Below are 901,644 nucleotides of genomic sequence, written 5' to 3' on the forward strand. Positions count from 1 at the left end.
AGTCGTTTGGGCGAGTTAAAAAATCAGCAGCTTAAAGTTGGAAGAGTACTGTGATTAGAAGATGGTCCTCGATCTTTGCTGTAAATGGTAACCAGGAAGTCTTATACAGACAGGGCAAGCTACGAGGATATATGGCTTGCTCTAACTAATTTAAAGAAAATCGTGTGCAATTATGACATTAAGAGTTTGGCCTTACTCAAGATAGGCCATGCGCTAGAAAATCTAGATTAGAAGATTATCAGAAGCATGCTTGAAGTGATCTTCCGAGAAACCGATGTACGAATTATTGTGTGTTGCAATAATCCGAACAGTACGTGTCCTTCAAAGACAGTAGACTGTTATTTTTTTCTGAGGGGTTCATGCAGAGCTCAAGAATCCTGTAGATTCCGCCATACTGGGCCTTTATGTAAAGTTGCTGATCGGGATGTTTAGATCTAAGAGGGAGCAGTGTAACGAAATAGCCCATCTCCGATGCGTGTTGCGTGTTACAGTTCTTAGACGTATGGATCTGGAATGTTCGAATGTTGGCATTCTCGATGCCCTTTTGACGCGAAGGATAGAGGTGGACTACTTCAGAATATTCTAGTGTACCTTATATATATATAGGTGGCTGTTCCCAGAAGATATAACACTTTACGAAGAAAATATTAAGACTAGTTTGGATACACACGACTTAGAGAATATCAGCATCAATGAAATAAACAATAATATTACTCAAATATTGAAAGAAGCTAAAAAGAGATACTGTCCTCGTCCTGAAAACAATAACAAAAAATTAAGTCACAACACAAAACATCTTCTAGAGGAAAGAAGAAAACTTAGGGAAAATCAGGATCATAACCAAAATGAACTAAGAATTTTGAATAAGAAAATTAAAAAGTTAGAAAAGATCTGAGATGATACAATACGATGGAAATAACTAGAGTAATAGAAGAAAACAAAAGCTTGAAGTACTCAGACAGAGCATGTCCATTGGAAGAAAAAACATCCACAAATTAAGAAATGAACAGGGGCAAATCATTGAGGATAGAGTTCAAATTATGAACACGATAGAGATTTTTTATAGACAACTATACAAAGAACAGCAATGTTACCGGAGTGGATCATTACCAAAGATAATTAATCAGGGATCTGAAATTTTACCGGACGTAACACCCAATGAAGTTCGAAGGTCAGTGCAAGAAATGAAAAACAATAAGTCCCCCAGAGGAGATGAAATAGTGGCAGATGCCTTGAAAGTGGCTGGAAAAAGATTATGGCAGGTCCTTGCCAAACTATTCACTAGATGTTTGCAGGAAGCAACAACACCAACCCAGTGGTATAACGCAGAAATTATCATACTTCATAAAAAAGGGGATGCTACCGACCTCAGGAATTACAGGCGCATAAGTCTATTTTCACATATTTATAAAATATTTACAAAAATAATTACGAAACGACTAGAAAATAAATTGGAATTTTATCAGCCCATAGAACAGGAGGGTTTTAGAAAAGGCTATGGAACAAACGATCACATACTGGTAATAAAAAATCGTATAGAAAAATGCACTGAATATAATAAACCACTAGCTTTAATATTTGTCGACTATGAAAAGGCATTCGACACCGTAAATCAACAAAAAATGTTGGAAGCCTTGACAGAATGCCGAATTGACTATTGGTATATAAATATAATTAAACACATATACCAAAACGCAACAGCCAGTGTTAGAGTGGGATTGAAAATAAATATATCTAAAACCCAGATGATGACAAATCTTGTAGTCAGCGAAGATATATGCGTAGGAACAAGATCCATAGACCAGGTAATGGCCTATAAATACCTAGGTCATGAGATTCGCATAGGAAAAGATAACCAAACCGTTGAGCTTCTCCGTCGTATAAGACTGACTTGGGCAGCCTTCGGCAAGCTGAACCATATTTTCAAATCGTCTGATATACCAATATGCCTTAAAAGAAAAATGTTTAATCAGTGTGTTTTGCCAGTGTTAACTTACGGTGCGGAAACGTTGACCATGACAAGGAGAACAGTTCAAAAGATCCGTGTGTGTCAAAGGGCGATGGAGTGTGCTATGTTGGGCGTTTCACTACGAGACAAGATCTCAAATCGCCAGCTACGACAAAGAACAGGAGTGGCTGATGCAGTAGAGAGAGTAGCAACACTGAAATTGAACTGGGCAGGTCACGTGGCTCGAATGACAGATAATAGATGGACAAAGCGGATACTGGAATGGAGAGCAAGAGATGATGCCTACTGCCTGAAGCAGAGGTCGTCCACCAACACGTTGAACTGACGATCTAAAACGTTGTCATAGGAATTGGATGCAAGAGGCACAATATCGAAATAGATGGAAAATTTTGAGGGAGATCTATGTCCAGCAGTGGATAGGCGAAGATTGAATGATGATGATAGTTGATAAGATATTTTCGTAGTGTAAACTTATAAATAAATATATTTATATATAATATATATATATATATATATATATATATATATATATATATATATATATATATATATATAGGGACGATAGATATGCACATATGGTTAAACCAGAAATATTAATTAATTCGAAACGTCTATTAAACATGTAACGGTCGTTTATATGCATAGTTCTGACAACTGACTATATGTCAAATGTTCACATTGTCCCACAGGATGAGGCAATGCAAACTACTGAGGAAAATCTTACTATTTCATTACTTAATTGCTATGTTTTGCAAATCAAATCAACAAAAAACTAATTTGTTATTAAAAAAATAATAGTATAAAGCCCAATAATATAATAAAAATAATAAAGCCCAATAAGAGAACATTAGTAAAAATAGCGTTAAACTTATTTAGAAATAAAAAAATCACAATGTAATTTTTCATCTTTTGGATATATTCCCGCACAAACTTCATGAGCCCACTTCAGACAAACCGAGCTTTTTTTCTTTCTCTTACCATCTTTGGAAAGATAAACTTTTATTTTTTGTTTAGTTTGTGTTTGTCACAATTTATTTTTTTCTTAGCTTTTTCCTTTGTTTTTCTGCCTTCTTCGTATTTATTTCAAGTTTTAATTCTATCTAACACGGGCTAGATGTCAATAGAGCTGTTTTACCTTTTTTAGATTTCCTGTTTGGTTTCATTAAGTTAATTCACTTTGACAGAGGACAAAAAATGTCCTTAGGCCTGTTTGCTAGAAATAAAGTTATTGCTATATTGTCTCCAGGAAAAAGTGTCATGTAAAAAGCGTTGCGGGTATAAAGCTTTGCAGTTGATGTTGACTTTTTGGAAGCAATTGCCTCATCTTGACTTGTCTGAGGCCCTGCAGTTAAATTTAAAGCAATTGCCTCATCTTGACTTAACAGCGGTAGGCTATTATTCACCAAATCTCTTTTAGTCGTAGCAGATCATGCAAAATCTAGGTCTTTAAATATATTAGAATCGTAAGAAACTATACCACATTTTTTAAAGACGTTAATATCAGCCAAAGGGGCTGTAGCTTGTAAGAAAGCCTCACCAAAAATTTTTGAAATTTGGAAAGTCGTCATCACTCTGCCTGGGTTGTTATTAAGAAACTTTTCTAATGCTAAATCATAACATCGTGCCAAAGGCGCCATGAAACCCACATCAATTTGCTGCATTTGATGGGTGGAATCTGGAAGCAAATATATGATTTGAACATGTTTCTCCCTAGCCAAATAAACTACTTATATGTTATTTGTATGACTGCTGTGTTCAACCAAAATTATTAAGATCGAATCGTCTTTACTTGGTAAAGAAAACCTTCACCTTTTAAAAAATTTTAGGAAAGAAAAGCCTTTCTTTCTATCCAGCAAGAGGATTCTTTTAAACGGCGTCCAATTTAAATAGTTTAGGATTCTTCTTGAGTTTGTTGCCCAATAAAATTTCTGTAAGTATTTTTTATGATTTATTTTTTGTAGTTACCCCTTCCAGTCCCTTCTTTATTCACTTACTTACGACCCCAGTTCCCCAACCAAACCAAGAGTGGCCGTTCGCAAACGTTTCGGCTTGTTTGCTGACCCTTTCTCCAGCCCAGTAATTGCTCAGTCCGCACTTTCGACCCCCTATAAGCAATTATATATTTTTACAAGGGATACACAATATGGTAGGTTAATCTTTATACCAACTCGTTACAACTTCTATCAGTGTAGGTCAGCCGTACAACTTGTTTCCGCCCTAACTTTCCAGATTTTACTTTTACATTTGGGGAAGGTATCTAGACCTATTTTATCACGGTTAAACACAGAAGTTGGATTGATTTCTTTAAAAGTCAAATTAGCTTTACACAAATTAAAAATTTGTTTCTGATTGTAATGATTAAAAGCTTTAGTCCTTGCAGCAGATGTTGATTCGGTTTTACGTAATAAAACATTGGGTGCCGTTATCGAAACCCGTAAGTTTATGTCTTTTGTTGTACGGATAGTCTAGTCTATTTTTTACGGCTAACTGAAAAACTAAGATTTTGTAGAAACCTAAACACTTTTCGTCAGGAGAAAGTCTTTGCATTTTTAATTTACGTCTGCGAATTAATGTTACTTTTTGAATACCACCAAAAACTTTAATAGCATTTAAATAACCCATCTTTTAGCTTTGGCTGCGTGGATAACATTCTTCAAGGCAACAAGAGACCAGGTTTATTAGTCAGTCTTCCTCACATAGATTCGTACCATTTCTAACTGCAAAAGAAAAATATAGTTGAAAAAGTGTTGAGAAAATATAATGGAACTACTCTTAAACCACGTTGCTTTAAGGATAGTACACATTCAAAAAATGTAAAGTAACGTAAAAATTCGCAACGTATCAGAAAGCAAATCTTACTTACTACTAAAAAGTTCAAATAAACGTGTCTACTTACTGAGCAATTTTTGAAGGCGTGTATTTAAGGTTTTGGAGCATGTTAACCTGGAAATGGATCTCTACAGGAACAATGCGACTATTTTGTGGCAATTAAGTTAAAAGTCTCTGATTACTCAGAGCAACAACTAACACAGCCATGGAGAAAGCTGCAGATACGGTATTAATTGTTGCTCTGAGTCCTCAGAATCTTCTAACTTTATTGCCACAAACTAGTCGCATTGCTCATATAGTGATCCTTTTCCAAATTAACATGCTCTATTTTGACTTTAACTTGGCTACAGCGCAGTCAAGATGGCCAAATAGTCAGAAATATGTATCTACGGTTGTCTTCTACCGATATACCGGTCTTTGTTTTTTTTTTTGCTTGTGGCGAGACATGCGATTACATTTTACCTTTATTATCTACTTTCATTAGCATTTTAATTTTTTTAACGTTTTGAACGTTTGACATTCTTTTCCTCATGTAGCTGTAGCTTTCTTTACGTATGTGTTTACGTAAATTATTTTCTTTAGATTTTGTGGATAATTTTTGTTGTGTTATTTTTGGTAAAACCAGGTTATTTGGTAAGTTTGCAGCTGCCGCAATTATTATCAAAGGCAGTGTGGGAGATGACATATACGTGACCTCGTATTGTTTTTCTCAACCTGTAACAAACTTTTACGAATATCTCCATTATACATTTATAACTGTTGTATGCCTTCTAGGGACCCTAGGATGATAATAATTGACATTGAAATATTCCGTCAGAATAAAGCAATTTTTTTTATTTTCGTATTTTTTATGATTAAAATAATTAATCAGGTGTTTTTGCATTCAGATTCAAAAAGAATATGTAAGATTCTTTTACAGATAAAAACGTTAGAGATCAAAAATTATTTCAGTAAATATTCTTGCCATTTATAAACACCGAAAAAATGTTATTTTTCAAAATTCAGCGTAGACAAAAATAAAGAAAAAAGTATTATTTAGAAGTATGCTATGAAACCGTTAATTACTTTATAGGTGACAAGATGGAAAAGTTCAGCAAAACTGAGTCGGTGTAACAAAGTGCTTATAAGCAGCGTAAAATAAAATTCGCGCGTTGTGCGATCCAGTTCATTAAAACTTTGGCTGCCCGCTACCGAACAGCTTGTAAAAGTTTTCGTGAACTGAAAAACAGAACGTTCATAATTTTACTTTTTGATAAAAAATGCACAACTGCAGAATATTACAATTTTGTCACATAATTTCATTTAAATTATACCCAAATTCAATTTATCTAGCATATATATATGTTTATTGTTGTAGTGGACTGTATTCATTGAAATTAATTAATAGTCTAAAATACTGCATTTATTTATGAATTTGCACAAAAATATGAAAACAATAACAAATAGTTCTATGCTTCTCAACGGCTGGTGATGGAATGAATTCTGTCATCTGTCGTCTGTACCGACTAGCTGGCTGGCTGGGCTGCAGTGGCGGACCGTTCAAATACAAAATGGGTTGTCGTCGACATACTCCCGGCCTTGAAAGATCCTGAATCTTTCAATTTAATGGAAGGAGAGGACATATTTTGGAGAATGACCACGTGATGATACCTTCTTGAGTCTTTATTTTTGCAACTCTAGCGGTATTCTGCGATCCGTCATGTATGTGAGTTATTCTGCCTAGTTTCCACTTTGCTGGTGGCAGACAGTCATCTTTGATAAGGACTAAAGTTCCTTCTACTAATTCTCCCTTGGATATTTGCCACTTAGAACGTCTCTGTAGCTCGACGACGTATTCGGAAGACCATCTCTTCCAGAAACTTTGGAAAATTTGTTGGATGCGTTGAAATCTATTGAGTCGTTGTGGAATCTCTTGGAGTAGATCTGGTTCTGGAGCTAGCGTTGGCATTCTACCGATGAGGAAATGAGCGGGACAGAGTGGTGTTAAATCATTAGGATCAGGACTAATAGGACACAAAGGTCTGGAGTTGAGTACTGCTTCTATTTGTGATAGTATTGTTGCAAACTCCTCAAATGTAAGATTTGTATTTTTAAGTGAACGTTTTAAGTGAAATTTACAAGATTTTACTCCGGATTCCCAGAGTCCCACGAAATGTGGAGAATATGGCGGAATTAAATGCCATTCAATACCCTCATGTGTACATGAATCTTGTATGTGTGCATTGTTAATTTTTAAAAATCTTTTAAGTTCAGACATGGCACCTACGAAGTTTCTACCATTATCTGAGTACAATTTGGCTGGCTTTCCTCTACGAGCGATAAAGCGGCGCAAGGCAAGCATGAATGTTTGAGTGCTCAAATCGGTTACGAGCTCAAGATGAATCGCCTTTGTAGCAAAACATATGAATAATGAAATATAGCATTTATTTAATTTGGCACCTCTGCCGTTATTTTTATACAAAAACGGACCGGCGTAGTCAATACCAGTGATGGCAAAGGGAAATGTGTATAGTAATCGGTCACGTGGTAAATCACCCATGATTGGTTGTATAGGTTTAGGATTAAATCGTAAACAAGTAGTACATTGTTTAACAGTCAACCTAGATAGGTTTCTGCCTGATATAGGCCAATATGTCTCCCGAATAGTAGATAGAAGCAGCTGAGGGCCTGCATGATATAGACGCAGGTGTTCATGACGGAAAAATAATATCGTGAAATGATGTTTTGAATCCAAGACAATGGGATGTTTTTTGTCATATAGAAAATCCGAGTTAGCCAAGCGACCACCAACACGTATTAAACCATCCTGGTCAATAAATGGGTTTAAAGAGAAGAGCTTGCTGTTGGAACTAACGCTTTTTTGTTTTGACAGCTGATCATACTCTTCGCGAAAAGAGTGTAGTTGTATGATCTTCAATAAATGACGACGAGCGTCATTAATATTGGTTAATGTTAGAGAGCCACACTCTCTAAGAATTTTGGGTGTTAATAAATTATTTTTAAATCTAAGGATGTATGCAAATGCGCGCAGTAAACGCGAATATTGTGAAAAGGCCTTGAATGGAAACCATTGTTCTTGCTGGGAATAGGAAACAAAATTGAGAATAGTTTGAGATTTTATTTCGGGTAGAATGTCTACCTTTGGATTTAAAAGGGGCCAAAATTCTTCCCTTAAAGACAACCATGACGGACCGTCCCACCATAGTGAAGAATTTAGTATTTGAGAAGGAGATAATCCCCTTGATAGATGGTCTGCAGGATTATCTTGTGTGGGTACATACTTCCATGTATAGGACTTTGTTAAGACCTGAATTTCGGAGACTCTGTTAGCTACGAAGGTTTGAAGATTGTTAGGAGAAGTATTGATCCAAGCAAGGGTTATTGTGGAATCTGACCATAAATAACATTTATTGAGGTCTATATTAATGGATTCAATTACCTTAGTTAAAAGACGTGAAAGTAATACAGCTGCGCAAAGCTCTAGGCGTGGAATGCTTAGAGTTTTGATAGGGGCAACCTTTGATTTAGCACATAGAATTTTAACCGAGATATTTCCCTTGTCATCAGTACTTCTTAAATAGATACAAGCACCGTAGGCTTGTTGTGATGCGTCCGAAAAACCGTGTATTTCTATATCTTTAGCATTATTGCACACTGCATGACGTGGTATACTTAATTGTTTCAGATTGGCAAGATCATTTTTCAATCTATTCCAAGTATTTAGTGATGAACCGCTTAATTTTTCATCCCAATTCAGTTTTTCAGTCCATAGCCTTTGCATTAGAATCTTCGCAAGTATGATACAAGGACCTACTAAGCCTAGTGGATCGTATATTCTTGCAATTAAAGAAAGAACATCTCTTTTGGTACAAGTTTCCTTGTAATTGTTATATTGTACATTGTATAATAGTGAATCACGTTGGGATGACCAAATAAGTCCTAAAGTTTTTGTGACTCCATCTTTAGAGAGGTTTAGAATTCCAAAGGAATCATCTTGATTATTTACCCTTTCTAAAACTCTTGGGTCATTTGAAATCCATTTTCTGAGTGGGAAGCAACCTGTAAGTAAAATACGTGAGACTTCACGGCAAATGTTCGAAGCTTCAGTAATAGTATCCGCACCGGTTAACAAGTCATCTACGTAGAAATCCTGACGTAATATCTTCGCGATTTCTGGTTGCGACAATTGGCATTCGTTAGCTAACTCGAAAAGGCATCGGATAGCAAGAAAACTAGCTGATGCTTGGCCATAAGTAACCGTATTTAAAGCAAAATGTTGTAATGGATCTGAAGGACTTTCCCTCCAGACTATTTTTTGAAGACTGCGTTGGCTGGGATGAATTAACACCTGCCTGTACATTTTGGTTACGTCTGAGCTTATGATGAATTTGTGTTTTCTGAATCGGATGAGAATTGAGAATAGATCTTGTTGTATACTGGGTCCGACGCATTGAATATTGTTTAATGATAACCCGTTGCTTGTTGGTGAAGATGCGTCAAACACGACACGAAGTTTTGTTGTAAGACTGTCCTCCTTTAGGACACCATGATGTGGCATGTAGTAGTCGACAGTAGAGTTTTCAGAGATATCTGCTAACGACATGTGGTTTAGCTCCTGATATTCGCGCATGAATTGTATATATTGTTCGCGAAGAGGATTGTTTTGTGCTAATCTTTTTTCTAGATGATGAAATCTTCTTTCAGCTTGTATCCTTGAATCACCCAACACATGCGGATATTGTTTTAATGGCATCATAACTATGAATCTACCATTTGGATCACGTGTAGTAGTTTTTTGAAAATTGTCCTCGCACAATTGCTCTTCTTCAGATAGATGAGGAATATTTGGCAATTCCTCTACTTCCCAAAATTGCTGAAGAAGTTTAGTTAGTTCCAGATTTGTGCTAAGATTGCAAGATATTGTATTGTGGGGAACCGATCCCAGCGGGCCAGAAATTATCCACCCAAATATTGTTTCTGTTAAAATAGGACCTTGATCTAAAGATATGCGACCTTTACAAATCAAATGCCAAAAAATATCTGCGCCGATAAGAATGTCAATAGATCCAGCATTGCCAAAATTAGGATCTGCTAACCGAATTGTGTTAGGAATGTTTATAGCGCTTACATCAATGTTTGTATGAGGAAGAATATTTGTTATTTTTGGCAATACAAAACAGTTGATTATTTTTACAAATTTATTATTAGATGTGCAAATCTCTAACTGACATTGACCTGTAATAGTTGATAGTTTGTTGCCTATGCCCAAAAGATTTAAGCTGACATCTTGTGGTTTGATTCCTAGTTTGTTACACATGTTTGTTGTGATAAATGAAGATTGAGACCCGCAATCCAATAGTGCACGAGCCCTTTGCATTTTACCATTCATATCTTTAACACTTAAGATTGCTGTTGAGAGAAAAACATAGCCTGTATCAGAACAAGAAAGCATGCTGTTACCACAAAATGTATTGTTACTTGTTCCTGGATTTATTGGCTCACTTGTACTTTGTGATGGATTTGTATTAATATTGCTATTGGATATATTCGAATTTCTATTGAACGTGCCCGAATTATTTTGGCTTATAATGATGCTCCTATCATTTGTATTATTGTGTAAAAGTGAGTTGTGACGTGCTTTGCACTTGCGACATGGCCCGAGTTTGCACTGTTTATTGGAGTGACCCGATCGCAAGCAGTTTGTACACAATGATTTTGATCTAATAAAATTCCACCTTTCGTTTATTGGATAATTTAAAAATGTTTCGCAAGTGTAAATGCTATGGTCGCCTTGACAAGAGACGCATGTATAGTTTGTTTTTGTTGCTAAGAATCCCCTAGTCGTCCTGTTCTCCTTGCTTTTATTTTTTGTTTCAATGTTCATTTCAATTGCCTCTAGAAAATCTGCTCTTGATTTTAAAAATCCTTTTAGATCGGATAAAGTTGGTAGTTCCGTTTGAGTAGCAATATGCTTTTCCCATTCCCTAATAGTAGTTTCGTCTAGTTTTGATGTTATAATGAATATAAGTAAGGCATCCCATTGTTCACACGGCTGATTTAATTGTTGAAGTGACTTTAAATGTTTTGAAAAATCATCTACTAATTTACGAAATTTTACAAAAGATTCTTTGTGAATAGATTCCAATGAAAATAAAGCTTTAATATGATTGTGTATTAAGAGTTTTTTATTATTGTATCGATCACATACAGAGTCCCATGCCAAATTGTACCCGTTTGCGGAAAATTCGATAGGTTTTATGACTGCGGCGGCATTTCCTTGTAATGATGCCCGAAGATAATGATACTTCTGAATATTTGTAATACTATCATTTGTATGAATGAGTGACTCAAAAGTGTCTCGAAATTCTAGCCAAAATTCGTATGTGCCGTCGAACTTTGGAATTTGTATTGTTGGCAGTTTTACACCTTGTAAACGATAAGCCCCGTCAGAAATAGAAGTGTTATTGTTTGTATGCTCGCTTGTCACCGACTTTTTATCATCAATATCTGAAATGAATTTATTTAACAATGCTTTGGCATTAGCCGATAGTGAATAAAAATTGTTTTCAAGTTCTTCCCTTATCACAAAGTGTGGTTCGGGATCGTCTGCCAATTCTTCTATTTCTGATTGGATAATTTTAATTTCTAAAAATGTATTTTCTAGTTTATTTATTCTGTCGCTTAGTTCGATTTTTTCAACATCATGTAATTCTAATTTGCATTTAATAGACTCTAGAAATTTGGAGAAAATTGTAAATGAAGCTTTATGACCAGCACGTTTTCTAATTAATCTTTTTAAGTGTTCGTCCGACATTGTTTATTAATCAAATAGATTCGAATTGAATTTAAATAGATATATAGATTGTAAATAGTTTTATGCAACTTACACAAACAAAAACAGTATAAATAGGTATAGGAATCAGATGGGAACTCACCGGTATTTTTGGCTGTATATTGTTCGGCAATCCCACGTGTTCTTTCACTTGACCGTTAACTGTGAATCACTTTTAGCACTGATTTTATCACAAATATCGGGTCGAATGGACCAATGTTTATTGTTGTAGTGGACTGTATTCATTGAAATTAATTAATAGTCTAAAATACTGCATTTATTTATGAATTTGCACAAAAATATGAAAACAATAACAAATAGTTCTATGCTTCTCAACGGCTGGTGATGGAATGAATTCTGTCATCTGTCGTCTGTACCGACTAGCTGGCTGGCTGGGCTGCAGTGGCGGACCGTTCAAATACAAAATGGGTTGTCGTCGACAATATATATATATATATATATATATATATATATATATATATATATATATATATATATATATATATATATATATATATATATTAAACCTAGAGCTAAGATTAATACTATTATAAAAATTAATATTAAACTGACCAGTCTTTCGGGTTGAACCGCGTCGATATCCATCGGGCCGAGCTTTCGACATCCTCTCTGATGTCTTCTTCAGGGCTTCCGAGGTCTCAGTCTCCCGAGCCCCCAGACACTCTCGGAACCCCTGAAGAAGACATCAGAGAGGATGTCGAAAGCTCGGCCCGATGGATATCGACGCGGTTCAACCCGGAAGACTGGTGAGTTTAATATTAATTTTTATAATAGTATTAATCTTAGCTCTAGGTTTAATATATATATTGTTATGATTGTTTATTTTGAGTTCAAACTTAGTTTATTGAGCCAATAAAAAAGAATTATAACTTATTTGTTATCAAAAGTAAAATAATCCTTATATTACCTGTGTTCGATGGATTCAAAAGATTTTCTAGTTGTCTTTTATCGGAATAGAGAAGAAAGGATAAGAATACAAATATATTATATTACAAAGATTTACGTTTCTTTATTTTATATGAACGAATAAAAAATTATTAAATTCTGTCGTTATCTTATCAATCAGCATACAAGAAAATAAATCAAATTATTATGATAATAAGATTATAAAGCTACATACATTTATATTACGTGAAAAACCAATTTTACTTAAAATTTTCTTTACTTAAAAAAAGACACCACAAAACTTTAAACTTTTGATTAGCCTAACAAAACCTCAGTTCTTAAATTTGAATGCTAATGACCATGATGTCGAAACGATCCTTCACAGATATAAAATTCAATTGTACAAACACTTACAGTTTATTTTCTTCTTGAGTTGTATGTTGGAACATACCCAGAAAAGTCCAGTCTTCTCAAAGATCTCCCCTCTTTGGCACCTCGGCTCCTTCTTAACGTCTCTGCAAACCTCCTGCAGACTACACAAAAAACACCTGATTCACTTCTCCAAACTCCGCTACTTATTTATGACACCAGGACCTCCTTTTGTCAACTTGATGCCGTAAGAATACTTTCACATATACTTTATAAAATGCCCACGGTAGATACAAGGACCTCTTTTAATCTACTTGTTATCTCCTTCTTCAAACTATTCACTTCTTTTCGTTACGCCGGTATCCAAACTCACGAACCACACTCCATCTTGAGAAAAACGACTGTTTCCTTTCGATGACCAAAATATGACTAACTTCTCCTGTCTCATGATCGACTCCCAAATTCCCATTTAAAAACGACCGTCCAATCAAAAAGCTCAAATTGTGTTTACCATGATTTTGGAAAAGCCTAATTTCGGTTTCAGAGAAAACTAAATAGCTTACTTTAAAATTGGTTTTTTTCAATACATCATTTATACATATTTCAAAAGATTAGAATATGGTCATTTAATACTCGACTATACAAACAATGAAAACATTAACTTACAGGTAAAATGTCTTCTAATTCTAAACAAAGGATTTTTGATAATTTTGTTTGAAACGGAAAAAGCCAAACAAATTTCTATTCTTATCTACACTAAATCTTATCTTAAATTACTATATACAATTTGTTTATATTGATATCTTGAAATTTTATTTCGATGGATTGTTTTATTTATTTTTCTTTGGTTGGGAAAGAAAAAACATAACAATATATATATATATATATATATATATATATATATATATATATTAAAAAATATTGATTATTTTGACCAAAAAATAATTTATAAATATGTAGGAATTATCAGGTACAGTGGTACAATAAACAACTTCGTTTTTTCTAAGACTCAATATTTCGCTATTTATTTGATAGCTTCATCAGGTAAACTGTAAAACAATTTGAACATTACAAAAAAAATGATGTACAAATGGATTTAAAAAAGCACTCACAGAAATTAAAAGATTTCACAAATAAAAACTGATATTGAAGTATGTAAAATATTGAATGTTAAGACTAAACTTTCCTAAGCACGTTCGTTACAGCAATACGACAAAAAATTAAAATTGCTTCAAAAGTAAAAAGAAAAGTTAGTACAATATTTCTTTGATGACTTATTAAGGTAAGTTGTTATTAGGTGAATGATAGCTATTTTGAATATTTATAAATTTTGTTCAATATATTACAATATATGTTGCTTAACTGCTCAGTGTCCGTTTTATAATTTAAAGTTTTTTATTTTTGTTAATGTGATACATCTCAAGAAATAATCTACTTTTGTAGTTATCAGTCTGTACCAAAATGTGAGCTTTGTTACAGTCAAGCATATGACAAGTGTTTTCATCGTGCTTAACTACTGCACAAGTATTTTTTCCCAAGCGGCAATCAAATTTATGTTGTGTGATGCGTTGTTTTAGCCATTGTGGTGTTTGGCCAATGTAGCTATTTTGACATCCTAGACACGGTATTTCATTAACAACATTACTTTTATATAAGCTTGGTACTGGATCTTTGATTTTTGAAAATAGTTGTTTGCTGTTCATGGTATTATATTTAGCTATAATAATATTAGGAACATTTTTAAATATGGATATGACAAAATGAGTTAGACCATGAATAATAGGAATTTTTTATATTTGATTGATTTGTTGTTAGAATCATGGACGGGACCATCATAGAAATTACTGCTGTAAATCAGTTTTTTTTTTAATTTGTTTGGGATAGCCGTTGTTACGAAAAATTTTGTATATTATGTTCAGATTTTTTTGTAAAAAGTTGTCATCAACAATGGACATTATTATGTTTTTCATACCTAGTACGCTATTATATTTTTGACGGGTGGTATGATTTAAATAGTAATTTATATATCAGCCTGATGCTGTCGGCTTTTGGTACCAATCCAATGTCAAAATATTGTCATTGAATATGTACATTTGTGAAAATTCGATTAAGTGAAAATAGTTTTGACTAGAAAGAAATTGGGGTCCTGTGAGATAGGAGTTTGGTCCAGGTGCTTTTGGAGAGATTGTTGCAGTGATAGTGTGTGTGAGAGACGTTGACAAGCAGAGGAGATAGCAGGCGTGTGTAGAGCAACTGAGAATACGAGCAAAAGGTGGGCAGACCACAGTCGTCAGAAGAAAAGTAGCCAGTAGAGAATTCTTAAAAATAAAAGGTTAGTTTGAAATATAATCAACAAATACTTTCAACCACGATCATAACTAGATCATAATTAATTTGGTTTTCTTTTAAATATTTTATGCAGTGATTTTATTTTACAATAAATATAATTTTTTAATTCAGATATAAAAAAATTAAAAGAAGTAATATTTTTTGAAAGAAAATTGTCTGACTTTAATATTTTTTTTGATTCTTTTTTAATAAATTATTTAATAGTTTAGTATCACAAAATTATTTGGTTTAATTTATTTTTCTGTTGTCCATCCTTTCCTTAACGGCAATTGCTTAAAGAATACTTAAAGTTTTAAATTACTTATTAATAAACTACTTATTATAATTAACGATAAAGGGAATCCTCAGATCAAATTTTAATTAAAATTAATTTATTTGTTTTTGCAAAATTAAGCCTAAGGCACATTAAATCAATTAAACATATAAAAGGATCAAATTTGCAAATCATAATAATACATATCATTTGTTAAAATAATTTTAGAACGTACTGTGAGTAATAGTGGTTTAAAATATCAGAAATTCAATCAATAAGAAATAAAACTCTATTTTGTTCTATATATCAATATCTTATTACAATTACAAATTAAATGAAAACTAAAAATTAAATGTAAATTAATGTTGGAGAAATGAGAAAGGATCAGGAGCATAATAAATTGAACTATAACATGTAATGTTTAATTCCAACAGGTATGACTTTCGATAACTATTTCATTGATCTTGCTTTTGCACTTAAATTACTGGTAAACTCACCAACGCTGGTAGGCACATTCAAAACAAATAAGATGTTTTGTTGCCGAGAGGGGGCATTTGGGCCTGTAGGACCCATCGCCGGCTCTGCGGACTTCTTCCTGTCCTCGGGATTAGACCGGGTGTTGACCATCTTTGCTTGTCACTGATAAAATGGTTTAATACTTCTACTGGTATAAAATAACGGTTACCGTGACAAGTATCTGTTATAGGTAACAGTTCCAAGGAGCAGTTACAAAATAACAGATCAAAAATAGAAAACAGAACAGGTAAAATAGTCTAAGTATTCCTTGACTTACGGAAGGAATAACTTAGTAAACAAGAAAAATAAAATGGTATAAAAGTACAATGCAAAGAAAATGTTTCTAAGTGTTTCTTGACTTACGGAAGAAACAACTTAGAATGAAAAGTAAAATACACAAGATAAAAGAATAGAAAAGTGCAGAAATATTCCTAAGTGTTGAAGTGTGAAAATGAAAGAGACAAATGTATTAAGTATTTTCTTAACTTAAGGAAGAAAATATCTTAGATAAAATATCGGAAATAATAATGCAACAATGATTATGAAAATATTTCTAAGTGTTCTTTTGACTTACCGGAAAAGAACGACTTAAACGCACAATTAAAATAACAAGTCAAATATTCAGAGAAATATTTCTAAGAGTTCTTTGACTTCCGGAAAGAACTACTTAGACAAAGTACAAATCAAAATATAAAATAGAAAAAGCAAGATAAATATTTCTAAGTGTTCTTAACTTACGGAAGAACAACTTAGACACAAAATACAAGAAAAATAAACAATCAAAACAAATATAGATCAATATATTATTCTAACCTGAAAAGGTCTGAATATACAATAATGCTAAAATAAAATGGTATATAAAAAAATCAGAAATAAAACAATAACTTAGTAGGAACAATAATAGCACCGACTAGGTCTACAGTAGAAGAGGCAAGCTCGACTGACCGATGAGAGAAAATCTACCTGCTTTTATGTAAAACAAATCCTTTGTTTTACGTAGCGAAAGTGGAATTTCCCTGCATCGAATCAATTAGAAATTTGGATTTGGCCAACCTTGGAATTCCCAAGTATTTTAACCGATATCCAAATTCCTTGATGCGTCGAGGACAGTTTGTTTCTCAGGAATTTGTACCAAACAAGAACTGTTTAGAGAAATCTTCAATCTTCTGATTAACTCCAACAGCATCTCTTGTTTCCTATGTTCTAGTCTACCGGTCTTAGTCCGGTCTACCATACTTTACAATAATGACTGTAAAAATGATGTTACCATAAACCAGGTATCATACTCTATTAAAATAGTAAAAAAGGTGTCGTATTAAAAGGTGTGGATATGCTAGACCAAATGGTTCATTAGTATAATAAATATTTTTTTTAAATATTTTGTGAATATTTTTGACAAGTAAAAGATTCAAAAACTCAATAACATCAGTGAAAACCTACCCTGGTGCAGATATTAAGTCAACCATAACCCACTTTTTTTTTCTGTCCGCTAAGTTTCGTCTGAGATTTAAAAAAAATCCACAAACCTAATCCTAAAGATACGATCTCAAACAACTAAGACATGATGACATAAAGCAAGAAGTACGGAAATATCTGAAGAACAACATATCTAAGTCAGAAGTAGTTAATGATGTTGACATAGAAATAAACCACTTAGAAAACATTGGGAAGGAAATATTAGACCAATACCTGCGACCGAAAAAGACAGAAAAGAAAAAACCATGGATGACTGACGGTATATTACAGATGATGGACAGAAGAAGAGAATTTAAGCGGAAAGACTACGTTGCATATCAATTTCTAGACAAAGAGATAAATAAAAGCTGTCAGAGAAGCTAAAAATAGAAATCTGGAAGAACAGTGTGAATAAATCGAGATATTGGAACGTAAACACGATTCGTTTCAACCTCCACAAAAAGATCAAAGAAGCAGCAGGCATCTATAAATCAAAAAGGCCGGGACACTTAACAGACGCTCAAGGAAATCCAATAGTTGATATTGAAGAAACAAAAACAACATGGATGAACTATGTGACAACAACATTTGAAGACGATAGAAATGTCACCATCACTCAAAATAAAAATGGCGATACCGGACCACCTATTCTCAAAGCGGAAGTAGAAGCTGCTATAAACAACATTAAGGAGGGAAAAGCCGCAGTACCAGACGAGTTCTGCTCAGAATTTTTGAAAATTATGGATAAAGACGAAGTAAAAAGACACACCTTGATCTTCAACAATATATACCAAAGTGGAAAAATACCCCAACAGTGGCTAAGATCAACTTTTATAACAATCCCTAAAAAACCCAATGCCAAAAAATGTGAAGATTATCGAATAATAAGCCTTATGAGCCATCTTCTGAAAACTTTTTTAAAAATTATACATAAAAGAATATATATAAAAAGTGTGAAGAACACATGACAAACACACAATTTGGCTTCAGGGGTGCATTGGGTACTCGAGAGGCACTTTTCGCAATACAAGTTCTCTTTCAAAGATGTAGAGACGTGAATTGTGATATATATGTCTGTTTTGTTGATTACCAGAAAGCGTTCGATAGAATAAAACATAACGAACTGATGAAAATATTAAATTCAATTGGTCTAGACAGCAGAGATCGCCGTATAATAAACAATATCTATTACGAACAAACTGGAGCTGTTAGAGTTAGGGATCAATTAACAGACGACATAAAGATAAAAAGAGGTGTGCGACAGGGATGTATATTATCCCCATTATTGTTCAATACATATTCAGAGCACATTATGAACCTAGCGCTAACGGACATAGACGAGGGAATACTTATAAACGGAGAACGATTGAACAACATAATATACGCTGATGATACTGTCATTTTTGCAGACAGTCTTAAAGGTCTGCAGACACTTGTCTCCAGGGTGGCAGAAGTAAGTAGCAAGTTTGGGCTTGATTTTAACATCAAAAAAACCAAATACATGGTTATAAGCAAAAATAGGATACCACCTGGTCAATTACTAGTTAACCAACAACCTATAACACAAATCACCAACTTTTGTTATCTGAGTGCAAACTTAAATGAACAGTGGGACCAATCGACGGAAATTAAGATAAGGGTCGAGAAGGCAAGATCAGATTTCGTCAAAATAAAAAAAATCTTTAACAGCCACGATATAAAATTGGAAATAAAAGTCCGTTTACTAAAATGCGACGTATTCTCCGTTCTTTTATATGGCGTGAAGTCATGGACCTTAACTGAAGCATCACTGAAGAGACTTGAAGCATTTGAGATGTGGTGCTATAGACGCATGTTGAGGAATTCTTGGATAGACAGAGTTACCAACGAAGAAGTACTACATAGAATGGGTAAAGAGCGCGAACTAGTCATAACCATAAAACGTCGCAAACTAGAATACCTGGGCCATATAATGCGCAATGAACAACGATACAACCTACTTCGGACCATACTTTAAGGTAAAGTGCATGGGAAAAGAGGTCCAGGACGAAGAAAAATATCCTGGCTGCATAAGCTGCGAAAATGGTTTAACTTATCCACTACCGGACTTTCATGGCAGCAGTCAACAAAGTCAGAATAGCCATGTTAGTGTCCAACATCCGTAACGGATAGGCACCATAAGAAGAAGATTTTTACATCCAAGTTGGAACGAAAACAAAGATAAAAAGCGAAGATTGCTTCTTACAACGACAGATTGCCTCAAATTTTGAGAAAAAGATCAAAGACTCTACATCGGGAAACAAAACAGTTATTAAAAAATGCTTACAGAAAGTTGATTTACATAACCAAAAGCTAAAACTAGAAAAGCATCCAGATTAAATCAAGAAAAGTTGTCACATGTGCCCAACAAAAAAGGACGGGAAACAGAAACAAATTGGCGGAATATGCAGTAGAATTGTTGGTAACGAATAAATTAATCTAAGAAAAATATTTGATTATTCTATTGTTTTTTTTTACCTACACAATATAAATTTAACTTAAAAAAAAAAATAAAAAAAAAATATTAGAAATATATAGGTAAATATGAATTGTACATTTACGAACAGTGGTTTGTCCAATGGACCCGACTTGTCCGGTTACGTAAGTAAAATGTGATGTCCGAATAAGGGTTAAAGGAACCAGTAGCTCGCCTTTCACCCTATCTTGCCAAGTGTGTAACGTATATTGATTTTACTTAATTAATTCTGTGGTTAGGTGGCGCTGTTTTTTTAGAGACACGAGAATAACATACATTGGCACAACTGGATTTTATTTCTAGAACCTCCGACTTATTTTTGGAGATGAGTGGCATTGTTCAAACTCTAGTTAGAGTACTAGTTGGCAACCAACACTGTTTATTGATAAGCAGTGCAGTTCAGTGTTATTTTCTTCATCTTTTTCTTTAGTGCCATTACTGTCAACGTTTATTCTAATAGTTGTACATTACTTTCATTGGTATATTACCCTTTCTTTAATAACTGTACTTTTACAATCATATAAACATATTTGACCTGCTAAACTAATATTGCTACGTTAATAAAAAAGCTAATAAACACAATTGTTCTCGTTTTTATCCAGGTCAATAATTAAAAGGGTTGGTAGGTTATCATTGGACGCAAAATTTTATTTAGTCAAGTGGGAAAGAGTTGCCATTATTTCCCTTGTTTTGGATGCACATAATAACTTTAGCGAGCGTTTCGTGCATGATTCAGTTTCGTTGTAACAAATCACTGAGTGTAAGGTCCATTCTCAATTATGAACGAAACAAAAATCCTTTGTTATTTGTAGTTTTAGAATACATACTATTGTTAAATACAATGGTAGTTGGTTCTAACGATTTATTCAAATTATAAATGTGCTTTATAGATAGGAAAATTTATAGATCCTGATAATAATTTAATCCCGATAGTAATTTTAATATTTACTTACAACCCTAATAAACAACAGTTTATTAGGGTTGCAGTCAGAAAATTGGCCGGGATATTAATGAAACACTTTTTTGACTTTTTGTCTAGCTTTTGGAATGGTTTTGTCCTTTTTCAAGACATAGTCGTTGAGATTATTTGTAAATGCATTGTTACTTAACATTAATAACACACATATAAAATATAAAATAATGGACAAAATACATTCTAAAATTTTTAAAATTTAGGTACAGATAGTAAAACTTAGTTTATGGCATCTTTTACTGGTGTGTTTTAACTCTGACACATAGAGAACAGAAAACTGAACAGACTGAAGGCCCCTGAAGTGATCTGTAGGCCATTGTGAAGAACGGAAAATATTGGTCCCAGTCTCGCTGATGATCAAACACCATCTTTGTCAAATACTTGCCAACTGTCCTATTCATCCGTTCTACCATACCATCCGATTGAGGATGATATGCTGTAGTTCTTGTTTTCTTCATGCCTAGTCTATCACATATTCCTTGGAATAGATCGCTTTCGAAGTTCCTTCCTTGGTCACTATGGATCTCCAAAGGCACTCCAAATCGGCTGATATATTCTTGCATCAACTTATTTGCAATGGTGGCGGCCTTGTGGTCTGGAAGTGCGTAAATCTCGACCCACTTAGTGAAGTAATCCATGACTACCAACATGTACTTGCCTCGATTTTCACTTTCTGGAAATGGTCCAGCGATGTCTAAAGCTATTCTGTCAAACGGGCTTCCAACATTATATTGTCTCATAGGAGCTTTTCTTTTTCGGTAAGTCCCGTTACTCGTAGCACAAATAGTACATTTCTTACACCAGTCTTTTACGTCGTCAGAATTGGTCATCCAATAAAACCGTTCCCGAATTCGCTGAAGGGTTTTCTTTACACCGAAATGCCCTCTTGATGGACTGTCGTGTAACTGACGAAGTACGTCGGCTATTCTACTCTTTTGAATCACCAACTGTTCTCTCCTCTCTGAACCGTCATCATTTTCCAGTACTCGTTTAAGCAAGATATCTTCCATGATAAATGAGTCCCACTGGGCACAATACGTCTTAACTACTGAGTATAGGTTTGATATTTCTTGTCAAGGTGGTCGATGGTTTTCCTCTTTCCATTTTCGAATTTTCTGTATAACTAGATCTCTCTCTTGTTCCTCTCTTATCTTAGTGGGCCTCCAATCTTCGTTAACCATCGTTGTTCCTAGCACTGCTGCTTCCTTTGATTCCGTTTTGTTGCAGTGTGAACACTCTGCTGGGCATGGCCTTCTGGAAAGAGAATCAGCGTTTCTGTAACTAACTTCGTTCCGGTGCTCAATCTTGAAATCGTATTCTTAGAGTCGTTCGATCCACCTGGCTATCTGACCCTCTGGATTCTTAAACTGCATCAACCACTTAAAGGCAGCATGGTCGGTTCGGATTAAAAACTTTCTTCCGTAGATGTATTGATACAAGTACTGATTTCACTACTGCTAGAAGTTCTCTTCTCGTGACGCAATAATTCCGCTCAGGTTTTGAAAGAACTTTACTAAAATATCCAAGGACTCATTCCTGTCCTTTTTGAATCTGAGATAGCACTTCTCCAATTCCCACATTACTTGCATCTGTATCTAAGATGAACTCTCCTTCTGGCAGTGGATACCCTAAAATTGGTGCTGTGATTAAATCGTGTAAAATGTGATTTTTCAAGATCTCAAAGGCATTTTGGCAGTCTGTATCCCAGCGGTAATCTCTTGCTTCCTCTGTAAGTCGCGTTAATGGCTTAGCGATATCTGCAAACTTCTTAATAAACCTTCGGTAGTAAGTACATAGTCCAAAGAAAGCTTCCCACTTGATGTTTGTCTGTTGGTTCTGGCCATTCTTTAATGGAATCGATTCTTTCCTTATCCACGGCCACTCCTTATTTACTGACGATATGATCCAGATAATTGACTTTACCTTGAAATAGCTGGCACTTCTTGGGGTTTAACATCAATTGGTCAGCTTTAAGCGATTAAAAACGTTTTCTAAATTCTTCAGATGGTCTTCAAATGTCTCCCCCAAGACGATAGATAAACCAGGCATGTTTTCCAAGATAATCCTCTCAACACATTTTCCATAAGCCTCTCAAATGTAGCAGGAGCAATACAGAGTCCAAATGGCATAACGTTGAATTGCCACAATCCAGATCCTGTGGTGAAGGCTGTCTTCTCTTTATCTACTGGGTCCGTTTCTACCTGCCAGTATCCAGACTTCAAATCCAAAGTAAAAAACAATTTACTTCCAGCCAATGTGTCCAATATGTCGTCGATCCGAGACAGAGGATAACTAACTATCTTTCTTGATAACGTTGTTCAGTAAACGGTAATCCACACAGAACCTCGTCGTTCCGTCTTTCTTCTTAACCAGGACCATCGGAGAGACCCATGGGCTCGTAGAAGGTTCTATCACCCCGTCTTTCTTCATTTTCTGAACATTCGTTTTAGCTTCCTCTCTTTTCGCCTGTGGTAATCGTCGAGCTATTTGACGAATTGGCTTAGTATTACCAGTATCAATTTTATTCTTAACAACAGTAGTTCTTCCCGTCTTTCCCCCTTTTGGTACGAAAATATCACGATACTGCCGAAGAAATTCCCTTAATTTCCTTTTTTCCATCTGATTTAGAGACTGTCCAGCAACTGCAACCATTTGGTGGAATTTGTCGTTGGAATTATCAGATGTTGTTGTCTGACGGATTATGGATGTCACCGGTACACAAGTTACTACTTTTGTCTCTTTCTTGATCGTCACTGGGTAGTCATTGACATTGATAAGTCTCACAGGTATTTCTTTAGCCGAAGTCACCAATTCCTTTCCACAATTATGATTCTTCGGCCAATCTCGTCATTATGGTTCTAAGGCTCCATCATAACAGGTGTCCCTTTGTCCACAATTCCCTGTAACCGCGCTACTACGATCGTTCCACTTCTCGCAGGCACGACTGTATCTTCTTTAACGGCAGCTTGCACAGTATTATCATCATGTGGATAAAGAAATACCTCCTTGTTACCAACTTTGATTACCTTATTCTTAAAATCCAATTGGAATCCATGACCATTCATTACGTCCATTCCTAATATAACATCCTCTTCGATGTCAGCAACTATAACAGTATTGACGAACTTTTCTGCTCCAATTCCTAATTGTACCTAGATTTCTCCATGAATGTTGGCATTTTTACCTGTAGCGGTCAGAAGTCGCAACCTCGTTGGTAACAGTTTCTTACGGCTGTTTATAACTATCGGGCGTATAATGGTTCTGGTCGCTCCGGTTTCCACAAACATCGTATGCCTTTTACTATTTATTTCACCATCTACTTATACACTATCTTCACGACATTTCAAAGAAGCTATTAGTATGAGAGGGTCTTTGGAAAACTTCCGGGTTCAAGCTGCCCCCCTAAGGCCGACCCGTTCTACTTTTCTTATGGTCTTCGTTTTCTTGTAGGTGATACTTTTCATCATATTAACAAGCTGATCAAGTTTATCTTCATCTCCTTCCTCTTTTACAGTCCTAACCGTACTGTACTGTATCCGCCAAAGCCCTTCGTAGCTGACTCGTATTCAAGGGGAGCGCATAAGACATCAACCAGCGTCTTTTGACGAGCTAATCGCAGTGTTCTCTGCATTTCATGATCACGGAGACCATCAATAAATGTTTGAACGGCCAATTTTTCCGTCATGTCTTCGGGAGCTGTTGGATAAGCATACCGTACTAATCTGGCAATATCTACCTCATATTCTTAAAGAGCCTCATCTCTCTTTTGTCTTCGATTTTTAAGCTGCGACTGATATACATGCTCCAAATTTTCGTGGTCATATTGCACATTTAACCTCTTCTTAAGTTGTTCGAAATCATCCGTCTCATCCGTTTCCACGTTACAATTTAAACTCGATGCGATTATATTTTCAGACTATCTTCAACATGAAAAGGTTCTCTATACATACAAAACACCCGCTATTCCAGAGCTCCGTAGAATTTCGGCCGGCGATCCTTGAACTCTCTCGAACCGGATTTTGACCTTCCTGAATGTTCTCGATTGCCATCGACCCAGACAGGTTTTTATCGTAGGGGAACCCACTACAAAAACAAATGTTAGAAACAATATGTTACAGCTCAGGTCATGAGTCATATTTATCGTAACTATATACATATACATACATACTGACTGGGTATGAGTTTATTTATAAAGTGAGGAGTAGTACGTAGTACATAGTAATAACGGTAGTGGGAATTAAGATATACCACTTCTAAGTAATTTTTTCTTATTTAAATAATAAATCAGTATTTAATTAAAAATCGAAAGTTTGTTTTCTAATTTTTTCCATTTTCTTTTAAAAAATATAAATACAAATACAAATAAATTACTTACATATTGTTTCGTGATATTTTACTGTTCTTCAAACTTTTCAATTAACATAACTTGGAAGTTTTTTTAGTTAGAAACTATAAGGCATTCATAAAACATAAAGTATTAGGTTAGTTATTATACTTTGAAAGCTTTTTCCCATTAGAGTTTGCGAACGACACAAAGCAGTCTCTAATTCCGTCCTGCGATGGAGCACAGTTGGTATAATCGTAAAACAGACCTTTTTCTCAGATGGTAATTGTCAACCAACCATACAAAATAAATTGTAGTTCAGGATAAAATATATAAATTTTGTGAATATTAAGAGTTGTAAAAATTTGTTGTATATATTATGTTTAAGCATTCTTGAATTTTTGCAGCAATCGGAATAATAAATTATGAGTATAGTTAGCTACAGATATGATGTGTGATGAAGATGATAATCATTATCATCATCATTATCAACCTGTATGCGTCCACTTCCGGAGATAGGTCTTCCTCAACTCTTTCCATCTGTCTCTGTCTTGTGCGGCTTGCATCCAGTTATTGCTAACACGCTTTAAGTCATCAGTCCATCTAGTTCGTGGGCGTCCTCTGCTCCGTATTGCTTTTTTGCCTTGGTCTCCACTCTAAAATACGTTTTATCCGTCGGTTGGCTGATAATCTGACGACGTGTAATGCCAATTTTATTTTAACGACGCGATTTTTTCGATAGCATCTGTTGTTTTTGTTTTACGACGTATTTCTTCGTTTGGGATTCGTCTCTCTGAGAGACACAGAACATCTGGCGCCTCATAGCCATATGAGTCACGCTATTTTTATAAACTACCTTTTTTTGTGAGTGTTAATGATTCCGCTCCATAAATGAGTATAGGTAACACACATTGGTCAAAGATTTTCCTTTTGAGGCATATGGGTAGATCCGACTTAAATACATAGTGTAATTTACAGAGTTGGTTAAGCCAAATACTTACATACAAAAACAGTAAACATCAAAATACAAAAAATTGTAAAAGGCCAACTCACCCGATGTGTCAGGGTGAGATGATTCGGACACTAAGGGTGATATGGCTCGATCATAAACTTTATTTGGCACTTTTTTTGCCAATACTTTTCCACATATATCACACAAATTAACATATTTATTTTGAGCAGTTTTCATGAAACCAACAATTGTAATGCACGCACTGTACCCAGTCTTCTTGTTTCGATATGGTTGAATATATTTCCCCATAGTCGGTACATTTACAATTTGTTTCATCTTGTAGATCATCACTAGAGTCTTTAGTAATTTCCATATGATCGTCAGAGTCTTCGGAAGAAGATGACTCACTAAACATCTTCTTTTGGTTCTTGAGTTTCTTGACTTTTATTATTATATTTAATATTTTATATAGGCCCTTTATTATTTTTAGCCTCATTTGCTTTCTTTTTAACATCTAAATCTTTGCGTATCGCTAAATTCACTGGGCTAGTAAGTACTGCAGCCAATTGTCTACCGCGTTTCCTTACTTGTGAAATACACAAGGTAGGTTTAGACGTTGGAGATCATCTATTTCAGTAATTTGTGTTATTGAACTCTCAAGAAAGGCGTACTCTGGAATTGCATTCCGGTCGACTGGATAAATACTACATGCGCGAAAATCACATACGGCATTATGTACTGAGGCAGCTTGCAAGCGATTAATCTTCTTTGGAGGATTTATTTTAACAAATGAATTGTAACATTGTAATAATGTGACTTCAGCGACTTGAAAAATGAACGATCTAATGGTTGCAAAAACTGTGTAGTGTGGCTCGGTAAACACAGTAGAATGATCTCATTTTCGTCTGCATACTCCAACATTTGGACGGAGTTGCAATGATATGCATGACCATCCAAAACCAGTAGGACTTTTTCTGGGGCTTTCTAGCAACAAAGTGATCCAATCAATAAATATATCTGTGTTTCAAAGTAATCGCTTACATCCTTTATGTTCATGCCTCGACTTCTTGCTAAGGATACGCCTTCCGATTTTCTTATACTCAAGTCAGAGTTTCTTCTGAAGAATGACTGTAACCAGTCAAAACCTGCAAGTTTTTTTCCTTGTTGAAATTAGTTTTAAAATGTAATTCTTCCACTAATCTGAATGCCATTTCTCTAACTCCAGCTCTTGTAGGTGTAAAACCAGCTTTTTGCAACTTAAGGAAATGTTTCTTTATTTTATGTTCATTTTCTTCGCCGAGAACACTACTTTGCTCCTAATGCACTTTTTCTTAAATTGTTACTTTTCATTATTTTTCTTAAAGTAGGTGCTGGCACTTCAAAATTTCTGGCGGCAGCATTGACCCCCATTGTCCGCTTCTTACGGCATGTATGATTGATTCGAGTTGATTTTCAGTGCATAAACCACGTTGGCAATTGCCTTTTCTGTTATACTTCGTTGGCATGGCTGAAAATAAATTTATCTATTAAAAATATCCTTATATAAGTAACTAAAGAGCTAGGCCATATCTCCCTAACATTGGCGAGGCAACTAACCCGAATTGCCAGGGTGAGATGGCCCAATTAATTTGCGTGTGTTGGTAACGTTTGAAAGGACTGGCAACAATGCCTACATAACCTCAACGATATAAACAACATGCCATCAAAACGTGACTTCGATAAAATACAGACAACAATAAGTGCACAATAGTTTTGACGATTGCCGTCGATTACCGAAAAAGTTTTAAGAAGATGTAAATAAGAATTTCTAAATATCTTACCTTTCAACCTTGGGAAAAAACACGGAAACAACAGAGTATTGCTAATACCATACGCACGCATCAAATAATGCAATGCAACTGACTCGAAATAGAATAAAACTGTGATATTATATTTGACTGAGTCATCTCACCCGACGAGTCATCTCTCCCGGACTTACCCTATATTTAGGACACTCTATATTAGATATGTCTTACATTAATATCGCAGTTACATAAGTCACAAATAGGATGACTTGATGTGGAGATTACGTAGCTCTGAGATGGTCTGCTATGAACTTTACGTAAACGGGTTAGGTTAACAAGCAGCTGGCGATTTAAGTTTATCCCGCACCAAGGGATGTTAAATCCTTGCAAATATGAATCAAAGTTTTCAAATCTGAGTCCCAATTATGACTGCACAATGTTTGCATTAAATTGAGGCCAGATTGACAATAGTTATATCTTATCAAAGATCATTCCTAAAAATTTTAAGTGTTTAACATAAGTTAAGTTGTTTCTATATAACTGAAGTTTTGGATTTGTAGAGTGCCATTTTTTTTAAATAAAATACATTTAGTTTTGGTTGTAGAAAATTGTAATGCCACAGCTTTCGATCAGTTTTCAAGGTGATTTAATGCACATTGTAAGTTTTTCTGTATAGAAATAATATTTTTTCCTCTGGAAAATATAAATAAATCATCAGCGTATAATCTCGCCTTAATAGGTTTTGGAAAGTTTCCTAAGATTTTGTTTATCGCTGCTTGCTAAGAATAGTGTTAAAAAACTAATAACAGATCCTTGAGGTTTTCAATTAATTTGATCTTTAGTGCTGGATACTGTACCATTTATCTTAGCTTGAAATTCGCTCTTTATAGTTTCGTGTTAAAAAAATTATGAATAAAATAGAGTATGTTACCTTTGACACCCCAGTGAGTGTGTTAAGAATGTCGTATCTTCAAGCCATGTCAAAATGTCAAAGGCTTTTTTTATATCGAAAAGGACAAGAAGACATGTCTTTCCAATTGCAAGTGATTCATATATTTTAGACTGCATGACTTTTAAATTATCTATGGTGGGTCTGTTCCTGCGAAAGCTGCTTTGTTAATTGATTATTAATTTAATATTTTCCAAAAACCATCAATCTATAATTGACTAGATTTTGCACATTGTATTAGCAAGAGAAATTGGAGTATAAGAATCAAAAATATTTGATTTTGAGTAATGCAATTATTATCGCCTGCGTTAATTTTGTGAATAACTCATTATTTTTCCAAATTCTGTTGTATAAGTTAAGAAGATATTTTTTTTTACATTATCTGGCACTTTATAAAAAACTAGCAGGAATATCGCCTAGTCCTGGCGCCTATTTTTTTCTGGTATTTAAAGAGTGATTAAGCTCTTAAATGGTGAATTTTATGTTAAGAGAATTATCTTTAAAGCAATTAAAATCTATTAATTGATTCTGCAATTCAAATTGTTTTACTAATAACTCCGCTATGTTTTTATTAGGTGTTACTATCTGTTTATTTTTGCATACGAATGAAATCCTTTTATAGGTATTGTTTCCAAAAATATTTCTAACATTTTCCCATATAGTGCTTATAGGCATATTGGTATTAATGGAAGACATAAATTCTTTCCAATTTTTAGTTTAGTTATATATCTATCTTGAGCCTGGAATTTCTTATATGTTGAGGTATTTTTAGGTGTTTTGTGACGTTTTCATTTGTTAAAGGATTTTTTATATTTTTTTATTATGTCAGTACACTCTGCGTTCTACCCTGGTAATAAATTTCTTTTATATAAAGTTTGTGTTTTACTTATATGACTCACCAGCAAAATTTATGATATAAACGAATTTAAAAGTTCATTCATATGCTGATTTTCTGAGACTTCTTTTAAGGTATGGCAGTTCTGTTAGATATACTTTGTAAATCAATTCCAATTGGCTTTCTTTAGATTCCACTTTGGAATTAGAGTTGTATTAATATCTGCATAATTATTATTAAAAGAGACTTTAATAGAATAAGGATAACTTCCATGCAAAAACGGGATTTCCCATGAAAACTTTGGTGACCGAACAGGGTCACAAAATGACAGGTCGATAGCTGGTGAGGTACTTGTATAAATATTATATCGTGTTGATTGTCCATCGTTTAGCAACGTTAGGATTTTTAAGGCAACTATGTTTTCTAAAATTTTATCTTTGGAATTTATTCAGGCAGATCCTCATATTGGACTGTGACTATTAAAATCACCAACAATTATTCTTAGAGTGGGAGACTTTAATAGGATAAGGATCAATTCCATACAAAAACTTCCCATGAAAACTTTGGTGAGAGAACAGAATCACATAATGACAAGTCAGTAGCTGATGAGGTACTTGTACCTATGAATATTATATCGTGTTGATTGTCTATAATTTACCAAGTTTATTTTTTTTAAGGTTATTATTAGACTTCGGCAAATATGCATATTGCATATTTTGCATATTGTGCATATTTTATGCAAATATTTCATATTTTGGCATATTTGTATAAAAGTTTGCATAAAGTGCATAAAAGTTCAGATTTTTATACTGTATTTGAAAATTTTTAAACATACCAATTTATTTCAATTCTTCTATAAAATTTTGTAGTCATTTTAATCAAGAAATGATCGAAGTACGTAATCTCTACAGGTACAAAACATTTACAATTTCAAAGAAGATCAATTTAAGTAGCCCTCAACATTCTTAGAAAGTCTCGGTCACTGAGGCATTCAGTTATTGGATAATCGCTAAGGGTTCGCTCATTTGCATTTTATGATCTAATCCCCAAATCTATCTACAATTTATTGTATCTTAACAGCAGGTAAACGGCTAATAGTTTTGTTCCTAATTTAGGGATTTTCCAAAATCTCCCAGTTTATTGAATTAGGTACCTAAACATTTCTAATTTGATGCTCAGATTTGTAAATCATTTTTGTTTTGATATTCAAAGCGTAAACACTCGTTGTGCGTAACAAAAAGGAAGAGTGTGATTTTATAATGCCTAAAACAACCAGTGCTTCAACTTGGATTCAACCTTATAAAGAGCTGTCTATGGATATGGGAAAAATCTACTGTTCAGTCTGTGGCAAAATTGTAAGTATCTAATATTTTCTATTAAATATCTAATATTTCATACATACAGGGTGTTTCCAAATGACACTTACAACGTTTGACTGTAGATACTTCTCGAAAAATTGAACAAAACGATATAGTTAATGAGAGGTCAAACTTATTTACTTTTCGAGATACAGGGTGTTAAAATTAAAAAAAATTAAATTATTTTAGTTAATAACAACAATAACTTTAAAACCAATAAACGTATTTACTTGAAATTTAGTACTCGTAGGTTGTTTTTAAATGAAAAATAGCTTAGTTTAGTGAGAAAAAATTGTCCATGGTACAATACAATGGTGTGTATTTAGAAAAATTTTTCACCTTTACTTTTTTTTATGAAGTCAGCTATTCTAAAACACAATTATTTTTATTGTAATTGAATTAACGAAAAAAAAACTTTTCTTGAATTTTAAAATAAGTTATATGATGTACTAATGGTATATTTTAAAGGTTGGGTTAAAATAAAGGTTTTTATTTTTATTTATAGATAGCATGTGAGAAGAAATTTCAGATAGACCAACATGTGAGAACTGCTTCACACATTGCAAAAAAAGGAAAAATAGGAGGAAAACATCAAACTTCAATGGCTAAATGTTTCCAATCTACTTCAAAAAAATTAGATGAGCAAGAAACTTTTAATGAAGACTTGTGTCGCGCATTAGTGTCTGCAAACATACCGCTTTCAAAATTAGCAAATGTAAATTTTAGTTCGTTTCTAAAAAAATATTGCAAACTTAATGTTCCAAGTGATCGGTCTCTAAGAAGAAATAATGTGAACGGGCTATACTCGTCGGTGTTAATTAATATTAAGAAAGAAATTGCAGATAATTATTTTTACATATCTGTAGACGAAACCACTGATTCCTCAGGAAAGTATATTGCTCATTTATTGATTGGTGTTCTTAAAGAAGATACCTTACCAAAATCTCATCTTATTTCATGGCAGCAACTTGAGAAAACAAATGCTTTAACAATTTCGCGTTTTATACAAGAAACATTAGCAACTTTTTTTCTTCCGACAACTATTCCTTCTAATAAATTACTGCTTATTTTATCGGATGCTGCTCCTTATATGGTGAAAGCAGGACAAAATTTAAAAATATTTTTTCCAGATTTAATACATGTTACTTGTGTAGCGCATGGATTAAACAGAGTTGCAGAGGAAATACGAAAAAAGCTTCCTCTTGTAAATACCATGATATCCAGTGTCAAAAAAGTATTTCTTAAATCTCCTATAAGAATTCAACTTTATAAAGAAATGCTACCTAATATTCCTCTTCCACCACAACCTATTTTAACGCGATGGGGAACATGGTTAGAAGCAGCTAATTTTTATGCAGATCATTTTGTTAAAATAAAGAACATAATTGATACGTTAACAGATGAAAGTTCCCAATCTCTTTTGGATTCTAAACAAACTTTTCAGAGTAACTTGCTTCAACAAGAACTTTCATTTATAAAATCAAATTTTAGTTTAGTTCAAAAAACAATTACTCAGTTAGAATCACCAAAAATGTCATTGTTCGAAAGTACAGCATTAATAAAAGAATTTGCGTCATGTTGTCGAAACGTTAGAGGTAATATTGGAAAAGATATTTTAAAAAAATTTGAAGCTACTATGGAAAAAAATAAAGGTTACCATATTCTTTCTGAAGTAGGTAGTGTTCTAGCTGGAAATATTTCGGAAACAATTAATTTAGAACCAAATGTTTTGGTTAGTTTGAAAAATGCTCCCGTTACATCAGTTGATGTTGAACGAAGTTTTTCCATATATAAATATATGTACTCAGACAGAAGCCACAAGTTTTTGTTAGAAAATTTTGAACACCACTTGGTCATTTATTGTTACCATAATTCTAAATAAGTTTATTCATACTTAAAAATGATGTAGTTACTTAAAATAAATGTAAATCTTAATGAATAGTAGGAAATATTTAGTTATGTACACTTTTTTTTTAAATCAAATTGTTACTATTTTACGATTTTTTTATTTATTTGTATGCATATTTTGTAAAATATTTGCATATTTTCGGGTAAACACGTGCATATTTATGCGCATATTTTCTACATTTTTATTTGCATATTTGCCGAAGTCTAGTTATTATATTTTCTAAAATTTTACCTTTGGAATTTATTGCGACAGATTAGATATTAAATTCTAACTATTAAAATCAGCAGCAATTGTTCTGGAAATGGGAATTCGATTTATTACTTTTAAAATTTGTACTACGGTGATTGGTAAGTCTGATGAAATATTACAGATATGTCTTTTTCGTGGAAAGTACACTGATACTTGCAATAGAGGGAGCTATGAACAACTGCAGGATAGACTCCCGATACAGAATGCTCATACACAATATTTACAAGAAAGCTACAATGAAAATACAAATTGATGCGAAAACCAAAGCTATACCAATAAACAGAGGAGTTCGCCAGGGAGATGTTATCTCAACAAAGTTATTCACACTTGGACTTGAAGACGTGTTCAAAGACATTAACTGGGCAGATAAGGGAGTAAATGTTAATGGAAGAAAACTGAGTCATTTAAGATACGCTGATGACACTGTAATATCCGCTACAAGTTTTGAAGAACCACAGACCATGATGACGCAACTATTTCAAGCTTCGGAAAAAGTAGGTCTTAAAATGAACTTAAGAAGCAAAAAACAAAAATAATGACAAATACACCGAACATTCGAGAAATAACATTAAACGACATAAATTTAGAAACAGTAAGCAAATACATCTACCTGGGACAGATAATGAAAATTAACAAAGAAAATCAAACTGTCGAAATTACCAAAAGCACTAAAATAGAACAGTATTTGAAAACCAGAATTTACGATCAGTGTATCCTCCCTATACTCACGTATGGTTCACAGACGTGGACACTCACCAAGTCCAATATGGATAAAATAGTAAAAGCACAAAGAGCGATGGAACGATCAGTGCTCGGGGTGAGACTTATAGACAATGAAATAAACAAATGCATAAGAAGCAAAACCAAAGTAAAAAAAGCAGGAGAACATGTTGCCAAATTAAAATGGAGCTTCGCAGGACACAATGCCCGACTAAAGGATAAGAGATGGAACCACGAAATACAACAATGGAGGCCACGGTTAGGAAAGAGAAGCAGAGGAAGACCACAAATGAGATGGGCTGATGACATTAACAAGATCGGAAGACACAACTGCAAGCAAGTGGCGCAAAATAGAAGACACTGGATTGATTTGGGGAGGCCTATGTCCAAAGTTGGATTACTTAAGGCTGAAGAAGAAGACACTGATACTACTGCTAATTCTAATTTACTCTTGATTATTAATGCTTCCGATTCATTTTTTTAGTTAACATATGTAACAACTTCTCCAATAGCAATATTTGCGTCGTTTCGGTTTTTATGAAAACAAGAATAATTCCTCATGACAGAACTGTGCTGTCCTTTAAAGTTTGTTTCCTGTAAACAAGTAACTAATGGCGAGTTTATTCTACATAAATGTTTGAACATTTCTAAAGAGGCATAGAACACGTTAACATTCCATTGAAGAATCAGATTGAAGATTGTAGTTGATTTCTTGTTGATCAATTTGTTGTAGTAGAACTATGTATCTTAATTAGCGAAATCACCAGTTTAGCATTTTTTGCATTTTGTTTATTATAATGCATCTGGTGTTCATGCTTTTTTCTGTAAAATATTGCTTAATTGTTATTATCGTATTTATAAAATTTGGTATATCCCTTGTGTACGTTTGTAGTAAGCTTAGGGGATGACACAATCTAGAATAATTTTCAACGAAGTCAAAGAGTTTGTTATTATGTTATGTTTAAATTATTTGACATATTCCGAAATATTCTTTTTGTTGTCATCATCATTTCCTGATTTGATATGGTAGTTTCAGGTTACTTTTTTTGCTTCTTTTTGGTTGATCTTGGAATTTTAAATTCTTTATATAGTTCTTCAGTGGGAGATGAAGTAGTATTAATTTCCGAAATGGTTTTCTTGTTGGTGGTTAACTGCTGATTAAATATACAATTATTTTCAATAAGTACGGGTGGTAATAAAATTCGTTATGTTTATTGGTTTGGTACCAGAATTACTGACTTGAAGATTGGTTCCATTTCTAAAGGGTTATTTGATAGACTAAGAGGATTCTTGTGGTTGTTTTAGTACTCGTATTGGTCGTTGTGGTTGGTCGTAAATTAGAGTGTAATCATTTTGTGGATTATGACTTGCATAGTTTGCTGTAATATGTAATTATGTGGTTGTAATATTTGTTTGTCTTCTAAAACTGAAGACGTGTTGAAATTCTAGGAGCTTACTACCGGTTCTAAGTAAGCTTAAAGGTGAAATTAATTTAAGACCTAATTTAATTAACTTATTTTCTATGAGAGTATGTGAAAAAAAAGGGCAAACATTAAAAACGCCGGTCTTTCGTTCGGCGGAGTTATTAATCTTCTTGCTTTTAGATTTTCACATTTAATTGTTATTTCTACTGAATTGGATATACAATTTTTAACCAAGGCTTTTCTGGAAAGATAGATTAATTTTCTATTCTCTGATAGTCTTGATAAAAATAAAATATTCTGTGGATAAATAACTTCACCAAGATCTATTAAGAATCCTTAGGTTCCCAGCTGGCAATTGTGGTGACAAGCATGCTAATGATCATTTGAACGCGAATGACCATTTAGTTTTATTGTAAACAAAACGATTTAGAGATTTGTTAGGTAAAGCGCTGTGGTTAGGGGTTTTAACCGAATACCGCGAAAGTTGTAGATTATACCTTGTAGATTATACCGAAAACCAATTATCATTCGAATTCCAATTCAATAACCGAATGACCAGGTTATTTCAAATAATCGCATTACCGATTATTTTTCATTCGAATAATGCGCCCATCACTATATATATATATATATATATATATATATATATATATATATATATATATATATATATATATATATATATATATGTACAATATAAACTGCTTTTTTTACGTTTATATTAACTTTTTATTTATTTAATTACTTTAATTAATTATTTAATTAATTATCTAAGTGTCGCAAAATCATACATAAAAAAAATAATCTCAGAGTGCCATTTTATTATACAAAAAAATTAATCAGCTTAGGTTATACTTATCTTTTCTCGTGGCTTCCAGTATCTCTTAGTTGTTTCTTATCGGGATAAAATAGGAAGAGGAAATAAATAGAAATAACATACATAAACAAATACAAATACCTTTTATTATCAAAAGAAATAATATTAAGATTTATCAAATAGATTCCATGGGCTTAGCTGTCCCAATGAAAATTGTTCCAAACATTATACCAAATATTTATCGGTTTGTTTTTTATAACATTGATTAAAAAACATAAACAAGAAATAATTTGGATATTCGACGATTTCCTATGAAACTTTTGGAATATTTGATATACTCTTTGTTCATATGTTTTTGTACTTAAAAAATATAAAATTCTGAATATTATAAAAAGAAACTTTTTAAATTTATTTAGAAACGAGAATTGACGAAAAAAAAACTTTTATTATATTTATGGTATTTTAAAATGGCGATAATTTTTGATCTTCTGATGGTATAGTCTTTTATTTAAAACATACAAAAATTCTGTCACAAAGACTTATTGACTGACCTTTTAATTCACACACGACGATGTCTCTTTTCGACCAAAACAGCTCCCTCTTGTTGATTATGTTGGGCTACCAATCAAAACCTTCTCCGTTCTAAGTTCTACCCGTTCTATCCTTCAAAACACGAGCAAGCCTCTTTTACCAGTACCTACTCGTTCAAAAAACTCCAAAATTCTCTCCTCTCTTTCATATACTAGAAGTACCAGTGGTGTATTAGTTATAAGTGGGTGGCTGAAAGGTGGAACGAGAGATAGGCCAAAGTTGAGAAGTCGAATACCTCTATATTCTATAAAGTCCAAGTGAGTAAGTTACAAGAACTATAACTATTAAAAATATTTGCGCCATAAAGTAAAAAAAATACTTGGGACTCAGGAGATTGTTAGTATATGGCGCCCAACGTAGGGCATGAAAGTATCTCTAGTTGTGAATTTGAAAGGATAGAAAACGGAAAAACAGGTAATTGAAAATGTATTTGCCCGTCGGAAAAAGTTGATATATTTGAAAGTTTATGAAATATTTTTTTTTGATTGATTTTTTTCTAGGTACAATTTTCACATATTTATTTTATTTTTGATTGATTTGAATTTTGACAATTATTTATATTTGGGTGAACGAAAAATTTTTCCTTTTTGCAACAAATAAAGGAAATTAAAAGTTTTGTATTTGAAGGGGATAATATTTCAAGAGAAAAACAAATGTCTACCACGAGAAGCAAAAGTGTGGAAAGTAAAACACAAAACGCAAACTTAGAAATAACAACCATGGAGATCGAAAAACGGGAATTATCAGTAATAGATAAACTATTACAGCTAATGCAAATACAAACACAAAAAATGGATGAAACAAAACAAATAATGCAAGAAAATCAAAAAGAGACAAAACAAGGATTCAAAGAGAACAACAAGAAAATTAATGAACGCATAGAAAAGTATAAAAAAGAAATAAAAGGATGTTTAACAATGAACAAGAAATGAAAATTCAAAATAAAATGAAGGGTATACAAAATTTCCAGAGAAAGGAACTAGAGAAATTAGAAACAAAATTCATCCAAAGTGCCGGTGATATAAAAATACAGTTTGGCGGGGACGTAAAAAAGTTACACCCAGTAATATACACAAATAATTTAAAAAAGAAGATACAATACATCGGTAACTTCGAAACAGCAAAAGAAACGATAAGGAAACATCTTAAAGATGAGGCGAGTTTATGGTTTGACAGCAAAGAAGAAGAATTTGACAATTGGCATAAATTCGAACAAAAGTTTAGGAGAGATTACACAAATCAAGACTATAGAGCTAGAGGACAAAACTTTAGGAGAGAGTACACAAATCAAGACTATAGAGATAGAGGACAAAACTTTAGGAGAGATTACACAAAAAGAGAATTTATTTCCAGAAAGGAAAACGAAAATAGAGACAACGGAAAAGGAAATTATGAACTAAGAAATCGGCAATGAAACGAGGACTGATTTCGAGAAAACCAGAATAGAAATAACACTCGCACATATTATCAAGAAAACAGAAATAATAATAGACGAAATGAACAGGAAAATCGTGGAAATCGATACGGGTCCGACAGACCAAGAGAAAATAGAAGAGAGGTACACAACATGCAAATAGAAGAATATGAGGACGAAAGACAGAGCGAAGAAAAAAGGAGCACAGAAGAACAGCAAGCGTCTTTTTACGAATGCTCACTAGATACAAAAAAACAAACAGGAATTTTTTGTCACGCGAAGAATTTATTAAATTGGCAGGAAATAATGATAAAAGAAGTGGAGTAAATTTAAAGTTTGTAGACGGTTTTATCAACGGGAAACCGATTAAAATTATGATAGATACTGGCTCGGAAATTACATTGATCAACAGAAAATTAATAGAACAGGTTAATTTAACAAATTTAATTTACAAAATTCCCAGGGTAAACTTAGTGGGCGCAAATAAACGGACTTTGGCAACTATAAATGAAGGAATACGAATAAGGGTACGAGTGTTACCACTGATACTTGCTTCTTAACTGACAACACAAAACCACTTGCTTCTTTCGGATGCCCATCACATAATTATCTTTTCTAATCCAAACTTTCAAACACTCACTCTCTTTTATCCCCATTTCATACTCGCTAACCAATCAAAAAATTACTATATCCCGCCGATTACGGTTTTATCTTATACTTTCTAAATACAATAACTACCTGGTGGCTTTTGCCTTTCCAGTGAGACAAAACAAAAGGTTTTTAAAATATAATATCTACAAACATCGGGAAACAATAATTGTCTATTTACATTTAAGTATTTACTAATGTTTTTCAGTCCTTCAGGGTAAAACTCATTATGATTAAACCCACTGCTTAAAACTAACTTATAACAAATATTTAGAAATCGATATACAGGGCATTGCAAATTTATGTGCCCGCGTTCTATAACAAAATAAAATTTTTATTCTATCTTGATAAAATGAAACAACAATATATATATATATATATATATATATATATATATATATATATATATATATATAATAAAAATAACTCACTGTTGTATTTCGTAACGTAGCTGCACTGTATACGACCACTTATTGCTTTTGTTTAACCCTACGTTAGGCGCGTGGGCTACAATGGTAGCCCAATTTTTTTATAAACTTTAATTGGTTAATTTATCTCAACTTAGTTAAAAAAATTTTAAATTATTCGTTTTATATTGGAATTAGACGATAATATGAAAACAATATAAAAGCTAATCTTTTTGCTGATGATCTAGTAATATATGTTAAAAGTAAAAATATAGAACTAGCTACGCAAATTTTACAGAGATCATTAAACAGCTTAGAAATGTAGTCTTTAGAGACTGGTTTAACTTTTTCAACTGAGAAGACTAAAGTAATAATGTTTGACAAAAGAAGAGCAGAATACAACTTAAACTTGTATCTAAATGGTCATTCTCTGAAACAAGTCCGCGAAATCATATTTTTGGGTGTAATATTTGACTCACAACTCACATGGACTTCACCTATCAACAGTTTGATCAAATCCTGTCAACAAAGAATAAACTTACTAAGGGTTTTATTCAATCATAAATGGGGTTCAGGTACTAAAATTCTTCTTTATTTATATCAGACATTAATAAGAAGCAAACTCGACTACGGATGCATCTGTTATGAAACAGCAAATAGAAATCAACTAAAAAAACTTGATGTTATTCAAACCACATCTCTACGACTAATCTTTGGAGCCTTTAGAACTACTCCAATAAGAAGCCTTTAAGTGCTAGCAGGAGAAATGCCACTATACCTCAAAAGACAATATATATCACTATGCTACGCTTCAAAAATTCTAAGTGCAAAGGATCATACCTTTCTCGCAAGTTTAGTATCGAAAGAATCACGAGAACAATACACAAATTACACCACCAAGACAGTACCATTTTACAAACGAGTTAAAAGATTACCGTATTATATCAATCAAATCACCTTGACACCCATAAAAATATACCAGATACCTCCCTCGACAGTTTCTTTACCAATAGTAGACCTCTCCTTACTTAATCATGATAACCATTCACACATTTCTGCTGAGGTCAGGCTTCAGTATCATGAAAATTTACTTAAATATTCCACTTACAAATTGTTCTTCACTGATGCCTCCAATTGCTGTAATTGCTGCCACTAGATTAACTTACGGCTGTAGTATTTATACCGCAGAGCTTCAAGCAATACTTGACGCACTAAATCATTGTAAAACCACAAATGAAAAACAAATGCTAATATTATCAGATTCATTAAGTTCTTTACAGGCGATTAAACATGTTTATCCTACACACATCAATATATTTCTAATTAAAGACGCGTTGCAACAGCTCCAATTTTCTGGGAAAACCATATCATTTACGTGGGTCCCATCCCATGTCGGAATAACTGGTAATGAGCTAGAAAACAAAACAGCGTTTGAAGCAATAAACAATGTGAACATTCCGATTACAACAGGTATACCAATATCAGATACTAAGACTTTATTTAAGACTCATGTAAATAAAGTCTGGCAAGAAATATGGGATCAAACAAACACAAATCTTAAAAGCATCAAACCAGACGTATCTTCAAAAAATCTTCCTATACCACCAAAACGAAAAGACAAGGTAATTATCAGCAGACTCCGACTTGGGCATACACGACTTACGCACGGCTACATAATTTCCAAAGAACCACTACCAATTTGCCAAAGATGCCAAACACCTTTTACAGTCCATCATATAATAATAGAATGTCCAGAGTACACCTCAGCCAAAACGATATTCAAGATACCCAACAGCCTGAAAGAAGCACTGGTTACAAAATTCAATGAAGTTCTGTCTTTTTTAAATTACTGTAAACTCTATAATAAATTGTGATTTAATTTTTGTTACATTTACATATTGTACATAATACCATATTGTTGTAAGTCATGAATTTTAAAATGTATCTTATTTTCTCTATTTGTATCATAAACCTACCGCTTATAACCCTAGCGGTTGATGCAGATAAATAAATAAAAACTTGTTTTGATTTCAAATAGATTATTAGTAACGAAAACTAGTGTTGTGACAATTTTAAGCCAATTTAAAAATTTATAATTTTAAAGTACTCGAATATATTTTATAATTAGTCAAAATAATTTATTCCGCGTGTTATTTCATTAGTATATTTTATATCAAGTTCGTATATTGAATATGAAAAACAGCAAACGTTCCTGTTAAAATAAAAAAATAAAATTGGATTAACTGATTTTAAATATTTGTATATTATAATATATTATATATATTTATACCTATATTAGTAAAAAATAGTGCAAAATTTAAAAAAGCAACTGCTTTTTATAAACTAAAATTTTAGTTGATGCCGGGTGTTTAGTAACACGTTTGCCAACCCTGCAAAATCACTCAGTGAACTATTAAAATGTTAATGGGTGCAAATGCAGGACTATTTGTTTGAATTTAAAATTTTCACCCAAAAATTTGACAAATATTTTAAAGTGCACTTTACTGGTGTCACTACTAAATCTGCAACTACAAAATTCGAAAATTGTATATATTAATATTTAATTTAAATTATTCCAGTTTTATTTTTTATATTTTAGCGGGAACATTTGCTGTGTTTAATATTCAATGTACAATTTTGGTATAAAATATATACTAAAAGAATGTCATGCATGAAAATATTATTTTGATTGAATACAAAATATATTTGAATACTTTAAAATTATAAATTTCTAAATTGGCGCAACCCTTTCATTATTGATTTCATAGTAGCCAAATACAACGTTTTAAAATTACTTTAATGATACTCGTTGATATCTAGAGACCTAACAAAGCGATTGATTTTTTTTACATTGTTGCGTGTATCCTTAGAAAGGACATAATATATGTCCCATTAATGTTGAATGTTGTAATCAATACATCCCATCAGAAAGAAATAAACTTTCAGAAATATTCAGAATAAAAAAAGTACATTACACAAAAAAAACGGATGTGGCAGTCCAGTGGGACTGCCGGTGGAAGTTACACTTCTATACACGCATTCGCCGTTACAAATTTATTTGGGAGTCAATCTGCACAATCATTACATATGTAATTCTATAGGTAAGACATAGCAGAAAGAGAAACAGAATTAATAACAACTTAGTAACAATGAAGGATTGAATCAATATTTTGATGCAAATGTATATTTTTATTTTCATATATGTATGAAAGGAGTTGAATGCAAACATTTTTTTACACATACTCTGCAGTAAAATTCATTGTTTATTTTGTTATTAATATAATAATACAATACAAATTAAACTGCAATATTCATAAGTATTTAAAAATGACAATAATATACATAAAAAAATACACTACAATACAGTGCAACATAATTCCATATAATAATACAATACAAATTAAAATGCAATATCCATAAGTATTTAAAAATGACAATAATGTAATAATATTAATAAAAAAGTCCTCTCCGACTGGGAACCGAACCCCGGTCTGCCGCGTGACAGGCGGGGATACTGACTACTATACTACCGAGGACATGACACAAACGTATTTCAAAATTGACAGTTCTGGATCATACAGTGATTTATTGAGATTATTATTTTGAAATACAAAAGACTAATATAATTATAAACATTTAATAAATAATACAAAACATATCACATAAATAATAATATTAATAAATATTTTATTATAATGTATAATATTATATAAATATATATATATATATATATATATATATATATATATATATATATCTTTATATAATATATATAATATTAAATTATATATACAAAAGAAACATTTTTATATTCGAGAGAGGAAGAGAGAGAAAATATATCTTCTGTCTCTCTCTTACTCATTATCTTACATATGTAATGATTTGACAGATTCACTCACATACAAATTTCCAACGTGGAGCGCGCGTATAGAAATATAACTTCAAAAATATTACTTCATATGAATGATGTGGTAAAAAATAATTTTTGCATATAGGCACACTGCACGCTGTACAGTTAGTCGTAGTTAGAGTTTCTGATTTATTTTGTGAACATCTAAGGCACTTTCTTCTGGTAGGTATTTGTTGTGGCAAATGGTCTCCAATATTGATCATCTGTTTCTGTCGTTTAGATATTCTTCCAGAACGGCCACTTCTTCGTCTTGTTACATATTTGATTTCAATCTTCTCAATTTAATTAGCTATTCTGTTAGTGGTACCAGACAATTCAAAAGTGTAAATTTTGTATTATCTTGTTGTACACTTCTTTTATGCAATCCTTATAAATATTCCAAGAATTTACCATAGAGTACTTAACTTATTTATAAAAAAACTTTTCTCCTCCATTTCGCAGATTTTTGGTCTATATCATATAAGCTAATGTTTTGATTGACGAGATCGACTCCTCCCAAAAAATTATTGTAAAAAATAATTGCTTTTGGAAAAGTAAAATCTTTTTCTTTAGTTTTCAGCTTTCTGTTGATAATTCCAACAGTTTGGCTACGTTTACCCGATTGGACATATGGATTTCTAAACATGAAATATTTAGTGTGTCTAGTGAGTTAAATAAAATGAAAAGTATATCAAACCATAGACGCACATTTGTAACCATATGGTGTTAACTAGAGTTTTAACAACTCGTTCACCTAGAGTTCCAGTAGTTGGTGTGGCAGTTGGTGTGGATTATTTTTCCGAGTAAATCTTGAACTCGTATATACAATCTCTAAAAGAATCACTTCTTTGGCAGATTTTTATATATCTTTTTAATGGCTTCATAGAAATAGAAGGTACTGCTTTAGGGCAGATCTTCCCTTGAACTTAGCCATTAATTCGTCGATGAACTGATATGAACTCTCAGTCCTCACCTTCACAAATGTTTTTTTTCAAACAAGAATCCACTTTATGGATGTAGTATGTTTTTGATGTGTTACCATTTCTCTCAGGATTATTATAGTTGGACTTAAATAGCAGGAATAAACAGTGATCTCTTGAAATAGCTTTTTTATGAGGAAATTTGAAAGTGATTCGTAATACATCCATTACGTGATTATTGTAACACATCCATAGTGCAATCAATCACTGTCATCATTTCGTACATACCTATCTGTTTATATCTGTTTTTTTTTCGTATTTAATTTTATATTTCTGTTTTTTGGAAGGTTAAGTTTAAGGTTATACTTATTAACCTATAACTACCATAACATATACTACATAACGTATACTAAATATATATATATATATATATATATATATATATATATATATATATATATATACTAAGACACCGAAATAACAATTATATCGTTCTACTGATACCGATTCAAACGCCAAAAGTTTGATTTGTTTATGATCCTACGCCATAATATTTGGCTTTTATTTTATCAGAACACTAGCAAGCTTTTGTTGAAAGCTTCTAATCGTTTGCACATTTCGATAGCCCAGAGGAATAGAAAACGATTTTGATAAATTTAACATTTCTAAAATTTTAACATTTGATAACATTAATTTATTGTACGAGGATGTGTTGCTCCGTCATGGTGAAACCACATATTTATGTAATTAAACTCCCAAGCGAACGTCCTCTTGGCTAGTCAACTTAACTGTAAAAAACCTCTGACACTCATTACGAGTAACTGTTAGGTAGATGAAGTAAGTTCCAATAGCATATTATACAACAATGATACTCAAATATTCAACGCCCATCTGTTCTGGGAGGTAACTAAAAATAGGTTTAGAGTTTCATCGGAGTAATAATGAGAATATTATTAATTAACGAACCCATTACGATGAAATATTTCATCGCGAATTTCTTCTTCATTTAATTTTTAATTAATTTTAATACTAAAACTGTTATTTACTTTATTATCAGCATTAACTTTCCATCACTCGTACCGTTAAAAAAATAGGTTTTTTTTATTTTAAAATATTTCGCCATACATTTCGAAATACTGCTTCTTTTCGGTTCTGCAACCAGTAATAGTCCTATTAAGAGTCGTGTAAGAAAATAGTGGTAAAAGCACCTATTATCTTATAGTCTACAGCGGTTGTTGTCTTGTTATTGTTAGTTTAAATCTAACATGCAAGCGATTGCATTCGTAGGAGCTTTAGAAAAATCTAACTTCTAGAGTGTTAGCGTGTATTGATTTTTGCGAGATCACTTTAGAAAAGTTATAGTAGTATCATAAAAGGTTAAGATTTTTAGTAAAATATATTTCGTTGAATATACGTTGATATAAGCGCTGGGTATTTTTTATACCTTTTTTAGTTTATTGCAGGAAATTTGAAGAAAATGGTATGAAAATGAAGAACTAGTTACTAAAATAGTATGAAGAGATAGACAGCGATGTGGCACCACGATATTTCGATTAGGGCTTAAGTTATGTTTGCTCTGAACACATTATTCACAATACAGATTCTAAGTAGTCCATACAAGATCTACGAATGATCCTTAAGATGTCATAGAAGCAAGCTTTTTGCTGATGATATCTGTATCACCTGGAGGAACTCTAAAATTGTAACCCTTAATGCAACTATAACTTGAAATACTTCAAATAAAAGCCTGATTAGCATTATGATATATCGAAGCTCTTCAACCCTTGCTTTCTAATAACAGCCAGATCAGTATCGTTGACGGTGTGCAATTTCTTGGTTTTTTTTTTATAGACAGCAACCTTAACTGGTCTATTTATATTGATTTGTTAAGTATGAAACAAGCCTCAGCCTGCTAGGCAATAAGATCTGTTTCGAAACTAATCAATTTAGCATTTTTCAAAATAACATTATTTTTCTTTGTTCAAGTCTCATCTTCGACACGGTCTTCTTTTTTGGAGTTCTAGTACAGCTGCCCAATCCGATGTTACTTCAAAAATCACGGGATTTTAACGCTTTTTTTTATATATTTTAGAAACTGTTTGCTTAATTCGTAAACACCTACATGTTTTTCCAACAAGACCTAATCTCATGATTACTCCAAAAATTCAACCTCTGATGTGTATTTACCGATCCAGTCCACTGAGTTAGTAACGAAGTCTATATTGTATTCGGCAAAAAAATTATACAACCATATCCTTTTACAACTTCTTTGCACTTCGTGCAACATCTTTCTTTAAGTTCCGTTAAATAACAAGAGCCTATCTATCTATCTATCTGAAAAACCATATTATTCAATAGAAGAGTTTCTTAACGAATAACTAAGAAATTGCAGTAACTTTATATACAGTGTGTCCGTAAAGTATGGAATAAATTCGATATTTCCTAAATGAAAAGCCTTTTTAAAAAAATTTAAAACACGTCGATTTTTAAATTTAATGTTCTACATTTTACAATAAAATTTCATTATACAAGGTGATACACATTACAGTGATGACGTCATCGGCACTTTTTTTTAAATGTAACACCATGTATTTTAGGACATTTTTAGATCGATAAAAATGAGTCGATTCCAAAAATATATAATACTGGGAGTCTAACGGATATAATTTGAAAGATATGCGCTTAGAAAATTCATTTTTATTGATTTATAATAAAAATAAACTATAAATAAATTATAATAAATAACTTGAAAGTAATCCAGTAATTAATACATGACTTAATCTTAAATGTTCGAATTGTAGCCATTGTTGTATTTGACAGTAACCCAAACGTTGTACAAATTCTTGTAGAACCTTGTTTATGCTTTCTTGAGAAATATTGTTTATTTTTTTACGAATTCTTGTTTTTAAGTCTCCAATATTTGTAGGTTTCGTTTTATAAACAACATTCTTTAAATAACCCCACATAAAATAATCCAAAGGATTGAGGTCTGGCGATCTCACTGGCTATTCAATATGTCCACGTCTTCCAATCCACCTGTAATTCTGTAAAGCATAATGCGGATGCGCACCATCCTATTGATACCATAAACTTTGATCAAAACCTCCAAAATTAATTGTACTGGGAAATAAATTAACTAAAATAGGTACGAGATACCCACTTAAAAACTGAAGGTATGCTGGCCCGCCTAAATTACCTTCGAAATATTAAGGTCCAATGATTTTATTTCTTACAATGACAGCCCATACGTTTACTTTTGCGGGTATTGTGTATGATGTTCCCGCATCCAGTTGCAGTTTTCTTTTGCCCTGTATCTACAATTCTGACGGTTGACCTCGCCATTTAATTTGAATGTAGCCTCATCAGAAAAAATAATATTTTGAACCAAGAGAGGGTTTCGGTGGCTGTTATTTATCATTATTTCGCAAAATTATATTCTTTTATCTGGATCATCCTCGCTTAATTCCTGTACAACTGTGCATTTTACCTACTTTACTCACTTTGACGTACTTTGTGTACCGTTGTTTTGCAAACATCGAGATCACTACTAACCTTACGAATAGAAGTGTGCGCATCTTCTTCAAAAGCAAGTAGAACATCTAATGTTGTAACATAATTTACAGAGGGATGACCTGATTTGCGTGCATTTTCAACCGTACAAGTTTCTCGAAATTTCTTTTCAATCTTACTTACTGTTGATTTATTTTACTTAATATTTTTTTTGTTGACTTGACAATTGATAATAAATAATTTATTTTTTAAGCGCATATCTTTCAAAATATATCCATTAGACCCTAGTATTATACTTTATTGAAATCAGCTCATTTATCGATCTAAAAATGTCCTAAAATACAGGTTGTTACATTTAAAAAAAGAGTCGGTGACGTCATCACTGTAATGTGTATCACCTTGTATAATGAAATTTTATTGTAGAACGTAAAGTACATTCGTTTACCAAATTCCCATCAGTTAACATGAGTACGTGTTGATATTCGCCGTCTCATTCGTCAAGAGGCTATTAAATATAATTTATTATCTTAAGTCAGACAGATTCTCATGTTACAGATCCAAACTTGCCAGCATTTTAAATTCAAATTGTATCGTGTTGATTTTTAAGATAATATATTGTGTTATATTTATGTTATAGTTATTGTTAAGTTATTTACTGGTCGTGTTATTTTTTAGAGTTTAGTTTAATTGTGATATAATAATTAAATTTGAAAAAATTCTTACACTAACAGTTTCAAAAGTAAATATTTTTAAAAATCATATGATACATAGGTCGTACATCAGTACGAACCTGTTTGGCTTACACGTGGTTCTATTGACGATTGGAAATTTGTAAAATGAATACGGTTTAGAACATTAAATTTAAAAATCGACGTGTTTTTTAAAAAGGCTTTTCATTTAGGGAATATCGAATTTATTCCATACTTTACGGACACACTGTATAAATAACTAAAGTATTTGTATATGTATTTGGGTTTTATGCAGCAACTTATTAGTTCATAAGGTTTTATTATGCAATTTGCAATTTATTTAAATTTTGCAATGGTTTGTTTATTTTATTATCTGTGCTATTAACGATTTATGTAATTTCAATAAATTTTAAATTGTTATTGTTATTTTTCTCAGTTATTGTAAGCTTTATCCATAAAATTGTACAATTTTCAGTGACAATATTTGACCGAAAATTGTACATTGTACAAAATATAGAAAAGCATATTTCTATTCTATTCTATGATTACTTTTCCTCTGTACCCTTAGCGAATTCTTTAGTAAACGATCATTGCATAACAACGATAGATGCTTTGCGTTAATGCAAACCACAAACCCCCCTAAAAAACCTTTATATAGTAGCATGTTTGCATACGGTAACGATAAAAAAAAGTCTATACTTGTATCATATGTACAAAAAAATGCTTTCAACACTACAGAGCGGTGGTTTCGATGATGAAAATACCAAAAAACATACCACAAAGCCAAAGATTATTACTGAAATCAACCTCACAAAATGGCGGAGTGGATGCTGTTAATAAAATAAAGGCAGAATACTCGGTGACTAGATTTAGCTATCGCTAGCCATTTACTGTTTTCTGCAGCCTATTAAATATTTTAACTACAAACTGCCAAATAATTTTCAATAATAACACTAAATTGTAACTTCTCGAAGTAGTTATTGTAGTAGTAGATATAGCAGAGTTTCAAGCAACTTTTTATGTCACATCTTCAACTATGTCCGAATATCTCAAATCTGCCTTTTCAGTTGAGACTTAAAATCCAAAATATATCCTAAGTAAAGTTACTCAAGAGGTAACTCTAACTATAAAACCAAGATGTTCTTCTCATCCTGTAAGAAATAACAGGTTTATTTAACATGATTGTACTAACTGTAAGTTGCAGCTATGTAAAGAGCACACTGGTTTAACAAAATTGTTACTTTCCAATATTTTTTGGCAACAAATCCTCTTATTTGTTCTGTTTTATGCTTTAGGGTAATGTGTATATTTTTTACATTAGTAGTTATTTTGCAGTTTTGTTTAAAAAAAATGTAAGCTTATCGTTTTTTGAGAGTTTAGATATAATCTAACACCAGTGTGATGGCGTAATTTTTTGGGATGCGAGTGACGGAAGGTTAAATTTAGTTTTATTTCTTTTTCATTTTTGGTGACAAAAATTATATAAACTATACATCTTGTAAACACTAAATAGCTTAAATTGTATTGAAAAGTAGTAAAAACAAATAATCCAAAATTTTGTTTGAGAAAGTGTACCTTTATAATATATATATAAAAACAAATAAATAAAAAAATATTAAAACCATATTAAAGTATGTTTATTGCTGTTAACGGATTGATGAGTAATAAGTGTATGCATCAAAAAATATAAGTAACATAAATTGCTATAAAAAACTGTATTTTTTCTTTTTTGTACCGCACAACTGAGTGTACAAATTATGTACACTCTGTTTACCTTAATAATAACAAGCTGACGCAGTATACAGTGTGAGTTTTATGTATAGAATTACTCAGTTATCTCGGAAACGGCACGATTTTTATATATTTTCGTGTGTAAGGATTTTGTGATGCAATATATATTATGCTGGCATTTACAGTGTTTTCGGATCTTTTGTTTTTCTGTCTTCTTCTTCTTCTTCCTCCTTGTATGTGGGATTTATAGCCTGTTTCTTCTTCAATATTAGCCTCTTAAATTGTTTAAGTTATCGCTCCATCTTTTTCTTGGTTTGCCAATACTTCTTCGTCCATTTGGTGACTTATTTTGTTCTATTTGTACTATTCTATTCTATGCCATTCTAACGTATGGTCCTAAAGTTTTGGGAAAAATTTCAAAAGCATATAACTCTGACCAGAATAATCTCATATTTTTATTAAATTATTCAACAATTTAACTTAACTATCCTTATTATAAATCAAAATTCAAATGACAGACAAGGGACCATTATTTTCGATTTGCCTAATAATTCCCCTGACACGTTGCATCATCCTTTGGATGACCTCGGCGTCAATTTCTCTAATTTTTGTATATATGCGGCATCTTAACCGACTTAATATTGCCCAGAACTCTTCAATTGGATGAGCCTGAGGTAGGTTGGGGGGATTGTCTGCTTTCGGTACAAAGGTAAAGTAAAGTTTCGACTTGTTGACGAAATGCACTCGCCTTAACGCGCGGCAACATCTCGGAATTCTCTCTAATTGATCCTCTGTGTATTTTGGAGCTTTCCTTCTTTTCCGGTAGATAATATTGTTACTCAATAGGGTTCTGTATACTGTAGTCTTTCCAACATGAAATCTTCTGGCCAGTTTTCGCTGTGAGACCCCAATTTTGTTCTTAGCTGCTTCAATCAGTCTTGCCTCTCTTATATGGTTCAAAATCCGCGGTCGGCCACTTTTACGCAAGTTAACACATGGTATCCCTTCTTCACATTCTCTGATTGTGCGATAAATTGTCGATTTGCTTATGTTTTGATCTCGATAAATATTAACAATATCTCGTTTCGACATTCGCCAACCATAATATAAACACCTCGAGGAATATCAATTTTATAAGACATTTTGCAGAGCACAAACCAAAATATTCTGCTTTGTTTATTAAATGTTAATAACTGATGACATTTTAATTCCATGGCCTTCTTTGTTAAATGCATTTTGCTTCTCAATCAGACCAGGTGAAATTTTTTCCAAAACTTTAGGACCATACGTTACTAATGCGTTTGTTCCACTTCTCTTTCCGTTTGGTCACCCATCTACGTATGTCTTCTATATTGCATGCTCTTCTTATGTTTTCGCTTCTCTCTCTCTATCCAGCAGTATTTTCCCTGATATTCTTCGGAGTATTTTCATCTCTGTTGTTTCTAGTAGTCGTCTCGTTTTAGATGTGTCAGGTCTTGTCTCCGCCGTGAATGTGAATGGTAGTATAGGTCTAATTGCTGCTTTATAGATTCTTGTTTTTTGTCTCATTCATTTTCCAATATATTTTGCCAAGTTTCTACCGATTTTTGTTTAAAATATCAATAAAAATATGAAATCAACTTGTACATATATTTTGATATCCAAATTCCTTCCAATTAATATCTTAGTAAAAGTAAGATTTGAAATAAATTGAAGCTGGGCAGTTTTTCTTGATTTGCCAAAATTTTAATTTTTTGACAAGTGTTGTTTTTCAAATAAACGCTTCAATTACTAAGATCTGGTATTACAGTTGAGTTCCATATACTATTCCATTTAGGAGCGTCATGTACTTTACTTTAATAATAAAATTACTATAACTAAATCCCCATTACTACCCCTATTATAAAGAAAGACTGACGAAAAATTGTACGCTCGGTAAGTGGAACCACGGTACGATCTATTTGAAAAATTCGCAATAGATGAAAAAGGATAAAAATGTTAAAATTTCCCAAGGGAAAACTTGACCCCAAATTTTAAGGTTTTATTCGGCATCACAAAAAATAAAGATTCACCAAAGTTTAGCACAAAATATTGACACATAACCCCAAAATTCCTTTAAACGTCAAAAATCTATAGACAAAAAACAAGAATCTATAAAGCAGCAATTAGACCTATACTACCATTCACATTCACGGCGGAGACAAGACCTGACACATCTAAAACGAGACGACTACTAGAAACAACAGAGATGAAAATACTCCGAAGAATATCAGGGAAAATACTGCTGGATAGAGAGAGAGAAGCGAAAACATAAGAAGAGCATGCAATATAGAAGACATACGTAGATATGTGACCAAACGGAAAGAGAAGTGGAACGAACGCATTAGTAACGTATGGTCCTAAAGTTTTGGGAAAAATTTCACAAGTGCCAAGAATTTTAACTTCACACTACACTGAACGTAATCTCGTTAAAAGGCAGTTTTTAGAAATGTGTTCAATATTAAAACATCCTAATACCCTTAATAAGAGAACCGACATTAGTAATTTGAGCCAAATTTATCATGCATTAATTTTGCAGAATTAGGCCTGATATGTTGTTTACTCAAACTTTGTCCCACAATGGGTTTTTTCTTATCATATTTTCATATAATAAATTTAAATAAAAAAAATTAAAATAAATTATTCTTTCTTAAACTTAGATTCATCAACTTACATTTTATTAACTATTTGTCAATATCACTTTTACATAATTAAGTAGTTGTTCTTTTTGATGAACTTGGTTGTTAAAATTTTAAACTGAAATTTGATTCATAGAATCTTTTTCATTACGGTCCGAAATGATTTGAACCTTTGGACTGTGGAAGTTGTATTAATCTTCACCTGTTGGCTGGCTAACCAGTGACGTCATATTATTATAATATATGATTTTTTTGACTTCGCATGCTTTGTTCTTTGTTGACAAATCAATCACTGTAGGATAAATGGTGATCTTAACCACCTTTTCCTTTCATTGTTTGATTTCTTAACGACAAGTTGTCAACCAAATTTATCACATTTTTTGAATATACCGCCCTATTACATAGAAGTTGGTATTTCGCCTTGCTGTTCTTGTCATTTTGACCTCAAGGCCATCTCTATTCACGTTGTTTGCGTGGGTGTTAAACCTGTAAATTCATTTATCGGCGAGACTCAGTAAGCTTAAGACTGGTAACTTCATTTTATCTTTATACTAAATTAATTTAAATAACTTATAATGTTACCTAAGTTAAATTTAAAATCTAATTGATTAAATAAATTGTTGGAAGTGCTTTCTCATGATCTTTCTAGTTCTTTACACTTTAAAATAAATCTTAATGTTTTTTACTTAAGTTTTTATAATAACTTTTTTATATACATGTATGTTTATCACATGTTCTTTTGCTGTGCTAATTTTGTTAAATTGCAAACTATACCAAGTTTCAATTAATTGATTTATAAAACTTTACTCTAAATGTCCAGTTTCGTAAGCTTTTTCATATTTTTAACATCTTTGACTGCTACATGTCTTTGTAAGGTAACACACTTTTATTGTAACTTCTCTATGGATGTTTGGTTTCATATTGTTCTTTTTAGATGAACTGATGATGCTTTCTGAGCAGAAAGCGAAACGACTTCAATAAATAGATGAAGTAGCCACCTTCTTTGTCTTTTATTTCTCCACTTTGACCGAAAAACCCACCACTCTTCGAGTGTACCTTAGTTTATTTTGGATTGACGGTCGTACTCCTTTCCTCTATATATATATATATATATATATATATATATATATATATATATATATATGTATATATATATATATATATATATATATATATATATGTATATATATATATATATATATATATATATATATATATGGTTTCGCACTTAAAACAGTTCCTTTTTTGTTAATTCATCATCGATATTTAGTAGATTGAGTTGGGTTTCAGTTTCATCACATAATGTACAAGTGTCACATCTGGGGTAAGAAAAAGATATGTTAAATCGAGTTTGAAATATGTTATAATAAACAAAGTAAGAAACCTTGGACTGTGTGTGAAGTTATTTAAAGGGTCTGTACATATTTTTTACATTTAACTCTGATGGTAGATAAATGTTCTTTTTGTCCAGTCTTCGTGTATAATGACTTTGGCGGCCTTTGAATGAAGAATTGGGAGCTATTATGTGTTCTCTATCAGCAGGGTGTGTCTTCTTAGGTATATTTGTATGCTTGCCTCGGGCATATTTTGAGAAACATCCACTCATTGCTAAGCTATTTCTAATTGGACGGATCTGCATTTCAGTAACAACGAAAATACTAGGAAGAGCTTTGGCACAAATACTTACGTCTTTTCCCGGTAGTCGAATTTTATACATAAAAGAAGCTACATATGGTGGACCTTGTTATGGTGGACCTTGTTGAGATGTCGAGATTTGTTTATATCATTATTTCCACTGTCACTAGTAGTACTGTGGTTAGGTAAAGCAGCTTGTAGAATACGACTGCGTCGTCTCTGGACAGGAGTAACGCTAATGAGGCTTGATAAATATAAATCTTGCTCATCTTTGGTCTTTATATTATTAAAAATATTCAGTAAGTCAGAACGTTGTTCCTGTGTTATTACATAGAAGCATCGGTAGTTTACAACTACAACCAAGATTGAAGTCATTAGCATGAGAAAACAACTTGTTATTATCGAAAAACTTACCTACAGTCATTTCCTTTTGTTCGAGCTAAAACATCCTTATCACCTTTATGCGTTTTGTGAGCAACTTAATGTGTTTTAGCTTGCTTTATGGTTTCCCGTCGATAAACTTTTCTTTTCCGTTTTCGTGGTTGATCTGTAGTTCGAATTTCACAAATTCTATCATCTATAATATTAGAGGTATTGTATTGAACAGTTTCCGCCATGCTGAACTATTTTTCTAATACAAAAGAAACAAACATCACCTGTTATTAACAAAGAACGCACACAACTGATAAATTTATAGACAAGATCATTCACACTTAGCGATGACCGTTGACTAAGATGGGACAATCGTTGCTGTTACAACAAACCGAATGGACATCTGTTGTTTTCCTAAAACTATCAGAATTTTGTATGTAGTTTACTCCGGACATCTGGGATTTTTACACATTTAAATGTGTGAGATCGATAAAGAAACTACTATTCTATGCAAACAACATATAAATTTAAATTTGCAAAAAGTAGCAGAACTTCTTGACCAACAAAAAATAAATAATTTTGAGCAATTTTTATTATTTCAAAATGATATTGACATTTTCGTATATGGTCGCCTAAATTGGAAAACCACGTATATCCAATTTTGGACCAAAATTATATTTTTATTTCTATGGATGGAAAACCTCGTCTTTCACCTTGAACAGCTGCCAGAATAAATATTTCCGCCTCATGCTGCCTTCTATTGAGTAAAAAAAACAGCTTATATCAGTAAGATCTTCATGTTTAAAAGAAAACCACGCATTTACGTTGTACTTGTACTCCTTGTTTCAAGTGAAGTTTTCATTACTGCTCTTATCTTCCACTATTTTTTTTAAGAAAAGCAATAAAAGACAGGTAAGTTCAATATTTTGTATACCTTTTAATTATATTTAATGACAAAACATCTTCGTTTGTAAGTGATTATGTTTACGAAAACCTCTTGAAAAGGTTATGTTTACTATAGTTGTTTAGAAAACCTCGTATATCAGATTTACGAGGTTTTCTGTCTATTCTGTGGCACAGTGAATGCATGACATTTTACATGTTTTGTACAGATTTACGAGCTTTTCTTTCTTGATTATTAGACTTACCATTTTGGTTTTTTGGTTTAAAATAATAAATTCGAACAAAGACTGACTATTTCATAGACCATAATTTTACATTTTTATTACATTATGTTATTACATTATGTTAACTGAGGTCTATTATTTTATACAGACACGAGTTGTCGGAGCAAACTTTTTCTTGATTTGGTTCTCAATAACAAGCAAAAAAGTTTGAAAATTAAAGACTCTCGTCAACCATCACCTCTACTGGTGACAACTCTTCCTTTGAAAACGGTCCCATACAGTACCTACGCCAGAAGTTCTTTGTCTAGGTGAGTTCATAGTATATTATAACATCGTTATATAAATACTTTTATGACTCTAATGTTGATCAGGATACAACAGTAACAATTTCCGTTATTTTTAGACTACCGTTCACATGATTATCCAAACACTTCGCATAGAATGGAAGAGTACGAACTTGTTCCTTGTAGCGAAGAAAGTGAATTCATTTTAAAACTGGTTTCAAAATCTACAGAAGATATTTTCCTGGACAAGGGAAAGGTAAGGGAAAAAAATGAAACTGGAAAAATTGTGTGTGACGTCAAAAGGTCTAAAAGAGAGATGAAACCTCGTTGTTTATGTAAACCTAAAAACAATTCAGTTTTTCAATGTCATAGAGTTACGGAAGAAATTAGAAAAACGATTTTCATAGATTATTGGCTCTTGAATTGGAACCAGCGCCGCATTTTCATTAAGCAATTAGTTGACACCAGAAATGTATCATGTACAGTGTTGGTCTGAGTCAAGAAAGAATTCGTGTATGCAAAAAGATGTTCCTAAACAGAATCGCAGTGTTTACTATTGATGAACAGGCTGTGTTTTTATGCCCATCATTGAAGGCATCTGCTTTATACTATCGATCCAAATTGAAAGTACATAATTTCACAATTTATAACCTTAAAACTAATAACGCATCTTGTTGTTTTTGGGACGAATCTGAGGTACGAGTAACTACAAACGAATTTATATCTGTTTCACATTTCATAATTTCTGAAATTGATAGCTCCAAATATGACAAGTGATTTTGTACAGTGACGGATGCACGTACCAGAATAGAAACTGCATTCTATCCAATGCGCTACCTTATTTCACAAAAAAACGTTATTGACTATAATAATACTTAGAAAAAGGCACACACAAATGGAGTGCGATTCGATTCACAGTGTTGTTGAAAAAAAATTAAGACATAGAGAAATATACTCTCCTGCTGGATATGTGGAAGTATGCCGAAAGACTCAACCACAGTCCCTACAGTTTACTACCTGGATCACCAGTTTTTCAAAATGTACAGTAAATTGATTTTTATACCTACGATCAGGCCAGGAAATAAAAAAGGAGATCCTGTGGTAACTAATTTGAAATGCATTCGATATAAGCCCGAAGGTGGGATGAAGAATAAATTAAACTTTTCATATGATTTTTCGGATCTTCCGTTCAAGATTAAAAAGCCAGTAGCTGAGGTTACATTGAAACTTCTGCACAAAACAAAAATTTCTATTCAGTCAATGAAGTTACCTGATCTACAAGAGATTAAATCTGTCTTGCCAAGAGATGTACATATTTTTTATGATAGCCTTCTAGTCACTATTTCTGCCCAGCTAACCAAAAGTGCCGTAAGTAACAATAGTAGCATTTTAGAAAACTCGACATAAAGTTTCGAAGGATGCTGTAATTTTGAATATGAAGATATTTTAGTTATTAATTGTTTATTCTTTAAGTATATTTATGTTAAACACAAATGAAAATTTTTATTTTATAATTCTAATTTTTAATGCAAAAAAAGTTAAAATATAAAATGGTGTCGTACATACGGCACTCTTCCTTAGTAATGTGAGTGGCTATATTTGCCGTATGTACTGCTTTACATTTTTAATAATTTGTTGAAAGAACACAGCAATTAGATATTTTATAATCTATAAATGTAAGACAAATAAACTTAATATACAGTTTTAGGAATGGATTAAGAATGAAGAATGTCACAATGGGTTCAGTCTTTTGGCTGAGATGTTTGTAGGCAAGTCTTTCCAAAATTGATTTTGATTTTCTGGCAGTACTTCATTTAATGACTGAAGGATATTTTTCTTCTTATCTTCTGGAAATCCACATGGTGCAGTGTGATGACTGGGCAGTTTAATCCATTTCATTCATTTTTTTTTTTGTAAAAAGTCCAGTTGTTGGTATAGGTTCATTACATCATAGTTTGTCTTGTACAACAATTGATAACTGCCTCGTTTTAATATTGTTTAATATCAACTATGTCGCTTAAATACAAACGTGATGATTTTAGCTTTTGTTGGGACACGAAATTGGGCCAGTGGTAGAAATCAAAATGTTGCATTTTGTATACATTGACATTTCCAGATTTGAATTTTTTCACTTCATTAACAAAGTCTTCAAAATCATAAGTTTCCTTTTAAGCCTTTAATAATTGCTCTACTTGATGGTGAAAACTGTCTGCACTCATGAATGAATGACCAGGTTGGAAATAGTTTTAAATTATTTCATTAGCTGCAATGTCATCAGAGTTTATTATCAACACTAAAAATGTGTAAAGGCACCAGTTTTTGTTTTAAAAAGAGCAGTTGTCTAGCCAAAGAACTATTTTTTCAATATATCTGTGTTATTTTAAAAACATGTACAACGCACTAACATTATCTTTTTTTACGGCCTGAAATTCCTTCATGTTTTTTACGGCCTGAAATTCCTTCATGCCACAAAATGGAGTGAACTTTTGCTTTACTTGTTCTACCTACAGATGCAAAGGTTTCATTATAGGCTACTTAACGCTTTACAAATAATACTTTCTTGAACATGTCCACTCTTGGCGACATGATAACCTTCTGCATGTCACTTGAAAAACATATTGCATTATTTGATCTTTTCTGTTCAGAAAAGCTTTTATATGCGTTTCTAGCTTCTATAACTAATTCGTTATGAACTTTTCATTGTTTACCTATATCACACGATATGTCAAGATTCTCTTTTTTGTGGGCATGAAGAGTAAACTGCTCACATTTTTTGCACTCCTCATGTCCCAGTTGTGCGAATGATATATGTTGTTCTTTAACGATTCGCCTGTATAAATCATATGATACTTTCCCTTTAAACTCGGGAAATTTGTTGATGAATTCACTGTGCATAAGTGCTACATTAACATCACCTGGAAGGTAACGCACATTTGGAGCATGCTCCCGTATGTAATGGGAAATCGTGGGATGAAATAATTCGATGTATTCGATAATTAAGTGATGGGGTCCTTTATTTTTTGTTGGCTGTCTTCCTCTCGTATCACTAGGTGGAGTTAACTTTAGGAGTAGTTGTGAGTGTATAATGCACAAACCTGTGATTATTTTTCTTAAAGCCTAATGTGGCGAGGAAAAAACTCTTACAAACCTCTTGTGTGACGTTGGAGCAATCTTTTAGTTTGTATTGAATATATAGTGATCGTCTTTCTGTTTCAGTGTTTTTATTTCTTCTTTGTTTAACATCAACTTTTTGTTTATAAACTCTCTTAGTTCCGCAATACTTTTCTGTCCATACTTTTTTTTTCAAAAAACATCAGCGTTTTTACACGGTATGTGTTTTACTGCATGATATATTATCATTTCTTTAACTTTAAGTTTGTTTTTCTTCCAGACTGGTTTCAAACCTTTTTCTTTTCTTTGTGACAAGGGTTAATTGATTTTCTACGACGATATTGTCAATATGTTGGTCTGCATTGTCATTACAATATACATTCGTTTGTTTACTATTCACATTTGCAGTTATCAGAAAATCAACACTAGCAGCTGGAACACCTAAATCTTCTTCCAACTTTATATTATCATTTTTTGGTTGGACCTTGTAGGATGGATAACTTGTAGGTTAGTATGTGATTCTAAATAAACAGATTTATTAACATCAAATTCTTCCAGTGGACGTGATAACAGTGTATTTTCAATGAGGTCATAAACTTGTAACGATGTGCTGAACGTTCAACAGTTCGAACCGTGGGAGTGTCGATAATTACGCATCCATTTCCTCGGCGAGACGACGAGGTGGGATCCGGAGCGGCTATTTAAGGCGAGCGACTGGCGGAATTAAATGAGTCTTGTGGCTAACGCTCTAGGCTCCCTGGCTCGCTGGTGTATTGAATCCGCGAGCCAACCCGGACAGAGAGACTTCCGTAGTGAGGATTATACTCTGTCCTCAATCAAGCAGAACCCGTGGATATCGTGTATTGAACGTTACCGTATAGTGTGGATCTGCACAACCGAATATTCCGATTGCGAGTGCGTTTGGCGCTTCCGCTGGATTGAGGTGGAAGCGAGTATAAGTCTGCGTGAGATTGAATTCGCGTATTCCGTTGTTTTTGTTAGTAATAATAATTTTTCTTTTACAGGCCTCCGCCGGGGAATTTACTTTCGCGGGATCCAGAAGGGGACATAGAATACATTTTATTTTTATTTTTGTATATACGTTGAAATTAATAGATTTATTTTTATTTCAACCTGTGTTTTACTGAGTCTGTCGCTTCGAAAGAGCTACCCGTTACAAACTAATATATTATGAATGTCTGTTATCTGTTAAGTTATATTCTCAGGTAATCTCACATCTTCAACATCATCTGACAACGTTATAGTGCAGCTAGATGGTTGAGGTTCTTCATTAGCTTCTAATAAATCACTGGAAGGACATTTTGTAGGTAAAATTAGCTGTGATTTCTCATCTTGTACAAATGTTGTGTCAGTCTTGGTGCTTTTTAGAGCTAATTTTACAATAAGTTCAGAACGAGTTGAGACTATATTAAACTTTGAAGTACTCATGTTCCAAAACAACAATTAACTAAATGTAATTTATATACTTTCTGAACCACTTCAATAACACAAATATTGGCTTATTATAAGCTAAACTGAACACAGCAAAATTTTAACAAATTTATATGTTATAAACATAACCTCACACTTTACGGTTAATATAAATACAAGGCAGTAAGTAAATCAGCTGTTTAAATAACCACTAAGAAAAACTGCAGTAAGTACAGTGTACTAAGCATAAATGCAATAAGTACATCAGCAGCTGTTTAAATAACCACTATGCAAGACTGCAGTAAGTACAGTGTACTAAACATAAATGCAATAAGTACATCAGCAGCTGTTTAAATAACAACTAAGCAAGACTGCAGTAAGTACAGTGTACTAAGCATAAATGCAGTATGTACAAAGGAGTTACTGCATTCTTGGTTAGTCTATTGTATTAACGGCAGTCTTGTTTATTATTTTAAAACTTTTGATATACTTACTGCAACAAATTATTTTATATCTCGATCACTGTTGGCGATACGGCAATTTTGAGTAGCCCATTGAATACTGCTTAGTTGAAAATGTAGGAAACCATATATAACTCAATATCCAATATTTTTGGACTTACGGCACTTTTCCTTAGTTGGGCAGACTTGTAGCGGAAGTGTGTACTCATGTAGTTTAAAATATTGTATCTTAATAGGAATAAATGTTTGCGTTTCTATATTGTTTATTTCTATTTTCCTAAATCTTTCATCAAATATAACTATCAAATGAATAACCGATCCCATAATAATCAATATTTAATTATTATTTTTAACAATGCATTTAGCGACAATTATTAATTTTCTTCTGTGATGACTTTAAAGAAAACCTTGCATATAAAATACCAAGGGTAAGGAAGCCACGTAAATTCTGCAAAAGCAAGAAAACCACGTAAATATAAGTGGACTAAAATAAGTCTATGTATATAACCTTGTATTTCACTTAGTTAAAAGTGGTAATAATAATTTACACATGCTAAATGTATTATTATTACTTTCGTGTTTCAAGAAATTTTATTAAACATTCTATTTTAAGGTGGCTAATCAGTTTTTACTCTCTTCTGTAAAGGTTGGTTTTTGTGATATACGATGTTTTCTATTTAAGGCGACGATATATTCATATTTATATTTTACAAAACCTCTAGTAACGATGTTTGCCTTATAACAAACTTAACGAATCCTATAATTTTACGTATATGCAGTTTTAGTTCTATCACTGCACTATAAACTTCATCATTGAGGGATATTTCCACAAATTTCCCCCTTGGGCAAGCATCACGCTTGAAATTATCGGACAAATGTGAAAGTTTCCAGATGGGAGGTCTGAAATATTACGTGAGTCACTTTCAAATTCAAATAGCTCAGTCGTGAATACTCAAGGGAGGCGTTATCAGGGCCTGGTTTTTGACTTTATACTCTGATACACTTTAATTTCCACAAGTATACTTTCGTTGCGGTTGGAAGCTGTCAATTACTTGAGGATAAATGTTTAAATAGGTAAAATATATAGTATTTGTTGGTAGGTTTGACATCTAGTGTTGGGATTATATCTTCCAGAACACTAGTATGCTTTTAAATAATAAAACTAATAATACCGTGATACTTTAATAAAGCAATAGTAATATTTAATTTGATATTGATTATTACTTACAAACAAAACAGTTATTTGTAATTTAACAAACAAAAAACCGCTTTGGACGGCCACAAGTGGATACGTGCTATGAATGTGAAAGACTAACGTTAAGACTGAAAAACACAACACTTAACGATACTGCAAAACGTTTTTCTGCTGGCGAATTGCTTATCCACAAAAGACGGAGTAACAAATTTTACAAATCTATAAGGGATACAACAGAACTATGAAAACTATATGCAGTATAATTTACTTTAACGCATTCCTATTCAGGAAAGGTACTATTTTAGGCAATTATCCGTGCTTTCATTCTCAATTCATAATGTTGGTGAAGAAACTGTTATGTTTTATCTATACCATGAAGGCCTTGCTAAGAAAGGACCAAACGAAGTTTGCTCCTTCCTGTTGGATTACTTGAATATTTATGCTTTGCCTAGCGTTGCAAATTTGTACCTGTACAGTGACAACTGTGGAGGACAAAACAAAAATCATTAGATAATACGTTTTCTCTTGGCATTGACAGATATGGGCCGATTCAAAAACAATTTCTATAGATTGCCTTTATGAGATCATTTATTCCTCCCGAATGGTAGAGACTTTGGTATGGTTAAGCTTGTATTACATCGTTAAAGAAACATAAGTTTTAGGTAAACCTGGTTGCTACTAAAGTCATTCTTGATTTCTAAAAATGGTGGTTAACTCTCTACAAAAAAGTTAACAATTCTATTGAATGTATTGCTAACAAAGTATTGTAGTAGTATTGAAGTATTGTCATTATTGAGTGGTTCGCAATAAACGTCGTCTTCTTTAGGGACGCTTGGAACATTTTCGTAATGTAGGACGTTTTTGAAATAAGCCAGTTTCGAATCATTTTGCCATTCTTCGCCGTAGTGACTTTCCAGTAGCTTCCTTACGTGCTTTAATTTCTCTTTGCTAATGTTAGCCAAGTTTCCTACTCTTATTCAAATCAAATCCTTTTTATTTTTGATATCTGAAAGTGTCAACTCTGCAGTGCTTTGAATGTAAATAATGTTTCGGTTTTTTTTTTGCCATACTCATACTCCGACCATACATACCTAAAACAATTATTTTCCTTCGTTAATGAGGCTTTAAAATGTCCCACTACGATTGTTAAGTTATGTACATATAGCTGCCTGCTGTAGTCGCTGCTTGATCCGGGACTTTAGGCAGCGGAAGTATTTTTTGCTAGTCGGTTTTGGAAGTCGAAGGATAAAATCATTAATTCAGGCTTAGATTCCTTCAATAATGCAAAAAACGCTTTCGATCTAAGCTTGTGAATTCTTTTAGCGGCCATGAGGAATTGCTTCACCGATGGTGTCGTGTCCTTTGAGATTTTTTCAGTGAGTGTAAGACATGTCGAACACATGTCCGTCTGTGGCGCCTTAAAGGAAATGTTGAATTTTCAAATAAAAATGATTAAAGTTTGTTAATACTCAGATCAACTGATGCATACCTGCGCTCACTTTGACCCCTACAGTAATGAGGCACCACGCATTTTATATTTTTAATAAATTCGACCACGCTCCTCAGTTTGTTTTTATATAAATGCGCTCGTTTGTCTCCTCCCCTTTTTTTTCTCACATGGAAGATTACTGTCTCCTCTAAAATTGTTCATTATAGTTCGGAGTCGGCCCCTTGTGATCCTCAAGGCATTAGTGAAAGTCTTTTGGCAAATGGGTAACTTGTTATCTGGACCTTTTATGACACTTGCATGTAGTTGTCCTATTACGATTGACTCCAGTTTTTGGGCGACGTTTGCTAACAGGGTTTAACTCTAGGAATTGCAGTATAAAGGTGTCTTGTTTAACTTTCTCTTCATTTTTATGAAAAGCTTTATAAAATGCCATCACATCCGTAATATTGAGTTTTGTGCACTGGTAGGCTCTCTCGTCGTGCTCTCATGTTGGAATTTTAGGTGCCTTCGTTTCCCCACACCTGCAAATAAATTAAATTCACATTCTATTTAAGATATCTAGTAATTATATGTAAATCATTTTTAAAATATGAAAAACAATGAAAATTATACATGTTCCCTGCATTTTAACAAAACTGCCAACCATGTTGCACTCACGACAAATGACATTTTGTCTTCTATATAGATCTAAAAATATACTAACCTCGGCCGTTTTCTCACATTTCTCTGGCTGTGCGACTCTTTTTCTACACTTTGTAGGCGTGAATACTTATGGTGTTGTCTCTATTTATTAGTAAATTGCAAAAATTTTAGAGAATAATGTTTTTGTGCCGCATGTATTATGTCCGCAGCTTCTGGTATTTGAAACCATTCTCTCAAGTTTCTCAGCCAGGATTTCTTCTTTCTGTACAAACCTCTTCTACCTTTAATCTTGCCTTCCACGATAAGCTGTAGCAGACTGTACTTATCATTACGGAACACATGGCCCTAGTATGACGCTTTCCTCCTTTTAACAGTTGTTAACAATTCCACCTCTTTACCCATTCGTCTTAATACCTCTGTGTTGGACACTCTGTCTGTCCAAGGTATTCTCAGTATGCGTTGATACAGTCACATTTCTAGAGCCGCTTACTTCTTTATAGTTGCTACTGTAACGTCCACCCTTCAACTCTGTAAAGTAGCGTAGAGAGTACGTAGCATTTCGCGACGCGCCATCGGAGGTTAACGCTTAGGTGGCAGCTGCTTAAGAGCTTTCTCATTTTGATGAATTTGAATCTTGCTATTTAATTCGGATTTTAACCTCTACGACTGGGTTCCACTTATTATTTACTGTATATCCCAGATATTTAAATCGGTGTACTCTTTCAATACGTTTGGCTTCAATTTTCAGGTGGATATGTTGAATGTTCTTTTTACTGATCACCACAAATTTAGTTTTTTTTCTATTGATCTTCAGTCCAAATTGGTTACCAGTTGTATTTACTCTATTTAGCATCATCTGTAAATCTTCGTTGTTATTGGCCTCTATACCAGTATCGTCTGCATATCGAAAATTACTTATCGGTACGCCATTAATCTTGACGCCCTCGTTGTACTCTTTCAGTGCCTGTAGAAATATTTGTTCCATGTATAGTTTGAAAAGCAGTGGCGAAAGAATACAGCCCTGTCTAACCCCTCTTAAAATGGTTACGTTTTCACTCACTATATGTCCATTCTTCATGTGGGCTGTTTGATTCCAATATAGATTTTTTATAATTTGGATGTCCTTAGTGTCAAGTCCTGTAAGATGTAATAGTTCTATGAGTTTGTCATGTTTAATAGTATCGAATGCTTTCTCATATTCGATAAAACAGGCCTAAACATCTTTCTGTTGATCCAGACATTTTTAAATCAAGACTTGTATGGCAAAGAGCGGCTCTCGAGTTCCAAAACCGCATCTAAAACCGAACTGTGTTTTACTTATGCTGTGTTCTAATTTTGCTCGTATTTTGGAATGGATATTACGCAAGAATACTTTAAGAATAATTAAACTTATGAGGCGATATTCACTACACGTCTTAGAATTCGATTTCTTGGGAAGAGACACAAGTGTAGATTTCAACCAGTCCGATGGCATTTGACCAGTATTGTATATCTTATTAAAAAGTTCCAATACTACATTCAGGTTGCTATAGCTTTTATCACCTCACTTTTCAATATTTTTGGTCCATTCAGATCAAGAGTGTTCGTAGAAATATGACAATAATCCGTTAACAAATCTTTTATGTAATTTGCCCAAGTCTGCAACTGTTCTTCTTTATCTACAATAAGTTTGTTGTTCTCGTTTATTAACCTACCAAACTGTTTTTTCTTGTAAGTATAAGTAAACTCCTTGATTTTTTTATGCATAATAAAACTATCGTGTCTTCGTTCTAGCTCTTCTACGACTACGTCTTAGTATGACCGCCATCTTGAAAATCACCGACCACGGAATACAATCTAGCGCTCTGATTGGTGCAGAGGAATATTGGTTGTTTTGAAACCTACACGACCTTGGAGAATGGTCGTTTTGAAACAACAACCAATTTTCTTCATTTAATTTCAATGGAAGTTATATTACGAAATCTTTGCATAGCTGGATGAGTCGTTTTATAAGGAGTCAAGTGGCGTATTTAGGTCAGATTGTACAAAAAGTGGAGATTGGTTGTTTTGCAAGTAGAGGTCTCACATGTGCTTTAACCTTTGCCAAAATTTAACATTTATGTTTGCTTTCATTAGAATGGTGATACATATTTCATGTAACTGTACTGGTGATGAATTTATTAATCAAAAAACATTATGTGTAGCCCAAAAGGGTCTTTTTAGAATATTTATACATTTGATATAAGATTTTTTTGAATAAAAAAATTTTTGTGATTCATAGTATATAGAAATTTCATTTTCCTTGTGGAAATTATGTTTACTATTTTATAATGTAGGGTACAATGCAATTATCTTTTTTAAATACTTTGACTTGACTATAACCTTAAAATGGAAACTCACTTTTATAAGATTATTTCTTTTTTGTTAACCTTTTTCTTTCTGGCTAGTGAGTGCTCCCAGGGCTATCGCACATGCTACAGCTCGCCCTTTAAATGTGATTTATGTGCATGTATTTGAATAAGTTTCTGGTTTGAAATACACCGAGGAACATAAGAAAATTATGCGATACGAAAGCTATCACACGGGGAAAACTTGAGAAAGTATTGTAAACATGAAGATTAAATGTTTGCTAACTTTTATTTGCCGATGTAGGCAAAAATATAAACAGAGTAGATTATACCGTAGGTTTTCTTTGAAGGCGATACTAAAGCTTTAGGGTATTCGGTAGGATTCGAATGTCTCTGAAGAAATTTTTTATGAGTAAATATATTTCGAAACCCAAATATTATTAGGGACACCAAAGCAATTTCCTTTTAAATGTATTGTGAACGGTATATTTTACAAAAATTAGTTTGGTCAAATAATGCAAGAATTTATTAATAAAATTTAACTTTATTTAAATCATAATGACTCTTATGATTAAATGAATTAGAGAAAACTAAAAGCTTAATTTGTTTTTATTTGAGCATTTAAATCATTTGACAACTGAATATTTTCTTTATCTCTGCTTTTTACCTAACATTTTCGAGTTAAATTTAGTTCGTTTAGTTCTTTAGTAATTAACAAGTTACTAGTTTTGTATATACAGTAAAATTTCTGCTGAGGGACACCTCTCAACAACAGATACATCTGCTGAACGGTCAATTTTTATCAACGAACATTTCATATGTGGGTATAGTCTTACCACAGGTCTAAGAGTGTCATTAATATTTATTATCGATAAGTGTCTACTGCAAGGCAGCGGGGGATCGCCTCTGGACAGGATCGTACTTTTATTTGCAATTTGCATTACTTATTCGATTGTTAGGTGTGTTTAAAAGCCGGTCTTTATTATTGTCTACCAAAGTTATAATCGTTGCAAAAGTATCTACATACACTATATTCACATATTTACAAAACTGTATCATTTCCAAATAGAGTACAAAAAGAACAGGGGCAAAAATGTTTTAGAAAATTATTTTCAAAATTGAGGTGTGTCTAAAAACTGGTTTTATACCGTTATCAACTTAATTTAAAAATATTTATATAAATTACGTATACATAGAAAGTTTAAGTACCATTTATAAATACAATTCAAAAAGTACTACTACTACTACTACTAAGGATTTCCACAGTTTTCACTGTCTTCCTTCACTCAACCGTTTTCTCCAATTTTCCCTGTCATTCCAGTCTCCATCTCGCAGGGTTCTTTTCTCCATAGCCTCGTCGATTCCATCTCTGAATGACCTTCGGGGTCTTCCTCTCTTTCTTCTTCCAATCGGGCTCCATTCTGTGATTTTGTTTATCCAGCCTCCTCTGTCCGCTCTTCTGACGTGGCCGTACCAGGATAGTCTCTTCTCCTCTATATAGTCGATTATGTCTGATTGCATTCCCATTCTCCGCTTAATCTCTGCGTTTTCAATTCTGTCTCTTTTTGTAAGTCTACAGCTTCTTCTCAGGAACTCCATTTCTACTGCTCTTATTTTACCTCTATTTCTCTTGTTTATTGTCCAGTTTTCGGACCCATATGTCAGGATACTTCTTGTCAGGGTATTATATATTCTCTTTTTTGTCTTTATAGTAATGTTTTTATCCCACAACACTGAGTTTAGTTGTCTTATACAGTTTCTTGTTTGTCTCAGTCTGTTGTTTATATCTTCTTCTGTTGTTCCCTGGTTCGATATTATGGTTCCTAAATACTTGAATTTATTTGTTCCATTTATTTGTCTTCCCTCGTCTATCTCTAGGTTTCTCATATCCTTATTTTCTGTTGTTAGGTATTCGGTTTTCTCTAAGTTTATTTCCATTCCGTTGTTTTTATATTCTTCTTCTAGTTTTCTGAGCATAAAGCTGAGATCTTCTTCATCTTGTGCGATGACTACTTGATCGTCGGAAAAACTTAAGGTGTATAGGTATTCGTCTCTTACTGGTATGCCCATTCCTTCGCACTTTCTCCTCCATGGTTTGAGTGTCTTTTCCAAGAATATTTTAAACAGAGTAGGGGACGTAGCACAGCCTTGTAGAAGTCCTTTTGTCGTCTTAAATGGATTGTAGGCTTTATTTCCACATTTAATAGCTACTTTGTTTTCTTTGTATAGTGCTTTAACTGCTTTTATTAGTGTTTGTCGGATTCCGAGATCATTCATTGCTTCCCATAATTTGACTCTAGGTATTGAGTCATATGCCTTCTTTAGATCAACAAAGGCCAGATGGACCAATCTACCTTTTGCCATTTTCTTCTCTATCAGTTGTTCTAATGTGTACGTATGATCTAGGCATGATTTTCCTACTGTGAACCCTGCTTGGTCCTCTCCAATTTATCCTATTATTTCAGTTTCTAGTTTTTCCTTAATAATTTTCCCGTAAAGTCTACCTACCGACGATATTATACTAATTCCTCTATAGTTTTCACATTTTTTCCTGTGTCCTTTCTTATGTATGGATGTGATGTATGCTTGTGTCCATTCCGCAGGTATTTCTTCTCCATTTAGTCCTCTTTCGAACATTCTATGTAGCATGCGGAATAACTTTTCCGTTCCGTTTTTAATTAGTTCGTTTGGTATTCCTCCGGGTGCTTTGGCTTTTTTGTTCTTCAATGTCTTGATTGCTCTCTTAACTTCTGCCAGGCTTATTTCTATCTGGTCGTATGCCCCATTTCCTGCATGTTCTATATTCTCTTCCTGAAATTGGGGACGGTTTTCTGTAAGTAGTTCTACGTAGTATTCTTGCCACTCGTTTTCACTAATTTTGCCGATCTGGGTTTTCTCTGTCTTATTTCGTTGAAGTGTTTTTAATATTCGCCATGATTCTGAATTTCTCGTTCCTCCGATATGTCGTTCTATCTCTGTGCATGCTTGTTCCCATCGTTCGTTCTTTTCATTTGTTACTCTTTTCTTTACCTCTCTGTTTTTTGCTCTATATAGGTCTAAGTCTTCCTGTTTTTTGGTGTTTAGGTATTTTATGTGTAGTTTTTTCTTTTCTTTTATGCATTTCAATGTGTCTTCCCTTAATTTGATATTCTGATGGGTGTTCCTTTGGTCGTCTTCTCCAAGAGCTTCTAAGGCCGCTGAAATCAGGCAGGTTTTTATGTGTTCATGCATTTCATCTAACGTGTCATATCTGAATTCTTCTAGTTTTTGGTCTAGTCTTCTGTTGTATAAATCTTTTATTGATTCTTCCTGCAATAGATGTAATTTGAGCCTCTTTTCGTTTATTGTCGTTCCCGTTGTAACAATCGATGTATGTTTTTGTTTTGTCCAGATATAGGGGAATTCCATCCATGCCACCACAAGTTTGTGATCTGTTCCACACTCTGCCCCTCTTTTCACTCTGGTGTCTTTCACTTTGATGGAGCTTTTGTGGTTCATGATAATGTAGTCAATAATGGATCTTAGTTTTCTTGTCTCTTGAGTCCATGTGTACTTATGTATATTTTTGTGTTTGTAGAATCCGTTTATACTTTTCAAATCATTTACTTCACATAGTTCTACCAATCTTTCTCCGTTGTCGTTAATTGTGTCTTCTCCAAATGGACCAACTGTTCTGTCATTGTCTTTTCTTCCGACTCTTCCATTTAGATCCACCACTATTATTATTTCTTGTTTAGGTTTTCTCTTATCCATTTGTTCCTGAAGTTGTTCGATAAATCGTTCTTTCTCATTGGCTGGACTGTCTTCCGTTGGACCGTATGTTGCTAGTATTATAATTTCTCTGCCATACATCATCTTCTGCCATTCAAAAAGTACTTACATTAAAAAAAAATTACATGGACAAGTCAGTTTCACTATAACTGTCGTTATCTAGATCTATAACAATTGTTTCTTTGAGCAACCTATCTGTAGTTATATAAGATCTTTCCATCTTTAGAATATGGGCACCACTATTTTTTCAGCTGTCAGTGGCTATTTTCTCCATTTTTCATTCAATAAGACGAACCACAGATGAATTTTGGGTGAGCGAAACATTACTTCTCCTTACCAATACTATTAGCTCATGCCATATGTGTTCAATCGAATTGAAAAATCAATAGTAAGGAGAAGTAGTGAGAAGGAAGACTTAATACTGTATGACCCATTTCTTCCGCCAAACTGTCGCAATAATATTGTTTTCTGATGAAAAATTATTTTAAAGTAATTGTTTTTTAGAATAATTATCTTTATAATATATATCATTTTCCAGCATATATTCCTGGATTTTAAGTTTGGTGTCATTATAACATGAAACTTTATTCAGTCTACGACTGTGGTAGTCCATTGTCCGTCACAATTACAGTGTTTGGTGGTATATTTGGCAATAATTTCGTTGAAAACCAGTTTTCAAATAATTCTGACGTGGTGTTATAATTGTAGTCACGGAAGTCTTTAATGTTTTTGCATAACAAGGCTAAAGCATTATGTATAAACCCATTTTTTGTTTCTGTATGGATTATTGTAATACGGTTTCCTTTATTTGATAAAGCTTTTATTGTAAAGCGACCAGAAGAATCGGCCCAACCATATTTTGGAACGTCATGGGTGTCAAACCCCGTCCCATCCAGATAAACTATTTATTTTCCACTTTCTATATATTTATGAATTTGAATTAAAAGTTTCGTCCTCCATATTTATAGATAAATATGTACATAACTTATTGTAGTCATAAAACCAAATATAAAAGTAGGTACTTATGGTCATAAAACTTAGTAATTTAAGTATAAATCGAGTTTGATTTGGTAAAACCTATTTTAGAATTTATTCATCCTTTGTACACATTTCTAATTTATTTGCAATATTCTGATCTAGGGATAAAAATGTCTTCGACTAGAAGAAAGTTTTTAGAAAGGACTAAAACTGTTGTGGGTGTAGTCATCGATACTTTAGTGTACAATTGGTTTTGTAAAGTGGAAAGTAAGAACATTTCATTATCTGGACCGATAATAATAGAAAGAGCTTTAGAGGCGGCGAAAACACTCACTTTGAATTTTAAAGCTTCGATTGATTGGCTTGACAAAATTTGCTATTAAATTTAGAGCAATTTCTGGAGAAGCTGCAAATGTTAACCTTCACCACGTTTAAAAGTCGCAAAGAAAACTGCCAAATTTATTAAGTGGCTATTTATCTGAAGATATTTATAACACTGACGAGACTGATCTGTATTATCGAGCCTTACCAAGTAAAACTTTTACATTTCGTAATTAAAAGTCCACTGGGGGTAAATCTGCTACAGAAAGGCTGAACGTATTGCTGTGTGCAAATTTAAATGGGGAAAAGAATAACCTTTGGTAATGGGTAAAAGTAAAATGCCCCGATGTTTTAAAAATTTTTATGTTGATAAACTCCAAGTCGACTGGAACTACAACAAGTAGGCTTGGATGACCAGAGATATCATGACAGATTAGCTGCACAAATTTGACAGAAAAATGCAACGTCAGAAAAGAAAAATTCTGTTATTCCTAAACAACGTAACATTCCATCTGAATATTCAGTTATCTAACATATCGATAATATTTTTGTCACCTAATACTAAAGCACATTGTCAACCGTTAGACTAAGGAATAATTATAACCTTTAAATCCCTGTAGACCTATCATAAAAACACTGCAATTCGAAACACCTGGCTTACTAGACCTACACGTTTTGAAAACTACTGTTACTACGACGTAAACACTAAAGCGATCGCTACGATACCACGATACTGCAGTGCAGAACGCAGAACTATGCTTGTTCTATACTATTAAGAAGGTATTTAAAAGGACAGTGCATGCGGCCTACACTGTTGCCGCCATTAGCAGACTATCCTTTCGCTGTGGTCCGTTAGACCAATGTTTCGGCTTAAGGGTTAAAAATAAAATAGAAATAAATATCGTTTTATAGTAAATTTAATTATTATATATATATATATATATATATATATATATATATATATATATATATATATATATATATATATATATATATATATATATATATATATATATTAATAATCATTAAATATTATATATTTAATTAATTTAACTAAATAAGATGTTTAAAAATAAAATGTATTAACAACTAACGTTAAAAATGTACTCTTTCAACTATGTATTTCGTGTAGCTAATTAAATGAAATGTATAATGTTTTGACGGATTCTTCTTTTTCGACGTTTGTTAAACGTCATTTTATGTTTATATAGATCACATGAACTAAAACTGTAGAGGTGAAGTCGTATAAAACATTTGGAATTTACTAATAAAAAAAAAATACAAAATTGTAAGAATTATTCATTGAGATAAAAAATATCCTATCTCCTAAGTTAGACCCAAAATTACATTTCCACAAAATTTTATTGAAATAATTTTAGTGGTTTCGGATGTTACCGTGGACTACCACCGTGACACGAGATTTTTATATAATATGATTTCACAGGACAGACATAAAAGTGTAGTCTATTTAGTTTAAAAGTTAGTTTTAAAAATTATGTTCAGTTTATCTTTAAGTTTAAACGTTAAGAAAGTTTAATTTTAAAATATATATGGCAGGTATACATTTTCGTAGGCGGTATTTAAAAGTGAATATCATTTTAAGAAGAAAAAACTTTCCAACAATGTTTATCTGTTTATGTATTATTTATGGATTTTTTCTCTCATATTGGATGCAAAACCAAAAGATCTTTAAATAGCTGCAACTAAGCACCTTACAACTATGACACAGAGTGGTGTTACAAAGTTTGGAAAATTCTACCGCCATTAGAGTTCACTGCATTTACCTTTCGGGTCGTAATTCCATTCGGAATTCGAAGTCAACAGTGCAGGAAGTTCATGCAAAGTGGGTCGCAAACATTCTCACAGAAACGACATTTATTACGGACCCTCGCTTTCATTTCTACATCGACAAAATTAATAAAATTTCATACGGTGTTGTATAATTTACCTTTGTTCAAATTTATTTTACTGAAATGCAAATGTAAAGTTTCCGCATTACTTCATTTTCATACGATGAAAGTAGTAACGTAGTAACAATAATATGCTGTTTGGTTTGTATAAAAATAGTCTTGAATTCTTTAAGTCTTTTTTTTTATTTAGAAAATCGCATCGACCAAATGGCCGTTAGTGAAAAATGAATAGCTTACATTAGGAACAATTACTGCATTACAATTTGGTTTATTAAATATTGTGGTTATTAATTTATTAATGTCTTTCAAGAAATTCAGAGTCTGCACGTAGAGCTTCTAGAAATGTTACTGGTATCTTGTTGTTACTTCTTTGTTGATTGTAGAGGGGACATTCATATAGTATGTGCATTAATGTTAGTGTTGTTTCACACGTTTCACATTGCGGCAGTTCGCACTTTTTAATTAAGTAATCATGCGTTAACCTAGTATGTCCAAGTCTGAGGCGCGTTACTATTATTTCTTGGCTTCTTGACGTAGGTAACACATTCCATGTCTCTATGCTGGGTTTCACTTGTTTTAATTTTGAATTCGACACATTCTATTTATTTTTCCTCGCACTTAAGATTGATTTTTTATATAAGCTTTTATAGAGAGCTTTTATAGATTGATAGAAAGCATACAGTTCAGCTGTATAGATAGTACTAACATTAGATAGTTTGAATTTAAGGACCTTCTCCGGAGTTACTACAGACGCTCCCACACCTTCGGATTATTTTGAATCATCAGTGTATATCTGGGTATGATTATTATAACGACTAAGGATTTTTTTCCAGTAAGATAGTAGCAACAGAGATGGAATGCCTGCGAACATGCTGCAGAGTAACAAGAACGGATAGGAGAAGTAATGAAATAAAGCAAAAAACACCAATAGAAACAGACATACTAACATACATAGAACAAAAAAGACTAAAGTGGTATGGACATGTAAAAAGAACTAGTGACAGCAGATGGATAAAAAGAATAACCGAATGGAGCCCCATAGAAAGAAGAAAAAGAGGACGACCTTGAAAATCCTGGAGGAACGAAGTAGACGACGCCATGAGTAAGAGAGGTCTAAACGATGGAGAATGGGACAACAGAGAGAGATGGAAACGGTTAAGCGAGGAAGGCAGTGAATACTATAGAATCCCTGAATATATATATATATATATATATATATATATATATATATATATATATATATATATAGGATTTTTCTAAAATGCGAAATAATTAAATCATGATTAGTGGAGTTTTTGTCAAATAACGTAAGTTCAAAGTTATATGATGGTATGTTTTGAATCCAAGGTGAATTATGGTCATATGTGTATGGAAGACATTTAGGTATGACAATATCAAACAGATGCAAATGGTCTTTTATTCTTTTATAGAAAGGTTTAACAGAACGGTTATTTGCATTGAGGTTTGGGAAACTATCAGTAAAAGTATTTCTATAGACAGGATTTTTTGCATTATCCTTAATTTTTGTTGTATACGTTAGACTAAGGTAAGCTCTTCTATCATTTAACGACAATTCATTTGCTTCGCAAAGTAGTAACAATCGGTGTTGTACAAAAGGCTACCGGACATATTCTAAGTGCTGTGTTTTGAATAGTGTTGAGCTTTTTTAGTACTGATTTCGATGCTGAGTCGTAAGCTATAGCCGCGTAGTCTAGCTGTGGTCGTCTAATAGTTCTGTATATAATTAACAATGTCTGAACCACAATTCTTGTGTGCTAGAACTTTTAGTTAATTTAATCTTCTATAACATTTACATGTTAGATTATTGATTTGTTGTTTCCAATTCAACTTTCTGTCAAAAGTAACTCCTGGCAATTTTTGCTAATCTTTTTGTTGTAGTGATTGGTTGTATAGATATTATGAGATTGGCGTACTGACTTTGTTTTTAGAAAATACTATATATTTAGTTTTAGTTGTTGAAAAGATAAATCCAGTTTCCTGTGACCATTTCTTAATATCTAACAATAAACTCTGTGCAAGTTGTAAGAGATTGTTTAAGTTTTTTCTTTGAATAAATATTACGAGATCGTCAACATATAAGCGGCCTTTAAGTGGAAGTTTTAAATTTCGTAGAACATAATTTATGGCGATTATAAATAGCGTAGGACTTATAACAGATCCATGAGGAATTCCATTTTTTAATTCCACTTTTGACGACAAGTTACCATTTACCCTAACTTGCATATACCTTTTATATAAGAGAAGTTTTTTATAAATGCAAGGTAGTGTCCTTTAATTTCCAAATCGTACAGTAATCTGACGATACGGTGGCGCCAAGCTGTATCAAAGGCTCTTTCATTGTCGAAGAATATTCCAATACATTTTTAATTAAGGGAGAAAGCTTTATGTACACTGCTTTCTAGGTCTATAGTATTGTCTAGAGTTGATCTATTTTGTCGGAAACTATTTTGTTCTGGAATAATAATATTTCGATCTTCAAGTGTCCAGAGGAGACGACTGTTGACCATTTTTTCTAACAGTTTGCTTGCAGTATGTATGACAACATGGTTTGTTGCACATTTACATGGTGTTTTAGTTTTCCTAGAATACATATATTCTAAGGAGATTTTGGGCCAGATTATATAAATCTGTGTTCCTTTTTGGTCTTTTAGAGACAATTGATATACCGTAGGTATATATATTTTTTGGATGATGTGTTTTTTTCTTATTTCTTCTGGAGTTAAAATGATTCTATGCAATCTACTTTTAGAAATCTGGTGTAGAATTATGGCGCTTTAAAGTTTGATTGTAGTATACCTACTTTCACTTGTTTTCTTCTATCTTTTGTAAACTATATTTAAGCAGTACTTTACTCTTTTTTGTATATCTCTGGTTTATATTTAGTGAGAATAACATTTCGTATGTATAATTATCTTATTTTCATTGTTAACTTACTCTTAGTATTCTTGAACTTGTTTTATGCAGTTACTATATCTCTTTTGTGTAGAACCTTGTCTTATTTGACGTATATATGTAAAGTAAATATATATATAAGTAAAGTTTATATGTATTTTTGAGATGTTTATCAATATTTACATTTGCATAACAATGTCTACATGCTTTTACTCTTTTTATGATTTTGATATTATTGTTACCTTACTTTAGGTATTCAGTTATCCTGAGTACTAATTTTCTTTGAGATTCATTCATTAGCAGTGTCCATTAACTATTCATTTCTATGAGATATGATCTCTATATTATATTTACCTGACTTTGCTTATTTGCCTTTATTATTATATACTTACCTAATTTGACTTTAATTATGGACAGCCGGAATGTGACGTCACAGCTGTCATATTGCTATTATTACTTTCCAAACAAAAGTTGAAATGGCAATCTCAAGACTTTTTAATTTCTATTAAGTTAACATTTTGCTTCCTCTGCTGCTTTTTCTTTTAAGAATACCATCATAATTCAGTGTTCAATTTCTATAAAATATAGTTTAAAAGATTAAATTAAAGACAATCTAACCTTACTTTATTCATATATGCATTTTATTTCTATTTTTATAAAACAACATGCTTTATTATTTACACAACCTTGTAAAATTGTTGTAGTAACTTTTAAAATACTTAGATATTGCAAAAAGCGGAAAGATTCTGTAAAAAAAAAATTAAAAAATAACGAAAAATACAAATTATCCACACAAAACAAAGTTTGTTTCGAAAGTGAAACTGACAGATCTCAATAAAATCTACGTCATCACTCCAGCGATCCATTAACTAGACTTCATACTATGTGTATAGTACCTATGCTATTTTGCAAAGGAAGTCTTTTTACTTCCGAAGAATAATTTCTATGAAATATAGTTTAAAAGATTAAATTAAAGACAATCTAACCTTACTTTATTGATATATGCATTTTATTTCTATTTTTATAAAACAACATGCTTTATTATTTACACAACCTTGTCAACATGGTTTCAATTGATTTTTTGGTAGGGTTTATGTCATCGAGTTAGAATCTATGGAGAGGGCATCACGTGACTAAAAACGACCTCACTTCGGCCATATTGTTTTGACACTTTTGACAGATCGTATATGTTTGTTTACTTTTGTTGTTTTATACTTTTATAGAAACTGTAATAATATATTGTGATAGTGCATAATAATGGTTTCTTGTTCTCAACGTAGTTGCAGTGGCAGAAGCAATGTTAATAAAAAATCTTCAGGAATAACGTTCTACAGGTTAGTATACAAATATGTAAACAAAGTAATGGCCCGTACTTCAGAGAATAAATTAATAGTATTTGACTGTATTAATTTATCTTTATGTATAATATATCGTGTTTTTAGTGTTTACCGCGGGATAAATAAATCATAGTTTATTAAAAATGTACTGCACTTTTTTAGATTATGATTAAATCTTCTGAATAACTAGTCATATTTTTATAGTAGTTTTAATATTATTGAGTCCGGCTATGATCCCACCGCCCTATTATTATCACAGTTAGCCACGCCTACCTACGCCGTTTTTAGTACATACGTTAATATGCTCATAGCTTCTCCATAGATTCTAACTCGATGGTTTATGTACACTATCAAAGTATGCAGATACCCGATTAATTTAAATTAATTTTCTTCCTTTATTTTAAGTCTGATGAATACTAAAATTCATTGGGTAATATATATTTATATTCCCCTGCGTGTTTTCCTCAAAAACTGTATTATATATTCTATAATTCTGACAGCATTTTCAATATTCGTAACATCACTTCTTTCGAAAACACGTTTTTTGATTATATGCATGTAGGGATCTAAACAGAATTAAATTAAGTAATAATAATTATATTTCATTATATCCTTGCCATCCGCTATTTGTTTAATTGTAATTGTGTAAAATGGCAAGGAAATTAAACCCTTTATGAAGTGTATCTAATACAAGTTGTTTCTTATATTTTAGTTTATTGGCTGGTTTATTGACCGTATTCCAGATTTTATTGGCTTTATTGAAACACTATGGGAGAATATGGAATATCTGAATATTCCTAGAAGATTTTACTGAATATTTTATGAAACAATTTATGAAATAACTACACCTAACCACTTAATTGGAAGGCCACAGATATTTAGTAGCAAGCGGCCCATCGATGCCATAAGTATCATTCGAATTTATTTAATGTAAAGCATTGGGAGGGTTGTTTTTGCCTACTTAAATATTTTTTTTTTATTTTTAATAAATATGATAGTTAAAAATTGTTTCATTTGCTATCAGCTAAGGGTTCATGGTCTCATTTCTAGTTTAAGACAGGACGAACTCACACCTGAGATACTGGAATCTTGGCTAACCGATAAATGGGGTCCTTATGATAAGCACTATTCTGGAATAGAGACCAAAAGCTGATGATGTACGAAAGCAAGCTACATGTGAAATTATGACATTCTACAACGGATAGAAAACAATCGAAAAGATGGTTTGGCCCTTGAAAGAGTTTAAACTAACATCCGAATGAAGCCATCGGTCAAAATAAAAAAATCACCAACAAGTTAACAATAGTGTTCTTTTGTAGATTTTGTTGTGTTTTTTGTTTTTTTTTCTCGTTTAGTTGGTTAAGTTTTCATGTTAAATTATTGTAGAGTTTTTATAACATCTAAAAAACCTACAAATTGTTTTTATATTCTATTTGTAAAGAACTGATGATGCTTTTAAAAAAAGAATAAAAGCGAAACGTATTCTAGTAAATTAATGATGTAGTTGACGACTTTCATATGCCAATTATTGACCGATCAAACCTCTGCAATTCAACCATTAAATATATTTTAAATTTAATTAACGGTCGTACCCTTTGCAATATATATATATATATATATATATATATATATATATATATATATATATATATATATATATATATATATATATATATATATATATATATATATATATATATATATATATAATGAACCAGAAGTATTTGCTGACAACGTAATTAACGTTTACTTTATATATATATATATATATATATATATATATATATATATATATATATATATATATATATATATATATATATATATATATATATATATATATTGTAATGATGTTTTATTTATGAATATTTTAATGAGCAATGAGTGTTTTTAATAATATATATAGGGTTTTTATCGCGGTTCTCAAAGAATTAGTTTGTAAGCACTTTTAAAAATTATCTTTATTATATCTATTATGAAACACACATATATATCTAACATAGCCAATGTAAATTTAAAACAAACTATCTTTAAATTGAAATTCTTATGAAACTAATTAAATTATATAGACAATGTAAATTTTAAACAAACTATCTTTAAAATTGAAATTCTTATGACACTAATTAAATTATATTAACAAAATTTTGTACCTTTCTGTCACTTAATGCCTAAATAAAACTGTTCTCCAAAATAAAGATTTTAATCACCACTCAATGTCTTCGTTCTCAGCCTCGGTTATCTTTCTTTTGTAAACTTGCCTTGCCAAATACTCCACAATGTTTTAATTATCAGCTTCCACCATTTTAGAATATTTTTCTTCTTAATAGTATTTAAAAATCAGTAAAATATTGTTCTTTCCTCTTTTCTATTTATTCTTCTTTCGAATAATCTTTTTTTTTTCTTCCAATCACCAATCACCATATATTAACTCCAATCCAACATACATTAACTCCAATAAATATATCTCCAATCACAATATACATAACATAATTTTTAATCTTCAATAATATTCTCTTTGTTCTGTTTCTTAATCTTCATTGAACTTACTATATTAAACATCTGGACCTTCTGACTGACTATCTTGAAAATCTGACTAACTGACTGACTTTCTGTCCTTGCTATCTTAAAATTACTGAACAACTGACTTCACTATATTAAAATTATGACCGACTGACTTTATACTGACTTCATACTGACTGCTTACTGACTGCTTACTGACTGCTTACTGACTTTCTGAATCAAAATCACATCATATTTATATCATTTTCTTTTGTTCACGAATGTTCTTGAAAAAATATCTGTTCGAATCTTTCTATTTCATAGACATAACCATGTTCGCGAAGATTCTAGTGCGAACAAAGGTTAAATTCTGTCTATTGACGTCTTTCTAGATAATTCTTTTTATGCTATCTAGAAGATTACTATTCTAACTAAAATTCTATCTAGAATTTTATGGAAATTTAGGCTTTTCAGATCAGAATACAAATTTATATATAAATTACACATTTTAAATTAATAAATAACACTATTTTTAATCCATAATTCTATATAAAAGTTCATACTATCCAATTCACTTAAGTGTATACTTGGTTGCCTATAAAGATGGCTCACTCAAATATATTTACAATATTATAATTATTAAAATAAACAAATTCATTGCAAAAACACTTTTTAACTTTCTAACTATTATGTTAATTCCTTAAAAATGCCCTCATATAAATATATTTTATAATATTCTCTAGTATATAACTTATTAAAATAACCAAATACTTTTTATATCTAATATTATCTAGTATATAACTTATAATTTATTTTTTTTTAAACACTATTTTTCTTTCTCCTATGTTTAATATCATCTCAATATATATTTAAATATATATATATATATATATATATATATATATATATATATATATATATATATATTGTTATGTTTCTTCTTTCCCAACCAAAGAAAAATAAATAAAAATATCCATCGGAATAAAATTTTAAGATATCAATAGAAACAAATTGTATATAGTAATTTAAGATAAGATTTAGTGTAGATAAGAATAGAGATTTGTTTGGCAAACGACCTTTTTCCGTTTCAAACAAAATTATCAAAAAACCTTTGTTTAGAATTAGAAGACATTTTACCTGTGAGTTAATCTTTTCATTGTTTGTATAGTCGAGTATTAAATGACCATATTCTAATCTTTTGAAATATGTATAAATGATGTATTGAAAAAATCCAATTTTAAAGTAAGCTATTTAGTTTTTCTCTGAAACCGAAATTAGGCTTTTCCAAAATCATGGTAAACACAATTTGAGCTTTTGATTGGACGGTCTTTTTTAAATGGGAATTTGTGAGTCGATCATGAGAGAGGAGAAGTTAGTCATATTTTGGTCATCGAAAGGAAACAGTCGTTGGTCTCAAGATAGGGTGTGATTCGTGAGTTTGGATACCGGCGTAACGAAAAGAAGTGAATAGTTTGAAGAAGGAGATAACAAGTAGATTAAAGGAGGTCCTTGTATCTACCGTGGGCATTTTATAAAGTATATGTGAAAGTATTCTTACGGCATCAAGTTGACAAAAGGAGGTCCTGGTGTCATAAATAAATAGCTGAGTTTGGAGAAGTGAATCAGGTGTTCTTTGTGTAGTCTGCAGGAGGTTTGCAGAGACGTTAAGAAAGAGCCGAGGTGCTAAAGAGGAGAGATCACATCGTTGAGGAGACTGGACTTTTCTGGGTATTTTCCAACATACAACTCAAGAAGAAAATAAGCTGTAAGTGTTTGTACAATTGAATTTTATATCTGTGAAGGATCGTTTCGACATCATGGTCATTAGCATTCAAATTTAAGAACTGAGGTTTTGTTAGGCTAATCAAAAGTTTAAAGTTTTGTGGTTTCTTTTTTCAAGTAAAGAAAATTTTAAGTAAAATTGGTTTTTCACGTAATATAAATGTATGTAGCTTTATAATCTTATTATCATAATAATTTGATTTATTTTCTTGTATGCTGATTGATAAGATAACGACAGAATTTAATAATTGTTTTATTCGTTCATATAAAATAAAGAAACGTAAATCTTTGTAATATAATATATTTGTATTCTTATCCTTTTCTTCTCTATCCTGATAAAAGACAACTAGAAAATCTTTTGAATCCATCGAAAACAGGTAATATAAGGATTATTTTACTTTTGATAACAGATAAGTTATAATTCTTTTTTATTGGCTCAATAAACTAAGTTTGAACTCAAAATAAACAATCATAACAAATGGCCCCCAACGTGTAAGGCGTAGAAAGTATTTCTAGTTAAAATTTAAACGGATAGAGAAAGAAAGCAGATTGATTGAAAATTTATTTGCCGATGGTTAAAGTTTATAATATTTGCTTTTATGACATTACATTTCAAATTTCTCTAGGTACAAATTTTTACATGATATAATTTATGATATTTGATTGATTTTTACAACTGACAAAAGTTTTAAAATTTTATTGCATTTATTTGAATTTATTGCATTTGGGATAAGAGGAAAAGTTTTCGTCTTTGCAACATTACTCGAATTTCATATTTGGCGGGGATATTATTGCACAAATTTCAAAGCTTCATATTTGGCGGGGATAAATAATCTAACGAACATGTCGACCACAAGGAGTCAAAGTAAAACGCAAGAAAGGAAAGAGGATAAGATAGAAGAGGAAACAATTATTGATGAAGGATCGGATAATGAAGGAAATGCCACAATAATGGAGGAAAGAAAAGAAACAGGGATGCTGGAAAAATTATTAGCAATGATGCAAATACAGACACAAACAATAGAGAAAAACCAAATTGAAACATCAAAGAAAATTGATAGAAACCAACAAGAAACATCACTAAAAATGGATAGAAATCAACAAGAAACAAAACAAACAATAGAACTAAATAACAGAAATATAGAGCAGCGTTTGGAAAACTATGAACAAAAATTAGAAGAAAATGATAGAAAAAAGGAAAAGCGTTTAGACAAATATGAAAATGAGGTAAAAGTCTGTTTAGAAAAAGTCAGAGAAGAAACAGAGAGGAAACTAGAGATGCAGAGAGAAGAAATAGAAACTAAAATGAAAGATATTAAGACTGTACAGAAAAAGGAATTAGAACAGTTAGAAACAAAATTTGAAATGGCTTTACAATAAGACAAGAAAGAAATAGAAAAACAAATTGAGGATATCAGAAAACAACGAGAGATGGGAGACAGGAGAGAAGTACTCATCCAAAGTCCGGGTGACATAAAAATACAGTTTGGCGGGGACGTAAAAAATTTACACCCAGTAATTTTCATTAACAATTTAAAAAAGAAAGTACGACATATCGGTAATTTCGAAACAGCAAAGGAAACGATAAGGAACCATCTTAAAGATGAGGCAAGTTTATGGTTTGATAGCAAAGAAGAAGAATTGCAAAATTGGCAAACATTTGAACAAAAATTTCTGAATTATTTCTGGGGGAAAATACAACAGATAGAGATAAACAAGGAATTACAAAATGGAAGATACCAGGATAGTATAGGTATATCAGAAAAAACATATGCCCTACAACTATACAACAATGCAAGACACTTACATTACAACTATTCGTCCGAACAGCTAGTGGAACTAATAGCCAGACATTTTGAAGATACCTTAGAAGATCACATAACTCTACAAAACTACAAAGATATTGACAGTTTATGTCAATTCTTACAAATACGAGAAGCAAAATTAAGAGAAAGAAAAATGAGGAGAACGCAAGAAAATTATAGACAACGAGAAAATCAAGACTATAGAGATAGAGGACAAAACTTTAGGAGAGAGTACACAAGAAGAGAATTTGTCCCGAGGAGGGAAAACGAAAGTAGAGACAACGGAAGAGTAAACTATGAACAAAGAAATCGGCAATGGAACGGAAACAGATATCGAGAGAACCAGAATAGAAACAACACTCGCACATATCAGGAAAACCGAAATAATAATAGAACGAATGAACCGGAAAATCGCGGAAACCGATACGGGTCCGAGAGACCAAGAGAAAATAGAAGAGCGGTCAACAACACACACATAGAGGAATATGAGGATGAGAGACAAAGCGACAGAAGTAGAAGCGAACAAGAAAAGCAAGCGTCCTTTTCACGAAGGCGCTCACTAAAGACAAAGAAACAAACAGGAATTTTTTGTCACCCGAAGGAATTTATTAAATTGGCAGAAAATAAGGACAAAATAAGTGGAGCAAATCTGAAATTTGTAGATGGTTTTATCAACGAGACACCGATTAAAATTATGATTGATACTGGATCGGAACTTACACTGATCAACAGAAAACCAATAGAGGAAGTTAATTTAACGAATTTGATCTACAAAATACCACGGGTAAATTTGGTGGGTGCAAATAAACGGACATTGGCAACGATAAATGAGGGAATACGAGTGAAAGTACGATTGGATAAGAAATTTTATGCACTACAATGTGTTGTGATGCCAAACATGTCGCATGATATATATATATATATATATATATATATATATATATATATATATATATATATATATATATATATATATATATATATATGTATATATATATATATATATATATATATTTATATATTACAATCTATTACATATTGTATTAAATTACATAGATATATTATATATATGTCTTCAATTATTTTCTAAACCACACAACTCAAGTTTATTTGTTAACTTAAGTGAATTAATTTGGCCTCTCTATAGTTTTGGTGACCTAGGAGTGTATTTAATTGAATGTGTTAACTTTTAATTTTTAATTTGCATTTTTTAATAAATTACTTCTTTTTGGAATTACCAACGAAATGTTACTTTTATAAAAAATTCATAGCCGTGTGGTGGTAGTTTTTTTTTACGAATTTCGCATTCTGGTTTAAATCACTTTGGTCTCTGCCACATAAAATATTCCAACACAACTTTTTTCGACGAAATCCAAATTAAATATAAACAGAAATTCCCTAAAACCAGCTTTTATGTTTTCCGACGTTCACAGAAAAAATAATGAAAATTCGGAAATATCAATTCAAAGCAAGCATACCCGCTTTTAATATAAAACAAGAGTAGTCTATAGGTTAATGTCAAGTAGGATTGTTAATTTTAAGTTAACTTTTTTATTGAAAGTTATTATAAAAAATGTATTGTCGTCTATTTTATTATATAAAATTCTCGTGTCACGTGTTTATATGTTTATCCGGTGAGAGTAGGTGGCTATCTATTTTTGATACCCCTAAGTGATAAGGGTGGTCCACCACAAACAATTTTTTAGTAATTTTTGGACAAAATTTTTTATTTCTTTTTTATGGTATGACATTAAATAATACAAATCTTTATTTTTTTCCTTTCATCACGAACTAGAATAGTTATCTTCATTAGGCGCCCAACAGTGTCACTTATCACCCAGTAAACAGCACGGAGTATAGATGAGAACATAGCCGGTCTCATGTCTTTCTCACACAATAAGCGCACTCTCACTTAGAAAACTCTACACAGTTTATTTTATTTATATATAAGATAATTTCGGAAAAACGTAAAATTAAAAATAAAATTATTTTTTTTATGAACAGTTACATTTATAATCTATAATAGTTACCAATTTATAATTCACAAATTGAAGTAAAACTAAAAAAAATATTAAAACTGCTAAAACTACACAAAAGTTTATGTGCTAAATAAACGCTAGTGAACATTACTACCATTCCTGACCTTGATTAACCTAGCAGGTAGAAACGTCCGTGCTCGCTCGTAGCTGGAATAAGAAAAGAATCTGTGATATATTTTATAATAAATAAACGCTCACAAAATCGTTCTATTGCTCTCCTACGTCAAGGTCAAATAAAAATGCATAGTGGTATAAGAGTAATACCACAGACCTTTAAAAGGTTAACCCTTTAATGGTCTCTAGTATAAAAAGAAGAAGAAGAAAGAGCAACTACTCTCTCTCTCTTTGTCGTTTCCCTATTACTGAAGATCGTGGTTTCTTCCAATATTCCCAACAATTTTTCTCCATTGGTCTCTATCTTTAGCTGTTTTGAGAGCTTCGCAGAATGAGTTTCCAGCTGAACTCTTGATCTTTTTTCCAGAACGTTTCCAAAAACAATTAATCTCTCCAAAAATTGCAGACTACGTTGCAGATATATTGTGAACAGACTTTTTTTAATCTCGGGTTGGTTTAGAATGGAAATGTTTGTCCTATAAGCTGTCCAAGGTAAGCGCAGCATTCTTCTCCAGCAGCATATCTCAAAGGCATCAATTTTTTGGCACTCGCATCCGCGGAGAGTTCAAGTCTCTTCTCCGTATAGAAATATGGAGAATACGAGGGCATTCACCAGTATCATCTTGATATTTTGAAAAATAGATCTGTCTTTCCAAACTTTAGTTAGGCGACTTATCGCATTTCTTGCCATACCAATACGTCTTCGAACTTCGGCTGCCATACGGGTAAACACAGTAACTCCAATTGCACAAGTTTTGAGATAAATCACATTTTACAAAAAAAAAATGCAGCCTTTCCATATTAGTGCAGTTGAAGTCCTAATTTTAAGCAATGGCATTATACAATCTGTACTGTATGATTTACTATTCGGTGTTATTTAATATAATGAATATTTGTCGAAAGGCAACTTCTACTTTGTTTTTATACTTAGTTTGTGATAATAAAAAATTATTTCAATAAAACACAGTAAATGAAATTACTGTGTTTTTTCAAATACCATGCGGACAGTAGTGAAAATATTTTAATAATAAAAGTGCAATAACTGTGTTTTTAATGTTAAAGTAATAATTTTTTAAATAATTTTAATAACGACGGAAAAACAAGTAATCGGAATCTCAGTTATCATTTTTAATTGCAAATGTAGAGCGTTCAGCACATTTTATTCTATGGCAGGGAAAATTTTAAATAAACTTTTTTCACAAAATTCAAACATTAATTTATTAATCACAAAATATTGTGAATAGTACAGAATGAAAGTAAGAACTAATAAACAAAATAAATTTAGTTTTCACTAATTGGGCGGGATTAAAATTCTCCAACCAATTCCCCACTATTACTTAGATCGGATGATTGGAAGGGTTTTCCAAAATATTTGCCTATTTGCTGGCATTAATGGGACTAAATTCTTAAGTATTTTATTTCTTTTAGCTGTTGCTGTCTTACGAACTGGTAACGACGGACGTGATCAAGACGATACCTTTTTGCAAGAAATCCAATTTCGTAAATTCGTCATCAAAATCTAATTTGAATTCCAGGTTTCGACTTTCTTTCGTAAAGCAAACTTCAAATCAGATTCAAGTTTGCCTGCTAGACTTTATTAAATCATATAATTCCTGAAAGTCGTAGACATTTCTATGTTTTAGACTTTTTTTCTCTATGTTTCCATGTAATCGATCGGCACTCATATGAGTGTGGGCTTTTGTCAGGTATTTGATTATTACTTTAGAAGAACCTTCGTTTCGATTGACGATGTTAATTAATATTGTGTAGAGAACCCAGTTCTTATTTTGTGCTGCTCAAACTACAAATTCAGAAACATCATGCTCCTGGGAAATTATTTTCAATATCGAATCGGTTATTGCTTTTGCCTTTCTACCTCCAATTGCCTCGATTCAGAGAATGCAGTAACTTTTATAATGACTAGCATTACCCAAAGAAGCAAATGTTTCATTAAATACCACAAGCCTGCTTATAAAAAAACTGGATTTTATTTGCGACATGATAGGAAGCAATATAATTTTTTGGAGATCCATAGAATAAATACGTTTGGCAGAACTACTCGATAGTGTTTTTGCTTCCTCAGAATCTGCCTTGTACTTATTAGTGGCCTTCTCTGCTTTGGATTATGTATAATTAATTTCTCTAGAGTCCTGTCATCTTTGTTACCAGTACTATGATTGTCATTAGATTTATTTTTTATATCGTACATTCTTCATAAGCGTCAGACTTTGGTGGGCGCAATGAAATATTCATAGCCTTCATAACTCCTCGGTAGATACCTATTTTGCAAATTCCTGGATATTTTGAATTAAAATTGTGGAACATTTGTTTCATCGTTAATTCTCTAGACATATATCTTACATTGGAAGCATTATGTCTTCGGTTATGACTTACACATGGATGACAGGATTTAATATGTTTATTATATCTCGATTGACTTTCGGCTTAGAATAAATTCCTCCACGTTCCTTTACCATAGCGCCGCATGGAGCACTTTTTATAGCTGCTACCAACTCGATGATAACGGAGTCATTACACTAGGGTATTCAGAAATATTATTCTACATACTGAAATATCAGTTCCTTTTTTCAAGGACATTGTAAATTGTCCACTTTCTGATCTTTGATGTGTACATTAACTTTTCGAGTTTTCACAGGAACTAGATTGATGTGTTTACTTAACCACTTTCGACGGCTGGTGTGTTCCATATTCCAATATTCTTTCCATATGATTTGGCGATTTAAGTCATCGTTTAAGTATTTACACTTTTTTCTATATTTACCTTTGCATATTCGTCGAATCGGGTGTTTTTTCTTATTCCTCCCAACTTTTTCACTACTTGCAGTAGAACACTTTTTCTTTTTCTGAAAGATTTCATTGTTTGAAGCAGGAATATTATTCGTTAAAACTGACTGCACCTATAAAAAATTATTAAATAATTATGTTTAGAAAATTAGTCATTTGTACCTTTGTGTAAGTTGCACCCATATTCACAAGATTTGGAATGGGTTCAAATTCACGTTGGTTTTTCTTGTTTTCATTAAAGCTTCCGTCAGATTTTTTCCTTATTTTGAAAAAACCGTTATCAATACAGGATATATGAAGAGCAGTAATCTAGAATATTTATTAGATAGAAATATTATTTTGTTACAAAGTAGCTAAACATATCTCATTATCTGTTTTCGTAATATTTACGAGAGCTTTTTTTTTAGGAACTTCTTCTTTAGATGAACTATACGTTTCACTCTCGGGTAAATAATTTTGATCAGCATCACTGTCATTAAAAGTACTGGTAATATCGTCATCGTTACTGGAAGTTTCTGCAGTCTTTGATAACTCATAAAAAGAATACAAAACATTCGTGTCTAAGTTTAAGTTATCATCGAGAAAATAACGGGCTGTCTCATATTTTACATGTGGAAACAACTCAAGCTCGTCAAGATTTTGACATTTTTGTCACAATGAGCTGTGAAATATAATATTGCAAATAGTAGATATTTTATAAAAATGTAATTAAGCTCACTTTTTTATTAAAACTGGATTCAACAGATGCAGCGATTGGAGCTACTTACAAAATTATTCCGAAATACAATAAAATAAGTACAGTAAAAACTATTACCATTTTAAATATATTTACCTCAATATTGAAATAATAATGTTCAAGAGCTCTAGTTACGACGTAGCGCGATAGAGAACTAACACTATTTCCTGACGCGTGACGAGACATGTTCAACTCTTAGCCACCTCAAGTTAACTGCTGGTTGCTGGATATGAGATGAGGCAAAGCAATATCCAAATTAAAATCGTCGTGGTGCCGAAAAAGAAGTGGTAGTAGATCGTGTTCGATGATTTTAAAACACAGTAATTGTTTAAAATATGGAAAAACACAGTAAGCCACAGTAAGTTACTGTGTTTTTTTTTAATGTTTCGTACTTACTGTGTTTTAACCAACGTCGAACAAGTGGACAAATATGCATATCTGGGAACAATGATTAACTCCACAAATGATTACATTCAGGAGATCAAAATCAGAATAGAAGAGGCTAGAGCAAAATTCAACAAAATGAGAAGAGTGCTATGTACAAGGGATTTAAAATTGGAACTAAGAGTTCGGTTGGCGAGGTGCTATGTTTTTTTGACTTTATTTTATGGAATGGAATCTTGGACCTTGAATGCGACATCAATGAAAAAACTTGAATCATTGGAGCTGTGGGTGTATAGAAGAATTCTGAAAATATCGTGGACAGAACACGTCAACAACAAAGAGGATAAATAAAGAAATAGAAATTTTAAACATAATTAAAACAAGAAAATTGGAATATCTCGGACATATTACACGTGGAAAGAAATACACCTTGCTCCAACTGATTACGCAGGGAAAGATCCAAGGAAAGAGACGCATAGGGAGGCGTAGAATGTCATGGCTGCGCAACCTGAGAGAGTGGTACGGATGTACATCAAATGAACTTTTCAGAGCAGCCATCTCAAAAGTCCGAATAGCTATGATGATTGCCGACCTCCGCCGCGGAGATGGCACTTGAAGAAGAAGAAGTGTTTTAACCCACTGAAATTGTCCACTTAAAGTGTTTTTAAATACTTTCAAATCTTAGTTAATATACGAATTTTGATAAACTTCTCAGAATTATCCGATGCGCAAAAACACAGTAAATAATTATATGTAGTATGTAATTCATTTTTTGAAAATTTAGCACTTATTGTGTTTTTCTATCAGGCAGCCGACTTCTGCTTCACAGTTACCATCGTTAGTTATACTGGAAACTACGAATTCCACTATTTGGTATTCCTGTAACATTCCTGGTTTTTTATTGTGTTAACTTTATTGATTTTCACACCAACTTTAACTGCTATAAGTGTAGTTGTCATGAGCAAATCTTAAATGTTGAATAAGTCAAGTGACAACACGCATCCTTGTCTAACACGTCTCTCGGTCTTTAATTAGCAACCACAGTAAAGCGTAATGTGACCAGTGAAAAATTAGATAATACACTTTAGAAATATTAGACACCGAACTAGAATAAAACTAAAATAGGTTTAAAATCGGCTTAAAATAAAGAAACATTTTCGATAGCCATTATTTTCCATTGATTATGATGCACGAGAATCGTGTCCTTTGTGTGTAATTAGTGTCATTAGCTGCAGAGTTTGTATCCATTCTACGAAGATCGTATTATGAAATGTAATTTATAATGCAAGTTTAGGAATGTATAATGACATATGACATTATGTAACATTGCATTACCTCTTTTCTTTCGACGTCTATGATATCTGATATCCTTTTTGCGCTCTAAAATAAAATATTTTAGGTGTTTAATATTTAACAAGCTTGTCTGGAATAATTATTATCCAGGCGCTTCGCTTACAAATAAGATAGTTTCTCATTATAAATTTTGTGAAAACTTACCGTAACCTCTTTCTTTGTTTTCTCTAATGTTTTCTCTCCGTCACGCGCAGATTGGGCAATGGTACTCGTCAAAACTAATGGCACTCAACTTAATGCCATTCATAGAGGAAAAACTAAAAGGGGCGCCTACTTCTCGCGCGTCTTGCAAACTTGTGTTTGTTATCAGCAGCAATTAAAGTGATTTGTGGGCCCTTCAGGCAGGTGCGATAATTGTCCACGGAGGGTGTATTCGAGGAGCTAAATCCTGGAGTTAGTCTGTTCAATATTTGCTCGCTATTATTAACGCTTACTAACCCAAGACAAAGAATCGCTGAATTACGGCGACATTGTTAACGTTAAGGGTGTATTCGACGCGGATATGGGGATATTCTTAGGGCTTTATTCAAAGCTCTTGGTCGTAAAATAGCTGTTACGTTAGGATTATTAGTAGATATAAATCGAGGATTGAAATTATTGGTTATTTAATATTTTATTTAAGCTTAAGAAAGTTTCATACTTAAAAAAAAAACTTATAAGCTCTTCTTTTTTCCTGACATAATAAATAGAATAAAGTTATATCTTTAATATATATGTTACGAGCAATGTCCGAAATTGGACAATCCTAGCATTGTACAAAAAATCTTGTCCACTTCTAGCATTGTACCCCTTTACTGTACAATCTCCGAAATATATATAATCGGCGGTCTTTGTATAAAAGAATTGCTGTACAATGTTCGAATTTCAATAAGTAGCCATGCGTCAAAGTTTGAGATAATATATCAGATATCGATTCATATCGACTTTTACGATTATTCCCCATTTGTTATTAACGACAAACAAACATCAATTGAGGTTATAAATCCATAATTAACCAGCGTTTTTGACTTTTGGATTCGTAGAATTAAATTATTTTAAATTAACATACATATCTCTTGAAAATCTAAGATGTTTTACAAACATCTACCCTATATTATAGTGATGTATCTATCTCTTGAAGCTTTGAAATATTTCACTAACAATATCTCTATTGTAGAAGAATTTCTTCTTCGATTCGATTTTTCAATTTTTGATTTGGTGTGTCGCTTGTCAATAATAAAATCGATTCGAACCGATGAGCGTTTCGACAATTATTTTTGATTATTTCGGACATTGTACATTTTGGGGGTACAATGCTAGAAGTGGACAATAATTTGTGTATAATGTTAGGATTGTCCAATTTCGGGCTTTGCTCGTAACATATACAAAGACATCTGTAAGCTCTCTACTAAGTTATAAACTATATATTATTCAATATTGTTCGAGTCCAATTCTTGATTCTGAAATGATGAATTTATTTGCATCATAGAAAAAATTCTGTTAAATATTGTTGTCCCAATTAAATTGTAACGATAGTAGTTTGCCTACCATAGGGAAAGATTATATTATTATGGAGTAGAAAATTGGGGACTGAAATTAAGGGGGTGTAGATTGGGCAAGCAAAACAAATCGATACTTGTGCGAACGGCACTCAGGGGTTAATTGGAGAGCTGGGGTCGTGGATAAGTAAATGACAATGGGTCGGATTGGGGTAACTACCAAGAAAATTAAACAAAGGGGTACTTACATGAATCTCCTGGAATAAATGAACAAATAAAGACAACAAGAAAAAGACTTCTAGCTATTTTAAAAGAAGGACGCCGCTTCGAAGAATCCTGAACTTGCTGGATTTAGGAAAAATATCCCTAAAATAAAAAACACATCAAAGGGTTAGGAGATTATTCTAAAATAAAGCAAACAAAATAGTTCAGAGAAATGAAATAAACATTTATTTCTGTCTCAAACAAACAGTTACATATACAGATACGTAGAAGTAATTATGATATTTATATTTACATGGGTTTATACCAAAATAAAACAAAACTTACATATTATATCCTATCTCTTTACAAACTTACAGCTGGGAATTGCTACAATACTTACAAAACTGTTATTAGGTTATTTATAACTGGCAGAAATAGATTATCAAAATTAAAGATATGTTTTTAAAATTTTTTTTTTTTTTTTTTTTTTTATTTAAAATTAACGTGTCTCGACAGCTTATGGTCATTGACACGGGTACAGTAGTTTACAACATTATACATATTTTATATAGGTATAGGTACAAGAATTCAATATGAACATTTTTTTTTTATAGAAAGTTTAGAACAATAAATCTTATCACTATGCACTGTTTATATTAGCTGAAATAAACCTGTTTCTTTTAAAAATCTAAGAACACTGTCAAAACGGTTTGGAACACTGAGAATGTCTTTTAGATTTCCTTTTAGGCTGTGCTTGTTTCTGGAAGAGTTATACTGGCAGCAGTCCACTATCACGTGTTTGATGGTCAGGACGTTATTACAGAAGTGGCATACTGGAGGGTTTTCTGATGCCATAAGGTATCCATGTGTGAGACGTGTATGCCCTATTCGTAGTCGGTGAATAACTGATTTTTCTTTCCTGTTCATAGAGGAGATATTGACGCGAGATAAGCTGGGCTGAACTTCATGCAGCTTAGTTTTTGTTTTACTCCACAGGTCCGCCCATGAGCTGAGGATTTTTTGTTTTACCAATATTTTAAGATCCGTATGGATTTGGACCTCTTGGAAGGCTATGTCAGAAGAACATGCTGCTTTAGCGGCTTGGTCTGCTTTTTCGTTTCCCAATATACCAACATGAGATGGAGTCCAGATCATTATGACTTTTATGTTAGCAGAATATAGTTGGTTACAGATAGTGTGGATTTCCTGGACTAGTGGGTTTTTCGAGAAAATGCATCTTATTGAATAAATCGAGGAAAGAGAATCAGTGCAAATGGCGATTTTTATGCTTTCATTTGAAGTAGGACGGATTGAAGTCTTTAATGCTTGGAGTATTCCATATAATCCTGCGGTATAGATACTACAACTTTTAGGCAATCGCACAGAGCTTATTGTCGTCGTCAGTGTGGACACAGCGGAGCCACAACAGTCTTCATTCTTGGACGCATCGGTGTATAAAATTTCATCAAATTGTGTTAAGTTAAGGATGTTTTGAAAGGATTTTCTAAGGATTAAGTTTGGGGTTTCTGTTTTGTCGAATCTGCATAAATCAGTATTGAAAATTGGAAGATTGTGCATCCATGGAGCTGTCTTGGGGGTATAAATAGAAGTAGTATTGGAGAGGTTGATGGAATCTAATAAAGGAGATAATATTTGTGGTAATGTGAGAGACTGATTGGAAGCATTTACTGGGGGAGGTTCTATGGGATTGATTAGATTTATTACCGGGTTACTTGGGTTTGCTGATATTCTTACAAAGTATGAAAGTAGAAGCTGCTGCCTTCTTAGATGGAGTGGTGGCTCTGAAGATTCAACGCATAGACTTTCAGCGGGGCTTGATTTGAAAACACCGAGGCATAGTCGTAGGGATGTATTTTGAATCGTGTTTAGAGACTTTAGTAGGGAGCTACTAGATGTCATATAAAGAATACTGCCATAATCTAGCTTAGAGCGAATTAACGCTCTATATATTTTAAGAAGAGATTCTTCGTCAGCTCCCCAAGAGAAGCTAGCAAGAGATTTAAGTAAATTGATTCTTTGGGTACAGTTTCCTTTAAGTTTCTGAATATGCTGTCTCCAGATAAGCTTTTTATTAAAGGTGATACCAAGAAGTGTCAAATAATTAACTGTTTGTAAACGAAGTCCGTTTAGAGTTATAGAAGGTGGATTAGGTCTATGCTTTTTGGTAAAGTGAATTACTTTGGATTTAGGAGCTGAAAACACAAATCCAGCACGCGTAGACCAGGTGTCTATTTTGTTTATTGTGTTTTGTAGCAAAGTGCTGGTGGTAGCTGTAACTCTGCCTCGGCAGTATAATATAATATCATCAGCATATATCGAGTACCTGACTGGTGGTTCTATATATGAGGAAAAGTCATTCATGCTAAGTAAAAATAAGGTAGTGCTTAAGACTGAGCCCTGAGGCACACCGTTGTCCAAAGCATGTGGTTTTGATATTTTTCCATTTGTTAATACTCTAAAATATCGACTTGTTAAAAAATTTTTTAAAAATAAATAAATGTTACCAGTTAAATTATATTCCGTTAATTTTCTTAGAATTAGAGGTCTTTGTACAGTGTCGAAGGCACTTTGGATATCTAAAGTTACTGCTATGACTTCGCTTCTATTCGAAAATGCATTAACAATGTCAGTATGAAGTGTGACCAGGTTATCCATTGTACTTCGATTTGATCTGAAACCTGTTTGGAATGGGTCAAGAATATTATTTCTTTCTAGATACCATAGTAAGCGTTTATTGACCATCTTTTCTAACAGTTTACATAGTGAACAAGTGAGAGAAATTGGTCTATATGATTTTAGAAGATTTGGAGGTGAGTCATTCTTTTTAATAGGAATTGTAGTTGCTTGTCGCCATAACGTTGGGAACTGGTTTTGAGACCAGATTTTATTATACAACCCTAGCAGTTTGAGATGTGTATCTGGATGAAGATTTTTTAAGAATATTGATGGGATATCGTCAGGACCTGCTGCTGAGTTTTTCAATGAAGATATGGCTTCGTTTAATTCTAGGAGATTAAAAGGAAGATTCATAGAGCTGGTGTTAGAAAATATTTTGGGGCTGGAAATGTTGGTATCTGAGTTATTGGGAAGATTCGGAATATTTGACTTATCTGAAAAGTGAGAGGCAAAGATATCTGCAATATGTTGATCATCGGTAACTATATGATCCTGCAGGGAGATGGCGGCTATTTTGCTGGATGTATTATGACCTTTCATACGTCTTATCTTTGACCACATTTCCGCGGGAGAAGTATCTTTTGTGATTGAACTAACGTATTGATTCCATGAGGCTTTCTTACTTTCTTTTAAAATACGCCTAGAATTGGCCCTAAGTTTTTTAAAATTTATTAAATCCGTGGTGGTACGGGTCTTCCGGAATTTATTTAATGCTTTTTTGCATTGTTTGACAGCTATTTTGCACGACTCATTCCACCACGGAACAGGTTTCTTGGAAGGATCAATCGCGCATTTACCAATACATTCCTCAGCAGATTCAGTTAAACAGTTATTTAATAGTTTTACATCTGTTACTATATCATTGTTAAAAAGTAATTCATCGGTTTTTCCCTTAACAGTGGTTCTGAAAAGATCCCAGTTTGCTTGAGTAATTTTCCATTTTGTTATAATTCTTGAGGGCATTTTTGACTGGTCAGAGATAAGAATAGGAAAATGATTACTATCATAGAGACTGTTTAATGTGTACCATGAAAGTAAAGGAAATATTCCGGGATTACAGAAAGATAAATCTATGGAAGAGAAACTACCTGATTGGATGTGAAAGTATGTACTACTTCCTGAATTTAGTAAGTTTATATTTACGTTATTTAGGAAATTTTCGATTGTTTTACCTCTTCCAAATGTGTTTTCGGATCCCCACATAGTATTATGTGCATTAAAGTCAGGTGTAGGAAGCTGAGAAGTTAAATCTTCAAGATCGGAACTTATTAAACAGTAGTTTGGAGGGATGTATATGCAACAAATTGTAATTTTGTAGGGACACCAAGCTGTAACGGCTATAGCTTCGAGGTTTGTGTTTAGCGGAAATTCTTTATGGAAAATATCAGTGGAAACAAAAATTGATGCTCCGCCACTGGCACGAAGTTGGGTAGTTCGAATATAGTGGTAACCTGTAAAATTTTTAAGTTGTCCGGAATATTTATCAGTGAAGTTTGTTTCTTGTAGGCATAGAAAGTCAGGAGAAGACTCAGATATGAGCTGTTCAAGGCGTGGACGACGGGGATAAAATCCGTCACAATTCCATTGTATCAGTGTGAAGGTTGAAATTAATATGTAGAGTGTTTGGATGTTTGCGAGGTTTGTGAACTATCAGACAGGTATTCTTTATCACAAGCATCCTGGGAATTATCAAGACTGTTTATACTTTCAGAATCATCTGTTGCAGAATGTATTTTAGTTTTAATTTTTTTAATTAAGCGTGTAATTCTGATTTTTGTAGACCTATCTTTAAAATTAGGGTTTATTGATTGCAAAGTTAGAATGAGAGATTGAATATCTGTTGTGAATTTAAATGCTTCTGAGACAGGGTCACAGCTACCGTAAGCGTTCTCGATAAAGGCAATTATATTATCAGGAGGAACTGCAAAAGCTTCTGGGTTTTGTTTATAGGCTTCGTGTATTGCTTGCTTGGAGTCAGTGGATAGACTGGGGTCGAGAGAAGAACTACGTTTTCGTTTCTTTTTTGTGTTGGAGGTGCTAGAGGAGCTAGGAACTGTTTGTTTGGGAGGAAACATAGTTTGTTCTGTTGCAGGGTTTTCCCCAGATTGAAGGTTATTATCGCTTATGGATGATACAGATGAGCGTGGCCTTTTCTGTGAAAGATGAGAACTTAAACATAGTTTATCTGACTTTTCAGATATTGTATCATTTTCGCAATTCTCTGGGGAAGAAGACAAATAAAATAGATTTGTTTGGGAGGGAGATGATTCAGAATGAGATGGAAATTGTGTATTCTGTTGCTGTGACGTTGATTCGGTGGGGGGATTTGGGAGGACATGGGAAACAGTAGGATTTTCAGATGATAAGTTGTCAGATGAAGTATTGGGACAATTAGAAGCAACATGTCCTGATTGTTTGCATAAGAAACATTCCATTTTGTCCGTAGACAGAAAAATTCTATTATCATTGCCTTCAAAAGGAATTAACAAGGAGGTGTGAAGCTCAAAATTATCAGAGGGGGGAAAAATATATACTTGACGGCGGAAGCTCAGGATGTGGGAGTATTCATCACCTGGAATGCCCGCTTTGAGAAAGGACACGGGGGAGGCTATTTGGAAACCAAGACTTTTCACTGCTTTTTCGGCCAGTTCATGGGGAATGTAAGGAGAGATGTTCGAAATTAATATTCTTTTTGTTGGGGAGACAAGTTTACGAATACTTAAAATAAGGCGTCCGATTTGAACGGTTGGATGGGATTTCAGAAGTTGATCAACGAGATTTGAGTTCACTAGATATATGCAGATCCTATTGTTAGATATTCTGGATGCAAAGGAAATATTTTTTGGTCCGATGATGTCACCAATGGCTTTAACGTAGTCTAGAAGTTTAAGGTTTTCTTCTGCGTGAAGAACTATCGCCTGTTCTTTTTTTGGGAAAGATGGTTTCGGTGTAGATTTTGCAGCGGTTACGTATGAAAGAGATGTAGTTGCTGGAATGTTGTTTGTAGCAGTTTGAAGGGCCATTGTTAAGGTAGAAACTGTAGGAGTATTGTTTATATTTGTACTGTTCATGTAAATACAGACAGTAACCTCGTTTTATTTCTCTTCTTTAACTAATTTTGCTATCCAAATTTGTATTAAAATCCATTGAATTGGATGGCCAGCAAGAACCAGCAGACTGGTAAAACCAGTCTCTGGTATGCACTTTGTATAAATTAAATATAATTTATATGATTTAATAATATAACAAAAGCAATACGTACAAAACTTGTCCAGAAATCACTTTTCGAAATTACACTATTAAATCTAAATTAAACACTAATTACTACCGATAAGGCAAACTGGTTTTTAAAATTAAAATCCCATAAAGTTTAACCTTTTCTACAAACAAACAAAAATATGGCACAACAAATTAAAGGCTAGCTGTCATATGCCAAATTTAACAGAAAACAATTAAAATGACAGCATAGCCACACCCTAAGAGTTACAATATTTTATTATTAAAAATTTAACTTGTTATAAAAGCAATTATTTCTTTAGCAAAAAAATGTCTGTCTTTAATTTAAAATGTAATCACTTAAAAAGTTACCTGGATTTCACGGTTTTACTTTAAATTTCTGAAACCATAACTGGAAATATAACTGGGGTTGAACTCTCTACCACACGATCAAATACAAACTGCTCAAGAACAGAACAGGAACAAAGCGAGGTTGAAGGGGGCACTTAGGCAAATCTTGAACATGGCTTCTAAAAAAAACTGGAACACGTGGGCAACATGTGGTTATTTTTCGGAATTGTTGTAAAACTGCTGAATACCGAACATTTAACTGTTACTGCCTACTACATTTTCATGACAAGGAACAAAACAGGAAACAATACAAATTAGAAAAAACATTTTTGACTAACACTATAAGTGACTCTAGCCGACAGCCGCTTTAGCGAGAGTGATCTAATAATCTTTAAAATTCATTCGCTTAACTTAGCATAAAGAAAACATATAAACTGGAATATTTATTTGAAACGCAGAATATTTAGCGGTTTCGATCAAAGAAAAAAATACCCAAGAAATATAAACAACTCTAAGAATGGTTTATTTTACTGGGCGACGCTAAGATGAATTGGAAGAATTCGGTGTTTTAATACGTACGAATGAGAAATGAAATACACTAAGATTATTCTTTGATACTTTATCAAATACGAGGGGATTTCAATACATATCCAAAAAATTTAGAAATGCTACAAAATAAGACATGCTTAGTAATTTATTATTAAATATTAATATTAATTATTAATAAATAATATTTCTATTACTTTGTAATAATAAATTTATTTGTGCCAAATTATTGATATTTTTTTTAATAGAGCCTGAAAGTGGTGTTATTAATATAATATTAATAATAACCAATCCCTTTATTTTATTTCAATACATACATAAAATATATTGTTCTGTACCAATTTTCTTGTAACATCTTAATATAATTACTATCTATATTACTAATATTATTTAATTTTATCTGACTTATCTATATTGACAATTCAGACATATATTATAAATTTTAAAGTAAAAGTCTGAAAAAAACTGTCAAAGTGTTTAGACGCATTTCAAAGTTTCTCTTAAAAATTTAAATATTTAAACGATTATTTCTTCAGTTCTGAACATGTAAATAGTGAATTATATTAAAATATCAAAATCATGTTTGAGTCTAATCTAAAATAGCTCGCAAAGAAGGTAATTTTATAGTGGTTTAATAACTTAAGAAAAGTAATTAAGTATAAAAGTGAATTGTATACTTGTGATTTGTATACTGAATATAGGAATCGTGAGTAGATAAAATATACTTTTTTCATCTATTTGGATTTATATATTTAAGTAAACAACTGCAATCAGTTATAAGTATTATCCAATTTACATGAACTGGTATCACAACGAAAGCTGTAAAACAGCACCGGTTTTAGTCGGATTTTAAAATCCATTTAAAAGATGTCATCTTCCAATCAGCTACCACAAAATGCATTATACTCAAAAGCAGTTAGTCAACCACGTAGTATATTAATCCCAAGCAGAGATCAAGCTATTTTGTTTAACACTCTGGAGAATTGTACAATTAATGACTATCTTGAAGGATTGAGTCAGCATATAGAACCGAAAAATATAATTTTCGCATCCCGTATATCAAACGGTAGAATATGCATATATCTATCATCCAAAAACCAAGTAGATAAATTCATAGCAGAAACAAAGAAAATAATAGTAAATGGAAATATACTAGAAGCGAGAAGATTAATAACTCCATCAGTCCGCTTAATTCTGTCCAATGTATGTCCAAGCATACCTTCTAACATAATAATGGACGAATTAATAAAACTAGGTTTAAATACTCTCTCAGACATATCATATCTACGGATAGGAGCAACCAATCCTGCCTTTAGTCATATTCTAAGCTTCCGAAGACAAATTTTCGTTTCACCTTTTCCAGACAACTTTGTACTACCTGAAACTTTTATTATCGAGTTGGAACAAACATCATACCGCATATTTATAGCCCAAAACGAAAATTGTTTCAAATGCAAATTAACTGGACACCAGTGAGCTAATTGTCCAAATATTTCACCTTCTAACCATCCTCACAATGATAGTGCAATGCAAACAGAAATAAGACAAAATTCATCAATAAATCATACTCAACAAGATAATCTACAAAATACTCCCGCAATCTCAAATACCACTCCCTCCACACTTACTACGTCTTCTCAAACCACATTACAAAGAGTAGCAATCCCAAATTTATCAATAAACCAAACCCAACAGTGCTCACTACAAAATAAATCCATACATTTGACCACTTCTTCAGTTAACACTACAATCACAACACCTACATCGCCTGAGTCATCCTCTAATACCCAAAAACATAACTCAACCTTACCCGAAACAAGTCAACACTTACCTCCAAATAAAAATACACATTTGAATTCTTACGAACCCCAAGTAACTTCGAACAAAGCAACCGGAAAAAGAACCCTAGAAGATGCAATCACGCCACCCTCCGAAGAAAACTTTGAAAAACCTAAGCTTCAATTAAAGGAAAAAACCAAAACTGATGACAAAAACTTAAGAAATGATATACCAAATCTCCAAACATTATTGGAACCAGTTAGAGAATATGTAGAAAGGGAAAAGCAATTGTTATGCTTCGATCAAGTAGTGGATCTATTCGAAAATATACAAGGATCAAAAGACATAATCAGCGTAACAAAATTGTACTCAGAAGACTCTTTTGTACTTATAAAGTTTCTAACGGAATTACATTCATACTACATCGACAAAAGAATGAAAACCATAAGCACCAAATTAATACGAAAACTTGGCAAACACATAGGTTCACTCTCCAGTGAAAACTTCAATATCGGAAGAAGATTCCGACTCATCGGTAAATAATTCCTCTAAAGATTAATAATATCACTGTTGACTTCATGTCTGTTCCATCACAAGCCTTAGGAAAAAACATGAATATTAAAAAACACAATAAGTTATCTTGAAGACTCAGAACTGTATCAATTATTGTAATTTTTTCTACCTTTACCTGTACTATATTTTTTAGGTCGCTAATAACCCTTGTGGTTGCAGCGTAAATAAAAAAAAAAAAAAAAAAAAAAAAAAAGTAAAAGTCTTTCTAAACTAAAAGTCAGTTTGCCATAGAGCCAGTTACATGATGTTTATCTGAATCTCAGGCACAGTAAAATTTAAAGGTGGGAAATCAGTAGAACAATTAATGAAAATAAGAGAAAATATATATATATATATATATATATATATATATATATATATATATATATATATATATATATGTATATATATATATATGTATATATATCTATATATATATATATATATATATATATATATATGTATATATATCTATATATATATATATATATATATATATATATATATATATATATATATATATATATATATATATATATATATATATATGTATATCCATAAACACATACAATTAACATGGGTCACTCGCTTCACGTCCAGAAGCCCATCAAGACATTATAATATATAACATACACAGCAAAACTAGGCCACGGTAAATTTTTTTTTTGAGTTGCGTTACTGGGACGATTTTATTGTAAGACAGTTTATTCGATTACATGAAATCAACTTTAACTTGAGAATATCCGTCAGAAAAATCATAGCAAGTGATTGGTCTAAAAAAAATCACTTGCTATGATGACAGTAAAGTTCTCTTGTTAGTGATTCCATAGAAATTTATGAGAAAAAAAAAACAGGAAAAAAACCTCATAATACTATCCCGACATGGTAAGTATTTGGTTTTGCATTTAGTTTACTTTTAATAAACACCAAACTATGATTTTATGTTTATGTTATTTAAAAACATAAATGACGTAGCCCAGATATGTTCTTTTTCTTCTTCCTCAGCCATTCTCTTTTCAGGGGTCGCCCATTTCTATCCATTGGGTCTTCTTCACCTAAACCTTTCTCTCTTAAGTCCTCTTTCACACAGTCCATCGCCTCTTTGGTTTTCCTCTACGTCTGAGATGACCAAACCATTGCAGTCTTTGTTCTTGAATCTTTTTTAAAACTGTACTTACCCCGGTTTTTTCCCTAATAAAGTTTTTGATTCTATCCCCTCTTGTTTTACCCAACATTCACCGTAACATATTTTATGCTTATTCGCTTCCAGTTAAACCAAACAGCCTGTATCCTATGGGCAATTTCTCGAGCTAGTTTCTCATTTTCCGTTATGTATGAGCTAAGGTATTTAAATTCTCCTACTCGTTCTAGCTTTCCCCTAAGCAATTATATATCCCTAACCAACATATACTTCATTCTTGACCTTTTCCAACACTCCAACTTTCCCTCCAACATTTTTGTGTTCTCCTTTACCAAGAGGATATCATCCGCAAAGAGCATTGACCAAGAAGCGCCCCTCCCTTACTTTCTTTATCAATACATTCATAACAAGTTTAAACAGATAAGTACTCAGTGAAGAGCCTTGATACAAACCAACCGTCACTGAAAAATTTTCGGTCAATCCAACAGCAGTCATTAGTTTGGTGTATGCTATCTCATAGCCTTTACAAGCCTTACGTACTTATCAGAGATCCATTTGTCTTTCATACATCTTTAAAGCTCTTGTCTAGAAACTGTATGTAACAACAAATGTAGCTCTCTTTTGTTCTTGCTGTATTTTTCTATTAACTGTCTCAACGCAAATAAGACATCCGTTGTCCTCCTCCCTGACATAAACCCAAACTGTTCTTCTCCTATCGATGTCTCTCTCCTTAACTTTTGATTTACAGTTCTCTCCCAAATTTTAATGGTGAGCGATATTGTCTTCATCTCTCTATAGTAATTACAGTATTAAATGTACCCTTTATCATTATACAATGATACCATTACACTCTCTCTCCAGACTTCGAAACAAAATATTTAAATCCATACAATCAGAAACAAACACCGAATCTGATAATAAAATTGTATAATATATACACTCAGATTCAAAAAAACGCAACGGAGAAAATTTTGGTCAAATTCAAAGTATTTCAATTTTTCTATTTTTAGCCCTATTTTAATGATTTATTTAGTATACTGTGTACAAAGTTTTAATTTGGTATAGTCAGTTTTTTGATAAAATTTTATATTTGACTTACAGTAAGGGGTTAATTAAAACGTGGTTTTATTATCCTAACTTTGAAACATCCAGTGGAATAATTCCGTTTGCGAATTTTTGTAAAACCTTATTTTTCGGTTGCAATTGTGTTTTCTAAGCATTGTGTTTTTTGTTTGATGCCAAAATATGCCTTGGTTTATTTTTTACAGCCAAATATGTATATACATATGGGTTATGTTATTGTTTGTCCCAACTGTTACATAAAAACTTATTTATATTGAAGTTTTTTAAAAATTGTGTCACATTTTAGACTATTATCGTTATTTAATTAGAACTTTATTATGCTCTAGTGTTAAAAAAAGTATTTTAAATGCTTGGAACATAGTCTTAAAGTTGGCGTCTCTGCATTTCCGGATATGTCCGTCATATTAAGAGGCCACTTGTATGAATTTTGGTCTCGTTTTTATACCGATTAGATTCCCTCTTTTGTCTTTTTGATCGATGTATCATTTTCACACTTACATCTTGTTTACCTATGATTGGTCATGGTTCTTAGTGTCGAAGATTGTGCAAAAACCGTTGCTTTGGTTGAAGATGGGCGAAATTATAAAAATGTGGCTAGAGTACTAAACACCCATCGCTCTACCATTCAAACGGTAATGAAACGTTTTATATGAACTGGAACAAACAAGCGTAAAGCGGTAAGTGGCAGGAAGCGCAAAACTACAGCTTTAGATGATCGTTTTATACGAGTCAACGCTACGCGGGATCGTCATTTAACAGCGGTACAAACAAGAGATCAGTTTCAAGAGGTTAAAGGCAATAATGTAAGTGTATTTACAGTTCGTCGAAGATTACATGTCCGATGCCCAGTCTTCGTTGAAGACTGGGCATCGGACAGGGAAGTAAAATGTCGCATTGAGCAAGCTCGACAAGCTTTCGTAAAATTCAAGAAGGTACTGACTTGTTCAGAATTCGATCTTCAACTGAGACTAAGGTTTACTAAGTGCTACGTGTGGTCAGTGCTGCTATATGGCGTAGAGGGCTAGACACTCAAAACGAGGGATATAAACAGATTAGAAGCTTTCGAAATGTGGCTCTATCGCCGTATCCTAAAAATACCATGGAAAGCGAAAATCACAAATATAGATGTCCTTAAAAGAATAAACCAAGAACGCCAACTTTTCGAAACCATCAAGAAGAGGAAAACGGCGTATCTAGGTCACATCATGCGAAATGAAAAATACCAGTTCCTCCAACTTATAATTGAGGGTAAAATTGAAGGCAAGAGAGGAATGGGAGGCAAGAAAATGTCCTGGCTCCGAAACATAAGGCAATGGACAGGGATTAACGACATACAATCTCTGATACATATTGCAAGAAATAGAGAATTAATGGAAAATGTGATCGCTAACATCCATTAGTGGATTTGCATCTGAAGAAGAAGAAGAAGATTACATGAACTTGGTTTGCAAAGTTGTAGACCAGCAACTGGGCGCAAATTATTTCCACGGCACAGACTGGCTAGATTACAATTTTCCACGGAACATTTACATTGGAATTTAGGACAATGGAGTAATGTTCTTTTTACGGATGAGTCGAGATACTGTCTTTACTCATCAGATGAGAGAGAACGAGTATGGCGTCGAACTGAAGAGAGATTTGCGGAGTGCGCTTTCAGTCCCTGCGTTAGCCATGGAGGGGGTTGGTATTTATTGAGGGTTCGTTGACTGCACACCGGCATATCGAGGAAATTTTAACGAATTACGTAGTACACTTTTCTCAATATATTGGCGATGATTTTCTATTACTGCAAGATAATGCGCGATCCCACTCTGCAATGTGTGTCACGCAATATTTAGAGGAGGTTGGTATTAATAAAATGAACTGGCCAGCGTGTTCACCAGATCTGAACCCAATAGAGCACGTTTGGGACATGCTTGGTAGAAATATATATGGTCGCGAAGTCACACCAGCCTCAATTAACGAACTTCACTTGGCTTTAGAAGAGGAATGGTAAAACATCCAGCAAAATAATATTCGCAACCTCATAGACAGCATGAGCGGACGTGTACAGGCAGTTATAGAGGCTAGGGGAGGCAATACAAAGTATTAAGTTGTTTCTTAGTATTTTTTCTTTGTTATTTGCGTACTTAGGTTAACTTACATTTAAGTTGTTTTTTTTTTAAGTTTTGGTTATTGTTATTATTGTTCATTAAAACCAAGATCATGTCGTTGCTTTTAATCATTATTTAAATACATTGCTTTTGGAATGTCGATATGACATTTCTTGGATATCAGTCACCAAAGCCCTCATCGTCGTATTACAAATTAATACAAAAGATTAGATTGATAATAAAAGGAAAAGTCGTAAATTGTGGGTGACAAAGTCATTTCGCTCCTTAAAATGAACCAATCCATATTTCTACATAAAACTAAAAACATAATATTACAAGACATGGTTGCAACCAAAAAACAAGGTTTTATGAAAATATGCTAACGGATTTATTCCACGGGATGTTTCAAATTTAGGATAAAAAACCAATCTTTCGATTAATCCCGTAGTCAAATACAAAATTGTATTAAAAAACTCACTATACTAAATTAAAATTTATAAATTTTGACAGAGTATGCTAAAAAAATCATCAAAGTGGGGCTAAAAAAACTGAAAGGCTTTGAATTTGACCAAAATTTTCTCCGTTTTATTTTTGTGCATCTGAGTGTATTATAATTGTTCTGAAGCTATTTTCTTGTGGCATTTTAAATTAAATTAAATACGAAACTCAGGTGTATAGAAAACCAACACACACCAACAGATATTTAAATTTCAAATCAAATCACAATATTAATATTAAAAAGGGAATCATTAAATCCTTATACGATAGAGCCAAAATTACTTGTTCTAACGAAAATTCGTTCTTGGAGGAAAAACATTTGTTAACATCTGTTTTATTAAAAAATGATTATCCTTTATCGTTGATAAATTAGGAATTTTCAACAATCGATCGAATAGAACAAAACAACTTAGAACGAGATCCTACAGCATATACAAGGAATAATACGAGGAAAATAACAATACCATACATAAAAGGATTATCGGAAAAGCTTAAAAGGATAGGAAATAAATTCAACATTTCAACAACATTCAAAACAACAAACACGTTGAGATCTATTTTGTCCAAAACCAAACCTAACAATGAACAAGAAAGGACAAGGAATTGCATTTATAAAATACCTTGTGAATGCGATCAGTTTTATTTAGGTGAAACATGAAGGCCATTAAATGTTAGAATAAGTGAACATCAATCCTATATTAAAAATAAAGAATTTGATAGATCTCAAATATGTAAACACATATGGTAAAAAGAGAAAAAGCAAAGAAGCGGCTCTAATTATGCTAAATGAGACCAATTGTGTCGCGAATTCCTCGACAGAATGTAGTAGGATCTGGTTACCCATATTGAAAGAGGAAGTTATTAAAAGGAAAATACCAGTATTGGTAAGTCAGTAACATATAGAGATTACATCATTTATGTTTTTTAAATAACAAACATATAAAATCGGAATTTGGTGTTTATTGAAGGTAAACTAAATGCACGATCAAATACTTACCATGTCGGGATAGTATTATGAGGTTTTTTCCTGGTTTTTCCCTCATAATTTACTATGGAATCACTAACAGGAGAATTTTACTGTCATCATGGCATGTATTTGTCTTTTTAAAGACGAATTACATGTTATGATCTTTTCTGACGGATATCTCAAATTAAAGTTGATTTCATGTAATCGAATGAACTATCTTATAAGTAAAGTCGTCCCAGGAACGCAACTCAACAATATTGGCAATATTATTTTAAAGTCGTCTACTTTAAAATGTATAATGTATGTCTGAATTGTAAATATAGATGAGTCAGATAAAATTAAATTATTAGAAGAATTTTTCACTAAGTAACAAAAAACAAAATTTTGTTTAATTTACTAATGTTTGTATTTTGAGAACGATTTCCGAAGTGGAAATTGAAACGTCAATAAACGTATTTTATCCTTTAATTGTGGCTTATTATATTATTATATTATATTATTAATTATCTTTATAATGTAACTGTATTTTTTTTTCCTATATTATTTGGTTTTTGATTATTTTTTTTTTTTTAAATTTTGTTAGTTATCACAAAGGAGATTTAAAAGGAGAGCTAATTTGCCGAAGGGTCGTCTCGGCGGGGTTTTATAACACGGGGGAGGGGACCCCTGGAATGGATACAAAAGAGTAGGATTTATGTTAGTGTGCTTATAATTTAAATTTACATTTAACTGTATGTACATAAATAACCTCATATACTCGTATATCTTCAGTTGCAAGTAAGCTTGATAAGTTAAAAGGTGTGTCTATTTTTAATTTATATAGATTACTAAGTAGTGTAGAGATCTCTTGTTGAATAGAAGGGCATTCTAATATAATATGTTCTAAACTACCATGTTTTCCGCATTCGCAATAATCTTCGTTATGGATACCTAAACGGTGTTTATATTCCGGATACATCGCATGGTTACTTCTGATTCGTGAAATTGTTTCTATAAAAATTCTATTTTGTACATTAAAAAACCATGGTTTTATGTTTAGTTTTGGAAGCAACAATTTAAACTTTTTCCCAGAGTTGGATTTTTCGTATTTTTCTTGTCATTTAGTTTTCATGGTTATTTTCATTTGGCTTACGTGGTCGTTCAAAGGTAGCTTCATGTTAATCATCTCCCCTTCTGTAGTAGCTCTTTTTGCTAATCTATCTGCTATCTCATTATATTCTATCCCACAATGACTTTTTACCCAAGATAATGTAATTATCTTTCCATTTTTATTCAATTTTGTAAGTACTTCATATACATCTTTAATTAAATCGTCATACTGGTCGGTTATGTTAATATTTTTTATCTTTTCTAATGCACTTCTGCAGTTAGAGAATATTACTATATTAGTGCCGGATAGGGATTGAGCATAGAAAGATTTTAGTGCATTTTTAATTCCGACTATCTCTGCAGTGAATATTGACGATCCCTAAGGCAGTTTATACAGTCGTTTTATTTTTTTATTAACATGATAAAGAGCCAAACCGGTATTTCCATTAATTACAGAACCGTCAGTAAAGATGTAATCATGATTTTCCCATTTATGATGAATTTTATTAAGAAAATATTTATTTAGTAATTTTTCTGGGAGCCTAGGGTAGTCATCGATTAAATGGAATACAGGGCGAATATCGTAGTGTTTAAAAGACGTGAAGTTGTTAATAGTTAATATATTGTCCTTAATTTCTGGGTAGTTATAATAACTTTCGATCGATAGAGGAGTTTTTTATATTTCCAATATCGATTTGTTAAAACCTCGATAGTTAACTGATGAATTGTGTGTGTAAGATTGTCATTTTTTGCGTATATCTTAAATAAGTTTTTATTACTTAAGAATTGTCTCCTTAACTGAAGTGGAGGTATGCAACTTTCCGCCTCCATAACAACTATGGGTGTAGATTTCAGATACCCATTACAGATTCCTAGACATTTATTTTGGATTTGATCAATCTTTTTAAGATGACATTCAGAGGCCGATCCAATATAATACGCACCCATAATCGATTATTGACTGAATAAAAGATTTATAAAATAGAAGACAAATATTAGCGTCTGCCCCCACTTACTATGGCTGAAAAGTTTTATGATGTTTATAGCATTTTCAATTTTAGATGTTATATAATAAATATGAGATTTCCAGTTAAGTTTTGTATCTAGAGTAATACCTAGATACTTAATTGAAGCTAGGTACGGGAGTGTGTAATTTTTTAGTGTTATTGAAGACGGATGATGAACCCTCTTCCTAGTAAATGTAACAGCTGCTGACTTATTTTCTGAAATGGAAAATCCGTTATTCTTTACCCACTTTTCTAATGAATCTGAAGCTACCTCCAAATTTTGATGACATTTTTCTATATTTTATTCTGCCGTATATATACATATATCATCAGCATATTGTAATGTTTTTATATTCCTATGGAATATAGTGTACAAGTCAAATGAGTATATAATGTACAAAATAGGACTTAATATGCTGCCCTGAGGAAGGCCAACAGCAGCTTTTTGGGGACCTATTAACTTGTCTACTGTACGAATATAAATATTTCTCTCATTATACAATTTAAAAATATTAAAAATAAGTAGTTCCGGTAATTTTAGCTTTTGCATCTTGTCCATTAAAATGTCTAATTGAATATTATCGTACGCTCCTTTTATATCTATGAATAAACAGGTTGTTGAAAAATTGTGTGAGAATCCACTTTGTATGTCAGTAACTGGAGTAGTCACATTATCTGACGTTGAACGATTTTTTCTAAATCCGAATTGGTTTTCGGGTAATAGTTTATTGAATTCTAAAAAATGTTCTAGTCTATTTTTAATCATTCGTTCAAAAGTTTTTAATAAACAAGATGCCATAGCTATAGGTCGATAAGAATCTGAATTATTAGATTTTTTCCCAGGCTTTAATAAAGGGACTATAATATAATCAAGCCAATCATTGGGAATTGGTATTTTATTACACCATATATTATTATATATATCCAACAACGCATTTCTGCCGGAATAAGATAGATTAAATATCATATTATAGGTACTGAATTTGATCCTTTCCAGGGGATGTATTACATTTTTTCTTTATAGCTCTATTCAACTCATACAGGCTGAAAGGCGCTGTTAAATAATTATCTGAATTTCCAGAGGAATCATATACACAAGTTTGCAATGGTTTAGAATTGCAAACTTTTGGACATAATCTATTTTGAAAATCCTCTATCCATTCAGCACTTGATTCTATGTAATGTGTATTGTTTTGTCTTCTATTTTTATAACTATTTACTTTTTGCCAAACTTGTTTCATAGGCGTGGTTTTATTTAAGGACTGACAATATATTTTCCATGATTCTGATTTGGTTATTTTTATCGTTCTTTTTGCTATTGCATCAGCTCTTTTATAGTTTATTAAATTTTGCAGGTTTGGATTGTTTTTATATATTATAAATAAATGTTTTCTGTTATTAACTTTTGCCTGACATTCGTCATTCCACCAGTGTTTATTTTTTTTATTTTGCTTATATTTATATCTCTGTGGTATTGATTTTACAGCTGCATTATTAATTGCATTAATAAATTGGCTGTAATTAGAATTATTATCTTTATTTATAAATTGTTCGTCCATTTCGCTTTGAAATTTATTCCAATTGGCTTTTTTTGTTATCCATCTACTATACACCATCATTTCATTACTACTCATTTCACATTTAAATTTAATTAAAATCGGAATATGGTTAGAACCATGTGGATCGTCCATAATTTGCCACTCAAAAAGATGTGCTATGCCTGATGAACAGAGTGTTAAGTCTATCGCTGAGGAGTTGCTGTTTAATGTGGGCACTAATGTATGACTGCCATCGTTTAATAGTACCAAATCCGTATTATCTATTGCATCTTGTAACCTGTTACCCTGAGAATTGGTTGTTAAACATCCCCAAGCAGTGTGATGAGTAGACTTCGGCAAATATGCAAATAAAAATGTAGAAAATATGCGCATAAATATGCACGTGTTTACCCGAAAATATGCAAATATTTTACAAAATATGCATACAAATAAATAAAAAAATCGTAAAATAGTAACAATTTTATTTAAAAAAAAAAGTGTACATAACTAAATATTTCCTACTATTCATTAAGATTTACATTTATTTTAAGTAACTACATCATTTTTAAGTATGAATAAACTTATTTAGAATTATGGTAACAATAAATGACCAAGTGGTGTTCAAAATTTTCTAACAAAAACTTGTGGCTTCTGTCTGAGTACATATATTTATATATGGAAAAACTTCGTTCAACATCAACTGATGTAACGGGAGCATTTTTCAAACTAACCAAAACATTTGGTTCTAAATTAATTGTTTCCGAAATATTTCCAGCTAGAACACTGACTACTTCAAAAAGAATATGGTAACCTTTATTTTTTTCCATAGTAGCTTCAAATTTTTTTAAAATATCTTTTCCAATATTACCTCTAACGTTTCGACAACATGACGCAAATTCTTTTATTAATGCTGTACTTTCGAACAATGACAGTTTTGGTGATTCTAACTGAGTAATTGTTTTTTGAACAAAACTAAAATTTGATTTTATAAATGAAAGTTCTTGTTGAAGCAAGTTACTCTGAAAAGTTTGTTTAGAATCCAAAAGAGATTGGGAACTTTCATCTGTTAACGTATCAATTATGTTCTTTATTTTAACAAAATGATCTGCATAAAAATTAGCTGCTTCTAACCATGTTCCCCATCGCGTTAAAATAGGTTGTGGTGGAAGAGGAATGTTAGGTAGCATTTCTTTATAAAGTTGAATTCTTATAGGAGATTTAAGAAATACTTTTTTGACACTGGATATCATGGTATTTACAAGAGGAAACTTTTTTCGTATTTCCTCTGCAACTCTGTTTAATCCATGCGCTACACAAGTAACATGTATTAAATCTGGGAAAAATATTTTTAAATTTTGTCCTGCTTTCACCATATAAGGAGCAGCATCCGATTATATAAGCAGTAATTTATTAGAAGGAATAGTTGTCGGAAGAAAAAAAGTTGCTAATGTTTCTTGTATAAAACGCGAAATTGTTAAAGCATTTGTTTTCTCAAGTTGCTGGCATGAAATAAGATGAGATTTTGGTAAGGTATCTTCTTTAAGAACACCAATCAATAAATGAGCAATATACTTTCCTGAGGAATCAGTGGTTTCGTCTACAGATATGTAAAAATAATTATCTGCAATTTCTTCCTTAATATTAATTAACACCGACGAGTATAGCCCGTTCACATTATTTCTTCTTAGAGACCGATCACTTGGAACATTAAGTTTGCAATATTTTTTTAGAAACGAACTAAAATTTACATTTGCTAATTTTGAAAGCGGTATGTTTGCAGACACTAATGCGCGACACAAGTCTTCATTAAAAGTTTCTTGCTTATCTAATTTTTTTGAAGTAGATTGGAAACATTTAGCCATTGAAGTTTGATATTTTCCTCCTATTTTTCCTTTTTTTGCAATGTGTGAAGCAGTTCTCACATGTTGGTCTATCTGAAATTTCTTCTAACATGCTATCTATAAATAAAAATAAAAACCTTAATTTTAACCCAACCTTTAAAATATAAAAATATACAAGGTGTTTTTGGTTAATCAAATAACTGGTTTGGAAAAAAAACACTCGCTAAGTGTTTTAAATGCAGTATTAATCCACAAATTAGTTTTTGTTACCAACCATTAGTACATCATATAACTTATTTTAAAATTCAACAAAAGTTTTTTTTTGTTAATTCAATTACAATAAAAATAATTGTGTTTTAGAATAGTTGACTTCATAAAAAAAAGTAAAGGTGAAAAATTTTTCTAAATACACACCATTTTATTGTACCATGGACAATTTTTTCTCACTAAAGGAAGCTATTTTTCATTTAAAAACAACCTACGAGTACTAAATTTCAAGTAAATACGTTTATTGGTTTTAAAGTTATTGTTGTTATTAACTAAAAGAATTTAATTTTTTTTTATTTTAACACCCTGTATCTCGAAAAGTAAATAAGTTTGACCCCTCATTAACTATATCGTTTTGTTCAATTTTTCGAGAAGTATCTACAGTCAAACGTTGTAAGTGTCATTTGGAAACACCCTGTATGTATGAAATATTAGATATTTAATAGAAAATATTAGATACTTACAATTTTGCCACAGACTGAACAGTAGATTTTTCCCATATCCATAGACAGCTCTTTATAAGGTTTAATCCAAGTTGAAGCACTGGTTGTTTTAGGCATTATAAAATCACAATCTTCCTTTTTGTTACGCACAACGAGTGTTTACGCTTTGAATATCAAAACAAAAATGATTTACAAATCTGAGCATCAAATTAGAAATGTTTAGGTACCTAATTCAATAAACTGGGAGATTTTGGAAAATCCCTAAATTAGGAACAAAACTATTAGCCGTTTACCTGCTGTTAAGATACAATAAATTGTAGATAGATTTGGGGATTAGATCATAAAATGCAAATGAGCGAACCCTTAGCGATTATCCAATAACTGAATGCCTCAGTGACCGAGACTTTCTAAGAATGTTGAGGGCTACTTAAATTGATCTTCTTTGAAATTGTAAATGTTTTGTACCTGTAGAGATTACGTACTTAGATCATTTCTTGATTAAAATGACTACAAAATTTTATAGAAGAATTGAAATAAATTGGTATGTTTAAAAATTTTCAAATACAGTATAAAAATCTGAACTTTTATGCACTTTATGCAAACTTTTATACAAATATGCCAAAATATGAAATATTTGCATAAAATATGCACAATATGCAAAATATGCAATATGCATATTTGCCGAAGTCTAGTGATGAGCATTGAAATCGCCCCCGATTACACATGGTTTCGGAAGAGATTCCAAAAACTCGCCCCACTCATCCGTCCCTATGGAACTTCTTGGAGTAACATAAATGTTTACAAAAAATATACTGATTTTGTTTTTTGATAGTAGTTGGATACAGTTTGCTTGCAGTTTATTGGAGTGTCTTACCATAATCTCATTATATTTTAACTTTAACTTTACCAGAAAAGCCACCCCGCCGTATCCGTCAGGGCGGTCTTCCCTAATAATGTTATAACCTGCAAAATTTACATATTTTGATGGCTTAAACCACGTCTCTGAAAGCATAGCAATATCTATATCTTTACTTATTAACATATTTTAAAGATTTTCTTTATTAGATGTAGCTGATCTACAATTCCACTGGCAAATCTTAAAACAACTCTTCATCAGATATTGCATTAAATTTATCTTGAATAATACTAAGTAAAGTTGATTCTTGAATTTCAAATTTATTTTGTTGTTTTAAGATTCCTATAATGGATAAAATTAAACCTACTAAAGCATTCTCCGTAACAGTGACACAAGTCTCTTGATGAGGCTGATTCAATGTTAAATTTGAAGTGTAATTTTGTTTTTCGAAAACGGCTGTCGATGAACTCGGTAAATGAATTGGTGATAAAATTTTTTTGTGTAAATTCAATGTATTATCATGTTCTTGAGACCTCACCAACCTAGGTCTTTTGTGAGAAACCGCAGAATGCTGGGAGTATACCGAACTCGACTTTTGCCCGCTTGGCTGCATTTGAGAAGAAGGAAATATATTAGATTGTGACTGAAAAGCATTAGAATTACTGTTTAAATTGTGATTACTGTCGGCTATATAATTATTGTTTAAGATTTCGGTCGGTCCCGGATATTTATTAACCACTTGTGCATAAGTAAATTAAGGGGTTTTTTTGTTAGCTTCGACATAAGATAAATTTTGCTCAGTCATTAATTTTTTAATTGCTTTTTGTCTATTGAATTCTGGACACTCTTTTATTTCATTTGTGTAATGTTTTCCACTACAATAGAAACATGATTTTTCTACCAAATTTTTTTTACAGTCTTTTGTCTCGTGTCCCTCTTTACACTTTAAACAGCGAACGTTACTTTTACATTGTTTTATTAAATGACCGTATCTATAACAATGAAAGCATAGTAGGACCTTTTGCTCGTAGGGTTCTACCGGAATTCTTACATGATTAATGCATATATATTGTGGTAACTTAGATGCTTTAAAAGTACACTAAACAACACTAAATTTACAATGCATATCAACTGGATTTATTTTCCCTTTAACATACCCTTCATCAAACTCATAATCTATATTTCGTATTATGCCAAATTTATGTGTAATAAATTTAGGAATATATGCCAACAAATTATATTTCTTTAAATTAACCGATTTTAATAAATCATTTGCCGATTTATAGTCCTTTAATTTAATTCTTAACCTATTACGCCCTATCGAATCGATGCAATTGATTTTGGAATCCAATTCTGGATGTTCTTTGAACAAAATATCTCCTATTCTAATTGCGTTTAATTTACCATCAAATTTATCTAGACTATTTTCAATATACACGTAAAAAGGAGCGATATCTACATTATTATAAAAACTTGGAATACGTACTGGTTTTTCGTTTATATCTGTTGTTGTCTCCGTATGTTTTACGTTAGAATTATTAATTATTGTACTTACATTTGGATTATTGATATTTTCTATTGTTTTTTTGTCTAATACATTACGATTTGATTCTACGTCCATATCCCAAATATTTGGGACATCTATGTCACCTTTGGATAAGGGGTTGAGTTCCAATTTGGGGGGTTTCACCACCCCCCTGGTTGGCACTCATATTATACACTTACTGATAATTAAGTTTCTTATAATCTTTACTACACTAGAAATTTTAACAAAATTATTCACAATTAAACACTGTCGTTAATTACTTCGCACTCGATATTATCGACTGGTCGATTCAATGATCACGAACGAACGATTTTGACATTTAAATTAGTAAATCCTACCTTACCTTGGAGTGTACTTTTAAATTAAATGATTACTTTGCGATTGTAATAACAAATCCTGAGAATATACAATACTCTTGTAACGTTGTAAAATGGAATATCAAAAACACAAATTGGCAAGACTATCATAATCTAGTTTTAAATGAAATAAATTCATTACATAAAATTTGACAATCAAATAATAATATTGATAGTCAAATTCAAGAGTTTTCCAAATGAATTCCAACCAATTAAATTAATTGGTTGGAACCCTTGGTGGAACTCTAATTGTCAAAAAATTATTAAACTTTCAAAAACAGCACTGAATATATTAAGAAAATTTAACAAAATTGATAATAAATTAAAATTCAAGCCGACCAAAAAATCGAACTCGATTCATTACTGAAAGAAGTGAACGTGAATCATGCAAAAAGTTTATTGCAGAATTATATTCATTAACAACAATTAATAAAGTATGGCAAATGGTACAAAAGATATCCAAGAAAAATACTACAAACCACATTATCTTCTTAGAAGAAAAACAAAAAATACACACTTTCTCTCTAGACAAAGTCAATATTCGAGCAAACAGTTTTGAAATATTCTCAAACGATGATATTCTTCCTTCAAATTTCTTGAACAAAAAAGAAAGGGTCGAATTCAAAGGTATTGATATACCGCCTGATGATCTTTCTCCTTTATATTATTCCATAACCATGGATGAATAAAAATACTCTCTATAATACTGTACTGGGTTTAATTAGTCTAATTTATTAACTTTATTTATTATACAAATGTTCTAACACCTAGTTTATTTAAAGTCTTTATTTAATTTATAATATACAATATTCTTACACTTATCACAACTACTTTAATTTATATTATTTATTTACAATATTTATTTCCGCGTTACAATTAGAAACTCGACGCCGTATTATTTTCAGACTGCTTTCAACAATTAAAATTCAGCTATACAGTGATGAGTGTCTTACCACCCGGCAAAATAGCGGAAAGGATAGAAGACAGATTAAGTTGTGAGATAGTACGAGATAAGGCTAGTTATTAGACGTGTCTATTTGACTTCAGTCATAATTATACGGATGACCTCGAAAATATTTTATTTTAATAATTTCTGATGTTAGAGTAAATGATTAAATATATTAAGATATATTATAGTAAAAAACAATAATTAGTAGCGATTTTAAATTATAAATCTTTAAGTTTATTTAATAATAAAAATAACTCAACTGAAATATTTGACTAAACTAAATAGGTATGATCAGTCCGAAAACAATTATTGTATCTAGAATTGGTGTAATAGTTACAGACGTTGTCTATCGATAAGCAGACTGGGGTTCAATTCACACCAAGGGTAAAATTTTTGTTTTACTTAATCAAAAATAATAGAAAATATGATACATATTAGGTAACAAGTTTTCGAAAAACTCATTATTTACAATTTATTCTTATTTCAATGTTATAAAATAGAAATACAAAATATTTCAAATTCAATTCCAGTTTTACAGTCTTCGGTTGTGAATGGAAAATAATCCATTGAAGACTGTTTAATGTCAAATCCATCACTAAATTCTCAGTGTTAATATCAATTCCTCTGTACAGGTAATGATTTTCAAAACAATTGACGACATTGGAATGGATGCGCGCAAACAGCTACCTGCTTTATAGCTAACCAAATCATCAAGCCTTCAAATAAGCCAAGTTATCAAATAATAATCGAGGAGTGTTTTTTACGGTAAACAGAAACTTTTTATTGAAAAAACAATTCGTGAAAAGGATTTTAACGGTCAAGGAAAAAGTGCAAATTGTTGTCTGGTATGTGAATGGATTATCAGACAACATGATTAGACAACAATTTGTAAATATGTTTCCAAATAGGCCGGCTCCAGCACGATCAACAATTCAGTCTATTATACGTAATTTTTTTACTTATGGATCCGTGTTCGATCCAAGAGGAGTTCGCAGACAAAGGGAGGTAAATCCAGATTTGGAACTAAGGGACACTTTGATTTGTGCAAGTATTGAGCAAAATCCTACCCAATCAACACCTCGTATCGGAGAACAATGTGGAATTCCAAGATTTAGAGTAGGTGAAATTTTGTAAAGACATCGATACCGTCCCTATAAACTTCATAAATCCAACGAACAATTCTCTGGGGATCAATATAGACGTTTAGAATTTTGCCAAACTGCAATGGAAATGTCACATCAAGATGAACATTTTTTAGAGAACGTTTTGTTCACCGATGAATGTACGTTTTCATTGCATGGCCGTCACAATTCAATCAATGCTAGGTATTGATCTCGTACACAGCGTCTTCGAAAAGTAAATGTTTGGGGAGGCATAATAGGGAATCATGTCATTGGTCCATTTTTTATAGACGGTATGTTGACTGGGCGTAAATACTTGAAACTTCTGCAAAATGAAATTGTCCCAGCCCTTTGTAATTTAATAATACCTTTCGATTCCATATGGTTTCAACACGATGGTTGTCCTGCACATAATTCTCGCATCGTCAGTGAATATCTCAGTGCGACTTTTTCTAATCGATTGATTAGTGGACACGGATATTTTTTTATTTTTGTAGAATTTTTACTTATTTAAACATTCTTTAAAAGTTTTTACTTTATTTTCGAAAGTACGACGATACTGTTTTGTCAATAAGATTTTTTTTTTAACTTTAGTTTTTGTTTAGTTTTGTTTAGTGATTCAAAGCAAAACGATCTTTGCATAATTTCAAATTATTAAAAAAAAAAAAAGAAAACCACATGTGGGTTTTGAACTCTAATCGTCTGCGATGTCTGTATCGCAATGTCGAATTCTTACCACTAATCCACGAAGGATTTATAATTATTCCGTGACAAGAGTGTATGAAACTCCCCAAATCATAGTAGAAATTATTCTTGGTTAATAATTTAAAACTTTAGATTAAATAATCACTATTAATTAAATTATTTTATTCACATTTTTGCTTTATTGTGGTCAATCAGTTTTTACTTTATGCGAAATTAAAAAATGGAAATACGTCACACATTCGACGTCACTCATAATAATTATGACCGAGGTGATTTAGCTCGAATCTAACGTCTAAAGGTGTGAAACTATCGTTAGTGGTAATGTAATGTAATATAAATTATAGGTTTTTCCGATTATTTCTCACCTCTACGAGTTTCATCTCTTTTTATTTCACAAGGTAACTGTTTTTTCTATCTCTTACGTTAAAAAGCCGGGTGGTAAGATACTCATCACTGTATATTAAAAAACCGTTAGCCTGGAATCTCTCGAAGCCCATGGATGTTAACCTGTGTTGACTGTATTTGAATTGTCTATAAGCTACTTTGATCTTCGGTCGCCAACTAATTTATTTGACCCTTTTCTGGAGAATCCCAATCGCAGGTATAAGAGGGGACCTGTTTGGGTATTACCTACTAAAAAATAATTGTTAGAAAAAGATGTTTACAGTTAAATATGAATCATATATTTATCGTAACAGTACGAAAAACTCTTCATCGATAACGGGTAGAACTTTAACAAACGGATAGCAGAATAATTCAATAATAGAAAAACAGATTCTATTTAAGCACTTAACTTTCATAGATCATAATTATTCTTTTAATAACCAATTTTAAATTCTTTACGTTCAAAATAAAGGCGTTAAGCTATTATTATTAGAATCTATGGAAATTAACAGATTAAAAAATACAGATATGAACCAACTTGAGACAAACAGTTCTCCTTTTTTTAACTTATTCAGTTAAAGACGATAAAATGTTGGACGCATAACGAAAATAACTCACTTGAGAAAGCTACTCTGCTGAAACAGCTGTAGAGATAATTAGTTATAATAAATTTAAAAAAATCATTGCAATTTTTATTTGTATGTTTTATTGAGCATTTTTTTATTAAATACAAATTCATATGTTAATATTGGAACAAATCGCATTATTTCTGGATTCATGTTTATTTAATTTGTTTAATAAATTCCAACATGAGCCAGATGATGGATTATGGCTTTTCTAGTTTTCCAATACCATTTTCCGTGCACAAAACGTCAACTGATTTTGTAAATATTTAATTATGTACGATTGTTGAATATATTATAGATTGAAGTATTAATTTATATTAACGTTTGCGTGCAAATCTACATTTTGGGGTGGTTAAATACAATGTATTATTTTTAAATATTGTCAGGACTTATATTTTCATTTAGGTTCTTACAATAATATTCTTACAAAAAATGTTAAGAATTATTAGATTATATTTTTCCGTTTCATTGTTTATTGTGTCTTGAGAAATATTGTTTATTGCTGTCCGAATTCTCTGTTGTAATTATTGAATATTTGCTGGTTTCGTTTGATACACAACATTCTTCAGATGGGCCCACATAAAATAATCCAAAGGATGGAAATGTGGTGACCTCGCTGGCCATTCAATAGGTCCACGTCTACCAATCCACCTGTTCGGAAAAATTTCATCTAGGTACCTTCTAACATCTACAGTATAATGTGGAGGTGAACCATCCTGTTGAAACCATAAACTTTCATCAAAACCTCCAGGATTACGTCTCCTGGGAAACAAATTACGTAAAGTAGGTTCGAGATACCCTCTTAAACACTCAATGTACGTTGCCCCGTTTAAATTACCTTCGAAAAAGTAGAGTCCGATGATTCGATTTCTTACAATTGCAGCCCATACATTTACCTTTTGCGAGTATTGTGTATGATGCTCACGCATCCATAGGGGGTTTTCTTTTGCCCAGTATCTACAATTCTGACGGTTAACCTCGCCATTTAACGTGAAAGTGGCCTCATCAGAAAAAATAATGATTTGTACCAAGAGAGGATCTCGGTGGCAGTTATCCATCGTTGCTTTGCAAAATTGTATTCTTCTATCGGGATCATCTTCGTTTAATTCCTGTATAAGTTTGATTTTATAAGGATGCCATTAGGAGTGGACCTCCTGCTTTAAGTAACTCTACAGCTATATTGCCAGGTCCTGGAGATCGCCCGTTTTTCATTTTAATTAACACAGTACGGTCCTCGTTGTTAGTAGTATTAATGTTACTATTTGTTTTTCTCTCCACACTGTATTCATCTCCCATATATTCCAATCTGGACTCTTGGAATAAATTTGTATAGTGATTTTCCAACTTTTCTATAGGAGTTAAGTTGCTTAATGAGTTATGGGTGTTTTCCTTTAGATTAGTGATAGTTCTCCATGCTTCCGTAGTCTAAAAACCACAATTAAATTTGGACACATAAACTTGGACACATTTTTTTCTCAGAAATTGTTTTTTGCTTCTTTTATTTGATTGCGAACTTCTCTGGTTTTTCCTTTGATATGTTACTCTATTGCTAGATGATTTATTTGTTAACCATTTCTTCGTTAGGGTATTTACCTAAGGGTAGTTCTCCCTTTTTAATGTGAAGGTGATGTGAGTCAATTTAGTATTATTTACTTTGACACGCTATAGTTTTGGTTAATTTTCTAATTGATTTAAATGGTTCTGCAAATTTCTGGATGCTAATCTTGGATTTACATAAGTGGTCATTATAATGGTATCATCTGCATACGTAGCAAACTTAGTGATATTTGTGGTAGGTATGTCTGCTGTGTACAGTAAATATAGGGTTGGACCAATCACACTACCTTGAGGGATTCCTGCCGAGATCAGATATAGCGGAGTGCAAGATTGGTTAAGAAGGATCTATCTGTTACATTTGACTATATAATTTTGGCTATCAGATGAGGTATCTGTGAATTGATTTTGTAAATTAGACCATCATGCCAATGCCTGCGAGACTTTTAGGTAGGCAGGTAGACTTTTTAGGAAGGCAGCTATACTGTAGCACCTGTTTTCAAGGGCATCTCTAACTGTTCTGACTACTCTATATATTTGCCCGATGGTACAATGTTTTTGCCTGAAGCCAAATTGGTAGCTATTTTCTAAGATAATAGGTTAGTTTTCATTCATAAAGATCCTTTCAAAAAGCTTTGCGAGATTTGGTAGAATACTTGGACGGTATGACAAGACCTCATTTGAGTCTTTGCAAGGTTTTGGCGCTATCAATATTTTAGCTACTTTCCACACAACAGGAACGTAACCAATTTTTATGAGAGTGTTGAAAATATATAGTATTAGCCTGTTTGCCTTTTCAGAAAAATGTTTTGGTATTAGACCCGTGATCAGATCATAACTGGGTGTTTTTTTTGGTTTTTGTTTAATTTTGTAATGACTTCTGTGATTTCATCAATTTTTATTTTTTTGGTGAGTAGACTCATCTGATATGGAGCGTCCCGTTTGTCTAAAATAGATTTATCGTTACCTGCATGAGCTTCTTTTTGTTAAGGTTGAAATATAGACTTAAGATGTTGCGCAAAAGAGTTTGCTTTGTCCTCATCACTACGAGCCCAGCTACTATCGTCTTGTCTTATATGAGTCTTAGTTTGTTGTTGAGATTTCAGTTTCCTTGTCAGTTTCCATAGTGAGTAGTCTTTATTTTCCTTACGGAAAGGTTTTCCAAAAAATGTTTAATACCATCATCGTTTTACTCGTTTACTGCGTCTTTGAGTTGTTGTGTTTTTCTGTTTAGATTTGTCTTGTCTATTGGGGCTTGAGTATTTTGACATTCTTTTCTGTTTTCTTTTTTTACGAATCATATTGTTTATATAGTCCATATAAGAGCCTGGTTTTTCTTTATAGGAGCATTCTGTAGTAGCATCCCAGGCAGCATTTTGGATTGACGTTGTTAGGTGTTGTATCGCATCGTTAGCATCCTTTGTGGATTTAAGTGTCATGTTCAAGTTGATTGACTCAGAGATCAGTTCACTAAATTTGTTCCAATTTGTCATTCGGTTGGTTAATGTTGGCGGTCTGTTAATGTAGCATACCTCTGTATTCACACTTACGAAGAAGGGAGAGTGATCAGAAGACAAATCAAATGATGGTTGTATATTTAAGGAATTAGAAGCGATGATGGCTTTTATGACACAGAAGAAAACAAAACTAATAAAACGAGACATTAAAAGTCGCCCTTGAGAATACTTTGATTCAAAACAATAATCTGTTAAAAACGAAACGGTGTCCAGTAATCAGCCTAGTGGTGAGGGTGAGACACTCATTGGCGACTACTGACCACTAAAAGCAGCAAGACACTCAAAGTTCCTAGTCTGTAATTATTCATTTAAAACAATGCTTTGCTGCAATTGAACACCGGTGACGGACACCGGTGTCGGATAGTAGTCGTTTCGTATGAAAGGGGAATGAGTGGCTCAGTAGTCTGCAATTTGTATCTTACCTTTGCCAACAAGCCAGCCACCGGACATCGTTTTGCCTTTAGCAGAATATTATTTTGAATCAAAGCGTTCACACGAGCCAATTCTGGTGTAGTCTTTTTAGTTCTGTTTTAATAATTTGTTATTGTTTAACCTGAAAAAGTTCTGTTTTAATAATTTAATAATTTGATATAAATTTATTTGTGTTAAGTATAAAACTTAACCTGGATTATAATATGGAAGACTTTATAACCGCTATTGAAGAAAAACCAGGTTTTTGGGACTATAAATTAGAACAATATATGGGGAAGGATAATATCAAAATTTGAAAAATATTTTTCAAAATTTTGATATTATCGTTTCGGTATTTGTCTCCTCATCCTGCGTCGCCAATGAATTAATATCAATACATATGTCGCTACTTTTATTTTACTGAGACTCATGTTTAAACTTATATAGCTATAATCGGTATCAGCCACCGGTGTTTCGTTTGCGGACTTGACGAACCACTGGTGATGGATACCGGTTTCGGACATCAGTTGCTTCGTGTGAAAGGGTACTAAGTCACGAGCACTTATGTACACAGTTATGAGCTATTTGAATACTATGCTGTAGTGATGTTAGTGCAAATTTGCACTTCGGTATCGATGGTCCTGGTACGGATGTCTATCAACTGAAATGATAAAGAAGAGCAGCCGCATCTAAGATCAGAACAGCATGATATTTGCCACCCTCCGTCGTGGATATGGCACGTAAAAAAGTATCCACACATAGCGTATGCCTGGAATATGTAAAATGCAGGACAAAAGTTCGACAGTACTGCAGACCGCAGCGAACGAAGAAGATTAGATGCAACATATCATAAATGGTACTTCCACTTCCTTTTAACGAATGATAAAAATAGGGCATACCCGTTATCTTTAATAAAAAAGTATATGCTATGAAATTTTAAGTAATGCCTGAATAAAAAATAATTAAGTATGCTGCATACGCAGAACAAACTTAAATTAAAATTGTTATTCATAAACCAATACGTGCATAAATTCTAAACTACTTGAAGTGCCTTTCCAATTTAACTCATTCTCCAAATTTTTAATTCGCAGAAAGTAAAGCCTAGTTGTTTTAAAAGAGAAAGAAGATGAACTAAGCAGAAGTGAATTAAAATTTATAATTAAAAACACAAGATTGTCTGGAAAGAGTTCATAAGCTAATCTGATAATGAATTTCAATTAGGTGGTTTCAGTGGGCCGTGAAAATTTAAGTGCTGGAAGAACGGACTTTACTCGAAATCAATTAAAAGTAATTATTTTCTTTTATGTTCTGTATTAATTAAAATTTTGATGCTCAAATTATGAAATAAGTTTTGTGGGGAGTGTATACAATTTGTTTGAAGCGTTTTAGTGATTGCTCAAGTTCACGATCGTAATTGATAAACTTTAAACTAACTCAAGACGGTTAAGATAAATAGTAGTTAACAAAATGCTATAATAGTCAAATCAAAACAAAAATTAGTAGAAAAAGATTTATTTAAATAACCTTTTAATACTAGAAATTGAGAGCCTTAGAATAGAATAAAGACTCTTTTCGTCAAAAACCAGATATGCATATATTTGTAAACTTTTTTTTTGTTTTTGTCTTTATGGAGGGGTCTCTGGAATATTCAAAAGACATCTCAGTCCAGAGACGCCGCCTGACTGACCTTATTGCAGGATTTGTTCTTCGTACTGCCGACATCCAACGATCCGGAAGCGGAATGGCCGCTGTAAGGCCGGCATCACTTCCAAAGCACTACCTTCATTCATTCATTCCTCATTCATCCACATCCACACTCCATTCATAAGCAATGAGGCTCCCTGTCTCGTTCCAGGTAGCGCGTAGAAGACCCTCATAGCTCCTCGTATGGCATTGCTCCCAGACGGGCATTTTCTACTTCCTCACAATCTGACTCACGCCTTCTAACTCATACAGTCTGACCCACTTTTCTAGTTTTAATTTCCAGCATCTTTCACTCTTACCTTTGCCGTTGGTCCAGCTGTATTTCTTGCTTTTTTTTTCTTGGTCACTGCACGGATACACGTGTATGCTAGTCCAACCTGATTTATTTTCATTCTCTAAATTATTTTTCTTACTGTAACAAAATTAACACCTGTCTCTCTTTCCACTTTGTTCCTTTCCACTATCCATCTGTTGTAATATAACATCGTATGTGTCACAGTGTCCGAGTGTCCATAGTATAGGCATTCATCTGTGTCAGCCTTTCCGAACCTAGAGAGGTAGGCCCTAAAACACCCGTGTACTGTGAGAACCTGCGTCAGGAAATAATCCAGTCGCCTGTGGTTACAGTCCACCCAATCTCTTATGTTCGGGATCAGCATTTTCGTCCACTGTGCCACATTCTCCGTGTTGTTCCATTCTTCTTGCCATCTTTCAATTGACCTTTCCCTTTCCTGTCTTCTCTCGGCCATGGTAAGTTTTGGGCCTCTTCTCGCATAGAGCTCTTTTCTTTCCACCGCCAAAACATGCAAAGGAACACATCCAGTGGTGGTCCACAAGGCTGCCGCAGACACAGTCCTGTAGCGCATTCCACTCGCAACAGATTTGTTCTGTCTACTTGTGTCATGAGCCTCCTATAGGCCGTTATCTCTACCGCCTGCTCGCTCCAGACTGGTGCCGCGTATAGGATGATCGAACACCGTGTAAGACTCTCCTCTTTTTGGATTTGGGTACCACAATGTTGGGCATCACCCTCTCCAACGCAGCTGCACTATTCGCAGCCGTCTGGATCACCTCCCGCACGTGCTCCCCCCAGTTTCTATTCTGGTGAAATGTCCCTCCTAGGTACTTTACTTGTTTCTTGGGTGTTAGACATGCTCCCTCACATTGTAATTTAACACTTTGTCTGTTTCTATTCCAGTCTAGGAGACTCCTACTTATATGTAACTCTGTACGCCATCTTTTATCGAGAAGAAAATATTATGTCAATATAAGTGCAGGTGTCTTTGGGATAAAAAAGGTAGTAGTTCGACTCCAGCAGTCGAACACAGCAGACGTGCCGAAGAGCGACAAGCGACAAGCGACACCGCCGAGGAGCTGCAGCGACCAAGTCCGAGCCGAACTTATCAGTTCGTGCCGTGTATGTAAGCACGGTAGCGGAGACTTGGCGTTAACAGCGCCTAGGCCTGAAAAAGAGAGGCAAAATCCTACGTCACAACTAGGTTAGCCGGGGAGATTTGTTTTTTAAATCAGATCTTCACGGAGGCCAAAATTGAGGCGTAGGAAAGCGAAAAAGCATACGGGCTTGCCCGTCGGGATATTCTCTGTGCCTCCGTTGGGATGACACTGTGGGATATAGTTGTTTAGAACTCTATATCTGGCAGACACGGCCCCAGGGTCAGAGAATTGAGAAACTCAAGAGGATCCCCGCTTTAGTTCTGCCTAAAGCGTGAACTACCGCGAAAGAGGTCACTGGGTGGCACCCAGAAACCGTGCTGGCAACGGGCCAGACGGATGACAAAAAAGCCTTCGTCCACGTTCAGATATCCGTCCCCCAAAATGGATCGCTCTCGATCCCCGCCTGACAGAAAGGCACCCCCCAGTCCCACCCCATATGGTTACAGTGAGAGGAAACTCCACTGTAACATCTACGACGCACTACCCCCCATGGATGATGACAGCGCAAATTACGAAATATTCAAAGAGCTACCGATAGAAGATGAAAAACAAGAAAACGAAGGGGAATTCAGACGTCCCAAAAACAAGAAGAAGAGGACAAAAGACAGAGCGGAGGGAAACCGCGAAGAACCACAAACTACCGACGATGACACACCAAAAAGGCTAACCCAGAAAAGGACCAGACAAAGAAGTAGCGAGGACGACAAGTCTGAACTACATGCATTAAGGACACTACTAAAGGAAAAAGATGCAGAAATAGCATCTTTAAGGAAAAAGATACAAGAGCTCCAAGACACAATGGTAGCCTCACAAAAGTCCATCATCGAGCACATGGACAAAAAGTTCAACCAACTGAACTCGAAAAATCTTGAGGAAAACCTGGCAAGCCAGGCACAGAAAAACAAACAAGAAGACAACCTGAAAAATCAGGCAAAACGGGAGGAAAACCCTAAAACTCAGGGAAAAAAGAAACAAAAAACCACAGGAGCCATTCCAAAGAATACTCAAGCCGAAGCTACGGGAACAATCCCAAAAAATTCACAAAAAGAAGGCAAAACAACAAAAGGAAGAAAAGAAGATTTCCCACCCCTCACCCCTCCGAAACAACATCAGGAAGGTGAAGCAAAAGCCGATCGGCGTCCTCCGTCTCCGTCACAGATGGACATTGAAGTTGCTCCCAAGAAAACTTGGGCAAAACCACCTGTAATCAAATTACAGAGTGTGAGATATACAGGTGCAATACTAAGTATTGCACAAAAACAACAAATTATCACAGCGAACAAGCTGTCGAGAAGTGGCAGGGAAACACTCATCCAAGCAAAGAACCCCGAGGACTACCGCAAAATGGTAAAAATCATTGAGAAATTCAATGAAGAAAATCCAATCCAATGGATTGCATTCCCACTGGAAGAAGATATCAAACCAAGGATGGTTTTGAGAGGGTTACCTCCAACTACGAACACGACTGAGATGTTCGAGGCCATCAGAGATGAGTATGAAATAGAAGTCGTGTCGATTAAGAACATGACTTCAAGAAAGAGCGACAGAAGACACTTACCAATGTTTGTCATGACGGTGGAGAGGGAGGACACCGAAAAGCTAAAAAGCATCAATAACCTGATGCACATGAAAATAAAAATAGAGGACTTACGTAAAGCAACAGGGCCCACACAGTGCTTCAACTGCCAGGGCTACCATCACGCGCAGAGAGCGTGCTTTAAAGCACCTCGCTGAGTAAAATGCGGAGAGGAACACTCCAGCAAAAGCTGCCAATTGCCCAAAGATCAAAAGGCAAAATGTGCAAATTGCCAAGGACAGCACCCAGCCAATTTCAGGGGATGCCCAAGATGCCCTACATGGGGACGTCAACAGCAGCCCCAACAAAGACAAAACGCAACGGCGCAAAGAAGGCCACTAATCACTCCCGGCGGCCCATCATACGCCCAGGCAGCAACAACAAAAGCACAAGATAAGGAAAACACCATCCTTATCTCAAGGCAACACCAAGACGGCCTAGTTAACTCTGTGAAAGAGTTACTAACTAGAGTAGTCAACGAGGCGATAGCAGACATAAAGCTAGCACTGAACTAGTGCAAGCAAATAGGGGATACTTGAGGATAGGCTCCTGGAATCCAGGAGGCATAAGGACCAACCAGAATATACTGGACGAACTGGTCAATAGATACGAAATGGATGTCGTTGCAATACAAGAAACAAAACTTACAAACAACATAAGTATAAAATTCCCAGGATACGACATATATAGGAACGACAACACAGCAAGATCAGGTGGCACAGCAAGCTTAGTGAAAAAAGGCATAGAGCACATCAGAATAATAACACCGCAACTAAACACTATGCAAGCAACAACAGTAAGAATACAAATGAGGCAAGGAGAAGTCAACATTACCTCCGCCTACGTGAGACCACAAGATCTACTGATCGACGACTACCTGAACACGTTCTTAAATAACGAACCCTCAATAATAATAGGAGACCTAAACGCAAGATCCCCTAATTGGAACGACAGAGCTACGAACAGAAATGGAAGACTATTAAATACCTACATCGAAAATAATGAAGACATTATGGCAATGGGCCCAACAGACCCTACTCACTATCCAGGAAACGGACTTCCCACACACATAGATATAGTAGTAGCAAAAAATCTAGGACTACAAACAGAATTACAAACATTAAACGAAGGCACAACCGACCACAATCCCATCCTATTAGAACTAGGTACGTGGGAGGAAGAAAGCTCAATCAGAAGAATTAAAAAGAAAACAAAATGGACAAACTTTAAGAGACTCGTGAGCACTGGAATAAATATAGTTCCAGTGATAGAAACCCCACGAGAAATAGAAGACAAAGTCCTAGAGTTGGAAAACATCATCCAACAAGCGCTCAGAAACAGCACCACAGAAGAGGAAGTAGAAATGCATTCTGGAAGATTTAAGGATATACCACAAGCAATAAAAGACTTGATAAGGGAAAAGAACAGAGCAAAGCAGACAGCAAGAAGGACAAGAAATCAGGCAGACAAAAACAGATCAAACAGACTAAACAGAGAGGTCAAAACAGCACTACAACAACACCGTAGTGAAAGCTGGGAAAATCATATAAGAGATATGGAAGAACAAGGACCACACATGCAAAACCTCTGGAGACTCCAGAGGATTTTGAGAACCGACAGAAATCCAATCCCCCCACTACACGGGGAAAATGGAATCGTATACACCATAGAGGAAAAAGCAGAGGTAATGAGGAGTACTCTCGAGAGAGAGTGTACATTAAATTACCACCCAGACGAAGACATCGACTTCATAGAAGAAGTCGAAAGACAAAGAGAAAGACCTGATAATCCAAACGAAATTATCCCTCATACAACACCAGAGGAGATAAACGAACTGATTAAAAATAGCTCGCCGAAAAAAGCACCCGGACCTGACCAAATCACTAATAGGGCACTAAAATATCTACCAGCGAGAGCTATAGTATACTTAACTAACATCATAAATGCAATGCTAAGATTCAAGAAATTCCCGAACAGATGGAAAGAGGCCCATGTCATAATGTTACCAAAGCCCGGAAAAGACAGCACATTCCCGCAAAATTACAGGCCAATAAGCTTACTACCTGCAATCAGCAAGATTGTAGAGAGAATTATACTCAGCAGATTACAAGCGGAAACAGACAGATTAGAAATAATACCTGAAGCCCAATTCGGCTTCAGATCAGAACACTCCAGTGAGCTACAAGTGCTCAGACTAACAGAGTACATAGCAGCTGGATTCAACGATAAACAATACACAGGAGCAGCCGTCCTTGACGTAAGCAAAGCATTCGACAGAGTCTGGCATAAAGGACTAATATACAAAATGAGAAGATACGGGTACAGTGGAGCAATGACAAGGCTGATCTCGTCGTACTTGGGCAACCGACGTTTCAGAGTCCGGATAGGACAAGTCCTATCCGAACTCGGGAACCCGGAGGCTGGAGTGCCACAAGGAGCGGTACTGTCACCCCTACTGTACTCAATATACACAGCAGACATACCTAGAACACCAGGTACACTACTAAGCCTATATGCCGACGACACAGCGATTGCGGCCAAACATAGAAACATAGACATTGCGGTAAATAACCTCCAAACAGCACTAGACGACATAGAAGAATGGAGTTTAAAATGGAAAATAGCAATAAACTCCGATAAGACACAGGCTGTACTTTTCAAAAAGAGGCATCAGCAACCAGAAGAACAGGTAACTGTGCAAGACAATCCCATTGAGTGGAAAAGCGAAGCTAAATACCTCGGAGTAATTATGGATAAAGGATTAACATTCAGCAAACACGTAGAAGCCACAGTACAAAAGGCAAACATGGCAAGAGCTTCTGCAAGAGGACTAACAGGGAGGAAAAGTAAACTCAAAATAAAAACAAAGATAAGACTAATAAATAGCATAATACTGCCCATACTGACATATGCATCCTTCGCCTGGGGACATGTATGCAATACATCAAAAAAGAAAATACAAGCGGCTCACAACAACAGCCTTAGAGAAGCAGTCAACGTACCAAGATACGTTGCAGAAAGATTCCTCTTCAGAGAATTGCAACAAATCAGAGTGACAGACACGATGAAAGAAAAAGCCAGGACAAAGTTTGCAGATATAGAGAACCACCCCAATCACATACTTAGAGAGATGATGAGGTATGACGCTTTCCACAGATGGAAGCACAAAAGACCAAAACAACAAATAGTAGAATAAAATAAAAAGTACTAGAGAGAAAAAATACCAGAGAGAAAAAATAAAACACTAGAGAGAAAACAAAAACACCAGAGAGAAAACACCTCAAAAATAACAACAACGCACACAGAAGACAGTTCGTAGCTCAAAACACCCAAAGACTATCGCAAAGCACAGAGTGGGCCCAGTTGCCTATAGACGATAACGTCTATATTGTTATATTGTTTATATATATATATATATATATATATATATATATATATATATATATATATTTTCAATGTTATAGTATGGACTTTACACTAATTCTGATTTTTTGTTTCAGGGCCACCTACAAAAAAAATCATAAAAAACACAAAAAACCGGCTTCGGCCACCAAAAAAATTAAAAAATACTAACAAAAACCGGCGTAAGCCACCAAAAAAATTAACAAAAACCCCAAAACCCGGGCACGTAGGGCCCAACCCCTTGAGCACCAAGTCGCCGAACTGAGCCTAGGTCCAGAGCGGAGACTTGAGGCCCAAGTAAGCAATTTTAGTTCGCGGATAAGCCACATCATGATAACAGGATCATAGCGACAATGCGCTGTCCTGAGTTTTGCAATCGGTTAGGAAACCATGTTGGGGTTCTATTACCCAGGACCTCCACATGAAGAGCATTTGGCTGATAGTTGTGCCCCTATCGCGCATCAGAGCGCTATAGGGGGGAAAGGGATGGTCTAGAGCATTGGAGCGCGGTGGGGTGACTCCTGTATATACTCGAGTTAACACACCTCGCTCCAATGAATTGTTACACCCGAACGTAATTCTTAGGGGTGAACATGTCTCATAGGCTGGGTTTAATCAAATTGCTTGCTGCTTGCTTGCTTGATAAAAAAGGTACACGTGTACATTTACCCTTTCTATTCTTAATTAATTTCCCATTTACTTTGTGTTTCATAGGTTGTGTTTTGTTTCAACACGATTCTTTCAATTTTGGTTATAGTAGCGAAGTGAAGTAAAGCCATCGCTATAATAAGAATATGTGATGATTTTAAGTTTATGTTTATATCTTGCAAATCACATGGCACAATTTTTTTGTTTTTAGATGTTTTTTTATCTGATCCATCTGATACGTCAGTTACAGACAATGATAATGATGTGAACAATCACATATTTTTTGTACAAGATATGGATCCCTAAAAAAAAAGAAAATGACAAAAACATATATCTGAATGACACTTAAAAAGTTACGGTAATAAGTATGTATCTCAAAACAAGAAGCAGAAACAAAGTAAATCGTTGATATTATAATAACATAAATGTCGTTACAATTGTAACCAAAATATATCTGAACATCAAAGAACAGAACTATTCAATGCTTGTTATAGCATTCCAATGGACGACTACCAAACATCGCGATGTTTGATCGGTTTTGTCATCTTTTATAAAAGAAAATGAATTTTAGTACTCATAGTTTCTAAAATACAGGAGGCACTACTCCAGAAGGGACAATAAAGACACACAATATTTAGCTTGTAATTCAATTCGAATTATGTATGATCTATACAGTACGTTAATATTTTAGTTGGAAATAGGTAATATACATTGAGGTAAGTGTGACAACTGCGCTTTCTCGAGTCTATGACAATATCCCAGGACACTAAGCAAAAGCCCACAATTACTCTGACAATAAATTGAAAAATGCGACTAATAAATGTAATATGATTAGTGTTGCCCAAATGCAAGAACAAGACGAGACTTAGACAGTCTTTTTCTTGGTCTTGCGCCAATACACCTGGTCTTGGTCTTGGTATTGCACTCCCGGTCTTGGTCTTGGTCTTGCAGCAAGAGTCTTGCAAGTCTTGCAGTTACCCATTAGCCTATTGCTATTTATTAAACGTTACTAGGGGAGTTTGAAGCCACGATCTAAGCGATCCGTGCCTATGCTCTAACTAACCCAGCTATCTACCATGCCCCACGAAAGTCAATCAAACATGGTTAAAACACAAAAAAACCAAATTAATGACATAAACTTGACTGTATTTTAAAGAACGTTTTCTCTCTAGAAAGGTATTGATGGACCTTCACCATAATATGGTGAAGGTCCATCAATACCTTCAATGAGGTTCAATCCCTAGTTTAAGACAAGACGAACTCATCCTTGAGATACTGAACTAGGCAAGGTATAGACGATAAGCTCCCATGGTTGATTGAGGTATTATTTTTACAATAGTACTTCAATTCTCTTTGGTAGTCTCATCGTTACAAATTTTAGAGCGAAGAAGTCGTCTGCTGGAAAAGAATGTACAAAATATTTTATTTTTACATTGTAATTATGACCTCTGAGCACGTGTCAAATGTGTTGTTTTTAATGAATATTTTGATTGATGATTTTGATGTATGTTGGTCTTGGTCTTGGTCTTGCGAAAACGCAAGAACAAGACCAAGACTGCAAGACAAAGACCGATTTTGGGCAACACTAAATATGATATTCGAATTGTACGTGGTGTAAATCAAATACACTGTTTACTGATAAGCAAATCAAAATAATATCGATTCACAACATTTTGATAGCTCTCCTTACATTTTAGTGGGTAATATGCGTTTTTTTTTTCAATGAGCCAGCTGTAACAACAGACGAATTTAGGATACGTTTTAGCAAATTAATATGTGATCAGTACAATTTATGCAAATTATTTTCTCTATATCAGTGGCGTGATATAAAGGCATTTTAAAAGTCTTGTATTGAAATTGGAATTTATTTGAGAGATTTTTATTAATTTTATAAAACGAAAATAGGTAGAACGTTTTTTTTTTAATAATTTGATTAGATAATATTTAATTGTCAAATAAAAGATAACGATCGTTAGTAAAAACGTTTTGCAAACTCTATCTTTTTTGCAAAACGCAAACTCCTATCTTTTGTAGTACTGCTTATCCATACGTATTCCGATAAACCAGCGTATTTTAGGAACTGTTTGTTTTCTGGTCAGGATTTGAACAATCAATTCACTAAATAATTCACATTGTAGTCTCGGTCGCTCGGCTATCTGACCGACGATTTTATTCTAGTCGTAAATAAGCCTTTTATGTATTTTTAAAGGATTATTAAATAGTTAAATATATATATCCCTACAATAACAATTAATTTGTGTTCTCTGATTTAAAATTACCGTTATCATACCTAGCATATTTAGCACAAATAAAGTAAATCCATTCTTCTAAACCGTCTTGGATAAAAAATATATTATAACAATAAAAATATTTTTATTAAATTTTAAACTTTTTACTTATAGGTTGGTTTATAAATCATCAGAATCCTGAGAATTCATTGAGTCTTCTGTTCTATTACAGGTTTAATAAAATTTTTCATTATCCCATCCAGCTTCCACATTTTCTCTTCTATTTTTAATACATGACCAAAAGCGTTCTTTCAGTTTGTAGGATATGTGCAATATTATACTGGTTTATAATAGGCGCTAAATATTGCCAATTTTAAATGTTACGTTCTCTCGGGCAACTTATCCCTTCATTTGAGCCTAAATTAATTTAATTGGATTCAACTCATAATGGTAAGGTGAAAGTCTCAAAACAGTAATACCATAAAATCGAGCCATTAAAATAACAGCATATTGACGATATCTACACCGATGCTCCTTAATTGGTTCTGCTTTGACAATATCCTCTGTAAATAAAATACATTTTTCTCGTAGCCAGCTCTGCATGATGGATTTTCTATCAGTCATCATTGGAATGCGTTTAACAAGGCGTCTGTATTTAGACGCCTTGTTAACAAGATAATATGACAGTATTCAATACTATGATAAAGTTACTATCTGCACGGTGAAGAATATTCTTAAACCTCTTCTCGAATCATATGGAGTTTATGTCTTCATGATAGTCCCCAGTTTTCATCGATATAAAAACTAAAACACTATTTTGCAGAAAAACAGTATAGTTGCCAATATGAGCGACAGTTAGACGCTGGCCCTTTCCTGACGGCGCTTGCAATCTTGTCAATAAACCTTTAACAAAGGCTTGTTGTGCATTTGTTACTGTTGTATCTTGCCAAACTTTGTCGACTATATTTCCGGCGTTATAAATAGGTAATAAATTTTTCGTTTTACTGGAAGATATTTCCCAACTGAGAGTAGATAATTACGTCGCCATGATATAATTTCCTTTTTATCCGTTTATATCGAATTTCGGCATCGTTTTGTGTATCAAAAGTTAAGATTTTGTAATGCTTTTTATAATAATTCACGTAGATATAAGAGTTGGAACCCTATTTTATAAAAAAAATTAATGTACAGTTCTACGGAGGAATTTTTTGGGCTTCATCCAACTTCATCCAACAGGTTTTCGTCAGCGCTTATTTGCAGCTGGAGGTTTAAAACCATTTGTTAGTTTTTTCTCACGCACAATGGGTTTAAATTTTGCCACTAATACTACTGTTAAAAACAACATCAACTAACAGTGTTTATTAGTCGATCATATACTTTCCAGATGATTTATTTTTTCTCTTGTGAGACGGGTTTATGACGTTTATATCATAAACTTATATCACTGGTTATATCTATTTTTATTCTATGTAAAACTGATGAATATACGGGAAACCGTGTTAATTTAACCTAATATTTTGTCTTACTTCAAAATAAAAACAAAAAACTAATTAATAGAATAAGTAATAAAACTATTAAGATCAACACTGATTGCAAAAACTGTTCACAATTATTTCGAATAACATTTTTGCCGAAATGTTTGATTGATTGATAATTTACCGGCGAATATAATTCCCACTAAAATATTATCCAGACCATTTAATTTTTAATAATTAACAAAAAAGTAATACAATGACAAGTATGAATTTCAGGGTAGTATTATCTTCGCCGTCGCAGCACATATTTACTTGTCGATAACAGTTTTTAGATAACATGAGTAATTTGTCAATGTTATGTGTGAATTTAAGAAATTCATTCAATAAAAACTTTAATCGTAGGAAGTGACGTACCTATATTCCCATAATAGTAAGGCAAAGTAGGGTAATTACGAAATTCACAGAACGGAAAGGCACTAACAGAGACATAATGATAAAATTAATTTATTATAAAATAATTCAATTCTAAAAAAATTATAAAATAACCACGAAACTGGAACTGTATGATTTTCCAACAGGTGCCCTTGACTACAGCAGTGGGCTTAAGAAAGCACAGTTTCCACAATTACCTAAATGTATATTACTGTTACGAAAGATTTATTCCACATAGGAAAAGTCCATTGACGAAAAAGAAGTAGTTTGAGAACATTCAAGATGACATCGAAAATTCTTGAAATGTCTAGTGAAGTTTGGAACGTCAGAAAATATATATATATATAACAGATGTTTTTGACAGTTGGGGGACAGTTGTATTTTTAATTTGGAATGTTGAAGTATATAGTTGTCAGTTAGTTAAAAAGTATTGTAATATTGTTGGTGTTGAATAAGTTAATTTTCAAGAAGTGTAACATTGGTGACAGCGGTGGGATAAAGAAATATTTAGCAGTTGTTAATGGTAAATACAAGATCCACTGCATTTGACAAAGAAATGGATACGTCCGGAGCCCCTGCATGGTTTTTAAAAATGAAAGAAGATAAAGAGAAGCGTAGCCAAGAAGAGAAAGCGGAAAATGAGAAGCGTAGGCAAGAAGAGGAAGAGGAAAAGGAGAGGCGTAAAAAAATAGAGGTAGAAATTATAGATGGTTTATCCCAAATTCACGAAAATTTTCAGTTAGAGATAAGTCAAATCACTAGCAGAATAGATAAATTAGAAGAAAAACAAAACAATTTTGAAAATAAAATAGAACAACAACAAAATGATTTGAAATCTAATTTACAAATTCGAATAGTTGAGTTAGAAAAAAAAATTAATACCCAAGCTTTTTTATCTAATGTTTCAGTAACTAACGTCGAATCTAAACAAACAGCTTCATCACCTTCCATAATTGAACTAGGTACAATTAGAACTAGTAAACTTTTAAAACCACCCTTATTCGATGGTCAGACAGCATGGGAAACTTATCGTTTTCAATGTGAAGCTGCAGCTAGAGCAAATGGCTGGAATGAAAAAGAAATGGCAGCTTCTTTGGTGGTGTCGCTTCGAGGACAGGCAGCAACCGTTTTGCAATTCCTTCCCCAAGATGCACCCAGTTATTCTCTCTTGTTGAAGCTTTAGAGACAAGATATGGCCAGCAGCATCTAAAGCAGGTTTTTTAAAGTCAGCTAAAAATTCGATATCAAAAACATAACGAAAGCCTGCAAGAATTTGAAGCCGACATTAAAAGTATATTGCACTCGCATACCCTCAGGCACCTAAAGATTTTCTGGAACAAATTGGAATACAGGGATTCATAGATGGACTACAGGATGTTGAAATGCAACAAGCTCTCCGATTACAACATCACAAATCGCTAAATGAAGCACCAGTCTCAGCCCAGGAGTATGAAGCGGCAAAAAGCATTTCCAGATCTCGCCCAAAATTAAGAAAAATAAGATTTCAAGAAAATGAAGAAATCACAACCGCAGATAACCAACAACCTATTTTATCCCAAATTTTAAACATACTGCAAAATCTTTAACAAAAACCTCGAAATGAAAACAGAAGATGTTTTAATTGCGGGAGAATAGGACATTTTCAAAACAATTGCAGAAGCCGATCCCAAACAAGGAGAGAACATCCAAAGAATGAGGCTAGAAGGTCGTCTAGATCGACATCCAGAAGCCCATCACATAGTCCTAGTAAAAATACTAGTAGAGATAGGTTTCTAAGAAATCGATCTCCCACAACTGACCACAGATACGCAAACAATAGCCAGGGAATAAAAGTCGACACTAAGGGGCGGGCGTCGGCTGTATCTAATTAAAGCCTCCAAATTCACACTTACATTTTACATAAAAATGAACAGAATTTATTACTTAAGGGCTACGTTGAGAATCAAAAAATTCACCTTTATTATTGATACCGGTGCAACCAGATCCTTTATTCGAACCGGATTTCTGAATGAGAAACTACAACTCACTAAAACAAATTTAGTTCTTGAAACAGCTTCAGGCCACACTATTCTAATTCATGGAGAGATAACGGCAACCATACAGATTGGTAACACCTTGATAAAACACATTTTCCTTGTAGCCGATATTAAATACGAATGCGTTCTTGGCATGGATATTATTCAGAACAAATTTATCATAGATCTTTAAAATAAAATGTTGTTAATTTAAAATGAAGAAATTGTCTTAAATTTGGAAGAATCGGTACCTCAAGTAAGAGTTATAGTGAGCGAGGATACCGAAATTCCTCAAAATCTGAAAGTATCATCCTGGCGAGACTGAGTCAAAAACCTGAAGGTCTACATTTCGGCGTTGTGGAAAGCGATGAACTAGTTAGTGATGGAATTTTGATAGCCAGATGCCTCATTAATGTAGATGAGATGATTCCAGTAAGGGTTGCTAATTTGTCTAAAAAGCCTTTTAAATTGAAGAAAGAACAACAAATAGCATTTTGTACACCAATAGAAAAAATAGGAAAGTACGAAATATATTTGAAAAAGAATACAGCTTCCAGTAACCCAGTTGACGCTAGCCTAGTAAAACAAATAATCAAAAATGTTGACCACTTAACAACTAAAGAATTAAACAAAATTAACGAATTTATTAATAACAACTACGACATTTTTGAATCCGAAAAATCTACAGGGCGAACTAGTTTAGTTAAACATAGAATTTATACTGGAGATGCAAGGCCAATTCGTCAAGCGCCACGGAGATTGCCATTTGCTAGACAACAAAAAGTTGAAAACATAATACAAGACATGATAAATGCTGATATGATGAGGTTCCACCCGGTATATTTATAGCTATCAAGAAATGTAATTTAAAATACATTTGTTAGTTTAATAAAGTATACAGTTTTATAATAAAATTCTCGCTAAAAACTTAAGGTCTTTTTATTCAAATTCATGCCGCTTATTTGGCTACTTGAAGGCAATTATTTTATCAATATATTATTTTATAATAAATAACCGAGCCCGGCGTAGAGATCTGGGTACGGTTCTGTGACTACCACTTGGACCTGTTTGTATCGCCAAGCACAAGGCGTGAAATCCGGCAATTGTGCAATCCTATATTAGCCGTACTGCACTCTCGGTGTGACATTTTCTATAGACCTGCCATTTTATTGTTTGTTTAAGCTGAGCTGAGCTCTGAGCTCCTTGGGAGTGAAACGGTAATAAATAAACGAAGCTTGTTTTAAGTAATTGACAAGAAGTGTCTTATGCTCCTCAGAAAAAAAATTTGGTCCATTAAAATAAATTACACTTTCTAGCTGTACATTCCTACCATGTAATCTGGCTTTAACTATGTAACGCTGAAGTCTTTTATGCTACACTATTGACACTTCTGCCATCATTTAAAACTGTTGAAACTGCCCGCTGAATAATATAGGGTGCTGTCATTCTGCTACCACTTTTCCTGTTGTAGGTTCTGTAACACAATGCTGTAACAGGAAGCTGTTACAGCACTGTGTTACAATGTTGTAACAAAAATAGAGACGAATAACGCAATAGGGTAAATTTACATTTGGAGAAACATATACAATATAACAGTTGCGAATAGTTTCCAAATACATCGATATTACTATCCACTTACTTCCTTACTTTTACTTCCTTGTTAAATATCAACTTAGTTCACAAATTCTAAATTTTGAGTGCATAATGGGGTTTGTCGACTAAGTCAACAGACTCCGGCACGACTTGGTCAACAAGCCCCACGCGTCACACTGTCATTCCGATGGCCGTATAGTAGACGTGCGTTAACGTAGATACGAATAATTCACGTTAAATCATAGTCAATATTGTTACTTCTCAAAAATATTTAGTGAAATTTGTAACGAAAGATTTTATGAATATTACAAAAATGTTAACTTACACCAGATCCAAAGTAATTACTTACCACGGGTGATTCCACAGACCACTAATAACTAGACATTTCACGCAGGTAGCTCAAGGTCAAACTAAACTAAATGTCATTTGTAGTACCGATACAAATCTTAAGATGTCGCTATACTCTGTATATAGCTATACTCTGCAGTTTAGGTTTAGAGCCAAACTAAAAATTATAATTGTTAATCGCAAATTGTCAGTAATATTTAGAGTCAATATAATCAGATTTCAGATGGTTATTATTCATCTAAATTGTTTGATTTAATGATTATTATTGCAAAAAAATCAAACTAAACTTGGTTTATTATCTCTGGGTTATTGTTAGCATCAACCTAAAATTAGTTTGTGTTTTAAATGTTCCTGGACTTCAAATAGTATTTTGCAGATTAATAATTAGTTAAATATAGTTTTTCACAATAAATGTTGTATCCTACAATGTACACCAATTCGTCAACAATTAGACATGCCTTTCCAAATTCTGATAAAGACAATATACGATTTAGGAAGTGGCTTAGTGTTATAAAAAAATCCTAATTTTGATATGAGGAATTCCACAATTCCACTACAGTTTTTAAAACAAAACGAATATGCCACAGGCACTTTGAAAATAAGTTTGCTTCTACATGGAGTCATAGCTTGTACCAAAATGCAATTCCCGAGAACAAATAGCTGATTGATTTTAGATTCCTGTTCTAATCTACATCCCAGAAGTATTTCAATGTTGTATGCGCAGGCAAATGTAAAAGAAAGTAAGTAACCCTGATAGGTAATTAATAAAACTTATTTTATTTGAAGTGAATCATGCTATAAATTATTATATTAACTTTTTGTTTTAGTTGAAAGTTCTTCAATAAGTAGAGATGCACAATCTACACACATGTTTCAACCATTTGAGATACCCCATTGTAGTAACTATTGGGAAGATAACAAATTAATAATTTTCCAATTGGTTACTATTTCATGAAACTTTTTAGTTGCAGAACAGAATTATGCACAGTTACTAAACGAAGAGATTTTAATTGTAAAAACTGGTGAGAGTAAGGATTTAAAAGGTAATTGTAGTTAAAATTTTATATTTTGTATTGTCATCAGCAGATTTGTACATTTTCTAATATGACTAAATATAAAATTAACAGTTTGCTTAACCTTCGGATAGTGATACTAGCGTTTTTTATAAGTTTAGTTGCCTCTGTGTCATAGACCAGCTGGGGCTAAAAACTAGAAATAGGAGCTTGCCTGTGTTCATAGTCTCCATCAAAAAACAGTCTACTAAGTATCTCACGTAGTAATGCCACTACACGAAGGTTAATATAATGAATATGTTTTGCCTTGTAAGTATTGAATAAAGAAATTAAAATCACATTTACTTTTAGGTGTTTCCCTTAAGAATATCACACCGCTGAAAATATTGCAGCAGTGCAAGATTACAAGAAGTAAAATTACCCCTAAAAAGAAAAAATTATATGAAGCATTAAAAGAACTACACCATAAAATATTCTTTGGAAAGAAATAGTAAAAAGTCTGTTAAACGTAGACTGTTTTAAGCTAAAGAGTTTTATAAAGAAAATAAATGCTATGCTAATTCAAATTCAGTACAGAGAGAGCTGTAAAGCAAAAAAGCTAAGACGATTTACTCTTAATGAGAAATGTTCAACTTTGTCGTTATAAAAACAAAGTGCTTGTTCATATAGTATTCTTTCCAATCTATTTATCTTACCCAGTAAGTTATTATTAAACAAACTTCTGGCTTAAACTTATGGGGGGCCCAGAAATTAATTAATTATTATGTTAATATTTGAGTCACTAAAAGCAACAATATCAAAAATAGAAGGAATTGATAAGCATATAGCTATATAATTTGATGAAATGGCGATTATGCCAAGTCTTCGTTACAATGAGCATAGTAGGTGTATAGATGGCGTTAAAGACATAGGAGATAGCAGAGATTCTTATATAGCAGATCATGTTCTAGTTCTTATGGTAAGAGGTCTAAGAAAACAGTGGAAATCATCTATTTCATACCAGTTTTGTAGCAGAGGTGGTGTAAAAACCCCTCAAATAAAAAAAGTGTTGGTGGAAGTCATTTCTAATTTTTTAGAAGCCTCAGCCTGCTAAGCAGTAAGACCTGTTTCGAAGGAAATCAATTTAGCATCTTCCAAAATAACATATTTTTCTTTGTTCGATTCTCATCTTTGATATGGTCTTCTTTTTTGGGGTTCTAGAACAGCTGCCCCAATCTAATGTTGTTTTTAAATTTCAGAAAAGAGCAATACAGTATCTTTTTGGCCTCAGTAGAATAACATATTGAAGAAGGTACTTCAAAAATAACGGGATTTTAACTCTTCCCTTTTTATATATTTTAGAAAGTGTTTCTTAATTCGTAAACACCTACATGTTTTTCCAGCCAGACCTAATCATGACTACTCCACTAGAAATTCAAAGAAATCTATATTAAATTCAGCAAAATAATTGTACAACCACCTCCCTTTACAATTTAAATCTTCAACTTTTTTCCTTAAGTTCCGTGAAAGGACAAAAACCTATCTATCTGAAAGACCATTATTCAGTAGAAGAGTTTCTATACGAATAGCTTTATGTACAAGCGTTGATTGAATAACTTATTCAATCAACGGTACAAGTAACTAAAGTATTTGTATAAATATATATTTCAGTATCACATGCAGCAACTAAAACTATGCAATTTGCAATTTATCTAAATTTTGCAATACATTGCGTATTTTATTATCTATTATTTTGTGATATTGATGGTTTATGTAATTTCAGTAAATTTTAAATTGTTATTTTTCTAACTTTTTGTAAGTTTTGTCCATAAAATTGTACAATTTTCAGTGGCATAAAGCACATTTCTATTGTATTCTAAATTTATATACAAAGTTGTTTTATAGGTACTAAATAAATAAATAAATTACATTTTGTCTTATTTTTTCGTAGATGGTATCGTATATATTTTAATTTAAAAATAATTTGCACATTTTAAAATTTCAAATGCAATTTTTTTTAAATAGCAAATTATATTTAAATATTTTAAGCTTTATATAAATTTTCCCACAAAAATTAAATTTTGAAATTCCCGCGTAATTTCCCGCTTGAATTAGTTCCGATACAAATCTCTTGGAGCGCTGAATTTCATATCTAACTAAAGTATTGTCGTGAAGCATCTAGAGGTAGGTGATCTGTGGGTGATTCTAGATTTCTATTTCTCAACGACACAAAACACAAGCGATTTTAACAGCGATATTGTAAAATAAAAGCGCAAGAGCGCGCAGTTCAGATATCGTGTCTACAGGCGACATCTGTTATACACTAGAGAATCTAGAGGCAATTAGTTACCTAACCTCTTTGGTCTCCCCTACAAAAATGACATATTTTTCGATTTTTCGTTAAAATTTTAATCTGAAAAACTTATTCGTTATTCTGAAAAATAGATAGATTAATATTAGTTTTGTAACAGCATTTTCAGTTTACACTTTTAAAAAAAATATATATATTTTCCCTAATTTTAAATAAATATTTACATTTGGGACAAAAAAAATTTGAGAAATCTCTTGAACCAAACCAATCTTCTAATAGACTATTTATTGAATATTTTATAGCACCTAATAATGCTATCTTTTGATAAGGACCAAATGGAATTTCTCATCATCAACTAGAATACTAGATTTTGTCAGCAAGAACAAAAAAATTTAATTAAATGGAAAAATTTTGTGGCGAAAAACTACCTCTTTGATTGCGAAAGAAACGCAATCTTTTATTAAAATTTTCCTGCCGTTTTGGAAATATGCGGACAAAGGTAGAGAAGGTATCTCGGAAAAATTTAATTATATCTAATTGGTACAGATTTTACATTATTCCCTGCAACAAATGATGTTTTGGTACAGTGTGCAAAATAACTGATTAAATAAATTTTTCCAGCGGATTTCGTGATTACTCTAAAACGAGATATTAAAAAACAATTTCCTTGCGGTTTCCTTTACTGGGATGAACATTATGAGTTTTGTTAATATTTTACGATGTTTTAAATTAGGTTTTTATTTGCAAAAACTCATGAAATATACGCAAATTGTTTGTTTCTTGTTTAAATTGCTTCCTTTAATAACAACTTCCCTATAAAAGAATGTTTAATAATGTTAGTTAAAGTATCTAGTAATATCACAGAAATACAATCAAAATATTGCGGTTTGCACACAAATTTAGCTCAGAGGCATATGCTTATTGTCATTGATCTGGTCGGGCCAGATATTTGCCAGAAATTTCTAAGTAGTATGAGCCTGTAGACAAAAATCTATATGATTTCTTCAGTAACTTAAATAGAGTTTAAAGTAACAATCTTATAACGCATGTATTTTTTTATATAACACCTGTACAATGTCACAAATGACCAAGTTTCAGTTATTTTCTGACCTAACTTAATAAATAGCAAATACTTAGGGCTAACCCTATAGCTTACTCTTATTTTATCTATCAACTAATGCACTACAACTAACATGCAATAACTTCACAGCACTATACTCTGCTTTTTACACTAAACTGTTACACATTTACACTAACTCAAATGGTTTTGTCCTTATGAGTCTTCTCTTTAGTTCAGGTTTGTCAAAAAGCTGGATTTCCTCGACATTTATATGACTATGCAGCCTCTGCTGGTTACTTTCTGCTGTTCTCTTGATTACTTCGGTCTCAGTTTCTATACCCAGGTCCTGGTGGAGGTTGCTGTTACGAATATACCAAGGAGTATCAACAATGTTCATCAGTACTTTGTTTTGAAATCTCTAGATAATTTGTAGATTACTAGCTTTGTTACAGCCCCGTAGTTGGCACCCTTATACCCTTACTGGCCTCAGTACTTGCTTGTAAATGAATCATTTATTATGAATCAATAATGTATGGCTGTAACATCCAGACATCCATGCCATACTTTATCAAACGCCTGTGCTACGTCCAAGAAGATTGTTGAGCAGACTTCCTTTTCCTTTAATGTTTTTCTGTTATATTTGTTATTCTGTGAACTTGATCTATAATGGAATGTTTATTTCTGAAACCAAATTGATGATTTGGTATAAGATGTTTTTTTTTGTTATCGGTTTTAATCTTTTCAATATAATTTTTTCAAATAGTTTTGACATCACCGGAAGGGGTGAAATTGGTCGATAGGAGGTCACTTCATTAGGTGATTTACCTGTTTTGGCAATCATTATAACTTCGGCTACTTTCCAGAGTCTGGGAACATATCTCAATCTAAAATCAGCATTTGTTAGGTGTGTCAGCTTAACTATGGCTTTTTTTGGTAGATTTTTTAATAGTTCTCTTATTATAAGATCTTTTATTTCTGTTGATAATTCTTTACATGATGTCAACGTTATATTCTTTCTTCGGTTTGGAATGGTTCTTCCTATCTCAGTTCTTCACCATCATTGTCGTTGGGTTTGTACGTGCTTTCAAAATGATCTGCAAATCGTTCTGCTTTCTGTTCGGTACTTCTAGTCCAGTTAGTTTTTTCCAACTTGATAGGAGGAGAATGAATAATTGGTCCCTTCATTCTTTTTGTTGCCTTCCATAACGAAGTTCAAGTTACTTAAAAAGAAATCAATTGTTGAATTTTTTATATTCTGTATTTCCCTTATTAATGTTTGTGTAGCAATATTTAGACTAGTTTTGTCTCGTGACGCTCTGTATTGCTGCGTGTCTTAAGTATGGTATGAAAGGTTACTCATATTTAATTTCTCTATTAAAGCTTAATTAAAGTAAAGTAAAGTATTAATTTTTATAACTTCACTATTTAAGATTTTCATAGTGAAGTTAATACCAGCCTCAGTCAGAAGCTTGCTCAGGTCAACAGCACTTTGGATACAACCGGAGGTGGTGGTTTTGGTTTTTTGATTGGTTTTTTAATTTGTATTTTTACACTTGATTTTTGCGGAGGGGGAGGAGATAAAAGGGTATCTATTTTACGCTTTTTGTTAATTTTTCTGTTTTTGTTTCTTATCGAGCCCGTTTTATATGCTAAATCTTCTTCATCGGTGCACTATTCAAGTTTATCTGCTTTTTGTTTCTTTTTCCAGCTGTGCTAATTTCTTTTTTATATCGGCAATTATTTTACGCAACCGTTGATTATCCATATTAAGTCTCTTAACATTTTCTGTTGACTGACACCATGCATTATTAAGTGACTGTTCATTTTGTGAACGTTGTGGATTCTCTGCGAACATCGTCTTATTTTGTTGGACTAGTAGTGCGTCCGTTTCGGTATGAATAGGAAACCTTATAAATATTTAAATATTTTGCTTACCTACGGATACTTGACTTTATCGTGATAGCTTACAGCCATGGCCGTTGATATCACTCACGACCAATAATATCATAATTACTATTTAATTGCAACTGATTAGATAGCGGAGTTCTCAATACGTCTGTACACTTGAACAGTCAAAGGAATATTTTTTTTTTATTTAAATACAAAGTTGCATCCATCCAATGGATATTAACGACGGATCTGTACAATTTTACAATTAGTATAGGTAGGTCTATTACATGTGTACAAAAAAGAGATGTCTACAAAATAGTACTAAAATGTAAACAATTTTATACAAAAAAATAAATCTTAAGGAATACATCGGTAGCTTGTGGATAGTCTATTAGGTTCTTTGAATACCTAAATATTTTGACTTAACACAAAGGATAAATTTGAATTTATGTTATAAAAAGATTGTTGATGTTTGAATTTGTCACATTCAAAGATATGTTTTACTGTTAGGCCTAATCGTAATCGGTTAACTACGCTTTGTTCATGGCAATTTTTGCAAAATGGTTTAGACCCTATCCCCGTGTCTTTAATTTGTCCTAGTTTATGCGTTTATGTTTGCCATTAGTTATGCCAAACTTCTAAGATAGACAGAAAGTTTTAAATCTTCTGGTCCACACTCGAATATTATTTACGAGTTTGCACTAGACACTGGACTACGCGCACTCAATTCTGCCTCTTCATTTCCGGAAATACCCACATGGGAAGGAATACATATGAAGTCAACTGTTCTGCCTTTTTTTTTGACATATGTGAAGTTCTGATTTGATCATTTTTTTAATTGGGTGTTTAGGATACCCTCGTTGAATTAAAATAATCGAACTCAGAGAATCAGTAAGAGTTACCGCTTTAATATTGGTAGGTATCATTAATAAATTTAATTGCTTGATAGAGAGCGAATAATTTGGCTATGAATATGATACAGTGGGGAGTTGAAATAAATATTTACTTAAATTGATCACCAAAGCGGCCCCAACTCCATTGCTAGATTGTGAAGCATCTGTAAATATTTTAGAAAAATTTTCATAAGATTGGAGTATATTTGACCAAATGTTTTTTTCTTAGTTTATCGTTAGAATTAAAATGTTTGCTAAATTTATCTCACTCACAAAGGAATAGCTCACCAAGTTTAACGTATATACTCTCAATAGGAGTACTTCTAAATTCTCGTAGTACGATTTTTAGACCACTATTATAAATTGTATCTACAGATTTTAAAATAGTTTTTGTAGCAGATAAATAAGCGATGCATCCATAATCCAGTTTAGACCTGATTAACGATTTGTATACTAATAATATTGTATTTTGGTCATAATCCCATTTCCTGTTTGTTAATGTTTTTAAAATATTTATGCTCTTATTGCAGGTTAATTATTGTAATTGCTTTTTATGTTTTCGCCATGTTAGTTAGTTGTCCAAATGCATTCCTACAAATTTAATGTGAGGATCTACTGTTATTGGTTTTTCGTATAATGTAAGATTTCTAGCTAATTGGTCAGCAATGGGGTTGCCTCTATTCCAATTGTGTAATTTAACCCACCTCATTATGATATTATTGCCATCTGAAGCTTGAATAAGTGACTCGTGACTCTCCATTATCAACCCTGATATGACACGTGGTCTATTCAAGATTAGTAGCGCTTGTCTATAATAGTATATCTGTGTAGATTATTATGATTTTCTCAGCAATATATTTTTGGGTCATCTCTTTTGCGGCTATGGAGATACCAGCCAGTTCTGTCTGAACTACGCTGGCATTTTGCCCTTAGCTTACTTTATTCTTAGGTTTAGTGATCTAATGTATATCCCTTATCCGGAGCTTTCTTACAATTTGGTGCTATTGGTGTATACGCAATTCGCATTTGTCACGTTTGACTCCATATACTATTTTGTTTTGATTTTTGTAGGGCCAAAGCAAACTTATGTTGAATTGAGTCGCAATCTGCCTGTAGCAAGATTAGCGGATACAGCTTTCCCCGCCAGAAACGAGTTAGTTATTAATTGTTCCATTCTTACATCAAGGTTTGTATCTGCTGAGTGTAGTCGCATCATGGTCACCCGCGCCACCTCTTTGACATATATGTCTAGAGGGGTGATGCCAATGAGCAGTTGGTGTTATTTTTATGGTATCTGTTATATTTAGGTAATCCATCCGCTAAATATAATTCATTTTGTTGATCGCTGTTGCCCCTAGCACTTTTGGGCTGTATGTATGTTGCCTGTACACAATCAATAGCTCCGTAAGTTAGCATTGGTCTAATGACAGTAGTGTATATTCAGACGATCACCCTGGGCGAAAGGACCCAAGTGCGTCCGACCATTCGTCGATACTGCTTATGGGCAATACATGCTTCACCATCTAAGTGGAAGTTTCATGTTAACTTCCTGTCAAGGGTAATGTCAAAAGTAATCTTAATTATGTTGTTTCTGGATTTTAGCTTCTCGGCAACTGTACTTAAATGTTTTCTAAAGCTTAAAGTTTTGTTCAAAGTCACGCCTAGGTATTTTGGGTATTTGTTGTGGTTGAGTCATGTTTTGTCAAAGTAAAAGTTAAGGGTTCTTAAAGCCATATTCTTGTTTAGGTCGAAGAATTAAACGTCTTCATTTTTGAAAGTAATTTCCCATAACTTTTAAACCTTTCGTCTGAACCTCTTCAGCTTCTTCTAGAGATTTTGTTTGTATAAATAAAGTTTATTTATCGGCTTAGCCAAACTTTATTGATGTTGTTGTCGGCCTGGAATTTAAAGACTAAAAAGCAGTGGTGTGAGTAACGAGCCTTGTGACACACTATTTTCGATGTTTTCTGATGGCGATTTTCCATAATTATTAAATATTCTTTTGGTGAGCATATTATTTTCTATTAATCTGGTGGTTAATTTGTAAGAAATAGTGTCTAACAGTTTATTAATGAGAAAAACGTCGAAATGTCGAAAGCTACTGACAGACCTATAAGAGTAGCAAAACTCTATAGTTTTATCCAATTTTAGTATTGCAAGAACTTTTGAATGTTTAATTTATCCCCTGTTATTACGCCGGTCTAAATGTAAAGAAATGTGCTATCCAGGTTTTTGTGTATTTCCCGTAAGACGGTATATAATAAGGGGTGGATGCCGTTGAAAGCTGGATGTTTTCCCGGAGAAACGTCGAGAATGTTCGATCGATTCCGATTTCAAGATTTTTAAATGTTTCTTTACACAATCATATATCAATATATTATGTTAAAAAGACTCAGCGGTTAATGTCTACGACTTAGTAAAAAATAAAAATTTAAAAAGCGTCTTTTAGACGAATCCGTCAACAAAAGTATATACATTTTTAATTTTTTGCAACTTAATTTGAGAGTATTTAGAACTAAGTAACAAAATATTTTGCAGATGACTATATTTTTCCCATTAAACTTGGGTTATTTTGCATATGGAATTTTTACCAGCATATTTTACGACTGTTATTACTTTAATAGCACACTAAAAGCAAATTATTATATAGAATATCCGATATTACGGAACTGAACGGTAAACCCATTAAAGACATAAAGATAAGAAAGAAGCTTCTACTATGTCATGATGTACATTCGAAAATTGGCGTAATGTAACACAAAAAATAATCAATTTTATATAATAATTGGAAATGGATAAGAAAATACCTTTGAGAATTTTAATAATATTTAATATTATACGTATGATAGATACCTTATTCGATCGACGATGTGCAGAGGTGATTAGGTATATGGGTGGAACAATAGTTGGGCAAGCATGGAAGGTGATAAAGTTTCTCCGGAGGAAAGGAAAGAAAAAATCTAACTTACAGTTAATAGATCTGAAACAGTGGAAACACCATTATGAGGTCTTACTGACAGAGGATAGATGTAAATTCCAAGAGATCGAAATGGAGGAAATATTGGAACATACACAAATAATTGAGATAACAACCGGAGAGTTAAGCGATGCCCTTAAAAGATCGAAAAACAGTAAAGCAGCAGTACCTGGAGACATCCCAATTGAGTTGCCAAAGTATGGACCAAAAATATTACATGGGATGTTGGTTCCACTATTTAACAGATGCTTAAAAGGACAAAATATCCCTGATGATTGGAATGTTGGATACATCAGCTCAATATTCAAGAAAGGGGATAAACGCAAATGGTCTAGTTATAGGGGAGTAACTATTGTCAGCTCAGTGGGTAGGTTGTAAGGTCGAATAATAAAAGAGAGAATAGAATCAGAATACGAAGACATAGAAGAACAAAATGCATTTCGTGCAGGAAGATCGCGAACTGATGGTATATTCGTTCTGCAGCAGATAATCGAAAAACGGAAGGTAAGGAATCTATCTACCCACCTATTGTTTGTAGATTTAGAGAAGGCATACGATACGGTACCTTTGAAAAAATTGTTTCAAAGATTGACGAAAGTAGTTCTCGGTAGAGAGTATGTGGATGCTATCGCAAATATATACAAAAATTCAAGAAGTGTCGTTAAAGAAGAAAACATTATATTATCTGAATCATTTCCTATAACAAAGAGGCTTAAACAAGGAGGTTGTCTATCTCCGACCTTATATAAAAATTTATAATCAATCATCGCTAGAGCAGTGGAGGAAACAAGTATCCGGAATGGGAATAGACATGGGCGGTGGTAAATGTCTAACAACTTTATTTTTCGCAGATGATCAGGGAGTCGTAGCAAATGATATGAAAGACATGGACTACATGTTTAGAAAACTAAAGAAAGAATATGAAAAATGGGGCCTCAATATGAATATGTCAAACACACAGTATCTTAAAATAGGAGATGATGAAGAAGATCCAGAGTTAGAAATTAGAAACACAAAAACATGCGATGAATAATAATATCTCATATCTATAATATCTAAAGAAGGCACTACCAAAAGAGACATCGAAAACAGAACGCAGCAGGGAAAAAAAGCGGTAAACATTCTAAACTCTCTTCTATGGTCTAAAGATATTAGACAAGAACCGAAATTGACAATTTATCGAACCTTGGTAGAGCCTATTATGACTTAAGGGGCAGAAGTTTGGCAGATCAAGAAAAAAGATAGAAAAGAAAAGAAGTGGTAGAAATGGATTTTCTAAGGAGAGCGTGTGGTGTATCCAAAAAATACCAGTGTAGACAGAATTGAAACGAGACAACTAGTGTGGTATGGCCACGTGAAGCGAATGAATGAAGATAGATGGCCAAAGAAAGCTTTAAATTATATACCACAACAAAGAAGAAGAGGGGGAAGGCCTTCAGTTGGGTGGAAAGAAAATGTACGGTACATAATGAGAGATAGAGTCAAAGAAGACGAATGGATGGCCTGGAGCAGAAAACGATTGTGGTCGATACATATATATATATATATATATATATATATATATATATATATATATATATATATATATATATATATATATATATATATATATATTACTATGATCTGCTTTTTCTTACTTTTATATTAACTTTTTATTTATTTAATTATTTAATTAATAATCAAGTATCGCAAATCATGCATAAAAAAAAAATCTCAGGGTGCCATTTTATTATACAAGAAAAAATAAATCAGCCTAGGTTATACTTTTCTTTTTTCTTTTCTCGTGGCCAGTATCTCTTAGTTGTTCCTTATCGGGATAAAATAGGAAAAGGAAATAAATAGAAATAAAATAAATAAACAAATGAAAATTTTAAAATAAATATGGGCATTTACCAAATATTTATCGATTTGTTTTTAATAACATTGATAAAACAACATAAACAAGAAATTTGGATATTCATAAAATAATTACACTTCCTACGAAAATTTTGATATTGGAATCTTCGTTCATATATGTTTTTGTACTTAAAAAAACATAAAATTCTGAATATTATAACAAGTAACTTTTTAAATTTATTAAGCAATATTAATAATTATCATTTCACGTTAAAAAAACTTGATGATATTTGCAATGTGAATCAGAAAACTTTAATTAATTCTTGTTTTTTTAAACTTTTATAAAATTTATGGTATTTTAAAATAGCGATAATTTTTGATCTTCTGATGGTATACAGTCTTTTATTTGAAACATACAAAAAAATTCTGTCACAAAAAATTATTGACTGACCTTTTAATTCACACACGACGATGTCTCCTTTCGACCAAAACAGCTCCTCCTTGTTGATTATGTTAGGTTACAATCAAAGCCTTCTCCGTTCTAAGTACCAAACTATCAGCATACCAGCAACTTTTTCTCCAAAACACGAGCAGGCCTCTTTTACCAGTACTTGTTCAACAAACTCCAAAATTCTCTTCTCTCTTTCATATACTAACATTCTCACAAGTCTTGTGACTTACTCACTTGGACTTTATAGAATCAAGGAGGTATTCGACCTCTCAACTTTGACCTATCTCTCGTTTCACCTTTCAGCCACCCACTTCTAACTATTAACATCACTGGCACTTGCTTCTTAACTGACTACACAAAACTTCAACTGCTTTTTCGGATGACCATCGCATAATAATCTTTTCTACTTCAAACTTTCAAAACAATTACTCTCTTTCATCCCCATTCCAAAGTCGCTAACCAATCAGAAAATTCTTATATCCCTTCTCTTATTTTACATCCGAAAAACCCAAGCATCGCTTATAAACAACTTTCTTTGAAAATGATAACGGTTTTATCTTATACTTTCTAAATACAATAACTACCTGGTGGCTTTGGCCTTTCCAGCGAAACAAAACCAAAGGCTTTTAAAATATAACATCTACAACTACCGGGAAACAATTCTTCTTTTTTTCTCAATTATGGAGTGATCTGTGTCACACTCCATAAGTGGAAATTAGATTTAAAAAATATAGAGTTGGTAATGATGACCAAGCTCTTTAAGATGATGCATCCGAACAAAATACAGACGGAGAAACTATAGAAAATGAGAATTTTGAAAAGCAGGAAGAGAGCGACGATATTCCAAAAAAAAATTAAGCTTAGCAGTAAAATCAACTGGAACGAGAATTGTGATTTGGTTCCGTCACATGCATGACCTTTTCCTGTGCAAAGTAATAAAAAAGATATCGAAGATCCTATTGCACTGTACGAAAAAATGTTAGATGAAAATATTATCCAGATATTAGTAACACAAACAAAAAAGTATGCTATTTTTAAAAACTGTTCAGATCCTCAAATTACGGCGGAAGAAATTCCATGTTTCATTGCCATTCTAATCGTGGGTGGATACGACTGCAAATCTAGCAAGTGATATTTTTTGGATAGCCAGTCTGATATGCGAAATTAAGCAGTTTATAATGCCATGAGGTGGAAAAGATTCACTCAGATAATGCGATTTATACACTGCGCAGATAACTCCAAAGTAGATGCTAATGACAAATTCTTTAAACTCCGACCGCTTGCAAATATGGTAAAAAATAATTTTCATAAACATTGTGTTCCAGTTGAGCACCTATCTTATAATGGGTCAATGATTTGATATTTTGGCAAGCACGGGTGCAAGCAATTTATAAAAGCAAAGCCAATTAGATTTGGTTTCAAGATGTGGGCGCTCAATTCCTACAATGGATATCTTCTAGATTTTGAATCTTACCAAGGTAAAGAAAAAGATATACATACAACAGTTTAGGAAACTTTTGGAAAACCTACCACTTCGCTGATAAAAATGTTGAGCATTGGGTGTGTTATAAAGAATATCCTTATCATTTCTATGTGGATAATCTTTTCAGTAATATAAAGGTATTTAACTACATGAAATTAAAAGGATTTAATATTACGGGAACCTTTAGGGATGACAGAATTCCTAAAACTTGTCCACTACCCAGAAAAAAAGAATTTAAAAATTTGGACCGTGGTAGTTTTGCTTCATGTATCGACAGCGATCATGGTATTTTTTTCATAAAGTGGGTAGACAATAACGTTGTGGCTGCTGCATCTACAGCTTATGGTGCTGCGCCTGTGGGAACGGTGCGAAGATATAGCAAAAAAATATGTGCAAGTTCCGAGACTGCAAACCATTGCCAAATATAATAATAGTATGGGAGGAACGGATTTGATGGACCAAAACATCTCTACATATAGAATTGGAATCCGTTTAAAGAATTTCCAATCTCCGAAAATTTTGAATAACGCTGGGCCCATAACGGTTTCTTAATATTGTTCTGAAGCTATTTTCTTGTGGCATTTTAAATTAATTACTATTTAAATGGGAATAAGCCACAATTAATGGTTAAAATACATTTATTGACGTTTCAATTTCCACTTCGGAAATTAAAAGAAGTGGTGGTGGTGTATCTTCACATGGCTTATTGATGCAAGTATTAGTAACAGCTGGATACTCTACAAGCACCCCAAGAGTTCCCATTAGATTTTAGAAGATGTATTGCTCAGTTATATCTTAAAAAATATACAAATGCTCCAAAGCATGGAGGAAGACCCAGTTCTTCGAAATTGAGTGTCTCGCTTAATAGAATCTCAGACTTTCTAAGGTACGATGGAAACAATCACCTTTTAATATTTTTACCTAATAACAAAAGACGTCGCTGTGCAGGAGAGGGATATAGCAATAGTACTTTAACAATGTGTAGCAAATGTGATGTCGGCATTTTTATTGACTGCAATTATTATACTTTTCATATGAAGACATTCTAGTTATAATATTAATGTCATTGTGTTTCTTAAGAATTTATTTTATTTTAGTTACGGTACCGTAATGACCTAGCGTTGCATTTATGTAATACATATTTTTTTGGAGTTAATAAGTTTTTGGATTAAAAAATTGTTAATTTGTCTAGTAGTATACATTTTTATAAGAAATATATTAGTTTCTTTAATACGTTACAAAAAAAATAACTCCGGTCATAATGGGTTAATATCTTCTTTATCCTACTACTCTTAACAATGTTAAACTACTTTTAAATAACTTTATTCAACACCAACAATATTACATTATTTAAGACAATAACAACTATAAACTTTAAAGTACTACTAGTTGACAGTTCAAAATAGACAGTCCATTACTCTTTTTAAACTTCTTTGTTTATATCGATTTTCTGACATTCCAGATATTACTAGACATTTCGGGATTTTTAGATGACATCTCGATCATTCCAGATTTGTTAATACCTTTTTTGCCAAGGGAATTTTTTTATATGGAATAAGTCTCGAGGAACTATTGTAACAATATCATTATATATAAATAGATAACTCCCAGGAGCTATTAAATGTTCAAACTATCTCTGAGCCATTAATCCAAAAGCAGATTAAAGGGGCTTACTCCGAAATAGTTACACCACCTGTGTGTGTGTGTGTGTGTGTTTTTGTTTTTAAAGATTATTGGCTTTAGAGTCAACATCTATTCTCGATCTTACCTTTATGGGATTATTTTAGGATTTTTAGTAAAAAAGCTCTAAAGTAGTGCTTGTTTATTATAGTATATAATGATGTTCCTGTTCTAATCTTACAAATATATAATACGTAATTAGCTGTTTTTATTTTTTATTTCTCTGATATTATATTTATGGTATTTTTAACTATTTATTTATTCTTTTCACTTATTATTTTTTTTTTTTACTTTTTCTACATCTGAAACACAAATCATCTACCTCTAGATGCTTCACGACAATACACTAGTTGGATATGAAATTCAGCGCTCCAAGAGATTTTGTGTGTTGATATCTTTTTGTTTTTAATTTTTATACCAAAACTATCTTTACTTTCTGGATGAGCAAAGTATACCATATAATATAAGTAATGTAAAACAGTGTTTCTTATGTTTCGACGTACTAAAAATTTTGATCTAACTAAAACTAACCGTACCTGAAAATTTATTGTTAAAACGATCCAGTAAATATATGACTGTTGTTTTCATTTAAAATTGTTTTTTAATCAGCTTAAACATGAAACTGTTTTTAATAAAATACTACTCAATACAAAGTAGATTGAAAAGTTTTAATTGAAAATGAGAATCAATATCGACTTTGAAGTTTCGTGTAGTCGACTGTATAAATAAGTTTATATAAAATATACATAATTACTCAGTGTATAATGAGTTAATTATCATTCTATGAATATTTTGTTATTTTTTAAAATTGATGACGTAAACTCAATATTCTGAAAATTATGAATTGTATGTACGTCCATTTGTAAATGGGTACATTGGCCGATTGGTTTTAAGCTTCACAATTTCCAGCTTACCTTTAGGTCTCACTAAAGTAGCTTATCCCATTAACGCTGAAATTATTAAATTATTGATTTTGTATTATTTTTTGCAATATTATTAATGGACTGTGTTTAGATAATAAAAAACTGCATAAAATATTTTTTCTGAGATATTAAGTGTTGCCTTAAAACAATGCTAGGCGCTTACACTACCTAGTTTTTGTTAAAAATAATAAACCAAAAATTAAAGCATTTGGGATACAGTAAAGTAGGCAATAAAACAAAAATAGAGATTTATTTATAAAAAATATAATTCGGTGTGATTAATTATAAAAATTTACACTATCGAGAGTGAAACGGTATAAAACAAGTGCATAGTCCAATATCACATTTTAAACACATTATTCTAACGATAGATTTACATGTTTTAGACGCAAATCTTCTCTTTTTCCCATCTGGAATGTACTGTGTCAAATAATTGATGGTGTCAAAACGAATGTCATCCGATACTCGGCTATCGACAGATGCTGTCTAGAAAGCCGACGGCTTTCTTTGCTAAGTACACTATACTTCGCTAAATATGTGCTTACAATATGTCTTGTAAAATTTAATTGATACAGTGTTAATTACGGATTCCGACTTAGGTCTACAACGACTCATCGACAAGACCAACTCGACCTGTGAGCAATTTGGTATGAAAATAAACATTAAAAAAACCAAAGTGATGTCAAATAGAAAAAACCAAAACGTACCTCAACCTTGCACAATAAATGGGCACATTTTAGAACAGGTCCTAAGATTTAAGTACCTGGGATGTTGGATCGATAGCAGCCTAAATCCTGATCTAGAAATAAGATCGAGAATAGAACAGGCCAGAAAATCTTTCGAAAAAATAAAAAAACTGCTTTGTGATTCTCAAATAAAACTCAAAATTCGACTACGTTTATTAAAATGCTACGTCTGGTCGACTTTTCTATATGCAGTTGAAACGTGGACCCTTAAAACATCAACCGTAAATAAATTGGAGGCCTTTGAAATGTGGATCTACCGGAGAATACTCAAAATTTCATGGACATCGCATACCTCAAACGAAGAAGTGCTGCATAGAATAGGCAAGGAAAGAGAACTTTTTAACACAGTAAAAGTTAGAAAAACATCATACCTAGGCCACATACTAAGAAATAATAAGTACCAATATGCCCAACTTATAGTGAAAGGAAAAATCGAGGGAAAGAGAGGCCTAGGAAGGAAAAGACTATCGTGGCTCAGAAACATCCAACAATGGACAGGGCTAAATTTTGAACAGCTAATAAGAACAGCTGAAGATAGAGAAGGGTTTAAAATTGTAGTAGCCAACCTCCATTGAGAAGAGGGCACTTTAAGAAGAAGAAGAAAATTTAATTGCGATACATTTCCTCTGTCGGTTTTATTATACAATATCCAACTATTTTGTAATGCAACATCGAGTATACATGTAAAAATTGGACAATACCATTTTTAGCAACGAATACTGATCCAGTAGCAACTTAAATTCTCATACATTTGATCAGTTTCTCCCATAAATATTCTTCTCCCTAGAAGAAACAAGTATGTTTCGTTTGAGTTTCTGAGAAAATTTTCTTACTTGACCTACTTCTTGAGTGCCACAGGATGATGAAATCATTGTTACTACAGCATTATCCATCCACCACCCATATAATTGTCCATCATTTCGTTTAATAGCTGTTTCAAAAAGCTTAGATCTTTTTTCGTAAACTCATTTTTCGCAGTTAACGGACATCCTCTGGGAACTCGGTTTTCGCTAATGGTTCCTATGGCGTTATAACCACGAAATTTCAAAAATTAAAATAGAGCCGTTTCAGAAAACAAATTATCCATATAAATATTGTATCTTAGATGCTTTTCTCGGATGGCATATCGTCTGATAGTAATAACAAAGGACTAGCTCTTCCAAATAGTTTTTTATAGTCATTATTTGATTTTGGATTGTTTCCTTGGTATAAGTCAAAGTTAACTAAATACCCATTTTCTGTGTTAACACACCACATTTTGTATCCAAATCTTTCCTCTAATACACTGCTTGCAGCTATGTCTGCCAAAGTATTTCATCATACTTTCATCGTAAGATAAATATTCTTCCGGTACAAAATTTTCAACAAAACTTTTTTAGGCATGTCCATAAGAGGTCCCAGTGGTCTGGACCATCAACAGACCACTGGTACTTATCTTCGTAGACTTTCACAAAGCCTTCGACACTGTGGAATTAGACAGCATTATAACTGCTCTGAACAATAGTAGAATAGATTACCGGCTCACAAAGCTAATACAAACATTGTTCCAAAACGCCAGAATGCGTGTAAAACTACATGATACCACCAGAGAAATTCATATCAAGCGAGGTGTGAGACAGGGCGACACTTTTTCACCTAAATTATGTATACCGGTCCTCGAATACGCTTTTAAAATGCTAAAGTGGGAAAAAGAGGAATAAAAATAGATGGAGAAATGCTCAATCATCTGCGTTTTGCCGACGACATAGTACTTATTACCGAAGATCTGGGTGAAGCACAACAAATGGTACAAGAATTAGAAAACATATCTTCAACAATAGGTCTAAAAATGAACATCAGTAAGACCAAATTTATGACAAATTTAGTTCCCAGCGAACACCTAATCATCCAAAATCAAGTGGTAGAATTGACAGAAAAGTACATATATCTTGGTCATGAAATCAGAATAGGCAAGGACAACCAGACCTGCGAATTTCAACGACGAATAACACTTGCTTGGGCGGAGTATGGTTCACTAAGAGACATTTTTAAGAGCAACATCCCGATAGCTATGAAACGGAAGACATTTGACCAATGCGTTCTTCCTATTATGACATACGGAGCAGAAACTCTCACGCTCACAAAAACAACAGCACTAAAAATGCGAGTGGCACAAAGGCACATGGAAAGATCAATTCTCGGCGTGACAAAAAAAGACAAAATAAGGAATCAAGACTTAAGGAAAAGAATAGGTATCAGTGATGACGTCGAACGTATAGCCAAGCTGAAATGGAATTGGGCAGGTCACATAGCGAGACTGAAAGACACAAGATGGACCAGAAAACTAATTGACTGGCGCCCAAGAGAAGACAAACGCAGCAGAGGACGACCACCAACACGCTGGATGGACGACATTGGACGAATATCCAAGAAATGGCAACAAGAAGCACAGAACCGTGAAGAGTGGCGAAAAATGGGAGAGATCTATGTCCAGCAGTGGACAGAAGAGGTTGCATGATGATGATAAGAGGTCATATTTTCCACGTCTTGTCATTTTGGTTGATTTTGGTATTATCTGAACAGTGCAAAAAACCGACAAATCTGTAAAAATCGATCTCTTCGCAGGGCTTTAAATACTGCATAATTTTTCATATCATCATTATAATCTCAATACTGTCGCTTAAATGGTAAATGATTAAACCCACTTATATATAAAATAGTAATAAACAGACGGATCTCCTCACCTGTTATCTTGAGATCGGGACAATTTAAAAATAATGTATAGCGACGACTTTCGTCAAATTAATGTTGAATAAGTGCATCATTTACATATTGTTAAAATATTTTGGTTGGAGACGTTCTTTGTCAATATCTGCTCACTTCAGCCATTGAGGTTGATTTCGAGGCTCAAGAAGTCTCTCTGAACTCCAATTTTTTACCACTTCAGATTCAAAATTACGGCCAGGAATGTCTTCATTCTGTATAGAATCTTCGTTGAAATCAATTCTTTCATTGTTTGGTAGTCGTATTTCTTCTCCGGCACGTAATTAACAGAATAAAAGAATATCTGCTAGCCTAAAAATGGTAAGGTATTAACATTACATTACTAAGGCAATACATTTTTATTATAAAAGATTTGATTACCATATCACTACATATCCTCCTTCATCTTCATCTCCTGAATCCTCGTCAGTGTCTACATTTGTATCTGGAGGTTCTACAAAAATGTCGCCATCTAGTTCATCATTATAAATTATATCAAGGGCTTGAGCAAGCGAAAAACCTCGTCTAGAACAAAACTGATCAAATTTAAAATAGTGGTAGTACCTACAAGCGCCTAGTGTTGTTTTAAGGCAACGGCTGGGTTACAACAGGTACTGACAAGTAGTTATTTATCAATTCATATAAAACCTTTAAAATATATTTTGTTAGAAGTATAATCAACACAAATTTAGCATATATAAATAATAAGTTTTATTTATATCGAAATTATGTTACTTAATCAAATCGAATGTTCACTATTTTCAAGTTCTAATATTACATTACACTTTAAATACACCCAACTAACAAACAGTTCTTAACAAGGCAAATAAATACACTTAACTAACTAGTGTGGGCGATTATGGTTAATAAAATTGAGAAGGTCACACCTCCTTTATGGTTGTTTTATAATTTCAAGCTCCTCCCAAATACAGTCATGTTTGCCGTTGCTTTAAAGCGACGCTCGGCGCTAATGGGTAACCAATAAAATAGTTACCTACTATGGTTTTTCTTCTTCTTATTTGAGTCCCGGGTCTAGATTTGGCCGTTGTTAGCCTTCTTGATAATTTGCCGATATTGCCTAAACGATCTCAAAATATAATGAAAAGCAATATTTAATCAAAATGTTGAATTTTGAATCCAGTATATGACGGTAATAGTCCAGGATATGACGGTAAAAAATAGAAAACCTCTTTTTTATATCCATCGCTTTGCTTGAAATTTTGAAAGAACGTAGAAAATACCTCATGGATAAAAATTTACCCTATGATTATATGTGCTTCCCTTCTTGAGTTATTTGCGACTGAAAGTTCGCAAATTGCACGTTAAAAAAACATGTTTTTAAACGGTTTTTCGCGAATAACTCGAACATTTTAGATTTTATCAGAAAAACTGGAAATAAAGTGAAGAATACAAAACAACGATATTTGTTTTTTATGATTATTGTAAACTAAGTATTAACACAGTTCTGGTTATTCGAAAGTAGACTTTTATTCATCTGGTACATAAATCCAAACCTATGGTGTTGAATGTGTTGGAAGTTTATTGTGAAGAACTTATAAAAACTTTTTTAAAAATCTTAAAAAATCCTTTAAAATGATTACTAGTTAAAAATGATTTGCATGAAAATTTAAGTAAGTTACAACATAACTAAAACAACGTCCGCTTATATTTTATATGACGTAAAAAGTAACAAACTGAACCCCTGGTAAACCAGCCTGTTTGAAATTATTCGTTGTTGATTTTAAATTTACTTCATTTATATACAAACATTACATTTTGGAAGATTAACTGGTTGAGATGATTTAGTTTTCAAAAATCCTAAATTAAAGTGGACACTATTTTCGGAATTTCTCAAAATTGTAACAATTATAATTTTCTTATAGGGGGTTGAAAGGAGGAACTGAACAATCACTGGGCTTGGAGATAGAGTAAGCAAATAAATTGAAACGTTTGCGAACGACTCCTCGTGTTTTTGTCGTGGATAAGGTTTAAATACTTACAGAGATGTCCTGGGCAAAAACTAAACAAGATGATTTCTAAACTATTTAAAATTAGGACGCAGTTTAAAAAAATCCTCTTTCTGCTTAGACAAAAGGTGTTTCTTTCCTAAAAAATTTGAAAGGAGAAGGGTAAATATCTTTTTAAAAGAAACAATTTTAAACTCCTAGTTTAAAGGAAAAAAATTACTTTTTTATTTTTATTTCACATAAACAGTTATTACAAAAATAAAAATATTATTTTTGTTTTTTTTTAATAGCATCAACCACAGTGGTCATTAGCTATACCTATACATTATACATTATATGGTATGTAGTACATTAATATCATATTACAATGTGGACCTAAAATTTTACATAATTCGTTAGATGATAAGTTTGTGTGTCTTTATTTATTAAATTTAGGGCAGTCTATTAAAATATGATGTACGGTTATTTCACTGTTGCACAAATCACATAAAGAACGGTTTGTTTTAGCTATTAAGTAACTATAAGTCAATCTCGTGTGACCTACCTATACGCAACCGGGTTAACTTGACAAACAGTTGTCGGTTAAGATCAATATCACACCAAGATGTTTAATTAGTCTGAGGTTTAATATTGCGTAGCACTGATTGCGAATCTTGCCAAGCACTTTCCCACTTAGTTAACAACTTTTGTTTAAAAAAAAAGGTTTGAGGTCCGCAGCTATCACTTTTTTCACTGTAACTGAAGTGGCACTGCCGATAGCCTCAAGTGCGCGAACATCTGCTTTTTCATTGCCTTGGAGTCCGATGTGTGATGGAATCCATCACACATCTGACTGAACTTTTAGGTTAGCCTCATAGAGTTGAAATAGTGCATTCTTTATAAGAAGTGCAATAGTATGTCTGGTATGCAATTGTTTCATGGTTTGTAATGAACTAAGGGAGACAGTGATTATAAGAGAATTATTTATGTTGAGGTCGATAATATGAATCAGCGCTTGAAAAATTGCATAGTTCTCCAGTGTAATAAATTCGTAAAAACTTAGCAGAACACTGTGGTATTTCAAAATAAATTTTTATTAATTCCGCTGGCTGCCATATTAAGCTAGCAGGAACATTTCCAATTAATAAGGTTGATTTAGGGGTGAAAAAGTATCATGGTGATCAAAGTTTAATATAAACTGAACAGAACCCTTTTTTATTGTAGTTAGAAGTAGGGGAGAGTGAAATTCTGAAAGAATATTTGTTTCACCTTAAATTTTAGCCATTTAAGGCAGTTGAGAGTTGAATAATTACTATCATGGTAATAAATTCGATAAAAACTAGCAGAATACTGTGGTATTTCAAAATTATTTTACTTATTATTATTATTATTATTATTTTAAGTTATACTTCTATCCGCGCGCTACACGTTGGAAATTTGTATGGGAGTGAATCTGTGAAATCATTACATATGTAAGATAATGAGTAAGAGAGAGACAGAAGATATATTTTCTCTCTCTGCCTCCCTCGAATATAAAAATGTTCCTTTTGTATATATATTTAATATTATATATACATATAATATTATATATATAATAAAATATTTATTAATATTATTATTTATGTGATATGTTTTGTATTATTTATTAAATGTTCATAATTATATTAGTCTTTTGTATTTCAAAATAATAATCTCAATAAATCACTGTATGACCCAGAACTGTCAATTTTGAAATACGTTTGTGTCATGTCCTCGGTAGTATAGTAGTCAGTATCCCCGCCTGTCACGCGGGAGACCGGGGTTCGATTCCCAGTCGGGGAGGACTTTTTTATTAATATTATTACATGGTAAATTAAACATAAGTAGAAAAGTTATGTATATTATTGTCATTTTTAAATACTTGTTATTATATTGAATTATGTTGCAGTGTATTGTATTGTATTTTTATATTAATAACAAAATAAGCAATGAATTTTACTGCAGAGTATGTGTAAAAAAATTTTTGCATTCAACTCCTTTCATACATATATGAAAATAAAAATATACATTTTCATCAAAATATTGATTCAATCCTTCATTTACTATACTCCTATTACAGGTCAAATGTTGTTTATTAATTGTTAGTAAGTTGTTATTAATTCTGTTATTCTTTCTGCTATGTCTTACCTATAGCATTACATATGTAATGATTGTGCAGATTGACTCCCAAATAAATTTGTAACGGCTAATGCGTGTATAGAAGTGTAACTTCTACACCTGTTTTTTTTTTTTAAATTTCGCTGGCTCAAATATTAAGCTAGCAGGAACGTTTCCAAATAAGATTGGTTTAGGGGTGCAAAAGTATCAGAGTGGTTAAAGTTTATTAAAAATTTAAAAATCACTTTTTTATTTCAGTTATAAGTAGAGAACAGTAAACTTAAAAAAAAAGAATGTTTCTCCTTAAATTTAAATCTAACAACGAAACATTTAGCTCCTAGAAGTGACCTAAAATTATTGAATTACGATTAGGATGAAGATGAAAATAAAAGAGAATAATAGACTAAAGAATTCCACTCCAAATACCAAATAAGACAGAAAATTTTCCTGTTTAAGATCCAAATCAAGTATAACCTTTTTTTTATACCTGATGATAATCATAAACCTTGATTGGAAAATTCAGATTTTCAATGTAGCCCTAAATCAGCAAGAAGTATTAAAAATAAACCTAGATATTTGCAAGATTTTGTTCAAAGACAGAAACGGGTGAATGTAGTATAATTTATTGTTCTTAATGTTGTGACAGTGTTGTTAATGTTGTGACAGTTGACAATATTCAAATAATTGTTTTCTCATTCTATTTTCCTCGCACAAACCTTATGTAAGGTTTTATGTGAATAAAAGTCTAATGCTGCAAAAAGGTATTTTACTAAAAAAAGTAAATCAAAGAAATTGATATATTGACATATTTTTTTTATTTCTAAAGAATATCTTAAATGATGGTTACAACCTTATTCTTTTGCAGGAATCGATATGATATGCGATAATCAATATGATGAACAAAGAAAATAATAACCAATATAAAGAAATAGGATAAAGTATCTTTTGTATCTTACTTACGAGTAATTTACTCGTTTGAATATCATTAATCACATGATGCAAGCTTTAGTTTCTGCTTTATTATTTCTGTTTACTAAAGTAGTAATTTCTAATTAGCTTGTTTCGCTTATAAAACGCAAATATTCTATAGTTCCATTGTTCAAGTTTAAAACGCTCTTGTGAAAGTTTAACGAGCTTATAGCAAAAAGCCGAATTTTATATTAACCGCATAGACTTAAACAAGTATACTTTAGTTTTCCAACACTTGTATCCACTTTTTGTAATTTCTATATTACAACACTCAAATTGACCTAGTTTATTTTCTTGGAAACAAAAGTTTTTTATTAAACCGAGATTCAATTATTTGTAGAGAACCTCTAACTTTTAGTTGAGAACATTTTTTAATTGAAAATATACCTTACCTTTATAATAAGTCTGAGAACGAATATATACTCCAAAAACAAAGGAAAAATAGTAATGGTCCTTGCATTTATCAAGACTTTACAACCTGAGAATACTCTTAAAATATTACAAAAAGTAAAAATTAATGGGAAAATCCCAGTAGTTGGCTGTATACCATGGTTTAAAAAAACATACAAAAGTTAAAACACTTCACCATTGTATTTAGGTATATAAAAACATATAGTTTAAACTTTTATAAGTGTCGTCAAAATTTATACAGTAGCAGCATAACGTTTTCGATCTAATCAGATCATCTTCAGTGCCTTATGTACTTGAAACTAACAATGAATTTGTGGCTATGACATCCATCTATGGGTTTACATCTTTAAAAAATTAAATTATATGTTGACTCTAGGTCGATGACAATGGATAAATTTAATACTTGAGGAGCTACATGTCTCTCTGCTCGGTTTTTAACACGTGGTTCTTGTCCAAACACAGACCAACTCAAGTTGGTCTGTGTTATCTTAACTGACAAGAACCACGTGTTAAAAACCGAGCAGAGAGACATGTAGCTCCTCAAGTATTAAATTTATCTATTGTCATCGACCTAGAGTCAACATATAATTTAATTTTGGAAAGATGTAAACCCATATATGGATGTCATAGCCACAAATTCATTGTTAGCTTCAAGTACATAAGGCACTGAAGATGATCTGATTAGATTGAAAACGTTATGCTGCTACTGTATAAATTTTGACGACACTTATAAAAGTTTTAACTATATGTTTCTATATACCTAAATACAATAGTGAAGTGTTTTAACTTCTGTATGTTTTTTTTATTGCAAAAAGTGTTTTGTTTATTAAAAAGAAGAGTTGGTTTGTAAAAAAAAATTAATAATCTATACTTTGGCGTATTATCTTTAATTACCATCAACTCAAGTTAGTTGAATGTTATCTTTTATCGGACACTAACGTCCTTGTTTTAAGTGGGGATCAGTATGTTCTGTATGTTCCCTTAAAGTGATATTTTTTACACCGACCTCGTGTCACATCAAGTTTAAAATTGCAGCATAAATATCTTTTATATCTATACCTTATAATTATCGAATATTTATTGTATAAGATTTGGTACGCACCTGGCTATTATGTATAAAAATTCCTCGAAGTTTTTTTATACGAGTGTTTTTGCGACACATCTAAGAGAAATTTCAACTGCGTAATTAAATAATTGTCATATTTACGTATTAATTTCTACAATTTTGGTGGTAAAAGGTCAGAAAACCGAGACGAAGAGGGACAGTTAAGTTTGGAAGCAGATTCGGAAGAAATAGCTTGCAGGTGTAGTCTTCAAAGCCGGCAAATTTTTTAAATTTGAAAGGTGAATTTGTACTCAAATGCGATCTGGCAGTTTTTGATAAGTAAATCACCGATTTGTTCGTGCTTTGTTTTATCTGGGAGATTTGTAAGACGGCGTTTCCAACTATTTGAGAGGTCCACGTGGTTTAAAGAAGAAATTGAGTGGGCGAGTTTTGAAGATTGCAGTTAATTGTCATCCAGGATAATCCAAAGCGAGAACCAGTGTCCAACTTCCAAGTAATTGTCTATTTGCGTTCCCTGGTCACTTCAGACCAATTTTCAGGTTGTGGGGATACAGTTGTGTTTGTTTGCAGTGTTTTGATCTAGTTCCAATCCCAAAAACTTTCCCTAAATAAATACATCAGCCAGAGTGATATAAAATAAAAAAAATTATTAAAATCCTTTGTAAAAGGTATATATTTAATCCTTTAGTAAGGTATCCTTTACAAAGGATTTTAATAAATTTTTTTAATATATGGTATACAGCCAACTACAGGAACGTAGATTCCTTGTGGATTTTGATATGAGATACCTTTTGTTAAAAAATTTTAAGTAAAAATAGACAATATTCATTAATGAAAAAATTTGCTTTTATGACAAACTAAAAATAATGAAATTATAAGTTCTATGGATTAGCTGATTGTGATATTAGTTAAATGCAATTAATTTTAAAATTTAATTAATATTCCAAAATATTTTGATATTTCATTTTGATATATTTTATCCTTTTCTGACAACTGGTTCGTAACCATGAATTTGAATTGTTTTGTTTAACCTTTTAAAGTTAACCTCAATGTAAGTTCCGTTGAAAAATCTAGATATTTTTATTTCTAATAATAATTTGAATTCCTACAAGTATCGCCCAACATCTGGAGCTTGTTGTAAATCGTTACAAATAGTGCCATTGTAAGTTGTGTTAATAAATTTGGTTAATATTATTTGTAATAACTGTTGATGTGAATTAACAATAAATATGTTATGTTTCTCTCTAAACCAGTAGTTGTAGAAATATTTCCTTTAAAAAGATTTTCACCTTTAACTATTTTTTTAGGAAAGAAAAGCCTTTCTTTCCATCCAGCGAAAAGATTCTTTTAAACGGCGTCTAAATTCAAATAGCTTAAGAATCTTCTTGTGTGTGTTGCCCAGAACATTTGTGTATTTTTATGATTTCTTTGTAGTTACCCCATCTAGTCCCTCTTGTTTTCACTTACTTACGACCCAGCCCTCTAACCAAATCAAGAGTGGTTGTTTGCAAACGTTTCGGTTTGTTTGCTTACTCTATCCTCAGCCCACTAATTGCTCAGTCCCCACTTTCAACCCCCTATAAGTGATTCCCAATGTGGTACGCAAATTATACCGTTACAAAATCAAATAAGTTCGTTATGTATTGTAAGGGTTATTGATGGGTTATTAGTAAAGCTCGGATTATAGGCAAAATGCCTTTTTTGCCTATTTTGCCTATTATAATCGTTTTTTGCACTTTTTGCCTTTTTTCGTGAATTCCGCCTATTTGTGCCTTTTTTAAAATTTCATGGTACTACCCATGATATTATTCTATTACTAAACCATTCTATAATAAAATTTTGGGTCAATAATAAAATATCAATGGTTTGTTTATATAACAGATTTCTAGGAAAATGTACCTGATCGAGACTTCAGGGTTAACTATTTGGAAATCCCTAAGCTTTATTAGTTTATTATCAGTTGTACAGTCGGTTACTGTATCAGAGTTTAGTCACAAATTGCTATATCCTAGTTTAGTTTTGTTGCGTATACCGAAAAGCAAAGAACACGTTTTAAAACGTTTTAGACATTTGTGTGAAAAGATGACATCTAAATTAAGGCTATGGATTGCACCTTATTTGGAACTTTCTTTAGAAGGAGATGGAGCCTTTTGTAAACCATGCGGTAAATCGGTAAATTTTATTTTTTCTCGTCCCACAACATAACTAAATTCTAAAGCGTTTAGAATTCTAATTATTTTTTTTAATTCTCAGATTTCAAGTAGAAAAAAGTACTTTATTGACCAGCATTGTGGAACCCCACTTCATAAACGTAATTTGGAAAAATTAAATTCCTCTAAGTTAGCCCAAATATCTCTGCGGGATAGTTTAAGCAGTTCAAAAAAACAGGAGGAAGACGCATTTAAATTTAACTTATGCCATATGATGATTGCATCCAACATTCCTCTATATAAAGTTAATAACCCTAGTTTTAAATGCTTTTTCGAAAAATATCTTAATAAATCCTTACCGGACGAGAGTACATTGAGAAAACATACTGTGGAAAAATGTTATGTGGAATGTATTTCAAAAATTAAGCGGGAATTAGAGGGAAATTTTTTGTATATTATCGTGGATGAAACGACAGATGTATGCGGCAGGTATATAGCTAATTTAATGATTGGAATTTTGAACAAAAACTTTGCGAGAAAACCTTATTTAGTTGCCGTTAAAGAATTGGAAAAAACAAACAATTTAACAATAGTCGATTTATACAAGATGGTTTAACAAACCTCTTTTTACCCAACGCTATACCAGTGAATAAAATAGTTTTAATGCTTTCAGATGCTGCGGCATATATGTTAAAATCTGCTGTTAATTTAAAGATTTTTTATCCTAATTTAATTCATTGCACTTGTGTAGCCCACGGGGTAAATAGAATTGCTGAAGAAATAAGAAATCTGTTTCCGTTGGTAAATAATTTTATAAATTTTATGAAAATAGTTTTTGTAAAGGCTCCGTTGAGGGTGCAAATATATAAAGAAAGACTTCCCGGTGTTTCTTTGCCACCTAAACCAGTTATTACAAGGTGGGGAACCTGGCTCGAAGCAGTTTTTTTTTACTTTGAACACTGCAATGAAATAGAATTAGTTATGTCAGAATTTGATGATGATATTTCCGAAGCCATTCGAGAAGCAAAAAAAAATATTAAAAAATCCCAAATTGAAACAGGAACTCGCTTATATCAATGACAATTATAAATTAATAGTTACCACAATTACCTTATTAGAAAAATAAGAGATACATTTATGTGAGTCAGTAAAATTAATAGATAATTTATAGACGAAAATTAAATCGGCACCTGGAAGTAACGGTCAATTAATTAAAAAAAAAAATGAAATATGTTTTCGACAAGAATGAAGGTTTTTCGTTTTTATCTAATGTTGCTAAAGTTTTGAATGGGACATTTTCCGAGGAATTTCAAATTATGCCAGATTTATTATCCGCTCTGAAATATGCTCGAATTACATCTGTCGATGTCGAACGTTCGTTTTCAATGTACAAATTAATTTTAAGTGATCGAAGACATAGTTTTATGACCGAAAATATTGAAAAACATTTAGTTGTTTCTATTAATGATAAAATTTTAAGTGGTTACAATGTTTAATTATTAATTTACAGTTATTTAATTACTAGTTTATTTATACTAATGTTATGATTATGATGTGTAAATATACCTGCCTTAAGTTAACATTACGTTAATTCACTTTGTACAATAAATAATAAGTTATATTCCTTTATTGCCTATATTTTGCCTAAATGTTAATATTCCTGCCTTTTTTAATAAAAATCTTTGCCAATATATGCGCCTTTTTCTTCAATTTTTGTTGCCTATAAATCCGAGCTTTAGTTATTAGACCTGACTATGTGGTTAGTTTCAATTACCATTAAGATGTTATCACTGAGGATGTTCTGATAAGACCGAAACCGTTCTGAAATTTTTTTATCCGTTTTTATAATTTAAATTTTATAATAAATATATACCATTATACACACACATGTCCAAAAGTTTTTAATACGTACAAATAATATATCTACGCCTATGGTGGTTTCAAAACTGTTCTTGAGATTGATTGTAAAACGTTTTTAAATGAAAATTTTTAATCGCTTTTATATCATTTTGCATTCAACAAACATTCGTCAGATTTAACTAATTCGCGTATTTATACGTTATTTCAGACATTGTTTAAATTTGATTTAAGCTGTTTAAAAATGCCTAAAAGCGTGATATCTTATTTTGACAGATCTAGACTAATTGCTTTGTTACAACAGGGCTTTATTTAAAGTGATATCGCGAATATTGTTGATGTTACTCAAAGTGTTGTATTAAAAATTTAAACTTTCAACGATAACGTGATAAAGTGTAACGTTGGTCCGCAAATCTAGAAAAGGTTCAAAAAACAAATATTTTCGGAAAAATGGTCTGAGAACTGGTAGACTCTTTAAATATATAATTAAAATAGATTTATATGTTTATTGAATATAAGCTTTAAATGTTGACTGATTGGGAATGAGATGCTCACGATTAGGAAATTTTTCAGCATTTCCACATTGCGCTTCTCGAGCGTTACACCTCATTTCGCCATAAACTAAATGCATATCAGCCTATACCTCATTATAGTCCTTTTCCATCATATTGATAGCACATTATGTATTCAAATCCTCAACAGGTCAAAAAACCATAGGCGTCACCCTATACTTGTTTTGAATTAAATAAAAAAAAAATATTATTTTAAGATCCCGTCAACAATTCATTATCTTTTAAAAAATCTTCTGTAAAATAAGTGTCCACTAATCTCACTATACCTTTTTTGTGCGTAAAAAACGTCGGTATATATGCCACACGATTATTGTTAATTATGCACGGGTGATTAACGAGAGAATTCAATGTTTCACGAAATAAATTAATGTAAACAGTAATTTAAAGGTGATTATTGTTTTCTATACAAGTTATCGCCTGACACAAAAAGAATACCTTGTTTGAAAGATTACCTGAAATTACTGATAAGGCTTCACTAATGATAGTTTAAGTAGTTTTTATGCCACATTACAGCTTATGCCAATAATATAAATTAGAAATTGTTTGCATCTTCCATTTAGTTTGTAGATGTACATTGTGCATGTCTTACCTACCTACGTTTTTGGTGTCGATATTTTGTTATTTGCATTTAAAAATGACGTCGACAACAGGTTTTATCCCGGTTAAGTGTCGTTTTAAAGGTGCCTTCAATCTAAGAGAGAAAAATATAATATTAAATGTACACGATGCACTTGTACATCAACGCCCTTTAAGTAATGTTCGTGAAATCGTTAACATGTGTTCAAATATAACAGGGGTTGGAGAAGCAACAATTTATAGATTTCTAAAAGAAAGAAAAGGACGAACTGTTTCATCTCCCAAGAAGAGTGGAGGGAGTAAACCTTTGGACATTGAAGAAATACATAAAAACATGATAAGACGCAGCGTCCACTCATTTTTTTTAACAAAGAGTTTCCAACATTGGACAAAATCCAAACATTAATTAGAGAAAACGAAGAGTTACCAATCATCAGCAACAAGAAATTATGGGGACTATTGAGAGAGATGGGATTTCGTTGGCAAAAGAATAGAAGAAAATCCGTTTTAATTGAAAAAGATTACTTTGTATGTTGGAGACGAGATTATCTAAAAACTATTAAAAAGTACCGAGAAGAAGGGAAAACAATTTTTTATTTGGACGAGACTTGGCTAAATGAAGGTCATACTGTACCATATCTATGGGTTAATACAAATGTGAAAAGTTCCCGTCAGGCATTCATCGAAGATGGTATCTACTGGAATAAACAATATTCCCGTTGGAAAAGAACGCAGACTCATAATAACCCATATTGGAAACGAATACGGTTTTGTCAATGGTGGATTATTAAGTTTTGCCTCAAAATCAACCAAAGATTACCACGAGGAAATGACTGCTGACGTTTTTGAAGAATATTTTAAGCAAATGTTGGATTTAATTCCCAAAAATTCTGTCATAGTCATGGATAATGCTAGTTATCATTCAAGACTAGCAGAAGAATTGCCAACAACGGCATGGAAAAAAGGAGAGATAATCGAATGGTTGGATAAACACGCAATTGAGTACAAGGAGAATTCGACAAAAAAGGAATTATTACCTATTGTAAGGCAACATAAAGCAGCTTATAAAAAAATATATAATTGATGAAATGGCATTAAACCGTAATGTAATTATTTTACGTTTACCCCCATACCACTGTGATCTGAATCCGATAGAAAATATATGGTCTCAAGTAAAGGGTGAAGTCGGACGCAACAACAAAACTTTTAAATTAGAAGACTTACAACAATTATTACAACATTCCTTATCAAAAGTAACTCCAGAAAATTGGAAAAATGCTGCTAGTCATGCTCACAAGGAAGAAAATAAAATGCGGAATTTGGATAATATGACTGATGCAATGCTGGAACCGGTAATAATTAACATTGGAGTTGAAGATTCCTTAGATTTTGAAGAAAGCAGTGAATCTGAAATGGAAGTTAATTAAAATAATATTTATTTTTTTACAAATCGGCCCCTGTTACGGCCACAAATTATTTTATATATAACCAATAAAATAAACATATTACATTTCTTGCAAATTCATTAGTACCTGTTAATCTCCATCACTCCGACACTGGCAACTTTATTTAGGGATTAGTAACCCTCAAAACTATTGTATTCTATTCTGCTTCAACCTTTATACCTGGTGGTCATACTCAATTTAAAATTGTTTTCCTATATACTTCTGTAAACTTGTTGACAAATATCTATTTTTCATTGAGTCACCCGTATCAACAGTTTAGGGATTTGCATACATAATGTGCTATTAATATAATGGAAATGGACTATAGTATAAACTATTTTTGTTTAATTAAAATTGTTTTGTTTAAATGCCGTAAAGTGAAAAACTAAAAGATAAACTTCGTGAACTAACAACAGTTTGACGGAAAAACGTAGGTTATACTTCTATTGATAGATCAAAGCCAACTAGTGCAAAAAATATTAATTTTCGGACTGGGCGAATTGACTTAGGTGAATTGGGCTAAATTCTCTTAAAATTATCTGAGGAATGTCCGGTCTTCGTTTGTCAGGAGATTTTCTGCTCTGCACACCCTGTATAATAGATTATAGTAGATTTTTTTTACAGTAACAATAATAACACAAGGCGATTACTGTTTGTTTTACAAACTCCATTTAATTCATAATTATTTAATAAACTAATTTTATTAAAACTCAAATAATCACCTAATCCTAGATTTTGCCTTTATATTCTTTGTTTCGTTTCGTTCTTTATATTCTTTGCCAAATAGCAAACTCAAATTTTCCCCTTGAAATTGCCTGTACTACTGGATTCAGCTTTTCAAAACAAATAATTCTTTGAAATGTACTTTGTCTACGTCACTCAGATGTTCGGTTAAATGGCAGTGCAGACGTTCGATTATTGGAATGATTTAGAGTGCCAGTATGTTTGAGAGACCGTGACGGTTCGTTACATTTTTAACCGGTAAAATACAGTTAGCCTGGATTTTCACCATATTATTTTAAATAAAGTAAAATTCAGTTAACAGAGATTGATGTCCTTAAATCTATATATTGGGTACTCATTGAAAAAATCAAATTTTAAAAGAACAAAATACCTTTTATTCTAGTTTTTATTAAAAATTATTGATTAAGCAAAATTTTAAAAGCATTGCAGACATTTACAACTGAAGGGCTTATTGTTATATAATGATAAGCCACAAAATGGTGATCGGGAGTAAATCAGTGTTAAAGTTTAAATAAAAATTATAAAATCAGAAACGTATTAACTCTACAGATGACTGGTTTAATTAACAGAATTAGGTAATAATCTTTAATGCAAACTATAAAGAAACATAAAATTTGCATTGATTTAAAAACACATAATTAACATTTTTTATGTGTCTTGTCATACTATGACAAAGAGGACAAAAACACTTTTTGATATACAAGAACCCACTAGAATTATGTTACTATAGCAATTCTGCTTCACCATCTTCATTTTGGTCAGGCTAAAGGGATTCATAATAATGGTGATATAGGGGCGGTATATATGGCAATAAAGTTTTTATGTCTAGTCATGTCTTTTTACCTCTATTTACCTTGTCTATCTTTTTTTTTCGAAATGTTGACAGGCTGTTTGTATTTAAGTGTTAACACATCGAGCGTTAGCAGTGCCGGCCATCCTTTTTTTAATAAATTAACTTTCTGGTATGCACCATTAACAGCGTACGTAAAAAAACAAGCATTGAGAGTATTAATGTCGAACATAAATGAAATCACCCCCGAAAAATCAAGTTTGTTACCGTCGTCAGTTTTGGGCGCTCTTTTGGCATTCTGTTGTAGTATACTGATGTGTTTAAACCCATTTTATTCCATTATTGTGACCTCGAAATGGTGGGTAATTTTTTTAAACTTCCAGCCCTTTCAATTTCTTTACTACCTCTTTTAGCTGTGCCTTCCGTCAATACAAACATGTGTCCCTTTCCCGAACCACAATCATGTATATCAACATTATAAAGCCATACTTTTCTGCAGTAAAAACCTAGAAATGTAGTCAGTTTCGGTACTGCCAGGATCTGTTGTAAATTAAATGTTACAAGTAATTTTTTATCCTTGGTTTTTGCATCAGCAGTTTCCGTTTTTAGCAAGTCCTGCATTGCATTTGGCAGTGCTTTGTGAACATTTAAATTTGTCGTCAAAGAAGCTGTTAATTCGTCATCACTCTTAACTTTTGCTGCTTCTAGTTGGAGGTGTTGGCAACTTAAAACCTATATTAAAATCGGTACAAAAGATGTTCCTATATGTCGATGCAAAAACAGATGGTATACCCGTATGTTTACACCATGGAACATAAAACTCTTCATATAAGCGAGTTACTGACATATCACTATTTAAATAAGTCTTTCCCAGATTATCAGATCGACTACAGTGACTCTGATACTTAGAAATAAGGTTAAAATGGTCTTTAACATACTGAATGGCTTCATCGCTTTTTTCTTTAGTTCATGATTATGTTTTCCACGACCATCCATTTTGGGCACATTTTTTCTAAAGCTAATTGCGATACAATATTATTTATTCTACCTCTAGCTCGGTGAAGACCATGAATGGACATTAATTCGGATTTACATATTTTAATGGTTTCTGTATTGACAATAACATAGTATTCCAGATAGTATTTTCTTCCAGACACTGCCCTTTTAGTTATTTTTGGATAACGTCGCTTTTTATTACAAATTTTAATGCATCCAAATAGGTATGAATTTTGAATATCAAAGGACCCAAGATTCCAGAATTGTGTAAAAATAATTTCCCGATTTTCGTTAAGTTTTGTTGCACATTGCCTTAAACAAAGGCAAGGTAGTCCAATTTCTCGAGCTCCCATCACTTTCGTTGTACTTTCACTGTAATATTCCTGTCCCTTATTACGTTTTACTTTTCTTTGGTTTCTTTTGTATTCAGATGATTTTTGTTTTCGCCAACGGGATGATTTGTTTACATTACATTAGATTATTGTCTTTAAAAATGTTCTTACTCGAAAATTTTTCCGAATCGCCCTGACAAAAAAAAGATCATTTTCAATATGCTATATAATGACAAGCCACACTAAATTCTACACGATAAGTTTAACAAAGAAAAATGTACTACAAACATAAGTAAAAATCATAATAATAAATTTTTATAATGATGGTTGTTGCCATTCTTATTATTTTTACAAGTTTGCACAATAAAAACGGAAGATGTTGTCGTAAAATAGTTATTAAAATATTTAAAAAAAAAAAAGAATATGATAAGCCACACTTCAAAAAAATACGCTTACCGTTGAATCTGGATCATAATTTTAATCTTGATCACTATCGTCTAATTTTGGATCACTTTTTCCATCATTATTGCTATTTGTGCTATCTAGTTGCTCCATATTTTCACAAAAAACACATATTAGAAAGTGGCTTGTCACTATCTGCATAAAATATTTCACAGAAACACTACTGTGCAATAAAATGATACGGTTCCTGTACTACCATCTGTGATTTGATTGCGGAACTACTTACCCTGTGGCTTAGCATTATATTTTTTAACAGATTAATCCAAATATCCAGAAAATAAACAAATATGGCTTGTTATTATATAGCAATAAGGCTTTCAATTATTAAACTGTCTCATAAAACGTAAAAACAAAAGAAATTGCTCTTGTTACAATATGATCATAAATTTTATTAAATTAAATCAGATTAATATTTAGTTAATATTTAAAATAAAAATACACAGACCTTTATAAAGCGGAGCATTTCTATCAGTTTTTAATAATGTGATTAAACTAAAGTGACTAAATTAAAGATCTACGCTGTGAGCGCTTTAAACAACCACTGTATATTGACAAATTATTGGCGGCGGGTCAACGAAGCAGATTCGTAAAAAGTCGACGGCGCACAGTGTTGCCATTTATAGTGTGTATAAACTACCTGCTGGAAACTATGTCGCTTTTGTCTATTGACAGGTTGAAGCAGACACAACTTTTCTTTAGAGGTTCAGTTATAAAATGAAAAAAGACGTGGTTAAACGCTTATTTCACATTTAGGAAAACGACTTTAAGAACAGTATGTTAAGATTGTCTAGTGATGTTTCAGTAAGTTTCAATTGGAGATAACTATTTTTCTGTCTGTATGTTAGTTACGTAGAAGACTAAAAAGTAGAGTATAATTAAAAGAACATATACACAATTACTATTTTTGTTGGAAATAAGCCAAAATTTAAGTTTAAAATGAATTTATTTTTGACGTTTTGATTTTCACTTCAGAAATCGTTCTTAAAATACAAAACATTAATAAATTAAACAAATTTTGTTTTTTGTTACTTGGTGAAAAATTCTTCTAATTTTATCTGACTCATTCATATTGACAATTCAGACATATATTTTGTATTTTAAAGCAGATAACTTTAAAATGATATTGCCAATATCGTCGCGTTCCTGGGACGACTTTATTGTTCTATCGATCGAAGATATTCATTCGATTATAATAAAATCAACTGTAACTTAAGAATATGCGTCAGAAAAAATCGTAGCATGTGATCCGTCTTCAAAAAGACAACGCCATGCAATGATGACAGTAAAATTTTCCTATTAGTGATTCCTTAGTAAATAGCAAATTAGCTTTGCAACTTTTTTTTATGAACTTTTATCTTCGAACTACGAATAAACTATCAACTTCGAGTTTTTTATCGAAGTTGATTATTTTTTTCTTCAGTTAAAAAAACGTTTAGCTTATTTCGGATGCCCCTGAAAAAGCTCTAGGAAGCTAAAGTACTTGGGCAAGAATTAATCAATAAACTGTGCTCGATATCTGTCTTTTATTTGATCAAAGTTTATTCGTGAAAATTCCTTATTTATAAATTTAAAAGACCACTAAATGTTAAAATAATTGAACATCAATCTTATATGAAAAAAGATTTTGATAGATCTCAAATATGTAAACACGCATTGAAAAATAAACATATGGTTTAATAGAAAGATCTTGTAAGTTATAAATATAGTCCTGAAAAAAAAACACATGATAAAAGAGAAAAATCAAAGAAACGGCTCTAACTATGCGAAATGAGACATTTTCGTCGCAAATTTCTTGACAGAATGCGTAAGATCTGGTTACCTATATTAAAAGGGTAAATCAATAAAAAGAAAGTACCGCTAATAGTAAGTCAATAACATATCGAGGATACATTATTTTTGTTTTTTAAATAACAACATATAAAATTAGACTTTGGAGTTTGTTGAGAATAAATTAAATGTAAGATCAAATACCTAACGTGTCGGGATATAATTACTAAGGAATAAATAACTGGAGAATTTTTCTGTCATCCACATTACATGTGGTTGTCTTTTTAAAGACAAATCACAAGTTAAAGTTAATTTCATGTAATCGAATGAACTATCATAAAGTCGTTCCAGTAACGCACACTAATGATGTTGGCAAATCATTTTAAAGTCATCTACTTTAAAATATATTTTATAAGTCTGAATTGTCAAAATGAATGAGGTTAATAAAATTAAATTATTATAAGAATTTTTTACCAATCAAAAAACAACATTTGTTTAAATTGTTGTTTTATATTGATTTTCGAAGTGGAAATCGAAGTGTCAAAAATAAACTTATTTTAAACTTAAATTGTAGCTTATTCCCAACAAAAATAGTTTCAGAACAGTACTAAGAATATATACTTTTCGTTTAAAAAGTAACCTATCAAGATTATTTTAATTCACAATAATAACAAAAATATAAAAGAAGAGGCTATGTTATTGAGTAAAAGCTTGTTAAATCGCGTTTTTAAATCTGTTTATTTATAAAAATATTTTCTTTAAAAAAAAAAAAAATTATTATTCCTTGGATTAGTATCCGTCCGAGGTGCCGCAGTTATTTCGATATGCTATATCAATATTTGTTAGGACAATGAATCCGACTTTATTTAATAACAAATCACTGAATCAAAATGCAAGCTATATATTTCGTTATTAACCTGACATGGTTAAGACACATAATTGACATAAATACATTTTGGAATTGAGGAACATCAACTAATAGATGTTATTTTCTTTTCAGGAGCTGTAGTGTCTAATATGGATGAAGATTTATTAAATAATAATATTAGCATATATCCTTATTTTGAATTTAATGTACCACGAAATGTCACGACCACCGTTGGACAAACAGCTTTTCTTCACTGTAGAGTTGAACAATTAGGAGATAAAGCGGTAAGTGCTATTTTCGTTACATACATAAATTTTCAGAAAAGTATTTAATATAATCGAACTAAAGAAAACTGTTCTAGTTGCTAAAATTACATATTTATTCTACAATACAATTTCTTTTTTATGAATCTTATTTAGTATTGAAATCAAATGTTATTACCAAATATCTTATTCCATATTTCTCACATATGTATTAAAAACACAATAAACGGTAGTTTTACGTCTTTAGTGATCACATCTGCATCTCAATGATTCATATAAGCTTAATTTGTCATTTTATTTTGGCCTTATTTGGCATTTTATGTTTATTATTTACTTTGAGCTCATTGTGTTATGTCTTATATTTTTATTAAGACAACAAAGGATAGCTAAAGAGTATAAATAAAACCATTCATACTTATATCGTAATTTAAAATAAAAGTACATATTACAATTCTTTTTTTAATTACGTATGCCTTTACTAAGACTTCAGATATTAGAACGTTTATTAATTTACCAAAATTTTGTTGGTTATATCCATATATTATTTGTTAATAATATGCAATTAGAACTGCTTATTGACCTTTCTAAGGGTAAGGGTAAGCGATGGGTTCTGCTTCGAGTACTTATACACGGAAAGAAAATTCCGTATTCAGAAATGTTCATCATCATCATCACCCAGCCTTCATTTATCACGTCCACTGCTGGACATAGGCCTCCCTTAAACCCCTCCATTCTTTGAGATTTTGTGCTCTTTGTTGCCAATGTTTCGTGATACGCCTGATGTCGTCAGCCCAACGTGTAGGTGGTCTTCCTCTTCTACGTTTGTCTGCTCTTGGGCTCCAATGTGTAATTTTACTCGTCCATCGTGAGTCATGCATTCTCGCTACATGGCCTGCCCAATTCCATTTAAGTTCCACTATGCGTTCCATAACATCAGCAATACTCTTCTTCTTCGCAGATCTTCGTTTCTTATTCGGTCCCGCAACGTCACTTCCAGTATAGATCGTTCCATTTGTCTCTGTGCCACTCTCAATTTTGAAGCCGTAGTCTTGGTAAGAATCATAGTTTCCGCCCGGTCATGGGTCATGACCGGTAATACGCATTGGTCAAATACTTTTCTTTTGAGGCTTATTGGTATGTTGGCCCTAAGTGTGACTCGCAGTTTTCCAGATTTCCAGAACATAACATAAAAAATAAATATTTTATACTAAGATCGTCTCCCATAATCCACTCAGGATCTCTTTGGTGTTGGTTATAGTAATGTACCGGTCCGTCACTTAAAAAATTTAAAAATTAAGTAAATTAAAAATAAATAATTATAACGTTCAATCACTAAGAGTAGAGCAATACTTATTACCTATTTAGAAACTTACCGGTTATACCGGTTACTTTTGGTCGAAACTTTTAAGAGAGAACACACTAGTACTAAAGGTACTAAAATGATGTGAAATATTTAGGGTTTAACAGAAAGATTTAGATTATAGAACAGGTTTAGATTTAATTTCTATGCAGGGCATCCGCAAGCCGCTTATACGTATTTTAACCTCATAAGGTCTCATCATAGCGACATATGCAGTTGCTCTGAATCGAAACCAAATAAATTAGTCGGCAAAGGGATCTATAATTTTACATTCCACATGCCTTTCATCACGGTAAACATTTTTAGTGAATTTAGCTTCTGGTGTTCGTGCTGGTACTCGAAACCGAGTAAAATACCATACCAGAAAGACGGTATTAGATTTAATTTCGATTTAACTGAATTTATCAATCTGTCTGCATTGCAAATTTTCGAAACCAAAGTGGTAAAAATGTAAATTTATTTTCGCCAAGTAGGAAATCTTAGAATTCCTAGTGATGTTATCAGATGGCGTTGTAACGTTTGTAAATAATTATTTTATAAATTATTTTCCTATGACATGAGAGATTTGGTTTCGATTCAAAACAATTGCATATGTCGTTCTGATAAGATCTAATGAGGTTGAAATACGTATAAGCGGCTTGAGAATGCTCTACATCAAAAATAAATCTAATACCGTCTTTCTTCTGTTTTAGTTCTTTACTCGATTTCGAGTACCAGAAAATAAATTCACTTATAATTTTTACCGATATGAATGGCATTTGGAATTCAAATTATAGATTTCCTTGCCGATTAATCTATCAATCTGTCTGCTTTGCAAGTTTTAGAAAGCACAGTTGTAAAAATTTGAATTTAGTTTCACCAAGTAGGAAATCTTAGGATTTCTAGTGTTATTTAGGGTTTAGTTTAGTTTTTCCAAGAATTTTAGTTCATTTTGAGTACAATAGTTTTGGGTTTTTGTTTGGAATTATGGTTTCGGTTTGTTAATTTTGCATTCCATCTTAATTGGGCATGATAAGTCACTGTCAAAATAAATATATGCGGTTATTTTAGAATATCCATTGTTACATTTTTATATTAGATTTTATTTTTACATTTCCTTCCATTTTCATTAATAAATATTCCATATGTTGCACAAATATTTCAAATAACTATTGTCTAGTAATTTTATTTCGATTCTTACTTGCGAAAACTATATAATTATTAAAATTGACCCAAGGACGTCGTATCATTACGTTCTTGTCAGGACCAAACCAATTTCTTGTGCGAACTTTATCACTTTTTACAAGTTTACATACCTTGGTTTATTTTTCTCTTCTTTTTTCCTACATAACGGGAACGGAAATTAATAGGAGTTATATTTTTACATTCACCAGAAGTCACCTGTGGAAGAATACCGGATTTAAGCTATGGCCGTTTTTTTGATCTCAGATCAAAAAAATTTGGAATAACCAAAATCTAAATCTGTTGTTTTTGGCTGCCTAGAAACAATTTGTCCAACTGTCTTATTCTAAACAATTTATGTAAATATTTCTTACCAATATTCTAACTTTTTCTACTTATCTGCAGTTACAACCGCTAAATAAATTTTAATATTAGGAAAATCCCGAAACCTCATTTTTATTTTCAATGTCTATTGTTTCGTAAAATGCTGATACTTCCATTTGTCATTTCAAATCAATTGAGTATTAACAGTTCTTGAAATTACTTGGATTACTATAATGCACTCTTCACTGGAGTACAATATATTTTTATTTATATCTTAATTTTTAAACACACGCTAGCATATTTAACTTCTAAAAGATTTTTCTAAATTTAGAAGTGGTAAAGAGAGCAACCCATCCAAAAGATATTTATATATTTTTTCCAAACGAGTCACAAGTACTTTTTTTCTTGTATATATTTTGGGTTTATATATATATATATATATATATATATATATATGTAAATGATTAAATCTTTTAGCAAAAACTGCTATCGCTTTGTTAAATTAAATGGCCAATTGTATGGCCTAGGAGGACAAATTCGCTAAACTTCCCGTACTCGAATCGGTATAAATAAAGTGTTATGAATGATTTCAGCATGTCCCTGCCTCATTAGACACTTGGGCTGATACAAATTCAAACTCAGAAAGTTAAACGAATGTCTCCTAAAACTTGACCACGGCAGTGGTTAGCGTACAGAGGTACCACCTGCTTTGGCGACCATAAACGAAAACGATTTAATGATACTGTTTTCTGTCCTCTGGGCTATACGAAATGTGTAAAAAATTAAATCTTTTAGCAAAAGCTGCTATCGCTTTGTTGAATTAAATGGCCAAATATGTGGCCTAGGAGGACAAATTCGCTAAACTTCCCGTGCTCAAATCGGTATCAATAAAGTGTTATGAATCATTTTAGCATTTCCTGCCTCATCAGACACTTGGGCTGATACAAGTTCAAACTCGGAAAATTCGTTGGCCTTTTTGTCCAACTCAGTTAGTCAGTTAATTTCAAGCATCAGCGAGAAGCGCCACTATCTGACTTGACAATGGCAAGTGCGACCTTGCTGAAACGCCAAAATAATAGCATTTGTATATATATATATATATATATATATATATATATATATATATATATATATATATATATATATATATATATATATACAGGGTGGTCCTTAAGTAATTGTACAAAAAGAAACCGTAGATTCTACACTTTAAAATATTACGATTTAAGCCAAATTGCTTTAATAAAATGTTAATATTAAGAAAGATACAGGGTGTTAAAGTGGAAATTTAAAATTTTAATTTTCGCTATAACTTTTATGTTTGTGAACATTTATGTATCAAAATTCATAATTGGGTACTATTGATCATCAGAAATTATAATCTGATACATACTTTAATGTAGCTCATAGAGGGCGCCACATATGCCACATATATGGAATACATTTGCACTTAACTTTTTTGCTCTTTAAGCTACCGGTGTTTGTGATACAAAATATTAAAGACACATTATTTCACCAAAAAAAAGGTATACTTGTTAATAACTTCCAAACTCAACAGTTTTCGAGATAATCGCATTTTACAAATCAACTACATAATTCAGATTTAACGCAATTACTCCAAGCAACGAAAGAAAATTGGACAAAAACATCAATACTTCTGAATTTTGGTATAAATTGCCTTTAATAAAGTTAATAGTTAACGAAATAATAAATAAAATAAATATATTAGCAGGATAAAATAGTAGGGTTTGACAAAATAACAGAATAATTGGATTTTACATCAAACATTTTACGTTTTGTATTAAATTAAAGGTATAATCAAAATATTTTATTTATAAACCAAATTAAGAAATAGTTAAACTAAGAAACATTAAACTTTTTGTCAAAGTAAGTGTTCGATATGTCCACCATTTTCTTTAATTGATTTGTCAATACATTCCATAAAAAATCGTCTCATATCAAATAGCATCATTGGTTCTAAAGAAACTGCTGCAGTATTTATAATAAGTATTATAAGTACAATAATAAGAATAAGTATTCTTTTGGGATTTTTATGCATTAGGTAATTATATTAAAATCTCACCACATGACCAGGGAATATGACTACCAGGAACAATCCAACGTTCAGGAAAGTTGTATTTAGGTATGTTCTCACTGCCTTATCTCTATAATGTGGTGGTATACCATCTTGCATAAACCACATATTTCGCCTTAAGTTTGATGACAATTCTTCCAATAAATCAAAATAATTTTATAAAAAATGACGTTTATTTAAAATTCATGTTTAAAATGCATATCGTATGGTTTGGTACCATTAGTATTTATTTTTTACGGACATGCGAATTACCTTGTAATTTGAATGGTGAGATTTATTTACATTTTTTATAAAATGATTTTATTGATTGGTACACCACCACATTATAAAGAAAAGTGCAGTGAGAACATAATTAAATACAACTTTCCTGAACGTTGGATTGTTCGTGGTAGTCATATTCCTTGGTCATGGGGTAAGATATTAATATAATTATTTAATTCATAAAATTCCCAAACGAATACTTTATTGTTATATTATGTTTATTATATATTATACTTATAATATTTATTATAAATACTGCAGCAGTTTCTTTAGATACAATGATGCTATTTAATATGAGACGATCTTTTATGAAATGTATTGACAAATGAATTAACGAAAATGGTTGACATATCGAACACTTACTTTGACAAAAAGTTTAAAATTATTAAGTTTAACTATTTCTTAATTTGGTTTATTAATAAAATATTTTGATTATGACTTTAATTTAACACAAAAAGTAAAATGTTTGATGTAAAATCCAATTATTCTGTTATTTTGTCAAATCCTACTATTCTATCCTGCTAATATATTTATTTTATTTAATATTTCGTTAACTATTAACTTTATTGAAGGCATTTTATACTAAAATTCAGAAGTATTGATGTTTTTGTGTAATTTTCTTTCGTTGCCTGGAGTAATTGCGTTAAATCTGAATTATGTAGTTGATTTGTAAAATGCGATTATCTCGAAAACTTTTGAGTTTTTAGGTAATTAACAAGTATACCTTTTTTTTGGTAAAATAATGTATCTTTAATATTTTATATCACAAACACCGGTAACTTAAACAGCAAAAAAGTTAAGTGCAAATGTATACCACATATGTGGCATATGTGGCGCCCTCTATGAGCTACAATAAAGTATGCATTAGATTATAATTTCTGAAGATCAATAGTACCCAGTTATGAATTTTTATACATAAATGTTTACAAACATGAAAGTTATAGTGAAAATTAATTTTTTTAATTTCCACTTTAACACCCTATATCTTTCTTAATATCAACATTTTATTAAAGCAATTTGACTTAAATCGCAATATTTTAAAGTGCAGAATCTATGGTTTCTTTTTGTACAATTACTTAAGGACCACCCTGTATATATATACACACACACACATATATATAGATATATATACATACATTTATATATACATACATTTATATATACATATAAATATAAAAGTTTATTATGTATATTATACTACAAGCTCACCGTCTACTGACGAGTGAGATTGGTTGGGATTCGTGCAAAAATAAACAGGCATACCGAACGGTAAGAAGTAGTTACTTCAAATAATTAAGAAAATTCTCGTATGTTACTCGTAATCCTCTTTCGTTTAATTTTATTTTCAAAATACATAATGTAGACATACATTATGAATATAAATTATCTATGATTTCTTATATCAATTAGAAATTTTGCAATTTATCAAAGAAAATGTCATGATCTTCTATCGAATAATCACCGAAAATCCGCAGTCGGATTTTGCGGTCTTACCCTGGGGATCCCCTTTCGAATGGACCCAGAAACTAAGTTGTTTCGGTGGACATATCACGTCCCTAAAGGCATTTTTTATTCAGCGGTACGTTTTCGGACAGATTTATTTTCAGAATTCGCACTTTCTGAATGGAATTTTACAGCAAAATTACTTGCTTTTCACTTTGAAATTCTCTTAGTGCCCTATTTGTTTTCTTCTCGGTTCCTTTCTAATGGTTTTGTATGTAGTTGGTGAGATGAAAGGATTTGTGGGTGCAAGCTATATCACAGTAATATATTTTTATGTTTTGAGATGTAAGCGAAATATTACCTTATTTAAAATTTTTTGTATAAAGTTAATTAGTAGTAGTAACAGTAAATTAGTAGTTTTTAAAGAGTTTTTTTATTATGTGTTGTAAAACGCATTATAAAGAATAGCGTAAATGTATATTATAGTCAAGTGCAATAGAAAAAATTGTGATAACTCAAACATTTTATTTTAAACCAAACATACATAAATTCTTATTAATTAACTTAAAGTTTAATTTGCATACCTGTTAATTTTGCCATTGATTACTGATCTCTAATAAGTAATTTTTTAATTATAGTTATGACAATAAAACACTGAAATCTCTTATTTTTTACACCTCCACAAAATTTATTTTAAATTATTATCACTACAGCAGTTTCGGTCAAAGTGCCTTTCTCAAGTGATCTATTTTTGGTATTTGTTTACACTTTACAGTTTTTAATTAAATAAGTTGAGAACGAGAGAACTGTTTGTCTCAAGTTGGTCATTCAGAATTATGGCTGTAATTTTTAGTTTGTTGATGTCCATAGATTCTAATAAAGATAGCTTAAGGCCTTTATTTTAAATGTAAATAATTTAAAATTCGTCATTAAAAGAATGATTATGGTGTAGAAGGTGAAGTGGGTATGTAGAGTCTGTTTTTCTATTATTGAAAGCCCTTTTATGTTCTGCCATACGTTTGATAAAAGTTCTACCAGTTTGACCGATGTAAGTTTTGGATAGTCACCACATTAAAGTTTGTATATACCGCTGTATATAACTTTCCGTTAGGCACGTGGTAAACTGAGGCACGGTTGGTGACGCGGTCTACGATCGTAGATCATTTTATTTATATTATTGAACATAAAAGTTAGTTTCAAGAATACTGCATTAGGTACATTTGTTGAATTATTATTGATACTGACCAGTTTTTATAACAAAAGGTTTACTTGTTTCTTTACTAGACAAGAAAAAGACTGCTCCATACATTTTAAAATTTTTATTAACCAATAAAACTATTTTGCTTTAATAAGAACTTTAGTGTAAATTTGACAAAAGAAGAATTGTTGTAGAACAAAATCTACCCAAAATCCATAAATTAAAGTACTGTTAAAAAATTGTATGACTTAGAGACTACAAAAAAATCACATTTTTAGTCAGTAAAATATTTATTGCAGATTTCTTTCATGTGGTTTTTGCATACAAACGCTCCGCACTTCACACAAGACTTTCTAGAAGATTTGTTCAAATTTCGAGGACAAACATGGCAACGCCCGACAAAATTTTGTGGTCGCACAGTAAGTTGAGGGGGACTATTTGCTATGCCCAGCGGAGATTGAGCTCGCTTCCTCATTTCTCTTGGCAACCGAGGAATTGTTGAGCTAACTTCAATTTGTGGTCAGATTAATTCCCAAGCACACTTTTCAAGGAAGTCACTGCGTTCTTTTTGTTGTTTGGAATGATTAGCCTACACGCAAAGGGCGTTTATGCCAGAAATATTTAATAAATTGTAAAACACAACCATTGGCCAACGGCGTGTATTTCATGCTACGTTATAATTCTGACACAATTGATCTACCATATCCACGCCGATTTTGGTGTTGTTATAATCAGTGATCATTACTGGCTTTCTATCATCTCCAGTATCTTCATCTACAGCATCATCATTGTGCATGGAGGATATCAATACCACTGACTTATTTTTCTTTGGTACATATGACACCATAGTACAATCAGCTAGAAACCAAAAAGAGACGACTTAACTTCTCGATTTTTCTGGGGAAGAACATTTGAGAAAGCTCTAGTCTGTTTTTTCTTACAGTACCCAAATATGTAAGTTTTTTCTTTAGTAAACTGTTGACCAATGATAAACTGCTAAACCGGTTGCCGTAATATTACGATTGCTACCTACGATGGGCTCTACCAACCGAAGAGTTATTTCGTTACTGGTATTTACAAATTTGTATGGACCTTCTGGCTGAGTTCCCACGTAAGTTTCCAAATTGAATGTGTAAAACGTTTTGCATCTACCAGAGCAAATGTTTTAATGCCACATTTGACTGGTTTCTTTGGAATGTACTGCTTAAACGCACAACGTCCCCTAAATACTAATACTTGTTCATCTACTGTAAGATACTCACTAGAAATGAAGTTATTTTGGAAATTCACCAAAAATATTTCCAGAAGTTCTCTAATGGGTGAAAGTTTATCAATTTCTCTTCGCTCTATTCTTGTCTCTACATCATCGAACCGTAGACATCTTATGAGAAATCGAAACCTTTTCTCGCTTATTGCCAGGTAGCATGACTCAACTCCGAATCCTTGAAAATTATTCCATATTTTATGTAAATTTTTTCTGGAACTTCTAAGAGATTAGAACAATATACCAATTTCTGTTTCATTATATCAAGAACAATATACCAATACATGCACGAATTTCAGTTTCATTAGTTTGTCTACAATCTTGATTTTTGTGGTATTTGCTTTGTATCTATTTAATAAAAATATTTTTCTAAACAGTTATTACTCAGTTTTAACAGTGCGTGCGTTTCCTTTTGTACCAGGCATAAGTTTGATGAGATTCTGAGAACGGATTCGAACTTGTAAATTGGATCTATTCTTTTTTCATTTAGTCACCGTGTCTTTTCCTATGTAAAAATTTAAATAAGGGCTTTATCAGAGTCGTCTGACGTTCCTTCATCTTGGGCCAATTTTTCTTGCTCCGATGTTTCTAATTCAGAGTCTGTTTCGTGATTAGCAGTCTCCTTTCAGCAAAATTCACATTCACATCGAGATTATCTTCAGGCTCATCATCACAGAATTTTTTTTTCTTCCCCACATGATATCTCCTCAAACCATTGAGACTAAACTTCCGGGTCGTTGCTTCGTTTCACCCGTCTTCTTTTATTATCAGACATAGTAGTATCTAAAATATATCACAGTAACTACAAGTGTACCAAATGGTTATAAATAAAAGTTACGTTGAATTTTATAAACAATAGAATCAAATATCTGCAATGTAGCCAAATGTTGTAACGTCAGTGGATACGTGGTCTACAATCGAAGACCAGTACTGTTCTATGCTTAACAAAATACTCAATACTCAACTGAAGTGCCGAACACAAATAAAACCATAAATTAGAATAAGACGTCAGTTAGCAACAGCTACTGAGATGCACGCGCATGTAAGATAAATTGACAGATATATTATGCAAGTGTTTGAAAAGAGGTGATCTACAATTGTAGTCCACGTGCCTAACGGAGGGTTAATATATTTGCCTAAGTTGTTGTTTGTTCTAAAAGCTGGTGTTATTTATTTTAATGTTTGTGTGTTGTATGTGTTAAAAAAAGTTTTCAGAGTTTTATTCTTATATAAAATGAATTTCCATCAAGTAACGGTCGAATCCATCACTTATTATAGTTATGAGTTCACTGTTTAACGGTAAAAAAGGAATTGCCTAGAAATTATTTCAAATAATATGGATCTTAATGAAAATTTGAGGTTTGGTTGGCCCCTTTTAATTTCTTTTTCTTCTTCAAAAGTTATATATGCCGGGTTTCCACTTCTTGCTCTTTGGTGATAAAAATTACCGAGTGACTTCTAGGTAGTAATCTCCTACTAAACGGTTAACACTATTTGTATAAATTTTGTTTGTTAACAATAATTTTTGCACTATGGTTGATTTTATGGTAGTATTTAGGTACGTTGTTGGGAGATTTTTCCCTTTTCTGGAAATTATAAACTTTCTCAAATCAAATGAATCATCCTTTATATTGTTCTCTTCTTGAAATGCATACATGTATTATATAGTGAATACTTTTCGGTTATTATTTTTTGTACATAAATGCCATATTTTTGAAGCTATAGCTAAAGGGCAAAATGCCCCCACTCCCAGAATTTAATTTTTGATTAAAAATGAGACCCAAAGCAATTTTAAGCCGCCTTTGTAACTGCTGCTTTAAGAAGTTTCGTAGACTTGAAGTCTTGTCCTGACATTTGTGTTACAAAAAAAGCTTTTTTCGTTTGGACTTTGCGATTATAGAGCGCCAATCTGCCGGAATATAAATGACCTCATCTCTTGCGTAAGATTCTATGGATCCAAATGTAAAGTTCATCACTTTCAAATTATAATTAAAAATTAATAGTCTTTGTTAATCAGTAATAGTTAGAAAATATTTATTACCTGTGTATGTATTTCTACTTTATAAATATGGTAGAGTACTCTTTTCTTGTTTACTTATCCTTTATTCTGTCAGTTTGTCATATTTGGGCACCCTCTTTCATTTTTGTTACATTGGTCACCACATCAGCCAACCTCCTATTCTTGTTAAATTGGCACTTACCACAAAAGCCCAGTTTAACAATCTTTATTACACAAAATCAGAATCATTAGGGAGATAAGAATGACCACTTTCCATAAATTTATGGTCAAAAATTTTGACCTTAGCACTGCTTTGAAGCTGTCTCATAAGATACAATTTAAAATAAAAATTTTAATTCTTATCTGTGTAAGTGTCACTATACATGGTGACATATTTTGATGCTAATGCCCTTGTAGTAATAATTTATGTTTTCTAACACAAAAACTTATATCTTCTAAAGTAAATTGCTTCTAAAGCAATTGTCTCATCGCATGCACACATAAATCCTAAATTGATTGGTAGCTCATGACATCCTAGATTGTATTATCATCATCACCCAGCACTTGAGCACCTAGATTGTATACAAAATATATAGATTGTATATAAAATAGTGTTCCTTAGAATTAAAATGGGTAATGAAACTAGTATTGATAGTATTGGAGTGTGTGTATAACCAAAAACTTATAAAAGAAAGTCACATGGACGGATGGCAGACGTTGTAAAAAAAAATAAAACTCTCGAGTCATGAAACGGGTGAGTGTAAAAGGAAGTGTTTCGAGCAAATACCAGAACAAGCTCGACAAACTATCCTGAAAAACTTCAATACTATTGAATCAATGTACAAAATAGCTATTTGAGTGGTTTGATCTCAGTTTAGCCATTCAAAGACCGTCGAAGAATGAAGATGCACACCATTATGACGCTGTCTACAAGTATAGGGTGCTCGCTATGATAGAGTCTCAGGCGACAGAGGTTACCGTATGTGAGAAAGCTTTTATGTCGATTCATGGTTAAACTAAGAAGAAAATTGAATGTTTAGTCAGTAGTCTGAAGAAAACGTAAATCGCCCCAAGTGATAAAAGGGGAAAACATGGAAACCACCACAGACTTGATGACGAAATTAAAAGTAAAGTATTCATTCAAGGGACGGACCAGCCATTATAGACGTCACGACTCAACCAAGCTGTATCTACCAGGAGAATTAAACCTAAGAAATATGTACAGGATGTTTCTAGAGGACAACAAAGACGTAACAGTATCTTATAAAACATACCGGAGTATATTCTGCACAGATTTTAGTATAAGTTTGGTTTATCCACGCACAGATATTTGTAGTATAAGTGATGAATATCAAATTAAAGTTAAAGCATTAGACGTTGAAAAAAGAGGTACAAATCATCCGAATCGCTCAGCATCCCTTAAGCGTGCGATTCACAAATTACATGTAGAAAACAAAATACATAAACTAAAAGCAGGCACTTTCTATGACAGAAAACGACAGTCTCGAATCAACAGTAGAAATAACGCAAATTTTTCCGAATCTATCTGCATAGATTACGGAAAAAATTATTCCAGTACCTAATATTCATAATAATGAAAAGGCAACTTTCTGAATACGTATTTAATATTCACGTACTGGCTACATTACAAAGTATCTTCTACATGTATCCAGAAACAGAGGGGAAGAAAGGTAGTGATGACGTTTGTTCTCTTATTCGTCACTTCTTGTACAATATTATGCGACGAAATAAAAAACACCTAAGTATCTTTTGTGACTCTTGAAAACAAAAATTTTACAATGTTTCGGTTCCTTCATCATTTAGTTCATGTAGAAAAAAAGTTGGAATCTGTAATGATGACATTCCCAGTAAGAGGGCACTCATACTTAGAGTGCGATAAAAATATGGGACATGGGACTAACAAATCTGCAACTAGAACAGAGGTTCCTGACGACTGAATTGAGGTAGTTAAGGATGTTCGTCAAACACCGACGCCATTTGAAGTAATTAATGTTGACCATTCATTTTTTCGAAGTTGGACATCCCATCTTGATACGATATATGCCAAAAAATCAACATTTCTATCACAACCGATAAAGGAACTAAAAATTACTAATTCAAACACTAACATCTACTTTCGTTCAACGTATAATGGAGTGTGGAAACACGCCTCTATGGTTGGAAGAAACAAAAGACACATAAAGAATATACTTGGTACTAAATTCATACTACCAGGATCTGCCTATGAAGATGTCTTGCCAATTTCTGCAGAAAAATATAAGGACCTGCGAGATTTAAAGAAGTTCTGTTCACCGAATGCGGCCGAATACTACATTAACATTAAATATTATAAGTAGTAAGTTTTTTTAAACTAATGTAACATTGTAAATTTAAACATCTATTGGTATGTGAATAAACAGTAAAAATCTTATTTGCATTAATTTCCCCACAGATAAACCCAACTTTTGTTTAATAGTTGCACATTGCTAGAATGAGTCCCTTGTTCCTTTGCAGATACCTGACATGGTGCGTGAATGTTAACAAATCGTCTATAACGAGTAAATAATTAGACAAACAAACGTAAATTTATATTATACAGACATTCAGTAATAATGCGATATTATTTTATAGTTGTTTATGTGTGTTTTAAAGAGGCCATATGTAAATTATCTCTTAAATATTGATTTACTCAAAACGAACAAAATGTAAATGAGCCCCTTATTCCTGTACCCTTCATTTATGGTAACAGCGCACATGGCCACAGCATAACTTTTTATGTCTAAACAACTCCTTACGTCCTCTTAAAATTTTACGCCAATCGGTATAGTTCGAAATAATAGCTAGCCAAAAACGTTGAACTCTATTATTAAAAAAATAAAAATATTTTTGTGCGGTTAAAGCTGAAACACATTCTTAGTTTACTAAAAAAAAACATTTTTTTATAAAACCTTAAACTGTGTGTATTTTAAATTACGTTTGCAACTTTTATGTACGAGCCAACATTTCTTTACTTCATTCATTGGTCTTGAAGTAAATACTTTAAACACAATTGAAATCAATCACTGATAGTGCCTCCTAGATCAGTCATTCGCTTAAAAAGTCTTCGTGAACGAGAAGGCCAAAGTGATTCTTCGAAGATTTGGAGAAACTGCTTTCAACTTTTTCGTTATAAGCGCAGAGTGATGAATTAAAGCCAATCTATATAATTTGTAAACTTTAAATTGGAAATGCCAAGTTTAAAATACAATTTTATTTCTTTTTCCTTTATTGATCTTTATTCTAGATGTATTCATTTTTATAGTCCAGTTACCTGGAATGTTTTTTTTGTACATTATTTTTAGTACAGAATTCAAACAAAGAAATTCCGAAATATGCGAATTTTATGCCAAAACAAGTATAATTGATAGTCTGTACGGCTTTTAACCGCTTACATTACGAATTAATTTGAAAAAATCTGTGAAAAATGTGACAATTTTTTATTGGCATATTTTAATATATAAAAGTAGTGCAAAATGTATATTTACAAAAAAATTAAAAATAAGGCATATTAAAGAAAAAATTAACCTTTAAAAAAAAACAAAATTATTATCCCGAGTTATCTCGTCACAGGAAAATTAAATGCTAAAAACATTGTTTGCCAATAAAAGCATAGGTATATTTTATATATTTGATTTAGTGCAATAGTCTTTGAAGCATGGCACTTGACAGTTAGGACACATATATCTCGTTTCTTTTCGAACTCCTTTTCCGATGTTATCCCTTTTTCTGCTACACATTGCAAATTGACGTGTCGGATTATTTTTCTTCTGTATTGGTCTTTGACATTTCTATTAGATAAACGAAAAGGGGCTAGAGTCGATCCAGGGCGACCAGTTTTTGTCATGATTATACTGGAGTGATAAGTTTCAAATATCATTTCAATTGGCAATTCTCATCCACTGCTTGCACGCGACTTGTTTGATATCATCTGCCCACCTCTTCTGTGGTCTGCCTACTCCTCGCCTGTTCTCTCTTGGTCTCCAGTTTGTTAATCTCTGTGTCCATTTTTCGAAATTATCTCGGAAAACATGTCCGATGCATTGCCACTTGAGTCTTGCTATACGTTCTACGACATCAGTAATCTTTGTTCTTTCACTTTCACAATTTCAATCACATTCATGCGAAATTGTAATGGTGTGTATTGTCCTCCATTTTTCTTGTATAACAAATAAAAGTTCCAAAGACATAACTTTATCAGATGGTAGAATATTTCTTTGTAGTATACCTTTTCACGTTTTCTGGTCATAGGGTAATCGATGATATGCTGGTCAACTCTATCAACTCCTCCTATTGTAGAATTGTAGTAATTTACTACTATTGGTTTTATCCTTTCTTCATTTCGTTTTTTTTAACTATAGAATCTGTGTTATGGACAGTGAATTTGCTCAAAAGCACCTACAAACCTTGTTAAAAAACATGTAGTTTGTTTTATTTTTAAAATAGTGCTTTTGTTGTTCTTGTCATTTTCAATCTACAGCGTAAGTTTTTAGTATAGAACGTATCAATTATCTCGGTACGCTTTTGGCAAGTGGCTTGTACGATTTCTTAGATTTTGGTGAATAAGTTTTGTTTTACACTTAACTATCACTGTTACTTTCATCATCAGTGGTATTACAGCTCATTATGAACCAAAGCCTTTTTCAGAATAATCTTCCATTCGCCCCTGTCTCTAGCAACTCTTCTCCATGCTTTAACTCCGATGGATTTTAGATTATTCTCTATGTTATCTTGATACCTAAGTTTTGGTTTTCCTCTGGCTCTTCTTCCCACGGGTCCTCCCCGGTCGAAAATGTTTCTGATCGTTGCATTTTCATCTCGCCTAATTACATGTCTTATCCATAGAAGGCGTGCTAATTTAATACATTTTACAACTTCAGGTTCCCCAAAACTTCCTTATAACTCAAAGTTGTAGCGCTTACGCCAGAAACCCTGTTCTTGGACTCCTCCATATTCCTTAGAATTTTTCTCTCGAAACGTTTAAGCAATTCTTGGTCGTTCTGTGTAAGTGACCACGTTTCTGACCCATATATTAACACTGGTCTTATTAGTGTTTTATGTATGGTAACTTTAATTTTTCTGGGTAGTTTTGGGGCCATCTGTTTCCTCAAGCCATAATAGCACTTATTGGCAAGCACTACTCTTCTTTTAATTTCTTCGCTGACATTGTTGTCTTTGGTCAGCAGCGAGCCCAGGTAGACGAAGGTGTCCACACCTTCCAGTTCCAGATCATCCATTAATAGTCTAGGTTTCTAGTTGCGTGATCTAGTACAATATAATACTTGGTTTTCTGTGCGTTTATTTTTAATCCCATTCTCAGTTCAGACGCCCTTAGTGATAGATATGCTTCGATCAGAGATTCTGTGGACCTAGCAATAATGTCTATGTCATCTGCATATTTGACCACTTGTACAGATTTATTAAAGATGGTGCCATTCGTATTAATATGACACTCTCGGATTACTTTTTATAGTGCAAGGTTAAATAAGAGACACTACAGTCCATCTCCCTGTCTCAGTCCATTTTTACAATGGAAGTGTCTTGAAAAGTCGTTTTGGATTCTGACTACAATTTTTACGCCTGAGAGTGTAAGTTCCGTTAGTTAAACAATATGAAGCGGCATTTGAAATTCCACCATAGCCTGTAGAAGTTTTTATCTGTTGACTGAGTCGTATGCGGCTTTAAAATCCACGAATATGTGGTGGGTGTCGACTCCGAACTCAAGCGTTTTCTCAAGAATATGCCTGACTGTGAAGATTTGATCCGTTGTTGATTTATTGAGTCGGAAACCGCACTGGTAGTTCCCAACTATTTGTTCAGCATAGGGGATCAATCTTCTGTATAATACGTTGGACAATACTTTATATGCCACGTTAAGTGTATTACTATTAGTTTGCTCATGAAATTTTTGAAATTTTGCAAAAAATTCATAATTACTTTCTTTTCAGGTGGCAGCACTATTTTTTACTTTATTTTTAATTACTAACGAATAAAAACAATTTGGTCCCAAGAAAGTGTCCTCAAATTTCAAAATCTATGTTTTTAACATGAAAAAAGTGGATATTTACCAATTCTGTTACGTTTCATACTATATGAAACGTAACATAATTGGAAATATGCCATATATTTAATCAATAAATCGATACTAATTACAGTTATTTATACTTATCTTCTACTTTATTAGTATAAAACTGACATTTATTTCCACTTTACCGGGCTATTTTTATCTTTTATCTACCTGCATTTTATATTCATTTTTTATGCTATATTTTTTAATGATTTTATGAAATCGAGTTAGTCCTGTTGAAATTTACGCCTACTTGCCTCGAAAAAGCGTAAAAGATAAACGAGTTATGACGGTAGACTCGAGTCGGCGACATTACGGTGTTTCATTTTTATTAGCTTCTTTTTATTGATCAAAAAGGTGTCGTTACATTGTTGATACAGAAACCACCTGCTAAGAATTTTAAATTAATTTTTTATGATTTTTAAATTACACAAATTATTGTCATGGTGACCATTATAGTACAAAACAAATTTAGAAATAAATATGTCTATTAACACTTGTTAACATCGCTTTTTATTATTAAACCAACAATTCCGTGTATTATAATCACAGGACTTTACAAACACAACCTGTTTAACTAAAATAATTCACAATCTGCAAAACACGTTCTGCCGCTTGGAAAGTTTAGTCCTTTCTAAGAAAGGTGAAAGCTTATAAATTGACAAACACACACATATATATATATATATATATATATATATATATATGTTCGGATAAATTTCCGCGGTCAGATGAATGAAAATTACTTAGTTCTCGGGAAGAACCGCGTTGACAATTTATTACTCGACGTTTCGACACCCATTTTGGAGCCATGATCAAGAGTGATACGGTTCCGTTCGAGTTCGGGGTCTCAAACTGCCTACTCCCCTCACTCGAGACGTACCAGTATCGTGTTCTGTATAAATACAAGAACTGTCTCTCGGCACTGAGGTTTCAATCTGCCTACTCCTCAGTGTCGAGTGACAACCGGTCTTACCCTGTGTGGCTGCTTTTATACTCGCTGTATGCGCGAGAACGGTATGCGCTGACTTGGTCCGAACTGACGTGGCCTGAGCGGTGTGGGCGGGAGGTCGCTGAAGCAGGGCTCGCCATGTTGCCGGCAATCGTTTCGCGTCATCGCGCGTATTTAAGCTGTTAGGCCGTTTTTCGATTTCGATAGCTCCACGAATGATTCTTGATTTTAAGGAGCGGATGGGGGCGATGACTTTTGTTTTTTCGAAATCTATTTTGTGGCCTGTTTGAATATGATGTTGGGCTAGGGCTGAAGTAGTATCGGAATGTTTGACAGATATAGAATGTTCGTAAATACGGTTATGGATTCGTCGGTTTGTCTGTCCGATGTATGTAGGTGGGCAACTGGAACAAGGTATCTCGTAGACACCATAGTCTTCATTAGGGATTTGGTCTTTTACGGATCTGACGAGACTGGACAACTTGGAATGAGTAGTAAAGGTGGTTTTGATATTTAGAGGAAGAAGAGTTCTACTGATCTTGTCAGTGACACCTTTAATGAAAGGTGGAAAGATTTTGGGTTGATCCGGCGGCAAGGTTTCTTTTTTGGATGGAATGGGGTTTAGATGTTTTTGAATGCTCTTATTGATTTGGGTTTTGTGGTAGCCGTTTTGTAAGAGTGTTTGCCTTATTGAATTAATTTTGGATGACCTATGATTGTTGTCGCTAAGTCTTATGGAACGAGAAATTAGAGTGTTGACAACTGAATTGAGTTAGGCGGGGTGATGATGTGACTGGGCATTAAGATATCGGTTTTTATGAGTGGGTTTCCGGTACACGGAATAGGAAAAACTGTGAGGTAAGTTTTTCTAAATAAGAACTTCAAGAAATGGCAAAGACGCTTCAGACTCAACTTCCATCGTGAACTGAATACTAGGATGTATTCTTTTCAGGTGGGAGAGGAAGAGATTTAACGTGTCTTTACCATGAGGCCAAATGACAAAAGTGTCATCAACGTACCGTAACCAGCAGGTGGGTTTGAGATTTGATGAGGACAGGGCTGCTGTTTCGCAATGTTTCATGAAAATATCAGCTATTACGGGACAGAGGGGAGATCCCATTGGGGCACCTTTGATTTGACGATAGAAATGATTTTGGAATGAAAAGTATGTATTAGACATGCAGTGTTTTATAAGAGATAGTGTGTCTTGGGGGATTTGATGTTTAGAGTCCAAGATGGAAATGGTTTCATCGATGGGAATGTTGGTGAACAAAGAAACAATGTCAAAACTAACTAGTATATCTGAGGGTAAAATAGAAATATTTTTCAGAAGATCAATAAAATGAAAAGAGTTTTTGACAAAAGAGCTTTTTTGGCTAATGGTTGTAAGGATAAAGTGAGATGTTTTGCCAATTTCTGAGTGGGGCAGTTGTATGCACTGACGATAGGTCTTAGGGGAACATTGGGCTCATGGATTTTTGGAAGAAGTTGAAGTTAACTGACTCCCCTGGTCGATGCGTTTACTTTTTATAGCCGCAAGTCTTGGTCCTACTAGTCGGTCTTGTGGTTTGATGCATTTTTGTCTTTTTCTTTAATACCGTTTTCCATGTTGTTGGAAGTCTTTGAGCATCATCTCTTTGGTTTAGACTGTTTCTGACTAAGGTCAGAGTCTGTTTCCGCTCGGAAGTTTGTAAGTCTATCAAAAAAATTTTACAGTGTTGGATGAATTCTATTACTTAGCTTAAGGTGCAACTGTAATGACTCCGAATTCATTTTATCGATGTCCCGTCTGGTTTCATGAATTGCTTCTTTAATAAGCGTTAGGCTTGCCCTTCTTAAAATGTTTTTGGTTTTGTAGTTGTTTTTGTAAAAACTAAGCTTCATACAAGTTGGTATAATGTTTGCGTCACGGCAGCGTTCTAAAAACGTAAAGTTGCATAACAACTTAACTCGCTTTGATCATAGTTTTTCGTATCTTTTGATGTCTCGTAGAATTTCCCCCTCGTAGAGGTTAATTATGTTACACTTGAAATTTCCGCGGGAGTTATATGTGCTTTCTGTAGTTTTCCGGGTTTGACTCCCGGAAATATATATATATATATATATATATATATATATATATATATATATATATATATATATATATATATATATAAATATATATATATATATAAATATATATATATATATATATATATATATATATATATATATATATATATATATATATATATATATATATATATATATATATATATATATATATATATATAAATTAAGGATCACTCAGAAGAGTGGTGGGTTTTTTTCGGTCAAAAGGTGGAGAAAAAAGACAAAATTGATGGCTACTTCATCTATTTATTGAAGACGTTTCGCTTTCTTAATCAGAAAGCATCATCAGTTCATCTAAAAAGAACAATATGAAAAAACCACACAAGCATGGAAAAGTTGTTACATGTGTTACCTTAAAAAGATATGTAGCAGTCAGTGATATTAAAGTTGTAAAGACACTTAAGTAAATGGACATTATACGATTACGATGTATAAACAATAAATTGAACTAAATAAGTTAACAATTTGTTTAAACTAAGCACAGCAAAAAGAACATGTGGTTTTGTTTTTTTATATAAAAATGTATAAGTAAAAAAAAAACATTGAAAAAGAGAATGAAGAACTAAGAAAATCATAGATGCACTTCCAACAATGCAGCAATAGTTATGATTTGATTTTAACTTTAGGTAGCATTATTATATTAATTAATATTGAAATTGAATAATTTAATGTATAATGAAATTACCACTCCTGGCTTCTTGAATGCTGCCGGTAAAATGGTGTTTTATTAAGACAAACACGCCACCAACGTAAAAAGACAGTAAAACCTTGAGGTCATTAATTATGACAGAACAGCAAGGTGAAATACCAACCCTAATAATAGAGCGGTTTATTTAAATGATAAGATGAGTTTGGGTGACAACCTGCTTGTAAGGAACCAATAAATGAAAGGAAAGGTGGTTAATAACACCAAATTTCCCCCATTGATCGGCTAAGAAAAAACAAACAAACAAGTGAGGTCAAACCATATATATATATATATATATATATATAGAAATATATACATATATATATATATATATATATATATATATTATATTAAATGTACTTATATGTATGAAATGTAAATTATAGTTATTGTAATCGACTTTTGTTGTATGGACATTGAGAAATCTAAATATTATGTTATGCAGATGACGCCGCATTATTCTCTAAGACAGAAGACAAGCTCCAAAGAATAACACACATCTTCAATACAACAGCCAAGAACTACAATATGATAATATCAGCAGAAAAAACCAAATGTATGACAACATCTAAATACCCACTACAATGTAAAATCGAAATTGATGGAAAAATAATAAAGCAGAAAGCAAGGTTTAGATATCTGGGAATAGATATAACTCCTTACGGAGATTTTAAAGAAGAAGTACGACAACAAAGCTTAAAATCAAGTACAGCGGCGAAATCTTTTAATGACACAATCTGGAAGAACAAACACTTAAGAAAAGACAAAAAAAAGAATCTATAAAACAGCAATTAGACCTATATTAACATACACGGCGGAGACAAAACCTGACACATCTAAAACGAGACGACTACTAGAAACAGAAGAGATGAAAATACTCCGACGAATATCAGGGAAAAGTCTGTTGGATAGGAAGAGAAGCGAAAACATAAGAAGAGCATGCAATATAGAAGACATAAATAGATGGGTGACAAAACGGAAACAGGAGTGGAACAAACATATTAGTAGAATGGCAGAGGATAGGATAGTACGAATAGCATGAGATAAGTCACCAAATGGACGAAGAAGTATTGGCAGACCAAGAAAAAGATGGTGCGATAATTTAAACAATTTAGGAGTCTAATATTAAAGGACAAACTGACTTTAAAGCCTACATACAACAAGCAAGAAGAAGAAGAAGAAGACATTGAGAATCCATATTTTGGGAAGTGTATCAAGTTAAATTTCCGAACATCAAATTGTCAGACTAGTCACTTCAAAGAAAACATTGCTTCCATCGAACCCCCGTTCCTCTCGTTAAACCCTTCGCTATACAGTGTATGGCAGATATTACTATTGGTCCCGTGAAGTCATGAACTGTTGTTGCCTATAGATAATCTCGTTTATATCCTTTTATCATGTCATGTTTGATATTTCGTTTAATTATTAAAGCAGTCGCTCAATGCGCGGTAAAAAATATATTTAAAAGTGAAAAGAATATTGACAGCGACTGATAGAAGCGTATTAACAAAAAAATAAACTTCATTTTAAATTCAAATTGTGGCTTATTCCCAAAAAAAAATAAGATATTACAATTAGGTATGCTATCAAGTATTAAATTTTATAGAGATACATAAAAGTCGGTACATAATGAATACCAAAACATGTACTACAGTGTCAGGACAACCGTTCACAGAAGCATATCTTTAGTCGACACTGTGGGAGCTGCGCCGTATTAGTATCACTTAAAGCCGGGCTCCCTTGCATAAATTTCCACCCCATCTAATTCACTTAGCATCAGATTTAAATGAAATGGAGCAATTAATTTTCAGACTCAACATGACTGGAGACAGAGAGGAACTGACCGAGAATCCACAAGAGCCGTAACAGCAATTATCGTACACGGAATTGGATATTACGTTTCACGTTTAGAGATGAGCTTAACAGAGAACGGCGCCGGCGTCTAAAGTAAAAATTAGATTACATGTAACAATGTGTATTAGGTTCAAATAATTCATTACCTAATATAATACTGCTCAAATTACGATTGTACGTTGCTTCAATCTGTAGATATACTAAAATTATTGGCAAGAGAGGCAAGAGGAAACAATTATTAATTTGACAAAAATTTGTAAGACCATTTTTAAGAAACGATAAAGACGAAATTCCGCAATAAAAATTTTAGATTAATAATAATGTAGGTTTATAGGCTTAGACGTTCAAAAATCAAAATTGGAAGACTATTATGAAGAAATAAAATTAGGCAAAATATAGGCTACCCAATAAATAACACAATATATTATACTATATAAATATATATATTTATACATATATATATATATGTATATATATTAAATATATATATATATTTATATACATATATATATATATATATATATATATATATATATATATATATATATATATATATATAATGAATCAGAAATATTTGCTGACAACGTAAGGAAGTTAACGTTAAATATTGGGTTTGCAGCAATAAAAAATGAAACGTGTACTCTTTTAAATCTTTATTCCAAGCTTTCGGACATTGGTTATGTCCTTTCATCAGGGAACTACAAATGTGATGAATAAATTGTTGGCGTTGGTATAATTAATTAAAAATTCACTACTTACAAACTTAATGAGGTTGTATCAACGAAGATGTATTATAATGTTGATAAAATTTATCACAGTCTCTCATCTTTTTTTAGTATACAAAACCTATTTTTATGTTTAAAATTTTAAAAAAATTACTGTACATCCAAAAACACTTAATTATTCTAAATACATAAATGACATTATTCTGACAAAATTATATATATATATATATATATATATATATATATATATATATATATATATATATATATATATATATATATATATATATATATAAATATATATATATATATATATATATATATATATAAATATATATATATATATATATATATATATATATATATATATATATATATATATATTGTTGTGATCTGCTTTATGATGTTTTATTATTAATTAACACTAATTTAATTAATCCAATTATTTAATTAATTAATTCACTAATTTATGCAGAGTCATACAAATCAATTACTATTAAAAATTCTCAGGGTGCCTTTTTAATTTTACTTTAATCAGTTTACTTTATATATATATATCTCTTCTAATGGGTTCAGTATCTCCTAGTTGCTCATAATCGGGATAGAACAGGAAACGGAACTAACATTAAAACAACATAAATATGCACACAAGTTATTATTTATTTCCATAAGCAATACGATGAATATTAATAAATAACTTTTGTGGGCAATTATCTTTCCCAACAAACTCCTATACTCTAAATTTAATTTTAATTACAAACTATCTATTGATCTGTTTTATAATAATATCTACTAAAAAAAAATGACCATATAAAAATATAATTTATTCACAAAAAAAATAACTCTTTGAAACTTGGACTCTTAGTTCGTATGCTTATATTTGATTTTATCTTTAGAATATCTTAAATTTTTCTTTCATTCAAATTATTTGACTGACCTTTATTTTTTTTACACCAATGATGTCTCCTCTCGATCAAACCACAGTTCCTTCCTTGATTGATTACGTCCGGCTACCATCAAATCTTTCTCGTTCTCAGCATCGATCCAAACCGCATACCAGCAAACTACTCCTCCGAAAACACAAGCCCAAGCCTCTTTTGACCGGTACTCTTTATTCACAAATTCTCCTTTCTTTCTTAATTATATCTCGTGGACTATGCAGACTCAAAAGAGGTAATAATCTTCTCGATTTTGATCTGCTCTTGTAACAAAAATTGTGTTAGGGGAGTCTGGGTGACTCTATCCAGTGTAGCAAAAGGGTGGACTCTAAAATGCACCTTGATACACCAATGAACTAATATGTGGAATAACGGAAGATAGAAGGGATTAGATAGAAATAAATTATGTAAAAGAAATAAAGGAAAAAAGGTAAATATGAATTTTAAAATATAACAGAATGAAGTGTTGGCTAGCGACTATGCAGGAGAATGACCACTTGACACTCAAAGAAGGATTCGGCCAATTTGCATGCCCTACAGAGACCGTAAGATATAAGAACTAATGACAAGAAAACCACCAAGAAATAAACAGATGAAAAGAAAAGTTGCTCTAATGAATGCTTGGGCGCCAGGAAGTTAAATGTTTTCTTCCGAGATATCTTGGATTGCTGAAATATGAAAGATAGGTACTAATTGAAATATTAAATTTTAACCACAACTTTAATAATTACCAAACTTAGGTACAAACTATTTTAAATGCTTATATACTAAACCACCACCTCTTATGTACAGTTAACTATAGCTATATTTACAGTAAAATCCCTGAATATAATTATAAAACAATTTACCCCTGATATACCCCTTAAAATTTCAAATTGTGACAAAGGTTATATCCAATAATAATGTATAAATAATAAATATAAATATATACTACTCACTAATAGTTTAGTTTTCGTTCAAAAATTGTTTAGGTTTTTAAGTAAAAATTCTCCGGATATGTGTGCACACGATAACCTAACAAAGAGAAATGCAAGGGAGAGTTATAACCTCATCCCTTGGTAGACAATAAATAATTAAATTAAGTTACAATGATTAATGTTTTAAAAAAATTGAAGATATTTATTATTAAGGATAGTTTTTTTTTTATTAAAAGTAGAACCAAAAGTTAAAACCTTGAAGAGGACATAGCAAAAGTTATTTAAAGTAATTGAATAATAAACAAAAATAAAAGTAAGTTCTTCCTGCCGGTTTCCGTAAGTTTCCCTCGAAGATGATCCGGTGGAGAACTAGACTCAGGTGGTAAAAGGTACACCAAACCTGGATTCCCTGTATCAGGTACTCTTAGACAAATAAGTCACTTAAAATCCTTCTTAAATTTCCCATAAATTAACTTGGAACTTCTTCCCCTTATCCTTATTAAGTACAACCCCAAAACTAAAAAAAAAATTTCTTCCCCTGACTTGTTACTGGATTCTTGGAGTAGGCTAAAAGGAACAACTGTGTTACTTCATGTTCTTTGTACATACAAAAGGTAAGGAAAAACACAAGGGTTATCAACCTTGAAAGGCGATACAAAAAATGTCAGCAAGTGACCTTAAATTGAAATAAAAACCTTAATGGTTTTCGGTAAATAGTGACCTTCGAATGGTGTGACAATGTTTTTATAATGTATGGATATATTAAATAGATAATTTTAACGGAAAACATGATCTTTATATATTATAGAATAGGAAAAAAAAGAAATATTAGCCGGTTTAAACGGTATGAAATTGAAATAAATAATTGTTTGCTTTAACTCTTGAAAGGAAATAAAAATTTGAGATAGATATAGAATCTAATACTTATAATTTATTTAGGTATAAAACTTTTCCTTAATGAAATAAGGTGAAATATAACATGTATAAAATATATGAAATACCTATCAAAGACGAAATTAAAATAGGTCTGAATTTTACTAACAATGGCGGATGATATGAAGGATTTTTCCTTATAATTTATTTGTAATGTTATCTTACCGGCTAGGGTGATCCAACTGAAAATATCCTCGTACAAAACAACAAAATAACTCAAATGGTTTCTTCTAAAATAAACAGCTCTTCACAATAAAAATAAACTTAAACTAAATTCGGGAAAAAGGTGGCACTTCCCCAGCCGCACTACTCTGATCGAATCGATCCTCTTTCGATCACATCCAATTAACAAGTAACCACGTTGAGATTCTACACCTCGTGGAATGAATGTACTTTCAGAATCTTGCCACTGGGGGCGCAGTTTAATGCCAACCTTAGAAAATAAGATTTACTGGGAGTTATTTAAATATTTAGTTTAAGAATATTTCAATATGAATTTAATTTAGAATTAAATTAAAAGATTCCAGTCACAAAAAAAGGTAAACGATTATTTAAGTAACGGACTCGTTACATTCCCCTCTTACTTGGAGAAAAAAAATTTTAAGTGAAAAAAATTTTTTTTTCTTTTACTTGACTGATTGTTTAGCTGTAGGTTAACCAATGCTTCAACGATTGGTGGTGCAATCAAGAATCGAGAAAAAAATATATATATAAAAAATTATAGCCATGGCACCAGTTTGCCAAATACAGCTATAAACTATATTAACTCACTAAAATACTTCCAAAACAATCTACATCGATTCACACGATTATCATTAACCACAGATTATGAGTGATGTAGAAATAAAGATATGGTTTCATCTAAAGATACCCACATGTAACTAAGTACAAAGTCACATACTATCTAGAGTAAAATTAAAGTAGAGTAAAGCTTTAACATAGCATAGTATAGACTAGTACTACAAATACTCAATGCAAATAATCCAAAATAATGTAAAATCGGACCCTGGTTCCAAAATTGACTCATCAATGGACAACAGATTTATAGAAGAGCATATCCAAGGAATAATCAATCAGGCAAATGGGTGGACCGATACACAATAATAAGTAACAATAAAAATACCAAACGTATCTAAACCATTATAAGTGTCGAATTGGATGGTAAATCCCAAAATTGACCATACAGTGGACAACAGATTTATAAAGTAGCATATCCAAAGATAATCAATCAGGCAAATAATGACCCAATTCACACTATAACCAACTAAACCAAATATGGTAGGTCCACATATACCCACATCCGGTAATATGTGCCTAACCTTAAAATTCATCAAATAAATTATTGGATCAAAATGTGGGACTAACGGCTTAAACAAAAGGACAGCCATAAAATCGATTCCATCCTGATGATCTGCCATCAGTACATTTGGGATCCAAAATAAAGACCAAAAATAAAAACTAGGAGGTGTTATAGACTTAATCATCCTAGCAAATGCAAAGCTGAACAACTTGAACTCAAAAAGGTAGAGTACCAAAGCATGTGAACTGCTGTGGTAACTTCTTACAACAAAATTAACTTATGCTGATACTCGATAACTATAGCAGGTAGCTACAACAAATTTATAAGAATATCTAACATAAGAGCACTAAAAGGAGTTTAATGTGCCAGTAACTCTAACAACCATAGCAAAATAGTAAGAGTTAAGGTAGAAGTAATAACAAAACAGAACATCAAGAACGAGTAGACCAATTTCTAAAGAAACTGCAGATTTATAATTCGTTCTGATATTAATAAAAGAGAACAGGATAATTCCTAGTTCAATATACCAAAATATAGATAAGTGCCTAAGGAAAGAAGTGAAAATAACTATAAATGGTCATTTGTTGCCAAAATATGAAATACTATCCATAACTGTACTCTAAACATGCTAGCTGTAAAGGGAGCAATCCATGACTTGAATAAACTATATAAGTAAGAATAATAAATCAGCTAAGGAACAATTCTGTTATTAGACCAAAGTCTGAAAATATTAAGGATTAAAGCTAAATGTTCAAATCCTAATTAATATTAACGATAATTTACTATCTATGGAAGACGTTCTACTGCCTAGATAACTGTAAACTTGTCATGAAAATGGTGAATTCCGAAATTCATTGAACAACTGAGGCCTCTAATTGAACTAAAACTTCGAACCCACATATTCAGTCACATATACAAAGGCAGAATAGTCTATATAATATAGGAGTGTACTAAAATTATGCATACTGATTATCTATATAAATTCCTAATGACATAAAAAAAACCATCCCACATAGCAAATCCAGATACATGTTCCTATATAACTTGATCATGACCAATAAACGGAATCAAATCCATAAAAAAATTACAACATTCTTTCCAACCTGGCAAAACAAGTAAGCAAAATGAGAACATAGGTTATACAACACATAAACATATAGCACAGTATAGTAGCATTACAATATTTAGTTCCATACCAATGCAACATCTAATATAAGTAAACACTCTAATGGCCTTAATAATTTTAACTTATTATAAACAGATACTAATCAAAATATAAGCTGTAGGTATACCAAATCTGGCGATTAATACCAAAAATCTAAGAAAATACCAAATCGTAACCAAACCGAGCCAAAACAATAACAATCAAAGGAATAGGTTAGCTTAATAGACATTAAGTTAATCTTCCTCTGAAGATGAAGATGTTGCCTCATCTGTTGTATTATCAGGGAGTAAATCCTTTATATGAAATTGACCAATTCGTCTATTTGTCGAATTGTCTTTTAATTCATATACTAAAGGAGATATTACCCTAACGACAGTACAGGGAACATATTTCTGACAAAACTTAGCAGAAATGGCATCACCTTTATTTGATTTTACAAAATTCCGTTTCAAAACTCGATCGCCCACAAAAAATCGCAAATCTCGTTTCCTCAAATTATACTGATGCTGATTTCTACAGTAAGAAGCTTTCAACTTCTTCCTAATGTCAGCGAAAATTGGAGGTAAGTTTTGGAGATCTTCCATACGGTGAAGTTTCTCAGAAATTTGAGGAAGAGTTGTTGAATTTTCAGAAATTAAACCGAAATAATCACCTGACAATGGAACATGCCTACCAAAATTAACATAAGCTGGAGAGCACTGAGTGGTTTCATGAACAGAAGTTCGAATGGCTTGAGCAACTGAATGAATGTACTGATCCCAAGCTCTATGATCAGTGTAAGTGTAAGATCGAAGAGCAGTAACAATGCTACGATTTACACGTTCAGTGTGGTTAGCTTGCGGATGATAAGCTGCATTGTAGAATATCTTTTGGACCTTATATTTACTTAAAAGATCTTTAAAGGCTTTAGAAATAAATTGTGGACCATTATCACATGATACTATCTGGGGAATACCAAATAGTAAGAACACTTGCTCCTCTAAGAACTTCAAAATAGCTGGAGTTGTAGCCTTACGAAGAGGGCAAACTAAAGGAAATTTGGTGAAGTAATCTACAACTACCAAACAATACGTATTACCTGAATAACTACGTGGATACGGTCCAATAAGGTCTAAAGAGATCATTTGCCAAGGAAAATTAATGTTCCTAAACAAACCCATTAATCCAGCTTGAGGTAGGTTACTCGGCTTGCATGTTGCACAAACTCTACATCTAGAGATGTATTTCTTAACTGAGTTGCGCAGACCAGGCCAGTAATATAACTCAGCTATTTTACTAAATGTTTTATAAAAACCAAAGTGACCTGATGTCACATCATCATGAAAAGTTCTCAAGACTTCATCCCTATTTGCTGTTGGGACTACTATTTTCCAATCAGACATATTCGATAAAGATTCAACTGGACTGATTACATGTTTATAAAGGATATTATTCTCTACCTTGAAATCAGGATATCTAGTAGATTCTTGGGTGACATTATGAATCATCTTTCGATACCAATTATCTGGATATAAAGTGGACAGATCTAAAAGATTGATATCGAATGTACGTGACAACGCATCTGCAACCACAACACCATTGGCTTTGCGATGAACAATATTATAATCAAAGACAGAAAGCCTACAAATCCAACGGGACAAACGTTGTGACGGATTTTTCATGGAATGTAACCATAATAAAGAACTATGATCTGTGATGATAGTAAACTTACGACCCTCAAGATAGTACCGAAAGGCATCAAGACCATGGATAATTGCAAGAAGTTCTCTCTCTGTGGTGGAATAATTTTTCTGTGCTTTATTGAGCTTTTTGCTGGTATAAGCTATTGGATGTTCCGAACCATCCTTCATTTAAAACAGTACACCACCTGAAGCAGTGTTGGAACAATCTGTCATGAGATAGAAATGCTCTTTAAAATTCGGAGATGTCATGACAGGTGCACTAGTAAGAGCTTCTTTTATACGCCGGAAAGCATCATCGGCTTCTGAAGTCCATGTAATAGTTTGGCCTTTTTTTCTATTTTTAAGGAGATCTGTAAGTGGAGACAACAAAGTAGAATAAGACGGCACAAACCGACGATAATATCCACACGTGCCTAATATCCTACGGACTTGGGTAGTAGTCTTAGGTATAGGAAAATCCTTGATAGCAGTAACTTTATCAGGATCCGTCCTTAAACCTTTACTATCGACTACATATCCTAAAAATTTAAGACTAGGACGACAAAACTGACATTTATCTAAATTAATAGTTAAATTAGCCTCTTTGAGACGTAAAAACAACTTATCCAAAATTTCCATATGAAGAGAAAAATCAGGAGTGACAACCAAAATGTCATCCAAATAATAAAAAACATAGGGCTCTAACTGAGGACCAATGACTAAGTCCATCAGACGACACATTGTCTGAGGAGCTGAAGCAAGACCAAAAGGCATAGTGACAAACTGAAATAATCCTTTCCCACTAACTGCAAAAGCTGTATACTTTTTACTTTCCTCACTTAAAGGAATTTGTAAAAAAGCTTTAGATAGGTCGATAGAAGAAATATATCTAGCATTCTGGAGTTTACTTAGAATGACGTCTATTCGAGGAATAGGATAAGCATCCCGATTTGTAGTAATATTATTCAACTTTCGACCATCGAAGCAAACCCTAAAAGATCCATCCTTTTTCTTGGTTAACCACAAAGGACTACAGTAAGAAGACGTGGAAGGTTCAATGATCTTCAACTCTAACATGGAATCAATTTCCTTTTCCAAGTCAATTTGCCAAGCCTGAGGAATAGGATACTGATATTGTCGACAAGGTGTGGTATCTCCCACCTCGATAGTGTGAGATATTAATGATGTACGACCTAACTTGTCTTTCGACGAAAGAGTTATAAATTTAGAGATCCTATTCTCTAATTGCCTTTGTTCGGAACTAGATAAACTAGTAAAATCCTGAATAGCACTAAGTAAGGACAAATTAAATTGAGAAATAGAAAAGGAAAAATTTGAGCAATTTAGTGTACTATTCAAAACATTTAAGAAATCCATACCTAAAATTATGGAATTCTGAACTGAAGGAATGATATAGAATGTAATTTGCTTACATAAATCTGCTCCTGTGATTTCGGTATTAAATTTGCCTGTAATAGACTGAACTGTACCATCTGCAGTAGACACTTGCAGAGAAGAAATGGGCATAATGGAAACCTCAGCATTTTTCAGTAAAGCGTATGAATGTGAACCTATCACAGAAATGTTCGAGCCACTATCTAAAAGAGCTAAGCAAGATTGTCCTAAAATCTTAATAGGAAGATAAGGTCTATTATCATTATGTTTTCTCACTAATAACGAATTCAAATCAAAATAATCATTATCTGATTGGTCAAAAATTTTAAATGGTACTAAACTAAACTTATTATCTCTACTAACACAATCAGAGGATACAATAGGCAAACAAGAATAATCAGAAATAAAAGAATCCTCCTGAATTGTGGTAGACTCTGGCATAGACACTGGAAATACTACACTGTTACTATTATGTTTATTACTAAAATTTGGGGAAATATTTGGGGAAGATAATCTATGTAAATCAAATGTATTATATTGTGAAGTTACTTCTTGGAGTGACTTGGTGTGGTGTGTTTTGGTTTTTTGGGGACAACCCCTTTCCCTTTCCGACTGGAAGATGGGTTTGGGTGGCTTGACGTGGTTGGACCAGTGACTTCACTTGATGTAACGGTTTGATTCCCTGATGGGGTTGTGGACGGAGAAACGCTCAGGGGACGGACCTCCGATCGTTCGTTTCCCGAACACTTAAAACAATTTCGTTTGAGGGTATTTTCCCTACCACAACCGTGGCAGAAAATACGGGTACGAGGGATGCCGCAATCATAAAAAGTATGACCAGACTCACGACAATTCCAGCACACTACAGAAGTTACAACTGAAATATTACGCTCATGGCCCTTAGGTTGCCAAGAACGGTGTCTAAAAGAATTTTGGTGACCGAAAGAGTCAGAAGAGTGTTTGGAAGTGGTTAGAGGTTGAGAAGACCAAGATAAAGTTTCCTCCAAACGTTTACACTTCTCGGTTATGTCTGCTATACTGTTGATGTCTACTAAAGCTAATTGTTGATGATAAAATGGCAATAGACATTTCAGAATAATCCTAATTTTTGCAGAATCTGTTAAAGGAGTCTCAAGGCGACTACACATACCCAAAATGTTATTGATAAACATCGTAACAGACTCATTTGGCTTCTGTTTACGATTTTTGATTTGGTCTAGAAGGTCATCTTGAAAAGAATATGGTAGAAAATCAGACTTAAGTTTCTGAGCCAAATCAGACCAATTAGAAAAATTATTGCGATTGTTTCTAAACCACGTAAAAGCTGCGCCTGTAAACAATTCAGCAGAAGCTGCAAAAAGATCATCTTCACTCACTCCTCTCGATACACGAAGACATTCCACCCTATCCAAAAAGGAAATTACTTGGTCATAATGACCTTCACCAGAAAATGAAATGCCCCATTTATATACCTGAATAGGTTTGGGGTGTAGAAATGAATTAGCTGCTTGGACAGAAGAAATAGGAGTTGAAGTAGCAATTGGATTTACTCGTGAATCAAGTTCACCCTCTAGGCTAAGAATTCGGATTGAAATTGAGCGTTTATAAGATTGCTGCTCCTCATTCGAACACGACAATAAATGAACACGGCCTGAGACATGAGCTAAACGTGATATCAGCCTGGAGTATAGGCTATCTTGGACAGTCCCTCTAAAATCGGATATCCTTTTAGCCAAATCATCCACAGTCTCATCAATCTCTTCTTGCTGCTCTAGAAAAGGAATACTTGTGGCAGAAATTTGTCGAAAGCTTCTGTTTCCTTCTTCTTGCCTTAAAGCTCCACGCAATAGTTTGCGTTTTAAATCCACATTGGTAGACTCATCAATATTGATGTCCCTAATCCTTAACTCGTAATCCAATTCCTTCACTAACAAATGTTCTACCTTAAATGCAGACATTATGAAAACAAAAAAAATAATAGATGACTAGATAGGATAGACAAAAGAAATAATGTACTAACACACCACAAAGTCAATCGAAGAATAATCTAAAGTTTCCAAAAAAAGTATGAATATATATGTACCAACACACTACAAAATCAATCCAAGGAACTAAAGTTATCCAAAAAATATATATCTATATATAATTAAGTGTTTAAAAAAAAGAATTAAGTAAAGTTAAGTTAAATATTTAAAGTTGAATCCTTGAAGCAACACACAATGGTTTCAACAAGTATATGGTTAACAAATAATTGAATATAAAAAACCCACCAATATTGGCTAATATAAATATATATATAAAAATAGTAATATCTAAATTATTAAATTTTATAGTTCAATAATAGTAAAATAACTTGTTAACTGTACACAATGAGATTAAAAAGGTGAGGGTTTAAATATGAATGTAAGTAACCTACAGCAATACAAGTATACCTATAAATGTAAATCTAATAAGGAAAAATAAATAAATAAAGAAGTTAAAAAAATTGAACAAAGAGCTACAGGAACAAATTAGAAATAATAAAGAATATTTTGTAAAGAGAAATATACTACAGAATGTACGGTCTGAACTGAAAATAGGCACCACGTTGGGCTCCAATGTAACAAAAATATGTTAATGTAACAAAAATTGTGCTAGAGGAGTCTGGGTGACTCTATCCAGTGTAGCAAAAGGGTGGACTCTAAAATGCACCTTGATACACCAATGAACTAATATGTGGAATAACGGAAGATAGAAGGGATTAGATAGAAATAAATTATGTAAAAGAAATAAAGGAAAAAAGGTAAATATGAATTTTAAAATATAACAGAATGAAGTGTTGGCTAGCGACTATGCAGGAGAATGACCACTTGACACTCAAAGAAGGATTCGGCCAATTTGCATGCCCTACAGAGACCGTAAGATATAAGAACTAATGACAAGAAAACCACCAAGAAATAAACAGATGAAAAGAAAAGTTGCTCTAATGAATGCTTGGGCGCCAGGAAGTTAAATGTTTTCTTCCGAGATATCTTGGATTGCTGAAATATGAAAGATAGGTACTAATTGAAATATTAAATTTTAACCACAACTTTAATAATTACCAAACTTAGGTACAAACTATTTTAAATGCTTATATACTAAACCACCACCTCTTATGTACAGTTAACTATAGCTATATTTACAGTAAAATACCTGAATATAATTATAAAACAATTTACCCCTGATATACCCCTTAAAATTTCAAATTGTGACAAAGGTTATATCCAATAATAATGTATAAATAATAAATATAAATATATACTACTCACTAATAGTTTAGTTTTCGTTCAAAAATTGTTTAGGTTTTTAAGTAAAAATTCTCCGGATATGTGTGCACACGATAACCTAACAAAGAGAAATGCAAGGGAGAGTTATAACCTCATCCCTTGGTAGACAATAAATAATTAAATTAAGTTACAATGATTAATGTTTTAAAAAAATTGAAGATATTTATTATTAAGGATAGTTTTTTTTTATTAAAAGTAGAACCAAAAGTTAAAACCTTGAAGAGGACATAGCAAAAGTTATTTAAAGTAATTGAATGATAAACAAAAATAAAAGTAAGTTCTTCCTGCCGGTTTCCGTAGGTTTCCCTCGAAGATGATCCGGTGGAGAACTAGACTCAGGTGGTAAAAGGTACACCAAACCTGGATTCCCTGTATCAGGTACTCTTAGACAAATAAGTCACTTAAAATCTTTCTTAAATTTCCCATAAATTAACTTGGAACTTCTTCCCCTTATCCTTATTAAGTACAACCCCAAAACTAAAAAAAAAAATTTCTTCCCCTGACTTGTTACTGGATTCTTGGAGTAGGCTAAAAGGAACAACTGTGTTACTTCATGTTCTTTGTACATACAAAAGGTAAGGAAAAACACAAGGGTTATCAACCTTGAAAGGCGATACAAAAAATGTCAGCAAGTGACCTTAAATTGAAATAAAAACCTTAATGGTTTTCGGTAAATAGTGACCTTCGAATGGTGTGACAATGTTTTTATAATGTATGGATATATTAAATAGATAATTTTAACGGAAAACATGATCTTTATATATTATAGAATAGGAAAAAAAAGAAATATTAGCCGGTTTAAATGGTATGAAATTGAAATAAATAATTGTTTGCTTTAACTCTTGAAAGGAAATAAAAATTTGAGATAGATATAGAATCTAATACTTATAATTTATTTAGGTATAAAACTTTTCCTTAATGAAATAGGGTGAAATATAACATGTATAAAATATATGAAATACCTATCAAAGACGAAATTAAAATAGGTCTGAATTTTACTAACAATGGCGGATGATATGAAGGATTTTTCCTTATAATTTATTTGTAATGTTATCTTACCGGCTAGGGTGATCCAACTGAAAATATCCTCGTACAAAACAACAAAATAACTCAAATGGTTTCTTCTAAAATAAACAGCTCTTCACAATAAAAATAAACTTAAACTAAATTCGGGAAAAAGGTGGCACTTCCCCAGCCGCACTACTCTGATCGAATCGATCCTCTTTCAATCACATCAAATTAACAAGTAACCACGTTGAGATTCTACACCTCGTGGAATGAATGTACTTTCAGAATCTTGCCACTGGGGGCGCAGTTTAATGCCAACCTTAGAAAATAAGATTTACTGGGAGTTATTTAAATATTTAGTTTAAGAATATTTCAATATGAATTTAATTTAGAATTAAATTAAAAGATTCCAGTCAGAAAAAAAGGTAAACGATTATTTAAGTAACGGACTCGTTACACTCTCAGCTTCCACCTTTTTCACTAACAAACGAAAACACTGGTACTCAGATAGACTACACGAAAACACGTCTTCTCTTCTGGTCTGCCGGTAACATAATAATCTTTTCAATCTCCCCAGACAACCTTCTCCACTCTCTCATTCCCCATCATTCCTTTTTAACCAATCATAAGCATTTATCTTTCCCACAAATTTTCGATTTAGAAAATTTCCAACATAATATTTAAAACAAATAAACTACTTTCACTCAAATTACTTTTCAGAAACCATTAACAATTTTGCCTTTTTCAACAGAAATAAGTTTCCAAATTCTTGTTATCTCATATCTAAATCTAATTCTTATTTACTTTCGAAAAATGTCCACCGCAAAATACAATTACAAAGTTTATTTCTTAAATATATAATTATACGGGTTCCATTGTCCTTTCACTATTCACTCAGTCTTTCACGGAACAATGTTTTCTCTTATGGTCTATTACAAATAAGTACAGGGTTGTATTTTAACTTATATGCCCGCAGTATATTAAAATAATAAAAAAACTCTTTATTCTATTTCTGATCGATAAACTGATCCATAACAAATCCCCGCCTTGTTTTGAGATACAAATTTTCTTTTTTTTTTTAGTGTAACCAAAAAAAAAATTATTTTCTCTCAACACAAAATTTTTCTTTTGTAGTCATTTTATCCTATCCTAAATTTTTATTACTCGATCTTAAAATTTATACTCTTATTTTTATTCATGGTATTTGTACACATCCTGGATATTGTAAATTCCTCGTATCTTTTCTGATTCTACATGTCTAAGAACATAGCTCTTTATTCCATTTTCATTTTGTATGATGTATGGACCCTCGAAAATAGGCATTAGCTTTGCACACATGTCCCCCGTGAGATTTGATACTCGTAACGCCCTTACAAGCACTTTTTCTCCCTTCTGGAAAGTCACTGGTCTTCGTTTTCTATTCTGGATTTGCCTTTGGAGATATTTTTCATTACTGCGCTGCAGCCTCCTTCGAACAGTTTCCAATACTATTTGATACTCTCTCTGCTCCGGTTCTTCCCATGGCCGTACTGGCATAATACCCTTCATGACATATTCCGGCGTCTCTTTTGTCACCGTACTTGAAGTGGTGTTCAAGTAAATTTCGATTTCTGCCACTTTCCTATCCTATCGTCGATATGGGATCGGATAAGTTTTCGATCAAAAATTTCCTAAGTCTTTAACCTCAAATGAATGTTCATACTTTTTGGCTACTCTGTTTTCTTCATTTATTAAATCTTCAAATACCACTGTTTCAATTGTACCTTTTTCGTCTTCTTTTGTTAATCTTTCTTCTTTTTCTTCTTCTGGGCTCCTCTCTTCGTTTGAGGAAACCCACTTTCCACTTTCTTTTGCCAATCTCCTCTTTCTTCTCTGTCCTTGCTTCATTGCCAAATTCATTTCCACCGTTTGTTCTTTGTCTTAATCATTTTTCCGTTTCTCATTTTCCTTTTCCATTTCCGTACTGTCCTGTTCTTCTTCTTTTTCCTCTGTGATTTTCATCGTGTTATTTTTGACATCTATCACCACATGTTTTTATCACCACATAAAATTTCTTATCCAATCGTACTTTTATTCGTATTCCTTCATTTATCGTTGCCAAAGTCCGTTTATTTTCGCCCACTAAATTTACCTTGGGAATTTTGTAAATCAAATTCGTTAAATTAACTTCCTCTATTAGTTTTCTGCTGATCAGTGTAATTTCCGATCCAGTATCAATCATAATTTTAATCGGTGTCTCGTTGATAAAACCATCTACAAATTTCAGATTTGCTCCACTTATCTTGTCCTTATTTTCTGCCAATTTAATAAATTCCTTCGGGTGACAAAAAATTCCTGTTTGTTTCTTTGTCTTTAGTGAGCGCCTTCGTGAAAAGACGCTTGCTGTTCTTGTTTCGCTTCTACTTCTGTCGCTTTGTCTCTCATCCTCATATTCCTCTATGTGTGTGTTGTTGACCGCTCTTCTATTTTCTCTTGGTCTCTCGGACCCGTATCGGTTTCCGCGATTTTCCGGTTCATTCGTTCTATTATTATTTCGGTTTTCCTAATATGTGCGAGTGTTGTTTCTATTCTGGTTCTCTCGATATCTGTTTTCGTTCCATTGCCGATTTCTTTGTTCATAGTTTCCTCTTCCGTTGTCTCTACTTTCGTTTTCCCTCTTCGGGACAAATTCTCTTCTTGTGTACTCTCTCCTAAAGTTTTGTCCTCTATCTCTATAGTCTTGATTTTCTCGTTGTCTATAATTTTCTTGCGTTCTCCTCATTTTTCTTTCTCTTAATTTTGCTTCTCGTATTTGTAAGAATTGACATAAACTGTCAATATCTTTGTAGTTTTGTAGAGTTATGTGATCTTCTAAGGTATCTTCAAAATGTCTGGCTATTAGTTCCACTAGCTGTTCGGACGAATAGTTGTAATGTAAGTGTCTTGCATTGTTGTATAGTTGTAGGGCATATGTTTTTTCTGATATACCTATACTATCCTGGTATCTCCCATTTTGTAATTCCTTGTTTATCTCTATCTGTTGTATTTTCCCCCAGAAATAATTCAGAAATTTTTGTTCAAATGTTTGCCAATTTTGCAATTCTTCTTCTTTGCTATCAAACCATAAACTTGCCTAATCTTTAAAATGGTTCCTTATCGTTTCCTTTGCTGTTTCGAAATTACCGATATGTCGCACTTTCTTTTTTAAATTGTTGATGAAAATTACTGGGTGTAATTTTTTTACGTCCCCGCCAAACTGTATTTTTATGTCACCCGGACTTTGGATGAGTACTTCTCTCCTGTCTCCCGTCTCTCGTTGTTTTCTGATATCCTCAATTTGTTTTTCTATTTCTTTCTTGTCTTCTTGTAACGCCATTTCAAATTTTGTTTCTAACTGTTCTAATTCCTTTTTCTGTACAGTCTTAATATCTTTCATTTTAGTTTCTATTTCTTCTCTCTGCATCTCTAGTTTCCTCTCTGTTTCTTCTCTGACTTTTTCTAAACAGACTTTTACCTCATTTTCATATTTGTCCAAACGCTTTTCCATTTTCCTATCATTTTCTTCTAATTTTTGTTCATAGTTTTCCAAACGCTGCTCTTTATTTCTGTTATTTAGTTCTATTGCTTGTTTTGTTTCTTGTTGATTTCTATCCATTTTCTTTGATGTTTCATTCATTGTTTGTATCTGTATTTGCATCATTGCTAATAATTTTTTTAACATCCCTGTTTCTTTTCTTTCCTCCATTATTGTAGCATTTCCTTTATTATCCGATCCTTCTTCAACAATTGTTTCTTCTAATCTGTTATCCTCGTTTCTTTCTTGCATTTTGCTTTGACTCCTTGTGGTCGACATGTTGTTTCTTTTTGTTACTGTTTTTTTTTTGTCCCCGCCAAATGTGAAATTTTACAACACTCTCTATGTTGCAGAACACGACAAATATTTCTCCCCAAATATTATCAATTTATCACATAAATTTTAAATTCATCAAAAAATTAAATCAATCAAAAATAGAATAAATGTAAAATTGTACCTAGATAAAATAACTCAAATAATATTTTATAAATTTTCAAATAAATATATCAAATTCTTTCCGACGGGCAAATAAATTCTCTCAATCACCTGTTTTCCGTTTCTGATCCTTCAAATTCACAACTAGAGATACTTTTAAACCCCACGTTGGCTCGCCATGTTGTTTTGATCTGCTTTATGATGTTTTATTATTAATTAACACTAATTTAATTAATCCAATTATTTAATTAATTAATTCACTAATTTATGCAGAGTCATACAAATCAATTACTATTAAAAATTCTCAGGGTGCCTTTTTAATTTTACTTTAATCAGTTTACTTTATATATATATATATATATATATATATATATATATATATATATATATATATATATATATATATATATCTTCTAGTGGGTTCAGTATCTCCTAGTTGCTCATAATCGGGATAGAACAGGAAACGGAACTAACATTAAAACAACATAAATATGCACACAAGTTATTATTTATTTTCAATAAGCAATACGATGAATATTAATAAATAACTTTTGTGGGCAATTATATTTCCCAACAAACTCCTATACTCTAAATTTAATTTTAATTACAAACTATCTATTGATCTGTTTTATAATAATATCTACTAAAAAAAATGACCATATAAAAATATAATTTATTCACAAAAAAAATAACTCTTTGAAACTTGGAATCTTAGTTCGTATGCTTATATTTGATTTTATCTTTAGAATATCTTAAATTTTTCTTTCATTCAAATTATTTGACTGACCTTTATTTTTTTTACACCAATGATGTCTCCTCTCGATCAAACCACAGTTCCTTCCTTGATTGATTATGTCCGGCTACCATCAAATCTTTCTCGTTCTCAGCATCGATCCAAACCGCATACCAGCAAACTACTCCTCCGAAAACACAAGCCCAAGCCTCTTTTGACCGGTACTCTTTATTCACAAATTCTCCTTTCTTTCTCAATTATATCTCGTGGACTATGCAGACTCAAAAGAGGTATTAATCTTCTCGATTTTGCTCTCAGCTTCCACCTTTTTCACTAACAAACGAAAACACTGGTACTCAGATTGACTACACGAAAACACGTCTTCTCTTCTGGTCTGCCGGTAACATAATAATCTTTTCAATCTCCCCAGACAACCTTCTCCACTCTCTCATTCCCCATCATTCCTTTTTAACCAATCATAAGCATTTATCTTTCCCACTAATTTTCGATTTAGAAAATTTCCAACATAATATTTAAAACAAATAAACTACTTTCACTCAAATTACTTTTCAGAAACCATTAACAATTTTGCCTTTTTCAACAGAAATAAGTTTCCAAATTCTTGTTATCTCATATCTAAATCTAACTCTTATTTACTTTCGAAAAATGTCCACCGCAAAATACAATTACAAAGTTTATTCCTTAAATATATAATTATACAAGTTCCATTGTCCTTTCACTATTCACTCAGTCTTTCACGGAACAATGTTTTCTCTTATGGTCTATTACAAATAAGTACAGGGTTGTATTTTAACTTATATGCCCGCAGTATATTAAAATAATAAAAAAAACTCTTTATTCTATTTCTGATCGATAAACTGATCCATAACAATATATATATATATATATATATATATATATATATATATATATATATATATATATATATATATATATATATATATATATATATATATGTATATATATATATATATATATATATATATATATATATATATATATATATGTATATATATTGATAGATTTCAGCGAAAGGGTAAAAGATATTTGAAAATTATTTAAATTTAATATCAAAGTTAAATGTTTTCTAAATAGTTGCATAAGAATTTCCTATTGCTAAGTGTTCTAAGTTATGTCGACTTTTCTTGAATTTTAAAGTTTTAAAAGAAGAGTTATTCTCAACTTATTTAAGCAATTATACCAAATTTCAAGTTGAAACAACTTGAACATTTGTTAAAACTCTCTACCGCATACGAAATCGTTTATGGATTCAAAATTTCAAGGTGTTGTAGTATGCATAATATCCAAGACCTATCGAAAATTCTGACTACATCATAGCTAATACTCATTATACTACTCATCTTATGTTTGGTTGCCTACCAGTCAAGAGAAAGATCGTTATAAACTCATTCTTTTGTACACATGTAGCTTCCAAGTAGACTCCAATTTGAAGCAATATTTTTTATCCAAATAGTGAATTTATTTGTTGAAAATAATTTTTTGGAGAAAGTAAGTATTATTTTTCATTATATAAATATTTTTTTACATCGAATTTTACATTAATATCTAGCTTTATGATGTTATTTATTATCAAACCATAAATGGATATATATATGGTTTGAAAGTGATTATGCACTTAAAGGCGTTGTAGAGCTACCAGAATGTATCCTTAGGTTAGAAACTCCTGCAGATTTGTTCTTATTTCCAAAAGAATTAATATCCATGATTGTTGAACAAAAAAACATAAATATTACCAAAGCTCTGCAGGATAAGATAAACAAATTTGCCAATATTACCAAAAACGAAATGGAGCAATTCATAGAAACTGTAATATTTATGTTATTGTTAAAATTACATGTTACAGGTTTTCACCTCTCTATTCATTTCACAGTAAGTACACATTTTCGTAATTGTCACATTTACATTAAAAATTTCAAACGCAGTTCGAAGTGTTACAACAGTTAAAAATACCATTAAACATTTTCAAACTTCGGGATGTGTAATCAGTTGTAAAAAGTGTCATGAAGGTAATGAACCACGTGTTAGACTTGTCGATGAGAAGCGTCAAAACAGGGATATTGATATTTGTGCTTTTGTGAAAGCTAGTGAACCCTGCAATAGTGTACAATTTGCTTGGAAAGTTAACGTGAATGCTCGAACTGTACAGGGAGTTCTCAAAAAGAATGAGTATCACTGTTTTAAGATACAACCAACACAAGAACTGTTTCCGGAAGATAACTTTAAGCGGATGGAGTTTTGTGAAACTATGTTAGATGAACAGAATGAAAATGTACACTATTAAAAAAATATTTTATTTTCTGATGAATCTTCCTTTTCATTACATAAAAAACACAATCCATCAGTTGCAAGGTATTATTCTCAGAAAAATAAGCACCTCACTGTTGAAGTGAAAAGTTAAATGTTTGTACTGAGATGTTAGGCAACCATATGGTCGGTCCATTTTTTATCGATGGAAACCTAAACGGGCCCAAATATTTACAACTTTTACAGAATGAGATCATCCCGGCAATTCGACGCTTTCCCATTAATTTTCAGGAAGTTTATTTCCAACATGATGGGTTTTCGCCTTACAACTCTAGAGCAACTATTGACTTTGTTAATCAAACGTTTCCTGATCGACAGATAAGTATACGTGGTACAATTAAATGGCCCGCTAGATCCTGTGACTTAGCACCTAACGATTTCTTTTTTGGGGTTTTCTCAAAGAAAACATTTATAGGCATCAGTTTGAAAGGGCCACAAACCTATTCGAATTAAGGGCAAAAATGCTTTATTTCTCTGCAAGCATTACATCAGCCCTACTCCAAAATATGAGGAGAAATCTGTAAGACAGATTTGGTTACTGTTTAGCATAAGCAGGTGGAATATTTGAACCCTTAATTCATTAATCTGCTTTCCTAATTTTTGTTTTTTGTTAGGTACATTTTACGAAGTTTGTAGGTTCTTAATTAGGTAGTATTTTTTATGTTTAAGTTTGGAAGAATTTTATTGTTTTTTTTTTATTTAAAAGTACAAACGATTCTTATTCTGATTTTTCAAAAATGTTTTAAATAAGAAATGTAGCTGTATTAATAATTGTAAACAAATATGTTTATTAGCAGTTCTTCCGTAGAATAAAGTGTCTTTTGAACGTGCAAATTTTTTAAGTAAAATTTGAAATAAGTCGACGGTAAAAACTCGATATCTAAGTTCATAAGTAAGTAGGTTCAGGTAACATGCATTGTTCAAATATTTAGGAAATTAATATGTTCTTATTTATATTGACTAGTTGACTTTTCTCTGTGCTTTACACAAAATTCTTTTGTCTAGCGGGTACATTACTCAGTTCACTTTTTTTTTTCGTAGAAAATTTCTATAGAAAGTTTAATTTACAAAAATTTTACTCTATTGCTATTGTTGTCTTCACAATATTTACTGTTGTATTCACCAAACCAGGTTAAAAAAATTTTTTCATTCTTAAATTTTTCTTAATTTTTCATTTATATTTCAGCTAAAGCATACTCAAAGTCTAGTTCTAGACAATCTTCCGGAAACATTTTTACAAAAATCTAAGGAAAGACTCAAAACATCCAACGATACACATCTCCAGACCGGACTAAAGGGTTTAAGTGATCCCTTCATTTTTGCTCTGTTGGCATCACAGTTAATATTTATAATATTTGCAAACATTGGAGGCAAAAAAAAATATTAGATTTAATAGTGTAAAGCAGTTGAAAATTTTTTATCATATTTATGCATAAATGTGATACGTCTGATAGATCTCCATATATACTTTTAGGAGTATTTTTACGGACATTGTAAAAATATAATTATAAAAATAGAAGTTTTATCCCTTTGTTTAAAATTTCCCTTTATTTGTTATTTAATTTATGTTTGCTATTACATCAAAAACTCTGCTTTACATTTAATTAAAATGTTTGTTTAGTTCTATGGTCATTGAAAACAATATTGTTGTGGGCATTCAACTAAACAAAATTTAATATATTGCAAATAAAAATTAAAACTTTCAATAGAAATCACTCAGATTCCATCGACAAAAATCAAAATGTGTTTTAAAGATAAAGAGTGCAGCTTTTGTAACAAATGAAGTCATTTTCTACAAAGCTGTATAAATGAAGGTTGGGCAGTTTTTGCTATTTTTTACGATTTTAATGAGACAAAAAAATTTATTATTGGTCACTATGAAATTTTCATTGCTGGAGCCTTAGCTTCAAAACCGATAACATGAAATTTCTATTTTGAGTTTTGGCAATACATCTGAGGCATTTGAAATATGCCTAAAAACACTGAATTTAAACTTTTACATAACATACGATTTAAAACGTTTAAAACACTTCTTTTCGATTTCATACGTTCTTTAACACGTTCGCGACGACGTGTACCACCGGTGGTACATGCCTAACTTTTCGTTCAGCTGCTTTTGGCCACCGGTGGTACACGGTACCTTTCTATTTCTCAACTCTCTAAAACCTTGCAGTTAATAGATATGTTGTTTATATTGCGTACACACTTAAAGTATAGTTTTAAATATACGGGTTTGCCGCCGTTTTGGCATATCGTAATTTATATGGTCACAAATAAAGGCCAAAAAACTGCAGTAAAAATGGTTTATTAAAATTAAAACATCGTAGTATAACATAGGTATTGTACAAAACTTAAGAAATAATTTGAACATTATACAAAATACGTGAGTTTGTAAATTTCATTAAAGCAAGGAAGGTACATAGTTGGTCTATCCTCACATGTATCCAGTATGTACACACTCTTTTTGTTTTTGCTAGGACTGCTTTTGATCCTTGTGTATTCTGAATTTTCTTATAACATAAAAAGCAGCGTCTTCTTGTTTGTAAAGCATTACCTTCAAATTTTTGTACCTTATGCTTTACCAAAGATAATTTTGGTTTTTTCACTAAAACAATATCTGGTTCACGACGACTTTCTGTAAGTTCACTTTGTAATAGTCCTTTAAGATATTTTTTGCGAATAGATAACACTTTCTTGTACCACTTAATGCTTTTTCTTAACAATATATAATATGAAGACATTTGATTTTGCAAGTCCACACCTTTCTTTGCCATATTATATGCAATAACCGCAGGTGGTTTTAGAATGTCTTCACCTAGTCTATTTTTTTCCTGTCGGTTAGAAGTTTCCTGTATGGATGGGAACTGTACTAATCAATAATACAGGACATTTGTTCATCCATTTGCCAACTCTTATGACATCATCATTTTGTTTTCCATATATTTACAATTTCTTTAATTTTTTTGACATACGTCTTTGGGATTTTTTTCTGTTAGATCTAAGGGTACCGTAAACATATGTTTTACACTGAAGAAGCTTTTTATATAAATTTACACTAGTATAATAATTATCAATATATAGTTTCCTTCCTTCATACAGAAGCCTCTCAAGTAATTCCATGCAAATATTGTAGGAAGGTTCAAAATCATTGTCAGATATATTTGAACCATTTTTACCTGCGTATATTTTTAGGTTATATGCATAACCTTCGAAAGTAATCTAAACAGGCAAAAAACCGTTACAAATGCAATAAACTACTACTACATCCACGACTTCACGTTGTGTCCACCGGTGGTACACGACGTTTTTTCTTAAAGAATGTTCACTACAGCAGACGTATACCACTAATAGTACAGAAAAAATAGCTTTTAAATAGAAAAATATGGTTTTAAACATATAAAAAACATATTGATATAATACCTAGTCAAAATAGAGGTTTTTAGTTAAAATATATATATATAAAAAAACGGGTGTGGCAGTCCAGTGAGACTGCCGGTAGAAGTTACACTTCTATACACGCATTCGCCGTTACAAATTTATTTGAGAGTCAATCTGCACAATCATTACATATGTAATGCTATAGGTAAGACATAGCAGAAAGAGAAACAGAATTAATAACAACTTACTAACAATTAATAAACAACATTTGACCTGTAATAGGAGTATAGTAAATGAAGGATTAAATCAATATTTTGATGAAAATGTATATTTTTATTTTCATATATGTATGAAAGGAGTTGAATGCAAAAATTTTTTTACACATACTCTGCAGTAAAATTCATTGTTTATTTTTTATTAATATAAAAATATAATACAATACACTGCAACATAATTCAATATAATAATACAATACAAATTAAAATGCAATATTCATAAGTATTTAAAAATGACAAGAATATACATAAAAAAAATACACTACAATACAGTGCAACATAATTCAATTTAATAATATAATACAAATTAAAATGCAATATTCATAAGTATTTAAAAATGACAATAATATACATAACTTTTCTACTTACGCATATGTTTAATTTACCATGTAATAATATTAATAAAAAAGTCCTCCCCGACTGGGAATCGAACCCCGGTCTCCCGCGTGACAAGCGGGGATACTGAGTACTATACTACCGAGGACATGACACAAACGTATTTCAAAATTGACAGTTCTGGGTCATACAGTGATTTATTGAGATTATTATTTTGGAATACAAAAGACTAATATAATTATAAACATTTAATAAATAATACAAAACGTATCACATAAATAATAATATTAATAAATATTTTATTATAAGTATATATAATATTATATGTATATATATAATATATATAATATTAAATATATATACAAAAGGAACATTTTTATATTCGAGAGAAAATATATCTACTGTCTCTCTCTCACTCATTATCTTACATATGTAATGATTTCACAGATTCACTCCCACACAAATTTCCAACGTGGAGCGCGCGTATAGAAGTATAACTTCAAAAATTACGGCTGAGAGGTAAAATCTCGGAATTCTGCGTCGTCACGGACGTGTTAAAACAATACTACTTCAGCTAAAAAATTTTCTTAATGCCGTCTTTGTAGAAGCATTTCTCGTGACGTGAGATCTTTTGTAATGTGAAAGTTTTAATTCGGCATTTCTGAGGCATATTTCAAATGACTCATATTTGTTGCCAGAACTCAAAATCAAAATTTAATGTTCTGAGTTTTAAAGATTGGACTTTAACAATAGAAATTCCATAGCGACCAATCGATGGAAGTGATACGTTTTATGATCTCATGAGAATTTTTAATATGATTTTTTTTTTAACATCTTCATAGAAACAGACTTTATTTGCGGCAAAATGCAAAATTTAAATACGAACGCTGCACTCTACACCTTTAAAAACTTTTTAATTTTTATCTCTAGGACACTCTGAGCAAAATATGTCGAATTTTTACCGTCGAGTTATTACAAATTTTATTTAAAAATTTTCGCGCTCGTTCTTAACTGATATTCAATATCACTGGTCGCCTCAGGCATTATTTTCGAGAAAACGCTTTATTTTACAAAAAAAGCGCTAATAAACATTTTATTATTTTAAAATTAATTCCGCCTGCAGTTTTTTTGGGTGGATCGAGTAGCTCGACAGAACCGTTGCCAGTCCCAAGCTCGGATAAAGGAGGAGGGTGTCTATAACCAGGTTAGCACCTTACTGATAGACTAAAAAACCGTACAGCTCATAGAAACAGGATTAAGCCTCGGAACAGAAATGATTTCATCACGACGACTAACGCGAGAAAGAGGACGAAGAATTTATGGAAAAACGAGAAATATACTTCGCATCGGCACTTGTCACATAAAGTCTCTAAACAACGGAGAGCAGGAAATTACAAAAGAGCTTATAGAAAAAAATATAGACATATGTGCACTACAAAAACGAAGAAAAAAGGAAAGGATCAAATTATGCTAGATGCCTATTTGATGATTTACAGTGGTGTTGCGAAAGAAACCAGAACCAAAGATGTTGTCGCATTGTTAATACACAGAACATTTTTGCGCCAAGTACAAGAATGTAAATATACCTCTAAAAGAATAGCAAGTGTAAAAGGTAAACTGCATGTTAAACCTTTGACTGTAATAGCAGTCTATGCACCGGAAAACAACAGAGATACCACCACAAGGGAAAACTTCTACGAACACCTTCAGACTGTAATAAACGAGACCCCAAATGATGGATATATAATCGTTAAAATTGATTTTAATGCCCGTGTGGGCAATAATATGGTTCCAGGAATAAAACAGCCAATCACAAATAAAAACGGAGACCTTTTGACGGACCTCTGCAGCATAAACAAAATACGTATTAAATAATACATTTTTTCTCACATAGAACAATACAAATACACTTTTAATAACAGTAGAGGACAAAAATCTATGGTAAACTATATTCTGTCAAACAGAGAGTTACATAACTCCCAAATCTTGGCTGTAAAAGCACTAACATTAGTAAGAATAGGAATCGATCATAAATTGGTATTGTGCAAAATTCGAATGAAAATACGTATATGTGATAACAAAACATCAGAGTTTACCACAAAGATAAAAGTCAAAAGCTTACAGGATGACTCCACAAAATAACTATTCCAAAAAACAATAACCGAAAAAAGCAGAAACACATATATCACAGAAAGTGATGGAGTCGAAGAAAGCTGGGAAAAAATTAATTCTAATTTTTTAGCTTGGGCCAAGGAAGTTCTTGTGAAAAAAATATAAATAAAAATAAATCGTTTCTAAAAAGAAGAACTCCATGATTTTGTATAGAAGTGAAGGAAAAATGTAAAAAAAAAGAACAAAGCTTACCTGAAAAACATGCACTTAGAAAAATGAAAATAAAAAAAATAAGAAAAATAAAAAATGATCAATGCTTTTCGAACGCTTTTCGAAAGAAATGGAACATAATTTTTACGGTCTGCAAAAGGAAATATGGCGCTTCATAGGAGGTCAAAAACGGAGATAAAGGAACTAATAGAACCAAAACACATAGAAAAGGATACTTTGACTTTTGATACTGAATTGACTCTCTAAAAAAGCTCTACGCAGAGAAAGAACAAACGACGGTAGAACCGGAAAGACCAGAAATTATCACAAATGAAGAAATTAATATAAATGTATAGGAAGTTCGGAAAATACTTGAAAGCTGAATGAACAGAAAAGCAGCAGGTACAGACGGGATGGCAGAAGAATTACTGAATAATTGTGGAGCAGCAATGACAGAACAACTAACAACATTAATTATTAAAATTATAACACACAATAAAATACCGGAAGAATGGACAACGAGCAGACTAATTCTACTATTTAAAAAAAGGGATAAAAACAGCCAGAAAACTAAAGGGGTATGGACTTAATGGATTAAATACTACCGTAAAACTTACAACTAAAATTTTACAAGTGTTTATAAATCAGAGGATAAGTTTAGTAGATGATCAACAGGGTTTTCGTAGTGAAAGTTCGTGTAGACATGCAATATTCGTTATAAAGCAAAAATTACTAACAAATCACTAGAGTATAATAGACCAGCATTTTTCTGTATATGATTGACCTAAAGAAAGCATTTGACAGAGTAAGACTCAAAGATGTAATCCATGTTCTGTATAATAGAGAAGTTTCCCTAAATATTATAAAAACTATCGAAAACATCCTCCAAAACAACAAAATGGAAGTCAGAATAGATGGACCACTTACAGAACCTATACAAATAGGCAAAGGAATAAGACAAGGGGCTTTATTGAGCCCCATGCCCTTCAATTTAATTATGGATGAAATCATCAAAAGCGTTACCAAAGGAAGAGAATACAGAGTGGAAGAAATAAAAATGCTCTGTTATGCAGAAGACGCAATATTGATAGTTCAAGATGAAGAAAGTCTGCAAAGACTGGTCCACAGATTTAACATAGGACCAAGAGAATTTAATATGACTATCGCATCTCAGAAAACTTAAACAAGAGTAGTCAGCAAAGAATTAACCAGATGTAAAATAGAAATTAATGGCATCAGTATTGAACAAGTAATGGAAATATCTGGGAATTATACTGTCCAGATCTCTCTCTCTTGTCGTTTCCTCATTGCTGAGGATCGTGATTTCCTACAATGCGTCAATTCTCTCCATCTCTTGCGATTTTGGGCTGCTCTCATGGACTCGGAAAACGTCTCTCCAGTGGCTTTCTGTACTTGATCTGACCATCGGATAGGTGAGCGTCCTTTGCCTCTACGTCCTTCTACATTCCCGCATACGATTAGTCTTCCGCATACTGTCCAGATATGGACTCCTAAACACATAAGTGAGAGATCAAGTACAAAAATCAAATAGACTGGCAGGATGCCTTAATAACACTATATTATGGCAAAACAGTCATATTAACACTGAGATAAAGTAAAAAATTTATAAAGCGAGTGTAAGACTGAGGCATATGCAATAAGCATATCCCTCAGAAAAAACACCTGACACAGCCACAACCCGAAGACTACTGGAAACGGCAGAAATGGGAGTACTGAGAAGAATTACAGGAAATACGCTGAGAGATCAAAAGAGAAGTGAAGAGGTTAGACGAAAATGTAACGTACAGTTATAAATATATGGACACAAAATAGAAAAACAGAATGGAGTAACCACAAAACCACAATGGAGGGGACTCGTGTCGTCAAAATAGCAAGAGATAAGTCACCAATCGGCAAAAGATGTATCGCACGACGGCGTAAAAGATTAAGTGACAGCCTTTCATAGAGGTATTAATCCGCCAATGAACAAGCAGAATTGCTTATAAAGAGGAAGAAGATGAGAAAAAGAAAATTAATTTAGCCACATTTCTTGTTTGAAACATTTTCTCTAGAGCGTACAAATTGGTGCCGGAGAAGTACGGAATTTAAATATCTTTAATGCTGTTATTCCAACAATATCTGTTTTCTTTCATAGCAATTTACGTTTTTATTTTGCCGAAAGAAATTGTTACCCATCAAATGGCATCCCATCTTGATTACAAGTTTCCATGGTTTTAATATTCTGATGAAATACTTTCTGTTTTCCATTTTTAAATACACGAACTAATAGAAGAAGTAGAAAAATTCAGAAACTGGGTACAAAATGGACATCAGAGCATTAAATATTCTATGCTTCTCAGATGATGCCGTAATAATATCAAATAATGAAGATGACCTACAACGAATGGTGGCCGCTTTGGAAGCTAACGCAGAAAAGTTTAACCTAAAAATATCAGCAGTAAAAACAAAGTCCCTCGTAAAAATATCGCATCATGGAAACATTTCCGAAGGAACCCCCATACCAGCTAATAAAGCAGCGTATGTGTAGGGATGCCTACGAGACATGATATGGAGAAATAAGAAAGTGAGAATAAAAGGAAAAACAGGCGTGTATAATACATTTTTACGACCGATATCAACTTATGCTATAGAAACAAGAGCAGAAACAACAATTGAAAAGAAAATCTTAAGAACAACAGGGATGAAAACAATGAAGACAATAGCAAGTAAAACTTTAACAGACACAATCCCTAATACACAAATCAAAGACAGATGTAAAGTACATTGTATCGTCAGATGGGAACTCCAAAAAAGACAAGAATGGAACCAATAGCTTCATTGGTAATGTTTTAACCCTACAATGAAAATTAATTTCCAATAATACAAAGATATGAATTATGAGCAATATAAAAAGCACGTCATGTCGTTAGTAAAATAGGCACTTTTTATGAATTTTAAATCCATCAACATAAATATGTTTAATTATATGACCACATATTTATCTTACATAAATTACTCTTGGGAAATACTCTAATACTCGTGCCTCGGGCATCAACATCGGAGAGTAGTCTGAAGCTGGATGCTTATATTGTATAATGGATTTAGCTGCCTTGTTATTACAGTCATCCCATGAAATTCCTCGTACACTTTAGCAAAACTTATTTTTGAACAGAAATAATCGCAGATATGAATTCAAAGTCTAGTGTGTGCTTGGTTGAAAATCAACAGCTCATTGTTTATTTAAAAAGTTTTGCTTATTTAAAAACTTGCAACTTAAGCTTGCAAAGTTTGGTTAAAAAGATATGATTAAGTTAAAATCACTTTGCTATTTTGTTTTTAGCATACATACTCGTTCCTCTTGTACCGTTATGAGTACAGGTACAAATCATTCGAAGTAAACTTTCATATTAGTTATTCGAGACATGAAATTTTACAGTCCAATCGCTTTGTATTCATCTTAATTGAAGGGTACAGGGAAAAAAGGAGGTATGTCAAATGACGGGCGAAAATGAGATAATTAGACCATATAGTGGCACAAACTGGATACTATTTCATTTAAAAAATTCACATTTATGAAAGAGGTTAGTCAGGATGTAACACGTCTGTGGCTGGAAGGCAAAAGGGGATAAGTCGATTTTTTGTAAAATAGTGTTATGTATACCATTCGACAGCATTTTTGACTGTGCACAATCTAGGTAAAGAGAGTTAAGTGAAAGTTTACTAATTAAAATATTATTATTGATCAAAAAGGGGTAACTTGGCTACAATTTAATCGTTACGACTGTTTTAAGGATATAACTCAAGATATCTTCTGGAGAGCAAAATAGTAATTACTAGTAAAATGGTATATGTGCACATATTTTCTAACATTATGAAATTAACTGAGAAGCAAAACGATTTAACTTGAGAATTATTCGAAATATGTGCTAGTAAAAGGCATTAAATCAAGATATCCCCTTTTGTCAGAATGTGATAGAAGAAATATATATGAAAGTATTGCTAGGATATACAAAGTTATCCCTTTTTGCAAGAATGCGGTGTCCACGCAAATCATATTCGTATCAGTTTCTTGTCAGTACTTGTCTACATTGTGAAGAGAGCACACGCAAATTTTATCAAGGAACGTTCACTACAATGGCAACTCGAAATAACAATTAGTATTCCTCCACGTGTGGTATAATAGTTGATTATTGATCACTACATTCCATATTTTTTTTTAGTAAAAGAAAATGTACAGCAACATTTTGACTCAGACGAGAGCGTAAAAGACCCGGCCTATGATCACATTCAAGAAGACCACCATAGTGATTCTGACACAGAACAGGAGAAAAATGGCTCAGATGAACCAAATTTTGAAAACAATGCAGAACATCCAACAACCAATGCACAAAATATTGAAACGAAAAGTAGGAAAAAAAAATAGACAGGTTTTACGAAATACGGGTAAAGGATATGAAACAAACAAAGGAAACGCAATAAAGCTAGGCAGTCACGGTCATTGCGAGATTGTAGAAGAAAGTGTAAAGAAAAAATATTTGATGAACATAGATTATCTCTGTTTCAAAATTACTGGGAAATGGGCAACTCCGATAGAAGGGTAAGGTGTATTGCCTCATTAATTCAAATTTCTGACAAGAAGATTACTACTAATAGAGGTGATACTGATAAACCTTCAAAAAATAGGGAAAAGTGTTTTATATATTTTATAGAAATTCAAGGAGGAAGAATCTAATGCTGCAAGGTATGTTTTTGTGCTATTTTTGACGAAAGTAATAAATATATAGAAACTGTTACAAAAAAGAAAATGTCATCCTACTGTGGTATTCCTATGGCTAATGACAGAGGCAGGCATGAACCAAAAAACAAAATTTCCGAATCTATAATGGAACTCGTCTATAGCCACATATCAAAATTTTCTGCCTATGAGTCTCACTACTCACGAAAACATACTAGTAAAAAGTATCTAGTAGCAGAATTAACAAAAGCTAAGATGTATCAATTGTATACTCAGGACATAACATCTGAACCGGTTTCTTATAAAGTTTACTCTCAATCAATAAACAATCGATAAATTAGGCTTAAAGTTTAAAAAAACCAAGCAATGATACCTGTAACAATTGTGATATTTTTCACAATCATATTAATATCAGTAAGACAGCTGATGCAAGGAAAAAGTATGAGAATTTATTAGCAGATCATCATATAGAAGCTGAAACTGCTTACGAGTCAAAGAGATTAGACAAATTAAAATGTATAAACAGCAAAAGTCAAAAAATATTTGTATTTGACTTACAACAGGTTTTTCCTACTCCTTACTTACAAACTTATACCGTGTTTTACAAACGACAATTAAATACATATAACTTAACAATTAATGATAGTTCTGCAAAGGTCTCCACTCATTATATGGCATAAAAGTATCGCGGAACGAGGTGCCAACGAAATTACTTCTTGCTTATTTAACAGTTTTGCTAATTTACCTTATGAAATAGAGCACGTCATTTTATACAGTGGTACTTGTGGCGGAAAAAATAAAAACTCAATTGTGGTAGCAATGTTTACGCTTTTATTAAGTAAAAATAATAACTTAAAGGTAATTGATCATAAATTTTTAGTGCCTGGCCATACTCACATGGAGTGTGACGTAGATCACGCAACAATAGAAAGATTTAAAAAGGGCATTTTTTTTAATCCTTTAATCATTTCCTATCCATGTACTTAGAAATTGGTATAACTTAGTAAGATCTGCAGGAACAAAACGTACTACTACCGCTAAATAAAAACAAAAAACAGAGGAACCAAACCAAACAGAAAACAATAAGTTTACGGTAGTTGAAATGACCCCAATTCTTTTTTTTTATTTTAAAAATTTATTCAAAGGAATGTTAATAAAGAGAAAGAAGAGAGACAATAAGACTGAAATTTGCTGGAGAAATATGAAATGGCTAAGATACACCAAGGAATTTGGTATTATAAATTTTAAAACATCGCTTCAGGAATGAGAGTCATTTCAAGAAATAAATTTTAGAAGACAAAAAAAAATACACCCATCGATATCAAGAACATTACTTTAGATAATTTGTATGATAAGCCAAGAGAAATAAGTGAAAAAAAAGTAAGCGATCTTTCAGACCTTATTGAGTTAGTTGATGAGAGTGCAAAAGAAATCGTGGACTTGCCCAAATCCCACGAAATTCACAAGATCTGGATAATACTGCTGACACAGATCCAGACATCGATAATTATTTTAGTGATGACGATTTTTAATAAAATATTCTAAAACAAATATTTGTGGAATTTATTATTTTAAGGAAACAGCTTCCGAAAAATATTTGTGTTCATCAAATTTTTTTTTACTTCCTGCGAAAGCTATTCTGTTCGTATTCTATAGAATATGTGTTTTTATTTTGTGTTTAGAATGCGTCTTTAATTCTCTTTCTAAGTATCATCTTGATCAATTGTTAATTTGTAAACGTATCATCAGATTGTTGTAGAAACCTCCATGTTTAATAATCTTTTTGAAAAAATTTACGTTTTATTTCTTGTTCTGTCAATGGTATATCCAGAACAAAATATTTTCTTTGCTTTATTGTGGTTGCCCGTTGTAAGTAGAAATAACTGCAGTTAACACTACAGTGCACATATAATGTTAGCCAAGTTACTACCGAGCATAAGGGTATAAATCTACATAACCATCTTTATCAAGATGATTTTATGTGCATCTCAACTATAACTTGACTTATCTCCTTATGCTTTCTTGAAATAATTAAAGATAATAAATATCCTAAAATATTTTTTTTAATTTATCAAAATATTGCACACATAGATATTAATTTAAGAAAAAACACTTAAATATATCTAACAGAATGTAAGTCGGATCTAGAAATATACAAACGTTACTAATATTACGTCTATAAGGTAACAAAAAGACCATATGAACTAAAAATGTCTGTACTGAAAAACTTCCAAATGAGAGTTATACCCTTTTGCCTTCTAGCCACAGACATATACTCACAATCAATTTAATTTTACTACCAAAACGACCGGTTTCGCTTTCTACACTTTGCAAAGCATCTTTAGGTCAAACGGTACAAAGTAAATTAAATGCTGAAATTATAAAAAACCCGTATTAGGGTGCTGTCTTATAAAGATAAAGATAAAAATTACAGTAATTATGCCAATATTACATGTCTGTTTATTAATATGAAAAAATTGATTAAGCAGACAAAGTAAAAAACCCACAAATTGGTATGAGATAATCTATTGAATTGTAATGAATTAGTAAAAAACAAAATACTACTTACATGCCGGTACAGGAAATATTAGTTAATGATTCGGGAAGCATAGTTCAAACTATCCTGTATTGCTGGTTATGGGTGATCTTCGGTTTTTATTGTAACTGTTTGATAATTGGCGGGGAAGTTTCTTGAAGGGGGAGATGTTAACTAATGAAATAGGAATAAGGTATTATGTGATTGTTTGTTATGTGAAAGTGATGTTTTATATTATTTAAATTATTAAGAGTTATTTATATTTTTATATTTATTCAAAAGATATATTTTAGAGATGTTCATGTGAATAAATGAGTGTTTTGCCTCATGTGTCTTTCCTTCAGGTAATCGTTAATAAAGATCTCCAGGAAGAGATCTGAGTTTGTTTTTTTCTTTCATTACCTTGTTTTTTTGCCATAATCTTTAATTGGTACCAGACATATATTATATCTGAGCTTTATTGTAGATTTTATTTCGACATCCTGTCTTAGGTGCTTTTGTATAAAATCTTGTTGCGACTGTTTTAATGTTTCATTATTAAATTTTGTTGTAACAATTGGTAGAACGGTAAATACTATGTTATTTCTTTTTATGTTTTTCAATTCTTTCTACATTGTTTTTAACCTGAGTTAATTTGTTTTTTGTTTCTTTCAAGTCTTGATTAATACAAGAAATGCAATGCTAAAATATAGGAGAGTAATTTATATAATAGGTAAATAAAGTGCTTTTGCTGTTTGTGTAAAAGATGTTTAACGGGCTATTGCCAACCCGTATTTGATTTCTTGATCACAGCCTTCTTTATAACTTGGAAGAATTGCGGTCTGTTATCATAATTTGGGGTCTATTTTTGTTCAGCCTAAAAACATAATCCCCGCTTATTGTGTCCAGCTTATTAATTATATAGACAAGTTCTTTTCTGAATAAGGCCATAAGGTTTCCTTTTTCTAGCTGGAAAATTGTAGGTTGCCTTAAAAAAGTAATCCTTTAATATCGACCTAGTGTCTTAATAATTATAATTAAATTAATTAATTAAAAACCCTGAAATACTACACTGGTTTCGCTATATTGATGACTGTTTAGTCTTCATTTCAGGTAATTCCAATTCAGCTGAACTTTTACTTTCTAAAATAAACCAAATTCACCCCAATATCAAGTTCACCATGGAACTAGAATCTTCCATGTCAATTAATTTTCTTGATCTCACCATTACCAGATTAAATGACCACTTCGACTTCAGTATCTATAGGAAACCCACACAGACTGACCACGTAATTCCATTTTCATCCAACCATCCCATGTCACATAAATACGCAGCTTTTCATAGTTACATCCATCGCCTAGAAAACATTCCACTGTCAGATTTAAACTACAAAAAAGAACTAAATATACTCAGACAAATAGCAGTCAACAACGGATATGATCATAACATCATCAACAAACTCATCCACAAAAAACGCCTTAAGACCCTGCAGGAGACTGCGTTCCCCAGAGACCTTACCACCAAGCCCAACTATGTTTCACTCCCATTTTATCATGAAAGTCTTTCTGGAGATATTCGAAATCTCATCCAACGTTCGGTTGAAAACACCCATGTTTCTTTCAAAGTACCCAACAATTTGGGACAACCTATTTCTAATTCCAAAGATCCTATCAATTACATGAACCGGAGTGGAGTATATAGATTTAAATGTTCAGATTGCAATGCCACCTACATAGGTAGAACATGCAGATCTCTTTCTTCACACTCTCTAGAGCACATAAAAAGGGAAAATACTTCAACTTTCTCTTAACATCTCAAAGAACACAACCACACCCTCAATATCCCAGAAGACGTTTCACTTATCCACAATATCTCCCAAAAAAATTTCCCCAAATTAGATTTATACGAACATCTTGAAATTCCTAAAGAAAAACAAAAAAGCCCAAATTGCGTTAATTGTCATGTTTCATTTAATCGAGATTTTCTCCCTCTCTATCGCCAACTATTCTCCTAACCCACATCCCCAATTTACTTCTACAATAAAAATCTATATTCATAATTAGTTCACCTAATACTCATCTTCATTAATTCACTCTAAAAACCTTCCTTCCAATAAATCTTACTCTCCATCTATCCCACTCTATTCTTTTCAACCCAAACTTTATATCTTAACCACTATACCCAATTTTTTCCATGCTTCTTTTCCGACACTTCCAAATTTAGATTAGATCATCCGTCATCCCTCCCCCTTCCAGATTATGAAATTCTCATTTTTCTTTTCTACACAACTCCCTCAGGGTTTGGTTTTCGATCCTCTGGGGACCTCAGCCTTCTGTAGTCTATCCACTTATCACAACTTTCTCAAAAACACCTTAATTTTCATTCTCTTTACTCAAATTTAACAGAGCCACCTACAACAATTTTATTTTACTATTATAGTCAATATTGACCAACAGTTCATTCAACTTACCAACTTATAAATTAATCTTTTATTTTCATATGTACCTAGTGTTGCTTTATAACAGATAGAGCCTTTTCTCAAGTTACAAGTTGAGTACATTACGATCAATATATTACAAAACCACTCCCAACCATCAATTTTTGTCCATTTCATATACTTGTCAACACACAAAATATAACTACATCATTCAGTCTGTTAACACTTAATCAGATATTTATATTCATGAGCTTGTAACTCAAGAAGTTTTACATTTACCAGGTACCAAATGTTGTTTTTTGACATACAGAGCCTAATATAATTGAGTTATAAGTCAATTTTTACATGAACTTTATATTAAAATAGTTTTATTTCATTCATTGAATAACATTCTTACATTAAATATATTAATTCCTATACTTTTCAAGAACCAAACTTTCCACCTGTGTCTAGTTTCCATTTTTTAGGTACCAAATGTTATTGAAACATAAAGGGCCTTATATTAGAATCTTTTTCATCACACCACTTACCACTGTATAGTTGGTTGCCTAACTATAATCACATAATTTTCTCATCACAATTTCATCTCATAATTTTTTTAATTTTATTTCAACTTTCACAATTTTAAATATATTACTTCATATATTAACGGTGGCTTCTGTCTCAAATAGACACATACAGTTACACTGACTGCTCTGTCATGACTTCCGTCATAACCTGTTGAGATTGTCATTTCAATCAGTTGCTTTAATAAAGTCCTCGTAGACATACCGTCTCAGGACTTGCAACTTAATGTAGAGTCATATGTCGCCATGTTACCAATCCAACGGTAACTTTACCATCCTATTTGTAAACACGACATAATGTAAACTAAACTTCACATATTAATTTTTAAAGGGTTTTACCCTCATATTTAATGGCTATATTCATGTAATATATTGTAAGTATTAACCACATTTCACATTAACCTTAGTCAAAATTTAAATCATTTCATTTTCTTTTTAATTAAGTGGTTAAATATTTTAGGACACTGATGATGGAATACTTATTCCGAAAACGTTTTGTCTTTTTAACATAGCCCGACGGGGTTTTTTATATACCTTTTTATAAAGGATTTTATTGGAAAATTATAATTACTCAAATTATATAATTTATGGTAATTTGATATAATTGAAAATGTTCTGAAAATTTATAAATCCATTTTGAATAATTTTTAAAACTTTTAATAATAAAATATACCATTTTACAAAAAAAAGTTTTTACTTCATTGTTAGTTTCTTTAAATTATAGTATGCAGCCAAACACTGGAAATTTCCCTTTTAAATTTGAATTGCGATAAATTTTTAACTAATGCCTGCAGGTAAATTATTTTTTCATATTTGAAAAGCATGCATTTTTCTACAAATTAAAAAAAGTAAAAGTTGTCTTTGGACAATTTGGGAAGAAGTTAGTTCCTTTTTTTAATTAACAGCAGATTAAAACGTCTAATTAACGTCATTTGAAACAACATTTACTTTAAAGTTTTAACGTTGAAAATTCAAAAATGATTGTCTTTTAATGGAATTGTCTACAAAGCTTCAAAATGCTGTCCTGAAAATCAGCCAGCTTTGATACCTTCGGAGGCGGCGGAGGGGGAAAGAGCTGTTAACTAAATCTCTGGTTCTTGTTTATGGATTGCGATGTTTTTTTTTAATTCGAATGGACTTTCTGCCTATATTACGACTATGTATTACTTAAATAAATAAATTGTTAAATAAACCATCTAATTTGTTTAAACAATTTTTTTTATTTTTTTTTAATATTATTTTAGGTAATTTTTATTGTAAAACATAAATATTCATTATTCATATTTAGCCTCTACATTTATTGTTTCATTAAACACTTCACTTAAAAAATTTTAAACTTAAGATAGAAATATGGAACCATTATTATTATTATTTTTAATGTCTTCGCCAAATTTTGCAAGATAGTTCTAATTTTTCTATTGGTTTATCTGCTTCAATTAAAGATAAACTTATATCCTGTAGCTAAAACATTCAGTTTGGCATAACATCATAGTTTTATTTTATGTATAAAAGTTGTGGTTGTACTACTCGGTTTTTAAACAATTTTTTAGAATGTGCAAGTGGTCCGGAAGCTAAATTCCATTATAACTGGCCCTAATTGTGCAAAATTTCCTTCATAAAACATAGCAGCCAATAAACATGTTCCTAATCTAGTTACAATAAGTTTTGGTGAAAGAGGCAGATTCGGTAAATTTTCCCTATAAAACTGAGTTCTTTTAGGTATCTTAAGAAAAATTTGTTTCATATTTGAAATTAAATTAATAACAAGGAAAAATTTATTTCTAATTTCTTCTGCGACCCTATGTAAACCATGTGCTAAGCTAGTGGTATATACTAAACGTTATTAAAAAATTTTCAGATAATTTCCTACTTTAACCATGTAAGGTATATCGTCTTGAAGAAAGAACAAAAATTGTTCGTTGGGAATAGCTAAGGCAAGAAAAAAATTTGCTAAACTGTCTTGCAAAGACAGTCTGCGTCGATTTTAACTGCTTTGAAGTAACTAAATGTTACTTACAAACTTGACAACTTTACAAAAGAATCAATTGTTTCATCCACACATACATAATAATAATTGTCTCCTATTTTTATTTTTATTTTTTTCAGTAACGCAGAATATACAAACTCAACCTCATTTTTTCTTAAGGTTCTTTCACTTGGAATATTCTCTTTGCAGTATTTTCCAAGAAACATCCTCAAATTTTCGTTTGATATTTTGGACAAAGGTATATTTGAGCTTAATATTGCTTCCCACGGGTCATGGTTAAATATATCTTGCTCACTAGATTTTGAATAAGTTGATTGTAACCATCTATACTTTGTCTCAAAGTGACTAGTCTGTACAGGGTAAGATATGCAATGCTAACCTTATGGGAATTTCGCAAGACGTTGCCAGTTTTATGCAGTGAGCGATGGCGTTCTCTATTGTCTATCTTTCAAAATAAACGGAATAAACCATGAGTTCTCAACAAGTGCTCACGTACAATTTTATGTAATTTACAAATATCGTTTGCTAATAATTTTACATATTACTATACATTATTTGTTTTTAATAGTAACTTATCAACTTTTATCTTTTATTAGTAGCAGTAGTATAATAAAATGTGCAATAAATAAACATTTGTTTCAAAGTTTAAAATAATTCCGGTAATTTCTACTAACTGCCAAATTTAAAATGTTATTTGTGTCCCTGCGGTGCTAATAATTACTGCCATAATGTGTAAGGAATTTGTAATTTTGTTTGATATCAACTGCAAATACTTTCTTCTAAGTTATTCAGTACAGTAATTAAGAAGCAATTAGAGTAATTCTTCTACAGAATATGTTTAAAAGCTATACACCCAGAGCCTTAATTAGTCTTTATTTGTTCTTCGGAGCGCGTAAACATATTTGAGATTATTTGTACCATCTTGGATGTACTGTTACTGTTTTGTTATTGTAATTATTTGTTGGTGGCTCTTGTTGTGATTTGCTGTTGGCAATTATTGTTATTTTCTGTTGTTGGCTATTGTTATATTTGACGCTGAATTTTACCGCAAAATGGAGGAAATTGTTTAATGGACACGTGGAAAAGCTCTGAAACTTTCAGAGAAGCAGATACTTATAAATATTATTAATTATCATCTTAATCGGGATAACAACGATTCTGTATCAAGTGTAATTAGGAAAGTGTCAGAAATGAGTGGTGTTTGCGAAAAGATTCTGTTTCGCATAAGACAGGAATATTCATGACCTTCTATATTACAATCTCCAAAGAGCAGGCCCAAGAAGCGAAAGGTTGGTAATTCTCGTGACAACAAGTACGATGAATGTGTCAGGGGCCAAATTCGTAGAATAGTTCATCAATTTTTTCGTGACAACATACCACCAACAATAAACACCATATTAGCTGTTGTAAATGTCGAAGAAACTTTGCCCAACTTTTCACGGGCCACGCTACATCCCTTGCTGAGTGATATGGATTTTGTGTTTATAAAACGTGACAGAAATTCAATTTTGATTGAAAAACCAGAAATCATCTCGTGGCGTCATCGTTATTTAGGCGAAATTCGTAAATACCGTGCAGAAGAATACAACATAGTGTATTTGGATGAATCATGGGTAAATATCGGGCACAATGTGAAAAAAGAATGGGTTGATAAAACAATTACATCTCATCGCGATGCTTTTGTTCGTGGTCTGGCAACAGGATTAAAAGCTCCAACAGCTCGTGGTGCACGGTTCGTTTCATTGCACGCAGGATTTACCAGTGGATTTGTTGATGGAGCAGAGCTCACGTTTTTGGCAAAGAAAAATACTCAGGACTACCACGACGAAATGGATGGACCGACCTTCGAAGATTGGTTCGAAAATAACTTAATGCTAAATTTGCCAGAAAAAACTGTTGTGGTAATGGACAATACCTCCTATCACAGCAGAAAGTCAGAACAAATTCCCTACATTTCAACACTAAAAAAAGATATTCAAGAATGGCTTCTGTCAAAGGACCTATTTTTTGAAGAAGACTACCTAAAATGCGAGTTACTTGATGTAGTCACAGCCTTCAAAGCAAAATATGATAGGTACATAATAGAAGATATTGCCAAAAATCACAATGTGAAGATTCTGAGGCTCCCACCCTATCACTGTGAACTCAATCCCATCGAAATGTGAGAAAAAAAATGTGAGAAATTGACAATTTGTTGGATGATATCGAACCAATTATTATAAATATAAATAAAGGAGATAGTGATGACAGTGACGATAATAATGATGATGATAGTGAAGCAGAAACTAAATGTGACAGCGATTGACAGAAAAAGGAACTAAATATAATGGTGTACAATTACGATTACTTACACGCGAAATTAAATACAATGACTTCTTTTATTTTCAACTTATTTATTAGTTTTATTTTCGGATATTTCTACGTTTTGTTACTGCCAACATATACAGTGCGGCTTTTAAAAGTCCTTCCTCCCTTAACTTTTGAACGAAACAATACATAAATAAAATGTTTCTTTACATTTTAGTTTTATTTTATTCGATTATATTTAAATCTATAAACAAATGGTTTGTATCGCTAGCACATACTGTAGAATTAAAAACAAACTGCTTGTGTGACATAAATAAAAGGCATTTCTTAATTTCTATTTTATTTTAATTTAACCCAAGTATGTTGTAGCAAATATTATTTATATTTGAGAACCACTGATAGAAGGAAGCCAGGCAGGGTCGTTAGTGGGTATTAGTACTTAAGCTACCCTCAACACAAAAGTTGGATTAGGCTAAGTAGTAAGAAGTGACGTTTATTTTAATACAAATTTGCAAAGAAGTATGGCATCGATGTTGTGCATTTACCCTGTACAGACTAGTCACTTTGAGACAATCTATAGATATCGAATCTTGCTTTTCCTCTTCCGATTCCAATTTATTTTTTTTTGCCTTTGTGTAAAGCAGTTATACAATGCTAAACTATTTGGAATTTTTTTCACATGGTATCCGCAATAAAATACCTTCAGTATATCAACTAAATAATTGTTAGATCGGGTGTATTTAAAGCTTTTAAATGTTTAACAAAATAACTTAATAATTGAAAATGTATATTTTATAGTTTTCTGGCTATTTTAATGTAATTTAAAATATTTAGGTGTACTTGTAAGATGTAATGGCATTTATTTGGGTTATAATTTGGTTATAAAAAAATTACCATTTGGTAAAATTTATGTAGTAATATACAAATAATGTAAATAAGTATAAGCTACTTACTGATATTAAGTAATATAACGATTAATAAAGATAATTCAACTTAAACCTGTACAACCTTCTAACTCGAAATCAATACACACACTATGTCCGTTCACAGGAGAAACGCCCAAGTGCTGGCTGACCTTTCACCGTAATATAAACAGAAATATCTTCCTCAATTCTAACTGAGTAATAAGGTAGAGGAATCTAATAAATTTCAAAGACACTTGAAACCCTCCGGTAATTAAATTAGGGTACGCCTTTGTTAGCTGAGAGTGTTCGTCGATTTCCTCGGTGCCGTTTATTACAATTGCTTTGGTTATTAGGATAAGTTTGAGAATGAAATCAGATGTCGGTCCTATGCGGTCGTAACAAGTAGACTTCAATCTTATTGGATATCCAACATTTTGGGGTTAATGAATTTTCTTATGAATGTCATAAAGAATTTGAAAGACATTGGAAAAACTTTACAATAACTAATATATAATAGTAGCATTATTTAGATTTACTTTTTTTTACAAAGTCGATAATATTTTAAAAGGTTAACTGATGGTGACGAAATAAAAAACCTTGTCAACAAAAATGACTCATTTAAGCTATACAAAAAATTGAAACCTCGAATAATAACAAGAAACATTAATATAACCACTCTATCTGACAACAAAGGAAGAATAATTATAGAAAGAATCGAACAAATTCAAACAGAGAATGGGAAGAATTAATCGAAAAATCCTTTGCTGATGACAGACCTAAATTGCAATAGACGTCGACATGGGAGAAGAAAGGACCCAAAATCCTGACATAGAGGTAAAACATGTGATATAATGTGCAAAAAATTTGAAAGTTTGTGGACCAGGCAAAATAGAAATAAATGTGATAAGACTAATAGATGATTACAACATAAAACTACTAACACTTCTTTTAACAACATATGAGAGTGGCGTAATACCAAAGAAATAGTTTAACTCAGAATTAGCTATACCAAAGAAATCTGGTTCCCGCAAATGCGACGAAGTTAGTTTCATTATCTTAATATGTCACTTACTAAAAATATCCTTAAAGATCATACAGAATCAAATTAAAAAGGAAAAGACAATTAAGATTTGATTTCACGTGCAGGGCGACTGTGCATCCGCTTATACATATTTTGGCCTAATAGGCTTCTTCAGAGCGGCTTTCACAGTCGCTCTGAACGTGAAAATAAATCTTTTTTGTGTTAGGAAGCAACTCTAACATGGCTTTGTATAGACGCAAATAGCGACATCTGATATTAAAATCCGTAAACTAATTTTCGAAACCAAATTCAGAACTTTGCTTTAATGTGTGCCTTCTAAGAATTTGCAAGGCAAAACAGACGTTGATAAATATGTTATTAGAGACATGGGGAATCTAAAAATTGCTTTCCACAACATGTCTCCTCAACTAAGCAAAATTTTTAGCGAATTGGTTTCTAGTACTCGTACAGAGTATATCGGAATAAAAAGGAAAAGACAATTAAGATTTTATTTCACGTACAGGGCGCCTGTGCATCCGCTTATACATATTTCGGCCTAATAGGCCTCTCCAGAACGACTTTCACAGTCGCTCTGAACGTGAAAATAAATCTTTTCTGTCTTAGGAAGCAACTCTAACATGGCTTCGTATAGACGCAAATAGACTTCGCACATCTGATATTAAAATCCGTAAACTAATTTTCGAAACTAAATTCAGAACTTTGCTTTAATCTGTGCCTTCTAAGAATTGCAAGGCAAAACAGACGTTGATACGAATTTTATTAGACATGGCCATGTTATTAGGCCGAAATACCTATAAGCGGATGCACAGACGCCCTGTACGTGAAATCAAATCTTAACTGACTCTTCCTTTTTATTCCGATATACTCTGTACGAGTACCAGAAACCAGTTCGCTAAGAATTTTGCTTAGTTAAGAAGATATGTCGTGGAATGCAATATTTAGATTCCCCATGTCTCTAATAACATCTTTATCAACGTCTGTTTTGCTTTGCAATTCTTAGAAGGCACAGATTAAAGCTGAATTTGGTTTCGAAAATTAGTTTACGGATTTTAGAATCAAATTAATAAAAAATGTGAAATGGGCTTTGGGAACAAGAGAGGCGCTGTTTACGTCACACACTCAATCAAAAATCCATCCATCATCAAAAACAAGTATATCTCTTTTTCATCGACTACCAGAAGGTTTTTGATAGAGTCCAAGATGAAAAATTGGATAAACTACAAAAAATTAAGCTAGGCGGGAAAGATCTCCGCCTAATTAAAAATCTTTATTGAAACCAAAAAGCAACCTTAACATATTGCAACCACAATACTAAAAGCGTCTGTATTTAAAGAGGTGTCCGACAAAGCTGCGTCATCTCTCCATTGCTTTGTAACTTTTATTCTGAATGCTTATTTAAACAAACACTACACGTCCCCGAAATCGGAGTTAAAATAAACAAAAAATATATCAACAATATCAGGTATGGAGACGATGTGTTATTGATTATGTTTAAAAAAATAGCTTTTTTGAAGAAACTACAACAGTAAAAGAGTTTTATTATTTCGTATGGTCAATAGGCCCCAAATATAAAACAAAACTGCGGAATGCTACCATTTAAAGGATTGCATTTCTGAGAAAGGGGTGAATTTGTCCTTATGCACTAAAACGCATCTGGGTGAATTTTAAGCACTTTTTGTACATATACATATATCTACATAAAAGTTATTCAAAATTAAACTTACGATCAAAATGTCATCCTTTAAAGTCAACAACACTTTATTCATTATTAGATAGTACTAACGCCGCTGTCCTAAAGACGTTATTCGCCAACGTGCAAATTTTTACCAAACCTCTAGTTCGCCACTTTTTCGCAATGTATTTCTTATGGACAATTAGTGGTATAGTAGAAACGATATGAATTGGGAAAGAACAATTTTTGGGGTCCGGTCAGTAATTCTACGGCGAACATAGAAATAAAGATAAATCTTTGTAATTCTGTAATTATTGATTACTCCTGGTATTAGTCCACATGGATATTGGCGTGGCTTATTACTTTTTAACGTATCTTATTGGGTAATACTGAAATGTAATTGGTCAAATTTTTCGGAAGTGCATACACTGAAACCAAATCTGGCTTTGCCGTTATCTGGCAAAAATTGCTTCTCATGTTTCAAAGGCGGCAAGCATATAATAAACACAATAACAGTGTCGTCGTGATAAACTTATAATTATTTTATTTTTATAATAAAATTAATAAGCACATTACATTTCATTTGCATTATGTATGTATATACGTTTAATCATCAATTTTAAATTTCAATAAAAGTTAAGGAATTTTTCGGGTCCAGTCCCGAATAATTCAGAAATATAAACATTCACGTTCACGTATATTTTTAATATTTTTGTGCAAAACAGTAGTGTTGTGTTTTAGTTAAGTTTGAGTTAAGACAGTAGAAATAAGTTGTAAATACATTACAAGTTTAATAATTAGTTGTATAGGGATGCTCGGTCATAATATTCACCCTTAATCTACTTTTTTTAACAATTAAAAGTAAAAATATTTCTTTTAGATCCAACACCAATAAATTGGGAATTTGTAAATAAGGATTTACATATTCAAGCGCAAAGGATTATTCTAAATATATATTCCTGTTTAAGAGGCGAAAATAGTACACTTTCGGAAAATAATATTGTGTCAAGGATATGTGAACTTACCAAACTTGCGCGTACGACAGTTTTACGTGTTATTGCAGCTGGGGATGTAAGTGATCATTCTGTTAAACGTCAAAGAGTTGGACAAAACCTTAAAAAGATTGATAAGGCCACTAAAGACGTTATTTGTCGCTATGTCTACGAATTTTATCAGGACAACAAAGTTCTAACGTTGGAAATGCTTCAGGACAAGTTGAAAATATATCCTGATTATGCATATAAATCCCTTGATACATTGAGGCGTGTTTTAATAGAATGCGGATTTAGTTATAAAAAATTAGACAAGAGAATGGTAATTATGGAATCTACAAGGATTGTGATACAGAGGCAACATTATTTACGTAAAATAAAGGAATATCGAGATGACAATAGAGACATTGTGTATCTTGATGAAACGTGGTTTGACACCCATGATGTAGTTCAATATGGCAGGATGGATGATAGCAAAAAGTGCTGCTTGAGTACTCCTTGTTCGAGAGGAAAAAGAATTATAATTCTACATGCTGGAACTAAGAGCGGGTTTGTACCTAATGCCTTGTTATTATCGGCCAAAAACATTAAACAGTCATCAGCTGATTATCATGAGGATATGATGGCTGAACTTTTCGAAAAATGGGCAACGGAACAGCTTTTACCGAATGTTAAAACAAATTCCGTGATAGTAATGGACAATGCGTCAAACCATTCTAGACTCTACACCAAAATTCCAAATACTAGCTCCAAGAAGGGGGATATCACAGAATTTATGGAGAACAAAGGCATGGCAACACCTAGTAAATGCACCAAAAAGGAATTGTTGCAATTAATTAAGCAACAAAATTTTCAAAAAGAATATGTAATAGATAAACTCTTTGAACGCCACGGGCATACGGTTTTACGGCTCCCTCAAGTAAAAGAAAAAGAATATCCTACTTTACCACCAATTGAACCAGTAGTTATAAACACAAACGACGGCTCAATTTCTGGACACACGGATAGTGATAGTGTTTAATTGTGTGAATATTTCCACAAAGACTTCCACAACTTGTCAAAAATATGTTCTGTGTACCGTAGTAAATGTGACCTCTCCATTAATCTATAACCTAAGAGACAATTCGACTGGAAGACGAATTGGCCGATTTCATGTATCTTTCAAAAATAAGCTCTTTAAACCGATGAAACTTACAGATCATATTCATGATTATGTTTTACCAAAAAAAGGGATCAACTTTGTTTTGAGCGTAACTTGCTTACATTTGACGCTAGAAACTTTTTTAAAAATCAAAAATAAAGATTCCTTTAAACAATTAAAAAAAAAAGTAAAAAAACATTTTTTTGATTATTTCACGTTGAATTATTCGATATGGAATTTTGCGAATAGGTAAGAATCTATTTTTCATTAGCTATAACTCTGCTTCTGCTGGGTATACAGACTTCATACATATACCATTGTTTTCACTTTTTTATAAACTGTATTCTTGCTAACAACATTTTTTCTATGAAATACTTACCTTTTGAGTTATTTGCGAGAAACCGTCCAAAAACGTGGTGTTTTTGTTGAAAAATGAATATATTCACTCGCAAATAACTCGAAAAGTATTGATTAAGTAAAAACCTCTATAGAACAAAAGTTGCCTAGAATTAGTCAGTTTATCCACTTCCGGACTTATTTTGGATGTATATCTTTTCACCCCCGAGAAGGGGCGGTACCCACCCCAGGGCAAAAATACACATCGCCACAATATCACTTTTTTCTTTGACACGTTAGCTATATGTGTATGCCAAATTTCATGTCAATCCCAGTGGTTCTTTAAAATTTAGAGGTTTTTACAATATTTTACCGTTAGTGAATGGACTATGTGTATTAACTTTTAATCATCTTTGGTGTCAAGTTCATAAAGAAATGTGTTTAATCAACAATATTATTACTGTTTAACAAAATATTAGACCTTAATTTAAAAATAAAAGTTTATTATTTAATTTCTATTGCGCCGCCTATGTTTTACAGAAGGCGCCGACACTTGAGTGTCGAATTTCGTTTTTATACTTGTCCAACTGACATCGTAAGTACTATACCACAGGTAGAATTCTCCGCGGAGCTTGCACCAAACCTATAATTTACGTTTTCGCCACAATAAACACAATGCTTTTCTTATGATGTTTACATGGGGGCGCTGACAACGCTGTGGAATGGCGGATTTCTGTAAGACAAATAGGTACTTTTTTCATTTGAAACAATAAATAAAAATTGTTTACAAAAATCACCACATTTTAGGACGTAGCGCTAATAGATGCTCATAACGAAAAAGATCTAATAAATAATTTTGGATAGAACTAACGTTAAAGTTTTGTAAATGGTATAATTGAATGGTTTTTAATTCATATCAGTTTAAATAACTGTCAGATACTTTATCAACGCTAAAAAAAAACATAATTGTTTAGTTATTTTGAGTACTGAATACTGCTGCCTCGGAATTAAAAGACTTTAGCAAAAAATTGAAAAATATTATATAATTTGTTAAATTGACTTCTGAAACTGATCATATGTCAAAATGAGAATCATCATTCGATAAAATATATTTTAAACTTTAAATTTCATTAAAAAGCAAAAAAAGCATCTTTTTGTTTATCAAATTATTAATTTTTGAGACATATTGCTTAGCTTAAGTGGTTCAAAGAACCAAATCTAAGAATCATCTTAATGTCTTGACTTCAGTTTTTGAAAAACAATGAAGAAATATCCGAAAAACTGAAGATTTTAACAAGATTTTTGTCTTTTAAATCATCATAACTACTGTTTTAAGAGTCCACAATATTTCATTCGGTCTTCAAAATTGAAGGTATTGATGTTAGTGATGGATCAAACAACTTTCAAAAAGACTAGACCATCTATAACTAAAACTAAATTAACTTATTAATTAAATCACCTTTTCCAAAATTTTAGATAATGTAGGTAGTACACTTACTGGTCTTAATTCATTCATGCTTTCTGTATTTTTAGTCTTCGGTAACGGAATAACATGTGCCCGTTTCCATTTAGTGGGAAAAATTGAATTTGTTAAGCAAAAGTTAATGATATGTGTGATATACGGTAGAAGAAAGGGAATACACAGTTGAAGCGTTAATATGTTAATACCATCATCACCAATAGCTTCACTTTTAATATTATTAATAATATGTAAAATAATAATTTCAGATACTGTTTTAAAGGTAAGAAAAGAACTGAGGGAATACTTAAAGTTATTTTCATAGAATATTTGTGTATCAATGTTTGCTTTCATGTTTGGTATGACTTCAATAAAGTGTTTATTTATCTCATTTGCATTCCACACGTTTTTAATTTCAAAGTTATTTTTGATTTTGCAATTATTTACCAAATATTTTAAATTATTCCACATATCTTTAGAAGATGGATCATGTATGTTTTTAAAATATGATTTTTTCTCCCTTATAGTCATGGCTGTTACTAAGTTACGCAATACTTTGTAGTCATTCCATTGATTTATATTTCTAGTTAACTTGTAAGCAGTAAGTGCTTTATCTCTATCTAACATTAATTGCCTGATGGTATTAGTTAACTATGGAGCATATTTCTTTGAGATTCTAAAAGTCTGATATGGAACATGTATGTCAAGTAAAGTAATGATATTATTAGTAAGAAAATCGACTTTACTGTCTATATCTGGCAATTCATATATTTAGGGTCATAATAGTTTTGTAGGGCACCAAAAAAAAATCTTTAGTTTAAAATAAACCATTTTGGCTGGAAAGTATAAACTAGATTTTTGATTTTTGACGTTTTGTGTGATTTTTATGTTATGTGTAGATATTTTGAGATAAAATTTGGTGAATCTTTTGTGATGCCGAGCACTACCTCAAAATTTAGGGTCAAGTTTCCCCAGGCTCAACTTTGACATTCTTATTCGGTTATGTCCTTTGTTGGGTTGGCTGCAGTAATGGCGTTCGTGCTGAGTACATTTTTTATGGCAGAAAATCTTAAACATTCACGACGGGTGGTATTTCCACTGAAACTATTAAAATACGATTCGGGCCACAGGCGTCCTGTATCAAGATTTTATTCATATACGATTCGGGTCTCCGGCGTCCCGAATAGTGCCGTTTTTTAAACGTTGTTTTTTCCATATAAACAAATATTCTTAAAATTCTAATATGTGAAATAAATGTCTACAATTATGTTTTAAATACAAGGTTTTATTAGGAAATAAATATAATAAAAAATAAGACTAATTTTTAAAAGAAAAAATATGTATTTTATTTACTAACGAAATACCCGGACAAAATTAACAAATATGCATTAAAAATGAATTTACATGGTTTTCATTGAAACAATGTAAACAGTATCCTGGCTGACCTGTACAATCAGCGCAATAGCTGATTACTTTTCTAACTTTCTTATCCGCTTCTCGACTTGAAAGTGATTTCAGTAACATTGTGTAACATCCTACACACTTTTTTCTTGGTTTGCGTCCTTTACCCTCCGGTTTTACAAATGTATAGATTTTTCGTTTTTGTGTTTTATTTATCTTATCTCTAGTATCCGTAGTAACTAATAACCGAGCTAATTGCCTTCTAAATTGCATCATAGACAACTTTTTTCCTGTGGCTAACTGAAAAACAACCGTTCCAAAAAGCAACTCGAAATAAAGCTTTCGATACCATTTTATTGATTCCCTCAAAACCGTAAAATAGGCGGATATTTGATCACTTATATCCACACCTTTTTTAGCTTTATTGTAATCAATAACACATTTTGGTTTTTTTATTTCATTACCTTTTCTATCTTTTTTACCAGTTTCTACAAGGATCGCTTCATGTGTGACATAAGATGTGATCATCAAAACTGGTTTCTTATCTATCCACTTTATTATTCTGAAATTCCCACTTTCTTCTCCATACAACTCAGATTTCTTCATCTTTCTTTCAGAAGATTTTGGAATCCCTTTTCTATTAGATCGAAGTGTTCCGCAATATTTGATATTTCTTTGATACAATTCCTTCACTAAAGAAATGCTGGAATAAAAATTATCAGCGTATCAGGTTTTGCCCTCCTTCTGGTCTAAACTTAAATTTTAGATTTAGTACAATGTTTTCTGAATGACTCTTACTGCTAATATTAACCGTATCATAGTTTTTACCTGCATAAACTATTATATTGTACGTATAACCATCTATTGTACATAATTTGTATAGTTTGATGCCAAATTTATGTGTTTTATTCGGAATGTACTGTTTGAATAACAATCTGCCTCTCCAAGGAATTATGCTTTCATCTATTATAATCTCTGGGCCAGGTGTCAAGACAGACTTAAAGTTTTCCAGCAGTATATCAAGCAATGGTTTTACTTTGTAGAGCCTAGTTTCACTAGCAACGGTGTTATCGGAAAAATGTAGATATTTGAGCAATGTTAAAAATCTATCACGGGGCATGATGGAACTTCCAAATGCATTATGAAACATTTCATCTTTACTCCAATAAGCACTAAGTGTTGGCAAAGGAACTGAGCCCATTGTTAAAATTATTGCAAAAAATGATAAAATTTCATTTTTATCGCTATTATTCTATTCAACTTCTTTCTTACTTTTCTTGGAAGTATCTAATTTTTGAATTGCGTAAGGACATATTAGTTTATCTAATAATCAGTTCCAAAACATCGTCGGTTAAAAAAAGCATGTAAACGTCTAGCGGTTCTTTGATATTTTCCATATTAACATTTAACTTTTCTGTACAATTTGTTACAAACGGGTCGACTTTCGGAAAAATAGCCCCCATAGGTTACATTGTTGACTTCGAAGAATGTTAGTGACATTTTGGTCAGAGTATTGATTATCTTGATCCCCTGCATCTGAAGCAGAAAATAAATTTGATTCTGCTTCAGAAATTGACTCTTTTTCAGAAGACGGCATGTAGTTTCTATCTATTATAGAATCGTCACTAGAAAATGGCTCATCATCATTGTCACTTGATACTTCGATATTAGTTCTTTCACACATAGTAGTATTCTCAGAGGGGTCATATTCAATTTCTTCTTCCAATACATCTTCCCTAATATAATTGTCTTGATTTACTGTTTCTTCATGAGTAACTCTTGCAACCATTCCAAAATAATTTCCATTTTGCTCTTGTAATGGATTATTACCAGATTCTTTCGAAAAAAACCAAACATGCAGGTGACTCGTCATAATCTACTAGTTTCTGTACAATGACTTTTGATTGAGAATATTGGTTTTCTTTTCCAGTTTCAAGAGCTAGTTTTAATATTTTGGTCGCTTTTCTGTCCATTTTTGAAATACTGGAACAAATATCATATTTGTATAAAAGTCACAGTGCAATGAAATAAACAATTAAAAGTTTATTTTATAATGCAAATCATATTCACATACATACATCTATATTTTATATAGATTCTACCTTGTGTCTTACAAATAGAATCATGTAGTATTCAATTATGAAACAATGGAAACATATCTGTGTCTAAAATGGTTTAGATTGCAAAATAAACCAAAACTTTATAGTAATTTTAATGTGTTTTTGTTAAAATATTAGTGTAGTTTTGTGTAAAAACTATAAATAAATCTATAGGTAATAATAGCTTACCTTCAAAGATTAATACAATACTGCAATTTTGACACAAAACTTAAGAAGATCGGAAGACCTCCGCGGTACGTACCATGTTACGATCAAAATTATTGCGCTCTTTGAACTATCGACATCGGTTTACTAATAGTGAAAATACGCATTTCGAATATTGGGAAAGTCAAGAAAGATTTCTACAAAAATTTTTAGATCATTACATGTACAGGACCTCGGGGTCCCAAACCGTCGTGAAGGTGTTTTAAGATTTAAATTAAATAATTGTTAACCATTTTATTGTTCATGTTTAAAAAGTTTTTTATTATCATTTGTAATAAGTAGATACAGAAAAAGGTGTTGTAGTTGTAGTTTTTCATGATCTTGTTTATTCTTCTAAAATATAGCTAAAATTATTATAGAAGCGCAAAATAAAATAAATTCGTAGTATATTTAAAATTTTATCCACATGTCAACGTTACCCCATTTAAAAATAATTTATCTAAAATTTAGCAGAAACCGTTCTTTACTTCAATTTTCATGGTGCTGAAGTTAGGGACAAAGCTTTAAAACCATGTTAAACAGCGTACATGGAGCATAATTGAAACAATTCCTTTGTTAAATACAGCTAATCTGGCGGAAAAAAGTGATTATGTTGACTCAGTCGTAATTGAAAATCCGTATTGAACATTGTCGACACAATGCAAATTCAAATAGATTCATTAGGAAAAAAGTATTTGTTCGTTTCGAGATTGGGAAAAAAGAAGGATCCAATTCCCAACGAATTTGTAATGTGTGTTAAGAGAATCTATTTTAAAAATGTAGATCAAATTCAAATAATTTTGACATTTTTATGTTTTAGGTTATACGAACATATTCAAATAAAAACTGAAACTGAAATACCCATAAAACACTAACTTTGTCTGCTACTAACCCAAAAACAATACCAAACCTTAAACAGGAACGTAGCCAGGGAGGTGTTTGGGAGTTCGGACATCCCTTGAAATATTATCAAATAGTAATGTCCAGCATATATGAGCATTGAATACTAGGCGAGCGGTTTACCCCTATAAGCAGAGCATCAACTGACTAAAATTCTTTTTGCATTTATAATGCACCAAACCTTTTTTATTCGATTCTATATATTTTTCCAAGATGAAATGTATTTTTTTTAAATTTTTACAAGTGGGCCGAATAAACACTATGGAGAAAATTGGAGAAGCCTTCCTGAACTCGATTTTTACAATAAACACTTAAAAACAGATTCTACCTCACCAGAAGAAACAGTTGATGGTTTGGAACATTGCCAACATGCAGAAAATGAGTGTTTTTTTATTTGATTACCTATATTTTTTTTGTTTAAACATTTTCTTTGTATGACTAAAAATGATAAAGTTTTATTTTCATGAATAAATCCCTTATGTTTTTTATTGAAGTAAATACGGCTTGTTATCAGTTTATATATTTATTTGCAAAACTGGTTGTTTGCAATATACATTATTTTTTTTGTTTAACTCTGTAAACATTTTAGGCTATAAACTTTTAATTTCTATTGCTAAAAACTCTAAGCAACATTAATAAAAAATTTTACGTTGTGAGCTAAACACTACTGGGCCGTTAATCGTTTTTTTTTTTCGATTTCCCAACAAATTACAGTTCGTCAAAGATAGCTCTGTCTTTCAGTTTAAACTCTAGCGATGCGAAAAATAAACAGAGAACGCATTTGGAGTAAAGAAGATAGCAAATGCGTTCGGATTTTAAAATTATTTTATTATGGAACTACGACTGGGGGAGGGTCAATTGAACCCAATGAGTATTGAAATTTAAATAATTAGGAGTAATTATTCCACGTAATATTATGTGATGAAAATTATCGATTTTTATTGTTTATAAAGATGAAATATATTGTAAAAAATTGATATTTAGAAATCAAATTATTAATAAAATCATTTCAAATTTTGTTTGCTTATACAGTAGAATAGATTTAGATTTATTTTATTTTCATTACGTTACACATATAAAATACACGTGTGTAGCAAGTCAAAATATAATTTTAATAGTAGTATAAAACATAAATATATATATATATATATAAACATAAACATAATTTAACATGTTTGAAAACTAAAAGCAATAAAAAAGTTCACATACCGATATTGCACAAAACTGCAAAGAAATCGACCATCATCTTTTCTTTATATGATCATTTTAGCATTGTATACATCATATTCCAAGGAAAACTATTTGGAAAACGAGGTCCAGGAAGAAGAAGAACATCTTGGTTAAAGAACCTCAGAATCTGGTTCAATACAACATATGTGCAGCTTTTCCGCGCTGCTGCAGATAAGATAAAGATTGCCATGATGATCCCCAACATTCGTAACGGATAGACACATCAAGAAGAAAAAGAATACATCATATTGAAATATAAAAATAAAATAAATTGTTTAATAATTCTTTTTTTCCTCTATAACGTCCGTATTCTAACAGTATACTTACAAAATAACGTTACAATAGTTCAATGCCTCAAATATCTGGATCGGAACTCGAATATGTATCTTCTAGATTATCTTCGCTATCACTATCAGCGTCATCGTTGTCGTCATCATCATCATCCAAGTTAATTATCACTTTCTCCGTAACTAAGTCCACTGCCGGTGCGCTTTTCATAAAAAACTGTTTTGCCTGTTTGGCATTTTCACACCGTGATTTCCATCCATCCTCTGAAAATGTCTCAAAAAATTGATCACATAAAACCTCCACATCTTTAAAGTTAGAACTTACATTTCGTTGTGCAACATAGTTTTTCATGGATGCTCAAACTAACTCAATGGGGTTTAACTCGGGTTGGTAAGGTGGTAGTCTTAATACCGAATGTCCATTTTCCTCTAAGAGTTTATTTATTTCATATGATTTATGATGAGATTGATAAAATTTTGCTAAAGTGTATAGCTCGGCTCTTAACATATCATCTGTAAATGGTATATTTCTCTTTCTTAGCCACTCTTTTTTTTATCTTTTTTTGATGCAGTCGTTATATTTTTTTCACTTTGAACATTGTGGTATGGGGCATTATCAACCACTAATACACTTTGTGCTGGTAAGTTCGGAATCAACATTTCCACTAGCCACTTTTTATAATTTTGAAAGTTCATCTGACTATGGTAATCATCAGTTTTTAAATTTGATTTAAATTTTAAGTAGGAATTTTTTATGAACCATATTTCTCCTCCTGCATGAATTATTATTAGCCTCTGTCCTTTAGAGGTAGGCTTATGCAAACCATCCTGAGAATCTTCATTCCAACTTTTATTGAATGTGTGACAAGAGTAGATGTATGTTTCTTCCATGTATACTATAGGACGATTTTCGTTTTTGTACCTCTTAATACTTCGCAAAAAAGCTATCGTTTATTGTTGGATGTCAGGTTTTTCCATAAGCAATTTTTTCTTTGTCTGAGTTTTTTACCAACAGAAACCAATTTTATGTAATACTTTTCGTAAACTTTCATACGATCCTGTGTAATTAATTTCATTAAAAAATTTCTTGTGTATGCCTCTCAACGTAGGAACTTTTTTTTCATGGACGTGAAAATTTATTACAAATCTCCGAAGAATTTTCTTATTTATATTATCCAACTTAGTTTTGGTCGCACTTTTTTTTCTTTTCATATTAGGTGTATGGAACGAATCACTTTCACCATCTTCAACTGATCTCATTTCCTTTGAAATTTGCTTTACAGAACCAACATTAACACCAGTTGCGCGCGAAACACGTTCTTGAATTTTCGTTACTTTCGTGTACTTTCGAGCTAAGAGCAAGTTTTGCAAATAATGGCCTCGTTTAGTGTACGTATCATATGAATAAAGAATGTCAAGAGGTTACCATTTACAAACTTTTATTTATTTTTTTTATTATTGTCTTAAACAAAAGTTAGAGAACAAAAAGTTTACTTTTTAAATTGTTAGAGGAAACTGTATTTAAGTTGCATCGACTTTTAATTAATCAGAAAAGTTTCTTAGGTCTACATAATTCAATAATAATTTCTTAGCAAGAAAATATTTCTAAACACTTTGATAAGACTCGTTCAAATCGATGAAAAAGTTTAATTGTGGATAAAATTAATTATAATTAATATTTTTTCTTTTTTGTTTCTTAATAATTAGGTTATAAAATAAATAACTAGATAGTGGTTTTATATAATACAGATTTCTTACCAAATTAACTCAATTTTTGTTCTGATGATTGAAACTATTTTAATCCTACCTATTTTCAGTATTAAATTGTTTTAGTTGGTTTTTTAAAGGGCAGATTTAATGGACCAGAAGTCTTGATAGTGGTAACAATGTATAATAGATTCGAAAAAACGTTGTAGATATAAACTAGATAGAAACCGCTTAAATGTTTGAAAATACCTCCATCATTTAAAAACAAATTTTTGTTTATTGATTTATAAAGAGAGGCGTATCATTCAACAGAAAAGATGAATAAGGATGGGTTGTCAAAGGCAACAAAATCAAACACAAAGTTTGACTTCATGTTTTATTTAATATTATTGCTAAAATCAATAAAGCAATAAAGATTAGGAGCAATTAGCTTATTTTGAGTTTTACTTTTTTAAATTTTGCATTTTTTATAAAAAAAATTCCCCTAAAAAAAACAATAAAACTAAAAAATTGCAATGTAAAAAAGACCGATATGCAACCTGCAAGGAAGCGAATATATCTGTATGAGTTAATAATGTTGCTAAAGTGCAGTCCATTAAAGAGTACATGGTTGATCTGTTAGCTGGTTATTCCGTCATTGGATCCCTAGTTTACTTTATGTATATCTTTTCTCCGAAACTGTATAGTTTTTACTACACTGCTGTCGGCTGTTGCTTGTAAGAAGTATCATGTAAGCTATGGGTGCCACTCACTGCTTTTAGATGCTCCTGTTTGCCTAATTTCGGACCATTTTCGGACACTGCTCACATTTATCGCGCGCTTTTCGGTTTTTGCTTCTTGGGCAAAAGTCACAGCGACCCATTAAACCTTGGGGCTTCTGTTCTATTAGTTCTTTATCTTGACATTTTAAAATGTCTGATACTGCTGCGGATTTGTCTTGGCAAGTGATTATTATATATTCGTTCTTGCAAATAATATTTAAACAAAATTAATGACAGCTCCTTAAGAAAGTTTGATCAAGACAGTGGTTTATTAACATTTAGTTTGTGTATGATGTAACTGTTGACTCCTGCAATATCCAACATGCCGTAGAAAATTTGCAATGGTCATCTGTAAATTTTTCTTGCGACAGTTGTTAAACGACTGAGTTGATTAAACGTATCTACACCACCTTTTTTACTATTGTAGAACAAGATTTTCTCTGGCTTTTTCGATTCTTCACCTACATCATCTTGAGTATGCATAGACGATAAAATAATGACGTTTTATAATTTTTTTTGGAACGAATGACACTAAAGTGTTTTTTCATCCAAAGCAAATAGAGATGATGAAACTTGTTTTCCTAGTTGTCGTGGTATTTCCGGCTTGTTTTTTCTAAGCATTCCCACTACAATAAGGACTTTTTCTCTTAACACTTTCGATACTCGATATGAAGTGAACCAGTTATCCATGGTGCAATTCCTATTGGTTTCATCTGTATCACTTGTAAGATGCAGTACATATTGTGTTGGAATTGAATATTGTGAACAAAGGACTTTTTTTCCCACGTAAAGCTTGGCTGAATATGGCATATGATTCGTTCATATGTTCGTGATTGTATACAAGGCTAATATATATGCCATATTCAGTAGCAACCTGACACAATTGCTTAGGACTGAAGCGAAAAATACTGCTTAAAGTGAACTACAAACGAAATGACTACCCTTCAGTCGTATTCATCAAATTTTGAACATCCAGAAATAAGACGCTCACCTGTCTGTGCAGAAGTTATATGAATAAAACCATCAGAGGTGAAAACTTAAGAATTGATGGATTCGACCGTTACTTGATGGAAATTCATTTTATGTAACAATAAAACACTGAAAACTTTGTTTTCAAAACTTCCACAAATTTTTATTTTAAATTATTATCACTACAGCTGTTTCGGCTGATTGCCTTTCTTAAGTGATTTGTTTTTGGCATGGGTTTACACTTTATAGTCTCTAATGAAATAAGTTGAGGAGGGGAGAACTGTTTGTCTCAAGCTGGTCATTCAGAATTATATCTGTGTTTTTTAATTTGTTGATCTTTGTTAGAATCTATGGAGATCAACAAATTAAAAAACACAGATATAATTCTGAATGACCAGCTTGAGACAAACAGTTCTCCCCTCCTCAACTTATTTCATTAGAGACTATAAAGTGTAAACCCATGCCAAAAACAAATCACTTGAGAAAGGCAATCAGCCGAAACAGCTGTAGTGATAATAATTTAAAATAAAAATTTGTGGAAGTTTTGAAAACAAAGTTTTCAGTGTTTTATTGTTACAGAAAACTTAAGAGCCCAAAAACATATTCAAAACTACCTGAATATCATTAATAATTATTAACAAAAAAAATTCTGTAAAAAACCGTTTTAGCACCAAGCCCTTTTACCTCTGACTGCAGTACAACAAACTTTGGTCATGTTTTAGGCACACAAAATGAACGAGGTAGCGTTGCTCAGAATCGGAAGAGATGTGGGCGTGGTTCTTTGGATTATTCTTACTTGCCCAGAAAAAGAAGAAAAATTGAAAAGAAGAAATATTAGAGAGATGATAGTAGCTACTAGAGCTCAACCAGACCTATAGGTAGACAATACAAAGAAAAGAAGATACCAAAAATTTGCCGAAAAGAACAGAACAGTTATAAAATATTTGCCAAATAGGAGGGTGCTACTTTGTTTTTTTTTGTAAGGAACAGCGAAACCTCAAAACCAAAATAGGTAATTAAACAAGTACAATAAACCATAACCAAAATACATACATAGGCAAATAAAAGGTTATCAAATATTTATTGGTGGTCCAAGAGAAAAGAAGACTGTTATAGAAATAAAACACAATACAAAATTCTTGTAACACTCGATGTTTATTATTAGTAAAAAAAATTTGATATATTGATTTAAATCTTACTAACAGCAATGCCATTACAAATTAATACCTTTGTATATCGTTATATAAAGTTTAATAAAAATTACTCGTAATGTCCTGCTAAACATATGATTTTAAAATTGAATGTTATTTAGAAAAAATTAAAATTGAATCTTTACCAAAACTATTAATTTATCATGATATATGTAGTTTTAAGCTCTTTATCTACACAAAAAATGTAGTGATGTATAAAAAAAATAAATAAAACAATGACCAAAAAATATATATAAAAAGATTACCGAATGTATCCCTTAAAACTAAACACTAACAGTGCACGACACTGGGTACATAAAATTTTGTAGAAAAATATAACAGATAACAGACGTTTTTCTCCTGTACAGGTCACCATCTTTTAAAATATTCTAGTATTTGCTATTTATGTATTTGCAGGATAAAAAATTATAAAAATACTAACTGCGAAATCTTTGCTTTACTTAACTTGTATCTTTACTGAATCATTAACCGTAGAGTTAATAATATTTTTATTAGAATAAAAGCTTGTTTAATAATAACTACACCATGTTTATCCGTAATCAAAAATAAAAAACTACATTATCAATCCCATACTTTTACAAAAAACTTTCAACTGAACTTCCAATGGATTAAACTTAAAATTGTTGTTACTAAGAACTCAAAGCCCCTAAAAGGTGGAAGAATACCAGCACTACTGTCCTTTTTAAAAGCTTAATCGTTACTTAATCTCAATTCCCACACAGCAACGCAATACTTAGTCGCAAAAAATCCCTCACGGTCTCTTAATAACATTCTCAAGATGAAAAATTGACCTCCACTTAAAACACAATCTTTGATCAGCCACTAATTAATTCGATTCTCCTGATTTTTATTGTAAACAAATATCTGCAGTTTTTTTTTCGCTTTCGGAATTAAAATGCAAAGTATACATACAAAGTAACGGTTTAAAGCAAAGCAATTTCAAAACTCTTATTAAATCAACTCAAGACGTACAAATAAACTATTATCTTTCTGTTCGGAGTTAAATTGTTTATTCTAAACCAATAACACCAAAGCGTTCTTATTCAGATATTTTGAGATATTGATAATAAGAACTCCTTCCAATCTACGAGCAGACTACAGGGCAGACCTTATACAGGGTAGAACAAAAGTGGATTACAGGAATTAAACTATATAGATTTTTAAACCGTTGCATGACTACCATCTCAAAACGACCCACTTCACAGGACAACAACATCCACCGAGCCAATACCATCTGTGAGACACAACGATACCAGTGCCAGCATCAACAAAATAAATCATGCCCTGAAAAGGTGACAGACACCTCAAACAAGGCACATACACACACCCACCGAAGACAAACAACAAAAGTGAGTTCTGAGTAGAGTACTGGAGAGCTTAGAGTTATAGTCTGCTTAATTCTGCGTAATGTTACATTAATTTAAAAAACGCTACCCTACCAAAGAATAAAATTTAGAACCCATAAGTCCTGGGCTAAAATTAATTTGGTAACTCTAGGTTATACCCGTATTGTTCCGACACGATGTTGGATTTTATTACTAGGCTGTTAAAATATTTACTTTTTTCGAAAGGTCCTTAAAAATATTAGCTAAATGAAGTTACTTAACTGGCAGTAAACGATTTTTTACATCGCTAATGATTTAGGGTATAAAAATTATTTTTATGGCGTAGATAAATGAATCAGAAAATTTGGGAAAGTAATTAACCAAATAATGATAAAAATGAATAATTGTTTTACGGAATATTGTAAAAATAAATTTTTAGATTAGAATTAGAATAGATCTACGAATTATTGTTAACTTGTTCGGAGATCAGAATATGAGACACAAAAACTTGTGAGATATTAAAATACAGGAAAAAATATACTATAACTATAACTTAAGGAAAGAAGTTGTAGATTTAAGTTGCAAAGGGAGATGGTTGTATAATGTTTTGCCGAATTTAATATAGATTTCTTTACGAACTCAGTAGACGGGATCTGTAAATACACATCCAAGGTTGAATTTCTGATGGAGTAGTCATGATTAGGTCTTGATGAAAAAAATGTAGGTGTTTATGAATTAAGCAAACATTTTCTAGAATATATAAGGAGGGAAGAGTTAAAATCCCATGATTTTTGAAGTACCTTCGCATTGTGTTACTCTAGGCTATATCGAAGATGAGACTTAAACAAAGAAAAATATGTTATTTTGGAAGATGCTAAATTAGTTTCCTTCGAAACAGATCTTATTGCATAGCAGGCTGTGGCTAGTTTCTTACCTAACCAATCGATATAAAAGGACAATTAAAGGTTGCTGTCTATAAAAATACCAAGAAATTTTACATAATCAACAATACTGATCTGGCTGTTATGTTGAAGAGCTTTTTTATAGGATAATGCTACTGTCTTATCCAGGTTAAAAAAGAGTAAATTAGAGTCGGACCAGGTTTTTATTTTAAGTAGATCAGAAGTTATAATTGCATGAAGAGTTGCAATATTTGAGTTCCTCTAGGTAATACTGGTATCATCAGCACAAAGAAAAATTTCTCCATCGATTTTAAGTTAGTGATGTCATTTAAAAAGATAAGGAAAAGTAGAGGAACCAGTACTAAACCTTGTCGTACTCCACGTACAATGCTTTTGTGACTAGAGTCAGTATCATTTGCTCTAACTATTTGTTTTCTATTCCTCAAGTAAGATTGGAAACAATTCAAGGAGATACCTCGAATTCCGTAGAAATTTAGTTTTTTTATCAAAATGTGATTTACACAATCAAAAGCTTTGGCATAGTGACAAAAAATCAGTGGCAGTGTAAATATTATTGTTTAGTGCTTGATAGACCTCATGTAGTACAAAAAACGTAGCAACGCTGGTACATTTAATAGATAATCACAATAATTTAACAGATAGATAAGCTGAACTGACTTTGTGATAAAATGTTAATTTTAACGAGAAAAGACATAAGTCGGGCTTTGAAAAGTTTCTCCATAATTTGGATAGCACCGTTAGTAAGGCAATAGGTCTCTAGTTGCAGACATTAGATTTTTCACCACCCTTCCGAAGACTAATAATAATGGCTGTCTTTCGGCACTCTGGACAAAAGTGACATTTAGTAGGAAATTAAAGTAATTGCTGAACGAGATGTGCATAAAAGCATAAAAAGCAAAATAAAATATACTTGTGCTGTAGTATATGATTTGTAGTTTTTTTATAAACTTTATTTTGCGATAGTTCTTACTATTTCATTTGTTCATCTTATATATATATATATATATATATATATATATATATATATATATATATATATATATATATATATATATATATATATATACTTACTACCTTTGTCTAAGTTATACAAAGGTACATTAATTGCTGTTTAAAATTTTTTTAAATGACCAGTGGAACAGCACTTAAATGGGTCAGACGTAGAAGTAAGCATTATTTATACGATATAGAAGCGCGGAACGTGACAGATGCGATGTTTAAAAGATTGTAAGCGTTCAAAATGTGGGCATACAAAAGAATGCTAAAAATTTATTAATCTCCCAGAAAAAAGAGCGAAATTACTAACAAATCCAAGTAAACAAAATCATAAAACGATAATCGTAAGCAAAATTGAAGACAAACGTAGATGAGGTAAAATAAGTACTTCATGTCTCAAGAATATGCGTCAACGATACGCAGTTAGTGCCATATCACTTTTCCTAGCAGCATTAATAGACACAATAGTTAAGCTCATACAGTGGTTTGTCAACTTCTTAGGAGAACATGACATTTGAAGAAGAAGAAAAACTAGGTTTTTCAGTTTTCGGTTTAATTCATTTATTATGTGCATTTATTATGTGATTTCTCAATTTGTCGTATGGTAAATCAGTTATGAGACATCCTGTGTAATAAATTTTTTTAATGTCCAACAACTCTATACCAAACTGAATATTTTATCACAATAATGAATTTTTGAAAGGATTTCACCTAAATAATATTTTATTTGCAAAGGTGTTATTAAGGCCATCGGGACATAAAAAGAATTTTGTCTAAATAGGGTACGGAAAGTAAAGTGATCTTAAGTTGACATTTCAGACGTGAAAACGGTTTTGAACCTTTAAAAAGAACTCCAAGTCCTTTATCAAAAGCTTGAGACAGGGGACATGAATCTCTTCAATCCAAATCATCTTTAAAAGGAAAAGTGACGTTGATGATGTAAAGTGGAATTTTCTGCTGGCTTTCGTGAATGATTAAATTTGAAATTTAGAACTTTATCGAGTTTTTGCTTTATTGCTTATGAATACGCTGAATTACCTAAAGTGTTTGATAATCGGTTTTAATGTGCAAATTGGAACATTAAAAAAACTTTGTCGTGCTTTTCTTTTTGGGAGTAATTGTAGCTGCGGCCATTAAAAGTAATAAACAATGAAATACCTTTTTTAGATTAACGTGTCTCGATATCGCAGGTCTTTAATATAGGTACAATAATTGTACCATTTTACAAACATAAGAATAATTAACATTAGAAGTTTTACAGCATAATTATGTGAAACAATCTATCTTAGAATTAAAGAGCAGAGTGGAAAAACAATCTAAGTCATATTTGGCAAGTTTGAAGATAAATAAATTTTAAAATTTGAAAGTGCCCTTTAATTGCATAATGAAGTGAAAAAACAAAATATTTTATTTGTTTTAGATGCGTGAATTATTATATTTTTGTCAAAAACTCAAGCAATTGTTATTGAATCCATTTTTGTTTAACAAGAAAAACTCTAAAATTATGTAATTGCCCCAAAAAAATAAAAAACGATCCAAGTCCATAATAAATATATCTGCTATCACCTCGTCCGGTTGTTAGTTTCAGACATAACTGGTAAATTGTCGAAATGAGAGGTTATCATCAGCAAGTTAGCAAGAGGTCTCTGTTCTCTAAAGAGTATTGTTTCTTTATAATTTCTAAAAAAACCGAAAACATGTTATAGTTTTTGTTTTGTTTTTGAAACATTATTACTAAATAGGTGAAAAGAAATAAAAATAAGACTTATTCACAATCAATTTATTCTACCACTAACGACCGGTTTCGCATACTATAATTTGCTGTGCATCATCAGGTTAACGGTACATGTTAAACTAAATGCTGAAAATATAATAATGTTATAAAGTATTAGGGTGCTGTCTGGTACAAAATATACAGTAATTATGCCAAAATTATATGTGTGACTATTAAATATGACTTTAAAATTGATTAATTAAAACAAAATAAAATTTAAGTGAAAAAACAATCTAGTAAACTTGAAATTTAATAAATAAATATTACTTATATGACTTATATAAATAAATATTACTTATATTTAAAATCAACAATATTATATTTTCAGAACACCACGTTTCCTCAATGAAAATTAATACTACAATTAAGGAACTCTGCCTGGGGTAGGGTGAGGAACGGGTAGATTGAGTAGCTCGGAAATCACCTTACTGAGAACAATACAACATTTCGATTATTTTAGCGCGTGCACCAACGGAAGATAAGGATGAAGATATCAAGGATGACTTCTACGATGCCCTAGAAAGAGAGATAGATACGATGCCCAAACAAGATATGCGCATACTCTGTGGGGACTTTAATGCTAAAATAGGCAAAGAGCCTAGCCTATACCTCACAATAGGTAAACACAGCCTCCACAATATTTCCAACGACAATGGCTTAAGACTCACAGAAACTGCAGCAGCTAATAACATGCTAATAAAGTCAACCATGTTTCCGCATAAAGACATCCATAAGCAAACCTGGGTCTCAAACGACCATATTACGCGCAACCAAATTGACCACATCATTGTAGATGCCCGTCATGGGAACAATATTATTGACGTAAGAAGCCTGAGAGAAATAGACGGAGACACAGATCATTACTTAGTCAGAGCAAAAGTCAAATCCAGAATATCTAGCCACAAATACAATAAAACAACAATAAACCCACAATGGAACATGGACAAAAGGCACAGTACAGAGAAACAACAAAACTATAGAGAAAAACTTGAACAAACCTTGAACTCTAAAAGAGAATACAATGATACAGAACAGCTATAGGAAACGACTGCCGAAATAATAACCAAGACAGCGGACAAGATCTTTGAAAGGAGTAGGCAGAAGAGGGCAAAAACATGGTATGACGAGGAATGTCGGAAACAGCTGGAAAAAAACAAACAGTAAGGAAGACTTGGATACAACTGCAAACAGACCTTAATAAATGTACTTTAACCTTTAATTGTGGCTTATTCCCATTTAAATAGTAATTACTTTAAAATGCCACAAGAAAATAGCTTCAGAACAATATTAACAGACCAAAGTAAAAAGGAATATGACGACTGCCGAAAAGAAACAAGAAAAATAATACGCACAAAGAGAAGAAAATATGAACAACAAAAATATGAAGCTATGCAGTGAGACCGGCCCAAACCAGGCTCCAGAGAATTTTATAATGCAATTTCCTCTGAGAAAAGAGGACAGAGAACCAATTCCATCCATACACTGAGAGACAATCAAGGCCGTATAATAATCGACGGTAAAGAAGTAACTGAAAAATGGAGTATTTTAGGGACCTCATAAACATCATACAGGAAGAACAGCACAAAGAAGAGCGGATATCACAGCGGACATGCCCGTCAAAAATCCCTCCTTTGAAGAAACCCAGAAGGCCTTAAATAAGCTGAAAAATCACAAAGTGTCGGGAATGGACGAGATACCAGCAGAACTTATGAAATATGGGAAAGACGCACTACATCGTCAAATCCACCAGCTAATAACGCACATATGGTTAGAAGAAAAGATACCAGCACGATGGAAGGAAAACATAATAGTGCGCATCCACAAAAAAGGGGACAAAACAAAATGCACGAACTATAGAGGAATTTCACTCCTAAACACGGCATATAAAACCCTCTCAAACATCATTCTTAGTAGACTAATCCCTTAAGCTGAAAATGTCCTAGACGAATATCAAGTCGGTTTTAGGGCAAACAGATCAACAATAGATCAATTATTAAGGCTGAGACAACTTCTAGAAAAGGAATGGGAGTATAACAGACCCATACACAATCTCTTCGTAGATTTTTGACAGGCATATGATAGCGTAGAAAGAAGACAAGTATGAAATGCCATGGCGGAGTTCTCAATACCAAAGAAACTCATTCAAATGACCAAAGTCTGTATTAAGGGTGGAATATCTAAAGTACGTGTAAATAATAAACTGTCTGGCAGCTTTAAAATCAACAGTGGAGTCAAACAGGGTGATGTGTTATCTTCACTACTTTTTAACCTTGTATTAGAGAAAGCCATGAGGTCGGCCGAAATAAAAACAGAATTGCTATCGGTTCAAGATCTCAAGCTATTACTCGCATGTGCAGATGACATAGATCTCGTTGGAGACTCCATCCTATCCACGAAAGACATCTTTAACAAGGTGGAAGGAGCAACAAGTGAAGTAGGGCTGAAGATTAATGAAGAGAAGACGAAATATATGTATATAAATAGAACGACACGAAGAGACAGAATAGGACAAAATATGATGGTCAACACCTTCAATTTCGAAAGAGTACAACGTTTTAAGTATCTGGGGGTTGTAATCACAGCTGACAACGATGTTCCTGAAGAAATAAAAGACAGAATCCAATCTGCAAACCGCTGTCTATTCGCACTGGATAAGCTCATAAAATCAAAAAATCTTACAGAAAGTTCAAAGATAAAAATCTATAAATCCATCGTCAGACCTATAATAACATACGGATGCGAAACGTGGACCATGACCAAAGCAAACGAAGAACAGCTCAGACGCTTTGAACGAAAAATACCGGACCTCACCATGACTTCACCACAAACCAGTATAAGATCAGAACCAATATCGAATTAAAAGCACTCTACAATGACGCCAATATTGTCCAAGAAATTAAATCACAGCGTCTAAGATGGGCAGGCCACGTGCACAGACTGCATAACGAGAGACTTGTAAAACTGGTATGGGAGGAGATTCCCACAGGCAAAAGACCACTCGGACGTCTCAGAATGCGATGGAGAGATAACATTCAAGCAGATCTCCGGAAAATGAACATTCCATTTAACCCTCGGTTGATGGAAGACCGAACAAATTGGAAAAAAGTTGTAGAGTCAGTCACCCAGGTTTGTAGCGCTACGTGATGATGATGATGAATTAAGGACATACCCAAATGGTCACCTCCTTCTTACTAAATTTAAACTAAAGGTTCGACAACATCTTTTTTATGCATTAAAAAAACGTTTTCCCGACATACATCTTATTAGCCCTTTTTTTCTAAAATTTAAGTTATACATCAGTATTTGACTAGTATGTTACCTCAACTTATCTATCCATACTGCTAACATAGTCCACCTAGTTTTGAAACATGTACTTATTATACAGAATTTAATTTTACAATAACTACACCTGGTTCGAAATCCACCAACATAACATAAAAACATCGTTCAGATTAGAGTATTTTACTTGACTCAATTTGTTTAAGTTTAAATTAAATAAAATTTTTGTTTTGTTGAACTAAAGTATAACATTTGTAACCAAAAATGACTACTAATTTTAAAAAATGTTAAAGTGTTCAGAAATAAGCTGAACAGACTTACCAGTGATCTCGTCGGTGTGTACGGTATATCTTTTCATGGTACTTTAGAAGCTCAAATAAGACAAAATTTTACTGTTACTCCGTTTAAATAGTTCAACCACTATGTGAAGTTAAATCTACATCCGGTTCTCAATTGTCTTATATTCCAGAATACCAACCTTATTGTTTAGTATAATTTAGTTAATTTCTGTAACTTTTTTAAAATAATTTGAGATCAATAAAGCTCTAACTCTCTCTCTGGTCACAATAAAATATTTAAATTTTTAAAGTTTTTGACACACCCACAATAATTGTTGTTTTTCCATTAGTGCATTTAATATTTATTTTGCTTATTATCTCATTACCGAATGCTGACTAATAAGTTTAAATTTGTAAATCTGATCTTATGAGTTTCTGATACAATTATTTTTAATTGTTAAATTAAATTCATTTAGGCTTTGTAAAAAGTGTGCCAATATTATTCATAACATTAGATTACAATATCCATTTAAATATTTAATCACTATGTCAGTCATTTATGTTTACTGTACAGGGTTTCTCATTATATTTTGACCCCCCACTTATTTTCCTTAATTTTGGGAATACAAAAAAAAATTTCAATTGAAAGTTGTATTATTTTATCTGTACCGACCAAGAGTATAGCAACAGACCAAATTTTGTATACAGGGAGTGCCCAATAAAAAGCATCTTCAATATTTCAAATGGGACACCCTGTATTTTTTTATAGTTTTGAGTAGCCCTGCATTTCCTGATTACAAATATATAACATAGTGTAGCATAAGTTTTGTTCTATAATGGCGTATGGTACTACTATACTATACTAAGGTAAGAAAAAAATATATTTAGAAAGTCAACAAAATTAATGACTTACAATACTACATTTAAGATACAATACTACATTTAAGATTACAATAGATGCTCAAAGTGCCCTCCATTGTTATCAATGCACAAGTAATATCTTCGTCTTAAATTTTCTAATGCGTCAGATATTGTATTATTATGACCATTTAAATTTTCAATTTCGGCGCGAACTTTTGCCGTGATAGTGTTAATATTTGTATTTGAATCAAGACACACTATTTTTTTAAAAACACCCACAAAAAGCTATCACATGGTGTTAAGTCGGGACTATTTGGTGGCCATGTAATGGTACCCTTATTGCGAATTCACACATTAAATTGATTATTTAAATGTTCTTGAACGGCTACGACATTATTTGTCGGTGCTCTATCTTGTTGCCATATCATATACTATTTAATTGATTTTGTGTATAATTTTGATTTAATAACTCATCCACTTCTCTAATGACTGTTCAAATATGATTCCCAAGTTTATTTATAATCATAAAACAATGGTCCAACTATTTTGTTTTGAAATATTTCACATCACACATTTATTGATTTTCTTCCTGACTTTTTTATTTGCTTAATTTTTCTTTTTTTATTCTTTATCTGTTCCCACGAATACCTATTTCTTCTGTTAAAAATGGCTGAAGTCGAATTTGATTCATTTATCCATAAAATGTTATAAAAATAATTAGGATCATTGTTCAAATTTGTAAGCATGTCTTAACAGAACTTTAAACGCCTTAACAGAATTTTCTCTTATGAAAATCTGTAAGTTCTTGTACCGGTAATATTTTGTAAGGCTTATAGTTGTGCTTTTTTAAAACTCTATGTATCGTCGCACGGCTTTTCTCTAATGCATTAGTAGCATTGTTTAGACTAGTTTCGGAATTTTCTAAAATAAAAATGTTAATATGGATTTAATCTATTATTTATTTAATTTTTACTTTTAAAGTAAAGCAAAGTATTAAGATCTTCATCATCATTTCCTACGATAGTACGTTTCTTCTGTTCAAACATTTTTTCGACATCACGATAATTATATAAAAATGTATTTGCAGAAGGAGTCTGTCGATCTGGATAAATCAGCCTATATTCTTGCCGCTTACTTGTTTTTATTATTTTTTACATAAATGGAGAATATATATCTACTTTTTCATCTGCAGTATAACCCATTTCGATATGAGGACTGACAGTTTATAATAAATTAATAATTGTTTCATTTTGAAATGTCAGTTGCATAGCCACCTATAATTACCCTTTTGTAGTACCATATGCCATTGTAGAACAAAACTAATGCTAGACAATGTTATATATTGGTAATCAGGAAATGCAGGGCTACTCAAAACTATAAAAAAAATACAGGGTGTCCCATTTGAAATATTGAAGAAGCATTTTATTGGGCACTCCTTGTATATAAAATTTGGTCTGCTGCTACATTGTTGGTCGGTACAGATAAAATAATACAACTTTTATTTGAAACTTTTTTTGTATTCCCGAAATTAAGGAAAATAAGTGGGAGTCAAAATATAATGAGAAACCCGATACACCATATAGTTAGTTAATTGTATTTACAGTACTAATAAAAAAGAAGACCTTTCACACTTTAACCTACAACTATTTCAACTTTACCTTTTAAAAATTTTCTAGACAACAAAAAAGTATTCCTGTTTGCTTACAAGTGAAGGGTGGCCGAGCTAAGTGATCTAATTGCTAAAACATAAATTTTGTTTTTTTTTTCAATGAATACGTTCTATGTTCCTGTGCCAATATCCCCCTATGAGATCTAAGTGCCAACTTCACTCTAGTGATGATAAAAGTATATAAATATTAGAGCTTACAAATGTCAATTGACGTTTATAATACACATAGTTAGTCGTAATATTTCTAATTGGTAAATTATTTGAAAAATCCATTGTTATAGTTTCAAATGGTTTTCGCTTTTGCGCATTTTTCATAGCATTATATTTTCTTCTGTAACACGTTTATGCCTTGAGTTTGTGTAATTTATGTTCAGTTTCAATGGTTTTCAGCTGTTTTTCTATTTTTGTTAATATCGTCACCCACGTTTCTTAGTTGCTATCCCAAAGAATACTTTTTAGTTTTAAATTCGACACAGTAACTATAGGTATCTAATCTAGAATACCCAAACCCAATGTTAAATTTCGTCGTGAAAATTACTCTGTACCATTCATAGCTTATTTTCTAACTTAGATATTTTTCGTGAAATAAGAGATATATCTTTTTTATCTCTTGCAATTCTTTCTGTACATTATTCTTATTGTAAGTCCTTGTACATATATTTTTTACTCCTTTTTTACTTTTATCTATTTTTTGCACTCGTTCTTTCGTCAAAGAGAGCCCTCTTTTTAGTTGATTAATGGTTTGTTTATTGACTTTATTTAAATTTTTTTTTCCTTTTCACACTATGTTCTTTTCGTTTTCCTTTTCCATGACTGGCAGAGTAAGAGTAACATTAGACAATTGACGGGTCGAACGGTCGAGGAATTGTTTCATGTAGCTACCGACCGAGAGACATTAAGCCAACGCTTGAAAACAGGTGTGTCATACAAAGAAGAAGAAAATGTAGTTCTTGCGAATATTATCAAATTGGTTATCATATTTAGTAACAAATTAAGAGTGTAATTTTTTTAAACAGTGTTTGAAAGACATTTCATTAAAATTAATAAACTTCTAATAGTGGTTTTAATATCAAAGCTATTTGTGATGTACCTAAAAAAGTCAAATGGAATAATTAAAGCTTTATAATACTAACAAATCATAATGTGTAATAATATATACAATATTTTAAACTTTTAACTCATATTGTAGACATGTGTAATTTATATGTTTAATTAAAATAAAATTTTGCATATATAAATAAATATTGTATCAACTATGAAATAAAATATTAAATATATTGTGTAATTAGAAGAGAATAAATATTTGTAAAAAGGACAATATAATTTTACAAGTGCAAATATAATTTTAATGAAATACACTCCGCCAAAAAAGTATCGCATCACCTATGAAACTGCAAATTTTGTATTAAAAATAATTTAAAACATCGATTTTTTACTGTTTTTTTTTTTTGTTTTTTAAGTACGTAACAAGTATTAAAAGAAAAATGCAGAATGTACGAAAAACAAAGGATTTATTTATTTATTTCATAAATTAGAAGTAAGCGCACAAACAGCATTGAATAAAAAAAAATTAAAATCAAAAGTAATGATCATTTAATAAGACGTATTGCCTTCTCTAGCTCTTATAACATTTAGACAACCTTGTGGCATACTTCCAATTAAACTTCTTAGATAATCTTGATCGATATTATCCCATTCTACGGTTAACAACGGTTGCAGGTCCTGAAGATTAGCTGGCGTCACATTACCAGATCTTACCCTTCTGTAAATATGGTCCCAAACATGTTCTATTAGATTTAAGTCCGGGCTGTGCGCTGGCCAATTCAAAACTTATAAAGTTACCTCTTGAAGGTACTCGGTAACGATTCTTGCGATGTGTGGGCGTGCATTGTCATGCATTAAAATAAAGTTATTACCAATAAATGGGGTGTAAGGAACAACATGCATCTCCAAAATTTCTCAGTTTTTCTCAATTTCTCCAAAATCAGCAGTTAAGGATCTTCCATCTAGCTGTACTAATTTGGTTTAAACCCTAAGAGATATTCCGCCCCAGAGCATAATAGATCCTCCTCCAAAGTTTGTCCAAAGAATGACTAAATTTGTATTTGACTGAAGTTCTTTCAGGGCTTTTTTCTCGGATTGGCTAATATTCGGAGTAGGAGGATTTGAGTTCCTAAAAACTCTACTTGTTCATTCGCGGATTAATACCTCTAAGGAAGATTTTCGCTTCATCTTTTGCGAGGTCGTCCCATACTTCTACCGATTGGTGACATCTCTTGTCAGTTTGACGACTTGGGTCTCTTCCAACTGCTTATGTGGTTAGTCCATTCTTTTTTTCTATTTAGTGTTCATTCGTTTATACACTGTACGTTTAATTTTCTTCTACTGTCTGCACTTCCCTTTCGATCTCTCAGCATATTTTCTATAATTCTTTTAAGTACACTTATCTCTTCTGTTTCCAGTAGCATTTGTGTTGTAGTTGTCTGGGGTCCTGTTCTGAGGCATATCGTCCATGTCCTGACAATACCTCCTATCTCACAATTTCTTCGTAAATACGTTTTTTATTTCATGTGATTTGTATTTTTTAACTACGCATGTCTGTGAAAAGCTCAAAAGCAGTAAAAATTTATTTCTTACGTTATTTCATTAAACCAATACCTACTATCTGCAGCGCTCGAAAAACTAAACGTAATCCCTCCTATCCAACAAAAATGGCGCATATTGTTTCCACGTGATACGAGATACTACCGTATATTCAACCATTTCAAGGTATTTGTCTATTTAAACAATTTTTATTTATTGACACTTAAATTAACATGATCTGTTTACTTATCTTGCTGTAATTTAAACAAAGTAATCAGTTTTTTGCTAATGGTAATCATGATTATACCCATAGTTTCAGTTAGAAGGTATTTCTGATACTGTTTCATTTCATGTCTCAGTCAGATAGGAGTTATTTCCGATTCTGTTTAATTTTAAAAGATTATTTTAAATCATCATTCGAAGCAATTTGGTGTTAAAGACGGTTATTTTTTATTACAGATGTCTGAAAGAACCAAAACAATTTTGCATCTCTCCAAAATTGGGAAAACCCAAGTGGGTTTTAAACAATCTTCAACACATAGTCAAAAATGCAATATTACTGATTCCAGTATTGGCACTACCTCTCAGTCAATTAAGTCAAACGTTTCTACTTCTATGTTGAACAAAATAAACATTATTGACAATTTTCAAATCAGTTCTGCCGATAGTTCAGTATTATCAGATGCACACTTTAACGATCAGACCCAATATTTCGAAACCATCGACACTGTTCCCATAACATCAGACCTAGTTTTAAACGAACCTATAATGGATATAGAAAATATGGACATTATTATCTTGAATGAGAATATTTTAGATGAAACTTCATCACTGGGAAATCCAGTGTTTGAACGGAGCGAACTAGAATTTGATGACCCAACCTTCACAAATATTGAGGATATAAATCACCATGTAAACGATTTATTGTTGCCTGCGGATAAGCAAAATAATAAAAATACCAATACTGACGACGTGAAAGATCCAATACAAGAATAACATTTGAAAGATATTACTAATGAAATTGACGCTGATAATGGAAACTTGGAAACAGGGAGGAAGAAAAAAATAGTTGCAGACCCTACAACATGGTTAAAAGTGGTCAACCAAAAGCTTAGAATGGAAGGCAAAGAATATTTGGGTTACACGAGAAGAAACAAAGTAGTGAAGCACAACATAATCAGGAAGGCTAGGCAAATTGGCTCCACTTGTAACTCAAAGCTTTGCAAACGATCGAAAGTTCGAATGTGCCCTAATTTTTCTAAAGAAACTCGAAAAAAATTATTCCAATACTTTTGAACCAGACGGGATCAAAGAAAAGTTTTTGTTGCTTCTCATGTCAGCAGAATTCAAGTGAAACGAAGGACTACAGAAGGCCAATCGAGACGTGATGGCACATTACAATATAGCTTACCTTTAAAAGGTGAAAAGGTACCGGTCTGCAGACAAATGTTTTTAAACACGTTAGCGTTGGGTTCATTCACGGTACAGTCTTGTGTACAAAAAGTGAATACAGCATGCATTCTTATAAAGCTAACGAAAACTCAAAGAAGCCAACACCTAGAAACAACAGTTCAGAAATTGTCTATTTAAATCAATTTCTCGATGACCTTCCCAAGTTACCGTCACACTATAATAGATCTAACACGACTAAACTATTCCTGGAGTCATTAATAGGAAACAACAGTGAACTTTACGAAATATATACAAAAAAGTGCGTTGAAGAAAACAAAATTGCTATGACACGGCAAGTCCTGCACAAAATTCTCAAACAAAAAAACATTTCCATCCACAAAAAAAACAAATGTGACATCTGTGTACAGTATGAAGTAGAAAATTTAGGGTATAATGAATGGATGCAACATGTTAAGAAGAAGGACCGTGCTCGAGAGGAGAAGTTTGCTGATAAAATTCACGCCAACGAAAACGCTTGCCTTACACTTACAATAGACTTACAGGCCGTCAAACTGTCTCCAAGTATTAACGCCAGCTCTACATTTTTTAAAACGAAATTATGTTGTTACAACTTCACAATGTATGATCTCAATAGTCATGAGGTTACATGCTATTGGTTCAATTAAAGTGAGTCAGATTTAAGTGCTTCAACTTTTACATCACTTGTTATAGACTACCTGTCAGACAATTGTATTGGAAAAAAAATTGCCTATTGTGCTCTTTTCGGACGGGTGTGTGTACCAAAACAGGAATGTTGTAATGGCAAAAGCACTTTTAAAATTTGCCGAGGATAATAATTTGGAAATAATTCAGAAGTTTTTGGAACGGGGTCACACACAGATGGAGTGTGACTCCGTTCACAGTTTAATCGAGAGAAGGCTAAAAAACAGAGACATATATTTGCCAAGTGATTATATGAAAATTACCAAAGAAGCTCGTCAGAAACCATTTCCATATAAAGTGAAAGAATTGGACCACACATTTTTTAAGAATTATGCAGATAACAGATTTTTGAGGTATACTTCGATTCGACCCGGTCGAAAAAGAAATGACCCCACTGTAACAGATTTAAGGGCTATAGCTTACAATTTCGAGAACTCCGGTAAGATTAAGTATAAGTTACGTTTTGATGATGATTGAAAAGACTTGAAAATTAGACCAAAGAAAGTAAATTATGGCGATGGATACGAAAATTTACACATACGTAGGAGATCCATTAAATTGACAAAATGGAATCACTTACCAAGCTTAAAGACTGAATTACCTAGAGATTGTCATTCATTTTACGACAACCTACTACAGGATACTACAAACTGATTCTCCTTTTAAGGCGCAAGCTTGTTATTAAGAAGTATTGTTATTATGTTAAGAAGTCTGTTTTAGTTTTTAACGAGTTTTGTTTTTTTGATTTCTTGTTTAAATTTTTTGTGTTTTTTAATAATAAGTACGAGTAATAAAGATTTTTAGTTTCACTCCGAATTATTATATTTTATCTTAGTTATTTAGTAGTAAAAAATGATTGATAATTCGGTATTAATACCTAGTGCTGAACTCCTCCTAACTGCACTGTAGCTCCAAAATTTCCAACAGAATATCGCCTATCTCACACTTAAAATTTATCATGCGCATTAATTAATAGCTTATATGGTAATATGATCTCTAATGGCTTTTCTATACCTAATATCAAAATGTTAAACAATTTTTAGTTCTCAGCGCCTTTGTAGACAGTTTTTTATGTCCCCTGTAAAATTTGACATTTCACAGATAGGAAGTATTGTCAGGACATGGACGATATGTCAATATTGGTCTTACACAAGCTTTATAAATGCTTAACTTCCTCTTAGTGTTAATGTGTCTGTTTCGCCATACAGTGTTGTTTAGGCATCCTGTCGGTTCATTTGCTTTTTATGCTTGATCTCCTACTTATTTGTCCAGGTCTCCATAGCTGGACAGTGTAATTAAGGTATTTTATTAACATTACTTTAAGATAGTAGCAACAGAGATTTAATACCTGCGAAGATGCTGCAGAGTAACAAGAATGGATAGGAAAAGTAATGAAGAAATAAAGCAAAGAACATCAATAGAAACAGAGATACTAACATATATAGAACAAAAAAGCATAAAGTGGTATAAACATATAAGAAGAACTAGCGGCAGCAGATGGATAAAAAGAATAACTGAATGCAGCCCCATAGGAAGAAGGAAAAGAGGACGACCCGAAAATCCTGGAGGAACGAAGTAGACGACGCCATGAGTAAGAGAGGCCTAACCGATAGAGAATGGAACAATAGAGAGAGATGGAAACGGTTGAGCGAGGGAAGGCAGTGAATACTGTAGAATCCCTATATATATAGAAATGTAGCCATAAGCTCCCTTACTATTAAGAATCAGCAGATTCCGATATCCGACGTTATAAATAGGAAGAAATCAATATTATTATTATTATTGTAATTATTATGTTTCAATAGTCAAGTTTAAATCATTAAATGTAGTAGTTTGTAGAATTTCTCAAAAATTGTAACTTATTTTCGAAATAAAGATTTTTTTTTGGGAATATCGACGTTGAAGAAACATTTCTGGCGCTGCGAACCACAGGATATTTCATACAGAAACATAGTCGTTTCCTGGTCTACATTAGTTTAATGAAATCCTGAAGAACCTGGTAAAAGAGAAAAATGTATTGGAAATCAAACACGATCATCCTTGCGTAAGTTTTTCCTTTCTTTACCATTGTTTATGAGCATTTATTATTTTAATTGAATTCTTAAACATTTACATTGAATTTATTATTTATTGTTTATTGAATTTATATTATTTATAACATTTTACTTCAACGAATTTTTTATATATATTTGCATTTATATTTTTGCATATATTTTATGAGTACATTGAATGATATTTCCCAAAATAGTATCGAAAATTTAAGTTTACTATTCGACAATTTAAATTTAAAAATAAAAAGAAATCTACAAACCTCTAAATCTAAGCCTGCATCTAAATTACGTTCCAAAATGCCGATGACCAATAGCGATATTGCTAGCCTTTGCTCAACTCTGCCCGAATTCTCTTCTGGAGACAACCTCTCCACCTTTATCAAAGCAGTAGATAATTTAATAGTTTTCTTAGGCACCCAAGATTTAAATCCGTCCCAAGAATTTATCTTAAATTCCCATATCGTATCTCGAATTAAAGGAGAACCTAGAAATTTCTTAAACTATTCTAATAAAACCAATTGGACAGAAATTCGTCCAGCATTATTAACTAAATACGGAGACAGACGTTCCGAAGACATATTAGTAACACAACTATCCACTACCGTCCAAAAACATAGTGAATCCTACGACAATTATCATCAGAGAATAACTACAAATCTGAACGACTTACTCCAACACATCACCCTAAACGATAATCCCGCGACAGTAACATTTAAAACTCCATATTTCAAAAACATTGCCCTCAAAACTTTCTGTACCGGAATCAACGAGCCTTATTGCGAATACTTATCGCATTTTGAATTAAATTCCCTAGAAGAAGCCCTTCAAAAGTGTATTGCCTACGATAACCACAAAAATCAACAACAATACATGAACTTCCTTAAGAGCCAACAAAACAAAAAGGCCCCACTCAAAAATAAACCCTATCAATCTTCGAATAATCAAAGATCCACAAATTTCCAACCCACACACTCAAACTTCCAACCCACATACTCAAACTTCCAACCCATGCATTCGAATTATGTGAGACCTTCAACTCACAACACAGAGCCCAATTTTAACTTCACTCCACAACAGAACTATAATTTTCCTCAGAGACAAAATTTCAGTTCTCACGAACAAAATCAATCCTTCCAACGAAACAATGTTCCGAAAAACAACCAACAAAGATTAAATAAATATAAAGCTCCTCGACCCCAACCAAATTTTGCTACTCCAATGAGCGGTGTTCAAACTACCACAACCAGAAACCATCAGCCCATGACAATTACAACTAATAGAAGCCACAATTTTCACATAGACTCAAATGATACCCAATATTTCGAAAATGATTTCGAAAATTACGAATCCGAACAAGAGCCCGATTTGCATGATGAAAATCATCAGGATTTTCAAGCCATCCCGTTAGACGATCATCCACCCCCTGTATAAACCTATATAATATCGAAAGTTCCCCTGGGTTACCCTGTTTCGTTACACCCAAAACACATCTACGCGTTTTAATCGATACCGGCGGTTCCCATTCAATTTTAAATCCGCGAGCTCTCAAACTATTTGATAAAAATCATATTTATCGAAAACCCTTTTCGCTAACGTCAATGAAAATTACTTCCAAGCACGACTTAAATATTAAGACGCCACTATTCCTAGAATATGGAATTCCACAAACATTCGACGTAAAAATTGCCGACTTTAGTCAATTCTTTGACCTCCTCCTTGGAACTTACGATCTGAAAAGATTCCACGCCACAATTAGCTACGCAACTCATACTTTAACCTTTGAGAATCCTCATGTTAGCATTCCATTTGAAACATTATACCAAAAAATTCCAGTAAGCGTTCATAATGGCGAAGTTTTATTGCGCGAAACACACTTTCAAGGTATCAAAATTCCCCATTCTATTCACGTTGCAAAAAACGGCTTTCTAGACACTTTCGACTTACCTATGCCTATGAAATTTAATAAGAGAATTGAAGTTGAGAACTTTTGTAATTATAATATAGCAAAAATTCCAACGACGCATTTTAACGAAAACAAAATCCGTACTTCGCATTTAAATAACGAAGAAAAATATAAAATTATAAGTCTTTGCAAAAAATTTAAAGACGTATTCTACGACGAAAATAAAAATTTAACTTTCACGTCAGCTGTTAGACACGAAATTAGAACTAAGGATGAAAATCCAATTTATGTAAAGGGATTTCGGCATCCCAAAGCAATGCAGGAAGAAATAAAAAAACAAATAAATAATTTATTAGATAATAAGATAATTCGACCGTCAATTTCACCGTACTCAGCTCCAGTTTGGATAGTACCAAAAAAAGCTGATGCCTCAGGTCAGAAAAAATTTAGATTAGTAATTGATTATAGGAAGCTCAATGATCATACTGAAAGTGATCGCTACCCACTTCCTCAGATAGATGAGATACTGGATAACTTAGGAAAAGCCAGTTATTTCACAACATTAGATTTAGCCCAAGGTTACCATCAGATTGAAGTTCATCCGGATTCTATTCGGAAAACAGCCTTTTCAGTTCCGCATGGTCACTTTGAATTTTTACGTATGCCCTTTGGTTTAAAGAATAGCCCAGCAACATTCGAAAGGTTAATGGACAATATTCTTAGGCCCTTTATTCATAAGTTTTGCTTCGTCTACATGGACGATGTCATTATTTTTTCCAAGTCACTGCAAGAACACTTAGTTCATATTGCGACTATTTTTGACACTTTTAGAAAAAATAATTTAAAAATTCAGTTAGACAAATCTGAGTTTCTCACGAAAGAAGTTTCTTTCTTAGGTCACGTAGTGACAACCGAAGGAATCAAACCTAACCCAGCAAAAATCGAAGCTATACAAAAATATCCTCTACCAAAAACAGTAAAAGAAATTAAATCATTTCTTGGTTTAATCGGTTACTACCGAAGATTCATACCCAACTTTGCAAAAATAACATCCCCATTTTCGAGATGTACTCGAAAAGGAGCAACTATCGACCCCACAAATCCAAATTATTTAGAATGTTTTGCAAAATGCAAACAATTGTTAACTAATTCTCCAGTCTTACAATATCCAGACTTCGAAAAGCCTTTTGTACTGACTACAGACGCCTCTAATATAGCTATAGGATCAGTATTATCTCAAAATAATCACCCTATTGCCTACTATTCTCGAACTCTAAATTCCGCAGAACGAAACTACTCCACTATTGAAAAAGAACTTCTAGCCATACTAGACTCTTGTAAACACTTCCGTATGTATTTATACAACCAAAAATTCACTGTAGAAACAGATCACAATCCTCTCGTATGGATCTACAAAATTAAAGACCCCACTTCTAGATTAGCCCGATGGAGACTTAAACTAGAAGAATATGATTTTGAAGTTAAATATAAAAAAGGCAAAGAGAATCAAGTTGCTGATGCTCTTAGCCGAGTCCAAATAAATGCCCTAAGCTCAAGTTCAGAATGTGCTGAACCCCCGAATTCAGAATGTGCTGAACCACCCGACAATTTCGACATAGACGATTTCCTTGCCGATTTTGACAACTTACAAAACAGTACTAACACACAACATACATCAGTTGAGAACCCTATCACTGGAATAGAGATTTCACCTGAACCAATTAATTTATCCTCAAACCAAATTATTTTTAAACCGGAGTCAAATAATTTTGAAATTAAATACAAAAGAATTTTTAACAAACACCGTTACACTGTCACTTTGACAAATAATTGGAAAACAGAAATAGCAAATACCTTCCAAAATATCCTTAGACCAAATCAAAAATTTGCAATAACAATCCCTCACGAATTTAGACCTTTTATCTGTAACTATTTTAAAGAAAAAATAAATTCCACAGTCAAAGCAATATTTTGCAATATACTACTTCAGGACATAGAAGAAGAAAACCAACAAATAGAATGCATAAAGAAATATCACGTAGAAAATCACAACGGAATAATTGAAACCTACAAACATTTAAAACAAAAATTTTATTGGCCCTCAATGCAGACAACTATTTCTAATTTTATCAATAAATGCGAAATTTGCCTAAAAAATAAATACGAGCGACGTCCTTATAAACTTCCTCAATTAGGACCGTTGTTAGGTCAAAAACCTTTTGATATATTACATATCGATCTATTCCACTGCAATAAAAACCTGTATCTTACAATAATAGATTCTTTTTCCAAATACGGTCAATGCTATAAGCTCACCGACAAAACTTCCATTTCCATACTAAATAAATTAAGACACTACTTTTCGCACCACAATTACCCAAAAAAGATTGTATGCGACAGCGGCACCGAATTTAATTCCGCAGTCATTAAAGAATTCCTAAATATCCACAAAATCGAAATACATTTTACAACAGTAAACAATTCTTCCTCAAACTCTCCAGTAGAGCGCTTTCATTCAACTCTTATTGAAAAACTTAGGACCTTACAAGCCCAAAATCCAAATGATTCGTTAGATGACATTCTAACACACGCCATTCTTATTTACAACCAATCAATCCACAGTTCCACAGATTATTCCCCGTTCTCAATTCTGTACGGACCCTATGCAGAAGAAATACATTTCGACTTTGATCTTCCGATATACGAAACATATAATCAAAGACATAAAGAAGAACTCCAACCCTTTATTGCAGAACTATATAATAAACAAAAACAAAAAAGACAACAACTCTTAGATAGACAAAACGAAAATGCCGAAGATATTCCGGAAATAGACCTTACAAAATCCCTATATGTTTCTAAGAAAAAACATAAGTCCAAATTACAAGCCCCTTTCTCCACTATTCATCCAGAAACGCAAGACAAAACAAAAATAATCGGTAAAACAGATAAACAAAATTTAACAAGCACTCACCTTAAATATGTAAAACGAATACGAAAACATGTAGATAAACCTACTCAAGACCCAAATTTTTCACAGGACAATCCTCGCCCTGGTCCATCCACTCAATATTCAGGAGATTCCGAATAATGGTTACTATGCTGAAGAGATAGGCAAATCAAGAGAAATCTCCCACTATCACAGACATTTTCTTCACATTCCACTAGACAAATTATCCGACAGTATTGACGCTAGTCCGACAAGCTATTTCAAAGATCACTTCAAAAATGCACCTCTCTCGCTACTGTACTCCCAATACACCCACATACAAGAACAAACAAAAGACGATCTACACAAGATTACGCGAAAACAGAAACGCGGACTTTTTAATTTTCTAGGTACAGCCATCAAATACGTGACTGGAAATCCAGACGACTCTGACTTAGACTTGTTAAAATCACACATAATCTCTTTAGAAAATAAACAAAACGAAATCATAAAAAAATTTAATAACCAAATATCTTATGGAAACTCTTTTAACACGAGATTCGATAAACTTTTAGAAAAACTAAATTCTGATAATTCAATTCTCATATCTGCACTCAACAAATTATCAGCTGATTTCGACAGCTATATCATTCTACACAATGAGATAATAAATCTCCAAAATATAAACGAATTTCTAATGAAACTTATAAGAACCATTACTTTATCTGAACTTAATATCTCTAATATAGAATTATTCACTTTAAAGGAAATAATAGACCTTAAAGAGAACCTTCTCAAAATTTATCCCAGAAATTCAATTCCCAATAGTAATGAACACCCTTATGAACTTATAGAGTCAACAAAAACTTTAGTTTGTGTAACTTCAAATACAATGCTCATAATAATTAAAATCCCTATACTCCATGAAATTCCTTATACTACCTATAAAATCTATCCCATTCCAAATAAAGATCATGTTATGATTCTGCCACCTGCAAGCTACTATACAAATAATAAATGGTTCAACACTTGTATAGGACAAGGCGATAACATAGTTTGTTCCAACTATGTACAATCCAAATGTAACATACCCAATGTAGATAATTGCACAAAAACGTTAATCACAGAGAACTTTTTCCAAGAAACCAGCAAAGTCATATTGCTAGGAATAGTTCACCCAATGAGAATCCAGCAGATAGAAATTAATTCAACCAGCCTCCTGACGACAGATGTACCAATAATGATTGAAGGTATCCAATTTAATAAAAAGACGTCTCAAGATATTTCCATTCCAAAAATTGTTCCAATAAAATTAATACCAAACCATGAGATGAAAATTGAAAAATTAACAATCCCAGAGACACATGGCCAAATTCAACCAATAGATACCATAGAAGTACTACCCCGATTATCCATAGGACTGAGCACCACTTCTGTTATAATATTTTTAACTATTTTAGCTTTCCTAATAATCTTCCTAATTAGGGAAAGAAAACGAATTTCCAAAATCCTATTTGGAGAAAAATTGCATCCTGCCCAGATCCAGATACTAGACGAGCTGATAGCCGAAGTAACCAAAACTTCGAGGACGAAGTCCCAACCAATGGAGGGAGGAGAAATGTAGCCATAAGCTCCCTTACTATTAAGAATCAGCAGATTCCGATATCCGACGTTATAAATAGGAAGAAATCAATATTATTATTATTATTGTAATTATTATGTTTCAATAGTCAAGTTTAAATCATTAAATGTAGTAGTTTGTAGAATTTCTCAAAAATTGTAACTTATTTTCGAAATAAAGATTTTTTTTGGGAATATCGACGTTGAAGAAACATTTCTATATATATATATATATATATATATATATATATATATATATATATATATATATATATATATATATATATATTAACAGTACTTGTTCAATACTGATGCCATCAATTTTTATTTTACATCTGGTTGTTTCTTTGCTGATTAATATTGTTCTAGTTTTCTGCGATGAAATTTTAATATTAAATTCTTTAGCTGTACAAACTAAAGAATTTAAATGTTTGCTAAAGGTGACGATGATGAACCCCCAACACCAGAGGTGACGACAAAAGAAGAAATAAATATTGAGGAGGAAGAGGTAAAGGAAGCATTAAGGAAATTAAAAAATAGAAAATCACCAGGAGAGGACAGAATACCGAACGAACTCCTAAAGTATGGAGGACCAGATCTGACCAAACAACTACTAAAACTAATTCAAAAAATAATGGAACAAAACAGAATTCCTCAAGAATGAAGACCAAGCATCTTAATACCTCTCTTCAAAAATGAAGACAAATCGGACCCGGGAAATTACAGAGGAATTAATTTATTAAACACAACACTCAAATTAACAAACAAAGTGATAACAAATAAATTGAATGAAATTATAACACTAGCAGAAGAACAACAAGGTTTTAGGTCGGGAAGATCATGCACCGACGCTATATTTATAATGAGGCAAGTGCAAGAGAAGTGATTAGAATACAACAAACCGGCATATCTATGTTTCGTGGACCTTAAAAAGGCATTTGACCGGGTCAAATTAAAAGACGTTATCCACTTACTGAATGCGAGAGACATACCTCTAGGAATAATCAAAACGATCGAAAATATCTACCAAAACAACACAATGAAAGTAAAAGTAGAAGAACTAACCGACCCTATTGAAGCTGGCAATGGGATAAGACAGGAAGATTCCCTGAGTCCTCTATTGTTCAACCTGATTATGGACGAAATAATAAAAAAAAGTAAGAACTAAAAAAGGATAACAAATGGGAGAAAAACAACTTAAAATAATCGCTATGCAGAACGACGCAATACTACTCTCTCAAAGTGAAGATGATTTACAACGTATGCTGCACCAATTTAATATAACCGCCAGAAAATTTAACATGTTAATTTCCCCAACAAAGACAAAATGCACGGTTATAACAGCAAATTTACTAAGATGTAAATTGGAGCTGTAAGGTCAGATAATAGAACAAGTAATGGAGTTTAAATATCTAGGCATCACATTATCTAGCTACGGAAAGCTCGAAACCGAAGTGGAAGATCAAGTGAATAGAGCAAACAGAGCCGCAGGCTGCCTAAACGAAACAATATGGAGAAATAAAAATATCGGGAAAGAAACGAAAGGCAGAATTTACAAAACAGTCATCAGACCAATAATGACATACGCGGCAGAAACAAGACCTGACACAGAGAGAACAAAAAGGATGTTAGAAACAGCAGAGATGAAAACACTTAGAAAAATTGATGGTAAGACACTATGGGACAGAGCTAGAAGTACAGATATACGACATAGATGCAAGGTGGAGAACATCAAAAACTGGGTAAGAAATAGAAGAGTAGAATGGAACGATCATATAAGCTGAATGATAACAAATAGAGTAGTAAAGACGGCAAGAGACGGTTTCCCAATAGGAAGACGATCAGTAGGAAGACCACGCAAACGATGGAATCACAACTTACTGGAGGCACATTGAAAAACAGACAGAGTCATGTCTATATAAAAAGAAGAAAAAGAAGAAATTATTTAGCTCTTATGGTAGATCTGTGGACCCATCTTTGCAGACGATCTTCATCTTAAGCCACATATCAATATTGCTTCGTCTGTGTACAGTAACAGAGTATTTGTACTTTGTTACTTCCTATTCTATATTCTCTTCCTTTGCTAAGCGCTTTTGATAATTTTATTCATAATTAAGTTGAAGAGCATATGGCTTTATAGAAAAACAAGATAAAGATAAATATTGTTCCGAAGTTATTTTTATTTAACATTATTTACTACATTTAAAGAGAACTAATGACAACGTCAGTTTCCGATACGTTTTTTTTTTGACTTATGGATTTCCACTTCGGAAATTGTTCTCAAAATATAAATTAAACCACAACAAGAATCCTTTTTGACTAGGCATTATAACGACAGACTTTTTATACTAGTTTATATAAAATAGTAAAAATTTGTATTCACTATAACGGCGTATACGCCGAGCGGCTATAGAGTTTCATATAATTTTTCTCTGACATGTACAACAGTCGTCTCCTTCCTGGGACAGCACAAAAAGCGGACTCAGCCAACAAACTTGAATAGAGAGCTGTCAAGCTATTACTTACTTTGATAAAATACCCTTTGATGTCAGCTGACATGTATTCAATTTAACTATGGCGATTTTTCCCCAGTTTTCTTTTCGATTTGTTTTGTAAGCGAATGGGCAGGAATTTAATTTGAAAAGTTTTCTAATCCAATACAAATTTTTGGCATCCAAATAAACGCGATAGAATGTTAAAGTTTATTTTCATCACAATAGCTGTAGTAAACATTTAATATTTTTGATTTCGATAAAAGAATTTTAACCTCCACTTTATCTCAAAGACATCATTTAATATTTTCTATCGAAATAATAATATGAAATAAAATTTCGATCCTATAGATTCCGTTTGTCTGTCCGCCCGTATCCTTTCAGTCTTAGATTGAAAAACTTAAAAAAACTAATAGATACACAAAAATTGACGACACTTTTAGATTCTACGCTTAAAGTTATTATGGTAAAAAATGTCGAAAACAAATACTTATTTTCTGTTAAAAAAAAAAAGGAATAAAAACGGTATAAGACGCCAACGACGACATACACACCCATTTTGACAAAAGGATTTGTAATCAACGTGCTAAAGTACGTCTAAAAACATGTCTTGATTGACTTAAATCAAAATTGTTCACTTTCGATGAAAGTTTTGATTGATTTTGGTATATTTTTGATATTTTTAGATCAAAACAAATCTAAGACAGATAAATAGATTATGAATGCGATTACAACGCTAAAAATCACTCTCCCAAAACAACTCTTCTCCCCCCTTTCCCTTCCGCACCCCTTTCCACCCACCCACTCACACCCACAACGATATACTTTAAATGATATTTTCATTTTTTTTTTAATTTAAAATATATTTGTTAGAACAGTTAATTTTTGAAACGAGTTAAATTTGTTTTTATATTAAACTAACTGACCGGTACTGCCTTAGAATTAAATAATTTATCAAAGTTCATAAACTTTTCTTTTGAGTTAGTTAAGTAACAAAAATCTCTGGGTAATTAAATGAATCCGTTCAAGATGTCAATAGCAACTTTACTATTTTCGATATCTAACAACTTCGTCGACCACACCGTTGCACTTTCATCTTGTTGCAAAATCACTCGCATGTTAGTTGTCAATTTAAGCGTCTTTACGTACCGCCACAAATTGAATTATGTTAGGCATGCATTTAGTTCGTCCGCAGCAGTTAGTTGGGGAATAATTATTATAAATAAGGAACTGTGTGACAATAGAATTAGGGCTCCATCAAAAACGTTATTTAGTGTTACAAATATCTTACAAAGTTCTGTCCAGGGTTTGTAATGGCCTCTTTTGGACCAATGTACACTTGTCTCAAACAATAAATTTGCATATCTGTAAAAGCGTCACCATTGCGCTATTTTTGGCGATGTTGCAATCTAATGTTTCATTTATTTGTATTCTTCGTTACGTGTTATCTCCGCGACGAAGGTTGGCAATCATCACTTATATTCTAACTTTTGACACTACAGCCCGAAAGAGTTCAGTTGAGCTGCATCCAAACCATTCTCTGTGGTTTCTCAGCCAAGACATTCTTTTTCTACCTATGCTGCGCTTTTCTTGAATCTTTCCCTGCATTATTAGTTTTAGGAATTCATATCTGTCACCCCGTGGTATATTACCCAGATATTGTAGTTTTCTTATTTTGATGGAATCCAGTATCTCTCTGCTGTTCTCTATTTTTCTTAGTACTTCTTCATTGGTTATTCTGTCTGTCCAGGAGATTCCCAACATTCTTCGATATGTCCACATATCAAATGCTTATAATTTATTGAGACATTCTTTATTTAAAGTCCATGTCTCCACACCATACAAAAGAACAGAAAATACATAACACTTTAGTACTCGTTTTCTAAGATTCAGGCTGAGGTCTCTACAACATAATATTTGTTTCATATTATTTAATGCACTTCTAGCCTTTTCTATTCTAACTCTAATTTCTTAGGTATAATCGTTTGTTTCATTAATGTTTGCCCCTAAATAGTTATAATTCTGAACTCGTTATATTGTCATATTATTTACGTGTAGATTGATGTATCTAATCTTTTTCTTTGATATAACCATGAATTTTGTTTTCTTTATGTTTAGTAACAGACCGAATTCTTCACTCGCTGCAGCTACCATATCTAAAATTCTTTGTAAATCTGTAATATTTTGTGCCATTAGTATTTTATCATCAACATATCTAATTTCTCGTATAGGTAGGCTATTTATTTTTATGCCTGCTACTTCACCTGCTAATGATTTTTTGAATATTTCTTCTTAGTATGCATTAAACAGTGATGGTGACAAAACACAGCCCTGTCTAACACCTCTGTTGTTTTTTATTTTATTAGTTTTTAAATTATTTATTCTTATGACAGCTTCTTGTTCATAATAAATATTATTTATTATTTTTATATTCCGTGTGTCGATGGTCTTTGTTCTTAGTAGTTTTATTAACGGATTATGTTTTACTGTATCGAATGCCTTGTTACAATCCAGAAAGCAGACATAGATGTCCTGGTTTACATCTAAACATCTCTGTATTAAAACATTTACTGCATATAATGCTTCTCTGGTTTCTTGAGCATTTCTAAATCCGAACTGAGTTTGTCCAATGTCTTGTTCTAGCTGTTTATATCTTCTACGAAGAATAATTCTTAGGAATACTTTTAGTATGTAGCACATTAGACTGATGGTACAGTAATCGCAACATTGTCTGGCGTTTTTCTTTTTCGGTATAGTCACGAATGTTGATAGAAGCCATTCTTTAGGTAATACCTGTTGTGTATATGATATTATATAATAGGGATGTTCACTAATTTTTAAATATTGTTAAATTCAATAGGTTATAACAAATATAAAAACATAGCAAACATAAAATTGTTTAAAAATATATATTTCTTAAGATAAATCAATTCTTAATTTCAATTCTGATGGAGGCTAGAAAAACGGCTCCTCGCAGCGAGGCTACGGTGTGTGACGTCAGCAGTCGTATCGACAACTTGTTTTGTATACGTATTTACGAAGTGTGACCAGTTCTTTAAATATTTAATCAATGATAATGAAGCCAATTAAGTGGTGTTTTGTTCCTGGGTGTCTAAATACATCTAAAAACAATTCTGAGAAGATTTTTATTACAGTTCCAAACAATTTAACACCATATTCACATAAAATTTTCAAACCACAGGTTTTTATATCTGTACCTCGGAGGGATATTCTACAACACTATGTCCATTTTTTCAATTTTGACAATTTTACAGACATTAACTTTTATAACTTTATTTAAAGGAATAGAGCACTAGGTCCTAAACTATTTGCTGATAAAGAAAGTGAACTTTAAAAGAACACCAAGTCCATTTTTACTTAGAGGGATAAAACACCATGTGGACTTAATGTTTTGTCCCTCTACGCATGTAAATTACCGCCGCGCATATATCTATGATGGGAGGTAGACTGTTAGTGATCTAATAATAATACTTTTGCTATTTATGGTGTGTTTACAGTGGTTTGTTACTAATAATAAGAACAATGAACCATAATTATCGTAGGAGAAAGATTCTTGAAGTACCTACTAAAAAGTCTGCGAATTATTCTACTGCATTTACAGGTAAGCTACCTTTTTGCTCATTATTTTTAAATTATTAAAAAACATAACCTCAAAAGGATAATGTAGTGATTTGATACCAAAATTAGACTAGCAATATTATTAAATCTTTTACAACCAATATTATACGCCTTGTTTAATTTCAGAATCAAATAATACACCAAGAAATGATGTTTTAAATGAAGAGCATATTATTAGAGATGCCTTGAGTTGTGATAACGAAGATCAGTCTGATATAGAGAAAATTTCTGATAAACTATTCGTAGTGGAAATGAAATAAGATCTGCATTACTAAAATGGGCAGATACCGTCATTCCTGACAGTAACATAGAAGAACTCATACTACGGTCTTACAAATGTTACGGCCAGAATAAAAATGTTAGCATTAATACTTGTTTAAAAAAAAATTATCATCTAGAAGTTTCTACTAAAGAGTAATACCCACATGGAGGCGGACACTGTCCATGCGCTGATAGAGCGAAAGAGAAAAAACTTTTCTATTTACACGCCCTGGGACTGGCAGCCGTTAGTTAGATAAACCTCAATGAAATATACCGTACATACTATGGAACTAGAAGAATTAAAAAATTTAAGGTCTTTGTATGATGTCAAAACATCTTAAAATCCGCCTTTGAATAATAGAAAAGAGACATTAACAAACAACAAGTTCTTTTGTCAAACTGTGTTTAACTTCCATTTAAAAAAAAAACAGCATTAGAACTATGTTTTTAAAAAGTAATTTTCATGACGAGAACCAGGAAATTGACTTTGTTAGGTTTCGAAGGCGACACCCTACATTGCCAAAAGATTTGCAACTGGTATCACAAAGTCCAATACTTATATCACAACAAAAGTAAAACGATCTAGTGGCATTACTATCAAATGTTCCTACATTTTGCCATGATTTTTATCAAAACTTAAAGCATACCTACTAGTAATACTAATAGTGACTATCCAGGAGACTTGAGGATGACTGAGTGGTTTGTACCTAAAATGCCATTTTTATATACATATTTTTATTTGTAAAGGTAAATTGTATGGTTAAATAAATTTTGTCAGTAAAAGTCAAATAGGATTGTAGTTGTTATTGAATACCCCATACTAATTCTTACAGTACAATAACTTTATTAGATGGATACAACATCATGTCCGTTAAAAGAGTTAAAAAACACAGAAACAAATTTGTTTTTAATTATAACAAATGTATTATGTAAATAACAATAAACCGAATGTTCTAGTAAAATATTGTTTCAATATCTTAATAAAGAGCTGCAGCAATAATACTTTTTGGTGAAAAAAAGTTTAAAACTGCTCTCCTGTAAAGTTTTAAAAATAAACATAGTGTTGATCCCTTCCGAGGTACAGATATTTGCATTTATTTTTTTTCTAACTTGCATAATAACTGCTTTTTCTAGTTTTTCCCTCTCTTTGTAGCAAACACCACTTATTTGGCTTCATTATCACGGTATAAATACTTAAAGAACTGGTTACACTTCGTAAATACGTATACACAACAAGTTGTCGATACGACTGCTGACGTCACACACCGTAGCCTCGCTGCGAGAAGCCGTTTTTCTAGCCTCCATCAAAATTAAAATTAAGAATTGATTTATCTTAAAAAATATATATTTTTAAACAATTTCATGTTTACTATATTTTTATATATTTTATAATCTATTGAATTTAATTGAATGTAACTATATTTAAAAATTTGTGAACATCCCTATTCGACAATAACATGTATATTGTAGTCGGCGATAAGTTGCAATATTTTTGTCGGTATTTCGTCTAGTCCTACTGCTTTTCCAGTTTTCATTTCTTTAATTGTGAATTTTACTTTTTGTACACTTTTTGTTATTTCCTGTCCAGTCTTTTCAACGAAATATTCGTTTTTTATTTTGTCTCGTTTGTCGTTAAACAGCTGTTCTATATAGTTTGCATATACCATCAATTTGTTTTCTATTTATAAATTGAAGCTGTCATGTTTATTTTGTAGCATTTCTATTTTTTCACATTTTTCTTTTAACCAAGGTTCTTTTTACTATTCGACGTTGTCGCCGTATTTCGTTTTGTGTTTGCTGGTACAATGATTTGTTTTGTCCTTATATACTCTTCTTTTGTCCATCAAGTTTAGTATTTCGTCCGTCTTCCAATCTTTTTTCTTTTCTTTGGTTTTGCGTAGATACTTTTTTGAAGGTTCTATTCAGTCAGCCTTTATTTTTTCCCAGTTTTCGTTGATGTTTTCTCATTGCATTCCCCTTCAATCTGTACGGTGTTTAGACGTTTATTTATTGTTTCTTTAATATTTTCTCTGATTTCTGGATCTCTTAGTGCATTTATAGCATTTCTTTCTTCGGTTGCTATCTTCTTTGTTTCGGTTGGTGTTTCGGTTTCGGTGAATCGGTTGGTGTACAGACTTGAATTATGCTTATTTTTCTTTTTTTTTGTATAGAATTTTTGAATTTGAATAGTATATTGTATTGTCTCTAACTTTACATTTTTCATTCCCTTTCCATCAAGATTTACTTATTCCTAAAATATTGATGTTAGTTCTTTTCATTTCTTGGATTTCATTGTGTGTTTTCCGGATTCGAACATGCAGGTCACATTTCACATTCCATTTTTAAACTGACGATCTGCTTTTTTCTGTTTCTGACGAGTATTTCGCTGGTTGACGACCTGGAAAGCCCCCTTTCCTGCCTAATCTTGGTCTTCGATACCCGTGATCAATACACGTCTGCTTACTCTGTCTTCTCATTTCATGATGATTCGACTAGGGATATGTTACGATCTTTAATACAGCGGTTTCCCGTTGCTTTCTGTATTCTTATGCCGTTGACTTATGTCTTAGATCATCCTCCTTTAGGGCCAGTTTCCCAAACCCTATGACAAAGGAGGGCCCTGCCACTTACCAGCTTATCCGCCCGAAGCCGTTGGCCAGTAAGTGGGGGATTGCTTATACTGGCAATCTCTCGGACGTTAGAGCCTCATTTGTTATTTAGCAGGATGCACCGAATAGTGAGGATCAAGACCATTACACGGATAGGTGAGGTTGACATTTGGATTGGAAAGTGCGCATCACGATCCCTTACATCCCAAAAATTATTTTATCCCAAAATTTATTTGTATGTTTAATGGTAATTTACAGCATAGTGTGCATTTAGTCTGCTTTTCAATAAAGTTGCAGATGTCATAGATGAAGCCAACGCTAGCGTTATTGCAATCTGATAATTGCTAATGACAATAAAATTAGTAATGTTTTTCTGTCCCTTCTCGTTCACCAAGGAAGTAAATTTCACCAGATCCAATGTTCACAGCTGCTATAAAAATATCGTACGCAATTCTTTGGTGGTGATTCCACTGTAGAAAATTAGTACGAACTCTTTTGGCAAATGCTTCAGTGTTGAACTATTCTTCTCTTTCATAAAGTCACAAAGGAAATGAATAACATCTATTTACTATCAACTATTAATGGTGCGTATTAATGGTGCATCATAAACTTCGCTGATAAGTTCTAATATCATTTTCCATCCTAAATGGGCGATTTTTTACCGTTAATTTAGGTTAGGTTTTTCTTACTAAACATATTTTTATACTTCACACTGTCACCTTTTCACAAACAGATCCCGATTTGCAAAAACCCGTATTATTTTGAAAAATTATCACCAATTTGTCCTTTTTCTCTAAAGGTACACACCGTACTACTTACCGCATTAAAAAGCATTGTTTGTACAGGTTACCTTAAATGTTACTGAAAAAAATTCTCGGTTGTATTTACAAATATAATAGTTACAGATAAAACAAATAATCGTTAAACACACTCAATAATCCATTAAAATGCATTTTTTACATTAACTTGATACTACCCGAGTTAAATATCAAAGCCATTTTATACGCATTTACTACATTAATGTACCAGTGACAGAGCCTTTTATTACTTTTAATAAACAAATTATATTAGGTAACAACCATGTCGACGCCGCCACTGACACGTGAAAGATATAATGCAACATCGTAAGTTTTGAAAGTAACTTCAGATATATGCCGAGTTTATCTTGAGTAGTTTATCAGTCTCTGACTGCGCCATTATGATGAAGATGCTGGTAGACAATAAGTTTTCCCGGAGAATAATGAAGTTTGTGGGAGCATATACAGAGGAAAAACTGAAACAAAAGGAGAATTTCCAGACATTTATTGAGGCTCTAAAGGGAGGTTCAAAGATTTATTTGTCAAGATCAAAGAAACAAAAGCTAGGAAAACAATATAGGTCCCACTTAATGGCCTACAAATTGAATTGTAGCCGAATAATATGGGAGAATATAATGGTATTAAATTATTAACGTTTTGTTTTAATCGAAAACGATTTAGGAAACGAGAGTATTTATTTTTACATAAAAATTAAATATTGTAAGTGTTTCTTCGGCTATTTTTTTATTATTAACCCATTATGACCTGAGTTTTTTTTTTTGTAGTTTGATGTAATGAAACTAAAATAGTTTTTTAAAAAAATGTGTGATAATAGACAAATTAACAATTTTTTAATCCAAAAACCCATTAACTAACAAAAAAACATGTGTTACCAAGATGTAACGCTAGGTCATTACAGGATTGTAACTAAAATAAAAGAAATTCTTAAGAAACACAATTAATTTATATTATATATATAACTAAAATGTCTTTATATGAAAAGTATAATTGATGAGCATACTTTCATATCGCACTTTGTCCATTTTTAACATTTTTGAGAAAGTCAGAAAAACTGCTACCTACTCTATTATAAATAAAGTTAAAATAAAAACAGAAAATATGAATAAATGTACTTTTTTATTATTAATTTATCCCATTTATAAGTTTCATTAGCTTTATTAGTTTTTCAAAGAAAAAAATATTCATGGACAAAAAGCCATTTGGTTATATTTAAATGACAAAATGTAGTTTGATCCATAAATGATTAAAATAAAAAATGAACTGAAAATCCATTTCTACGTGTTTGGAATATAGTAAAAAAAAATCCTATGACATGTATGTCGTCCTCCAGAAGACAGCAACATTCTTCTTCAGATTGATCGCAGGTCTGTTTTTTTTCAATTGTATTTTCACGAAACTGCTCTTACAAAATTGGATCTAACCAAGTTAACTCTGGATCTAATGCCCATTCTTTGCATGATAAACTAACAAAGAATTTTGATAAGCTATTGCCAATTCCGAAAGTACTATGTTAGTTAGTCCTTTCTTAGAATGGATTTCATAATATTTGTCTGGTTACTTTATAAAAGTATGGGCACGTAAGTCTAGCTCAACTTGACCAAAAACACTCGATCAGCTGGCATAAACGAATGGTCACGAACGGGAAACGTCATCATAATTGTTTTAATAGTTTTTGCGGCATTATTCAAAAGCCACAAGGTGAGTCCATGTACCATGTGGGGATTTTTATTTTGACCCCCACATCCATCCGGAAACAATCTTAGATGTTTAATATCTGGATCAAAATGTTTAATATCTCAGTGTTTGTTCTTATGCAAAAGCCACAAACATCAGTAGCTGGGCTTCCAAACGCTAAAACAAACGAGCAAGTTAGTATACCAATGCCAAGCATCTTTTTTCTCACTATCGTATGAATTCTTCTTGGACCGCAATTAAAAATAGAGGAAAATAATTTTTGGCAAATAAAGACTTTCTTGCTATTATGCTAAACCTAAAAAAACAGTCTGTCAGAAATATTACAAATTATTCTGTAATCGAGAGATTAATATGTACTAATGCTGAAACTTGGTTTATTTAAATAAAAACTTACATAAAATTCTGTTTAAAAATCATGTGATTTACCACCTTTCCTCTTCCTTTGCAATTTTTATATCCTTTATATTCATCATCATTATCGCAGAAGTTCTGTCGAATGATTTTTATGTCGAGCAACAAAAGTTCGGCACATTCAAATTTTTTTGATTCATAAACACAATCATTTTCAAAATTCAGTAACTCTGTATCTAAATCTGAATATCTTAAACAAATAAAACAAATTAAATCACAAAAACACAACATAACCTGCAATTTACCTTATTTCTCTCTTACATTCTTTTGTCGTAGTATTTCTTTTTCTTTTTCTCGTTCCCTTATTTTTACTACCCACAATATGCTCACCTCCACTTATTTTATTATTATTTTTGTAATCAAAACATCTTATTAAGCACTAATAATATCATATACTGTTAATTCCTTCAATGTCTGATGCAGTATCGCATCCAGGGGGGGTTTTGGGGATTAAACCAAAATTCAAAATTCAAACTAAAATTCAAAAAAAAAATAACGCTTGCTTAGGACAATAATCTTCTGCACACGGTTATGAACATAGGGATTCAACGAAAGTATTTTATTAACACGAATTTGTGCTATTGGCCAATTCCTGCTTAACAAATTCGAAACTGCTTGAACTCCGATTAACACGGCAGTTAACTCTAATCGAGGTATCGTGAAGTTTTATTGGTGATTGTTGCAGATTTTAATTTACAAGAGACGTAAAGACCTGAATGAAGAATTTGTACTGTCTTTAAAAACTGAGTTTCGGAGGTCTATGGGGCTAATTAATTCATTTGTAGCTCGTCCCCCGTGCCTTAACCACAATGATTTGCCACAGTACATGTATAAGTTATATAACTATTAAGAAATCATACTTAAGTCCTTTCTTTAAAGTAATGACTTTTCCAATCTCGTGTTATAGTCTACTCCCATTATGACCTAGTGTTACTTTTATGTAACGCTTGCAGAGATACTAAGTCGGCTTTACATGAAGTTTTAGTTTGGCTGTTATTACGTAGATGGCGGTGTAAGGCATTCAAAACAAACATTAGGAAGCCTTCTGTGCAAAGCCAGACTTATAGTTGTATTAGTAAGTGAGTAACTGCAGACTGAATTAAATACAATTTAGCAAGTATCATGGAGCATAACATGCGTTTCGAGTAGGTGCTGCAAAAACCATATTTTAATAGTAAAACGCATGATAATTTTACAAGAATACAGTTAAATAGTGTTTTTTATTGTTGTCTTTAAAAATAGTTAGTTACTTTGTGTATAATTGATAAAAACTGCTTTGAATTGTAGATCTACATATATGTAACGCTAGTCTAAAAAGTATTAATACTCTTTATTTATTTCTAGACAAGGATTAACTCTACAATAAGTAACAGAATTGGCATACATAGATGATGCGGATGAAATCTTTATTGAGTCTCCAGATACCAGTGAACTAACGGATGAAGATTCTGGAAATGAGGATGAGGGAAGTACTTTAGACAATATAACTAGCCATCAAGTTTTGTGTAATGTGGAAATCAGATTTAAAAAATATACAACTAGTGATGATGATGAAGCTCCTTCAGATGATGCATTTAAACAAAACACAGATGTGGAAGAGAGGGTCGATATTCCAAACATGCACGACCTTTTCCTGTGCAAAGTTATAACAAAGATATCAAATATTCTATTGCTCTGTTTGAAAAAATGTTAGATGATAATATTATTCAGATGTGGGTATCTGAAACAAGAAGGTATGCTATTTTTAAAAACTGTCCAGATCCTCAAATTATGGCGGAAGAAATTTGATGTTTCATTACCATTCTCATCCTGAGTGGATACGACTGCAAACCTAGTAAGCGACATGTTTGTGACAGCCAGCCTGACATGTAATATAAAGCAGTTTATAATGCCATGAGACGGGAAACATTCGCTCAGATAATGTAGTTTATAGACTGCGTAGATAACTTCAAAGTAGGGATGGCGGATTTTGACAAAACACCGGTTTTCGGTTATACCGGTTTTTTTGCTTACGGTTTAACCTGGCAGTTATAACCGGCCAAAAAAACCGGTTTTTCCAAAAACCGGTCCCGCCGACTACGGGAAACACTATTCCGACACAGTTACTCACAAATTTTAAGTACTAAAAAATATTTTCGGTGTCCAAACAAAACCTCCCATACAGAAAAATTCTAGGTGCGCCACTGAGGCTGATAACGAAATAAAGTCGTTACATGGTAAAAAAGCATTGCAAGCAAAATAGCGCTATTTGTTTGTCTGTCGCTAATGGACAAAATGCGTTTTGTTTGTCTAGGTGATTTTTGAAGCCAAAAATATAAGTAAAATATTACGTTTAGAATACCTAGGAGTACGTAAATTAACAAATAATAAAAAATCGTAGACTAATTTTCGAAACCAAATTCAAGAATTCCGCTTTAATCTGTGCCTTCTAAAAATTGCAAGGCAGAACAGACGTTGATAAAGATGTTAAGAGAGACATGGGGAATCTAAAAATTGCATTTCCACAACATATCTCCTCAACTAAGCAAAATTCTTAGCGAATTGGTTTCTAGTACTCGTACAAAGTATATCGAAATAAAAAGGAAAAGACAGTCCAGATTTGATTTCACGTACAGGGCGCTTGCGCATCCGCTTATACGTATTTCGGCCCAATAGGCCTTATCAGAACAGCTTTCGCAAACGCTCTGAACGTGAAATAAATCTTTTCTGTCTTAGGAAGCAACTCTAACATGGCTTCGTATAGACGCAATGTAGCGACATCTGATAATAAAATCGTAGACTAATTTTCGAAACCAAATTCAAGAATTCCGCTTTAATCTGTGCCTTCTCAAAATTGCAAGGCAGAACAGACGTTGATAAAGATGTTAAGAGAGACATGGGGATCTAAAAATTGCATTCCACAACATATCTCAGACAGAAAAGATTTATTTCACGTTCAGAGCATTTGCGAAAGCCGTTCTGATAAGGCCTATTGGGCCGAAATACGTATAAGCGGATTCGCAAGCGCCCTGTACGTGAAATCAAATCTTGACTGTCTTTTCCTTTTTATTTCGATATACTCTGTACGAGTACTACAAACCAATTCGCTAAGAATTTTGCTTAGTTGAGGAGATATGTTGTGGAATGCAATTTTTAGATTCCCCATGTCTCTCTTAACATCTTTATCAACGTCTGTTCTGCCTTGCAATTTTTAGAAGGCACAGATTAAAGCGGAATTCTTGAATTTGGTTTCGAAAATTGGTCTACGATTTTATTATCAGATGTCGCTACATTGCGTCTATACGAAGCCATGTTAGAGTTGCTTCCTAAGACAGAAAAGATTTATTTCACGTTCAAAGCGTTTGCGAAAGCCGTTCTGATGAGGCCTATTGGGTCGAAATACATATAAGCGGATGCGCAAGCGCCCTGTACGTGAAATCAAATCTTGCCTGTCTTTTCCTTTTTAATAAATGATATTTTGACGAATCCAACGTCACCTCGAAGTCAGAATGTGAAAATATGGACAAAGTGCGATTTTAAAATCTGCTCTTCAATTGCACATGCCGACATCAGATTTGCTACACATTGTTCAAGTACTACTGCCACACCCCTCTTCTGCAAAGCGACGTCTTTTTTTATTAGGTATAGGTATTAAATAGTAATTGCTTCGATCGTACCTTAGATTGTCTGACATTCTATTAGGAGAGATACTAAAATTCAAAGATATGTGTCATCCACCATACTTTGAAATATTTGTGTATTTTTTAAGACATGACTGAGCAATACATCTTCTGAAATCTTATTGGAAAATATTGGGGTAGTTGTTCTTGTAGAGTATTTAGCTATTACTAGTACTTGTATTAATGAGACATGTGAAAATACACTATCACCACTTCGTTAAACAGATTCCAATTCTATATGTAGAAATGTTTTGCTCTATCAAATCGGTTTCTCCCGTACTATTGTTATATTAGGCAATGATTTGCGACCTTGAAGTTTGACATATTCTTTTTGCTATATCTACGCACAGTTTTTACAGGCACAGCACTATAACCTCATAGATGCAGCACCCACAACGTTATTGTGTACCCACTTTATGAAAAAAAAATACCATGATCGCTGTCGATAAATAAAGCGAACCTACCACGATTTGTCAATTCTTTTTTTCTCGGTAGCGAACAAGTTTTAGGAATTCTATCATCTTTCCTTAATATTATAAGGTTAATATTATATCCTGACTTCTAATTTCAAAAAGTTAAATATTTTTATATTATTAAAAAGATTATCCGCGTAGAAATGATAAGGATATTCTTTATGTGGTATCTGCTCCAACATTTTTATCAGCGGATTGGTACTCATCCTCGATTCAGAATGGTTACGTGATTGGAAAATTTTATAGTCCATTCCCATTCTAATTTCTTAGATATTTAGCAGAGGATAAACAAATAATAGATCTTTAACTCAACACCTTCTGCGATAGCTAACTCAAAATATTTGCAGCGTACTTATCTGAGCGTAGTGTACGAGAATGGCTCAGTCTCCTCTCGTTTCTTATTTTCCAAATCTCGAATTGCTTTTGTTAAAAAAAATTCACGATACCTCGATTAGAGTTGCCGTGTTTATCGGAGTTCAAGCAGTTTCGAATTTATTAAGCAGGAATTGGCCAATAGCACAAATTCGTGTTAATAAAATACTTTCGTTGAATCCTTATGTTCATAATCGTGTGCAAAAGATTATTGTCTTAAGAAAAGGTTATTTTTTTATCACATTCTGTCACAACTAAACGTAGTAGATATTACAATATCCCTTATTAGGGTAACATCTATCTATAAGTTAAAAGGTTTCAATTTTGATGGCTAAAAATATTGAGATAGTCTACCCCTTAAAAAAATTGACGTGTTTTTACGATTTTTCGTATTATTTAAGGAAATAATGATATTAACCATATAAAATTTTTGAATTGCCACCCTGAATGTGATTCAAATATAATATACTACTGTATTTTTCCTCACTAAGTACGGACCTGCGTTTGCACTAGTTCATGTTAGTTATATGCTAATGGTTCATTCTGCAGCAGCATCAAGATTTAAAACTCTTTGCTAAACTTGCAAGTTTTGGCCAGTCTCCTAGGATTTACAACACTCAGTTTGACTCCAATACTTTATTCTTTATTGGTGCATATACCATAAGATGAAGCTTTTTAGTCGGTACGGGGTCAAGAAATTCTGAAAGTTGGCAACTATTCAGCAGGTAGTAGGTAGAAATAAAATGGAATTTGATCGTGTTTATCGACGTTACCAATATTAACTAGAGAAACTATCTGCAGTGTTTTACAATAAGGTACTGTATGTGTTATATATTAACTGTAATGTAAGTATATATATATATATATATATATATATATATATATATATATATATATATATCGCACCTTGAAAACCATAGGGCAGTAACTGCAAAAATCATAATGTTGAGTTATGAGCTTTTCAATTTTTTTTAAACTAAATATTATTTACTGTTATTCCAAAAATTAAGCTACAAACCTGGTATTTAGCATAATTGTCTTTAATTTTGCATATTTTTATATGCAGTAAGGAGTATGTGAAATTTATTTCAGCAAATAGGTATTTTAGCACATACGGCCATATGGTTTTAAAATATATATCAATTTTGATGCTGTAAAAATTCATATTAAATAAAAGTTTTTTTATTTAAGATTGTACTTATTTATTACAATTTTTTGGTTTTAACACTTAATCAAAATCATGCATATTGTATTCTGTTTGTTCGGTTTCTACTGTTCCATTGTTCACATGCAAATCTTCATAAAACCGATGGTAGTGCTCTTGAATTAGCAGGGCTAAATTTTGAACAGCTAATAAGAACAGCTGAAGATAGAGAAGATTTTAAAATTGTAGTAGCCAACCTCCATTGAGGAGAGGGCACTTTAAGAAGAAGAAGAAGTGCTCTTGAATAACATTAGCCTTACACAGTGAGAGCAGATCTTGTTTTTTTTTAGATTGGATATTCCTGGTGGATGTGAATATGCTTTACTTAGTTCCATATTAGCGTAGCCACCAACCCTCGTTGTCTTCGCCTTATATTAATGGTTCTGAACTCTGTATCATTGTAGCTTGTCTTAACCTGAAACTTATTTTCAAGTGTCTTCTCCACCTTGATTATCTTAATCTCATTCCAGGCGAACCGATTTTCTTCTTCGTCAATATTATAATTGTTCCCCATTTCCTTACATAATTTTTTAAAGTCCAATATATCCGATGTAGACATTTCATTAATTTTATAAGGTTCACCTGTTTTTTTCGCTGTTTGAACTACTGTGACCCATTGCGCAGGCACATACATTGGTCCTCCTTTTAATGCCCTTTTTTTGTTTCTCAATCAAAGAATGCATGTTATGTCCCTCATTTTGGGAGTGACCTGTTATCAAAAATTTGTGGGTAATTTTAGGTATGTTCAATTTCTGTACTGCATAGATATAAATACAGACAATATACTTATTCTTATTTTGCCCTCTGCAGTTATCTGAATATAATATTATTTCCTGTTCTCTGGCTCAGAAATTGTAACAGGCATGAGGCTATTTCGTTTGGACCACGATTAGCAATTCCCTCGAACCAAAGGTAGCAGTGTCCTGCATTTGTGGTCAGGTCAAAAAATTGTGAAATTAAATGTTGATAATCTCCTTGCAATACGGCTTGTAAGTCAAAACAAGCAGTAATGCAAGTATTGGATTTTGCAGATTTTGAGTCATTTTCTTTTTTTTTTTCTACTAAGTTCCACTTCTTGACGGTGAGTATTATAGGCTGCTTCTAATGTAGTTTTATCTAATGAATTTTTGTAACTTTTACATATCGAGCAGAGGTCTTTTTTGGGCTTAAAGAAACTTATATTAAATTCCGTGTTAAATATGGTCCTAAACGTAGCGTATTTTCCGAACACCGAACCTTTTTCTTCGCAAAATTTTATATAATCGCGATGAATATCAGCCAGAGTTTTGTCACCACTGACAAATTCTCTGGTAGTTTGTTTTCTTAAGTAGTGAGATTCCACTCTAGGAATGAATTCGATGTAACTCATTATGTTTTGTTTCACGACTGCCTCGATTCTTTTTCCATTCTTGTGAGTTCCTCTTGTCTTGTTCGCTTGTCTTTTGGGATAAACCCATCTACAGTACGACGTTGTATATTTGTTACAGTCTTGTCGCTTATTCCCAGTGTTATACTATATAATATATATAATATATTAATATTATTATATTATATAATAAATAATAAATATATATATATATATATATATATATATATATATATATATATTATATAATAAAACTGTGCTTACACACTCTGTTTCTTGCCTTCCACTTCGAAGAAATAGGCATAGTTTGCTTCACGATTACTGTCTGGATTTACTCTTCTATATTTCACATTAGTTTTTCCATTCCATAGTTTTGCCATTAACATAATCCATTTCTGAATTGCGTAATTTCTTTCTTTTATTTTTGCCTCATTCCTCCGGTTGACATTTCCGCTTTCTACTTTTCTTTTGAGGGCTTATCTCCACAACACCTTTATTTTTAAGAGTATTGGAATCAGTAACACTATTCAGTCTTGGACAAATTTCCTCATCGGTGTTGTCATCCGAAGGTGAATTCGATTTGGTTTGAGGGTTCCAGGTACGATCGTCGTCACTGAGTTCTCCAAATATTGACTCACATGAGCATATTTCCTCATTATCACTTGATTTTGATGACAGTTGAATATCACTTGGATCGTTATAAACAGATATTTCATTTTGATCACCAATGTTGTATGATTTAATAACCGCGTTGGTGCCCTCATTTCCTCTCGTTTCCTCAAGTATAGTAGTGATTAAATCAATAGTAATGTTCTTCGTTTCCACTGAGTCATACTGCAAGAAAAAAATTAACCGAAGGTAATAACAATTTTGATTTAAAGAACGTTATATTAGAGGAAGCGCATAAAATGCAATACAAAAAGAAGGCGTGTAAACTTCATCTCCTCACGTAATTGAGGGAGAGACGCCCGTGCTCCTCAGTGGCATACATGGATAAGTAGTTACCTTCTCATAGGATTTGTCAAAATCATGTGCTAAAAGTACTCGTGAAGTACTAGACAAGCTGCTACTACGGGATGTTACGTTTAACTAAATTAAAAACGATTGTTTACTTACAACACTCACAACAGAACAGATAAAAGTAGTTAAAGGCAATGTAATTTTTGCCAGGCTTGAAAAACCATTTGGCATTAACTGCTGATATTGCCAGATAAATCTGAGTTTTTGTTCTTATTTTAGAACCATAGAGCAACAACTGCAGATAGTGCCTGATGGTATAAAAAGATGAATAGATTTTTTACAAAAGCCATAAGGACGAATCTTTCTGGTGCCGAATTTAAAATTCGTTGCTGATGCTGCTAAATAGCATTAAAAAATTGATTTTTTTTTTCTATTAGACTGCATTAAAAGGTCATTTCATGAAAAAATTGAAAAACCATATGGCAGATATTGCCATATGGTTTTCAAGGTGCGATATATATATATATATATATATATATATATATATATATATATATATATATATATATATATATATATATATATATATATATATATTGACCCTTTCAGTCATGACTTTTTGTTTTTATAAATAAAAATTTTTTAATGTGCACTATGAAATAATTGATTTTTTTTAAGATTTTTTGTAACAAAAAAAAAATAAAATATAATAGTTGACAGCTAACATATAAAATGTGCTACCTGTAGTACACTGTGAGCCAAAGGTAAAAAAAAATAATTTAAGCATGTTTTATTTGAATGTATTAAAACTTCGTTTACATTACTTTGAGTGGTACAATAAAAAACAATTTTGTTTTTTTTTGGATACATATATGTACTTTACATTTAATGCAAAAAATGTGTGTTTTTTCAGCACATTTTGGCAATTTACACCTGGTTTGGGAATGTGTAGGTTTATCGTCAAAGTCAGGAAAGTGTCCTATACCATCTAATCGAACTTCTCTGATAAGTCCATATTCTTGACACCATTTTTTGCTAGGTAGAGGAGATGAACTGGGTAAATTATCAGTTGAAGATGGTCTTCCAACCTTCTGAACCATTTGTCCACAATATATGAGCGCTTCTGCAATATACAAACAAAAATGAAATAGGTCAAAAGTATCTTTTTGGGCTATATTGAGGAACTTTGCTTCTTCTCGATATTCCAGCCATGCGTTACAGCATGCCAAATCAAGAGCATGTGTAAACATTCTTAGGGTCCACTTTTTAGACCTTATGAAAGTTCTATATATAGAAATCAAAAAATCTAATTTGTCAACGCCTTCCGTACTGGCATTGTAATGTTTTATAACTTCTGGTCGAGGCACCATAAGATACTGGTTTTCTGTTTTGCTCCATCTCTTGCAAGTATCTTCTTCTCTTTTTGACTGAAAATTTGAGGCCATGATTACACATTTGTTATCTAACCATCTAGTCATTATGACTTGTCCATCATTACTAATAATCTCTTGTGAAAATCCTCGTTCTTTTTTTAGCTATTAGCTTATCTGGTAAAAGTGGAGGTTTTGCAAAACGTTCTGCTCTGGCAGTACAGGAGGCATAAATATGCCTGTTTTGAATCCACTGCAATAGTGTGTAATTAGAAAAATAATTATCGAAATAAAGCTGATGGTTTGGATTGATTATTCTTTCTGTAAGTTTTATTACGATAGCTGCACTTTGAACAAACACTTGTTGATGAAGGGAATTTAGTTCTGTAGTAGGACCTCGGTATAAAACGAAGTCGTAAAGTAAACCGGAACTTCCACACAAGCCATACAGTTTTATACCCCATGGACACGGCTTGCCTTTTATATATTGCTTAAAGCTTAACTGTCCCTTGAACGAAATAATTTGTTCGTCAATACATAATTTTGTTTCAAGTGATAATTGCATACACCTTTATCGTATCTTGTCGTCAAGAATTCTAACTTTCCAAAATTTATCAGTATCATATGGTTCATTGGCATCAGTAAAATGTAGATGGGTTCGTAATTTTGAAAATCTGTTATACCTCATATTATTTTTAACAACATTTACACAAAGTTTGCTGTCCCAATAAAGTCTTATACTAGGATAACTTAGGTTTCCCATAATAATATGAATGCCCACAAATCTTTTTGTTTTATTGATATTTGTATTCTCAAAGCGTGTATTATAAAATAATCTATTCGTGATTTTAGGTGTGTAAGATTTGCTTCTGTTTTTTGTGCCCATTGTATAGTAGTGGGCGTTAAGTATTTTACATCTTCTCGCCACGTTATTTTGCTTTTTTCTGTTAAATCATGTGTCTTCAAAAACTCCTCCATTAACTGTTTACGCCCTAGTTTGCTTTTTAGTAGATCTTGAGAAGTAGTAGCATCGTTGTTGACAACATGGGATGCAGAGCTCTGCGAAGTGACACTTTCAGAAAATTGTGCCTTCAAATCATTTACTTGACTGTTAGTATGATTATCATTACCTAAAATTAACTTATGAGATAAGCAAAACTAACTAGTTGATGATCTTACCCATAATTCCGTCGTCTCTCTAGACATCTTCGAACGTCAATATCTCATCAGTCTCTTCATCACAGAACTCTTCCACATCAGAAAGTCCAGCCTTTATCAACTCATACAGTTCTTTTTCAGTCAATAGCTTATTTTTATTCATTAAATCATTCATTTTCAGTCAAAAATCTCTACGATAACTTATATTAAAACTTAAAAACTAAGAGAAAAGCAACAAGAAAAACTTAATGAGAGCACTAATTCATTTATTAATTTAATTTTTAGGAGATTTTTATTGTGACCCATGGCTTCATTGGTATGTATTGTTTATGCTCTTTCAAGGATCAAACGACACTAATATGCTTTTAGTTATTTGCTGTCCGGTGATGAGTGTCATAGTTCCACATGTGGCTTGCTTTCGTACATGTGCTTTTTCGGAATGCAGTGAGGTACGATTGTCGAAGGTATTGGTAAAAAAAGTTTAAAAAAAAAACGATTAAAAAAAAATTTATATTTTATTCGATAAAGAATGGACCAGTTTAGACTGTAAGTTAAAAAAGGAATAAGGAATATGATGGTTCTTGTTTGTCATGTATGGTGCTTCTTATTTATATGATTGATATATCTGGCTTAAGTTATTAATATCGGTTCTTTTATTTAGGGAAGTTGGATGTTTAAGAATTTGACACATTTTAAGGAGGGATTGCTTATGATAGTTTTGTTGTTTACACAGTATTTTGCCATTCGCAAAATTGACACTGTGTTTAGTTGAGAGGGCATGTTGTGCAAGGGCACAAGTATTTTAGAAATTCTAATGACCTTGACGAGAGCGAATGGTCTGGCCAATGTAGCAGGAGTTGCACTCTGAACATGGTATATGATAGACGGTATTAGTTTGTTCTAAAGGGGCTAATTGAGTTTTGATCTTCGAAAATAACTATTCTACGATTATCGTGTTTTTTAAGGACCTTACGGTAGCTACAAGAGGTGTCACCTATTTGGGTGACGATAAACGAAGCACGATTTAACAAAATCGGTTTCTATCCTTTTAAGCTATTCGAAAAATGTAAGTTTAAAAATGTAAAATGTAAGTAAAAACTTCAGCAAAAGCTTTTTTCTCTGTTTTCTAAATAACATAATATAAAATCAGAATTTGGTGTTTACTGAGAGTTTATTGAGTACTGGAGTACTAGAATACATTAAAAATGCGATTTATGAAGCATCCTTTGTTTTAATTGCACTTGAAAAATCAACAGATATAACTAATTTTTGTCAGTTATATATTGCAGTGCGATATGTTGTTGATGACATTTCTCAAGAGCGAATCTTAGAAGTTGTATCCATAACTAGTGATCAAATTGCAGAGGCTATGTTTAAAGTTGTATGTGATACTATTTCGAAGTTAGAATGTGATTCCAAGCTTACCTTTCACAGCTGTGATAGTGCTGCGGTAATGGCTGGTCAGTTAGCAGGTATTCAAGCTAAAGGAAAAGAAAAATTTAAGCGTGCAATTTTCGTTTACTTTTTATTACACCGACTTAATTTGGTTTTATCTCGAGACATGGATAATATTAAAGATGTTAACGTTTCCTTTTCGCACTAACTGGATAGGCCTCCTATTTTTCAAAATCATCAAAAAGAACGCATGCTTTGGATATGCACGTTGAGAAAAGGATAAAACTTAAAACATGGGATTAGAATCTGAAAGAAAAAGAATGAAGATTAATAATATAGGCCACAAAGAGACCTTCTATCGACGCTTATACGTCGAAATTTTTTATATTCTACAACAAATGACTCCTCGCCTTCAAAATTTTAACGAAATAGTTTTTCTTTTCGCGCTAAGTGGATAGGCCTCCTATTTTTCAAAATCATCAAAAAGAACGCATGCTTTGGATATGCACGTTGAGAAAAGCTTTCCATAATTATTCAGACGAGATGGAACTACAATTGACATTTAGTGCAAACAGTGTTTCAATACCGTGATTCGTTAATAGACTTTTTTAAGACGTTTGGGATAATAAAGAAAAATGGGATGCTGATACTGTAGCCGCTGCTAAGGGGTATTCACATTGACTTAAAAAAATTTCGATTTCAATTTTTTGCTTAATATTTTTGTAGAGGTTTTTCATTTTACTTTTATTTTATTTGACATTTTACGGACGAAGTCAAATTACATTGCATTTTGTGTAAGACAAATTGATGATTTTCAAAATACAAAAAAAAACTAGAGCTGTTTAAAAATAATTGGGATAAAACTAAAAACATGGGATTAGAATCTGAAAGAAAAATAATGAAGATTAATAATATCGGCCACAAAGAGATCTTCTATCGACAATTATACGTCGAAATTCTACAACAAATGACTTCTCGCTTTCAAAATTTTAACGAAATAAAACTTGTAAAATTGTACAAATTAAATATTTCTAATTACAATTTAACAAAATTTTCCACAGAGGCATGTAATTCACTACGAATAAATTATGGAAATGTTTTTGATATCCCAGCTTTGCATTCTCAGTTAAACGTCGTTTATAAAATCAACTGACATTAGGGATCAAGAAATACCCAGGAATCTGTTGAATGTTTTGAACATTACTAGTTTTAATAAGTCCCTGAATGACGTGTGTAAGTTGTGTGACTAGTGATTAGTACTAACCATCCCAGCCACAAATATATCAATTGAACAAAGTATTAAACTGCATTAAAAGTTTTACCAGAAATCCTACAGGTGAAGACAGAATTTCCAAGCTAGCCCTATTATTCATTGAAAAGTGTGCAATTAACAATAATTATGGGAAAACCTAAAATTTTACAGCGATGTGGAACAGCGATGTACAGTGTGTTGTGGAAAATACCTCGGAATAGGGTATAATACATCGAATTTTACAGGTAATTTTTTGTAGTTTTTGTTTTTAGGCCTTATAAGTTAGCAGGTAGTAATTTATTAGGTATATACCTATTAAGTAGCTATATATTTTGATCCCAACTCACGTAAGAAAATAGTTTTTTAAACCCTTATTGAATCTATTCCTTTTCCGAAAATGTCACCGCACTCCACTGCACCACAGGTATAAAAGTACATATTATAAAATATGACATAAAGTACAAAATGAGATATCACAAACACTAAATCAAGTACAGAAGATTAATGACGACTTTCTTAAGCTCTTGACACATGTTTTTTACTAAGCAAATTACTGAATCGTTTACCATAATAGCCAATATTTTAATATGGCCGCTTTGTGACGTGACTATATTTCAAGCGTAGCAATGTAAACGACAAAAGTTAAATTAATTTCAGTCATGGTTTCTAACGCGAAAGGGCTACAATTAACGGTCGATTGTCATTATTGTCTTCCTTTTCCGGCATCTTGAATTTATTCTTGCGTCGGAAGTCTCCCACAGGTATAAGAGAAAGTATTAAGAACTTTCCGAATCCTTTTGTGTTATACGGTTGTTAGGTTAACGATAACTTCAGACAGAGCCGGGTTATGTCGTTAAAAAGAGCTTGACATAAAATTTTATTTCGACGCTTTATGTTTGCTATCTAGAGAATGTGAATTAGTTATCCCGTAAAAATTTTTAAATTTCGCGTTTATTTTAGTAAAAGTCAAAATATTCCTTGTTTAAACTAAGTTTTTATTGCTATTTTTAAAATGATTTTCATTGTCTGTAAAAAATATAGTAGTCAAGGACTTAAAAACTAGCAATGACTGCGAGTTATGAAGTAATGACTCAGTTTGTTTTGTAGGTGTAATAAAATGCTGTGAAGTAAAAATTTAACAACATAGCTTTTAACCCTTTTGACCCCACTTTTTTTTTCTCACCAATAACTAATATTTATCATTTGGTCACATAATGCGGTTCTACGGATGTGTTTTATAATATTAATATTTTTTTAATTAAGTTTGGAGTCCTTTTATCCTGGGATATATCGTCCCTACCATTTCCAACTATCGAATGTGAAAAGTGGTACTTTTCAGGAGAGGAGGATAACTCTTTTTTAGCGAATCCTAAATCAGCGCCTTAACAAATAAAATTTTTTTTATGTTTTTTGTATCTAGTCTTTAATCCTTGTTAGATTGATAACAAAATTGAACTGCTTACCGCTTTTGGCTTTCGTTTTGTGTTAATCAGCAATTTGTTTTGGTCCAATATTTCAAAATTGCGAATGTGGCATTTTCGACAGTTCATATTGGTCTAATTCACCGTTTCACGCGTTGGTCGGAAGCTTTCCCAAAGCTCAATCAAGAAGCAGTACTGTATCTGCTGTCCCAATGCCAGAACATTTTTTTCTGTTCGGATAGCTCGTTTTGACACTCCCAAGAGTATCAAATCGGATCAAGGTCGACAATTCGCATCACATCTCTTTAAATCAATCTGCATATTAACTGGAACTATCCATTTAAAAGCAACCGTTTATCACCCTAAACACGACGACAGTGCTCACATTTATTTAAAGACACTTTAAAAATCTCCGTCCTAAGTAACCGTCACAACATGGGTCCAAAAGTACTTTTATTTTCAAAGAGATGAAAACCACCACTCACGTGTTTGTCCGCCGTGACACAATCAAAAACGGTTTAGATAATCCATATCATGTACCTTTTCCAGTAGTTAAATGAGGAAACAAAACATATTTGTCGTTCGTGTAAACGGAAAAGAAGTAGCAATTTCCATCAATAGATTGAAACCTACCTATAAGGTTAACGTAAATCAAGAACCAGAGAAAATAACAGTGTCCAGAAAAACAAACACCTACAACAATTTTGAGAACAGCAGACCCAAAAGACAAACGAGATTTACGGGAAGTTATCAAGCAAGTGTCAGTTAAATCATTTTTTTGAGTGAATATATTTTTTTTCAGTGTAACATTTTTTTTATCGTGTAAACGTTGTGTTTTTCTGATATACCTATTCAATTTCCATTGTAACTATGTATGTATTATCCATATTTCTCGAAAGGGGGTGATAAAGCGACAAGCTAATTACGAATTAAATTTTTGTATTCAAAAATTAAATAAAACAATCTCATATTAAAATTTACATTTTCGCAAATGGTTTATATACATAAGAAATAGAAATGTGTTTTTTCAATATGTTTATTTACTACAGATATTAGATATGCTCGACACTTTAATTACATATACATTTTGAGTGCGTTGCATTTATGGGAAACGAAATTAATATAACGACCAGCCCCATAATAAAAGTTTATGGCCTGGCTTTTAAAAACAAAGAACGCGTGTTGTGTGTTGAGTTTTAGTTTTCACTTTTCAGTAATCATTAATCATATATACAATCATACAATCCCTTCGAGAATTAACTACGCCTTACCATAATAAATATTATTAACACTTTTTCCTACGTTTTATTCAATATTATTATTTTTTATTTTTGAGTCCGTGGTAAATAAGTTTATCATACGCATCCACACAACCACGGAACACCACTATATTTAATTTCAATGTAAAATTGGGTTTCATTTACCGAATAGAATTTTTTGAATTTCTGATGGGTCGTATTGTCCCAAGGGGGTCGAAAGGGTTAAGAGTTACCTCATATTTTTGATAATTAGCGACGCACGAAGCACGTGTACACCCTGTAGCGCTTTTTAGAAGGTACTGACCGTGACCATCTAGTGTAGGGATGGCGTACTGTCTTTTTTCGTTTTAAGGTTTGGTTACATCAGGTAGATTTAGATATATGCTAGACAAATAAAAAATAATTAAAAAATACTAAATATGCAACAGCTTTGAATAAAAATCTGTAAACTTGTATCTCTTAATCCATTTAAAAGTTATAGGTTGTTTCAATTAAAACGCCACTCCATTTTAACTAAAATTTAAATTTGTACATCATCGAAAATTATTCATAGTAATATTTCGCTTTTGTAACTCTATCATAAATTAAATTGCTATAACAAATATTAAACAACAAGGGATTAAATAAATGAAATGTTGTTAAAAATAAAATAAATTGCCAATTCCCAGATTAAAGTTATTTTGTTTTTAGGTTAACATATTTTCAACTACGATTAACAAACATAAAAAATGATAAATTGTATTAAAGGGCGCCTTGAATTAAGCTAAATAGGGTTGGTGGTATATAGGGATTCTTCTTGTTTAGTTGGTTGAATGCTGTATGTGACATTGATGGATATTTTATGTTCTTCCTAGTTTATAATTACATAATTATTGCAAAATACTGACATATTTTATATACAAAAAAATGAATTGATACACTCGCGATCATAAAATTCGGGTCACCTTGAAAATCACCGTTATTTAATTTTTAACGAGCTGTATCGTAAATAATAATAACACAAATACAAACAAATGCATGTTTCTGAGAATTTTTGTCGGCATAGCGCTTTCCTTTGTAACAAAGAATTACAATAATGCCGATTTCGCGGAAAACTATACACTTGCCAAAATGAACGGTACCTGTAACTGCCGCTTGTTTTAAATGTCTCATTTGTGCTTTGACTTTCTGTTCAAACGCAACAAACAAACGTTTATTGTTGCCACCATTAGTGTTTATTAGTGCCATTATTAGTGTTTATTATTGTTTATTTTTTGCCAAAAATGCCTTTGACTGTTGTTGAAACGGCACGCATTGTTGCGCTTTGGTGGCCATTTGGTGGAGGCTCGGTCATGGCTTGGGGAGGTGTATCTTCCGACTTCCGCACAGAATTATACTTCATCGAAAATGGGTTCTTAACTGCACGAAGGTACATTACGGAGATTCTGGAAGAACATGTTATGCCCACCGAGGCAGGGCTTGGAGAAGACGCCGTTTTATGCAGGACAACGCGCGAACGCACGTTGCCAGGATCAGTATGCAATACTTGGACGAGGTTGGAATTACGAGGTTACCCTGGCTAGTTAGGTGTCCGGATCTGAATCTCATAGAACATCTCTGGGACGATTTGAAAAAACGTATCCAAACCCATACACCTCCTCCTAACAACGCACAGGAGCTTAAAGTTCTGTTAGTGAGAGAGTGGAATAACATACCACAATATGTAATCCGGAGAAATACACAATACACGATATTAGTCATTGAAATTTCACTGTTTTACCACGTTCTGTATTTTTCATTTTTTTTCCGTATGTCTGTTTTAGCAACCATTTGGTTTGTTTTCTGCTTTTTAAATAAAAACAATAAAAAAACCGTTTTTTTTTTAAACAAACATTGATGACAAATAAAAAATACATTAGCTTAAAAAAAGGTTATTACTGCACCAGATGCAAAAATATTCAAGAAACTTGAAATTTCCAAGATGACCCGGATTTTATGATCGCGAGTGTATGATTAAAATGATAAAAGAATGAATTAAAAATAAACGTGCTTTTAAAAAGTGTAAATGATTTAATGCCTAGCTGATCGCTTTCGGCTTAAAAACCATCTTCAAAACTATGAAATTTTAAAACATATCACTTACAAAAGAGGAAGAAATTTTTTCACCAAAATTTAAAAAGTTTGGTTATGGTACAAGCGTAAGAACGCATACACATGGAGCTGAGGCTCGAGAATGCAATTGCTAGACCCAGCGTCCAGCAATACAGCTAGATCCAGCGTTTTTTTACTTGCTGGATCCGGCAGCGCGGATCCGCAAACGTGTCAAATGCAAAATAAGTTACCTTATGTCTTAATTATCCTTAATCCTAAAGTGTTTTACCATAACTTAATTCACTGTATGTGTCTATAAAAAAAATACACGATCTGAATCGCGTTGTTGAAACTAAACGGCTGCAATTTCCACTTGTTAATGAGTTGATAAAAAATGTGGAAAAATATTACATTAAAACTAGTTTAAGAGTGCAACTTTTTCGAGATTAAAAGCTTTGAGGGAGTGAAACAATAAAATATTTGGAGAAACAGCAAATTTCATTAGTTAAGTCAATTCAAAAAATCAACAGTTTTAAAACAAAGGTCGAAGGTATCCCTGGAAAAATTGGCCAAATAGTATTAACAAATCTCAAAAATGTATTAACAGAAACCGAAGGATTTCAAAAGATGAAGAAAACATTGTCAATTTTAAATAGAGAACAAATTAAAGATACAAATCGGGATCCGGCAGTAGTGGCAAAGTATATAAGCATTTAGATTTCTAAAAATGGTTTGAGTGACAGGCGCCGAAATTTTACGATGGAACATTTAAATGAGTATCTAGTTCATGTTTTAACCCTTAGCTGGTATGGCAAGAAAAAAATACATATAAGGTATGGCGGGGTCATATTTGACCTTTGGATTTTTTTGTGTAAATAAACAAAAAATTAAGCAAATTATAATAAAAAAGTATTATATTAATGATTATAACACTGCATAAACCAAAAAATTCTATATCACTTACTGCTAGAAAGAAATATATGGGGTTGACTTAAAAAACCACTCCAAGTAAAAAATCTCAAAAAATAACGAAAAAACACACGTGTATTTTCAAAAAGTAATAAATTCTTATTAAATAATGTTTAAATAAAGGATCAAAAACCAAATGAGAAATATTTAATTATATACAAAAAATTTAACAAACAAGTATGAACATGATGATAACTACTCAATATTACACCTACTACAAAAATTGTGTGTAACACAATGGTTTTTGCATATATGTTTTTCACACTTATTACATCTAAGTGATTGTTTATTATCATTACGTGGGCAAATATAACATCTCCCACGTTTAGGAGCTCTTTGCCTTGCCTGGTTTTGGTCGTCTATCGGGATGTGGCCAACTCGACGAATAAGTTCTCTCAATCCTCTGGGAATATTTACCATAACAGCACGCCGAACTAAGTGATTGTGTATTAGCTGTTTACCTAAATCAATCAAGAATTTTTGGCGTGTCAACCCAGATTCTGGATTAGCAGCGTTATATAAAACATGTCCATTGACATCAGCAACATCCATGATCTGAAACCAAATAGCTTGTGGCCATCTTCTAGTACGCCGTCCTACTTTGTAGTTGGCACAAGTTTGATCCAGTACATCCACTCCAACTTTGGTAATGTTGTAAAAGTCTATAATATCCGGTAGTTTCTTAGCTGTCTCCATTACTTTGTTGTTATGATGGAGACTGGACACTAGACAAACGGATCGGTTTTTTTTTTCGGTACGGGTTACGTCTTTAGTAAATCCAAAAATAGATGAATAAACCGGACGTTGATTATTCGGTAAAAACTCCGTTGGCAAATCTCTTTTATTTTTCCGCATAGTACCAACGTACTAAGTTTACAGCGGCGTAGCTCTTCAACAAGCTCTAGTGAAGAAAACCAGTTGTCACCAGTTACATTGCGATTGGAATTTACTATTGGTGCAGTGAGCGAAAGAACATTTAGTGTTGGTATGGATAGCTTTTTTGGATTAGGTATTGCATCTTGTTTTCCAGTATAACCAAAGGCATTGATTAGATAGTGAGTACGGGCTTTACACAGGCACATTATTTTGAGTCCGTATTTTTCAGGCTTACTCTTTATATACATTCTAAATTTACATTTTCCACGGAAAACGACGAGCATTTCATCCACTGTTACGTATTCTCCACACGAATAATTAGTTTGACAGGTATTTACAAAATGGTGAAAAATTTCAGAAATTGCTGCCAGCTTTTCTCTAGCCAGCATTTACAATACGCTGGTCTCTAGTTTGCGGATCGTCAAATCTCAAAGATGTCAGTAAAAATCTAAACCTTTTTGCTGTCATTACGGAACGGAATATATCACGACCAGTACCATCAGTTGCAAAGAGAGAATTTATATCTTCATTAATTGATTTGAACACGCCTGCCAAATACAGAAGACCAAAAAATGCTAACATTTCAATTTTGTCAACATGGTTTATTGTACTGCATCCTAAAGCGTTATCTCCATAATTTGTTTGCAAACTGGTTATTTTTTCGTTGGTTCTCTCAATAATCTGGTCAATTATTTTATCATCAACTAACAGTTGAAATGCTTCAGCAGGAGTCATAGGTTTCTTTATTCGTGCTGGTCCAGCAAGTCCTGGTACATGTGACACGATATTTGTTGCACGAGTTCGGCTCGACGCAGGAGCTTGCTTTGACCATTTTTTTTTATTTCTCCCGTAATAGTAACTTTGCTGTTCGTTATCACTACTGTCATCCTCACTACTCGATTCGGTACCTAAGATTTGATCGTTATTATTCCCAGTGTCACTTTGATCACCAGCTTCAGAGTCAGTATCATGCTCACTAACAATTGTCTCTGCATCAGATATGTCGAAATCGCTGTCACCAATCTGTTCAGCTATGTCTTCTAACTCCTGTTGTGTCAAGGGTCTCGTTCTGATACTTGAATTAGCCATAATTATTTAAAACTAAATCACTGACAATTGGCCTTTTTAAGGTATGGCGGGGTCAATTTTGACCCTATCGACGTCTAACACTCAACAAAGTACAACTGCAGCGACTACGTTCAAGTAATGTATTCAACGCCACAGACGAATAGCTGAACGGCGGCGTTGCCAGGTGTTCTCCTTTTTCTGGAATTTTAATAACCATTTTTTTGGGGTCTAAAATGACCCCGCGATACCAGTTAGGGGTTAAACAAAAATTATATACTTTTCTTTACGTAGAGTGTGTCAATAAAAAATAGGTGAACGATTTTTGTTTCAGTTAACTATTTTTTTTGTTTATTCTATTTTATTTTTAAATTTTAATAGGTATAATACTTACTAAATCTTAAGCTAAACTTAGAAACTATTATATATGTTTTAGGCTAATTTTCATTTAAAAATGGTTTGTCAAAATTTATATCCTTATTTTAGTTTTTTCTATAATAAAATGCCTTTTTTCATAAAACCTTTATGCCCATTTTAAGTGCTTTTTGCGTTTCTTTATACATTTAAATCCAAACTCATAACGAGCCTATAATCCAAACTTAAAATTATTATGATGCTTTTCTTCTAAATAATATTGTTTCATTTTACATTAAATCCTTTTTGGATCTATTTGTGTGTAACTTATTCCCAAGCCTCGCTAGTTTTACAAGTTAGGAATAGATTAAATCACTCCTAAATGGTGTTAAGCTGTCTTAAAAACTAATTAAAACGAAAATCTTTATTAATTCGATTTAATTCATTACAAGTCTTTTCAATTAAGCTTATTTAAATTAATTACAGAGATCCAATGGAAAAGACATTTAAAGTTCCATCTCAACGAGAATATAATTGTTAGGAGGACTATTTAAAAGTATTTATTTAGATGTATATTAAAATGTTATCCAAACATTAGCAGAATTAGACTAAATTAAACTAAAAATAAAATAAAAGAAAAGAAATAGTCAATTGAAAAGTTGAGTAGTCCACTTGCAAACACCGCTATGTGTATAAACAATTAATTTGAATAAAGTAAAAAATACATTTAACTCTTAATCCAAATAGAAAATAAGTATTATGCTTTGTGCTTAATATAGAATTAATATAGAATCGGTACGAGTCAGATAAAAGAAACACGTGTCAATAATAGTTTTTTTATTTAAATTTCAAAATTGAACATAGACAGTTTTCCATGAGTAATTTTAACTTAAGTAGTTTTGCAGGAGCATTTAATCAACTTAGGCAGTTATAAAACAACTAATTGCTAATAAATATAATAAACATATACAAACAAATACCTAGGTCATGAGATTTGCATAGGAAAAGATAACCAAACCGTTGAGCTTCTCCGTCGTATAAGACTGACTTTCGCAGCCTTCGGCAACCTGAACCATATTTTCAAATCGTCTGATATACCAATATGCCTTAAAACGTTTAATCAGTGTGTTTTGCCAGTGTTAACTTACGGTGCGGAAACATTGACCATGACAAGGAGAACAGTTCAAAAGATCCGTGTGTGTCAAAGGGCGATGGAGCGTGCTAGGTTGGGCGTTTCACTACGAGACAAGATCCCAAATCGCCCGCTACGACAAAGAACAGGAGTGGCCGATGCAGTAGAGAGAGTAGCAACAATGAAATGAAACTGGGCAGGTCACGTGGCTCGAATGACAGATGATAGATGGACAAAGGGGATACTGGAATGGAGACCAAGAGATGATGCCTACCGAAGTAGAGGTCGTATACCAACACGTTGGACTGACGATCTAAAACGTTGTCATAGGAATTGGATGCAAGAGGCACAAGATCGAAATAGATGGAAAATTATGAGGGAGATCTATGTCCAGCAGTGGATAAGCGAAGATTGAATGATGATAATAAACATGTCATGTGCTATTGTACACAAAGAGAATATGAAATGTTTTTAATCTTAACATGAAACTCTTAAATCTACGTCGTCTTGCATTACAGTATCTTTAATGTCAGTTTCTTCAGGAGCACTGTCACTTTGGTCCCCTTGAAGGAAACGGTAATATTTGAGGCTATCAAAAGAAATCCAGTCTTCACCAAAATGCTTAATGAGAAAGCTTTTTACGTCTCGTAATTTTGCTGGCTTCACAGGAACTCCAACATCCATGACGGTAGGTTACATATTTTCGAAGGATTTGCCCCTTTTGCAAACATTTCCGTAACTCAACAGCTCAGATGCATAGTGTGATTCTTAAAAAGAATCTCTTAGAGGCCTTGAATTGAAAATGCCATGAACCAGGTACCTTCACTACATCTTTAACGGTAGTTTTCCAATCATAAAAATTAAAATCGGCACCGAGCCTTAAAACTGTACCATAATTCTTAAAAATATCGAAGTATGTGTCGGGTTCGACAATTACTTCATTAGGTCGTATTTCTCTTTTTATATTTCCAAAAACTCGGCCAGGGGGTAAAAAATAATGTCCAACAACAGGGTACGTCACTGTAACTTTTTTGATGTGTCGTGGTGCTTCTGTTTTAAGCCAATAGGCCAACATTCCCACAACTATCGTATTTTTGTTTTGGTCTCCACAGCCATCACAAAATAACCTGACATGAGAAATAGTGACTTTAAAATTGGTGTTTTGCAATCGATGAAATAATGCTGAGGATATAGCCTCGGATTCCAACCCTGTATAAATGAAGGTATTTGAGATATTCTGAGGTCCAGAAGATTTTCCTTGACATATTGTTAGATTGTACGTATACAGTTGCCCACTAAAGAAAGCACTTTGATCAGGCACTTTCGATAATACCCAATTTTTTTGGCAGTCAAAGGACAAAATCAAATCATCGTCAGCTTGTGTTTTCAAACTTGCATAAAAGGATTTTGCCTTTAAAGTATGTACACGATATTAAGTAATCAACGTCTGTTTTTTAGACAAATCTTTTTCAATTTTAATAGCCTCTTTTAATTGAATACACTTCGAACAAGCATCTGTTGCTGGTGTTTTAAAACTTAAGTTGAAGAACTTATTAAATATACGGCGAAAAAATTCGTATAGCACTGGTGGATTACTCCCATCATTACTGTAATGATTGTGTAATTTTCTTATACTGAGATCACTTCTTAAATATTGCAAAGAAGATCTACCTCTTACATAATGTGATTCCAATGATTTTAGACTTTATATGCAAGATTTTACTGATTTAGTACGCCTAGAATACTGATTAGACCGTCTATCACCTCCTCTTCTCTCTCTGGGCAAAGCCATTGTATTTAAGTTATTTCTACAAATTCTTTGTATTCTGTCTTTAGATATCCAAAAATTGTAATCATTGCTTTTTGGCATAATTTTTTTAATTTAACGCGGCGACTTCCAGTAGATGTAAGTTCATATTGTGGCATAAAATAAGAAATGGTCTGCGTCTTTTTCTGCTTACCTGCTTTTTTTGAAGCTTGAGCCACACAATATTTGAGCAAAAATGTATCTTGAGCAATTTTACCTCCGGACGAATAAAAATGTCCATGAAATTGACTGTAATGTTGAAGAGACAGTTCCGTACACTCATACCCTTGCTTTAAATTTCCGTGTACACATTGTGACATTACTGGTGGTCCCTTGGGCATATGCCTGTTCTATATTTTTAAGTTGTTAAAATTAATAAATACAATAAAAATCTATACAGTGTCTAAAAGCCAAATGGAATAAATTCATTATTTAGGTTACTGTACATATTTATAAAAAATCCCGAAACAAGTCAAATTTAAATTATAACTTGACATTCTTTAACGTGAAAATGCAACCCCTACCTTCAACCCCCTTAGAATGACAGGTACAACCCCCAATTTTTAAAATAGGAAGTATAGGCTTGTGATATCGTTTGAAAGGTCTTTTCATTCTCCATTCAAAAATGTTGTCGCTTTCAAGTTTATTAAGATTAATTAAGATAAAATAAATTAAAATCATGTGGTTACCGAAATTCGCTAAAATATTCTCAAAACTTATTTACCGTTTAGGTCTTGATAATGAGAAAGTGAACAAAAACCATAGCAATGTGGTTTTTAGATGGTAACCATTAAAAAACTTTAAAGAATTTCCGTGGCAACGTTATTTTAACACGCATTAGTTAATTGTCTTATTTAAGTTGTCAGTATTTTAATTTAAGTAAAAAGTTCATTTAATTCAATTCTGAAAAATGGTTAGATTAACGGAAATGCATAAAATAACAGTTTTACAAATGATTGGTTACGGAGATAACACCCGAACACAACAGGAAGTAACTCGCCTATTTCATGGGAAATTTCCTAATTTACCGCCTATATTCCAAGGAACAATAAGTAAAATAGAGAAGCAGTTTCGCGAGTTTGGTCATGTAAGGCAGATAAAAAAAGCAGCTGCCAATGCACTGAGTAATGAACTCAAATTAGATGTGTTGCTTGAGTTTCAGGAAAATCCACATACATCGAGTAGACAAGCATCCACTACATTCAATGCTAGCTATACATCGATAGTAAACATATTAACAGAAAATAAATTGCATCCCTATAAGATGATACCTACTCAGGAGCTTATGGAAGACGATTTTGATGGGAGAACTTTTTTTGTGAGCAAATGATGGACATGTTGGGTAACAATATTATCCAATTAGAAGACGTTATGTTTTCTGATGAGTGTACTTTTTCACTTAACGGTCATGCTAATCGGCAAAATTGCCGCTACTGGACCACGGAAAATCCTCACTGGTTGAGAGAAGAACACACTCAATACCCTCAAAAGCTTAATGTTTGGGCAGGGATTGTAGGAAACAATATCATTGGTCCCTTTTTCATTGAGGGCAACTTGAATGGCAACAATTATTTGGCACTACTTCAAAATGATGTCATTCCAACGTTGGCAAATTTATATCCTGATCCAGGAAACCCTCAAGTTCCAGCTAATACGATATGGTTTCAGCAGGATGAAGCACCACCACATTACCAACTTAAGATTATTAGATTTCTTTTTATGGGGATATGTGAAGAGCCATGTGTACCAAACTAAACCTTCTGATTTATATGACTTAAAAGAACGAATAACGCTTGCGATTAGGTCGATCACGCCTGTTATGTTAAATAATGTTAGAAGACAGTTTTATTTGAGATTAGGATGTTGCCAAGACGTTCGCGGTGAACATTTTGAGCATCTACTTCATTAACATTCATAGTTCTTTTTCGTGTTCTACATTTTATTACGTTTTGCATTACATTTTAGTTTTTGATTGTATTGTAGCGAATTTCGGTAACCACATGATTTTAATTTATTTTATCTTAATTAATCTTAATAAACTTGAAAGCGACAACATTTTTAAATGGAGAATGAAAAGACCTTTCAAACGATATATCACAAGCCTATACTTCCTATTTTAAAAATTGGGGGTTGTACCTGTCATTCTAAGGGGGTTGAAGGTAGGGGTTGCATTTTCACGTTAAAGAATGTCAAGTTATAATTTAAATTTGACGTGTTTCGGGATTTTTTATAAATATGTACAGTAACCTAAATAATGAATTTATTCCATTTGGCTTTTACACACTGTATAGTAGTAATGCTAACCGTTTCGATTTTTCACGTTCTCTTTTCCATGTAGACTATCTATAATCCTTTTACGCCCTTTCCTGTCCGGTATCAAAGTTATTTCTTTTTCTTGACAATCGATTATATTATTTTTCCAGAAAACAGTAAATAAACAAAACTGAACACAACACGTGCACGCATACGGAGTAAACTATTCAGACTGAAAGACGTTTGCTGAGGTGACAACATGTCATAGAGCGCTGTTTGCAAGTTAACAGTCACATAGCAATTTTTGAAAGTGGATTTCTAAATAAGATAGTGACTTTTGCAAGAGTATTATGTTTTCTACCTCGTCTTATTCAAAATATAACCAGTTTTGATGGAGTATAGTAATAATGACACGTTCATTTCAATAATGTTTACACATCGGCACCATTAAACAAAAATATATATTTTTTTAACATAGCGTGGTATGCAAGTGGACTAGTCAGTTCTTTCTTATTTTAAAATTTTGTTGTAAACGACAAAGTATTTCGGTTTTTCCAATAAGCCGTAGATATCATATCTATTGAACTTTTTATGCAGCGGTAACGTTAGTCAGGTGAGTTAATCAAGTCAGTTGAATTCAAGTGACTTGCATCAATTTTCCGTTTACACATAAAATTCAAATAAATTGATTTAAAATGGCGAAACTTGCGGTCAAGAAAGCTATTTTGCAAACAGTTTTAAGTGTAGCTAAGGAATTAGCAGAAGATATAAAAAGAAAGAAGCAACAGAAAAAGAGAATATGGGTTAGAGAGTGGATTACTCAAAGAGGGATGCAAGGTGTCTCAAATAACCTTCTCTATGAGCTTAAATTAGAAGATTCAAGGGATTCCAAAAATGTTTTATGTCTAAATCAGCAGCAATTCAAATATTTACTGGATAAAGTTACACCCAAAATTAGTAAACAGGATACGGTTATCCGTGAAGCTCTACCATCCCGGATAAAGCTGGAAAAAGACTTCTTTAAAAGTGTAGAATATATAAACATAGTATCGAAGTCTACAATTTCATATTTTTGAAAAAGGGAAAGGCATGGAAAGCAATTTACGAAGTGTTGAAAGAATATATTAAGTTAAGAAATAAAGTACCAGTAATCACTAATAGTATAAGTTGAGTATTTCTATTTTGGTACAAGAAATGCTCTAAACTACGTATAAAATAGAATTCAGTGCTTCAGATAGTATATCAATGATTGACGATAGGTGAATAGAGTGTTTCGTATTTAGTATCATTTCTTCGTAAGAATATTGTGAATTTAAATCACTCGTTATTGTGTATGGGGTGTTCGCATAATATGGAGAGCCTAGTTCATCTACGTGAAAAAAGATTGCTGTTAAGGAGGTATCGGATTGCGATTTTCTTGTTGCTTCTCCTTAATATCTTGAACTCGTTCATTTGAAAGCAAAGTAGTGAATTGAGTTTGGACCTTCATTGCTCTGATAATGCTCAGACTGCGCATCTGTCTAGCAATGTAGTAACCATAAATTTCAAACTCATCTTCTTTCAAATCTTGCTTAGCAGTTTCACAAATATTTTGCAATTTATTTATTGCAGACGATGTTTTATTATCACACTTAACTCGTTTATTTAAGACTAGAACGAGATGTACTTGGTGTTACATAGTTCAGATACTGTTGCATTTGATAATATTGATGGAAAAATAGATGATTTGTCTGTAATACCTTCTTACTCGTTTCTTTCTATATTTGCTACTTCTTGGAGCGAGGCGATATCTTCAAGTCTACCTTCAGTTTCTTTTTACTATTTTTTCTTCAAAAAATAGTTGACGCCCTCTCTCTTTCTGTCCGTTGGACTAAATATTCTGTCCTATTTTGACAAAAGAGCTGATTCCATCATAGACATATATTCTATGACATATGTGCTGTACTTCATAGTTGCCACCATGGATAAATAATATATTATATAGAAATAGATAGGCAACTTAATGTATAAATTTCGTTCATTCGTGCACCACTTGTGACTGGGGTCATTACTAATCATCTTTTGGCGGAAAATTCAAATGGACACCACTTACATACATACCCTTTAGCGCCTCTTGCGGGCTATTTCGTTACTAATTAAGTTTTCTTAAGTTTTCAGTTTCTTTTTACTATTTTTTCTTCAAAAAATAGTTGACGCCCTCTCTCTTTCTGTCCGTTGGACTAAATATTCTGTCCTATTTTGACAAAAGAGCTGATTCCATCATAGATATATATTCTATGACATCTGTGCTCTACTTCATTGTTGTCACCATAGATAAATAATATATTATATGGAAATAGATAGGCAACTTAATGTATAAATTTCGTTCATTAGCACCACTTGCGACTGGGGTCATTACTAATCATCTTTTGGTGGGAAATTCAAATGGACACACCTTACATACATACCCTTTAGCGCCTCTTGCGGGCTATTTCGTTACTAATTAAGTTTTACTGGTAAATATCATATTATTTTCCGATAAAATAATCTCACATATATTATTAAAAAATAAAAGGATATATAAAAAATGCACAAATTTTTCTAGATATACATATATTTATTTGTTGTTTAAGATAAAACAGTTATAAACTAATTACATAATATTTATTACATTGATATTTTCAGAAACAAATGTTAAATACTATTATTGTTTGCTTCCTGACAACTTACTATTTGACAACTTACTATCATTATCCTTTTTGTAATTTTTCCATGAGTTGTACACAAAAATCCTTTGCTACAATAGGTAACTAAAACTAAACTTTAAAAACTAAGTAACCCACTTAAATTAAAAATACTAAGAATAAATGCAAACGAAAGTTAAAGATAATCAAATAAAATTGAACGCTTGTAAACAAACGGAAGTCTGTCATTACTTTTGACAGAATTGACATTGCAGAATTAAGCTTCATCTGATTATATTATTTGTGACACCCGGAGATTGTGTTAAAATAAATAATTGGTTAAAGTCTTCGTGAGAAAGATAGGCTGTCATTTCTCTTTATTAACTGGCTGAAGTGAAGAAATGCTTTGGCTGGGGTCAAAGTGCTAGGGGAATTCTCCAAGGTCATGCATATAAGTTTCCGGGGCATGCTAGTCACTCTTCACTATTTCAGTCAATCAATTTCAGAGTACTTTCATTATAACCTATTTTTTATAATTCTGACAGTATTTTCAATATGCATAACCTCACTTCTTCGAAAGCCACGTTTTCAATTTTATGCATGTAGGAATCTCACAAAACTTTTTTAATAATAATTCTATCTTATTTTATCCTTGCCGTCTGCTATTTGTTTAATTGTGATTTTATAAAATAATTGGCAAGAAAGTTAACCCCCTTTGATGTCTATCTAATTTGATGACCTGTGTTATATTTTAGTTTATGGGATAGTTTGCCACTCAAATGGCAAACATCCAAGACTTACCCACATAATCTGGAGGCAACAACATTCTATACATAAGCAAGCAACCCATCGATGTCATAAGTATCATTTCATTTTATTGTAAAGCTATAGGCAGGGTTATAAGAGGGGATAAATATGTGTTGCTACAAACCATAATGCAGGGAAAAATACAGGGAAAAAAGAAGTATTGGAAGAAGACGCATCTCCTGGCTCAGCAATCTGAGAAAGTGGTATAATTGCAGTTCCGTCGACTTGTTTAGAACTGCAATCTCAAATATCTCCGATTGTCATCGGATCTATTATCATCCATATATCAATCCATATTTCTGCTACTACTCACGATATAGCCACCTTCCCCACTGAACGCGTCAAAGGAAGTTGGTGCTCTCAAGCAGTAGCTTGTAGTAGTTTATTTTCACGTTTTCTTCCTTGATAAATTAATTTTTAATTAAATTAATTGTCAGTTACTTTGGAACGGTCTGATGTAGCAACGCCCACCTTTAGCTTTTAAAACTAATATTCATTATCTGGGCGTTCATTACCTGTGCCGGTTTTGTTTTTCAGTTTTTTGTGGTGATAGTAAATAAAATTTCCTTCGCCTTCCTAAAGTTATAGAGTTTATGCACTTACCTCTCTTCTAATATCTTTGTTGCAATTACCATTAACACTTTTGAAGAACCGAAGATATTGATTAAATAGTTATTATGTTTAAGTGGTTCATTCTTTTTTTTAGGTTTATTTTTTTTTAACAAACTTCCTTTTTTATAACAAATAAAAAATACTTTGTTTAATAATATTATTTTCATAACCCGTTTCTGTAAGTGCAATAACGCATAAGTCATGGACACACTTGGGATCAAATGACATAAGTCACGAATTTCATTTTTGACATATTTTTTATTTCATGGTTGGTGGAAAATTTGGAGAATAGTCTATATAAGTATAAAACATTTATATAGATAATTATAAAAACAACAATTAAAATCAAGTAAAGTAAGTAACACGTAATTTAGGGCTATAAAACGGATTTAGAGGTAACCGGTGAATATTAAATCGCTTCTACTGCAAAACTAGACAAAATGACTTATGTGCTTTCTCACCAAGGTCAAAGATATATTTATGTATTCCGATAGAATATAAGTTTTTATTAGAAAATTTTTAACATCATTTGATATAATCTATTGTTACCACAATTTAAAATAATATTTATATTTTAAAATAATTGTACATGTTATGTATTTATAATAATGTAAATATTTTTTATTACATGCATATTTTCTAGATAAATAAGCATATTGTGCATAAAATACTGCATATTTTTCACAAAATACTGCATATTTATGCCTATATTTGCTAAGTCTAGACATCAGATTCACTTCACTAAAATTTTTTAAACAATAAACAACGCAGACATAAAAGGAAAAGAGAATTTTTACAATAAATCGAAATAGGAGAAATGGCGCTTACTCTTTTTCGACAATAAACAATTTAATTGTAAATATAATCACCTTTCAGAATATTAATAAATTTCAGTTTGTTAGTATAATTTTCATTCCTTTCATTATAATATAGTATATCATTCGGCATGTCTCGGGTTGAGAATTAAAAATAAGGTCTTTTCAGTTAAGGGCAATAATGAAAGTTATTATCATTTTATAAATACTGTATATTATAAACTAGTGAATCGTAAGTATTCTGTGACATCTATTTACCATATATTGCATCCGAAAAACTCTTTAAATATTACTGTTTAGAATTAGTTTTATGCTAAATTAGAGTTTGCATAATATATGAAACGCTTAGCACCCAAGCGCCACTCTAAATAAGTTTTTATTAACAAAACTTGAATCTTCGCTTAACTAGGTATGACTGAACCAAATTAGTTCCTAGTTTATTTAGCTACTTTATTTTATGCAGAATGTTGCAACCAGACGCAATAAGGTTAGCTGCTATTTTAACAAAGTTGAAAACTGACAAATTGTGTTAAGCAAATGCAACGGGTAATATCTCTACAGTCACGACGCAGCCTAAGTTTTTGTTGCACAAACTTTTCATAATATTTTAAAACAATATTTTATTAATATGCTTAGCAGTTCTAGCAGAAATATTCGTACTACATGTATGGCCTCTATTTATTTACACTTAATATTTATTGATATTGATATCTCTTAATTTTATTTGGTACGAATTTAAATTCGATACTACCACTTACTATCTCTGTATCTGTATCTGTAGAGTAGGGAGGGCGAGTTAAGTTTCACAGCACTTAGGCCACAATTGACCCATTGTGCATCCTCCCAGGGAGCTGTCACCCTTAGCTCATTGTCCATCCTGCCAATTCTAGGAAGGTGGACAAGTCACCAGAAGACATCTCTCTTATGTGGGCAGGTGTTGGCCAGGACTCGCCGAACGCGTACTCTCGTATTAACGATAACTCTGGGCATTCACATAGGACATGCTCTACAGTTTCGTCTTCTCGTTCACACTTCCTACATAGAGGTGTGTCTGCTAGCCCCAGTGTATGGAGGTGTTTGCTTAGTTGACAATGACCAGTTAAAAAACCAACTGCCAGACGTAGGTTTTTCCTGGTCATTCCCAAGTACTTCTTAGATGTTGACTCTTCAAGGTTACTTAGTGTTACCCTGGCAAGTTTACATCCTTTCCCTTCTTCCCATCTTTTTACGGTTTGCGCATGGGAGTGACATTTGACAATTTCCGCGATTGTTGTAGTTGACCAAAAAGATCCCCAGGTCCTAAGAGTCTTAGGCCTGCCGCCTTCCTAGCTAATTGGTCAGCAATGCGGTTGCCTTTATTCCTATTGTGTCCTTTAACCCACCTCAGGATGATGGTATTACCATCCGAAGCTTGGGTTAGCGACTTGTGACACTCCATTACTAAACCTGATGTGACACGTGGTCTATTCAAGGTTAGTCTACCACTTACTAATTAAATTGTGGAATTAACAATATAGGAGTAAAGTTGATAAAGTGTTAAGGAAAATAGGCGAGTGGTTTTTATCGAAAAAGGTGGATGTCATACTCACAATTTGTAACCGGTTTTAATCGATTAATTATGATGCCAATGTACCACGTTCAAAAGTTTACGAAAAATTTTCCTCGCGACTCCATTTAATTACACCAGTTTTAATACAAATCATAAAATATTTTCAATTTTTTCCTTCTGAACCGATTTTTTTATAATTTGGGTAATTCTAACTGTGCATTTTTCCGTACAATGCTTACTTTAGATGTAAAATGCAAATTAACAATTAATAATACATAAGAAAATTTAATTAAACTCAGATTGTTAGACATGTTCACCTATAAGAATTACGTTCGAGTGTAACAATTCATTTGAGCGAGGTGTATTAACTCGAGTAAAACAGGAGTCACTCCACCGCGCTCCAATGCTCCAGACCATCTCTTTTCCCCCTATAGCACTCTAATGAGCGATAGGGGCACAACTATCAGCCAAATGCTCTTTATGTGGGAGTCCTGCGTAATAGAACTCCAACATGGTTCCCTAACCGAATCAAAATCAGGACAGCGCATTGTCGCTATAATCCTGTTAATATAATGTGGCTTATCCGCGAAGTAAAATTGCTTACTTGTGCCTTAAGTCTCCGCTCTGAGCTAGGCTTGATTTTTGGTAATTTTTTTGGTGGCTTGCGCCGGTTTTTGTTAGTATTTTTTAATTTTTTTGGTGGCCGAGCCCGTTTATTGTGTGTTTTTTTGTTTTTTTTTTGGTAGGTTGCCTGAAACAAAAAATCATAATTAGTATATATATTATGTATAATATAACAATATAATGTTAATCAACTTAAAAGCAACTAGGCCCATGCTGAACGTTGCGATTTGTTCACGAGTTTTTCCAGCTCTGAACTATCTTCTTTGTGTGCTGTTATTTTATTTTTGTATGATTTCTGTCTGGTGTTTTGTTTTCTCTCTTGTGTTTTTATTATTTTCTTTCTATTATACATTTGGTTTTATTCTACTATTTGTTGTTTTACTTTTATGCTTCTATCCATGAAAAGCGTACCTCAATATCTCTCGCATTATGTGACTTGGATGGTTTTTTATCTCTACCAACTTTGTCCTTGCTTTGTCTTTCGTTATCTGAGTCACTCTGATTTGCTACAATTCTCGAAAGAAGAATCTTTCTGCAACGTATCTCGGTACGTTGGCTGTTTTTCTTAGGCTGCTGTTGTGTGTCGCTTGTATTTTTTTTTTTTTGATGAATTGCATATATGTTCCCATATGAGTTTATTTTAGTAAGCTTATTTTGCTTTTTTTTGCCTTCTAGGCCTTTTATTGACGTTTTGGCCATATTGGCTTTTTGTATCGTGGCGTCTACGTGTTTACTGAACGTTAAGCCTTTGTCCATAATTACTCCGAGGTATTTCGCTTCGCTTTTCCACTCGATGGGGTTGTTTTGCACAGTCACTTGTTTTTCTGGTTGCTGGTGCCTCTTTTTGAAAAATACAGCCTGCCTCTTTTTGGAGTTTAAAGCTATTTTTCATTTTAAACTCTAGTCTTCTATATCATCTAACGCTGTTTGTAGGTTGTTTACTGATATGTCTACGTTTTTATGTTTGGCCGCTATCGCTGTGTCGTTGACATATAGACTTAGTAATGTACCTGGAGTTCTAGGTATGCCTGCTGTGTACATTGTGTACAGTAGAGGCAATAGTACCGCTCCCTGTGGTACTCCAGCCTCCGGATTCCCGATTGCTTAAGTACGAAGAGATTAGTCTTGTCATTGCTCTGCTGTAACCGTATCTTCTTATTTTGAGTCAAAAAGTTTAGTTTTAAATTTAAGTGGTGTTGTGTTTTCCTTTTGTCAAATATTATTACTTTAGTTTTTTCGGTTGAAAATCGCAAGCCTATAAATATCTAAAGACCACCCTTCTAATTTATTTTGTGTATTTTGTAATATTGATGCAGCTGATTTTAGGATTTTACTTCTCATATATATTACAAGATCATCGGCGTAAAGGTTTGCTTTTACTGGAAGCATAAAATGGTTAGATACGTTGTTGATTGCTATTGAAAATAGCAGGGGGCTTAATACAGATCCTTGAGGGATACCATTTTCCAGTGATTTCTTAGTTGACATGACACCGTTTGTCTTAGCTTTTATACTTCTGTTCTCCAGGAAGTTTTTGGTGAAGGTAAGAATTTGCCATCTATTTTCCAACTTTTCATTGTTTTTAAGATGTGATATGTCCACGTGGTGTCAAATGCTTTTGTGATGTCAAAGAAAATTGCTATTAATTTTTGTTTATGTATAAAAGCTTCGTGTATTTCAAATTCTAATGCTATAATATTATCTATTCTAGACCGTTCTGATCGGTACCCACTTTGGATGTAAGGAGATTTTTCTTTTCTAAGTACCATTTTAATCTTTTGCTTAGAATCTTTTCCATTATTTTGCAGATGCTACAGGTAAGAGATATTGGTCGATACGAAGAAGATAAGTTTTTTGGTTTATTGTCTTTTAAAAACGGTATTATAATTGCTTCGCGTCAGATAGATGGAAATTTATGGGTCGAATAAATTTTGTTGAAGATCTCTACTAAAGTAACCTACGCGCTTATAGGTAGTTTTTCGATGAAAATTGGTGGTATGTCATCAGGTCCAGGTAAGGTATTTTTGGGGTTATTAAGACTCTCATTTAATTCATCAAGTGTTATGGAAGTGTTTAGTGGATCAGCCGTATCTTCTATATTAATTTTTAATGCTTCTGTTCTTTCTTTATGTTCTAAGAAATTTGGGTGGTACTGCTGATTGCTTGAATACAACTGATAGTGTTCTACTAAAATTTCTGAGATTTCGTGTTTGTCTGAAGTTGTTAGATCATTTGTAGTTATTACGTCAATATGGTTAAATGTTTTTGAACTTTTCATTTTCAAACATTTCATTTTGAAACTTTCAGCTCTCTTTTTTTGCTTGCTCTATTAAAAGTCTAGATCTGGCCCTTAAAGATCTAAAATTGTTCAAGTTATTAGGTGTGTTATACTTCTTGTATATATTAAAAGCATGTTTTGTTTGCTTTAAAGCGACTTGTCGAAGTTGCCAAAAAACCAGAAACTGGATTAATTGATGTGTTGTATTGAATTATGGGTTATGTGTAATATTTAATAATATTGAATTTGTATTAAATTGGTAATGTACTCACAGTTTATTTTTTGTATGAAGAAACTTTGTTGTTTAAATACTCTATTTAGCTAACAATATTTTACGTTTCTTGATTATAAACCGCTGAAAAGTTAGTTTTGGTAAGAGCAGATTTTAATCGGCACTTTATCAACTAAGCGCAGGGTTGGAATCCCAAATTCTATATTTATTTAATATAAAGTTTCAATATTAACTATATTATATTTGTTTATAATTTCTCTTTGACTTTATTATATTTATTGTAACATATAATTTTGGAACGTTAATTTCAGTATAAACGACACCAAGGGCTCTTGGATTTGATTTAGGTTGTAGTCAAATATTCATTTAATTATCATTTTTTCATGTTGAGATACTTAACTTTTAATTAAATTAATTTGCGTAAGAAGTTTAATTCAATTAATTAAAAGCTGCAACCTTTTTTAATTATAAGATTCTTGACGACAATAATGGTCGTCAGATAATTGTTTGTTTAGTATTTAATAAATACATGTCATTGATGACAATATTTGTCATGATCTGTTTTTTTTAAGTTTATATGTATTTGTTACAAGACTTAATAAATACATTTTTTAAAGTTTACTATTTTCAGCATTACTTTAGAAACGATATATCATTTTTAAATATTTTATTGGATGTAAATTTAACATTTTTAGGGCTCCTGGGTAAATATATCAATTTTTATTATTTCCTTTGATAATTCGTTGATATGATTCTGACTTATTGTTTTATGCTTTTGAGAGAAATGTTAACCCTTAAAAGACTATGGTTGGCAACCATTGTAAGCAGTGATCTAAATCAATTTTTCAGTAGGTTTCTCTATTAAAAAGCAGATGGCACATGCTGGTCTGTATAGTAAAATAAGTATATTTTGAAGTAGTACTGAAAGTTCAGTCTCAGGTTAGTGCTTGTTTGATTAACATCGTTGTGTATATATCCAATTTTTGTTGGTGCAAAAAAATGGACATCAGATTTGTGTAAGTATCATTTTAATACCTACTATAAATTATTTTGTGTTTAGTATACGATTTTATTTATAAGAATAGACTAGATTTTAATAATGTTGCATTAGTTAGTTATTTTCTTTTAGTGTGTAAATATTTTAGGGCGGGAAAAACTGAAATTTCCATATGGCAACCAGAGTCTCCTTCAGTACCGATTATTAAATGTTTTTATTTTATTTTAGAAGAGGCTTTACTCTTAAAGAGGCGTTACAAATGGCGTACGCGGACGATTTAGATTTGGAGGGAATCTACATTGAACCACCAGACACAAATGAAGTGACCGATGAAGATTCTGCCGATGAGGATAATGGTGGTATAGTAGATAATTTACCAGCAAGCCGAGCTTCAGCCGAGCTTCAATCAAAACTCAATATAACGAATTACCTGGCAAAAAATACTACTGGGACATGGAATCTGACATGATAAATAAATGTGTTTTAGAAATGAGGCGACGAGACAGATTTTTAACAATTTTCGTTTTCTTTTTTTTTTGAAAGAAATTTTTAGACATTGTATTCCAGAAAGGGAGCTAAATTACGATGAGTCGATGATAAAATATTTCGGTAAACACTCTTCTGAACAATTTATAAGGGGAAAACCCATCCGCTTTGGGTACAAAGTCTGGTGTATAAATACAAAATCTGGTTATTTGGTCAATTTCAATATATACCAAGGTAATGATCCAAACTCCAATGAAGATTATTATAAAGTATTCGGTAAGGCTGCCGCACCACTTGTATCGATGCTAAATTACTTACCCTCACATAAGAAACATCTACGTTACCCACTGTATTTTGATAATTTATTCACAAGTTTGTCTTTACTAAAATTTTTAAAAGATGAAGGTTACGACGGAATTGGAACGATAAGGCAAAATCGTATCCCAAAAAACTGCCCTCTGAAAAATAAAACCTAGATGACAACAGTGAATCGAGGTGAACATGACTCTGCTCTTCATAAAGAAAATGGAATACTTGTTGTTCGTTGGGCTGACAATAATGTACTCACAGTTGCATCATTGAGTCACGGAATTTTGCCGCTACAGAAAGTAAAAAGGTTTTCCCGAAAAGAAAAGAAAAATATTTTAGTTCCTAGACCCTATGTTATCGGTAAATACAATTTAACAATGGGAGGGACAGATCTCATGGACGAAAATATAGCCAGGTATGGAATAAGTATAAGGGGTAAAAAATGGTGGTGGTGCATTTTTCTTGGCGTATTGATGTATCAATACAAAATGCGTGGATTATTTACAAGCAGTATGGCCACAACTGTACACAGCTACAATTTGGACGTGACATTGTAAAAGTAGCTTCTAATCCACCTAAAACTTTAGGTCAACCATCGTTAAGCTTATCATCCAGCACTAATACTAGAGTTAGTGATGATATTAGGTATGACAATCTTAGCCATTTTCTGGTATCTACTCCGGAAAATAAGAAAAAGAAATGTGCAAATAAAACGTGCAAGTCTATAATGAGAACGATGTGCTCTAAATGTAACGTTGGCTTATGCTTAGCGTACAATGTGCAATTTCACACTAAATAATTTATAGTTTTTATTGGTATTCATAGTTTTTATTGTTCATTATTTTCATAGTTTTAGTAATTTTTTATTTTTATTATAATATAGGTAGTGGAAAGGAATACGGTTGCCATATGGCAATCTTCTTTTTTTTATAAAAAATACTTGAATTGTTTAATTTTTCTATTATAATTTTAATATTTGTTCAAAATAAAACATAAATCACGAACTTTTTTTCAGTTTTTTAATAAAAACAAAAGTCCGTCCTGTAAGGGCTAATATAGTGTTTAGTTTATTTAATATTCACAACAATCACAATACACAACAATAATTAGTTTTTAAAGCTATTAATCTAAATTTAATATGTATTTATAAATACAATTTATTAATATATAATATGATGAATTATGATCAAATTGTGTAAGAAATCAAAACATAAACAAAATTCTTACTCTAAAAAAGTGGCAACCCTTTAAAACAATTTTGCCACACGCTGAACTGTCAAAAAATTTGAAGTATTCCTGTATCAGTTGCGTAAAATTGTCTAATATATTTAATTAAAATTATTATTTTTTGGAATATTAGACTTAAAGAGTTATTTCATAAAATTTATATTATTAATAATAACAAATGTTTTTGATGATTCATCATACACAATATAATGATGATTACATTTTTCTGATTATTATACCATGTTGACGCCTATGAAAGATCGAGCAGTTCCGTATAGGTTTCGTTGTCATCGAATGCCATAGTCTGTAGACTAGTGCGCATTTCGATGCGCATCGCCCCGCCTCAAATTTTCCCATTGGCTCTTGACCTGGAAATCCCTATTTATCGCTCGAACGGCACATATAAATATTGGCGATTTTCAGGTCAGCCAGCTTAGTTCCTCGCGGGCTCTCCGAGAGCTTAGTGCTCTCGGGGCTCTGCTCCTGTTCTATTTTCCATACTCTGTGGCTGAGAGTTATTTTCAACTTTACCTTGGTGTTTTTATTTCGACAATCCTTTGTCATGTAAGAAAATATCTTGTCTTTCTCAAGACAAGCCATCGGAAGACCACAACCTAATGTACCATTTTCGACAAGGAATTTGTTGTGTAAGAAATATCTTGCCTTTTCCAAGGCAAGACACCGAAGATATAAATATTTTCCGAGTCCATAACCCGAAAATAGACTTAAGTAGAGGAGCTCTTGACAGTATATTCGAAGCCCTCTACAGAGCACCCGGTGATAACAGAAGGTGTATAGACCCATATTTGTTCCCCCGAGGTGACATCGTATTATTAGCTGTGTTAGGAAAATTTGAACTCTAAGGTTGACGTTCTGGAAATTTTAAATATAAGTGACGTCACTTTATATCAATTATGACGTGCACCCATTTTTATATAAAAAGTACTATACATAACGTAACTCCAGAAGTAATGAAGTGAGTAACGTCTCATGACATCTGTCAACGTCCACGTGTCATGTCATGGAACTACTAAAATGTCAAGTATATGATACGTTTTTTCTATTTGTCTATCTATATATTTCGATTGATCTATATGCTTACCCACTCCCAATGAAGTTACTAACTTAAGCAACGTGGTCTTTGTTAAGTCTTGGTGAACGATCAGCTTTTTACAATCTATTTTTGTTAGCATTTTTGTTATAATATGGCAAATTATGTACGTTTTTAAAACGAATATCTAAAATACTTTAATTAAAAAAGTCATTCATATTGACACCGGAACAAATTGGGATATTTATTGACAAAACTCCTGTAAAAGTTTTCTTTTCTTTCTTTAAAATTTCTTAAAAGATTTATATTCTAGTTTGCCACAGTACGAAAACGTACCATAAATCATACTTGTTACAAAATTGTAAAATCGATATATTAAAATCGATATATCGATTTATTAAAAGTATATCGATATTCGTCCTTCCCACGTAAAAAATTATTTTTTATAAATTATCAAAAATCGACATATATGCAATACAACATATAAAAAAAACAAATTTTGAGATATTGGTAGATGAATTTCCAAATATTTAAACTTGCCAAATCCTCAAAGTTGAAAGCCATTATTATCGCAGATCATCTACCACTATGTACATTGATGGATGAACCAATGTAAGCGGATTAAAGCTTCATGGAGATTGGACATCTACACAAGTAAATCAATAACATATTGATGAATCTATACGGAACAAGATAGCTACAGTAAATACGATTGCCAAACAGGTAAATAGTAATAAAGCTTTTTGTACCTTCATCAGCAATTGAAATTCTAATTATTTTAATTGGAAACTGTTCCAAAGGTAATGATTATTTACGACAAATTAAATGTATTAATTTTAATAATAATAAATTTATTTTTATTGACAATTAGAGCATTTCATTATAAATCTGGAATTAATAAATTAGTCTTACATAATGTATTGTGTATTACTCGCAGTAATGGCTATTATTCTCTCGGAATAATACTCTCTACATATATTACGTAAATAATAGCTCTTCCATACCATTATTGACTCATGCTATATTCTACTATAATAACCCTAATATACAACAACGAAATATTAAAATTATAATATAGATTTTTATACTCTTGAGTAACTCAAATCAAATCCTATTTTAGGTTCCAAAAGTTACTCAAGAAACAGCGCCAACTTAATACAACTTTCATTTAAAAAATTTACGTCACTGACATTCAAAATCGCCGGTCGCTTCAAGGGTTGTTTCTGTGATAACGGTTTATTTTACAGAAAAAAATACTAATAACGTTTTTCTTGAAAATTATTTTAGCGATATATGTTTTCTGCTCCCCCCTTCCAGAGTGGGGTTTAAAAGAAAGTCCGGGGGTGAGTGCAAAACATTTTGTATCGTTTTTAGCATTTTAAAGGCGTAGCCTGGGTACCGGAGCACGAGGGTCATAAGGATAATGAAAAAGCAGATGAAATTGCCAAACAAGGCTTATCAATGCCATTCATTGGACCGGAACCCTCCATTCATTGGACCGCCGCCTCTGGCGGCGTTGCAAAAACAGTAACAAGAACAGCTACAAGGAAGTGGGTAGCTCACAAATCTTTGGAATGGTGGAGGAATTCACCAAGACAAAGACAGGCAAAACAGTTCATTAATTACAGAACATTCGCCAAAATTTACGGCAGACCTAATAAGCAAAAAGAGAAAACAGTCAAAGCAATAGTAGGTCTTCTAACAAGGCACTGTAAGCTGAATAGGCACTTGAAGCTGATGGGATTATCACATGATTAACTGTGCAGATTCTGTTACCTCAAAGAAGAGTCAGCAGAACACATCACTGACATAGATGTCACACTGACATCTATGTCAGTGTGACAGTCTGGCAAATGTGTGGTTCTTTGCATTAGAAGAAAAAAATTCACCAGCAAACAGCTACATGGAAAGTACAGTCTCGAAGCTATTAGACTTTTTAAAAAGTGTCAAGCTAGAGAATGTTATCTAGAACTAGAGGACCACACCAGATCTGAAAAGGTCGCAGTGAAACAGGCCAAAAGATCACCTTCCTTAATCTATCTGTCTAAGCTTTTGATTTCATTAAAATAAGTGAATGTCTTATCTTTTGATTTTAAAAGATACACGAATGCCATGCGACTGAAGTCATCTACGATAATTAAAAAATATCAAGACTCACCAAGAAATATATTGTTGTGAATTTATTAAAAGGTTCAATATTTATAACACTTACGGATTTAATTTATTTCTTTATTTATATTAACTTATCTGACAATAATTTATTATATTCGTACGTAACAAATTCGCGAGCGCGGGTGTTGAGAATTAACTGCCCCTCCATATAAAAATGTCGTATTTATATACGAAATCCTGATATACTAGAACAGCATCGAAAGATCGCATTGTCTTGCATCGAAAAATCGAGAAGCATCTAGATTGGAGGATTCACCATAATTTGAACCTAGATCCTTCGCCAAATTTCTACAACAAAACAGAATTATTAGTCATCATATATTTAGGCCAGTATATATTTATCGTAACATTGCCCCCCTCTTAAAAGATGGTTCCTCCTGGAACCTTGTCGGGACTGGAACCGGAAATGTATGCTGGTATCGGCAACTGGACCCTCTTTTACAACTTCCAGTTGTATAAAAATGACAAGGGACGGTTTTCTCTCCGCACAAGGTACTTAGCGGATTGCAACAGACTAACACCTGGACTTCGGTGTCTTTGAAGATCTCCTCCACCATATTTCGGATAACCCTCCAATCTAATTGGCGGCACTCCAACTTTGGCATGGCTAACTTTTGCACGTCGGACTCTAGTACGTGCCCTCTCAATTGAAGTAAGGCTTCCATACATCTCGGTAGGTAGGTTGGTCACGGGCAGTGTCTTTTGTTACCAGGTAGAAAAGGTAACGTGATGCATCTTGGAGTTTCAAGGTTTTACCGGGAGCTGGCACTTGGCATTGAAGTTCTGCAACTCGACCAAACTTCCTTCGAAAGACGGATGCCAACCCTGGTGCGTCTTTGATACTGGCCGGGATGGTAAGGGCCAGCGAGTAGTCATCGGGGAGCGCGAGTAGATCTTGCTTTTCTTCAGTGGTAACACCATGTCTCGCTTTACCGGTACCTCCATAGGCACCCATGAATTCCTCAAACGTGAGGTCAGACACATCTTGGACTTGGTTTACTTCCACTTCTTCATCTACGTCGTGGTCACCTTCGAAAGATGCCAACCGGTTATGGTGTACTATCATCGGCTTTCCCCTCGGAATCTTGCTTATTCGGTAGATGACATCGTTGATCTTCTCCATGATGAGGTATGGACCTTCCCAAAACTGCTGCAATTTGGGAGAACAACCTTTTCGCTTCTTGGGATTATACAGCCATACTTTGTCGTTCTTCTTAAAGCAACCCTTTTCGGCTTGTGTATCGTACCGTTTCTTCATTCGGTCGCTAGCAATCTGAAGGTGGGAACGGACCAACTCATGTACATCGTCCATTCTTCTTCGTAATTCGATCACATAATCTTCACCTGCTACATCTTCTCCAGGTCGACACCCAAATTCTAGATCACAAGGTAGTCGCATTTCGCGTCCGAATAGGACTCTGGCTGGTGTCTGGCCCGTTGATTCGTTAACAGCAGATCTGTAGGCCATTGTGAAGAACGGAAGGTATTGGTCCCAATCTCGCTGATGATCGGACACCATCTTTGTCAAATACTTGCCAACTGTCCAATTCATTCGTTCTACCATACCATCCGATTGCGGATGATACGCGGTAGTTCTTGTTTTCTTCATGCCTAGTCTATCACATATTCCTTGGAATAGATCACTTTCGAAGTTCCTGCCTTGGTCACTATGGATCTCCAAAGGCACTCCAAATCGGCTGATATATTCTTGGATCAACTTATCTGCAACGGTGGCGGCCTTCTGGTCTGGAAGTGCGTAAATCTCGACCCACTTAGTGAAGTAATCCATTACTACCAACATGTACTTGCCCCCATTTTCACTTTCTGGAAATGGCCCTGCAATGTCCAAAGCTATTCTTTCAAACGGGCTTCCAACATTATATTGTCTCATAGGAGCTCTCCTTTTCCGGTGAGGCCCGTTACTCGTAGCACAAATAGTACATTTCTTACACCAGTCTTTTACTTCGTCGGAACTGTTCATCCAATAAAACCGTTCCCGAATTCGCTGAAGGGTTTTCCTTACACCAAAATGCCCTCCCGATGGACTGTCGTGTAACTGACGAAGTACTTCGGCTATTCTGCTCTTTGGGATCACCAACTGTCTTCTCTTCTCTGAACCGTCATCATTTTCCAGGACTCGTTTAAGCAAGCCATCTTCGATGATAAATGAGTCCCACTGGGCCCAATACGTCTTAACTACTGAGCATAGGTTTGATATTTCCTGCCAAGGTGGTCGACGGTTTTCCTCTTTCCATTTTCGGATTTTCTGTATAACTGGATCTCTCTCTTGTTCTTCCCTTATCTTAGTAGGCGTCCAGTCGTCGTTGACAATCGTCGTTCTTAGCACTGCTGCTTCCTTGGATTCCGTTTTGTTGCAGTGAGGACACTCTGCTGGGCATGGCCTTCTGGAAAGAGAATCAGCGTTTCTGTGGCTAACTCCGGCTCGGTGCTCAATCTTAAAATCGTATTCTTGGAGTCGTTCGATCCACCTGGCTATCTGACCCTCTGGATTCTTAAACTGCATCAACCACTTAAGGGCGGCATGGTCGGTTCGGATTAAAAACTTCCTTCCATAGAGGTATTGATAGAAGTGCTCTACTGATTTCACTACTGCCAGAAGTTCTCTTCTCGTGACGCAATAATTCCGCTCAGGTTTTGAAAGGACTTTACTAAAATATCCGAGGACTCGTTCCTGTCCTCCTTGAATCTGAGACAGCACTCCTCCAATTCCCACGTTACTTGCATCCGTATCTAAGATGAACTCTCCTTCTGGCAGTGGATACCCCAAAATTGGTGCTGTTATTAAATGCTTTTTCAACGTTTCAAAGGCATTTTGGCAGTCTATATCCCAGCGGTATTCTCTTGCTTCCTCTGTAAGTCGCGTTAATGGCTTAGCGATATCTGCAAACTTCTTAATAAACCTCCGGTAGTAAGTACATAGTCCAAGAAAACTTCTCACTTGATGTTTGTCAGTTGGTTTTGGCCATTCCTTAATGGAATCGATTTTTCCCTTATCCACGGCCACTCCTTCTTTACTGACTATATGACCCAGATAATTGACTTTACCTTGAAATAGCTGGCACTTCTTGGGGTTTAGCATCAATTGGGCAGCTTTAAGTCGATTAAAAACGTTTTCTAAATTCCTCAAATGATCTTCGAATGTCTCCCCCAAGACGATTATGTCATCTAAATAAACCAGGCATGTTTTCCAAGATAACCCTCTCAACACATTTTCCATAAGCCTCTCAAATGTCGCAGGAGCATTACAAAGTCCAAATGGCATAACGTTGAATTGCCACAATCCAGATCCTGTGGTGAAGGCTGTCTTTTCTTTATCGACTGGGTCCATTTCTACCTGCCAGTATCCAGACTTCAAATCTAAAGTAGAAAACAATTTACTTCCAGCCAATGTGTCCAATGTGTCATCGATCCGAGGCAGAGGATAACTATCTTTCTTGGTAACGTTGTTCAGCAAACGGTAATCCACACAGAACCTCGTCGTTCCGTCTTTCTTCTTAACCAGGACCACCGGAGAGACCCATGGACTCGTAGAAGGTTCTATCACCCCGTCTTTCTTCATTTCCTGAACAATCGTTTCAGCTTCCTCTCTCTTCGCCTGTGGTAATCGTCGAGCTGTTTGACGAATTGGCTTAGCATTACCAGTATCAATTTTATGCTTAACAACGGTAGTTCTTCCCGTCTTTCCTCCTTTCGGTACGAAAATATCACGATACTGCCGAAGAAATTCCCTTAATTTCCTTTTCTCCATCTGATTTAGAGACTGTCCTGCAACTGCAACCATTTGGTCGAATTTGTCGTTGGAATTATCAGATGTTGTCGCCTGACGAATTATGGATGTCACAGGTACACAAGTTCCTACTTTTGTCTCTTTCTTTATGGTCACTGGGTAGTCGTTGACATTGATAAGTCTCACAGGAATTTCTTTAGCCGAAGTCACCAATTCCTTTCCAATTATGATTCCACGGCCAACCTCATCGTCGTGGTTCCAAGGCTCCATCATAACAGGTCTCCCTTCGTCTACAATTCCCTGTAGTCGCGCTACTATGATCGTTTCGCTTCTCGCAGGCACGACTGTATCTTCTGTAATGGCTGCTTGCACAGTGTTGTCATTATGTGGATGGAGAAATACCTCCTCGTTGCCAACTTTGATTACCTTATTCTTAAAATCCAATTGGAATCCATGCATATTCATTACGTCCATTCCTAATATAACATCCTCTTCGATGTCAGCAACTATAACAGTATGGACAAACTTTTCTGCCCCAATTCCCAATTGTACCTGGATTTCTCCATGAATATTGGCATTTTCACCTGTAGCGGTCCGAAGTCGTAACCTCGTTGGTAACAGTTTCTTTCGGCTGTTTATAACTGTCGGGCGTATAATGGTTCTGGTCGCTCCGGTATCCACCAACAACGTATGCTTTTTACCATTTATGTCTCCATCTACATATACACTATCTTCACGACATTTCAAAGAAGCTATTAGTATGAGAGGGTCTTTGGAAAAGTTTTGGGTCGAAGCTGCCCCCCTAAGGCTGACCCGTTCTAGTTTTCCTGATGGTGAGTTTCTTGATTTGCGTCGTACCTAGGGTGCTTACAGGAGCTTCGTACGTGTCCTATTTCGCCACAATTCCAGCATCTGATGGTCTTCGTTTTCTTGTATGTCATGCTTTTCATCATATTAACGAGCTGGTCAAGTTTATCTTCATCTCCTTCCTCTTTTACAGTCCTAACTTTACTGTACCCGCCAGAGGCCTGCGTAGCTGACTCGTATTCGAGGGCGGCGGATAGGACATCAACCAGCGTCTTGTGACGAGCTAATCGTAGTGTTCTCTGCATTTCATGATCACGAAGACCATCAATAAACGTTTGAACGGCCAATTTTTCCATCATGTCTTCGGGAGCTGTTGGATAAGCATATCGTACTAATCTGGCAATATCTACCTCATATTCTTGAAGAGCCTCATCTTTCTTCTGTCTACGATTTTTAAGCTGTGACTGATATACATGCTCCAAATGTTCGTGGCCATATCGCATATTTAACCTCTTCTTCAGTTGTTCGAAATCATCGGTCTCCTCTACGGCTATGGTCTGAAGCACATCTAAGGCATCTCCTCGAAGAGCGATAGTCAGGTTTACAGCCTTTTCTTTTTCAGACCATCCATTTGCTCTTGCGGCTGATTCGAACTGTTTCATGTAGTTGTTCCATGATGATTTTCCGTCGAAAGTTGGGACTTTAACATGAATAGAACCTCCACTTCCTTCAAATTTCGGCCGTGTCTCCAACTTAAATTTCGTCTCGTCTTCTTTTATCTCCACTGTAATCGGATTGTTACCTCTCTCTGCTGTCCCTGTTTCTTCCATCTTCCTTTCCATCTCTTTAATCTTTTCTTCGAAGGCCAACTTATCGGCAGCAACTTGGTTTTTTAGCGAAGACACTCTATCGTCAAGAGCAGATATTTCAGAAGTGACTTTAGAGATGTTAGCAGAAACTTTGCTTTCCAGAGAAGAAATCTCGTTAGAAACTTTGCTTTCTAAAGAAGCGATGTCGCCGGATACTTTGTTCTCCAATGATGCGATGTCGCCGGAAACTTTGGCTACATCAGAAGACACTTTCAAAATATCGTCGGAAACTTTGTTCTCTAATGATGCGATGTCGCCGGAAACTTTGGCTACATCAGAAGAAACTTTCGAAATCGACGAGAGGACAGCATCTTCAAATATATAAGTCTCTGGATCTAGTCCTTCTTCTAGCAAAGCGTTCTTTAGTCGTTGGACTAACTCAGCCTTTTTTCCGGTAGAAGCTAATTCTCTGTCTTTAAGATGTCTTCTTAAATTAGTCACTGTCAGCTCATAAATCGTAGCCATTTTCACAATTTATTTTATATTCACTTGTATTATTATTATAAGTCTAATTTATGTTCGATCCCACTTCTGACACCATTTGTTGTGAATTTATTAAAAGGTTCAATATTTATAACACTTACGGATTTAATTTATTTCTTTATTTATATTAACTTATCTGACAATAATTTATTATATTCGTACGTAACAAATTCGCGAGCGCGGGTGTTGAGAATTAACTGCCCCTCCATATAAAAATGTCGTATTTATATACGAAATCCTGATATACTAGAACAGCATCGAAAGATCGCATTGTCTTGCATCGAAAAATCGAGAAGCATCTAGATTGGAGGATTCACCATAATTTGAACCTAGATCCTTCGCCAAATTTCTACAACAAAACAGAATTATTAGTCATCATATATTTAGGCCAGTATATATTTATCGTAACAATATCATTGGTCCATATATATCAGTATGGATAACATTCAGCAGCTTTTTTGCTTAAGTACCCTTGTTAGAAAATGTTAATCTAGCTTGCTTACCTTCGCAGCATATTTCAAAATTAATTTTTTCTACTTTTACCACTTCTGGATAAATAAGTCCCTCCACCAGTCAATTTTTTATCTAATTTAAATACTGACTGTTGATATTACCTTATCCTGTGTACCACGTTGTTCCTGAAAATTTTGTTAATACAAAAGTTGAGTTTATAAACACCACCGTTCAGCTTAACTATATCAATTAACTTATGTTGTCGATTATAAATATTGCAACCCTTCTCTTCAAATATAACATCGTTACTATTTATTATCATTTGACTTACAGACAATAAGTTGGTTTTCAAGTCAGAAACGCACAAAGCATTTTTCACTGTAACATCATGACACATTTATCATAAATACAATTAAAATAAAAAAAAAACAGCGTATCTGGGCCACATAATTAGAAACAATAAATACTCTCTTCTACACGTCATCATGTAAGGAAGAGTCCAGGGAAGAAAAGGCTTGAGATGAAAGAAAAAATATTAACTAAGGAATATCAGAGATTGCACTAATCTGTGTTATACAGCTATTTCACGTTGCAAAAGATAAGGAAGCGTTTAAAGAAGTTATCGCCAACCTTCGTTAGAAGACGGCACAATAAGAATAAGAACATCATGACTTTTTCCTTTAACTACTGTGGTTGTGTTAACATTAACTTAGCAAATAACTGGTATCATAGCTTTATTTGCTACTATGATTTTCTTAGTAACACTTTCTTGACTTGTAACAATCAATTCTGAGTTAGCTGTTAAGTAAGTACTTGCGCCTAAATCCAGATACCATTAGGACTTGTTATAATTTCCATTCAAAAATACAGCACGAAAGCATTTGATACTCTTATTTTATTTTCTAACATCAAATTTGATCATTTATTTTTGGAATGTCTACTTTGTTTACATCTGTAACACTTAATATTAGATCTGACTGTTATGACATTTGTCTTCCATTGTTTGTGTTCCATTCTAGTTTATTACTCTACCCACATGATTTACTAACAAATGCAGCTCCAGTATTACCAACTTCGTGATTTTAATATTGACTATGCTGCTGTTTGTGCGACCCAACTGTCTTTGGTAACTATTTTTGAATCATATGGTCTCACAATGCACGTTAATTCTCTAACAAGAATCTCAAAAACATCATCCTCGACAAATGAGTATGTGGTTTCTGATTTTCCACCCGCTGACGTCCATTCTACAGTTATTAATGGGGGGCTTTCTGATCATGAAGCGGTATACCAAGTTTAGCAGTTTAAAAACACCCCACTCAAAAACCCGACGATTAGGTAGGATTCTTTCCACTCAAAACTTTCGTAAATTCTATAATTCATGCTTGACTTCTGACTGGAGTTTTTCTTGCGGGGACATTGACTGTAATGTTAGTGATTTTCTAAATAGAGTTGTATCTATTTTTAATAAAGCATTTCCTCTATTAAACATCAGGCCAAAACATTACAAACCTTGGATTACCAAAGGCATTCGCATATCTGCGAAGAATATGCGTTCTCTGCTATATATTAAAAAATTTAATGAAAGTATCCCCATCTCTGATTATATCAATACGTACAGAAAATGCTATCTAAAACTACTTAAAGTAGCCAAAAAATTCTACTTTATTAATCGCCTACCAAGCTCCAAAAATATTTCAAAAGAAACTTGGTCAATTATAAACGATTTTCGAAATAAAAACAGTGCAGCGAATCAAACCTTTTCTTTTCCTAACCCCGAAAATCTAAATGATTACTTTGTTAATGTGAGTAAAAATATAACCTCAACTATTTCGCCACAACAAGATCCAGTTTCCTATCTCCCTAATTCGAAAAACATTTCTGATACCTTCTTTTTAAGACCAGTTGATAAGACTGAACTCATTCGAACAATTCGTAGTATAAAAAGCAAATCGTCCTATAGTACGGATAGATTATCTATTAAAATTTTCTTAAATCTTCCGCATATTGGAGCTCATGGTCTCGCTAGTAAATGATTCCCTTGAGAAAGGTATATTCCCTAACTGCCTAAAGACTGCCATTGTTATTCCTCTTCGTAAAGGTGGAGACAAATCTGATGCCTGCAACTATAGACCTATTGCCTTGTTACCAGCACTATCAAAAATTATTGAAAGGCTTATAAAAGTTTGACTTATGCCCTTTCTCCTTAAACATAATATTTTATCGCAAAATCAGTTCGGCTTTTTGTCTAATATTTCGAGGTGTGTCTTTGAATTGGTTCAAAACTTACTTGGTAGGTAGGAAACAATTGGTTAGAATAAAAGACACCGACTCTAGTTGTAAAGACATTGAGTGTGGAGTACCGCAAGGTTCAGTATTAGGTCCCATTCTTTTTTTACTTTTTATTAATGACATCACTTACTTGAAAATTAAACGGAAAATTTTTCTATTTGCTAATGATACCAGTATTACTTGGAGCAGCTCTAATATTTCAACGCTTCATTCAATTATAACCGCTGATTTGCTTATAATCAAGGCTTGGTCAGACTCCAACTTACTTAGCTTTAATGTGGATAAGACAGTAGCATTATCTTATAAAGGAGTCATTCAACCCTTGCTTTTGAATGAGAGCCAAATTAGTATCGTTAATTCCGTGAAATTTCTAGGTATTCTTGTCGACAGCGATCTTAAATGGTCCTTGCATACTGACCCTTAAGGTAGACACTAGCATCAGCTTGCTTTGCAATAAGATCTGCTTCAAAGGAACCAAATTTATCTTCTATTAAAATGGCATGTTTCTCATTGTTCGAGTCCCATCTTCGATATGGGCTTCCATTTTGGGGTTCTAGTACAGCGGCCCAATTTGATTCTATTTTTAAGTTGCAAAAAAGAGCAATTCGTTATCTATTTGGTCTTAAACAAACAACTTATTGCAAGACCTACTTCAAAAATCACGGAATTTTGACGCTTTTCTCTTTATTTATTTTGGAAACGGTTTGTTTGATTCGTAAGCATCTAAACATTTTTCCCCTGATCATGGCTACTCCATTAGAAATTCGGATTGTAACGATTGTAGCTAGTAAAGAATTCTATTCTATATAATGCAAAAAAACTTTATAATCACCTTCCAAGAGAAATTAAATCCGCAACATCTTTCATTAAGTTTCGTAAGATGACAAAAATCTATCTCTCTGAAAGACCATATTATTCAGTTGACGAGTTAATGTATAACAAAAAAACAAAATTAGTATTGTTTATAATTACATTTGGGTGTCTCAAGCAGTGGCTAGAATTTGTCTCATTTGTTGTGTCTGTACAGATTATGTAACTTATATAATAATTTTACTAATTTACAATTGTATTGCTCTGTTTTTTTATTATATTTGTTTTTATTTTATACTTTTTGTACTTTTTGACTGATTTTTTTTAGCTTTGTCCATAAAATTGTTCAATCATTTTCAGTGACAATAAAGCATATTTCTATTCTATTCGATTTCCATGTATAGTAACTTTGTTTTTATTGAGTCTATTGAGATTGCAATTCATGATATTGTTCTGAAGCTATTTTATTGTGCATTTTAAAGTAATTACTATTTAAATGTGAATAAGCCAAAATTAAAGGGTAAAGTATGTTTATTGACGTTTCAACTTTCACTTCGGAAATCGTTCTCAAAATACAAACATTGGTAAACAAATTTTGTTTTTTTGTTACTCGGTGAAAAAAATTCTTCTAATAATTTAATTTTATCTGATTCATTTATATTGACAATTCAGACATACATTGTACATTTTAAAGTAGACGACTTTAAAATTATATTGCCAATATTGTTGAGTTGCATTCCTAGGACGACTTTACTTCATGATGCTACATGCCATGATGACAGTAATATTCTCTTGTTAGTGATTCCATAGTAAATCATGACGGAAACCCAGGGAAAAAACCTCATAATAATATCCCGACATGGTAAGTATTTGGTCGTGCATTTAGTTTACTTTCAATAAACACCAAATTCTAATTTTATATGTTTTTTATTTAAAAAACATAAAGGATGTGTCCTCGATATGTTAATGACTTACGAATACTGGTATTTTCCTTTTAATAACTTTCTCTTTTAATATGGGCAACCAGATCGTACTACATTCTGTCGATGAATTTGCGACACAATTGGTCTCATTTAGCATAATTAGGGTCGCCTCTTTAATTTTTTTGTTTTTACCATCCGTTTCTTCTAGGACTATACTTAAATCATTTTATTAAACCCTATGTTCATTCTCTATTTTTAATATAAGATTGATGTTCACTTATTCTAACATTTAATGGCCTTGATGTTTCACCTAAATAAAATTATTGGCATTCAAAAGGTATTTTATAAAAACAATTCTTTGTCCTTTCTTGTTCATTGTTAGGTTTGGTTTTAGACAAAATAGATCACAATGTGTTTGTTGTTTTGAATGTTGAATTTATTTCCTGTCCCTTTAAATTTTTCTGATAATGCTTAAAAAATAATTTTATTGAACCCGATTTCCTAGCACAACCATTGTGATTGTTAATGTTGTAAATAGCAGCACCTACAATTTTTTTTTTTGATAACAATAACATTTATTGGTAGAGCACATTTTGCAATGTTTACTATAACTTAACCTCCTTGAATCCCAAACGTCATTATTCAATGTAATAGTTTTTTTCTTAACCCTAGAACAATCTTGTACGTAAAAATTGCGTATCATTGCGAAAACTCGCTAATAACTGTGAAACGCGTCAACTCTGCCGCTCCAAGTACAGCAGTACCTCGAGTAGGCTATTGGTAATATTTTTCGCCAGTTGTAATATAAATCTCGAAGTAAGTGCTAGTGTTTCGCGATCCCTGAAGGTCAACACGTAAATTTTACGTGTAAAGAGCATTAATAGATAAATAAACGTACGTTAATTTGACGTGTCAAAGAGTTTTATCGGACATTTTTCTATTATAAATGAGTAGAAAGGACCTAACATATACCGAACTTGAACGGTTGATTTACGAGAGTAGTGAGAGTGATGAAGAAGATCGTATTGAAGTGGGTAGCGCTGAAATTGATAGTGATTCTGATGACAGCATTTTTGATCCCGATTTTGTTCCCAATGAATAAAATGTGGAGGAGGACGTGTAAAAAAAGTCTAAGATGTATATGGAAAAATACAAAGAGTCTACAATGCCTACAAAAAAGCGTAGACTATTTTCAAATAGGGATGGGAAAAACCTACCGGTTTTAACCGAAAACCGGTTTTTTTACTTCGCAGTAACCGGTTTTATCGGTTGTTTTTTTGTCCCGGTTATAACCGGTTTTTTATTTTTAAAGTAAAAACCGGTTATTAGGTTTTTACCGTGATTAGGATTAGGTTAGGTATTATTTTGGATACCAATCATAATTATTATTCACAAGGAATTATTCCATAAAAACCATAATTCAAATTTTATTTTATTTTATAAATACAGAAACAAACTGAAAGTGCAAACTCACATCAGCCAAAAACAATTAATCTCCAAAATTTTCCCTACGTTTTAAAAACGATACACCCATACAGGAAGTATTAAATGAGTTAAAATGTATCTGTTATACAAATATACAAACGTGTTAAAAGTTATACATGATAATTTTTTTTTGATGGTAGTAAAAATAAAAGATGAATTGCATTATCCAATTTATTTTTAAGTAAAATATTTATGTTGATATATATTTTTTTTAAATCCCATTTGAAAGAGTCTAAGAAATTTTTTATAAGTTGAAATGGTTGGGGTGGGGAATTTTTTGGGTTTGGGAGGAGAGGAAAATTGGTGGGTATTTTAGAAGATTATATTTTTAAATGGTAAATTAAATTTGCATCATTAATTAAATACAATAATTGCATATTATATTCTACTCTCATAATATATTCAATGACAATAGAATCTGAATTATTTTAGCGCTCTCTGTTGAGCAGTAGTACAATAATTTTGGTTTACTGTTCTCTACATCTGACTACTGAAATTTTATCGCCTTTCGATGAGGCCACAAAGGGGATCTCGGGTTCCCAGTACATTACTGCTAGCCATGTTATCCCCCTTGTGTCTATTATCGAAAGATCTTTAAAAAACCTTAATCCAAACATTAGTACAGCCCACAAGTTATGCCAAAAGCTTATAACTAGCCTTCAAGAGAGGGGCACTAAGCTTTTACGAAACCCACTGCTTTGTCATGCTACAATCACGGACCCGAGGTTCAAAAAACTATATCTGAATCCGTCTATGGCGGAAACAGTCACATCCTATTTAGGCTCGGCAGTTAGGGCGTATCCTACCGAAATCGGAAAACTTTCTTCTTCCTGCTCCTTCCAGAAGGAAAAAGCTAAAGTGAGTTTAAAATCAAACCCTCTTTGGTCTTCACACGATCTGGAGTTGGTGAAAAGTGGTTCCAGTTCTGATTGACTCTATATCTGCAGCAGCCTTTGCTGCCGAGATTAAGTGATCCGTTTTCATTCTAGGAACAGAACAGAACCTGTATGCCAGGCTTGGCTTTTATAGCTAAAAAATACATGTCGTTGGTTGAAAGTTCGGTGGCATCAGAGAGACTGGTGTTATCATTGAATGATATTGTGTCAGATAAGAGAAGCCGCTTAACCGACCAACATATATATATATATATATATATATATATATATATATATATATATATATATATATATATATATATATATATATATATATATATATATATATATATATATATATATATATATATGAACGAGTTTTTCTCAATAGGCTTCATGAAAAATACTGACCAACATAATGCTAAATCCATTTCATTTAATATAACTTATTTGTAACCTTCTAACCTATACTTTTTTACTTAAAATATTACTTCATTCTACTTATATTATACTTTTATTGTTTATTATTGTAATATGTATATATTAATCTTACATATATTATATTTAATATTAATCAATAAATATATAATAATAATAAAATATTAAATAAATATAATAATTAGTAGAATAAAATGGTTTAATTAAAAATTGTGTTGTATTTAAATTTATATTGATGTTCTTTAGATAGTACTAATTTTGATTATATTGATATCGAGTCGAATGTAGTATCGCAAACTGAAGTGCATTATAAATGTAACTTTGTAACCTATTTTATTAAAAAAAACCGAAAACCGGTTTTTGGAAAAACCGGTTTTTTTGGCCGGTTATAACCGCCAGGTTAAACCGTAAGCGATAAAAACCGGTATAACCGAAAACCGGTGTTTTGTCAAAAACCGCCATCCCTACTTTCAAATGCTCCTAGGGCACAAGAAGAACTGTCACCTAGTAACAGCTTTAAAGATGTATGTTGATTTTATAATTCATTGGCTACCCTGCACTTAATTTTATTTTTGTAATTTATAGGATGTTGCTGTCGACAGGGTCCGACATAAAAAACTAATAGAAGTACTAAGAAACAAAGATATAGACAGACGAGACTTACGAATCATTATCAATCTGTATTGGAATCACAAGGCCAATATAAAGATAAAAGAACAAAAGTCCGAAAATATAGATATAAAGAGAGGAGTAAGACAGGGCTGTGTTCTGTCACCATTACTGTTTAACGTGTACAGTGAAGCCATATTCCAGGAAGCGATAGCGGATCTGGGTGATGGAATCTCTGTAAACGGAAGAATAGTAAATAACATAAGATTCGCTGATGACACCGTTATAATGGCAGACACTCTGGAATCGCTACAAGAATTGATAAATAGAATTAACGATTATTGCATTAGATACGGACTAAAAATAAGTAAGAGAAAAACTAAATTTATGATTGTCTCAAAAACGCAACATGGAAATGAAAGATTAATGATAGAGCAAACCCAAATAGAAAAAGTAGAGACATACAAATATCTGGGAACCTGGGTTCATGACAAAAATGACCAAAGCAGAGAAATCAAAGTCCGAATTGAAACTGCAAGGCAAACATTTGTGAAAATGAAGACAATGCTTACCAACAGAGACCTTCATTTGCATCTCAGATTGAGGGCTCTAAGGTGTTACATATTTTCTATCTTACTATACGGAATGGAAGCTTGGACATTGAAGAAACAACACTAAGAAAAATAGAAGCGTTCGAAATGTGGTGTTACAGAAGAATATTAAAAATTCAGTGGGTTCAAAGGATTACCAATGCTGAGGTACTACGACGTCTAAATAAGGAGCTAGGAAGCATAAAAAGAAGAAAACTGGGGTATTTGGGTCTCATAACCAGAGGAGAAAAATATGTGCTGCTGAGAATTATTATTCAAGGAAGGATCCAAGGAAGAAGCATAAGAAGAAGACTCATCTCCTGGCTGAGGAACCTTAGAGAATGGTTTAACTGTAGTTCACTACAAAATTTCAGAGCAGCATCCAACAAAGTAACCATAGCCATTATGATATCCAACCTCCGATAGGAGATGGAACTTTAAGAAGAAGAAGCTGTCGATACTGAAACAATGGTCCAACCAGACCATGCGCAGAGAGGGGAGCCCTCCAGTACCAATTTTCTGGAGGTATTTATTTAATTTGATTTGTGCCAATTGTTAACTAATCTCAATAATTTTTAGGGTACCGCTATTGATCTCGAACATATTATAGTTCCAGATGGAGATACTCTTATGGGCAAAAATGAATATGTTTGAGAAACCACGCAACAAGCAATCGGTAAAACACCTGCAATCAACGTTTTCCATGTAACGCCTGGTCTAAGGCTGAAGTCAGGGGCATTTAAGAACCTTTGCGTGCATTCGAAATATTTTTTACCAATTCGATGCTAATTAAAATAGTGACATATCATCATCATCATCATCAATCAGCTCTGAGTTGTCCATTGTTGAACATAGGCCTCCTCTAGACTTTTCCATCTGCTTCTGTTCTGCGCCTCTGCTATCCAATTGGTCACGATTCTTTTGAGGTCGTCGGTCCATCGCGTTGGGGGGTCTTCCTCGGCTTCGCTTGTCAGCCCGTGGTCTCCACCCAAGCAATTTTTTTGTCCAACTGTCGTCTTTCATTCTTGCAACATGTCCTGCCCATCTCCATTTTTGCCTTATAATATGTTCATAAAATATATCATATGTTTGTAAAATATTACAAGTGACACATACAAATCAAGAAATAAACCGAAAAAACAAAAATTATCATGAAGTAGCCCAAAGAATATCTGAAACCAATCTAGAAGAACTGAAGGAACTCTTGGGACTTTATATACTCGCTGCAGTACTAAAGGACACACTTGTCATCACATATTATGTTTGGTACATCGTTTTCCGGTGCCAGATACAAGGAGACGATGATCAGATTTCGATTTGAATTTCTGACTGCTTGATTTGGGTTTGATGATAAGACAACTAGAGCTGAAAGGAGAGAAATTACTGCTTTTGCCTCCATATCAGAAATATGGGAGAAATTTATTAATCATTGTAAAACAAATTACAATTCCAGTTCATATTTGACAATTGGTTTTATTATGCGATGTCGCCACCAAATACTTAGTCAATGTTGAACCGTACTTAGGCAAATCTACCCAAACAAATGGCCTTCCTCTAGCTGATCACTTTGTAACTGTTTTAACAACTTAAATTCACGGCACTAACCGGAACCTGACCATGGATAACTGTTTCACGAATATTCCTTTAGCAAAGAAATTACTAAAAAGGCCCACAAGGAAACAAAGTTCCTGTATTTGGCTGTATACCATATATTAAAAAATTTTGAATGGGCCCTTTTGAATGAAAAGGCCCTTAAATTTGACAATATTTTAAACGATCTGGAAGAATAAACCACACATTCCATCAGAATTATTGGAAAATAATAAGCAACGTAAGATCAACACGGTCATGTACACATATAGTAAACCTTGCTCCTTGGTGTCCGATAAACCTCAAAATAATAAAATAGTGACTCTACTATCAACACTACATAAAAATGGAACAGTTAACACAAATACAAAAAATCCGAAATGATAATGTCATATAATTCCACGAAAGGAGCAGTCGATACGTTTGACCAAATATGTCAAAATATGTGTGCGAACCGCAAGACCAAAAGATGGCCGATGTGCATATTTTATAATATGATCAATATGACTTGCATCAATGCCTACGTTATTTATTCGCATAACGTTTTTACTTAAGGTGGAAAACCCTTACAAAGACAGCAGTTTATGATGGAGCTTCATAAAAAACTTACAGAACCTCACCAGACAAGTCGCTTAGAAAATAAAAAATTGAACCGTGAATTAAAAAAAGTACTTCTGAGGTCTTGGAAAAAGAAGATACTCCCGAAGTCGTAACAGAAAACCAAAAAGGTCCAAGGAAGTATTGCTCAATCTGTCCCACAACAACGAATGACGACCACTTATTGCCCGAAATGGAAAAAACCTATTTGCGGAGAACACCAAATTAAGCAGTGTCAAAACTGTTATTGAATGTGTTATTATTTTTTTTTTATTGAATATGTTATTAGTAAGACATTTTTTTGTGTATTTCTGTTTGCAACAAATATTTTGTTAATTTACCACTGTTCTTAGATTTGTTAATTGAATATACGTAAATTTTACGTGTTAAAAGTATTAAGCGTTTTATTACGTACGAGAGTGTTCTGGAGTTAAATAAATATTAGAAAATAGTCATCAATTAAATAAATTGTTGTCTTTTTATATCATCCGTAACTGCACTATAATTTCCTTGTGTTTTGTTATGATTGTCGTTATTGAATCTTTTATTTTTTGTGTCTAAACCACATCTACGATATAACAGCGTAATTGAAAAGATGGTCACGGAAAATATTGTTTTCGCGACATATCGTTTACGAGAGACATCACTTTTGTTGTATGTTAGTTTCTACTAGTTTACCGTAATAGTTTTGTCATAAAATTTTCTTGAGAGGTTTTTTTCTAATATTTACGTATATCATCCGTTAATTTAAAAAAATATTTTTTTATTATTTTTAATTAACAGTGACGTAAAGAAAATAGAAGTAAATCTAATATATCGTCATTCTTAGTTTTTATCCAATACGACTCCTATGATGTATCATCTACGTAAAATAATTACATGATGTAAGCTCTAATTTTAACGTATTCATGTAAAAAATTTCAGATTGGTAGGTATGGTATCCCTCTCTTATCTCTCAAATATGCAGAGAGATAATGGAACACGGCTGTCGAAATGAACCGAGAGATTGATTTTAGAAGACGAAACTCCTTATCAGAGAATTTAAATCGCAAGCGTGGTCTGTGATAGATAAGAAAGGTAATCTAAAAACCGATACTGACGAAATATTAGAAACATGGCGAAACTACTGTGGTGAGCAATATAAAAATCACGAGGTTTAAAGCAGAAAATCAGTGGCCTTCTGATTACCCTAGAGAACTACTGTCTTACTTGCTGAAGTCAAAGATGCAATTAAATCGCTAAAGAGAAATAAATCCCCAGGCTGAGGTGGTTCGAGAAATATTTTTTTTTAATCAGATCACTATAGTTGCGATTGGTAGACATTGCGATTGGTGATAACAAAAGTTGCGATTGGTAGACATTAAAAAAGCACAAATTTGTTTTTATTAATTTGTCTTCCGATCGCGCAATGCCATCGACGTTAGCAAAAAATTGTGAAAAACCTTAATTTTTCATGTTTTTATGCACTTATAATACATTTATTTCATATCTTCTAGTGTTGCCTACAAAAACATTCCGAGTCACTTTTCCATCAAAATGTCAAAAATTAAAAAAAAACGACTTAAAATGTTTTTGTTTACACCGATTCAGTTTTCGTTGGGAGGTTCGAATAGGTAATAAAAAATAAAAAGAAGAAAATGTTTATTTTAAATAACAAAATACTAACAGACAAAAACAAAAAATAATATTTTGTGAAAATAAATTGGCAAATTTTTGTTTATTATTATATTTATTTTCGCTTCATATAAGTAACAGGCACATGAGTAAAGAAAATTTAAGATAATTTATAACGTCAGAAGCACTTACACTTGACAGAAGCGTGACACTTACTACAATAAAACAACAGCTTAAACGCTACTTAAAATAGGCATTATCAGGAAATATATTAAAAAACTTACTTAAATAATCTACTTGTTTGCGTCCTTTGCATCCGAGCTGTAGAGATGAAAAAATACGGTATATATTACAAGACTATAATTATAAACATTTCTTGAACCCAATAAGTAGATGGTTTGTGTTAAGATTATAAATTTACAATATAATTTTAAAACCAAACCAATACCTATATAAAACGCTTAATGCAACATAGGTGCGGTAAACCAAAAATTAATATTGTACCTACAAAAAGCAAAATGATCAAATCGTCAAAAAATGTTTTATATTATTGAACTCACTACAATTCATATAGTAACTGTATAGAACTTGCTTGATAATAAAAAATTATTTTTAAAACCATTGCAATAACATATAAGTACAATAAACGCTTATTATACGCAAGTAATACCAAAGTTAAACTAGTGTCATAACAGATTTCCGTAAGTTGAAAACTATTTTGTAATATTGGTTGCATACAAGTAGATTATGTCTGGAGTCTTACTGAAAGTCAAAATATTATTTTATAAACAAGAATGTAGCATTTAAAAGACTATTATTATTATAATTATTCATTCAATTATAATTTTTGTCTCTATTTTTTAAATAATAAACTACATTTTAATGGCCTGGTAATGGTAGGTAGATACTATTTGTTTACCTTTAATGCTAGGTATTTATAAATATAAACAAAGTTATGCATACCTATACAGTCATAGTATTTGGCCAGAAGCTTTTATATTCAATAATGTTCGTGAGGTAGCCAGTTGTTTGACCAGTTCTCTTATACCAGAATGGCTTAGAACATCTTAGAATATAAGTAGGTTCCTACCAATAACAAAATATTAGCAAACGAAAACCAAGACAAACTTGAGGCTGAACTGCAAACTTTGTCTTGAACTAGTGCTAAATAGTCATCTACTATTTTGGAAGGGTCTTTTGATTCGCATTTAGTTAGTTTTGAAGTGATGCACTTACGTCCAGACTGGAAGTCGCTGCAACAAAATAAATTCAATTTTAAATAAATAAACTGAATTGAAACAACTTTTTTAAAAGTGAATTTGATCTAGGATTTTTACATTCATTGAATAAGTTAGCACATTGGAATTAAATACATGATTTGATAGTCACATATTATACCAGTAACTAGGTACATTAATAAAGTGCTCCGAAAATTAGCATTACTTTTAGAGGAGTATTATACCTTTTGAGAAATAAAATTTGCAAATATATTAATGTTGTATTGCGTCATAGGCCCAAACAGGAACCTAAGAATAAAAAAATTCCGTGAGTAATGTGTTTTTACAATTTTAAATATCTAAACACAATGTTCCCAATTAGAAACCCTGGTCGACAATATGTAATGTGTGTTGTCACTAGAAGTTTCGATTTACGTGAGCAATATTCAGTTTTGGTACTATACGTCGTATCTAAGGTATAGGTAAGTTCTGTATAACCACATGAGTTTTTGTGTTTTGATATTATACCTACCTAAAAATAAAGCAAGTTTTGAAAATAAAGGGTTTTAATCTCTAAAACATATAGGTGGCCTTATTTAGCGCTGTTAAACCATAAAATATTACGAAAAAACGAATATGCTTTTGTCCCTATAGATGCAGGAATAAGTCATCCATTCTCGGAGAAAAATTGTTTTTCTCAAGACATTCTGACATTGCAGTGCTCAAAAACTCGGCTTAACCAGAAACCAAAAATTAAATCCTACAGTTATGAGTAAACCGAATAAGATGGGCAGGTCACGTAGTAAGATCAGAGGATGACAGATTGTTAAAGACAGTGTTTTTTGAAAGACCAGATGGTAGAACATCAGTAGGCCGACCGAGAAAAAGATGGAAGGATGCTTTTGAACCCGATTTATCTAGAATTGGGGTACAACAATGGGAAATAGAAGCGCAAGATAGTAAAGGATGGAGGGCGATAGTGAATGAAGCGAAGACTCACCCCGAGTTGTAAAGCCAGTGAAGAAGAAGACAGTTATGAGTGACTACTTCGAAAAACTTCAACATATTTTATATGAGAACAGCTTCGCGGGGAAACCTGCTCAAATTAACATGAACGATAAACAAAGTAAGCTTACACTGTATCACCAACAAACTGTATTGGCTAGTAAAGGTACTAAATGGGTGCATATCGTCGCACCAGAGCACACGAAAATGTAACAATCGTGGCATGTGGCAACGGCATTTCGCTACTTACAATTATGAAAGGGCAAAGTGTTAAGCCAGAACGGTATTATAATCTTCCAGTAGAAACAAAAATTATAATCACAGCAGAAGCACTTATAGAGAAGTTAAATCACTTCTGCCTATTCAAAAATCCTGGACTAGCAATTTTTATTTTTGTTGGAGCTTCATCTCATTTAGACATTTGAATTGTAGAAGCTGCAATGAAAAAAGATGTAACTCTGTTTTTTCTACCGACCAACACCATTCATGAGCTTCAACTACTTGATAAAGCAGTCTATAGAGGTTCTGAATCTTACTGGGATGAGGAGGTGTTAAATTTTTGGGGGAACCATAATAATAAACGTACCATCAACCAAGCAAAATTTTTACGCTGGTTTGAAAAAATGCAGTGACACAAAAAAAAATTTGTTCTGGATTTAAAGCAACTGGGATATGACCATTCAGTCCAAATGCTATTCCGGATGCTGCCTTTGTCCCTAGTTGTCAGACACAACCAGACATTTAGACAATCGCCAAGATTTTTAAGAATGTTTTTATGAATTAATCTTTTAAGTAAAAAGGCTACAAAAAAAGTGAGAGAGACATGTGACGGACTTAGTGCATGTTTTATTTCCAGTGGTTTTTTGATAACGCAGGAGTTAAAAGTATTAACAAAAAAACGTCGATAGGCCATTAATCTAAAGCTCAAGTTAACAGAGATCTATTTAGTGAATAATTTCATAGCTCAGCAAAACCAAAACGAAACTTAAAAAACGAGCCATGGTACTGTTTCTTATGTGATGAAGATAGTGGCTGACATGCGCAAGTGTGTTCCTTATAATCGGTACATCCACGAAGAATGTATAGGATTGACAAAACACGACAAGTACATATTTGTATGTCCTCGATGTATGTAACTGTGCAATATATTGAAAAAATTTTGTTTCTAATATCAGTATAAGTTTCACTCACTAAACTTTGTATTTGTTCTTAAATTTTTCCGAATAAAATTTAGTATTCACTTAAATTTTTGTCCAAAATAAGATTTAAACATAAGTATTTTATCCATAAATTCGGTAGATAACATGTTAGGCAATGTGTATACAACACTTTTTCCCACATATTGTTGCTGAATAAAATATTACAGACATTTATACCTTAACGTGGCCTTATTTGTCGTCCTTACCTTACTTCAGCAAAAAAATAATGAAATGAGTCATCCATGTGATCTCGAAGTTATCCTACAATTTAGCTGCAGAATTTATACTTTATTTAGCATATGGCATATTAAGAACACATAATTAAAAGAAATATTTTTATAAAAAATGGTAAATAGAGTATTACAAACAAACATCTGATTCCATCTTCTTAGTTGTTTTTGCTGTTCTGTCAATTTCCCTCCTTATCTCTTCACTTTTTTTGTTTGAATTTGCAAGATAAGAATAACAGAAATCTAGCCTGACCACACAGCGATCATAAAAATAGATAACACACAATCGGATATCAAAATTAAAAGAAGAGTGCTGCAGGATAGCATTTTTTTCCATTTCTATTTAAGTTGTACTCGGAAGTTATCATGCAAGAGTTACCGGACTAAAAGACAGCTGGCGTTTTACTAAAGGGAATCCCCATTAATAACTTGAGGTATGCTGATGACACCTAGTAATGGCAGGGAATATTGAAAATTTGTAGAGAATAGTTCAAAAAGTTTATACGGCAAGTATCCATTATGGCTTAAATATGAACTTGGATACAATAATGTTTCTAATCTTTACAAAGAAACCAAGTACTTAGAAATAAATGAGAACGATGATTTTGAAATGGAACTAAAAACCAAAATTGAAATTACTTAAAAAAATTAAAAACTTTGTTGTCGACAAAAATGCGCATGCTTAGATGTTTTATAGTTAGTATCCTCCTACACGGTATATAGGCAACTACAATGACTAAAGCAATGATAAGAAAAGTGGAAGTTTTCGAGATACAGCTTTACAGAAGAATCCTGAGATTATCTTTCGTAGACAAGTAACGACAGAAGAAGTCTGCCGAAAACTTTCAAGAGAAACAATATAATGAAATAAAGGAAGAAAACTACAATACTTTGTCCACGTGGTCAGAGAAACAAAATACTGTAGAATATCATACAGGGAAAGATTTTATGAAATCGTATCGTTTATTTAACAGTAAATTTGCACTTATAATAATATTTTAAAGTCTATGTTTAATCGATCGATCACGATGCTTGTGTTCTTGTGTTTCAGGCAAACGATATCTATCTGGTGATACTTAGAAATTCGACAGATTTGTTTGTAATGTATTCAAAGGTATGTCGACAACGTCCTATATGAACATATATGCCATACGTTTTTCGCTCAATTTTATCTAAATGATTCACAAAAGGAAATAGCGCTTTCGTTCTAAAATTCCTACACGAATGCCAAATTGTCCTTACGGAATAGGATAACGGAATATGACCTTACGGATAACGCCTAAACAATGTCAACCCTAATACCACCATTGATTATAAGTGACTCATGCTATCCAAACATAATTATTGATAAATTTGATTGTTTCTATACAAATGAAATTTTAATTACTCACCTACAAGTCTCTTCATCATAAGCAAACAAGGCTTTTTTGCTACTTTGTTGTTTTTGTCTCTTCTGCATGGTAGTGTTTGCACATCCTTGGATGTCTTTACCTACAGTTTCAAGGCATTGTATAGCTCCACCGTTAAGTAATTCTAGAAAAGAAAATAAAAATATTAAAAGCTTGATACCGAGTCAGTTGTTTTATCACTTTCACTACTTTTATAGTTATTGTAGTTTATTATTATAGTTATATGTATTATTTGGGAGAGACCTACATTCAGGAGTGGATGGAAAATGGTTGACAAAGAAGATAGTTATTGAGTTAATATATATATATATATATATATATATATATATATATATATATATATATATATATATATATATATAATATATATATATATATAATATATATATATATAATATATATATATATATATATATAATATATATATATATATATATATATATATATAATATATGAAAGACTCTAATGTTTATCAAATGTTTCGCCCAACGTTTTTGCCAAAGAGAATTAATTTGGCTTCTTCAGGGCTGAAAGAGAATAAATTATAATTAGCTACCATATATTATCTATTAAAAACATTATTGATCTTACCGTAACTTAGAATTGTAGAGTTAGAATATTAAAAAACTTTGCTAGTAACATAGTGGTGTTTTTTGTTACTATGTGCAAAAAAAGTTTTTTTTTTAAGGTTTGAAATGTATGGTAGCTTTGAACTTAAAACGCAAAGGTTTACCCAAGGTTAATCGAAAAACCCAATGTAACTACAATCGATTTTTCGATTAACATTGGGTAAACCTTTGCGTTTTAAGTTCAAAGCTACCATACATTTCAAACCTTAAAAAAAAAACTTTTTTTGCACATAGTAACAAAAAACACCACTATGTTACTAGCAAAGTTTTTTAATATTCTAACTCTACAATTCTAAGTTACGGTAAGATCAATAATGTTTTTAATAGATTATATATGGTAGCTAATTATAATTTATTCTCTTTCAGCCCTGAAGAAGCCAAATTAATTCCCTTTGGCGAAAACGTTCGGCGAAACAATTGATACACATTAGAGTCTTTCTTGCAGAATTCCCCAATATTTAAGAGTTTACTATTTAACTTATCTGCAAAGATTAAATTTCTCTTATATATATATACATATACATATATATATATATATATATATATATATATATATATATATATATATATAAACTAAGGTACACTCGAAGAGTGGTGGGTTTTTCGGTCAAAGTGGAAAAATAAAAGACAAAGAAGGTGGCTACTTCATCTATTTATTGAAGACGTTTCGCTTTCTGCTCAGAAAGCATCATCAGTTTATCTAAAAAGAACAATATGAAACCAAACATCCATAGAGAAGTTAAAAAATGTATAATATAATAGAATATATATATATATATATATATATATATATATGAAGTAACAAGAAGTCCAGAGACCTCTCTCTGATAGTAAATTAGGTGAACCGCAAATTCAAAGCCTCTTGCTAGAGACTTTTAACGACGCTAGAAGTACATTTTTACTTCAACATGCATCTACGATTCACCTTTGAAAATTACTATCTTTTTCGCTCTTTACGTAGAGAAAGACGTTTAAATGAAAGTAAAAGATTGCATTTCATTTCAATCGGAACTCCACCATTGCTCTACACGTGTTTCGAGTTATTCAACTCATCATCAGGAGCACTTGTGGAAGTTCAACTGAAATGAAATGCAGTCTAGTATTTGGTTATTATAACCAAAATAACAATTTTACTTTCATATATATATATATATATATATATATATATATATATATATATATATATTCACTTGAAATTTCCGCGGAAGCTATAGGTGCTTTCTGTGGTTGGTTTTCCGGGTTTGGCTAGGCAAGCTTAACTTCCATCACCAGCAAGAAGCGCTACTACCTGACTTGACAATGACAAGTGCTACCTTGCCAAAAAGTCGTCAAAATACTGTTTTTTATCAAAACCAAAATTATTCAATGCGGGGTTAAACCAGGAAAATCACAGAAAGCATATATATATATATATATATATATATATATATATATATATATATATATATATATATATATATATATATATATATATATATATATATATGTCTTATAATATGTGTCATATATATGTGTCTTATTAATGAAAAAATTCCAAAATCTACAACTTTCAAACCCACTACAGTGGTTAACAACTTTTCTGACACCCCTATTTCGACCATTGCCACTCAAGCAAAAGGTTTCAATTACTCTGTTACACCAAGTCCCATTAAATTGAGACAATCATCTGTCAAACTAAAGAAGCCATCTCTTAGAAACTTAAAGCCTCCTACTCCGAACATTAGTCAATCTGAGAAAAAAGCCTTGAAAGAACTTCAGTCAAATCCAAATCTAGTTATTGTTCCCGCTGATAAAAGAAATGCCACCGTCATCCTAAACACTTCTTTTTACATTAATAAACTCTCAAATCTTATTAATACTCCAGACTAAAGACCAATTTCTAATAATCCAACAACCTATCTAGAGAAAACAACAAAAGCCATCATCAATAAAACCTCTCTTCTTATTGACATAAAACAATTTCTAACTTCTAACTCGTGAAAAGTCTTCTAGTACACTTCGAATATATGGCCTACCCAAAATTCACAAACCCGATATTCCTCTATATTCCATTGTCAGTGCATACAACTGCCGTACATAACCATAGGTCCAGTACTTGCTTCATCCTTAAATTTGCTTAAAGTATCCAGCAAGACCATTTATCTTTCATTAAACATTGTATGTCCAACATTTATTTCATCTATCAAAATTAATTGTACAGATAAATAAATGGTGCCCCAATGAGCTCCCCACTATGTCCAATAATTGCCAATATCTTTATGGAAGACTTCGAGACCCGAGAACTATCTACATCAATGCTCAAACCCACATGTTATCTACGATATGTTGACGATCTATTCGTCATTTGGTCCCCTGGCAGGGATGCTTTAGTGCCGTTTCAGACCCATCTGAATGGTATACATCCTAGTATCCAGTTCACGATGGAGATGGAAACTGATTTATTCCTATTGTTTCTCGAAGTTATTATAAAGAAAAGCCAATCCCAAGGTTTTAATCACTCTGTTTATCGAAAATCCACCCATACCAATCGTTACTTGCATGTCAACTCTCATTATCTACTTTCACAAATTAATTCAGTCCTTAATACCCTTGTCTTCAGAAGAATACGCCTTTACGAAGGTGCAAGTAGATCTGTTAAGCTCTCTAGTTTGAAACAAGACCTCACTAAAAATGGTTACCGTGAAAATCACATCAATAGCAGCATCCACAGACATCAATCTCCCATTCAATCTCAACCCAAAGACTTAGACTCTCATTAGACGCAAGCTTTACTTCCTTACATCAAAGGTATCACTGACAAAATTTAAAAAATTCTTAAATCAAGAAGAATAAAGACAATATCTACCTCCCAACAAAAACTTTTTTCTCTTGCCCGACCACTCAAAGACAACATTACAAACGAACGATTTCTTCAGGGAATTTCGTTTGAGGTAATAAAACCACTGATGTTGTTAAAGCGACTAGAAAACACTCACACATTAAAAGAAATAACAGAAAAAATTACTTTATTTCTTTTAACAATAAGAAAACTCCACAAGGAATCTAAGTTCCTATAGTTGGCTGTATACAATATATCACAAAAAATTTAATTTTATCAGGTCCTCGTAGACACATCGTCTTAGGACCAGCAACTTCATATGGAGTCATACTTCTCCATGTTACCAAATCCACTGGTAACTCTAACATCATAATATTTAATACCACATAATGCAAACTAAATTTAAACCAACAATTTTTAATGGGTTTTTACCCACATATTTAGTGGCTCAATACATGTATACCTAGACACCGATGATGGAACATGGATTCCGAAAACGTTTTGTGATATAGCCCGATTGAGTTTTTAAATTATATACCTTTTATAAAGGATTTTTAATTAATATTTTTTTTTAATAAAGAAACTCTTAAAGAAGTTCCGACTCGATCTTCGGTCCTTGGGCGTTGTTTTTTTTTGTGGACGAGCAAGGAATAAAAGCACAAGAAATGATTCAGCAGATGTGATTAGTAGACTTGCCTAAGACATTAAAGCAAATATGTGTACATTGTACTGAAATAAAACAAAACATCCAGTATGAATCAGATTAAGATATTATATTTAGAATATTATTAGACGTAGTTTGGTTTGTATACTCGTTTCGCTATCTCCAATCCGAACTGTATAGTGAATTTAGTAATTATTTTTTTGCGAAGTTAGTTACTTTTTGACAGACTCGAAGTGGCTGGAAATTATTATACAACCAAACACACGTACTTATAGCCAATATTAATAATAAACAAACTAAATAGTATATAAAATAGAACTTTACAAATTACCGACAATCAGTATTTATTTATTTGCACCATATATAATAAATAGTTATGTTAAATTATAACAACTAAAATATATCTTTTAAATATATACTACCCAAAATGTTATAGGTTTAGTAGACGCTTCCACTATTTAGAATAATTCTTCTTTTTTCAAAGAAAGAAGTCTGCAATAGTAGTATACTTGAGCTACTTATACTGAGAAGCAGGAATTAATGTGTTGTAGGTTTCCGACAATAAATCTGTCAAAATATGCCCGAGCTAAGCGAATGAAGTATAGTAACTTTGATTATCGCGTTAATCTGTGATTTTTATAGTATTACTTTTTTCATTTTACTGTTTTTAAATTTTCTTTTAATTTACCGTACAAATTACTTATAAAAAATAAAGCCAATTATAGGTTGCAGTGGTATTAATAAAACCAGACTTAAAACAATAACACTATTGTCAAATAATATTGCTTTCCAGAGCTCCAGTGCGTATAGTTCGTCCCAAACCCTTCTTTATGTGCGTCATATGTGAGTCTGTTATTATTATACATAGAACTTAGAAAATTTTGTATCGTTCGCGGGTATTGGCATATTAAAGCAAATTCTACTTACGGATATATAATTGGTTGGAGTTTAGAATACGCTAAATATATATCTAATCAATGATGCAGTGCATGATAGTTTGACGCAGATGGTCTCGATCGTGACAGTACTTTCACAATTTCAACTGATAAAATGATAATTGTCATTCCAGGTTAATATTATCAGACATTTTACAGTGAAAATTTAACAATGTATTTATTGTCATAAAAATATTTTAAATATGCCGAGATATACCGAGAAAGACAAAGACTAATATTAAAATTATTAAATTATTTTCAATTAGAAAAAGAGGCTAGGACATCTTTATTACCAGTTTCTGCCGTTCGTGAAGTAAGTTTTAAAGTATTCTAAAAAATATTAATAGTATTTTAAATACTACACATTTTAGCTTGTTGCCGTGGCAACAAGTTTCGTTATCAACAGTAAGACGATTGGCAAATGAAGGCATTCAAACAGATGTTAGCTATTCTGTGGCAATGAGTATTTCAGTATGTGATAATCTAGGAGTTTCATTAACCAATAAATATAAACATATTATTAGAACTCGAATATTTATTATGTTTCTATTAAACTCAGTTTTATCTAAAACATTTACATTTAAAGCCACACATTCTATTTCTAACTTAAAGAGATACAAATTATTTACTTTAGGACATTCAACAGTATATGTTTTTCCAATAATAAGCGCACAATCATTTTTAAATAAAACCTTATTACCCTTTTCAGTTAATTGTGAAACAGAAATTAAGTTATGTTTCAAGTTTGGAACAATTCAACCATTAATACTTACTTTTCTTCCCTCACACATTCCTCTAAGTTTACCTTTTTTAGTTGATTTTAATTTGTAACCATCTGCAATTTCTATAAAACTTGTTTTATTTAAATTTGTTACATCAATCATATAGTCCACAAGTTGATCTGACAAAAAATTTTGTGTACAACCTGAATCTAAAACAAAATGTACCTCATTAAGTGTACCACAGTTCATTGCAGGATAAACCGTCTCTTCATTTCGCACTATTTCTTCACTACTAGTAACACCACTGGACATTTTCTAGTTTTCAACATCATCATTAATGGCATTTATCGCAATAAAACCTAATTCTTCTTCTACATAACCTGCATGCTCAGAGTTACTTCTATTTGTATTGGCACCTCTATAAAATCCACGTCTTCTGGAACTACTAATTCCTCTACTCTGGTTTTTAACAATTGAAGTTCTGCTTCTACACTCATATGATTTATGGCCCATTTTACCACATTTGAAGCATTTAATATCACTTACTTTGAATGCTGCCTCATTGTTCATAGTATGTGGTTTGTTTTTATCAAATTTCTTCAGCTCCTCATCCAATAATCTAGATTTAACAAATTCCATAGTTACCTCAGTGTTTAATGTTTCTATTGAGTAATTACTGATTCTTACTCTTCATTAAGGGTTAATAGAAGATGACATACTTTGTCTGATTCATCTATCTTACTACCTACACCTTCCAGTTCTCTTATAATTCTGTCAAAATTCATAAAATGGTCTTCCAGTTTTTGATCTCTTTTACACTTCAAAGTCAATAGCTTCTTTTTTAATGTAAGCTTGGTGAATATACTTTTTCTTTCAAAAACATCTTTAAGTGCTTTCATCATGTCTTTAGCGGTTTTGGCATCTTTTATAATGTCTAAATGTTTATCTCTAACACATTGAACTATAATCGATTTTGCTTTTGCATCTTCATCTATAAAATGTTCTCTCTCTGTTGGGTCTATACTTTCAATCACTGGTAATACTTTCTTTTCATTTAATAAGGTCTTTACACGGAATTTCCAACTGTTAAAATTCCCACCTGCGAGAATCGGAAATTGTTGACCTGCAAACATCTTCCAAGGTAATCACGTTTTCTTGATTTATATTTTATTCCTTTATCAAGGAGGTATCTGGGCCCATAACCTATTGAATATTTGCTCTTGTGATTATCTCTTTATTATTTAAATTTACAATTATAAGATACATTCATATTATACCTTTTTTATTGTTCCTAAAAACTAACCATAATACCTATTATATGTTGACGTTGACAGCAGTCATTCATCAGGACTTCCGTCAACCTACACTATCTACCAACCTATACTTAACAATATTTAGTGAAGGTTTTTATCAAAATATAATTTGCCATAACCTACTGAAATATCACTAGCGACTTTACATTTTTTCTTGTTCATTTTAGGCCAACATTTTACCCTTCATACCCTTCTAGAAAAACTGAACGACATAGATAAAATTACCGTTTCTACTAGTTCACTGAGTAGGGTTATAAAAGATATAAAATTCAGATGGTTAAACTGCAATATATCAAATCGAAAATATCTAATGGAACAATCACATGTGGCATATAAAAGATTACAATTTTTAAAAGAATACCAAAAAAATCAACATTATTTACACCTGTTACAACCAGTTTTCTTGGATGAGACCTGGATATATAGCAAGGGAGGATTCCGCAAGAGTTAGCAAGATGGCTGCATTAATGCTGTTAGATAAAGGACCGGAGAAGGTGTACGGATATATTGTACTCCATGCGGATTGTAAAAATGTATTCATTGATTGAATTTCAGTCCAATTTTTAAAAGATGAAAAAAAAAAAACTGGAGATTATCATGATTCGATGAATGCACAAAATTTTCAAAAATGGTTTGAATATCAACTTTTGCCAAATTTAAAAAAACCGTCGTTAATAATTATGTACAATGCACCTTACCACTCCAGTACTTATAGTGGAAAAAATACCAAATTCAAGTTGGACTAAACACTCTTTAGCAGAATGGTTAAAAGGGAGATATATACATGTTTCAACGACCATAATAAACTTGAATTATTGGAGATGGTAAAAAAACATTTACCAGATAAAGTTTTTAAGTGTGTATTAAGAGATATTTAATAAATGAGATTATATTTGATAAATTGCGTTAGGCTTTCACGGCCATCGTCTAACTTATTAAACTGTTTATTCGGGCTGTTGGGCCGTTGTCTTCTGTTGAGATTTGTTCTCGACGTTTCGCCAACACTAGGGGTTGGCATCTTCTGGAGATGTTGATGCTTCGCTTGTAAGCAGAAACTGACGACGCGTTGTACTACGGAGGCAATATTTATAATTCCCACTCGCCTCCCCTCCACTGGTTTCGGCTTGAGGGGGCGTGTCGTTGTTTATAGTAGCTTTTCTATCTCCGTGTTTGGCGGGAAGGGCGTTTGTGGATTTTAATACTGGTATCCATGTTTTGTTGATTTTTAGTCCTTCTTCTATCCTATTGAAATTGTTTGGGTGCTTGTATATTTCCACCGCTTCCCGATATAACCGTGGGTAGTACTGTGAAGTTTTGTCCAGCATCTGTGTTTCTTCAAATAGTATTCGATGTTCTCCGCTTCCCAAAGCGTGTTCGGCAACGGCAGATTTGTCGATATGTCCTAAACGACAATGGCTTTTATGTTCATTTATCCTGGTGTTGGTGTGTCTTTTTGTGGTTCCCACATATACCATTCCACATGTGCATGGTATTCGGTATACTCCGGCCGTTGCTAATGGGTCGCGTTTGTCTTTTACCGATCTTAAACAATCCTTGATCTTCTTTGTAGGTCTGAAGATGGTCTTTATGTTGGCTTTCTTGAGTATTCGCCCAATTCTGTCCGTTACCCCCGATATATAGGGCAAGAACGCTTTCCCTTTACATTCTGTTTCTTCGTCCCTTCTTCTAGATACGTTGTTCATCGCCTTGTGTATTTCTCTTCTGGTGTACCCATTAGAGGTGAGCGCTTTTTCAATATAAAGAAGTTCACTTTGGAGATGTTGTGGTTCACAAATTCTCTTCGCCCTCTCTGCCAAAGTTTTGATGATACCTTGTTTTTGGCTAGGATGATGATTTGAGTTCCTGTTTAGGTATCTGTCTGTGTGTGTAGGTTTTCGATACACTTTATGTCCTAAGTGACCTTCCTTTCGATTTACTAATACATCCAGGAACGCTAGTTGTTGAGCTTTTTCTGTTTCCATCGTAAATTGAATATTTGGATGTAGTGTATTTATATAAGCCAGGAAATCGTTTAGTTTTTCCGCTCCGTGACCCCAAATCACAAAGGTGTCATCAACGTATCTGAACCATACCCTAGGCTTGTATGCTGAGTCCATTATCTTCTTCTCTAAATGCTCCATGAAAAGGTTGGCTACGACCGGGCTTAGTGGGCTTCCCATTGCTACTCCATCCATCTGTTCATAAATTTGGTCTTCCCATGAAAAGTATGTGGTAGTTAGGCAAATACGGTATAATTCCACCATATCCTTGGAAACTAGTCCCTCAATTAAATTCAGAACGTCTTCTAGGGGGACTCTTGTAAATAGGGAAACCACATCAAAACTAACAAGAATGTCAGATTCCTGCAAAGTTATTCCTTTGATCTTCTCAATAAAATGGGCGGAGTCTTTTACAAAGGCATCGTTTTTTCCTATATGTGGTTGTAAAATATCGGCCAGATGTTTTGCAAGGCTGTAAGACGGAGATCCTATGGAGCTCACAATAGGGCGGAGAGGTACATCGTCTTTGTGTATTTTCGGCAAGCCATACAAGCGTGGTGGGACTGCTTCGCTGTTGCATATTCTTGGCTTTATCTCCTCTGGTATGGACGAAGATTTAATAAGTCTGTTGATTTTCCGTAGGGTGACTGCTGTGGGATCTTTTTTAAGTTTCTTATAAACCGCAGGATCTAGAAGATTTTGTATTTTCGTTTTGTAGTCGGCTGTCTTCATTACGATCGTGGCGTTTCCCTTGTCTGCTGGTAAAATTACAACATCTTTGTCTGCGTTTAACGATTTTATGGCACGTATTTCTTGGTGGCTCAAATTATTTTTCGGTGTCTTAGCTTTATGCAAAATTCTTGCTGATTCTGTCCTTATTTCTTCAGCTGCTTCGATTGGTAAGTTGCGGATCGCAGACTCTATATTAGCGATGATGTCTTCTTTGGGTATAACTTTAGGCACAATCGCAAAATTTCCCCCTTTGGCTAACAATGATGTTTCAGCTGAAGTTAAAACTTTATCTGAAAGATTGACCACTGTTCTTTCTGTGTTTTGTTTTGATAGATAGATAGAAAAGATATTATGATGCAAAAATAAGTTCTGCATAAAAGTACTGTATTAAGTATTTGGAAAGAAGCAATAGAACAGGTAATTCAAGCGTACTAAAATTCGTAGATAATAATTGGATAATAACTGTGAGTAAATTTATGGTTACCCAAGAAAAATGGAAGAAATATGTAAGACATGTAGAAGATATCATAAATCAATACTGGAAGACAGCAAAGAAAATTGATGCCAGCCACATATCTCCTAAACCGTATTCACTTTACAAATTCCCAATCGTCAATAGAACCACGTGTAAGCCAAACAGGGTCGTACTGATGTACGACCTATGTATCATATGATTTTTAAAAATATTTACTTTTGAAACTGTTAGTGTAAGAATTTCTTGAAATTTAATCATTATATCACAATTAAACTAAACTCTAAAAAATAACACGACCAGTAAATAACTTAACAATAACTATAACATAAATATATTAACTTAAAAATCAACACGATACAATTTGAATTTAAAATGCTGTCAAGGGATCTGTAACGTGAGAATCTGTCTCGCTTAAGGTAATAAATTATATTTAATAGGTAAAGGTTAAGGTAAACTTACATTCGGTATCTTGTTTTTAAACTAAACTCCTTTAACACTATTTCATCTGCATACCAGAACTGGTAGATTAACTCAAAAATTAACTGCTTCACTATTTAAACTATTTAAATTGTTTTTTTTTAACTAAACTTCATAACACACTAAATCTGGTAGAATAACTCAAAAATCAACTGCTTCACTATTTAAACTATTTCCACTATTTAATGATAAATCTTTACAAAATTAAACTATTGGCTGCCACAGAAACTTATCAGAAAATTACTTATACGAATATGACTGATTTCAATCGATGCTATTTTATCACAGGAATGTTTGCCTTGACGCCTTGTAATTTCCAGTAAAATTTTTTATCTCACAGTCAACTCTTAAAGATTCTAGGAGGAAGCGTTATTTTAAAGAAACATTCCAATTTCATAGGATTTGTAATAAATAATAATAAATCCATAAATAAATCTTAGCTAATTTAGCACTTTCACAACTTTGAATTGTTAGTTTTTATTCCATATTTTAAAAAAAAAAAAACCTTTTCACATTTAGCCGATTACGATCGTGCAACTGTCAGATTTAACTAAAATGTCATGCAATAATTCTCGACATTCTTAAAATCCTATATGACGTCAAAATTAGTGACGCACTGAAAGAAGGGTTTGGGACAGACTTGTATGGATATTACTACAGTCTGTCCCAAACCCTTCTTTCAGTGCGTCACTAATTTTGACATAATATAGGATTTTAAGAATGTCGAGAATTATTGCATGTCATTTTAGTTAAATTTTACAGTTGCAGGATCGTAATCCCTCTTTTTCTAATTGAAAATAATTTAATAATTTTAATATTAGTCTTTGTTCTTTCTCGATATATTTTGGGCATATTTAAAATATTTTTATGACAATAAATACAAAATTAAATTTTCACTGTAAAATGTCTGATAATACTAACCTGGAATGACAATTATTTTATCAGTTGACGTTGTGAAAGTACTGTCAAGATCGAGACCTTCTGCGTAAAATTATATTTATGCGCATCATTGATTGGATATCTATTTAGCGTATTCTAAACTCCAACCAATTATACATCCGTAACTAGAATTAGCTTTACGATAAATAATTTTCCAAGTTCTATGTATAATAATCACAGACTCACGTTTTTTTCTGTCACTTCTAGCTTAATGTGTTAGAGAGAATTCGATCAACTATGACGCACTGAAAGAAGGGTTTGGGACGAACTAAATCAACGCGTATAGTCAAGTGAAAAATGGAGCGCGTATAAAGCAGGGTTATGATTATGGATTCGAGTATTAAGAGTTTTTATATTCGTTGAGGGTACTAAAAAAGAAACAGGTCTTAGGAACCCAAATATAAAATACCACACTTTAAAGTAAAAGTAAAATACTTACTCATAATGCGATCGGCATTGTTTTCGCAGAAGAAAGTATTTGAGTCATCGACGAGGGAAAGTGTTTTATCAACGGTGCGTTTTTCATCGCTTTCGAAACATTTCTCAATAGAAGTTACAAAAGGGTTGATACAACCGTGAATGTCAGGCCAAAGCTTACAGTATTTCTTAAAAAAATTAGGGAGCTCGCCAGTTCGTGCAGCACCAGCAAATTCGTTACTAACTTCATCTGATTTGAAGTTGACTTTGCTTTCCAGGCATTTTTCAGTTTGACCATACAGTTGCTAAAAAATAAACAAATTTATTACGGAAGTAGACTTTAAATTAACAAATAAATAAATAAAGAAAGATCTGTCTTTTTTATACAGAATATATGTTTTTCATTTTTTATTAATTGTAATCTGTTTCTACAAATAAAAAAAAGCAAGAATCAATCAAGTTTATCACGTAATTAACACAGGAGAGATCCGTCCAGTGACGAAAATCCTTCGAGATAAATTTCTAATACAAATAAATATTTGAAATATAAATAACACTTTACAAAGACATATACTAACATATTAAAAAATAGCAATAGTTAAAATACACACACAGTTAAGCTATGGTTTGTTAGAACAGTGAGCGACGCATAACTCACAGTCAGTCGAACGCCGCGCACGTTCGTCAAAATCAAAGAAATGGTTCTCTATAAGAACGGTTTGTTAGGTATAACTGCTGTTAGGTTATACTGCTGAGCTGCGCGCACTGCAGACCGATAGTCGTGTACGTCGACGGTGTGCGCTGGAATCAACTGCGATTTGATTTGGACGAAACGTTTAGCTGAGCTTACAACGTACACATCTATACCGAAATTATAATTGTATTTTTATATATGTAGTTATTATTATTGTAATAAGTGATGTCTACTAAATTTTCTCCCGAGGAAGATGAAAGACTAGTGGATCTAGTACCAATCCCTGGAAAGTCTAATATATTCTCGAAATTTTTCCTTATTTTGAAACGATCTCTCTTCGTCTGTTAATTTAAAAACACCTTCTGTATTAAGACATGAAAAAATTTCGTTTACATTTTTATTTCTTTTATTTAAATTTAACGTTATCAACTCTTCTTCTTCCTCCTCTTCTTGGAGTAATAAAATGATTGCGTTAAGTTTGCGAGAATTCATTTTTTTAAACGTACAACCTTTGAGAGAATAAATGTGAAACTAATTTCTAAACTTGTTTTTAGAGCGACAGAATATTTATGCGAATTAATCTAACAAACCGACTCACCCAAAACTGCCGTGAGTCGAGTAGAACAGATTCTGCTGTACGTGTATGCTGTGCGCTGCGCATTGTTCTAACAAACCGTAGCTTTAGGTATAAAATGACAACGTTTATTTACAGGTATAGAACGGTCTAAGGGATCACGGCGTTTTAGTCTTCCTCTCCTCGGTTGCTTAAGAAGGTGTTGGGCAACTGTATTTGGATGGTTCAGTAGTCTATTTTTGTGCCACTCAGTGAGACAACGGCGTCTTTAATTTGTTGGATCTGAAGGTCTCGATGTATAACATAATTGGGCACATACCATGGTGCATTGATAATATGTCTCAATACTTTAGATTAAAAACGCTGAAGTTTGAGTAAGTGAGAATTAGATGCTGTACCCCATATCTGTATACCGTAAGTCCAAACTGGCTTTAGAATACATTAATACAGTAATAATTTATTATGTAGACTTAATTTGGATTTTTGGTTCATGAACCAATACATTTTCCTGTATATTAACCCTAGTTGCAGTCGCTTTGTCCCGATGTGCTTTCCCCAATTTAGTCGGCTATCAAATGTATTCCCAAGTTTTTAACATATGTTATAGTTATATGTGCTGATTTGCTGTCATTTACTTTAACTCGCCACAGTTTTAACCATTTATCTAGAATTTGTCAATTTTGATAGGCTGTAATAGGAACCGAGCTATAACCTCGGTTAGATTATAGAAGCCATTATTATAGTATCGTCTCCATGGGTACCAATTGTACTGTTTACTCTTGTGGGAATATATATACTACCCTTGGGTACTCCCGATAGAATTGGAGATATGTTTGATACTGCTTCATTGTATCTAACCTAGAAGTATCGTTTGGAAGATAGGGTCTTAGGAGTGCATGCAAAGAATGAGGAAAGTGCGTTTTTATTTTAGATAGCAGCCCCTCATGTCAGACTTTATTAAATGCTTGTGAGACATGCAAAAAGGCTACAGTTCAGTACTCTTTTTTCTTAATTGCATCTCTTGCTACTTTGACAACCCTATGTACCTGCTCAGGTACAAACAGGTACATGTTACAGACCTATCAGCTTGTTATCTCATTAATTACTAACAGACTAGAGAATAATTACTAACAGACTGGAACCTAAGCTGGATTTTCACCAACCATTAGAGCAGGCCGGATTTAGGAGTGGCTTTGGAACAAATGACCACCTATAAGTAATAAAATCCTTAATAGAGAAAGTTACAGAATACAACAAGCTATTGATATTAATATTTGTAGACTTTGAGAAAGCGTTTGACTCAATACAGGATAGCTCCATGTTAAGAGTTCTTACAGAGTGCAGTATTGATCATAGGTACACAACTCTTCTTCGGAATATGAATAATAGCGCAACAGCTGCAGTTAGAATGTATTATGGCAACACAAATCCATTCCCCTTCGAGAGGGGTATTAGGCAAGGAGATACTATCTCTTCTAAGCTATTCACCGCTTTGTTGCAGAGTGCTATGAGAAACAATAATTGGGAGAATATTGGAGCCAACATAAATGGAGAATTTCTGAACAACTTGAGATTTGCAGACGACATAGTCCTTAGTGCAGACCGGGTAGATCGTGCCTGCTCACTTCTTCAAGATCTTTAGAGCTCGTTTACACGAGTTGGACTTAAAATTAATTTCTCCAAAACACAATATATGACCAACCTAGTACTGGCGAAAAACATCTCAACTAACGGCAAGCAAATTGAACAGGTGTATAGCTATAAATATCTGGGCCACGAGATTAAATTAGGAAGAGATAATCAAACAACAGACCTAAACAGGAAAATAGGATTGGCATGGGCGGCTTACGGAAAACTGAGACAAGTCTTTAGATCAGATATTCCCATGTGCTTGAAAAGGAGCAGAAACATTGACCCTTACCAAAAAAGTAATCAATAAATACAAGTGGCACAGAGAGCGATGAAGCGATCAATGCTGAATATATCTCTCAGCGACAGAGTATCAAATACAATAATTAGGAGAAAAACTGGTGTTACTGACGCAGTTCAAAGGATTACAACATTGAAATGGAACTGCTTATCGGGAGGATGCTTATCGTAATCGAGGAAGTCCTCCAATAAGCTGGTCAGATGACATCAAGCACATTAAGCACAACTGGATTCAGGGTGCAGGTTTTGTAAATTCTGCCATTCGTTTCTTTCCCGATATTTTTATTTCTTTATATTGTTTCATTTAGGCAGTCTGTGGCTCTGTTTGCTCTATTCACTTGATCTTCCACTTCGGTTTCGAGCTTTCCGTAGCTAGATAATGTGATGCCTAGATATTTATACCCCATCACTTGTTCTATTATCTGACCTTGCAGCTCCAATTTATATCTTAGTAAATTTGCTGTGGTAACCATGCATTTTGTCTTTTTTGGGGAAATTAACATGTTAAATTTTCTGGCGGTTATATTAAATTGGTGCAGCATACGTTGTATATCATCTTCACGTTGAGAGAGTAGTATTGCATCGTCTGCATAGCAGATTATTTTAAGTTGTTTTTCTCTCATTTGGTATCCTTTTTTAGTTCTTACTTTTTTTAATATTTCGTCCATAATCAGGTTGAACAAAAGAGGACTCAGGGAATCTCCCTGTCTTATCCCATTGCCAGCATCAATAGGGTCGATTAGTTCTTCTACTTTTAGTTTTATTGTATTGTATTGTATCAACTCGACGGTAAAAATTCGATATTTTTTATAAGAGGGTCCTATCGTAAAAAATCAAATTCCGTTTGAAAAGTGAAGAGCAGCTTTCGTATTCCATTTTTTGTATTTTGCTGGAAAGAAAGTCAGTTTTTATAAATGTATTAAGTAAATAAACGTTGAGCGACTTTTGCCACTTTTGAACGATTCTCGTGAAATAAATAGAAAATTTTTTTTATAGATCGGTCGTACCAGAATTTCCATAATTAGAGCCCAATCTTTCACAAACGTATCACAAGACACAGGAAATATCCACAAAGACGGTATTGAATGTAAGTTGACGCTGAAGCTGTGTAGTGATGAAAAACATATTCATGCAACCATGTGTATGAATTGTGCAAATAATTTGATTATCAGCGCCTCTATCGACCAGGTCACAAATCTTTTATGCTGTAAACGGATGACATCGTCTCAGTAAACGGTAGCCTTCCATGAGTGGATATATTCGTTTATAAAGTAGCAGCGCAGCTACGAAGCTTCCGACCAATACGCAGAGCAGCAGAGAAAAGGTTTAAGTAATACCTCGATCAAGAAGAGGCACGTCAGGGTTCTAAAACATATCAACAAGCTGAAAATATAGATGTAAAGCAAACGCAACATGTCTTTTACGTCGTGTTGTGTATAGGAACCTAGTGACATCTTTAAATATCTCTAAATCTGCAGACCAAAAAAGTAAAAAAAAAAAAATTAATAAACGTCCAATTTAATACAAAGCAAATTATGTCTGTTATGTTCCTTTTTGTATTTTAAGTGTATGCTACTAGTTTTATTTACTAAAATTTTTTTATTTTATTTAAATTCGCTTTCTCATACCAGTGTTACTGACCTGAAGAGACTGAATTACTTCCGGATGTCCAGCTTGTTCACATTTCTGTTTCATTAATACTGGGAGCTGCTGTAGCATAAGTTGGGCTTGCTGCAAATATGCATTTGCATCTGGTTCATTTCTACCGCTACCAAATGGATCACCCCTGCCGTTACCAAATGGACTATTTCCACCGTTACCAAAGTTTAATCCGGGTTGATTTAGATTTCCAAAGTTATCGGGTTGACCAAAATTATTTTGGGTGTATGCGCAACCTGAAAAAAAAATGTGCAATCAATATTTTCGTCTATTATTGTTTACATAAAAAAATATTTTTAAATTCTTTAAAAATATATAAAAAATTACATCTATTGAAAAATTAAAAAAAATCATTACGGTAAGAACTGGTAAGTTTAGTAACATAATATATGTTCTCAATATTACGAATAATAACCTTGCAGATAAAAGTTTTGTGGGTAACAACAACAAAAAATCTGTAATAACTATTAAGTAGTATCTATTTTCTGAAATTTTTGTAGATAAATATTATTTGTGATATTGTCCACATTCTCACATAAAATTAAAGTTTTTTGTGCATTTTTAGAAAAGTTATTAATAATTTAAAAAAAAAAAACGGACTTTTAAAGCTAATTTTGCAATAAGTAACAAACAAATTAACAAAAATAACTTTACAAACTCTTATTTTAAAGGATTTATACCGATCTTACGTTGTTTACACAGAGTGACCCAAAAGTCTGGAAACGACCAATTATCTCGTAAATTGCTAGTCATAATTTTACAAAATTTGAGGTACACCTATTTTGGGATACGGAAATTCTTCTTTGATATTTGCAATGTTGAAAGATTTGTCGTTTTTCTTATTATTAAAAACTTTGGTTTTTCAAATTCATCAGCCTGTATATTCAGTCATTATTGGAATCTCCTATTCAACACGAGTTCAACCATATGTAAAACTTATTATTTTATGTCGTCTGAAAGGTCTTAAATACATAAAACTGCAAAATATGTAGATTTTTATAAATTTAAATTTATTTACATTGTTAACTAAAACTGACAGTAGTTGTATCTGGAAAATATCTGCCAAATAAATTTCTTCTCTAAAATGGCTCCTAACGAAAAAGAACGAATTACTATTCTAATAATGAGAGGGTACGGTGACAGAAAAATATTTCATTGTGAAGTAGCCAACTTGTTCAATGATACTTTCCCAAACCATTCTCCTATTCATAAGGCGACGGTATAAAAACTAAAACGATTTGAGGAATCTGGAGAAGTAAAAGATAGAAACCGATCAAGTAGATCGAAAATAGTTATGAATAACAACAAAACTTATAGATATAATGCAAAGTTTTGTTGAAGATCCACATACATTCTCACGCAGAGTTGCACAAGCACATGATGTAGGTCGTTCTTCAGTCTTACGTGTATTACGTAAGAATACATTTAAACCATACAAAATTGACTCATTGCAAGAATTAAGTGAAGATGACTTTAATCGTGTAGACATCTTCGACCAAAAATGTGTTCTAATATGAGTTCCAGCAGAAAACAAGGAGATGGCCATTATGTTTATTCGATGTAATGATAGATATGGCCAGCATAAACGTTATTTATACTAATAATATATTAAAGAAAAGCAAAAAACCTATCTTCAGATAACAATATATGATTGAGTTAAGCTTTTGCCTTGCAGAGCCATGGATGCTAAACAGATACAACACCGCAAGTTTACGTCTAAATATTCGCCAAGACATAGCTGAAATCCTCAACCTAACCAAAGAAAGATTCTGAAAATATGACCCAGGAAAAGAAGAGGAAGACTTTTTCCTACTGTACAACTAAAAAAAAGGCGCATGACCACCAACTATTGCAAGTAGTGCAAGAAGCCAATTTGCGGAGAACACCAGGGAGATATTTGTACACCATGTTTCTAAATATATCCAAATATGTTTGTTTCATAATTTTATGCTTTTGTTTTTATACATAGAATCTTATTTTTTTTTCTATATAATGAATAAAAAATTTAAAATAAAGAAATATAAGCTTTATACTATGGAGTACTAAAATGTACGATAGTCCCGTATTTACGTTTGGCAAAAACGGTCCCGTATTCTAGGGTTAAAATTGATATCGCTCGCGTAATTGACACTCACAATCGCCGGTCGATTCAAGCGTTGTTTGTGAGATAACGGTTTATTCTATCCAAAAAATTAGTTACTAATAAACATTTTTATTCAAAATTATCTCAGCTACTTTTTTTATTAAAAATATCTTTTTCTACGGCGTACAGATTATCGTTAAATCGATTTTTTTAGTTTTCCTCCCTACGGTGGGGCTTTTAACTAAAAGTGGTAAACTTCTTTACGTCTTTTTAGAGTTCTAAAATTGATAGTATCAGCAAAATTCAGCTTGTTTTATGTATGATTTTTAAAAATCAAATCTCTGAGGACTGGACTCTATACCCACATTAATATTACATCTGTTTTTTGTTTTAACTTATGGACGTGAAAATTAGACAATAAGTAAATAAAGAAAATGATCTATAATCAGAAACCGAACCATTTGACGGGAGCAGATTTTTTAGGGTGTTGGTTAAAATACAAATGCCACAAAAAAACGTACCTAACACAGACATTAGAGATAGGTAAATTATTTACTGAATTTAATAAAGCATTTGAAAATTGTTTAAATCGCCAGTAGATCATAGAATAATCTCTAAGCAAAAAAATAATAAAAAAAACGGTGAGCTAAACACACAAGAAAATAAATAACATCAATATAAATTTAAATAAACTTTTTATTAAAAAGGTCAACCTTGCTCATATATTTCATTAAACCGACGTTAACATCAAGCATTTTTTTTTCTTACATAAAAATAAATATTTGTGACTGCGCTATTCCAATTTTATTTTCTGAATTTCAATGTCAAGAAATATTAAACTTGTTTATTCGGTATGAGGCGCGCGCAATCAACGCCAATATTGCTTCTTGAAATAGATCACCGTGCGTTATTAGGTCAAGACTACAAAGTTTCGTAAATTCGTATAATTATCGCCTGCCAAATTCCTTGTCCTATCTAATAATAGTCTGAAGACGAAGTAGGCGTCACAGTTTTGGCTTTTAAATTAAAAATAATTACAATTAAATGGCCTAAATGACCTCATTTTAAGAGTGTAAATTTTTAAAAATATTTGATTGTTATGCACTGGTACAGAATTTTTCTCACACAATAATATCAATTAAGCACATTCCCGGACATACATTATGGAAGTTATTGTGGGACGCGTATTGTGCAACGTAAATGTCAGAGTACACATATTCTATGAAATGTTGAACGAGATATCAGATGTATGTAAACCAAGAATTAAAATTATCTACAAATGACCTTCTCAAAAATGGAGATAGTGACATTTCTTTGTAGATCTCTTGAATTTGTATGTTACCTGAGAGATAGTTTGAATTATATATTCCAGTATTTTATTAGGTTTTTAAGGAACTTTTTTGCTCTGAAAGACATTGGGTAAATAATTAAAAAGTGCGAGTAGGGGAGACCGGGGTTAGTTATTACTCGGGGCAGGTTGTTACATTTAACCACGTAGCCAATGCGGTGCATACCTCACTACATCTTAAAGAAGTTTGGTTAGTGTAGTTTAAGGCTCTGACGTAAGACCGACCATTTTTGTGTTTTTAGTAGCACTCAGTAATTTTTCCGACATTGTTTAAATTTTTGCTGGTTCTATTTTTACAAGGTAAGGTAACTTATTGTTTTCGAAACATGTTTTAATGACTGTAAGCTTTATTATTGTCTATACGTACAAGATTAAATATTTGGGACTGATACATTGTAATTGAAGTAATTTCAATTTATTTTTAATATGGCGTCCTGGGGCTGGTTCTTACTATTTTCAAGGGACAAGTTGTTACTGTAACAACCTGCCCCACCTCAAGAAATTTGTGTGTAGGTTTATTAGTAACCTAGATTTTGTTCTAAATAAAATTGTAAATTTTTAATAGATGAAAATGAGAACTTACAAGAAAAAACTAAGCGTGGTGAAAGACCTCTAGCGGATGAATAGGGGATTATTTTATGACGCTTCAGAGATACGTCAAAAAGATCCAGAAAATTGGGCTTCATAGTAAGTGTAGTCAAATCGTAATTTTTTTTTTCTATGAGCATATGTATACCATATGCCTCGTTAAAATTTGTTTTTTTTTTTTTAGATGCTAATACCATGCCCACAGAATATTTAAAAAATCGGAAGATTTTCTCTGATCTACAAGAAAATGAATTAGCTTCTTATGTTACTGAATGTTCAAAGATATATCATGGTCTTTCCCCAAAAGATCTTAAACAGCTTGCTTTTACTTACCCCCTGGGCTACGAGCTTAGGGCGAGCCACAAGCTTTAATAGGCACAATTTAAATTTATTCTTTGACAAACTCTCCAATATAAATATTAAATACAGGCACAATCTTGGAGCAAAGGATATTTACAACTTAGATGAAACCGGGGTAACTACAGTTCAAAAACCTGAAAAAATAATAGCATTAAAAGGTGTGAAGCAAGTGGGGGTGATCACTTCGGGGGAACTAGGAACATTGGTGACAGTGTGTCTGGCAGTAAATGCCAGTGGAAACTCAGTGTCGCCAATGTTTATTTTTCCGCAAAAAATTATCGAGAGCATTTTCTTTCCAGTGGACCACCATGATGTATAGTAACGAGAAATCCTTCTGGATTGAGGACGAGTGGAATTCTTAGTTTATGTAAAACATTTTCATAAGAATATTAAATCTTCTAAGGAAAGTCCAGTATTATTAATACTGGACTATCATGATTCCCATTTGTCGGTTTAGATAATAGATTATTGCAAGAAAAATGGAATTGTTCTCTTGACCTTGCCTCCAAATTTCTCTCATCGATTGTAACCTTTGGACAGATCGGTGTTTGAACCATTAAAAAATGTATTAGCAGTCAGATGGATGGCTGGATAAAAACTCATCCAAGAGTTACAATGACAATTTATAATATTCCATCTATTTGTGGGAATGCTTTGTCGTTAGCTGTAACTCCAAAAAATATACAGTCCGGTTTTCGTGTAACTGGCATTTTCACGTTTAATAGAGACCTTTTTACTGATGAAGATTTTCTGCCATCATCCATTACAGATAGGTCTGAGCCCCAAGAAAATATGGACACGCTTGAAAAGCAAGCATTATTACAGCAAAAACAACTGAGAAACTTAAAAGCTAATAAAAAAAGAAAACAAAAAGTCAAAAGGTCAATTGTTTTAAAAGAAAGCGATGAAGAAAATAAAGAATGTTTCTGCATTATAAATTATAAGTATGTTGTTATTCGTACACTAACTCAAAATCAAAAGAGAAATTGGTACAATGTGTAGACTGAAGGGGTGGGCGCATGAACTTTGCAGTGACGGTTCTCCAATTTTTGTATGCATACTTTATGCATTTTAATAAAAAATAAATATCCAATTGGGGGGTAATTTGATATAACTTGCAAAACTAAACAAATATATCTTTTTTCGTAAAAGTGGAAAGTTTTTTGTAAATCTTATATTTAAAATAATTATATCGAAGTGAGTGCTTCTCTCAGCAATTTTTATAAGGTGCCTATTTTACATACTGAATGCACAAAAAAATAAAATGTAAAAATTGTCCTCCCGGTCTCCCCCACATGGAAGAATGCCCTTAAAACTACTGCATTAGAGATTAGGGACAAAACAAGTAATCACACTGAAAAAATATCAAAATAATTTTGGTGGAATAGGAAGGTGGAGTTTTGAATGTTTACTTCTTATCAGTGTAAATGAAAGCGAGAATAAAGATTCTTAAAATTTGTACATTTTAACTGACATTCGATATTTAAGAATGTCCAAACATTGCTTTTTGACTGTTGTAAAAGATTTCTTGTAATATGATTTTCCATAAAAACTAAATTCCAAATTTTATTTCATTTTATTTTGTATCTCAATTATTCATTGAAAACCCTGAAAGTATACAAAGAAGATTAAGGGATGCACGCTGGAATTCCCGTCCCGCATTTTGTCCCGCGGGACGGGACACCGGAAGGGACTGACGCAGTGTCCAGCGGGACGTCCCGCAAAAATTGCACTTTTATTATTAATCGAAATGATTTGGTAATTAAAGTTATCCATGTCAAAATATTTATAGAAATTAAAAGGTTTTCTGGTTTAATAATTGATATTGATGAAACATACCTAATATATTTAGATTAACAGAAAATTTTAAAATATTTTCGAGAATTCGTTTTGAATTATTACGATGCACGTATGCAAAATATTGTTTTGGTTTACGCTTTATTTCACGCCCAGTGTGGTCATGTACATAAATTTATTACTCGACTACCTCGACAAAAAATTAATTCTGAATAAAACAGCAGAATAGCAGCAAGAAATAGGATTATCAAATACCACAATAAAACAAATTGGGTGTACTGTATTTCTTTAGAAATCAATCCCCGCCACAAATCAAAAGCTGTCGATTTATCGAAATAGGGCTGTTCCTTAAAACAAGAAAAAGATACAAAACTAAGAGAATTGGATAAAAAAAAGAGCCTCCACCTGAAAAAAATTGTATCAACGCATAAGAAACGTGGACATCTTTATTGATGAAAAGACAACCCGAATAATTTTTTTCCATGTCTCTTTTGGCCAAAGATATGGTTTCAATTTCAACTACATCCGTCTCCAGCAGCAAGGCTCTTCTCTAGAGCTACCTTCGCGTTAAGGAGACAATAATGACGGCTCAACGAGGATTCAGTGGCTGCGATCCTATGGTATGCAATAATATTTCGAAACGATAACGCCTCATCAAATCTCAAACACACCTACTGGTTACGGTACGTTGATGACATCTTTGTCATTAAGCTCCTTGGTAAAGACACATTAGATCTTTTCCTCTCCCACCTAAATGGAAGACATCCCAGTATTCAATTCAAGATGAAAGTCGAGTCTGGAGTTCTTTGCCATTTCTTGACGTTCCTAATCAGAAACGCCTACCACATAGTTTTTCCTATTCCGTGTACAGCAAACTCACCCATACAAACCGTTATCTCAATGCCCAGTTACATCATCACCCCACCCAACTCAATTCAGTTATAAACACTCTTTTTTCCCGTTCCATAAAACTTAGCGACAACAATCACAGATCATCCGAAATTAATTCAATAAAGCAAACGCTTTTACAACACGGCTACAACAAAACCCAAATTAATAGGAGCATTGACAACATCTAAACCCCATTCCATCCAAAAAGAAAATCTTGCGCCTAATCAACCCAAAATATTTCTACCTTTTATCAAAGTTGTCACTGACAAGATCAGTAGAACTCTTAACCCTCTAAACATCAAAACCATCTTCACTACTCACTTCAAGTTGTCCATTCTCGTCAGATCCGTAAAATACCCAATCACCAATGAAGATCATGGTGTCTACGAAATCCCTTGTTCCAGTTGCCCCCAAACAAAGGACAGAAAAACCGACAAATCCACAACCGTATTTACGAGTATTCTATATTTATAAAACATTCCGATACTACTTCAGCCCTAGCCCAACATCATATTCAGACAGGGCACAAAATAGATTTTGACAAACCACCGCCCTTATCCGCTCGTTAAAATCAAGAAGTATTCGTGGAGCCATCGAAATTGAAAAACGTCCTAACAGCTTAAACACGCGCAATGACGCTAAAACACTACCGGCAACATGGCGACCGCTGAGCAGCAGTTAGAATTCTAGAAATAAGAAAATAAATTTGGGATAGATGACTTCAACGCACATAATATTTAATTAAACACTTTGATTGATCCCCCCAAAGGTTAGGATCATAAAATTTGAGCAGCTTACCGTGCAAGGTCAAATGCTATCTTGACTGGACTAATTTATAATTTGACAGAGTTTTGACATTAATAATTTTTTTATAAATTGTGTTCAATTTAATAAACAACACCTAGATATTATGTCCTTCCAGATAAACTATCAAATTTGGTATAAAGTATGCCAGTTTCTTCTTTTTTATACCGAAGTACAAGTCAAATATATGTTAAAATAAGTAAAAGAATAAACGGAAAAAGAAAAAGTATCGGTTAGTGCTTCTTTAAGAAAACATTGAGGTAGGAGAAAGCTACTCACAATAGGTAGAACAAAAACTTACAGAAAGCATAAATTGCGAAAATTAAAGCAAAAGTAAAGCTCGCTAATAAAAAATATAAAACGGCCATTTTTACCGCTGTCGTCATATAAGAAACACTTTCTAAAGACAATAAAGCCAACATTAATGTATTTACTGTAATAATACATTACATATAAATTATTATCCTTATAACCATAAAGAGTTTGCGGGTTAATTTAAATAAAATAAAAACATTTATATTTTCTTTCGAATGACGTCTTCATATCATAATTTCATTAGAAAAACAAGATTTATTCAGACATTATTTTAATTAAAATTGTTCAAAAAAGTATTTTTTCTTCTAATTTCATACTGCACGCAATATTTAAATCGAGATTTTTTAAAACGATTCATTGTTAAAACACGTGCAGTTTCGGTTTTATTGGCTAGGTACATGTATTTTACAGGTTTTTACACTCTGGTGTTATTGTACATTAACCTGAATTCATTTCGCTTGAATGGCAATGTAACCTGGGCGTTTCCCTCCACGCCCGATTTTGTTCGAGCCCCGATAATAGCTTTGTTTTAGAGTAATGGGAATTAATGGTTTCCCCTTAATTAATAATTGTGAGATAATCCGCCAAGTTTGCCTTATTTGCTGCAATTTTCTATGCAAATGAACTCAAATACAGTAAGTTGTTACTTTTTAGAAACAAATATTTGGTATAACCGTTGGATTTGGTAGTATCGTAATTTTCTTTAAATAATCAATAATTCTCTTTATTCTTCTTCTTCTTCCTATGACGTCCCCATTAACGGAGGTTGGCGACCACATTTTTAAAAGCTTCTCTGTCTTTTGCAACGTGGAATAATTCGTCTACAGTCATGTTTGTCCAGTCTCGAATATTTTGCAGCCATGACTTCCTCTGTCTACCTATTCCATTGTATTTATAATTAACAATTATTTTGTAGGTAAATTATTCTAATATAATGTTGATAATAGAAATGCTAGGGTCACTTGACATGTAGACTACTTAAGTTCGTATAAGCTATTTAATTTCTTTGCACTTGGGTCTGACAAGATTTTTGTGCATTTTCTCTTTCAATTCAAAAATTTAAATAGTCTGTGGGTTTAAACATTTGTACGAAAGGAAAATTTTAAAGCAAATAGGAAATGATCTTGGACCGGCTTATCACTGTACTTTCACAAGCGGAGCTTTAACAGCAGAATGGTTGTGATATACGCAGAAGAGCAGGGGTATCCACTGCAATATCTTTACCAACCTATTGACATGACATAAGGCAGCATCTGTGTTAATACCAGGCCTAGATTCTGGAGAACCCCCTTTCCAATGTTAGAATCAATATGTGATAAGCGTCAGTCATATAATGATTTAACCTACTATAATACTGCGGTGCAGAACGTAATGGTGAACTACTGCACTAAATCTCCTAAGAAAAGCTCCATGACAAATACAAATTATACTAGCCCGAGTTTCCGGTGTCCTTTTAATTGGACAGGATTGCTAAAAATCTTCGGTGGGAAAAATATAAACAGATCATTATTAAACAATGTATAACTTGAATTGAAACGCCTAGGCCTACAAGTTCATGGAAATCGCGAATCTCGGTAAACTAGATCGGGATCTGTCAAAAACGGAAGTTATATTACTTACTATTCTGGGAAAAAGGATCATATTCTCGAAGAACGACTTGAAAACCTCGTCTATAAGTTTGTTCCTCTTTCAGAACAAATAATGATGGTAACTATTAAAAGTAAGATTAAACTTAACTTAAATTAAGATACGCTTTTACAAGTAACAGTACAGATAATGAAAATGATGCCTCTTATTATAAATTAAAATAAGCACTGAATAAAATTAAAAAAAACATAAAGTTTGTGTGATAATGGGAGACTTTAAAGCTAAAGTAGGAGAAGACATAGCTCCTGAAAATACTAAAGGATTCGGTGTAGGGAAAAGTAATAAAAGAGGAAATAAACTGGTACAGTCCTGACAAGCAAAGAAAAGTTGGAATATCCTAATTTTACTAGCACAGTGTATTTGTTGGAACTTGCCCGCCATTACTTGCCAGTAACTGCTTATACGTTCAATTTAATTTTGTTCTCGTGCCAACTAGATATATACTCGCCTTTAGAGTATGATTTTGGTATCGTTTGGGTTTTTTTTTACAAACTCACCTATCTATAAGACCTTCCCAAAACATATGTCAAGATATTTAAATAGAGACAGACCGAATACGAATATTCAATGAACATTGGGAAAATATAAATGTTAATACAATTTTCTCTAAAAGAAAAACACAGAATATAGCAATAAAAATAAATTAGCGCAACCATTTTAAAATTGTTTCGAGGCAATTAAAATTATTTTCTCAATTGTTTAACCGTATCTTTTATTTATGACAGTTGCATTCTAAACAAAATTGTTTTAATAGGTTTTAATACGCATGGTTTATAATTTGTTGCTGTAATTCGTTCATTAAAATTTATTAGATCCCTTGGCACCAGTTAATAGGATGGATAGAATGATATCATATGATCAGCATTGATCAATAAGCAATTTTTAGCTGATTCAAAATCTACGAACAGACTCACTATAGTCTAACTCTTGGTTTTACAGTGCACAAAAACAAATAATTTGTAATTTAACATTGGGAAGGTAATGTAAAACCATTTTAGAAAGACAATCAGAAATTTTAGTATTGATGAGCGAAGTAACTAAAATATATAAAATAAACTTGACTAAACTAATAACTAATTACTGATAAAATTGCAGTCAAATCGCTTGTTTGGAAAATTTTAGCTGTCTTACTCTTCGTACGAACTAATAAGTTCGGTTTTCATTTGGTTTTGGTCAGTTTTTTCGCGCTTGCTTTACTCCGAAATATTTGTATATATCATTTTCGCCCATTGCCTCGATGTTTTGGCCATCTTGCATATAAAAACCTCCGGGCTTACCTGAACCTGAACCTTTCTGACTATATTTTGGTTATATTTAGTTCAAGGCATTTGTCTAATACAAAGTGCATACTGATATCATTTGAGAAGGTTTCTACAGTTTTTAGCACCTTATCTAGATGATTTCAAGTGGAAGCCATTCTCTTTAAATCTTTCATATACACCAAATGATTAAGCTTTACCACAAGAGTATTGTCATTGTTATTTTTGATGATAAACCTCAATCAGTGAAGTTTAAAAGCTGAGATAGTGGGTTTATCGCTAAATATAACCAAAGTGAACTCAAGGAGTTCCCTTGGAAAAGACCCCAGTTAATTGGAATAATTTCAGTTTCAATATTGTTTTCACAAGGTAAATAATTGAAAGTAAATTTTAGTCTTCCACTTTGTCATTATATGCTTTAAAAAGGTCACTATCTTATCATCGACTTTATATATTTTCTATATATCTATAAGCCATTAATGTTTTTAACTATAATCATAATGTTAGTAGTTAATGTTATATTAACATTAACATATTTCTTACAAACACTTCGCCACTGAAGTTTCAAATACTATCAAATACTATAGGGTACCACTTACCTAATACCCAAGCATGAAAATATCATCCAAGATCCAGCCAAGTACCGCCCGATTACTTGTCTTACAACTTTGTACAAATTGGTCACATCCTGTGTAACACTGTGTTCTAAGCAATATCATAGACCCTCAACAAAGGATGTGCTAAGGGCTCCATGGGTTACAAAAAACAACCTATTATCGACTCGGTCATTTTCAACCAGGCATGCATAAAAAAGGGAACCTTTTTACTGCCTCCATTGACTACAAGATTGGCAGAGTGGACGACTAAAATTCACCTTCAAATACCTAGTTTTTTTTTACTAAAGACACAGAAGTGTACTTACATTAAAATCTGATCAGTAAGACCAATTATCAATTTGTTTCTAACTTAAATTACTAATGAAATCTTAAAATTAGGTGTCTACTTACTAGTATCTTTCCTATTATTTCTAATAACTAGCATTCAATTTAGCGTGCATACTCGCACAACACTTTACTCTGCTTTTTACTCACTCATTATACCAGTTCAAAAGGCTTTGTTCTTTTGAGCCTTCTCTCTAGATTCGTATTGTCAAGGAGCTGGATAGCCTCGATGTTTACATGATGATGAAGTCGTTGTTCATGGCTCCCTGCAAATTTCTTGATTATCTGATTGACGTCTTCCATCTTGAGGTCTCGGTGAAGGTCGTTGTTCCTAGCGTACCAAGGCGCATCTACGATGTTCCTCAGCACTTTATTCTGGAATATCTGGATTACTTTGATGTTACTAGGCTTGGCACGGCCCCAAAGTGGGCAGCCATAGGTCCATACTGGTCTCAGTATTTGTTTATAGATTAGGAGTTTATTATTTATGGATAGAGAGGAATGTCTTCCCATCAACCAAGACATTTTCTTGTAGCGGATGCCTAGTTCTTCTCTTCTCTTCTTCACGTGAGCTTTCCAGCGAAGTTTCGCATCAAGAGTGATCCCCAAGTACTTTGCTGATGTTGCAATAGGCACTTGGACATCATTTATTCTAATTGGAATATTATTAATTCTCTTATTGGTAAAATTTATATGGACTGATTTATTCTCAATCAGCAGAATTTTCCATTTTTTGGTCCATTCATGGATTTTATTTATTGAATTTTGTAGTTTTTCTGTAGCTTCTATGACGGTGTCACTTACCGCTAAGACAGGAGTGTCACCTGTGAAGGTAGCTATGGTGTCGTCTTCTAGTTCAGGTATATCACACGTGTATATTAGGTATAGAACTGGACCCAATACACTCCCTTGTGGAACACCTGCTTCAATATCCTTGAGATCAGTGTATGCATCTTCTTGTTTAACTCTAAAATGTCTGTTCGCTAGATATGATTGTAATATATTTGAATATTATTTAGGAACGAATGATTTACGTTTATGTATCAAACCCTTATGCCAGACTTTATCCAACGAATGTGCCACATCTAGGAAGGCTGCAGAACAGACTTTTCTTTTCTCTAATGATCTTTCAATTATAGCAGTTATTCTATGCTCCTAAATATCTAGTAAAACCAATAACAAAATTGAAGATATTTTAATTAACCGGGGCATTTTACAAGGGGACTCGTTGAGTCCCCTTTGGTTCTGTCTAGCGATGAACCCACTATGTTATCTACTGAACTCCACTGACTCAGAAATTAACATCAAAAATAACAATATTTGTTGTGGCGAAGCTTAATCATCTTTTGTATATGGATGATTTGAAATTAATGGCTTTCACTCGAAACCACCTAGATCAGCTGCTAAAAACTGTAGAATCTTTCAAATGATATCAGTATGCATTTTGGACTAGACCCCCGTATACTAAATATAGTCAGAGGAAAGGTTTAGCCCGGAGGTATTCATATGCAAGATGGCCAAAACATCGAGAGAATGGGTGAAAATAATATGTACAAATATCTCGGAGTCTAGCAAGCGAGGAAAATTATCCATAAGCGTATGAAAATCGAATTAACTTCCGAGTTCGTAAGTAGAATAAGACAACTAAATCGGTCATATTTTAATAGTAAAACGTTTGGTATTATAAAGTGATCAAAAACGAATAAATAGAGTCTTCAGAGGAAAGTAAGAACACTTCTTAAAATGGCGCAAAAACACCATCTATGTAGCGCAGTAGCAAAACATTTCTGCGATATCAAGGAGGAAGAAGAGTTATGGACATAGATAAGCAACTGGATAAACAGTTAAAATGAAATAGACGATTGTATTTTCTTAGATTTCGTACGCCACCATGGTTTACACGTGTTTCGAGATATTCAACTCTCATCAGGAACACTTATGGGTGTTCAGACTGAAATAAAATGCAATCCAGTTTGGCTGTTATAGTAAAATAACAAGCCTGATTACCTTAGCAGCTACCTCTATATGAAGCAACAAGCGATCTTTATACAAAAAAAGTGTATCTATTCAACTTAAAAGTATATTCAGTACAGTTTTTGTTGCAAGTGTATTTAGAATTAGAGCATGCAAAAAAATAATTTTGATCGGAAAACACAGTTACGAGCTAGTGGTTTGATACAGGGTGGTATGAACATCTGCAACGTAGCAGAAGCTGTGTATTCAACCAAAAGTACTGTAGGACGGTTATGGCAGCGTTTTCAAAAAACTGGTGATGTAAGATAAAAATACACTGTTTCAACAAGAGCAACACAATCGGTACATGCAGGTTTGTTTGCCTTTAGGCATAAAGGAAGCTCATTGTTACTGGTATTCAGGTAATAAGTGAGTTTTAAAACATTCGTGGCATTATTGTCTCTGCTCAAGCTGTCAGAAATAGCTTGCATGAGGGTAATTTATCTTTACGCTAAACGTCCAATTAGAGTTCCAATATTATCCCGTATGAATCGCACAAGGAGATTAGAAAGGACCAAATAACATTAAATTTGGCAAGAACGAGAATGGGCAAACATTCTTTTCACCAATAAATCCAGGTTTGGTTTACGAACCGATTCACGAAGATCGAGGATGTGGCAAACACCTGGCAATGCATCTCGCTTGCAAGCCGTTCAAGAAGTTGACAGATATCAAGGAGGAACTTTTGAACCTATTTTTCGTCCATGTGCTGATTCACGACTCCCCATGTTGCAAGAATCGTGAGAAATTTTTGTAGAGCAGAACAATATTTAGGTATTAACCTGGCCTTCTGAATCCTCTGACTTAAATGTCATCAAGTACATTTGGGATATGCTAAAAAGACGTGTGCAACAGCAAGGATTAGTGTTCTATACTAGGAAACAGCTGCTTAACTGTATGCAAGAGAAATGGCACCACTCTACTAACAAGAGCCTACGATTGTATTTTGAAATTTTAGTAAAGAATTTTTATTTAATTTTTTTTTTCGTTCTTAAACCCTCTGTATACAACGACCGGTTGTCCTGTTATTCACAATTTATCATTATGCAGCGTACAGATTTGTTGAATTTCAATCATTTGAAAATAAATTGTCAAATTATAATTTAATTATTTTGTCCCCCAGACGATTTTGGAAAAAAATTGATGTTCTTCTGTTTTCGTTAGTCTAAAACGGGATCTACTTAATTTCCTAGATCTTGCAATTGATCTCTTGTGAACATATAATCATATAATAATATTTAATTATTAAAACTAATTTTGTTGTCACGAATAACGATCGAATCAAATATTCAAACAGAATGAATATTGTTAGGAAAAGTTGAATTTAGTGAGTAAACATAATTGTTTATGTGGGGAACTGTTTTCGTTAGTCTAAAACGGGATCTACTTAATTTCCTAGATCTTGCAATTGATCTCTTGTGAACATATTATCATATAATAATATTTAATTATTAAAACTAATTTTGTTGTCACGAATAACGATCGAATCAAATATTCAAACCGAATGAATATTGTTAGGAAAAGTTGAATTTAGTGGGTAAACATAATTGTTTATGTGGGGAACTGTTCTGATTATAAACTAATACATTTCAAAACATGACTAGTTTCTCGGAAATGCAAATGCAATTATTTATTTTTGCAATGTTTATATAAATAAAGTATATTAAATGGTTTACATAGTTTCAGTAGCAAAACTAATAAGTATTATGAAACAAAAATTCGAAGAGAAGTAGGGTAATCTAACTAATATCTATATAAAAATTTATAATTCATACAGAAACTTTATTTTTCATTCAAAAGTTTTTATTTTAGATATTAACATAAATTTGTAATCTTTTCTGTAAATTCCATTTAGTCCAGTAGTCAGAGATTTGACCTCTAAAAATCATACAAACAAGCTGAATTTTGCTGAGAATCTCATTTTTTATAAACTAAAAAAGATGCAAAAAAAGACGGGCTTCCTTCCCCCCTCGTAGGGGAGAAAACGAAAACATCGATTTTACAAGAATCTGTATGCCGTAGAAAAAAATGGTTCAAAACAAGAAATAATTTTGTGAAGGGAGAACCGTGCTCTCAAAAACAACGCTTGTAGTGACCGGCGAGTTTAAATGTCAGTTGCGCGTGGGAAATCATTTTGTTTTTAAATAAAATTTGTATCAACTCGGCGGTAATAATTCGGTATTTTTGGATCAGAGTGTTCTATCGACAAAAATTAAAATGGTTTTTAAAGGTTAAGAATGCAGATTTCATATGCAAGTTTTGTATTTTGTCATTTTTGCCATTTTTTACGATTCTCATGAGATCATTAAAATGTATAACTTCCATTGACCGTTCGCTGTACAATTTCCGTTGCTACAAACTAATCTTCAAAATCTATAGTATGAAATTTAGAATTTGAGTTTTAGCAACAAATACGAGGCACTTAAAATACACCCAAAAAGTTAGGAAAAGTTAAAAGAGATAAGTAAGGAGCGCAGATAGAAAGATGAAAACAAGGACAAAACAGATATGTAGTACTCTACTCGTATGTGTAACATATTCATCTTATTTAGCCTGCTTCGAATAGAGATGTGATATTAGTATAACAAAAACTAATAACTAATATCTCCAACGAAACTTTTAGTTTGCGTAAAAAATATTCCCAATAAGAAGTTGTGAAACTATCAGGGAGTAATCATTTAACATAAGAATATACTACTCTAGAGAGATAGAATATAAAACTCCATGTGGATATTAAATAAGAGATGCACGACCACAATATCATTTGCCTATTAATGCCACGTAGAATAAAACCCAAAAATGGTAATCAGTTATTTGAACAAAGAAAAGATAGTAACCTACTGTAATTTATTATACTACCTACCTATGATTTATTATAATTAGGGAATAATAAAAAGATTTATAAAAAAAATCCAAAAGAATACTTTACTATAAAAATAATACTTAGGAATAAATGTAGGGCACACATATTGTTAACGTGCGTGTTTAGTTTCAAAATACTTTTGTTACATTTTAAGCTCAACCTTGAAGATTCAGCATTTTTATATAAAAATTACCTATTTGGCCTAGTAAACGGTCTATTTGTCATAGACCGATATATTATAAAATGTTAAACAGACGAGCAATCGAGGTCAATTGATAATCGAAATTCAGTCGTTCATCTTAATTAATCATTTAAATAAGAAATGTCGTCGATAAGTTATCCGTGTGTGAATGATAATCTATAAATACGATACATAACAATTTAATATATTTACCAATTCTTTTCCAAGTCAATATGTAGTTGTATAGAGAGGTATGAGCAATTTATATATTGGTATAGTGGCGATACGATAAGATAAAATCCAATACCTTTTATTTTATAATATACTACTTCTTATATCTTTTCTATAGACTTATATTTCTATTTTATATATTTCTTTCTGCTTATATTTTTATTCCCCGAATTTTCAAGTTATCGCCAAAAGAAGTCATTAGACAGGAAAATATAGTCGATTAATTACATCTTTAAGGCTAGGACTTTGGTGTTATTTAACCCTAGAATATTAGCCATCATAATATTCACGATGCCAATGTCATTTGTTGTAGGATATTGTGGACGGTATAAACCAGTTTCTCTCACCCGCTCATCTATTTTTACATTACTGTATATCGAATGTTTTACAGTCTGCCTGCAATAGATCACAGATTCGTAAAGATTATGAAGATAAGTAATAACGTTATAATTGCGGAAAAAACTATCATTTTTTTATTTTTTTAAAGTTTCCAATATGAATACGAAAAATAGGGACACGCGCAGACCTCTCACGCAGCGGGAGTTGGAAACTGAGTTGCAATTAAACCTGGAAGATTTGTGGCCAGATGAATCGGAAACAGTTCTGATTAATCAGAGAGTGGATCCTAAACGAAAAATGCCGTTTTAGAAGCATTCAGTCCACCTCAATTAGAGTATAACCATCAAACGAAAATAACTCGAATGCCGACCAAGACTTGCCATCCAGTAGTAAGAAAAGAAAGTAATGGCTCTAACCAACAAGGACAAGAAATGTCCTGCTCAGCAAACTCCACCAAATGAAGGAGAATTTCCAGAAATTGCAGCTAAACAGAAGTAAACTCGGTTGCCGTCGACTTTAAAAGGTAAAAATAGACACAAGTGGTCATCTTAACCAACGATCGCTAATAAAACTTTAAAACGTAGCTTCCTACATTTTATTTATGATTCCATCGATAACACCAACGAAGTACAAACTTCCTTAGATGCTTTTCATTGTTTTATGAATCCAAATTATCTGGAAACAATTGTAGGATATACAAATTCTGAAATTTCTGTTAGAGCACCAATAAATAAAGTCGGACAATTTACAAACTCGAAAGGGTATATTGACGAATTGCAAACACTCCTATTGTAGGACTACTTATTTTTGCTTCTTGTCTAGCGACAAAACTTAAAATGTTTGATGACAGAACTTCTGGTGTGATATATAAAGCAACTATGGGGCGAGAAAGATTTGAATTTCTTATAATATTTACGTTTTGATGATAAAATGTCTAGACCAGGCAGTAAAGAAACAGACCTATTAGCAACCATTAGTGAAATATGGGATCATCTTATACAGAACTGCAAAATATCTTCTAAGCCTGGATCATACCTAACAATTGATAAGCATCTACTGGCTTTTAGGAGAAGATGACCTTTCCGGATGTATATATCAAACAGGCCAGTCAAATACGCACTGAAAATAGTATATTATATATGTATAATCGATGCACAATTGCATTTAGGAAAGTAATCCTAACATAACCATGAATAATTGGTTTACATCAGTACCGTTAACAGCAGAGCTCTTAAAACCTCCTGACAACTTAACTATAGCTGGTACTCTATGGCAAACAAAAGAGAAATACCAAGATGATTAATCTCAAAAATCGTGAAATTAGTCATTTCTTATTTTGCTTCGATTGTGAAAACAATGGTATCCTATAAGACAAAAGTAAATAAGTCTGTGGTTCTTTTGTCGACAATGCACAATGGTCCAGTAGAATGTAATCCAGTAGGAAAGCCAAAAATCATTAAATTTTATAATGCAACCAAGTACGGAGTAGACACATTTAACTAAATGTGCGGAAACATGAGCATCTCTAGAAAAACAAGAAGATGGCCCCTTTGCCTGTTCTATGGTATGTTAAATATAGCATGCATAAACCATTATCATAAAAAAATTTATGACCATTTTGTTTGAACAACTGAAAAACCTTGGCTACAAAATCGTGTAAATTGGCCAACTTTGAACCGCTCGGTAAAGTTGCTTATTAAAAATATTTTAAATCTGAAGCTGCAGAAAGAACCAATATACCCTACTGTATCAAAGAGTAGCATGTGTCAATTTTTATATCTAAAAAAAGTCGAATGAGAGCCTATCATTGCGAGCACTACTTTTTCAGCGACCACATTTTTTTTCTCGTCGTATTAAATTTTACGATGGTTGGTGTTGATGAGGGTAAAAATTAGGTTAGCATTCTACGGTTAAAGCTTTCACTCCAAAGTAAAAAAAGATAGATAAAATTATAAAAATCATTAAAAAATAAAAAGAGTATCATAAGAAGATAAAATCAATAGGTAACACAAAAGGTTGAAGTGTTATTCATTTTTATTTTAGAATGTCTGTTACAAGTCTCTATTTAGCTTTTGACTCTTAAATATTATTCTACATATATTTTATTGGTGTACATTACAAAGGAAAGAAATATCAATACTTTTATGTAAAAAAAAACGATTCCATTACAAATCTGTGGAACTAAATGGATATGATTCAGACAGAGAAAGTGGTCACAAATACTAAAAAGGTCAGCTGCTGTAGTTTTGTGCGGTAAGCGTGACTTCATATCTTCGTGATGACTATACATCCATCATTCCACGCCCTAGTGTGTTCATTTTACGATAAAATATTTGAGAACACACCCTAAATTTAATGTACCCTATTCTACCACCCATTCGAATCAGTTGGACGAATATATTGTAGAAATACGAACAAAATATAAATGATCTTATAATAGAACGAATAAGAGTATAATAATAGAATAAGAATATAATAAAATTATATAAAAAAATAACATAATAAGAAATTACATAAAATATGATCATAGATTGAAAATATTTTCTACTTAACAATATTAAGTAAATACATTTTAGAATAAAAGGAAAATAAATTTGAAAATGTTTCTTTTTTTCTTTCTCTACAGGGTGGAACAGCCAAATGGAATAAATTCGAATATTTAATAAATGTGGACCTGTTCGACAAAACGCTCACACACTTCGATTGGTATTTTTAGTTGTGAATATTTTGTAATAAAAACTTTTTATACAGGGTATTATTCAATTTTTTGATTCCCCAGAGTATTCTAGATATATGTACATTATTCTATATCTATCTTTATAGGCGAGCAGTTTACCCCTATAAGCAGAGCATCAACCGACTAAAATTCTTTTTGCATTTCTAATGCACCAAACCTTTTTTATTCGATTCTATAGATTTTTCCAAGATGAAATGTATTTTTTTTTTAATTTTTACAAGTGGGCCGGCAATTGTTATTAACAAATAACTTATACTAAAAAGCAATTTCACCGAATTGTTTCGGAATAAATTTTTTTAGGTGTATCTCATCAAAATCAACACTTTTTCTCTCTTGATAATTTTTCGAAAAATGCTTCCTTTTCGAGTTATTTGCATTTTTTTGTTGAAAAAATGCCTTAATTAGTGATTTTTGGGATTTTTTTTCTAAAAAACTACTAAATGAATTGCAATTCTACAAATAGCTTTATAATCTTTAAACCGTCGAGTACAAGTTAGAATATTTTGACAAGGATAAATAGTTTCTATCTCGCTAAAAACGTGGACCCAAATATTTCGAATATGCCTTTCGAGATTATCCCGCTAAGCGTGTACAGCGGTTGAGGTGCTGTAGGCGCTCGAATCTTTTCGACTTTTTTAATAATGTAATATATATATATATATATATATATATATATATATATATATATATATATATATATATGATTTGAGCAGCATTTGGATAAAAAAATTCAAATTATTGTTAAATCTCCGGACACAGATATATTTATTTTACTTTTATCTCATTATCATGATTTCACAAGTGAACCACTTTTATGGTTTCACACAGGAAATATTGTAAAAAATGTGGATCGTTCTCGATATATACCTGTACATCAAATTGCAAAAGAAATTGGAAAAATAATGTGCAACAGTATGCTAATAATGCATTCTATAACAGGTTGTGATACCACAAGTTCATTTTATGATATGGGAAAAAAGAAGGCTTATAAAGCTTTGCAGAAATTAACTGATAGTCAATTGGAAGAATTAAGAAATTTGCCTACTTTACCTTTAGATGAAGGACTTACAGTTTTGACTCTATTTTTATCGAAACTGTATGACCCTCAAAATAAATTTAAAAAATATCATGAATCCATAAATGAATTAAGATGTAATATTGCATTAAAAAAATGCATCTAATGAAAAATTACCACCTTCGAAACCAGCATTATTACAACATTACTTAAGAGCAAAGTGGCAAATAAATCAATGGATTCAAGCAAAAACAATATTATTTCATCTCTTGATCCATTAACCCATGGTTGGACAATGGAAAATAATTGTTTCGATTTTAATTATTTTGAAGGCGAAACTAGTTTAGATATGTTACAAAAGTATTTCTGCTCATGTACCGGAAAATGTTATACGAAAAATTGTAATTGTATTTCCTATAATTTAGAATGCTGCGCGGTATGTGCATGTACACCAGAGAATTGTAAAAATGTTAAAGACGACTCTATTGAAGACAATGAAATCAGCTTATTAGATGGAAATCCTGTTCCTGTTGACGAAAATTTTCAAATTATTGACGAATGAAAACGATGTATAATTAATATTATATTTTAATTTTATTATATTTTTTAATGAAAAATGAATTATATATTGCTTAATGTATTTCACTGTAATAAAACATCCAATAATATAGTCTATTTGTAGAAAGCTTAGAAAGCAAATAACTCGAAAAGGAAGCATTTTTCGAAAAATTATCAAGAGTAAAAAAGTGTTTATTTTGATGAGATACACTTAAAAAAATTGATTCCGAAGCAATTCGGCGGAATTGCTTTTTTGTATAAGTTATTTGTTAATAACAATTGCCGGCCCACTTGTAAAAATTAAAAAAAAAATACATTTCGTCTTGGAAAAATATATAGAATTAAATAAAAAAGGTTTGGGCATTAGAAATGCAAAAAGAATTTTAGTAGGTATATTCTGTTTCTAAGCGTCTTTTGAGGGGTAAACCGCTCGCCTATTAACTGTTTTGTAAATTTTAAGTTTTCGATTTATTGCAAAATTTGCTAAGATACACTCAATGATTATTTTTAAGTCTGGATAATGACGTAGTAAGCAACAACTATTTTAATGTTCCTTTTCATCCATATAAAATGACAAAAATATTTTTTATAATAGTTTTGTTTCTTTTAGTCTAAAAAGCCTGATAGTTGGAAGAGTCCATTTATACGAGTATGAGAGTCTGTTTAAACAAATTGTGAAATTTTTTTTTTTATTAATGTCTATAACAAGTATATTAACTAACAAGAGTTTATGTGCTTTCGAATGTACATAAAATTGTTAAAATAAGTAAATAAATTTTGTAAATCGATGACTGTATCGATGAATCGATGAATTGTATCAGTTATACACCGATCCAGATATTGTGAAATTCGTTAAAGTGCAGAGACTTAGATGGGCTGGACACATTGCTAGGATGTCAGATCACGAATACACGAAGAGATTAACATTTTCAAAACCAGAGGGCACAAGAAGCAGAGGACGACCACGAATGAGATGGATTAATGATGTGGAAGAAGACCTACAGATTCTAGGGGTTAGAAGATGGAGGGAAGTTGCCAGGAATCGACAGGAGTGGCGACTTCTTTGTGAGCAGGCCAAGATCCACAACGGATTGTCGAGCCACTTATGATGATGAAATCGATGACTGTAAAAAAATCGTAAAATAAAAGAATAAATTCAGAAAACAGAAGCTTTGCGCTGGTCTACAGTACTGGCTACTGTACCACTTTTTTATAATAGTTTTGTTTAGTATAGCCTAAAACGCTTGAACTTAGCAAATTGTTTTCTGGGTAAAAATGACAGTAGTTGTGAGTTGTTTGAACATAACAGTCATTTGAATTTTGTTAATTGCATATAAAAACAATGGTTGATTTAAGAAGAATGCACAAAATAACAATTCTACACATGATCTGTCATGGAGACAACCCACGAACACCAATGGATGTTGTTCGCTTACCTAATGAAACATTTAAAAATGTACCGCCTGGGAATGTCATCCCAACTTTGGTAAAGTTATATCTTGATTCAGTTAACTCACAAGTTCCAGTAAATATAATATTCTTTCAGCAAGATAGTGCACCACCCCATTACCAAATCAATGTTCGACAGTATCTCAACCGAATATTTCCAAATTGGTGGATAGGGAGACGAGGATCGATGGAATAGCCAGCACAATCTCCTGATCTGACGCAATTAAACTTCTTTTTATGGGGATATGTGAAACATATTGTATATAAAACTAAACCCCTCGACTTAGCTGAGTTAAAAAGATAAATATTGCTTGCTATTAGATCGGTCACGCCTGAAATGTTAATAACGTTAGAAGACATTTCTATTTAAGATTAGGATGTTGCCAAGACATTCGCGGCAAGCATTTTGAACATCTCCTAAATTCAAATTCATGTATTTTTTTTTACATTATCAAGAAAGAAACAGTATTACTAATTAGTTTTTCAGTGTGTTGTAGGAAATTTATGCCATAAATCTAAAAACACTTAACATCTCCAAAACAATTAAATGTAGGTATAGGACATTGGACAGCAAGGAAAACTAATGAAGAAGTACTAAATAGCGTCAACAAAGATAGAGAACTGCTAAAGACTGTTAAACATCGAAAAATGTCTTATCGGAGAGATATAGTAAGGGAAAATAAAAGGGGCGGTAGAGGTGTAGGAAGAAAATAAGTTTCTTGGTAAAAAACATTCGTGAATGGACACAGATATCAAATGCAGGACAATTATTCCATATTGCAGAAGATCGAGAAGCCTTCGCAATGGTGATCGCCAACGTTGGATATTTCTGATATGGCACGCGAAGAAGAAGATAGGACATTGTACATGAGATATATCTGGAATATTGTTGGGAATTCAAAAATTGAATAGTATATAGGGTGCTGTAATTAAAATTAGCTGTAGCATCCTCTGTGGTTATTGTTAGTTGTTGGTCTCGAAACCATAAGTGTCTTCTAGTTCTGTTACCACAAATTGGTCGCATTGCTCCTGTAGTGATCCTTTCCCAAGTTAATATGCTCCTTTTCTAACTTGGCTGCACCGTACTGATGACCAGATAGTCAGAAATACATATTTACGGGTGCCTTTCATCGATATATCTATTTCTTTTTTTCTTATTAGCGAGACATGCCATTGCATTTAACTTCGTACCTCAAGCACCCAATGTACCAAGAGACAAGAGACAAACACTAACAGCATGGAAAGAGAATCAACTTATCCAGAGTCAAAACCTGAATATGTATATTAAAATTAAGACCACTTTGTTTAATTTACTCTAAAATTACATAAGAGGAAGGGGCGACCAATAAAAGAGACTTTTAAAGCCTTTTCAAGAAATGCGATCCCCTATTAAATTGGATTATGAGAAACGATTTGTGCACACAGCGGACGGTCTTCTTTTTAGGTTAGCTCCTAAGGGTTATGTCGGGGACTTTTTCTGAGTTCATTTTGTATTGTTTAACGTGAATTTAGAATATATCATACCTTTTAAGAATTATTGGTCCTTCTTTAGCAACTTTCTTGGTATCGATAATTTTACATGCTAATTTTCTGGGTTACCTCACCTAGGACCTAGTTATGCAATGAGCGCAGAGATCACAAAAAATCAATGTTCCGTTGTCTTTTGAAGTACTCAAATATGCGGCAATAGTAAACAGTTTGTTGGACACCATCCAAATACTCTTTGGGGAATTTGGTGACGACGGAGGTTACTCAGATTGAGAGCTTGATGTAGAAGGGATAGTTTGCGTTTGTGATGCTTTCTTTAGAATGGCAAGGTGTTTTTAAGAAATTTGCAGTCATTATGCTTCGTAATTGTATTCCAGCAATGTCGAAAAGGACGGCTGAGGGATATAAACTCACTTTCCTAGAGAGTCTTTAAGAAATTTTTCTCTCTGTAGTTAGTGAAAGCTTTGTAGGTATAAAGTACGGTTTTTTTGTTGATGGCATTGACACTACACTGAAATGGCAATTTTATATAATCGCGTATCTCGTGTTTTGGCGCTATGTTGGGTTCTGAATAGGAAAAGTCAATTAGCTAAGCTCTCAGTTTATGTCCTCAAAAAGCCTTTGGAATTTTTACCACTTCACGAATTTTTCTAACATTAATGAGGTTATTTTTGAAAAAATAGTCTATGTTAACCTCTGGACCACAACGCATTTATTTTTACTTTAAACTTATTGAGTTACGATTTTTATATTTTTACAAGTAACGTTTAGGGAATTGTTATAATACACATACTTTTATAGTTGCATTTAATTGTATACCTATATGTATTTGCTGTGTGTGAAAGAAAATAACATAATTTTGTTTCAAAACCTTTTTAACCAACATAATTTTTATTTTTCAGGTAAGTTGCTGACATATTTTTAGAGACTGGTAAGTTGGCAAGACTAAAATGTAATTTGAAACTTATATTTACATTTTAAAACATAAATAGTTAATATTTAAATTTACTTGCACAGAAATGTAAACCCTATTTTTGTACATCACTATTGTATGGTGGAAAAATTTCTTTCGAAATTTAAATACTTTAGTTTCATTTAAAACTGAGAAACTTTTAAAACTGAGCTGCACACATACCCGAAGAAAAAAGTATGTAGTAAGAAAAGTTAAAAATATAATGTAACCTGCTAGCTGTATTTAGTTCTAGTTAAATCTTAAAGTTTATTGAGTCATACGGTCAAAATATTTTTAAAATTTATACACAGGAGAATACACAACAAACTTGAGCAGGATATAAGTGACACACAATTTAGTCTTAGAAATGCACTGGGAACGAGGGAAGCCCTGTTCGCTGTGAATGTACTTGTGCAAAGGTGCATGGATGTTAATCAACCAGTATATATGTTTTTCTTGGATTACAACAAAGCCTTCGATAAGGTCAGATATAACCGTTTTATCGAATTACTTGAAAACAAAAACTTAGATCTGAGAGACATCAGGATTATTAGCGCTATCTATTATAATCAGATCGCTGTGGTAAAAGAGAACAACGTGTTTTCAAATAAAATACAGATTGAGAGGGGCGTCAGGCAGGACTGTGTCCTGTCTCCTACTTTGTTTAATTTTTATTCAGAGGAAATAATCCAAGAAGCACTAGAAGAACTAACTATGGGAATAAAAGTAAATGGTCGACCAATCAATAATATACTGTTTGCTGACGACACTATTTTATTAGCGGAATGTCTTGAGGATTTACAACAAATGGTTGACAGAGTGCTAGAAGTCCGTGAAGAAAACGGACTGTCCCTAAACATAAAAAAGACACACTTTATGGTAAATACAAAGGCCCAACAGCGCCAAGAAAACATAACATACATGGAGAACAAATTAAAACAGTTGAAAAATATAAATATCTGGGTACAATAATTAACGAAAATAATGAGTACACAGAAGAGATTAAGGCAAGAATAGGACAGGCAAGAAATTCTTTAAACAAAAATGAAAAAAGTACTCTGCAGTAGGGACATTTCAATTTCTTTAAAGATAGGACTTCTAGGATGCTACGTGTTCTCCCTATTCTTTTATGGGTTGGAGGCTTGGACATTAAAGAAAGATGTTTCGGACAGATTAGAAGCATTCGAGTTATGGTTACAGAAGGATATTAAAAATAAGTTGGGTGTATAGAGTCATGAATGTCGAGGTGTTGAGAAGAATGGGAAAGATAAAGAGGTTTTAAATACAATTAAAGTCAGAAGACTGCAATATCTGGGCCATGTCATAAGGAGCGAGCGTTATAACTTTCCAAACTTCTTAGAGGAGATGACACATGAAGAAGAAATCTTAAAAAAATAGTTTAACTGGACATTTTCAATCTATAAAAAAAATGTCCAATACAAAATCATACCTTCTATAATACACAATTATAAAAAGTTTAATAATAACTTTTCTCAGCGACTTAATAAAATATTTATTTTAAAAATGATATAAAACAATAAATACTGTTATTTAAAAAAAATTAAAAATTAAAAAATTAGAATATCATATCATGATATGTAGGTAAGAGAATGTATCTCTTATTTCTCTCTTAACTTAAACTTTATTTCTAGTTTCGTTTTTTAGCTGGATTGCTAGACACTTTGATTTACTTCGTACTATTTTATCAACTGCATAACACCACTGCCAGACATTTCTGACAAATAGCTCCCAGCTTCTCTCAGCATAGTTATTAACTCCATCCATTCCAGAGGCCCAACAACTGGTCATTTCGCTGCCCAGACGAAAAATGTCTTTGGAAAAAATTCTTTCTAAACGATCCCACGCCCTCTTACCGGTAAAAATTCCCCCACCAGCTATTCTTAGCGGCATTTGGCAGAGGTATCTGGCAAATGTAAACAAACTCTTATTATGCTGCTAGCGATATTTTTCAATACAAACCAATGATTCTATTTTGTTAATTCCAATCGACGCGACAATTTCGAGAGAATTCTAAAAGCGTCAAATAGGAACCTAAGGCATTTACAGATAAGACTACTTTAAAGGGACGCAGTTGCTTTCATTAGACTGTATAAATAAATATTTATAGTATGTATTTATAGTTTGTCGAGGAATTTCATAACCTTGTTGATTTGGTCTGTGCTGTTTAGGACCTCTTTGAAATTAGTACTGATATCGAGCTGTTGGCGTATTTTCAATAAGTATATGTCTGATTCGGAGAGTCGTATTGCAATACTGACATTTTGGTTGTGGAGATGATGTCATCAGGTAGCCATGAGTTAGACGGGTATTTCGTATACGCAATCTCCGTATGATTGCCATATTTTTTCGAGATAAACTGGGATAAGTAAAAAGGTTCACTGAGGGTTTAATTGCATGCAGCGCTTAAGTAACATTATTCCAGTGAATCTGCCAGGTGGATAGATTAAGCTTCTTCAGTCTAGCTTTGAGATCGTTGCAAATTTGTATATTGATAATGGTGTCTGTAGATGATGCAACTTTTTTGGCAAGGCAATCAGCTTTTTCGTTACCACTAATACCAACATCGGATGGTACCCATATCAGAATGATAGTTGTATTTTGGTTTATAAGAAGCTGATATGTGTCATGAATATCTTGGACGATAGGATGAATGCCTTTAAAAAAGTCTCTTTCGGATACTTGAAAGACGTATATTAAAACCTTATATATGGTAAAAGAAAAATGCTACACATGTTTATTGTAATATGTGTGATGGGGAAATTCCCAAGAGATTGACATGTGTAAACATTTATAGCAATCTTAAAAAAAATAATACAACGGACTACAGCGAACATGGTTCTATAGCACTAATGTCTCACACAATAAAAATCTTTTTCAAATTAGTTCACCAAGTAACAATAGGGAAGCACTCTTCTGATTAAATTTTTGCTTAACTATGTGTATGCCTGTCTGTATCGTACACAGTAAACCAAATTACTAGGAAATAGGCTCAGAACATGCATAGTCTCTGTGACTAACAGGCCTCGTTGCTAGTAATAAAAATTTAAAAAATATATTATTTAAGGTGTAATATGAATACGTCCTATTACTATAATAGAAATACCGATACATCTCTCGGTTTAAAAAAATAAAGAAACAATTTTTTTCTGTTTTGTTAGTGCTTCTAATTCTTTGTAAAAACTAACGAAAATCATGTCAAAATTATTTTCGGAAAATTCGATCCCCGTTCGTCGAACCGTGTGTTTGTTGTCTGAAATTTCTTGAGGGAGTTGCGTGAATTGTGGTAGTTAGTATGTTTAATTTTCTGAGTTCTACCGTGTTAATGTAAAACTACCAGCCCTAGAGCGTTCACAAATATTCAAAAACTGTCTAATTTCCACTCTACTGGATTGAAAACACTACATGCAGACCAAAGTACATGCTAATTTCTAAGGAAAGTTAAATTATAATGTAGGACTCTAGTTTAAGCATTCATTCATTGGGGTTGGAACAATTGGAATAGTTAGGTAAAATCATTATTTCAGGTTACACATTAATGCTGTTAGCAACAAACTTTGAAATGTTACTATCAAAATCGTTAGTTAACGAAATTTTGGATTTAAAAGAAATTAATTATAAAGGTGAACTTACAATTAATTACTTACTTTGTAGTACTTGCAAAAAAAATCCTCAAAACTAAACAGTGGTTAGATTTAAAAAGATAAAACCATACTTAAAATTATTAAATTATCTGGCAGTAGGCCGATTGACTTGGATTGCCTACAGAGAACATGCCTAGAGAAGTGCCTACTCGAAAAAGTTTTCTACATCCGAACGGTAGGAATGTTAAATGCCAACTAATCTGATATGTCTGAACTGATAATTGACTACACTAGGAATCCTTAGATTGCCTACTTGGCGAAACTTAATTCAAATCTTTACCACTGTGCTTTCTAAACCTTGTAAAGCGAACAGATTGATGAATGAGTCGGCAAGGGAATCTAAATATGCATTCCACATGCCGTTTATCATGGCCAAAATTCGTAGTGAATTCAGTTTCTAGTACTCCAAACAGAGTAAAGAACTAAAACAATAATGACGGTATTAAAATTGTATTTCGATGCAGGGCAAGGGCAAGATGCTTATACGTATTTCAAGCTCTTTAGGTCTCATCAGAACGACATATGCTGTTGCTTATGTCGTTCTCTCTTTCTGATGCTTTATCTATCTTCAGATTTCGGTTCGATCTTTCAAGTAGTTTACATAGACGTAAAACTGATTGAGTCCAGTCCCGTCACTGTCTTTTATACAAGTTAGTCAAGCATTGAATCTTTATGACAAACATTTCATCCATTGTTACATTATCACCAGGACAGTGCAGTTCTTTTTAGAATTTTGAATAAAACCATTAAATATTTCGTAGATCGGGGCAGCAAGGCTCGTTTCCTTTCTCTCCTCTCGAGTTGTGTCTATCATCTAACCTAAGGGCACGCACTAATATTTTAAAGCGCTTAACGGACAAACACCGACTTGTACCTTATAATTGCAGAACATAATTATGCTAATCATGGTTGCGCTCGTTACGTACCTTGGTAGTTGATGAAAGCAAATTTGACAAAGAACCGCAGCTTAAACAGGGTTGCCAAAGTTCAGCGTAACGTGACACTAAGGTCTCAGAGACCGCTGTGTTCGTTAAGGGTTAATGACCGCCTGCATTAACCCTTAACCCGAAACATTGGTCTAACGGATCACAGCGAAAGGATAGTCTGCTAATGGCGGCAACAGTGTAGGCCGCATGCACTGTCCTTTTAAATACCTTCTTAATAGTGTAGAACAAGCATAGCTCTGCAGTATCGTAGCGATCGCTTTAGTGTTTACGTCGTAGTATTCTAACAGTAGTTTTCAAAACGTGTAGGTCTAGTAGGTCTAGTAAGCCAGGTGTTTCGAATTGCAGTGTTTTTATGATAGGTCTAGGAGGCCACTTGTTACGGATTGTGTACTGACAAACAATAAGGTATTTCATATTTTTTGTATAATAAACATAATTACTCCAAAAATTTTTAATTTTGTAGTAATAATGGATAGAGCAGAACCTAGTGGAACTGGCCGTAATAAAAAAGTAAATCTGGCTGACCCAGATTTTGAAAAGAATATACAAAGATTACTACTTGCCGACGATCAAGATTTATATTTATCAGAGCAAGGGAGTGACAAGGACATGAGAGATGTTATAGATGATTCGGATGAAGATCCCCACTATGTAATTCCAAAGGGCAAAAGGGCAAAGTAAACCCTCTAGCAGCGAAGAATCGAATTCAGATCAGAACTTTTGGAATTAGATGAACCGTCGAATGATTTAGAATCCAGAACTGACTTTTTTCAAGTAGAAGGGGATGTAAACATATTCAAAGGAAAAAATGGTTTTCAGTGGCAGGGAACGGAGCCTCCGAGAAATAGAAGGAGACGAACACATAACATTGTCAGAGAATTACGAGGCCTAACAGCGGTAAGCAGGACTCTGGGAAATAGCCCTTCTAAATCAGATATTTGAAAGTTGTTGATTACTGATGAAATGTTGAAACAAATAATTGTAACATGGACAAACCAAAAAATTGAGAGAATGAGAGAAAAGTTATTTGATTCGACTAATACATCAAACTACAGAAGCACAAATATAGTTGAGTTGAAGGCTTTGCTTGGGCTTTTTATGCTATCTTCAATTATAAAATCTTCTCATGAAGATATGCTTCAACTGTTTTCTAAAGGTGTTTTGGTTCGGCCAATATTCAGAATGACGATGTCTTTGAAAAGATTTGAAATACTTTTGTCGTGTCTTAGTCTTAATTTTGTGACTAACTGGTCCAATAGACCATATGTTTCGCATTAGCAATAAAAGTACTATGTTTCGGGTTAAGGGTTAAGTGCTAAATAGTTTTCTTATATATAATATATTAAATTTAGAAGCAGTGAACATTGATAAAAAATAAGTTGTCAGCTTTATTAAACTATTTTATTGCCATTAACACCTGATAATATACTTTAGGCATTATGTGAGAATTATATCCTCCTTTATTATGTATTTTACATTTTGTATCCTTCTCCGTAAATGTTCTTAATAGTTGGCTCTCTAATTTTTTTGTATCGTACTCCTAGTTTAGCTGTATTTTTTTTTTTTAATTGGAGTAACACTATGAAATTAATACAAACATTTTACGACGTTTATTTTTAATTCAGCAAAAAATACAAAAATAGTAGATAGAGCCTTAGGAAGTCTTCGATTCAGCTATAATCGTATATCTTGTATAAAAATAATGAATTTAATAATCGCTTCTTATAATGATTACATAACAAGAATAGGAGAATATGGTAAACAAAATTGACCTTGATGTTTCGTCTTGGATACAAGAGTGGGTGTGATATTATTTACAAGAGAAACATGGATAAAAACTCGATATTGTTTTTATTAAATATAAAGTTTTTCTTTATCTATAAACGTATTTATTTTTATAGAATTTTTATGTGATCTTTAAGATTGGGTATAAAAGAAACAAATTTTTGTTTCTGTTTATTTTATATTTAAGAGATACATATTATCTATTGTTTGTTCAAATAAATTATCTTTGACTTATTTCTTTAATTACTTGTAGGGTGTATGGCAAAAAGAAAAAAACATTGTATACATAAAGAAAGCTGAATTTTATTTTACACTCTTGGCATTTATTATCGAATTGAATAAAGTTTTAGTAAATAAAAAATTAAGTATATACAGAAAATAATCAAAGGGATAACTTCAATCTACCACACCAAACAATTTGTTTAAATATTATGTTTATATGGGGCTAATCCACAGCTCATTGTAATGAAAATTACATTTTTAACTAACGTTTCACGTTCCAATTTCCACATAGGAAATCATTTTCAAAAAATGATTATCTCTTTATCTAAGACTGTGCTCTTTATCACAGGCATATTGGCATATCTGTGATGTGTTGAATTCTCTGTGCTTAATGTATGTTTCATGCTCGTTTATCCTGACACTTAGTGGTCTTGCCACATAGAAATTTTCTTCTATCTTACTTTCCTTGGACTTTTCTACCGCCATGTGGCAATAGTATTTAAATTGCAGTATGTTCAATGTGAACAGTGAAATTATAAAGCTATTAGAGGATGAAAGCTTAGATCTTCTTGCCAAAATATCCAATAATACAATATATAAAACTTGCAAAATTCTTGCGGTTTATCAGGTCCGAGGTCCTCTGGCTGAATTATGTTACTCTCCGGACGTATTAATCTTTAACAATCTTTGTCCATAAATAACTATTAAGCCATTAGTTTTAATTGGTAATGAAACGCGTATGTCAGGACGCTCATTTATACAATGAGAATTTAAACCAGTAAAAATGTGTGCCCTATATCTTGTTTCCCTCTTATACACGCCGGAACTCGAGCGTCTGTTCTGTCGTAAGAGCTAATTACTATTTAAATGGGAATAAGCCACAATTAAAGGTTAAAGTACGTTGATTGACGTTTCAATTTCCACTTCGGAAATCGTTCTCAAAATACAAACATTAGTAAATTAAACAAATTTTGTTTTTTTTTTGTTACTTGGTAAATTAAATTAAATTTTTAGTTTAATTTACTAATATTTGTATTTTAAGAACGATTTCCGAAATGGAAATTGAAACGTTATTAAACGTACTTTAACCTTTAATTGTAGCTTATTTCCGTTTAAATAGTAATTACTTTAAAATGCCACAAGAAACTATCTTCAGAACAATAGTAAGAGCTTCTTTAACGATTAAAAAACAATGTTTTAAAATTAATTTAAAATGAAATAGATCCAAAATACTTATAGGACAATGATAGAACCAGGTTTGAACTTAAATCTTGGTCTTAGATGAATTTAAGTATAATTTTCTTTACTTGTGTTTTTGAGCTGTGAAAATCGTAATTTTGCATTTTTCTCAGTTTTAAATCATTTATAACTCGAAAACGATCAAGTTTACAGAAAAACTTTAAGAAAACTATTTTGTTCAAAATAATCCAGAAAATTCACCGAACAAATTGTTAAACAAAATTTAAACAAAAAACTTTTCGTCTGGGCAGCCTCTTGAAACTTATTTTCAGGAATCTCATGAAAGTGATTATTTATGCAAAAAAATCTCATAGGAATATTTTTTGCCTTGTTTAACTAGAAATAGAACTAAACGTGAAGGAACGCAGACTTAAAACGAGAATACACCTATAAATAACTACAGAAACAATGTTCGACGTTTTTCATCAAAAATATCAGATTTGCATTATTAAGTATAAAAACAACCGTATAAGCTTCAATTGAGAGCAACATCAAGAAAATACTGCGCAAACATACTTTTGTTACAAAGAATTTAACCTTGACGAGGTGGACAAAAGATCGTGAAATTTACATATTTTTTACTATTATTAATAATCTCTATTGAGACATAACATTATTCTAACTCTGGCACGTGATGTTGAATTATGCATAGGTAACGGCTAAGCTGTGCTCCTTATCGACATTATCTATTTTATTGTTCATTCAATATTTGAACACATAAACATCTGTTTATATTTATTTAAGTACAAGGATATACAAATTGATATTTGCTACCTGAAATCTAAAAATAGGTACACCTACTAAAAAGACTCGATATAAAAAGTGTAACATTTAATATGAATTGGCACTGTTTTTAAAAATTAGCTTGTTTATTTAAAAGTTTAAAAAGAGATTATAAAGTTTTGCAAATTGTTGTTCTATTAAGATAATACTATTTGTAATTGTTGTTATATTTTTAAATATGACTAAAGTAATTAATGCCATAGTATTATGTTGTTGCATCGTGCAGCAGATTGCTAGCTTGTGTAATGAGTAAGCTTTTAGAACAAATTATAAATAACCGTTTTTTGTGGTGTCTGGAAGAAAATAACCAGCTAATTAATAAACGATCTGGATTTCATCCCTTAAAGTCGACCACCGACAATTTAGTAGATATCGAAACAGGTATTAATATAGTCTTCTGCAACAATCAAAAACGTATTGCAATTTATTTTGATTTGCACAAAACATTTGGTATATCTTGGTAAAACAAGATAACATCAACACTGTAATCATGGAGTTATCAAGGAAATATACTTTTATTAAACATTTTCTCCTAAAATAGAAATTTCGAGATAAAAGTAAACTGTCCTCTATCTAATGTATAATGTCAAAAAAATGTCATACCTCAAGGCTCGGTAATCAGCCCGACGCTTTTCCTTATAGCCATTGAAGATATAATCAAATCATAAAATTAAAAAGACAGTCAAGATTTCCTTTCACGCAAAAATAGTCTATGTATCTGTTGATACGTATTTCGCTTTAATAAAGCTCATCAGAACAGTTATTCATAGGCTTTCTCAACGTGAAAATTAATCTTTTCCTGTCTTTGGGAAGCAACGATAAAATGGCTTCGAAACGGACGCAATAGCGACATCTGATATTAAATCCGTAAAATAGTTTCGAAACACAATTCAGATAACTGCCTTAATCTGAACCTTCTATAAATGCAAGGTATAACAGACGCTGATAAAGATGTTAATAGAGACATGGGAAATCTGGAGAAATGGAGTACAAGAAACCAATTCGCTAACGATTTCTGCTTAGCTGAGGAGACATGTCGTGGAATGCAAATTTTAGATTCCCCATGTCTCTATTAACATCTTTATCAGCGTCTGTTATACCTTGCATTTATAGAAGGTTCAGATTAAGGCAGTTATCTGAATTGTGTTTCGAAACTATTTTACGGATTTAATATCAGATGTCGCTATTGCGTCCGTTTCGAAGCCATTTTATCGCTGCTTCCCAAAGACAGGAAAAGATTAATTTTCACGTTGAGAAAGCCTATGAATAACTGTTCTGATGAGCTTTATTAAAGCGAAATACGTATCAACAGATACATAGACTATTTTTGCGTGAAAGGAAATCTTGACTGTCTTTTTAATTTTATTTTTATTCGGATCTACTCTGTATGAGTACAAGAAACCAATTCGCTAACGATTTCTGCTTAGCTGAGGAGACATGTCGTGGAATGCAAATTTTAGATTCCCCATGTCTCTATTAACATCTTTATCAGCGTCTGTTATACCTTGCATTTATAGAAGGTTCAGATTAAGGCAGTTATCTGAATTGTGTTTCGAAACTATTTTACGGATAATCAAATCAATTAATAAACCCATTCAAGCAAGATTGTACGCAGATGATCTTATAATATTCTTAAACGGAAACAATATACTCGATAAATTGATAGCATGATTTAAAAGGAGTGGTTTTCAATTTTCTTTATCTAAAACTCGCTACATCATATCAAAGAGACCAAAGCAAATAAGGGAAACACCTATCAGACACTTAAATATGTAAAAACAATTAAATATCTAGGTTTAATATCTGATCAAGGTCTAACCTGAAAGGACTACATCAGATATAGTTTACAAACATGTCAAAAAATACTAAACGTCTTGAAATTTTCTGGTACGAACTGGGTACTGAGAGATACCAATAGAGACGTTTAACCTAAATAAAATACACTTCTCGTCACAACCAAAAAAGGATGAAAATAACAGACGAGTGCGACGAATGTGGGTCTCTTGTTATGCCAAGATGAAAGAAGACGAAGGACGACATTTTTCCCAAAACAAAGCAAAAAGAGTATACCTACATATACTGTCCGGATTTTACCTCTCAATCATTTATGAGTTTGGAATGTTTTGGTAATAATCATAAATCCAATTGATTATTTTGGATGAGAATATAATTTGTTTCATATTTATGGTATGTAGTACTGTTCGATGTGTTGTGACATGATATTCTGAGAATTCTACAATAACGTCACATTTTACAGGCTTTTAACCGTCTCATGGTATTTAATTTTAGTGTCCAGGCTACAATTAGCTACAGAAGGACTAACCAAATAGAACATTTAAAAACTCAAATTTGGATGCCTAAGCTTCGTTTTCGGTTATAGATAATTTATTTCCATTTATTGTAAAAATGTTCCTAAACTGATCTATTCGTGTTTTTATTTCTATATCTGGATCCCACTTCATTTCGCACTACTCCTATTTATCTGAATTTGTTAACTTTGTCTAATTGAGTGATATTTAGGTCAATGCGACAATTTTCATCGGTTTTGCTAATAACCAGTACTTTAGTTTTTGAAGATTTATTGTCAGTCCCATTGCTTCACTTGCATTATTAACTTTGTCTATTAGTATGTTTCGTAAGTAATTTTTTCTGCTACTAGAATAGTGTCGTGGTTGGAATATTGTAAGGTTACTTTTTGGGTACAACAAAGGTTTTTAATTATGCGAAGATCGTTTGTGTCTAGCGTCATTTTCTGTAGTTTATACAACAATTTTCCATGCTGTACTCTATCAAAAGCCTTCTGGTAGTCGATGAAACAGAGATATTTTTTTCCGGTGATCGAGTCATTTTTGAATAAGTGTATGAGTTGCAAACAGCGCCTCTCTTATTCCCAAGGCCTTTCTAAATCCGAACTGAGAGTCACTTATGTCTATTTCACATTTTTTATAAATTCGATTCCGTATGATCTTTAAGAATATTTTTAGTAAGTGACTCATTAAGCTTATGAGCCTAAATTCATCGTATTTGTGGAAGCTGGCTATCAATTTCAGATATTCCTTTGGTATTACTCCACTTTCATAAATATGGTGTTAAAAAGATGTGTTATAGTTTTTTGTTTTTATCATCTATTAGTTTTATTACATCTTATTCTATTTCGTCTGGTTTCCAATTATTTGCACATTATTTCGCATATTTTATCTCTACGTCTAGGATTGGGGGTCCTCCCATCTCCTACGTCGACGTCTGTTGTAATTCAGGTATCCGCAAAGGATTTTTCGATAAATTCCTCCCATAATACTAATTTGTTCGATCTCTTTTATAATTATTATTCCTTTGTTCTCAGGTAAAGTGGGTATATTATGTTTCTTGTTATTATTGGAGGTTTTGTTAAATTTTTGGTAGAGTAATTACTATTTTCATTCATAAAAAACAATTTAATTTTAAAATGAGTTTATTTACGTTTCAATTTTTACCTTTTCTTTATTAGCTTCGTTTCGAATTGAAACGTCAAAAAACTTATTTTAAACTTTAATTGTGGCTTATTCCTAATTAAAATAGTAATTTTGTGGAAGCTGAATAGACCATGTTTGTTGTCTAGATTTTCTATCTCGTCACACATTTCATTTATCCACTTTTTTTTTGCTTTTTAGATTTTTGAGTTTAGGGTTCTTTGGATTTGTTTATATAAGTGGGTTGTTTTTGTGTTTTCTTCTCTCTTCATGAGTGTCAAAATATCTTCCGTCGTTCGTTTTCGGTTTCTTACTTTTCGTATTCTTAAGTTCTTCTCTTTGTGCTCCAACTATGGTATCTTTTGTGGTTTGCCATATTTTTCTATTTCTTCGTCTTCTGTTATGATTGTTTTTTTTAGGTCTTCATTAAGTTTGTTTACTACTTTTTCTTTATTAGCTTCCTTTCTAAGTATTTCAATATTGGTTTGTTTTGGTGTATTGTTTTTATTTTTTGTCTGAGATTGACGGGAACGACGGGATTGTGGTCTGATGTGCTCATACCTGGGTAGGTTTTTACACTCTGGATACTTGATTTAAATCTATAATTAATCAAAGCAAAACCAATTGCATTCTTTACAATCTTTTTAATATTGTCTTGAGGTGATGTAATCCCTAAAGGAGGTCCTAGATGATCGATCTGCTTGATTAACCGATTCAGTTCATCGATTGACAGGCTTTAATTAACCACAATCAGCTCTTCAATCTTTTTATAAAAACCTCCTTATCAGTAATTGACATAGAGTTCACACTTTACATTGGTTCTATGCTTGTGTTTCGTTCTTGTTGTTGAGTTTTGTGAATAACGGTTTTTAAAAACAGATTTTGGCTTCCTCGCCTTAACACTGAGTGCCCTCAATCGTAAAAAAGAACAAAAAAAACACAACAGAGGTCCAAAGAGTGGTACAAAATGAGAAACTTCTTCACCCATGAATATTAACTAAATTTTCTGCGTAATTCAGAACCAGAGGATTACAGGAACTTTTTGAAAATAAATCAAGAAAGTTTCGATTATCCACTCGAGTTATGACGCCCCGACATCGAAAAGAACCATACAAATATGCGTGAAGTGATTCCTGCATCTCAGAGACTGTCTATAACAATAAGATACCTAGCATCTGGCGTAGATTAGAAGACCTAAAATTCACTTGCGCCATTGCTTCTCAGACTTTGCAGTGCATCATAATGGAAACTTACTCAGCAATTACAAAGGCATTAGAGGAAAACAAGAAACAGGTAATAATGTTTTAAGTATATCTTTGTATATCATACATTAAGGAAGTTATATCATATAACTCCTTCTACGAGTTTTTTGGAAACTCGGTAGTAGTGGACACCATGGTTGTTTCAACTGAGTAACTGACGGTTGACGCAATGCCTGCTTGACGAAAATTACTCTAAACGATCAAGCTCTCTCTGCAACCGCTCAAACTTTCATTCAGTCATTCAAACTTTTTATCAGTCACTGTCAATCATTGATTCAAGCGTCAAACGGGTTTCTAAAGGGTCAATCACGCTTGATTTATTCGATTGACTCAAGCTTTTGATCAAAATGATTGACCGGTTAGAACCTCCTTAATGCTGAAGTATGCATAGTGTCATTTAAATATGTACAACGCGGCGCTCTATGACCTACAAGAAAAATCGTGGTGTCTATTAATAAATTTTAATTTTCACAACCTACTCCAATAATTATGAATATGCTCTGTAACTTTCTTGTTCACTAGCACGTTCGTATTACAATGTTTATTTTTGAATGAAAATGTACTCGGAATATATTTTTTATGTTTATGCTTCTATTTATGTGCTATCTCTCTCTGCCTTCCAAGTTCAAATCAATGTCAAGTTCTATTTATTTTAATGAACGCTGCAAATATCCAAGAAAAGTTATTACGTATTTATAGTAATACAATCGAATATATTTATTCTCCAGTTCAGTTTTGAAAAAAAAATCCATTGAAAAGGTGGGTAGAAAATGTAAGTCAATTACTGCATTATTATTCTGATAAAAAAAAATAAAACCAAACTACACAAACGATAATCTCTGTCTGCTATGGCCAATTAATACCGTAATATAGTGTGCAATTTTTTACTTTTTTTGTCCATTTTGCAAAGTGTTCAAGGTACGAGAACATTAAGTTTTAAAATTATTCCGTCGATCATGCGAGAACTACACAATCGTTTACTTGGAGTTTTGCCACAAAGTAACCAAAATCATCAAAATTGTTGCTTGCCAACATAAAGCTAAATCAAGAAAAAGAAGTAAATCTGGCATACTTTCTAGTTTACTTAATTTAAAAAGAAGATTATACTCTATTTTGGAGATGACTCAGGTGCGAACAGCATTAAATATATTAAAGTCACTTTAACTGTAGATTAAAAAAAAAACTCTAAATAAAGATACCATACTCCATAAAATGCACACAAAAAAACAAAAAGGGGCTTAGAAAAGAGTCAATAAAGTTGTTGTTTTCTGTCTTACTGTATGGCTGTGAAAGTTGGACAATGGACTCCAGAGAAAAAAAATAAATGCCTTTGAGATGTATATATACAGACGAATATTGAGAAATACTATGGGTATAAAGAGTTACTAATGTTAAGGTACTTCGTCGCATGTGTAAACAAAAAGAATTACTAAGAATAATCAAAGAGAGGAAAATGCAATACTTGGGTCATCTGTTGAGAGGCGAAAGGTACGAATTACTTCAAGTTATACTGGAAGGAAAAGTACAGGGCAAAAGATCAGTAGAATGACGCCAGAATTCGTGGCTGAAAGACCTGAGGAGATGGTTCGACAGCTCATCCGCAGAAATTTTTCGCGCAGCAGTTTAAAAAACTACAATTGCCAATTGGATCGCCAACCTTCGAAAGGAGACGACGCCATGAGAAGAGAAGAATAAAGTTGTACGGTACAGGTTACCTGATTTTCTCGATTTAAATTTTTTTTCCACATTTGCATGTTATATCGTTTTTTCTTAAGCTTAAATTTTTTAAGCTTACATAGTACTTTTTGTTTAACTTGTTTGAATTTGAAATTGGCATCAGCCTCCTTAAATTATTTGACCAACCATGATGTGACTTATTATATTTTCTGACTTGTTTTCCGTAGTATATTCTTGTAAGAGCTTTAAAAAATATTTAAGAACAAAGCTAGCAATGGCTTGGTCACATCAGACGTAGAAATGAAAACTTTGTGAAAAGAAAGGTCGAGCTGTTAAAAATTAATAAAAAGACAGGTAGAGGAAAACCGAGAAGAAGATGAAAGGACATTGTGGCAAAGAACTTAAGAGAGAACAGATGATAGAACTGAGACATGACTGAACAGATCAAGAACTAAAAGAGAGTTATAAAATCTTACTATAGCCAAATCCTGAACCTTTTAACTTAACCTAAAATTATATTATTAGAAAAAATAAAAAATATCCTAAGGGACTTTTTGTGTCCAAGTCCAAGAAAACGCGCTAAAAAACTCTTTTAAAAACCATTTACGTTCTGAAAATAAGTCCGACTTGTGGTCCAACTGTCGAAGTTGGACCGTGAGTAGGTTTGCTGAATTGTTGGAAATCTAGTTGTGCGAGTTAGAATATTTGGAGGGAAAATTAGAAGGTCCAACTTCCGACTGGCGACGGTGTGGAGGAAGGCAGAACGGAGGAGTCGGAAGTCGGATCAAAACTTTCCCCAGTCAGCGCTTGACCTTGGGTACCTACTGCACGCCTTCCGTAATAAACAGTAAAGAAAGTTCTGAATTTATTGATATTTAGGAAAATAGTCTGTGTTTGTAGTAATGCTCTATATAAGACCCGAAATGCGCAGAAAACAGCCCAACAGCACCTGATCAATGTGATGTTGAAGTAAGAAAACACTTAAAATCGCGGAGTGCGATCAATGGTATTGAGCAACTTCGTGTCACAATAGTTCACATGATCTACGAATAATGTCTTCACCCAACATTGTTTCCTTCTTTTTAAATGGTGAATCTAAAAGCACAATGCTGCTGCCACTTTTCTATTCCTAATTATATTTTGCGTAGACTTTAATTTGGAGCGCTAGTTTGATAGCAAGTCAAAGCGTGAGTGGAGTCGACTATTTAAATAGTAGTTCTACTGAGTGGGACTTCAAATCGGAATCTAAATGTGCCGTTGAAAGAAAATGTGTCCAAATACGCAGTGAAAGAACTTTGAGGGAGAAACGTAGAGAGTTGCACGAAACCAAAATACTTAGGACTAAAACTGGGCGGGTCTTTTACAATTAAAAGTCGCTAAAAAATAGAAAAACTAAAAGTTCCTCAAGAAATATAACATAATTCGTGAAAGAACTGGAAAAAATTGGTGACATCAGTGAAGATTGTAAAGCATCACAGCCCTGATTTTGTATATTTCTGTAGCAGAGTACTCAGCTACGATTTTGGGTTGGCTACGTTTACACTCGAATGAAATTGGCACAATAATATTTGGGTGTGTAAAACCTAGCCCTAAGGAAAGTTGTTTCTTAGAATAAAGGAAAAGAACAAGATCTTTCTCACCGACGTTATCTCAGGTTTGGTCAGCCAAGATATCAACAAAGATTGCAACTCATAGAAGTTATAGTGCTCTATGGCTTCAGTTAAAACCATTGCTAGATGATGTCGTCTTCAGCTTTAAAGTAAATGTACCTGCTTGTGACGAAGATACAAAAAAATAGATCCAAAAGGTATTTCTTATTCGCTGTTAAATAAATTTAAATTAACATAGTTAGCTAAGGGTTTTGTTTGTAATAGATATTTGCATAGGAATGTTAAATTATATTTGTAATATTTGACTGGGAATACAAACGATGTCGCTGTAAAAACAATTTCCACTCATATTTAGCATTAAATTTATATTCGAAATTAAATGATACAATTTCGTTTAAATAGAAACTGATTGTTATACAAATGTATACAATGAAAACAAAAACTGAAATACGACAAAATCAAAAGTATATTTTTGAAAATATATATTTAGTCGATTTGGTAGGCAGTGGACCAATGAGACCGACAATTTAATTCAAATTTAGTTTAACCAAAAAAGGAATAAAGTTTTACACATTACCAGAATTTCCAAGAGGCATATTTATTAAAACTCATTATTTGAATAAGTGAAGGTTATTCTCTTTATTTATGTTAGGGATACTTTCACATATCTATGTTTGGAAAATTAGAAAGAAGATCTTAACCTTCGTGGAGCCAAGTAAAATTTGAAAAAAAATATCCAAATGAGGTTCAAACTGAATGAATTTTTTTATGATTTTATATCACTGTTTTATTTTTTATTCTTTTTTTATTTGTTTTTTTTTCTCTCAGGTCAGGTCAGGTTTACAAAGCTTGTGGGTAGTAGGTATAACAAAATAACATTTTTACACTTATTTATTAAAAACAAAGATACTCAAAAAAGTTAATTATTTTTCACAATTGACACATACCATATTCTTTTCAGACTGTTTTCTACATGTACTTATTTGTCTGCAGATACAACTGTTTTTTATTCCAGTCAGGATTTATTTTGGTATATATTACGAACGCAATAGCACAGGCAATATCTATACTGTTGGAATACTAGTTTCTTCTTAGTATTATCACCAATATCTGGAGAATATTGTTTACTTAATAACAAAACAACAGACTGTTTTTTGGATGTAGGAAAACAACATTACTTCTGATTAAAAACCGAAAAGTAATGTAAATGGTGGTCTCTCAGGGGATGGTAAGAACTGTGGTGGAATGAATATTCTGATATTCAGTACAGTACTACATAGTGCTAGTTTTCGGTTAACTATATCAATTTGGTCAGTTGTAATACCCTACCGCTTTCTAAAATATAGACTAAATCAATCACCACACGCAAATAAGCAAATAGGAAATAAAAACCTATTTATTTGTCTAAAAAAGTTTCTTGCCATTGATGCACTAAATATAGGACTTTTGGCGGGATATGAATCTAACACAACATTTCCAATGGTTCTTGATTGTTTTCAAGTGTTTTACTCAGAACAAGAAGTCAAATGTACGTATATATTGAACAAGAGTCATCATCTACCCAATGCCTATTTTCATAGTATTTTTCATTATAAGGTAATTTTCAGCAAAATATTTTTGGTTTGTGTAGAGCAAAATCATAATAATCATTTGAGTTGTTTGAATACATCGGATAAGTAGAAAGTCAAATTCTTGAAGATATTGATTAGTTATACTTGCTGAAGTTCTATGGATATTTGAGAAAATATAAGGTTCTTGTGCCCAGAACGTTTATTTGTGTTGAACGTGTGTTAAACGAACTGAGAATGATCTATTGTAGGAATCAAGTTGTCCTTGAGCGCCTAGACCATTACATCATTTAGGCTGTGGTTCAAATGGAAGTGTACCAGATGGGATCCATCCATGTTTCTTTTATTCAGACAAAAATCAATCATCAGTAAACTTTTTCCCGATCTTTTATTGCTTCTTTTAAAGATGCCTATCTTCTAATGATGTTTGCATGATGTACTGCAATATTATCTGATTATTCCAAGGCTTCTCTAAAGATATCTTCAGAGTATATGTTAAATAACGCTGGGAGACAGTATACAACCCTCTCGAACTCCTTTTTGTTTGATGAGATATAAGTTTGAGATTACTCTTGTATCCTTAACATCAAGTCCTGATGTTTTTAGGGTATTAATCAGTTTCCCATGTAGTACTTTGTCAAATTTCTTCTCGAAATCAATAAAACATGCATACACATCGCAGTTGACAACTCTGGCTTTCTATATTAGAACTTGCAAACTGAAACGTGCTTCTCTCGTTCTGCTTTGAATCCAAATTGAAATGATGCGCACTTCACAATGTCAAAGAAGATGTTCATCTTCACTTCCTATTTCTTTGTACAAAACAGAATACTCTTGAGTTTAGTGGGCGAGATTTTATGAAGTTTATAAATTTTACACACTCTTGCGTACATTCGGTTAAAAGCAGTAGCATTTTTTTGACAGCTAATGTCTCTCTGTGGATGCTACAATGCACCCAAACACATTCTGGTACTACGGCTTTGATCCTCGTAAAAAGTTCAGTACGAGCGCCTACCATTGCCTGTACTCCATAGCTACTTAGTCACACACATTTATCCTATTCAATTCCATAGTCATTAATGTAGCTATTAATCCAAGTAAATATTTCTTCATCCGTTGTTCTTGTTGGGAGAGATTTATATAATGGAAATTCTTCATGAACAGTATTTTCAAAATCGTATCTTAAGGTGGGTACACATATGCGAGCCGAACGGTATACGTACAGTACGCGTACAGATCCTTGAAAAATATTCTACATCGTACTAATCGCATACTTATCTCGATCCATGGAAAGCGACAAACCAACAACGAACAAACATGTGCGAAATGATTCATTTTATTTATAATTTGGGTACTGATTTATGTTCCTGTTTTTGCTTGTTTAACAAAAATAAAATTATGTACAGTAATCATCGACGTATAAATAAAGATTTTATCTTTATTTATACGTCCATGACAATAATCAGTTTACTGTTTTCTCACGTCTCTCTAGGAAGGAACACGTCATTCACACAATGTCGATTTGATGACACAATAAAAATGTTCGCTGCGTCTAGTAAGCGCCGTCCAAACTGAAAGCCGAGCTTCCTTTGAAGTCGTGAAATAAACCGCAACAATTTGGTTCGCGACGAGTCACGATGAAACAGTACGCAAGCGGTTTTTTCTGCCGTACACATTAACGAATATAGCGTTCACAAACGGTTCGCGAACAGTTCTGCTCGCAAATGTGTACCCGCCTTTAAAAAACACATTAGATTAGCATTATCTGATATGTCTGTACTTTCATCAACTTGCAAGGAAAAATAGTGACACTCCTTTAAGTGACCTATAAAGGTGGGTACACATATGCGAGCCGAACGGTATACGTACAGTACGCGTACAGATCCTTGAAAAATATTCTACATCGTACTGATCGCATACTTATCTCGATCCATGGAAAGCGACAAACCAACAACGAACACACATGTGCGAAATGATTCATTTTATTTATAATTTGGGTACTGATTTATTTTCCTGTTTTTGCTTGTTTAACAAAAATAAAAATATGTACAATAATCAGTTTACTGTTTTCTCACGTCTCTCTAGGAAGGAACACGTCATTCACACAATGTCGATTAGTCGATTTGATGACACAATAAAAATGTTCGCTGCGTCTAGTAAGCGCCGTCCAAACTGAAAGACGAGCTTCCTTTGAAGTCGTGAAATAAACCGCAACAATTTGGTTCGCGACGAGTCACGATGAAACAGTACGCAAGCGGTTTTTGCTGCCGTACACATTACCGAATATAGCGTTCGCATACCGTATGCATACCGTTTGGCTCGTATATGTGTACCGACCTTTATAGTTTCTTCAATATTATCTGTCATCTCCACAATCCTACGCTTCACTGTGTTATTTGACAAAGCCAGCGAATTCACTTGCTTTTTTTTGCAACCGGCCTTTTAAGGTGGGTACACATATGCGAGCCGAACGGTATACGTACAGTACGCGTACAGATCCTTGAAAAATATTCTACATCGTACTAATCGCATACTTATCTCGATCCATGGAAAGCGACAAACCAACAACGAACACACATGTGCGAAATGATTCATTTTATTTATAATTTGGGTACTGATTTATGTTCCTGTTTTTGCTTGTTTAACAAAAATAAAATTATGTACAGTAATCATCGACGTATAAATAAAGATTTTATCTTTATTTATACGTCCATGACAATAATCAGTTTACTGTTTTCTCACGTCTCTCTAGGAAGGAACACGTCATTCACACAATGTCGATTTGATGACACAATAAAAATGTTCGCTGCGTCTAGTAAACGCCGTCCAAACTGAAAGCCGAGCTTCCTTTGAAGTCGTGAAATAAACCGCAACAATTTGGTTCGCGACGAGTCACGATGAAACAGTACGCAAGCGGTTTTTTCTGCCGTACACATAACGAATATAGCGTTCACAAACGGTTCGCGAACAGTTCTGCTCGCAAATGTGTACCCGCCTTAAAGGTGGGTACACATATGCGAGCCAAACGGTATACGTACTGTACGCGTACAGATCCTTGAAAAATATTCTACATCGTACTGATCGCATACTTATCTCGATCCATGGAAAGCGACAAACCAACAACGAACACACATGTGCGAAATGATTCATTTTATTTATAATTTGGGTACTGATTTATGTTCCTGTTTTTGCTTGTTTAACAAAAATAAAAATATGTACAATAATCAGTTTACTGTTTTCTCACGTCTCTCTAGGAAGGAACACGTCATTCACACAATGTCGATTAGTCGATTTGATGACACAATAAAAATGTTCGCTGCGTCTAGTAAGCGCCGTCCAAACTGAAAGACGAGCTTCCTTTGAAGTCGTGGAATAAACCGCAACAATTTGGTTCGCGACGAGTCACGATGAAACAGTACGCAAGCGGTTTTTTCTGCCGTACACATTAACGAATATAGCGTTCACAAGCGGTTCGCGAACAGTTCTGCTCGCATATGTGTACCCGCCTTTAGCTTTCGTGTCCCGGTACCGGGTCGCGACCCACCATGTGGAACACGCTGTGCTAGAGCAATTAACTGTCGCACTTCAATGCTGTACAGCACTATATATTTAAGCATTGGCTGTCAAACGTCTAGCTATAATCCAAATCAGCCGCGAATTCGTGAAGTATACTTTACTATGATAATAGTAATAAAAAAATATTCCTGGAACTATCTTTCAAGGTGACAAACAGATGTGGGACGGAAAATACTCATAAATAAAAATCGTTAGTAATTTACACTAATAAATATTTAGCCAGCTTTGTACTTGAATTTAATTATAAAGGAGAACTAACCTAGCAAACGTGTTTTTAACAATTATAGTGGTGGTTGAATGTATTATTGATATAATTGCATTGTAACATTTTTTAAATTCTTCGATGCACTTGGGAATATTGGTTTTTAACAAGGGGTTTTTCCTGTTCAACTGTGTTTAAAAGTTTAAAAGGCTAATACAGTAAAATCCATTTGCGGTACCATTTTGATATTTTCGGTTACTAAATATTTGGAGTTTTCACATGCAATATTATTTTATTTATGGAAAACAAAATTGCGGTTGTTTTCTAACGTTATAAGTAATTGTTTATTAAATAGATCGCGATAAAAATAATGATGCATGTAGGCATATCAAGTTGTACTTATAATAGCGAAGTTAACTAATAGTTTACCTAAACATCAAAACGTAAATGACAGGGAATGATAAACGGGGAAAGACAATGACAGATAGTATCAAGGTTGTAAATGTTTTAGCCAAGCTGTACTTTCAGTATTTTTTAGAGAAGGTTTATATGACTGCGTTAACCCTTGGTATCTTTTGTTTTTGGTATACCCATTAGTTTTAGGACGTATTAAAACTTTTCTGTATTACATTTCATATGTTCTTAGTTGCTTAATACAGCGTACAGAATCTTATCGAACACCCTATTAAGTAGGCACCCACATTTTGTAGAAAATAAAGGAATATCAAGCCAAATTTAGAAAAATAGACCAAAAAATTTTTTTACTCCAAGTCAGCTGCTTGAAAAAGGATGAGAATTCAATAGAACTATCCATAATATCTTTACAGATTTTCGACAAGCATACGACAGTATTAAAAGGGATCCGATGTAGAATACTATGGAAGAAAATTCAATTCCAAAAAACTTATCCATCTCGTTAAAATATGTCTAAATGTCTGTCCAGATCTAGAGTGTGGATAGATAACAAACTCTCAGATCCGTTTGAAATAAACAGTGGCCTGAAACAATGAGATGCGCAGTCATCTCTTCTTTTTAATATAATCCTGGAGAACTTGGTAATATCAGCATAAATTAGCACAGAACTACTGACAGTAACTGGACAAAAAATACTACTAGCATACGCGAATGACATTGGCTTTGTAGGAAACAAAGTCACCAATGTAAAGAAAACTTTCAATAATTTAGAGATAGAGCCAAAAAACCTATCTAAGGGCCAATGAAGAGAAATGTGTATTTGAGACGATATAGAATAGGGCACATTGTAACAATAGAGCCGTATAACTTTGAAATGAAAGAGAGTTTAAAATATCTTCTTCTTCTTCTTCTTCTTCGCGCGACTAGGATTACTCCTGTTTGTCTGCCTCTTATTCTGTTTCAGTCGTTGTTGACTGTACATTATCTTTCCACCTTTTTGGCGGCCTTCTACGGGTCTTCTACTATACGGCTTGTTGTTTTTACAGATGTTCGCTAATCTATCTGGTCCCATTCGGTTTACACGTTCGTTCCAGTTTTTTTTTTCTTTTTTTTATCCACCTGTTAATATTTTGAATTTTGCATTGTTCGCGTATACTTCTGTTGGTTTGTCTGTCTCTTAATGATATGCCCGCTATTGATCTTAATACTTTCATTTCGATATTGTTGATTTGTTGTTTCGGCTTTCTTGTATCGGTCCTTGTCTCCGCTGCATATTTTAGGATTGGTCTTACTGTTGTCTTGTATACTTTCATTTTGCTTTCCGTGGTCAGACATTTGTTTCTCCATATGATTTCTCGCAGGCAACCACTTACTCTTGCCGCTTTTGATGCTTGCCTTGTGGTCTCTGTTCTTATATCATATTAAGTTTGTTTGCTGTGATATTAAAGGTGTGGAGCTGCCTTTGTAGGTTATCTTTGTTATCAGCAATTAGTACTGCATCATCGGCGTAGCATAGTATCGTGATTTTATGCGCTCCCATGTGGTATCCGTGTCGTTTTCTTACTTCGTGAATTCCTCCTTTTAGTTCTATGCATTTTGTTTCCCCTGTTGGCATTATAACTCTGGTCTTGTTGTTTTTGTTAATTTCATTAATTGTCCTTATTATCTGATGGTCTATTTATTCAGCTTTTCTTTGTTCAGTTTAAAATATCTCGGAGCGACAATCACCGCAGATAACAATATCACGGAAGAAATAAAAGGGAGAATTTAGGCAGCCAACAGATGTGTTTATAGCCTCCACTAAAATCAGGATATATGAAACAGTGATTAAAGCGGTGCTTACGTCTAGGTGCGAGACGTGGATGATGGCAAACACAATGGAAAAACTGAAATGTTTTGATAGAAACATCCTCAGAAGAAGCTTTAGACCTTATTAGTCCAACAGATGTATAGGGTTAGCGATGCAGTCCAAGAGACACAATTTAATGCTTAATTCCTATTATTAAATCCTATTATTATTCTTTATGAAAATTGTACGTAATTATCGTATCGCAGTATCGTATACTGTTATCACTTATTGCAACTGTATTATTGAGAGATGTTAATCTAAATAAACAAAAAAAAAGTAGTACAATAGGCGGTGCTGTAGACTAACGCGAAGCTTAATAATATGTCTGTAATTTTAAATTTAAAGAAGAAAATATGAAACATTTTAAAAATGAAGATAAAAAAGTACAGATCTGACAAGTATACCCAACGGTCATCCCCTCGTTAGGTACACAAATGGACTCTTCCGTTGTGACTGTATAAATATGAAAGTTTTTAAAATGTTTTTTGTATTTATATGAAATTAGATTTACTTATATGAAATTATGAAAATATAAATAAATATCATTTGATAGTAAATTAATGACTATATTATAAACTAAATATGTTTAAAAATAATAATTGCATTTATATGAAATTTCTTTAAACTGACAATTATTATAATAATTTAAACAGAAAATTTCATTTAAAAATTAAAGCAGATGATTAATGTTGCTATTACTCGGATGATATCCATGACTTTTATTATATGTTGACAAGCATTACGAATCAAATTTTTTAGTGACAGATATTCCTTTAATTTTTTACTTCTCATTTAATCTCTCTATTTTGTTAGTTATTTTTTATATGCAGTTTTTAGTTTAAACCTGATTAGAGTAAAAATATGATGACTGGAAACAAATTGATCGAGAGTAGTAAATCTATGTCAAGAACCGCTGCTCTATGACGTTACCCGTGACGATGCCTTCTCGTGGCGCTAGTTCCGTGACGCTCGCCTCAGCATTTTACTGTAGAGAAAAAAAGTAATACAACGCTAGTATAGAAGCTTCGCTTCAAATATATATATATATATATATATATATATATATATATATATATATATATATATATATATATATAAATATATATATATATATATATAAATAATTTAAAAATATTTGAAAATTTGAAATTTAAGCGGAGCTAAGACATCAATCTCCCATTCAATCTCAACCCAAAAACTCCAGACCCTCACCAAACGAAAGCTTTTCTTCCTTACATCAAAACCATAAACCATACACCATAAATGAACAGGAATAATGACAATACTTACTACTATATTGCTACTATATTGTTAATATATAAATATTAACAATCTAAAAGAAAACTCAGATCACTACCAAATGTCAATTTATGAAAGAATACATGACCAACTCGACAGCTCTCAATTAATGGAAATCGTCCTTGTTAGTGCCAAAGAAATCGGAGACAACAAAATCAATATAGTAAACTGTCTGACCAAACTAAAATAATGCTACTACAACAAGAAGGGAAATTAAAGTAAGCAGCAAAATACAGAGAATACAATACACAGAATTTTGTAAGACAATAAGGAAAAGTATTAAGGAAGACATAAGAAAAGACAATAAAAGACTGGTAGAAAATGCAATCGAAAACAGAAAAAACTATAAGAAAACAAGAAAAGCATAAATCATTGGGAAGAAGCAAAGCTCTAGCAAAGAAAAACACCAGAATTACAGACAGAAATGAAATAATACAACTCGTCACTAAATTCTACAGCGAACTATATAAAGCCCCTGATACACTTGAAGAAGTAATCAGTAACCAAGAAGATGTACCAGAAGTCCTTTCGGAAGAAGTAGAATCAACAATTGCAAAAATGATAAGCGGTAAAGCAGCTGGAATAGATGGTATAATAGTGGAACTGCTTAAATACGCTGGCAATAAAACCTGAAAAATCATAGCAGGCATATTTACAAACTTCCTAAGATCGTGATGCATACCAGACCACTGGAATACAACAAACATAATTCTCATTCATAAGAAAGGTAGCAAAGAGGATATCAAAAACTACAGACCTATAAGTCTACTACCAATCGTATACAAGATCATCAACATCGGATTAACAAACGAATTAGATGCTGCAAAAAAGAACAAGCTGGCTTCAGAACTGAATTCAGATTCAGATGAATAGATCATATTCATACACTTCGAGAACTAATGAGTAGAACTGAAGAATATAAAATACCGCTAGCATTAACCTTCATAGACTTCGAGAAGGCTTTCGATTTCATATATCCCAAGGCAGTAATAGAAGCTTTGACTAACCAAGGCATTGACAAACCATACATAGAAACTTTAGCAAATATATACAGACAAGAAAAAACTAAGGTAAAAATTTATGAAAACACTCGAGAATTTCCCACTACCAGAGGGGACCGACAAGGAGACGCAATATCACCAAAGCTCTTCACCACAACTCTAAAAAATATATTCAGCAAAATGAACTGGCAGAACAAAGGAATATCCATTGATGGAGAATACCTCATTCATCTAATATTTGCAGACGACATCGTTCCGATTGCTAATAATCCTGCAGAACTACAAGAACTTATAAGCGACCTAAATGCAGCTAGCAATGGAGCTGGCCAAAAAATAAACTTGACAAAAACAAAAACCATGTACAACGAGCTAGTGGATGTCCAATATGTAATAATAAACAACACTGCACTTGAGACAGTAAACGCGTATGTATACCTGGGACAATTAATGTATAAATCTGGCTCCTTACTTCTAGAAATCAATTTATGTAATCCATATAATTAAATCATTAAAATGGCAGTGGGCGGGACATTTAGCGAGAAGAACTGACAATAGGTGGTCCACTAGAATTACACTGTGGTATCCAAGAGGCGTCAAGAGACCAAGAAGACTTCAAAATTTAAGATGGGACTATGACATAAGAAAACAAGCCGCTACAACTTGGTACAGAAAAGCGAATTTTAGACAAACGTGTCAGATATGAAAAATTATATATATTTATACATATATATATATATATATATATATATATATATATATATATATATATATATATATATATATATAAATTTTTGTAAGTTTAACATCTTGACCTTTGATAATTTTATTTGCTTAAACATAATAATCAAACGTAATAAATATATTTCGAATAATCACGAATCTTCAAAAAAAAGGTTATCTTGGTCAAAACTTTCTAATTGATAAAAACTATTTTTAATAAAACATTTATTATTATAAAACAAAAAATAGTCGCTATGTATGATAATTTGTAATGTTTAACCACAAGTTAGAAAATATTCAGTTAGAAAGTAAACACTAAACAAGCAAAAATACAGCGACAGATTCCATTACCTTTGCCATTACAATTCCATTACAACAGAACTGATACAACAAAAGACAAAAAATAATAGCACGCTTCTTCTTACTTTCAGCTTCTTTTTTTAGCGTTACCAATCAACGTGGCGATTCTCAGTATAGGTACTACCACGCGTAACAATTTGACTCAATCCATCCCAAATTACGGCCCATAATTTTACTCAGCATTAAAGTTGCGGCATATTTGTTTACGGTTAATATAAAATAGCCCAAGAAGCCAGCCTACGTTTTTTTTTTAATTAAATACAATTTCCTTCATCACTTAAAACCATGGAAGTATTAAACAAATACACATATCTCAAAAGATTTCCGTTTTTGCTCTTTACACACTTATTTGCGTTTGCATATAATATATTCATAATATTAAATATAATTTCAAAAAAGAAATATAGTTTGAAACATTTGTAACTTTGTTAAAATTTAGATATTAGATATAAACTTAACCACAAAAGTTTTGCACCACCAAAAATTATGCCCATTTTGATAGTCGACTTTTCTCGTAAACGGATTAACGGATTAAATAATTTTTTTAAATACTTTTTCTTTGGTATTGTCATCGCGTGCTTTAGTCTGTGGACCAATGAGCACGTCGCGCCGCATTGCCTTTTAACTTCTACACAATTTACGATTGCCCAATTGACTTGGAAATGCACATATCGATACGAAAGAAAAATGTATAAAAAGGGTGCATTTTCCAAGCGAAGTGAACCCAATTAATACTATTCAAATATACTGCCCACTGCCGTGACGTTTAGGGTCGGATAACGCTACTAGGAGAAAACCTTATTCTCAGAAACTCAGTTTTCTATTTGGGAGTTCATTTTAGTAGGACTCTCAACTGGAAAACCGACATACAAAACACCCTAGACAAGGTAAGAAAAAAGACTAAACTCCTGGCAGCGCTGTCTGGTAAAATGGGTAATACGTCAAATAAAACTCTATTGCACACCTATAAAACCTATATAAAACCGATAATTAAATACAAGGCATGCGTCTACGCATCACTTAACAACCGCCAAATGAACACCATCATGGCCACTGAAAGAAAAATTCTAAGACTCTGCACGAGGAAGCGCAGTGACTACCCGTCAGCACTCATACATCAAGTAGCTCATACAACATCAATTAAGGACAAAATCCTGACCCTCAGCAGGAGGTATGTCCGCACCATAGCAGGCTCGAACAACCGGGCCAAACAAATACTGAAAACTGCTTGCAATCGACGAGGGCAAATACTTACCAGGGTCTCTAAAATAAAAGTTCCATTTCCTCTAGCAAAACTCCTACATAACGCTGAAAACGAAATTCCTGATGAATATTTTGATATATTAGAACCATTCCTCCAGCTACCAACTGCAAGCCAAAAACAATAATTAATTAAGAGCCGTTCCTAGTATGGCTGGTAACACCTTGAAGTACCTCCCTTTGGCTTGTTTCGCTTACCAATAATTCCTCTTGCGCGTTCCTTATCACAATGTGCCACCTTCTGAACCCCAGCTTTCTGGATGACTCCCTGCCTTGAAGAGGTAGAAGCCTAAACAATGTATAAACATGGAATCATCATCAAGCCAAGTCAGTCTAGTCTTGTTGAGGCTCCCACATAGAGTCTCCTATACCCTGGGAGCCCCCTTCACAGGGCTATGTTCCCCACTCGTCCTTAGACTACGTTTCATTGTAAGAAATTACCCAACCCACTAAATTGAGACAGAACAGCAGAGCAAACTTCGATTGGGCTGGTCGAAGCCCTCCGCAGAGCACCTAGGGAGGTTAATTCTTGTCAAGACCCCAGCCTCCGTATGTATGTATTTACATTTACCCTGTTGGGCAAAAGTTTACTCAAACTTCTCCCTTGGACTTATACCGGGTGAAAGAAAAAATGGTTCGCTAATGTTAAGTTTGAGACACCCTTTAGGGAGGACAGGTACGAAGGTATGTTTAGATCAAAACCATGTTGTAGTCTCATGTTTTGTAAACATTCTGTTTTTTTAGTTTCCATGATATCTTTAAAAACAAAGAAATTAGATGGTTTTATTCTTTACCATGCGTTTTAACTGAATCAATACTAACTTAACCAATAAATTTTTTTTTCCACCCGGTATAAGCCCAAAAGAAGTTTGAGTAAACCTGTGCCCAACAATGTAAATACCTAACAAAAGTCTAAAATATTAAAAAAATTAGCGGAATCCGTTAAATGAGCATAATTTTTGGTGATGCAAAACTTTTGCGGTTTTGTATTAACAAAATAAAGTATAATTATCGATGTTTTATAAGTTTGAATGAAATTTTTAGTGGAACAACAATAATCAGTCGGAAGTCGCGACCGTTAAATAATTTGATAACAAACACATCTTTGCGGTTGACTTTGGTTTTGTAACATCTACAAGATTAAAATGTTAAAAATACATAGTCCAGGATACAACTATTTTCTGCTCAAAATTATTTTCATATTCATGGATTTGCTTGAAAATTTGACAGTGAAATTTGAGTTATTTGCGAGTGAAAATGTTCATTTTTCAAAATAAAAACTATGTTTTTAGACAGTTTTTCACAAATAACTTAAAAGTAAGTATTTTAGCAAAAAAATTATTTGAGTAAAAATGTAGCTTATAAAAAAAATGGTGTACTTATGAAGTGTGTAGACCCAATAGAAGTAGAGTTGTAGCTCATGAAAAGTAGGTTCTTATTTGTCACATTCCAAATCGAATATTTCAACGTAAGATAACCCATCAATCAAACACTTTTCGGCGAACTTATTAAAATCTTTTTGGGGAAGTTTTGGAAGTTAATTTTTTTTTAAGTTGTTAGCATCAAAACTAAGTGAGTTAGAACACAGTGAAAATCACCCCCTAGTTAGCACCCCAAATGAAATTAATCGTAAATGCTTTACAATTCACTTTATTTATGTATTGTTTATATGATCTGTACGTTTCACCGGTTCATAGTGCTTATTTTTGAAAAAATTGGTTCTAAAGTAATTTTTTTTAATTTTCAAAGAAAAAATTTTTTTTTTCAAAATAACCTGCCTAAGATATGGTTGTTCAAAGTTTGCATACACTCGTGATTAGTGACTCGTGCAACCCCTATCAACTACAACTCTTTCAAAAATTAGGGTCTAAAAAGATAATTTAAATGATCTTATTGACCTCAAAAAAACCTTAAAAATGTTACTTTGGATCATTGTAATATACACATTATGTGCTTTTAAGGGACATATATTATTGTTTTTATAGTTTTAATAAAAAAATACTACAACTATTAGAATTTTTTCGCAAGGAGAGGTTTTTATAAAGGTTGAAATTCTTCTTCTTCTTTAGGTGCCGTCTTCTTAGCGAAGGTTGGCTATGACCTCTGCAAAGTCTTCCCCATTTTGGGCTTTCCTTATTAAACTTGGAAAGTCTAATCCTGTCCAATCTTGGATTTTGCGCAGCCAGGTCATTTGTCGTCTACCCAGGCCGCGTCTGCCTTCTATTTTCCCTTCTATAATAAGCTGAAGGAAATTATACCTGTCGTGTCTAAATAAGGTTGAAATTATGTGGTGAAAAATTAAAACAGTAAAGAAAACTAAATTTAACGTAATTTTCAAATATGGGTCGTTTTCACCCCTAAAAAATAAGCCACCAACGGTATAAGTCCAATTTTGAAGTGGAGGTATATATAAATATAACCTAAATCAAAATTTCCTTGCAAATCAGTGGAGACAAGCTACTTAATAATATTGTTTTATTTAAAACTAATTTAAGGGGTGAGAATTAGGGGTTGAACTGTAAAAAATCTTAAATTACGTTGATTAATGTTAATTAAGATTTAATAACTTCATTAAAAGTTGATTTGAATCAATTACCCGTTTAAGTTTACAATTATACGATTTTCTAATAGGAGCAGTTTTCACCCCTAAAAAATAAAAAGCAACCAACAGTACAAGTCCAAAAGTAAAGTGGAGGGTAATTAAAACCTAAATCCAAATTATCATGCAATTCAGTGGTTACACGGAAAATTACACGGTAGCACCCTATTTCACATTTACTGGTTTATAATCGTAAATCTTGAAATATTCTCATTATACTAAATAAGTACCCCCATAAATCTGTCATAACCGGCTACAGTATTGTGCGAATTATTGAAATCATTGTGACATTTTTCAATATTCGCAGTTGGCAACACTCTCCACACACTTACAACTGACCAAGCGTTGAAAGCATAACGTTACTTTTCTCTGCCTTTTATTTGAGGGTGTTTTAGGAAATTTCCCCCTAAGCTTGTGTTGTATTATTTTGTGTTGGTTTAGGTAATTAGTGAGTTTGTTTCGTTTAATTTTATCATGGATATTACGCCTGAAAAGCGTGAAAAAATATCACGTTAAGTGAACATACTTCTATGTCACAAAGAAAAATCGCAAGAACGTGTGGAGTGAGTCAGAGGATAGTAAACAAGACTTTGAAGCATAAACGAGAAACAGGATCAATGGATGTGAAAAGGTTAGGAAAATGCGAAAGAAACAGAGAAACAACGCCAGCATATGAAAGGTTTTTATTTCACAAGAGCAAATTGGACCCAAGAAAAACAAGCCAAATGCTCCAAGATCTAGCAGCACCAGGTGTAGTAATTCATGACTCACCTGATCGGAAAAGAATTTTGGAGAAAGATAGAATGCCAATGCGTCCACACAAAAAAGCGGCTTTTAACTGAGCGAATAAAGACAGAAGGGCTATTTTGGCCTACAAAATACTCTAATTTCACTGTACACGAATGGAGAAAAGTCATATTTACAGATGACACTCACTACAGTTCAGGGACAGCGGTCGAAATTCGTCACGAAGTCTGAAAATAAAAACTATACACCATCCCGTATTGATCAAACTGTAAAACATCCAGTCAAAAAATGTTTTGGGGATGTTTTTTATACATGGGGGTTGGATTTTTGGTACTAATCGAAGGCATGATGAACAGCCAAAAATACAAATCCATGTTGGAACAGCGTTTGGACACAGAACTTCAAAAGGGGAGAAGCCCCAAGGAGGAGCGATTCTTTAACAGGACTCTGCTCCCTGTCACAAGTCAAAGCAAATGATGGAATATTTTAAAAATAAGAAGATTAACGTCCTCAACCCCATTAACGACTTCAACCCCATTAAAGATTTATGGGCTATTTGCAAAGCCAGATTGCGCAAAATCGATTGTACTACAAAAATAAAAATGATAAAAGCGGTCATTTAGGTTTGGTTTAAAAATGAAAGGGAACTATCAGCTTGTAAAATCCACACCAAAACGGGTAAAAACAGTAATTGTAGCCAAGGGGGGAAATATTTTCTAATGATTGATGTAAGTTTGCCTTTATAGGTTTGTTAAAATATAATTTTTTTCTAAATAAACTGTTTTTTCATTAAAACAGACATCATTGCATTAATTCGCACAGTACTGTATGCTTGATGGACATGTGCGTATTTTGTTTTGCATGTATTTCTTCTCTGGACATAAATCTACACAATTTCAAGTCAAGTTGGTTTTACCTGGTAACTCGGATAATTTGGATTATTTATTGTGACCACTACCATACATTTCAAGCTGATACTTTCCCTCTGCATTGCATTTGTTTCCCTTACTGAGTCCGACTTATATTAGCTCCTGCCGGTTTAGATGGTCAATAATAATCACATGTCTTTATCATCTTTATACGGGTCTTTACGAGTACGAATCCGTTATCTGTATAAAAACATATTGTCGAATTCCACAGAAAATATCCTTTTTTTTTTAATGCCAAAAACATTGATTTTTAAATTTGAGAGCACACTCTTGGGACCAATTTTATTTTGTTCTTTAATACTTAAAACTGAAGGAAAAAATAGTGTCTTCACCCAAAACGAGGATAATTATGTCTTTTTTGCGAAATTTCTAAGACTGAATGAGCGAAATAATAGTGATTTTGGAGTGTAGAAATGTCGCGATTTAAAATCACTGTAGAATCTGTTCAAAAGCAGCTACAACTTACTTTTACTTAATCAGTAGAACCCATTTGTACCTTTTGGTGTTGGGCCGTTTACAATACAATTCATTAAATTACAATATTTGACAGTCTTCTGAGGTGTCCTAGCTGTTAACGAACTTTCTCCATTCCTTCCTATTGGATGCCATCTGTGTTGCTTCCTGCCAAGTCTTACCCTTACTCTGCAGTATCTGCGAGATGTCACTGTTCCATTCTTTAATGGGTCTTCCTCTTCTGTTCTTCCCTATTGGTTTGGCGTCCCACACTCTTTTTACTTGTCTATTATTGTCCATCCGGGTTAGATGTCTGAACCATACCAATTTTTTCTCTTTGATTGACTCGGTTTGTATCGGTATCGGTTTGATTTTGAGTCTTGCTCTTATTTCTTCATTTCTGATTCTATCAGTTCTTTCTACTCCTATCGTTCTTCTAAGGTATTTCATCTCTGCTGCCTGAATTCTGCTCTGATGTCTTTTGTTTAATATCCAATTTTCTGCTCCATAATCCATATGTCACTGTAGGTCTATATATTGTTTTGTATATTGTCATCTTGGTCTTTGTTGATATTTCTTTGTTATTAAGGAATCCTCTATAATCAAAAGCAGCTACAAACCTTTTTATAAAACAAAAATATAAAGACTTGTTTTAAACTTTTAAAATAATTATTTTTCTTGGTTTTCTATTAATTCTCTTTCTACATAGTAAGTTTTAAATATGGAAGGCTTCAATTATCTCGGAAACAAATTGCACGATTTTACCGATTTTTTCGGGCTAATAATATGGTGATATTTACATTGTTTTCAGATCTTCCATTTTTCTTGAAATCTAATAAATTTTCTCATTTCAAATGGATCATCCTGTAATTTTTTTTGCCTTTTTAAGTCCTTAAAAAATACTGATCTGACAACAAATCTTAAGATGTTTGTGTCCTGTTAGAATACGATTTACATTTGAGTACTAGAGAAATATACAGGGTTGAGATTTCGCAAGCATCCGTAATGAAAATTTTATGCGAAAATAAATTCTATTCATACACAATAAGATTAGTTCAAAATTTGCCAGATGATTATTTCGATAAAAGTAGAAAGTTTTCAACAGAATGAAGGAAAAATGTTACAATCAAAACGATCCATTTTTTTTTTTAATAATGTTATGATTTACGATGAGGCCACTTTTTTAATTAATGGAAACGTATGCAGGCATAATTTAGATACTGGTCACGTAACATTCCTCGTTGGATGCGTGAATATCACACACAGTATCCAGAAATACTTAATATTTGGGCTGGAATAATAGGCGACAAAATAACAGAAATATACTGAAGTATACCTGAGTTGGCTGTTATTTCCAAATCCAACTATTTTCAATTACAGTTTAATGTAGAAATTTCAATATTCGAAACTTTCAGACGATAACAATATCTCAAACGACAATATTTGCCTGCAACAAAATGGTGCTGTACCCTACTATGCTCGTGTGGTCACTACCTAAATAATATGTTTTCCAGAAGATGGATTTAAAGGCGTGGTTTTATCGAAGGCCCACACGATCACCCGACACCAATCCTTTGGACTATATTCTGTCGGGTCACTTGAAAAACATCGTTTATAAAACAAAACCTGCCACCATTCAGAAATTAAAAGATAAGATTACCACAGGAATAAGAATTGAGCAGTCAAGGATATTGCAAACTTTTAAAAATCGCATGGCATGTTGTATTGAAGTAAACGGACAATATTTAGAGAATCTGCTGTAATCGCCTTTACTGGTTTTCTAAAATTCTTAGTTTTTCTACTTCTACTCAATTATTAGCATACCACTAACATGAATTTGTTTTCAGCTGCTGTAGTTTTGATATTATTGGGATATAAAGTATTGAATATTATTCTAATTAAACGAGTTTATTCATCTAAATGTAGTATTTTAAGTTCGGTGAAGATAATGTTAATGAAGGAATACCTCCGAAATTATGACATTTATGTATAGGCAACATTACATGAAAAATAATCAGTATTTCTTAAGGACTTTAAAAGGCACAAAATATATGAAGTGATCAATTTAAAATAGGAAGGTTCATTGGATTTCCAGAAAAACGAAAGATCTGACAACAATGCAAATACCATCGTATATTATATACACACAAAACCCCAAAAAAATATTATTTTACAAGTACCTATAAAAAAGTCTTCATTTTTGTTTTTTAAAAAGGTTTATAACAGGAACTTTTGAACAGATTCTACAGTCATTTTATTTCGCGACATTTTTACACTCCAAAATCACTATTATTTCTCTCATTCAATTTTAGAAATTTCACAAAAAAGACATAATTACCCTCCTTCCGGTGGCAGCACTATTGTTCGCTTTAGTTTCAAGTTTAAAGAACAAAATAAAATTGGTTTCAAGAGTGTGCCCTCAAATTTCAAAACTAATGTATTTGGGATCAAAAAAGTGGATATTTTCTGTGAAATTTGACATAAACCAGATAAACATAATCACAAACCATTTTTTAAGCTTTTAACGTAAAACCAACCTTCGATAAAGACACGAATCGTTAAATTAACGCCATTTTCTAGATAGAGCTACTGCAAGGTAACGCGTAGTATTAACATGTATGCCGGGCAACCTAGTAAACTTTATTTAAAAAAAAAAATTAACTGTGGTAAAAAGAATCTCCAATATTTAATATAAGTATGGTAATAGACATGTATAAAATAAAAAAGTATCAATACTTACTTCTGCAGTCATCAAGTTAAAAAAAAAACACAAAAAACTAGAACTCATCAAAACTTGCAACAAAATTCGGTAATTGTTGAATGTTGTATGGATGCAAATGTAAGTGAACCATTAATATAAATAGACATGCAACATAATTGAAAACCATATAACAACGACGTCAAAAAACAAGATTTTTATCTGAATTATTTTGTAAATTATGCAACAGGTATCATACGGTAAAAGTAAAACATCAGATATCTTGATGAAAAAAGAACAAAATAAAATTAGTTTTTTTGAAAGGTTTAAATGTTTCATAAGAAAGATTGAAATATTTAAGTTTTGCTATTTAAGTACTGTTTAAAAAATGTTGGTATTGTAATTTACTGTTTAGTATTTTAAATCTAGTAACTAACAACAGAACGCAAGAAATATTTCCTTAAAAAGTTTTCATTTTCATGTGTACTTACCCATCAATACAAAAACGAGAGCTTTTCCAAGAAGATTCATGGCGCCAACTAACCTGACCCAATTCACGAGTATAAAATCTAATCCCTCGCCGAAACGAATGAAAGCTCATTCACTACTACTACTACTACTATTAGACGGAACCGAGTTCCCAACTTAGCATTTTGTTTTTCACGCACCAGTGTTGTTTTGATATAATCGGACATAGTCGACCGATGACGTCACTTAAAACCGAAAAATGCGCTCATTTCGAGTTTTGACTAATTAAATGATTGACACTGGCTATCAATTAAAAGGATGCGTGTTGAAAGGCCTTATTGTATTGGAATAAAAGTATAGTACAATTACATGGTTGTTACCAATAAATTCAGTACTAATAATGAACTCTTAAAATATTTACTTTATCGTTAATGGACAGTAGAATATATTACAAATATTAATTTACCGATTAAATTATGCCAATTTTAGGTGTTTTTTGTTCTATAATGATTAGCTAATTTTTTAATATAAATACTAAATCATTCATGAGTATTCTCTTCAGTAGGATTATTCCGTTAAGATAAAATAATGCCGCTTGGACTTGGAAGCAATATCATATCCTTTACTGTAGGTGTCTATACAGTCTGTCCCAAACCCTTCTTTCAGTGCGTCACTAATTTTGACGTCATATAGGATTTTAAGAACGTCGAGAATTATTGCATGACATTTTAGTTAAATCTGACACTTGCAGGATCGTAATCTCTCTTTTTCTAATTGAAAATAATTTAATAATTTTAACATTAGTCTTTGTTCTTTCTCGTTATATCTCGGCATATTTAAAATATTTGTATGACAATAAATACAAAATTAAATTTTCGCTGTAAAATGTCTGATAATACTAACCTGGAATGACAATTATCATTTTATCAGTTAACATTTTTAAAAGGACTGTCATGATCGAGACAATCTGCGTCAAATTATATTTATGCGCATCATTGATTGGATATCTATTTAGCGTATTCCAAACTCCAACCAATTATACATTCGTAAGTAGAATTAGCTTTACGATATATAATTTTCTAAGTTCTATGTATAATAATCACAGACTCACGTTTTTTTCTGTCACTTCTAGCTTAATGTGTTAGAGAGAATTCGATCAACTTTGACGCAATGAAAGAAGGGTTTGGGACGAACTATAGGTGGTTTTTCACTAAAAATTGGTTATTAACCCGGGATAATTAAGTTAAGTTAAGTAACGTAACCATAGGTCCCGTGTAAAGATTATTTCTCACTTTGTAAAAAAAATTACAGAGAGCATCAAAATGCTATTTTCAGGTCTAATTAAATATATTCTTTTTCTTTATATTACAAATTATCTCATTACAAAATGTAAACCATACAACTAATTCGAAACACGTTTGGCAGACAAATAAGTATAAGTATAAAATAAAATAAGTATGAAATCAATAATGGCCCTATAAAATTGAACTATGTAGGATAGTTTTCGAAGGTTAAGTCAAAAGTAAACAATATTATGTTAAGAACAATGTATTAGATTTGTAATATAAGTAACATAAGTTTTTTGCAGTAATTTGGATTTTACAAATTTATTATTTATTCAGATGCATCACTCTCAGGAATCAGAATGCAATTACTAATTACTACACACCAATGTGGTTTTTCCAGTGTGTTCTTTGCATATTGCTTTTGTGCAAGAACTACAAGAATGTTGTGTGTTTCTATTTTTCTTGACAGGACCGTATGAGCACTTTATTTTGTTATTTGAAATTGTCGGTTGTGAAACTGGATTGATCCTGATCTGTAGAATATAAAAGTTGAAATTAAAGACCGTTTTTTTTCTAAATGTGGTTTTATCAACTGTTTTGCTAAGTGAAATAAAAGTTTATATATATATATATATATATATATATATATATATATATATATATATATATATATATATATATATATATATATATATATATATATATATATATATATGACAGAATAACCGAGTACAGTCAACAGTACGGACTAAACATTAATACCCACAAAACCAAACAAATGATTGTCAGCAAGGAGAATATAAATGGGGCTCATCTATACATTAATGGGACGCAGATAGAGCGAGTAAAAGTATTGATAATACCTGGGAACTATTATAAACGAACAGTGGAGCAATGTACAGGAAATAAAGTGCCGCATAGGAAAGGCAAGAACGGTCTTTAACAAAATGAGCGCCATCTTCAAAAGTCACAACATATCCCTGGATACAAAAATGAGACATTTGAGATGCTATGTTTTCTCTGTGTTGTTGTACGGGGCGGAGGCATGGACGCTTACAGACACCACTATTAAAAAACTTGAAGCATTTGAGATGTGGCTTTATAGAAGAATGCTGAGAATATCATGGACAGCAAGGATCACGAACAAGGAAGTTCTAGAAAAAATGAAGAAGGAACCAGAGATTGTGTTTACGATCAAACGAATAAAATTGCAATATCTGGGACGCGTTATGAGAAATCAGCACCGTTACTCCCTGCTGCAGTCTATATTGCAAGGTAAAGTCAAAGGTAAGCGAGGACCCGGTAGAAGGAGAATATCATGGCTGCGGAATTTAAGAACATGGTTTAAGAAAACCTCAACGGAGCTGTTTCGAGCCGCAGCGAGCAAGGTCATGATTGCCAATATGATTTCCAACATCCGAAACGGATAGGAACCAGAAGAAGAAGAATATATATATATATATATATATATATATATATATATATATATATATATATATATATATATAAATATATATTTAGGGATTCTACAGTATTCGCTGCCTTCCCTCGCTCAACCGTTTCCATCTCTGTCTGTTGTCCCATTCTCCATCGTTTAGACCTCTCTTACTCATGGCGTCGTCTACTTCGTTCTTCCAGGATTTTCGGGATCGTCCTCTTTTCGTCCTTCCTATGGGGCTCCATTCGGTTATTCTCTTTATCCATCTGCTGTCACTAGTTCTTCTTACATGTCCATACCACTTTAGTCTTTTTTGTTCTATGTATGTTAGTATGTCTGTTTCTATTGATGTCATTTGCTTTATTTCGTCATTACTTCTCCTATCCATTCTTCTTACTCTGCAGCATCTTCGCAGGCATTCCATCTCTGTTGCTACTATCTTACTATTTTTTTTTGTTTATGACCCAATTTTCAGCCCCATATATCATAATACTTCACACTGTTTTATAAATCTGTGTTTTTGTCTTCATATTTAGGTGTCTATCCCACCATACTGAGTTAAGTTGTCGGATTGCTGTTCTTGTTTGTCCTAATCTTTTATGTTTTATGTGTAATTTCATCCTCTGTTTTTTTAGTGATTATAAACCCCAAGTATTTTAATTTATCATTTCCTTTGATTGTTACGTTGTCATCAATCTGTAGATCTTCTATGTCTTCTTCACTTGTAGATAGGTACTCTGTTTTCGCGAGGTTAATATCTAGGCCAGCCTTGGTATATTCTTCTTGTAGTTTCTTCATCATGTAGCTGAGGTCGTCTTGGTCTTGTGCAATCACTACTTGATCGTCTGCAAAGCTTAACGTATATAGGTATTCGTTCCGTACCGGTACTCCCATGCCTTCGCATTTTCTTTTCCATGTAGTCAAGGCTTTCTCTAAGTATATTTTGAATAGGGTTGGAGATGTGGAACAACCCTGCAGAAGCCTTTTTGTTGCGGTGAAGTCTCCTATGATTCTTGTTCCCCTTTTTTATTCCAGCCAAATATAGAAGCGCAGTAAACGCACATATTTCATAGAAATCTGCTGCCGGACAATTTTTTTCCGGTTTATACGATTTCCGCATAACCGCAAATTGTTTATTTGTATGTTGTACGATATTTTCTAGAGTACTATCAAGAAAAAAAGTTTCCAACAGTCCAGAAGAGTACAATATTTTGATGCTTCTGCTTTTACACCTGGGAGTTGAATAACAATATTTTGTCTTTTTGTTTTTGATATAGGTTTTGTCATTTTATGTTTCAACCAAACAGTTCCATCTTTGCCAATCAATTGAGGAAATTTTGAGGGAAGTGTAATTATTACTATAGGTTCGTCAATTGTGTCACATAATTCAAAATTCTCATCTTTTTCTTACTGTTCCGTGTCCGTCTCATGAATGCTAAGTGCAGAAAAAGCGTCATTTTCTGAGTCAGAATATTCTAATATCGGTTCTGCTTCTACTTTTTCGTACCACTTTAAAAGTTGATTCCTGGTTTTAATGTCTAAAGGTTATACAGCATTGCTAAAGCAAGTGACAAGTCATCAAAGGACGACATACGTGCGGCAGACTAAGAGGAAGATGGAAAAGAGTTAAGAACCGATGTGAAAATAAAGCAGAAATGGTATGAATACGTTAGTAAGTTGATAAATGAAAAACACCAGAGGAGAGACAGAGTATGCGGGATTCGAGATGCGAGAAAGGCGTTGATATTTTGTATTAAATGGTGAGTAGGGTGTATGCAGAAGACAGGATGCCCAATGCATGGAGAGAGAGAGTGTGTGATGGTATCATTGTATTAACATAAAGTTGAGATTCAGGACTGTAAAAACTAGAACTAGAACTAGAGGGATAATGTTAATGACACAATGAAAATTTGGGAGAGAACTGTAGGTAGTGGTAACAAAGGTTAAGGAGAGAGACATCGATAGGAGAAGAATAGTTTATATTTATGTCAGGACGGAGGAAAACGGATGCCTTGTTTGCATTGAGACAGTTAGTAGAGAAATACAGCAAAAATAAAAGAAAGCTAGATTTTATATTTATAGATCTTGAGAATTCGTACGACACAGTTCCTAAACAAGAGCTATGGAGATGTACAAGAGATAAATGGGTTCCTGGGAAGTACGTAAGACTCGTGAAGGCTATATATAAAAGAGAGTACTCCAAAGTATAACTGCTTTTGGATTTACCAAAAGTTTTCCAGTGACAGTTGGTTTTCATTAAGGCTCTTCACTAAGTCCTTACCTGTTTAATCTTGTTATGGATGTACTAACAGATAAAGTAAGGGAGGAGGCTCCTTCGTCAATGCTCTTTTCTGGTAATATCGTGTTAGTAGAGAAAAACAAAGAAATGTTGGAGGAGAAGTTAGAGTGTTGAAAACAAAAGGGTTATTAAAGAGGAAGGACCTAAGGTTAGTAGGTCGAAAACAGAGAATATGTGGTTGGGAGGAAGAGGAATTGTTGGGGACGTAGAATTGCTTGGAGAAAAGCAAGAACGAGTAAATGAATTTAAATACCTTGGCTTCTACATCACGGAAAACTGGACATTAGATCGAGAAATTTCTCACATTAAACAGGCTGGTTGGTTTAACTAAAAGCGAATGAGGGGGGTATTTCGTGATCGAAAAATCGGGGAAGGGCTGAAAGGAAAGATATACAAGATTATAGTGAAACCCGCGCTGGTGTACGGCGGTGAAGTGTGGCCTGTAAAGGAGATCCAGTAAAAGAATATGGAGGTAGCTGTAATGAAAATGTTACGGTGGATGTTGGGTAAGACTAGAAGAGACATGATCAGAAACTAGGGAAAGAATCGGGGTAACAGACACACAGTCACTTTTGCTGCGCTGGTTTAGTGGAACAAAAATACACAGTATACAGTAATTATACAATTGAAAAAAATGTAAAGACACATTTGTGTATGAATCACGGGTGCAATGCAATCGTGTCCAGCTGCAGCGTTAGAGGTAAAGTTAGAGCTAGAGTTTCGTCCTCTGAATATAAACGTAAGAAGGATCGCTGGAGAACATAACTTTGGGTTAATATGAGTTTAGCATCTTGAACCTTGCATTATATGTGATTTCAGGAAAAATAGTATGTATAATCCGTAGTAAAATCACATTTCCGAATTTCGAGGCTTATTGGCCTCGACTGGCGCTTCGCCTCTAATCTGTATAGTCGTTCGGAAATGTACTCGTATTGCTTTTACTACTAGTTACATAAAATACTATGATAACAAGAGTGAAACACACTACAAGACCTAGTAAACCAAGGAAAGAGTATCTACGTAAAAACAAGAACTAGAATAAGATAAGAACTAGACATCTGCTCGATCAATAAAATGATAAAAAATATAGAACAAAATAGAAACAACATTTCAACAGACTGAATGAAAATCGATTCTAAACAAACACAAACACAAAGTTACAAACTAAAAAGAAATAAAGTATAGGCCCTTTTAGGCCATGAATAAAGTTTGATAATGAAACTGTCAACAAAAAATGCCTACACTCTGGAATGAAGAAGAAAAACAAATTCTTTTAGCCAGAAATAGTACCATAAGAATAGTTTTTAACGGCTGTTGATCTGCAAATTGAAATGTCAAATAATATTATTAATAAAATTGTGGTGTTTATTCCCTATTTTATTACCTATTTTATTTATTTTCCTAGTGGTATTTGGTGCTTATTTTGGGTATAATTTAATTTTACATTTGATAAATTATAATAATAACCGAGGGATATATTGTGTAAAACAAATCAAAATAATTAATTGAAGTAAGATTATATCAGATGTTCACAAATAAATACATGTGTATATGGGTTATTTCCGGTTTGGAGCAGTTGTATTTCCTGGCCATTATATTAATTTGTAGGTATGCAAACATAACATAATTTTTGTACAAAAAGCTGTAAATATGTGAGGTACAATCATTGTAGTTATAATTCAATTTACTTATCGATAATTTTATCATGTCATGAAAATTGGACCATTTAAGATGTTCACCATTGTAATGCAAGTAAGTTTTATAAGCTAAATTGATGCTGTTTGTGAAGTACAGCGACATATCGTATGTATATTTTTGAGTTATTTATAATTATTCCAAACATATCACATTTTTCGGCATTTATGGGTAGTAGCCACTGAGAATATTAAGTTCTTCTTCTCATTGCGCCGTCTCCTTTCGAAGGTTGGCGATCCAAATGGCAATTGTAGTTTTGGAAACTGCTGCGCGAAAGATCTCTGCGGATGAGCGGTCGAACCATCTCCTCAGGTCTTTCAGCCACGAGTTCTGGCGTCTTCCTACTGATATTTTGCCCTGTACTTTTCCTTCCAGTATAACTTGAAGTAATTCATATCTTTTGCCTCTCAGCACATGACCCAAGAATTGCATTTTCCTCTCTTTGATTATTCTTAGTAATTCTTTTTGTTTACACATGCGACGAAGTACCTCAACATTAGTAACTCTTTGTACCCATGGAATCCTTAACATTCGTCTGTATATATACATCTCAAAGGCATCTATTCTTTTTTCTATTTCAGAGTCCATTGTCCAACTTTCACAGCCATACAGTAAGACAGAAAAAACGTAACATCTGATCATTCGGATTCTAAGCTGTAGACTAAGGTCTGATCTTGTAAAAAATGTTTTAATGCTCATGAATGTTTTCCTTGCTTGTTCGATTCTTGATAGGATTTCTTTTTTTGGATTACACTGACTATTGATATTTGTTCCCAAATATTTTATGGAATTTACCTGTTCTATTATTTGACCCTTGGCATACACCTGTACGTTTATTGGTGTCTTTGAAAATACTAAAGTTTTAGTTTTGGAAACGTTTAGATGTAAACCGAACATTTCGCTGTGGTGAACTACCGCATTTACTATATTTTGTAGTTCTTGTGCGTTGCTTACTATTAAGACGGTATCATCAGCATATCTGATGTTGTCTATGCTGATTCCGTTAATCTTAATTCCGCCTTGGACCTCGTCTAATGCTTCTCTGAATATAGACTCCGAATACAAATTAAAGAGTAGCGGTGATAAGACGCAACCCTGTCTCACTCCTCGTCGGATTTTTATGTCTTCGGATGTTGTGTGCTCTATTTCAATTACTGCCGTTTGGTGCCAGTATAGTTCTGAGATAATTCGCAAGTCTTGTTCGTCAACTCCAGTTGTTCTCAGAATTTTGATCATCTTTTGATGGTTAACGCAGTCAAATGCTTTTCGATAGTCAACAAAACATGCATATACATCTACATTTATGTCTCTGCATCGTTGCGTTAACACATTTAAAGCAAAAAGAGCCTCTCGTGTTCCCAATCCGTTTCGAAATCCGAATTGAGTGTCACTCATCTGGAACTCGCACTTCTTGTAAATTCGTGTATGGATAATTCTGAGAAAAGTTTTAAGGACATGAGACATCAAGCTTAATATTCGATAATCATCGCATTGTGAGAAATTCGATTTTTTTGGTAATGCTACGAATGTTGATTTTAGCCAGTCTGTTGGTATTTTACCTGTGTCATATATCTTATTGAATAGTGCTGTCATTAAATCTAGGCTTTTACTTTCGTTATCTGCAATTATTAGTTTAAGTATTTCGACATTGATATTGTCTGGACCGGTGGCTTTTCCATCTTTCTGAGATTTTACTGCATGAATTACTTCTTCTTTGGTTATTTCTGGGCCTTTTTCATTTATTCGATTGTCTGTGGATGGTGGAGAACAAGGTCTATCGTCGTCAAAAAGAGTTTGTATGTATTCTTTCCATCTCTCTAGTTTGTCTTCTGTACCCATAATTATTTCGTTATTATCATTTTTTAATATTGTTGCTTGTCTCTTTTTGTGTCTACCTGTCATTTCTTTTACTTTTTTATGGATATTAAAGGTGTCGTATTTTTCCTGAAGTTGTTCGATTTCTAGGCATTTTGTTTACATCCAGTTTTCTTTCGCCACCCTGCACTTTTTTCTAATGATTTTGTTGATTCGCTTGTATTCTATTGGGCTTGTTTTATGTTTTCGTCTTACGTCTATGAGGTCCATCATCTCTTGCGTTATCCATTCTTGTTTTTTGTTGTGTTTTATGAACCCGATGTCTTCTTCTTGTATCTTTGTTATTTTTGTTTTTAGAGCAGTCCATGTTACTTCAATGTCTGTCTGTACCAAGTTTTCGATCGTTTTTATTTCTTCCTCAAGCTTGATACTTATTTCTTTTTTCTGTTCAGGGTTCTTCAGTTGTGAGATGTCTATATTTTTTTGTCACTGTTTTCTTTTTGACTTTGAGAAATCTTTTTAATCTAAAATCCATTATAACTGGATTGTGATCGCTATGTATATCAGCTCCAGGGTATGTTTTCGTAGATTGTATGTACTTCTTAAAGGTGTTATTGAGCAAAATGAAGTCAATTTGATTTCTAACAATTCTGTATTTTCTGTCTGCAGGTGATTTCCATGTGTATAGCCTTCTAGGATGTTGTTTGAAGAAGGTATTGGCAATTAACAGATTGTTTTCTACGCAGAATTGTACAAGTCTATCTCCTCTATTATTTCTGGTACCTAGATCGTATGCTCCTATGTGGTCTCCTTCCGCACCACAACCAATTTTAGCGTTAAAGTCACCCATGATCATCGTTATCTCACCTCTTTTTGTCAGTCTCATTATTTCATCTATGTTGTTATAAAATTTTTAGATTTCTTCGTCTGACTTGTCACTTGTTGGAGCATAGACCTGAATAATATTTAGTTTTCTGTGAGTTGTTTGTAATTTTAACATTGCTACTCCATCATTTAGGGGGATGAAGTCTATAACTGATTGAGCAATTTTGTTCGACACTAAAATAGCACTTCCATATTGATGTTCTGGGTCGGTTCCACCTGAATAGTATATGTATCCATGTTTTGTTTTTTGTATTCCTGATCCAGGCCATCTTACTTCACTCATCCCCAAGATGTCTATTTCCAGTCTTACCATCTCGGCTTCAGTGTTTGCCAGTTTCCCGGACATAAATAAGCTGCGTACGTTCCAGGTGGCAATGCGTACTATTCGGTCGTATATTTGTATTCTCTGTGCACTTTCTTGGGTAGTCTTGGGGGGATTCTTCGCACCCTCTCCCCATTTAAGGGGTGCCCCGGACTGAGGGCCATTTTCTTTTTCTCGTCTGCCATTTAGATTTGTGGAAAATATAATGGAGTGGTTTTCCCATTGCCTTCCCCATCGCAGTACCACAACCGTTTAAACTGCTCCAGTCATGCTTGTGGTAATCCAGTTTCAAGCCAGTCCAGGATCATTTCCTCTACGCCTTGAACTGGTGCTGATGATCGCTGCTGCCCTTCACCAGGGAGGGATAGGAAGTAGGTTACTAGATTTTGGAAGGATAAAGGAGTGGGACATGATTTCTCTTAGTAAGGAATTGAGAGCAAAGCATGGCTCGCGTGGGCAGGGATGCTTCCCTGAAGTAGACCTATTTTCTACCAGGATCGTAGAAAAGTGTTAACTTAACACTTAACATTAAGTTAAGGGTTAGTTGATTTGCGAAGAACAGGGCCCTGTGACACTTTACGTTATACTACCCTATCCTGTGAGAAAGATTCGCCATCTCTAACTTTTTAACGTCTATGTGTTAGGAAATCCTCAAACAACGAAGTAGCTCTTCTAAAAGTCTAAGTTTACGAATTAGGTCGGGTGCTTCAAAAAAGCCTAAGAATACAATATCTACGGACTGCAAATTGTTAAGACAATTCGATCCATTGATTAATACAAAGTAGGAAATTGTTTAGAATGGAGCAATTAGAGACACATCCATATTATTGTATTTAAATAACAATTTATGGACAAGAATGTTAAAGTTATTAACAAAAATTGTGGACAGCCTTAAACTCCACATTTTAAAATTAGTTACAATCTTACAGGGTGTTCCATAAGATCGTGGCACACCAAACTTATGTTTTTTTTAAATGAACACCCTATATTGTATTTTAAATTTGACATCTGCTTCACCTCCACATCACAACAATGTAAAGTTTTATTATGTTATACCGGGGATTTAAAAAGTTATAACCAATATTACCTGAAAATCGTATCAAGTTTAACTCCCTGTATAATTAAAAAGGAGTATAGAAACATTGATCTATTCCAACCATAGTTTCTAAATAATTGTTCAAAATTATAAAATATATTCGTTTTCATAATATTCATTAAATCAAATACAGGGTAAGTCAAAATACAAGTACATTATTTTCTTGGTAATTTTAAATAGAACACTCTGTATTTTATATCACTATCGAAAAGTAATAATAGCGGGTCAAATTTTATGAAGTACTCCCTATACCTTAAGTTATCAGTTTTCTAGATATTTTAATTTTTCCATCAAAGTATAAATTGGGTAGATATTTTAACGTTTACCAATAATTATTATTGTGAGTTGGCCATAATTGATTTGTCATATACTGACAGTTTGACATTATTATTTATTAATTCAGTAACGAAATAACGACACAGAAACAATAACAACACATGGAAAAATAAATAAAAAACAACAGTAATTTTAACTTATCTTACTAAGTAAGGTGTTCAAAATTATCTCCCAAAACATCTATGCATACTTGAAAGCGGTCATTGAAAGAGTTCATTCATTCAGCATTTGTATTTGAAATGCAATTCGGATCCTATTTTTTATATCATCCTTTGTTGTTGGAAGTATTTTATATACTTCGTTCTTAACGTAACCCCAAAAAAATGAGTTCATTTTATTGAATTCTAGTGACCTTGGGCCACCTTACAGTCCATCCCTTCCGATCCATCTTTCACCAAACTGATCATTTGACCACGTACTAATTCGTTGTGGTGCGCAGGAGCACCGTCATGTAGAAACCACATTTGTTCACGTATATTAAGTTGATCATCTTCTACTAATATCGGTAACTGATTTACGATAAAATATAAATAAATCTCACGATTTAAGTTATCTTCAAAAAAATATGGTCCTACTACATGGTTACCGACGATACCTCCCAATCATTTAGAGACCATCTTGTTTGAATATGTGTTACTATGTGATATGGATTACCTGTTGAATAGTAGTGAAAGTTATGCCTATTAACAGAACCATAAGTTTGTAGTTTTTGATATCCTCTTAACTACCTTTCTTGTGAATGAGAATTAGGTTTGGTGTATTTTGGCGGCATGGTATGCATCTTGGTCTTAGGCAGTTCGTAAATATGCCTAATATTTTCGAGGTTTGTTTGCCAGCGTATTTAAGCACTTCCACTGGTATACCATATAATGCAGCTGCTTTACCGCTTTTGATTTTTGTAATGATCGAATCTACACTTGAAATTTCCGTGGGAGTTATATGTGCATTCTATAGTTTTCCGTGTTTGACTCCGCGTTTAATAATTTTGGTTTTGGTGAAACCCATTATTTTGACGATATTTAGGTAAGGTCGCACTTGCTATTATCCATCCACGTAGTAGCGCTTCTCGATGATGCTTGAAGTTAAAGTTTAAGTTTAAGCATCAGCGAGAAGCGCTACTATTTTCAACAGAAAAAATATCTGTTTTATTAAAAAATGATTATGGATTATCCTTACAGAATAACTTAGAACTAGATCCTACAGCATACACAAGGAATAATAGGAGGAAAATAACAATACCATACATAAAAGAATTATCAGAAAAACTAGGGTTCAATGAAATGATTCAAGTACCATCTATTTCTAAAAAAAAGAGAAAAAAATTAAAAGAGAAAAATCAAAGAAGCGGCTCTAATATGCTAAATGAGACCTATTGTGTTGCAAATTTCTTGGTAGAATGCAGTAGGATCTGGTTACCCATATTAAAAGAGGAAGTTAATAAAAGGAAAATACCACTATTAATTAGTCACTAACATATCGAGGATACAGCATTTATGTTTTTAAAGAACATTTACATGAAATCAGAGTTTGGTGTTTACTGAGAGTAAAATAAATCTAAGACCAAATATTAATTTTGTCGGGATAGTATTATGAGGTTTTTTCCTGTTTTTTTTTCTTACGATTTACTAAGGAATCAATATCAGGAGAATTTATCGTCATCATTGCATGTGGTTGTCTTTTTAAAGAAATATCGTGAGAACGATTTCTGAAGTGCAAATTTAAACATCAATAAACTTATTTTAAACTTAAATTGCGGCTTATTCTCAATATTAAGATATTAATTACATTACATTAAATCTCAATATTAAGATAATAATTACATATTAAGATGCCACAAGAAAATAGCTTTAGAACAATATTAATATATATATATATATATATATATATATATATATATATATATATATATATATATATATATATATATATATATATATATATATATATGTATATATATTGATTTATATTATCAGCAATCGGTCAGGAAATAAAACTCTATTTGTTCAGTCTCAATATTTCGTCACGATTTTGTAACTTCTTCAGGAGAAAACTGTAAATTTATTAGAATAATTAATGATTGTATGTAAACAAAATGAATATTTTAATACTTACAACTATAAGAATGAAAATTTAAATTTTTTTGGCATATCTAAATAAATGACATATTTGTTTGATTTTATTTAGGAGTTATGGTAGTCGCAATATTTTATAGAGTGAATTCCCGTTGTACAATTTTCAGCGAGTAGGTTAAAATAAACCATTACTATGACAGTATTATTCATTTTATAAAGTGGAAAGATGGAATTAATAGAATTGAGAAAGAAGCAGGAACACGATAAATTGATCTATAAAATGTAATTGATGGTATGTAGTCAGTTACTGCAATACTGATATTTAGGAATGTAATAAAATTATAGGTACAGTTACTAGAGAATTACTAAGTCTGTGTTGAAAGGTTAAGATCTATCATATTATATATTGTTTAGTATTTTGCAGTAGATATTACTTAAATGATTGGTGTCTGTCTTATAATTGATAGATTCAGGAGTTTTATTAATGTGTACCATTTCAAGGAAAAGCCGATTTTTATAATTATCAACTTGTTCCAAGATTTTTACATTATTAAAGTCAAAGTTATGTCTTGTCTTCAAGTGGTGGTCCACTAAGGCACAAGAGTTTTTTTGTATGTTACAGTCACTTTTGTGTTGAGTGACACGTTTTTTAAGCCACTGTTGACTTTGAAAAATATTGCGGTACCATAACTCCTAAATAAAATCAAACAAATATGTCATTTATTTAGATATACCAAAAAAATTTAAATTTTCATTTTTATAGTTGTAAGTATTAAAATATTCATTTTGTTTACATATAATCATTAATTATTCTAATAAATTTACAGTTTTCTCCTGAAGAAGTCACAAAATCGTGACGAAATATTGAGACTGAACAAATAGAGTTTTATTTCCTGACCGATTGCTGATACTATAAATCAATATTTAAAACAGTACTGTCGAAAAAATAATTTGAAATATATATATATATATATATATATATATATATATATATATATATATATATATATATATATATATATATATATACAGTAGACTCCCTCTATAACGAGAACTGAAATGACATACTAATTACCTCGTTATAAGCCGATCTCGTTATAACAGACAACAATAATACTGTGCATACATATGAATATGTAGTTTTCTAAAACATTAACTTCCTATAGTGAAGCCATTCGGAGCAATATAAGATGCCAATAAATATTGTTCGAGTGGCGTTTTTGAAAAAAAGTTGTTTACTTTTATTGTCAATGAAATACATTAAAAGAAAAAAGAGTTGTTTATTTTTATTGTCAATGATATACGTTAAAACAAAAAATCTGTACTTACATTTTTTTCCAACTGCATAATGTATAAAGCGTATTTTAAAGGATAATAATATAACCTATTGCTTCTACAATTGGAAGAAGTCTGTCATTTTTGACTGCTTAAATTGTCCAGTATCATTCTATCTATCATATTTTCTAAAGATGTGAAACAGTTGTATTTATTGTAAAGAAGTTTATTGCGAGCGGCAGTTAAGTTTATTGCTGGGCAGTTAAAAAGGGTATTTATTTATAACCACGTCGGGTTAAGAGCGTAAAAAAACACGTTTTTCGATCTTATTTTCTCACGTTATAACCAAATTTGCTTCGCTATAGAGGGTTATAATTCAATAGAAATGTCACGGGACATCTAATGTGCCTCGTTATAAGCGAAACCTCGTAATAACCGTGTTCGTTATAGAGGGAGTATACTGTATATATATATATATATATATATATATATATATATATATATATATATATATATATACTATATATATATTTATACATATTGCATAATATCTGTTTAGTATTCGTGTCAAAAACGTAATACTAAACCAAAATCATTGATAATATAATATGGTGGACCGCTGTATGAATGATTATGAGTCTTATCAATCACAATATTCCCAACATTTGCTGCGATTTTAAGTTTGTGTATTATACTGGGAATACCAAAAAGGAAGGTAGATAAGTCTTATCGAAATGGAAATAACAACATTGTTGCGTAATGTTGAATTGCTTTTTAGATTGAATTTAAATTGCAAAAAATTGGAATTTTCACTTTTGTACCTTGTCTACCTTACACACATGCATGCAAAGAGGCGGGATTTTAGTCGCTAATTTAATTTCTACGTTTCTATCATGTCTTGTATTTAAATTTTATGGATGTTTTTCAATCTCTATCACTTTCCTTATTCCACGTTTGGTCTTATTTCCACAGTTAGTCAGCATCGTTCTTTTTTGTGTCCTGTGTTTATGACATGTTGTGCTAGAGATAAAGTCTTCTTTCCTTTCGATGGTAGTTAAATGTCCTTCTCATCTAACCTGTATTCTGCGATTGGTCTGTCCGATGTACGATTTGTGGCTGTCATCACAAGGATATTATATACACCTTGATTTTTTTATTTAATTTTTGTTTTCGCGGATGGTAATATATTTTGCTGTTTTATGATTTCGCCTAGTTGTTGATTAAGCTTGATTTGTTTCTATTTTCTATTTTCGTCTTCTCATTTTTTTGGGTATTACGGTATTGTTAATGTGCACAGATGGTACGCTCTTTTTTCGTAAAGTAAATGTTATATGTGCTGATTTGCTGCTATTTACTTTAACTCGCCACAGTTTTAACCATTTCTCTAGTTCATTTAAATATATTTGTAAATTTTGACAGGCTATAATAGGAACTGAGCTAGAAGCCATTATCACAGTATCATCTGCATAGGTAGCAATTGTGCTGTTTACTTTTGTGGGAATATCTGCCGTATAGCGTAAGTATAAAGTTGGTCCCAATATACTCCCCTGAGGTACTCCCGATACAATTGGAGATATGTTTGATACTGCTTCAATGAATCTGACCCGAAAATATCGATTGGTAAGATAGGATCTCAGAAGTACATACAGAGAATGAGGAAAGTGAGTTTTTATTTTAGATGGCAGCCCCTCATGCCATACTTTATCAAATGCTTGTGAGACATCCAAAAAGCTGCAGTAAAGTATTCTTTCTTTTCGATTGCATCTCTTGCTACTTTAGCAACTCTATGTACCTGCTCAATTGTTCCATGTTGTTGCTTGAATCCAAACTGATAATTAGGTAATAACTTGTGTCTGTCGATTATAGAATTCATTTTTTGAAGGAGTATCCTCTCAAATATCTTAGAGATAATGGGAAGCAAACTGATTGGACGATAGGATGATAGTTCGTGTGGATCTTATTTGGTTTTGGTATTAGAATAAGTTGTGCCATTTTCCATTGAAACGGAAAATAGCCTAACTTTAGTATAGCATTAAATATGTACATAACCAGCCGAAATCCTTCTTCGGGTAAATTTTTGCAGATTTTTCCCGATGTTAAATCATACCCTGGAGCTTTTTTAGTATTGAGATGTTTAACTATCTCTTTATTTTTGTTAATTTTGATACTTTCTATAGGAGGTAACATATGGTAGGATGCATCTAAGTTCTTGTGAATGAATTCTTCTTCTTCCTTTGAGATAGTTCTGGAGTGAGGTTGAAAAACTTGGCTGAGATGATTAGCGAATGCTTGTGCTTTATCTTTATCGGCCTTGGCCCAATCACTATCTTTATTTCTAATGGGACCATCATGCTTAATCTGATGTTTAAGTTTCTTGGAGTTTCCAAATAAAGTAATTTGTGTCATCCGTCGCAGTGAGACTTTCAAGAAATACAGAAATACATTTATGCTTTGATCTTTGGATTTGTGTAGTTCTCGTTTAAGCAAACGAGTAGCCTATTCAGTTCAGTTTTGTTCTCAGGAGATCTAGAAGTTTTGCCACTGTTTTCTTAGTTTTCTCTTTTCATTGATTAAGATTTTTATACGATGTGGATATGGTTCATAGCTATTATTCTGATTTAGATTTGGAGTTGCTCTCCAAGCTGCCTGTTCAATGATTGATGTAAGGTGATGAACTGCTTCCTCAATCTTTTCATTTATTTTAAGAGGAAGATTTAAGTTAATTGCATTTTGAATATTAAATCTAAACAAACTCCAATTTGTTTTATGATTTGAAAACATGGGATATTTATTTGTATTATATACATGTTCCATCACATCAATAAATATAGGGGAGTGGTCCGACGAAAGGTCAAAGGAAGGTTTAATATCTAAAAAGTTTTTACTTATTCCTTTTATGATACCAAAATCGATGAGATTGGGTATTTTGTCTCTATCTGTAGGCCAGTAGGTTGGTTGCCCAGTGGCAATTGTGGTCAAGTTATGAGTTCTCTTTCGCGTGTTGTTATCAATCTTAAACCCCATCTTGTATGTGTTGCATTAAAATTACCTGCTGCGATAAAGCGATGACCAAGTCCATTGAAATAACTAAAAAATGTTCTTTAATTATTTTACCAGGGGGGCAATACGCAACTGACATCGTTATGTGTCCTTTACCAAGTTCTACAGATATATAGGTTGCCTGAATGTTGATTTGACACACTTTATTTATTTCGTTATGTTTTATGTTACTTCTAATGATTAACGCAGTTCCACCATAACCTTTTCCCATTGGGTGTGGTGTGATATAGGTGCAAAAATCTGGCATACTAAAATGGCACTTGTTTGTCATATAAGCTTCAGAGACCATCATGATATCAAGATTTATAAATGCCTTAATCTCCTCACTATGGTTTGTGAGACCGTTTGCGTTCCAATATCCAATTTTAATTTTAGAGTTGAACATTAAGTTTTGATAACATAACGTTATGAGAAGGTCGAACATTTTATCCATTCTCTCCATAAGTTTTTGGACCATTACTTGTTACTTGTTTCTGTTGTATTTAGTTTTTCCTGTGTAGTATTTGAGACAGATGCAGTAGTATGATTTGGTCCCTCCACAGCGTTTGCATATGTAACAGATGGGCGACGAGTATTTGAGGAACTTCGCGGGCAATGAGATTGTATTTGCTCCCTCAACTGTGGAAATTGTTTTATTTGGAGCTCTTTGTAGACCAAACAGTCTCTGTAGTTGGCAGGATGATTCTCTTGGCAATTTGTACATTTCACATCTTTAGTTCGTGTTGGGTTTGGACATTCGGATGACAAGTGATTGGCTGTACATTTTACGCATCGATGCATTCTGTTGCAATATTTGTAAGTGTGTTCGAAATGTTGACCCCTGTGGCATTGCGGAATTTCTCTTTTGGGATATGGTGGTTCAACTTCAACTATCGAGTTAAGTAGTTTATTCACTTTATAAATGTCTTTATTGTTTGCATTAGCAACCAATTCTACGTGGAAAAGTGGTAGTTGTTTTTTATCAACTTTTCGTTTTATGTTGGAGATATTTTTGACTGAATGTCCTAGTTCTTCGAGTGCCCTTTTAATATCATTAATTGCTGTTGAGGGGTGAATATTGCGGATAACCACTCGAAATCCACGGTCCTGTTTTATCTGATATGTGTGAAACTGCGTTTTTTTTTTAGTAGTTTTAATAGTTTTCAGGTGAATCTACTTGGAGTTTGATTTGGTTATCCCTAAGACATTTAATGGTATATAGATTTGGTGATTTTTTTTTTTTTTTTTTTAAATCACCAACGGATTTTTCAGACATAAAAATATTCATAAATATACATGGACGCAAGAAACACGAAAGCTGAAATCGATAATAGACTACATAATAATCAAACAAGATACCACAATAAAGATCAAAGATGTGCGAGTCAAAAGAGGAGCAGAATGCGGAACGGACCATAGACTACTGACAGCAAAAATGAGCATTAATTGGAAACATAACAAGACCCCCTCCACAGAAGAACCGTTGAACACTATAAGAGAAAAACAATACAATATAGAACTACTCCAAGAACAATCAATAAGAGAACTATACCAACAACGTCTAGACCAAAAATTAATAGAATTCAGATACGGCAACATCGAAGAAATATACGAGCATATAAAGGCGAGTATAAAGCAAGCAGCATTCGAAGCCCTTGGGGAAAAAGAACATATAACAAATAAACAGCACTATTATGAAATAAATGAACCAACAAAAAGAATAATTCAAGAAAAAAAGCAACTATACAGAAAATGGCTGACTACAAACAACGATGAAGTTTATAAAGAATATAGAGAAAAAGATAGAGAAGTGAAAAAACAAATAACACAGCAAAAGAATGAAGAATGGGAAAGAATCTGCTTAAATATTGAAACATATATAGGAGGTACAAGAACTTCGGAGTCATGGAAAGTACTGAGAGGATTGAAACAAAACTCAAAAGAAAAAATTAAATTGGGAAATATACAGGACAAAGAATGGAAGGACTACTACAAGGAACTATTAACAGAACAAAGACCACAATTCATTGGAAAAGAAAACAGGCGAAGACGAAGCAGATTCCCACAACAAGAAATAGAAATAACAGATAGTGAAATGAGAACGGCCATAAAAGCAATCAAAAATAAGAAAGCACCGGGACCTGGAGGCATCTCACCTGAGCTTATAAAATACGGATCAAAAAAATTACACCGGATGATACAATGGATATTTCAGAAAGCCATAAATGGAGAACAGCTCCCAAAGGAATGGACGGCGGCATATATGACATCTATATTTAAGAAAGGAGATAGAAAACGATGCGAAAACTACAGAGGAATAAGCGTAATATCATCAATAGGAAGATTATATGGGAAGATACTACGAGAAAAGATAGAGCAAGCGATAAAAGGCAAAATCGGAGAGGATCAGGCAGGCTTCACGGCAGGAAGATCATGCATAGACCACATATACACACTGGAACAACTGTTGGAAAAGAAAAAAGCAAAAAATAGAGATATACACTTGGCATTTGTGGACCTGAGAAAGGCGTATGACTCTGTACCAAGGTCAGAACTATGGGAGGCAATGTACAAATTAGAAATACAGACGGAACTCATAGAAGCTACAAAAGCTCTGTATAAAGAAAATAAAGTGTCCATTAAAATGGGAACAAGAATCATAGGAGACTTCACCACAACAAAAGGGCTCCTGCAGGGTTGTTCCACATCTCCAACCCTATTCAAAATATACTTAGAGAAAGCCTTGACTACATGGAAAAGAAAATGCGAAGGCATGGGAGTACCGGTACGGAACGAATACCTATATACATTAAGTTTTGCAGACGATCAAGTAGTGATTGCACAAGACCAAGACGACCTGAGCTACATGATGAAAAAACTACAAGAAGAATATACCAAGGCTGGCCTAGATATTAACCTCGCGAAAACAGAGTACCTATCTACAAGTGAAGAAGACATAGAAGATCTACAGATTGATGACAACGTAACAATCAAAGGAAAGGATAAATTCAAATACCTGGGGTTTATAATCACGAAAAAGGCAACAACAGAGGAAGAAATTACACAAAGATTAGGACAAACAAGAACAGCAATCCGACAACTTAACTCAGTATGGTGGGATAGACACCTAAATATGAAGACAAAAACGCAGATTTATAAAACATTAGTGCGAAGTATTATGACATATGGGGCTGAAAATTGGATTATAAACAAGAAAAGATGGAGATGGAATGCCTGCGAAGATGCTGCAGAGTAACAAGAATGGATAGGAGAAGTAATGACGAAATAAAGCAAAGAACATCAATAGAAACAGACATACTAACATATATAGAACAAAAAAGACTAAAGTGGTATGGACATGTAAGAAGAACTAGCGACAGCAGATGGATAAAGAAAATAACCGAATGGAGCCCCATAGGAAGGAGGAAAAGAGGACGACCCCGAAAATCCTGGAGGAACGAAGTAGACGACACCATGAGTAAGAGAGGACTGAACGATGGAGAATGGAACAACAGAGAGAGATGGAAACGGTTGAGCGAGGGAAGGCAGTGAATACTGTAGAATCCCTAAATATATATATATATATATATATATATATATATATATATATATATATATATATATATATATATATATATATAGATTTGGTATTTTTTCATCAAGTAGTTCGCGTAGCGGTTTTATATATTCGACATTCTGAATGAATATAGGTGGAGGTTTTTTGGATTCGGCATTTTTATTTTCTTCTTATATATCATCAGTAGCTAAAGGGCTATATCTATTGGTCGTTGGCATAGGTTTCTGCAACCAATTATCCTGAATAGTAGTTTGCTCTTAAATTCTATGCGGAGGGCTATCTTCTGATTGCTGGCCCTTCTTATTTGGAATTAACGTCCAACCTGTATCATCATCGTGCTGACGAGTTTGTTCAGTGGCTTCTGTTTGTTGTGCTAGTTTGTTGCCTGACAAGCATGTCGACGTAGAGGCACAATAATATAAGCTATTAGTGGCGCTTATCCAGATTTCATTTGAGGAAATACTCTTTTTCTGTTTTTAAGCGACGGTGGAGGAGTTCGTGCCAGACCGGACTTTCTTATAGGTGGATTCTCATATGCTGCATCTTTTAACGTGGGATAATAAGTCTGAATATTACCTGAATTTGATTTTCCCATTCTATTTTAGCTACTTATTATTAATTATTTTTTTTTGTTTGCTTTACGATAGGAGAATAAATCCAGATCAACTCTTCGGAGAATTCTTCTCTTAAGCTACTTAGTTTTTATATATCCAGTAATAGGTACTTTGTTTTCCCTTTCTATATTATTTTTTTTGAAGTCTGGCAACACTATCGAGCGTTGAGACGTGGGCCGTTTTTTTTATCGCAGAACCGGATTGCAGATAACCTTAGAGTAGGGAATTCTACTCGTCAAAGGAGTGACCGCAACGATAACAACAGTGAAGCCGAGTGAGCACCAAACACGTGTATCAGTAGCGTATCACCTAGGCCAATAAGAACAATATAAAACTACATAATTAAATTCCAAATAATAGTAATCATAATTTTAGTTTAATTTTCTATTTTTATTAATTGTTTATAACATTATGCAAGACGTACACAAAAGATTTAAAAAAATGACAGTTTTTTAATTTGTCGAACTTTTATACATAGGTCGAAATAAACCAGGATTAGGGATTAGGGGATGTGATAGAAGCAAACAACTTTTTGAATTATCGATTTATTGTCTACTAAACAGTATTCATTTGTTATATTTATTTCAAATAACATTATCAAATTCATTTTGTTTTTTTTTGTTATAAAATGTAATCTTATATATAAATATTTATCCATTATTGCTTCAATTAAAAAATATATATGATTTGAAGCACGCCCTAAAATATGTTCTTGTAGATTGTAAAAGAGCATGATTTTATTTTTTAGAATAGAGATAAAATTGGGGTTTCCCAAATTTTGCTCGTTTATTCTTAAAAAATGTTCCGATGTTTTGCAAATTGCAATCACATCTTTGGACGGATATGTTAATCCTCCTTGATTTTTTTGTAATTAATGAGTTTAAATAATTTAATTTGCTTCCAGACAATGCATCTACACAATCTACACATTTTATTGTGCTTTGCAATTTTCGGGCTTCAAAACCTGCTATGTAAGTAATTATTTGAATGGAACACTCACTAATTACAGTCGAATTCATTATGTAGTCATGTTCGCTCCAAATAGTTTCTAAAGATTGTTCATAAAATGTTTCTAATAATCGAACTTCAGGTGAACAAATATTCAAGTCAAGTTTTTTAAATCGACATAAATAACTTAAAATAGGAATATCGTCCAATGGAGCACAATTTCCTAAACCACCAGATCGAATTTCACTACGCACTAACAACCTCTTATAAGCAGCAGTGAATTGTCTGGCAGTAGAAATATTATTCCATCACCCTTTTGATCTTATACTAAAAAAAAAAACGTTCAACATGATCTTGACTAACTTTGTACAAAGGAAGGTAATGTAATAATTTTTTCTGAGCAACAATGTCGTCGTACAACCCAAGAGCACTTTTTAAAGAGACGATAACTCCCAAAAATCCAGTTTTTTTTCCCGAATCGGTTACTAACTGTCCATTATCAAATTTAAGATGTGAGAAGTACGTAATAGCCTCTTGTACAAACTTTTTTGTTTGTTCTATATTACTATCACATAATGCTTTCTTAAAATGTTTTGCTCTTACTGAACAACTGTTTAAAATATCAAAAACATTATTTGTAATTTGTATAAATTTTATAGCAGCTTCACAACCGGAAAATTCCTTTAACTTTAATTCATTTAAACAAGAAGAAAGATTTCATTTTCGTAGTTGCAATAATATATTTTATAAATCCCATTATAAATTAATTTCATCATACACCACTGGTAAAATGGTGCTCCTTTATGCTGTTTTTAAGTTTTATGTGAATTTTTCGAAATTTATTAAAACATGTAATTTTAGTTATGTAATTAGGTACATTAAGGTGTTGTTTTTTAAATAAATAACAGTTTAAAAGGCAATATGTAAGAATAAAGAAGTATTTAGTGTATTTTCATCTACGCACTCATAACAAAAATATTTATTTACATGTGAAATGTAACTTCCACTTCATTCTTTCTGTTGTTGCTTTTACAACCGTAAGCCGAACACATCACCATTTTAAAGAGTTAAAAAAATTGCTACTTTTCACTCAGAAATCGCACAAAAATAATTAACAAAACGAGTTGTTTCAATCCGAAAATGAGCACCAAACGAATGGCGGACCGGGTAAAATCGGCTTCACTTTCGCTTGAAGGCTAGATGGCGCGTTACCTCTCCTTTGACGAGTAGAATTCCCTACTCTAAGCAGATAACCTTACTTGTTTTCGATGTTATTTTATGGATGTTTGATCGTACCAAATGGGTTTTTTCTAGTGTCAATTATACTTCACACTTTCTGCACCAGTATAATTAGTTACTACCGATTTTTATCTTTTAAAACGTTGATTTCACCTCAAATTTTGACAAAAAATTTCACTGTTTATGTATGTTTAACCTGTTGGCTTCACCTCAGCGTTGCCAAGTAGAGTAAAATAAGGACATAAAAGTTTAGCGAAGGAGCGTACATAAGAAAAAAAAACAGAAATTAATAATCAGAGCTGGAGAAGAAAATGCGAATAGAGATGAAATATTAACAATAGTCAAAGTCGGGTTCTACACAAAGCTATATAGATTAAGAGAAAAAAATAACAATACGAAACTTCCAATTACAGTAAAAACTGGGGTACTAAACCAAAGATCAGATTTAATGCCCGATATAACAAAACCAGAAATCAAAGAGGCCCTGAAGGAAATGGAAAATAATCGAACCCCAGTAAAGATGGAATAGTGTCAGAAGCATTAAAAATTGGAGGAGAACTAGTAACTAAAAAAATTAAACTATTTTTTAATAACTGCGTTCACAACGTTAATATTGCAATATACTGGAACAATGCTACTATGATTCTATTAGATACAGCAGAAGACAAAGCAAATTTAGAGAATTACACACCGATTAGCCTCTTAAGCCTTATATATAAGTTGTTTACCGAAATGGTAGTTAAAAGAATGGAGAGAAAATTAGAGACTTATTAACTAAGAGAAGAGGCAGGATTCCGAAAAGTTACGGAACTAATGACCATCTACAAAGCATAAAAACCCTAATAGAGAAAGTAATCGAATACAATTAACATCTAGTGCTAATATTGGTCGATTTTCACAAAGCCTTTGATACAGTCCAGCCAAGCTTAATACTACAGGCGCTTAAAGAATGCTGGCTAGACTGTAGGTATACCAAATTATAATACAATATATACCTACAGGCAGCAACTAGCATCAAATTACATGCTTATAGAAAACGCATAAAAAAGAGCGGGGTTGTAGAGAAGGAGACTTAATATCAGCTAAACATTTTAATACTGTGCTGGAACACGCTTTTAAAACTTTAAATAGGCTGACAAAGGAAATAAAAATAGATGGAGAATATCTAAACAACTTACGTTTCGCCGATTCTTTTTCTTAGGGTGCCAGTCCGTTCTGAACGTTGGCGCTCATTCTGGCTATGATGACTTTGTTGGTTGCTATACGGAATAGCTGTGTTGAGGTCTTTCTATACCATTCTCTCAGGTTAGCAAGCCAGGATATTCCTCTTCGTCCTGGGCCCTTTTTTCCTTCAATTTTACCTTGCAAAATGCATTGAATTTTCGCCGATGATATGGTCATAATAGCTAAGGATCTAGGAGTAGCAAGAGAGATGGTACAAGAACTCGTTGTGGCTATACATTAGAAGATTTAAATGTAAACATCTCAAAAACCAAAATTTGCCAGTTTATTTTGCTAAATATATTTTATAGAGTTGCAGTGAAGAGTTTTGGTGATATTGAGTTTCCTTATCGGACGCCTCTGGTAGTGGAAAATTCTGAAGTATTTTTATAAATTTGTATCTTAGCTTTGGCTTGTCTGTATATATTTTCTAAAGTCTATATTTACGGTTAGTCAATGCCTTGGTTTGTTCAAGTTTCTATTACTGCCTTGGAATATATAGAATCGAAAGACTTCTTCATATCTATGAAGGTTAATGCTAGCGGTATTTTATATTATTTAGCTCTACTCATTAGTTATCGAAGCGTGTGGATATGGTCCAGGGTATTAAATCCACTTCTGAAACCAGCTTCCTCCCTTAGATGTGTAGTGTCTAATATATTGGTTACTCTGACTTATAGGTCTTTAATTTTTGATGTCTCCTTTGCTACCTTTCTTATAAATGCGAATTATGTTTGCAGTATTCTAGTAGTCTGATATGCATCTTGGTCTTAGACAGTTTGTAAATATGCCTGCTAAGATTTTCCAGGTTTTTTTCTAGTGTATTTAAGCTTCCACTGTTATGTCATCTATTGCAGCTGCTTAACCGCTTTTCATTTTTATAATTGTCGATTCTACTTCTTCTTTCTTTCGAAAGGAGTTCTGGTGACTAGGTTACTAATGATTTCTTTAAGTGTTATATAATTATATATATATATATATATATATATATATATATATATATATATATATATATATATATATATATATATATATATATATATTGTTGTACTTTTGAATGTCCATAAGCAATAAAAAACCGATATACAAATTTTATTACTTAAATAAAAATTAAAATTATTGATATTTCATAAAGACACGGGCATATAAATTTTCAAACATCCTGTATATAGACAAAATATGTATTTTAAGTTGTTCGAAGAATTGTTCATTAGGCCTCAGAGACAAGACTTTCAAATATTATCGATAAGAAATTTAAATAAGTCGGTTAATGTGGAATGGATTTACCCGGAATAAAAGTGTATATAAAAAGTGTTGAAACAATAGACCGGGATTTGCGGTGGTTTTTCTCCCCGAAAGATTATATCGGTAAAAGTTTATTAACAAAAGACATTGAATTGAGAAACAGGTATCGTTTGTAGCTATTAGTAAGAAATATTTGTAAAGCAGATAGATTTAGTTAGAATAATTAAAGAAGGTTGTTTTCTGGAATTACCCGAATGACGTTTTATAGAGAGAGTTGGTTGGTAACGATATACGTCACAGAGGTAGATGAATTTTATTGGTCAATTTTTGAATGCAAGGAGGTTGGTTTTGGCTATGAGATAGGAGAGAGAAAAAAAGGTTAGTTAGTCAGTTTTAGTCGTCCAAGAAGGAAGGAGCTTTGTGATTTGTGTTTGTTTGAAGTTCCGAAGACGTAATTTACCGGGTGTGTTTATTTGCTGTGTAAAAGCTGACCAGTGTGAGGAACGGGGTACAGAGAGATAGAAAACCAAAGGGTATAAGAATATTAATAGCAGACGAAGCCGGAAACATTTGGAGTTGTAAACAGGCGCGGAGATTGGCTCAAAAGGAGGCTGCATAGACTAACACGAGTTGTTGGGTTGCAGATACAGTGACAGATAGGAGAAAGGTGTACGTCATCTGGACCACAATAGGAGCAGAAGCAGAGAAAGGATTTTTTTGTTGTGGCGTGGCCATAGAATTGCAACGGCAGAGAAGGAAAGGTCAGTCAATTTTCATTAGAGCCGGAGTGTGATTTTCATTTATTAATTAAATAAATTGAATAAATAATAGAGACAGTTAATTTTGCGATCACTTAAAAAAAAAAAAAGAATTATAAAAAGAGCTTAGCTATAACACATATTAAAAATCAATGTAAAATAACATTTGGGTCCATGATAGAAAACAACTTCTCATATATTTAAAGTTAGTATATTGCAAATATTACAGGATTGATTGTTATATAAAATTTCATTAAAATAAAGGACATCTCACATATAGTTCAGTTGAAATTCTATGTATTTTATTCAGGTCATATTACCTATCCCGATTAGGAAGCCAATTGGAAAATATTTTGAATCCACGATCAAAGGTAAATAGTACAATTTAAATAGCCTGAGATTGTAATTAATTAATGCTGATTTATTGTGATAAATTGGAGATTAGATCATTTAATAAATATAGACAGGATTTTTCCTAAGTAAGCAATATAATATAATTTAAATAGCATAACAATATATATATATATATATATATATATATATATATATATATATATATATATATATATATATATCTATGTTTATATATGAATTCTTGCTTCTCCAATTATTTTACACCAAAAATCATGGGAAACTATTTGTACAGGACTGAAATCTGTATCGAAATCAAATATAAAAAATGTTTTAAGAATTAAACGTATTCCACAATTTTGCAAAAATATACATTTTGTAGGTCACCTCTAGAAGTCAGGCCACACGTAGTGCAATAATGTGTATAGTTCGTCCCAAACACTTCTTTCAGTGCGTCATAGTTGATCGAATTCTCTCTAACACATTAAGCTAGAAGTGACAGAAAAAAACGTGAGTCTGTGATTATTATACACAGAAGTTAGAAAATTATGTATCGTTCACGGGTATTTGCATATTAAAGCGAATTCTACTTATGGATGAATAATTGGTTGGAGTTTAGCATACGCTAAATAGATATTCAATCAATGATGCGCATAAATATAATTTGACGCAGATTAGTGACAGTACTTTCACAATGTCAACTGATAAAATGATAATTGTCATTCCAGGTTAGTAGTTTCAGACGTTTTACAGTGAAAATTTAATTTTGTATTTATTGTCATAAAAATATTTTAAATATGCCGAGATATACCGAGAATGAACAATGACTAAAATTAAAATTATTAAATTATTTTCAATTGGAAAAAGAGACTGGGACAACTTTATTACTCGTTTCTGCCGTTCGTGAAGTAAGTTTTATAATTATTAATTATTAAAAATTTTTATACATTACGGCACCTTTAATATAAAAATTAAAAAAAAAAATTGAAATATTAAAGTTTTTACTCCACAAATAACCTTTTCACATTTAGCCGATTACGATCCTGCAACTATCAGATTTAACTAAAATGTCATGCAATAATTCTCGACTTTCTTAAAATCCTATATGACGTCAAAATTAGTGACGCACTGAAAGAAGGGTTTGGGAGGAACTGTATGACGTGTTGCGTTTGGTTATATTGACGTTTCTGATATTCGATAATATTTGAATTGCCAAAGTTTTTATTTGTGATTTATTGTTTAAAAAATAATAAAGTGTATTAAAAAAGGTAATCAGTTGAGAAAAAAAAAGCAACAATAAAAATATTTTATTCGAGCAATAGTGCGCGAAATGTCAGTTCTTTATTTAGTTTAAGATATCCCAAAGATATCCCAATAGTCCGTCATTTAACAATTTAAAGGATTTTACAAAATTTTGAAAAGACTGGGACCGTGATTTCTAATTGTACCTCTACAAACAATATTACTCAGGTACCAAAAAATTTAGAAAAATGAAATAATTGTAGTAATAGCAAATCCTAGAATAAGTTCTAGGACCATTGCAGACCAGTTTAATATTCATAATTCCACAACCTTAAAAACTTTAAAGAGGAATAAAGAAAAGTAGATGCTGAGAGATGAGCGGAATTTTTTTATGAAACTTTAGAGAGGGCTAATGAAGACAGGCAGTTTTTAACAAACATTTTTGTTTAGTGACGAATATACATTTACATTAAATAGCGAACCAAATATGCAAAATAATAGGATTTGGTCGACAAGAAAGCCTAAGAATATTATTGAAAAAAATACCCAATACCGTCGAAAAATAAATGTCTGGTTAGGAATATTTAGACAATTTAGACAATTGATGGATTCGACCGTTACTTGATGGAAATTCATTTTATGTAACAATAAAATACTGAAAACTTTCTACACCTAAATATTCTAAAGTTTTCTGATTATTATGTTGGGGCAAGTTGTGTTTAAATCCTTTCTCTAAAAGTTGTATCTCGCTATTACTAATGTGAAGTAGCATTAAACAAAACTGCTAACAATATCGAAAAAAGTATAATTGCAAAATCTATTAGAGATGTGTGTAGTGAAACCAAAAATTCCTGTTACAAAGAGAATAAAACAGCCATTTCAATAAAAAATAAATCAATAGAAAACAACATAGTGTTTACAAAAGCAGACAAAGGTAACACTACTATTGCTATAGATAAAATAGAATATAATAACAAAACAATAGAATTTTTAAATAATCAAAACATTGAAACGTTACACAAAGATCCAACAGAAAAGTATCAAAAACAAATTAAGCTAGCGTTAGAAAATTCAAAATCAATAGTAAATCCAATAGAACAGAAATACCTCAGTATCATGAACCGACAGCCTCCTAAATTATACTCTTTCATTAAACTACACAAACCGGATCACCCAATAAGACCTGTAGTGTCTTTTTATACAGCTCCGTCATATAAACTTTCAAAAAAACTGTTAAAAATCCTTTTAGACCAAAATAGTACAAATCCAATCATTACATCTGAAATTTTACATATTCTTGAAGTTTGCATAAACCAGGACTACTTTGAATTTAATAATGAATTATATACAAATAACAGTGCAGGACTTATAATGGGCAATCCTCTAAGCCCATTGCTATCAGATATTTTTATGGATCATCTAGAGACAAAGATTTCAAAACATCCCATATTCAAACAGTTTTTATATTGGTGGAGATACGTAGACGACGTACTGGTATGTTTCACAGGAACTAACAGCCAACTCGACCAATTTTTATCGTATATTAATTCTCTTCATAGTAATATTGAATTTACAATAGAAACAGAACAAAATCAATCCATAAATTTTTTAGATGTAAAAATTTCCAAACTTAAAAACAAACATGACTTCTCCATATTTCATAAACCTACCCATACTGACACGACTATTCACAATTCATCACCCCATCCCACACAACATAAACTGGCAGCCTATCATAGTATGTTACATAGATTAACAGCAATTCCTATGTCAAAATACAATTTTGAGACAGAATTAAATACCATTAAGCAAATAGCAGTAAACAATGGATACAACGAACAAACAATTAATAAAATGTTTAATCAAAAACTACACAAGAAAGTCCTGAACTTAGTATTTCCACCACCAGAGAAAAAATCCAGTACCTTCTGCTCGATTACATATACAGGCAAAATATCAACAAAAATAGCCAAACACATAAAAAAGAAAGGAACCAGCTTTCAGAACAAATAACAACCTAGGCAAATATATTAAAAATAACAAGAGCCAACATAAAAAACACTTACATAGTGGTGTGTACAAACTTAAATGTGGCGACTGCCCAAAAACTTACATTGGTCAAACAGGTAGAAATTTTAATAAACGAATAGCAGAACATAAAAGGGCTTTCAATAATAGAAAAACAGATTCTACATACGCACTTCACCTTCTAGATTATAATCATTCTTTTAATGACAAATTTAAAATTCTCCACATTCAAAATAAAGGCCTTAAGCTATCTTTGTTAGAATCTATGGAAATCAACAAATTAAAAAACACAGATATAATTCTGAATGACCAGCTTAAGACAAACAGTTCTCCCCTCCTCAACCTATTTCATTAGAGACTATAAAGTGTAAACCCATGCCAATAAGAGATCACTTGAGAAAGGCAATCAGCCGAAACAGCTGTAGTGATGAGAATTTAAAATAAATTTTGTGGAAGTTTTAAAAACAAAGTTTTCAGTGTTTTATTGTTACAATTTAGACAGTTTATATTGGACTTTTTTCTACGTGGAAAATTTAAATTCAAGATAGTTTTTTGACTTGCTACAAGGATAGATTTTACCGAGACTTGCAGAAATAGCTCCAGATGAAGAAAATATTTGATTTCAAATATATAGATGCTCTGCGTACAATAACAGGTTGGTTACGGAATTCGTTAAAGATAGCTTTAATAATTGTGTATAAAATCTCTAACTCGAAGTGGCCTCTGAAATCGACATCGAGATCTAGCTTCAAACGATTATTTTATCTAGGGGCATCTTAAATCAAAAATCTATTCTGACCAAAAATTTACAGATATTAAAGCATAAAAATGCGAATTGAAATATTGAAGAGTGTTCAAAAATAATGCCACGCGTTCTGACTAATTTTAGACGAGAATTTTACAATCGACTAGGACGCTGTTAGTACAAAATGGCGGATTGTTTGAACATTTGTTATAGTTTTATATTTAGAAATTATCATAAATTATTTTCAGGAACATGGATCACAGTAAAACTATATTGAAATTCTTTGAATTGTTGCATAACCTGAAATTGAACTGGAGTGCATTAGAATCTTACGTTAAGTAAAGACCTGGCAGTGCTCGATCAATTACCTGAATACAACATTATTGCGATTTTTCATCAACTGAGTACATTTCATTAACTTTATTGCTTTGTAAACAAAATAATTTATTGTACTCTACAAATAGTTTCTTATAACTTATTATGTAAAATAATTAGGGAAGCAGGAATTCAACAATTTATAATTTCCCGTTGAGTTTCCTATGGTCCTTTTGACGATTCACCACTGGGTTGTTATGTGAGTTTAGAAATACCTTCTAAAAGGAAATAAATAAAATTCAAATTTGCTTCTTCTTCTTCTTCTTCAGGTACCATCTCCGCTACGGAGGTTGGCAATCATCATAGCTATTTTAATTTTTGAGGCAGTAGCTCTAAAAAGTTGTTTTGAGCTGCATCCAAACCATTTTCTCAGGTTCTTGAGCCATGAAATTCGTCTTCTTCCGATGCTTCTTGTGCCATCTATCTTTCCTTGCATTATGAGTGGCAGGATGCCATACTTCTCGCCTCGCATCACATGTCCGAGATACTGTAGCTTTCTTTCTTTAATTGTTAGTTCAACTTCCTTCTCTTTACCTATTCTTCTCAGTACTTCATTGTTCGTAACTCTATCTACCCAGGAAACCCTCATAATTCTTCTATAGGTCCACGTTTCAAAGGCGTTAAGTCGTCTCATTGTGTCTAGATTTAACGTCCATGATTCCACTCCATAGTATAGTACACTGTATACGTAACATTTTGTTAGGCGTACTTTAAGAGCTAAGGTTAAATTTTTGCCACATAGGACCTTTTTCATTTTCATAAAATTAGAACGTGCTTTTTCGATTCTGACTTTGATTTCTGCAGTTTAGTCATTATTTTCTGCTATAAATGTTCCTATGTAAGTGTACTTTTTTACTCTTTCGATCTGCTTTCCTTCTACTGTCAAGATTTCGTTAGTATTATGGTTGTTTTTACAAATTTTCATAAACTTCGTCTTTTTGATATTGAGCGAGAGTCCGTACTCCCTACTTCACATTACTATTTTACTTTTGAGTCTTTCCAGGTCTTGTAAACTATCGGCCATTATTACTGTATCATCTGCATATCTGATGTTGTTAACTAAGACTCCATTTACTCTTATGCCGACTGTTTCATCTTCCAGAGTTTCTCGAATTACCTCTTCAGAATAAGCGTTAAATAATAGAGGTGATAGTATGCAGCCTTACCTGACTCCTCTCTTTATTTCCATTTCTTCAGATGTCTCTTTTTCATCTGCTTGATAAAATTAAATATAATGATAAAATACCATGGGAAATTATTACCCACAAAAACAAATTAATTAAAAATATTCGTATTTCCGCAGCCGGACAAATTAAAATGCGTAGCCTCATTTACATTAGTTTTTAAAAACAGATATAACTACAAAAAATGAATAAAGAAAAAAAATACAAAACAATTTTATTTTATTGTTTTTTTTTTTAAACTTTATGTCTTTACAATATTCTTCTCGAAAATCAGTTAAATCAATGTATCAGAGTTGTATCACATTCCTGAATGATATAGACGATAAATAAGAGACAATAGCATAAACTATGGAAGGAGAATATAATAACACACTACATTTCCTGTATATTTTAATCTCTAAAAACGATACAGGGTATGAGACTCAGGTGTACAGAAAACAAACACACCAACAGACATCCAAATTGTAAATCAAATCATAATATCAATATTACAAAGGGAATCTTTAAGTATTTATACGATAGAGCCAAAATTATTTGCTCTAACGAAAATTCGATCTTAGGGGAAAAACAGTTTTTTCAACATGTTTTATTATAAAATGATAATTGTCACGACCCACAATCAGTTTATCGTGAGATATATTTGCTTTAAAATATTATTTCATTAAATTAAAAAAATATACGACAATTTTCATAGAACTATTTATTGCTTAACTATACATGTTTTATCACCTCGGGGGAACAAATAAGGGTCTAACCACCTTCTGTTATCTCCGGGTGCTCTGTAGAGGGCTTCGAATATCGCAGTCGGAAGCTCCTCTACCCAAGTCCATTTACTAGGTATAGACTTCTAAATATTTATCTTCTGATGGCTTGTCTTGAAAAAGACACGATAATTTCTTACATGACAAAGGTGACTTACATGACCAAGTCGAAATAAAGCATCAGGTCGTGGTCTTCTGAAGGCTTGTCTTGAAAAAGACAAGATATTTCTTACATGACAAAAATATAGGTCGAAATGAAACATCAGATTGTAGTTGAATAATATCTCAGCCACAGAGTATAATTGGAACAGCAGGAAGCAGCGCCCCAAGAGCACTAAGCTCTCGGAGAGCCCGTGAGGGACTGACTTGGCTGACCTGAAAATCGCCAATATTTATATGCGCTGTTCGAGCGATAAATAGGGATTTCCAGGTCAAGAGCCAATGGGAAAATTCGAGGCGGGACGATGCGCGTCGAAATGCGCACTAGTCCACAGACTATCACATTCGATGACAGTTTACAGAACTGAGTGTTGAATGCTAATACTAAAAATAGATTACAAAACGTCCAACACAAGCCCCTAGGGGAGGGGAGGTTGTTTCTTAAAACTATAAAATTTTAACTTTTGGAAATAACATACATTACAAATTTATTCATATTGTCCTTATCAGAACCATCTACCGACGCAGCGGCTGCGACAACAATAGCCGATGGATTTGCCGGGTACCTACTTTCTAAAGGGATGGTTCAATCTACAAACTTTCACAAGAAATATGTACAACTGACAAACATTTTAGTCTTTTAATAGATTTCTGAAAGATAATTTTTTAAGAATTACCGATATTAATCTAAAATAATAAAATAAACGATATAACAGCTGTAGCTGGAAAGAAATGGATGAGAATTGCAAAAGATAGGGAAGCGTGGAAACAATTGGAGGAGGCCTATGTCCAACAATGGATGAATGAAGGCTGAAGAAGAAGAAGAAGAATAAAATAAAATCGTCAATAACATGAAGTGACTTATAATGAGACGGAACAATTCTCTTTTTTCGTTTTTTTTTTTCGTTTCGGAAATAAGGAATTTTCATCAATCGACCGAATGAAACAGAACAACTTAGAACGAGATCCCACAGCACACACAAGAAATAATACGAGGAAAATAACAATACCATACATAAAAGGTTAATCAGAAAAATATAATCGGGATTTTGGTACCCAACCAGAACATCAGTATTGGTAGGCAAGAAGTAGAACTCTTAGATAAATATAAATACCTAGGACATAAAATTATGATTGGCAGGGATAATCAGACCCATAAATTGAAGAGAATAATCGGTCTTGGGTGGGCAGCATATGGAAAACTGAGAGAAACTTTTAAAATTGAGCTGCCCTCATGCCTGAAGGGAAAAGTATTTAACCAATGCGTCCTCCCAGTGTTTACATACGAGGCATAAACACTTACTTTAACAAAAGCGTCCGCTACCAAACTGAGAGTCACACGGAGAAGATTGAGGCGATCCATGTTAGCAACAACTCTGCGAAACAAAATAAAAAACGAAAAGGTCAGGAAAAGAACTAAGGTGACTGACGTTCTCAAAAGTTTTCTTCTTCTTCTTCGTCTAGCCATTCACGTCCACATCTGAACATAAGCCTCTTCAAGTCTTCCTTTCCATTGTTTTTTATTGTACGCTACTTGTAGCCAATTTTTCCCGGCAGTCCTTTTCAGATCATCTGTCCATCTCTGTGATGATCGAGAGATGATCTCGAAAAGGATAGCTAGACTAAAATGGGCAAAATAGACCTAGCGGATATTGGAATGGAGACCAAAGCAATATCAATTTAAGAAGACAAAATAAAAATTGAATGAGGGTGGCGCAAGATAGACTGGGTTAAAAACACGAAAAAGAGGCCTATGTACAGCAGTGCATTTTTGAGGCTGAATATATGATAATGATAATGAATCAGTTTTACTCATATATTTATCTTTTTGCATTTTGAACAAGAGTTGCTGTCTGTTTACAGAGATAACGGCTTGCTAGAAGTGTATAAGTAGTAAGCATAAGTTTATGTCATATTTGTAACACTTTTTCAATCGGTTGTATTAGTAGGTAAATCTTGTCCATGGTCAATTTTCCTTTTCTGAATCTGTTGTTGTTACTTTAGTGTATTTTTCTGTTCTAGAAGAAAGGACGAAGAAACAGAATGTATAGGCAAAGCGTTCTTGCCCTATATAGCAGGGGTAACGAACAGAATTGGGCGAATACTTAAAAAAGCCAATGTAAAAACCATTTTCAAGCCTACAAAGAAAATCAAGGACTGTTTAAGATCGGTGGAGGACAAGCGCGACCCAGTATAGTATACCGAATACCATGCACATGTGGAATGATATACGTGGGAACTACGAAAATACACACAAACAGAAGGATAAACGAACATAAAAGCCATTGTCGTTTAGGACATATCGACAAATCTGCCGTTGCCGAACACGCTTCGGGAAGCGAAGAACATCTCGAATACTGTTTAAAGAAACGCAGATGCTGGATAAAACATCGTAGTACTACCCACGGTTATATCGGGAAGCGGTGGAGATATATAAACATCCAAATAATTTTAATCGGATAGGACTAAAAATCAACAAAACATGGATACCAATATTAAAATCCACAAAAACCCTTCCCGCAAAACACGAAGAAAGAAAAGCTACTACAAACGACGACATGCCCCCTCACGCGGAAACCAGTGGAGAGGAAGCGAATAAAAAATATAAATATGGCCTCGGCAGTACAACGCGGCCTCAGTTTCAGCTTACAAGCGAAGCAGTAACATCTCCAGAAGATGCCAACGTCTAGTGTTGGCGAAACGTCGAGAACTAATTTCAGAAGACAACGGCCTAACAGCCCGAACAAACAGTTAAACAAATTTTGGTTTTTGTTTGTTTTTCTCTAATACAAAAATTGGTTAAAATAAAACAAAACAATAAAATATTTTTTTAAGTACTTCATAGTGTACAAGACCAGCTTACAACCGATGCATGAGTAAAAAATAATTACTTATTTTAGGAGATATCATAACGCGTATACTAGAGCATCGTAAGATACACATACTCGTAATTATTAAGACACATACAGTGTGTAAAAGCCAAATGGAATAAATTCATTCTTTAGGTTACTGTACATATTTATACAAAATCCCGAAACACGTCAAATTTAAATTATAACTTGACATTCTTTAACGTGAAAATGCAACCCCTACCTTTAACCCCTTTAGAATGACAGGTACAACCTCCAATTTTTAAAATAGGAAGTATAGGCTTGTGATATATCGTTTGAAAGGTCTTTTCATTCTCCATTTAAAAATGTTGTCGCTTTCAAGTTTATTAAGATTAATTAAGATAAAATAAATTAAAATCATGTGGTTACCGAAATTCGCTACAATACAATCAAAAACTAAAATGTAATGCAAAACGTAATAAAATGTAGAACACGAAAAAGAACTATGAATGTTAATGAAGTGGATGTTCAAAATGTTCACCGTGAACGTCTTGGCAACATCCTAATCTCAAATAAAACTGTCTTCTAACATTATTTAACATAACAAGCGTGATCGACCTAATCGCAAGCGTTATTCGTTCTTTTTTAAGTCATTTAAATCAGAAGGTTTAGTCTTGTACACATGGCTCTTCACATATCCCCATAAAAAAATCTAATAATGTAAGATCAGGTGATCGCGCTGGCCATTTAATCCATCCTCGCCTCCCTATCCACCGATTGGGAAATATTGTATCGAGGTACTGCCGGACATTAAGTTGGTAATGTGGTGGTGCTCCATCCTGCTGAAACCATATCGTATTCGCTGGAACTTGAGGGTTTCCTGGATCAGGATATAAATTTGCCAACGTTGGAATGACATCATTTTGAAGTAGTGCAAAATAATCGTTGCCATTCAAGTTGCCCTCAATCAAAAAGGGACCAATGATATTGTTTCCTACAATCCCTGCCCAAACAATAACCTTTTGAGGATATTGAGTGTGTTCTTCTCTCGTCCAGTGAGGATTTTCCGTGGCCCAGTAGCGGCAATTTTGCCGATTATCATGACCGGTAAGTAAAAAAGTACACTCATCAGAAAACATAACGTCTTCTAATTGGATAATATTGTTATACAACATGTCCATCATTTGCTCACAAAAAACGTTCTATCAAAATCATCTTCCATGAGCTCCTGAGTAGGTCATTATCATGAGTAATCATCTTATAGGGATGCAATTTATTTTCTTTTAATATATTTACTATCGATGTATGGCTAGCATTGAATGTAGTGGATGCCTGTCTACTCGATGTATGTGGATTTTCCTGAAACTCAAGCAACACATCCAATTTAAGTTCATCACTCAGTGCATTGGCAGCTGCTTTTTTTATCTGCCTTACATGACCAAACTCGCGAAACTACTTCTCTATTTTACTTATTGTTTCTTGTGATATAGGCGGTAAATTAGGAAATTTCTCATAAAATAGGCGAGTTACTTCCTGTTGTGTTCGGGTGTTATCTCCGTAACCAATCATTTGTAAAACTGTTATTTTATGCATTTCCGTTAATCTAACCATTTTTCAGATTTGAATTGAACGAACTTTTTACTTAAATTAAAATACTGACAACTTAAATAAAACAATTTACTAATGCGTGTTAAAATAACGTTGCCACGAAAATTCTTTAAAGTTTTTTAATGGTTAACATCTAAAAACAACATTGCTATGGTTATTGTTCACTTTCTCATTATCAAGACCTAAACGGGAAATAAGTTTTGAGTATATTTTAGTGAATTTCGGTAACCACATGATTTTAATTTATTTTATCTTAATTAATCTTCATAAACTTGAAAGCGATAACATTTTTGAATGGAGAATGAAAAGACCTTTCAAACGATATATCACACGCCTATACTTCCTATTTTAAAAATTGGGGGTTGTACCTATCATTCTAAGGGGGTTGAAGGTAGGGGTTGCATTTTCACGTTAAAGAATGTCAAGTTATAATTTAAATTTGACGTGTTTCGGGGTTTTTTGTAAATATGTACAGTAACCTAAATAATGAATTTATTCCATTTGGCTTTTACACACTGTATATACTTTCACCCATTGGTGAAAGGATTGTTTTTAAGTTGAAATAAAATCAATTCAAAACATTTTGATTAAAAAAATTGTTGTATTCATAGTTTCAATAAAAAAAAAAATACTAAACCTAGTCGAATTTCTTCGTAAAGGGGTGGTTTTTTTAAGGTTAGAAATAATGTGGTAAAAAATTAAAACAGTTAAGAAATCTAAACTAATGTCACTGTGTAATCAAATAATTACAAATTTACATTTATTTGATTTTTTTCTAATATATGTCGTTTTCACGACTAAAAAATAAAAAGAAACCAACGGCACAAGTTCAATTTTAAAGTAGAGGGAAAGTATAACATAAATCTAAATTTCTTCACTGACATTGTTATAATTATAACTAATCTAGGGGTAAGATAGGGGGTAAACTGTGATAAAATTTGTTTAATGTTAAATGACATTCATTTACTTAAATAAGAGATATTTTTAATAGGGGTAGTTTTTACTCCTAAAAATAAAAAGAAACCAATGACACAAGTCCAAAAGTGAAGTGGAGGGTAAGTAGAATCTGAATCCAAATTTTCATACAATTCGGTGGTGAAGCGGAATATTATATCGCCGTATTTCTCGTTCATTTACTAGCCTATTAAAGACATAAAGTAAGGTTTACATGACTTACTTGCCGCCAACTTGAAAGCCATTCAACTTACTTGTTCGAGAAGGTGTCTCCTACCACGAAACGTAGTGGTGGATGGACTATACTTGAACGACCTATTTCTTACTTGCTTCATGTATAATCATGTTTATACATGAGATACTTTACTTATAAATATTAAATTTTGTTAAGAATATGTATACATGTCATTAGATATTTGTAAATTACAAATATTTGTAATTTAATATTAATAATATTACGGCGACATATTTGTAAATTAAAAAAATATATATATATTAATATTTAATTAAAACCATTTAATCAAATTGATTTTGTATTTATCATACAGTACCAGCTAACAATAAACATTTTGTTACCAGATACTTGTAACTTTACTGTGTAAAATGAATAGATAAAGAAAAAGAAAAGCGTTTCGAAAACTTTTCTTCCAACTCCTTCAGCCTGTGAATTGCATCGAGAGTTCTTTAAATAAGTGTGGTTGAAATGTTTGGCACTTGGACAAAACAATGAACTATAAGGTAGTTGGGAATTTATTTCCTGCTTGTAGTTACGGTGACAATCAAAAACTTTACCTTTACCAAACCAGAATTGATGTTATCCTAACAAAGAGACTTCTTGTTAATTGTTCCTCTTTAATCTAAAAAGTTTTCTTCAAGTCGTTAATCAATGCTTGATTTGTATTTAGTTTACAATTTTATTTTATATTACAATAGGTATAATTATAGTCCAGGATATGAGATTTTTCTGCTCAGAATTATTTTAATACGTATAGCCCAGTCTGGTTAAAAAAAAGGTGAAAAAATGTTTCGCAGATATCTGAAGCTTTTAAGACATAGGTGGGGGATACTAGATGATGAATAGATGAAAAGATACTCCTAGTTTTACCTTGTGTTTTTTTTAAGCAATAATTTATGGTCACAATTTGATTTTTTGTCTATAAATTTTTTCCCTTATATTTTAAATAAACAATATTTATGTAATTTTTTTATGTCAAGAATATCTTTATTTTCCCATTTTTTTAATTAAAATTGATAAATAATTTACAGAGATATTTGCAAAAAAGCAGTTTTTTGCACTAATTTATAAATTTTATTAATTTTTTTATTAACAAAATAAAATGGTATTAATAAATTTAAACATCAAGGAATTACCATCTTTTAGATTTGTGCGAAATTTCCCCCCGATCAGTCAAATATTTTATAAGTTATTTAATTTGTTTATCCCTGAGGCTAATTATTTAAACTATTGAGCTTGCCCTATGCATGATGCTAGACACATTCAGTAAATTTCATAGGATTCTTTAAGACTATCTCAGAAGTTAAATGCATATTGAGTTTTCATCGAAATTATTTACAAAATAAACGTTTGAAAAAGGCGTATGTTTTTTACTTCTAACCAATTGTAATAACTTCTATATTTTTCAAGCTACATATTTGTACATACAGCCATTGGATAGCTGGTAAAAAAGCTCACATTAAAAAATAAAAAACCTTCTATGACCAATAGGAACGAAGTTAGTGACTATTTTTTAAAAAATATCTCTATTGTTTATAAACACTAAGAAGTAAAATTTGCACAAATTTTAAATGAAAATCTAAACTTTATATTGAAACTTATAGCTATAAAATTTATCTAATTTTTCGAAATGACGGTACTTTCGAAAGATCGACATAGGAAAGTGGAGAGGATATCTGTTTCAGCTCCGTTTTTTTTTCGGCATCGGAACTTCAAATTGCAACACGTAGGAAAAATTTACATTATCTCGGCTTCCTTTGCAGCTGCAAGCCTCTTTTTTTTATTCTGGGGTAGCTCGTCGAAATATGAATAACTACATAGTTTTCACTGGCCGGAAAATATGGGAAAACTCGGAAAAGTTGAGTCCATTTGAAATTCACCCTTAATACTTACTTTTTTTTTAATTTGCTCGAATAGTCTGTCGCAGTATTAATAATGATGACATCATTTTCACCTCCCATAAATCTCGGAAAATCTCGGAAAATCAACATATGTTTTTTCATTTTATATCAATGATGTAATAATACTTATATATTTTATAAATTTAATTTCAGGTAATTTTTTACACATTATATTAATATATTCCTTATATTAATTATAATTGTTTGTATTTTTATAATTAACAATATTGATTTTTATTCTATTTTTCTTACAAATATGATATACAATATTAATCTAATCTGCCTTACTGCTTCGATAAAATAAGTCGATTTTTTCATCACTTGCCTTATTAAATTTTGCAATGTTTATTGAACTTTACTTTTTTTATTTTTTTTTTACATACATTGGTTTAAAAGTTAAAATTTGGTTCATTTATTCGACTTCACTGTCAGGTCTGAACCTTTTTGTTGCAGGTTGTTTGTCTTCACTTATTAAGTCAGTCTTTCCATATATTAACATATTAATGGGCGACCTTTTTGCCAAGGTGGGTCAAGGTAAGGTAGGAGAACAAGTAGGAAAATATGGGCTTGGAAACAGAAATGACAGAGGAGATCAATTGATTCAATTTTGCCAAAGTGAAGACTTCGTAATAACAAATACCATTTTCAAATTACCTCCTCGACGGTTATATACATGGACATCTCCACAACATACCAAAGAAAAAATATTGAGAAATCAAATAAGGACTACATTATGATAGAAAGGAGGTATCATAATGCTGTTAAATGTACTAAGACGTACCCATGAGCTGATATAGGCTCAGATCATAACCCGGTAGTTACTGTGATAGAGGCGAGACCAAAAAAGATTAGAAGACCACACAGAAAAGCACTAGATTTAAATAAACTTAGAAACAAAAATATACGACAAGAAACAGGAGAAGAAATAAATGAAAACCTCCGTTCAGTGCAGCAACAAATTAACGATACAAACAACGTTAACCAAAAATTAAAGTACATAAATACAGCTATACAAACAGTAGGAAAGAAACATCTTACAAAAACAACAACAAAGAATAAGGGGTGGATGATACAATATATACTAGACTTGATGAAACAAAGAAGAAAGATGAATAATTACCCAGACAAATACAAAGAAATAAATAAACACATAAAAAGAGAATAAAAGAAGCCAAAGAGGAGTGGATTAAAGAACAATGTGAAGAAATGGAAACCTATGAGAAAAAGTACGATGCGTTCGTACATGCACAGTAATATGCACAAAAAAGTAAAAGAGATAGCAGGAAGCATAAAGAAATGCCAAATAGGTAAACCTAAAGACAAAGATCGAAATCTTATTGTAGATCTAGAGAATAAAATAAAAAGATGGACAGAATACCTGAATGAATTATTTGAAGACGATAGAAACAACAACTCAGATAATCAATGCAACTGGGCCAGACATATTGAAAGAAGAAGTAGAATACGCAATAAGAAACGTTAAAAATGGAAAAGAAAATGGACCTGATGAAATTCCTACAGAACTGTTGAAGCTTTTGAATGATAAATCCGTAACCATAATATTAAATTTTGCAGCGAGGAGCTAAAACAGTTTCCCCTCCACTTTCCTATGGCGATCATTCGAAAGTAACTTCGTTTCGAAAGGTTTTAAGTTTCTAAAAATTGGATGAATTTTATAGCAATAAAATTCAATATAAGGTTTAGATTTTCATTCAAAATTTGTGCAAATTTTACTTCTTAATGTTTATAAACAATGGAGATATAATTAACAAAAAAATTGTCGCTAACTTCGTTCCTATTGTTCATAGAAGGTTTATTTTTTTGTTAAATATGAGTTTTTTTACCAGCTATCTAATGGTTGTACGTACAAGTCTGTAGCTTAAAAAATGTAGAAGTTATTACAATTGTTTATAAGTAAAAAACAGATCCCTTTTTCAAACGTTTATTTTGTAAATAATTTCGATGAAAACTCAATATTCATTTAACTTCTGAGATAGTATAAGTCTTAAAAAATCCTATGAAATTTGTTAAATGTGTCTAGCATCATTCATAGGGCAAGTACAATGGTTTAAATAATTAGTCCCAGGAATAAACAAATTGAATAACTTATAAAATATTTGACCGATCGGGGGGAAATTTCGCACAAACTTAAAAGACGGCAATTCCTCAATGGTGAAATTTATTAATAACATTTTATTTTGTTAATAAAAAAATTAATTAAATTTATAAATTAGTGCAAAAAAACTGCTTTTTTACAAATATCTCCGTAAATTATTTATTAATTTTAATTGAAAAAACGGGAAAATAAAGATATTCTTGATAGAAAAAAATGGTATAAATATTGTTTATTTAAATTATAAGGGAAAAAACTTATAGATAAAAAATCAAATTCTGACCATAAATTATTGTTTAAAAAAAACGCAAGGTAAAAATAGGAGTATCTTTTTATCTATTCGTCATCTAGTAACCCCCACCTATGTCTTAAAAGCTTCAGATATCTGCGAAACATTATGCCGTGAAATCGATGATTTTTGTATAACCAGACTGGGCTAATATGTATGTATTTTAATATGTAATTTGCCTAAAATTTTGAAAATGGCTTTGAAAAAGTTTTTGTAATAAGTAGATTAGATGTTCTGACCTACCCATATCTCTAAGTACATATATGCCACGTTTTATCCCATTTTACGACATCGAAGGCCTTAGAATAGTCAACAATGCATAAATATGTTTCTATGTTAAACTCTCGAGATTTTTTGATAATTTGACGAATATTAAGAATATGTTATCTTATTCCTCGACCTGTGACAAATCCGCATTTTTATTGGGGAATTTGTGGTAAGAGAATTGATTTATGATTATAGTCTTTCATTGATGATGGTTAGAAGTACTTTGCTTGCGTGAACCTTTTTTAAATATGAGAATAAACGTGAGTTTAGCGCAGTCATTTGGCCACTTTCCGGTATTCCAGATCTTATTACAAATTCTAAGCATTACTTCTGTACCTAATTCTCCCATTTTTTTGAATGTTTTAGATATTATTCAATCTTGTCCTTCTGCTTTACTGAATTTTAGCTTTTTAATTGCCACCTCAATTTCTGGTAATATTTGAGGTTATTTTTCATAACTTCCTTTATCTGTATTATTGTCTGGGTCATTCACATGTCGTTCATAGAGAATAGTATTTCGCTGTATTGTCATAGAATAACCGAACACACATACATAGAAGCGACATAACGGTCCAAAAGCGTGTACCATTTTTGTATACGCATGCCCGATTCTGGTTGTTTAACTGTCAAAAACACATGCTTATTCTTTAATTCTGGTTGTTTTCGATAGTCCGTAGGCGTCTATGGTAAATACTCGACACAACAAGTGCATTTGACCATTTACATAATTTATTTATAGTTATAAATAAATTATGTAAAAGGTTATAGTTATAGTTTATAGTTATAGTTAAATATATAAGTTTATAGTTATAGTTTAAAGTTAAAGTTTAATTTATATTTAAAATGTCTGGATATATTTGTGGGATTTGCGGATGTTCATCTGTGACAGGAAAAGGAATAAGTTTATTTAGATTTCCTAAGAATAATAACAGGTAATTACTATTGCTTTGTAATTATTATTAGTTATTACATAATAGTATTGGTTTGACTTTCGAACAGTAAGCCGACGTGTCTGTCCGAGTTATAAAAAATAAACTTTGGTCTGCCAAGGGATAGTTCAAAATGAAAACATTAAATTTGGTGTCAGTGCTATTTCTTTTATTGAAAAACGCAAGTCTCCGAAGGCTCAGGTCAAAAAATCAACATATGGTGGCCTGGTGTCAGCGCGCTCGAAGACAACAATACGAATATAGTATTTTTAGTAACTAAAAATATATAGAGGGTTTTATACACGAGAATATTTGATTTAAGAGCGTAGGCGCAAAATTTCGGGCAAAACTTCTATAATGTTTATTTTAATAAGTTACAGGGGTGAAAAAAAAAAAAAGAGAAAATTTAGTCTGATTTTTAATTTCAAATATCTCATTCAAAAAAACTTTTTGTTTATTCTAAGGGACTTTCGGCCCTCGGTAATTAATTTCCTAAGAATAATAACAGGTAATTACTATTGCTTTGTAATTATTATTAGTTATTACATAATAGTATTGGTTTGACTTTCGAACAGTAAGCCGACGTGTCTGTCCGAGTTATAAAAAATAAACTTTGGTCTGCCAAGGGATAGTTCAAAATGAAAACATTAAATTTGGTGTCAGTGCTATTTCTTTTATTGAAAAACGCAAGTCTCCGAAGGCTCAGGTCAAAAAATCAACATATGGTGGCCTGGTGTCAGCGCGCTCGAAGACAACAATACGAATATAGTATTTTTAGTAACTAAAAATATATAGAGGGTTTTATACACGAGAATATTTGATTTAAGAGCGTAGGCGCAAAATTTCGGGCAAAACTTCTATAATGTTTATTTTAATAAGTTACAGGGGTGAAAAAAAAAAGAGAAAATTTAGTCTGATTTTTAATTTCAAATATCTCATTCAAAAAAACTTTTTGTTTATTCTAAGGGACTTTCGGCCCTCGGTAATTATATAATCTTTCATTCTGTGTTTAAATTTTTTAAAAATATTTGTTAGTTTTCTCAGGATTCCAAAAAATGTAGCGTAGGCGCAAAATTTCGGGCATTGGCCCGAAATTTTGCGCCTACGCTCTTAAACGAAACAAAGAAATTACTAAAATGTTCAAACTAAAAATTGTTGGAAACATAATTAGACCGATAATTGGGAAAATCTTAAAATTACAACAGAACAAGACTTCAAAATTGCAAAAACATGGTTGCAAATAAACAAACTTACATTAAATTATGACAAAACTAAATAGATACTCATGATTTTATACGTCAACTATACAGGAGTTTAAATCTGTTTTAGATGGATTAAGTAAGTTACTGTAATATTTTCAATACGACTGCACTATATAAATTTTTGATTATATGACCAATTCTTTGTAACACTGGATAGCTGTAATTACCATCGATATTGTATTACTTCACATGTAACCAGGAGATTAAACTAAGAAGAGACAATAAAACAACAGAGTTAAATATTAGAATAGAACTAACATATCCGACTTATGGAAAACTGAGGAAAGTATAAGCTAGATTTTCACCAACGACTAGAGCAAGCCAGATTTAGGAGTGAATTTGGAACGAATGAGGAATGACCACCTACAAGTAATATAATTCTTGATAGAGAAAATTATAAAATACAAGCCATTGATATTATTATTTGTAGACTTTGAGGAAGCATTTGAATTCCATTTGCCTAAAAAAAAAGATCTTTGATCAATGTGTACTGCCAGTTCTAATGTATGGAGCAGAAACATTAACCCTTACCAGAAAAAAAAAATCAATAAGATATAGAGACAGAGTTATAAATCAAATTGTTAGGAGAAAAATTGGTGTAACAGACGCAGTTAAAAGAATTACAACAATGAAATGAAACTGGGCAAGACATGTTGCCAGATTCAGATGTGGAAGAGGGCCACGAAAATTTTAGAATGGAGACCTAGACAAGATGCGTATCGTAATCGAGGACGTCCTCCAACAAGGTAGTTAGACGACATCAAGCGTGTAGCATTTCAAATCATCTTGTATATGTTAAAACCCCGAAATATTATTTCAATCTTTTTTGCGTCGCCGAGAATTGATAATAAACACATTTTAAAGTTTGTTTATATAACACAGATGGGTAATTCTTCGGTATTATTTGATCGAGAGCCACTTTAGGATATATTGCGTGTCAAATAAATAGAAATTTAACCATATGTGTTTTGTTTATACCAAATTGGACGAATGATTTTTAAAAATTAATCACTCTCAGTGAGGCTGCTATCAAAGGTAGTTGGTTTCCTGTTTGTCCGAATGTTTCTTCAAATTCGCAATGTTTTTTCGTTTTTCGTCCCTTTTCATGGGAAAATGTGTAGTATTGTGGCAGTTCATTATGCAGTAAGTGAAGTTAAGTCAGTTTTGGGAGAATTTTTGAATGGACAATACGCGACGTGGATCGGCGTCAAGAAGCCGGTAAATTTGTTGAAAAAATTGAATTATACTCAATGTAATGTGTATGCATAAAAAATCGTAAAATAGTAACAATTTTATTTAAAAAAAATAGTGTACATAACTAAATATTTCCTACTATTCATTAAGATTTACATTTATTTTAAGTAACTACATCATTTTTAAGTATGAATAAACTTATTTAGAATTATGGTAACAATAAATGACCAAGTGGTGTTCAAAATTTTCTAACAAAAACTTGTGGCTTCTGTCTGAGTACATATATTTATATATGGAAAAACTTCGTTCAACATCAACTAATGTAACGGGAGCATTTTTCAAACTAACCAAAACATTTGGTTCTAAATTAATTGTTTCCGAAATATTTCCAGCTAGAACACTGACTACTTCAGAAAGAATATGGTTACCTTTATTTTTTTCCATAGTAGCTTCAAATTTTTTTAAAATATCTTTTCCAATATTACCTCTAACGTTCCGACAACATGACGCAAATTCTTTTATTAATGCTGTACTTTCGAACAATGACAGTTTTGCTGATTCTAACTGAGTAATTGTTTTTTGAACAAAACTAAAATTTGATTTTATAAATGAAAGTTCTTGTTGAAGCAAGTTACTCTGAAAAGTTTGTTTAGAATCCAAAAGAGATTGGGAACTTTCATCTGTTAACGTATCAATTATGTTCTTTATTTTAACAAAATGATCTGCATAAAAATTAGCTGCTTCTAACCATGTTCCCCATCGCGTTAAAATAGGTTGTGGTGGAAGAGGAATGTTAGGTAGCATTTCTTTATAAAGTTGAATTCTTATAGGAGATTTAAGAAATACTTTTTTGACACTGGATATCATGGTATTTACAAGAGGAAACTTTTTTCGTATTTGCTCTGCAACTCTGTTTAATCCATGCGCTACACAAGTAACATGTATTAAATCTGGGAAAAATATTTTTAAATTTTGTCCTGCTTTCACCATATAAGGAGCAGCATCCGATAAAATAAGCAGTAATTTATTAGAAGGAATAGTTGTCGGAAGAAAAAAAGTTGCTAATGTTTCTTGTATAAAACGCGAAATTGTTAATGCATTTGTTTTCTCAAGTTGCTGGCATGAAATAAGATGAGATTTTGGTAAGGTATCTTCTTTAAGAACACCAATCAATAAATGAGCAATATACTTTCCTGAGGAATCAGTGGTTTCGTCTACAGATATGTAAAAATAATTATCTGCAATTTCTTCCTTAATATTAATTAACACCGACGAGTATAGCCCGTTCACATTATTTCTTCTTAGAGACCGATCACTTGGAACATTAAGTTTGCAATATTTTTTTAGAAACGAACTAAAATTTACATTTGCTAATTTTGAAAGCGGTATGTTTGCAAACACTAATGCGCGACACAAGTCTTCATTAAAAGTTTCTTGCTCATCTAATTTTTTTGAAGTAGATTGGAAACATTTAGCCATTGAAGTTTGATGTTTTCCTCCTATGTTTCCTTTTTTTGCAATGTGTGAAGCAGTTCTCACATGTTGGTCTATCTGAAATTTCTTCTCACATGCTATCTATAAATAAAAATAAAAACCTTTATTTTAACCCAACCTTTAAAATATAAAAATATACAAGGTGTTTTTGGTTAATCAAATAACTGGTTTGGAAAAAAAACACTCGCTAAGTGTTTTAAATGCAGTATTAATCCACAAATTAGTTTTTGTTACTAACCATTAGTACATCATATAACTTATTTTAAAATTCAACAAAAGTTTTTTTTTGTTAATTCAATTACAATAAAAATAATTGTGTTTTAGAATAGCTGACTTCATAAAAAAAAGTAAAGGTGAAAAATTTTTCTAAATACACACCATTGTATTGTACCATGGACAATTTTTTCTCACTAAAGGAAGCTATTTTTCATTTAAAAACAATCTACGAGTACTAAATTTCAAGTAAATACGTTTATTGGTTTTAAAGTTATTGTTGTTGTTAACTAAAAGAATTATCAGAATGTCAGAATATCAAAGAATATCACTTGGCTCTGTAGATATTTACAACTCCTTAATTAAATTTTTAAAAGACAGCAAATTATCATTATAATTCTCTAAAAATCATTTAGTTAATCTTGTTACCTTTGTCTTAAACCATTTGTATAACTTCCTCCTTCCCGTGACCTAGTGTTGTTGTGTCTTATATTAATAAATGCCTTGATAGGTCCCTAGGCGAGAAGAGTGTGTCCCTGTTCTCCTAATATCGATGTAATAATCTTTTATTTTGATAGGGCATTTAGGTAAAAATTATAATGATGACTGTCTTAGTCCTTTTGTGTCTGGCTGTATGACGATAAGTCTAAGCCAAAAAAAAAAAAAAAAAAAAAAAACTAAAAGAATTTAATTTTTTTTAATTTTAACACCCTGTATCTTGAAAAGTAAATAAGTTTGACCCCTCATTAACTATATCGTTTTGTTCAATTTTTCGAGAAGTATCTACAGTCAAACGTTGTAAGTGTCATTTGGAAACACCCTGTATATATGAAATATTAGATATTTAATAGAAAATATTAGATACTTACAATTTTGCCACAGACTGAACAGTAGATTTTTCCCATATCCATAGACAGCTCTTTATAAGGTTTAATCCAAGTTGAAGCACTGGTTGTTTTAGGCATTATAAAATCACAATCTTCCTTTTTGTTACGCACAACGAGTGTTTACGCTTTGAATATCAAAACAAAAATGATTTACAAATCTGAGCATCAAATTAGAAATGTTTAGGTACCTAATTCAATAAACTGGGAGATTTTGGAAAATCCCTAAATTAGGAACAAAACTATTAGCCGTTTACCTGCTGTTAAGATACAATAAATTGTAGATAGATTTGGGGATTAGATCATAAAATGCAAATGAGCGAACCCTTAGCGATTATCCAATAACTGAATGCCTCAGTGACCGAGACTTTCTAAGAATGTTGAGGGCTACTTAAATTGATCTTCTTTGAAATTGTAAATGTTTTGTACCTGTAGAGATTACGTACTTAGATCATTTCTTGATTAAAATGACTACAAAATTTTATACAAGAATTGAAATAAATTGGTATGTTTAAAAATTTTCAAATACAGTATAAAAATCTGAACTTTTATGCACTTTATGCAAACTTTTATACAAATATGCCAAAATATGAAATATTTGCATAAAATATGCACAATATGCAAAATATGCAATATGCATATTTGCCGAAGTCTAGTAATGTGTCAGTTTTAAAAGAGTAATTACTGTTTTTGTTTTATGCCGTCTCTCATCTAAGAGATTTGCGGCGTTTTCAACAAATTTGAAGATACCCACGTGTGTTACAGTTTTTAAAGAAGCCAAGTTTCAAAGTTTCCATCCCAGGGTCCAGCTTCCATCCTCGTTTTGTTTGTCCTAAGTCATTTCAGACTATCTTTGCACTTTGGAGATGCATTTGTTTATGTTTTCAGGGTAAGTCCAGTTCCAACCTCAGAATAAAATTAACATTTAGTGAAATCCAGGTAACTTTTTTGTTAAACTTTTAAAGTAAAAATAGACATTCTCTATTAATAATTGCTTTCATAACAGGTTAGGAAATGGTAATAATTAAAATAATTATAAATGTTAGGGTGTGGCCTAGCTGTCATATTAATTGTTCCCAAGTTTTAAAATTTAGTGTTGACATCTGACATCTATTTTTGACAGTTGGTACATACCTAAATATATTAGGGATTTTGTTGTGTTTTTGTTTTCTAAAAAAGGTTAACCTTTATCTATAGTCCGATTTAAAAAGATATTTTTCATTTGTAATAATTTATTTCTGCTAAAAAATATCGCCCATTAACAATTGTAAATTCTTATAGTATCTCCAACTTCTAGAGTTTGTAAACGGATGGTAATATAGTAAGTTTGTTTTTTATAATTTATAATTACTATTTATTTTTGTAACTGTTTGTGGTGAGACAACAATAAATGTATAAATTTTTTTCCTAAAAAAAGAAGTATTATTTCTAAAAGTTTCTATAACCATTTTTTGTATTTTTTTAGGAAGGAGGAGCCTGTCTTTCATCCAGCAGGAAGATTCTTCTAAGCGGCGTCCATTTAAGTAGCTTGAGAACCTTCTTGTCTTGTGTTTGTCCAGGAGATTTATGTAAGTACCCCTTTTGTTTCATTTTTGGTATTTACCCCATTTCAGTCCCATTGTGATTCACTTATCCATGACTTCAGCTCTCCAAATTAACCCTGACTAGCCGTTCGCAAACGTTCCGGTTTGTTTTGCTCACCCTATCTCCACCCCAGTAATTTCAGTCCACAATTTTCAACACTTATAGTAATACGCTATGGAATGGAAAGATGCAATAGAACGCCTATGTTGATGAAGATGAATAAGTTTGGTAGGTAGTTTTAACAGATCCATCACTTCGTATAGTTTTTTTCTATTGCTTTAGCCGTATGTTTGCTTAAAGTCTCTAATATGAATGTTCAAACCTGGATTTTGTTTGTAGCTGTTGCGTATACCTTTTTCTAGAGGATTATTTAATTAAAATTGTTTTAATCTATTGTAAGCCGAATACAGTAAATTCATTTTAATTGTGTAATTCGATAAAACAGTTCACGAGGTTTAGTCATATCAGTTTCAGTTATTTATGCTATTATTGAGGCATGAAATCGTTTATTGCAAATTTGCGTTTTGCAATTAAAGAAGGTATTTGAAAATATCATTTTTGAAGACGAAAAAATGCAATTGTTGGGGCGATATGATTATAAACTCGCCAATTCACTATTTGGCATGTCTCACTCCACATTCCATAAACTACGAGCGACGTTTTATCCAAAAATGACTTGTTTTTCTCTTTTTAATGCCTGTTGTCACGAGACGCGTCACGAAAAAATTTTTATATGGAAAGTACTTGACAAGACAAGGGTATTTGTTTAAAAACGAGCCCTCTATTACTTATGATTAGGCGGCAAATGCATGGTATCCCGGCAACCAATAAACCGAGTGCATTGCGGTTGCTTGAAATTTTTTTAAAGAAGCGTCTTTCAAAGTTCTATAGGTAAACAAATTTGGAAACTAATATGTGTAAAAGTCGAGTTGTTAATATTTTTAAGCCAAAAAATGTTTATAATTTTGAAAAATTTCAATTTTTTAAAGTGATTCTAATAAAATTTAGCACACGTTTTAGTCTTATTTGAAAGTTATGTTTGGGGTAAAGTATTATGTTTCAAGGTAAATTTCCATTTTTTTGTACTATTCCCACAAATATTGCTATGTTTTAAACAATAAATATTTCTAGCTACTCAAATACATATTATGTAAAATTGAAAAATCAACCTTTTAGCTTGTATAATTTTTGTAGTGGCAATATCTCTTAAGTTATAGGTGAAAATATGGGCGCAAAAAGCAAAACTTTGGAATTTTTTCAGATTTTGTTAAAAGCACAAAGGTTTGCGACGGGCGCACATCTTGATTTTTAATACAAGATACATCCTGAAGTAATTCCACCAAGAAAATAGACTTCTTCAGTGCCATCATGGTTTTGTTGACTGCTTTGCGAAACAGTTCCGCGGAGGTCATCCCAAACCATTGTCGGAGGTTAGGTAACCACGAGATACCACGACGTCCTGGTCCTCTCCTGCCAAATACTTTACCCTGCATAACGAGTTGAAGAATACTCAGCTTACTCAGAATACCCGAGGTACTCAAGCTTACGTTGTTTCACTTAAGCACTTCTTTTTCTTTTTTCATGCGCTGTAGGACCTCAACGTTGGTGACATTATCCACATACGATATTTTTAGTATCCTCCTGTAGATCCACATCTCGAAGGCTTCAATTCGCTTTTCTGTGGCTTGCGTCAGTATCCAGGCTTCTACTCCATATAGTAACACTGAAAGAATGTAGCATCTCACTATCCGCATCTTGGTTCCCAAACTGAGATCACAGCAGCACAGCAAGCATCTCAACTTGATAAATGTAGACCATATCATTTAAATTCTGGATCTCTTGAGTATAGTCCTATTGTGAGTTGAGGGTAGTTCCGAGGTAAGTGAATTTATCAAATCTCTGAATCTCTTCGCTACCTGACATTGGTACCCGGGGATCTAAATTTGCAAGGCTGACAACCAGAAATTTAGTTTTCTTAATATTAAGGTTTAGTCCGTATGTTACGCTTACAGTTCTCACTCGGTCCAGTAAGGCTTATAGATTATTTAGGCTGGTTGCTAGTAACACAGTGTCATCTGCGTAGCGGATATTGTTGATGTATTTACCGTTCACTCGGATTCCCATCTCTAGGTTTGTGAGGGCTTCAGTAAAAATTTTCTCAGAGTATTGAAAAGAGTCGGCGAGACCATACAGCCTTGCCTTACTCTTCGCATGATCTTTACTTGGTCGGTCAGCTGGTCTTTGACCTTGACTTGAGCACGCTGGTTCCAGTATAAATTCATCATAATCCGAATATCCTTCTCATCCAATCCTACTCTTTGTAGGGTGGCGAATATCTTCTGGTGCTTACAAAGGTCAAATGCCTTGGCGTAGTCAATAGAACAAATTTAGACATCACAACTGACATCGCAGCATCTTTGAAGTAAAACTTATGAGGTGAAAAGTGCTTCACGTGTACCCATGGAATTGCGGAATCCAAATTTCATTTCACCGACATTTTCTTCGCATTTCTTGTAAATTCTGGAATGTTTGATTTTAAGAAAAATCTTAAGTGCATGACACATAAGGCTGATAGTTCGGAAATTTTCGCACGTTTTTACATATCGTTTTTTTGGTAGTGTTAAAATGTTGACAATAGCCATTTCTCTGGGATATTAACTGAATCGTATATGGCGTTAAACAGTTCAGTTAAATCCGTTGTGCTCATTTCACTCATCACCTTAATAAGTTCAACGGGTATTTTATCCAGACCTGTGGCCTTACTATTCTTAGACTGTTTTAAACCTACTTTCATCTTGCTTTCTAGTATTGACTTCTCCTTAACTGTCGTCGCCAGGTTCCCATCTTTGTTTATGAGGAGGTGTGTGTTTCTCCTCTTGTATTGACCAGTGGCTTCTCGAATCTTTCGGTGGCTACTTATATGATCGTGTTTCACTTGGAGCTCTTAGATTAGTTTACATTTTCCTTGCATCCATGTCTCCTTGGCTCTTCGTACTTCCTTTTTAATTGTTTGGTTGATTTCTTGGTAGTTTTTCGCGTCCCTGTTTTTCATTAATCTTCTTTGGTCCATCATCTGCAGCATGTCATCAGTTATATATTCTTTATTTTTTACTCTTGTTTTCTTTCCCAGATGTTCTTTTTCCGCATTTAGCATGACGTCTTTGATATAACTTTATTTTTGTTCTACACTCGGTTCTTGTTGTTTGGCGGTTTCTAGTTTTTCTCTTATTACATCTCTAACGTTCAGACGAACTACGGGGTCTCTTAGAGTGTCATAATCCAGGTTCTGTTTAGTTTAAGTTTTGATTAGTTTCTTTAGTTTGAGTTCCATCTAATCCACTAATGGGTTGTGGTTTGATGAGACGTCTGCTCCTGGGAAGGTCTTCGCCGACGTCAAGCTGCTTTTGAATCTCTTGTTAATGAGAATAAAGTGTATCTGGTTTTTGATGATATTGTTGGCTGTATCTGCAGGTGAGTTCCACGTATAAAGTCGTCTCGGGGGAAGTCTAAACCAGGTGTTAGCAATAGTAAAATCTTCTTCCTAAAAAAATTGGATAAATCGGTCTCCCCTTTTGTTTTTCTCGCCTAAGCCGTGTTGTCCGACGATGTCTTCTATTTTGTTTTTGCCACTGAAACTTTGGCACTGAAATCAGCCATGATGATGGTAAGCTCGTTCTTCTTGGTATATTTTAGTGCTTTTTGTACGTGCGTAGAACTCCTCGATATCCTCTTTTGGCTTTTCTGATGTTGGAGCGTAAATTTGAATGATATTTGTATTAACGGGTTTGCTTTGCAGCTTCATCAGAATGACTCTATCAGAGAGAGGTAGCACGCTGATCACAGCCCCAGCGATGTTTTTGCTCCGAATCACCGCTACAGTGATGTGGTTTATCATTTCCCGCATAATATACTATATGCTTATCCACACAATACTGTCCAGAGCCTAGCAATCTCATCTCGCTGATTCCCATCACGTCGATATTAAGTCTTTTCAATTCTTGAATGGTGTTGTGCATCTTTTCATCTTCAAATATACTTCGAACATGCCAAGTACAGATTTTTTGAACGTTTCATGTTCATCACTTTTTCTCTATTCGTGTTTAAATATTGGTAAGTATTTCGTGGGTTGACGACCTGGGAAGCCTTACATTTTCGTGTTCGTCCTCCCCTACCGGATCTTGGTATCCGAAGTCCATAATCAGTACCTTCTCCATATTTGTTTACATTAACCATGATGAATGAACTAGGGACTATTTATGGGGTGGTTTCCCGTTGCCTTCCCCATGGCAGTGTCACAGCCGTTTGACCCATAATGCAACGCCTGCGAGTATTTAGAAATAAGCCTACAGGATTTTTTTACTTTTTCACCTCCTTAATCTAGTAATGAGATTAATGCTGCCTAATGCCATGTCCTCAGTTAATCCGCGGGTATGTATTTGGCTATGTCTTATTCGTACCTGTCCTGCATATCTCCATGAAGTTTCCCTATTAGCCATTGGGACGCGCCATGTCGGGGTTGAGGACTTCCCCGTCTAGTCTGCCTTACGCAAAGTACTGACGGGTCCCTACTCAATTCAAAGTCCCACTTCCACGTAAGTTGAGTCCAGCCACGGAAGAAAATAGGCTCCTATGGAAAATGTTCAAATTAAAACAGACTTAAAATAGATAAAGCTGTCTACATAATTAATTTAAATTTATATCGAATACTGATCAATACCTGGCAAAAAATATTGTATGTATTTCGGTTTAAAATCAACCCAGTTTAAAAACGTTGTCGTTGCGAACGCCAGAATTAATTACCTTTTATTCTAGAAACTGCTTTATTTAATCTACATCTCCAACTTTTCGCCTTGAAAATCATTCATCCAGATAAAAAGTTTGGGTTTGAGGCAATATTTAAAAGCCACTCTTGATATAGTTTTATTAGACACGATGCATAAATCATAAGTTAGAAAACTTGACTCGAACGGGAAACTAGAAGGAAAAGTTTTTAGTTCTTAGCCTAGTTGAGAAGTATTTCGGTAGAAACAACAGGAAGTACATTGAAAATATTGGTTTTTAGACTAACTGTGACGTTTACTTACGTTTAACTTTTTACAAATATTAATACATGTGCAAACTACTGCTTGGCCGGAATTTTTTAAATTATTGTACATGAGTATACTTATACATAACAATAAAAAAATTAAAGATACGGAAGATACTTACTGAATATATTTACCAACTAATAAATGATAAAATACCAACTTTCTAGTCGGTGAAGCAGTGATAAGAATTTCATATTTTATAGCCCAAGCTACCGAAGTAAAGTATTTTCTTCTTCTTCAGACTGTATTCGTCCACTGCTGGACATAGGCCTCTTCCATTTGCTTTCATTGGTTGCTACTCTTGGCAATTCCACTGTTTGCCCGCGACTAGTTTGATATCATCTGCCCACCTCTTCTGTGGTCTGCCTACTCCTCGCATGTTCTCTCTTGGTCTCCAATTTTTTAATCTCTGTGTCCATTTTTTGGGATTATCGCAGGCAACATGTCCGATCCATTGCCACTTGAGCCTTGCTGGACGTTCTACGACCTCAGTAATCTTTGTTCTTTCACGAATGTCGATATTTCGAATTCTGTCTTTCAAACTAATCCCTACCATGGCCCTCTCCATCGCTCTTTGTTATAAGTTGTCTCACTGTTCCCTTTTAACATTAAGTTATATTCCTTTTGGTAAAAAATTAAACTAACTTAACTAGTCATTGTTTACTTGCAGTATGGTGCGTCCCAAGAAAACTGCAAAAACCGTTGGTCGGTTCACAGACGAACAAATGAGGAAGGCGGTATTTTAGTTACAAATGGTACAAAAATACGCTGTGCTACCAGAGAAACAAACTTAAGCTTCAAAAATTCAAGCAGTTATATAAAAATATACAAAGAAGACCCTACTTGTAGGATGAGTCCTAACTACAAAATTAAACAAATTTTTATGTCACAGTTAGAAGAAGTTTTTGTTCAATACATTATGACTTGCTCAAAGATGTTTTTTGGACTAGCTGTAACCGACTGTCGCAAGTTAACCTATGATTTGGCCAAAGCTAATATTAATAACCTACCGGACAATTGGGAACAGTCAGGCCAAGCATCAATAGATTGGTACAAAGGATTTCGAAAACGGCATCCAATTTGAGCCTACGAACCCCCGAAGGTTGTAGTTTAGCTAGGACATGTAAAATTATTTTTTGAATAGCTGGAAAATGTTATAAGAAGGCACAAAAGTTTCTCAAATGATCTGAGAATCTGAGAATTTATAACCTGGATAATTCTAAGGTTCTAGCCCAAAAGGACGTCAAGCAAGTTTCGGCAATTCAAAGCGACGAACGAGGAACATTAGTTATAACGTGCTGCATCGTAAACGCCTGTGGTAGTGCGGTACCACCTGTGATAGTATTCCCACGGGTGCATTTTAAAAGTCATAGGTAGGAACTGCTCCGCGCACCATAGAACTGGCTACGAAAGCCGGCTGGATGAACACGAAGTGCTTTATAGAAATATTGAAGCATTTTATCAAACACACCTTAATTTCAAAAGAAAACCCTTCGCTCTTAATAACGGACAAGAATGAGAGTCACATCTCAATAAAAGGAACTAATTTGTTACAAAGAGATTGGTGGTGTAATCCTGACAGTTCCTCCTCATTGTACACACAAATTACAGCGGCTTGATATAAGTATTCTAAAACCTTCTCATATCTTTTACAATGACGCCTTACGTTCGTGGCATAAAGCTAATCCAGCAACACCAGCAACTATATATCATATGAAATCATTTGTATGAGCGGCCTTTCCCTGAGCAATGACCCCTGTAAATAAAGCTACAGCTTTCAAGAAGACAGGCATTTTCCCATTTGATCGGCATGTTTTAACGAAGGATATTTTCTGGCGAGTAATGTGACGGATAGACCACCTACTCCAGAATCGTTGGAAGAGTTACCTCCTACTTCTACTAGTCAAATTTCATATTGGTTAGACTTGATTATGATGCTTAAAATAAAACAGTGAAGAAGTATTTTATGGGGCAAGTTGTAAAACACAATATTATGGCTGTCGAAGTTAACTTTATGACAAACAGTTCAAAAAACAATAAATATTTTGTATTTCGTAATGTCACGGACATTTTTGTACTATTTCTGCAGGTTAAATTGTTAAAATATTGAAAAAACCACATGTTACCAGAGGGCCTCATTTAACTGATACTATTTCTTAAAGTATGTATGAGTGATCCAAAATGTGTTTTTCTTCTTTTTTGTAACAAGTCTTAAAAAACAGCAATAAATTTCGATTTAAGAAGACTGTCAATTAGTTTTAACAATATATATATATATATATATATATATATATATATATATATATATATATATATATATATATATATATATATATATATATATATATATATATATATATATATATATATATATATATATATATATATATATATAATAACGGATTTATTACGGCTGTCGCCGCTTCTCCGCCCCCAATTTCCATCTTTTTCTGTCATATGCAGTTGCCTCTTCTAAGTCTCTTGCCGCCATTGCTTCATCAATATCGTTGCGCCAACTTCTCCGTGGTCGTCCTCTCTTTCTTCTTTCAGGAGGGATCCATTCCAGTACTCTCCCAGGCCATCTGTACTCTGGCATTCTTTTAACATGTCCGAACCAGATTAATTGTTTTCTTTCTATGTCATCATTGATATTTCTCTCCATTTTCATTTCGTTTCTTATTTGTTCGTTTCTAACTCTCTCCAGTTTCGATCTACCGCAGCTTCGTCTCAGATAATCCATTTCTGTCGTCATAAGTTTGTTTCTATTAGCTTTGGTGACGTCCCATACTTCCGAACCGTAAAGTGTAATACTTTGGACTATACTACCGTAAATGTGTTTTTTGGTTTCTCGTCGAATTGTTTTTTGCCAGAGAAGAGAGTTTAAGGCACGGGTCGCTGCTCTGCCCTTGTTTATTCTTTCCCTGATTTCGTCTGCGCTATTTCCCTTCTTGTTGAAAATGACCCCCAAATATTTGCAGGATTGCACGCCTTTGATTTTGTCGTCTTCCAAGACTAGGTCACATATTTCATCTGTTCCCACTGAGAGATATTCACATTTTGTCATATTCATGTTTAGACCTGCCACCTCATATTCTTCTTGCAGTTTTCTTACCATATAGCTAAGATCGTAGCTGTCTTCGGCAATTACTACCTGGTCATCCGCAACAAAAGTGTTAAAAAAGTGTTAGTTTTAACAATAATAAATCAAAAAGATACTGTTGTCTCACTGTGCACCCAAGAAAGGGTACAGTGAGACAATTGCACCTATTATTTTGTTTGTGTATAATTTTTTTCTATACGATATTTTTGAAACGATTTATACGACTAAAATTTGATCAATTCTAATATCACGTTAAAGTATGCTGCTAAATTTGAGTTTTAATAGCTCGTATCAGCCACGCTACCTATGACCTTTGAACAACAGCATATGTATATTCTAACCTACAACATACGAGTTGCTGCTTTTGCGTTTATTGTAGTGTTTAATAGTGCAATATTGTTGAAAACATTAGTTCCATATCGTTACTACAATCTACATGTGTACTATTTAAAATCGATTTTAATCAAATTATAGAGAACAGCATCAATCTAGATACTGTGCTTAAGTCCGATAAGTCTCATATAAAGCTAGATTAGCCTACATCTTCCGTTCAATTACCAGCATCTTAATGTGTACTACATTAAATCGACTTACATCAAATTGTGGAGAACAGTAAGACTTTAGAAACTGTACCTAAATTCCATGAGTCAGAAATAAATCTCTGTCAGCCTACAACTTCCAGGGAAATCGGTGCATCTAGGAACAAGATAAAAAAATGCCACAAGAAAGCTAAGCCAGATAAATGGAAAGTAAATTTAGCCAAAAATGCTCGGATGAGCTGAAAAAAATTGTGGGGTACCGGGTATCATGGGAAACAGTTGTAGCTCTATAAAGTGTAAGGATTTACGAAATCGATACTGTGAAAAATTTACAGAACAGGAAAGACTTGCAATTTTTAATTATTTTTGGAAGATATTAGACTGAAAAGAAAACCGAATTTTTGTTGCTTCATTAGTTAATCAAGTTCCTAAAAAAAGATATCTATTAAACCTGAAAGTTTGTCACGTCGCTGTTATTCCTACGTCAATTCTTTAACCTTCAATATGAGAAAAAAGTAGTATGCAAGAAGACGTTTTTAAATACCCTTGACCTTAATGAATGGATGGTTCACAAGTGGGTAAAAGTACGTAGTCAGTTTGGTAAAAGCGTTATCGTGAGCAACTCTGAGAAATACAGCAACGATAACAAAATAGAGGATAATAAACACGATATAAGGAACAAAATTAAGTCACAAAGAAGACGAGTATTCATACCTTACATTATTTTTAGAAGGATTACCTAAACTTTTAGGTCACTACTGTAGACAAAAAACTTCCAAATTCTATCTAAAACCAGTATTTGCGTCAAAAAGCACCTCTACGACACGTAGGTGTCAAAATGCATAAATGAAAAAAGATCACCCCTATGCCAAACCACATTTTGGTATGAAAAAGACCGAAAAGATTTGATTTCACGTTCAAAGCGTCTGTATCTGTTGATACGTATTTCGACTTAATAAGTCTCATCAGAACAGTTATTCACAGCCGTTCTTAACGTGAAAAATAATCTTCTCTGTCTTATTAGGAAGCAACAATAAAATGGCTTCGTTATGGACGCAATAGCGACATCTGATAGAAAAATCGGTAAGATAGTTTCGAAACAAATTTAGATTTCTGCTTTAATCTGGAGCCTTCTAAAAATTGCAAGGCATAGCCAGACGTTGATAAAGATATTAATTAGAAATAAAGAATAAAATAAAGAAGTTTGTTTCGAAACTATCTTACCACATTTTGGTAGTTATCATTGATGTTAAGGCAGTCAAACTGTTACCTTTAACAAAAGCTTCGGCATAATACTACAAAACCAAGTTGTGTTGTTACAATTTTACTATCTTTAATGTGGTGTCCAAACATTGCATGAACTATTGGTGGAATGAGACACACTGTTGACGCTCTATGATATTGTTTAGAGCACAGTGTTGGTTGATACACGGGATGTGACCAATTTGTACAGACTTAGAAGACAAGTAATTGGGCGGTACTTGGTTGAATCTTGGGTGTTATTTTGATCTTTGGGAATTAAGTAAGTTGTTACCTGGGTTGGGAAAGATTGTATTTCCTATGGATTAGAAATAATGTGATTAATTATTGCTCATAAGCACTCATGAATACTCCAGAACTTCTTAAGTCAGAAGTTCTGAACCATTCAGAATCCAGCATTGGTGTTAAGGGCAGCTTCTGTGGAAAGTTGATTTCCCCAAAACTCATGGATTTCTTTTCGTCTTGGGTAGGATTTATTGGCACTTTCAGAAGTAGAATTGAGTTTCCGATAAAACGCCTTCTCGGCATTTTTAAAAAGCGTATTGTCGGATTTTCGATTGTTACTAATTTTTTATCTTCGTAGTCGGTTTAAGTAAACGGAAAGTTTTTGTGTTAATGTATCCAGGCACTGTTGTGCTGTGTTGTTTTTTGGATTATATTATGAGTGTCTTACTTTTACTATTTTTAAGTTTATTATTGTAAGGTTTCTATAACATAATATTCAGTATTAATATCAATGCATGCCATGCATAAGACCAGCTTTAAAACAACACAGAGCTTTTGGGTGATGATCGTCGATACGTTATACTTATTAAAAATCATATTACAGCAATTCTTATATAAGTAAGAGCTACCGCTATGAAAATGTATGAATAATTCTAATACCGCGTAAATGCCCTCAAACACACCAAAGCTTATCTTTAGGAATTTTATTATTACAAACAATAGAGAGCAAGTACAGTGTGGATATTAAGTCTTACCCCCCCTAGTGAACTCCGTTATTTAAGACAAAGGTGAAAAATGCTCGGACCCATCAATTTTACAAGAAATTTTTTACAGGAAATACAAGTATTGTATAACATAAAAAAAATGTCACCCATTTCATCCCCTTCACTTGATAGCTACCCCCTCAGATTGTTTAAATAGCAATGGGGGTCGTGCGATAGTTTGTTGGAAAAGGTTTGAAAAGAAGAATTCAAAAATGTATAAGTTTAAAATTTTAATGGCATAATGGTTTTATTTAAAATAAAATATACAAAAAATAAAGTATTATTACATCTTTAAAATTAAAGGAACTGGCAAATTACCCTAAAGAAAGCGTAAATTACTGCAGGAGGTGCTCGAAATGTTTTCCATTTACTTCCTAGCAGAAGTAGATTCTTTGTTTCGTTGCCTCCCTAACCATTTGTAGGGTCTGCATATCAATCCTATCACATTCTTCGATTATTCTTTGACGGAGTTCATCGACTGTCGTCAACTGGCTCCCATACAGTTTGGATTTAAGGTAACCCCATAGGTAAAAATCTAGAGGAGTAAGATCTGGTGAGCTTGGTGGCCATTCAATGAATCCACGACGTCCAATCCATCTTCTCGGATACAAATTATTTAAAAAATTTCAAACGCCAGCATCGTAATGAGGCGGAGCTCCATCTTGCTGGAAAATAATATCTTGGGTGAATTCACCTGGATTGTTTCTAAGTACATCATGAATTGCAGGAATTATTTGTGTTTCCAATAGATTAAGATAACTTTCACCCGTTAAATTGCCTTTGATAAAAAAAGGGCCTATAATGTGATCCCCTAGTATACCTGCCCAAACATTTAATTTAGTGGGAAATTGAGTATGACACTCTCGAAACAATCCAGGGTTTTCGTCAGACCAATATCTTACATTTTGTCGATGTACATGACCATTTAAATAGAATGTAGCTTCATCGGAAAAACAAATATGTCTTAAATAACTTGGATCTTGTGAAATATTATTATCCATAGTTTCACAATATTGCAGTCGTCGATCTGGATAATCCTCTGTCAATTTGTGCACCATTTTCATCTTATAGGGATGAAATTTTTGCTTTTTTAAAATGTTTAAGACAATCCTGTGACTTACTTCGCATTCGCGAGCAACATTTCTAGTTGAACTGGATGGATTTACTACAAATTGAGACAAAATATCTACTTGCTTTTCCTCAGAAATCTTTTTTCTACCATCCCGTTTCTTGTTTTCGACAGAACCAGTTTCACAAAATTTGGTGACAAGTAGTCTATAGTAATGTCGATCAATTGGACGATTCGGAAAACGTTCATTAAATATTCTCACAGCTTCATGGTAGTTACGGCCTGCTTCGCTATATATTAAAATTGCTTCACATTTGTCTACTAATCTACGAAGTGGTGCCATTTTGAATTTTTTGAATTTTTAATACTAAAAATTTACTCTAAAAATCTCAAGTTCTTGTCAATTTTCTTTACAATCAACAGTGCTAATTGCTTGGTTTTTATGACAGTTATCAAAAACTATACACGCCAACTAGATTATTTAAAAAATTGTTCTAACCATGATATGTTTTAACGACACAAAAGTATTTATTCTGCAAAAAAATAATTCGGTATAAACGTTCAAGAATAAAAATTAAATAAATTTTGTTATACCGAATGTCCCATATTAAAGCAAAACCAGTGTACCTACTTTTGTATTGTTGTATCGCAAAGTGTATCTCCGAACAATAAATCGTTATTAACAAATAGATCCTTAAAGTTAAAGTAAAGTGTGATAGATTTTAGAATTCTTCTTTTCAAACCATTTCCAACGAACTATCGCACGACCACCATTGCCATTTAAAAAATCTGAGGGGGTAGCTATCAAGTGAAGGGGATGAAGGGTGTGACAATTTTTTATGTTATAAAACACATCTATCAAAATAAAAGTTGACGGGTCCGAGCGTTTTTCATCTTTATCTTAAATAATGAAGTTAACAGGGGGGGGGGGGCAAGACTTAATATCCACACTGTATGTTATAAATATATATGCAACAAAACTATTTAGACTGTATGCCACAAAGGAAAAAATTAGTTTTTTCGCTCTCCTGAAAAACGTTACATTTACTCAAACGGAATGTAAATAGCGATATCACATATTGTAATACTGATATATATGTAACTCATGCTGGGTCAGATGTCCCCTTAAAAATTCTTCATGCGCTTATATTCTATTACTATTCCCATTACCGTTTATTCATATTTCCTGTGAAGCGTAATATTACCGCTAATTATTTCTGTTAATTGGCGCTACCTATTTAATGTATAGGAACTAAAATAATACTACCAACAAAAACACAGTGAAATGGAAAATCAGAAAGAAAAACGAAAACTAAATAATTTTGTAGTTTTTCATTGACTTACTGATTTAATTACTCTCATTAAGGCTTTCTTTAGAAAGATATAACATCAGTTTCTTGAAGTCACTTTTTATTTCGCTTTTTGCTGAATCGTCCCTAAAGATACCGAAACTTCTGTAGTCGCAAACCTATAATAGAGCTTCGAAACTCCCTTTACTTTTACTACACAGGCTGACTTTAAAATTCCGGAGATGAATAGAGACGGTTAACTAAGTTTGTAAGTGAATGATTTACTTGTTGCACGAAAAAAGCTAACTGGAAAGGTTTTTCATAGCAGTTTTATATAAAAGATAATTGGGATTTTTAAGTTTATTGATTACCGGGGATTAATTACTCCACAACTTTGAATCTGGAACCGTTTAAAAAAAAATACTGCAGAAAATAATGTATATTTCTTATATACAGGAGATGTTAGGTGGCATATTTACAAAAAGTGTATATTTACAATAAGTTTTTTTTAAAATGTTTATTTACAATCTACATCATTACAGAGTATTAAGTAAATGTGTTACAGGTTTTGCGCGCGAAGAAGAGACATCAAATGATGTCTCACCTTATTCTATTTTGGTTTAGTTTTAAAGTAGGTCTTGCGGTCAGGTATTATCTAGTTTTCTTGTAGCTGGACCATTGTTGAATAATTCCCTTACTAGCTCATTTTCATGGTGAAGAGTATGTTCATTTTGTGATCCGTGGCTTGATGGATTTCTTCTCTGATGAAGGGAATCTTCAAGTCGTAGTGAAGTGTTTTATTACTTACGTAGCATGGTGCATCCACTATCGATCTTAGCACTTTAGACTGAAATCTTTGGATAATATTCAGCGACGTTGGCTTTGAACAGCCCCATAGGTGTAGTCCGTAGAACCAGATAGGTTTGAGTAGGGCTTTGTATAGAAGAATTTTGTCTTGGATGTTAAGTTTTGATTTACGTCCAAGAAGCCAATACATTTGCCGGAATTTTAAGTCAAGCTGCCTTCTTTTGGTCTGAATATGTTTCTTCCAACGATACTTTGGTCAAGATGGAGACCAAGGTATCTAGCGTCTGTTACTGTTGGTATTCTTATATTTTCCATTTTAAAGGTGGGCATATGTTGTAACGGTTGGTAAATGTCATTTGGGTTGATTTTGTTTTATTTACTTTTGTTCCCCATTACTTATACCTATCACTGAGTATGTTCAGATGATGTTGCAGGTTTTGTAAAGCTTGTATGGGATCTTCATTTACAGCTAGTATTGCTAGGTCGTCAGCAAAGGAAGCGATTGTAGTATTGTTATTCTCTAGTGTATCGGCTGTGTAGAGTGAGAAAAGCAGCTGCCCTAGAACACTACCCTGCGGGACTTCGGAGTTAAGAGGGGACTTCAGAGAAATATCTATTTGATATGTAGGATTTAAGTAGGAGGAAATAGGTACTGGATAGTGCTATTTTTACTTTGTAAAGCAGACCTTTGTGCCAGACTTGTGACAAACGCTTGTGAGATGTCTAAAAATACAGAGTTGCATATTTCTTTTCTTCAAGACATTTTGATATTTCATTTATCATTCGATGGACTTGTTGGGTAGTGGAATGATTGTCTCGAAAATCAAACTAGAAGTGGCAAACTTTTTGCGTCTTTTTGGGTTCCAAAACTTACATTCTTAGCAAAATTCATGTAATTTTTAGAGATTCTCTAAGGGATTCACTTTCAGGAAAATACTAGTAATAATCAAACTTTCCCGATTTTTTATTGAATAACATTAAGATCAAATAAGGGTCTGAAAATATAAAATCCATATTGCAAATAATTGTTACACATGCTGAAAACTAAAACTTTTTTTGTGGCAAATGCAAATTTTAAAACGTACTGGGATAACTAACTACGTTATATGTTAATCTGATCTTGTCATATGACTCTCGGAAAACCAACAAAATACAGGGATTTACCGATCATGATGAGTTTTTCAGTGGGATGAGAAAGAATGTGACTGAATGTGAATTCATCTCAAAACAGATATGTACACAGCCATTTTCAAACGCCAAAAAGCGTATAAAGGTAATAACAAAATGTTATTTACTATAGATGTGAGTAAACACGATATACGTGCACAAAAACATTTAAATTTATCCCCATTGCATTAAATATTAAAGCAAAATATGTATGTAAAATATTTTAAATATGACTACAAAGATATTTGTTATAGTTTTTTACAACTTTCCAATTGAGTAAAATATTTACTGTACGAGAATTTATTTGGCATTAAGAAATATTCCCAAATAGACAGAATTATTAATTACAATATTTAAATAAAAGGATTTACTAGGTATTAAAATCTTCTTCTTTATAACCTATATAACTTCAATGTCCATCAAAAGGTGAAGTTCAAAGAAGATAAGAAAGTATGGGAGGAATACTTGGAGAAACTCTTCCACGACATTAGAACACACCATTGACAAAAATTCAGCTCTCAAAATCCTACCAGAAAACAGCCGGCAGACAAATAAAGGATGGAAAGGCATCTGGACTTGATGAAATTTCTACAGAACTGCTGAAGCTATTAGATGCAGAACAAATAAAAATAATAACTGTAATATTTAATGAAATGTACAAGATAGGAAAAATACCAGTGGAGTGGCTCAAATCATCGGAGTTTGTACCATTGCCCAAAAAAACAGGATTAAAGGTTTGTAAAGACTATAGAACCATAAGCCTAATGAGCCACTTGCTGAAGCTGTTTTTAAAAGTCATCCACAAAAAAAATTTACCGGAAATGCAAGGAACAAATTGCGTCGTGAACGCCGTTGGTAAGAGGGAAGCTTTATTTAGCGTGCAGGTATTGTTTCAGAAATGCAGAGATGTCAGCTGTGGTATTTTTGCATGCCTGATTGACTACCATAAGGCATGAGATCAGGCATGAACAAATGATGGAAGTACTGAAGAGGGCAGAGATTGAAGGAAGACACCTAAAAATAATAGCTAACCTGTATTGGAATCAATCAGCGGTGCTCCGAATAGATGGAGAATATACAGATCAGATCCAAATCTTAAGAGAAGTGAGACGGGGGAGCATAATTTCACCACTGATATTAAATCTGTACTCGGAGCACATTTTTGAAGAGGCTCTAAAAGTTATTAATGAAGGCATCTCAATAAATGGAGTCAAGCTCAATAACCTGCGGTATGTATATAATACAGTCTTCTTTTTCTTCTTTACGTGCCATCTCCGCGACGGAGGTTGGCAATCATCATGGTAATTCTGATCTTAGATGCTGCCGCTCTGAATAGTTCGATTGATGTGCATCCATACTATTCCCTCAAGTTACACAACCATGAGATTCTTCTCCTTCCTACACTTTTCTTGCCCTGGATTTTCCCTTGTATAATTAAATGATGTATGTTATACCTTTAATTATGCATAACATGTCCCAGGTATTGCAGCTTTCGTGTCTTTTTCGTGTCGTTTTCTGGAAGTAGCTGACTGAACGCAAGACACAAAATCAGCAAGGTAATACATCTTTTTCATTTGCTGCACAGACTGTTGCACCTGATGGTGAAAACTGTCAGCTCACATAAAGGAATGACCTACTTATCTAAAGTCTAAAATATCTAAAGTTAATTTTCTGTGATGTAGTTATATTACCATTGATAATGTATATTAAGTATGAGGACAGTAACCAATTCTTGTTCTGGCCTACACAGTGATCAAGCCAAACGATTATATGTTCTACATGACGCATGTGCAACATAAATAAGTAAAATATACTAATTAAGTCTTCCTTTTTTCCTTCTTGATATGCATTCATGCCAGAGGCACGCAAATAATGGCTAATTTTGGTGGCTACAAAGGTTTCGTTGAAAACTTCTTCTCCAAGTCAGCTGAAACACAAACTGTCATCATCATCACTGGCTCGACGACCCTTTTTGGGTCTTGGCCTGTTCTAGGATTCTTCTCCATTCCGATCTGTTTCGTGCTTTTTTTCTCCAGTTTTTTATTTTTAAGGTTGTTATATCATTTTCTATTTGTTCTAAGTATCTCAGTTTCGGTCTTCCTCTTGTTCTTTTTCCTACTGGCGTCTGTTTGAATATTTTGTTTGGTATTTCGCCTTCTTCCATTCTTTCTACATGTCCTATCCAACGCAGCCGTCCTATTTTGATGAATGTTATAATGTGAAACACAAACTGTGCTTTATGGAAAATCATCACTTTACACGTGCTTCCTTAGACATTTTGATGTGTTCTTTCCAGAAGTCACAGTTACTACAGTCCTCCGATAATGACTGTTTGATATGTTTAAGATTGTGAAGGTTAAAACTCCCGCAAAATTCAGCACTCCTCATGGTTGAACGATACAAAGAAAATATTTAAATCTTTAGATACGCATTTTCTATATAGTTCATATGAATACTTTAGATTTGGATGAACTGTAATAAAATCTCTATGTATACTTCGAATGGTGATCACTCGGAAAATATCTCTTGAGAGATATTTTTCGAGAACTTTCTACACTACCACGCATTTTTTCACATCATAAACTGTCACATTTGGCAAAACAAAAATCCCTCTCTCTAGCCAATATATCAACCAGTACGGCTTGTTTATTGATACCCGCTAATTCTCGTTAAACAATGTTTTACATTTCCTATGGCACACATCGCACCCAGGTTGAATATGGTGTTTGTGTCGTTGCTTATGAGCATGTTCTTTTCTTTCTTGTTTATTTTTATTATTTATCTTAGTTTTTTCTTTTTAGTATTATATTATTATATTTTCATCAAAATTTTCACTGCAGATACGGCGGGAGAACTTGTTGAAGCTATGGCACATTGATAGCCCAAAATAAAGATAGTCTGCAAAGACTGGTCCACAGATTTAATATTTGAGCAAAAGAATTTAATATGACAATCTCATTTCTTCAGAAACGGCAGAGATGAGAGTACTGAGAAGAATTACAGGAAATACGCTGGGAGATCTAAAGAGAAGTGAAGACATTAGAAGAAAATATAACGTACAGTGTATAAATGAATGGACACAAAATAGAAAAAAAAATAATAGAATAACCACATAAGCAGAATGGAGAAGACCCGTGTCGTCAAAATACCAAGAGATAAGTCACCAATTTTTTTTTTTTTTTATTACCATTTAAGATTTTTACAATCTGTTTTGCAGTGAAAACAATAAGTAAAATTTTTGTCTTTACATGACAGAGAGATGTAAGGTCCAGTGACCAAATCATCACGACACAAATTGGCTTGTTTACCGGTAGGATGCGCACATACACTGATACGCGAGCACTAAAAGCGGCACTGATCACAATGGCTGGGTGCTGTTGAAGGCGTAACTCCCACTGCTGTAGGCTCTGTCAGGATCGGTGAGGTAGGTCCAAGGGGTCATGTCGCTTCAATCTCTTCGCTTGTTGGTTGTTGAGAAGATTGTGTGCCAGGGTATTAGGATGCACCCGCAACCTGTTTTGATATTGTTCAGAAGATTTTTTGCACTCTTCAGAGACTGTTAGTACCTGAAGATCTCTATGTATTGCATCATTCTGGATATACCAAGGTGCATTAGCGATTGTTCTCAAAGTTTTGGATTGGAATCTTTGTATTATCATAATATTAGATTTGCTAGCTGAACCCCAGAGCTGTGAGCCATATGTCCAAATGGGTTTTATTATTGTATTGTATATCAGCAGCTTGTTGTCAATCGATAGGTGAGAGTTTTTTCCCAACATCCAGTAAAGTTTTCTGTATAAAATTCCCAATTGAAGCCTTTTCGTCCATATATGTTTGGTCCAAGTTAGACGTTTGTCAAGGTGAATACCTAAATATTTTACGTCATCCTTTTGGGGTAAAGGATGTCCATTGAGGTTAACTTGTGGACATGTACCTCTTCTTAGAGTGAATGTAATTTGTGTGGATTTTGAGGGGTTTACTCTAATTCTCCAGAGTTTAAGCCATTCATTTGTTTTGTTCAGATGTAGTTGCAGTCTCTCTGATGCTATTATTGGGTTGCTATGAGAGGCCAAGGAAGCAGTATCATCTGCGAATGTTGCAAGCGTTAGGTTATTGCTTATTGGCAAGTCAGCCGTATATATCAGGTACAGAATCGGTCCGAGCACACTACCCTGGGGTACGCCAGATAGGATGGGGTAGAGTTTTGTATAGGCTTCACTATATTTTACCAGATATCTCCTTTCTGTAAGGTATGATTGAAGCAGTTTAAAGTAAGGGTAAGGTAAATTTTTCTTTAATTTGTACAGAAGTCCTGTATGCCACACCTTGTCAAAAGCTTGAGAGGCGTCTAAAAAGGCTGCAGTACAGTATTGTTTGTTCTCGAGACTACTTCTTATTGTTGTGTATAGTCTGTGAACTTGTTCGATTGTACCATGTTGGTTACGAAAACCGAATTGATGGTCAGGTATGAGGCACTTTTCGTCCAATATTGGTTTGATTTTTCGTAGCAGAAGTTTTTCGAAGACCTTAGAGATGACTGGGAGTAGACTAATCGGTCGGTATGAGTTGACATCTTTTGGATCTTTACCAGGTTTTTGAATGAGTATAATCTGTGCCACTTTCCATTGTAGAGGGAAGTAATGCAGACTAAGCATAGCATTGAAGATCATAGTGATTATGCTGTAACAGTCATTGGTTAGTTCCTGGAGGATCTTACCCGTTATGAGGTCGAATCCCGGAGCCTTATTGAGTTGTATCTCATTCTTTATTATCTGTTTTACTTCTTTAATATTAAACTTGGTGATTGGTAGTTCCATTTGATATGGAGCCTCAAGAAAAGAATTAAATGGTTCTTCTTGTTCTAATGGCACTACTCTGTTAAATGGATTAAATACTGTAGAAAGATGTTCAGCGAATGTCTCAGATTTTTCTGTGTCTGTTCTTGCCCATTTACCTTTGACATTTTTTAGAGGAGGTATGGCGTCTTGTGGACCTTTTACCTTTCTCGTCGCCTTCCATAGAGAATAATTGGTGTCTTTGGACGGAGTCAAATTTTCTAAGTAAGTTTGGATCCCCCTGTTTTTCTCTTCTTTTAATAGATTTTTAAGTCTTCTGGTAATTCTGTTTAAATTTTGTTTGTCAATAGGAGCGTGTGTGTTTTGCCACTTTTTCCTAAGTTTTCTTTTCTCATCGATCAGGTTTTTTGCACTTTGCGAACAGTTTATGCTTTCCTTCCATGTTGTATGTTCAGGAGTAGAAATCCAACCTGCCTTTTGTATGGAGGTAGTAAGTTGTTGTACCGTATTTTCAATTTGTAATTCTGTTTTAAGTGGCAAGTTCGTTGGTATTTGTTCTGCTAGTGCGCTTCGGAATATTTTCCAATTTGTTTGATTATTGGTTAGGACTGGAGGCTTATTTCTCAGTATGCTTTTGGAGTCTAGGTCAATTAGAATGGGAGAATGATCTGAAGAGAGGTCTCAGCATGATTCTATTGCTAAATAGTTAAGTGAGATACCTTTAATCACACAGAAGTCTAAGAGATCTGGTGTTTTATTTGGATCTGTAGGCCAATAAGTTGGTTCTCCTGTAGATATGTGTTGTAGGTTGTTTCCTGTTATTGACTTCAGCAGTTGTCTACCCCTTGTTGTAATTACCCTAGAGCCCCAGTGATGATGTTTACAGTTAAAGTCTCCTCCTGCTATGAATTTGTGTCCAAGAGAACTGAAATAGGTGCTAAAGTTGTTTTCGTTGATTGGTTGACCAGGAGGACAGTAGACCGCAGATAAGATAAGGTTGCCTAACCAGTCTTCGATGACAATGCTAGTTGATTGCAGGTACTTTTCACTGAACTTATTTAACTCATGGTGTTTTATATTAGATTTGATAATGATAGCTGTGCCACCGTGTGCCACAGAAGTCACCAATCGGCAGAAGTATTGAAAAAGAAAAAGATTAGGAAACTATTAACAATCGAATTAATATTAATACATACATATTAAAACTTTTTCAAGGAAATAAATGTACTGTAATCTTTATTACTGATAAGAACACGTACTCACATAGGGATTAATTAGAGTAAACAGAAATAAACTTACTCACGCTTCCGGCTTTACTTTGTTTACACCCAGAAACTAAGAATTGTGGTGGGGCATGTCATGATAAGGTCAAGCAGTTGCTGGATTAAAAAGCAGTATCTCCATTTTGTGAAGGAAATACTAACTTTAAGGCTTGTAAAAGATACTTAATGCCTTTTAACTAAGGAATACCCAACAACAAGTTGAGTTCCTGCAATTTTTATAGTCCACCAGACCAATTAAAGAATACTTACTGCTTTCCAACTTTGTTAGGTAAGTCAATAACTGTATGAGAACGTTTATAAAAAAACAAATTAGAAAATTGCAAAAATTGGAGAGACTGCTTTCTTGCTTAGGAAGGCAGAATACATATCAACGAAAATACGTGAGGTATACCATAATTACAAGACAATAAAAAATGACACATACACTTTATATGCTATGCCTTTATAAGAGGTTAAAGAACGAAGGTAAAGAAACTAAAAGAACCAACACACATAGAAAAGGATACATGGATTGACTACCTAAAAAAGCTCTATGCAGAGAAAGAACAATGGCACTAGAACCGAAAAGACTAAAAATTAAACAAATAAAGAACTTAATATAAATATACAGGAAGTTCGTAAAATATTTGAAAAGCCAAAGAACAGAAAAGCAACAGGTACAGATGGAATAACAAACGAATTGGTAAAATATTGTGGAGCAGCAATGACAGAACAATTAACAAAATTATAAAACACAATAACATACCGGAAGAATAGAGAACGAGCGAACTAATTCTGCTATTCAAAAAGGGAGGTAAAAAGCAGCCAGAAAAGTACAGAGGTATAAACTACCCTAACACTTATAACTAAAATTTTTCAAGAATTAATGAATCAGTGGATAAGTTTAGCAGATGGACAACGGGGTTTTCGTACTAAAAGATCGTGTACAGATGCAATATTCGCCATAAAGTAACTTACTGAGAAATCACTAGAGTATAATAAACTAATATTTCTGTGTCTGATTGACTTAAAGCCAGCATTTGACAGAGTAAGACTCAAAGATATAATCCAATGATTCCTATTCTCTTCAATTTAATCATGGATAAAATTATCAAAAGTGTCAACAAATGAAGAGGATACAAAATGTGAAACACAAATCAAAAATATCTGTTACGCAGACGACGCAATATTAATAGCCCAAGATGAAGATAGTCTGCAACTGACTAGTCCACAGATTTAATATAAGAGCAAAAGAAAACTTAAACAATAGTAACCAGCAACGAAACAATCAGATATAAACTAGAAGTTAATGACATAAGTATTAAACAAGTAATAGAAATAAAATACCTTGGAAATACACTATCCGCTATGTAGACCTGGACAAAGAATTGGAAGATCAAGTACAAATAGCAAATAGACTGGCAGGATGTCTTAATAACACTATATTGCGAAACAGACACAATATCACTAAGATAAAGTTAAGAATTTATAAAGCCAGTGTAAGATCAATAATGATATACACCTTAGAAACAAGACCCGACATAGCAGCAACACAAAGGCTACTGGAAACGGCAGAGATGAGAGTACTAAAAAGAATTGTAGGAAATACGCTGAGATATCGACAGAGAAGTGAAGAAAATGTTACGTACAGATATGTACGTTACAGTGCTGTTCCAGCTGGGAATTTGTACGTTCACTTAAAAATGTAATTTTTTATTGATCCTTTATCATCGACCTAGTGTCCTAATAATTAGAATGTTCATCTGACCTCGTTATGTGGCTAGTTCCAAATATTATATAGACGTTTTTTACTAAGGATAGATTTTTTACAGTTATCATAAATAATTTCTATATTTGTTTTCTTTTTTTTATATATTTCTATATTCTGCATCTGTATTTTATGATATTTTCTCTTGATTTTGGGTCACATTTGTTTCTTTTGTTTTTAATATTGTAAACTGAAAATTATGATTTCAAGCTCTTCATACAACTTAATAATTTAATCAGTAAGTCTGTAATACCGTTTACTAATTAGAAAAAATATGGTAATGTAAACAAAGCGTAGGAAAATTCCGAATTTCAGCTCCCAATCTTCTGCTTTGAGGTTTGCTTGATATATTTGTCATACACAAAACTCAAAAATGTTTACAATATTTTAAAATCAATTTAATTCTCTTGACAGTTTGTGTTAGAGAGTAAACATCTTATGCTATTAATTAATCAACGTCCTTCTTCCCCTGAGTAACATTTTCAAGAGACTACGAACTGAATGATGTGCGCATTAATTCAAGCTGTTATCCACAAGTAACTTCTTCAGCAAACTTCTCGAGATTGGGTCTTACTAAACACTGAGATCCGATTAATAATGTTCTTAATTGACAAATATTGATGATCCAAAGTATAAATAAAGTGATTTAGACTTTCAATGTCGTTTAATTTTCCATTTATCAATATAATTATATGGGGAATAATGTCACAATGGCACAATTTCATTTTTGTGGCTATATGGTTATATATATATATATATATATATATATATATATATATATATATATATATATATATATATATATATATATATAGCATAATAGCTTTATGAAGTTTCTTGAACCATTCTATATTTAATATAAAAATTAGTATTTCTTGGGCTTAGGTTCAATAAGTAATATTAAATTTGGAACTAGATTTTATTGTCCATTGAAATCAACGTTTCGGCAGGAAACCCTTGCCATTGTCAAGATTCTAAAATGTATAAGATTAGGAACAAAAAATTATTGTAAAATATATAAAAAAAAACTTACCGAAACGTAAAACGGGACACTGACATTAATGAATTGACACAAGTAAAAATTGATATCTCATATCTAATGGTTTACTGTCGTAAGTATATAATTATTTGTATATGGGCGTATCGTTGGAGTTTTCGAAAAAGGTACAGTGGAGATATGTTATGACTTGGAGTGCAGTTTTTTATGGTGTTATCTATTATCATTTAAATCAGATTGAAATATATTTTATTTAGGTTCTCTGTATCTTTTTTGTCATTGATTGCGTTGTTATTTCTTTTTATTTGATTTATTCGTATACCTCCCTTTCCTTTTTGTTTTATTCGGTTTATAAAATTTTGATGTTTTCGAAGTCAAATTTATGCTTCTTCTCATTTTTATGTTTTGTAAGCGCAGAGATGTTGTTCTTTTCATATTTATGAGAACGAACGAGAAATACATTTCAACAAAATTTAACAAGCAAGATGACCGAAAATCAGACTGCATTGCAAGAAAATTTAAAAGAAGATGAAGCTACAACCACGGAACAGTTAGGTGAAAAAAGACATGTTCGGCAAATTGGCAGGGCTCAAGATGAGGATACAACCAACAAACCAATTTAGAACATCGTGCGTAAGTGCGTGATACTACTACACAACTGCGAAGAGAGATACAAGAAGCCGCTACTTAGACCACAACGCCATTCCCACCATGAACGTTTGATGGAGACAGTGTCGAGGGAATTACATTGGAACATTTGTCTCATTTACTTAGACGACGTAATCGTTAATAGGTAAACTTTTGACAAACATTTTCACAACATTACCAGTGTTTTTAAAGAATTAAAAAATGCAAATCTGAAATTAAATCCCAAGAAATGTCAGTTATTTCAAAAGCTAGTGGCCTTCCTTGGACATGTGATTTTATCTGTGGAAGTGAGGATCAATGCTGAGAAAAAAAAACGTTAAGAGCTGGCTATTCCTTTGAGGCAAGCATCAATTGAGATCCTTTTTTGGCTTGTATTCATACTCGGTTCGTAAGAGAATGTGTTGACATTAAGAAACCTTTACATAAGCTAACGGAAGCAAACCAACATTTTAACTGAAATGAACAGTGCCAAAAAGCTTTTGATAGACTGAAAGACTTCCTCATCACTGCACCAATACCGTTAATCCCTACATTCCAAGACAAGTTTCATACTGATGCTAGCTTTCATGTCGACACTGATGCCAGCAACGTGTGTCTTGGTGGCGTTGTTTCGCAAAATATCGATGAGACAGAACGAGTCATTAGATATTTTAATAAAGTTCTCTCCAAAGCCGAAAGAAATTATTGTGTTAAACGAAGAGAATTACTTGCTATGGTAAAACATTGGAACACTTCCATAAGTTTTTATATGGACGTAAGTTCCTTATTCGGACGGATCACGCCTCTCTTCAAGAGATCCTCCAATTTAAGAACCGATGGACAGGTTGCTCGATGGCTGGAAAAATTGCAGATGTATGATTTTAATATTAAACATCGTAAGGGTACTCAACACCATAATGCCAATATCCGGAGAAGACCTTGTCCAGAAGACTGCCCACTGTGGCAAGGTTGAAGTAACGGAACCCTTAGTTATAGACAATTGTATAAGGATACATATTGGACCAGGAGACCATTGGGGTTCCACAATCTTTCGTGCTAAACAACTTGCAGATGGTAATATTGCACCAATTCTTACCACGATAGGATGGAGATAGGATAAGTCCCGATGAAAACCAGCAAAAATTTAAAGTTGTAGTTCCAAAAAAGCCAGTTAGTGAAGTCTAACTTTAAAGGTCAGCAAACTATTATGTAAGTTTAATATTGTATAATGATAATGTTTTTTTGCTGTTAGGGACAGTAACTCTTATCATTTTTTCTTTAAAGTTTATTTTTAGTTTTTTTTAGTATGTTTGTAACGATAATTTAAGACTAAAATGGAACAATGGCATATGTTTAAAGTATAAGATTATTGATGGCAATATATGTGTCATTATGTTTTTTTTTAATAATTTAAGTATTTAAAAATAAAATTTTTGATAATTTAGAGCGCTAATATCAGTGAAGATTAATTACACCTCATTACAGTAAGACTCCTCATTTTTATGGAGTACTGAAAGATCATAAAACAAATATACCACTTAGACCCATTTGTAGTACCAGGAGTTCTCCTTGTAGTGAATTATCAAAATTTTTATTAAATATTATACAACCATTTGCAAATAAAAATGACTCATTTATAAAAGATACACAACATTTTTTAAATAAATGATCAAATATTGAATTTAATTTAAACAATACTTTGGTAAGTTTTGAAATAAATAGTTTATTTACGAATATACCATTAGATAAGCCTTTAAATATAGTCAAGACAAAATTGGAGAGTGATGATACATTGGCAACTAGAAGAAGACTAAACATATCAGCTATAATGGAATTATTAACATTATGTACTGATAATACATATTTTCAACTAAATAATAAATTCTATAAACTAAATTTTGGTCTAGCAATGGGCTCTAGTTTATCTCCATTATTAGCCGATATACTTATGAAAAATTGTAAAACAAATATTATATCTAAGCAAAATTCAAAACGATATGTAGATGATGTATTCTCAATATGGCCTCGTGGATCAGAGTTGTTGGACACATTCCTAAATGATATGAACGATAAAGAAGAGACAATAACATTTACCATGGAAAAGAAATATAATAACACACTACCTTTCCTGAATGTTTTAACCACTAAGAACGATACTGGATATAAGACTCAGGTGTATGGAAAACCAACACACACCAACAGATATTTAAATTTCAAATCAAATAACAATATTAATTAAATATAATTAAATCCTTATACGATAGAGCCAAAATTACTTGTTCTAACCAAAATTCGTTCTTGGAGGAAAAACATTTGTTAACATCTGTTTTATTAATAAATGATTATCCTTTATCTTTCATAAATAAGGAATTTTCAACAATCGACCGAATAGAACAGAACAGCTTAGAACGAGATCCTGCAGCATACACAAGAAATAGTACGAGGAAAATAACAATACCATACATAAAAGAATTATCAGAAAAACTTAAAAGGATAGGAAATAAATTCAACATTTCAACAACATTCAAAACAACAAACACATTGAGATTTATTTTGTCTAATACCAAACCTAACAATAAACAAAAAAGGACAAAGAATTGCATTTATAAAATACCTTGTAAATGCGATCAGTTTTATTTAGGTGAAACATCAAGGCCAATAAATGTTAGAATAAGTGAACATCAATCGTATATTAAAGATAGAGAATTTGATAGATCTCAAATATTTTAACAGGCATGGGATAATGAACATATGTAGGGTTCAATGGAATGATTTAAATATAGTCCTAAAAGAAACGGATGGTGAAAATAGAAAAATCAAAGAAGCGGTTCTAATTATGCTAAATGAGACCAATTGTGTCGCAGATAACTTCAGTGAAATAGTGCAGCAGTCATCAGGAATTACTGTAAGTTACCATAATCTTAGTATTTTCACTTATCTGGGCGAATTATATGGTGTTCTATCATATTTTTTTTAAATCATCTGGCCAAATCTAAGTTCATCCATGTCTTCACCTGTAGTTGAGAGTAACTACTGATTTTTTACATTCAATATTTTCTTACGAACTTTCCATCAGCTACTAAGAAATTTCAATAAACATAATTACGAACATTTAATGTTAATTTTAACAGTGCGAGATACATAATCAACTTAACCAAGTGCGGTTTGGTTAAATTTTTATTTCGGTACCCTTTTTGTATTCCTGTAAATTTATATTGGATTAATTTTGGTTTATTTGCTATAATCGTTATGCATTTTTAACCCAGTGTCTCGAGATACGCCCATTTAACAGCAAAGAGAGACCTTTAATCAACCTTGGTTGAATTTTTTCTTACTCACTATCAGGCTCTCTTTGCTGATAATTGAACCTGTGCATATTATATTGTTGTATTTGTAAAGGTACTTATTATTTATCTTACTGCTTATTTTTATGTGTACATCACCATTTCGTAGTTGATGGTGTATTTTTATTACTTGTATGTACATTTAGCTACCGACATCATTGTGTTGTTGAATATATTGTTTTTGGCATGTATTTTATTTGTCGACTCCTAACAAAGTTTCCTGATATAACAATAACTCTGAATATTTGCTTTTTACCTTTAAATATTACTATACCTTTGACCAGTAGAAAGATCAGGCCGATTAATTTTCGTAGGTAAGTAGACGGATGGAGTCCACCTAATATGTTTTATTATTTATTTATATAGTGTATTGACCAAATTTATTTAATAATTAACTGTTGGTATCTTTCCTTATATTTGGTCTCAGAACCAAAATATCTTTCTTTATTTCTTTTCTTTTCTAAGGTTTCTTCATTTTCTCCTTAAACCCCAAAAAAGCCAACTAGTGGCGCCCTGTTCCCTATCTTATCTTATCTTTGGTAATTTTACCCATCTATCTTTTTGTTTATTTCTGTATCTTTTCCAATACCTCTTATCCTATCTTTACTTATTTCGTCCGTTGGACCCATTCCTGGTTCCAAAAGCTAGTTTTGAACCCACGACTCGCTCTCCACTAACCATCTGGCTGCCGTCCGCAGTGTCTCCATTGGTGACCTTTCTAGCACCATCCAAAAAAGGTTTCCAAGGTTACAAAGTCGTCTACTTTAAAATGTATAATGTATGTCTGACTTGTCAATATAAATGAGTCAGATAAAATTAAATTATTAGAAGAATTTTTTACCAAGTAATTAAAAAAACAAAATTTGTTTAATTTACTAACGTTTGTATTTTGAGAACGATTTCCGAAGTGGAAATTCAAACGTCAACAAACTTACTTTAACGTTTAATTGTGGCTTATTCCCATTTAAATAGTAGATAATCTATATTCTTACCAAGCCCCAATAAAACTGACTTAAGCAACGTGGTCTTCGTTGCGTATTATGTACGAGAAGCTTTTTATTATCAACTTTTGTCAAATTTTTCGTGACAATGATTACTAAAACAAAAACATAAATTGAACTCCCTAAATTAAGATCCGTTTAGACAGTTGAGTTAACCGCTATCCTCACCGCAATAAATTTTGTGGTAGAAAATCTTATCAAAAATCCTGTCATCCTAGCCTTCTAAGTCTTCTCCTTTTTTAAGTTTCAGCTTGTATCAAACGTTGTAAATCATCATGGCTGTGCGGACCCTGTTGACTGCCGCTCTAAATAGCTATACTACTTAACTGAAAACTATAAACATAAATGTCAACTTTGTATGGACTCCTTCACATATCGAAATTGCTGGTAATGAAGAAGTAGATTCCTTGTCAAAACTAGCAGTCTCGAATCTGGAAGCTGTAGTAACCAAAAGCATTTCACATCTAGATGTGAAATCTATAATCAAAACCTTGTAATCGATGCTTGTTAGACTAAGTGGAATCAATCAATCCAAACTATGAGAAGTAAAACATTCGATATTGCCTTGGAATCCACCCTACATAAACATTAACATCAAACCATTATATCTCGTCTGAGAATAAGCCACATCGCCTTCATTCATAAACATCTGGTAGATAGTGAATTAAAACCACAGTGCTACGGATTATGAGATATTGTGCTCAGTATTCGCCATATTTTACTGGAGTGTCCGTTATATTACATGAAAATACTTCAATATAAATTACAAGATACCTTACACTCAATATCGCAATATTAAGTGGCGAAATTAATATTGAAAATTTGTCATCATACTTATATTTCATAAATGTACTAAATATATTGTTAAACTTTAAATTGTACTAAAGTATTTTGCACCTAAGAAGACCGCTTTGCAATTAGATGCTGGTAACTTTATTAGAGATAGTGCAAGCACTCCTGACCACGGCGCAGTAGACGAAATTTGGTTTAGTCCCCACTTTCACGCGAAACGCATTGTACTATGCACTGTATAATTCCACTTACAATAGAACCTTTATGCTTTTACGTGAATTTGTCTCCGCCTTCGCGCAGCTCCATGGTCAGGAGTGTTTAAACTATCTTAAATAACTAGCGAACCAGATAAGCGACGAAATATTTTACACTACCTTTATGAATAACATTTTACTGCTCTGTTGATTCAATCAGCACTACTTAACAAGTTATCGTTTATTGGTGCTAATATTTTATTACGATAGTACGAGTACGGAATATTTATTTAAACAGTGAATTTATTACATGTTATTTTTTTTTTAATTTCTTCTGAAGTATCGTATAATGTAGGTTTACCCAATAATCAAAGTTATGCCTTTACAAGAACATATTATTTAAAAAATAAGAAGTAACATGTGTCATAATAATTTTAATCTCCTTTATACACACTTTAAAAATTTGTTTAGTAATGTATTTCTTAAATCCACACAATCATTGAAAAATGATTCATGCTATTTAAAAATATCTTTCTCGTAGGTACACTGTTCGCCAAAGTAGATTCGACAGAGTAGATCGACAATGTAGATCAAATTCAAACTTGTCATCATATTACACTTCTGTTAATCGTTAAAAATTAATTGATGGTCGTGGGTTGTATTTATGTTATTTAATAATTTAGCAAAATACATAATCAGCCAAAATCTTATTTAAAACATGCGAACGGTTTTTGCAGTGTTTATGCACAATCGCACAATCAATGCAGTGTTTATGCTTGTTTATCATTGGCTGTTAAATAATTTGTGTTCGATTGTTTCGTCTGTTGTAAAACCCTCGTCCTTTTTAGGGTGTAGTAGTTGTATATAAGTACCTACTTTTTTTTATAGTAGTGTAATGAAGCGATACTTTAAAGTAAAATGAGTAATTTGGAAGATAATAAAATACAGTCAAAACGTAGAGTGTTATCTCCAGAAGAACAGCGTTTAGTTCTAAAAGTCGAAAGTTATTTCAATTTGGAAAAAAATAATATGGGTCCATTGACATCTGTCACGGCAGTTCAGAAACGCACATGTGATGGTTGCGGTATCTCAGAGAGAACTTCCGAAGAATTAATAACATGAGTGAGGATGAAATAAATAAAGTAAGCAAGAGAAATCGTCTACATCAAAAACTTAAGATTTGCACCAGTCAATTAATTTTAAACTTGCAATTAAAAATATTATATATAATATGTATAAAGCCAAAGAAAATGTAACAATTAGTGCTTTTTTACAAAAAAGGAACTGTGTGATATTAGTTTAACAAGTTTTAGAGGCAAGTTGTATTTTTAGATGAAACTTGGATTTTCGCTAAAGGAAATATATCAAAATCATCCTGGCAAGATGGCACCACGAAATGTTATTCTTCTAGTCGTTCCGGTAATGGTAAACGCTACATTATACTTCATGCTGGATGATACTTCAACGATACTTTCAAAAGAAATTTGTTACTGACCAAATGGCTCTTAAATATGGCCATGAAGTTGTTGGACTTCTGCCCTACCATTACCACTATAATGCAATTGAGTTAGTTTCAGGTATAGCCTAAAATTTTTATGATAAACATGCAACCAAAAACAACAGATGACGCTAGCGTTCTTAGTTTATGGAAAGAATCGCTAGAACAAATAAAGGAAGAACAAAGGCAAATTGTACTAGACATACTCGTTTAGTGTCTGCAGAAAGCAAAGTCTTGGATGTATTTTATTAAAATTTGGACATACCAGCAACTTGACAAGCATTTTCCAATTTTACTGCATGCAAAACCGTTCGTATAATTTTAACTCTACGCAAAATAGAGACTTATGGAGACCTTGATGAACATTATGTGTCGACAAATAATTTCGAGTATTCGAAATAGTCCATCCCACCTCTTTTAACACGCCCTGTATATACATATTATATTCATTTTACTGGCCTTTGATACAGTAAAATCCAATATTATTACTGAACATAAAATACGGGAAATTAAATATTTTTACTTTCAAACCTATCGGAATTAAATATGAACGCCCCACTGTTTAAGGCCCACTGATCATATTTATGTTAATTGCATATCGACCGTCATACGGTAAAAGGACTTTACGCACTACGCCAATAACCCTTTGAGGTGGAGGCATAAGTAAATAACAAAATTATGTTACTACTGCTATTATATCTCTTACTGACTGACATGGCCCTAAATCGGTTTAATAAAAAAAAAAGATTTTTAGAACCTTTTACATATTTCTATGATCAAAGTACACTCTCTGTTCGGAAAAATATAGCAAAATAAAATTTCCATAATTTTAAGTAATTAAAACGAGAACCTCTCGTTTTTAAGTAGGTTTAATGAAGAACATGAGCACGTCCTAAAAGCTAGTAGGTATTATTTGAGTGAAATTACGGTTTGAATAAGACCTTCGTAATTAACACGAATACTTTCAGTATAATTTAGTTTTATAATTTATTTCTGAGTTGGGAGCGTTTTTGTGCCGTTTCTAGCTTCCCTACTAGTTATAATAGATTATCTAGATATTAAATTCTCCTTATATCGGTACGATAATATAAACGCTATATTCCTAGGGATATTTTTACTAATTTTTGCAATTATATTAAATTGGACGCTGCTATCAACAATAATTGGAACACAAAATAGATTCAGATCTTTTAGAAGCTTTAATCGTTTAACTCATTATATGAACCCAGTTCATTAATATATATATATATATATATATATAGTAAGTAGGTTTATGTATATATCATCATCATCAGTGCCATTACAGCTCGTTATGAGCCAAAGCCTTCTTCAGAACAATCTTCCATTCGCCCCGGTCTCTGGCAACTCTTCTCCATGCTTTAACTTCGATGGATTTTAAATCATCCTCTATGTTATCTTGATACCTAAGTTTTGGTCTTCCTCTGGCTCGTCTTCAGACTGGTCCTCTTCGGTCGAAATGTTTTCTGATCGTTGCATCTTCATCTCGCCTAATTACATATCCTATCCATCGAAGGCGTTCTAATTTAATACATTTTACAACTCCAGGTTCCCTAAAACTTCTGTATAACTCAAAGTTGTAGCGCCTACGCCACAAACCCTGTTCTTGGACTCCTCCATATATTTTCCTTAGATTTTTTCTCTCGAAACGTTTAAGCAATTCTTGGTCGTTCTGTGTAAGGGACCACGTTTCTGATGAGTATGTTAACACTGGCCTTATTAGTGTTTTAAATATAGTAACTTTAATTTTTCTGGGTAGTTTTGGTGCCATCTGTTTCCTCAAGCCATAATAGCACTTATTGACAAGCACTATTCTTCTATTAATTTCTTCGCTGACATTGTTGTCTTTGGTCAGCAACGAGCCCAGGTGGATGAAGGTGTCCACATCTTCCAGTTCCAGATCGTCAATTAATAGTTTAGGTATCTGGTTTTTAATCCCATTCTCAGTGCAGACGCCCTTAGTGATCGAAATGCTTTGATCAGAGATTCTGTGGACCTAGCAATAATGTCTAAGTCTTAGATTAAATTAGATTAAGAGAGGTGGCCTTTCGGTCTATTCCACTACGACCTTTTCAGATCTATTGTGGTCCTCTAGTCCTAAATAACTTTCTCTAGCCTGACCCTTTTTATAAAGTCTAGTAGCTTCGAGCATTTTATGTATATTGTCCATTATTTTAAATGTTATATTTTATATGTGTGTTTTTAATGTTGAGTGTCGTACCTTAAAAAAAAATAATCTTAACGACTAGTAAGTTGTAATGACAATTTGAGATATGTTGTAAATATTTACACTTTCTTCTAATTACAGTGTCTTGAAGAAGGAATAAAAGAATTCCGAAAGCTCGACCAAAAGTCAAAAGAGTGTTTCTGTAACATCCCGACCAAACCTACTGACTGCAGCCCTCTGTGTTGTTTGTATATATATATATATATATATATATATATATATATATATATATATATATATACATATATATATACATATATATATATACATATATATATATATATATATATATATATATATATATATATATATATATACATATAAATGTTTTGAATGAGTTGAAGTCAATAAAAGGGGCTATTGGTTAACTATTTTTTATCTCGAGCTTTCAATTGTGTTTACAATTATTATCAAGAGCTGCTAAAAATACAAAATATTTTACAAAGTTGAACTAGAAAGAAAAAAATTTTTTGTTAACTCACCAAATAAAATTAGTTTGGTTAATAAAATTGCTGTTAACATAAATTTTAATATAATTTTGAAAAAGTTTCTTAACACAAAAACAATTAACTTTATAAATAAGTTAGAATAGCGACCAATTACAATTATGCCTCAATGTCATAAATGCCAACTTACAATTTTTATTTTTGACAATTATATTGCCAAAAATAAAATTTTGTTTAAAAATTCTTTTTTGTTTAGTAACAAAAAAGAAGAAAATTTATTCAACATTGATAGATGTCTGAAAAAATGTAACAAATATATGGAAAATTAAATCAAAATGTGATATTTTACTGGTGTCATATATAAACTACAAAGAAATAATATAATTATAAATTTTGCTTATTTTTTGAATTTCTGATCTTTTGTTTAAATTATTATCACTTTTGCTAATACAAACCATTTCCAAAAAAAATAATATAATAAAGAAAGTAATAAATTCAAAAGAACTTTTTTGGAAATGGTTTGTATTAGCAAAAGTGATAACAATTTAAACAAAAGATCAGAAATTCAAAATCTAACCAAATTTATAATCATATTATTTCTTTGTAGTTTATATATCAGTCGCCTAGATTCAAAACCCGACAAGTTCTGGTAAATGAGATTTGAGATAATGAAGAAAAACTTGTAAAATCTATATCCTATTAAATTAAGCAGCAACTTTTTGAAAAAGTTGAGATTTTTGATAATAATACATAAAAAACACTTTGAAAAAATCTAGGGCCCCCAGAAACAGGTAATTGTATGATATATTTTGGACATGTAGGGGTTTGCAGATAAATTTAATATTTTGAAAGAAAAGAAAATCTAAATCTATTAGAAAAATAAGTTTAATTACTCAACAACGCAAGATAACATTTATCCACTATTTTATATTGCAAAGCTAACTGTTTCTGCTTCGCAATTATCTTCCACTTCGTTTGCCTCACTGCCTTGTCCCTCCTCTATCGTTTCGTGGAATACTTCTTTGAAAAAGACCAGTTCATCTCTATCTTGCCATCCCTTTCCGTAGTGTTTCTCCAATAGCTTAGTAATACTTTTTTTCTTATCTTCTTTAATCGCTATCCCAGCCTTTAGTGTTCTTGGACTAATTTGTGAGACTTTTTTCCCTTTTTTGCATAAGTTTTTGGGTGCGCATAAGTCAGTTTTGTAAAAGTCTCACCCCTTATAAGTGGTACTGTTTGTCCTCTTGTAATGATTACTCTCTTTGACGGTTGGAACTTAAAATGCCAATAGCCTGGTTGTTTTATTACTTTTTGAGTTTCAGCCTTCCAGTCCTTAATTGCAACACCAGTTCCAGCTCTGTAAACAGTGGCAAAGTTTTTGATTAACTTTACATATTCATCAGGATAAACAATTACCGTGTGTTTTTTATAAATTCTTTTAATTTGTCCAAACACACGATCAGGGGGAATATAAGAATGCTCCACTACGGGAAACACTATCTCAATTTGCTTTATTTGTCTTGGAGCTTCAAACTGAAGCCAATAGCTCAGCATGGTGATGACCGTGGAATTTTTATTCTGTGCTCCACACTCATCGCAAATAAGCCGAAGAACGCGTACATTATCCACAAAATTAAAATTTGAAAGGAAGTGGTGCAAGAACGACGATATTTCGTTTGAACTTCTATGATGGTCCAACTCCGTCCAAACATATGACGTAACATTTTCTGGAGTTAATTTACTTTTTGAAGATCCGCAAACTACAGTTAGGTGATAAAAATTAAGTTGCATACTGAAATAAGCCGAGTGATCCGGAAGTTTTGGTAGCGCCAAATTCTTCTGGCAATCAAATGAAAATGTGACCATGTCGTCTCTTTCTTCTTGAAGAAGTCTATAGAAACTCTCACTTCTTACTTTGTGGAGACATTGTTGTGCTTCCAGACTAGTTTTTTTTGCTTCGTCAGTCTCGCCTTTTATGCTGGATTTGTACTGTAAACAAGTTGAACATAAATCTGTCTTCGGAGTTCCAAAGCCAACGTTAAAATTTTGTTAAAACAATCTCTAAAGAAACATTCTTTGACTTTAAAGTCTTCGTTTTGTGCCATTTTGTCGTTGTATATTCTCCATAATTTTGAGATACTTAATTCAGCAGGCAAATAAATTCTGTTGAATGTTACTGAACGGCAATAATGAGATTCCGCACATTTTAGGGTCTCGATGAATTTTTTTATAGATTGTTTTTTACCTTCGTTTTTTTGTCCAATTCGATCTCCGCCAATTCTTTCGATATGAATAAGCGAATGCTTCTTGTAGTTTTTCACGATCTTTAAAATTCTATCTTTTTTAATTCCCAGAATACCTTGGAAAGCTGTTCGACATACAGGAACAATTAGGCTGTCACTTCTCTTCAATTTGTAGGATAAAATACAAGATTTTGGTTTATTTTTGTTGGCTGTTCGTTTCCTTTGTCTTACCGGGATATGTGAGTCAATGTGGCGTAAAATGAACATTTGTCCCCTTTTATCCTTATTTTGATAAAAAGCTGAATGAAAGTCTCTCACATCGTTCATGGACAGATGAGATGTACATTGAAATGGTTGATATGGCTTTCCCTTATGGCCGCAAGTGGGGTACACAGGTAATGTTTTGGCAGCATACCTAAAAATAATTATTTCATTACAAATAATGTACTAATTTATTGTAATATTATAGGTTATACCTTGCACGTTTTGCCTTTTCTCTTCTTGTTTCGACCTTCGCTCTTTTTCGAGCCTTTGTCACATCACACTGTTTTACATTAATAAACTGTCCAACAGTATTTAAAGTTGCCAATGAATCCATTATTTTAGCAATTTATTACACACACTGCAAACAACTTACTTAAAAGCATAAACTAAACTGATCTGCTTCTAACACGTTGTCAACCGAAATTAGGTGGCGAGTAAAATACTACGCGTCATTTAAAACGATAATGGACCTGTTGGTATTTGCATCTAAGGTACATTTTTTAGAGCATATAATTATCGGATATTTAGGGATTTGCTTGATAAATGTATTATGGACTTGTAGGTTTATGTATTTCAAATTCTTATATCTAATAAAAAAAAGGTTTTGAAAAAATTGTGACTTGTCGGGTTTTGAGTCTAGGCGACTGATATGAAACCAGTAAAATATCACATTTTGATTGATTTTCCATATATTTGTTACATTTTTTCAGACATCTATCAATGTTGAATAAATCTTCTTCTTTTTGTTACTAAACAAAAAAGAATTTTTTAACAAAATTTTATTTTTGGCAATATGACTGTCAAAAATAAAAATTTAAGTTGGCATTTATGACATTGAGGCTTAATTGTAATTGGTCGCTATTCTAACTTATTTATAAATTCAATTATTTTTGTGTTAAGAAACTTTTTCAAAATTATATTAAAATTTCAGAGAAACATTTATTACATAAGAACATTTTTATAATAATTCTTTTTGAAATATGTTAACAGCAATTTTATGAACCAAACTAATTTTATTTGGTGAGTTAACAAAAAATTTTTTTCTTTCTAGTTCAACTTTGTAAGATATTTTGTAGTTTTTAGCAGCTCTTGATAATAATTGTAAACAAAATTGAAAGCTCGCGATAAAAAATAGTTAACCAATAGCCTCTTTTATTGACTCCAACCCATCCAAAACATTTATACAGTGATGAGTGCCTTAAGAACTGGCAAAATAACGCAAAAGATAGAAAACATAATACGTTGTGAAATAAAAAGAGATGAAAGTAGTAGAGGTGGGAAATTATCGATAGAAACCTCTAATTTACATTACATTACATTAGCACTATCGATAGTTTCCCACTTTTAGACGTTAGCTTATGAGCTAGTTCACTTCAGTCATAATATTACAAGTATGACGTCGAACATTAACATTTTTTAAATTTCGTATAAAGTTAAAAGTGATTGAAGGCAATAAAGCAAATGTAAGTAAATAGTTTAATTATTAGTAATTTGATAAATACAGAATAACAAGCTATGATAATTCTGTATTGAGAAGAGTGTATGCGACGTCTCAAATCACAGTTTATTATTGATCAATACTTTAATTTTGGATAAAAACATACTCGTACTTAAACTGTTTTTACTTACATTACGTGATACTTATTACTATGACTGAAGTCAACCAGCTCATAAGCTAACGTCTAAAGGTGGAAAACTTTCGATAGATCTAATGTAATGTAAACTAAATTATAGGTTTATATCGATAATTTCTCATCACCTCTACTACTTGCATCTCTTTTTATTTCACAACGTATTATGTTTTCTATCTTTTGCGTTATTTTGCCGGTTCTTAAGGCACTCATCCCTATATATTTTTTCCAAACGAGTCACAAGTACTTTTTTTTTCTTACTCTTATATATTTATATATATATATATATATATATATATATATATATATATATATATATATATATATATATATATGTATGTAAGTTATATGTATATAAGTAGCAAAGTCTCTTTTTTTTGTTTGATTTGTTTAACATACATAATACAGGTAATATTAAAAAACATTTGAGCTGTTAAGCTGTAGTGAAACTTTTTTATCTAAAACAAAATATATAACTTGTGAATTTATCCTTTTATTACACAAAGCACAGACATTTTTTAACGCTCGACCTACTTTGTGTCTCGGACGTTGTATGAACATCGACTCGCTTCTTTCGCTCTGGGCAATGCGGTCCTTTTTATATGTTTTTACAGTTACCAGCTGGATGTCCCCTTCCTTTGTTGACTAGTGTTACAAATATATACATATATATACATATATACATATATATATATATATATATATATATATATATATATATATATATATATAATACTAAATGTAGTTCACTATGATAGTGAAGGGTTCCCGGTCAAAGTTGGAGAATAAAAGAAAAGATATCAGCTACTTCATTCTTTTATCTATTGAAGACGTCCATAGAGACAAAAAATTTGCACATGGTTTACCTTATAATGATACGCAGCTTATTAAGATAGAAGTGAAAGAAATCACTAAGCTTATGAAGCATATATGTAGATAATAAAAAAATAAACAAAAAAATTCGGTTGCTTGTAAAGTCGGTTTTACGGGCGAAGATTTTAAGTGACAACGTCTTTTTCTCGGTAGAGTATTTATTGATATGAATATTATTAAATTGCACAATAGGAACAAGGAATTGAATGAAAATAAGAATTGCACAAATTTTAACTATATAAATATATTTTGTTTACTAAAACATTGTACATGTAAACTTAAACTTAACTAATTTCTATTTGAGTGATTTTGTTGAGGATAGGACGATGATGCACGGAAGCACGCACCGATTCAACGCGCCTAATTCTCTAGTGCTTTGCGCGCAGCGGACCGATCATGTTTGAGTGGGAGAGAGACGTAAGGCATTCGCCGGTCCCGCGGGCCTCTCTCTTGTTCGGTGACTCACTGTAACAGACGTGAGCGGGCGTTACACTTTTTCATGAATGACTCCGAGCCACAACCTAATTTAAGACATTGTCACGTCAAAAAATAAAATCTTATAAGAACAGTGCTTTAAGAATGTATAAGTGTAATTAACAGAAAATTTTTCTAGAGGACAAACAAAATTCCAAAATAGCACTGAAAATATTTAATAATACACATTACTATGATTTATATTTAACTTTAGGTAGCAATATTTAATAAACGTGTTAAAAAGAAGTAAATAACAATGTGATATTTAGTTAGGTTAGGTTATCAAAACAAAAAAAAACAAAAATAAATAAGGTTTATGATGAGCTGTTTTATGATTTTCGGAATGGCGATTACATAGCGCTTAACAACTTCCTTTCAAGAAGAACGAACATCAGACAGTGGGCAGGAATGACTACCATACATCTATTTAGAGAAGCTGTCAACAAAGTTGTATGGACCAACGTGATTGCCAACATCCACAGAGTATAGGCACCAAAAGAAGAAGAAGCAATAGAGTAATATATCAAAGAAACAACGGAGAAGTACGCAATTAAATAAAAGAAGCAAAAAACAATTTCTGGGAACAAAAATGTCTCCAAGTTGAAAATTTAATTGGTGGTTCTCAGACTAGGGAAGCATGGAAAACTATCACTAATCTAAAGAAAAACACCCATAACTCCTTAAGCAACTTAATTCCTATATAAAAGTGGGAAATCACTATAAAAAATGACTCCAGGAGTTCAGATTGGAATATATGGGAGACGAATACAGTATGGAGAGACAAACAAATAGTAACATTAATACTACTAGCAAAGAGGTCCGTACTGCGTTAATTAAACCTGTCAATATAGCTGTAGAGTTACTTAAAGCAGGAGGTCCACTCCCAATAGAATGAATAACTTTACTAATGAATTAATGCTGCCAACACATTAAAGTACCATCTGAATGAAAAATCGCTCACCAAATATCCATCTTTAAAAAGGTTAATCGAAAAGATCCTAACTGCTACAGAGGATTAAGTGTCCTACCTACTTTCGGGAGATTGTTTGGAAATATAATAAATGGAAAAATACAAGATGATGTAAGACATCTAATTAGCGAAGAACAAAGTGGATTTACGCCTGGTAGATCTGGCCCAGTATCTAAACTTCTCCATTTCGTTACTAGGAATTGCAAGTATTTCTCCATTGATTTACAAGATTAGTGAATTTTTGCTTAGTTAGAACTATGTACTTTGGAATACTGTTTAGGTATTTTGTCACCCTATTTTCAGAACAATATTGATACCATAGAAAGAGTCCGGCATAAATTTTTGAGATATTGTGCTTACCATGTTAGGCCAGATTAACTTTAATGTTCCCCATCAAGCTCTACGTTACCACTATGTTTACAATATTCCTTTCGACAGAACAACCTATGGTATTCACAACCCTTTGAATAGATAGATGGGGCTATTAAATGTTCTCGATTTTGATACGATATTGTATGTTGTAATTTAAACTGTTAATGGGGTTAACCCGTGTATTAAATAAATAAATAAATAAATAAATAATTATAACCGACGAGACACCAATGCGAGCACTTCAAAGGCTGAATAAGAAAATATAAAATCCAACGGTTATGTTGTTTAAAAGTGAGCTAACTGACTACATCCGAAAGTGAGTACATCCGAAAAGTCAATAATGACATTTAATAATTATAGGAACTGTTAGAAACAATAAAATGGAAATACTACCAGAACTATTAAATACTAAAAATAGGAGAAGAGGTACGTGAATGTTTGGCTTTAATAAAGAAAATACATTAGTTTCCTACTTACCAAAATCCAATAAAATAGTATTTTTACTTTCCACTAGGCATGACGAAGCAATCATTTCTGAAAATGGACAGCATGACATAATTCTAAATTATATATATACAATAGCACTAAAGGCCTTAGAGGCCCATGGCTTAAAAAGTTTGTTCTTTCTTCATTTTCGCTTTCCTTTATGTACTGAGATCTTCTCTGGCTCGATATGTGATTTTTCTCCATTCTTTCTTGTTATTCATTTTTCTTTTCTGGCCTTCTAGTCCAATTTCTTCCATATCTTTTTCTACCTCCTGGTTCCATCTATTTTTTGGCCTTCCTTTTCTCTTTTTTAAAGTTATAGTGTAGTTCAGTACTCTTTTTGGAGTCCTCGTGTTCGGCATCCTTTCTAGGTGACCTCGCCATCTTAGTCTCTGTGCCTTTATGACTCCTATTATGTTAGGTTGATTATATAATTTCTTTAACTCATCATTTGATCTTCTTATCCATAAACCGTCCCTTATTATTCCTCCATATATCTTCCTCAGGATTTTCCTTTCCCATATCTCTAGTAAATTTTGTTCATTTTTTGTCATTGTCCATGTCTCACTGCAGTACGTTACTATTGGTTGTATAGTTGTTTTGTATAACTTTATTTTTGCCTTTCTTGATAAAAACTTGCTTTTCAACATTCCACTAAGAGCATGTACACTTCTATTGCCTACCATTATTCTAGCTTGTATTTCTTCTTTAATCTTAGGTTTGCCTGATATTATTGTACCTAGGTATGTAAATCTTTCTACCATTTCGAATTCGTATGATAATCTTTCTTCTACTTCTACTTTAAACTTTTGTCCATCCCTGAACTGATTATCTGTCCACTGCATACATTTTGTTTTAGTTTCATTTATGTAAAGTCCCAATTTTCTTTGCTGCTTTTACTATTCTCTGTACTATCTCCTGTAGCTCTTTTTTTCCTCTTGCCAGCAACACTATATCATCCGCAAATGCCAAAACTTGGTGTCTTTTATGATATAGGAGTCCTTCTCTATTGATTTACGCTTCTCGCATTATTTTTTCTAGGCATAAATTGAAGAGTAATGATGACAAAGGATCGCCCTGCCTTAATCCTTCGTTTACTATAAATTTGTCCGATACATGATTGTTTACCTTGACTCTGTTTTCTGTATTCTCTAAAGTAAGATGTATCATGTAACGCAACTTTCTGCTAACTCCCAGTTCCTCAAGGGTCTCTTTTAATTTCTTCCTTTTTATTCTATCGTATGCTTGCAAGAAGTCGATGAATAGCGCTATCGTTGTTAAGTTGTGTTCATAGCTTTCTGCTTGTAATTCTCTGATTATGAATACTTGGTCCGTTGTGCTTCTCCCTCGTCTAAATCCGCACTGATATTCGCCTATTATATTTTCAACGTCTTTTTCTAGCTTATCTTTTATGGATTTTGATAGGATTTTATATACAGTATTTAGTAACGCTACTCCTCTGTAATTACTGCATTCTGTTTTGTCTCCTTTTTTGTGTAATGGGCAAATAATGGCTTCCTTCCAATCTTCTGGTATTCGTTCTTTTATCCATATCTCCTTTATGATCTTGTATATCCAATTATTTAGCAGTTTTCCACCATATTTCATCATCTCTGCTGTTATGTTATCGCTTCCAGGGGATTTGTTGTTTTTCAGATTTTTTATGATTTCCTCGATTTGTTCTTTGCTGGGTGAATTATCTTCTATGTCTTCTAATTGTTCGATTCTTGCTTCTGCTTCCATACATTCTCTTTGGTTTAACTTATTATTGCCATTTAGTAATTCATCAAAATACTCTTTCCATCTTTCGGCTATTTCTGCTTCCCCGCTTATATTATTTCCTGCTTTGTTTTTAACGAATATGGGTTTTTGTTGGAAACTTTTTTTTTTCATTTCTAGCACCTTGATATAGGTTTTTTATTTTTTTATTTCTGTAATTCTCTTCTATTTCTTTTAGCTTATTTTCTATGTGTTTTCTCTTCTTTTCTCTCAGCACCCTCTTTACTTTTTGTCTTTGCTCCCTATAACTATTCTTTGTCTCTGTTGTTTCTTTCGTGATCATTTCCATACTTAATGATTTTCTTATTTCTATTTCTTTTCGGCACTCTATGTCGAACCAGTCTTTCCTCTTTTTATTCTCTTGTTTATTACATTCTTTTGCTGCTTTGTTCATTATTTGCTTTATGTTTTCCCATTTGTTCTCAGTTTGCTCTTCTATTTGTATCTTTTTTAGTTCTCTTTCCATTGTTTCCTCGTATATTTCTTGCTCTTTCTTTGTTGCTAATCGAATTATGTTATGCATACATTTCTTTTTTTTTATTTTGTTTTTGTTTTCTGGTATCAGTTGCTTAATTTTGATGCCCACCATGTAATGATCTGAGTCGGCGTCTGGTCCTCTATATGTTCTTATCTTCTTTATACATTGCTGTTATTCTTTTTCGATGAGCACGTGGTCTATTTGGTTTTTAGTCTTTCTATCTGGCGATATCCATGTTTCCTTGTGTATTTCTTTTCTTTAATTAATGTCATAAATTTTACGATGTATACGTATTAAAGAACATTCAAATCATATTAGTGCTTTAGGGTTAAAAATGTTTTGCAGTAACCTTTATTTTGACAATTTTTAATCATATATCTGGCTCCTTTTAATATAATAAGTTAAGATCTGTTTTACTTAACGTCATAATGGATATAAAACTACGATTAAGATAAGACAAATATTACTAATTTATGGGAACTTTACCAATTAGGCAGAAGCACCTTTTTATTTAAAATTAATATATATTTTTTAACTAATTTATTACAAAGATAAATGATAAATGTAAAAAGGTATAAACTCATTTCACATTCGTTTGTTTTCATTTGTTAATCTACTCAGATTCTCGACCGAACAGAAAAACCAATTTCACTTTCAGGATCGACATAAAAGGGACGTTTTGTTTGTTTTCGACCTATTAATTCCCTTTAATTCGCCTATTGTGTCACTTTATCAATCAATAAATCCCCCAATTCTTGCAAAACCCAGACAGAATGTGACTGAAAAATATTAATCCCCACGGATTCATTTGTCGCTAAATCAATCGAGAAAAAGTTTACTGTTCGACATCTCCGCAACGAATATAACAATGAGTAAAAGCCTGTTTTGCAGAATTTAAAAAATCTGTCCAAAGGGGCAATATTTCTGTTTTTTAATATTATTCATACTTATCGTGTTTACAATATTTTTAATGTTATAGATTAAGGCGCGTACAGACTAGCACACGCATGCGGTGAGAAGCCACGCATATGCGTGCGTACTCAAACCATTCGCGCTGAGAGCATTCGTTGAAATTAGAAATCACCGCATATGTATGCATGCTCAAGGCGCTCCATCCATTCGTGAAAAAATGTCTGAGGAGCTGCTTTTGGTTAGTGCCGCGTTTGTGGTTATTAGTTCATTAAAAAAGAAAAAACAAAGGAAAATAGGCGATGGTGGACGACGCATTTATTTAAAAAAAGAACCCTACAAATGAAGTCCGATTTACTAGTAGATTTGGCGTTACAATCTAATATTGGACAATTTCTGCTCATTTTCTTCTTCACAACTGCTGAATCTATATCAAGATTTCTTGAAATTGACTCCCATGCATCTTTTTTTTTTGTTTTTGAATAATAAAACTTATTTTGTGGATCCCATAATATAGGGTTTTCTTCATACAAATCTATTAATTGCAAACATTGTTCATTTGACAACTCCATTTTACACATAAATCAATAAAATGAATAAAACTCAATAAATCCGAACTTGTCTTGCAAATGCAACAAATCCCCATGCTATCCATCTAAACTGAGCGCGAACGCACACGTATGTTTCTTTGATGTGTGCGAAAAAACCGACACCACTCTGGCTCACAGCATGTGTGCTCAAGTCATTCGCGAGAAGCAACGCATGCGGCGAGAGGTTACGAAAGCGCCGTCCACATTTGCACACTTATGTGTATTCGTGGCTGCTCACCGCATGCGTTTGTAGGTCTGTACGCGCCTTTAGGTGTTAATCAGCCAGTTACAACATGACTAATATCTTAAACATAAAAATCTAATAGCCGTAAAGTCCATAAAATATCAATAACGAAGAGTTAAATGATAATATTATTCATCATATTATGAAATACTGTAATTAAAATAAGATACAAGTTAATAAAGATTATTTTCAGCATGATTAGTATAATGTAAAAAACGAAATACATAATATAATATAATTCAAAATACTTTTTTTGTATTATCTGCTTTTTATTTATATTTATATATACACACAACCAAACTTATTTGGAATCACCATGTAGTTCAAACCAATATTTATTTCTTTTGCAAAAATGTTATTGTTGTGAAGAGTAAAAGTTTTTATTGACAATTAACAAGCCGATAAAACAATCAGAAAACAGGTCGGTACGTTACAGATTATTTACTTTACGGCCCGTTCACAGGGGAGTCCGTTTTACTGGTTCCTTTTTAACGGATACGTCATAAATTTATGCTCTGTACACATAGGCATCGTATAACGTTCAACGGATCCGTCATTACTGGATGCTATGTGAACAGAAAACTTGCAGTGTAACCCAGCTATTCTACAAGGATGGACGCTGTCGTGTTGTATTGGTACTATCGACGGAGAAGGAAGATTCGACGTTATTTTCAGCATCCACTTATGGCTCAAAGATCTAGAGAGGGTGCTTACAGTTTACTTATGATTCAGTTACGAGGTGATGAATCGAAATTTTACAATTACTTTCGTATGTCAATGTCTACTTTTGATGAACTTCTTAAACTATTGGAAGCGATATTTTTTTTAAATTCATTAATTTTTATTTACTATATTAATAAAAATTAAAATTATTTATTTTTAAAACTCAGACAGATATACTAACGTAGCATCACTGTATACAGATTGTACTGGCTCACTATTAATAGGCTGCGGTCTGCTAAAATAGCCCTGGGATTGATAGTGACTAGCACCAGATGTTTGTGTATAAGCTGACCACTCATAAGTTGACTGGCCAACTCTCCTAGGTTTAATATTTTGTAGTAGGTTTACCATCCCTGACTAAAATTCCAAAGTTTGGTGACTAGTACCAGATGTTTGTGTATAGGCTGACCACTCATAAGTTGACTGGCCAACTCTCCTAGGTTTAATATTTTGTAGTAAGTTCACCGCCCCTGACTAAAATTCCAAAGTTTGGTCATCATCATGCAAAGCCAAGGACGGCAAAATACCTTTAAAGAACGATAAATTGCGATCATCCTGCTCAATTTTCTTCGGCTTTAAATTTCATTGAAAGTTTTGTTGGCTAGTGCTCTGCGTTTTGGCAGGGAAGCTAGATTTTGTTTGTCCTTTTGACTGTCATTGTCAAGTTGTGTTATTATAGCCACACTGTCATCTTCGTTTGAAGTTTCATTCGATGTCGTGGTGTCATCTTCGGTGTGTTCTTCAGTTTTTTTAGCAGATACGCTTTCATGCGTTTTACCAGCAACAACTACTTTTTTCAAAAACAGCATCTTATTATGGTATTTGTAGGGCTTCATGTTTGAAACAGCGGAACCAGACGTCTTGCAATTCTTTTTGTCTTTTAGTGTTGTCACCCAGGCATCTCCCATCTGTCTCTACTTTTTCACAAGTTGTCCTAAAACAAGTATAAAATAATTTTATTTTCAGGTATGCAGCATCCGGGTGTTCATTTAAAGATCTTCATTACACCTATCGCGTTGCTGTATCGATTGTTAGCAATATTATTAAAAAAGTTTCAAGATGCATATGGAACAATTTAAGTGAAAAATTTTTGCGACTTCCTACATCAGTCGACGAATGGGAACAGATAGCAAGTGGATTTAACAAAAAAGCTAATTTTCCCCACTGTCTCGGAGCTGTAGGCAGAAAATATATCCGACTTAAAAAATCACTAAATAGCTGTTCACTGGATATCAATTACAAGGAATTTTTTTTCATTATATTATTAGCGATCGCAGACTCCGACTATCGCTTTGTATAAGTCAGTGTCGGATTCTATGGAAAAGAATGCGATTCATCAATATTCAAGGAGACAACATTTTGGAAAATTATGCTAGACGGCAGTTTACAAATACCAGCACCATGCCCATTATCAAGAGACTCAGAAACGAGAGTTCCTTATGTGATCATTAGAGACGAAGGTTTCGGATTACACGAAAATTTACTAAGGCCGTTTGGCGGGACGCATCTGGACAAAAATAAGCGAATAATTAACTATCGTTTGACCAGAGCTAGGAGATATGTTGAATGTAACTTCGGTATCTTAGCTACTAAGTGGAGAATATTCCATCGGCCTCTAGACATCGATAAAATAACAGCTGTATGGACGGTTAAGGCATGTACTATTCTTCACAACTTTATAAGAGACAAGGATGGCTCAAACAGTGATAATAACGTATCTGAAGAATTTGGTTACGAAAAACCTAACCCATGAAGTAAGAACACGAGGTGGTAATACTGCCAATTTAGTTCGAACAGAATTAGTGCACTATTTCATATTCGAAGCTGGATCAGTTCCATTGCAGGATGAAGCTATTTAGAATGTAATTAAATAATAAATCAGACACTTAACGAACTCTTGTCTTTGTTTTAGTTTCAATGCCTCAAGATCCTCCATTAAAATAACGCATATTTTGCGTCAACCTGCAATACTTGCAGTATTGTCTTTATATTTATTCAGCGTCTTGTCCCAAAGGACTGGCCTATCTTCCACCAAACTAATTAGCATGTCCTTGTCTATTAACTTTTCCCACTCCTTGGTTGACATGGTTGATCTGTGATTATAATAATTACTACACACAATGCACGCGCGCATTCTCTATGAATTTACAATAGAAAATACGAGTCAAAACCTGTCGCATCACTCCCTTTCCTACACCCCGCACACACCGCCCGCCACGGACACAGTATCTATCCGTTAAAATTCTACGTATCCGTATATTTTTAACTATTCCGTCATCGAGTCAAGTATTCGATGATAAAACGGAATGTTATTTTTTAAAGGAACGATATTTTTTACTGTATACGGAATACTAAGCCATGTGTGAAGTCGCTCATAAAACTACATACGCCATCGACAAAAAAAACACGTACACGATAAAATGGAACAGTAAAACGGAGACATGTGTGAACGGGCCATTAGTTGTACATTAAACGAAAATCGATAAACTTACTTTTGTGTTCGAAAACAAAAATACGCCTTATTTGGGGTTAACGCAGGTGCAAAGGGGGAAAATTATTGGTCTTGTAGAACAAGGAATGTCTCAGAGGGACATGCCAACTTATGCTAGGTATCAAAAATTAGTAACGCTTAAGAATAGACTAAGACAAAGTGACTAAAAGTAACAATAGCTGGGCCACGATCGTTTTATTGGCCAAATATTTCAATATTAGAAGAGACCCAACAATTTCTCACCTACAGCTCCAAAGGCAACTTTTGGATGCTACATGTGTAAGTGTCAAAGTTGAAATGATAAGCAAGACTTAGTACCCAAAGACTATACTGCAGTAAACAGATATGGGTTCCCGAGTTATCCAGAAAGCTCTATATGGATCGCTTAAATTGGTATCTTTAACACCAAAACTGGAACATTAGAAATTGGCAAAATGTGCTATTTTCAGTCGAAACCAGAATTTGTGAAAAATCAGATGATCAACGAATTCGTGTACTTAAAGAGCGAAGAAGACAAGTAAAAACCGAAATTATCAGATCTGTTCACAGATATGAAGAAGAAGGCATTATGAACAGTAAAAAAACTTCTTTAATTGTCATCTAACCAACTTTAACAGCTCGTAGGTATGTTGATTTAGTTCTAGAATCTCTAGTTAGGTTCTAGAGAGGTGCAATAAGAGAAATTTTAATTTTCATGCATGATAATGCGCCTGCACATACCAGCAGAGTGATTATAGACTTCCTTGAAGCAGAAGATATCATTGTTCTGGAGTGACCAGCTTGCTTATCCGATCTTAACCTTATAGCGAAATTGTGGGATATGCTTAAAAGAAGAATTAGAGCTCACCGGGAAAATCCACAAAACGCTGCACGGCTTGAACAAGTTGCGCTTGAAGAATGGAACAACCTGCCACAACAAAATATTGACAATTTGTTAAGGAGCATGCCAACGTAAATTGCAGCTTGCATAAGGGTTAGGGGTGGTTGCACTGCATGAAACTGCATAAAAAATAACTAAGAAAATATAGACATTATGTAAGCAGTAAAAATTTAAGAGTATCTGTCAGTTACAATTGCCATTTGGATTGCCAACCTTCGAAAGGAGACGGCGCAATAAGAAGTTCTTTAAAAAGTTCTAGTTCTAGTTCAACAATTTTTTGAGCTGTAGTGATGAGTCTTCTTTTTTCTTTTTAAGATTCGCTTCTATTTACACATTTAAAAACTTATAAGATTGAAGACGTGAATCAATGTATTTTTGATGAAAAGTAATGGATATTCTGTTCTCAATGCATGTTGCATTCTCAATTCTTTCTCTCCCTCTCTCTCTCTATCTTTATATATATATATATATATATATATATATATATATATATATATACCTGTATATATGTATATATATATATATATATATATATATATATATATATATATATATATATATATATATACCTGTATATATATATATATACAGATTGAACCAATTTAAAACGGAACATACAATTTAATATATGTCTGTTTGAACTGCATTTGAATTAGTGGACCAATATAAAACTTGGACAAAAATAAATCCATACCCGGTGATAGACATTGTATAAAATATCGTTCGACTATCTGTCTCCTTTAAAGGAAAGAGGAGCTTGCCTTATAGTCGGAGAGATAGAGCCGAAATTTTGAACTGATCAGTAATATGACATTTCTCTATTGGAATATATTCATTGTAACTGGGTTAAGACTTTGCCTTACAGGCAGACGCCCCTCGTGCTACAGGGGGTGGCTATACAGGGATGAAGTTGTCATTTTTTTCGGAAAAATTAACGATCGATAATATGGCTGAACATTTGCCCAGAGTAAGATCTTGGTATAACTAGACGAAATCCCAAAGGGCGGATGCGAGAGTGGATACATAAGGGGTGGCGGACAGGGGTGAAGTTGCAATTTTTTGGGGAAGATTAACGATAAGTAATATGTCCGCCATTTTCATGGCTTATTATTTAGCCCCTAAAAACTCTAAATCCAAAAGGGCGGACAGCTGGGTTGGTACAGAGAGCCATAAAACGGGGTCAAATGTACCACTTACCTGCGCATTTTCGGTCTCGGTAACAATTTTCAAACTGATTTTATTATGATATTTTTATACCGATTGATTTGGAAATTTGTATGCTCACTTCTGTTACTATTCTGAAAAGCGTCAAGTAGAGTTTTCCTCAAAATTTTTCAAAAAAATTTCCGTAAATGAAAATTTTCGTAATTTTTTGAGGTAAAATCTAATTTGTAGAATCCTTTCGATTTTCTGTCAGTTATACCATGATTTTTTTCCAAAAATTTTCAAACGATTTTTGCGATAAGAAAAAAAAATTTAGAAAAACTTCGTCATTTTTCTCACTCTCATTGATGTTTTCACATTCATCATCTTCGTCACTTTCACTTTCAATAATATCACATTCATTATCTGCTTCATTTTCAATCACTACTTCTCGAACTGATTCTGGCATCTGAGGTCCACTAAACCATTTGAATTTATATGTTTCATCTTCAAACTCCCAACCATGTTCTTCAACAATCAATTCTGTTGGTACTTTTTTATGAGCATTTGTCCAAATATTTGAAATATAATGAGCTCGCAGTAGATGTTGGTGTAATTCATCTTGACATGGTGGTAAGCTTGAAGCATCGAAATTTTTTAGTTTTTTTTTTAAGGCTCGTTCACATCATGCAACTTATACTGCCGGTTAAATAGTAAAAATCTGACATCGTTTACTTTTCTTTTTGGAATTGTTCTCGTCAGTCCTGTTCCATATAAGTGACTAAGGTTTCAAAAACTTCATTACAATCGAAGTCAGTTTCACCAAGTTGAATAAAAGCATCTTTATACTTATTACATTTAGCGCATGCGTCTAGAATTACTGATCTAAATGAACGCGCATCATTATTATTTTAATATTTTAAAATAATAATGATGCAAAATTAATGTCCAAACAGAATTTGTAAAATTATAATTAACTAATGAAAAAAAAATTCAATCAATTTGAAAGTTAAAAAAAATATTGAAAATATCTACAAAGTAAATTTCAAAACTTAAAAAATTGATAATTCCACTATTAAATTGATTTTTATTAATAATTATTTGTAGAATGTTAAAGGAGTTCTACAAATTGAATTTTACCTATTGATAAATAGAAATAATATATTTTGTATTTGATTATTAATGTAATAATAAATCAAATTTTTCTTATATCTGAACAATCATTATTTATGCAATATAAATTTAAAAACCTTTTTATTGTAATAAAAAATAAGTGAAATTACTATTTGTTATACCAAAAATATTTAATAGTTAACATTATAAAATTACTTTAATTTAATAAAATATTAAATATCAAACATTTATTCAATTAAAAATTAATTCGTAAAATATTTGTATTTAAGAAAAAAATGTGATTTGTAAAGTAAATATGACGTTAGTTTGAAAAAAAAAACATTATCATAATATCATTTTAAAACTACAAAATATTCTATAAAAGATTCAGACGATGACGTAGAGGTTTATCAAATGTTTTAGAAAAGTTTTTCTAAATTTTTTTTTCTTATCGGAAAAATCGTTTGAAAATTTTTGGAAAAAAATCATGGTATAACTTACAGACAATTGAAAGGATTCTACAAATTAGATTTTACCTCAAAAAATTACGAAAATTTTCATTTACGGAAATTTTTTTGGAAAATTTTGAGGAAAACTCTACTTGACGCTTCTCAGAATAGTAACAGAAGTGAGCATACAAATTTTCAAATCAATAGGTATAAAAATATCATAATAAAATCAGTTTGAAAATTGTTACCGAGACCTAAAATACGCAGGGAAGTGGTACATTTGACCCCGTTTTGTGGCTCTCTGTACCAACCCAGCTGTCCGTCCTTTTGGATTTAAAGATTTTAGGGGCTAAATAATGAGCCATGGCGGACATATTACTTAATACATTACGGAATAATAAATTTTCCCCAAAAAATTGCAACTTCACCCCTGTCCCTCACTCTCGCGTCCGCCCTTTGGGATTTCGTCTTTCTCTTTCTTTCTTTCTCTTTCGAGTAAGATCTCTAAGATCTTACTCTGGGCAAATTTTCAGCCATATTATCGATCGTTAATTTTTCCGAAAAAAATTTCAACTTCATCCCTGTATAGCCACCCCCTGTACCACGAGGGGCGTCCGCCTGTAAGGCAAAGTCTTAACCCAGTTACAATAAATATATTCCAATAGAGAAATGTCATATTACTGATCAGTTCAAAATTTCGGCTCTATCTCTTGGACTATAAGGAAGCGATAAGTGGTTTGACAGCATAATAACTGCTTGTTTAGTCTAGTTTTTTCAGTGATTCTAGGCAACCTATTTGGGTGGAGTTTTGACTTGTTCTTGAATGAGTTCCGAATCCAGCAGCCCGCTGAAGTATTGGATTTTTATAATATAATTATTTGACAACCTTTTGTTGGCCAACCACCTAGAGCGGAGTTGAGCCGAAATACATTGATTTCCTATGTTCCGTTTTAAATTCGTTCAATCTGTATATATATATATATATTACAACTGGGTTCTATTAAATATGAGAAATTATAATTTGATGCACACTTTGATGTAACTGATAGAGGGCGCCACTTATACCACGTATGTGGTATAAATTTGCACTTAACTTTTTTGCTCTTTAAGTTACCTGTATTTGGGATAAAAAATATTAAAGATACATTATTTTAACAAAAAGACGTATACCTGTTAATAACTTCAAAACTCAACAGTTTTCGAGATAATCGCATTTTAAAAATTAGCTGCATAATTCTGATCTAAGGCAATTACTCCAGGCAACGAAGAAAAAATAGACAAAACATTAATACTTCTGAATTTTGGTATAAGATACCTTTAACTAAAGTTAATAGTTAACGAAATATTAAATAAAATAAATATATCAGCAGGATAATAATTAATAATAAGATTTGACAAAATAACAGAATAATAGGATTTTACATCAAACATTTTACGTTTTATGTTAAAGTAAAGTCATAATCACAACATTTTGTTTACAAACCAAATTCAGAAATAGTTAAACTAAATAACATAACATTTTGTCAAAGTAAGTGTTCGATATGTCCACCATTTTCTTTAATTCATTTGGCATAAAAGATCGTCTCATATTAAATATCATCGTTGGTTCTAAAGAAACTGCTGCAGTATTTGTTTCTTCCCATAGTTGGTTGTGAATGTTTATGGGATTCTTATAGACACGTTGTTTTAATGCGCCCCATACACCAAAATCAAGCGGATTCAATTCGGGGCTACGTTGTGGCTATAAATGTATAATGAATGAATATATTATTTTGGATACATATCCAAATCTTATTGTATATTATGGAATTACATTTTATTTGTGGCAGAAGTTAAATAATTTATTAAACTATGATGTATCTCATTTATTGGTTACTTATATACACACGGAATAACCTATCGATGACGTTACTTATTAATATGATTACGTTACAGCTTACGAGTAACTATAATTACATCTCGAACAAATGGACTATTATGCTTTAGTAACGAACTAATATTATGCTGAACTAAATTACCTGTGTGTTTACTATATTTATAATAATATCGGTTATTAGGACAACGATGATGTTTTTGTAAAAATGCTGAGTCTTTCAGGTTAGATTTGTAGCAAAAGTATTATGAAACAGGACACATATGTGTTATTCAATACCTGTGCTCTAGTTTCTATTTGTCCTAATAAAAATGAGTAAACAATTTACGTAATGAAAAATAAATATTCTTTTCGGATTTTTTATGAATTAAATAATTATATCAATATCTCACCACATTGCCAAGGAATATGACTACCACGACCAATCCAACGTTCAGAAAAGTTGTATTTAAGTATGTTCTAACTGCCTTCTCTCTAGAATGTGGTGGTGTACCATCTTGCATAAACCACATATTTTGCATATACAACGCCATTATGGAAACTTAAGAAGCGATAGCAAAGGGAAATTGTAAACATGATGATGACCAACGTCTGACTACGGACACGGCACCTAAAGAAGAAGATGCAATATTTTTTGTCCAATAAGACATTTAGCACCCATAACAAAGCATTTTGTGATGTTATATTATCATCTTTGAGATGTTTTAATAAGACAAAATATCAAAAGCATCCAACTCTAAATTTTTGTCCAAAAATATTTACAAACGTAAAAGTTACAGAAAAGAAAAACAATGTGATTAAAATGTAATTAGTTCTTCTTAATATTTTAGTTGTATTTATTTTTCAAGAAATAAGAGGCCCAAATTGGGTTGTTTTGATTTTTAATTTTTAATTAACCTGCCTTAATGGTATGCAACCAGTTATGTATACAAGAATATGTAGAAGATAATATTTATTTTATTTTTGATGTTTTTCCAGTAAATAACAATAAATGTTGCTCAATTTATCTGTCAGAAATTTTATTTGCGAAAGATGTACTAGATTTTATGAAACACATTTCCAAGAAAACACGTTTTGCATGTTTTTTTTCTTTTGCCAAAATACAGGAATCCTCGAATTAAACTCATGTTTCTGAGTTACTGCATGTTCTGTGAATGCACATGCATTTACTTTGTTCGTTTTTATGTCACTACGATGTGAGATCACCCTACTGTGGAAATTACGAGATAATTCTCCGATGTAAACGTTGTTGCAATTGGCACACGTTATAGAATAAACAACATTCGATGACTCCTGTATTGTGAAAGGATCTTTTGTCTTTGTGTATAACTTTGATACCGATTTCACATTCTTAGTTGTAATTTTCAAGCCATTAACATTTTTGAAAATGTTCATTGGCTTAGGTGTCAGAACTGGAATGTAGGGTAAGGAACCATAAGTTATTTTAGATGGTATTGTTCAAGTGTTGTATGTCAATGTCAATTGTCGGACCTCATTTTTATGAAAATTTTGATTGTTGGAAAATTGTGAAGGAAAAGGAGAACCGAAAATGAGTTTATTTAAAAGCCCTATGGGGTAGGAGTTCTCTAGTAGTATAGATCTCAATTTTTTTAGTCCCTTGTCCCTGAAATCGATGTGTGACAAGTTGGTAACCCTAGTTTTTAAGGCCAAAACCAAATTTATTTTCATCTTGGATGGATGTTAAGAATGAAAATTTATGAAACGGTTACTAAAACAAGGTTTACGATACCACTCGGTTCTTAGAATGCCATCACTGCCACGATGGATGAGCAGGAATCATACCATCTGCTTTTCTCTCAACCGAAAACTTTAGGTGTTCACATTGGGAGTTAAATGTGTTTAAAACATCAGTTACTTTGTTTTCAGGGACCGATAAAATCAAATCATCTACATATCGTTTAATAAAAGGTATCTGAAATGGTATATTTTCTTTACACGTTGTTATAAGTTCATCTAAAACAAAGTTACATAGTATTGGGGATATTTTACTGCCCATTGGAGTGCCAAATATTTGTTTGAAAAAATTAACATTGAACAAAAAGTTGTTAGAGTCAAATATAAATGTTAAAATTCTTATGAAATCATCTAAACTGATCTTGGTATCACACAAGAAGGGCACACAAGAATAAAAACGAACAACAGTACAAAAAAAATTAATAAAACAATCAAACAGAAAATCAAAGAAGCTAAGGAACTGTGGCTGTCAGAAAAGTGTGAAGAAATAAAAGGGTTCGATAAACAACATGACAGTTTTAACATACACCGGAAAATCAAAGAGATAGCTGGCATATACAAGAAGAAGGGTATCGGAAATATCATGGATAAAAATAACAAGATAATAACGGAATGTACAGATAAAATAAACAGATGGGAAGAATACATAAAAAAACTATTCGAAGACGAGAAAATTGAGGTCATTGAACCAAGAGGAAGAAATGGGCCAAAGACGAAATTGAAAGCTCTAAAACGTATAAAAAATGAAAAAGCTATGGAAACAGATGAAATATCTACAGAAATCTTAAGAATATTTACAAAAAATCATATGGGCACACTAATAGAATTATTTATTGACATTTATTATACGGAAGAGATTCCGAAAAAATGGTTAATATCAATATTTATTTCAATACCCAAAAAATCAAACGTAATGAAGTGTAAAGAGCACAGGACAATTAGCTTGATAAACCATATTCTAAACGTGTTCTTATGAGTGATACCCGACCGTGGCCCTGATTCTAATTGAGATTTTGACTCAAAACATGTCGAAATTAATATGGCGACGTCAAAATGCGACTTTGCGAGCCATGTGGATTTCAGCTGGACTAACCAAACTACGTCACTAATTTTCGATTTATCGAAATTAATTTCAACTTCAAGAAAGTGGTTGAAATTTCATTTCGAGTCGAAATTAATCTGACATGACTGGCTGGAATAGGAGAAGTGAACTTCGGTTCAGTTTAGGTAGGCAATGTTGTGTTTTGATTCTTGCAAGGAAAACTGAGGCAAAAAGTATTAATATTGCTGCGTTTTACGGACATTTGCTGGTTTTGGAGGAATTAGAGAAGATAGATATCCGACGCTCACAACAGAGGATAAGAAGAATGTTACGGGATACTCAAAATCCTTTTTCACTAAGTGATGCTTAATTTAGGCAGCAATTCCGGCTTAATAAACAAGCTGTAAATTATTTGATAAGGGTATTAGAACCATATTTGGAGGAGGGTATTTATGCCTTTAGGATACCCAAAATGTTTAGGGTAAGTATTACTAAGCTGCAGTAAATTTAAAAATATATTAGAATAAAACCACCAAGTCAAATCTTAGTGGTTATAACTTAAGGATCTCCCACATCGCCTTTTTTCTTTCAATTCAAAATATATTTGAGAATAGTCACTATTTATGATTTAACAACTCAAACAAGAAAAAAAAGACGTTCACGTAATGTAAACAAAACAAACATTCAACAAGCGTAGTGCAGCGTGCAGTCAATAAACAAGAGGGCCAACCCAAATTTTCAGCAGTGTCAAAACGATAAAGTAAATATCCCCAGTTTTAACCACAATCGAAATGAATGAGAATCGCTAGCGATTGCGACTGTCATGGCGAAGTCGTTTTTAAATTTCGACATCAAAATGAAATAGAATCAGGGCCCGTATCTATAGAAAGCTAGATGATAGAATAGCTGAAAACCAATTGGGATTCAGAAAAGGCCTTGGCACCAGAGAAGCATTATTTACTATACAAACACTAATCGAACGATGTCTAGATGTCAATTGTGACGTATTCATATGTCTAGTCGACTTTGAAAAAGCTTTCGACAAAGTAGAATACCGAAGAATGGCAAAAATATTGCAGAACACAGAATAAGATGACGAAGACGTGAGAATCATTGCCAATCTATAACGATATCAGAAAGCCATAATACGAATAGACGAACAAAAATCGAAAGAAATACCTATAAACTGTGGAGTGAGACAAGGATGTGTGCTTTCCCCTTTGCTTTTTAATATGTATTCAGAAGAATTGTTTAAAGAGGCATTAGAAGACGTAAATGAAGGCATATTTATTAACGGAGCACTTCTAAATAATCTTAGATACGCAGATGACACAATACTCCTTGCAGACAGAAGAGAAGGACTACAGATCTTGGTTGATCGCATTACCCAATACTGCGAAAGATATGGAATGGCACTGAATACAAATAAAACAAAAATCATGGTGGTAAGCAAGAACAAGATTGAGGAAGACAGTGTTTATGCTAAAGGAAAACTTTTAGGCAGGGTGCACAGATATCAGTACTTAGGTTGCGAACTAAATGAAGAATGGAATAAAAGTATGGAAATAAAACGGCGTATTGAGATAACTAGAAGTGCTTTTAATAAGATGAAAGCAACATTATGCAATGGAAAACTCAACATCGAAATTAGAACTAGAGTATTGAGATGCTACATGTTCTCTGTCCTGTTGTATGGAGTTGAGGCCTGGACAATTACAGAGGCGACAGAGAAAAAACTCATTAACTTTGAAATGTGGTGATATCAAAGAATGTGGAACATATCTTGGACACAACACACAACAAATGCGGAAACGCTACGAAGAATGAAAAAGATAAAGAAATACTCAACACTATAAAGAAAAGAAAAATGAGCTACATTGGTCACATACTAAGATACGAGAAATACGAATTGATGCGGCTGGTCATACAAGGGAAAGTGGAAGGCAAAAGAGGATCGGGGAGAAGACGCACGTCCTGGCTGAAGAATCTAAGACAATGGAGTGGGAAAACGTCAATAGAACTTTTCAGAACACCTGCAGATAAAGTCAAATGGGCCAATGATGATCTACAATGTCCTTGGGATATAACACGTTAATAAGAAGAAGAATGTTTTTGGTCTTATTTCTTCAGTGTTTGAGTCACCTTCAGTTTAAGATTGAAACAATTATTATGTTCATTAAGTTATGAATACGACAAAAGGATTGTAATACGTGATGCGAATAAGAATTTTTATGGCTTTGGAAAGCAAGCAAGCAAGCAATTTAATTGAACCCAGCCTATGAGAAATGTTCACTCAGGTAGTACGATCGGGTGTAACAATTCATTGGAGCAAGGTGTGTTAACTCGAGTAAAAACAGGAGTCACCCCACCGTGCTCCAATGCTCTAGACCATCCCTTTCTCCCCTATAGCACTCTGATGCGCTATAGAGGCACAACAATCAGCCAAATGCTCTTCATGTGGAGGTCCTGGGTAATAGAACCCCAACATGGTTTTCTAACCGTATGCAAAAAACTCAGGACAGCGCATCTTCGCTATATTCCTGTTCTCTTATTGTGGCTTATCCGCGAACTAAAATTGCTTACTTGGGCCTCAAGTCTCCGCTCTGAATCCCGGCTCAGTTCGGCGACTTGGTGCTCGAGGGGTTGGGCCCTACGTGCCCGGTTTTTGGGGTTTTTGTTAATTTTTTTGGTGGCCGAAGCCGGTTTTTGTTAGTATTTTTTTGATTTTTTTGGTGGCCGAGGCCGGTTTTTTGTGTTTTTTGTGGTTTTTTTTGTAGGTGACCTGTGGACAAAAATCATAATTAGTATATAGTCTACATCATAATAAAGAAAATATATAAAATATAATACGATACCACAATATAGACTGTATCCTTGTGTGAGCAGCTGGGCCCACTGTGTACGAGGCGATATGCGATATTCTGGGTGATTTGAGCTACGAACTATCTTCCTTGTGTGAGTGTTATGATTTTGGAGTTTCTTTTCACTCTGGGGTTTTGTATGGTTACGTTTCCTCTGGGGGGGTTTTTTATTTCTCTCTCTGGTTTTCTTTTAGTCGACTATCTGTTGTTTAGGTCTTTTGTGCTTCCATCTGTGGAAAGCGTCATACCTCATTATCTCTCGTAGAATGTGACTGGGGTGGTTCTCTAATTCTGCGAACTTTATCCTGGCCTTTTCTTTCATTGTATCAGTCACTCTGATTTGCTGTAATTCTCTGAAAAAGAATCTTTCAGCTACGTATCTTGGTACGTTTACCGCTTCTCTTAGGCTTTTGTTGTGTTGTGCCTGTATTTTCTTTTTGGTCGTGTTGCATATATGTCCCCATGCAAGTGACGCGTAGGTCAGTATAGGAAGGACTATACTGTTTATTAGTCTTATTTTGGTTTTGAAGCGAAGTTTGCTTTTCCTTCCAGCTAAGCCTCTTATTGCGGCTCTTGCCATATTTGCTTTTTGTATTGTGGCTTCTACATGTTTGTTAAAAGTTAATCCTTTATCCATTATTACACCGAGGTATTTTGCTTCGCTTTTCCACTCGATGGGATTGTCTTGCACAGTTACCTGTCCTTCCGGTTGTTCTCGCCTCTTTTTAAAAAGTACGGCTTGCGTCTTGTCTGAGTTTGGCTTTGGAAACGCATAAGACTTCTGTTTAAATTGGAAGTCGTGCTGGCTCGAGAATAGATTTATGTACATCAGAATCAGAGCTTCTTTTTTCGGTATGGTTAGTTTCTTGCTGTAACAGCTTTCGCTATGACAATCAACAAGATTCAAGACTAACTAGAAGAAGCTTAAGGTCAGACATTATAGCGTGTTGGGATTGATTTGCCAAACCTGGTTTTTGAACATGACTAACTGTACCTCGCGTCGCCTTTTCGCAGATCATACTCGAGCAGAAGTTCACGTGCAAGTTTGCATCAGGGAAACTTAATTAAAAAAAGGACGCGAATTCTAGAGTTATATGATTTACAAAGAAGCTTTTTTAACTGCATAATAATTTTTTAATTTATAGTATTTTTCGTCTGGCACATCTCTCCTAAGTTCTTGAATTAAAGACGTTCTTGTAAATGAATAAAAATATCTTTATATAGTTGTTATAAATTCACCAAAAAGTTTTGTTAAAAACGGAGTTTTCTTATTAGTATGTAAAAGCTTATGATTCGGTTTAATAAATTAGTTTTTTTAGTGCGATCTAGTTATTTCATCCTGGGATGGGTCCTAGTGCTAGTATAAAATAATACAGTCTATTTTAAAAATGTCTATAATAACAATTTTAACTTTTACCTAGTCTGGTAGATTCTATTAAAATGCCATAATCCCACTGATGAAAATTTTCTCATAATTTAGATATTTTAAAACGCAAACACTGTTTCAATATTTGTTTTCTACAGTATATATTTCTGGAAGTTCTTTATAACTGAAACATTAATATAAGTTTCATTTCAAAAAATTCATATTTTCTTTCGCATAGCACCAACCGGCAACTGATAAATGGAGTCTCTCAAGCCAGAGATTTAATTCCATTTTTCCGGAAAAATTCTCCGCGCTAAAGACAATTCCATTACTGAAATATTCTCCTTGTCACGTTGTCAAATAACGCGAAATTGTGAAATATACAGCGGTCAACGATTTTCCCATACCGCTTCCCAGCGATATTATTATCTTAGCAAACACAATTTACGTGATAAATGGGAAGTGGGACTCTAAAATATCAAATTCATATCCTTTGTTTATTGTTTGGGTTCAGTTACGTGCAGCAGCAACGCTTCATATACACTGGGAACACTAGGAAAGAGGCGATCGAAAGTAATAATTGGGAATTATGTATGATGGGCGTCGAGGACAATAACAAAAATTAGAATAGGCTATCAATTAGCTGGATCACTTTAGTAGTTAAAGCGGAGCTCGCACCGTATATGCTTTTATAGAACTTTAATTGATAGCAAAATTTAATATCGATTTTGCTTTATATCAAAGCATTTTCTGATCACATGCTTTCATTATTATATACATAGACATATGAATAATTATCGAAATTAGACACAGAAGTTTTTATCAGTGAAATTTGACACTTTATATTCTTTAACCTTTCAGGAATAACGTGACATGATAATACACAAAATAACACGCAAAATGTTATGTCGGACTAGCAGTCCACAAATCTAGAAAAGGTCCAAAAAACAAATATTTTCCGAAAAACGGTCTGAGAACTTGTTGATTCTTTAAATATATAATTAAAATAGGCAAAAGAAAACATATACATAAAAATTTATTATAAACTCATGCTTTGAAAATAGAATTTAGCAGATATATCTTTTTCGCATTTTGAGTACTTACTATAAAACACAAAAACCCAAATTAAACAAATACAAAACAACTATTTCTAAGAAATTAAACGAAGATTAAATAAAAAACAAATGTTTAAGATGCTCAAGTCATTTTCCGGTTACAAGCGAAGCAGTAACATCTCCAGAAGATGCCAACCCCTAGTATTGGCGAAACGTCGAGAACTAATCTCAGAAGACAACGGCCTAACAGCCCGAACAAACAGTTTAACCTTCGGCCAGGCGCGCCCCAAATAATTACATCATCAGGCGCGCCGCAGCAATTTGCTGCCATATAGTTTCTTATTGTTTTCGACACTTTTAATTACTGATTAACTGTATCGTTATTTATTTTGTCAAAATATAAGAACGCTTTATTAATTTAACTAATTTTAATAAATTGTACAGAAAAATTTAATTTATTTGATCATTACAATTAATACATACAATATTAGATTTAGAATGTCTTTTACAAGTGAATACACTACATTGTGTACATTTCATAGAGGTATACGACTTGATTTTTTCACTGTAACAATTGCAGCATCTACCATGTTTAGCAGGATTTTCGTCTTCTTGATGGGGTACTGGTTGCTTCGGAAACATCCTGGACAGGAACTCGGTTGTATCACGTGGAAGTGTTTTAATTTGTGATCGTGTATAAACATGTTCTTTCATCAAGTTCATTGCAAGGTTTTTGAGAAAATGTCTCCTTTTGAGTGATTTTCCAGAATTTGCAGCGGAATGTAGAACAAAAGCATTTATGCCTCCAATATTCATTAAATTATAGAATATAACTGTAATATAAGTGTAATCATATAATCTTTTTAAAATCCAAATATGCTAGATTGAACTACCCTTGATTTATGTGGAAGAAATTCTTGAGGAATTTCTTTTGTTTTTCTTCAGCGTCCCAAGCAGAGTAACTTTCTTCTGCAGCAAATATCTAGCTAACGTAATACTAGTATGAAAATTATCAGTTGGTATGTTTCTTCCTGTCATTTCTACGGACTCTATTAGACGTTTTACAACGTCAAAGGCCGAATTTAATACGTCGTATGGGCCACTTGACTGTTTACCGCAATATATCTCTAAATTGGTGGTATAAAATGTTTGAGCATCACATAACGCGTACATTTTTCTCCCGTATTTTGCAGGTTTGTTGGGTATATATTGTATCCAGCTACACCTACCTCTAAAGGGATGGAGCATTTCATCAATTGTTGTATACTCTGACAAATTGTATGAGTTTTGACAATTTTTTATAAATCTGTCAAAAAACGATCTAATGGCCGACAGCTTATCTATTTTACATCTATCACTCCTTGTATGTTTATCATCAAATCTCAATGAACGTGCAATAAATAGGAAACGTTTGAAGCTCATTACTGCCCGAACAATATCAATCCCTGTGCCATCTTTTTCCCAAAGTTCCATCACATTTGTGTGATTGCCGTGCTTTATGCCAATCAAATAGAGGAGTCCAAAAAAAGGCCAATAACTCACTCCTGTCCACATTCCTGCAATCTATATCTCTCAAATATTGCGTTTTATCTCGATTTGTTGCTTTGTCTTAGATGTGGCAAAAGAAGTTTTATACCACTTACTTGTTTTATCCTTGCCAATAAATGTATCTTCAACGTTTTCGTAAAACACTTCCTCCTCATCTGACATATCTTGCTCTGAACATGTATCGTCGTGCTTTTCCTCAATTTGTTGTTCATCCAAATCACTATCACTTTCCAATATTTCATCTGTTTCGTCTTCAATATCTGTCATATTATTTAGAATTTCCTCTAATTGTGCTTGAGTTAACACTTCCTTTGGATTTTTACGAGACATAGCGTAATCTAAAATTATAAAATATGTTATAATATAGAATTCTACAATAATCTAATATGTTTCATATATATTATTAATTCTTATAAATAATTATATTATTAACAATTTTACTTACCAATAAAATTTCAATTTCTCGAAAAAGATATATAATATATTAGTTATTTCAAAAAAAAAATTGCGCGAATTTCACTACCAGGCGCCTTGCAGCAATTGTCTGCTTCGATGTACTATTCACAATAAAGTACGATAACTAACTAATTGGATTTGGATTTCACAAGATAATGATGGGTACATAGCGTATCCCGTTAACACTTTACCTGGAAATATTGTAGTTTACGCAGCAAATTACTGCGGCGCGCCCGGCTGAAGGTTAATAAGTTAGACGATGGCCGTGAAAGTTTAACGCAGTTTAACATGCTTAAAGTAGTTACAAGAATGAACGGAAGTCCTGTAGGCTGCTATCCTGTAGGCAGTCAGAGCAAATGAATTTTGCGTGTTCTAAGCATACAAATTTTTGGCATTTTTGATAGGTGTATCTATTCTGTTTGGCAACAATAAATACAGAGAGATAAACCACGAAATCACGAAGATGATAAAGCAGGCAAAAGAAAAATACTTTGAAGAGAAATACAAAGAGATCGAAGACTTTCAAAATAAATATGATCTGTTTAACCTACACAAGAAAGTTAAAGAACTGGCAGGACTAATAAAACAAATCCCACTCGTGCAATTCTAAATAGACACGGAACTACTATAACACATACGGACGAGAAAGTACAAAGATGGGCAGAATATATCGACGAATTGTTCGATGATGAAAGAGGAGATCTGGAACACACAGAACTTACGTCAGAAAAAATAGGTTCATATATTACAAAAGAAGAAATATTACACGCATTAAAAACAATGAAGAGTGGGAAAAGCCCTGGAGCTGACATGCTTCCCATAGAAATCCTAAAAATTCTAGATGAGAAGCACATTGATGTTTTAGTGACACTCTTAAACCAAATTTATAGTTCAGGCAAATTACCCAAAGAGTGGTTAACGTCGATTTTTATTTGTTTCCGCAAAAAGAAAAACGCAAGAGAATGTAACGACTACCGCACCATTAGCTTGATGTCTCATGTGCTAAAGTTACTATTAAAAGTCATCAATAACCGAATATATCACAAACTGGACATAGACGTTAATGATACACAATTTGGTTTTTGGCAAAGGCCTAGGAACGCGTGAAGCACTTTTTTAACTTAATATACTGATACAAAGATGCCTGGATGTCAATCAAGATATATACGTATGTTTATTGACTATACGTATTGACTATAATAAAGCATTCGATAAAGTACGACATAAACAATTAATGAATGCCCTGAAATCAAAGAAGATTGACTACAACGACCTCATGATCATATCAAATTTATACTATAAACAGCGAGCAAAAGTACGTGTTAACGAACAGATGTCAGAAGAAATTGAAATTAGACGTAGAATGAGACAGGGATGAGTATTGTCGCCAATTCATTTTAATGTCTACTCCGAAGAGATCCTTAAAAACGCTCTTGAGGGTGAAACAGCTGGAATAAAGGTAAATGGAGTTCCCATTAACAATATTAGATATGCGGATAACACTGTGATCTTAGCCGAAAATATTGAAGATCTTCAGAAAACTTCGTTTATGCGTATGCGTACGAGCGTGGATACTTAAGTGTAACTTATATGGAACGTCTAACATGCCTTATATGAAGCGTCTCACATGCTCCTGCGTACAGTATCTATAGAAGACCCACGGTCGTATAAAAGAAGAACAATTTAACTATTTGTTGGCGAAAATTTCACAAATAACTAAAAAAAAAGTACTATGATGATGACGTTTATCTAACTTGACTCTTTCTTTACGGTTTTGGTTGCTCTGGAATCTTAGAGATAAAATTAAAAATTCGAATCGACGGACGTTGGCTCATGGTGCAATGGAAAACGTCCATTCCTGTTCTGACAGTGTTCCACAATTCATATAAATGACTGTGGTTATTTCTAAATGCAACAGATAGGCAAAGGAGCTCCAATACAGCCTTGATTTCTATCACAGATGTATTCCCATGTTGTGGAGAGTTCTTCCAACTTTCAGATTTCCTGCAATTTGTTAGTTACCAAGTCAGCAATCATTTGTCTATCAATAAATAGCAAAAAGCACACAATTGGTGTCTTGGTATGCTTATGCTTTGCGTGATATTTGACTTCCGGTAAATGTGTAATTAAGTTTTCTGGTCTTGTTTGAACATTCCGGTTACTGGGTTCTTTACTCCATTTCATTTAATTCTTTCCAACCTTGTCTGATACATCCTACAACAACTTTTTGATTTCCATTCTCTTCTTCGGGTTCTTGTTTCATATCGGGATAATCGCTGTTGATACTTACATTGTCAATATTGTCGTCTGTCTCTGAATAATCTTGATCAATAAATTCGTCTTCATTTTCACACTCTTCCCACATACGCATGAGATGAGCCTGCTCTTTTTCATAGTAGCCCATTATTTACAAATCTACGAGAGTGAAATAATGAATAACTTAATATAAATAGTACGTATAAGATGGCTTAGAAGAAAACAAAGTACATGGTAATCAGTAAGCAACATCCAATTGACAGAGTGGACAGCTACACATACCTTGGTACCAACATTAACAGCCAATGGGATCACTCCAGTGAAATAAAACAACGCATAAGAAAAGCGAGATCGGCGTTCATAATGATGAAGTCTCTTTTCAGAAGTCACGATTTACCACTTGCTACCAAAATCTCTCTCATTAGATGCTATGTATTTTCTACGTTATTATACGGAGTAGAGGCCTGGACACTTTCCGAAGCTTCTTTAAGAAAACTCGAGGCATTCGAGATGTGGTGTTACAGACGTATTTTAAGAATTTCATGGGTGGATCGTGTGACTAATGTTGAGGTCCTACGTAGAATAGGCAAGGAATGCGAGATTATTAACACCATCAAAGAGCGCAAACTAGAATATCTTGGCCATGTTATGGGGAATGAACAGAGATACGGCTTGTTGCAAACATATTCTTTAGGGCAAGGTATTTGGAAAGAGAGGACCAGGGAGAAGAAGAATATCTTGGCTTCAAAACCTGAGAAAGTTGTTTAATACATCGACAACCGGACTATTCAGAATAGCAGCAAGCAAAGTTAGGATAGCCATTGATCGCTAACATCCGGAACGGATAGGTATCGTAAGAAGAAGAAGAAGATGGCTTACCTCTGAAAATTACGTCGAAGTACGAAATAAAAACGGAAAAAATAAACTTGTGAGTTCCAAAACGTGGAGTGTGACAAACCCAAGACAACTTGAAAGCGACACCACTCACGGTATATCTAGTTGCCAACTTACCTGACTGCATCAGATTGTAGACAAAAATATGTATTCGTAAGCTACTGAAGCGCTGTTGGCGTTTGGAGTGAAATTTGAACTTATAACGGTTACTCTCTGAACTCTGGAGTTTTTCACACGTGTCGGATGCCGGGTTAAATGTATTTTGTATAAATAAATGTATATAGTAATTGTAAAGGAAAATTAAACTTTTCAGCCCTAGGACTTTAAGGCCTGTTGAGCTTTATAAATAAAGAAATAGCCTAACAAACATAACGCTGCAAATTTTATTTCTTTTTTATTAACGTCTGTGTGTATTTAAAAGTTTTCAAACTTTCTTGAATTTTATATCCGTGTTATGTGAAAACTGCGAATCTTTTCATATTTTTTGTTTGGCGGTAGCAAAAATTTACTATTCATTTTGTATGAAATTTCACCTACTCAGCATCCCAAGTTTTAACTGCTTGTGGTCTAAAAATTAAAAAATACTTCGGACGTGTTTTGATAAATAATTAGTTTCGTGCGTAATCATTTCCGTGGAAACTTTTTATTTGGTAAAATACGTATAACCTCCATTGCTAATTTAACTAAAAACAACAGCGTGCAGCTAATTAACGTTTGTAAAATTAAACCCGCTCACAAGTGTTGTATGGGAACAACAGAAATAAATTTAATAGTGAAATAAATTTGCCTTGCCTCGAAAATAATAGCTGAGATGTGCCGCTATGTTACAGAAATGAAAAAAGAACCTTAAAATAACTTTGGGAGATTACAGTTTAATTTAAGCAATATAATTATTCCGTTATGAACAAACATAAGGCTGGTTCGTATTCTGTGAGTTATGCTCAGAACTTTTTTAAAGATTAAAACGTTATATATGTCCCCCTAATCCAGTAGAAATTATGTTACCGCGTTAGTATTTAGAGTCAGAGAATAAAAAATACGACGAAATAGCATTTTAAAAAGAACTAAAGTATGGCGTGAGTACACGTATCTTTATTATAGAGAGTAATATATGAGAGGAAAGGAGTTACATTGCGCTATAAAAAGCAGAAGTTATAGTACAAATTGGATTATACGTTTTTCTATAGGGTATATTTATTTCTTAAGCGCGTTCAAGGGTTTTTATTGTTTTATAAGAAATCAAAGTTCTACGAAATACCTTGCGTTTTTTTGTTTGGGATAAATTTGTCCTTCTTCTTTTTCAAGTGCCCTGTCCGTTGCGAACGTTGGCTATCAACATGGCAATTCTGATATTGTTTGCAGGAGAAGACACGAGTGTCTTCTCCTGCCTGGCCCTTGCTTACTGTCTACTTTTCCCTGGACAATCAATTGCAGTAGACGGTACTGATCGTGTCTCAATATGTGGCCTAGATATTCAAGCTCTCTTTGTTTGATTGTGCTCACGATTTCTTTGTCCTTTCCGATTCTTTGGAGTACTTTTATGTTAATGACATGTTCGGTCCAGGACATTTTGAATGCTTCTAGTTTTCTCGTGAGCGTCTCTGTCAGCGTCCAGGCATATTTACCATATAGTAAGATCGCAAAAATGTAGCATTTAACTAGACGTAGTTGTAGGGAAGAGACAAATCCTTGCTTATGAGGAGCTTTTTCATATTGGTAAATGCTGCTCTAGCTCGTTCTATTCTCGCCTTAATTTCTGTTGCCTGTTCCCATTTTGCATTTACGTTGGTGCCGAGGTACACATAAGATTCTACATGGTCAATTAGAATGTTACTTATCCGTAATTGTCGAGCAGGTTGTTGCTTTTTGCTTATCAGCATCCACCTTGTCTTCTTGAAGTTGAGGCGCAGGCCGTATTCCTCACTAACTGAATAAACTCTTTCCATTACCTGTTGTAACTCGTCTATGGTACTGGCAAGGATCACCGTGTCGTCGGCATATCTTATATTGTTCATTAACTCGCCGTTTATTTTTATGCCCTTATTTGCATTTTCAATTCATTTGTCAAATATTTCTTTGGAATAAATATTAAATAGGAGTGGGGATAAGATACACCCCTGACGGATACCTCTTTTGATCTGCACCCTTCCAGTGAGTTTGTTGCCAATTTTTGCTCTTGCTTTTTGACCCCAGTATAGGTGTGCCACAATTCGAATGTCCTTGTCGTCAATACCTGTCTTTCGCAGAATATCCATCAATTGTTCATGATTGACATTGTCAAATGCTTTTCTAAAATCCACAAAGCATAAATACACGTCCTTATCAACGTCTCTACACCGCTGTTTAAGCACCTGGAGAGCGAAAACTGCTTCTCTAGTGCCAAGTGCTTTCCTAAAACCAAACTGCGATCTATCGATATTTGACACATTTATCATAATTATATTCTTCTATGAATGATCTTAGTAAACGCTTTAGTGACGTGATTGATCAAGCTTATAAGCCGGTAGTCATCACAGCTCTGGGCATTTGGTTTCTTCGGGATTGTAATAAATGTTGACTGTAGCCAGTTCTCCGGGATTTTACCACTATTATATATGTTGTTAAAAAGTACAACTAACTTATCAAGGAACTGTTTGTATGATTTACATAGGATCTTTAATATTTCGCAGGGTACATTGTCCGGACCTGTTGACTTATTGTTTTTTAGTGCTGCAATGGCATCTTCTATCTCCGATTTAAGGATTGAAGGACCTGTTTCTCCTTTTCCATATAGGTGATCATCAGTTCTGTCAGATGCAAATAATTTTTCTATGTATGATTTCCATGTTTCTAAGATCGTTGATGGCTCCGAGATAGGATTTCCATCGCTATCTTTTATGCTGTTGTTTGACTTATTGAATTTCCTGTCATTGATTTTATTTTTTTGTGCATATTGTAACTGTCGTATTTCCGTTCGTATTGTTCTATTTCTCTGCATTCGTTGGAAAACTATTTTTCTTTTGCTTCTCGAATTCTCGTTCTTATAATTTTGTGGATCTGCTGGTATTTTTCTGCATTTTTATTCTTCAATTTACATCTTTCATACATCATATCCATTATCTCATCAGACATCCATTTTTTCTTCTTCTGTTTGTCAAGTTTTAATAGAAACGCGCATGTTGTTTGGATTGCTTTGGATTGCTAAATTTGTTCACTTTTCGTTTTCTTGGGTATAACTCAAAAACTATGCATTTTTAGTAAATATGTTATACAATATTTTTGTATAGTATTAAATTTCCTATCAAAGTGACACCTTTTAAAGTACAAATTATTATTTGTACATTAATTATTAATTAACATTAATAAAAAAACTTGTCAGGTTTTAACCACGTGGGTTATATCATTACAAAGGTCAACCTTAGTTAAAGTATCTCTTGTTTATCACCACAAAGACAATCAAGGAGATCCCTACCCTGGCTAGCTCTTCTCAGAGGTAGTTCGGCTAATCCCTAAGACAAACATCGGTAGCAACAACGATTAGAAGAGTGATCAAAGCATAAAAAAACCATTCAAACAAACTTTTTGTTTAAATAAATACACCTACTTCTACGTTACAGTAAATTCTGTACAAAGTGGCTGAATGCCTTAATAAGAAAGAAACGATAAAAAATTGTACGAAAAAACACTTAACTTACCCTTCTGCCTTCCTTGAATAGCTACTGGATGGAAAACTGGTGATATTAAGTATGGTATGTGGTTGAGTGTACTGCACCGTTCGTTTCGTATTATAAGTATACGAGATACAAGTTACTGAAAAAAAGAGCAACGTTAAGTTCTCGGCATCTCATTCTTTTGATAGGTGTATTAATGTCTACCAATTTTTCTACTCGAATAATTTTATAAATTCATTCCCTTTATACTTTTTTACAAATATTCAACTATATTATCTACAATATATCATGTAATGTTAACCCATCATTTTGATATCTCAATGTTAATTAATTATGAGAGGTCCACATATCTGTCACCTAATTTTCAGGTACCGAATGTTCCAGATCTAAAACATGAAGGATCTTATTTTCAATTTAATATATCTTAGGTGCATCAGATACCTATGCGTAATCAAGATAGCCTACTTTTAATTTGAATATCACATAATCACATTTACCACAATTATACATTTGTTTTATAATTATATTAAAATAACATTAGAATAATCTTTTGCGATATCCTTTTAGTGTATATTACCATTAAACCCCCAAAATAGTGTTTTTTCTCTTGTTGGTAACAATTATTAATAAATTTTATCATATTCATTTAGGAGATGTTGACTAGTGTCATATTAAGACCGACGCTTCAAGTTAAGTTGACTGCGTTGTTCATACAACCTTCTCAAAATTGCCATTTTAATCAGTTGCTATCGAGGACACATGGAGATAAAGTTTTTTTAGCAGTAAATGGTTAACTTCAATTAGTACCGACTATAAATATCCTGGGTTAACCGATAATAGTATAAAAGGTCCGGTTTCAGGTAAAATTTAAATATGTTTCCGGGTAAAATTTGTCAATTTTCATTTAATAATATTGATTTAATTGGGTATAATCAAAAACTCAATATAATTTCATTAATACAGATAAGGCTTATATTAACGAAACTGTACTGATAAGAGTGTTTATCGAATTCGATGGTAGTGTAAGTAGAAACCACTTAATTTAAATAATAAGTTTATGGAACTGAAGACCAACCGGTATTTAAATATGAGTTCTTGATAAAATTGATTTGTCTTTATGTATCACGGGAAGTGTTAAGTAGTATTACTCATTTTATTCATTACGTTTTTATCACTATGTGGCGTCCGTGGGATAACAATAATGGGGCTCTTTCTAGCGTTCCAGTAAATAAGAAACATTTATCTATAAATGCAAAGTAAATTGTAAAAACTCAGTACCTTACTTAAAAGAAGACTTGACACAACTTCCGGTACAAGTGAAATATGCGATTTGACGAAAATACCTCTGACCACAGTAAAAAAATTACATCAAATCCAATAGAAACAAGAAAAAAACGTAAAGATTCCAGTTCTACCAAATATGGACGAAGCCGGTAAGGACTTGATCGTCAAAAAGTCTATATCATGTATGAAGAGCAACGTATACTCACATTAAGAGCTCTGAAGCAACGGCTCAATATTGACGAATCTCAAATAAGCTGTAGCCTCACCAGCTTATGGTAAATTTTTAAAATATGGGCTTCCGATAGCGTATAATTGACAAAGGACAAGTAATTATGGAATCTCATAGATTACAAAAATGGCGTTATGACAAATATATCTTTGATAAGAAAATTCCGTTCCAAAATCGACCGATAAATTTACCTCGAGGAGACATGGTTTCACACATATTCAACGCGATCTAAAGGATTTGCCGATTCCTCCGGTAAATGTTAGACAAAAGCTCCGTCAAATAAACGGAAAAAAATAACGATTTTACATGCTGGATAAGAAATTGGTTGGGTTCCAAATGCCCTGTGGCTTTCTGCAAAGAATACTAAAGACTCCTGCGTCGACTACCATGAAGATAAAATGGCAGAACTTTTTGAAGAATGATTAAAAAATAATCGTATGCCAAACATTCCTCAGAATAGCGTGGTAGTAATGGACAATGCAAGCTCTCACGGTTGCAAGTAAGGCTCCAAACTCAAATAATACTAAATTGGAAATTCAATGGAGACGAACGATATGTATTTTAAAGAATGGTACACCAAAAAAGAGCTTTTAGAAGTTTTAAAGGCATTTTCTATAAAAAAGTATATTTTTGTGATGTATTGAAATGATTTTCTAAGATTCGGACGATCCTTGTGTCCTCTTTTCTGATGTGTAGATTGCCGTATCGTCTGCAGTAGGGCTTTATTGGTTATGGCATCTGTTGGTAAATCTGAAACAAAAATATTGTATAAAATGGGCGATAGAATACTGCCCTGAGGCATCATTTCTTAGACTTCTTGCATCCTGGATATCTTTTGATCGGCTGAAACTTAAAATATTCTATTAGATAAATATGTGTCACATATGGTGTCGTATGCTTTTTCGTTGTCGAGGATGGCCATTTCCGTTTTCTAGTTTACGTTAAATCGTCTCTTTGTGACGCTGATCAAAATCTAAAGATAAAGTAGTGTAGTTGCACTATCATTTTCTTCAGTAGCTCCTTAAGTGCAATGTTTTGGATGCCATCCCTTCCTGGTGCTCTGCTTCTTTTAAGGCTTATTGCGATTTTAGCAATTTCCGTTGGATTTAGGTAATCTTCTTCGTCTACTAAAAATTCGTTCCTTTATCTGATACTTTCGTAGGTGTTGTTAACTTAAGATGTTGTCTTCCATGGCTCTCTGGATTCTTTTAAAGATCACACTACGAATGCAGTTCTGACTACAAACCAGTGAAGGGAATAATGATATCAAGAATTAACCTTTCAAAAGTAGAACCGGTAGAAAGATGGAAATGGAAAGATGCAAACTGGATAAACTACAGAACTAAACTAACTAACTAAACTACATAAACTATTCAACAAAAGAAATGGAAAGAAAAATAGAAGAAATTTCTAATTTCTAAATTTCTAATTTCTTCTACTTTTCTTTCCATTTCTTTTGTTGAATAGTTTATGTAGTTTAGTCTTTCGTTACTCAGAAATTTCCTCATCTTCAAAACGACTGTCTTGGTTGCTCTATTACTGATTAAATTTTAAAAACTTAAATGTGTGGTGTTATTAAACAAATATTAATAATTTGTTAATAAGCAGACATAAAATTTAGTTATAACGCCCTTTAAGATGTATTCACTTCTGTCGGCACTCCCCAAGTGCTAAGCGCGGTTTATTTTTTTTTTTAAGTGGCCAAAAAAAACTAAAGGCAACTTACTTTGTTAAAATATTGCTTTGTTAATTAATTTTGGCCAGTGCAGTATATTAAGAACTGTATATTTATGTTCTTAGTTAAGTAAAAGAACAGAATAAATACATGCTTTATTTTTGCAAATTATCTTTGCTAATGAATTCAAAGGCAAGAGCACTTTATTAAATCCTTGTTTTTACTAATAAGCCCAAACTCACTAAATTGGTTTGTTTGCTAAATATTTAATCGATTACATTTCATATTTATCCAGTTTACTTTATTCTATGCCATCTTAATAAACATTTATGCAATTGCATTGCTATTTCTCTTGTGGACAAAACATTGCGTTTTCTTTCCTTTGTTAGTCTTAGTAAAAAGGAAAAACTTGTTTCGCTGCAAACGCTCTGCTGCGGAAATTATTATAACTTTGAGCAGTGTCGTTCCCTCAGGAATGTTTTCTATTGTCTCTAAAGTCTGATATTACTGTTGGCTTGGGAATTTTTTGATGGTATTACTTGCTATTTTTTCCATAAACTAGCAAGGGAACAGTAAATCGAATTAGCTAAAAATTTTAGTCGTTTTAGGCGGAGTCATTTTAGGAAATCCAATTAGGTTGACGTTAAAGGTAAACAGTTTAGAAGAATATTTAGTCAACAAAAGTAAATATATTTGAATATATATATATATATATATATATATATATATATATATATATATATATATATAAAATATATATATATATATATATATAAAATATATATATAAAATATATATTTTAAACAGGGATATTTGAGCAGCGTTTGTAAAACTCAGTAGGATAGGAGCAAAGTGTTCAACCAGCGCATCCTTCTGTCATGATATATGGATGTCAAGCCTAGACTCTACTCAAAGCAAATATGAGTAAACTAGCCACAACAGAAAGAGCAATGGAAAGAGCAATGTTAGGTATACGACTCTTAGATAAAGAGAGAAACGTCTGAGTAAGATTAAAAACAAAAGTTTAGGATATCACAACAAAAATCATTATCAGAAAAGGATGCCAAGAAGAAAGGAAGAAGATTACAAGATATATAAAAAAATAAGTCGAGATGTAAAAAGAGAAGTAGTGAAAAGTAAAAAGAGATGTGGGATCGAAGATGTGCAGAGGTGGATAGCCATATGGGTGGAACACGAGTGGGCAAGCATGGAAGGTTATAAAGTCTCTCCGGAGGGAAGAAAAGGAAAAATCTTACTTATAGCTAATATATCTAAAACAGTGGAAACACCATTATAAGGTCTTACTGACAGAGGATAGATGTAAATTCCAAGAGATCGAATTGGAAGAAATATCCGAACAAACACAAATAATTGAGATAACAACCGGAGAGTTAAGCGATGCGCTCAAAAGCTCGAAAAACGGTAAAGCAGCAGGACCTGGAGACATTCCAATGAAGTATGGACCAAAAATTTTATATGAGGTGTTGGTTCAACTATTTAACAAATGCTTAAAAGGACAAATATCCCTGATGATTGTAATGTTGGATACATGAGCTCAATATTCAAAAAAGGGGATAATAGCAAATGCTCTAATTATAGGGGAATAACTGTTATCAGCTCAGTGAGGAGGTTGTAGATCGTAAAACCCTTTTATTTTACAGTGTAGACAGAATTGAAAAGAGACGATGAATGAAGATGGATAGCCAAAGAAAGCTTTAGATTACATACCACAACAAAGAAGATGAAGGGGATGGCATTCAGTTGCCTGGGAAGAAAATGTACGGCACATAATGAGAGATACAGCCATCAAAGACGACGAATGGATGGACAGAAAACTATGACGGTTGAAATGCGAGAAGCGGCAGAGTCTGTAGGAACCTCGCTTATATATATATATATATATATATATATATATATATATATATATATATATATATATATATATACATATATATATATATATATATATATATATATATATATATATATATATATATATATGTATATATATATATATATATATATATATAAATTAGTTAGGTATTATTGACTACACGTTATGTAAAATAAAGTTTTATTTTGGGGTTGCAGTCATTAATAGGGCAGGAAAGAGAAACTCTTTGTTCTTTATCTAGCTTTCGCAAAATTTATTTGCTTCTTCAGGATATGTTAAAATATGGTATCAGTAAATACAATGAAATTAAAATTAAATAGCATTGTATAAAACTAGTATAAAAACTTACAACATGAGGTTAATCCATTAAATTTTCAAATTTACAAAACATTAAAACTTATAACTTATAAGTTATTTTGTTAAGAACAGAAAAAATGAAAGTAAGAAAGAAAAAAAACTTAAATACGAAAAAAATATATTTTTCTTATAAAAAAAAGTCAGACGTGTGTGTGGTTAAAAAAAATTTAACTTGGACCTTTCTTAAAATAAGTGGTGTTGCGTATACACACCAATAACTTAAAGTGTTAAAGCATATAAAATTGTTTGACTTATACATACACAACATCTTCTACGAGAATTAGTTATTATAATAACATGCCCCCAGCTTGATCCATCCTTACTTTATTGGGTGGTTCTGAAGGAAGTACACTTAGGACGAAGTTTTTTATTTTCGGAAGTCGGAAAACTATAAATTATTTGAAAATTAGGTGTCATAGCCCTCTCATGGATTTATTATATGTAAAAATGATGGCTGGTTGCGGGACTAACGTCCCTTTTTTAGTTTTCCATTTTGACAGAGCCGAGAGGTTCTATATTATAATGGGTACTAACTACTGCCACAGTGGGATTATCGTTACATATCTAAAAGGAAATATAAGTTGATTTCTCAAACTGTGAATAATAAGAGCACCTCTGCTATTTTGAAAGCATTTTACTTGGTATCAAAAAACACTTACTTATGCTTTCAAAAGGGAGAACAGTTTGTAAGACGCGAAAAAGTTATCAAAGAAGAATTATAATTTTAAACATTTTTCACATGACATATATGTGAAGTGCATTAAGTCCAAGAACAGATATCTTTTCTGCAACTTCGGCGTAAGGAACAAACTGATCAAAGTATACACTCAAAGAACACATGCACCAAATCTTACGTCCAAAACGGACAGCCTTCCTTTTGATGTACATCTTGTCGTCAGTACGCCCGGCCGGTCCGTGATCATCATCATCATGAATAGCGAACGCGAACATAGTTTTAAAGTCGATGACCTTGTTCCAAGCACAAGCAACCAGAGAACAAATAAAATTTCAAAGAAGAGTAAAACCTCGAGTTCCTGTGCTACGATAGGACATGGTCCAGAAAACTTGGATCATCCACACAAAGCAGAATACATACTATTACCTAAAATGTAGTGTATTAAGCAATAATAAGTGTTTAATGAATCCCAACACCCAGAAATAAAAAAGGGCAAGAAGAGATATACTAATAAGGATGCATTGAAAGGAACCATCAAGAGTAAGGAGTCATTTTTTCGAAAGCACCAAAGAACCCTAATAACAAACTGACGCTGTAAATGCTCATTAAAATTAAGCAATGAACAACAAAACCAAATTTTCAATGCCTATCACACAACAAAATCTGTACCTTGAAGGTTGTGTACATCCTACGCATGTCAAACGGCACAGATCAAGAAAATCTATAGATCCACGACAAAGGATTCAAAGCTTTGTATATGAAATAAAGATTGACAAAAAACTGATAATACTATGTAAGTTGGCGTTTTTAGCAGTACATGACATAGAACGCTTTATAGAATAGACGAATAGAAGATTAAAAAAACACTGAATATCCTAAGGATTCTGAAGATCAAGCATCCTAATACCTCTTTTCAAAAAGGGAGACAAATCGAACCCGGAAAATTACAGAGGAATTAATTTATTAAACACAACACTCAAATTAACAACCAAAGTGATAACAAATAAATTGAATGAAATTATAACACTAGCAGAAGAACAACAAGGTCTTAGGTCGGGAAGATCATGCACCGATGCTATATTTATAATGAGGCAAGTGCAAGAGAAGTCATTAGAATACAACAAACCGGCATATCTATGTTTCGTGGACCTTAAAAAGGCATTTGACCAGGTCAAATTAAAAGACGTTATCCACTTACTGAATAATATACCTCTAGGAATACCTCTAGGAATAATCAAAACGATCGAAAATATCTACCAAAACAACACAATAAAAGTAAAGTAGAAGAAGAACTAACCGACCCTATTAAAGCTGGCAATGGGATAAGACAGGGAGATTCCCTGAGTCCTCTATTGTTCAACCTGATTATGGACGAAATAATAAAAAAAGTAAGAACTAAAAAAGGATACCAAATGGGAGAAAAACAACTTAAAATAATCTGCTATGCAGACGACACAATGCTACTCTCTCAAAGTGAAGATGATTGACAACGTATGCTGCACTAATTTAATATAATCGCCAGAAAATTTCCCCAACAAAGACAAAATTCATGGTTATAACAGCAAATTTACTAAGATGTAAATTGGAGCTGGAAGGTCAGATAATAAAACAAGTGATGGAGTTTAAATATCTAGGCATCACATTATCTAGCTACGGAAAGCTAGAAACCGAAGTGGAAGATCAAGTGAATAGAGCAAACAGAGCGGCAGGCTGCCTAAACGAAACAATATAGAGAAATAAAAATATCGGGAAAGAAACGAAAGGCAGAATTTACAAAACAGTCATCAGACCAATAATGACATACGCGGCAGAAACAAGACCTGACACAGAGAGAACAAAAAGGATGTTAGAATCAGCAGAGATGAAAAATTGATGGTAAGACACTATGGGACAGAGCTTGAAGTACAGATATACGACATAGATGCAAGGCGAAGAACATCAAAAACTGGGTAAGAAATAGAAGAGAAAACGATCATATAAGCCGAATGGCAACAAATAGAGTAGTAAAGATGGCAAGAGACGGTTCCCCAATAGGAAGACGATCAGTAGGAAGACCACGCAAACGATGGAATGATAACTTACTGAAGGCACATTGAAAAACGGACAGAGTCATGTCTATATAAAAAGAAGAAGAAGAAGAAAACGTTTCTTAAAATAAACGTAAAATAAATTATTTTATATACATTAAACATATCTATCATAAAGTAAATAATTGGTATATTTAAAAATACACAAATAAGGCACATTTTAAAATCTAGAGATAACATACCAACGACCAAGAAATATAAGAAAGAAAAAAGAAGTTTAAACAAGAAATCCACAGTTATAATAAGCATAACTAATCAATTTTAAAAGGTGCTTTGAGAATGTAAGCAATTTTGGTTCGATATTGTTGGCTTCAATATTTCACGGATTAGAGTCGGCAGTGTTTGGTCTCCACCAATGAGCTACAATGCGATCCGCTAAACACCCTTTCCATCAATGCAATATGGCCGCAATTAATTCGGCCTTAAATCAAAGTATAATCCTTAATAGTGTGAAGAGCAGCCAAACTGAGGCCGCGAGGAGGATGAGAAATCCACCGGAGTTTATCGAATATACCACAATCTTGGGGTTTTAATGACCCCCTGGAGCATTGATTGCGAATACCGCAGAGATCAGCGCTGAGCTAGACGGGCCCCATACACACTCGCCTAGTTTCTAGGACTAATCCTTCATTCCGATGAGCCCCAGCAGTGACGTACAGAAAACGTTATTCAGCTTCGGAGAGTCTGGAGTATAGAGTTTTGTCCTAATAGGCCAATTAAATGGTAAAACCAAGCGGAAATTATTTTAGAATGCTTCCATGAATCGATAGTAAATAATTTTGTGGAAACGGATAATTCCAGTGTAAGATTTACAATTGGTTCACTGTTAGATTAACTGTGACTCCGAAAGGGGATTTGCTAAATATTCATCGACGCGAAGGCCGAGTTGGTATAATAATGTATTTCCGATAGATGGATCTTGTGGTAATAATACAAGTGTAAAGTTTTGATTATTAGTTGTTTTAGATGTTTCTGGTATTTCAAGCACAAATTGGTAGTATAATTTATATTGAGCAATGTGTTAACTTTAGAACTCAGCTATACTGTTTGAGAATTGTAAGATAAAAGATAAATAAATCATCCATGAGGTCGTCCAAGTAAATTACCACGTCTGCCGTCCAAGGCAACTAAGTCAAAAAACTATATTTTTCAGGAGAATGAAAACAAAATTTGAAACGTAAAAATTCTATGCTATTTTACATTTTTAGCTAAATATTTTTATATATTTAGTTCGATATTACTTTTTATAAATAGATGGAATGATGTTATGAATGAATTATTATTTCGTAGTTAGATATTTTTCATTTAAACAAAATGTGGACCGAGTTGGTTCTTCCCCTGAACAGATCAAAAAAAATTTATTTTTATTATTTTTTTATTTCATAATTCATTTTTACGCCACATTAAAAGAACAAACCAAACTACAAACTACTGAATAAAGTTAATCGAATTTCTAAAAATCGCTTTGATCGTCGGGAACATTATCGGGCTCAGATGGTCACTCAGACTGATTGGCAGAAAAAAGTTGGCTGTAGTATTCTTTAGATCCCTCTTTTTCATAGAATTTCATTAGAACTTTTAGATCAACATACTTTTCTTTGGGCAAAGGTATAAGCGTTTGGTAGAGCTGATTGGCTTCTTGAATTTTCGGGTACCTTTGATTTCCTCTTCTGGTTCTTCCGTTAATCTTTTACTAGGGAGGATGTGAAAGATCTGTTATGTGTTTTCCTGCGATGTTTGCATTTTATTCAAAAAACATTAACTGTTTTAGTTGCCGAATGCGAAAAGAAAATTTCTTTTTGTAGAACTTGGGGGACAAAAATGTAATAAACATAATTTGTTCACATGATACAACTACAAACGGATGTGACTTAATTTGCGCAGCTTCTATAACCTCTCTCCAGCCGTCTGGGGTTTCAGCCTTTACACTTTTGGGGATCAATCCATGTTTTTGTCTAGTTCCATGAAAGAATGGCAACTGACACAGTGTCAAATTTTTTTAGTATAGTAGTTACGTAGGGAAATAACTGGATTATAGTGTGATTTTTGTTTTGTCCTCCCCAAGAGTCGGCTAACACATAAAGTTTTTTAACAGCAGGATCCAGGTTGGTAATAAAAAAATGATAAAGCATTAAGGCAATGTCATCTGACCCCTTTTTTGCGATGGTTTTGTCGTACGTCTACATAATTGGAACACCGTTTGACAAATATGAATATTAAAAATATAGAATGACAGCTCTCTTCTAAAATACACTTCAGCAAAAAGTTGAAATAATGGCATACGCTGATGATGTCGTCATAATTGGAAGAACCCAAAATGAAGCAGTGGAGGCTTTTACACGTATCAAAAATGCCGCAGAAAACATCGGACTTCTGATTAACATCCAGAAAACTAAATATATGCCGGCCATATCAAGAATTCAACAAAATAACTTAGAGGTGCAACACGAAACGATAGAAATGGTAGAAGAATTCTGCTACTTAGGATAACTGGTAGACTACAAAAATAACACATCCAACGAGATAAAAAAAAAGAATATGCGTGGCTAACCGCTGTTATTTTGGCCTGGGCCCTCAACTAAGAGCGAGAAGTATTTACTTCTCGCTTTAGAAAATTTTAGGTTTCAAATTTTGTTTTTATTCTCCTGAAAAATATAGTTTTTTGACTTAGTTGCCTTGGACGGCAGACGTGGTAATTTACTTGGACGACCCCATATATGATTTATTTATCTTTTATCTTACAATACTCAAACAGTATAGCTGAGTTATAAAGTTAACACATTGCTCAATATAAATTATACTACCAATTTGTGCTTGAAATACCAGAAACATCTAAAACAACTAATAATCAGAACTTTACACTTATATTATTACCACAAGATCCATCTATCGGAAATACATTATTATACCAACTCGTTTCCTAACTAGTTTCAATAAAAAAAAAATCTGAAAAATTACTGTTTTTTATTGCTTTGCAGTTAATGGGTTAATGGGGGAGATCAAAAATCTTAAACAAGATTTGTTAAACTTAAAACGGGCATTATGGCTAGGCAACTCATTGCACATTGTAGACATTATTAATGTAACATCAGGTGTGATAATTGTTACTGAATTAACACTTGTGACACTTTGTAGGCCAAATAGTGTGTTATAAAGAATGTCGTTACTTGTTGTAGGTATTTTAAAAAATGAAGTTTTAAATTAAATAAGTAGATATTATTAAAGATTTAAAGAAATAAATATCAATACATTATTAGGAATTTTTTTTTGAAAGAATTTACGGAACACTCCTCGTATTGATACAGTTACCTATTTTTAATGATTTAGAACTACTGTTGAAAGCCTCGTTTTCGTCAGGTATTTACGAAGCGTTTATTAATGGAAAACAGCAATCTCTAAACACAGGAAGCACAATTTTACCCAATTACATTCCACCTACAACGTTATTTCACCCCATTAAATCAAACTTTTGGGCACACGCACATGCTTTTGTTACACATACAACCTACAGCCAATAATCACTTGTAATAATGAGTGCCGTGACACTACACCGAAAAAACCGATAAAATAAAATAAGATTTTTACAAACTAACACTTTTTAAGTCGCTTATTGGTTTTTGCTAGAATTTTATGCTAGAAATGTGTAGCTGTATAAATACAGTTCCTTTCTTATAGGGTAGTTCAGGGTCGAAAGTGACATTTTTAATTCAAACACCAATTTTGGGAAAACTATAACAGATATAAACAAATTATTTCGTTCAGGCCTTAATTGCATGTTTAAGCAATATTAACATAGGTTATTAAGGTTTTTAAATAATTATAGTTTTTAATTATTTGTGAAAAATTGTCGTAGCGGCAAATGTTACAACTGCCCCCAATCCCGGGGGCAGTTATAGAAGAAAAAAGAAGAAATATTATTAAGTAAAATAAAAACAAAACTTATGCTATACCCAAAGGAACAGTGAACTTAACCTAACGAATTTTATGCTATACGGAGAGGAACATTGAACTTAACCTAACAAATTATGGATCAATCTGATTCGCAATTATGGCAAACGTATAAACTGTCTTGGCTTGTGCATTCTTCATATAACCAATGTTTACATTCAATGCATTGAGCCCAACCTTCCCCTGGCTTACTTGAACCATATGGTTCACAGCATACAAGGCAAAATCACTCTTCATCTTCTTCATCACTCTCTTGTTGTTGTTTTTTAAATGATTTCTTTTTTTTAAGATTTTTTGGTTTTAGTTTAGGGTCAGAAAAATTTTTCTTAAGGCTTTTTTTCTTCTCCTCTTCATATTTTGCCCTAATTTCTTTCTTTTGATGAGTAACTGTGTATATGGCCGATTTTCTTTTCTTTTTTCATTTATTTCCTTCTTTTCTAGGCAAGACTTTGGGAAAAGGTATGACTGCTTCCGGTGTAAACTCCTTAGCTGAAGAAACACGTAAAGTTGACGCTATGGGAATATTATTTACGAGTAGTTCATTGTTGGTTTCATCTGTGACAGAAAAAGATGTCTCTGGTGCAGGTTCTCTGGTTATCTGGTGTAGGTTCATCGTACCTTTTTCCTGATTCTGTTGTGTTAATTTCAACATCGTTGGACACTTTATTTGCTGGTGGAGGCCGATCTGTGACATAAGACGGTGCATAATCTAAAGGTGTAAATATATTCCTATTAAAAGGAAATATTCCCGTGCATCTAAAGCCTGCTTGGATGTTGCTGGATGTACCTCCAATCATGGATATCCAGGTTGATTGTTCTTTTCGGACATACAACATGTCTCCTGATGTAACATTACTTCTGTGCGTGTGTGCCTTAAGTTAAGATGAATATATTGGGCTTCATAGTACTTCTAAGAAAGCTTAGAAATAATGTTTTTCTCTTTTCCTACATTTTTTGACTACTCTTATGTTTTGCTTATTATGTAACGCAAAAATAGAGATGTAAATAATGCTGATTTCTTTAATTTAATTCTTATACTTTGGCTTTTCAATATTCTATTCTTTTCTGAATAATTAGAACTCTACTGATGAAACTTAATAGACCAGAAGTGATCTGGTGAAAGTACATACATGGTATGTATCAGAAGTTTTTGTGAAAGGAAAACACTTCTCTTATTTATTTGTCGTAATTATATTATATTATTTACCGGAAGTAACGATTGATACAATGTAAACTGTAAATTCTATTTACTTTCGGAAAAAAATAAAGTTAGTCTCAACTGTTCTTCTCATTTACAAATTTAATAGTAATGTGGCTACTATTGTATGCTACTGTCATTTTATTAATAATTTTTTAATAAAAAATAATCAACTATGCCAAAAATAATGAATAGTTTTATGTTAATGATAATCTTTTGCAACATTTTGGATCTAAAAAATGTTTCATTATATTATTTAAACGTACTCTTTCGTGTCATAATATCTTGCTTAATCGAATTAGTTTATACAATCCAGGCACTTACCCTCGTAGGTTCAACATCCTCTAAACGGGACCACTTCCATTAGGGCAACAAGATCACAAAGGATATTCAATAATGGGATCCCGAGGTATGCATAAAATTGCGGAGTCCTTGAAAATACACTCTTTTTTCCCATTTTACGGCATTTTGAATGCGTCTATATTGCTTTTTGATGCTACCTCGTCAACTGTTTTTACATGATATGCTCGTCTGGAAATAATGCCGACGAATTTACCATATATAGCGTGTCGGTGAAGGTGCATTATCCGTATAGTTGCTTTATTACGATCTACGTGGTTAAAATGACTCGCGAAATTGATGTAATATCCACAAATATATCATCTACAATTCATGGAATATAATAGCTTAAATTCCTTACGCCTTGCTACACTGATTGATTATGTCAAGCGGGTTGACTGACTTACGTTGTTACGGGAGTAGTTTTCAAACTCCTTTTATATACAAATAAAAATAAGCAAAGCAGAATAAATTTAAAGAAAGTCGGATAGAAAATACAACCTCTAACGTATTTCCCATTTTTCTTTTTTACTTTGCGCTTCGAGTTATTCTAAAAACCGTGCATTACGATCAGGAAAACGAACTCATATGTCGTTCAATATATATATATATATATATATATATATATATATATATATATATATATATATATATATATATATATTGAGATAATATTAAATATAGGAGAAACGAAGGTAATCTAGAATGAACTTAAATAGTGATTAAAGAAATAATTTATAAGTTATATACTAGAGAATATTACAAAAAGTATTTATATGAGGACATTCTTAAGAAATTAGCATAATAATAAGTTTAAAAAGTTTTTTATTTTGCAATGTATTTGTTTATTTTAATAATTATGATATTATAAATATATTTGAGTACGCCATCTTTATAGGCAACCAAATATACACTGAAGTAAATTTGGTTGTGGGAACTTTTGTGAATAATTATGGATTTAACCCTTTGAGGTCGTAGGCATGTATATAATGCCAGACCTGATCATTCACCATGGTCGCTTAATTTTGCCATAATCTAGTCCTATAGGTCGTCTGGCATGTGAGACATGCCACGCTAAATTTTTAGATTCAGTCGTAGGCATCTCCAGCATGACAAAAGTTTTTCTGTGTTCAATTACTGGAATATCGATATATCGATAAAAATAGTAATCGATTCTTGTTCTTTATGCTAAAATCGCGCCATTTAGAAGTAAAACGGTTGTTTACTTTTATTCAGTACGTTGTTATTTGTGGTTGAATACAGTGCTATACTACACTATTGTTGCTGAAGTCGTTCTGTTTACGTTTTTTAATATTTCTGTTATTTTGAATTTGAAAATATGTCTAGAGGAGGATTTTTAAGTAATGACGAACTAGAGTACTATTTACATAACAGTGATAAGGATAATAATGTTGAAATCGATAACCGGGGTTGGGAAAGTACTTCAGAATCCGACATATCGGAAATTGAAGACAATTTAATGTTCGAAAATGAGGAACCGGAGGAGAGTGATGAAAGTACTGAAGAAGATGAAGAAATATGGCAAACATGGGAATCAGTCAATACAAAATTCAAAGAATTTTCTTTTTCGCAGGACATTGGATTTCATTGTCCGCGAAACTTTGAAGGCACTAAAGAGTTGAATTTTTTTCAATTGTTTTTTACAGATGATCTGTTAACGGCCATTGTAACTGATACAAACAGGTATATTTTAGAATTGTTATTCGAGATACTGATTACTTTTATTATTTTAGATATGCTACTGAAAAAAAAAATGATAAATACGCCGTTTACAAAAAGATCAATTTGGAGTACTTGGAAGCCTGTAACGTTAGAAGAATTTAAATGTTTTCTTGGTGTCATAATTAATATGGCATTAAACCCTAAGCCTGAACTGTCGGATTATTTTTTCAGTGCGTGGATAGATTACCAACCATTTTTCAAAGATGTAATATCAAAAAGACGATTTTTCCAAATTTTTGGTACAAGATCTCGAAGTTCTAAAGTGAAATTGGTTCTCAAATATCTAGATTCGAAATTTAGAAAGTTGTATACACCAAACAAATATGTATCACTGGATGAAAGTACCGTGGGATTCAAAGGAAGAGTGTCATTTAAAGTGTATAACAAAGATAAACCAACAAAGTGGGGAATAAAGGTTTTTGCTCTAGCTGATTCGAGTAATGGATATGTTTGTGGCATAGAACCCTACTTTGGCACTCAAACAACACAATCATTAATACGTCCTGATCTTCCTATAACAGCACGTATTGTGGTACATTTAATGACCAAGCTGATAGACGCAGGAAATGGCACCGCAGGATATCATGTATTTACAGACAGATATTACACAAGCCCACTATTAGCTAAGGAGCTATATAAAATGAGAGTTCACCTGACAGGAACTGTGATGACTAATAGAATAGGACTGCAAATGAAAATAAAACCTGCTTTCACCAAAACATTGAAACCAGGAGACGTAGTTAGTCGACGTACTAATAAATTATCCGCAGTAGCCTGGAAAGATAAACGAGTGGTTGTAATGCTGTCTACGTTATATGATAATTCAACTGAGGAGGTTAAGAAACGCAGAAAACTGATGAGGGGTGGGTCGAGGTAACAGGAAGTAAACCAAAAGTTGTCAGTGAATACAATAAATATATGGGTGGTGTCGACGTAGCAGATCATTATGCTACTTCTTATGCTTTTATGAGAAAATCAAGCAAATGGTGGCGAAAATTATTCTTCTGGATGCTAGAAGTAACACTTAATAATGCCTTTCTTCTATACAAGATGCATAATAACGTACCTCGAACTTATCGTTCAAAAAATTTTAGAAAAGCGTTGGTTGCACAATTGACAGCCACTTTCAAAAATCAAAGTATACTAGATGAAGATTAAAAAATAGTATTAAGAGAGTATTAGTTGGAGATTAAAAATTGTATTATGTATATGGTGATTGGAAGAGAAAAAAAGATTATTAGAAAGAAGAATAAACAAAAAAGCAATAAAAAAAAGAAAGAATATTTTACCGATTTATAAATGCTATTAAGAAGAAAAATATTTTAAAATGGTGGAAGCTGATAATTAAAACATTGTGGTGTATTTGGCAATGTAAGTTCACAAAAAGAAGGATAACCGAGGCTGACAACGAAGACATTGAGTAGTGATTAAAATCTTTATTTTGGAAAACAGTTTCATTTAGGTATTCAGTGACAGAAAGGTACCAAATTTTGTTTAAATATAATTTAATTAGTGTCATAAGAATTTCAATTTAAAGATAGTTTGTTTTAAATTTACATTGTCTATATTAGATATATATATATATATATATATATATATATATATATATATATATATATATATATATATATATATATATATATATATATATATATATATATATATATAGATAGTCGGTATTTATCATTACGCATGATGTTGCCGAAGTAAGCCAATTTTCTGTTTTGTGTGGTGTTAATAATTTCTTTTTTTTAACCTCTTCTTCTTTAAGTGCCGTCTTCCGATTGGAGGTTGGATATCATTATCACTATCTTTACTCTATCTACTGCCGCTCTGAAGAGTTCTAAAGCACTGCATTTAAAACAGTCCCTTAAATTTTTCAACCATGACACTCTCCTTCTTCCCATACCCCTTCCTCCTCTTATCTTTCCGTGTATTATCAGCTAAAACACTACTAAACTTTAAGTTGTTTCTCCTTATGCTACTTCTTCAACCCTCCTGATCTCGTTTACTCTAGATATCAAACATTTTATGCGGCTTCGCCTCAAATAATTCCTAAATTAAAAGAAAAACTTACAAATTGTGGATTTGAACATCTTTGTTTACACTCGGGTTTTATGGTGCCACTAACAAATTCACAAACTTTTTTTCTATTTATTTTGATTTAACCACTTAGGGTTATTAGCATAAGAAAAATACAAAAAATAATAAAGACATACATAGGCATATACAAAATATCAATTATATAATAATGTGTACAATATATATTTTAATTATTGCTGCATTGTATTAAATTTTATTAAAAAAGTTTATAGATTTCAAGAATTCTATCAAGTCAGCTACGTATTTCTAGATTCTCCTAGATTCTCCTAGAAGTTCTTTTAATGTTTTTGGAATGTGGGGATATAGTCTTTCAACTGAGTATATTGGACAGTCAATCAAAATGTGCTTCACTGTCACTTTAAATTCACAAACAAAACACACTGGTTCCTCTTCTCTCTTCAACAAGTATTCATGTGTTGTTGTAGAAATGTGTCCTAATCTGAGATGTGTTATTAGGACTTTTTTTTATTTAGAAAAAACATATAATCCACATCAACCACACAGGGTTATTAGTGGAGGTTATTAGGACTTGATGTTGTCGTTTTGAAGACCAGAAGTTCCATTGAAGGACGGAGGATTTTATTTCTATCAATTTAGTGATGCTTCTATTCCATTGGTTTAGCCAAACATCGTCGTTCTGGCTTATATGATTTTCGCTTAACACAAAAAAAATTGCTGATTTTCAGGTTTGATTTTATACAAGCGCTAAAACCAGGGGACTGCCACCTCAGTCCTCCAAACCGACGTGAAGACTTTCTTCTACTTTAAGGATCCCGTTGTGGACTTTATCCGTTACCTTGAACAAGAGATCCTCAGCAGATAATAATTTTCCGGGTCAGGAAACACCTGGAATCTGCGGACGGCAGGGATTGATTCACTTCTCCTAATAAGACTATCGAGAAAGAATTTCTATCCGCTACATGTATTACAGCATGATTAAAAAAACAATAAAAAACTTGCATTTCTAGTTCAAATCTTTTTCGTTAAGTTAACGATATAAAACGTTGCATTATATCGTTACAGACCTGCTCGCTCGTCTAATAAAATAAAATCACCAGAAAAGAAGTGCAATGAGCTACCTCAGGTCGCGCATTACCTCGATAAATAGCAAATACAGTTCCAGGACATTAAGATTTATTTACAGCATATCAGATATATAGTCATTAAGCGTTCAAAAGAGTATCGTTACACAGAAAGACGGAGATAAACGTGCTATAGACTGAGAAAATGAGTGGGGTATCTGTGTAATATATGTCAAGACTTAGGAGAAGACGCTCCGCGTAATGACATCGTTTTATCAAGTTTTTTAAGGTCACTTAAAACCTTTCTTTTGTTTAACTTTTAAACGGGTTACACACGCATCATTTTTATTTGATAAATTGCTATACAAATCTGGCAGTTCTATCTGGAAAGTTATTGAGGGACCTTTTTTTAAGCAAATATAATCTACTATAATCAACTTAACAATTTTCTAGTTGAAACGGTACTAGAGATGTCTTATTTGTTTTTCTGTATAGGTATTTAACTTTGTGATAACCTACAAAAAGAGCAATTATTCAATTAAAAACTTGATGATCATGTTCAAACATTTTTTTCATGTCAAATTGTCAAATATGTCAAAAAGCTTATGAAAACAGTTTGAAAAAACTATAGTAACAATGCAATGGTCTATAAAATGCTTTATTATAAACTAAATTAATTTTATTATTTTTCATTTATTATTTTACCTGCTGCATTTTTTACGTTAACAAATATTTAATAATTTTTATTTGTAAAAATAAATATTTTGTTAATTATTTTTTGCTTTTTAATGTTTGCAAATAAATGTTAGCTATATAACTTTTAAACAATATATTATTCGATCTACAGGGTGTTTCAAAAAAATGTTACCCCGTCTCTAGGGTAGGTAAAAAACTGAAAAATAATTGGGGTTTGCTCAGTAAAAAAACGCCATCCGTTTTCAAGATACAGGGCGTTCAAGAAACAAAATTTACTCATTTTTTACGATTTTGCCGAAATTACTGGCAACATTGTAATTAAATTTTATACGAATATGTTTTGCAAGCTGATACATCCCATGAATTTGTTTTTACATCTAATTATCATAGAGGGCGCTAGTTACACGGATCGTACTAAGTATTAGTCAATATAACTTTTTTAAGAGTATAATTATTAATCAAAATTTCAAGTAAACTTAAACATCATTCAATTTTACACCAAAAAGGTACTCTTGGTAAAACTCGATACAGTGTACCGTTTTCGAATTATTTTGATTTGAAAATTATGAAGTAATAATTGATGCTGGTATAAAATAGTTAGTAATTAAACAAAACTCACAAGAAGAAAATTAAATTAATGACTAAGAACATAAAATAAAATTCAATTACAGTAAGTGTTCAAAATGCCCTCCGGTTTCGCAAATACACAAGTCTATTCTTTTTTCTAAAGATTCCATTAACCTTCTAAACGGTAGGGGATCAGCTATGATGTCATTAAATTGACGTTGAATTCTTTCTTCCAATTCTTGGCGTGAATTTGCCTCTGTAGCATAAACTTTTTTCTTAATATACGACCAAACTGCGTAGTCCAAAGAGTTAAAATCGCATGACCGAGGAGGCCAATGAATCGGAGCTTCTGCACCTCTACCAATCCATCGATTCGGAAAATAATTACTCCACAAATTACGACACCTTCTATCAAAGTGTGGTGGAGCTCCATCGTGCATAAAAAATAAAGATCTTCGCTCGTTTAGCGTTAAATCTTCTAATATCTCGAATAAGGAATTGTTTAAAAAATCAAGATACATATCACCATTTAAATTTCCAGATAGAATATGATAACCTATTAATTTGTTACCTAAAGTTGCTGCCCAAACATTAACTTTAAATGAGTCTTGGTAATGTGATACCCTTTTGACTCGTGGATTCTCACCTCACCAGTAGTGTGCATTATGGGAGTTAAACATACCTTGTCGCGTAAAGGAGGCCTCGTCCGTAAAAAGAATGCATTTTAAAAATTTTGGATTGTGGGCTGTCCTTTGTTGCAATGTTTCACAAAAATCCACTCTAACTGGTAGCTCATCTGGCAAGAGCTCTTGGACTTGTCTGTAATCAACTTGATTTATTATCGCTTTGCTTTAAGTACTAAATTTATCCTTAGTCCCACTCCAACAATTAATTGAAAAAAAAAATGGCAAAAAATAGACCAGTACACATGACATTCATAGATTTAAAAAAGGCATATGACACGGTCCCCCAGAAAACAACTATGGAACACGATAAAGGAAATCTCAGAGGAATAACTCAAAGGTTAATAGAAGCCGTAAAAAACCTTTACAATAACAACAAGGTAAGAGTAAAAACCGGCAATAAATACTCCAACGAATTTAGGACCACAAAAGGCTTATTGCAGGAATGCTCTACGACACTATTCAAGATATTCCTCGAACAAATATTAAAACCATGGAAAAGGAAATGTGAAGGGATGGGAATACCAATCCGGGACAACTTCTTGTTCACATTAAGCTTTGCAGATGACCAAGTGGTAACGGCTCAAGATGAAGAAGATCTATGCTATATGCTCCGAAAATTAGAAAAGGAATATACAAAAAATGGACTGGAAATAAATCTAGAAAAGACCGAATATTAACAACAGAGCAAGAACCAGTGAGACACTTGGAAATGGACGATAATAGGGAAATTAACGGCACTAACAAATTCAAATATTTAGGATTTATACTCTCAAAAAATGGAACCACCGAGCAAGAGATAACCAGCAGATTAGCAAAGACAATAACATGTATTAAAAAAATGAACGGGGTACTGTGAGATAGACAGATTACCAGAAATATAAAGAAGAAAATTTATAACACCTTGGTAGGCAGTATAATGACCTATGGAGCAGAGAATTGGATAATAAATAAACGAAACAGGTCCAAAATCACAGCAACTGAAATGAAGTTCATGAGAAGAAGAAGAAGAAGATCATACAAGGTGGATAGCAAAGATTTCGGATTGGATCCCAATAGGAAGGAGGAAAAGAGGTAGACCCCGAAGATCATGGAGGGATGAAGTGGACGAGGCCATGGAAAGACGAGACCTTAGAGATGGAGAATGGCAAACCAGAAAGGACTGGATACGTTGGCTAAAAGAAGGAAGGCGGCAATAGCTGTAAAAATCCTTATACAGATAGATAGATTTATCGTTAATTAAATTGTATTTTCGAGGAAGGTCAGTTAGATAACTTTTTAATGTCAGTACCGAGGCCATTCTGAGAACGTATAAAGTATGCCTTAAAACAACAAATAAACGTCAAATGTATCTGTCAAAATAATAATTAAAATGAATAGTATGTAATTGTGCCACAAAAGCTGATATAATATTATTATCAGTAATACTTTTAAATCGCTTTGTTCCTTCAGGAATGTGCAATATTTAAAACCATTAATAACAAAATCGGTTTTAGGGATGGGAATGAACATACGAGTTATGGTGCATTTAATAGAGAATCCAAATATAAATATGCGCCAATTGAGCAACAATACAGAATTAAATGCAACGACAAAGTGCGAAGCAAAAATCACCCATTTTAAAATTCAGGTGCATTAGGAATTAAATGAAAATGATTTTCAAAGAAAAATTAATTTTGTATGTGGGCGGAAGAAATGTTAATATCACAGGTTTTTACCAGACGATTTACCTGGCTCGTTACGAACACCGTATCGTATAACAAGTAATTAGTCGTGTGCTAAATAATAACTAAAGCGAAAGTTGGAACTTATACAGCGGTACAGACTATTTTTTTTTGGAACATCATGAATATAATATGGAACGACGAGCCAGGATAATATGAAAATTTCTATACTTTTTTTTGCTATTGTTTGTTATTGCTATTTTAACTTATTTATAAATTCAATTATTTTTGTACTAAAAAAATGTTTTCAAAATTATAAAAATTTTCGGAGAAACATTTATTAGATTAAAACATTTTTATATTAAATATTTTGAAGATGTATTAGCAGTAATTTTTACTTACTAAATTAATTTTTATTTGGTAAGTTAACAAAAATTGTTTTTTTCTTTTTAGTTCAACCTTGTAAGATATTTTGTCTTTTTTAGCTCTTGATAATAATTGTAAACACAATTGAAAGCTCGAGATTAAAAAATAGTTAACCAATAGCCCTTTTATTGACTCCAACCCATCCAAAACAGTTATATATATATATATATATATATATATATATATATATATATATATATATATATATATATATATATATATATATCCTGTATGCCGGGTGTTACTAAAACATTATTAATATTTGAAATATTCACACTGTTATTGGGTAACACGGTAATGTTTAAAGAGCCGTGGATTAGATTACCACGATAATGAAAATATAAACGATATATCAAAGATTTTCTACTGTGGTGTAATTTTTAAATAATTTAATATCTTTAAAAACGAGCCACACAATATACAGTGTGATTACTATTTTCAAATACAATAGTTTTATATTTTTTAAATAGAACACCCTATATATTTTATTTGTTTTTTCTAGAAACTATTTCAAACTTGCTTTTGGTGTTAGGTATAATATACCTAGCATATTTCGTTTTGTAGATATTTATAGAAGAATAATTATAGATTTGATGTATTTGCAGATTTTTTATTAATAAGTTTTGTGTTCCTTCTAAAATATGTATAACAAACAAAAATTTTAAAAATTATAATCCAACTTTAAAAACATAAATCAAAATATTAAAAACTAAAAAAAAAAGTATACAAATTTTCATAATATTATTATCCTGGCTCGTCGTTACATATTATATTCATGATGTTCCAAAAAAAATAGTCTGTAGCACTGTATCCGATCCAACTTTCGCTGTAGTTATTATTTACCACACGACTAATTACTTGTTATAGGATAAGGTATTCGTAACAAGCCAGGTAAATCGTCTGGTAAAAACCTGTGATATTAACATTTCTTCCGCCCACATACAAAATTAATTTTTCTTTGAAAATCATTTTCATTTAATTCCTAGTGCACCTGAATTTTAAAATGGGTGAATTTTGCTTTGCACTTTGTCGTTGCATTTAACTCTGTATTGTTGCTCAATTGGCGCATATTTATACTTATTTGGATTCTCCATTAAATGCACCATAACTCGTATGTTCATTTCCTTTCCCTAAAGCCGATTTTGTTATTAGTGGTTTTAAATATTGCACATTCCTGAAGGAACAAAGCGATTTAAAAGTATTACTGATAATAATATTATATCAGCTTTTGTGGCACAAGTACATACTATTCATTTTAATTATTATTTTGACAGATACATTTGACGTTTATTTGTTGTTTTAAGGCATACTTTAGACGTTCTCAGAATGGCCTCGGTACTGACATTAAAAAGTTATCTAACTGACCTTCCTCGAAAATACAATTTAACTAACGATAAATCTATCTATCTGTATAAGGATTTTTACAGCTATTGCCGCCTTCCTTCTTTTAGCCAACGTATCCAGTCCTTTCTGGTTTGCCATTCTCCATCTCTAAGGTCTCGTCTTTCCATGGCCTCGTCCACTTCATCCCTCCATGATCTTCGGGGTCTACCTCGTTTCCTCCTTCCTATTGGGACCCAATCCGAAATCTTTGCTATCCACCTTGTATGATCTGTTCTTCTCACATGTCCATACCAAATTAAATGTTTTTCTTCGATGTAGCTGAGTATGTCTTGTTCTACTGCCATTCTTCGTTTTATCTCCTCATTTCTGATGCGATCCATGTTGTCACTCTGCAGCTTCTTCTCATGAACTCCATTTCAGTTGCTGTGATTTTGGACCTGTTTCGTTTATTTATTATCTAATTCTCTGCTCCATAGGTCATTATACTGCCTACCAAGGTGTTATAAATTCCCTTCTTTGTATTTCTGGTAATCTGTCTATCCCACAGTACCCCGTTCATTTTTTTAATACATGTTATTGTCTTTGATAATCTGCTGGTTATCTCTTGCTCGGTGGTTCCATTTTTTGAGAGTATAAATCCTAAATATTTGAATTTGTCAGTGCCGCTAATTTCCCTATTATCGTCCATTTCCAAGTTTCTCACTGGTTCTTGGTCTGTTGTTAAATATTCGGTCTTTTCTAGATTTAGTTCCAGTCCATTTTTTGTGTATTCCTTTTCTAATTTTCGGAGCATATAGCATAGATCTTCTTCATCTTGAGCCGTTACCACTTGGTCATCTGCAAAGCTTAATGTGAACAAGAAGTTGTATCGGATTGGTATTCCCATCCCTTCACATTTCTTTTTCCATGGTTTTAATATTTGTTCGAGGAATATCTTAAACAGTGTCGGAGACGTAGAGCATCCCTGCAATAAGCTTTTTTTGTGGTCTTAAATTCGTTGGAGTATTTATTGCCGGTTTTAACTCTTACCTTGTTGTTGTTGTAAAGGTTTTTTACGGCTTCTATTAACCTTTGAGTCATTCCTCTGAGATTTTCTTTATCGTGTTTCATAGTTGTTTTCTGGGGGGACCGTGTCATATGCCTTTTTTAAATCTATGAATGCCATGTGTACTGGTCTATTTTTTGCCATTTTTTTTTCAATTAATTGTTGGAGTGGGACTAAGGATAAATTTAGTACTTAAAGCAAAGCGATAATAAATTGATTTATTTATAAAAGTTACGAAGGTAGAATATAAAATTGGTTGTTTGTTTATTTAATTATAATTAATTTATGGATGTTGATTACATTTTATTAATAATTAAATATTATTTTGTAAATGGGTGAGGTTTGTGAGTGATAAATTCCACTAATTTTTCCTACCAGATGTTTGTTTTAATCTTTGATATTTTGATTTATCTTTATGAAATTAGATTATATTTTTATACCTTTATACACAAAATTAATTAATAAAAAATCTACAAAAACATAAAATCTATAAATTTTCTCTAAATATGTGCAAAACGAAATATGCTAGGGTGATTTTCTATTTTTAAATTTCTCTAGTGCGTTCTTCACCTCGTCCTCCTCAATATTTATTTCTTCGTTTGACGTCACTTCTGGTGTTAGTGATTCATTATCGTCACCATTTGCACATTTTGGACCGAATATAGTCTGCCCATGTTTCTTTCTATTTTTATTAGTTCGTTCATCTCTTTTCTTTTTTTCTTTGTCCTTTGATCATTCTCCATATTTTATTTTCATATATACAATATATATATATATATATATATATATATATATATATATATATATATATATATATATATATATATATATATATTGTTGTGATCTGCTTTATGATGTATTATTAATTAACACTAATTTAATTAATCCAATTATTTAATTAATTAATTCACTAATTTATGCAGATTCATACAAATCAATTATTATTAAAAATTCTCAGGGTGCCTTTTTAATTTTACTTTAATCAGTTTACTTTATATATCTCTTCTAGTGGGTTTAGTATCTCCTAGTTGCTCATAATCGGGATAGAATAGGAAACGGAACTAACATTAAAACAACATAAATATGCACACAAATTATTATTTATTTTCAATAAGCAATACGATGAATAATAATAAATAACTTTTGTGGGCAATTATCTTTCCCAACAAACTCCTATACGCTAAATTTAATTTTAATTACAAACTATCTATTGATCTGTTTTATAATAATATCTACTAAAAAAATGACCATATAAAAATATAATTTATTCACAAAAAAATAACTCTTTGAAACTTGGAATCTTAGTTCGTATGCTTATATTTGATTTTATCTTTAGAATATCTTAAAATTTTCTTTCATTCAAATTATTTGACTGACCTTTATTTTTTTATACCAATGATGTGTCCTCTCGATCAAACCACAGTTCCTTCCTTGATTGATTATGTCCGGCTACCATCAAATCTTTCCCGTTCTCAGCATCGATCCAAACCGCATACCAGCAAACTACTCCTCCAAAAACACAAGCCCAAGCCTCTTTTGACCGGTACTCTTTATTCACAAATTCTCCTTTCTTTCTCAATTATATCTCGTGGACTATGCAGACTCAAAAGAGGTATTAATCTTCTCGATTTTGATCGGCTCTCAGCTTCCACCTTTTTCACTAACAAACGAAAACACTGGTACTCAGATTGACTACACGAAAACACGTCTTCTCTTCTGGTCTGCCGGTAACATAATAATTCTTTCAATCTCTTCCAGACAACCTTCTCAACTCTCTCATTCCCACCATTCCTTTTTAACCAATCATAAGCATTCATCTTTCCCACTTATTTTCGATTTAGAAAATTTCCAACATAATATTTAAAACAAATAAACTACTTTCACTCAAATTACTTTTTAGAAACCATTAACAATTTTGCCTTTTTCAACAGAAATAAGTTTCCAAATTCTTGTTATCTCATATCTAAATCTAATTCTTATTTACTTTCGAAAAATGCCCACCGCAAAATACAATTACAAGTTTATTCCTAAATCTATAATTACACGGGTTTCATTGTCCTTTCACTATTCACTCAGTCTTTCACGGAAAAACTCGTCTGGGTCCCGTCACGGAACAATGTTTTCTCTTATTCTAACTATTACAAATAAGTACAGGGTTGTATTTTAACTTATATGCCCGCGGTATATTAAAATAATAAAAAAAAAACTCTTTATTCTATTTCTGATCGATAAACTGATCCATAACAAAATATATATATATATATATATATATATATATATATATATATATATATATATATATATATATATACCATTGATTATTTTAAGTATCTCTTAATTTTACATTTTTTGAATAAGCTTTGAAACTCCTCTTGAGAATAAATTTCTAATTGGCTTTTAAACGAAAATCAGAGAATTGAAGTCTCTCTTTACATACTTTGTTTACGTTTAATTGGACTTCAGAACTTTAGATAGCAATTCTAAAGCCATCGTGTATTTGGTTATAATTGAATAACAAACTGGAAAATTCTAAAGTACGTAACAGTGAAATAAAATAGAACAAAGAAAGTTTAATTTGTAGCTAAAGATATTTGTTTAAAAATTAGCGTAAATAAACGTTGGGTACATTGTATTTATATAATTCAAAATGTTTGTCTTTAGAATTTATTCCAGTCAATAACTATATAAAATATTATAGTATAATTTCTCACTCATAATCTCATGAATTTTTAACGCTTCATATACAAGTACGCAAAAAATTGATAGTGGGTTTTTCAAAATTAGCGAGATACAACAGATATACTTAAAATTATGTTTCCACTTATTAGACAGAGATGAAAATCATATTTCCTCTTATTCTGCTAATTGAAATCGAAATGTTTTTGATCTAATTTCTCACTGTTTAAAGTAATATACTGCGTTGCCAGGCGTAGGATAATTATCGTTTTATACAATAATTTTAACATTGTCCACAACGTACGATAGTACGTATACCATAATAGTAATGTAGTATTTTTATTAATCTAATTTATTGTCTTTATTTATTATCAAAGGTTCTACATTTATAACACTTACAAGTTTATTAGAATCTTTATATATTTATTACAGTTTTACACTTATCACTAAGAACTAGAACACAACTACTTTAATTTATATCATTTATTTACAATATTCATTTAGGACTAAAAACTCGTTTTCATATTCAAAACTCACTGTCCCTTAAATAAAAGGTTCCTCTATATTTATACTAAACAACCGTTAGACTAGAATTCCGGCAATTCCCTTCGAACAGACGAGAAGATCACCCAGACTGGTTTTCATTTGACCTGCTTCTGGAAACTTTGAATCGTGGGAGACCCGTCAGGTATTACCTGGGGTTTCTGCCGGCTGGTGTATGATCTAGAAAAGACTTGAATAGAATAGAATTAGAAATATAATGTTTACAGTTAAATAATATACGATTATTTCAGTTGATGCTATTATTATCCTCTTTAAATTTTTATCTCGATTATCTCGTGTAATACATACAAACGTTAAAATAAAAAAAAAATTCTAGTGCGATAAATTTTAAAATTTTAACGCAACGTAAGTAAAATAAAATAAAAACTAGTGGGCTAATTGAAATGGGAACTTTTTTACCTTTTTTTGAAATGGGTTTTATCAAAATTTATGGAATTAAATAAATTTTTCCAAAATGACAACCTAAGAGACAAACTAATGTTGAAACAATTGACCCTCAAGATATTACAAAATTTGTCAACACTAATAACATGCATTTAGGAATTGGGGTAGGAAGAGTAATGTAAGAAGATTGGGCACTTCGACAGTAATTTTTTTTTATATAACATCCAATGTTTATTGCAATATGTCTCATTACAAACAATAAGCAATGTGTATAATTAATGTACAATAACATAGATGGAAGCTGCCCAGTGGCGAGCACCCAGGTAAGGCTATGGCTCCACGAGCGACAGATTGTCGCTAGCAGTAGCAGTAAAATGTAGCTTGATAAATGAAAACAACAGCAGTGATACTGAGTGGCTCCACGCGCTGTAGATTGTCGCTTTGTTTCGAGACCGAGACGCCTCGTCAAGGTCGTGTCGCGTTCAAATAGATCCGGACCTATTTTTTAGCAGTAATTTGCAGCGTGTTTGTGGCTCCACTAGCAGTAATTTGTCGCTTGTAGCGGTAATTGCCATTTATTCGGATATTTTTGTTCTTGTTTGTTTATTTCTCTGTGTTTGTTAAGTTGTTTCTTTGTTTTTATAAATTACTTAAAAAGTTTTTTCATACAATTTTGTGTCTCAAATCATAACAAAAATTATAAGTTCTAAGAAAGAAATAAATCCAATATTTTCTTTATCGGTATTATAGATAACAAAAATCAATGGATGGTTTTATTTTTCAATCCCAATTAACCGTATCAAACTGTACTTTATAATAGATACCATTATTAAACAAGAAAAAGTTGAATAGAGAGAATAAACAGTTTTTATTGATTTCCTGAAAATCTATTTTTTTGGTTTCCTTCTTCGATCTGGTGATTCATTTATATATAAGTGGTTGTCTAATCATGTCATATAAATAAAATTTTAATAATTATTGTTTATAGTAAAATTTTATTATCCTTCAGTACTAATGTTTCGTTCTCGATAGCTTGGCGTAAAATTCACAAATAAAAGAATGCAACAAAGCAGATTTTATGTCACATCAGAATTTTTTTAATTATTGTAACATAAAAAAGCAAGTTAGATATTGGAAAAGGAAGATCCATTACATCAACCCAATATGATAAATGAATATAATCGACATATGGGAGCCGTCGATCTGCTTGATAATTCAGTAGCTAATTACAGAATACGCAGAGGTAAGAAGTGGTGGCGGCCCCTTCTTATTCTAATGAAAGTTAAATAGTTAAATATTTTGTTTTTTTTTTTATTTTTAGGTAGATATATGTATAGGATTATAAAATATGTAATTTGAAATCTTACTTTAAGGTAGGTAATTGCTAATTTTTCTTCTGGGCTTAGGCTATCACGCATTGATGTATCCACATAATAAAAAATTTAAAGAAGACACTGACATCCTGTAATATTCAAAAAGCTTGTCAGGATATTCTTTTAATTTGTTGTGTAAAAGAAAAAAATTTCCCTCTGTCTGTCTAGGCACTAAAACAGGGTGAATCCACCATTTCCGTTGTTTTTTAACCCTACGTCGACGGCGCAATGCCAATATTAAAGCAATTTTTTGTTCAAATGATAGATTATTCATACTTTATTATTGTATTATCGGTGTGAATTTATTTTACTTATTTATTTATTTATTTTATCTGCTATATACACGGACATTATATAAACGGACAAGATACCACTGATTGTAGCTGCGTCATATTAACGCTCATGGAGCCACTACAAGACCTAAACGCGGCGATATGCGCACTGTAAACTGTCGCTCGTGGAGCCATGATTTTACTGCTTTACTGCCGCCGTGATTTTACTGCTACTGCTAGCGACAATCTGTCGCTTATGGAGCCATAGCCTAAGACATAATATAAATATAATCTATGATATAACAATTAGTTTAAACTTCCACTTAACAAACAAAGTTTAATACAGATAAACATCACTGACACACATATGAGTATTACAAGGCTAAGAAAAACAAATTAAGAACAGATTTAGAAAACACCAGAATATAAACTTGTTATTTCTACGCACCATGACGCTATGCTCTGTTTCTCCTGATTTACTAGAGCTCCAAAGGGTCTGGTCGTTTTAATCTTCTTACGTGTGAAATGTTGAGCAGATCCGTGGCCAGCGGATTTGGATGGCAGGATAGTCTGGTCTTGTATACAGAGTTTACAGCAGATATTGCTTTGCAAACTGTTGGTAGCTGTAAATCGTGATGTAATCTGTGGGTTCGTGATATACCAAGGGGCATTACAGATCTGGCGCAGTACTTTCGACTGGAAACGTTGAAGTTTTTGTATGTTGTTATTACTTGTTGTACCCCAGATTTGTGCTGCATATTGCCATACCGGTTTTAAAATACATTTATATATCAGAAATTTGTTCTTGAAATCTAAGATTTGATTTTCGACTCATGAACCAATACATTTTCCTGTAGATGAAGCTGAGTTGAAGGCGTTTCTTCCAGATGTGGATGCCCCAATGAAGTTTGCTAGCCAAATGGATTCCTAAGTATTTAACGACGGTATTAACTGGTAGTGGAGTGTTGTTTATAGAAACTGGTGGCGCGACACCTTTATTTAAAGTAAACGTTATTTGTGTTGATTTTAAACTATTAACTTGGACTCGCCACAGCTTAAGCCAGCTCTCTAGTTAAAGTAGGTGATTTTGTAATACCTGGGCTGCTTCAGCTGCTGTAGAATTTGAAGCCATGATAACTGTGTCATCGGCATATGTAGCCATTGTTGTATTGGTCGTCGTTGGGAGATCTGATGTGTATATTAAGTAGAGGGTGGGCCCGAGGATTCTTCCTTGTGAAACTTTGGTACAAATTGAAAACAGGTTAGTGATTTCCCCACCTCTTTTGACTTGAAAGAATCGATCTGTCGGGTAGGATCTTAAAAGTGACCTTATGGGATGAGGAAATATAGATTTAATTTTGGAGATAAGACCTACATGTCAAACTTTGTCGAATGCTTGAGAGACATCTAGAAATGCAGCAATGCAGTAATTTTTTGTTCGAGCGAATTTCTGATAGTCTTTACCACCCAATGAAGTTGCTCGATGGTACCATGTTGTTTCCTAAACCCAAACTGATAATTTGGTAAAACATTACTGGCATATAAAATAAGCTCCAGCCTTCTCAGAAAAAGCCGTTCAAATACTTTGGGTATAATAGGCAACAAGCTAATTGGGCTGTATGAATATACTTCCGTGTGATCCTTATTAGGTTTTGGAATAAGAACAATTTGAGCAACTTTTCAGTGGAGTACAAAATAACCTATTTTTAATATTGAATTAAATATATAAGTAATTAAACTTACGCCTTCGTTGGGTAGATTTTTTAGTACTAAACTAGATATTAAGTATTTTAAGTGACTCCAACACATTACAAGTGTATATATTTTATTAATTTAGAATAATATTCGACGAGAGTTTAATAGAATATTTATTTTTTGCTATGAAGATGCGTACAAAATCACGTTTGGCTTGGCAATGATATAAAAAATGTTCTTAGTTACAAAATGGTTAACACAGTATCAAAAGTGGCAGGGTAGTAAAAATGGGTAAATTACCTAGGACTGCAGAAATATTTCCTTGAACTACTTTCCTTCCAGCTTATTCCTTACTAACGGTAAATTTTATGGTTACTTCTAAAAATAAAAATTAAAAATTGTCGAATTTCAACAGAAATGTATTAAAATGATATTTTAATCTTTTTAAAAGATTTTCGGGAAAATAAATTTACCAAATGAACGCCCTAACCGATTCTAGGACCGGTGGGTAGGTGAGAAATAAAATAACACCCGTGAACCAAAACAAGCTAAGGAATGGTAATCCTAAGAGTTCCTGGCGCTCCAGATTGGGGGTTGGACTTAGGGCAAATGACTCTACTCGTAAAAAATCACGGGATATACAGCTATAGAAACCAGACAGAACTTAACGACGAAGATCAATGCAACGAAATAAGGACAACGATTTAAAAATATTCATTTGGAAATTGCGTACACTTTATAAACCCAGAAATGTTCAAACATTAACAGACTTACTATGATAATATACAGCACACAATACTGCTATGCAAGAAGTAAGATGAACTAACCAAGGAATTATCCAAAAGAGATAATGCCATATTTATTACAGCTGTCACAATACCAATTATGAATCGGGACCGCATTCATTGTTAACAAAAAAAGTAAAACATTTTGTCATGGACTTTAAACCAATCAGTCCACGAATATGTTATTCGTATATATTTGTTATAAGTGTAAGGAGTAAATTTTTTAACCTCAGTTTAATAAATGAACACGGCTTAACCGAAGACAAATAAAAGGACGTCAAAGATCAATTCGATGACGACGTACAGACCATCTACGACAGATGCCCCAGAAACGACATTACGATCATAATGAGAGATGTTAATGCAAAAATAGGAAAAGAAAATATATACAGTACATATATCGAAAAATGCAGTTTTCACTATATCACCAATGACAATGGAAATAGGATTTTCAGCTTCCGAGCTTCCTTTGGATGGTCGTTGGAAGTACCTACTTCTCTCACAAGAATATCTATAACGTAACATGGACTTCGCCTGATGGAACAACAAAAAATTAAATTAATTACATCCTAATAGAAACTTGGCACTTCTCTAATCTAATGGATGTATGTATACTTATCGTGGAGTTAATATAGATTCAGACCACTTTAAGCGCAAAAAAAGAAAAGGTCAAGAAAAGCACTTGCTATAATTTAAAACTTTTGACAGATCCCTGTACACTAGAAATGTATCGAAATTACCTTAAAAAAGAAAACACAATAGATGAGAATTTAACAGCTAGCTAACAATGGAATATATGAAGCAGAACAATGAAGGAAGCCCACTCTACGCATCATCTGGTTCGATGATGAATGTGAAGATATCACTAAAAGAAAAAACTTATGCAACAAAGAAGAACACTGGATAAGGAGCAGACATACAAAGAACTTCGGACGGAGGAAAAACGGGTGCATCGAAAAAAAAAGCTTTGGAAAACCATATTATGCAAGAGCTTCAATTACTAAGGAGAAAAAATTAAAGTAAAAAGTTCTATAACATCCTAAATAAGACAAGGAAAGAATTTAAACCAAGGCTGATAATGTGTAGAGACAAAACTGGATCTATAGTTAGTACCAGTGACGCAATACAAATCAAATGGGTTGAAAATTTAAAGAACTACTTAGTAAGAAATGGAAAGTAATACGTTACTCCAAAGGCCAAAATATTGAAAGTGAGAAATGCAATCACACGCCTGAAAAATAACAAGTCCCCAGGAGTGGACGTTATCTGCACGGTATAAATACAAGCCGATCGGTCACGAGCCTTAGAAACATGCGGGGTTACGGCAGGGAGATGCGCTGACGTGTCTTCTCTTTATTTTAGCATCAGAAAAGACTATAAGAGAGACCGAGTTACCCAACAGAGGAAGAATATTTAATAAGTCAACACAGATTATGGGTTACGCTGACGATTTGGGTTTGATCGCAAGCCCACACGAGGGCTTAAAGAGATGATTAATATCTATTTGACGGCCCTACAAAATATGGGCCTTAAAATAACGAGGAAAAAAACCAAAATGTTGGCGTCGATGTCAAATAATAGATATAGAGCTAGAAACAAAAACAAAGAACAAAACTTTACCATAGACCACTATAATTTTGAAATAATAAATAAGTTTCTCTATCTGGGTTCTCTTATAACAAGCAATAATGACACATCTGAAGAAGTAAAACTAAGGGTACTGGTAGTGAACAAATGTTATTTTGGACTTAATAAGCAGCTATGAAACAAGAAAGAAAATGGAAAATAATCAGAAATTAGACATGGAAAAACTGGGAAACTAAAGGAAATATTGCCGACCAAGGAAGATATAGAACACAAACATATCGATGAAATAAACATGATATTTATACCGAAACTCTAATGAAAGTGGGTAAAGAAGTAGCACAGACAACAACAAAAAAAGAAAGTTTCATATTCCAGGAAACAAAGATTCTTATGAACACAAGAAGAACATTACTAGAACAAGGAGACAGAAATAAAATGGAATACAAGGAAATAAACAAAACTATTAGAAAAATTATCAAAGAGTGTAAATGGAGAGTACAGGAAGAAAAGATAGAGAAAACAATTGAAAAAATATAAACATAAAGTGCTTAAAGCAAAACCTGGGAAACATACAAATTAATAGCATAAAGAACAAAGAAGGAGTGGAGACCAACAATATAAAAGAAATTTTACAGATAACGCACGAATATTATAATCTCTATAAAACAGAACAAAAACCAACCCAAGAAATCCGTCATCAGTTACAGCTGAAAATAAAGAACGTTAACTCTGACCTACAACCAGAAATCAGTAAAAATGAAGAATAACAAATCTCCTGGGAAAGATGGAATAACTGTGGAAATGCTAAAAATGGGGGGGGGGACACTACAGTGGAAGTCCTTTGTATACTAATGAATAAAATATTAAACACAAAACAAATACCCACCTCATGGAACGAGGCAATAACACTATTACTATGTAAGAAAGGCGATAGAAAAGATCTGAAAAACTATAGGCCCATAACGCTACTGAATGTAATGTACGAACTGTTAACTAAACTACTAACAAACAGATTAACAACTAAGTTAGATAATTACCAGTCAAGAGAGCAAGCCGGTTTTAGAAAAGGATTCAGTACAAGCGACCATCTGCTTACGATAAAAATATTAATTGAAAAGGCCAACGAATATCAAAACCCAATGTATATGGCATTTGTAGACTTTGAAAAAGCATTCGATAAGGTGGAACATTGGGCAGTAAAGAAGTCTTTACAAAATGGGAGAATAGACTATAGATACACGGACTTAATTTCCAATATATATGATCAAGCAACAACATCCATTAAAATAGTTGAACAAACGGAGCCCATTAAGATACGGCGAGGAGTCAGACAGGGTGACACTATATCACCCAAACTATTCAATCAAGCTTTGAAAGACGTTATGAGGAAATTACAATGGGAAAAACGGGGTATTAACATAAATGGCCAATACTTGAATCACTTGAGATATGCAGACGACATTGTATTAATAACAGATAAAAGGGAAGAATTACAAAATATGATAGATGAATTAAATAGATGAATCAACAAAAATAGGTCTACAAATGAATTATAATAAAACGAAAATTATGACCAACCAACCAGAAGAATTAATAATTACAATTGCACAAACAACTATAGAACAAGTAAAAGAATATGTATATTTGGGACAACTAGTTAAATTAAATAAAAAAATCAGACCGGAGAAATAAAGAGAAGGTTACGGTTGGCTTGGGTATCCTTCGGAAAACTTTCCTATATACTAAAAAATAGAAAATACCCCAATATTTAAAAACAAGAGTCATCAACCAATGTATACTTCCTGTTCTCACCTACGGTTCTCAAACTTGGACGTTTACAAAGGAAAACATGGAAAAAATAGCAAAGACCCAAAGAGCCATTAAAGGGAAATGCTGAACATCAGGCTATCAGACAAGTAAAGCAATACTTGGATCCGCAACAAAACAAAAGTGACCGATGTATTAACGCAGATAGCAAAACTTAATTGGAAATTCGTTGACATACCATAAGACAGAAAGACGAAAGATGGAATAAGATGATTATACACTGGAGACCATATAGTTACAAACGAAAAAGAGGAAGGCCACAAATGAGATGGTTAGATGACTTGAAGAAACACGCAGGCCCGAAGTGGATACAAACTGCCTACAATAGAGAGACGTGGAAGAACGAAGAGGAGGCCTATGTCCAAAATTGGACAGCAAGGGCTGTATGAAAGCTTGCAATAAGAGAAAGGGTCCTGTAAGGTTCCGAACTACATCTTACAGCAGAACTTTAAAAACCTCCAAATCTTAGCATTCTACTATATATACTACCGCTACTATACTTTCTGGAATTTCCGCTCGTCTAGAAAAATTTCTAAATTGCGTAAGAAAATGGGGGTTATAAAGGTTGTTTATTAGTTACTACGTACTTATGCTTTCTGAGATACAAAACACTCACGAAAGCAATATTGTTATAATATTGCTTTGTGTTTAATTTATTTTCTGAGAACTGCAAATATTGGACTATCTCTCAGAAAATTATGTGTGCTTGTGCTTCGGCGTCTTTTAAAAGTACGAGGAATTGCTGTGAGTCATTCGCAATATAACAAAAGTTTTTGTTCCTCTCATCCTAATATTTTGCATTTCATACATGTTTTAATACAAAATCAAACCAATGTTTACGTTAGTTTCGAACAAAAGTTATTAGAAGCATTAAAAAACATGGACGCGATGAAATAAGTAGATTCGATTTTGTAAAGTCAGCTTTATTTCACTACCGCACCGTAGTGAAAAGCATTTCTTCTTCTTTTTCTTCTGGTGCACTCCATTACTAAAGGTTTGCGATCACTACCTCAAAATGTTCTCTATTATGCACCACTATTAGTAATTGCCATACATATATGTTAAGGAATAGAATATTTTATATTTAGTAGGTTTAAGTGTATATTCTTGAAATGAATTCTTATATTTTAAATCCATTTTTAATTATATACGTAAACTATATTATCTATTTCAATTAAATATTATATGGTTATATACTTGGGTGCAAAACGTTAACGATAACTGGGATATAAATAAAAAAATAAGAATACGCATCGAAAAAAGCCAGAGCCGCCTTCTATAAATTAAAGAAAATTCTAATTAATAGAGATATTGCGTTAAACCTTAAAATCAGATTGATACGCTGCTACATATTCTCCACTTTGCTGTATGGTATGGAAAGCTGGACCCTTGCAGAGACATTAATAAAAAAAATAGAGGCCTTTGACATGTTGATTTATCGACGAGTATTGAGGATAAGTTGGGTTGATCGAATAGGAAATAAAATAGTTCTACATCGAATGAAAAAGAGCACAGTAATAAAAAAAAACGATAAAAATTCGAAAGTTACAATATTTCGGTCATGTAATGAGACATCCAGAGAGGTATAACCTTCTACGCCTCATAATACAGGGTAAGATCACCGGTAGGAGAGGCCCAGGCCGACGAAGAACATCATGGCTCCGAAATCTCCCAGAAATGTATCAAGAGACCACCGCTAATTTATTTAGGAGCCGCCGTAAACAAAGTTAGTATTGCTAATATGATCGCCAACGTTCAATAATCGGACAGGTTACTGAAAGAAGAAGATATTATCTATGCGATAAGCGCAATTATATTAGGGATTAAGGACTCTCTGAGTTAGTTCGGCGCAATCATGCCCTCAACTGAACGCACTGGCGTAATCGTCTTATACCGGCCCCTATTATCCTCCTTGTATACTATAAACCCAAGAATAGTGGACTACCCAACTATGTATATTCCTCAAACTGCACTAGATGTATATGTAGGTACAATAAAATTTCTTGTTGTACTCATATTTTTTGTTCATATAAAATTATTTTATATTTCATGACAGTTGTATTGAATATTAGTATGTATATTTAGTTCCTTTAATTATGTTTGATTTTATAAAAATAACATACATTAGTTATTTCATATTTTAAATATTTACTGTATCAATTTTTCTAGTGAGTGTACGATCTAAAGATGGAGGCAATATTAACTGGATATTTACTGTGCTTGTCCACCACTTATACCAAGTAAGAATAATGTCTTTAAGTAACACAAACATTGTGATAACAAAGACCGTAATTACAGTAATCAAAAACACGACATAGCTGACACAATCCACTTCTTTTGCACGCCCAGTTTCGTACCCTCTATTATAAAATATTCGTAACCTTTTACAATACACATAATCAACCCCGATGTAGCCATCGTCAATAAAACACCTATAAGTAAATCCGAACAAACGTGCGCCCTATTCAATGGATGTCGGATCCACATTTTGAAGCTCTGTCAAAGTTTATATCTTTTGGTTTCGATAGCGCTGTATCTAAACATACACAGCTCGCAATAGTTTCTGCTAGATTGATTCAGCCACCGTTCCAAACAGGGACTCTCTTAGTTCGGCGCAATCATGTCCTCAACTGAACGCACTGGCGTAATCGTCTTATACCGGCCCTATTATCCTCCTTGTATACTATAAACCCAAGAAATAGTGGTCTACCCAACTATATTCCCAAACTGCACTAGATGTATATGTAGGTACTAATAAAATTTCTTGTTGTACTCGTATTTTTTGTTCATATAAAATTATTTATTATTTCATGACAGTTGTATTGAATATTAGTATGTATATTTAGTTCCTTTAATTATGTTTGATTTTATAAAAATAACATACATTGGTTATTTCATATTTTAAATATTTACTGTATCAATTTTTCTAGTGAGTGTACGATCTAAAGATGGAGGCAATATTAACTGGATATTTACTGTGCTCGTCCACCACTTATACCAAGTAAGAATAATGTCTTTAAGTAACACAAACATTGTGATAACAAAGACCGTAATTACAGTAATCAAAAACACGGACTATAGCTGACACAATCCACTTCTTTTGCACGCCCAGTTTCGTACCCTCTATTACAAAATATGCGTAACCTTTTACAATACACATAATCAATCCCGATGTAGCCATCGTCAATAAAACACCTATAAGTAAATCCGAACAAACGTGCGCCCTATTCAATGGATGTCGGATCCACATTTTGAAGCTCTGCCAAAGTTTATATCTTTTGGTTTCGATAGCGCTGTATCTAAACATACACAGCTCGCAATAGTTTCTGCTAGATTGATTCAGCCACCGTTCCAAACAGGATAAATGGATGTGTGCTTGTGTGCCTTTACAATTACATGGTGATATAAGGCATTCATTTGCCGTATTTGTATGGCATATTCTACACAAGGATGACGCTACAGGATGAATTGTATTCGTCGATTTTGATTGATAACGTTTTCTATTAACTGGGGTTCATTATGTACTGTCGGACTATTTTCTACTTGCAAATTTTCAATTTTTCAATAGATTTTTTGTAAATTCTCGTGACATTTTTTGTCACATTGACATAGTATAAAAACCATTTATTCAATATTGGTAATGACATTTATGACTTTTAACTTTTGACAATCATTCCGAATCGAATCTTTTTATTGACAGACCTTTTTTAATTTTTTTACTTCTCGTCTAATGTCTGTATTTTGTTAGTTATTTTGATTTAGAGTAGCGAATCGATGTGAAGAACCGCTATTTTGTGACGCTACCCGTGATGTATTCTCGTGGTGCGAGTTCCGTGCCGCTCGTTGCAGTATTTTACTATAGAGAAAAAAGTAATATAAACTCGGTTCGCTATCTCCAGTCCGAACTGTCTAGTGAATTTAGTAATTATTTTTTTGCGAAGTTAGTTACTTTTCGACAGACTTGTTAGTTATTTCAAGTGGCTGGAAATTACTATACAACCAAGCACACGTACTTATAGCCAATATTAATAGTAAACAAACTAAATGGTATATAAAATAGAACTTTACAAATTACCGACAATCAATATTTATTTGTTTGCACCATATATAATAAATAGTTATGTAAATTATAACAATTAAAATATATATTTTAAATATATACTACCCAAAATGTTATGGGTTTAGTATACACTTCCACTATTTAGAATAAATCTTCTTTTTTCAACGAAAGAAGTCTGCAATAGTAGGATACTTGAGCTATTAATACTGAGAAGTAGGAATTATCGTGTTGTAGGTTTCCGACAATGAATCTGTCAAAATATGCCCGAGCTAAGCGAATGGAGTTTAACGCCAGTATTCGGTTCAAAATACACCTTTAAATCTCATAGTTTATTAACCCAGAAGCGGTCAATTTTACAATTTTCTTGGCAACAAGGCTATTGGATTTATATTTATTTTCAGTCTGTAAACCAAAATCTTCCGTTGTTGAATGAATTTTTGTTTATTTTAAATTTCACTCTGTAAAAAGCTCATTAGCCCACTCAATCTTGTTTCTAAAGTAACTTCTGCACTTTCTCCGATATTCTCCATCGACACGGAAACAGAAGGTCTTACAAACTGTGAAGATCTACGCCATAGTCAAATCATATCTTCTGGTAAATGAAAAGATACAATATCGCCGTATACGAGCCTTAACAACTATATAATGGAAAAAGCTAAAATACAGGCAAAATTAAGATAGTTGACAGTTTATTTTCTTTTAATTATGTTTTTTAAAGTATTACTATGTAATTAAATAATAATTAATAATACAGGTTCAATGAGCAACACAAAACAAAATATATTTACTCTGTAACGATTTATAATTTATTTATAGGCGGCTTAAAGGGGACACTGAACAATTACTGGGTAAGATGATTTAGCAAACATATTTTTAAGTATCATAAAGTGCAGAAATATTACAAGGACTACTAGAAACTCGACTCAAAATTAATTTTAAGAGCTCTCTAATGTAAAATTTAATCTGGAGATCACCTATGCCAAACCTAGACTGCGAACTCTGAATTATCTTTGAGTAATTGTCGGCTACTGCAGAAAAACTCTCCACTAATCGTCTAGCCTTATTAGCTTTTACAGTGGCTTGTCTCAAATAAGCTATCTTATCGGTCAAATCAATTGATGGATCATCATGCACTATTTTGAACTGCGACCAAGAGGTAAGCCAATCTTTCAAGTCTTCATTAAATTTCTTAAACTCGATTACTTGAAAAAGAAAAAGACAGTTAAGATTTTATTTCACGTATAGGGAGCTTGCGCATCCGTTTATACGTATTTCAGCCCAATAGGCATCATCAGAACGGCTTTCGCAAACGCTCTGAACGTGAAATAAATCTTTTCTGTCTTAGGAAGCAACTCTAACATGGAGTCGTCTAAGATTCCCCATGTCTCTCTTAACATCTTTATCAACGTCTGTTTTGCCTTGCAATTCTTAGAAGGCACAGATTAAAGCGGAATTCTTGAATTTGGTTTCGAAAATTAGTCTACGATTTTATTATTAGATGTCGCTACATTGCGTCTATACGAAGCCATGTTAGAGTTGCTTCCTAAGACAGAAAAGATTTATTTCACGTTCAGAGCTTTTGCGAAAGCCGTTCTGATGATGCCTATTGGGCTGAAATACGTATAAACGGATGCGCAAGCTCCGTATACGTGAAATAAAATCTTAACTGTCTTTTCCTTTTTATTTCGATATACTCTGTACGAGTACTAGAAACCAATTCGCTAAGAATTTTGCTTAGTTGAGGAGATATGTTGTGGAATGCAATTTTTAGATTCCCCATGTCTCTCTTAACATCTTTATCAACGTCTGTTTTGCCTTGCAATTCTTAGAAGGCACAGATTAAAGCGGAATTCTTGAATTTGATTTCGAAAATTAGTCTTCGATTACTTGAATTTTATTTTTTAGATGGTCTGAGGAAATATTTCAACGATATGGTTTCAATATTTAAAAGCAGGTTCATATCTTAGACTAAATCAACAGTTTCTTTAGTCTCAGTTCATACAAAATACCACAATAAATTCTTAACTACGTAAATTAAAACAATTTATTCTAAAAAATAATAATTTTATAATTTTAATTAAAACTATCTTAAATTAAATTTTTAAAAGGTCCACCACGTTCAGCCAAGCAGTAGCCCAATCTATTATATAATTGCCTTCGGATGTTCGACAACATTTCGGGTATTATACTTTGAAAGGCCTAAATGATTTTTTGACGTAATTTGTTCAAAACTGATATTCTAGCACTAATATCAGTTTCTCTTAAAATTATGGTGCTGTTATAAGAAAAATTGATTTCAGCTACACTACGTACGGCAGTTTCCGGCTGTTCCTGTTTATTAGTAATTGCAGGAGCTGGTTGATTTTCATCTTCACCACTATCCGTGCATTTTCTACAATTCTTGACACAATCAATTTTTTCAAATTTAAAAATAACGTGAGTTCTAGATTATGTTGGTATAGGGTCTTTGAATCAAAATGAAAACGTACCGATTATATCATCGACACTACTTCCAGAATAATTCCATTTAATAATTTAAATTTTATGTACAGTTGTAAAGGTTACCATTTTACTAAATTGAAATATCAATTTCTTTATGTTTTTTTGCTAATAAAACTAGAATTATTATAATAATAGTCTCCCGTTTTATACCGCTGTCGCGGCTTTGGGAGTATAGCAGGGTAGTCTGATATATCTAGGGCCTACGGTATACAAGGAAGGTAACATGGCCAGTGCTACGCTTCAACCGTCTATTATTACCCCTGGTTTTACCCAAGGTACTCATTTTTATTCAGGCTGAGTCGACCTGGGGCCTATAGACATTTTTAAAATGTCTAGATGTTCTTGCCGGCGGTGGAATTCGAACCCCGGACCACCGGCTTGCGAGTCAAGCATCCTACCGCTTGCGCTACGCAGGCCCTTAGAATTATTACCAATAAAAAAATAAACGTATATTTGACGTTTTCGTAGTCAAATCTGAATATCACTTTGACAAAACTAGAATTCAATTAAATGGAATATACAGGGTGTTTTAAAAAGGTATGTCATAAATAAAATCACGCATTCCGGGAACAAAAATAAATTGATTGAATCCAACTTACCGTGGTACAAAAGTGTACACAAAAAAAGTTCCCTTTGAAGTTACAAAATAAAAATTGTTTTTTGCATTATTTCCTAAACTACCTGATATTTTGTAATAAAAATGGACATGTTACTTACTTGTTCTGAAAGTATTTTTCATACAAAAGAAACAACAAAATCTAAGCGCACAGAAAAATTTTAAGGGGGGTGTGCAGCCCTAAATGCTCCCAAAATTTTGAGTACGTTCAAATCAAATGAATTTTGTGGCATCATTACTTTTCAAATTTCTTTGTCTTCTATCACTTTTTCTATTGCTATCACTATGCAGCAGCCACAAGGCGTTATGCAGTAAAATACCTCAATCGAAATACACCCCATAGACGATTATTTCTGACCATTGATCGTCTTTAACAGGAAACGAGTACATTCCAACCGTACGTCTGAGTGGTCGTCCAATAATGGATGCAACTGATAAAGACATTTTAGAAATCATTGAAGAAGTCCTTGGAACAAGTACAAGGGTAATAGCTGCTTAACTAAATGTTCTCCACGTAAGGGTTTGGAGGCGTTTGAAGGATCAGCTGCTTAAACCCTATCACTTAACAACGCAACGGTTCAAGAGTTATTGGTTGCAGATTATCCTAAAAGGATTGGATTTTGCGATTGGTTGTTAATGGAAAACACTCGAAATGTTAATTTTATTGGAAATATTTTGTTTACCGACGACGCTATCTTCAGTAGAAATGGAATAACAAACCATCATAACGAGCACATTTGGGACGACGAAAATCCTCACGTCAAAAAAACGACTCATCGCCAAAGGACTTTCAAAGTTAATGTTTGGGCAGAAATTGTGGATAACAATCTAATAGGCCCAGTATTTATTCCCAACAATTTAAATGGTGATAATTATTTGCAGTTCTTGGCAAACGATTTACAAGAGTATTAGAAAGAAGTGAATATTGCAAAAGACAAAATATGTGGTTTCTACAAGATGGCGCTCCACCGTATTACAGTAATGAAATCCGGGAATACCTTAGCAGGCAGTATCCTGGTTGGTGGATTGGTAGGGGTCGTGACGCACCTATTTCTTGGTCACCCGGAAGTCCAGGTCTTAACCCCGTGGACTTTTACTTTTGGGGGTTTATGGAAGAGAAAGTGTATTCTGTAACAATAGAGGACGAACAATTGAGGGTTAGAATAAATGAAGCTGCAAATCAATTTTGTTAGAAAAATACGATTTTTCAGCGCATTTGGTTTTCCTTATTAAAACGATACCGAATGTGTATTAAAGCAAATGGGGGGTCATTTTGAACATTTATTGTAATATCATATTTATAGCGGTTATAGACATTTTTTGTACTTGTTAATTCATTTAAGCCATTTATTTAGTTGCACGTAATTTTTTAAAGGTTAATGAAAAGGGCCGTAACTCAATAAAAACCGTTTTCTGAAAAAAGTGATAAGATGCAAAAATTTTTTAAAAATAATGTGTAAAAAACTAATGATGCCACAGAATTCATTTGATTGAACGTACTCAAAAGTACGGCTGCACACCCCTCTTAATTTTTTTTTTGTTAGTTTAGATTTTGTTGTTTCTTTTTTATGAAAAATGCTTTCAGAACAAAAAAGTAACGTGTCCATTATTATTACAAAATGTCAAGTAGTTTAGGAAATAATGCAAAAAAACAATTTTAATTTTGTATTTTCAAAGGGCTGTAACTTTTTTGTGTACACTTTTGTACTAAGGTAAGATTCAATCAATTTATTTTTGTACCCGCAATGCGTGATTTAATTTATGACAAACTTTTTTGAAACACCCTGTATTATTATACAGTATTGTATACATAGTCTACATTTATAATATATCTTTGTATATAATTTGGAATAATATAGAATAATATAAGATTTTTGAACGACTGGTATATTTAATTTGCGAAAGCTACCGATTACATAAAACGCCAAAAAGTTTTATCCTAAACTCAATAAACATAAAACCTTCCATCTCTCGTCTCATCAATATTTGATTACACTTAATCAAATTAAAATACTTTTCTGTCATCTCCTCGATGCGTTGTCGCTGACAGGATGCTAATTTTCCTCTTATCTGTCCGAATATAAACTTCAATGTATCACAAGAGGAAGAGAAGAGGTGACATCCATTGCTTAAAAGCGATGGAAGCAGTTATAATATTTGTTTTATCTAAAACATGAGATTTCAGTTGTGTTACCTAAAGTTTTTAAATCATAAATCGGCATATCAAAAATTGGATTTTCTTTAATGTATTTCAATCCCGGTAAACCTAGTGTAATTAAGTTATTATCTCCTGGATTAAGGCATTAATTGACTGTTAGGTACAAAATTACAGATTTGTGAATTAACCCTACGTTAGGCGCGTGGTTATTACTGACTCGGTTAGGCGCGTGGGCTACGATGGTAGCCCAATTTATTTATGAATTTTAATTGGTTGATTTATCTCAATTTAACCCTCTACAGCCCCGTGTGTACTCAAGGCAACACAGGGGTTTTTGATGAAGAAAACTTTTTTAAAACAATTTCTGACTCTAAGATGCCCTCTGTTGATTTCAGGCAACATTTGGTTATACATTTTAATACACTTAGTGCCATTTATGAACCTATGACGAAACCTATATGGAAATTTTTAACAGTATGTCAAATGCACATGGCTGCCTTATTAGTTTGTATTTTTGATCGTGATTTATTGTTATAAATTGTGTACAATTTATATAAAAATACATAGAGGCATTATATCAGCATTTAGATATTGATTGCCGTTGAAATTTGTTTATTTTATTGTGTTGTTTCAGTACTGTGATAAAAAACAGGTATGTTGTTTGAATCCACACTGGACCATATCATTTTAAATTATTTTTTTAGGATGGATACAAAAACGTTCTACGGGAAAAGCTGTAAATATCCCGTAAAAAGTAAAAAAGTTGTAAAAGTTTCCAACAAAACCGAGCAATCCGAAGACTCTGACTTTGAAGAGAGTGATAATGAATTTTCCATAGGTACTCAGATATTAATCGATCCAGGATCAAATGAAATGGAAAATGAAGACGATTTGTACAAAGCAAATTTAGACCAGGATACCAATTTAGATTTAGACCAAGATGAAGACGAGGATGATACCGATAAAACACAAAAACATACTGAACAAAGGACGTGTTCAAAAGGTCAAAAATTATCGAAAAAAACATTCAGTGGAACAGTGGTCCCCAAACAGTATTTCCAATTCCAGTATGAAAAGGTAATTTACCGACATGCATATTATTAGAACCGCAATCCCCTCTACATTATTTTAAAAAGATGATATCTACCAATATGCTGGAAAACATAGTAGAACAAAGTAATTTGTATGCATTGCAAGAGAATATAAATAAACCATTGAATATGACACTAGCAGAATTAAACCAATTTATTGGATTTGTTCTACTGATGTCAATATATGGCTTGCCAAGGACAAGATCATTTTGGCAGAAAGAAACAAGTGTTGCTCAAATAGTTGACACTATATTTAGGAATCGCTGGGAAGAAGTAAAAACTAAAATTCATTTCAATAATAACGTAAATATGGTCAACAATAATGATAAGTTATACAAAATTAGACCATTCATCGACAGTCTAGTTCAAAATTTTCAGAGTTTTCCAATGAGTGAAAAATTGTATATTGATGAACAAATGATACCATTCAAAGGGACACATTCTTTAAAACAATATATTGAAGAAGAAACCCAAAAAATGGAGATACAAGGCATTTGTTTTGTGTGATAACAATGGTATTGTTTATAACTGGGAATTATATACAGGAACTGTTGAATATTCTCTTCATTTACCTAATGTAGGCACAAGCGGTAATGTAGTAATAAGATTGTGTGAGATAGTCGAACCAAACAAATACTATAAAGTATATTTTGACAACTGGTTCAATAGCATTCAGTTGCAGATTGGAATGGAAAAACGTGGACTGCAATGTTTGGGAACTGTTCGTTTAAACAGATTGCCTAATTGCCAATTTTTTGATGACAAGAATATAAAGAAACAGGGCAGAGGTACTGTAGAAGAGAAGCACGCTACAGTAGATGGCATAAGACTAACAGCGTTAAAGTGGTACGATAATAAACCGGTTCATTTGCTTAGTACATTTGTTGGTTCTGAGCCTACTTAGTTAGTCAAGAGGTGGGATAAGCAACAAAAATCAAGAATTGATGTATGCTGTCCAAATGCAGTGGAATTTTATAATAAATTTATGGGAGCTGTTGATCTTATGGATTTACTAATTGCTCTTTACCGAACAGACATAAGACCTAAGAAGTGTTATCTAAAAATATTTTTTCACCTTCTGAATTTAGCTGTTGTTAACAGCTGGTTGTTGTATCGTCGTGATTGCTTTGAAATTGAAAAGAAAAACTAGTTGCCTTTGTTACAATTTAAGTCCCATTTATGTAGCGTACTGTTAGCAAGAGCTGACCAGATAAAAACAAAGGACGTCCCAGGCTCAGTGAAGTTGAGAACGAAATTGTAAAAAAACAGAAGAGAGGATCTACTGCTATTGTACCACCAAAGGAAGTTAGGCTTGACCAAACCTCCCACTGGCCAGTATTTTCTGAAAAAAAAAGAAGATGCAAAAAATCAGGATGCTGTAATACTCCTTAAAGTAATGTGTGATAAATGTAAAGTTGCTTTACAACTACAAATAATTGTTTTTTTGATTGACATAATAAATAAGTATATAACTTAATTCCTTTAGTTTTTGCTGCCCACAGTTGCCTGAGGGCAACACTCCCAAAACTCTCCCCAAACACAATTTAAAAAGTCTAAAAAAATTACTAGTTGCTGTAAATGCATATTTGAGCATATATACAAATTGAAACATTTTCGCTTAAGTTTACAAAAAAGTCGGACAATAAAGGGTTAAGTAAAAAAATTAAAAAATTAATAGTTTTATATTGCAATTAGATGATAATATGAAAATAGTATAAAATAAACACTGAAAACTTCTAAAAAATTTAAATAATATATTTAACGATGTTGGGAGGTAAGAAAACCCGTATATATGTGCTTCATTGATTTTGAAAAGGCATTTGATCGCGTTCAGCATACCAGACTAATTACCGCCTTACAGAGTATCCAACTAGATGAGAAAGACATCAAACTTATTGCCAAACTTTACTGGAACCAAACAGCCATTATTAATACCAACAACAGAGAATCAAAGCCAATCAGTATTGAACGAGGCGTAAGACAAGGCTGTATACTGTCTCCCACCGTCTTTAACGTGTATTCTGAGAATCTATTTAGGGAAGCTTTAAAAGATCAAAAAGGAATTATCATAGGAGGAGAAATAATTAACAATATACGGTACGCCGACGATACTGTGATTCTAGCTGAAAACATCGACGATCTGCAGGAGCTAATCAATAGAGTTGACATGGAATGCACAAATTGGGGACTGTCGATAAATATCGATAAAACTAAATACATGGTGACCAGTAAAGTGGATATCGGCGCAACCCAACTGATATTAAACCAACAACCGCTGTAGAGAGTTCAGAGATTCAAATACCTTGGATGTTGGATTACCCAAAATCTAGATCCATCCTTCGAAATTCGATGTAGAATTGAACAGGCAAGAAACTCATTTCAAAAGTTCAAGCCTCTATTATCCAATAACTCATTAAATTTGGAAATCCGTGAAAAGTTTACAAGATGTTACGTGTGGTCTGTACTTTTGTATGGATGTGACACTTGGACTTTAAACGCCGATATCATGAATAAAATCGAGGCGTTTGAGATGTGGTTGTATCGAAGGATACTAAAAATTCCATGGACTAGCAGAACCAGAAACGAAGAAGTTCTTCGAAGAATGCGACATCAACGAACTCTATTAAATATTATTAAGAGGCGTAAACTAGAATATCTTGAACATATAATCAGAGGACCAAGATATATGAGTCCCTTCGACTAATTCTCAACGGTAAAATCGAAGGAAAGAAATGGATAGGACGGAAGAAACTCTCTTGGTTGAGGAATTTGCGGCAGTGGACAGGTTTGACAGCGGACCAATTGCTACACGTAGCGCAAGACCGAGATCTGTATAAAAATATTATAAGCATGGTAGTCGCCGACGTTCCGTAGGGATATGGCACTCTAAGAAGAGAAGAAGAAGATTTGAATTCATTTATGCGTATAATTTTACACCAAAGTACACAAATTGCATAATAACCTTGTTTTCTGTATCAAAAAAAAATATATAAGAAAATTAAATAATACAACATGCATTACATAGTAATCCTAGGATAAAACACAAACATAAAGATTTATTTAGAATTTAAAATTTTTAATGCAAAATAGCCTAAATTTGCTGCATGCACTCTACACAGATCTCCCTCAAATATTATTTGCAGGCATATCTTTTACATTTTTCACATTGTTTTCGAGTTGATCTATCACGTTTTCGATTACAAAATATACAACGTCTTTACTGTATTACAACTTGTCTGAGGGAGCGGTGTTGCCACATCTGTAATTCCTAACAGAACACGAGAGCACCGACGAAGTTCCGAAGAGACTAAAGAATTTATTGCTGCTATATTCAAAAGGTCATAAAAAATCACCATTAGATATCGACGACTGGTTCTCGACACATTATATTTTTCACACAATTGGTGTGAATTCACACATATGGTTTTCACATAATCGGTCAAAAGCAAATTTGGTCCTATTATACCTTGTAATTATTTCAGGTTTTTTTAGCGTCTCCTGTTTCATGATCGATTTCGTCCTCATGTGCATGCTTGAAATTAGGATCACAGATTTGGTTTTTTTTGCCAATATAGTACCAGTGTGCAATCTTCTTGAAATCCAAAAATGGAAGAATTTATTCTGTTGTTATTTGGCAAAAATTCTTTTGGTAATTCTGCTTTATTTTTTTTTATTGTGCCGATATATTTTAGCTTTTTATCACTAAGTAATTTTTTAACCAATTTCACACTAGTGAACCAGTTATCGCCTGTTATATTGCGGTTAGTATTTGCTACTGGTTCTACTATACTCGGTATATATAGTTTGAACTTTGCTCGGTATATATTGTTTGAACGCGCAACGTCCGCGAAACGCCAATAGCTGCTCATCCACAGTCAAATATTTATTTGCTATAAAATATTTTTGAAAATTGGCTAAAAATTGTTTAAAATTCTCCCTAATAGGAGCCAGTTTATCAATTTCTCTTGAAATGGAGATCAACTATACATCAACCGATAAAAAAATTGTCTAAAGATCGTAAGAACTGGAAGACAAGGATATGAGAAAAGTACAAATAAGAACTACGTATTGTACTTCTGTGAGAAAGGGAGATACAGAAGTATGAAGTCTAATCTAGTCACTAATTGCCTAGTGTTTTTGTTTCGTGAATATATCAATGTTCGATTTATCTTTACGCCTTTCTTTTAAAAAAACTACCCTATTGCATATATTTGTTAGTAAAATATGAATTGTAATATAAGATTGATCCCTATTTATTTTTATGGAAAATAAAATTGAAATAAAGTATACCCATGAGATAATCTGATCGCAACAAATGATGTCCTTCATTGTAACATTGACTAACTATTTCTCTAAAGAAATCGCACTCAATGTAAGTTTTTTTCTAAAAAACATTGGATGCAATCATTGTAAATCTCCTGCAGCAAAGAAAATCCAACGACCATTTCATTGACAATTTTTCTACTCTCTGTAGTCGGCTTGCGTGTTTCTTCTAATTAATTGTCAATGGTGCCGTTAGACCCTTACCTTCTCAATTCTCATAACACTCGCATATAATCTATTTACCACCTAAGACACTTAATAGAGCACAATAGGGAATGATTTTGTTTTTAGATTTATTTTTTAGTAAATTGTTAGGAGAAAATTACACTTTAAAAATAATATTGATTTAACCTTCCGCCGGTAACGTGAACTCTTGTAACCTACTTAGTAATGTCGGTCTCAGACACCTTCTTTTTTTATAATAAAAATCTTTGGTTGTGATTTTCTGTAAATATATTAACGCGGCTAAATATTTAATATAACTATATTTAAATAATAATATACAGGGTGCACCAAACCTATAGCATTCTTTAATTATGGCTAAACTATAGAGTGTATAAAAAATGTATCAAACAAAACTGATGTATACAAACACGCCTAAAGTACGTAAACTCTATCTTTTCCCGTGCGTTATAATTTATTTTTAATCAAGTTAAATCAAAATATTAAATGAAACGTACGTCGATGTGGTGTAGATAATTATCATTGATACCTACTACTCCAATGTAATAATTACGAAATGGCTATTATCCCGTGAATGTATTTTATAAAGTTCAATTTAGTAAATATATTATTTAAGTATTATAATTTTTCTGTATTTGGATAAGTTTAGCAGATTTGTGTACAATCTGCCAAAATAATTAATTTTATATCAATTCTATTCTATTCTCACATAGCAGCAGGGTCGAAGGCGGTTAGATTTGAATGGGTGACCGCTACGGAAACACGTAGCTGTGGAACACCTCGTGTTGTCTTACTTTTTTTTAATTCTTGTTATTATTTATAGAATTTTTTTGGAAAATAGTAAGTATTGAAATTAGTTTAATATTAAAAAAATACAAATAAACTGTTTCAAATATATTTATTTGGTTGAAATCATATAATAGTAGTATAACTTCTTACGTGCGCACTAAGTACACACACCCTTTTTTTATTGAAGTGTTTATTCTTTTTCACTATTGAGGCGATGAATGGATTCAAAATTAAACATCTTGAACCTCATACCGTAAATGTAAACAAACTAAAGATAAAAAGTGTGCGAGAATTTTACACGGAGGAAACTAACAAAAGACTGAGACAAATAGAGCGCCAAAAAGAAACATGGACAATGGAAGAAAGATGGAATACATACAGTGAAGTATTAAAGACAACAGCAACTGAAGTGTGTGGAATCAAAAAATATAATAAACAGTTAAAAAGGACAAGGTGGTGGAATAAAGAAGTGAAGACAGAAATAAAAAAGAAGAAAATAGCATGGAAAAAATACCTCGAAACGGGATTAGAAGAAGATAAAGAAAAATACTATAGGCAGAGACGATTGGCAAAAAAGACAGTCACACAAGCAAAAACAAAAACATGGAAAGAATTTGGAGAAGAACTTCAGGAAGAATATATAACAAATAATAGAAACTTTTGGACGACAATACGACACATAAGGCAGGGAAAACGAAAGGAAATAAACGCAGTAAGAGATACTTCAAACCAAATACAAATAAGCCCAGAACAAATAGCTAGGATATGGAAAGAATATTATGAGAAAAAATTTGATACCGAAGTGATAAAGGAAGACAATATAATCAATGAAGGCGAAGAAAACACAGAGCCAGAGCAAATAAGTAGAGAAGAAGTAATAGAAGGATTATCAAATATAAAAATAGGCAAGGCAGGTGGAGATGATGAAATTGAACCGGAAATGGTAAAATACATGGGAGAAGAAGGAATAAACTGGCTATGGAAAATATATAAAGAGGCGTGGGAAAAACAAACAATCCCTAAAGACTGGCAGAACAATATCATCGTGCCAATATACAAAAAAGGAGAACATGTAAACTGCGACAACTATAGGGCAATATGTCTGTCATCGGTGTGCTTTAAAATATATACGAAAATAATAGAGAAGAGACTAAGACAAGAAGTAGAAATGGTATTGGGAGAAGAACAAATGGCATTTAGACCGGGAAGACAGACAAATGACAACATATATATCATTAGAAACCTAATAGAAAGAAGCATAGATACGGGGAAAAAACTAGTATTAGCATTCATAGACCTAAGAGCAGCATTTGACACGATAGAAAGACATATTATAGGGAAATGCTTGAGGACAATTAACGTACCTAATGCATTGATAAAAATTATAGAAAGTACTTACAAAGAGGTAAAAGGAAGGGTACAAATAACAGGGGAAAGATCGGAAGCATTTAATTGGAAGAGAGGTATTAAACAAGGAAATAGTCTCAGCCCTTTGCTATTCATAATAGTAATGAACGAATTAATAAGAAACACTAGAGTCAGAACTAATCAACTACAGACAATAATAGGTTACCGCAGATTACAACCGGTAACAATAGAGTCCTTAATGTATGCAGACGACATAGTACTAATAGCAGATTCCGAGAATAAAATGCAGAAACTAATGGATATATGGGTAGAACAAATAGAAGAACTTAAAATGGAGATAAAAGAGGAAAAAGGTAAGATAATGATAATCAGCGGCAAAGGAGATAAGGAAGATAATCAAATAAAGATAAAATGTAAAAACTCAGAATTGGAAATAGTAACAACTTACGAATACCTGGGAAGTATAATAACTAATGATGGAAAAATAGACTGGGAAATAACAAATAAAGCAAAGAAATCAAACAAGTTATATTATGCGTTAGCCCCAATAATGGGAAAAAGAGAACTTGCACGAGAAACAAGAATAAAAATATATAACACAATAGTGATACCGACTGTGCTCTATGCAAGTGAAAACTGGACAATTCTGGAAAAACATAAGAGCAGGATAAACGCAATGGAGATGAGACATCTAAGAAGGATAGTTGGAAAGACAAAATGGGATAGATTAAGCAACGAGACTATTAGGAGAATGGCCAACCAGGAACCGATAATGAACAAAATAGCAAAGAGACAAATGAACTGGTATGGGCATCTGATGAGGATGCAATCCAATAGAATAACAAGAAAAATTTATGAAGCAAAAAACATCGGAAAAAGAAAAAGGCAGACCAAGAAAAAAATGGATACAGCAAGTAGTAGAGGCGGGAAAACTTAAACAAAAATCACTCGAGGAATTGAAAATAATGGCAGGAAACAGAAAAGAATGGAAGAGGTGGGTAAATGGAAATTAAAATAGCTAGCCCAAATCCGACACACTGTTAGGGTAAAAGGAAGGAGAGAAAGAAAGAAAGAAAGAACCTCATACCGACTATTACTAGTATAAACATAAATATAGAACGGTAATAGATAAATTAAAAAAAAGGCACAAAAACGAAGATAATATTGTTAAGAAGATTTAATATTACCTAATGTTGAGAAATACAAAACTGTTGAGTGATTTACATAAAAAAACAATTATTATTTTTAATATATCACACCTTTAGAGAAACAGTGACACAAGTGCAATTTTTTCACAAATTGAGTTAACAATCTTACAAAAACTCGTCTTTGTCTGGGGACCCAATAGTCAGAATTGCAACTCTTCCTTTTGTCACTCATGTGACTTTGGCCCATTTATGGATTCAATTGAAGGAAAAAGATCTGTTTAGTGGTAATAGTATGTCACTCAATATTGTATTGAAAGATATTGGTTTTAAATCGCTACAAAATGATCCAAGACGAGGACTGATGAAACAATCTCATATTGCTGTGAAGAGAGCAGAAACTTTGATATTATAAAAAAATATAAACATGAAGAATTGTACAAGTTTGTTCTTGTAGATGAATCTTGATCCATAGTTCTATGTCGTTTATGGCAAGATGAGAATAAAATATGTGTAAAATCTATTATAACTGATGGAAAACTGTAATATGTATATTTATTTTCACCACAATATATAATCGTAATCATATTGAAAACATGAATGTGTTGAAATCATTTATTTTGTAGATATATTATTCTTTAAGCTGGTAATGAAAATGGCTTCATTAAGGGTGCACAGGCTATATTTTTCTCTAAATCGGCTATAATGGACTATTATTGTCATAATATCTATATTTTTTCCTCTTGTAAATACCACTAAATCATTATAAATTTGTGCTTTTAAAGGTTTTTATATGTTTTCCAATATATCATTAATCGCTATTAGAAAGAGTGTTTGGCTAAGATCAGACCCTTGTGGTACTCCATTTGTTAAGCAGTGAGTTTTCGAGCACGAATTGGAAACTCTTACCCGAAAAGTCCGATTGGTTAAAAAATTCTTGATGAACGATAAACATTGTCCCCTGGTGTTCCACTCATACAACTTTTTAGAATCCTGTGTGGCTTGTCAGTATTAAAGGTATTTTTTAAGTCGAAAAATATCGCGGTACATTTTCTACTAGTTACAAACGATTTCATAATATCGCTTTCAAATTCCAGAATGTTATCAGCCGTTGATCGATTCTGCCTATATCCATTTTGTTCAGTAATCAGTAATCGATTTTATTCCAATGTCCACATTAATCTATAGTTAACGATTGTTTCTATAAGTTTGCACAAGGAACACGTAATTGAGATTGGCCTGTATGATTCCACACTATGTCGTGATTTTTTGTCTTTTAAAAGAGATAGGACATAGGAATTAGTCCATATTAAAGAAAAATGCTGTTGCGTCCGTATGAAATTAAACATGTCAAGAAAATGATATTTGGCTGAGTCCGGAAGATGTTTTTGAAATATGGTTGGGATATCATCGGGTCCAGGACAAGAATCTTTAAGACTTGAAAGAGCAGAATTAAGTTCTTGAAATGTAATGCGACTATTACTTGCTACGTTAGAATTTTCATTATTAGCAAGAGTATAGGTATCAGATAATGAATTTGAAGCATCTGCACGTGATTTTTGTCATCAGAGAGGCTTTCGTAGAAATCCGCTAGAACGTTTGCAATATCTTCAACTTTGGATACTATTTTATTTTGTACTTTCAAGTGTTTCTCCAAGTCAGACTTCCTTGGAGCTAGTTGTGTTATTAATTTCCGATAAAAAGTTCTGCGATGAATTCCTTTTAGCTTACGTTATAGTAAGCTGCCCTTTTGCCTTTAATATTTTAAAATTAATTCTGTTTTGCAGTGTCTTGTGCTTCTTATAATTAGTAAAACCCGATTTACTATTTTTTATGACCTCTTCGTATTTTTTAGACCACCACGGTACTGGTGTACGTCCCTGTATTTGTTTTGTTTTACCAATATACAATTTAATGGTCTCGTCAATATCATTGGTTATTTGGGCCCTAGATATGTGACTATCAATATATTGAGAAAATGAATCCCAATCTGCGTTGATAGTTTTCCACTTTGGATTAAATTCTGGATGTTTCTGCACATGGTTGAGATTCATACTAACTATTGGAAAGTGATCACTTCCATATGTAAAAGGCAATACTTCCCAGTCTAAACCTATGGTTAAGTTAGGATCACATAAAGAAAGATCTAGAACTGATTATTCATATCGATATATTAAATCTAGTAGGGTTGCCATCGTTTAAAAAGTTTAGATAAAAATCTGTAATAATGTTCTCTAATATTTGGCCCCTTAAATTTGTATTTTGTGAGCTCCAAATTGTATTATGGCTATTCAGGTCACCTAAAATTAGGCGTGGTGTGGGTATCTGATCAAGAAGCTTGCGGAGTTTGTCTTCGTAACTAACTTGTTACGAATGTAGAATTTTCTATGTAGTTCTGAAATCTTTACTGCAATGGCTTCGAGATCTGTTATGAGTGGAAAGGCTTCGTGGTCTATTGAATCTTTTATCAAGATTGCCACTCCTCCACTAGCGCGATTGGTGTTCGTTCTATCTTTTCGAAAACAGTTGAATTGTTTTGGTGAATATATATATTGGAAGGCCTAAGGTTAGTTTAATGTAGGTATATTATTTCTGGGGAGTGTTCTGATTGAATGGTTTGTTACATAGGTAGGCGATGAAATAGTCCATCAATATTCCACTGTAGTATAGAGTTGAAAATTATGCATCGAGGGAGAATAATTCACTCTATCTAATATCGTTACCTAGTTAGTGTTGCAATTTATTTTTAAGATGGGTGAAACGATGTTTCGTAGTTTTGTCGGATATTTATGGATAAATTGTGGTAAACAGATTTATTAGACCAAGAAAATCGGATGTATATTTCTTGACAATTTCTATAGGTGATTATTAATTCTATAAAATAATTACGCATCTATAGTTTTTTTTAGCTTTTAAGTTACCAACAGACAAAAGTATATAAAGCAAGCAATTGACCTTTGTAAGTTCTTGGTTTGTACCCAATAAGACTGAAAGTAGAACCCGGAAGTCGATATTTAAACTCTTTGTGCAACGTTGAGTCAATTGATATACGATTTCACTAATTTTGAGTCATTTTGTCAAACTTCTGGTCATAACTTTTTAATCTGAAGTGACATCAAAACCGGAACTATTTTCGTAGTTATATGTGATGATAGTTTTCAGTCATATATTTTTACAACATGATTAAGATGAATGAAATTTATAAAAACTTATACAGAGTGGCCCAAAAGTTTGTTAACGGTAAATTATCTCGTAAATTTGCAGTCATAATATTACAAAATTTAAGGTACAACTATTTTGGAATACAGAGATTCCATATTTGATACTTGCAATGTTCCAGATGTTCAGTTTCTCTTATATTATTAGTAACTTTTTTTTTCAAATTCATCACCCTGTACATTCAGTTATTATTGGAATCTCCTATTTAATACGAGTTTGACCATATATAACACTTATGATTTTATGTAGTCTGGAAGGTCTTAAATATATAAAAGAGAAGTCTGGCAACGCCTAATGGTCTCAATCAATTTTTTAATACTATTTTCAATTTTCAACTACGTTAAAACGTAACAATTGATAGATTATTATTATTATTATATTACAAATAAGGGCAGAGGTGCGGGCACCATGCACAAAAATCAAAAATAAAAAACATCCTTATAAAACTAATACCAATTATAAAGTTAACTAAACATAAACAAATTAAGTATATCATACAAAAGTTGAATTGTGAGACAATAAATAAATAAATAAATAATGCTGTCCGAGAACAAAAAACACACACAATTCTATAAATAAAATAAACCGCTATCAAGTTTATTTTTAAAGATGTTAACACTAGTTGCCGATATGGTGTCTTGATCCAAATTGGTCCAGATATTAAAGATTCTATTTGGCAAGAAGTTCACCCTGGACCTTGCAGTAGTTTGTTCCCTCTTTAATTTGTATCGATGGGCTCTTAATCTTTCGTTTTGATTCAAAGTGAATATGGTGCTTAGGTTCCCAAAATTATGTTTTAAAATACGGAAGGACATAATTAGATCACCTCGAAGACGTCGCTGCTCGAATGTCGTAAGATTAGCCATGGATAATCTATCTTCATAGTTAGGTCTTACACGGCCGTATGCCAGTCTTGTGGCTTTATGCTGAACATTTTCAAGTAGGATCTTATCGCGAATGAGATTTGGATTCCACACTGGTCCGGCAAACTCAAGAATAGATCTAACGTATATTGAGTAAAGTTTACTAACAAAAGTTAGAGATATACGTGTAAAACATTTTTTGCCGATATGTAAAGCAACGCATTTTTCAATGTTAAGTGGAAGTAACCATTCTGAGGACTATTTGAATATTGCGTCAAGATCTTGTTGAAGAACATGTTGGTTAATAGTTGGATTCACATATAATTTCGTGTCATCAGCGTAAATGGAAACCTTACTGGATACGATGAGCGGAAGGTCAGTAGTGTAGATACAAAATAGTAGCGGTCCAAGTACTGATCCTTGTGGGACTCCACTCTTGACTGACTTATCTAGTGTGTGGTCTTCCCCATTACGAACCCTAAACATTTTTGAACATAATGGTTTATCAAGTGTTCAAAATGTGCTCCATTTGTGAGTTGACAGTACCCTAATCGATGGTAGAATGAGTCTACCACATTTCTCCATGATTGTCTAAAAATTATTCGAGATTCATCGATAATTCGTTGCCTTAGCTCTGCAAGACTTGTTGGTTTAGTTTTGTTTACTGAATTTTTCAAGTATCCCCAATAAAAATAATCTTTAGAATTAAAATCAGGTGAACGTGGAGGCCATTCAATTCTAATTTGTCTACCAATCCATCGTCCGGGAAGTATCTCATCGAAATAACGCCGAACATTTACATCAAAATGAGCTGGAGCTCCATCTTGCTGAAACCATATCTGATTAAAATTGGCTCCAAACAAGTTTCTCAGTGTAGGTACAATTTCATTTCTAAGTAACAAGTTGTAACTATCTGACGTTAACTTTCCTTCGATAAAAAATAGCACAATTAACTGAGTACCTACTATAGCTGACCATACATTTAATTTTTGTAGTCTTTGAGTATGGTTCTCACGTTTTCAGCGTGGATTTGCGTCGCTCCAGTACCTGTGGAAGTACCAGTACTTCCACACAGTGTAAAGGTTACTTCATCGGAAAAAATATTCTTTTAACGAAATTTTTATCATTTTCAATTTTATCCATCATTACCTCAGTAAACTCTACGAACGAAGTCATCTTCACTTAATTCTTGCAATAAATTAATTTTGTATGGTTTAAATTTATTCTTACGTAATATACGTAAGACTTGTAAATAAACTCTGATAATATAGAAACTGGAGTGTTACAAAAACTTACAACCTTATATTATTATTAATAATAATATAAGGCAAATCTGGCAACATTGCAAATATCAAATATGGAATCTTCGTATCCCAAAATAGATGTACCTCAAATTTTGTAAAATTATGTCTAGCAGTTTACTAGATAAGTGGTCGTTTCCAGACTTTTGGGCCACTCTGTATATACTTACCTATATATAGAATCATTCAATTTTTTTGCATTTCGTAGTGCGTTTATTCCAATTATTATACTTATACTTTACATTTTTATTGTAGGTATCATGGATTAGAAAAAGAGATCTCCACATTTTGACTGCTGGTATATTAACCTACACATCAGACCAAAGGTTTCAAGTGATACGACCCGATAAATCTGATAATTGGACGCTACAAATAAAATTTCCACAAATACGAGACTCCGGGATTTACGAATGCCAAGTGAATACAGAACCAAAGATGTCGTTGCCTTTTAGGCTCAATGTCGTAGGTAAGTACTATCAGTACTATCTCGTTACTATATTTTTCGGATCTTTCGTGACCGGAACCTCTTGTTAAAGATATTCAAATTAAAATAATTTTCATAATCCGTTATCGACAGGATAAATTATATACAGTGTGGCGCACCGAAAACGAAACAGAGGCATTTACTGGCAGATGATTCCTTTTTTGAAAAAACGCTCGGACCCGTCGATTTTGTTTTCGAGGATGACACAAAATTGGCATAAAATCACTTTAACATTTGCAGCCCCTTAAGCGGGGGTGGCATCATCCCTAAAATCTTAAATGGAAAGGGGGGTCGAATGATCCATTATTTGAAAGGTCTTTCGACTCCCTTTATAATGATGTAAAATTCATGTATTCAATTCAGTAGTTTTGGGGATTTATTAATTTAAAGTTTAAAGTAGACTTTAATAGGTACATCAAATTAGTTTGTACTACTTTCAGAAGAAATTTGAGTAAATTTCTTGATAAGTAAATGCTTTTATTTACTACGCTCATGGTTTATTAATAATAAAAATAGCAATTGAAGTGTCCTTTGTGACAAAAAAAGTTGTTTCTTGAAGAAAGATAAGTAGAGAATGCCACGTACTTATTTTAAATAGGAAATAGTACATTAGTTTGCTATTGATTTGACCAATCTTTGTTGTTAAAATATCATTTCTTGCTTTATACATAAATTAACCATGGTATATTCCACAGCAGAAAGGGTTGAAATTATTGAAATATTTTTCGGAGATAATCAGTGCGCTAATAAAACAGCACAATTTTTAATGAGCGACATGAGAACAATAATGTGCACCGAAAATATGTTCTAGAACTTGTAGCTAAATTTCGGGAAACTGGATCAGTCGTCAATAAAAAACGTAATATTAAAAATCCTATAAGGAACGAAGCAACAGAAGTGGGGGTTTTAGGACAAGTTATTGTAGATCCTACATTAAGTAAATTAAATTAAGTAAATTGCGAACCTACAGTTCGCAAATTGCAAACTTCGTGTGGTGTTAGTCGACGTACTATCCAACGGATTCTAAAGGCCCATAATTTTCATCCGTATAAAATTCACCATGTACAAGAACTTAATGAAGACGATTTTGATAAGCGATTAGAATTTTGTGAAGTTATGGGTGAACGAATTACAAACGATGAACAATTTTTATTTAACATTTGCTCTTCCGACGAATGTTCCTTTTTTTTAAATGGCGAAGTAAATCGTCATAATTGTCGATATTGGTCGGACTCTAATCCCAGAATTTACCATGAGGTACACACACAGCAGCCACAAAAATTAAATGTTTGGGCTGGCATTTTTGGCGATCATTTGGTTGGTCCTTTTTTCTTACCTGGAAATTTGACTGGTGAAATGTATTTGGAATTACTGCAAAATGCCATAGATCCTGCGCTAACAGATATAATTGAAAATCAGAATGATGGTCGATACGTTGAGAGTATGTTGATGTTCCAACAGGATGGTACCCCACCATATTACGCATTAAGAGTTCGGCATTATTTAGATCAGACCTTTCCAGGTCAATGAATTGGTAGAAGAGGTGCCGTTGAATGGCCCCCCAAGATTGCCAGATTTAAAAAGCAAAATCTATGCTACTCAGCCAACATCCTTAGAAGATTTACGACAAAGAATTGTGAATGAGTGCCATCAAATTACTCCTCAAATATTGCAAAATGTCCGGCAACGTTTTCAGCATCTTTATTATTGCATGGAAAGTAATGGTCGTCATTTTCAACATTTACTAGGCTGACAGGTCAGATCATTCTTTATTTTTTAACAACTTTGCTGCTATGTATTGATCTCCTCTTACGAGGATGTATTTAAACTTTAATTCAATAAATCTCCAAAACTACTGAATTAAAGTACATGAATTTTACATCATTGTAAAGGGAGTTGAAAGACCTTTTAAATGATGGATCATTCGACCCCCCTTTCCATTTAAGATTTTAGGGATTGTGCCACCCCCGCTTAGGGGGCTGCAAATTTTAATGTGATTTTATGCCAATTTTGTTTCCCCCTCGATAAAAAAATCGACGGGTCCAAGCGTTTTTTTTTAAAAGGAATCATCTGCCAGTAAATGCATCTGTTTCGTTTTCGGTGCGCTACCCTGTATATTATTAAGATCTGCTTAAGTTTAAATTATGTTAAATTTAATTGAATTAAATTAAATTAGATTGAATTTCTCAGATTTACTCAGGGTACTCAGTTATTATAAACAAAAATATTTTACCTTCAATTCGTAGCTTCTAGTATTTTCTGGATGTTGGCTTTCTTTAGGATAGACAAGGAGAATAAATATTATATACACAATTTATGACCTTTTTTAAAAAAAAACACCATTTATTTTAATAACATATAGAAATATAAAAATAAAGATCGTGTACAATTTATTATCAATTCCTTAAAACAAAAGAAAACTTAATTTTGTTATCTCCCTTTTAAACCAAGTTATTTAATTTACTGTAAAAATTTTTCTAATTAACTTTCTTAAAAAACAAACAAAATTTTTATTATGTGCCAATTATCTGATTTGTAAATTCAATTCTTTGTAATCAATTACTTTATGATATGGGTTTAAAAAAAATATATAGTACAAATACAACGCTTATTTCACAAATAATTTGACTGACCTTTTTGATTTACTCTCTGCGATGTTTCCCGATGGACACTGATTAAGTCTCCGGATTGTGTTCCCGCGAAATTGTCCAATTCTCCAAACACGTGTGGGTCTGCTTCCTCCTTCCAAAACTGTTACACAAAAAAACACTTGTTTAGATTCTTTCCTCTAAAGCTCTGGAGAGATTAGGAAATGCCGAAAGGTCTTAATCTCGATGAAGGAAAAATCCGAATCTGCACCTCCACGCGGTAGAGGACGGGCAACATCAATTTTGATGGCTAACGCAGATAGGGACCGAGTGATTGCCGGTATAAGCAGTCCCCCACTTACCGACCAACGGCTCCGGGCGGACGAGTTGGTAGGTGGTAGGGCACTCTTTTGTCCTGGGGCTGAGAAACCGGCCCCAAAGGCGGAAGAATCAATGGTTTGGTCAACGGCATAAGAATATAGAAGGCAACGAGAAACCACTATATTAAATATCCCTATGGATATCTCTAGTACAATTATAATGGCTGTACAACTCAATAAAAAGTCGCATACTGATCATGGACATCGGAGACCAAGATCCGGCAAGAGAGGTCATTCCCATGACCACAGGGCCTCTCAGGTCGTTAATATGCAAAATCCCTGTGAAATACCCAATAAAACACCTTTAAGAAAAGTCCACACGAATTGTCTGAAGAGGATATCCACTTGGAACGTTAGGACGATGGCTCAATCAGGAAAAATCCAATGCGCAATTAAAGAAATGGAACGCATGAAAATAGAAATAATGGGCATAAGTGAAATGAGGTGGCCTGACTCAAGTTATTGTGATATAGAAGACTACAGAGTATACTATTCAGGATCAGAAAATGGTAAATATGAGAATGGGGTTGGGTTGGAATTATCACGCATAAAAGTATAGCCAAACAAGTCAACAACTTCATACCAGTGAACGATAGAATCCTCCTGTTACAAATAAATACGTCACCGGTGAACACAAACATCATACAAGTCTATGCACCCACAGCAGACCATAGTGATGAAGAAATATCAGAATTCTACAAACAAATAAGCAACCTTATAAGAGATATACCGAGACACGAACTCCTTATAATCATGGGAGATTTCAATGCAAAAATAGGTAACGGAAAAGAAGGGCAACATATTGGTCCACATGAATTAGGAGAGAGAAATCAACGCGGAGAAACAATGAGTATCTTTGCAGCTGAGCATGACTTAATCGTGCTAAACACATTTTACAAACTACCGCCTAGACGCCTGTATACGTGTAAATCACCTAGAGACAACGGAGAAGACGTTATTATTAGAAATCAAATAGACTATATGCTTGTTAACAAAAGATATCGAAATAGTTTCAACAGTATTAAAACCTACCCAGGCGCTGATATTCAATCTGACCACAATCCTTTAGTGGGCGTGTATAGAACTAAGTTAAAGAAAATACGCGGAAAAACTGTAAAAAAACATGACATGAGAAAACTGAAATGTAGCGAAGTAAAAGAAATAGTCAGCAAAACATTAAATAGAAAATTTAAAGAAATCGATAATACAACGGAAAGCACAGAAGATAAGATAGAATCCCTTAAGAAAACAATAGACGACATTAAAGACAATTTTATGAAGAACGAAGAAGGTAAGAATAAGACATGGATGACGACAGAGATTCTGCAACTAATGGAAGAAAGAAGGAAAAACAAGAACGATAACTCCATGTATAAAACATTACAGCGAGAGATACAGAGAAAGATCAGAGAAGCCAAACAGAAAGAAATGGAGAAAAAATGCCAAGAAATCGAAATTCTCCAAAGTAAATACGACGACTTCAACGTGCATAAGAAGGTAAGAGAAATTACAGGTAAATGTAAAAACAGAAGAATAAGTAAACTTGTTAATGACAATGGAGAGATAATCGTGGACAAAGAGAGTATCAATGATACCTGGAAAAATTACATAAGAAATTTATTTTTTGATGAGAGAGAGAGAACCAGCCCCCAATACCTACGGAAACAGGACCACCTATACTAGTGGCAGAAATAAGAGCAGCCATAATATCACTAAAAGAAGGTAGAGCTCCAGGACCAGACGGAGTACAATCTGAATTTCTTAAACTTCTTGATGATGAATCTTTAAGAGTACTATGTAAAATCTTCAATAATATCTATGACACAGGCAATATCCCAAAAGATTGGCTACTTTCAGAATTTATTACCTTACCAAAGAAGCAGGGAGCAAAAAAGTGCGGAGAATATAGGCTAATAAGTCTAATGAGCCATACATTAAAACTTTTTCTTAAAATTATACATCGTAGAATATACAAGCTATGCGAAGAGAGAATACAAGACACACAGTTTGGATTCATGAAGGGCGTAGGTACAAGAGATGCACTGTTTAGTCTACAAGTATTATTTCAAAGATGCAGAGATATGACTTGCGATATTTACACCTGCTTTGTGGACTACCAAAAAGCATTTGATACAGTTCAACACCAAAAAATGATGGATATTCTAACAAAAGCCCAAATGGATGATAAAGATCGGCGTATAATACAAAATTTATACTGGAACCAATCAGCCACAATAAGAACGAATTTTGGAGGTGAACCAACGGAAATGATCCAGATTCTACGAGGCGTTAGACAAGGTTGTATACTTTCACCTATATTATTTAATCTATATTCAGAGGAAATATTTAGTGAAGCCTTGGAAAAATGCGAACATGGAATACTTCTAAATGGAGAACGCCTAAACAACATCCGTTATGCAGACGACACCGTTATTTTTGCAGACAGTTTGAACAGTTTACAGCAACTGATAAACAAAGTAAATGAAGTAAGTGAAAGATTTGGACTTCAAGTAAATATAACAAAAACTAAATTTATGATCATCAGCAAAAATAAAGTTAGAGACGCTCAACTACTTATCAATAATACACCAGTGGACCGAGTAAAACAGTATAACTATCTTGGAACAACAGTAAATGAACAATGGGATCACTCACAGGAAATAAAATGTAGAATAGAGAAGGCTAGGAGTGCATTCAATAACATGGCCAAACTCTTTAAAAGCCACAATCTTAATCTGGAGATAAAAGTAAGGCTCCTACGATGTTATATCTTCTCAATATTGTATTACGGAGTTGAATCCTGGACACTAACTGAAGCAATGGAGAAAAAGCTTGAAGCCTTCGAGATGTGGCTATACAGGCGAATTCTAAGGATATCATGGACAGACAAGATAACCAACGAGACTGTATTACGAAGAGTGGGCAAAGAATGAGAGGTGATGTATACCATTAAAAGGAGAAAGTTGGAATATCTCGGACATATAATGAGAAACAGCACTAAATACAGATTACTGAAGGTAATCCTACAGGGTAAAGTATTCGGAAAGCGAGGAATTGGGAGAAGGAGAATATTATGGTTGAAGAACCTGAGGAAATGGTTCTCCACAACAACAACGAATCTATTTAAAGCATCAGTCAATAAAATAATTATAGCCAGAATGATTGCCAATATTCGGAACGAATAGGCACTGAAAGAAGAAGAAGAAGATTCTTTCCAAAATTAAGCCTCCGATTCGTTTCAAAATAATAATAATGGCACTCTTTTAGCTAAATGATTTTTCCGCCTCGACTGGTTATCTCATACAAACTTTATATAATCAGTTGTCGATTATATAAAGTCATTATATTTGTATAGTCAGTTGTCTAACCTCATTATTATGAAAATTTTGGTTGTCAGAGAATTGCAAAGGAAAAGGAGAACCAATTCTCTGACAACCAGAGAACGTGAAGGAGTATCGGAGAACCAATTTGGATTGTGTACCAACCAGTGTATAAATCGCATTATCTGAGTGAATCTTTACCGTCTCATCCAATATTATCATCTAACATGTTTTCGAACAGAGCAACAGGATTTTCGATATCTTTTTTATAACTTTGCACAGGAAAAGGTTAGGTATGTGACGAAACTAAATCACAATTCTGATTCCAGTTGATTTTACTCTTAAGCTTATTTTTTTTGGGATATCGTCCCTCTCTTCCTGCTTTTCAAAATTCTTATTTTCTATGGTTTCTCCGACTGTATTTTGTTTGAATGCATCATCTGAAAGAGCTTCGTCATCATCACCATCTCTATATTTTTTAAATCTAATTTTCACTTTGGACAGAAGTTGACGGCCAGTTAGATTGTCTAAAGTGCCTCCCTCATCCTCATTTCCAGAATCTTCATCCGTTAATTCACTGGACGATTCCTGGAAGTTAGAATAGATGGACAACTTACAGAACCTATAGAAATAGGCAGCGTAATAAGACAAGCGAATTCATCGAGCCCCATGCTCTTCAATTTGATCATGGATGAAATAATCAAAAGCGTTAATAGAGGAAGAGGATATGGAATGGGAAACAAAGAAATCAAAATACTCTCTTACGCAGACGACGCAATATTAATAGATCAAGATAAAGATAGTCTGCAAAGACTGGTCCACAGATTTAACATGAGAGCAAAAGAATTTAAGATGACAATCTCATCTCAGAAAACTAAAACAATAGTAGTCAGCAAAGAACCAAGAAGATGTAAAATAGAAATTGATGGCATCAGTATTGAACAAGTAATGGAAATAAAATACCTGGGAATTACACTGTCTAGCTATGGAAACCTGGTCAAAGAAGTGAGAGATCAAGTACAAAAAGCAAATAGACTGGCAGGATGTCTTAATAACACTATATGGCGAAATAGACACATAAACACTGAGATAAAATTAAGAATTCACAAAGCCAGTGTAAGACCAATAATGACATATGCCTCAGAAACAAGACCTGGCACAGCCACAACTCAAAGGCTACTGAATACGGTAGAGATGAGAGTACTGAGAAGAATTACAGGAAAAACGCTGAGAGATCGAAAGAGAAGTGAAGACATTAGAAGAAAATATAACGTACAGTATATAAATGAATGGACACAAAATGGAAAAAAAGAAAAATAGTAAAAATAGCAAAAGCTAAGTCACCAATCGGCAGAAAAAGTATCGGACGACCGCGTAAAAGATGGAGTGACAACCTTCCATAGAGGTATTAATCCGCCAATGAACAAGAAAAATTGCTTACAAGGAGGAAGAAGAAGTCTTAAGTGTTTGTTCTTCCAGATTGTGTCTTTAAGAGATCCCGCCACTTTACTTCCTTTTAAGCTTTGTTGTCGTACTTCTTCTTCAACATCTCCGTAACTAGTTATAACCATGACTTTTACGTACTGCTTGTATTATTTCATCCATTATTATATTAAAGTGGGTTTAACGAGTCACCCTGTTTGACTCCGCTTTGTACTGGTATAAACTGTGTTAGTTTTCCATTTATCTTTGCCTGTATTCGATTATGGAAGTAGATGTAGTTTTCGATGGTTTGTATAATATTAATTGGTACGTTTTATTTATACAGTAGGTGTAAAAAGTCTTCGACTTGGATGCGATCTAAAGCCTTTGTCAGGTCTATACAACATAGGTAGATATGCTGGTTTATTGTACTCGATTACCTTTTCGGTGCTTTGTCTTAGTACAAATACGGCGTCTACGCAAGGTTCTTCCAGATCTGAATCCTTGTTGTTCATCTGATAAAGTTATAAGTTTATTGATTTTGTTGGTTAGGACTTTTGTGGTAATCTTAAGTGAGGTGTTCAGTAGATTTATACCTCTATAATTGTTGGGGTCTTCTTTATCTCATTTCTTGAACGTGGGTATCATTATACTGTATTTTAAAATATAATTGTATTAAATAAATGTTAATTATAAACATTATTAAATTGTTATTTATATACAATTTTTCCATATACTCTAATTAAATTTGAAGAAATCAGTTCTTTCGTATTAAAAAAACTATTTTTAAAACAAACAATCGTACCTATATGTAATATTATATTATCAGAAATTATAACTACTTAAAGTTTAAATTCATTTATTAAATTTGCCTCTCATATTTATTATAGTCCAGGTATAAACATAAAGCAAAGAGCCACTTCTTTAGAGCCTCCTTAAAAAACAATACAAAATAATAATTCTATAAAGGTAAAATAGTGATTGGGACGTTGACTCTGTAGCCAATAATGATCAAACACATACACATACACAAACACAACATTTATATTACCTATGTGAAATATTTTAAACAAAAAATGGTTGCACATATTATACAATCAAAACTTTTTTGTTTTTTTTTTAACAGAGTAAACAATCAGCGACCTACAGCCAGAGGCAATTAGCTTTTTAAAGCACGGTGCAATAAAAGCGTGAAGTTAATGCCAGGAAAATCAATAGCACTCGAAATTCTATTTAATCTGTTTGCCGCTACAATTACACTGAGCTTAATGTATGTTTACACCTGCATTTCTGTACCAGAAGACAAATATGTGTTTAAAACTACAGTTTTTAACAGGTTGACTGTCACAAAAAAAGTACATGGTGCCAAGTTGAAAAAAGTGCATCTCGCAACCAACTGAAATACTTCCATTACTAATATTTCACCAATTTCATTTATTAGTCCCAATTTTTGAAAAAATATGTCAGGGGTCGAATGGGCGTAGGCGACGTACTTATTCCTGTGGTGCCAAGCGGTCGGTCGGGCGGTCGTTCTATTCATGATGAGACTTGCCGGGTATAATTCTGCTGAGTGGTTGTTTTGAACAATATTTACAAGTTGATTGTGCTTGTGTTATTTTTAGAGTTAAATAGTAAAAATAATTATTACTTCTTGAAATAAAATGGGAAGTCGCGGTAAAATTATAGTTGGTATGGTTTTGGAAGGCAATGAACGTTCAGGTAAAATATAATTTTCATATTTTCCTACACGTACGTAGCTACACAACAACCAAGATAATATTCTAAAAAATACACTTTTATTTATTAGTAGAATAGAATAGAAATATGCTTTATTGTCATTGAAAGATATATAGAAAATATAGATATCGAAAGATTTATAGGCAAAGTTTACAGCGTCAGAAAAAAACCATCACTAACACAATTTACTAAAATTATACAAATCGTCAATATAAATAAAAAATAATAAAGTAAAACAAAACCAATCTATTGCAAAATTTAAATAAATTGCAAATTACATAATTTACGTTTTTTTTGACAGTTTCACTGTTACAAAAGTTTTTTTTTTCGGATTTCGAACCTAATGATTTTTTCTTTGATTCTGACCTAGACCCTCTATTCTTACCGTCCAGCGATGAAAAAATTGCATATAGCTACGATGGGTCAGAAGCGGAAGAAGAAATAAATTTGAAAAATAAACGTAGAAAGCTAAACACTCTTGTTGCAAAAAGGGAAATTGGTAATGAGCCATGTTGTTCTAAGTCACTTTCCAGCCGGGATAACATTCCCAAAGGAATACACACGTTGGGTAAAAATTCAAAAAATATTGTCCAACTACAGCCTTTGTAATCGAACAGTGCTATTTCCTTGGAAGAATTAGTTGACTTTTTTCAAGTTACAATCGATCAACAAAACCAACAAAACATATTATCATCTGAGCAAAATGAAGATCCCCAGAGCCAGGAAAATTCTGCTGATGGATACGAACAACTCTCATGGAAAAAACCTATTGGCAATCACAAGATTTTAAACTATTCTGCGGAAGCTGGATTACGGGCAAATTATGCTGCAGCTCTTATAAAAAATTGGTCCCCTTATAATTGTTTTCGAATTTTCGTGGACGATGAAGTTATAGATGAGATTGTTAATCAAACTAACTTGTATGCCACCTTGATTTTTTGCGATACTGATGATATCAGTAACGAATCTAGACTACATCGATGAGTTCCAACCAGCAGAAAAGAATTGATACAATTTATTGGCCTTGTGGGTTATATGGGACTTGTGAGGCTGCCTTCTATTAACAAATACTGGAGCACTGACAATTTCTACAAAAATTGTATGGTTCCGAAAATTATGCCTAGAAACCGATTTGTCCTTCTAAGAATGTGGCACTTATCCGATAATACCACGTGTCCAGATGGTGACCGCTTGCACAAAATCAAACCATTGCTAGATAAACTTATTAAAAACTTTCAAGCAGTTTATATTCTGTCTTGATGAGTCTGTTACTCCTTTCCAAGGTCGGCTAGTAATGAAGCAGTACATACCACAAAAAAAGCATAAGTATGGAGTTAAGCTTTGTAGTGATAATGGCTACACATGGAATATAAGGATTTATATAGGTAAGGAGAAAAATAAAGGTAACGCTTCTGTACCAACAAATGTAGTAATTAACCTATCAGCACGCCTTTTGAATTCAGGACGTACGATAGTAGCTGATAACTACTATACAAGCCTAGAGTTAGCTTACATTTTACTTGACAAGGAAACTCACTATATTGGGACGTTAAGAGCAAAAATAAATAAAAAATTGAAAAAAAGGAAACGTTTAGGGTGGAAAACGAGAGACGCATCTGCGTTTTGAAGTGGAAGGATAAAAGAAATGTCTTGTTACTCTCTACTAAACACACTACCGAAACTCGAGCGATTCAGCGACGAAGTGGTGTTGTTCATAAACCTAAGGCTGTAATGGAATTACAACTGTAATAAGTACAACCCCCTTCGCATTCGCGGATGACCTCGCTGTACTGGTAGTGGCCCGGGATGAGCCAAATCTCAAATACTGGGTTCGGAAGCAGGCCGCGTCGTAAAGAAATGGATGACGCAGCATGGACTGAAGAGAAAACCGAAGCCATCATTCTGAAGGGAAAAAGGAACAGGCAAAGTGTACAATTAATTAATAAATTAATAATAAATTAGTGAATTAGTGAATTACAATGTGCGGGAGCATGTCTAAAACCCAAGAAACAAGTAAATTACCTAGGAGTGACATTGCACCAGAATGGAAAATGGGGGGAACACGTGCGGGAGGTGATCCGGAAGGCTGCGAATAGTGTGGCTGCGTTGGGGAGGGTGATGCCCAACATTAGGGACCCAAATCCGAAAGGAGAAGGGTCTTACACAGTGTTGTACAGTCGATCGTCCTCGACGCGGCACCAGTCTGGAGTAAGGCGGTAGAGATAACGGTATATAGGACTGTAGGCATGCGCCTACAGGACTGTGTCTGCGGCAGCCTTGTGAACCATCACTGGATGTGTTCCGTTGCATGTTTTGGCGGTGGAAAGAAAAGAGCTCTATGAGAGAAGAGGCTCAAACTTTACTATGGCCGAGAGAAGACTGGAAAGGAAAAGGTCAATTGAAAGATGGCAAGAAGAATGGAACAGCACGGAGGATGTGGCACAGTGGACGGAAATGCTGATCCCGAACATAAGAGATTGGGTGGACTGTGGCCACAGGCGACTGGATTATTTCCGGACGCAGGTACTTACAGGACACGGGTGTTTTAGAGCCTACCTCTCTAGGTTCGCAAGGGCTAACACAGATGAATGCCTTTACTGTGGACACTCGGACACTGTGACACATACGATGTTAGATTGCAACAGATGGATAGCAAAAAGGAACAGAATGGAAAGAGAGGCAGGTGTGAATTTTGTTACAGTGAGAGAAATAATTGAGAGAATGACTGAAAATAAATTAGGTTGGACTAACATACACAACTATATCCGTGCAGTGATCAAGATAAAAGAAGAGGAAGAAAGACAGCTGGACCAACGGCAAAGGTAAGAGTAAAAGATGCTGGAAGTTGAAGCTAGAAAAGTGGGTCAGACTGTATGAGTTAGAATGCGTGAGTCAGGCTGTGGGGAAGGAGGAAATGCCCGTCTGGGAATGATGCTGTACTAGGAGCGATGAGGGTCTTCCACGTGCTACCTGGAACGAGACATTTATCTTGCTGATAAATGGAGTGTGGATGTAGATAAATGGAGAATGAATGAATGAAGGTAGTGCTTCGGAAGTGATGCCGGACTTACAGCGGACATTCCGCTTCCGGATCGCTCCATGACAGAGGAGGGTCTGGTTTAGCAGGTAGGCGTTCAGCATAGACTCGGCAACGAGAGGGCATTTTAAAGTATCTCGGGAACTATCGCCGGAAGTACGAAGAACGAATCCTGCACTAAGGTCAGTCAGGCGGCGTCTTGGACTGAGATGTCTTTTGAAGATTCCAGGCGTCCGAAAAGACGAAAAAAAAAGCTGTAATGGAATACAAAGGGCAAAGTCCTCAATTGACCAGTCAGACCAGGTCGCAAACAATTCACCTCTACGAAAGTCACTGAAATGATATAGGAAGCTCGTTGTGGAATTTCTTCTTGGTACATCACTCGTAAATTCTCACAATATTTTCAACCAAGTAGCCGATAAAAAAAAATAACTAAATTTAGAGAGCATGTAAAGAAGTCGCTGTTAACTTATGAAGACAAGATTGGGTCACAGAATGATTCCGAAAGGGAACAACAACGAATACGAACTACAGGGAAATGGATGCAAACTTATACTTTGGTGAAAAAAGAAGAACCATATGATAAAATGAAGAAATACTTCATATACTACTAAAATCAATTATTTTTAATTTCTTGCATGTTCTTTCATTTAACTTTTATGTCTTTTAGTTTATAATGAATATTTTTTACAGTTTTATATTTTTTACTCGAAATAAAGATATGTCTATTCTGTATATGAAGACATGGAAAAACTATATTGAAGAACTCTTTGCAGATGATAGACAACAATCTGAGCTAAGTAACATACAAGGAGACGAAGGTCCAGAAATAACGGAAGAAGAAGTAATGTACGCACTAAAAAGAATGAAAAATGGTAAAGCCCCAGGTCCAGATGAAATACCAACGGAAATCCTTAAACTAATAGAAAAAGACTCGATTCACATTTTAGTTGAACTTTTCAATAGCATTTATACATCAGGAAAAATACCACAAGAATGGCTTTTATCCACCTTTGTTACTATACCAAAAAAGATAAATGCCAAACAATGTAGTGATTACCGTACAATCAGTCTGATGAGCCATGTACTGAAAATATTTCTGAAAATTATACACTCTAGAGTACACAGAAAACTGGAAATGGACATCAATAATACCCAGTTTGGATTCCGAAATGGACTTGGAACAAGAGAGGCGTTGTTTGCACTGAACGTTATGTCTCAAAGATGTCTTGACATAAATCAAGATGTATTCATGTGTTTCATAGATTACAACAAGGCCTTTGATAAAGTGCGGCATGATCACCTAATCAGACTCCTGACAGAAAAGAATTTAGATAAACGAGACATCCGACTAATAGCAAATATGTACTACAATCAGAAAGCAGTAGTGAGAGTAAAGAATAATACCACTGAAGAAATTGAAATAAAGCGAGGTGTGAGACAAGGGTGTATACTGTCACCAACCCTGTTTAATCTCTATTCCGAAGACGTAATGAATAGAACACTTTCTGAGCAATCCGTAGGTATTAAAATAAATGGTGTTAGATTAAACAATCTGAGATTTGCCGACGACACCGTTCTGATCGCAGAAACACTTGAAGAGCTACAGACATTGGTGAATAAGATAGCAGACTGCAGCGAAGAATATGGACTATCTTTGAACATAAAGAAAACTAAATTTATGGTAATATCGAAATCAACACAAAATGTCCAAAATTTATATTTACACAATGAAATTATCGATCGAGTTAGCAAATACAAATATTTAGGCACTTTTATAAATGAAGACAACGATAGCTCAGCAGAAATCAAAATGAGAATAGAAAAAGCCAGATCCATATTCACTAAAATGAAGAGAGTGTTCTGCGGAAGAGATTTGAGCCTTGAAATGAAACTTCGCCTGATGAGATGTTACGTACTTTCTGTGCTGTTCTACGGAATGGAGTCATGGACATTGAAAAAGATTGATACCAAAAAATTAGAGGCATTTGAACTGTGGATGTATCGCAGAATCCTGAGAATATCATGGACCGAGAGAGTCACAAATGTCGAGGTCTTGAGAAGAATGAATAAAGAAAAGGAAGTCATATTTACGATCAAAAAACGAAAACTGCAATACTTGGGACACATTACAAGAGGCGAAAGATATGAACTGCTTCGAATAATTATGCAAGGAAAAATAGCAGGAAAAAGGTCCATAGGAAGAAGACGAAACTCCTGGCTAAAGAATCTACGGGAATGGTATAGCTGTAGCAGCAACGAATTGTTTCGGTCAGCAGTTTCGAAAATACGTATAGCCCTGATGATCGCCAACCTTCGGAACGAAGATGGCACTTGAAGAAGAAGATTCTGTATATAATCTCTCCTATTCAGCCAAAATTAAAACTGATATGTACATGTGACGACTGTACGCCACAACGGTCGAATACTGCAATAAATCCGCTTCTCTACACGACTTCTGGCAAAACAGGAACTATATCACAAAGCGTATCAAATTAGTCGTATACGACCGCCGTGGCATAAAGTACTTATTGAACTGTCGATCGTATACGACCACCTGGCAGTCAACCTGTTAAAAACACCGTTTAATCGCCTCGGTAGACAGTAGGCAAATAATCTTTTGTATATACTTACTCTACATCTATGTATATATCTAAGTTCCCATGTCCATATGTGTGTTTAGACTAATTATTAATAACGCCTTAATTTCTATAATATTAATGTTGGAAATAAATGTATTATTGATTTAAATTATGATAGTGACGCAGAAAATACGAAAGAAGGAGAAAATTAATTAAGTGTATCATTATTTTAAATAAAACACTCTCATCTAAAACAAATATTTTTGAAGCGAAGCTTCCATACTGGCATTGTATTATTTTTTTCTCTACAGTAAAATGCTGAGGGAAGCGTCACGGAACTAACGCATCAAGATGGTGTCGTCACGGGTAACGGAACTAGCGCCACAAGACAAACAGGACACAACCAGTTAGAGCAAATGATACAGATTCTAGCCACAAAAGCATTGTATATGGAGTACCACAAGGTTTAGTATTGGGTCCGCTACTTTTCCTTATCTTTATAAATGACTTCACAAACTTAAAAATCGACGGAAAAATGTTTCTTTTTGCTGATGATACCAGTATCACCGGGGGGAACTCTAATATTGCAACTCTTTATGCAACTATAAATTCTGATCTCTCTCTCTCTCCAATGATGCTATAGCCCAAATCGGGCCTTGGCCTCCTCCAAACTATGCCTCCAACCTTGTCGCTCCTGCGCCGATCTTCTCCAGTTTCTCAGGTCTATCAAATTGTGCACGTCCGCTGACGCGCAAATTCTGATCTACTTAAAATAAAAACCTGGTCCGACTCTAATTTACTCTCTTTTAACGTGGATAAGACAGTAGCATTATCCTATAAAGGAGCTTATCAATACTTGCTTCTTAATAATATCCAGATCAGTATCATTAATTCTGTAAAATTTCTTGGTATTTTTATAGACAGCAACCTTAAATGGTCCCTTCAAATCGTCACCAGCTACAGAGATAGTAGTAGTTTTTGTGGATAGGTGGCGCTGGGATTTTCGTTACTTAAAGACAGACAAAATAATCAAATTATGATATTCATTATAGCTTTTTATAAAAAAATTGTTTAGATAGAATAAATAACATGGAGATTAAGAGGAGAATGGGAATGAACTCCGACATAATAGACTACATCGAACAGAAGAGGTTAACCTGGTACGGACATGTCAGAAGAGCAGACCAAAATCGGTGGATAAATAGAATAACAGAGTGGAGCCCGATAGGAAGAAGAAAGAGAGGCAGACCCCGAAGATTTTTCAGAGATGAAGTGGACGAAGCAATGAGTAGAAGAAACCTACAGGAAGGGGACTGGCTAAACAGGAAAAATTGGGGAAAACGGTTGAGTGAAGGAATACAGTGAAAACTGTGGAAATCCTTGTATATATATATATATATCTAATCCATTGTTGGAGCGGAGTAGAAAAGAAAGACCGCGCAAAAGCTGGAGTTGGAATTCTACTAAAGAAGAAATGGGAAAAATCTATAGACGATTGGGAACCCATAAACGAGAGAATTGCCAAACTGAAAATCAAGATGTATGGCAGAGAAATTATAATACTAGCAACATACGGTCCAACGGAAGACAGTCCAGCCAATGAGAAAGAACGATTTATCGAACAACTTCAAGAACAAATGGATAAGAGAAAACCTAAACAAGAAATAATAATAGTGGGGGATCTAAATGGAAGAGTCGGAAGAAAAGACAATGACAGAACAGTTGGTCCATTTGGAGAAGACACAATTAACGACAACGGAGAAAGATTGGTAGAACTATGTGAAGTAAATGATTTGAAAATTATGAACGGATTTTACAAACACAAAAATATACATAAATACACATGGACTCAAGAGACACGAAAACTAAGATCCATTATTGACTACATTATCATGAACCACAAAAGCTCCATCAAAGTGAAAGACATCAGAGTGAAAAGAGGGGCAGAGTGTGGAACAGATCACAAACTTGTGGTGGCATGGATGGAATTCCCCTATATCTGGACAAAACAAAAACATACATCGATTGTTACAACGGGAACGACAATAAACGAAAAGAGGCTCAAATTACATCTATTGCAGGAAGAATCAATAAAAGATTTTAACAAAAGAAGACTAGACCAAAAACTAGAAGAATTCAGATATGACACGTTAGATGAAATGCATGAACACATAAAAACCTGCCTGATTTCAGCGGCCTTAGAAGCTCTTGGAGAAGACGACCAAAGGAACACCCATCAGAATATCAAATTAAGGGAAGACACATTGAAATGCATAAAAGAAAAGAAAAAACTACACATAAAATACCTAAACACCAAAAAACAGGAAGACTTAGACCTATATAGAGCGAAAAACAGAGAGGTAAAGAAAAGAGTAACAAATGAAAAGAACGAACGATGGGAACAAGCATGCACAGAGATAGAACGACATATCGGAGGAACGAGAAATTCAGAATCATGGCGAATATTAAAAGCACTTCAACGAAATAAGACAGAGAAAACCCAGATCGGCAAAATTAGTGAAACCGAGTGGCAAGAATACTACGTAGAACTACTTACAGAAAACCGTCCCCAATTTCAGGAAGAGAATATAGAACATGCAGGAAATGGGGCATACGACCAGATAGAAATAAGCCTGGCAGAAGTTAAGAGAGCAATCAAGACATTGAAGAACAAAAAAGCCAAAGGACCCGGAGGAATACCAAACGAACTAATTAAAAACGGAACGGAAAAGTTATTCCGCATGCTACATAGAATGTTCGAAAGAGGACTAAATGGAGAAGAAATACCTGCGGAATGGACACAAGCATACATCACATCCATACATAAGAAAGGAAACAGGAAAAAATGTGAAAACTATAGAGGAATTAGTATAATATCGTCGGTAGGTAGACTTTACGGGAAAATTATTAAAGAAAAACTAGAAACTGAAATAATAGGAAAAATTGGAGAAGACCAAGCAGGGTTCACAGTAGGAAAATCATGCCTAGATCATACGTACACATTAGAACAACTGATAGAGAAGAAAATGGCAAAAGGTAGACCGGTCCATCTGGCCTTTGTTGATCTAAAGAAAGCATATGACTCAATACCTAGAGTCAAATTATGGGAAGCAATGAATGATCTCGGAATCCGACAAACACTAATAAAAGCAGTTAAAGCACTATACAAAGAAAACAAAGTAGCTATTAAATGTGGAAATATAGCCTACAATCCATTTAAGACGACAAAAGGACTTCTACAAAGCTGTGCTACGTCCCCTACTCTGTTTAAAATATTCTTGGAAAAGACACTCAAACCATGGAGGAGAAAGTGCGAAGGAATGGGCATACCAGTAAGAGACGAATACCTATACACCTTAAGTTTTGCCGACGATCAAGTAGTCATCGCACAAGATGAAGAAGATCTCAGCTTTATGCTCAGAAAACTAGAAGAAGAATATAAAAAACAACGGAATGGAAATAAACTTAGAGAAAACCGAATACCTAACAACAGAAAACAAGGATATGAGAAACCTAGAGATAGACGAGGGAAGACAAATAAATGGAACAGATAAATTCAAGTATTTAGGAACCATAATATCGAACCAGGGAACAACAGAAGAAGATATAAACAACAGACTGAGACAAACAAGAAACTGTATAAGACAACTAAACTCAGTGTTGTGGGATAAGAACATTACGATAAAGACAAAAAAGAGAATATATAACACCCTGACAAGAAGTATCCTGACATATGGGTCCGAAAACTGGACAATAAACAAGAGAAATAGAGGTAGAATAAGAGCAGTAGAAATGGAGTTCCTGAGGAGAAGCTGTAGACTTACAAAAAGAGACAGAATTGAAAACGCAGAGATTAAGCGGAGAATGGGAGTGCAATCAGACATAATCGACTATATAGAGAAGAGACTATCCTGGTACAGCCACGTCAGAAGAGCGGACAGAGGACGCTGGATAAACAAAATCACAGAATGGAGCCCGATTGGAAGAAGAAAGAGAGGAAGACCCCGAAGGTCATTCAGAGATGAAATCGACGAGGCTATGGAGAAAAGAACCCTGCGAGATGGAGACTGGAATGACAGGGAAAATTGGAGAAAATGGTTGAGTGAAGGAAGACAGTGAAAACTGTGGAAATCCTTAGTAGTAGTATATATATATATATATATATATATATATATATATATATATATATATATATATATATATATATATATATATATATATATAAAAAAATTGTATATAAATTACTTTGTTTTTGTGTTTTTTCCTAATACTCTTCCTAATTTTTGTAGGTGTGTTTTGAAAATTTTTATACAAAAAGTCCAAAAAATTTACTGTACGCCCCTTTACAGTCTGATAAATAAATATCCAAAAAGTAAGTGCAAACAATTTAAAGTGATATGAATTTAAATTGTCAAAGTAGTTGATGTTTAACCTAGATTTATCCCCAAAGTTAAATGTTAAAAAAACATCCAACCGCAAAACTTGAATCCGGTCATCTCTTAATCATTAACAAAACAGTTGACTCATGAAAAATAACGAGTTTGAGAAACTCTGTGTAAATTTGAGTTAGGGTCTTTTAGAAGAGCTGCTAATCTCCTGTGGGTTTTGTTAAATAACAGATATTTCTCTTCGTTTCTCATTGGTATTTATCTTGCTCAACCCATCCAATTCCTCTCTCTCTGTTTTTCATTTGAATAAGTAATGATAAGGGGAATTATTTTTCAGAAATTGACGAATACCTGTGGTGAGAATTACGGGCTGCTATTAAAGAGAGCGAGGGAAGAATACTTAAGAGGACTCTACCCCAACTCGATTAAATTTATGCATCAAGATAGTATTAACGCCGTGCATTCATTTTTGTAGTTATTGTCAATGGTAGTGGATTATTGGAAATAAAATATAGCAGTCATATCGTCATAGTATTTATCATTTATTAAATTAAAATCTACAAATAAAATTATTATAAAATTCCAGTAAACCGAAAATGTGTAATTATATATTATATTGGTCATTTTATTTTAATACCACTGGAGGATGCGGATTAGCCAAACGCAGTAACAGGGAAGATAGAAGATGCCAAGAAGAAGAATATGTGGTATCAAACACCTGGTTTAAACTAGCTTCCAGGCGAATCTATTCATGAAAATCACCTCAAGACAATAATCAGAATATTTTAAGGAATAAAATTGATTTTGCTTTTCTAAATCCAGAGTACAGAAACCTACCCAGGTATGGAAATCACAAACAAGACGGCGAAATAAACAAAATAAATGCAGTATTGAAATACTTCGAAACGAATCTAATAAAGAAAAGGTAGAAAAGAAACTTAATGAAGATCTGAAGAAAATAGTCATAACGGAAGACGAAGAAAATTTATGGCAAACCATATAAAACCATAAATGGAGTATAGAGAAAAGAACTTAAAAATACGACAAGTAAGAAATGGAAAAATGAATGAGGGAAAATATTTTGGAATTCATAGAAGAGAGAAGAAAACACAAAACAAACCACATCTATATAAAAAAAATCCAGGAAACCATAGATTCAAAAATCAAAGAAGCAGAAGAAAAGTGGATAAATAAAATGTGTGACGAAATAGAAGACCTAGACCTAAATTCAAGTATGGGAGGAATTTATCGAAAAATCCTTTGCGGATGAAACACCTGAATTGCAACAGACATCCACGTGAAAGATGGAAGGACCCCCAATCCTAAACGTAAAGATAAAACATGCGATACAATGTGTAAAAAATTGGAAAGCTTGTGGATCGGACGAAATGGAAATAGATGTAATAAAACTAATAGATGATAACAACATAAAATAACTAACATATATTTTTACAACATATGAAAGTGACGTAACGACAAAGGATTGGCCTAACTCAAAATTCATACATACATATACCAAAGAAATCTGTCTCCCGTAAATGCTACGAATTTATACTTATTAACTTATTTTATAACCACAAAAATATGAATAGAAAAATGTAACGAATACAAGTTTCCAGTTTTCCTAGCATTTGTAGACTACGAAAAAGCTTTCGATACCATTGAACACACGGCCGTAATAAACGCAATGCAAAATTGTAGAATAGACAGCAGATATATTAACTTAATAAAAGAAACTATGAACCAAGCTACAGCTACATACTACCTAAATGAAAATGAACACACGAACCCTGTACCATTAGACAGGGGAGTCAAACAGGGAGATACTTTATCACCCAAACTGTTCACCTTAGTTTTGGAGGACGTTTTTAAAAACCTAAATTGGAAATATAAGGGAATAAACATCAATGGCCGCTACCTCAGTAATCTACGATTTGCAGATGACATAATCCTGATAGCTACTGACCTACAAGAAATGCAAAACATGCTTTTAGAACTACATACCGAATCTTCTAAAATAGGACTGAAAATGAATTTAAACAAAACAAAAGTCATGCCCTCCGAAGACACCGTGACAATAATAAACCATAAAGTTATAGAAAAAGTTGAAGAATATATATACTTAGGACAAAAAATAATACTAAATAGGGAAATTCAAACTGAAGAAATAAAAAGAAGAAGAAAGTTAGCTTGGGTAGCATTCGGTAAACTGAACTATATACTCAGAAATCAACAAATTCAATTACATCTTAGATCTAAAGTTTTTGATGCATGCATTATTCCGATATTAACTTATGCGGCACAAACATGGACAATCACAAAAAAGAATATGAATATACTTAGAGTCACTCAACACGCGATGGAAAGAGCAATGCTAGGTATATCACTTAAGGACAAGAAAACAAACACATGGATAAGACAGAAAACCAAAGTCACCGATGTGGTGCAAAAATCATTAAAGTTGAAATGGGAATACGCTGGACATGTAGCTAGGAGCGATCTAAACAAATGGCACAGATCAATTTTAACCTGGAGACCATACCAACACAAAAGACCCAGAGGCAGACCTCCTATGAGATGGACAGATGATCTGAAAAGGACTGCCGGGAAAAATTGGCTACAAGTAGCGTACAATAAAAAACAATGGAAAGGAAGACTTGAAGAGGCTTATGTTCAGATGTGGACGTGAATGGCTAGGCGAAGAAGAAGAAGAAGAAGAAGAAGAACTTATTTTATAATTAAATTTATAAAAAATGTGAAATAGACATAAGTGACTCTCAGTTCAGACTTAGAAAGGCCTTGGGAACAAGAAAGGCGCTGTTTTCGACTCAAACACTCATTTGAAAATACCTTGACTACCAGAAAAAAATTATATATCTGTTTCGTCGACTACCAGAAGGCAGCTGGTAGAAGGCAGCTGGCAGAAGTCAAAACCTTAATTGGAACCAAGAAACAACTATAAAACATTCCAACCACACTACTAAAAATATCCGACAAGGCTGTGGCATGTCTCCATTGCCCTTTAACTTGTACTCTGAATTCATATTTAAACAAACACTACACGACGCCGAAATTGGTATTGGTTTCAAAGAGACAGAAAAAGTAGTAATAAATACAAATATGTAATTAAATATAAAGTGATTTTGTATTTTTTACAGGTATTTCTTATACTACCGTTAAAATAATTTTCAAGGAGAGTAAAAAGTAAAAAAGAGATTACGAATCTGACTAAATATTCGCCGAATAATATATGATTTTCGTAAATCAGTTGGTAACGGCGGTCTAAAACGCCGACTTTTTTAATAATGAATATCTTAAGTTGTGATTTTCTGTTAATATTTTGATGTGACTAGATATTTAATATAACTATATTTAAATAACAATATAGTAAGAAATGATCAATATTTATTTATTTTCGAGAAAAAAATGTACATTAAAAAAATTGGCTTCTATAGGTACTAACATAATTAACAAACGATTTACAAAAACATGTCAAGTTTTTGAATACAAAATATCAACAAACATAAAGACAAGGGTTGAAATGTAACAAAAATAAATAAAATTATTCAACAAATGTCCAACATAAACTGAGACTATTGTCCGTTTGCTTTCTCATTTTCTTCTACACTGCACACAACGCATAGTCCTGTTAAATGTTCCAAACACATACTTACAAAAAACCGGGTTTTGCGGTACTACTGCAGAACGTACATCTTCCATACACATTATTCTGGATAGGTTGATTTCTTGTTTGCACGCCACAAATTTCCACTAACCTCATACGAATTGTCCTTGGAATATTTTGTCCTTGGAATATGTTCGTCAATAAGTTGAAAACCTAAGTCTTCCAAAAAATTTCGTCTAGGAATGCGTGTGTCTGTATTCGATTTTTACAAAATGTAGGAATTATCCCAGCGACATTCAAACAACTATAAAAAATGACCATTGGCCAGCGCAATTGTATTCCGTGCAGAATTTGTCGACGACATCCACGCCTCCTTTAGTCTTATTATAATCTATGATTTTTTATGTTTTATTTTACTAACTAGTTGTACTGTAGAAGATAAAAACCAAAAAATATATACACGGGGTGTAGACAAACATAAAGACGCACCTTAGACTATCGCCCCTCAGGCAGATCAAAGGACCTATAGTCGCGAAACCTGAACATCGAGGTTACGTGCTATAAGCGTGAGCTCAATGGCCAGACCTTTCAAACACTGAGCCGGCAAGGAGAACAAAATTATTTATTTTTCCGCTTCGGAGGCTCAGTGACCGAGTACACAAAAATCCGGACACCTGTCCGTAACACACATTTGGGACACAAGTTTAAAGTCAAGTCATATAATAAATTCAGTCAATCATAGGGAGAAAAGCTCTTCTAGCTACCCCTAAGATTAGGTGGCCTAACCACACAAAGTAAAACAGATGATGTCCCAATACCCAGGGCATCCAAAGTAACGCTCAGTACAAAAGCCCCCTCATTTCTTTAGGTCGTGCGATGGGGTGGGGTGGTTGGTTATAGATTTGGGGTCAGATAGGTACCACCCTATTAAGGAGTGTAACCGGTTTGATTTTCGGACATCTGGCTCCTATTAATCCATTGGAACACACATGTCACTCGGAGCTGGGGTTTGTACAAATTGTGTGTGTGTGTGACTACTTGGCGGGAAATCTCGGTAATTTGCCGGGTCAGTAAAGAACAGAGCGAAATATTTCACCAAGACATCATCTAAATGGTCTTGAAAATTATAGTGGAAGTGAGGATTTTCTGGGGTACATTGAAACAACAAACGCCATGTTTCGTTCGATAGCAACGACTTCAACTTTATTGTAATAATCAATATTGGCAACACGCCATACACCAAGTGTTTACAAACATTAATCTAAAGATGGCGCTACATGTATTAAAATACTTTTTTGATACATCACAACACCCCGACTTATCAAAAAATATTTAAACTTTCAAACCCAAACCTAGCCTAAATTTAGAATTTTTAACATTTTTCAACCCTTTAGTAAGGATGTCAGCCAACATTTCATCAGTACTCAAATACTTCAATTCAATAACATTATTTTGGATAGCCTCTCTGATGAAATGGTGGCGAATGTCAATATGTTTTGTCTTTTCATGGAATACTGGATTTATGCACAACTTCTGAGCCCCTTGATTGTCATTATACACAACAACTGAATCCAGTCTTCTTTGAATTTCTGATAACAAATTCCTTAAGTAAATGGCTTCCTTAGTAGCCTCCCCTAAAGCTACATACTCCGCTTCAGTGCTAGAAAGAGCCACTGATTTCTGTTTAACACTCTTCCAAGAAATCGCACCACCCGAAAGTTTAAAAACAAAACCTGTGTAAGATATTCTATCTAACTTATTTGAGACCCAATCAGCATCAACAAACCCTGTTAAATCCAAATCATCCCTTTTATAAGTCAAACAAATGTCTTTAGTCCCCTTCAAATATCTCAATATCTTTTTAGCACATTTCCAGTGATACTCATTATGACTTTTATTAAATTGACTCAAAAAACTTACACTATATGCAATATCTGGTCTTGTCAAAACTGCTAAAAACATTAGACTACCAATTAATTTCTAATATAAAAGATTTTCAACTTTTTCTAAGCAATTACTTTCTGTAAAATCAAAATTATCTATTGGTGAGCTGACAACATTGCACTCCTCCATATTAAACTTTCTTAATAACTGATCAATATATGCACTCTGGTCTAATCTAATAGTATCTTTATCCCTATGAATCTTCATACCAAGACACAATTTTAACTGACCTAAGTCTTTAATTTTAAATTTTGAACATAATTCTGCCTTTAATAAATCAGTTTGGACCTTATCATTACTGAAAACTATAAAATCATCAACATATAGAGCCACTACAACTAAACTCTTATCAATTTTTTTAATATAGACACATGACTCATAATCTGATTTATTAAATGCTAGGCTAATCAAAATTTCATTCACTTTTTGATACCAGGCTCGAGAAGACTGCTTTAATCCATAAATGGCCTTTTTTAAATGACAAACTTTATTTTCATTACCTTTAAGAACATAACATTCTGGTTGACGCATGAACACTGTTTCTTGCAAGTCACCATTTAAAAAAGCTGTCTTCACGTCCAAGTGAATAACATCTAAATCTAACTTTACAGATAAGGCTAATAACAATCGTAAACTTGAATACCTTATTACAGGAGAAAACATCTCCTCATAGTCCACACCTTCACGTTGAGTGTACCCCTTAGCCACTAAACGAGTCCGATAACACACCTGAGTATCGACCAATTCCCATGCCTCATTTTCGGCAAAAGATAGCATCTCTTCATCCATGGCCCTCTTCCATCTGGCCGAGTCTGGTCTGGATAGAGCTTCTGACACACTGGATGGGATATCTTCCAGATCTACTTCCTGCTGCTTATGACATTGAAATGTCACATAATCTTTGAAGACCTTAGGCTTCTTGGTTCTGTCGGATCGTCTTGATGTACTTGGTATTTCTGGTGTGATCACTATGTCTGGAACATACTCTGAGTCATTTGAATCATCTCCGAGGTCATCATCCAAAACATCATGGTATTCTTCCTCATCTAACAGTCTATCTGGGAATTTACCTTGGTCTGGATTCCCCACTTGAGGTAATACCACTGTCACTGCAATATCATTGCTTGGTGATCCTAAGAAATCAAAGTTTTCCAGCAGCTTTGGTTTTTCATTAATGACCACATCTCTACTGGTAATTACACTCTTCTTAATGGGATCATAGAGCCTATAGCCCTTCACATTTTGACCATAACCAACCAAGAACATCTTCTCTGCCTTTTTGTCAAACTTCTGCCTTTTTTCTTTGGGTATATGAACCATTGCCTCACTATCAAAGATTCGAACATGACTCACATCTGGCTTTTTACTGTAGAAGAGTTCATATGGTGTTCTACCTTCAAGACCTCTGACCACAGATCTGTTCCTTAAGTATGCAGCAGTATTGATGGCTTTAGCCCAAAACTGCTTAGAAAAATCTGCATTGAATAGTAAGCACCTCGCCTTCTCCACCAGGGTACGATTCATTCTCTCCGAAGTACCATTCTGCTCTGGGGTGTAAGGATTTGTTTTTTGATGTGTTATACCATTACTACTTAAAAAAGATTCAAAGTCAGCACTACAAAATTCTCCTCCGTTGTCAGACCTAAAACATTTGATTTTGTGCCCTTTTTGGTTCTCAACTAGCAATTTAAATTCCTTAAACGTATCTAGAGCTTCACTTTTGTATTTTAAAAAATAAACAAAAACCATCTTACTCAAGTCATCTTCAAGAACCAAAAAATATCTAGATCCTCCGATGGACATCATCTCCATGGGACCACATAAATCACCATGCACAACCTCAAGCAATTCTGCAGCACTATTTCCACTACTCTTGAATGGCAACCGAGTCTGCTTTCCCTCACAGCACACTTGACACATATTATGCAAACTTGCCCGCCCTTTATAATTCAAGCCCTCAACTGCTCCGTCCCTCATTATACCCAAATCTCTAAAGTTGATGTGACCAAAACGTCTATGCCACAAATCACAACAGTCCTGAGAATACATAGAGAACACCACTGGCTGAGACTTAACAAAATTAGGTCTATACACTTGATTAATCAAATCAGCTGTAGCCACACTTGTACCTTTACTATTAAAAATCTCACAACCCTTCTGGTTAAAAACAACCTTGTTACCATTTAAAATCAACTGGCTAACTGACAGTAAATTGGTTGTAATATTGGGTACATAATGAACATTTTTAACTACAATGTCAAAGTTTTTATTGCTACTTACTGTAGTTAACTCTACTTCTCCAGCACACAACACTGGCATTTTTTCATTGTTGGCTACTAAAATTTCTTTGAGCTGTATATCCTGGGATGCATTTTTTATCCAGTCATTTCTTGACGTTAAATGCACACTTGCTCCAGAGTCAATATACCAATCTGAATTGTTAAATTCACCATTTAAAAAGACCGCACTAAAAGCACTCTTATCCTCCGGTTTTCTCTGCTGTTTTCGAAAACTCTCAAAATCCCTTTTCAAAACTGGGCACTTGTTTTTGTAATGACCTATTTGTTTACATCCAAAACAAATCACACGTTCTTTATTGTCATTTTTAACACTGCCACCGCCATCTTTGGGATGTTTTCGGAACTTGCCTTGACTGGCAAAGGCACTACCTGTAGATTTCTCGCTGCCCGCGTTCCTACTAGTTCCATCTTTCTGCATATCAATTAACTTGGATTTTATTGCATCCCCTGTAATTTGAATTCCAGAATGTTCCACAGCCTTTATCATTGGGGTGAATCTGTTTGGCAATCCTGCAAGCAAAAATGAACCAATCCACTCACTAGTAATTTCGAATCCACTCCGAGTTAATTTCTGGGCTGTTTCAATCATCTGCCCTATATAATTCTCCATACTGTCACAATTATCCAACCGCAAACTTATGAGAGTCCTAAGTAAATCAATTTTTCGTGTAAAACTTTTCTCGACATAAAGTTTTTTTAATGTTATCCACACATCCAATGCCGTTGCCGCCTCTCGAATATGCACATAAATGGATGGATCAATGGATAAACATAGCTTTGCCCTCGCTTTATTCTGCGTGTCTGCATTTGTTTCACCATTTTCTTCCAGGTATTTCGATAAACCATCGAGCACAAAAACGTTTTCAATCGCAAACGACCAATCATCATAGTTCTCGCGACCCATTAATTTTGGCACACTGGCTAAATAATTCGTAGCCGCCATTTTCAGTCCACAAAACAAACTGCGAATTTCACTCGACCCTACGTGACTACGTTACCAAAAAAAACTCACAACTGATACCTTCAGGTTATAGAACTTTAAAACTGAATGCTGGGCCAATAACCTCTTGAAAATTATAGTGGAAGTGAGGATTTTCTGGGGTACATTGAAACAACAAACGCCATGTTTCGTTCGATAGCAACGACTTCAACTTTATTGTAATAATCAATATTGGCAACACGCCATACACCGAGTGTTTACAAACATTAATCTAAAGATGGCGCTACATGTATTAAAATACTTTTTTGATACATCACAACAAATGGAAAGAAGATACCACGGAAGACTACTGCTTAACGAGTCCACAGCCGTAAAAGTAGTAAAAGAAGCTTCGATAGAACGCGAAAGTGTTATTATAAGGACTTATGAGCTTAACAAACAACTTTTACAAAATATTTTTTTGCAGGTCTATTTAGAATATCCCAAGATTAGATCTTTTTATTTTACCTTATTTATAGTAGGCAGTATTGCCCGTTTTTATCCTATTCCTTGTGTGGTATAAAGGGCTCAAACTTTATTAAATAATTTATGAAAGTAATGTTTTATGTATTTAAACGATTTAATAATTAATACCTTTTAATAAGCAACGTCGAAAGCTTAACTGCCACCTTGTTTTCATTAGGCACATTCAATAAATCAAGCACATCTTGTACAGTTATTTATGTTATTACAAAATGATTCTGCAACAACGAAATTATAATGGTAATTAATAGCCGGGCACATAATTAAAACCTTTACCTGGAGACCTCAAGCGTACAGATGCATTTGACAATAAATGTGGATAATTAAAATGAAAAATGATACAATTTAATCAAAATGAAATTCTTTTGCAAAAACAAAATTATTGTATTCTCTTTTTGTTTCACGTACTTTTAATTAAACTAATTAAATTTTATATTCCGTTTATGATCGTTCATGTGAATAAATATTTAAATAACAATAACGGAAACAGGTTAACATATTATAGTTTACAAAAGGTTTAACGTTTTTGCACAATTTTTAAAATATATTATTTGTAAAAATCGTTCTGATTTGTCTTTATAGGTTATAGTTCTGTCATTTTTTAATCTTGTTTAGAATTTGAACTCCTTTAACCCTACAGTTTATTTTACTATAAAAATGTATGTGTATCATAATTTGTAGGAACAAAGTTTGAACGTGTATGAATAAATCCTACATACACTAACATAACACAAAAGAAAGACCATGTATAAAGACCGGTTTCCCATTTAATTCTGATAAGTTTATTATTAGTGGACCAAGTAAGCGAAGATACCTTTATGTACATACCTATAATATTTTACTGCTTTGTTGTGTCAATCAGCGCTGCTGAACAAGTTTTCTTATTTTATTGATAGGACCTACGAATAGACCTATGTATACTTACAGTGAATTTATTAACAAACATGTTTTATTAATTTTTGTTTAATTTCTTGTGAAGTATAATGTAAGTTAACAAAAATAATCTAAGATATGCCTTTGCAATATAGTTTAGCGATATGCAATATATTGAAAAATGAGTCATATTATATAGACTGTTATCGACAAAGAAATATGTACAACGGCGGTAATATCTGTGAAGACGTTTAAATAAAAAATATAGATGTTATCAACTTCTGTGATATACCTAGGTAGTGATCATCGAGTTAGAATCTATGGAGAAACTATGAGCATATTAACGTGTGTATTAAAAACGGCGTAGGTAGGGGTGGCTAACGATGATACCAATATGGCGGTGGGATCATGGCCGGACTCAATAATAATAAAACTACTATAAAAATATGACTAGTTATTCAGAAGATTTAATCATAATCTAAAAAAGTGCAATAAATACATTTTTAATAAACTATGATTTATTTATCCCGCGGTAAACACTAAAAACACGTTATATTATACATAAAGATAAATTAATACAGTCAAATACTATTAATTTATTCTCTGAAGTACGGGCCATTACTTTGTTTACATATTTGTATACTAACCTGTAGATTGTTATTCCTGAAGATTTTTTATTAACATTGCTTCTGCTACTGCAACTACATTGAAAACAAGAAACCATTATTATGCACTATCACAATATATTATTACTGTTTCTATAAAAGTATTATAAAACTAAAAATATTCGAAAAACAACAATCGTAAACAAACATATACGATCTGTCAAAAGTGTCAAAACAATCTTAACGATATGGCTGAAGTGAGGTCGTTTTTAGTCACGTGATGCCCTCTCCATAGATTCTAACTCGATGGTAGGGATAGTGTCGACTCGACTAAACAGAACTTATTTTAAAATTAAAATAACTATATAAACAAAAATGTTAATAAAAGTAATTGTAACATACAATTAAACAGTATGATCAAATATTTACGTTTTATTAACACAACTGCTCATAAGTATTAAAACTTCCTATTTTATCCCTGATAACTTTTATTTTATTGCAATTAGATGTACAAATATACAAACACAGGGTATTTTATTAAAGAACCACAACTTTGGTTTGACATCATGTTAGAGAAGACTTATCTAATTAATGAATACCTCAATACTTTTAAAATGGGTAAGAGGTGTAAAACTTTGATTAACATTTTTTTTTATATTTATATACCTAGCAGGTATTATAATAACGTAACCAGTACTTTGACTATTTTAAATTAAATACTTTGCACTTTTTTGTCCACCTTTTGTCAAAAAGTGTGTTTGTACCCTATTTTCAAAGATATATAAGCAAAACGAGAATATCTATAAACAAAATAAAAATAAAGGTTTCAACTAACACCTAATTCGAATTAAGTGCTTACTAATCTACTTATAATAAGTCGCTGTTAATAAGTATAAGTATAATAAGAGTCGCTGTTATCACTAGTATCACTTTTATCTTATAAATTTATAGTTAATTTAGTTAATGCTGGTAAATATATATTTTTATTACATCCTTTATTTATTGTAATCTGTTTTTACAAACAAAAAAGCAGTAATCCTAAGTTTATCACGTAATTAGTACAGGGGAGATCCGTCCAGTGACAAAAATCCTTCAAGATAAATTTCTAATACATATAAATACTTAAAATAATATAAATATCAATTTACAAGGACATATACTAACATAATAAAAAATAGCAATAGGTAAACAAACACACAATTATAAATTATAGGTATACAGTGATGAGTGTCTTACCACCCGGCAAAATAGCGGAAAGGATAGAAGACAGATTAAGTTGTGAGATAGTACGAGATAAGGCTAGTTATTAGACGTGTCTATTTGACTTCAGTCATAATTATACGGATGACCTCGAAAATATTTAATTTTAATAATTTCTGATGTTAGAATAAATGATTAAATATATTAAGATATATTATAGTAAAAAACATTAATTAGTAGCGATTTTAAATTATAAATCTTTAAGTTTATTTAATAATAAAAATAACTCAACTGAAATATTTGACTAAACTAAATAGGTATGATCAGTCCGAAAACAATTATTGTATCTAGAATTGGTGTAATAGTTAGAGACGTTGTCTATCGATAAGAAGACTGGGGTTCAATTCACACCAAGGGTAAAATTTTTTCACTGTATACATTACTGTATACAGTGATCAGTGTCTTACCACCCGGCTTTTTAACATAAGAGATAGAAAACACAGTTACCTTGTGAAATAAAAAGAGATGAAACTCGTAGAGGTGAGAAATAATCGGAAAAACCTATAATTTATATTACATTACATTACCACTAACGATAGTCTCACACCTTTAGACGTTACCTTCGAGCTAAATCACCTCGGTCATAATTATTATGTGTAACGTCGTATGTGTAACGTATTCCATTTTTTAATTTCGCATAAAGTAAAAACTGATTGGCCACAATAAAGCAAAATATGAATAAAATAATTTAATTAATAGTGATTATTTAATCTAAAGTTTTAAATTATTAATGAAGAATAATTTCTACTATGATTTGAAATACAGCAGAACAATAACCCAAACTGTCACTAAATAGTTATAAAAGTCTGATGGATCAGAGTTCAAGATACGATGTTCTCATCCAGATGCTCAGGGTTCAAATCCCACATAAAGGTTTTACTTTTTTAAAAATTAAAATTTGAAACATTTATTTCAGTCGTTATTAGAAGTGTTTATAGTAAAACATGAAAATTTTATTGAAAAAACAATGTCGTACTTTCGAAAATAAAGTAAAATTCTTCAAACATAAAAGAACGTTCTAAATAAATGTACTTACAAAAAATGTATAAATAGGTAGAAATTCTATAAAAATATTCAAAATAAACGTATTTTATTCTAATGAAATGTAGAAATGTATTTACAAAAAATGTTCGAATAAGCCTCCATTAGTAGCAGAACAATAACCCAATCTATTATAAAAGTTTCGTCTAACATTAGCTAATGTTTCTGGACTAATACCTTTCATTGAATCAAAGATCTTTTCTCGTAATTGTTGGAGAGAATTAGGCCTATCGTCTTCAATTCCATATAGTTTGAACTTGATATATCCCCACATAAAAAAATCACAAGGTGCAAGATCAGGTGATCAGGTGACCAAAAAATATCTCCGTGACCACTAATCAATCGATTAGGAACAGACGATGTCGCACTGAGATATTCACTGACGATGCGAGAATTATGTGCAGGACAACCATCGTGTTGAAACCATATGGAATCGAAAGGTATTGGTAAATTACGAAGGGCTAAGACAATTTGATTTTGCAGAAGTTCCAAGTATTTCCACCCAGTCAACATACCGTCTATAAAAAATGGACCAATGACATGATTCCCTATTATGCTTCCCCAAACATTTACTTTTCGAGGACGCTGGGTACGAGCGACATAAGTCTGACGAGGATTTCCTCGAGACCAATACCGAGCATTCATTGAATTGTGACGGCCATGCAATGAAGACGTACATTCATCGGTGAACAAAACGTTCTCTAAACAATGTTCATCTTGATGTGACATTTCCATTGCAGTTTGACAAAATTCTAAACGTCTATATTAATCCCCAGGGAATTGTTTGTTGGATTTATGAAGTTTATAGGGACGGTATCCATGTATTTTCAAAATTTTACCTACTCTAAATCTTGAAATTCCATATTGTTCTCCAAGACGAGATGTTTTTGGTAGGATTTTGCTCAATACTTGCACAAATCAAAGTGTCCCTTAGTTCCAAATCTGGATTTACCTCCCTTCGTCTACGAACTCCTCTTGGAGCGAACACGGATCCATAATTAAAAAAAATTACGTATAATAGACTGAATTGTTGATCGTGCTGGAGCCGGCCTATTTGGAAACATATTTACAAATTGTTGTCTAGTCATGTTGTCTGATAATCCATTCACATGCCAGACAACAATTTACACTTTTTCCTCGACCGTTAAAACTATTTTTACGAATTGTTTTTTCAATAAAAAGTTTCTGTTTACCGTGCAAAAACACTTCTCGATATGTTGTTATTTGATGGCTGAAGGCTTGATGATTTGGTTAGCTGTAAAGCAGGCAGCTGTTCGCGCGCATCCATTCCAATGTTATCAATTGTTTTGAAAATCATTACCTGTACAGAGAGGAATTGATATTAACACTGAGAATTTAGTGATGGATTTGACATTAAACAGTCTTCACCGGATTATTTTGCCTTCACAACTGAAGACTGTAAAACTGGAATTAAATTATTTTGTATTTCTATTTTATAACATTTGAATAAGAATAAATTGTAAATAATGAGTTTTTCGAAAACTTGTTACCTAATATGTATCATATTTTTTATTATTTTTTGATTAAATAAAACAAAAATTTTATCCTTGGTGTGAATTGAACCCCAATCTTTTTGTCAATAGACCACGTCTCTAACTATTACGCCAATTCCACATACAACAATTGTTTTCGGACTGAACATACCTAGTCAAATATTTCAGTTGAGTTATTTTTATTATTAAATAAACTTAAAGATTTATAATTTAAAATCGCTACTAATTAATGTTTTTACTAAAATATATATCTTAATTTATTCAATCATTTATTCTAACATCAGAAATTATTAAAATAAAATATTTTCGAGGTCATCCGTATAATTAGGACTGAAGTCAAATAGACACGTCTAATAACTAGCCTTATCTCGTACTATCTCACAACTTAATCTGTCTTCTATCCTTTCCGCTATTTTGCCGGGTGGTAAGACACTCATCACTGTATATAGTATAAGTTGTAGCTATAAAATGATAGAGTATACATTTATGTACGTACAGGTATATAAGTGTATTTGAATGGTTCAGTGGTCTTCTATTTTTGCAAGTACCACTAAGTGAGACAACGGTGTCTTTAATATTTTGGATTTGAAGGTCTCGATGTATAACATAATTGGACACATACCACGGTGCATTGGTAGTATGTCTCAAAACTTTAGATTGGAAACGCTGAAGTTTCAGTAAGTGAGAATTAAAAGCTGTACCCCATATCTGTATACCGTAAGTCCAAACTGGCTTTGGAATACATTTATACAGTAATAATTTATGATGTAGACTTAATTTGGATTTTTGGTTCATGAACTAATACATTTTCCTGTATATTAATCCTAGTTACAATCGTTTTGTCCAGATGTGCTTTCGCCAATTTAGTCGGCTGTCAAAATGTACTCCCAAGTATTTAACATCACTTTTTTTGGGTATTATGGTACGGACAGTACACTCTCTTTGTGTAAAGTAAATGATATATGTGCTGATTTGCTGCCATTTACTTTAACTCGCCACAGTTTTAACCTTTTCTCTAGAGCATTCACCAGAATTTGTAAATTTTGTAACGTTGTAAACGTCACATCTTTATTAATTTATATTTAAATAATTATTTTATTTTAATTTCTTTACTAATTTATTAATTCCTTTATCTCCAGCTTAGTTGTTACTATTTTTTATTTAAAAAGTAGTTGGCGCCCGTTGTCTTTCTTTTCTCTCTCTTTCTGTCCTGTAGAATAAATATTCGCCCTCTCTCTTTCTGTCCGGTAGACTAAATATTCTGTTCTATGTTGACAGAAGTGCTAATTCCATCATAGGCATACGTCCTATGTCATCTGTACAAACTTCATTTAGTTTCCCTACTTACTGTCAATCAACTTTTCAAATCAACGTAGTGGGAATATAATTTTTTGCCTGTTTTTGAAATTTATAAAAGAAGGCAAAAATTATTATAAGCTTCATTTTATGGTCTGCAAACTGCAAAATTTACAACATTCGTAACCTCACTTTTTTCGAAAGCACGTTTTTCGATTATAGGCATGTAGGATCTTAGCGAAGATGCTGCAGAGTAACAAGAATGGATAGGAGAAGTAATGACGAAATAAAGCAAAGAACATCAATAGAAACAGACATACTAACATATATAGAACAAAAAAGACTAAAGTGGTATGGACATGTAAGAAGAGCTAGCGACAGCAGATGGATAAAGAGAATAACCGAATGGAGTCCCATAGGAAGGAGGAAAAGAGGACGACCCCGAAAATCCTGGAGGAACGAAGTAGACGACGCCATGAGTAAGAGAGGACTAAACGATGAAGAATGGAACAACAGAGAGAGAGATGGAAACGGTTGAGCGAGGGAAGGCAGTGAATACTGTAGAATCCCTAAATATATATATATATATATATATATATATATATATATATATATATATATATATATATATATATATATATATATATATATAGGAATCTTAACAGAGTTTAACTAAGTAATAATAATTTAATTGGGAGGCCACACAAGCATTGATGCCATCGATGCCATAAGTATCATATACATTGTATTCATTGTAAAGCATTGAAAGGGTGAATGTTGCCTATTTTTTATAAATATGTATAGTTAAAAATTGTTTTATTTGCTATCAGCTAAGGGTTCATGGTTTGATTTCTAGTTTAAGACAAGACAAACTCACACTTGAGATACTGAGCTAGGCGAAGCATAGACGATAGTTCTCAAAACCATTTCCGAAGTAGAAATTGAAACGTCAATAAACGTACTTTAACCTTTAATTGTGGCTTATTCCCATTTAAATAGTAATTACTTTAAAATGCCACAAGAAAATAGCTTCAGAACAATAAATGGCAAGGGGGTTGGATTGGGGCAACTACGAAAAAAATGAAACAAAGGGGTTACTTACATGAATCTTCTGGAACAAATGAACAAATAGAACAACAAGAAAGACTTCTAGCTATTTAAGAAAAAAAGGACGCCGCTTCAAAGGATCCTAAACTTGCTGGATGAAGGAAAAAAGGCTCTTCCTTCCTAAAGAAGTAAACACAAAAAAAGGTTAGGAGATTTTTTAAAATAAAAGACAAAATGGTTCGGAGAAATGAAATAAACATTTATTTTTGTCTCAAACAAACAGTTACACAAACATAAACAAAATACATGGGTTTATACCAAAATAAAATATAAAAAATACTTGCATATGTCCTATCTTTTTACAATTGGGAAACGCTACCAAAAACTTTTAAAACTTAAGTTATTTATAACTGGCAGAAATAGATTATTAAAATTAAAGATCTATCTTTTAATTAAAATGAAACTTAATAAAGTTAACCTCTTAAAAAAAAACAAAATAAACAAACGTCATAGAAAATTTAAGTCTAGCTGTCATATGTCGACATTTATACTAACGACAAAAAACAAATAAATTGACAGCATAACCACACCTTTGATTTACAATATATAATACATATTACATTATTTAAATTGTTATGAAAGCAATTAATATTATTTGAAAAAAATGTCTACTTTACTTTGAAAATTAAACACAAGATGTTACCTGGGTTTTCACATAAAATTTTGCACTGAAACTTCTGGATTATTGATAAAATTTCTGGGGTTGAACTCTCTGGATACGATCAAAAAAACTGCTTCAGGAACAAAACAGGAACAGCGAGGTTGAAGAAGCGCTGAACACAAAACTTGGAACTTTTCTCCTTAAGAAACACTGGGACAGGTAGAATTGGACTGCAATTACACAATAAATTGCTGCTATTAACCGCTACTAAACTTATGTTCCATAACGTAGGACAAAGAAAAAAAAAGGACAAATTACAAATTTGATGAAAAATTTGGACCCAAGCTAAAATCCTAGCGAGAATGACGAAATTATCTTTAAAATTCATTCACATAATTTGGAATAACAAAACACTTGACGGGAATTAAAACGCAAAATATCCTATTTCTATGACGCATAAAAATTGTAAGGCGACTTCGAATAGAACATTAAAAGAAAATGCCGAGAAAGTACACATCTGTAAAATAATAAGCAACTCTAAAAATGTTTTATTTTACTCGGCGACGCTAAGATGAATTGGAAGAATTAGGTGTTTTAATACGTACGAATGGGAAATTAAATACACCAAAATATTCTTCGATTGCTTAAGCACATTGACGTGTTTTTTAAATTTTTTGAAGAAACTCTTGTTTTCTGAGTTTCTGGGGGGTCAAATTTTCGTTTTCTGATGCCTGAAGATACAAAACTTTCTTAAATAAAAATTACTGCATTTGTAATTTGTTCCAAGTAGTGTTTGGAATTTTTCTCATTAATCTTGATTGACATGATGCATTGTACATGACAATCACACTATGTTTAGACAATTTCGGAAGAAAAATTTTTTTAAACTATGATTCAAAAAATGAACTTTCCATATTATCTTGATAATCTAGAGATGCTTCTTAATTTTTTTTGCAGATATTAATAATACACCGCGGTGTAAAATTATAATTCTCTGTCTTTTATTGGGCGTTACTTAATTAAAATACTATTAGTGCAACTTTTTTTTTATGGTGTCATGAGTATCATACCAGGTCTCATCTAAGTAAACAATATTTCGTTTTATTTTTCAATATTCAGTTATCTAGTTCTTTCTATTAATGTCTGGCGCTTTTTTTTAACATCCAATGTTTATTGCAATCTGTCTCATTATAAACAATAAGCAATATGTATGATTTATGTGCAATAACATAGTGGGAAGCTACCCAGTGGCGAGCACCCAGGTAAAATATAATATAAATATAATCTATGATAATCAATTAGTTTAAACTTTCACTTAACAAACAGAGTTTAATATAGGTAAACATCACTGACACACATATGAGAATTACAAGGCTAGAAACACAAATTAAGGAAATATTTAGAAAACACTTTTCACCGCATCATGACACTATGCTCTATTTTTCCTGATTTACTAGAGGTCCAAAGGGTCTGGTCATTTTAATCTTCTTATGTGTGAAATGTTGAGCAGATCCGTGGCCAGCGGATTTGGATGGCAGGATAGTCTGTAGTCTGTTCTTGTATACAGAGTTTAGAGCAGATATTGCTTCGCAAACTGTTGGTAGCTGTAATTCGTGGTGTAATCTGTGGTTCGTGATATACCAAGGGGCATTACAGATCTGGCGCAGTACTTTCGATTGAAAACGTTGAAGTTTTTGTATGTTGGTATTACTTGCTGTACCCCAGATTTGTCCTGCATATTGCCATACCGGTTTGAAAATACATTTATATATCAAAAGTTTATTCTCCAGGCTAAGATTTGATTTACGACTCATGTACCAATACATTTTCCTGTAGATTAAGCTGAGTTGAAGGCGTTTCTTCCAGATGTGGATGCCCCAATTTAGTTTGCTATCCAAATGGATTCCTAAGTATTTAACGACGGTATTAACTGGTAGTGGAGTGTTATTTATAGAAACTGGTGGCGCGACACCTTTTTTTAAAGTAAACGTTATTTGTGTTGATTTTAAACTGTTAACTTGGACTCGCCACAGCTTAAGCCAGCTCTCTACTTTAAGTAGGTGATTTTGTAATACCTGGGCTGCTTCAGCTGCTGTAGAATTTGAAGCCATGATAACTGTGTCATCGGCATATGTAGCGATTGTTGTATTGGTCGTCGTTGGGAGATCTGATGTATATATTAAGTAGAGGGTGGGTCCTAGTATGCTTCCTTGTGGAACTCCGGAACAAATTGGAAACAGGTTAGTGATTTCCCCACCTCTTTTGACTTGAAAGAATCGATCTGTCAGGTAGGATCTTAAAAGTGAACTTATGGGATGAGGAAGTATAGATTTAATTTTGGAGATAAGACCTACATGCCAAACTTTGTCGAATGCTTGAGAGACATCTAGAAATGCAGCAGTACAGTAATTTTTTTGTTCAAGCGAATTTCTGATAGTCTTTACCACCCTATGAATTTGCTCGATAGTACCATGTTGTTTCCTAAACCCAAACTGATAATTCGGCAAAACATTACTGTCATATAAAATAAGCTCCAGTCTTCTCAGAAAAAGCCGTTCAAATACTTTGGATATAATAGGCAACAAGCTAATAGGGCGGTATGAAGATACTTCCGTGTGATCCTTATTAGGTTTTGGAATCAGAACAATTTGAGCAACTTTCCATTGGAGTGGAAAATAACCTTTTTTTAATATTGAATTAAATATATAAGTAATTAAACTTACGCCTTCGTTGGGTAGATTTTTTAGTACTAAACTAGATATTAAGTCATATCCAGGTGACTTTTTAATTTCCAGATTATCAATTATTTCTTTGATTTCAGATTTCTTAACAAGTTTAATAGGTGGAGCCATTTGATATGGTGCATTTACGATTTCATGGATAGCTTGTTCTTCTTCAACTGAGACTTCCCTCTGATGCGGGTCTGGCGCTTAACAATAGTTTTGTACTTAGAATTATTGGCTTTAAGAAATAATCGTATTGGCCTAAGTGTTATTGCTGAACAATAAATAATGTCCTTTGGAACCAATTCACTTCAAAAGCCTACAATAGTTAGAAAAATATTAGCCATGTAATATTTTTAAATTCTAATAAACTAAAAAGCATCTAACATCCGGTTTAATAATAAAACTCGTGCTCCAATATGCGTGCTACAAAATTCGAAAAAAAAAATGTATTAGTATTTTAACTATAAGTTGTATCAGTTTATAAGTATATAAGTATAAGTGTAAGTGTATCAGTTACTTGTCAGGTTTTAAAAACATGACCCAAACCCGCTTAATAACTTTTTGGTTACATAAATTTTTCGAATATTTTTTAAAATAATCTTACTTACAGACTTACTCCGATTATTAATCACAAAGTTAACTAATTTCGCATCCGGTTATTTCAACGGATGAACAATTCAATATTAGATATAAAGCACAACTATTCCAAATGCTTAAATTACATACGTGCATAGCAGGTGTAACTGACACTAATCTCTCCCGTAACTTACACTTGCCGCTCACTCTTGAAATATAATATATTATGAGAATTCCGGATTCACCCATATATGCCGGTTAAACAATCTATGGCGATGTTTAGGCTTAGATTAAAGAAACCCGTTTAGGCCAGTGTGTTAGACGTAAATTTCGTAATTTTACATATTTATATCAACACACATTATTATTCTTCATATTGGTAATGAAAATGGCTTCATTAAGGGTGCACAGGCTATATTTTCCTCTAAATAGGCTATAATGCATTACCAGAAGAAATGAATCAAGCAAATTTTCTATAGTGGTTTGAAAGTCAACTAATAAAAAATTTGTCTGAACCATCCCTAATAATTAGAATAGATAACGCTCCATACCATAGCATATTCTTAGAGAAAGTACCAAACATGTCTTCAAACAAGACTGAAATAAAAGATTGGGTAACTATATAACAATAAACTGCCAACCGAACGCCAATTGAAATAGAAACTCATGTATTTTAATTCTCGTCACTGTCTGAATCTGAGCTATCACCAGGATTTATTATAATTGGTTGAATGTCAACATTCACCATACTCTTGTCTCAGATATACCATTTTTTGATAATATCATTAGTATGTCAGACATATTTCTCCCAAATATCTGCATTTCATTGTTCCACTGCCTTATTCCACATATTTAAAACAACAGTATCAGAATGCCCATGCCCATCTACACCAATACACTTATTGTAATACTACTTGAAATTAGCCCAAATTAATTCTATTGCGTTAAATTCACAGTAATAAGGAGGCAGTCTCAACACCTCACGCCCTATTCTCGGAGCAACTCGTCAATTCTATGTATACTTTCTTTTCTGTTATTTTTGACTATTTGTAGCAATTCAGCTTTAGAAAAATGTGGGTCATATTTAATATTATTTGTTATCAACCAACTAATAATTTCTTCTTTCCTTAAAGTAATTAAAGGTTGTTTATTTCAAAGGGCACTGGGGTAAGAAGCATTATCCCAATGCTGGCTAGAATCAGTGATGCCTCTTCTAAATTATTAATTGTGTTCTTATCCACTTAGTAAAAAGTTCGTCGTTCATTTCTCCATGATAACCAGCTACGTTAGATTTTGAACAATACAATAAATTTTCTCCCGAAACAAATCCTTTGCGTGAACCAGCGTAAACAATTACAAAACGTTTACCATCATAACTTCCTGGTTTTAGGACACTTTTGGCACTATTGTCTTGCCAAGGATTTGTTTTATTTCCTTTGGAGTAAATCCAAGTTTCATCTAAAATACAACTTCTCTTCTAAATACACTTTATCCCTTAATTCACAGGTCAAACTCCGCAGGGAAACACGCTTCTCTGAAATAAAAAGAAATCATTATCGTCTTTTAGAGCCAAGAATAAGTGGATAGAAAATTTCATGAAAATTGAAGTACCTACCCAGATTCTTGTTTATCATAAAATTCACACTGAAGAAATCAATACTTACTCTATTGGTGTATATCATACAACGTATTCCGGACTGCCATTTTTGATGCCTCGGTCATATCAGTCGTCTTACTTTTAAGACGACGTCTATTTTCGCCTGGTTTTGAAAGGACGGGATTGTTTTCTTTTCTTTTTTTAATCAAGTATCAAAAGGCTCCAAAGGTCCTCCATTACTCCTTTCTAATTCAAAATATTTATATAAATTCAACACAGGTTGCTACGCTTGGGAATTTAGCGTTTTTCCAGGCATATCTTAAAAATAATAAAATAATAAGTAATCTTGAAAATATACAAATAAGTTTCCGTTCGACGGAACTATAGCCAGACTCATGTAGTATAATGACAATTTGTATATTAGAAAATATAACTTTTCTCGTTAGCTTAAAAATAAATACTTACCTGAAGTAATCAAATTGAGAGAGCAACAGTTAGTCGTTCTAACAATAATTATGCTTGAAAATATATAATTCAAATGACATACCCAAAGCCTACAAGTTAATTAATCTGAAAAACCAAAAAAAAATAAATTCAAATAAATCAATAAACACGACAAATGAGCTAATGTCACTGTCAATGAAAATTATAAACGTCAAAATGTACAGTAAATAATTGTTGTTTACAAAACAGTTGTTTAACTTATTGTGATTTCTATGGACAAGCGGCTTAATTTTTCAATACTAGTTTCTGTGAGTAAAAAAAAACCTAGTATAAAAAGTAATTCGTGAATAATTTCATGCATGGAAAAAGAGTGGACGTACTATAGAACGTTATTCACACTAAACCGCATATTTTTAGAAAAATATTTTTGTTGTCACTGACAACTGTTCACTGTCAGTAGAACTCTTAGTTTTTACTTGTTTTAGTACAATTCTTTAAGAGTTGTAATTTACACAAACCTTCTCCTGGCAATAACGAACAAATAACAGAAATATTTATCTAATTTTTTTCAGTCGTTTTAAAGTTGTGCGCTTACAAACATTTCACTGATTCATTTTTATTTATAGGATGATTAAAAGTTCTAATTCCTTTTGAGTTTCACAAGTTTTCAATAGATATCGGTAAATGTCATACAGTTTTACTTAAATCGAGATTGTTTATTTTAAGTTTATTTATTTCAGTTTTTCTTTTTTGCTATAATTTATTTCATGTGTTTCAGAAGGCATACCTACAGAACGTGTATATTTTCATTTTGCCTTTTTTGTGTATTATCAATAACAATATGCAACATTCCCACTACAATTTCACTTAGATATTGTGTATTTTTTACTTTATATTTTACTTTTTACTTTATTTTCAGTACTTTTTTAGCTTATGTTTATTGATATAAAAATTCTAATTGTACCTAAACTTGGGATAAATAAAGTATAAAGTCCAAAGTTTTTTGGTGGATTATGTTTCATTGCTAATACAGTATACTGCCTCTATAACGAACACGGTTATTACGAGGTTTCGCTTATAACGAGATAAATTAGATGTCCTGTGAAATTTCTATTGAACTATAACCCTCTATAGCGAGGTAAATTTGGTTATAACGAGATAAAATAAGATTGAAAAACGTGTTTTTTACGTTTTGGCCCGGCCATAGCTATAAATAAATACCCTTTTTAACTGCGCCGCCCGCAATAAAATTCTTGCAATTTATGATTCTTAGTTCGAAATTTACAATTTATGATTCACAAGTGTCATTGTAGGGGGTTGACCATTCACACCTAATAAGGTCCTAATAGACAAGATGACACAAATGAAGAAGCATAAAATTGTTTCACATCTTTAGAAAATATGATAGATAGAATTCTGGACAATTTAAAGCAGTCAAAAATGACAGACTTCTTGCAATTGCAGACGCAGTAGTTTATGTTATTCTTGAAAATACGCTTTATACAGACTTACAGAATACAGATTTTTTGTTTTATCGTATATCATTGACAGTAAAAGTAAACAACTCTTTTTCAAAAACGCCATTCAAACAATATTTATTAGCATCTTGCTCCGAATGGCTTCACTATAGAAAGGTAATGTTTTAGAAAACTAAATATTCATTTGTATGCACAGTATTATTGTGTTGGATATAACGAGGTAATTAGTCTGCTATTTCAGTTCTCGTTATAGAGGGAGTCTAGTGTATTTCAAATTTTATTCTTTGATGCTAATCTCCGACAACTCTTATGCATGGAGTTCCTGAAAAAATTAACTGTGGTAAATAAATTGGACATAATATCTAGCCACAGTTACTTTTAGCCTGTTAGTTTATCATAATATCACTTAAAATATTTGTCACAGGTATTAAAATATTTGAACCACGCATCTACATACCTTTAATTTCCGATAAATATTATTTACATAAAAGCATTGTCGAGTTTGAAATATTTATTTACCGCAATAACAATCTTTTTAATGTTTCAGAAGCTAAAGCCCGGATCCTCGGACCAAGTGATTTGCACGTGAAGGCCGGAAGTTCCATTACACTCACATGTCTCATCAGTCAAGGCCCACACGATTTAGGAACGGTATTTTGGTACAAAGGAGAGAATATTCTAGAAACGGCGTCGGTCCATACTCACATTAGTGATATCGTAGATTACACGAGTAGGGTTACAATTGAGGTAAGTTCACATAGTATTTTATACTAAATTCGTATGAATAATTACGCCACTATGACAATATCGTCAAGTATAGAGATTTTGATATGCAAATAAGGATATTGTTCTTCTTCTTATTCTTTATTCGACTAGGATTACACCTGTTTGTCTGCCTCTTATCTGATTCAGTCGTTGTTGACTGTACATTATCTTTCCACCTTTTTGGCTGCCTTCCAACGGGTCTTCTGCTATACGGCTTGTTGTTTTTACAGATGTTCGCTAATCTATCTGGTCCCATTCGGTATACATGTTCATTTCAGTTTTTTTTCTTGTTTTTATCCACCTGTTAATATTTTGAATTTTGCATTGTTCGCGTATACTTCTGTTGGTTTGACTGTCTCTTAATAATATGCCCGCTATTGATCTTGTAACGAAATATTTTGCCTACCATAGGGTAAGAATATGGGGTTGAAAATTGGGGGCCGAAATAATGGTTGTGGAGATAGGGCTAGCAAAATAAATCGATACTTATGCGAACGGCACTCAGGGGTTAATTGGAAAGCTGGGGTCGTGGATAAGTTGAATGACAAGGGATCGGATTGAGGCAACTATAAAAAAAGGAACAAAGGGGTACTAACGTGAATCTCTTGGGACAAACAAAACAAAAGAAAATAGGAAATACCTCTAGCAATTTAAAAAGGACGCCGCTTCGAGGTGACAAATTGTAACCATTACAACAGCTAGTTGTAACTATTGAAATAATTATTAAACATAAAAAATATATCTTTATACATGAAACTCAAAAAAGGGGTTAGTTAAACAAATAAACAAAATGGTTAGAAAAAAAAAATTAAACAGTTATTGTGTCTCACCACAAACAGTTACAAAAATAAATGACACAAATTACTATACAGATCGTTACAGAGTACAAAAATAACAAAGAAAAAACTTACATGTGTCCTAGACGTTTACAAACTCTAGGAGTTGGAGATACTACCAAAACTTACAAAGAAATTGTTACTGCAATGAAGGTTAACCTTTTTTAAAAACAAAACAAATGAATTATTGTCAAATATGATTAGATAGTACAATATTAATTATTACAAATTATTTTTATTATGAAAGCAAATTGTTATTATTAAAAAAATGTCTGTCTTTACTTTAAATTTTAACACAAAAAAGTTACCTGGATTGCACTGGGGTTTTACACAAAAATTCTGGGGGTAGAAACCAAACTTCGCTAGAAACCAAACTTCGCTGGAACTCAAACTCTGTACCACTCGAACAAATTCAACTCCACTGTGATAGGACAAGACAAAATTGCGATTGGAAATTGGGCATGGAACACAAACTTTGGAGCTCTGCTTCTTAAAAAACTGGGAAATTGTGGGTATATTTCAAATCCTCACTTTAACTGTAACTATTAAATAAACAATTAACTGCCACTAAACTTATTTTCTGTGAAAAGGGGCAATAACAGGAAACTTTACAAATTCGACGAATAAATTTGGATCCACACCTAAGCCGACTGTCTCTTACAGCGACCCAAGTGAGAATGACGAAATTATCTTTAAAATTCATTCGCACAATCTTGGTATAAACAAAACATATAAACTGGAATATTTATTTGAAACGCAGAATATCCTAAAAGAGGCTTCGATAAAAAAATAGCGACAAAATACGCATGTTGCGAGATATAAACATAGGGTAGACTGGGGCTAGTTGTGCCACTTTGGACAAAATAATTTTTAACATTTTTTTCGTAATTTTTAGGGCTGTTAGATTACTTTAATGAGGTACTATTTTTAATTGGGAATCATTATTTGGGAACATCAGCAATGTTTAAGCAATACCTTACAGTATGTAAATAGTTTTACAAAATGCACATATTGTCACAATTTGCCCCAATATGGGGTAAGTTGTGACGAACTTGGGGCAGGTTGTGACAGTAAATATTTTTAAATATAATAAACTTTAGTTGGAGAATAATAACAAAGTTTCCATAATAAATTTATTTTATAGTTAAGTATAGATACATAAATGTTTGATAAATGTTTATGTAAGAAACAAATGTGTAGAAAAACATCTAGTGAATTTAAAGTAAAATAAAAAACTTAATCGCTATCGTCAATTTGTGCTGATTCTACTTGTAGTTCTGAAGAGTGGCAGTTTATACAAACATAATAAAGATCATCTTTTGTGCACTTTACATGAGCCCACCTCTTGCATTCCATACATTGCACCCAGTCTTCTCCTAACCTAGACTTTTTATATGGTCCCATACAAACTAAGCAAAAGTAATCTTCTTCCTCTTCTTCTGAGCTGTCTTCTCTTTTTCTTGTTGCGGTCTCTTTCTTTGGCGCTGCTTTTTTCTTAGGCAACAGTTGTTTTGAGTCAAATAATTTTTTCTTTATTTTATCCTCTTTGCACTTTATTGTTTCCTTCCTCTTTAACTCTTCACTGCGAATTGTCTCCTTGACAGGTGTGCTAGTCAAAATTGCAGATGTTAAGCTCTTGCGTTTTTTATTTTTTCGAGGACCAGCTTTTGGCAGAGGTCTTATATCCATAGGGCTGACAGGCAGAACTTCGGCATGGAATGATCCTGGTAGGTTGGCCTGCGATGATCCTTGTTGATATGGTCCTGGTTGATAAGTATGGGAGGGTCCTGGCTGGTTAGCATAATATGACGACGGTTCAGGTTCATCGAGATGCTGAAACTCTTTAAGCTGCCCAGCACTGGCTTCCTCATTACCATCTACGATGTCAATAGGCCTATTCAAAGGTCGGTCGGTCACCGAAGAACACAGAAAGTTTTCTTCATTAAAAATGTTTCTATTGAATTCCCATATTCCTGTAGAACGAAATCCTGCCTGAACATTTGTTGGTGTTACAGCTTTAGGTAATGCTGTTTTCACTATACTTGGGATGTCATAAATTGAGACTGTGTTTTCAGGATGAGATTTCATCCATCCACACATGGCGTCGTTTAAAAACTTCTTAAATGGACCAAAAACGGAAACATCCAGTGGTTGAAGTCTATTTGTTGTATGGGGAGGGAACGATAAGAGAGTAATACCGTGCTCTGTACAATAGTCAAGGACTTCGATATATAGGTGAGCACTGTGGTTGTCTAACAGAACTAAAACCGGTGATTTCTTTGAGCACCTTACTTTTTTTACAAAATGCTTCATAAAAAAACAAAAAGTCCGGGCCTGTTATCCAGCCACTTGGGTTAGCAGTACCACAACAACCTACTGGCCCATCACGTACAAAATGCTCCTTGTAAAACTTACGTGGAAAAACGAACATAGGAGGAACTGAGTTACCCTCTGCGTTAATAGCAAGAACCATAGTAACATTGGTCCCCCTCTCAGCTGAAGTGACACCACCAACTCTTTTCTCGCCTTTCTTCGCTATGATTTTTACCGGTTTTTGGACAGTCCCAGTCCCTGTCTCGTCTATATTCCAAATATCATTAGCTGTAAAATGGTTTTGACTTAATACTAATTCGAGGTTATCAAAAAAGAGTCCGACATTGTGCTTGTTGAAACTTGTACTCCGACTTAAGCTGGTAGCCTCAGGAACACGAATAGACACATTATTGTTACGTTGCATAAACTTTGTAAACCAATCATTACTGGCGTGTTTTGTTGCTACCCAATTCTCAGGCACAAGAACTTTGTTCGCTATAGCAAATTCAAAAGCTAAACTTTTCATTTCTTTTGGGCTAATACCATAAAATATTTTCGCTGCCTGAACAGCATATTCACAGAGCTCTTCTTCTTGTTGTTGTGAAAATATCATTCGAGGTCTTTTGTAACCCATTTCTACCACTCCATCTGGATTGGTTTGTTGTTTTTTTATATATCTAAGTAAGGACATCCGGTTAACGCCATATTTTTCAGCTGCTTGCCTTAAACTACACGATCCAGACTTAACATCTAACGAAGCCGACTCGTAACTGTTTATATTACTCCGACCACGTTCCGTTTTCCTTTTATAATTTCTCACCATTATCTGTAACAAACCCATAAACATGCATTAAAATTAGTAGGGGCATGTTGTGACACTGTCACAATCTGCCCCAAGCCTTTCGTCACAACTAGCCCCACCGTACGCCATTTTACATAAAGCCACTTGCACAGACCTTGACACGTCGTATAGAAACCAAACTGTGTCTTACTAAAGAGAAATAAACAAACTATCTACTACAACTAGAATAAGTTTCTCACCTTGTGGTTTGAAAGTGAAATAACAATTCAAAGACAACAGCAAAATTTTACTTCGTTACAACGAAATGACATATAATTTTATAAAGCGGCAGAAACGCATAGCATCACAACCAAACTACACAAACAGACTGAGGACATGCGGACGTGGAATTCTGGGTAACCGGGCGACGCTGCTACCTATGGTTAGTCTATAAAACTATTTGTCACAACATGCCCCTGTCACAACTAGCCCCGATCTACCTACTATAAAATGGTTTACATTAACTTCGGCGATGTAAAGATGATTTAAAAAAATTTGGTGTTTTAATACGTAGGAATGCGAAATAAAATACACTAAGATTATTCTTTGATACTTTAACAAACACGAGGGGATTTCAATACATATCCAAAGAATTTTTAAATGCTACTTATCAATTTTAATACTTTCATTTCGATATTGTTGATTTGTTGTTTCGTCTTTCTTGTATCGGTCCTTGTCTCCGCTGCATATGTTAGGATTGGTCTTACTGTTGTCTTGTATACTTTCATTTTGCTTTCCGTAGTCAGATATTTGTTTCTCCATATGGTTTCTCGGAGGCAACCACTTACTCTTGCCGCTTTTGATGCTTACTTTGTGGTCTCTGTTCTTATATCCCTGTCACTAGTGGTCTCTACTCCTAGGTAATTGAATGTCATTACTTGTTCTACAATTTTGCCGTCTATTTCTAGTTTGCATCTACGCGGCTCTTTACCGATCACTATACATTTAGTTTTTTCTACTGATATTCTCATATTAAGTTTGTTTTCTGTGATATTAAACGTGTGGAGCTGCCTTTGTAGGACACCTTCGTTATCAGCAATTAGTACTGTATCATTGGCATTGCATAGTATCGTGATTTTATGCGCTCCCATGTGGTATCCGTGTCGTTTTCTTATTTCGTGAATTATTTGATTCATCACCATATTGAATAACAATGGGCTGAGCGAGTCTCCTTGGAGGATTCCTCCTTTTAGTTCTATGCATTCTGTTCTGGTCTTGTTGTTCTTGTTAATTTCATTAATTGTTCTTATTATCTGATGGTCTATTTGTTCAGCTTGTAATAAATTTAAGATGTCATTTCGCTTCATCTTGTCAACAGCACTTTTTAAATCTACAAAGCACATGTATGCTGATTTTCCATATTCAATAGACTTCTCTATTATTTGTTTGAAAATAAAGATTGCGTCTATTGTGCTGCGGATCTTCGGGAAGCTTTGTTGTTCATCTGCCATATTCGCTTTTTCCTCGATTTTATCTTTTATGACTGCCGTTAACAATTTTAATGTACTATACATCAGACTAATGCCTCTATAATTTTCAGGATTTCTCGAGTCTCCCTCTTTAAGTATCGGTAGTAGGAAACATTTCATTTCATTTGCGTAGTGTTGTTCCTCCATATTTTAGCAGTTTATTGTTTATCTTATCAGGACCATGTGCTTTTCTGTTTTTTAATTTTTTTATTCGTTCTTGTAGCTCTTCTTCTGATATATTTTCAAAATAGAATAGAATATTTTAAAAAATTCAAAATACTGCCTTTATATTCTGGAGACTTGTATATTTGCATTTAATATAATAACCTCGAACATTTTACCAATGGGCAAGTTCATAACTTAAATACTAGATATAAATATAACTTACGTGCCGCAGGTCTCCTAGTATACTGGGACAAAGACTTTTTTATACAAAACCAATGCATATTAAATTGTGTAAGAGCATGACAAGCTTTAAAATAAAGTAAAAAAAATTTGACTGCACCCATTTTCTATTCAACTAAAGAGTTTCTTCAATTTAAAATATTACTCTTTTTGTTGATAGTTTTTTTAGTACATTTTATTTACTTGTTTGTTTTATTTAATTAACTTATCAATTCTACACAAACTATGTTTGTCTAAAAGGAAATAAACTATTTATTGATATATTTTCTCTCTTTCTCTTTCGAGAATAAAAATTTTCCTTTTGTAAATATATTTACTATTTATAAATATTAATATTATTTTTTCTTAATTCGGTAGATATATACATTTGACCAAAGTCTTTTACAAATAAATATTCTTCCTCGAACTTCTGTAATTCGTAATGCCCTTTCTATTTTTGGAATACATTAAATAAATAAACAAAAACACAAAATACAACCAAAAAACTGACATCCTAATAATGTTCTTGTCAAATAATGACATTGATTAGCCACCTTATTATTTAAGGTTACTGGTCGAATGAGTTGAAGCGTGATATTTAGAACCAGAAGTCGCGAGTTCCATCCCAATGAGGGAATATATTTTTTTAATTATTATGTTCTGATTTTTGTCACTTTGGTTTTAAAAACCAAAGAATGGAAAAATCATAATATCTTTTTTAATATTGTTTCGATAAATTTATACATTATTTAATTTTCCAAACTTTTTTATTCATCATTGAATATTTGAGCGGTATAGTTTCAAAGTGTACAATCTCCATGTTTCCTAAATTTTCAGTAATCGAAGAAAACGGATAACCTATTTCATATGAACAATTAAACTAATTTTTCTTTTCTATTACATTTATATGACAACTACGAGTTAATATACAAATTTTTTCTTTAAACTATTCAAAAATAACTAAGTAATTCTAGAAAAATATTTGGACATTGTACATTATGAAAATAACTAATGGAGTTTGTCCACATTGAAAATAACTTACGAACATCATTTATTAAACTTATTTATTTTATTGAGATAATACAGATTTAGTTATTCAAAAATAGTTAATTTAATGGAAAGTCCATCATCTTCTTCGACGTTCTCACACGACGTTTTATCGTCGATAGTTCCATTTTCTGGTGCTGCAGTGTCTTCTTGATTGTCTTCGATGATGATGAATTTGTAAAAATTTAAATGGGGATCACTTTTCCAGTCCTCTCCAAAATGACAACATAATAAATTATTAACATCGACCTTTTTGTTGTTATTGACAACGACATTTATTTTTCGGAATTTTGGCAGGTTTCATTATTTCAATGTTCTTAGTTTTTTTTTGTTATTGATTTTCTCACACCAACATCCGTCTTATAAGCTAACTCACCGCGAACTAACACTGTGCCTTTAGAGCTTTTGGTTAAAATAATCCTCTTCATTTTTGAGAAAGCAAAATGCCATTGTCCTGGAGCCTTGATGTGCTTGCTTGTTTTATTTTTCCAGTCATATATATTTCGACTAATTCTCCAACCCAATAAACAGTACTATACATTGAAAACATCTTCAGATATTCATGTGGTTTTAAAATTATTTCCTCTTTTTTAATATCCTTTTCGATATTTCCAAAAACCCGGTCTGGAGGCATGAAAGAATGTCCTCTCACTGGGAATATTACTTCAATATTTCTAATTTTATCTTGTCTAGAAAACCAATAACAACACGTAGATATAAGGGGCGTGTTTTTGCTTTGGCCTCCGCATCCATCACACATGAGCCTGATAGTATGAATATCTCCAAAATTAGCAGATTCAAGAATGTAATAAATGCAGGAGGCAACCTCGTTCGAACCCTTCTGGTACTCGTTTTCAGTTTAACAGAAAGAAGTGATGGATTAGATGGATTTAAATTACTTTTGGAAGTTCCTCTGACAACGGTAAAATTGTACATATAAAATTGACGTAAATAATACGCCCGTTGATCCGGAATCTTAGGCAAAACTTGATTTTTCTGACAGTCAAAAGACCTTCATCCCGTTCTTTTAAAAGGGTATAAAATGCTTTGGACCTCAACGTATGTACCCTTTTTTGGATGATTAAGTTGGCTTTCATGTCGTTATCATGGCACGCTTTTATTTTCTCAGTCAATTGTAAGCATGTCGAACATGCATCGGTTCTAGGAGAACCAAAACCAAGGTTATATTGTGTATTAAAAATTTTCCTGAAATAGCTTTCTTTTGCTAGAAAGTTTTCATTTTCTTTTAAGTACATTTTCCACATCGACTTTATATTCAAAGAAGAATCCAGATATAACCAATGGCTTTGTCCCCGCGAATAATGAGATTCAATTACGCGGAATTTGTTAATAAAATCCATAACAGCATTTTTTCTCCTTGTTATACTTAAAACTTCCATGAAAGCTTTCTTACACACAGCCAACATTCTGTTTTCGTTAGTCAGAATATAAAATTATGTTTGAAATGTTTTTGCAACATGTTGCGAATTTTTTGGGCGTTTACGCTGTATTGGAACTGTTTTGCAATATTTCAGCAGAAAATTATCTTGAAATATTTTTTCCTTCGTCTCATAAAATTTAGAGTGGAAACGTATTATTTCGTTCATTTGTAGTAACGTACATTGAAAAGCACCACTTTTGTGTCCAATTTCGGATAAATTGGGAGCGAATGTGGACTATACCTAAAATAAAATCCATGTTTATACAAAGATATACAAAATCCTTTTATGCAACTGACATCAATTTTTTTGCTGACTTCTTTTCCATGATGTGGTAATACTTTGCCTTTTTCGTGCTTTATTACTAGCTACAGGAGTAACATTTACCTCCATTACACGATTTATTACTTTCGGAATTCGAAAAAATATAATACTACTTTAATAAACAAATTGTGCTGCTTCACAAATCACATGCAACTAACACTAACATATAACGTAAAAAGAGAACGTTTTTAGCGCGAAATTTGTTGACAAGACCGAACAGGATATTGCACGCTTTGAAATATTCGCCACTATAAACAAGAAAAACCCATTGGAGATTGTACTCTTTGATTTTAAATATTGGATAGGAGATTGTACGGTTTGAAAATTAAATGTCATTGGAGATTGTACGTTTTGAATTGAAGTCTAATTTTCTGCACTCAAAATTTATTGGAGAATGACTATTTTGAAAAGCGATTTTCTATTGTTTCGATTCAGGACTAGAAACTCAACGTAATGCGACATCTAACTCATTTTTTCTGAAATATGGAGATTGTACGCTTTGAAACTATACCCCTCATTTAGTACATATAGTAGTCATGGGCGTAGAGATGAAAGGGACAAATATAATTTTATGTATATATTTATATGTATGGAGATAAATCTCAAAAAAGGTCGATTTTATTTTTATATTAAGATTTTTTGGCATATATATGATACTAGTGACGTTATCCATCTAGGAAGAAAGAGTTATTCTTTCACCGAGGGTTAATTTAATAATATTTTCACAATGTAGTGGGGATTTTGAAACGGTACCACAAAGAATAAAAAAAAATCCAGGGATCTAATGATTTATACAAGTGCTTTCAAATAATATAATAATTTCTTCATGGTCCCATTTAAAAATATCTTACAAAATGGCGCCAACACGCTATTTATAAAACTGACGCTTAGTTCAGTTACCTAAAAATTTAGTAATTCAAATTTTAAGGTCCAGAAAAGAGTTGTTTGGGTTATTTCGTTTTTTTTTCCACGTTAGCGTATTGAATAAATTCATTCATTTTCGCTAGAATATATGTTGAATATGTTGAAATTATACCCACAATTAATAAGAACAAACTATATATTAAAATTTTTGACCCTTTTAATATTTATTATTAAGGACTCAATAGTTATTGTCTGTCTGTTTTTTTTGCCTTTATCTGCTATAACTATAAAGGAAAAATCCTAAAAACTTGATACTTAATACATAGCTTGGTTCAAGGTCGAACCCTATTGAATTTCTTCTTCTTATTCTTATTCTTTATAAGAAATTCTGCTTGTTCATTGACGAATTAATACATCTATGGAAGGTTGTCAATCCGCCTTTTTCCCAGCCGTCCGATACTTCTGGTGACTTACCTCTTGCTGTTTTGATGACACAGGTCTCATCCATTCTGCCTATGGGGTTATTCCATTTTAATTTTTTCTATTTATTGTCTATTCGCTTATACACTGTACGGTGCATTTTCTTCTAATGTCTTCGCTTCTCTTTAGATCTCTCAGCATATTTCCTGTAACTATTCTCAGTACTCTCACTCTCATCTCTGCCGTTTCCAGTAGTCTTTGTGTTGTGGCTGTGTCGGGTCTTGTTTTTGAGGAATATGTCATTATTGGTCTTACACTGACTTTATAAATTCTTGACTTCATCTCAGTGTTAATGTGTCTGTTTCGCCATATAGTGTTATTAATTCATCCTGTCAGTCTGTTTACTTTTTGTACTTGATTTCTCACTTCTTTGTCCAAGACTCCATAGCTGCACAATGTAGGTGCACATTAGTAATAAAGGTATTTTATTTCCATTACTTTTCATCAAAATATTGATTCAATCCTTCATTTACTCTACTCCTATTACAGGTCAAATGTTGTTTATATACAGCAAACGAGGCACCATATAACTATATACCTAATTATGTTTCTCTTTCTGCTCTCTCTTACCTATAGCATTACATATGTAATGATTGTGCAGATTGACTCCCATATAAATTTGTAACGGCGAACGCGTGTATAGAAGTATAACTTCTACCGGCTGCCACACCCGTTTTTTTATTAAATGCGTTCTTTTCTTAAAAAAAAATATCACTATTATCTGCAAAACTGCATTGATCAATTGATCATGTGATCATAGATGCTAGACACTTCTCCAACCTTATGGATGTCCGCACCTATCGAGGCGCCAATATTGATTCAGATCATTTTCTAGTTGGCACAAGAATTCGGGCTAGAATCTCAAATGCGAAGAAGGAGAGAAGTGCCAAAACAAGGCGCCTTAATATTGAACTCCTCAAAAACCCGCAAACGGTAGAAAGGTTTCAAAACTATATCGAAACTAAATACATAACTAAAGAGAATCTAACAATTAGTGAACAATGGGAAACGTGTAAAAATTACATTAAAGACGCAGCAAATAACATTCTAGGGCCGCAAAGACCACCACCACGCAATGAGTGGTTCGATGCTGAGTGCGAGGGCATTACAAGAAGAAAGAACAATGCATATAAACTGATGCAGCAAAGAAGAACCCGAGAAAAAGAACAAAAATATAAAGATCTCAGAAGAAAAGAGAAGTACATCCATCGGAGAAAAAAGCGAACTTATGAAAATAGAATATTGGAAGAAGTTGAGGCATTAAAAAAGGAAAATCAAACAAGAAAATTCTATAAAAATCTAAATAAAGCAAGAAAATAATTTAAACCAAGGATCGGACTATGTAAGGATAAGGAGGGGCATATACTCAATACAAAAGAAGAAGTATTGAAAAGGTGGGTGGAACACTATAAAGAACTGCTTACTATCGAAGTAGAAGATCCAAATCAACCACCCCCAGGAGCAAACAACAATACACCATTGGAGCCTCCATCAATTCAGGAAGTACGGGATGCAATAAAACACCTAAAAAATAATAAATCTCCAGGAAGTGATGGTATACCCGCGGAACTTATTAAATGTGGAGGTGCTACTCTGACTAATCATATATATATAAAATCATACTGAGAGCCTGGAATGAGGAACAAATCCCAGAAGAGTGGTGTATTGGGATCGTTTGCCCGCTACACAACAAGGGCGATGAATTAGAATGTAGAAACTATAGGGGAATAACCCTCCTTAATACAGCATACAAAATATTTTCGAGTATTTTATATGGTCGCCTGAGTGAATATTCAGAGGAGCTTCTTGGCGAATATCAAAGTGGTTTTAGGCCTGGTCGATCAACAACAGACCAGATCTTTGTGCTAAGGCAAATACTGGAAAAAACCAATGAATTTAATATCGACACATACCATCTTTTCGTAGATTTTAAATCGGCCTATGATAGTGTCCTGAGAAATAAATTGTATGAAGCCATGGATGAATTCCACATCCCCGATAAACTGATAAGATTGGTTAAGGCTACAATGCGTAAAGTTGTTTGCAAAGTCCAAATACAGGGCGAACAATCACATGCATTTGAAACGCATGTTGGGCTGCTACAGGGAGATGCGCTGGCGTGTCTCCTTTTCAACATAGCTTTGGAAAAGGCGGTCAGGGATGCCCAAATAGACAGCAGAGGAAACATTTTTAATAAATCATCCCAAATTTTGGCATATGCAGATGATGTTGATCTAGTTGCACGCACAACACGCAAGCTAGAAGAAATGTATACCACCTTGTCAAACGCCGGAAAAAATATGGGCCTGCAAGTAAATGAAAATAAAACTAAGATAATAGCATCAACATCCAACAATAGAGCCAGAAACATCGGCCACCAATTCACGGTTGATAATTCTACCTTTGAAGTGGTGGACAAATTCACATACTTAGGCTCCTTGATCACCAAGGAGAACGTCATGACGGAAGAAATCAAGCGAAGAATAATCCTAGCAAACAAATGCTATTTTGGACTGAGTAGACATATGAGAAGCAGAAACTTAAGCCAAAAAACAAAAATAACCATATACAAAACCCTTATACAACCAGTGTTGACATATGGGTCGGAGACATGGACCATTTCCAAGGCAGATGAAAATCTCCTGCTTATATTTATACGAAGGATCCTGAGAAGAATATTTGGTGGCATCTGTGAAAATGGTGTTTGGAGAAGGAGGTACAACTACGAAATATATCACAGATATAAACATATATTTGGTGGTAAAGACGTAGTATCCTTTATAAAAATAGGAAGACTAAGATGGGCAGGACATCTGGCAAGATCACAGCAGAACAACCCTCCTAGAAGTATCCTTATGTCACAACCTGTGGGAAGTAGAAATAGGGGTAGACCAAAACTCAGATGGAGGGATGGTGTAGATGAGGATGGTAGACAAATAGGCGCAGCAAACTGGCAAAAGTTGGCAATGGATAGAACTGACTGGCGTAATAGACTTGGGAAGGTCGAGGCTCTTTTATAGGGCTGTAGCACCAATGATGATGATGATTATCTGCAAAACTTTAGTATGCCCTATACTTTAGATATAACGTATAAGTACTCTTATTAGTTTTAAATAAATTATTTAATAATAAATCGTCGCTATTTTATTACTTCAAAATTGTTCTGAATACGTACCTGTCACTCCTCCCACTCCTTTGTCCTAACTCGAAATATTTGGCAGCCTTTGCGCATCTGTTTGTCGCCTGAATGTTATATCTTTCGTTTCATTAATCTAAGATAGAAGCGTAAATTTTGGAAAATTATCATTTTCACTCACAATTAACTCAAAAAGTATTGACTTGAAACTTGAGTGAAAAAACTCTATAGAATAAAAGTTGCTTAGAATTATTCACTTTATCCATTTCCGTACTTATTTTGAAAATATGTTTTTTCACTCCTGAGACGGGATGTCACTCCCAGTAAAAGCAACCCTGGGACCAAGCCCAAAAGTGAAGTAGATGGTAGAAGGAACCAAAATTAAAATTTTCAAGCAAATCCGTCGTGGCGAGAAAAATTAGACTTCAAAGTCTACTGGAGTATTTAGAATAAACCATTAAAAACATTTTGTACGGTAGTTATCATGTAACTATTATAAATAAATTCTTTGTATAATGCAATAGTTTAATTTGATCTTATTAGTTTTTTTAATAATAAGCTATTTAATTTTAAATTTAAGTTTCTTTAATAATTAAATAATAAAACTCAAAACAAATTGTGCTATTCTGATATTTTTGGCCAGTTCAATCAAAAATGACCAGTTCGATCAGAGGTATTAAATTATTTAGAGATTTAACAATAAAATTCATGTAGTTATTTGTAAATTTTTATTTACGGCTGTGTGGTTTCAATAATAATTATTGAGTCGGAGTTAACTGTAATAAATTAGCCGCATAAATTTGAATGAAAATCAATTAGCTCATGCTAAATTATATTATTGTCTCGATAATAAAATAGAATTAAAAATCAGATTTAAAAATACTGTAAAAGCTGATAAGAACTGTTTAGAAAAATAATGTAATTTATTTTTGTCACGTAATTAGTCTAATAAACAGTAAAACCTATTTCTAGCTAGCCATACTTAATTATTCTTTTTATAAGATGGTCAAAAATGTTGGCTCAAAATCTTCACCTGAGCAAGTAAGATTTGACCATAGAGCTAGTCAAGTTTGTATCGAATACATTATTAGTCTTAGAAGAATTATTTGAATTATGCACACATTAAATTTAAAACAATTTTTGTAGTACTAAATTCTATAAATAGATAGTCTAGAGCTAAGTGGATATATTAAGTGCTACAGAATATATATATATATATATATATATATATATATATATATATATATATATATATATATATATATATATATGAAGTAACAGATCTCTCTTAGATAGAACATTAGATGAACTGTAAATGCAAAGCGTACTTGAAACTTTTGGACGATGCTTTTATTTATAGGAGGTAAATTTTCCTAATACCGTACCAGGTAATATCCCTTGCAGTGGTGCTCAGACTTATACTGCATTGGATCTACCACATAAACTGCAATCGTCCGGAGATCGACCGCTATACGCTGTTTTTAAACGATGAGGAGTAATTCAAATTTACCGCGCCGCAATGTTTGTAATTAGTCTAACCTCAGGCAAGTTTGCTCCATTGTTATGAAATTTTGACACTAATATCATTTCATAGGTTAATTAAGTTTTATCGGCGATTTTTTGTGTTTTCTGCGTTATTCTTTTAATTTTTAGGTTTTCAGTCTGCTTTTATATAAAAAATAGTTGTTTTTAGAACTCTTTAGCGACGTATTAGTATAATAGAATATTTTTGGATTACCTTCGAAAGCCGATGATCAACAAAAAAAGAAGATGTATTTGGTAACTTTTCTAGTGACTTTCTATGGTGTGAATCTGTCTCTTTAGTTTACTCCTCCTGGTTTAAAAACAAAGTATGGTAAAAAAAACAATTTTGAAAATAAAAAACTTTATTGCACATTTCTAGTTGATAAAAAGTTGTAACTACAGAGAGTTGTAATTAAAGTCATGTTTTTCATATTTATTTTATTTGGATGTTAATGCATGGCACTACATATCATCCACAAGTATTTCATATGATGGTACGTAATTACCGAGGGCCAAACGCAAGCATGAAGAGGGATGTTCGTTCAGTCCAGTTAGCCGATTACGATATTTGGATTTCATTATCTTCATTTGGGAAAATGCAGACTCACACAAGTATGTTGATCCAAAGAATGCTGTGAGCTATAGAGCTACTTGTCTCAAAAACGAATATTTCTCAGACGATATGAGAGACCAAAATTTCGTATCGGTCGCTCTGGATTTAAGGTGTTTATCCGAAATTATTTCCAGTACCTCATTTTTGACGGAAATGATCTCCATATTGAACGTAACGGATGTTTCAGTGGCTATTTTTTCCACGTCTTGACAAGAAAATGGATTAGACATGAATATTACAATATCGGTTTTTTTAAAATCAGCGAAGCGTCTTTCAAACTCGCTAGGAAGTGCTTGCAGCTCCGTCTGGTAATAAACTTAATTCAAATGAGCGGCTACCCTTTTTTTCAACGATGGAAAGTTGTTTAAATCCTTTCTGCTAATTTGCTTAATCAATAATTTCAATTTGTTGACAAAATAATGTATTGCGATCATCATATCGATAATTGTTTTATTTTTACCTTGTAGTTTAAAATTAAGGAGTTCAAATGATTTGTTAAATCTGTTAGGAAAGTCAGATCACTAAGCCATTTTTCGTTTTAAAGTAGATAAGTGTCGTTCCCTCATTCTTCTAAAAAAGAAATTATTTCGGGAAGTAGCTCCTGCATCCTATCTAAAAATATTTCGACGGCTCAACCACCTCAAATCTGTATTCAGAAATAAAACATGTCAGAGAATACCATCCAAATATAAATACACAACTGGGCGGTATCAGTTATATCGGTTGACTCGTCAAATTGCAAAGAAAAGTACATACACTTTATAAGATCACTTTGGCTTTCCAAATCTTTGCCCATGATTTTAATACGTCTAGTAACCGTTAGACGTGATAACTGGACTTCTTTGATGGCAGACATAATATCTGTTTTATTTTTGAAGTTCTCAAATAATACATTCGCAGCCTCAATGAATGCTTTCTTCACTACCTCTCCATCTTCAAATGGCTTTTTATGTGGTGTCAATATATAAGAAATTTCGACCGACGCAATTGTTTCAGCTACTGATTGTTGAACAGGCCTAGTGAACATTGATTGTTCTGTCTAAAAACTACTTTTGAAGTCTTTCCGTTTTTTAAACAAACTGTTTTGCTGAAAATCATTTTCATAGTTTTTGTGCAAAGTTTTATAATGCAGTTCTAAATTTTCGCGTTTGAGCAGAGCAACGGAAGACCGACAAACAAGACCATCATACTTATCTTTCACCATAGTAAACAGGAATTCTTCTTTCCACGCATTATTAAAATGATGCTATTATCTTTTTCGCGGCACTCATATCGAGTTTCAAATATTAATCTAAATAATATATTACCAAAATATTTTACTAGTAATAACTTGTAATGAATTAATAATGACTAATTGACAAACAGCAATATAATGCCGATACAGCACACTCCCAGTTTATCATAACTTCATATCTGTGAATGCTGATATGCCGAATCGGCATTATCGCAACTTTCGGGTGAAGAGATAGCATCATAATTATTTCGATCATGCACGTGTGATGAGCCAGGACAGTCCCTATATTTTCTCCGTGAATCACGATCGACTTCAAAAACTTTGGCGATCGACCCTTTGAGCACCGCTTTCTTAAAGGATACACTTGGCGTGTATTGGATTCAGGGTAAAAGGATCTACCCGTATGCAGTCTTCCCAGAGAAGTCATGCTTACAGGTGCACCCATAGCTCCCTACCTACCAACTAAAGTCCACCCCCTTCGCTGGACTAATCATGAGGTAGGTCCTCTCCAGACTAGTACATCACATGAGTAGCCCGTCTTTTCTTTCCCTTCTTCTCTCTCTCCCTTTCTCTCTCCCTCCCTCTACCCCTCTCTTATCTTTGCTGCAAATTACTCTTTAGTATTTAATTTTTTCTGACAATTTGAGTTTCTGACTCTATTGTTATCTGGTATTCAGTCTTTCCCCTCATTGCTACCTGCATTATTATATTTGCGCTTACCCTACCTACTTGCCTGTGTAATTCGTTTCTGTCGTCATTGAATATTCTGCACTCCAACAGACTGTGCTTGACTGTATCAGATACTCCACATTCTGGGCAGTTTTCATCTGCTACTTTACATATTCTTTCTAGGTATGTCCTGAAGGAGCCATGCCCTGTTAGGAACTGGGTGAAAAAGTAGTTTCTGTGTCGTCGCATTTTATCCATTCCACAATATTCGGAAATAATACGCTCGTCCAGGCCGCTTTATGCTCGTTTGTCCTTCCTGCCACTCCGTTATACTGCTATTCCTATTTTCTTCTGTTCATCCTTCCCGTAGCTTTCCGCCCTTTCTTTCGCCGTCAGATGGATGGGTAACACACCCGCGATTACTTGTATGGTCACCGTTGATGTTTTTCTGTACGCACATGCTACCCTTAGCAGTGCTTTTCTTTGGGCTTTTTGTAGCATTCTTGTATAGAGTACAGTAGAGTGGAGCATTTTCACTAACATTCTCCTTTTGGCAGTACCTGGTCTTCTTATATTAGGCATACTCCTTGACAGTGCCGAAATTCTCTCCTAAGTACTTTACTTTATTGGCAGGTACGATCTTTTTTCCCTCCAGTACAAAAACTATATTGATCGTATAGATTACAGATGTGGTCAGTAGCTCTTACAAATTCTTAACTCCTGTCATCTTCTATATTATCTTAAAGTTTCGCTTTTAATGCTTAAAAACTGCTTTAGATATACGTGTAATTGTGTTATATTATTATTATTTTTTTAATATGTCAGATATATCTTCAATCACTTCGTTTTTGACGAATTTTTTCTTATTAAAATCAAAATAATGCCAGATTTTCGGGAACTCTCCTACCTAAAGACAAATTTTTTAATAATTCTTTTATCAGTCAAAAACTTTAATTATTTGTTGTTGTTTACAAAGTTTACAAACCTATATATTATAAAATTTATAAAACATCTAAATTCCCGAATATTCCTTTCTCCCAAATTTTTTATCATTCTCTGCCTTCAAAGACCTATGTTTTAAGAGAGGTGGATTACAAAGATAAATAAATAGTATTGTTTCAATTTCTTATAATTAAATACTGGTCCACTTCACTGCAATGAGTTCCGTCTGATAAGCCTTATGAGTCATGCAGTAAAAGTCCTACTAAAAATCGTACATAATCGTATCTATAGAAAGTGCGAAACAATCATCGGAGACGATCAGTTTGGATTCAGAGCCGGCATGGGAACGAGAGAAGCCCTGTTCAGTTTACTAGTTCTCGCCCAAAAATGCTACGACCAACAGAAAGATATATTTATATGCTTTATAGACTTCGGAAAAGCATTTGATAGAGTAAGACACGACCTACTATTAGAACGTTTGCAAGAAGTCGGTTTAAATGGAAAAGACATCAAATTCTTAAAAAACTTGTACTGGAACCAAAACGCCAGAGTTAGGATCGAAGGTTCCGCATCCGCAGAAGTAGAAATTAGGAGGGGAGTTAGACAAGGATGTGTTCTGTCGCCTCTGCTGTTTAATCTTTACTTCGAGTTTCTATTTAAAGAAGAATTGGAGGATTCCAAGGATGGAGTCAAGGTGAATGGCGTAAATATCAACAGTATCAGATACGCCGATGATACAGTGTTAATTGCGGATTCCGACGTAGGTCTACAACGACTCATCGACAAGACCAACTCGACCTGTGAGCAATTTGGTATGAAAATAAACATTAAAAAAACCAAAGTGATGTCAATCCGAAAAAACCAAAACGTACCTCAACCTTGCATAATAAATGGGCACATTTTAGAACAGGTCAATAGATTTAAGTACCTGGGATGTTGGATCGATAGCAGCCTAAATCCTGATCTAGAAATAAGATCGAGAATAGAACAGGCCAGAAAATCTTTCGAAAAAATAAAAAAACTGCTTTGTGATTCTCGAATAAAACTCGAAATTCGACTACGTTTATCAAAATGCTACGTCTGGTCGACTCTTCTATATGCAGTTGAAACGTGGACTCTAAAAACATCAACCGTAAATAAATTGGAGGCCTTTGAAATGTGGATCTACTGGAAAATGCTCAAAATTTCTTGGACATCGCATACCTCAAACGAAGAAGTGCTGCATAGAATAGGCAAGGAAAGAGCACTTTTTAACACAGTAAAAGTTAGAAAAACATCATACCTAGGCCACATACTGAGAAACAATAAGTACCAATATGTCCAACTTATAGTGAAAGGAAAAATCAAGGGGAAAGAGAGGCCTAGGAAGGAAAAGACTATCGTGGCTCAGAAACATCGGACAATGGACAGGGCTAAATTTTGAACAGCTACTAAGAACAGCTGAAGATAGAGAAGATTTTAAAATTGTAGTAGCCAACCTCCATTGAGGAGAGGGCACTTTAAGAAGGTCCACTTCAATTTGGTTTTACTGTTTGTGATTTATTTTTCTTTTTAAACAATTAACATTATAGGCAGCCAAATGTAGTATATACAATAAAGTAGTTCACAAAAGTACTAAGTACATACCTATAGGTAATTAATTATGTATTAAACATTCAAAACACACTATATATGTTTTATATTAGTAATATAACAGTAGTAAAGGAACTAGTATATATCTTAATAGCAATATAAAAGTTAACTATAGCGGCTTTTAGAAGCTAGACGCCCAAACTTTAAAATTTCTGTACTAAAAAATTTGTTTTAACGCACTTACCACATCTGTCTTCTGTGCTATCGATATGGTCTTTGGCTCTCGAAGGCTTGAGGATTATAGTTTCAGTTTTCTTGGCCGCCAGTATGAGGTCACTGCTTTCCATCCACGATGGATGAATAATGCTAGGAATAATCTTTGACTCCGATAATACATCTACAATTTATCGTTCAAAACACTATAATTTTCAGTCTTTACGTAGAGAAAAGATAGATTTTAAAATTAAAATAGACGATTGCATTTCATTTCAATTTGAACGCCACCAATGTTCTACACGTGTTTCAAGTTATTCAACACTTATCACTTGTGGTTGAAATTAAATGCAATCTAGTTTGGGTGTTACAATAAAATAACACGGCTAAGTACGCTAGTATCGAACTCTATACGAAGTAACAAGAGGTCAGAACAATTCTCTTCAAAAGCGAATTAGGTGAACCGCAAATCCAAAGCTTAGTAGAAGCGATTGGACAATGCTGGAAATAACCTTTCACTCCGACAATACATCTACATTTCACCGTTGAAAATACTATATTTTGCACTCTTTACGTAAAGAGACATTAAAATAAAAATAGATGAAATATTTAATAGAAAATTATTAGTTTATTACAGTATTATTGCAAATATTTCACTTAAAACCCAAGTGGGTAAAAATCGATTTTCAATCTACCACTACAACAGTAAATATATCATTTGAAGAGGAGAAGAAAAACGTTAAAAAAGATTTGAGGAATTTATCACCAATTCAAATTTTTGAAAAATTACTTACTTAAGAAATTATTACATACATTTGTGATCAGTCAATTTTATACGCACGGCAAAAAAATAATCACTCTTTTACAATATCTCCAAACAAAATGAAAACTTTTTTTGCAATATTATATCTAACTGGTTATAACAGATTACCACGAGAGAAGTTATACTGGTCATTAAATGAGGACCTAGGAGTTTCCTGCGTTTACAACGCTGTGTGCAGAGACAGGTACTTAGAAATAAAAAAATTTGTTCATCTGGCAGATAATGCCAAAATAGGCGATTCTAAAAAGATCGTATTTACAAAATTAGACCCTTAGCATATAAAATTATAAATAAATTCTGCCAGTGGCGATGTTTTCATAAAGATATATCCATAGACGAATCCATAGTGAAATATTTTGGCCATAACCCAACAAAACAATTTATTAGTGGGAAGCTAGTCAGATTTGGATATAAAAATTGGATGATAAGTGGTTCCACTGGATATTGTTATGGTTTTGACGTTTACTGTGGAAAAAAATCAAATGATACTGAAGACACTAAAGGAATACCACTTGGAGCTAAAGTAGTAATTAATCTTTTGAAATACCTGCCCAAACCATCTAGAAATGAATTTTTTTTCGATAATTATTTCACGACATATCAACTAATGACATACCTGAAACAAAAAATCATAAAGGCCACAGGAGCTGTAAGAGAAAATCGTGTGCAAAAATGTCCAGTAATGGATTCTAAGCTAAGGAAGAAAATGGCAAGAGGTACATATGATTATAGATTCGACAAAGCTAATGAAATTTTGTATGTGAAATGGTATGACAATAGTGTTTGTTCTATGTTATCCAATTATGATGCCATTGAGCCATTAAGTCAGGTAAAACGGTGGTTCAGAGCATCAAAATCAGAAGCAAATGTAGTACAGCCAAAATTGTTTGCTTCCTCCAATTCTGGAATGGGTGGAGTAGATGGGCATGACCAGTGCATATCATTATATCGAATAAGCATAAAAGGTAAAAAGTGGTGGTGGGTTTTATTTACGTACTTTCTTGACATGATTATGATTAATGCCTGGAAACTTCATCAAATTTCTGCTGAAAATGTGATTGATCACTTAGAATTCCGTCGTCATACAGTACGTAGTTATATGAGAGATGGTGTCACTTCAAGGACACAAAGAAAAAGAAAAACTGGTTCCAGCATTGAAGTCACCGATGGTTTTCATCTTCCGGAACCACTGGAAAAACAGTTAAGTGTTGTGTGTGTCATATGAAGGCAAGGTGGACATGCAAAACGTGTGAAAAAACAATGTGTATTGAAAAAGGATGTTTTGAAAAATACCATACAAATAACTAACGTCACCGTTTGAGTACGCACTTGTATTTCAAAATGTTTTTGACAAAAACAATATTTTTTTTAATATATGTAATAAATGTAATCCAAACATCAGAATTTTATACCGTTTACCATTTTTTCCACGCTATTTTCTTTTTATGCGTTAATAAGTTAATGAGTGTATCACCTCTGGACTGATTAATCAATAATTTTTTGTACTCTTGTCTATATTTATACGAAAATCAATGTATAGCGTTTTACGTTCAGACTCAAACTCCACTAAAATAATCAGCAACTATCATTTCCTTTGTTTTTTTTTTAATTTAATTACTTTTTCCAATAATATTTATTGTACATCATATTTGCTAAAAATCGGTAAATTGTTTTTACCTTTTTACACTGACTTGATAGGGGTCTACATAATAATAATTCAATACTGACTGCTATTCTCTTTGAAACAAATATGTATGTGGTTAATTACTATGAAAACGTTGTGTAAATCCCTTAAAATCAAGACAAGATATATCCAAATTAAGCCGATTAATGCTTTCGTTTAATCTCATATTCATGGTTCTCATGTTCCAGTGGTTTTCTCTCGTCGAATGAAAGACCCAATTACCCGTTCTGTTTTGATTTGTCACTAATTAATGACATTTTATATTCATATATATATATATATATATATATATATATATATATATATATATATATATATATATATATAAAGTAGTCCAAAGTTTTTTGACTAGTTTGGAAAAAATATATGTAAATACTTTTTTCTTTTTGGGTGTGGTAGTCAATAAAAAATAGAGCTTTGCTAAGGCGTACTATTTATTCTGAATCCAAGCTTTCGGTGGTTTTTTGCCACCTTTATCAAGGTCTACAAAGAAAATTACTATGTTGTAACAAATTGCATGGTGCCAAAAAGGCTGTAAAAAACTATAAAAAACTTACCCGAATGTAAGATTTGTGGCATAAACAACAACGTTAAATAACATGATAAAACTGAGGTTGCAACTAAACTTAAAAATGTTACTGTTAAAAAACACTTTAAAAATTACTAAAAACGTTAAAAGTTAAAAACAAAATGAAGGACGACATGTTAAAACAGTCGTCGTTGCAGGCTTGATTTCAGTCACATTTCACGAGCAGAAAGAGAAAGTGAGTGGATAATTATTGTTTAAATAGTTTGGAGAAAATACAAAAAACAACTTTGAAAATAACGTCTAACAGAATACTGTTAGTGAATTTTTAGTACTGCCAACTGTATTACCAACTTGAAATTAAGCGGGAAATTAAAAATGTAAATTATAACATAAGCAATCGAAAGAAAATAGTATTTAGTAAATAGGTTTAGAAAAAACAACTCAAAACAAAACAAAACTGAATTAGTAATTGCAGTTTGATCGCAAATATTCAATTAATAATGAAATTTCAAAAAAAGGAAAGAAACAAAGAAAACTCTGAGATGCAAAATAGCTCAGTCAAAAGTCAATATAAAATTGTAAATTTTGCTAAGATTCTGGATCTCAGATCTCTTATTAAGATTGTTATTATCACTCTTGCTGATATGTACCATCTCTAAGAAAGTTCTCTTGAATTTATTTTTCTCTCTGGCTAATATTTTTACATTGTTGAAATCTATCTTATGGTCTAGATCGATAGTATGCTCTGCCAAAGCACAAGTAGGTTTGTTTAATCTACAATCACTCTTATGAGAAATAATACGGCTAGACAGATTCCTTCCAGTTTCACCAATGTACGTGGATGGACATTCAGTACAATGAATGCAATAAACAACATCTGTAGTCTCTAGAGTGGTTAGGGGTTGTTTTATTTTGCTATACAGCTGACGTATGGTTTTGATGTTCTTGTTAGCTATTTTGATATTCTTAAAGTCTTTAAAAATCTTAGTGAGTTCAACGGTTAGTTTCGGAATATATGGAAGGGCATAAAAATACACACTTGTTGGAGCAGAAATATTTTGTGCTGAGGGCACTGATTGTGACATAGTAAGTATGTTGTTTCTATTAACAAAGGGGACATTAAAAATTAATTTATTTATCAGTCTTAGAGGATATGAATTTTCAACAAAAATATTGCGTAAGAGGTTGAGATCATGTTGGAGATAATCCGGATGAGACAACCTTTTGACACGTTCTTTCATCGCTAGGACTAAATTAGTTTTCATCCTCGGGGGATGGTAGGAGTGGTAGCTTATGAATCTATTGCTACATATGGGTTTTCTATACCATTGTGTTTTCACAACATTATCCTCACATCTATGCAAACTCATGTCAAGGAAAGGCAAAGATCCCTCCCGCTCCTCCTCGCATGTGAATTGCAAGTGTGGGTTTTGTTGGTTGAACACATTAAACACTGTTTTTTTTTGTCTTCTTGTTTGATTATTCTTTTGTCTTTTCGTAATATTTTATTAAGTCATAAAAGTAATATGTGTCTTTATTGCTTAAAGATTGCTTCGTCGCCACTTACAGAAAATGAATGGATTTATCGCTGTGCTATTGCTCGCAGTACGCCATAGAAAAGCCAAACTTACAGAAAATTGGTCAACAAACGATTTGTTATATACACCCATATTTTCTAGTGTAATGTCCCGGAATCGCTTTCAGTCTATACTGAGAATGTTACACTTCGCTAAAAATGCTGATCAACCTCAAGGGGATTCTTATTACAAGGTGCGAGGCGTTTTTTGCAGGTAAAAAACTCATTCACTAATTTACGTCATCCCAAAATCTAGTAATCGACGAAAAATTGGTTTTATTCAAAGGACGGATGCAGTTTAAAAGCTCTTCTTTCACATATTGGACCTTTCTATTCTAAATGCACATGCAATATACCTAACACAACACCCAGAAAAAATACCATTGGCCCAGTTTAACTTAAATCTTATTCGTTAGCTTCTAGATGGGTATGTAGATCTAATCTTGAAATTATCTTAATACAATGAGATGATATTTTTAGGTATTATTTACCAAAACATTCAACTGTAGTGCCTGTACGAAACGTTTTTCGTCTTGTAGGTAGTCATTTTCCTTATATTGTCCCCAACAACGAAGTTCGTAGATGCACTGTTTGCTCAACAACAAAGACTCAAGCAAAGAAACGAAGCGAATCAAGGTACATGTGACGGAAATGTGACGTGGGTCTCTGCGCACATCCTTGCTTTGGCATTTACCATACCTAGGAACAATTCTAATAACTACTTTCGTAGTCATTTCATATTTAGTTTATAGTTAGTTATTAAAAATACTTTCGTTTTATATTTTTTTGAACATTAAAGAGCATTTTCTGAGATTTTCTTTGCATTTAATGAGCAACCGTATATCTACGTCGCTGGTACTGCTGGCACTTCAAAAACCCTGGGAACGGTGGCACTGCGTCGCTGATCAGGTCTGGTAAAGAAAGGGTTAATAGTGCAAGATTCATTTCGTCAAACTCTTTACACATGAAGTGAGTCAGCATTTTCAGAATCTGAGTTTTCTTGTAACAAAGCTATTAACTCTTTAGTAGTTAGTACCATCTTCATATTATATTTCAAAAATTTACTGAAATAAACAAATGCACTACTATATACACGCATTTACATGATAATAGTTTAGCTAACTTCGTTTCAATTTATATGAACTTCATAATATATACTATTTATATAAACAAATAAATACAAGAAAACTTTCAAATTAAGCTAAATATATATATATATATATATATATATATATATATATATATATATATATATATATATATATATATATATATATATATATATATATATATGAAAATTACTGAGTTCTCGGGAAGAACCGCGTTGAGAATTTAAAACTCGACGTTTCGGCACCCATTTTGGAGCCATTATCAAGAGGGATACGGTTCGGTTCGAGTTCGGGGTCTCAATCTGCCTACTCCCCTCACTCGAGACGTACCAGTATCGTGTTCTATATTGCAAGAACTGTCTCTCGGCACTGAGGTCTCAATCTGCCTACTCCCCAGTGTCGAGTGACAACCGGTCTTACTCTGTGTGGCTGCTTTTATACTCGCTGTATGCGCGGGAATGGTATGCGCTGACGTGGTCTGAACTGACGTGGCCTGAGCGGTGTGGGCGGGAGGTCGCTGAAGAAGGGGTCGCCATGTTGCCGGCAATCGTTTCGCGTCATCGCGCGTGTTCAAGCTGTGAGGCCGTTTTTCGATTTCGATAGCTTCACGAATGATTCTCGCTTTAAATGAGCGGATGGGAGCGATGGTTTTTGCTTTTTCGAAATCTATTTTGTGGCCTGTCTGAATATGATGTTGGGCTAGGGCTGAAGTGGTATCGGAATGTTTGACTGATAGAGAATGTTCGTAAATACGGTTATGGATTCGTCGGTTTGTCTGTCCTACGTATGTACGTGGGCAACTGGAACAAGGTATCTCGTAGACACCATGGTCTTCATTGGGGATTTGGTCTTTTACGGATCTAACGAGATTGGACAATTTGGAGTGAGTGGTGAAGATGGTTTTGATATTAAGAGGGATGAGAGATATCTGCTATTACGGGAGAGAGGGGCGATCCCATTGGGGCTCCTTTGATTTGACGATAGAATCTCTCTCCCGTAATAGCAGATATATACATGGAACATTTCGAAACAGTAGCCTTGTCTTCGTCAAATCTCAAACCCACCTGCTGGTTACGGTACGTTGATGACACCTTTGTCATTTGGCCCCATGGTAAAGACACATTAGATCTCTTCCTCTCCCACCTGAATGGAATACATTCCAGCATTCAATTCACGATGGAAGTTGAGTCTGAAGCGTCTTTGCCATTCCTTGATGTTCTTATTCAGAAAAATCCACCTCACAGTTTTTCCTATTCCGTGTACCGGAAACCAACTCATACAAACCGCTATCTCAATGCCCAGTCACATCATCACCCCGCTCAACTTAATTCAGTCATCAACACTCTTATTTCCCGTTCCATAAGACTTAGCGACAACAATCACAGGTCATCCGAAATCAATTCAATAAGACAAACACTCCTACAAAACGGCTACCACAAAACCCAAATCAATAGAAGCATTCAAAAACTTCTAAACCCCATTCCATCCAAAAAAGAAACCTTGCCGCCGGATCAACCCAAAATCTTTCTACCTTTTATTAAAGGTGTCACTGACAAGATCAGTAGAACTCTTATCCCTCTTAATATCAAAACCATCTTCACCACTCACTCCAAATTGTCCAATCTCGTTAGATCCGTAAAAGACCAAATCCCCAATGAAGACCATGGTGTCTACGAGATACCTTGTTCCAGTTGCCCACGTACATACGTAGGACAGACAAACCGACGAATCCATAACCGTATTTACGAACATTCTCTATCAGTCAAACATTCCGATACCACTTCAGCCCTAGCCCAACATCATATTCAGACAGGCCACAAAATAGATTTCGAAAAAGCAAAAACCATCGCTCCCATCCGCTCATTTAAAGCGAGAATCATTCGTGAAGCTATCGAAATCGAAAAACGGCCTCACAGCTTGAACACGCGCGATGACGCGAAACGATTGCCGGCAACATGGCGACCCCTTCTTCAGCGACCTCCCGCCCACACCGCTCAGGCCACGTCAGTTCAGACCACGTCAGCGCATACCATTCCCGCGCATACAGCGAGTATAAAAGCAGCCACACAGAGTAAGACCGGTTGTCACTCGACACTGGGGAGTAGGCAGATTGAGACCTCAGTGCCGAGAGACAGTTCTTGCAATATAGAACACGATACTGGTACGTCTCGAGTGAGGGGAGTAGGCAGATTGAGACCCCGAACTCGAACCGAACCGTATCCCTCTTGATAATGGCTCCAAAATGGGTGCCGAAACGTCGAGTTTTAAATTCTCAACGCGGTTCTTCCCGAGAACTCAGTAATTTTCATTCATCTGACCGCGGAAACTTATCCGAACATATATATATATATATATATATATATATATATATATATATATATATATATATATATATATATATATATATATATATATATATATATATATATATATATATATATATATATATATATATATATATATATATCGTTTACAACGCACAGCAATTCTATAAATAGAGAATGATGTGTAATGACGAGATCGTATGTTAAAATTTCAGATTGTTTATTCTAATGAAAAAAAACGGGTGTGGCAGTCCAATGGGACTGCCGGTGGAAGTTACACTTCTATACACGCATTCGCCGTTACAAATTTATTTGGGAGTCAATCTGCAAAAGCAGAAAGAGAAACAGAATTAATAACAACTTACTAACAACTAATAAACAACTTTTGACCTGTAATAAGTAAATGAAGGATTGAATCAATATTTTGATGAAAATATATATTTTTATTTTCATATATGTATGAAAGGATTTGAATGCAAAATTTTTTACACATACTCTGCAGTAAAATTCATTGTTTATTTTGGTATTAATATAATAATACAATACAAATTAAAATTCAATACTCATAAGTATTTAAAAATGACAATAATATACATAACTTTTCTACTGACGCATATATGTTTTACCATTATACATTTACCATGTAATAATATTAATAAAAAAGTCCTCCCCGACTGGGAATCGAACCCCGGTCTCTCGCGTGATAGGCGGGTATAATGACTACTATGGATCATACAGTGATTTATTGAGATTATTATTTTGAAATACAAAAGACTAATATAATTATGAACATTTAATAAATAATACAAAACATATCACATAAATAATAATATTAATATATATTTTTTATTATATATATATATATATATATATATAATATTATATGTATATATGTATATATCTTTATACAATATATATATATATATATATATACATATATATATATATATATATATATATATATATATATATATATAATATTAAATTATATATACAAAAGGAACATTTTTAATTTCGAAAGAGGAAGAGAGAGAAAATATATCTTCTGTCTCTCTCTTACTCATTATCTTACATAATATATAATGATTTCACAGATTCACTCCCATACAAATTTCCAACGTGGAGCGCGCGTATAGAAGTATAACTTCAAAAATAAGTATTTTCCAAAGTTTTCTGTTTTTTGAAGTTCTGTATTAGGTACACTTCCCGTCATATAAAACTGGTACACTTTTTTTTCCCAATGTAAACCTGTGTTCAGACTGGACGCAATGGTCCGTGAATCAATTCGTTGTTGCCATCACAGATAACGGAATTGCACAAAATCTAAATATATAAAAAATAACGTTCAAAAATGTATAAAGTTTTTAGATAGGTATTATTTTTATCATTAACAACAAAAAACCGTATCTAATAAATTTAATAACCAGAGATAGGGTTGAGCTAATATCCAAAATGTTTGAAGGATCTTTAAACTTAGGGTATTGGCACAGGGAACATTGGAATGCATATACTGTAATTTTATACTTCAATTACCTACCGAACACGAATTGTATTTTGTGTCAATAAGTTTAATAACAGGCAAACTACCAAAATTAAATTATTATTTATTATAAGAACAATAAATGTGAAAAACTAACATTATACTATATCCTACGTAATATAAACTATAAAATATCCGGGACGAAAAAACGCTTTTCAAAACGTGACAGTTACAATCCAACATCTCACTGTAGTGTTTTATTATAATAATTTAAAGTTATGTCTAGATTGATTATCTATCAATATTTTTGAATTGAAATTATGAAAAATTACAATAGTAATAGGAGAATTTTTTAGGATGCATGTTTAAATAAATTTGACTGACTGATAGAGAATGTTCGATAATGTTTTAGTTTTTAGTATACTCAAAACTGGCGGTCTGCCCTGCTTTTAGCTGGTTTATATAATATTTTAGTTGAACTGGCAACAGTGCCCTAGAAATTAGAATGACACATGTGACAAGACCAACGTACACAACTTAAAAAACACGGTTTTTGGTTATAAGAGTTGTACCAGTTTTTTATGACGCGAACGGTACTCTCTAATAAGAATAAAATTTGTTAGACAACTATAAGATACCTGTCAAAAGGCACATGATAATTTAATAATTATATCGGTCTTAGATTTAGTTTTTACGTAATTACTTATTATGTGTTAAAATAAATAATTAAAAATTTTTTGGTACGCCTCTACAAAATTGATAAGTGGAATATGATTTCGTTGAAAAGTTATCGTTAAGCGCTTTGTTAAGTGCGATGTTTTACTTTGTTGTTAAACTTTTTTAACATTAACACTTAAAATTGTACCCACTTTTGTTCATTAAATTAAAGTGGAAATATTTACTTTCAGGTTTACACAAATCATGCTCTGATAAACTCAAAGCGTTCTGATGAATTTTATGGTCCCTTTGAATATTTCTAATATTTTAGTAATAAATGTAAGAATTACATCAAAAGTTGTAACTTAATTTTAAGTTTTCTTTAAATATGCTTTACAGTTAAACATTGGGAACTTTTTCTTTATGGATATAATATTTTTATTTAAAAAATATATAAAATAAACGGAGTATCGTTGTCAAGCACGAATTTGCAGTATAATTAGGATTAAATTAAATCACGGAGCTTTAATAGACATTAGAAACGTGACGAATAATGAATATATGCATATAAGTAGCAAACTAAAGATCATTTGTGTGGATTATATTAAGCCATCAATCAATAATTTACGGTATATTAGAAAAAATACTACAAGAAGGTTAAGTTAATATGCTTTAACTAACGTAAGTAGTCGTTTGTAGAAAATAGTTCAAAAATATACATTTATTCGTTGTTATGAAAACCAGAATAAACTGTCCTTTTTTACTGTTGCCTCTTAGTCTATTGAAATATTTTCATTTCATCTCTTTCTACGTCGACCTATGCTTCTTCTTCCGATAAGTGACTTTCCTATGGCTGTTCACACTATTCTATTTTCTGACATTCTGCTAACGGAATTTTAATATTCAAATTTTTCTTTCTAAAATGCTCCCATTAGTTATGTACTCTATACTGTACGTGGTTCTAACCCTTTTGGTCATGGTGTGTATAATTGTGCACATTCATTTGAATGCATATATAACTCTATAGGAATATGTAACTTTATCCAATTTAAAGAAATGTACATTCTATAAGTATTATACTTCTGCGTTTTGTACAAAGACGGCGCATGGATGGTTTAATTCCAAAAGAAAATTAATGTCAAAAGCAATATGCCCGCAATTGCGTTGTTCTTAAGAGGTAAGTGTACCTGTTTGAATACAGTATACAATTTGAATATAGAATAAAGCACAAGCAATAATCTTACGAGCAGAAGTAAAGAAGACTCTTAACCAACTAAGAAACAAAAAATCCGCAGAGATCGATGGAATACCATCGTATCCATCAATCTAAAATAAATAGGCTAGATTGACGTATATGTAATACTTAATATGTGCAGCATGATATGGATCACAGGTGAATGGCCTGATGAGTGGTGCAAATAAACATTTATCCATATCCATAAAAAAGGATCACTAATCGTATGCAGCAACTACAAAACTATTGCCTTTATTCCTCATGCAATCAAAATCCTGCTACATATTATAATCAATGAACAGCTAAAGAACTTACGGGGATATCATAAGGGTAAATGATATGGTAACAAACGATAAAAGCAAAACAAGTAGCAAAAAACAAGGTAGGTTGCCAATTTTATTTTAATAACGAAGCAACTTTGACCAATTTAAATAAATATTATAATAAACTGATTGACAGAAGAATCATTGAGTTTGCAGAATTAAAAGTGAGAAAAAAAAGGCAATATATCTAATCAATCTGGGTATATTTGTTTAAATATTGTTTGTCTTAATAAATTATATTTATTAAATTGTTATATAATGTATATTATTTATTTTTCTTTTCTTCTTGTTATACTTGGATAATTGAATAGAATGACATACGTTTTGAAACCAATTTACCAAACACACAAATAGGCCCGGAATTCGAATTTTGTCTAGGGCGCGCTTTAGCCTTAGTTCACCAGTGAGAAATGATGATAGTCCAGACAATGAAATTACAAAACAAACAACTTTAAAGACTACTGGCTGAATAAGCTACCCACTAGCAGTAATAGATTTCAAACTCTGGAAAATACTAGAAAAAAAAAACAAATGACGACGATAATTCTATTTCATCAACTAAAACTCCAAGAATATTTATACATAGTATATCATGCATTAACCCTCTCTATGAACTCCTAAATGAAACAGCATTTAAAGACTACACTGTAAAAAGCCTAAACTAGAACCAAGTTAAAATATAGGTGACTACGAAAGACAACTATTCTTCTTCAAAGCTCTAAAGGAGAAGAGAACTCAACTTCACCCACACCAACTAAAACAAAATCGTAGTTTTCAGGTAGCTTTAAAAAATAAACACGCATCGACAGAACCAGAGGATCTAAAAAAGCCCTTAAAGAACAACATTCGGCAAAGAAGTATCTCCCCTTATTTAATATAGAATCACAGAATCGCAGAATACACTAAGAAAAGTAATGAGGAAGTCGTTCAAAACAGTAGTAAAGGTATAGTTACACGAAGAAACAAAGTAATTATTAAAACTAATGCTTTTAAGTAGATCTGGTTTATATGAATTGTATTTTTTTCTTTAAAATTTAACATAAAGCATATATCAATTCTTTACTTATAAATAAAAAGGTCTTAAGTCAAAAATATCGATTTGTTTTTTTTAACAAATTAACCTACTAATAGTTATTTATTGTACAAGACGATAAAATTTTAGCGTCGAGACGTTAGTCGAGACGCTAATTATGCTCGAGAAGATAATGCGATTTGCTAATTTCCAGCGTTTTCTGTCGAAGCAATCTTCAGTTGTTAAATCTCTGGCGGTCATTGCATCGTCGACATCGTCCCTCCAGGATCGTCTTGGTCTACCTCGTTTTCTTCTAGTTGGCGGAGTCCATTCTTCTATTTTTTTTGGCCATCTATTTTCAGGCATTCTCAGAAGGTGTCCATACCAGTTAAGTCTTTTGGCTTCGATTGTGTCTATTATGTCTAGATCGATTTCCATTTCTCTCCGAATATCTTCGTTTCTCACCCTATCAAGTCTAGTGAGCTGGCAACATCGTCTCCAGTAGTTCATTTCCAGTAGTTTTTTTGGTTTATTTCCCAGAGTTCGGCGCCGTACAGCCCAATACTTTCTATTATTGTTTTATAGATTCTTCTTTTATTTTCTTTTGTTATTTTCTTATTCCATAATAGTCCGTGTAGCTGTCTGGTAGCTGATCTTGCTTGGCCAATCCTGGAGTGTATTTCTTTGCTACTTCCTGCTTTTGATGTTATTTGGACTCCCAAGTATTTGAAATTGTCTGTTGGTTTTATAGTTCATATTTCGATTTGTAGGCTTTCTGGTTTTTCTCCTACAACTAAGTACTGAGTTTTTTGTATATTAATTGTGAGGCCCCATTTGGTATACTCATCTTCCAGTTTTCTAAGCATGTAGCCTACATCACTCTCGTCTTCAGCTAGAATGGCTTGGTCGTCAGCGAAGTGTATCGTGTACAATCTATCATCTCCGATTGGGATGCCCATATTGCAGCACTTTCTTCTCCACACTGAGAGTGCCTCATTTAGATATATTTTGAAGAGTGTAGGTGCTATGCAGCAGCCTTGCTTTAGGCCCTTACTAATAGGAATTTCTCTAGTTAATCTATTTCCAGTTTTAATGTTTGCCGTCATATTTTTGTAGAGTTGTTGTACTGCTTGTATATTTTTTTTGCTTATTCCTTGTTTTTCCATTGCTACCCAAAGCATTGAAAGTGGTACACTATCATATGCCTTTGTCAGATCTATAAAGACTATATGAGTTGAAAGGTTGTGGGCTAATCTTTTCTCGATAACTTGCTTTAGAGAGAATATACTGTCCATACAGGATCTGCCTGCACGAAAGCCATTCTGTTTTTCAACATCTGTCATCTCTTTTTTAATTTTGTTTTTTATTATTTTTCCATACAGTCTTGAGAGTGAATTTATGACACTTAGCCCCCTGTAGTTTGAACAATTCTTTCTATCTCCTTTTTTGTAGATGTTGTTAATATGTGCTTTTGTCCACTCCGGTGGTAAGTCGTGTTTATTATAGAATAAGGTGAAGACATACGCCAGTAATTCCCGTAATACTTGTGGGCTATGTTTTAATAATTCAATTGGTATACCTTGTGCTCCGCATGACTTCCGATTTTTTAGAGTTTGTATTGCATTCTCGACTTCCTGTACTGTTATTTCATCGTCTTCACTGAATTCCAGTTCATATGTTGTTGAACTGATGTTCGTGAATTGAGGTCTTGTTTCAGTCAAAAGTTGTGAGTAGTGTTCGATCCAAGATCTTTCTTCTATTAAAACTATTCTACTCGTTTGTTTTCTGTTTGTTCTCAGATTTTTTACCGTTTTCCATGCTTCCCTTGATCTTGTTGACCCTATATATTTGTTGAGTTCTTCGCATTTACTTTCCCAGGAAATATTTTTTGCTTTAGTTACTAAATTTTTTACTTCTCTGTTTGATCTTGCATATGTTCGTCTATCATCTGGATCATTTGTTTGTAGCCACTTTTGATATGCTTGTTTCTTGTTGTGTACTGCATTGGCGATGTCATTTGTCCACCACAATGGAGTATTCTTTTTGTTCTTTTGGATTGTGCCGAGCGCTTCGTAAGCTGCTTCATTGATTTTATTAATTATCTCTTTATAAGTATTCTGGGCTGAGGAGTAGATCAGGTTTGCCAATTTTTGGCTGAGTCGCAGCTTATATAAGAATGATGTCGAGTCGTTTTGCAGTGCATCAATATTGTATTTAGGTAGATTCGATTCCAGGGGTTTTGATTGAGCTATTTCTAATAATGTTAATTGTAAAATTTCAGTTGTTTTTAGTCATTAATGTGTTTGAATTTGTAAATTTTATTGAATAAAAAAAGTTAAAACATTTTATCTACTCAAGCTGTTAAGGTGTCACTTTATCTACTTTTGCGGTTAAAGTGATACTTTATCTCTCAAAACAGTTGTTACAGCAACACTTGTAACATTAGGTATCGAAAAAAAGTATTTAAGTAGTCTAAAAAACCCATAAAAAGTGCTTGAATTTGAGAGTTAATTTTAAAATAGAAATGAAAATCAGCGGATTTCTATTACTTTTTATCGATTTTTTAAGGTATTGGAATATGTTCATATAATATATATATACAAATTATATAGAATAGTATTATTTTTTTACTATTATATTGTAGTTGTTTTTATATTATTATCCTTTTTATGTATTAATATATGTATTTATGTATATAAAAAAATATGTATCCCAGTATAATTCTCTTTTACTATTAAACAGTACACACGAAACGACACTTCTCAATACGTAAACAAACTTCAGTTTTTATAGGTTGACAGATAAACTATTTAGGACATGGCCGATTGTCAGAAATTTGGATTGCGAAAAGGCCCTTTGTTTCGCTTCCTGTTGGGTGGTGTATTCTGTGTATAGAATTAACCACAAACAAAAATAATGGACATCTACCAAGTTATCAAATTAATGAACTTAATAATTAAAACTGAACCTTCACATCCTAAACGCGACATACCTATCTTAATGTCAAACATATCAAAACTATTTCAGTACCAAAAAGTATTGTAAAAGAAATCCACGTTGTATCAAATGTACAGGAGATCATTTTACTAGCCTGTGCTCAAAGAAGTAAATTCAAAATAATAAAGTAAAGTGTGTCAACTATTCTAAGAATCACCCTGTCCATTACAAAGGCTGTCGAAGAACTATAAAAGAAAACGTTTCCAACTGTTCGACAAAAATCTTTACCAAAACAAATGGAAAACACAACAAACACAAAATCATGACCAAGTTAGGCCAATTTAACTGGAAAAATAAAACATCAACCCGTAAACCAACAAAACATCCAACAAGCCGCCATGTTGCAACCTTAGTTTTAACCACCTCTACAACTGTCTCAATTAAGCAATGGCAACTTTGAACAACTAATTCAAATAATGATTGAGCGTATCGACAAAATGTTTGACATTCTGATGACTATCTCCAAACTAAATGTTTATAAATCTAAAGATTGGATTCTGGAACGCCAACGTCTTGAACAAACATAGTCAAGAAGTAAAAGGATTTATTTCCCACACAACATCGATGTAATGCTGATTTCTAAATAAAACTTATTTTAAGGTTTATAATTATTATTATTATATGTTTATGGTCATATAATTCAAAGAGTGTCCAGTTTTAATTATCTTGGTTGCCATATTACTGAACAACTAGATCCAGATCAAGAGATAAAACGTAGCACGACATTTTTAAAAATGAAAAAATAAAACTTCAACTTCGAAAGCGCATGGTTAAATGCTACATTTGGTCAGTCCTCTTATACGGTGTCGAAGCATGGACATTAAAAATATCCACCATTAATCGTCTGGAGGCCTTTGAAATGTGGCTGCACCGACGTATACTAAAAATTCCATGGACGGCTATGCTGACAAGTGTGGCAGTCCTTGAGAGAGCAAATGCTGCTCGCGAGCTGCTTGATAACATCAAATGTAGAAAGATGGCCTATTTTGGACACGTAGTAAGGGAAGACCGATATAATATTCTTCAACTTATTATGATGGGTAAAATTGAAGGACGCAGAGGAATTGGTAGAAAGCAGGCCTCTTGGTTGAAGAATATCAGAGAGTGGACGGGAATGAGGAAAGCTGAGCAACTCTTTAGAATAGCTCAAGACAAACAGTTTCGCCATGTTAATCGCCAACGTCAAGAGGACTTGATAGGGCACGTTAAGAAGAAGAATTATCAAATCCACTTCACTCAACATCCACAAGGCAAAGCTCATGTCGGGATTGCAATGATAGTTAAAAATATATACTATATTAATATGTCGTTTACTGTTATTCCTTCATTGCGTTTACCTTGATTTCAGCTCAGTTTACTTTAAAAAATAAGTTACTTTACTCCTACTTAATTTGCATTGACAAATATCAAATGCCCAATAAAATCTGTAAACTTCTCTACAATCTTTGTTCACCCAAACTAACAATGTCTATTTTAAATCAAAGAATGTGAACTATAGAGTTTAACCAGCACTTTTATTGTATCTTTTATTTCTTCTAATTAAAGTAAAATTGATGTAACTTTTCATTAAAGGTTAAAAACAAATGTAAATTTAGCCATAAAAGAAAAGTGAGACTGAAAATCTGAAGTCTCCAAAATTGAATGTACAGCTAATAATTCTTGCGCTTAGATTGGAGGCCTAATAAAACTTTTTTAGCGGAACATTTTTCATTCGCTGTCTCTCCCAGTTATCCGCAGACGTGTATAACAAACTTTTCTCTACTTTTATGATGAAAAATATCAAGTTTTCCACCTGAAAGGGAGAAAGGGGAACTTTCTAAAGTTCATTATTGATTTCAATTTTTTCTGGCAATCTCCGTGGTACGAATACAGATGACGCCTTGAAAATTGGAAACGGATTGTCCTAGGCGTAGTCAATGACATATGTATTCTTTGAAATGGGATTAGTCAAAATAATTTTACTACGTTTTTGTTAATCCTGGTTATGAATACTTGCTTAATTGTCCAAAAGCAGGAGATCAATTAAATTCAAGTTTTTTTCTCATGCAGAAACTCTTATTTTTGTAAATTGATATTTATATAACCTTTTTAAAGTACCTATTTTTATCAATTTGTGTTATAAGTACAATTGATATAGTATATTGGAATAACAACAGGTGCAAGTTTGCATATTACTTCATTTCAAGTGTTTTGATATTGACAATTAATTTTAAATAGACAATGATATTGTGGTTTTTTGCTGGAAGCCATATGTTAACCGATCGTACTATGTCCAATAGGCTTATTATACATCTTCCATTTATTTCCCTAGTGGAATCGAAATGTTTACATTTTCATTACTAATGCAGATTACTGCAGTCAACCATTTCGTAGTTTTAGATCTGTCTAAGTACCAGATGTAAACACGCCGTTACACACGCTATGAGCCAGCGAATCCCTCACCATATTTATTTATAAGCCATGACATTGTCTTAGGAAATACGATAGCATTGACCATCAAGGAATGCGTTAAGCATCGTTCATAAGAGGAGATGACAACGTTATAGAATATTTCAGGCGGTCAGTATGCTGTGATAATTGAAGCGACAGCCTTCTTTTGGTGAGGGTACTCCTCACTGCGCGTACGATCACGTTTTGTAATTTTAAAGAAACATTTATGTTTTGTTTAATTTTTGGGTAAATTTAAGGTATATCATTAAAACATTATTATTGTTAAATTGGTCAAATTAAAGGACGTTATCCACTTATTGTACGCAAGAGACATACCTCTAGGAATAATCAAACCGATCGAAAATATCTACCAAAACAACACATTTAGAATAAAGGTAGAAGAAGAACTAACTAATTCTATTGAAGCTGGCAATGGGATAAGATAAAGAGATTTCCTGAGTCCTCTATTGTTTAAACGGATTATGGATAAATAATGAAAAATGTAAAAAGTAAAAAAGGATAAGGATAAAGGATTGGGAGAAAAACAAATTAATATAATCTGCAAACAAACAAAATGCAAGGTTATAACAACAAATTTGATAAGATGTAAATTGGAACCGGATAGTGGAACCAGTGATGGAGTTTAAATATCTAGGCATCACATTATCTAACTACGGAAAGCTCGAAACAGAAAAATTAAGTGAATAGAGCTATCGGAGCCAATAGGAAGACGACCAGTAGGAAGACAACGAAAACGATGGAACAACTTACTGGAGGCACATTGAAAAAACAGACAGAGTCATGTATACATAAAAAGAAGAAAAAGAAAAAGAGGTTAGAAAGCCATTGTGTTTTTAATTTGTATCTTTTAATAAAATACATTCGTGTCAAGAACCATGAGACCATTTGGGAATTCGAGATGAAGCAGATTATCTAGAAATTGAACTAAAACCGAAAAATTTAGACAAAAAAACTAAAATAAAATTGTAAAAACTCAATTTGTAAGGAACTCACAAAAAATTTTTGTTCAACTCCTGTTGGCAAATAGATTCGATTTCTTCAATGAAAATTTTCCAATTTTCTTCTTGGAGATGTCTTCTGCCTTCAGCAATAGTACATGATTTTATATTACGAAGTATGCGTTCGTCAATCAACAGTATCCAATATCCAATTTTAACATACCTTTCCTATTGATTAAAATAAAAAAAAATGCTTGGCAGATATGTTTAATTTAAATACTGAAGCTTATTCTACAACTATTTAAGAATATACCTGCCAAATTTCACTTTAATACTGTTAGTACTTACCTTTTTATAACAGTTTTCAGTTGGATAAACAACAAACTCGTATCACGAAAAAACAAATAACTATATGGTTCCATCCATAGTATACAATGGAACTATATGGTTTATACAGAACTGCTTTATGTTAGAAACCTTTAGTTTTGTGCATTTAATTACAGAAAACTGTTAATAGGTTTTGAGATAACGCAGTATCCAATATTAGGCGACTTTCCTTTAATAGTTTTTCAAGAAATAATAAATTATTATAAATTTTATTTTTCAAATACTTTTTCGTTACTTACAATTATTATCTTGATTTTATTCTAAGAATCAAAACAAATTTCCGTTATTTGCTATTCAAAAGTTCTCGCCAGCTCTTTATGCAAAACTATTAGGTCACGACAGTGGCAAAATTCCCGATGAAACTCTTGTGAATGCTGCCAAATGCCATTAAATCATACTTCCTAACTTATGCAAATATCCGTAATAAATTTTAAATACCATTTATCTTTATTTTAATGTAATTTCATCGGGTGAATGCCTGTACGGTGTGTGCATCAGATTCGGCTCACGTTTGTTCCAATAAGCTCTAAATGGCGGCTGACACGTGTTACCGAAACGGTAGACTGGAAATTGCCTGACTTCGGAAAATAATGGCTGTAGAACCGTTGATCCAAAAAATAACATTATTTCGATATTTATACTTTCGCCTAAAAATCCTGCAAGCTGCTCGTGTCAATTTAAAGCCTTTCTTTCGAAAATTAGGTCTTAGTGGTGCAATAGTTATAGTATAACAGGATGATTTATAGTTTTTTTTTAATACTTAGATCGTTTAACACAATCTTTTTGTTTCAAGTTGGTACATCAATATTTTTTTATATATTTACTTAAGTTTTAATAATCATTCATCGTCATTTGAACACTGTTAAATTGTCTTCTTCACGTATGATAATAACCGATTGTGAAGTTTTTTCTATAAAATTCCCACAATTTCCTGCTGTCGCTTATTACCATATTTCTTCTTTCACCTTTATGTATGATTGGTAAGAAGTAAAAAAACTAGAATATATGTAAATATATGTATACATACATGTATATTTAAACCTAAAGCTAAGATTAATACTATTACAAGAATTAATATTAATCTCAATAGTCTTCTGGGTCGAACCGCGTCGATTATCATTGCGCCAAGCTTTCGACACCCTCATTGATGTCTTCTTCAGGGCTTCCAAGGTCTCAGTCTCCCGAGCCCTCAGTTAATACTACAATGATTACTAACCAATGCATTACTGCTACTGGAAACAAAATACGGTTCATTTATACTTAAATATTGTGACATGTATGAAGATGGTGTTGACCTAAAGCTGAAATTGAATCGAAATTTTGAAATGTTCAGCATTTGGAATATTGTCTTTGATTGACCGAACAAGAGATAAAAGTTTTTGTTGAGGGTAAATATTGCCGTTATTCCTTTTGATTTTAGAATTTTGTCAATTTTGTCACTGCCAGCTTTGATGTAAGAAAGAAAAGCTTTCGTATAATTAGGGTCTGAATCTTTGGGTTGAAATTGAGTGGGAGATTGATGTCTGTGGATGCTGCTATTGATGTGATTTCGCAGTGACTGTTTTTAATGAAGACTTGTTAAACTAGAGAGCTCAGCGGATCTACTTGCATCATCGCAAAGGCGTATCGATCTGGAGACAAGGGTATTAATGACTGAATTAATTTATGAAGCTTGATGCAAGTAATGATTGGTATGGGTGGGTTTTCGATAAACAAAGTAATGAAAACCTTGGGATTAGCTTTGTTTTTCTTTATGATAACGCCGAGAAACGGTAGGAAGGAATCGGTTTCCATTTCCGCCGTGAACTGGATAATAGGATGTATACTATTCGGATGGGTTTGAAAAGACACCAAAGCAGAAGTAGAATTGATTTTGGAAGATGAAATAAGTCGATCGGATTAGCCAAGCGGGCTGGGCGGCTGGCTTCTCCTTCGCTTCGATGCGAGAGATGTCAGTTCAATCCCCGGCTCGGTGTACAGAAAACAAAAAGGCTAACGCAGCAGTTTAAAATTCTAAAATGAATCTGCGGCTTAGTCTAGAATATGCTGGTATCTGATCGGCCTATAGTGGAGCAGTACGGCAAGAGATAAGGGCTTGCGGCTAGGTGATACTCCTCCATAGATCCCTACCGGAAGGGCGTCGAACGCCTAAATACCGGGTATATATATATATATATATATATATATATATATATATATATATATATATATATATAAGATGAAATAAGTGTTGGACATACAATGTTTAATGAAAGACAAGTGGTCTTGCTGGATACTGTATTTAGTTTTCAGAATGTTTAGAGTTTCTTCTTCTTCCTCTTTATAGGCAATTCTACTTGTTCATTGGCGGATATTACCTCTATGGAAGGTTGTCAGTCCATCTTTTGAGCGGTCGTTCGATACTTCTTCTGCCGATTGGCGACTTATCTCTTGCTATTTTGACGACACGGTTCTCCTCTATTCTGCTTATGTGGTTATTTCATTCTTTTTTTTATTTTGTGTCCATTCGTTTATACATTGTACGCTATATTTTCTTCTTATGCCTTCACTTCTCTTTCGATCTCTCAGTGTCTTTCCTGTAATTCGTCTCACTACTCTCATCCCCGCCGTTTCCAGTAGCCCTTGCGTTGCGGCTGTGTCGGGTCTTGTTTCTGAGGCATATGTTATTATTGGTCTTACACTGGCTTTATAAATTCTTGATTTCATCTCAGCGTTAATGTGTCTGTGCCATATAGTGTTATTAAGGCATCCTGCCAGTCTATTTGTGTTTTGTACTTGATCTCTCACTTCTTTTTCCAGGTCTCCATAGCTAGATAGTGTAATTCCCAAGTATTTTATTTCCATTACTTGTTCAATACTGATGCCATTAATTTTTATTTTACATCTGGTTGGTTCTTTGCTGACTACTAGTGTTTTAGTTATCTGAGATGAGATTGTCATATTAAATTCTTTTGCTACTACTACTACTACAACTACTAAGGATTTCCACAGTTTTCACTGTCTTCCTTCACTCAACCGTTTTCTCAAATTTTCCCTGTCATGCCATTATTCCAGTCTCCATCTCGCAGGGTTCTTTTCTCCATAGCCTCGTCGATTTCATCTCTGAATGACCTTCGGGGTCTTCCTCTCTTTCTTCTTCCAATCGGGCTCCATTCTGTGATTTTGTTTATCCAGCGTCCTCTGTCCGCTCTTCTGACGTGGCCGTACCAGGATAGTCTCTTCTCCTCTATATAGTCGATTATGTCTGATTGCACTCCCATTCTCCGCTTAATCTCTGCGTTTTCAATTCTGTCTCTTTTTGTAAGTCTACAGCTTCTCCTCAGGAACTCCATTTCTACTGCTCTTATTCTACCTCTATTTCTCTTGTTTATTGTCCAGTTTTCGGACCCATATCTCAGGATACTTGTCAGGGTATTATATATTCTCTTTTTTGTCTTTATCGTAATGTTCTTATCCCACAACACTGAGTTTAGTTGTCTTATACAGTTTCTTGTTTGTCTCAGTCTGTTGTTTATATCTTCTTCTGTTGTTCCCTGGTTCGATATTATGGTTCCTAAATACTTGAATTTATCTGTTCCATTTATTTGTCTTCCCTCGTCTATCTCTAGATTTCTCATATCCTTGTTTTCTGTTGTTAGGTATTCGGTTTTCTCTAAGTTTATTTCCATTCCGTTGTTTTTATATTCTCCTTCTAGTTTTCTGAGCATAAAGCTAAGATCTTCTTCATCTTGTGCGATGACTACTTGATCGTCGGCAAAACTTAAGGTGTATAGGTATTCGTCTCTTACTGGTATGCCCATTCCTTCGCACTTTCTCCTCCATGGTTTGAGTGTCTTTTCCAAGAATATTTTAAACAGAGTAGGGGACGTAGCACAGCCTTGTAGAAGTCCTTTTGTCGTCTTAAATGGATTGTAGGCTTTATCCTCACATTTAATAGCTACTTTGTTTTCTTTTTGTAGTGCTTTAACTGCTTTTATTAGTGTTTGTCGGATTCCGAGATCATTCATTGCTTCCCATAATTTGACTCTAGGTATTGAGTCATATGCTTTCTTTAGATCAACAAAGGCCAGATGGACCGGTCTACCTTTTGCCATTTTCTTCTCTATCAGTTGTTCTAATGTGTACGTATGATCTAGGCATGATTTTCCTACTGTGAACCCTGCTTGGTCTTCTCCAATTTTTCCTATTATTTCAGTTTCTAGTTTTTCTTTAATAATTTTCCCGTAAAGTGTACCTACCGACGATATTATACTAATTCCTCTATAGTTTTCACATTTTTTTCTGTTTCCTTTCTTATGTATGGATGTGATGTATGCTTGTGTCCATTCCGCAGGTATTTCTTCTCCATTTAGTCCTCTTTCGAACATTCTATGTAGCATGCGGAATAACTTTTCCGTTCCGTTTTTAATTAGTTCTTTGGTATTCCTCCGGGTCCTTTGGCTTTTTAGTTCTTCAATGTCTTGATTGCTCTCTTAACTTCTGCCAGGCTTATTTCTATCTGGTCGTATGCCCCATTTCCTGCATGTTCTATATTCTCTTCCTGAAATTGGGGACGGTTTTCTGTAAGTAGTTCTACGTAGTATTCTTGCCACTCGTTTTCACTAATTTTGCCGATCTGGGTTTTCTCTGTCTTATTTCTTTTGCTCTTATGTTAAATCCGTGGACCAGTCTTTGCAGACTATCTTCATCTTGACCTATTAATATTGCGTCGTATGCGTAACAGAGTATTTTGATTTCTTTGTTTCCCATTCTGTATCCTCTTTTTTTCTTAACGGTTTTGATGATTTCATCCATGATCAAATTAAAGAGTATGGAGCTCAATGAATCCCCTTGTCTTATTCTGCTGCCTATTTCTGTAGGTTCTGTAAGTTGTCCATCTATTCTGACTTCCATTTTGTTGTTTTGGTAGATGTTTTCGATGGTTTTTATAATATTTAGGGGAACTTCTCTATTATACAGAAGATGGATTACATCTTTGAGTCTTATTCTGTCAAACGCTTTCTTTTGGTCAATTAGACACAGAAATGCTGGTCTATTATTTATACTCTAGTGATTTCTCAGTAATTTGCTTTATAACGAATATTGCATCTGTACTTCCACTACGAAAACCCTGTTGTTCATCTGCTTAACTTATTCTCTGATTTATTAGCACTTTTAAAATTTTAGTTGTAAGTTTTAGGGAAGTATTTAACAAGTTTATACCTCTGTAGTTTTCTGGCTGTTTTTACCTCCTTTTTTGAATAGTAGAATTCTTTCGTTCGTTCTCCATTCTTACGGTATTTTATTGCGTTCTATAATTTTATTAAGTAATGTTGTTAATTGTTCTATCATTGCTGCTCCATAATCTTTTAGTAACTCGTTTGGTATCCCGTCTTTACTTGCTGCTTTTCTGTTCTTTAGGTTTTCAAATATTTTCCGAATTTCCTGTACATTTATATTAAGTTCTTCATTTGTGGCAATTTCTGGTGTTTCCGGTTCTAGCGTCGTTTGTTCTTCCTCTGCATATAGCTTTTTTAGGTAGTCAATCCACGTATCCTTTTCTATATATTTTGGTTCTATTAGTTCCTTTGCCTCCGTTCTTTGATCTCTTATAAAGTGCCAAATTTCCTTTTTTCAGACCGTAAAAATCATGTTTCATTTCTTTCGAAAAGCGTTTCCAGTGTCATTTTTTATTTTTCTTACAAGTGCATGTGTTTCGTTTCTAATTGTCTTGTAATTATGGTATGCCTCTTGTGTTTTGGTTGATATGTATTTCAGGAAAGTTTTTTTCTATTCTTTCTTTTTCCTTTTCCTTCATTTCTGTACAAAAACCATGGAGTTCTTCGCCTTGAAAACGATTTATTTTTATTTATATTTCTTTCACCAAGAACTTCCTTGGCCGAGGCTAAGATATTAGACTTAATTTTTGCCCAGCTTTCTTCGACTCCATCACTTTCTTTGATATATGTATTTCTACTTTTTTCGGATATTCTTTTTTGGAATAGCTATCAAATAATATTTGGAATAGTTATCACATATTATGTTTTCATTCGGATTTTGCACAATACCAATTTATGATCGCTTCCTATTTCTGCTAATGTTAATGCTCTTCCATCAAAGATTTGAGAGGGCTTTAACTCTCTATTCCACAGAATATAGTCTATCATAGATCTTTGTCCTCTACAGTTTTCAAAAGTGTAGTTGTATTGTTCTTTGTGAGGGCAAATGTATTAATATTACGTATCTCGTTTATGTTACAGAGTTCCGTCAGAAGGTCTCCGTTTTCATTTCTGACATTTTCGTTATATCGATGTTTTATTCCTGGAAGTATATTATTGCCAACACGACCGTTAAAATCACTCCTAAATATTTATATATTTATCATTTGGGGTCTCGTTTATTACAGTCTGAAGGTGTTCGTAGAAGTTTTTCCTTGTGGTGGTATCTCTGTTGTTCTCTGGTGCATATATTGCTATCACTTTCAGAGGTTTGACATCCAGTTTAATTTTTACACTTACTATTTCTTTAGAAGTATATTTACATTCTTATACTTGGTATAAAAAATTTTTGTGTACTAACAGGGCGACTCCTTCTTTGGCTCTAGTCTTTTTCGCAACACCACTGTAAATCATCAGATAGTCATCTAGCATAATTTGACCCTTTCCTTTTTTCTTCGTCTTTTGTAGTGCGTATATGTCTTTATTTTTTTCTTCAAACTCTTTTGTAATTTCCTGCTCTCTTGTATTTAGAAACTTTACGTTCCAAGTACCGATGCGAAGTATATTTCTCGTTTTCCATAAATTCGTTGTCCTCTTTCTCGCGTTAGTCGTCGTAATGAAATCATTCCTGTTCCAAGGCATAATGCTGTTGCTATGAGCTGTATGGTTTTAAAGTCTATCAGTGGACTCTCCTCCTTTATCCGGGCTTGGGACCGGCAACATTTCTGTTGAACCACTCGATCCACCCAACAAAACTACAGGCGGAGTTGTTTAGAGTTTCGTCTACAGGAATGTTTGTAAAAAGTGAGACAATATCGAAACTTACTAGAATGTCTGACGGTGATATAGGGTATCATTTAAGAAGTTTGATGGAATGAAAAGAGTTTTTGACGAAGGATGAAGGATTTTCGGAAAGGTTGCAGGGTTTTGGCCAAATACTTGGCCAATGGTTGAGTAGGGCAGTTGTATGCAGTGACAATGGATTGTAGAGGTATATCGGGTTTGTGAATTTTGGGTAAGCATGGGTAATGCATTGGTTAACAATCAGTGTAGTAGTAACTGGGGGCTCGGAAGCTCTGAAGAAGACATCAAAGAGTATGTCGAAAGCGTCGAAAAAGTCGAGTTTAATATTAATTTTTGTAATAGTATTAATCTTAGCTCTAGGTTTAATTGTACTAAACGCGGAAATCCTTTGGTACTTATCGACGATACCAGCCGTTTCTTTCACTTTTTATACATGATAAACGTATCGTATCTATTTTCGAGTTCTTTAATTTTATAACACTGTTTGGCTAGATGCTGACTCTTTGCTTCTCGTATTTTACGAGAATAAATATATTTACAAATGCTAAATCAATCGAACATATACATACTTATGCATCATAAGCAATATTTTTTTTCTGTCATAAAAAGCACTTCTATCTTTTTTTGTAAATATTTCCTCATATCGATATGAAACTATTTTCGTGCGGTATTTCTGTGTTCTGTATCTATTTTCTTTAATAGCAATTAACTATATTTTAATTGAAAATGCGTTATATTTGGATGTTTTGATTTCCACTTTGGAAACGAAACCGCTTGTTTAATTTATAGTTTAAGAACGACAGTGGAAACGAAACGTCAAATTTGATTTACTTTTAATGTAATATATATATATATATATATATATATATATATATATATATATATATATATATATATATATATATATATATACTTTTTTTATAATATTACTAATTAATATTAATTTCACTTACATCTATAAACCTACTTAAATTATCAATAAAACACTTGTAAACAGGTTTAAATAGACTGTTCAATAGTACTAAATCAAATAATTCCACTCTCTATAAAGTCTCTATGCAGTATCGATCGTAACGCTCATTTTGTTTTAAACTTGTCAAGAGATACTCAGAGCTCACGTTGATAGAGATTTCAGTAAGCAAATAACTTGGATCGGAGAACTTCTTAATTGGAGACAAGATTACTCCTCTACATTCATTTATAATATCGAACGTAAAATATTGGTCGCTACAAATGCTAATCTTTGGTCCAGTGGCGTCTGTTATTTTAGAAAATAAAGATAAAGTTGACTAAACAACTTAGGAAAGAAACTTAATGTTAATTTATATACATGGTTGGGATAAAGTATACAACCAAGCAAATATCTCTAAAACTAAAAAGACGACATTCATGAAACTTAGCATACAGCTACAATGACATAATCCACATGATGCCATATTTTTATTACTACTCTAAGCCTATATAAGCCGAATAACAACAAATAGAGTAGAGACGGCAAGAGACGGTTCCCCAATAGGAAGACGATCAGTAGGAAAACCACGAAAACGATGAAACGACCAATTACTGGAAACACATTGAAAACCAGGCACTTCTTCTTCTTAGCCTTCTGTCGTCTATGTTTAGACATAGGCCTCTCCCAACTCCTTCCATCGGTCTCTATCCTGAGCAACATATTTCCAATTTGTTGCGACTATTCTTTTAATATCATCAACCCATCTCATCTGTGGTCTTCCTCTTGGTCGTTTACTTTCGTAAGGTCTCCACTTTGTAGTATTCCAACGTTGGTCTTTTTGTCTAGCAGTGTGGCCGGCGAAGCTCCATTTAAGTTTGGCAATTTTTGTTGCTATGTCCTCGACTTTTGTTTTGGATCTTACCCAGTCGTTCCTCTTTTTATTTGACAGTCGTATACCTAACATTGCTCTTTCCATTGTTCTTTCTGTTGTGGATAGTTTATTCATGTTTGCCTTGGTTAGGGTCCAGGTTTGACATCCATATGTCATGATAGGAAGGATGCATTGGTTGAACACTTCGCTCCTTAAGTATTGGGGTATTTTGCGCTTCCTAATTATCCAACTAAGTTTTCCAAATCCTGCCCATGCTAGTTTTGCTCTTCTAGTAATTTCCGCACTTTGGTTCTCTTTGTCAAGTCTCAGGATTTGGCCTAGGTAGATATATTACTGGATTTGTTCTATCTCACTGCCATTTATAGTTATACGTCTGGGGAAATCTGTGTTTGTCATTATTTTTGTTTTTTTCATATTCATTTTTAGACCGACGTATTGGGAGCTGGCTGCTAGTTCCCCCATCATCATAATTTTCAGTTCCTCGAATGTGCTAGCTATAATCACTACGTCGTCAGCGAATCTGAGGTGGTTAACTTGTTGCCATTAACGTTGATGCCATATGTTGACCAATTTGTAGTTTTGAAGACGTCTTCTAGGGCTAGGTTAAAAAGCTTTGGCGATATTACGTCTCCTTGTCTCACTCCTCTCTTAATGGGGATGAGATTGGTATTTTCGTCTAGTTGTACGATCGTAGTTGCATTTTCATATATATTATATATTAGTTGCCTATATCTCGAATCTATTCTACAATTATTAATATCTTCTTCTATGGCCCACATCTCGATACTATCAAACGCCTTTTCATAGTCGACGAAGGCAAGAAATACGGGTAGTTGGTATTCATTTGAATTCTCTATCAATGTTCTCATTGTCAGCAGATGGTCTGATGTACTATATTCTTTGCGGAAGCCAGTGTGTTCAACCGGTTGGTAATTGTCCATTTTGTAGGTTAACCAGTTGTTAATATGTGGAATAAGAGTGGAAATAAGCCATAATTTTACGTTGAAATATGTTTGTATTGACTTCGGAAACCGAACTGTTTCCAAAGTGGAAATCGAAACACCAAAATAAAGAGTATATTCCTCAGAGTTTCTGTTAGAAGATGTGACGTCTTTTGATCTTTAGAAGGGATGGTATTCTAATTTGTTAGACTTTGGTCGTACTTTTTTACCAGAGATAAAAACGTCTATTTATGTTGCAAGATTAAGACTTAAGTTACTGAAGAAGGCGTTTCTTTAATCTCTTTCTCCTCTGAGTCAGAAAAGAGTATATACATTCCAATCTGATACTCGACGTTCTTCAGTTTTTGTATCCCCTTCGTGGTCAGTTTTTGATTGTATTTTTTTTTTCATTTTTTATAAATAATAATCACATACTAAAATTGGCTAGAGAAAAACAATCCTTCACTTTAGACTCCTAGATTAGAGGTTAATTTCAGTTCAATAATCTGTAAGAAATTTACAGTGAAAAAATTATAAATCATAAATATGGTAAGATAATAAAATTAATTTTTAGATATTTTTCCAAATATCTTCTTGAGTTTATTCTGTCTCAAAGGAGGATGTAGATTTTTTTCTTCTAAACAGCTTTTTACTCTTGATCTAAACATGGCATTAAACGATTTAGTTAATATTGCCTACTTACCCAAGTAGTGCTATTTGATCTTCACACAACAGGTATCTGACGCTTCTTTTCTTTAATTTTTTAAATTATGATTGAAAAGCGTTAGTAGGCTCTTTTTTAACTTTGCTTCTGGTAATGATATTAAGATATATATCCTGTTTGGTATTATCTTTCAAAACGGAAACACGTGAAACAACACGTTTACAAGTGAAAACTTTTTAGAGTAAAATAAACGACTGAATTTTCACAAACTTTTCAGGATGTTTAACAATTATTATGCAGTAACTTCATTATGGAATTTACCAGAATAAGGAATTAAGCTGGATTATATCTTCTTAATCTGAATGATAGAAATTTAACATAAAGAGTGAAATTTTGTACCTTAAAAAACTCGAAGATTATTAAGAATCAGCAGATATAGAAAAAACAAATAACTAAGAGAGGATACTTTAATGGCAACTGGGCGCGTCAGTGGCAGAATATGGGAGTTCAAACCGGAAATGTTATATTCGGTTACTAACACGTTAAAAAAACCAATAATAACAGATGCATGAGTGGTATAGTAGCAAACAATTTCCATTCTAAAAATAAGCAATGTGCAAAGATTTGCTTGCTTTGGAATCACATGAGCTTAGATCCTTCTCTGCACTTCGTTAAAAGGAGGGCGAGAACGGGATATTATAGTCTGCGACAAAACCTTAGTAACGGAATAGTTAGACACAGCAACAACAGAAATCAAATTAGTACTCTTAGCTCTAAAGTTGTATCTAGGCTGGTGTGTGTCATACTGGTATGGGCTCCAGGTCATTGGGCAATATACAACGACAATAGCTTATCATAGGTATGCTAAAGCACTGTCCGTGGTCAAGATATGGTAAAATTTATATTAAACAGAGCTAAAATATTATGAAACCAAACAGGATTCAGTTAAATATGTGTTACTCAAGGGTATACAATAAGTCTTTTTATGGAGACTTAAGCCGTAAACTCGGTTGCATAAAACCTGCAACAGTCAAACATATTTTATATGACTGCGAGACACTAGATCGCATGCGGCAAACCCTTTTGGAGACTATTAGTGATAGAAACAGTGGGCAACAATCAGAAGAAATCTGTGGAGGAGTTAGACAGGGAGTTTTATCGCCACTTCTGTTAAACTGATATTCTAAATAAAGTTTCAAAAACAAGCTCAATAATATCAAATTAGGAGTTAGCGTTAGGGGAAAATGAATTAACAACTCGATATGCAGATGAAACTGTAATAGTTGCAACGAGCATAAAATACCTACAGCATTTAATCGAAATCTTAAGTATGAATAGTGCTGAGATGAAAATTACTACAAACTCTAAAAAGCCTAAATATATGCTACATCACTACAAAAAGACCACAACATATACACCACATATTGACAATAAATGGTAACATAATAGAACAAATAGAAAAATATCACTACTTGGAAAGTATAATTAATGAAACCAATAGTCATACTGCAGAAATAAACAGCCTAATTGTGATTGCCAGATCAGCACGTATACGAATAAAGCCACTCACATCGTTGAAACAATTCAATTTGCCTACTACATTGGGTGTGTGTCACTTGTAACAGTATATAATTGCTTATAAGGGGCTGACAGTGGGGACTTAGCAATTACTGGGCTGAAGATAGGGTAAGTAAATAAACTGAAACGTTTGCAAACCGCTACTCTTGTTTTGGTTAGAGCTGGGGTCGTGAATAAGGTCTCTTTATTTGAGGGACTGGAAGAAGTAACTACAAATAAAGAAATTTAAAAAATACTTACAGAGATTTCCCGGGCAACAAACACAAGAATGTTCCAAAACTATTTAAATTTTGAGGCGTGAATTTTCAATTGAAAATTAGGGTGCTTTTGCGATATTAAATCAATATCAGGTAAAAAAATAAATTTTTCCATTCCAAAAAATTACAGTGTGTTTGGTACATACTAAGGCAAGTTTTCACCAAATTTCGTAAAAAAATTTTTTTTTGTACAAGATAAAAATAAAAAATCAAAAACTTAGTTTTTTGAATTTTTCACAAAAATTTTGAGATTATGTGAAAAAAGTGTAAATACAAAAGTTGTAGATCTTTTGTTGCCTACAACTTTGCCATTTAACTTTTTTCTATAGCACTTGTAGTTTCGCCGAAAATCGCGATAATCCGATTTTTACCATTAAAAACTCATCCGCTTCTACTGCCCGACCTCGGATGGAGTGAAATTTATTTTTTCTTCCTTTTCCAATAGGTTTCATTCTACTACAATCTTTTTTGACTTTTTACCTTTTTTAAAGGCTTCGACACTGGTCTATTTGGGATTCGATACAAATCAAACACACTGTCCCACATAAACTGCAAATGGTCAGGGGTGGCCTATGGAAACACAAAATGGACAAATCTTGGGGAGGTAAAACATTGAATTGGGCTTCAGATTATCCTGGATGATAAAAAAATGTATTCTTAGGTTGCTTAGTTCTTACTTAAAACTATGTGGACTTCTCTTAAAATGTTGGAAACGCTGTTTGACAAATTCCTCACATGGGATAATGCTCAACAATTCGGTGATTAACTAACTCACTAAACAAAGACTGACAAATAGCATTTTGAGTTTAAATTTACCTCTTAACTTATGAAATCAAGCAAAAATTGCCGGTTTTGAAAAACTACATGACGAGAGCTTATCTCTTCCGAATCCAAACTGCCTCTCCTCGTCTAGATTTATTTGACCTTTTCTTCTCAAACCCCGTCCAATTTTCGCTGCCAGCCAATGGAAACTCTTTTTAATGACGCCTTTTATTGGAAAATGGACCTAAAGAGTGCTGGGCTTTCAAAACTGTAGGAATTTATTTAATTAAAACGCAAATGTTATCTATGCAGTTAATATTTTTCTGAGATGTCTGGCCCAAACACCTGGGTAAACAAAACTTCATCATCATTATCATCCAGCCCCATTTTTACATCCATTGTTGTATATAGGCCTCCTCCAAACGTCTCCAGTTCTCTCTATCTCGCTGCTGCAATCCAGTTTGTTTCTATTCTCCTTAGGTCGTCGGTCCATCGGGTGGATGGTCTGCCTCGACTTCGCTTGTCGGCTCTTGGTCTCCACTCCAATAATATCTTCGTCCATCTTCCGTCTTCCATTCTAGCAACATGTCCAGCCCACCTCCACTTTTGTTTATTGATTCGCAGTATAATATCGTCTACGCCAGTTCGTCGGCGTATCTCCTCATTTCTCACGCGGTCTTTCAAGGTCAAGCCCAGCATTGATCTCTCCATTCGCCTTTGTGTTACCCTCAGTTTTCCCTCGGCAGTAGCTTTTGTTAAAGTTAGAGTCTCTGCTCCGTAGGTCAAGACTGGTAAGATGCATTGGTTAAATGCCTTCCTTTTCAGGTGAATTGGGGTATTTGTTTTAAAAATGTCTCTCATCCTTCCATATGCCGCCAAACAAAACTTCAGCAAATTATTATATGCCAACCAGGGGCGTATCAAATAGATTTTTATATTTTAAATATTCGATAGTTATAAGGAAATTTTTTATGCTACATCGTGCAACAATCTTAATTTTGAAATCAGACTACGTACCATTTGATGTAATATATTTTCAATATTATTATATGAAAGTGAGACTTAGACATTAAAAATATTGCAATTTGTAAAGAATCGGGGCTTTCGAATTCTGGTTATAGCAGAGAATATAAATATCATTGGCTGACAGAATTACAAATAAAGAAGTACTGGAGAGGGTTGGTAAAGAAACAGAACTAATCAATACTATAAAAATAAGCAAACTGGAATACCTAGGCCATATGATGAGGGAACCAAAATATGAAATTTTGAGAGTTATAATACCGGGAAAGATTTAAGGAAGAAGATCTGTTGGTCGAAGGCAAAATGTTTGGTTGAAGAATCTACGCTGTATCAATACAGATCGATTTATTTGTTTAGACCAGCAAGTTCAAACATAAAAATAGCCATTATGATTGCCAGCCTCCGCAGAGAGACGGTACTATAAGAAGAAGAAGAAGTGACAAAAAATATATGGTATCCATTAATTAAACATGTATTATCTGATAAGGGATTTCTAAATTCTATAATAAGTATGATGTATAAATCAAAGATATACAAAAAAACAGTTGACTGCAGTTAAAAATGCAGACACCGGTTGTAACAACTTTATCGGCATTAGTTCTTTCCCCAGGTAATACCAATTAAGTCGTATATCGAAAAAAAAGTGCATACTAGACAAAATGTGATTTTGTTTGAAATTAGATAAATTTTAAAATAGACGTAGACCTATAAAGGACTATCTTTTTAAATATACTTTACATTTTCCGTGGAAAACGCCACTGAACTTGAAAACTTGCAACTAGAGATCTTGTAATACGCCATTTCTTGGAGATAACTACGATCTAGCGCACTATACGATTTTGTTGATTTGTGTGAAGTGCTAAGGCTGTAAGTGTTTATTGTACTGTTTACAATGCCTTGTCCCTGCTGATTTGAAAATTACGACACTTCTGTTGAAAGTTTGGTTTAAATCTGGTTTAAATAATAGTTTCATCTGAAGCGTAAATTACTAAAAAGTATAACAGATTTTTTAAATGCATATATATATATATATATATATATATATATATAGATATATATATATATATATATATATATATATAGATATATATATATATATATATATATATATATATATATATATATATATATATATATATATATATATATATATATTCTATCATAGCAAGCTTTTGCTGAAAGCTTTTAACTAGATTTTATTGTCCATAGAAATCAACGTTTTTGCAGGAAACCCTTGTCTTTGTCAAGAATCTAAAATGTACAAGATTAGGAACAAAAAGTTATTGTAAAATATACAAAACTTACCAAAACGTAAAACGAGACACTGAAATTATTGAATTGACAAGTAAAAATTGATATCTGATATCTCATGGTTTACTGTCATTAGGGTATAATTATTTTAATATGTATGTGCGTATCTTTGGTGTTTTGACACTATCATTCTAAAAAAAACTTGCCACTGACATCATTAAAAATAAGTAAAATGACATAAAAGAGTATACCTAACATCCCATTGCAAGAATTCCAACCATCTGTAGAGTTAACATTAAACTCAACATACGTTTTATATAAGGACGAAATATACGAACAAATGAATGGATGTGCAATGGGTGCAAGTATTTATTTCTAGTGTCATTGCTCGACTGGTTCTGGAAGACTTAGAAGAATCTGTCATGAGTCATTTAGATTTTAATGTACCATTCTTCTACCGCTATATCGATGACTGTATCTGTGCTATTCCAACAAATAAAATGAACGAAATTTTAGATAATTTTAACAGTTACCATGCAAATCTAAAGTTAACTATAGAAATTGAACAAAATAATAAAATAAATTTTCTGGATATCACCTTTCATCGCAATAATAACACAATTAAAACCATGTGGTTTACAAAAGAAACATGGTCTTCACGATATCTAAACTACAAATCTCATCATTCATTCTCCCATAAGAAGTCTATAATTATAAAAGTCTTGCTAATAAATATATAAAACTAACAGATCCATAATACAGACCAACTGCAATAAAACAAGTAAAAATAATTTTCTAAAAAATGTATATCCTGAACATTTAATAAAAGTTATTTTTAAATCAAGACTTAATAAATTTTACAACAATACAAATAACAATAAACCCAACAGTATCAAAACTACTTATACAACTCTTCCATATGTAAAAGGTTTATCCGAACAATGAACAAACCTCTTAGCCAAACATAACATAACAGTGGCTTACAAAGGCAACAACCATTTAAATAAATATTTTACTAAACTAAAAACGCAAACTCCAAAACTCAAAAATTATACCTATGTTGTTTACGAGATATCATGTATTAAAAGTCGCGGCATATTATCGTGCACGTATAGTTTCCGGCACGTAGCGTTTCCACTCCAGCAATTGGGCTGCGCGTTCACATTTTCATACATAGAACGTTTCAGTTTGGTTCGGTGAAGATATGATCTCGCTTTTCTCGACAAAAATTATGTGCAATTGCTCTTCTACTTAACGATGAAGAATAAAAAACTGTGTTAAAAAGAAGGTTTGAAGTACATCCAATGCTAAGAGAAAGGAAGAAGGAATGTGAATACTGTACTTTATACAGAGAATAAATTGATGACGATGAAAAATATTATGGATATTTTAAAATGAATAGGATTCAGTTTAAGTATGTTTTAAATTTAATTTCACCTTCAGTTAAAAAACAAAATACTACATTTAACGAAGCCATACATATCAAACCAAAAAATATTTTTAAAAAGAAGAGGTATCACTTCCGTACAAAAGTCCTAATTGTTTATCACTTCCGTGATTAATTGTCACAAAGCAATAAAAACAAACAAATACCTAAATAAACAACGGGGGGAAAACGACGGTCATCTAATTCATATTATCCTTACCAACCGGTTACGACTCGTTACGTAGTGGTCGGCATCAGTAAAATATTGTTTTCAAATATACTGAACGGAAACGTTAAGTGTCTGAAACGCTACGTTTCGGACAGTGTGAGTTGTTCATATTTAAAACCATTTAAATTATATTTTTCGGAAACTAAACGCTATGTGCTGGAAACACGTGAAGGTGTCTATATCGGGCAAACCAGTCAACTGCTTCAATCCAGAATTCGTTCTCGCAAATATGGCAAGAACAACGTCACAGCGTTAACAAAACATGAATATGAGAAGAAGCATAAGTTTGACTTCGAATACATCAAAATTTAAAAAAATAAACAAAACAAAAATAAGAGGGAGATATACGAATCAATAAAAATAATAAGAAATACCAACGTAATCAATGACAAAAAAGATACAAAGAACCTAAATAAAATATATTTCAATCTGATTTAAATAATAATGAATATAACACCATAAAAAACTCTTATCATAACATATCCCCACTTTAACTTTTTCGAAAACATCAACGATACGCCCATATAAAAATAATTATACACAAATGACAGTTAACCATGAGATATTAGATATCACTTTTTACTTGTCAATTCATTAATATCATTAATATCAGTGTCCCGTTTTACGTTTTGGTAAGTTTTATATATTTTACAATAACTTTTTGTTCCTAATCTTGAACATTTTAGAATCTTGACAAAGGCAAGGGCCTCCTGCCGAAACGTTGATTTTAATGGTCAATAAAATCTATTTCAAAATTTAATATAACTTTATGGTGATTAGTAACTACGTGATATAGCAAACATACAATTTTTTAAATGGACACCCTATATATTTTTTCATATTTATATTTCTCTTATAATTCTTGTTCTTATAATATTGGGCTTTATATTACTATACAGAGTATTTAACAAGTTATGACCATTTTTATTTCGAAATCTCTATGCAATCAACACTATGTATATAAAGAAGTAATGCATAAACAATTATTTATTTTATGTAATTAGGTAAACAATATATTGTAGTTTTTAAATTAAGTTTAATTGAAATAATTCACTAAAATTTGTATACAGAGTGAACTACAAAACGAAATTACGATTTCCTCAATTTTTTTAATGGATCATATTTTTAGAAATATTGTAGGTATTTATAATAGGCTTCCATTTTTATACAGCATTCCCTATACCTAAACTCATTATTTTCCGAGATATTTTTAATCTTGAAATTTCGGGAATACCAGCAATTTTTGTAGGTAGAAATAAGTATTGAGTATTGAGTGATAAGATAATATAACAAAATTATTTTTATTGAATAAGTAAGTAACAAAAAATATAAACCATAATAATATGTAATGAATGTAACAATTGATGTGATATTAAGAAAAAAAGTCTAAAATAAATGTTCAAAATGTCCACCTTCAACGTCTATACAAGTTTTTAACTTTCTTAATTTTTTTTATCGTCTTTTATGATCGATACCCGCTTTATTTATCCGATTAAAAATCCTTAACCCAATTTCAAAAAAGTGTCACTCTTTGCAGAGAATAACTTGCTACGAACGTTGGCTTTTATTTATATGGGTCACATTTGTCAAGGAAAAACTGGAAAACTGATCGTGAAAGCTGAAAGCAAACAATTTCAAATGGTTATCTTAATGCCAGCTCCTCCACGAACAAATCTATTTACATTTTTTGACGATTTGCTTGTCATAGTCGTCCCGATCTTGCTAAAGAAATAAGTACCTAAGTTAGTAGGGGCTACAAATCAATATTTTTACCCAAATAAAGCCATGTATTTGACTGTATAATACATAAAAAGATATAAACAGCACATAATTTTTATTAAAATATCCTAGTTTAATAACTTTTAAGTACAAAATTTAAAAAAAAAATCATTTTTATGTCATAGTTAATATGATCACATATACAGGGTGAACAAATTTTCTGATAAAGACTGTTATATCTGTTATTACAGGAGACACCAAAAACAATATTTACAAAAAAAGGACGTAGCTATAGGCTCCTCCTCAACAGTCCTAATCCCTTTTGGGATGTGGTGACACCATCAGGCCTTTACAGTTTTTTCACGATTTCGCTCCGTCCTTCCCTGTCCTGGGTTAGTTGTTCGGCTTCATGTAACCCTTGGTTAATCAATATTTTTGTTTGATCTACCCAACGGCTTGAAGATCTTCCCCTAGGTCTCTTTCCTTCAACTCTACCCTCGACTATCAGTTTTTCCATCGTACCTGTTCTTCTAGCAATGTGTCCAAAATACTGCAAATATCTCTGTTGTATTTGTTTAAGCAGTCTATTCTTTACTTTAAGTTGTTCTAATATCTATACGTTAGTGCGATGATCAATCTAGGATATTCTTAACATGCGGGGGCATACCCACATTTCAAAAGCGTCTAGTTTATTTTTATCCGCTTTCTTTAAGGTCCACGTTTCGGATGCATATGTGGCTATGGAAAAAAAGGGGGCCCTTACCAGCCTGAGTTTTGTCTGTCACACCCTCCGTCATTTGTTATTGGGAACCCCAGATATATGAAACTATTTACTACTTCAAAGGTTCCAATTTCTTTAATGTGTTGAAGATTATTCCGAGCTCTGTCTACTATTATGATCTTTGTCTTACTCCTATTTAACTTTAGTCCATATGTTTTGCTTTTCTCCTTCAGGCATCTCATTATGTCTTCCATTTCTTCTTGATTTGTTGGGATTATTAAAGTGTCATCAGCATATCTTAAGTTACTGATTTTTTGACCTACTACTGATATTCCACCCTTCCATCAGTCTAGTACCTTTCGGATAATATGTTCGCTGTAGATATTAAACAGAGTTGGCGAGATTATGCATCCCTGCCTGACACCTGTCTCTGTTCTGAAATGATCAGAATGGGTGTTATTTATTTTTACTGTGCACTTATTATTTTCATATAGACTTCTAATTAATTAAATTAAGTAGTGGGGTGTTCCCATTTCCGCTAGTATGGACCATAGCTACTGCCATTTGACTTTATCGAAGGCTTTTGTGTAATTCACAAAGCACATAAGCATAGGAATATTGAATTCACGAGTTTCTTCGATTAGCTGTCTGACATTAGGAATGTGTTTTCTTGTGCCTTTTCCTGGGACAAATCTCGCTTGTTCTTCTGATATTTGAGGCAATACAAAAGCTTTTAGTCTTTCATGTATTACATAAAATAGAACCTTGCTTGCATGGGATAGTAGGCTACTATAGGCTGCATGTTCTAAAATAAGTTACAAATATACAGGGTCTTCCATAACCATCTAACGCAATAAAATTTTTTTTTTTTCATAAAACACCCTGTATTTTCTTTTAAATTTAATAAATTTAAAATAACTCCTCGTTACAAGAATATAAATTGTTTTGTGTAATACAGGATATTTAAAAAGGTATAACCAAATTTTAATAAATGTCTAAAAGTGCATCGCCCTGTATAATTACAAATGAATATGGTTCTAATTATAATCAGCAATTAATTGAAACCGCTATACTTCAGGAGTATTGGATTTTAGGAAGCGTATAGCTTACAAATTTCAGAAGCACTGGAAGAGAGGTGATGCAAAATACTAAAAATATGGCTAAGCTCAGAGGAACAAATTTAAATAGCCAAAGAGACACTAAATCTCAAGTGAGGATTCGGGCTAGCTTCAATGCACTGAATCGTGGCTTTAAAGATAAACTGATGGGACAAGGAACGAAATGAGACCTGTTAATATCAAACGTGATACAACTAAAAAGGTCACTGGGAATAAATCTATATAAAGAGGACAACAAGTAGAAAAGAAGAAGGGCGCCAACTCAACAATAGTTGAGATTTTGAAGTAATGAATGACTGGAAATAATGATACTGGAGATAATCACCTGAAATACAAAATACTAAAGACTAATCTTATCTTGATATATTATACACTGGTTAGTAGAAACTGAAATAAAACGCAAAATACCAATGATAAATATATTGATAGCAATATGTATATATATATATATATATATATATATATATATATATATATATATATATATATATATAAATATATATATATATATATATATATATAAATATATATATATATATAAATATATATATATATATATATATATATATATATATATATATATATACATATCCCTTTTTAAAGGGACAAAAAAATCGACATTTTTATGTTTTATTTGTTTTTAATTTTAGTCACTTTATACCATTCTTGCTTAATAGGTGAGTTAAAGATATTGTCTTTTTACCATGCAACGACAACATTTAACGTTGGATGAGATGAATAGAGCCGTGAGACTCCTTCAAGCTGGTATGCGACAAACTCAAGTTGCTGACCAGCTGGGTGTCTCCCAAAGCGTCGTAAGTCGTTTGTGGCGTCGGTTTAGAGACACTGGGAGTCCAGCCGAGCAACATCCAGGAAGTGGTCGCTCTACAACCGTCGCTCAAGACCGATATTTAATTTTAAATGCCAGAAGGCAACCAAAAATTACAGCACCCGAAATGGTTAATGAATTACAGCTTGCACATAATGTAACAATTAGCAGCAGTACAGTGAGGAATCGTCTACATGAAACCAATCTTCGTTGTCAGCGACCACTGAGATGTCTACCTTTATCTAGAAGTAATCGCGCTGCAAAATTAACCTGATTTCAAGAGTTTCAGAATTGGACTGACAATGACTGGGCCACAGTTTTGTTTAGTGACGAGTCTAGATATGGATTTCATCCAGATTATCGTCGGACAAGAGTTTGAAGACGACTCGGAAATGGAGAACGATTACGACATCTTCAAAAAGTGTATACATACAGAGGTGGTACATTAATGGTATGGGGCGGAATCATGGTTGACGATAGAACTGACCTCATTTTCTCACGTGGCTTTCTCACAAGCCAGCAATATTTGGACACTATTCTTGAACCTGTTGTGCCCCCTTTTGCTGCTGCTGTTGGAGAAAATTTTTACTTTATGCATGATAACGCTCAGCCAAATGTTGCGCATATTGTAACAAACTGGTTGGATAACGAGGGTATTGATGCATTGCTGTGGCCAGCACAATCACCGGACTTGAATCCCATTGAGCATATATGGGGCATGCTCCAACGAAGAATTACTCCACATATGGGCAATATCTACAATGAATTTCAATTAAAAGAGCTTCTAATAGAACAATGGACACAACTACCTCAAGCAGACATTAACAATGTAATTCAAAGCATGAACATTAGATGTAGAGCTGTGATAAACCAACGTGGTGGCCCTACTTTATTTTAAGTTTATATTTCGTATTTTTAACACTTTATTATGGTATGTGAAAGATGGGTGATTTGCAATATATTTTTTTTTGCTCCAATTTTCTGTTTTTTAAAATTTATGGTTTTTGACATATTAAACAACAATTTAAACTACAAATTTTGTATTTCTTTTTTTTTCAGTTGATTACAGATAAACAAAATACGTCTATTTATAAAAATATCCCTAGACTTTTGCTTTGTGTATATATATATATATATATATATATATATATATATTAACAATAGACATATAATGTAAAAACTAAATAACAAAATTGTATTTTATCAAAAAGTGAGTTTGGTCAGTACTCCTTATATCCTCTTTAAAAAAACCACTTTAAATGTATTTCCCTCCCCTAATATATCAAAATTATATAAATTTTATTTACCCAGACCTGATTTAAAAAAAAAACAAAAAACCACTATTTATATTGATTGAAACTCTATATACTATATATAAAGAAAATATGTATCTACTTGATCATATGCATATGAGAAGTGTACAGTCGTAAATAGAAAGTAACAAACAATAGATAACAATTAAACAACTTATCTTTCACAGCACTAAAGTCAATAGGAAATTCCTCTTGGCACGTCTACACTAATTTGTTGCTGAATGACAAATCCAATGGGGGTAAAAGGGTGGTCAAATCAGGCACAGGTCTATTGGATCCGATATGGCACAGCAAACTCCACGGGTAACCCCATACGCGAGTTGCTAATAATTTACTGATTTAAGTGACTAACTAAACAGAGAAATATTCGCAAGTGAATATTCTCAAGGGAATATTCTCAAGTAAATATTCTCAAGTGAATATTCTCAAGTGACGGAATGTGGAGCAGCAGCACGCCGAAAAAAGATCTTCCTTTTTATGTGGAGCTCTTGTTACAATGAATATTGATTTCTTTTTTAAAAAAATTACTTGATTATTATTATCTCTGGGTTATATATTGTTTTATTCTTGCCCTAGATTGTGTTATTTCCTCCAACTCCGTCACTTTAAACGTGAGAAAAACTCACCGGCGTGTCTGCTAATCCAAGTTCTGACCAAAACTGCTCCCTCGATCGTAAAACTAGATTTCTCTTTTCCAAAGCGATCCTCGCGCTTGTGCAGAAAAATTTCGTTTTAAAATCGATCGCGGGCGTGTCACAAGAAATTTATTTAGGGGTTTTATTAATACAATTTTTAAACTGAATTAATATCATCAGTAGCGTAAACGCTACATAAGAACACCAACACAAACGCCCAAATTACAATAGGCGATACACCGTTTAAAAGAGTGAAAAAAATATGCTATTTGGGATGCAATATTAAGGATACTTAGGATCAAAAATAATGATGATTAGTACGAACACCAACATAAAGGCCCAAATTACAATAGGCGATACACCGTTAAAAAGAGTAGAAAAAGTATGCTATTTGGGATACAATATTAAGGATACTTGGGATCACAGCTACGAAATAAAAACTCATATTGAAAAAGCCAGAAGCTCTTTCAGCAGCCTTAGGAAGATTTTCTGCAATTTATCTTTAAGTATCAATATACGCATAAGAATTCTTAGATGTTACGTCTTTAGTGTCCTCTATGGAATAGAAAGCTGGAGCCTTACAGAAGATGCCATAAAACGTTTAGAGTCATTTGAAATATGGTGCTACCGACGTATGTTGAGGGTCTCATATATACAATACACAAGTAATATAACTATTCTCCAGACACTAAGAAAAGACAAAGAAATTATCAACACCGTAAAGAACAGAAAATTTGCTTAATTCGGCCACATCATGCGTACCACATAAATACCGACTTTTACAGTTGATTCTACAAGGCAAGATTGAGGGTAAGAGAGGCCCTGGACGTAGGCGTATATCCTGACTGGCTAATCTTAGGAAGTGGACTGGTATAACATCAACCGATTTATTTCGAGTTGCTGTGAATAGAAAAGATGCTTTAATGTGGTCGTCAATATCTCTAGAAGATAAGCACATTTAAAAGAAGTATGCTTGTTGTGTTCTGTATTGTAAAAAGTCGTTTTTGATTTTTTCACATTTTGTTTTCACTTCCTCTCTAAACCATGGGGTTTTCTTTTTTGATATATTAGTGTTCATAACTTTTCTCGTTCTAAGTGATTCTGTTGCTTCGTTGATTATGTTATTTTTGTGTTTTTCTTAGCTTTCCTCGATGTCATCGTTTTCTAATATTTCATTTCCAGCAATCTTCTATCATATTCTTTTTCTGGATAAGTATTTCTTGTATGATTTTTGTTTTTGTTGGCGCTGCTCTCTTGGGTGTGTGTGAAGTATTTCATGGTCATTCTATATATTTTTTTTTAATATTTTTTAAATAGGATTTAAAATAATACTAGGCTATGGACGCTACCTACATCTGCTGAGTTGAGGTATCTTACTAGGATTAATTTCAGATTATTTCACTTTATTACTTTTAACACCTAATATTGTTCTGAAGCTATTTTATATATTTTATATATATATATATATATATATATATATATATATATATATATATATATATATATATATATATATATATTCCGAAGTGGAAATTGAAACGTCAATAAACGTATTTTAACCTTTAATTGTGGCTTATTCCCAGTTAAATAGTAATTAATTTTAATACCTACTTCAAAATTAATATGAGTGTTCTTAAATAGTTTAAAATTTAGAATTTGCTTTTGATTTGTTTCAGTTACGGAATATGGATTGTCTGTATGTTTTTCACTGCATAATAGTACATAGCAAAAACTATTCTATTTTTAAAAAATTAATTAAAATCCTTTGTAAAAGGTATATATTTAAAAACCCAAACGGGCTGTGTTAGACAGAACGTTTTCGGAATACATCATTCCATCATCGGTGTCTAGGAGTACATGAATGTAGCCACTAAATATATGGGTAAAAACCCGTTAACAAATAATTAGTTACATTTGTTCGACATTATATCTTATAAATACTTAAGATGTTAAAGTTACCGTTGGATTAGGTAACATGGCCACGTATGACTCCACGTTGAAGTTGCAAGTCCTGAGACGGTGTGTCTACGAGGACTTTATGGAAGCAACTGTTTAATGTTACCTTAAGTTTACAATCTATGTAGTTTAGCTTTCCATAATGGTTACAAATCTCCTTTTTAAAATTTTCAGTTGGAAGGTGTTCTTTAAGTTGACTGGAACATTTCCTGGAGTTTTAATCTTGCAAAAAGTAGGGAAGACCTGATTATTTATGCATTGGGAGATGAACCAAATATCCAGCTTTAAAGTGCATCTTTTAGTGGCTAAGCGCATGTACTGGGGAGCCAAGTTGACCATACCGTCAAATTAAAATCCACAAGGAATCTACGTTCCTGTATTTGGCTGTATACCATATATTAAAAAATTAATTAAAATCCTTTGTAAAAGGTATATATTTAAAAACCCAAACGGGCTGTGTTAGACAGAACGGTTTCGGAATACATCATTCCATCATCGGTTTCTAGGAGTACATGAATGTAGCCACTGATATAATGTCGAACAAATGTAACTAATTATTTGTTAACGGGTTTTTACCCATATATTTAGTGGCTACATTCATGTACTCCTAGACACCGATGATGGAATGATGTATTCCGAAAACGTTCTGTCTAACACAGCACGTTTGGGTTTTTAAATATATAGGTACCTTTTACAAAGGATTTTAATAAATTTTTTGATATATGGTATACGGCCAAATACAGGAACGTAGATTCCTTGTGTATTCTATTTTTGTTTTGTCCACTGCAACTATCAGAAAAAAAGAAAAAGTTTATAAATCCCTTTTTTTACTTTTGTTTCAATAAATAAATATACAGCACCTTTCGTTAACATCTTTCCGGCCAACAGTCTCATACCAGACATAGCAGTGTCCTTCATTGCCTCCCAAATTAAAGACTATAAAATTGTAGGCGGCGAGTTTTCACTTATCGTATGATGCAGAAACGATATAATGAGTATAATTAAGCTGTAGACCTTTCCTTTGTTCAATCGAAGCTCTTTTATAAATATCACATGTTGCGCATAGATCTTTCTTGGGTTTAAAGAAATCTATGTTAAATTCATTGTAGAATACTTCTCGATATTGTCTCTCGGTAGCTTGTATCTCTGGTACATATTCATTATCACGTAACGACTCTTTATAAAAACGATATAATTTGAGAAACATTAAAGATTCATCAAAATATTTTTTACGGCTACGAGCCCTCACGTAATTTGTCCCTACAACTGGTATCTGAGCAATGTGTCCTCACACTTTGTTTATTAACCTCAGGCACTGTGTTTGGGCGGTTTTCGTGACGGTCTCGTTGATCTGCTAGTAAAACACAATCAGTTACTTCCATATCAATTTCCTTATAAAGAATGTTTCCTTATAAAGAATATCTAGAATACTAAAAACATTTTCTTACATACCTGAATTTTTTCACCGTTTATCGTAAATGAATATTTATATGAAGTTGCAAGTATTGCACCTATTACTTGTTTTTTAGGTAGTCTTTCAACACAGTTATTCTCAAACTGTACTTGATGATCATGATTTCCAAGAGCCCAAAATTCTAAAAAAAATCTGGGTTCTCATTTCTTAAGATAACTTTTAAATACATTTTTTTTAACAGTTCTGTGTACACCCTGGTTTTATTTGCCCTTCTCGGATTTGTTGACCTGGTTGATTCGTGAATGCCAATACTAATTTTTTCCTTTTATTCAAGTTGCATTTCCAATTGTTGGTATTGCGTGTCCTCTTACGACCAGAAGTACATTTTCCCAGCATATCTCGTTTCTGTTTCTTCTGCGAATTTTCTTCTATATTAGTAACACTATATTTGATTTGTGGGACAGATAATGAAATCCCTACCTGGGACAGATAATGAAAATTAACAAAGAAAATCAAACTGCCGAAATTACCAGAAGAATTAGGTTAGCGTGGGCAGGATTTGGAAAACTGAGTTGGATCTTGAAAAGCACTAAAATAGAACAGTATTTGAAAACCAGAATTTACGATCAGTATATCCTTCTTATACTCACGTATGGTTCACAGACGTGGACACTCACCAAATCCAATATGGATAAAATAGTAAAAGCACAAAGAGCGATGGAAAGATCAATGCTCGGGGTGAGACTTATAGACAAAAAAAACAAACAAATGGATTAGAAGCAAAACGAAAGTAAAGGACGCAGGAGAACATGCTGCCAAATTAAAATGGAGCTTCGCAGAACACAATGCCCGACTGAAGGATAAGATATGGAACCACGAAATACAACAGTGGATGCCATTGTTAGGAAAGAGAAGCAGAGGAAGACCACAAATGAGATGGGCTGATAATATTAAGAAGATCGGAGGACACACCTGGAAGCAAGTGGCGCAAAATAGAAGACACTGGATTGATTTGGGGGAGGCCTATGTCCAAAGTTGGATTACTTAAGGCTGAAGAAGAAGAAGATATTTGATTTGTATATTAAGGTTTTTTTTTTTTACCTTATCTATTTCTTGTAGATTCTTTTTTTAAGTCCACTTGAATAACTACCTCCTACAAAAAATATATTTGTATATCTACCTAAAGACCACAGAATAACAATAGAAACAGAAATTAATAATTCGTAAAAAAGGAAATTGTGGTCGTCTATTAAAAAGTAAAAAGTAAATAGCAATGGTTATTCTAAAAACTGACATCCTACCTTCAGAACTGGAAGGTACATATTAGGACATATCAGCAGAGAAAGGTTCTATATGACCACTACAACACTCTACACCACTACCATTCGGGTCTAGAAATTTACTACAACCAGGCCGTAACTTTCTTTTAAATTCAATTAAATTATTGCCATGTTAAAGAAGTCTATCATCACATAATACATATGATGTATTTGCAAATAAAAGATTTTCTGTGACATCAAAATCTTTTGCAACAATTTCTAAGTTTTCCATCTCGCTAGAAAATAAATACGGGATACACCGTATGTTTTATTACTTAATAAATTAAACATACGTGCAACAAAGCTGTAACTCCTTTAAAAACCTTATTAATAGTCAAATATATAAAACTAAGTGTTTGACATAGTAACAATGTTACTGCCGCTAAAATGACACACGTAAATGAAAGTACAACTTTTTTGAACAGAGTATTAGCGAAACTATTGAGAATTAAACTATGCCGTTTATATTGACGTGTGAGCATTTTTTTATTGAATTCGCCTGTGTTGAAATCTGAAAATAGATCTAACTTGAGTTACAACCTTGTTCGATGGGGGCGTCGATTTCAGTCAAAACTTTCACTTTTTGTGAAAATTAATTTTTCAAAAAATTATTTCAGTGCATACCTGATTCCTTTTAGCTTATTCTAAAAGAGAGAGAAAATAAGATAATAGAGAATATATACACGAAAAAATAATAATGAACGTTAAATCTCTAAGTAGATGTGTGTAGTATATGTCGTATAGGGATGATCGAAAAAAAACGTTTTACCTTAGCATATATTAATATGATAAATGTTTACTTTATAGTATAAGTAAAATAAATACTCTAAATCAGTAGCTGTACTCAGTGACCGAAATAATGTAACTAACACACTTCTCGAAAGAGAGAGCAAGTCTGCCGAAATATATCTTTTGCTCCATTAAGGAGAACTCCGATGCTAAACTTATCGATTTAGAGAACCTCTTTCTGTATTGTGTACAGCGTTATCTTGTTATGTCCAATTTCGTATTTTCATTATCTATATATTACGGGACCTAATCTCTTGTCATATTCCCGGCTTTGGAGAGCATCCCTTTTACGGTAGGAGCTTTGTCGTTTGTCCTGGAGAAAATTCGAAACTGACCACATGTAGCTTCCGAAACTAAATTTCAAGACACAGCATCGGCATTATACAACTGAGTCTTAAAATTGGGTTAAAGGTTAAATCTATATACCAGACTTTTATGTGTATTATCAATTTTAATATCAGTAATCTTTGCGTATAAATCATAAATTATTTGGCAAAGTATTAAAATTTAAGGATACTAATAAATACAGTTATCAATGCTATGTTGTCCTGTGTTTCGAGTACATTTATTAAAATTTATTAGAAACTTTACGTGTACTATTCACATAATTGCTCTTCAGAAACCATATTATGGAGTATCTCAAGTGATTATGTATTATAGTGTATTTTTATGTATGAGAGAGTAATAAAACAATAAATTATGTATGCAAATCCGTAAACTGTTGATACGGGTGACTCAATGAAAAACAGATATTTGTCAACAAGTTTACAGAAGTATATAGGAAAACAATTTTAAATTGAGTATGACCACCAGGTATAAAGGTTGGAGCAGAATAGAATACAATAGTTGTGAGGGTTACTAATCCCTAATTAAGGTTGCCAGTGTCGGAGTGATGGAGGTTAACAGGTACTAATGAATTTGCAAGAAATGTAAGATGTTTATTTTATTGGTTATATATAACCAATAAAAGTTTAATAAGTACCTACCTATTTGCAAAATAAAGTTTAATTCTTTAGATAAAATAAAAATGAGTGCATTCCACGAAGTAAGGGTTTCAACAATCAAACATTTAATTCTTTAATTCCAGGAATCTACGACAGTAATTGACTACCTAATTACCTTCTAAACTTATTCCACAGAAAATGTGATAGTGGGTTCTTCCATTTTGTATATAGGAAGGTCCAAGTGGCGTATTCAAAATTCTTAACAGTTCACTAAAAGTAGGTACTTCAGTTGCAAGGTGCAGTTTATTGTGTATACTAGTGTTATGGAAAATTTGGAAGTGCCGTGTAAACGCCGAAAAATTGGTCCTCTAACAGTTAATGAAAAAACATTAATATTTAATTGTTTTAAATCATTTACAGACAAACGTTTATGTGAAAGTGTTGATGAGACCGTTGAGTTAGTTAGCAGTACACTTGGTGTTGGGAAATCTACGATTTACAGAGTTATTAAAGAAGAGAAATGTGGTAGTTTTCAAATGCCACGTAATGCTCCAGGGAAACCAAAATTTCAAATAGAATATCATTTTAAAGAAGGACTTCGACGGAAAGTGCATGAATTCTTCTTTAGACAAGAATTTCCAACATTGGATAAAGTTCTTGTCTCAGTTCGAGATGATAAGGATTACCCAGAAATGAGTCGAAGTACGTTATGGAAACGTTTAAAAGAAATAGGCTTCCGCTGGAAAAAGAATCCCAGAAAGTCTATTTTATTAGAAAGAAGCGATATTGTCATATGGAGAAGACATTTTCTAAGAACCATAAAGGAAATGAGAAACCAAAAAAGAAAAATATTTTATCTTGATGAAACATGGATCAACGAGGGTCATACACCAAATAAATTTTGGCAGGATGAAACTGTTACAAGTCAAAGGCACGCTTTTGTAAATAACTTATCTATTGGTTTAAACCCACCATCAGGAAAGGGACGCAGGCTGATAATAGTACACATTGGCAGTTCAGACGGTTTTGTTGAAGGTGGTTTATTAACTTTTGAATCAACTCGTACCGGTGACTACCATGAAGACATGAACGCTGATGTCTTTCAAGAATGGTTCGAACAAATGATAGATCTTCTTCCTAAGAACTGTGTAATAGTAATGGATAATGCAAGTTATCACTCCAGACTTATAGAAGGACTGCCCACAACCAAGTGGTTAAAAAAAGACTTGCAGAATTGGGTGAGTTAAAAAAATATTACGTACCATCCCCGGATCTATAAGAAAGGAACTTTATTCGTTGTGTGCCCTTCATAAAGAAAAATTTAAAAAATACGAAATTGATGAAATCGCCAAAAATCGTGGAATGACAGTACTTAGATCCCCACCATATCATTGTGAATTAAACCCGATTGAACTGGTATGGGCACAGATAAAGAGTGAAGTTTCAAGAAAAAATACCACTTTTAAAATTCATGATGTTAAACAGTTGTTTTTGGAGGCCGTAAATAATGTAAAACCTGAAAACTGGGAAAAGGCAGTAAATCACACTATTAAAGAAGAGGAAAAAATGTGGAAGCTGGACAATATTACTGATAAAATGATCGAGCCAGTTATTATAAATCTTGGTTCTGAAAGTTCATCTTCTGAATCTGATTTGGATTTGTAACAAGTAGCTGTAAGTTTTATATTAATATTTTTATTCATCTATTTAACATACCTTAGACGGTTTTAAAAACTCTTTTTCTCTTTTGTAATTTTTAAAAATTAAAAAAAATGTGAATTTTTTAAAACCCTTTTTAATGTAGGCCAGTCAGTTCTAATATAGTGTGTGATAAAAGAGGTCACTTTTGTTTACATACACATAACACTTTATAACACTAAAATAATTCATTTATTTTTTACAATTATTCAAAGTAATTTTTCAATTAATCTTGAGCACGCCCATGGAGTGGTCGGAGCTACCAGTAAAAATTATGCTAATTACTCTCTCGTTCATAAAAATAAACTATAGTAAAGACAGTTTTGTGCATTTTACAAAGGTCATTTTCGACAAAATTCTACAATCTCTTTTGCAACAAATTTTTAGGGACTTTAATTGCTACTCCAGTGGTCAGAGACGAAAATGCCACTGAACATTTAAAAATTATACGTACAAGCTAAATTTTGCAAACAATATTAATTTGGGGACCCCAAAAAAGATGCAAAAAAGTTTACCACTTTTACTCTCGGGCTTCCCCCTAAAACCGGGTACACGTAAACTCATCACCAATTACCATAAATACCCTCGTACATAGTACAAACTCATCACCGTCATAAAAGTAGGGTTTTCAAAATAGACCCTAAGAGATTGGTAAACTGATCACTGGCCTACCTGCACCCCGGATCAGGTATAGACCATAAAATCCCAGCAAACGGCTAGTTTTTGGTAATTTCACAGAATAATCCAAATCCAAATGTCCTAAATGCAACTGCAATTTATTGGTTTTTATTTGGAAATTCCACAAAATTCTATTGATAGCTACCTAAAATCATGCGAAAAGAAAAAATTCTCTTCATTTGCCCTTGTTTCTTCAACATGGATAGTGAACTGCTAATTGATTACGTCCTGAGCCAACGCGGACAAAGAATAATGGTTATCAATAATTTCAAATTTCAATTGCGAAATACTCTAAAAAAATCGAATTGCGTTTTGTGGACTTGTGCGACGAAAGGGTGTAAGGCTAAATGTCATACAACTGGTGAGTAGAAATTTTACAATGTTTTTGTTTAGTTGTTTCGCACTGGTTTTCGCGAATCATCCTGATCAAACAGAAAAAAATCAGCGAAATTAAGTTCTTTAAGTTAACTGTATAAGATGTTTCTTGTAGGCAAGGCATAATATTACTTTGTTGCTGTAGATTACCTTTTCTGATATTACATTTTAAGATTTCTTATTAAATTGTTAGTCACATTGATATTCTTAAGTCTTAATAAAATTCATGTTGTTTAACGAACCGCGTAAATGACTGAAGAATACTAATATCTGATTTTGATGATTGAAGTTCTAGATCATTCAGAACTAGAGAATAAATTTTTTTTCATAAAACTAAAAATAAAAAAATTTTCCATATGGTACCGACTTAATTGGACTCTATACTAGACTATATATATATATATATATATATATATATATATATATATATATATATATATATATATATATATACTAAAAAAGCGATAAACGCTTGTAGTCAACGCTGATCAGTTATACTACAAAACACAACTATTTGGGTGTGCAGCTGAAGATAGGACAAAGAAGTACTCTTTTTAGTCTACCAAGCTTTCGCAAATCTTTATCTGCATCATCAGGGTGCTACAATAAACAAAATTAGTACAAATTACAGAATAAAAATTATTTTGTGTCTTACACTAATTGAGGTTAGTTGTCATGATGTTTATAAAATTAAATGAACAACTCATCTGACTCCTACAAATAATGGCGAAAACTAACCAAAAAATGTAAAAAAATGCTTTTAAAAGCACTCTAATTGTGGGATCTTTGTACAAGTCATTGAAAGATAAAGTACAGGAAACTGTACTTAAGCATTTTGATGCATTCTGTCACAATAAATGCATTGCTGATTACTTCAAATTTAAAAATTTCCGCCAATGATGCCATAAAATGTAAAGCTTTGCACGTGTAAAAAATTAAGTTTCCTTCGACTTCAATGCAATAATAGCACACTCAAGTTTTTAGCTTTTCCTATTTTTTAGGCATTTTATATTTACTTCCTGACCAAAATCGTCTATTATTTTCAAGATAGTCAAATAACGCCAAAACAGTAAGACTTAGACCGAATGTATGCTTAACAAATTATCTCGAGAATTCAATGAGAAATATAAAAATGCAATGAAAATCAAATAACGAAGTTGGGACTACTTCTGATATAAACAAAAATAGCACATGTTGACAAATATTTTCATTTTAAAGTTCACTATCGAACTCCTATGTAACTAATTTTTAGATCTCAAAACCATTTAGATTGGGAGATACGTCTAATAGGCCACACCGTGAGACATAATATCTTAGTTAAATTTTAAAGCAACTTGCTTAAAATAATTTCTGAATTTATTAAATTATCACATAAACGAGAAATATAACAGGTAAGAGGCAATCTTTCGCATTAGAAACCAGGCAAAAATCCCGGTGATGAGTTTACCTATCTGCGGTGATGAGTTTACCAATCTCCAAAGGATGCCGGTGATCAGTTTACTATATCTCCGAGGGTCTAATAATTTTATGGGGGGCTATATAGTGATGAGTTCGTACACGTCCCTAAAACCACCCTCGCAGGGGGGTAAAAACGCAAAAAAATCGATTTGCCAAGAATCTGTACACCGTAGAAATAAATTTTTAAATAAAAATGTAGCTAAGATAATTTTAAACAACAATGTATATAAGCATTTTTTGTGTATAGTCAAATTTGCATGCCAGTTATGCGCGCGAAATCAATGTTAAATAAAATTTGTATTAGCTCGACGGTAAAAATTCGATATCTTTTGATTTAAGTGACCTATCGACAAAAATGAAGATGCGTTTTAAAGGTAAAGAGTTCATCTTTCGTATGCAGTTTTTGTATTTTGCAACAAATAAACACAGACAGGTGTTAAATAAATAAACTTGTCGCGATTTTTGCCAATTTTTATGATTCTCGGGAGATCAATACAATCAATACAATTTTATCCCTTTTATTGACTGGCCACTATAAAGTTTAGATTACTAGAGCCTAACCTTTAAAACCTAGAGCATGAAATTTTTTTGTTTTCGCAATAAATGTGAGGCATTTGGAATATGCTTAAAAAACGCTGGATTTAAACTTTCACACAACAAACGATCTTAAACAGTTAAAACTTTTTTTAATTACACTAGTACGTTTTTCAAAAGAACAAAACTTCTTGAATAAACTACACCTAAAACCGTCTTCTTAAATGTATTTACCGTTACGTGTGATCGTTTGTAATGTAAAACATTAAATTCTGCGTTTTTTATTCATATTTCAAATGTCTCATATTTGTTACCAGAACTCAAAATTGAAATTCCATGATGTTTTAAAGATTGATCTCTAAAAATGAAAATTTTACTACGACTGGTCAATGAAAGTGACAAATTTTATTGATTTCACGAGAATCGAAAAAAATGGCAAAAACCACACCACGTTATTATATTTAAGACCTTTATAAGAACTGAGTTTCTTCTCGGCAAAATACAAAAACTTTATACGAAAGCTGCACTCTTTGCCTTTAAAACGCATTTTAGTTTTTGTGGATAGGAAAAAAATATTTGGGTCAAAAAATATTTTTACCGTCGAGCTGATACAAATTTTATTGAACATTGATTTCGTGCGCGGAACTGACATGCAAAATCGACGATCGCTTCAAGCGTTGTTTCTAAGAGAACGGTACATTCTACACAAAAAATGCTTATAAACATTTTTGTTTCAAATTATCTCAGCTACATTTTTTATTTGAAGCATTTTTTACTGCGATGAAAGTGCCGCTGTAACAGCAGTAGCCATTAATCATCTACAGGACACAGTTCCAAAGTATTGTCCAAGCACATTTATTTATTGCTTTGCCCAAAAATTTAATTTAGTTTTATCTTAATCTGCTAGATTCACTACACAAGTTAAAATTGTCTTCACTAATTCTCTTTTAATTAGTTATGTTTGTATTATATATTAATCCTGCATCGGAAAACTAAAAACTTCGGAAAAATTAGAAAGGCTTGGGTGAGGTTATTACATGTCTATGAGCAGCTCCTAATGTCCACGCTGCTATGATTAATTAAGTTGTTTGTAACCGTTTTATAAGTAAATAAATAAATATACTCAATGACATTAGAAGTGTTACACCTAGAAGGAATAAATTCTTGAACTTAATTTTTTGGCAACAGAATGACAACATTTAAAACATGCTATGATAACAATATCAATGTTTTATCTTTTCTACTTTTTGTAAAAATAAAGTTTTACCTTTAAATTTTTTTGTGAAGATACCGATTTGTAAAAACCGGTTTGTATAGAAATTTTTAGTTATTATTCCTCAGTCTAATTGTATTCAGTGTAAGAAAATGCCTCGAGTTCAAAGACATCAAAATTACATCATAGGTGTTGTAAAAACAACCTGTGTAATATTGTAATCGTAGTATAGTTATTTTATCAAATTGTGCGCTCAGGTCGGCAGCTATCGTGTTAACGTGTGTGCGACTGATTTCCTAGATCAGGGACCCGTCCTCCCCTCGTTATGTAATTTAAGACAGACAGTGCCAATTTGCCTCTCGGCAAGTAAAGGCCGGTTGTGTGTGATCCCGAAAAGTGCGTGGTGCGTAAGAGATAAATGCGCTTGTAAACCCGGTGTTTTGTGTTAAAACGTATATAGTTGGTCTCTCTCAATTTTATCATTTCATGTATATCTGTTACTGCCTCCCCGCACTCACTGTAAAGCTAATATTTGTATAACTCTTTATGTAACTATCAGAATTGCGATAATTGTCAATGTTTGAACCGGCCCTTAAGTCTATTGTGTAAATAAATCGAAGGAAAATACCTCTTAATTGTTTTATTGCTTCAGTGGTCCTTTATAAATATTTTGAAGCAATTAGGTGTTCAAATACGCCTCTCTTAAATGTGGATAGTTTGGCAACAAAGTTTACCCTTTCCACCAATAGGTGCTTTAGATTACTTGCTCTGTAAGACCGTTTTGCTACTACGCGTCAAATTGCTGACCAATGGTTTGGAGTAGTAGGTAGACCTGTTAGTATGCGTACACTATATCGACGCATTCGAGCCTTTAGAATGATTTCATTCCGCCCACGACTAGTGCTTCCTTTGACTGCGGATCACTGTCATCAACGTTTGAATTGGTGCAGAGAACGGCAGCATTGGGTGGCAGAATGGCGTAATGTAGCATTCAGCGATGAATCAAGATTCTGTTTAGGAATGCATGATGGTCGTAGATCATCATGCATTCGTGGCGACGAGATATCGTGTTTGCTGTTGAGAGACATGTTAACAGGACAGTTGGAGTAATGGTTTAGGGGGCTATTGCCTATGTTTATCACCACTAGTGTTTATTCGAGGCAATATGGCCTTATCTCGACGGCCGTCGAGTCGTCCTTTTTCAGCAAGACAACGCGCGTTCCCATACTGCTCGTCAAACTATGGACTTTCTCCAAGAAACTGGTGTTACTACTGGTGTTAATGTTTTGCCGTAGCCACCCCGTGCTCCGGATTTAAATCCTATCGAACATGTATGGGATATGATGAGAAGGAGACTTTCCACTTTGCACCATCCTCCACAGACTCTGGCACAGATAATACATGAAGTTCAAGTTGCTTGGAACGAGGTGCCACAAGCAGACATTGATCATCTCATTTTGTCAATGCCTAGACGTATACAGGAATGTATTCAGCTACGGGGTCGCCAAACACATTATTAATTTTTTTTTTGATATATATCTACCATGTTGCCAAAAAATTAAGTTCAAGAAATTATTCCTTCTGGGTGTAACACTTCTAATGTCACTAAGTATATGTTCTGTTAGTCCGTGCTTCATTAAATACACAATATATTTGGCAACGATTCACAGAAAAAATCCACGTTAAAGTCGAAAAATGTCGTAAATTGGCGACAACATCGAAATGAGCTTTCACATCAAATGACTTTACTTCAGTTATATTTTTTTTTTGGTGTTGGCGCTAAATTAATTGCTACAATACTTTCTTCAGTAGGATGTATCCCCTTGGCATCTATGATATGACCCAAAAAGTCTACTTTAGTTTCGAAAAACTTACACTTATTTCCATTAATTTTTACATCATCGTCACGTAAACGTTTTAACACTTTTCCGACATTCTCATAACAATCTATAAGCGACTGACCATGTATTAAAATATCATCTAAGTAACATTTAGTATTTTGTAACCCTGCCACAATGCTGTCCATCACCGACTGACAAATACCTGGTGAGCTGATACCATATGTTAGTCTAGTTAAGGCAAAAAAAGCCAATTCTTCTAAATGTGCCTATCTTCTAGAGATGTCGACCACATTGGCCTATCTTATTCTATTCACAGCAGCTCGAAATAGATCAGTTGACGTTAGACCAGTCCACTTCCTAAAATTGGCCAGCCAGGATATACGCCTACGTTCAGGGCCTCTTTTACTCTCAATCTTGCCTTGTAAAATCCCTATCTAACTCCATTTTCGACTGTAAAGATCTCGGGCAGTTCATTTTCTAATCGCATTGTTGCTTTTTGTTGGGGATATAAGTTTGAGATTAGTCTTATATTCTTACCATTGAGTCCTGATGTTTTTACGATATCGATTAGTTTCCCATGTGGGACTTAATCAAATGCCTTCCCAAAATCAATTAAACATGCATACACATCGCAGTTGACATCACTGGCTCTCTGTATTAAAACTTACAAACTAAAAAGTACTTTCCTCGTTCCGAGTCCTGCTTTGAATCCAAATTGAACTTCACTCAGGTGTTCTTCTGATTTGGTGTATATGCGCGAGTGAATGATAGTAAGGAGTACTTTAAGTACATGGCTCATCAAACTAATTAATCTATGTTCTTCATATTTTCCAGCTTGTTTTCTTGTTTGTTATTTCTGGGCAGTAGGGATTGTTTATTTCTTTTCATCTTCGTAATGTATCTTCAATGATAGTCAAAATCTGGCCTTCAATGTCTACAACTCTGCCTGTATTGCGTTGTTTTCTGGTTCTTTAATTTTATTGTGCATATAGAAATCGTCATGTGTGCGTTGTATTGTTTCAACTTACGTACATTTCTTTGTCAGCCATGTTTCTTTTGCTCCTTTTATCGCCTTTAGTATAGTCTTATGCAACTTTTTGTATTCGTCGTCATTTCTACTTTTTAATTTTCTTCGCTGTCCCATCATTTGCAATATTTTATCTGTCATCCATTGTTTTTTTGTTCCACTATTCTTTTATGCCTCTAGTAGTTTTTTCAACTCTTTTCGCAAAATTCTTATTAATCTCTGTTTTTACTTTTTTCTGAGTGTCATTTTCTTTTAGTAGTCTTATATCTTGGACCTTATTTTCTTATAAGATATTTTAAGTCGTATGTTGATATTTGCAACCAATAGACTATGATCTGAAAAGACATCTGCACCTGGATATGTTTTTGTTGAAGTGATATAATTTCTGAACCTTTTTTTTATGTTGATAAAATCAATTTGGTTTCTTATGATTTTCCCTGGGTATCACCGGGTGCTTTCCATGTAGAAAGTCTTCTTGGATGTAATTTACAAAATGTATTCTTTACAACCATATCCGTCTCTTGACAGAATTGGATTAGTTTTTCTCCTCTTTCGTTTTTCATGCCAAGACCATATGACCCCACGACATTCTCGACTTGACTTATTTTGACATTAAAATCGAAATATCTAACACCTTTTCGGCATGTTAATAAAGGATATATTCTAAAACGCTCTTTAAATATAAAAGATCAATAAAAAAGTATGGCGAAACTAACCTGCTACTTTTTTCTATAGCTGCGCGTGTTGACCAGGCCAACGGACGGATTCGCCAGAGATTGACAACGTTCATGTTGGCCGTCGTTAATAATATTGGAGCACGTATCTGGAATAATGTTTTTTGTGATGAATGAATGACAAAGATTAGATTATAATTTAAAATAATGCCTTTTTATTTTTAACGAAAATGAAAGCAAAAAACAAACGAGGATGGTAGACAACAACGTTATTTAAAAACTGAAAACAGCGATTTATAAATATAGAGCGACAAATATGATTGTAAATATGCAAGTTGAAAGGGAGTGTTTTTTGTTTGGGATTTTCGTAAAATATCTGCAGTACACAATGGTTGTATAATACAATAGTTTTAAATAATAGCTAAAAAAAAATACGAATTATCATGAAACAATTGAAAAAAGAGATTAGCTTAACTCCAGCAAAGAAATAAGTCAGACGTATGATATCGTAAGTTATTGTATAATTTACGATACTGTGGAATTCCTCATGTTGTTGCTTTACTATTTTTTTTTTTTAATTCTCGGTATTATTTTAAGGACTTTTTTGGAAAAAAGTAAGTATTAAACTTAAATTAATATTTAAAAATAAATACAAACAAACTGTTTAATAGTTATTTATTGTACAAGACGATAAAATTGTACCTTATCTTCGAGAGCGTTTTTTAGCGTTTTAGAGACGTCAGTCGAGACGCTAATTATGCTCGAGAAGATAATGCGATTTTATCGTCGTGTGCAATACAACATTTGTTTCTATAGCAAGACTTCAAGTTCAGGTGAAAAATATAATTTCAAAGAAAATTGTAATTTTTAGCACAAAAATCGCAATTGTGTTCCTCCGTTGCTAGGGATATGAATTACTCTGTCAACAATAATGTCAAACAAATGTTACGTTTTGGTTTTTGCGGAGAATGTTGTTATTGGGATTAACACTATATATAATCTCCCCAAGAAGATTGCAGATTTTTTTAACCTTGCAAATTCAGAAATGTACAAGGGGCATTGTTTCCGTCGTTCTTCAGCTACTATGTTCCCAAATTCTGGAGCTGATCTAGTAAAAGTTAAACGTTTAGGTGGATGGAAATCGTCATCTCTTGCAGAATCTTACATTGAAGAGTTAATAAGCAATAAGATTGCTGTATCCAAGTGTATACTTGGCGGACCAGAAAATCAATCCAGTACCTCGAATCAAGTGTTTAAGCAAACGAGTACAAGTTGTGATGCTCCAAAAATAGATATTTCTAATAATGTTAATTGTAAAATTTCAGTTGTTTTTAATCCTTAATGTGTTTGAATTTGTAAATTTTATTGAATAAAAAAAAATTTAAAACATTCTACTCTTGTTGTTAAAGTGTCACTTTATCTACCCTTGCGGTTAAAGTGATACTTTATTTACTCAAAACAGTTGTTATAGCAACTAACATTAGCTATGGAAAAAATATATTTATTTCATTGAAATTATATAATAGAAGTGTAACTTCTTACGTGCGTACTAAGTACACACACTCTTTTTTTTATTGACGTGTTTATTATTTTTCACTATTGGGGAGATTGACAAACTCAACATTAAACAGGTTGAACCTCATTTCCCAAAAAAACAATTAATATTTTTAATATATCGCACCTTTGGGGAAACAAATGCAAATTTTTCACAAATTGAGTTATCAACACTACAATCTTACTAATACTCGTCTTTGTCTGGGGACCCAAAAGTCAGAATTGCAACTCTTTTGTCACTCATGTGATTTTGACCCATTTATGGATTTAATTGAGGAAAAAAGATCTGTTTAGTGGTTATCATATATCACTCAATATTGCACTGAAAGACCTTGGTTTTAAATGGCTAACAGATGATCCAAGGCGAGGACTGATGGAAAAATCTCATATTGCTGTGAAGAGAGCAGAATCTTTGAGATTATATAAAAAAATATAAACATGAAGAACTGTACAAGTTTTTTTTATAGATAAAACTTGATCTATCTATAGATCTATATGTCACTTATAACAAGATGAGAATAAAATATGTGTAAAATCTATTAAAACTGATGGAAGAACTGAGTCAAATAGATTTGGAATGTGGCAGTTTATTTCTTTAATTCTCTTGAACAGAACCGTCACCATGATGGTAGGGCGGTGTGTAAGGGTCAGCTCGGGTGATCTAAGTATCTCAGCTTCCACGAATTTTGGCCATCCTTTTGGACCCACTAAAAACCCCGACTGAGATGTCTGCCAGAGGGCTTCAAACTAAGAGGGGAACTTAAGGTTCAAATCTGATTAAAAAATGATCTAAAGGGATAGTGGGCACCTAAAGATGACAAATATTTATAAAGTGGGTGATTCAATGACAAAACATAGAGATAATTAATTATTTATTATTATTAACATAGGATTATTATAGTGCTTTATGATATACAACGTTTTTTGTTTAATTACCTGGTGAATATACAAACAAATCTGATGGTTTTTTAATACGGGAATATATTCTCTAAAGAACTCATTAACATTGGTAATGGCAAATTTCCTATAGACACCTTGACTGGTTGCATTAACTTTCCTCAAAGTTTTTGTCATTTAACTCGATCAAAAGATGAACTTATTCAAAAGGTGTTTCCAGATGTTGCTCAAAATTACAGAAACCACGATTGGTCGAGCGTACGGGCTATATTGGTTGCTAAAAACATAAATGTAAATGAAATAAATTTCAAAATTCAAGAACAAATTATAGGCGAATTGAGGATATATAAATCAGTTGATTCGGCTACTAACCAAGATGATGTCGTTAACTATCCGTCTGAATTTTTAAACTCGCTGGATTTACCAGGATTGGCTCCTCACAACCTTCAATTAAAGGTTGGATCGGTAGTTATAATGTTGAGAAATATACCAACCGCATCTTTGCAATGGCATACGGTTAGCGATAAAAAATTATTGAACAACGTGATGGAAGCAACTATACTGAAAGGAAAGTATAAAGGAGAAGACGTTTTGATACCACGCATCCCAATGATTCCTGATGTACCATTTGAATTTAAAAGACTACGGTTTCCAGTGCAGCTTGCTTTTGCTATGACCATAAATAAGTCTCAGAGGCAACAATTAGGTGTTTGTGGTATTAATCTAGAAAACCCATGTTTGTGACATGATTAACTGTATGTTGCCTGTTCCTGTATTGGAAAACCATCAGCTTTGTTAGTATATTCACCAGGTAATCAAATAAAAAACATTGTATATCATAAAGCACTACAATAAAAATAAAACAAATTTTTGTTAATGACTATGATTCACTTGATTTACAATAAAGCGATTACTGAAAATACTTATATACGTCTTATTTCATTATTCTTTATTACATCGTTTATTAACCCTATGTTAATAATAATAATAATAAATAATTAATTATCTCTAGTTTTGTCATTGAAGCACCCACTTTATAAATATTTGTCACCTTTAGGTTCCGATTATCCCTTTAGATTATTTTTCAATCAGGTTCGAACCTTAAGTTCCCTTCTTAGTTTGAAGCCCTCTGGCAGAGATCCTAGTCCGGGTTTTTAGTGGGTCCAAAAAGGTCGAGATCCACCCGAGCTGACCCTCACACACCGCCCTATCATCATGGTGACGGTTCTGTTCAGGAGAATTAAAGAAATAAACTGCCATATTCCAAATATATTTGACTGACAGAACGAAGTCTGTCTTGTATTTGTGGCGAAAAACGCAGCCGCGTTAATAAACGTGCGGAGGCTGTGAGACGCATGGTCACCAGTTAAGGGTTAAACTCCTAATAGTTCAGCAAATTAACAACATATTCTTTTTGTATACTCCAAAAAATGAAGTTTTCTAAACAATCAACTTTGTCTCACTGTCGGACACCCTTGTCTAAGACTGAGATATGATATGTCCAAGAGTGAGGCAATATAACCTTTAGTAACACAGGTAGAAAATGAACACTGTTGCAACAGATATTACTATATTTTTGAATGTACTAAGAAATACAAAGATGAAGAAACAAAAGTAAATAATTATATTTCATTAAAAATAATTAAGGGGTAACTGAACATATACATTTGATAAGGGCAAATTTAATTACCTTAACAAAAAAAAATAAACGGAAAACAGATCATTGCTCAAATAATTGCAATACATTAAACTCATCGTAAAATTATAAGCCAAAAATTTAGTTTGAAAATCAAATGTGAATTTTGTCTTTTCGTTTGACCAAAAACGTTTGGTTGAGATAAAAGGGCCTTAATATTAGCGTTTGGGATCAAAGAAACATCAGGAACTTATAGGTACACAAACTTCTCTTGATTAATTAGTTTGCGTAGGAAACTTATTTCTGTTTCCTGCAGACCTTCCTTTACAACTTTACCTACGTAGTAAATATCGGATCCTTTTGTTTCAAATTGAACTAAGATGAAGTCATTGCTTTCTGGTGGTCTATCTAATGTACATAAAAGCAATTTTACACAGTTATCTTCCTCCAATTTATCTGAGATATCTGCGTAGTCATCATCTGCGGAGAGGTCTAAACTAGGCTCGTCCTCTGAAGTTTCGTTTTGGTATTGTGATTTGTTTCGTTTTTGTTTCTTTTTCTCTTTACTGGCTTTACAAATTTTCCTAATGGTTGTTAGCTTCTGTTTTTCCAATTTCTCTTGCCTTTTTAAAGTTATACTTCTATACGCACGGTCGACGTTGGAAATTTGCATGAGAGTGAATCTGTGAAACCATTACATATGTAAGATAATGAGTAAGAGAGAGACAGAAGATATATTTTCTCTCTCTTCCTCTCTCGAGAATAAAAATGTTGCTTTTGTATATATATATATATATATATATATATATATATATATATATATATATATATATATATATATATATATATATATATATTAATATTATATATATTATATATATATATATATATATATATATATAAATATATATAATATTATATATAATATAATATGTATTAATATTATTATTTATGTGATATGTTTTGTATTATTTAAAATTAAACGCTTATAAGTATTTTAGGCTTTTGTATTTTAAAATAACAATCACTGTTTTACCGAGAACTGTCAATTTTGAAATTCGTTAGTGTCATGTCTAATTGGCAAATACTTTACGTGTTTGGTTCATATGCTGGTGGTTGTGAGTTCGAATCCCAATTATGAATTTCCTTTAAAAACATAAATTTTAAAATAAAATGAAAATTTACGGCATAATCCGAGTTGTTGGTTTTTTATTTTTATCTTCGTAAAGTAAGTTATGTATATTGGAAGTTTTAAATACTTATGAATATTACATTTTAATGTATATTGTATTATTATATTGAATTATGTTGCAGTGTATTTATTGTATTGTAATTTTTATATTAATAACAAAATAAACAATGAATTTTACTGCAGAGTATGTGTAAATTTTTTTTGCATTCAACTCCTTTTATACATATATAAAAATAAAAATATATATTTTCATTAAAATATTGATACAATCCTTCATTTATTATACTCCAATTACTGGTCAAATGTTTATATACAGCAAACGATGCACCATATACCTATATAATTAATTATTTTTCTCTTTCTGCTCTCTCTTACCTATAGCATTACATATGTAATGATTGTGCAGATTGACTCCTATATAAATTTTTAACGGCGAACGCGTGTATAGAAGTATAACTTCTAATGTCAGTCCCACTGGACTGCCAGACCCGTTTTTTAAAAATTGTTCTTCAATCTCCATTTTTTCGGGCCTATCAGTCACTATCATGCATATATATATATATATATATATATATATATATATATATATATATATATATATATATATTTTATATATTTTATATATATATATATATATATATATATATATATATATATAAAATAAAGTTTTATTTTGGGGTTGCAGTCATTAATAGGGCAGGAAAGTGAAACTCTTTGTTTTTTATCTAGCTTTCGCAAAATTTATTTGCTTCTTCAGGATATGCTAAAATATGGTATCAGTAAATACAATGAAATTAAAATTAAATAGCATTGTATAAAACTAGTATAAAAACTTACAACATGAGGTTAATCCATTAAATTTTCAAATTTACAAAACATTAAAACTTAACTTATCTAGTTATGTAAGTACAATATTTTAATTTTATTTAATTTTGTACAAATTCATTATGACATTGATTATGTCGATGTTTGATTTATGTCAAGAAAGACACTTGTTTCTGTTTATTATATTTTTTGTTGTTGATAACTTGCTCTTGATTATTATTATGGTTACGTACAAAGTGGCGCCAAATATGAATATTTAAATTTTTTGAAATTTTAGTATTTATAGTCAGAAAATCTAATATTAGAAAATTATAGTATTAATTTTCGTAAGACAGAATGTAATTGTAGATATTGCTTAGTTTATTAATATCAGTTTTTTTATTAACACATTGATATTTATTTATGCATGCCATTTCTAAGAATTCTCTTTTATTTAATTGGTTTTCACGTCTTAATATATTATTTTCATTGAAATTAAATGAATAATTTTTATTAATTGCATGATCTATTAATGCACACGTATTTTTATTATTTCTAAGGTCACTTTTATGTGATGTTAGTCTGCCTATTAGATTTCTAGATGTGTGTCCGATGTATGACTTATCACAATTTTCGCATGGTATTATATAAACTACATTTGAGCTTTCCATAGTGCTAATAGGTGATTTAGTTTTTGTATACAATGATGCTAATGTTTTAACATTTTAAGTTGCAATTTTAATATCAGAATAGTTAGCAAAGACTTTAGTTGGTTTGGGTGTTAATGTTGGTATGTAAGGTAGTGATGTGAAAGTAAATTGAGATTGCACGATTTGTTGATTTGGTTCTCTTGTTTGATTCATGTCAATCATTCTATTATTATAATTGTTAAATAAAAATTTAACCTTAGAAATAATAAAAATATGTGTGCATTAATAGATCATGCAATTAATAAAAATCATTCATTTAATTTCAATGAAACTAATATATTAAGACGTGAAAACCAATTAAATAACAGAGAATTCTTAGAAATGGTATGCATAAATAAATATCAATATGTTAATAAAAAAACTGATATTGATAAACTAAGCAATATCTATAATTACATTCTGTCTTACGTAAATTAATACTATAATTTTCTAATATTAGATTTTCTGACTATAACTACTATAATTTCAAAAAATTTAAATATTCATATTTGGCGCCACTTTGTACGTAACCATAATAATAATCAAGAGCTAGTTATCAACAACAAAAAATATAATAAACAGAAACGAGTGTCTTTCTGACATAAATCAAACATCAACATAATCAATGTCATAATGAATTTGTACAAAATTAAATAAAATTAAAATATTGTACTTACATAACTAGATAAGTTAAGTTTTAATGTTTTGTAAATTTGAAAATTTAATGGATTAACCTCATGTTGTAAGTTTTTTTACTAGTTTTATACAATGCTTTTTAATTTTAATTTCGTTGTATTTACTGATACCATATTTTAGCATATCCTGAAGAAGCAAATAAATTTTGCGAAAGCTAGATAAAGAACAAAGAGTTTCACTTTCCTGTCCATTAATGACTGCAACCCCAAAATAAAACTTTATTTTACATAACGTGTCAGTCAATAATATCTAACTACTTTATATATATATATATATATATATATATATATATATATATATATATATACATACATAATTATTTTATTTTTACAATCGTTATGTTATGTACATTATCTTAGTATACAGATTATTATATCGAGTTGAATAAAAGGTGGTTAAATATTAACCAGTTAATAAAAAATTAATATAAAGTTACCATTAAAAAAATATAATGTTAATAATGTCTAATAGTTTATTTTGTATGTAAAAATATTTGTTTTAATTCTAGAATCAGTGGTCAGAAGGACTTTCGTCAAAGCTGCACATTTCAAATGCTCACATTTCGGATTCTGGAAACTACTCGTGTGTACCTACCATCGCTGGATCAACTAGTGTAAACGTGCATGTTATTAACGGTAAGTTAGACTTAAGGATACATTTAGATATATAGAAAAGCTTAGCAAATAACAAGCTAGCAATAAATGAGTTTTATTTCCCTCTGCATAATTATTTATTAATGATTGTAAGGTTTTATTAATTTTAAAATTAAGACTTATTTTAGTGCTATAAAACTATATATTATAAGCGTAACAAAGATCAACATATTTTCGAAACTCCCTGTATGTTCGGTTTGTAAAGTCTGAAATACGATATTCGCCATATAAACAGTTTCGAAACTTATTTGTTTGATTGGAGATTTGACTTATTTGTCATTAACTGTGCTCTATTATTAAAACCGTCGTGAAAATGGTTTTCACGACTGAGGAGAAAGTGTTATTTCCGCTTATACGGAAATGGACGGAATAATGGTCCAAGTTTGAAACAAGTCTCTGAAAAATATCGACAAGTGTTTAACAAGGCGGCCCTACTAAAAGTGTAATATTAGCAATCGTTGAGAAATTAGAAACACTGCTAGTATGTTGTATCAGCACAAGGGCTCTTTCGGTCATCTAAAAACAGTTTTTACCAACAATAATCTTAAAGACTCCAAAAAGAAGCCTTCGACGTATTGCGTATTAACTGAATATTAGTGAAACATCCACATGTCGACTATTCAAGTCTCTTGGTGGTTATCCTTACTGTATTCAAAATGGACAAAGACTTCTTCTTCTTCTTAAAGTGCCTATCCGTTTCGGATGTTGGCGATCATCACGGCTATCTTTACTTTATTTATTGCAGCGCGGAACAGTTCAGTGGTAGTCGTGTTATACCACTTTCGCAAATTTTGAAGCCAGGAAATGCGTCTTCTTGGACAAAGACTAAACGTTGCAAACAAACGTGCAAGAGAACTTTATTGTGTACTGTTGAGTCTAGTGTAAAAGATCCCGATTTCTTAGGAAATGTATGTGGTTTTTGAACAAAAGTCACATTCATCTTATCCGTTACAGCAATAGGCCAACAACTCGATTTCTTGGAATTGATCGCCCAGATGTCATTGCAGAGAAACCACTCCAAAATGATTTACTAACTTGTATAGCTTTAACATCCTTTATATTGTATATTTTAGCATAATGAGATAGCCCTAAATTTAATTGTTTTTATTGAAAGTGTTGGATATACAGTGTGTCAATTTTAAAACAATGAGTTATATCTCACGAACAGAAGCTGATATTGAAAAAATGCTTGAAAACCTTTCTAGGATAGTAAGAGGGAACTAAAATGACATGAAAGAAAACTCACCCTTATCAACCCCCTAGGCCCCACTCACCACAACCAAAAAAGTTTAAATTTCAAACCCCTACTTTTGATTGAAAAGACTATAAAAAAATGCTATCCAATGGTACAAATAATAATTATACAGGATGAGGAAATAATTGTGAAACTTTGGTTTAAATGGAAAGAGGTTTTTGTTAAACTACAAATTTGTTAAAAACATCAATTAATTAAATCTTCAAAGTGGGTTCTGTTGTTTTGCAAACAATAGTACAGCCTATTTTCAAATTCTGCACGAATTTGGCAAATGTTGTTCTAGTAATAGTTGAGTTGAGTTTTATAAACTGACTTGAGGTAACCCCATAGAAAAAAGTCAGTGCCTAATTGGAGGTGCATAGTGAAGACAATCGATATAGAGAAATATATCGACAAATAAGATACGAGGTTAAGTGAGCAAAAGAGGCCTGGATTGAACAGAGATGTCATCAGATGGAAGAACTACAAAGAAAGCATGACGATTTTAATATACACAAAAAACTTAAAGAAATTACCTACACTCAGAGACAAAGAACTCCTCACTTTATGAGAAACTCCACTTTATGAGAAACTCCAAAGGTAAAATTATTCTCGACTTAAACGAAAAAAAGGAAGAATGAAGCAACTACATAAAAGAGCTCTTCCTGGATACGAGACCACCACTTAACACGACAAAGTATATGAATACTGGTCCCAGTATTTTAAAAGCAGAAGTAGAGAACCATCAAACCATCAAACCAAAAGCCATCAAACAAAGCAAACATGGAAAATCTCCAGGCCCTGACCAAATACCATCAGACTGGCTCAAACTTCTAGATGACGACAATGTCTCAGAACTAACAAACATTTATAACCACATATACGAAACTGGAACACTGCCACGAATAAGATTGGAGTCTACATTTATCCCACTTCCAAAAAAACCTAATACATCATCATGTAAAGACTTTAGACTAATTAGTCTCATGAGTCACTCTCTTAAGCTACTTCTTAGGATAATTCTTAATAGAATCAAGCAGAAATGTGAAGACACAATGGGAAATAAACAATTCGGTTTCAGAGTAGGATTTGGAACAAGGGAAGCTTTGTTCTCAATGCTAACTCTACTTCAACGATCATGGAAAGTATAAAAACCAATCTACATCTATATTGGAATCAAGAAGCTTCTATTCTGGTAGACGGCAAAGAAACAGACAAAATTTGTATTCAAAGAGGTGTTAGACAGGGTTGTGTGTTGTCCCCAACTTTGTTTAACGTTTACTTAGAAATAATTTTTAACCAAGCCTTGGAAGGGCAATGTGAAGTTCTAATCGGGGGAGAAACTATTAACAACATCAGATATGCAGATGACACCGCGATCATGGCTGAAAGTATCGAAGCTTATAGATTGAGTCACTAGAGAATGCTCTAATAACGGACTAAGCATAAATACAACAAAGACAAAGTTATTTGTGGTTAGTAAACAAGACCTCGGCGCTATACAACTAATTGTCAATAATGAACCGATAACAAAAGTTAACCATTTTAAATACCTAGGATGTTGGATAAACGAGACACTAAATCCGCATGAAGAAATTAAAACTCGTATAGAAATATCAAGAGGAGCATTTATAAAACTTAAATCTATTCTGAGCAATTCTCAGCTGAACTTACAGCTGAGAATTAAGTTCCTAAAATGTTATGTGTATCCTGTATTACTGTATAGATGTGAAACCTGGATTATGAAGGTTAACATGATGAATAAATTAGAAGCCTTCGAGATGTGGTTATATCGTAGAATGCTCAGAATATCATGGGTTAAACACATTTCAAACACAAAAGTCTTGAAAAGAGTAGGTCAAGGTGAAGACGACTTAATAAAGATGATAAAAAAGAGAAAACTCGAATATCTGGGGCATATAATGGGAGGAAGCAGATACAGGATAATGCAGTTGATACTCAATGGAAAGATCGATGGAAAAAGAGGAATTGGCAAAAAGAAATACTCATGGCTCTAAAACCTTCGTCAATGGACTGGCTTATTAGCAGATGAATTATTACATACCGCGCAAGATCGAAAACGATATTGGCAAATCGTCATGGAAGCAACCCACCCCTAAAACTTGGGCACGGTACTCAAAGAAGAAGTCCTCTTTTTGTTTTAAGTAAAAGGTAGTAGCAAAAATACAGCCATTAAGATAACACATATTTTATTTGTTTATCAAATCTTAATTTTTGTTCCACAACTATAATTTATCAACACGTTATGTGCCAAGACGATTAATGGGAGATTTTCTGTTCTTTCAAGGAGTGCGTGTTCATTTGATAAAAAAGTTAGTCGATTAACCCTTTCAAAAATGTCTGTAAATTATCATAAATGTGCCGCATTTAACCGGTAGGGACAATTACCATGACTGGTCGTTTGCAGTTGAGAATGTCTTCGTTCTAGAAGGATTATAAAAGTGTATTCAGGAACTTAAGAAGACACAAAGCTTGTTGCCAAACCTAAAGCTAAATTGATATTACCTTTAGATCCATCCCTATATTTGCATGTGAAAGAAGCTTGCATAACGAAAAATGTACGATATATGCTGAAAAAATTATTCGAAGACTCAGGTTTTTTGAGGAAAATAGGATTGCTTCGATTGCTTATATCGCTACGATTGAAAAACTGCAATTCCATGGAATCATTCGTTAATCAGGCGATCGAAACGGCCTAAAAGTTAAATACGGCTTCCAGATTGATGACATATGGGTTGGCTCGTTACTTTTTACGGGACTTCTAGAAAGGTATATGACCATGAGTCTAGCTATAGAGCATTCAGGAGTCGCTATAACCACCAACGAAATTAAATCTAAATTTCTGAATAAACAGATAGACGGCGCTAGCAGTGAAAAACAGAAAACTTTTGCTACAAAGTCGAGTGAAGTCATCACTAAGCATATTAAGAACGTCAACACGAAAGACAAGAAAAATGTAACCTGTTTTCGTTGTAAACAGAGAAGTCATTTCAGTAATAAGTACCCTAGTTTTAATAATAATGCCTTTAGTGCAACATTTTTTAGTGGAAAATTTAAATTTATAGATTTTTATATCGATTATGGATGCAGCACACATCTTACATTGAGAAAAGATTGATCGAAATCGAAATCATTGATAGAAAACATTGATCCCGATTACATATGTAATTTGCCAAAATTGCCAGATGGAATCAGGATATTCACCAGAATGAATACCTAAACCAAAAAGGTTTGACTATTTTGTGAGTTATTTGTGTTCGGATAGTGACAGTGATTCAGTTAGTGTCGAGAATGACATGTCGAGACCAGATAATAACTAATGGTTAGCGGTTATGACAGAAGAACTTTCTGTCATAACCGCAGAATCTTTCAGATTTTCAGAATCTTTCGAGAATAACGCAGCATGGGAAGTGGTTGATGCTCTTGAAGATGGTTGTGTAGTGAATAGTAAGTGGATATACAAACGAAAGGTTGACAACGCAGTTAAAGTGAAATATCGTGCGATAGTGGTAGCAAAGGGCCACACTTAAAAGTTTAGAGTTGATTATAATGAAACCTTTTCACCAGTCATAAGGTATTTAACATTAAGACTTTTAGTGTCGCAGCCCTGTATCGAAACAAAAATCTACTACCGTCATTATGTTCTATTACTTTACTCCGTTTGGAGTACCAGAAACTGAATTCACTACGAATTTTGACCATGATGAACGGCATGTGGAATGCAATTTTTAGATTCCCTTGCCGAGTAATTTATCAAGCTGTTTGCTTTGCAAGTTTTAGAAGGCACAGTGGTAAAAATTTAAATTCGGTCTCGCCAGGTAGAAATCGTTTGATTTCTCTTTTTGTTTTTATTAAGACTTTTATTTGCTTTGTCAGCAAATTTAAATTTGAATGTTTCCCATCTTGATGCAGCGACGGCTTTTCTAAACGAACTAGAAGAAAATCTTTTTATGACAGTACCTGAAGGTTGAGAAATCGAAAATAACAAAGTGTTAAAGCTCAAGAAAGCCATATATGGTTTAAAAGAGTCAGCTCGGTCTTGATATGAAAAAATCGATAATTTCTTAATTATTCTACGTTACAAAAAAACTGATTGTGAGCCATGTCTATAATAGTATAATATACAGTGATGAGTGTCTTACCACCCGGCAAAATAGCGGAAAGGATAGAAGACAGATTAAGTTGTGAGATAAGGCTAGTATTAGACGTGTCTGTTTGACTTCAGTCATAATTATACGGATGACCTCGAAAATATTTTATTTTAATAATTTCTGATGTTAGAATAAATTATTCAATATATTAAGATTATTCAATAAATTATAAATCTTTAAGTTTAGTTAATAATAAAAATAACTCAACTGAAATATTTGACTAAACTAAAGGTAAGTATGTTTGTCCGAAAACAATTATTGTATGTAAAATTGGAGTACTAGTTAGAGACGTTGTCTATTGACAAGAAGCCTGGGGTTCAATTCACACCAAGGGTAAAATTTTTGTTTTACTCAATCAAAAATAATAGAAAATATGATACATATTAGGTAACAAGTTTTCGAAAAACTCATTATTTACAATTTATTCTTATTCCAATGTTATAAAATAGAAATACAAAATATTTGAAATTCAATTCCCGTTTTACAGTCTTCAGTTGTGAATGGAAAATAATCCATTGAAGACTGTTTAATGTCAAGTCCATCACTAAATTCTCAGTGTTAATATCAATTCCTCTGTACAGGTAATGATTTTCAAAACAATTGACGACATTGGAATGGATGCGCGCGAACAGCTACCTGCTTTATAGCTAACCAAATCATCAAGCCTTTAAGTTATCAAATAATAACACACCGAGAAGTGTTATTTACGGTAAACAGAAACTTTTTATTGAAAAAACAATTCGTGAAAAGGATTTTAACGGTCGAGGAAAAAGTGCAAATTGTTGTCTGGCATGTGAATGGATTATCAGACAACATCATTAGACAACAATTTGTAAATATGTTTCCAAATAGGCCGGCTCCATCACGATCAACAATTCAGTCTATTATACGTAATTTTTTTACTTATGGATCCGTGTTCGCTCCAAGAGGAGTTCGCAGACGAAGGGAGGTAAATCCAGATTTGGAACTAAGGGACATTTTGATTTGTGCAAGTATTGAGCAAAATCCTACCCAATCAACATCTCGTCTCGGAGAACAATATGGAATTCCAAGATTTAGAGTAGGTGAAATTTTTTAAAGACATCGATACCGTCCCTATAAACTTCATAAATCCAACGAACAATTCCCTGGGGATCAATATAGACGTTTAGAATTTTGTCAAACTGCAATGGAAATGTCACATCAAGATGAACATTTTTTAGAGAACGTTTTGTTCACCGATGAATGTACGTTTTCATTGCATGGCCGTCACAATTCAATCAATGTATAATAGGGAATCATGTCATTGGTCCATTTTTTATAGACGGTATGTTGACTGGGCGGAAATACTTGGAACTTCTGCAAAATGAAATTGTCCCAGCCCTTCGTAATTTACCAATAACTTTCGATTCCATATGGTTTCAACACGATGGTTGTCCTGCACATAATTCTCACATCGTCAGTGAATATCTCAGTGCGACTTTTCCTAATCGATTGATTAGTGGCCTCGGAGATATTTTTTTGGCCTGCGATTGCATCTTGCACCTTGTGATTTTTTTATTTGGGGATATATCAAGTCCAAACTATATGAGAGATATAACGATGAGAACATCGTGCCTTGAACTCTGATCCATCAGACTTTTATAATTCTTTAGTGACAGTTTGGGTTATTGTTCTGCTGCTAATGAAGGCTTACTTGAACATATTGTAAATAGGTACGTTTATTTACAATTTTTTTTTATGTTTGTAGAATTTTTACTTATTTAAACATTCTTTAAAAGTTCTTTTAATTTTGAAGAATTTTTACTTTATTTTCGAAAGTACGACGATACTGTTTTGTCAATAAGATTTTTTGTTTTAACTTTAAACACTACTAATACTAGTAACGACTAACATAAATGTTTAATGATTCAAAGCAAAACGATCTTTGCATAATTTCAAATTATTAAAAAAAAAGAAGAAAATCACATGTGGGTTTTGAACTCTAATCGTCTGCGATGTCTGTGTCGCAATGTCGAATTCTTACCACTAATCCACGAAGGATTTATAATTATTCTGTCACAAGAGTGTATGAAACTCCTCAAATCATAGTAGAAATTATTCTTGGTTAATAATTTAAAACTTTAGATTAAATAATCACTATTAATTAAATTATTTTATTCACATTTTTGCTTTATTGTGGTCAATCAGTTTTTACTTTATGCGAAATTAAAAAATGGAAATACGTCACACAGTCGACGTTACTCATAATAATTATGACCGAGGTGATTTAGCTCGAAGCTAACGTCTAAAGGTGTGAGACTATCGCTAGTGATAATGTAATGTAATATAAATTATAGGTTTCTCCGATTATTTCTCACCTCTACGAGTTTCATCTCTTTTTATTTCACAAGGTAACTGTGTTTTCTATCTCTTACGTTAAAAAGCCGGGTGGTAAGACACTCATCACTGTATACCATATAATATATAATATATAATATACATACAAAGATGAAAAATACTCTAAAAACCATTATCTCTATTTATGTTGATGATTTTTTAATTTTTTCTAATGATTTAAATGAATAAGATAATTTAAAGTTGAAATTAAATGAATGTTTAAAATTAAAAATTTAGGAGAAATAAAGAAATGTTTAGGTATGAGAGTAACTTGTAAAAAGAATAGTGATGTGTTATAACTCTAGATCAAAAATCCTATATTGAACAGTTGTTAAAAAGGTTCAATTTAGAGGATTCGAAAGAGATTAGTTTAAATTTAAATAGAGACGATAATGCATCTCCTCAAGTGCCTTATCAGAATTTAATAGGTCTTCTTATGTATCTGTCAGTTTTGACAAGACCAGACATTTAATATTCTGTAAGTTATCTCAGTTAATTTAATAATTATTATTATAATTGGCAAAAAACGCGGTGACACAAGGAGTATTAACTCATTATCTTTGTACGTCTAGAGATAAAGAATCAGACATATTCAAAGAGCTTAAGAAAGATTGGAAAGAAAGGTATATTGATGAGAATATAAATACAGGAAACCATTACAAAGCAATCAGAAACTATATTACGGATAAATCTTGGTTTTCTAAAGTGGAGTCGACAAAGGATATGACAAGAACTATATGCAGAATGAGATTTAACCACTGTCTTAAACCATCATATATGTTTAAAATGAACCTATGTGATAGTCCACAATGTACTTGTGGTCAGATAGGTAACCTACAACATAAAATTTTGGACTGTTTTCTTATATCTAATAAGATTAATAATTTTTTAAATTCGCTGTATTCCTTGACCGATGTCCACTATCCCATTAATTTAAATTATTTATTAACATTAGAAAACAATGAGTTTTTATATAGATTATTGTATAAACATGTTTTAGATATTAAACTCAAATTTTAATTGTAAATATAGAGTAAGTATTTCTTTGTACTTTGTTAGAATATAAAAAAAATTAAAAAAAATAATAAAAAAGAAAATTAAAAAAAAAAATAAAAAAATAAGAAATAAATATAAATTTAAAACAAATAAATAAAAATAAAAAAAAAGAGAAAAAATGAGGAACTTGGACAGTCCACAGTAAAGTAGCTATTGAATTAAGTAGATAGCTCCAGAAGAGTTTGCTGTGGAACTCTGAGGACCTCATACCTGTTTTATATATAAATGACTAAAAAGCGCCTAATAGAAAAAAAAAACTAGAAACAAATTACCAAAAAAAAAGACTATGTATTAGAGATAAATACTACTTACCAATACTACTAATACTACTTAGTAATAGATTTAGGATAAGATTGTATAAGAAGCAATGACTAATGAAAAAATGAGTAAAAATTGGAAGATTGGCGAATGGATTTAGTGTCCGCAGTCATATAAACCCAAACAAACAACAACAATTATCATTATCTATATACTATATTCTTTATCTATGATTATCATTCAAAAATGCATTGGAAGTATGTAAAACGGATATTAAATAATTAATTAAAATCCTTTGTAAAAGATATATATTTAAAAACCCAAACGGGCTGTGTTAGACAAAACGTTTTCGGAATACATCATTCCATCATCGGTGTCTAGGAGTACATGAATGTAGCCACTAAATATATGGGTAAAAACCCGTTAACAAATCATTAGTTACATTTGTTTGATTTGTTCTACATTATATCTAACTAATTATTTGTTAACGGGTTTTTACCCATATATTTAGTGGCTACATTCATGTACTCCTAGACACCGATGATGGAATGATGTATTCCGAAAACGTTTTGTCTAACACAGCCCGTTTAGGTTTTTAAATATATACCTTTTACAAAGGATTTTAATTAATCTTTTAATATATGGTATACAGCCAAATACAGGAACGTAGATTCCTTGTGGATATTAAATACTTAATGACTACAAAAGAGTACGATTTAAGTTTTTCACAAATGATAATTATTTAAAAGGCTATGTAAATGCGAGTTAGGGGTAATTCTCATGACAGAAAATCTTATACTGGTTTCTATTTTCAGTTTTCTGGTGGACCTGTTATCTGGGAAAGCAGAGAATAGAATAGTATTTCTCTGTAAAGCACAGAAGCGAAATATATAGCAGTATCGAAAGCTGCAGAAGAGGCTATTTTTTTTAATTTGTTGTATGAGATGTTGGATATTGATGAAATCGTTATACTAGATAATGATAATGTGTCTTCTTCTTCTTTCTCTTTATAAGCAATTCTGCTTGTTCATTGGCGGATTAATATCTCTATGAAAGGTTGTCACTCCATCTTTTGCGCGGTCGTCCGATACTTCTTCTACCGATTGGTGACTTATCTCTTGCTATTTTGACGACACGGGTACTCCATTCTGCTTATGTGGTTACTCCATTCTTTTTTTATATTTTTTGTCCATTCATTTATACACTGTACGTTAAATTTTATTCTAATGTCTTCAGTTTTCTTTCGATCTCTCAGCGTATTTCCTGTAATTCTTCTCAGTACTCTTATCACTGCCGTTTCCAGTGGCCTTTGCATTGTGGCTGTGTCGGGTCTTGTTTTTGAGGCATATGTCATTATTGGCTTTATAAATTATTGACTTCATCTCAGTGTCAATGTGTCTGTTTCGACATATAGTGTTATTAAGGCATCCTGTCAGTCTATTTGCTTTTTGTACTTGATCTCTCACTTCTTTGTCCAGGTCTCCACAGCTAGACAGTGTAATTCCCAGGTATTTTATTTCCATTACTTGTTCAATACTAATGCCATCAATTTCTATTTTACATCTGGTTGGTTCTTTACTAACTACTATTGTTTTAGTTTTCTGAAATGAGACAGTCATATTAAATTCTTTTGCTCTTATGTTAAATCTGTCGACCAGTCTTTGCAGACTATCTTCATCTTGGGCTATCAATATTGCGTCGTCTGCGTGACAGAGTATTTCGTTTTCTTTGTTTCCCATTCTGTATCCTTTGTTAACGGTTTTGATGATTTCATCCTTGATCAAATTGAAGAGCATGGGGCTAAATAAATCCCTTTGTCTTATTCCACTGCCTATTTCTATAGGTTGTGTAAGTTGTCCATCTATTTTGACTTCCATTTTGTTGTTTTGGTAGATGTTATCGGTAGTTTTTATAATATTTAGGGGAACTTCTCTATTATACAGAAGATGGATTACATTTTTGATTACTTATATATCCTCTCATTTATTAACACTTTTAAAATTTTAGTTGTAAGTTTTAGCGTAGTATTTAACAAGTTTATACCTCTGTAGTTTTCTGGCTGGTTTCTATCTCCTTTTTTGAATAGTAGAGTTAGTTCACTCGTTCTCCATTCTTGCGGTATTTTATTGTGTTTTAAAATTTTATTAATTAATGTTGTTAATTGTTCTGTCATTGCTGCTCCACAATATTTCAGTAACTCGTTTGGTATCCCGTCTTTACCTTATGCTTTTCTGTTCTTCAGGTTTTCAAGTATTTTTCGAACTTCCTGTACATTAATATTAAGTTCTTCTTTTATGGTCATTTCTGGTGTTTCCGATTCTAGTGTCCTTCATTCTTCCTCTGCATATAGCTTTTTTAGGTAGTCAATCCACGTATCCTTTTGTATGTGTTTTGGTTCTATTAGTTCCTTTACCTCCGTTCTTTGACCTCTTATGAAGCGCCATATTTTCTTTTGCAGGCCGTAAAAATCATGTTTCATTTGTTTCGAAAAGGATTCTCAGTGATCATTTTTTTAGTTTTGTGCATGTATTTCGTTTCTAATTGTCTTGTAATTATAGTATGCCTCTTGTGTTTTGGTTGACATGTATTTCAGGTAAGCTTTTTTCTTTTCTTTACATTTTTCCGTCACTTCTGTACAGAACCATGGAGTTCTTCGCCTTGGGAACGATTTATTTTTATGTATATTTCTTTCACCAAGAACTTCCTTGGTCGAGGCAAAGATATTAGACTTAATTTTTGCACAGCTTTCTTCGACTTTATCACTTTCTATAATATTTGTATTTCTGCTTTTTTCGGTTATCCTTTTATGGAATAGTTATCTTGTGGAGTCATCCTGTAAGCTTTCGACTTTTATCTTTGTGGTGTATTCTGGTGTTTAATTATTACATGCATGTGTTTTTATTTGGATTTTCCACAATAGCAATTTATGATCGCTTCCTATTTCTGCTGATGTTAGTGCTCTTACATCCAAGATTTGAGCGGGCTGTAACTCTCCATTCGACATAATATAGTCTATCATAGATCTTTGTCCTCTACTGTTTTCAAAAGTATATTTGTATTGTTCTTTCTGAAGGAGAGATGTATTATTCATACGTATCTCGTTTATGTTGCAGAGGTCCGTCAGAAGGTCTCCGTTTTCATTTCTGATATTTTCGTTACATCGCTGTTTTATTCCTGGAACTATATCATTGCCAACACGGGCGTTCAAATCACCCATACTGATTAGATATTCATCATTTGGGGTCTCGTTGGTTACAGTCTGAAAGTGTCCGTAGAAGTTTTCCCTTGTGGTGGTATATCTGTTGTTCTCTGGTGTATAGATTGCTATCACATTCAGAGGTTTGACATCCAGTTTAATTTTTACACTTACTATTCTTTCAGAGGTATGATAATATGTGAGCTCAGAAAGTGGCAACAAATCCTATATTAAATGGAAGAACGAAACACATTGATATCCGATATCATTTTGTCAAAGAAGCTGTAAACAAAGGTTTGATAAAGCTGGAATACTTAGACACAGCTAACCATAACAGCCATCTGATCTCTTGACAAAAAGCTTGAGTCTTTGAAAGAGATTGGTTTAGTTAAAATTGTGTAAGAAACATTTCTTAAATGTTATTTTTTTAAATTTGTTTATCTAGTGAAAGTGTTAGATTCTAACTCGATGGATATAGATAAATAAATTAAATATTTTCTAAGCAATGCCATCTAGTGGCTACTTAACTAATTATTATGTTGTGTCATCTTTTTTTTTCAAGGTAGTAGCAAAAATACAGCCATAGACTTAACATGTGTCTTATTTGTTCATAAAATCTTCATTTTTGTTCCACAACTCTATAATTTATCAATAGAAAGCACCATTTTTCAAGTTTGCATGTGTACTATTTTCTTTCTCTTCTTGATAAATTATATTTTTATATTAATAAATTCCTGTCTATCATCTTAAACACAAGTCCGAACTTAAATTTTATTTATATAAAAATGTTAATTATTTTTATTCTGTTAGATAATTACTGTTCTGTAGTTTAGCAAACGATGTTCAGTGGAACATTTATATTAGTAATTTGTAATACATATTTTCTGTATTAACAGTATTAATTGTTTTTCAGGTGAACACCCGGCAGCAATGCAACACGGCAACAAGAACACAGCCTCTCTGTCTCTCTCGATTCAAGGCACGATTGTATATAGCCTCTTCGTTATAGTAATGAAGCAAGTCAGATGAAACCTCTTGTAAATACGACTCTATCATTTGTCAACCCTCATTTCTGAACAATCCTTTAACCTTCATCACAACCCACACGCCCGCTCTGTCTCTTTCTTCCCTTCCCCGGTTCCCTCTTTTTAGCGTAAGTACCAACCAAATACCTTCCATTTGTCATCGACACAGAGAAAATAAATCCTCTACCAAATGTTAAAACATATCTTTGTGTTATAAATGAGCGATAAAAGTTTAAAAATCACTTCACAATGTTCCTCAAGAAACTAGAGCCCGTATTTGCGATTTCTCTAAAGCGTTTTGCGTTAGTCCAGGAAAATTAGACCGCTAAATATAATTTCTTTCGATTGCTTTTTTTAGTTTATAAAATATTACTATAAAAAAAAATATTTTTATAAACTGAAATATGAAACTGTGACCAATATTTGGTATTATACATGAAAATATATTATTGATAACTTTAGAAGACGGAGTTTTTAACATGATCAGTTAATATTCAAATAAATATTAAGTGTGTAACTGAATAATATAGCGATTGACCAAACGAGTGGTCTTCACATTCTCGTTGCTTGCGGATGTCCGATCATGAGACTTTTACGAAACTTAATCTTATTGATCAATAAAAATGTGTATTTTAGATAATAAAAGGCAGATATCGAGCATAGTTTTTATTAAATCTTGCTCAAGTACTTTCGCTCCTAGAGCATCTTCAGGGGCATCTGGAATAAGCCAAGAAACGTTTTTTCAACTGAAAAAAAAATTTTAAATAACTTAGAAAAAACTTTAAGGTGATGGTTGATAAAAATGTTTTTGTAATATAACGTTTTAGACTTCTTCTTCATGTGCCTTGTCCGTTCCGAACGTTGGCAATCAACATGGCTATTCTGACTTTGTTTACGGCAGATCTGAATAGTTCAGCAGATGACAATCCGAACCATTGCCGCAAGTTTTGGAGCCACGAGTGTCTTCTCCTCCCTGGACCCCTTCTGCTGTCTATTTTCCGTTTTAGACTTACTTCGTCAAAATTAGGCTATCCAACAATAGGTATATGAAAAATGTCAAACATTAAATGATACATTAACACGTAGGGGACCTAGCTCGACTGTTTAGACTTCCTGCACTGAGTATACCCATTAAGAATTTATTAATTTCATACTTTGATCAACATTACTATTTTATTCTTTAATAATTTACAAAAATAGCTTGTTTAGGATCAATTGATCTATAGTTGGCGCTGATTACACTTTCCATATCTCTTCGTAATTTAGATACCATCTCCACAGTTGTATATTTCAATATCTCCCACTATTGGTCAGTTGGTCTTGAGTAATGCTTTGGGTTTAACTAAACTATTTGGATTATACCCCATTTATACGCTCTACTTTCAATTTTGATTTTTAATTCTTAGTATTTCAATTTCATAGTTTGATTTCTTCTTTTCTACAGTATTGATAGTGTACACAAACAATCTATTAGACAGTCGGTGGTTGACTACAATAAAAAGATCTACCAAGCACTATCAATACTGTAGAAAAGAAGAAATCGAACTATGGATTTCTTCTTTTCTACAGTATTGATAGTGCTTGGTAGATCTTTTTATTGTAGTCAACCACCGACTGTCTAATAGATTGTTTAGTCTATTTCTTGCATTCATAATTTACGCCCACTTCAGGTGCCTCTAAACTAACACCCTAACTATTATCAAGAGGTGTGAGTGTGAGATCTGGATTATGCAATCTACATAAAGTAGTCTATATAATTTTATCAGTTGATTTCCTATAGTAGTGTCAGTTGGACCATGGTCGATGATCAGTTTCATAGAATTTTTAAATGTGCAGATCACATCACCATGATTGTGACTGCCCATCCAAGTTGTCATATGTCAGATGTCACTTTAACATTTCCGTTAAGACCACAAGCCATTCTCTCTCCTGATGCTACCCAATATGTAGTTTCGTCGATTTTTAATAATTTTTAAACGTATGTCCTTGTGTCGTATTGTTTTAATGTATCGTTTATTGTTTATGACATTTTCCATATATTGTTGGATAGCCTTATTTTGACGAAGTAAATCTAAAACGTTATAATACATAAAATGTTTTATCAACCATCAACTTCGAGTTTTTTCGAAGTTAATTAATTTTTCTTCAGTTGAAAAAACGTTTCTAAGCTTAATTAAGATTTCCCTGAAGATGCTCTAGGAGTGAAAGTACTTGGGCAAGATTTAATAAAAACTGTGCTCGATATCTGCCTTTTATTTGATTAAAATTCATTTACTCGAGCATTCAATCTTATATAATTTCAAAAATGTGTCTATTTAACGGCATATAAGCGTGACGCCTGCACATTGGTGAAGGCACTATGTGCCTCACATATATGCCATCCATTGTTTAAAACAAATATAACCAAAGAAAGCTGAATCAGAAAGCAATTCAATTGCATATTACACAATTTTAACAAATTACAAGAAGCAAAATTATAGCTATCTTTAGAAAACAGGCGAACAATAATATCTCAAGCTGTTTAATCTTTGATCAAAATTTACCTGTTTTTCTTGTATGCTTTGTAAGTTTATTTTAAATTTGAACAGAGCTAAAATAAGTAGGGAGAAATTAAAAAGATAAAACCTAAAAGAACTCAGATAAAAAATGAAAATCAAAGAACCAGAAAAATAAGAAATGAAATTTAAAAATTGGTAGCATTGGAAATATTTCAGGAATCTGACCCAGATACATAATATAAACACTTAAACAACAGAACTTTAAGATGAATTCAAGTGGAGCATTAATATGTACCCAGAAAAATATAAAAAATCAAGGTAACGAATTACAAAATACATATGACTATTATCGTATTCCTGTTTCTTGATTGTAGGTCAATTTTCTTTTTCATCTTTCTACAATTGTATTCTTAATTCTTATGTCAACAGTATACCTCTTTAGGGAGCGGCGCAAGTTTTTTTGTCCCACTGGTGATTACTTTCAACCGATTCTCATCGGTTTTCCTTTCTTTGTTCTCTTATGCTCATTCCACTCTGTTTTTAATACCCAATAATTAATATATACTCCAGTCGTCAGAAACGAAAATGCCATTGAAACTCTAAAAATCATACGAACAAGCTGAATGTCAGTGTAATGTAAAAAAAGTTGCAAAGAAGTTTACCACTTTTACCCTCGGGCTTTCTCGTAGAGGGGGGAAACGGGAAAAATCAATTTACCAAGAATCTGTACACCATAGAAAAAATATTTCAAACAAAAAATGTAGCTAAGATAATTTTGAACAAAAATGTTTATTAGCATTTTTTGTATAGAATGAACCGTTCTCTCAGAAACAAGGCTTGAAATGATCGTTAATTTTTAATGTCAGTTACGTGCGCTAAATCAATGTTCAGTCAATTTTGTATCAGCTCGACGGTAAAAATTCGATATCTTTTGATCCGAGTGCCCTATCGACAAAAACCAAGATGCGTTTTACCGATAAATAGTATAGCTTTTGTACGCAGTTTTTGAATTTTGACGTAAATAATTTTTTTTAGTTTTTTATAAAAGCGTTATATATATAAACGTGGCGCAATTTTTGCCAATTTTTATGATTCTCAAGAGATCAATAGAATTTATCCCTTTTATTAACCCCCCAGTGTGAAGTTTCGATAACTAGAGCCTAATCTTTAAAACCTATAACATTGAATTTTAGTTTTGAGTTTTGGCAGCAAATGTGGAGCACTTGAATTACGCTTAAGAACACTAAATTTAAACTTTCACATTACAAACGATCTAAAACTGCTCTTTTTTAATTACAGTAGTACGTATTTCAAAACTACTAATTTCTGCTACAAATTACACTCAAAACTATCTTCTCGGAATCATTTCCCGTGACGTGCGATCATTTGTAATATAAAAGTTTAAATTTTGCGTTTTTTAGTCATATTTCAAATGCTTCATATTTATTGCCACAACTCAAAATTCAAATTTCATTATATAGGTTTTGAATATTTGTCTTTAATAATCGAAATTTCACTACGATCGGTCAATTAAAGTTATACATTTTATTAATCTCACGAGAATTGTAAAAAATGGCAAAAATCGCATAACTTATTAAACAGATTTATAGAAACTGACTTCATTTACGGTAAAATACAAAAATTGCACAAGAACACTGCACTCTTCACCTTTAAAACGCATTTTGATTTTTGAAAAATATCGAATTTTAACCGTTAAGTTGATACAAATTTTATTGAACATTGATTTCGCTTCAATCGTTGTTGTGTACATTTTTTATTTGAAATATTTTTTTCTACGGCGTACAGGTTCTTGTGAATCGATTTTTTTGAGTTTTTCACTCTCTGCGAAGGGGATTTTAGGTGGAAGCCTAGGGACAAAAGTGGTTAACCTTTTTCATCTTTTTTGGAGTCCCAAAATTTATATTCTCGTCAAAATTCAGCCTGTTCGAATGATTTTTATGGGTTCAAGTCTTTGACAACTGGACTAATATTCGAACATGCATATCTGTACGACGCTTTCGCGTTTTTTTATGTCTAGGAGGGGTCTTTGTAAGTATTGTCAATTAAGATGTTGTCATTAACCGTTTCCCTTACAGCATACCAAATTGAATAATAAATGCAGAGCATTCAACTAGCTGAGAAAGATATTAAACTGATTGCCAAACTTTACTGGAACAAACAGCCATTATTAGTACAAACAACAAAGAATCGGAGCAAATCAATATTGAACGAGGCGTAAGACAGGGTTGTATATTCTGTCCCACCCTCTTTAACATGTATTCTGACAATATATTTAGGGAGTTTTAAAAGCTCAAAAAGGAAATATCATAGGGGAAGAAATAATCAATCATGACACTCCTACGACACTATGATTCGAGATGAAAACATCGACGTGCAGGCCAATACCAATTTCTGGGTAAAAACCAGAATTTTTTTTTACCGTATGGGCTCTATGCTCTATGGGCCGTATGCCATAGTGGCTCTAAACATGTACACCTAGACACTGATGATGGAATATGGATTCCGAAAACGTTTTGACATAGCCCGATTGGGTTTTTTAATATATACCTTTTATAAAGGATTTTAATAATTTTTTTTTAACCATTCATACTTCTCATAAAAACCCACGTGAAAATATCTCGTAAATTTCTTTGCACATTTTTCAACTTTATTCTTTTAATTATTGGGATCCATTAACCTACTAGACTTCATAATGTGCAGTTTTCTCTTGATAATTTCAAGTTAAAAATCCTTTTTACTATAAACTATAACATAAATATAACACAATATACTAACTTAAAAACCAACACGATACAATTTGAATTTAAAATTATGACAAGTTGGGATCTGTCACATGAGAATCTGTCTCGCTTAAGGTAATAAATTATATTTAATAGCCTCTTGACGAATGACACGGCGAATATCAACACGTGCTCATGTTTACTGATGGGAATTTGGTAAACGAATGAACCTTAGTGGGTGTGGTCATTAATCTCTGAGCTACAGATGCGGACCGACTCGATGCGTTAGATTGTGTTGACTGGACATTGCCGTATTTGAATTCGTTTATGCGATCAATTTTTAATATTTTTGGATGCCTATTGCCTACGTAATAGATTACTTAGAAGGGGGAAAATTGTTGATAATTAAATATTAATAAATAATATACTTTCTTATATTGAAGTTCCATGGTCCGCACGCCACTGATATAGTAACTGTGCAGATGTGGAAGATTTTTCTGAAATATATCGAATAGCTGGATTCTTTGGAAATCTGTATAAAAATAAATACAGCAATATTTTATCAGAAGTTAAACAGTTGTTAATGACAGTTGACATGATTGTTAAAAACTGAGATAATTCTTTATTATTAAGTAAGTCTTTCAGTGTTATGGTTTAGATAGATATGATCCATTAACTCGAAGATATGATCGTTAAATGTTATCTAATAATGCTGGCTCTAGTTTGTGTAGAATAAAAGAATATTTTCTTAAGTATTGATTACTGCTAAAATTATAATTTCTTTATTATTATCCAACTTTTTAAAATTACGAAACTAATTATTGTTAAATTATAATAAACTTTTAAATGGCACTGTTTTTAAAAAATAAATAAATAGTATTGTATATACTTTTTTATGTATACTATTTTACATAATAAGCTGCTTTTTCTTTAAAATTACTTTTTGATTTTGATCTCCGAACAATTTCTACTAAAAGTTCTACTCCGAATAAAGTTTAATTTGAGTCACTCATGCTTATAACGATATTCTTAACGTAGCTATTTATTATGCACTAAGATATTTAATAATAAACAGCATTTCTGATACGACTTGATAGAAAGGAAATAAAGGAACGTTAAAAGAAATCTAAAACATGAAAAAAACATTTAGAAACTTATATATGGCACTATAAAACTTTCTTAATATCTAACAAACTTGTACAAGATATTTATTAATGGAACAATTATATTAGAAGAACGATAAACTTCCTGTCTATAAGCATCACTATGTGATGTTTATATGTCACAATAAAGCAGGTAAAAGTCCCAATCCATAGTTTACTGACATATACCGCAAAATTGTAAACAAAAATGAAACTAAATGCAAGGTAAAGGCCGAGAAATATTATTTTTAGCTCGTGTTATTCTTTGTTTTCTTCATCCTGCGGCCACTAGTTGTCTATGGAATTTTTATTTCGGAAGCCGTCTGTAACCTGTCGTATTGCAGCCAATTGGTCTATTATACATGTCTCTAGAACAACGATGTAAAAACAATACGTATCGTAGACCTCTGGAATCGGTATCATTCAACAAACAATAAAAAATATAAAATTAAATTAAATAAAAACGAAAAATTGTTATTAAACGGCAACAACAATGGTTAACTCATCAAATCTTGAGACTAAAGGATAACAGGCGAAAACATAAAAATAAAAAAATTGAAAAATGCAACAAAATAAATAAAAATTAAACACGAAGTTTGAAAATTCGGGTTGCAAAAGAAAAATGAAACAACATAAAAGAATGTTTTTGCAAGTGCACTCGAACGCTCTGAGTGTGGTATAAAGGTCAACGGGTACTCGATAAATAACATTCGTTGCGCCGACGACGCCGCTATAATCACAGACAATATGGCTCAAAGATAAATGCTGGAAAGAATAAATTCATGGCAATAAGAAAAAATGCACTTTTAAGAGTACAGCTGCAAGTAGATAACGTTCCAATCAAGCAAGTGAAACATTCAAATGCTTGAGAATGATAGTGAGTGACCAATAGGATCCTCAACAAGAAATAAAATGCCATCCGAACAAGCAAGACAAGCTTTTATTAAATTTAAACCGCTACTATGTAACCACAATCTTTCCTTCAATCTTGGCTATAGGATGTTAAAATGCTATGTATGGTCCATATTTTTATATGGCATGAAGACATGGACGTTGAAATTACCTTCCATCTAAAACAGAAAACGAGTTATCTAGGACATATTTAAAGAGGAGAAAAATACAACTTCCTACGATTTATAATGGAAGGGAAAGTGGAAGGAAGAAGAGGTCCAGGAAGAAAAAAATGCTCTTGGTTGAAGAATGTAAAAGACTGGACAGGCATGGACACACATTCGATACTAAGAACAGCTCAAGATAAAGAGCAATTTGCTGTAGTTATAGCCAACCTTCAGTAATGGAGAAGAACCTTAAGCAGAAGAACAAGAATATTCCGCTTACCATGGACAGATAGGGTGAGAAACGAGGAAGTCTTAAGAAGTGCAACTACTGAGGGAGAATTACTCAACTTGATCAAGATACGATCAAGGAAAAAAATACGCAATCGCCTAACTAATTATCAAAGGGCAGGAGAGGAGTAGGTCGCAAACAAATGTCGTGGCTAGGAAATATAAAGAACTGGACAAGCATAAATAACACTGGCGAGCTTTTGCATGCCGCAAAAGATAGACGTCTGGCCTTAAGATAATTCGCCAACGCACTATAGGTCAAGAATAGGGAGCTGTAAGGATTGAGAAGAAAATATCCTAAGTGGTACGGCCTCAATCTTGAACGAATGGTTTGAATTTTTCGACGCAAAATTTAACGGCCCTTATATCGAAGAAGCACATAACACCGTAGCAGATCGAAATGATTGGAATATATTCAAACCAAACGAAAGACCACCTACCACTGAACAGGTTGCATAAGCCATAAAAAAGCTTAAACATAATAAACCATTAGAAACTGATCAAATTTGTAATAAGCTCTACAAAAATGGTGGCGACGCCCTGCTACAAGCACTGCATAAACTTTTTCTTCTTGTCTGGCAAATGAGACCATGCCCTGTAAATGGTCTCAAGGCGTGATATGCCCTTTACATAAAAAAGGCGATCGGCTCCACTGTGACAACTACAGATATATAACCCTGTTAACAACTGCTTACAAAATACTAGCAAATATTCTCTACGAAAGGCTACAAGTTTACACAGTTGACATAGTTGGAAAATACCATGCCAGATTTACTTCAGAAAAATCAACAATTGACCAAATTTATTCAATAAGACAGATCCTTGAGAAAACATTGAAATTTAACATTGAAATCCATCACCTATTCGTCAACTTAAGGCCGCATACGACAGTGTCACTACTATACCAGTACTATACTGTACTATACCAATATGTAACAGTACTATACCAATCAATGCGTGAGTTTGGTATACCAGAAAAACTTATCCGATTAACGAGAATGACAATGTCTAACTTAAAAGCCAGCGTTAGGATACAGGGAGAAAATTCTCCATCCTTTGAGATAAAGGATGGACTCAGACAAGGGGATGCCCTGGCTTGCCTACTATTTAACATTGCCATGGAAAAGGCAGTCCGAGGCACATGAATTAGAGACGGCGGTACTATTTACAATTTCCAATCTTTTTTTCGGGGTCTTCAATTTTTCTTCCAATATTTGCATTAAAATCTCCCATTATTATTATTTTAGATTCCTTGTTGTTGTCTATAGCTTTTTTAAAGTCTTCGTAAAACGTATTTATTTCATCATCGGTTGCTTTTTCAGTTGGAGCATAAAACTTACGTGTACTTCTTTATTTTTCTTTAAGGTTTTCTCTAATTAAACTGTTGCATGTGTTCATTCTATTCCAACCAGTTGAAACAAAATGCTGTCCAGCTCGGCAGTGCGCTCATGTCGTGCCAATACTATAATTTCCGTGTGTTCGCCAGCTCTCTGAGATATCGCATAGTGAATAGTTTTTCCTCTTTAACATGTATTCCTTGGGTATGACTATACTGTTTTATTTAAGTCAGTCACAGACTTCATCCCTCTAAATGATAAAGTAGTGGTGTTGAAATTAAGATCAAACCATAGAAACCTAAATATTATTCAAGTCTACCCTCCTACAAGTGACAAGTCAGAGCAAGAAATTGAAAAATTTTATAAAAACATAAATGAAATAATGCGACTGACAAAAAGAGGTGACATAATGATGATCATGAAAGACTCCAACGCCAAAATTGGTCGTGGTGCTGTAGCAGACCACAACTTAAGACTTGTGGACTACCCTGGAACAGACATTCATATTGACCACAATCCAGTTATAATGTGGATTGTGGAGTAAAAAGAGTTCTGAAAGCTAAAAGAAAAAAATAACAAGAAAAATAAACATAGCACAAGGTTAAAATAGAAATAAAAACGATAGAAAAATTGGTACAGACAGAAGTTGAAGTAACATGGGCTGACCTAAAAAACGAAAATAACAAAGATTCAAGAGGAAAACATTAAACCTAATAGAATACAAACAAATCAATAAAATCATTCAGTGCATTCAAAAGTGCAGAGAAACAAAAAACTGGATATTTGGGAGGAAATATCAACAGCTAATGTAACCCAAGAAAAAGGAATTCTATGAAGAATTTAACAAGAGAGAAAAACAATCATGAACATAAAACTATTTTTTACAAGATCAAACCTTAGTCTGTAACTCAGAATCCAAATGGGCAGACGTTACGGTTTTTCTGTTTTGCTCTATGACCATGAAACTTGGAAAATGAACTCGGGAACAGAAAAGAGAATAGATGCCTTTGAGATGTCGATGCTGAGAATTCCATGAACACAAAAAGTTACTAACGATGTGGTACTTCGACCCATGGGTAAACAAAAAGATCTGCTAAGCACAACCAAAGAGTAGAAAATACAATACTTGGATCATATGTTGAGAGCTAAGAGATATGAGTTACTCCAAATCATATTAGTTTCGCATTCAGAGCTCTTGCACTCGAGGTGGTCTTGAAATTAACTTTTCCAAAACACAATACATGATCAAACTTGTACTGGCCAAAAACATTTTAACTAATGTTAAATGTAACTAGGAAGCGACAATCAAACAACAATTAGGTAAACAACAGAGAATAGGACTAACATGGGTAGCTTACGGAAAACTGAGGGAAGTCTTTAGATCAGATATTCCCATGTTCTTAAAAAGGAAGGTCTTTGATTAATGTATACTCCCAGTTCTAACGCATGGAGCATAAACATTGACTCTTACCAGAAAAGTAGTCAATAAGATAAGTGGCACACAGAGCAATGGAGATGTCAATGTTGAATATATCCCTCAAAGACTGAAATGGAACTGGGCAGGACATGTTGCCAGATTCAGAAATAAAAGATGGATCAAGAAAATTTTAGAATGGAGACCTAGACACGATGCTGATCGTAATCGAGGAAGTCCAACAAGGTGGACGACATCAGGCGCATCTAGCACAACTAGATTCAAGATGCTTAAGATCGGATGTAATGGAACTATTCACGGAAGGCCTAGGTTCAGCAGTGGTCTCAAAACGGCTAATGTTGATGATATTTTAATAAAGTTCAGGCCAAAAGATCAGTAACACGACTCCAAAACTCATGGCCGAAGGACATTAGGAGATGATTTTAGCAATTATCTGCAGAAATCTTTTGTGCACCAGTTTCCAAAGATATAATTGCCATTTAAATCGCCAACCTTCGAAATAAGACGGCGCAATAAGAAGAAATATCTGGTTGATAAAAGATGTTCATTTGTGACTGTGGAATTTTAAGTTGTTTTAACTTTAGTTTTTAATAAATACAGGTACATTTTTCTAAAATTATGTTAATAACTATTTAAAGCCACTCTGAATAGGATTTTAAATAATCATGTATAACCAAAATTTTCCATTTTTGACTACGAAAAATATCCTGGTTAATCCAGAAAATTTCAGTAAAGCTCTAAAATTTTATCTGTCTATAAAACTTTATTTATTTATTTTAAATTAAAATTTTTTCATCGGTTCTGACGAAACCATCTTTAAATATTTTGTAGTCAGATGCGTAAAGAATCGTTAAAAATAATGGCCAATTTATTAGTTAAAAAACCCATTTAACTTTTTGAAAATAATACTGAGTTCTGTGTTTAATTTGGTAACGATATTAAGAAAATATTCTTTTCGTATTGATCTGCTCACCACACAACACCTCACAATGACCTTTCCTTACAATCAATGTAAGATTATTAATAAAGTAATACATGTTAAAATTTAAATTCACCATAACATTAAGTTATTTTCTTTTTGAAAAGAATTATGATTCTGGTTGATAATCATCATGATGTAGATATGATTTATAGACTCAACTTTTTGTATAAATAAATATTTAATGTTTAACATTGTTTGATTTACTTAAGAATATCCTATTTAAATGTAGTAACAATAGGATTATGCGTTGGATCAGAAAATATTCAACGATGACGACCAACACGAGAAAGAAGCCAACGAATTTATGGAAAGCCTGAAGTATACTTAAAATCAGTACTTAGAATATTGTTGTGAATTTATTAATTGTTAAGTCTTTAATTTATAATGTCTTGTTCTTATCTTAATTCATTAAAAAGCACAATGACTGATATTTATTTATTTTCACTAAACATACATAATTTATTAAAAAGCGAACGTAACATTTTATCGCGAGCGCGTCGTCCGAATTAACTGTTCCTTCCAAATCAAATGTCCTTTATATATGCCATTGCCTTTACGCTAGAATCATCGAACAGCCTTCTCGATTTGCGGCGAAATTATAACGGTAAGGCAAACGGGTATTTTTTACATCGGCTCGACCGTTTCTGGAAGGTCCATTCAGGTAAATTTCTGCCGGCTAATAGAATACTCTCGTAAAATCTAAAAACAGAACACATTAGTCATAATATTTACGGTTATTTTAGGCCAGGATAATTATCGTAACATTGCCCCCCTCTTAAAAGATGGTTCCTCCTGGAACCTTGTCGGGACTGAAACCGGAACTGTATGCTGGTATCGGCAACTGGACCCTCTTTTACAACTTCCAGTTGTATAAAAATGACAAGGGACGGTTTTCTCTCCGCACCAGTAACTATGCGGATTGCAACAGACTAACACCTGGACTTCGGTGTCTTTAAAGATCTCCTCCACCATATTTCGGATAACCCTCCAATCTAATTGGCGGCACTCCAACTTTGGCATGGCTAACTTTTGCACGTCGGACTCTAGTACGTGCTCTCTCAATTGAAGTAAGGCTTCCCACACATCTCGGTAGGTAGGTTGGTCACGGGCAGTGTCTTTTGTTACCAGGTAGAAAAGGTAACGTGATGCATCTTGGAGTTTCAAGGTTTTACCGGGAGCTGGCACCTGGCATTGAAGTTCTGTAACTCGACCAAACTTCCTTCGAAAGACGGATGCCAACCCTGGTGCGTCTTTGATACTGGCCGGGATGGTAAGGGCCAGCGAGTAGTCATCGGGGAGCGCGAGTAGATCTTGCTTTTCTTCAGTGGTAACACCATGTCTTGCTTTACCGGTACCTCCATAGGCACCCATGAATTCCTCAAACGTGAGGTCAGACACGTCTTGGACTTGGTTTACTTCCACTTCTTCATCTACGTCGTGGTCACCTTCGAAAGACGCCAGCCGGTTATGGTGTACTATCATCGGCTTTCCCCTCGGAATCTTGCTTATTCGGTAGATGACATCGTTGATCTTCTCCATGATGAGGTATGGACCTTCCCAAAACTGCTGCAATTTGGGAGAACAACCTTTTCGCTTCTTGGGATTATACAGCCATACTTTGTCGTTCTTCTTAAAGCAACCCTTTTCGGCTTGTGTATCGTACCGTTTCTTCATTCGGTCGCTAGCGATCTGAAGGTGGGAACGGACCAACTCATGTACATCGTCCATTCTTCTTCGTAATTCGATCACATAATCTTCACCTGCTACATCTTCTCCAGGTCGACACCCAAATTCTAGATCACAAGGTAGTCGCATTTCGCGTCCGAATAGGACTCTGGCTGGTGTCTGGCCCGTTGATTCGTTAACAGCAGATCTGTAGGCCATTGTGAAGAACGGAAGGTATTGGTCCCAGTCTCGCTGATGATCCGACACCATCTTTGTCAAATACTTGCCAACTGTCCTATTCATTCGTTCTACCATACCATCCGATTGCGGATGATACGCGGTAGTTCTTGTTTTCTTCATGCCTAGTCTATCACATATTCCTTGGAATAGATCACTTTCAAAGTTCCTGCCTTGGTCACTATGGATCTCCAAAGGCACTCCAAATCGGCTGATATATTCTTGGATCAACTTATCTGCAACGGTGGCGGCCTTCTGGTCTGGAAGTGCATAAATCTCGACCCACTTAGTGAAGTAATCCATTACTACCAACATGTACTTGCCCCCATTTTCACTTTCTGGAAATGGCCCTGCAATGTCCAAAGCTATTCTTTCAAACGGGCTTCCAACATTATATTGTCTCATAGGAGCTCTCCTTTTCCGGTGAGGCCCGTTACTCGTAGCACAAATAGTACATTTCTTACACCAGTCTTTTACGTCGTCGGAACTGTTCATCCAATAAAACCGTTCCCGAATTCGCTGAAGGGTTTTCCTTACACCAAAATGCCCTCCCGATGGACTGTCGTGTAACTGACGAAGTACTTCGGCTATTCTGCTCTTTGGGATCACCAACTGTCTTCTTTTCTCTGAACCGTCATCATTTTCCAGGACTCGTTTGAGCAAGCCATCTTCGATGATAAATGAGTCCCACTGGGCCCAATACGTCTTAACTACTGAGCATAGGTTTGATATTTCCTGCCAAGGTGGTCGACGGTTTTCCTCTTTCCATTTTCGGATTTTCTGTATAACTGGATCTCTCTCTTGTTCTTCCCTTATCTTAGTAGGCGTCCAGTCGTCGTTGACAATCGTCGTTCTTAGCACTGCTGCTTCCTTGGATTCCGTTTTGTTGCAGTGGGAACACTCTGCGGGGCATGGCCTTCTGGAAAGAGAATCAGCATTTCTGTGGCTAACTCCGGCTCGGTGCTCAATCTTAAAATCGTATTCTTGGAGTCGTTCGATCCACCTGGCTATCTGACCCTCTGGATTCTTAAACTGCATCAACCACTTAAGGGCGGCATGGTCGGTTCGGATTAAAAACTTCCTTCCATAGAGGTATTGATAGAAGTGCTCTACTGATTTAACTACTGCTAGAAGTTCTCTTCTCGTGACGCAATAATTCCGCTCAGGTTTTGAAAGAACTTTACTAAAATATCCGAGGACTCGTTCCTGTCCTCCTTGAATCTGAGACAGCACTCCTCCAATTCCCACATTACTTGCATCCGTATCTAAGATGAACTCTCCTTCTGGCAGTGGATACCCCAAAATTGGTGCTGTTATTAAATGCTTTTTCAACGTTTCAAAGGCATTTTGGCAGTCTATATCCCAGCGGTATTCTCTTGCTTCCTCTGTAAGTCGCGTTAATGGCTTAGCGATATCTGCAAACTTCTTAATAAACCTCCGGTAGTAAGTACATAGTCCAAGAAAACTTCTCACTTGATGTTTGTCAGTTGGTTTTGGCCATTCCTTAATGGAATCGATTTTTCCCTTATCCACGGCCACTCCTTCTTTACTGACTATATGACCCAGATAATTGACTTTACCTTGAAATAGCTGGCACTTCTTGGGGTTTAGCATCAATTGGGCAGCTTTAAGTCGATTAAAAACGTTTTCTAAATTCCTCAAATGATCTTCGAATGTCTCCCCCAAGACGATTATGTCATCTAAATAAACCAGGCATGTTTTCCAAGATAACCCTCTCAACACATTTTCCATAAGCCTCTCAAATGTCGCAGGAGCATTACAAAGTCCAAATGGCATAACGTTGAATTGCCACAATCCAGATCCTGTGGTGAAGGCTGTCTTTTCTTTATCGACTGGGTCCATTTCTACCTGCCAGTATCCAGACTTCAAATCTAAAGTAGAAAACAATTTACTTCCAGCCAATGTGTCCAACGTGTCATCGATCCGAGGCAGAGGATAACTATCTTTCTTGGTAACGTTGTTCAGCAAACGGTAATCCACACAGAACCTCGTCGTTCCGTCTTTCTTCTTAACCAGGACCACCGGAGAGACCCATGGACTCGTAGAAGGTTCTATCACCCCGTCTTTCTTCATTTCCTGAACAATCGTTTCAGCTTCCTCTCTCTTCGCCTGTGGTAATCGTCGAGCTGTTTGACGAATTGGCTTAGCATTACCAGTATCAATTTTATGCTTAACAACGGTAGTTCTTCCCGTCTTTCCTCCTTTCGGTACGAAAATATCACGATACTGCCGAAGAAATTCCCTTAATTTCCTTTTCTCCATCTGATTTAGAGACTGTCCTGCAACTGCAACCATTTGGTCGAATTTGTCGTTGGAATTATCAGATGTTGTCGCCTGACGAATTATGGATGTCACAGGTACACAAGTTCCTACTTTTGTCTCTTTCTTTATGGTCACTGGGTAGTCGTTGACATTGATAAGTCTCACAGGAATTTCTTTAGCCGAAGTCACCAATTCCTTTCCAATTATGATTCCACGGCCAACCTCATCGTCGTGGTTCCAAGGCTCCATCATAACAGGTCTCCCTTCGTCTACAATTCCCTGTAGTCGCGCTACTATGATCGTTTCGCTTCTCGCAGGCACGACTGTATCCTCTGTAATGGCTGCTTGCACAGTGTTGTCATTATGTGGATGGAGAAATACCTCCTCGTTGCCAACTTTGATTACCTTATTCTTAAAATCCAATTGGAATCCATGCATATTCATTACGTCCATTCCTAATATAACATCCTCTTCGATGTCAGCAACTATAACAGTATGGACAAACTTTTCTGCCCCAATTCCCAATTGTACCTGGATTTCTCCATGAATGTTGGCATTTTCGCCTGTAGCGGTCCGAAGTCGTAACCTCGTTGGTAACAGTTTCTTTCGGCTGTTTATAACTGTCGGGCGTATAATGGTTCTGGTCGCTCCGGTATCCACCAACAACGTATGCTTTTTACCATTTATGTCTCCATCTACATATACACTATCTTCACGACATTTCAAAGAAGCTATTAGTATGAGAGGGTCTTTGGAAAAGTTCTGGGTCGAAGCTGCCCCCCTAAGGCTGACCCGTTCTAGTTTTCCTGATGGTGAGTTTCTTGATTTGCGTCGTACCTAGGGTGCTTACAGGAGCTTCGTACGTGTCCTATTTCGCCACAATTCCAGCATCTGATGGTCTTCGTTTTCTTGTATGTCATGCTTTTCATCATATTAACGAGCTGGTCAAGTTTATCTTCATCTCCTTCCTCTTTTACAGTCCTAACTTTACTGTACCCGCCAGAGGCCTGCGTAGCTGACTCGTATTCGAGGGCGGCGGATAGGACATCAACCAGCGTCTTGTGACGAGCTAATCGCAGTGTTCTCTGCATTTCATGATCACGAAGACCATCAATAAACGTTTGAACGGCCAATTTTTCCATCATGTCTTCGGGAGCTGTTGGATAAGCATATCGTACTAATCTGGCAATATCTACCTCATATTCTTGAAGAGCCTCATCTTTCTTCTGTCTACGATTTTTAAGCTGTGACTGATATACATGCTCCAAATGTTCGTGGCCATATCGCATATTTAACCTCTTCTTCAGTTGTTCGAAATCATCGGTCTCCTCTACGGCTATGGTCTGAAGCACATCTAAGGCATCTCCTCGAAGGGCGATAGTCAGGTTTACAGCCTTTTCTTTTTCAGACCATCCATTTGCTCTTGCGGCTGATTCGAACTGTTTCATGTAGTTGTTCCATGATGATTTTCCGTCGAAAGTTGGTACTTTAACATGAATAGAACCTCCACTTCCTTCAAATTTCGGCCGTGTCTCCAACTTAAATTTCGTCTCGTCTTCTTTTATCTCCACTGTAATCGGATTGTTACCTCTCTCTGCTGTCCCTGTTTCCTCCATCTTCCTTTCCATCTCTTTCCATATCTTTTCTTCGAAGGCCAACATATCGGCAGCAACTTGGTTTTTTAACGAAGACACTCTATCGTCAAGAGCAGATATCTCTGAAGTGACTTTAGAGATGTTAGCAGAAACTTTGCTTTCCAGAGAAGAAATCTCGTTAGAAACTTTGCTTTCTAAAGAAGCGATGTCGCCGGATACTTTGTTCTCCAATGATGCGATGTCGCCGGAAACTTTGGCTACATCACCAGAAACTTTGGCTACATCACCAGAAACTTTGGCTACATCAGAAGAAACTTTCGAAATCGACGAGAGGACAGCATCATGCTTGTCTTCAAATATATAAGTTTCTGGATCTAGTCCTTCTTCTAGCAAAGCGTTCTTTAGTCGTTGGACTAACTCAGCCTTTTTTCCGGTAGAAGCTAATTCTCTGTCTTCGAGATGTCTTCTTAAATTCGTCACTGTGAGCTCATAAATCGTAGCCATTTTCACAATTTATTTTACGTATTCACTTGTATTATTATTATAAGTCTAATTTATGTTCGATCTCACTCTGACACCATTTGTTGTGAATTTATTAATTGTTAAGTCTTTAATTTATAATGTCTTGTTCTTATCTTAATTCATTAAAAAGCACAATGACTGATATTTATTTATTTTCACTAAACATACATAATTTATTAAAAAGCGAACGTAACATTTTATCGCGAGCGCGTCGTCCGAATTAACTGTTCCTTCCAAATCAAATGTCCTTTATATATGCCATTGCCTTTACGCTAGAATCATCGAACAGCCTTCTCGATTTGCGGCGAAATTATAACGGTAAGGCAAACGGGTATTTTTTACATCGGCTCGACCGTTTCTGGAAGGTCCATTCAGGTAAATTTCTGCCGGCTAATAGAATACTCTCGTAAAATCTAAAAACAGAACACATTAGTCATAATATTTACGGTTATTTTAGGCCAGGATAATTATCGTAACAATATGATATGCTAAAGAACGAAAAAACAAAGAACTGAGAGGGAAACATATAGATATATAATGTGCATTCCAAGAAGTAAAAAATATGGTAAGGATCAAATTATACGGTTAGAAAATTATCAGATAATTTCTTGATGATCTACCATGGTGCAGTGAGATAAATAGTATGGGTATAATTAGACCCAAACTTCAAGTACCTAAAATTATTTTCCAACACCAAATTGTTCTATATGGTCCACATATAATTCAGTAAAATTTGGTCTAATCTATCTAATTGGCCTTCTTCGGTCCATCTTTGGACATAGGCCTCCCCAATCCTTTTCCATTCTTCTATGTCTGTCGCTAGTCATCCACCTAGAGCCCACGTGCTTCTTGATATCATCTGTCCATCTCATTTGGGGCCTTCCTCTGCTTTGTTTATATTCCTACGGTCTCCAATAAGAATTTTGTTCCATCGGTCTTCTTTTTGTCTTATATTGTGACCGGAAAATCTCCATTTCAATTTTGCAACTTCTTGTCTAACATCCCTCACTTTTGTTTTCTCTCTTATCCACTCGTTTCTCTTTTTATGCATTAGTCGTATGTGCAACATTTATCTTTCCATTGCTCTTTGTGTTTTTATGATTTTGTCTATGTTTGCTTTTGTAAATGTCCACGTTTGGGAACCATAAGTGAGAACAGGGAGTACGCATTGATTGTATACTTTGGTCTTAAGATGCTGTGGATATCTTTTGTTTTTAAGAATGTAGCTTAGTTTGCCAAATGCCGCCCATACCAGTCTAACTCGTCTTTCTATCTCTGCTGTTTGGTCTTCTTTGTTAAGTTTTATAGTTTGACCCAGATATAATCCTGAACTTGTTCTATTTTATCTTGTCCGATCCTCATTGTGATGTCTTCATCTGTATTTGTTATGATTTTGGTCTTGCTGTAATTCATATTAAGGCCTATCTTCCCAGTTCTTTCAAATAATTCTCTTTTTTTATCGGTTATCAATACGATGTCATCAGCGTACCTTAGATGGTTCAAGCGTTGTCCACAATTTTTTGCACTTTTTCTTCCCATTCTAATCTTTTAAAAATATCTTCCAGAGCCTGATTGAAAAGTTTCGGTAATATTGTGTCACCCTGTCTCACGCCTCTATTTATTTGTATTGATTTTGTTCCTTCATATACTTTAATTGTTGGTTTGGCTTCCTCATATATATATATATATATATATATATATATATATATATATATATATATATATATATATATATATATATATATATATATATATATATGTTCGACTTTTTCGAAATCTATGAACGCTATATATAGAGGAATGTGAAATTCATTTGCTCGTTCTAAAGTATTTTTATACTTAGTAAACAGTCACTTGTGCTGAACCCCTTTCTAAAACCTGCTTGTTCTTTCGACTAGTATCCGTCGAATTTTGTCGTCAATCTATTGGTTAAAATTTTTGTTAGGAGTTTATACATTACATTGAGAAGTGTTATAGGACAGTAGTTTTTCTACTGCTGTATCCTCTTTCTTGTGTAGGATAATGGTTACGGATTCCTTTCAGTTGTTTGAGATTCTTTTTTCTTTTAATATCTTGTTAAAAAGAGAATGTAGAGTATTAATTACCAGTTTTCCACCATAGTTCAGTATCTCTGCAGTTATTCCATCTTTTCCAGGCGATTTGTTGTGTTTCATTTCTTTCAATGCCTTCTTTATTTTTGATTTGATTATTTCTGGATGTAGCTCTGAGTTGACATTTTTTATTTTAGCCTTAAGTTGGTTTTTAATTTCTTCTGGTGGTTCCTTTTTTGTTTTATATAATTCTGAGTAGAAATGGTGGATAATATTTATGATGTTATCTTTAATGTTTGTTTGGGAGTATTACATATTTTATTTTGTTTATTTCACACTTACCTAATTTTGGTCTTAAGCATTTCATATTGTTGTTCTGTATTACTTCTTCTATTTTTATTTCTTGTTCTTTTCTCTTATTTTCTTTTATCATTCTGCTTATTGTTTTATTGACTTCTACATATTCTATAGATTTCCTTTTGTCTTCTTTTATCCTTAAGCTTCTTTGTTTCTGTTGATATATAGTTGTTCTTTTTTAGATCCTTTTCCTGATGTAATCATCGTTGCTGTAAGTATGTTGTCTATTTCGTCTATATCTTTATCATCAGTGTCTAATTTTTGGGTAAGTTGTTCTTTTATTAGGTATTTGTATATCTCTTTATATTGGCCTAGTTTGTTTCTATCTACTAGATCCCAGTTTGTAATTAGTTTTCTTTTCATTTCATAGTAACCGTCAATACTAATTTTAGCTCTAACCATCCTGTGATCGCTACCTGTTGTCATCATCATCACTGGCTCGACAACCCTTTTTGGGTCTTGGCCTGTTCTAGGATTCTTCTCCATTCCGATCTATTTCGTGTTTTTTTTCTCCAGTTTTTTATTTTTAAGGTTGTTATATCATTTTCTATTTGTTCTAAGTATCTCAGTTTCGGTCTTCCTCTTGTTCTTTTTCCTACTGGCATCTGTTTGAATATTTTGTTTGGTATTTCGCCTTCTTCCATTCTTTCTACATGTCCTATCCAACGCAGCCGTCCTATTTTGATGAATGTTATAATATCCGGATCCTGGTATATTTTGTATAGTTCAGAGTTGTATCGTCTTCGCCATATTCCGTTTTCTTTTGTGCCCTTATATATGTGTCGCAAGATTTTTCTTTCGAAGGTGGCTAACAACGTTTCCTCTCTTTTAGTAAGTGTCCAGGTTTCTGAGCCATATGTGAGTACCGGTCTTATTAGGGTTTTATATATTTGGCATTTTGTCTTTCTTGCGACGTTATCTGATCTTAGGTGTCTAATTAAGCCATGGTAACATTTATTTGCAATAAATATTCGCCTCTTCACTTCCTCCGTAACGTTATTATCAGACGTGACTAGGGATCCCAAGTATATAAAGTTTTTTACCTCCTCTATGTTGTATTCTCCTATTGTTATATTTTGTGGCTGCCTTATTTCTGCGTTTTTTCTTACCTGCATATATTTTGTTTTGATCTGATTGATTTTAAGACCACTATTTTGTGCAGCTCGTTCTATTTGGTTGTATCGCTACCTGTTGTGAATCTGTTAAAAACTGTTACATCTTTAATGATATACCTATCGTTCCGTGGACAGTATGTAGTCGATCTCATTTTTTGTAGATTAGGACTGATTCATATCCATTTTCGTTGGGGCTTCTTTTTGTAAAAGGAGTTCATTGCGTATAGATGCTTTTCTTCTAGGTAGTTCATCAAAGTAGCACTTCTATCATTTCTCTAACCATACCCGAAATCTCCTATTTTAGTTTCTTCTTTGTGTAGTTTTCTACCCAGTTGGCATTGAAATCTCCAATTACTAGTGTGAAACGATTTTCATGTTCCTCCATAGCCTTTGATCTTCATAAAATAGTTCGATATCTTCGTCATCATAAGCTGTCGTGGGGGCATATACCTGGATAATTTTAATTGATGTTCTTATTTAAAGTATGACATAGGCGACACGATCTGATATACCTTTGATAATTTGGACATGCTTACTTATAGCTATATTTATTATAAATCCTACTCCAAATTTACTATTCTTTTCATTTCCTTTATAATACAGTAGATTACCGGATTTTAGGTGTATTCGGTTTTCTTCTTTTCGTTGAGTTTCCGATAGGGCCATGATATCCCATTTTATGTTTGTTAATTATTTTTCCAGTTCATGTACTTTTTCATCCGTGGACATTGATCTAATATTGTATGTCCCTATTGACAGGTTGACGGATTTTTTTGATTTATGTTGTGCTCGTCTTAGCGGGTTTTTGTTTTTATCTATCAAAAGCGAATTATTGCCTCCCCAGATACAGTGAGGCAGACCTTTGAGGTGTGGGATTCAGAAACTTTCTTACCCATCTGGGGACCATTTCCTTTTGTTTTTTTATTCGCCACGATAAAAGTGGGGGGGGGGTAATGGCAGTTAAAACACCACGCTTACCAGGCTGGTTGGTGAGTTAGTTATCAGCCGCCCATTCTGGGTCAGAAGCTGTTTGTAGCCGTCCTAATTTTATTCTAACCCTAAAATCAGGGGTGCCACTTCCGCCATACACACCGTAATGAAGATGTTCTTCTCCGCCGTGGATACCGTTATGGTCTTCATCCGTGACCCTGGACAAGGAACCCTAAGCATGTACTAGTTTCCCGGGGAGGGCAGGGATTGATTCACTTTCCCTGGTAGGACTTGTCCAAGGGAGTTCCTACCCGCCTTAAAATTTGGAGTAATTCAGTAATGTTGGGGTGGGGGGGGGGGGGAGGGGGAGAAATCTGTAAATTAGTAGCAAGTATTTCGAAAACGTGCTACGAAAAATTTAGTCCGATGCATAATTGTTCTAAAATCAACGGTTCGGAGTTAGAGGATATAAAAGTCGAGGTTTTTCATATTTTTTGGGCAAATTATGGTATTATTACTGAGGAAACTAATTTTTTCTACTGAGCGCTACTGTTTAAGGGGAAAGAGGCTTCCACAGGTCTAGGTCTATAAATCTGTGGTATGGAGAAACCCACTCTAAACTTTATATGGACAATGTCGCATGAATATCTTTTTAACAGTAAATTCCAACAAAATAATTTTAAATACTCAAAATATTTTTTGCATAATAATGATGACTATAATGCAATGAGTTTCACGTACTTATTCATCAGTTTCACTCCTGTTCAAATACAATATCCTCCTCTTCTACATCTTCGTCTATGATGATTGTGGCCCTATTATCACATCCTAGACCTGAGCAATTGCTGCATATGCTTGAGCAGTTTATACGACTCTTTCTACACTTACGGATGCATTCGTCTTTGCAAGTACAGACTATGAAGAAAAGTACTGTTGTAATTGGTGTCAGGTGTTTCGTTAATCTTCTTCTACCCCCACTTGAGCGGATTCTTCTTTTCATTCAGCCACTTCTGTACCTGGTGGTAAGTTCTGAACGAATGCTGACTGGAAGCTCCTGAAATGGGAGGTAGTGCAGTAAACTTAAGCAAAGAATGTATAGGCTGCTTTGCAATAGCCTTCAAGTAAGACTGGTAGCGAAAAAAATCTAGATCTTCCATGTTTCTGTCATCAAAGATTACAAAAAGAAATGCTTCCGCTCCGGCTTCAACTACTGCGCTTTCCGGCGTCAACTACTGCACTGAGTTCAACTTGAGGTCGTTGGAGACTAGAAGTTTTCTACGAAGAGCGTCGTTGGCTTGCACTTTCCTATACCGTGTAATTGTCCCCTTCTTATAGATAGCTGATAGCGTGTCATCCTGTAAAGGCGTATATTGCAAGTACATCCATCACATTCGCAATACCTCGCTGAATGTCAGATATAATATAGACCGTTTTCTGCTGATTGCCTTTCTTTGGTACGACCATTTTCAATTTCTTCTCTGATGGTGCGTGGACAGTCAACAAAACTAGTAGGTCCGTGTCATCACCAATAACACACGATTCAACGTCTTTCTTAGCTTCTTCAGTAGCTGTTAAAACTATTAATACGTCAGCGTCACCCGATGCTTGATGAACTGTGCTACAACATATGTGCAAGTGTACTGTAAGAAGTGAAATAAGGCTCATTTTGTTGTTAGCGTTCGCTAACAATTCACTTTGGTTTATATATTTAAGAACAGACGCCATTTACATGTATTGAGTCTTCAACTTTTACTTAAATGCTAGAACTTGCTCTGAATAGGTATTCTTGAACTTTTGTATTTCCTTACTGGTATCGATCAAATACAACAGTCGCTGTTCCGTAATGAGTAATCTCGTAGTCTGGGCGTTGCCAGACAACACAATGAAGAAGGTGACCTCTATCAATGATTTATGACATTTTCTCTGAATATAGAGTTCATGATGATTTTTTGTCTGGAACCAAAAGAATAACCATTGAAAATTTACTTCCTTTTCTCATCAAGCTAGATTCGTCGAAAAAAGATCGAGGATACACCCATAGTTCATATTGAAATATTTCATAGTCTGTCATCACTCCTTACTTACACAATCCGATGTAAGAGAGTGTTTAGGTTTACAAATACCGTGGTGGTGTTATCGACGCGGTTTTAGAGGCTAGGAACTTACTAACAGCTGACTTTTTAAGTGTATTTCATAGAATTTTTTGTTCTCAATGTCTTTCAAAGCCAGGGTTCCGACTTCAAACGCTTTATCACAGTTCACGTTTTCATCTCCTATAACCAGCTTTATCTCAAGTCGGATTATTGCTGCTGCAGTTTAATCACTCTCAGTTCCTCTAGAGGTTCGTTATCAGAGTTCCGATTTTTATACCAGATTTTTGATAAAATGTTAGTTTCTCAATTAATACTGTCTTTATGCTTTTTATAATTTGTTTTTCTAAAAAATACAAGCCCACAGATTTTATAAACTACCCTCCGATCAGCCCTCTTTATAAGTGTACAAATTATGTATAAAAAAGTTTATAAAGCTTAAACTCCCAACCTAGATTTATGTCAACCTAAAGAGCAGACAAACCTTAGATCAGTACAAACGACTACTAATTAAGACAATACTTATAACAAAAACAGTAGAGTGCAATAGACCATTGGTCGTAATATTTTGTTAACTACAAGAAAGCGTTTGACTCCGAGGAACAATATATAGCCCATACTTGTTCGTGAGACATAGTCCATACTTAATTCATTATATTTAGTTATTAAGTAAAATAATTTTCCTTATTAGTAATAATTCCTTAGGTGTTTATGATTTTCTTGATCTTGCTTATTCATGTCAGCATTGATAAATATCTCCTACTACTTTTTTACGTATTATTCTAATGTCTTTGTTACTTATGTATGTATTCTCGCGATTATCGGCCAATGAATGCATATAGTAAAAATGTTCAGGCTTAAATTTAAGCTACTTTTATTGTGCAATGGTATCAAGACAATAATATAGACTTATTTAAACTTTAGTATATTACAATTAATTATATTATAAAAGCAGTCGTATACACTCAATAAAAAATAAATTCTCTATTTTAGAAAGACTTAAATTAAAATTATTCTGCAACAAGCACAATTAAAGCTGGTTTAACCAAATCTTCACCAATAGTGTATGGTTCCTTATCTCGAGCAATCAACCAGGCTACTTCAAAGCTAGCCTCTGATGTTGAACGCTGATCAAATGTACCCTAACAAGTTGCTATTCAATCTTTGTCTTTTAACAGATATTTCTAAATTTGCAATGTATTCTCGCGGTTTCGAAGACAGGTGTGAATGCAAATTATCTAAATGTTTCTTCAATTGACTTTTTTGAAAGATTCTGAAGTCAGTACCTTCATACATACAACACACTATGGTTTCATTGTACCATTGTCTTCTATTTGTGTAAAACCGTTAAGGAATTTGTCTTGGTATGTTTTTTTTCTATTTGCTGCCATCTTAAGGGAGACAGAAAATAATAGTTGTAAAATATTGAATTAAATTTTCAAATTGCGGCTTACCTTGATCGATATATCGATGATTAATGATAAAATAGTGGTCTTGTACGCAAATAAATAGTAAAAGTTAGTAACTCGTTAGTAAAGACTCGTCAATGTATTTGTATCTTGACGGCATGGCACGGACTAAGCACAGGTAGCCGGGGCTCGAGGCTAGAGAAGTGAAGATATAAGTAACAGGAACTGTTATTAATAACTGGTTACTGACAAATAACAGTGGCCAATAGTTATCCAGTAAATAAGCTACCAGTTATTTAGTTATTTTTTATATCAAGTCAGTTACGTGACTAAACGATCATGCGATCCGGTATTACTCGCTTCTAATGCTTAATTTCCGCATTTTAACTATCTGAATACTAGTCTACCTCTACCAGAATGTGGCCGTCTAACCGGCTGTGCTTTACTGCGCAAAGATATAACTCGAGAACACTCTAGTGGTGGTGAGTGAGATGGCGTGACCTGCATATGTCGCTACAGGTTCATAAAATAGCAAATTAATAATATATTTTACTCACAAAAGTTTCACTTGTACCCTCGAAAATTTCATTTTTAGCGCATTTATACAGTTGTATAATTGTCGTATTATTGTTTATTTAATATTTAGCTATATCCCTAACTTATGCTCCGCACTTTATTAGATGAAAGAATTCATTATGGTTACCTAAATCTAATCTCAAACATATATGACAAGCCAATAAAATTCTTTAGACTTTTAAATTAACCCAAGCAGGTACATTAAAAATAAACGTGACAGTTACAGAGGTACGTAACATATTTCTGAAAACATTTGATCAATCAGTAAAAGAAGTCTTTAATCAATTTAGGTGTAAACATACATGAATAATATTTATTACAATTACAATACGCCAACAATATTTTGTTAGTATCATATAAACAAACAAAAATTACAAAGTAAGATGTGTCCAAGTAATTGAAAGATCTGTCAATCAGGAAAGTTACAAAATATCTACTGTGAGAATGGAGATATGAACCGAAAATTATAATAAATTGCAAAATTATTGTAAAATTATAGTAAAAATTGTAATTGCAAAATTATACTAAAATAAAGTTTTTACCATATTTATAAATTGCCTATTGTTTTCTTGTCTAATAGAGTCACAAAATATATACTGTGAGAATGAGGATATGAACAGAAAATTATTAATAATATAATACAAAATTATTACTCCAGTCGTGAGAGTAGCAAAAACCACTGAACCTCTAAAAATCATACTAACAACCTGAATTTTGCCGAGCATATTAATTTTGGGTTAAAGGTGTGAAATAAATAAACGTGGCCCGATTTTTGCAATTTTTTATGATTCTCACGAGATCAATAGAATCGGATCACTTTCATTGACTGGTCACTATGAAGTTTCGATTACTAGAGCCTAACCTTTAAAAGCTATAGCATGAAATTTTAGTTTTGAGTTTTGGCAACAAATGTGATGCATTTGAAATATGCTTAAAAAACGCTGGATTTAAACTTTCACACAAGAAACGATATAAAACATTTAGAAACTTTTTTTCAATTACATTAGTACGTTTTTCAAAAGAACAAAACTTCTGCAATAAACTGCATCCAAAACTGTCTTCTTAAATGTATTTCCCGTGACGTGTGATTATTTTAAATGTAAAGCATTAAATTCTGCGTTTTTCATTCATATTTCAAAAGCCTCATATTTGTTACCACAACTCAAAATTGAAATTTCTGTCAGATTTTAAATATTGATATCTAAAAATGGTAATTTTACAACAACTGGTCAATGAAAGTGATCAATTTTATTGATCTCACGTGAATAAAAATCCGTCGTGTTAATTTATTTAACACCTTCATAAAAGCGACAAAAACTGGATACAAAAGCTGCACTCTTTGCCTTTATCAAATATATCGAATTTTTACCATCGAGCTGATTCAAATTCTATTAAAAATTGATTTCGCGCAAGTAACTGACATGCAAAATCGACGGTCACTTCAAGCGTTGTTTCTAAGAGAACGGTTCATTTTATACAAAAAATGCTTTGTTTTTTTTTGTTCAAAAACAAAACAAAAACGTTTTTGTTCAAAATTATCTCAGCTACATTTTTTATTTAAAACAATTTTTTCTACGGTGTACAGATACTTGGTAAATCGATTTTCTTGTGTTTTTACCCCCCTGCGAGGGGGTTTTAGGTGGAAGCTCTGAGGTAAAAGTGGTAAACTTGTTTGCATCTTTTCTGGGGTCCCAAAATTAATACTCTCTGCAAAATTCAACTAGTTTGTATGATTTTTAGGGATCAACTCTCTGACGACTGGACTATATAGTAAAATAAAGTTTTTAAACTATTTATAAATTGTCTAAGGATATAAAAACATGTTACATTTTAGTAAAATATGAATTAAAAATTAATTTGCACATTATTTTTAAAACTAAATAAATAAACAAGTTTTCAGTATTTTGTATAAAAATAAAAACCAATGCATCTACGTTAAAATAAGTTACACTATTTTCCTTCGTTGACAATATTAAACCTTAACAATGATAACAATATGTTGAGCTAATTAAGAACTGTTCACTAATATTTATTAGATACATTATTATAAATTAATTAAATAAAATATTTCATTCATTTTTACAAACGCCCTGAGGATAAGAAAACTTTATGTAAAAAAAATAAAATAAGTTTATTTTGATGTTTCCATTTCCACTTCTGGTGGAAATTTTTTTCTTAAAATAGAAAACATTAATAAACTAAACAAATTTTGTTTTTGGTACTTGGTAAAAAATTCTTCTAATAATTTAATTTTATCTGACTCATTCATATTGACAATTGAGACATATATTATACATTTTAAAGTAGATGAGTTTCCTGGAACAACTTTAGGTGGAAGATATTTCATTCAATTACAAGAAATCAAACCCGTTGGAAAAATCATAGCATGTGATTTTTCTTTAAAAAGACAACCACATGCAATGATGACAGTAAAGTTCTCCTGTTAGTGATCCTATAGCAAATCACGACGAAAACAATCTCATGATACTATCCCGATATGGTAAGTGTTTGGTCTTACATTTATTTTACTCTCAATATTATTAGCAAACTATGATTTTGTGTGCTATTTTCTTTCTATTGATTTCTTCTTTTAGTGTTACTGCATGCTACCGAGGAATTTGCGACGCAATTGGTTTCATTTAATATGATTAAAGCCGATTCTTTGATTTTTTTGTTTTTACCATCTGCTTCTTTCAGGATTATACATGCAATGCATTGAACTCTATGTTCATTTTCCCAGGCGTGTTTACATATTTAAGATTTATCAAGGTCTGCCTAAGTATAGCATTGCTCCCAGTCGTCCCTGAAATAGTAGAAAAGGCCATAGCTTTGTGAACCACTAGTTTTTTTTTTTTCGAAAGTGACAATTATTTCTCATGATCTCAGTTTGGTTTCAGGAAGGACAGAACCACAACTCTGGGCATTCTTGACCTAGTGTCCCGCATCTACAATCCTTTCATAGCATGCAATTAAGCACTATTGTGTTTTGTAATTTGAGTAAGACGTTCGATTGTGTGGATAATGTGGATAATGAAAAATTACAGAGGTACAACTTTGTCCACAGAGTGTCAAGTGGATGAAATTATACCTCGAGAACAGGGTACAGTCTGTGAGGGAGTCCATGGTCTCCTTCGCAGTAGACACATTTGTAAGTTTCTTAGGGGTTGCAGACTAGGTCTGCATAGTCGACCACTAAAGAGTGGTTTTGTGACAAAAGGCTCCTCCTTAATGAAGCAAACACCAACAGACAACAGATGTGACAAGTGTTAAGTTCCCTTGTATACACCTGGACATGACCTACAAAGAACATAGATGTGCTCAGAAATCTAGCACCAAGAGTTTCCCACGAGGTATTACGAACAGCTTATTATGCCATTTTTTACTGTCATATGACAAATGCAATCTTGGTTTGGGACATGGCCGTCTTTATTGTGAACAGGTCAGAACATTGAATTAAGGCCTTTATTGATCTGTATGTGTTTGTTTACATATGCATTCTGTTGACAACACATTTGACTTTATAGGTTCATTTGACTCTTTTTACTTATGTAATATTTATGTAACATAACGATCTATATTCACTAGTCTGTTAATAAACTATTTATAAACATTTTTTTATACATATACTCCATAGATTAGTATAACACCATATGCAGCCTGTATATACTAAATGATTCTCTGGAAGCTCCTTATTCATTTTTGGAACTAGTTTGGTTTAAAAAAATATACAGTTTAGCTTAATAGGTCCTTGTCACTACCATTAACATCCTTCTGATAAATAGTTTCATTTTATTCACTTTATTATTCTGTTACAAATATACTATTAAACAAATTAAATATTATGTGTCTCTGTTTAGTTATCAAATGGATTTTAGAAGTGATTTTTTTAAATTTCAATGGATGCATGTTTCCAATTTAGCTATTTTTTCATTACTAACACAATTCTAAACAATATTGTTAATCTCATGGCAACATAATATGATAGTGGAACAATAAATAATTTATGTTGGTTCTTTTTGCAAATGGATGCTTAATATGATCAGACAGGCAGACTAATACTGCTAATTGTCATATAATATAAAACGAGAATATTATTCTGTTAAAAGAAAAAACTATATGAAGTAACCATCAAATATGTTACAATGTAAAGGTTACCTGAAGGATTTTTTGGTTCTATCCACAAGACTTTTCATGTTTTTATATCCAAAAATTATATCTAGTAAATAATTAACAACAGCCATGGCTGACTATCGGAAGACACAATAAATATAACCTAGACTCATACACACTTATGATTTTTCTCCAATTACCTACCAAAATTCACTAACTGATTTTTTATTTATAAAACAGTCTTTAAAGCCCTTAACTAAGTCTTTATACTTATACCAGGTTAGATTCTCTAATTGTTCTTTATCAGAATGAACTTTATTAAATAAATTTATACTATTACTAGAATCTTCAAAAACTGCTAAATTCTTACAACAATTTTCATCTGGTTGTACATCTGAATATAAAGATATTTGAATATGTTTTGTTCTGGAAGAAAAACTAAGGGGTGCTGTTGGTAAGAAAGAAGTTGAATATTTTTCTGTATCTCCATCTGACTCTTTATCATCCTTTATTAAATATATGTAAATATTTGTACATGATATGGATGCATCAATTTTATCCAGCCAGTCTTGGGAAAGAAATATGTTTCTATAGAAAAAAAAAATAGATTGTGATATAGTGCCTACATATATTTTAAATTAATTATATAGAATATATTCATATTAATCAAATTATATTTAAGGCAATTACAATAAGAGGTATGCAATTTTATTCAAAGATCTACAGAAGTTTCAATTTTCACTTTCAAGAGCCTGGTCTGGACTCTTGTAAGATCCATTCTGATACACTGTTTTGAGGATCCTTGACATTTTACTTCCTAATACTCCTAATACAGTCTTCTTCTTCTTCAAGTGCCATCTCCGCGGCGGAGGTCGGCAATCATCATAGCTATTCGAACTTTTGAGACGGCTGCTCTGAAAAGTTCATTTGATGTACATCCGTACCACTCTCTCAGGTTGCGCAGCCATGACATTCTACGCCTACCTATGCTTCTCTTTCCTTGGATCTTTCCCTGCATGATCAGTTGGAGCAAGGTGTATTTCTCTCCACATGTAATATGTCCGAGATATTCCAATTTTTTTGTTTTTATTGAATTTAAAATTTCCATTTCTTTGTTCATTCTTCTCAGAACCTCTTTGTTTGTGACGTGTTCTGTCCATGATATTTTCAGAATTCTTCTGTACACCCACAGCTCAAATGATTCCAGTTTTTTCATTGATGTAGCATTCAAGGTCCAGGATTCCATTCCATAAAAATAAGGTCGAAAAAACATAGCACCTCGCCAACCTAACTCTTAGTTCCAGTTTTAAATCCCTGGTACATAGAACTCTTCTCATTTTGTTGAAATTTGCTCTAGTACAGTAGAACCCTAATACAGTAGAACCTCTATAAGTCAAATTTCAAGGAATACACCAAAAAATTTGAGCTATATCATTTTTGACTCATGGAGGATTTCAACTTAAGGAGGATTAACACAAATTTAGATTTGACATAAAGAGGCTGAGAGTCATTCTTACTAATTTTGAATTTAAGGGTTTAAACAAATAAAAATTCAAATTATAGAGCTACCAAACATTTTTATTTATTATAAATCAACATTATTTCAAAAGATCCTTAAAATATAAAAATATGGCATTAAAAAAAGTCAGTAATTTTTTTTTACTTTAGGGAATTCCGTTGTTCCCTACCTATAGCATTTTATAAGGTATACAGAGTAGGAAATTATCATTCTTCAGAGTAGTTGATTTGCTCCATAAAATTCTGTAAAGTATTCAATGCTATTTTTGCCTCTTTGAAGGAAACCCATGGAGTGCATGTCATATTATTCATGTCTTCTATGTTATCTTAATCATTGGTATCTGTTTTATGCACTAATGAATTGATAATTTTGTCATTAGATAATCTCCTAGCAGTCATAACTCCATCATTGCACATAACAAAGTCCTCAAAGGATATTTTTCATTTAGATACCACTTTATTCCATTCTACAGGAGGTGAAATTAAAACATCTTCGGATTCAGCTTCTTCTGCTGACGACACTTACGATGGAAAACCACAGCATACATAACAGATTGTTATTGTAGTCATAGTTACATTGTTCCAAGCTTATCGGCCATTCTCAGGGCTTGTAATACATCTACAGTAGAATTCTTTTTTCTTCCATATTATTCAACACTTTCCTGACAAGTTCTTATCAATATAATGATTTGAAGTTTTTAATGATAACTTGATCCATGGGCTGTAATTTTGATGTGGTATTTATTGGCAAGAAAATTTTGGATTTTAACTGATTTCATTTGTGGGTTACCATTATCGGCTATACAATTATCAATGAATAACAAGATTGTTCTTTTTACTTTGGCCATTTTCTTATTAACATTTATGAGCTAGTTTTTAAAAATTGCAGAAGTCATCCATGCTTTTGTATTTGCTTCATATTTTAAAAGCAGTGATTGACATCTTGAAAAACAATAATGTTTTTTAGATTTACCGATCACTAATGGCGAGTTTTTCTGTATCCAATATGATTGTTGCTAGCAGAATAATCAGAAGTTTCTTGCTGTGCTTCCCACCATGAAAACCACAAAACTGTCCTGTTTTGTCAGCATCAATATAGCAAGATATAATCAGGTTTGTAACCATGTAACAAGTCTTGCAATTCACTTTTCCATTTGTTACAGGTATCAATTTAAGGTTTCAATAGTGTTGAAACATATGCACTTTCCTCACAAACTTTTATAAAAACAAGTTCATGCTATCTTTTGAACTTCCCTAACCATCCATTAATGTTCCTGAAATTAGCCACTCCCAATGAATTAGAGGATTTTTTGGCTTTTTCTTGTAACAGTGGTCTACTAACACTGATAATTTGCCTCCTGACACCTGTCATCTTTACAGGACAAATTTTGATCAGTTTGAATTTTTTTCCTGATATCTAATTAATTTTTTATTATTGTTGACAGATGACTCATTGGTAGGCCAAATTATTCAGCAACATCTTTCTTGTTTTGGCAGCTCTTTACAGCTTCAAGCACTTTTAACTTTTTAGCTAGACTTAAATTTTTAAGGTTACGTTTCCCATCATGTTTTAACAATTTTATTTGTAAGCTGTTGTAGAGATTGATGTGTACTGCGGTAGAACTAAACTACTTCTGACAATTTTTCAATCAACAGCAAATGACTTGCTTCAAGTTCAAATTAAATCAAAAGCAAGCAAGCATGTGTTAACTGGGTCATAAATTCCTTAGATGGGAATCCTATTTATTGTATACTCCCAAATTGTTTTCTAATAGACAATGGTGTATTTTTATTTTCAGCAAATTCTTTGTAAATTCTTCAAAGGCGGTAACATTAATTTTTTTTCAGCTATAGTTGTAATAAAAAGAATAGAGTTGCAAAGTTTGTAAAATAAAACATTGCTATGTTCAAGATATAGAGGCCCAATTTAACTTTTGGGGTTAAATAGAGGGAAAATATGTATCAAAATTGATTGCAGGGACTCCCTGATTGATTTGACTACTAGAAGATTGAGATTTCAAGTAATGGAGGTTTTGGGACTTGAGGGAAGGGATTTTTGGAGGATTTTTTGTTATCAAGGTTCAACTTACAAGAGGTTCTACTGTATTAAATATAAAATATATTCTATAGTGTTGAAACTTTACGTTTTATGTGATTATCTGATGCTTTGAATAATGCTGCTCTCTAATTATAGAAGCTAGTAAAAAAATATATTTATAGAGTCAATAGCAACAAATTGAAATACATCATATGATGTGCACTCATGCCCCACCTCCCTCCTGCTATATACCATCATAATACCCAAGCCCCCCTCTTCTCTATCAAGTAGTTTATGGATGTTCCCTTATATTTCATTTCTCTATAAGCAATTATACCAATTCCATTCCTAATGTTACTTTTCCCTACATTTCACAATTTGTATCCTTCACCTAGTTCTTACACCCTTTACCCATTACATCTGGTCTCTTGAATACAAGCAATACTCTCCTTATTTTAAGTGCATCTACCAACTAAATATCTTACCTTAAGACTTTCAGGTAAGAGTATGGAGTTGGTAGATGCCCTTAAAAGAAGGAGGGTATTTAAAAATTGTATTGTTTAGCATTTTGTATATGAATAAAACATACTAACCTCAAGATCTTTTGTTGATATTTGTTTAATTGATTTATATGATTCCTTTCATTATGTCCCTCAATTAGAGAAGATACAGAAATAGTGAACACTTCACTTGGCGTCACTGGTGTCGTACCCAGTACAAATAATACCTTTTTAAGACTTTTATTAAAATGAATAAATTCATCTTTAATATCAGTCATCACTGCTTCTAGAACATCAAAAGCTTTAGAGACAGACCTGAAATGATGTTCTGCCTTAAAATTAGTTCTTCCATTTATTTCGATATCGGACTTTTCTCGTTTCTTTGTCACTATGTTTTTCATCCAGTTATAGGGATAAGGAATTTGGCACTTTTGGTAAAGAACCCCTTTTAGTACTTCATTGACTATGGATGCACATGCAAATGGTGTTAAAACTATATCTGTAACATTTACGTTTATATTAGATACATCGTCAATACGACTTTCTGTCTTCATTTTAAAAATAATTTAATCTGATTTGTATATTATTGGTTTAAAATTTTAAATTAAATTTTCTGTTAACTGATTAAATAAAGTTTAGGTTAATTCAAATGTCAAAAAAGTCATAGTTTTAGGCAATTTTTAGGTCTGTTTATACTTTTGTGTTTCTATAAGGTAAGTTTAGGAAGTTTTTAGAACAACTTTAAATTCATCTGTAAATATCGGTAAATACACAAATATATTGTATTCATTACTTTAAATTCTTCAGTTTAGAAATGTTTTATTCAATAATCACTACTTTTACGATTTTCACACTATCTGCTCCTCCTTTTTTGTGTATGTTCACAGAATAAATATCAATTGTTTATTATTCTGTGATACATGTCATAATTAAATTCTTCACTTATTTTTTGATGCCTAAATCACAAATAAATAACAAACCTAAATCACAGAATAAGAAACAAAACAATTGTTTCTTATTCTGTGCCTAAATATCAAAGACCTAACTATTAAAAAAGTTGCTTAAATTCTGTGGTTATTATATTAATTACAAATTTAAATTATGTAAATTTAAAAAAAGATCTAAGCTATAATAATTCTAAAAAAATAAAAAACAGTTCTAAAATTGTTATAAAAAGGTAAAACATTTTTTTCTAAAAAATAGCTTGCTTCTGTCATTGGTCATCCTAAATGTCATCATCAGCTGTGGAAGGTGTATTTTTGAAGTTGTTATTAAACTATATTATTTTAATATTTAAATAACCAAAAAATTGTTCAATTATGGTATCTGTTCATGATAAATGGATAAGAATTTTTGATGTACCAGATGTTCGAAAACACAAGAAGGGTTTTACAATTTACAAAGTGGTTTCTATGGTAACTATAAACCTTTTGAGTTATAACTGATTAAACTGTCAGACACAGTAAAGCTCTAGGTGAAATGTTTACACATTAAATATGTAAATACTTTGTAACAATAATATGGTAAAAAACATATAAAAAGAAAGGTAATAAACACTAAAAATTGGGCTGAAACAAAATAATAGTTAGTTTCTTAGTTTAATAAACAAACACATTGATTCTTGTTATAATTCACTGATATACATTTCAGGTGTGTAGAGGTCCTGCCCTCTTGCTACAATAGTACCATAATCAATTTAAACAGTTACATTTAAAGTCAATTACAAGAAATTATCATTAACTTTCTTAATTACATTCAAAAACAGAATTTCATTATAATAATTACATGAGTTGCAATAGATATGGGCATAGTTTTAATACACTTGCTATAACTTGTATACATTTCCAACAGCACTTTTCTTGGGGATACCCAACTACTCCTTGTGTCTTCACAAACAAATGATGAATTACATTTTAACTTAACCAAAAGATATGCATTAACATTTCTAAATATTTTTTGGACTTCTGCAGCTCTTGTACATTTTTATACTTAAGTAATCATGAGGTATATGCATCTTATGGATCCTGCCAACTTTATTTTATACATTTTTTTTATTTCACTTACTTAAATAAAATACATTTTGCTGTGTATGATACCAGGACACATGATATAGTAGCACAGTAACAGTAATTTAAGAATACTTTTTCAGTTATATCCAGAGAACTGTCCAGATGCTGTGACAAGGGTTATTGTTTGGAAGAGATTTAATGACTTTAGGAAACTACATAAAGAATTAAAATCCTTGTATAAAAAGTTGACCAAAAACAAGGATTTTCCAAGTCTATCTGCTAAAACTGTATTAAAAAGGTGAGTTACACATTTTTGTTATTTATTTATATAAGTATTAGCTCTTTAAATATCAATTGTGTCAGCTTGGCTGCAAGTATAGTAAGTATTAATTTTATAATTGGGATATATATATATATATATATATATATATATATATATATATATATATATAATATATATTAAACCTAGAGCTAAGATTTATGCTAATACAGTTCTCTTAGCTCTAGGTTTAATTGTACTAACCCCAGAAACCTTTCGGAACATTTATATATATATATATATATATATATATATATATATATATATATATATATATATATATATATATATATATATATATATATTAAATGATCTAAATTGTCAAATCTAGTCATTTTCCAGTCTGCTGTTGAAGAAGTCGAAGAAGCACTTCTATTCATCATAAGATCCCTTTTTTAATTACCTAATTATCAAAGGATACATTTTATGATGATTCAAGATGAATAGGAGTAACGAAATATTAATTTTACTTTCTATTGATATACCTAGAACACTTAAAAATAAATTAAACTAAAATTAAACTAAATTATAAACAATGTTACTTAAATATACTTTTTTATATGGTGAATTATATTGAATGTAATACCACATAAGAATTACCACAACTGATAATTTTATATTTATTTTTAAAGTCTGTCTTACATGTTTTACATAAACTATTATTGACCTTTTGACATGACAACGTCTTAAATTAGGTTGTGGCTCGGAGTCACTCATGAAAAAGTGTAACGCCCGCTCACGTCTGTTACGATGAGTCATCGAACGAGAGAGAGGCCCGCCGGACCGGCGAATGCTTTGCGTCTCTCTCCCACTCAAACATGATCGGTCCGCTGCGCGCGCAGCACTAGAGAATTAGGCGCGTTGCTAGAAGTGCTATAATTCCATAAGAGAAATCATGACGCAGTCGACGCACTTGCATAAATGGAAGGCGCGGTGAGACCAAACGTTCACTGATAGGATCCAGAGGCGGTAGACCTGGATGCGCGGTGCAATTCTTATTTTCATTCAATTCCTTGTTCCTATTGTGCAATTTAATAATATTCATATCAATAAATATTCTACCGAGAAAAAGACGTTGTCACGTAAAATCTTCGCCCGTAAAACCGACTTTACAGGCAACCGATTTTTTTTTTAATGTCTGGATAAATAATCAGTGTGTGACTGAAACTTAAAATGTAATATTAAGTACTACTTTTTGCAGCAACATAATTAATTAGTTTAATGAAAACAAAAAATATATCAAAACAGTTCCAATAGTAGTAACTTGGCAAAAAATCGACTAATGAAACAAGTTTTGACAGCATCAAGTAGATAAGGGATTTTCTGAACAAAAGGGTATATATTAATATATTAACTTCTGTTAACTTTCTATTAAACTGTTGATTTAAGTTGGAATACTGTTTACTCATATGCATGACTTGTATTATTGTTTATGACTTACAGTTTCCTCCCTAAAATATTTATAAAGTCTGGCCATTTGAATTGTTTCATTATGGCAGAGTATAGTGACGTCATATATATATATATATATAGTTACTAAGTGGTTAACATCTTCCTTTTCTTCATGAAAGGGGAGCTCTTCACTGTCAACTTTGAGGACTCCGTTTTTAACATCTAGTAGAGCCCAAGTTTTTTTAAGCGGTACATCCCCAATATAAACTGATTGGAGATTTCAGCAATTGATGTTTTGTGGTTAACTGTTGTTTGTCCACTACATACCAGCATATTAGCTTCACCAAATATTTTAATTATATAGTGTATAAGAACAGTCATGTACTAACCACAGTTGTTCACATATATTAAGTGAAACCTCTTCTAATAATATGGGTAACTGATTCACAATAATATCTCACCATTTAAGTTATCTTTAAAAAAATATGGTCCTACTACCTATGTAGCGACTCTCTTGTTTAACTGTGTGCCACTACATGGTATTGATTACTTGTTGAATAGTAGTGAAAGTTATGCCAATTAATTGAACCATTTTTATGAAATATATGTAGCTTCATCTTCATATCCATATAGAATGAAAAAGCCACTGGTCCAGACAATATCAATGTCGAAATAGTTAAATTAATTGCAGACAACTAAAGTAAAAGCCTTGACTGGATAACAGCTATATTCAATAAGATATATAACACAGGTAAAATACCATCAGACTGACTAAAATCAACATTCATAACATTACCAAAAAAATCCATTGCCTCACACTGTGATGACTATTAAATATTAAGTATGATATCTCATGTCCTTAAAACTTTTCTTACAATCATTCATACACGAATTCACAAGAAGTGCGAGTTTCAGATGAGTGACACTCAATTAGGATTTCAAAATGGATTGGGAACACGAGAAGCTCTTTTTGCAGTAAATGTGTTAACACAACGATGCATAGACATGAATGTAGATGTATATCATGTTTTATTGATTATCGAAAAGCATTTGACTATCAAAAGATGATCGGAATTCTGGGAACAACTGGAATTGACGAACAAGACTTGCGAGTTATCTCAGAACTATATTTGCACCAAACGGAAGAATTGAAATAGAGCACACAACATCCGAAGATACATGAATCCGACGAGAAGTTATACAACATTTATACAACAGTTATACAACATATATTCCGGGTTATACAACAAGGTTGCGTCTTATCACCGCTATTATTTAATCTGTACTCGAAATGTATACCGGGTGGTGAATCGTCAAACGGGCCATGTGAAACTCAATAGGAAATTCTAAATTGTTGAATTCCTGCTTCCTTAATTATTTTACATCAAAAGTCATCAGAAACTATTTGTAGAGGACTGAAATCTGTATTAAAAACAAATCTTAAGATTGTTCTACAAATTAAGCGTAATCCAAAACTTTTGCAAAAAATATAATACATTTTTCAAGTCACCCCTTAAAGTGAGGTCATATGTGGTGCATGAATGTGTACGTCATGTTGCGTTTGGTCATATTGATGTTTCTGTTATTATTTGAATTGTAAATATTTTTATTTTATTATTAAATTATAAACAGCAAATTTTCACAAATGGCACACTTTGTAAGCAATAAATTATATTGTTTACAAAGCAATAATGTTGATGAAATATACTCAGTTCACGAAAAATCGCAATAATATTGTATTCAGGCAATAGTGCGAGCACTGCCAGATCTTTATTTAACATAATATATTATAATACACTTCAATTCAATTCCAAGTTATACAACAATTCAAAGAATTTCAATATACATAGTTTTATTGTGATCCTTCCTAAAAATAATTTATGATAATCTCTAAACATAAAACTATAACAAATGTTAACAAATGTCTAACATTAGCCAGAACGCGTGGCGTTATTTTTGCACACTCTTCAGTAATTCGCATTTTTAATGCTTCAGTATTTGTAAATTTTTGGTCAGAATAGATTTTTGATTTTAGATGCCCCCAGATAAAATAATCGTTTGGAGCTAGACCTTCCGATCTCGGGGGTCACTTAGTATTACAGTCTGGTCCAATCAAACAATTATTAAAGCTGTTTTTAAGGAATTTCTTAACCTCCCAGTTATTGTGCGTAGGGCATCCATCCATTTGAAACCAAATTTCTTCTTTATCTGGAGCTATTTCTGTAAGTCTGGGTAAAATCTCTTCTTGTAGCAAGTCTAAAAACTTCTTTGAATTTAAATTTTCCTCATAGGCTCAAATGGTCCAAAAATATTGTGTCTAAATATTCCTACATTTATTTTTCGACGATATTATGTATGGCTTTCAATAATATCCTCAGGCTTTCTTGTCGACCAAATCCTATAATTTTGAACATTTGTTTCAATATTTAATGTAAATGTACATTCATCACTAAACAAAATGTTTTTTTTAATTGCCTGTCTGTATTAGCCCTCTCTAAAATTTCATAACAAAATTCCGCTCGTCGCTCAGCATCTTCTCTTAGTTCTTGATGACATTGAAATTTATATGAACGGAATTTATTCCTTTTCAAAATGTTTAAGGCCGTGAAATTATGAATATTAAACTGGTCTGATTTTCTACAACTGCTGTTAATACATTTATGTCATTTTGATTTTCTAAATTTCTTGGTACCTCAGCAATATTGTTTGTACAGGTACAATTAGAAATCACGGTCCCAGTATTTTCAAAATTTTGTAAAATGCTTTGAATTGTTGAATGAATTGGAATTGGTCTATTGGTCTATTTTATGCTAAATAAAGATCTGACAATTCCCGCACTATTGCCCGAATAAAACATTATTATTATTACTACTTAAATATTCTACTTTAATATATACATATTGTAATAAATTACAAAATAAAAATTTTGGCAATTCAAATATTGCCAAATATCAGAAACATCAATATGACCACACGCAACACGTCATACACATTCTTGCAACGTGTGTGGCCTGACTTTAAGAGGTGGCCTGAAAAATGTATTATATTCTTGCAAAATTTTGGAATACGTTTAATCCGTAGAAAAATTTTAACATTTGTTTTCGATACATATTTCAGTCCCCTACATATAGTTTTGGTTGACTTTTGGTGTAAAATAATTAGGGAAGCAGAAATTCAATAATTTAGAATTTCTCATTGAGTATCGTATGGTCCGTTTGACGATACACCATCCTGTATATGTTCAGAAAATAGACAACATCAGGTACGCTGTCCATACCGCCCTAATAGCAAGCAACGCACAAGAACTACAAAATATAATAAATGCGATAGTTCATCATATCGAAATGTTCAGTTTACATCTAAATGTTTCCAAAACTAAAATGCACTTTTATTGCATTCCCCAATAGCCAGATCGTCGGCCCCCAATTCGTCCCCGAGCAGGTCATCATCATATAACGGGGGTCCTACGGCGATTGCCGCTTCCCGCATTTCAGCCTCCATCCATTTTCCTATCTCTCCAATCTCCCTCTTCTAAGCCTCTAGATTGCATTGTTTTTGTAATTTCTCTTCTCCAGGAATTTGGTGGTCTTCCCCTTTTCCTTCTTTCTGGCGGAACATACATTAAGGCTTTCTTTGGCCACCGCTCCTCCTCCATTCTCATCACGTGACCATACCATTGTAATTGCCTTCCTTGTATTCTATCTGAAAGAGTATCTCTAATTCCTGTACGATTTCGTATTTCCTCATTCCTGATTCTTTCCATTCTCGATACTCGACATGACCTAAGATAATCCATTTCCACAACGTCTACTTTATCTCGTTCATTCTTTGTCATCGTCCAACATTCAGCACCATATGTGGTAATTGGTTCTACAATTGCTCTGTATACGCGAAGTTTGGTATGCATCTTTATTTTATTAGACCACAGTAATGAATTCAGTATTCGGATGCATTTTTTCCCTTGGGTTATTCGGTTTTGTACATCTATCTTAACTCTGCCATCTGCTGATATGATGCTTCCTAGATATTTATACTGGTTGCAGCCTTTTATAACTGCGTCTTCAAGCCTCAGATCTGTGGTATTTCCTCCAATTTTTAAATATTCTGTTTTGCTTATGTTTACAGTAAGCCCCCATTTGGCATATTCCTCAAATAATTTTCGATTCATATAATTTATATCTTCCTCATCGGTTGCAACCACCCCCCGATCATCTGAAAATAACAATGTATACAGAGTTTCTTGTCCCACTTCGATGCCCATAAATCTACATTTATTTCTCCAATTTTTCAATGCTTCTTGGACGTATATTTTAAAGAGTGTCGGTGACAAACAGCATCCTTCATTTAGGCCTTTAGTGACTTTAGTGACAAAATTCATTTGAGGTTCTGGTTCCAATTTTTACACAACTAACTGCATTTTCGTACAATTTATATATCGCTCGGATATATAAATTGTACGAATCCAATCCGGACCTTTCGAGGACCTCAAACATTTTCTTTAACGGGACACTATCATATGCTTTCTCAAGGTCTATAAATACCAAATGGGTCTCTCTACTTCTTTCGACACGCTTTTCAATTATTTGTCGTAGGATAAATATATTATCAAGGCAGGATCTCCCGGTACGAAAGCCGCTTTGTTCTTCAATATCTTGTATCTGTCTTTCAACCCTCTTCTTTAATATTCTGCCGTACAACCGGCCCACAGAGCTCGTCACACTAATACCTCTATAATTGGAACAGTCTCTTTTATTCCCTCTCTTATATATGGAGCTTATATAAGATTTATTCCAATCTTTAGGAATTTCCTGATCTCCACACATACATTTATTGAAAAGGTCTACTATTAATAATAGTAGACCCTTACTAATTGCCCGAGCAGGTACTAGAAGATAATCCTGGCCTTAATTTCTACCGATGCGAATTACGGTACTTTAATGACACTATTCAACTGGTCCCCGAGCAGGGGATTATAATTTCTGGAACAACCAACTTTAGTTTAAGAAAGTTTAAATTTATTTTTACTTTCATTTTGTAATAACTACTTTCAAGCAAAACATTATGGAATGCTCTAAAAGTTTTAGTGGACGTGGAAAACTTGTTTAATAGTGGAATCTCAAAAATTTACAAGACATAAAGACGTTAAAAAGTGGTGAATTGTGTTGGAGATGTGCGATTCGCTCCTGTAAAGCTAAAATTTATACTGTGGGTGCCGAAAACTTGATTATACACAGTGAACTAGAACATATTCATGAAAAAAATAATTGAAAAAACTAAATAGTCAGGTAGTGAGTGTTGGTGTAAAGGTACTTAAATCAACCGATGACATTTGTGAGAAGTCTTGCAAGGTAATACATTCTGTTTGAAGAGAAAATCCTGCCCAGTTAAGTACTTTAACAGTCAAAGACATTCCCCTATTTGTAACACTTTTTGTAAGAACTAGTGTTGCCCAAAATCGGTCTTGGTCTTGCAGTCTTGGTCTTGTTCTTGCGTTTTTGTAAGACCAAGACCAAGACCGCCTAATTTTAGCAAGACCAAGACCAAGACTGACCGTGCAAAAGCAAGAACAAGACTAAGCCTGCGAGAATCTTGCGTCTTGCAGTTAGGACTGAGTGTGGTTTTAGCGACTATAGTAGTTCGGCTATGTGCTTAAAGACTCTATGAGATGCAAAAAAATATGTAATAAAATTTGAAAAATGTATGCGAATTACAAACAATACCATAAACATACATACCGAATTAAAATATTCATTAAAAAAACACATTTGACACGTGCTCAGAGGTCATAATTACAATGTAAAAATAAAATATTTTGTACATTTTCCAGCAGACTTCTTTGCTCTAAAATTAATTGTCCATATTTTGAGAATAGCCGCTCTCTAATCATAAAAATAATCTTCTTGCATTGCGACGCCGACAATAATATCGTATCGATATTTTTTAAAATATGTCACCCTAGCTAAAAAAATATAATTATTACGAACAACCACTTAATAATTCAATTTTTTTCCCATTATAATTTAGTCAGGAGTAATCTAAATAAACAAATCTTATCGGCCTAAGGCTATAAATTGTTTCTGCTGAGTGTGCGATGAGATCATTCGGTTAAAGAAAATTTGCTGAAACAGTCAAAAGTAACGAGAGTTATTAGATAAAAGATATTAGTAAGTAACGTTTGTTATTAGATACTTAGAGTATTGGATAGTAACGAACTTAAATTATAATAGTATAATAGTTACTTTTTCGACATCACTTAACTTCATTCCCAATTGAGCTTTCCTTTGAGTCTAATTATGTAATAATTGTTTTTCATCTAATCCTTGTTGTTCCCGGAGTGACAAGTTTACAATCTGACATGAGGGACAAAGATTCAAATAGTTCTAGTCGGAGTAATGAGCGTTGGAGTTATAGATCTAAAAGCCCTAAAAGCAAATTTGAAGAGTTTTTCGAAATAATTTATGCATCCCAAATTGCTTTGTGTAAATTGTGCCTACATAGGAAGGTTGAAATGAAAATGAACACCAGAAACACGTCAGGTTTAAGGAAGCATCTAATATCTTTTCACATAAAGGAATTACAAATATTTGTTCCTGAAAAACCAAAATTCGGTGGAAATATTACAAGCTTTTTAATAACCGCTAGAAAAAGTGGAGATGTAAAAAATCTACTTATTACTTTATTACCAATTACATATATTATCTACCTACTACTTTAGTTTGGTAAATTAATGTATTTATTAAGTAGGTATCTCCTTAATTTAAAACAACTTCTTTTGATTATCATTGCTTTTTTATCTATTGTTTATTTTTTCTTTATTCTTTATTTTTTATTTAACTATTAGAAAGTTAGTTTTTTATATAAAAGTAGAAATAAGATTGGTAAAAACATTTATTTTGCTTTACTAAGTGGATTATAGTTTTTTATCTGATCACCTAAAAAATCTGTGCCCTTGATACATGTATGTGGATTTTTTGCCCATAATGTCCATCAATTCCTTTCTAGGCAGATAATATTCTTTAAAGTACAGGCATGCTGATGTCATTAATTTGTTTTTTTTTGTGTTTTAACCACGTTTTAGCACATGTAAGCATAGTAAATGCAAACGTTTATTAAGAAACAGATTGACTTCCGTGGGGCATGGTAGATAGATGAGCTAGTTAGAGCATAGGCACAGATCGCTTAGATCGTGGCTTCAAACCCCAACCGATTTCAGTTGTTTAGACATTTATTAATTTGGTTGGTCTTTATTATTCTTCTTCTTCTTAATGTGCCGAGCTCGATTGTCGAGCGTTGGCTATCAAATTGGCTATAGTAATTTTGTTGACGGCAGCTCGGAAAAGAGATGCAGAGGATCTGTTAAACCAATCTCTCAGGTTTATAAGCCATGACGTTTTTCTTCGACCTTTATTATGGCTTTATTATGGCTATGTTAATTCAAGCTTAAAATGTACTTACTCTGTTACGTTGTTCTAAGATCTAAAGCAACGTTTAATAAATAGCAATAGGCTAATGGGTAACTGCAAGACTTGCAAGACTCTTGCTGCAAGACCAAGACCAAGACCGGAAGTGCAATACCAAGACCAAGACCAGGTGCATTGCCGCAAGACCAAGACCAAGACTGTCTAAGTCTCGTCTTGTTCTTGCATTTGGGCAACACTAGTAAGAACAGAAGAAAAACTCTACCGGTTTTACCAAAACGTATATTTACAAAAGTATCAAATTATGTATCCATGGTACATTTAGCTACTGTCCATATCCAGAATATGGTCCAGAATTATATTTCCGAAGATGCCGTATTTCCGCCTTGTTTATGGACTGAACTCAGCGATAGTATTGAAAGGAGCACAAATGCATGTGAATCTTTCCATGCTAAATTGAATGCCAAGTTATTTGTAATTCAAGAAAATTCAAGAATACGTGACCCAACTGTGCGAAGACGTAAGCAATGTATAGTTAAAAAAATAGACGAATATAAAAACGGATCTATTTCAAGATTTGATTTTGCAAAATGTATAGCATATTTTTATAAATAGTAAAATACTCGTATGTAAACTATTAGTATAGTTAATATTTTTTATATACTATTGAGTATTTTTATTTTCTACAGTCCATTTAATTTACCTACCGTTGCACGTCATTATCATTGACAAAGATCGAAGTTGACATAGTTTCCAAAGTATAAAAAAATCCTGTATCCATTTTAAATCAAATAGGTCACATATTGCAAAAGTGGATTATACAACAAAACAAATTAATATTTAATGTAAATAAATAAAAACAAAACAAGAGTTAAAAAATAATCTTGTTAAAAACAATTTGAGCAGCTTGTATGCGTCGTATAAAGATGTAAAATGGAATACTTAAACAAAAACAACACTTTTTTCATTACTTGTTTACTTTGAAATGTGTTGTTACAACTAAATTTTCAAATGCACTTAATACACTTTATGATATCTAACGAAAAGTATACTTACTTCCTTCATACATACTGTAAATTGTATTACGAATTTCGATTGTATTTATTAAATTAGTCTTGGCAACTTTCTTAGACCTGGTACGTTTTTTGGGCGGTGATAGAAGTGTATTAGTTTTTACGGCCTGAGAAATATAACTCACAGTTGAAATATGTAAATTTAAAGCTGCAACTACACGCTAAAACAAGGATGTAATTGTGCAATTACATCTTCCCTGCAATTGTGTACAAATTGCTAGGGAAGTTAACGTGAATGCTCGAACTGTCCAGCAAGTTCTCAAAAGGAATGGGTATCACTGTTTTAAGATACAACCAACATAAGAACTGTCTTCGGAAGATAAATTTAGGGGGATGGAGTTTTGTCAATTTATGTTAGATTAACAGAATGAAAATGTACACTTTTTAAAATATATTTAATTTTCTCACGAATCTTAATTTTCATTACATAAAAACACAATCCATCCGTTGCAAGGTATTATTCTCGGAAAAATAAGCACCTCAGTGTTGGAGTGCGAACGCAGCATCTGCAAAAGTTAAATGTTTCGACTGGGATGTTAGGCGACCATATTGTCGGTCCGTTTTTTATCGATGGAAACCTAAACGGGCCCAAATATTTACAACTTTCACAGAATGAGATCATTCCGGCAGTTCGACGCCTTCCCGTTAATTTTCAGGAGGTTTATTTCCAACAGGATGGGTGTTCGGCTCTAGAACAACTATTGACTTCCTTAATCAAACGTTTCCTGATCGACTGATAAGTATACGTGGTACAATTAAATGGCCCGCTAGATCCTGTGACTTAGCGCTTAACGATTTCTTTTTTTGGGGTTTTCTCAAAGAAAACATTTATAGGCATCAGTTTGAAAGGGCCACAAACCTAGTCCAATTAAGGGCAAAAATACTTCATTTCTATGCAAGCAGTACACCAGCCCTACTCCAAAATATGAGGAGAAATCTGTATGATAGATTTGGTGACTGTTTAGCACAAGGAGGTGGAATATTTGAGCCCTTAATTCCTTAATCTGCTTTCCTAATTTTTATTTTTTGTTAGGTACATTTTACGAAGTTTGTAGGTTCATAATTAGGTAGTATTGTTTATGTTGTAAGTTTGGAAGAATTTTATTTTTTTTTATTTAAAAGTACAAACAATTCTTATTCTGATTTTTTTCTTCTTTATTGTCTTATTGTTATAAGCTTTGTCCATAAAATTTGTACAATTTTCAGTGACAATAAAGCATATTACTTATTTACTTATTTATTTGTATTGCTATTAAGTCTAAAAAATAACCAAAAAATTAGTTTTAGAGCATTATAATAAATATACTCTAGAGATGGGATTGCAATAAATCTTAATTCCTATGGTCAACAAAGCAATGTCTTTATCTGTATAATTGATGAGTGTACTTTGTTTTGTAAAATATTAATGTATTTAAAGGTACCTATATAATAAATATATACATATACACATTTTAATTTTTATAACCAAAATATCTCGTAGCAATACCACATAAGAGAAAAAATATTTTAATCTTATTTCTGTATTCAAAATCTCAATGGTGACATAATACTTTAATACTGATTCATAATTTTACGGGAACGAGTTCATGGATCTATTTTTATTTACCTGCTATTCTCTGGGACGAATTGGTGTATGTATCTTCAGGTAGATTAACCAAATTGGTAATTTTAATCCCGGGGACGAGTTAATGCACGTCCATCCAGATCATATCTACCATTTCATAATTCATTATTGCTAATTAAGGGTGAATTGATTACTGAATTAATAAACAATAATGATTGCTAATTTAAAGTATACCACAATACTGAATTAATAAACATTAACTGAAAACTGTATATGGCCATCTCAAAATGTGTTTACCTACGTAATGAATATCTACTTCATGTGTATAAAAATGAAAATATTAAAAAAAAACCAATAACTTTACTCATAGGGAATCCTTAAAATATTAAGTATGGTAATAGTACTTTTCGATAGTGATATAGAACACAGCGTGATCCATTTAAAATTACCAAAAAATAATCTACTTGTGTGACTCATTCAATTTAATGAATGCTATAAAACTTAACGATTTTTATAATTTTTAACAATAATTAAATAACTATGGTTGTAACCATCATAATAAGTGGCTCGACAATCCGTTGTGGATCTTGGCCTGCTCGCAAAGAAGTCGCCACTCCTGTCGATTCCTAGCAACTTCCCTCTATCTTCTAACCCTTAGAATCTGTAGGTTGTCTTCCACATCATCAATCCATCTCATTCGTGGTCGTCCTCTGCTTCTTGTGCCCTCTGGTTTTGAAAATGTTAATCTCTTCGTGTATTCGTGATCTGACATCCTAGCAATTTCACAATATCTGGATCGGTGTATAACTGATATAGTTCAAAGTTGTATCTTCGTCATAGCCCATTTTCATTTACGGCCCCAAAAATCTTTCTAAGAATTTTTCTCTCAAAACTACCAAGAAGTCCTTCATCATTTTGAGATAAGGTCCACGTTTCAGCCCCATATATCAAAACCGGTCTTATTAAGGTCTTGTTTATATTAAGCTTTACTACACGTTTTATATTTTTATTTCCTAAATGTTTCTGGAGACCGTGAACAGTTTTGTTTGCTATTGGTATGCGGCTTTTTATTTCGTCGCTTGTCGTGTTTGTTGCGTTTACTAGCGATCCAAGATGTGTAAATTCTTTGACTTGCTCTAAGGTATGGTTATTAATTTGAATTCTCTGTTGGATAATTCGAGGGTTTTTAGAAACTAACATATATTTGGTTGTTTCCTCGTTTACATATATTTGGTTGTTTCCTCGTTTACCACAAGTCCTAATTCACTTGCTGCGTCCGCAAGCCTCAGTAAAACACTGCACCATGTCTCTCATACTGCATACTATAACTATATCGTCAGCGAATGCGGGAATTTGCGTCGATCTATTAAAAATAGTTCCATTCATTCTAATATTTAATTGTCTGATTGTCTTTTCCAAGGCAATATTAAAGAGAAGACACGCCAACGCGTCCCCCTGTCTTAGACCATTATTAATGTCAAAGAACATAGAGTTTTCTTCTTCAATTCTAACGCATGAGCTTACGTTTTGCATTGTTAGTTGGGTCAACTTAACTAACTTAGGTGGGATCACAAAGTCTATCATTGCATTATATAATGCAGTTCTTTTCACACTGTCATAGGCTGCTTTGAAGTCAATGAAGAGACTTTGGTGTGTATCTATGTTATATTCTAGTGACTTTTCTAGAATCTGCCTATGTGCTTGAATTTGATGTGTAGTTGACTTTCCAGCAGTAAATCCGGATTGATATTGACAAACAATATCCTTTGTAAAATGTTTAAGTCTTTCAAATAATATATTGCCGTAGATTTTATACGCAGTTGCTAACAGAGTAATGCCTCTATAGTTTTTACACTCCAGTTGATCACCCTTTTTATGCAACGGACATATTTATTATTCCCTTCAGCCACTCTTCTGGTACCCATTGATTTTGCCATATAAGTACTATTAGTTTATGGATTTCTGCAAAAAGGTGATCACCACCTTTTTTATACATTTCCTACCAGATTTCATCGATTCCTGGGGCTTTATTGTCTTTGAGTTTTAGGATCGCATTTGACACTTCTTCTCTTGTTGGGTTCAACGTCACTGTGTAGTTGACGTTGTAGATTTTGTTGATTTTCTATGTTGCAACCTCCTTCAATATCGTTTATATTTAGATGTTCGCTGAAATATTGTGCCCATCTGTTAAGAACTGAGTTTTTATCATGTAGAATTTCACCGTTAGTGTCTTTACAAATTTTTAATCATGGTTTAAATTCTCGACGGCTAGTATTTAAGGATTTGCAGTATTATTTCCCGTTGTAATAGATTATCGTAATTATACAGGTCATTAAATTTGATACGATTTTTATGTAATATTGGCTGTAACTCTTTAAATACCCCGTATAACAGGTTCTACGGAACATTAGTATAGTTACTGAATTTTTATAATGCTTCATATTGAATATTTCTCTTATTTATTTAGGGAAAGAGCGATATGGTGCAATTACAGAATATTTTATAACAACATTCTTAGTAGTTAGTCCAGTCGTCAGAGATTTGATCCTAAAAATCATACGAACAAGCTGAATTTTGCCGATAATGTTAAATTTGGAACCCCAAAAAATATGCAAAAAAGTTTACCACTCGTACCTCCGGCTTTCTCCTAAATTTGCCCTGGCAGAGTGGGAAAATGGAGTTACCAACAATCTGTACGCTGTAGACAAAAATATTATAAATAAAAAATGTAACTGAGATAATTGTGAACAAAAATGTTTATGGACACTTTTTTCGTAGAATGAACTGTTCTCTTAGAAACAATGGTTGAAGCGACCGGCAATGTTGAAAGTCAGTTTCGAAACGAAACGCACACGAAATAAATTTTAAATAAAATTTGTATCAACTCGACGGTAAAAATCGAATCTCTTTTGATCAAAGTTTCCTGTCGATAAAAATCAAAATACATTTTAAATGTGACGAGTACAGCTTTTGTATGCAATTTTTAATCTTTGTATTTTGGCTGCAAATAAAGTCAGTTTCCTTAAATCTGTTCAATAAATAAACGTTGCGCGATTTTTGCCATTTTTTACGATTCTCATGAGATCAATAAAATTCATCAATTCCATTCACCGGTCGTAATGGAATTTCGATTATTAGAGCCTATTCTTTAACACTTTTAACATGAAATTTCGATTTTGGGTTTTCGCAACAGATATGAGGAATTTAAAATATGCATAAAAACGCAGATTTTAAACTTTCACATTACAAACGATTGCACGTCACGGGAAATGCCTCCACGAAGATGATATTGGATGGAATTTGTAGCTGAAGTTGTGTACTTTCAGAAAACGTATATGTGTAAGTAATCGAAAAGAACCTGTTTTAAACATTTTAGATCGTTTTTAATATGAAAGTTTAAATTCTGCGTTTTTTAGGCTTATTTCAAATGCCTCACATTTTGTTGCCAAAAGTCAAAACCGAAATTTCATGCTATAGGTTTCGAAGATTAAACTCTAAAAATAGAAATTTCATTTTCATTTTCGTCCATGGAGTAAGTTGCTTATCTTAAATTATTCTGAACTCTTGCCTATGTCTGATAACAATAATTAATTTTAAAAATGTAGGTTTCAAATTAATGAAATGTAATGAATTAATTTGTTGGTATGTGTTTACGAACATTATAATTTTACTTTAATCTGGAGAACAATTTTTTTTGGTTAATTTTTAAAATAGTACTTAATGCTATAGTTTATTTTTATGAACGAGAGAGTAATTAGCATAATTTTAACTGGTAGCTCCGACCACTCCATGGGCGTGCTCAAGATTAATTGAAAAATTACTTTGAATAATTGTAAAAAATAAATGAATTATTTCAGTGTTATAAAGTGTTATGTGTATGTAAACAAAAGTGACCTCTTTTATTACACACTATATTAGAACTGACTGGCCTACATTAAAAAGGGTTTTAAAAAATTCACATTTTTTTTAATTTTTAAAAATTACAAAAGAGAAAAAGAGTTTTTAAAACCGTCTAAGGTATGTTAAATAGATGAATAAAAATATTAATATAAAACTTACTTGTTACAAATCCAAATCAGATTCAGAAGATGAACTTTCAGAACCAAGATTTATAATAACTGGCTCGATCATTTTATCAGTAATATTGTCCAGCTTCCACATTTTTCCCTCTTCTTTAATAGTGTGATTTACTGCCTTTTCCCAGTTTTCAGGTTTTACATTATTTACGGCCTCCAAAAACAACTGTTTAACATCATGAATTTTAAAAGTGGTATTTTTTCTTGAAACTTCACTCTTTATCTGTGCCCATACCAGTTCAATCGGGTTTAATTCACAATGATATGGTGGGGATCTAAGTACTGTCATTCCACGATTTTTGGCAATTTCATCAATTTCGTATTTTTAAAATTTTTCTTTATGAAGGGCACACAACGAATAAAGTTCCTTTCTTATAGATCCGGGATGGTACGTAATATTTTTTGAACTCAGCCAATTCTGCAAGTCTTTTTTTAACCACTTGGTTGTGGGCAGTCCTTCTATAAGTCTGGAGTGATAACTTGCATTATCCATTACTATTACACAGTTCTTAGGAAGAAGATCTATCATTTGTTCGAACCATTCTTGAAAGACATCAGCGTTCATGTCTTCATGGTAGTCACCGGTACGAGTTGATTCAAAAGTTAATAAACCACCTTCAACAAAACCGTCTGAACTGCCAATGTGTACTATTATCAGCCTGCGTCCCTTTCCTGATGGTGGGTTTAAACCAGTAGATAAGTTATTTACAAAAGCGTGCCTTTGACTTGTAACAGTTTCATCCTGCCAAAATTTATTTGGTGTATGACCCTCGTTGATCCATGTTTCATAAAGATAAAATATTTTTCTTTTTTGGTTTCTCATTTCCTTTATGGTTCTTAGAAAATGTCTTCTCCATATGACAATATCGCTTCTTTCTAATAAAATAGACTTTCTGGGATTCTTTTTCCAGCGGAAGCCTATTTCTTTTAAAAGTTTCCATAACGTACTTCGACTCATTTCTGGGTAATCCTTATCATCTCGAACTGAGACAAGAACTTTAATTCCAATGTTGGAAATTCTTGTCTAAAGAAGAATTCATGCACTTTCCGTCGAAGTCCTTCTTTAAAATGATATTCTATTTGAAATTTTTTTGTTTCCCTGGAGCATTACGTGGCATTTGAAAACTACCACATTTCTCTTCTTTAATAACTCTGTAAATCGTAGATTTCCCAACACCAAGTGTACTGATAACTAACTCAACGGTCTCATCAACACTTTCACATAAACGTTTGTCTGTAAATGATTTAAAACAATTAAATATTAATGTTTTTTAATTAACTGTTAGAGGACCAATTTTTCGGCGTTTACACGGCACTTCCAAATTTTCCATAACACTAGTATACACAATAAACTGCACCTTGCAACTGAAGTACCTACTTTTAGTGAACTGTTAAGAATTTTGAATACGCCACTTGGACCTTCCTATATACAAAATGGAAAAACCCACTATCACATTTTCTGTGGAATAAGTTTAGAAGGTAATTATCTAGTCAATTACTGTCGTAGATTCCTGGAATTAAAGAATTAAATGTTTGATTGTTGAAACCCTTACTTCGTGGAATGCACTCATTTCAGATAAAATAAAACGTTTTATTTTATCTAAAGAATTAAACTTTATTTTGCAAATAGGCAAAGAATTAAACTTTATTTTGCAAATAGATAAAATAAAACGTTTTATTTTATCTAAAGAATTAAACTTTATTTTGCAAATAGGTAGGTACTTATTAAACTTTTATTGGTTATATATAACCAATAAAATAAACATCTTACATTTCTTGCAAATTCATTAGTACCTGTTAACCTCCATCACTCCGACATTGGCAACCTTATTTAGGGATTAGTAACCCTCACAACTATTGTATTCTATTCTGCTCCAACCTTTATACCTGGTGGTCATACTCAATTTAAAATTGTTTTCCTATATACTTCTGTAAACTTGTTGACAAATATCTGTTTTTCATTGAGTCACCCGTATCAACAGTTTAGGGATTTGCATACATAATTTATTGTTTTATTACTCTCTCATACATAAAAATACACTATAGTTGGGGTAAGTAACTACATATTCATTAAATTTATTTTAAGCTAAACCTTGGCATAAATAACGAATTTGAATAATACATTTTAAATGAAAGATAAAAACCAAAGTTTACAGTGTTTTTTTTATAAACATTTAACATATTTTATAGTAAAACTGATGTAGGTCATGTGGATACCTAACCGTTCACTTGCCCACATTCTAAGTAACAGGTAGGCTAATATTTAGTAATATTGTTACTTTTCTGCATATTAATATCTGAGGAGGGGTGCTTCTCATTTAGTATTTTTAGTTTTATGTGATTAAAAAACTTAATTAGTTTAATAGTAATGGATATATATTTACTCTTTTTGTAGCTTTTTATATTAGTACTAGTGATTTTGTTTGTCACTGTGCGACGGGGGATCCAGTCAATTGCCATCTACAGTCACTCCACTCATTTTTCTCTTACTTCCTCCTATTTAAGGCTAGGATGACAACAAAATGATATTTTAGTCTGTTGTGCAACTTTCATAACAAATAAGTCACTTATGGAGGATCGCGGAACGTTTGCGTAAACTCGTCTTATTAAATCGATCTACTTAGAAAACCGGCGTAATTCTAGTTTGGCAATTTATTTGTTGGGAAAACTCGTGTTTTGTATTACATTTTCTACCGATCGGTTGAATCATTTCAATTTTACAGCCACTTCCATTGGATAAAACAGTATCTAAACTTTCTCTTCCATACATAAAAATTCTGTTACATATCTGGTTTTAATATGGAATTCATTATAGAAATTTTCTTCATGGATTGTTTAGTGATTTTTAGATTTCTATTATTTTCATTTAAAACTTTTTATCAAGAACACATAATTATTTATACCTACCTGGTAGGTACCATCATATCCAAGAAGTATCACGAAATTGTCAGAATTTACAATCAATATTCCATATATTCTATAGAATATTTATTTTAAATTTTGAGAATTTCGTGTTACACTCTGGATATTTTGTATACTTATTCTGAGTGTTTTTGTACAATTTAATGTATTTTATAATCATTAAAAAAATCAGACAACCCAGGTAATATGTCAATATTTTTAATTTTGGCATCCTGTACTGCGATTATTTAATCAACAGCACCAATGTCCCTTGGAAAAACGTTAATAAATCCATACCGAGATGATGAAAACATGGAATGTCCAAACCAAGTGAAGAAAAAGAGGTAGAATATCTACTTTTTTATTCTTTTATTAACAACTATTTACAATATTTTTTAACAATATAAATCACTATCGGTTTATTTAATCTTAACCTTTAAAAAAGTCTTTATCATTACAAAAATTTAAATGGTCGATTCTGCATCAAATATATTCTCGCACTAAGTTCATTAACATTAAACATCATACTCTTTGATTTCATTATATCTTGTAATACCGGATCCATGTCTCTCACCCAACAATAAATATTTCTCAATATCTCTCAATAAACAATAATATTTAGGTTATATTTTTCATTTCGCTATAACCTACAACATAATAACAAACTACAATAGACACAATTTATCTTCTAGATAACTTCTTATTCGGTACTTTATTTGGTAAATAAATATTTTACATTTTATTTCCCAGATAAGTTTATTCATGTCACTTGGTAGTTCAGATTTCTCTCCTAAGTGGCGCTAGGTGTTTAAACCTAAACTAACATAAAGCTTTAAATAATTTTATTTATTAAATTTTATCTTAAAATTACAGCAACCAATATTAATATGAAATATATATATATATATATATATATATATATATATATATATATATATATATATATATATATATATATATATATATATAATAATAAGCTAGTTGTGGATCAAGTCCATAATCAAATCCCAAATGAGCAGATTCCTGAGCCCGTCATACAAGAAACTCAACCTGTTAACACGCAGCAGGACAACAACGAGTTGCACGATAGCCTGTTAAGAGAAATGGCACGTGCCGTACAAGAGTTTAATGGTACAAACCCACTTAGCAGACCACCGCTACCAAAAATAAACTTGTAAGAAACTAGGTGCGCTGTTACAAATTATGAACACTGAAGTCCTACCCAATTATATCGTGGAAGCCCATACATTAGAATATTTGCATATGCTGATTTATTGTGCTGCAACAGCAATTGCTAATGTTATGGGCATTAAGATCAGAACACGGCGGGGAACTAATATCGGAAGGACTGAAAACAGAATTGCACCCTGGGAAAAAAGACTGCTGAGTAAAATTTAATTATTGCGCAGGGATATTGGACAAATTACAGAATACATCCGAGGAGTAAGAAGTCGAAAAGTAATTAAAAGAACTGAAGAAATAATTCTGAACACTCCAAGACACTCACAACATGATCCAGAGAGCAACACAGCTCAACACTGCCTGGACACATTAAAACAAAAACTCTCCGTTTATTCAGGTCGCCTAAGGAGATACAAAGTTAGTAACAACCGTAAATGCGACAATATACTTTTTGAGAATGCAGAGAAAGCTTTCTATAGAAAACTTAATTCCACCGTAGAAAATGTAAATAAATCCTACCCAAGCCAAGAAGAAATTCATGAGTTTTGGGGAAACCAACTTTCGACGCCAGCTACTCATAACAACAATGCTGGATGGATTGAACAAACGACGAACAACTGTCAACACTACAGTAATATTCCTTATGAACCTTTCACCACTGAAGAAGTCTCGAACATTGTCAAAGAGCTTCATAACTGGAAATCTCCTGGACCAGACGGAGTTCAAAACTTCTGGCTAAAGAAGTTTTGGAGTGTTAATGAGCTTTTAACAGCATTTATTAATAATATTATTTCTAATTCACAGGAAATACCATCATTTCTTACTCAGGGAACCACTTATCTAATACCGAAGGATCAAAGTAACACCCAAGATCCAGCAAAGTACCTCCCAATTACTTGTCTTCCAACTTTGTACAAATTGGTCACATCCTGTGTGGCCCGGCGTATCTACCAACATTGTGCTCTGAACAATATCATAGAGCCTCAACAGAAAGGATGCGCTAAGGGGTCCATGGGCTGCAAGGAACAACTTATTATCGACTCAGTCATTTCTAACCAGGCATACAACAAAAAAAGAAACCTTTTTACTGCCTTCATTGACTACAAGAAGGCTTTTGATTCAGTGCCGCATGAATGGCTTATAGATATATTGAAAATATATAAAGTCGATGATAATCTCGTGACCTTTTTGAAGCATATAATGGCAGAGTGGAAGACTAAAATTCACCTTCAAATACCGGGTGAAATTAATATCGAAACTGAAGATATCCCTATTAACCGGGGGCTTTTCCAGGGGGACTCGTAAGTCCACTTTGGTTTTGCCTAGCAATGAACCCACTATCTCAGCTGCTGAACTCTACTGACTCAGGTTTTAGCATCAAAAATAACAACACTGTTGTAGCGAAGCTTAATCATCTGTTGTATATGGATGATTTAAAATTAATGGCTTCCACTCGAAACCACCTAGATGAGATGCTAAAAACTGTAGAAAATTTCTCAAATGATATCAGTATGAATTTTGGACTAGACAAGTGCCGTATACTAAACATAGTCAGAGGAAAGGTTCAGCCCGGAGGTTTCGATATGCAAGATGGCCAAAACATCGAGGCAATGGGTAAAAATGATATGTACAAATATCTCGGAGTAAAACAAGCGCGGAAAATTGACCATAAACAAATGAAAACCGAACTAACTTCGGAGTTCGTGCGAAGAGTAAGACAACTAAATCGGTCATATCTTAACAGTAAAAATTTGTTTAAGGCATTAAATATGTACGCCTGTTCCGCGCTGAGCTACTCATTTGGTATTAAAAAGTGGTCAAAAACGGATATAGAGGTCTCGGAAAGTAAGAACACTTCTCACAAAGGCGCAAAAACATCATCCACGTAGTGCAGTAGAGAGAACAACATTACCGCGGTATCAAGGGGGAAGAGGACTTATGGATATAGGTGAGCAATTGGATAAACAAATTGCTAATTTAAGAACTTATTTTCAGGTACAGGCTGAGACATCTACTTTACATCGAGCAATTTGCGCAGTAGATGATACGACGCCGCTTAAACTGAGGGAACAAGAAATGCGCATAAACCACCTGACTAAGCAAGACAAAATGCGCGCCTGGATGAGTAAACCTCTGCATGGGCGATATCTTAATGAGATCAGCCAAGAATATGTCGACAATACAGCGTCGAACTATTGGTTGACATCAGGAAAGATGTTTCCCGAGACTGAGGGTTTCCTACTTGCCATTCAGGATCAGGTTATTCCAACTAAAAATTACCTGAAATATATTGTTAAAGATCCTCAAGTTCAAAATGACAAATGCCGATATGGATGCCAAGCCCAAGAAACTATCCAACATCTTACCGGTGGCTGCCAGGCATTTGTCGGTACTGATTATAAAGACCGTCATGACTCAGTAGGAAAGATTATCCACCAAGAACTAGCTGACAAACTGGGACTTCTCCAAACCGACCATCTTCCTTATTATCAATACGTCCCTGATAGAATGCTTGAAAATGACAACTACAAGCTATACTGGGACCGCACTGTGCTTACAGACCAACCAGTGGCCCATAATAGACCCGATCTCATACTAGTTAATAAAATTACTAAGCAAACAACACTTATTGATGTGGCGATACCCAACACCAATAATTTACGTGTTAAATACAACGAAAAGATCGCCAAGTACAGAGATCTAGAAATACAAATCAGGAGACAATGGAGAATGGAAAGTACCCAGACGATACCTATTATTCTTTCTACCACTGGAGTCATCCCGAAGAGCCTCCTAGAAAACATAAAAAAGCTGGGTCTAAATGAACATCTATATAAGATTATGCAGAAAGCTGTGTTACTTTCGACGTCCAGATGCGTACGAAAATTTTTGGGAGATACACCGACATACCAAGTCACCTAGGACTCGATAACATGGAAAGAGTCCCACCAGAGCTCAATCCTTTTGATACCGTAGGTATCTGGGATGAGTGAATTTTCCCCTTAGAGGGAGTGTGAGCCGTATGGCTAAATCTGGAATAATAATAATAATAATTCTTAATAAGAAATTAATAATATTATTATTAATTAAACGTATCGTTTCAAGAACAAAATATGATTGATTCAGTAGATTGTAATGTCAATTGGTAGTTCAGATTTCTTTCCTAGGTGGCGCTAGTAATTATCCTACCGGACAAACAGTGTGAGTTGTCGTCGTAACCTTTTATATAGATAGATAGTCTAAAGACAAATTCACGAGAGGATTTCAGTACAGTGCTTATGAGAAGCGACGTTGCTAGGCACGTTCATAGTCTGCAGGTGTGATACAGGACCGCGTTGGCCCTCCTGTACGATAACATTAAATCATGCAATCCTATTAGAAGTAAATGTAACATTATTAACAACTTCAAGATTTTGCAAATTACACAAAATTTAATAAAACTATTTTCTTTGAAATCTTTTTTACTAAATTATACACGGTGTAACAACAGAACGGAGTCTACTAGGGAAACTGCTACAAAAAAAAATTCGTAGCTCCGTAGTGGCTACAAATTTAAATTGTTAATTTATATACCGACAGGATATATACTAACTTGGATCAATTATTACTATTAACAGGCCCAACAATTATTACAAAGAAAAGTGTGTATACGCCAAAGAATAAAATTACGCTAATAAAAGAATAAAAATTTATGTAGCCTAAACGCTACCTAATGAATAAAGATAAGACTTACAATAACAGTGTCTGGTCTCTACTCCATGTCGGAAAAATCGTCCTCACTTGAACTGCCGGTGTTGGCTGTGATAATCACCGGTAGGATATCTTCTTGTAGGTTGTCAGCTATCCACATTTCTTTTTCAATTCTGATGACATGCTGTGTATAATTTTGCCACTGTTCAGCAGAGACATTGGCAGACGCTTCATGGATGAGTTGTTGCACACGATCTTTTTTAAAGTCAGTGTTTCGAGCTGCAACGTAATGTTTAACTTGGCTCCAAACCATCTCTATTGGATTAAGCTCACAGTGATAGGGAGGCAATCGTAATACTTCTACGCCGTATTTCTCGACCAAAGTTTCGATGTTATACTTGTCGTATATATCTGCATAACTGTTTGCTACATCCAATAGTTCTGACTTTAAATAATCTTCTTCATAAAATATATCCTTCTCTCGTAACCATTCTTGAATTTGTTGTTTGTTCTAGGAGCTTCTTGGGAAATTTTGTTTGCATGAATGATATGGTAGTAATATCCATTACTCCCATATTTTTTTTTCTCCTTTTGGGAGGTTTGCGACTAGTTTATTTTCAAACCAGTCTTCGAAATACTCGCCGTTCATTTCGTTATGGTAGTCGCCTGATTCTTTTTTTGCTAAAAATACACATTCTGAATTTGGTAGAAAACCTCTATCAGATCCAACATGTAACAAGACAAACCTCGGACCTCTTCGTTTTGGATCATTTAGACCAGTAGTCAAGCCTTTTAAAAATGCATCCTTATAACTGGTTATGGTTGAATCCATCCATACCTTATTTACTGTATGTCCGATATTTACCCAACTTTCATCCAAATAGAAAATATTGTATCCTTGATTTCGATAATTCTGTATTTTTCTAAGAAATTTATGCCTCCAATTTATTATGTCAGGACGTTCCATCATTACTGCTTTCTTTCCTCTTTTTTCATAAACAAACCCCATCTCTCGCAATAGTCGATATAGAGTACTTTTGGAAAATTTAGGCAAATGTTCGTGTAAATTAACGGCATCCAGGATAGCTTTGATTGTGGGAGGTATGTTCTTTAAAAAAAAATTCCATGTGAACATGTCTTCTCAATTGGCTCCTGATATTCTCATCGTAGGTAAACTTCCGATTGGTTTCCTTCTTGGTCCGTTTACGTGGGTTTTCCAGAATTTTGAGTAAGTCCATTATGATCCAGTCCTTCCTGACGAATTTTCCTGACTGTCGTATCGCTAACACCCAGCGCTGTACTTGTTGTAGAAACAATTTGTGTTGGAGTCAGATCGGAATTTGTTTTTGTGGTATATATCAACATATTCAAAGTAATTTGTCGCGCATATAAATCTAGGATTTGTCCTTGTTTGAAACTTTTCACCTCTAAATGCTCCATGTTTTTGACACAGTATTTAAAATATTAATACCCCGACTTTATTATCAATTTTAAACGAAATAAAATAAATTTTGCCATTATGGCCATTTTTTACTAGAGTCAGAAAAAAGTTAAATATTAAAGTCGTCTATTTTCATTTATTCTATTCAAGTCATCATACTAGGATCTCAACAAACTTTTAAAATACTTGAAATCATAATTATGATCCTTATCAATTGTTGAGCACTATATTACGACGACGTCCGAATATTTTCTGGAACAGTCATTAGGGCAAATCAGTGAATGTCAGTGCCAAATTGCAAGTGCTCCGTGTGTAAGGGAGTGTTAAGTTCGAAGCCGGCTCTGTCACTTTGAGGCCGACGATGAACTAGCAACGCTGCAGCGTTTTCTTTCATTTGATTAACATTGTCCGTAAGAGCCAACGCTGAAATCTACTGGTGAATCCGAGTGTAGGTAACTCATAGGTGAGTGTATCCACTTATGCTTCGGTTTATGTTGAATCTTTTGTCACTGCGTACTAAATGAAAGTATTGTCACGGACGATACATACTTTATACATACATACTTTCTGGTAACAGTTATTAGTGCTCAAGAACATATCCAACTCTAACTTCTAAACAAATACATAAATTTCATTCTTTTGTCTACGCTCTATTCTAACGTTTGGACAAACTGTATAATCACTTATCAGTAGATACGATGCTTTGAACTCATTACATATACCTTTATTATTATTTGTAATACAAATTAATAAGAAATGTACTCTTTGACCTTACAGTTCGATAAGAGACTATTTTAATAATATACCTTTACCAATAATTCAATTATTTTAGCATACATTGAATGTGTTACTTTTTTTAGGTTTGATGATGATACCATCAATGAAAGGAAACAAAGTGTTTTAAACTTTCTAGAATTTGTAGGTGGGAATTATCAGTTGTTTACTTCCATAGAGTTCGTAAAATTTTTGGAGGTATGTAAAAACATTAATTTCAAATAATTATAGTGTTATATTATTATATGTATAGATATAATTGAAATTAATTCTGTTGCTCCTTTACTACTTATCATGAGTCAGGCAAATATGTAGACTGAACAGTAAGATATATGCGTATACATTATTTGTGCTAAATATGCATGTATATGCATTTATTTAAACAAAATATGCACGTCATAATCCGTTTAAATATATTAATTATATAAAATATTAGTTGTTAATCTTGTTATTATAAAATAAAACAAAACTTGTTTTTCAAAATTTTCAAATAAAAAGTTTACGCACCTAAGTTATCGGAGCGTATTTAAAATTATTTGAAACTTCAACCTCTACATTTGGTGTTTCATCAAACGCTTCACTTAAACCATTTGCAACCTTAGATAGAAATATCAAACCAGTAGTTTTATCAATGACTGAATTAATTTTTTTTTTAAATGACTTCCCCAATTTGTACCTCGACAGTTTTGCAAGATACTTAAAAATTTTTTTATTAATTTTGCTGCTTCAATTAAATATAAACTCGTATCCTGTAGCTGAACGTTACAACTTGGCACAAAATTATAGTTTTATTTTATGTATGAAAGTTGTTGTACTATTTGATTTTTAAACAACTCTTTCGAATGTGTAAGTGGTTCGGAAGAATCGTCAGCTAATGCCATTATCACTGGCCTAAAATGTGCAAAATTTTCTGCATAAAACATCGCAGCCTCTAACCAAGTTCACCATCTAGTCACAACATGTTTTGTTAGAAGACGAAGATTCGACAACTGTTCTTTATAAAACTGAGTTCTTTTAAGTGCCTTAAGAAATATTTTTTTTTTCATATTAGAAATTAAACTATTAACAAGAGAAAATTTATTTATAATTTCTTCTGCGACCCTATTTAAACCATGTGTTAAGCAAGTTGTATGCACAAAATGTGGATAAAAAGTTTTCGTATTATATAACAATAAAACACTGAAAACACTTTTTTTAAAGATTCTACAAAATTTATTCTAAATTGTTATCAATACAGCTGTTTCTCCAGAGTGCCTTTCTGTGCTAAATTTTATTTAATATTATTTAATTTTATTTAATTTTATTTAATTTTATTTAATTTTATTTAATTTTATTTAATTTTATTTAATTTTATTTAATTTTATTTAATTTTATTTAATTTTATTTAATTTTATTTAATTTTATTTAATTTTATTTAATTTTATTTAATTTTATTTAATTTTATTTAATTTTATTTAATTTTATTTAATTTTATTTAATTTTATTTATTTTAATTTAATTTTCTTTTATTTTATTTTTTTTATTTAATTCTTTTTTGCCGAAAGTACACACTGATTATAGCCGCAAATGTCAAACATGGAATAAAAAATTTCGGTATAGCAGTGTTGGCATGTTTTTATAATGTAGATGCTGTATGCTTCAAATATAAAAAGATAAAGCTTTAGAAAAGTACATTTTATTTATATTATGTTATGAATTCTGCAATTTTTTAGTTACAATATAATAACAATAATATAACAATTAATACAAAACAAGAATGAGTAAATATTTGTTTGTTTGGAGATTAATTGCAGTTAATTATTAGAATTTTTTTTTTGGCAATTACCTTTTGATAAATTAGGGAAGAGATTTGGCGATTGTCAAATCAATGTTTGCAATTAATCTCGAGAGAGACAAATATTTACTCGTTATTGTTTCATATAAATTAAAAATTTGCGGAATTCATAAAATAGTATAATCGATATGTACTTTTTAAAAGCTTTCTCTCTTTATATTTGAAGCATACAACATTATGCATTCTAAAAACATCCCATCACTGCCAAACCGAAATATTTTAATTCTTGGTTGACGTTTGCGGCTATATTCAGCTTGTACTTTTGATAAACAATTTTTTATAATTTTTTTAATTTTCTTACAATTTTTTATTTTTTAAAATTTGTCATGATTTTTTAAAATTTTTTATATAGGTATTTTTTTAAATTTTCTATATACACTCGCGATCATAAAATCCGGGTCACCTTGAAAATTTCAAGTTTCTTGAATATTTTTGCATCTGGTGCAGTAATAACCTTTTTTTTAAGGTAATGTATTTTTTATTTGTCATCAATGTTTGTTTTGAAAGAAAAAAAAACGGTTTTTTTATTGTTTTTATTGAAAAAGTAGAAAACAAACCAAATTCTTGAAACAGACACGAGAAAATGAAAAATACAGAACGTGGTAAAACATCAGTGGAATTTTAATGACTAATATCGTGTATTGCCTCCCCTTGTTCTAATAACCTCTTGCAGACGACGGGGCATATTCTCAATTTTTCTCCGGATTACATGTTGAGGTATGTTATTCCACTCTTTCACTAACAGATCCTTAAGCTCCTGTGCGTTGTTAGTAGGAGGTGTATGGGTTTGAATACGTTTTTTCAAATCGTCTCAGAGATGATTGATGGGATTCAGGTCCGGAGACCTAGCTGGCCTGGGTAACTTCGTAATTCTAACCTCGTCCAAGCATTGCATACTAATCCTGGCAACGTGCGACCACGCGTTGTCCTGCATAAAAACGGCGTCTTCTCCAAGCCCTGCCATGGTGGGCATAACATGTTCTTCCAGAATCTCCGTAATGTTCCTTCGGGCAGTTAAGGACCCATTTTCGATGAAGGGTAATTCTGTGCGGAAGTCGGAAGATACACCTCCCCAAGCCATGACCGAGCCTTCACCAAATGGCATTCTTAGAGCAATGCAAGCTTGTGAAAATCGTTCAGCGGTTCTCCTCCAAACTCTTACACGTCCATTGGATCCAGTTAGACAGAAACGGGATTCATCTGAGAATAACACTTTGCTCCAATCATTAATTCCCCAATGCGCGTATTGTCGATCAAAAGCTAGTCGTGCAACTCGATGCGGCTGGCCAAGTGGCGGTCCTGTAGCCATTACCCGAGAAGATAGTCCAGAAGAACGAAGTCTTCTCCTGACAGTTGCAACGCTAACATTGCAATTTCGTACTTCCTGTAGGCAATTTCGATGCATAACCGCAGGTCCGGTTTCGTAAAGCCTGAAACAAAAGAAAACGGTCATCTCGTGCCGTGGTCGTTCTTCTTGGTCCAGAGCCAGATCGCCTGGTTAGCAAACTCGTCTCCTAAAAGCGTTGAAGCACTCGTTGAACCGTAGAAAGGCTTACGCCACAGTTCTTGCGACTTGCCGTTGAGTGCGACCGTCTTCCATAAGCGCAACAATGCGTGCCGTTTCAACAACAGTCAAGGCATTTTTGGCAAAAAATAAACAATAATAAACACTAATAATGGCACTAATAAACACTAATGGCGGCAATAATAAACGTTTGTTTGTTGCGTTTGAACAGAAAGTCGAAGCACAAATGAGACATTTAAAACAAGCGGCAGTTACAGGTACCGTTCATTTTGAGAAGTGTGCACTTTTCCGCGAAATCGGCACTATTATAATTCTTTGTTACAAAGGAAACCGCTAAGCTGACAACAATTCCCAGAAACATGCATTAGTTTGTATTTGTGTTATTATTATTTACGATAAAGCTCGTTAAAAATGAAATAACGGTGATTTTCAAGGTGACCCGGATTTTATGATCGCCAGTGTATATTTTTTAATTTTATTTAATTCCATTTAATTTTATTTCAGATTTACAATTTTTTATATATTTTTTTAATTTTCTTACAATTTTTTAATATTTATTATAATTTTTAAAAAAATTTTATGAATTTTTATACTTTTTTATATATATTTTTTTAATTTTATTTGATTCAATTTAATTTTATTTAATTTTAGTTAACTTTACTTAGTTTTGATTAATTTTATTTAATTTTGAATAATGTAACATTGAATAATGCAAACTAAATTGTAACCTATAACTTTTAACGGGTTTTTTACCCTGATATTTAGTAGCTCCAAACATATTTACACCTAGACACTGATGATGGAATATGGATTCCGAAAACGTTTTGTCCTTATGAGCCCGATTGGGTTTTTTAATTATATACCTTTTATAAAGGATTTTAACAAATTTTTTGTGATACATGGTATACAGCCAGCTACAGAAACTTATTTTCCTTGTGGATTATTTAATTTTGTTTAATTTTATCTAATTTTATTTAATTTTATTTAATTTTATTTAATTTTATTTAATTTTATTTAATTTTATTTAATTTTATTTAATTTTATTTAATTTTATTTAATTTTATTTATTTTATTAAATTTTATTTAATTTTATGAAATTTTATTTATTTTTATTTAATTTTGTTTGATTTTATTTACTTTTATTTTATACAAATATTTTAAAATAAGAAATTAGTCTAATCGATATACCGCAAGGTTACTACACCCACCACGATTTTTCGAGTAACTCTAAATAGGATTCATTAGAGTAAGAAGTATTCACTTCAAAAAATTATAAATATTTCACCTTTTGGCCTTTAAATTGATTTGTTTTTCATTTTTAGACTAGTCATACACCAGCAGAACTTCTTAATAGCAACATAAATTCTATAAGGGCTGAACTGCAGTTACCTGAAGATCCTGAAGTATCTACTACTCTTTCTGATGACGACGTAACGATAAGTGATACAGATTCGATATCTACAATGTGTAGTTTAGCCAGTCCAGTTCAGGTTAGTTTTAGATTTTATACAACACACTGGAATATTAATCACATTTTATTATATGTATATTGAGAACACGTTTTGCTTCCGCCAATTTTTATTGAATTAATCTTTTTTTATTACAGAGATCATTAATACAGGTATAATGAATATTATACAAACGATTACGTAAAAATTCCAACAGTATAATATGGGGTTAGAAGTACATTAATGTATTAATATATTATTATGGAGTTTCAAATGTATGTATGTGTTGTTGATTTTTTTCAATTTTCAACTTATAAAACTCGGAGTGATTTTTAATTATGTCTCCAGATTTGATCCTGGTATCCTGTTTATAGATATACCTATACACAAGCTCTTCAACCCTTGCTTCTTAATAACAGTCAGATCAGTATCGTTGATTCTGTAAAATTTCTTGATATTTCTAATAGACAGCAATTTTTAATGATCCCTTCATATCGATTTCTTAAGTAAGAAACTAGCCTCAGCCTGGTATGCAATAAGATCTGTTTCGACGGAAATCAATTAGCATATTCCAAAATAACATATTTTTCTTTGTCCGAGTCTCATCTTCGATATGGTCTTCCTTTTTGGGGTTCTATTACAGCTGCCCAATCTGATGTTATGTTTAAATTACAAAAAGAGCAATACGGTATCTTTTTGACCTCAGTAGACTAACACATTGCAGAAGCTACTTCAAAAATCACGGGTTTTAACTGTTTCCTCTTTATATATTTTAGTAACTTTTTGAAACCTTTTGAAATGGACTCACACAAGCAACACATTCATGATTTTAGAAACTGTTTGCTTAATTCTAAACACCATCATGTTTTTTCAGTAAGACCTAATCATGACTACTCCACCAGAAATTCAACCGTTGATGTGTATTTACCCATCCCATCCTCTGAGTTAGTAAAGAAATCTATATTATATTGTGAAAAAAATGGTTCAACCATCTCCCTTTGCAACTTAAATCTGCAACTTCTTTCCTTAAGTTTCGTAAAATGACAAAAGCCTATCTATTTGAAAGACCATATTATACAGTGGAAGAGTTTCTTAACGAATAACTAAGAAATTACAGTACATTTATGTACAAGTAACTAAAGTATTTTCATATATATTTGGGTATCATATGCAGCAACGTCAGTTCGTATTATTTCGTAAGATTTTATTATGCAATTTGCAATTTATGTAAATTATGCAGCGGATTGTGTATTTTATTTTCTTTTATTTTGTGATATTGACGATTTATGAAATTTCAGTAAATTTTAAATTGTTATTATCACTTTTCTGACTTTTTGTAAGCTTTGTCCATAAAATTGTACAATTTTCAGTGATAATAAAGCATATTTCTATATTTGTAGCTATTACGTTTCCAAGGCTAGACGGCTTTGTATTCTCTTTCTGCTACACAATCTAGGAAGGCAACAGGAAACCACCTAGGGAGAAACCACCTTAATTTCCCAAGAGAAAATCATGATAAGTGTTGATAAATACAACTGCCCGAGTACGGACGGTCCTTTTATGGGACAGGAGTGCGGTCTCTTAGAGAATATCCCGATCACCTAGAATCATAAATAGGTTTTCTACTGAAAGGAAAATAGGTACATGGAATACTATTAATGAAATGAAGCAGCTATATATAATTATAGTTGGAATACCTGAAATGAGATGGTTAGATTCTGGCAAAGGAAACATACTATGTACACAATATGTATGCATTTTATATTGTGTACGCAGGAGAAGATAATCAAACTCACAGAAATAGGGTAGCAATAATTTTGACGGACACAGAAAGAGCTGTAAAGAACTTAAGGTCGTATCATATTATCATGCACGTTGCGTTTCCAGCACATAGCGTTTAGTTTTCGAAAAATATAATTTAAATGGTTTTAAATATGAACAACGCACACTGTCTGGAACATAGCCCTTCAGAAACTTAACGTTTCCGTTCAGTATATTTGAAAAGAATATTTTACTGATGCCGACGGCTACGTAACAAGTCGTAACCGGTTGATAATGTGAATTAGATGTTCGTCCTTTTCCCACGTTGTTTATTTAGGTATTTGTTTGATTTTGATACAGAGTATTTAAAAAAAATAGTTTTCGAGGCTATTTTGTCATTTATGCATGTGTTTTTATTGCTTTGTGACAATTAATCACGGAAGTGATAAACAATTAGCACTTTTGTACGGAAGTGATACCTTTTCTTTTTAAAAATACTTTTTGGTTTGATATGTATGGCTTCGTTAAATGTAGTACTTTGTTTTTTAACTAAAGGTGAAATTAAATTTAAAACATATTTAAACTGAATCCTATTCATTCTAAAATATCCATAATATTTTTCATCGTCATCAATTAATTCTCTGTATAAAGTCCAGTATTCACATTCCTTCTTCCTTTCTCTTAGCATTGGACGTACTTCAAACCTTTTTAACACAGTTTTTCATTCTTCGTCGTTAAGTAGAAGAGCAATTGCACATAATTTTTGTCCAGAAAAGCGAGATCATATCTTCACCAAACCAAACTGAAACGTTCTATGTATGAAAATGTGAACGCGCAGCTCAATTGCTGGAGTGGAAACGCTACGTGCCGGAAACTATACGTGCACGATAATATGCCGCGACCTTTACTCCCATTTCATACATACTTCATGGTAAATTGGTAAATATGGACAATATGCAAATTTTAAATTATTTTCGTAGCTGATATTTTCACATATATTCTCTGTATTTTATCAGGCTCTGATCTCTAACGGATATTTGATGGAGAGTAACCACATGATAATAATTTGTGATTAAATTCCAATTATCATCCATAATAACGAGTTTCTAATGTTGTTTTTGCCTTTTTAAGGGATCCTTTTTTTTGTAAATATCTGTAATTGCTGTTAGTTATTTGTATTTATTGTTTATTGTATATCATTTGTTATGAATACAAATAGTAATTATTTTCTTTTATATTACTGTTTGTTATCAGCTGTTTGTTATTACAGTAAAAATATATCATTTCGACTATCAGTTCCCAATTATACAGTGTATATTTGTCTTAATAATAACAGTAATAAGCCTTGTAAATAGGCTGGCATTAAACTGGAAGAAATATTCATTTAAATATTTTAATACTAACGTGTATTACTAGTTTTATGTTCTTTAATTTTTAGGTAGATATGTTTTCGGAATCAGCGAAGAACACTTTACCTCATCCAAAACTTAAAAAATTCAATTCTTCAACATCTATCAATTCCCATACTTCGTCAAATATTTCAGATTTATCTAGCGTAACCAATATTTTCGACAATATTAGTATAGTAGATGGACAAGGGCATAATATCCCCTTTATTAAAAGCTTAGATGACAATATTCAGTATATTCTAGATGCTTCAGTTCATATAAACTTAGCAGCAGAATTGGAAGAAGACCGATTATTTGCAGAAGCACATGTAGCTTATAATACAGCAATTGATATTTTAACGAAACATGGAAGTGGTAAGTATATTAAAATTTTACTACTGTTAAAAAATATCGACTTCAAGATTTTATCATTTTCCGAATACATGTCACCACCTATCTAAGTCCTCCTTGAGCAAACATTCTCAACATTTTTTTTCGTTATCATTAATTACAACTAACCTTTACTCTAGTTACAACAAACAATTTAGACAAAACGAAATTTGTTAACTACAGAAGAATATGATTAATTTACAGCGCTTGCAAAATCCTCTCAAATATCCTTCTTACGCTGAAAAATTTTGCGAGAATAAGTTTTAGTGCAAACAGATCGACAATCGACCAGCTGTTTATACTGAGACAGCCAGCTTCTAGAGAAAGGTTGGAAATTGAACAGATCCTCTCCGGCAGGCATAAATATAATGCGTTAAGAGAAATTAAGTATGGAATGCGAAGGCGGAGACTCAATGGACTACCTAAGTCTGACGTCACAATGGGGGGGGGCTTAGAAAACCCTTCCAAACATTTCTAATTTCTGTGTATTTGTCCGATAAGAAGCTGGAAATATTGTTTTTTTTTGCTGGAAAAGGTATACTTAGTAATCTCAAAATTCAACCGTTTTCGAGATAATCGCATTTTATAAGTCAGCTGCATAATAATCTTTAGTCGTAATAAAGCACTGAATACATGTAGATAAGCATAATTCATAGTTTATTTTTATTAAAACAACTCAAAGATGATAATGTAACATCACAAATTGCTTTTTTATGGCTGCTTAATGTCTTATGGAGAAGAGATTCTTCATCTTCTTTGATGTTTACAATTTCCCTTTTCTATCGCTTTTTAAGTTTCTATACTGGCGTTGTATTACTTTTTCTCTATTGTAAAATTCTGAAAACCCAAAATATGTGGTTTATGCAAGATGGTACACCACCACATTCTAGAGAAAAAGCAGTGAGAACATACTTAAATACAACTTGTCTGAACGTTGGATTGGTCGTGGTAGTCATATTCCTTGGCAATGTGATGAGATATTGATACAATTATTTAATTCATATAAAATCCCAAAAGAATACTTATTATTCATTAGGTAAATTGTTTACTTATTTTTATTGGGACAATTAGAAACTATAACACAGGTATTGAATAACACATATGTGTTTTGATTTATAATACTTTTTCTACAAATATAACCTTAAAGACTTAGCATTTTTACAAAAACAACATCGTTGGCCTAATAACCGCTATTGTTACAAATATAGTAAACACTAAAACAATTTAGTTCAGCATAATATTAGTTCGTTAGTAAATCATAATAGTCCATTGGTTCGAGATGTAATTATAGTTACCTACTCGTAAGCTGTAACGTAATCATATTTATATGGTACAGTACTATCTGTTTAGACTGGTACAGAAAAACTACTAACTCAGGTAGATATATACCCTTTTCCGTCGACCGTCCATTTATGATTAATTTTAACACCCTCAAAATCATTGATTAATGACTCCTATTAATGAATGATTTTCTATTAATGAACGATTTCATTATAGGCAATACAATATACATTGCTTGTATAAATTAATTTAACCACATTTAACGCTCTGTGATTGGCAGTTACCTGTGGTGTAGGCAACCAAACATACCTATTTATATTCCCACTAAAAAATTATTTAAAATGAAGTAACCGCTGTAAGTACTGTCTGTCATTGTATGTCATTATTTATCGTTAAGTAAATAAAAATTTAAACTAAGATATTTTTATTCCTGAAAAGTACGGTCGACGAAAAAGTTTTGTAACGAACTCGTGAATTAAAATGGCGATTAACAATCTCGAACATTAACGCACTGGCTTCGCTCGCGCTTTAATATATCTCAATTGTTAATCGCCCTTATTAATACATTTGTTGGTTAAATAACTATTAACTCATATCATCCCATGAAACAGAAAGTTAACACCGTTCTAGCAATTAAAAATGGAATATTAAAAATCTCACATCCAACTTTTACTGAAAAGAATCTAAAACTGTTGTTTGACACATTACTATGCAATTATTACCCTAAAAATTTGCTCAATAAACTTTTGTATTCACACACAGAACGTATTACAAGCGACAATATGTCTGTTCATGATCGGTCAGCATCTGACAGCACTGTGCAGTTGAAGTATGGATCATTACCGTATATAGAAGGTTTAACACAATCTCTCACTAGACTATTTAGTCAATTTAACATAAAAATAGCCAATTATAACAACAAAAATCTCAATTTGTTCTATTCTAGACTAAAAGATCCAGTTCCACTAGAGAAGAACTGCAACGTAATCTATGGTATACCTTGTGAATGTGGCAAAATATACATAGGCCATACAAGTCAACGACTTAGTAAGCGCCTAGCTCTTCAAAAAAGTGACTGTAAACATAAACCCCTAACAACCAGTTTGAGCATTCATGTCAATGAGAATGACCATCGTGTCCTATATGATGAGGCTATAATTCTAGATAGAGCTGAAAAAGAAGCTCATCGTAAAATCTTAGAGATTTGTTTATTAATCATTATTCTAATTCACTTAACCACAAAAAAGATGTTGATAACTTAAGTTCATGTTGAAGTTCAACAATGATACAATTGTGATATACTAACAACTACACGGATGTGTTATTCCCCTTTTGTGAGAACAAGATGAACTTTGAATTTATTTTATATCTATTATCATCATTCATACACTTGTTTCTTCGACAAAAGGTATATAATACATACATCTCACCGTCATGTTGACTACTATACCCAAGACTAATTACAAACCAAAGATTTATTAAACATGATATGTTTATATAGAAGAATGACTTATATTTATTCAATTTTTAATTTAATTTTGTATGACAATTAGAAAAGTCTAATATTTCTGACTGAATAATGTTATTGTTCTATGCCAACAAAAAGAAGAAGTGATTAAGACAGGTGCTGTTTCGATAGGTGACAGTTGAAATAACACATGACTTAATTAACAATTTCTTCTCAAAAATGCCGGCCACATGGTTATAATAAAGTAACTTTAAATATTTAATAAAGGCCTTGTTTGCCACTTTTCCTCTGGTTGGGAGATGTGTTTGGTTTGTTTTTAAAAATATGTGTATGTTCATGTCCATTTTATTATACACTAAGAGATAGTGTCGACATTAAGGTAAGATTAAAATAACATCGCTAATTATGATATTTTAAAGAATGTTTTTCCATTACAGCAAGTTCTGATGATGCCCAAAATTATGTGGCGAAAGCTTGACTTTTAATAAAAGACACTCACTAGAAGCACCCGTTTTTTATTGCTTCCTTACATGTAAATAATATGAAGAAAAAGACAGTTTAGATTTGATTTCACGTACAGTGCGTGTGTGTATCCGCTTATACGTATTTCGTCCTAAAACGGCTCTTCAGAACGGCTATTCACAGTCGCTCCGAACGTGAAAATAAATCTCTTTTGTCTTAGGAAGCAACTCTAACATGGCTTCGTATGGACGCAAATAGCGACATCTGATATTAAAATCCGTAAACTAATTTTCGAATTTGGTTTCGAAAATTAGTATTAAAAATTAGTACTAGTACTAGTTTCGAAAATTAGTAGAAAAATTATTATTTATTTAATACAATTTTTGACCTGATAACTGTAAAAATCCGACATTCTATTTATATGAAATTATTTTAAAATGAGAAGTTTTATAATGACAACCTAAACTAAACCTTAACTTGTGTTCACTTTAGATTAAAGTACACTTTAGTGTCATACCCAGATTCATAATAAGGTCCATTCGCTCAACTCGGGCATATTTTGACAGATTCATAGCTGGAAACCTACAACACAAAAGTTCCTAGCCCACATTATTAACAGCTTAAATAAACTTTTATTGTAGACTTCTTTCATTGAAAAAAGAAGAAAAATTAGGAATAGTGAAAGTGTTATAACTATTTATTATATGGTACAAATAAATAAATATTGATTGTCGGTAATTCGTAAAGTTCTATTTTATATACTATTTAGTTTTTTTTACAATTAATATTTGCTATACTTACTTATATGCTTGGTTGTATGGTATTTCCAGTCACTTCTAGTCTGTCAAAAAGTAACAAACTTCACAAAAAAATAATTATTATATTTACTAGACAGTTCGGACTGGGAATAGCGAACCGACTATACCTGCAGATCCTTTTATTATTTAAAGTAAGCTTAGTTGTTTAAATTAGTAGGCTGGTAATCTTCTCCTATAAATTTTGCTTTATTTTTGTCGAATTAACCTTATTTTTTATAACATGCCTAAAACACTAGACGTTTGAAAGCAAAATAAATCGAATAGAATGGAATTTAACACTTAAAATTGTACTCACAAGGTTTGTTATCAGATCCTGTAGAGTATTATACCCATCTTATATTAGAGCAACAAGTACTAAAAGCGTTCACTGGAGGTTTCTTCCAGCAAAAGTTGCTATTTTTGGAATGTATGCCAAGCATGCTCCATAGGGCTTATGCAGGGGGATAAAGCAGATAAGTCTAAACGGTTGATTCGCTTACTTTGAAGATAATGGTTCTGAAACTAATTTGCTGTGACATTTTTATATTATCTACTTAATGGAAATAAGCAACAATTTCGTTTATTATTTTACTATAATATTAATAGTACTATACGTTTAATAACTTTTGCCACTGGTGATATTGATTTAAATATAATTTTTCAGATGATCCAAACTATGATAGAAGGCAGTTAGTTAAGTATAAGATGGACAAATACAAAATACGCGCCGAAAAACTTTATAATATGTATTTGGCACCAGAAATTAAGAATCTTCAACTATTAGTAAGTGTCGATTTATATTTTTGATATTAAAAATGTGAAGTTAATCTTTTTTGGCTATTTACACAAATTGCCTTACGTCTATTAATAACTTTTTTTATTTTCAGAATAAACCCATTGAAGAAGGTACCAATAAAAAACCCTTATTTGATCTCTACAAATTTAAAGCAGTAAAGATTATAGATGGCAAAGGAATATTAGTATTACATTCAGAGCTTCAAAAGTTATTTTATATAAAAGTAAGTGTTGTGAACTATCTCTTTTCTACAACATAAAGTAGCTAGCCAGACGGTGGAACTAGCGGAGTATGAAGACTTGGATTGAAGAATCCTTCGTCGAAACAATTTCTAAGTCTAATTAGTAGTTAAATAATTGTTTGATGAGGTTAAAGCACTTTATTTTATGTAGCACAATTACAAAAATAGTTTGTTACAAAACGTATTTAACTAAAATTAAATATATTCTTATTTTTCTACTATATACGAAAATAGATTTACGTAGTATCTGTTCGTTTAAGTGGCAAAATTATTGAGATTACACTGTGGTGTTGGTGGGAGAGTGCCCGGTTTAAGATGTGATTATAGACTGGTTTTTGGGGCTTGCTGCCCGTGGCGAGGTGCGATTATAAAATACCGAAATGCCGCTTCAATCCAACAATTTATAGGAAGAGTGCAAACCGCCAAATTCAACGTTTTTAACAGCTGTAACGAACTTGTTCATGTGTTTAGTTTCGTTAAGAACAATATTCACTTAAGAACAATATTCAAGCCAAAGCAGGCGACGTTCAAGGCATAATATGGTTTGTTAGAAAAATGTCGTCGACACGATAATACTTTTAATATGTGGCAATTCCTCTGATGTTAAGGATTATGCCCCAAAAGATGTGTTTAATTCAGACAAGACGGGTCTCTATTATTGTGCGTTGCCAACAAGGATATATGTTTGAAAATGACAATTGTACTGGAAGAAAAACTACAAAAGAACGAATTAAAATTTTGTTTTGTGCAAATATGGAAGGTGAAAAGAAGGAACGAACTACTTATCATAAGCAAAAGCAAAAATCCTCGATGTTTTAAGGGGGCACCATCTTAAGTTGGTTCTTGAATGTGTTTCCAACAAAAAGAAATGGGGATGACAGCAGACATTATGACGAAATGGCTCTCACAAATTTGACACGAAGATGAAAAAGCTTAGAAAAGTGGTATTGTTTCTGATAATGCTACATCTCACTACAATATTGCACTGGGTAATGTTAACTTAGTTTTTTTCCATCCAATAGAAGCTACTTTATTACGAGACTTTTACTTGCTTAGTCAGTGGTTGTCCTCTTCAAGAAATAGAGAAAACATTACCATAAACAATGCCTTGATATGGGTTACAGTGCGTTGGCGTACTTTTTCGCTGATGATAATAAAAAATGATGTACTAAACCCGGATTTAGATGTAATATAGATGTGAATGGAGGATGTATGTGAATGTATAAGACTGTATTGAAGAAATATAAGTAATACATGAATCTCTAACTCTGAACCTGAAGAAGAAGAACCTTAGTTTTTCCAGTATCAAATAGATCAAGCCTATGTGAAACATTTTGACATGTCTAGAAATATTTCAATTCCGATTCGTTTTTCATGTATTATAAATAAAATGTAAATAACTTTTTAGGTTATCCACAAAACGATGCAATTCCTCAACGAGAATTTAATATTGCCTGAGAACGTGCCTTACATGGTCAAACTAGACAGTCATTATAATTGCGAAAATGCTTTATTTTTAGTTTTAGAATATTGTAGGTGAGTTCTTATATTCCAATCATAACTTATTGTACTTCAATGATAATGGTAGTATCAAGTTGAGGCTTAAAAATTCTGCGGTCAAACATTTTTAAATCGTAAAATTAGTAATAAAACCATCTTGTAGGAAAGTTTTTAATATTTTATAAGCAGAATCAGATATTTATAGTTAGAATATTTAGGGGTTATCGTATTATATTACTCACAGCATTACCCCATTATTCTGAAACTGAAGAGTTGTAGGTAAATCCTGGATATTGAAACCAAGGACGATGCGTTTGTACATAGCAGTGATACACCAATGGTAACATATTTATGAGTAAATAATATGATCAAGAAAACGACATTACGAGGGTTTTCTTTTTAGTTTGGCATATAGCCATAACGACCAAATCTATATAAAGTACTTTATTGCTTTTCAAAATATGTCCCACCAAGATCGATACTCTTTACATACGTTCAAACTAATAGGTAAAACAGTTATTCCAGTCTCTAGCGCAAAACACTGTGTAACACCAGCAAAATCACTGTTTTAAAGGCATCCATTTCTTCTTTTGGTGACTGGAATCGCTGTCCACGCATTGAATTCTTGATATTTGGAAACATGAAGAAGTCTTTGGGACTTAGGTCGGGGATATGCGGTGGATGGTTTAACAATTCGATGTTTTCAAGCTCTAAAAACTCTTTTATTGTCTTTCGGGCAGTGTGAGCACTTACGTTGTCCTGATGTAGGATAATTTGCCGTTGTGTATTGCTTTATCCGAATTTCGTCATAACTTCTGGTAAACAAACGATTATGTACCAAGAAGATCTTCGATCTTCTAAAGCAATTGTTGCCACATGACCAGATTTTGACAAAAAAATTGCGACCATTTTCTTTAACATACTTTGAGAAAGCATCACGTTTGTTGGTTTTTTCTTATCGTGAAACACCCACACAGCGGATTGGCGGTTATTTTCCGGTTTGTAGGAGTAAGGACAGAGGACAGAGTAAGTAGGACAGCACCCATATCTAACGAACGCGTTCTAGAGACCGTGCACAAAGAGCGAGCATTGATCAACATCATCAAAATGAGAAAGGTCCAATACTTCGGTCATATAATGAGAGGACCTAAATATCGCTTACTCCGGTTAATCATTCAGGGCAAAATCGAGGGAAAACGTTGGGTCGGAAGAAACCAACTGTCCTGGCTGCGCAACATTAGACAATGGACAGGTCGAACGGTCGAGGAACTGTTTCATCTAGCTGCCGACCGAGAATCATTTCATCAGCTTGTCAATATGACGATAGCCAACGATTGAATACAAACACGGCACACAAAGAAGAAGAAGAAGGAGTAAATCCAATATTCATCGCCACTAATAACACTATAAACGTTTTTTGAGCTTCCTTTGTTGAACCGTTCCAATGTTTTTTCGACACCAATTGACGCGAACCGCTTTTTGCTCTTCTCTGAGGGTAACCAACTACGTAACACCCAGTTCTTCATGTAAGATCTTTTGGATCGAGGTCTTTGAAATCTCCAAAGATGCCTCTATCTCCCGGTATATTACAAAGCGGTCATCCTTAATTAGCTGACGAACTGCATCAATGTTTTGCTGGATGACTTCTGGTTTGGGTGGACCTGACCTTGATCTGTTTCTAAGACTGGAGTGACTACGTTGAAATTTGAAATACCAGCGGAAAATAGTTGACCAATGTGATGCTTCATTATATACACAGAAACCATTTCAGCGAGACATTGTTGTTGGGATAATCCTCTCCGAAAATTGTGAAAAATTATTGCTCGAAAATAGTCTCGGCTAAGATCCATTTTTCGACCGACTTGCTAATTTCAAAAATTCACTGTATTTACACGACTTGTTGTATCGCAATGAAACTCTCGATTTGTGTCAACAAAAGATTGAGATTATACTTGTGTCGGAAGGTTTTATTGATGGCGCTCTCTAAGCGGATATATGCAAAACTAAGAACACAAACCTCGTATCATACAGCCAGTCTCAGTATTCTACAGCCGCTACAAATTGTAGGAGTAGACACTATCAGAGTCATTTCCCCGCTGTAACTACATATTAAGACTTTAATGTGTAGTATATATGTAACGCTATAGTCTTTGACCGTACTGATTGAAAAATCTAACAACACAAGAAAACTCAATGATGTGTTTTGTATATTTAGACAAATATCACTACCACCGTACTTGAGGAACCCAGATTATAATGCTAGAATTTATCACTGAAAAATTTAACACGATATTAACATCGAAGAAACAACTAATCTTCTGGTAGTCGGGCTCAAAAGTTATTAAAACAGGATCATATCGTCAGAAGTTCAATCAGACACTGACTAATGAGCATCTCGACTGCTTCTCCCGTCCTGTGACCCCCGTTTCTGTTGGCCAAGACTTGGAACCAAACGCAAAAATATAGACGGATTTTCAGTCAGAGGCCAGTCCACTTGAGCTCTGCTCATTTTACCCAATACTCTAGGCTAGTGTTAGTGTTTTTTTCAAATTATAATGCTGTTTTTTTTAAGACCCGAAAAGCTTAGGCTTTTCCTTAAATTTTCCAATTTTTAATTCACCTCTCTATGATAGGATCTTCATTGTTTCCCAGATAGGTATTTTGGACCTATATATTGATGAATTAAATCCTCGAGTATCAATACTTTTATGGAGGTTCTCTGTGGCTATGGTTAAATCCTTCAAATCGACGTATCCAGGTTTCTTCCTACATACTTACAACAATGAGATAAACCTCACGCATTGCCAGCGGGGGAAGGCAACGGGAAACCACCCCATTATTATTCCCTAGTTCAATCATAATGGCACTATCATATGATACGAAAAGGTATACTGATCATGGTCATCGGACACCAAGACCCGGCAGGAGAAGATAAGCACACAGGGCTTCCCAGGCCGTTATCCAGCGAAATCCCCGTGATAAAGGAGAAGAAATCAAAATAAAATCAGGTATCAGAATAGGCACATGAAATGTGAGAAGTCTCTACGAGCCTGGTAAGATAAAAAACACCATACGCGAGATGATAAGGCTCAATATACCAGTTCTTGGGATAAGCGAAATGCGGTGACCAGGGACTGGTAAATGTAACATAGACGACCACGATGTATTCTATTCCCGAGAAGAAGGCACTAACCACCGGAATGGCGTCGCATTCATTGTCCATAAAGAAATCTCTTCCTGTATTAAATCTGTAAGTTACATTTCGGACAGAGTCATCGTGATGCAATTAAACTCAAAACCAGTAGATATAAATCTGGTCCAAGTTTATGCGCCCACAGCCAGCCGTAGTAAAGATGACATAGAGAATTTTTATGATGGTATAAAGAAGGTAATGAGTCAGCTGAAAACAAAGACATTACTATAATAATGGGGGACTTCAATGCCAAAGTAGGAAAAGGTAGACAAGGAAACATTGTAGGGAATTTTGGACTTGGACAACGTAATGACAGAGGAGACCGTTTTGTAGAATTCTGCGTAGAGAACAATCTTTGTGTGACAAATACACTCTTCAAACTACCCAAGCGTCAGTTATATACTTGGAAGTCACCAGCAGATACTAAAGAAAAGATCATAAGAAATCAGATCGATTATATAACAATTAATGAGAGGTACCGAAATTCAATCAAAATAACTAAAACACTACCTGGAGCCGATGTCCCCTCAGATCATAACGTATTAATCAGTGACATAAAACTCAAACTTAAAATAGTAAAACGCCAACAACCGACTAACCGAATAAATACTGACTGTATTCAAAACAATAGTCATAAAATTACACAAGAGATAGAAAAGAAGTTCGAAAAATCGAAAGAAACACATAACGTCGAAGACCACTGGAATCATGTCAAAAGCATTATGCAAGAAACAACTAAAAATGATGACTGATGAAATATTGGGACTAATGGAATGCAGGCGAAAACAGAAAAATAAAAACACTGAAGAATACAATAAAATTTATAAAGAAATCAGAAGGAAAATCCGGGATGCAAAGGAAAAATGGTACAGCAACAAATGTCTTGAAATAGAAGAACTACAGAAAAAGAATGACACGTTTAATATGTACAAAAAGGTAAAAGAAATAACGGGAACATATAGATCAACTGCAAGTAGTTTACTTGATAAACAAGGAAATATTATAGTCAATGAACAAGATAGATTAGAGAGGTGGAAAGAATATATTAAGGAGCTGTTTGATGACGATAGAACAGAAATTCAAATCAAAAACATATCGACTGGTCCAAACATAACACTCGATGAAATGGAAAGAGCTATACAGCTATCAAATAATAGGAAAGCAACCGGTCCAGATGAAATTCCAAGCAAAATAATCAAACTGCTTGACGACAGGGGCAAACATTCTCTTCTAAGCCTCTTTAATAAAATATACGAAATAGGACATATACCAACAGACTGGCTACTGTCAACATTTGTAATGATACCGAAAAAATAAATGCCAAACAGTGTGGCGATCATCGCACTATCGGTCTGATGAGTCATGTATTTTCCTAGGAATACTGCACTCGAGAATTTACAACAAAATAAAAGTACAACTAAGTGAAACACAATTTGGTTTCAGAAACAACCTCGGAACCAGAGAAGCACTCTTTAGTTTGCAGGTCATGGTACAAAGATGTAGGGATATAGAACAATCAGTATATATGTGTTTTATCGATTTCAAAAAGGCCTTTGACCGAGTAAACCATGCCAAACTTATAGGTGTCTTGCAACAGGTGGGAATTAATGACCGAGACCTCCGTATTATCAAAAATTTGTATTGGCATCAATGTGCAAACATACGAGCTGGACACAACACGACGGAAGCAGTGGAAATATGACGTGGAGTGAGGCAAGGATGTATTCTATCGCCTCTACTTTTTAATATCTACTCCGAATTTATTTTCAAAAAAGCCTTAGTTGAAGATACAGGCATTAAGATCAACGGAATTAATGTCAACAATCTCAGATATGCAGACGACACGGTACTTATTGCCTTCAATGAAGAAGACCTGCAACGACTTATAAACAGGGTAACCGAAGCATGTGATGAATATGGACTAAAACTTAATACTTCTAAGACAAAACTTATGGTTGTTAGCAAAACGGAGTTACAACCAACGAGCATCAGAGCGTATGGAATAGAGTTAGAAAGAGTCCACAATATTACCTACTTGATAGAGATATTACGTTAAACCTTAAAGTCGGATTAATACGCTGCTACATATTCTCCACATTGCTGTATGGTATGGAGAGCTGGATCCTTACAGAGACATTAATGAAAAAATTAGAGGCCTTTGAGATGTGGATTTATCGACGAGTATTGCGGATAAGTTGGGTTGATCGAATAAGAAATGAAATAGTTTTGCATCGAATGAAAAAAAGCACAGAAATAACAAAAATGATAAAAATTCGAAAGTTACAATATTTCGGTTATGTAATGAGAGATCCAGAGAGGTACAACCTTCTACACCTCATAATACAGGGTAAGATCGCTGAAAGGCGAGGCCCAGGTCGACGAAGAACATCCTGGCTCCGAAATCTCCGAGAATGGTATTAAGAGACCACCGCTAATTTTTTTAGCGCCGCCGTAAACAAAGTTATTATTGCCAATATGATCGCCAACATTCGATAATCGGACTGGGTACTGAAAGAAGAAGAAGATTGCCAGTGGGGCTGGGATATAGGTTATTAGCAGTGGTGGACCTCTACCTCCTCACACCTACCGATACTATCTGATCCTCCTCATCACTTACCAGTTCCGACTCCTACACTCAAAGTTATAAGTGCTGGAAGACGTCAGAATGAGAACGACCGGTACAAGATGTGTATCAGGGATCCTTGGACAGACAATTAAATTAAGATAGAAATCATTCGAGGGCACGAGAGTCAAACATGACATGAATGAATGCAGGCGAAACGTAATATGTATATAAAAAAATACTTGGAGGTTATCTTACCTATCAGTATTTTGATAGAGAGATGAATCCAGTTTGTTCGAGCTGTTGATAATTTACTATTTAGTTCGATAGTCTATTCATTATAATTCGGATAAAATTATTATTCGTTTGTAATATTTGGATGAGAGAACGAAAAAAAAAGAATTTATTGGGATAATAGAAAAATTGCTTTGTAAATCTTTTTGTCATACCGCATTTTTAAAAAGTAATAAACTTTTACTTTCATTTTAATCTTTAGACGTTTAGCATTTAAGTATTTAGTAAATATTATTTCACACACATTATAGTAAACAATACGTAATAAAGTTCTCAAATTGCTTTCAGTGGCATGAAGTTATCAGATTATCTTAAACGACAAGTGGATGACCCAACTTTTAATAAAACCGCCGAAGTCTTAACAAGTCAATTTCAAGAGGAATCGGACAACGAATCCGAGGCTAGTTTTTCTGAACTTGTCACTGAGTATCACAACAGTAGAATGCCGAATCGATCGTCTAGTCAAAATATGTTCAGTAAGGACGAAATGAGTGCAGACAAAGATGACCTTAGTAGCGACGGCAGCTTTGAAAAACTTGATCTGGAAGACAACGCTAGAGACAAAATTATTTCTGACCAAATTTGGAAAGACGCTGCACCGCAATCGTTCAGTGATGCAACCCTCAACGAACAAATTTTTCACCAAAAATACACTAAACGAAAAGATATTGATTTTGATACAAGTATTATTAGTAGGAAACAAAGTACAACTAGTAGCCAAAGAAGTCAAGTTTCAAGTTTTGATACGGACTGTTTTAGAGATAGAGTAGTTGTCTCAGAGAAAGTTGTGATTAAATGGGCAGCTCAGCTATTGCTTGCTTTAGATAAGTTACATACATTGGGTATTATATGCAGGTAGGTTTTGATATAGTAATATTTTCTCTTAGTTTTATATTTACTGTTACCCCATTCTCTTAAAGAACATATTTTACGTACAATGACTTAGTGGGTATCCTATGTTTTTACCAAAATAATATTTCTTGAAAAAGACATGGATATCGTGCCGAAACGTTGAAAAAAAAAGTAAATAAAAAGTGACACTTGGTCTCTTGGCACCGCTTGGATACCACAGTGTAATTCTAGTAAATAATCTATTGTCAGTTCTTCTCGCTAAATATCCCGCCCACTGTCATTTTAAAGATTTAATTCTGTTGATATTACATCACTGACCTTGGTTTTCTGTATGATACATTCTATTCTTTTTCGATCTCTCTTTGTTATACCTAGCATGCATCGCTCCAGTCACCTTTTGAGTTTTGCTGTTATCTCTTTCTTTGTTTTCCAAGTTTCGAAGCCATTATGTCATAATGGGTAGTATACACTGATCGAATGCTTTTTTCTTTAGGTGGAGTGGCATCTTTGATTTACATATAACTGCATTTCTACCAAAAGATACCCAAACAGTGTCAGTCTTCTGTTGATTTCTGGGAGTAAGGAGCCATATTTATGTAGTAATTGTAGTACTATCTTAAGCGCAGTGTTGTTTATTATTACATCTTGGACATCCACTAGCTCGTTGTACATGGTTTTTGTTTTTGTCAAGTTCATTTTTAGGCCAACTTCAATAGCTGTATTTTAAGTCGCTTATAAGTTGTAACGATAAGACTACCAAAGAGAATTGAAGTACTATTATAAAAATAATACCTCAATCAACCATGGTAGTTTATCGTCTATGCCTTGCCTAGCTCGGTATCTCAAATGTGAGTTCGTCTTGTCTTAAACTAGGGATTGAACCTGAGCTCTTAAATGATAGCAAATGAAACAAATTTTAACATATTTATTAAAAAAAAAAGAAACAATAATCAACCCAAAGAGGATGATACTTATGGTATCGATGAGCTGCTTGTATGTCCTCCGGAGAGCTGTAGTTGTAGCATGTGGATGTAGCCTCGTGAGTAAGTGGTTAATAAATTCTTGAATATGGTCTATTAAATTTGTCAATAAATTCTTCAATACAGTCAATCTTTTTCTTCTTAAAGTGCCTATCCGTTCCGGATGTTGGCGATCATCATGGCTAGCTTTACTTTATTTATTGCAGCGCGGAACAGTTCAGTGGTAGTCGTGTTATACCACTTTCGTAAATTTTGAAGCCAGGAAATGCGTCTTCTTCCCGGTCCTCTATTACCATTTACTTTCCCTTGGAGAATCAGCTGGAGAAGGCCGTAACGTTATTGATTTCTCATTACATGTCCTAGATATTCCAACTTTTTAGTTTTGACGGTCATGAGAATTTCACATTCTTTCCCCATTCTACGCAGGACCTCCACATTAGTAACTTTGCCAACCCAGGATATACGTAAGATGCGCCTATAACACCACATTTCGAAAGCTTCGAGCCGATTCATAGATGCAACAGTCAGTGTCCATGCTTCCATTCCGTAGAGCAGAACTGTGAATATGTAGCAGTTCAATAGACGGCATTTTGTTTTTAATGATATGTCTCGACTGTTGAAAATGGTTCTCATTCTAACGAATGCTGCTTTTGCTTTTATTATTCGCTGTTTAATTTCTGTTGAGTGGTCCCATTGGCTATTTAAATTGGTGCCTAGATATGTATATTGCTCGACTCTTTCGATATTCTGTTGGTTGATTGTAATATGAGCGTTTAGTATTGGTTTTTTACTAATTGTCATAAATTGGTTTTCTTTATGTTAACAGCTAGTCCGTATCTGTTGCTGACTTCTTTTATGTGATTTGTTAATCTCTGTAAGTCATTCAGATTATCGGCAAAAACTATAGTGTCATCTGCATATCTAATGTTATTCAACCATTCACCGTTTATTAGTATTCCTTTCGCACAACCGTCTAAAGCTTCCTTAAATACCCATTCAGAATAAATGTTGAACAACAATGGAGACAAAATACAGCCCTGTCGTACTCCACGTTCTATTGCAATTTTATCAGTTAACTGGTCTTCTATTTTGATTTTGGCCGTTTGATTGTAGTAAATGTTTCTGATAATTCTAAGATCTTTATTGTCAATTCCAGTTTCTTGCATTAGAGTCATTAATTTGTCATGTTTTACTCTGTCAAATGCCTTCTGGTAATCTATAAAGCATACGTATATGTCACAATTCACAAGTCACAATACGGTCAATAAAGCCGCCAATAAAATTTGAATGTTGTCAATAAACTAAAAATACAACAACTGGTATTAGAGACACATCAAAAGGGATTTAACTTCCTTGCCATTTTACAAAATTACAATTAAACAAATAGCGAATGGCAAGGATAAAAAGAAATATAATTATTATTACTTAGTTAAATTCTGTTAACAAGTCCTACATGCATATAATTAAGAACAAATTATAATCAAGAAACGTGGTTTCGAAAGAAGTAAGGTTATGAATATTGAGAATGCTGTCAGAATTATAGAATAAAGATTACGATGAAAGTACTTACCCCAAGACAATTTTGTAGACCATAAAATGAATCTTATAATAATGTTTGCCTTCTTTTATAAATTTCGAACAGAGACAAAAAATTATATTCCCACTACGTTAGAAAAGTTGACTGACAGAAAGTAGGGGGACTGAATGAAGTTAGCACATATGTCATAGGATGTTCCTATATCACAGAATTAGCTTTTCTGTCAACACAGAACAGAATATTTAGTCTACCGGACAGAAAGAGAGAGCGAATATTTATTCTACGGGACAGAAAGAGAGAGAAAAGAAAGACAGGAAGAAAAGAAAACAGAGGGCGCGAACTACCTTTTAAATAAAAAAAAATAGTAAAAACCAAACTGGAAATAAAGAAATTAAAATAAAATAATTATATAAATATAAATTAATAAAGGTGTGACGTTTATAACGTTACAAAGTTCTTGTAGTTCTGCAGGACTATAGCAATCAGAACGATGTCGTCTGCAAATCTTAGATAGCTGAGGTATTCTTCATCAATGGATAGGCCTTTGTTCTGCCAGTTCATTTTGCTGAATATATCTTCTTGAGTTGCAGTGAAGATTCTATTTACTAAAGTCTTTATGTACGGTTTATCAATGCCTCTGGCTGGCCAAAGCTTTTATTACTGTTCATGGGGGGGTACTGGGTTCTCGGAATACAGCTTCATATTAACTCTCTATGTAACTGATGCATCAATAAGTTAACAAAATAATTTTATTTATTACTGTCTTGGGATTTCATATTCTTTAACTCTGCTCATTAGTTCTTGAAACTTATGGATATGATCCAGGGTACTGAATCCACTTCTGAAACCAGCTTGCTCTCTTGGCTATGCAGCGTCTAATGTATTTGTTAAATCTGTGCTGTTGATGATCTTTGTGAATATCTTGTTTATGATTGCTATAGGTCTGTAGTTTTTGTTATCCTCTTTGCTACCTTTCTTATGCATGAGAAGTATGTTAACTGTATTCCAGTGGTCTGATATGCATCTTGATCTGTGGCAGTTCGTATATATGTCTGCTAAGATTAGTCAGATTTTTTGCCGGCGTATTTAAACAGTTCCACTGTTATGAAATCTATTCCAAAAGTGTTTCATGGGCTTTGTATAGTTCGCTGTAGAATTTAGTCACAAGTTGTATTATTTCATTTCTGTCTATAATTCTGGTGTTTTCGTTTGTTACAGCAACGATTTGCTTCTTCCCAATGATTAATGTTTTCCTTTTTTTTAAGGTTTTTTTGTTACTTTTTTCGATTGCTTTTTCTACCAGTCTTTCATTGTATTGTCTTATTTCTTTTTTAATACTTTTCTCCTTATTGTTTTAAAAAGTTTTGTGTATTGTATTCTCTGTATATTGCTACTTACTTTTAGTTCTCTTTTTTGTTTTAGCATTATTTTAGTTTTATCAGACAGCTTATTATATGCATCTTATATCATATAGTTATCTGAGTTTTCTTTTCTCCCACTCTCTCTCTCTCTGTCTCTCTCTCTTTCTCTCTCCCTATATATATATATATATATATATATATATATATATATATATATATATATATATCACTGTCACGTTTTCTGTGTATTCGCTTGAAGCGTGCCAAAAGTAAACTCGTCTTTGATCCTGAAAGGGTTAAAAGAAATTAAATTAGTAACACGTATTTTATTCAATTATTATTTAGCACTGAATTGCCCTCCCAATACATTTTACTACTACTACTTGTCGGTTTATAACGTTCTCCGCCGTTTTCCGACTTCCAATCGCCACTTAGACCGGTTGTTCCATAGATCTTCTTCTATGGTCCTCTCTCTCTCAGTTATTTATTTATTCCTTCGCTCCAACTTTTTCTCGGTCTACCTCGTTTTCTCTTTCCTTCTGGTTGCCACTTTAGTATTTCTTTTGGCATTCGTTGTTCGTCCATTCTTTGTATGTGTCCGAACCAGATAAGTTGTTTTTTTCTTAGGTCATCTGTGATTGTTCGTTTGATTCCCATTATTTCTCTAATGCGTTAGTTGGTAATCCTTTCTCTTCTAGATATTCCTGCGGCTCTTCTCCAAAAATCCATTTCCGTCGCTTTCAGCGTTGACAGTGTTCTTTCTTTCAGTGGCCATACCTCACAGCTGTATAAAGTGATACTTTTTACTACAGTCTTATATATCCTCTTTTTATTTTCTTTGCTGATTGGTCCCATAAAATGGTGTTTAAAATTGTGATGGCTTTTCTCCCTGACGTATTTCTCTCTCTTACGGCTTTGTCTAATGTTCCATCTTGTGAAATAGTGATACGTAGGTATTTGTAGTCACATCACAGCAGTGCTTTACCGTAGTGTTATCGTCTAATATGAGATCTTTTTGTTCTGCTCCAATGCACAGGTATTCGGTTTTCTTTTTATTTACTTCTAGACCCCATATATCATACTCTTCAATTAATTTTCGTGCCATATAGTTTAAATCGTCATAATCTTGAGACATTATTACTTGATCGTCTGCAAAGTTAAGCGTATATACCATAGTATTGGTGAGCGGTATCCCCATTGTCCTGCATTTTTGTTTCCATCTTTTTAAAGCACTTTCGAGGTATATTTTAAATAAAGTGGGAGACAAGCAACATCCTTGCTTTAATCCTTTTGATGTTATAAATCCTGTTGTTATTTGTGTCCCTGCTTTTATCTTTGTTATTGGTTGGTTGTATAGCACTTTGACGGCTTTTATTAATTCTATATTAATATTCGTGCTTTCCATTGATTGCCACAGCTTTTTCAGTGGAACGCTGTCGTAGGCTTTCCGTAGGTCGACGAACAACATATGAATCTCTTGATTCCTTGCCATCTTTTTTTCTATTATCTGGGTTAAGGAGAAAATGTGGTCAATAGTGGATCGACCCGTACGAAATCCTGCTTGTTCTTCTACTTCATAATCTAAGTATTCTCTCTCGATTCGGTTCTTTAACACCTTTCCATATATTCGACTCATAGATCCGGTTACAGCTATTCCTCGGTAATTTTCACAATTATTTTTATCACCCTTTTTATGTATAGTGCTGAGGTATGATATCTTCCATTCCGTAGGGATTTCGCTTGTGTTTATGCATTCTTGAAAAAGTTGTCGAAGACATTCGTACAATTTGTTCGTTCCGTACTTAAACAATTCTCCGAGTATATCTCCTGGTCCAGGTGCTTTGTTCCTTTTCAGCTGTTTACATACATTTTTAATTGCCTCTGTTGTTAATCTTATTGGCGAGCCAACTATTGAAATTGTATCTTGGTTTTTATTTCTATATTCCTGAAATTCGACTCTATTCTCTACCAAAAGTCCTTTGAAATACTCTTCCCAGTCTTCAGGTTTTATGCTCTGTATTACTTCTTTATTCTTTTCTCTTGTCAATTTTTTTATCAGTTTCCAGCTTTCTGTGCTTCTGGTTTCTCCTAGATAAGTATTTATTCGTTGGCAGTTTCTTTCCCAAGACTCGTTCTTCTTCTTAGAGATTTTCCTTCGTACTTCTGCTTGTTTTTCCTTATATTCTATTTTGTCTTGTAATGATTTAGAATATGTATACGCCCATAATTGTTAGTTTATATCCGTGAAGACACATATTTACTTTAAAGTTATGGTTTCCCAGGTTGTTATGAACTTTCTTTGTCTTCTGTGAATCATTAAAGAAATTCCTTGTTGAGCTCTACATTCTTTTGGTACTCCACTATAGAAATGGTCATATTTTCCTAGATTTTCAGAGCCGGTTCCCTTCTTTTTTGTTTCAGTAATGACTGCTATGTCTATTTTTAGTTCTGTTAATTCATGTAAGACTTCATTGAGTTTTTTTGATATACCTTGAACGTTCCATGTACCAAAAAATCGTGTCCTTTTTCGAAGCTTATGTCGTCTTTGTTGTGCCGTCCTATTCCGAGGCGTGTGATTGGGTTTTTTTAACATTTTTATGTTTTTTTACAAGTACTGGGGAGTTAGCCCAATGCCTTAACCCCCAACCTGGAGGACCAGGGGTTTGGGTTCAGAGTCTCCCTCTCCTAGACGAATTGCGGGATCTACCGCTAACAGGTTTCGTCCACCCTTTTTAATTTTATATGAACCATAAAATCGGGGGTCGCCACTTCCGCCATACACACCGTACTGAAGGTGTTCATCTCCGCCGTGGATACCGTTGTGGTCTTCATCCGTGACACTGGACAAGGGACCCTAATCAGGTACTAGTTTCCCGGGTCAGGAAACTCCTGGAATCTGCGGAGGGCAGGGATTGATTCATTTTCCCTGGTAGGACTGTCCAAAGAAGTTCCTACCCGCTACCCGCCCAATACATTTCTATTATGTTTATTATTTATGTATTAATTTAATTACAAATAAATAATTTTTAACGCATTCTAACCGAAATAATATACGGTTATTTCTAGATAGATTGACGCCACCGGACTTCATAGTATTGCGTCTTCACTGTTTTACATTACACTAGGTTAATATTTAAACATTTAACAATTCTTGTAATTTTAGAGATCTCGAAATGAAAAATTTACTCATAAATGACGCAGGAGACTTAATTTTGACGTATATGTGTAATAATAAAGAACTAGGAGATCTATTTTCTGTTAATATAAATTACAATCTTGCACCAGAAGTTTACAGTTTTACCCCAGTAACAAACTCTGCAGACTGGTTCAGTTATGGAACTATCCTATATGAACTTCTTGTGGGCATTGTAAGTATTTTTAAAACACCATTTTATATTATTAAATTTTCTATGTATGTTTCTCAATTATGTTTGTTTTGGTCAAAAAGTCTTAACCAACTAATCTATTCGTTTATATATTTATATTTACCTACTATTAATATCAATAGTTTATAATACCAAACTTTAAATTTCGCTCAAATCCGATCAAAATTATAAATTTGATTACGGTTTACTACATTTACGAGTTGCTTTAATTTCGAGATATAAAAAAATATACAAATATTTACAATTAAAAAAATGTACAATTTTCATTTCATATAAGTAATCCAAATAGTAGTCCAAAGTAAAATAGTCCAAACATTTTTTCAACAGTAAGATTGTAAAGGGTGATTCATTTAGAGGTACTTTTTTCAACAAAAAAAAAACAATGAAAAAAATAAATTTTATTTGAAAATATTTATTATCATACAAAAGAACCATTCTTTACAATTACTTCTTAAAGATAATTTCTTTTAAATGTTGGCCATGACTACGATTAAGTTGGTTCATTCTGAAGTTCCAATTTTCGATGACTCGTTCCAGCATTTCGATTGGTATTTCACCGATGACTCGAGTAATATTGGCCTCCAATGCCTCAATCGTATCTGGTTTATTCATGTAGATTTTGGACTTTAGGTAGCCCCAAAACAAAGAGTCTAGAGGTGAGATGTCACAGGATCTAGGCGGTCAATTCACTGGTCCAAAGCAAGAAATAATTTGTTCACCGAATCGTTCTTGCAGTAAAGCCATGCTTCCACGGGCTGTATGGCAAGTGGCGCCATCTTGTTGGAACCAAATGCCGCCGAGACCATGAGCTTCAATTTGAGGTACCAATTAGTCCGTTATCATGGCACGATAACAGTGTCCATTCACAGTAACATTCTGGCCGGCCTCTATTTTAAAGAAATATGGACCAACGATTCCACCAGCCCATAAACTACACCAAACAGTTGTTTTTTTAGGGTGTAATGGCAACTCTTGAACCTCTTTGGGTTGTTCGTCACCATAAATACGGGCATTTTGTTTATTAACGTACCCATTAAGCCAAAAATAGGCCTCATCTGTAAACAAAATTTTTCTCGAAAATAATGGATCTTCTGAAAGCTTATCAAGAGCGAATCGACTGAAACGGTGACGACTCGGAAGGTCGTTCGGCTTCAGCTCTTGCACTAATTGAATTTTGTATGCTTTTAAACCAAGCCTTTGTTGCATATGACAAGCCAAGCTGTTGAAAACGGCGACGAATCGATTCTTCATTATTTTCGATTACATTATCCGTTACCGCCACTATATTTTCTTCAGTACGTGGTTGTACTTCAGTAATGTGGTCTATTTGGTCGCGTGTTATCCAATAATAAAAACTGGGTTTTAAACTTACTAATTGTAAAGCGAATTGTACGTTCGGTAGGCCGATTATGTGGACCATAAATTGCTCTAAGCGCACGAAAACATTCCTCACAGAACTCCCATTTTCAAAATACAACTTAATAATTTCTAGATGCTATACCGGACTAAGTCTTTCCATCATGAAATTTCAAACAGTACTGAACAAAAGCGAAATGTCAGTTTGGCAGTATTCATGCACGATCTCCAATCAAATCCCCACCAAAAAAGTACCTCCAAAATGAATCACCCTTTATAAGCAACATTTCCTTTTTAAATGCTTCACCTTGTATTGAAAATCGTTTTACCATGAAATTGATTTTTGACTTTAGAGAACGTAAATATCATTAGGCCGTAAGTTAGGTGTATACGCAAAATAGGAAGGACATGGTTCAAAAAGCATTTGTTAACTGTATGGGAGCTAGTATTGTTTTGATGTAGAATGATTCGCTGTTTTTTATTTCTTTTTTGCTTTTTTGAGAAACTCTCGTTAAGAGCGTAGGCGCAAAATTTCGGGCCAATGCTTTTTAAATGCATTCATTTTTTTCGAATTCTGAGAAAACTAACAAATATTTTTGAAAAATTTAAACGCAGAATGAAAGATTACATTATTACCGAGGGCCGAAAGTCCCTTAGAATAAACAAAAAGTTTTTTTGAACGAGATATTTGAAATTAAAAATCACACTAAATTTTCTATTCTTTTTCACCCCTGTAACTTATTAAAATATACATTATAGATGTTTTTAGGGACTTTCAGCCCTCAGTAATAATGTATTCTTTCATTCTTCGTTTAAATTTTTTAAAAAAATTTATTAGTTTTCTCAGGATTCGAAAAAAATGAATGCATTTAAAAAGCCTTGTCCCGAAATTTTGCGCCTACGCTCTTAAACAAAAGATTGTAACCTCTACATTAACAGTTCTACGATTTTCTAATAGAATAATAGCTACAAGTCCAGTATTTTCTTGAATCTTGAATGTTGTATAACTTTTGTTGGCTTTGCTTCATCGTGGAACATCCAAACAGTTAATTGTTGTTGTCCTGTACTTATTTGGAAAATATTTTGTTCAATCCTCAAGGGACGGATTCAGATGGACACTTTTTTTTATTATTTTTATTTATCAGCATCAACCAGTGTGGTTATTAGCGGTAGGTTTATGATACAAATAGAGAAAAAAAGGTTTATTTTAAAAGTTGTGACTTACAACAATATGGTACAATGTACATGTATGTACAAGTAACAAAAATTAAATCAAAATTTATTATAGAGTTTACAGTAATTTAAAAAAGACAGAACTTCATTGAATTTTGTAACCAGAGAAGGACACTTTATCGAGCAGTTGGAACGAAACTATTGTTTGGAACATTTATATGAATACGAATTGACACGTCAGAAATATTTGAAAACTAAAATATTCCACGCAAAAAGTACAGAGTATAATGAAAAGTAGGTTACTAGTCTGCATTTTTTATATCGGTTTAATACGAGTTTTGACATGTCTAAGTCTGAGCAAAATTAACATGTTTTTTTATTACGTTTTAGCCATTTTCAGAAATTCATTTGAATGGTCTAACCAGCAGTACTTTCATAAAAATTCCTCGATATGTTTCTCCAGAGGGAAGATCGATTCTTAAACAGGTAAGTTCTTCGAACTCTTTTTGGGAACTGGATAATTAGCTTTTACCGGGGATAGCCTTATATCTGGGTAAATAAATTTGACAGGAAATCATTATACAAATCAATAAACAAAAAACGGGATGTGGCACTCCGGGTGTGTCCGAAAGGGGAAGTTTAGCTTTCTTATCGTCTACGCACCGACCGATGGTTTTTAATTTAACACCTTAGCTGCGTTCAGAGATATTTACAAACTTACGTTGACTGCATTACGAGTCATATATGTCCCGTAGTCAACCTTCGCCACAGTGCGTTACGGCCCATATATGTGTTGTGAATTTATTAATTGTTATGTCTTTAATTTATTATATTGTTCCTACTTTAATTTATTAAAAGGCACGATGATTTATATAAGTTTATTTATCACTACATATACAATAATTTATTAGTAGGCGAGCGTAACAATAATATCACGAGCGCGAATCTTCTTTATTAACTGTCCCTTCCAAATAAAGTTCCGTTATTATATACCAGTGCCGTTATCTCGAATAGTCTAAAACCTTCGATGGCGAAACGGTAAAAGCAAACTGGATTTCCCTCGCATTGGTTCTGGAAGGTCGCTCAGGTAAATCGAGGCCTCTCGTAAACTCTACAACATATTAGATTAAAAACATGTTTTAAAGGTTAAAACTATGACTCATATTTTTACGTAACATTGCCCCCCTCTCAAAAGATGGTTCCTCCTGGAACCTTGTTGGGACTAGAACTGGAACGGTATGCTGGTATCGGCAACTGGACCCTCTTTTACAACTTCCAGTTGTATAAAAATGACAAGGGACGGTTTTCTCTCCGCACCAGTAACTATGCGGATTGCAACAGACTAACACCTGGACTTCGGTGTCTTTAAAGATCTCCTCCACCATATTTCGGATAACCCTCCAATCTAATTGGCGGCACTCCAACTTTGGCATGGCTAACTTTTGCACGTCGGACTCTAGTACGTGCCCTCTCAATTGAAGTAAGGCTTCCCATACATCTCGGTAGGTAGGTTGGTCACGGGCAGTGTCTTTTGTTACCAGGTAGAAAAGGTAACGTGATGCATCTTGGAGTTTCAAGGTTTTACCGGGAGCTGGCACTTGGCATTGAAGTTCTGCAACTCGACCAAACTTCCTTCGAAAGACGGATGCCAACCCTGGTGCGTCTTTGATACTGGCCGGGATGGTAAGGGCCAGCGAGTAGTCATCGGGGAGCTCGAGTAGATCTTGCTTTTCTTCAGTGGTAACACCATGTCTCGCTTTACCGGTACCTCCATAGGCACCCATGAATTCCTCAAACGTGAGGTCAAACACATCTTGGACTTGGTTTACTTCCACTTCTTCATCTACGTCGTGGTCACCTTCGAAAGATGCCAACCGGTTATGGTGTACTATCATCGGCTTTCCCCTCGGAATCTTGCTTATTCGGTAGATGACATCGTTGATCTTCTCCATGATGAGGTATGGACCTTCCCAAAACTGCTGCAATTTGGGAGAACAACCTTTTCGCTTCTTGGGATTATACAGCCATACTTTGTCGTTCTTCTTAAAGCAACCCTTTTCGGCTTGTGTATCGTACCGTTTCTTCATTCGGTCGCTAGCGATCTGAAGGTGGGAACGGACCAACTCATGTACATCGTCCATTCTTCTTCGTAATTCGATCACATAATCTTCACCTGCTACATCTTCTCCAGGTCGACACCCAAATTCTAGATCACAAGGTAGTCGCATTTCGCGTCCGAATAGGACTCTGGCTGGTGTCTGGCCCGTTGATTCGTTAACAGCAGATCTGTAGGCCATTGTGAAGAACGGAAGGTATTGGTCCCAGTCTCGCTGATGATCGGACACCATCTTTGTCAAATACTTGCCAACTGTCCTATTCATTCGTTCTACCATACCATCCGATTGCGGATGATACGCGGTAGTTCTTGTTTTCTTCATGCCTAGTCTATCACATATTCCTTGGAATAGATCACTTTCGAAGTTCCTGCCTTGGTCACTATGGATCTCCAAAGGCACTCCAAATCGGCTGATATATTCTTGGATCAACTTATCTGCAACGGTGGCGGCCTTCTGGTCTGGAAGTGCGTAAATCTCGACCCACTTAGTGAAGTAATCCATTACTACCAACATGTACTTGCCCCCATTTTCACTTTCTGGAAATGGCCCTGCAATGTCCAAAGCTATTCTTTCAAACGGGCTTCCAACATTATATTGTCTCATAGGAGCTCTCCTTTTCCGGTGAGGCCCGTTACTCGTAGCACAAATAGTACATTTCTTACACCAGTCTTTTACGTCGTCGGAACTGTTCATCCAATAAAACCGTTCCCGAATTCGCTGAAGGGTTTTCCTTACACCAAAATGCCCTCCCGATGGACTGTCGTGTAACTGACGAAGTACTTCGGCTATTCTGCTCTTTGGGATCACCAACTGTCTTCTCTTCTCTGAACCGTCATCATTTTCCAGGACTCGTTTAAGCAAGCCATCTTCGATGATAAATGAGTCCCACTGGGCCCAATACGTCTTAACTACTGAGCATAGGTTTGATATTTCCTGCCAAGGTGGTCGACGGTTTTCCTCTTTCCATTTTCGGATTTTCTGTATAACTGGATCTCTCTCTTGTTCTTCCCTTATCTTAGTAGGCGTCCAGTCGTCGTTGACAATCGTCGTTCTTAGCACTGCTGCTTCCTTGGATTCCGTTTTGTTGCAGTGGGGACACTCTGCTGGGCATGGCCGTCTGGAAAGAGAATCAGCGTTTCTGTGGCTAACTCCGGCTCGGTGCTCAATCTTAAAATCGTATTCTTGGAGTCGTTCGATCCACCTGGCTATCTGACCCTCTGGATTCTTAAACTGCATCAACCACTTAAGGGCGGCATGGTCGGTTCGGATTAAAAACTTCCTTCCATAGAGGTATTGATAGAAGTGCTCTACTGATTTCACTACTGCCAGAAGTTCTCTTCTCGTGACGCAATAATTCCGCTCAGGTTTTGAAAGAACTTTACTAAAATATCCGAGGACTCGTTCCTGTCCTCCTTGAATCTGAGACAGCACTCCTCCAATTCCCACATTACTTGCATCTGTATCTAAGATGAACTCTCCTTCTGGCAGTGGATACCCTAAAATTGGTGCTGTTATTAAATGCTTTTTCAAGGTCTCAAAGGCATTTTGGCAGTCTGTATCCCAGCGGTAATCTCTTGCTTCCTCCGTAAGTCGCGTTAATGGCTTAGCGATATCTGCAAACTTCTTAATAAACCTCCGGTAGTAAGTACATAGTCCAAGAAAACTTCTCACTTGATGTTTGTCAGTTGGTTTTGGCCATTCCTTAATGGAATCGATTTTTCCCTTATCCACGGCCACTCCTTCTTTACTGACTATATGACCCAGGTAATTGACTTTACCTTGAAATAGCTGGCACTTCTTGGGGTTTAACATCAATTGGGCAGCTTTAAGTCGATTAAAAACGTTTTCTAAATTCCTCAAATGGTCTTCGAATGTCTCCCCCAAGACGATTATGTCATCTAAATAAACCAGGCATGTTTTCCAAGATAACCCTCTCAACACATTTTCCATAAGCCTCTCAAATGTCGCAGGAGCATTACAAAGTCCAAATGGCATAACGTTGAATTGCCACAATCCAGATCCTGTGGTGAAGGCTGTCTTTTCTTTATCGACTGGGTCCATTTCTACCTGCCAGTATCCAGACTTCAAATCCAAAGTAGAAAACAATTTACTTCCAGCCAATGTGTCCAATGTGTCATCGATCCGAGGCAGAGGATAACTATCTTTCTTGGTAACGTTGTTCAGCAAACGGTAATCCACACAGAACCTCGTCGTTCCGTCTTTCTTCTTAACCAGGACCACCGGAGAGACCCATGGGCTCGTAGAAGGTTCTATCACCCCGTCTTTCTTCATTTCCTGAACAATCGTTTCAGCTTCCTCTCTTTTCGCCTGTGGTAATCGTCGAGCTGTTTGACGAATTGGCTTAGCATTACCAGTATCAATTTTATGCTTAACAACGGTAGTTCTTCCCGTCTTCCCTCCTTTCGGTACGAAAATATCACGATACTGCCGAAGAAATTCCCTTAATTTCCTTTTCTCCATCTGATTTAGAGACTGTCCTGCAACTGCAACCATTTGGTCGAATTTGTCGTTGGAATTATCAGATGTTGTCGCCTGACGGATTATGGATGTCACAGGTACACAAGTTCCTACTTTTGTCTCTTTCTTTATGGTCACTGGGTAGTCGTTGACATTGATAAGTCTCACAGGAATTTCTTTAGCCGAAGTCACCAATTCCTTTCCAATTATGATTCCACGGCCAACCTCATCGTCGTGGTTCCAAGGCTCCATCATAACAGGTCTCCCTTCGTCTACAATTCCCTGTAGTCGCGCTACTATGATCGTTTCGCTTCTCGCAGGCACGACTGTATCTTCTGTAATGGCTGCTTGCACAGTGTTGTCATTATGTGGATGGAGAAATACCTCCTCGTTGCCAACTTTGATTACCTTATTCTTAAAATCCAATTGGAATCCATGCATATTCATTACGTCCATTCCTAATATAACATCCTCTTCGATGTCAGCAACTATAACAGTATGGACAAACTTTTCTGCCCCAATTCCCAATTGTACCTGGATTTCTCCATGAATGTTGGCATTTTCACCTGTAGCGGTCCGAAGTCGTAACCTCGTTGGTAACAGTTTCTTTCGGCTGTTTATAACTGTCGGGCGTATAATGGTTCTGGTCGCTCCGGTATCCACCAACAACGTATGCTTTTTACCATTTAACACGGCAACCTTGATTATTCAAATGCCAAAAATTAAATAAAAATAGGCTATTTCTTACAACAGTTTTACGAACAAGTAAAAAAAGTTAACACAAAATTCTACATAGTAAACGATAGAAAAAACAAATAAAAAAAAAGTTCCTAACAAATTTCACGTTTGGTTTTACCTTGCCTTGAATTTTTTGTTACGTATGCGCGCCCATTGGCATGCTTATATATTTTGAAGCATATAGCACAACATCCTTTTTTTAATTAAGATCAATCTATTTTAGTTGGCGTTGCAGTTAAAAGTCAAAAAGGATTTTCTTTTATTCCAAAAGCAAGCATTTTTAAACATAAAGCTTTTTGGAATTCTGTTATTTGCTTTTGATCTACTTTGTTTCATATTTTTATTGAATAAATAACAAGCATTTTCGAAACAAGTTCGAGTAAGCAATTCTACTGTTACTTTACGGTAGCATTTAAGGCTTCGTCTTACAGAAGTTGAATATGACGACATCTGGTCAGATAAATCAATAAACGTTTTTGCTTTGTTATAATCAACAACTTGGTTTGAAATTTATTTATTCTGCTTAGAACTTCAACTAGCGTTTCTGCCTATAATTTCCCCTTTTTTTTCAATTTTGTTGACAAAATTTCTTTTGGAATTCCGTTTCTATTTTTTTTTGAGCGTGTCGACAAGATGGGTTTTTCTTTCAAGTAGTTTTTGTGCTAACTCGGTGCTGGTCATGCCTTTACCAAGACACCCACCCATAAGTTCAAAAACAATCTTAGTGGCTACCAGCGTATCATTTGATTTTTCTGTTCCGCAATATATTTTCGAATGGTTAGTATACCCTCTAGGGAGACATAGGTTGAAAAGCTTAATTCCGAATTTATGCCGTTTTCCTTTGACATATTGTCGAAAAATTAAGTGCGCTCGGAAGGGTACCATTGTTTGGTCTATACAGACATTTTCGTCAGGAAGGATAACTTGCTTGTACTTCTTATTTAGGGAGTCAATCAGGAATCGGATTTTGCTTAGTCGGTCTCCTTCTTCACATTGTTCATTGTTAGCGAAATGCCACATTCTTAAAATATTTTCAAAGCGGTTTCGAGACATTCGATTTGCCGCTTCAGGCAGCAATAAAGTTCATAATGTTTCCAATACTTAATCTAAAAGATGGCATGAGGGTCTCTTCCGTAATGGCTTTTATTATGGATTGTTCCGCGTAAAAGTTGGTTTCGGTTACTAAAGTATTTATTAGCTCCTCGTCAAGAAATAATTTATAGTAAGCAAATATATCTTCACCTTCCATATCTTGTACTTATTTGACCAAACCAATGTCCTCATGAAAATCAAAGTCTTTGGAATCTCCAACGACTACGCCCCAATCTGACACAACTTCTTGCTTTCAACATTTTAGGAACCATTTGTTTCAGAATCCTCAGTCAAAAAAACATAGTCAGGAAAGTTTTACGCTAGTTTGTGCTATTGTTAGTCGGAAAAAAATTGCAGAAATCTTTGACCATTCATTCATACCACAATTATTATTATATTTTTTTTAATTTTTGAAACTACATTCTTAATACCTATTGGGACACAATCTTGAGTTTTGTTTTGGTGTTATAACTTTGGTAAATAATACAATTCCCTGAGTGATGATTTAAAACACTCGGTAAATAAAATCTCATATTTTATACAATATGCAAAAGACAAAATTACTAACCTTCAAGGTCCAGCTCCTTAATCCTACGTCGTTTTACGATGTGTTCGCTGGAAGTCAATACACTACTGCCTGCACTCGAGCTATCTTGTTTGTACACAGGATCATTATCTAAGCCATTGTGATCCTCGGTATCATCGCTCATATTGTCATCCCATAAACTCTGCAATCTCCGTTGTTATTTCTCGTAAGACATTATGCACAATAATTAATGTATTACAGCACGTTGCAAATATTTCTTTATAACTGACGTCCTCGAGTTACCGATCTCAACGTTTTCGTCAAGGTTAGGCGTGGTAACTCCACTCTTAAATGTGTATATAAAAGTATACACGTGGCGCACAGAGACATTTTCCATTCTCTGCGCCGCGTGTATGCTTTTGGGGCACACACCAAACACACATGCGCACTAATATTTTTTGTCAAAAATGTTGTTTATTATTTTAATTAAGTAATGTAGAGATAGCTTAAAAAATCCGTGGCCCAACGGAACTCTGCACTGATTTGGCGTGGCGGCCAAAGTGTTAAATTCCACAAGGAAACTAAGTTCCTGTAGCCGGCTGTATACCATGTATCACAAAAATTTTTTTGTTAAAATCCTTTATACAGTGCTAGTCAAAAGTCCGTTCCCCCCCTCGTATCTTTTGAACGGTTATTGTTATAATAGTGAAATTTGGAGGGAGGTAATAAACAGACGTAGGCTTCTTAACTAGTCATAACAGGTGACGTAATAGTGAGAGATGACGTTACAGCGCCACTGTGACAGATAATTTTAAATGGGACCTTATGGCAAGTGATACCTCGTTTGAAAGGTATTGAAAATATCTATTCAGTCATAATAATTTTGTTTGAGTTTAAGCTCATTTTGATGAATCAATTAAATAAATACTAAAATTGTAGCTTCTCATTTAATTGATAAATATTTAACAACCAGTTCTTATAGTAAGTGTTCAAAATGTGCTCCATCTACTTCCTGACAGTAATGCATCATATTTCTAAACTCTTGCCGTACTCGTTCAAATGTGTCGGGGGAAATTGCCCTACATTCTTCAACAATTCGTTGTTTCAAAATGTCAATATTGTCGGTTGCTGTAGCGTAAACTTTAGATTTTAAGTATCCTCACAGAAAAAAATCTAACGGTGTGAGTTCCGGTGACCGAGCTGGCCATTCTATCGTACCTCGTCGTCCAATTCATCTACTACGATATTCTTCATCTAGGTAACGTCTTACTGCACCATAATGATGTGCAGATACACTTCACCGGTTAAGTTAGTATTGAGAAAAACAGGCCCAACTATGTGGTTTCCCAAAATACCTGCCCAAAAAAATACCTTCCGTGTTTCACGAAAGACGTGAGGATTTGTGTCATTCCAATACTTCACATTGTGTGTGTTAACATTTCCATTGAGAGAAAAAGTACTTTCGTCACTAAAACAAATTGTTTTTATGTAATTGGGCTGTTGGTTAATTTTATTGGACATATTTTCACAGAATTCTAGTCTTCGGTCGGAGTGATCATCTGAAAGTTGGTGCACAATTTTTAATTTGTATGGATGACATTTGTTTTCAGCCAACACTCGGTGTACTGTCTTTTGACTGATTCCATAAATAGATGCAACTTGGGATGTAGAAGAAGTAGGGTTCACTACCATTTCTGAAATTATGTTAATTTTTTTGTCGTCACTAATTGTTGGTCGACCAGATCGTTTGACATCTTGAACACTACCTGTTTGTTTAATCTACCGAAGAAGCTTCCTCAAATAAGCTCTCGATTCACCAATTATTAACACAGCTGTTACTTTGTCGGCTACAGTACGTACCATTCTGCCTTTGTAAAAATTTAAACGTCTCGTTAAACAATATTTAAACTAAATATTAACTAAGAACAACTAACTAAAAACAACTCGACTAAACTAGGCAGAAACAGAAACTAAATATTCAGGTATAAACGCGTTTGCAAACTAAAAGTAACTAGAGAGTTGACTAAACTAAGTAGAAACAGAAACTAAATATTGAGTTATAAACGCTTTTGCAAACTAAAAACAACTAGAGAATTGACAAACGTCAAATTTTTTGACAAATAACCAAAGGCGGACGATAGAATTTTTATTAATTAAACGTCAAACCAGAATTTTAATGTTTATTTTCTTTATTTATTCGTCGAAATCATCTTAAATCCAAACAAAATTAGAATGATTGAATAGGTATATTGAAATTATTGTAGTTTCGCATTTAATTAATAAATATTCTTACGTTCGCCTCTAGTTAATTGTCAAAAAATTTTATATTGATGTACAATAGATAGTTTAGAATTGAAAAATGTCAACTTTTTGACAAGTAACCAGTGGCAGAGGTTTTAATATTTAATAATTAAATGCGAAACTACAATTTTAGTATGGTTGAATAGGTATTTTCAATACCTTTCAAACGAGATATCACTTGCCATAAGGTCCCATTTAAAATTATCTGTCACAGTGGCGCTGTAATGTCATCTGTCACTATTACGTCACCTATTATGACTAGTTGAGATGCCTACGTCTGTTTATTACCTCCCTCCAAATTTCACTATTATAACAATAACCGTTCAAAAGATACGAGGGGGGGGAACGGACTTTTGACTAGCACTGTATATATACCTTTTATAAAGGATTTTAACAAAAAATTTTTAAAGTGTTAAATATACATCAAAATTGAAATAACTTTTACAAGTAACATAAAAATAGTTGCTTTACCAGTAAACATATTTTTTAATGTTCTTCATTGAAGCACGCTAGACATAATGCAGGTTTTCCATCACATTTTTCACAGTATGTTTTAACTTTTCTACCGGCCTCACTACTAGTCATGCCTCTTTTTAAAATTTTGTAACATCCTGTACACTTTCTTCTCTTTGTATTATCTACATCGCTTTGCCTGAGTGCCGTCAAGAGGCACTCTGAGAGGCGTTGGCTGCTCTGCTCCAAATCTTCAGATTCTCAATATCCACAATAAGTCGACAATACACAGAACAACGTAACAATATTTTGCCTTATTCGCTGTCATTCCTCATATATGTAATTTGTTTTATCTTCATTCATATTAAGACCGTATCTAATTTTTCTAAACTTGTGAAAATACACTTCTCCAAGAAATTAACGCACCACTTCAATAAATCAATTTTATTTGTAAACAGGCAAAAAATAAAAAATAAAACTTCACCAGATTTATTCTAAATTTTATTATTAATTATAACAATTTGTCTAACCATTAGAAAATGGTTGAAGTACAGGAGAAAAAAAAAATAAAACGGAAAATTCTAAAAAAATAATGATAACAAAAGTAAACTAAAATATGAAAAAAGTCTTAATAACGAGTGTTTCCACCTCTACTACGTATAACAGCCTCTCATCGTTGGCCCATACTTAAAATTAATTGCCGTATTTCATTTTGGTCTAGTTCTCTCCAAATCTGGATCAGCCTCTCTTCCACTTCCTGTAAGTTGTTTGGTTGGATCGGTGTGGCTCCTAATCGCCTACCAAGGATATCCCAGAGATTTTCCATCGGATTTAAATCCGGACTATGTGCTGGCCATTCCATAGTGTTAATTTCTACCTCCTCTAGATAATTTCTGACGATCTGTGCAGCGTGAGGTCTGGCATTATCTTGCATTAGTAAGAAATTTTCACCGATATAAGGAGCGAATGGTACTACATGTTGCTCCAGGATCTCTAATATGTACCTTTCAGCTGTAACAGTTCCATTTTGTATGACCACTAGGTCCGTACGTGCGGTCAAAGAAATACCACCCCACACCATAAGGGATCCTCCAATAAAATATGTGATGTGTGAGAAGTTCTACTGAGCATATCGTTCGTTGGGTCGTCGCAACACACGAACACGTCTGTCGTTATTGTACAAACAAAATCGGGATTCATCAGTAAATAGAACTCGTTCCCAGTCAGCCTCTAACCAATTAACGTGTTCTCTGGCAAAATGTAGTCTCCCCCTTCGATGCTGTGTAGTTAATAGAGGACCTCGGGCGGCAATCCTAGGTGTTAATTTGTATTCCCTAAGTCACTGACGAACAGTTTCAGTATTAATTTGTAGAGCATGCGCGTCTCGAAGCTGAATTTGTAGACTTCGATGTGTTACAGAATGTTGTCGAAGAGCAGAAATTCTTAAAAATCGATCTTGAATTGGGGTAGTTACCAGGTTTCGCCCTTGCCTTGGTCTGCGAATATCATCCCTTATTTCGAGGAATCTTTCTAACACGAGTGAGACGGATGTGTGAGACAGATTAAACCCACGACCAATTCTTCGGTAACTCCAACCTTCTTCCGACAGTATCACTGCTTGGGCACATTCATCTCGGGTTAAATTACGTGATTGACGCTCCATAATAAACACAATTAACAATAATCAACAATTAAACAGTAGCCGAATAAAATTCGTGAACACTTGGAAATTAGTATATTTATAGAATTAGTACATTTTTGCTTCTTTTTGTTTTGTTCCAAAAAAAAAACTATAGCGATAAAAAACAGTCAATAAATATAGAGTGTACGAATAGCATACACAAGGGGCTTGCAAAATATAACATTACAATGGAAATTTTTATTAACGCTAATAAAATACTTTAATATTTCAAAGTGGTGCGTTAATTTCTTGGAGAAGTGTATAAGTTTTTGTTTATATTGTTCAAATGTAATATTTTTACGGCATTTCAATATTTTTATTAATCATACCATTCTGTTTCAGCTACTGACATACCAATCCGAAGATAGATTGGGTAGTGGTATAAATGGCACTGAAAATATTAAGTCACATCCTTTCTTCAAGTCAATTTCGTGGAGTTCGTTAAATTACTCAGTTTAATATGTCGTGCTTTTACACTAAATGTACGTGATTGTATTGCATTTGTGGTATTACTATTATCTATTTCATATGTTCAATTTGGTATCATCTTGGACATTGGAATGTAAACAATATTAAGCACTTAAACCTAATAGTATTTTAATACTCAAATAGTGTATTTAGTTTTAAGAAATCAAGAAATTAGGTTGATGACTGTTCAGGTTCAAATTATAATATTTAACACGCTTTGTTCATCAGAATTTAAATCATCCATATGTTTATATTAGTTCGGGTACCATGGTTGTAGAATAAACTACAATTTTAAATTAAAACATTTCCATATTGTAGGTAATATAGATATACCCTAACAAAATAGTTTTAGAGCCTAGTTTTTACAGAAGCTGACAGAGAAACGATTAAGTTCTAAACAAAGTTTTCTTCGAAATATTTGCATTTGAAGTTTATACATTTTTTTATATGGTCAAAAAAAAACCTGGAAAATAAAGTTTTGAAAGTCTTCAACAGCTTCTCTGGCATTCATATTTCGTTTGGCAGCGGGGAACAAGAAAAAGTAGTGAAGCGATGAATCCGATTAATATTAGCATTTGTGCTCTTCGGTCAAATCTTTCTCACACCTAAATGTTCAAGAAAATCGATTGTATGTAGTCTGCGATATATCAAGAGTATATCGGCCTGTAAATTCTATATAGGCCAATTAAGTTAATTTTTCACTCGACACAACTGGTACATTTGAATAAATTTTAATTAACAATAAAAAAGGTATTCCTCCTCCTCCTAAGTGCCTTTTCTGTTGAGGTTGGCGATGAATATGACAAATTTCTCTCTGTTCTGGGCTTGATGAATTAATTCATTTCCTCTTGTGTGGGTCCAATCTCTGATGTTTCGTAGCCAAGATTTTTCTTTCGTCCTATGCCCCTTTTACCTTCAATCTTGCCTTCTAATTTTACCTGGAGCTGCTTAAATTCCCTATGGCGCATTATGTGTCCTAGATATGACGTCTTTCTAATTTTGATAGTATTGACCAGATGAGGGCGTGTCTTTATTGCTCTCAGTACTTCTTCATTCGTAGTTCTGCTGGTCCAGCTTATTCTTAGCATTCGGCGGCACATCCACATTTCAAATGAATTTAATTTGTTGACGTCATACTGTTTTAATGTCCAGGTCTCACAGCTATATGGTAATAGAGACCACACATAACACTTTAGTGTTCTCAAGCTTATTATTGAGACTGATAACTTGGGGTTACAGAGCATTTTACGCATATTCATGAAACCAGATCTTGCTATTTCATTGCGTCTTCTAATTTCTTTTGAGTGGTCTAGTTGACTATTTAATTCTCTGCCGAGGTATATGAAGCTTTGGGAACTCTGAAGGGTGATACCATTTATTAGTATGTTAGGTGTAATTTGTTCATGGGGATTTTTGTGGAATACCATAATTTTGGTTTTGAAAAGTTAATGTCTGTGGCTTTCTTCTGATATGTTCATCAATATTTTTAATTGGTCTTCTGTTTCTGCTAATACTACGGTGTCATCGGCATATCTTATATTGTTAATGATGATTCCATTGGCTCCGGCACCTTCAGGGCGATCTTCAAGAGAAGCTCTAATTATATGTTCGGTATATACATACTTGGTGTTTCCGTTCTCCGTTCGAATGCATCCTGTGTGGTTCCAGTATGTATTACTTATGATAGCTATGTCCTGTCCGTCCAACCCTACTTCTTTTAGCACCTCAATCAATTTTCCGTGTTTGATGCGGTCGAAGGCCTTTCTATAATCGACAAAGCACACATACAGCCGTTTTTGAACCTCAAGATACCTTTCTGCCATCAGTGTCAATCCCATAATTGCTTCTCTAGTGCATGTACCCTTTCTAAAACCATATTGAGAACGACTCAGGTATTCTTCACACTTATTGTGAATTCGGTTATAAATTATTCACATAAAAATCTTAGCGGCATTACTCATTAGGGATACAGTTCGATGGTCTTCACATTTCCTTGCTTTTTGTTTCTTTTGGAAGAGCTATATATGTGGATGTTATAGCCAGTCATGCGGTATTATGCCATGTTCATATATAATGTTGCAGACGTATGTTAATTTCCTGACAGCATTATCACTTACGTGTTTAAAATGTTCGGCTGTTATTAGGTCTTCGTCGAGTGCCTTGTTGTTCTTTGCGCCTTTTATTTCCTGCAAAACTTCTTCGGTGAGAATGTTTAATTTTTTTAATTGTTCTAATAAATCAACAGTTGTATACAGTCTTTTCTGATGATGCTTCATTATCAAAAGTTTTACGAAGCCATTCTATTCTCGTATTCTTGTTAAGTAAGGATTTAAAATCCTAAAAAAACATTCAACCTAAACCTTCACGGATGATTTCAAATTTTTGGACAAACTTGCTTCTTTTCATTCATGATTGGGAGTATTTTATTGTCACAGTTGTGTATAGGTGTACATTCGTTTAACTGGTCTCTATCCAATGATGTGATCCATCTAGTTCCAGAATATTTCTTAAGATCCCAGCTTCATCTGATTAGAGGTCTTTATTTTTCCCGTTCATAGTTGTCAAAATATTTTCTGCGTCATTGTCGTTCTTGGCTTTGCAACCTACTGTCGGTTTTGTCCTGTTCCAATATAATTTTTGATTTTTTCTATTCTTTTTTTTTCATTAATTTCCCAGTTTCGTACTCCTAATGTTCTTTAGTTTTCCTCCACGGGGTTTCTAAATCTTGCTTATATATTAGGCCCAGAGTTTGGCGCCATACAACTCAATACTTTCTATTATTGTAAATTTTTTTTTATTTCATAAATTTTTATTTTATTGTTATTTTATTATTTTAGAGTAGTTCATATAACTGTCTAGTGGCTGATCTTGCTGGAATGTATTACTTCGTTACACCCTGCTTTTGATGTTATTTGGACTCCCAACTATTTGAAGGTTTCAGATGAATATATAGTTGCAACTTTAATTTTTAGGCTTCTGCAACTAAGTACTCGGTTTGTTGTATATTAGTTGTACTAATAATATATTGCAGCACTCTCTTCTCCACACTGAGAGCGCTTCACTCATATATATTTTGAGCAGTATAGGTGCTATTCAGCAGCCTTGCTTTAGACCCTCCCTAATAGGACTTTCTCTAGTTACTTTGTGTCCAGTTTTAATATGTACCGTCATATTTTTGTAAAGCTGTTGTACTGCTTTTATATTTGTTTGTTTATTTCTTGTTTTCCATTGCTACCCAGAGCATTGAAAGTCGTACACTATCATATGCCTTTGTCAGATCTATAAAGACTATATGAGTTGAAAAATTATGAGCTGATGTCTTCTCAATAAGCTGCTTTAGAGAAGGAATGCTATTGTCCATAGAGTCTTGAGAATGAATTTATGAGACCTAGCTCTCTGTAGTTTGAACAATTTTTTTGTAGTTTTTTATTCTCTTCCATTGTATGCATATCTACAATTTGATGAATAATAATTTGTTTCCACATTTCGTATATTTTTGCTATTGTATTAATTGATTGACCATTTGTAAGCATTTTTACCATATACAACTTTTCGTTGTAGCTCTTCATCATCATCTAGCCTGCTTTGCTTATCTATCGAACAATCTTCATCATAATAATATTTTCTCCCAACAGTATGTTCAAATTTTTCATAATCACTAATCCATTCATATTTATTACTTTGCATCTCCTCAGCTTTCCCAAAAAATGTTTTTTATAGCTTCATATGTCCGTACTATTTAAATTCGGTTGAACTAGGTTTTTTGCTGCTGGAATTAATTTTTGCAAAATATCAGGTTTGTCACACGAAACATTTGCTTCTAGCGACATCGTTAAATTTGTTGGGAAATCAAAAAACTACTTATGACCACTGCGTAACAGATCCCAAATGCTCGTAAGCTATTGAGAATCATAAGTTTTTCATACTGCATAACGGTTGACGGTATACAGTCGGAGAAGAATGGTGTCGCCTGCGACACCATATTACTGTTCCTGGGTTATTATTGCAGTCTGTAATAGGCATTGTACTTTTTGTCAATTCCTGGCAATTTCAGATCGGATCAGATTATTATCTTTTCGATACTTTTTTATGTAGATGAACTCATTCATCATGTTAAACACTCAACTCTTTAGAGTTTATGTTTAAAATACTCGGGTCACATGATTATAGAAGAAGAAATGTTATGAAAAGCTTGATCATAGGGGATAATGTTGGTAGTAAAAGTCACTACGAAGATGGTCGAATAAAACTAAAACTGTTAGGGTCTCTGTATTTATGAAAGTATGACAGATTAGTGTGGTTTCTTCTTGGTATTGTATCCTTTCTTTATAAAATATGTACCGACAGCAAGTGCGTTTTCTTTTTGTGTTTTATTTTCGTCAACAGTTTTCTGCGAGTATTTAGGTTTTAGAACAATTAGTTTATTTATTGGTTGATTGTTGGTTCATTATTAACTTTAATTATCTTATTCCTTTCAGATGTAATTTTATCAGTCAATAAATAAATAGTTTATACCCGAACAGATTATATACTGTTTGCCAATTTAGAATTCTAATGAGCTAATTATATTAAATACTGAGTAACCTAATTTTTTGGTCAGTGATTGTAGTTATCGTTTCATAGCTAAGTTGCTACACGTACTAAATGTAATTATGAACTAAAAGCTTTAAAAATTTTAATGTATGCGATAATAACTGTGATTAGCTCGTCTATTGATAATTTTCTAAAATGATACCAAATTATTGTTTCGTAAAATGTTGCGTTTTTTTTATTAAAAATAAAAAATGTATTATTTATACTTTTTAATATTTTTTCTCGATTTTGAAATACGAATGAAAGACAGAAAAAACAAAATTATATGTAGCGATATCAATGTTTTTTTTTTTAAATCAAAAGTGCTCTTTATAAATTAAATCTGATAAAATACAACAATCACATTTTGTGTATCATAACAAAAACACGCAAATATTATATTAGAAATCACAACACTTTATTGATTTTTTTCTATTGTTGCCTGTCATTGATTCGAATTGCAAAATTAGCAAAATCTTGTCCTTATAGATCCTTTTGATGCAGACTATGAAAATTCTACGATATCATCACTTTAGCCCTAAACGATACAAAAGCACACTTATCCATAATATATGGTGACTTCATGACGGGCCAGTCTACCATTTCACTTGGTCGTCAGGTCAGTCAAAAAAAAATACTGATACTCTCTGACAATTTTTATATACAAAAAACCTAACATACATGGGAGAGATTAAAGGGGGTTATGACCTCATCCTCTGGTCGACGGCTACAAATTAATGTATAATTAAAACTTTATTATTATTTAGGAAACACGAGAAGTACTGATTATTAGATGATAGAGTAATGTTAAAAAAAAAATGGAAATACAAGTAACAATTTTAAACCTTAAAGAGGAAATAATAGTTATAGAAATAATTAATTTAATTTAAAAGTACAGATAATTAGTTAAAATATGCAGGTGCACTTTTATGTCGATTCCCGGAAAACTCAAAGCGGTTGTTCCTTCAACCCATACAAAAACCAAAGAAAAGAAAACCAATCCTAGCTGGTTATGGACGGTATCAAAAAAAAAAAGTAAATGCCCCCAAATTTAATTTTTGTTTCTTCCCTTTTTTTTGACTTCTGAATATTCCCTGCTTAGGGAGGATCGACTAAAAGGATACAACTGTATTCTTCTTTGGGTGCCGTGTCCGTATTCAGACGATGGCCGTCATCATGTTTACGATTTCCTGAAACCTTTCTCTGTCTGCTGCTGCGCGGAATAATTCTACTGTGGAACCACACCATTGTCTAATATTACGCAGCCATGAAAGTTTCTTTCGACCAATCCATCTCTTTCCTTCCAATTTTCCTTGTATTATAAGACGAAGTAGATGGTATTTAGGTCCTCTAATTATATGGCCGAAGTATTCTGTTTTTCTCCTCTTTATGGTGTTTATGAGCAGACGTTCTGAATTGATCATTTGAAGAACATCTTCATTGGAAGTGTGCGAAACCCACGATATTTTTAGAATTCTATAGCACCACAATTCGAATGCTTCTAACTTGTTTAGTATTGTGGTTTTTAACGTCCATGTCTCACAACCATACAATAGGATGGACCACACATAACATTTCAGGACCTTCTTACGAATATTCATCGACAGGTTTCTGTTGCATAAAACTGGTTTCCATTTCATAAAAGCCTTACGTGATATTTCGATCCTGGTTATTATCTCTTCATCAGAGTCACAATTTACATTTAACCAGCTGCCAAGGTATTTGAAATGATTTACCCTTTCGATCTCCTCTCCATTAAGAGAAATCAGACCTTGATCTATATTGATCTTTAAAACCGCCATCCATTTTGTCTTTGAAATGCTGATTTTTAGGCCTCTCCAATAACTTGCTTCACTGACTAGATTTAGTAATGTTTGGAGATCTTGTAAATTTTCTGCAATAATGGCTGTATCGTCAGCGTATCTAATATTGTTGATTACTTCTCCACCTAGTCTTACTCCCTCTTGGCTGTCATCCAAAGCCTCCCTAAAGATTTCTTTAGAGCACAGATTAAAAAGAGTGGGTGATAAAACACAAACCTGCCGTACTCCACGTTTGATGGATATTTTTTCAGTCGGACTGTCTTCAATTTGGATAGAAGCTACTTGATTGTAATATAAGTATTTCAGCAGTCTCATATCATAGTGGTCAAGTCCTGCTGCCAGTAGGCAATCGAAAAGTGTATCGTGTTGTACTCTGTCGAACGCCTTCTCGAAGTCGATGAAACAAACATAAACATTCTTTCGGAATTCACAATAATAGAACGCGCATACAGAATAGTGCCTCTCTAGTTCCTAGACCGTTTCTAAATCCAAATTGCTTATTACCCATCCTACTTTCGCATAGAAGGAATACTCGGTTTTGTATAATTCGTAAGAGTATCTTCAGTGTGTGACTCATCAAACTAATTAGTCTAAAATCGCTGCATTTGGCGGGCCTGCTTTTCTTTGGTAATGTTATAAACAGTGACAACTGTATTAGGTATTGTCAATTCTCGTTACGTATAAAAAAGCTAGGGGCAGACAAGGTCTTTTAACCTTGAAGGAGGAAAAAGTTTGGTCAAAGTAAGTAGAACAAAAAACCGAATTCTCTTAATAAGTTTATTAAGGCTTTGTGACCTTCGAATGGTTGAACGGTATTTCATGGTATAGGAATTGATTAAATGAATACATATTTCCGATATATTTCAAAGTATAAAAAATATTCACCGGTAACGATTTTACAATGAAAACTATCGAATAATTTTAGGACTTTCGGGCTTAAAAGTACAGGATATTCATCACAGAATATTTGTCTTTAAGATGATACGAAGTTTTACAATAAAAAATGAAAAGAATCGAATATATAGATATGATTTTTGGATTTGAAAGAAATACTTAAGGTCATGATGGAGTCTTTTAATTTCTCAATATATTTATATATAAAATGTTTCTTACGAAATTGGCTGACGAAATGAAATTTAGGAAACAAAATAAGCATTTATTAATTATTTCAGTTACCGGAGTGGTACTTTAGGGGGGAGGGGTATTTTTTGCGTTTTTTATTCGATAGTATAACTTTTTAAGAGTATCCAGTTAAAATTTCCGAGTGATCGAAGCAAAATTAATGGACTTATAGACATTTAGGAGTGTGGTGAGTGAGGTTCTTGTCAAATAATGACATTGATTAGCCACCTTATTATTTAAGGTTATTGGTCGAATGAGTTGAAGCGCGGTATTTAGAACTAGAAGTCGCGAGTTCGATTCCAATGAGGGAATATATTTTGAAGTTATACTTCTATACGCGCGTTCGACGTTGGAAATTTGTACGGGAGTGAATCGGCAAAATCATTACATATGTAAGATATAGGTAAGAGAGAGACAGAAGATATATTTTCTCTCTCTTTCTCGACAATAAAAATATTCACTTTGTAAATATATTTAATATTTATTAATATTATTATTTATGTGATATGTTTTGTATTATTTATTAAATGTTCATAATTATTTTAGGCTTTTGTATTTCAAAATAATAATTACAATAAATCACTGTATGTCCGAAAACTATCAATTTTGAAATACATTACTGTCATGTCTAATTGTCAAATTTTTTGCGTGTTTTGTTATTACGCTGGTATATGTGAGTTTGAATCCCAATATGAATTTCCTTTTTTATTTTTGATATATTTAAAAACTCTACGTTAATCTTATTAAATATATGTAATATACGCAAAAATGCAAAATGTTGGTTTTTTTTTTATCTTCTACAAACATTTTTTGAAGTTATACTTCTATACGCGCGTTCGACGTTGGAAATTTGTACGGGAGTGAATCGGCAAAATCATTATATATGTAAGATATAGGTAATAGAGAGAGACAGAAGATATATTCTCTCTCGAGAATAAAAATATTCCTTTTGTAAATATATTTAATATTTATTAATATTATTATTATTTTTTTGATTAATATTATTATCATGGTAAAATAAACATATGCGTAAGTAAGTTGTATATTGTCATTTTTAAATACTTATGAATATTGCATTTTAATTTGCATTGTATTATTATTTTATATTATGTTGCAGTGTATTGTATTGTATTTTGATATTAATAACAAAATAAACAATTAATTTTACTGCAGAGTATGTGTAAACATTTTTTTTTGCATTCAACTTCTTTTATACATATATGAAAATAAAAATATACATTTCTCATCAAAATATTGATTCAATCCTTCATTTACTCTACTCCTATTACAGGTCAAATGTTGTTTATATACAGCAAACGAGGCACCATATACCTATATACCTAATTATGTTTCTCTTTCTGCTCTCTCTTACCTATAGCATTACATATGTAATAATTGTGCAGATTGACTCCCATATAAATTTGTAACGGCGAACGCGTGTATAGAAGTATAACTTCTACCGGCAGTCCCACTGGACTGCCACACCCGTTTTTTCTTAAACGCGTTGTTCTCAGAATAATTTTTTGTAGTCGGTATTCAATGTATCTCAAAAACTGCTTGATCGATCCTTCTCAAATTTTGCATACTTTTGTAGATAAATTATTAGGTCCTAACGTTGAGATATTGTCCATTTTGTTGTTATAATTAATTTATGTCCAATTTTAACAAAAAATGTTTCAAACGTTCTAAAAATTTGTCTTTTTCCACTTTTGAAATTTGAAAAAACGATAAAATAAACCGTATCTGGACGTTTCGACCTAGGAAAACTCATAATCTAAGATAAATCTTTGTGGTTTTTTGTCAACAGATATAGGATGAATACCGCAAAGTAACTTTTTTTTCATCTTGGAAAATTAGCTGTCATTTTCTTAATTTTTGTACTATAATATACTAATGTTATAAATAAATTTAAATTAAACAAGTTAAAAAAAAATCTTAAAAATATATTTATAATATTGAAAGTTGACCCTACCGCCCCCTCTTAACAAAATGTAATACAAAAACCCTAAAAACTTTTCTCCAACAAACTTAAAAAATTATATAATATTTTCTTAAAAAAGACACCTCAGAATTAGCCGACCAACCTCTTCGCTTACATAGTTGGTCAGAATAACTCTTCGAGATGCCGACACAGCATAGTTCATTATGCTGTAATGCCGATAACAAGTCAAGTGCCAAGGCTTGTCACGAGAGGGTGCTGTTTCATACCAACTTTAAGAATTAAAAATGCCTCAAGAATTAAGTAGTTATTTAATGAATATTATTGATTTGAATTTTAGTTACAAAGGATTTAAGAATTAATTTACTGACGTACTCGTTACACTAATAGTTGCTCGATATTAGTATAATCATAACTAACAACAATATTATTAGTTTAATTTCACAGTATCTCGAGAACCTATTGCGAGACCCTAAGGAAGGATATGTCGGTAAAGGTAAAGAAAAGATATAATTATTCTTTATTACATTTATTTAAATGTTCACAAGTAATTTGTTCAGATAACAGATGATTTTGGTAAATATAAAACGTAATTATATATACAATATGTACAATTTTTACATTAGTTACTACGCACATCTGCTGTTCCTTTTCCCATAGATATATTAATTTTTAATAAATTAGACTAACAAGGCACAATCATTCTAGTTTGTAAGAAAATTAAAAAACTTGTATTAGACCCTGTAGATACTACTAGATGGTAAAGTTTTATACAAAATAAGAACGGTGGTAGTTGAATAAACTATAGTGTATAATGGTCTAAATATAATACGCATGGATATATACTTTAAACATCGAAATTCTATTTATATTCAATGTATGATATACACGAATAATAAGAGATAGGCGGATAATTATAAAAATAACAGTTTTACATATTATTTAAAATTGACCAAATTCTACAAGAACACTTTTCAACACAATAAAAACCACCCATAAATCAAGTAAGTATCTGAATTACTTTTAACATTACATTATCAGAATAAGGACTAGATGGAGTTATGAAAATATACCACAAGACCTGGTACGTTTTAGCAGTTCATTGTACATTTTTGCTCCGTAAAAGAAAAATTTACTTCATATTAAAGACTTATAGTAAAGTACTAGTATAGTAACCGTATTAGCATAGTTATTGAGGAGATAAACAGTTAGGTTACCCGTATTATAACCAATTATTATATTTTAAATAACTGTAATGCTATTTCCATACAAAAACGAGATACTACTAGTCTATTATCAAAGATAATATACTATACTAAAATTCACATTCAGATGGCAGCGTTACAAAGATAGGCCTGTGCTTTCTATATGTCAGAACTAACTACAGGGTTGTCAAAGTTTTTAATCGTACGGTATGGGCCGGCCCCTATAAAAGAATTATAATTTGGGAAATATTTATGAATGTACAATGGAAAAATATTGCTTTTTGAAGTTTTTTTTTAAATTATATAATTTTTCTGTTGCTATTTTAAAAATAGAAAGTTATATTTCAGGAATCTAGTTTTTTCGGTTTTATACCTTCTTTTCAAAATTGTTTGCAATTCGTGGAAATGAAATAATTATTTCTACAATCCCTTTTTAATCTAATATTCTTTTAATGACACCAAACTTTCTCTACTTGAATTTACAGTTACAGGCATTAGAAAATAATTAAGAATTAAGAAAATATAATTATAAATTCAAAATTATTCTTTAATGCCTGCAATTATAAATTCAGCTAGATAAAATGTTGGGAATCATTAAAAGGATATTTAGTTGGTGTCAGACGTTTGTGTCATGTCAATCTCAAAAAGTGTAATACAATTCAAAAAAAGTAATTTTTTAAATAGTGAATGCACAAAAATAGTGTTAAATGTTTTTAACTATTTGTCAAACAGCAACAATGATAAAAGTTTATCAACAATAGTGCGGGAAGTTTCTGCTATGACTGGAGTCTCTGAACGAACGATTATCTGATATATAGAGGTAAAAGTAAAAATGGGCTACTCCCAACTCCCATAAGAAAAAAAGAACCGATTCGATTAGCCGTGAGAATAAATACGATGAAGTAACTCGCTTTGAAATAAGACAAGTAGTGCACGGTTTTTTTATGGACAACGTTTTCCAAACCTTGACGTGGTACTAGAAAAAATTAACGAAATGGAGCATCTTTTAAATTTTGATAAGAGAACATTGAGAAAAATATAGCACGACATGGGTTTTATATACAGCAAGCAGGGTAGAAACTCAATAATAATAGAAAAACAAGAAATAGTCGCTTGGAGGCGCCACTTTCTCGGAGAAATACAGAAAGTGAGGAATCAAGGAGGCAATATCATTTATACGGACAAGTCGTGGGTTATAACTGGAACTATCAATGGATAAGTATGGCAAGATACAACAATAAAAAAAAAAGCCGCTTTTGTTAATAAACTTACCACAGGTAAAAAACTCAGCACGAGCTGAAAAGGATCAAGATTTCTTTCAGTCCATGCGGGAAACAAAGGTGAATTCGTTAAAGGTGGTGACATAACTTTTCTTGCCAAAAAAAAGGTGGTGAAGATTACCATGAAGGTTCGAATGGATATCTCTTTGAGAAATGGTTTGAACACATGTTGATACAGAATCTCCCAAAAAATAAAAAGAATTTGATTGTAATGGACAATGCATCATTCTAGGAAACCTAATTTTCCCAAACAATATTGGGTGAAACATCAAATTAAGGAGTGACTTTACCAAAACAATTGTGGAAATTGAAACATGAATAAACTTATTTTATCCTTCAATGGTGGTTTACTCCCAATAAAATAATATTTATTTTGTAGAATATTACTTAAAAAAACAACTTCTGAAAACTGCTCATGTATTTAAAAATATTTATAACAAATACAAAATTGATTAAATTGTTGAAAAATACACAAATCATAGTGACGAAAAATGCCGCGTAAATGTTCACATCTAAAGACTTCCGCCTTATCACTGTGAACTGAACCCAATATAAAGGGTGTGGAGAGAAGGGAAACGGTAAGTGTCCTTTAGGAATTAAAGTTTTAAACAAAACGCCTTTAAAACATTTGTGTTATGAAGGTTATGAAAAGTACAGAACAATAGACATTGGAAAAGTTACCTCAACCATTTTATAAAGGTAGAAAATAATTTTCGGACAGTAGACAATATGCAAGATGACATTGAACCTATAACAATTTTAATAAAAGATAACTCAAAAGATAAACTAGATTATGAAATTGAAAATAATTGAAAATGGTATTTCTGGGGTATTCTCTTAAAACTTTCATTAAATACTTATTAATAAATATATTCACTAAAGGTCACTATTAACTTAAAATTATTAATGTAGTGCATATAATTTAATAGCTGTGTGTAACCAACAAATTATCTTTTTAATGTGTAAACGCATTTTAGAAATTAAGACCATTTATTTCATTCAGGAATATTCTACTAAAAATTTTAACTTACCTAAACCTATTTTAGTCTACCCTGAGTTCGGCCCTGCTTGTTTTACAAAAGTAGCATAATTTACAATGACAGTAATGCTGTTATCCTATATCCGTACACTGCCATCTGAATGTGATTTCCACTTTAGTAGTATCTATATACTATATCTCTTTGATACTATAAGTCATTTAACACCTTTGAGCAATAGTAAATCTATTGCTTTGCGTCTAATATTTTGTAATGGCAATTTAATTATTTTCGGAGTATATAGGTCGTGATCTAGAATTGTTTGTTCCTGACATTTCGACTGTGGCAGACATTATCAAATGCGATGAGGAAGTGTGCAGGAGAATACTACGTCTACTTCCGAACCTGCCTTCCTGCCCTTCCTGCCTTTGACTTTCCGAACCAATGATATTTGGTTATATTTATTTACATACAGGGTACACTCTGGTTTTCTGGCTTTACTTGTAAATCTTTTTACAATTATTAAAATCTGTTCTGTTATTATGCATTCTGCTCTAATTCTGTTCATAATAAGATTTTTGTCGGAAAAGGTTTGCAGTTGTAAAATAATTTAAGAGCAAATAGTTTGACCCGTACTAAAAACAAAAGTGTTTAATTGAGTGGGTAATAAATGGGAATCATTATTAACGGAGGTTTCAATACATTGACTACATCAGTGAACTGTTTGAATATGCCGGGACCTTTGCTTCATACATCGATGAGTCTATATCGAGGACATATTTTGTACTGTTACGCCAGCCCTTGCTCCACCCCTAATTAAACTTGTTGATTTTAACAACGGGTTTAGTTTCCGATAGCAGCATTCAGTTCCAGTTCCTACGGAGTTCCAGAAAACCAGCTGTAAAAGAGTTAAGCCAGCCCTTGCTACGCACTTAATTAAGTTTGCTATCCGGCAATCTATATAATCGATTTGTATGGCTATGTATTAAGTAAATAAATGTTTAATGTAAATGTAAATTAATACAGTTTAATAATCCAGAGGGTCAGATAGCCAGACGTAGTGAACGACTCCAAGTATATGGTTTTAAGATTAAACATTGGGCCGAAGTTAGCAACAGGAACGCTGATTCTTTCTCTAGAAGGTAGTACCAAACAGAGTGCTCCCACTGCAACAAAAGAGAATCCAACCAAGTAGCAATGCTAAGAACAACGGTGGTTAGCGACCAGTGGATACCTAATAAGATCAGAGAAAACCAAGAGAAAGATCCAGTTTTAAAGAAGATTCGAGAATGAAAAGAACAAAACCGGCGACCGTCTTAGACGGCCGTGAAGAAATATCACACTCCAATAGCTTTGGATATTGTCGGGTCATTTCCAGAAAGTGAAAATCTCTTGATAAAAGAGTACATTAGCCTATTTGGAGTCCTTTTGGAGATCCAGTGATCAACAAAGGAATTTCGAGAGCGATGTATTCCAAGGAATCTGCGATAAATTAATTATAAAAAAATAAGAACTGCAACATATCACTTGCAATAAGATGGAATGGTAGAGCAAATAAATAAGAAGTGGTATTCAATCAACAGCGAGGTTGGGGCCAGTACCCTCTGTTCTTCGCAGTGACCTATATAGAGCCTCTGTTAATGAATCAACGGGCCAAATTTAGAGTTTGGATGTCGACCTGGAGAAGATTTAGCTGGTAAAGCTAATGAAAAGAGTTGTAAAAGAGTTGCCGATACCCTCATCCAATTGCAGTCTCGAAAATTTTCCAGGAGGGACCATCTCTTAAGGAGGGGAAATGTTTTGTCAGTCCTTGTTACGCCCCAGATTGACCTTTCCCAGCCGGCGTTAGATAACGATCTATGATGTGCTGACGTCACGAGGATTCTAGAAACCTTTCGAACGTTGCGGCGTTCAATAGATTTTTAGAGCCAGCCGATAAAATAAATTTGTATGGTTAAGCAAATAAATATAAATTTATTATAATTTTAGTGACTGTAAATATATTAAAATAAACATTTCAGTAGGTACCGAATCTTTTAATGTATGTTATTTAGAGGCATAAATTCTAGAGTTTCTGAAACTGCCGCTTAAATTTAATATAGGCTCCTTTAACTATTGCAAATTTATATGCAGTATATTTTATTACAATATAATATATAACCTTTTCTTAAATCAAAAGTTGTCTTATTTCATGTATATCATAAATTTTAATAAAATTTTCCTTGTTTTAAATTTGTCTGTGAAGGTAGTATAACAATTATTGTAAAGGTGTAATTGAAACAGCACGATGTTGTAGTTGTCCCATTTTTACAAAATTAAGCTAGATATAAATCACATGGAAATTGTATATTCTTTCATTCAAAAAATGTAACAAATGATATTTACAAACAATTGAAGATACAGCGTATTACAATTTATTTTTGATAGGAATAATTGTAACTTTTGCCTAAACTACAGGGTGATCAGTGTCGAACTATACATTTTAAAAGAGTAATTCAAAATCAGTAAAATACGTGTATTACTGAAGACAATGCGGCTAGATATTTGGCTTTGATGTTTTGGTTTAAATAATATTTAGTTTCTACAATATTATATTTATATATATGCAGTCGAAAGCTGGGTGTAACTATTTAATCCGAATAATATATATATATATATATATATATATATATATATATATATATATATATATATATATATAATCAGATTAAATAAAAATGCGGAGAATAATTGAATAGGTGTTATCATGGTCTATCAAAATAATTAGCTAACAAACGCCTGTTTAAAAAAACTCGTATAAGACTGTACTGATAGCCCTCGTTCTCACATATGGATCACATGCATGGAACCTAAACAAAACAGACGAATACTTTCTATAGCTGTTTGAAAGAAAGGTACTATGCAAAATATTCGGAGAGAGGTATAAGGAGATAGATAAGATCTGTGAACGGTATAAGGAGGCATAGGTATATTTTTGAACTGCAGAATATCTACAAGCATACGTTTGGTGAAAATATATTAAATATTCATTATATTTGATATAAATCGAACATGATAAAAAGGATTTTAACAGCGCAGCTATTGGGAATAAAAGACGTGGCAGACCACAGCCAAACAGGGTAACACAGGATGCTGAAAAGATCGGAAAATCCAAGCAAGGGATAGACCAGAATGCCGCAGACAACTTAAGAAGGTTGGAGCAATTCGGACTATAGCACCATTATTGTGATTACGATGAAATTGAAATTCAAAAAATAAAAACTCAAAATAATTACCTCAACAACCTTAACAAACTGCCATATAGATATATCGATCAGATCTTTCGAAATTAATTTTGAGTGTTTACTTCATTTTCATTATTTTATGCCACTAAAAAATAGAGCGTTAAGTGTGATTTGCATTGTACCGATTATCGTTTACCATGTATAGTATCGAAAAAGATCCACTACACCATGCATTGTCTTCATATACTTATATAATTTGGAATATTTACAAAAGGGAGAAATAGAGATATGTGAACACTTCTTTTTATATACATTCAAAGATTACAAAAAACCTTCACGTTTTTGAATTTACATCACTTTAAGCTTACTAGTGAAAATGTTGTCTGAAATAAACATTTTTACTATAAAATGGTTTAACATGTATTTAAATTGTCTATATTTTATGGGGTTGAAACAACATCTAACACCATGCTACTTGTCTCATGTAGAACTCACACCAGTTGGTCGATAATATTTTTTGAACCTTCTACGATTTTAAAGTTTAAACGTAAATAAATAATTTTATTAACAATGCATATCATGTTTTTTCTCATTTCATTATCATAAACTTTAAATAGGTAAGGTAGCACTGCGTATATTAAATAAGTATCTAGCATGTAGTTATTGTTGTAGGAAAGTAGGTAGTGTAGGAAATAAAGACCTTGATAAATAAAGAGTCTCAATTTATCACACCACCTCAACCCTTTCTTTGCATAGTTTTGTTTTTTTTTTCTGTCACATTTGTTACACCAAGTAAATAATATGATACGAAAACAAAAAGAACGTGAGATTAGAGCCCTTGTGAATATAAGTAAGAATTAATTTGTAGTCTGTGAAAATTTATGTCCATGGTTTATTCTATTTTGAAAGGTGCAGGTATAATTTCATTGTATTTTATGAACCATAAATGAGCCAATAACAGCTTAGCAATGAACGACATCAAGATAAACATGTCAGTAGAGGTATGTTTTGGAGTTAGTAAAAAAAAATTAGAAAACTTGGAATGTAGGTAATAAAAAACGAGAAACTGAAATATCTGTAGTTATTGAAGCTGGTGAAGTGCAGTGTTAGGACATGTTCACCAAGATCACTTTTTAAGTACGAGGCAACTAGCAGCTGTATTTGGAATCAACTGAACTGGCGTGCAAGCCATTTTGAAGTAAAACATATTCTATCTATATATCTATCTATCTATGTAAAATACACTTAATTCATAATTTTGATGGGAATGAATAATTATGATTTACAGTTTTTATTTAATAGTTGTTTCTACGTTGAATGCAATTTTTTCTTAAAAGTAACTGCACGTACATCGTCGCTATTGCCATTATTGTTCTGATCTAAACTCCGGGTTTTTGCTGCTGCTTCAGTGGCGCACCGAGGGGGGGTTTTGGGGGTTAACCCCCCCAGGACTCTATTCCGACACTGTTACTTACACATTTTAAGGACTCAAAATGGAGGTAACCTCATAAAAAAAATTTTGGTGACCAACCAAAATCCCCCCCCCCCCAGAGACAAATTCTAGGTGCGCTACTGTGCTGCTTTGACTAATAATATTGAAAATGATCAATAATATGACAATCATTTTATTTACACTAGGACGGTGCTCCTCCGCATTATGCTTTAGATAGATTCAATGAGATGGCTTTTGACCTATCCCACTGTGACCTTTTTAGATATTTTGTGGTCCTCTAGTCCTAGACTACATTCTCTAGACTAACCCTTTCTTAAAAGGTCGTTATCTTTGAGACTGATCGTTCCATGCAGCTCTTTGTTGGTGGCTTTTCTTCGCCTAATGCGAGGAACCGCACATTTGCCAGATTATCACACTGACATAGAATGTGCTCTGCTGTTTCTTCTTCTAGGTGAAAGAATCTCTATAGGTCATCATATGTTAATTCCATCAGCTTAAACTGCCTATTCAGCTTACAGTGCCCTGATAGTGGACCTACTATAGCTTTGACTGTTTTCCTGTCTTTGCCTATTAGGATTTTTACCAATTTTCTGCAAATAATAGTTTCGTCTATCCTGGTGAAGTCCTCCACCCTTACAGAGAATTGTGAGCTATCCACTTCTTTGTAAGTGCTGTGGGAAATTTGTAAAGAGGATTGGGAAAAGAGGGAGCATCAAATGTCCTCTTCGGTCATCAGATTTGTCTCCTCTGTATTTCTTTCTATGCCAACACCTAAAAAGTACAATCTATAGAACACCAACTGCATCTTTAGAAGATTTACGTCAACAAATGCTGATGAATCACTCCGTAAATGCTTTGGAATGTGAGACAACGTTTAGAACAAAATCTTTATGGTTGTATGGACGCCGGAAGTCATCAATTTCAACATTTGACCAACTAAAAAATAAATAACCAAAAAATCGCCAAATACAGAGATCTGGATGAGAAAGAAAATGTTTGGGAGATACTCCGACGTACCAAGTCTCCTGGGGCTCAATCATTTTGATACCGTATCTGAGATAAGTGAATTTTTTCCTAAACTTAAACTTAATAAGGCAGCAGGTCCCGATATGATAATAACAGAAATGCAAATCTCCATAATCTGCAAAAGGCCAATACACGAATTAATAGAAATCACCAGAGTAAGACATCTATGAAGATACAAAATGGGGGTAGTACTCAAGGGGTAGATTTTCTATACTCCTATTTTTCTTTAAGGTTCTTGGTAATTTTTTAAGTTTCCGAACTTGTGTTTCCTTCCTGAAGTAGATTGCTTCCCTTGTCTAGTTGGTTTAAGTAACACTGTAGTAGGCAATAAAACTGTAAACTATAAATGAATAAAACTGATTATTACAACATTATATCAAATTTACAACTATAAAATCAGGAAAAAGTGGTTTTGGCTTCCGATCTAGTAGTCCAATCGTGAAAGAGTTGACCTTTAAAAATCATACAAACAAGCTGAATTTTGCAGAGAATATTAATTTTGGAACCACAAAAAAAATGCAAAAAAGTTTACCACTGTTACCCCTTTCTTCCCCCTAAAACCCCCCTCGCAGGGGGGTAAAAACAAGAAAAAATCGATTTACCAAGAATCTGTACACTGTACACAAAAAAATGTTTTGAATAAAAAATGCAGCTGAGATAATTTTAAATGAAGATGTTTATAAGCATTTTTTTGTAAAATGAACTGTTCTCCTAGAAACGCTTGAAGCGACCGTCGATTTTGCATGTCAGTTACTTGCGCAAAATGAATGTCCAATAAAATTTGTATCAGCTCGACGGTAAAAATTCGATATTTTTTTATCCAAATGTCCTATCGCTAAAAATCAAGATGCGTTTTAAATGCGAAGAGTGCAGCTTTCATATGCAGTTTTTGCATTTTGCCAAGAATAAACTCAATTTTTCTAAAGGTGTTAAATAAATTAACGTGGTGCTCTTTTTGCCATTTTTTACGATTCTCGTGAGATCAATAAAGTTGATCACATTCATTGACCAGTGGTAGTAAAATTTCCATTTTTAGAGATCAGTCTTTAAAACCTATGACATGAAATTTTAATTTTGAGTTGTGGTAACAAATATCACGCATTTAAAATATGAATAAAAAACGGAGAATTTCATGTTTTAAATTACAAACGATCCCACGTAATGTTTTGAGTGTAGTTTATTGCAGAAGGTATGTTCTTTTGAAAAACGTACTAGTGTAATTGAAAAAAAAAATGTTTTAAACGTTTTAGATCGTTTGTTGTGTGAAAGTTTAAATCCTGCATTTTTTAAGCATATTTCAAATGCCTCACATTTGTTGCCAAAACTCAAAACTAAAATTTCATGCTATAGGTTTTAAAGGTTAGGCTGTAGTAATTGAAACTTTATAGTGGCCAGTCAGTGAAGGGATAGATTGTATTGATCTCGTGAGAATTATAAAAAATGGCAAAAATCGCGCCACGTTTATTTATTTAACACCTGTATAAAATCTAAGTTTGTTTAGCGCAAAATACAAAAACTGCATACGAAAGCCGAACTTTTTACCTTTAAAACGCATTTTAATTTTTGTCAATAGGTCACTTTGTTCTGAAGCTATTTTCTTGTGGCATTTTAAATAAATTTTCTGACGGATATTCTCAAGTTAAAGTTGATTTCATGTAATCGAATGAACTATCTTATAAGTAAAGTCGTCCCAGGAACGCAACTCAACAATATTGGCAATATCATTTTAAAGTCGTCTACTTTAAAATGTATAATGTATATCTGAATTGTCAATATAGATGAGTCAGATAAAATTAAATTATTAGAAGAATTTTTCACTAAGTAACAAAAAACAAAATTTTTTTAATTTACTAATGTTTGTATTTTGAGAACGATTTCCGAAGTAGAAATTGAAACGTCAATAAACGTATTTTAACCTTTAATTGTGGCTTATTCCCATTTAAATAGTAATTAATAGGTCACTTAAATCAAAAGAAATGGAATTTTTACCGTCGAGCTGATACAAATTTTATTGAGCATTGATTTCGCGCGCATAACTGACATGCAAAATCGATGGTCGCTTCAAGCGTTGTTTCTAAGAGAACGGTTCATTATACAAAAAGTGCTTATAAATATTTTTGTTTTAAATTATCTTAGCTACATTTTTTATTTAAAACATTTTTTTCTACGGTGTACAGATTATTGGTAAATTGATTTTTTTGTGTTTTTATCCCCCTGCGAGGGGGGTTTTAGGGGGAAGCCCGGGGGTAAAAGTCGCCAACTTTTTTTGCATCTTTTTTGGAGTCCCAAAATTATTATGCTCGGCAAAATTCAGCTTGTTCGTATGATTTTTAGAGGTTCAGTGGCATTTTCATTTCTTACGACTGGAGTATAGAAGTAAATGCAGAGTTTATTCTATAATGATAGTTTATTTCCAACTAAATACTTGGTAGAAGCTGAAATAACGCAAGCAAATTTAATCTTGTTATGTTACATTATCTGACAAAATAAAAAAAATAAATTGTAGTATTTTCTGTAACTGTAGTAGTTTGAAGTTTCATAAATTTTCGTCCTTATATATGAAAATATTTCCTAGCGCCTATACTCTTTCTCGTTCTCTCTCATGTTTACTTGGACAAGTAGCATGTTTGCTTTTGTTTATAACTTAAATTTATTTTTATGCTGTTCTTTACTCCAATGAAAACAGTTTAAACATTTCTCAGATAATAATGCAAAAACTTTATTGTTATAGTTTATCTATTATAACTGTTTTTTTCTGAATTTGAAAAGCTCCAATGCAGGTAGTTACACATCTATTTTAATGTGATTTTTGCATGTGGATAATTTTAATTTTCTGCTGGCTTACACAACTAGTAAACTATTATAATACTTAGCGAAAAGTAAAACTCTATAACACAAAGACCTGTGTATTTCAGTTGGTCATAATAAATAAAGCACTGTAAGCTATAAGTAAATGATAATATGATTAACTTCTTTTAAATTAAAGAGTAGATAAATTTAGTGGTTATAAGTTCGTATCCTGTAGAGCTGCTACTTACAATTGTGCCAAATTATCCATTCTTGTTTGTCAAGTCGACAATTCTATAGTAGTGGTAATAAATGGCTCGGCATTGTCATTTACTGCAGTGCTTAGGGCAAAAAATCTAAATGGGACCACTGCCAATGGATCGATAAAAAGTATAATATTACTGTGGACCTACTGTGGCAAAAAATAAGTCCTACATTTGTTCTTTTTATTTGTTAAGGTTACATGACGACATTTTTATGATAATAGTTAAAAAAGTTTGCTGTATTCATTTAGAGTAAAGATCGTATGTAAATTATGTAATTCATTTTACATGATAAGTGGAACACAACCCATTTTGAAGAGATTTTATAGCTATGTAGTTTAGCTAAATTAAGATATTGTAAATTGTAGTTTAACTAATAAAAGAAAAACTTCGAGAGATAATTCAGATTGGGTAGAATATTGTGTTTTTATTAATAATTTAAACAACAACAATCTTAACTAATTAGGTTTTTTGATATATCATCCATTAATATTAATTTAATGATCAGTCTTGATTATTATATATGTTTTTTAGAAAAATTATTTTTAATGAAATATTTTTATGGCCAAACTAATGAAATTTCACCTAATCGTAGTTGCAATAATTAATGTTTGGCTCAAAAAATCACCATTACCTCAAATTAAAAGCAATTACGTAGGTATAGGGAATATTATTAGAAATAATAAAGTATCGTAAAATACTATTTTATAACAATACTAAAATACAGTGTGTACTATTTAAGAAAACTCAGTAAATAGTCATTTCAAGTGTCGACCGATCCTGTATAGGTACCGATATTAAATATTTACGAATATACACTCAGTGAAAAAAATCGATCCAAGGGTATTATTTGCTGAAAAAAGAAAACGTTTGAAGATATTAGTTTCAAATCAGGTATATAAATATGTAAAAGTATATGTTAGATTAAAATAATTTTTACAGATTACCCAAAAAAAAAACATTTATTTATAGAGACATACGCCAAAACTTAAAAATACCAGAATATTCAAAACTTTCTGAAATTAGGAAAAACATTGATAATAAATCAATATCTAGTGTTTCCCCCTCGGGCCCTTATAACAGCCTGTACACGTCTAGGCATTGAGGTAATTAACCTCTGGATATTAAATTGATCCAATTGGTCCCATACTTCTTGAAGAGCTGCTGTAAGTTCAGCCAAGTTGTTTGGACGAGGTACTCGTGCTTGAAGACGTCTTCCCATCATATCCCATAGATGTTCTATGGGATTGAGATCGGGACTGCAAGCTGGCCAGTTTATACGGATAATTCCTACCTCCTTTATATATTGGTTGATGATTCTAGCACGGTGAGGACGCGCGTTGTCGTCTATAAAAATAAAATTAGGTCCAATGAAAGGAGCAAAAGGTACCACATGTTGATCTAAAATACTTGTTATGTATCTTGCAGCAGTCATAGTACCTCTATCTACAATAACTAAATAAGTATGGGATTCTGAACTGATACCAGCCCAAACCATAACGGAGCCCACTCGATAACTTATTCTTTCCGTAATATTACATAAAAAATATCGCTCTCCGTGTCTTCTGCAAACCCTTTCTTGGCCGTCTGGTGACCTTAGACAAAATCTGGACTCATCTGAGAACAATACATTGCTCCAATCTGCATCACTCCAGTTTTCGTATTCTCTTGCAAAAGCAAGGCGAGCTCTGCGACGTTCTATGGATAGTATTGAAGATAGGGCTGGCCTTCTGGATAATAAATTACCTTCTACAAGTCGTCGATGAACTGTCCATCTGCTTACATCTACATTTCTCACTTCGTTTAGATGACTTGCCAGGTCAACTGAAGAACGATGCTGATTTCTCAAACATGATGAGACCAGAAATCGATCATCTCTTTCGGATGTTACCTTTCTACGACCTGATCTTGGTCTTCTTGTGAAGTTACCGGTGTCGCTAAAACGCCGAACTGCTCTTTGAACCGAAGATCAACTAACACCCAACATTTCAGCTGCATGATATTGGCTACGACCATCTTGAACTAAAGTCACCGCCCTTGCAGCATCTGTCGGAGTTAGA

General features: G+C 32.9%; 5 protein-coding genes across 5 annotated transcripts in view; 2 read left to right on the forward strand and 3 right to left on the reverse strand.

The window, feature by feature from the left end:
• Positions 1–9,158, reverse strand: part of LOC140442443 (uncharacterized) — a 10,682-nt gene extending 1,524 nt beyond the window's left edge. Inside the window, exon 1 of the mRNA XM_072533513.1 lies at positions 8,805–9,158. Within this exon, the coding sequence (XP_072389614.1) occupies positions 8,805–9,158 (354 nt within the window). The remainder of the gene's footprint in view (positions 1–8,804) is intronic.
• Positions 9,159–180,397: 171,239 nt separating this feature from the next.
• LOC140441702 (zwei Ig domain protein zig-8-like) lies at positions 180,398–772,812 on the forward strand. The gene is made up of 5 exons (XM_072532585.1): positions 180,398–180,550; positions 627,186–627,396; positions 671,865–672,064; positions 758,714–758,840; positions 772,046–772,812. Exons 1-5 carry the CDS (start codon positions 180,416–180,418, stop codon positions 772,159–772,161), a joined length of 789 nt encoding a protein of 262 aa, XP_072388686.1. The 5' UTR covers positions 180,398–180,415; the 3' UTR covers positions 772,162–772,812.
• LOC140441701 (27 kDa hemolymph protein-like) lies at positions 359,597–444,445 on the reverse strand. The gene is made up of 5 exons (XM_072532584.1): positions 444,285–444,445; positions 381,606–381,859; positions 376,790–377,072; positions 364,629–364,770; positions 359,597–360,839 (listed from the first exon to the last, which is right to left on the reverse strand). The coding sequence occupies exons 1-5, from the start codon at positions 444,322–444,324 to the stop codon at positions 360,644–360,646; spliced, it is 915 nt and encodes a 304-aa protein (XP_072388685.1). The 5' UTR covers positions 444,325–444,445; the 3' UTR covers positions 359,597–360,643.
• A 24,563-nt stretch (positions 772,813–797,375) lies between the features above and the next one.
• LOC140441705 (uncharacterized) lies at positions 797,376–807,297 on the reverse strand. Its single transcript, XM_072532587.1, has 2 exons — positions 806,728–807,297; positions 797,376–803,166 (listed from the first exon to the last, which is right to left on the reverse strand). Exons 1-2 carry the CDS (start codon positions 807,186–807,188, stop codon positions 802,779–802,781), a joined length of 849 nt encoding a protein of 282 aa, XP_072388688.1. The 5' UTR covers positions 807,189–807,297; the 3' UTR covers positions 797,376–802,778.
• A 219-nt stretch (positions 807,298–807,516) lies between these two features.
• Positions 807,517–882,711, forward strand: LOC140441703 (ribosomal protein S6 kinase-like 1). Its single transcript, XM_072532586.1, has 12 exons — positions 807,517–808,049; positions 808,784–808,941; positions 834,560–834,671; positions 839,155–839,322; positions 842,480–842,804; positions 847,492–847,610; positions 847,715–847,846; positions 849,273–849,400; positions 855,703–856,269; positions 863,308–863,512; positions 866,450–866,545; positions 877,788–882,711. Exons 1-12 carry the CDS (start codon positions 807,954–807,956, stop codon positions 877,902–877,904), a joined length of 2,223 nt encoding a protein of 740 aa, XP_072388687.1. The 5' UTR covers positions 807,517–807,953; the 3' UTR covers positions 877,905–882,711.
• Positions 882,712–901,644: the final 18,933 nt, after the last annotated feature.

Source organism: Diabrotica undecimpunctata, chromosome 5 (assembly GCF_040954645.1).
Source record: "Diabrotica undecimpunctata isolate CICGRU chromosome 5, icDiaUnde3, whole genome shotgun sequence".
Classification (NCBI taxonomy): domain Eukaryota; kingdom Metazoa; phylum Arthropoda; class Insecta; order Coleoptera; family Chrysomelidae; genus Diabrotica; species Diabrotica undecimpunctata.

Excerpts from the sequence above, each read along its gene's own strand:
- LOC140441702 (XM_072532585.1), top strand. The coding sequence starts at position 180,416 with ATGGATGAAGATTTATTAAATAATAATATTAGCATATATCCTTATTTT. Across the intron at positions 180,551-627,185 it reads AACAATTAGGAGATAAAGCG|GTATCATGGATTAGAAAAAG; the intron begins GTAAGTGCTATT and ends TTTTTATTGTAG. Across the intron at positions 672,065-758,713 it reads CGAGTAGGGTTACAATTGAG|AATCAGTGGTCAGAAGGACT; the intron begins GTAAGTTCACAT and ends TTTTAATTCTAG.
- LOC140441705 (XM_072532587.1), bottom strand. The coding sequence starts at position 807,188 with ATGAAGACAGAAAGTCGTATTGACGATGTATCTAATATAAACGTAAAT. Across the intron at positions 803,167-806,727 it reads TATCAACAAAAGATCTTGAG|AAACATATTTCTTTCCCAAG; the intron begins GTTAGTATGTTT and ends TTTTTTCTATAG.
- LOC140441703 (XM_072532586.1), top strand. The coding sequence starts at position 807,954 with ATGGTATCTGTTCATGATAAATGGATAAGAATTTTTGATGTACCAGAT. Across the intron at positions 834,672-839,154 it reads AGTTCGTAAAATTTTTGGAG|ACTAGTCATACACCAGCAGA; the intron begins GTATGTAAAAAC and ends TTTCATTTTTAG. Across the intron at positions 863,513-866,449 it reads ATGAACTTCTTGTGGGCATT|CCATTTTCAGAAATTCATTT; the intron begins GTAAGTATTTTT and ends ATTACGTTTTAG.
- LOC140441701 (XM_072532584.1), bottom strand. The coding sequence starts at position 444,324 with ATGAATCTTCTTGGAAAAGCTCTCGTTTTTGTATTGATGG. Across the intron at positions 364,771-376,789 it reads CAATGCCGATCGCATTATGA|AATTACTTAACGGTGGAGCT; the intron begins GTAAGTATTTTA and ends TTTCTTTTCTAG. Across the intron at positions 360,840-364,628 it reads TATGATGAAGAGACTTGTAG|CGACTTCCAGTCTGGACGTA; the intron begins GTGAGTAATTAA and ends ATTTTGTTGCAG.